We start from the raw sequence: 1,113,725 nt of genomic DNA on the forward strand, positions 1-1,113,725 counted from the left end.
CTACTCCAAATGCAATTTCATTGTTTTACCGTTGTATTTGCACTAAAATCGGAACCTGAATTTAATGGCGATTTCGTTTCAAAATATTTGCGTACACCCGGAATTATATGGCACCCACACCCCCATTTACACTTCGTATTTCGTTCAACTCCGGCGCAGCTTCGTTTTGCTCTCTATATACAGCTTCTTTGCGTTTTTTTTTTTTATTAAATTTCTTTGCGCAAAAGGAGTGGCGTTGTCCAGGATTTTTTCACACATACACATGGACCTTATACACATATAGTCGGCATCTTTTTATTTTCATTCGCACTGTTTTGTACTTTTTTCCGGCACATTTGCTTCTCGCCAAACTCCATTTAGCACTCTTTTTCTGGGATTTACCTTTAAAAAGCTTTTTGTTTAGCCCTTTCGGTATACACAAATCCTTTTTTTTGAATACTCGCTATTTCCTATTTCGAAAGACGCCAATCGTACGATGAAAAAAATCACTCGATCATCATATGAACTCAGTACCCGCGGCAATTTATACTTATTGTTGATATTTTTGCAGCGGTTTAACTCGCGACGAAAACGCGTCCGGTTCGCTTGAATTTCGGGCCGATTTTGGTTTTGCTTTGTTTTTTTAGAGCTGGTACGATAGGAGACGACTATTCGATAGTATCGCTAAAATGCTTTGGCGCTATGGGTGTTTACTTCTCGTTCGCAAGCGAGGTCACACTGATAACTTGCAAATGAATCGAATATTCCATTATATTCGAGCAATCAGCGCTACATTTCAAAAAGAGTTGTAAACTGGCATTGCTTTGGCCTTTTTACGAAATTAAAATTTATTTTGCTTTAAACGCACAAGGCTAACAATTTCAGACCAATTTTTAATATTTAAAGACCTTAATTATTCAAGTGAACTATAATATGTCAATACTATCCACTTTCTGGTCTTTTGTAAGGTAATGTAAGAACTAGCAATGACTCAAACCTGTATAAAGCTTTCTACATTGATGTAAAAAAATTTAAGTGTCGCTGGGTGACCCCAAAAATTTAACTAAGAATTTTAAAAAGGTATCTAAGCTACCTTTTGTATTAAAATAACTTCTTAATATTAAATACCACCAGGCAAATAAAAGGCAGATCTTTTGTTGTATTTTTTTTTTAATTTTGAGATTATATATATATAATAATTAGATTTACATTCATTTCTGTACCATTTTACTTGTTTTATTTTAGAAATAAAGTAAGCATTTATTACTAATTCTTTTATTCTTTTTTTGTTGTTTTAGACGTGCATTTTGGTGCACTTATCTTTCCATTTTGCTTGGATGAACATTACTAAATACGGGGGCGTACAATCATTTTATAACACAAAAACAAACAATATTTTAAATATACTTCTTCATGAGACTGTTTCGTGTGGAAGAGGAGTGGGGCGAAATCACGCAAACAACATAAAATAAGGCAGAATTAGTGTTTCATTGGGGACTTGAGTGTGCGCCAGTTGGGGATAAGGTTCTATATGCACTCGATATAGAGATATTGCAACGTGACCACTTTTGATATTGAAGCTAGTGAAAACACAAAGAAATGCACACAGTACAACAAGCGGAGATGGTTATCAATTTTAACATGCTACGATTTATAGAATTTTGGTTTAATTTCCCTCCTCGATTCGTTCATCCGTTATTTTGCTTTTGTTTTCATCATTCTCTTGGCTCTGTATAAAAGTTCAGTAAAAAATGCAGCTTAACTAGGTTCTCGTTTTGTAATTCCCTCCAATTTCGTTATTAAGGTAGCTCTCCTCGCAAACGTCGTGGTGCGTTTCTCTACTTCCATTGGATTTCCTCAATTGTTGCAAGCTTGCTTGGGTTTGTGTTGCTTTCGGCTTTATTTTACATTAATCAATTATTTACTTGTTTATCACTTAGTTTTTACAATGGCGTTTTATGTGGGTTTTGTTTGCTTTGCTTCGCTTCGCTTCGATTTCCATTTGCATTTGCATAAAATGTATAAATTTCCTCTGCTCTCTCCACTAACACGTATTTATCAGAAACGCACAAATAAATTCTATTTGATAATATCAAGAACAAAAACTAACTGCATATATTTTCTTCTATATTTTCTGCTGTGCGCAGAAAATTCGATATACTTGTATGTTTTGTGGGCTTATGCTGCGCTGTTGGCTTTCAACTTAAGTTTAACTTGTAAGCGAAATCATACACAATCGTGAAACGACATTTGAAATGAATCTGAATCTGAATCGTGTGTGCTGGTTGTTCGTTCAGTTATGTAACGTTAATATACATACATCGAAAGGATGGAGGATACGAATTGCTTTAATTGCGGTTTTTTTTCTGACCAGATCTGACAAAAAACCTCGACGAGTGAGCTTGAAATGTTCGTTTCTAAATATTAAGTAGATTATTTTATATATATATATATATATATATATATATCTATATATATATAGGCTCGTGTTGATCGAGTTTTCTTAGCACATTTACTAATTGAAACGTTGTCGTGGTGAATTTCATAAGCACAAGTTTATGACCTCGGGTTGTTGGTATGTTGTTGAGTGTTGTTGTTGTTGTTGGTGTGTTTGTTTAGGATATCTCACTTAATCGTTATGCACTCTTCACTTAAATCAGCTAATTATCTTTTATGTGTTCACGTTAGATACTTTCATTCATTTTCGTTTGCCTTTTGTGGTAAAATAAGAAGAAAATGTTTATGGGTTGATTTTGTTGCCGGTTGAGCAAATCGATCGATGGGCGTCGATCGAAGGCTGCCTGCCAAGATCATCGATCGTCGATTGGATTGGATTGAATTGGATTGGTTTCGATTGGATTCGATTACCAATTGGCCATGCCCGGCTTGTTGAGCGTCATAAAGTAGATTTGACACGATGAAGCACCTTTGGCACTGCTGAAGAATACTTTGTCGTTTCGCTCGCAAAGGAATTTCAAGCGCTGCGCCTTTTTGTGCATGAACACACCATCCAAATGGCCGCTCTCAACGGAACGTATCTGTAATGAGGGCGCAAAAAAGCCATTTAAATGATTACTCGAGCTCCCAAAAGCATGCTCACTCACCTCTATTGCTTTATTGCCCCAGCCCATGATTTGTCCAGTGCCAATGTAGGCCACCGAGGTGGGCATCTCGCCCCACTAAGAGGGATTAAAAAAAAAATGTATTACACACTGGCCAACAAATAGCTAGGAGCATTCCCAAATGACTTGCCTGCAGTACAATGTTCTTGGAAACGCGGCCCACAGTGTTCACATAGACGCCCTCATTGTCGTAGCACAGCAGCAGTTGCATGCCATTTGAGTTGGGAAGCGCCACAATACAATGCGGAATGATTGCACCCTGAGTCTGCAGAAATAGCAATTATTTAGCAATCAATTACGACACTTGTCATCAGACCAACTTACATGCTTGGGAAGATAGATATCGTATACTTCAGCTGAATCTAAATCAACCGCATGGAAACCCTCGGCGGAGCCATAGATCACCTTCAGTCTCGACTGATCCTCGATGGTGAGATCGACCAAAAGCGGGCGATGCTCCAGTTCACCAAAATTCTATGAAATTAAAACCATGAATAAAAACCAACCAACTCGAAAACATTCTTTGGAATAATAATAAGGTATGGAGACCCACCTTAAATGCCATAAATTTGTGATATGGTTTGGGAGCCCATGCATAAATTTCAATAGAGTCTTTTAATGCAATCACTAGGAACTTAATCCTCTCGTATTTGACAATCTTAAAATGTACAGCACCTTGCAGATCACCCACGTTAATCCAACCGTTCCGACGCTCCACTTGCTGCAATTGAAACCATATCGAATTATTAGTCGAATGGATCACTTGGCAATTCAATAACTCACATCGGAGAGTCCGTCGGTGCGCAAGATCTTCGACTTAAGCCAGGACAAGTAGTAGACGCGCACTCGGTTCTTCTTGCCGGATATGGTGACCAATATGTTCTGGCCCTCTAGCACCTCCATTTGCTGGAAACGGCGTCGCGAGATGAGCTGGTAGACCTGTGGAAGCAGACATAATGGTGCATTAGAGGGGTACATGATTTCATTTTATATGATTCACTTACCTTGCCCTGACCGGATCGATCTAGCAGCATTAAGCCATTCTCTGTTCCAATCAGCAGGTTGACGCCCCACAGCGCTGCACACAGGATCTCCGAGTTGAAGCGCTTTTTATACTTACGGATCTCGGGCGTGTCGTTGGCCGCCTCGTGGGAGGTGGGCGTTACGTTGACATTGACGTGCGATTCCCGGCGCGAAGGACCAGAGCCGCCGGCCCCGAAGCCAAAGGTCAGGAAACTCCGCTGCTTCTGTTGCAGGGCATAGGCGTGCGGTGGCAGCGGATTGGAGATCGAGGCCGAGGATGTCGAGGAGCAGGGCGTCAGGTGGTGCAGGTTCGCGGAGGAGGAAGAAGCAGATTTGTGCAAGAGATTAGTAATACTGCTGGAGGAGCGCGTCTTGCTGATTGAATTCTTGGGCGAATTCTGGCGCGAATTCGAGGACGAGGAGGCGAGCGATATCGTCGATTGGGGCGAGTGATTGCTGCTGATAATCACGCCGCCCACAACGGTACCGCCCCCCAAACCGAGACCACCGCTTCCGCTGCTGGCGATAAACGATTTCGATGGCGTGGAATGCACGGATGAGCTGATGGCCGCTTGATACTGCTTAATCGATAGCACAGTTCGATTATTGCGATTATTATATTGGCATAAGTTCGATTGTTTATGTTTTATATTAATTTTATATTTCATTGTCGAATATTTCGATTGTTTATATTTTTACATAGGATTTCATTGGTTTTTGATTTGTTTACAGTTTTTTATGTAGAAAGAAAAGAAAAATAGAAAAGTGCAGAAAAATTTTAATTAGTCTTAAGATGTCAACTAAAAATAAGAAAAATTAAATAATATTTACATGCGAGGATTGGGTGTGTGCTTCGGTTTTTGTGAGCATAGAGAGCATTACAATAGTGTCTTGTGTGTTTATAAGTGTTATGTGTGGATGCTTAGACTAACAACAAATGAAAATATAGCCGAAACTCAGACCATGTTAACAGTGGTAAAAAGGCGGAAGTGTGTTAAGATTAAACCAAAAGAAATTATAAATCAATATGTGATTAATCTTTCCCCAGAGGCCTTTGGTAAAAAGAAGAAACCATTTAAAAATATGTTGTGTTTTCATAATATTTGGGAAGCATTTCTCCAAGTGTGTGTTGTATGTGGTATGTGTGTAATGTATAGTAGACGAAACGTTAGCCACAAAAGATTGGCTGCTTACAACGCAAAAGACAAAGGGAATACCCAAGTTGAAATTGAAATGAATATATACACATTTGTATTATTGACAGAATAACACTGAAAAGTGTTCCTAGGGCTGAGAAAAAGTTGTAAAGATGTGCAAAAATTATATTTAAGATTTCCATGTCCTTTTAATAAAACAGATTGTATGGCACATTATGAAAATGTGATGAAAAATCATAAGATGGAGAGAACTATAACTATACACAAACGTATTTTCTTGTTTTGGTTGTTGTTTATTGGGTTTTGTTGGTTTTTTAAGAGAGCAAATTATACAAAATAAGGAGCACTTTGTCGGTGGGGGACTAATCGTTCATACTTACTATTGTAATGTTTTGATTGTTTGTTTTTGATTGGTAATTTGTAAATTGTTAGAATATATCGTAGTGGCCATCAGCTCAAACGTTGCGGAAAGACAAAGCACAATTAAGAAGAAGAAATTTGTTTAAACATTTTGGATCTTTACTTTTTGATGTGTTCGATAAATCATTTTTACTCAGTCATGCACTTGGTGAGAGCTTCATACGAGCATGCAAGTTATTTTCATGTTTTCAAAATTTCTCGACCAATTTTCATTGTTTACCCTCTTCATAATGAACTTTGCTCCACGTCAAAGATATATGTTTATGCTAGAGATGTTCTATATCTTAGGGATTAGTCACATACATACTTGGGGTTAGGAATGGGATAAAATATGACCAAATAAAAAGTTGGAAACAAAAAACTGTATCTGCATCTAGTTTACTTAGAAGTAAAAATTTAATTTCCCTGACTTGAAAATTATTTCTTATGTTAGTATAAATCCCTTGATCGAAAGTGTTCTGATTCACTGGTTATTAAATACGTCTCAAGGTGGAATTCTTAAATTAATGACTGATAATGAACTTGTTTATGACTCTGTTATCAAACCGGAAGAACTTCAAGTTATATTTTCTTAGCCATGATTCCTAGCAGAGAAGAGATAATGGGAATGAATCGGCACGAACAACAGAACGATACAACGAGATATATTATCACAATAAATAAACTCAACGTGGACACAAGGGTTACGAACGAAAAACACAATGAAAAATCGATTAAAACGAAAAACACAGAAGGACGAGTCGGAGTATTTATTGGGCACATTACTTACCTCCTCACTGGATGATTTATCATGGCGTGGTGGCGTTGCCGGCGACGCCTGGCTGAGTAGATCCGGCAGGACGCTGCTGGTCCTTGTCCCAGGAGTTCCCAGTCCAGTGCCATCGGCGCCCACGCCGCTGCTGCCACCGCCTCCTCCGCCGCCGCCGCCTCCTCGATTCTGTGTGGAAACACATGGCATAGAGTTAGCATATCACATAAATGCAGGTTCTCAAACAATTGCAATGGAATTAGAGGGGAAAATGGGGTTACAGAATGTCTTTAAGGGAAAGTAGGAGAAACAGAAACGAGTCAACGAAATGAGTCAAGTAACGTACAAAAGAGATTCAAGAGCAGCAGCACAAAATAAATGAATGCCAATGAGACACTTGAGGTTGCCTAATGATGACCCCGCCACTACTAAGCCTCGACTTTAGCCGCATATGGGTTTGTAGTAGGTACAGATATAGACAGAGTTCTGGGTGCGGGGTGTGTGTGTGTATGTATCCTTTTGTACAGAGCTTAAACACTATAACATTTAGGTATCGAGTCCGCTGAGCTCGTCAAAATTGTTTTAAAGCTAACACTTATTCTAAATTGGCAACATTTCAGTTTCAGCGCAGCAGGCAAAACGTGGGCTCAAGTTGCATAAACAATCTCTCTCAGGCGGGGCGTTGTATTATTTATGTTCCTTAATTAACGTTTACTCTTGCGTACCAAACCAGCAAACTTTTCTAATTGATTCCGAGTTTGTTCAGAGAAAAGCTTTAAAACAATTTTGAGCGAAAGCAGTAGAGTTTACAGATGATACAGAGCAGCATTCTAATTAACAGAGTTACATGAGGCAGCAAAGTAGAGAATTTATTTAATTGCAAGTCTAACAACAAATGTATACTAACTATCCTAACTATTTAGGTTTTTTATCCAATCTATAAGAACCAATTAAACCCAAATGTATTAAAATTGTATTATTTAACTAATTCAAGTTGGTTTACTGTTTTTAAATGATCCTAGCTGCCTCAAATACCAAAGCTCAGTCATAAAACTTTATCGACACCGTATTATTAACATTTAAACAGGAAGTTCAGGATAGCTTTAGCACCTGTACTACGGATATTAACTGATCTCATTAGCATTCGATACTTTTGCCTCTTTTTCGGGGTTTATAGGATTATATACAGATTAGTTTACCGATCTCGACTGTCTACCGGTTATTTGCATTTGTTAATCAGTGTTCTTAAGCGTATTAGATAGTCTTAATTAGGGTTGCGGTTAGCTTAAGTCCTAAAATGGCGTGGGATCTGATTGATTATTAAAGTAAACAAAACAAATGAGAATGCAATAAACAATGGAGCATAAAAACCAAATAAAACCAAACATGCTCAAGCAATGAAAAGTATAAAAACACATCGTTTAGCTATCCCCTATTTTGTACATTTCCAGCTGTTTTTCGATTAGCAACAATGGGCGTGTATTGTTTTAATATTTTATTTACGAGCTATTAGTTGAAAGTGCGTGTGTGTGGATGTGGTGAGTATGGAAATAGCGAGCCAAATGGTAAATTTCAGCCTTTTTTTGGTAGTTCGGGTGGTTTGGTTTACTTTTCTGGCGCCAAGACAAAACACAATTTAATGGAATAATTATTTTTGCAATATTCTTTTTTGGTGAGTTATGTTCGCAGCATTTTTTGAATAAATGTTTGCCTCTCTGTTGATTTGCTTGTTTGGTGCGAGCTGAGAGCGTTTACCTGCTGCTGCTGTTGCTGCTGCAGTTGCTGCTGCTGCTGCTGTTGTTGCAGTTGCTGCTGCCTTTGGGCGCGAACGGCAGCATTCTGCAGCACAATGACGGATTCAGTCTTTTCGCGACGCGGTCGCAGGAAGTGAAAGTTGGCCAGGGACTTGGAGGTCTTTGGAGCAGCTCCCTTGGTGGCGGTGGCAGTGGTTGTGGCTGCAGCTGGTCCTGGCTTGGCACTGGCAGTGGCAGTTCCTGCTGCAGCTGCTCCTGGCGCTCCAGGCACGGCATTCTCCTTGCTCTTACTGCTGATGCTGCTGCTGTAAATGCTGTTCCTTTGGTACACTGCGCTTGACCTCTGAAGAGCCTGTGCTGAGGGCGATCCCGCTGTGGATCCGGCTGCAGTGGCTCCACTGAACACCGCCGAGTATCTCTTGGCCAGCGGGAAGAAGTCCGAGTTCTCGCGTCGAAAACCGCGCTCAAAATTCGTTGGCAGTCGGGAGTCCGAATCCTGGCGCTTATGCGCTGGGGAACTGGTGCTACCACTGCTTCCGCTACCACTTGCACTTCCCGATCCCGATCCGGATCCTGATGCTGATCCTTGTTCTTTGGCAATACTTTGGCTAGCACTTGGTTCGGCCTTTAGCGGCTGATAGCCCCGTGGAACTGGTCTGGTGACGGCCTCCGCCACACTGGCCCTTTGGAGCTTCGTATCCGCCTTCAGCGTGCTCAGCTGGGAGCTTCGGCTCAGGCTGGCAGTGGTAGTGGGACTACCACGTCCACTGCCCCTCGGACCGTTTGCGTTCTTGGGGAAGAACCGATCAAAGTCCCAGTCCCTCAGCAAATTGGATTCGTCGCCGCGACGCGACGGTGTCACATTGGCTTGCGATGTGGATGCGGACTTTTGCAGGCGGTTTATGTTCTGCTCTAGTTTCTATTGGGGATTTCGGGTTCAGGGAGGAGTAGTAGTTGTTGTTGTTGTAGTAAGTACGCAGCAAGAGAAGAATGGTGTTAGGTTGGTCTGTTTTTAATACTTAGAGGCATCTAAATATCGATTAAAAGAGAGCTTGGTTCGTCCCCACCCACCACAGCATGGAAAGTTTTTCATGAATTCTGCTATTCATTCCGGTAGGTAACGAAATACACAGGGTTTTGATATATATATCTCTGATTTTGATAAGTGGTCTCGGAAATATATGTACCAACCCAGGTATGTAGGTATTCGAGAGATATATGGGGTGTGTGTGTGTGCGGATGTGCATATATAGTCATGTATGTACAATATCTCGATCGTGTCAACATTCTATGCACCAGTGCATTAATGTTTATATAGATGCAACATCACACATGGCTCAATCAAAATATACAAAAAGTTGGTAACGGAAATTTGGAAAATAAATTTGTACAAAGAAAGAAAAATTCACGAAAAAGATTTCACGCTGCTTGCGCCATTAAATAACTATAAAAAATGTATATATGATTATATCAAATCAAGATTAATGCAAATTCAAATAAATTTAGTAGGAAAATCAAATCATATTTTAGGCTAGTCTAAGTAACTCTTTAATTTAGAGAACCACAACCAGGTTGAACTTAGTGTATATTATCCGTTTTTGATATTTTAGTCGTAATCCTACTTTCCTTTGTTCGGGCTGGCAGACCTTTAACCCGGCAAAAGCTAGTTTACAATTTGTACAATTGTCACCGATTCACAAGGCATATTCCTAAAGCTCATTCTGGCCTAACCCTCGCGGTTCGCGTCTCATCGGTGGTAAACAAAATCAAAACTAATAACTAAACTAAACGAAGAGTCGTACTCATAAGTATATAGTAAGGGTATAGAAGCTGAGCTCTGAAGATGTGGGTGCAACTTACGCGCTTCATGATCAAAGTCCGATCGCCGGCCTGATCGTCGTCGTCGGGCGTGGGCGGCAGTGGGCGGTTGGGCGGTCCACCGCTGCCGTGACTCAAGGGCGTTGTCGTGTTGGCGTCCTCGGAGACGGGTCCCAAGCCGGGCCTATATGAGAATTCGGGTCTGAACGTAACGAAAACCAAAAAGCCAAAAAACAAATCGAAAACGAAAAAGGGGCGGCAAATCGTCGTTGACCATGGATATGGAAATGAAATGGGAGTGGCAGTGGATGTGGAAGGGTGTAGGTGGGCGGGTAATCAATGAGGTGTTTAAACAAGTGAGAGACAAGAATGTTGTGAAGTGGGGTTAGTATCAATAGAGAGATGATGTGTTGCTTTTAATCAGGGACCGCAAATAGATTGCATTATGCTGTTTTTGTTTAAAATAAATTGTTTACTTTATTGATTCAATTCCATTGCCTAATAGCCATCTTCATTTGCGATCCCTGTCAACTGATTCTTGATAGTGAACTACTTGGTTGCATCTTCGATTTGTGGAATTTTGCTGCAAACTGTCACGCCCCTTCTTTGTGCTCGTACTTACAGTGGCTTGGGCGGATCACTGGCCAGTAGAGTTCCATCGTTCCTGGCCCGGTCGTTGGGCTCATCCGGCTCGCTGTCCGAATCGCTGCTGTCCAAGGGATCCAGCGGGTTCACCGGCTGGCCCAGATGATTGTTCGACTGCGGCGGCAGAGCGGCGGCCGGCTTGGACGAACCGCCGCCTCCGGATGCCGATCCCCCGGAGGAGGACAGACCGCTCGACTGGCGATTGTTGCGAGGCGGCGCCTCCGGCTGCGCCTGCTGCTGGGATCCCTGGCCACCGGCGGCCGTCTGCGGCTGTGGCTGTTGGGAGAAGACCACGCCCAATTCACTTAATTGTGCTGCTAACACATCCAAATGATCCTACAGTTTTACAATACATTTTTTGGTTTGTTGTTTTCGTTTCAGGGGCAGGAGGATTTGTGTGTTTGTGTGTGTGTTTGTTTGTTGTGTGTTTGTTGTTGGGTGTGTGTGTTGAATTGCACATGATACCACAGTTTTTCACGGGTTTTCGATTCATTTTGAGTGGGGTGGGAACGAGAAGTAAGAGAGCATTAGATTGGATTTTCCTCCGATACGGTACTTATAGATAAAAACGATCAAACGCACGCCAGGCGAAAAGGTGTTTTTGGATCCAGCAGAGCATTACATAGAATCGGTTAGAAAGCTCGGTTGTTAGTCTTTATCTACGTTAGTTGGAAGAATAGATCCGTTTCGGCACTTCACTTTGCTCGAAACCGCATTAGAAACGCATCAATCAATCACACAGGAAACACTATGCTCCAGGTGTATCAATCTACTGGGAAGGGGGTTAGTCAAATCGGTTGAGTTATGGAATCTTTGCGCTGTGGAAGCTTAGTTCAAAAGTGGCACGTGCAATAGGTGTTGGTTTTGGGGTTCGAGAGTTACAAAGGGTTTTGTGTACCTCCGTTAGAGCAATTTTGACTAAGGTCCAAAAGGGGGAGTTTTTTTGGGGTTATACAAATGGAAAACAATCAATGCAGAGTGCGTTGCCGAAGTTAGGTGTTAGTTTTAAACCTCTTATCTTGACCTGATTATATCAAAATGCATTTCCTTAAGGCCAACTACTTCGGAAACGCACTCAAATTTCAAATGTATGCAAACTTTATAGGTAACTCAAGCAGTAAACAAAACGAAAAGATGCGACAGGCTTCAACTGAAAATCGTAGGACATACCTCAGGTCTCCTTGGTGGTAACTGTTGTTGTTGTAGTAGTAGTCGTGATTGTTGTTGTGTTTGATAATATCAAGTGTTTGTTTTGTTGTAATCGTAATCGTGTGCGGTTCGGAAATCATACGTTGGTTTAACGGCGCAACGGGATGATGTACACATGAGTCAAATCATAAATCGACATATGGCATACGTATATATGGCGCATACGGTATATGGTATATACGGGTTTATCAATGCATATTTGTATACGTTATATAGATATATATATATATATTTAGAGATTATGTAGGCGCACATAACATGAAAATAAAAGAGATATAAATTAGGATAAGATATGGCATGGTTTCGACTTTTACATGGTTTACATATGGGTTAAACTAAAAACTAACTACAACGCGGGGCGGGGTTTACAAATTACGGGGCAGAGATGGAGCATCCTTGGGCACATTTCACAACTATAAGCTGCTGTTATGCTTTCTCGACTGGAAGTCATTGCTCTGGAGGAGACCTCCCCTTGAGATCGGATTACCCGATTGCCGCCTTATCGGCCCTGCCCTTTCGCTGTTAATCTACGCCCGATACGCACCGATGGCTTGAAGTTATTCTGCGAGTTGCGCTGCTGTTGCTGCGGCGTCTGTCCCGCCGGCTCGCCGCACTTGGGCGTCGGTGGCAATGGCCGATTGGCGTGCGGCGGATCCGGCACCACGATCAGGCGCTGTGGCGGCCTTGCTGGCGGACCCGGCTCCTCAACCTGCTGGCGCTGTAATCAAATAAGAGCGTTGAGTAAATCAGAGCATATTGTAAGGCCACATTCATGGCCATCTCCTCACCGATGGCGGTTTTGGCTGCCGATTGGCCTGTGGCTGCTGGGCCTGCGCCTGCTGCTGGGCGGCCTGCTGAGCCTGTTGTGCTGCATGGGCCGCCGCTGCTGCCGCCGCCGCAGCCTGCTGTTGCTGCTGCTGGAGTTGCGCCTGGGCCTGGGCAGCGGCATGGGCGGCAGCCGCCTGGGCCTGCGCCTGGGCCATCAGGTGATGCTGCTGCTGCTGCTGCTCGGCGGCCAGGCGACCCTCCTGGATCTGCTGGAAGTTGCGGCGCAACGTGTCGCCGCCTGGTGCCTGGACAATGGAGCTGTGCTCACCGGCCAGCTGCGGTTCGTCGTCGTCGTTGTCGGAGCCCGAGTAGCGGTAGTCCTCGCGCTCCTTCTCCTGCTTGCGCTTCTTGCAGCGGTCGATGTGGTCCTTCAGCTGGATGCGCACCTGGCGATCTGTGGGCTGGTCCTTGATGAAGCCGTGCTTCAGCAGGTTCTCGGTGTAAGGCCGCTGGTGATAGTCCTTAACTGTTGGTGAAACATTACGCTTAGTTATTGATCTCATGGGATTTTAAAAAGTGCAATGGCATGACTCAAAAGACCAAACAGTTTTTTGCTACCATAAAAGCAGATGACTCACCTAGCACCGTGTCAATAAAGCCGTGGAACTTCTTGGACCACTTCTTCGATTTGAGCCTGGGTGGCGAGTTGCGCGGAATCAGGAAGAGGGCGCGCATCGGATGCAGATCGCAGAGCGGGGGCTGTGACTCAGCCATCTCCAGGGCGGTGATGCCCAGCGACCACAGATCGGAGCGATTGTCGTACGTGGCGTCGGGATTCTCGTCGCAGGCAATGACCTCGGGGGCCATCCAGTAGGGAGTACCTATGGTGCGGGGGAGAGAAGCGGACGAAAGCCAGTTTAGCAGGTAGGATCGACGGTGGCAGGTGACTCATTTAGCTTACCGATGAATGTGTTGCGCCGTCCTATCGTGCGATCCAGCTGGGCGGAGACGCCAAAGTCCACCAGCTTCACCTCGGCGTTGTCGGTGAGGAGCACATTCTGCCCCTTGATGTCGCGATGGATGACTTTGTTCGAGTGCAGGTAGCTCAGGCCCCGCAGGATCTCGCGGCAGATGTAGGCGATCCACTCCTCCTTCAGGCTCTGACCCTTGGTGGACTTGACCAGATCCGTCACCGATCCAGCACCACAGTACTCCATCACCAGCCATAGCTGATCGTCCTTCCCAGGCGGTGACTTCTTGATGAAGGCTCCGTAGTAGGTGGCGATGTTGCGGTGATTCGAGTATTTCTTTAGCACATTGATCTCCAGCTTGATCTCCTCCTCTTCGTCCTCGGTGACGTCCATCACCTTTATGGCAGCCAATTGACCAGTCTTCGTGTGACGGCCCTGTAAATAGAAAAGCGGGAATTCTCGATGTTAAAAACAAAGGCTTGACAGAAATTAATCTTGATGCAATTATGAAATGGAATCTTAAGTTATTGAGGAGAATGCTTTCGGCATTGTTCATGATCACATCTTATTTTTCGATATGCGAAATATGATTAATCTCTGAATGAAGAAGGCCAAGTGACGAATTGAATTTTTTAGTCATCAGCAAACAATCTTGTTAGAAATTCAATTGAAACACAAACGTGATTTTCTATTCGCATATTTCTATTGGCTTAGTTATATCGCAATTTATATTCTTTAAATGCGGAAATTATACCTATGAATATTGAAAACTATTTAAAACCACTCCAGTCCCAAGAACCCCAACCGATTTGGTCTTGAGCACTGGCCACGATCGAGGTCAGGCCTGGGGGTTTTACTGCGTTTCCAGAACTCGGCTCGGTTCTTTGCGGCATTGAGGCTGTTTAATGCACTTCAGCACCCTCCATTATGCCGTCGACGACAACAAGACGATGGCGATGACGCTGGCGACGACCATGGAGGCGTTGGCTAGTGCAGCGCTGTATATATTCTATATATTTTATATGGTCTGTGGGTCTGGCCCCTTCCCCGCATTCCCGCCCGGCGTCCACAAAGTGCGACGCATAAAAAGTGATTAAGTAAACAAAAGCAGCCGCAACGCCAGCATCGGCATCGACTCCAATGGAATCAAACAATAGAACGCAACAAGGAGGAGCGCAAGTGGAGGGCAGGGAACTCTGTCTGGAGAGGAGCATCAACCTCGAGTGGGGTAATGTGTCTGCTCAATCAGGGTGTCAAGTAGTTAAGGTAAACATGCCACAAATATCTATTCAAGAGCGCCACGAAGGTGACTAAATCAGGACATGAATGGAGGAAACTAAAAAAAAGATTGAGGCACTGAGGAAAATAATTTGCAGATTGAAAGGTCATTGGAGTATTTTACAGGCAAAGTTAACTAAAGATTTCTAATTATCTGTCGAAAAGAGTCAATCTTAATTATTAAGTCTACTCTCTAAGTTGTGGTAATTCTTAACCAGAGATTCAAGAGATTCAAAGTTTCCAAGTCACGTTGCATCTTCGGCGTTTAGTGCTGGTGCTCAGACCAACCCCAACTAGTTTCAATTAGCCTGCCACTTTAATCAAACTCGCAAATTGTTTTTATTCTCTACCCCCTTTTTTTCTGGCCAAGATTGAGTTGTCCTGACCAACCGGTTGCTGGGTGCAAAAAGAGCTCCCAGCTTCATCAGCTGCCATCGACTGCATCTCCGTTGCGGCTGCCTTGTCGCCTAACCTAAGCCGCTTTTAAAGTCATTTTACATTTAATACAGTTTTAATTGAGTGAGCAGGAGCATCGGGCTCCGGCCCCATCCATAAATCAAAATGCTTAACGAGAGATGATAACAATTTAAGTGACGATAGTCAGACGATGACGATGCGCCTTACGGTGCGGGATGGCATGGTATGAAATGTTGCCCGTCGGCTCTTCGATGTTCACTTTAAGAGGGTGATTACGATTTGGTTTCTGGTTTGCCCGACCCACGGGGAAAACACTTTGGAAACTCCATCTATGCGCTGATCCATATCTGTAATAGCTTCGGGTTGATCGGTGTATTTGGGCACCTTTAATAGACGTCGTTACAGCTCTATATAGCTGATGACGGAGAATCGGTTCCATCATGAAGCTTGACAACCATATCCAACAAATATCAGAAGATTTTACAAAAACATTTACAACTGCAATGGATGGAATATCCGAATATGCAACGCCATTACTTATAGTGTACTCCATAACTCAGTGCGCAAAAACCTGTCATTTTCTTTCCGCTTATTGAATAGTTAGACGAGGCGTTACACCATGACTAGATCCTATCAAAATGTTATTAAGAAAATGGCCAAACGAAGCGAAAGGAGTTGGAGGAGAATGTCTTGGCCATCAGCGCATCATCGCCAGGTTCTAACTGTGCTGCAGATTTTATGCAAATTAATGATATGCACTAATGGAGCCTGACTTGCGGAATAGAACGAATCTGTGCATAGAGGAATCGATTAGATGGTGTATTGCACTTGTACCAGGAAATTGTCGTCTTCGATTTTTGAGTGGGTTCAAAATCCGCCCCGGGCCACGTAGCTATGTAATCGAAGAAGACAGATGATTGCCGCAATTAATACAAAGAAAAATATTTGTGAATCACTCAGTGCGGTCGCACTCCCATTGGCATTTCTCCACCTCCCGTCGGTTTCTTCTTAAAAGCCCCAAAGCAAATAGAGCTAAACAATCCGCTGAAACAAATAAACAAAGCCACTGACTGCGACCGACGACAAGCCTTTTGCCATATAAAGCTCCGACGGGTTAAAAGAGAAAAATCGCTGAATTTGTAATATAATCAAAATGTGAAAATGTTTTAAAGGTAAAGTCAACAATGGAATGAAGCTCGGTGCTCGAGTGGTGCAGCTGTCCGATTCGAGTTTGGATTTGCCTACCTATGCACAAGAGATGGTTTATGATTACCACACCGAGCACGAGTATCTGTCAGATACCGGCCACAGTCACAATAACACTCACAGATACACATACAGACGGATACGGATACAGGCGCAAATAAAATCAAGCGTGAAAAGAAACCCAAACAATAAAAAAATCAACCCGATGATATGCCACAAATATACAGATACTTGGCGCTAGGGTGGACCTGTCCCGTGGAGAAAGATACTTGAAATAGATTTACTTCTTTAAATAGAACAAGGCTAGAAATTTAACAGAGCGAGGCTTATATAAACTTCAGCTTGATTACGGAGTATCTTAACCTTTTGATTTCATAATGTATATGTACTTCTTTATTGCAAAGATCGAAGGTCCACCGTAAACTGCATTAGTGGCTATAGAAAACTGCATAATAAGGTGGGAAATATATTCTCATAAGCATTGTATATATCAGATCGTGAAAAGTATACGTAAGAAGCATATGCAATATCTTGTTTTGGAAACTTCACTCTACCCCGTTCGGAAACTATGCAAGTCGTGTAAATTGTCGACAAAAATCCCAGGGAAAAAATGCGAGAAAAATTCGCAAGAGACGCTGACAGAAAAAATATGATTTTGGTCTGCAAGCTGGCTGATAACAGAAGAGGGAAAAAAATAAATATTTAAACGCAAGTCGGAAACTGACGTTGCATAAGAGGCAAAAATGCTGTCAAGTGCCTCCCCTAAAAAGTGGCCCAAAAATATCAACTTTTGGACATGTTTTTCAAGTTGCCCCAACTTGGCACGCAAATCGCTTGAAACAAAGAGGAGCAAGGGTAATACATTTCATATACTATATACAACTGCGATTGTTTTAGCTGGAAGAAATTGAGTTCCGTTTGCGATAAGGAGAGAGAACCCATGTGTTCTATGCGATCAGCAGATGAAAATAAACGAGGAAATGGAAATGTTTTGAATAGATTAGCCGAGAGCTGGAATCAAGGAACATAGAAAGTAAAGTTATGGGTCGTCAGAGAATTTATCTACAATTTATTTAACCAGGCAGCTTCCCGCTCCACTTGTCCCATTTCCATGCAATTTATATCGATGGACACACCACCCACTTGTCGCTGGTGTTGGGTAACCCAAAGAGCTCCAGCCACAACAAGCCGAAAGGAAACCAAACCACATGGTACCACCACTTTTCTCCTCTACTTCAGTCGATGCTTCTGCTGCTGCTGCTGACACCTTTCATTGAGCTTTGTGGGCATATTAATTGTGGCAACTGCATCCAACTGCATCTTGCAGCTCCCACACAGCCGCACACAGGCAATTCAATTACAACACTTGCGAGCCGCAGAGATCCGACTTGGAGTGCGAATGGAAACCACAGCACCACGCCCGTGCGATGCGTCGAGTTGGGTATCACAAGTAACCCACCGACCCAAAACCCACCGAGTGGCAACAGCCTCCGGTTTGCCCCACTGGCCCACAGAGTTGGGCACCTCCAGTTCGGAGCAGCAGTGCAACACAGCTGCGTTTGGCCAACTTACGCAACATTTGTGCATGCTTTTTATTGTATGAGATGCCTGCTTTTTGCGCTGCCAGTCGATCGGTGTGCAAATTTGTAGACTCCATTTGAAAGGTGATTAGGTGGACCACACTGGGGTTAGAGGGGGCAACGGGGGGGAGCGGGAAGGTTAACGCTCATCAATTAGCAATTGTTGTTAGTTTCGTTGATTAACTTGGGTAATCAACGTTTTTGTTGATTGAAAATTCGTAGGTGTGCTACAGTCAATACATTTTGTGAATACATTATGAAGATTGAATCTTATAGATTTGAAAATAAAGTTTAGCAGATATCGATTTTCTCTTTGTAAAGCCAGAGTGTGTCAAGCACCGCCTATCGAGGGCCTACTGTACTTTGGTACCCGTGTTGCTATACCTCGTTTGGTCTGCGAGTGTTTGCAGCTGGGTCATAAAACAGCAATGAAGGAGCAATAATGCTTGAAATTTTTGTTTAAATTTATGCCCAGATATGTGGCTCACATTTGGTCAGCGCTCGAAGTTCCAGGGGGGGAGGTTGGGTCAAAGGTTAGCCAGGCCAATAGTTGCACTTACCCCGCTCGATCCCTCCCACCCGTTCATTGAACCACTTAACAGGCTTTTTAGCACTTGGCTGCATTTCATTAAATTGAATTTTCCCAGCCGTCAGCAGAGGAGTGTGTCTGAGTGAGCGGGTGAGTTCGAGTGGAGTGGAGTGGAGTGTTGTGGCATGGAGCAGCGCCAGGAAAAACCGAGTTCAAAGTGTTTGGAAAAGCTTTCCATTTTGTATTATTGCCAGGTTGCTGCCGTAGCCTCCACCTGGTTAACCTAGTTAGTCAAAGTTTGTTGTTTGATGTGCCAGTTATTTTCGTAGCCAAAGTGCCAGCGTAAATGTAATTTTGGCATTTACAATTTAAAAACTGACAGTACGCCACTAAAAGCTGTCTAGACAAATTGCCCGAGAATAAATCGAGTTTTACCTAGGAAATTCTTATAATTGTTCAATAAAACACCATTAATTGACTATAAAAGAATTCTATTTTAATGTTCCCTTTAATAAATCATTTAAAACCAATCCCATTTACGAATTACCCTCTCATTCGTAATCGGAACAATTTCCCCCTACTTTCCAATCAATTACCAGCACAATTGTGGTTTATTCATTAGATTCACTGGCAATCCCCAATCACAAGAACAATTTGCATGGCCAGATTGTCTTATCAGCAGAGTATACCTTGAGAACTGACTCACGGACTCTATTTTCATTGTTGACGGCCAAAGTGTTTATTTGCCAGAGATAAGCGAGCGATGAAATTGTGCCAAAAGATAATTTTGGCATATGTGGGGCTCGGAATGGCGGTATATATATATAAGTATAATATAGGCTGTATTCAATAAAACCCAAATGTTGTGTGCGATAATGACGTCACTTTTGCGTGTCAACAATTTCCGGTTCCTTACCACTTAGGGGTGTGTGTGCGTGTGTGTGTATTATTACTTCCCGGGTTTATATTCTAATTAATTGAGAGCAAGAGTGCGTCCCTCCAGAGCTGTCAAATTGCGATCCCCATTTCGGTAATTGGAAATTAAATGAATTAAGCGGAAAGACAGATAGGGTGGTCCACAAAAAAAAGAAGGAAAAACTTGCAACCGCAACACGACTGCGGGTCAACGGGTTCGCTTTTCACTCGTATTCCCATCTCCCCGATTGTGTGCGCAATTACATGGACAATACTGTACTATCAAGCAATCCCATATATGTTTGTATATATACTATATTCCGATGTGACATTATAAGTCAATATGCAGATAAGGGTCTGCCCGCCAGCAGCTACAGATGAAGAAAAGGCTGTATCTTCAGTTAGATAGGTTCAATTCCCTATGGAGAAAAGACAGAGACTTTTCTCTGTTGCCTGCAGCAAATTATGCATGCAAACTAACAAAACTTTCACTCATAAATTAATTGTTCAAAAGCAACAACGAACAAAAAAAATTAGAGTGGCGAAACAAAACTAAATATGCCCCAAAAGTGCCTGTTCCAACGAAATCGTGGAATTCCACAAAACAATCTCTGAGTAATCAGCGAAATGTTTGCATATTTAATCAAACCATAAATATTAAAACATTTGCTTATTGCCAAAGTTAGCCTTGTAGGCAAAACAACAAGCCATACTTGTGGCAATTGCTGAATAATGGCCAAACATAAAGATAAAGAGAGCTATCTCATTTGCTGATTTGTGGGCGGTAATTTGAACATATGGGTTTCAAAGTTTATTTTCAAAAGTAGGTCAATTGTCCATCAACACAGAGGAAAGAAAAGCGATTTCAAGCGGGTTGAGAGTTGGAATCGATATTTTCAAAGATATACAAAGTCTTTGTTTTACATAGATAGATATTTTTAAATGTAGTTATGCGAAAAAACACATCACAAAAGCATTCACTTTAAGTGAATCATAGTGTTTGTGATAAAGAAATTAAGAATTATTAATTTCCCTGTTAAGCAGAACTGAATAAAAGCAGCTTTTCCTGGTATTCTAAATGAACCAATTAGCAAATCAAAGAGGTTATTTGTTTTTGCCTTTTCTAATGGCCAAAAGCCCGACCTTTGATCAACCTTTTTTTAAATAGTGTTTGTGGTTTCAGTTTGCCGGAGAAGGCAGACCACAAAAATTTCACACGCCGCCTTCGAAAGTGATAAATTTTCAACTTCCAACATGCATATATAATTTGAGCCAAAAACAAAAGCTGTTAAAAAATAAATAAAAAGCGGAGGGACCACAAAAAAAACAGCAACCCACGCAGACTGATTATAAAAAATGCATAACTTAGCAGCTTCGACACCAACTCACCGGCCATCAAGAAGAAGAGGCAACTTCCCAAGGTCGTTACTGGGTGCCCCCACACATATAGATATATATGTATCTACACGTATGTATCTATAGCTATGTATGAGCCACATTCCCCCACCTCGACTCAGATTCGATGACTTTCCCATCGCCTTTTGCTGCGGCCAGCAAAATGTGCCTTTCTTTTATTTTTCGCACTTGGCAAAAAAAAACACTCGAAAACGTAAACCCAAAATCCCATTTATTGTTTTGGCACAAAAGCTGCGGGGCAGGGAGCGCACAGGTTGCCTTGTCAATGAAAAAGTGTCAGGGCTAGAGATTTAATTAAGCGAACAAAGCGAAGCAGCCAGCCCGAAATCAGCAATCCAAAGCCAAAAAACAAAATACAAAATACAGAGCAAAAGCAGAGTTAGTGAACCTCCACTAAAAATACAATGAGCGGGAAATAGCGCAGAAAATGCAGGGAATGGCTGAAGATAGCGAGGGAATCATTTAAATTTTTCTGAAACAGGGAAAGAGAAAGGAGACTAAGTTACACTGCAATAAACTAAGAAGAGTTTAAAGCTTCTAAATATAATCTTTAGTATGGCAAATACATACTAAGTTATCCCACCTTCCTGCTAATGAAAATACTTCAAGAACTTTCTGAAGTATCTTTCAGATACTTCTAAGATTAAATAGCTATCTGAAGATTAATTGTTGATCCCAATCGTATAACTCTTTAGTGGAATGATCATAAAAGTCTAGTAATTCTAGAGATTTGTTAGATCTTATTCCCAAAGTTTTTCTTTGCGTGTAGCCGCTCAGTGAACGTGTCAATGACTTGTGTTTGCTTAAATGCTTTTGGAGCCTACCCAAAAGATACTATTTGCGTAATAATTAGTTGTTTTTTATATCTGTGACATTGAGAGAGCCTTTTATGCTTTTTCGGGTACTCGTGCACTAATTGCTGGCTATTTTATGTGTGTGAGTATAGTTTCTCCTCTGTATTTCGCTGTTTTTGCTGTTGTGGCTTCCTGCTTGATTTGTTTATTGGCTTTAATGTATTTTGCATGTTTCGCTTGTCGTGTTTTATTTTATTGACTGCCCTGCACTGCAGTTGCTGCCTCTTTAGCTTCAGTGTCTTTCTGCCTGGCTGCGCCTGCGCCGTTGGTTAATTTCTTTCCCCCCATTTATTTGCTTGCGTGCTTTATTATCATGTCTCGCTCATAAATATGTATTGTGGTCTTGCTGTCTGCACTTGTCTGTCTCCAACTGGAGCTCCACCTCCTCGCCAGCCTCCTCCTCCTCCACCAACTCCACCTCCTCGTGCTCCTCAATCCATCTGCTTCCTTCTCGAGTTCCACGTAATTGGGTCAAAGTTCGCCCAGCTATGAAAAATGTTAATTATACGACAACTGTGGGCCGCTGTCGTTGTTTTTATTGTGTGGGCGGAAACTAACGGGAGCCAAGCCCCAAAAATAACATTTATGAACATTGCGGAAATTGAGCTTTGTGTGTGTGTTTTTTTGAATAACAACACGTTCATATGCACTTAGATCATTTAAATCATGACGCTTATTTTGTGCAATTAAGTACATTTCAAGTAAAAACTATTCACTAATTTGATTTATAAGTTGTAATCTCCTCACTATTTTCATATTTCTTTAGCTATAACAAAATGCCACATTTAGTTAGGAAAAAGTCGTGCAACTTCTTGTGAAATGAACTAGAAATATATATTAGACAGCTACGCTGCAAGTAAACTTCTTTCGCATTCGTAAACTTTTGTAAAGTTTCTTTGTCTGAACTGTGCCTCCTGGCCGGCCACCGTTCTCAATTTCCAGTTGACCACGTTTTTGAAGTCAGACTTCTCATTATAACTTCCACACGCCCCCAACTGCCAACAGCAAGAAATCAGTGCACTTGCCATGAGACCGTTAACACGTTGCACTTGTACGTGTTCCCCGGAACCGCATGTGGCTAACGATCCGATCCTCCCCTCACCCACGACTCCTCCGCCACGATTCCATTCCAATTCAGCTCCTCTGACTCACTGGACGACAGTTTGGCCAGCTTATTAAGTGCGATACAAGCTGGCAAACAAACAGCGCAGTTGGTGGAAATATCGAGTTATCAATAAAACGGAAGTGCCCTAAACAAAACAAACACGAAAGCGAAAACAAAACGGGGGAGACAGATAGTCATAAATCAATGGAGCTTTGCGAAAAGATTCCCAGAAACGAAATTAAGTCATGCTAAAGATCGTCATTGACTGGAAATCCAAATACCCAAAAAAGAAAAAAACACCCAGGCCAAATTGAAATTATGATTAAGGCAAGCAGCAGGCCACCAAATGGCAAAAATTGGTCAACACATTGGTCTGTGACGTTTGATAAGCTGCTGGGGCCAAAAAGGTGGCTCTCCAAAGCGAATGTAAACCGGTTGGACAGTCAGTCAGTCAGCTAGTAAGTAATCGGCGAAAAGTCGGCTAAAACCACAGCCAAATAAATACCAACGAAATGAGACACACAGCGAGCAAGTGGATGGACTCCGCATCCGTTACTTTTTAAGTGCGTTCGAGTTCCTAGTCACATGCAGATACAGATACAGATACAAACACACAATCAGAATCAGATACACAAAGTATCTGGCGGCATTACTCATGCTAATTTCACACAGATGCTCGGCCACTGCGGAATCATGAACAACTTAAAGCGCCAAAGACGTCGCCGAGTTGAGTTAACAAGTTCTCAAAGAACTGCGGGTACACAGTAAACAAAACTTGTGCCTCATACAATTTTCGATTATTATTATTATTATTATATTTGATTGGTTCAAGGCAACTTTTTCCCAAGTGTCTTACATTTTAATCTGCGTAACCCTAACAACTTCAGTTGTGTGGGAGATTTCAATTGACTGGCATTTCTTTGGCAATATTTTGGGCCATAAAGATATGAAATTGCAGAGACTTTTGAAAGCTGCCAATGCCAACTGATTGACAGCAGAATTTCGTGAAATGGTGTAACCGATAGAGCTTAATCCACCTGAAGAACCTTATAAGGGCGCACGTGAAAGAGCTGGTCATTCCGAGAAATTAAATTAAATACGAATATGTGTGTATGGAAAGGAGATTATGAATACCCAAGCGCAACAACCTTGAAGGTAGATGTGGAAATTCACTGGCTGAATTACTCATTCTCCAGATATTTAAACTCTGCGATGATTAACTCACTTAGTGCAAAAGCTCATATTAGATGGGGTATCAAGAAAAATACACAAACTTGTGAGATTGTATTTCAAACAAACATCAGTAAGCTTTCTGCCCTGCAATATATAGACTCTACTTTTTGAAGCGATTAAAAAACTAGCTGATTGTAGTTCTCTAACATTTTTGTTCGACTTTAAAAAGCTAGCCCTTCTTCTCCTCAATTTAGTTTTAAATGGCAACCAACAGTTGTACAACTTTATGGCGCCCAAATTACTCCTTTTCATGCAGTTTCGAACCCATTCCCAAATCAAATTACCCACTTCGAGGGTATAAAAATACTTTAGCATCTGTAGAGGCGATAAACAACAACTTGAGGCAAATCCAGCAGCAACGGCAACTCAATTCGGTTGCATTCATCACAGAGATGCCGGCGGCGACCCCCACAAAGTGCAACAGCAACATGCAACTGCAACAACAACAACTGCAGCACTACGAACGCCCAAGCACCAGAACAACAACAACAACAGCAACATCCAAAACTTGCCGTTGGCCTCCCAAGCGGCGCATGCCACACTTTTTCCGCTTTTTCTGATTTTCCAACAGCTAACGGTAATTTACAAAAGCAATGTCTATTTTTGTACCGCCGCCGCTGCTGCTGCTGCACAATTGTATCTTGCAGATACATTTTAAACTTATAATTTAAATACAGGCACAAAGTCAAGGCATTGTTTAGCTGCGTGATTATGATGATGATTGTTCCTGTTGCTTCTAATACTCTTCAAAAGGGTATACCAAAATCTGAAGCTAACGCTGAGCTTAAAACAAATGTCTTTATGAAGTTATTAGCTTGGTTAGTAACGGTTTCTTATATTACGATTGTTACAGATACCAGAAAAAGGCATTAAACTAAATTTTAAAGGGCATTTCAACTTCGAATTCGAAGAGTTTTGACCTCCCTTTTTTTATTCTTGCTGTTATTATTCCTACTATCACTATTAACCCGCCAGGCGCAGAGCCAGAAAAATGTGTTAATGTGTGAGAAGAATCCGTTCTCGGCATTTCTGTTTTGGCTTGTAGTCATTTTTTGTTTTGTTCGCCGCTTTAAGTTATTAGACATCATAGCGGACACAAACTAATTAAAGCGACCAGAACAAGACGGAAGATGAGGCGTCGCCCTGTAGATACAGATACCCAGATACATATCGCTTATAAAGAAAAAAACATTGCAAAACTAAAGCAAAACGCAGTCAAGCATTAACTCTAACGATTGCTAATTATAAAGAGACTAAGTGACTCCCAGAAGCCAAAAGTCTGAGATCATTGCTCTCTCGGCGAAAATTTGCTTATGAAAAGAAAGCCGTAAAAAAAAAACTTAACAAGCTAATAAAATATAACGATTCGCTTACCTTGTAGACCTGACCGTAGGTGCCATTGCCCACAACTTCGATGAGTTCAAAGATGCCAGCTGGATCCTGAAAGAGAGAATGTGGAGAACATGAGTGATGGATGAACTAGCTGGGGAAAATCAATGTGGAAACGCCCAAATAAAATCCTTTTATTTTTCATTCCGCCCAGCTGCCACACACACGCTCACACACACACTGCAAACAAAGAACCCTCGAATGCCCCTCTTGAAACCCTCTTTTTCGGAACCCGCACCACTTAAACAACCTTTAAACACGAACCAGTCCGGGATTTCCCTTTGTTTCTGGGTTGTTTGTAAACAAATTATTAAGGCATAACAATACAAATAAGGAGAGACAAGTCCGCAGAGGCACTCGCACTGCGCTAAAAATAAAAAATCCTCGATTTCCAAATTCCGATTTGGATTCCCCCCATCCCATCCCATCTGATATCCCTTATATTCCACTTTCATGCCCATTCTCGATTCCCAAAAGCCATACAAATTGCATGCGAGTTCATTGACACGCAGCTCGTGACACGAGCGTGACACGACAGCGAGAAGTGGAGGCAGGCACAATGCTTTCTATTTTTATTGGAGCGCAGGTGATGGAGGAGCAGGGCGCGAATGGGGCCACTGGGATTACAAAGACGTCCAGAACGACAGGTAAGGCAATGCCAATTAAAATAACAACAAAAACAAGAACGCCGCCATTTCAACAGGTAACTGACTTTTTCGACAGCCCCAGTTGACGCTCAAAGGTTCGAGAGGTTGTGGGTTCAGAGCCACGAGGCGCACATAAAGAAATTGTGCCCAATAAATATTGATTTAATAGGCTTACGGAGCGGAGCTATTCTCGGAAAAATAATATGGCTTTTTGATAGACTTATTGTCCTGGGACAACGAAGATAATATTATTATATTATATTATACTAGCCATGAAGCACGAAAGTTAGCTGACATGCATATTAGCTAAATCTTTGTTCCATTGCAATAATTATATAATGCTAATCCTCTAATTTCAGTGTAGATGGATAAGAAAAGTTAGTAAGCTGCAGTCAGTGCTCCAAATTCACTTTGTGCAAAAGTTCTACAACAAGTTGAGCAGGCGAACTCGAAAGAAGGTTGATTGAAGTCTTACAAGTTTTGGGAAAAGCGCCCAAGAGAAATCCACACATTATTGACAGAAAATATATCGCGGAATATAACTCTTGGCATCCTCAAACGATTGATTTATGGCGCATCATAAGTTGTCAGCTTTATGCAGCTTTAATCCCCATCAAACGAACTGCAGTTTTCCAACCCCCCGGGTGAATTCACCCATAATTTTCCACGGGGTGGAAGCTCCCTCAAGCTGCAGGAATTAGAGACCAAAAGACAAAAAGTCAACAGCCAAAAAAAAAGTGTAGTAAAAGTAAAGTAAAAACCACGAAATAAACAAATAGGGGAAAATCTAAGAGAGGGAAAAGCTGAAGAACTATGGAAGCCGCTTTGAGTAGATTTATGGCTGCACCCCCCGCCCCTTTTTTTACCACTCGAGACCCAGAAAAGTGTGTCAAACACATGCGATAAAGGGAAAGGCAGGGAAAAGCCAAAAACAAGAGGGAAAACAGCCCAGAGACAAAGGAAACGTGCTGGGAGTGCGACGGCAATTACTGCTATTTATGGCTGATTACTTCACGTTGTAAAAATCAATTAAAAATTCACAAAAAATGAACTCACTGAACGGCGAGGAAAACGACGAAGAAAACCGAGAGAAAAGTATCTGCTGGAACCGCTCCATGACTCATTAGCGTTGACATGTTAAGCAACACAGAAACAAATCCCACCAAATGAGCAGTCCAATGGCCGAGTGGAGCGGGGAGCGGGGAGCGGGGATGACCGGGTTCAGGTAGCCGTTAGAAAAAAGTTCTAGTCGGTGGGCAGCGATCGCACACTGCGAGAAAGTTTCACTGTACTTCTTAGGAATTTCGATCTGTTCCCTTGGTCATTCTAAACTCAAGTATCAGATATTTTATCTATATCTCATGAATAAAGTCTCTACCAGGAGTAAAAGGTATAAAAAGGTACTAATCTGCACAATATATTCTAGATTTTCTCGCAGTGTAGATTTGGTTACAGTTATCAGTTACCAGCAGGCAAAACAGGCTGGTTCGGATGTTGTTGGTACTGTAGCTTACTCCTGCCGCTCTCTTTGGAAATTGTCCAGCTGCCGACACATGTGAAAACCACCGCACCCCTCCCACCACCTACTTCCCTTCCCCGCCCCGCCCCCCTTTCCTACTTCTTCGCCTTTTGTTTGCCTTTCCTCGCCAGCCCCCCATATTGTTGTTGCCGCTGTTTGTTTTTGTATTTGTCCAAACGGGTACAACTAAAACTAAAACTAAACAACCCGTTGGAGGCCGAAAGATCGAGTCGCCGACCAACGCAGTCGCTGGCGGTACAGTGAAGATTGCTTTAGGGAAACCTTTCATATTGTAAGACTAGAGATTTCAATCTAATTTCCAAAAACTACTTCAAATAAATATGTTTTTTATGAATTAAACTTGTTCATCCATGTTATATAGAATGTAAAATAAAGAAGTGTAATTATTGGGTTTATGATGATTTGTTAAGTTTTGTAGATTTAAATCCCTGTCTTTAGTTTGTCGCCATCAGTTTCTTTGGCTAGTTGCTTCATTACTACAGTTTGCTTGGCCTGGCAAACTGGAATTTTTTGAGTTGTTTTGTTTTGCTTTGTTTGTCTAAAAGCGCAGAACTCCCCACCCCCACCCCTCATAGTTGCCCCGTTTCCCCTGCAAAAGGCTTGGCCCAGTTAGCAGTAAAAAATGCAAAGAGCAGGAGAGTGGCTTAAAACAGGACTGACTGCATATTAGGACGCCCATGCAATTCAATCGAGCTGGCTTATGCAGATGCAGTGGCTGCACTAGGAAAAAATGTGGTAAACCTTGGAAAACATTCCAATTAGAACTAGGAAACTGTGTTGAAATATTCATAGTTTTTAAAAAAGTATTTCCTGGGATTTAATTTAGTTGACTTTTAATCCCAATTTAAGTTGTGTACTATTTTTTCGCAGAGAGCCAAACTATTTCTCTTTGTTGGCTAATTCGTGTGGGTCGCGTGGCCAATTCGATTAGGAATGCACTCAGCTGACGTCACGAAGCCCATTTACCTACTTTTCGGGTATCAGCAGCACATGAGCCAACTCTGATTAGAGCTGATTATTTAACGACCGATTTCCACAGATCCACATGGAAAACAAAATGATTTCCCAACACCCCGGGGAAATTTGCTTCTATAAACACGCGTTCGATTGCGAAGAGATGCCTCTTCCCGAACTTTATAAAAAGTATTTTCCCGGGGACCGGGGCCAATGTTGTTTTAACCCACAAAAACTGAAACATGTGTGGATTTCTCGATTCTTTCCACTCCTCAGAGCAAATTGCAGCGCAGACGGACACATGGAACAAACCGAACAAATGTGGGCGAACACGTTTTTATCGCAGCTAACGAAATGCAATAAATGTTGATTAAAATAAACACACTGCGGAGAAAGGAACTTGAAATAATGAAGTTAAATTTAAAACGCAGTATAGTGCCACTTAAAAGGAGAAGCCCACCTCGTGAATTCTTCAGAACCAAGTTGTTGGATCTGCCCTTTGTTTATACTAGATCCTAAATATTACTGATTGGAGATCGGTTTCTTCCAGTGCACATGCGAGTGAAATACACATAAAGAAGTGGCAGCCACACCAAAATGAAGACAACCCGCGTTATCAGTGGAGAATAAAAGAAACTGCACCAAATACAAATAAAGGGGGAGTCGTAAAAACCAGAAATAATTAATGAAATTTGTGCTGATGAATGCAGCTCGTGGTATCTTATCGGACACAAGGAGTGGAGTGGAGTGGAGTTCTTATCGAGTGAACAGAAACCAGAACGGAAGCCTCACAAAGCGAGCCAGTTTCGAGAGAAAGAACCTTAGCTTTAAGGACTCTGACCTTTTGTCGTTTTCTATTTCGGGACATTCCACAGCTAGCGCATCTCTCTCCTCTCGGCCATTGTGTTTAATGACCTTTAAAAGCCACGCACAGACAGGTCACCGGAATATGGCAGACATGCAGGCGGGGGGCCGCCCACGTCCACGCCCACTTTAGCGCCCCTCGCCGAGAGGAGAAGGCCAAACAGAAATAAAACAACAAATAAAAACAACACTTCAAACAAGACACACATCACAATTCATATTCTCATGCCTGCTGCCATTTTTGCTGATTTTGCTTTGGGTTCGTCGCCGCTTTTCTTGGCAGTCAGTGTTGTGTGTGTGCCCCATCTTAATCATCGTTTTCATCATCATTATCATTTGAATCCACATTATCGCCATCTTCAAGCTGTCTGCTGCAGCGCAGATACAAACACACACACACACACAGCGATCCAGATACATGCGACTCGCATAGATACAAAAGCACGCATGGTGTTGCTCTGCTCGCTTCTGCCTGCCGCCTTTTAATAAAGTAAACTAAACAATTTTCATTCTTGTCTCGTTTTTGTCTCGTCTTCGTCGCTCTGCATCGACTATGAACAATTTTTCATAAACACACACGGGCTAACAGTTGGGGCTACAATAATAGTGCCATGGGAGTACTGCGAATATAAGTCGAGGAGCCTTTAATCCAAAAACTATATACTCTTGTTTTAAAAATATGTTTTCTAAACATTATATATGAAAATATAATATCCGTACGAAAGCCAACCGAAACTCTCCCCAAACAATGGTATAATCTCTTAAATTTGACTCCAGATTTTCAGTGCTAACTTAATTTATATAACTTCGTGGAACATCCCTTTTTTAGGGCCGCCTTAAAGCCTATTATTTTGGCCTCATCTGTGGGTGAAGTACACACACAACCACAGCGGCGCACATGCCGTAGCAGCGAGGCGACGACCCAAGCACCACCACCAGCCCACTCCCCATTGAACCCCCAACCACCCCCGCCACATCCAGGCAGAGTCAACAAACGGACACTCACACACACACTCGTGCCAAACTGAACTTTCGGTGGGTGCGCAAAGCAAAAGAGATGGCGCCCAACGTGGGGCCGGCGGGCGTGGTGAGTTCCGTTCCGCCACCGAGAGTGGTGAGAGTGGTGAGTGTTTGGTGAAAGAGAAAGGCAACAAACGCATGCGGCAGTGCGTGCGTCCACAGGGGGGTTAAAGGGGGGCGCTAAGGCGGCCGAAAGGGGGTTAAGACTCGACAAATTCATTGAGAAACGAAGCGAAACAAAAAATAGCTTGGCAAAGCGGAGAAGGTGACACCGGCCGGTCAAAAGTTGCGCACATCACTCTCACATTCAAAACTTACAGGGTGGGTGGTGCCAAGTTGGGTGGTTTTTTGTCAGGCAATGAAATCGAAATGCCAATGTGCATTTATCAACTCGATTATTATTGTGATTGCTTCGAGGGGGAGAACGGAAATCCAGAAAAAAACCTTTTTTCGTTACCATGGCAAAGTGCAAAAAAGGCCGAACACAAAGAAAAAGAACTCGCTTTTGTTGTACTTTTAAACAATTTGCATAAATGTGCGGGGGAAACCTTCGAGGGTTTGACGACTGGAAAGGCCAATCGAGTTGGGTAAGATATTGTGGGGTATTTTTGGAACCAAGTTGTAAGTAGCGAGGCTTCTTTGCGAGTCGCAGGAATATAAAATGTAGTATCAGATAAAAAATCATCATGAAATGAAAATGAAAAGAATTCATATTGGTTGCATTTTGGTTTTTTTCACAAAGATCTATGTATGAAACTAATCGATTGTGGAACCTTTCAGATAGTGTAAATAGTTTGTGAAATCGAACTAACAAACTACGAACGGAAATTGGAGTGTAAACGACCACACCTGGGAAAATAATCACGGGGCGGTCACTTTCCCGTTAATCGGGCGAGGCGTGTTAATGAATAAAGCTGAGGGGGAGGGGGCAATGTGGGGGCTCTATTTTTGGGGGCTCTGCTGCTGGTTCTATTTCTAGTCGTATTCCATTTCCATTCGAGATGGATAACCGCAGCTTATTGACTCACTTTTAGGGCCGTCAGATCGATATCGTCCAGTGAACAGTTGACCGATGGAGCCAGTTGTTGTTGCTGCTGGTGCGCCATTTTGATTTGCTATTTTATGTTGTTCTTCTGGATCTGGAGAATTGCTGCTGCTGATTCTTCGCACGCAGAAAGAGGTGGAGAGAGGAGAAATGCAAATAAGACGGTGAACGAGGGGTGGGGGGCAAAACAACGGGGAGAGAAATAGAGTGGAGAAGGAGCGGCCGAAGGACTTTACTGCGATTTTAGATTTATACGCTTTTTACCGCGATTTAAGATTTATACGCTCTAAATGACAAATGCCACAATAAAAAACCCGTGCAATTAACAAACTATTTGTTGCTGTCATACAACTTTTCTCTTTTCGCTTCTCCGCTCTTCTTCTCGCTCTCTCTCTCTCTCCATCTCTCTTTCTCACTGCTCTGCCTCTGCGTGCGTGTGTGTGTTTTGTGACGGAGTGTTTGTGTGTGTTAGTTAACGTTTGGCAAACGGGGCGCGGCTCTTTTTATTCCCCAGCACTTTTTAAAATCTTTGCTCGCCCTTAAAGCATTTATTAATCACTGCCGATTCATCTGCTACTTCGCACACACTGCACAATTTCAATATTTTTTTTGCGGCGCTCCGATGGACCAGCCTCACACACACACCCACACCAGCGCAGCAGCCTGCGTATGGGTTCGTGTAGGTAGACAGAAAAAATCTGCCACTCGCTTTTTCCTCCCGATTGCGTTTTGCGTTCTCGCGCAGGACTCGCGATTTTCACTGGCGTACCGCGAATACGTACTCTTCACGCACAGCGATGGGCGCCTATCGCCTTTGCATCGCACAACCAGCTGAACAGTTCAATTTCCCAAGTTCAGTGAAAATCAGAACGGTTTTCCGTTTTACGCGACGCCAAAACCCCGACGGATTCCAACAGTGTGACCAATTAGTCGATGGCAGCTTATTCCATCGCCAACTGAAAAATACTCCGCGATTACCGTTCTCATTTCTGCGCACATACCGCAAATATATCGAGCCGTAGAAGGCCAATTGTGTGCCCGTATATTTTTCTCTTGCAGAATGGCAAATTAACACCCGAATCAATAAATTAGATTATACATTCACTAATTCCAATCCGAATAAATAAATAGGCTTGGGAAAATTAAAAAAAATTCACAGATGTGATATTTTATTTCATAGGGTAACTCAACGATTTAACCATTTCATATAAACGTTATATAATATTAACAATTGGAATATAAGAATGCAAATATAAGCAAGATGGTTAAAGATTATTTGTGATTAGACGTCTAATAATGTACGCTAGTGTAATCAACGCACTGCTGTTAACAGCCCAAAACAACTTTCATAACAGATTGGTATCGGTTTTGCAACATTTCCACTGATTTCTTTGCACTCGCCATTTTATTTCTGATTGGGTCGCTTATGTCACTTATAATCCAATTGAAACAACTTTCCAATTTAACTCAAATTATTCAAATTGTATTATCAAACATATATATAAACATCCTTTTTATAATTTTAATTTAATTTTTAATTTATTTGTGCTTTATCCCTTATATATATATGTACATTTCATTAAAGCTAATGGTATAATTAGGTATTTACAGTGTTTAGCTAAGGCTTTCATCTGAAATATTTATTAATTATGTCTAGTTGACCTGTTTTTAGTTTTTTGTATAACAATATTTATTATTTATTAAGGAAAACAAGGGAGAAGAAAAACCTTAATTGACTTACAACTAACTTAAAAAACTAAGACTTGAAACAAAAGATTGTTAATATTGTATTTTTTGTTGAACTTTTTGTACACCTACTTTTATATGTAGGTACTTAGTGTTTGTGTAATAAGGTAAGTTCATTATTAATTTTAACAGCTTGTTTTGGCATATTTGAAGTTTTTTGATATGAGTTTGAGCACATCTACCCCAAACAGGTGACCCATACATTAATATTGGATTAAAAATTGTTTTAAAAATTATGATCTTATTGGATATTGATAATTTAGATTTACGATTTATTAGAGGGTACAGTGTGCAAATAATTTTATTAACTTTCATAATTGTGTTGTTGATGTGGTATTTAAATGTTAGTTTTTTATCAAAAATTATACCCAAATATCGAATGTTGTCAACCCATTGTATTGGAGAGTCTAGTATTCGCAACTGTCTATCAGGAAGATAACGAGGTTTCCTTCTTTTTGTAAAAAATATAGCATTCGTTTTATTAGGGTTAATTTTAATTTTCCATTTTTTGTAATATATGTCTAATTCATTTAAGTAACTCTGCATGGATTGATTTATCTCGCTGTACGAGAAACCAGCACTGTAGACAGCGGCGTCGTCAGCAAACAGTGAAAGTACACAGTTTGTAGCTTGTGGAATATCGTGTGTAAAAATATTAAACAATGTAGGTCCTAAGACAGAACCCTGTGGCACACCTGCATTTAAAATTCGTCTAGCAGATTGACTACTGTCCAAATTAACGCTAAAGTATCGATGTGTCAAAAAATTTTGAACTATTTTAATGAGGTATATGGGAGTTCCAATCATCTTTAGTTTGTGCAACAGTCCGTCATGCCATACAGTATCAAATGCAGCCTCAATATCAAGTGTAACCAGCCCTACAGATTGTTTGGATTGGATACTTTCTTTAATATAATTTCTTAGTTTTAAGGTCGGCAGTATGGTATTTAGACCATTTCTAAAACCATACTGTACCGTTGGTAGTGTGTTGTGTATGTCCAAAAATTTCACCAATCTCAATTTAATTAATTTTTCCAGAATCTTGGACAAACCGCTTAATAGGCTTATTGGTCGGTAGCTTTCAGGGTTATCAGGAGGTTTTCCTGGTTTGAGAATTGGAACTATTTTTGCTATCTTCCAATCCCGTGGGAAATAGCCTGCCTGAAGACAGTGATTGGCAATGTTAACAATATGATTAATGGCGCTTGTAGGAAGGTTTTTCAAGGATATATTAGGTATTCCATCAATTCCAGGAGATTTTCTAGTATGGAGAGCTTTTACAATTGAAAAAACCTCTGGATAAGTGACTCTACAAATTTCTGCGATGTTGTTTGGGGTTTCAGCTATAGATTGTAAAGATATTTTGACTTGGTCAATTGTATTTTGGTTTGAATATGAATGTGTCAGATTATGCTTCAGTTGAAAGACATCAGCAAGAATATTCGCTTTTTCTTTTCCAGAAGCGTATATTTCATCAGCTTTACTTAGACACGGAACAATTTGTTTTCTTTTTTTAATTGCTTTGGTTATATTCCAAAAGGGTTTGCTGCATTTATCCAGCTTTTGAAGTTTATTGTTCCATTTTGCATTATTATAAATGAAAAGCTCTTTTCGTATGATGTAATTTAAATGATCACATCTTGATTTTAATAATGGATGACGTGACCTAAACCATTGTCTTTGGATAATATTTCTTGTTTTAAATAATTCAGTTATATGTACAGGGAGTGTAAGCTTGGAGTGATGTATAGGTTTATGAGGGACTGCTTTAAGAAAGGCATAATTGATTACTCTAGTGAAAGAGCCGATTAAATTATCAATATCCAAAGTCGATATCTGTGAGCAGTTGACAACCACCTCTTCAACCATCAGCCTTTCATTTATAATTCTCTTAAAAAGCGCCCAATTTGCCCTTCCCAAAATCGGATATGTTTTTACATTGCGCATAAAATTTGTAGAGTATTTAATAACCACTGGTAGGTGATCAGAGGAAAGCTCTTGCATTACTGCTGGATTAGCCAGCTGGTTAGGGATATTAGTGAGGCATAGGTCCAATGTTGATGCTTTTGCTTTATGGTTATGCGGAATATACAGAGGTGGTCAAAAGTATTTACACAACGAGCTTTTTTTTCAATTGTCAACTAATTGAAAAAAAAGCTCGTTGTGTAAATACTTTTGACCACCTCTGTATGTGGGTTGCGTAGGGTACAAAATACTGAATTTTCCCAGATCTGAAAGTTCATTGAGAATTTTGCCCCAACCATTGGCTCGGGTACACTTCCATGCTCTGTGGCGCGAGTTGAAGTCCCCGCAAATTAGAAAATTTCCATTTATTTGTGAGATCTTAAGGAGATCAGATCTATACAAACTTTTTAAATGATTATGGTCCCAAGATAAATCACATGAACTAGGAATACATTTTGAAGTATTTCCAGCAAAGTAAATAGAGTAAATTTTTAGACTGGAATTAGAGTCAGTGTTGATTTGTATACCTACATTTTCAATAACATGACTTTTAATGCAGGGTATTTGTTCATGTATCAATGTGTTACTAACTGCAATGGCAACGCCGCCTCCCCTACTTTCCTTCCTGTCATTTCTGTATATAGTGTATTCGGGTATATTAAAACGGTCACTATGAGTCAGCCACGTTTCATTTATAAGTGCTATGTGAATGTGATTATTTTCTAAGAACTTGATCAGTTCTATACGTTTGTTTCTAACGGCACGAGCATTCCATGCCATAATATTCAAATTATCAATAAAATTATTTGTTTGTGTAAACATACTTAATCGCTAACTGAGAAATTACTTGAAATTGCTCTCCCTTATTGGAGCATTCATTAAGTCTTGTTATTAATTCAGACAAAAGAGAATTTATCTCTTCACATGAAAAGAGATTAGTTTCATTTGTGATATTTGCTTTGGGATTAGGCAAAGTATGAATATTGGTGAGTGCATTACTATAGCTACCAAAGTTGAGTTGTTGCACTCTCTTAGTTTGAGTAGGCAATGAGATCTGGGGTTGATTTCCAAAGAGAGCAGATGGAGCGATGTGTTGCTTAGAATTCCTCATTCCATGAGCTTCCAAGTTATTTCTTCCAATGCGTTGTGATGAGCGTTTGGAAAGTAAATTGAGATAAGAAATTCGGCATGGGCATGTCAGTTCTGTCGATGGATGGTCGCCTTTACAGTTAGCGCATTTTTTGTTGTTTACGTCCATACATACGGCAGTCTGGTGTGATCCAGCACAATGGGCACATGATGTTTTAACTGAACAATTATTTGATCCATGTCCAAATAGTTGGCAATTGTAGCATTGAGTAATTTTATTCTGCAATTTCACTTTATACTCCCAGCGTACTTTAGTGTGGTTGACATACATAAAGTTTTTGCGCAGTTCCTTTACTGTGATACTTTTGTTTACGAAATAAACAATGTACAGTAATAATTCATGATCAGACTTAGTTTTCTTTTCCACAATTTTGACTTCGGTGCATTGTAATCCTAGGTTTTGTAGCATGGATTTGACAGTTTCAATTGGTAGTTTATCCAGCCCGGATAAAATGGCTTTGTATGGCTTGTTTGATCTAGTATCGTACGTGTAGAACTCACAGTTATGTTCCTTGAGTTGGTTACAAGCTGCATTGAAACAGTCCATATTTGGTAAAAATATTTTAATTCCAATTGAGATGGTTTTAATAAAGTAATCATCAGTTTTAATTTTAGCCATTAGCTCGTGTACAAATTTTGTATTTTGTTTAATTAATGTTATAGGAGGTGGTTTGATTATTATTTCATCAAGTGTGTCCGTTTCAATAGGTTTATCATCATTATCATCGTCTAAAGTTTGTAGTGGACGAAAATAATTTGTAAATTGCTTGGAGCCCCGTTCGTTCTGGCGCTCCACTAGTGGTTTATTCCTTTTAGTACGCATTTTTTCAACGGCAGATGCTTCAGCATCACCAATTGCATCACTTGAACGTTTGATTGTAGTCCTTTGCGAATATCACAATTAAAGAAGAAGACAGAAAATATCTAATGTACACCAAAATGTTCTCAGAGAGAACAGAAGATAACGATCGCAGCGTTCAATTTTTACAACCGCGTTCGACAAGGTCCTTTTTATAATCGGTTCGATTATGCCAAGGAAATTTTCAGCAGTTCAAATTGAACTGCTAAAGATTGAAAACAAACCTGCACAGTTAAGCTGCATTTTTTCTTGAATTTTCTGGTCAATTGCTATTGCTATATATTGATTACTAAAACTCCCGAAAACTGAATTGGAAGATTTAATATGATAAAGACTTAAGCGAACTTTATTTAATAAACAAATTAGCCAAATAACAATTTCACCAATACCCAAAATAACAGTGAGAAATAGCTCTTTCCCCAGCAGCACGATAGTCACGACGCCAGACGCCAAACACAGCCACACTATTCCCTGCCCACCTCTAGGATGTCTTCCTCTTTTCTTTTCTTTTCGCCCCGTTTCCGGAGTGGTCGTATTGGGCAAATTTTAATTTTACGGTAAGCCACGTGCTAAATTTTGTCAATTTGGTGGTGTTTTCAATTGCAAAAGTTGTTTACAGTGCGCAATTTAACATTGTAACCGTTAAACATGGAATATTTCAATTTTCTGTCAAAATATTCGGATAAGACAAATTCCGTAGCGTGTTGCGTTGAATGGCCATCTTATTTAGTGAAACCGCATTTGCAATATGGAGTTCTATTACTAATCCCGTGAATTTGTCTTGCAGCAATGGGTCGCGTTATTCGTGCACAGCGTAAGGGAGCTGGTTCCGTGTTCAAGGCGCACGTGAAGAAGCGCAAGGGAGCCGCCAAGCTGCGTTCCCTGGACTTCGCCGAGCGTTCCGGCTACATCCGCGGAGTTGTCAAGGTGAGTAGTGTGCTCCTGGGATCACCACCTACACTACACCTATCCAGTCAATGTGGATGAGATCACACGCATTTGACCATGCCACGCCACATTCAAGAAACCTGCTTGAGCACCTGTGCCAGCTTACTAGAAGTTACCTCCGTAGCTCACTGCTTTGGAACTGTAACTAAGCGAACCGTACACCTTTCATGTTCCAGGACATCATCCACGATCCCGGCCGTGGCGCCCCTCTGGCCGTCGTCCACTTCCGCGACCCCTACCGCTACAAGATCCGCAAGGAGCTGTTCATCGCCCCCGAGGGCATGCACACCGGCCAGTTCGTGTACTGCGGCCGCAAGGCCACCCTTCAGATCGGCAACGTGATGCCCCTCAGCCAGATGCCCGAGGGTACCATCATCTGCAACCTGGAGGAGAAGACCGGTGATCGCGGCCGTTTGGCCCGCACCTCTGGCAACTACGCCACCGTGATTGCCCACAACCAGGATACCAAGAAGACCCGTGTCAAGCTGCCCTCCGGCGCCAAGAAGGTCGTGCCCTCGGCCAACCGCGCCATGGTTGGCATCGTCGCCGGCGGTGGTCGTATCGACAAGCCCATCCTGAAGGCCGGTCGTGCTTACCACAAGTACAAGGTCAAGCGTAACAGCTGGCCTAAGGTGCGTGGTGTTGCCATGAACCCTGTGGAGCATCCCCACGGTGGTGGTAACCATCAGCACATTGGTAAGGCCTCCACCGTCAAGCGAGGCACATCCGCCGGTCGCAAGGTCGGTCTCATTGCTGCCCGTCGTACCGGTAGGATCCGTGGTGGCAAGGGCGACAGCAAGGACAAGTAAGCTCTGGCTGCAGCAGGATTCCGGCGTGGCGCAGGTTCCGCCTGAGATCTGATAGTGGTCGTGCTCTGCTGTGCGGCGTCGTGGGAGAAATCGCTATTCTACATGGATAATCTGTATGTTCTAGGCATACGCTTGACACGGCAGAATAAAACTTATTTGTAAAAACTATCCTTCGTTTGCTTTTTAAATTTGTAAGGGCTAAGGAACTAAACTGATGCTAGATTTTAGTTATTAGCTATTGTTTAAATTTATTAGGTAAATACGTACGTTATCTGCAAATTCTTGTTTTCAAACAAAGAAATGCTTGTGTATTTTGGAATATTTGTGGGCTTATATTTAAAATACTAAATTAAAAAAGCTTAAAATTGTAATCAAAAAATGGTTTGTTTTGTTATTTACAACATTGTAAATATTTCATTATTACAACTGAAAATTAAAAATAGTGCCAGTGTTGGGTAATAAATCAAGTAACTGCCAGCCACAGTCACACTAATTGAAATCAATTTAAAGCAAACAGTCTATTACCCTAAGTTCAAGTTCAACTCAGTGTTTTAATGGGTTTTACACAAAATAAATATAAATAATAATAACCTTCAGCCAAATATGAGCGTTCGCACCTTTTATTTCGATATACCTTAGACTTAGCTTAAGCCTATCGAATACTTATTCGATATTGCCTCGCAAGATCTATCGCAAGCGAGAGGCCCACCTCTAGTTGGTGTGCGCGGAGTGGAGTGAAATAAATCGAAGTAAATTGCGTCGAGCGCTGCAAAATAATGGATCGCACTTTCTACGAGGGCTGGCTAATTAAGTCGCCGCCCACCAAGCGCATTTGGCGAGCAGTAAGTTTCCGAAAATGGAAAATCTTAGGCTTTCGAAAAACTGTGTGTATATGTGTGTGTGTGTGAGTGCTAAGGAATTTTCCTGGAAATCCCAGCTCAAATCGAAATCAAAATGAAAATTCTGATCCAATCAAATCAGAAATGTCCAGTGATTAGTGAAATGTGCAATGAAAAGAGAGCCGCAATTGGCTAACGGTAAACTTGAGGCCGGAAGAGAAATACCGCAATCTTTGTCCATCGATTGACTCACGAATATGATAAAAAAAAAAACGATGGATAATGGAAGTGGCATTTTTTTTACAATTGCGCTAAGCCTGTATTGGTGCCTGCCTCAGCGTGTGTGTGTGCGTTTATTTGGCGTTGTTGTTTGTGGTATAATTTAATTCATTATTAAGCCGAGGGATTGCAGTTCCAGTATTCCAGTTTATTGGAATGCAAACAAGCTGAAAACCGCAACAGAAATTGCGAAAATGTGAATGAATTTACGATGGCTTCCTCTGCGTTTTTCCCTCTCTCTCTTTCTCTCTCCCCTCCGCCCTCTCCGTCACCCATCCGCTTTCTGTTTATGTTTGCTTTTGGCGTGGGAACGTGTTTTTTCCTTTTGCCCTGGTCTAAATTTACGCTTAATTAATTTTTCGTTTAATGTTTACTTTAGGGAGCCGTTCGTGTATTAAATTTCCGCCAACTGTTGCGTTTAATCAAATTTACTTGCCCCGTTTTTCGTGTATGCATGTTTTTTATGCGCATATGTGCTTGTTTTTGCTTTTTTATGTGCACGAACGATAAGATGGATCACGCACAAAAACAATGTACAAAAACAACAACATAAACTACCGACGTTGACCAAAAACAATGACGCACTTGTCTTTCCAGCTCCTTGGTGTTGTTGCTTTTCCTATGCTAGAGATGCGCTAGTGTAGTGTCACTTTTATAAGTTTTATTTACAGTCCATCATAATGTATGACTTATTAGATCTTATTGAATAATTATTTCTTAAAAATTTAGGTGATGAATAATTTTTGTTTATATTATTAAATATAAATAGAATGCTTAGCTCAGACCATCACATTTAACTGGCTTTAAAACTAGTTAAGCTAAAATTCAAAAGTTCTCTCTTATCCGTTCGTGACACGACACTGTGTAGTGCGCCCATCTCTAGAGCGTTCATTTGAAACCACTTATAATGGATACGACAGTTCCAAGAACACCCAAACCGTTGATCAAAAGGTCTGGAGCACAGAATTTTCAGTTACAGCAAACCCACTTTATGGTTTCACTGTACTCAATTTGTTTGCTTATGTTGAGGCGTGCAGTAGCGGCCAAAATAGTACACTATTTTGGATACTGCCTAAGATTATAAATAAATAACTAACCCCTTGATATTAACACTCGTCCAAAAATGGAATATTTTGTTGTAAAGGCTTACAGCAGCTTTCTATTTAAAAAAAAAACCACCTTTCAGTTAAAAGTAAAAGTAAACAAATTTAGAAATATAGTAAAAATAGAACCTTTGCCCGCACATTTGTATGCATTTCTAATATCTTGAGCGCCATTGTATAAACAAACTTTAATGATGCCTCGAGAAAATAAGCTGCGTATTTCCAGCGCCGCGGGGTGCCAATTTCTGGCCTGTGTGCGGCATTATGTTTATTGTTTATAATTCAATTAAGCGTGATATTATACAGTCCGAAAAAATCCATCCATTATCAGCTGGAGTTTTTAGTTTTCAGCGGGTTCCCGAACCTCTCAGCTGTTAATTTCTTAACCGTTTAACGGTAACGTGGGCGTGGGGTGTTATTTCTGTGTGTGTGTGTGTGTGTGTGTGCTGATTACCCAAGAAAATGCCAATGCAAAACATGATTCGCGGAAAAGCAGCGCTGCTGCCGTCGCTGTTGACTCGGGCTTCATCACCAGCTTACTCACCATTGGTGATAGTGTACTCAGCCGTTGAGCTGATCAGCCGGACCCTACCCTCATATCACCAGCCGCAGTCCATCGCTCAGTAAGGGTATCTTAATCCAGAACGGAGACATCGGCACACTCGCGTAGAACGTTTATATACAGCTAAACTACTGCAAGATATCGTATAATTAGCGATAGATGCAGACTAAAAGAAGGCCTTGGCATCCCGCGAATTCTAGGAAATGTGCTAATGATTCACAGTCCTTCATCACTATATTCTAATCATAAATACCTCATTATCAGATCTCTAGGATCAGAATTAAATTTTTGCCGCGTAAGTGATATTGTAAGCATCAAGATTGTTCGGATGTTCTTTGCCCTGATGAGTAACTACTTCATTAAATTAGTCATCACTATTCCGGATATCTTAGTACAATTTGGCAGCAATGTAATCTTGTTTAATACTCTACTCTCAGACTCTATGCAAAAGAAGCAATATCTTCAAATCCCATTTGGGGGAATTTTTTACTTTGTTATATTGTTTTGCTACAAAAAACAAAGACACAAGTTTATCGTGTGATATTTGCAATTCCACGACCCATTTAACATATATCGCTATGAAGGAATCTTGTGTGTGTAATGGCATAGGAGAAATCACTATTGGTTTTCCGACTGTACGCCTCGTTGCAACTCTTAACGCCTCGTTTCCAAATTATCTTTGTAGCGCTGGAGGCGTCGCTACTTCACGCTGAAGCAGGGCGAGATACCGGAGCAGTTCTGCCTCGAATACTACACCGACCACAACTGCCGCAAGCTGAAGGGCGTTATCGATTTGGATCAGTGCGAGCAGGTGGACTGTGGCCTGCGACTGGAGAATCGCAAGCAGAAGTTTCAGTACATGTTCGATATCAAGACGCCCAAGCGCACCTACTACCTGGCTGCCGAAACGGAGGCGGATATGCGCGACTGGGTGAACTGCATCTGCCAGGTGTGTCACCTACACGACACCAAGCAATCGAATGAGTTGCCATTGGGAGCTGTGGGTGCAGGTGAGTGTCCGCAAGCCCAAGTCCAAAGAGCTCCTTCTTAAGTTTTTCTTTCTTTGCAACGCCCAGACGAAAACCGCACCCAGCACACAAGCTCCAGTGGCGGTCTGAGCAACTCCACCCAGAATACGACCACCACTTCGTTGCACTCCTCGGCCGGAACCACAGCGCCCCAGGCCACGATCCCAAATGCTGGAGGATCTGCCCAGCTGCGACGACCGGCGGTCATTGAAGAGCAACCGATGCCCTCGAATGCCGGCAACAATAACTCAGACTCGGTGTATGTCAACACGGAGTACAGCAATCGCGAGACGATGCTCTGCGATGCCAATTTCGACCAGCAGGAACTGCTCTCGGCTGCCCAGCAGCAACCGCCTCCATCGCCAGCCACTGCTCTTTATCTAAACCACAGTGCTTTGATCCAAGCTCAGGCGGCAGCTGCAGCCGCCGAGCAACTGCAGCAGCAGCAACAAGCTGCTCGCTTGGCGGTCAGTGCCAACGGAGTAGTGCGCAAGTTGCCGGAGCATCTGGTGCTCACGCAGCAGACCCTGGCTGAGGCAGCTGCCCAGCAACACAGCAGCGTGCAGGCTTCACCCGCTTTGAGCACCGCCTCCGGACCGTACATACCCATCAGCGAGTGCTTCTCGGGCAGCCCGAGATTCCTGCCCGGCAGTGCAACTCCCGGCGCAGATTTGGCCATACCAAACAACCCCACCACGCCGTTGAACAACTTGGACCCCAAGTTCTACGATACGCCGCGTAGTCATAATAACATAGGTCTAAATCTGACCAACGATCAATCCTACTCACCGAAGATTACCAATTTGAGTCTGGTAAGTTGATAGATTACGATGCGTTTTATGCATGTGTAATTAATTATCTTGGCATTTCAGCAACAATTGGCCAATAACAATGCTTGTAAACAACGCTCCGACTCCGATTCGGAAAGCGTTTTCACCGACGACGATGAGTGGGCTCATCCTTTGCCCCTGCGCGAGAATGTGGGTAAGTACTTAAAAGTCAAATATTAAAACGAATTCTTTTAGTAAACAAAAATTTCTCACAGATCGCAGCACACGACCTTCGGATAGTTCCATTGAAAACGAATCATTTGTGCTGACCTACTCCCAGCGATTCTCCAAAATGCCCGAGGAGGGTGGAGCGGTCGTGCCACCAGCTGAAAAGAGTTCCAAGCTGGCGGGAGCAGCATCTCTGGCAGAGGCTGGTGACCAAGGAACGCTGGATAAGCTGGCCAAGGTGCTGAAGAACAAAAATAATCTCATATTGGACTTTAAGGAGAATGAAAAGTGAGTTAACACACTGTCAATTCAACTTTAAACAGATTTTAAATTCGTCCTGTGCATTGGCAGAATTCCTCGCGATCTGCCGCAGCTGTCGGATACGGAAAATACTTCACCGGCCATTGTGGCCCGCCGCAACGCCCACTCCGCTTTCATCGAGGAAAGCTACGACATTCCAAGGTCCCACCAGCAGCCTTACTACAACGTCAACCAGCTGCTGGGCGAGCGACCAGTCACCAGCCCGCACAATTCAAATCCCATTGCAGCATCTACACCGAATCTCATGGCGGCCGATCTAGGTGCAGTGGCCGCCATTACAGCGGCAGCGAATCCCGGCCTGATGGGTGGGGCACAGGCAGTTGCTTCATCGCCCACCAGTGCGCGCACATTGCCTCGACACTGCTACACCAATGCAGCTCCCACAAAGATGGAGGGCAATGTTTTTCGATACGACTTCATGGAGCAGGCAGACTGCCCGCCAGTTAACCGAAAACTTAAGCCAAAGGTGGCGGGAGGATTGCCAGTTGTGGAGGACAAACCGCCGGAGGAGTTTCCGGCAAAGCCCCCGGTGGGCGTAGATCAGTTAACCAATAAATTGGGTGCAGCCCAACTGCAGCAGCCTATTGGGCCGCCCAGTGTGGACAGAAAGTGCAAACCGAATGCCTATAAGGTGAGTGAGAAACGTTTTGCACACCCAAAATCATATTACTAATGTCTTTTTTTAGTTGGGAAATCCGGCCACCATGTCGCCGGCAACAAGACGTTCCTCTGGAGCCCCTCTCTCAATGGTGCTGCCGCATGAAACGGATGTCCACTCCCCGGCAGCCAACGCCTTCTTCCACGAGACCCGCACCCTGCCTCGCCAACAGCATCGGCAGCATCCGAACAGTCCCGGCAGCATGTCGGTACAACATCAGCGCACCGCCTCGGCAGCGGCTGCCATGATGAGCTTGACGGCAGCGGCTGCTCCCAAGCAGCAAGCGGCGGCGCAGACTGAGCACAAGCTGCAGTACTTTGATCTGGATGTGACGAACAAACCGCCATTGCTAAATCGATCCAGCATGAGTGTGGGCAATCTGTACTCACAAGGCGGAAATGGAGCTAGTGGGATGCGATTCGCTGGCGTCGAAGCTGGCGGAGCTCGGGCGCCAGTGCCTAGCAGCGTGGTCTATAGATCCGTGGACTTTGTCAAGACGGAGGCATTTAAGAGGATTCGAGAGGAGCGCGAGAGCAGCGGCAACAAGTGAAACTGCTGGTACAGCTGAGTGGTATCATATCTCCAGTACATTTACTTGTCAACGTGCAATAGCAAAGGACCATGTTGCTGATCCGAGATTTTCGTAGTGCCTATTGGTGGTCAGCTGAGGAGAGCTGACCCCATCCAAAAACAGTGCAAATTCCGAGTGGCTTTTACATTCGTTAACATCGTCAAATTCATTATCCATTAAAACACATATCTAGCTTGTAAGACGGCACCAGCATTTTTGTGTGCTGCTTTGAATCTGTAATCTGTAATCCGTAACCCGTATCTGAATCTATGTCGTATTCGTATTTAAATCGTGCTTCCAACACTTCCATGTTTATTGTTAAGCTTCGGAATCAAAATGTAACCATGACAAACGATCTTAGTGCTAATTTTACAATGCAAACAATTATTTTATATACGCAAGCGAAATATTTATACACACGAATTTTATATGGTAACAAATTATTTACAATTTATTAATGTAACTCGTGTGCGACACAAGCTGTAGCTTGATACTGTGCTTTAAAAAATATATATACAATAATACCAACTTTCTGTGTGCTCCTGAAAGACCCAGAACAAGTATCGAATTCCAATAGCTAGAAAATATCTCAATATTTCAATATCACCAGGAAACGAGCTGCCTTCTGTTTAGTCTGAAAATCCTATAGCAACAACCTTTGTTTTGAGTTAAATCAATCCAAGTCAACGCAGAGGTACTTGGCAACGCAGAAGTCTCCACCAAACAAACTGTTATTATTAAACGAATAGTCAGTAAACTAGCACGCTTTCGAGTTCCCTACCTTCATCCTTACATATTTGCATTACAATGTCTCTGGTTTATATCACCCACCATGATGAGAATATTCTCGAGTGCGAGCAGGACTTTGAGAAGACCCAAGGACCTAAGGAATCCATTTTTGTCTACAAAAATCGTAGGGATTCGTACTAAAAATCGTTGAGTCCCACCTAACTTTAAGCAATTTTGCAGCTGTTGTGGAGAGGGCAGCCAATTATGCCAGAAAACTTCGCGAACGCTTTAACGAGGAGGACAAGAAGCTATCGGTTATCCTGCAGAACGATGGAACCCGCGTCCTGACAGAGGCCAAGAAATCAGCCCACCGCACCATGGGCTGTGCTCACACTCCGATCGACCCACCGTGCGCCTACTTGCGGAAGAGCCAGGGCATCAAATGGCGGCGGGAGAACACCCACAAGTGTCCCAAGATGCCGCCAATGCCCCCACTACCACCACCGGGCAGTGGCGGCAAAAAGCCAGCCATGGTACCCAACTTCATCAAACGCAACAAGTTGTGTGCCGGACAGACGGTTCCCTGTCCCCCGCCACCGCGTTATGTAGACACTCCCGTGGGAGCTCGTCACGATCTACTCAATTCCGGATTGGTACCGCAGTTTATCTGCCGCAAGGATTTCGGCAAGGTTCCCGTTTACCTCAAGAAAACCAAGAGGATGTTGGCCGACATGAACGCGGTGTGTGCCAAGGAACAGGCACGTTTGCTGGAGCTGTGCCGCGGTATCAAGGGTTTCACCAGGGCCTCCGTGCAATCAAGTGGTCCGCCGCCAATGCCGGGGATGCGGGTGATGGAGCAGGCCGAGCGAAATGAGATCCTCGAGGGACTGCGACTGAGCCTGACCGAGATGACCAAGCAGTACCAGTCGATGTCGCTTCTCATCGACAGCATCGCCAAGCGGCAGCGCAAAAGCAAGCTGGAGTCCGATCTTCGCCAGGTGGAGCAGGACATTCTGCTAATCGAGACCACTCCCATTATCTACGTTTCCGAGTACTAACAATGACACACCTTTTCCGTCCATGTGTGTCGGCATCTGGAAGCCGAGTGAGGTGTCTCCTTGGATTCACTTGCTTCGCTCTTAGAGGCGGACACACAAAACACTTGATAATTAAGATTGAGAATAAATTTAACGTTTATGCATCAAACATTTCAGTGGCAAAGCTTCCATGGCAAACGGGACATGCCAGATTTCTCCCAGACTCGTAGAGCTCTCGCAGATTGTCCAGCTCGAAAAGGACCTGGCGGTCGCAGAGGCTGCAGTAGCGGCGGTCCAAGCTGAGGGAGATCTGTACGGATGCTATAGACTTGTCTTAACATTAATTCTAGTAAATTCTTACCTCCACAAAGGACACACTGCATCGATGATGTTGCTTCTGGGGATAAGCTATCACAGGTATACCCAGCATCTCGTGCAAGTTCTGAATATGGTTGTCCATTTGCTCAACGAATGCCTTTGCTGTGGATCCTTGGACATGATTTTCCGTAAAGTCGGCCTTAAGTTTATTTATCAGTCGGTGGGCCTCCTCGAACATACACTTTATCGCCTGCTCCTGGAATGGTGTTCTCTTACTCAATGACCCAATGAACTGGAACCTCAGTCTTATGTGTGTGATATTTAGCATCGCAAGGAGCAGTTGCAGTTCATCCCGCGACTTTTGGATGTGAACAGTCAGCTGGAGGTGGCTCGATTGCAGGCGAATCACGTTCTGAAGGACATGAAATTTGATTTGCAGCTGCTTCAGCTGATCCTCAGTGGCGGAATTCGCAAATTCAAAGGAATCTAATGGACCAAAATCCATATATTTTTGCCAATTCTCCTCGGCAAAAACGTGCAGACGTAGTGCAGCTAATAAATCGGTATAGTGATTCATGGGCTTATTGGATTTCAGATGCCTGATAAGCTGTTCAAGTGGATCCTGATTCCCCACCTTGAGCACTTGCATAACCAACTGGTTCTTTTGAGACACAGTTTCATTGAGATACTCCTTGTTGCGGTAGAGAAACAAGGTCATTAAGTTTTTGTGCCTACTGGTGCACAGTCCCATCACCTGGAAATCCTGGAGGACACTCATGGCTATCGATTGCGTCTGCAGGCTAAGCTGATTATTCTCGTGGATAATTTGTACGCAATGCAGACAGCTTCCAGCGGTTCCTGCAGCATAGCTAGTGTTGTCCAGACTGCAGAGAGCGGTGATCTTCATTCCGCCGACATAGATCCGTGCTTGCAGGCAGTCTGCGTTTCCCGTTCTTGGCATGCTCCAGGTCAGCAGGTGCGCCGCCTTGCAACAGGTTATATAATAGCAATCCGTTCTGGGACATTCAGTGATCACTGCCATTTGCAGACCCATGCGATCGGTTTTCTCCCACAAGGGCTTCACTAAGGCGAGAGCTGTATTTCCCTTTGCTGACAATTGGTACAGGTGGATGAGTCCTTTGCTATCGCCCACCAGTAGAAGGTCCTTGAATGCTTGTATATGGCAGATACGACCCATTGAGGTTTTCGTTTCTTGATGACTCAAAAGAGTTTTGGCATCGGCGCTTAGTGTGAGCAACCACAAACTTCCGGAGGCGGTTCCCAGCACCAAAACATGCTGGCCAGTGGTATCTGCATTATCAGGTAACCAAGCAAACATAGTGATCCAGGCGGGGTTAATATATTCTTGATAGCTTTTAAAGTCTTTAATCTTGCCGATGTCTACTTCAGGCAGCAGAGTGTCCCTCAGAGTTTCAGCGATATTTAGTCCTTCCAGGGGGTTCCAACGATTGTACTCTGCAGACTTGTTTATCAGGCTCAAGGATCCATAGGTGTTGAGGGAGCCCAGGAGGAGATTTCCATTAGCTACCTGCTTGGGTGCCCTCTTAACAGCTGTTAATCTGGGTGGTGGCACGGAAACGGAGCACACAGCCGTGTATGCCGGGTCCAGGGCCAAGTGCTGTGCCTCCAGGACATCGCAGCTGTCGTATATGGCCACCAGATCCACTTTGTTGGCCAAAACGTCCAGGGGTCGTGTTTCCGCAGCGTTGGAATCATAAATGGCCACAAAATAGGGAAAGGGATCCACGACCATGAACTTGCTGCTCAACTCCAGGGTGATCACTTCCGATTTGGAGCCGCTCAGTGCTATAAAGTCTCCATCGGAATCGCTATTGACAAAGTCGTGTACCGAGTCCTGGCGGACGAATCCTTTGGCTAGGATAGGAAAATTCAGATAATCTAGAATGAAATTAAACATTTATTAATTAGGGTTAGATTTTACTGCAATTATATTACACGACATTCCAGTTGTTAAACAATTTCATTGAAGAATGCGAATTATTTACAAGTACTTTGTTAGTGCGAACAGAGCGAGCACAACAAACCGCGCGAAATCGGCAATCACTATCTCAGGTGTGGGTATATCTATTTAGCACGCATACACTCACATTTCCCGACATCTTGAACGCCATGTGAAATTTCTCCCTCAGTAACTTTCGTCATTTCGTCGTGCTCAGTTCAGGAATCTAAATCCACCGGAATGGCCGCCAAGAAACTGGGAATGGTTAGAGCACCATGTAACTTGTCGATCAGATAACTCAAGTTCTTTCTTTTCGAAGGACTTTGTGAAGCAGATGTCCGAGTACGCCAGCGGGTCCAATGGATTCGACCGCGTCCTCAGAATGGTAAGATTATAAACAATTTGTGCAGCCGACTTTAAACCGACGCCGTCGAAGTCTCACTAGAACAGCTGACTGTCATCAGTGATGGTATTACATAACTCAGCTCGCTGCAATCGATAACCGTTGGAGTGCTCATCTCTCTTGTGGGATCTGCAGAGATTCAAAAATGTAAACAAATTTCAATTCGCAGATTAAAATCACAGGCGGTGGAGATGGTCGCGCAATAGGCGAGTTCACTGTGGCCAATGAGCACTTGAATCGCCAAGGAACTTTGCATGGTGGTCTCACGGCAACAATTGTTGATAATTGTACCACCTATGCCCTTATGTCGAAAGGTATTTTAAAACTTTGTTTATTACAATCTATAGAAATCTACAATTAAATTTACTTTAATTTCAAGGATCCCATCCCGGAGTTACGGCCAACTTGAATGTGAGCTACATTGCAGCAGCGAAACCTGGCGAAATTATAGAAATTGATTGTAATACCGTGCGGGCCGGCAAGAAAATGGCCTATTTGGACTGCATTCTGAGGCGTAAGTCCGACGGAAAGATCATCGCCAAGGGCGGACAGGTCAAGTACATTCAATTCGACAAGGAAAAGCTGGACTTTTAAAAAAATTTTTGTAGATCGTCAGAAAACGAAATAAAATCTTTCGAACCTCTGCTGAAGACTTACTAGTTTAATTGGGCTGGCTTTTTATTCTATATTATTTCTTGATTTACAAAACTAAAATAGATGAAAAACAATAGAATTCCCAGCGGATAATTTAAAAATAGATAAGACTTTGCATATCGATTTGCCCTCTGAATTATCGATTGTCGATACTGCTTATCGCGAAACAGCTGTTGTTTGTTTTGAAATTGTTTTGTTTTTCGGAGGTGTTACGTTAGATTTTCAGATATTTATGTAAATTTCGGGGCATTACGGACGTAGTTAGGTAGGATCCGCATTCCTAACTATTTCATAATATCGTGCCATATTTTGTTTACCTTATTTTGATACTTGCTAATTGTTTACTTTTCATCGAAAAGCGGAAAACTGCACTCGAAGATAAAGAAATCAAATATTGAAAAAATCAAAGCAATCCGTTTGTTAATACACTCACTACTGTGATTTATTTTTTAATGGCTTTAGTGCCATCCAAACTTACACACGTCACACAGAGTGGGTCATACAATAAAGTTGAATTGTTCTATTGTAAAACTATTACTATCTGAGACTTGAGATATAAGTGCCCGATACGACTACTTATCTATCTACAAAACTAAATCTAGTATATTTTTAATCGTTCCCATCGGACGAACTAATTTATTTTGTAGTTATATAGAAGCTAGCGGATCGCCTGTAAAGCAACATCAATAAATAATATGGGAACTCGCAAAAAGGGACTCGAATTCGCTAAACACATCACCGAGATTATCACCAAGTCAACGGGCTTTGAAAGTCACCTACAGAAGGTTAGATCACCATAGAGTCTCCTTACCAATATCATTATCTCATCCTTATATCATCTTTCATTAAAGGTCAAGATCGTGGACGGTGGCGATGGAGCCTGCACTGCTGAGCTGAAGGTGGACCAGGATCATGTGAACTTGTACAAGTTTATGCACGGCGGTTATATCATGACCCTGGTGGACATGATAACCACCTACGCCCTAATGTCCAAGCCATGTCATCCCGGAGTTTCGGTAGATCTTAGTGTAAACTTTCTGAACGGCGCCAAACTGGGCGACGATGTGGTGATTGAGGCCAATCTGTCCAAGGTGGGCAAGTACCTCGCCTTCATCGATTGCACCCTGAAGCACAAGAAGGACGACTCGGTGATAGCCAAGGGCACACATTTGAAGTATATCAAATTTGACTAGACTAGATAGTCCCAAAGGGGAGCTACTTTGTTTTGAAAAATATTTTCGGAGCGCCCCAAGTAAGTTTCATAATCTGTACAAATAAATGATTATGGGTTATTAATGTGCTTTATTTTATTACACGTGTAGCAGTACATTGTTAGTTAATTGTCAATTAAACATGCTCATTGCGCAATTGCCGGTGTGTTTCCATTTTGGTTTTGATTAGAGTGAGTGTGGCTACTACGGATAAACGTCGATATGCGTAATTCATTTGACCATCGTCTTCACTTGACCATCGGGCAGTGTGGGCAGCAAGCCTCCGGAGGCGTCAGTGGATCCACGCCCGGCGGACAGCTAACCTCGCCGCACCGCTCCCTCAGGCAGTTGACCTGGCCGTGGAAGCAGTTGCACTTGGTGCAGACGTCCGGAGACCAGACCTCGTTGTTCAGCCGGGTAGTGCCCTTGTCGTCGACGCAGTGGCTCCGCTTGGGCTTGGAAACCACCTGGGGCGGTGCCGCCGCCAACTGCACCACCTGAGCCACCGGCTCGGAGTCGGCGGAGTTGCAGGATTCCTCCACCTTGCGCAGCTTCTTGTGCAGCTTTTTCAGATCCTTCTGGAAGCTGCCAATCAGTTCCTCCAGACCACTGACCCTTTCTTCGTTCACATCGTAGAGGGATTCCAGTGGACTGTCAAAGCTCTCGGCGGTGGCCACCTCATCGTTTTCCTTGCCGAGATCTCGCTTCTGCCTGTTGCTCCGCTTGGTGTAGGTTTGCGGTATGTAGGAATCGAAGATGGCGGGTGGACTGTTGCACCTGCCGCACTCCTGCCACAGATACAGATTAATGCCTACTATATCCTCGCACTTCTTGTAGCCGCCCTGGTGCTTGGCCAAAATAAACACGTTCTCGGTGACCTGGTCGAAGTTATCACCCACATCGCAGAGCACTCGACCAAAGTTGGCCTGCTTGATTTGGGTCAGTTGCTCGGGTGAGAAGACACCGGGATTCTCGTAGTACAAGCGATCGCCATCACGAAGTCTACGGAACTGTTCAACCAGCAAGCACTGGAAGAGAGGACCCACCTTGCCGCCCTCCACCTGATCCTCTAGGATGCCACCCAACCAAACATCCACGTTATCCGGATGTCCATAGAGTTCCTTCATCTTCTGGCGTATCTCGGCACTACTGATCTCGCCGGCTAGATCATCAAAGTCCTGGGCCACCGTGAGATTGCATAGCTTCCTGTAGACATTATAGCCGGGCATTCCGTGATCCCTGCCCCTCTGGATGTTGATGGCAGCCAGATCCAATGCTACAGCATGGGCAGTCTGGAACAGTTTCTCTGTGAGCTCAGTGTTGAGGTTCTGATCGGGGGTCTTCAGCTTGGCGGGCACGGCCAGGAAGCCTCTCATAAGGGGATCCACTCCACCCTCGTAGGCCAGACGCCAGGGAGCAAAGAAGGCCTTGTGGAGCAGGAGGTGTCCCTGGGGTATCGGCTGGAAGGTCTCGTTCAAGCGGTGGAGAATGGGGTTTATGATGGTGTGTCCGAATCGCAGGGCTGCCGTGGCAAACTCGTTGGCTATGCTGGGATTCAGTTGAGGGTTGTAGCCCTGGTACTCGCCCATCATCTCCATGCCACTTTCGCCAATAATCAGTGGCAGCCACTGCTTGAAGGTGATGTGCTGCATCTGGGCACCCACTATCTTGCGAGCCTCCTGGTACAAGGTGTCCCCATCCCAATGAGAATTGATCTGCTTCAGCTTGCTGGCTATCCTGTTGTGCTCCCTCATCCAAATGGTGTGCATGGCCAGAAGACCGACCTGTTCGTTCACACGGATGTCGCCCGAAACAAAGCAGCTCATGGTGTTCTCATCGAGATTCCTGCGGCAATCCATCCCATCCTGGGGAGCAGCAAAGGGCAGCATGTCCTTCTGCCGCGGGAAGTGGACACCCACTCGGAGTAATCCATCCTGGGATGTCAGATTGCGCAGCTCCTGGGCAAATGCAGTACTGTACCCATACACCTGCGATGCATCTATGTAGGAGGTCAGTTGGTTGATTTGCTCGCGATGCTGCACGCTGTCGAAGAAGAGGGAGGTCATGCCCGATCCACAAATGGCGCTGGATCGCACCACATCGATGCATCGGCGGTTGCGGACACGAGGATCATTCGGAGGCACTTCAATGGGATAGCACGGTGGAGCCATCTCGCAGCTCTTTTTGCAATCGATGCCATCCCAGCTCTCCGAACTCACGGAAGGAATGGCATGATCCAGATCGTGGTCCAGGAACTGACCCCACTGCATCACCATGTGCGTTATCCTGGCATCCGGTGTGATCTCCTTGGTGGCCACAAGCGAGGTGGATACCAATCTTGCACTGGGCTTGGCATGACCCGAGTACAACATGCCCTTGGTCCAGCCCACGGGCATGCTGAATCCGTTCTCGTAAATCGGTGGCGCCAATCTCCGGAAGGCGGTGAGCGAAGCTCCCCAAGTGGGATGCTGCAGGTTGTTGCACGTGCCATCGATACTCCTGTACCTCGAGTGGAAGCACATGTCCGTGCAGTTGGGCATCTCACGGTGCTCCATGCAGCCCGATAGCTCCGCCACCAGATGCAAGTGCTCTCGCGACAGCAGATCCCGGAACTCGTACTCCTCGCTCTTCATGGTCAGGTTGTCGCCCTCCTGGACGTGTTTCCGGATATTGACCAGTGTCCTCTCGTAGATCTCCGCCGCACGGGCCAACTGCCTAGCTTCGCCAGTGGGAAAGCGGAAGACCCGCAGTAGTTCGCCATAGTTGGGCGGCGCCTTGTCGGATCGGTTGGAGAAGAGCGTGTCCAGGGTGTTGTTGATGGCCAGGTCAATCTCCCTGGCTGCCTCGGCAAACGCGATGCGCACATACCGATCGCCTGGAGCCAAATCCACGTTGTTTCTAAGTGGGGTATAAAACAAAAGATTAGTTAACATAAGCTGATAGTTTGATTGATAAATGAGAGTTGGTGACCCAAGGCGTAGCATTTGGTGACCCCAAGCCCAGGTTTGTGCACTATAAAGTGCATTACTCCCCAAGTTTTCGGCTTAAATTGTTATTAATCTTTATTAAATGCCTAGAGTCAAAAGTTGACACGCACATAAAGAACACAAAGCGCGGAAACAATCAAGATATCCCTGGGCATTTGCACATTTTTAATAACCATAATGCCAGTGGCAGGAGTCGTCCAAATGGCCGCGCTGTCTAATAAAAATGCCAGCCAGTCCATTTCCCCTTTCTGCGCCTGTCTTCCCAACCAAATTATGCTGCATTCTCTGTGCAGCGGAAAAAATCGTCGGAAAAATCCGCGCCTTGCCTATCGCCTTGCCTTGACTCTGAATGGAGGAGCAGCATGGAGGGCAGCATTAACAACAATTCATGCCCGGCATTCCGGCTGGCAAGGAATGCTCCTCTAGGAAACTTTCGACTGTGTAAACTTTGGCATTGTGCGGCGGAGGCGCTGCTGTAGGTAATAACTTAACGACCATAATACACCCTGTTGCACCAGAGTCTGCCACTATCGGTTGCCAGTTGCCAGTGCTGCGGGTCTTGCTGCTCCTGCTCCAGTGTCAGTGGATATTGCGGCGCCAAGGACTACATATTTCCACGCTGCCATTCTGCGGCTGCCCTCTTGCGATGTCCTTTTCCTCGGGCGACTCGACGGGTTGTCCGTTGTTCTATAGCCGACAATTGCCCACGGTATTTTTGGACATTTATAGTTTTTGGCGAAAGTTTGTCCATCACTCGGTCTACTATTTCAGCATATAAGGCCTATTTTCTGGTGACTCAAAGTGTAATTAAAAGTGGAAAAGCCATAGTGAAAGAGTTCGCAGTGTATAAGTACCTCATCGGAATTATAAACATTATCTTTTGCAAATGCTATTCAATTTACATGCTTCTTATTCATTGCGCTAAAAGTTTACCCAATTAAATTTAATAAAAATTAATTCATAAATATAAATCATATAATTATAAAGAATTTAAAATTTTCACAAAGTTCAGTGAAGAAGGAAAAACCAACAAGGAGACTACCAAAATAGCTTATTACGCAGGAATCATGTTGGTATATCCTTTAAGATTATTCAATTTTAGGTTTATAATTAAGTTGGTACCATTAAGGCATTAATACTTTAAAGTTATTTAAAGTAAATAAAAATAAATATTCTCTTTAAAATTAATTTATTTTTAGACCTTTCGTAAGGGTATCCTGTAGTCACCACTGCCTTGTGCCCGATTCGGTGTAAAGTTTCTCCGTTTGGTCCTGGCTGCCGTCTCGCTCACTCCCCACTTGCCACATGCTGTGGCGCACGGCAATGTATTTCCGTGGTTAGCCTTTTTGCCAGCAGCAGGATCACAGGAGCGGTGGCAACAACAAAAGTGGCAGTAACAGGATAAGCTTTTGTTTTACGCCCAGCATTACCCACAACTTAGGCGGATTTCTGGGTGTTTTGGTATTTTTGTTATTTTTCCCATTTTTGTTGCACTGGTTTCGTCGGGGTCTTTCAGCGGTTTTCACTCACACCCATTATGGGCCAGGATATCTGCTCCTGGATGCCAGCGACTCCTGCGTTCTTCCAACATAGTTTTTCACTTTTGGCGGCGCCCGGCTTTCTCGCACCCTTTTTCTGGATTTTTCTTTATAATTTTCCGCCCCCGCTGCTTTGCTGCGGTCTGGCGACTGGGTTTTCCCGGCGTAATGAGTAAAGTTTCTAATGCTGCCGGCACAGAACTGTAAGCCGATTCAGCTTCCGTCCCGTCGTTGCCTAGACCCCGTCGTCCCTGGGCACTAAATGCTCCGTGGGAGCCACACATGGAAATCCACCGACTGGCACCATTATCCACCCGCTTTTCTGCTGCATTATGCATCGGGAAAATGGCTGTGTAAGCAGAAAGTAAGCCGCTCCGGCGGTTCTTTTGTGGCCCATCATTGGTCTCCAGCTCGCCAGTCGGTGGTTAATGGCCAAGTCCGCATCCACGGCTCCCTTTTTTGCAGCCTCAAATTGATTTACGGCTTGTGGCGGATGGATGCAGAGACCATTTGCTCAATAAATTCACGTCGTGTCGCTTTTTTCGGGACAAACAATTCGAAAACTTCTAAGGCCGCAAAAGGAGTGTGAAAGTTGAGGTACAAGATGGGCACTAGTTCTAGTCTGTGTGCACCTCAAGAAAAATAAGTCAAATTCATGTGCAATTTCAACAATAAGTAGCTGAGCTTAAAATTCAGATAAATTGTTCGATTTATAAGTCTTTTAGTATTTAATAATCTATAGTAATCTTTTTTTTTCGCCTTAAATTCCTTTTCAAAGAAAAGATACATTTTATTTGGTGTGTAGCTCTTATTTTTCTTGTCGCAGCTAGCAACTTGTCAACTCAATTTCAATTTGGGCAATTTGGATAACTTGTGCGGTTGCCTCAGCGAGGAATTTCCACTGCCTGTGTCTTTTGCCATTTTACCCCTCCCCTCCCCCCTACCATTCAGGAGGCATGTAAGTGTGAGTGTGGCACGTAGCTTTTCCGGGCTTAGCACGTTTTTCAGTTTGGCAACTGGCAACAGAAAGCTGGTAACTGAAAACTGGTAACTGGCAACTGGCAACTGACGAGGGCGACGACAACTTTTGTGCTTTCCTTCGCCGCCTTTTGATGTTCATGTTGCAGTTGGAGCCTGGGTGCATATTTTATTTGCAGTTTAGCTGACAACACAGTGGATCCCAGTGCCTTGGCAACTGGAGAGGATTAGCAAGTTTGCCCAGCTGCTAACTGCTTTTGATAACAGCCAGTCGGAGTTTGATGTTTATCCCCTAGATTTTCGCGCAGTTTTTACCCGTTTTCTGGCCACTGTGCTGCAGCTTAGCCAGCAGCTTTATTTTACGGTCTTATGTTCATCGTCTGCGGCAGTGGTTTCCCAGCAATTTAGTTCAGTGAAAATCATTTTACGCGTACAGAGTTCAAGTCTGCATTTTGATTTGATTTGAAATTCATAATGAAGTAAGGCACCCTCCGGGTTTTTAATGTGACTTCACCAAGCTCCCTCCCTTCATAAAAATGTCAAAATATACGCCAACTTTTTTCCGACTTAATGTTCAGTTTTTCTGCGGCTCAACTGTTTTTCAATTAATTAAGCAACTTTACCGCGCACTTAAACGCATTTTAAGTGCGTCCTCTGTGGGCAGAGGCCTTTTCTTGCCAGTTTCCACCGTTCGTTCGCCTTTGAGCAAAAGTTTTCCCTTTGATTTTAATGGAGTTTTATGCAATCCGCCCTTCACGCCGCCGACAGCGCAATTAAAGTTGCGGTCGGCGCCCAAAGTTGAGCTATTTGATTTTGATTTTGATTCGGAATCCTCCGTTCGCTCACCTGATGGTTACCAGTGCGGAGGCGGAAGCCCGGCCAAACTGGTTCTTCACCTGACACTCGTACCGTCCGCCATCCGGGATGGTCACATTCTTGACGAACAGACTGCCGGCGCCGCTTATTTGATATTTCTCCGTCAGCTGCACATTCGGATCAATGAGTCGGCCATCGTGGCGCCACGAAATCTGAGGAGTTGCAGTGAAAAAAATCACTTATATATCTTTTATATTCCATTTAAAAATTGGTCACTTTGTAAGCGGGTTTTCAAATAGAGGAATCTTTGAGCCACCTATGTTATAACTTTAACTTTCATAAAAATATAACTTTCAAACCAAAATGAATGCAGTTTTTGGGTGCACTTTTTCCGGTGGCCAAGCGGAAAATGAGGCCAAAAGGGAACGTCAACAAGTGGCGGGTAAATAAAAAGTTTCCGATTCCGTGGCCAATCCCGGTAAGTGAGTTTACCTGCAGTCCGTCCTCCGGCTGGTCGGCCTGGCAGGGCAGCTCGATGGTGGTGCCCGTAATGGCCACCAAATTGCTCGGCTCGATGGCGAGTTGCGGCGGCGACTGCGACCGTTCCACCTTGATGGTGGCCTCCACGCTCGTCTGCCCGTTTTCGTTGTGCGCCGTGCAGCGATAGACACCTGCGAATGAGGGGATGGGGGAGCAGATTGGACAGGATTCACGGGATTATGTCCAAGGTATCGAATGGAATGCAATGTAAACCGTTTTGGCAATCACTTCTCCTACTTACCGGCATGCTCCTGCCGGGCAGCGCCCACCACCAGCTCGGTGTTCTCGTTCTCCAGCTGCAAGTCGGGCGTATTTCCGGGCAGGGGGACTCCATTTAACTGCCAGTCGATGGTGGGCAGCGGGTTGCCATCGGCATCACACTCCAGCACAAAGGCCTTGCCCAGTTTGATTGTTTGGCTTTGCGGTGCAGTTAAAATTTCGGGCAGTTCTGCAAGAGTGGCAAGCGGTGCAACGGGGCGAATGAGTGATTTTCGAGCAATTTTACTGCTCCAAATGGCAGCAACAAGCGACTAAAGCGAGGCCTGGCTTTTTGGTTCGCTTTCTATGAGTCTTTTGTTGCCGCAGCACCACCAACACAGAAACGCTCGCCTTTTGACCCGCTTTAAGCGCTGTGCCGTGGTAAGTCCTGTTTAAAATCTGGCATACAAAGCCAAATATTTATATTTTTAAGAAATAAAAAACACGCTATATTTTTAATCAATATTACTTAAAATCACATTTAAAACATATCGTAATATGCGCAATTTGCACAATTTGCACCACTGTGCGTTGCTCGATGTCCAGGGGGCGTATGCGTAATATTAAATATGAATTCTCGCTGCATACTTTTCAGCGTGGCCGCCATATTTACTTGTGTGCGAATATTTGTGTTTGTGGGAGTGTTTGCCCGTGTCTGTTTATGCGTTTGGCGGGTTAATTATGCTGACCAGGCGCCACGCCTGACTGCTTAAACAGTTCATCCGCCCCGTGGTCCCCGTGATCCCCCAAGCCCCAGTTCCCTTTTCGCCGCTCCCCACTTCCCGTTCCCCCGTTTTTTAAAGCCACAGCGCACAATTTGTGCGTGCCCTCGCCGCACATAATAGTTTATAATTTTTGCACTTAATTCAGCCAAATAATGCATAAATTTCGCACTTCATTTTGTGCCGACAACCACAAATTATAATGAGCCATTGTGCTGCATCAAGGCGGTGGTTGCACTTTTCGCCGTCTGTGATACCCATGCCCCAGAGGATATATTTATAAATTTCACTCCCCGTTGGCCGCTTCTATTGCGCAATAAAGTACAGTCACGTACAAACGCTCGAAATACGGCAATAACGAATGGAAAAACATAAAAAGCTCAAGTGCCAAGTTGTTTCGGGGTTAACCTCCTGCCGGGATGCACTTCATCGGTTATTTAATGGGCAAGAAGCTACGAGGCGGGAGTGCTTAATGTGCTCCAATCAAACCCAGAGCCATTTACTTACTACCGCATAAAGTCAGTGCACTGAAAAAAAAACCTAAGCGGATTAAATCCACTGCTACCTATAATAAATAAGGCGGAATGTGTTGTAGACCTAAGTTATAGCATCTCTTTTTAATTTATTTTCCGCACAATTTAAAAATTATATTTTTTGCTGCTGACTATAAAACGTTAATTATTGAAAATATTGCTGAGAACTTTTCTGCATAAAAAACGCACACCTAACTCTTTTTTGCTTGAACAAATTGCCAAATTTGCCGAGTGCAAAAACACAAACTTTTGTGATTTGATTTGTCTACATGAAGTTGCATCCAATCACCGGCACCACCTGCTGTCAAAGTTGTCGCAATATTTCTAACGGCCAGTCGGCTCCTTCTCCCGCCGGCCAAACTCATCCGCAAAGTCCCAATGCCCCGATATCAGTTGAGTTGCCCTGGCCAGCATCCTGGTCAGCGTCCATGTCACTCCCCATTCGCCCTTCTCCCAGACGAAAACAAATTAAATCGACTGCAAATTGAGTAAAGCGCGACAGTTGTGACTCGTATTCCGGGTGCAACTGTGTGGCTGTCACAGGGCGATGGAGTGTGGCCAGAAAGGGGACTCTATGTGGGTACTGCACCAGGAGTGCACCAGAGATGAGCAGTACTTGGGTGCACGTTTTGATAGATTGAAAAGGAACTTATTACCAGAGACATAATTCAAAAAGATATCTTAAAGTATAATGTTCTTTTGATGTGATTATAATAATAAATCCAGCCATACCTTTAGATACTTATATGGGCGGTTTTACATATGTACCTGGACTGGAATAAATTCCCACTCAACGTTGAGCATCTCTGGCATTTACTCACCCTTCAGCTCGATGCGGGCGGTGGCCTGGACGCTGCCCAAAGAATTGCGAGCCTCGCAGCGATACGTGCCGGCAGAGAGCTGGGTGGGCTGCAGCAGGATGAGGCTGCCATTGGCCTGCAGTTGGAGGCTGGGGGTCGACTGCAGGAGTTGGCGGCCATTGACGAACCATTGTATGTCCGGCTGTGGCCAGCCGGAGGCGGCGCAATCGAGCAGCACGTGTCCAGAGCCGTGAAGGGCCACAATTTGGTCGTGCGGCTGGTGGGTGAAGCGCGGTGGCGATGGCGATGGCACTGGCGTTGCTCCGTGTGTGGGTGTTCCAGCATCCGCCCACACCTGATTGCTGCGGGCGTCGATGGGCGAATCGAGTGGGTGGTTACCGCCATTAACTACCAGGCGAACGGGCTGGGAACGCAGCTCGCCCATCTCGTTGCGAGCGATGCACTGGTAGATGCCAATGTCGCTGGTGTCCGCACTGCGGATGAGCAGACTGCCGCTGGGCAGGATCTCAGCCTGCGCCTGCTCCTCCAGGCCCACCTCCTGCGTGTTGTGCATCCACGTGATCTGGGGGCGGGGCAGGCCGGTGACCTCGCAGCTCAGCTCCAGCTGCTCCCCGGCAGCGACTTGGGCGTCTTGGGGTGCCACCAGGAACTGCGGCTTGGCTGCAAGTAATTTGAACCAGAGTGGCCATCAATTCGGTATTAAAATGCATCTGCGCTGCACATCAGAAATCGTGCTTTCAATGTGATGGAAAGTGTACTTAAACATAAACTTGGTTCATGCTCTATGTGTTACTTAAATGGAAATTTCAATTTACCGCATTTGAAGTGATGCTCGCCCAGGCTGGAAAAGCCCTGGTTTTGAAGTAGCTGGGGAGCGGCACAGGTGAGCGAGATGGACACCAACTGGCGCTGGACATCCAGGTGCCAGCGACGCCAGAGCGAGTAGACGCCACAATTGCAGTCGATGGCGTTGCCGTCCAGTCGCAGGCGCCTCAGGTTGTTCAGCCGATTAAATCCGTCCACTGGCAGTTGGGTCAGCTTGTTGTTGTACATGATCCTGGACGCAGGGGAAGACAATGCAGAAATGTAGTGGAAGGCCACCCAAAAAGAAGGGGAATCGAACCATCATCGACTTACAGGCGGTTCAGACGCGGCAAGTTGTCAAAGAGCCCGGCGGGCAGCTGCCAAATGTCATTGTTTTCCAGGAAACTGCAGAAGGCGCAGGAGGAGGATGTTAAGTAAGGCGATTGCTCGAGGGGATCCTTAATTAAGGAGGGTTCACTTACATCGCCTCCAGGCGCGGCATCCGCTGGAAGATGGTCGCCGGTAAGCGGCTTAGCCGATTATTGTTCAGATAGACGAACCTCAGCGCCGTCAGTCCATTGAGAGCCCCATCCTGCAGGTAAGCCAGCTCGTTGTCGTTCAGGAAAAGCGTAGTCAGCTGGGCGAGACCACTGAACGCGTTGGCCGGCAGCTCCTCGATGTGATTGAAACGCAAATCTCTGCAAAAATGTTTCCGGAAAAACAAGAACAACGAACATAGCGTGAGTGGATGCGGATAGCGTGGACAAAGGGACAGAATGCGATTCCCAGATTGCAGATAGCAAAACGTTTATCTGATGGATGGATGCGAGTCGGGTGAATAACGAAACGGGAGTTGGGCTTACCACACTGGGAAAAAACTCCCTATGCAATTTAGTATTTCACTGCGTGATAACAAATTTAAACGACTGTCAAAGATGCCAATTATTCAGACTCTAAAATTCCATTCCACATTGTTGCCTGCCAACATTTGAACTAATCTAACGTATTATATTTAAATTTTCTTAAATATTGCCTAGTTACCTTACATAGTTTTATCTGAACGAAAGATAGAAGCTCTGAAATGAAAACACTGCAAGACTGTCAATGATGCCAACTCTGCAAAGTACGCATGCTTGCCAGTGCTGCAAATTCTGATAAATACTGAAGTTTGAGATGCAGATTGCCATCGTACATCGGCTTTTAGTAGCAACACGACATTTTTCCAAGTGCCTTGAAAGCTGTGTGAAAGCGGGAAGACTTGCATTTGAGGGTAAATCAATTTTTGGTTCTGGCAAATTGCAGCAAGTTGCCAATTCTCGTCATGCGGTCTGCGTTGCTCCTTCTTTCCTCTCTCTCTCGCACACTGGGAGGTTGTTCAATGGGTGTTAGGTGGTTTTTTGGAGCGTCAGGTGGGGATGTATGGATGTTTTGCAGCATTGTCATATGCAATTAGTGCAAAGAAATTCCGTTTGAATATCCAGAAGCCTGGCAGTCTTGGCTTCCAGCAGCCGCCCCTTTTAAGCGCAATCCAATTATTTACCCCGGCTAAGCACAAACTTAAATAGTATATAGTATATAGTGTGGAGTAGATCCCTCGCCGAAGCCGCAGCTTATTCGCCTCCTAGAGCGCTTGATAAACCGTTCTAACGACATCCGCTTGATATGGCGGTGCTCGGCAAACAACAACATGCTCGTTTACTCAAACATTTTGCACACATTAAAAATTAATTACAAAAAGTTGATGCTCGCATAGTTTATGCCCCTGCCCGGCGACAAAGCAGCCAAGCGATAAGCCAGCAACCCCGGCAACCAACTCGTACTACCCATGTGGCATACGGCATACGGCGTGTGGCATGCAGTGCGGAGTTGGGAACCTAAGCCGCGGATTGAGGTCTTTTCGCATATGCCAAGCTCACGAGCTGCCATTAGCAACAGTTCACTCAAAGAAATTCAGCAAGAAAGTGATTGGAATTAAGCAAATCATCATAGAGCAAAGAGCATTTGCTTCAGCTGCAACTCCACTATCATTTTGTAATGCCAGTTTGATAAGGCTCTTAAAAAATGTCTATAAAATAAAGTTGCTGATTTATTAATGCTATAATTAAACTTACATATATATGCTGAATATTTAATAACGTATTTATGTGTAAGCTTAAGCAGATAACATAATATTTATTCTAGTGCAGGATATGCTGGGGGCATGGCTATAGGATTGCAGCGGGTTAAGGATGTAGCTGCAACAGCGGTTAAAAAACTTTCTAATCAACTCATGAACTTTGTTGCTGTTGCTTTTGGTCGGGTTTTAGCCGCTCGCTGGTTGCAAATTCAATGCGGCAGCGAAAAAGTTTCTTGGCCAAAGTGAAAATTATACCGAAAATTCAGCTGGTGATGGTGCCTCTGCCTCTTCCTCTGCCTGCTGGCAACATCGTTTACCGCTAGCCGATGTTGCAGCTGCTTTGCTGTCTTTGTTGGCGCAATAATTATGACCCTGTTTTGTTTAACCCTTTTTTGTTTTTTATTTTTCCACTACTCTTCGCAAAGCTTTTGGCCAGAAGCCACTGCAATTGGAGCTGGGGCTAAAGTTGTCTAAACAGAAATTATGTTTTGTGGCCACTGTAAACATGCAACGCACAAAGTGCAACCGAACTAACTAACTACCAACAGCAACTAACGGCAGCAGCAGCAACACCAACAACAACCTGCAGCCCTAATTGGTGTCAGCATTTCACTGCGAGTGTGTGAGTGTGTGCGTGCGTGTGTGTTGGTCAAGTGCAATCCTGGCTGTTTCTGTGTCTGTGCTCAAATTGCAACTAAAGACGAGGATGCAACACACAGGAAAAAGGCAAAACCTCGCACACAGGACAACAAAAAAGGCAACACAAACAAGCTACGACAACGAAAACAACTTAAAAATCCAGAACAAGATAGAGCGCTTAAGTCAAGGGGTGCGACTAAGCGATACCCTGTAGTCCCGACTAGGTGACCTACCTCTTAGGTATGCAGGGAATGTTTGGGATTAATTTGATATATTTTTATTTTGTATGTTTAATTGCATATTTGGACAGCACATATTAAATTTGTATTTAATCTAAGTTTTAAGCCTTTTATTTTAGAAAGATTGTAAACTACAGATCACTAATTAGTCCTCAATTTCTTGACTTCCATAACCTTAATATACCCTTCCGTTCTGCAAGTAAAAGGTACGCGAATACAGAACAACACTACCATAAAACCACTCACACGTGGAGCTTGAGGCCCCCGCCCAACAATAGCAGCAACCACAGGATGGTGGCGGGTGCCTCTGATGGGTGGTTGAGTGGGTCATGCATATGCCCAAATGGAGCCACATAAACAAAGCAGCACCCCTCCTCCTGCACTTTCCACTCCGGGTTTCGGTTTCGGTCTTGGCTCCGGCTCTTATGCTCCGGCTATGACTATGGTTCTGGCTGATGAAAGAGCCACGGCCCGAGGCCGGTCGACCCACTGGTGTCCATGTGGTAACCCCGCTTCTAGAGCTGCACTCGAAAAAAAATCTACGACTTTACAGTAGGAACTTCTGCCCTACTTTATTAAATATTGTTTAAAAGTTGTTCGTGCAATAAAGACTATTAGAACAAACTTTATTATGAAGGAATATTGGAAAGTCTTCTTCAAAAAATATATTTATATTTGTTTTTCGTTGTTAATAAGCTTAAGTCTGGAACTAATTTTTCATAGCCAAGCTGCACTTCAGTTAATTGAAATGTAATCCTCTGAATTTTTGTAGTGCCTTCAAAGTTGTGGTAAATATTTTTCCTGGTGGGCCAACTTGGCAACCTCATGCAGCTGCCGTGGGTCCAAGGAAGTGGGCCAGCGATATGCAGCCTGGGATTCGGGTGGCGGCAACAATTTGCAAAGTTGCTCGCATTTCTCCCGCAAGGAAGGAGCGCCGGAGAATGCGGAACGGAGATTGGTGGGGGTCTTTGTGCATGTGCGGCTGCTTGATCCACATTTTTGCCCACTTCTTGCAAACTCCATTAGCCCCGCCACCAACAGTCAACAAGGAATACCACCACATCCAGAGGCTGCACCACAACCACATCCACATCCACACTCATATTCGGATTGAGATTCAGACTCACAGTGGGTCAAGCCGAGTGGTGCCGCCAGATGGATCGGTCTAATTTGAATCCACAAGGAACTGGCCTTCTTTGCCCTTTGACTCGCACACCGCTATCGTATTTGCTCAGCCGGAGAGTACTTTAAAATTCCCAGCCACTTGGCGAGTCTCTTTCTGCATAGCCAACACCTCTCCACTTTGCACCACTGTGCCCGTGTCCTCCTCCTCCTACTCTTCTTTTGATGCCCCTGCCGCACCCACTTCCACACCCACCTCGAGTGACAAACGATGGTCCACTTCAATGTGCACACACGCTGAGTGCGTGTCCGGGTCCGGACTTCGGACTGGGACTCCGGACAGCCGGAATTCCCAGACCAATGCCTCATCGAGCCTACCCAAATGTGCTGCACTGGGAAAAAATGGGAGTAGGTATGAAATCTTCCCTCGACTTTTAAACGAAGAATCATCCTAAACGTGAATTTTCCTTGAAATAAGTTGTACTCAAATGATTTTTCCCAGTGATTATGTGCCGGAACAGAACCCACTCCTGACCAAGTGCGTGCTGGAGTTGCTCTCTGGTTAAATGGGGATTCAGCGGGGCGCCGATGCAATGGCCTCATAGACGTGGATGGCGTCGTGTCAGTTGCGCAACTATTTACGGAGCTGCTAAAAAAGGACCCGAACGGAGACATAAATAACTGGGATGCTGTGGGGCGTTGTGCCCGTACCGCCACTTTGCCACGCCCCCTCCAGCCACGCCCTAATGCCCACCTGCTGCGATGCACGTCATGTGTGCGGAAACGGAAATTGAATCTTGAAACTTCTTTTCAGCGCTTGTGACACTTCCGCCGGCCTGAATTTTGATAATGACATTTGCATTTTCGCAATTTTCGATATTTTCAATTAAATTTGCAATGCGCAGTGTTGATGGTGAGTCCTGCGTGTCCGTGTGTCCGTATGTCTGTGTGTCCGCTTATACGTATGTCCGTATGTCGTGTGGCGCGGGATTGGGTATCCATTGATGCACCTCGGATGTCCTTGGTTTGATTCCTCTCGCATCCATGTCTGCACTTAATTAATGCATATTATTGACAAAGGCATGTTTGTCTATTCACGCATGCCTGCACACCCACACTACAGCACACACACATTCTTGCTAACAGGACATGCCACACGCACACACACGCGCATTGGCGCACCCATATTGCGTATACGCTTTGATGTCCATGACGAAAATTTATGGTTAGCCAAAACGGAAGCCAAGAGCGATATTTTAAAGCGGCGTGCAGACAGTAAATTGAATGAAAACAATTAGCATTGTGTAGGGTTTATGGTTAACCCACTGGACAACCACTCAACACCCTTCCCGCCCACCGAGTTTCATCGTCGAGGTGGAAAATCTGGTGCGTGCTCAGCGAGCATTAAGCTGCTTAGTGGCTTCACTAATTTGATTTCAATTAGTTGTCACAATTAGTGAAGGAAAAACCGCAGCAACTAAATTAGTGGGGATTTCCTGGGGGTACGAGCGAAATGCCAAGGGGACCACGCAATTTCGGCAAGTGTATGTTTGTGGTGTCCGCTTTGAGATTTCAGTTTGATTATTTTGCCTCGATTGCGGTTTTTGGGGTAATCCGAGCGCCCTATTACAGCGAAATTCTACTCAAATGGAATTTGGCAATTGCACTAAGTGAAAATCATGGCAGACATCGTGAAGAAATACAATTAAATGCAGTTTAGTAAATATCATATTTTCATTAGCCTCTCTAATTTCTGTTTCGATATCGTTTGATTGCTGATTCCAAAGCCTTTGGTCCTTTGTGGCTGTTCTAAATGAATTAAGGGTTTCATTTTCTCTCCCTGAAATTGGTTTCTGCCAGCTTTCAGCGTCAGTTAGTTTTTATCATGCAGTCAGTATATTTTCCAGTTCACTGCATTTTCATTAGAGTTAACGCTTACGCTTCGCTTTTTCCGCGTTTGCACACACGCTTTCCTTTGCCTCGGCTTTGCGCCATAAAGTATGCAACGTAAACAAGGCCATAACCGTAGGTGAAAGAAAGGAGAGGAAAGCAAGGGCCACCTATGCGCTGCCTTATCAGTGGCATCAGCACCTACCCCCGCACCCAAGCCAACACCCCGGATGAGAGCAGCCCACCTGGTTGTTAAGGTGATTCCGGCTTTGTTGAGCTTGTTGCCTTGTGCTCTGATTATGATTTGTCTGGCTTACCCACCTGCCCACCTGCCCACCTACCTGCCTCCCCATCCCACGTGCGCCTGCAGCTTAGGCGGCATCTTATGACGCCTCTTGCTCCTCCTCCTGCTCCTGTGCGGGTATAAGTCCTTTTACGGTCTGGCGGTCCCTCGGCTGCCTTTATGGCAAATGTGACAATAAAAACATGATTTAACTTTGGCCTGCCGCACACTCGCATGCACAGCAAGCCACCACAGAGACCGCACTCGCCAGCAGAGGGAAAAAAGTGCCATATGTTAAAGGATTTGCTCATATCCTGGTGCAAATAGTTTCGTTTCTTATAGTTGAGATAGCCGAAATGCAAATGTATAAATCATTGCTGGTGCCTCAAAGCTGTTAAAGAGGTGTCTATAAGTATACGATGGTAGGAATACACTTGCAGCCCATTCATTTTCCTCATAGATATTTCTCTCAGTGCTCCATCTCAGACTCGGATTGCACATTATTGTAATAACATGGATTACAAACACGCCGGCAGCAGCAGAAATAGCAGCAGCAACATGGCCAGCAATAACAACCAAAGGAATAAAAGTGCCTGCACCGGCGGGGCGGGGCGGTCGCATCCTTGCATGCCAGGACTAACATTCTCGCAGCCAAGTATCCTGTTTGCCATTGGGTTGCCCAGGTGATTTGCCAGTGACGATAGTCCAAAGGACTCATGACAATTGCTCTGACTGACTTCCTGACTGTGTGTGTCTGTGTTGGTGTGTGCTTGTGGGGAGCACTTGGCAATGTAATCCTTCAGCCAGTCGGCTCCTCAACCGTTTATTTTTGCCCAGTGACATTTTATTATTATTAAACAAAGGCCACCCGCTCAGCCCGTCCGCCCAACGCCGTTAACCCTTGACACTGTTTATCTGTGTGCGTAAAAGTTCAGCTGTCAGTCAGCCAGTCACTTTGTCCGCCTGCCAGTGTGTGTGTGGGTTAATGGAGATGGGCGTTACGGGTTACAAGATCCCGGGGTTAAAGTTAGTTACCGTAGTGGCAGCACTCGCAGTAGTTTCATTGCCTCTGCTCCTTTTCGCCAGGACTTATTTTCGAGCCTTTGCAGCTGGGGCTGTGATTTAATTTTCGTCCTGTTTGCTTACCCCCAATTTCGCTCACTTCTGACGATGGCTATATCTAACCCGTTATCCCCCGCAAATCCCCGATATCTCCGTGCTACGTGTGTGCTAAACTGTTAATGTAATTGTGTCCAGTTAGGACTGTTTGAGATACTTAGAGCACTTTGCGTAATTGGCTCGGAGTGTGCATGCATAAAACGCTTTGTTTAGCCCAGATGGAACAACAAAAGATTTTGGCCGAAGAGTTTGCAGCTGTAGATCAGGGCTTAATGAATTTCACCTGCTACGGCAAAGTGCAATGACATCGGCTAAGGAAGCTGCAGAGTAATTGGAATCCCTAGTGTGGCAATTAAAAATCTTCCAAAATCTCAAGTAAAGCTAACAGCGGACTTTCGACGAATTAAGCCAAGCACTTGAGAGCCGCAGTTTTCACCTGATTTCACCTGTACCGAAAAGTCCAACAGTTGAGTCAGTCAACCGGATTGCGCAAAGTAAACTGCAAAGCAATTAACATTGTTTCCCCGAACTGACAAAGAACAAAAGTTTGCTTCGACAAATCCTTGGGCCAAATCCTGCGCTACTTTAAGGATTTGGCAGGCGAACAAAAAACAAATGCGACTAGTGAACTGTGTGCGGGTGACAAGCCTTTGGCCAAGTGTAAGCGATAAGGGATCCAAAGCACCATTCCCATCCCCAACCACTGCGACTGACCACCGGCAAGCAGGACATTCCGGAACTGGGACTGCACCAGGACCACCAGTTAGTCCGCTCACATGGAATTGATATGTGGCCTGGCTTGGCTGCATCCGCCGCCGTGGCTTTTGTTGCACTTATCTGGCGCTGCCGTTACGCACAAGTGGCTATGGCGAAAGGATATGCACTAGGCGAAATCAAGGATGCATCTCAAGAGTATCAAGAAGGTGCTCTAAAGGCGTGCAAGCATATTTTTTGAATGCAAAAGTCAAATTTAATATTCACTGCATACTTTAGACTTGCATTTTTAACAATAATTTGGCAGCTATGAAAATTTTAGAATTTTCAATAAAGAAAGAATTCCCGAATAAAATGCTAGATGTTTTGTGATGCAATAGAAAACTTCTCAAAGTTCCTGCTGGGCATTTTTCCGAGTGCCACATGCGACTTCCTCCCCATTTTGGTGAGCCACCACAGAAATGTTATATTCAGTAATTATGTCCAATAAGCGACGAAGCGTGAAGCCAACGCCATCCCAACCATTTTCCACCCACGGAGCCCCGCCCACCGGAAGGAAAACGTTGTCGTTAATGTTGTCGTTATGTAAGCTAACCCAGTTTTAGCGTCGACATGGCATTTCCTTCCTTCCTGTTCCTGCGTTAAATGCAATCCTTGAGCGAAATCCGCAAGAAAAGAATGAAAGGCGCCCACTCCAGCTGCTTGGGTTTGGTTTGGGTTGGGTTGGATAAAGATTGCTGACTGCATGACACGCCAGAGCAGGCAGCAAAAGTTAAGCCACGTGCAGAAAATTCACTTCCGTCCCACACACACACACACACTCACACACACACACTGGCACTCACACTCTTGAGCGAAAAGGACGCTGCAAGAACAAGAGGCATCTAAACTTGCATTGCATACTTTTGGGCTGCCACCGAAAGAAAAACTCCTGACAGAGGAGGAAAATCAAAAGGAGGGGAAAGGGTGGAAAAGCCCTCGGAGCATAGGAAAACAAAATGGTAGAAGGCCAAAGAAATGCCCGGGCTACAAATTTTCTCTTACTTAAAACTGCTGTCTCACTTCGCCGTTTTTTGACTGACCCGTTCTCAAGTTTTTCCAGAAAAACCGAAAACCTGTCACCAAGATTGGTGTATTTTATCAGAGCCACTAATCAAAAGAATCTGTGGTGTGGTTGATGTGCAGTAGATTAAATAAGAAAAAAAGGTGGCATACTTTCAGACACCTTTACAACACAATTTATTTTTGTTAGCCTTTTACTCCGAGCTTCGTTTCATTGTCACTCATGAGAATAACCCTTTTAAAGTCCTGTTAGCATCTCTTGCAATAAGGATAAATATAAAACAAAGTTGCATTTTTAGTTCGTGAGGACTATACTTTTCGAGCCTTGCTCTCCAGTTTTGTCGGACTGCTAATGTGTTGTGCCTGAAAAGCTCCTTCAGCCGTGGCTCATATCCCAGCTCAGAATGCTCCTCGTAGGGCCGCCCCTTCCATCGACGCTTCTACAGGTGTAAATGTCTCACAAGTGCACTCCACACACATGCAATTGCCGGCTGTCTAAGGGAGTCCTCGTGCTTCCATCGCAGGAGCCCGCCCTCATCATTCTGGCTGCTCGTTGTGGCATGCTTAAGCTGCTTCCAGTTTGGCCAGGCAAACACCTTCATGGTTAAAAGTGGCCACCTGGAGGAGCTGCACCAGCTCCCAACCCAGCCGCCCTTCAATGTATAATTCTCACATTTCCAGGCAACTGCCATCTCTGCACACACATTTGCCCAACGAGTGTGTATTTTTGTTGAAATAAATTTTATTTAAACTTTCGCTGCCGCTGGTTATGCACTTTTTCTTATTTTCTGTGCACCATTTTCGTATTATTTTTTTTTCGCCTGCAACGTGTGAAATTCAATTATACAGCAGATTTATATGTCGAGCATGGAGCTGGGTGCATGAGCAGCTCTTCGTTTTTATTTGAGGAGGCACACTCAGCCCACACGCCGACCGTGCAACATATATGCGTTATAAAAATGCAATGAAATCAGTTCGCCATTCAAGTGGAAACGGTTTAATATGCGTATAAAAGGCGAATATTACCCAAAGCCCTCTTGATGCAGTATTCTATTTCGGCTTTCCTGGGGATAAATATATTTGGCTGGCTAGGATGAAAATTGATAAATATTCCGGGCAAATGAAAAAACAAAGCATTTCTAAATTTATGAAAATTGTTCAAGGGTTTTAACCCAAGAGAAATAAACGAGAATCGCATAGAGAATAGCTATTAATTTCTTAAAGAAATTTAAAGCTAATTTACCAATTTTGAGATGAGTAACTACATAATTTACAAATATTTCATGTTCACTTTACGGCTTGGCCTTCAACTCACACGCCCGAGAATGGCTTCAAATTTGCTTGCATATTACGCATACGCCGTGGTAGCCCATACTCTACCCACAGCCCAAAGTCGCTGGCGCTTACATTAACATTATTATGCATCTGTCTGGGGCAAGTTCCGTACCCGGACCAGCAATCTTGTATCTGCTATCTGCTGGTTACGTGGTGTGCCACTTGGCTCGGACTCGGACTCCTTGGACCCCGAACCCCGTTCCCACTTGGTTTGCCGCCTGGTTGAGCAGTGAGCGAGCTTCTTTTTCTCTCGGCGCCCGGAAATACCCTTAACGTAGGTCCTGCGTTTCCAGCCAACTGATATAGGGTCAAAAATAAACTGATAAGCTCTTTGCTTAATTGATTTCTTATAAACATAATATTTGATTTAGATGTGTTCGCTTTTTTAAATCGTTAGTTGATTCATTGAAAGAGCATCTCCCATTTTACTTAGCCACATTCGTCTTGCTGACTTGTTTTTTCTTGGCTTGGCCATCGCCTGCTGTTGACTGTAGTTCGTGCCACATGGCGGTGGCATCTCACCTGGCAAGGAGCGCAGTTGCGGAGGAGGGCTCCTCCGCATCCAGCAGTCGCCGTCCACCGCTTTTATTTGCGCTCTTATTCCTTCGCTTTTGGGCTTCGCTCCGTTGCCATAGCATACTTATGGGCTGCAGCTCCTCTTCGGCTGCAATTCTTCTGCTGCTGATGCTGCTTGTTTCTTATGCTTGACCGCCAGTTGCCAGGACTGCACTGTAATCTATCCCTGGCGCTATTATGCCTTTATCGAAAGAGAGGGATTATTATTATGTGAATTTCAGAGACGCCATTAAATAGCTCGGCTTCCTCAAAACGCAGACTTCTTCAAAGCTGTATACAATACAGTATATTTACTTTCATGATTCTGTAGTTTTGCAACATTTGCATGGAATAGATGGAAAACTTTCAGTGGGCGCCAGAACATCTTAATATTGCCTTGGAAAGCCGCAACTTGTTCCCCATTTTTGCCGCAGTGCACGCCTGTTTTCCGTGTTCAGTGTCCTGTTCTGTGTCCGTTGCACATGCCGATTGCTCCACTTTGACATGTTGCTAGATGCCACAGCCCTGCCCCCCTGGCCACCCGTTTCTCGGTGGCAGAATAACTTTGCTTATAAATTGTGGCATGTGTTTGTGCAGCGATGATGTTGCTGCTGCTGCTGCTACTGCTGTATTTTCCACACAGCTCTTGCTATCTTGCTACTTTGCATTCTTTGCTCCGCACTAACGAGCATGCGAAATGACAAAGCTGGTGGGCGTGGCAGTGGCAGGAGCAGGGGCAGTGGCATGGGGCAGTGGCATGGGGCAGTGGCATGATCCGAAGGAGCAGAAGAACTGCTGGCAAATGAACCAAGTGGCACTTTGTAGCATTAAAGCGGGGCGAGAGCGAGAGGTGGGCGAAATGGAAGCGTCCAACTTTAAATGCAAATTGAGGGGGAGTTTCGGGAAATCAATAGAAGATTTTTCTATGTCAAAGTGAAGCGGACCTGGCTGACTGGCGGCAGACAGATTCCTTGGCGGAATCCGTAATCTCGCCCCTCGGAGACTTGAGCCTGGAATCTCGAATCTCGAATCTCGATTCTCGAATCGGGAATCCCCCACCCTAGAGACGCCACTCGATTTTGCAGCTCCATTTCCACTTCTGCCTGTGACAGTGAATTAAAAATGCATACGCTTTGATTGGCAAAAACTTTGCATTCGGGGATTTCCCTTTGACGTTCGCCATGTAAAAAGTGAATATTTCGCCAGCGTTCAGCTTTAATCAATGGAAACTGCATCGCCCATTCAAGTGGTGGCCCATTCGCTGGTCTACCGCTTCATTTGCATAATTACAAATCATATTATTGATTGGGTGGCGGCGTGGTAAGCATTCCATCCGCATTGTTCACACACGCAATTTAATTTTATTTCCATATATTCCCTTTTTTTCGCTCTGCAAAAATATGGCAACAATTGAAAAGTCAAACCAGACTGAACGGCAAGGGCAAAAACCGTAACAACAATAATATTATATTTCACAAAAAGGGGCGACGCTTTTTTTGGGGGCGTGGCAGTCAGCATAAAAAGGAGACGGATGAGACAGCGACGATTGGATGCTCTTTGATTGATTGGTAATTGGATACGGAATGCACTTAGAGGATTTATCACTAGACAAACGCAGACAGCTTTGATTGATGGCACTGCGATGTTAGAAGAATGAGTTTTTCAATTGCAAGTGCCACTTACGGAAATTAAATCCAACGGAAATGCGTAATTAAATGAACTTAGGTGGGGTGATTACTGAACGAACTGGTTTTTAAATTTAAATTTCATTTAATACCAAACAAAAGAAAACCCCGGATTAGTTTTAATTAATCCTGTTTATTTCGTTCTTTAGAAATTATGTAAATGATTATTATTTATGTTTGTTATAATCACTTTAACATTGTACTACTTTTTTGTATTGTGCAAGCATCTAATGTGTTGTTTTTACTAAGAATATTGATTGTTTACGACACATTTTAATTAAAAGCTGCTGAGAGCCATAAAGCCATAAATATCATGAATAATAATTTTAAATAGTGCGCATTAAGGTTTTCACAAAAACATCTTTGCCTAATATTAATTATTATTTGGCCAGAGGAAATGAGCAGCATTTAGTAAATTTGATTTATCGAAATATGGTCCTAATGAAACATATACTTTCGAATTATACATTACTCAATAAGCTGGCCATAATTCATTAGAAACTGCATAAAATGTACAGAACTAATGTGCAAATACACAGATTTTCTGAGAAATGGCAAAAGCACTCAGGTTATTAATAATAAATTTCATTAGCAAGTTATTTACAAAACTATAAGCTTCATAACTCGACACAAACGAAGCGAAGAAGGACTCACAAATCGGTCAGAAACTTGAACCGACAACTTGCCGGCTGTTATAATTATCCGCATCCAGCCTGCATATCCTGCATATCCTGTATATATACCCAGATAGATAGATCTGGGTACAGAGTCCTCCAACTCCCACCTCCACCGCCCAACCGAATAGATATTCATCCACACCTGAGTCCGGAGATCCGACTCCGACTTCATGCGGCCCACCGGAAACAAGTTCTCTGTGCTGGCTGGAATCTGCTATCCATTGGTAACAATTTCAATATTCCCACCGACAAATAAACAGCAAATGTAAATGCAAAAGTCCTGTGCAAAAAGGAAATTTATGCATATTTAATAACAACATGGCAGCAGCAACTGGATATGGAACAGGAACAAGGATATGGAGACCAGCTACAAAATACAAGGCATTTCTCACGCATAAATGCGCCCGACGAGATGAGAAATTCAGGAAAGTATGACGGCACAATCGGGGCTTTTCCGGGGGCTTGTATATATATATATATATATGGGAAGCCTAAAGAGGGTGGATGATTTGAAATAGCAGCAGGAGCAACAGGGGAGTCGGAACATTTTTGCTAGCAAAATAGTTTTCGCAAATAGTTGATTCGCAAAAAAAGCCGAGCCAAATATTGTCCATATGTGTATGTATTTGTATTCATACTCTCATGTTCGTGCTCATATGTGTGTCTGTATTTGTGGCATGTTGTCGGGGAGTGGGCGTGGCAGAGCCAGCGAACTGGACGCTAATCAAACTTTTTAATATGCCATGCATGCAACGTGCGGCGACTTTTGTTTTGACACACCGCCGCAAAGTGGGCGGCAGCAGGAAGTGGGCAATGGGGGCGTGGCAAGTCGGTGCGGCATTATGAGATATATTTCATATGTGCATAATGGCCAAGTTATTAGATGATAGCATGTGTGGCAGAGATGCTGCCGGGCGAGCAGATTCAGTTCATATGTCTTGGCTACATGTGCGATTTATGTGCTCGTCTTTGCAACTGTGGATACACTGAGCGAAAAGGGAAATCAAAGATAAAATTCGTATATTATTATATTATATTTTTTAAGACTCTCTAGTTTTTTAATTAATAAAAACTATTCTGCGCTTTAACTTGCATAATTGTTTTAAATCTTATCTAGTTTGACCTTTTGCCACATAGATTGCTTGCTCACCACTTTTGCCCCATTGAAAAGCTATTTTTTCTCAGTCCTTAAAAGTAAGTACTGGCTTAGGAGTCCGGAATGGATGGGGGCCAACTGGCGGTCCACTGGGCGAGCTGCTCGATCCCGGGAATAATGACAAAGCAACTGCCTCCATGGCGGAGCAAGTCGAGATGTGTGCTTTATGGGAGGTCAGCTAAAAATGCATCATCATGAAATGAAATCAAGTGCATTTATTTAGCTCTGTGGGAGGAGCAGCTGCCATGTGAGTGGGCGGTGGGCGGTTGGAGGCGGGGGCGTGGCAAGATGAATGATGCCGTATGTTACACAGTTTCGACTTCCATTTAGTTGCCAGTTAAAATACACACGGGACGGGCCAAAAAATGTTTGGGCCTTTGTTCGAGGCAAGTCAAGGATATAAAAGGCATGTTTCGTGGATGTGGAGCTGCTGCAGCATTTTTTATGGCCCCATCTCGGCGAGAACTTTCAATGGCTGCGAAGGCAGCGACTTTATGCCTGATGGATGGACAGTTTGAAAGAAGTGAAATGTGGCTTAGGCCTTGAGAGGACTGGAGATGCAGCAGCATCAAATTGAAGAGGAATGGCAGCTGAAGTGTGCAAAATAGAAGAGAATTCACTGAAAAGACTTTTGTAAGTATGCTGGAAAATCTTTGAGTGGAAAGCTCTTAGAGCTGATCTTGAAGATCGTTAAATATACAAAACTAACTATAGATAGATATAGATGCTTGGATTCAAACAGCAAAACCTTTAATATATCATTTGAATATTTTTCAAAAATATATATCATATATTTTGATTATAATTTCTTGTCTAATTTAACTCGAAATTGATTTCTATTTTACCCAAGCTCGATTTTTTGAATTTCTTTCATGTTTGCCCGACATTTATCTTCAGTGACCTGCCGACAGAAATTGTAAACAAAATTCTCGCCATTAAGGAAATTAAATCAAGAATATTTTCATGATGACTGAACCGAAATGCCGGCATGTGTGGACTATAAAATGATAGTGTCTCTCTGGCTGGGAAAATGTGTGCTCATATTTTTCCTCGACTGCCGAGAAACATTTCGAGAATTATGGAAAGAAAGCTGCAATCCGAGTCGACAGCCTCAGACAAAAGCGAAATGCACAAACATGCACTTGTTTGGGTGGAGAACAAGAGCAACTTTTAGACACATGCAGTAATAAATGAAACAAATTAATTAAAAGTGTGCAACGGGTCGGCTGCGTAATAAATGAAAAGCGAATCGCAATGGCAACGGAAAAGTTGCGCTCGTTTTCAGACTTTCAGTGTTTTCAGTGTTTTTCGTATTTTTTTTGTATTCTTTTCTATTGTTGTGTGCGGATGCTGTTGCTCTCGAGGCATGATAAATTATGCAGCCATCACCTTATTTAAAATGAAGATTAATTTAAGTACTGCCAAATGCTGTTGGCTCCCACTACCATTTTTCCACAGCTTTCGCCCATTTGAGAAATTGTTGTGCGGCGAGCCAAACAAATGGCAAAGAATGCGATCCTCCTGGTGAGATTGCAAATGAATGTGGATTCGATGGAGGAGCGGATTGCACAATGGCATATTTAAATACAAAGGCATTGTTTTGTTGGTTAACTCAATTATAAATTCAACTGCGGTCAGAGAAGTTTCTAGCTGCATATTATATTTCAGTTTTGAAATTTTTCATTTTTATTTTAGCCAACCTTTCATGCTTTTGTCACCTGTCGAGCGGGCTTAAATGCATAATCTAATACCACCTATTTATTTCGTCGTGTCAATCGCTACTAAATGCAATAAAATATTTATTATTAAATTTGTAGGCAGTCTTTAAATTTCCAAATGACCAAAAATGGGCGAACCTCATTCCACCGTGATGTAGTTAAATAATAAATCCATTTATTTGGGGACTCCAAATTCGATGACAGCTGCAGTAATTGGTTTCACCCATTTATTTATCCACCTGTCAGCAGTTTTAAAATCCACCTCTTTGCTGGAACATTTTCCTTCGGCTTATATAATTTAATCAAGCAATTTAATTCCCTTTTTTCCACCCCAAAAACGCTGAATTATCCATCATTCAGAGTGGAAAATCCTTCGCTATGAATGCATTTTTTTTTAGATTTAAACTGTATCAGTTTAAACTCGAAAGTGCTTCAAAAACATCGAATCAGCGAATAATGTTCGCCGGTTGAGAGCACTTTATAGTTTCGAAAGCGCCATATAATCGATTTGTTCAAGGCTTCCCGATTCGTTGACACGTGAAGTGAGTGGCTTCACCTATTCCCAGGACCAGGACCACCATTTGCACCTGTCGGGCGTGTGTGAAAATCCTTCGCAGCATTTTCCCGCTGCGAATCCCCGAATCCCGTCCATCGAACGCGGCTCAACCCCGCTGCAAATCGAATTCTCTGAAAATACCACGAAAACCGTGCTCCGTCTGTCCGGATATATCTTGTTGTCCTCCAGTGGAGACTGTTTTTCTGTCTGATAACTTGCCACCGGCTGCAGCAGCTGGTGCGTTCTGCCCGGGATGCGAGGTTGCTCCTCCGGCTTGGGACATGCCACGGCCTACATAAATATGCATATGCTCCGCAAACATTTGCCAAGTTATTTGCGTGGGATGCGGAAAAGGGTTGTGGTGCCCGAAATTCATGCGAAAACTGCTGACATTTTCGAAAATAAATGCAACGTCAGAAATATTGCACATGCATGCAAATACGCGACAGGCAGCGTGATAAATATACAAATCGCAGTCAGCTTTCGCCGGTTAGACATCCGTTTAATTGAGTCAACATAGCGCAGCTCGGCGAAAGATTCATGGATTCCGCAGGAGCAGGAGGGCCCCATGGGAGTTCGAGGGGGATTCCACGGAAGGAGGAGCACAAACGGGGGGCGTCAAATTAACGCAGTCAACTTTTCGCAGCGTGCACAGAAAACATTAAAAACTAATTTATGGATTTGCAAGCCAACTCACGCGTTGATTTATGTACACTCGACGAAAAGAAGCCAAACTTGGACCAATTTTGAACTTAAGCTTGAAATTCAAGGAGCACTATAAATCTTTAGCCAATTTTTATTTTATTATTTATTTTTTTTGAAAAATATTATGTATGCTAAGGATCTTAAGTCCATGAAGTACTTACAGCGTTTGGGTATCCTGGGGCAGTTTGGGCACGGCGGACAGCTTGGCGCGAATGCAGCGCACAGTTCGCTCCAGGCAGGTGCATCCGGCCGGACAGTAGACGGACTGGACTCCGCCGGCGAGGAGGATCAGCAGGCCGAGCAGCTGCAGCGGGAGCAGCGGAACTCGCATTTCGAGGGCAGTCTAGTTTCGCGCACTTCTCACCAACTGGATGTTAGTCCAAGAACTGTTCAAGCAACTCGACTCGAGACGACAATCGCCTGCGAGGGGCGGAAGTTCCAACCACTAGCTTATCACTGGCCGCTGGACGGCGGTTATCACCAAGTGTGGTCCCTAAAACACTGTGGCACTGCTGCTTACATATCGCCCAGAAGCTCTGCCAGCTGCACAAAGAGAATTCCAAGAGATATCATTCGGTATCCTAAACGGTCTTATCTGCTCCTAAAAATAACCTATGGATTTGAAGGACTAGTAATGATAAACTGCCAAATTCCAGCAAATATTTGAAAAACTTTATTTTAAAACTTTATTTGAAATCCCTAAATCTTTTCTTAAAAAACGAGTATATTTTTTTAAGTAATCCAAGCTATTTTCTAATTTAGGGAATATTCAAAAAATTGATTTTTTTCAATACTATCTTGAATTTTTCAAATTGATTCACTTGGTTTCCAACACTATTGTTTTGGACATTCGAATATTTTAACCAATATTTTCTTCTATTTCAGGTCCTCGCTTTGCTATGTAAAATTACCGAATTACTAGCGATTCGAGCACTAGTTTTCTCTCAGTGCCTCCGCGAAATGTTTAATTTTAGAACGATATTCCGCTATTAAGCGAGTCCGGGCAACTTTCGACCGAGTGAACTGAACTGCACGCGCCAAATGCCGACTAGCATCTGAGCGCCGAGGAGCAGAGACTGAAAAGCGGAATTTGAACCGAGTCGCCGAGTTGCACTTCGGCAGAGGCGGAGGACTCCGTGCCGGATGCAGACTGTGATAACATTTTCCTGAGGCTCTGCGTTCTCAAGAGTGCTCGATATTAGTTGGCCGGCATGTGACTGAAGCCTATGGATTCTGAATGGGACGGTCGGATGGATGACTCTATGACCAGCATATAGCCTATACGAGTGTATATCGCAGCGCATCGTATCCGTATCCGTATCAAGGCCGAAACACTTGTGTTGCACCGGCATTTTCAATGTATTTTCAATGCGGACGCAAAGCGAGCAAAACAAAACACAACAAGCATACGCCACGTTGCACTTGCACAGCATCAAATGCCCTGCCATCCTCATTTTTAATGCATGAGGGGGTGCTCCCCCCCCCCCCCTCCCGGCCACACTCCATTTGTTTTTCCAACCATCTAGGGGAGGGGGGCGGTGTGGATTGCGTAGCGATTGGGAGCTGCAGCTCCGAAACTGCTCGCTTAAGCGGTCGGTGATAAGACGCGAAATCAAATTTAAAAGCTATCAATTTGATATTAGTTCGGGGACCAGCGAAAACCCTTCGGGGAAAAGCTGCTGCCGCGTGCCAGAATGCAGAAATCGGAGTTTTTCAGGGGGAATTCCTCCACGGAGAAACAAAAGGAAAATTTGAGATATATGAAATATAAATTTTTGTTTTATAGTCTTATTTTTCACTGGATATGACACTAATTTGATTCTTGTCTATCTGTCAGTCTACAGATATTGGTTTGGGCTTATGAAAAAAATCAAAAAACTTTTGTTTCGGTTTTCTCAAATATTTTATTGATCGTTTTTCTTATATTTATAACTAAAAAAGCTGTTTTCTCAGTGTATCATATTTGTGTTTTTCCCAACATATGCTGCAGCTCATAAAATTTCTCCGCTTTGCTGCAGTTTTCATTTGCCTTTATTTTTCGGCAGCTCTTTTTTGGTTAGCTTTCGAAGTTTTGAAATCAATTTGCAGATGATTTATTATGTTCCCAGGAACGAAGAGGAGGCTTCAAGCGAGGAGGAAGCTGTGCATACGACATCGCAAATGGAAGCCACTGACGTTGATGAATGCCGCTGTGTATTGTTTTGCTGTCAGAAGCGATCAAATTTCTGTTTTGGAGCACGGAATTCCAGGTGAAGCGGAAAATTTGCAAGTTATGCGACAGTTTTATGCGCCCATTTTTTGATTGGCAGCGAGGAGGTTGCATATCTATTCACAAATTGATTGTACGTCTCGGGGCAATCGGTTGTCTCAGCGGGAATGCCGGTTGGAAATGGGAACTTAAACTATTTAAAGAAATGTACCAAAACAAATAAGAAAGTATTCAATATTTACAGAAATATTTAAAAAATATTAACTCTTAACTAGCAGGAACCAGTTTCAAAAAGTAACCGCTTTTGCTTAACAGTGCTGCCCATCTACAAATTTTTAATGGGTAGCACTTTGCACGCGGCAGTACAGCTGTTACTTATCAGTGTTATCGATTAATAACAAGGACTCAAAAATTGGGACTAAAAGTATTAAAAGAGCAAGCTTTAACTTTAACATTATAAGTATTTATATAGGATTTACAATTATCTTACGTTATTTAAAAGTATAGCAGTTGTAATCGATTTAGTATTGTCAATGCGCGTTTCTCCACACTGCTCGATAAGCATATGTTTTTCTTATCGACATTTGTGGTAAATAAAAAGTGAAAAAACCGCTGCTAAATCGGCCGAGAAGTGCAATGATATAGCCGCCATATCTGATATGTCCAAGCGCAACATAACGTACGTGAAGCCGCAAGAACCTAGTTTTCTGGCCAAGTTGAAGGCTGAAATTGGCTACAAGGAGGGACCGACCGTAGAGACCAAGGTGAGTTTTTCGTGGAAGGTCTCTGCAGCATTCTAATGCGGATATATAACCATTGGTTAGCGTCAGCGATTGGATCCGCAGGACCAGGAGGACTACGATTCTGAGGAGGATTCGCGAGAGGACGAACAGCCGCAGGTGGTCGTCCTTAGGCCGGGTGATCTCTCCGCCGAAGAGGCCAAAACGGAGAAACTGTTGGCCTCCAAAGGTCGGTACATATGTACAAACATGCATACATACATATCGCTGTAGTACATACATATTTACACGCTCGCACACACACACACATGCACATAGCCCACGGTGGCGGCGGCGGCAGTTGCACGTGTGTGCGTAGGTAGGATGTAGTTTGTCTTTCAGTTTAACTTTTCAGTCAGAATCGAGCGGTTGTCTTCTTCTGCCCGGCGTTACATATATCTAAATCATATATATGTACATAACTGCGTATATACCGTTGCTTATATATGAGTGCGCGCGTGTGTTTGTGCATTTTTGCCAATGAAAATCTAACGGTAGTGCGAAAACAGCCGTTTGTTGCAAGACGTAGGTGTTTTTTTATTCGAAGAGCACCTTCTGTTTTTCAATCTTTTGAAAGCCCCATGTTGCCATGGCAATCTTGGTCATTTCCGTCCTAAAGATTCCCTATTTTGCCCAGCGGAGCACCCCTCACACAGACACACACACCCGCAGCAGCTAGCCGACGAGGCATACACACTGACATTTTCATTGGGGGCTCCGCCAAAGCAGAGCATGTGATGAAAATCGTTGGCAAAGCGGGCGGGGCGATAAAGCAGCCGGCAAAGAAGTTAACAACAGCAGCTGCCGCCGCTCGCTTTGTCCGCCTCTTCCGCTCGCCCCCCTGCCCCCTTCAGCCCCACTTGGAAGAGCGCAGAAAATCGGGTGAAAACAACGTGTGCAAGAACGAACGGATGAAGGAGGCGGGCAAAGCGGAGAGACAATGATGAACGAAGCAGGCGAGCAAAGAGAAAAAGAGCGGGCCAAAGTGGCTTGACGACGTGGTGGCGGTGGCTAAAGGCGCTGCGGGGAGGGGGTAGGCGAGGAAGAAGGGGCTGGGGGGAACAGCGGGGGCGGGTTGCGAATCAGTGGGTGGAGCAGGAGGGGGCGTGAAGCGGGAGCGGCGGGCGAAGGGGCTTCCCAGGGCCGAGAAAAACATCTTGTGGGTGCTGCTTGGAAAAGGGGGGTCGGGGGGTGGCTTGTTCTGATTTCCCCCCCTTTGTCATGCTGCAGTTTTTAAAACCCAGATACATTTTCCAATCCAATAATGAATTGCAGGCACCGGAATTCTAGTCACCTTTCGATTTCCATTAGAGCTCTGGCAATTTTATAATCAGATCAATTTTCAAAAACTTTCTTGTATTCCTATTAGTCAATGCAATTTTTAAAACCAAACCATATACAGATTTATTTTAATATCAATTTTAATAAAAATTGTTACAACGAATATAGATTCTATGCATACTACTTTCCACAAAATATGCTTTCGTAGAGAGTTACATAAGTCCATTGCTCCCTATAATTTGTTAATTATGTCTGACGTATAAGTTTAACTACGATCATAATAAGTACAGATGATTTCTGAGCATAACTAACTCTCATTTTCAATCTTCCAGAATTAGCCGAAAAGCGAGCGGATCTGGCGCAGCCAATAGTCTTCAAACAGCGTGTCAAGCAGCCCAACATCGAGAAAAAAGAGTCCCAATCTGAAACCAACAGGAAGTCCGAAAAATCCAGCACATCCAAGAGCAAGAAGTCCAAAGCCGCCAGTAGCAAGCTGTCCTTCAACGAGGACGAGGAGGACGAGACGCCCGAGGATTGAAGATCAGACCTTAGTTATCTGGCTATAAGTTGCACCAACCAAGTTAACCTGCAGCGAATGATTAAGGTGAGAAATTCAGGTCAAAAACTGTAAAAGATTGTAAACTACGCTTTGAATTTCTTTGTTGCCATGTGAGTTTTATGAGTTTAATAATGGGGTTTCCATATGTATGTATCAGAACCCAACTCGAAATGTCGCGGTCATTATAGATTGTAGATTTTTCACTAAAGAACCAAACTGTATACAACATTACTCAAGTTAAAGCTAAATTATATAGTATATATTTGAGTTTTTGCATTGAACATATGCATGTATTGCTTATTTATTGTTAAAAATGAATCATTGAGATTAGATCATGATTTTGACACGTCGATCGTAAAAATAATTATAGAATTCTTAAAAGATCCCTTAGATATCTACAACATATGATTTTTTCCTAAAGCACTTCCAAATTTATTGTCAATTTATGTTTTTAAATAAGTGTTACACGTTTTAAGTAAATAATTAACATACCAATTATATTTATTTTTAACACGTAATGTACTTTACGTGAATCATACAACTTGGAAAAGTATTTGTGACTCAGATCCTAATATTTGTGGTGAAAACAACATAATTATTTTCTTTAATTTTATTTAGCAAATGTTGCATTTTTTCATTTCAATTGATATTCAATCCCAATACAGATTGATCTTAAATGTTGATCGAAGTCCGAAATTTGCTAAAGAAAGTCCATGGACAACAGGATTATCTAAACTGATTTCTTATAATTTAATCATCTGATTAGAAGAAAAGTAGTGTAGTCCTTTTAAATACGTTTGGGGACTGCGATCAATCTCTTAAATTAGTATCTTGTATCTTTACTTTCGATCTAATTGCCTTAACTTCTAAGATATTAAGACTCCAACTGCCACAGTAATTTCCGCTTAACTTTGTGAATTTGCACTGGAAAATATGAATTGGCTAATTTACTCGATATCGAAAAGGGTCACGTGTATGTATAACATAAAGTGCGGCGATAGTTGGCGTTTGGATTTGAGTTCGGGGTCTTTAATGATGATGGCGATTGGTTAGGTGGCTTGCTCCTTGCTCCGGATGCCCTTCGACCTCTACCAAGTTGTCGATCACGGGGGAGGAGGTGGGCAGGGGTCAGGGGACGGGGATGGAAAATGCGCCAGAAGCGGGTTACTTTCAAATTTTGTACTTGCATATAGACCAAATCGCACAGGCACACATACACGCACACATGCATAGGGCGACTTACATACGGACATACATATTTAGTTGTATGTATACATATAGATAGGTATGTACGATTGTATATACCCCGGGGCCGTGGGTGCGAAAGAGAGGGACAGCGTAATCTGAAATAAGTTGGAGGAGAAAGAAGAAGCATCAGCAAAAGTATCGTGATGAGTATACAGTTTAAGACGCTAGTGTGTGTGCTAGTATGAGTGAGTGTGTTGGTGAGAGGGGTGCGGCGGCGGGGGAGTTGCAATTTGCCATATTTATCTGCGATATTTAAAGCCATCTAGATTTTTTCGCGCGCTCTGTTTGAATTTCCGCACATGCCGATTCGCATAAATCCATCAAAGTAAAACCGGCGACAAGCAATGCCGTTTCAGTTTTGTTTTGTTCATTTCGTTCGTGGCGCGCGTACAATTGTCAAATTTGTTTTCCCTCCCATTCCACGCCATTCCATTCATGCACACACACACACACATGCATGCACAAAGGCCCATGTGTGCGGGCCATGCGCTTCACACGCTTATTCGCTATTTTTGAGAGGCGTTCAAATGAGAGAGAGCCCTCTCCATAGCCGGCAATGTAAAAGCTATTACCGTTACTAGAGAAGGAAAATGAGCGAATATATGAATTAAATTCAAAATTAATTGCGAAATTAGCAATTGGCACCTTTGGGTGGCTAGCTATCGATGGCCGGCAATCGATAACCGATAAGCCGTGCAACCCTGCGCGCGCCCTGCTGTTCGTTGCAACTCTGTTTTTGCTTTTTCCGCCTCACACATTTCCAGTTTGCCTTGCCTGCTTGTTCGTTCGCTCGTCTCTTGTGTCTCCGCCTTCGGCGTTCTTTCTGCTCAGTTTTTTTTCTCCAATTAAAAAAAACCCCACGCAAAATTTTCGGATTTTCCCTGGTTATTTCGCAAGGAAGAAAATTTTTCATTTATTGGCAGCTCTGTTTTTTGTTTATTGTGATCAAGGGACCAAAAGGGAGGCGAAACAAAACAACAACCTGCCGATTGTGAGGGGAAAATGTGAATGTAAGTGCCGCCAAGTAACAAAAACAATGCTAAATGCCGCTGAAAATCGTCTTTAGTTTGAAAGAAACCTAGAATATTGAAAAGTATGGTGAGATCCAACATAGCAGCAGAAAAAACACACACACATACGCAAGCAAGCGCCGCACACACACGCACACAGGGACAAACACTAGCGCAAAAACACGCTCCTGTACCAAAAAGTACAACAACAACAACAGCAGCAACAACAGCGGTAGTATACTCCACCACGCCGCCAGCCGAGCAACAAAAACAACTACAAAAAATAAAGCTAAAGCCAAACGTCGTCATCCGTGCCGCCCCCCGCCCTGCGTCCCTCCCCCTGTGCTTACAAGCATACAAATATATATGTGCCGTATATATAGATTGTATATTTGTGTGTGCAGGCGGTGTGTGTGCGTTTGTGTCTGTATGTATGTCAATCGTTTTGTTGGCTCTGCTCGGTAACTGTTCGTTTGTACATACAAACAATTCACATAAACATATATAAATATATGTTTAATATATATTTATAGGCAAGTGTGTTAATGCCAAAGTATATAAATTACATATATCGGCAAACCATAACTCCCCCGGTCCTGCATTTCTCTTTTTTCTCGCAGTGTAAAGCCATTTACATACTTACATTACATATTAAATTGTATTTTAGTTTTAATCCAATATGGCAGCCATTTTGTATCAAACCATTCTTTCAACTTCCCCCGCTCCCCTTGCCCTGCCGCTGCTGCCCTGTTTTTGGTCCGCCTTTTCTTGAGTTCACCTTCTTAATTCACCTAGATTTTCAAATATTTTTCGGTGATTGTTAATTTTTCGGCCCGTCTCGCCCCTTCGCCGTCCTCTTTCTGCAGTTGTAGCTCTTTTTATTTTTACTCTTCGCCCGCTGCGCTTTGTGCTGCTCATTCGTTGCTTTTTGATACTTTAGTTTTCTTTTACGTGCCAATTTTTCCGGTTGGTCTAAAGAAGAAGCTGCCATTAAGTAAAATTAAGTAAAAATTTAAATTCCCAGTCAGTTTTGATAATTCTTCAATTTTATTATGTCTCTTGCAGAAACACAAACAGCTGGAAGAAAAACCGACTTGGGCACATTCCACGGAGCAGAGAACGGACCTCAAATGACTGAAGTCGATGTCGTTTTGCCGGAGGGCGTGGCCGAGCCCACGACAAAGCTTGCCAGCGCATCAAGTTCCCCAAAACAGAGTAAACCATCAGCAGATGATGTTGAGCAGCAGGTCACAACTGTGGAGGACGAGGAAGAGCAGGTGGTCGAGGAGCAGCAGGAGGATGATGAGCACATGGCGGAGGCTCCCTCCAATGAAAAGCTCGATCTGCTTGCCGCGAGCGGCAAGGACATCGTTATAGAGGATGTGGCCCAGGCATCTCCACAAGCTCCAGTGGCCGACGAGATAATGGAGGTGGACGGTACCGAAGACGTGGAGGAAAACGAAGTGGAGAACGACGACGAAGACTCACAGATTACCAGCAGCAGCTCAAAGGAGCCCAAACTGGATGAAGAAGACGAGGAAGAGGAGGCTACCACAAACGGAGATGGCGATCATGAGCCAGAGAACGAAGACGATGCCCAAAAGATCGGTAGCACAGCGGAAAACAGCTGTGAGGCCGAAGATCCCCTGGGAGCAGTCACAGTTCCTGAGGATGAACTGGTCAGCGGGAAGAAACCGCATCTAGATGGCGAGGAGAGCGTGGCCAGCGAAGGAGTCGTAGAGGAAGAGCCCCCAGCGAAGCAGGAGAATGGGTTTGGAGCCAGTCCCAAGCAGAAGGAGAATGGCCAAGCCAGCTTAGCAGAGGCTAGGGCGGCAATAGTTCCCTCCGATGGTGGTGTGGTTAACCTGGACGAGGATAGTGACGAGGACATGGAGGATATTACGGAGCACAAGGAACCGGCGAAGCCCACCGAAAAAGAAGCCAAACCGGCTTCCTCCAGTGGTGGTGAATCCTCCGACGATGCTGTTCTGATAGCCTCCGATTCGGATACGGAGTCCCCAGCTCCACCGCCGCCAGTAAAGAAACTCCCGCCAGTTGTCAAGGCCACCCCGCCACCGCCCGTGCTGGATAATGAGGATGATGATGATGACGACGACTGCGTCGTGATTGAAGATGACACACCGCTAAGTATTTCGCCCAGCGGCAAGCGCAAGAGCGACCTAGATGACCTGCAGCTTCAACAGCCCAGCCATAAGAGACAGCGAAGTTCAACGCCCTCGGGAATGGGCCAGCTGACCATCAAGGATGCCCGCTCGTTAATGCCTCTCGATGGCAGTCCGAGCTCTGTGTCGGGTCCCCGAGATTCTATCTACCCGGTGACCATAACGAATGCTGTGACAGGAGCGGCCACCAATCTGGGTGTTGTGCCGCCTAAGCTAGTTCCCATGGCGGGCGGCATGAGCGCCAGTCCAGTGCAGCTGAATCCGCCTACGTTATCCCTTACCGGGCTGCCCAGCATGACCAATAACGCCAACCTGCTGCCCGGTCTCACTGACGACATGTTTGTCCTGGAAGCGCCCTCCTTCATTGTACCCTACATCTATGAAAAGCCACCGCGCGAAAACATCTGCGAGGTCGTCAAGGCAATTGAGACCAAGTATGCACTGTCGGCTGAGGATTTGGCCGAGGCAGACAAGGGCGACGAGTTCGACATGATGACCGAGCAAAACAAAGAGGACAAGCCAGCGGATCAGGCCGATGAAAGCGGCAAAAAGAAAAAGAAAAAGCGAGGTGACGACGAGTCCTGGTCGGAGCAGTCAGACGATGATGACGACGAAGACGACGATGACGACTCGGAGTCGGGCGTGCGGACTAAGGTGCTGATCAAGGAGGCAAACGATGACCTGAGCGCCTTGAAAGTGGCCATCAAGCCTGCCGCTGCCTTGGCAACAGCGGGCGGAGTGTCGGTAAACAATCCGGGCGGCAACAAGCCAGGACAGGAGAACTATTTTGAGAGTCCGTTGGGCAAGTTCTTCATGGACATTGGCGTGGGTCTGGTGCAGGAGTACGTGCAATCGGATCTGCTGCGTCTGCAGAAGCGCAAGATGCGCAAGGCGCAGGTGCAAAATTCCAAGGAGTTTGAGATGGCCATCAATGCTCTCTCTGGCAACCTGCAGGCATCCAAGACGAAAAACGCGCCCTTCAAGTTCCGGATGAAACGATGCGAGTTCTGCAACTTTAAGTCGGAGTCTGCCATGGCGATGGCTAATCACTACGAGACACCGCACATGAACGGAGTGCTGTACAAGTGTAACTTCTGCACGTTTGAGATACGGAACGCCACGGAGATTGTCTACCACATGGAGGCGGTGCACAACATAAAGGCGCGCCTTATAAAGCCACTGCCCTACCACCAGTGTCCCAACTGCGGCTTCGAGGATAATGGCAAGGCAAAGCTGGCCCGACATCAGCCCGTTTGCGCTAAGAAGTTCCGGCCGGAGCTTAACCTGGCGCCGCCGAACGACTGGGAGGCACCGGCCAAGATACCTCGCATTAAGCCACGTCATGGTCTTGTGGGCACTGCCACCGCCTATCAGGTAAGGAATATCTACATCTAAGTCTTTTGCAATCTGTTTATAATCGGTTTAATCCCTTCCAGGCTATGGCTGCACAGGCGGCGGCACAAAAGGCCGCTCTGGCCAACATTCAGCAGCAGCAAGCGGCGGCGCAGGCGAGGAATAACCTTCAGGCAGCCGCGTTAGCCGCCCAGAATGCGGCTAAGATGCGTCAGCGAGCCCCGCAGCCACCCAAACAGAACATGGTGCGAAATCCTGCGCCGGTGCGTGGAGGCAACGCGATGAATGCGGGACTCTCGTTGCCCAATAGCTATCAGCTGGCAGCCGGACAGCTTGTTCAGGTAAACTACGTTTTTGCGCTCTATTATATATATATATTATTTTTTAATTATTTAAACATTACAATTGAGGTTTTAATGTTATAATGCTTGCTAAGTTAGCATGAATACAAGCCTGAATTTTTATGTTTAGCTGTACCAAAATAGACTCTTCCATTAAAAACCGGTTTTAATCGAATATCGATCTATTTATACAGGCGTCCAAAAAGCCGATGGCCGGACAGCCCAGCATCTCGATAACGCCATTACCTCGACAGAGCTCGGTGGGCGCCGGAGCGGGTGCCTCGTCCAGCAAGGCGCCCCAAGCGGCAGCAGGAATGAAGCCCGGCCAGAGTCCCAGCGGTAACAACAAGGCGCAATTTGTTATTTGCGAGATCTGCGATGGCTACATCAAGGATCTGGAGCAGCTGCGCAACCACATGCAGTGGATGCACAAAGTGAAGGTAGAGCTGAGTTACCATTTTCCCCGATTTTCCCCTTTGCTAACAAATGCTTTGTATGTAACAGATTCACCCCAAGATGATCTACAATAGGCCGCCTTTGAATTGCCAAAAGTGCCAGTTCCGGTTCTTCACGGATCAGGGATTGGAGCGACACTTGCTGGGCTCACATGGCTTGGTCACAAGTTCCATGCAGGAGGCTGCCAACAAGGGCAAGGATGCTGGTCGCTGTCCAGTCTGTGGAAGGGTGAGTTTTTCGTATAGATGAACACTGAAAACAATGTCTAAAATCTCGCTGCTCTTGCTCTACCTTTAGATGTACCAATGGAAGCTGCTGAATCACGTGTCGCGCGATCATCATATGACCTTGAAGCCCGCTCACCTGTCCTACAAGTGCACCGTTTGCACGGCGACATTCGGCATGTACAAACAGTTTGAGACGCACGTTTACACCGCCCACAGTACCGTGGCCAGGAAGGCGATGGACAGCAAGAAGAACAGTGGGCAGTCCAGCGGGTCGGGATCTGGGGCAGGGATGTCGCGCAGTTCGCTGGGAGCGGCCAATGACTCTCTGCTGAAGCCGCTTAAGATCAACGATGAGATCACCATCATACCACAGCCCGCATCGAAGCCACGCATCACAAATATGGAGAGTCATGTCATAGGTACGTGATTTTCCAGATCAATAGCTTGAAAATGTTTAGAGTAACATTATAGTAATATTTTAATAATTTGTTTTTGTCTTCGCAGATTAAAGAGCATGTTGGATCAACCAAAAACCTAATCTCGCAACGTTTGCAGCATTGACAGCGCTTTAACATTAGATTCGTTTTTAAGCCGAACGCGACCTTGGCGCCTCACGGTCCCGCCCTTTAATTCTGTAAGTCGGATGGTATAAAGAACAAGATAATAATCCGAAATTGGGGCGGATGGGGAGGGAAAAGCAGAGTGGAAAGCCGTCGCCGTTGAAGTCGTTGACCACCTGACCTGATAAAACGAGGGACAAGCCAGCGGCACTTGCTGCGGCTTAATCACCAACATACCAGCTACGAATACGCGATACACATAACGCTAACGGCATAGATTCACTAGAGATACTAGTTACGGATTTTAGTTACATACGTTTTGGAGTGTGCACATAAGTTGAAGTTGTAGCTACTACTAAAATATACCACATACATACATATATATTTAACTATATTTAAAGCATATTATGAAGAAGCCGCCAGAGCGCATCGTCAGCATGATGACTATGTAAATTAGTTAAAAACTAAACTATTTATACGAGAACTACGAGTATCCAAATGTGTGTTGCAGTATGTATATACATTTTGAAAAGGTCCCCGCCCCGCAGATAGATGACGTGCCTCGCTTGCTTCGTTCTTCTCTCGAATCTTATAGCTTATTTGTACGAACAGTCATGATGATGATGAGGCAGAGAGGAGGAAGTTGCATGAAGCGAAGCGTGGGGGGAAGGACTCTTCTAAACTGATCTGAGAGACGACGAGACGTTCGACATTTTAATTTTTGTGTACAAGTTTAAACTTATATTTATATTACACATTATCTATTAATATTAAAATATATATCATCTATTACCACCTAAGACCCCATGTACTACAGTTATAATGCAAAACCACACACAACCAACCAACCAACCAAGCAAACAACAACAAACAAACTGAAAATGAGAAAATTAAAAACTTAGTTAATATAAAATGCCACGACCAGAGCAGATTTTCATTGCACCCCATGGCGCTCCGGCCGGGCCTCCGACTTTTTGCTCAACTCCACCATCCGCCGACGTCAGAGGTGAGAAGTGATGGGAATGCTTTTAGCATTCGCCACTCACATGACTATGACCACCTCGCACAATCCGAAGACCAGATAACACCAGTTGGAAAGAAGAGAGACGCCTCATTTACCTAGCACTAATGCGAAATTTATTTTTACTTTGCCATAGAAAAGTGAAATTCCAACCTTGTGATGTGACCAAGGCAATGTTGCCGATCTCTTGTCCTCGTCCAGTCTTTTCTAGCACTGTAGGTACTTAAGTGTGAAGCCATAAAACTAAGTAGATCTAGAGTATACGTATTTATAGATTGCTTGGAGAGCAACGCACTGCATCACGATGAGATTCCGCGGAGTAAGCCTAATCCTCGGGTTCCGTCTGGGGCACCTCGTTATCGGCAGCTGGGTTCACTGGCACCGACTGGCCAATTTGCGACGATGGCGGGAACAACTGGGCCGCGTGTGTGAGCTTGGACAGCGCATCCTGATCCAGAACCTGTGGCTTGTCCGCGGCACTGGTGTTCGATCTGCTCAGTTGATAGAAGGCGGTGTCGCTGTGCGTGATGTTCACAATGCTTCCGGTGAGGGGCAGGGTTTCCAGGAGTTCCTGGGGACTGCTGAAGGCTCCCAGATTCACAGGTGCGATGCCGGTCAGCACTTGACCGGTGACATTGGTCTGGATGGGCAGCGGGATGTTGCCCAGGTCAATGTGGCTCTTGTTGCTGTGCGTATCGTAGAAGGTCAGATCCACGCGTTCCTGGCTCTCGAAACTGGTGTCATTCTCGCCCACCTCCGTCAGGATGCCGATCTCATAGACCACCGCCTTGACCACATAGCTGGAAGGAAAACAAGAACCGGTTAGAAGCCTTTCTACGTGAACAAAAATATATTAATTAGTTAATTCTGGTGATTTCTACGTCATTTTCAACATATATTTTTTCAATTAGCACAATTTATTTTAAGTTAAAAATACAAATTAATATGCGTGCTAATATTGTGACTATAGTGATTACTAATATTGATTTTTTCAAACAATCTAATATATCGCTTATTTGTTACTACTTTTATATTATAGATATAGGAGGAATCCCAAAATTTGGATATAATTATCCTTTCTGAACTTACAGATTCTTGGGCGTATCGTTGACGCTGTTCCTCAGCTCCTCGATGGTGGCGTTGTCGATGCCGGAGCTGGCATCCAAAACGGGCAGGGAGCAGCCGAAGGCCAACAGCATGCCGAGCACGGCGGCTCCAAACACAGCCTGGTGGACCTGCATCTTTAGGTTTAGGCTTTTGGGGCTAAGGGAAGACGGCCTGCTGCTGTAGCTCTGCTGGGAAAGTGGCTCCGGTGCCTCGCCTGACTTTCGCGCGTTTAAAGTTAATTAGTGCAGATCGGAGCGCTTTTATAGCGACTGTGCCGCTGGAGCTTCGGCCGGGTCCGCTGGCGAGGCGCGATTCCGCGTAATTATCGGCATCTGTTAATTGCCCGACAGGTTTGCCACTCTCCGGGGTCTTCGTCGCCGGTTTCTAGGCGCGGACTCGGAGCTGGCTTCCGTTTCGGCTGTACTGGCGATTGTTTTCGAGCGGCCCAGACTCTAATTAATTGTGCTCGTTTTGGGAGCGTGTCCCAGGGACTGTCCCCCAGTCGGATCCCCACCAATATTGACCATTGGCAAGGGCTGTCTACGCAATTCTCGCGCGGTTGTTTACTCCTCGGCTCTGGCCAAAAATAAGCCCATAAACATTGCACCTCCGGTGACGCATTTGTCGGGATCATTGCATGTGGTCTGGACACGCGCCCGTCTACCAAGATTATTTCACATTAAGCATACGCTCCGTATGACGTACACTTGTGCCTCGACCGCAGAATATCAAGATCGTTTGCATTTGATATGCAATGTGAGAGTTTTATTCGTCACATGCTAAGTTTCTTTCAATTTGAATCTCTCCGCATTACGCATACGCCTTGTGTGGCAGTAAAATATTATTCTTGTATTAAATGTAATGGACAGAATCCTTTGATTCGTTATTTCATAAAATAATATAATTATGGAGGTACTAGATATGAGAACTTTAGAATTTGAAAGTACCAAGATTTCGCTGACTCAGGCGAAGAATTAGAGAGCAGATGTGGAGATATTGCGCACATCCCCCGCCGAACGCCTCATAAATTCATAATTAAATTAAAAATTTGTGGTTTTTATAACTCGCCGAGTTATCGAGTTAACCCACACTAGAGTTAACCGCCTAAAGCCGCATATACTCCGGCATAACCAGCCAGATCTTGACTTTCATTCATGATCGCCCGGATTCTGCGTTTTTTTTGGTCGTCAGTCTTTCTCCCGCGAATCGGAGGCACAGTGAACGCTTTGCGGTTTTATGATATGGAGGCAAATCGGTTTCCAGGCGCGTTTCTTTAACAAGTTTTCACCTCAGCATGGACCTTTGTCTCAGCGGAAAATTTTTGAAATTAATTTGCACATCTCGCATATCAACTTTGTGCCCCGGTGATCTCATGGCGACCGCTCTAATTATGAAGTGTTAAAGAGGCGCAGTTGTAATTGGAACAAAGTGCACTCATCCCAGGGATGCAGAAGTATCTCGAAGATACACACATATTCCCAAAATAATTTGCGGTTTCTCTTTCTCTCCGATTGTTTTGGCCTTTCAACGTCTTCAGACTGATCTTGTTTTTATTTTGATCGACTTCTTGGAAATTTAATTTTAGTAAATATATGTTAATTCGCGCAATTAAGACAATCAACTTGGACTTAACAGCGCCGCTCTAAGATGTGTTTCTAAAACTCCTGGGTCACATCGTGTAAGTCCTTGGAATATATTTAAACTAATTGATACAAATTTGAGTCATGAAGGCTTAAAATATTATCATCAATTTTAAATTGAAGTTGTGATAGCCAGATAGAAGGTTTAGCTGCCCGTAATTCTAACAATGACTTATCTCACTCGAAAACTACATTCATATACGTGCATTCTTATGTTTAAAATCTTAGTGATCTTTAAACTAAATTATCCAGTGATTTTTTTTGGAGTGCCGAATCAGTGGAGCTGGCCAACAAACAGAACACGGACGGATGACAAGTAGAGGTTTGGGCCCAAACACCGAGGGAGTAGCACGCGCAGGCACCAAAACAAGTTCGGCAAACCAAGCGATTAATGTGCTAACTGAACGTTATAATAAAGCTTAGTCGCAACTTTCAGTCGGCCGTTCGGCGGGCGCCAGAAAACTTTAAAAACTCACCGGCCACTGGGCCGTAAACTTATTTCCGATCTGAGCTTGGAGCTGAACACAACCAACCGGACCAAATCAGCAGTAGCAGTGGCCATGAAGTGCACTTTGCTAACCACCGTGAGTGAAGATCTTCCAAGGAATTTTAGATATGAACTTAATAATTGTGGTTACACCAAAGAACTATATGTGATGTTAACAATCATAGAATTGAGGATCATGGTCTTGCTGAACTTTTCTAATTGTTAACTTTCTACTAATGTTTTAGTTGCTGGCGACCCTGGCGGCTTCTTCGTTGGCCGCACCCTTCGATTTGGGTGATATCTTCTCGGGCTTTCAGCCGCTGGAGAAACAGGATGTGGTCAAGCGGCAGGTGCAGGCCAATCCCGATGCCGAGCTGAAGCAGATCTCCTTCCACGGCCTGATCGGAGATCTGGAGGACAGTCTGTTCTCGTCCGCCTTGAGTCTGCACCAGGCCAGTGCGCCGGGCAGCGAGGTCGAGGAGGTGAAGCCTGAATCTCAGGCTGCGATCACTGAGGGCGAGGAGCACGCGCTGACCAAGCGATCTGATGAGTCCACGCCGGCCACATCAGTCGTCTCGACCTCGGATGACGGCCTGGCACGCAAGATTCTGCTGCAGACCACCAGGAAGGTGCCCGATGGAGAGGATGGTGTGCCCGCCCACTTGATTATCGATCGTGTGTCCGTGCAGCCACACAATGGTGGTGCCATCCCACTGATTCCCACCTTCCAGGTGCACCACACCAAGCTGATCTCGGCCACCATCAAGGACGACTCCAATAACGACAGCAGCGATGGCAAGCAGACCAAGATTAGCATCACCAAAACATCGATTACGTCCACGGCGCCAATTGAGAGTGTGGAGGAGGCGGTGGCCCTGGCTGGATCTGCGACCAACACCGATGAAGCCACCACCAAGGTAGAGACGACCACAAAGGCCATCGAGAAGGAGGAGGTTGACAAGAGCTCCACTACCATCTTGACCATTGTGAGCAGCTCCACCTCCACCACCACCACCACCACGGAGGAGCCCATTCAGAAGCTGAAGAAGGACGAGGAGAAGCTGAAGGAGAAGGTGGCCGAGGTGGAGGCCGATCCCGTCATCCTCTCGGCTCGCGTTTAAGCCGGTCGACCTCTGAACCCTGTAGCTGTAAACCTCATCTCTAACTCATCCCGCCACTCGAATATTTATGACACGCCAAGTTCAATTAAAGTCATGTGATCCGATCCGATCTGAAGTCGCTTTATTTGCATTTCCAATTCACACGCTGCGGGAAGTGATGAGCTGGGTGGCCAGGTCTACCCGGGGATCTCTGCCAAATTTGAGGCTCTAATTGTTCGGATAAACACAGGCCCTAATGAAGCTAGCGGTTCAACCAGGCATGAACGATTCATCCGAAACCTTCCCAGAATCTCCGGTGGGAAAAACCTCACAAAGTATCCAAATATTTCGCTTCCAAGCAAATAATACTATATGTACATATGTTCTCTGAAAGCGCGTTGCAAAAGTGAACTTCAATTGGGTTAATTAAACATTGCCAAATTGTTGGGGCCCGAACTATCCAATCGATGTGTTTATATTTGGCCCAAAGTGTTAATCAGCTTCAGCCCGATGACCAATATCATTAGTCAACGAATTGCGAATCAATTGTTTGCACTTTGATTAAAAAAATTGTGGAGAAAGCGGCATGAGTTTTTGTTTATTGCTGATAAGGTTAAAGTCTTAAAGACAGCACATGGCCAAATATTTTTCAAATCAACGACCCTATGTGATCAAATAAACATTGTTCATTATCTTACAATAAATAGATAATACATATTTCTCAAGCATTTATACGACGGAGGTTGTAAATAAATAAGTAAGTAATGCAAAATTGAAGGGTGTGAACTTTTATTATAGAAAAATATTATTTCCGTTCTTTATCTCATGTTTGCAAATTTATTGTTGACTTAAACAGCCAAATCATACAAACAAAACTATTTTTACCTATTTCTATTGAAATAATTATTGTATAGAAATGTTTTATTACAAATTTCCAGAAGCCCTTTATTTTGATTATATAATATTATACAAAGGTATAACTCAATTGAATTGCAAGGTGTGAATATGTTTTATTGAGTAAACTTTAATTTCCCAGTGGCAGCATGTACAAAGAGTAAACAAGGTTTATCAAAACAATTACCGCTGCATGTACTTTTTTAGGTGCTTCTTCGGGTGTATTATGAATCAGTCCCGATAAAGAAAACCCCCGATGCCCACTCAATCACTTACAACTTATAAAGATGATAGCCAAAGCACACGAGCCACATAACTGAGTGTCAAATATCAAGTATACGCAGCGTGCGCGTCCAACTTGATAAGTAAGTCACTTGTCGTTCCGATAAACTCGCCATCAGCTGTGAGTTTAAATTTAGTTCCTGCTAACTGGTGGGGCACCTTTATTTGTTTACCCGACTGGAGGCAGGTTCGCCTATATTTCCGAATGATAAACATAAAAGCTCGTTGATAACGCACTCGATTTGTATTACAAAATAAGAAAGATATTTGCACTCAGCGCAGCTATTGTGCAACTGCGGGTCACAATCTGGGGTAGTCACCGATCCGTTCTGGCGCTTTTGATAACAGGTGTAACCCTTAAATTCATTAGGTTTATCTTATCGCCATGGAAGAGCGGAGCATTTGGAGACCCAGAGTCGATGGCCATTCGATGGAAGAGCTCAGTCCAAAGGAGGCAGCCGGCGAACGCGTTTTGCCTTCCATTTTCCACCTCCGAGAAAGCCGCGAATTCAATTCCAACGGTGAGATAACGATTTGTGATTTGGCGTGAGTGTGTTTCCGTTTTTTGTGGCCAACATTGCGTATACATTATTATTGAAGTGACGACAGCGTAATTTCCCTTTGTGATTCATACAATCGAGTGATAAGTCTGTTGTCCTCAAGTGTGGCAAGGAAAGAGCTAGGAATGATTGAGCTATCCTGATTCCATATGCAAAATCCACCAAAAAACTAATCAAGCTGATTAGATAGACCTCGCATTGACGAATTGTAATTTCAAATTGAATTTATAGCCCCAAAGCGTGCGTTGTCTTATCGAGTAGGCAATTGGCTGGCCCAGCGATCACAGGTTGCACAACCCATTACCCGGAATAGCAAAAATCCCTCGCCAAAGGAATAGCACTCCATCAAGATGGCCGGCATGGGCACTGGATTTTCCAAGTGCTTCATACTCTTCATGGCGATTGTCATACTCGTGAGTGCCATAAAGATTGCTTAACATTCCAATTGCGCTAGTCAGTAACGTCATGGATATGTGTCTCAGGTCCAGGGAGTTGCCTACTTGGGCTTGTCCATCTGGGGCATCACCTTCCGGGAGTGCCCAGATGGTGTTACTGAGTTCAGCTCAAATCCCTTCAAGTACGCCATGGAGCTCATTTACTTTGCGCGTGAGTATGGATTGGTTTCAAAGGTTCCACAGAACGCTAATGCAACAAATTGTACAATTTCGCTACAGAGGAGGAATGTGGTGAGCCGATGCTGAAGGTGGCAGACGAAGAATTTCCTTTGAACATAGATTGGAAAACGTCCTATGCTATAACCAACCGGGAGTTCATCTTCATGATAACCTACGCAGTTATTAGCGGACTCTGGGTCGCCACTTCGGTGTTGGTAATAAGTGAGTTATGCTAAAAGCCATTTAGTTTTTATAATAACTCAAGATCCACTGCAGCCACTTTGTGCAATCGCACCACCAAGCTGATCTCCGGAGTGGTCTATTGGCCCTGGTTCCTATCCGTGCTAGGTGGCAGTATCCTCGATGTGGTGGCCACGGTGTATCATGGAATCGACATAAGTCACACAACGGTATGGTAAATTGTGTTCCACACTTCATAAATAACAATTCTTACATTTTAGTCCATGAAAGATGCACTTGATTACATTGGAGTCTCATATAGCGAAACTGTTAGTAATGTTTGGACCCTAATGGAGCCCTTCGGCGTATACTTCTCGACGCCATCGATTCTTCTACTGTGCCTCACAAGTCGCGTGGCCATCATCTGGCTGCTGAACATCATTGGAGTCACCTTCTGTCTCTCGTTGTCCGGAATCATGGCGGAGCAGAATGCGAAATCAGCCGCCGTGAGCAGGAGTCAGGCTCCCACCCGACAGCCGACACCACAGCCTGCGGTGGCATTAGTCCAGCCGGTGGTGGAGGCCACCCTAGTGGAATCTGTTCAGCCTTCTGCCCCGCAAGAGAGCCCTCAATATCCGGAGCAGATCCGACCCAAGCCGCTGCCCATTTTCATTCCCTCGGAGCAGGGTGCCCAGCGTCCAAACTCCCAGCAGTTTGCACCCGGAGATCGCACCACTTTACAGTCGCCCGTGATGGTGCTACCACCACAAGTTCCGCAGCAGAGAGATGTTGTGTCCCCGCAGCCTGACATCAACACCTATCGCACCACCGAAGCTCATCCCGACCACCTCAACTATCCACCTTCGGAGCCACAAACTCCACGTGCTCCTTCGCCGGCTGTCCAACAACTGGCGGTGACGTCGCCATTAAACAATCGCTACAGCGAGATATATCCTGCTCCCGTAAATCCCCGCGTTAGCGAAGAGCTGCGCAACCAGATGCCTTGGTCGTACACCAGCATGGTGACTAAGCCACCACCGCCGCCACGCAAGCCCCAACTCCAAGTGCAGATCTACCCGCAGATTCCGGAGCCCGACTATGCGGATCACTAGTCATTATAGTAGTGCAAGCTGCTCGGGCGTTGATTTGCGTTTAATCAGTCTGGATGCGCGGTTGTAAAATGTTGTGTGTTATTGTTACCTTTATTGCATAAAGCTAAAGCTGATGGCCAACCGATCGACTTTTACTTTCTTCAGTTTCACGTTGAAAACATCCCCGTTCTAGACTCTTCTTGTTCTGACTATGTTCTGCCACCAGTTTCAGGGTTTCACTGAAATCGAGTTCATATGTTTCTCCTTTGCTGGTGTGCACTTCCAGCTTGGGGGAATCCTGACGTGCTGACTTGGCTCCCACTACAATTGTAAGCGGATGTCCAAGACGCTTGGCTTCCAGCAAACGTTTGCCGATAGTCAGCTCCTTGCGATCATCATGCAGCAACTCCTGGTGGCCGCAAATCTCTCCTACATTCAGAAGAAGTTCATTCTCTATCACCTCTGCTTGCGGCTGCTCCTTGCTCCCTTGCTTGGGTCCTATTAAACACACATCGTAAGGTGCTAGTAGCTTTGGCCAATGGAGTTCGTGGTCGGAGGAGAGCACTTCCAGAGCGGCAGCAATAACCCTAGTGATGCCGATGCCATAACAACCCATGACCAGCGATTGCGGCTTGCCGCTGGTGTTGAGAAAGGTGGCGCCCAAGGGTTTGGAGTATTTGTCCCCCAACAGAAAGGTGTGGGCCACCTCAACTCCTCGTACTTCATTCAAATCCGAGCTGTTACAGCTCGGGCAGCTAGCTGAGGCCTTTACAACCTCAGAGTTGCCAGCAAAGCCGCAGGAGCTGCACTGCAGTAGGTTGTCCTCACCCACGGGCGATACATAGTGGTACTCGTGGGATACACTGCCACCCATCATGCCAGTGGCGGCATTCACTGTAAATGAATTCTATGTTAGTAATACTGTTTGTTTTCGGAACAGAAAGTGTACCCACCCTTAACAAAAGGAACCTCCAGCTGTTTGAACAACCTATCGTAGGCAGAATTAACTACAGAGTACGTTTCCTTGGCTGTTTCCTCGCTGACATCAAAGGAGTACATATCCTTCATAAGGAATTCTTTGGCTCTCATCAAGCCAAATCGAGTCTTTAGCTCATCCCTGAACTTGGGACCGATTTGGAAGAGTCTCAAGGGCAGCTGCCGATAGGAAATAGGAGAGGTGGTGGCCAGCATGGCAGTCACTGCCTCCTCGTGGGTCTAATCAATGAAACAAGTGTTTATTGGAATCGGAAATGAAGAAATCTGCTCACTCTCTCACTGGACTCATGAGGAACTGCTTGCCGCTGCGATCCCGCACCATGTAGAACTCGGATATATCGCCCTCCAGTCGCCCCGTCTTCTTCCAAAGTCCTGTGGGCGTCAGGATGGGCAGGGTGATCTTCTGCCCACCAGCCTGTTGCATGTTGCTCTGGACCAGGTCAATGCACTTGTCCACCGATCGCTGGGCCATGGGCATTATCTGGTAGGTGCCATTGCTGCCCGATTTCACCAATCCCAGTTCTGTCAGCAGCTGGAATTTTTGTATGATTTCAATGACTACTTCTTTCGTAACACCATGGAAGTGTTTTACCTTTTGGCTGCGGGAAAGTTGCTCCGTTTGCTTGACCACCGCATTTTTGGGTGTGATCAGGGATGGGCAGAAAATTCGGGACGCCTTATTCATGTTTTGTATTTAATTGATTTTATTGCTATTATTCCATTAAAAGGCCGGCAAAGTAAAAACAAAACAATAATGCGAATTCCCAGTGTGACCAGCAATAGGTAATCAAAATATACACACATATTTAACTGGGGCTTACAATGGGGCTTATATATATTAATATTATCTGATTATTTGTGTATCTATAGGTGCAACACATTAAAGCTATTTATTTTACATAAATGGTTTTTATATACATATTTTATTAAAACTATAATGGTGCTTGAACACTTTTTCTTATAGTGTATGTACTTTTATCGTTATTGGCCCGGTCACACTGATTTCTAGCCGGCACATTGATTTGATAAACTCTTCAATATGGAGTCGAGTTTCAAGGAGCTGTATAAAAAGGGCCTGGATATGGGTGAGCAGCAGAAGCAGCGCCAAAAGGAGCTGCTAAAGCAGCAGAAACTCCGCCGACAGCAGGAACAGGATGACTACCGTCCGCTGCAAAAGCAAGAGAAAACGGTGCCAAGGAAGAAAAGCGGGAAACGTTCTGGCCACCAAAAAGGCATCCCGTACAGACCACAACTCTCGGAGTGGCTGCGCCATAAGCCCGATGATCTCAGCGAGTGGCTGCTGGTACCTTGTCCAGTGGGCAAAAGGTGCCTCGTGGTGGCAAGCAAGGGACTCACCAAGGCGTACTCCAAACGGGGCTGGATGTTCGCGAATTTCCGATCCTCGCTGCCCGGCGACTGGCAGCTTCAAAAGGGTGAAACAATACTAGACTGCGTGTACATTGAGGACGCTGACACCTTCTATGTGCTGGATGGCATATCATTTGGCCTACAAGAAATGCAGGAATGCGAGGCGTCCTTTCGTTTTTATTGGCTGCGCGCCCGATTCGAGGAGCATGATTATGCCAAGATTAGCGAGCACAACGAAAAGAAATTTAAGCTTCTGGATCACTTCGACTTCGAGGACACCTCTGCTGTGGAGCAGGCTCTGCATAAATATCCCATTTTCCCGGAGAACAAGCCAGTCCTAGATGGCTTCCTATTTTACCATAAAGAGGCTAGTTATGTGTGTCGAGAAACTCCCTTAGTATGCTGGCTGTTTCCATTTATGATGGAGGATGTCCTGGGCTTGCCCGTTAGTAAGAGTTATACGGCCCCGGAGGACTACCAACCCAGCCATGTTTTGCAATACATGGATACGTTTGACCGAAAGCTGGCAGAGCACAGAAGGACTCTTAAGGAGCAGAAAATGATTGTGAACGCGCAGAAGGAGACTCCACACACCATGGAGGCGGAAGAGGATGTCGAGAGCGATGAGTACGACAGCTTAAAGCGAGTACTGGATCAACAGCGGCGTCTGGAGCTAGGTGAATTCGACATGGACTGTGCGGAGCCGCCATCAGCTGATGGCTGCTAGGCCGAATGGGCAGCGGTGTGGGGGTGGCTTTTCTGCGCAGGCGCTTTGAAAACACGGCCCTGGACAAATAGCCTCAGCTCGCGCCCAGGAAAATCAGAAAATCCAGATTGCGGCCAGCCCACCAGCAAACAGAACTTATTAAAATTGTTAAAAAATATCTAACCAAACATGGTCATTCAGCGAAGTTGGAAGATCCCCACTGACGTAGGGGGTTCCTTAAACAGCAGCACCACATCAGCTAACGAGGTGCAGCAGCGTTCATCTCCGGGCATGCAACTGCAGGCAGCCAACTCCTCCTCAGACGACTCCGACTGCTCTAATCAAACCACACATTCGATGGACACACGGGTGGCCAGTCCGGTTGAGGGTGTCCGAAAGCAGACGGAAAAGGATGTGGTACCCGAAAGCAACACAATCACCTTGTCCCTGCTGGGCGAATCCACATCCTCTGATGCAGAGTCTTCGCAGGTGGAGAATGAAGTCAATTTATCTGTGTAAGCGAGTTGCTAATATTTTTTAACCCGCAGAAGTATGTAACCACACCAGACATGGCCGAGAACATGTTGCAACGCATTCGCCAACGACTTGGTGGCTCTCACAATACGGAAAGTGGCGGAAGTGCGGAGTCCGCCATGAGAGCTCTAGAACTTTTGAGGATCAGTGTACAGCAAGCCTTTGATGCTGAGGTCAATGAGCTAATTAAAAAATATATGCAAGTAGGTAATTGTCTTTTTTGTAATGCCTATTCCTAATCCGTCTTTTTAACTTGACCCAGAACTACTTTAAACCCGCTTTTGGCAACATCAAGGAGAACCTGGGCCAGCATTCTGTTAATGAGGAAACACTTCAGAAGATGTCCTCGTGTGCATTGTTGGAGAATGCCAAGGCTCAGTACACGAACTTTGTGCGCCAGCATCGTTTGGTTGCTAATGCCACGGATCAGCAGCGCTTGGCGCTCAAACGCTCAGCTAAACAGGATCTCAACCCAATTGGTAAAGTTTTTGCTGGCAATGCGGGTTTTGTCCCAAACAAACCCATGCCCTGCACGGCGACTACGGCCAACCAGTTGCCAACACAGAACCAAAGTTCTGCGGCTCAGCCTCTCCTGCTTCCTCAACCGGAGTTGCAAGCAGTTCAGCCTTTGCAGCAGCAACAGGAACAAACACAAACGCAAAACCAACAGCAACCGCAGCATCGATCCACGGTTACTCCATTGGTGGGCGGCACTCTGCCCACTCCTGTTCGCCGGCAGATATTCTGGAACACCGCGCAGATTTCGACTACCACCAAGTTCGTGCTGGATGTGCAGGCCAACCTATCGTTTGGCTTTGGCACCGACGGCAAGGAACGATTGGCCAGCAAGCATCCAGAATTGATACGCTACCTGCCGGATGGTGAGGACAGGGAGTGGTTGGCAACCCGTGGGATTATTCCTGCCGAAAATCGAAGCTCTCGGTTCTTGTTTCTCATCTACGATGAAGTGTGCCGGCTGCAGCAAACACACGAGTTGTACAGGCACAAAACCAATATAGATCTTAGCATGATGCTAACCTTCAGCGTCACCGATGCAATGATACACAAGATGCGGCTGTTCTTCGTGGACCTCAACATCAAGAGCCGCGGACTTATAACGAATTCATATATTTTGCCCAGCCAGCAGCAGTCAGGGAATACCAACAACAGTCATTTAAGAAATGCCCTGCTCCAGGGCGCCTCATCGCAGCAGCAGCAACAACAGGCAGCCACACCACCGTCTGATGAAGCTGCGCTCAAGGAGCTGCCGGCTGCATCACCCACTCCTTGCTTGCAGGGTCAGGTGGTGGGTAGCACGACAACGCCGTTGAAGACCAAGCTGGCTGCCAGTTCTACGCTCAGCTCCTCGCATGCCACACTTACGGCCTTGCTAAACAACGGGGGAGCTGTTGTGGGAGCAACTCCTCCAGGCAACTCCACTTCCAGCAACATCGCAAAATTTAGAAATTAAATTATGTTGATTCTTATGCTTGCTTGTTACCAATTACCAATGACGTATTTTAGGTTGCTGATTAAATGAAATTCCATGTTTCGTTCTGTGTTTATGAGTTTGAAAACAGCAGCAATTATACTTTAAACCAACATATTTAGTCATATTTAACGTAGAATTGTATTGAAAGAAACTGCAAGAGTAATAGACAACTTCAAATAAATATTTGATGTTTATTGAAACTCAATTTGATATACATATAGTGTGGGTCTCTTTTGGTTTTTCTACAGTTTGTTTTAAATATAATAGTATATATATAATATGTACGTTCATATTCATATAGTTCACATGTTTGTATATTGTTTTACATAGTGTACGCAGGTAATGGCTAAGTTATTCTTTAACAAGTAGTGGATTTGTATTCTTATAAGCCTTGCTACAGCCCTCTCGGCACTTTTGAAGCGCAATCCTCCCCAGATTCCAGCCCAACGCTACACGCTGATATGGTGTTATTTTTACAGATATCAAGTACTCGATGCCCACCTCCGGCCAAGTACAATAAGTACAATAATAGTAGTCGTAGATTAGAGCAAGTAGAAAAGACCAAACATACCTAAGAGTAGTTGATACAGCGCACTGTGCCGAATTTAGAACATTAATAAGTAGTTTTAATTTTGAGATAGCACAACCATTTTAGTTTTCGTTACCCAACTAGGTATATCAAACAACAGCCAGATTGTGAATAGTAATTAGCCAACCGAAGAAACACAGGAATATATATACGAGTACGAGTATATATCTTTTACCCTGACTACCTTGACAGCTACCAAGTACTTACAAGATACAACAATGGATTATCTACTACTAAGTATTTCTCTTTGGGTCTTTAAAGCAACATCTAACAATAAGGAAGGCCCGCGGCTGCCCTTGAACAGATACAGATATAGATAAACATTCTATATAGTTGCCGGTTAAAGAGAGCTTAAGGACATTTTAGCCAATGTAAGTGGCGGTAAAAGTGGTAGGACCGTAAAAGTTCCACAAACTGTTTGCAGTTTAAGTACTCTAGGTAGTAAGACTGACGTGTAGGCGTTGTATAAATAAATCTAATGTGTTTGTAACCTTAGTTTGAAACTCCAAGTCGCTAGGCTGAACGCTGATTAGATATTAGATTTATACACAAGTTCCGAAAATGTAAATTTTTCCCTTTTCACTACACGAGATTGTCCTGTTTGAGTGGCTGAAGCGTGTGGAGAGTTTGCTGAAGAGAAGGAGGGGGTGTCTTTAATCTTCAACCATGCTGTGTTGCAACCAATGTCCTACCATAAAATGACTACAGTAAATTCGTCTTAATCACGCTTTAATCGCACTCAATTCTCGCACCCACACAAGCACACACACCCATTAAGATTGTCGATTTAAACTAGATTCCGTTGGTTGGTTTCCCGATTTTGGGATATTACTAGACATGCAGATGTGCAGAGATTCAGATTCACAGATACTCATAGCTAGAGAGACCTTCAGTTGTCCAGATACTCGGACTTGCAGTTCGTGGAGCAGTTGAAACCTTGGCGGGGTTATCAGCTGTACAGATAGTTGGGGCTAGCCTACTTGGTTTTTGGTTTGGGTTTTTATTTTCTGCGCAACACTTAACTAACACTTACTCGGATAAATATGCATTTGTCAGCTACCAAGCTTTAAATCCCTCTCTGTGGGCGGAAGATCCACCCACTTCGTTGCCTCGAAGTTTCGACATTATTGTTTTGGTGCCCGTTTCGTTTCCGTTTTTCATACCCACATACGTATCCACTAATCCACTTCCGTTCAAATGCGAACAACATTAAACTTTCGCAAACACAACAAGCAAAAATATATAAACGCGCGTAAATATGCCTCTGGTACTGCGATTCCTCAATTATTGTGCTGTCTGATATGGGTATTCGTATTCCCATTCCCATTCCCCATCCTGGTGCTGCCCTATCTGTGTACCCTACTTACAAAGCTCTCTCACCACGAATAATAATAATAATTTGGTGTAGTGTAACATAACCCGACCCGATTCCACCTGCCAGCCTAAAGTGCTAAGCTCATTTAACTATGACTAATACATACAGGGGGGTGTAGGGATGGATATCTTGGGTAACAGTGTGCGCGTACATGGTGTCCGTAACTTAGGCGCTAACAAATTGAGCTTGCAGTGGCGCTCCGATCACGTCCGACTCCAGGCGATTCCGGCACTGCATGTGGACTGCGACTACCGGGTTGTTCGGTCAGGGAGAGTTGTCCGAGTCGGAGCCTCCGTAGCTGTGCATCGGGAAGAGCGGGTACCATCCGTTGATGGGCTGGCCGATGCTTAGCTTGTCCAGATTCACCTCCGTGCCGCCCAGTCCCTGGTTGTGCTCGAAGCCCACGCACCGCTGCCACACCATGATGACGATGTTGCGGCCAAAGACGTCCGAGCTCTGCGTTTACATGGAGATTCATTATCGTTACGGGTTACTCGTTTGGGTAATTACATGGCTACCAATAAAAATATGGCCCACCCACAGCGACTTAACCCTCTACTTGCCCATGGAACTCTAGATTTCTCGTAGGATATACTCTTAATTCTACAAATTTGACCTTCAGATACATGTAGATTATTATTTGTAAATGCGGAACTAGCCGGAAAAAAGATACTTCTGTAACCTATGAACCATGTCGTTCCTCATAGTACAGGTTTAAAGCGAAACGATGACGTGGGCATGCAGAGGGTTAAGGCTGGGCCACCTGTCAGCCACCCGCTGGGCGCGGAAATTGGCCTCGTCGATGCGGCTCGGCCGCCCAGTGGCCATTAATCGCATTACAATGCAGGCGGCTGGTAATAACATCCGGACGTGGCCGCGGACAGTATCAGGATGGCGGAGTGCTGGCTCCTCGTCAGCATCATCATCGTCACCTGCCGGGCGTTACAACAATGGGCCATTTGCTCACCTGGTACTTAATGGTCTGGCGGTAGAGCGGCTCCGCTGCGTGACGCACCACGCGCGTCTTCTTCTTGTGGCGCAAACGGTCTCCGTCCTTGATGTAGCACTTCACGTACGTGTCCGGCGGAGTCTCGCAGTCCTCGTTGACAATGTTACGGGCGCAGATTAGCTGAAAGCGAGGTGCATTAAAGAGGAACAATAAAAATCGGTATGCGATGGCAGATCCCGGGTATTAAAGCTGGCTTTTTTCCAGCTCTTACGTCTGGAATTCTACCTACCTCTACCTCCACGTTGCCCTTGATCTTCAGGAAGCCCATCTTCAGCTCGCCGTACCTCGCGGTGGTCAGGCGATAGCCCTTGGGATGGATCTGCGAGGGCCCGAGCTTCAGGCCATAGCTGGACTCACCACCCGTGAGGGGGCATGTGTTGACATAGCTGCCGCTGAGGGTCTTGACCACGCTCTGCTTGCGCTGCGGGCTATCCGCTCCGGGACTATCCACACCCAGTCCCACTCCGCTCCTCTGGTAGACGCTGCCCTTGCGGGTTGGCGTGCCGAGGGGCGGTGTCTCGGTGACCTTGGCCACGTACATGCTGCCCTTCCGCTGCAAGGTGGTGGTGGTGGTCGTTGGAGGCGATGCCTGGGACTCGCTCAGCTGGAACATGCTGCTCTTGCGCTGCTGCAGTGGGTTGGTGGCCAGCAGTTGGCCCTGTCGCTGCGTGTCCTGGGCCACATTCGACGCGGATGCGGCCTGCTTGAGCCGGGAGAGCGCCTGCTTGGGACTCTGTGGCGGCAACTGGCTGCCCGATCCCTTCCAGCGCGGCCGGTAGCGCTTATCCTCGTCTTCGGACGGCGGACTGGTGTCGGCATTGCCCACTCCCATGGACAGCTGCTGCTGCAGGTACTGCTGCTGCTGCAACTGCAACTGCTGCAGCTGCTGCAACTGCTGCTGATGCTGCTGCGACAAATCCAAGACGGAACTCTTCCGGCTACTCGGTCCGCTCGGCAATCCAACGCGACTGGCACCTGTTCAGGTAGAAATCTTAAGTTAGAGCGTTCCCCTACGTTGTCTTCTTTAGCTTTTCAACTCAACTCAATTTATTAAGTTATACCGACAGTGATGGAAAAACTACCGACTAATATAAGTCTATCTACTAGAGGCTAAGGCAAACTACCAGTTGAGATCAAGAACATATGTTACTCAAACCCAGAGAATGGGCCTCATGCAGCTTAGGGTTTCTTCTCAAATTTAATTATAGATATGGATTAGTAATCTAATCAGAGTTTCCCATCACTGGCACTTGGCAGACTAGAATGGAAGGTGTTGCAGGACTAGGACTAAGTTAAGAAAAAGGAAATGCTACACTGAACAAAGCATGCAGCTAAACAACATTTAATTCATTTACGATTTGGAAATTCGTTCGTTCGTATTAGCATATTTTGTAATGTTCTTGTTGATTTCGCAAAGATAGTTAACTAAATTTTAAAGATGCCGGCGATGGATGTGGACACTGCCCTCTCAACCATAGGTAAAAGAATTTATAGAGCTTCTGACCCCCGAAACGGCTAACATTTGGTCTTCGCCAGGTTATGGGTTTGGTCAGGTGATCATTTTCATGGTGAGTTTCTTCATATACATGTACTCCGTAACTGAGTCCATGACTGCTGGCTATCTCGTGGTCCTGACCTCCTGCGAGTTCGATACCTCGCATAAAGAGAAGACCCTATTGGCCAACTCCCTGTTGGCCGGGATGGTAGCTTCCGGATTGTTCATTGGCTTCCTGGCGGACAGGTACGGCCGCAAGTTCGTTATCCGGTTGGCACTCGTAGGAGCGCTGTCCTTTTCGGTGATCTCTGCTTTCATGCCGGATCTGTATTCGCTTTCTGTGCTTCGGATGATTGTTGGAACATTGTATGTGGCACGGCCAGCAAAATGTGGCATAGAGTCTAAGCATCTCCCAATATCTCCTACAGTCTCTCGGCGGTTGCATCTCTGCAGGTAGGATTCCTCGGCGAGTTCCACGCAATCAAGTGGCGACCAATCACGGTAGCCATTTGTAGCCAATCTCAGGGTCTAGCTCTGATCTACTGTCCACTGGTGGGCATGGCTATTCTGCCCAACAACTTCAATGTGGACATCAGCAGCAGCTATAACCTACGTGTATGGCGATTCCTAATGATGTTCTTCATGATTCCCGGCTGGTTGGCCCTCGTCGGAATCTGTCTGGTGCCGGAGACGCCGCATTTTCTCATGTCTGTCAATAAGCCGGACCAGGCCCTCCTGGCCCTGAAGTGGATATGCCGGATGAACAGGAAGAAGTGGGAGGACGTCGACATAACTTTGAGTGCAGAGACATCAAGTTCGACCGATCAGGGAGGCTTCTGGAAGACTGTGTGGTACGAGTATAAACTGCTCTTTTCCAAACCTCACGTCTTCAAGTTTTTTATTTGCCTCTTCCTTATTTTTGGGATATTTTTTACGTAAGTAAAATTCATTTTCGATATTTTCTTTTAAATGGCTAGTTATTAACGATTTTGTCTAACTACGCAGATCCATTGGATTGGGCATCTGGTTTCCAGTTATCCGCAACATGGACAACTCTGGCTCGAACCGTTTATGCGACCTTGTCAATAATAACCCAACATTCACAAATCGTGAAGGTGATGATACCAATAGCACGGATTCGGAGTCATCAAAGTGCAACGATGAGATGACCAACCTGATCGATCCGGTCTACTACGGCTTAACCTACATTGCATGTTTTATCCTGGCCTCTGTATTGGTGCATTGCATGACCCGGAAGTATGTGATTGCCCTGCACATCTTGATCTCTATGGTCCTGGGCATATCGCTAAATATCATGAAGCAGTCGACAGTGGTGCTAATCTTCTTCGTGCTAATGATGGTGTTGCCTGGTGTCCTGATCCCACTTGCCACCTCGGTACTAGTCGACTGTCTTCCGGTCAATTTGCGAGGAAAGGCACTCTGTATGGTGAGATCCCTGGCGCGGTTTGGTGGCGTGTTGGGCAGCACCATGATTGGACTCTTTATAAGGGTCACCTGTGATGTAACCTTTAACATCTTCAATCTCTGCCTGGCGAGTAAGTATCGCTCTGGTCCTCCAAGCCGAATGTTCGCTTCTTTAAGGCCTTTACTCTCCGCAGTTTGCGTCGTTTTGGCTGTCTTCCAACCCAAGGACATAGTGACATAATGCTGTCTGATCGTCTAAATTATTATGTGTTGTAATGTCGATAGTGTTTGAATAAAGTTTTAAACATTAACGAAATTTTATTTGTGCCATTATTTTGCTCAGGACCAAACAAATTAGTCTAGCAATCTGTATTTATGTTTCATTCGTAGCAAATAGTTGTATACACATTAAAAATTAGCCAGTTGTAGGTCTTTTTTTAAAAATAAAATGATAATAGCTAGTACCAAAGATGAGTGACATAGATGAGGTGTTTACCAAATTGGGTAAGTGATGCGCAACGTACGATGATTCTGTGTCCTGATCATTGTGCATTGATAGGTTTCGGCAAGATGCAGTTCATCATTTTATTTAGCTGCTTTAATCTGCAAATTTGGATGACCAACGAGCAGCTGGGATTTGGAGTAGTAATAGCAGGGGCAAGTTGTGAAATGCGTATACACGACAGGCGGTTGGCCTGGTTAATGGCTGCAAGTTTCGCCGCCCAGATGGTATCTTGTTTTTTATGGGGCGAGCTGGCGGATGTGTACGGAAGGCGCAGGATCATTATGATTACGTCAATCGTCGCGAACATAGTGTCCATTCTCTCGGCTTGCGTGCCGGAGTTTTGGGGCTTCCTGTTCCTGCGTTCGGTGGGTGGCTTCTTGTGAGTATAGGCGAATAGTCCGAGTCTACATCAATTCAACTTGATCCTGCCCCTCTCCACGCCTAGCATTGCTGCGTCAGTTGTTTGTTTAATGACCTACTTGAGTGAATTCACAAAGATCTCCTTGCGACCCAGGGTGCTGACCATTATGAGCTTTTCGCTCGGCCTGAGCATGATCTACGTGCCGTGTAAGAATCGATTCGCTACTATCTTCAGATGACTATCTCCGTCCTCCAGGTCTGGCCGGTGTTCTGCTGCCATTGCGAATGGAGCCCAGTAGCTGGCGCATCCTGCTGTTGTGCAACCAGGTGCCCGGAATCATCGGAATAATCATTCTGATATTCCTGCCCGAGAGTCCAAAGTACTACCTGTCGATTAACAAACAGGAGAAGGCCATGCAAGTCATGGAAAGAATCTGTCGAATGAACAAGGGCAAGGAGGTTACTCTTAACAGTCTGGGAGTGGAGTCGCTAACCCAGCCGCGCCTGCGCCAACCGTAAGGATCCAGTTGTGATTCAGTTTGGGGACCGAACTCATTGCTAATCTCTGTTGCCAGATCCCAGAAGCACGGATCGTGTTACGAAACCAAGGTGCTTCTGCTGAACCATGCCAAAATCATGTGGTTTTTCTTCATCATATTCTTCAGCCTGTCGGGACTGTAAGCGCAAACTTGAGGTCTTTGGCCTATATCTATCTATCTCTCGCTTTCCCTTTTAAGAGGTTTTGCCCTACCAATCTGGATGCTGCGAGTCAGGGTTCTTACGGCCACGTTCCCTGACTGGGATACGATATGTTCTCACATGGATGAAGTTAGTCCAGACTCGCGTGGCCATATAGAGGTTCTATTGGGTATTCCAGCGCATTCCGAACCCTTTCTACTTCCTGTTTCTTGCAGTGCCACCTGACCTATGAGCAAATGAGGGATCCGATGATTCACGGATGCGTTGTTCTGGCTCTCTTTATGGTCACCACTGTTATCTTGACTTGGCTAAGTCGTCGTGTGGTAATTATAGGCTTTATTTGCATTTCAATTGTTGGATGCGTGGCCCTTAACTTTATGGAGCATCCTAATCTGATACTGATTAGTTTCTTCGCCATAATCGATCCGCTCATATGCAGCGTCAGGTTGGCAGGTTCCATGCTCATAGATCTCGTACCCACTCACCTCAGGTAAGAGCCCATCTACGCCTAGAATATCGCAATATAAATTTCTATCCTGCTTTCCCCAGGGGTAAGGTCTTTGCTCTAATCAGTATGACGGGTCGGGCCGGGGTTTTGATAACCAGTGTGTATGTGGGATACACCTTGTCGCACATCTGCTATGTAACCTTTAATATATTTATTATAGTGCTCATAGGTAAGCGAGAACTTTTAGCATAATGATATGACTAAGAAGTCTATTTCAATAGTCACAGGCTGTCATGTGTACTGGTTGCCATCTGAATTTCAGCGAACCAGTTTTGCAAATTAATATTCTCGTAAATAAATTTATATAGAGAGCTGCTTTTTAAAGTCAGCATTTTTTCGTTTTGCTACATGCATGATATGTGGGTTTTCAACAGGGGTTTTCCCTATCGGCCTTCCCAATCGGACAATCAATCATTCAATCAATTGGGCGCACAGCACGCAGTACAAATTTGATGTGTCCCTGCGCTCAGAACGGAAAAAGGATTATGGCGAAAGTTCAAATATTTTTGTACACCAGCCGAAAATAAAATAAACGTCAAATAAACTTGGCGACAGCTGCGTTTATATAGTCTTGAGTGGATTTTTCTCTGTTGGTGTGCCCGAGCCCAGCGGATATGAGTGTGCGTAAAAGGCAAAGCGGAAACGGAAGGCGAGGCAATCGCTAAGCGGCTTAATAATAACTGTCGAGCAAGAAAATCGAATCGAAAGGAATGGAAAGGAAAGGAGAACGGGAAGCGAGGAGCAAGAAGCAAGAAAACATATTGGCAAAGACAGGGAACTTTTTGCTGAACTGGCACTACAATAGGGACATCTTGGCAGCAAGGATCTCCAGCGAGAATGGAACCGTCAATTCGGAGTACAGCGTGTATATGGTACATATGTATGTAAAATACATACATGTGTGTGTGTATATAGAGCACTTTTTCCAGACAGCGACTCTGCTTATTTTCATATTTAACGGCTTGTTTGTGGCTCTGGGAAATGCGAGTTTCGGCCAAGTTCTGTTGTCTGCGTTCTGTCGCCGTGAGTTTTCATATTTCGCATTTGCCCCGCTTTTGCTTTTGAAAAGTTAATTTCAAGGCTCAGCTATTTCGCCGGGGCGTTGAAGGGTTTATGTAAGCGGCGAACTGTTGCAAAGCCAACAGGTAATAAGGGGGTTTCCCGCTCCGAGCTTTGCATTTTAAGCACAAATTTACTGCGAGTTACTGGCTTTTGTCCTCCTGTGTTTTGGTTGGCAACTTTTTTGGGACTGTGAAAATAGCATCAATAAGCTTAAATAAGCCCCAGCCGCAGACGAGAAGTTTTCATGTGTCCCGGGTGTCCTCCGGTGGATTATCAAGCAGTACGTGAGCCTGGATGAGTGTGTAATGAGATTTCGGCTTTTTCGCTGCTCGGCAAACATGCATGCGAGCACATATAGACGGATACTACTAAGTAATTGTGTGTGAAAGTGGGCGTTAATTATGCATGCAGCTAGCTGGAATCGAGAACTCCAGGTTTACGGCGCTAATTAAGGTTGAAAAAGAAGAAACCAAAATGCCAAACGCAACTCAATCTCAACTCAAGTTCATTTTGCATTCTTACCAGTGGTGGTGAGTGATGTTTTGGTGGTGTTTCTAGTGTGGTACATACTGTAGTTCTTGCTTTATTGCATTTTGTGTCTGTTAAATACTTGCTGCTAAGCTCAATTTGCAGGTATTTCTAGTTTCTGTTGGTTTCTTGTATATTTTACAAAAGGGTTTAAGGTTTTTGGCTTTCTGTGTTCTACCATTTGTGGTTGGTTGCTCTGGTGGTGCAGTGTGGTGGTTGTTGGCCCACTCGAGAGTGAGCCCTTTTCATTAGATTAGATTAAGCAAAAGAATTACGAGTAACTGACAGGTGCTGAGGGCTTTAAATAAGTGGCTTTAGTTAGTGCTTTATGCATAGTTTATTTGATTTTGGATTTAATTAAGATCTGTGTGGCTTTGCTGGGCTTTCGTTTAGTGTTTTGTCCAGTTTGTGTAGGGTGTGTCAAAGCTTTGATAATGCGACACCGATATTGTGGCTAATATAGGGAAAGACATGGAAGAAGTTATTAGATAGAGACAGTGGCAGATTCATATGTGTTAGATGCAATGTCAGATATAGTGGGTGTCCACATAGCAAGTAGCAGCAAGGCACAGTCGAGGTTTAGTGGGTGTTGAAGGAAATGCAAAGAGACACAGGAATATAGCAGATAGAAGAGGTGAAAGGCAGCAAGAGATCTCTTGCAGTGGCTCAGATCTCGGTTTTGTGGAGGGGAAAATCATAATATTTGAGAGGATTTCCTTTAGCAATTCAGACCCCCTTCCCAATTTCGGTGACATAGTATATTTCCCAAGAGTTTTCAACTCGTAACATAATTAATCGTGATTACAAGTTTCATTTTAACATGGCTCCCGAGCAGGGACCTTTTTTTTTTGAGAAACTGTGGGGACTTGTTCAAGATGAATTTCCATAAAAAAAGACTTGAATCAATCGCTTAATTTTGCTATTCGCTTGCCGCTCTCTTGGGCATTACCTTATGTCGCCCTATTTGTTTTGAGTGTAGTTCCCCCTACTCACGTCTCGATCCCATGCGCTTGTGCTGCTCGGTACCCAGACTCATGGTGCGCCCCAGTTCACCGCGGACAGCCTTCAAGGATTTCAAGATCTCATCCGGATCGCGCCGAGCCACGGACGAACGGCGCCGGCCCACCAGATAAGAGGTGGGCGGCGTGGCCATGGCGTCCTCCTCCAGCCGATTCTTTTCGGCATCCTGGAAGCTCGATCGACGCGAACCCGGCAATGAGCGCGAGAAGTCCTTGCCCAGCTGGTAGACCTCCACCTCCATGGTTTCCGACTGAGAGGAACCGCGACGCGAGCCAGCTATCCAGGCGTGATCCGGATGCAGCAGTGAAGTTCCATCTCCGATGGAGTCTACGTCATCGGAGTTGGAGCGCTGCATATTGTAGTCGCGACGCAGCAACCGGGTCACATCGCCACTGGGCGCCCCTGCGCCGGCTGCAATGGAGCCACGTGGCGATACACTCGGCGATTTGCTGATGCTTATGCCACGCAGCCCCTTGGTATCCTCCAAGCGGCACCAGATTGCCTGGTCGTCGAGGAAGGCCTGCTGCAGCTCGATGCTGCACTCGCCCAGGAAGATGGACTCGGTGTGGGGCACCAGGTCCCACAGCTGAATGTCTATGTAGCGATCCATCAAGGTGTCGGCCTTCACATGGCCGAAGGTCAGCGTAGCGTTCCAAATGGGATTCTGTGTGGGTCGGCTGACCTCCGTTTGTTGCACGCTGCCATCTCCACTGAAGGTGGGAATAAAATTTAATGTTTGAAACAGTTAATAGAAGTTTAGAGAGCGTGGCAGAGAAACCCCTAGGGTTGTGTGAAATTTCTACAAGTGCTGCTAAGTATGGAGTAAGATAAATAGCGATTTGTTGCTCCATACTTTTGAGGAGTTTTTTATTTAAATGATTTAAACCCCTAGAGTTATTAAGTTGTTCTCTTTAATTTATCAATCTTGTAATGGCGCCCGAGCAGGGACCTTTTTGCTTTAACTCACCATTTGGGCAGAATGCGGACCTTGGCGTACGCCTCGGGCAGATTGCCATGTCCGTAGGCCTCATCCCGCAGTGCCAGGTCGTCGCCGGCCATTAGGGAGACCACCAGCTCGCTGCGCTCCGCATGGTACCAAACCTGGATCTGGACCCTTCCGGTGACCAGCTTCTCGCGGGCAATTTGCTCCTGTGGCGACCAAAAAGCTCGTTAGTTCACGGATCACAAAGGCTCCTCCTCCAGCGAATGCCTGTCGCTATTCAACTCTTAACAATCTCTAGGAATATATTTATTTAGATATGGCATAGTCTAGATTTATTAGCCTAGAGCCTAAACAAAAGCATTTTGTTTGCCTCGCCTATTTACAGTTGTTCGGCTGGTTTCTTGTTCTCTGAAAATTTGCGTGTTTGTTTCGCTTTTTTGTTGTGTTCTCGATGTGTGTGTGTGTGTGTGTACATAACTGAACAACAAATTAAAGCAATCAAAACGTAAATAAAACTAATTAAACGAGTGAGAACGAAGGGGCGGTGGCGGGGCGTGGTTGGTGCAGCATGCCAGTTAAATTGCAACGCATCCCCCTGGGGGCAAACACAAATACGAAATACGAAACTGAAAGGCAGGCACATAAACATAATGCAAATTATGATGTTCGCACACTGGAACAACGATGTGCATGTGTTCTCTATTTACAAAAGGCAAAACACACATGCCCATGCACAGATAAACAAAGCGGACCGCAAATGCAATCTGCTCGGGGCCTTCTGTCTAGCGTTTTCTATGCCCCAAAACGGAAGTCATTGCGGTGCAGTTGCGCATGAAGGTTGCGATTGTTGCTGTAGTTGTTGCCCAAACTGGTGCTGCGTTCCTCCATGTGCACCAAGAAAAATCTCTCTTTTCCCCTCATCTGGGAATTCAGTTGATTCCATTGCTTAGTAACTAATCTTCCTGTCTTGAAATTTAAAATTTGCTTAGATATTCACTAAGTTGGCTTAAAAACTGAACTTGATTGTCCAGACTGCAACGAAATTGTCCTAAAGTTTAGCCTACTTTGTATTTGAGGTGTTCATTGTTCCCAGCCAGTGAAAACCATTTCAATCGGCTGCTGTAAATTTTTCCTCGGTTTTTATTATTTCTTGCCGTGTCCTAGTAGTTGGTAAGTTGGTGGCTTCATAACATATTCATGGCGTGTACATGCGCAACAGCAACAACCACACGTCCGAATTGACTTTCTCTATGGCGGATCTGCAGCGGAAGCCGCCATATTGCAATAACGTGTTGCGAACGGAAATGGAGCCCACACACAAGCAAACGCGCGTGTGTGTGTGTGTGTATGCCGAAACTGCGAACTGTTGCTCGGTAACTTTTTACGAGCGAAAAGAAAAAATATTACATTATGCCGCGCACTTTTCATCTGTGGAAATCGAATTCGTGTTGGGACTGACTTATAAGTGGGAGTGGGGCATGTTTATTTTTATCTACAGGTAAGCAGGCACATGTACTGCCTGGATTATTGGAGTTTATCAGGCATCAGGCAGGCGCCGGCGATAAAAGCCTAAGCACTTGAAAACTTTGAGGCCCCGTCGTCGATAATAATAATGACGAAGGCCCCCGCAAAGGCGAAAAAAGGGAATTCGGGGCTGAATTGTTGTTAAAAGTTTTCTAATTTTCGACATTTCCAGCATTTTATGCCTCCCAGCTGTCAATTAAAGGACGTCAGCACCTGTTGCTGACAAGTCCGCCAAGACAAAAGTCACCGGGTTCCTTCGGGAGATGATTTCCCACGCAATGGGAAACCCACACGCCCACTTGACACCTGCCCGGTGGTTTTTGGGGGCACTTCAGTGGGCTCCAAAGTTTTCGGCAACCGCAATTCCCCCTTTTTTCTCTGGAAGATAACTCAAAGTGACACAAAAGTTTGCGGCAAAAGTTGCGTATGAATAATAAACAGAGGCATGCCAGTAAATGGAAACACATAGACATAGACAGCTTGGTGGGCCACAAAAACATATATACATATATATATACAGAGGTGGTCAAAAGTATTTACACAACGAGCTTTTTTTTCAATTGTCAACTAATTGAAAAAAAAGCTCGTTGTGTAAATACTTTTGACCACCTCTGTATACAGAAGAATTAAACACTTATTACAGATGCCATATGCTACGTTCAACGGATATTTACAGGGGCGGGAAACAAAGACAAGGTTTGCTGCATTAAATTCAAATCGAATTGATTATGCTTTTAAAAGTCGTATGCATATTGTGGGTTAACTGATTACATTCAACAGATCAATCAATCAATCAGTCGCGTGGAAGCAGCACAGCTCTAGGGTCAATCAATCTGCCATCAATTTAAATGATGACAGTCGTATTACTCTTGGTTTTAATTTTGTACATATATTTAGATTGTTTCGGTTTTCGGTTGTTGTTCGCCTCGCTTTTCGAGGTCTTGATTCTTGGTTGGTTACTGTTTTCATTGGTATTTTTCTGTTTATAGCCATAACTCGTGCCAGCTGGGGTTACATTGGTTGTACAGGAAATGAAAATTGAGTTTGTATACAATCAGCACATGTTGTTATCTATATAGTATATTCGTAAGTGATTTTAGTTGTTTAGTCGTTTAGGAGAAATGCTAATCGGTTTAAGATTCAAGAGCCACTAAATGCTAGTCAAACTTAGGCGTAGGTTTATGCAAATTAGGCAAAATGCAAACAAATCAAAGTGATGTACTCAAGGAATCTAGGAGGAAACCAACTCAAATGGAATCGCAAATCAGGCCAACCAAAGTAATCGAACTGAAAATGTTGTATGGTGTTGTGTCTCTTCCTCGGTACTCTGTTCTCTGTACCCTGGTGACCCTGGACAAAGTGGTATTTCTGGTAGCAAAAACCTGGGTTGATCGTCTCTATCTAAACACGAACATCAGGTGGTACATTAGCGCACAATAAGCTTTTGTTTTCGACGGATAGCAAATGCAAACTGAAAGGAATCGTTACGGAAAGTGTGTGTACTAATGTATTAATATGTATGGTGCAGGGCTTCGCTTCGGAAGACGAACGATTACGGCACTATATGGTTCACAGATATGTATGGTATTTTGCGGGAGAGCGGCATAATTAAAGAGTAGTAGAGTCGGGTATTATGCAAAGCCAAACTGAACAGACAGATCCAAACCAAACGAAACGAAGCGGTAGAATCGAGACGAAAGTAAAGGTAAACATTTGCTAAGCGAAAGCCAAACAAAAGCTCATAAATTGACAGAGAGGTGGAAGTGGAAATTGTGTACAGGGGACACAGCGTGGCGGCAGCAGGAAACCAGGAGAGAGAAAACAGGGCGTATACGTAATAAATAAATTGGAACCGAGGCGAAAATAACGCAGCATTACATAAAAACAAGAGAAAGCGCACTTTACAATACATATCATTGGCTGAGGGAAGGGCTTTACAAAGTATCTTATAGAACCTAGCTATGTTACACTGGTTGTTATTGGTGAGGGATATATATTATTATAATAGTTTTGTTTGTTCGCTAAGGATATACGGACATACTGATATACTGATATACTGGGTGCTAAAACTGTACAGAGGTACGTATATTCATTGGACATTGGGTATACTGAATGTACAGGGTACTTGGGATAGAGTTGCTTTGTTCATTTACCATTTAACTGATGGCTTCGGGGGTTGGCTGATTTAGGTGGATCGGCGGTGTATGGTGGATGCTGGATGTCTGAGCGGATCTGCGGATTTGCGTGATGCAGAGATGCGGGTCTGCTGCGAAAGGATAGAAGGCTAGTCCAGGCAAGAGATTCTCAATTGTTTGCACGATGTACGTTTTGTTTTGCAGTTAAATAGAGAGACTTTATTTTCACATTTCTTTGTTAGCCGTTTTCAGTTAAATTTAGGTTGCTAGCACATTTCGGTACGCTGGTATACGCATTAGTGACTATTAACTGGTTGTATATAGATATATATTCAAGTATCGTATAGCGTTGAGTTGTAAATGTATACATATGGATTTCAAATGAATATCTCAACCTCGAGCGGCGGTTAGTGCGGATAATCTTAAAAATTTCATCAGTTTTTCACAATTCCATCTCCCAGGGAGCTCTTTTCAGGGACCTTCGCACCTGCCCAAGTGACTTTTGTAAAGGTTTCTCATAAATTTAGTACATAATTCAGTTACAGGTATTAGTTATAGTTACAATATAAGGTTAGCGTTACAGTTACAGTTACGAGTTACGATTACAAGTAGATAGTCTATACAAAGTGTCGTGATCGAAATCAATGTTAAGTTATCACCCATCTGACAGGAGTTACATAGCTACAAAGCTTCTGCTATAAGGTAAATGAGTAAATTCAGTTAGCTCTCGAAAATGATTCTGCACTCATCTCTCTCCTCCGTTTAGCACTTCGTTAATGTGTTTCTTAACTACGAATACGAGTTGTATGTAGGTGGGCTCCAAGCGTTCGCCTGCGCTTCCGTTTCCGGTTCCGCTCTCACTTTCCATTTCACTTTCTACTTCACTTTCAGTTACAGTTTCAATTTCAATTTCGATTTGACATATACAAACACAGCTCTAACACTGACTGACACATATAGAGAGTACGGGGTCTACAAATGCGCACAACTCTCGGACTTTAGTCGTGTACCATACAGATAGAGGTGTCTCGGGTACTTTGGCTTAAAAACACATTTAAACATTTCAACAACAAACTACTAATTTTTGTCTATATGTTTTCTGTTGTCCAATTTGGTTGGTTTTCGATTTGCTTACAATTACATATATGTTAGTATATATATAAATATCATAAAGTCAATAACATTTAAAACACACACAAATATTGTTAAACTCTGTTCGCTACAAATTTGCACTAGTAACATTTATAAAGATTTCGGTTTATCTATAAACTATATTATAACTGGCCCAAGCCGAGCCATTACATTAGTTACTTTCTTGTGATTCTCAGTAGGTCTTGTTCCTTTGTTATTATTGTATCGATTCGTAGAGCCTAAAGATAAGTTCTACACAAGCGGTGTTTGTTTTTTGTTTTTGATCTGGGGAGTAGCTCAAAACTTGTTTCGTTTCTCGAGTGAATCTACTGTAGTATATACGAACATAATAACAATAATAATAATAATATTAATAATAATTATAATATGAATCATAATAATAAGTCAACTAATAAGTAAACTTAGGACCACCCTAATTCCTTAGGACCACCCTAGTAGATCTTTACGTACACCCTAATCCTAAATATGCGAATTCAGCATGTACGCCTTTAGGGGTCGCACTCGACTCCCATTGGTTATCGAGTATGGACTTCATACATACATATTGCAGAATTTGCTAGTGTCAGCACTTGGCTGTCACAAGAGATCTGCCTGTAGACCACACTAAGATCAGTCATAAGTCAGGAATAGATCTGGATTGTACACTTGCTGAATAAAAACCAAATAAAGATAAAATGACCGATTGCGTTTTGAAACTTAATTAACTACATCAGAAGTATTGGAAATCTAATTAACTACATGGCGACCGTGACAAAGGATCGTTATAAGTTGTAGCAGAAGCTAAAGGAAACCGCTTGTGATAATTTTCAACTTCCATCAACAAGCACTGAACGTGAGAGGATCAGCATGCCCGGAATTCGATGCTTATCCACCAAGACGGCGGCAATTGTGAAGAAAAAAAGCGATCTGAGTGAGTAGAGCGTTAGTGTGATGGGAAAAAACAGGGGCGGAGTTCGAAATAATGTAAAAAAGAGAATAGCGCACATAAAGTGGCTATTATATACGAACACTCCACCACCCCAATGGTCGAAAGCTCAAAAACTACAAGCTGAGCTAGACCACTGTGTCGAATATCTTAAGAAAAAAATCCCCACCACACCCGCTCACTCAGAAAAACAAATAAAATCGTTAACAATTAACAAAACTCCAACTCCCAATCCGAAAAGCCTGCCTGTTTTTAAAAAAAGATGCCCGAACGACTGCGAGGGACCACTGTTCACACCACATTGTGAATATACGTGCAGACATTGCAGCCCCAGCACATAACCCCTAAATGAGGAAATCATCAACGTGGTGAGCAGCCCGCTCACTACGTCATCGAAGGAGTGTCAGCGTGCCAACCCCGGCGACGTCCAGCTGACGCAAGGAGGGTCAGAGTGAAGCAAATAGGAGCTGAAAAATAAAATATATTTTTTTTTTGTTGCCCTGCGTGGCACACCACCCTCGATGCACTGCGCTGCATATTAATATTACACAAAATATTGTAACATTGAGCGGAACTTTTTCTGCCCGATGAGAAGAATGGCCCGTAAAGCCATACACCAATTAGGTAGGAAAATGTAACTATATTGAAAAAAAAAATCAAAACAACATATTTTTAAAGTAAAATAAACCAAAACCCAAAAATAAAAAAAAAAAAATAAAAATATACAAAAATGGGTTGGTTTGGATCTGACGATAGTCAGACAAAAGATAATACGGCCAATGTGGTCAATAACTTAAAAATAGTCGACCATACAGAAGACATTCAGTCACTGTGGTTACTCCTTTTGATCATGACGATCGTAACAGTCGCTCAGTTTATATTAACGCTATATGTTAAGCATAACAAAATAATAAAGAAGCGTTATATGGGCAAAACAGAGAATAGTTTGGATAAAATTTAAAATAAAAAAAAAAACACACCCAAAATGTATTTTGAATTAAGATGATCTAAAATTTTTATTTTTAATATCAGAAAACTAGAATGAAAAAAAAAAAAAGATTATTAAAGAAACCTTTTTTTAGGAAAAGCCACAATTTATAAAGTTCGATTGCACAAATAAATCTATATTATTCCTTAAATGGACTGGCAAGAAATAAAAAACGAGCTTAAAGAAATTAAAACAACTTTTGACAAGTCTTATAAATGCATGACACCAAATAGAGAAGTGCAACAAGACACTCTCAACAAGCATGCGCAGATATTGGTAAGATGCTTTAATGAAGCACGCCAATTAATTTACAGAGAAAGGAAAAGATTAACAAAAAATCATTTATCCCAAGCAGTAAAATTTCTAAACAGGTTCCGTGAGAACTTGTTAAACGTCAAGTACAGACATAACTTAAATATTACAATCCCAACTATTTTAAGCACACCTATAGTGGCTGAGATCGGTGAGGATATCGAAAGTGTAGGAGAATCAGAAATAGAAATAAAAGAAGAGGATCTCCACGATCTTGCAATTCCAGCGGTAATAACATTACCCGAATTACTTGAAGAAGATCTTTCAGATTCAAATACTTCAAGAATACAGGAAACAGACAAAATGACAGACTCTGCCGCAACATCAAGGGAATATGTGCGACAAATTTCGTCCACAATACCTGAGTTCGACGGCAAAAAGTTAAACTTAAATAGATTCCTCACGGCCCTCCGGCTAACAGATCTGACAAAAGGAAATCAGGAGATGCTAGCGGTAGAGGTAATCAAGACAAAGATACTTGGTCCATTATCACACAAAGTTGAAAATGAAAAGACCATTATCGGTATAATAAATCTATTAAAAGCATCAGTTAAAGGCGAATCGCCCGATGTCATCAAAGCAAAAATGCTTAGTACACAACAGCGCGGCAAAACTGCAGCGCAATATACCACAGAGATGGAAAACCTACGTGGGTTGCTCGAAGCAGCCTATATAGATGATGGTTTAGATTCAAACAATGCAGACAAATTCGCTACAAAGGAAGCCATTTCTGCAATGACCAAGAATTGTGGGCACGATAAGCTCAAAACCATATTGGAAGCTGGAAATTTCAACACGATGAATAGCGTGATTGAAAAATACATACACTGCAGTACAGAAATGACCGGCAATTCAAATAGTGTATTATTCTATAATAATAGAGGACACTATCGAGGTAATAATTACCGAGGAAATTACCAAAACAGAGGTAATGGCCGAGGAAATTATAACTCCTACAATAACAATTATAGAGGCCGAGGTGGTTACCATAGTGGAAACAGAGGACGAGGTGGTAACCAAAATTATAATAGAGGTGGAGGTTACTCAAGAGGTAACCAAAACCATAACTATAAAACAAGTCATACCCACAATGTCCGAAACATACAATCGGAAAACGAACATGCCCCCTTGAGCGACAATCTACAGTAAAACTATACAAAATTAATCTCAATTTAAGCATTTTTATACGATTAAAGAATATGAGTACCAATTCATGCGTAACTCTTTTAATAGATACAGGTGCAGAAATTTCCCTGCTTAAATGCAGAAACAATAATCTTAACGATTTAAATCCAAAAAATACAACAAATATATCAGGAATAGGGCAAGGGACAATTCAGTCTCTAGGTACACTACATTTAGAAATGTGTATTGCTAATGCAGCAATACCATATGAATTCCATATCGTACCTGACAATTTTCCTATACCAGGGGATGGTATAATTGGCTTGGATTTCATTAAGAAATACAATTGTATTTTGGAATTCCACGACCAAGAAGATTGGTTCACTTTGAGGCCCAAAAATTTCAGGAACATAAACATTCCTATTATACATTCACTAGATAACGAAATAATTTTGCCAGCTAGATCAGAAGTGATTCGAAAGATTCAACTAACATCTACTGACACACATGTCCTCATCCCCAACCAGGAATTACAACCTGGCATAATAATCGCAAGTGCACTCGTAAACACTCAGAACGTCTTGATTCGAATTATTAATACAACTGAAAAAGACGCTATAGTTAGTAGCGCAAATATAAAAAGCGAATCATTGGATGATTATGATGTATACAACGCAAATATAGAAAATAGTGTGCAAAGAACTTCAGAAGTATTAAAACTTCTTAAATTTCCATCGTTATTTAAAAGCGATTTAACAAAATTATGCACCGAATATAGCGATATTTTTGGTCTTGAAACAGAAACCATATCAGCTAATAATTTTTACAAGCAAAAATTGAGATTAAATGACAAAACTCCAGTCTATATCAAAAACTATAGAATGCCAGAAAGTCAAAAACCAGAAATTCAAAGGCAAGTTGACAAATTAATAAAAGATGGCATTGTCGAACCATCTATTTCAGAATATAATAGCCCTCTTCTCTTGGTACCCAAGAAATCACTGCCTAACTCGGCGGAAAAGAGATGGCGATTAGTAGTCGATTATCGCCAAATCAACAAGAAACTGCTAGCAGATAAATTCCCACTTCCAAGAATAGAAGATATTCTTGATCAATTAGGTCGAGCAAAATATTTCTCGTGCCTAGACCTGATGTCAGGATTTCATCAAATAGAATTAGACGAAAGGTCACGAAATATAACATCATTCTCAACTTCAACGGGAGCATACCGCTACACGCGATTACCATTTGGTTTAAAAATAGCCCCAAATTCTTTCCAAAGAATGATGACCCTTGCATTTTCAGGCTTAACGCCTTCGCAAGCATTTCTGTATATGGATGATTTAGTAGTCATAGGCTGTTCTGAAAAGCACATGCTTAAAAATCTAACCGACGTTTTCAAATTATGTAGGCAACATAATTTAAAATTACATCCAGAAAAATGCACTTTCTTTATGAAAGAGGTTACTTATTTAGGTCACAAGTGTACGGACAAAGGTATATTGCCAGATGACTCTAAATATGAGGTAATAAAGAATTACCCCAAACCAGTAAACGCAGACGAAGCTAGACGCTTCGTGGCATTTTGCAATTATTACAGAAGATTTATTAAGAACTTTTCTGAGAAATCACGCCACTTAACGAGGCTTTGTAAAAAGAATGTTCCATTTGAATGGACAAGCGAATGCAATGATGCATTCGAATATCTCAAAAGGGAATTAATGAAACCAACACTCCTTCAGTATCCAGATTTCAGCAAACAATTTTGCATAACCACAGATGCTAGTAAACAAGCATGTGGAGCGGTACTATCTCAAGACCATAACGGTCAACAGCTACCAGTGGCATACGCTTCAAGAAGCTTTACAAAGGGCGAAAGTAATAAGTCCACTACAGAGCAGGAGCTAGCAGCTATTCACTGGGCAATAAATCACTTCAGACCATACGTATATGGTAGACATTTCTTAGTACAAAGTGACCATAGGCCACTATCATATCTTTTTTCAATGAGAAACCCCAGTTCAAAACTAACCAGAATGAGACTAGACTTGGAGGAGTTTGAATTCACAGTAGAATATCTCAAGGGGAAAGATAATCATGTTGCAGACGCATTGTCCCGAATAACCATCGAAGAACTTAAAGCAATAAATAGACAGATACTAAAGGTAACAACAAGATCAACAACAAGACAGAAAAATACCTGCGCAGGTGAAAAATTGCATGAACCAAATAAGAAAGAAAATATAAAAATGCCCAATATCTATCAGGTAATCAATAACATTGATGCCAAAAAATATGTTATACTCAAAATAGACAAGCATAAGTGTTTGTTGAAAAGAGGAAAACACATTATAACACGTTTTGATATGACTAATTTTTATTCTAATGAAATAATCGATTTAGATCAATTCTTTCAAAGGCTTAATGAAGAAGCAAGAATAAATAGTATCATTCAAACACAATTGTCACCAAGTGAACAAATCTTCGAATTTGTCACTATAAAGAATTTTAAAGAAAAGGGCAATAAAATACTAAAAAACTTAAAAATAGCGCTATTAAACAAGGTGACTAAGATAGATAAAAATGATAAGGTTCAAATAAAAGCAATACTGTCTAAATATCATGATGATCCATCAGAAGGAGGCCATTCAGGAATTTCTAGAACCCTGAGGAAAATAAAAAATTATTATTATTGGCCACAAATGACAAAGGCAATAAGTAAATATGTTAAAACATGTTTAAAATGCCAACAAGCAAAGACAACCAAACATACTAAAACACCGTTGACAATAACAGAAACGCCAGCAACAGCATTTGATATAGTTGTGATAGATACCATTGGTCCACTGCCAAGATCAGAAAACGGAAATGAGTATGCTGTTACTATCATTTGCGATTTAACAAAATATTTGGTAACGGTACCTATTCCAAATAAAAGTGCAAAATCAGTTGCTAAGGCTATATTCGAAAATTGTATTCTAAAGTACGGTCCAATGAAAACAATCATAACGGACATGGGAACGGAATATAAAAACCAAATTATAGACGACCTGTGCAAATATATGAAGATAAAAAAAATTACTTCAACAGCACACCATCACCAGACATTAGGAACAATAGAACGAAGTCACAGAACTTTCAACGAGTATGTTCGCTCATATATATCTGTTGACAAAACCGATTGGGATATATGGATACAATATTTTACTTATTGTTTCAATACAACACCATCGGTAGTTCATGAATATTGTCCATATGAATTAGTATTTGGAAGATTACCCAGACAGTTCATAGATTTTAACAGGATAGACAGAATAGATCCTATTTACAACATGGATGACTATTCAAAGGAAGTTAAGCTACGATTAGAAATAGCATATAGAAGAGCTAAAAATATGTTAGACAAGGCAAAAGCCGATAGAAAGATAAAATATGATAGAAATATTAGTAACTTTGAATTAAAGATAGGAGATAAGATATTACTTAAAAACGAAACGGGTCATAAACTTGACAATAATTATTTAGGACCATATTTAGTTTCAGAAATAGGAGATAATGACAACATTACAATTATAGGAAATAAAAATAAAAAACAGATAGTCCATAAAGATAGGTTAAAAATTTTTAATTCATAATACATTTTGCTTGGTTGGCCAACCACAAATAAAAAACTAATAAAAACATTATAATAAAAAACTTTTACTTTGCAAAATAAAATGAAAATATATATATTTTTTTTTTAATATCTCTTTAATCATTCATTTCAAATATTAATATACATATTACAAAAAAAAAAAAAATTATTATTATTATATACTTGAAAATAACTTCATGTTATTACGTTATTTTTCAAAAGGAGGGAGATGTAGTATATACGAACATAATAACAATAATAATAATAATATTAATAATAATTATAATATGAATCATAATAATAAGTCAACTAATAAGTAAACTTAGGACCACCCTAATTCCTTAGGACCACCCTAGTAGATCTTTACGTACACCCTAATCCTAAATATGCGAATTCAGCATGTACGCCTTTAGGGGTCGCACTCGACTCCCATTGGTTATCGAGTATGGACTTCATACATACATATTGCAGAATTTGCTAGTGTCAGCACTTGGCTGTCACAAGAGATCTGCCTGTAGACCACACTAAGATCAGTCATAAGTCAGGAATAGATCTGGATTGTACACTTGCTGAATAAAAACCAAATAAAGATAAAATGACCGATTGCGTTTTGAAACTTAATTAACTACATCAGAAGTATTGGAAATCTAATTAACTACACTACAGCGTAGGGCCGAGATATCATAGACACGAATGTTACGTTAAACTTTAATATCTTAAAACCCTATTGTTGGTGCTTTGTTCTTACTGTGATCTCGGGGCAATTGGATTGCCCGCGAAGAAGAAGGCTGAACCAAGGAAAAACAGACTTGGAAATGAAAACAACTCGATACGGACTGTATCGGCATCAAATTCTTTGAGCTAGCTCGACTATCCACTCCTATCAGTAAATCGCTTAGTGGCTATTTAACCGTCTACATACGTTAGTTGGGCATGTTAGTAATATATTTGTAGTTTCTCGAAATCACTAAGTTCTACCAACACCGAAAAATAAATATATGTAAGTACATCTGGTGGTTATATGACAAGAATAGCAATGAACACATTTAGCCATTTCGCATGGTTAGTAATCATAAACTGTAGTAGAATTCAAAAGTAAAACTCAAATCCAAATCGAAATCAAAACAGGGGAAACACAGAAATCAGGATGTATATTACTCGGTTAGCTACTGTAAATATCGGGTATGAATGTGTACCAAAACGAAAAGGTCAAAGGAAATCGTTGAATCAGTGACTAGAAAAGGTGAGTTTACGAGTATTTATATATATATATATATATTATATAGCATGGAAGCTGCAATCAAGTACGAAGAGTTCAATTCATTTCGTGAGCACTTTGTGAAAGCTGAAATCGTGTGAAAAAACTGCTGCCAATGCTTAAGCTGCGTTTAATAGCTACTTAATATCGTATGCATATGGCTTAAGTTTTAGTTTCAGTTTCAGTTTTAGTTGGGTTTGGCTTGCTGCTCATAGCTCGGTGTGTTCTCATTAGGCGGTAGTATCTCTAAATCAATAATATATAGTATGTTCACTTCCTCGACTGCTTCCGCAGCTTGGATTCTCTTACACAACTGAGTATAACGAAATAGTTTTATACCGGAGTTTTTGGTAATTTCCGTCTAGTTGGCGATGCTGGTGATTTGTCTGTGGTGGTTTCGGGTTCTGTTTTTTGGTAAACGTTTGTCGCGATAAGAAGTAACAAGAAACGAGAGCAACAAATGAAAATTATGTGAATGTTTACTTGCAGGGTACATATACATAAATATATTGAATTGCTGGGTACATTATATACAGGATAATCAACTGGGTTCCATTGACGACACTTACCCGCTATGAGGCCCAGTCCGACGGGACCGTCTCCGGATCTCCGAGGTCCGCTTTGACCACCGGCATTGCCGGGTGGCAGGTTCTCATCGAAGAGATCGCACATCCGGAAGTCCGTGGCATGCTCCACCAGCAGCTCCACGACGTCCCCGGTTCGGTCCATGATGGAGCACACCTCCTCGAAACTCCTGTCGATCAGCGACATTCCATTCCACTCGAGTATCTATTGATGGAGGTAATACAATGAGGCCTTAGTTACTTTATCCTTTCCTACTTAGAGAATTGATTGTGAAAATGTAATAAAAGATTGTCTTTTTATTTACTGTGTACTTCCAGTATCTCGTGTCGAAAATCATCAATCATGTGCTATTAATTTGGGACTGCCATCTGGCCGAGTGCTCAACGCGGTTGGCCGCACTTTGCCACCCTTTCAGTCATTACCAATCATGGCATGCTGGCCAAAACACCACCCGCAGCCCACACTCACCTTGTCGCCCTGCTGCAGGCCATTCTTCTCGGCCGCTCCTCCTGGAACGGTCCACACAACGTAGGCGAAGAGACGGCCATCGGCTCCTGTTTTTCCGCCGACGACGCGCATTCCAAAGCCACGTGCTGCGGGAGTAGACAATGTCAGATTTAATAAGAGCCTGGCTGACGCGCTGAGCGATTAGGCGAAGAGGCCAGGAGGACGGAATAATCAATAGTTAGGCTCTTGAACTGGCCCCAAAATCGGGGTCTGCGACTAGGCACGTTCTCGCAGATACAGATACAAATTTCGGGCATGTGGCAACAATTTGCGTTGATTTCATTTGCACTTTGCAGTGCCACAAAAGTCGCAAACCGAGCCGAAAAACCCAGCCATGCCCACGTTGCGTATACGCCATGTCGCCCGCCCTGTTTGTGTTTGTCTGCTAAGTTCTCTTTTTGCCAAGTCAGCGAGTTTTGCTGTGCAGATGAATCTGCGCTTCTGTGGATTTTCCAGTATTTTTCTTTCTCCCAAATTTGACACAAATTTATTCCCCAACTTAAACTTGACCCCGCGGACATTTATAACAATTTAAGTGAGCAAACTGCTTTAAAGTTGGCTGCAGATTTAGCTTAAAGCGACTTAAACATTTCCGCTGAAAAGTTAGTTATCCCTTTAGTTCTGTACTTCAACCTCAATATATGAGTTTCACAAAATGGCTTCGGCAACTGAAAAGATTTCGTTTGCCGAATCCAAACAATTTAATTAATTTAATTGCAATTTCGGGGCCTGCAGTTCAGTTTCAAGCACTTATCATTTGGCGCAGAAAACTAATTTCAACAATTTGTGCACCGAAAACTTGGAAAAGCGGATTTCCGTCGCCGTAGGACGGGCTGCAGACAATGGCCAGGAAAGTTAACCAGCCACCGGAGCAGCGATGACAATGAAATTGTGTCTCCAAGGTGAGATCTCCAGGGATCTGGAAGAAGGGCGAAGGATAAAGGACGAAGGGAGCCGGAAGGACAGCATGGCAGGTCCAAGTTTTGCGCAGGAAATGGCGGCAAACTTGGCCAGTATGCAATAAAATGTTGCGCATCCGCCATCGCTGTTGATTCAGGCGCATTGATACCCAATTAGGATAAAGCGACATTTTCTTACAGCCCGCTGTTTGTTGAGTGTCTTTTAATCAAAACTTTTTTTCCGACCCTCGCCTTAAGACTGCAATAAAAACGATATAAATAAAACGCAAATCCTTTTGCTGACAGTGGGGAAAAGGCCCAAATTATTAGATGACGCCACGGTTTTCGGATATATCGCGATTGATGCACTTAAAAAAAAGAAAAAAGTAACGCATTTTTGTTAATACTTCACTTTAATTTAGTAAAACAAGACTTACAATGCTGTGATCTAAAGAACCACTTCATCTCTATGATACAAAAGTCTAATATTTATCTTGAAAATAGAATCAAGTGCTGATTTAAGTATGTTTGAGTAAGTTTCTCTCTGAGTGCTGCCATTTGCCTTTAAGCCCGCACTTAACATGGAGCTGAGTGAAATTTTCGATTCGTTTTGGCCATAAAAATCATGAGTGGAGGTAAGGTCCTTGTTTTGGCCGTATTGCATGTCCTTTGTCTCATTGTCCCGCTGCCCACTGTCCGCTGGCCTTTTTCGTGCTTATTTGCCATTCCTGGCCGGGCCAGACTTTTATGATACAATTTGTTTGCCGGATGGCCAACGATTTTTTATGTGGCCATCATTGGGATTTAATAAGCCGCCCAGCACAGCCACACAAAGGTGTGTTGTTTATGGGCAGCGGGTCGGAGGGGTTGCAGGGTTTTATTCCTATTTTGGGTATCCGTTTCCTTTGTTAGCCAAGAGCCGTAAACATGCTGGCAAATTGAATCAACATTTGTATGTAGGTCATTATTTAGGCACACAGGATTCACTTTGAAGGCCGGTAGCCTTTAACTGGCCTAAGCCACTTTAATTGGAAAACTATCCCTAAGCTGTGCCTTTAAAGTTTCTCCCCTGCGTTTCTTTGGCAACTTTTTAATTTGTGCCATGTCCTTGCATCCTCTCTGCCTGGCAGACACATGTTCCACATCCCCGTAATGGCATTAAGTGAGCAAACTTTTAGCTGACACACATCGAACGACTTAATCGATGCACACCTGCCTGCATCCTTCGAGTCCCTCGAATCCCTCGCTGGAGCCCAGCATCCTTGTGCTGTCCGGGAAAGCGAGTCATGGAGTCATGAGCGTAAGCGATTTAGTGGCTTCTATCAGCTGCTATAAAAATTGTCTCTTAATTAAACTAGCAGAGCAAGCGACGAGCAAGGATACTACTCGCATGTCCTGGCTATCAGGACTTCAGTGGGTTAAGCTAATAAACCATTTTAAGGCGATGAGCATCCTTTGGCAGCAGCCAGGAAAAATGCCAACACCCTTCGATTGAATCATGTAGTTAGCTGATCTCATTCGCTTCTTAAGGTCGAGCTTCTAGCATTCTGCATTGAAAAGTATCTAAGGATCTGAGCAGGCAGAGGTCTTTCAAATGTCTATATGTTATTCACAAAGGATGCTTTTAGGTTTTTCTTCGTGTAGCATAGATGGAAATGACTCGTTTTGAGTGACTTGTGAGGCGGATAACTATGAAGGGCAGCCAAGCGAACAGTTGTACGATGTGGGCCAAAAGGAGGCGTGGCACTTGGCCACCCACCTGTAGCTGGGGAAAGCGAGCACGCAATGCCAAAGCCGGAGGTTCGTGATTCGCCCCAATAAATGGGTGTGTGTGTGGCTCTTGAGACTGCATTAAATTTCATTAGGCGTGTTAGGGCGCCATTTCCCGCTACACCTGTCCCCTGTTCTCACCTGGCCAGAACCCCCATCGCGATTAACAGTTGCTATCGGAACATTTGGAGCTCTGCATAATTGAAGAGCTCGCCGAAATGCTGCCTGGATACGATTGAATTACACATCGCCATCGGATGCCTAATTAGCCATGCGAGTGCAGCGGCTAATTACGCTCACCTGCGTGCGCACCTGCGAATGTTAACGCAAAAAGTGTAGCATGTTTCTGGGAGCAGAGCTGAAATTACAAGGCATTCAGCTCAGTCAATACATCAAGACGAAATTGCAGCACAGCTGCCACAACCACAAGCCATGTGTGGGTATATGTGTGCGCTGTGGCTAAGGAGACGCAGCCTCTGTCAGGCACAAGGACGTGGATAAGGACGAGGATACGGATAGCCGTGCAGGTGTGTTGTACAACAAAGACCAGCAGCAGCAACCAAGAAAATGGTTTAGCACATTAAAATTCCACTTGCTTCGCTGCATATCAAATATGCCGAGCTAAGCAGCCACTACTGGCATGGATATACTAGTATATATGTGTGCATGGATATATAGATATATAGACAAGCCCCTTGAGAGCGGGCTTAACTCACGATATCGCCTGTGGTATAGAATACATTCCATTCGCCTGCACTGCAGGTTCCTGTGCGTATTTGTTGGGTATTGACATTTTTTTTATGATATGCAAATTGAAATTTTATATTAGCAAGCGCACGTCGCACAGGTGGCTAACCGTTGGGAAAAATGGGGTAAAAACCTGCAGGGCGGCCAGTTATTTATTGGGATTATAGGCGCTCGTTAAGAGCTCTCCACAAGATCCTACCAAATGCCACGAACGCTAAGAGAATTATTAGTGGCTTTGAGAGCTATTTTAAGTAGTTTCTTCATAGTTGGGTTCATCAAAAAAAATCCAGCCAATATCATGAGAGTCGTTTATTGGAATTTCTGCGAATATTAATTATAAAGAGTAAGACCTTGTTTTCTAGTTACCAGCTTGAAATCTGAAAATTGGCTTTGCCCTTGGCGAGAGTGCATTTAAGTGTCGAGGAGAAAAGTGTGCCTTTCTCGTTCACCTCTGGCCTTCTGGCCAGGATGTTGGCCATTTTTTGCCGCATGTGTTCATGAACTGGCCAAAAGAGAGCCAGCCATGCATGCATGCATATGCCAAACATTCGGGGGCATTATTATTTATGGCCAGCAGGCGTGAAGTTTTCCATTCCTATTCCTATTTCCCATTCGATTGGGTGGGGGGGGAAATGCCCCATTTAAATTGGCGTTGAATCCTAATGCCCATGCTCACGTACCTCTTCGTATTGATTTTTATGCTCCGAGTCCGCTGTCGATAATTAAAAATTCATTTGGCCTGCTATCCTGGCTGACTGGCCCCTTGAGGAATGCAACAAAAATGCATATAATTAAAATACATCGACAGGAAGTGGGAAACAAAGCGAGGAAATAAAAACCCCGGCCCCACCTACACACACACACATACCCAAATGACATTGGCCAACAATGCCGAACAGCTAAATGTCCTTTGTATGTGTACATGTGTGTGTGTGTGTTGGGTGTCCTTGCTGCTGCAACTGGAAACTGAAAGCTCGTAACTCGGAATCCGGAGCTCTCGGTGCCTTTATGTCGATGAAATCCGCTCAGTTGCTTAATCTGCTACCAGTCTGCTTCCGCTTTGGGTTTCATTAAGGCCCACGGGGACCAAACCACATTATCCTGGCCGTCCCAAACCCGACGCTCCGTAGCTCCTGCACTTTGCTGGGGGAATTAAGGTACCCACACAGATACCCGGCGATACCCACAACCGACTTCACCGCTGCTCCGGCGAATTAGCATAACCAAACGTCGTAATGAGTCCTGTTTACTCGCCCATTTCCGGTGCGGTTCCAAGGGCAGGACATCAACCGTTGCCGGATGGCACGGACAAACAAGCCGTACTCCGTTCCCTTCACACATCGACAGAATTCTCAATCTTACCTTATAGTTTTAATGAAAAGAAATGGTACACAATTTTTATCTGTATCTGCGGAAATCACCGCTTCTATCCCCGATTTGTTTCCAGTGCACTGACACACACCCTCACGCCATTTCAGGAACACATTAAGCTAAGCCTGGAGCTTCGCTGCCTGGTGTCTTAGTCCCTAAGCTCGGTACTCACTGCGGTGCGCCTTGTCCGTGGGATCCCGGCGCAGAATGATGCGCCGCTTAGATGCACAAATCGGCCCCGAATCCACGTCGTGAATTACGATCCGTATGGCCTCGCCGTCCATTGATGTTTGCCGTCGCGGCGCCTCCAAATCCTCCAGATTGGGGCCCGTAAATGAAGCCATGGGCGGCGGAATCGAGGAGGGCGGAACCGCAGGCAGGGCACCACGATTCTGCAGCATCGCTATATCGGGTCTGAAATATGGAGTAATATTGGATATGCTCTTAAATTTCCACAAATTAAGTTATATATATAAAGAAAAAAAACAATTTCAACAAAGTTTCTGAAGTCCAACTGAATTTTAAGGTAGTGGTACACTTACAACTGCGATCCACGTCGCCGCATCCGCCGGTCATCGTCGACGGTCAGGACGGGGCTGCCCTTATCCGGCGAGCCTGGCGAGTCGTCGTTCTGGATGTCCTCCGAGGGATGTGGCACCCGGAACGAGGGTCGCCTGGATCCGGGCAGCTGGATGGGCGGCATGATGCCGCCCTCGCCGGGCGACCTCTGCAGCTGCGTGGCAGGAGTGGCACCACCTTGCGTCAGCCCGGGGGCAAACACATCATAGGCGGACTTCCTGTTGGGGGAAATTGCGGGTCAATCTGGCTCCGTTGACCCCTTAAAAGCAACCTCCTACCTGCGTGGCATGGCCGGAATGCCCAGACCCGCTCCATCCGCACCCAAACCCAGCGCCGGACCACCACCGCCCATGCTGCCGCCCACGGGTCCGGTCTTCATGTCGTCATCATAGCTGTGCTGCCGGGCCACCCGCGACCCCCTTCGCGACTGCATGCGCGACAGGGGCGCACCGAAGGGGGGTTGTCCATCTGGGCCCTCGCCCCTCGGCGGACTGTTGGAGCGACTGGGTGCCATGCTGCGGCCGCCTTTCAGTTGCTAAAATACATTTTAAATGGGGTTTAATTAAAAGGCGGGCTTAGTAAAAGACTCCATCTCTAGTGGAAAACTTGAGTATCCTTTTATGAGTACGAAACTTCCTTATGTTTTACGATCCCTAGGTACCAAATTTAAACTTACCCGCTCCAACTCCTTGAGCGAGGCTGGCGAAACATCCGAGTGGCGTCGCAGTTCGGGACTTCGCGGCGGGGCAAGGGCTGCTCCATTGCTGGGGGCCAGGGTCTGCGTGCTGCTGCCCAGCTTGGCGTCCGAGTGGCGCCGCTGCAGTGCCTCCAGCACCGGGACGTCCAGCATCGAGTCCGTCGAGTCCTGCGGAATGCACACACGCGAGGCCATTTTCCGGCGGCACACGCTGCAGCGCCACATGGTCTGCGGATTCGAGAGGGCGGAAAATCAATTTCCATTGCTGTGGCAACGCGGCAGGGAGTGCACGCTGTGCTAATTAAAAATTTCCAGCTTAGCGTTGGAATCTATTTGCGGACCCACACGGCGTCCTCTACTATTTATTAGTGGTCGGCGAGGGCTCAAGAAAACCCATTATGCTGGCCAGCGAGAATAAATATTAATTACTTTCAGAACAAAACTTTTCGCCCACCCGCCGGCGTGTAGCGCGTTGCACAAAAAACCTGCTTCCAGGCGCTCCCGCTTTTGCTCCTGCCCCAGTGCATCCGCACGGAAAATGGGGGACACAGGTGCGCCTGCATCGGCATCCCCTCAAGTCCGCCTCGCTGCATTTTCCACTTCCTTTTTCCGCGGCACGCCCGCACAATGCTCGTTACATTTCCACCTGGCTGCTGATTCATTTTGCCCGGCGGCTTCAATCGTCATGTGTGGCAGCCACGTCCTTTTCGTGCTTTCCTACCCATTTCCGACCTTTTTTTCCTCCCACTTTCAATGGCTGCCCTGGCGGAAGCTGCCGCCATTGTAATTAAGTCAGTGCACGGAGAAAAACCACCGAAAACTGTCAACAATTCGGTTTAAAGGCAATCAAAATTGTTTGTATTTGTGGTGCGTAAACAGGGACTCAGCTGAAAACATTCGCATGTGTCGGTATGAAACTGAAATCTCTATAAGTTTGAAATCACCAAAAGTGCGGTAGAGTGTAAGAATGATATGATACAGTTCAGACAGTTTTTTAAATAGTGTTTTATAATGAATATACGGGATTTAAAACAATGTTTTTCTTTTATATACCGATTCTGAAAGTGATTATTTCCCGTGCACATATGCTCATGGGCTGCACTGTACGCCACAGCTGCAACTAGAGCCCGGTTCTGGTTTATTGCCTCTGTGCTCCCCAGTTGCGTGCTCTGTAATTACACGGCGATGGTGCAGTGTGGCTGCCAGTTCATGATCCCGTCGAGAAATCGACTGAAAAGTTATTTCCTAGCTGCCACAGCAACGTCAGCAAAGAGCAGCCAAGCACGCTGCACGCTTATGAAAATTTAAGATTTCTTTTGCGTTCATCGCGTATGCAAAGGCATGCGGAAATCGATTTTGATGCGAGAGCTGAGCTCTGAGCAGGAAGTCGAGCATGAAGCGGCAAATAAGCCATACCACATTGCTTAATAATCAGCACTCTCGGAAATATATTCAAAATAATCAGCACTTAAGGATATATGTTCTGAATTTAGACTGCCATGGAAATCAATAGAGGCTATGACTACGGTTTCACCACAAATTTTAGAGATTTTCATTTCGGTTTAGTTTGAACAGCGCACTCATAGTTATCTACTTTGCGTTTTCCTCCTAGTGACTGAAATCAAATTCCCATTTGGCATCGACCATATCTGGAGTTCATGAGCAATCGAATGCCTGGCAAGTGGCCAGTGTGGTATGCTCTAAATGATTATTTCAGCTGGGAAGCCTCCATGCGTCCAGGGATGGGACCACAATACACAGCAACCGACTCCACCTCCGTCCGCTCCATCAGAATACCCATAATTACACTGGGTGGGTATGACAGGCGGTTGTGGGCTGGTTGTGTGCTGTAGTCAACGCCCATGAACATCAATTTCAATTAGCCAAAGTGGCCAGGTTGACAGACAAACGTTAAATTTTATGTTCAGGGCGTTGGCGTGGCTTCTTGACAAATTACCACAAGTTCGGGTGAAGACAATGTTGCATGGTGGTGGTTATCAATGATCATTATGCGGCAAGTGTTGATAGGATGTCGGAGCGACAGGACAAGGAGCAGCGCAAGGAGCAGGAGGAGTGCAGCAGAGGAGGGCAGCTACCCGCTGCCGGCGATGCCATTTAATCTCGTTAATTCGGCCTTTATCTTGTTAATGTCCCGCGATGAATAGGCCGCAGTTAAGCCCAGTTGGCCATTGTTACCGAACCCCTTTTGCAGCGCCAGTAATCTAATTTATGTGCACTGACTCCCACCTCCCATCGCTGGTAACCACCCCCCGCGGTCATTAACACAGCAAAAAAACAAGTTAAAGCTTTGAATTTTCAAAAACAAAAAAAAAACCTTTATAGTGACAGGTTAAAAGTTGTAATTAAATAATCCTAGAATTTAAGCATATGTTAAAAATGATAGACATTTTTAGCAGCTAGTCCTGAACTTCACTGATTTTTTCGGCTATGCCGAACGGAATTGCATCGTCTAACTTTTAAAAGTACTACTACTGCATATTTAATTTCTATGTTAAAAGGATATTTCCATGGCTGCAAATATTTCCCCTCTGCGACCCTCGACTAATTTCTTATTAATGAAGTGCCGCGGCAAGCAGTGTTTATTTCTGCCGCGAGAACCGCGCGACCATGGCGCATTGCCTAGTGGCCCGGAAGGTGCATCCTGGCCAGCCCATGGCCGCACCCTCATCCTGCTGCTGACTGGCAGCCTGGTAGACTGGCAACTTGGCAACTTACCGCATCCTCGTGCTCGTCCAGCTTGCTGTAGCTGGCGCAGTCCTCGCACACTCGCTGCTGGCACTCGAAGCACGTCTTGTGGTAGTCGTCCGGCTTGAAGGACTTCAGACACACCCGGCAGGCTCCGGCCCTTCTTCCTGGCTCCTGTTTGGCCGCCGCCCCTCCTCCTCCGCCGCCCGCTGTCGCCGTGCCGCCGCCGGTGCTGTTGTTATTGTTGTTATTCAGACTGCTGCCGTACTCCTGCTGCTGCTGCTGCTGCTGGCTTTGATAGCTGGGCGAGCCGTAACTGCCGCTGGTATCCGCATCCGTCGGCACCAGCGAGGGGCGTGGCGACATTTTATTAACTGGAAAAGAGACAGAGGAAAAGCGGACGGGCTATGTAATCAATTACTGAGGCAACCGAGCAACCAACCAGTGAATGCAGCCCCTTGTCCAATGGAAACTTGTTGATTTTCCGCTGATTGCATGCACTATAGTCTGTGGACTGACCCAAATGCAGTGTGTGTTTTACCCGAAGCCGCACACTCTGTTCTATGCTTAATTTGTTTTCAGCGCACATAATTTGTTTGGTCTGCTAATTGGGCAAGCGACAGGCAGGCAAATGCAATAAATATAACAATAATCGGATAAAACGGAAATTTTTGGACAGCCTTCGTTACTCATTAAACGCGATGCTCGGAAAGGATGTAGTGTTAATGGCAGCTAAATCGGATAATTTCCCACTGCTAAACATTGCTGTAGTTTATTTCTCGAACTGAACTAGAACTACTGACTAATATATGCACATCATTTAATGAAATACCTATTTAATCAATATAAAACAAAGATCCGAGCATGCACGTTTGGTGTAGAGTAAAAGACAGAAAGCTTACTAAAGCACTCTCCTAAATTACATAAAATCACTTATGCAACGTTTAATTTTTTATTCCGAGTGCGTTTTTTTTTGTGCAGCGGAACTACCTGAAGAAGTGAAGCCTTTCGCCAGAACTGGCACACATTTATATGATTATATGCTTATACACCGTGTGTGTTTTATATATATTGCACCCTTGAGAAAATGGCGAAAAGTTTATGCGGCCCGGAAAAAGTCGCGGTGCATTAGTCACAGTCAGGAGACAAGGACAAAGGCGGGCTTTTGTTGTGCGCCTGGCATTGCTCATACGCACAGTTGCACCTCGTGCTTTTTCACCTTTTGGCAAGTCACGCTTGACATTTTCAGCCGTAAAAGTGGCATGGTAAATATAAAACAATGCTAGAGAGAGAGAGAAACCGGCGAGGAAAAACCTTTTCCCTTTTTGTTTCAAAAAGCGATTTTACCTGCTCAAGGGAGCACTTAGGTGGCAGGAAAGATAAAAGAACTGCGCAACTATTAAAGTATTTGCAAGTTTTTCTGCTTTTAAATTATGTGTCAGCTCCTCACTGTGGTTGGCCACAAAAATCTGGAAGCTTGCCAACTGGCTGGAGAGCACTCTCGCTGAGCTGCATCCTTTGGGGAGTCGAAGGGAACTCGAGTGCCAAAATATTTGCCCAAATTATGTGCACAAATCTGTCTCGTTCTTTTACGATCCTGCTAAATAAACGTCGTGAAATAAGATTTCATTTCGTTCTAATAAATCGAATGGCTCGGCAATAAAATCAACAAGCCACAGCTTTCGCTTAGCTGGTGGCCAACTAAATTGTGATAAAAATAACACAAAAGTCAACACAACATTCTCATGTTTCCCGCTGCTAAATAAATACACCAGTGCTCAAGATAATAGTAGTTTCAACATTATTCCAACGCATTTCTTCACGCTTTTAGCACTGCGTATACAATGGTGTTTGCTCTGCGCTTATTAATCAATATATAGAAGCCAATAAGAATTTATAGTCTTGGCATCGTCCGTAGTGAACTACTGCTATTACTTTGAACTCAGCTGTGGCTTGGGTGGTGCTAAAAACAGAAGTCACCGATTTTATTGACTTTGTCGCAGCGTTTATGGACTCCATAACAATGACAGTGTGAATGGCGATGACTTGGCATGCAGCATCCGCTGACCCCTTACATTATTCAATATGCGATGCAAACGAGCGTGAGCTGCAAATATATTGCGTATACGCACCGTTAGCCGCCGAATGCTCATTGCTGCGACTTACGTGCTCTCGCAAAAACACACACAAAGTTTGCTCAAAGTTTAGCAAGCAGCTTTACGGGCACTTGTATGAAAATTCATGCCATAAATTCGCATGCACTTACGGCAAGGATAACCGCCCAGAAAACACCGCACACACACCTATATCCACACATCTACACATCTACATCCACAACTACAATCATGCTTACCTTTATCTGTGACGGTGAGCAGCGAGGAGGAAATCGTAGCCTTCATCTTGTTCAGGGCCCCCGTTTGGGAGGCCCCTCCTCCCGAGTCCGCTGCATGCTGCTGCCGTTCGCTGGTCTGCTCGTCGGTGGCCACCATCTGCGGAAAACAGGAGAGGAAAAGCGGAAAGGTGAGAGGTCAGCGCGCGGGGCTAAGAAAATGTGGATAAATATTGGCGTATCGCGCTGTGGGTTTGATTTCCTGCAGCCGTAAATCTTTATTTCGGTCTTGGTTTGCCAGGAACGTAAAACGCGAAGCAAAATGACGGGATTATTGGCGTGTATTACAAAACCAGGTTTCCTACCTATACCAGTTAAAACATTTGGTTTAAAAATCATATTATTTTTATTAGTAGTATATATATATAAAATACCACGTAAAATCGATATTTTTTTGGCCTTTTTGTGCTCGTAAATGAATTTTAAATGTATTTGCAGTCAAACTTAAAAAAAATATGTTGGTCAATTTTTTTGAAAAAAATATGCAAAAAAAATAAAAAAATTTTTAAAGAAATATTTTTTTATAAATAGCTGCTAAGTTATAGGGTTTGTTAGCTGTGATTATTATCTGAACAAACAAGTCATTGATTGTGCTCTGTGAAAATTTTTTTGCCAATTTATGAAAAAAAAATCCTACCTAAAAATTCAAATTATGCTAAAAACTTCTATGTCCATTTTCGGGCGAAAAATAATCAGTATTTTATCTATAGTAATAAAAGTATTAATCCAAAAATAGAATGTCCTACATCGTTGAACTCGTAATTATCATGGCAATCAAATGCAATTCACACTTTGAAATGTCAAATTTTTGCGAATTTTCGTAAAAAATGATGATGTAACCCCTTGCAAAAAATGGAAAAATTGCCCAAAAAATTATTTTTTAAAATCAAAAGCTAAGTGATAGGGCTCGTTAGTTCTGATTTTAAGCTGCATAAAACACTGATTGTTTTCGCTGTGCGGCGATTTTTTGCCATGTTATGAGAAATTAACTAATGAATATTTAAGGGTTTGCCTCATTTTTTATGGGACTTTCAAAAAATTCCTTTTTTGGTATCTGGCGGATGAAGTCAGAGCTGTACATCCCATGCCTGTCTCTTAAGCTTAGCGTGAGTGATCATTTTCATACCCTCAGCTTAACTAAACTAGAAGAATATAATCATCAAATTTCCAGCCAGGGAGCAGTTTTCCCTGTGAGCAGGGTTATTACCCTGATGTTCCTCAGATTTTCTCTGATTTTTTGCGCAGTCATCACGGGCACGCAGGTGAAAGTAACGCGCTGCGTTTTATTTGATTTTTTCTGTGTTCCGCTGGAGGCGTCTGAAGCGCAACAAATTGCCAAGAAATCGTAAAGTGTGGCAAGTAATTTTTGATTAAACAACGGGGCACCAAAGGCGGCATCCACCAGCCGGAGAGTCTTTCAAAAATTGCCGTCATTCTTTTTAATGCACACAGCCTGTAAGAAGGGGGCTTCACCGGGCTTAGCCGTCTTTGTGTGTGTGTTTCAGTGTTCCGGGCAGGAGGATAACAATTGGAGGCGACTGGCCGACCAGCCGAGCCCCGAAAACATAAGTGCTGCTCTGCTCTGTCAGCATTTTATGAAGTGGAAATTTTCTATTTGCCAAAGCGCCAACGAAACCGGAACAAACAGCCGCACAGTTGAGTACACAGAAAACAAATGGTGGCACTGCTCTTAGCCAGGAAAACTTCTATCCCAAAGTCTAAATCTTTGAATTAGAGTCGGTTACTCAGAACGTTATGCCTGGAACTAATTACTTTAACTGTGATACCATGTTACACTGTCTGTTTAATATATAATCCAACGTCGGGATTAAGTACTACAATAGATTATAATATTTTTTCCTATGCATTAAGGACGATCCATATAGTGCAGCCATCTCGTTCGCACAGCGCAAATTACGCTAAGTGCTTTGGCTGCAGCGCTTTCGGTTGCCTACCTTTGTGGGCGGGTGGGGGCTTTAGAGGGTTAAGAGCGGGCTTTGCGGGGAGTGGGTTGCCCGGGGGGTCAGGATCCTACTCTGGCGGGAACTAAGCGGCATCTAGTGTCAGATTATGGCCGCTTTGTGCTCAGCCCGGGCTACATTTTTGATGATGTCATTTGATGTCGGCCTGGTAATATTCATGCTGCGGATTTATGGGCTCCTTTCTCCCTACATTTTGCCTGCCAACTTTGCCGGGAAGCCCATGAAATCTTAGTGTAATGTATAGTTGTTTGCTCGGCGGTCTTCCTGCCCAGATCCCACCTGCAGCCCGGAAACCCCACTTAATTTATGTGCTCAGGTGTCTGACGCCATTTTTCTTGCGCACGGGTAAACTACTCGGCATTCCTCATGGTTTCAGCTCCTCCCACAGCTCCTCGCACAATTATTGCCGTGTTAATTTTGTCATTTATTATGATTTTTTGCTCCGTCTGGCCCGGTCTGGGTCTTATGGCCCGAAGCCGCAAATAGTTTCATGTTTAGTGCCGAAAATTATGTGTTGACGTTTAAGAGCTGCTGTTGCCTCCTTTCCACGCCCTCCCTCGCATTTTCCGACGCTTTTCCACTCGCTTTTCCCCGACACAACAATAATATGGCGCGCAATATGTGCGCCCTTTATGGCCGCAAAGTATGCTACATAAAACAGCAGTCAATGGGAAAAGAGATGAGGAGAAAGTTGGTCGACAGCAGGGAGAAAGTTGCGCCTTGTCAGCCGTGAATGAATGCGCTTGCATTCCGCCAGGACAGACATCCTTGCAGTCGGAATGGAAATCAATAGCAAATGAAACGAAAGCTGCGAGCAAATACTTTGCCACTTAAAAGTTGCGCACAAGTTTATAACGAATGTCTTGCACAAATGGTGAGGACACGTTGCGAATTTTCTGAATCTAGTTTCAAATTGGATATAATATTAATTGGGAATACTAATTTTGTACACGGAATGTATACAATATGAATTATCCAATTCAATGAATTCAAAAGAGCTTACAAAACTGCTTGTATCTGCTCACAACGACTGTTTTTAAAAGTTTGGAGCAGTTATATATAGTTTGAGAGCTCAAAAAAAACTTTATTCAGGTGCAACAAGTTTTCTAATTGCAACCAAGTTAATAAGCAAGAAAATTACCAGCGACTTTATATTTAATTATTAATTGTTGCAGCCAACTAATGAACACCTCTAACTAGTTTCTCCTCCAATATATTTCATTAAATAGCTGAAGTCTGATGCAAAATGTATGTGTTTTGAATACAAACGATAAAACTGATAATCATCAGTTTATTTGGTACACCATTCGAAGCAGAACTTATCTTTTCCCTATGTGTAGCAAATAGTTTGTGGGGCAGGCACGTGCTTGTCATTGGGCTCAAGGCTCCGTGTTGCCTGTTGCAAGTTGCAGCTGCCTGCCGCCTGTTGCTGTTTATGGCCTGCACCCAGGCACAATAAAGTGCAGCACACTGACAGCAAGGGGCAACCGTCTGGGACACGTGTGGTCAGGATGGAATGGAATGGCCGGAATGGGATGGCCTGGCCAGGATCTGTCCACAGGCGAGTCTAGGGGCCACCGCAAGCAAATGGGTAACGAGCCAAGTGCGGCAGTGGCCTGGGAACTTTACAGCGGGCTGACTATTAAGGAAATTGCTGCAAATAAACTGCCGTGCTCTGCACTCACGGTCTAGTGCCCCGCAGTGTCCTTTGATGTCCTGCGGTCCCTGCGCATTTGTCGCCAAATTCCAGAACGGAATGGCCCGACTGGTTGTTAGGCATTTGAATGGCAAATAGAAAAACTTTGCCAAAGCCCTTTTGCCAACAGACTTGCTAACGGACTGTCAACGGCTCATCATTGTCTTGAGATGGGTTCCTTTGGCTTGGAAGTTGGGCCGCTTTGATTTCGTGCTTCATTTGGTCTAATCAAACTTGGCGAAAACACAAAAATCTGCAGCATTTAGTTGGCTGGCATTTGCTTGTCGGCCGGCATTTCCCCAGCCTTTCATTTCCAACTTGGTTTTTATTAACTTTGCAAAGTATTTTCTGCCAAACCGGAATTTCTACGGAATTTACACTCTTCGAGGGCTTTTCTCTTCTTTTCTTTGCTTTTCCCCTCCCTTCCCTTTTATTTTTGTGTTATTTTTGGCTTCACACGCCCATGTATAATTTTATTCCTTATTTTCCCCTTGCCTGCCCGATCCCGAAAACAATTTCCGCATTAAAAAAAGGGACACCAACTCGGGGCAGGTGCTTCGCAGGATAATTGAACCACTTCGATTGTTGCCAGTCCGTTTGCGTTTATTTTTTGTGAATTTTTGATATTTTTTGGGATCATAGACAAAAGGGAAAATCAGTCGGGCGGGCAAAGCATTTAAAGGGCTTTTTAATTAAAAAGTTTTGTTTGCCCTTCCGACAGGCGTTTGTTTTTGAAGCCTGTTTGAGAAGGTCTTAGGCGATTTCTAATGCATGAACTTCAACCTGCAGCCGTGTTACGTTATGCAATTCCTCGGAATATTGAAAATTATAAAATGGACGAATTCCTTAAATATATTCCATTAATTGGCTATGGAGAATGCGCAAAGAAGTTCTTAACGATTTACATTTAAGTGCGCACTTCGTGGGCAGAAGGCAAATGAATTGAAATTCCGCTTTTATTGCATTTCATTTGCTACTCATTATCATCGGGGAATAATAATTAAAGAATCACAACTGGCGAATGAAAATGAAATTAAGCATAAATTACGAGCTTCTGCCAGTGACAACAATGCTGGCTGGCTATGTGATTTATATATTCATTAAATATCGAAGTGTCACTTACCTTTTTCATGAATGACATCACATTTGTTGGCAACATTTTGAAGGTTCTTTTTACTGGCCCTTTCCTTGGTTGAAAATGCGTTTCCCGTTCGTTTCGCTTCTGTACTTAAAGTGCAATTAATCATGCATCCGCCGTGTTGTACGGTGCGTATACGTTATATACGCTATGTTCGCTTTGTTCTGCTGGCCGCTGGTAAGCCGCTTTAAGTCATTTCGATTTGGATTGTTTTCGTTCCTCTTGGCCAGGTATTGTTTACTCTCTCCTCTGATGGCCATTTTTCACTGGCCATGTAAATAGGCATTGACAGGGGTATATTGGCATTCCAGTTCTGCATGTTGCGCCAGCTCTCGATAGAGATTGATTTATGTGTAGCTCTAGTTGCGCACTTGGCTTTTAATTAACTTTGGCCATAACTCACAAACGGCTGCAGCTGCTCCTTTTGGCGGAAAAGCATGGAAAATAAACCGAGAAAGAGGCGGAAAATTATAATTAGTCATTTGGCAGTGGGAGAAAGTTGCACGCGGCGCTTAAAGTGCTCAACTCACGGACGTGTAATGGTCCGCTCGGCTTACACCGTACTTAGCCGGGCTCCATAAATTTCCCTACGATAACCATCAACAGTGTTTTGGGTTTCCCCGCTCCCCTGCAGCCAGCCCACAAGCCAACTCGCACACACACGCACATGCGGAAAAGTGGTAAAAAGTCGAGCGGCAAAAGTTTATAAGGCGGAAATAATGTGTCGCCTGGCATGCAAACGTCCCTCTTCCATTGACCTGCATAATATGTTGGCCCTGCTAAGTGGGTTAGCCAACGAAGCCTTAAAGTTAACGCCCGAAAGTGACTTTCAATGAGACTGTTTGAGACAGTCTGCAGCTGGAGTAATAAAGGCTGAAATTCCTTTCTGGCATATCACCATTACTAGTCTTACACCTAGTATAAAACATTATGTCATGTTTAAACAACAAACTGACATGCAAATTACTTCGTACTCATATAATTCTATTTTATAGATAATCATATATTTATTTTTTCAATGCTATTAAAGTGGAACTATATACTTTTTTTTATCTTATCTCTTCTATTTGGCTGCTGTGCTAAGCTCTTTGGCTGCCTGATAAGCTGCTCTAGATCCTCGCCATCAAGCAGTGCAATAACAATGCTTTGGCCAGCTTATCGGGCGTTCACTGCAGCTGGGCTGCACTGCAAACAAAGGGTGAACCGAGAGAACTGTGAAAATGGAATTATTAAATGAAATGACCCACATAGCAATTCAATTGTCGAGCTATACGCTCGATTTCAGCTGCATCGGTCTGGGGATATATACTATTTATCTATATGTATGGATAAGCCAGTGCAATGGCATTTGCAATTCCCAATTCCCATTGATGTTCCCAGGACAACGGATTAAAAGCGAGGGATGCCGATCAAGTTTGAAGTTGCAAACTTTGGCCAAGTCATTCACACAGAATGCAGTTCGTTGACAACGGCTACTATACCTTTTTTTTTTTGGCCATTGTGCGAGCACTTGAAAAGTTCATAAAAAGTCATTCGAGATAGATGCCGACATGGGGAATGTGTTTACGCCCAATGAAATACTCGTCTTCGCAACTCGCCAAATGAGCTGGCGGATGGCGGACGAAGTTTTAAATTGTATTTTGGGGAAATGAAAATTAGTTGCCGCTTGAAGCTGTCAAAATGCCAGCGACAGGACATGCATTCCGCGAAGCGAAATCAGGACGAGTTTCGGACGATTTTCGGAGGAAGATGTAAGGCAAAGTGTTACAAGTGTTTGCTCAGCAATTGGAGGTAGAGAGGCGGAGGCAAAGCGGAAAGGTGGGCGCGGAAAATTCGGTGGAAAAGTGGGCGGGCAAGCGACGACAGGCTCTCGTGCTTACACAAGCTTAGCGCGCAAGGATGTGCTCATAAATTGTAACTTTTCGTGGCCGTTGTTGGTGTTGGTAACAAGCATGAAATCACATGAGCACACACATTCCGAAATCAACAGGACGAGCGAGTGAGAGAGAGAGAGGTGCTGCAGGACGACTGGACGCAAGGACGAGGCTGGATGCTGGCAAAGTTCCAGCCAACTTGGTCGGCTGTAGTTGGCACCCAGTTAATTAGCGCGAAATTGGGAGAATGAGTTTCCGAATCGGGGCGGGCTCCGGGCCAAAAGCGAGCTCCCCTCGGGCGCGTAGCCTTCGTCCTGTGCATGCTAATGAAACTGATCAGATTGCCATTAGCATTAAAGGTCGCTGAAAGTATGCGTGTGAGTGAGAGTGTGTGTGTCCTGGTGTGCGTTTGGTTGGAAATAATACATGCGTTAAATAAAGTCCAACAAGATTTATAACCCACACGCTTAGATCCTGTGCAGCACCCCGGACCCAAGGACATCGCAATTGTCACGCACAGGCAAACAAAGCTGGAGAAAAAAAAAAAAAAAACAGGCCGTAACCGAAGCAAAATGAAAATTGAAATGCTCAAATATAAGAAGAGACTAATACACAAAAAGAAAAAAGGTTTAAATTAATTAATTTTCACTTCATTTTAAGTTACTGTAGCTTATAGTATGAGGTCCTTTTTACATTAACTCAACAAGAATATCTTCTTGGGAACAGGTTTGGACTCAATCACTACGACATTTTTCTTAGTGGATGCCCATTTAGATTTTGTTATTTTTCCGTGTGTGGGCTGCAGCAAACTTTCAATGTCCGGCGATTTATTGGGACTAACGTCGGACGGGGTGTCAAAGTGAATTGTTATGCCGGAACGTGCATGGGACACAAATGAAGTGCAGGCCAGTCCGAAATAAATGGAGCAAAAATACGGCAGAAGCAATTCCTCTGCCAAATGAAGCGCAACAGCCTTTCAGCCGGAATACCACCAAACAAAAAATTCACCCTGAGCAGCATCAGGTCCAATTGCAGTTGAGAAATCGCAGCGCAGTTCATAAATAAACCGGACAGCAGGGGGCATCGTTGGAACCACCAGAATCACCAGCAGTGGAGACCAGCTGGGAAACCGACCTCATGACTGGCATGAATGAAGCGTTGTCAACAAAGCCAAGCGATGAGGGATTTCCCCGGCGAGTCTGCAGATTACAAGCCCGGAGTGCAAGCCCCTCCGATTCCTTTCTGGTGGCCTTGTTGCCCGGCTTGTTAACACACTCCGTGTTCCGGAGTGGAGGGGATTCAGGGGATAGCAAGGACCCGGGCCAGGATAAGATGAGTGCCGAGTTACCCACTCCATCTTCCGACTACTTGAGGTGCCTGCACAAAATGTATGTGTGTCACTTGAAACTATGAAGAATCATAGTTTATCGATCTGGGAGGAAATTAATTTGGCCTGGCGAACAAGCGAAAGTTTGGAGGGGAAAACTTTCGAGAGCAGTGGAACTTTCAATGAGCGACAGGACAATCCAAAGACACGTGCAAGCTGCTTTAAATATACATTTTATGAACTCCAACTTTTCAACTAAGTCACTCAATGGAAAGAGTTAAGCCAGTTTATTTTGAATGGGCATCGAATGAATGTTTGTTTGAGTGCTAGTTGTCCATTAGAAATAGTTGATGTTTCATCTTATATATTTTATAAGGTTGCCAGCCTTTAGTGTTGTATGTATCCCATCAATTAATTCACTGCTCTGTAGATATCAGATTTTGGTACAGTGCCGCCACAACGACAGGCGACATTGTTGGCCGAACTGGATTTTTAATGAACCAGCGACCGCTGCCTGTTTGCTTCTGGTCATCAGGACAAAAGGACATCGGGACTTGGAACTGCCAAGTGGCAAGTGGCAGACGGAGGACTGGATGTCAACGCCATCGCTGGCTAATTGACAGAGACGGGCTTACGTGGCGGCTACACGATCTTGGGCCGTGTTTCCTGCCGCCTCGAAAGTCCTTGGAAAGGTTTAATTGCTGGAAATAAACCAAAGTGGGGGATGGAATGCGTGGGGACTGGTCGAACAGATTGCCGCCACTGATTCTGATTGTGAATCGAATGAATCGGGCAGCACATGGCACTCCCATTGACATGGCCATTTCCATTTACAATCGTACTCAGGATTTTCGTAATGCGGAACACGTACGCGGCGAAATGAAATAAAACTACGCCCACTGCAAACGTTGAGCTTTTCGCAGAGCACAAACAAAGGCTGGCAATCGTTTAAACTGCTGGCAAACTCAATTATTCAAATGCCAGGGGGGAGGCGGGAGTCATTGGAGTGGGGCGTGGCAAGGAGTAGAGAAGGGGGCGTGGCAAGGCTCATGTGCCTCAAGTGGCACTCGCTTTGCGGTCGCACACGACGATACTTGCAACCTGACGTTTAATCAAAGCCTAAGCAAAAGCCTAAGCAAGAGTCCTTCAGAAGTTTCATGGCTCGATTTCATCTGAAGCACCTTCGTTCTGCGGCGTGGCCACAAAACTGTTGACACGTCGTTCTCCATATCCTGTCGCCTGTATCCTGACTTTCATCTTAATTGAAATCGAATCAAAGTGTTTTCACTCAACAAATGAAATTGTCTGCTGCACGCATTGTTCGAGTGATCTGTTTTGGCCAACTGTTGCCACCAACTAATGACCTGGCATTGTGTTTGGTCCCGGGTTTTACACCCAATTTGCTGGTATTGTGGCTTATTGTTTCATAAATTATTTATTAGAAAATTTTATTTGCTCCTGGTCTCGCTCTCTTTCACATTGTTTGTGCCCTGGCCCAAAGGGAATTGGCCCGGTATTGTGTGGGGATATTTGATCATGATTCCAGTTCGGAAACCGAAACTGGGACATGCACTTCACAATGCCCCAGAAGTTGCGTGCCACCATTTGGTCGATTGGATTATGGAACCAATATTGTCCAATCCAAAATGCGTTTGATTCCTCCTTCAGATCTGATTACACAAAGCTTGCCCGGGCACTTATTGGACAACGGACTCCATCGCCCGAATGTACCAAATGCTACAGTCAACATCAAACGACTGTGCGAGTGCTTAGCAAATATTACGCATACGCCCTGTTTGCTATTGGGGGGAATTACGCATACGCCGTGTGCACATCACACATTACGACAGTGAGAGAAAAATTGTAATTGTCCGCCAGTATTCTCGCACCTAGATAAGATTTTCTAAAATATAAAATCTATAAAAATAAATCTATACAAATTTCTTTATAGTCTATAGCTTTGAATTCTTAAAAGAAATTACTAGGTATAAATTATTTTTATATTTTTAACGTAAAGGAGATTGTTCTTCCACTGCACAGCAATAAAGCTCCAGCCAAATCAACTTGATATGGATATGGGCACAAAACCCCTGAGCGCACCAGACGCTCATTACCGCTTTGTAAAATGTGCAGCTCGACGACTATTTTCTTGCATGACAACACGCAACGCTGCCACGCCCCCTGCCCACGGGAGGATGGGGGCGGTTGGAAAGTGGAGACGTCGCATTTTCGCATTTATGGCGTCGCGCCAACGTGGCAACTCATTAGGAATGCGTGAAATTTGACACAGTCTCATCCGAATTTAAGGACGAAGACAGTACCTAATTGTCGCTGTTGTCGTAAAAGAGGGGAAATGCTGCTTAAATTCTTATTAGAACATCATCTCTCCGCATCCTTTGAGTTATGTGCTGCAAAAACTTAACATTAATTACGCACGGCTGGCATAGAAAATAAAATCAAACGGAGCGTAGGACAAAAAGTGTGCGGTGTAAAAAAGCAACCTCATAAGAACAAAACCCCGACCAGCCAGAAAAAAGGCTTAATGGCCGTTAAGCGATGGCACGACCGTAAAGATTTCAGCGGACTGGGAAAAAGAGAGCAAAGTGACCGCAATTAATTAACCACAAGGCAGCGAATGCCGCTGGCAATAAAAAATAATTATAATTATTTTCAGCAAGTGCTCGCCAAACGAGATACACTCATAAAACAAGGCCCAAAAGCTCGAATTTAGGTGGATACTTGGTAATAATTCTTCTAGATTAAAGAGTAACTCAGTAGGTTTCTGATTACAGTTCTTTGAATATTTTATACATTGCTTGAATATTTTACCATTTGATAAGTGTAGGATATTCTTTAGGCTGAAAACTTTCACTAAATAATACAAAGTGCTAGGCACTCGTGGCGTAATTAAATGGCAGGGCAAAGGTTAAGCTGTTAGGGCTGTCAAGGCCCGGCCTTTGTGCTCGAACATATTGCCAGTTAATTATTCAGCATATGCATGAAGGATGTACCAATGTCAATGTCAATGTCGAACTGTCGGCCAGCTAAACAAGCCATAAAAGCAGCTCAACGGCCTCATGAACTTTAGCAGCGCATCTAATGCGAATTCAATGTCGTTCTGGCCTTCTAACTTCTACCTTCAACTCCTCCCGCCCAGCTGCCTTCAACTCGTCCTTGGAAGGACGACCTCGTGGCCCGTCAGCAAAGTCAATTAAAAATATGAGCGCAAACTAAATAAATTGTCATAAATATGCTAAAGAGCACAAGACACACTTTCTGCCAAGGACATCCAGGCAACCTGCAACCTGGATTTAATCCATTTCCTTCTCAACAATACGCATAATCATGTCTACCATCGATACCCATGACTTGAGCGTATGCTGTCATTACAGTTATTGCTCGCACTGTCGTACTCCAGTTGTTGTGCTTACTTATCGTGCCACACATAACATGTGTCTGCGCTGTCGCAGCTGTCTGTCTGCGGTGCTGCAGAAACCCATTTCCCTGGCGCCTTCAGCTGTCTCCTCCGGACCCCAGTACCACCACCACAGCCATTCCGACATTCCCTGCATGGCACCACAGAGGAGGCGGAGTCCTGTGAATTGCAGTGCAAGTACTCGGGGATTCACGGAGGAAAATAGCACAAAAGCAGGTTATTTCCACATGCTCCTACTTAATGCGGAATACCATAAAAGTTATACGGAAATATCCGAACTTACTATTTACTCAACTAAAAAGTCTTCTGTTGGCAGGTATTTTTAATTGAAAAAGTTCAGTTACTCATATTAATATGATAATAATTATGTGAAAATATATGAAAAGGCAGAGGATAAAGGAAGTACTATTTGAAACGGGGAAAAATCGTATATAACCTTTCATTGCGAATGCAAATTTCAATCCTTAATTCGCTCGGAAAATTAAACAAATCTGCGCTGAAGGAAGGTCAAATGTCAGACCAGCAGACAGACACATATTTAATTCCCACAATTGCACACAATCCGCCCCACTCGTTTGCCCTTTGCTGCTTTATTATTTATGAAATATTCAGCACTTATATTCATTAATTTGATTGCGATCCGAATTGATGCATTTTTCATATGGTCTGTCAAATTGGTTTTAACTTTCTAGCGGGAGTGAGCGAATTGAAATGGCAAATTGGACTAATTCGGTCTGATGAAGCGCTAATTACACGCGATTCCAGCTCCGATTTCGTGGTCGTCTGTCCGGGGCGAATTCAATTAAATCCGCGAAAGGCGAGAGCCTTGGGCCATATTGATTACAAGGTCGCGCAAAAATCAACAAGAGCCCTGGTAATTTATGACAAATCGAGGAAAGTAAACACCACCCTGCGTTTGATGTTTTCGTTGTGTAACATATTGCGCATACGCCGCGTGGCCAGTCACAGCCTCAAGTCATTTTTCATGATAACGTATTTAACATACATATTAATCAAAGGCGGCGTGGGCGTGGCAAACCGCAGCGAAGGCATTCTGTTATTGAACCCCACAATTTAAATTGATCCGCCAGCAATGGCAAAGGAATAGAAGTAATTGCTGCGGTTTGCCATCCCAGGACGCGCAGATACTGAAAGACGCCAGTGGAGGCCATTATTCGACCGCACATCCTTGCCAGGACTCTCCACTCTTGGCCTGTGGAATGCCGCAGGCATCGCATATTGTTCGGGTCCTCGATTGTGCAACTCAAACCTAATCATCTGCGCAGTGTAATCCCATCATTTGTAATGCATACTCATTCGGGGCTTACGGAGAATCACTGGGGAAAAATATGACCTAATTGGTATATATTCTATAAAAGGAAACTTTTTTATACAAGACAGTAACACATTTAATATAGGTTCTTAAAAATTATTTTGTATAAAAGATTTCTATAATCAAATGATGAGAACCCAAAGCTTGTCCTAGTTTTTTCCCGTGTAAGCCCAGAAATACCGCAGTAAGTTGTAGGCAGGCCTCTCACCTGGCCATTGTGGCAACAAATTACCTGTGCGATTTGATTTCATTTCCGTTCAGCCGCCACCGCCTTCAGTTTCATAAACAGACTGGGATTCGTGATTTCGACTATGGCTACACCTACGGTTCCAGATGCTTTGCCATCTAAATCATCATCAGCATTGAGTCGGCATCGTGCTGCTCGATTTGTTGTGCGCCGTGGATGTGCATTCGGTTTTTGGCTTTCGATTTGAAATCGGGCTGCGTGGCTGGGACTGGAGGTCTGCAAGGATACGAGCGGAGGGGAGTTGTGGTGAGCATGTCCTGGCATTAGACAGCTGTCGAATGTGAAATGTGGGGCATAAATCAAATGTTATATTCGGCCGGGTGGAAGGCCCTTCGCCTGAAAGGCAGGCAGGCCTGCAATCCCTATGTTTCAAATTTATCAATTTTCATTCGAGCTGAATCAATCTTAGTTAACTTACGTAAATTTAATTTCCACGCTCCTCGATCTATAGTTTCTCTAAAGGGGATAATTGTATTATTTTAGAACATTTTTGCTTAGCCTAGGAAATATGTAAATTTAATTGAGCGCTCGTGACACTTTCCATTATCGATTCTGTTTGAATGGGGCCTTTGCGAAATACCCTCTCTATTAATACTTTATCACAACAGCTGACTTTTCTCCATTTACTCCGGGTACTAAGTACCTACTAAGCCCCCAAAGTGCAGGGAAAGTATATTTCTATCATAAATTCGGCTGACTTGAAAACTTTTCGACGGCTGTGGCATTTGCGGCCCTGTTGCTGTTGCTATAGCTGTAGCTATGTGTATACAGAATATATATACACAAAGATATATACTAGATGTGGCTGGATCTGAAGGCTTCTTGTGGCTGTTGTCGTTACTCTCGTAATTATGAAAGTTGGCCAACTGGGCTGCGGTCGCGCCTTCCCTGGGGCATTCAAGTTCCTCACAATGGTGCTCCTTATTTTGGCGCCCCTAAGTATGCAACAGCAAATTGTATGTGCGGAAATTGAAGGATACCATGGCCATGGTGTGGGCATATTTTTTGGCGCAGGACATCCTCATTACGTTCAAGTGGCACATTCAGAATGCAGAATTTCTGTGGCCAAAACTTTGGGCGACTCGGAGCTGTGTTGTTGAAAGTTTATTTAAATTAGTAAATGAGAAATGTAGTTGTTGGCCGGAAGCTGACGATGTCGTTCGTTGTCAGGCCAGGCCGTCGACAGCTCGAAAAACAAGGGCATAAATTACACAAAGGCATCTGAGGATGTCTAAGTCCAACTACGAGTCCATTTTCGACAGCATCAAAGTCACTCAAGCACACGGGCCACAGCCGAAAAACTTGGCCGAAAGTATGCAAAAGCCAGGCCGGAGTGAAATTATGAAGCACTGCCAAATTCGTTGAAATTGCCAGACTGCCGGTCTTCCAGTCAAGCAGTCAACCAGTCGGTTAGTCAGCCAGCCAGTCAGACATCCTGGACGAACGTGCCGGGAGCTCTGCGTCTGGATCTGGGCGAGAAGCTAACCCTGGCCACGTAGCCACTTCACTTCGATCCCCTGCTAACTTGTTTTGTTCAATCAACAACAGGGCTATATTGCTATTGCCAGGCATTGTTGGTGCCCCCCACCCAACAATCACTCCCACACCCTTCATTCGGCCTTCAGCGCCGCTGTCGCCCGCTTGTTTGTCTAAGTGAAGTGAAGTGTGCCAAAGATATTTGCGCCCGATATGCGTCCAGGCATTTCGGGTTAAGGCCTGCTCCCAGTGACTCCTTCAGCTACAGCTTTTAGTTGTGCACTGCGAGAAAAGGCCATAAATTTCGAATAATAACTTCGATTGGCCAAACTAATATTTAGAACATACTATTACGACAACGTCAGCAGTTTTTAGGTATGAATTGTTGTTTGTAAGTAAATTATACAGGATAAGTATCTACATATTGTTCTCTCTGCAATCGAATAGGTAAAGACATACTTATGGGCAAATGACTGTATCACTCAATAGACGGAATATGACAAAGAGCGTACTTTGGCTGATGGAGCAATAACCGGGCTGGCAAACAAGTATTTCACTTGAAGCGCCGCCCTGTCTAATGAGCCATCCTTTCAGCCGGATTTCGCTTCCTGGCGGCGGAAGAGCACCGGACACACGTGTGCCTTTGATTTGAATGCGACAAAAGAAATTAGTTCCATGTGCAGGGGGCTGGGGGAGCGTTCAGGCTCCAAGGATTATGTGTAACGAATACAATCAGGCGTGAAGTCTTCTTTCCTTTCTTACGATTGATGGCTTCTCCTTGTCTTAATAGCTTGTTTTCAAGTAGCAGGGCTTGAGATGAATGACTTGTACGTAAAATCTCTAGGGGCTTCACGAAAGTTGTTTAGGTGTCATAAAACATTTTACAACACAAATCACAATGAAAGGCAAAATTAAATTTTATATTGCTTTGTTTTCAAGTCTCTGGAGATTATATGCAGACTTGTACTTTTGTTTGGCTCTTGACCCAAAAATAGCCGAGTTGGTATTGAATTGTATGGTACAATTTATGAATTTAAAAACAGATCTGCTTTGTGACATTGCTTGGCAGCACTGGTCGAGCAAACAAGTCCTGCCAATTAGCAAGGACATTTTTCAAATGTTACTGTAAGAGAAAGAACTTTTCTGTACAACAGAAGACCAAGGAACTGGAAAATATTTTTAGTTTTCCTATGGCAGCAAATTAAGGAATTCCCAGAAATTGGTTTGGGTAGCGGTAGCTTAGCCCAGTTTTTATCCAATCATCAGTTATTAGCAGCCACTCTTTCCGAGCAGGAAAAGCTCAGAGTGGAAACGAAAAAAGAAAACCATTCACTTGTGGAGCGGCATTCACTTTTTTTTGACGACGTTTTAGCCATGCGAGGACGAGAAAGGCAGACAAAAAACACTTGATTCATGGGCCGCACTTTTTTCTACGGTCCACCACTGACTTGTAGGCAACATTCAACGAGGCGTGGATCCTTTCGCAATCGAGTCCCTTTTGATGGCCTTTGTGGGTGAAAGGCGAGCTGTATGTGCAAGTGGATGTGCGTGTGTGTGGATGTGGATGCTGTGCGTTGACGGCAAGTTTCACAAATGATTTCACATTTTTGCATAAATAAATGTCAAGTGTGCGCCGGAGCATGCGGAGAGTTGCTGACAGTTTTCTAATAAACCCGAAGGGAGAAAGAAAACAGGATAATCAGCGCGCACGACAGGGATAAAGAGGCCGGAGCAACAAGTTGTGCACAGTATATGCTATACGCTATATGGCATATCCCCATATCCCATATCCGCGTGTGTGTGTCCACTTTAGCCTAGCAATAATGATAACCTTGGCTGCCATGATGCCTGCCATTTTTCAAGGCCCTTTTCCCCACATGAAAACGACAATTTCCATTCCTCTCGACACTCGACGTTCTGGCTGGGGGCTATGGTTATTTTAGGATTTCCCAGCAACGCTGCCAATGTTAATAATGTTTTCTCAAGGCGTAGTCCCAGATCATATTGCCTCCGCCTCCTGCCTCACCTCGAAATAAATAATAATGGAGGGGCAAGAAAAGTAGCCAGAATGCAGCGAGGCATGCCAAATGACAGCTGCTCCAACCAGCACCACTCAAGTTGTAATGGAAAATGCCAGTACCTTAATAAGCAGCCCATAGGATGCAGCACGCTATTGCAGCGGAGAACTGACAATGCTGCTACGTGTTTTTCCGTGCCTGCCTCGGGGTGGAGACACCCATTGGCATTCCTGCCATCGCACCCATTAGACCCCTAATTTATATTCCGCCCATCCGAAAGGGGTGCGTCCAGAGTCGCATTATCCCTCTGCCAGCAGCCGGCAGAAGGCATTTATATAAATATCATTTTAAGCTGCCACTTGCTGCAGCTGCTGCCTAATGAGCGGATTTAAGTGCCCCAATAGAGGTTCTCGGCACTTCCGGTTCTGGGAAACGTTTTTCCGCACTCCAGTTGATTTCGGGAAAAACCAGGGCTGCAACTCATAGTGTCGCAGAAGCGTCAACTAGTGGAATTTATCTTAAAGGGGAGTCTTCTGGGAAAACGAGACGTTCTCGACAATCATGATATCGAAATTGAATAGTCCTTGAGTGAGGATTTTAGGGCACATCAATAGAGACGAGAGTTTTTGGCAATCAAATTTCAAAATCTAATATTCTTTGATGATTTTTGCCATTGCCATGCCGAAATGTAAATCAGGGCACATTGCAGGTCTTTACTCCAGATATTCCAGCTCAGATTTAAGGAAAATGAGTTCAGATTGAAATAAAAGCAGATATACAGAATATTTTCTATACCTTGCAAATATTTAAAATGCTTGCGCAGGTCAAATATATTTTTACAAAATAACTAACCAGAAATAGTGATTTCTATTCAGTAAGAAAATACCTTTATTTGTGTTTTTTAGGGTTTCTTATAAAAATTCCTCACAGCTTGCTTATGCGAACAATTCGATTTTGTGCCCTTTCCTTTCCAATTTCTCTCCTTATTTACAATAAAAAGGAAAAGGCTTTGATTTGCATGCGGGAGTCTTTGAGCTGCCTTTGTGTGCCATAAGATTTTCGCCCAGAGGCACAAAAAAACATATTGCCTTCATGCGTTTATATTGGAAAATATTGATTTACCTGCTATCAAAGACAGCTGCGACCTGCTACGACTCGAGCGAACTAGTATTTGTGTTTGCACTTGGTGCGAGCCACAATGCCAGGACCTTAGATCCCCGCTGCCAGGATACATGTGTACTGTGTTTGATTTCGCCTTTATGCTCCAGTTGCCAGCCATAAACGCAATAATCAATACGGATTGCCGGGGCGCAAAGTGCCCGGATGGCAGGATACCGCAAACGATTCGCATTCACATTCACATTCGCCCCGTCCATTTCCATTCGCATTAACATTCGCTGTGGGAGTGGGAGTGAGCCTGCCAGTGTGGCCAACGCCGCCCGAGGGGATCAACAAGTGCAGCTAAGGCCACATCATTAACAGTTGGCGCGCCACTCAATGTCAAGGCAACACTTGACTGCTGGGATGCTTATACAAAATACAAAGGCGTATGTTCGCACATAGCCACATTTGTATGCCTAAGGTCACGAGGGCTAGACGCACCTCAAGTATTTTATTTACAGCGCCCGGACTGAAATTTTGTGTTTTCAGGAAGCTTATTTCGAAAGACTTTTAGTAAAATGACACTGAATGCCATTTCTCGGTTTGGGTTGACCTTAGCAATGATTTATTTTTTAATAAGAGTGCAATCCTTGCCCTTGGACCAATGCCATTGTCTCTCAAAAGTTAGGAACAAGTTATGCTTAAGTTTCAGTTACTTTTACTGGTAGAATAATCAGTAATACTAAGTAAATAGGCCCAGTTTATAAATTGAAATGCTAACTGTGCATGGATTATTTCACGCTGTATTTAACATACACTTTTAATTTACACATCGCAGTCACAGATTCACACACTGAAGTGAAGAGCACTTAATTAAAATCTGAAATCTTTGGCGCTTTTTTAAGATGCTTTGTAATCAGATTTGTATTCAACATTTCACAATGTGGAGAGCAGAATCGGCATCTCGTTTCCAGAAACAGTTCAACCTTTGACCCAGAAAGCCGGAAAAATTTCGCTGAGTAAATCTGACAAGCTTCACTTTCCCACGCAGCGATATTTTTAGAAATGCTAATAATTCACTCGAAAAGTGTGAGCTGCGTGGGCTCCGATGCCATACATTTCTGACTTAATAAGTTGACAGGAGCAGTCAATCAGGGTGGTGGTGGCTGCCACCTACGCAGTCACATGTTGACGGCAACTCAAAGAATTTCCCCATTTTCCACGCCGCACATCCTGCAGCCGACAGCTCATTTTAAAATCATTGTTATATCTGGCGAACTGTATTTTTAATTAGCCCAAGGACCCCGCTCAACGGGCTGAAGAAGTGATTTCACTGCTTGGCACATGTTAAATGCAAAATGGCTCATAAAATCCACCAACTAATGCGCTCCACAAGTTACACGCATTTTGGAACTGCTGCCTGTTGCTGGGATTTTTTGGGGGGAAGTGTAGGCAGGATATGCTATTCGGGTGGTTAAATGCGAATGTGGTTCCCTCTGTTTGTGCAAAACGTTACTTTGCGCAAAATTATGCAAATTTGATGTGCGTTTTGTTTGGCAAGAGTACCGCCTGCTGTGCTTGTGACTGTGGATAGTGGATGGTGGGTGCTTTGTGGGTGGTTTGCCTTCACCACATACCGAAAAGACCTCGGCAAACATGCTGCTGTGAAAGTTCCTCGGACAGCAGACAAAGTGCATGGCAAACAGAGCCACTTGGAAAACACAGCACACACATGGCCTAAAACAAACGAAAGTTGTTAGAAAGAAACCAAACATTTGTTTTCAACCATTCTCGAGCTCAGCAGCCCCAGCACTTTAAGCAAAACTTCAGGTGCAGGTCCTTAAATCAATGGCCTCCAGCAAAATGATTCATTCCCTTACCCCCGGAGTAAAAAAAGGACTAATCTGATCAAAGCGGCGCAGCTAGCAAAACAACGAAACAATTTCTGCAGCAAATGGAAGAAAAACACGAGAATCCGGCCAAGTTTTTCGGGCCTTTGAATTCGGCTTCGTTTGTTGTGGGTGGCCGGGAAAATCGGGAAACGAACAAGCCAGGACCTTGTAACCGGAAACCACTCACACAATCGCACTCGCACACACACACATGCACACGGGATGGCAAATAAACTGCTCATTATTATGCAAAGTTTTCAGTTTTTCGCTATCTGCGGAAGTGTAAGTTGAGCAACTTCACTGAGGGCAAAAAGGCTGACTTAAAATCGTGGATAGCTTTCTTGAACGGAGCAATTTAAATATGGCTGCTTTAAAGTGAGAATTTTGAAACTTTTCATGCATCCTTTAAAGATCTTTTAAATGAAACGAAACATTTTACGTTCGGTTCACGTTTAAAGCATAGCCTTTAAATATAAGTATCTGAACGTTTTGAAGTACAGTGCTATACAAAACATATATACAAAACATCCTTTTTATTCGTAAATTTAAAGTAGTTTTAAAACACATTTCTCTCTCTGTTCAAGGGCCGCCAGGAGCAACAGTCGGTCGAATTACACACGCCAATCCTCGATTTAATTGGCCCACTATATGTTTGTAAGGGGAGTGGCCCAAACAGACGTTGGCATATGGCCAGTCAGCCGACCCCGCGCTTAATATGGTTCTCATCCTCGCTTTCGTCCTCGTCGCCATTTTCATTCATTTTCTGGCTAAGCACACGCCTGGGATTTGGCCTGGCTGGTGGGTCGACCAACAGAAATGACTGCACATAAAGTGAACTAAAGTCTGCGGCAAAAACGAAATACGAAATTCAATTTCCCGGGAATGGGGCGGCCGGAATTTTGGCAAAACGACGCTTAATGCGCCACAAAAATGCTGCTGCGCCATGAAAAATGAGCCAAATAAAAAGGCAAAAAGAAGTAACGAGCTAAATTTAAACACATATTTGATTTATGGCCAAGCTTCGCAGCCAAAGTGAAAAGTTTCGAGTTGTGCCGTTTGGCTTTGCCAATTTTAGGGCCCTGCGATAAGACGAAGGCTTGGCACCAATCAGCATATGCACGGCCACGCAAACAAACACAAGCAAAGGCGCACTCAGACAAACAAACAACGAGCACTTGGGAAATCCTTTCAAATTGGTAGGGTGTCACACGTACAGCACTTGAGCAACAATACATTTAAAGTCCGCATGGAGTTCACTACGTTGAGATAACCTCTTATATGTGGGGTTAATAAGTGCTCCCTAATATCTAGCATCGTTCTAGTGAAGATATAATATTACGCATACGACTGGGTGTCCCATCAATATCATCAACAATGTGTTTTAGCAACATTATAAGCAGGTGCATGTTAAATACATCTTAATTCATTGAAATTCGAAACACACCAAGTGAAATCTACAAAATCGATAGTCCTGAGAGTCCTTTGGCCCACCCTAATGTAGAGCCACCCATATAGACATCGCCGCACCGAGAAGTATGCAAATGTAAGCGCCCGTTAAACATGCCAGAAAAACACGCCTCAAAAACAACTGGCAGCCAAACCAGAACGTAATTGCCTCGTTTCATTTTTAATAACTGTCAATCCTTTTGGCTGTTTCTGGGAGCGGCAATTGCCCAACCGGCACAACCGCCTTGTAATTTGCGTCCTGCACATGAGCTGTGGCAACATCGCGGTACAAGGATACCCACAAAACCGCAGGAGCCGCAGCCACGAAACCAGGAACAACAAAGCGAAAAAATGTCGACTTTGTAGAGAACACCCAGCGATCACAAAAAGCCAAAAAAAAGTTGCGCCAACTTGGGGATGCGATACTAATACCCTGCGATGGCTGGAGCTGAAGCAATCAAACTAAATTGAATACATTTCGATAAGGAAGTTAATGTCTTGGGTTGACAAACAAGATGAGAGATGAGCCCGAATTGAGGGGAATATTTATGCAATAATAAAGCTTCCCAGCTCCCCAAAAGAACGCAGAAGGTCTGCTGAGTAAATGACTTAGCCATAAAGGGTATTTTATTGTCAACGAACCGCAAATAGTTTTTGCCCCTTTCCGTTTTTACAGCGCTTTTCGGGGGTCGAAAACTTTTGCTTAGCTCGTTTGATAAATGTTTGTGCCAACTTTTCGCCAAACTGTTGCTCGGCGCTCGGTTTCCACATTGCATTGTAGCGATATCAGTTTGTGTCAGCCAAAAAAAGGGGAAAAAACGGCCAAAAAATAAGGCAACTTTACCTAAAACTTCTGGTAAACAGCTCGCTGGCCCAAGGTTCCGCTCGGAAACTTTTGCGTTTCTGTAAAATTACTTTCGATTTTCAGTTAGGCCATCTCAGGGCCTCACCTTTTCTGTTGGACTTTAAGCTCAGCCTGTTGCCCGCTGGATGGGCACATGCATTAATCATCTCGAGTACACAACAGGGCCAGTTCAGCCAGATCGGCCGGTTCAAAGTGTCAAACTCCCCTGTAACCGTGACCCTTGGGCGCCAATTACATTAATCAAAGCACAGAGCGTAAGCTGCGCTCATAACACGACTCTTAGCTGGCTCAAATATTTCATTAGGCCAGCCCAGCCCCAGTCGATGCGGCAATCCACCCGTAGGAAATCCACTTCAGGCTCCACCCACACAAAGGGCATAAAATGTCAATTTTGCGCAGAACTCAGAGCTAGAACGGCCAAACAATGCGGCAAATTTTGTTTGCCTTTCTGCACAATGAGAAAGAGGTCCTTTCATTCATTACAAGGACCAAAATGCAATATATTCGCATTGAAAGCGGTCGAAGAGGAAATCAAACCATATCAAATCTATCTATAAAAGTACATGGTTATTCTTTAAATTAAAAATAATTGTTAAAATTTAGAAATGTTTTTTTTCCAAGTGTGGTTGGGCTGGGAGGATTGGAAGGGCGTCAGCAGCCAGTGGAGCCATTATCAGCTGCTTTGAGCGATTACTAAGAAGGGACTGGGTAAGGACTAGGAGGAGCAGGAGCAGGAGCAGAACACCTAGGGCTGAGTTGGAAGCGGGTCAGGGTCGCGTTTAACAAAATGTAAACACAGGGCGTCCTAGTAACGCAGTGCCTTGGCTACCTTCTGTCACTGTCTGCCTGGATGGCCTATATATCCTAGGTATCCTATTCCCTGCTCCTCCTTGCTTCTTGTGGCGCCCGGATATTACAGCTAGTCCGCGTTACGGTAATGGCAAGGCCAACAGCCGGCGGACAACGCAGCTCCAGAAAAAGACCTTAAATGGCACAGGGAAATTGTAAAATTTGTAGCATTTTGTCACTGTCCCTTTTGCGGCGATTTGGCCAAGTTAAGACAAGTGGGCAGAATCCCTATGGATTTCGCAGGCTTCCTAGCAGTAATATCTAAATTAGACTGTCAAATAAAAATATGTGTTGGCAGAAGGGACAGGTAAATAATTTTACGTAACACAATAATTAACTTTCACGGTTACTTATGTAAAAGTGTTTCTAATCTAGTAACTCAGTACGCAAAAATTAGTTCCAAATATTAATATAGTCTATAGATATCAACTGAAACTCCAATTTAATTTATTTCGGTTCCGTCAAATAAATTAAAAAGCTGCAAGACATAAAAGTAATTTACGTCAAAGCTCTCTTTAATTCACTCAAAGTTCGCAGTATTTCACGGGAAAAATTCAGCATTTCCAGGATTAAAATCGAGCGAAAAAGTGTAATTTATTTCTGCCAGCCAACACTTTTTTTCCACCCTGGAGTCGGATAGTTGCTTTTCATGGGGCCGTAACGAGAAATTGTGTTTCGGGACATAGTCACGCATCCACGTATGCAAATTACCAGTGAACAAGAGCTGCTCCAAACTACCTACTTCCCAGAACTGTGGGCAAACATTTTAATTGGGAATTCGTCGAGCCGCAGAAAGTAAATAGAGAAGCGTGCAAACGACAAGTGAACGGAGCGATTTCCACTGCACGACAGAATCCTGCTGGAAAATGTGAGTGGGGCGCAATTCACCCACCCCCACCCAGTGCTCATATCCTTCAACTCCTTCCACTTAGAAGCCTTCGATTTTTTGCGTAAGTCTGCACTTTGCACAGTTTTGCATGCGTAACTTGCAAAAGGACCAAAAAAAAGGGAATGGCCTCCGAGTTTCGTGTTAAGTGGACATGCCAACGAAATTCAATTAGTTAAATTCCCCACTGAAAGCCATAAATATCAAAAACAAAGTTGTACATCTTTGGATGCTTAAAAGACTGATAAGCGATATATAATATAATAATAAAGGTATTAATATAAGACCGATTTAAAAAACGAAAGGTAGAAAGTCAGCTAGATATTTCTTGTATGTTGTCTTTTATCTTAGTTCATAAATCAACAGTATGTTTTTATAAATTGAATGTTATGAGTAAACGCATTAAAGCAGATAAGAACCATGTAAATAAGCGGAGTTTTTTACTCTGCACCAGTTTTTTATGTGTATATATCAAATGGGATGTCGACATAAGGCCAAATACAACAAATGTGAGCGACTTATTTAAAAATGTAAAATAAATATTTGCGCCTGTGGCCAGCATCATTCACTTTATGCGCTTTATGTCGGTTATTTGTTTACGCGTTTTTTATCTTTGGCCCGCAGTTTTTTGGTTATTCTTTTTTTGGGTCCTCCGCTTGTTTACGTCCGGAAAATCCGGTCAAAAGTCGTCGACGGGAAAAAATTCGCTCACTTTGCTGCTGCTTTATTAAAAATTGTTGTGCAAATGAAGCGGCAATTTGGTATTTTGCATCTCGCAATCCGAGAGTCCGGGAATCGTTCATTATTCACAACACACGCCGTGGAGAGATAAGTCTGGAATCCTCGGCACAAAGTTAATTAATTTCTGCTTTTGATTAAAGCGCAACCAGAATGAGCCAAGTCTGCTAGGCAGGGCCAAAACAGAGGGCCTAATCCTTTTGCGGGCATCCTGGGGCTGCACACGTGCGTGCGTGTGTTGGTGTACTTGATGGGCCAAGGATATAAGGATATAAGGATACCAGGATGTGCCCCGGGCGTGTTGAACATTTTAAACACTTTGACTTTGCAGACGACATTAATGAATACATTTCGACGGGCACACACATGGGTGGGAAAAGCGGGCTAACTGGCCATCGTTCAGTTGTTTAAAATGCCATTAGGCTCGCTGGGCTGGCCAGCCCGTCAGCATTTGTCTGCTGTCCATTTTCCGGCTTTCCCCCGCTTTTCCGACCCAGTTTTCGGCACGCTTTTGCCCACATTTTCCCTACGCTGCGAGCTGTCAGCATGCATAACTGTTGCTGTCAGGATTATGGCTTGTCATATTATGTATTATAGAGTCTTTTATTTGCTTTCAATTAAAATGCGTGTGTCACTCGGCTGCGCATATAAATTGCCAACAAAATAAGACGCAAATTTATGCAAACGATCCGAATGAGTTTTCCTTTTTTTCATCAGTTTCGCCTAGCATTTGTTGTTTTGGTTAACTTTTCCCTTGTCTTCTTGTTGTTGGCGATTTTGTGGGGAAACTGAAATGAGTTTTGCCGCTTGATTTGCATATCCGCTCAAAACAGGAAAACTAAACAACTTTGTTTACTCCTTTCGAATGCTATAAAAACTTTCGGCGAAAACAGTGGGAAATATCAATACAAATTGTGAGTCTTGTAAAAACAATCAAATGAATTTGTAAATTATGACATTGACGTTTCAACCTTCAAATGGGAAAAATACATTCCATGTTCTGAATTATGAGTAATATTAAATGGATAATGAGAAAACCAAAATTCTCTGGCCTCCTAAGTCTGGAATTCACTTTAAACCCAATTTTCGCTTTGCCCGCTGAGTGTGGAAATCCAATAGAATTAAGTTTTTGTAATAAAAATCAAGCGGATATTAAGCTAATGCTCCTGACCCTAATAGCTAATATCTCTTCTTTTTTAACGCTTTTTTTTGCTGTCTGTGCGGGTGGACACAATGCTTATTACTGATTGATAGGAATCTAAATTAAAATGGCATAATAAAAGCACTTTGGAGCAGACCTCGACCAGACGCGATGGCAGGTGTAAGTGCAGGGGCTCAGCTGTGGGCTCGGGATCCGTTCGAGTGGAGCGGCGCAAACTCGGCCAGGGATTAGGGCCAAGAGTAATGACAGTTGGCTGGCCAGGAGCAGGCATTAGCCAAGCCTCACCCCAGCCATCCCAACCAGCCGAACAATCTGATTGCAATCGATACGGCAGGCGGGTCACGTCCATAAAGTCTCAATCGCAGAAATTGCTGAAGCAGGTGCCGAAGACAGCTTAAAGTTGCTCCTCATCCTGGACTTAAAGCTCGAGCAGGGAGATCCAAAGAGAGGGCTCCAAGAAGATGCTTAACTTAATTATAAATTAATTAGACGGGGGCCAGCAACATCAAAGTATCAATAATTAATCGCCTTGATAATGTTTTCAATTTCTTGCTTCATTAAGTTGTTTTATTTGCAGCCTGTGAGGTGTTTGTCCGCCGTCTTTTCTCAAAGCCCCCAAGGGCTAAGACATAAGCCTGGTTAATACGTTTGGAATTAGTTGGGGGGGCCAGGACCAGGAATCAATACCTTTTGTGTAATGGTGTTTTATCAAATTCAGACAGGGACTTCTGCAATCCATTTATTCTTTTTGCAAGCACTTTTCCAGCTATTACAAAGTTGGCAGTAACGACTCAAGGTCTTGCAAAATTCTCAAGTAATCCGAAGTTTTATAAGAAATAATAAAAATACTGCTTAAATGTTCAAGTTTAGGGTTGGGACTTCTGAAAAAAAAGCCTTGCCGTTTAAAATTTAAAAATCCTATTCCTATTTATGAAATTAATTTAAGAATTGGCAGATACATTCTGGAACATGTGAATGAGCAGTGAGCACAGACGGAAATAAAACTGAAACCGGATGTGCGCCTGATGGCCAGACCGGAAATTAAACTATTTGCTAGCCTGCCACGCGAGTCCTTTCATAACAACCATTTTTGGCACATACGGATTCAACTCACCTGCGCGTCTAAACAATTTTTTAGGTTTAAAGTGAGAGTAGTACTTTTTGCGAAATGTATATTTTCAGGTAGCGTGTGTTCAGCGCGCGGTTATGAATTTATTCGTCACTTCTTCTGGCTTTTGTTTGGCCAACAACACGGCTACGCACACACTCACACACGCACAAAGCACACACCGTTACAGCAGCAGCAACAGCCAGGATACCCACACTCGCGCACACGCACACCTTGGCCGGGAGAAGTTAGAAAAGCAATAGCTCCTATAGCCTGGGTTCCTGGTTCCCAAGTACCCAAGTTGCCAAGTTCCTGGCCACAGGATATGTCAGCCTCCGCGTTTGGTGTCCTGCTCGCGAGACGGCTCAACTCGAACTGTGACGAGGCTGGCACTTTTGGTCCTTCGAGCCGAAGCCGTGCGCTCTCGCTTCTCGCGCCCTCTCTGTCGCACGGCCGCTCCTCGGCATAACCGCCTCCCTGTCGCGCACTGGAAGTCCTGCCAGCCACCAGCTGGCCCAGCATTAAAAAGTAATATCAATTTCCACCTTGCGAGTCGCACACGAAGCAACAGCTAAGCGATTTCCCTGGATGCGGATGCAGGCAGCTGCGAACGTCGCCTTTCGCACATGCCCCGCCCCCCACGCCCACGCACTTGCCACAAGGTGCGCGCTCTCTATCCATCCACTCGGCCATCCTGCCGCCGATTTCGGTCTACACGAGCGGACAAGTGTACCCGAGTGGAGACTTTTCATAATTGTTGCATGCCCAGCCATGATGCTGATGGCCATCATGATGTGGATGTCCATGGAGATGGTGGTATCACGATATTTGGGGGCTTTTTTAGGTGCGGAACTTATTGTATAATATAATAATATAATATAATAATAATAATAATCGTAATGGTAATGAACTACTCTATATTAAAATAAATGAATAATAAAATGGAGTGAGAAATGCAATTAAAGGAATAGCCTGATTGATGAATCTGTGCATATTTAAAATGTGCAATGGAAGTATAAATTTAAAATCCAAGAGAAATTCTAAGAACAGCTTGTTTAGAATTCAAAGTATTACAAAATTTTCATTTAAAAATCCTAAATTAAATGAAAGCAGGTATGAATCTCATTGCTACTTTAGGTACTAATATAAACACTTCAAAAATCCATCTAAAATCAGAAACTAAGTGTATTTCTGAGTGCTCAATAACAGAATTAATTACGTTATTTTACCAACTTCAAGTTGACTTTGTCTGAATACAAACTAAGCCAGCCAGCCACCCATACTCGCACAAAAGCGATGGAAAAAGCGCAACAGGACCAAAATAATTGCGCGTTAAACATGTGCCAAGCAACAGCCGAATAACAGAGAGAGCAAAAGCAGAGGAATCCTTTCCCGAGAGCTCGAGAGAGAGCGACATTGAAAGCCGAGAGGAGCCGAGGCCCAGAGAGTCCTGCTGGAAATGTTCAACTGGTTGCGTTTCGCAAGCAACAGGATACGCTGGAAGGCAGAGAACATCGCCGAGGACGAAAACATCGCACACACACCAGCACACTCGCTGGCAGGACCTGCAGCAGCAACAAAAAAAAAAAAGGAAAACAGAAAACAGAAGGAACAGTGGCAGCACAAGGAGCCAAGGAGCAGGATGGCCGACCACAGGCATAGAAGCAGTCGCGTGCTTTAAGCTTGAATACCAAAACAATTTGAGCGCACAATGAAATTCAATGGGCCCCAAGAAATTGGGCGAGGGGCCGAGGGGAGCTGCGAAAAAAAGCTGAGGAGGCAGCGAAAGGAAAATGTGCCAATGCGAGGAGGAAAAGGGAAAATAAGGACGCGAGCTGGGGCGTTGCGTGTGAAAGGAGCAGCGCCTGTTGAAGGACGAACGGCATCAGAATGCTGCAGAAAAAATCGCGCAGGGGTAGACTTGGAAAAATCACTAAAAACCTTAGAAAATCTACTTAAAGTCTGAAAGTTTTTTAAGTATTAGTAATTACTATTAATTAAATCTTAAAGATAAACTTAAATTTCGAAATGTTACCTTCATAACATAAGATGATATAAGATGATTAAGGTTCGCCTTAGTTAAATACTTTGCCTTCGTCGCATTTTGTCATGCATGTATCGAACCATTTTTTTTCGAGTGTAGTCACTGTTTACCTGTTAGCCAGCCAGTCATCGGGGGATGTTTGGATTGGACCTGTTCGAGAGCCCCATCCCCTCGGCCGGGAAGTTGACTGGCGATTTCACAGGCCCCCAAAAAGGTATGCAGCGTCTGTCGATTAAGATGCCAGGGTCTGGGGGCTCGAATCCTGGGCTCGGCCTTCTGGGGGGGCTTAGGTCGGGACCTGGCTGCCAGCTTATCAATTTGTATGCCTGCAGATATTTATTTATGAATATCCTTTGGACCCTCGCCACTGCCGCTCGTATGCCGAAATGCTGAAATGGTGAAATGCCGCGTAATCCTGACGCACACCTTTTGCCTTTGGCCAAGGGTCCTGCGTGCGTCCATTTTTCTCGGCTCCTCTTTATGTGTCCTCCGTCGCCATCTACGCCTCCGGCGTGTCCTCTTCCTTTTTTATGGGGTCTTCCGTCGCGCCTTAATTTTATTTTTATTGCAGATTGATTTTTTCAGATTAAGTTTTCCATTTTACAGGCGGCATTAACTTCGTCGGGGTGTTGCAAGGACTCCGCTTCAATTAGCAGTGCACATCGAGGGGAAAAAAGGAAGGCAAGAAAAAACACAGGGCAAACACTGGGCTGCTTTCCCCTCCGTTTGCTCGTCACACACAAAACTCCAAGTAAAAGTAAAACATTTTCATGCAAATGCCTTTGTTTACCATGGAATATCCCCGACATTTGCACACATTCTCGCCGAGAATCCTGCGCGTGTGAGAGTCTTGCGGCAAAAGTTTTCGCTCCGCACGCTCGCAGCCAAGAGCAAACAAAATCAAACCGAGCGCAGTAAAGCAAACCAATATTGACCCACGGTCAGGCGGTCCGACAGGTCAGAGGTCGGGTGTCGAGGGCTAGGGGTCGGAACAGCGAGGTGGATCGATTAAAAAACCAGATGGACCGCCGCACTCGAGGCTCCTGACTTCGAAATACCAGTCTATGCACGATTTGTAGCCTACTTTTCAGGGCTAAGCTTTAAAGTCTCCAAAGCTGAAGGTATTCAATGGAATTAAAGCTAAAAACTTTTAGTTAGAAGCCAATTAAACAACGGATTTTAGTAAATAATAATAGAACTCATCAAACTTTAAGGATTGTCTTTTTACATCATGCTATACATAGGTAGAGTGGATCAAAGCCCACATGCAAAATCCAGGCATTAGTTTGAGCATTAACCCCCATTACATCTGTTCGAAATGAGAAAAACCCGGCTATTTGCCTGCCATTAGATTGGCTTAAAAATCTATTTTGCGATGCCCGATTGCAAGTGCAACTGTCATGGAGTTGGATGACCAGCTGGCAGTTTATCCCCGACAGTTATGCCAACTAAATGCGTAAGCTTATTTTGCATTCGCCATGACACTCAATTAATGCCGACAGCCAGGAGGGAAAAAAGTGCCAAAGGACCGAGGGCGGCGGTCGGAGAGCTAAAGTCCGAGGACCAGGCATAATCCTTTGCCCACTTTCAATGGCTACAACTTAATTATGTGGAAGCGCTAAGGAAGACAGCCGAGCACTTGACGCTAATGCCGGGGCCACTTGAATCTCAAATCCTCGCCCGCCAGCAACCAAGATGGCTGAATTAAGAGGCACCAAATACAAAATGTCGTCAACTTGTGAGTGTCTAATACCCTTTCAAAAGCAATCCATTACTTATGATATTCAACTGCCACTATTAAAAGGATATAGAAAATTGTCTATGAAAGCGAAGATACGAAATTGAGTACCAATGTATTCTATATTTACGTTACCAAAAGTCAGAAAACATTCCCGACCACCGATAAAATCCAAGCACTCTTTGTGAGGGTATCAGAAAAGGTCTAAGAAAACACAACTTAAGTGCTTCATTACGATTTTAATTTGGCATTTTACCTGCCCGAACGCCCAGCTCATCGTCCTTTTGGCCAACTTCGTCGCCAACTTGGTCTTCTTAATTAGAACAATTTGCGAGGACGACAAGTGGTCTCAGCATAAACTTGAGTAAATGACGCAAAAATCGCGAGTGCCATTGTTTTGCCTGTTTTCGTCCTCGTTGTCCTTCCCGTTTTGTTGAATGTTCAATGCAAATAGTTTGCCAGACAGATTTTCGGCTCGGTTGTATTTGGCTATTTTGCCTATTTTCAACGCGAAGTTAATTGAATTTTCACACCAAAGCCAGATGGAACAATGGCAATGGCTTTCTGTGGCTCAAAACGCTTTATTTGACAAAGTAATTAACTCTGATTAATGTGCCGGGAAATTGCTGTCGAGTGGGTCATAATTTGTGGGGCGCTGCAAATTCCTTTTGTTAATCAAAAGGCACAAAGAACGTGTGCCTCTGCTCCGTGGCTCAATCAATTGATATCGATCAGTGGGAGCGCAAAGCTGGCAGGAAAGTGAAAAGTTCACACCATAGAAATGAAAGCAACAGTTTGACTTATGGATGGGAGGGGCCACGTTGGGGGTGTCCAGTGGCAGGGGTCAGAGGAAGTGGCCCTGGAGGATGATGGCCAAGTCAACTTGTTGCTGTTGGCCGAGTCAAAAGGCAAAAGCCAAGGAGAAGTACGCACATTGCTCCTCCCTGGGGGCTTCGGCTAGAACAGTTTAGGAAACCTCTATAGGGCGGTGATCAGGGGAATCCACTATAAGTCCATAAGTTGGACCAAGGTTCTAAAGGCACCTAAACAAAGAGTATAGTTTGCAATACTTTCACTTTGAGCAATAATAAATAGAATATACTTTCTCTAATTTAAATATTAGCAGAGGAAAATATAGCTAGAGACACCTCAATCATCATCACAGGACTAGCTATCCTGCTGGTTTCCTGCTATAAAGCTATTTGTGTCTTAGCTAAACTCGAAATTCGCAGAAATAAATCTCAATTTACTCGACTGGCCATCGGTCGCTTATTTGTAGCGCAGCTCAAACACAATTAGACGAGCGTGGAAACGGCAGCACAGGGCTCCTGTGACAAGGACTCAGCGCCCAGGACGAGCCACCAAGGACCAAGGACCTGCTGACGATGGTGGGGGCGTGGCGAAACTTTTCGCTTTGGTAAGCAACTGACGCCATTTTAATAACGCAAATTACAGTCAGCGCCGTATAAATTTAGTTCGCAATGGGCGGTCGTGGATTCGCGTGGGTGATGCGGTGGTGCTGTGGTGCTGGATGGCTTTTTTGTGGTGCTGCTGCTGCTGGGCAACTGTTGCTGGCACATATTGCAGCTGTTGTGGAATGTTGACGCCGTTGTTTTCGCTGTGGCTGCCAGCAACAATGGCCGAAAACAACGCAGAATAGGTGCATAAATTGCCATGGATATTAAAGGTAATGGCACAGCTTAATTGGGCAAAATGCGGATCGGCCATCGATTCTAAATTTAATGCTTTAAGCCGTATTGAATTTTCGAACAATGCTTGATTACCTAAGCTTAATACTTCCACAGAACTCTGCGGGCAGGCACTTGAGCCCCTAATTAAACCAGTGAATGGGATGCTGCTCATAAGGGACTAGTTGAAGCCATGCTTAATTATACCTGGATTGCTGATTATTGATTTCAGTTTGAGTTTACAAATGTACAATAGAGGAAATCGACGAAGAGCCTTGCAGCTAATTGAAAGCCTTTTAAAATTAAATATAGATGCTTTGTTGAAATGCAGAAAACAGTCCAAAATTATGCAAACCTATTGTTGCTCCCATCAAAGCCAACTGGAATCGGACTTAAAGTCCGACGAATAGGCAGGATTCACCTCCTTCCGCCGACGAAGACAGGTTCAGTTTTAAAGGAGCTGGATTGTGTCTGTGTGGGACAGCAGTGCACAGCAGGAGGTCCTGTGCTCCACACTGCCCAGAGTGCTCCTTTCTTGTCCTCGAGCTGTAAGCCATAACGCTTGGCAGACGTCCAACTATGGAATATCCGACAATTGTTGCCATGGCTACTCATGGCTGCCACTGCTGCTGCAATTTTGCGTCATATTGTTTGCTGATTTCGTTTCGGGTCTAAAAATAAACAACTCAACTCGACTAGATTTTGGCCAAGGCCCCGCCCCCAACGCACACAGTGGGCGGTGGGCCGCCAATCAAGGAATGGCCGTTTTGGCTAATGATAAGCCTTGTTTTGTTGATGTTGTTGATGCCGCAGCGGCTGCCATAAAATCATTATGATTGCGTATTATTCTGTCATTGATTTTAATTTTAATGTGGAATTTAACTTGCGCTGGGGCGTAATGCGCTTAAATGCGTATTTATTATGCTCCGCAGAGTTCAAAACTTGATAAGGCACTGGGCCAAATAGTTTTTGTTTGCGTTCACTAATCAGTTTGGTAAGTAAATGAAGTCCGAGTGTTTTGGCCACTGAATTTTGGAAAAATGAATAATGTTTTATTTACGCATTAAGTTCTTGCACATATCTATAGATGTATACATAAGTATATCGGTATATCACTTGTTATGTAGTACTATTATATGGACTCTAATCCTTCTGTTGCAAAAAAGTACACATAGTTCATGACGTGATTGAGTTTATTCTGTATTGTATTTAAATGAAATCTCTTTTAAACGCAACGCACAAAAATTGTTCAAGCCAACATATTAAATTAGATAATTAGGTAATTAAATTTAGAATTATTCAAACAATAAGCTTAGTTATGGTAATTAAGTTTGATACTAACAATAAACGTAGTCCTTAAATTAATATATATGAATTGTTATAATGGAAACGTTCTCATTTGTGTTTAAAGCGCGTCGATGATAAATATACTTTAAGCTTACAATCCAACTCTAAATCAGATTATTGCAAATGTAAACAAGTGTTGAGTGATGATTAACTTTGCTCTGCGGGTGAAATGTGTGAAATTTTAGACTAGATCTAAACGTAGAGTATATATATTTGCTTATACAAAAATATATATATTTATTGGTGTATTGAGTTCCTCACATTTTGCAATTTTGAATTGGGGTTTTCTTCTGCTGTTTTCCTATTGAAATGTGTCCATTGCTTATCAATTAATTTTCTCAGTTTACATTTATAATTTATTTTATTGAGCCCTACACTCAAATATACGTCCGAATGCTTGGCATGCTCCCAATTTATAAAATACACTTAGCCGAATTTGTGTGCTTACGAAAGATGAACGATTACAATTCCGAATTGCGATAGACACGATTACAAAATGTGCGTTAAGTACACGCCGCAGGATTTAATTACTTTACGAAGTAGCTAAATTAATTGTTTTTAATATATTTTCATTAGAATTAGTTTAAGTAACGGAATTCGCTGTGCCTAAGAATGCAAAACAAAAGAAATATGAATATATATTTTGGCTAACATTTTAAATGAAATTGATCCGAGTTTAAAATTAATTTAACTGGTTTGTGGCTTCGACTACTTTAAAGGCTTTTTCTTTCCTTGCAGGAAATACTTCTCAAATCGTGTTTTAAATATTTCATTTAATTTTGCTTTAAAATTAGAAATAAGCACTGCCTAGGCTTTAAATAATTTAATTCATTTCATTTTAAATAGAACTTAAAACAAAATTACTGAATGTGTTTCACTTAAGTCGTTCTCACAACAAGAATATATTTTTTTTACGATTTTTATAGAATTTTTTGATTAGCTTTATTTCTCTTTCCCTTGCCGCTTTCTCTCCCTCCTTCTTCTTCTTCTTCTTTTGCAGATCCGCATCCGCATCCTGGGACTCAACTCATTCATTCTTCCATTCGGTTTAGTTAGTTAGATTTCACTCGCATTATTCTCAAATTGGAATGACCTTCATTAGAAACATGTACTTTTGTTTTTCTTTTCTCTCTTTATCGATCTTTACAACATTTTAGGCTTACGTTTTAATGATAGTTTATGATAAGTTTTACTTGTTATGCTTTTCTAAATGTTTTGGCTGTTTTTTGTTTTTTATGGTTTTTGTTTTTCTTGCTTATACAGGAAAGGGTGCAAAAGTATGGTTTTGGAGTGTAACTCCCGGCAATTTTGGCATTCTTTTTAGTTTTTCTTGGAAATAGTAAAGTTTCGAAATTTCAACTGACGTTCAAATGTTTTAAATGCATTTAGAAAATAAATAGGATTTGTTTTGTTTGTGTGTGTGTGTTTGCTTTCTTCGAAACGAATTCTTCAGGAATATTTTCAGAAAAGTGAGCACCACGCTGGATTGTGAGTTTTGTTTTTTCTTGATACGGAACAAAGTTGGGGAAATATATTGATGAATTCTAGAAAATTCTGCCCTGCCGCTTCGAGGGCCATATGAATACATAAAACCGCCTAGACTGTAAAATCTCCCGCCGCCCAGTTCATCTTGTAATCGTCCATGTTGAACAGATCGAATATATCGCCACTCGCATTGAAGGCGTCCACTGCCCCACCGGTGCCGTTGTCCACGCCCATTCCTCCTCCGGTTCCATTGGCCATGCTCGTCGACGTCGCGTATTCGCCGTGTTGGCCCGCCTGCGGTTGGGTCACCGCCTGCATAAAAGAGTTGAGTGTGCTCTCGAAATCATCGCAATCCATTGGTGTGCTGTGACTCCCAAAGTGACTATTCACCGCCGATGATGAGGATTCAATGGATCCATTGCAATTGACCCCAGGACTGTTGCCATTTCCGGTGACGTGCTGACTCAGTTGGGCCACAAAGCTATCCGCGTCGAAGTCCACATCGGCACCCGGGTTATTGTTCAGCAGCACGTTGTCGGGACTGCTCGCATCCAGCAGCTCATTGATGGACGGCTGCAGGCTGGGATTGAGATCGCGTCGCAGGTTGCCGTTGTTGTTGCTGCTCTTCGCCGCCGAGGCGTGACAATAGCCACTGGAGTCATCTCCCATGTCCATCTCAAGTTGCTGCGACATAAGCTCCAGCAGCTCGTACTCATCAAAGTGATTGAGCTTGGCATCCGGGCTGTTTGGCTTATCACTACCGCTGTGGCAACTTTTGGGCGGTGTGCTCGGAGGCGGCGTGGCATGGTGCTGTTCCAGGAAAATATCTAAGGTCTTGGCCACGCTCTCAGCATCAATGGCGCTTGAATCGGTCTGCAGGGGCGAGGCCATGTCTATGCTCTCGATGAACACATGATTCGGGGCCTGATTGCTGGCAAAGCCCACATGCTGGTCATTTGTGTCCATGGCCATGTCGAGGCTTTGGACTGGCGTAACTGGCGTCTCCAGCTTGGGCACCAGCGGTACTATGCTGGCTCCACCAGCCGCAGTGGTGGGCGTGGCTCCATTGAACATGGACAACTCGGGCAGCGGCGTCAACGGTGTAATGGGCTCCAGAGCAGCGCTTTCCGGCAGTTCACCCTGCTTGATTAGTATGTCCAGAACATCGCTGACTTGTTCGGACTTAATGCTCGCCGTCTTGCGTTTGCACAGAGGAGCTGTTTGCGGCAGGGGAGCTGCAGCAGGAGCGGGCGACTGAACGGGCTCCTCCTTAATCTTGACCAGCGGCAGAAGGCCATTTAAAGCTGCCGCCTTGCTGGCCGCCAACTGCTTGGTGGCCTCTTCATACTGCGGCGGTGGTGCTGGTGCAGGCTTGATGTCCACTTGGTTGAGTTGCTGCTGCTGTGGCTGCTGGACAGGCTGGAAGTGCTGTTGCTGCTGTTGTTGCTGCTGGAGTTGTTGCAACTGCTGCTGTGTAATGATGGACTTGCTTTCGATGGGAAAGACAATGCTGGGCAGGGAGTTTGTGCGTTGGTGGCCATTCAGTATCTTCTTTGGCGGAGCTGTCGTAGATGCTGCAACTGGAGTAGCCGCTGGCGGTGCTGCTGATGTCGTAGTGGTGGCCGTTAAGCTGATATTGCCCAGCGTGTGCGCCGTCATGTGCTGATCATTCAGACCCACCAGTAGTATGGTCTGATTTCCTTCGTTCCACAGCAGGCCCAAGTTATTGTGGTGTTGAGTGGCTGGCGAGGCTGCTGCCGTCGCTACTGCCGCCGGCTTGGCTGCTTGCATCATGGTTGTGGTGGTTGTATTTGTATTGTTGGCGGGCACATTGGATTTCTTGGTTGTTGTCTTGGCAGAAGCGTTGTTTATGTGATTGTTGTTGTTGAATGGAATGAATACAGTTTGTGTCTTTTGCGTGAGCAGGCGCACCTGTTGCTGCTGCTGTTGTTGCTGTTGCTGCAGTGCCTGCTGCTGCTGCTGTTGTTGTTGCTGCTGTTGCTGTGCGGCGGCCGCTGCCGCTGCCTTTTGCTTCTGGATTTTAGCCTCCAGCTGCTGCTTGACCACCATTTTCTGGTTGATTGGCGGCGGATTCGATGAGGAAATGTTACTATTGCTGTTCAAGTTGCTGCTGGCTGGCTTCTTGGCTGCGGATCCCTGTTGTTGCAGTCCATTTACCTTATGGTTGCTGTTGCCTCCAGTAGATTTCACCGTCACTTTGGCGGAAACATTCTTCTCCACCTGCTGCGGCATTACAGTCAGTGTTTGCTGCGGCCCATTCGAGGTCGTGGTGATCAGCGTGATTTGCTGAGAAGGCAATGCATTCACCACTTGAGCGGTAACCGTTTGCTGCTGATGTTGCTGCTGCTGTTGCCGCTGGCGTATCTTCTGCAGCTCCTGTTGCGATCGCTGCAATTGCCTCTGCAGCTCGTCGATCTTGCGCTGCTGCTCTCTCAGCAACTCCTCGTTGGTCAGGATTATGGTTGCAGTTTGCGGTTGTGGAGGCAGAATGGTCTGCAGCGTCATTGGATGCGTGTTATCCATCTGTTGCTGCACCACATCCATCTGCTCGTGCTCCATGCTTGCATCTGAAACCAACATGGTCACTGGTGGAGGCTGCTCCAACAAACCGCAGTTGCTCGTGTCCATGGCATCGCTAATTGTGATCACCTCGGGCGTGGTGTTGCTGTTGTTGGAGGTCGGAGCGGGTGTTACATTGCTATCCAGAGGCTCCAGGGGCAGATACGGTTTCAGCCTCTCAATCAGATGTGGTTTGGGACCGGAGACGGGCAAGTTCCTGCGCTTGAGATGCTGCTTCAGGTCAGAGACCTTCATCTTTTCCAGTCGGGTCAAGTCCGTGATGGAACTGGTGGTGGATTCGGCGTAGCTGGTGGCCGGACTGGGCGGAATCGAGGAGCTGACCGAAAGCGCTGGCGAGGGCAGTGGTGGTGGGTGTTGCACTGGAGTTGGTTGGTGTAGCTGCTGGTGTTGCTGATGCAGCTGCAACTGTTGCTGTGGTGTAGCGATCAACGACAGGGTGGGCGGTGTGGGTGTGGCCGCCGGCGTGGGCGTCAGCATAGCGGCATCTCCAAAATTAAGTGGAGCTCCTCCGGAACTGCTCGTTATGGATATGGTATTGGGCAGGCTGATAGGAGCTGGAGCTGGAGCGGATTGCGAAGCCAATGCGGGCACCGTCTTTGTAGTTACCGTGATGGTGTTATTGGTCGCACTAGGAGCTGCTGGAAGCATAACACCCGGCGCACTGGGCGCTGGGATGATGGACTGATTCTTGTTGAGGTTCTCCAGGAACTTTAGCAGACAGTTTTGCTGCTCCAACATCAGCTGGTAGGAGGTCTCTTCCGGCTGCGTTTGATCCTGCTTTTGCCCGGCGGCACTCGGTGGACCCTTGTACTCGTGGAATTTAATGGTGCGCGCCTTGGACACGGGCTTGGACTTGGATTTCTTTCGGTTCTTATCCTTCCCGGGAGCATCGGACTTCACGGATACGGGAGCAAGGTGCAGTCGTGTGGTGGTCATCGGTGGTGGTGGCGGAGAGGCGATGGAAGACAGCGGACTTAGTGTGGAAGTACTAGAGGCTAGTGAGCAGGGCGAGTACAGATGGTTGACCGGACTTGCCGTGGTGCCCGTGACACTCTGGCACAGTTCCTCGTACAGATTGGCGGTCTCCTGCTTTACCTTGATGATACTGGCCAAGGGCAGTGGTGGTGGCGGCGGCGGAGGTGGTGGCACTGGTGCTGGCACCACTATAGCCTTCGGTGGCTGCTGCTGGGGAAGAATCTGTGGCGCGGTGACCACCAGTTGACCAGCTGTGGGCATGGTCAAGGCCATGTTCACTATTCCTGCTGAGGCAGCCGCCGCCTGCAGAACATCGGTGGGTGAACTGGAGGTGCCGACCATAGCCTCATCCAAACGCGGCGGAGTCTGCCTCGTATCGCTCTCAGAGCTCAGGGAATCATCATCGAAGGTCACATAACTGTGCGGATGCTGGGGTCTCGTGAGCAGACCCTCGCTGGTTGCCTTGAAGGATACGAGTCCCTCCTTGACAATCTTCTCTATCGGCTTCTCCGTGTGCAGGATGTTCTTCTTGATTAGCTCCAGTGGACCAGGACGGTGTTGAATCTGAGAGTTGAGCTGGTCCGCCAGGCGAGCCTTCTTCAGCATCCGCTGTTTCTCCGCCAAACTGGGATCGATGTGGCACTCGTCCTCCTCGAGAATGTGCAGCCTCTCGAGATCTTCGCGATTTGGTCGCTGCTGGATCTTCGCCTTCAGCAGATCGCTGGTCTTGGCGCGCTCCAGTTGCTTGCATTGTTCGTGGATAGCGGGCGAGGTTTTCAGAGCTGTTGAATATATACAAACATTACAATTAAGCAACATTTTTTTACTAAAATAATTATTAGTTGCCCCAAGAAGGAAGATGCTATTTAAAATGCTTACAAATCTAGGTAAAGGGAATATGAAAACATCATCGGCTCATCAACATCTAATACACTAATGCATCTCCTAGCCACGTCGAGGAACCCCTACTCCTATTTGGATACACAAAATGTATTTCTGATCCAGTGCCCAAAAGTTGGCTCAGCTTTTTTTTCCCCGGCTTTTGGCGCCTCAGCATTGCTACAAATTTATCATCTAAATTCAAATTCACTTTCGGCTGCGTTGAGGGCTTTGAATTAGTTTGTAAATTTGCGTATTTTCCAGGATTCTTTTCCTCGGCTTCGCCTTTTCCTTGCGCATAAATTTGAAAGCCATTGAAATGAAATGTTCGACGGCAGTATTTGCATATCCTTTTTGGGTGCCGATGAATTGGGCGCCAGCAGATGCTCTGAACCGGCTAAGTGAGGTTAATGTGTATTTTATCGATCTGACTAAGCGGCTAAATGCTGTGACCCGGGGCAGGAATAGAATCTGCTTTTCGGACCCCTCTACTTACATGGTATGATGCCCTGCTCGACGAGCTGCGAGTGTGGACGTCGCACCATGAGCTTCACTTTGAGCGCTGCAAAAAATGGAGAACCAAAGAAGCGAGTTAGTTAAGCAGCAAATAGTGTTAGTAAGTAATCAATGATATTCTATGCCTAATAATAAATTATTGAACTTCAAGTTAAGAGCTGGGAGAAAAAGTTAGGTAAGCTGCATGGGACCATAGCTGGCCGACAACTTGTTAGCAACAAATCAAAAACCACAAAAATCGTAAATTATAGAACAATTCGCGGGGGAGTGGAGATCAAACATAGAAATCCCATAAAAAGTGCTCGAAACAGCTGGGGGAAATAATTTTGGGCGAAAACTTTGCCTTTTCCTAGCTTTTTGACAATGCCAGGGCAATGGCAATAAATGTCGAGAGGCAGCTGCGAATGGGAGAAACAAGGCAGCGCGAAAAAAGGAAAAGTTTTTAATATCTTTATGTGCGGGCTATTATGGTGTGAACAATATATATATATATACACACACCCAAGAGTAAAAAGTTCGGGCTGGAAAATTAAATATTTAAGCCCAACCGAAGCCAAAGTCAGAAGCTGCCGACTGGCGACGAAGGTGTGGCCCCATGGGGCGTATGCGTAATAATCTGATTAGATTGCCACTGCTCCGGGCGGCTAAATAACAGATTGATGTCAATTAACTTGGCATCCAGTCGATGGAAGCCGCTGTGAAGCGAGGACCGCGTGACAGACTGGTGGAAAATAAATAATGGGAAACAAGGAACAAGGAACCTCCATAAGCCCCCGAATTGACTTTGAAAGATGAGACAATGGTCTCTCGAAGTCGCTCTAATTATAATCGCAAAGCGTATAAAATAATCAATTAATGGGACATTATCCTTTCAACATCAAATCGGAATGGCCGATTAAATGCGTGCGAGCATTGTATAATGTAATTTCAGACTCGAGGGAATGTTTTGCCATATTAAGCATACGACCTGCTGTCCTAATATCATTACCTTCAATTAGCATTCCGGGCAGTGGCGAAATTGATTCACAAAATGGCCACCCAGCCATGTAATTAAAACGAAATAAAGCCCATTAAGGCGCAGGTCACTGGCAGAAGAGTGGAGTGGAGGAGTGGGCACCATCCATCTACAGTAGGCTGGCAGTAGCCGACGGTAAATAAAGCCAAAGCCGCAAATGAAACGAAAACACAAAATCTTATGCCCCCACGGCGATTCCGGCCAGCAAATGCCACCCGGAGGCGAAGGGCAGTGCACCGGATGGTGTGGTTGCGGCTACTAACCAAGTCCAGGAATAAGCATTTAAGCCTGGAAATCTGCAGAGATGCAGTACGAGCAGAAATTCTTAACAATTTCTCATGCATTTTTGGGAGAGGTTTTCGATTCTCACCGCAGAAATATCCTTGAATTTCCCAAATGACTTTTTGCATCTTTTTTGATACAAGCCAATTAAAAGTGAAGTTATTTGAGGAACATTTCACAGTGCAGAGAAGTGCATAGTTCTCTTTTGGCATCCTGCACTCTCGACTTCTGCGGTTGGTGTGCATTAAGTGTGCAATCTAAGTAAGTGGGTTAGTCGCAGACTTTTAGTCGTTGTATTTAGTTTTCGGTGCTGGTGCTGCCCAGGCAGACACCGAAAAAAAACACTTGACGCCACAACAAAGTCGACATCAAAGTGACGATGACGTTATTAAAGTAATTTGGGCTCTTTGTCGGAAATCATCATAAAAAGCCAAGAAAGCTGCCAAGGCGCGTAATTGTCTCAGACGACGATGGCAGCTGTTGGCGATTTTACGATTGAAGTGTGCCACACAAAAATGTGTGCAAAACACCAACAGCAACAGCAGCGAAAAACAAAAAATACCCGAAAACAAATTCTTGTTGTTGTTTATGGCAGACTGGGAAAACACTTGAGTTTTCAGCCTTGTAACACTGGAAAATCTCCTCGGTGACGAAACAATGTCGCCCCCGTAAATTAATTATGCGCGAAATGTGCTCTGGCTGCTCGTCGATACACGCCACATACACCTCCAGATCCAACACCCTCGATTGATAAAAACAATAACATAAATTCCAAATTAAACACATAAAAGTTTTTATGCGATAGGCAATAAATGTGTGTATTTCGCTGCGGTCAGCTGCCCTTCGCCTTCGAGAAAACCCAGTGCCTGCGGCGAAGGTCAGGTAAACAATTGCCGGGAAAAATTCTGAAAATCTCCACGGAGAGCGGGAAAAGCTGGCCGAAAGAGAGAGAAAGAGTGAGTTCACACAAATGAGTTCGGCTAACTGCGTGTCTATATGTTGTATTATAAAATCGATTACGTGATCAACGTAGCTCTGAGTAAACCAAGACGCCATCATCCCAGCTAGGCAAGTGCACGAAAAAAACAAGCAAGGGGCAGGCACAGTGGGGTAACGAGGGCAGTAGAGTGTTCAGAAAAGTATTAACATTTTTTCAAATTTTCATTGGATTAAGAAGTGTGATCTGAAAACTCTTTGTGAGAAGCGTAAAGCCATATAATATTTAAATCAAGTTAATGTAGATATGGTAATTCCGAACCACTGTGCAGTGGCATGTAAAAATGCCTTTACAACTGTCACCCTGCCGCCGTCTATTTCCGCTTTTCCCCGATTTTCCGAGTCGCGTGCAGCGTGTTTATTTGTCAAAACATTTCTGCAGCGCCGCCATCATTGACTGCCAGCCATGTGTTTATAATAAATGTTTTTCGCAAAATGTTTACACACACCCTGAATCGAACTGACCAACAGGCAGCGAGAACTGGTGGTTGTTGCTAAATATGCAGTTTATTGTTGGATAACTCGTTGAGCGCCTGCCGGAAATTTTCACCATACATTTTTGGCAGTTTTCGGCGAGAAATAAACCCTGCCGCCCGCCCCATAAACATTTGGATTCACAGAGCCTTTTCGGTCAGGGTCAGGGCGCGTGAACTTTATCGCCCATTTCCGGTTACACCTCGAAAATCGTGCAAGTGCAGGCGACAAGAGCTGTCAAAACTATTAGCGACTATGCAGCACATATAGTACACGAATGTATATGCTATATCCACACACTGGGCCTGTCATCTTGGGCCATTCAAAATTAATAAGAATATTTCTGCTCACTCAAAATGCCAAGCAAATATGTAGGCCAGCCAACAAGAACGGAACGGAAAACTGTTGACAAAATATAAAAACAATTTTTGAATGAGTTTTCGACCGCTGGCCGCTGGCGAAGGGGCGTGGCACCTCAAGTGTACGCCTTAAGTGCCTGTTGTGCCGTGACAGCTTCATTAAAACTGTGTGCGCCTTGTATGAGCCACCACCGCACCACTCACTGCCCCCCAGACGAACGTCAATAATAAGACGGGCATCCGAGGATTATGATGATGACTCTGGCGACCGATGATCGTTGTGATGGGCATCGCAGCTCGGCAGCTCGGCTGCTCTGGCTGGCATTTATGACTAAGCAGGAGGCACCAGATGACAAATGCCAAACAGCCGCCTAAAGATGACCAATGTGGGCGACAAACATTGGGTAAACAAGCGAAGAACTAACAACCGAAGGGTTTTGTGAGTACAGTGAAGCATTTTTAAGTAGATTGATTGCCAGCTGTCCGCTCACTGGATGGTTTGTTTTATATTTAAAACGCAGAATTACTATGATTTTAGGTCAACTTACATTCCTTATTCTTGTCCATCGCAGGCTGCAGCGGACTGGAGTCCACGATGGCCTTTGGTGGTGACTGTCTGGCATCGTAACAATCCGAGTTGTTGCCATCATCGCTGCTGCCCAGGAACGTCGCATGCAAACGCTGCTCACCTGAAAATGGTAGCAGATATTAGAAAAAGCATATTTAGGAGACGGATGCCAAGGATTTAGATCCTTCAAGTGCGGCACACAACTCACCCTCCGACATGTCGTCGTAGGCCTCGTGCAGCAGTATAATGTCCTGAAAGGAGTGCTCCAAGTCCTTGCCGCTGAGCCTGGTGGCCAGGAGGCCACTGCAGGCGGCGCTCGAGATGAGCTCGACGGTGGTCAGCGGCGACGTGGAGATGGTGGCCAGCAGCGAGGAGCTGCCGCTGGCGCTGTTTCCGCTGCTGCTCCCGCTGCTTCCGCTGCTCAGGCTGTGCAGGGAGGCGGACTTGACCAGCTGGCCAACCTTGTGGTTGCCGTTCGGCTTCTGGGTGGCCTTTAAAGTCCTCGAGAGGCTCTTGGTGGGCGACGTCGAGGTGGATTTGTTGAGGAACCTGCTCGCCGTCGCTGAACCGGCTCCCTTGGCTCCACTGGAAACGGACTTGGAGTTGCAATGGTTGCTACCGCAACTGCTGCTGTTGCTACTGCTGCTGCTGCAGCTGCTCAGGCTGCTGCTGATGGACTTCTTCGAGGAGTTGGAACTGACGGAGGATGCGGGCGAGGCCGACGACGAACTGTGGCCCAGGATGGCCGCCTGCTGCTGATGTTGCTGGAGTGTATTTGTATTGCTGGCGGCGAGCTTCGTGTCAATGGTTATGGGTATGACACTGGTGGCCACCAGCTGGTGATGCTTCTGCTGGGCCAGCTGGTGATTGTGCTGCTGCGGATTCTGCTTGCTGGCTGCTGCTCCTCCTCCTCCTCCGCCGGCTGAGCCCTGGAACCAGCTGGGAAAGTTGCCCTTGAGCGTGTCAATTAGATCCTGATCGAGCGTTAAACGCCACGATGCAGGTCCGCCGTCCACGCTTTGCGTCGACTCTGCAAATTAGAATTTTAAAGGATAGAAAATTTAAATTGGGTTGATGAATGTGTTTACTCTGCTAAATATTAATAATATTTAAATTGAAAATACTATATTTTGTGGTTTATAATTATACCATTTTCATTTTACCCAATTGTGATACCGCAGCAAATGTACTTATTAAATAATTCACCATAATCAAACTAGTTTGCTAATGAAACAGTAAGCTTTTTGGTATTTTAATGACACCATTAAATATTTGCCATTGTCATTCCCGTCCAAAGACCACCCACATTTAATAGTTAAAGCCAACCCAATTCATTAATTTGCAATGGCTTAACACCCGGTGTTAATTTGATTTTCCACTTTCCCCATCGGTCGCTCTCTGTTTTTCCTGCCCACGCTCACATTTATTTATTTGAATGTGGCTTTTCCGATGATGTTCTGCTGCTGCTGCTGCTGATGATGTGGCCGCTGGTGTGCTAGTTATTTATGCTAAACACTGCCAAGTAACCTAGTTTGTTGGCCCAATCCCCAGTCCCCACAGCCGCCCCCGCATAGAAAACATAGCAAAGCGCGTACTTGGTATTTATTTTTCAAATTCTTTGCCAGTCGATGTGTGCCTTGGGTTTTTGGTTCTGCCTGAGATTTTGCGGCACTTTTTGGCTTGGGAATTGCCCGAGAGATATACATAGATTATAAATGTATAATTGCAATTTGCCGAATCACTGGGCGCACTGCTGCACTTACTCGTAACTGGTGGCGACAGTAATGCGAACTGGCGAACTGCGAGTGGCGAAATTGCGCCGAAAATCTTGGCAAGCGGATGCATTGCATCATGCGAAAGCGACATTCCCAGACACGCCTCATATTATGCAATATTCGGCGATATCTGGCGACTATTTAGAGCCGATCGGCGGCGAAAATAGCTACCATCCCAGCATAATGGCCAAAATCTATCAGCTCTTAGCCGACTGACATGCACTTGTCAAATGTCCACCTATTTCTGGCACCTATTTTTGTTTCCCCTTCCTTTGATTGTTATTTCTGGTTGGCTTAAAAAGGTTCTCATACATTGTCGCCGCCCGAATTTGGGTATTTTTAGAGATCTAGTGAGGATCTCCACTGTCCCGATGACTGTCCATCCTACTGTCCCTCTGACTAGTTCCTCCGACGGTTCCGCCGAATTGCCACATTTGGGTCGCCTCCAAATATCTTTTCTTAACACTGCGTGGGCCGAGAATCTGTCACACATTCTGCTTTCTGCCGCCTTGTTTGTTTATCTAAACTAAATTTGAAATTGCTCCGCAAATAAATGGATAACTGTGCCGACCGCTGCATTTGCATGCGCTGCGACATTTATTGGTCATTAAGGCGAGCGCCAGAGCAAAAGAAAACCAGCAGGAAAAGCGGCAGCGGCTGCAACAGGCAAGCAAACAAGCAAACAAAACAAACATACCAGTCATCCAACAGAGCAGCAACAACACATGGCCCAGCAGTAGGATGCACAGAAAGCAATTAAGGGAACTCCTTATCTTATGCCTATGTAAAAGACAATCTTTCGAGGGCACTTCTCGAACGAAGTTCGTAGATTTATGAAACATCAACTAATATTTCTCCCCGTGTACCTTTGATGCATGCCCCAATGTGGCGTTCGGTTGTCTCTGTGTGCGGTGGCGCGACATGATGTCCACACGCAGCCACATGCTTTTGAGATAAACGGACGACGGACTAGGGAGCCACCAAAGCCATTGCCAAATTCTATTTTCGCTTCAGCAGCCAGCGAAATGCAAGTGGTTTCTCTCGGCCAAGACGTCGCCGCCCCGATCGCCAGGGAATCTCCTTCTACCTCTGTCCTTCACCCTTCACCCACCGGCCAACTGCCTTGCCCCGCCCACTCCACTCTGCAGATGGCGGCGGCGACAAGAGCAAGAACGCCTTGGCCATTACGATTTGTCAACTGGGCGTATGCGCAATGCTGCTGCTGGGGCAATGACAAAACAATCAAATTGACAAAGGAACCGAGAATGAAAAGGAAACCGCTGCTTCAAAGCGAAATTTAATGAATCGAAAAGAACAATTGAACAGGCGACAATTGCCCAGAATTAGTTGGCTTAAAATATTTCAACGAAAATAGAAAAACAATTGCGGAATTGGCGATTTGCTCAAAATAAACTAGATACTAGTTTTGTAATACCTTAGACGACAAGTCTAAAAACTAACATAAGTATTACGAATGCAGATTTGCGAGATTACAACATTTAATCCCATATGAAATTATATTAAATTATAATCTACATGTGCGATTGTAGAACCTGTAAGTTTGGGGAAATCCGATGAGAAAGCATTTCCGAATTTTCCATTCCACTTGTTGCCATTATGTAAATTATAATCAAAGGACGAGCAACCCCTTGACGAATCAATAAATAGAACAAATACACACTCCACAATATCCCAGAGATGTTGACAAAACTATAACCTTGGGCGAGAAAACTATATACACACAGGAAGAGGGACAGGGACAGGAAGGGAGTGGAGCCCAGCCAGGCGGAACAGTTGAAAAATAAAGGACTTTGGCCCAGCACTTAGTTTGATTTCATGGCCAGGAGGAGCACTGCCATGGCCAAAACTAATCATTCAAAGCGGAGCGGAAGTTGTGGCGGAAGTTGTAGCCCAGTCTTCCGCAGCCGCAGAAGTGTGTGGTAGTTTGGCATGGTTACTTCAGAGTACACATCAATTATGTATGCCGTATGCCGGCAGCCATACACGAATCAACGCGCCGCAAAGTATGCTACATTGAGGTTGCCCCCTGCGTGTAAGTGTGTGTGTGGGTGTGGGTGTCTGTGTGGGCCAATTTCCTTTTGGCAAGACAGGAAACAGGATGCTGTTAACGTTACAATTCGACATAATCGATGCTTGTCGTACGAGGTATCGCATTTAACCTGGCAATTTGTCTGCGGCTGCATAAACATTAACTTTCATTTGCAGTTTATCTTCCGAGCCGCGCAGTAAATCAAAATGTGACCGAAATAAATAAATTGATCCTTTGTATCTGTTGTGGTTCTTAAGAGCGAATACTTTCACACATAAATTAACTATAAAAAGCAGACTTTCGACTTAAAGAAAGGTTCAAGGTTTCCCACTCAAGAACTCATAATTTGTCTGGCTTATCAAGTGACTCATCGCGCGCAAGAAGCAGTTGCATTTAAATTATTAGAAACGTGCTACCTGCTGACTTTTGCACCTCGAATCGTGACCACTCGCATTGTTTATCGTTTCGATTTGGCGAAAACAATCTACGAGATGCGACGTTTACATATTCATTTGAATGCCAATAACAGCTGCAGTGGCAACATTGCTGACAGCTTCGACAAGCGAGGATTATGCAAGCGCCATGAATCCAAAAAAAAAGAAGAAAAAATAGAAAAAGAAAAAAAAAGAACCCCCAAAAAAAGGAAGGAAAAATCAAATGGATCCGTGGGGGAAACATCGCAGCAATAACAAACAGAAAATCGCTTGCCATGTGTCGCTGGGTGGGTGGATAATGTATAATGTATAGTATAATGTACATGTATATGGGGCTGCAAATTGAAACGTATATTTGTAAACAATACGCAGACGTCATAGACAAAACTCATTTAAATGGGAAAAACATCCAGCAACAACTATTCAGCGGAAAATGCTAGTACCAGCGATCACCAGCAGCACAAATTAAAAGTTTAGCAGAGCCAAGAAGCGGCGTCGATCGTTTCAATGCACTGCACAAAATTTTGCATACTGTTCATGGTTTAAAAGAAACGAGTATTTATAGTTATTTGTAGGTATTTCATGGATATGTCTGCACTAACAGCTAAATTTCTATAAAGTAAGCTTTTCCTTTGAAAATATATCTTTCGAAAAGAATGTAGTAGTTTCTCTGCGTGCATAAACGGCTGAATGAGCTCTTTACCAATTTGGTCATAATACTGAAAACGTGTTATTCCACTCGACGATCCAAAGATTAATACGATATACAATAAAACAATCTATGGCGAGCGTTATTTTATAGTTTTTAATATGCATGGAGTGGTATTGCCTTTTTGGTGCAGCTTAGCCAGAAATTTCGCATGTTATCGCAACTTGACAAGTGTCAGGTAGCAACTACCAACAACAACCAAATAACCAAACAACCTAACAATCAAGCAACAACGAACATGTGTGAACTACAATAACAAATTTCAGGAGCATGTTCTGAGGTGCGGGGAAATACATCATCGGACAAATCAGCAAAACATCTACTCTATGCTGGCATTGAAATCGGAAATATTATTTTGGCCGAATCAGTTACGTTTGCTTTTGGGCCTCTGGCCTTATCAATGGAATGAGTCACTCCATAGTTTATGTTTTTTTTTTTTGTGTGGGGGATTGTCCAGCAAGAAACCATTTTTATGTCTATGTTGGCAGTGGCTAGCAACTAAAAGCCAGTATTAGTTTTGTTCCTCTCCACTTGAGATTATTCCTTTATTTCAAACTTTTAATTGCTGCTGACACGTTTGACCTTCAGAATTTATAGTTGAAAAGATAAACTAATAACTTTGTCTTCGAAGATAATTATTATTCGAATTCTTTATGCACATTTAGTTTGAGTATAACTTTTTATCGCAACATTCTGTGTGTTTATGGGTTAAAGCTTTTTAGTTATCACTTTGTCAGGGCTTTAATTGATATATTTGGTTTGCTTTTTCCTAATGCAAGTAGAGTTTAGTTAAGAACTTTAAAATGCTTAACTTCTTTTTCAGCAGACAGCAGTTTAGTTTCATAATTTCAATTAAATTTCTCTTTAATTGGTTTTAGCTTGAATGCACTGTGTTAACTCAATTTCATGCTGCACAATTTTGCTTGAATTAATAATACATTTTCACACCTTTCAATGACTTGCAACGCTTTCGTGCGGCTTCTTATCACTTTATTCTGTTTACTTTTGAGCTTAGAATTAGTTTTCGGACCACTGGCATATCAGCGGGGTAAACAATAACAAAAGGCCACGATAACACAAATCGTTAACTGATTCTGATTCATAAGGCCATTATCAGTCGCAGGTATAGAAAGGCTTCTGATTCGCGTCCGGCGTGTTGAGAGCAACCCGGCAAACTGAATAGGAAAACAAAAAACAGAAACTGAAACTGAAACTGAAACTGGTCGAGCGGCTAATGTTTTGGGGGCGCTGCTCGATTGTGGAAATGGCCAAGTGACGTTCACCTGACCAACTGACTGAGTGACACAGGTGGGCGTCAGCGACTTAACTGGCATTATGCGACGTGCTCTCTCTCGCACTCTTTAAACTCAAGTTCTGCGCTGCACTGCGAGAAATGGGGTAATCTATGTTGAATTAAAACAAAGGGGTTTATAGAATATTAGCTACATAGGGTTGCCTTGGGGTAATTATAATAAAATATCTCCCACAAGCAACTGCTATTAGTTTTCAGTGATCGACTGGTCGAAGAAAAATGATTTTATCTGTTTGTGCTGACAAATTTGCGCTTCATGGCGTTGATTGTTGCCACAGTTGCAGTCGGAGTGGCTCCTTCCCATGAACAATGGCAGCTAATAAGCGCCAGGCGGGCCACTGAGTGCAACTGAAGCTGAAATTGAATTAAAGCTGCTTTTGTTCAACAACTGTTGCATGCAAATGAGTGACGGCTGCGTCACCTTCAATGCCTGCGGTTTCCATGCACTTGCTGCTGATGATTCTGATGTTGCTCCTAGCGTTGCTGTTGCTGCTGCTGCTGCTGCTGCTGATGATGATGTTGCTGCTGGGCGACGGGGTTCAGTGCTACCTGAACCAAACAATTGCTCGACAGCAAAAGTCAATTGGGCGACACACGCAACAGCACACACACACACAGCGCAGCAAGCCACACACAACCCAAAAACACTAACAAAGCGGACTCCTCTCGGCTGTCGGACATGCTTTGCATACAAAGATCCCACTGAAGTTGACTGGTCTTTTATGTAGCTGCATGCGTGAGGTGCGTGTGTGCACTCAGAGAAAATAGCAGTGGGATCTAACACCCTATTTCGATTATAGCTGACAAGAATCCAGTTGAATCTTAAAACACAATGGTTTATGCCAGAGCAACTTAAGATCAAAAGATATTCGATACTTATCTAAGTATCTGGCTTGCAATCAAATTAAACTTGTTTCTAAATAATCCTTTTAGTGGTATGGAACAGGATGCACATGCAGGATTGTTACACTGCAGCACACAAAGGGCGGTGGTCAGTTGTGCATTTTTGCACAGCACACAGGACTGATTGAATTGAAAGTTAATTAGAGAGAGAGACAGCACTGCTGGCCGAATGTTCCGGGAAAATGTGGGAAAAGTTTGGGGGATTCGTTCGGGCTTACCCATTTGCATAGGGTATCCGCCTTCCCAAAAACAACTCGTATAAATAGACCCAAAACGACCGTGTTTTTCGTAAGGGTGTGGCCGTCTGTGTGGGTAGTGTCCTCAATTAAAATTAATTATGCCCAAACGATACGCTCAATAAAATTTAATTTGCGAAAATATGAGCCAAGAAAATGAGCCACATAGGAAAATGTGACATTTAAGTGCCGGGGGCCAGCATCCTCAAACTATTCGCCAAACAACAAACACACACACACACAGTCGGTTCTAATAATTGAAATTGAATTTTCAATGATAGCAAGGCGAGGGCCCAGCGATATTTTAGATTTATTTAGATATGTGTATCCACCCGCATGAGCCAAAATGTTTGGCACACTAGACTTGGGTATTACTTTCCCCAGATTTTCCCCTTACACTGGATGACTCTGGAAACACCTCACCCACTTCCGAAATGGTCCAGATTTAATTGGACCTGACATCGACTCCAGATCCCCCCAAGTGGACTAAACACTTGACCGGATTCTCGTTCTGCATTCATTTTTGTGCGAGTAAGTTGACGACTCTCTATTCTGTTCTATCAAAACCAAACGAAATCGCATTAAAAATAAATAAAATTAAAAGTGTAAACTGCACAAACACACACGACTTTTGGCCATGCTGCGTGCCAAGTGGAAAATATTTCGCAAGTTTTTCTACACATTATTGTGTGAAAAATACTATATACATATAGTGTACTCTATATATACATCTGTGTAAAAAGTCGGACGCAGGCAGGCAGGCTGCCTGTGTGTTATGTTTAGTTTGCTACGTTCAATTTGCATTGTTGTTGCCTGCTATTCTATTGTTGCCGGCAAAACAAAATAAGGCAACGCAAAATGCTAGAATGGGCGAAAAAAAAACAAGGCATAATAAGCAGGCAAGAATAAAAACTACAAAAAGAAAGAAAAAAAGAAGCATAAAGGAGATGAAAATGAACATTTTTTGGCAAACAATTCAGGGCTAAATATTTTCATTGTTTTGTTGAGTTTTTATCACAACACCATAAGTTTGTATCCAAGTGGCAACAGGAAAAATCTAGATAAAATCATCAAGATTCTAGCAATTTAAAGTCCCGCATTATTTGTGCGCGAATCATACGATATTTTTGCTTTCTTCCTGTTTGTTGTTAATTTAAAGGAAAAAGGATTTGCGTCTCTAAGTTATTGGGTAAACATTAGGAAATGTACAAATAATGTGCTGATATTTTAAAAATATTTATTAAATACGCGCACAAGGTGACACTATTAGTGTTTATAGTATGTTTTTAAGTGAAGTAAAGGAAGTAAAACTAACAAACCAACGGCATTTAAAATGTCAAGATAAATCCCAAAACTTATCACCATTTGACGTTTATCCTTGAGACTTTTCAAAGTTAATAAGTTAATAGATAAATATCGAGTGCCAGGGTAAAGTTTGCTTAGTTCAAAGGGTTTTGGGGTTTGGGTTTTGAAGCCCACACAGTCGCACGCACACATTTAATTGCAGAAATGCTTAATAATGCATGAAACATTGAAATAAGCAAGACGCACACACACACACACTCACTCACATCCAGCGAGGGATGAATAATTCATGGCAAAATGGAGAATTCGTGGATCGGCTTTTCCCTTCCCCTCCCCTCTGATTAAACAGCGCGCGTTGGTAAAACAAACAAATAAACAGCATAGCCAGCAATATTTTGTACCTCCTAATGACGTACGTCGCTCTTTCCAGACGGCAAAAAAAAAAGAAAGGAACACGAAAATTGGGAAAACTTTTGCCGTGCAATTTGCACGTCAACATTTTTCCCCAAAACACCGAAAAGTAATACTAATGGCAGGCACAACAATATTTCTGGCAGCGTCGGCGGTCAAGTTTGTGTTGTGATGTTGCAAGGAAGCCTCCAGTGGCCATACCCTTGCCCCAAATCGGCGGAACAGGGGTCTTTCAATATGGGAACGAGGTGAGAAGCGATTGGACAAGGTCTCGTTAGCTGGAGATTACAGTGAACACGGTAGAAATTCCACAATTGGAAATTCCCTTCAAATCCTTTACTCAGATATGGGAGTTTCAAAAGATCACTCTAGTATGAATATAATATTCAAGACCTTTTTAAATAGCACTCAATTATAAAGTGCAAATCAAATGTTACTATGCTGGTTTTCATTTGCGAAAGTGCACTGTAATTCTTACTAAACATTAATGACATCTCACTCTCGAATGGATTCCCATCGATTGGCCACAAAGGAAACTCACCTGCAAAGATACAAAAAGAAAGAATAATTAGCAATAAAGCCAGAGAGCACAGACGAATGTAATTTGTCTAAGCAGAATCAGAATTCAGAAGCCGAATGGGAGGAAGAGCGATTTTCTTTTGGGTGCCACAAGAACAAGACTGTGGTGAGCTTGTGTGGGTTGTCAACTGATTGCGCATACGCCGCGTTGGTCAACGCACTTTCCAAGGCTGCGAAAACGCGAAAGCAGCTGCAGCGCGCTAGTCGCTAATCATAATTTTTGATCTACAAACTAATTAGTGTTCGCACGAGTGTGATTGCAATTTATTGGACACCAATTGAGACGAAAACGCGCATTTTCATTCATAAACATGGCAAACTACGGGGACCAGAGCGCAAAAAAGGGAACTCAATTTATTAATTGCTAGCAAATGTTGGGCGTGTGTTGCAAGAGTTTTGCCTTTGCGATCGCAATTGCGATTGCATTAGCCATATTGCAATTATGTCGTCATGTCCGCGTCGCCGCCAAAGTTCAAAGTTGCAGAATCTTTAGAACATAAAAGTTTTTCGCACGTTCCGCACATGATGATGGTGGGGAAGGAGGGAATGAGGGGGCTGAGAATTATTCATGGCGCATATTTCAGCGGTTTGGCAATAGCCCCCTCCATCCTCACCTCCCGAGAGCCGAAATAAATAATCGCAAATATTATTGGCCACTCAGCGCATGCCAACAATAAGAACTGCAAAAATAGCCAGCGAAATTTGCAGTTCGCATAGTTTCGCAATAAGTCGGCGGCGATGATGAGTCAAGAGTGCAAAACCAAATATTATAGCCATATAAAAAATATGTGTGGGAAATTATGCATCTTGGCATGGCACTTGCTTATCCCATGCGATGCGACTGAGATTGGACAGTTTGAGGAGGTACTCCTGGGTCTGGTTATTCTGGTCATGGTGGGCTAGTCAATTGGCAGGATTCGCGTCTCTATTCAATTGGCCGAACCGATTCAAAACTATTTCAAGGCTCTAGGCCAAAACGAATCAATTTGAAACACAATATTCGCTTTTGACAGTGATTAAGCCAAAATAATCGCGGGTGGGAAGTAAATCAAAGTGGCTACACTTATAGTACTTAATCGTTTAATTGGGCTGTAAAATGTTCTACAATCTACAATCTGCTGCCAAAAAGCATTTATTTTATACTAGGATTAACTAAAATTTAATATATTTCCCTCACTGACGCTTCTTTGATTTAAGTAACAGAATATACTATTTTTTTTAAGATTTATTAATCCTTAATAATATATTTAGAAATTGTCTTCACATTGATATATGTAAGTCACACAAATGCTATAATGCTCCGAAACTAAATCACGTAGCAAATCTAATTTCGATTTGTGTACTAAAATATCAGACGGATGGAAATAAATAGGGCGCACACATCAGGGAAAAATGGTAGACGTATTCATCATCTAGAATGACGGACATGTGGAGCTTGAAAATCTGTGCCTGGCTGGGCTTCCTATTACTTTTCAAACCCATCGACTCCACGGGCTTGGAAGGACCTAATGTTGACTGTACGGCCAACGGAACTCGGGCGGTTTGTCCTGTAGCATGTCCTGAAACCTGCGCGTACGCCGGCGATGGACCCTGCGTCAAGGTGTGTGGAGCCCCTTGTGTGTGTAAGCCGGGATATGTTATCAATGAGAGAATCCCTGCCTGTGTTCTGCGATCCGATTGCCCAAAAGATGTCGTTCGAAAGGAAGATATGGTACTCGGTGTAACGAACTTTAAGTGCTTTAGCAGAAATTACGTGTGTAGGAATTTATAAACTTTAAACTAAAAAACAATAAAATGTAAATAAATTGTAGTAAATTACAATCTAAACATATGAAATGATTCGCACTAATTATGTAACTGGAACGAAGTTGTGTAGCAAATATAATTTGTATCGCTGTATTAGCAACCTATAACAATTTTTTCCACATTTCCATTCCACCTGCTGACCAAGTTTTCCAGCCCAGTCCCGCCCACTTTTCATTTGCCCGAAATGACACTGCAAATGTGCCGCTGCAACTGTTGCCAGGCGGCTGGCTGTGTTTGTGACCACCATGTGCCCACTGGCAGCCACAGAAGCGCACGTCACCCGCACATACAGTCATGACCATTACAATAGCCATTAAGAGAAGGAAAACGCATTTCTTGGCAAGCGGTCTCGTGTGCTACGGGTCAATTGGGCGAAACTATGTGACTGCAATTGGGGGACACAGAAAAATGGGGATTTCAGCACCAATCCATGCGAAACGCGGAACACATTCGATATGGTAATCACATCGGAAATTCCACTGTGAATTATTTAGAACTGTGTTATTCCACATTCTATATCGCGCTGAACAATAAATGCACAGAGTGCATACTTTGTATTCGCTGGCCAGATTAGGCGCGGTGATGCATGGTGCTGCAATTGGGATTTAATTAAAAACTTAGTGGGCCAGCAACCAAACGGCGCACACTTTGATTTATGATTTAAGCCAAATAGTTTTAAAGCGCCGCCGCCGGGGTATAATTCTCTCCTGTATTTTGCATGCTAAATTTCGCGTAATAACGAAAATGATATATTGAAATAATCATAATTTTCACACTTGAAAGAGCGACACAAGACGTCCACGGCGACGACGCCCGTTCGCATCGCGGCTTGTGCATTATTTCTTAATTAAATTTATTAATTGCACACAACACGAGCCGACGGCCGTACAACGGGGCGTATGCGCAACGCTCGCCCCCGCCAAGAGATTTAAATGAAAATGAGCGAGTGAGAGGGAGCAAGAAAGGCAAGGAAAAGCCATTTGAATGATTCATTTACGTGCCGAAAACTTAATTGTGCTAGCAGGTAAGCCGCTTGTCGATGACGCCAAAGGCTAAGAGGACAAAAAACAACATCATCATCATCATCACCATCCGAATCGCAGCTGAACAGGGCTTAAGAAAAATGGTCAAACCAATTATGGGAATTCTTTGGGCTATTTTATTTTGTAATTAAGATACTCTACAAATTTGGTCACAACAAGAGTAACCAAAAATGGCCAAACATATCAGCCAAAACGCTTATACCAATTTTCACTTTCCACTTGCTCTTTTCGCACGTCACTGGGGGTTTTTCACGATTTTCTTGAATGACTGCCTGCAGCATCCAAACAGCAGCTGTCATCCCAGAGTATATCAGCGTCATTGGGATCTGTCACAATGGCGAACTCTGGGGCATTTGTCACCCAGTCACCTTTGCACCCGCGAATTCCCCGGCAGTCCACAAAATCAATTAGTCGCAACAATTCCTAAAAATGTGTCATATTCGGCCAAAATAAATACTGAATTATTTTTGTGCCACGAATATTTCAGCTATTTTGGTCTAAGCAAACAAAACTCAGCGGGACTTTGTGCTGAGTATCTCTTCGAAAATTAATTAGCAGCGTAGAAGCAAGGAATGCAACTGAAAAAGAAGCCACAGGGGCCAACAGGGGGTCAAAACGAGCGTCGTCCTTGGCCAAATGCTTTCCATGACAGTTGTCGACTCAATTCAATTAATTAGATAGCATTTTTCAATGCAACCGTTTCAAAGAGCTCAGGAGATTTGTGTAAAATAAGCAAATATATTATGTACACCTTTTCTTTCAGTGTGCAAACCAAAGCCAGGAGTGTAATTGCCTTCGAAATGCCTGCATCTAATTTGGCCACATTTAATTCGGCTCTGTAAACTTTTCAATTTAAACTTTTTTTTTTTTGAATTTTTGGGCAAATATGCCATTGCATAATTCGTGTTGTGTACACACTTTTTCCATTTGCATCGTCTCGTTTTAACTTTTCCCTTTGATTCGCCCCGCCTTTTTGCCGAAATCTCGCTTCTTCGCCCGCTTAGAGCAAACATTTGCATAATTTAAGTTTGATGTGGAAAGTTACGTGTTTGCCAGCGAAACGACAACAAGCTGACTGGCTGAGTGAACGGCTCAATGGCCAAACAGGTGCAGCGCAGGTGAATGAGCCACCCACACACCCACTGGCGGAAAACGCCACCCAACTGCAACATTGTCGGATGAAAAATTGAGAGCTTAGGGCATTTGCTTGCAATGTTGCCAGGGAAAACCAGCTAAATCAGGAGCAACCTTGTCGATTCGTGGCTACAGGTGTTTGTTGCTTTTGCACATGAAAATGCATTTGAATATATATATATATATATATAGCAGAAAAAGCGTGGGTGTTTAAATCGTGTAACCGCATGGAAAACATTTCGTATTTTTGACAATATATAGCAGACTTCTATGAAATAGTAACTCAGTTTTAAAATACTTAAATAATATGTGGGAAATTTAGTTTCTAAATTCGTGTCCACAATCGTAGATATATTTGGCACAGCGAAAGCTGGCGCTTTTGAATCTGCAGTTTGTGCTGTTGTTCAGTTTTTGGTAATCTGTCTGATTATTTAACTTGCGCTAAATACAAATATTTAGAAAATATTCTGCGGCAATTTTTATGTTATTTTTCTTGGCAGCTCGGCTACTCGGATATTTTCCCTCTCCACCGGCAAAAGAATGAGGGTCATTAAGATACATATACGCCGGACAAAGTCTTATTGTTCTATACTATATCTATATGGCGAGCATTATTCTTTCTAATTTATTCCACTTGGGCTTAGAGGCGCGTAAATAATATTAACTTGACAAAGGTCGAGACAAAGAAGTGTTCGAAAATTGGAAAATGTCGGGGCCTTGAAGGCGCACTTTTCCAGATAACTCCCACCTTGCGGACTGCCTCCATTAATCTGAAAATTTGCAAAATAACCGGCCGGCAAAGCTAAAAATACCAAACACACAAACAGGCGAGAAAAAGTGGAAAAAACACAAAACTAAACATTTAAGCATTCGAGCGACTTGAGTGTTGAACATTTGTGCAAACAGTGATTAATAAATTTTAGGCATTTTGCATGATAAAACTACAAAGAATGTCAGAGCAACAGCTGCTTAAACTTGAAAAAATTAATTTGTTTTTTCAATTTCAGTGCCATAAATCTAGAATGTTGTTACAATAATATTTATACGTTTTAGTAATATTAAATAAAATTCATATATATATATATACTTCTTGTTATTTCTGCGTACTTGATTCGCATCAAATGTAGCAGCTCCCCATTAAATCAGCTAATTTTCCATTAAGCGCAAAACAGCTTCCAATTTACCAGCCATCAAATTCATAAATTATAAACATCGCCTGCACGACGAATAAATATCTCAATTAAGAGGCGGGTGAATGTGAAACATGCCTAAAATCGCAATAAATAAACAAAACAGCCAGAAAAAAAGAAAAACCAAATTGTCGCTAAAGTGCAGCGCCATCTGTGACACATGAAGCAAATTAAGAGCGCCAAATGTCCAAAGACACAAAATGAAAACCCAATGCAAATGACGCCCACGAAACAAAAAGATGTAGATGTAGGCGACAGTCCGTCAGTTGATAAATTCGCATGGAATGATTTTAATTAAAAACCTGTAAATCTCATCTCGCCAGCGGAATGCAGAATACCGAACACAACATTCTGCGGACCGCGTAATAAAGTTGTCAAATATTCCCAGACAACTCGAATATGTGCATAATTATGATGGATGTGCGTGCGACATTCGCCAATTGATGACTGCCGTTCGCCTTTGTTCTAAAATGCTGTTCATGTGGACATTAATCATTTTTGTTTATGCCAAATTCAAATTGAAAGAGCCGACAAGAAGGGCAGCAATTCTGCCTGTTCCATTGGCAATTTATTAGCATTTAATTTATTTATTACGCCTGCTTTCCTGCACTTTCACTGCTGTGACAAATCAATTAATTTGCATTTCTTTCAGGTAGCAAAAAACTAGCAATAAATCGAAATTCACATAATATTCTCGACAGGCAAAATGGTTTTATAAATGCTAGTTGATAGCTTTTAATTTGAAATCAAACAGCTTAGTGCCTGCCACGACTTTTCAACGAAAGCTAAATAAATGTTTTATGTATTGAATAGCAACAAACTTTATCATGAATAAGAGCTTGTCTAAAATTGTTTTTTCCTTTCATTCGAAGTCCCATTCGATTATTTCTGAAGTTAATCATCAGATTCGGAATGGCCTCTTCAACACGCCCACCAAACTGCCAGAATTCTCTACCGATCTCTATAAAACACAGATATATATATATATATATCTAGCATATATATATAGTGTGGCGCATACTTGGTGCCACCTTTAGGCAGCGTCAAAGGTAAAAACTTGGAGCTTCTCAGGGAAAACGTGAAATGGGAACGCCACAAATCTCCGTCCGAAAATAGATGGGCACAAAAGAATGGGACAGACAGGCGGACGGATTTGAGTTGACTTCTCTGCCGGCGGCAGGCGAAAAGTTGGTAACAAAAACTAGAAGTAAAAGTGTAAAAGTTTATTGAGGCATTCCGTCTAAGCTGATTTGTTGTCCAGCTGCCCGGGCTTTTCCACTCGTCTCTATCTGAATTCGATGGAACTTTTCAGGCATTGCACAAGGGCAACAGTTGTCAGCTGCTTCGCTGCTCCAAATATTTACATGGAATGTGTGTAGCCGGATTTTCCCCCCCGGGAATTCGTGTGTGTGCGTAAAAATTTTCCACGCCGGACGGCGTAAATCAAAAGACGGCGCAGCCCTTCGGATGTCTCCGCTTTTCCGACTGCATTTCCCTTTGAAGGCAACTGTCAAAGGTATTCGACCAGATTTTCGGCAAGATTTTCAAGTATGCGGGAGAGTTTGCAGCGAGGATCCCATCTTGCATTCCCCAAAAAATTAGATTAAAATGTGCAAACCTATTAACTGGGCTCTTTAAAGAGTTTAAAGTGCGAACCAAATGGATACAGTATAAATATTTCATAGTATTTCATAATATTTCATCAGTTACATCAACATCAACTTTTAGGCTTCTTACTCAAAACCAAAAAGGCAATTTCGCATTAAATCCAAGCACTTTGGCCGCAAGGCCTCGTCGTTTGTTGACACTTTTCTTTATTTTCATTTTCATTTCGCATTTGTTTTGCGTTTGAAGTTATTTACATGTGTCGCCGCCTGACAATCGACGATGCTGTCCCTTTTTCGCCCAGTTTTCCACTTTTTCCCTTTATTTTTTAGCTCCCCCTCAGCTAGTCGGCAGTTTTTCGCCTTCGTTTTTTATCAAATGTTCAAAATTTGTTGTCAACATGTTGCGACTGATTGTAAAAGTCGCACTCGCTCCCCCTTAGCTGCTCCGTCTCTTTCTGATTGTGCTCGCCGTCTCGCTCTAACTGGCAAGTCAGTTTCAGCTGAACAAATCGATTGATTGATTTCTCAGGTGTGTTCGATTGCGCTGACAATGACAACGATAAAGATCCGGCGACATGAAAGAATGGCAATTCAGCTCAGACAGAGCTAAAGTTTTAGAAACAAGCTATCCTATCCTCAGTTGACATTTATAATCCTGGTTTCATATCTAAATCTTAAAACAGAATAAAGATTATATTTTTACTTTCTGTTCATAAATAAAGTACATCATATGGTTTCTTAATGATCCCAAAGTTTGTAACTGATATAACGATATCTCTGCATTTAATTAATTATTTGGCTTTTAAGCAATCTGAAATCAGTGTCACGTTCTGGCACTCATTTGATTCGCATCACTAACTGAGTGCTGTGTTGGTGGGCGAAACAAGGTTTAGTTTTGTGTAACGCCATTTTACTTTTATGAGCTTCGCAAGCGATGCTCCATACGACCACCCATGGTATCCATGTCCGCGTGCACGAGTATCTGTGTGCGAGCGTGTATCTCGTAGTTTGGCGCTTGGATTGGGATTGGGATTGGGTTGGTGGGTGTGTTTGCATTTGGCGGCTAACAGCGGTTAGATTGAAACGCTGATTGTTGGAGCGTAGCAAATATTTACAAATGTAAACCAGTGCGGAAAAACAACTAAGCCGCACAAAATAAAATTGAATTGTTGCATTCATAAAGAGCATACGTTTGGGTTTATAGCGTTTTGCAGAGTATCTCTCTCTACCTGCAGGTAAATCTGATAATAGAGAAATGTTTTCTTTACTTCATGCAGCAGAGCCGCAAGATCGATGAGCAATTCGCGACCTAAAACCTAAATACGGTGCTATTTTCGCCAATGCTCATTTAGGTACGCAGAAAATGCGCTTGATCTATGCTGATCCGATCCGATTCGATGCCATCCGCATCCACATCCACATCCCCTCTCCGATTCTCGACGTGGTCAGCCGCAGATGTATAGAAGGCAATGCCAAATAAAGATTCAACTAGAGAAGGACTTTTGCGGCTGGCCTGTAGCCTGTAAATTAATTACATTCGGGCAAGGGGAAGCCGAAAAAACAACAATTTTCCAAGCAAAACCAAACCAAAAGCCGAAAACAAAACGAAACAGAAGACAAAACACACAGATACACAGACTCTGAGGAGTGGAAAGGTAAGGGGAAGTCACAGGCAAAATAATAAAAACAGCAAATAAAACTCTCGTCTGACGTTTGGTTTTTGCATTTTTTATGCAGACCCAGCTAGAATAAAGTAGAAAATTATCCAACAGACAACCCGAGTCCTAAATAAACAAGACCAAAAACTGCACGGACATGGAGCCCGCAGTGCCTCTGCTATTTTCCGACATAAGCGGACAAGTTAAGTTTCGAAATTATTCGGCCAGACCAGGGAAAATGCATTAGAATCTGCTTTTCATGCATGCAGAAAAAGGCAAAAAAATGGGAAAAGCCATGGGGAAAAAATAAAGTCAAGCAGAGACGACGGCGTCGACAAGATGCGTGCCAAGTTATTTGCCTTGCAGCCGCATTATTTGGTCTTATTTGGTCTAAAAAACGTGCAGCAGGCCTATTGCCATTGCTCTGGGCTCAGAGAGTCTGACAATGCTTAGGATCCCCGATCCCCAATCCCCGATCTCCGATCCCCAATCCCCAATCTCCAATCCGACTGACAGTTGGCTCGTGTCGATAAAATGCTGCCGCGGCGGCTTAAGTGCCATCTATTTTCGTTTGGCCGCCGGACGTTGCAAACAACGCCTATGCCACATTGCTGCGTCAGTTCAACGTGTGCAGCATAAATTCAAATTGAGGAACGTAAAAAAGTAAGCAACCACAAGAAGCACATAACTTTTTGTAGTTTGGCACTTGGAGGGTCAACTTAACTTAAATAAATGCCATTGAAGCAGCCCTAATCTGTTGCATACAAACTATGTTGCAAATTAATTATGGGATTTGTGGAAAAACAGGCACATATACTTTCAAAGGGGATTATTTGACATTCTACAGTGAATCTTTGAATCTTTGAATATACAAATTCATTCAGAACTCATCAATAAAAACTTTTCATATTTTAAGTGGCCAAAACCAACTTTATTTCCCAGCAAAATGAATTTCTCCACTTCTATTACCAAGCCAAGTCCATTTGTGGCGTACATCATACGTTTTATATGCTGCGAAATGTTTACAATAAATGTATATCCTGGCAATTACTTGGCAAACTTTTCCACTTTTCAACAATCTTTTTCGAATAGGGCCAAACCGGCACAAATAACAGACAGTTTAAAATCGAATTACTCACATAATTTATATGCACAGCCTCGAATCCGAAGAACCTGGCAGTGGAAAGAGGGGGTAGGCACAGGCATCCAGAAGATATGGAAAATCCGAGCTAATGCAAAACTTTCACAGAACGCCCTCGCACTTTCAAACCCCCAACCCAGCCCGCTTTTCCGTTTCCCCCGTGTGTTTGTTTGTTTGTTTGTTGTTGCTGCCCGCCCGTTCGCCCATACAATATTTGTCCTTCATTTGAAAGTCAAATGCGTGTGAAGCGAAGAAATCTGTTGCTTTCTCGACCAACCGACTAACCGCCCTGGGGTCTCAAAAAAAAGTATATAAAATAAAAAAAAAACTCAGCCTCCCTCGCCGCGAAGACAACGAAATTATTTTATAGAACGGAATGAAACAGCCGAGACAAACCAGCGGAATGTATGAAAAACACAACATAAATTCTAAAACGCTGACAAGCATATAAAAAAGCATACACACATATATAGTATACTATAGCATAGCATATAGTATAGTATTAGTATAGCATAGTATGGTATAGCAGCGTCATTGATATAAAAACTATGAACCGACGGGAAATTCGGTTAAAAATAAATGCAGGCCCATCAAAATTTATGGTTATGATGTCGCTGGCTCTGTTCGAGCAATTAACAACCACGGCAGGGAGCCCGAAAAAATAATTTAAACCTTCGAGGTGGAAAGGTTGGACCCCCTCGAAGGATACACAAATAGTACTGAAAGTCAAGTTTTTATTTATAATCGCAAGCTGCTTGAAAATATTCACAGCTACACTGAAAATAGAGTGGAATATACATTACTTCAAGGTCTGTCTACACTTCTACACTGACTTTCATCAAATGTGGAGTTTCTAATCTAACTTTTAGCTTAGCACTATTTTTATAGAGCACTGAACAGACCAGCAATTGCGGCTAATAAAACTAGCAGAACAAGAAAAAATGATAAACGTTTAATCTGTGACTAATGAACCGCCTGCAATGGCAGGCAAATATTTAAGTTAACAATATACGCAGCATAAACATAAACAATTCCGATGGGAAATGCGCAACTGAAACCAATAAAAAAGTCAGATCCCAAAATCAGACAGATCACGAACTAAACAATAGCGGGATTGGAGGAGGAACAGCAATGGAGGGAGGAAAAACCAAATTTATGCAAATCAACAAATTTCCACTAATTGTGGGCAGAAACTAGATGGCGGAGGTTATTGGCCAGGCCCATCAATTAGGCCCAGAAGCACAAGATGGCCAGGCCATATCTATCGGAATGGGGGCATTAACATGTGATTTGGCTGAAAAGTGTTAATTGCCATTTGATTGTTTCCCAACATCGCAATTTATGCAAAATCTTTGTAAAATATTGGGCCACGTCTGGGTTTACATTTTCATTATGGCAACCATATTTCTTCCCTTTTTTTCTGCCACCATAAAATTGGGACACAGCTTCTTCGCGGGCTAATGGCAAAATATTAGCAAGATGTCAATGAACTGAAGTGTCTGCATGTGTTTCACAATAGAAGCAATATCTGCCCCTTATATCACACCAGATATACATGTTTATTGGGCGCAAAGTTCAACGTTCTGAAGATATTGTTGAAAAACCAATTTCCAATGTGCTCCAATGCAGATTTTCAGATATATTTACAAGAAATAAGTGATAAAACACAAGTAAAATTCATACATTTCCTATGGGTCTTTATTATCTTTAAGTAGTCTTCAAGGTTTTCATCCCCAGAGATGGGTAATTTTTTATGACTCGCTTTTGGCAGACACTTTTCCAATAAACGCTAGAAGTTAGCTTGCTAAATAATCTATGAAATGGACCCGAAAATGGAAACCTCAAAGTGTATTACCGCCTTCATGCACAACAATTGACTCCCCGGAGCAAAAGCCATCGCACGAAACTTTCCTCGGGGATGGCAACACATCTGATTACATATACGCCCGGTTGGCAGCTTTGGCAAAAGGCCAAAAACCGACTTTGATGCGTTTTTAAGTTGGCTCTTTGAGTGCCAATTTTTGTCTATTTTTTTGCTGGCCAAACTTTTCCATTACCACATCAACACTACTACACTTTAAGCCAGGGAAGAGGACAGGCCAGAAGAGAACAGGACAGGAGCTAGTTTTTGGGGTCAAGTCGACATTAAAATAGTTTAGGGATTTGTATTTATGTTGATTGCATTGTCGGGCCAACTAACTGGCATGTGCATGGGATTTGTGGGGGAAATTGAAAAGTTGTGTGCTGCCAGATTCCAGAGATTTGCGCCATGTCAGCGAGTGTAAAATGCAATTTCTTTCGCTGCCACAAAAGGACAATAATGGAACGAAAAGGGGCAAGCTGCACTTAAATTGACACTCCTTTCAATAACATTGTTTTATTTAATCACACACCTCTATCATACATTTATTTTGCACATGCAAACATGTGGCAAAAACTATCGTATGCATTTTCAAAGTGCCCCAAAAAGAAAACAAAGTCGAAGGTGCGAATAACTGTCTGCCACAGTTGAAAAGTGCGAAAGAGTTTTAAATTGACCCCCAACCAAGAGCAAACATTGCAGCAAACAAAAATGCAAAAAAAGAGAACTCGAATCGTGCAACATGCACCTGTTTCAACTTCAATTCGCGGCGTTTCTATTTTTATATATGGCCTGCAGCGTCTGGTCTTTATTTCTTCTCTGCGTTTTAGCTCTTTCGAATCCCTTTTTGCCATTCTGCCATTTTTCCATTTTTCTTTTTTTTTTGCCTGACCCACATTGACAATATTCATGTTTATTAATATGCATCTGACAACTCCGCCCAGCTGTTGTTGTTTGTTCAGCGGAAATGAAGTTATCCGACTTGCCGGCATTAATTGCCCGCTGCACGAGCGGCAACTACTCTAATTAAAGATACATAACTTCATAGCTGCATAAAGATACATAGCAGAAAGATACAGCATAAGCAGGCAGTAATTGTTCGCAAAGTGAACTAATTGGCATTCAAAGGATATCAGCCAGGCTACTTTGAGACTCTTTGGTCACACTGTGTACTTGAACAGGATTTAATGATTTAAAAAATATATATTTTTGTAATATATTTTCAAGAACATGTATCTTTTTAATAATTACTCAACTGATTGTTATGCGTTATGTGAAAAATCTCCGCCTAATTTCGAACACATTTCACGTAGATCTTCGAGATGCCTTTGTGGATCCCTGACTAATTAGCCACTCGGATCACGCTTCTGACCAATCCTTTTCGAATCAGTTTCTTTTTCTGGAAGACCCATCTACTAGTCATCTATCGCTCAGCAGTCCCAGCTCATCCGCCTGCTCCGCCTCCTCCTCTGGCCAATTTATCTATATCGGAGCGGCATTATAAATACAATGACCACACTTCTTGACATGCCATGGTCAAATTTTTGTGCATTTGTCAAAGCGAAAATAAATCACAAAACGCCAAACAAACAAAACGCAACGCAAATGACAATTTCGTTTGGTTCTCGGTTTTTTTTTTTTTAATTTTATTGTTTTTATTTTATTTTTTGCCTCGCCAATTGCGTTGCGTGTTTGGACGCTTTTGTTTAAGAGAAGTGTTCGTTTATGCACTCGAAAGCAATTGGGGAATCTGACATAGTTTTCGCTCAGGCAGAAAGTCAAGTCAGAAAGACAGCCTGGGATATAGATGCCATATAGATATAGACGCGATTCCGTTGACAGCATAAAAAGCGCTGCTAAAAAAGCGAATGATATGCAAAAAGCAAATTTCATGCCACATTTAAAATAGCCAACGCAATGTTCTGTAATTTATCAACGCCCGCCCGCACCAGATATCGCATATATACCACATATAATACAGTATATAGTATAGTAGTATATGCGGTGGCAGGCGTGTGACTGCTGCTGCTACGATGTTGCAATGCAATGCAGTGGCCACGGCGAATGCAAAATGCAGACATTTCTTGACACTTCTCTAAATAGTTTTGCGTGCGACGCAGCAGGGAAAACCAAGGAAAATGCGAGGAAACTCACAGGGAAATGCGGCACGGTTGGGGTGTAGGTAAAACGCACACGGTCACTCGAGTGCCAAAATGTCCCCGCACGCCATTAAAAACGTTGCGAAAATTACACAGCAAACTGAAAGGTGTTCTAATGAGGCGTGCGCCGGACTCTATTCCGAAATGTGTGTATTTTCGTGGGTGTTTTCGGGCTAAATGGGGCTGGTTGGGTCTGGTTGGGGATGCCATTTGCAAGAGTGTTGCACGAGAGAGCTCTCCATCCCCCCCTCCCACACAACCAAGATAATCATGAAAGTTTAGCCAAAGTTTATGGGCTGGAAATCAGACAAAATGGATATGTCCTGAAAATAACATTTACATTTCCTGGCACGGAAAACTGCAATGAACTGCATTCAGTTATCTGCAGAAGGAAAGTGCCTTAAGTTTTCCTCTACACTCCTTTCACCTGGAATCACTTGCAGCAACCTTCTCGAGTTTTTCCCAACCATCTTTCGTTCTTCGCCCAGCCATTGGCCTCGATTTTAATGCTGCAATTTTCATTGAAATGAGTTCAAAATCAAGGCCGCCGCCAACATTGCGTCCCGAATTCGGCCATAATGGTCATGCTACATCATCCCGGTCTCGATAAACTTGGGTCTTGAACTCGACCCTAGCGATATGCCATGAATACAAATTGTTGCATTTACAATAAAAAATTCATGGGATTCCATTTCAATAAGCGAAACGGGCGAATAAATGCAGTCGGAGGCAAGGCGAATCAGTTTATTAAATAAAAGCCAATGTGAAACAAGAAGAACGACCTTTGCAAAGACAGACGCACGCTTCTCGCATGAAAACTTCACGAAATTACCGAGCAAAATATTCGCCAATAAGCCAGAAGGGGAATTTAACGATACAAAGATAAAGGGGCGACGAGGAGTCAGGTAATTTGTTTATCCAGCGAAAGGAACACCTGCAGATTGCCAGCTCGAGATCCCAGAGACAAGTCCCCCTCCCTCCATCCCTCCACTCACTCGTTCTCTGTATTTTCCACATTTTTCCCGATTCTATTGTGAGATTGGAATGCAGTAGTTTCCAGTGGCAATAGCAAATTATTGCTGTCTTTCAGGGAAAATGAGTAAAAGCACCAGAGGGAAAGCGCTACTTATGCAAATGGAACGAACGTTTATTCAGCCTGACCTTGGATTGTTGCTGATAAGCTTAGCTACTTAGGTTAAATATATCTAGAAATTAAATATCAAATAATAGAGAACGTGTTTAACGTTCTGTTATATTGATCATCGTAGCTCGTGAATATTTCAAGCTGATTTCAATATCTAATACGCCCACTTGTAGGCCTAATACCCATTGTGAATTATTCAGACAGTGCTTAGATGTACAGATGTACATACATATGTAGCATTGCGCCCACCCCTTTAAAAACCACCCACCCCCACCTGTTTTCCACCCCCGCACACGCCCACACATTGTTTATTTGCACAAATGCGTGCGCTTTCGTTTTTCGAATTTTCCAACGAATTTCTTGGCCGGCCAAATTGCAAACCGAGGTAAAACTGGACAATGTGGGCTATATAGCGCTGCCATACGCTGCGGATTTACATATATATCCACGGAAAACTGCCTGTTGCTGTTGTTGTTTAGGTTTCCCATTCGAGAACATGTGTCTGCAACATGCAAAAGTAATGCACACTGAGTGAAGCGGGGGGGGAAATACTAATCCTTACTATGCAAGCGAAATTGTTAATACAGTACGATTATACTTATTAATTGTCTTAAGGGAATAAGAACAAAGTAAGTTCTAAGATTTTTTTAAATATTTTTTCACTAGTGTAGCCAAACTTCTTCGCTGTTTTTCCCCTAAAAAAAACCAACGATCGATTCCCTTCTCTTTCTTTGTATCGCGTACATGAAATCTGACTTTGACTGGACGCTGCCATTTAATGTGTGTAAACATTGCGCAAGCTGGAAAGAACAACAACAACACAACCAGCCAGAAAAGCAGCAGTAATAAATTTCTATATATTCATACGCCCCGTTGTACACGCTCGCCCAAAACATAGAAGACGCCAGAAAGAGAGGCAAAGAGTGGCCGAAAAGTGGGACGGAGGATCCCGAACTCAGGCTGATTCAGAAAACAAACGAAATTTGACTACAAAAATGGGCAAAATGCAAATACACACAGTCGGCCGCAATTTCCATGTGTGCGTTTGGCTTTTTCGGCAATTTTGCGGCATGTTTTTCACACATTGGCGCGCTGTGGGGAAAACTGAGGAAAAACAATCGAACACGACGCTGTGGCTGCCATGGAATATCAATATTCATTCGTGTATTCGTGTATTCATATTCCTATTCATTCCCTTCGATACGATATAACATAGCCAAGATGATGATGATGATGCAAGTGCAAATTTATTTGCCACTTTGTGTGCGGCTCGCCGAGTTGTAAGTGAAATTTTGAATTTTTGCCATTTGGGCGGCTGGCTGGAAAAGCCTCCAAGTTGATTGATTTTCCAATTGCAAACTGAGTGCTTTTGGGTTAGTAGTTTTGGGGCCACACGGCGAGAAATCAAATTTTGTTTAAAAATGAAAATTTCATTGATTAATAGAAATATTAAAAAATATAATACAAATTTCATTGAATATATTAAGTTTTTACAAACCAAAAAGGATATATGTAGTTATAATTATGGATATTATTAACATTTACTAACACTTTTTCGCCGTGCAACAAACAGTTCAATGAGCTTTGGCAGCTCGACCAACGATTGATCCCCAAATTCTTCGGCTGAACAACAGAAAATGAAAATTTCCCCCTTTTTGAATTCACAGTTCAGCACGATTTTCCGCCGCCCCCCCCAAAACTGAGGAGCAATCGAATGAGATGTCAGGAATGCCCGGACACAGGGAATTCAATGGGTGGCAAGGGGTAGCTGCAGCAGAAGGCGACTGTAAATAGCCCCAGCGACACTCATTTTAAAGTGTTTAGGAGCGCTCACACGCAGAAAACACAAAATGACAACACCTTGTGCCCCAGTCAGCACTAAAAATTACATTGAAAATGGTCGTAAAAACCGGGGAGAATAAAATGAAAAGCAGGCTGGAAAGGGACAGCACTCGTCTGTGGCTGTCTCGCTTTTCTTTTTCATTAAATTACATGTTATTCGTTGGCTTTGGTCGCACGGCTCAGCTAATTTTGTCGAGCAGGCTGCCTGCGTTTATCATGTAAATAAAAAAGCCATAAACGAAAAAACCAAAATTAAATTTTATCCAACATTCTGCTGCAGTCGTCTAATCACAGCCATCAGATTCGCTATATATCACAAGGAATAAAATTATATATATATATATGCGCGCGATATATTGAAAGAGTGTCAAGGCTTGGAAAATTTTACGTTCCGATTAGCCGCAAGAAATGGAATTTTTCTCCTCTTCTCGGCTATTTGTAAACAAGACTGCATTGTTGTAAACAAGTCGTTTATATGGCCAAGATGATTTGGCTTAGCCTGTTGTTCGCTTGTTTTTTAGTTTGATTAATTCTGGGTATTAGAGTAATTTATTTATTTTTAAACGCTTCACGCCAAAGTTTATTTATCGTGGGTTTCAACAAGTGGCAGCATGGATTATTTGCCTATTCGAAGATAAAAGGAGTTTTCTTCGAAGGGTTCATGGATTTGAGATCGGAACTATTAGGAATATTATCGGAAAGCATATTTATTTATTTATCTCATAAATATGGTTTATTTTAAAAGATTTTCCTTCTGTTTCAAAAGGCATTCCGTTACGAAAGACCGCTTCCTATATGAGTTGCATATTCCCATTTGTCTATATCAAATATTTTCCGTACGATTTTCGATTCTGCGACTGCGTTTTCTGGGGTTCGCCCACGCTTTGTTTAACTTTAGCACATATGCTGGGTTCCTCATTACATTATATATTCATACAATGTCTGCATTTGTTGACAACATTTTACAATGCTTTATTTTTAACAGCTCGTTAGCCACGGCGGAGAAGGGCTGGGGGTGGTGGGTGGTGTGTGGCGGTGGGGTGTTTTGGGGCGTAGCTGGGGGCGGGGACGGTGGGCTGGTCAGTTTGACATTGAGCGCGTGCCAAACAGAAAACGCACGGCCAAAAGGCAGCAAAAACGAATTAAAAAAAAAACAGCCTCCTCTCATTAGGGACAACACTTTTGCTTAATTTAACTAAAATACATCTCAGAGGTTTCTTAAAGTATTAAATATGCTCGTATTGCATTGTTCTAATACATTCAAATTTTACCCAATTATTTTTTTAATTTAGTCTTCACGCAATACAACGATTTTTTTAATATTTACAAGTGGCATAATCATATTTCAATTAGAACGAACAAATAATTTATTTCTGTTAGCGATTTACTAAATAGCGAATAAATAAATTATAATCTGACTTAATTTCCCACAGTAGCCACAAAATATAGATACAAGCAAGTGGTAAAGTTGAAAGAAAAACTAATTAAATTAGTTCACTGAGCAAAATATTTTGACATTTCCGGTCACATTTTAATGTTGTCAAAAGCGAAAGTCCATTTTTCCCCAGCTAATCTCGAGGCCTATTTTTTGCAGCCGGTGGCGTTGGCTGTCATGATTTTCCACTACTGCCGAAAAATTTTAAGTAGACCCGTCAGCGGCTTTGTTCCAATTTGGCTTTGGTAGCAGGAAAAACTAAGTGCCCGGCAATTGCTGCCGCAGGGCAAAAGAGCAACAAAAATTAAAACAAACAAATGGAGAGCAAAGTTAATGTCAGTCAAGTGGCGGGGGAAGCAGGGAGCGCGCGGGGGGATGCGAGGCAAATCAAGCATAAATCTTTCAATTGTGTTTGGATTTTGGGCCGGAGTTAATAGCCAAGAACAGCGGCGGCGGAATCGGTTAACGAACCCGCTGCACTGCACTTTTCCGGCCATTGTTTATGTTGAACGGTGGTGGATAGGTGGATATCTGGATATTCGGATAGGCTGGATAGGTTGGATGTAAGATCTAGGCATACCCTCACAATGTTTGCAACATTTTGCTGGTGGCTCATCGCTGGCGGCGTCGGCAATGACCGGCATGGTCCCCGCGAACCACTCGAACCACTGGAGCCCGGTGGTGCAGTCCTTTCGGAGATTCTTCTCGGATCCTGCTTGGCTCGATGGACGGCGCTGATCGGCGGGCTATTAGAGGAGACACATCCTGGGGTTTCGGCACTAGGAACACTCGCGCGACACAACCACCTGCTGTCAGGAATCTATGGTTTCTCTCTCGAACTCTCGATCTCGATCGATCGATATCTTTTAGCAGCGGTTTCAGCAATGGAATGTTGGCATTTTCGTAACACTTCGTAACTTAGTCTAAACACTTTAAGATCAGTTAGATCGGTTAGATCGGGCGTAAGATCCTCTCTCGGTTCGCTATAGTCCGCTACTGACGGTGCTAATCGTTCTGCTGTCTGTCGTCTGTGTGGGACGTCACGCCAGGCTATTTCTAGTCTTTTTTGGCTTTCACATTGCGCTTTTCCGTGAAAATCGTCTGTTTTCGTTCGAGAGACGTTCAAACGTGAAACCTCCGCAGAGACCACTGAGTGTAGATATTCCGGGCGCACGCCGATCTGCTCCCATTTCGAATACCGAATTCGAAATCTTCAAAATTTTCGAACGACTCTCCCACGGAGGCAGCAGCTCGCCAATGTTAGATAATTTGGCTTTTTCACCATTTTTCCTCAATGAAACAATGAACTTTCACATTTCCTACACGAACAACAAGCGATTCGTCGAGCTGCTCGCTCTTTCACTCTCCGAGTTTCGAAAACGCTTTTTCGAAAATAGAACTCACGATCCTCTCGCCGGAGAGTCCGGCGATCGGCGCACGGCTCTTAATTTCGAAAAGTTTTCTTCTAAGTTTTCGGTCTACCTTCCCGAGCACCCTACACTAAGGAGAGTTGCTCACTGGGTCGGGCATTTGGGGTCCTACGATCGTTTGGGATCGGTTCCCAAGTGGGTTTGTGGGTCAAGGCGCCTGCCTGCACTTAGTCCAATCATCTTCGGGTGGGTTCGGTTTCGGGCAAATGCGCCAAGGTCCCCCAAAGGTTGAAATTGATTGGTGGCGAATCCTTGGCTGTCACCATATAGCAATTAATGGTCTTTTAAGTGATACCTAGTATAATTTTTACCAAATAGGATTGATTATATGACTCCGTCTCAGATTTTTTGTACTCAAAGTCTCCTTATCCCCAAAACTAGTTAGCCCCTTAAAGTTCAACGCATCTTAACCCAATCACTTTTCCTATCTGAATATAGCCTGTACACTTTAAGTATATTCTATTTACGACTGACTTCATAAAATATATTTCCCCATTTCATATTCCAGCCCCCCACCAACACCTTCTATTTATCCCCCAAGCACCCTCCCCTTTCGCAAGGAGCAACAAAAAGATATGCCAAGTGAAAAATGCGAAAAAAATCATATTTATTATTTGGCCAGCATCCAAAGCAGAGATCTTAACTGCAAAAATCCTTTGCAAACATTTCGACGACCTTGAAAAGCAACGTCTCTGAAATAACTTTCGCCAGATCGCAGCATAATTTTCTGCCAATAAACAAATTCACAAATTGGGCAATTGGACGTTGGGGAATCGATTCCGGCCATAAAATATAATTTATGATTCGTGCAGAATCTAAACACATACCGAGCTGCGAATTGATTTCAATTCGATTGTGCGGGGGGTCGAAAGATTCAGTGAAAGAACCACCTGCATGACTAATCCCCGATCAGTATCCCCCATCGAATTTGCTCTTTCGATTGATTTGCGGCCGAGGAATGCAGGCGAGTGAAAATCAAAGTAAATCGCAGATTTAAATTTAGAACGCCCCAACTAATTGGGTTAAATATAGCGCCAATATATATATTTCTTATTATTCGCAAATAGAAATATACGCTTAAAAGTATAACATTAAAGCACATACCGAAAGCAGCAACTAAAAATAATAAAATTGACTCAGCTCTGATTTTCGCTGTCGTTCGTTTTGATTTAGCGACACAAAATTCTTGCTTCGCCCGACTGACGAGTGCAGAATTTTGTTGGGAATCATTTCTTAAATTTATGGCCAAATTGGGCGCAAGCGTCAAAAGGCTTTTCAGAGCCCCGGGGAAAATCGTCCAAATGGGCGGCGGATCACCAGGCATCATCTTCGATTGTGTCATGGTTGTGGGCGTGTTGTTTTATGACGCCTTTGGTCCCAGAACTATTCCCCCGTTTAATACAGTGGATACAAGCACATCATGGACCTAGTTGTTAAACCCTTACATGCAACACTATTTAGTCACTTGCACGCTTTATTAGTACTTGAATAGCAAAATAATGTAGTAAGGATTTTTAAATATATATTTTTTTTAATTTGAGCTATTTGGGTTTTTAGCCACTGTATCTTTGGCTAAATCTTTTTCGGTTAAAGCGTAAGATTCCTCGCTTTTGCATTGGTAAATTGTAGTAAACAAAGTGCAGCGTATTTCATGCGAAAATATCGCCCATGTGAGTTTTCCATTTGCGGCGATTGCACAATTTCCACACTTTCCATGCTGCAAGTGCAATGCCAGGGCCAACCGAAGTGCACCGAAAAAAAAAGGGAATTTACTGGCGAATTTCGGCGTTTGCACACTTTTATGGTGCACATGCTAGAAGCATAAAAAGATACATGCACATCCATCCATTCGAATCTAATTGTTGCCGCTGCCAAGCACCTCGCCCAGGGTCACAGACAAATAGTTGGCCCCCGAGTTATGAGTGGGACGACTTTTATGGCCCACTGTGCACCAAGAACTCCCCTCCACCTCCCCACACACTCACTTTTGGATCGCCTTAATGCAGCATTGCTTATTTATTTCTCGATTTTTGTGCATAAATTATTAGCGGGTAGCATAAAAAGTATGGGAACACGGCAGCAAGACAAACACAAATCGAGCGCGTCAGAATTTTCGGCGTGGGCGAGAAAAGTCTTTCTCCCTTTTTTTTACGGGGCAGGAGCGGCGGCGGGAAATTGGAAAACATTTTTCACCATGCGAAAGTTTTGCTGCTTTTACTTTGACGTCGTTTCATAATGACGAAACGGCACAGCGAGCATTTAGTTTTAAAGCAGCTATAAACAAAAATGATTCGAAACAGCGGGAAACTTCAAGAGATTTCCATTATTTCCTTTACCTTTTTTTTTTTCGTTTTTACCAAATATTTAAATTGTGATAATTAATGAAAACCATTCTTAGCTGCAATTCATTTTATTTAGTAATGAAATATACAAATAATAACTTCATATTTCTCAAGTGATAATCAAATGTTATTTTTCCTAAGGGATCTAATTAAAATGAAAAAAGACTTTTTAAAATGCCTATTTCGTCGCCTGATTTCAAAATCTGCGATAATTTATGTGCTTACTTAAATGAGAAATGTTAGATCGGTAAAAAGAAAAACAAAAACTATGCCAAGAACATATAATTGGTCTGAAAAAACACTGAAATCCCAAATGTGTTTTCCACACTGCCTGCGAAAACTGTGCGATCACTTTTGTGGGCGGCACATAGCAACAGGTAGCGGCTACAAATTTTCGACAGACACTGTGCGGCGACAACAAGATAAAATAAATAAAAAAGAAACAAACAAAAAATAAGAAATAGATGCCTGACAACACGAAGCACACCCGCTGCAATAAATAAATATTTAAATCGGCGAATAATGTTACAAAACACGCATAAATATGTGTAAAGATACCGATTTAAATATATATATGTTATTTTCTCTATAGTGAGAGATTTCCCTCGGGTCATTGCATTTTGGATGCTGAATTATACAAAAAATGAAATGAGTTACTTGCACTCTTATCTTGAGTTGTGTATTTTTATCAGTTTTATAGTTACATGCATGTATGTATTGATGTACGTATGTATGTACATATCTCAGAAAACACTTTTATCGTTGCCGGGTAATTTCTTTACAGAATTACTGGATCTAATGCACTGAACAACTGACTCAGTGGAAATAGCCATAATAGGCCCCTATAAAATGCACTGCATAAATGCAAGACCACTGTATACACAATTTCTACATTTCGTGTTATGTGTTATACTGTAAGCTACAGATTTATTTATTTAGTTCCATATTTATTTCCAATCAAAAAACTTAAGTTGAGGAGAACGAATATTCCAATTGGAAAAAGGGCGTCGCAGTCCCGAGCAAAAGAAGACAACAAAAGCCGTCAAAACGCCGGCAAAACAAAGACGCGAAGCAGCGGAACAAAGCGGAGTAGCGAAAAGCGACGAAGAGGAGCTATTGGGAGATGGGAAAACTTGCGAGTCTCTGGCTAAAAGCGAATTAAAAGCAGCCGGATATATATACATAAATGCAATTAAATAAAGGGGGCCTAAATGAGAATTGCAGCAAAAATCAAATTTGGACGGGAATCTCACGCACATCGCACGCACTAAACTCACACACACGCTCATTTATATAAATAAACAAAAAAGAAGCAGAAAAAATAGCAAAATTACCTCAGCGCACGTTCTTGTTGTTGTTGCCGTGGTTGTGTGTGTGTGTTGTAGTTGTTGCTGGTATCTTTTATATATATTGTTATTGTTGCTGCAGCTGCTGAAATCGCAGCGAATATCGCGACACGTAGACGACCAACGTTAAGGCCAAGAACTTATTGCACATCGGAGAAGCGTTTGGAGGCGCGGGGCGAACTTAAGTCGGTTGTTAAATATTATTTTAACAAAGTTTTTAACAAATACGCGACGTTTTTAGAGCTGGTACAAGAATCGATGTTTAGCTGAAACTATCGATATGGCAACAGCTTAGTACTGATTTGGGGTGACCAGATTCCATGCATTTTGAATCAAAGGCGATTGGCAATCGATAGCGATATAACTTTAATTAAATACAAGAATAGTAAAATAAACATTTATTTATGAACATTTATTAAACTCTATTTGAAAAAGTAAAACCATACACATTTATAAATTTTTGAGAAATAATTTCAAGACGTTGGCGGTGAGAAAGATATCTTGACATTGCCGATACCATTCGATCAGAACCACACCATTTATTGCCTTTATAAATCAGTATTCTTAAAAAAAAACTGCTTATTAAGAAGTGTAATGCACCTGACACACACATCGCACTTTTTAAAAACAAACAATGAATAAATATTCCTTAAAGTTATTGAAATCAGTTACAAAGTAAACTTCTCCATACCTGTCATCTAGCCAGATTCGACAGCACTGCCGCCTGACAGCATTAATCGAAACCGATAGGAGCTCTCATCAAGTTGCAACCCTATAGAGACGCCGGGACTTGGTGTAAAGAAAAAACGAAAAAGATTTGTCTTTTTAAGCGCCGCAAAGAATCCGGAAAAACGTGAATATACCACCGAAAACGGATCTCCGGTAAGTGGAAAATGCCTGGGGTTAGGTTGTGCGTACAATGGAATAATTGAAAATGCCCACAATGTGACCCGCAGGCTGAAAGACCTACGTGTAGCGCAGGAAAACGAGGAACACCACGAACCAAGATGTCGGACATCTCCAGCGAGGACCTGCGTCGTGAAATTCAGGCGGTGCTGAAGGACGCCGATTTGGCGACCATTTCGGCGAAGAGGGTGCGCGAGCAGGTGGAGGGGAAGCTGAATTGCTCCTTGCTGAGCCGCAAGAAGGAGTTCGACAAGATCGTTATGGAGGTGATAAACGAGCAGCAGGACGAGGAGGACGAAGACGATGACGAGGGCAAGGACCCCGATGCGGACCCCGACGATGAGAGCGAGCCCAGCGAGGAGGAGGACCCCAGCAGCAGCGAGGAGGAGGCCGCCAAGAAGAAGAAGCAGAGCCCCAAGAAGAGGCCACAGCCCACGAAGCACAAGGCGCCCAAGAAGAAACGCAAGACCCTAAATGCCGACGACTCTGGCACCGAGAGCGATGCCGGCTCGGACTCGGACTACGAGGTGGTCAAGAAGCCGGTGGCTAAGAAGAAGGGCAAGGCGGCCGGGGGAACAGGATCAGGACGTAAGAGCACCGGCTTCACACGCGCATACAATCTATCACCGGAACTGAGTGCCCTCATGGGAGAGTCCTCCCTGCCGCGCCACGAAGTCGTGAAGAAGGTGTGGGCCATAATCAAGGAGCGCGATCTGTACGACCCCAAGAACAAGCAGTTCGCCATTTGCGACGACGAGCTGATGAAGGTGATGAAGATCCGCCGCTTCCGCACCTTCGGCATGCTGAAGCATCTCAAGCCGCACTTTCTCGACTAGATCAGATCCGCCCTCCGATCCTCTCCAGATGCAAATATATGTGTATTAACTCTCCGCCAGCCTGGTTTACCAACCCCCTGTAACTTTCGGCCCCGCCTGGATTTGTTTGTTCCACAACCTTTGATTAAGATTTAGTTGACGCATGTGTTTAGCATTACCCTAATTAGGACGGGTGTGCACATTATGCACTTTACGGCATTTTAGGAATAGTTCAGATGAACGAAAAATTTACAAAAAAAAAACGATTATAATACATAATGTGTATGATTTTTTTATGACAAACTCGTGTAGTTTACATTTTATAAAATATCAAAGAAAAACATAACAAGTTTAAGGCAAGTACCGAGTAATAAAAAGAGAAATAGACGAGTGATGCATCTGAAAAATACGAAAGCAACTTTTCCTGGTTTTCAATTCGACGGGGCTGGTGGGGGAAAAATCAATCAGTGGAACAGATCTAATTGCTCAATAAAGAATCCCTTTTTTTTATTGTTTTGCGTTTCTCACAAATTTCTTACAAACATTTTTCACTTTTTCTAATATACATATTAGGTGTATATGCAGTGTATATATATATATAATTCTCGATCTGATATATATGCCAGCGTGTATATAATTGAATAAATGGAATACCTTGCACTGCATTTCCATCAACGCTCTCGGGACGAAACGAAAGTACAAAAGTATAATCATAATCATAAGCGGGGGGCATAAATATTAACAAATTAAGTACGTAAACATTACAAGAGGTTAAATCGATCACTTATTGCCCAGCTGTCGTAGCTCAAGAAAGGGATTAGTCGGGAAAGTCGCTAACATTAAAATGTACATTGATTTCATGCGAAAAAGTTATAGAAATGTCATGCAAATATGCTAGAAACCATTATACAAGTCAATTCCCATTAAAGATATTATCAATTCCGAATTAGAAGTATACATTTAGAGAACTAATCGCGTCTTTTGAGCTACTGCAGTCTGATTGACAGGCGTTCGAAGTATCTAAAATAAATTCAAGTAACCGGCTACAAAAAATGTTGATGGGGATAAATTCTTGGGGCAAGATTAGTTTGGGGATTAGAGAGTCATGGTGGATAGGTGAACGGAGAGAATACTCCTGCGGCTAAAGCGAGTGCTAAATACTATGTCGAAGACTTTAAATGCTAACGAAAAGCAACCAAGAATTCCGCTCGAGCTAAACTAAGCAATACAATGGTAATAGTAACTTTGTGTTCTCCTTTCCGTATCCTTTTGTGTTTTCCGCGCGTGTATGTGTGTGTGTGTCAACAATTGTTTTAAATAGTTTTACTTCTTCGCAAAGACAATACTTTCGTTGGCGTTGTTGTTTCTTCTAATTGCTGGTGTTATTGTCCGCATCCGCCCGCCGTGCATCCTAGTAGCGGTAGTAGTTGGGCTTGAAAGGACCGGCCTTGTTCAGTCCCATGTACTTGGCCTGCTCGTCGCTCAGCTCCGTCAAATGGGCATCGAAGGTGGGCAGGTGCAGGCTGGCAACATACTCGTCCATCTTCTTGGGCAGCAAGTAGACATCCGACTTGTAGCGTCCGGGCGGGGCATTGAAAAGCTCGATCAGGGCCAGGGCCTGGGTGGCCGAGGTGATGGACACGGCGAACGAGGGGATGCTGGAGCAGCTCAGATTGACCAGCCTGCCCTCGGCCAGCAGTATGATGTACTTGCCCTCCGGCCAGATAATGTGGTCCACCTGGGAGCGCACCTTCTCCCAGGTCAAGTCCGGTGTGCGCAGGCCATTCACGTCGATTTCCGTGTTCGAGTGGCCCATGTTGCACACGATGCAGCCACTCTTCATCTTGTCCATGTGCTCGCGCACCACCACGTTCTTGTTGCCGGTCGCCGTCACCACAATATCCACGTTGCGGATCACCTCGTTCAGCTTGACTACACGGAAGCCATCCATACTGGCCTGCAGGGCGCAAATGGGATCGATCTCCGTGATGTACACAATGCATCCCTACGATTGAAGATTAGGAAGTTAACAAAAGTATATCATACTAATGGTATGGGTGCCATTTACCTGCCCCTTTAGAGCCTGAGCACATCCCTTGCCCACATCGCCGTAGCCACAGACCACGACCTGCTTGCCACCGAACATCACGTCCGTGGAGCGCTTGAGGCTGTCCAGAATGGATTCCTTGCAGCTGTACAGGTTGTCGAACTTGGTCTTCGTCACCGAATCGTTGACATTCATCGCCGGCACCGTCAGCTTGCCAGCCTTAGAGAGCTGATAGAGTCGATGCACTCCGGTGACGCTCTCCTCCACGATTCCCTTGACCAACTTGAACATGGTCGGGTACTTCTTCAGCATCAAGTGCGTGGCATCGCCGCCATCGTCCAGGATCATGTTTGGCTGCCAGTTCTCCGCGTTCACGCATCGATCGATGCACCACCAGAAGTCCTCCTCCGTCTCGCCGCGCCAGGCAAAGATCGGGATGCCAGATTCAGCCAAAGCAGCGGCCACTTCGTTCTAAAAAATAACAAACTATCAGCATACCACGGAAAAAAGGCAACGATTTTGAGTTTGTTTAAAAATAGGAGTTCTTGAAGGCTAATAAAATGATTGTCAAACAAGTAAAGCCCTCGAGAGTTGGCCTGATAAATGGAGTCACCCTAATGCGGCGTAAACATTTGCTAATATCTGACTTATATCGAGCTGATAGGGCATCGGGCTCCACCCTCGCTAAGCACGGCACTCGTAGCTCGGCTGATAAGTCGCAGGTGATACAGGTGAATCAGCGTGACAGGCTGTCGGGGGCCGTGGGCGATAAAAGCTGGCACGGATGGGTGCATAAATGATCGGGGAAGGGCGCTCGCCCTCGCACTCGCATCGCTTCATTAGAGCAGCCATAAATTGTTTAGCGTCAGCAGACTCGTGATAATTGCATCAGCCACGCCGCAGGAATAGGCAAACAGATCGAGTGATCGCAGTCGATCCGATGCTGGAACTCAAACTGCGTCCGTAACTTCCACTCCCAATGGTATGGCGACCCAATTCAGGGCACATCAATTACTCAGCGATTGCCAAACACTTGAGCCGCGGGCGCTTAATTGATTAACATGGCTTGATTGATCATTTGTTTGCGTCGCCTGGCGTGACAACAATTGTCTCCAAGCGAGCGAGCAGATCAAGTGACCGAGCAGGCATATGCATATGAATTTAAATAAATATAGGAAAATAAGTTAAGATATCTCTCAAGAGTTTCCATTAAGTGCATTAAGCAGCCTATGAATACGTAAGAGCCCCATTACATTTTCACACGACATCCGGAGTTAATAGCTAAACCAACATGGCGGATGGGTCGTAAACCAGAACTCACCTGCGTGGAGTAGATGTTGCAGGCGGCCCAGCGCACGCTGGCGCCCAGTTCCACCAGCGTCTCGATGAGCACGGCAGTCTGGGCGTTGATGTGTGTGCAACCCACGATCTTGGCATCCTTCAGAGGCTTGTCCTCGGCCGCGCGCTTCTTTAGCGCTATGATGCCCGGCATCTCCTGCTCCGCAATCTCGATCTCCCTGCGCCCAAATGCATGCTGGGCGACTATGTTCCTTACACAGAAGTCGGAGCTGCCTTTGGAGTTCTTTTGGACCTTCTCCCTGGGCGGCACGTCGTCGCCATCCTCGCTGCTGCCCGTGTAGCTGGCGGAGCTGAAGGAATCCGTTGAGGAGGCACTAAGCGAGCGGCTCCTGTACCGACTTGTCTTCTTCAGAGCCGAGGACTGCTTGGTGGCCGGCGGAGGAACCACCACGCTGGCATCCTGCGGCGCCGGTCCAGCCTGCTGCTGCTTGTCGCCGCCTCCGAATCCAGGATCAACTACCACAGTGTCTGCCAAGTTGTTCATGTTGGAAGTAGAGGGTAATCTGGGGATTTCCTTACTATCCTTTACTTGGCTCCTTGCTCCACCTCCTAGTGCTCAACCTTCTGCGACTCCTGAGTTTGCAATCCTTTTCCGGTGCTCCTTCGAATGGCCGTCTTGGATGTTATGTAAAGCCTGAAATCCAAGCAGGATGCGCAGCAAATAGCTGAGTGGCCTGGCCTGGGTCTATGCGAACTGCACAATTACGTGATTTGTCAACGTTGTGGAGCCCACAAATTGCAAAATTAATTGTTTTTAGTGCGAGTCTCCTTTGTTTCACCTCTCCACAATTGTTGTTGTTCTTCTTCTTCTTTTGCGAATGGGGGCTACACTTTGGATCCGGGGCTTGCTGGGAGTTTCCGGAGAGGGGATGATGAGGCAGCCGTCGGCTTTTGGGCGACGTTGTTTGTGTGGCGACCAAGTGGGGGATCGTTTGGCGATCGCTTATTGAATTTGATTTTATCCGGAGAAAAGAGAACTAAACCGAACCGAGGACAGTAAGCGAGACACGCGAAAATACCAAAAGCAGAAGGCGTTAGTGCTATTCTTTAAGTGTGGTAAGTTCCCACTGAAGAAAGGCCAAAGTAACGACTTTTCAACGGAACTTATATTTTTAAGTTAAGAACTTATATTCTTAAGTTCTTGTTTATTTTTATTAGGCAAAGAAAAAAATTGTGATTCAAACCTTCTCAGCTGCAGTACAACCTGACTGCAAGTCTTTTAAATCTGTTGGGTAAATTAATGAGTCAAACAGAAATTGGCAAAGTATTCGAGGTTTATTAAAAACAAATAGTTAACACATTCACCCTACATCTCCTCCTCCAGGTAGCCGCACAGCCCGTAGTCGTCTGCCGTTGTGACCAAGTGCGCTTCCACGAGAAGGCCCTCCTTGTAGGTCTGTCTGTTGGCAATCAAACGCGACAATTCCTCCGGGGCAAGTGGTCCTTGCTTGGCGTGTTTCTGGATAAAATCCGCCGCCAGTTGTCGATCCACGACGGACATCTCCAGGCTGCGACTCCAGGCGAGCAGGGCCAGCGGTCGCTCCGGACTCAGAGCCAGCGAGGGTGACACCAGATGGCGATACAGACAGCCACCCACGATGTCCTGCAGCTGCTTCACTTGGCCGGGAAATGCGCAGGGATGGTAGAGCATCACGATGGCACCTTCCGCCAGATTACGCACGTATCGCTGTGGTGGCAAGTAGGAGTAGGTGCCATATTCAGCGGGCATCGGGCGATAGGGGCCACTGGTAATATAAAAGGTTTGAGTTTGAAATTAGCAGGAAACTATAATATAGTTCGCCTTACTTGGTGGCAGGCAGATGGGAGTAGCTGATGGACTCATTAAGGCACTTGGCAGGCGGCAGATAGGCGCTGGGCAGAAAGTGCTCCGTAAGAATGGCTTCTCTGGACAAATCTGGCTGATACAAGCTGCGATTACTGCTGATGCAAAGGAAATTCAGGCTGTCACGGATGTCATTTGGATCGAAGTCCACGGCAAGGTTGCTCTGAAAATTGGTAATAACAATGATAGAAAAAGATGACTAATACTAAGCATTCATAGGTATTTAAGGGGGTTCTCCATATTGCGTACCTTTTTTTGTTTGGTGGAACACCCTTCAAATGTTATCTATAAGTCTAAACTCACCTTGCCATCATCACAGCTGCCTTGTTTAGTCTTGTGCGGTTCGTTGGGACCCTGCGGAAACCATTTTCCCTTCCAAGTATCCTGTGTGGTGGACTCCGCCGACTTGGTTTCCTTCTCGACCAGCGGTTTTTTCTTCACCACGTGCGGCTCTCCGGGAGCTTGTGGAAACCACTTGCCCTGCCAGCCATCCTTGGTTGTGGAATCCAGCAGAGGAACTTGCTCAGTGCTCTTCATTTTGGATTCAATCGCTTTTTGCTGTTGTCCCGGGGCATGGGGAAACCACTTGCCCTGCCAGTCATCCTTGCCGGGCGACGCACCTAATGGAACCTGCACACGTTGCACTTCATTGGAAATGTCGGGTGGGGACTTCCCAATCTTCCCTAGCTTCTCATCAGGATCAAGAGTTGGCTCCAGCAGATTGGCCTGAGACTTCTTGATGGATTTCGCATCGATGAGGGCGAACCCAAGGCACAGGAGGGTCAAATAATTCCAAATAAACATAATAATTGCAAGCGAAAGAAAAACAAAAGCGCAAAATAAGCAAACAAAAATATAAGTAAGAACTTTGCAAAACAGCTGTGGAGCTGCGTTTTTCAACACTGACCAAAGCATGACTTTGTTGCGGGGTAGCAACAGGTGGTTTGGATTTTGAATCAATCTCCGATGATAATTATGTGTTGTTTAAATACTAAGTTATATTTATGTACGGGAATATAAATATTTACACGCTAAGCACACAACTTATAAAATGAACATAAAAGTACATTTAACATGACTACTTAAATCAAGCAGATTGCTTGCATTATAATTCAATAGTTAATCAATGTATATATTAAATATCCAGACTGGGTTTTAAAGTTCAATGACAAATTACTCACAAGAAATCGGCTTATATCAATAAATCATTTCATTTTAAAATACCCCGTTCGACCCATCCCCCGCATTGCCCTTAGTAGGGGGTATTTGGTGAACTTCTCACACCTGGCCACACTGGTCGCAGCAACAAAAAGAAGAAGAACAAGGGCCAACTTGATGGTCACTTGCTACTGCGCTTTATTAATTCATTATTTTCCAAAATAATGCACATATATACCCGCCCACAGCCGCGCTGCGCCCCCGCCAATCGAAAAATGTGAGTGGTAAGCGTTTTTACCAGAGTCTTATCAACAATTTAAGCCTCAATTCTCTTCCGTTTCCGTGATTCGCCACCCAGAAAACAATAACAAAGGGGTGTTGTTGTTGCTGTCGCTGCTGCTGCGCTGGAAAAACAACTCGCATAAAATTTTAAAACGCACAAAGAAAGCGAAAGTTAGGCCAACAACTCAGACGTGATGTCGTGGTTTAATCCCTGGGATGGCCTCAAAACAAAAATGTGTCGCTACCTGCTGCAGCGATACCTGGGCCAGTTTTTCGAGAATAACTTGAACCTGGAGCAGCTGAAGGTGGACCTTTACAATGGCAAGGCGGTGGTAGAGGACATATTCCTGAAGGTCAACGCGTTCAACGATCTCTTCGAGGACCAGGGCTGGGCCTTCGAGGTGGTCTCGGGCCACATTGGCCGCCTGACCGTCGTGGTGCCGTGGAATGCGCTGATGACCAACGACAGTAGCCTGGAGATCCACAATCTAACCATCACACTGAGGCCAGTCACACGCTACCAGAGCGGCACCACCATGCTGGAGTCCATGTGGTCGTCGGTGAGCAGCTCGATGCAAATGGCCGAGGAGTGCATGAAGCAGGTGGATGACGATGTGCCCTTCCTGAACCACAATAACGCCCTGATTGGGCTGGAGAAGTTCGCAGAGACCATCGACAACGTGCTCAATCGCATACGCGCCAAACTGACAAATACTACTTTGAACATTGAGTACCTGCTGCCCAGATCGGACCGGAAGCTGGTGCTGTCCTTCCAGGCCAGCCATGTGGAGTACAAGAACAAGACGGGCTACGAGATGCCCATGTCCACCTCCCAGGACACAGAAACCGAAGAAGATCCCAACAGCAGCTTCAATGCACTGCCCATGATAGCCAAGCACAATTTGGTGATCGAGGGACTTAGTTTGCACACCTCCGAAGTGCTTGATGTGATGGATCACCAGTTTGGACCCACTCCCTACGAGCAGCTCTGCAAGATTGTGGAACTCAAGGGCGCGCAAAACATCCAGATAAACATCAAGCAGACGGAAAACATAGTGGGGCCCAAGGTCAGCCTAGAACTAAGTCTGGACGACATATACTTCATGCTAACGCCGCGTCAAATTCACCTGCTAATCGAGTTCTCCAAGGGCTTCAACTGCGGCGGTCAGCAGGAGCGACCCAAAAAGGGCAGGAGCTTAAAATCGGCTCCGCCCAGTGAGTATCAGATGCAAAGTCTGCAGCAGCCCACTCGGATGACGGGGATTCTGGGCCAGAATGCAGACTGGTGTACAGGAATGTCAGAGGCGGATCCCTCCGAATATTCCGCTTACGGAAATCCCCCGAGAAGCGGTTACGCACGGAGTCGAAAGATGAGCGAATCCACAAACAGCATGGTCACCTCCTGTACCAATACTCTGCAGCAGGAGCTGGGCTACACAGAGAAGTCCGGCGAGATCCTCAAGTTCAAGGTGCAGATCTCGAAAATCTACGGAATTGCTTTGCACCAGGACATTCTTATCCAGAACACGGCCAACATCGACAGTTGCAGCACGGTTTTCGATCACGCAAGTTACCTTCGCTACTCGGACACTGCCAGTGGTTTCTTCTTGGGCACGGTCCTGGAGAATCACATGCCGCTGCCAAATCAGCAGTACCTTCTGCTACGAGCAGCCCCAATAATCGTTAGTGGAAGCCAGCAGCGCTATTTCCAGGAGCTCACATCGAGGACTACTCTGTCCGCCACTGCGGTGGATCTCATCGAAGTCCTGGACAACTCCATGGAGCACCTGCTCCAGTTCGACCGCCAGAGAAACTGCCCGGATGGCTACCACATCCGACCGGAGATCGTTCTCACCCAGAGCTCCTCGTTCATGTTCAAGCAGAACCACAATCGTTGCTCCAACAAAATTGAATGCAGTTTGGATGAATGTACGGCGGAGTTGGATATATCTATTTACGATCGACTAGGGGCGCTCTTCGGGAGCTCTCCGTTTTCCGGGGATTCCGATTCTTCAACGCCCTATCCAGATGATCCCAACCAAACGGAGTTTGTGGTGAAGTCCGAAAATCTGCGTCTTCACTTGCGTTTCCCTGTGGTGGATGGCAGAGCCGCCAACGATCCGCAAAAGATTCCCTGGTGGAAGAAGAATGTGCGACGTGATTTCTTGGCCGTGGAGTTCCGTTCCCTGGTTGTTAGTTCAAGGTCTCAGATAAGCATCGTTTCGGATGAACTAGATGTGTTCTATTGTGACGCGGATAAGCAGAGTGCCGTGCATCTCCTGAAGTGCCAGCAAAGACTGCAGCCGAACAAGAAGATCCAAATTGACGTACTGCAGTTAAAAGACGCCACTGATGGCCAAAAGAAGCCAAGGAAGTCTCCGTTTAGCTCAAAATGTACCTTTGGCTACACCTCCCATGTTGAGGGACTCGATGGTAGCGTGGACAAAACTGATTCCCTTTTACCCGGCGAAACGGAGGAGATCAATGAATTTTGCGACAGTTGCACCCAGTCCTCCAAGCTGAAGATATTTACGTTTATACCGCACGTAAAAGTTGTGCTGGAATCCAAGAGCATGTATGAGCTGATATACAATCGCTTGAACGGAGATCTCTTCATGTGGGAACCGCGTTCTCCGCACTACGACAACAACACGGATAACGAAGTCCCAGAGTCAAAAGACCTGTATGCAGAGCCCCAGCTGAAAGAGTTCAAAAGGAACCTGCTGCTCAGTACGAGCGCCATGGAGAGCAGCATTTACTTTTCCATGGCGGAGCCAACGGTTTCTGCTCCACCGGCGCCACCAGTGCGGAATGAAGCCTTCTCCTTTGAGTTGTTTGTGGAGCAGGGATCTTTGATTCTTTTTTCGCATCTTCTAGATCCCGAGACCAACCAGCGATCCAAGGAGTGCGGTAAGTTTCAGGTGAACTTAAAGGAGCTGCGTTTGTTTACAGTGAATGGCTTGGACAACGATTCGAATCGGAGTTTCTTTTGCATCCAGCTGGGCGAGATCGAGGCCTTGCATTGCGGGAATACGCTGCAGGACTTGGAGCTGGCTTGGAGTGATTTGGCGGATGAAAAGCTGCTGCCCACCATCTATAACTTTGCAAATGTTCATCAGCAGCAGGACAGGAAAAGAATGGAGGTGTTATCTCTCGTGGCTGAGATCAAGAAGCAACCGGAGCAGCGCATCAAGAGGATGAAAATGTCCTTTGGAATAAGTGGCGCCATTCTGCAGCATCACTCCTGTCACTCGGAGCACTCTTGGCTGAATCAACTGATTGACTTTATGGACGTGGCCGACTTTCCCATTGAGGAATACGAACCGTTTGCTCTGGTCTCCGAGCTGCAGTTGCATGTTTGGAATGCTGGGATCGACTATCGCCCGAAATTCTTTCCACAACGTGCGTTCCTGGATCTTGGCTACTGCACCTTGAGCAGCAATATCATATCATCGATGAGTGGCTGCACCTTGCGACTGCTGGCCGAGGATTGCGTCCTGCACCTGGGATTGGTTAAGGAATCCAACGACTCCCTGATACCTGTACTGAACCTGGGACTCCTGAATATATCCTTCCGTTTGAATGCAGAAGGTAGTGGACAACCGCGAGTGGATCTGCGCTCTTCCATCCACGATATGCATCTGAAGACTTGCTACGATTCGGCAGCAGCTTTAGCCCAACTTATAGCCTATGTGGCCAACGACAGGGACCTGTGTCCGCCAGAGGAGCCCATCTTGAATGAGGACACCAAGCCCGTAGAGCCGAAACCCAACGAGGAGCATGAGGTGAGCGATCACACCCAGAACCATGTGAGCAAACTGATGGCCGATGCTGTGATAGACGTAGAGTGCTCGCCCAATCGCAGGGCAACGAAATCTCCAGGTGGTCGGGAGGAGGGCATTGAGATATTCTACTTTCCGGATGAACCCAAGGAGAAGAGGAAATCTACGCCCGCCAAGCTACAGACCAAATCCCTGATGATCGAAAGTCCCTCGATCATCGGAGACATCCTGGACTTTGAGTCGAATGTGATCCTGCAGTCCTACTACCACCAGAGCCAAGTGCATCCGCAGACTTCACTGGGCTCCCAGGTGCAGCAGGAGCTGGGTTCCTTGGGCAACGCTTCCCTGGAGGAGCGGGATTTCGACATTATCCACGACGAGGAGATTTCACGCATGGACAAGTTCGGTGTCAAGCAGATTTACATCTCCGATGACCCTCTGCAGATTGTGGACAACCACTTTGAGCTGCCGCACGAGAAAGTGGATCTGCTGAGGCCTCCAGCTAATTTCCCAGTGGCCGAGAGCACTTACACCCTCTGCGAGATGACCTTTACATGGCACATTTATGGCGGCCGGGATTTCCCCGATGAACCGCTTAAGAAATCCTCTTCATCGGCAAGCAGTGGATTTGGCATGTCCGATACCTACAAGTATGGCGTGTCTCAAGCTCAAGAGCAGGATAAACAGGACAAAAAGGGTTCCAAGAAGAGTCTGCCCAAACAACCCAAAGGATCGCAGCGCAATCTGGAGGTTCTAGTGGAGATGCAGCTCTCCAAGATTCGATTCTCCTACGAAACGTATCCGTTGACCTCCATGTACTCGTCCCGTCAGGTGCTCCTTGTGTCGGAAATCGAAATAAGAGATAGATTACGCTCGTCGGACATCAACAAGTTCCTGTACCACCCGACGGGCAACAATTTATCCCACAAGCCGGACGAGAACATGGTCATTGTGAAGGCTCTGAATGTGCGTCCGAATCCGCAAAAGAGCTCCGCGGAAGAGTGCTCCCTGAGGGTCTCCATTCTGCCCATAAAACTCAACATTGACCAGGACACTCTGCTCTTTCTCGAGGACTTCTTTTCGGGCATGTTCCGAAACTCCGCTAGTGCTGCTGGTGGCACCAAAACGGAGGGCAGCAGCTCGTCGGCAACGGACATGCCGGTGATGTCGGTGAGCAAAATGCCGGACGAGTTATCCGATGAATTGCCAGATTCAGAAGTTAAGGAGATGGTGGAGAGGAACCTGAATGTGCTAATTGAAGAGAACAGCTTGGATGTGGAGTTGGAGGAGGATCCCGCCACGGCTCCACCTGTGTTCTTCCGCGAGGTGATCTTCAGTCCAGCACTACCTATTTGCTTCGACTATCATGGAAGGCGGATTGAACTTTCCCGAGGACCGGTCACCGGCCTAATCATGGGTCTCGCCCAGCTTCAGGGATCCGGAATTAATTTGAGGGAAATTGTGAACCGCAGGGGCATTCTGGGATGGAACAAACTCTGCGAGTTCCTGGCCAAGGAGTGGCTGAAGGACATCAAGCGGAATCAACTGCCTAATATCCTAAGCGGGATTGGACCCACGAATGCGGTGCTGCAGCTTTTCCAGGGTATCTACGATCTTTTCCGGCTGCCCATCGAGCAGTACAACAAGGATGGACGAATTATCAGGGGATTCCAGCTGGGTGCCCAGAGTTTCACCGCTCGCACAGCACTGGCTGCCTTGGAGATCACCTCCAGGATCATACACCTGCTACAATTCACGGCGGAGACTACCTTCGATATGCTATCTGCAGGTCCTTCCATGAAGAAGCGGAAGGGCGGCAGGCAGGGCAAGAGGAGGCGACAGGGACGGCCCAAGGACCTGCGCGAGGGCGTGGCCAACGCCTACACCATAGTGAGAGAGGGCATCAACGAATCGGCCAACACACTCATCGAAGCCGCCATCACGGAGCACGACCAGAAGGGCTACAGCGGAGCGGTGGGCGCGGTGGTGCGCCAGATTCCGCAGCTGGTAGTCTGTCCGGCGGTGCTGGCCACCCAGGCCACCACCAACATCCTGGGCGGCGCCAAGAGCTCGCTGGTTCCGGAGGCCAAACTGGAGGCGCGCGACAAGTGGAAGCAGGAGATCCACTAGGCAACTGCTCCACAGATCGACTAGGTTTACGGTAGCTATAGTTCACGGGGCTTACAGCATAACGCAATGTTTTTTATTGTTTTACTAATAATAAATAATGTACATAAAAGGAGCACTTGCACGAGGCGGCGAGGTGACGAGGGACTTGGGATCCCGAACGGTGATTCCGACATGGGTGTGATTGAACTTATCCTTTTTAGCCATACTACAGTACATGAGAGTTATATTTTTTATTATTTTACCTGAATAAATATGTATATAAAAGAAAAAGAATAAGTATTTCTTTATGGATCTGCTTAAAGGTCAAGAACTGCCAACCCTTTACTATCCCAACTGAAATGCACAACGAGAAATCACTAAACTGCTAGCTAAAAATGCTGAAATATTAATAAAAACAACTCGCAGCTTACAAAATGATTCAAAAAGACGTTACTTTTATTTGTATGCTTCTCTGTAATTGGCAAGTTTCTATAAACAGCTGTTTGCTTGCTGTTCGTGGCGAATTGCAGTTCGTTGGCGCATGGTTTACGTAAAAGCCGCATCTATCGCTGGAAATATTACTTAAAATTAGGTATCTAAGCTAAAAATTTAACATAAAACCATGTCCAGCGCGCTGACTCGCTTGTTGGAGCGCCTGCCACTGAAGAAACAGACGGCGCAAAGCGGTATCCGTGTTTTTTCCAACCAGGAGCAGCAGCAGCAAGAAATTGAGGATGATGAAGGTAAACAATTAAGTTTCCCTGGCTTACACGTTTTATAATGCATATATCTTCCTGTTCGGCCAGAATTCCGAGTGCTCAGCCTGCGGACGGTGAAGCAGCAGTTCCAGAAGCGCCAGCAGGTCCGCCGGGATCCCATCACACCGCCGCGCACTGGCCGCATGGCGGTGGATCAGGACTGGACGGCCGTTTGGCCAGGACCACGTTCGTTTCACCCGGCCAGTGTGCCTCTGCCACTGCGGCAGGGCTTCACTGAACGCGGAGCAGCAGCCCCGTCGAAATTCGCCAATGCGGAGCTGATGAAGATACCCAACTTTCTGCACTTGACACCGCCGGCCATCCGTCAGCAATGCGAGGCAATCAAGAAGTTCTGCACGCCATGGCCAAAGGGTTTGGAGACGGAGGCCAAGTGGCAGCGACACTTCCCCCTGGAGGTCACCACCACGGACTACTGCCAGAGTTTGCCCACGATCAGGAATCCGGAAGCCAGGCGCGTCACCATTAGCCTGAAGCTCTCTGACCTAGAGTTCGATGCGCACGCCAGGGATAAGTTCCTGCGCCTGGTGGGCGATCGCTACGACAAGGACACGGACCTCGTTACCTTCGTCACGGATCGCTGTCCGCAGAAGAAGCAGAACTACGACTACGCCCTGTATCTACTCACCGCTTGCTATCACGAATCCTTTGTCACCGAGCCCTGGGAGGCCACCAAATCGGAGGCCGATATGGAGGTCTATCTGTTCGAGCGCAACCAGTCGAAGCTCTCCGCCGAGGAAATCCTCAACTGGAACGCCAAGGAGGGTGCTCCAAAAGTGGTTCCCAGCAAGTCCTTCGCTGATTGTGTGGAGCAACTGATAAACGAGGGCGAAAACGAGTACAACTTGGGCAAATACAAGGAGGAGGTGAAGAAGATGTTGAACATTGCCTAGGAAACTGGATAGTTGAGTGAACCAATAAAGCGAGAAGTTGTTAACAAATAATTAAAAAGTATTTGAATGTTACAATATTTCCCTTGTTAACAATTTGAATTGAATATGAATTGAAACCCCCTTTACAACGCCCCTTCTTCGAGGCGAATGTCCGAACAGCTGTTTCGAATAATGACGTGCCCGTGTGAATGGCATTAGAACAGCGCCAAGAACAGAGCCAAAAAAAAACCGAATTTCCGCGGACGTGGAAGCAAACTTTTGTTTTGCTATGCTAATTAGTATTTTAGTAGTTAATGGGTTTATTCAACCGCGATCGGATAGAGCTTTGAGTGGAATGCAGTCGTAGAGAGGTGAGAACAAACTCCTGATAAGAACTCACCTGCCGATGACGTTTCACCTGATTAAAGGTATAAAATCCGGAATAATAAACAAAGTCAGTCGCTTAAGTATTTCTAAATTATAGTACATTCATTGACATATGTCTGCGATAAGGTAACTATCCAGCGGATGTTCCTTCAGCGCAGTAAAATATCATTTCTATTATCTTAACTTTCGTATTGGTGAAAATGACTCGCTTATCTTGTATTTTTTGTATGTGCGACCCAAAAAGATACATATGTGCTTACGTTTCTGTATTTTTCTACTTTTCTACTTTTCTCTTTCACGCACAGACCACGTTGCAGTGCCAGATAAAGAGACAAACCAGCAAACATCGGCAGCACCTGAGCTAACAAGCCAATATCACCAGTACCTCGAGATACACTCCACCGACTTTAATGGTTCACGTAGAGACCCGTAGAGCGCACACGTAGCCACGGATATCCGGCAAAGATGCGGCGACCCAATCTCAAGTGGATAGTGAAGGCCTCGCTGCTCTTGTTGATCTCCCTGACTCTCTTCATACTGATAACCAGCTGGATCTCATCTACTCCGTACACCAACAAGCCAGTCCATCATGGTGTGGAGCCCGTGCCCGAAAAGGCTGGCCTTTCCGGCGATGTCCAGGTGAAGGTGCCAGCTATAAGGCAACCAGAACCTCAGAAACCACAGGAACCCGACTTCGAAGAGAATCCTGAGCTGCAGAAGATCGATGAGCCCGAACCGGTGGATGAAGAAGTCGATAATCCGCATCCGGCGGACGACGAACCGCGACACCAGCCCCAGGAGGAGCTTCAAATGGCTGCCCCGGCGGACGCTTCGGTGAAGAAGGACTGGCATGACTATACGTTCATGGAAAAGGATGCCAAGCGCGTGGGCCTCGGGGAGGGCGGAAAGGCCTCCTCGCTCGACGATGAGTCCCAGCGAGACTTGGAGAAGCGAATGTCCCTGGAAAATGGATTTAATGCCCTGCTCTCGGATTCCATATCGGTTAACCGCTCGCTGCCCGACATCCGCCACCCTCTGTGAGTTCTTCATCAAAAATCACTTAGTTTCGCTAAATTTCGGAAGCGAGATAAGGCAGTGGCTCCTAAAATATGTACTTCTATAATGTGACGCTCCAAATCAGTTTTATTTTCAAAGTTAGATAAGACCATTTAGCTTGCTTCGAATGCTTATTATTTTATAGCAGGAAGATATCGAATTAATTATATCAGTGCAGGGATATCTGTAAATGAATAATTTATTGTCAATTCAACTTATTACAATCTCTTTATCCATCTGCAGATGTCTCAAGAAGGAGTACGTAACGAAGTTGCCCACAGTCAGTGTGATCATCATCTTTTACAACGAATACCTGAGCGTGCTGATGCGCTCAGTTCACAGTCTGATTAATCGCTCGCCGCCGGAGCTGATGAAGGAGATAATCCTGGTGGACGATCACAGTGACCGCGAATATCTGGGAAAGGAACTGGAGACCTATATAGCGGAACACTTCAAGTGGGTGCGCGTGGTGAGGCTGCCAAGGCGCACGGGACTTATTGGAGCCCGAGCGGCGGGCGCAAGGAATGCCACTGCCGATGTGCTCATCTTCCTCGATTCCCACGTGGAGGCCAACTACAACTGGCTGCCACCTTTGCTGGAGCCGATTGCCCTGAACAAACGAACGGCGGTGTGCCCCTTTATTGATGTGATTGACCACTCCAACTTCCACTACCGGGCGCAAGATGAGGGAGCCCGAGGAGCCTTCGACTGGGAGTTCTTCTACAAGCGGCTGCCATTGCTACCAGAGGATCTAAAGCATCCGGCCGATCCGTTCAAGAGTCCCATAATGGCTGGCGGCCTGTTTGCCATTTCCAGGGAGTTCTTCTGGGAACTAGGCGGCTACGACGAGGGCCTGGACATCTGGGGCGGAGAACAGTATGAGCTCAGCTTCAAGATCTGGATGTGTGGTGGCGAAATGTACGATGCTCCCTGCTCCCGCATTGGCCATATCTATCGCGGACCTCGCAACCATCAGCCGAGTCCCAGGAAGGGCGATTACCTGCACAAGGTGAGTTCAGCAGGAGAGGAATAAGAGTGCTAAGAGTTCTATGGGTAATCTAAATAGGGAATGGGAAATGGAGCCATAAACGGGTTCCATCCAACATCAACAGACACTCCCATTTAGTTTCTTCATTTTTTAAGACCCCATAAAAGTTCTTTTGTCTCTGAACATCGCTAGTTCATTTAACAAGTTTTTATTTTTTTTTTTTTGCGGACAAACTCGGCGTGTTGGTTCTAATTAGAAATTTATATGTTGACTCTTCGTGGTATATCTTTATATCTTAGTTTTGTTTACTCTGTCATGTAGCTAGCCGAACTTGGCACATTGTTGTGAAAAATATTTGCGATTTGCGCATATTTTAAATGGGTTTTATGGCTTTCGAAGTTAACTTGATTGCAGCCATGGCAACACATTTTATTTAAGATTTCTTCGCCGACGATTTCGCAGTAATAATTATTTTTATCAAAGCAATCAATCACTTAATTAGACCCAGCGACTAACTCTTGATTACTTTGCAGAACTACAAGCGAGTGGCGGAGGTGTGGATGGACGAGTACAAGAACTACTTGTACAGCCACGGAGACGGTCTGTACGAGAGCGTTGATCCTGGCGATTTGACGGAGCAAAAGGCCATCCGCTCCAAGCTGAAGTGCAAGTCCTTCAAGTGGTTCATGGAGGAGGTGGCCTTCGATCTGATGAAGACCTATCCGCCGGTGGATCCGCCGGCCTACGCCATGGGCGCCCTGCAGAATGTAGGCAATCAGAACCTGTGCCTGGACACGTTAGGCAGAAAGAAGCACAACAAGATGGGCATGTACGCGTGTGCCGACAATATAAAGATTCCGCAGCGATCGCAGTTCTGGGAGCTCAGCTGGAAGCGAGACGTGCGCCTACGGCGAAAGAAGGAGTGCCTGGACGTCCAGATCTGGGATGCCAATGCGCCCGTTTGGCTGTGGGACTGTCACAGCCAAGGTGGCAACCAGTACTGGTACTACGACTACCGCCACAAGCTGCTCAAGCACGGCACCGAGGGCAGAAGGTGTCTGGAGCTGCTGCCCTTCTCCCAGGAGGTGGTGGTCAACAAGTGCGACTCCGACAATCGGTTCCAGCAGTGGAACTTCGGCTCGTTCAACAAAACGGCGCTGGACAACTACTCGCAGGACCTCGTCCTCAACCTGTAACCGCTGCACTGCAATAGTATCACTTGCCATGTACTTAGAACACTTCGATGTAAATAACTATTCTAGATAGGTTGTACGGCCGCTTGGCCACTTAACAATTTACCCCGACTCAAGCGCACATATTCATGGTTGCAATAGAGAGTATCTTTACCTTAAGTAGAGTGCATCTCCAACCAATTCCAAATGCCACAAACATGATTTGTAGCTTTACGTATGCTTCGGAGTTTTGTTTGGTTTTAAACAGGATTCCGAATGTGCTAGCATTAGCCGCTAAATTGTCATAAGTTTGACTTTGTACACCACAAAAAGTGTTTTCCATTAAAGAATATTTTTTAAATAATAATCACAAGTGCTGGGATGGTTATACCCCCCCGTTGTTGCAAATGAAAAATGCAGTCTGGCGATCTTAACTTTGTTTTCGTTTTATTTAATATTAATATCTGTTTGCTTTCCATGCGCGTACTTTAAATAAATATAATTTACGTTTTTCATCCATCCGCTTCGTGCTTCACAATCTGTATATACGTTCTCGGGTTGTGTATCGTTTTACAATATGTATGTATCTCGCTATATCGTATCTCTATCTGATTCTGCACCCGACTGTCGCTAAGTCAGGTGCGATATCTTCGAGCTCTTTTCTGATTTCTGAGTTCTAATTTCTGATTTCTTATTTCCGCTTATTACTTATGCTGCTCAGTGTTGAGTGTTAATTGGTTTTTTTCTGCTTTATCATATGCCAATATACGTATAGTTTATGTAAAAGGTGTACGCCGAGCGCCCCGCGAAACTCAAAAGTCGTTTTGGGGTGTGTAACTTAATGATGGCAAAGGATTTGCTTTTATTTGAAAATGATAAAAAAGCATTTACAAACTATAATAGTTGTTGTTGGCTTGCGTAATCAGTTAATCAATTATCAATTATCATAAGTTATATTAATATATTATATAAACATTTAAATATTTATCAAAACATGTTTTTTCTTGTTGCTCAAAAGTCTTCTTCGCTGCCTTACATTTAAATTACATTACGTACAGTTTACATACGATCTATATGTCCGTTCGTCCAGGATCATCAAGGATCGTATTATCAATAACCGTTTTGCTTATCCTTTCCTTTCCGCTCCTCTGTTTTATTTTGTGCAAAATATATTTATATGTATATGTAGACTAATTTGATTTGAAATTCAGTTGCGCTGCCACATTTGCATTCTAATCTTTAATTGTATGTTACCTTTTGGATGGATGCAAATTATTCATTGAGTTTTATACAACAATTACAAATGGTTAGGCAAATAAGTTTAGTATTAGTTGTTGGTTGTTTAGTGCTTAATACTTGATTGGTTTCGAGTCTTTTTGGGTTTTTCAAACTAAATCTTGCAGAAATAATAATAACTAGAATTAAACCCCTTATTTGCCGTCGATTTGCGCATAAATAAATATATTTAACTTTCGTGTTTTGCATGTGTGTGTGTTGTGTGTTGCTTAAACTTAGTTTAAATTATGATTAAAGTTTAAAAATGTCTTGCTGCCTTACGCGTTTATCGGTCTAACTCTTTCTCAGCAGGCGTGTGCCGCTCTGTTTCTCTCTTTCTCCCGATCTCAAAAATATTCAATTCTTCTCTAGCTGTAGTTCTAGTTGTCCTGCTCGCACCATTTTAAACTTCCTGCTTGTGGTCTGGTATCGAATGATAATTCAGCTGAGCATGTGGGGAATTTCTTTCAGTGTAAACATAATTTTTCATGACAGAAATTCGCCATCTGTTTCGTTCATACAATTTAAATTCGATTGGCACTGCCACTCAAGTTCGAGCCAATCCCAAAGGATAGTCAAATTGTTGGAAAATGGGTATTTAACTAAATTTAAAACTCTTGTAGTGTAGTGTAGTTCTTTTGTAAAAACTGTTTTTCTCTGTTACCAACTATTTTCTTTTGTTGTCTTGCGAAATTCTTTACGTTTTTCTAGTTGCTTGTTAAAAAATGGTTTATTTGTACTTTTGGCAATGATCTTTTTTCAACTCCCACTAACTCTTAGTCTGACTTTTTGTTTCTAAGCAAAAATTTCTTTATTTAGTTTTTGTTTTAGTAGTATTCGTTTTGTTCTTGTTTTGTAGTTCTGTAGTTTGCTTCCTGCTTGTCTTTAAAAATAACTCATTTAACAGAAATCGTTTTGTTGCTGGCTCTTAAGAAACTAAAGTTAATAGTTGATTTTAAACTAACTGCTCTTTCAGTTTAGAAACTTGTTATTTTTGTGTGATTTTTGCTGAGTGAAGTGTGATGTATCTGGGTATTTTCTTGTGGAATGGTGACAACTCTGGCCCGGCAGCGTCAACTGTACTCTTTCAACTGCAACTCTTTTTCCGGGGACTCTTCTAACTCTCCTCCTATGGCACACTAAATCAAACGCATTTACAAAAATAATAAAATCTTCTGTCTCCGTTTTCTTTGCTTTGAGTGAATTTTCAGTCATACAATCCTGTTCTTCAGTTTCATTTCGATTTAGTTTGGCGGTTTTCGAAAAAAATTTCAATTACTTTCCTCATTATTTCTGAAGTAAATCGAATAAAAATTTAGTGCTCTTATGTATTTGTCAAAGTTTTTGGTTTCAATCTAGCTTTTTGGAATAACTTTGCGTTGAAAACTTGTTAATTGAAAGTGCTTTAAATCGAAGTTCAAGATACTCTTCTTTTCGAATTCAATTCAAATATATCTGAAATGTGTTCAATTTATTACTCTCAGAGCCGCCAGGTTCAATCGTAATTTAAACCCGGAACAGGATCGATTTGTGTGGATTCTTAAGATTAGGCCTATGCAGCGGACTCCGGCGCTGGTTACCAGTAGTAGCCTCTCAGCCTGAAGAGATTCAGGTCTGCTGCTGCTGCGGCAGCTGCTGATGCGGAGTGGGCAGCGGCGGCGGTGCTGCGGTGCCAGTGGGCGTGCCCGGCGGTGGGTGGATGAGCCCACTGCCAGGCGGAGGAGGCAGATGCTGCTGCTGCTGGGCGGGGCAGCCACCACCGTTGGGCGCGTTGTTCGTGGACGAGGTCGGACTGCTATTGCCCTCCGGGTATTTCCCCGAAACCACGCACGGATGCGTGGGGAACAGGGTCGTCCACGACGTGGTCGTCAGTGTTGGTGCGTGGAGGGCAACCTTCTCGTTTTTTGACTGCTCGTTGGCCTGGGACTTTTTGGAATCGCTGCTCTTCTTCTTTTTACTGCCGCTGGCTCCGTTCTTTAGCTGTTGGCCATTGGCGGAGGATTCCTTTTTAATGGGCACCGGCTCGTCCTGCATCAGTGCATCCTCGTCGAGGTCGTCCATGTCCTCGCCAGCCGCCTTCTTTATCAGTCGCTCGCGCTCTTCTTTGGCTTTGTTGTCTAGGTCCGTGTTGATCTTCTTCACCCGCATCTTCTCCTCCCACTCGTCGATGCCATGGCGACATCGATTGAGGTTCCTGTGCTGGTAGAAGATCAGGGTCATCCGCGTGGGGTGATGGCGATCTGGCCGGCGCACCGCCGTCGTGGCGTGCATCTCGTGCTTGGCACACTCTATCAGGACACTGCCGTGATTCAGGGCTATGGCCACGCCGCCCATTTGCGGATCCTGGAAGGCCTCGATGTTCTCATTGATCTCAGCCACCTCGCCAATGGGCTCGATTTTGCTGGAATTGGTGCTTCCTGGCGAGGCGACGGGAGGTGCCGTTGTTGCTGCACCTGCTCCACTTGCGGGCGCTTGGTTTCCAGCTCCCGGGTTGCCAGGACCCGCATCATTGCTTGAAGAATCTCCAGTCGGCGTGGGAGTTGCTACTGTATCGGAGTTGTTTTGGCCATTGCTCAGGTCGGGTAATATCGTTTGCGGAGCTTCCTGTTGCTGCTGTTGTTGCTGCTGCTGCTGTTGCTGTTGTTGCTGCTGCTGCTGCTGCTGTTGCTGCTGTAGCACCTGTTGCTGTTGATGATGCAGTGGTCCTGGCACTGGAACCATCGCTTTCTGGAGGCCCACGCCCGCGGGAGCTACTGACCCATGGCTGGCTATCAAGGAACCCGCTCCTGCAGCAGGATTTGCACTGCCATAACCTGAGTTCACGGACCCCGTCTGATGGTGACCATACATGTTCCAGTTGGGCGATGGCGGAGGAGGCGTGGGTGGAGGCGTCTGCTGTGGATACATTCCGTAGGGCGAGTACGCCTGATGATACCCGTAGTTGTAGTTCATGTTCTGATAGGCATCATAGGCGGAGTACGCCGAATGCGGCGGTGGTGGTGGAGGCGGGTACATCTGGTAGTTGTTCGGATACTGAGCCGTGTACTGGGCCGTATAGTCGCTGGGCGGTGGCTTTGGCTTCACGAATCCCTCCTGCGGATGGTGCGAGGTGGTCAGCGGTGCGAGGTTCGTCATCGGTTGCATGGCCGTCAAGGCGGTTAGTTTACTCTCCGTGAGATTGTGATGATGGTGATGGTGGTTGACCAGGGTAGTGGAGTCGGGATTCTCCTCGCTGACCAGTCGGCTCTTGAGGTCACCAGGTGCCCCACCCACTACGGGCAGGCCACCGGGCCCCACTCCTCCTGTCAGCGCGGACTGTTGCTGTTGGGCCTGCTGATGTTGTTGCTGCACCTCCGTGGTAACTCCTCCGGGATTGGTTAGATTCGAGGCGGGATTACTGACGAGGGTTTGGTAGTTGCCAGGTCCATAGCCATTGCTCGTTTCCAGCTGTGTTGGGGTAGCCGTAGGCGGAGCTGTGGCCGGAAGAGCTCCTGTTGGTGCTCCGGTGGTCGTTCCTCCGGGAATGGAAGTCGCCGGCGGAACTCCCAATTGTGGTTGAGCCGTAGGAGTAGTGGGTGTTAGAGGTGGCACGCCTGCCACCGTTCCTCCTGGACCTCCTCCTCCTAGTCCACCCACCTGCGCCTGCATGCCCATAGGAGCATGGGGCGTTGGCCACTGGCCGTAATAATTCCGGGAGTCTATGTAGGAAGCCGTCTGGTAGTCATAGGAGTACGGCGAGTCTAGGACAGTACTTGAGATCTGGTTGGACTGCAGCTGGGCATCCGTGAAGGTATCGATCATGGTGGCCATGTTCATCAGGCTGGAGTTGGAGCTCATGAGCTGTCCGGGCTGATTGCCCGTGGCTTGGCCCCCATTGTTTTGGGGATTGGCATTGGATCCGTGGACGGGTGGGGTACTGAAAGCACTGCCCGCCGGACTGGGATTGTTAGTTACTGGAGTCTGGCACCGCGGCGAGGGAGTCGACGGAGGCGCAGATCCCGGCGTGGAAGCACTCGAGTTATTTGACTGGTTGGACTTTCCCTTGCCCTTCGACTTGCCACTCGCTCCATTGGCGTTCACACCAGTGCCGTTCTCCTTTTTGATGTGCGCGGTTCCCAGGGCTGGCGGACTGCTCTGCTGGTTGTTGGCTTGTGCTTGGGACTGGGCACCGTTGCTGGAGCTGCTCTGGCTGTTGGCATCGCCCACCGCGTCCTGGTCTCCGTCAGGTGGCGCCGCTTCGTCGCCATCCTTTCGCTTCTTGCCATGCCTTCTGCACGGTATCAAAGGCGTTGATCGCACGCGTACCTCGCAGGGAAATCTATATGATATGAGGCAAAAATTGGAGGTATTAGCAAGGCACTAGAATAAGTACACTCAGAACAAAAATCGAGCGAGAACGGGGTATGTTTTCAATCGACTTCCTTTCCGAGTGCCCGGGAGCGGCTGCTCAAAACTCAACGGTACACTCACTTGTCCAGCATTTGCACCGCCCCGGTGCGGTGCTTGTCCCTCTGACCCTCGACGCTCTCGAACTCATCCGTGCCGTCCATCGTGTAGAGCGGCAGGACGTGGAACTGCTCGTCGTCTGGGAGGCGGGTGTCCCGGTTGCCGGGCTTCAGCAGCGCCACGTGCACCGTGCAGCCATCCTGCATGTTGTGCAGATCCCTGTGGGAGTGGGCGCAGAAGTCCAGGCAGGCGGTGACCCCTGAGAAGGGCTTTCCGGGTTCCAGACCCAGACGGCAGTCGCTGGCCTCGTGCTCGTACTTCGTCTGGTTGTCGTAGGATCGCGGACAGACCTGCTTGAACACCGGCGCCAACAGGGTGGCAATCAGGTTCATGTGGTCCTCGATGGCCGCCTCCTCGCTCTTCACGGACAGCCGGAACTTCCGCACCGTCTTGGAGCGGGCGTACTTGCAGCCATTGTAGTACATCGACCAGGAGCAGCCGAAGGAGTACGAGGCGCCCGACGATTCCGGATCGAGTCCTGGAGAAACAAAAGTTTATATTTATACGAATTTCCATGGACTGGATGTTGGGTACAAACCTTGGCAGGCACATGTGCGATTCTCATTGGTGGCACATCTTCGCGTGGTGGGCAGGCCGTACTTGTTCAGCTTCGGGATCAGATTCTTGTAGGCGTTGTCCGCCTCCAGACGAGGCATTCCGTCCCAGGCCACCATACACACTACAATATATGCAGCTATGCATCTGGATAATAAATATAGAAAATTATCAATCTTAAAGAAGTATTCAATGATGTAGGAAACCCACCTGTGACCCGGTCGTTTCTTGACCACCACCAGAATCTTCTCTTCGAGATCAGCCCGCCGGATGACCCACTTGGCCACCGGGCATCCCTGTGAAGTCTTGCCCTCCTTGCCCGTGTAGACGATCTTCTCGATTCTCAACTGACGACCCGTCAGGTTGCAACGCTCCTCGAATTCTCTTCGCAAGTCCATTAGGGACGAAGCCGTGCCTAAACCAAGATGCATTGCAATTAGTTTAAGGTTCTGATGTAAATAGATTAAGGCCAAACTCACCTAGATGTGTGTAGTAAGTACCCGGCTCCGGAGGATTCTTGTCGGACTGGAAGCACTCGCACTCAGGAATCTCTGTCTTGTTGCCCTTCTCCAGACGATCCGTGGTGTCAAACATGGGGTTGATCTTCTCGTGCTTCACCACAATCTCAGGGATCTCATCGGGCTTCTGTTTTCCCTTGGCTTTGCCCACACCACCAATGGGTTTGAGCCCATTGCCATGGGTGTCGATCAGTTCGTCCTCGTCGATGAGTTCCTCCTTGGGTTGTATACCCAATCCCAGGCAGGTTCCGTCCTTTAAGTGCTCCGCGGTGGGTGGACGAGTTCCACCCTGTCGGCAGCAGGAGAACCCATTGTTCAATGGTTTTCCCTCACTCCCCAGATAGGCATACCCTCCACCGTGCCCCAGCATTCCCATGTCCTCGATCTTGGGTTCCAGCATGCCGTGGTGACTCAAGTGCGGAGGAGCTCCGTGTCCCAGGGCATAGCGATGCGGTGGAATGGGATAAGCGGGTATATCCTTCTCGTAGTTCGTGGGCAGTGGTATGATGCTGTTGGTATCCGGTTTGCGATCCAGTTCCATCAAACTCTGACCATGTCCGTGGATCTGGTGCGGTTGGTTGGCAGGCGGCTTCCCTCTGCCGCCGTAGGTGGAGTGCTGGTATCCCGGGACAAAGTTCTGCTGGAAGTTCTGCTGAAAACTACTGGCTCCGGCGCCATAATAGGCGGAGTTGTGATGATAGCCGGCGTAGTCCTGCTGCCCATGACCATGGTGCTGCTGCACGGACTGTCCTTGGCCATCGTTTTGGCAGAAGTCCGCATACTGAATGAAGTTCTGGTAGTTCCGCTCGTAGCCCTCCATTTTATTTGGCTGCGGAGGACCAAGTAAGCCGGGCTCGGTCTTGATGTACTGCGAATGATAGTCCTGGCCCGGTGGCGGTCCTCCGGCAGCATGTGGATGCGGGGGATAGTGAGCACTGAGCGGTTTCAGGCCACCACCTCCTGGATCCGTTGAGTTTCGATCCCGCTCGATCTCCGCCGCTGCCTCCGCTGCTGCTGCTGCCGCCGCCGCTGCTCGACTTGCTTTGCTGCGACTTCGCGACTTCTTGGGCTGGGCAGCGGCTACTGGAGGATGTTGTTGTGGTGGCACCACTGGCGGATCGACCGAGTGGTTGATGGTCGTGTGCTGTCCTGGCTGGTGTTGCTGCAACTGCAGCTGCAACTGTGCATCCTGTCCTGCTGCCGGATAGCCGCTAACCACGCTGGGCTTCTTAAACGAGTTGGCGTGGTGCGGCTTCCAGATATGATCGCCACCACCTCCGATCGGCTCGGCAGCCACTGGCCCACCAACCGCCTGCTGTTGCTGCTGCTGTTGTTGCACCTGCTGCACTTGCTGCACTTGCTGCTGCTGCTGCTGCAGGTTGGGCAGTGGGTGGGTGGGCGTGGCACTGCTCGGTCCGTTGGCGCTCAGCGCCGCTTCGGGCCGGAGATGGTGGCTATACGATAAAAAATGACCGGTCTGCTGTTGCTGCTGCACCGCCGACTGCTGCTGCACCTGCTGCGGCTGCTGCTGCAGGTCCGGCGGCGGATCCTTGGGATCGCTCTTGCGCATGATCATCGACTTGATGCGTGTGTTCAGATGAAGTCTCTCACCCTGGGCATAGCCCTCGCCACCCAAAGACTGCTGCTGCTGTTGCTGCTGCCAGTTCCAGTCCTGCATCGGTGGCGAGGAGAGGTGTTGCTGCTGCTGCTGCGGTGCCACGTAGGGCTGCAGCCCGTTGCCCGTGGGCGACTGGTGTTGCTGTTGCTGCTGCAGCATGTTGCTGCGCGTGGGCGACTGGGGCACCGCCTGGTTGGGTGGCTGCATGGGCGAGGAGGCGGGCTGTGCCACCACTGTAGGAGGTGGGGCTGGCGTGGTGGTGCCTCCGCTGACCACTGTGGTGGCGTTGTTGTTGCTGGGGTTGCTGTTGTTCGTGTTGCTGGTGTTGCTGCTGCTGTTGTTGTTGCTGTTGCTGTTGGTGGCTGGGGAACCGCTGTAATCGCCTGAATACCCGTTACAGTTGAGTGAGCGCGGCGGCACGCTGCTCACCCGCGGATATCCAGGCGTGTCGTTTCCCGACATCGTCTTGTTCAGGTCCGCTCCCAGATGCTGCTGCTGCTGTTGCTGCTGCTGCTGTTGTTGCTGCTGCGACGGCGGCACTGGTGCGGCGGACACCTGCCCTGCGTAGCTGGGCGCGAATCCCGCCACACTCTGCAGACCCACCTGGTTGATGGCCGACGGAGCCGTGGACAGCTGCTGGCTCTGGAAGTCGTAGCGCTGCACTGGCGCCGCATATGGCGACCTACCGTAGTTGGGATCGAATCCCAATCCCGACTGCACGTAGCCGTTCGAGGGATACGCATACGACTGCGTCTGGAAGTCCAGGGAGTTCAAGGACGTTATGGCCGGTGTGTTCTGTGGTATCTGCTGTATGAACTGGTTCTGCCAGCCCTGCGATGGATCCGCCTGCCATGTGGGATAGAAGGCCATGGGTGCCTGGAAACAAAGATGAAACGAACATTAATAATCTTTCAATCATGTGCACTCCAAGTTAAAGCAAATTGAATGGGAATTTTCTCGGTTTTCTTTCCATTTTGAGTAAAGTTCTTAAAAAAGCGAAGTATTATCCGCTTCCTGGTCATTTTTTCTACCCATAACCCCATTAATTCCAGGTCTAGACTAAACCCAACGCAACTCAATGCCATTACCTCCACGACTCCTTCCAACACCATTCATAAATAAGCATTTTGGCCATAAAAACAGTTGAAAACTGACATGAATTATGTAGCCAAAGCTAGCCTGGATTGGCCAGTCATAAATCATATTTTGTGTGCCCTAATTAGGCTCAGTCTAATTGGTGGCAAGCTCCAGGCCCCAAAACAGAAATTTCCTTTTTGCCTGAGTTACAACTTCCGCGGCGTACACAAAACACCACTGTTAATTAACACGCCTCAAATTATGCTACATTTTTGCTCCCTGAATAAACAGGAAGCGCCATGAAAGGAAATAAAACGAGAAATAAGCCAGAAAAACAAAGCCAGACTGCCGGCCAGACCCAAAAACTCAACCCGTTTTCATTTGCATTTTTACGAGCGCGCAGAAAAGTTATGAAAGTGAAAGTGGGGAGCAGTGGCAGGCGGCCACAATAAAATTCAAATAAAATGTAAAAATTAAAGCACACACAATTCGGATTACACATAAAAAAAAAGTAATTGGTATGCTTTAAAGATACTCAACACTTTACATAAGTCATGTTCCCACATAAATTGCTACTTATTGTGCGCATTCTATTTTATAAATATTTATATTTTTCTATACTTTTTTTGCCCCAGTGTATTCAAGTTGAATATGCCAGGCAGCTGGCTTCCTGCGTCTGAAATTTATCTGCACCTGGCTCACGTGTGTGTGGTTTTGTTTTCAAAAGCATTTAGCAATCATTGATAAAAATCGACAAAATCTTTATGAATGAATGGGGAACTATATCTACTATATATACGTATATATACACGATGTCTGGTTGTGGCGTGTATGAGTTTGCACAGCTGCAATTGATTGGGCCCGGGGCCACGTGACGTATACGCAATGTGGCCATGCGGATTTATGGGCTTGTTGTGTTTTCTATTTTGTATTTTGCATTTCGTATTTGGCTGCCTTGAAATGGAAAACGAAATGGAAATCAAAGCTGCCTGACCAACGGTGAAGGGAAGGGGGGTTTCGAAACACGAAAAGGTCAATGGCATTGCATAGGAAATCGAAACCGATTGACTCACCATGGGCTGTTGCGGTTGATCCTTCATGGTTTGGATTTGTGCGGTTATCTGATGTTGCTGCTGGGGCAAATGTTGCTGCTGTGCGTGCTGCTGCTGCTGCAAGTGCTGCTGCTGCTGCTGGAAGTGCTGCTGTTGCTGCTGCGGCTGCTGGTACTGCTGTTGCTGCTGCGACAGTAGTTGCTGCTGCGACAAAAGTTGCTGGTGCTGCTGGTACTGCTGCTGCTGCTGTTGCTGCTGCTGCAGGTTGCCTGTTGCTGATGTGGTATTTGGCGATTGCTGCGGCAACAGTGTTGCTGCAGGCACTGGACTTAGACGAGGCGATGTTGCTGATGCAGCGGCTGCATTCAGTTTGTTTGCTTTGGTGGAGTTTTTGCGGGCGCGTGACTGCTGAAAAAAGCGAAGGAGAAACGAAAGTTTGTTAGTTCTAAACTTTTGATAAGCTGGCTTAGCATTATAAACAACTGGCTTAGTCAGCTCTTAATCATACGTAGCAACTTAAGTTCATTTCGACAGAGGTGAAGACTGAATATACACTTTGTTGCCTACATTTTCCCACTCGATATTGCATATCAAGATATTTTTTAATTAAGGAAATTTGTTAGTTGGCACAAATATTTTAATTGCCTCCCCATCCGATCGCATAAATTATGCCCGCCTCGCTCACATAATTTCAAGTTGTTTTCAGTCCGCAAACGCCGGGCAGCATGTAAAATTTATGTTGCCCACGATTTATGCGCAATTTATTTGTGCAGCCGATTCCGAAAACAGAGGAAAATGTTGCAAAAATTCGTAGCAACAGCTGCGGTTGCCATTTGTTGTTGTCGTTGTGCCCGCTCGCCATTAAAGGCTTTCAAAATTTATGTTCATAAAAGCGTCGCTGTCGTTGCTTCTCGTCGTTTATTAGTTTTATTTTTCTACATTTTCCTCTCCTGGCGAAGGGATGCAAAAATAGTTTTCCGCTGCTCTGGGCAGGTCAATCGATAATGTCAGGTCAGATACTTTTGCATTAAGCCGGCGAGTTTATTTTGTGGCCTAACTCGGAACCCACTATTCATGGGTGGCATACACTTAAAGGACTTTCGACAGTGGGGGAACCCACTTAAATATTGGTATATGGTTGTTCGGCAAACACAGAATATATGAAATGATCGATTCAGCAAGCGCTTACGCCCTTTTAATGAAGCATTGCTCTGCAAACATTTAAAAAGCTGGCTGTGCAAATATGCATTTACACAATCAGACAAACTTTTCGGAATCCTGATGAAAGGGAAGGGGGCTCGTATAAATAAACATTGTGGCTGTCGTAAATTTCTTGCAATAAATCAACAAAAACAAAACTCCTTGGCTCCGTCCAGGGCAAACGAATATCTCTCGAAATATTCCAGCTAATTGCGAAAGGCACAAATCAAAAATGGCCCAAAAAGGCAGCTTCCAATTAAAGTGGCTGATGTGGCTGGGAGTTTTGTGCAGACAACAAACACAATTTGCATACATGGCCAACAGAGAATCGCAGTCAAAGCAAATCGTTTGTGCAAATTGGCTGCAATAAAGTGATTTATATTTTACACATGTGTGAAATAATATTTGCCACCTTGGCAGGGCACCTTCCTCCAGTGGTGTCCATATGGATTTATCTGGTATGCATAGTATGTGTCGCATAATGCCATGCAAATAAATCCAACAATGCGAGCTGGCAAATTCGAATTCCTCTCCTTATCTCTGGGCCCAGGTGGCAGCCGAGCAGCCAAATAACTTGAACAAACACCGGGCTGGAAAAAGGAAAATGCCGAGGGGGTGGCGTGCTGATGGGTTTTCCCTCCTTTGGCTTTCTAAAAATATTTGCATTGCCAACATCGATGGGGCTGGCAAACGCAGGTGCAAAATTAAAATAAATTTGCACGCAATTTCCAATTGAAAATTGCCAATTAGTTTTGCTTACATTTCAATTTTTGCATTTGACGAGCAAACAGTCCCAAAATAAACACACACCTATAGATGTGTGCATAGAATTAGGACCAGTTTAAAATTTTATGAGTAATAAATTTAAAAATATTGAACTTAAAAAATGACACGTATGGCTGAATTTTTGTTTTTCATGGTCATATCATTGCCAATTTAACTATTTTCTTAACCTCCCCTGTTCATTGGGCCCCCTTAAATATTAGCATTGAAATATTAATTAAACTTTTGCAAACATTGGCGAAAACATTTGCTTAGACATCGGCAAACAAATAAGCAAACACGGCGCAAATGAAAAATCGTAAAATAGGTAAATAGATCTTTTAGAGCCGGGGGGAATCTTGGGTAAATGTTTTTCTAGTTTTTCTGCGCTGCGTTTAATGCATTTCCTACACTATTTGCCCAGTTCATAAAAGTTAATTAAATTTTTATGATCGTCCGTTTGCATTGCGGCAACTATTTGTTTCTTGGTAAAATAAATAAAACGCCAAAGAAAGATGGCACCGCGCAGATACACGGCGTGCGCGTGTGTGAGTGAGTATCTGTGTGTGTGAGATAGTGCGAGATTAGTGAGTTGCAGTTGACACAGCCACAACAACAACAAGCACTGCGGGCATTGGCCCTCGGCGTTCCGAGTTATGCCTCCACTTTTTCTCTGAGTGTCGGAAAGAAAATTGCGCGCTGAGTAAACAGCAATTAGTGCGGCTATGTGTGCGTTTATCTCTCCGTGCGTGAGTGTGTGTCTGTTTTTTAATGTGTGTTTTTATGCTTGTGTGCGTTACATCGCCTTGATAAGCAGCAAACGAAACGCAGCGAAATAAGGTTAAGTAAAGGTAAAATCACTGGCAAGTCAGTCGCTAAATACCCTGCATGCGACTTTTAAGTTCACTCATTAAATCAAAAAAATGTAATATATAATATTAATTAGTATTGGAATTAGGCTTTTTCTTCTGCTGTTTAATTCGGTAATACTATTAGAACCCAAATTATTTGATTTTAAAATACCAATATGCTCTCGCATTAAACATATACATCCATGCTAATTTAGTTATAAACCCATGCTGATATTGTTGCTAAGCCACTAGCCAAGTAACTAGCACACCCGTCCCACTTTCACGCTGATAAGGGCCATATAACACCTCTCCGCTCTTCGTTTTTTATAGTGTGCCAGCGCGGCTGTCATAAATTACACACATAACAGAGTATACAATATAAATTATTTACATGTCCCCAAAGTCAAAGTCTGCTGATAAGGCGCAGGGGGGAGGAGGCGGCGGAATGGGAAAGCAAATCAACAAGCAGCGAAGGAAAAAAGGTAAAGGACAGCGAAAATAAAGAAAATGCACCGGGTAAATTGTAAATAAATCAACTATTAGTTATCGCTAGTGCTGGTGTGCGTTCCTATTTATTTCAAATTTTATCAGCAGTCTATTTATCTAGTGTCGTGTAGAGAAGTATCGGAAAATGGAAAAAATGTAACAACAAACATTGTTTAGCTACAAGAAAAAATAAATGGATATTTAGAATGTAAAGAAATTGTGTTTTCTTTGATGGGGCCACAGAAGAATGAAGGTAATGAAAAGGATTTAGCTACAGAAAACCTAATTTAAACTGCTTAGAAGAGAATTTCCCAACATTTTTCCGTTACTTTCTAAAAGCTCGAAAACTGATTAAATGTTTACAGTTTGGAGTTCAGGACCCCGGACGCACATATCCCATTTTGGAATAATGGCTAGCAATTAAAGCAAATCTTTATCAGGCCCATTCTGCTTATGCTGCAGAATACTTCATTTCGGACTCGCAAGCACCATTTGCTCTAACGGCAAATGCAATTTCTATGATTGCATCCAGGCATCTCGTGCTCGCCTGCATTTTCCATTTTCTATTTTCCTGGCCCTGGTTTTTCGGTTCTCCCCGCTCCTAATGCTTCATTCTTATGCTCGTTTCGTCTCTCTGGCGCTTGAAACACCTTTGGGCTGCTCAAATATTTAACTTGTATTTCGTATTCATGCTAATTTTGCATTTTCCACAATTTTCCCGCCCACTCCCATCCGCTCCTTGGCCCCCTTTTGTGTGCACAGAATGTTTCTTCTCCTGTCCGCCGTTCTCTTTTCCATTCCATTATCCTGCAGCTTTTGGCATAGCTATGCAGGTACAGGCAGAGAAAAACCCTATTTGTTAGCATTGAAAGAAAGATTGCTTTCAAATGCTCACTAGTTGTTAGAAATTGCCATTTTCCTCAGGTGCACTGAAATCACTAGGGGCCCTATCTCATTTATGAAGGTGTGCAAAAGTATGCAGCGAAAGTTATTTCTCGCAGTGCTCCACAGTTGCAGGCTCTTGAGATTCTTGCGAACTGCCTGGCTATCTCCTCTCACACTGACACACACCGTCGCACAAGTAATTGCGATTGCATATGTGTGTGTGTGCCGTACTGTAATTGTACGTGTCGAGTGTGCGCCGTTGAGCAGGCTACACTTTTTCCCTCTTTTCTCTCCTGCCTTGTTAGCATGTGTCTGTGTGTCGAGGGCTTGTTCTCGGCGATTGAGTGTGTGTGTGTGTTTTATTCAATTTAGCTTTCAATTAGGCTGCAATTGTTCGTCCATAGCACGGACAGTTGCATTCTTAAGCAGCTCGCTTCTGCGGCAGCTTAACTAACTAAAATCGAAATAATCCAGTGACATGACATTTGCCCCAAGAAATGGCCGACTAATTCAATTTACGCCTGCTGAATTATTAAAGTTCCTGTTGGTCAACCCGAAGGGCTTTTCATCAAGCCATCATTGATTGCATGCCCTTCCACTCACATCATCATTTCGATTGCATATTTGCGATAAATAAAATTGAAAAACGGCGGTGGAAGTACACATTTACTGCAGCTTTCAGTGGTCGGGCTGTTTATAATCAGTGATTGAAAGGTACTGTTTACTTTCGACTATGCAAGGTACAAGGTAAATGTGTACCACCGAATTCGAATAGGTAAGCTACATGTTGCACGTAATATTCATTTTAGGTACGCGCTTGTTAAATAAAATCGATAGAAATTCAGGGTACCTAATAAAACTAGGTACATTTACATAAGCATTTTCCATCACTGTTAATAAAACATTACTGGCTGGTAATCAATAGATCAAATATTTGCAAATCGCACCCGAAAAAAGGTGAGCAGACTTTACATTTTGAAAAGTCATTTGGAAATGGAAGGAAATGCCTGTTATATAATGCATTTCGCTTTACTCCGCCCCCGTTTTTTTGTTTTGTCAGAAAACTTGTTTGGATGCTCTGTTCCCGTCTCTTTCTCCGCGCCGCCATCCATCTCTGTCTGCTCTTTTTTTTCTGCAGCGTCAGCTTCGTGCTGCCTTGTTTTTGTTTTAATTATTGCCAGGCATGCCATTAATTTTGGCATGTCGAGTCGTTAACAAATTCCTTGGCAATTCTTTTTTGCGCTCTCCTCTCTTTTCTTTCATTTCCCTTATATTATATTATTCCACTTTAATTTTGTTCCCCTTTTTCTGGCACGCCATGGAACTTCTATTGTTCTCCTTTTGGCCTTAATTTCTGTTTGCTGTCTTCAATCGGTTTTTAAGCTGGCGTTGCTAATTGTTGCATACTTAAGAAATATTTGCTGTCATCTCGCAAATAAATAATTACTTATGCATGTTCACCTTAAAGAATGCAGCTTTTTGTTTGTTTTTATTTCACATTCGGTCGAGAGTCCTCGAAAGACTTTGGCATCGTCGTGACAAAAGTTAATTACAAAGTTTGCAGCGCGGAAACTGCCAAATGAACACGAACAAAGCGCAGCCCCCAAAACGGGGATAGCATGCCACAGCAACACTGCAACAGAATTTGCAACTGCAACAGCAACACATTGGAAGCGATACTTATCCATTGGAACACGTAAAAAAATGTCTTATTATATTAACATTCTATATCTACACATAAGTAGGACATATGTATGTAAGTACTAAGAATGCTAAAGAGCTTGCGCGTTTAATACAACTGGCGCCCAACGTGGGATATTAGTATTACCATATTATGCGGATACTTCTTTTTGGCGCTGCTTGTTGCTTAGCGTTTTTTCGAAGTGCATAACCAGAGAATATTCAACACCAACAACGTCACAGGCAGTTAGGCATTGTTGATACACCACACACACATTGGCGGCAATTGGCACACATGGACACACACTATCGCAATGGGGCCAAAAACAAGTGACTGGATCGCATTGTACAATAGAAAGTTAGCACAGCTCGTTGAAACTCGACTTCGAGGCAGGAATGGGAAATGGAAAATGGGTTTTGGGAATGGGAATGGGAACTGTCGACCCCACTCTACTTGTTGGATTCGCCGAGAAGATTGTGTACATCCGACAGCCGAAAGCAGAAAGCCGAGTGCCGAAAGCGATCGTAGATGTGGGCATTTGACACTAGTGTGAGAAATTTGTCATGATGCAGTGGAAAATGCACTTAAAATAGCGACAAAGCGGGTTGGTCAAATAATGGAAAATGGTGAGAAAATAAGCCTATGTTTTATTCCATTCAAAGAACTAGATGCTCTCGACACTAATCAACTTACAGCGTATTTGAAAAGGCAATAAGGCTTAGGGACCTTCTTCCTGCTTTACATATTCCAAGGAGCAGATCTTGTTCAATTATTTAAATGCATCTTTGGTTTATTTTGCCTGCCAAATTCATGCAAATGCTGCGCTTAATCAAAGTCCTGATCCCAAATGGGAGTGGTGTGCTTGGCTGGAAAACTCATTAAGTGTGCTTGAGTCGAGTGGAATATTACAATTTATATGCCGAAATGCTGTTGGCTTAATTACTTGGCTTACTAAATACAAAGTAGCCCAACTGCGAAGAGGCGTTGCTTTCGTTTGGCAGCTGCTGCAAAGTATAAACAATTATGCTAAAATGCAATATTTACGGCCTCGTCGACTGTTATGCTAATCACGTTGTTTATGCTGCGATAGTGTGTGTGGTGCGTATGTGTGTATGGTGTGTATGTGTGGCTGCATTGCCGATTGCATTTGCATACAAATTGCAATGTAGACGAAGAAGCAGCAACAAAAGCTGCAAAAACAGCAGCCACAATGCAGAACAAGTCTCGCATAATTACAAGCAGAAGGAGAAGATTTTTCGCAGGCCACAACATAAAGCGAAATTATTTCCCGTCTGCCGTTGAACTGCATATTTGCATTATTATTGGTATTTTCAAACCATATTTTTATGAATTTAATTGGCCACTGAAAAGCCATCGTTATGCTCGTGAAGTGTGGATAAAAAATAATAACTGCTCGTTACAGCTCGACAAAATTGAAGTTTCTCTATATCCGTACTAAATTGTGGCTAAAATGTTGGTTATATTCTTTAAGTGTATTCGCCTGCATTTCCAGATAAACCATTTTAAATGGCTATTGTGTGCGATAAGTATCGCAACAGAAATTGATTCGATTCCTGCGATTGGAAAAAGTAAATTGAAGGCAGCAGTTGCTGTGCTTCCTCCTCGCTTATTTATCCTTTTTAGCTGCACGCGATGATTTAATGCCGTGTGCCACTTCATTTTCAGGCTGTCCTGGCCATATTTAAATTATTATTATGCTGGGCCATAACAGGCACAACAACAACCACTACTACAAAGACAGCAACAGCAATAACGACGGCAGAAACATAATTAAAAACTTGTCTTCAATTGCCATAAATTCACGTCAAAGAATCTCGTTGCTAGAGTTGCCAAATACATTTTTTTTGTGCGCTGCTCTACTCTGCTTTCGTTATTATTATTATTTTTACAACCATCTCTTTGCCTGGCCGGCCTGAAAATTGAAGTCATTATTATAATACTAGTTTGTGTTGGTTTTTCTGTGTGTTTTTTTTACGTAAACTAGTTTTGTGGCTTGGCCGCGATTTGGCCAAGTGGAAATGTAAGTATTTGCAATAGTTTTCCCCGCGCAGATTTCCCATTCGGCTTATTAGATCAACTTGGCTAATTGCTGGCATATAAATCTATCTGTATATTTTGTGATATCTGTGAGTCACATGAATGGGGAAGCTTTTAACTTATTGGTTTCTGTTCGGCCAACGGAAATGCCAAACTGGCCGCATTTGGAGGAAGCTAAAATTATACTCTATACCTCGACTGAGGAGCTGAGTAATTTGACACCATGAATCACTTTTATCTGATTTGCCTGGGTATTTTGCGTATATGTATCTATTTTTTAGCGCCTTCGGCGAAAGGCGTTTATATTTTGATGAGCTGCGAGCGTTTAGTCATTTAATGAGTTAATTGTTTTGCACATCGATTGAAAGTCAAATTGAGTTCTTTTCTAATGAATCGAGTAATTTGCATATTTTAGTCAATTAGCAACATAATATATTTTATTTATGCTAGATAATTGCGTGTACAAGTCATAAAGTTGTTCTCTGTACACATTTTCACATGCTTGTAAATGCCATCGTAAAAAATGTTTATGTTTTAGCCAAAAAGAATAGTAAAATGTATTTTTAAGTTTAATGGCTTAGTTAACACGTTATTTCCGAGTTTATCGTGTGTTTGTGTGAGAAGACTGTGTTCGAAAACCTCTCAATTCCTGTTGAATATTTATTGCACTTCATTTAAAGACTTGTTCCAGTTTTATTCATACTTTCCCAGCATTTCCTCATTCCTTTTTATAGCACTCTGCCAACAAATTTGCCCGTAATAAACTGTTCAAACAAATTTCACCCAATTTGTCTTCATTTACTTAGCATTTTTGCACTTCCCCCGCCTCGATTATTGATTCACATTCGCTTTTACCCCACTCAACATTCATTTTGCACACCTGTGTGCCGCCCTCGATTTTCAACGTCATCGGTTACCAAGCTGGGCGCAAAATAAACAACCAAATCAGAAATACCCTTTTGCCTCGCTTTTTTTATTATTTTGCGTGGCAACGCGGCACTCTAAGCAAAAAACCACAAAAAAAGACTACAATTAATTTGTATGGGCAAAAAAATGACAGAACCCCGAAAAAAAGCAAGGCAAATAAATATAAATAAATAAAAAAAGGGGGGAACTGCTAGGAAAAAGAACAAAACGGCACGCGAGTCGGCGTATCAATGACCAGGGGGCTTTTGAGCCCCCAAAACCCCCCTCAAAAAGCAGTGGCCTTAGGCCAAAAAACAACAAAATCTCAAATGGGTGCAAAAAGCGCTTTGAAAGTGTTGATGAATGAGTTTTTGGCTGATGTTGTTGGTGTTGTTGCTGCTGCTGTTGTTGCAGTTGTTCAAATGTTGTCGTTGTCAAGTGCATAACAAAAATGAGAATAATAAAAAAGGGGTGAAAAACAACGACAACTGGCAACTACAACCAAATGACTCAATTTACAATTGTAAAAAAAAAAAATTGCAAAAAAGTTGTAAAAAATCCGCGTTGCCTCGTTGTTCTTGTTGTTGCTGCTGTTGTAAAATGTGCAAAATGTCAACGACAACGACGACGTCACAACACAGTTTTTTTCATTTTTTTTTGCCATTTTGTTGTTTTTTTTGCGTTTTTTTTTTGCCTTTTTTATGCGAATGTTAAATTCTGCTGTACGCGAGTGTGTAGTTTAAAGTTTTGCTTGTATTTGGCGCGCTGTGTGTGCTTTGCGTTTATTGAACTCGCGACGCGGCATGAGGTTAATTGACCTCGTGCTTAATGCAAAAATAAATATAATTTTGTACAGCAACGGCAGCAGCAACAACAACAACGCCGACAACGAAACGAAGTCAAATGAAAAAGTGAAAAAGGGTCGCAGTTGCCGTGTAGTTTGTGTAGTAAGAAGTTTAAAAAAGAAGGTAAAGAGCAAAGCAAACAAGTCAAAATGAAAACACGTTTAAAGTGTTTAACATACAAACTGATATGCGCCGGTATGTGAGCAGTGATATGTGCCAGGTGAGCCCAAGAACAAGGGGTATGCAGAGGGTTAATGGGGCAGTTGGTCAGCTTAAGTGTTGTAAAGTGATCTCTCATGACTCTTATGAGTATTAAATATCGAAGCAAAAACCATACAACATAATTTATATACATTTTTAAGGGGTAACAATGGGTCTAATCCCCTTCCCGAAACTACTAGCATGTAAAATCTTTGAGCCAAACTTCGTCCTCCATTCCAATTGGACTTACACAGATATAATAATTCCGACTCTGCGGACTTTTTAATATGCATATCACACTGCCACCCACGCACAAATAAGCTGAATGAATATTTGAAAAATTTCATTAACTTCAAGTCTATGCAAATGACAGCAGATATCCACTTGCCACACCCAAAATAATTGAACAATTTATTCTCAAAAAAAAAGGAGGAGAAATAGCCAAATTGCTATGCAATATTGGCTCGTTTTCGTATCTTTTGCTCGAGTATATAGTAGTTTGTTTTTGGCCAAAATAAAACTATTGCCTACTTTTGGTTCATTGAACTGTCGCTAAATTAGAAACTTTCCCTAAATAGTGATGAATAATTTATAATTGAAATTTATGACCTAATAAAGTGAGGTATATTTTGCAGGGAATTCGCGGTGATATCATCTCTTTGATTCAATTCGTTTCGAATCGATTCAATTAAGTTTTGCTTTATGAGACAATCGAGATGAGGAGATATAATAAATCCAAATGATATTGTTCAAAATTAAATGCCACGTGACATGGATAATTTATTCGCCGAGGTTAATGCCTTAAATTCGTCTTAAAAATGCAAAATGCCTTCTAATTATGCATAATTATTTCGGTTAACCGAGAGTCTAATTAAACACAATTAAAATGGTTCTGCGCTGCCACAAAATGCAAATGAGGAAGAAGTCGTAGAAGACGAAGTAGGAGGTTCACTGACCGCCGAATAAGTGAACTTTTGGCCAAGACTTATTTATGTACGAGACTCTTGAGTTTGAAGCTAAGAGGCTAAGAGGCGGATCAACTTCAGATCCGAACGATTGAAGTGGGGCTCCAAATCCTAGACTTATCTAGTAACTTTTTGGAATTACACCCGGAATGCCGGTTCTGGCCGGCTCCAACCCCTAAGCCTGCTCATTCCGTGGCTTATCCCACGTCATTAAGTTACTTAATCACTGTATTTAATTTCCTTACGGCCCCACTCATTATCTCGTCGTATTACTACAGACTAAAGTGGATCTGGAGACTGGAGATTGGGGATGGGGATGGGGAATGGGGAACCCGATGTGAGTTGGAGCGTACTAAGAGATACTCGCACTCGCATGAATCACTCATACCTCCGATTCGGATTCGGCCAGCTGGTTTTGGCCTTTTCTCTCATGCTCCACCTCACCTCACCTCTCTCTGCACTTTGCTTTACTTTATTTATTTTGCGGAAATGTTTTCCTTTCCTCAACGTTTACACCAGAAACTCGTTTCGCTAATTGGCCCCAAAAACAAAGAGCGGTGCAAAAAATGCGAATAAATTGGCGACAGACATTAAGTGACTTGTCTTGTTAGCCCGATTCCGATTCCAATCCCAATTCCGATTCAGATTCGAATTCGGACTCGGATTCTCGGCTCCTTACCAACCGTCGATTTGGGTTAATGTCCAGAACTTACCTGCAAGGGAAAGCGAGAAAAGTGTTAATTAGTAAAAGTCGTTTGCTGGCCAAGTGAAATCAAGAAAAAGTGCTTATGATATATGTGGATGCCTAAGTGCAATTCAATACAATATGGGTCGAACTTAAATTATATAATATGGCATATGTACATATGGTATATTAGTTTTTTTACTCTAGGATTCAGCTGTGTGCCACTAGGGATTTTACTTTGATATGGTTTCCTTTCACTTTCTTTTTGTTGTATTTGAACTTTCATTACTTTAACTATATATTTTTTCGATAATTGTTTCTTCCCCTGTGAGGATTTCGCTTTGGGGTTGTGTATTCCCCGTAATTATATCAATCGATTGCAATTTATAGGAAAATACTCCGCAGATCCGAAGGGCACAATCGGATGGGACAAAGGAGAACCTCGGGCTAGTGGTTATCCTTGAAATAGTACAATGCCTGCTGCCCGCGGAGGCTGCGAAGTCGGAGGTTGCGGCTGCGCGCTGCCAAGGTAAACACTGTTATAGGATTGGATTGGTGTGAGAGAGAGGGGTCGATGCGAAGGGAAAGAGACAGCATGGGAGGGAGTGAAGAAGAGAGAGAGAGAGAGCGAGGCAGCATAAACAGGCTCCAGAAAGAGAGGGCGAGTGCACATTAAAAAATGGGAAGAAGACAAACTGCTTTCAGATTGAGAATCAGATTCTTTTCTTCTCCTCCTTTTGCGCTTTGTTCGCTGGCCAGAAGAGCACAAAAAAAAAAAAACAAAATAAGAAAAGACTGGAAAACAAAGAGAAAGAAACTGAGCAGCAACAACAAAACTCGATTAACTCGACATTAATTTTAATTCGACATTTGCCTGTTCCTTAGTTTACTTTTTTATTGTCCCCTTTGAAACCCTATTTTGTGGAATTTCTTTTGATTTTCTGTTGGCTTCTTTCCTTTGTTTCCCCGCAATTAAACGTTTGGGTTTTTGTTTTAATTTTAAGTTTTTCCTTCGTCTGGCCCTCTTCATCTGCCCTCGAGTGTCTGCCAAAATGCAAAGTGTTTTTTATTAAACGAGTTCTATTTCCGTTTTCGGCTGACTTTAACGAGGGATCATAAATCATCGTCGTTCTGTATTCTGTATTTCCACCTTTCAAGCGAATAGATGGATATCTTTCCAGTCTGTAGCAGATGCAATCAATGGAGTCGTAAAACATATTTAAAACCAATTCATATTTATTTTAACGACTTCCCTTTTAAGAAGAAGGAAATATTGTAATAGAATCGAATGATTCTCCTTTGCCAGTGGACTTTCCCACTAACTAGGCAATTTAACCGAAGCCCGCAGATTGTGCAAGCTATTAATAATTCCGGAGTTTTGTCAGCTTCACAAACGGAACTTCGATATAAATAATATTACGTTTTTTATGACAGCTTATTCTTTAACTTTCCCACAAATAGCATGTTATGTCACTTATTAATTACACCATTGCAGAAAAAATCAATAAAACTAGCAAATGAATAGTGGAACCCTAATCCCAAGAATCCTTGGCTAAAAGTGCAGTTAAACGATGCGGGAATAATTGATTCGCTCATCGGCGCGGCGAATGTGGCCATAAAAGTGGCCAAGTGTTTGGGCCACGGTCGCGGACACCTCCTTCTTTCTGGCCATGTGCATTCCCAGGTTCCGAAGAGGTTAAGACGGTGTTTTACGATCGAACCGAGGGAGGACGGGGCACTTGAGGCTGTGTCGGGGTCACGTAGACCCCATTTATATCAAATTATCTTACCATAATAATGAATTGTTGGCAATTATAGGCATTATCGTTATTTATGGCCCTCGAAGTCGTATTCCAATCTCTTTGCATTTTCCACGTCCCGAGGGAGCGCTTTAGCCCTGCCAGACACACAGACATACATAAAAGTAAATCTAATTAAACCAGAATGCCTCACGATCCGAGGTCTTCGAATAGAACCTGTGTAAATGTTCTATATTTACGAGGGGAACTGGTACGATTCCCTCTGTGACTCATTGTAATTGGCAACTTCCGCTGCGCCGGGCGGAATTAATGAAATGTCTTCTCAAATCGACATTGAACAGCTAATTGAGTAAAACATGAATTGCCCTAGATTTTCCCCGAAACCGAGCAAAACAAAAACAAACCGAATGATGATAAGGAAAGGGGGCCCCATAAAACATTCTGTTGAAGGCAATTTCGGCACTGATAAGCGTTCTCTATTTAGTAATATGATGTACAACGGTATGATATGGTACCAAGTTCCGAGCAAAAATCTAGAAATATGGCGGAAGATTCCGGCAGACTGTAAGGGAAATTTTCGCTGAGATATCTGAGGTGTTTTTATGGACTTTTTAGGGGGTTACCCCGTGATCACTATCACATTTTTATGGCAACCATTGAAACTAGTTACCCGATGCAATGTTGACATACGAAATTATATTTACTCAAAACGATGGAAATATTTCCTAATTGTTTTTAAAATATTTGCCTTAATAATAACACCCCGCACAATAATGAATGCTCTTTGACTAATGGCATTTCCTGCCTCGATTTAGTTGCCAATCAAGCGATGACTTGTGCTTTTCCCTTGCACTTTTATTCAATTTAATCTAGGAGGAGGGTCTGTACTTTTCCATTTTCGCCCAGCACACACCCTTCTTTAAGGCTTAATTAGAGCTGCGCTTTTATATCCCATTTCCTGTGTGTTGACTTACTTGGCAACAAAGAAAAACCAATCAGTCAACGAGAAAAGATACAAAACGAGAGGAAAATGTTAATCAAAACAGTCTATTTCGATGGCAAAGAGAAATGGAGGACGGGGGAAAATAAACACAAATAAATGTAAATAGTATAGTGACCAGCATCAAAGTATTTATTATGGCACACACAAAATTGTTATGTCCGGCAGTCAGATTCAAATGAAAACGACACAAATCAAGTATGCAAAATAGGCAAAAAGTAGCTAATAATTATAACTTTTGGGGGGTTTTTGGGCACCTCTTAGTTAGTTATTCTATGGCTGGTTATAATCATATTTTGTTATGACTGGCATTTATTTCTAAAATAGTTAGCTATGAATTCTTCCCTAAGAGGTATTTTTGCAGCCTCGACTTCATTTGGAAACCATTTTCGTTGCCACTTGAATTTAATTAAAATGAATGCAAATGCAGAAACCATAAAGTTGAAAGTTTATTTGCATTGTTATTGCAATTTTGTGATTGTCACTTGAATTGTTTAGTGTTGTTACTGCATTTTGTTGGCCATTTTTATTGCAACACTTTTTGTTGGATTTGTATGGCGAGCATTTGTTATTTTTTCAACTCGGCTGCAGACTTGCGGCCCCTTGGCATTAAATGAAAATTTATTTCGCAAGTTGTGTATGTGAAAATTGCTGCTCATGTGGAAAACTATTTCTGCAGACCGAATACAAGAAAGTAGGAAATGGCCGAAGAAATGTGTCAATTAAATTTGAAGTGCAACAGCAGTTGGCAATTGACTGCAAAGTATCTACTAGATGTATCTTCGTATCTCAACATCTCAGCCCGTCTCTCTTGCTCAAGCAATTTGCATTTCTTTTGGCCATATTTGTGGAAAATAAAATTAAACTGCAGTTTAAACAAAGCAAAAATTAAAAGCAAATATTGCCCGCCCAAGAAAATGGGAAGAGAGCGAGACACATTTACATATGCAAACATGACATAAAATGTTGCCTGCCCGCTGCCACGCCCCCTTCTATACCTCTTCTGCTTTGGAGACGCCTTCTTCTGAGTTTTCACCCCATGCCGACTGAGTCTTCGGCTCTCTGCAGGAATTTTAATAAACGAATGTCAATATTTGCCCAACATAAAGCAGAAAATACAACGATGGCCCCACAATTGTAGTTGTCGGGTGAAAGCGGAGGAAAATCGGGGGAAAATGGGGCTTGCGTGCACGAAAAGTCAGAATTTCTCTTCGTCTGATGTTTGCCCAAATGTTGTATATTTTTCTATTTCATCCAACTGGGCTGGCAGCTCCTCGATTTGGCCAATTCAATTAATCTGCAATTGAAATGCAATTGCTGTCACAGGTGTTTGCAATCGATAAGCCAGGCTAAAAACGTATGCACCCAAATGGGAGCCAGAGGATTTTTGATGGCCTGCAGTGCACTTTTGGCTCGAAAGGATATTGCAGGTTTTAAATTTCCATTTCTTGGGCAGGTGTTAAATTGAGGCAATAAGTGTTATAAGCTGGTAGAGTTCTAAAGAGATGAAGCTCCTTGTGCTTAAAACAATATTCATTTAAATCGAATGTAATTTTAAACACAAAATACTATAGTTTATCCAACAAATTTGTTTAGACCTGATGCCTGGAAATATGTTGAATATTATGTTGAAACTCAAGCTTGATTTAACTTGAAATATCTGGGAGTTAATTCAGCGCGTCAGAAGCAATTGCCTGTAACCTATTTGCAAATGAGGGAGATATGTGAATCCAATTTCAGGTAAATTGCTTGGCAATCCGGCAGAACCTATTCCTGATAATCTACCTTGAGCAAACAAATGCAAGGCAGTTGTGTTTTCGTATCTACATATCTATTGGAAAGGAGGAGAAGAGGAGCAAACACGGTGCCGTATAGATTACTGGACAATCAGCTAACACCTGAGCTAAGACACTGATAAGGCCGAAGCCCATCTCCAACCACGTTCACGTTCCTGCCGCACTTATTGATATGTGTATCTATGGGAAAACGCTGCACGTTCGCTAGTTTTGTATCTTTTTCCCACTCCACCCAACTCGGCACTCGATAATCGTTAGCAGTTATCATGGGTTTTGGCACTACAAGACAGCTAAAAAGTGGAAAAAATAGAAAAACCAGAGAATTGCTTTGGCAACACTCTGCGGGCCAAGGCAAGGGCTCTTGAATCTGCATCTCCGCCTCCTTGCCATGCAAAACACTTAACTATTATTTTTTCTCCATTTTTTCCGATTTTTTCGAGCCATCTTCTTGCTTTATCAATTTGACATATTGACGTTGAGCGCTGAAAGTGCATTAAAGTAGCTGGCAGATGCATAGATACAAATGTATCTGGAAAGCCAGTTTCCTCTGGATTTTCCTTGGCTTTTTCGGTGTTGACACCTGACCCGATTCATGGTCACAAGCGATGACAAATTGTACTCCATGCCAAAAGACAGAAAGCAAGAGAGGGAGAGCGATAGATGGCTGTGCGATAGAGATAGCCTGCAAGTGCTTGTTAGCGCTTTTGGCATTGTTTGTGCACTATTCTGGCCCAAACCATTTCGTTTCTTTCCCTCCTCCTGCATACACATAGTTTACTTGGCCTTTTTGCTTTGCACGCTTTTTCGGTTTTTAGCAAAGTCATGGAGCCGCATTTCTCACATCAAAAGTGAGGATCCCGAGGGGGAGGGGCGTCGAACTCAGACTATAGTCTACTCGTATATGGAGGGCTCCAGACAGGATATGAAAAAGTGTCGGTGTATAATGGCAAAAGTCTAAGATATACTGGCAACAACAAAACAAATACCAGAGTGCAAATAAAGATGCAAAAATGCACTTAAACTCAAGTGAACTGAACTCTGGCCACAAAAAGAAAGAGTTCATAGGGAAAAAGGGTTTCCAGCGAAGAAGTGGTTGATTTCATTGAAATTTTCGTACGATAATATGTCCAATTTCGAGTAGCTTTCCTTGAACTCATGATTAGTTGGAATATTTCAATAGCTTGCCATAAATTTCATCGATTTCGGACTTTCGACGTGTTGTTTTGGTGACTCAAGGCAATTGTGGGTAATTTTACTTCTCCACAATGACATCGGCTGAAGTTTATCGGCTTTGGTATCTGGTTAAAGATAAGAACTATTCGTTATCTGATTTATGGGTTCTTCGCCTTAGTTATTAGCAGCTCTATGATGAAATTAAATATCGTTGAAAATATCACTTCTCTTATCTGCTTAATTCCGATTAAAGATTGCGAAATTCTGATTACTTTTTAAGGTAGTCAAGGTTGCCAATAATTTTGCAAAACCCTTGGACGTATGTATGTATTGTATCTTTATTAATACTATTAGTGACTTGAAAACTAATTGTCACTTTTTCCTTGACAGCATTTTTAATGAAAATACCCAGTTAGCTTTGTGGCCTTTAGTGGAGCACTAAAGCTGTCTCTATAAGGTCTACTGGGCCAAATTGTTGCTCATAATAACCAAAAGCCAGCGTAATAAATTTTAAATAATTACCTATTAAGGCTTTACTTGGTCGCTGGCTGTTACTTATACATGAATCATCCGTTTGTGTTCGTATATTACTCGGTTTGTCTGTGTGAACGTATGAACGTGGCCATAATGGTCTAAAGCGAAGAGGAAGAAACACGAAAATGGCTCTCGAAATTGCTGTAATTTATGATGATGTCCTAGATTACATGAAAATTGTTTTCTTTCGATTACAGTTCGCCACAAATAGTGGTACATATTTATAGTTATACATTTAACTTTGCTTTTACCCGTACTGCGCACATTTGTCACAGTAATTTAAAGGCATGTGAAAGAGTTAAATTAAATGTAAATATAATAAACGTGCAGCATAAATCCAAGTCTGTCAGTCTGCCCCGAAAACCCTCTTCTCACCAACGAGCCGGCAAACTGGTTGCGACAACTTTCTATAGATACTTAGATACATCTGACGGCTTCCTTGAGCGTGTTTGCTTTTCGTAAAAAACTAAAAACGGAAAAAATTAAATGCAAAACTAAACCTAAATATTTGATCTGAACTATGCCAACCTGGTTTCGTTTCTGAGACCAAATAAAAAGTTTCTATTATGTCTTGGGAAGTTAAGCAGTTGATTTACTGCCTCTGGTAAGTACTTTTTATGTGCGAGTGTGAGTGTGAGTGGGTTTATCTACCAGAACCTTGCTTTACATATATACATACGAATATATACGCATAGTACATGTTTTTTTTTGAGGGGAAGCAGTTGGGGGTTCAACTATCGCATTATTTATGAGTTTGTTTGTTGCTCTTGCTCGTCTCTCGTATCAGCTCATTACAATGATTTATATTGGGCATTAGATAAATGCTATTGTGAAAGTTGTAAATGCTGTGTATATATTTCAGGCGCTGGCATATAGATATTTTTATCAAATTTCCCCTTTCTAAAATTAGCGTAGGAAAACTGCCAAGAAATAGATTTTACAGGCCAATTTATAATGCTGAATGCAACAATTTCTTTTGCTGCTACTGACAGAAATTTCAATTTTCATTTAGAGCAAGAGTAGTTTCGCCCACAACATTGTTGGAATAGCTTTCGAATGCTAATTGAATTCGCCATGGTCGAGCATAATGGCCTAATGGGTATTATTAGCCTCTAAATGCTCGTTGTCAGCTGTCCGCGCATTTCCTTTGAAATTTGTCGAACTCAAAATAGTTCGATTCAATTATAATTAACTTTAAAGTTACCCTTTTATCATATATGCACTTGCCGTAATGCAATATTTCGAAATTAGCTATTTACTAAATTTCATCAATTTTCTCCCAGTCATGCAACAACATTTTTGGTTGTTAGCTAACTGCAACATGCAGCTGCCTCAACTGACTTTCTCACATGGATATTTTGTTTTTATTTTTCTTGTAGTGCCTCTAATGATTTGCACGAAGTAAAACTTTAATTTATGTATAAATTTAATTTAATGCCGGAAAACTCATGAAAAATTTGTTTCTTTTTCTTCTTTTCTTTTCTGGCTATTTTGTAATGAAAATTTGGCAACAAAATAATGAAGGCGAAAGGCGGAGGCGCAAAAACTTTTGCTCAAATGTCAGGCATTTATTTCAATGGACGAAGTTTTCCTTGCATTTTTATTGATTGCTGGCCAAAGTCAGCTATTTAGTTTGTACAATTTTCTTTGGTTTAATTTTGTATTTGTTTGATCAATTTGGAGCGCATTGTTACTTCCAACTCAGATTGTCTTAGCATTTATTACATTTTAATGTTTCAGTAACTATCTTTTAATGTGAATTTTAAGGTCTGTCTAATTAATCATCATTAATTTTTTCGAGCATACAATGAAGTAATTAGGAAACGAGAACACCTAACCAATCAATTTAGATAACACATCCCAACTAGCACTCAGCTGGATTTATGGACTTTAGCCCAAGGTGAAACCAGATGGATGTAGGGGAGATTTCCCCTAGAAGGCAGCAGCTGCAATACCTGAGATTAATGAGGGTAGGGGTACAAAGGAGACAGAAGACCGTAAAAAAGGGTTGATAAGGAATTTTCGATTAGAACCTGAAACAACTCTGCCCAAGGGTTAGATAACTTTTTTTAAAATTCCTTAAACAGAAGAAAAAAAAACGGAATTTAATGAGTTTTTTGCGGGGAGAAAAGGGGGATTCTTATGAAGACATGTGAACTTGATTGCCAAATTTGTTTTTGCTCTCATAATTGTTTGTTGCTATGTACTTTTCGTGTATGGGAAGAGCAAAAGTTGAGAAATTGCGCGTGTATGCAAAACTTTTACATGGATTTATAAGCTGGGAAAACTTTTTCCCAGGCGACTCAAAGTTTTGTGCAGCATTCGAAAAAAATTTATGACAGTTTGGGAAAAGTTTTTTGTTCATTTTTTTGTTGTTCGTACCCGGCCAGCAGAGAAGAACAGAAATTACTTAAAAAATGACAGAAGAAGGCGGAGCCGTGCACAAATTGTGGGCGTGGCTGCAAGTACAAATGCGTAGTGAAAAACTGAGAAAGAGAAAGAAAGCAACCTTTATGAATTGAATTGCATAAATCATGTGGGGAAAAGTTTTGTTCTTCGGGAGGATGGAAAGCGAAGAGGAGAGATCTCAAGGTAGCGCCTATTGCCAGGCAGATAAATTCACAGAGACATGCGGAAATGCAGGGGTTTCGGCACAGCCAGCACAGGGTGGAGCAGGGGGGTTACCCGGCGTATACTTGATATGGTAATTTATTATGTTTTTATTGCCTTTTGTTGTGTGCGATGAGCCAAAGCGGAGCGGCCTGCAGCCCTTGCCTGGTCATTAATCTTGGCTATGCCGCTCGCTCGCACACATGCACCGCATATATCCCCGGCTCACACACGCACACACGCACACTCGCACACCCTTCGCCACACGGACACACTATGAGTTATCCTTTTGCTTTTGTTCGCAACTTGAGTCGCGGCCAAAATGCCGCCACGCATAAATACGAGTCTATTTAATTGCGCCATCGGAGGGGTATATTCCCGGGCTCGATCGGGGTAAGAATATTATTTGCTATTCAAATAAGTATTTAAAATTAGTAAAAAGTTAGAAAATAAATAAAGCATTAAAATATATTACAGACTGCAATGTTGTTGATATTATGAGACCAAGCCTATCACTATTCATTTTAATTTTTGGCAATACATCAATTTGTGCATGTAAACATGTGACATAATATAAATTGTGTATTGTGAGGTAGAACGACATTGTTATTTTTGGCAGCAAAATGTGGGAAATATTCCAATGATAGATTAGAAGACAGCTTTAGGCAAGGGCAAAGAAATTTGTCATTTCATTTTTGGCAGCAAATTTTACTGGCTTAAAAATAGTTTTCATATTACGGATATTTAGTGTGTCTAAATATCTGCGTGGTTAACTTTTAGGAAGCAAATGCGAGCAACATTTTAAGGAAGCGGAATTAGAATAACAAGTAGGGTATTGTTAGTTCGACTTCGCACTACCGACACATTACTTTCTTCCTGTTTTATGGTTGTGTGCGATACCGGCACGTGTGTGCCTGTGTGAGTGTAGCGCAAAAAATTAAATTGCGCAGATAAATTTGCGCAACGCTAATAAATTAATATTTATGGTTGCCTGCCCTGCATAATTGTAATTCTGGCTTCCCGCCTCCCCTGTGCGTGTAATTCCCCTAACTCGAGTATTTATTTCAGTAGTTTGTACTTCGCATTTCGTATTTCTTTCTAATTTATTTTGTGTTACTTTTGCACATTTGGCTGCTGGCCATCGGAAAATTAGTGCATCGGTTGTTTTAGTAAATGTATCTTGAAGATGCACATCATATAAAATCTATATATACACACACGATCTCGTTATTGTGCGCCGTATTTTATACATCTTGTTTTCCTTATTTATTTTTTGGCGAGTGAGTGTATGGTCTTTTTTACTGTTTTTTATGTCGTGCCATTTCAGCGAAGCTCGGCAACAAAGCATAATAAAACTAATTGTCTGCGCTTCGCTCTCACACACAGATACACCCATACATAGTCGCACATTCGCAGATAGTTTCGCGAAAAGAGAGGCAGCAAAAAATGAGGAGAAACGGACCACATGTTTGCCATTCTGAGTGTTCCTTCGCCTGGATAAACAACAAAAATTCTCCCGTATCTGGCAAAATATTCCTTTTCTTTTCCATTTATTTAACCCTTTCTTCTGCCTCCTTTTGGTATTTTCTTTGACTCAACCCAAAATGTATGCGAACCTCCATTTTGTATTACTCTTTTGGGGGCCTAAATAATTCAGATATTGAGGCAGTTGCAATTGCAGTTACAGTTCGGAAAATACGATCTTTCTAAAGATTCATTAAATATTAAGAACCAAAAATTCATAAGAGATCAGAATAATTTCAAAAAATGTCTATGTTAAAGTTATGTTATCTTTTTTGTAATGTGTGGCAAATAAACTTATATTGAAGCTGCACCTAGTTTCAAGCACATAAAACAATATTTAAATATGAAGCTATAAACTTTTATTTTCCCTATAATTATTAAGGTTTCGAGAAAGCCTAGCAAAACTCAGCTACCACCTATCTACTCAATAATTCGTTGAGTAATTAAAAATAATCACATAAATTCCCTTATGATGTCTATATTTTGCAAGTTTTCACAACCATGCATTCCCAATTGCCCAACTCGAAGAAAATCCAATTTTTCGCTCCGCTGCGGCGAAGTGTTGCAGGCACACAACTTTTCGCGCGGTGCACGCCTCATCGACGTCATGCAATGTGCAGATACAAATTAACACAAAGTGTATCTGGCGGATCGCTGGTCTATTTTTTGGCTTTTTGGCCACTCGCCTCTTCTCCACGTTTTCCAACCGTTTCCAAGCGGGAAACTTAATTAATTCATTAAAAATGTAGGAATTGCATGCTTTGCTCGCTTTAAGCAAATGAATTATTAATAGAAAAAGAGCTACAGGGCAGCATATCTATATCTATTTATTCATAAAAAGGTTCTCCCGGATGTCGGACAGCCCCTTTCGCGATTTTTGCAAGTGTAATCAATGCTGGAGAGCTTTTTTCTTGATTTCGTTTATTTGCTTCTTTCATCTATCTTGTCTTCAATTCAATTTCGATTCGTTACGCTTTGATTTTAATGCAAAAATGCTGTTGTTGTTTCTCGATTCCTCGGCTTGTTTGTTCCTCCAACTCTCCACTCGAGTACTTTTATTGATGATATCGTCGCTGAGTGATTGAAGTTCCATCGACCGAGTCTGCGATGACAGACAGAATGTGATTTCTCAGCTGGCTTAGTCAGCCCCTTGGAGAATCCGAATCCGGAGTCATAACCTTCGACATCCCGAAGTTTGGGGATTCGATCGGATAAAGTACCATTGTCACGACCTGCCGTGACTTTTGGTATTTCCCGTTTCTCAGAAGGGTAATGAAATCTCATTTATTTTCTGATTTATGATAAACTTGCTTTTAATTCAATGGCTTCTTGTAAAAACTATATTTCGTTTAAGGAAATAATATTCAAAGTACCTTTTAAATATTAAAAGACCTATGCATTTCCCAGACAACGTTTTTAATTAAAATGTAAAACAAATTCCCTCTTTCAAAACGATTCGAATGACTAGAATTTCTTTGCTGTTTTCAAGGGTTGGTTTGCCCCCTTCCATTGCGTACTCAATGTGCCGCCCTTTGGGGTGGGAAATTCGATCAATAATAATCTACATAAGTTCACTTAAGTCGCAGAGGTGAGCGCGGATAAAAGACCAAAGAAAATCCAGCCATGATTGATGTATGTTTTTTTCGATGGGAGTGTCCGGCTTAAATGGGTTTTTAATATCGTTCGATAGTCGCCGGGAGATCACTTACTTTTTATCACGATTTAAAGCTGCTGGGGATATGGGTTTCAGTCGCAATATGGCAAGTCTAGGTCGGATTTCGCGATTTCGTGTATTTCTGTTGGATGCACCTTATGAGTTTTGCGTTTTAACGCTGCTTATTATTCAATTTGATTCTGGCTCTTATCGGGTTTGGTTCTTGAGTTATTAATATACTTTATGGCTGTGATGGTTGTTGATGTGTTGTTATTTTAGAAATAGATTGCACGGAATTATCAGATTATACTTCTTTATTATTATCCTACTACGTATTCATTGAATATTTATTACATATAATTAAATTTACTTTGCTGCACAACACAATTAAACAATTAAATTGTTTATGCTGGATACTATTTACACAATTACTGGTTAGTTGTTGAACAATATTTGCTGGGCTTTGTTGTTTTTATTTATTTACTTAATGACGCTTTCGCTGTTGATGTTTTTTTTTCGCTGTGCACTTGGAATGACATTTTGAATTTGATTTCGAAGCGCGCGTAAATTAATTTTATTTACTCGCTGGCTTAATATACGTATTCTTTCGTTTGTGTGCTCCGTTGTTGATAAGGAAATCACATTTTCAATTGGCAACTGGCCCAAATTTCATTAGTTGCTTGTGTTTGTTATCTTTTTGCTCGTGCTGCTGCTACTGCTGCTGCAGCGGAAATAAACAATCAATTTTAGTTAAAGAATTTACGCAGGCACACCAGTAAATCCAATCAGCTTGCCACTCGCACACACGATTCGTATTTGTGGAATTTACTTTTAATTTTTCGGATAATTCCCCGCTTATTTATCTTTTGAATTACTTTTGTATCTTTGAGATGCACAAGCGCGGGCGAAGTGGGGGGCGTTGCTGATTCTTCGGTGTTAGTGGTGAGTGGGTGGTGGGCGCGTAACCGTTGAATAGCTGCTCAAAAACCGGGCTGATCGGCCGACGTTTCACGTTACGTCCTCGAGGAATCGCGTTTACAGAATGAATCTGAATCTGAACGTGGAGTGTAAGCAGCGTAAAAGATACAGATACAACGGCGACGACTTCGGCAGCGCCGTTTGTCTTTGGGTGTGTGAGTGCGGCCACGGGTGTGAGCGTGTGGTGGTGGAGCCGAGAGCGCATGCGAGAGAGCCGAGCGCAGCCGAAGAAACGTGTTTGCCGCCATTGGGGAGGCCGAGAGCGGCGCTCTCTCGCCGGCATTCGACGACTGCGCTGCCGTCGTCGGCGTCTTGCAACTTGGTGTGCGTGTATCTGTGTGCGGTTGCTACGGCAAAAAGGTAGTAAAAAATAACTGCGGTAAACCGAAAAAGGCACAAAAAAAAATTAAAGGAAAGGCGGGGAACGACCGAATAGAAAACAAAAACTGAAAACGAAAACGGGGGAACATTGCCACCCACTTACCCCCCTGCTACACCCTTAGCCCCCTTAATGCCCCCTAAATTCTTGCTTCTTAAGTTCTTTTCAATTTCTTCAGCCATTTCTGACAGCGAAATGTGCAAAGTCTTGGGAATTGGCTTTCCGATAACCGATCTCCACCTTTGTTGCATATTTTTAGGCTACTTACAGCGCACCAGGACTATATATTTTAGGCCAAATAGCTGGCATCTTGATAAGCAGTTACTTACCTGAAACGAGAAAGAAGCAAAGATCGATTAGATAAGCAGAATAAACTGGGGGAAACGGGGGAGCAGTGGAAAATAGATGGGCTGAATTTAAATGCAGATAGGATCGCAAATTCCGTCGATGGTAATTGCATTGGGTATACAAATTGCGAAGAAACAAAGTTCATTGTGCTGTAAGTAGCTTAGATATCGTTTCCCTAAAGTATATGAATGTATATATATTACTTTTAGTACTTAGGATTGAACAAAACGGATGTATAATTATTTAATGATCTTCAAATTACTTGAGGTATTTCCACGAATCAACTCACTAAAATCACAAATGCGACGAAACAAATTGATAGTTGGGAATACCAGGAAATTTTTTAATTATTTCTATTAGAACAAATGCCGAGTATTATTTGCTCTAATTGGCACTTTAGTTCCCAGGAATCAATATCGAGTGAGTTTGAATTAGCGCCCCAACTTCGAGGGGCAACTTTATATTGTGCCATTTCTATTGATTTTGGGTGGGATGTTCGCATATCGTTATGGCAGCTGGGACGATGATCAAACTCAATTTAAATTGGTTTCCTTGAATTGCCATTCCCCCAACAGTTTGCAACTTCAACTTCCTCTGTTTTTGCCCATATCTATCTGGCTTTTTGTTTTGCTTTTGCTCTTTTGCCACGCAACTCATTTTGGAAAAAACTTTAGCCGGCAATATTTCATGCCACCCATTAAGCTATAGCTATGTACACATATAGCCACCCACAACTCCACTTCCCTCCCTTTCCAACTTCTGCTGGCAATTTCCGCCCCCTCGCACACATACAAATGCGTGTGCGCCTGTGTGTGTGAGAGTGCTTTTGTGGGGGGAGCAAAAAAGTGGCTTCATTACAAATTTCAATTTTGTTTTATTATTATTTTCCTTGGCCTTTTGGCATTTCCTTTTTTTATTATTATTATTATTATATTTTGCAAAGTTTGAGGCCCAGGAAAATGCCTTTATAATTTCACAAACACACACACAAAAACCCGCTCGCAAAAGGCAGCTGTTGTCTTGCATTTCTTTATTTTGATTTGGCTTTTCTTTTTCCTTTGCTGTCTTTGCATTTTCCTTGTCTTTTTCGCTCGTTGTCGCATTTCTCTCTGTTTATTTTTTGTTCGATTTTCGCCTTTGTTGTCTTCGCTGGCTGCCTCATAAGTTGTTTCTTTTTCCTATTTTTTTGCATCTTTTCATTTCAGCTGAGCAGCGTTCTAGCCCCTCCACCCCCTAGTAACCAACCAAATGACGCCCTCTCCCTTCGCTTTGGACCATCTCCTCTTTTTTCCTGTGTCTACGCCTTTCAAGAGCCGAAACTTCTACTCGTAGCCTCATCACTGAGATAAAAAGTTGCAGTAATCGAGGTGCAAAAATAAGTAGTTCAAGCATTTTTGATTGAAAACATGTTAAACGTTTGAAAACAAGTTATATTAATAGATAAATGTGTAGCATACTTTAAGGTCGAATTGCGTATACGCTACGAAATATCCATTTATCCCAGAATCCCTAATTAATGTTTTTATATTGGTCTAATTTTTCCCGCAGTGCAGTCACCATCATCGACCTCTTTTCCGCAGCTGCAAGGGTGATGTCAGGGGTGTGGAAATCGCAGAGGGGAGCGGTAGGCTTTGCCAAATGGTGGGGTGTGGGTGTGTTTTAGGGGGCGGTGGGGAGTAGTGTTTTTGGGCTTGGGGCAGCCGCAGCATATGCCGGCTTCTTCTGCTTCTTCTTCTTCTGGCGGTGCTGCTGCTGCTTGCTCTTCTGCCAGCGAAAGCAACAACAAGAACTGCAACACTCTCGCACACACACACACACGCGTGCAGTGTCGCTGAGCGGGAGAGCGAAAATAGCAGTCAATAAAAGCAGGAAAAGCAACAACAATCGACAAGCCTTTGGGGTCATTATTCTCTTCGAGTCGCGTCGCTGCAGCATGTGTGTGTGTGTGTAGCCTTGGTGGTTGCACACGCACACTTGTGCATTTGGGGAGACTCTCTCCGTCTCTCTTTCACGCCCTTACTCGCCCCTCCCTGCCTTGCGCCCTTTCTCTTTCGCTCCTGCAGCTCGTGTTGTTGTGCCTCTCCAAACAATGTAATAAAATTCAATTATTCCCGTGTGCGTCTTGCACTTTGTTTCGTCTTTTGTCTGCTTCGCGTGTGTGTTTGTGTGTGAGTGTTGCGCGCATTTCGCGAATATCGCCGCAAAATGCCAAAAGCAAAAAGTACAGGCAGCAAGGCTCCGCGTTTTTTTTTTTTTTGGGGGGGCAACACAGCAACAGCGCCAAAACCAACAACAAACTGCCTCCTGCGCCACCAACGCGCTATCACACACACATACAAACACATAGCAGCGAACACCTATACCAATGCAAGTCGTGCTCTTGCACTTTCTTGACCTGCACAGTGGGTCAACTGATCATGAGTGGGAGTGGGAGATCAACAAGGTCAAAAGTAATGCCATTCCTTGAGAGCTCTTCGAAATTACTTGAACGACTTATAAGATTTTAGGGCCGGGCTAATAAGCTTATTACTATACTTCAATTCTTAAGTCGTACTTGTTTAAAATCTGGAGGTATTCAGACCAATTCCTTAATATGTATGCAAAAGTTGTCAATTGTTTTGAATGGTTACAAGTAAATTCTCAGATTTTTTACATTATTATTTATTTTACTTTTCCAATATTGTTGGCCGTTTGACCCCACTGTGCACTGTCGCCGAGCAGCTGCTTTAGCTTCTCCATCTCCTGCTTCTCCTTCTGTTTTTGCTTTTGCTGCTGCTGCGCTGTCGCATTCGCAGTCGCTGCATTTTGGCGTTCTTTTTGCGCTTTGCCTTTTGGCTTTTCCTTCATATGCGCTGTGCTGTTGCCTCTTGCCTCTTGCCAATCTCTCCACCTCCCACCTCCTCCTTGGCTAGCCCTTTTGTTGCTGTCTCTGTTGGTCTTCTTTGTTGTCTCGTCTGGTTTAGTTGTTGTTGTTTGGGTTTTAGCCCTTTGCTGTGCATTCTGCATAAGCAGCATCTCGTGCTTCTCTTAATTTCCCTTTTGTTTTCCTTATCCATTTTGTTTTGTTTTCCTTTACTTTCGTAGGTGTATTGCTTTTCTGGTGCTGCCTTGCTAATTTTCTTATTTTATTAATTTTGCTTTGAGCTTATTTTAGATTTTTTGTTGCATTCCACTCCCCCCTTTCTTCGCCTCCTCTCCCACTTTCTTCGTGGCGAAGAAGAGTTAATATGCAGCTGCCCTCTCTCTTCCACTCACACTCCTCCCACGACTCTCTCTGTCTTTCGGCCCTCTCTTTCGCGCTCTCTTCGGCGCATGCGTTGCATTTGATTGTTTGTGTAATGTAAACGCGTTGTAAGCCGCCTTGTGTCTGCCCCGCCCCCTCCTTTTCCCAGCGATCCTTGCTTTTCCGCTTTTCAAGGCTCTCCTTCTCTCCTCCTTACTCCTTTTCTCCCCTTCTTTTTTCGGCCAACCTCAACTTTTATTTCCCCCAAAAGTGACCAAATAAAATAACAACAAAAGCATCAAAAGCAGAAGCAGCAGACAATGAAAAAATGCAAAAACAGCTTGCAGTCGCTCTGCCGCCTTCGCTGCCTGCGTCGCCGTCGACGTCGCTGTTTTCCATTTGCCTGCAGCGTATTTTGTAAATTACATTTCCGGCAATAAATTTGCATACCTCTGGCATCTTCTAAATTGCTATCGTTTGTTAAAGCGCCACCCGAAATTTTCACCCCCTTTGGGTGGGGGTGGCTTAAAAGCGGGCGATGTGGTGGGTTGGGGGTGGTTGGGTGTATTTGCGGGTGGGTGTGTGTGCACCTTGCCACCCCCAGGCATTCTTTGAAAAATTCCCAACCTGGGCCGCACCTTCTTTTCGCTGAAAATGGGGATGAGTACACAGGGAAAATAAGCGATTTCGTGTGTGGATCAAAGGAAGTTGATTTTCTAATGTTGCGTATGGAAATCACCCATAAATACGATGCATACTTTGAAGTTGATTCGGGATATTTGAATCACTTTTAAATTTATTAGCCATGATAATTTCCTTTTTTCTTGTAGTGCACATCTATTTCTTATGGTGTACACGTGATTCTACAAAAGAATAGAGAAACTGGGGTGGAGGGTGAAAAGTGGAGAAAGGGAGTGTGTGTGGTTTCATGGCTGGGGAGAAAATAGGGTGGGGCTTGGAAACTCTCGGGAGGGTGAATTCTCACCACTTCTTGCCAAATTCGATATTGATTGTCCTGCAATTAGAAAAGTTCTCGGGCCGTGTCTCAACGAAACGACTTTCACTGCTCGACAAATGCTTAAGGATATGCAGGAAGTCCAGGATGGCGAGAATTCGCAGCAGAACTTTTCCCCCGCCACGCTGTTCTGGCCAAAGTCTGGCATTGGATTTTTCCCACAACAGGTTGTTGCATTTCGAATACGTGACGCCCCAAATAGTTGGAGTTCCTGCTGCTGCTGTTGCTTTGAACTTGCATTACACGTATCTGCCGCAGATCCGTGATGCCGGAGGGGGGATTTGGGGGATTCGGGGTCCAGGAGGGACCACGGCATTCCAGCGAGGGTGTCGGCAGCCATCGGTTATATAGGTCGACAAACTTTTGCGGCACGCTCCTTGTTGCTGCTCTTGTTGCTGCCGCTGCATAAAAATTCAAATTTCGCGTCTGGCCAGCGCCAAAGCAACAATGAACCAAAGTGTCTTGGTAGTCGACTGGCTCATACCCAGGAAAAATCGAAATACTCTTGTAGGAATGATTTTTCGAAATAGTATTCATTTGGGTAGAAAAATGATGGTTGTCCCCTTACTTATTATCCTTGTAAAGAATATTTCAATTTCAATAATATGCTAATCTTTAAAGAGCATTACTGCTTCTCCCGAATCTGAACCTTATAATCCTCTAAAGATTTATGTATTTTAAACTGGGTAAAATGTCATAGAACCCACCCTGCAATTGACTCGAAACTGGTTGCGTTTTGTGTGGCAGTGCCAGTCGACCTTTGGCAACCCTTGAAACGCATTGCTGACTGGCCCTGACTGAAAATAAAAGTGCAAATGTCCTCGCCAGTCGGGGAATTGGACAAGGTTTTAGCGCAGTGGCATGGCCAGGACTACCAGGAGCAGCAGGTCATGGAGTCACAGTCACAGAGCCAGTTGCATTCCCAGAGCATCGTGGCAAAAAAAAAAAAAAACAAAAAAGGGGACCAGGAAGTCCTCGCGTTTGGCCCAAAAAACGTTTCTCTTTCGATGGCCGAAACTTCTTTTTTATGGCTCGCCCGCCGCTGCACCACGCGGCGTATGAGTGATGCTATGTGCTACATGCTGTATGGTGTTGTGTGTGTGTGAATGAATCTGTGGAACTGCAGGCCATTGCACATGTGTGCGTGTCGCGTGCGTGTCAATGTGCTTGTGAGTGTGTGGTTCATTCATCGCTCAATCGGCAGGTGCTTTGTTTTGTGAATTTTCCACCGAGTTTCGCCCATTCCCCATTGGTTTTCCCTCGCGAATTTTTGTGTTTGCCGATAGTTTTGACCTCGTTTCAACCCGCGATTGCGATTGCATGCGTAATTGATGGCCGGCCAACAGCTGACATTTGTTTATATGCCCGGCGTCGCGGCCAAAAACAAACAATAAATACTTGGCGGTTGGCATGGCAATGCAGGTGCTTTTTTCCGTATTTCGTCCCCCGCCCACATGCATTCATTCATAACAATTTCCACGCTGCTGCTGTCGCTTTTTTATGTACAACTTTCAAGTTCATAATGTCAACCTTCACACACACACTCACAGACGCACACACACTCGCACTGGGGAAAAGCGGCTAACGCAGACAGCGTGAAAGCGTTTAGCTGGCAGGTTTGAGGTCCCCGAAGTCCCAGACACGAGATTCCCGGATTCCTTTGTGCCGCCGGGGGTTCCCGGTTTTTACTTTCGCACGCGCTGCCATGACGTTGCATCTACATCCTGGCCGGGGAAATCCACTCCTGCTGCTTTCCTCGGTCCTCTGCTTGATGAGTAATTTTTTTTGCCACCCCTTTTTTCATCTTGCCATTGCAACAATTGCTCTGCCTCTGTTTCTGGCCTGAATTTCCCCAGTTTTCCGCGCTGTTCGCCCTTTGTTATGCAATTTCTTTGGGGCGACAAAATGGAAACTTCTTGTCTACAACGGAAGCTACCACTTAAAGGCAAAAGTGGCTGAGTACTGCTACATTCCTAAGATTTTCCCCTTTTACTTTTAAACTTTTTTCACTCACTTTATTACATCTTTTGTACATTTACGTTAAGGCTTTTTTAAAGTTCTTTGTTGTTTATAAGTTTTATTCCAGTTCAATGATGTTCTAAGTTTTGGCTAGCTTTCTTATTACGAGTTTTATCTTTTTTTTCGCTAATTAACAAATTGCATTTACTATCCACTCATCTGTGAGCTTGATCCACGTATATTTTACATTTTCCTAATTACAAACATTCCCTTTTGCATTTTTCATTAAAGCTGGCCATTAATTAAGCTCAGCTGATTAACTAAATGCAATCCTTCAGGTTCATTGACATCATGTTCCCCTCGCTATAAATAGAAATCAAAACAAGTCAACTTTTCGCCACGAATAAAAAGCGTGTTTCCTGGGAGACGCGCCCAAGGAAAAATAAAAAAGCAGGAGGAAAATAGCGTCGGAAAAGCCCGTGGAAGGCGGAAAAAATCGATATGCCTCAGACATAGACAGCAGCCGCGTGGAAATTGTGGAAAGTTGGGGGTTGTCAGCCAGCAAGGGTAGCAAAATGTTGTGCAAACTCATAGACACACACGCACACATATACACTCTCGGCTGGCTCGTCATGTCATCGTCCCTTTTTGGCACTTGGCACTCGCCTTTCTCCTCGCCTTTCTTCTCGCCATTCTCCTCCGCATTTTGGCGTTACTTCCGCTTTGGCGTTCTCTTCCGCTTCTCCTTTGAGTTTGCGCTCAATTTTCGCTACTTTTCCGTCTTACGCTGTCTCTTTTGGCTCTGTTCTTTGCCAATTTTTTGCCCATTGATTTTCGTGGTAATTATTTTCGATGGTGAGTGGGTTTCTGGGGGGAGGCTTTTCTCGTTTTCTGGTTTTGTTTTTATCTGGGGGTCCCTTTTTGTGGCGTTTCCTCTTCCGGTTGCCTCCCCCTTTTCTTCCACTTCCGGCCTTTTCCAACACACACACACACACACATTCCTGCGGCTTAAATTGCTCTTATTGTTCGCTCCACGTCCTGCGTCCTTTCGCCGCTGCCACCCCGGCGTATACGTTATTTTATTACATCAAATGCTTTACTGCCACTTCTCCTCTCTTCTCGCTCTCTCTTCGCTTTTCTCAGCTCGCTTTTCTCTCTCGCCGTCGCAGGCGCTGCTTGGCTGCCCGCGTCGCTGCCTCTGCCGACGCCGATGTCCTGTCTGCTTCTTCTTCCTGTTCTTAATTGAAATTTGCGGCTTGCATCAATATTTGCTTTTTCCTTGTGTTTTCCACGTTATTAAAAACCTTGTGCAAGTTTTCCGTTCTTTTTCCCCTGTTTTGTGTTGCGTTGTCTTTGTTTTTGGTACAATATTATATTGCAGAATGGGTAGAATATGGCCAGGACCTTTCCGACCCCCACCGACTTCCCCGATTTCGCAGTCTTGTGGCTTTGGCGTGGTGCTCACTAATTTGTTTCGCTTGCGGGGAGCATTTTTATGTGCACTCTCATTAAAGTTTCACCGATTAAGAAATTGAGCAGTGCTGAAGAATTCGATAGTTCAAGGTGATTGTTGGTGTATTACTGTAAGAACTTTTGTTACTGAAACCTATAAGAACGTGCTGCACTTTATGATTAAATCACGAAGTAAATGGTGCATTCAAGTATTTTTAAAGAATTCAAATGCAATCAAATCAGAACCAATACAAAGCGAACCTCAATATTTCACAATTGATTATCAAATACCCAAGTCAATTACGGAAAATATTCCAATCATTCTTTGAACACAATATGGATTGGATTGGCCTTAACTAATTCCAAAATGAGCCGAATCAAATCCCTTGGCCTCAACGTACATCACGTCCAAATGGATATGTTTTCACACATCATTGGTTGGGGACTCAAAAGGGGCAAGTCGCAGGGGCAAATGTATGCGGAGCTGTCTGAAATTATGCCTAATTGAAAATGCATTTTAAAGCAGTTGCCGGGCGACTGCAGCTCCATTCGCTCCTTCCGCTCTCCTGAATCCCAGGCACTCCGACAATGCCACGGCCAAACGGAGCTCAGCTTCCTTCTGCAATAATTGCCATCGCCCGCTCCACGGGAAAAAACATTTTTAAAATTCAAGATTTAGAAAAAATTAAATTTAAAATCTTTTCTCGGGAAAGCTACGAAATACAACGAGGTAATGTAATTGTAAAAGTAGATAAAAGCTGGTACATATCTATTAAGGTTTAAAAGAATCGTACGAATATTTTTTAAAGTGCATTGCGCTTTTTAAGAGCATCGGATTCATGTGGCTGATGATGCTGCTGCATTCTGCATGGGGGAATTTGCAACTGAAATGCATTAATCAATCATTCATTAAATCAATCAATCAATTTATGAATTCCTCGCGGTTTTTTATTTCACTCCCCCTCACTCCGCCTCACTCTTTTGTTGTCCTGTGTGCTTTGTTGTTTAGCTTGAGCGTTTTGCCAGTTTTTGATTGATTGCCATTAATAACTCATTTTTTTGCTCATGGCTTAGCTTAGCTTTGTTTTCCAGCGTTCTTACTGCCTTCGAAAATTTATTTGTTTTGCTGACTTTCAGTTGAGTCGGTTTTGATGAGTGCGCCGATGTCGGTGGTGGAAAGCCATTGAGTTTTGGCCACGTAATTGGATGGGGACTCGGGGAACACAATGTGCTCCAGTTGGAAAGAAGAAAAACCTAGCCCAGCTAGAGGCTTTAAAATAGGTTACTTTATTTCAGATTACAATAATCGATTTATGTTCATATTGCATCATTTGGGAATTTCGCTTTCTTTGCAACACTGTAATTTCATTAATCCCCTTACCAACCCTGTTCATCGGATCGCTTGATTGCCTTTTATCCGCCAATAATAATATTTACTCACAATGTAAATAACTCACTTTACCATTATTATTGCCAATTACGGTACATGCACAACGCTCTTATTGGCATTAAGTTATTTCTTTCCTTCCACAACTTTTCTTCGGAATTCCATACACATATAGCCATTTGCAACACTGTTCGATGTTCAGAAATCGGTAAATGCATTCTGCTGCTTATTTGCATATTTGAGTGAGGAATCTCTCTCGTTATGCTGCTATCTCTCTCGCCTGATTGTGCTCTCCAATGTGAAGGATGCGCAGAATATCCTGCGGCAACTTTTCACAAAGGAGGAAGAAGCAACGTGAATTGCATGAGGTAAAATGCATTGCAAATTGCATGCAACATCCTTTCCTAAATGCTACAGTCTCGAAATGTTACGAATTGGGATACTTTTATGGCCACCAGAACAGCAATATGAAGGCAAATCAAATATATATTTGATGGCTTAAAATATTTTGTAGCATACTTTTAATCACCTTCAGAAAATAATGATAAATTATGATTGAAGGCTTAATTTTGTAAATTAATTCCTATGCATTATTAATTACCCAAAGTCAGATTGCGTTCGCTACTTACTGTTCTACAGTTTCAGCTGGCATCGAAAAGGAAAGACGACTTACCTGGAATGAGAAGAAGCAATTAAGATAATGATTAGTCAAATGTAAGATATTGGAGCAGATGAAACTAATTTCGAGGGGGAATCGGATCAGAGGGAGAGGGGAAACGGCTCTAGAGCGACAGGTAGTTTAATTTATGTGAATGCTCGATGCGATCCCACTCCTTTTCTTATTTTTTCCTGCTGCATTTTCGCTTTTTGTCTCGTCCGCTGTTCCCTGCCATTATGCTGCGTCGTTTTAATGGCCAGAAAGAGCAGGAAAAAAGGAAGGAATAAAAGAAAAATACGCCAGAGAAAAAAACAGGCAAGTCACGAGCTTCAACAATGGCGATGCCGTTGGCAGAAGAGGCAGCTTCAGAAAAAAGGATAAAAGGCAAATAAATAAATAAATAAACATTTTGCCAGGGCGAGCGAAAAAACAATTTCGTCTGCGAAGTTGGCCCAAAGGAGAACAACAAAAATTATGCGCTCTAAAAATAAAACGAAACGAAATCAAACCAAACGCCAACTAAAAAATAAAAAAAATGCGAAAAAAACGTGACCGCGCATTTTTCAATGTCAGACGGAAAGGTTTTTCATTGCTCTGCTGATTACTCGAGCGTTTTTTTATTTGTATTTTCCTTGGGGTCAGTCAGTTATATAAGAGCGCAGAAAATCTATAGTGATATTTACATGCCGCATATGTAGCCCAAAAACAAAATGGGGTAAGTGTAAAGAATCCTTTTCAAATAGCTCATGTGTAAGGAAATTGTTGGTTATTATTTTTTGTGTGCTGCCATAAAGAATTTACGCTACATAAAATTTAATAATTTCATTTTTTATAGTCACACACATGGCTCCCAATCGACTTGTCTTGGTGTGTTGGTGCTGCTGAGTGTGTGTATGTGAGCGTGTGTATGTGAGGTCTGAATTATAGCATACTTTTAGGCGTGTGCCAGGGCAGGCATTATTTCAGCTTTTATGGCTTACATAACGAGCCAAGCGGAAATAGAGAAAGAAAGGCCAAAAAAAAAAATATGTGAGCGGAGAAGCGGCGAACAAGAAATACGCCAATGGGGGTTGGGCAGTGAAAACTGTGCGGGAAATAGGGAAAATTGGTTGCCAGAAGCTGGGAAAAGCGTCTAAGGAAAGTTGGTAGATCCCATTAATGTAATGGCGCTATCCAAAATTACTTTAAAAGCTTCATATTTAAATTGGAATCTGCTTGGAATTTTAAATGGAAAGGTTTCCCAGATACTTCCAAGCCATATTTGGTATGATAATATTTTTAAGTACTTTTCCTTTGTTGTGCCCTGAAAGGAATTCTTTTATGATTGTGATTTCGAGAAGTTGACCTTTCTTTGTTAACCAAAAGCTTTAATTCGACATTAAAGTTATTTGACCATTAATTCCCTGTATTTTTTAAAAAATAGTGCAATGACATTTCCGGCTTCCGTTGTAAGCTAACCATTTTTTTCACTCATTTATACTACCAAAAAACGCTTAAAAGCCAAGCCATTTTTTGCAGATCCCCTTGCTTAAATCATAATTTATCCAGCTGGCTTTTGCTATCGTCTGGATATATTTGCTGGATATTTCTGATTCTCTGCGTTCTTTATTTTTCGTGTTGCTCTTTTTACTGCGTTAATATTTCACTAATGGCATTGGCTGGCGAAATTGCATTACGCTCAAGTTGACTCATTTTAATTGAATTTTAACTTCAGTTCGAAATTGAATTACGTGCCATGGGCCAAGATGGGCGGTGCAAAGAGGGCGTGGCTGTGCGGTGCGGTGCGGGGATTTTCCGAGTGGTGGTGTTCATGTGAGCTTTTGTGTGTATGTGTGTGTGTTGGACGATGGCGAAAATGCACGCTGCTAGTAATGAAAATTCATGACGCGATCTGAGAGCGAAAAGCGAGAAATTGCATTAAGTCAGTCGCCATCATTTTGGGCAAAACGAAAGAGGTTAAATGCAGCCCAGCGCCATTTTCCATTTCCATTTTCGCCGCACATCTCGTTTTCCACACTTCCACATTTCCCTAGTTGAAACTTAGTGCCAGCTCGTGCCGGCAAGTGACCAAATTCACTTTCCCCTCGTTCGGGCAAAAAATTTCATTATTTTGCACTTAATTAAAAACACTCGCATATCCATGAAAAAAACCACCGCACAAATATCAGACTTTCAGCCAGCCTCCGGACCACACCAGACTCTTCATTCTCTACCCTTTTCGCGCTTTTGGCCTTTTTTATTGTTTCTGTGTTCTGTTATGTTTTTTTATGTTCGCTTCTGCCGCGAGCCTGGTCAACTGGAAAAAAGGCAACAGCCATAACAGAGAGCCTGTCTGGTTGTTGCCCATATAGCCAGCTCAACGATCTCCAACCCCGACCGCTTTTGGCCCTCTTGTTTTCGCATTGCCGCGTCGCTAAAATGTTTTGCTGTTTGATTTTGGACTTTGGCAAAATCCTTTCGCTTTCATCCATTTAAATGCCGGGTGAGGGACGCGAAAAATGTGGAGTGAAATGTGTGCGTGGAGTGTGGTAACTACGGCCAGACAGTTGGCCAAAAAAAAAAATGCGAGCTGGGAAAATAACGAAATTGGTAACGCAATCCGCACGTGGCCAACAGGCGGTTATACTAGAAAGTTATTTTGACGGGAAAACTTTTGCCATATTATCATTATTATCTACTCACAGATCGTAAGGAGTAATAGAGATAAAAATGCAATTTTAAAGACTATTATTTGTTTAATAATTAACAATATATATATATTGCAATCAACCTGCAAGTGATTTACGATTTCTTTTGCTGCACAAATAACATTAAGCCACAAGCTTTCGTTCAACTGCCTTGTCAACTCATTTTTTAATTGCCTGTCCGGGCTGAGTTTCTGCATTCGTTTTCATATCAAAGGCATAAAAAAGGAACTAATTTTCCATTTCGTTTCTGACACCGACTCAGATTCAGATGAGATGGGAATCTTCGGTTGCCAGACGAAGAGTAAGGACCCACAACTTTTGCCACTATTTTATTTATATGGCTCGCAATGCAAAAGGAAACGAAGAATGGCAACAAAAACGAGGCAAAATGCGGCCATAAACTACAAATCATGCCAAGAAAAGGCCGAAAGGGGGCTAGGGATTGGGGGGAATCGGTGGGGGAGCGGGTCAGCCAGCAGACGGTCGGCAACAACAAAAATTGTCTAAAAATTCAACATAACCTCGAATGATTTATGGATGCCTGCGAATATTTAAAAGGTACAAGGAGGCAACATCACAGCCGCAACAAAAAGGCAGCACAACTGAGCTGGCCGGGCAAAAAACAAAGGGAATTCGAGAGCAGGGGCTGCAGCAGTGCGGGGATGGATGCAGCTCCTTCTTGCCCCCGGAGCTTAAGTGCATTTTGCAGCGAACAGCAGAACAGAAAGGACATAAAAGCTCAAAAAGGGCATGCAACAGCAGCAACAGCAACAACAACAGCAACAAGCGGGCAGGAGCTAAGAAATGTGCGAAAAATAGAAAAAAAAACAAGAGAATGCACAGTGGTAATGGGTATTTATTATTTATATAAAATAATATAATAATATAGAGAAAGATTTATTTGGGAGAGCAGTCTGTTCAAGATGTTTATAATAACAATTAAAATAAAATATATAATTATTTAGTTTTTATTAAATTCCCGACTAATTACGTTTTATATTAGGCTGTAACAATAGTTTGCAGTTGCGGATAAATGTTATTAAAATCTATTTTCTTTTTTGTATTTTTCCCCACTGTGCTCAGACGGAAAACACAGAAAGAACTTGTGGAAAAATTTACGACAAAAAGGCGTTAAGCCTGCTGTTGTTACTGTTCCTTTGGCTGCACGGTGACAATGGACACATAAATTGCATTTTCACTTTTAATATTTTCCGATGGTCGCTTTAATGAACAGGGCTTGGTGAAAAGATCCGATTATTCTCAGCTTGATATTAAGTCGATACAAGAAGATTTGATAGCATCTCCCTATAAACTATTTAGAAATAACTTGTTTTATGCTCTATGCTTTCGAATTTTTTATTAATTACAAAATGTCTTTTTAGTTCTTTTATGGCAAATTAGTTTAAGCTCCTAACTGATCTCTACCTTTAGTGTCACTCAAAGATATGGCTCCCCAAAAATCGCAGCTAGCTCTTTGGCCATCGATCCTGAACCCCCCATTTTGGGGGGAGGGGCCTTTACCCCCTGCGACCCAGAAGACCAGTCAAACGAGTGCTGGGGGTCAGCATATCTCATGAGTCTGCGGCTGCAACCCCAAGGCGCATTCTTTTTCCTTTATTTAATATGCATGCAATTGTTGTCTGTCCGTGTGTAAGGCTAAAAATATGCTTAAATCGCGCCCAGAGCCAAAAAGGCAAAAGGCAAAATAAAATGGCAAGAGCAAAAAGGCGCAAAAGCAGAAAAGGCCAGGAACATTTGGGGGGAGGGGGTTCAAATCGAAAACTCGTTTTTAGTTTGTTGCTGTTGCTGCTGCTGCTGTGGCATTGTTGCCAGTTTCAAGGCGAGTTGCGAGTTGTGAGTTGCAGCTGGCCAACTTGCTGCTGCTGCTTTTAGCTGGTTTTCAGAACTTGGCTCGCTTACATTTTGGCCGTGACCTTTCGCTGCGCGGGCTGCCGCCAGCTTCATTAAAACGCGCATAAATATTAATTAAACGATAATCCGGCGCAGAGCTGCATACTTTGTGGCGCCTAATGATCAAAAAACACTCGCACACACTCGCTAGTAATGGCATTAAAATCGTGTTTATCTTTCACACACACAGCGGCGGGGGATCGAAAAAAGAAAATCGTTTGGAAAATCCACACAAAAGCGACCAGTTCCGCTCTTCCCGCCCCCGAAAAGCTCTCGAAAAACACGAAAAGAACTTGAAAAAAATAAAAGAAACGCCGGCGAAGGCAGGCAAATTGAATTTTCCCTGAGCAAAATTAAATTTTCCAAGGAAATTGAATTTTTTGATTAGTTTGCTTTTTGCATCTCTCTTCAACACACACATACATATACATATATATACGAGGGAGTAGGGCGGGGAAAACAAAAGTAAAAACTGAAAAGCGTAAGGAAAAGCCAGCAGCAGCAGAAGAAGAAGACGAAGGCGGAGGAGCTGCCAGCAAGCTTTTGATTTAAAAGTAAAATGAAATTAAAAACATGCTTTGCTCAAACAGAAAACCGAGCTGAGCAAAATTTACAACATTCTGCGAAAGAAAATAAATTGCGTTGAGTTTGTTAGAATTACAATGTTTGAATCGCCTTTCCATTTAAATGATTGTAATTAAGGCTTTTCATGGAGGAAATCAAGTGACCTTTGGGTCAAGTAAATTTATCGAAAATTCAGTTTAAGGGAAATAGAATTTGCTTTTTAATTAGGTCGATTATGCTATAAATCTCTGATGTCGATGTGTGATTAAATTTCCCAAGGAAAACTCAGATCTTTTGGGTAAACATATATCCTTCGATCGAAACCTTATCGTTCGAATTAAGAGCAACAATTGTTGCCCTTTTTGGGTGACAACAAAAGCAATTCGAATTGTTTGCTCTTCGATCGAGACCCAAAGTTGTTCTTTTGGCCTTTTTTTTTTGGCCTGCCTTTGTTTTCGATTTCGCCTCGTGTTTGCTTATTGAATAATTTGATTGCAGCAGTTGATTGCATTTGGAAATTGTGTTTTGGCAAATAAAACTTGGCGGCGGGCAAATAAATCAAGCCGGGCTATAAAAAGGGCCCAGCACAGCGGGAAGCTAAAAAAAAGGTGGACTTTGGTTTTATATGCATATATTTCTTATTTTTCGCTCTCATTCTGATTTTTAATGATGTTACGCCCGCTTCCTTTTGGGGCCACGTAGAGATGGGGAATATTTGTATTTTTGTTTTCATTTTTATTTTTATTTTTATTATTTTTGTTTTATTTTTATTTTAATTTAAGCTGCTCGATCCATTTCAATTGAATTCGCTGTGCGAGGCGAGCGGGCTCTTCTTCACGTTTTTTCCATTTCGTGTGTGCCTCTTTTTATTTTTATTATTTTCGCTTCTTGCGCATCGAAGAAGTATTTTTAATTTTCTGCCTTTTGCACTTTTCTCAGCGTTTTTACCGGGCCATAAAAATCATAAAAATAAAACTTAAACTCGAACGCAAAGGAACGGAACGGAAAGGAAAGGAAAACGAAAATGGAAACGTGTACGAAATTTTGCGATTTTAATTAAATGATATGAAAATTGCAAGCAGTCGAGGAAGAACAAAAAACAAAGCAAAAGGTTGCCGAGGGTGTATCTATATATGTGGGCGTAGGTGTGGCCGCGCCCAGTTCCTCCTCCTTTCCTTTGGGAGAGTGGCCCTTTTTGAGCGTGTTTCGTGTTTGGCAATTATCTGGAACTTTGTTTCTTCTTCTTCTGCTCATCTCCACTCCTTTTGGCCCTTTTGCGATACTTGAACCGCAAATGCAATGGCTTTAAGCGGAATTCCGAAGATGGTGCAAAAGAAGCTGCATATATACATATAATGGAACCCCGACATTGAATTATACGATGTACATATTGAAACCCATAAAAACAACCGACAATTCTCCGGCAAAAAACTCACAGAAGAAAAACATTCAGAGCGAAAAACAAACAGCACACAACCACACAAACTCTTGGCAATATTAAAAATGTTGCTGTCTCTGTGGGTGCAGTGAGAAAAAGGTATTATCGGATTCTGCACTTCATGCCCATATAGTGTGAAATAAACTGATTTTTAAAATAATATATCTCGATCAGAAAAGTAGAAACTCAAAAGGGTTCAGTCAATTTCTTTTAAAGGTTAAAACTATGTAATGACAGTTTTTCAATGGATTTCAGACTCGGCTATGACTTTTTTCGCTGCCTTTCAGCGAAAATACACAAAAATAATAATAATAATATAAAATGGCGGGCAATGTGCAGTTTGTTTGGAATTCCCCCTTTTTTTATACCATTTTGTTTGTGATTTTTCTCTTTGCTCTTCAGCTTCAGAACGCAATATATTCTGGCTTGGTGTTGTTGCTGTCGCTTTTATGGCTTTAGTTTCGCTTCCAGACATTGATGTTGTTATGGTTGTTGTTATTGTTGCTGTTGCTATCGTTGTTGCCGCTGGGTCAGAGGCAGCAACAACAACTGGCAACATGCAGCAGCAACAACACGAAGCAGCAACGCTGCCACGTTTTAATGGAACATTAAAAGCAGCTTGCGCTGGCTGCTTAACTGCCCACCCCCTCATATAACCACCATATAACCCCTTCCTCAGAACCCCCTCTATAACCCACCCCCCCTCGGAACCCACAAAATGTTGCACAGCTCGGCGAAACTTTGAAATTAAAAGCGAAAACTGTTTATATCTGCTTGCGCTTGTTTGCATCCCACGTTCTGTGATACAAGATGTTGCATTTAGAGAGATACAAAAATGTTAATATTCCACTTGATGGTTAATTGTCTGTGCTTCGGGCAACAAAGCAACCTGAAATACTGCGGATGGTTATGGCCGTCTAAAGAAAAGTCTTAGCGAATCTTTTGTGTGTTTTGAGCTAACGCAATAATGGCTTTTTTTGGCTAACTCACTAGAAATGCTAGACAATGTCTTTTATTCCTTTAAGTTGAGCAGAATGTGTAAGACTGATTTATAATTTCATAACCAAATCATAGGAGTACTATGCAGTTCGGAATCATAGATGTTTGCTTAATATGGATTTAGTGGCTTAGATTAAAGAATCCAAGTAAACATCTCTTTCAAGTAGCTGTTCTCTGATGTATTTGCCCCATTATAAATGTCATCATTTCAATTGACAGAAATGCGAGTATTCATTTGGCATGATTATTTGACAACTTCCGGCATCCGGTTTTAATCGGCCCTCTCGCTCGCTCCCACTGCCCCACTGATAATTGCACGGGAAAATTGCTGGGAAAAGTGTAAGCAGAGTAGGAAAAACCTAAATAAACATAAAGTATGCCAGTTTTTATCAACGCTGCTCCGGCAAACATTATTTACTCGTAATATCTTTCTCCTGGCCATCGTGCCCCTCACTTTCTGGCTCCATTTGGCCCCACTTTTGTTAGTTTTGTGGCTGTCGTTGTGGACATTGTTGTTGTAGCTGCTGTCTATGCTGTAGCTGCTGTTATTGTTGTAAACTTTATGCATTAATTTTACATTTTCCTGGACCAACATTGCCAAGCCCCGCGCGCCCCGAAAAACGGAAAACCCATCCAAAAGGTTGCATCTCTGTATCTGTGTGTATCTTGTGTGTGAGTCTGTGTTTGCATTAACTCGCCACATGCAAAATTTACGTTTATTTATTACGGAACCCCCACAGCCCCTTTTGCCACGCCCCTGCCGCCGTATGACATCACGCCCCCTTGGACTGCAGCCTGCGGCAAAAATGTGCAGCCAAACATTTTGCGAGATTTCATATACATAAAAGTTATGTAATTATCAAAGTTTTAATGCACCTACAGCCGGAGATGCAAGGGGTTGTGGGTTTTTTTTGGCGGGTAGGGTGAATAGGGGTGCACTCTGGAGCACATATATCACTTAACTTATATCACATGTTTCATATTCCCCTCTTTTATTACCCTGCAGTTCTGACCTTTTCTTTATTTTCTTTGCCGCTTTTATGGATATTTTTCTTTGGTCGAGCAAAGTTTTCGGGAATTAGCTTTTGGGAATAGTTTCGGAACAGGAAATTGAAGTTGCCGGGTATGGCGAATAAATGGGATATCTCGAAAATGTTGATTGGAGGAGAAACTTTATGTGCTTTGCGGGTTTTTCGAAGCCCAAAAATATAGGATACTATCGAATATAATATGATACTAAGGTTAGGATCCTCACTTGGCTAGTTTTTACAAATAGTTGGATACGTAATTAGCTGCTCAATTTCCTCTGCTTCGATTGCATTTCGCATTCTGCGCTGCTTCATTCTTGATGTTTTTCCGTCTTATCTCGTCTATAAATATATCTAATTTGCATAAAATTCTAATTTAACTGCTGCTGCTGCCGCTTCTTCTGCTTATTTTTCTTCTAACTTGGCTATTTATTTCTGCTGCCATCTTTGTCCGTCTTATGGCTCCTACTTTCGGCCCGTTTTTATGATGCAATTTATTTTATTTTCTCTTCGGTTCGTTTTCCAGCAGAAATTTCCTTTTTTCCTGCTCTTCGTTTTTCTTCTTGTTATTTTTCTTGATTTCAAGATGGCAAAGGGTGGTTGTGATGGGGTTTTCGGGGGGGCCGAGGGAAGTAGAAACAATTTTCGTTTATTTACTTTTGTTTTTCCCCACTTCTTATTGTTTTTCTTGTCTCTGCGAAGCTCTGCTTCGATTATTTTCCTTTTTGTTTATTTTGTTGCCAAGTTTCCTGAATTGTTTTTGTTGCTGTGGCTTATTATTGTTATTCGTTATGCTCGTTTTTGTTGTAACTGTGGCAACACACATTATTTATATTTATATGCTTATTTTATAGTTTATTCATGCAAATTGCAATAAAAATTGCCTTTATTTTACATTTTTATTGGGGCGAGGCCTTTAAAGGGGGTTGGCAATATACGTGTATAGCGTATATATATGTATACGTGTATATATATATAGATATATACGGACACGTAGGAAAATCAATAAACTTCCTCAAAGTTTTCAGTTGTCTTTTCTGCGCTTTTTCTCTTTTAATTTCTTGTACGCGCGATTCGTATGAATTATTTATAAGCCTGAAGAAATCCCCCTCCATCGACATAAGCAACAATTTTTATGGCGGCCATACAACATTATTTTCTTTTTATATTTTTTATTATTAGCTGCTGGAATTTCTGGCACAAAAGTGGCCGGTTTTATCCGACAATTTTCCTTAATGCAAAACACAACGACACAAAAAAAAAACGAAATAAGCATCGAAAAAAAAATGCTGCACACAGACATAAAATATGCAAAATATTCAAATTTTCGTTTTTCAAGTGAATTGGAATTTTAAGCAAATGAAATGAGTGCGCCATTTTGGGGTGGCGGTTAGCTAAAAGGGTTGTTCCCAGAGCCCTTTTCCAAACGTTAATGGCAAAATGGGAGTTGTTGGCTTCTTCATGGCAGGGCAACCAAAAACAAAAAACATTTGTTTATTCGTGGAGGCAGGAAGGAATAACTGCGGTTGGGGGGTTTTCACCCTCCATTAGGAAAGTGATTAGAATCTTTACCGGGAATTCGAATTCAGTCATGTATTAAAGCATTTTAAATGGGCCGAATTCGCTGGCAAATTTTCAAAATTTATGAAAAATAAAAGGAGCAGGAAAACATTTATAGAAAGGTGGTTCAGGTGAAATTTTTTGAAGTATTTGGGCAAGTATGTCAGGAATTTGTTCACAAATTTATTCCTTATTTTAAATACGATGAAATTCTTTAAAACAGTTTTGCAATATTAAAAACTGGAGAAACTCGATTGAAGTTACAATGAAAGATATTAACATTGCAAACTGGAAAAATATCAACAAAACGGCGGAAATGATTAAGATTATTATTATGTTTGAAACCAGTTATAGCTAGAAACGATTTATAAAAAGTTCAGGTTCGGTTAATTTCTTTATCAGGCGAATATTAAAAGCGTTCTCGAACCCTTCGATTTAGTAATGGCTGTCCTATGGTAACACCCCAAGTCCGTTGTCTTAAGGAACTTGTCAATCTGTCGACCAGTTCTGTGCCCCACCCCTGCCACGCCCCCTTCTGGCCATCGCCCCGTAATTTACTGCAATTTGCTGAACGTTTCCTTGGGCCCGCTGCCTCTTATTCAGCCGCTCCCGCCCCTGCCACATGCCACGCCCCCTGTTTGGACAGAACGGGGCAGCTGGCTTTGCTTTTGCCGCTGCTCAATTATGAAAAATAATTTTTTAATTTGTTTGTTTTCTGTTTTCGTGCCGCCGCCGTGGCCCTTGTATTTTATTTTATTTCTGTTTATTTTTAGTGAAGCTTCAGACAGCGTGCAGTAAAATGGGATTTTCATTTAATGAATTTACTCTTGCCATTTTATTTGTTGTGGCATTATTTTTGTTTTTATTTGTACTTTTATTTGCCTTCCTGCATCGACGTCTTGTCGGCATTCTCCCATGGTGTTGCACTGTGCTGTGCTGGTGTGCTTTAAATATATAAATTATTAATTTTAATTTTCTGCATGCATACTTCAGTGCACAGCCAGGACATTCACACACACACACACACATAGCAACGCCCTCGGAAAACTTGCTCGCACTTTGCCACCCCTTGCCGCCCCTTTTGCCCACTTTTCCCGCCTTGTCATCGTCATTTTGCCAGTGTTCTTTTGTGTCTGGCAATTAATTTTAAATTGGGCGTGCATACGAAAAATATTCGTAGTTTTCTTTCCATTTCCACCCGCGCACACAAGCACACTGGTAATGTGCGCTTTTCCCCATTTTCCCGCGTGTGTGCGTGCTGGGCAAGCAAATGGCGGTTAAAAGTAAAAATACGCATCTGAATTAAATGAATTTCTGTGGGGTTTTTTACCGATTGATGCGATTTCGCTGCAGGACCTTACTGCTGGCCCGCATTGCAAGTAAAGTTGACTATTTTCGCTGTAATTAAATTCTTAAGAATAACAGGAGCTGAATAAACAACACCTGGGAAGGCAATGCCTTGGAAGTTCCTCGACAGTTATGCAGGCTTTAAAAACCTTTAAGTGCCATGAATGTGGGATGCAAAGGTTTCCCCCACTTTTTACTGCTATTTACATTTGGCGCAACCGCAAAAACAAAACCATCAGTGGCAACAATCAGGGCCAAACGATCGGCAAAGTCCAGTAAGTTTTGCTGTTGCATTTACTTGCAGCTCCTTTATTTATGCGAATTATTTCGTGTTCCTTTTTTGCCGACTGTTTGCCATCGCTGTTGATTTTGGCTTACAAGTTGGCCCAGCCCAGGCAATAATAATAATAATAATAATAAGTACAGCAAAGCGGCCAATGTACAATGTACAACGCGGTGGTACAACGTCGAACTTTAATTGCATAATTATGTGCAGTTTGCAATTTATCATTTTCAGTTTTCCATGTTGTTGGTTTTTTTCATCTTCTTCAACTTCAGCTTTTTGCTTTTCTCGTCGCTGCTCGCCTGTAATTTATGTGTTCACTTCTCAGCTTTTCCCCCAACCCCTCTATCCTACCCCTTTTTGTTGGCCTGCATGTTTGGTTTTCTTTTTGCAGCTTTTGTGCGGGAAAAACGGCTACATAAAGTGCGAGAAACGATGCAGCTGAACTAAAATGAAACTTAATGCAGCGCAAATATTGAGAGTACTTTTTGCACAAATTCAAGTTTCTGCGTTTTCTGCTATTTTTATAATTGTTTGTTAATTCTTGTCTAACTTGTTTCGAGTAGTTTTGCTTTAACTGCTCTACTTGGTATGCACTTCTTGGCTTATAGATTTTGGCTTATGCTACATCTTTTTATTGTATCTTTTATGGCCTCCTGTAAATGTGTTTAAATTGAAAGGCTGCATGGTTTTAATTGATTTTGCTGTTGGCCGGGCCTATCTCCATATTTGCAGATCGCACAGATATTGCCCTTGATGTTTAATTTATTTCTTGGCTTGGCTCGGGCTAACCCTTTCGCATATTGCTTTTGCCGTTTTACATTTCATTTTTTCGCTGCCACGCCCTTTGGTCGTGATCCCGGGGTGTGTATCTTGCATCCTCATCTCCGTTTCTTGCGTGTCGGCCGTATTAATTATAATTTATGTTGAGCTCTGGGCGGGATAATCGGCGAATCGTTTGAAGTCTGCGGGGGAGTTGGCGGGCGTGGGAACCGTATTGCTAATCAAGCAATTAGCGAATGCCATCAAATGTGCATTAGACAGACCAGACAGCTCCAGGACCAGACAGGACCAGCACCCCTCTACCCCGCCCCTGTGCATTTTCGATTATGTCTATGACCGTTTTGGCAGTTTCGTCCAGTTTAGGTGGATAAGATAAATACTTATACATACAGAGAGAGAGAGAGAGCGAGTGGACGCCAGACAACCAAGAGAATCGCAGGAATATTGAAAAACAAAGAAAATTAGTTGCAGCATGTACGTGGCAAAAAGTTGACTCCGCCAGAAGACGCAGACGGGCAAAACAAAGCAGAATGGCCGGCAAAAAGCGTTCAACGGGTCGTATGAGCAATGCAGGCATTTTAAGGGTTGCAACTAATCGCAGACAAAGCCAGTCCTTGTGTGGGTGGGCTGGTGTGTTGGTGAGTCTGTCTGGCAGATTTCACATGTGAGTAGAAGGATACATTCCCGTTTTGATATAGACAGCAAGACTGCGGCAAAGAAGAGGGGATGAAGAGCTAAGAAGGTTGCAATTGGCCAACATCAAATGTGTGGCCGGGCAATTAGCCAAAATGCCCGCGTAAGTAGGCAATGAAAAATTTAAAGCTCTGCCCTGCAACTTCAAGGCGACTGCGAATAAATAAATTACACACACAAAAAATATCTATGGAATAATAACGGGAAACAACCCCCAGGAGCGCACTTAATGCATGCCAAAATTAAAGCGAGCGGCCCCACCCCCTCGCAAAACCACCCAACCTCAACACCACCGAGCTGAGCACTCAGACTGACACACAGATACACACACACACATGGGGGCTGGAGGTGGGTGTAGGTGGGCGGAGAGAGTTGGTTTATATAAGGCATTATAGACGCGCATTTGTGTGGGGGTGGCAATTGAAAAGCTTTACTACTGCCATCGTCATCGCCATCGCCACCTCCATTTCCATCTACAACTTGCGGAATACCCCTTGAGTTTGATGGGGGTATGCCGAAATATTCTGCACGCTAGTTATTTCATATAGATGTCTAGGGATTAAAAGTTGTAAAATGAAGTCATTGTTAAATTACTTAACAAAGTATTTGAACTTCCATGGTTAGTAAGTTTAAGAAACTTCTTCAACCATTTAGATACAACTTCCTTAAAGAAGTTATATTATTTTGATTATACATATTATTGTGTTATATGGAGATTCTTTAATGATATATGCTGACTTAAAAACCCTACCACATTCTGCACTTAAAAAGCTGCTGGGTATCAATTGAGTTCAATTTTCTTGCCAGTGTTTTGCCTTCATTTTCTTCGCTTACTTTTTGTCCAATATAGCAATAGGTATACACAAGTACATATAGAAATCTATATATATTTGAGTGTATATATCCTTGAATGTGTGCGCTGCTATGTGTATGTGTCGCTGCCATGCACATTTATCAAGTGTATATAGAGGAAGCTGAAGCTGGAGCTGTAGCTGGCTGCCATTATGTACGGCGGAAGGACGGGGCAGTGGCGGGGAATGTGGCAAAATGGGGAAGTGGGGGCGGCAGTGGGCGGCTGGGGAGCGTAAGACAAGGCAGTAAACAACAAAAAATAAAGCACGCACACAAATACACAAGAAATTAACGAGCAAACGATTTTTATGGCAGTATTTTGTGCCTTAAAGCGCTTAATGCGATTTATGTTTGTGTGCGTTGGCTGGGTGTTGCTGCTTGCTGCCTGTGTGTTAGTTGAAAAATGTTTTTTAAAAATGACAAGCTTCGAAAGTTGAAGCAATTTATGTTCATTTTAAATTGAATTTACAATTTATTGCAGCAATTTAGCCTCTGTGTAAGTCTGTGCTGCAGTGTGTGTGTGCCTTTGTGAGTGTGTGTGTGGCTGTAAGCAGGAAACGGAAGTGCTCGTCCTTTTTGTGTTAGAGTGTGCGTTAAAAGTTGTAAATTTCATTGTAGCAGCCAAGAAAATTAATTAAGCAAAAAGACAATTCAAACGAAAAAATTTAAGGCAAAAGTGAGCCTGGAAATCGAGTTGAAGTGTTCATTTGCCAAATGTCTCAAGCACACAGGAATGTCCTTAAATAATTAAAAGGAATTCGAAAAGCGGATGAAGAGAAGGAAATGGGATGGCGTTGGCAAAGGCACAAGCGAAAATCCTTTGAAGAAGGTCAATCAACTTGTTGGCCAAAAAGGAAACCTTTAGGGGCAGACGCCCGGCAGACTTGTCTGGCGGAGAAAAAAGGATAGCCCGGCAGAAAAAGGACATGCAAATGATGCCCCAAGCAACAGTTGATAAAGCAGCTAAAAGAACGCAGAAAAAAGGACTCCACAGAAAACAGAAAGTTACGAGTCAGCCGCTCACAAAAGGTTGACGACACCAGCAAGGATGCGGTGGCAAGGACCTTTTTATATTTTTTTTATTTTGGGTTGACTGACTCTCAAGGATGTTCGAGCAACAGTGTTGTGTCGCCGGCCAAAAAGGGTCAAGTGCCCCGGCGCGTGGCGGAAGGACGAGCCACAGGACGAGGACTTCGTGCGGACGGCAAGGACATCAACCCGGAAAAGGGTTAAATTAAGCCCAAAGCCCTTTTTATTATTAGATGAAGGCGTGCTGCCCGCTTTTTGAGCATACTTTCACGGTCTTTCGCCGACCTTGACCCACAACGAACGCCGCAACCTTGACATTGGATCGCTCTGCTTTCCCTGTGCTCCTTTGCCTCTTTTTTATTTATTTCATTTTGGCCTTTTCCCCAGCCCTCTTGGCTTGGATTTCAATGAAGGTGCCGCAGGCGTGTCCCGTACGGAACAGCAACAGCCACAGTGGCAGTGGTAGCAACAGTTGCGTGGCCGCTTTCAGCGCTTTCATTGTTCGACTTAAGACCCACACGGGATCTACCGCACGCCCGCCCGCCCGTCCGTCCGTCCGTCTCTTTGGTCTTTCATAAACGGAAAAACGAGACGGGACAGGGGTGATGAGAGCGGGCAGGAGCAGGGGAAGTGCCATGCCAGAAGGACAGGAGCGACAGCAGGACAGAGCCACCGCAGACAGGTTGCCCCGGCTCACGTGCTGCGTGTGCCAAAAGTCGCTCTGTCGCCGTCTCCTCTTACAGTTTGGGACACCAGCCAATACACTCGGAGAAATGCTCGAAAATATTTCGTACAACAAAGAATAATATGAGTTTTAGAAAGGGAAACTAATTAATCAATAAAAGTGCATTTTGACTTCTCTAATGCACTAGTCTGTTTTACATACATGCTTCATATTTGCACATTCTTTCATCCATTATTTCTTATCCACATTTTCTTCCTGTGCAGCAAGTGTTGCTGCTGGGTAGCTGTTGCTGTTCCTGGTGTTGCTGCTGTTGCCGGTGCCTCCAATGCGGACAGTTGGACGACAAATTGTCTGCCTGCCGCCTGCTGCTGGCTCTTGCAACTCTTGGTGGTGGTGCTGCTGCTGCCGCTGCTGATGCCACGGGCCGTGGGTCTGCTTCTCTGTTTTTTACGAGCTGTTTGTAAGCTCTTGTATCGCCATCGCACGTAGGAGTCCCCCTGGTGTTTCATGTTGCTGCTGCTGCTCTTGCTGCTGTTGCTGCTGCCGTAGATGTTGCTGCTGTCACGGCTGGTGGTACTGTGCCACTGAGGTAGCCAGAGCCATGCCAGCCGTCTTGGCGCCGACATGTTGGCATTTACGATTATGTCTGGCCCACAGACTGCAACTTCTGTTTGTTTTGGTTTTTGCCCGCCTTGCTTTTTGGTTGAGTGATGGCCAAGGTGTGGCCAAAGTCTTAAAAAGCCTTCGCTTTGACATTGGCCAGCAGAGGAGCGAGGAACCCGTTGAGCGGCTTTTCAGCGGGCGCCGCCTAATTAGACGTTAAGTGCACGAGTCGGCTGCCAATTGGAGAGGCACCTCCTCAGCCCAAAGCTACATGCCCCTGTCCCTGTCCCCCCTTTGCGTGCCATGTCCATGTCCAAACATTGTGACAGCCCGATTGCATCGCCGGGCATGTGTTGACTAATTGCCAGGGCGCTGGACTGTGGTCGCTGGTCGGCGGCTGGGTGGGATGGCCCCATTCCCAGCTTGAACAGCGCCAACGCCATAAAAAAACAAGAATGGTGGGTGGAGGTTGGTCGTGCAGGGGTGTAGGTTTGGAAAAAATGCATCGCGGATGTGCAGAACACCAAGCTACAAAGTTGGATTGTATGATATGACTACTAAAATGATTTCCATAGCTAATAATTTTCTAAGATACTCTTTTCGCATAACATAAAATAACCCTAAAATAGATTTAAAGAACTTTCATAAATTATGATAAATGTCTACAGATAGCATTCTTTTCATGCGAAACCCACTTCCTGCAACACAGTGTTGTCCCCATTGGCCGGGATGACAAACACCAGCCGCATTCCGCATATAAGCCCATGTATATGCAGATTGGCAGCCAGATGGGAGAGGATAAAGACCTGGTTAAAAATCGGGCGAGTGTGGGAAGTGCAACAAGTCGCTGTCGTTGATGTTGCCGTTGGCCAAAAGGACAAAGCCGACATGGCGACCCTGAATCGCCTGTGGAGCTGTGGAGCCGGACTATTCGAGGCCATCAAAGCCAAAACCCGACTCGACGCGGCACGGCTCCATTTCAACCCAATGCGACCCAATCCGCGACCCGGCTGGACTGAACAATGGCCAACTGGCTGACTGCCGGGCCAAAAATGTTGGTAACTGCGCGCAAACATGAACATGAAGGCCAAAAGGTGCACGGAAAAAAGGGAATTGATCGAAATTCCAACTATTTTATTATAAAGTTTCAAGTCCAAACAAAGTAGATGCGTAACAATTGTAATAATATTGAGAGATATATATTATAATGAAATGTTTGTGGCTTGAATTGGTTCATTACCCTAATAGAGATTTATTTAAAATGTTTAATACGTTTTGTATGTGCTCTAGTTGGTTAAAAGATATTAAGATATCTTTGATTATTAGTTTTTAATTTTGAATTATTATTCAAAAGGCCCCATCCCATTTTTTTCGAGTGTAATCAGCGATGCCCAGGTCCGCGTTGCAGGCGTCAAAGCGTGCCGCCAGCGCACTATGGGGCATTTGGCCTGTTTTTTTTGCAAAAATGTGTTTTTCACAAGTATGCAAAATTGAAGTATTTTAGTATTAATACATTGGAAATACGTTAGACTATTATGTTTTAGCCGGCAAAAGTAATTTTAACAGTGTACCGTTATAATAACATCTGTTAAAGTCGACTGTTGCGAGCATATACCAGGTGGCTGCAAAACGCGCAAAATTTAGCTTAACTTTCAAAGTGTTAAAATTTTAAAAGAAGATCGTAAAAGAGTAAAATTTGAAATAGATAATCAATATTCAGGTTTGTATTATGTATATATATTAATATATTGTTTATTGTGTGCGTCTATTTCTAACAATTTGTACATTTAGCAAGTGGTGTCAACATGTAGCTGTTAGAAAAAAATTTCAACTTTGAATAGAGCTATAAAAATTTGTTCAAATTTGTTCAGTATGTGTTTATATCCATGTTGTAGTGTGTTCAATTCCTAACTCATATCAGGTAGTCTCTATGTGCGTTTTTTGCGGTTTTTTGAGAAATTTCATTTTTTAGGGAACAACATCTCGATTGCCAATGCTGCCCTGCTGGAAGTGTGGCGCAAGCAAAAGGGTGTTCGTCAAAAGGAAAATTCTTTTTGCACTTTTATTAGTGGGCATTTTTCTGATAGCAAGCTAGACTTCAATGAATGATTAACGAATAGTAATAATAACGAATGTTTTCAGTCAATCTTTTGCGAAATTGGAGAAAATGCAATCGAAAAATATATGAATTTTCGAAAGTTTTTTCAAAGTGGTTAGAAGAACACCTAGTCCTGAAGGTAAAAGAGAAAAATAAAAAGGAAAGGAAATTAGTTGGATGCCCGAAAACGTCATATTATTTTAAAAGTTTGAGTGGCCGAAGACAGCAAGTAGATGAACTCGTATGGGCGCAGAACCACAACGAACGTCTTTGTGGTCAAGCTGCAATGCTAGCTGCACGGAAGCGCGGCCTGCTGGATCTTGCAGACATACTTAAAATTCTTTTTTTGAACCCAGCCAAGGCAAATATAAATAATATCACATAATATCATCAATAAATATAAAGAGGCGCGTTCGAAAACATAAGCGACTATCTCTTCCACCAGAAGTCATTCAAAATTTGAATTTCAAATGTTAGCTTGCGAATTTGAACCTGACACCGATTCTTCAGACTCTATTGATTGTAAAGACGAAGACGATTATGAATTTGTATACAATATTGAAATAAAAAATTAACTTTAAAAATATAATATTAAAAAAAAAAAAAATAAAAAATTGGGGCGGAGTTGGGGGCACGCCCACTTTTCCAAAATATTCCTGGGGGCATATGTAACACATAAAAAAAAATTCATCCAAATATCTCCCATAGTTTAGGAGTTATTAATTTTTGTAAAAAAAACAGGCCAAATGCCCCATAGTGCAGCGGAGTTTTGTGGAGTGGAGTTTTCAGCCAGGAGTGCACTGGCCCTGACCATGGAAATGTTGCAGCTTTCCGGGCTCGTCCTTGGCCAAATCCCAAAGCGCCGTGTGCCGTCAATGGATTTGCCTTTGCCGGCTCCTCTATTACTCTTTTTTCCATTTGTCCTATCGCACGGTGAAAGGTCGCGAGTGGAATGGAAATAAAGGTGGGCGTGGCAGGAGGATTTCCTGGCAAATGCAACGCGACCTGAATTCGGTGGCAACAGCAACAGCAAGGGAAAAATGAAGTAGTAGCCGTGTTTCTGTTTCTGTGTCCGTGTCACTGGGCCACCAAAAACTTCACTTCACTTTCCCCCTGTGGAAAATTTGCCAAAGGAAAACTTCGCAAGTGTTGCAATCGGCGGGGGAAAATCCAGAGGCAAAGACGCAAAACTTGAGGAAATTTCTAGTGGTTTCCCCCCCGACACTGCAACTTGGGAAATCAGCAGGCAAAGGACCAGGACAACCTGTTGCCATCTAGCTGATTTTATGGCCAGCGGAGCCACACGTGATACACATCCAGCTGGATGGGGATGTCTGCTTGCCTTTTTATGTGTGCCACCGCGGGGAGTCTCCAAGTAGCAATCGCAGTCGCTGTGACGACATAATCAACGCTCCATTGGAGAAGACTCGCCTCCAGACGCAGATGTTGCCACAAGCCACTTGCCAAACAAATCGTTGGCTTAGACGGATGGCATGGGGATGCCACTCCCCTCCACTCCACGTCGCATAAAGTGACGTGAGTGATGAGCCACAAAGAGGAGGCTGCTTCCACAGGGGTAACTCGGTGGTTGGCAGTGGATTTAGTTATGAATGAAACTCAAGCAAGCCTAAAAATCTGAAACAATCACCTCATTTTCTTGAAAATATGATTAGCATGACTGTCTGCAGTGGTATCCCTCATTTAAATGGCCCCGCAACCAATTGTTGTGACTGGCACTCACTGTATTATGTAACATTCATTCACTGTATTAGCTTGTGTCATGTTTTTACGACGCTCCCGACCTTGAAATCGCAACGACATAGAGGACTGACACCGAGGACTGTTGCGTGAGCTGCTGAAAGGGAAATCCCCTGTCCCGTCAAAGGTCAAAGTCACTGGCAGAGGCAGTGGCAGTGGCAGCCAGTGGTGCTTTCCCCGGTCTTACCCCAAGAAAGGCAAAGGCAAAGTCAGTGAGTCGTCCCATGGAGAGTTTCCCGGCGCAACGGATGCGGAGTCGGAGACGGGAAAAAAGCAACAGAGACCGAGACCCAGACCCAGACTCAGACTCAGACCCTCGTCGTGGCAACAATAAGTAGCTGGGTAGCTATCCTCTGGGCTGCGGGCCCTCAGCTCTTGGCTGTTGGCTCCTGGGTCTTTTGCCTCTGGTTTCTGGCTGCTACGTGCGGCTTGTGGCTGCCACATCCACATCCACAATAGCACAAGTGGCACAAGCCCGCCTTTGAGCAAGTCAACACGGCGGCACAACTTTGTCTGCCCCGTTCGCTCGCCTGTTATTTTTTCCTTTCGTTCTACTGCCAGGTTTTTATGGTGGTGACCCCCAGCTACGTGCGGTTGGTGGCCTGCGGCGGAGATTATGTCTGGGATGTCTGCGATGTCGGGATGTCTGGGATGTCGGGGAATCTCTGCTGCCGGTGCCGTGGCTGGGAACGCCACTTTGACTGGATCTGGAGCTGGGAGTGGGACTGGGATTGGCTTTCGGGGAAGCCGACCGACCTGGGTTGCTATGACTACCCTGCACTCAAAACAACTCGGTCATTTTGAATATTTTACTCCACAAAATCATTTGTATAAAACAAAGACTTATTCTTACTTAAGTCCACAAGCCAACATTTATTGAATTGACGAAATTAAGTCCTGCATATGAAGTGGACCACTCATTTCTCTCAGTGAATTGGCCTGAACAAACAAAGCAAGTGGCGACGGGCGTGATGACGTGGAAAACGTTGTTGCGGCATGCCGTTAAAAAAAAAAACTGGTGGTCCGAGAAGGGGTCTGGGTATCTGGGTATGTGGAATCTGGGGCTTGGGGCTCGGGGTCTCGATGTGGATGAGGGTCTGGCTTGGAGTATGAGGAATGGGTCTGGGCAATCCCTCGACCGCAGACAGTCTGTCTGCCAGTGTCGTCGCGTGACTTAATTAGTTCCCATGAATAAAATGCGAAGAGGTGGGCTTTCGGATTGGCAATAAAGTCAAAGTGACGTCACTTACCCCAGTTGTTGGTGTTCCATTGCCGGCGGCGATACCTGTGGCGTTAACCGATCCATTTCCGGAACCAGATGACTTTCCTTTGCCTCGGCCGCGTTTCGAATCGGGTCGAACGGGCTGACCATCAGCACCGAACACGATCTGCAACAAATAAGGATATTAGAATTTATTTATTATTTATTTTCGAAATGTGTAAAATATATTCCAAGCTATCAAGGTGATTGAATATGTGGAACTTTATTTTTCCGGAGATGCCGCATACATTAATATTCGTAAAGTCAACACATATGTAGTTAGTTAATACATGTAAAAATGGTTTTTTACATGCGGAGTAAGCTATTTAGACACAAACCAAATTTTGGTACAACATTCACCCTATAGAGGGCGCTCCAACGGTCGAGGCATTTTACACTCATTGAAACGGCCATCTGGCGGCAAAGTTAGGGACTGCTTATGTAGCTTAGGCTGGCCGCTAGATGGCGCTCCACGTAAAATGAATGTAGAATTTCAATAGGCTTCCCATAAAATTGCAATTTCAATAAATACAATAATTTTGTTGTAATAAGAATAATAAAAATGATTATCAAAACAGATATCATATGTTTAGGCATTTTTAACGTTAATTTAATGTAAACTTTATTTACAGTTTTAAGATTTGTTGAGCATACCGAGACTAGAAGCAATTTGAAAAACTTTCCGTATAGGTAACAATCGAATCAGCAGCACATTTTTCTTATTGAGTTAACCGAATGATATAGCTTATGAAAAAATTCCCTTAAATTGATCTGCGCATCCTTATTTCCACCAATATAATTTCTTCTCTCACATTCTCAAAACTACGCATTTGACTAATGACATTAAGCCACAGAGGAAACTAGCTGCCAAATTAAATTACTTTAGAGTAAAATAAAGCATATGGATATCAGAACCATAGATAATTCCAATAAGCATGAAGCAGCCTGCAAGTAAACCGCCTGTTGGACCAAATTCCGAATCTATTTCCGGCGCGGGGTCATAAATATCAGAGCCGTGGAAAAAAGAGCCTGAGACGCGATCGGGTCTCAGAAGAACCATTAGGCGAAGTGCTGGGAAAGCGGAGAAGCGAACGGTAAAGTCGGAAAACTAAAATGGAAAATGTAAATTATGGATGCACATTTGAGTGTGTGCGCAGGCGTGCCCAGCTCCACATTCGTACCAAAATAGATCGACGAGGGCCAAGGGGAAACGGCGGGGCCGACATATGGATCCAAATCGGATCCAGACAGCTTCGCAGGAGTGCCTGCGGAATGCTCTTGTCTGAGTCTTTTCGGTGGCTGATTGACAGCCGCGGCATCTTAACGGTAAATACGCGACGCCATCATAGACACTGTGAGAAAATGCGGGAATATACTCTACATTCCAGATTCTAACTTGATGTTCTTCCTACGTTAAAACTAATAAAAGAAAAAACAAGATATTGCAAATGCAGTTTCCAACGTTGGTTCATCTCATCACGTGTGCTATTTGTTTTATAACAACTTTTTTCTCAGTGACCTCTTCTCTCCCCAAGCCAACCCCAAGCGGTATATGTACACCACTGCCATCTCAATCGCCAAGCTGCATTTACATTGTTGGCACGCGCAGGCGCGCACACATGTTGCAAGAACGTCAACCTTTTGGGGGGCGATCAGGGAGCTGGGAATCGGGGATCGGAGGATCGGATCCGGGAACTGGGAACGAAATGCGTCTGCGTACAGGGCTCTTTTCAATTTTAGCAGCAGTTGTCATTTCGGAAGCAATTATTTTAATGCACAGCCAAAGTAAGAGTCACACAGTCGCAGTTGAGAGCGTGCCAGAGTTGCAGCCCCCCAATGACGAAAAGACTGCCACAAGATTGGAAATGGAAGATGGAGACGATGTCACTGGGACTGAGGATTGCTGCTGGAGTCTGGTATCTGGTATCTGGGATTACTGCGAGTTGGGGTTGCATTCGGTGGCGTCTAAATTTAGTTGCTGCCTTCGGGAGCTCTTGAGGTGTTTTCGGGTGAAACCGATACGACAAAGTTACGTACAGTGTGGAATCGGTACAGTTGTGCACGGCACGCATAAGTCTTGCGAGTTTGAAGTGGAAGGAAATATTTCAGAGGTGAATTTGAACGATTCCTAAAGTGGAAATACATTTTGTTCGTTCTAAGAATTAAGACTTAAGACTTTTGTTTTGTCATTTTAACCATGATATTGCTTAGAAAAAAACTCAATCAAAAACTATAAATCTTACAAATGAATTGTAGGGGTATTTATTTTATGCTGGCAGCCTTGAATTGGTTAATTAATCATTTAGAATACTTCAGCTTTATTTAATTGAGTAGAAAATTGGAGAATGCGCTGAAAGCCAAGTGATTACAAAAAACTTGTTTATAAAGAGCACAAATCAGATTGGCTACACACAATATCATCAGCTTCATTACTAATAAAATTATCATTCCCAGCCACGTCAATAAAATCGCCGCCATTCAAGAAATGCAAACTTCCCACCAAAGCTGAATAAAGCTGAATACAGACAATCTCGACTTTAAGAAGCCCCAAAAAGGCCGTAAAACAAGGCCAACGACCTGCAAAAATAGGGCCAAAAGTAGGCAACCCAAAAAGCACACAAAGAAACGTAAAAAAGGAAAACAGCCCTGCAGACCGAGAAAGAAAAACACATGCATAAAATCCTGCGATGAAAGCTTCGTCATTTCCTCGCCAAAAAAATCGATGACAGTTTATGAGCCTCGAAAACGAAACCTTCTTTAAATCAATTTTTTCGTTGCTTCCTGTTGAAAGGTTCCTGGAGCCAGGCTTTTTTCAATTAAGTGCAGCGTGTTCTTTTTTTGTGCCGACTTTATTAGCGCCAACAATGGGAAAACACAAAACGCATGTCGACTTAATTGGGGCTATTAGTTTTTATTAAACGGAAGGCAGGTGGCAGCTGCTGCGATGCCATAATGAGCAGCTCAAAAAGCCCGTCGGTGGTTTACCTATACAGTGGACAGAAGGGAGGTGGAGTGCTGCTCCTGGGGCTCTCGTAACAACGGGAGCCGAGCAACAGGTAGCCCCCATTTCGAATTTGAGTTAACCGCACAATGGGCCACACGCACACCGCACAAATGGGCCAAAAAGCGAGCACTGACCTAGGCCAATTGGGTTTGTGGTAGGATCCGGATCCCAACCACATCGGGAAAAGTCTGCGGGGAGGGTTCGCTTTTTATGACACAATTTTTGGGGGGCGAAGCCACTGGAGAATAACCACAACAACAGCAGCAACCCCTCGGCATTTCCTACCCCTCCTAATGAGCCATAAAAAGTTTGCTTTATGTGTGCTCCAGAGTTTCGGCAACCCTTCGTTCGGGCTGATGTATTATAAAGCTCCTACATCGAGCCACTCAACAGCGCCAATTTGGGCAGGCACTGCGGAAAAATAAGGGGTAGTGAAATATAGATTGACTTACAATACTTAAATTTCATTTCATAGTAGTTAGCTTGGAATAGAATACATAAATTCCTTATCTTCAGTGGAATGTTTGTGTTTGAATATTGAGAGCAAACCAAAAGTTAGAATGACACACCCTAACCCCAATTCCCAATTCCCAACCTTGACCTGTGTCAAAATAAGCCTTAATTACTTCCGCGCCAAGGACAACCCTTTTTTGGGAGCAGTCAGCCTCCGGGAAGCGACATCGATTTTCGTAGGCAAAACATTTCAAGGTTGTCGCACCCGGAAACCCCACAACATTCGCCACCTTGAGCCCTGTTTATTTTGATTATCACTTTCGTGGGGGAGGCGAGAGCTTCCTGATTAGCCCGGCGTCCTTGAAGTCCTGCCGCAAATTCCGTCTGGAGAAATTCTGGACGAGGATGAGGATGAGGGCGACGACAAGGACGAGGCCGACGATGATGATGATTCACCAGGGCCAAGGCCTGTTGGATTTGCTTTTTATGGTTTATATCCCATTTTGATTGCGGCTGTCAGACTTTTCTCTTTCTCTTCTGGTTTTTCGGGGGTTGACTTCCTCCATATACACGTCCATGTTCATTTGTACTTTTGGACGAGGGTGAGTTTCGTTTCATTTGGCATTGTAATTGCAGCCACCCCTATATGTATTATGTATCTGGATAGCCAGCCGGATACATACCTACGTATCTGCTTTCTCTGGGGGCGAGATGCGTCATCCGACGATTTGTTACACGTAATTTAGATGCGAAATTTTCAATGTCAACCTCCCCCTCTTCTCGATTTCGGTGTGCGCCCCCTTGAGATGTAACCGTTTTGATATGTGCTAAAAAGCTCACTTCACAAATTTATCAAGGTCAAGTTCAGAACGGGGGAGCGCTCATTGTTTGTTGGGGTAGCGGAAAAAGCGGAAAAGCATCAGCCAAAGTCACAGGCCACAAAATGAGTGATAAAAGGGGTAAAGCACAACAAAGGGCATTCGGTTGCCTTGTGACACAATTCGAGGGTCTGCTTCTGGATGGTTTGGGTTCATTATGACCGCCAAGATGGGGGAGAACCAGCATCGGAATCTGCGTGTTAATTGAGCAGCTTATGCTGCCAATGCAAAACAATTGAGGCGGGAAACAATTGTGCCAAGGTGAAGCCAGGACTCGAAGGTTTCCCAGGATTATTGTTGTGCGGGTATAAAGGAATAGCATTTCATATCTATTGAATTTCTTGACCTTTTCTGTCGATTCTTGGTTAAAGAACTGTTATAAGATAAACCTATTGCAGCGAAAATCATGTACGTAAGTCATGTTTAAATTAATTGTAAAACTTAATAAACACAGAGCAACTAATTGCCATGGCTTGTTATTAAAATTAAAAACTTTCTCAATTAAGCTGAGCACCTCTCGATGCCCAATAATCAAGGACAGCTGTGCCATTTGGCCGAAAATCCCCAGGAGAGCCGAAGGACAAAAGAACGGAACTTAATTAGTTATATTCGACTTGGTTGGGACTGCAGATGCGTGCTAATGAAAGTGCATTAGCCCTGGGACCTGGACTTGGTGGCAGGACTAACCAAGGATAATGGACTGTGGATGCTGCCGAAGGGCTAGTACTCCCACTGAAAGTGAGCAAAGTGAGGCGAGCGAGCAGAAAAGAATTAATTTGAAATTCCATTTCGTAGATTTAATTGAGTTGAAATCAAATTAAAAGCAATTTATTTTCAACCCTCATTGCGAATTTTTTCCTTCTCTCCCTTTTCGATGTTCCACGCACACGCACGCACTATCATGCCGCACTCCACCCACTCTGTTCTTCACCATGCTATTCTCTATTCTCTAGTCACTCTGCTCCTTTTTTCTCAGTTTTCCAGCGTTTCTGGTATTTTCCAAAAGTGCGTGGTCCATCGACAAGGAGTGGGGTGAAAAAAGGAAAAAATTCAGACTCGTTTTTGGGGTTGCAAAAATTTCAGCGCTTGCATTGCCACAGGAAAATCGATAAAAATGTGCCGGTGCTGTGTGCAAAAAGCGAATTCATCCTCTATCCTGGAAAAAGGATATAGGAGAAGGCCTCATCTCTCTATCCTCCTGCTGATTGCACTTCTCGGCAGTCCCTGTGATATGGCATTAATTTTTAATTCGTCGCATGAAATCCAAAAATGATTTATGCTCAGCTCGAATCGCAAATTAAAAAGTCATTCCCATTGCATATTCAAATAGAAGCGGGTAAAAAACCGGCCAAAGTGCGGGCTAGAAACTTTTCGCGACCACTGTGGACCGAACAAGAAATGCAAATAATGCATTTCGAGTTGACAGCGTCGAAGTGAGAAGGTGGGGGCGGCGGCTGATGAGGGGGCGTGGCACAGCGCTTCAAATTGCATTTGATGGAGCCGCAGAACGCGGTTCGCGTTTCTCTTAGCCACCACCCTTAAAAGACTGACCATTAAAATGCATTAAACGGAAGTAACGCATTTTGCACACTCGAAAATTAAAATACTCTGAATTCCACAGTTTTTTAAACCTAATTAATAATATATATATAATAAAGAAAATCATTTTTCATTATTTACAAATCGGTATTATCTATTAACATCCCTGCTGCATAATGCATAAATTGCACCCTAATGACTGCCAATCGAGTGATAGAATTTATGGACTCCGTGGACTTCTTTCAGGGCATATGAATTGAAAATAAAATTCAACAGCGCGCTTTGGCAGCAGAAATGTTGTTTAATTTGGCAGCAGCAGCAAAGTTTCGCAGCAGCATCAGTGGCAGCAGTGGCAGCTGCAGTAAAAGTGGCTTTTGTACGTGCAATGACCTACCAACACATAAAAAATGCAACGCGAAGGCACGAATCGCGCGCTAAAATATGCAAAGGACGATGAGGATGAGGACGAGGATGAGGATGTCAGAATGCCAGGATGCTAGGATGCCAGTGCCAAAGATGTTGCCTTTGCTTTCGCAGGCCCCAAGGCAAAAGTTTCCCAGCAGCTCTATTTGCAAGGACAAACTTGGGGTCCGGGGTCCTGCTTCTGGTGCTTGGTCCTTCGGCTCCAACTTCAATAATAGTCAAGTGCAGTGAAGCGTTTTGCCAACTGCAAACGTCCTGGTTGCTCCGGGTCCTGCTACCCGTCCCAGCGAGATGAAATCAAAGCCCAGCTTCCACCATTTTATTTGGCATTTTCTTCACTTTTTCTTTTTCTCAGCGCTTTCTCTCCACCTTCTTTTTTATTTTTTTTTATCCTGCAACATCCTTTTGGCCAACACGCATTTCCCCCCCATTCGCTCGTTCGCCACTGCCACTGCCACTTTCTCAATGTGTGAGAGTGTGTGCGAACTTTGCATTTACCCTTGGCAAGGACTTTTGCAGCGAGTGGAAAGCCAGCGAAAGCAAAAAGTTTTATTTGCACAGTTTTCTTTTTCTTAAACTTTTGTTGTGAAAATCACCTCCCCCCGCCCGGCGTCAGAAACTGCCAGCTTGCAATTTGCTCAAACAAGTCTAAAAATATATATGTATGTACGTGCTTATGTACACGCTGGCTATGTACTACATGTATATGCTGCTCGACAAAAGCTGCCGCAAGCGGGGGAAAATTGTAGCATGCTTTTGAGCGCTCGCTTAGAAAATTTCCTCCACTTGCCAGCTAAAACGAGGGAAAATGGAAAATTTTTATAATTAACAGCGACAAAGTAGCACAGCAGATGCAGATGCAGATGCATCGCAGCATCTCAAACATGGCGAACATGGCAAACATCGGCTGTTTATCAGATGGGGCAAGATGCCAACGAAGGCTATGGTAATTTTTCTATATTTTCCTTTTTCTTCCACCCCACCCCCACCCATCTCCATTTCCCCGGCAGATTTTCCTTTTGGGGTGCCAGTCGAAGCAAGACTTCTGGTTTTTCCCCTATTTCCCTCTGCGGCGGCCTGTGAAATGCAAATATTTATACCAACTACTTGAAAACGCTGGGGAAGAATGGCAAGTGCCTCACGCGCAATAGTGCGTCATCCCGGACCACAGTGAATATCAATTAAGTGCAATTCGGCATCTCGACACTTCGCCGACTCAAAAGAGCAAAGATGTGGGCCCAAATTAGCCGGCCTTATGGAAGGGTTCACACCGCTTTGATGTGCGTTTGATGTAAGGATTTTGGAGTGGCTCACTTGGGAAAGGTCCTCGAATTGAAAGCGCGTCTGGTCAAGTGTTAATCGAAGGATTGGATTGGAAACTAGAAATAATCATTAAACCGCATATGGAAAGTTACTTAATTATACTGTTGTCTGACTACATAAATATCCCGCATCGTGGCTGCCGTTCACCTTACTACCTCTTCACTGTAATGCCGACAGGGTTATGCTCTGAAGATTTGAAAAGAGGTGCGGAAAGGTGAGGAGTCCGGGGTTTCAGTCAAGAAGCCATTGCAGTGCGTTTCTTTCTTCCATTTTTTGCAGCCCTCTTCTAGCTGTTGTTGCTGTTGCTGCTGTTGTTGTTGTGCACGCAATGTGCGTAGGGAGAAAGCTTGAAAGCAGCTCGAAAAGCTGGAGAAAGTGGCAAATGGTGATGTATGTGGGCCTGTATTTGTGTATTTGCACATGTACCGCTCGCTGTAGCTGCTGTGTGCGTGTCGAGTTTGTTATTCTCCCTCAGCGCGAGCTTCCTCTTATTTATCCTCATCCTCCATTTTTTTCCATTTTTTTTTCTTTCAAAAAGCCGTAGGTGGGTGGGTGTGTGCGTGCATATTTATGCGTATTTGTTTGCATAGCTGATGATGTGCCAGCAGCAACAGCAACAAGAACGCTTTGTGAGTGCGTGCCAGCCGCATTTCCCCGCAGAGGTCCGCCCCGGCACCCCCTAACCCACACTTAGCCCCCGGTTAAGCCCTGCTGTTAACCCCCTCCTAATCTGCACTCCTAATATCCTTTGGGGGCGCCACTGCAATTAGAAAACTTGCATCGCAACTTTTTTTGCGCCAACAGCTTGTAATGCAATGCGCTAAATTGTTTGATATCACACCAACATGCGCACACTGCGAAATGCTAAGTGCAAAGTCCTGCTCATAAGTTTAAGTCCTGCACAGGCAAAAAGGACACTAAATCACTTATCACTTCTGGTATAAAAACATATCCGAGGTTGTTCGAAATGAACTTGAAAGCGCACGCCGTTCTTCAAGATAGATTATCTAGCTAGTGATAGTTTGCCCTTAAATATAATCATGGCTAAGTTAAAACCTTAAGATCAAGCAAACCTCATGTAAATATTATTAATCATAACATTCAATCTTCAATGAGTTTCCTTCAGAGTATGCCCCTATATTTTTCAGTGCCCTTTACAACTGCCAGCTACGTGCTGTGAAATTTTTCCAGCGCATTCATGTTGCACGTACGGCTCATTGTTGTTGCCGCTGATTCTGTGGAGTTTTTACTTTATTTTATTTGTTGTTGTTTTGTTTGAAAAAAACATTTCTTTAATTCTTTCTTTTTGCGTTTCCTTCGCTCGCTGGTGTCTTGACTGCAAACCACCCCCACGTTAGGGGATGTTTATGCGCGGCAGGACTTTCGTACTTTGGCAAATGACTTGACTTTGGTCAGAGAAGTGAGACCAACTTTTAGTTGTTGCCAGAGTCGGGCGAAAAAACCTGAAATTAAATTGATTTTTTCGTTCCTCTTTGCAGGAGGAATGGCAGTCGAGCGAAAACGGACAAATACATATAATCCTGCAACTCTTTCAGCGCTCGACAACATAACAATTTATTGTTTCAATTATATTTTCAATTTGCGCCGACAAACAAAAGTCCGCCAAATGCAAAAAAGGCTCTCAGCTATAAATAAAATAAATAGCAAACGAACTGAAATTTGTTTTCCACAACGCGGTGATGTTTTCCCCATTTTTTTGTGTTTGCCAGGTTTATGCGCGAAATGGGGGATATATCTGAAAGTTATTGAAAGTAAACATGATAAAATAAACTCCGCACAGAGCGACGAAAAAATGGTGTGCCACTTTTTCTCGTTCTCGTTGTAATGCCGGCGAAATTGTCTCAAATAATATTTAAAGAAAATTAAATTGAATTTACGGCGGTTCCTTGTTGTTTTTCTCCCGCGGGGAGGGGGTGGAGAAAACCCGAAAGGAGGAAGGAGCAAACAGAATGATAAGCAAAAATAATCAAAAATCGATTTGGAAAGTGCGTCCCTGTTCTGCTCACTTTTACTCTGCTCCTCGTTTTTGTTGTAACAATATGCCAGAGTTTTCCATTTCCCATTTGTTGTCAAAATGCAATCATTCCCTTTTTTTTTTTTTGGTTGTTGTTGTTACAGCTTGATAGGCACTTTGTAAGCAAAGCACAACAAAAAAGCAGCAAAAACAAGCAACAACTTTCTCCGGGAAACATTTGGAAATTGAAATTGTAAGGCAACGGGCTTTGGCCCTACGCTTTATACTCTCTGTGATTTTGTTTGATTCACTTGACTTAAACGGATTTGGCCAAAAAAAGGGAATTCGGCGGAAGGCAGGAAACGAAAAATTGGCAGGCAATGCAGGAAATGTTACATATTGAAATTCAAAAGTGGCAGAAAGCGTGTCTCATATGCTTACGTTCAGGGATAATTTGACCCTCTAAAATTTATTATATTGTAAGCAAAAGATAAAATCCAGCTACGTTTGAACCTATTAATAAACGATTCATTTTATTGTTAATTGCACACAGGAACCCGTAATTATGTAATTATATTTAAATCCTTCGCACATCCCCTGCTGGAAACTTCTGGCCGCATTTAGTGCCCCATTTAGTTGACTTTTCCACCATTATTCCACCATTCTGTGCCAAAGGCCGCCAGCAATTAGTAAGTTTTGTAACCTGCTGACCCTCTGAGCCATTACAGTTAAGTATTCTCGTTCAAATAGGCGTGTGTGTATCTGTCCGCCTATGGCTGCATTTAACCCCTCGGAAACTGGACTAAATGACAACCGTTTCCTCCGACTCCGACTACTACTCCTCCCCCGCCGCCGCCGCCCCGCACTTTTCCACATTTTCCTGCCGCATTTCACATTTCAGCTGGGGTGCGAATTTGCTTAGTTTGTCGCGCAGTTAGGAATAAGCTGTGAAAAGGGTCCGCCGTCGACGACGACGACGAGTCGGTCAAGCTGAAAAATGCACTGCAATTGCACCTTGCACACAGATACACATGAACGGCAATGATGCACTGAGAGAGAATAGGGCTAACTTAGAAATAAATTTTTATGTAAGTCATCCTGAGGCAAAGCCTCGCTTATATGCAGGTATTTGTACCAATGATCAGATTGATTTGCCTTACATTTTTATGCTTATATATAGTGATATATTTATAAACCCATGTCCATTTCTCTTAGTGCAAGTTTAACCCCTTTTTGGCCATGCATCGCTGATATTTAAATTGAGCCAGCGGGCAGTGAAAAAGTTCTGAGGGGGCCGACACCGGGTGGAATGCACTTCAAAAATAGAAAAAAAGGGTTCCGTGGGTTCCGTGGGTACCACGCTTCTAGGACTCGGCATGTGCATGGATATCCTTGATCCATTTGAGCCATTTGAACCGACTGCTTCTCTGCAGCGGTCCTGGCATTTTCCCAACCGGTTGCTGTGGCAATTAGCGCCACAGTTCGGTGTCTAGCTTTGTTGTTTGTTTATTAATAAACAATAACAGCCAACAAATTGCTTAATTGCTGGATTGCACCTGCCCACCCCAAGGATCTCAGCTGAATGCTTCACCAGCCAAGGACCTCATTACGGAATGGATATTTTGTAACTCTCATTAAAAGAATGGACAGCAAGAGAGGGACCAACTGATTTGCACTCATTATTGAGGGAATAGAGGTGCAAAGGGCAGGCAATGCGGCACTTTTGTCCTTTAACTATTACAAGGATAAGTGCTCACAAAGTCCCTCTTTTTCTCAGCCTTGTCCTTATGCAAATCGCCATCAAGTATACGCAGCGTGTTCCCTTCCATGCGTAATTATATAACATTAATTTGCATTTTTCGCCTCTTTCCGCTGGTCTGTGCTAGTGCAATCAATGCAAATGTTCTCGCCGCTGGGAACTTAACAAGGATGTGAACATTTATTTATTAAAATTTAACAACGCTTTACGATCAGCGCGCAGATTTATATAAATGTGTGCAGCCCGACCCGACTGATTGCCATCGGGCAGCAGCAAAACCACCACCAGAATCAGATTCAGAATCAGAATCAGAGCCACCAGATCAACCCATCCATCCCATCATCCTCAGGCACATGAGCGGCAAATCTGTTCCATAAATACAGCAACAAAAGCATTCAATTGCGCAGACTGCCGAACACTCACACACGGACAGAGTCAAGCATTTTATTATTTAATTTATGCGGAGACAACAGAACAAACAATTCTGCTGGTAAAAAAGAGCACCGAAACAACCACACAATAGCTATCGGTACATAGATGAAAAGATACATTTGTATCTGCAGGGTAAACAATAGGCATTCTGCAAAACAAAACAACCTAAAAAACTACTGGGAACCAAATCTGCAGAACATTGATCAAATAATTGCGATAAAAACTATGGCCGAAGAATTCCAGGAACTTGAATCTTAATTACAGATCTAAATGAGATTGTTCATTCGCTTCAATAGTTCAAATTATAATAATTATAATTATTATTATTATACGGACTATAGTCCGTATATAATAACAGCTTTTGTAGGAACTCCTTTCTGTAACATATATTTTTTTTGTTGAAATTTTTTAAATTTTCGGCAAGGGGTAGAGATATTAAGAAAATATTAACATTTTCAGGCTTGAATACCACTCGATAGGGAATTTTATTGCGAATTCATTCCACTATTGGATCGCTACTTCGATTCTTACAGAAAAAATAATGATTGCTTGTTGTGTTTTAAAAATATTAAACAATAATAACTTAATGCCCCTTTAAGTGCAAAATAAATAACATTAATATGTATACGTACGGTTTTGGCTTTGGGTTCCTGAAAGAAAAAAAGATAGAAATGAAAATAAATCAACTGTAAATACGAATAAGCTGTGATGCATAAAATAATTAGCCATAATTGCAAATTAAATAAATCCGTGCACTGGGGAGTTTGGCCAACCAAAAATTACTCAACGCTGGATAATAAAACCGTGTATGTACTGTGTACATGGAATATAGCACATAGCACAAGTGTATATAGCCTGCCTATCAGAAAAAAAGAGCACTAATTGGCTGTCATGGCAGCAATTTGGTGCCCGAGTAGCCTCACCAATGAGAGTCCATTAAAATGAGAACAATGCACGTTCTAAATGATGGTGCTCGAAGTTATGATTTAAATTTTGGCAATTAAAGAACGCACGCATAAATCCCCACAAAGCCTAAGCTGCTTAAAATAAAATAATATACACAAAAATCATCATTCATCAATGCCATTTAAATGGACGTGCGTGCATGTGTGTTTCCACAGCATGAGGCTTAAGTTCTGCTCTCAGGACTCTGTTCTGGCTTAGGATTCATATTCCTGTTCCTATCCTGATTCCTATTCCGATTCGGATTCCTATTCCTATGCCATGGAGCACAATGCGAACAGATGTGCAGGCGAGCGAGTTCTGCAGATGGCCTACGAGTGATAGTGTGTGTGTGCTCCTGCAACAGATGAATATGCAATCCTTCGAGGAGGAAATAAAACAACGGAAGCTGCCTGGAATTTTCAATAGGATTTGTGGCCCGGCGGCCGCAGGACACACGAGCTACAGATACAGTTGGAAGTTATGATTTTTCAGGATTTATTTTCAAAACACAAAGAATCGTATTTAAAATTGAATCAAAGTAAATTGAAAATATATGTATAGCTTAGCACTGTGATCCAGAAAATAATAGTTTTTGCTGGCATATAATATTTTTTTTCGTACACCTTAAATGAAATTGGTTCTTAATTTTCTGCTGTGTACCTGAGCCGAAACCTAAAACAAAACTTTATCTGCCAGCTGAGTGCAGAGCATTGAACTCGAACTGAAACTGAAAAACCCAAACTCAAACCGAAAATTCGGGGGGTAAGTAGATGGAGATGGGAGGCATGCCTGGCAGCATCTTTTGGGACTTATCGAATGACAAACGCACATATTGCTGCCTATAGATTGAATGATTGAATCACTGGCGGACGACAGGGACTGGGCTTTCTGGAGCGGAAGAGAGGGCGGCCGTCGTGTGCCTGGCCACAAGCGACAATTAACCGAAAGACAACACATTTTTGGCCAACATATTTTTCCGTCTTTTTTTTGCCAAAAGCTGAGCCAGAAAGGGACAACTGATGGCCGGGAAAAGAGATAGCTGGCAGGATGAAAGAGGATGCCCAAGTGCAACTGGATATCCAAGGAGCACGACCACGACCGAGTATCAGATTGCACAACATGCTCATAATGAAGCACATCCAGCGCATTATTGCCAGCGTCATCATCATCATCATCGTCATCCTCGCCACCACCATGCGTTGCAGTCGTGGCTCAAGTATCCAGTGGAGAGTGTGTGTATTGGTATTATCCTGTTTTCCAGGAGTTGGCAAGCCAACGTGCCAAAAACGAAGCACTGCCACAAATAGTATGCCAAGTTCTGAATGTTGAGTTTTAAGTTTTAAGCCAAGCTTAATAAACATAAGGCATTTACTAAATATCTACCTAATATAATATAATTAGAATTTTTCTATATGAAACTGATGAGTTTTTCTCTTAGGGACCAAGTTTTTAGCACAGTGCATGGCCACCTTGGCAAGTGCCCACGCTCTCCATTTGTTAGTGTGTGTTTGCCGAGAGTATGTCACGAACGGGGAGTGCTGTTGTGTGGGTGTGTGTGTGGCCTCAAGTAGGAGCAATGCACTCGTCCTGGCCCAAAGAAGGACTAAGGATAAGGATACGGCGAGGTTTCATGTGAGCATATGCACGTTACAGAGCATTTTGTATGCATGAAGCGAAAACCTTTAAGTTGTTATGGCTGTATGCTGGTTTTTAGTGACTCCAGTGCATTTGCCTCAATGAAGTTGGAGCGCAGCGTGAATTGAATATGAGAACGAAAAGGGAGCAGATCTTGGAGTGCCACGGAAGATGCCAGGAAAGCATCCTTGGACAGCCCAATGAAGTCAATCACTCAAACCCTGACTAGACTCCAAACGGACTTTCGGGGTTGATTTCTTTGGCTTTCGGTAACTTTCCCCCTGCTCAAACACTTTCAATATTTGTCCGTCTTGCTGTTGGTTTTCCTCTTATTTGTGAAAGCGAAAAAAACGTACAAAAAATGTTCAAATTTTAATGAGAAAATTCCTAAGAAAAACTGCATATTTAAAGAAGAAAAAATGCCCCAGACGAATGGAGCGACACAGGAAATATCCTCTTAGATAGGCCTGTCCAGGGATTTCACTTTTTTTTTGGTGGGAAAGCGGAGGTGGGAGTGAGTTCGCTGAGCAATTCAAATAGCCAAGTTAATGACTAAGCCCGAAGGTCTTTTTAGCTGATTTGGGAGAGTAAAGAAGGAATTACAAAAAATATTAAACGAGAAAAAAATACAAGAGGGAAATCTGAACACCGGAAAGGGACAGACTTGGAGTTCATCTTAAAGCATGAGTTATTTATGGAAAAGAAATGAGTCGAAAAGTGCATTGATCCGCCATCGATGGGAAACTGAAGAATGAAATAATTTACGTTCAAAATTTATCACCATTAAGAACAAAACCGGACCAAAGAAGTTGGACAGATGGGACCAGCTGTGAGTTTTAGCTGAGAACTTTCAGGCTGAAAAAAAAACCGCGAAAACCTTGTCATTATAAAGTCCATGGACAAAGGCATAAATATATGAGCACATGAGTAATTTCAGAATACACTGGCCTACAAAAGAGAATGCAGGTTTGTTTTTGGTTCTAAAATGTATAGCTTATGTCATTGGAACACGAACCAGTAGAATTATCTTCTTGCTGATATTTATGTTGAATTACTATATCATACCACCTATAGAGTGGTTACAAAGCTTAAACACTTAATTCCCTTAAGATAAACCCCAGCCTAGTGACATAGTGTTCCAGTAGCTCAGCCGACATGTGAGGCAGTTGGACAATGAAAGCCCTGATAATGATGTTGCGGATGGCGATGATAAAGCAAAGGAAGATGCGTCGTAAAACTGAAGCGTCAATTGTCCAGGAGGAGCAGGAGGAGGAGCAAGGGCGGGGGAATATAGCTCCAAATTGGCGTTGCACTATCGCAACGCGTATCTTGTATCTTGTAGATACCCTGTCCAAATTGACATGTCAACTGTTGCTTCTCTCGGTGAAACCGCGAAATTTACAACTTTATCTATGTGTGTCGTCTGCAGTGAAGGGGTGGGTAGCGGCAGCGGGGGGAGCGGCTTATAACCAGGGGCTCTGCAGAGGGGGAGGGCTATATGGTGGGGTAGGGGTCTATAGTTGAGATCTCTGCGTGCCATTTTCTCGTTTGACGGCCTTTTGTATAGCGTCCGATCTCCTCGCTCCTGTCAACCTTAATTGTCCGTTCGTGCCGTCTCTTTCTCTGCAGCATATACCCCTCTCTCTCGCACTCTCCCATACAGTTTTTTTTTTGTTTCCTGTTTGCAGTCCGCTGATCGCGACTGAGAGACAAAACGCTGCGCACTACTCGCTTATTTATTTATCTGTCTGTCTGCGTGTATCTGTGTGTGCCGCTTTGTTCGCGTGTATTGGTATGTGTATTGCATCTGTGTGTGAGTGTGCGATCAAAAGCCGCGTTTGTAACATGTGAACATCTGCTCCTTTCCTTTCCTTTTATTATTGTTTTCGTTGCCTCGTTTCGTTATTATCGTTATTTTATTGTTGTTCTTATTATATATGTATATGTGTATATGGCATATTGGGCATTTGTTGCTGCTGCTTTTGCCATCGGACGCCTGTATTTGTGTTCTGAGGCCCCGAGAAAATAGCGTCGCAATGTGGAAGCGTCTGTCAATATTGGACATACTCCAAATACCCTGATTATCTGCCGGGGCTTCGAGATTTGCCAACAGGGCGAGGGAAATTGGAACAAGACCTTGGGCAACCGGCATACGAATGAAATTCTAATTTTATGTGGCCCAGCCAATTATAAAGTATGTGGGAAAGGTTTAAGAGCCATCCTAAAACTGGGCACCAGCTTACCAAGGAAAGAAATTCTAGTTAAATCGAGTGCTTTATGACCGTAGGTAGGATTATAAAAAGTCATGTTAGTACCTTCATATTTAGTATCATAATATGACTTTTTACGAGCGTCGTTTACAATAAAGTAAAGTCGTTCTTAAAGAAGTCGTAATTCTTTTAATAAGATACGTACTACGCTCAGTCAAACTTCTTCAACTTTAAAATTGATATGTGGAGAAAATTAAGATGCACACATATCCTTGGCAATAGATCACTTGAAACTCCTTAGTGGTCCTTGGGCCATTGAACTTGTTCCCAAGCCCGCACTTCACCTCGAATCCACCCAATCCAAACTTCGAGTGACGACATGCAGCGCAATTTGAGATCCCAGATTCGGGAACCTTTCACGCACACATGTGCAACCTGATTTCCAAACGCTTAAAGGACACGCTGTGCCAGCGGTATCTTAAGTGATTTCGAAAAGGAGCTGGGAAGCGGCAAAAGTATCTGGAGGATGCGCGGATGTCGGATCACTCGGCGCAGATACTCAGATACCCAGATACAAGAATTCTTGAGTGCACGTCGTACGCAGGCACTTGGGCACACACACACTCCACTCATTGTAGGTTACTAGTTAAATCTCAAATCGAGGCAGCTGGAGAAAGAGACGGCTGCCGGAGGGGCCGACAAAAAGAGACGGGACGAGGCACTTGGCCAAGGAACATCTGTTGCGCTGACATAAATCCTGAGTGACTGACCGCTGGTGCGAAAGACCGCGAATCTCGAATGCGAATGTTCATGTGGATGCGACTTGGCCGCCGGCGCTCGTTTGAGGACCAAAACCAGTTTGCACCGATTCCCAGCTGCCCGTTTGGGTACAGTGGTTCAAAAGATGGACATTTTCATCCAAATCATGTACACCTTACACCAATTTGAAGTCCGAAGATAAAGCTCTTATTTCAATTAAAAGGATAGCAGCAGGAGAAACATTTCACTCTATTATTTGATTATCCACATTACATTTTTTACAGAAAAGAAGTTTCAAGTGATTTAATGCCCGTAAAACCACTGTGCCCGCCAATTTCATTGAGTAACTTTTGCGCTGCCCGTGAATGAATCTGTGGGATACTCCCCACCGCTTTCGTACTTCGATTCGGTGGGACAGGATCTGAGAATGGAAAACCAGTGAGCGCACTTACCTTCTTCTCGGTGAGCTTCTCGCAGCGGCGCTGCTTGCAGATCTGGTGGCTCTTGTCGTTTCGGCAGGGGGCGCACTCCCCACAGTTGTCCTTGCGCTGGCATCCCACGCACTCGCCGCACCGCTTGCGCTTCTTCTTGGACTGGAAAAGAGAGCAGGAAGAGGAGTTGTCGTTGGAGTGGTTGTGGTTGTGGTTCTGGTGGTTATGGTTGTGAGTGGTGGGTGTTATTGTGATTGTGGGTGGTGGCAGTGTCATTGGCGGGTGGTTCAGTGTGGGTGGCGGAAGATGGTGGCGACGACCGTAGTCCTGTTAATCGCAGCGGTTGCCAGTTCGCCCCGTTTCGCAAGTTTATCGGTGGGGTTGTCGAAGATTTCCGGAATATATCGATCAAAAACTTCTTTTGATTCTCGTTTGTAATGCAAATGGATCGCACAAGATCACATGTGAATCGATGTATACCTTCAGCTTCAACAACCCCACCCTCCGATCACCTACCTGCTTGTCGCATCCACTGGCATTGGCATCGTTGCTATCCCCCATGCCCAGGGCACTCAACGGACTCTTAAAGTTGGCCGTGCTGGAGACGGCGTCCACTTGGCCAGGATTGCTGGGGTCTACGTCCATGCCGCTGGCCTCGCTCTCGGCACTGGACTCCAGCGAATTGGGCCGCTGTTTCCGGCGCTCTTTCTTCCGCGCTTCTAGCCGAGCTATCGGCGACTGCAGCAACTTCTCGACCTTGACCGGAGTGGTGGTGGTGGGCGTGGGCTGGGTGGTGGTGGTGTGCGGCGTATGACTGCTACTTCCACCGCCAGCCGCCTGCGGATAGCTGTTGTTGCTGTTGTTGCCATCGTACGAGGTGGGCGTGTGCATGCCCATGGGTATGGGATGCGGCTGGCCGTGCTGCAGCGGATGGTGGATCAGTCCGCCGCCACCGCTGTTGCTGAGATCAAAGTCCTCCTTCTTGAGCAGCATCTCGAAGTCGCTGCTGACCGAGCTCGGCTCCTTCTTGACACTCAACGGGGTGAATCCCGGATAGAGTGGCAGCTCCGCGTAGGGCGTGGGATACCCGCTGGCTCCTCGATGATGGTGGTGTGGATTGAGGGCGTGGTGGTGCGCGAAGGCATTCGGCGGCGGTGGTGCCGGAAAGCTGCCCGCTGATGGCGGCGTGATGCTGGTCTGCAGACTCGAGAGTTGGGTCAACGGTGAGCCCACACTCATCATGCCCGGCGAGCTGACCGAAATGCTGGCAGGCGACATGGCCACCGTTTGCAGGGAGCTCATGGCGGTGGGTCCCACGGGTCCCACTACTGAATTGGGACCTACGGAGCCAGGAGGTATGGAACCTGCTGCAGCTGCTACTGCTGCTGCCGATCCTGGTGGCACTCCTGCTCCTATGGGCACAGGCATGGGTGTTCCATCCGGTAGTAATTGCTCATTGAAGCCATGGAACTGGCTTTGAAACGACGGCAGCTTGGAGAACGGCTCGAAGCCGCTCTTCAGCTGCAGATGGGGTTGCGCCTGGGGTTGTGGTCCATTGTCCTTGGACTCCATTTCCCAGGGACGCGTGTAGCTGCCGTTCGAGTTGGAATTGGAGTTCGAATTCGAGTTGGCGTTGCCGGCTGAGTTGTTGGGTTGCTGGTTACCCGGATTTCCTACTGCGGAGGAGGCGGCGGAAATGGCATTGGCATTGGCATCGCCGTGCCGCTGGCCACTGTTGCCTCCACTTGCAGCATTAGCATGGTTGCTGCTGCTGTTGCTGCTGCTGCCCAAAGGCGCTGGAACCGTGGTATTGCTGCCGTCGGCGTTGCTGTTGTTGCCGTTGTTGCTGCTGTTGCCGTTTGTGTTGCCGTTGGTGTTGCCGGTGGCGGCCGCTGGCTGTTGCTGTTGCTGCTGCTGCTGTTGATGTTGCTGCTGCTGCCTGGCATAGTAGTCCCAGTGCTGCTGCTGCTGCTGCTGTTGCTGCTGCTGCTGCTGATGTTGCTGCTGGGCGTGATGCTGCTGCTGTTGCTGCTGCTGCAGATGTTGTTGCTGCGGATAGTGCTGCTGGTAGTGATGATGCGGATGCGAATGCGAATGCGGATGGTGGTACGGCGTGGTGTAGTGCTGGCTGAGGCTGCTCAGCTGGTTGAGATGGGTGTTGTGCAGGCTGGACACGGTGGCCTCCACAGATGTGGCTGCTGCTGCAGTTGCTCCCAAGTTGCTGCTGTCGACGGTAGCACCTGTGCTGCTCTGGGCTAAAATTGAAGACGCCATTTAAGCTCAAACACTGGCATGGCTATGCAGTTGTATTGAAAAACTGCGGGGCTTTGTACTGATTTTTCGAAGATTCGTTTTTAGTTTTTGTACACTTTTCGGTTCACTTTTCGTTTGTTCGTCTGCTTTTTGAGGTAGTTCTTCGTAAAAATGTTTCTGATTCGACTGGTTTGTTTGTTGGCTTGTGTAAAACACTCTGATTATATCCGTATAATAGATTTGTATACTATAATATAAGTTGAAGCTACTCCAAGATTTGTATTTCGTTTATTTTGAACTCACTGGTTTTGCGTGTTTTAATGCAAAGTTGAATATTTACTTATTATGGTGTTCTTCTTTGTAAAGTGCTTTATTAAATTGTTGTTTAAAAATTGTTTAAGATTTGTGGTTGGTTGTTTTGTACTTTATTCTTTTGTTTGTTTGTAAAACGGCAGCTAGGCAAAAATTTGTATTTTGATATTTGATTTAATTTGTAGCAGACTTGGTTTGGTTTTGGTTTTTCTTTAAAAAATCTTTGTAAATTTGTAATTTGTAAAATTTGTATTTCGTATGCGTTGTTGTTGTTGTTTTATTTACGTTATTAATTACTTGCTGTTTGTGGTTGATAATATTTGACGCTTGCTTGTTGTAAATTGATTAAGTTTTTGTACTCTGGTTTATGCTTCGTTTCTCAATTGAATTTGCTTGTAATATGTCGTCGAATATAAAAATAATTTAAGTATTTATGTCTAGTAAATTGTACTTATGCGTAGGCTTAAAAATCTTTGTCTTCCGTTTGTTTGTTTGTTTGGGTTCTGGACTTAACGATTAATTAAACATTAGCGCGTTACTTGTTATTGGCTTTAATAGTAATAATATTTATATTTCATATAAGTTGTGTGTTTAGCCTAATTCATTTTACGCCTTTTGTTCGTTTGGTTTTCAATTTTGATTTTGGGCCGAAAGGTTTCTTTTTTTTTGTAAGTTGCTTAAAGAGCTTCCAAAGTATTTTGTCTTGTTGTGGCCGCCGTTGTTCTCAAATCCTTTGATTGAAAGCTGTAAAAATGAGAAGAAAAACAAATTTGGTTAGTAAAGTTTCAGTTGGAGGTGTTTCTGAGTTTCTTATAAAAATATCCTTGCTGAATACTTTTCTTGCCCATTATGCTTTTTTTTAATTTCTCTGTTTCTCTTTCCCTCACTGGCCTCAAACATCTACAAACTTCAACACATAATTATGGTCTTTGACTATATAATGAGCGGCCAAGTCAGCGAGGCAGGAAGCGGCAAAAAAAAAAAAAATAATAAAAAACGAACAGCGAAAAAAATGAGCCAAAGGACACTCACTTCTGGCTTTTTATTGCCGCTGCTGTTGTTGTTTTTTCTCGATTTTTTTCTTTTTTGGCTTGTAAGTTATGCTGCCAAGTTGGTTTTGGCTTTGTAAAGCCTCACACACACACACAATCGCACACACACCTGCGAAACACACTCACTCACACAATCACATAAGCGTATTTCAGTTGCCTTCAACGCCGTTGTCATTTTCTTGCCTTTTTTCGCCATTTTTGCCCGCTCTTGTATCTTTTCCTTTATTTTTATTTTTATTATATTCTTTATTTTTTGTGGCACAGGTGTACTTTTGGTTTCTTTTTTTGTTGCCGAGCGCGTCCTTTGGCTTTTTGCATTTGGCCAGCGAGCATTTCGTTGCGCTTCACAAAGTTCATTGGGCTCGGAACCTGGGCTTTTTCATCACCACGTCGGCCAAGATGATGATGATGATGTTGATGAGGATGATTTTAATGTGCGAGGATGATGATTATGTGTGCTCTGGATGCGCCTCGAGCTGCATCAGCAAGCTGAGCTGCATTAATGCATGACTTTTGAGGTGTTAAAGTGAGTGAAAATGGAATATTAATAAGTTCGGCTAACCAAACCCTCGGTTCTTGGAAATTTATTTTATTGAAAGCATATATCAGTTAGTTAATTAAGCAGAAGCTATACAAATTAAATTATAAAGACAAAGATTGCTTGGAAAGTATTAAATACCATCATATTGTAGCAATCCTATTTGGCATTGCGCGCTGGTACCTAAGATGTTTCCCCTAAGATTTCCCACACTCAAAATTAACCTTCTTGCATCCCTGTGCACATTTCACCCCCGAAGTTTCGCAATGGGGAAACTTTTCGCCTGATTTCGGTTGACAACTGAGTCATCTGCCCCATTGTTCTCGTTCGCCTTAATTTCTTTCGGGTTCCTTGAGGTTCGCGTTGCCTTGAGTCTGCTGCACATTGTTGCAGAACGACAATTAAAGTCTGATTATTTTGTCGACTGCAATTTGCGTGCTGCAATTGCCCCGTCCCTGCCCTTTCGCCCCGTCCCGCTTGCTCCCCTCGTGCCGTCTCGCTCACATTATCTTTGTGGCAGTGCCTTCAATAAAAACGGTAAAAGGCCAACGGCCAAGCGCAGCAAACCAACAAAAAAAGGAGGAAAAAGCGAAGAAGAGAACCTGCAGCGAGGAAAAAAAACACAAAATGTTGCAGCTGCCACAATTTGCTGCACTTTCCGTTTTATGCGATTCCGTTTCGCGTTTCCACTTCTGGCCTTTCATCCTGTCCTGTTCTGCAGCTGTAACTTTGGACTCGTCCTCCGCCTCCGGCCCCTCTGTTCCTCCCTTTCCTGGGAGAATTACGAGCTACGAGTTACGAGTCTTACGCTCGACATGGCGCGATAAAGATCCCGATCCCAATCCACCGATCGCACCATTGACCACTCGCGATTTGGTCCGAAATTGGGCCAAGGAGTTGGGAAAATGGCAACATGTGCAGCGTGCAATTAGCTCTTCCTTCTTCCTTGGCCCAAGCCAAATCGCAACATCGAAGGGAAAAGTTATGATCTATTCCATGCCATGATACCGAAAACTTAGTATCCTCAGCTATGGAGCCCTGTTTAGATAGCTGTTGGTAGTAAAACGTATCCATTTCTTGAAGAGAAGTACACTTTCTTTGGTGTTTCCATTGCCACCAAGTAGTGATATAACCGAAAATTATATAAATTGTTTGTCAATCCTTATCCGATCGAGTTTCAAAGTTGCTATCTTATCTTATCGTGCTAAGCTCCATGGCGAAGTTTCAATGTTATGCATATACGGGATGGTCTATATTGACAGGGATTTCTATTTAGAACTGTGCCAGTATTGGTGTATGGAAAAATATACTGAGAAAACCAACCGAAAGCAGAAACAATGACCGCAATTCACTTAAATTTCTTGTTTGCTGCTCACGCTTAATGCAGCACATTTTTGCAACATGTATGTACAATGTACGTACAACATTCTTTATTTTCTCGCATTTTGAATTTGCGAATTAAACACGCAGACCAGACGCACACAGAAGCACTATATAAGTACATATATGAGACCATATATGTGTATGTGACTGAACAATGCGTCATTTGGAAAACAAAGTCGCTGCGGAGTCGTGGAATGAAATGGCAGAAGGCGGTTTAGAATCTAGGTGACTGCGAGGGCTGTTTTTTGGCAGTATATACATATGTGTATTATGTGGAGGGGCGGGAGCCTCACAGGACGAGGAACTAGGCTACACACACACATGCACAGGAGCGTTGCATGTGCAGAGGAGGAGAGCACGTGAAGCCACAGGACGAAAACAGGAACGGAAACAGAAACAGGAGCAGAATCTGGGGTTTCTGCTGTATCCAGAGGGAAACCATCTACCGGTGCTACCTGTCGTTGTTTGACTTCGCATTTGTTTGAACTCAGCCGAGCCACCAGAAATGGCAGAGAAAAGTGGAAAATATGATGGAAATTCGAGATGGGCTTGTGGACTTTGCGATACCCTTAAATCATTGATGCAGATATTAGCCTGTTTCGGGCTAGGATAGTTAATCAATGGAATGGTATACATGTATGTTCAAACATAATAGCTCAAAATTTGTATTACCATGCAATGCAGCCGTATTAATTATGAATTCGAATATTTGGATTGATTTCGAACCCTACAGATACTATCCTACCACACAAGTGCGAATACTCTTAGCCACATCAACCTCTTTTGATAACAAGTGCAACCAACGACAGTTGGGCAGCAGCATGTTCCGCACATCCCATTTCCCAGGATCCTGCAGGACGCCCCGTCGCCTCCGCCGCCTCCTCGGCAGTCTGCCTGTCAAGCTGACGCTCCATTTGTGCAAATGAAGTGCTCCCCTTTCCCAAATGAACCCCACGTCCTCGTCCCCATAACCAGTTTCCCAGCTCATCCTCTTCAATGTAATATTTTAATATGTTATCCGAACATTGTGCGCTTGTTTACAACTTTTGCTCATATGAGGATTGTTCAAAAGCAGTTGGGCTAAATATTTATTAACATTTTTCCCCAGCACTGCGCTATTGCGAAACTATTTTTCGGGCCATAATAAGTTTGCATATTTATGCATGTTATACAATTGCCAAATGTGCAGCGCAGCAAGTTAATGAATAAAATTCCATTCCACTTTCGGTGGGGTGCATCCTTTCGGCCGGGTAGCATTTCAAGAAGCCCCACAAACTGGCAAGTGGGTGGGGAAATTATTTCATTTTATGTTAATGATACGAACTAGACGGCTGAAATTGCATTTCTTTCTAAGGTGGTGGATGTACTTAATCGAGTTTATATTGTGCGGAAGGTAGCTTGAAAGTCAAGTCAAATACTATGGAACGTAGGTAGTTTTGTAAAAGCTGTTTCTAAAGCCATCAAATGCAATAAATTGTTTTTAGTGAAGCGACTATTACAATACTATAAATGATGAAGAATATTTATACGAAAACTCAATTTCAACTTTAATTTTTTTTGTTCAAGCTTAGAACTTGAATGCTTCAAAATATATATAGTATCTGAAAGATATTTTCTTTAAATTCCTGCCGCGAGTTAATTCGCCTGGCAGTGCCTGCTCCACATCTCGTTCCTCGCTGTGTCACGTGCAAATTGAGTTGTGCCGAAGGTTGGCGGTGCGCTGTATGGGTATATGGGTGTATGGGTATGGGTGTTTGGGTGTGGGGATGGGTGGTGCGCGGAGTGGTGCGGTGGTGCAGGTGTGGATGAAATGAAACGTGCTGTGGGGCCCAATGAAGCCATGCAAGGAGTCCATGGACAGGCATACGAGGCTGAGTATTAAGCGTATATGAATGGGAGTAGGGGCACTTATGCCTCGCATTTTCACCCACATCCCAAAAAAAGCACCACCCACTTCCCGTGAGTGTGTTGAGATTTACGAGTTTGTCATTTGCCTTGCCTGCTTTCAAAGTCACGCACGTTACCGTTAACGAGTGGAGGGGTGAGGGCAGGGGCAGGGGCAGGGGCAGGGGTTATATCCTGGGTGTTGTTTATTTTTCTCTAGGTCAAAGCCTTAATTTGCCTGCGTGTCCTTTTGCCAACTTTTATTTTGGGCTGGTGTGTTTTATGAATGAATCGTGGGCGGCGGAAAATTGTAAACAAAATATGGCAGCTATATATAGATTCATTGGGGGTAAGGCAGTAATAAACTTGCAGGCCGCCGACAAATTGCATCCAACAGATACAGATACAGATACTGGTACAGATATACATTCGTTGAACTTGAACTTCTTTCGCGGCCTGCGCCTCAATTTGTTTGGTTTTATTATTTATCTTTCTTTAAATTCTCTTTATTGCCATGTATCTGTAGCTGTATCTTGTAGGAGCACAAGTATCTCCTTCTGTGTTTTTAGCTTTTCGCTTTCTGTTGTGCTTCTCGTTCCCTTGTACTCTTCTTGTTTTATTTTCTGTTTTCGGCGCTTCTGTTCTGAGCGCGCCAAAAAGTATCTTGAAGATGTACGCACGTTACTGTTAGTTACGAGTATCTGTATCTTTGTATCTCTGTGTGTCGCTTTCTGGCACGTTTTCAGGGCCTCGGCTCAACTCTTCACAACCAGAAGAACTTTAGGGCCCGCTGCTTTTTAATTTAAGTTGGCGCTAAGACAAACGCCAAATGTATCTATCAGAAACAGTTCTTCTTCTAAAAGTCATTACTCATTTCCAAAACTGTTCGTCGTCCGAAAAGAGAAGACTCTGCCTTTACTGTAATATTATTTTATTTTGTTTATTTGTCTTGCACAAATAAAGCTCGTTGAAATTTCCTGCTTAGGTGATTGTGATTTTATTCTTTGGGGCTCCTTTGAGCTTGCACTTATTGTAATTTGATCCTCGGATGACCAATAACAATTGTTATCTCTTTGTTTACATGTTTACGCTTGGAAAGTATTTCCTGTGCCCCAAATGCAAATTTCAATTGGAAATTTGTTTTTCTTCAGCTTTCAGTCGAGAGGTGAGTTTAATTGGGGGATTAGGAACAAAAGCGTAGAGTTTTATATTTGATTGGAGCTCAACATTTTTATACATTCGCTCAATTGGCTTTATTAATTGGAGTCGGTTTTTTGAAAGGGATATGGCCAGTGTGTTTTGTTTCTTGGAAACGCTCCTTAAGGTTCTTTTTCAAAGAGTTAATTATGTTCTGTATGCGGCTATTTGTCTTTTTGTTTGATGCCTGTGCTTAATTAATAGAAAAAAACTCAATTATTTATTTTTCTTTATAGATGGTACCACAAATATGAATCATTGATTTTAAAATGTTTATATACTTAGCATAGTTATGGATAAATAGAAGATAGACATAATCCCGATTTAGATATATATGTATATTGTTAAATCCCTACTACAAACCTTAGTTGTTAATCCATGTCCTTTCTCGAGAGTTTCCCTCGGAAAATGCTGAGTACTTAGAAGCTATTGGAAATCCAAGCCAGTTTCACTATCCATTTGCCGTCCGTCGTTGGACCGTTAGAAAAGCCGCGAAAAACCGCACGAAAACGAAAGTTGACAATAACAAACCGCGACGCGAAAACGGAACGAAGGGAACAAAAGAAGGAAACCGCGGAAATTGCAGGAAAACCCAGAGAACCGAGCGCGAAACTGGAGCTGCAAATTAAACCGGGACTTGGATGAAACGCTGAAGAACTTGGAGCTGCAAATGCGGCATCTGCGGGAGTTCTTGATTTTGTTTTGCTCTTGGATATTCTTATTCACTGGTCACATTGGTCACATTATTTGGGGCTGACTGTTTTAGAAACTGGAACAAGTTATTCGCGAGTCCTTGAACTCGATCACACCCACACCGAAGGGATAGTATATCCCCGAAAATCAGAATCAGTTAGTTAGCTAGTAAGTCTCACACGCACTCGCACTCGTTTCTAGCGCTCGAACGGCGGCGGCGGTGCAAAAGTCCGTGTTTTGTAGGAAACTTTTCACCCGAAGGATACACAACAACTGAACTAACTGAACTGAAAATGAAAATGAAAATGAAGGAGCAAACATAAAATGTATCGAACAAGTTCGTGTTCGAAGCGAGCTGGTTCATGTTCGCATCGAACCAGTGCGGCCTACAATCGAACTTGAGAATACAACAAGCATGACGAGCCAATTCTCTTAACTAGCGGTTTAATATTGAAATTATACAATACAATACAATTCAATACTTAACCATTTTTAAAAAATGATTTTTAATTTATTTTTGTGTCGATTACTCATACGTAAAATACATTCATTTTTAAATTTAAACAACATTGAAAGAAGAGCAAGTTTCTTTCGTGTTCGAATATGTATTTATTTCTATGTTCCCTAAAAAGTTTGTAAATTCTTAAATATTTAACTTCGAACTGCTGCTTGTTGCTGTTGCGCTTGCAACTTTTGGCTCGAGAGTCCTGGCACACACACAAGCACACAGTCGCACGCACACAGTTACATTTACAGCTGCATGTCCTCTCTCTTTCATTAACACACAAGCGCACACACACACAGCTGCAACAAGACACGGATACGAACATGCGGCGTTTGAAGTGCGCTTTTGTTGCTGCTGCTGCTGTTGTTGTTGCTGCTGCGCCGCTGTACAGTTGTTGTTCCAATTAAAAATTTTTTTCCCTAGTTTCGCGCTCACAATGCGAACTTGCAATCTATGTGCACTACGAGATATTTTCTGCTGCCTTTGTTTTGATACCCTAACCAATGATAACTTAGCTTAAGTAGCAATAAAACACAATGAATTCAAGGATTTTTCTTCATTTCAATGCTTGGTAATTGTGGTATAGTTTAATGATTTATTTACAATTTTATCAGAATAGAAGTGCTCGCAAAATGAGTTTCGATTGATAAAGGCATTTTGAGTATGCAACTAAATTGCAAGTCTGCATTTTTGCCAACTTCAGGGCATTCGCAGTTCGACCAGCCGAATAAGTCTTTCTTTCCCGCTGCTGTTGCTGCGGTGCCGTGGACGTTGCTGCGGTGCTGTTGCTGCCACTGCTGCGCTGGACGCAGGACACGGAGGCAGGACCTTGTGGGCATGTGCCATATATCCTGGCATTGCACTGGCTGCCGTTGCGGGATTTTGGTACAATTTGCCTGCCATGTTTTGCCCCTTTTTTACTTTTGAGCAAAGAGCGGGGGAGGTTCTATATGTCAGTTGATTTCATTTCACTTTTTTCTCGTGGCGGTCCTGTTGCAACCTCGTTTCATGCCAACTATTAGTGGAGCTGCCATTTTTTCGCCATTTCATAGAGAGCAATCCACGGCGGAAAATGGAAACCTTGACAGTTGCATTGTTGCCTGGCGCTGACAGAGAAAATAACAAAACAAAGCGAGTACGCGCAACGCTGCTGTCTATTTGCATTGCGTAATGGAAAATCATTCAACCTAGGGGCACAACCCTTAACCGACTTCGAATCCTCCGCAACCGAATCTCAATCTGAATCCGAATCCTCCGAACACTGACCTGTCCCATACGCAGCGCATACCCATAAAATCCCTCGAGGAACCTCGAAGAAACATCTGCACAAACAACAAGATGCAGCCGGCCTTTTCTCCTCTTAGATAGTTCTTAAGTTCACGATCCGCAGACAAGTTCTTCATAGTTCGGTTTTCTGCACTCGAAGCTGCTGCAAGTCTCTCTTCGTAGTTCTGCATTCCGCTCTTTGCCTTTATTTATACTTTTTTCGCTCTTATTTGGCTTTTGCGTGTCCTTTGTGAGGACAGCAAAGGACATTCACACTGCAAGCAGCCACAATAAAAAGACGTGCGGCAAAGGAAACCAGAAATGTATCTGACAGTTGGTGCTGCAGAAGTATTTGAAAAATGAATGAAATGTGCGCACAAAACATGAACAGAAAAATAAAATATTTAAAACAAAAAAAATGATAAATGTAATACACTGAAAATAGGGGTAAGATTTATTAGCCAATTTCAAGTATGTATATCCTTTAATAGGATAAAATGCTGGCAAATGTGTAGGAACGCCAATAAACTTACGAATACACGTTGAGATATGTTAGGCCAATAAGGTTGGTTATAGGAATATTCAAATAAAAATTAGCATATTTTTCGAACTAAAAATTCAAGTGCAGCCAACTCCTAGATCGATTCAATGTACCCAGCGTGTATTCAGACTAACTTCTCCAAGGACAAACGCTGAAGAAGAGTGAAAATCACTGGCTGAAGTTGAATGCACCATAAGATGCATGGCACATCCAGCAGGACCAAAGCATCCTGTGGCTGCATATCCTCGCCACGTTTTAATTTATTTCATTCCGTTTAAAATCCGCCAGTTGGTCGCGGGTTTTTTATCAACTCACAGCTCCAAAGGAGCATTTCCAGAGTAGTATCTCGGTATCTCAGCATCCGAGTATCTGGGTATCTCAATGTTTTCTTCATTTTTTTTTTTTAGCTTGGAGTGGCAAATGCACACGTAATACGAGTAAAGCAAGCCAAATGCATTAACAGCAACAACAAGCCGCTAGAAAGAGAAGGGCATACCCGGAGCGAAAGAGAGGGATACACACTCGCACAGATGCATACATATATATTTTTATTTGTGCCATTACAGCCCTCGTTGTTGTACGAGTTTTGAGTTTTCCGAAACTGAAATCATGAAAGGAGCAGATGTTAAATTTTTATACACAACGCACAACAACAGCAACAACGCCGAAGCTGGCAGCGCTGCCGCTGCATTGTTGCTGTTGCTGCTCCTGACTTGTTGTTGCTTTTGATGCCTCATTCTGCACTGCTCGTCATCAGTAGGACATCTCTTTCGCTCCCGATTCGGTTGCCAGGCAGCCGTAGTGCTGCCCTCTCCTTCTAACCGCCTCTACTGGTGTTGTTCGACTGCCAGAAACTTCAGCTGCTCACTGCTGTTGCTGTTGTTCTAGTTGTTGTTGGGTTTTCAAGGGATTTCAAAAGGAGAGGGGTGGGTAGGGGGCGATATGGATATTGACCGTCCTTAGAGGAGCCTGCAACCCAAAAAGTTTCACTGGCAAAATCACATTTGGAGCTGGTTCATCTTATAGGAAATAATAGACAGATGTGCTTAAAATTAAAGTAGTAAAATGAATATTAAAATGAAATTAATATTATAAATTGATCATTTACAATACATACTTTTAAATTTATTATAATTATAGGAAGGCATATAGATTTATTCCAATAATGATGAAAAGGATCAATTAAACAAAACATTCGATATTGCTGTAGTGCAAACTTATTTTTATAATTTTCCCCTTAAACCCTAATTGCAACAGTTTCACCTTTAGATCGCATGTGAGTTGGATATGTTTTGTTTTGCGGACTTATCCTTACCTGATTTGTCAATACCTTTTTACCTGGTTTTCGACTGCGTATTGGAACAATAGTTTTCCATTTCGTGATGCTAATCATTGCTAAAACTCCGCACAATACAAGCAGGCAGGACTCTTTTTCTCTCGCTCACATACATATCCTTATAGAGGACAAATTAACCCTCGGCAGAGTCACGGGGTGTGGAATGGGCCTCAATACTCAATGCAGCTCTGTGGGTGGGTTCCATCCCACTGTGCCAGTTTGAATCGCTGCCAGTTGAAAATACCCACTGTGTGTAGGTTGGAGAGCAGAGTTTTCCACAACAGGTACGAAAGATAAGTACAACGGGACGAGGCTGTTGCACCTTAGTTTAATTGAGATTTTCGACCATGCACACACTCGAAGCCTGACTTATCAGTATATTTTGCACTGGTTATGCAACTGGAAATATTGCACAACTGGCTGCAAGTGCTCATAATTGTTCACGGGTATTTATTAAGACACCTGGGATGTTCTACGATACAACTGGGGTTCGATGAAGGACACTCTAGTACTTAAGGCTTAGATATTAATAGAATTTATAGTTCAATATTGTAAACATACTTCCGCTTTATCCCAATAAAAAACGATTGAGGATCCAGGATCCTCAAACTTCAGCTGCTCCTCGTAGTCTCCATTATGTCACCAACTGGGGCCATCTGGAGCACTTTCCGTGCCACAGATGTACGGATACGTGGGCATACATCATCGGGTAATAATGCCGGCCATCAATATATCCATTCCATGTCCTCTGACAAGCCACGCCGCCGTATCCTCGAAGGCCTCCAGTCCTCATCCGTAGCCTCATCCCTCGATCCCCAACAATCCATGCATGACTGACCCCCTTTTTTGAACAGCGTTTCGTGCGCGTGACACCTGATGTTATTTTACGATTATTGTTTCTGGATTTATGGAACGCAATTGCATTTGCAGCACGGCAGGTGTTGTTGCTGGATTGCTGCTGGTTTTGCTGCTTTTGCCGCTGCGGAAATTCCCATTTCGCCATTGCACAATTAAAAGTTGCGAATCCTTCGGGGCTGCGTTGGCAAAGCGGCCAAAGGAATAACTATATTAATTAAAAACCACAAAATCCGATTTGCACTATGCCCAGGGCTTAATAAAATTGTTTGTTGAAAATCTACCTGCGTCATTATGTGTTTTGCCCGGAAATGAAATGTGTGCAGTGCAGGACTCGCATTCGAAAGAGTGGAGCTTACTCGGATTTATGGTGTTTTGCTGCACTGGCAAGAGTTTAATGACCCCTTTAAATTTAAACTTTAATGAATTCTTTTTAATTATTGCAGATTTATGGCAGCCAGTTACCCATTCAACTTATTTAGCCCAAGATAAATAGTCTCTCAATTAACTTGAAAAAGCATCGCCTGGAATATTTGTTTATTTGATATCCATTAGATCGCTCACAGGGTAAGACTAATGCTACTATGCAAACTCAAAGGTATTGTGTGGGCATAAATCCAATTTGCACGCCTCACTCGATGTTTTTGATTTTAAATTACATTTTTAAGAACTACATTGTGTGTTTGTGTAACAACATGAGAGATATTGAGTGTTTCGTGTGTGGGTGTCGTGTTTGTTGTGTGTGTTTTCGTATCATTTAGTTATCAGATATGAATTTGCCAAAATCGCCGCTGAGAGTATGGTGTCCTGGTCTCGTCCTTCGTCCTTCGCCCGCTGGACACATTTAATTGGCGGCTATCGTGCAGACACAGCAACTGGGAAACCAGAACGTGTCCGTGTACAGATTCTGCCCGTTGCCCTGGAGCGCAATTAAGCGTTTTTGCACAAACTTCTGCTCGCATCTCGAGTTGTAGCCGTTGGGCAATTCGCACAGGTTCGAGCAGGTGTTCGAGCTGGAAAATAAACGGAATCGGAATAAGTGCCGATGCGAATGCGAAATACCAAATGCTAAAAATCAACAATTGCCCAGAATTTAGTTGTGGGCCGCTGGCCGTAAATAAGGAGCGCCGGCTGCGACTCCTTCGAAGGAGGAAGTGCGCAGATCTGCAGTCGCAGGCGGACCAGAGTTGAAAGTTTAACGAACTCGTTAAAACGGGAATCGTACGTAATTGATAAGGAGTCGCAGACGCAGCCTGAGCGGAAGCAGAAACGGTACAATCCCTGCACTGGAAGTAAATATTATCGATCACTGGAACTTATATTAAAGATTTTATTTCTATCAGTTCAGATATCCATCTTCTATAGTTTACAAAATAAAAGTATCTGGCGTTTCGAATTAATTTTAAAATATATATGTATTATATTGAATTTCTCTGTGTGTAGCCCTGCTCCTAGCTGTTCTTCGGCAAAGATTTATGCGCGCCTGCGTAGGTACTCCATTTGGTTAAACAAATTGCGCCAAGTACCGGGCTCAGTGCTAACAACAAGTGGCATTGGAAACGGGGAAGGGATTCGGCATCAGTAAGGGACTCGATTCGAGACTGAGGAGCGGGATGAACGGGCAACAATTAGGGCAGCGTTGACCCAACCCAAAGAACCAGAAGCAACCTCACCCCAATTTCTGGCCCTGGCATTTGTTTGCGCTTTTTCCGGATGAGTGTGGAAAGGTTTTCGAGTAGCGTACGCATCCAAAAAAAATATAAAAAGGGGAACGACCAAGCAGAGGGGAATAAAACAGGGGACAAGGACACGGCCTAATGGCAGACTGTGCCCTGCTTCGGTATTTCTCACTCATTTTTCGGGGTGTGATAATTCGTTCAACCGCAATTATGACTGCGTATAAACGGCCTTAGTTCGACCTGCACTAACCACGTGCCCGGTGGGAAAGGTGCGACAGGGACAGATGCAAGGAAAGAGATGGCCGGCAAGGGACTTCCCCTAGTCACAAAAAAATCAAATAAAAGAGGGGGAAACCTCTGCGTCCCGCTGCGAATTATTAACTTTGGAATGGGGTTGGCATGACACCTAGCCACTGATTACAAGTGCTGAAAACCGTAAGGGGTGAACCTCCGGATCAGGAGGAATAAATTCGAGTAATCAGTGAGGAAGGCTACTTCAAGAACGACTGGCTCGCCAAGTCACTCACATTATTCCCTAATGCTAACAAATGGCTTGTTATTTAAAAGGATAACGAAATACTACTAAATTTGTTTCAATACAGAAATAAAACAGGTAAGTTCGCTGATTGAAGTAAAAGGTGGCGGGACAAATTAGAGACGATATTTTTAATGTTAAAAATTTCAGTGCATTAATTGAATTACACAAATTTGAATTGAATTGTATTATATTATACAAATAAATATTCTAAGTCAGCTGTATCATGTTTTCAAACCGTTAACGTGCAAGCAGTGCACTGCACAGGGCGCTTAGCCGAGACACAACCCCTGTGTAAAATTAATGTAAAACAGATTTGAAATACAATATTTTAAGGTTTAAATCGTATAAATAAGGGCAATGCTAACATCAATATTCGTCAAAGAACATCCTATTAACAACGATTTCTTCGATTTCCCATAAATCGTTCTGGTACTTACGCGCAAAGCTCCGCCTTGACCATCTGACGAGCGGTGTTCTGCTCATTGACCACGAACATCCAGTTTCCGCGACTATTCAGTGCCGCCTGCGGGGTGATGAACTGCGATGTCGTCTGGCAGAGGGTGGAGCGCCCCGGACTTTGGCGCTTTGTCCTCGAACGCTTCTTCAGCGGATTTGGGGCTTCCACGCCCACGATATCCAAGAGATCCATGTTGAGCGAGACATCGCGCTTGCTTTTTGGGTGTTCCTTTGCCGGGTCGTCCTGTTCCTCGGCCTCCTCTGTTTGATCGTTCTCCGGCTCCACCACCTCCTCTTGAACATCGTCGGGTTGCCTCTGCTTCCGACTGAGATCCCTGACTAAGCGCTTCAGCCAGAGCGTGGCATTGTAGGGAGTCGACTTGCCACCCTGATTGAAGTACAAGTGACCGCCAGAAGATGAGGGGCCTCCGCCCTGGGAGTTATACCGATGACCCGACCGATGACCTCCACCGGATGAGGTGTACAGAAGATAACTTGAAATGACGATTGATTCGGAATTATACAAACATGCAAAAACTCTTTAAAACCACACATCACCATTTTTAATTTGAAATTCATAGGATTTGTGTTGAGAGTAATACAATTTTAATTAGGTTCTTAAAATCCATTCATGGATTCATTTTAAAATTACTATTTTCAAGGTCAAGATCTTTCTTTTTTCTGTTGTGGTATAAACAAATTGAATCTGAATCAAAACCTTGAACAACATTAAAAGTAAGTGTCCGGAACAGGCGAGTTTATGTTGCTGGTCATACATATAGGTTTATTCTTTATCGAGTACTCACGTGGGTGCTTCTGTAGAGGGATTGCTGACAAAGAGCGGGTTTCCACCGCCAGACGGCCTCTGTGGATTACCCCCGAATGGTGTCTGATAACTATATCCATTGAAGTCCTGGGCATTGGGATCGCGGGGCGGGAAGATGGACTTGGGATCGTAGAAAACGGGAGTATCGTGCCACGCAACAGCCGCAAAATCCTCCCAGGTTTCGTCCACCAACAGAGTGGCGGCCTCATAGCCCCACTTTCGAACGAGGCTCTTTATGAGATACCTATAAAATATACATAAAAATTGTATTATGGTAAAATGATTATAATTTATCTTAAATATATATAAACAAATTTATCTTTGGCTTTTATTTTTTTATTGGGTCTGAATAAAATTGTTTTCTGTGTGTTCATAACAAGAGGAAAATGACCTTATTTTTGAGATTTTTTTTCCTGCGTGCAGTGGGAAACAATGAGTGATGCAAGCTGCGATGGTTAACAGGCTGGGAAAGCATCGCCACTTGTCGGAGCCACAAATTATGCAAGTCACAGAGCGGCTGACTGACAAGTGCCAGAAATTGCTATGGAAATGGTAATTGCGGTGTTGCCCAAGCCAAATCAAATATGAGTATCATAATTAATATGCGGCCGCCGGGCAGGCGAAAACGACAACAAAAAAATATTGGTAGGCGCAGACATCGTAAATAATAAATTGGCAATGGCTCGGTTTATTTTTATTTATCATTTCTTATCACCAGGCATCGCATGCGCGTCACGTGCCACAAAAACAGGCAGAGAAAGGTAAGGGTTAAGGGGCGAAAAAGACCCCACCTCTATATTTATATAGTAAAAACCCGCTTGGGGCTTTCCCATATCTTTAATTTTTTGGAAATTATGCAACACACAGAAATTCCAATGCAAGCATTGTAATAAAAATGCCTATTTAATTGCCGCGTCGGCGCCGAGGGCTTATCAAGCCATTCGCATTACCATTACCAACTAACGCACATTTTATTTAAATCCGAACCGAAGAAATGCTCTAAAAATAGACAAACAAACATGGCCAACCAGTCGCGTGAAGGCGGATGATAAACAAACACCTAACACTACAGCATTTGAGAGCCATCTTCGAGCACGTAAGACAAAAGATGCACTTATAGGGTCATGTGGTGAATAATAGATGCTCTTTCATTGGAGTTCCTTTTGCAATATTCAAAACCATGGTAGGAAGTTAAGATTTTGTAAATTACATTCTTACGATCTTACAGCCATGATCAAACTGGAATTTATATCAAAAAATAAATTTAATAATGCTTTTGCTTTTATTTTCTTTGAGTGTATGAAATGTATATATGTTGGATTCCGAACAAGACAATATCTTCAAGACCCAAGTCTTATCAGATATATAATACAAATATTTTAAAAACATCAATATAAGCTAGATGTTTTATTCATTGGAAAAAACACGTTGTTCTGCGAAGAAATCTGAAGCACACCCAAAATACCCTGGCTCACGCGCCAAAACGCCGGTCGAAGCAACTTAAGATGCCCCGAAGACACGATTATTCATTGGAGGCATTCATAAATATTCGAGAAGCACGCGGCCAGTCGTCGGATAGTCGCCAAAGCTATACCAGATACTACATACATGTGTGCTAGTAGGAGCCAAACAAAAAGTGTCTTGAACTGTCAATTCAAGTTTATTGGGTCAAGGCATTCGCCCAGCTGGCTGAGAGCAGAAGCACCCAAACAGCATCAGTACGAGTATCTCAGCATCTGAGTATCTGAGAGCTTGTCGCGGAAGCAGCCACAAAAGATACTCACTCGATGCTCCTATGCTAATGCGATGCCAGCGAACAAGTTTCGATTTCTATAGCGAATTAAATTGGAGCCCAAATTGTCTCGTGGCCAAACATTTGTTTGAAATGCATTTAAATGAATAGAATATTGATTAGAGCCAGACCTTTTGTTTTATCCATATGCTTACGGTACTTTATACATACAATATAGTAGTCCCTTATGGTTCTCTACTCACGTGGGGTAGTTGTCGGCGTGCTCGCAGTACGTCTTTCCTGGACGGGCACAGGTGGGCGTTTGTCCAGGTGGCGCCGGGAGGAACTGGCAAGGCGGTGCTCCATAGAGGCCACATGGCGGGGGCGAGCTGTGGGCGGCTACTGTATAAGCTAATATCTGGAGAAGGGAGATTTTAAAGTATCTTAAGGAGTAGTGGGATAGGAAATACTCACCACATAGGTAAGCAGAACTTGGTTACAACTAAAGGGGGGCGGACGTTTAATACTTTTTGTCATTGTCAATTCATTCGCCGTCGACTTGCATTTGCATTTGACTCGATTGCGATTCAGCCACTGTCTTCAACGCGAATTCGGAAATCTGAAGCGAAAGAGAAACTGCCATGAGTTATTTGGTCAGATATTAGTCGCAAAAAATGGCAAATACACGACCATTTCTCGCACCATTTCCATTGGGACACGAAACAGACAATAAGTGATGGTTTTTCCGCAGCGGAAATGCTTCAAAGTGCTTATTTGTTGCCCAGAGTTCACTTGGGCTTATTGTTAAGTCAAACAATCAACAACTAAAACAATAACACAAACACGAACTACACCACCGACAGCCTCTTGAGCAAACAACAGGCAAACAACTCGAACAACTCCCGTAAATAGCGAAAATAAATTGCCAAAAGTGAAAGTGACGAACAAGCTCCAGACAACAAGATTAAGTATACGCAGATTAAGTATACGCCGCGGAGATAATGGACTGGTCACGCCCCCATGCATTGTGGGGGCGTTCTCAATTGGCGACCCGAGCTGTCAGCTAATGACAATACTTATAAACTCTAATGATTTATTAGCGCTTCTAATCGGAATTTTAAAGTGGCGGTATTTAAATCGCATGTTTTATAGACAATTTAAGATAAGATCAATGCAAGAAATATTTTAGGGGATACATTACCAACTTTTGGAGAGTATGTATATTTAATAATAAAATCAGTTTTTATTGCGGAAACTATGAGATAACTTTGACCAGATTTCGGTGGTTAACAATGCTTTTATATGAACAAGAAGCTTAGAGAAAAATCCCAAAATGTTTCCCGTATAAAATCTACTTCTAAAATCTGGAAAAATCAGAAATCCCGTAATTAAACGTTAATTAACAGCTGACATAACTAACGAAAGTGAGGAAAAAATAAACAAAAAATGTTATACAAATATTTTAATTATTATAATGTAACAATGCTAACAAGTGATCAAATATAATGCTGTCACAGTCAATGGTAAAAACCGGATTTCGTGTCAAGTTTTGCCTTAGTTTCAATATAATGTGTGCCACAATTATTTATAGAAAAATAAGCAATAACAATTGCCTTTAACACTCAGACATGGGGTGCCTGTAAAAACAGCGAGCATTCAAGAATCAATTGGAATTTATACCGATACAAAAACACCTGCCACAAGCTGCGATAGGATTTCCGGGATCACAGGCTCTTTTGCACGAGCCAAGCAAAACAAATCAGTCAACAAACAAGCGCCAATGACAAAGTGTCCGTCAAGGTACACGGGAAATAATTATTTTATTAATATTAAAAAAGAAAAAAAATAAAGGAAACAATTATAATAAAAAAAAAGATTCGCTGCGAAGACTTTAATATCAGACAGAAATTTGAAACACGAAATGTTGTTTACTCTTAAACAAGCTAGGCTTAAAATGCTTATACAATTTTTATAAAAACCCATATTTCTCCGAGATTAAAATAGCTTAGATATTTTGAAACTACGTTTCAAGCCATGTTTTCTGCTGTGCATCGAAGCCAGATTTAGTGTCTGCGATCTGCTAATGGAGTCTTGCACATGGCTACACCCACGTATCGCTGGTATTTCCCCGATGCCAAAGTTGCGCCAGGCGATCACCTCATAAATCACAGAGCAGCCAAAAGAAGTTGGACATGGGTTTTGGCATTGTTTCCCTTGGCAACTTTAGTGGCCGCGTGTTTTATGGTGTGTTTTGGGCCATTTGCACATCATTAGGCCGACGGGCCAAAAGTTAATGAAATTGTTAAAGATCTTTGACCAAGATTTAGCGGCTAATCCATTGGCTGCGGCTCCATTTTCTAAATTGAGTGCTCAAAATCGCTGGCCCTATTCAATTTATTTGAATGATTTGGCCGCAAAATCATCTATCTATATTTAATTGATTATACTCCGCCTGAGTAATGATCGATTGTCAGATCTTTATCTTTGTCTCGCCCAGACATTCTCACTTATTCACCCGATTGGCACTTTTTCAGGGGATAAGATATTTTGTTGGCATCTAATTGAAGCATTAGCAGGCTACAAAAAGAGCTGAATGAAATGAAATGCTGCTAATTAATTATAAAGCTATTTAATAATAATGATTGCTTATTGAGTTTTTATTAGGCGTGTTTTTGACATAGGAAAGTTTTAAGCTCTCTAGTTTAATTAATTGGTAAGCTTGTATACTTTCCACAATATGTGTCTTTACTTCTATTAATTTAAAAAACTACCAAAGAGACAGACACTGGACATTTATTCCAAAACCTCTGAATTATTTTTCTCCACAAAGAGGTTGGGTTATTTGAAGCTAATTTAGGGACTAAAACAATGGATTCGATTGGAGGCAGACAAATAGCCGGGCTTCATTATAATTTTTTAAACATATATTTTATGCCTGCATTTAGCTAAGAAATTAAGCACGACTTTTCAAGGTTTTTTCTCCCCACTTGATTATATTTTGTTTGTATTTACCCAAAGTGTTGTCTGCATTTTTTGTGGATTTTGTTTTGTGATCGCTTTGATTTAATTTGTGTTTGCTGGTTTCCTAACATTTTGGTTACAAGTGTATACAAAAAAAAAGTAAAACAATCAAGCGTTATAATAAATCAGAGCTGCGATGACGAACCAATGAAATTTATTAACTGATGGCGGGAATTAAATTATTCAATTTATTAATTACTCACCTAGTGTGCGGCTCGTAGATTTTATTGGGCTTTTGCTTCACAGTATTTGGCAAATGTTTATGATCACTATGTGCACTTCTGTCGAGCTTAGCTATGCTCTTTGTATTTAAGTGAACTATTTTCTCTTTTTGCCACCGAACTCACTTGAAAATTCTACTAATTAAAAAACTTAACACGTACCGAAGAGCGCGGATATTTCGGTTTTCGGTTTTTGGATTTTGGGTTTTCGATTTCGTTTTCGTTTTTTCCGTTTCACGCGTTTGCCAATGCTCACGGCGGCAGCTCGTAGCCAACTGAGCGGTCTTAGCCAAGCTAACAGCGACCCAGAGCCGCAAACTCGGGAAAAAAGGCAGAGAAAAGCAGAGCTTGGGTCAGAGCAAAAGATATAGCCGGCTCTGATCTCCCAGACTAATCTCTCAATTTAGCCCGCTCAACTTTGAACTTTTTGGCCCGTGATTCATGTCGTTGGCCACATAGTATAATATGATATGTGCGGTTTTCTTTTTCTTTTTTGGCCCGATTCAAGACCGGAAGTCCAGTGGTTCGCGCCATTCGATATGACGTGCGCCTTATTTATTGACCACTTTTATTGTTTATTTTACATTGTCGCCAATATGCGAGCTGCAATAAAGTGAATTTATTTAAATTGTTAATTTTTCTGCTCGCCAATTGTTGTTCGTCGTTGCCGCCGGTTTTGGCCCATAGATACGGCTCATTGTTCGGGCGATGAATTTGGATTTTTATGGCCAATGAAGGTCATTTAACAGCTTTTATCTGTCGCAGATTTGTGACTGCTGCCGTTGATTTGATTTGGCGCTGCCTCCGGCCCAGACATTCAATGTTGGCAAGAAAAGGCTTTTAATGGCCAAGACCACGCACAATTGTAGGAGTTACCTCCGATTTTGTCTCTCGGCGAAGGCATTTAAATCAATTTTGTGCGTTGCCAAAGCTGAAATTATGGCTAATTTTTCAGCAGAGGTATATTGGGATCCGATTTTTTCCATTCCTAATAATTATTTACTTTACCTAGCGAAAGTAAGAAAGCGGTGAGCAGTAATTTCTCTGTCAATTTATTTGAAAGTATTAAATATATATTTGCACTGCGTGTGTATATAACTATAAAAAATAAAAATAAACTTATTTTTTGCAAAAGGTTGAAAGAGATGTATACCGTATGACAGCTTTTAACTAACAAAGCCTTAAATTATTATTAATTATTATGTCGTTCAAAGTTTAAGCCAAATAGGCCGAAAATTATCTAGTAAGATATTCAAGATTTTCGAAAAATAAAATTTAACTTAGATTAGGCAGGAATTAATGATTTTAATGCTATATTTAGTGATAAAAATGAGTGTGCTTACATGATTTTCTCACTGGGTATCTCTTAGTCCACTCTCCGCTATCTCGAACATTATTTATGTTAACAGCTGATTGCCAATAGGCAATGTCCCATAAAACAAGAGCTTTGCACTCTCAAATCTTCCGAGGCGTTTTTGGAATTTTATCCGTCGCCTTGTGGGCTTCATCGTTCAATTTTTGGTTTTTGGCTCCAATTTTGCACAACTTTCACAAAGACGAGACCTAGACCGAGGGGCAGAAAAGTACGGGAAAACCCTCGCCGAAATCACGATATGGGGAGCTCCAAGCTCTTATCGAAAATGGTTTTTAATGCGTTTTTAAGTCAAATTAGTGACTTCATCAGTCTGCCGGCCGAGCAGGCTCAGATTCGATTTGAGATTCACTTAAGCCGCTCATTAATCAAACTCCGAGCCCAAGGTATCGGGACCAAAGGTATCATTTTATACCTATAACTATCGCGGCTGCATATGTATATAACACGTGGAGGGGCCACTCCCCCAACTTCCCACCGCCTTCGCCGTTTTAGGGCTTAGCTGCAATTGCGAAAGGGTTAATTAGGGGCTGGGTCCACCAACTTAATGCCGCCGGTTGGCCAACGAAACCATTAAAGCCGTTGATTGCCCTGGGCAATTCGTACCTCTGTCGCATTATTTTTGGTCAACTAGCTCGCCGTACATCACCCGCTGCCCGTGACGTAATGGCTATAGGTGCTTAGGGTCGATCCGCTTAAAGATCTGCTTACTTTATGAGGTTTCCCCTTTAAAACAAGAAACGCATCGAAGCCGCCCCGAAAACGCTAGAAAAAGTCGTGCGCGTCGCCTTTTGGTTGTGATCTTCGATTGTTAGCTGTCAGAAGCTAAGTAATACATCACACGTTTCTTTAATGTTTATATTTTGATGAAAAAACCGGTCTACTTTTTTCATTTTTAATTATACAAAAAAGTCAAAATAATTTTAATAATTATGTTTATTTTACTATCTCTTAATAATAAGGGAAAACAAAATCGTATTACTTATAAATAATATGAGCAAAGCCATATTTAAAGTCTCTTTTATTTTATGACTACCTAAATAAATATGTTTTCGCATACATTATCAAACGCTATTATCTGCGTTGCGCATAGCAACACTATTAAAACCCAAAAGCGATTCGCCGGGTGTCTTTTATGATTGTTTTGCCATAACAGCCTCCTCCTGTCACTTAGGGCATAATTTATATTCATGACTGGTCAAGGCGGCCAAAGAAAACCGAAGGAGGGGGAAACCAAAGGGAAGCAGGAACTTTTCACCACATGTCCTTCAGATAAACAGGATAACACAAAAGAAAACCATATGCCTGTGATTTCAGCACGATAAACTGTCTTGTGTTTCTCCTTCGTCGACGCCTGTCATTTAAACTAAACGCCCATAAATAATGTGAACTTAATAAGTTTGAATGGGCTTTATAGGGGATTTTATTTTTCAAAAACTCAACAAGAATTTTACGCAGGCATTTGGGAAAATAAGGTTGCTGTATAAAGTAGCTTGGGCATCGGAAAAAAGGTTTCTTTAATTAGTTTTTAGGTTTTTATACATCCTTTATGGTATGTACTGTGGTTAGATACCGCTGTGAACACACAAAACACCAGCTAACCCCCGTTTGTTCTGGTGCTTTTCCAAGGCCCTCCGCCCCTGGCGACTTTTCGAAACGCCGTGTGCTCGTCGGCCATCAGCTGGCCGCAATCTCACCACGACGTCGGGTAGGCGTCGGCAGCGCCGGATCCGGCAGCAGTTGCTCCGGCGGAACGCTCTCAAAAGCGCTGGGCCACAGCTGAGAACGGACGTGTGGTGGGTGCCTTTCTAGTGCCTGAGGACTCGCTTCGGTCGTGTGTCGCACGGCGTATACTTAACATTGGACGCCTAGTTCGGTGGCGGTCGTGTTCTGCTGGATGTTTGTCGGTTGGTCACTTGGTCAGTTGGGCAGTCAGTCGGCGGCTGGCCAGCAACTGTTACCAATCCAATGCAACTACTGGCCTGGCGAGAAGGCAAAAAAAGAAGGAAAAAGTGTGTGTGTGCGCGGAAAGTCGTGAAAAAATGCCAAGAAGTCAATGAGGAAAAATTAAAAATTTCGAAAATAAATCAAGTGTGACACGAGAGAGATTTCCGAAGAGAAAGCAAAAGAAAGCACAAATGCCGAAACGTCTAATCCGAAATCTAAATTTTTAGTGACGCGTTCAAAAGTGCAGAAAATGTGGCCATCGGAGTCAATCAATTGATTTTTCTTTCGAGCAGAAGCTGTGTGCGGGAAACTCCAAGAATTTGTAGCTCTTTTTGGGGTCACAGGACATTAAAAATGCCAGGCCAGCATTTTCGGGCATTTGTGTCGCAAAAACTACAAGATTCGCCTGTCGGGGTAACAAAACAAATTGCCAAACGGAAGCCCAAATACCAGATCATCGAAGCAACGAAAAACAGGGTCATATGATTGACAACGGTTAAACGGGGGTTGCTAGTTGGCGTCAGGCGGCAAAGTCTGAAAAGTCTGAATAGTCGGAAAAGCCAGACAACAGACGCGGCGTCGCAATAATCATAAAGGCAATAACAACACGGCCAGCGAAATCATAAATTCATGTTACAGCGATTCGGGCTTCCTGGGGTGTTCGGTTTCGGTTTTCCAGGGGGTTCTGCTCCGCTCTGCTCTGCTCAGCTCTTCTTGAATTGGGGGCCAAAGTCTCCCCTTGATTATTCATTCATGGGTCGTAATTAGCCGAGTAGTTGCAGTTGCCTGAATTATTTGGCAGCCACAACGCAACTTGGCCAATTAGTCGCTTAAAACGCACACCAACAAGCCAAGACAGGTGGGCACAGCACACTTTTCGCTTGACTAAGGTCAAAAGTTGTCTTTCTCTCTCCATAAAGACAGTCCTCCCATCACCCCCCAAAAAATGAAAAAGAAAATAGAACCCATCTGAACTTGATGCTGTCGCTGAGGCTGCCGACGCATCGCGAGGCTATGGTGGCTATTTTTAACAAAAAAGCACGCCCGCACGGCCAATAAATTTAGCCAGAAAATGAGAAGCCAGCGAAAAGGAGGAAAAATATAAAGGAAAACAGAGAGATCGGAAAACATATAAGTAGGTGGGCCTGCGAGACATTCATATTCATTAAACTTTGCAAGTGAAAATCTACTTTGAAAACTTCAAAACTCATTTCTTTCGGGGCGGAATGTAGTTGTCAAATCGCACGCACAACAGGGAAAACAAACCAGCGGGAGAGAGGAAAGTCCCAAATAAGAGAGAGCAAATTTTCCGAGCCAGCGGCAGCAGAGCGAGAGAGAGCCGGAGAGCGAGAGCGAGGATTTTCCAGGAGGTTTGGGCCTTCCAAAATAACACATTCCTCGTACAAAGGATTCGCATTGACATTGGAAGCTTCTCGGTTTTCCGCTTTTCCTGCTGCTCGAGTTTGGAGTTTCCCCGACGCTTTCAGTTCGTGGCTAGACTTTGGAGCGTGCTGTGCTTGGAAAAACTGTGTGCGTGAGCAGCGGAAAATCGGAAAACGCCCCCACCCTGCCCCCTCTACCACGCCGAACACACCGAACACACACACCGTACACACACTTTTACACCGCACTTTCCACAGGCCAAATGTGTAATAAAATCGAAACAATGGAACAGCAAACAAAACAACAGAAAATATAGTACCGAATTGAAGTTCATTTGAATTGTGAGTGTCGGGGCCGCAAGAAAAGTGTTTTCCCTCGGTGGAGTAAGGCGTGTACCACCCAAATACGTACGCATACAAATACAGACGGGAAAAGGAAAAAAGGCCCGAAAGGCAGACAGATAGGCTGGCGGAAAAGAAAAGTCCGCACTAGGACTGGCATTACCATAATGCTAATGCGCCGAATAAAATAAGTGTACCATTCAAAATTCTGAAAAAGTGTAAAGTAATATGAGTTTTCTTTGTTTTCCAGCGTGTGTGTCTGTGACAAATATTTTCCCTAAAACACAAATTCTCCTAATACAATTGGAAAATGTAAAGTAAATATATTCCTATGCTATAACAGATAAACACAAATCAAAAACTTAATCAACGCTTAAACTAAACCCCCAAAAAAAACCCAAACAAGACGCGAGTGAAGTTAATACTCTTTAGTTGGTGAGTAAAAGTTATTGTACTATTGGTATTTTTAGTAAAGAGCACCAATAGGAAGTGCTAGAATATTGTGCAGCATTTATTTATACACTTCTCCGGTGAATTTAGTACATTTAGAAATATGTTCGTGAAATGAGTTGGTATATATATATTTTTCTTTATGAATTTATGCTAATATAATCAATACTTCGGCTCGTGGCGCACTTTTCGCAACTTTACGAGTCAATTAGCGTTTGTAATTCGACATGCTACTTGCTCAGGTTTTCCACAGTTTCATTGGATCCCTTTTGCTTTGGCGTTTTAATCGGCCACAATTACCCGAGCTGCGCAAACACATTTCCCAAGTTGTCAAACGGCCTTAATGGCACCTATGCGGGATCCCCCAACCTAGATAAGGAATAAAAATAACATAATACTCATGCTAGTTGACAGACAAGCCAATAATCAAGCGATGTGGATGTGCCGCAAATATTGTGATAAGGCGGAGCGTTTTCGCCCCTTTTAGGGCCTTTGCACCTGCAGCAGGGAAAAGCGGGAAAAGCGAGAAACGTAGGAATGCTTCGGGAATTTATGGGGGAAATTGGGCGAGGCTGGGCCATAAAATATACTTAGTCCAAACATTGTTCGCAGGTGATAAAATTGCTTTAGATGTGTAAACAACAACAGTGCACGCTTCTTAATGGTTTGCCAATTTTGTTTCCTTGCTTGGAAGGCGTGGCCCACATCCAGACCAATTTTGGCCGAGTGAAAGGTTTCCAAAGGGATTGACAGGATTGTTGGGATTGTCGGGAGCTAGTGAAGCGGAAAAGCCTGTTAGAAGTATGGAAAAATCAGTAAGTGCACTCAAGCACGCTCTCATAATCTACAAATCATTGTTTTATAAATTGGAAGTAGGTAAACATGTTTTCCAACGTATTATATTATGTTTTCAATCAGTGGTTTGCTTATACTATCAAATTGATTTATAAATAAACTGATCACAGGTGCACATAAAAATATGGGATACTACCAATAGTAAATTTGACAAATCGAATGGCTAGGGAACTAGAATAGATACTGGGCTCGAAGATACTGTTTTCGCATATTTGTATTTATTTGGCTTTGTTATGATCCAGCCAATATCTGTGACTGCCACTCAGCAGAAAGTTGGTCCTGAAGGTTGTCCATAAATTTGGACTTCGGTCTGCGCGCTTGTACTTATTTATCTTTGCACACAGTTGCCAGTTAAAAGCTATGAATTGTGCTGGCTGTCGAAATAAATACCAGACCGTTGCAGTCTGACATTTTTATGGCAGTTCCAAATTATTCAGCACAGCAATAGGAGAAGGACGAGCTGAATGAAAATTCCACGGTGCACTGGGGGCATTTACCATAATTTTTTTCAAAGTAAATTGCGGCTTCAAATGTATAAATTGTTGTGGGTTTAAATGATTTGTCAACCCATTGAGCTCTTGCTATTTCAGCAAACAATGAATTGAACTGTATTTGTTAATGTTCATGGCCCATTAGGCCGACAAGTTGGGCCTTTATTGGAGTTTGCCAAGTGTGGCATCGCTTTTTTGGCCCATTAAAGTTGTTAACTGGATTGGAGGCCACCCCTAGGATAGGAGTCCCCTATCCGACTGTTCGTTTATAGTTTTTTGCTTGCACATTAGTTATCCCGGATGTGCTTTTTTCGTCCTGATGACGTGCATACGCCAAAGTTCTTGCTTATCTCGCCCCTCTACCATACTCCAGACCTCCGGATTGCGCCCCATCACCCGGATTCTACCTCCACTTGAGCGGAGTCAGCGAAGCGCGCTTCCATTCATGTTTGGGGGCACATAATCAATATTTGGCAAGCAGCCGAATCGCATATGACAAACAGCGACAGGCCCTAGAACTACGCGATATATGTACGCTATATGCTAGATGGTATTGGGGTGTAAGTGTTACGGGGACTGGCGGCCCATGGAGGCCCATTGCCATCCCATCAGCAAAGTGCATCAGCCCATTGAATCCTGCCTGAGTGGGCTTCTGATGATTTACAAAAACGGATTTTGTTTTTGCCAGCGATACCCTTTTGCATAAATAAAGTAGGCAGTGGAGTTGATTTGCTGGTAAGTGCTGCATTGAGTAGGAAATTGTTCCGGAACTAGGTTAGGTTCTCAAAAGCAGCTTGACTCCAGGAATATATATTTCTGTGGCATGGTTTGCTATATATCGTAAAGTTCTGTATGTTTTTTATAAGGGTATCTCCGATGCAACATAATTTCTAATTCCATTCTCTAAATCCGCTTTCGGCATTGCAAATCAACTTCTTGTCGGAGTCGCTAGTTGAGCTTTGTGCAGCTCCCCGAGGCGATAAAAATCAATGGCAGTGGCAGTCAGCGAGTCGCAGGCTACGGATATTATTGCCCCGTAGTTTTTGGCACACATGCAATGCCACGCTGCCTACTCGCCCGCTTTCTCCACCCACTTTCTTCGAGGAACTGCTTTCTCCGAGGAACGGAGCGTGGGAGTTCAAAAGTCGCCGCTCTGCTGACATGGGCCGCAAAGTGCATTCAGCATTCTGCAGGTGCAAGATTCTGGCGTGGGCGTTACCCGGCGCTCAGACGACAACACAATTGGATTTAAGGCAAGATGTCAGAGAAAAGCGGCGAAAATCGTGGAAAAGCAGCCCGAGCAGTCAAAACTTTGGGGCTTGTTGTCCTCCTTTTTTTTTCCACCGAGCCCTGTTTGTCAAGGCAGAGCTGCCAAGAAAACGGCAGCGCGCCACAAATTTTCCCTTTCAATTGGAGAACTAGAGCGGCAAAGCGGGTCAAGACGGGTAAACACTTGTACAGTGCAAAAAAAAAATGTGTACTATAAGAATTTACAAACTGTGCTTTCGATTGGTGTTCATATGATGTGAAGGTTGGCATGAGAATTATCACTATTTTAGGGTCCCAATTTTCCTCGGTGTATTCAGTTTCCTGCCAGGCTGTCACAGACTTCTGGAGCCTGTTCCGATTTCCAAGCCTGCTGGCTTATTTATTCATGTACCTCGAATGGATTGCATTTGCCTCCGAGATGGAGTGCCAATTGCTCACGCCTAAGGAATTCCGCTTCGATTTCCTGGGCAACGCGGCGTATACGCAACGCGATTAATCTTGGCCTCCCAAAACGTAGCTCATTAGCATGGAATCGTCGAGGGGGGCGGAAGAAGAACTGTGCAAGATTAATTGTGGGTCGTGTTCATCTTGGCTCCACTTTTTTGGCCACTTTGGAGGCGGCCACTCGTTTTGGCCTAAGTGCCAGCGCATTTATGCTAAATGGCCAGCCAAGAAATGTTTGCGGCAACAACTTGAAACTAATTGCCTCTTGACTCTTCCTTCATGTGGGAGGCTCGATTTTCCGCCCACTCAGCCATTTCATTTTGTCCTGTCTGGGTAATTGTTCACGGAGAACTGCACTTAAACACACAACATTACCGGGAATGTGTGGCAAAATGCTCAAATGCAATTGCTTTTGCGGCTGTGCCTCGATGTGCGATGTGGTACACCTCTAATGACACAGCAATGGACAGAGAAGACTGGAAATGCCACGGCGAAAATAAATATAATGCAGAAAATAGAATGGAAGCAGAGAGTAAACTTGGTCAAGGGACGAACGGGGAAAAGGTAAAACAAAACTTTAATTAGACTGAGAGGTATATTTAAATTGATTGTTCACGAGCTTTCAACTTGCAAAAGAAGCAGATAAAAAAGTACGCAGCTAAATGAGTTTCGGGAAGGTAGCTAATTTACTAATTACTTAAAAACTTTACAACAACATATTTATATTTATTTATAAATTTGCTAAGTGCTAATTATTGTTTGGCCTAGCCAATCAAATATCCTGATAATTAAATGTAATTGCTTTGATGACCCGAATCCAATCTGAAAACAATCCTTAAGTAACTTTCCCTAAAATAAGTAATTAAAGGCAAGTAATTATACCGATAATCAATCACTGCGCAGTTCAAGCAAGTTTCATTACGAAATTAAACTCAGTTTCATGGAGTATAATTCCTGGAAATCTTTTGGCTGCATCCGAGCTGCCAGCACGAATTTTCCAGTAAGACCACGCTTTTCCGCTTTTCTTGGCGGTTTCTCCTGGCGAAAGGGGTTGGTAAAAAGGGGGGGCAAATGCCAAGGCTGCTGCAGCCACCATTAGCGTCATCATTATCAATGAAATGATAATGAAACTTCATGACTGCCTCGGTTTTTTCCCCACCCAAGTGATAAGTACCTAAACATGAGTTTTCTGCACCCCACTCACATTCTGGCATAATTCTTTTTTAATGGCGTCGAGATTCAATTAAGTGAAACCCTTTCTCTTGTCATTTCTAGAAATTAAAAGAAAATTCTGCTGCGAAAGTGGGCGTGGCATGGCTGCCTTGCGTATGTTTGTGATATCTTAATAAAGTTAAAAGCGCTGGCGCTTTTTGTTCCAACTTGTTACTGTCATCTGCACACGATTGTGAGAAGACATGGGAAAAATGCGGGAAAAGTTCGGGAAACGTGGAGGAAACCGGGGCCGAGGCTTCGAGGACTTGGCGCAAAGTTTTCACTTTTTGCTGGCGACATCCTGGCCTGTGCGCCAGATCAAAGCTGCTCAAGGAAATTGAAAAATAAAATTTCGCACTCCTTGGGAGCGAAGGCAAGCGAGAACCCCCAGAAACAAGTTGGGTGCACAAAAAAGCACAAATCTGTGAGGCTGAAACAAGGCTTAAATTTCGTGTTAAAAACCCGCCTTTCTCCGTCTCTCTCCATCCCTTTGGGATAATGGTCACGCTTTGTGTCGCTGCCACTTTTATCTGCACCGCCGTTGTTCATTGTTGTTTTACGTCTCACGTCTCCTGCGGCGCAAAAACGGAGGAGTTTCGCTGGAAGAGTTGGGAATGGAAATGTCTACGGCAATGGCTTTTACTCCACGGGTTTTGGTCCCACTGTCTTCGTTTATTTATGGCACATCTGCTGCTGCTTTTCCCTCGACTTCTCCATCCGCAAAAGGACCTGCAACCAGCGGATGTGCAGCGTCATGTGCTTGAAGGGGGCACAGGTTGGCCCGACTAAGTTGAAAGCTGAAACTTGAAGTTACAATTTTACAGGTTATTGCTACTTAGGGTTTTTTAAAGTACCTTCACAAATGCTTTGGCTAACTTATTAAACATTAAAGAGAGGTAGTACTCCCACCATTGCAAAAACAATTATGTGAAACTATTAGCTATGCATAATAAATGCATTTCATGTTAAACTTTTCACCAACTTTATTAAATTACCAGCTTTGTGGTAAAACCTCTGGAGTGTCTTTTATTTCATGATTATTTAATGGGTTTGGCGGCAACGAACTATTATTGTCATTAATATTTTAAAGATAACTTAAAGCAACAAAAGGTCTTTAAATTTTAGGGGAAATACTAAAAGATTCAAAGGAAACAGCTAATGTAATTTCGATAACTGTTTAATTTGTGGAAAAGGAAATACAATATAAAGTTCTAAGCTTTACTGTACCGGTAGTTACTTTGCATACATACGAGCATGTTGCAAGTCAGTTCTGCAACAATATATGGTTGCACTTTAACTGAAAGGACGCCGGCGAAAACTAAAAGGGAAATGCGCCACGGGCAGCTCTAAAAACACACACACACTAGCACACGGCCGCAGGTGACTGCGAGTGTCTGTGTGAGTTGCATGGAGAAGTGACATGAGTATCTTGTATCTGGCCATATTTGCACTCAAGGTGCGGCACCACGGATGCAGATACAGGAGGATACTGGATGCTTCCTGTTGCTGTATTGCCAGGCAAAAAAAAAAAAAAATGGAGTGGTGGGGTCAGGGTGGCCCACGAATAATTAATAGTGTCTGAGCCCGGTCAATGTGTGCTAACGATTCCAGTTGGCTGCCTGCAACGGTAACTCGAGCTTTTCCCGCACGCTTTCCACCGGTATGTGTATCTGTGTGTCTCTGTATTTGTGTGGGCATGTCCTTTACTATTTAATGAGCACTCAGCCGCAGGTTTCTGTGGGCGTGTAGATACGAATATATTCCCATCCTGCAGAGGATTCGGCCAGTCACCGTTGAAATGGAAAATGCGGGGATTGTGGGAGAGCGGGGCAATCCTCGCCTATTTTCAGGCGCCTTGAGTGGAAAACTTGGCTGCTCTGCGATGCCCCTACTCTTGTAATTTTCTAAATTTACCTTTTGGGTGCATTTACGGCCGTGCGCTATAAATAACTCCCACAGACGTATCCTTTTTGTTTTCCAAGTTTACGAATTAATTTCGCTAAGAGCTTGTCATTTTTTGTTTTGTCTAAAAGCACCCGCTGATAATCCGTACGTATCATATGGATTTCCTGCCAATAAAATTCCAACAAAAATCAACATAAGCACTCGCGGCGATTGCAAACAAATCAATAAAACTTAAATGTTTATTTGAATTATAAATATACAAATCAGTTTTTACGAGCGCTGCCATTGCAGTCAGTACTTATCGTAAAAATTATGAAATTATGTTCATAGGAATGCCAGAATAGATCGCATTCCCCAGGCGAGTGATTCTTCATGATGAAAAACTTCCGCCCAGAAATTCCCGATTTGTTTGTTTGATCAGTGCGATGAGATACAAGAGCCGAAAGCTACAAATATAAATATTAATATTAAGATACATAAAACACTCATAAATTGCCCTGGTCTTTTTATATTTTTTACGGCTTCATCATCATTAATCGATGTGCACATTTCCGATTCCAGAATATGCAAATATATGTGCTCCCGGGCAAATGGCAAATTACCGCCTCTAGACATAAGTTGGCTTAGCCGCAAAACGAGTGGCTTTAAGCCAAATCCTAAATGGCATTAGGTCTAATAGGCCCACTACTGAAAAATCCAATTGAAATGGCTCTGCGGAGCTTTTAAGGCGGTTGTCGCAAAAAATACTACAATGTGGGATGTTTATGCGTGGTGCTATATTAGGATCTGTTATTCTAGAGAATTTAACAAGGTGAAAATAAATTATCAAATTTAGTCAATTAAAAGTTTGTGTTATCAGCTTTATTTGTATTATAATTTTCAGATCATTTTACCCTGCTTCGCATAAACGTGCTTTCATTAGAGCATTAGACCTGTATTTGCACATCTACAGAGATGTTTGAGTGTGCAAGTGCCTAAGTTGGAGAGTGTGTGTGTTTGCTGGCTGTATCTGTGTGCACCGCTCGAGAACTCTTGAGGCTTTAAGCTGGTGCCGCATAATCACACTCGACACAGTCATCAACAACATTGACGTACTTATCATTGCCGTCATTCGTGACGCTTGAAAATGTTCTTCAAATTTTAGCTTGATTTTCCCCATATTTTCGGTTTTCTTTTTATTTTTCTCCGAGTGTTTGGCACTCGAGTGAGAGATTATCAAAAACTGTTTACTCGAGTCTCGAGTGCGGAGCTGCCAGTTGGCAGTGGCGAGGTTTTCCTCCGCTTTTCCCATCTTTTTCTATTTGCCTGTGGATTTCAGCCACATGTCCTGACACTTTTTTCTGCTCACTTGCCACTGACAGGCGCCCTTCAACGCCCTGCCTCCCCTTGCACATAATTTCCATGAAATTGATTGACAATTGCCGCATTTTGTGGCACATTTGCAAAACAGGCGACCGCCCGTGGCGCGCTGTATCGATTAGGCCACGGCAGGATGCACGATGTACCACCGGACACGGCGCTGAGTTGAGTCCTGTCAACTGCCCACCCCACCAAAGGAGCCTCCGATTTCAAGCCCCCAGGGTCTGGAGTGCCGGCCCTTTCTCTAAAGTTTAATTAAATTGCCTCGAACGTTGGCGAGGACAGCAAATGCGGTGGGGTGTTTATGTTTACATAGAAAAGTTCTTTTGAACTGTTTCGTTCTACAGAATGAAGAAATGTGGCAATACATAGCAATACAATCGAAACACACAAAGATATAAAGCTGAATATGTACTTCGTAAACTTCTTACTAAAGAACTAAATTATAGTAAACGTTATTAAAAACCTTATGTGAACACTATTCTATGATTTGCGTCCGTCTAGCAACCTACAGTACTTGAAAAGTGCAAGTGTTGTATTCCCAAAAGATTCTTATTTCATGTTGTGTGTTTTTCTCCCAACGGAATGTCACAAATTTGTGCAATTTGCGCCTGCAAGTAGGTAGCACTTTTTGCTGGCACCGAAACGCAAGGCAAGGAATGTGCGCCTAGGACCCTCCAGAACCACCAGTCTCACGTCTCCCGTCTACAGATTGCTGCAGATTATCTCATTGTAACCGGGCTGTCAAAGGACTCAGCCAGGCAGAGGCAGAGAAAATGGAAAAACAATTACGTGCAGCGCGTGTGTGTTTCTGAGCCTCTTGCCTGGCTGCACTCGCAGCTTGACTTTGGCCATTGTTGTCCTCTGGGGCGCTGGGAATCCAGCGACAAGTTGCATCCTGGGGATCCGGGAGACATCTTGATGCTCGCATGCAAAGGCAACTCCATTGTATTCCGTTTCAACGCTCTCGACGGCATTTAATTGTGCAGTCGCCAGATGACAGATGCACTCCAAAGAAAAACTCACATTCAGGCACTCGCACACACGCCCAATGGAAATAATCGGAAAATGACGAGGAGCTGTGGGCAAGTGGGTTGCATAAAATTGAAAATTCCTTGGGCATTGTAAACAAACTGCAATTGTTTGCTCTTCTCCCTCTTTACGGGAAAACTTGTTTCTGGTCCATTAAAGTTGGTTCATGTGCTGGATTCGATGTTCCAAACGGAGAGTTTAGTTTTAGAAAGAACTAGATGCAGGGTATGTCCAACACATAATACTCGAAGTGCCAAATCGAAGAGCTGGTACATTGACAACCAAAACTACACTCCATCTAAGATATTTTTAATGAACAGTGCAAATAAGTAGGAAACTTGAACTAAATTCCAAATAAATCCCTAGAATATCATACGCTTTTCTTTTAATTTATACAAAGCTACAACCAGGGAAATGTAAATAATGGCAAAGGGAGCTAAGCACTGGGAATCTAAAACAAACATTTCGGTATCAAGTCGTACTACACAATGCGTTTGTCTTTCGGGGCGTCTGGCGGAGAATTTCCATTTATCAGGTGGTTTCCCAAAGGCCTATAAATAGCGATTGTTTTCAATGAGATTCCGCTGGCGCTCTCCGGCTCTCGGTCGGGGCTATGTGGGCCACATCGCATATATATATAGATATAGCCGGCTATTCTGCGTTTTCCGAGATGCAGTCACCACGCTCTTTCCCCTTCGCCTTCTCCGCGTGGGTTTTTATTTTTGATTTAGCGAAATTGAACAAAACGCTGGCCACCAAAATAAACTGTTACTCATGTCGCCTTCGGTGCTCGGTGTGTTTTTAATTATTTACAAGACAGACGTATAAATAATTTCGCATATTTAATTCCATGGCTGTCAACGCTGCGTATGCGCAATGGCCGAAGTGCACTTGCTTTTCCATTTCGATTTTCTCGCTTCCTCGCTCTCTTTGTTGTTGTTATTGTTATTGTTCTGGCCATTCACGCTCTACGACTTGAGTATAAACAATTCGACGAGTTTGTTTATGTACAAACACATTGAAGAAGCCGGGACGTGAGTGTAGATAATTTTCCATAACGCAATGAAAGCTGTTTATAGTTAACATATGCTCCTTCGTTCAATCAGCTCTTCCGATATTTATCCGCACTTGTGTACCTATATTTTTTGTACAATTGTTTATGGCGAAATTTCGCGTCGTTCTTCTTGGCAAACGTTTCAGAAAAAAAAAGTTTATTTTCACAACGAGGAAAAGCTCATTTTCAAATTTATCACGTCGGCACACAGCAACTAGATGGCGAATGCAACGGTTTGTCCTGCTCCTATTTGGTTTTCCTCGCTTTTCCATCGGTGGCGTCATCAGTTTGAATATGTGCAGCTGATAAGAATTCGGTGGTGCGGAAAATGTGTGCCTTGCCAGTGGGTGGGTTTTCCTCCGGCGCTTTTTCCATTAATTCCCTGGCAGGCGGGGAAGGTCATTGTGTCCGCTGGCTGCAACTTATTTTGGTCAACACACCTACTCGCCAGATTCCTCAAAGCGCACAAAATTTGCACTTGCCGCATGCGTCTGCGAATTTATTTCCGTATAGATTGTGTCATTTTGGCCCGCGCTGCGTATACGCAATGTGTGCAATTGCGGAGGCGGAAACTCGCACCTCGCTAAAATGTGCACAGTGTGCAAGTGTGCACAGAAAGAAAAGGTTGGAATATAACTAATAATAGTCCATATCCTTGTGTAAAATATATTTTGTATTTTTCTGTTCACTTATAAACAGTTCATATATGTATGATATGTGGCTTACACTCGATGAGTTATATTTTTATTATTGGGAAAACTCAACTAGACATCGTATACTTTTCATATTGTGCAACCTCCATTTTGCACCACTTATGGGTGGCAATTTCTCTTATTGCGAATGTCGAGAATGATGGAAATGTAGCTGGCTCAGGTGAGAAGCTCATGGAATTCCCCCGTTAATGGCACCTGCCAACAGTCATCTGGCCAAATGACACCTGTTCAATGTTGAATGCTCGATGCATTGTTGGGGCTTTATTGATTTATGTGGTTCAACCACAAATGACGTCATCGCAGGTGGCAATAAATGACAAATAAATTGAGCGGCAGAAAGGTATTCTTTCATTCCTACAGGAATTTCTGATTGTAAGTGTATTAAATGCGACAACTGTTTAATGTGTATTAGATATGCATAAAAAAGTATATAAGTGTTGTACAATTTAAAGGGAAAACTAGGTGAAGTAAATATTTGGTTTGTTAAGAAAATAAAGATAATATTTTAAATGAAAGCAAAGGATGCTGACTGCCAATTAAACGAAAAAGTCCGATTGCCGTTCTTTTGTTTTGCCAAACAGCTTTCCATTTCGGTACCAAGTACCCCGAAAAAATCTTTTGTTTTTCGAGAGACAAAACCCTTTCCCCGCGAAAATCCCTGAACCTTACTGACACCATTTACGCTGAATGGAAGCGGACACTGGCCAAAAACGCGTTTAAACATAAAAACTTAATTATGTGTCAAAAATTGTTGCCGGCTCGTTAACGCAGTGTTCAACATCGCGGCCACGGGCGTTTCATGTTTGTGCATACATTGACGCCCCCTTTTGCCATTTCCCGCCCAGAATTTCCCGCATGTGAGTGCTGTGGAAAGCCCTGGCTTGGGCAGGAAAATCGCCAAACGACCGCAAACACAAACAAAATAAAGCGAAGAGTACAAAGCTGGGCGAGGACAAAAATGAATGGGAAATCACATGGGTGGCGGGGAAAAAAGGGAAAAGGGGGTGGGGCTTAAGGGATGTGCTGGCCAATAAAAAGTAGCTGTAAAATGGCCTTTACGGCATCCAACTACACGAATTTATGGCCCTGCTTTCGTCGGGTAATGCGCAATTAAAACTGCCAAGTGCATTACATTAAATTAAAATTAAAAATGAAAATGCAATGACAACGGAATCCCGTGTCCATGATAAATTACCCGGCCATGGCAGTTTCAAGTGCCCAGAAATAAGGAATATAAAATCGTGTATGTGGAAAATCTGAAAGTATATTTCAAAGAAATTTCCCAGTCGCCCATCACATGCCAATGAAAGGGGCATTAATCTTACGAATTTGCGCCATAATTTACAGTAGATTTCGAATTAGCAAGAGTCAGTCGCCACAACCGCGACTCATAATTAAAATAATGAATTTATAATATAAATTTGCCCGCACTTGTGCAATGCTCAGTAATATTTGAACAACTCATGAATAGAAAAGTTTATTAAAAGTGCTCTCATAATGACTTTTGCAATTTAAATGCATTTTTAGTTGTAATTAACAGTCATAATGTGACTAGTTTTTAATTGTTGATTACATGCACATAGAGGAAGAATCCAAAATAAAACACTTTAATACTTTTTACTTTAATTTTAAGCAGAATCGTATTCTGTAATGCATTTGAAGTCATTTTCATGGCCACTCTCAATTTCATCCCGAAAACATTCCTATGGGGCCAACGCTGCGTATGCGTTATTCATGCAATTCATTCATTGCTAGCATCAGCTGTTCCCCCATCGATTCGCCATAAACAATCGAATCGAGAGGAAAACCAATTAAAATCATGCGTCGAAATGTGCGACCACTTCGGCGATGGGAGTGTCAAGATGAGGGCGGTGGACGGTGGGTGGATGGGGTTTGGGTGGGCGGTGCAAAAGGGGGCGCAGTGCGACAACACCACAAATAGCTGGCATCGAGCATCGTCAGCTGGTCCATAAAGTATTTTGGCCTGCCTACGCGACCATTAATGTTGTAAAGGCATTGCGACGACGTCTAGATATGCAAAAAAAAACGAAAACCGAAACGAAAATAAAACTGAAATTGGTTCATTACTAAGCGGCTGGGGTGGTGGGTGGAGTGGGGGTGGTGAGGGGCTGGCCACCTTGACGTTGCTGCTTGAACTCGAGCCAGAGAACTATTGAAGGGTGTTGCGAAGGCCTGCGGAACCGGCGGTGATTTGCACTTATTACTAATGGCAAATTTTCCATTTCCATGGAAAACATTTCCTCATGCTGCGGATTTCACTAATCCATTTACACGATAACAACCTAAGATTCCCTCGAACATGTTTTCCGAATCTGGTGGCAGCTACCTGTCTGTCTATCAGATTCTTTGAAATTATAGTTGCAATTTAATTTCCTCATGCTGCGGATTTCACTAATCCATTAACACGATAACAACTTAAGATGCCCTCGAACATGTTTTCCGAATCTGGTAGCAGCTAACTGTCTGTCTATCTGATTTTTAGAAATTATAGTTGCAATTTGATTACATGGACTAACTACTAGTTTCGAAAGAAACCCTTCTTCTTTTCGAGTATTATTACATATTCTTAATGTTATGATTTAAACTAATTATTAGTAGAATGAAATCATATTTTAATTTCTCTTATGAATTTTATTTGCTCATACTTTTAGATGAAACATTTCTCATTTCCCCTGAACGATTAAGAATTTTCCGTTTGAATTGTTCCATGAACAGTCACTACAAAGTACAGCAAATTATAGATTTTCTCTGGAATTATTTTCACGCGGCTGTTCGCATGTTTGCGATATGTTATTCCTGTTGTGTTTGCCACAAAATGTGATTGATTAGGAACGAATTTGGCCCGAACGGCGCACACATGAATCATTTGCGAAAGTATTGCTGAGGATTTGCATCTGGCCGCCTGGCGAAAAGTTGCGGAAAAGTTTTTCCCGCCCGGACATGTGACTGATACGTCATGGGTGCGGAAAACACATATATGCAGACCCCGGAAAGATGTCCCCACTTCTGACGGGACTTCAAAAGCCAAAAAGCCAGTTGGCAATGTCGAGGCGACTGGGGGACTTAAACGTTTGGCGCATTCATGTTGTCGGTGCGGACATGTCACATTCAAACAACAATGTGTACATTAAGAACAATTTTCAAATTCGGAATATCTGCGGGGCGGCTCTCCTTGGCAATTGGCCCAGTTTCTGTGGGAAAGGCGACAAGCCAAGGGCCTGGATATGCGGCACGTGGAGGACGCAGTGGAACATCTTGTCCACAATTAGGTGTGTCAGCTTCAATTAGAAGTGATCGTCAAGTACAACATGATTTAACGAAGTTCGTGGAATTTGGAAGTGAATCATTGCACTTTCTTATAATATATAGTTCTGAAGAAGCCACCGTAAATTTGCTCCAAAAAGTCTAATAGTTCCTTGCTTACTTATTGTTACTTATTTTTCCTAAATCTCAAACTCAATCTGTTCGCGAATTGCCAGCAAATTGGCGTTCAATGCTCTGATTCATTTGGCTGAAAGCCCAAGTCAAAAACTGAAACCCGTCATCTGTCCATATATGTAAATGCTAAAAGGAAAGTGGAAAAACGTGCAACTATCGATAGGGTGAGGTTTTCGATTAAAGTTGATTTAAACATCCCAAATTACCACTGAACATTTAGATATTTAATTTAATGGATTACCAATTTCTACACAAATGTTTGGTAGACTAAAATAGTGTAATATTCAACCACAAGCTTTTAGGTAATGGCTTCACCTATAAATTCGCACGTTGTATCAGTGATTATTTAGTGCCAAAAATGTGTTTACGGAAATGTTAAATAGGCGTACATTAAGCAAATTACTATTAGTTTTCCTACACTGCTTAGTTGTATATTGACACTAATGGCCAATGGCTGAATAAATGTTCGTACTCAAGGAAATAAAATTGCACAATAAATTATTTCATTACTCAAATAAGAGGAGCGTTGGTATTGCTTACTTTCATTATTTATTTCGCAGAACCACATTTAAATATTTCGCCGGCAGGCATTTAAGTAGATACTTTGGCCATCAAATTGATTGGTTTTCTTCATTATTAAAAAGCCGAAAGTGGTCTCTATTCCTGTCAACAGCCAGTGACGAAGTTATGGCCCCTCACGAGCGACCTCTGACCCCTGATAATAAATAAGTGTGCCGTAGTTTTTGCTGATCCATCGCCGGCTCCAGTCAGTCCAGTCCTCTGTGCCAAAAATAGCAAAACGATATTAATTTTTGTTTGCTTTGTTTTGGTTTCTGTTTCTGTGGTTCTGTGTTACTTTGGCCACCGAAGCCGCAAGCAGGCAGGAAATGAGAATTGAATACAATAAAAATCATTCAATAGTATCACTCGGCCCCATTGTTGTGCCGAATTAATAATGGATAACAAAGGCAGTGGAAAGCGGAAGCCCAAAGAGGAAAAGCCGAAGCACACACACACACAATAGTCGCAATAAAAAGGCAGGAGTGCGGAGGAGACAAGTGGATTATGAGGACAGGATGGGGGCGATCCTGCCACCCGAATCCGATCCATCCCTGGTTTAATTAACTCTCGACGTGATTTCCCCTGTTCTCGCAGCGCTGAGAAATGGCCAGAAGTAGTAGTGGTAGAATGGGCCATTCAATTCCGGTGGTCAGGGGCTCGTAATTTGAAGTTATGTGCGGTCTGATGTAACCAACAAGCAAACAAGCTTCCTCGAGGTCCTGCGAGAAATTTCCATTTAAGTCAGCGCAGGCAGAACGAACTGAGTTTTCCCTTCTCAGCGGTAAATCATAAACAAAAGGCAGCATTTCGGATAACAAAAGGCTGGAGAAAAAGTTTAGAAGTTTAGCTTTAAAAATGTTTGCAGTTCGAAAAGAAAGAAATTCATAAAAGGGTGAGAGAGCTCCGAAAATGTTCCTCCTCTGTTCAGATGCAAAACAAACTTCCTCGAGAAAATTCATAAACAAGGGGCATTAATTCCCGAGCAAAGAAAAGAAAAAGTTCGAAGTCAGCTTTAAAAAAGTTATAGTTTAACAAGTCATTTTTATGCAAGTACTGCGCTTTTAATGCTTCTTCTTTGCAAAGCTGAACTCTAAGTTAAGCAAATTAACTTTTAAAAACATGTTTGGATTAATAGTAAAAGTAGTATAGTAAAAACTATATTATTGGTTTCAGAATAAGATAAGTAAAAGATATCCTTGAATAATAGAAGATAGAGAATAAGGCTTTCCGACAAATGAAGTCCAATCCCATCAACAGCGCAGAGTATAAATGACAGGTCATAGGTGGCAGGATGCGGAACGAGATTTAAGCTGGCAGTGTGGTGGAATGGGCTTCCTTGTCAGTGTCCTTGAATCAGACACTCGAACTCGACGGGAACGGCCATAACTTCCAGCAGGGAGGTGACCCCAAACGGGTGAAAGGTGGCGGAGATGGTGACCTCGTGGAGTGACTGCACCTTCACCTGTCACACGGGCGAGGAAGCGAAAACGAGCCAGGGTACACGCGTACCCAGCTGGGAAAATGGAAAAGGGGCTCCGAGATTGCCAACTAACCAACTTTCGTGGCATTGGTCACAGCAGCAGCAGCAAAGGCAGCCACAGAAGTACAAGTAACATGGCACTAGCGCTACAAAAGGTCACTGAGAGAAAACAAAATGTGAAAAACAATTGAGATGAAAATAAGTCTTCACTTAAAATCTTGTTTCCTATTGATATATTTGCAATAATAATAGCATAAACAAGGAATGGCGTTAATTTAAATATTTATTGCCCCAAAACTCGATTGCAATTTCCCTCAAGTGTAGCGACTGTGAAAATAGCGAAAACAGCGCTCGTTTAGCAGAGTTGTATCCTGTTTCCAATTTTCATTCAGTATCCCACTTCCACGCGCACTTCGTGTGCCCCCTCCTCCCTCCTCTCACCACCCATCGCCTATAGCCCACCACCCACCAACTTACATCCCAAAGTAGGTCGTGGCGTCTGTCCTTGCCGTGGAGCGAAGGCAGGCACAAAGGCGAGCACGACGAACAAAGAGCTGCAAAAGGACGAAAAACTTCACCTAACCTCATTACGAGTTTCCCTACGCACACACACACACACACACACACAGACACATACAAATACAAGCACGCACACATAGCAGTGATGACGTCATTGGTTGAGCTGTATGCCTTCGCCTGCTCATTCGTTTGTAAAGGCTGCGCACGAGGTGGGTGGCCTTTGGTGGGTGGTGGAAAAGTCAGAGGTTAGCCCGGCAATGGAACTACCTGTAAGCTAATTATGCATTTCAGAACAATAAATAAATAAGTAAATAGTTATTTTAAAATACCCGTACACTGCCAATATAATGCTCATGAAGTATTTCACGGGCGGATCAAAGGATCTAAGCAAATGAATGGAGCAATTTCCCTTTTGGGCTGGAAAGGACCTGCGCATTGAGCAGAGAGAGAGTTATTGGAGTCGTCGGCTTTAGATGTCCTGGAATAACAAAAAGGACAACAACAAATTGCAGTAAACAGTAGAAAAAGTAGCCAAATGCTAGGAGGTGGGCGGGATTACTGGGCGGTATAACATTCTGGCAAAAGGGGGCGGTATAAAAGGGTATCATGCGTAGCGGCAACTGAGACATTGGAATTATTATTACATTTTACGTGCTTTTATTGCGCTTCAGCTACGCTTTCCATTTTTGTCGATATATACATATGTGTATGCATATATTTCAAAATTTTTTAAACTTTTTGTACGATTCTGCCAGGTGAGATGGAAATTGCGCTAGGCTACTGGCCAAAGTGGATGACAAAATCTTCACTAATCCCATTTGAATTTCATTCGTCTGCCAAATGGATTTCATTTTAATTTCGCATTAAGCAAAGACAAATCCCTGCAGCGGCTTTCCGCTTCCCAATTTAAATGCGTTCGCAGCTGATTTGCATGCAAATAAGCCAGATTTTCCAATCCCGCCTCATCCGAAGGACTCACGTCCTTCACATGCTAGGTGGAACTGCCAGATTTGGCAAGCAAATATGCGGGAATGTCACGGTTCATCGCTTCGTCGCTCAAATAAAATAGATAATTAACATATCCATGGGTTATGCGGGCATATTTGAGTTTGCCAATGGGGTTTCTGTCTGACTGATCCTGGCCAATTGAGTCTTCATTCGACTAGAACAAATTGTAGATGGTGTTTGCTATTGGCAAAGTTCTAAACCTCACGGATTCTAAGCTGATTGGTTAAGCAACTTTATTTTGAACGGGTGTTCGAAAAAGAGGTCGAACACTTTGAAAACAATGGTAAGAAACAGTAGGAAAATATAAAATATACATTAGGTCACTCTTTGGCCTTTTCATCCTCGTGCCCGCCTAGCAGAGGATCCAGCTCCACGTCGATGACCAGGTCCTTTCCGTGGTCCGGCGGCCCCTTACCAGACCATTCCTTCTGGATGCTTTTAATGTAGGCGCTAAAATCCGTGGCTGTGAAGCGGTGCTGATATGGGAAGTCAATGGTGCGTAGATGGTACGGGCAGTTGACGTGATAGACCCACAATCGCGGTAAGACCACCTCCATGTGGTGGCTCTCGCAGGTGGCCAGAAAGTCGTTGATGCCACCGCATTGGTTGCGCACACCGATAAAGTATATGGCGTGCTCCAGCGTATCCATCATTTCCGAATCCTTACTGAATGCCAACATAACGGGATCGTCGCTAAAAAGGTTAGACTTGTCCGGATGGTTGAAAGACTCACGCAGGCTAAACAAAAAAGTTATGGGCATGTGGTGGAAGCGGACGCACTTCATCAGACGCTGCAAGTGCTCTTGGCGCTTCGGGTTGCGAGAGAGGCCCAGCCAACGAGTCACGGCAAAGAACACCTCCATCTCCGAATTAACACCGATCGAGTCCTGGCGCAGTAAGTCTTCCAGAACGCCCACTGTTAGATGCACGAAGTCTGGGCTACCCACCAGCGCCAGGAAGTATTTCCTGAACCGGGTCAGCATAGCCTCGCAGAGCGCACCGAGCCCCGGCACCCGTCTAGCGTCCAGGTAGACCAGGAAGGCCATTTTCTCGCGCACAGAGTCGTCGGACAGGATCTTCCAGATTTCCTTTTCCAGCAGGGTTACTTTTAGATGGCACGCGACTTGGAGTGCGGGCACCAGATCCTCGAATTTAGGCAGCTGGTTGGTGCGCATCCATTCGTAGACGACCTCGAAGCCGCGGGGAGGCACCTCACTCTCTTTGAACTTGAAGCGGGTTATCCGCCAGTCGCGTGTACTAAACCACACGGAGAAGCACTTGAGCACGCAGGGAATGCACCTGAATTTTGTCTCTCCGATCAGAACGAGGGCGATGGCACCATAGTTGCTCTTCAGAATATTGGTCATCAAGCGCGGCCCCGATGTCTTGGGCGGCACATTGGGCATTTCAATGATTATGGGTTTACACTTGACGTATGAGAACACAGAAAGCAGCGGGACCTTGTAGTTGCTGTCCTTGAACGTTTTCCAGTCGCTGTACTCCTCATCCGTGAACGTCTTCCACAAGAGTTCGGCCCGCTGCTGCTGTAGTATTTTGGCCATCTTAGCCGTCTGTAGCTCGCTGTCGGTAGTGGTACCGTTGTCGGTAGATGTGACCTCGGTCTTATCCAGATCCTCTTCGATCGATGAGCTTATTGGCTCATTGACTTGCGGCAATGAAAAACAGCTGGTGGTTGAAACTCTAGATTTGGGCTCCATAGTAATACTGATCTGGAACTGGTAATAAGGCACCTAAAATAGAAGCTAGATGTTATGAGAAGCAAAGTCTACTGATGCTGAAGCCAGTCTGTTTGGAAAGAAAATTTACTATTTCCAGACCTTTAATCAAATTGTGGATATTTTCATTTTCAGTGAGCAAATAAATTTGTATTTTTAAATTCTCCTATTGGCTGCGGTTGGGTAAAGATCTGTGAACTGACTTCCGTTTGTGCGATTCAATTTGGCAGTTCCTAGTATTAAGTAGCCGCCACTTTGGCCGCTTGGTTAGGAAGCCGTTTCGGCTCCTGCCTTTCAGTCGTTTGGTATTATTTTTATTGTTATGAATTTCAATTTCGTTGTCTCAAGGACGTTGCTCGAAATTAAGCCCCCAAATATGCGCAACACTTTCGCGCCACTTGCGCACGTATACCCGCCATGTTAAAGTGTGTGTGCACCGTCCTTGTTGTGTGTGCGTACTCGTGTGTGTGAGTAAGTGGTACGCGGCGTATACGTGATATGTGTTCCAAGCATTCCCTGCTCACTTCCCGGAGTCTTCCGATTTCAGGGTTTTTCAATTTCCTGTTGCTTTCGTGCATTAAGCCCCTTGGAAAGGCATGAGCCCGAAAACTAATCTGCAAAAGGTACATTTCATATTTGTGAATTAATACTCTTGATTTTCTCTGAATGGAAACTGCTTTAAAGATGAATCTGTGAAGTGAGCTTGCGCTGCTTTGAGGTCGTCAGTGTCCTTGGCATTATATACAATTTGTACTTGGCTTTATGTATTCGCTGTTGGTTTCCCCTCTTTTTTATTTTCTTTGGCTTGCAGTTTCCCCGGCGGCGGCGAGATTTTCCCTCTTTTCCTCGTTGCGTGTTCTGGTTTTTCCAGATCAGTGCCTCGCAGCTTGAGCCATATTTTCCCCTGGCATAATTGCAAGAAGAGAAATCCTCTAAGTGGCAGGATATGGCAGGAGGAGCGAAGGATGTCGCCGTCTGAAAGCAATTTCTTTGGCTTTCAGCTGGCCAAATGCCAGGGGCCATATTTCAGACTGAAATTGTTTGGTTTTTGAATTTTCCTATGACCTGGTCACACTTTGTCAATGAAAAGTGTGACCTATTAATTTAAGTTATTATCATAAATTGTACACTTAAATTTAGTGTTTATTTTTTTGTTGTTCTTGCCACACAAATATTAATATTCAAGGATATGACAGAAAGCTGGAAAAATGTCCCTGTACCTAAGAAGTTAGCTCAACTTTCAGCTGGCCAACTGCCAGGGCTTAAATTTTCGACTGAGTGGCCAGTCAAAACTGCCAATAACTCGAAGAAAACTAGCCTGCCTTTCTATCAATTCTCGAAATATCTTGTAAACATTAATTGATCTGTGTTCCATGACGTCACTTGAATGAGAATCGAAGAAAAGCGAACGAAGACGTACAGACTGTTTCGTATCTGTGCATCTGATGGATAAACAAATTGGCTGCGTGCGCTCATCGATTTTTATGAGTTCAAAGATTTACTTTCTGCCGCATTCCAGCACAGAAATCCCTGCACCGAAAATCCAATGTGCATTCGGATGCCAGAAGCCGGGGAAACAAAGGCATATATCCATGCGAAAAACAAAGAGCAAAACAAAAATATTAATGGCGTCATTTGTCGAACACAGAAAAAGGCCCCGAACGAAGTGCAGAAGAAAATTTGTTGCTCGCCGGGGAAATTTACGGAAAAATAACAAAAATATTTTCTACAACGAATTGGAGGCGCTTTATCGAGTAGGAAATAAAAACAAACTAACATAACTATGGGCGAGGTAACATTTTATAGTTGAAAAACATTTTTTGCAAAAATCAAAATGCTAACATTTAATGTCTGCATACATATACATATATAAATCAATAGTTGGATTAAAAACTATTAATTTAGTATTTCAAAAATTGAGGCATTAAGTGGCAATTATTCCGCTATTAAAAAGCTTTCAGCGAGGAAATCTGGTTTGGTTTCGGCGAATTTTAATTTTCCACTGAAATGGGTCTTTAAAAAAAGTGCTTTTGGGGTCAAAAGCCAAACACGTGCTTCGCCGAAACATTTGACTTTGGTTTTAATTGCAAAAAGGCACGCGAATTCGCCTACGATTCCGAAACGCCCCCAGGAACTCAATCTCAGTCTCAGCGGGTTCCGGCCAACTATTTTCGGATGGCCAATTAATCTTTGAGCAGAAAATTCACTGCGTGCGGTGGTGTGGAATTTTAAGCGATTTGCTAGTCATTATTTATTTTTCTTCGAGATCGCCGGGTGAAATAAATCGAGCCAAAAATAGCACCATAACAAGAACTTGGCCAGCAATGAACTTACATCGCCGGTGGAGGTGAGACGCATTGAAATCATTTATCATTATCAGGGGACAGCGGACATTTGAAACATTCATGAGTCGGTTAATGCCACAGACTTGATAAATGCTCCGAACCTTGAAATAAATAACCAGACTGGGATAGAGTCATCCGAAGTATCAGATACTCTTACTTACTTACCATTAAGAATATACCATTAGGATATACATATATGTTTGTATCTTCTCTATTTACGCTATACATGACATTGGGACTGAATTTATTTATTTCTATCGATTTTGATGGCTGAAAGTTTAGCGGAATTTCCAAAATCACTAATGTGCCTATCTGTGGGTGGTAATCTCTTGAAAAATCGAAGACACTATCAATACTCGATTCGAATTGGTATAGCATGCATTATTTAGCTACCCCTCTGCTAACATCTATGACTTATTAGGCCAAACACGCACGGCTAACAGGTTGGCAAATGCACAGAGCAAAATAACTGACGATAGACAAGAAAATTAAAGTAAATATAAAATTAAAATCATTTGCTAACGGAAAATTGCAGGCAATTTAAGGCAGTCTCATGATAAATAAATAGATTGTTTATGAGTTTAAATAAACGAAATTTCTGTTTTGTGCACCTATTGAAAGGGTGTGCTACGGCCATAATCGAAAATCAATAAGGCGGCTGGCACATATGAGGAATACGGTCGCCACTGGTAGACCGTTAACGTTAACGGGCAATGGCCCAAAGTTGATTATGAATATTTGATGTAGTCCGTCCAACTGCGCAGTTGACATGGCCAACAGATGAGGGCCATAAAGGTAACGAACGCAGTGCAGCCATTAACCATGGTGTGCAGCAGACAGCAATTTGTGTCGGGTTAATGACACCTACTACTCGAACAATACGGTGCCTGGCACACCCTGTTGCCATCGATTTTGGTCGAGGGATTCGGGATCCAGATGACGCCATGACGGAATGCAGGACCTCGGGGCCATAAAGCCGCGTAATACCCAATAAAAACAATTAAGTTAATACACGAATGCCCCGGAAAGTGTGCTCTCCCAGTTTTGGGAACCCTTTAGCAAAGAGCCAAGTGCAGCAACGTAGTGAAAGTGAGAACAAGCACCCACCAACACATGGAGAGACCGTAAATGTTAGCCAAGGCCAAGTCAAGTTGGTCAAGAGGCAGAGCAGCAGCAGCAGTAGAATCAGCTTGCATGCCAATGGCCAATAAGTCGCCGTGGCACGCAAAAGAAAGCCCCGAAAAGTGCGGGGAAAAGTCAGAGGAAAGCGGCGAACACAATTAGAGTAACTTGCTTAAATTTACAGAAAATGGAAAGTACGCTACGGAGACGTGAGTGCTGGCTTTCACACTAACTTTGTTCGAGCGCCCGTCGCACATTTTTGTTAGCCAAATAAAATTAGAACACGACACTGGGAGAAACAGTTCAAGAAACTAAAAAGCACTATTCTAATTGCTAAGAGTTACAGATAAATAAACCCTAGTGTGAACAACGATCACAGTTTACATTCATAAAGCACAATCTGACCTTGGCTTACTCAGAGCAGTATTTATTAGGTTATTTTCTTTAACCTAGCTACAGCAGATCTGTGCTCATTTGTGCCGTTAAGCTGATTGGATTTTTCGCGCTATGCAGGCTGCGGTCAGCTACTGGCGGATGTGGATGTGGCCGGAAGTCGATGGCGTCGAATTGGGGAAGACCCGCCAGCAAAAGGAAGTCGGGCACACCGACACAGATAGAAAACGGCCAAAGTGTTGAGGTTGCCGCTGACGCACTCTGAAGAGACGCCCTTCGCGGCCCTTGTAGAGCATTTAAAAATAAATGCACTTGACTTGCAAAATGCTTGCACCAAAAAAAACAAAATGGCACCCATAAATTTAGACAATGGCAATGGCGACGCTGGAGAGTCGGCAATAAATGTTTGCCACTCGCAAGCGGAACAACAATTGGCATAAGAAGAGCTACGGTCTGGGCAACATTGACACGCTTTCTCTACATATTTGCACTGCCTTGTAGTTGCCGCGGGCCTTAAATTTAGCTTTGTTTCGGTCTTAGTTTTAGTTTCGTCCTGACGATTTTTCACCCCTTTCTCTTGCCGGCGAAAACAGGAAGCATTCCGCCATGCAATATGCAAATGGAAAAGCTTGCTTTTAGCACTTAAGTGGATTTTTGGCATTTGATGCAATGTATCTTGTCAAAGCGGCGAGTTCGCTGGAAAGGGAAATCCTTAGTGCCTACAGTTTTACATATTCCTTCTTGATTAGATGCATTGATGTCTGCCAAATCTAACTTTTCTCACGTGTTAGAATCTTACTTTTTCATAATTCAGACATTTCACTCAGCTTCTTCGTAATTGATTGCCTCTCCTCCTTTGAATTTTAAATTTTCAATCAGTCAACGCGCACCCCCCTAATTTTCCTTAGTAACCGAAGTTCCTAATTATTTTCGCTGATGTTTGCCCAACATTTTTCAATTAGCGTCAACAAAGCAAAGAAATCATTAATCACACATGAGGCTGCTCAGACTTTCAGCCCTGTCATGAAATTCAGCCAGCAACTTTATAATGTCCCCACGGCTATATGGCTGTTGTTTTAGCCCAGTTTAGTAACCCGAGTAGCCCTCTTCCGATCCCCAAATGTCTGGGAAGAGTCAAGGCTGCTTGGCGATGGACAATGTCAAACCATTTGAGGGCAATTAAGGCCATTTTGTAATGTTCTGCATACGTGTTTAGCAAATTATGCTTGCAGATTTATGGGCTTCACTGAATGTGGGTGGGCGTTTGTGTGTGTGTGTGGGCGGGTGGGTGCTGCCATAAATTTCAGCAGCCATTATCTGGCCGAGTTTTTATGACAAGGCCAGAAACAGCCAAAAGAAATGGCTTTCGCCCTCTCACACGCTTTTGACCAAGTTTCGCTGGGAACAACGAAAAGGTCTCACCTCATTAAAATGGGAAATTAATTGCATTCTGCCATGGCCTCAAGGCAAATCAACAGGTTCCAAGGTGAAGTTGCCCACTTCTCACTCACACACACTTGAACCCACATTCACAGATACCCACTCACACAATCACGGAATTAATTGTCGAGCTGCGGGGCTAACATGTTGCATGCATCCAGAGAGAAAAAACAGCAGAAATATAAAAGCCAGCTTAAACAAGAGCTGAGAGTTTGCATGCAGTTTAGTTTCATTTTGCGCCAGAAATAATTGCTATAAAAATGGAGAAAAACTTTTGCTTTTCGTCTGCACGCGATTAAAATGAATGGAAAATGCAAGCAGTGCCAGCAAAAGCTTTCAATTTAATCAAAAAATGTGGCTGTGAACGCAATTAGTACCCGGTGGATAAGGTGGATTGCAGGAAAACTATGATAATATATTGTTGAAATGAGCAAATTACAGCTCATAAAAACACATTTTTATTGAAATCGTGTTTGTATATAAAAATTATAGAATTTTGTATCCATTTCTACCGCCAATTCCATCATATCCGGCTGGAAAGCATTACCCTTCAACTCAAACTTGCCAGAAATGTTGTCAAAAATGTGACTGCTCAAGCTTTGGCGTTGCCGTTCGCAATTACGTAACTCCAGGCACAAGTGGGCACTCGGAGAAGTAGCTAATAAACAACAATTTAGTCGGACTAAAATGCAACAAAACTATATAATTTGCGTCGCAGCCATAACTCGCGAACTCTGACCCCTGGCACGCGAGGTGAAAGGGCAGTGAGAGTGACAGGTGGCGCACAAATCAGCAATCTGCATGCGAACGGGTATTCACGTGGGCCAGAATGTGAATATGTATATACGAATGCGGGAATGAATACGAAATGAAGACGTTCGAAACGACCGTCCGAGGTCAGTTAACATTTTTCAGGGCACTACGCATGGCAATCCATTTGAAAAATTCGCGGACCGTTAGGCATATTACTTGCCATTTCCGGCGGGGCGTAAAAATTCAAATTTGATTGCAATGCGGCAGAAACTGAATCATAGGGTTAAAATCTGGGCAAAGGCCAAATATGCAAAGGAAACCAAAAATAGGCATTTAAATGCAAAAGGACGCGCCTTTGGCGATTGCAAATTAACGCTAATAAATAAGAGAAAGCGGCCTCGATTTTTGTGGCCCACGATTTACCAACAATTGCATTCATTTGCATACGCAATTATGCGATAATTGCCACAAGGTTCCCAGCCCCCAAATGTATGCTACAAATAAGGCGGAGTCGGTGTGAAAATGCAAGGACACAGGAGCAAGGGGGAATGCCTATACTACAATTGGTTTGCTATCTTATCAGTTGTCCGCAACTATTGATTCATTACTCGAAGGCACAGTGGGCGTGGCAGCATCGACTATAGTGACTCATGGGTAAAGCGAATGGGGTGAACTCAAAATAGAAATGGTATGGCAGTACGTTTTGATTTTTAGTAAGGAATATTACGCATATATATTATATTTTATTTTAGACAATATTTGCCCACTGTGCCGCTGTGTATTTGATTAGACGGCACGCATAATTGAGGTGCTCGGAATTTATGCGGCTTATCATCCATCGATATGCGGTTAGATATAATTGCTTTGCAATAAGCGACCTTTACTGATTGCTTTCCCCTTATCTCTGGCCATAAATTGCAGCTATTGCCCCACAAAATGCTGCCAAACCACGCCTGAGCCTCAATCTCAATCTCAACCTGAACTAGGGCCAGAACCAGAACACAACTGTGATCATAGACATAACAACGATAGTGGTGCCGGAGGAAAGCCATTGGAAACCAGGAGAACCAGCGTCACAGCCAAAGATGAGGGAATCCGGGGACACAGCCAGAAGCCTGCCAGACCGCAACTGAGCGATTTATAGATCGCAGATAATACCGCGACCGGAAACCAAAATCAATTTCCCCGGCAATAGCAATCGGCAGAGGAAAAGGGCAGGACATCGGACAACAGAGCAGCACATTCGCCAAAAGGAGGCTGTAATGACGACAATTGACGCGATGTAGCGGTGAGTCCCAAAACCCTTCTCTTTACTTTAAGAACGGAAATAACAACTCAGCAAATACATGGAGTACCAAAATTTCAATCGAAATTCAATGGCTTTCCAGATAAATCACTGTTGTTTTCAAAGATAATAAATCTCCGTTATCCCATTACAGCAGACTTATGGTCGGCGAACGCGACAGGGACCGTGAGGCGGTACGCTGGGCAACGGGTGAATCAACACCGCTTCAAACCAATAATGGAGTATTACAAATGGTCGGGCAATTGCAAGGTGGACAGGCTGCTGGCCAGCAACAGCAACAGCAACAAGCGACTCAGCAACAGCAACACTCGAAGCAGCAGCAGCAGCAACAGCAGCAACTGCAACTCAAGCAGCATCAGCAGCAGCAACAGGACATCCTGTATCAGCAACATAACGAGGCAATTGCAATTGCACGCGGACTGCAGGCTGCAACACCTGCCGACATCGGTGATAATCAGCCGTACTACGATACAAGCGGTAATGTCGATTGGGAGCGGGCGATGGGAGCCGGTGGAGCTGGTGCATATGGTGGCATCGGCATCGGATCTCTACCAGCAGCTGGCGGTGCTGCTTATCACCTTGGGCCAGCTAATCCCGCAGGCCTCGTTTCTCGTCACCTGGATTACGCTGATGGCGGCCACCTTGCTGGCCCATCCGCCGGTCTTCCTGCTGGAGCTGTGGGATCAGGAGCCGGAGCGGGAGTCGGTGCGGGAGCATCAGTCGCGGGATCAGGATCAGGAGTGGGGACAGGAACAGGAACTGGAGCCGGATCTGGATCGGGCAGTGGAGCAGCAGGCAAGGAAGTTCGCTACGCCCCTTTCCCAGTCGCATCACCAACGCACTCGATTCCCACAACCTCCCAGCAGATCGTTGGCAGCGTTGGTGGCGGGGGCGTCGGTGGTGCCAGCAGCCAGTCGATTTCGGGCGGTGTACCCACCCACAGCCAGAGCAACACCACCGGCGCCCTGCAGCGGACACATTCCAGATCCATGTCCTCCATACCGCCGCCCGAGCCGTTCATGATAGCCCAGTCGAAGGCGGTCAACAGCCGCGTGTCCATCAACGTGGGCGGGGTGAGGCACGAGGTCCTGTGGAGGACGCTGGAGCGGCTGCCCCACACGCGGCTCGGGCGGCTGAGGGAGTGCACCACCCACGAGGCCATCGTGGAGCTGTGCGACGACTACTCGCTGGCGGACAACGAGTACTTCTTCGACCGACATCCGAAGAGCTTCAGCTCCATCCTGAACTTCTATCGCACCGGCAAGCTGCACATCGTCGACGAGATGTGCGTGCTCGCGTTTAGTGATGACCTGGAGTACTGGGGCGTCGACGAACTGTACCTGGAGTCCTGCTGCCAGCACAAGTACCACCAGCGCAAGGAGAACGTCCACGAGGAGATGCGCAAGGAGGCAGAGTCCCTGCGGCAGCGCGACGAGGAGGAGTTCGGCGAAGGTAAATGCGCCGAGTACCAAAAGTATCTGTGGGAGCTCCTCGAGAAGCCCAACACTAGTTTCGCCGCCCGGGTAAGTCCAGTCGGTTGCCCCGTCCTTAAGGTAGTCTATAGTGTCCTAACTTCAGCACTGAGAAAAAAGATATATATTTCGTTAATTTCAGACGCTTTTAGTCAAGATTTAAAACATATTTTCATGTTTACAAAATGTAGTATTTAAATGATATTGTTAACAACCACTCACAACTGGAGTATATATCGATAATCTTTTTTCTCCGTGCCCTCCCAAATTCCTCCTAACGATACCCAAAGATTCTCATAGATGTGTTCGTATTGTGTTTCTAACCGTTGAACTGTGAACCGTGTCAATGTCAAGCGTAAGAAACCCTATTAAGTTCGATAACCAAATCCCGGAAATTCCCTCCTCCAACTACCTATTTCTCTTCAAACTTATAAGTTCTTGATTAACTCTTGAGTTACTCTTATGTAGTTGAACTTTGGTTCTGTGCAAAGTCACTATTATTTTTACACTATCGCCAGCTCTTGCACTTTGTAATATAACTCAGCCGTCGAGCAGATCTGAGTACTAAATAGTGTAAGGATAACAGCAACATATCTATCTCTCTCTCTCTATCAAATACCCACTCTCAATGCTGTACAAATCTGCCAATTCATCACTTGCTTTGCGATTCGAACCGATATGCTTGCACTCCGAAAGGATATATACTCGATACTTTAATCGTTACTCGTTACTGGTTACTCGCTACTCGATCGAATGTCCGCCAGTTATCTGTACCATAAGATATGATATCGCCTAACTACTATATATCCCGCTGCTTGGCGCGCAGATCCTCTGGGATCCACATCGGTGTTGTATATACGGCTGATCTCATGTGTAAATCCCATATCGAAGTGCTTCAAGCTTTTGTGTCATGTATCGTACAGATCGGACAGGACAGAAGTCTTCCTCCAACGAACGGATCTTGGAAGTCCTTAGAGATCTGAGAGGAGTAACCTCCAAAAAAGGAAATAATATATCGGAAGATGAAGAGTTTACGGCACCATTTAAATTAAGTTTCATTCAGTTAAACCCTTGATTTCTGCTTTCGCCTAACCAATCCCACAACCTCTCTTAGACTAAGATGCATACTATGTTTTAGTTTGAGTTTCATTTCTAGTTCGAGTCTTAGTAATCGAAACACGCGACGACACCCAGAGAGTTCAAATTAGCCAAAAGATCAAGCCAGTACTGATCGAGCAATCGAAACTGCCCAAAATTGTTTACTAATCGTTTCTCTAATCCAGTCTTTTTTACATCACACACAGTATAATTGCGAAATTGACAAGCCCTGTATACATACAACTATATATAAACTATTTATATCTACTCTGAATATTATTAATACGTATATCTCTTAATTGTTGATGATGATGGTGAAGTAATATTTCTCTGTTTATCTCTAATGTTTTCCCAAAATCCCCCAAACACCCCACTGTAACCATGTTTGGGAATGGGCAATAAGCGATATGACCAGGCGGCAGGTGTGCTGTAGAAATCCTCGAAAATATTGTAACGAGAAAGGACTCTGGGGAGAAGTGGCCAAAACGGTGTTGTAATACATTTCCATTTTCCATGTGCTAGGGGGAGAATTCGCTTAGGATTCCGATCAGACCAGAATTTTCGGGAGGACCCAGGGTCCCTCATTCTGGCTGGCCATGTATCATATATATAAATATATATACCCCTTGATCAGCTTTAAAGACCCGGGCACACAACCACACACATCTATAAATATCACCATTGAAACACTCACTCAAACGATCTCAGTTTGGCTTCAGCTTGTATTATACAGCCGATTATTTGCCTCGATCTGTTACGTTAGCTTTGGCTTTAACCAATAATATTGGTGGGAGAATGGAAATAATTACAACATATTTGGGTGCATCTCCTATAATTTTTCATTCTATTATGATTTCATTTTTATTTGAATTATGTACTTTTTATTTTAAAACTCATTTAGGTTTACCATTTTTAATTTGTTTTTATTTGATTAAATATATGGAATGTATTCTCAATGTCTGAAACCTTATTTGGATTTTTGCTAGAATGCAACCATTCCATATAAATTATTTTTTAACTTTTAAACTTTTTAGTTCCATTTAAAAGGTAATGAAAAATTTCCAGAGCCCTTTGCAGTTGTACTTTTATCGTATTTTTATTTATGTTTTTTCTTCAATAACTAACTCGATTTTCTGTCAGAGATAAAGAAGAAACTAACAAAGTTTTTAGTTCTGTACTTTTTTGGTTTATTTTTAATACCACGCCTAAACACATCCTTTTTTCAACGAAATGATAAATATGAGAACCAACAAATCTAGCTTTTATCTAATAACAAAAGCAGTTAGAAATCTCAGTTGATATCTTCGCCTCGTTGAAAGCGACAAACAACTCAGCAAGAAACCAAAGCGCGCTCACAAGACAAACAAGATACAGAAAATACCCAAAAATACTCCAAAAATATTCAAAAACGTTTATTTTATTTCTTATATACCACCCAAACAACAATAACGAAACTGGAAATATGATATCCAAATTGTTGTTAAGTTGTTTGCCTTTTGCGTTGATCTTTTCCTTTCCATTGGCGATGATATATATACATATCTGTATGTCGTATATAAACCCTCGTATTCTTTTCCTATATATTTGATGTCATGTTGTAATCTCGTGTGTATTGCATAAGGAAGAAATTTATTTAACTCTCGTTGTTATTGTGTTTTAACCTAATTCCTTCGTAAACATTGGACCTTGATTACCTACAATTTCCGACACTCGACATATACACAAAACACTTACACACACACACAAATCTATACACTTTGAGAAACGTCTAAGGTGCCTTCGAAGTCTTAGTCCCCTCTTTGAATTTAAAATCGAATTTATCTATTCCAATATCCCTAAAGGGTATCACATGTAAAATTCATCGTCTCTGTTCGGTTTTGAGTTTTAGTTTAGCCTCTTGATTTCGGTATACGAGACCCGTAACCAAACTATATATCGATCGAACGAAATCTCCTACTTGAAATATTAACCCACCAAATTTGCTGCATTTGAATGCCACTAGTATAGAATTTCGTAGTCGATTCGTACTGAATTCTATAGCCGTTTGTATCGAATTTTGTTTGTTTTTTAGTGAGTCGAACAAAGTATGCGAACCAACTCATGCACCCACCGAAAACCACCCACGCCCACTTCCCCCACCCCTGATAAACTCCAACAAACCACCAAAAAAAAACCGAAAACCAAAACCACAAAACGTACAAAAACGTAAAAAAAACACTCCACGTGAACCAAATGCAAACCTGATCAAATATTTTAGCCGGAACTTAGTTCCCATCGACACACAGATACACACACTCACACTACTACACTCGAACACTGAGCAAAAACACTCCAAGTTTTGCACTCCCCTATTTTGAATTAAAATTGAATGTGATTTTTAGTTCTGGTATTCAACTGACGTGAAGTTCACCCTTTTTGATCTAGATTTAGTTTGGATTGTACAGCGATTGCGATGAGTGCCCTATGTAAACCTTTGTATATTTGTAAATTATTCTTATATTTATATATTTAAGTCGAAACTCTTTTGTCCCGATTTTCTTGTCGCATGAATTGTTTTTTGTCTGTATATTGTCCTTATTTTCCACGACACCTCAGCTCATCACCTATTTTTCACTATTCACCTTTACCTATCTCCTCATTCTGCTTCGCCCCTGAGATCTTGCTCTGTAATCCATTGACCTTCCATTACTTGTAATTCAAGTGGATTTCAGCCTGGTTCAGGGAAGTTAATTCAAATTTGTTATCCTTTTTCATGCACTTGCAAAGGTTTAGTTTTCCTGTAGAGAAGGGTGGCTCCCCTTGTAAAAAATAATACCATAAGAATGAAAAACCTTAAATAACTTTTTATAAATAGAATTAGACGTCTGGATACTTAATAATGTCCGCCAAAATTTCGTATTTTCTATAATTACTTGCTACTTGTCATATACTTTGAGGCAATAAATTTGTACAGCAAATTATTATTTAAAGAATCAACTTTGCAAGGTATCCAAAATGCTCGGATCACCGACTTTTAGCTTAATGTATTGCTATATATACATATATATTTTTTTTTTTTACATATTATGGCTCTGTTGTCGGCGGCTTTATAGACAGAGTTTTGATTTTTGTAGGCCTCAAGCAGCAGAAACCGCTTTAGACGACTTGCTACGCTTTGAACTTTGTAGTTGTTGTGAGTTTAGTGCATATTCAGTTACGTTTTCATCTCTTTTTTTCCGGAGATTGTGATCAAGTAAGCAAGCTAGGAGTATTGCGACATCATGTTTAGTTTTCAACCCAGCGAAACCTATCCATACCCCAAAAACCCCCAACCACCTTCATGACTGAGCAGCAATGGTAGCAGTTCCAAAATCCAAAACTACAGTATGCCAAAGTGATAATTCGCACACAAACTTTTTTGTTTACGAAACTCAACTCCAATGCATTCTGTTCAATCGAAAGCGAAATAAGAATCGAAAGTAAATTTGTTTGTATAGCCTCACCACCATCTCAAGTAGATTGTTGAAACCCTCGACCGCCCTACCTCGCCCCGCCCCACCCGCTCAATCCACAATCCCCAAAACTATGGAAATTTAATTAACTTTCCCGAAGTTTGACGGTCCAAGACCAAGACCACTTCAATGCAAGAACATCCCCCCTTAAACTCTATGAACCCATCTGTATGTCTAAGCCCTCTATTTCTCTATTTCTTAGCCCCCTCGCGTGCCCTCTCGCACTTGTATCTATCTATAACTATAGTATCTAGTATCTGTACTTTGACTTTATTCCACTCCTCCTTCTATTTCTCATCGTTGCTAACTAGCACCATCCAAGTATTTTCTCTTCTTTGGTTTGTTTTCGGTTTTGTTGGTTTGTGTAACCTTTAGTGCGTTTTGGTTATCCTTACGTAATGACTCCTTCTTAACTATGTATCTTTTGTCTAATAACTGCATAATCTGTATCTTTAACTTTTGTATCTATACGTAGCAAGCCATAAGCCATAAATAGAGAAGTCAGCTCATCCAACGAAGCAGAACTATGAAATTCAGCTTTCCCCCACCAAGAACCCCCAGTCCAAAGTCCAAAGTCCATGATCCATCCGTGACCCATGATCCACGATCCATGCTCCTATTCCGAACCCAATCTTCCGAAACCAGAACTGCGTGGTTGCGTACAGTGGCCTACTATGGTAGATCTGGACACTCACAGAAGAGTTATCTATGCATACCACTTTGGGGGCGTGGCATGTCCAAGATGTTCAACATATCTCTCTCTATCTCTCTCTCTTTCTTTCTCTATCTCTATCTCTGACCCCCTCTCGACTGTCAGTCACACGCACACCCAACATTCCACCCAACATTCAGCCCTCCCCCATTCCACATGAGCCCCGGATTCAGTTTCGGAATAAGATACGAAGCCATGCGGCCTAATGCGGCAATGGCAATCCATCTGGCATTGAAATCGCAATTGAAATTCTGCATTTCTGACAGGCCTCCTGTGCCCCAAAAATCCATTTTCTCCCCCCTTTCCCGACACTTCAATCTCTGCAATTGGCAGTTTTTGGTAAATTAAATGTATTATTTAGAGACAAGCAATTAAAATTGTTTAAGTGTGTTTGTTTACAAAGAGAAATCCATCGGACTGACCGGAAAATAAATGCATAATTTCACGGCGTATTTGTGTTTCCGTGACAGATGCAATTATTTGATGGCCAACTGGCGGTTTCTAGTTTCTAATTTAATTTCGTTTCGATTTGATTTGGAATCCCTATCTCGTAATTGTAATTCCTAGCTCGTTTGGTACGAAAGTTATGCATTTGAATTTGAATTAGATTTGGATTTCTTCCTTTGTCATTTGCTAGAACAATCATGAATTTGAACCACTTAAGTTTTCCAAACATTATTTTCCAAGAGAAAACAAGTCAAACCCAAAACAAACACACAAACAGCGAAAGAGCGTAACAATCGGTGATTTCTGAGGAGTATACCAAGTAGAATATAGTTTTTGAAGATAACGTTATAATATAACAATAATGTCGACTGCAGTCCCCAAGGGTAGCGTCTCTTATTTAACGACGGAGTGCCCCCCCTGGTTCACCCTCATACCATAATAGAACCGATCAGACACACACACGTATAGCTGATAAGTATGTAGGTGTGTTATGTCCTTGTGTTGCGTCATGTGATCTGTCCCCACAACAAGAACACACACTTACAGTTAACCACACCACAACTATTACCCGAACCACAACCACACGCACACCACACCAACCACTAGCCACCGAACCACTAACCACAGAACCACCTCAACCACTTACACCCACACCTTCCAGAGAAAGAGTTGATCTAGACTAGAGACCCCGAAACTTCGAGACCTAGGATCAAAATAAAACCCAACCCATGTTTTACGTTTTTGTGTTTTCGTTTGTTGCCAACCTTTGATTTTGACTTATGGTTTGTGTTACGAAGAAGGATTCACGACGAATGAATATATACTTCACATATAGTACAGCAGCCTTTGAAAAGTACAAAGAACTGTTTAGGAAAGCCAACTAAGACCCCAAATGAAGCGTAACCCCTGCCCAATGAAACGATATAGTTACAACCGAAGTTAACAGACCCAGTTTCGACTAACAATCCCCTGAAGAAGCTTGATTCGAGACCAGAACTCTAACAGAATGTCAACTTAACCCAATTAAAAAGCAGATAGATAGTCATACAGAATCAAAGTGAACTCTCGTGGAGAGAATTCGCTGAAATTTGCTGATTGTTGTGACCGTGTTTTACCATTAATTAAAACCCAAAAACCAAAACTAGATGTGTATTAAAGACAGACTTGATATGGAATGAACGTATCGTGTTATGTGCCTACCAAATATAGCAAATATAAAAACCAAAACCAAATATCAAATACCTTACAAATACTCGTACCTACTATTATCGTTGTGATTTGATTGCATTGAAATTGAATCGTTGCTGAATCATGGTCTCGACAAAGTCTCGATTGTTCTTTACCGTTCGCAGGTTATCGCAGTGATATCCATACTATTCATAGTCCTGTCTACCATAGCCCTGACGTTGAACACCCTACCACAACTACAACACATTGACAACGGTACACCACAGGATAATCCGCAATTGGCAATGGTTGAGGCCGTGTGTATCACGTGGTTCACTCTAGAGTACATACTTAGGTTTAGCGCCTCGCCGGACAAGTGGAAGTTCTTTAAGGGCGGCCTTAACATAATCGATCTATTGGCAATACTCCCATACTTTGTTTCGTTATTTCTATTGGAAACGAATAAGAATGCAACGGACCAGTTCCAGGATGTGCGTCGGGTGGTGCAGGTCTTTCGCATCATGCGCATCCTGCGAATCCTTAAGCTGGCCCGTCACTCAACGGGCCTGCAGTCGTTAGGCTTTACGCTGCGTAACTCATATAAGGAACTCGGTCTACTAATGCTGTTCCTGGCCATGGGCGTTCTCATATTTTCTTCGCTGGCATATTTTGCCGAAAAGGATGAAAAGGATACAAAATTCGTTTCAATACCGGAAACATTTTGGTGGGCGGGTATTACAATGACAACTGTTGGCTACGGGGACATCTATCCCACAACTGCACTGGGAAAGGTTATTGGTACTGTGTGTTGCATATGCGGTGTTCTGGTAATCGCTTTGCCTATTCCCATCATCGTTAACAATTTTGCTGAATTTTATAAGAATCAGATGCGCCGCGAAAAGGCCCTCAAGCGTCGCGAGGCACTCGATCGTGCCAAGCGCGAGGGCAGCATTGTCTCCTTCCATCATATCAATCTGAAAGATGCCTTCGCCAAGTCCATGGATCTCATCGATGTGATTGTCGACACAGGTAAGATCTACCCCCTACCACTAGCTATAAGGAATGTGCCTTGCTTACGTATCTACTAACACCAAACTAGCCGACTAAAGGGATCTACTAACTCGATCCTTAAGCCTCATGCTATGCTTATTATCCTACAACTAACTATTGTAACTACTCACAAATTATATGATATGCCATAGTTGACGGCGCTTCATGTTGAAAAGCCATGTTACGAATTTTCATTATTGCCAAATTTAATTTGGCATATAATGAACTTGTAACAAAGCTCAAGAGAAGTTGAAATCGTATCATATTTTTTAAGTGTACATCACCCAAGTCCCCAAAAATCCCTATCCTTTTTAACTTAGCTTACTCTTGTGTAGTTTTGTGCGTTAGCTGTCTAAGTAATCATTTTAATATTTTTATACTTTTGGCATGGTCTTTTGTTTCTCGCTTTTTCTCACTATCAGTTCAGATTGGTTTAACTTTCGTTCCGTTACCAAGCTGTATCTAAAATCCAGCCTAGAGGCGTGTACATAGCAATCACAGAAGTCGGACGCGAGTCCTGCGACTGCTGAGCCGTAAGATGATAGAAATTGTTGAACCGTTGATTATTCCGAGCTCAGACCTACGTTCGAGTGATCAATTGTAAACTAGTTAAGCGATTTGAGTTACATTTAAGTTCCCTTAAGTAGACCTTAGACCCTCAAAACCCCTACAGTACAGAAACACCCCCAGCGTCACACAATAATGGTCAATTAGGCAAATGCTTTTGTACTTATCGCATTAAGCGCGAAATTAGTGGGGTTTTCACTTGTACAAAGCACACACACCCCGAACCCCCAAAACCCCCTTAAATCGACACCTCTGCTGTATAAAAGCCGCGCGCCTAGAAGTAGGCAATGGAATCTCACGGCCCTTTAAAGCCGGCAAAAGCCCCGCTGAACAAAAACCCCGCAACCCTAACCCTCTCAACCCTCCGAACTGTGTTTTATTTTAGGAAAGCAAACAAATGTCGTGCATCCGAAGGGTAAAAGACAAAGCACCCCCAATATAGGCAGGCAGACCCTCGATGTGCAAAGCGCCCCAGGTGACTACATTGCGTATTCGTAGCCTAGCCCACCTTTGCCACCCTACAACTCGTATTATTCAACTCTATTAAATGCCGTAGCCTTTGACAATCGCTTCCAATAATAATAGCCCCTAGACACACGGATACGATACACAGACATACACACACACACACGCGCCGACTACAGCTACACACTATTGTACCATAAATATTCGCACACTCTCTCTCCCTCCTTCTGGAGTTCTCTCTTTTTCTCTTAGTGTATTTTTGATATTTTCAATAAGTTAGAATAAAGTCCTACATATTTAGCTTAGTGCAGGGAGAGATTCCACCCGGCTTCAGCTTACTTTCTAGCCATTTGCAGCTGCGCAGGGATTTGATAAATTGTTACGTAAACTTCAAATCAGAAAGTATTTTGTATGACTTCCTTTAAAATATACATTATTCCACTAGTATAAACTTATTACATGAAGTTTAAAAGTCGAAAAAAAGCTGAAACATTATACTCTTATTTATATAGAAACATTTATTTCATCTAAGTAGAATTGCAATTATCTAGTAGTTTCAAACACATATTTATACATATTTCCAAGTAATGTAAAGTAGAAATAAATATAAGATTTGATAACAATGGGCAATCTATCATTCTTAGTATATAAGTTCCCGAAATCTTTCCCTGCACAGCTGCAATCCGAAGTATATATAAAACCCCGAGTCGTCCTGTATATATAGCCAAGGATCTAGTGATTAGCTAGGCAATTGCTGTTGCAATTTGTTGCGTTGTTCGGTTTAAGTTTGCCTTCAGTTAAATTGAGTTTGCCTAATTGCTGACTTCAGTTGGACGTTTGCCCCGAATTGCGAATTATGATGATGACATTTTGCTACTCATTGCTTGATTCTTGTTTTGATTCCGCCACAACCATAGCAAATTTGAATGCTCAACATAGAGTTACCATTTCGAACTTAATTGATAATGTCAAATAGAAAAAAAAGAAACAAAAATTATTATAAATACAACAAACATTTTTAGAAAATTTTCAAGTGCTGATTACATACAATTATATATAAAGCGAACACAAACACACATGAAACCATATGATGTATATGCTCATTCTCTTAGCCAAATGTAGTTGTAATTTAGCGAATCGAAGTCGTTTTGGGACCTATGCCTAGAAATACTAGTCTCCAAATATCTACCTACAACGTGTTCTTTTCTCTGCTCTTCTTTTTCTACTTTCTGCTCACGACATTCTTTGAATTTTCCAACCATTTCGAACCCCAAACATTATACACACAAACACATACGAATATTGAAAAATTGCAAAAAATCACACCAAATGAATTAAAAACCTTAATTAAATTAAATGCGGCTGATTTTGACCTAGGCGAGAAAAACACGCTGATCGAGGCGCCCCCTCCGCCCTCCTTTGGCACGCCCCGTCGCCGCGCCCTCTCCGCCAGAATCCAGGAGCTAAATCGCAGTTTGCTGGAGGAGCGGGATGCCCAACAGCAGAACAGCTCCAGTGACAACGAAGACAGCCGCTGAATCCTCCCTGAAAACACCACAAAATCGCTGGCAAACCGCGGCAACCACAGCAACAACAACCCGACCCCAAAAACAAAAAAAAACCTACAACCATCTACACTAAGCGAAATTAGCTAAGAGAATGACAGGCGATTGTTATTGTATATGTAAATTAGTCGAGAGCAAATGCAATTTGTTACAAACACACCCACAAGCCACACACGTACACGAATCAATCACACATACACACACAAGAGTCCTAGACTTAAGCGAAAGTACTTCCAAAACAAACAAAAAGCGAAATGAATAACATTTGGTTAGCAGTTAGCCCAAATGCGTAGGCTTGCTTTAAAGCTTCGAATCAATCAGAAATCAAATGAATTGTGTACTTCCATTTTTGATTTATTTTCCAATTGAATGTTGTGATTAAATGTAACTGCTTTTAGGCGCCCCATACCCATACACACACACACACGCACACAAGACACTCACACTCATACAGACATGCTGTCACACAGTCGCTGCTGCTAAATAACCGTAATTATGCATCGCGCATACGCCACGTTGCCATAGTTCGTTTTCCTCTTATTTTGAAACTCTGCATAAGAGTTAGATGCAATAAGGGCCAATTGAATTATTTATATTTTTTATGCATTATTTCCCGATTTCTTTTAACTAACTCTTACCGCATTCATATGTTTGCATTGTGTGTAAGAGCTAGATGCAAAAACAAAAGGCGTATGCTATCGTACTATCGTATATTGAAAGTTTTGCTAATGTCCATCAGCACTTGAAAATAAATCTAAAAGAAATTGAAGCGAAATGAAGACCCTCTCAAATTTGCTGATGTTCTTGGTTTTGAGTTACTTATTTTGATAACCGATTGCCTGGCCAGTTTATGCTATATCCATTTGGTTCCAACGCGAATTCGTCTGCGAGCAAAACTTTCAAGTACCCAAATGTGATTTGCAGCAGTAGTGGGTGTGGCAGCATGTGTGTGCCAAATATCTTCCAGGAATTACAATATTCCCCATGCAACCCAATCCAAAATGAGAAATGCTAACACAACACGCCATTCGAGAGCCGAACTCTGAAAATACAATCCGCGTAAGCACAATTTTGATTTAGTCTAAATCTTAGCGAATAACTAGGCCTAACCTCTTTGTAAACTCCAAGAAGGCATTTATCGAGCGCACTAGTCAAAAATAATTCCCTCCATGGACATAAAACACTTCAAGTGGTCACCATGGGGTAACCAAATCGATATCGATGTCGAAATCGAAATAACCCAAGAGATGTGAATATCCAAAACGAACAACAACAGAGCAAGCCTTATTTATGAACTTAGTTGTTGTAGCTGTGAGAGGGTAAGCTTAGTTTTTAATTTAGTGAGCGCATCAGCGATATATAGCGTGCATTAGGTATACCAAATGAAATATACTCGTTCCAAATGTAGAGACAGAAAACTTAGCAAACGATGGCGATACGTTCCTAAAAACGCATAAGCACAACGGAAAACAAAAGAACTTGCCTTATTTAAAGCAAATTGCTCCTAGTTTGCAGCCATATATAAATACTTTAAGATACAATAGGCCACACAACCGAAGCTGAAGTTTTGTTAAATTGTGAGCCCAACCATATATATCGATATTAATAAGCGAGCTGAGCAGTTCGAACCAAGTTATATACATATTATATACAGATTTGGAAGCCCTTTTTTGTGTGTGATATTTGAACGATTACCTATGATTTGCCTTGTGTTCCACATAGTTCAAACATTTCTATCATTGCGCTCGAAGAAGCTAGAGTCCTGAAAAAATTATTAAAACGCAACCGGACTGACTTTCCAAAAAGCCTTTACGTGCCTTTTACTTAATATTTTTCCATTTCCTCTTGTTTTCCTACTAATAACCTTATTATATATGTGTGTGTGTCCTCGACCTTTCGTTTTCACATTTTTAAAGCCTTTGTTCCAAAATTAAATCCAATCTAACGCGCTGCATGCTCTTATCCTATGAACTAATCTATAGAAACTGTGTACGCTCTATTTATGCTCAAGCCATGTATGATCGAACAAGAACATATAGTGAATATGAATACTCACTTGTACCCGTACTCGTACTCGTACTAACCCAAATGAATAACTGTGTACTGTACTCGTACTTTTGTGTACTACTGTTAAAGCCGTAAAAAACTTTGTGTGTCTGTGAAATTAGCAATAAAACCAAAACCCAACTGCGCTGTATTATTTCATTGTACCAGCTAATCCAAACATATCGCCAACCCATGAGTGTCTATATATTTGGTGTTTGAAGCTTGGCCAGATTTTGAGTTCAAGCCTTGAATGCAGGAAAGGCAACAGTAAGGAGCCAATTTCATTCGCTGACTCATCAGGAGAAGTTTTTCTTTCCATTTTACTCATTAACATTCCCTTCGTATTTCGGTCTAATTATACAAGATCACACACCTGAGCGTGAATGGCGTAAATGACCATGAATCGGGATTTTGTCTATTTGAGAATTAAAACCTAGAGAACAGTGTTTCGTACATTTGTTTTGCCGCGTACATTCAAAGCACTTGACATTTCAGACACTCACAAAATGCACAAATAGCTACAAGTTTGATTGTAAAAGAAAAAATATTTTTCAGATTTTTAAGAATTTTCTTACGTCCTGTCATACTTTCTGTACAAAGCTCCATTTTTTTAAATAAATGAATTCTAAATGCTTCCACTGGACATTCTCTCCCATTTTAACTCAAAACTGTACATAGCCAATCAAGCAATTTGATCACCTAAATTTCAATCAAAATATATTGGTTGTTTGGACAAAAAGAAAGTCAAGTTAAATTCAATTAAATAAATTTTCCGCAGGATATTCCGTTTTGTTTCATTTTTGTATCTACTATGTTCAATAGAAATGTTACCATTAGCCTAGTCTGACTACTAACTTTATGACAATCTAAACTATAATCTAGTGTTATAGTAGTGTTAATCAGCCAATAGCATCACCAGTTAACTAAATGTTGTTCTAACCCATTTGACCACACCCAAGAGTAAGCTCCAAACTAAACCTGAACTATAGACGTCGTTCTTCATTGTTGTCCTCACTGTATCCCACTAAACTAAACTAATTCTAACTTAGCCCCCAACGTTTTTTGGTCGCCGTCGTCATCGTCGTCGTAACAAATATTTACCAAAATATAGCGAAAAATAAGTACATTCATGGAACTCATTTTTCTTTCTTTTTCCCCTCTTTTGATTTGAAACGAAAAAACAAACAAACCAAATAAAACACCTTCATTTGCGCTCCGAACAAATCCAAAACCCGCTCTAACTCATTTTAAACTATATACGATATATATAACCTTGTGTATATACCACCACTGGCGTCTGTCGGCTAAACAAATGCGAAACGAAATGGCGACAAAATGCATTCATGGCTTCTTTGCGTGAACTCCGAAAAAACGAACCAAACGACCAAACAAACCGATCGTGAATCTGAAAATATAACCTGATATAACCCGTCTACACGTAAACACGTTAACACCCACATACACCGATACACCCACCCACCACCACACACACACGAATGCCAAGCAGAAAAACGCGAGAGTCACACACGATCACTCAAAAATTGGCACCGTTTAACCCACGCGCTCCGCCGATCGCCCACAGGCCACAATCTCTCGCAAACGGACGGCAACAGCACGGAAGGCGAGTCCACCAGCGGACGCAATCCGGCCACCACCGGAACCGGATGCTATAAGAATTACGACCACGTAGCCAACCTGCGCAACTCCAACCTGCACAACGTAAGTCATTCTCAAGGGACTTCGGGGTTAGTGTCTTTTAAAAGGTATCTTTAATATCAGGGATAATAAAGGGATACTCTCTTTTAATACATATATATAAAATTCTATATATTTTTAAGATGCTTTACGTAGATGGAAAATAAAATAGGCACAAACAATTTAGTTTGTTTTTGCCCAGATAAGCCCAACATTAGTAGCAGTAGATTTAGAAAACCCTAAACTTAAGCTTAGGGACTTAAGATAAGATTTTTATTATTAGTCCCAATTTATATTTAATTCGAATGATCATTTTAAGTAAAAGTTTCTCATGGTTCCCCATTTCAAAGAATTGGAATCATGCCTTGTAAGTACGAAGTGCCCTAAATTGTGTTTCAAAGAGTTTAATCCTTAGCACCTATCACAACTTTTCGAGAACGAACCATACTAACCATCCGCCCTTTCGTTTAGCGACGCGGATCCAGCTCTGAGCAGGATGCAGTGCCGCCCTACAGCTTCGACAATCCCAATGCACGCCAGACCTCGATGATGGCCATGGAGAGCTATCGGCGCGAGCAGCAGGCTCTGCTGCTGCAGCAGCAACAGCAACAGCAACAGCAGCAGCAACAGATGTTGCAGATGCAACAGATTCAGCAAAAGGCACCGAACGGAAATGGAGGTGCAACCGGAGGAGGAGGAGTGGCCAACAACCTGGCCATGGTGGCCGCATCCAGTGCGGCAACAGCCGTGGCCACCGCCACCAATGCCAGTAATGCCAGCAATACCGCCCCCGGGTCAGAGGGCGCCGAGGGAGGCGGTGATGGAGAAGGGGGCGGAGTCGATGACGACAACCTGTCCCAGGCCAAGGGACTGCCCATCCAGATGATGATCACGCCCGGGGTAAGTCTGCGAATTAAGGGGAGATACCTGGTCATTGCCATACTCGCAATCGTATTTCTTGAATATCTTAATGTTTTCAAAGTTCCTAAATCGTAATCCTATGTATTAGTAAATGTGAAGCCGTTGAACTGGATCGAAATATATTCAAATAATAATTCTAATTATATCCCAATTATTACTCACGTTTGGTTCCTCCTCATTTGCCAACTGTTAGACGGGTAAATTCGTTTTGAGTTTCAGTTCTTGAATACCACAAAGTTTGGTGTCCTTTGGTTAAGTATTCCTGAGTTTCCCCCATTGGCGGCCTCTTTTTGTAGTTTTAGTATCCCTAGTCTATTTAGCTTCACGTTCTCTCTTGAGTTTATTCAAACAAATTCCAACCACCACAAAATGTAACCAGAAAAATAACAAAATAATTAAAAAAACTTTAAGACTCTTGAGGAGAAAATCAAGTTCTTTAACAACATTCACACATTTCAACTTTTAGATTTTACGGGGACGCAGTAAGGAGGTACATTCAAAGTATACACAAAGAACTCAACCTACTCTAATACTCTACTCTACTCAACTCGAATGCATTTGTGCCACAGCTATATATTCTAATATGTATTCGATTTTTTGCCAACCGATTATTTTGAATGGATTTGCGGATTGATTGTCTTCTTTTCAGTGGCTGAACCAATGCTACAAAAACTTATTCTTTTGGGCGAACGTGCAATTGCATTTATGGATTTTCCAAATCAACCTGAATGCCTATCTGATCGAAAAAATAATAATAGCTGCATAGAACCGATTTTGACCATATTATTTTGTGATAATTTCAAAATTTTTCAATATTTGACTCAAACCTGAATTACAATGAATTTTGGTTCTATAATCCAAATTGGAAATATTTATCAGATATAAATATCTTTCAAACCATTTTAATATTGCTGCCACCTTGGAAGAAAAGTGTTTTATGTGTATATTGTAGATACTATTTTTTTAATAAGAGATTTTGCTTTTAAGAATATATAGTTTTAGAACTAATAATTGTGAATCTGCCTTTAACATTTTTCCAGTCTGTAAGCCAATATTTTTGCTCTGCTAACTTCATTACCTCTGAAATTAAAGTTCATCTAAAGAAATGCAAACTGATTTTGTACAATTTATACATTTTTTCTAAGGAAGATTTGATCCTTATGATGCCATACACTTACATTCCGTCACATACACAATGCAATATCAATCGATATTACTGAAACATATATATATTAATCAGACAAGAACCACACAACAATGGGAATAATTAAGATCAAAAATCACTTATAAATTTAAATTAAATATACTATTTTAGACAAAGGAAACATACAAAATATAGAAAGAGGAATTCTTATGAATATTTAACTGCAGCTAAGTGTAATCCATGTTGGCATAGTGATGAGCCCTAGGCAAGCTGATGAAATCGTTGGGGGTAGGTCCATTTGAGGGATTCACAGGTCCCTGTCCCTGATCCTGGTTTTGGCCTTGTCCTTGGATCGGTCCTTGATCTTGAACCTGCCCCATCTGTTGCTGCTGCAAGAGCATCTGTTGCTGATGGCTTAATGTTCCCGGCAGACTAGGTGCAATAAGGGGAACGGCTGTGGGGCGATCATACTGCTGGAGTGGCTGCTTCAGCTTGTCCAGGAGAGCATGGAGATCCACTGTAAGTTTCGGCTGGACGATGCCCTCCGCCGCCTGGAGACCCACCATTTGCGAGGAGAGCGCGTCCACATCCTGGCGAGCGGCGAACAGCAGCTGATCATGGGCCGCCAGCTGAAGCTGCGCGATCTGAGCCCGAATCGCCGAGGCAGCCACTTCCTGCTGGGCAGTGTGCAAGGAGGCGGTGATGCTGCGCACATGGTTGGCCGACTCCTCCAGTTGCGTCTGCGCAGCTGAGGCCACAGATTGTGCCTTCCTGATCTCGATGGCCTCCAGTTGGACTCTCGCCTGGGCCACGTACAGATGCTGGACGAGATTGCGCAGCTCCTGGCGCCTCTGTTCAGTCTCATCGTGCTCGTAGTAGGCATTGGGTGTTCCCTGGCTCATCCTGCCTAAGCCGTGCGGCTGTTGCTGCTGCTGATTCTGCAACTCCGTCTGTTGCGGCTGCTGCCAGTTTGATTGGTAGAAGTCCGAAAGTGAGGATACGGGGACAGCTGGAGATAGGCTCTGGGCAGCGAGATTGGGGCTCATCTGGCAGGTGTTTTGATCCGATGGCTGTAAGCGCATGCCAGAAGCTAAAGAGATCAGCGGTGCCAAGACTAAAAAAATTATCTCCTTTAATTAAAACTTGTCTACCCACCATTGGGATCTTCATCCAGCAGGCCTTCAGGATTTGATCGCTTCATTCTGTGCTTCGCATAAGTATTTCCACAGGCGTTTGCCTCGGAATTTTCATTCTGAAAGGAATGGATCTTTTCGCGACTCTTCATACCGCTTGGTTGAGCTTCTATGCCGATTGCGCAGATAATTATGAACAGTTGAACTGCTGGTACATCGTATCAAATACCTAATAATGTCCTAGAAGGGTTTGAACTCACCGATCCAATGGAGATTGCTTAGGCGCATTTAGAGCACATTTAGACCAGTTTGAGTCTGCTTCAGCAACCATTGAGTTCTATATAATTATATCAGCAGTAATTTTTACATAGGTTAGCATTAAGTGCTCGCCAGGAATAAATCTAGGGGAATATGGCAATCAAAAGTTCACCTACTGTGTTTGAATACGGTTCGGGTGATGAAGCTGAAGAGACAGGCTTAAAACATATACAAACCTATTATATTTGTACTTTTTCTAGTGTGCAATGATAGGATCAGCTCCGTAGCATACTTATAGCCAAAAACACCGCCACTAGTAGGGAACACCAACACCCTCACACAGCTTGAGCCGCATGCAAACAGGACTGTTATGCCCATTTCTTGCTAACCTCTTTTTCAAATACCTAACTATTTCTAACCCGAGAGTTACTACGCATGCGGCATGCCCCTGCATCCGATGATCCTTCTGTATATAAGCCTAGATTTATACATATATTCCGATTGTTTACGAGCGAAGCGTAACGAAACACTCACGTGATGCCACCATCCCCACACCCAACTATTTATAGGAAGTGGCCGAGCTGCGGCGCCAGGTGGCCCTGGAGAACCTGCAGAACCAGCGGATGGACAACCTGGAGCAGGACGTGCCCGTGGAATTCGAGTGCTGTTTCTGCACGACCAAGGTAACGGGGGGTTTGGCTCTTACAGAATCCAACCCCACCCCAAAAACGTAGCTGTGACCACCCAATGTTCCCATTTGCAATGTTCGAGCCGCTTTTCCGTGTACTGTGCTCTGTGTTTAGTCGCATGTCTGCACCCGATTATCCTTATCATTGCTCCTTGTTTGCGTTTGCGTTTACGTTTCCGACTAATCTCAACTTAACCGAACTAACATCATGCTCAGCCTGTATATAGCGCCGCATAACCGCCATTGGCAGACTGTGAAATTGTTAACCCCAGCGCATTGAACTCCGATCCAGACAAGACCCTAAGTTCAGGAGTGTCACAGAAATCCTATTTAAGTTGCATATGTATCTATTTTTGTTTCCATTTAAAAAATTTTAAACAGTTGATACATTTCTGTGGCACCTCCCTTTTATAAATCAGTAGAGCCTTGAGCTTCTCGCATAGGTCCTGCTAAACAATAGGCAACCCCGTACTCGACCCGAAGTAGTTGGATTGGTAGAGCAGCGATTACGATACCAACCGAACGTTGTTGCAGGATCGCATTTGTGTGTTCCACGATAAGGAGTATAGCATCAAGCGGCTGGCCCGACCGCCGCCCTCGCCCAAGAACTATATGGCCCTCAAGCGGATGCTCGAGGAGGGCACCATCGACATATACTATCTATGAGGCATTACGGTAGCACCCGAGATGGTAACAGCCAGGACACGCCGTTAAAATACAAAGTGTTGTCCCATCCTTACGATCGTTATGTTTCACTTTTGATTTCTTTTCGTTTCGTTTCTTTTCTTTTGGTTTTGTTTGGCTTCCTGTGAGATTGGAATTGGATTGGAAATGGAAATTTTATGTTGACCTTGTTTCTTTTTCGTTTCTTTTCTTAAAGGGTTTGCCGGGATGCCATGGCGAGTGTATTCCATTGCGCGCGAATAGCGTTTAGCCAGATTCTCAAGATTCTCCCCGACGAGTTCGATATAGAAATCGAGAGTACTTAGTCAGCCGGGCGCATCGAATGCGTGTCCGGCACTGCGAATTGCGATTAGACGTTAACTAGCTTTAAACCAACAAACCAACAAACCAACAAATTACAACTAAATGTTATTATTACTGCTACGATTATACTGTTAAACTGTTGTTATTATTAGTATCAACGGGCCTGGCGTGACGTGACGTGAAAGCTAAGAAAGACATAGCGAATTCTAAGAATTTAATTAAATTAACTAAAGCCTAATCTACCATCTAGAACGCAACCAGGAGTGGAGAGCAAAGCAAAACAAAGCAGCATGTGTTATTATTTAATTTAATTTATATACTTAATTTAACTCTGTACCAAGTGACCGAAGCTTGAGGGCTTGACGAAAGTTTAAATCGATTATTTTCATTTACACTAAGCACGTAATTACAACTAGCCTAATACCTAAATATTTATATCCTAGCAAAATGGCCTAAGCCTTAATTATAGTAGCTGCAACTTGCAAACGCCAAATACCAGAAAACCAGCAAAACAACGAATATACATACATGACTATGAAAACCAAATATACAATTGTTTAGTTACTCGAACTACCAATGTTATAGCTCTCTTCATTATTAGTCGTTTATTTCCTGTTATCACTCATCCAAAACAAAACAAAGAAAACCACAACCGAATGAACAAATTATGCAAATAAAAATACAAAACAAACGAATCCACTTCTGTTGATCAAATTTATCTATTCGCACTCGACTTTCTGGCACTTCACTATCTCTTCTGATTGTTTCCGTATTGCTCGCCTAGAACTTTTACTTTTTGGTTTCGGTATCTAACTCTATTAGAGTACTTAACTTTATTTAACGTTCGAGTATGGAACCCCACTTCGAGGGCAACACCAGCGGTTTGGTAAGTAAGACGTTCGCACCTGGGTACTGAAAGATTGAACTTCGTGCGTTTGCTCAACTTGGGGATCCAATCAGATCCGATCCGAAAGCATTAAAAGAAATATCAGTCATGAATTGAAAAACTTCTAAAAACTATTTATGTTAAATCAAATATATACATTTAGATTTTAATTTATTATACTTAATTCTTCTTTATTATGCACCTCTAATGAATCTTATGATCAATACTACATATATGAGTAATCACTTTCTTTGCCTCCAATAACAAGTTGAGAACTCGCACTGCCTTCGTTTTTATTTATTAAATATGACTGAATGTTAACAATAAATAGCGCAGCACGTTTGAGTTTTACTTGGCGCCTCCTAGTTGCATGTTAATTTTTGTTATTCAAGCGAAATAATAAGGAAACAAATCGCACACAATAAAAAGCTAACTCCAGACAACAGGTACACCGAACTAAATCAGACACTAATAAGCAGCCAGAAAAAATCCCAAAACACGTATATAATGTGTGAAATTATGGTCCCAGTGATCTTACTTCACCGAAAGATAAAACAGATATGGTTCCGTTTCAGTTAGGATTCACTTAAAAATTGTAAGCTCAACTAATTTGACCGATTCTACCATATCTGTTATATCTTGGCCCTCTAGTTTGCTTTGGCGACTGGATCTGAAACTGTATCCCCATCCCGAACCCCCACTCGTTGCAGGACTTCAAGGAATTCACCGACGCGGAGGGCGTGATCTCGCTGCCCACCTCCGACTTCCACAAGCCGATCTGTCTGGAGATGCGACTGGCGGCAGCGGGTCGTCAAGCAGGAGCCTATGGGCTCCTCTCACCACTACCAGCCCCTCTACCGCCGCTCCATGGTCCGCTCCTGGCCCTACCCCCGCCACCCCCATTGCCCCCAACGTCCTGCGCCGCCGTCCTTTTGCCCGCCATCTCGCAGTCCTCGTCCACATCGTCGTCCTATGGCACCACCACGTCCACCACCATCGCCCTGCCCCTGGATGTGTCCCTCAGATACGGGTCCACCATCTGCAGTTCGTCCAACTTTAACCATAACTACAACAACAACTTCAACACCACCACAGTGGGCGGTGGTGGCAATGGGACGCTCCTTTACGGTGGCAACTACAACGGGAGCAATAACAACAATGCCGACCTGGCCAGCGTGGATAGCTCGGACACCTATGCCAGCTGCCAGACGCATCCCTTCCTGTCCCAAGGAGACCTCACGGCCGATTTCAATGACGAGGCCTGCGCCCTGGACATTGACATGGATAACCTGTACATAAATCCCCTGGAAAGGGAGCAGCACCAGGGCATTAGCAGCTCCACAGGCTTCATTGTGGGCCTGCCAAGCACCAATTCATCGGGTGGACTGCGTGCCCAAGTGAAGAAGAGCGCCTCGGGCGATACGGCCCTCAGGAACATGGCCGCCGGAGGCGTAGGAGCTGGCGGTCTGAGTCCCCTGGACGACGTCTACCAGAGCTTTGATGTCCAGGAGCGGGGAAGTCGGGTCAGCTTGAACGAGAACTCAGTGCCAAAGCATCGGAAGACGCGGTTCCAGCAGAGCTTCACCGCCATGCGACCAAGTGGAGCGACCGGAGGACTTGCAGGCAGTGTCCTAGGGGGCATGCGACCTCGCGCCCGCTTCGAGGACACCAAGCTGGACGACGAGACGGGCGGTCGGAGGGAGGGAGAACTGGCCGGAAGTTCCGGTAGCCCGGCGGCCAGCGGATCCGGCGGATTCAGCGGTCAAGGACCCAAGAAGAAGCGCTCGGTATTCATGCCGGGCAAGAGCTTAGCCACTGCCACCAAACTGATCAACCAACATTTGTTTGGCATACAGAATGTGGGCGCCAAAGGTGGGTGCTTTCGATTATTCCCAAATTTAATGATCTATTAAACTAATCAAAACTCGACCACCAGCCAAGTTCGAGAGCAAGCATTCCTCATCGATAGACTCGATTGACGCGTCGCCCAATCTGGAGCACCACCGGCGCTCCAAGTCGATCCTGAAAAACAAGTCTGATATCTCGCGCGTCCTGTCCGATCCGGAGAGCGAGCGTCTCCTGGCGGACAACATGTCCGGCTCCGGCGTCTCCGACAACGGCACCGTTATGGTTCGTTATCCTGTATAGTAATATGTATTCAGTTCGAGTATTAACTTTCTTGTTTTGCAGGGCGAATCCGGCAGCGATTACTCACCGAATAAATTACCTCATTCAGTTTTAGCTAAGTCTATATCCCCACCACCCCTCAGGCACCGCACCCTAATGCACCAGCGCTCAGGACCAGCGACCTTGCAATCGAAGCCCACGAAGTTCCAGACCCCACGCTATCCCGAGGAGCAGGCGCTGCGCCAGGTGAAGCCGCTGCTTTCGCGAGGAACTCCTTTCACATCCGCATCCGCAGGATCGGCGGATGGCCAGCAGACCAGGGACAGCAGTCTAGGTAGGTGGTGGTGGAACTAGGTGGCCAGCTGGCAGTGATGAAGGATAGGCCATGACATTTTAACAAATACAATATAATTAAGATCACGGCGTACCAATATACCTTAGGACGTCTCTATATATCCTATATTTTCATCACTGTCGGCTGGCTTCCTTCTTCTTTGTCTCTTTCCCCCTCTTTTTCTCTCTGTCTCATCCTGTAAGTGCGTCCTGGGGTTTCTTTCGGCCATGACGAAACCAGAAATCATCTACAACCGTCTTTTTATCTCTCCCCTTTCCCCCCGCTTGCTGGCTGGCTGTCAGTCACCGTCTTCGATGCCGCCTTCTGAACTCCCGAACTCCACCCATCGCCACCCACATCCGCATGACCACCGCATGATCCCATGAACCCACAGATACAGACACTGACACACTAAATCTCGCCGGAGAGCGGAGGCCTTCGGCCGGGCGACCTGTTAGTATTACCGATCCGATCTATAGTGCTTACCATTGGTGATCGATCCGCATCGATCGCTTCCGTGCCGCACCAAACTCACCCGATTCGATTGTCCAGACTCGTTAAGCACCCAGCTGGGATTATCCACATCCGAGCGCCAGATCGATGTGAACAGCTTTATAACTTGAGCTCACGCACTTTACACTCACACACCTCACACAAAATCACCCATATGCCGCTTCCTGTTTAGCACTGCGATAAGAACGAACCCATTTTATGGTCGGAAAATCTTTAATGAACATAAGTTTTAAATTAGATCGCCAATCACAGATACAAACTGCTTCCTCATAAAATGGGTTAGGACTCTTACTCACTCATCCTGTGTAATCCGTTGTGCTGATATATCTGTATAATCAAGTGACTAATATAGCCCATCTTGCCACACAGACTCGGAGACGACCTTCACATCGCCCGTGAGCAATCGAGCTGGCGAGGATCCCCCGACAGCTCCTCCGAGCCAAGCTGCAGTAGCTCCTGGCCAGGAGGATCGTGAGGAGGAGGGAGAAGCAGAAGCCAACGATGAGCAGAGGGCCCTTCTCCAAGGAGCCGACGCCGAGGGGGCGAAGAGGGCGGGGAACGAGGGCACGTAGCAATTAGGGACCCACACACAAACCGACACCCAGAAAATGTAAAAAAGATAACCTTTTCCAAGGGAAACCCTCACACTACACAACACACACACAAACACACACAAAGCATACAAAGGGAAAACTCAAAGTGATAGCAAAGTTAGCAAACATGGAATGTGAATTATATAAAAGCAATGAACAGTATCCTAGTCTAGAGATGGTGGGACGATCCCTAGCAGATCCCCAGAATTCGATCTGCGTATTTTTACAACTAGAGAAGAGAAGGAGCAACCCGGACTGCAATGTAGGAGATTCGGAGCCGCGCAAGTCGTACAAACAGCAAAACAGCAAAATATTATTAATACCATACGATAGGTCGAGTAACTCTAAACGTAAAGCTACGGTGTATATAATGCAGAGCCCAATCCACTCGTGTACAGAGCAACCTTTATTTACCGCCTTCAGGACACAGCTAACCGAAAGTATATAGACGAAGTCACCAAAAAAGCCTAAATAGCAACAAATGAAACGGAAATATTCATATTTTGAATGCAACTTATAAGTATATACAATATAGAATATACACGCATCGCAATCGCAGCTCGCATATTTACACATTATATATACAAACTAAGCGATATATAAATATAGCCCCAACTATTTTTCAAACCGCGCTCTAATCCCCGCAGATCGGAGGCTTGAGGAGTTACAGACGAGGAGGGGATGCGACACCCCACCCCAGCCCATCCCATTAGATCCCAATTAGAATCGCATGGCCATGCATATATCTGTATGTAAATCGTTCGTTCGCGTATCGTTCAAATTCATAATGTCAAAAGTAGTTGAAAATCGTTGGTTCGTTTCTATATCTATAAGTACTTGTGCGTGTGTGTAGGGCTTAGGGCTTATCGATAGAGCTTGGCTTGGCTTAGTCCCCTGATATAATCTGAGTTGCCACCTATGAAGTAGAGATTGAGGTTGGTTGGGAAAATGCAATATTGCTTGGATGTAGATGTTGTTATTTGTTATGTGGGTATGATAATGCCATTCGAGGGCAGCCTGATTGCGGTGCCATTTAGGTGGCCCATCTATCGGAACCCACGGGATCGCATTGTACCAACCCACATACTGTTAGTTAGTTATGAAGCGTGTGAGTGTTATGTATGTTAGTTAGTTGAGTTAGTTAGATAGTTGAGTCGAAGTTTAGTTCACTAGTCCGTTCTCCGAATACGTAAGCAATAAAATTGGAAATCCTCGCCAAGGGACTTTCCCCGTTCGAGGAGCGTGTTAGTCAATTATTGCAACCCAAGTTGTTTTTCCACATTCCATTCAGTGTATGCGTGCGATAGTGTTTCGGCTTAGGTGTTCTAGTATACCGATCTGGCAGGTTTCCATATCCTCCATAGGTCATCCCAACCGATCTGTCCAACTGGCTTGCGTTTGTCCTGTTTAGTTGCCTCTGCTCGGCCAGCGATGAGCCAGGATGCGAGTTAGCCTCTTAGAAACATATCAGTAAAGGGAATACGAACTCACTCACTCACACACCCACTCACCCACACCTAACACCTCTCACAGATACACACGCCCACACCCAAAGCCACGAACAAACACCACACTGTAAGAAAACGACACAAATTTTATTACGAGACGATAATAAAATGTCTCAACGTCCGCTTTTCGAATTGATAAGAACACAAGCAAAGAACAAAAGAACTAAGCAAAAAGAGAAAAACAATGCAAACACCTTATTCGATAACTAATGTTAAAGCCAAGAACTCGAGGTAATATAGTTAAACATTTTTAGAAATATGTGTACGTATTAACAAATGCTTGAGGCATCCAAAAATTTTGTAAGCAATTCATTTAGGATTATCTACACGGTTTTTTGGTGAGCACCGGCCACATTCCGCCACTGCATAATATTAATTGTAACTTTTGTAAATATTTATTTCATATACAAGACCCTAAATCGAAGTTTCTGTTATATTATTTTGTAAAACATTTACGCCAGCAGCAAACGAATTGAACTTGAATTCAAACTAACGAGATATACTAAGTAAATGACGAGCAGAGCAAATACACGTGCAAAAGCAACATGTTATTAATATTTAAATTATTTACCTAACGATACATACATTTTAATGTAGTCTGATGGCGACGACGATTGTAAATCAGCTAAATTGAATAACGGAAATCGTTGACAAGCATACAAATTTATTAAAGCGTATTTAAATCTATATGAGCGAAAAGTCATGAAAATATATAAATCATTGAGTAACATATCAAAGTGGTCCTTATTTTCGAGACGAAAAAAGAATGGTGAGTATTTGTTTTCAAAGTCCATTCTAAATAAGGCAAGTCCTTTCAAGGCAGTCGGCGATATTCGAAGTAGGCTTCATCAATTAGTTGTCTCTGAATAAAAATCATAAAATAAATTTTGTTTTAAGGCAATTAAAAGACTTTAAGGGCACTTACATTTTCTTCACACAAAGGTGGATCCAAATATGTGTGCAATTGAAGGGGGGTTTGATGGCTAGGATCTCGAGTCGATCTAATGCTCTTGAAGATATTTGCAATGGAATCTTGTGGATGTTCTCCATGATTTATGTAGTAGCAAAATAGGAATTGCAACTTCTTACACTTTTTTATTATTTCTATGATTTCAATTGGAGATATGTAGCTGAAGATACTCTCCACATAAAGAGATCGGAGTTCAGTTAAATTGGTCAAAGGCTCCAGACAATTAGGTCCACCCACATTTATCGACAGTTTCGTCAAAGATTTGATCTGCGATATCAGCTCATAATCAGATCGAAGCTTGAGGCAGGTTCCCCGAATCCAGAGTTCCTCCAACTTGGGAAAGCATTTCAAGATTGTTTTAACACAATCCGAACACTTGGCAAATCCGGAAAGTCGAAGCTCCCGCAAGTCGGGAATAAGTTGAAAAAAGTCCGCAAGGTAACAAATACAAGATGGGACGTTTACACTCAAATAGTCACGAGCTAAAATATAAAAAATTATATAATTATAATTTTCGCGGACTTCTAAATCATTTGGAGTTACAGCAAGACGAAAATCGAAACATATCCTCAAGTCTGGACATTTCTCCAAGGCAATGTCTGAGATCAATTTTGTTCCTTCTTTGTGTTAGAATTCGAAAGTCCTTGACAAGGTTTCCTAGATCTTCCTTATCGTAACTATGTCCTTGGATAACTCCCAAAGTTTTTACGTTATTTTTTACGATCCTGAACAGCTTGATGGCAACTGTTGAGTAATACAATACTGGTTTCACACCATCGGGATCACTTCCATGATGTACTGGGTAGGAGGTTGGCGGTCTATCCAACAGAATCTGTCGAAACCTGGGCAGGGTATCCGCAAAATTGACGATATCTTTGATGCTTAGATACGTAATAATGTGGTGAAGGCAGTCTTCATTCAAATTTAAAATATTTAAGTCAATCATTTCTGTTCGAAGATGTTTTCAACTACACGGTTTAAATTCAACTGATGTATTTTAACAATCGAAGAAGGAATATAAATAAGGGAATATCTAAGAGAAGACCTGCGGATGGCTATCAGCCTCTATAACCTTTGGGATAAAACTATTCTAAAGAAAGTGTTCTTATCTTTAAGAATTCAAAACAATATATTGAGTTATTTGCTAATCTGGGGCGTTATTCTTATCACATTCGGAGACTAGGGATGCGATAGCACAAAGTACCTGCCAGGTACCACCACTCAAGGGATTATAGAAAATCAAAACTTTTTTGTAAATATTTTACATAAGCATATTTAGTCTGTTCCACAACCCGGAAGTTTTCAAAGAACAAATGGTTTTCCAGTTTTTCAGCCTAAAGCTTGCTACCTTGCAGCTTTTAGTGGAAAACCAAACGGAATGAAGAGCTTAGTGTCTAAAAGTCCTTTAAGCTTTCGCAGGATTCAATAGCGAACGAACTTGGTGTGGATCTAATTACTGGTCGGACTAATTAACCACAGGACAAGTCGAGAATCACATCACTCACCCTTCTCCGCCTGCCAGCGCAAAGTATTTCAATTATTTAATGAAACTTTGCCCACGTAATGGGGCGTGGTTTCCTGCCTCTGGCGCTGAACTATCTAATTAAAGCCAACCGATGAGCCACGCCCATCCGATTGGCCCTATAAATGGGCGATTAACACAATTAGGCCGCGATTAGGCGACATGTACTCACCGGAAGAGGCGGCCGAGCTGAAGAGGCGCAACTATCGCAGCATCAGGGAGATGATCCGACTCTCCTACACGGTGGGCTTCAACCTGTTGGATCCTTCCCGATGCGGACAGGTGCTAAGAATGTGGGTAATTCAAAGGTTGGGTATAGCATTGTAATAGATACACTTTGTAACCCTTTTAGCTGGACAATTGTCCTTAGCCTAAGTAGCTTAGCCTCGCTTTATGGGCACTGGCAAATGTTAGCCAGGTACATTCATGATATTCCGCGCATTGGAGAGGTGGGTCAAAACTATACCTTAAATCTTATTATTATATAAGATTTTTTAATCTTTCAGACCGCTGGCACTGCCCTGCAGTTTCTAACATCGATAGCAAAGATGTGGTACTTTCTGTTCGCCCATAGACAGATATACGAACTGCTACGAAAGGCGCGCAGCCACGAATTACTCCAAAAGTGTGAGCTCTTTGAAAGGATGTCAGGTGAGCCCCTGTTGGACTCACTAACAAACTAAAGATACATTTTATTTCAGATCTACCTGTTATCAAAGGGATTCGCCAGCAGGTTGAGTCCACGATGAATCGGTACTGGGCCAGCACTCGTCGGCAAATTCTTATCTATTTGTATAGCTGTATTTGTGTTACTACAAACTACTTTATCAACTCCTTCGTAATCAACCTCTATCGCTATTTCACCAAACCGAAAGGATCCTACGACATCATGTTACGTAAATATATCAATAATTCCACTAACAACCACTTTTTATAAACGTAAAATAAAAATTTATTTGCCATACTAAGCTCTGCCATCTCTGTATCCCGCCTGGGAGCACAAGGGATTAGAGTTTCCCTACTATCATATACAGATGTACCTGGAAACCTGTTCGCTGTATATCTGCGGCATGTGTGAGTCAATATGGATGAGGTTTTCCTTTCCAGATATAAGCCATAAATACTTTTTGCTCAGGTGCCGTTAGCTTTGATGGAGTCTTTATTGTGCTATGCCTTCATAGCGTGGGACTTATGAGGTCCCTCAACCAAATGGTAGAACAAGCCACATCTGAGTTGGTTCCTCCAGATCGCAGGGTTGAATACTTGCGATGCTGTATTTATCAGTACCAACGAGTGGCGAAGTAAGTGACGAAATTAAAAAGAGCATTCCATTTAACTCTTTTTACAGCTTTGCAACCGAGGTTAACGACTGCTTTCGGCACATCACTTTCACACAATTCCTGCTTAGCCTTTTCAACTGGGGCCTGGGCTTGTTCCAAATGAGCGTGGGATTGGTGAGACCTTGATCCGAGGGAATCCCCAAAGGAACTTAACTGAATGAGAAATTCACCGTTTACCGTCTTCGTTCGCAGGGCACCAACAGCAGCATCACCATGATCCGGATGACCATGTACCTGGTGGCAGCCGGCTATCAGATAGTTGTGTACTGCTACAATGGCCAGCGATTTGCGACTGCTGTGGGTGACGTAACGGGGGAATCCGCGCTCTGATTGATGTCTAATTGCGTGACCAATCCTCCTTTGCAGAGCGAGGAGATTGCCAACGCCTTCTACCAGGTGCGATGGTACGGAGAGTCCAGGGAGTTTCGCCACCTCATCCGCATGATGCTGATGCGCACGAACCGGGGATTCCGGCTGGACGTGTCCTGGTTCATGCAAATGTCCTTGCCCACGCTGATGGCGGTGAGTAGCGGAGCAGAGCAGAGCAGGGGTCCTACAGGTCCTGCAGGTCCACCCCCAAGGGTCCCTTCCTACAGCCTGCTCCACTTGATTGATTCGCAGATGGTCCGGACAAGTGGACAGTACTTCCTGCTGCTGCAGAACGTCAACCAGAAATAGGGCACAAAGTTGAATAAAATCGCCGTGTGTGCAGTGACGAAAATGCGTATTGTTTTGAGATGGATTAATTTTCAGGGCAGCAGCGGAATAAAATGTATGCGCACACTAAAAGAAAAGGAACTGGGTGAAAATGTTTACATAACCAATTTTTTAAATATAAAGTATTTAGAACCGTCCGGTTTTAAGGCAAGATCAAAATTGAATTGCTTTATTTTTCGCACTGTTTTGTTTGACTGACTGAAACTGTTGACAGGATGCGGAGTCCGGTCAATCAATACTGGAATGTCCGATGTCCGTTGTCCTGCGTCCTGTGCTGTCAGTCAGATTGCTCCGCCCATAAGTTTTGATGGTCGTGTGGCGCATTAAAATAATGAAATTGCCGGCAGATAAGGAGCATCGATGCCGCCTGCTGCCATTGCCGCTTCTAATCAATTTTATTTATTTGGCCGGGCATCCAGCGGATCGGAAAAGAGAACTGCGGCGATTGTCTTTATGTTGGCATTGTGTATCACAATAAATATAAAGCCGCTTTAAATGCCTTCCTACCAGCGAATCGCTTCTTTAATTGTTAGTTTCGGCGTGGACTCCCAGACTCTCAATACTTTCAATGCACGTTTGCTGTTTGCGCTTCCTTTGTTTGGTTTTCTTTATTTTCTTCTGGCTGTTTTATCATTTTTCCTCGCTTTAGTGCCTGGCGCAAAAAGGACATCTTTTCTTTGCGGTTTATTGAGGCACATGAATATTCTTTAGCTGCTTATATCCCGTTTCCTCGCTTTTTCAGGCATTTATTTTTCGCATTATGTTTTATATTTGTCCAAGGACAACGATGCTTTATGCATTGCGGGAAGGCTGTTATCCAGTTTGTGTTTCCTTTTCTTTTCGCCAGGCATTATGGCGGAGTGAAATATTGAAACTCGGCACTTGCCAAATAAAATTGCTAAATTTATTATATTAAAGGCTAGGGCAAAATTGCTTTAAATAGCCACAAATATTTCATTCGTGGAATATTTAACTCTATTTCGCAACAGTTTGGACTTTTCTTTTATTTTGCAGTGTATGTCCCTTGAAGTGACACTTGCAGCCTTAAATTAAATTGCGGCACAGCTGTTTGCGTTATTATTTTTTTTCACACTTCTCACTCCGCTGCTAATTGTCCAATTAGACCGACAATGAAATAAAAAGTTGTTGACTCACCGACCACTGCTCATTAGGGACAACTGTACCTTTAATGTTTGCTCTTTTCCTTTTGCGCTTTCCCAGGAAAATGTATTAGTTCGCGTGGGAAATGGCTAAAAGTCAACACTGAAAGGAGGCGAGTCAAAGACTGGCATGATAAATGAGCTGCACTCGAATGCACACGTGGGAACGCCAGGGTTCCCAGGACATTAAAGACCCACTTCAACTTCCTCAGCCTTAAATACCCTTCCTGTAATGCTGTACATTTGTTTGTCTAGCACACAATCGAGCGAGTTTTGTATGCGTATGCCCCGCTTGTCAGTCTGCCGCAAGGAGCCACGGGGCGTATGCGCAATGCAACGTATATTAAGGATTCCGCAGGAACTGCAGCACTTGCTGTAAACGAGACTCTTGTTGAATGATAGCGAAATATTTTCATTAACACTTCGCTGCGTTTGCTTGTTGGCGAAATTAAGTGCGAAAATATGCAATGTGCAGCGTAATTACTTGATTCAAAGGAAATTAAGTTAATAAATAGACCAGAAAATATATAGAAATAGTGATAAGTAAAAGGGAAGGTATGTTTGCACCACTTCCATTACATTTCCCAACTTGAATGTCGAAGAAAAATTCCATTGTTCAGGCGGCAGAAGTATCCAAAAATAAATCAGTTATATTTACTTCCGCCAACTGCTGTCGACCCATACTGCATATGGATGTATTTTAGCTAAAAGTTCCTTCGTGTTTGCCCACGTAGCTCGAAGTATCCTGTCTACATATTGACCAACGCCACGAATGGCAAACAATATTCATGTTTACTGTTTGTCCCATAGGAATTCAGAGTGCCCAGCACGACTTTTTTCACCATTTGTCCACAATTTGCTTATGCCCAGTGTGCTCCTTTTCCCCATGGCACTTGATGCGTAATCAGTGGGACAAACAGAATTCATCTACGACCATCTGCCCGGACATTGCTGACAAATCCGATTGGGTGTCGCATTAGAAAACGGGGGAAATGTGCGAGGAGGCATCCCAAGCCAAGGACCAAGAGGAAGGACCCTTATTCCCTGGCTCTGTTTCGGCTCTATTAGCTGGATTGTCTTGGCCATAATGGAGTTAATACATATGTATATGTATGCAGGAGCTGCCTTTGATCCCACCACTCGAAGAGGACCCAAACGGCCGAATGTGGGGGCGGTTGAGCACGTGTTGGGGAAATACATGTCGACTTTAGGTCTTCATTGGCCAGTTCCAGGAATATTAGTCAATTGTGAGCTACGCCAAAAGTGCACCATAAAAGTTAACAGAATTCTACGAAAAACAAACTGAATGAGATAAGCCTTTAAATGACTTACATGATGCAATCTGCAATAGCCTTAGAGGCAATCAATATAGTTTCTCTGGAATGTAATTTGGCCAACGAAGTTGTCATTTTTCTCATCTAAATCGGTTGAAATTCTGCGCAGAAAAAAATATTCCGTTTATTAAAAGAGAAAGATTGGCTGTGGAATTTTCGAATATAGCACTTCTAGTTGCTGTTTTGCATTTTTCCCGTTTTGAAGGTTTTTACGGAATTTATTGAGTTATTGTAGCATTTACGTATCTTTTTTAAACCAATTTCAGTTTCCAACAAAACGAAAAGTGCATATTGGAATTTCCCCAGGCACAGCAAAACCATTTTGGCTAAATGAAATTGAGTTAACGCCGGTGCACGGACAAAAGAAATGCCAAACTGTTCAAGATCTGAGCACACAAAAGCCAAGATAGGATGGTTGTACCAACTTTTGGTCCGCAGACGTGGCAGGATTTCCATGAAAATTGCATCGCCTTTTATTTGCAATGTGGAAGGTGTGAAACCGGACACTTTCCAAGGCTTACAACCGGAAGTGTCCCTCAGTTGCGAAACAATGTCCTTTGCACCAAGGCTTTGTACACCCTGTTGACCTATGGAGGCGAAAAACACTTGTGAAAACTTTAGTAGAAACTTAAAAAAGGTAATGAAATATAAAATAAAAAATGATATATTAGTTTACTTTTTGCTAAAATATATACTTGGTTATATTATTTGCTTACAACTAGAAACTGCTGTTTTAATGTCAGGTGTATTTTCATAAGCTAAATAGATTTTTTGATTATTAAGATTTATACATAATAAGGTTAATTTCTCCATTAAGCATCCTTTCATTCTACGTGTTCACTTCAATTGGGCAGCCAGTTTTGCGGCTTTCCGTGTGCGGCTGAAACTTTTCCGGGGAGAAATTTAATTTGCTGCACTTTAAGCTGCAGGCGCCACTTTGGCGCATTTCTTTTTCCTTTGCAGTTTTCACGATTTTCCATTCTTTTTTTTTTTTGACTCCTCCGCGGGCAGCATTTCATTTTATTCAGTCTCTGGTGTGGTGCGCGAGTTTTCTTGCAATTTCTTTTTTAATTTCGCTCAAGTTAGTCATGCGAAATGGCACTTGATGCTCCTTGGTTATGCGTGTATATGGGCATCCTTAAGCAAGTGTGTGTGTATATGTGTGTGCGTAACTCTGTCTGTGTGTGCGTGCCACTCCGCACATTCGGTTGAGTTCCATGGGAATTAACGCTAAGCTGCAGGATCCTCGTTTCCATCTCCTTCGCCATTCCTTCTTCGGCTGCCGCCCTCTGCAGCTCCCGCTTTCCCGCCTCCGCCGACTTTTCCGCTTTTCCTCCTCGCGTATTTCCAGTGCAAATGAGGAGCAAAATGGCAACTACAATAAGGACAAGGACAGCGGCGGCAACAGTCAATTGTTGTTCTTAACTCGGTGGCAACAAGAAGGTAATGCAAATACTTTGGCCATCTCCATGGCAGACGCACACAAAAACACTTGCCACTTTATGCGATATGCCACACCCCAGGAAGTACGTTCTGAATTTTGAGAATATAATTTAAAGAAGTTTGAATACGAAAGCTTTTAGGGGATAATTACAAATTGAGTCGTCCCTTTTTTATAAGCAGTTTATAATTTACAATCTAACGCTGAAATGTCCAGTAACGTATTAAAGAATTTTACAACCTAAAATATTTTTAATATACAATGTTTTAGTTGAATAGCACTTGAATGCTAGCAAAAAGTGACCTTCGCTGTCACTTTGATGCCAAAAAGCATTTTCATGTTGCCTCAAAATGAAGTCTGCGATGGCCAAAAAGTTGCTTTTAAGTTGCGGTTGCTATTTTTTGCAACGCATCAGTCACAATTTTTGCAGACCGTCAAATGAAATCCCCAAATTCACTTTTAAGCTCTCATTCTGAAATTGTTTTTGAAACGGAACAATAAGCTTAAAGCAAAGCAAATTTATTAAATAAAGCAAACAATAAAGCCTTGTTGGATGCTAATTTTTCACACCTATAGAACACAATACCGTCTGGAATTCAAAGCACTGTTCTGCACTCGCTTGACTGCACTAAACACTGTTGAACTTATTGCCCAGCATTCCGTTTAACCAGATTGATTGCTGTCTTACGGGTAAACCTGTGTCTATATACATACATAGTCCGGAGCCAGTTGAGTTGACAACTGCCGGGGCGAAGCAATTTGCATTCTGTGCCCGGCCAAAAGATCCGGCATTCCGACGTGTGTAAGTGGATGCTGCTGGTCTGCAATCTCGGAGTCAATGCAAATGCAGTAAGTAAATGTAGAGTAAATGCAGCAGCGTCTGTGCCGGCGGTAAATATGCAAATAAATGCATGGGACCGGCCAAGTGCAATCACGTGCCCTCGCAAAAATGCAACTGCGACAGGGTCCAGGGTCCTGCCATCCTTGGCATACATAATTCAGAGCCACAGCCACTCGGTTGTCTTCCCTTTTTGTACTGTTTTGTTTGATTGCATTTCAATTTGCAGGGTCTTTCTTTTCGATTTTCCACCCACGCGGAAATTAAGCTGCAATCGAATGGACACAGAATACACAAGTGTTTTTTTTTTATATAAATACCAATTTGCCACAGTTCGTGCCTAGATCTGATTTGCATATATTTCCATTTTGGCACAGGAAGTAAGGTAATTTAAAGCGCAACACTACTGAAATATTGAAATATTTGTAATCAAAATATGGCAGCTTTTCATTGTGAAACTACTGAATAATTAAAGGTTGTCAAGGGAATATACACATTATTAAAAATGACCAATGAAGAATGTGTAGGATAAATATTTTAGCAATTTCGTTCTATTGCGCATTCAACCTAATTCCATTTGATTGCTTAATGCTCTTTTTGCAGCCATATAAATTCCATTAGAACTCGCATTTGAACAAATCGTTGGGCCATTCAAAAACCAGCCGCAATAACAATTTTCGAAAATGGTCCTCCAAAAAGAAGCAAACTTTGTTTGAACTCCCGTAAATCCGTCCTTCTGCCTTTGGCTTCCACTCAATTGAACATTTTCGGCTCTGGCAAATGAAAATCGCTTCAAAAATGTTCGCAATTGCAGTGCCGGGCCATTGGGATTCGTTTACAAACGGATTCCCCATTCACATGTCCTCTGATATCACGAAATCCTCGCAGAGGGACAAGGCTGACGTCATGTCCGCATTTTTCACGAAATTAAGAGCGGATATGGGGGAAAATATTGCAAAAATAATTCAAATATTGTGAGTGATCAACGAAGAACCGCGAATAAATAACAACAGCATGACGCAGGCCTGTGGAAATATTATTCTTTTTCTGGGTGACGCAAATAGTGGTCCGTTTTCTGATATTTTTAGCGGAGGGTCCGGCGCCTGTTTTCATAATTTATGTGAACTTGATTTATTTGTGCGCATTTCCGCTCATTTCGATTCCATTACGATTGCTGCTCCCTGGCTATTCCCAATCCCCATAAACTTCCGCCTGATTAATGGCCGTCAGCACGACATGTGAAAAGTGTTGCCTACTTCTAGGGACCTGTTAATTGCCGACCATAAAATTGGCCAAAACGCGCGCCGGCACGCGAACTAACTGCTTTTCGTCCTGCGAGGGGAAATCAAACAATTCAATCTGCTCGCAATTGCTGGGAACAGGATGAAGGCCAAGTCCTCTGGACTCTGGACGTGGCCTAACGAGGAGCACAAGGAGCACATACAGCCGATTTCCCAGTCTTTCCACTTTTCGGCTCACTCAGCCAGGAAAAATTAAATTTACAACAAACAACATCAGTTACATGTCGTCATGGCGGGTCTGGAGCCCAAGGGACAGGAGCAGGGATCAGCAGGAATTAGGGGTCAGGGAATCGGTGACTGAAACTTGCACTTTAAAAAACAAATCAAATCACAAAAATTCAATTACAATGTATTCCTGATGCATGTTATTCTTTATAGCTGTATGAAAATGCTTTGAGTTTTATGTGTTATGGCTATCCTTGGCGCCGAAGGTCCTTAGAATTTCTGAATATTTTTAAAGCGTATATTTTCCAAGTGTACAAAATGAGGACGATAGGCAGGAGTTCACATGTCGGCGCCGCTTCCTTTGGGCGAGTCCTGAGACCTGGCGTTGCCTTTATAGCAATTTAATGTGTTCTTGTAGCCGTTGTTTCACTCTTGTGAAAAATGATTTCGCTTTGCTCCACGCCAAAGCCAAAAAAAAGCATATAAAATAGAGGAAAAAAACGAAGCTAGCAATTTGTCTGGCCTTCTAGGAAAATCATCACAATGGCGGTTGTTTAGTGGGCAGAATCCCAGACTTGGCTTTTTGCAAAAGTTAAGGAATTTCGCGTGCATTTACATACATGCGTGCTATTACACACATTTAGTAATTGGTATACCCATTATTTTTTTTCTGTTTTGGGCCCTGATTTTTAAAGGAGGCGTTTCGCCACATGGTAGTAATCATTACTTTATTTTTGTAGCTCCTTAAACGGTTTGTGATTATCTTGGCATTGCTGTGCTGAGGGTCTTTAAGGTCTGTTTAAATGGCAGTAAAACTACTCGACAATTTCATACAAGCTGACTAATAATATTCACTATCACACTTTAATAAAGAATCGAAGATTTATAGATGCCCACGTTTACCAACATTTTGCCAGCATTCCAGAATGCCCCCGTATATATGCATGCCACACCCAAGGATATCAATAAACTTTGTGGCCAGCAGCTATTGATTGCTGGTGACATTGAACCTTGACATTGCTGCCTGGGAAAAGGATTCCCCAGCGATTGTTCCTGTGGCATATTAATTATGCTGCTGGCCATCGTGGCTCGTGGCTGGTCATAAATTAATGGCTCGGGTTCAGTGTCCCTAAAATTGCAGCAATTATCTGCATTATTTTCTTGGGGCATGCCAGGCAATTATGAAAATTAACATGTTTGTGCACAATGGCACACAAGAGCCACCAAATGTGGCAGCAAAAAGCTTTTACATATTCATCAGCCTACGAAATCTTCAAGGTCTCAAAAAGTGGGTGGAATCCAGTGTATTTCCTCGGTTTTCGGCGTGTGGGTTTTGACTTAATCTGCTTGCTTTATTTGTCATGCACGTCCAGGTTGGTGAAGTAAATTTGAATTTCCGCCCACCGCGCCAGCCTGCGGGGAACAAGTCGGGAAAAACAAGAGCGAATTTCCACAGACTTTCCACAGCGTGTCGCTCTTGTTTCCCAGCTTCGTCGTTTTTGCTTACATTTTGGCTACATTTGATTTAGCTTTTTAATCTGCATGCAATGTGCACTACTGTGAAAAATATGTAACAAATTTAAATTAAAAAAGGCAGAGTAATAAAAATAAATTCTAACTAGTAAGCTCAATTAACTTGTAGTATGTGCTTCTTGGAATGTATTGCAAAAAAAATAAAATAACACATGTTAAATAAATTGCACTGAATAATAGTTAGGCTATCCGCATGCCTATTTAAATATTTTAAAGGTAGCATAAACTCCAACAACTCGTACATCGCATTCCCATCCTACAGTGCAACCTCCTACAGTGAGGCCTGAGTTATTGCCTCCATTTCTTTGGGGCTGTCAACGCGGCCATTTGAGAGCCATCTCCGTTCTTCATGGCCATGTCAATGATTTGCTCGACTGGAATGCGGCATTTATGCTGAGCCATCTATGCAAATCTCCGTCTGCCCGAAGGTCGATCAAACCCAAACCCAAGCCCATTTGCCATTGTCATCATGGGGCAAATGGAATTTGCCAGTTAACTCTTCCATCTGGTCACCTCGTGCTATTGCCTGATTTTTACGCAGTTGTCAACCCGTCGAAAGCGACTTATTCGCCACACCTTTCAGGTGCAGAAAGACAGGAAGAAAGGAAGGATTCGAATCTGGATCCCCAGTCACGCTGTGCGTGCTGGAATGGTCAACAGTTTTATTGTCCGGCAAAGGACTCTGGAAACAAATGTTGATTTCTGCGCACAGAAAAAAAGGATGTTTTTAGAGGTTTTTTATGTGCTTTTACATCTGGCGGCGACAGTTGAAATTTTATAGTACCGTTGCTTGTTAATGAGTGTCGAGATTGTATGCTTTTTAAACACATTCAAGGGTCCTTAAATAGATTTTGTTATTGGCGGAGAAAAAAGTGGTAAAAATGTGTCACAAAGGAGCTCTTGTATATGCAGTTGGCGTTAAATCATTTAAATCTAACTTAGTTTTTACATTTTATATACCTCTTGTACTCAAAAACATTAATTCAATCGGTAGTAGTATGCAACATATTTCATTTAATCAAATTAATTTAAGTCCATGGTTTTATTTATTCCACCAGTTATTTAAAGTCGCATTCGGTCTTTAAAATGCGAGGGGCAATGGCAAAGCAATTACCCATCGATTTGTTCGATTCGGAGGCGCTCAAGTGCTTATGCGTCCTTTCACCTTTTGGGCCATGGCATCCTGGCGATTTTGGTCCGTGGATAAACAGCATTTTGTTTGCATTTGCGTGGCGTTTATTTGTTTGCCCGCTGTTGATGTCTGTCGAGGAGTTTGGACGACGAGGGTTTCCCGGGGCAGAAACAGATCCTCGGAGGGGTCAGGACATCTTGCAGACGTGGTGGGTCAAAGGCTCCTGGGGGTATTCTAACCGGTCACTGTTCCCAGGTGAGCCGGGAATAACACAAACGGCTTACTTAAATTACGGGGCTAAGAAAGAAATGAAAATGCGCATAAAATTTTTATACTTTGTCGAATTTCACGAGCGTTTCCCCCATCGATTCATCTTTGAACTTTGCAGTCGACGTTTGCGGAATATAATCCACTGCCCCTCAATTCCTCAAATTAAGTAAAGTGAGTAGGGGAATCCCCTTTTCCATTTAAATTTGCATAAGAGGCATCGGCGAATGAGGATGCGGATGAGGATGCGGATGGGTTGCAGTATAATTGGGCGAAGTGAAATTGCGTTAATATTTAACAAGCCAGAGAAAGTGCAAAAGCGAAGCGCATTAAATGCGGAAAAGGGATACGGAAACGTCGTCCTTCGGGGCAAAGTGCGAAATTATGCGGAATTCAGGGAGATCCGCAAACCCTTTGCTTTGCAAGCACGGCCCTCAAATGTTAAATGTTAGCCATAAGGTCAGCCAAATGTGAAACTCGAGCCGTGAAAGTAAAATGTTTGACCCCGAAGAGCAGCGCAGATTTTGAGTGGTAATTTAATATCTCATTATCGTCATTATTGTAATTCAATAAAATCATGACAATTCGAAATTTCGTGCCCGGCATGTTATTGCAAACTGATTATTGCAAATTCAATTTATAGTGCTATAAATGTTGAGAAACCAAATTTATTATAGGCAATTGGAATAAAAAAATATTAAACAAGTATTTTAAGCCAAAAAATATATTAAAGTTAAACATAATAATAATAAAAATCCGAAAAGATCTGCTTATCGTTAATTTCAAGCAAATACGATATTCGAATATCTTGGCGCCATTACAGTTACTGAAAAATACCAAAAATACCGTAAAAAAATACGTACGGTAACTATCGATGACGACGATCAGCTGTGATCATCGATGGCGAACAGCTGATCTAGCTCGCGAATTTTCAATTTGTTGTTGCACTTTCTGTTTTGGACTTTGAAACGTCGCCTCTCGAGTTTAAACAACAATAGTTACCCAATTTGGAAAGCCATCGAGTGGATAGCCATGTTCCGGACCCGGGTGCACCGTAATCTGTCGTGGATATCGACGAATTCGTCGAGGACAACGACCACTCATGGCCAGCACTACCAGTACCTGCAATGTTCCAAGCTGCCAACGCTTTACTTTCAGCGCTCCTTGCCGCGATTGCCCATTCCGCTGCTGGAGAACAGCTGTCGACGTTTCCTGGAGGCCACCAAGCCACTGCTCTCGCCGGCGGAGCAGGCGGAGACCCAGCAAACGGTGGAGCAGTTCCGCCAGGGGATCGGCATGGAACTCCATGCCAAACTCAAGAGCCATGATGCAGAGAACAAGCATACCAGCTACATCTCGCAGCCCTGGTTCGACATGTATCTGGCCGATCGAGCTCCCCTGCCCCTCAACTATAATCCGCTGCTGGTGATGAAGAGCGACACGCGACCGGAGTACCAGCAACAGGTGGTTAGGGCTACCAACCTGATCATCAGCTCGCTGCGTTTCTGGCGATCTCTGCAGTCGGATCTCCTAGAGCCGGAGGTGTACCACATGAACCCCAAGAAGAGCGACACTGCCAGCTACCGCCGGTGGATGAAGGTGGCTCCCAAAGCCTTTGCCACCTACGCGTCTTATGCCTTTAAGGCCTTCCCGCTGGACATGAGCCAGTACAACCGGCTTTTTGGCACCTCCAGGATTCCTAGGATCGGCAAAGACGAGCTGGTCCAGTCACCGGACGCCAAGCACATTCTGGTAATGCGACGCGGTCACATGTACGCCGTGAATGTGCTAGACTCGAGTGGATACATCGAGAGTCCCAGTGTGATTCTGGGTAGACTGAGGGCTGTGCTTAAACTGGATACAGATCGCGAGGCAGCCAGCGTGCCACTTGGTGTTCTGACCTCCGGACAGCGTGACGAGTGGGCCAAAACAAGACAGCAGTTTGTTAGCAACACCAAAAATGCCGATCTTCTGGAGAGAGAGGTGGATGCGGCTCTGTTCTGCGTTTGTCTGGATGGCGAAGAAGATGGAGTCTTTGACGAAAACCAGCAGGAGCCGCTCCTCAAGCATTTGCTGGCGGGAAAAGCGCAGAATCGGTAAGCAGTCGAAATTATGTAAAGCCTGCCTGATTCACAAAGCCATCCTGTTCTTATACAGTTGGTTCGACAAATCCATTTCCCTGCTTATAAGTGCGGATGGAACAACGGCTATAAACTTCGAGCACTCGTGGGGCGATGGAGTGGCTGTGCTTCGCTACTTTAACGAGCTCTACAAGGACACTTTGAAGCAGCCGTTTGTATCCACGGAGACAGTTCACACTCCCGCCGAAGGCGATTTTGCCAACGTGCGGCCCATCAACTTCGAGATCGACGATGCCACAAAGGCGGCCGTTTCGGAGGCTTATAATAAAAACGCCAGCATTGTGGATAATCTGGACATGAATCTGCTGAAGTACCCACACATCAACAAGCCCACATGCAAGCAGTATGGCCTGAGTCCGGACTCCATCATTCAGCTGTCCTTCCAGCTGGCTTATCGCCAAGCCTACAGTGGCTATGTGGGCAGCTACGAGTCCTGCAGCACATCCGCCTTCCGACACGGTCGCACCGAAACGATGCGACCGTGCACCAACGCCACACGGGACTTCTGTGAAGCTATTCTCCAGCCGGAGAGGAGCAAGCCCAGCGCCGGAGAGCTCCGAGCGATGATCGACAATTGCAGCAAGGTGCATGGCCAGTTAACCAAGGAGGCGGCTATGGGCCAAGGCTTTGATCGGCATCTCTTTGCCCTCCGGCACACGGCCCAAAAGGAGGGAATACCAATTCCCGATCTCTATGAGACTGAGGCTTACAAGCGCATTAATAACAACATCATTAGTACCTCAACACTGGGATCAGATGCCCTGCTAGCGGGTTCCTTTGGTCCGGTGGTCAAGAACGGGTTTGGAATCGGGTAAGCCGACTGCCTGTCGAGATTGGGTATTTGAATATACAAATGCAGCATCCATTTTTCAAGTTGCCTCGACCAATTGTTCAATAGCTGACAGTTGATAACACATTACTCTTTCAGCTATTCGATTCAGAACGATTTTGCCGGCGCCATTGTCACCACGTACAAAAACCAGGCCGATGGGAAGGTGTTCATAGACAGTCTGGAATCGGCATTTGATAAAATTTGCGCTGTCATCCAGCAGAGCAGCAGTAGCAAGAAGTAGGAGGAAATCCTGAGGAGTCCGACCCCGAATCCAATGAATATGGCTTTAACGTAACAGGGAGATTTATTTCGATGCTTTTATATTGTATCCCATGTGTCTGAATTGCAATATCTTATTCCTAGCTCTACAATTTATAGATTATACACTGAAAACATTCTACCCCATCTAAAGCATCTGTGTCTTTGCTTTTATCCCCGCTGCTTTAATGGCTTTTGCGGCTGATGGGATAATAAATTGGCTAACATATTGTTGGGATGCTGCTGGCATGACATTTGCAATTGAATACGAGATATAATTTACGATTTAAAACAATGCTAAAAAAACTTTAAAGTAAAGAGATGTGTCTGTGCAATTCCTGCACAACCTAAAATCGAATAGGTCTGGTTAAAAGCATTTAAGATTATTTTGCGTAAGAAAATGTTTTTTTAAAGAAAACATCTTTCGATCCTTTGTTTTCCTAAGTAAAATCAACACACAGAACGGTGCATGGCACGAACCCTTTTGAGTTGGTTTAACTATTGAGTCTCCTCTTAAGCATGCGTAAACTTTGACCTTTCATTGTCACTTAAGTTAAACAATATGTGTGCCCACGCACACCCTGTTCCCAACTAGTTTATCCCGGAGTAAATGGGGGAAAAACCCTTGCATTAAGCAGTTTCTGATTAAAGGTTTCCCACACGCTGACCCAGAAAACTTGGCCACCAACCCTTCGGGCCAAGTTGTTGCCTTTCGATTTGTGTCAGCCGCACACGTCAATCGCGAACTCCGCCTAAACATGGCCAAAAGTTTATCAAAACGTTGCCTTTTGGGCTGGGAACGGAGATGTCGCTAAATGTGCTGACATTATCAGTTGATTTATCGTCAAATTTTGTGCCAACTGGCGTGGCGTTGTAAAAATTAATTAACTTGCTCGCCGAGTCTTCCTGATACGTACACGATTCCGCCTTAATGGGCGGCATTAAAAATTAAAAAGGAGACATTCCCGCGGCGGAGAGGTCATTAAAGCCAAGTAGACTCTTCTGCCAGTGGCGGACAATTAAAAACATATTAAACTGACGCGCTGGAAAGGATGTGCATGTGGATGTGGCTGTGGATGCGCAGTCTGTGTGTGGGAGGATGTGGGTCGATGATAAATGGGCGGTCGCCAGGATTTAATATTGCGCATACGCCGCCGACGCCCGGCAGCTCATTAAATTATTCAAAAATGGGACTCCACTGCCCGTCCGTCCAGCTGGCTACATAGTTGTGGCATTATATGTATCCTAGTACATCATCCTGTTGGTCCATTGTGCTGCGGCATGCGACATGTGGCTGCGATAAAATGCCCTGACGTGAATCGCCTGCTGATGAGTTTCTGGCTCAGAGCGCCGTTTAACTTTCCACTTCTTAATCAAAATTGCGTTGAAAGTCAGAGGTCCGAGAACGCGAGGATGGAAATCAATAATTGTTCTCCTAATTCAATATTAATATTTAATTTTCGCTTTCTCGCTGTGTTAAAGAACTCATCATTAGGCCGGGCATCTGTTGCCAAACTTTTCCTGGGCAAGGGCTGCCCGCAAATTGATTTATGGGTTCCACCCGGGTGGTGGAAGCCCCCCTGGATTTTAGCACTTGTCTTTTGTTCGTGGCAGGCAGCTTCAATTTGCGGCAGCAATAATATTTGTTCGACCACAGCAACCGCACGACCGCAAGGCTGTTAGCAACTTCTCAGTGTCCCAGACCACCGGCCACAGTGCGTATGCGTAATCTTGGTCAACCTATTGCCGCATGTTAATGCACTTGGGCCAAAGACAAGCCGCACTTCCGCACCACGGGCTAATGAGCAATTAATATGGAAATCAGTTTTGGCCATTACAAGGTGCCTGGCCAATTATGTTGCGAACTGGTCCGAATTAATGGCCAGGACATGTGGGAACGTGTCGGGAAATTACAACTGCCCGTTGGTCATAGGGTCTTCCGGAGTTAGATTTTATGCTCCAATTTGTAATGAGTTACAATGAGTCCTTTGATACAGGTACTCGAATGTGCTCTGTATTCAGTTGGCAATTGTCATGACTAAAATTAGGCTGACCGTAATTTGGTTATGGTAACTCGGCTAAAAGTACTTAAGTAGCCAACAACACCGTTGAAATAATTACCAGTTTTTCTCCCCCTTATTTTCAATAATGGATTATAGTCTTAAAGGCTCTCGAATATCAAAGTGTCAGCTACTGGAAACGACGTCTTAAGCTCAGCCGCAATTTTTCAAGGCATCCTTGTGCGTCCTTGTGTAATTAACATCGGATTTATGAGCAATTCATGGAAAATGTCTGCACAGGTGTCTGAAAAAGTACTTGAAACTCAATTCAAGCAGCTCGTGCTTGTGTTTAGCATTCAAGTTAATTGGTATTGCCGCAGGACATTTGGTGAGACATGAGCGCAAACAATGAGCTGACCCTATAAATGCCAAAAGCAAAGCAGAATAATCATTTCTAATTGCCGGTAATTATTTACAAAATTAACAAATAGTCAATGAGCCAGCAGCGGAAACGAAAGCCAAAGGAAAATTAGCACAACAAAATTGGTGAAAATATATTTCTTTTGGGAAAAACAAGAACCAAGAAATGTGCCAAAATGAGGTAAAAACTATTTGAGTTCGTTTTCTGGCTATTGATTCACTTTCCGATGGTTGGATGTCAGCCAGTTTTTCCGAGAGAGGAGAACAAAAAATTCAACTTGAGGTAGTCGGATATTGGGTACATTTGTTTATAAACATTTTGGTAAACAAAGGTAATTTAAAAAAAAGCCGAACGAAAGATAAAAGTAAATAAATATGGGGAGAACAACAATTTTATAGTTACACATTATTTCGACTTAGGCAAAGAAAATAGAAATAAAAGCACAACTTATAAACATTCAAACTTTTGGCAGCTACTTTGAATGTATAAGTAGCGAAAATCAAAAGTGATTGTTAATGTTTATGACATTAGCAGGTAATTAATTGCATGGAAACGCAAAAACGATTTAAAATCGGAAATTTTCATAATAATTGAACGGAAACTGTTCTTGACTGTGTGGACATTGGGTGAACATTGTTATAATTTTGTAGGGACTTACATATATAAACAATTTTAATTGGATGTGTAGTATTTATTTTAGAAAAATAAAAATCAAAAGAAGGTCCATAAGTCGGCAACATTTGAGTATAAACATATCCCTTAGCGTCATGTGGCCAAGACACTTGTTGTGTGCGCCGTTGCGGGATAAATGCAAATGTTTAGGGACACGGCCAACGGCGCGTATGAGTCATTTTTAATTAAGATGTCAGTCACACAATGGTCCTTAGGCTCGTGCCCTATCTGCCCGGCAACTGGAGCATGTATCTGCCGCATCCTGGACGATTAACCCCATGCAACCACGTGGCAGCCAAGGGGCCAAGTCAATTAACTTGAGCCACAAAGCTGGCCATTGTTGCGCAACTCGAGTCAGGACGAGTCTATTGTGCCTCGTCACACATGTGGCATACTTGTTTACATTTCCACATGCCCTGTGCCACAGTTTTATTATCATCGTGAGCTCATCACTCAGTGAAACTTGAGTCCTATTCGCTGGAGCCAAGGAAGCGGAAGCCACGCACTCAAGGATGTGCCCCACCTCCTCCCTGGCGGAGGTTAATTCAATTTACTGCCTCGTATGCCTCAAATTTTTGTGATTGTCTCGGCACACACACGTCCAATTGGAGCAGCCATTCGGAAATGCAATTTACCACCAAACGCGAAAAAGTTTTGAATACTTCTGCCCGCCCCGAAACACTCGCGCATTGGCGCCAAAAAGTTTCACAATTCACTGGGGCGAAAGTGCTCAGAGCTCAACGCTCCAGCCGGAAGGATCTGGCTCATAGAGTATTCATGAAATTTTAGTTGCCATTTGCTTGTGCCCACACCCTGTGATTTAAAGCTTTGCGTGGCATTTGAGATACTTTGCTTTCTCGATTTCATTGGATTTATAAGGCAATAAATACAAATTTTTGAAACAAGCTAAACTCACTTCAGTTATTATTTATCAGTTATTATTCAACACGAAAACATAATGGATGAAATCCATTTCATAATTTTTAAATATAAAGAGCTTAAAGATTGAACATCTTGTGTTCATCCCATTGACTACAAAATAGTTTACGCAATACTACTAACATGACAATTCATCTCTGTTCATCCCTGAGTTTCCGCCCAAGCTATATATAGTTTCATGTATCTGAGACCACAGCAAACGAGCGCCAACTTCAAAGCAACATTTGATTTATGGACAATGGAAATGTCTGAGCCCAAGAACAGGCGACAGCCAAATGGGAGCTGGCTTCGAGCAGAAGTTATGATGGCCCGAAGCGACTCCGCCATTTCCCCCCTCAAGTGCGTAACTTTCCATTTGGAGTACGGCTATATAAAGAAAAATTTTGCAATTACGTCTAGTAAATTATTTACATTGCAATCATAGCCGAATACTTTACTTTACCACTACAAAAATAGTACTATGCAGCTAAGTAGTTAAATATAACGTTAGGAATTAAATTATGAAATTTCTTGGCTCATCATGGCAATATTTTTCCCCAGTGTATCCGGCTGAGTTGCACGTAGAACACTCACATTCTCGTTGGCTTGCCAACTTTACGGCCGGTAAATGGAAGGGGGCGTGGTCCGGGGGCAGTGGGCCGGCGAATAAACAAAAAAACACATTGACCTCGCCCAAGAATATTGCAAGCCATGCAATAATTCTGCTACTGGCCTTTATGAGGCAGTTGTGTTTCGTCTGGCCGGGATTTCATTACTCCAGCGTATCCTTTATAAAAGGGAAAGCCTGGCACCCTGGAAAACTAACCAAACGTGCGGAAGTCACATTTTCTCGAAGGTGAGGGGTGGTGGGTATCTGGGTCAAGTGTCTCGTATTTCATTGTAGTAATTACATTTCGCTTTGCCTCTGGCTGCGTTTTACCCAGAGATCTGGAATTTCAACCGTTTTGGCCTTGTCAAGCTGGGAAAATGTGATTTTGCCATCGCTCAGTGCAATGGAAATGCAGCTGACAGGGAAAATATGGATAGTGGTGGTGGTGCTGGTGGTGTGGGTGGTGCCGATGGGAATTGATTTTACAACCGCGGCGACCGAAATCCGCAAACATTTTCGCATCGAAGTCACAATTGCCACACACTCGTGCCGCGAGTATATTGACCTTCGGTCCGAAGGACCCTCCTCTGGCCACGTCATTATCGACTGCCTCCGCTGGCCAAGAAAATAGGGACTAGCATGTTTTCGCCATAAAGCAGCAAAGCGGGTTTTCCTGTTAGCCATCGACAACACCACCACCTTTTCCCCACCACGAGCTCTGCCATTGTTGTCGTCTCAACTCGCTGGCAAGTGATGTGTGCAAAGTGGAGATGACGCACACGCCCCGTCCGCCGCTCGCGAAACAAGGCCAGCTGCAGCTAAACGTTGCAGGCAATTAACCGTTTAATTTGAAGGCAGTGTCTCTAACCCGTTTTGGAAAACGGAAAATTCTATTTCAAGAAAGCTAATCAAGGCTTCAACTCAAATTTGTGCACAGCAGGAAAACAGGACCGTAGGCTAACTTAAAAATTATTTCGGCTTATGATTTACAGCTTCAGGCTGATTATACTTAATTTTAATGCTTGTTTTAAATAATTATTAATGCTTTAATGGCTTTGCTGACTGATATTTATTAACCCCGCAAAATTCAGTGGCTTCTTCGTTCTGACATTGTTATACTTTGCTAATTTTTTCCTTTGTGTAGACTATTTTTAGAAGGGAATCGGTGTGGAAGAGCCTTATCCTGGCAGCCGGAATACTAGGCAATTTGCATAAATTTAACATGAATCAATGCTGCACGGGGTGGGGGGAAAAGCGGAACGGAGCGGAAGGAAAAGCGGGCGGGAAAGCCAGACGGGGGAACCATAAAACGGCGAAAGTAGGGAAATGCGTGAGAGAACAATGAATGAATGATTCAAACACACAGGGTGCACACACATACATACATACACTTCTACATAGGCAGTTATGAGAGGGCGTGAATGGCCTACGCCTAAATAAATCAATAGGGAAACCAGCCACAGCGCGTAAATTAAGCCGAGGAAAATTGAAGGAAAATTGCAGTGCGCCACATAAAAGCAGCCAGCCATTTTCATAGCCGGCGAAAATTTATGCAGATGCGATGAGGTATCCCTAATACCCGTGTAATGCCAGCTAATTTCGAATATGTCTGACTGAATGTGAACTTCTATAGCAAGAAAGCATATTAAATCTAGCAATTGCAGAATTTAGGCTTAATAAATGACGCTTAAATGTTCAATATTCCAGGAAGTGCAAAACATTAAAACATATTTAAATTAAATGAACGTAAATTCCAGTTTATTAAGCTAAACGGAAACTGTTAGTCATTTTTAATTAGAAGAACAAATAAAATTTTTAATGGAAAGTACTTAATATGAATCATCTAATAAATATTAATTACATATCAACATATCAATAATCAACATATATGATTACGTAGGAAAAAATGCATAAATTAATTTGCAAAACCAAATCAAAACAGCTTGTAGCATTAAATATTTAACAAGGGCTTTTTTCAATTTTTTTAATTGCCTAACAGTAATTAAATTCTATTTATGATTTGATTGCATTCAATTCAATTACAGCTTTTGCATTTGAGAGTATAAAAACATGAACATTGTGAGTACAATTTCGAATAACAAATTAGTGCCTCTCTAAAACGTTTTTATGGATGAATTGTTCACAGCGATATGTTCCTTATTTATGTGGATATGTTAGCTTTATTCGTTTCTCAAAAAGCAGTTCCAAGTTTATTTCCCACTAAAAATCTTATGTCATCTTGTTTTAGAATGTTACAATGCTGCTTGAAATTCATTTGAGGTTCAGTTACATAACAATAAATTATGATTTTTTTATTATTTTGAATGAGACCAGTTGATAGCCACTTAAGAGTTACATTTGGCATGACCTTGAGCATGATTTTACCCTACCTAAAAGGGTAACCTCGAATTTTGTACATTTCGCTTACTAATTATAAGACTTAATTCTTCAGATAAAAGATTTTTAAGTCTCTGCTATATATGACTAGACCATAATTCAGGTTAAAGAACTTATTAATATTAGGACAATATTTTCGAAGTTTTGTAAGACTTCAACTTTAAAGGACTCGTTCGTTCTACTTCGCTTTTGACGTCATGTTGTTTATGGTATCTCATAACTACGGCCTGCAAGTCGGGACCCCGAATATCCATAATATTTTCTGGGCTGTTATTTTTGCTGCTATTTCTTGGCCTTTGGGAGGCGGCGCAGTTGGAATTTAAATATGTAATTAAGTCCGCGGGACAAGGGGCTAGGAAAATGGCCAAGGAAAATCGCTCGTTGCTGGGCAACGCATATTAAAATGAGTTTTTATTCCCATTTCCCTTCGCCAAGCTAAGGGGGGCCAAAAATAATTTGTGGCTCGTCGATGACCGCATGGCACTAGGCTAATGAAAATTAAATTGAATTTGCGGCTGCCCGTTATAATGGAACCCAATGGCCACATGATTGGGTCGCAGTTGCGTGCAAATCATGGCCGCGATTAAGTGCAAATGAAGCCTGATTAATTGCCAGCCGATTGCAGCGCCCTCCTTCCAGCCCTGGAATTATAGCCACAAAGATCCGCTGGCCCAGTGCAAACAAAAGGCCAGCAAATGTCATATTTTACGTCCACTTTTGCTGGCCTTGGTCCGCCATTGTTCCGGTGGCACGCATAAAAAGCCAAAGTTGCGACCATGAAAATTCATAGCTAGACCGACATTTTACTTGCTGCTGGTTGGAATATTAGTGCTGGATAGCAGGAATTCAATATAGCCCGGCGTAGGAGGTTTTTAATAAGCTGAAACAAAAATTTTAGTCTAGCACAAGCCATTTAAACATTAGCTTAAGGAGCACATCACAAAATCAAGAAATAAAAGTTATCTATACCCCATTTATAAATGTTTTGGATATTAAAAGAAGCATTGAAACATTGAACATAAAACATTTATATTTACTCCACATGACCGGATTTTATTTAAATACAAAGTAGTTAAAAAACTTCAAACATTAATCCTTTAAGCTAGATGACCTACTTTACATACTATCATAAATTGCAGCTACTAAAAATAATATAAAATATTAAACGCGTGAGCGCATTTGGTTTGGCCATAATATTTTTGTGCAGGTTTTTATTGGCTTTTCCTAATTCGAATTGATGTAAAGTATTAAAAAATCAAGTTGTAATGGCCCATAAAAATATGAAAACGCATATACAAATTTCTGTATGGACGGGTTTACAGCTGAAGTGTTTCAAAAGCTGCAAACTACCCGTATATAAGCTCATTGGATTCTGCCGATTGGCTTAAAGGCTTTCGCGTTCATTGGCAGGTCATAAAACCCTTGGCAACAACAAGGCCAACAGTGTGTCAATAAAAGTGTCAATCAAATCAATGAAACAGGCTAGCAATTTTTCATGCTCCCAAGCACATACACTATGCACAGAGAGAAAATTCGCGAAGCAGCAATGTTGCTTTCCAACTATTTTATGGGAAACAAAGCCAAGTACATATAATGTAAGATACACAAAGAGCACACCAACTCCAATCAAGAAAGTTATCCCTCTTTAAGTTGTTTTTTTTTTTTTGCAGTGCATCACCCATACACTTACACATTTCAGGCACCGGCTGTTGCATATTTTTTGGGGGGAAAAACTAGAGCTATCACAACAAAAGGACATAAAAACATTGTGGCAATGCTCGCCCCTTTTTTTCCACTTCATGTTGACTTGACTAATTTTTTGTGATCGAAGTTTGGTTTATTTCGATTGGGTTTTTGTTTTTTTTCCGAGGTCATCAGCTGTCTGTTGTGCTGGCGAAAGTTGATTTGATTTTCGGCGACCGTTCAGTGCACATCGGTGATATTAAACGCTCTGATTATGACAGACTAGGCCAAAAAGGCCATAAACCAGACCCTGGCAGCTGCCAAATGAAGCTGAAAAAATGCAACGACCAGATGTCCCCTTTGGGTTTTTCGTATGCAAAAGGAAAATCCGAAGCGGAATGCGTTCATTTATCAAACTTTGACTGGAGCCAGACCGAAGGAAAACACAAAATAAATCGCTTTGTCGTTTCGGCCAAAAGTTATAAATGACACAAATTTTGAGGGCCAAGTCGAATAGCTTTGTCTTCGTTTAGTCGAACAGTGAAATGGGTTAGAGAAAGGATATACTATGTACGTACACCGAACAACGGAGTTGAAACCTCGAGCGATGATCGCAGGATATTAAACAAGTTGAGGGTCCTTTGAAAAAAACCAAAAAACAGGTGTTAACCGCAGACCATATAAATTTGTCTCTCGCTCAATGAAAACGGCGAATTAGGCAGCAATTTGTAAATCCAATGCTCACCCCGAAAATTTATTGCCAAACGTGCCGCACATAAAATTCACCCAGCCAAGACAGTTTTCCCTCACTTCTTCTCTTGGTTTCTTTATATTTTTTGTTGCATTTGCGGAAAATTGTTTTACATTACAGCCAGCTTCAAATTGAATAATGCGTCGGGGATTTTCTTGGGGGCCAATACAAACAACACATAAATTCTTAGGGGCCATATGCAGACATGGTAGGTTCTTAAGTGCCTCTTGACAAAGGGGCGGGGCTTGCCAAACTGCCACTGACACATCTTCGGTCGGAAAATGCAACTGGAAATCGGTCGGGAATAGCAAAAACATATGGCGAAATGGCGGAAGTACGAGCATCTTGTCGCTCTGACAGATGGCGGGGCTTAGTTACAGCTAGTGGTGGCAAAGGATTCACATTTATGAGACAAGTATGCGGCATTTTCAGCTTAAAGAAACCAAGTATCTGAGGAAAATCCCTAGTGTAGATCTTTCTATTCTAACTACATTAGTAACGTATGTAAAGCAGCAAGAAAAGTTCTTTTGGATAGTTTATCTTTATAAGCATGCTTTAAAATACGAAAGTACTAAAGAATATACTTTAAATTTTTGTTTAGTAGTGGAAATGGGCTTCATGGGTACCCATCCCATCACTAATGAAAAGCTGTTGCCCCTTGAACCTTTCAGAAATACCCTATCATTGGGTGGTAAGCTGCTCTACAAATATTTCCTTTCGTTGCTGCAGCATTTGAAAGGTGGTTGGGTGGGCAAACACAGACTTCAAAGCTGTGGAAAGTCGGTGTGCTGGACTGCCAGAAATAAGCTGCTTTGCATGAAGTTTGCCCTGTGCCCACTTGATTTCATTTGTCATGCCGAGCCATAAATAACTAAAGGCTAAGAAGAGGCGCCAAACGTTAATCACAGCAAGTGGAGGAAATCAAGAACAGACAACGGACCTGTGTCGAATTCGGAGGGAAAATCAAGGCAAAGCGGGGGAAAGTCCGGGAAACACCCGGTCAACACCACTAACCAAAGTCAACGTCTGACGCCAGCATTAATTGCGCATTAATGTTTATTGCTTAACGGATGTGGAAGTGGCGCCATTTTGCCATTTGTCTGTTTTGTTTCACGTCCTCCGCGCTTCCACCACGCTTTTCCTCCAGTGGAGAGGAAACTGAAACAGAAAAACCGCCGGAATACAGTTTTGATACCCTTCGAGGAAAGTCCTCGCTTAAAGCGTGATTTAACTTAATGCTTATTCGACGGAACTATTGCTTCATGCCCTCGGAAAGAAAATAATTGGATTGGCAGATTGTGTGACAGAATTTAATTGGAGCCTCCCGAGGCGGAGGGTATTATAGATTTTATTGGTTTTGCTTGGGGCCACAATCTTGCTGGCTTTAACTAATGGTAATCCGAAGCTCTACGCTTGAACAGCACTTCAAGTTAGCTTTTTCTATTATTTCCTTCATTGAAAATTATGTTGTTCGATATAGTGAATAAACAATCGTTTTAAGTGTACATGACATTTTCCAATTTGAATTCTGATGGAATTAAAAGTATATTAAGCCCTCGACTTGTGCTATTCGAGATTAGCTTTTATTATCTCGTAGCTTTCAATTCCTCGTTTTGTTTCATTAATTTCTCGCCATTCCTTTTTTTTGCTACCACTCGGTCTCCCTGTCTCTGGGAAATTTGTTTTGTATTTCCGGCTGCACTGAGCTACAAATACTTCCGGCGACTTGCGCGCCATTCGAGGCTTAAATTTATGGAGCTAGTTTGCGAGCTGTTTCCGCCGCATTTGCCACATGGCTGCCACAGCCTGTGGAGTTGGCTTAAGGCTGCACTAAAATCCAGCGAGTGGGTGGACTCGGATGTGGGTGTGGATCTCCCGGGGGGTTGGGAATTTAAAGCGACACATTGATTGATTATCCCTGGGCAAACTCGCGTCTGAATCTGAATCCTTTGATGCGGCTTGGAATTCATGCGATCCCTAATGAGATGCGTGTGTTTGCATCCATGTGGCTCGAACAATCAGCAGTGGAATGATTGAACGCAAAAAGAATCCACGTACTGTACCCAAGCATTTAAAACTGCCAATTATCCCTTTAAGTTACTAAGCTATCTGTTGCAACTAAGCTACATTTAAAGTTAGTTAATAAGTTTCCCATTAATATAATTAGAAATATGCTCCAGGGTAATAATATTTTCATAGCTTAAATAAGCATGTTGACCACACTTTTGACACCTGGCTGAAATGTTTGGTTCCCAGCTGGACACACAGTAGGCTTGCCTGCGGCTCGACACTGACAAACATTTTCGGCAAACAACCGTTCAAATTTCCAGCATAATTATAAAATGGCTGAAAGTCAGGTGAGTGGTCAGCGGCTTGATTCGCCAATTACCTTTGACCCTTGAAATGCAAAATGCAGGATTCGTCGGTCTCGTCACGCATCACGCTCTTTAACCAACAAGCTGAGCAGCATAAAAACTGGATGATGATAAACCCCTTCGCCCATTACAACGTGAACGAGATGCCCAAGAGGACCTTTCCAGAGGAGGAATACGGCAGAGCTCCGGCGGGCAGTCTTTCCGAGCAGAGATCCTTGCAGGCGAATGTCCGTGCTCTGGAGGAGATCCTCCAACTATGCGATATGATACAGAAATCCGGTCGTGATGATCCTATTGATGGGAGAAAAGTACTAGCTTTCGGGCAGCTATTTGAAACTTACAACGATATATCCGACAAATTGCTTGCCACTCTGTTGGGTGCCCGAAAGTATGGATTCGTGGACTTCAGCGGGGAAACCCTTTTTCAAGGTCGTGATGACACAGAACCCGTCCGCCTGCTTCGTCCCTTTGAGGAGCTCCAAGCCGAAATCATTGCCAAGGTCGCCGATCTGCGCTGCGATTTCACTGAAAAACCGGAGGAACCGACTCTGCTTCGCAAGGATTAGGTGATGTTTTCTGCTTAAAAATGGGCCAGAAACTGTCATCTACCTTTGACCCGTTTCAAAACCACGCGCACGTGTTCGCCTCTGAGCCCTTTTGCTAATTGAATTAAAGTCTGGGTACCTGGCCAAAAGGCTTTTAACCAACAGCGAAAACCCGCCAATCCCATCACGTATACGACAAGAGGGCCCTCTCGCAAACACCTGTCGCTGTGGTTTTTTAATAACACACCACCCCTGCGATTGTTTTACCTCCAGGAAATAAACAAATTATAGCCGACTTAGTTGAATTCCTTCACTCAGCTGACAAATTATGTTGAATTATTCGAGTAAATGGGAAAGCGGTAAGTCTTTTGCTTTCTTGGCAATTCACTTGATGGGCGATAAGCGCGTTAGCACATTGTGAAAAAGTATAAAGGTGTTTTTTGTAATATAAGAGTTTTTCCCCTCAATCATTAAGATATATATACCTTAAAATAAAATTTGGGTCTTAAAGTTCCTCTTTAATGGTATACCCTGCTGGAATTTATTTCAAATTAAACGCGTCATGATGTTTCCGCCCACTGTTTAAAGGGCGAAAATTCCGCTGGAGCGTGGGCGGTCGTGTAATATGCCGCTGATTTGATTTAACGATGAATTGAACACGCCCCCAGACTGCGCCATTGATTCCTCACCTCAATCCCGGCCAGAAACATCAATTTTCGAGCTCTAAAGCCTCACACTGGCATCAAATGATTGAATAATGAAGAGGGAATGGATGAGTTCCCGCTATTTGTGACACATAATTATGATGGAGCGAATGAATGCGGGCGGAATGGAAGGAAATGATCTAAAATAAACATGTTTCCATGTTTTGGAGCCTGGCGAAAAGAAGGAAAATCATGGCGGGGGTTAAATGGAATTTGTTATGCAAATGTCATGACTCGGCTCGTTGCGCACAACATCCGTTTGCCATTTTTCCTACTGCCAACTCGTGGCGGAAGGCCCAAATGTGGAGCCACAAAAGGGCAAAAACCAGAAGCCACCCAGTGGGTGACTCAGAGAATTGTTCGATGTAGGTGCTGATTGTTCGGCTCGAAAAATGGCTTCGGTCCTGCGGGTGAACTATGTGTATATGGTTCCGGTTGAATCCCTCCCACACACACGCCAAGTTGTCCCAGCCAAAGGTAAATAAAAGTAGACCAAAGCAAAGCGAACGAAAAAATATTGTGGTCACAGGAGTTAACTTTTTTCCTGAACTCGATTTGCAGCGGCACTTGTGCTTTATTTATTTATTTATGTGAAAATGTGTGTAGATTTCTAAGCGCTTATGAATTATTGACTTTATACTCACCCGCGTTGGGTACACTTCATATATGATTTTAGAAGCCTTAAATGCTCTCTTAACAATTATTAATATTGCATATGTACTTATTAAATTTAAATACGCTTGTGGTAGACTCTTAACAACAAAATTAGGGTATTTTATCCGCTAGCTACTCAAATCTTTGAGCCACCTCAGAACCTTCGCTTAAAACTTTAACCACAATCTTTCTTGGCGGAGCTCCCTAAGCTAAACATCCTTGTAATTGTTATGGGCCACTTCTGGTAATTGCAGTTTCATAAAAATAAATTCCGTATAATTTTTCCCGCCCATCTCAGGGATGCAGCTTAAGTTTCCCAGCTCATTTGAGGCTTTTCACCCAGCGGAAACCCTTTTGAGCAAGTGGCTTTCCCGCTGCGCGCGCCTCCTGACGTCTTGGATTTCCGTCAAAACTTGTAGCTGATTTATGGCCAACTTGGTGGCCGTCAAAGGACACGCCGCTAGCTCGGGTAAGCTGAGCCACATCCGCTTCCGTCGGCGCCACAGGCGCAGTCCCAGAGGACTCGCCCACAACAAGGTAGTAAGCCATCCTTGATTAGCCGCCAAAGGTCGCAGCGCAGTAATGCAGTGGTTGATAAGAGGCCGCATCATAAAACTGTCATTTGCCGGTTGATAAGAGCGGCGCGTGCGGCACCAGCTGCCCATCAGCTGGGAGGTCAATCCGGGTTATTTCTGGGTCAAGTGCCGTTTCGACATGCGAATGGCCACGAGCCACTCTCGCCTGGTTTACCTGTATAAAAATGGTGAATTCGGCTGGAATACCAGATAAAGACATTTCAAATGGAAAAAATCTGAAAATTGTTCAAGCCCTGTAACAATTGATTTAAGTGTAATCCAAAGGTTAATTAAAGCTAAGCACGTTTTCGACATCACCTACTAACTTAATTGGCTTACAGAAATTTTAAAGTACCGAAAGCCAACAGGGTAACTCAAAACCCAGAGCCCGAATCCCCGTCGTCGCTTGTATTATATTCAAAATGTCCTGGGGGATGTTATAAACATAAAAATTACACCTACATACCTTACACAGACACAGACATATATATGCATATTAGTGCTAATGTCTGGAGTTTGGGCGATGGCGTCGTCAAGATAAAACTAACATGGGAGGTGGCGAAAACTTTTCAGACGCACTGCAAACAATGACGTAGCTGCTCCATCGTCCCTCATTTATGCAAATGGCCGCCATTTGCAGCAGCACAAAGGACATGGAATCGCATGGAGGATTTATAACAGCAAATGCGTTATTTATTTGCTGTGTTATTGTTTATGATAGTCGGCACTTTATGGCAGACCCTGTATTAGAATTATATAGTCAGACATTTAATTTTGGACAAGTCAGCCAGATGGTTTTTCATATTTAACTCATTATTTTTTTGCGGAGACAAGTTCTGTTGATGTGCCAAGTTTTTATTGTATTTGATTTCGATTTGAATTTATTACGCCGAGCTTTCAAGTGGGTCTGCCAGACCAGAGGCAGCCATGCAGAAAGGTCACTGCGGATTGGATGAGTCATTCCTGGTGGCACTTGGAGTCCTGCCTCCTGAGCACCGACTATGATGGAGCACTTGGCAAGGCTCAGGTCCTGCGGAAGGATATTTTGGAAAAAACCCCACTGATAGCCACGTTGAACAGGGTGCTCAATCAAAAGGAGGGGGAGCGACTGCCTTTTCCCAGGAGGTCAAAGGTAAACCGCTTAGCAGAGACTACTCTACAGTTTATGTAAATATCAAGCAGCAGAAACTTAAGTGCATTGCAGTAGACTAAGTTACACTTTGTTCAAAATCTACTTGCTCACTTTAAATTAGAAATAAAAGAGCAAGTCAACGGGATTTTTCATTTAATATTAGCTATTCAATGTCCCGCTTTATCGAAGAATATTTTAGAAGTTTCAACATCTGACAAACATTTACCAACCTTCAACGAAAGTAAACTTTATTATACGTGTACAGTTTTACATTCAAATTAAATTAGCAGATGGCTAGCTTGTACAGAATAAATTATGCACAAGTTTCAATTACTTGGGTATGCAAAGCAATGAAAAATGCATATTCATTCCGAACGTCCTCTTCTATAAATAAATTCGTTCTTTGTTTTTCAATTTCCATTGCAATATATATTAGTTTGCGACTGATAGTCAATTTCAAATCAATTTCCACCTGTCACGGGCCGCAGATGCGGAAGCCGTTGTAAATCCTCCAGTAATCCATCTAGCATGCCACATGGCTGTGGCAGTTATGGAACTTCGTGCTTCGTGCTTCATGCTGCATGCTTCGGTTCTATGGTCCTGAAAGGCGCATTGCAAGTGGAAAGTGCGTTAAGCCAATTTGAATCTGGCACGAGCTGTCGCAAGTGCAGACATCTCCAAGAACTTCAGTTTTCTTGGCCTACAAAAAATAAAGCAAATAAGCAGAATTCAGATACTCAACAGCTGGCTCTTGCAATGCAATTGCGCCAAGCAAAGACGAATGCGAAAATTTGTGAATTTTGCGGTAAAGTCAATTTTCCACTTTTCCTTGTCTGGTGTTAAAAACAACTTCGAGCGGAAGTGCAAGCTAAGCAGGAAATTCCATTTATACACAGAAAAATTCAAAGAACAATATGTATATACTATTCTATACTGTTTCACAGACCCAATTGCAAAGTGCTTATCTGATAAATAACCTTGTAACCTTAACTTATTTTTTAGAAAAATAAATAAAAATAATAATAGTGCGTTCAGCAATTATAACAACTACAATAATTGTCCCCTTTTTTATTGCATGTTGTGTGTTTGTGTAATTTGAACAGGGTTATATTACAGAGTCCCTTTTATGAGTGCGTGTTACGTCCTTAAATCTGCCACTGAATCCATATAAAGTTTCCTTTTTTCTGACCACTGGTCAGCTGCCAATAAATTGGTTGGCAGTCACAGTGGTTCCCCCCATAGGCCAAAAATAAAAAAATCAAAGTCCCAATTTTGACTTTAAATGTATCATTACTTTCTCATAATTGGTCTAGACCAACTCCACCGAAAATTAATATCTTAGATGTATGCTTGCAAAGAAAAGTTTGAACCTTTTGAACAGACTTATATTGAGCTCTGGTCAATTTTTACAATTCCAATTTTTTTACAATTTTTGCTCTGGATATATATACTCGGTCCTTTGGTGGTGGGATTTGTTGTGTAATTGTGCGAATCAAGTGAGACCGCAGTGGTTTGGGTCATGAAGGTTAAGCCGAGTGGAAATGTCGGTGTGATTAATCTAAAAGAGCCCCAAAAGGTTACGTTCCGCTGGTCAGCGGCAGTTCCATTAGAAAACTTTTATATCGCCGGGCGGTTAAAGTGTCAAATGCGAGCCAAATAAATGAAAACTCTTTGGCGCGTCATGCGCGTCATGATTGGCATGGCCACCCACTAGAGCGCCACCTTCCCTTTGAAAATGTTGTCTTCGGGGACGGAAAGGAAGGAAACATCATCTGTCAGGCAGCGAGGAAGCCGGCTTATTGGGAAATGAAAATATTAAAAATATATTTCGACTGTCGGGCCGGAAAAAAGCCTACGTACTGACAGGTGCGGGCAGGGAAAGTGAAGAAAAACCCAAAGGGAAAATAAATCAGCGAGCCGTAATCCGCCGCGTTGTCTCTGAACTGAGCTTTGCAAGTTTCGCCGCCTTTTTCCCAGGCTTTTCAGCCGGCGAAGATGCCCCTAAACCCTGGCACATGCCACCAACGGATCAAGTTTGAGGGCTTCCTCGGAAGCCAATGAATTATTGTATAGCAAATATTCAAAAGAATAGCTGGAATTTAATTTAGTGCGATTCCGAAGTGCGTAGACTTTGACTGAAACCTTAGAAAATAAACACATTGAGTGTCGTATGATTATTTATTGCCAAGTCTGATAAACGCATTTGTGACAGCAGATGTTGTCCATCATTCAAGGCAAAGTTCAAAATGTCATCGAAGAAAATGGTATAGTTCAATAGGTCTTTAAAGGGCACATAGTCGCGAGTACACAACGAAATAAATTAGGTACTGGAAAAGAAATTGAATCGTAAAATACGAAGAGTGTATTGAAAAAGTATACATAAAACAAGCTAGATAAGTGCGATTTAAACTAATATATCTATTACCTACTAGTGTACTTAATAAATGACATGTCTTTCCACAATAAAAAGTTTAATTGTTATTATATTTCGATTAAAGTGGAAAATATCCCACTAGAATGCTTTAATGGCTTGCGACCGCTGGCAGGAAAAACTTTGCCCACCACATTGGTATTTGGAGATGGCGCTTTCGAAAACCACTTGGCTTATCCTTCGCCCACTTCCGCTGAAAACAATGCTGCGCTCTGCTCGTCGGCTGCCCAAACAATAAACATTAAATTAATTTCCTCGAGCGATTTCCACCCACGCAGCGAGTAAATTTTACTTACCCCCATCCATTCGAGTTTAGTGCTGCATTTCCGGTGGGCATGGGTAGTGTATATACGGGCGTCTCGGCGTTCCTCAATTCCACAAACACAAACTGGGTCGTTGTGGTCATTATAGAGGGTATAAAACTTGATTGTTCGCCTTACGACATTTGGCTGCCTTATAAATAGACAGGCGGACACTTTCACTGGGTGCAGTGGTCATGGCGGTGTTGCAGCAACATGCAACTCGCAGTAATGACTGCGCCAGTTTTCGTTATGAATGAAAATGCCCGGAAAGCAGCAACATTTCCGCGGCGCATGCCCAGTAGCAACATATCGACTAGCCGGCAACATGCAACATTGTTGCCAGGCGGCAAGCCGGAAAACTTAAGCGGAAAATTCGGCGGCACAGTTGGCAGTCAGCATTCATCGCGTTCGCGCCAGGAAAAGCGTTCGGAAAACGAATTTCGAGATATTTTAAAAATATCACTCATACGCACGGGAGAGCGAGTGCCTGAAACGAGAGTGAGAGTGCACTGATATTCAGCAAATAAATAAAAACCAAGTTTTGTTTATTCAAAATCAAACGGAGAAAGTGTTTTAATAATGTCTTCCGAAGTATATAATCAAGTGAAATCGGCTGCCAGCAGCTCATTAATTTATAAATAAATATATTTAATATATTCTGGCGTGTGTGTGAGTGAGCAGCATCGATAAAAAGCTCCCCGAAGAAATTTCTTTTCGGAGGCGGAACGTGAAAACAAATTACTAAATTATCTTCGCCGAGAAAAGCGCATAGAAAGCCAAGAACTCTCAGCCCAAAATACCAAAAAAAAAAAATCGAATCGCAGATCATTCCATTCCAATTTGATTAACCCCATCGCTCCGACCGTCCCTTGGCATTGATTGTTGACATTCTCGCCGCCAAGATATGCAAATGGGAATATGCGAATATCTTGCACACACACTCGTGTTGTAAATTAAATTCCCAAGGTAAGCAAATAAGTCTTAATAAGCCCATTAAGAAAACAGCCAAAGGAAACAAAAACAAAACGGCAAACGTGTGTCATAAAACATGCGTTTTCCTTAAGAAAGCAAAATGTCAAGTGGCTTTTTTATTAGCATCCTTGGGTGTGGAAAATCCTCATGATTTCCATGTCGATAAGCCACAGCATGTTGAATATTAAAAAGATTAATTTATTGCGCTGGGAACCTCCCATGTGGCTTGTCAAGTGAAAATATTCCATAAAGGCATTTTTATTGTCTGGCGAAAATAATGGAGAAGGACTCTCCTCCACCGGGCGACGAGTCATCCGTGAGATGCAATCGCTCCAACATACTCAATATCCCAGAAAGTTTCATTGAAAGTGGCTTCTTCAGTTTCTCGGTTTTATTATCACACACGAATTCTAAAGAAAACATCTTGAAAAGAGTTCTTTATTGTATACAAAATATTACACAGCCACTCATCGAATTCTATATAATTTTGCAACAATGCAGAACAAGTGCGTTACACATCTTATGCACAGCACTAAATCGATTTTACTTGGCTGGAAATACGATTTAATTTAAGTGGAAATAAAGAAAAGAACTCTAACAAACAAGCTGACTCTGTGAAACTACATTTATTTTAACAATTCAAGAAGAATTTTAATATTACTTCATTTTTGTCGAGTTATTGCCTCGGAAAGCAATTCCTAACGAGGCCTTATTGTTTGGAGAATACACATTTGTTTTTGTTTTCTTCAAAAGATAGACAACATGCATAAAACTGAATAACTTTTGAACCAGCCGTCGATTTAATATAGCTGCCTTGGGCTTTAATTGCCTTATTAAACTACTTTATTACCATTTTGTCTAGCTGTTTTGTTGCCAAACTTTGTTTGCATAAACTGTTGGGCAGGTATGCAGGGCACTAAGTTCTCAAGATTTAAATTTTAATTAAAAGCAGAAACCTAATAAGTGATGATGGAAAGATTACAGTGAGAAGTACTAATAAAGTTTCTCCAGAATTTCTTGGTCTTAAATAAATGCAGGATGCTCGTAAAGTAAATTTGCATGCATCTTTTTGTTAGCCTTATATATATTTGTACAGGTGCCGCCATTCAAATTTATTCACATGCACTTTCTTTGCCCACACATTGCATATTTATTAGCTAAATGTTGCAAATTTGTTTCCACGCCAGCTGGAAAGTAAAATCAAGTAGGAAGGTGGAATAACTCTGACTTGGAGGGAAAACAAATAGCAGCCGCACTGGATTTCGTTGGCCTTGGGTTAAATGCTGTAGGCAAATAGATCTTGAGCCCTTTCCCCCCTCGCTGCTACTTAGTGTCGCAATGATTAAGTATACGCCGCGTGGTACTCTGCAGGCAACAATGCAGCGATTATTTACCTTAAACGCAGCCATTCAGGAAAACAACGGCGTCAGCTATTAAGGAGAAAAATTGTAGATTACACGGAAAGATATTCACATAGCAGTTGCCTATCCTATTCCATAGTTTATTTAAATATTTTCAAAGTTTTTTGACATCGATGTTTTATCAAAAAACTATGCATTTTCCTATGAATGTTTTCCACAGATATATTTCTGTTAATGAAACGTGAAAATTGCATTATTTCTTGTGGTGAAGAGTAACGAAGAAGAAGGCGTTGGTGCATAAATCAGTTGTTCCATGGAGAGCATTCGGCACCTGGCCATTGAGCAATCAAATTGTGCGAATTCCGGCAATTAGTAGAGCTGGCTGAATGCCTTTCGGAATAGCCAAGAGCTCGGCAGGATGCTCATTAAAACCGAAATTGCAACAGAAATATGCAAGTGACAGCGGGGTGAACCAAACAAAACCAGGCTGGACATTCACGGCATCCCTGGTTTTGAGAAAAGTCGCATTTTTGTATTTCTTAGCGCTTTCCTTTGGTTCCGTCTGCCAGATTGTCGAGAGCAAAAGCCTTGAAACTGTCAACTAAAAATAAATCGCAAAGAGCTCGCTTTTCTCTCTCTTGCTGCGAAATATAATAATTATAATTTTGTGTTTTCATTTCATGCCGCCAACCAGATTCTTTGACTTTTATATGTTTTATTTTTTATTTGACTTTATATGCTCAACATGCGGCTAAGCGGTTCGCGGTTCTATAAGTTTTGCGTTCAGAAAACACTAAATCCAATGCTGTATGTCTATAAGTATAACGAATTCCGCTGGCACACGGAATCACAATGGAAAAGTGGAAGGCAACCATAAGTTAATATACTTAAGCTGCTTAATTAAATAAATTCGGAAAAAATACCAGCCGTCGAATGAAATATGGCAAGAAGTATGGTGTCGATTTATAGGGGTTCTTCGTGTGTTTTTCTCTCTAATTTTTTGTTTTATTGTTAGAATGGTTAGTGTTCGTTGAACAAATAAATCTTGTATCTTTAACATTTCTATTGCTATCCACGTGTTTCTGGATTTAATAAAAATTATAAAGGACCTTGGTATATTATTTATTATTATTCTTTTAAGCAGTAATGTATTGTATGCCTATACATTCATATTAAATTAAGCATCAAATCAGCCAAATTAACAAATGTTTACAATTTGCTTCGATCCAATTTGCCTAATTAATTGCATAGCCAAGGTATTTATGCCTGCAATTCGTTACGCCCTTAATTAATAGTTACCACCTGTTAAGCCATCAATATCATGTTAACATTCGTTTCAATCAACCCACTTAAATGGGAAATACAAATCTGCTGAGCACATGCTCACAACACAAAAATCCCAGCCAAATGGAAATGACACAATCCAGACAATCTGGCGCCCAAACTAAACATGGATTTTCCACACCAAGCCAACTGCACTCATGGAAATCAAACAAAAGAAAACTAGAGAAATGGGAAAACACAGAGGAAAACTGTTGGCGAAGAAGCATTCCACATGCAAATTGCTTTTTGAATAATTAAGCTTAATGCCGCTCACAGAATGAAACATTAATTGAAACTATTTGTCACTCAGCGTGAAAAGTGAAAGGATGCGACGTGTCTGTTCTATTTATCCTGGCATTGATTTGGCCATAAAACACACGGCTGTAAATAAAATCCAACTCAATTATCCACATTTGATTTAATTGCTTCGACACTTAAAAGTGCAATTAGCATTACGAGTTGCATGGCCAGCACTTGAAACTAAAAATGGAAAAATTGGAAAAACCGATTATACCTTAACTGGAAAAATCGTGCGGCTCAGTCAAAGTTCACACAACTGCCCTCAGTTCTTTTTTTTTTTTTGCAGGAGCTCAAGGGTTTAAAGTTTTTTCGGATGGCTGGCATGTAGATTTCAGTCAGCTTTCAGTGGTTAAGCCGCGTAATCCGAGCTGTATTTATGGTTCTTTCAGCCATTCAGAAAGCTGTAAAAAGCGGTTTGCCCAAACTGCGGATTGTTCTAGTCACTGGAATTGAAATTTATGTTCGCTTCGATTTAGTTGCAGATTAAATGTCTGCTTTACTGGAATACATCCTCACCAAATAAAAAGCACTGCAACATAGTACAAATTAAGTTACAATCTTACAAACAAATACAATCTTAAATTATATTCTACCTAATTAAGGTATTCCAAAAATATGGACAGGACATTCGAGAGTACTCATCCTGCTCGAAACGCTCTTTGATGTTGTTTGTTTTTCCTGGCGAGCATGTGAAACAACAAAAGCCGATAAAAAACGCCTACCACAGTAACAAAGAGCAAAAGGCAGTGAAACTGAAAAGCCTCTGTTTTCCTTTTTCCGCGTGACAAAAAGCAAGTGGCTGGGCATTCCGAATACCAAAACTGCTGTGAGCCAGCTGTGAGGAAAAATTGCTGGCTAGGATCGACAATATTTTTTTTGGCCAAACTGGGAAAAAATGCCATTTCGGGACTGGTCGTGTGGGCGATTTACCAATGTCAGGGACGTAAAAAGTAAATGTGTGAGTCACACGGAGGCAGGGTAACTAAAGCAGAACACGTGCAGGCCGTCAGCAATGGCAAAAAGGGTCAGAGGCATTAAAGATAATTGCCCTTATAATTGCCCGGACAGTTGCTGCTGCTGCCGGAGGCGAAAGTTCCCCGAAAGCACTTCAATTCTCGCCTCTAATTGAGATAATCGCATTAGGAGCCCAGGGTCGAAACAATGAAACCCAATGGACGTGGATGGGTCAGTGCTCAACGACACCTGCATTCCAATGACCGCAAATCGCTGACCACTTAACATGCAAACAACTGCAGCGGACACTTCAGTTAATCAAAATGCTGCTGCTGCACAGAGATAAACGCAAATTCTCCAAATATCACGCATACGCAACGTGTGCGCCCTTTGCCCTCTATACACCCACCACCACCACCAGCCCATTCATTCTGGTTTTCTGCACTCTGCGGTTAACTGAGCACGACCACAAACGTCACAAAAACACCCAGGGCCACAATTACATGTATCATATAATCAGCAACAGCAATTGCCGTACTCTTTGTTTCACTAACCTGGCCGTAAATGACGTCAGAATTGATTCACAATTATTTTCGGCATGGGAATCCATATTGATTTCATTATGCAGTAAAGGGAATAAGTCGCACAGAAGTCCTGCTTATGGCTACTGGGGGAAAAGAGTTATAATATAATTAAAGCACATTAAACAAATGTTTTTTATGGAAGCGTTCTGACATTTATGTTCTATTTGCATTGGACCCATAACGAAAAAACAATCTTGTTAAGAACACTCAAAATAATATATTTTCTAATGAACTGAATATTTCAATGTTGTTTAATAGGATCTACTGAATTTTTTAGTCAGTACCCTGTTAAAGATACAATATTATATGGGCGTATTGTTTGACTGATTTGCTTGGCCACTGGATGAGCTATCAGTCTCTGCTCGCATTTTGGCCCAATTCTTGGTGTATCTGTGCCTTTGTTTGTTGGCCAAATGGTTTGTGGGTGCGTGTGGGCGAGTTCCGATTTCGATTTTGGCCACTTAAGCTTGATTGATGTGTCAAAACTGTGACATTCAATGGGCGCGGCGGTGTGGGAATTCGTGATATTTACACGTGGCAACGACGTATTTAGTGCGGAGCAAAAACCCTTAAATGATTTAGTGGCCACACTTGTTGCCAGACAATTCGATAAGAGCCGAGAACAAATAAAGTGAATTAAATCATTAGAGTGTGACAAACATAGGACCTTCATTAAAGGATAACGGCCAATAGAAGTCGACACGCTTTATGCAGCAAAAACCAATTTCAATGGCAATTAGGGCCATCCTTTTCCGGACACGAAAATGATTCCGACTAATGGGCTACTAGTTTTTGTTAGCCCTAATAATAGAGATTACGTTCTGTGTTGTTAAACATAGTGCATGTGGTATCAAAACTGACAAACTGATAGTAACAACATGATTATATTTATAGCCAGATAATTTTTATATGATCAAAAAGTGATATGAATGCGTTAAAAAAGATATGTTTTTGCAGTATCCAAGAGCTGATATTATTTAACTAAATCTAAAATAGAATTCAACGTTTCTGTGTATTTGGATTTCCCTTTAAATGTTCGCATTCCTCTCGCACTTATTGGAATCCCCCTTTGGAAAATTGTTATAGAAAATTCCTAGGGGAGATCTTAACGCGCCCATCCTCCGGCATCTTGGAATAGTTAATTTTAAGAAAATTAAACTCTAGACGAAGCCAAGACCTCTACAAATGGCCAAATCATTTTGAAACGTAATAACCTTGTTCTAATTATAGAACTAATTGTTACAAATTTACCTGTGAAAGCAGGCATCAATTAGGCTTCCTTTTAAACAACAGGAGCAGGAGGCCAGCAATTGACACCAAAGGCATTTATAATGAGCACAGAAAATGTTTTAGGTCTCCGGAAAGAATACATATATCTTACTTAGTTCCCCACCAACAGCCACGCAAATAAGTTTGTTGGGTGGAGCAGGGGAGAAGCTTCTTGTTGTTAATCGATATAACCTAAGTTACCTTTCTCAAGCACACTGGAAACAAAAGTTACTGCAAATTATAATAATTTTGTTACTTTAAAAGTATAATTTCATCCATAAAAATAAGCTTGGATGATGCAACTTCAGTGATACAAATTATATACATTTATAATCACATTAATTAAAGTCCAAAGTCCCTTTATAAATGACCTCCTTAAAAAATTTGTATTTCAGTGCTAGCTAGCAACCTTGTTTAAAATGACCTTCCATTTTTCATTTCCTATTTTGCAGCTTAAAGTGTCGACGGCGCCGGGTGGAAGCCAGGACAAAGGACATCGTCATCAGGTGCTCGTGACCCCTGAACCGTGCAACAATAAGTATCCGACCTGTGGCCGCAGAATTGATGTTCGTGCGAAAGTTACCCGTCGGCTGCCTAAATGCTACGCCCACGATTCGAGTAGGGTTAGGCTTACGCATCGGGGAAGTGGGTCAGTAGACTCCGGGAGCCATGAGTGGTGCAGCGGTTGCGCGGCTCCTGCTCCGCCTGGAGCTACCCTCGCCGGGAGTAATGCCACCACCGCCCACGGACTACGATTACGGAGGACCCATCAGCGACGATGAGTTCCTGGCCAGTGCGATGGCCACCGAGGGCCCAACGGTTCGCTACGATCTGTTCCCGCAGAACCATAGTCAACCCACGCTGCACATCGTCCTCAACCACACGGAGGTGCAAACTGATCTGCAATATCCCCACTACGAGGACTTGGGCCTGGATCCCGATCCGAATTGGACGCGAATCTGCGAGGATGTGTACAACCCACTGCTGGAGAACAATCGCATTGAGTTCTGGGTGTGCGGAGTACTGATAAATATCGTTGGGGTCCTCGGCATCCTGGGCAACATAATATCCATGATAATCCTCTCCCGGCCGCAGATGAGATCCAGTATCAACTACTTGCTCACCGGCTTGGCCCGCTGCGATACGGTGCTGATTATCACCTCCATCCTGCTGTTCGGAATACCCAGCATATATCCGTATACGGGTCACTTCTTCGGCTACTACAACTACGTATATCCGTTTATATCGCCGGCGGTATTCCCTATAGGCATGATAGCCCAGACAGCTAGTATATATATGACATTTACGGTGACCTTAGAGAGATATGTTGCCGTTTGCCATCCTCTGAAGGCGAGGGCACTCTGCACCTACGGAAGAGCTAAGATATACTTCATAGTTTGTGTGTGCTTCTCGTTGGCCTACAATATGCCCAGATTCTGGGAGGTCCTTACTGTCACCTATCCCGAACCGGGCAAGGATGTTATACTTCACTGCGTGAGACCTTCGAGACTGAGGAGATCGGAGACCTACATCAACATATACATACACTGGTGCTACCTGATAGTGAACTATATCATACCCTTTCTCACCCTAGCCATACTAAATTGCCTGATATACAGGCAGGTGAAGAGGGCTAATAGGGAGCGCCAAAGGCTATCGAGATCAGAGAAAAGGGAGATCGGATTGGCCACAATGCTGCTGTGCGTGGTGATAGTGTTCTTTATGCTCAACTTTCTACCGCTGGTGCTCAATATATCCGAGGCCTTCTACAGCACCATCGATCATAAAATAACGAAGATCTCCAATCTACTGATCACCATCAATAGCAGCGTCAACTTCCTCATCTACATCATCTTCGGCGAAAAGTTCAAGCGCATTTTTTTACTCATTTTTTTCAAGCGCCGCCTGAGTCGTGACCAACCGGATCTTATCCACTACGAGAGCTCCATATCGAACAACGGCGATGGAACTCTGAACCACCGGTCCTCCGGCCGCTTCTCGAGGCACGGCACCCAGCGGAGCACCACCACCACCTACTTGGTGGCCACCGGAGGACCAGGCGGTGGGGGATGCGGTGGTGGCGGTGGCAATAATTCCCTCAACAATGTCCGACTGACCCAGGTCTCTGGATCACCCGGCCTGGTCAAGATCAAGCGGAATCGAGCTCCCTCGCCTGGTCCAGTGGTCTACTTTCCCGCCCGCGAAATGCAGAGATCCGCATCCACAACCAATTCAACAACCAATAACAACACTTCTATTGGTTACGACTGGACCCTGCCGGACAGCAAAAAACTGGGACACGTCTCCTCCGGATTCTGAGATTGTGTCCGGGTGAAAACGCTTAGAAGGGTTCATAGGGAAGAGGTTGACTTAGAGTACCAGACTTGTAAATAGGAATAGACACGGAAATAGGGTTTAACAAACAGCTGTGGTCAAAATAGTAGTAGCATTTCTTTAAATTTGGCAAATGTAACATTGGGATTTTAAGGGAGATATGATTTCCAATCTTAATAATATATTATAAAAAAAATTAATTACTTTAAATAATTTGGTGAATTTCACGAATTTTAAATAATCAAATCTAAAAAAACGATGAATGCGATTTTGGGTAAATAATTATTCTGTTATTAAAGGTGAACGTAGCTTTCTAAATTTAATATAAACATTTTCAAGCTGGCATGAGTGCCCGAGAATGCTAATATTTTGACCGGAGGTGTAGCTACTAAGTACTACTATAGTTTGTACAGAAGGCATAAACTATGCGCTCCAAGCGTTGCGTTACTTGTGATAAGCGTTAAATGTTTCCTTCCCCAATTTCTCTACTACTCCTCCAGAACTTAACTCGTTGATATAGATTTTAAGAAAGTTAGTTTCAGTGGCGGCCAGGCTGAAGAAAATAGTTTCTTAGACTGAGAGTTTTAATATTGTTTTCCCAACGTTTTCTTATCATTTCACCAGTTCAATGAATTGAATTTGTATCAATTTCGCACTAAATTAGTCATCGAAACTCTCTCGAACCCAATATCGTTTCACTTTCTACTGGCCTTTGTCCGAACTTTTATTTATTAGCGTAAACTTTAGCTGCCTCTAATTAAATATCCTTTACGACGCATTTCTCGGCCGAACTTGATGAATGATTTTCCTTTTCTTTGGCTGATTTGGGTTTCCCGAACTTTTCGATTTTCCTCACACTTTCCCGGAAACTGGGGTTCTTCGGGTCCAAATATACAAAGACCGGGCAATCTGTCAACTTGTCAGAAAGTTTTTAAAATGCCGCTCAAAGTTCAGTCAGCTCAAAAGTTTGCCAGCATTATTTAGTCGCCCGAAAAACTCAAGTAGCTCAATTTAACAGCAAATGCAACAATAATAAACAACAAAGGAAAAAGACATTTTCAGGTGTTCACAAACGAATTATTTTTACTGCTCCTTGTCCCATAAAATATATAATACCCAATACACTGTGTAAATACTTTTAAGAGTTATGTATATACTTATGATCTAGTATGCCAAGCATAAACGAAAACCAAAGAGATTAAGATTTCAATTGAAGTCCAGGAAAGGGGATACTAAGTTATTGTTTTGAGAAATTTGATGATGAGTAATTACTTAGAAAACAATAATAATGTATTACAATAAATTGCAGAGCTTCTCCTTTATTCTTCTAATTCAGCAGCGATTCATCAACACTTTAATCAATTCTATAAATATTGCCCAGTTAAAATCAACACCCAATTATCTGAAAACCAATGATTTAGTTTCCCCTTTTCCTAATAAAAATATACCTTAATTCAACTAGATCTAGATTAGCTTTAATATTGTAAAGTCTTAGCGAATACGTAATGGAAACTAATTTAAACAAATTCAACGATTGTGCAAATAAATGATGATGAGAAATCCGAAATGCTTTTAGTGTGCGAATATATTAGCCCATTCGGTGGGCATGATTTGCATTGATTTTCAGATTTTGCACCGCAATTACCACAGCCGCCATAATAGGCAAAGTTTACTAGCCAGACGCAGTTTGGAAAATGATAACGAGCACTTAAGACGGCCACTTGCAATTCAATTTGGCCGGGTCCTGTCGGATAATTGCCAGCGCAGTGTCAGGCCGATGGGAAAATCTCGGTTCTCGGGAAATCTAAACCCGGGGAGATTAGAAACGATTGGTCGGCGGAGGAGGAGGGCAGAGGAGGTGAAGGTCCTGGCGCATTTGCGTATCTTATGCTAAGCACGTTGGCAGGATGTCGACTTTAGTCAAGACAGTCGGGAAGCCGGTAATAATGCTCGACAGGCTCACAAAGGAATTTAAATAATAATAACCATAACAATAAGATACAAACACACACACACAGAGGAGGTGGGTGGCATGTCAGCAAGGTCGACTTGCCCAGGTGCCAACCCGCCGTGGTGAATTACGGTCCGCACGTGAGCCCCAACCTAATAATGGGGATATAAACCGATCCGAGATAACGGCAAATAATTGGAACAAGGGGCGCCAACAAATGCACAACCCATTTAAAGTGGAGATTATTGCATGTTTCCTGAGACTGGCATACACACATTCGTTCTCTGTTGCTAATATATGGTTTTAATATACCCAAATTATATGTAAAGCTCTGCTTTCGGAAACAACTAATTGAGAAAAATTGCCAGTTGAGTCGTCCAATAACTTTAATTGGTAATATCAGTCAGGCACTGTGATTTTATCTATCCAAGGTACTCTTTTTTCGAAAAGTTGACAGAACGCTGAGTATCTGAAGCAGGAAGTTTGAATCATACTAGTTAATATATCAAATCGTTTTTATCTGCCACCTCAGTGAGAACTCCAAAGGTAAGCACATAATTAGAGGTATGAGTTGCACAGGATCTGGCAAACCTCATGAAATACTTTAATGCCTCGGGCTTAGCGATTCGGATCCTTTTGTGGGTGTCAAAACAAAGGCGCCGAGGAAAACTCTATTGTTTCTGCCAGCAGTGAAGTGTCACCACGCTGGGCGATAATAAATCAGCTCCGGATAATGTCAACACCATGGCCCCGGCGACCCCGAGTAAATATTTCTGCTGATGACTTTGTCGCTGGTGTCGCCCTAACAGTTTGATGCGTTTTTGATGCTGCTGGGATTATCGTTATTCGGGCTCCAAGTGGCGATGGGCCTTGGATTGAGTCTTTGACAAACGACAAACAGTTTTCTGGCTTTTTCTCAGCTGGACGCGAGGCATCGATGACAAAGTGTTGACCCTGTCGCGCTGTTTGCTAATTAATTAGCCGTCTTTTGTCCTAAACATCGAAGCTGTGCAGCGTCAAAATTTTAATTAATGTTGGTGATTCGCCGGAATTCCAAGTTCACAAACTTCGCACTGCTTGCTCTCCTGGCGCAAGGACGACAGGACGAAAGTCGAAGACAATGGCAAACAATGCCAAACATCGGGCATCGTGATGCCGCGTAACAAGGGGCACTTGTTCGCCATCTAATACACAACTAAATTCCCCAGGCCCCACTTTATCCGCCGGAATGACAATGACGTGGGGAGCCGGAGGCGTCCTGACAGCTATCCACACCCGGGATCTGAACGTTAGTGCCAAGTGTACCCGACCACGGAAATTTCGCTTCATTTCTAACTTTTTTCCCCCACCCCACGCACACTACATACTGCGGAAAAACTCTGAATTATTGTGGACTTAACTTTGGAGGTAAATTAGCTCCGTACAATTAAATTACATTAAATACGGATTGGAAACCACTAGACTAAGCTTCTAAAATGTTTGTAAATTTCGTTGAAATTTTATAAATAAGACAGTTTTTTGGCAGTGCATCTGTATGCCTCCATTTCCTGAAACACTCGCATAATTAGCTTTGAACGGCCCTCAATTACAGGGCAACGCAGTCCCACTTCTTCATTGGATAGTTGACAATTGGATGGGCAGATGTCACAGGTAGAAAACAAACAGTTCTCTGTAAACAAGGCTCAACATTTGGAATTGACTATGGCAGCAAGGACAAGAAAAAATCTAATATAAATTACTCCCTTTAATAAGAACGCAACGTGTAGAAGGTTTAATTTTTTCAAGAGGAAAGAACTACTTCCTTTATATGACAAATATATACTTTAATGTACATACATATTATCATACATATTCATCAATGACAAGTTCAAATCAATTGTATTGATAAGCGCAATAAGTACACATAGTTTGAAACCTAAACAAAAAGCTGATTCAACTTTAAGTACCAAGAAAGCCAGCATAGTAATATTAAAAAAAAATCCATAGAAAATACAAAGCCCACTCGACATGAGCTTCACATTATTTCACATTGACTCACAAAGAACAGCTGAAAACACACAAATAGGCGAATATAAATAGACAATATTTACAAATTGTGACATTCAATAACTTGGAAACATGCTGAACTGACACCTATCGCTGCCCCGCCAAAAGGACCAAGAAAAAAAGGACAATAGGATGTGAAAACACACTTTGCGACGCCGCTAAGTATGCCACACGTTTTGTGGCCCATATATTTTATATGTGGCTCCAGAAAATGTCTGGCGACGAAAAGCGTTTTAAACACGCCAGAGGGGGCGTGTCCATGGCAGCCATTTCGACTGCCAGCTTAAAGGAGACGCACTCGAAAAAAATATCAATCAAATGATATTTCAAATATTTTGTTATTTTATATTATACATATAGCTTAATAAGCTTAAATCATTTGAATGGTGACGTTTTTAATAGTTGTTTTAATGTATAAAACTTGTGAGGCAATCGCTCTTTTCCCATATACTTCAGTGCAGATACTGACAAGTGGATTTTTCGAGTGATGAGGAGCAGCAGCCCAGACCGCATCTGTCGACCACGACGACGACGACGACGACGATGGCGATGGCGATGAAGTGTCGAACCCGCCGTGGATATATTCAGTTCAGCATTCGTATTGTTGCTTTTGGGACTGCAAGTGTGCGACTTTTGACGAGGGACCGAAATACCCGGCAAAGGAGAGGAAAAGGAAAAAGATTTGTGGGTGACATTGAAGACAGGCCGTGTCAGGCGGCCTTTGTGGTATTGATTTTATGCAGAATTTGTTGGCAATGATAATTTACAATTTGTATGCGGTCTAGCAGAGGAACTCCAGCATGTGGCCCAGGCTGGGAAGGTAGGTATCCGGCACCAGGACCTTCTTCTTGGGGTCACCCTCCTCGATGATCTGCTGCACTTCCTTCGGGGTGTTCACACCACTGCCGACCATCAGGGATTGGAAGCCACAGTTGGAAGAGAAGTGCATATCCGTCTGCAGTCTAAGAGGGAATATTTTTAATAAGATATGACGAATTACAAACAATATATTTTATAACCACTTACGTATCGCCCACCATTAGTGTGGTTTCCGGCTTTATGGCCCCGGACTTCATGAGTGTAGACGCCATCCAGGGATTGGGTTTTCCCAGCACCAGCGGCGACCTTCCGGTATAGGCTTTCATGGCAGCCAAGGTGGCACCGGCGCCCACCATCACCCGGTTGTTTCCGATGGGATAGGCGGCATCTAAACAGGTGCCGAGGAAAATGACATCGGGATTCAGCAGATAGCTGCCGGTTCGAACCAGCTTAGCCATGTTGAAGCCCTCATCCCGGCCCACAATCACTGCTCCCACATCGGGATCCAGTTCCAACTCAGTGACGAACTCGTGCATGGGCTTCTCCAGCTTTTCGGACATTTTCAGGGAGCAAATGCCCAATTTTTCCAGCTCAAAATGAACTCCTTTCTCGCCCATGACGAAAACCTTCTTCTGAAAGTTTTTGACAGCCAGGAAATTGGCACACGAAAAGGACGAAGTCAGGACATTATCTTCCTTGATCTCTATACCAAAACCTTGAGCCTTATCGGCCATCTCCTGCCTTGAAATCTCCGAATTGTTAGAGATTATAAAAGTCTTTCGGCCGGTGGTGTTCAAGTAATTGAATGTATCCACAGCTCCGTCAATTGCCTTCGAGAAGTGCCAAAGTACTCCATCAGCATCAAGGATCACGGATTTGAACGAGGATAGCCATTGGCGAACCTGTTGCTTCGGCAACTTGGTCAAATCTGTGAAAGTATGCTTGAACATAGCTTCCCGATCGGATACAGTGTTTCTCTAGTCTGTGTGTTGAGTAAAAACTAGCAGAAGCTTTGATTGAGTTCCAGAAATATTTTTTAGAACAAAATGATGACCCAACTATTGATTTTATTTGAAATCCATACAAATTATCTATGTCGAGAAGATAAAAAGGGCAACAAATTGGATAGTTTGGGCACATATAGATCAGGAACTTGCTGATATAGTAATGGAGCCTTAGATCCCTGAGCCTCAATGGCATCCTGATAGCTGTTAACTCCGGTGCCCACCAAAAGAGTCTGGAAACCACACTTGTAGCCCAAAAGGATATCTGTGCACATGCTGTGAAGTGGCAGGCAAAACCAAATATTAATCTTAAAATAAACCTTTTTTAAATATCACTCACGTGTCTCCTATAATCAAAGTCCTGCCAGGCTGAATAACTCCCTTTTGCATCAAGTCGATGCACATGTACGGATTGGGTTTTCCACAGGTGAAAGGCATCCGTTGACTGGCCGCCTGAATGGCAGCCACCATCACTCCGGCAAAAGGAACCATTCGTCCTGGAGCCGCCGGAAGTGCCGCATCGCGACTTGTGGCCACAAACATTACCTCGCTGTCTTTGAGATAGCAACACGCCTTTGTCAGCTTGATCGTATTAAAATCCTTGTCAGATCCCACGACCACAGCACCCACATTGGGATCCAAGAAGATACTGTGGATGTGATCTGGCATAGAGAAGCCCTGCAGAGAGGAATGATCCAAGGGCAGGGACTCGATTCCCACCAACTTCAGTTCATCGACGATTCCCTGGCCGCCCACTACGTAGCACTTTTTGTTAAACTTTTTCTCCTTCATAAATTTGGCTAATGTTTGGACCGAGGAAAGGATCTCATCCTTGGCCACTAAGAAACCCATTTCCTGAGCATACTTGCAGATGCCATCGACCGAAGTCACTGAATTATTGGTGCAAATAAAGGCCTTCTTTCCCATGGCACGAAGTGCGTTGAATGTCTCGGCTGCATTTTCAAGGACCTTGTCGTGGCTCCACAGGACACCGTTTCCATCGAATATGATCGTGTCGATTGTCTTCAGCCACTGCTGTATACCATACTTGTTGAGGCCAAGAAGTTGACATCCACTCTTCTGGAAAGTCTTATTTAGGGCCAAATTCATGTTTAATTCAGGTGGGAAATAGGTTTTTGAGTGGAAAACTTTGAAGGAAATTGATTATGTAAACAAAGCATCCACTTTCATTGAGCTAGTTAGTTCACTAATATATTCCATAACAGAGAGTCTAAAATTAGACATGCTATTTAGGATTAAATCTTTCTCTTTGGGCAGTCAACCTTGACCTTTTGCCCCCAAACTTATGGCCTGTAAGTTGCAGCGAAGAACCGCAAGGGAAACGCTTTCGGGCCCAGAACTAGATTAGTTTTAAGCAGTTTTGGCTACGAGGCTGTCGGAATCAATTGAAAGTTTCCTTCGGGTGTCTGGGTGTCTTGGTGCCGGCTTTTTAACTTTTCAGCTGTCGGCAACGAGTCCCCGGGAAAATGTCATCGGCGACGCATTTAATTCACTAAACTTTTGCACATTTGTTATTTGGAATGTAGGAGACTGGATTGGTCGAGGACCAAGTTGTGGTTGCGTGGCGTGGCAAACGCCGCGGATAACTTTTAATTGTGCGCAATGAGCGAAGGCCAAGTCAGGCGGTGAATGCGACGGCAGTTCCTTGGGGCAACCACCCAGTGGCGCCACCCACATTCTCTCCCAGGGGAGTCACTTCCGTTGGTGTCGACGTATTTTCGGCTTTTCACACGGTCACGAAACAAAATAATTTATTACTTAGAGATCAGAACTTTTCTTAAACACCTATTTCTGAGCCAATATTCAGTTTGAGTTAAATCATCCTTGAAAATTTAACATTTTTGTCTAGCACAGATACAAACTGTATTTTAAGATGGATATTTTTCTCAGTGCTTGCCAACGGCTGTCATTTGGCTTGTCCCGCTGCGCCAATTAATATGGCATTCAGCTCCATTGTTGATAACACTGTCGCCTTGAAGGAGCGCCTTTTAAGCTGCCCCACAAATCCGACACTTGTCCGGCTCCAAAGCCAAAGCTGAAGCCGGAGCCGGAGCCAGAATCCCGGATTGCGCCGCACCTTGACATAAATTCATTAAATCTCTTGTCCCTGCGGCACTTGCGCCCCGGGACAGCGAGCATTTAACGGATTTCCCTGGCTCTTTGGACGGGTCCGTGTTGAATGGCCGCCGGTCAGAAGTGTGCAGTACCCGCTTTCCTCCTCCTCGGCGACTTTAAAAAAGCAACGCAAATTGGCAAACGAGCTGAATTTGTGGCTGAATTTATGGCTGAGCTGCCTGAGGGGCAAATCAAAAGCTAACGAGCGAGTTTTGTGCTCTCCACCCGACCACCAAACGCGATTTTTCAAATTTCCGCCTGTAAATAAGGAAGAGTTTACACGATACTTATGCTGGCATATTTGGTGGAATTAATTAACATGTATACGGAAATAAGTGGCTTTGTGTGTATTTTTGATAATGCCACTTTGAGTGCTTGAGCATACATTTAGTTGAGAACCAAATACAAAATTAAAATGGGCTTAAAATGTATAAAAGAGTTCTGAAGAACATTTTAACAAGCTCACGAAATCTTAAATTCGAATCCAAAACTGTATGGTTAGTTGGAAAGTTTAATCCTATTTACAATTCACCTGAAAACACTTGTCGCCTGTCTGCCTAAACTGGGTTTACAAAATGTTTATGTTTTTCTGTTTTACCTGGCAAGAGTTTTTGGTAAGTGGGCAAGTGCACACGAAGCCTTCCCAATTTGCTCGAGTGGAAAGTGCTTCGGATTTTTCCATTTGCCTAGATCTCAATTTGTTCAAGTATTGGGCTTAAATGTACATTGATAGATGTGGGTGGATTCGAAAAGAATGCATTTTCCGAGTCGAAGGAAAAACAAAAACAGGCGAATTTCAAACGCCAGACATCGAGAGCTACAGTAACAAATGAAATTTTAAGCACAAAGTTTGCTGAACTCAATGCTGCTTTCTTTTCCACCCCTGACTCCAAACCCAAGAAAAAGAAAAAAAGGAAACAAGTCCGAAACTTTTTTATTAAGTTTACAAGGCCAAGTAAATTTCCCGATCCCTGGGGCCTGCGCCAGTTTTCCCTAATTAATACCGCGAGACGTGGGGCTGCCCAGAAGTAATGAATGAAACAAATCCACTTGATTTATATGCTAATCAAGCCTGGCCTGTAGCCACAACTAACACTTCGGGCCATCGACAGTTGCTTAAACAATATTAAAGCGAAAACGAAGCCCCAACTGGCCGCAGACAATGGGGAAACTTTAAATTATCCCCTATCACCGAATAAATCATCCACAGATAGCATCATCAGCTGGGTCGCAAGGCGCAATTATTTGCCCAGAATGGATTGCTCTCTTCAGAAACTGCTGCCACTTTCCGAATGCCCCTGGTGCTGGAAAATATCCGTGGAAAACTCGAGCTGTTTTCACCCTGCTGGACATCACGAAAATATACCTCTTTTATTATGTACATGTACAAATTGAATCTAAGAAATAATCATTTCATTTTTAGTTTTAGGTAAATAACCATAAAAGTCGATTCTTAAATCGTTTTATACCAGTATTGTGATTCTTCCGACCCATATACCCTCGATGACCCTTGAACTCGATCCCAGCATAATCTCCTTTGAGTGGTGAGTGATGGACAGGCTGGGGAAACAACAAGCTGAACTCGAAAGCTCTCTGTTGCATTTCAGCAGCTTATGAATGCTAAGCAGAATGGAAACGTTTTGCTGTTTTACAAATAAGGATGCAGAGATTCATAAATACTAGGCAAATTTCTATTGCCATAGAGACTTTCACAAATGTTTCGGACAATTATTCGCTCGTGCCACGAGTTAAACGGCTCAGACGAGATTGAGAAACGAGAATGGATGCCAGGATTGTGCATTGAAATCCAAGAAGAGGAAACACGTGTCCGATGCAGGACAAAAATACTGCAGACATAAGGATGCTTCAGCATGTTCTTCATAGTCCTACATTCGTTCAATGCGACAAGAATTTTGAACGAGCTAGTTTAAAATATCCAAGTGCTTAGATACTCAGATACTTTATTGAACGGATTCAATTGTATCAAGATTTTATTAACTTAGCCTTACTGAGAAAGCTGTTATTACATACGTGCCACTACTTTTGCTTTAGTTCTTACCTTATTTCATTTTAATTCATATTAACCCAATAATTTGAAATATGCCAATATTTAAAATTAAGTTATCCACTCGAATCAAGTTAATTGCATTATTTATTTTTTACATATAAATTGGGTTAACGTCAAAATTACACTTGTATGAAGGGAATTGCTTTATTAATTAGATATTTTAAATTCCATTAGCTTACTTTTGATTTTGGTTCTCAATTGGGCCAATCTGTATGCAATTTTAATTGTATCAACTGTGGAATTAACTAAATGCCAATCAGAGCACCTTGTTCAGCTGCATAAAATGCAAATACCATGCTAGTGGCTTAAAGTGAAAGCTGGCTGTCTGTCGTCTCTGGCCTGTCGAAAATGGCCCTGGCCCACGCTGCGTATGAGCAATGCCGCAGTTTAAGCCTTGAGGGTGGCCATAAAGGACCCTCGTGCTGGGCGGCACCAGTTTGGCTCTCACTGCGAGTGCATTAAACCAAATTACAACACATTATAATTTGTGACAAAAGTGGCCCCGAAAATTCATTTGTGAGATTCAAGATTTGAGAGCTGGCAAACATGAAAATGTACGAATATATATTTTTATGCACTGCTGATAGCAATGAGCCCAAGGCCGAAAGACATTTGCCAGATGAATAAATAAGCTGAGCGAGATTGTGAATCTGTGTGGAAAGCTGTTGAAATTTCAGGACTTGATAGGTGTCCACTTCTTAAATTAATCGAGGTCAGCAAAAGTGTATGGCATTAAATAAGATATCACAGTAGAGTAAATATGACATCTACTAATGGGATTTAAGTGTTTTCATAAAATACGAATAATCAAATAGTTCTCTTAAATTCTGCTGCTTATACCGTGTTTTCCTCAGTATTTTCGAAGCACTTTTGGAAACTTTAAGTTCAGGAACTTGAAGCTTCATTCTGGCCTGCTGGTTTCCAATTACGCCCAGCAATATGTGTCACAACCCATTGGCTTTCCACAAAAAAGAAAGGAACCACTCGAGGCTGTGGGCTTGCCATGATGCCTTCTAATTGCTCTCGGTTTTTGTACATCTGTGAATGCCTGGTTCTGTCAATATGCGATTGCTGTACATCGCATGTGGGTGGCAAGGCTCAGGTCAAGTTTTGGCCATAGAAATGCAAAAAATTATCCAAATATTGAATGCCGTGCCTAGATTTGCTCTTAATCGGATGTTCAATCAAATGGCATCCCAAGCTGAAGATTATATATTTTGAAAATTTTTTGAAAAAATTAATGATGGTGCCCCTTATTTAATATGTGAAAAAAATACAAATTTCTCGAATGTTGAAGTAACAGTGATGTGGATTTTTAGTTATGCAAGAAAAAGTTATTTCTTTAAATGAGTGATTTTTTTGGGCAAATTATGGCGAAGAACCGATCGGTGGAAGCTTATAGCATACCGATGATAGTGATAAATTTATTTTGCCATATCGATTCAACGCTCAACGCTCAAAATAAATAGTATCGTTATATTTCAGGCATAATTAAAGCCGTGGAGCCCGCCACACGCGACGTCAATCATTGTAATTTATAACGTAAGCAGAAGCGTAAGCAAACTTAAGCCATTATTTCCGCTTTACGGAATACAAGCCGCAGGCTGTGCTTTTGTTTTTGCCATCGCTTTTCCCTTAGTTTTTCCACTGTTTACTGTTACTTTGGCTGTTGTGTTTATTTTCGCTTTCATTTCGTTTTTGCTGCACATTTGCATTTTGTATCCCGCTGACCTCAGTCCTCCGACTGCCGCCACAAACTGCTGTCCATTTCATAAATCATTTGGAACACACACACACACATCTGAGGAAAACACTCACACGTACACTGAAAAAAAATATACAGCCTTTCTGGAAGGAATACTATAGTATCTATATCTATATATTGTTTTTTTCCTTAAAATTTAATTATATTTTTTTATATTAGTTAATAAAATGTTATTAATTTTTTCCTAAATTGTGTCTTAAACTTCCATTTCGAGTGGAGTTTTACATTGCCGCGCACTGATTTACGGCCCTTAACCGTAACTTACACATGGGCCTACATCTCCCAAGAGAAAGGAATATTAATTTTATATTTATTATGTAACCGACAGCAATTGCCAACCATCAATATCAAATTAACCAATTACGCAACCATGCCATTAAGCTGATTAAAATCAGTGCCACCAAAAAAGTATGCTACAGAAATGGTTTCCTTTAAGTTAAACATTAAATATGCACTTGATTCATATTCGCACAAAACAGATATGTATGTTCAGCATGTGGGATGAAATTCAAAAGCTCTTTGCATAATACTATATAGCTATAAAAAGTTACAGTTTTATGTTTGTTTGTTTGACATGATAAATATTAAATTATATAGATCATTCCATATATGTACATATGTAATAATAATAAAACATTTCACTTGGTGATACCAGCTTACTCTTAAAATAAAGCTGAATCTATTAGTTAACGTGTACCCCTGTCGAGTTTCCGAGAAAATATCTTCGGAAATATAGCGAAAACTCATTGCGATAAATGATAAGCGCTTGGCAACAAAAAAGAGTCATGCCAAGAGCACCACGCCCACTTCCACTTTCGCCCAAGGGCTTTCTAATCATCTCGCAATTGCTGACCCAAATTTTCGGCCTGGTTTGACTTAAGCCAAGCCAAAGGCCAGCCATAGATGACAATTTAATAAAGCAAATTGAGCGGCTTGTGGCGAAAGTTTCCTTGGTATTTGGATTAATCCAACCCACATCCGCGTCCACATCCGCGCCCACATCCGCACCAGGCCTGCAGAGTCGTTAATCAATTAGGTTGCCAGTCTTAGGCGATTGCTTTGCTGGCATGTGGATGTGCGATTATATATGTGTTGCCACTTAAGCTGTTATGTATTGATTCAATTCCATATAAACGATGCCCCGCCACGCGCAAATATAATTAATGATCAAGTGTCAACGGAACAAAAAAACTTTAGTCATCTCGAATGCATTATGTAAGGCGGTGTATTGAATTACATTTAGCACGCGTAGCCAACATTCACAATTTTCACAACTCGAGTTGGTCCAAGCGGATACTTGACCGTATAAACTGGGTCTGCCCACATTTATTTGCTGCCATTTGTTACGTTTGTTTATCCTGGCTGGGAGATCCTTGATGTCAAACTACCACGTCTGCAGATTTTTTCAGTGGTCATCTTTAAGTTTGCGAGGATATTGAAACGTTAAAAATAGATACATCGAGTTCATTAATCAAGTTAGTGTCTAAATACATATTTCATTACATATTCTTCTGGGCACAAACACTGCAAGGCACTGGGAAAAATGTTGCTATCAGATTGACTTGGATGTTCATTCTAATCAGGAATACGAATAAAACATTTAATTTTGAATGCAACCACAACTAGAGTCTTGACCACAGTTTTAACATATAGAGCAAAAAATGTTGCACTCTATAAATTTATAGCCGAAGTCGCCGCCCCTGCAGCTTCAATGCATTATAAATATTTACGAGCCGTCCGCTGGGGAGGATTCCATGGAGGATACGCACATCTTGGTCGATGACGACGACACATCCGGGAGCGAAATGGCCAGGGTCCATTCCCGCAGGACACACGCCATCAGCTCCTTTGCCAATCGTTTCTCAACCCGGGGGACAGAGCGACGCAGTGCAGCCGGAGGCATATTAATGATGTCTTTATGGCGGCCACATGGGCGTTGGGAAATTCCCCGGCGGAACTGGCTCACCCACACAATTTACGAGCGTAGTGCATCCATCTAGTAATTAAAAAATAGAAAACACTTTACTCGTAAATGCTGATTTATGCGGGGATGCAACATGGCTGCACGAAATTTGGCCTCAAAAAAGAGAAAATTTCAATACCTACTTTTTGCAGGGTTTCTTAGTACTTCTAGTACGTTCTAGTACTAGTATTTCTTATTCAGTTTAAAATATTTAATAAACTACACCTTCTATCATCAAAGAAGTCAACTGTCTGTCTGCTTTTTAAACTGCAACACATTTACAGGCCCTTTAGAAAACGCAAACATTCCCCAGCGATTATCCTTTTTTTCGTTCACATACGCATTACTTATTTGGTTGCCAATCTGTCAACTGTTTTACGGCTGACTTCATGTGGAACGTGCCACTGGAAACTGGAAATAACCCTCCCCCCAACTACCCCTTCGCGTAAGTACCAAAAGAGCTCCACAAGGTTGCAGCCACAAGAAACTTCGTTAAGCTCCTCTGCCGGCAAACTCCCAATGCACATGACACTCCTATTAATTGAGCCATAAATAAGAGCGAGGCTTTATTTCAGTATTCCAAAGGGCCAGTAGTAGTAGTGTGTTTAGCTGGGAGAATCCGGCTGTGCCTCGACCACAAAGTTGTAGATGCCATCCTCGGTTTGCATCGGAGCCTGCTGGGTGATTTGGAAGCGCTCCGGTTTTTTGACGTCTTTGAATATTTTAACCACCTGCTGACGCAGGGGCTCCAGGGCATCAACGCCATCTTTTAATTTCCGGCCCAGCGACGGCTGGATGTTGTCCACCATGTGGGTAACCAAATCAGCGATAATCGGCTCCAAGTTGGAGCTGTTCTCGCGCCCCAGCTTCCCATTGAGATACAGTATGGTGTGAAGGTTGCGGACGAACTCCTGCGTGCGATCCGATTCTATCTTCAGGAATTTCTCATCCGCGGCAGTCTTGAGGTCCTGTTCCGCCTGCATGCGACACTTCTGATAGACTTCGCTGGCTGGGCGACCTCTTTTGGCCTCCTCCTCCTCGTCCTGCTTCTGATACTCGACCAGGAAGTCGTGCAGGATGCGCAGCGGTTCAAGGATATCAGCGTTCACTCGGTGCAGCGTTATCATGCTGGTCGAATAGCGACGCTGGAGATTCTCACGCTGAGGTGTGACCTTGGCATCGCGACGACCATTTGAAGAACCAATCTCCTTGAATGTCTCGAAGTCCTCATTCATTCGGGCCAAGTCCATGAGGATCTTGTGCTTGACATCCTGTAGTTTACCGACCTTCAGCACTGATTCCAGAAGTTCCTTGGTGTACCTCATGTTTCCGAACTTCTCGGTCTTGGCGCTCTCTGAAGTAATCGCGTTCGATTGGTTGCCGCGCATAATAATGGACAAGGGAACCGCCGCGGTTTCCTCGTCGGAATAGAGCTGTGAGTCCGTAAGACAGAGAACGACTGCATTGTCATTTCTACTGAATCGAACCAGATAGGTGTAGTCCTGCGGATCGTAGCCCATGACAATGCCATTGACAATGCCCTCGAAGGAGTGTCCGTGCAGAAAACTGCTGACCTTGGCATCCTTGGCCAGTGGCAGGGGCACACGCTTGGGTATCTGGTCCAAGTAGCCCACGTTCTCCTTGGGATTGAACTGATGCTGCTGCAACTGGCGCACAATGCGGCGCTGGCACTCCAATTCTTCGCGTTCCAGCTCGATGAAGGCGGGCGAAAATCGACGCGCCTTCCCCATATTCCGGCGTACCAATTGCCATCCTCTACGGGGCATGAAGCAAGAGTGCAGAAGCGGACAGTACTCCGCTATGAAGCGCTTCATATCGTAGCCCATGGTCAGGGTCGGCTTGTCCAGGAAGGAGTCCACGAACTCACACCAAATCCAACGGTGAGAGCTGAGGTACTTCAGGAAGTTGTACAATCTAAAGGAGAATGAACAATAAAACACTTAAAGGGGTCAATGGAATCTTCCCCACTACGAACCTCTTGCCAAGTATAAAATCATTGGAGTAGGGATCCTGCTCCTTTTCCATCTCTTTCTCGTCCTCCAAAACGGCTACTGATATTTTGGACGGCTTTTTTGTAAAGTTCGCTTTCCTTTTGGACGACCCCTCTGGCTTAATCCTCACCTGCATCGCTGGCTTTTCAGAAATCCTGCTACGATTGTCGAAATCGGGGCGTTTAATAAATAACTCATCGTTTTGCCATGCCGCCACCATCTTTCTGGGTTTCTTCAATTGATGACGCGACATTCTACGGATGGTAGCACAGCTATAGTTCTATTTTAATATTTGATAGGAATGGAGAAAATATTACGTTGTCGTTGATAGTAATCCTATATTTGCCAGAAACTCGCTTTCTTCGCAGATCTCAGATTGACTTGTGAAATTATCGATTGATAGTGGATCAACTGACATGCTGAAATGGTCTACTAAGTTTTTCTTTCGTAATTTAAGCGAAGTTTTGCTGAACCAAATGTTTTTTTGCCTCACACGTCTCACAATTGATTATGTAGTTGACATTTGACCTATGGCCTGCAAAATTGGGTTGCCAACATATTTCAGTTCTGTCAAGGGTTGTCATATTTTCTAGGGTAGTCATTATTAAAGAACTAGTTCTGATACATTACATTTAAACCAACTAAAGTCGGATTTTAATAAATAGTATTAATATTATTTTATGACTGCAATCGAATTACGTAAATTGTTTTTTTTTCTGCTGTGAAAATCATTAATAAACACAACATTTTTGACATTTTTTTCTTGTGCAATTCATTGATTCGTTTTTTGTTATTGCCGCCTTTCAAGGTTGTTGATTTTCCGAGTGAAATCTGTTGAATTTTTAATTTGAAAAACTTTTGTGTGATTTTTATAGCTGGTGCCAATTGCACAACACAACAATGGGTGGCCGAAACTCTGTTTAGCAAAATAGTAAACAGCCAAAGTTTCGCCGGACTGCAAGAATGGCCTTATGGTCAATAGAAGATGGTCGATGGTGGTAATGGTCATCGGGGCGCGTAATTAATAAAGTTTGCATACGACTGTTGCCGTGGCTAAAACGCCGCCAGCGGATTTCGAATTACGTAAATGGATTCCAGCATTATTAGCTGCGCACTTTTGGCCTAATTTCCATGTCTGTGATGTGGTAAGTACGACTGTGCACTGAAAAAAAAGGAACAAAGCCAAGGTAATTGCTAATGTAATTCAAAGAGTATTTAGTTAGAAACGCTAAAACAATGCTTAATATCCAAATTTCATATTTAATTATATAAAACGGAATTCTAAATTAAATTAAATTATAAATACACCTCAGTGTATGCCAATGGTTTTGCCCGCAAACTTTCGACACGTGTTGCGGTCGTTTTCTGGGAAAAAGGAAATTGGATATCCAGATATTCAGACTTAAAGGAACTTAAAGATTACTTCCTCCATCGAGATATCGATAGCCGTCTGTGCAGCTCATTCAATTTGCTGTGCACACAGAGCTTCCGGAGAATCGGAGACTGAAGGAAGAGATACCAGTTTTAATTTGCATTCCTTTCGCCTCGAAGGAGCAGCGGGATGTCCTAATGCAGGACACCTGCAGCTTGTACTCACTTAATCAGCAGACAGGCAAAGGTGATGCAATTGGTTGGCTGGAGGCCAGCAACATGCGCTTAAAATTAAAAACCCAAGGCAGACAGCTGGATGGTTCTCCTGTTCTTCAGTTTTTGTGTTCCAGGATCACACAACAAAACATTGACATTGAACTAATGAAAGCTGCAGGCGACACGTGCCACGCCCACCTACCACCTACCGCCCATCGCCCAGCCAGGAGACTTTAGCCAGCGGAATGGGCGATGATAGGTCGTGCCAACGGGTTACTCATGTGCACGACTTCATACATATATACATATATACGTATTCTCATGCGGCTATATTGTACCCTGTATTGCAAATGTTGGCTTTCAGCCTGCGGGGCTTTTTTGCACTGGCCCAAAAAACTGGCTTTTGTTCTGGCTAAATGTTCAACGGCACACGCAAGCGTGTTAAAAAAAAGCTTTGCTCAGTGAACCTAAAAAATCGAGTTCAAAGAGCCAGGGGCGTTTAAAATGGGCGTGTGTGAATCAGAAGTCAACCATGAAGGTGTCAAAAGGTATGCAGCGATAGTCTGATGGTGAAAAGGATTAACACATAGTAGGGCGATTAATTTCACACTTTTACTTTAGTTTTAAATAAGCAAAGTAAATATTAAACTCAAGTGATAACCGACTTCAGTGTAAGATAGTTTCACCAGCTTGTCGAACTTAAACTCTTGAGCTGACAGCTTTAGCTTCTTGGCCATCTACACGACAGAATCTGTCGCCGCTTGCCCGCCTTATACTCATGGCTTTTACTGTGCATTTACAGTTTATGACAGTTTGAGGACATTAAAATTGAAGCAGTTTGTATCGCCAGCTCCCAGTTGGGGGGCCACATGGGTTGGAGCTGGCTTATCGCCACTCGCCACTTTCATGGCCATGGAGCGCATTAATTGATTCGAGAGTTCGGTTTTTAAAGCGGGATTTTAGAGCGGACATAACAAAGCCACTCGGGGGAGTCTGTGAAAGTCAATGACTTTCTGGGCCAAGTCACGTATTGGCCAAAAAAAAAAAAAGCAGACTTGCAAAAAGGAACAAGGCTTCTTTATATTTATGCCATATAGTCACACATTTGTCGCCTTAATTGAAAGCGCGAAAGCGACAGTTGAACCAATTTTCGGTTTTTATTCGGTTATTTTCCTTTATGAAAAATCATTTGACAAGGAGCGTGCTTTCGACCGTTATCATGAGGCCACAAAAAAGGGTCCAATTCGGCCCTTGGAAATGCCAATAATAATTATAAATATATGCGACTGCTACCCACATCAAAGTGAAACAGCATTTGAACCTGGGGGAAATGTTGAACAGCCCGCAATGAAAAGCAGAAAAATTGTGTAAATAAAAAATTAATACTATTGAAATATAACCTTCTTTTTGATTATGGCAATAGGATAGGGAAATTCCCAATGTTTATAGCTTTAACGTGTTCAAGCAGAAGGATTTCTTTAAACAAATACTTAAATTATACTTAAAGCTCAGTTTCTCAGATGACACATTGAGATATCTCGTACGATTTTCCCCACAAATGACAATGATTTCGTGCACCGAATTTCCTCGGGTTTTCAATTTCAATTACTATCGCTTTTATTTCAATTCATGTTCAATTTTTCCAGTTATTTTACAGCCATTGTCTGCGGCTAGGCGCCTTTGACTTGCTCCTGTTCCTCCTGCTGCTGCTGACATTGGCTTTTTATCGCAGATTTCTTTTGGTTCGCCGGCCCGTAAAATGCTCATGTGATTGCATTGTCTCCGCGATGCACAGAAAACCATTTCTATACGTTTCAATAAGCCATACGATTTTTTAAGTTCGAAAAAAACATTAAAACATATCACTGATGTGCACTTTTAGAGTATACTTACGCTTTGAACAGAGCGGTGATAAATATTGGCACTGCTATGGTTTTTTTTCGCAGTGTACCATCGAAATGGCTGATTCAATTGGTCGATCCATTCGGTAGATGCCACAGAGACAACGCGGCGGATGGACAATGCAGCAAATCCTCTTATCAAATTGTCATCGTCATTAAATCGCAATTAGCCAACACCACAGCGATGGCAGTAACAACAATCTGTCGAGGATTTGGGGCGCCTCGATTGCTGACGACAGCAACTGGAAAAACAGAAAACTTTTAAGCGGAAACACGCGCCTGGCCAGCTGAACTTTGCCGCTCTGCGATGTCCTCGGTGATTCTGAGACATCCTGCGATGTCCTGGCTGCTTTCGCTCGCCGAGTCAAACTCAAATTGACTTAAGCGCTTCTTCTGCCGCCCCTGTCCACTTTCATTAGTCACAAAGGGGAGAGAGGAGGAGCTGATGGTTCAGGACTCAGTGCCCAGAACTCAGGACTCAAGACTCTGGATCTCAGGACCCAGTCATTGACACCGCCGTTGTTTCTCTTTCCATTTCAGTTCCCGTCTTCCGCTGCGAACTTTCAGTGTTCTCCGCTCGACTTGGAGTAAATCAGCTTAGTGATTCCACCCGATTTTCGCCTGTCACCGGGATATCCAGATGACGGATGATGGCATCATGTTCCCCAGCCGACATTATTTTTGGACTAGCAAATGCGGTAAGAAAATTGGGCTGATATTTACATTACAGAATACTACTAAAAATAGATAATAATTATTATTATTATTTTATAATATAATTTGTAAGTAATAAGTAAGACCTAAAACTTGAAACTGGTTTTTTAATACTTCTAAAAAGATCTTATTTCTAGAACTCTTCCTTTAAGCTATTTTTGTGACCGCATCTGTAGTTGGGCAGGGGCTACCGGATTTATGTCACGGAAGTTAAGAAAGACTAAGGCGTCCACCAAAATGGATCCCACTTCCCATTTGCATACCCAAGGGGCTCTCATATCGCCGGGCTCCTGGTTCTCAAGTGATAAGTGGGTTCTATCCTGGCATTCAGCTACAGCCAGCAGCTTGAAAACTTAAAGTCAATTCCACTCAAGTCCGGTGGGGACTTGTGCACAACGGCAATAAGGCATTTGCCATGTTTTTCCATCCGACAAGAAAGCGCAACAATCGTCATATATAGCATATATATATGGTATATAATATATGAACGAAGGGTAGTGGGTGTAAGAGGCAGCCATTGTGTATGGCTTTTTGTGAGGCTTTCTCGCCGAGCATTTCCGTTGAATTATAAACATTTCTTTCGCATCGCACTGCACGACTGCTGTGCCAGTTGGCAAAAAGGCTGCTGCTCCTGCGATTTCGATTGCGGAATGTGGTCACATAGACGCGGAAACGTGACGGACGGAATATTGGCCAATCCTACGGATACCCGTTTTATTTCTGGACGTACTGACTGGGCTGCAGAGCCAATTAAACAGAGTGCTTATGTGGCTAAAACAGAGAAAATCGCCCGAGAAGAAACAGTTCGCATGACTGGTTATGTTTTTAATTGAAGGTTTCAATTTTTAACAAGTAAACATGAACATAAGTAACAAAGTAACCAAGAAACTGTAATGCCTTTATGAATTTAAATCAACTTAAAAGACTGAACTAAAATTAAATATAATACATTTCAGTTAGCTTATTATAGAAGCACCTTATTAAATCAAACAAATAGCAGATATTGACTATAATTTTATTCTATATATATATTATTTCGAAATTAAACTAATCAGGATAATTATCCACGTTCTTAGCCTGATCTGCATTATTTTCCCAAACTTTTGTGCGCTTTTCCCACTCATTTTCCGCGACTTTTCAACTACCTGCGGTTATAAAGTGTTTAGTGCACACAACATCACACGCAAAAGGATAAGTGGAAATTTTCACGCAAAGAACGTGACCATTTTCGTGTCTACAGTTTCTTCAGTTTCGTTTTTCCTGACGCTGGCTTAACGTTCAAGTTGGTATTATTCCAAGTTCACAACAACAACAAATTGTTTCAGAACTTTGCTAAAAAAAACAGACTATTGTCGTGGTACAATACTAGAAAACACTGGAAAAAAGGATATGCAAATTAGAATTTGTAAAAGGATCAGATCTGGAGAATTACAACATGTAATTATTAACTTGTGTTGATATTAACTTGCCAAATAGGAAACCTTAGCTCATCTGATTAATGAATTTTAAAGTCACTCCGCTTTTTTATCAGTGCACTCCGCCCAGATGCGGCCAGCATCATCGTGTGCATTTGCCTTTGGTTTTTTGTTGCGTTGTTTTGGAGTTCTCCCAGCTGCACTTTGCAAATGTCAGGCGAAAGGACTTCGGCGTGGGCGGAAGGACGAAGGTTATGCGGCGCCACATGACATTTGGCAATGCATGCGGACGCGTCCTGCGGCGCCCCAAAGATTTGCCCCACTGGAGCAGCCATAATTTATGAGCGGCAGACGAGCTGATAAAAACGAGAGTTATTTGCAGAGGCGTCTTTGCGTTCAGCTTATTGATTACTTTGCATAAAGTTCAAATTAATGAATCATAGGCCATGTTTACAAATGCGAGGAATCGTAGGCAAATCGCATTCATCACTGTTAACGAGTGGCCATCGGAAACGTTACGCATTTTAATTGCCTATAATGCGTTGGACCCTTTAAACTTGTAGTATCTAGGCCTAATGCGATTGTAGTTTATTATATCATTACTGTTGGGCTGTTTAAATATATATAGGACTCCAATACATGGTCGTATTTACATTTAATTTCTAGTAATCTTTAAACTGGCCTAAATTGCCATTGTACATGGCTCTTTAAGATTTAACACCTCGCAACCGAGCGAAACAAATTCGCCTCATGCACATAACTCCACGTTTATTGCCGCACCCACATTTCCGTTTCATGCCCCTTAAAATGTCAACCCTAGGCTTTGGAGTCGATTCCATGTTGCTCTTTATGTGGCACAATTTATCAGGCAGGACCCAAAAGGGAGAAAAACACCCAGGCATCGCAACTGTAAAAACACAAATCGTTTGTGTGGAATGCAAAAATAATTTGCAAATCAAAGATTGATGCAGAAAATCGGGCACAAAAGGAAAAACGAGTGCCGATGGTCGACCGACCAAAAAAAACCCACCGAACATTGCGTATACGCAACGTTGTCGTCGGCGTAGTCGAGAGTTGATGACATGACCAACAAATCGTAAATTCGATAAAAGGAAATTAGAAGGAAAGCCATCCGAGGCCAGAAAGAGAAAATGAGGAAGTGGATAGGGAAGTAAAGGAAAGGGAAAGGAGTTGCGCAGAATTTTCCATTCGATTGTCTTCAAGGGGAATTTAATTCTATGAAAAAGCTATGAATAGGAAATTTTCCACAGCCGTATGGAAATTGAAAACCGAATCTGCCGCATCGATATTGGCAAATTACGAGGCGTGTAAAGCCATAAATTGATTATCTCAAGTGTGCTTATCCTGGCCTTCGATTAAGCCGAATCACGTAGCCCGAATTACTCAAGTTTATCAGTGAATTATGAAAGGAGTGTCTAGACTCTGCCCACTGACTTGCATTTTAATTATGGCAATTTACTCTTGATTTGTCCGAATATGAATAGCCCAACCCCTTGACCATTAATTGAAATTGTTGAAATGTGCGGGTTATCTGAAATTATAATCTCCTCAGCCCAGATTCCTGTCGATGGGCAATTAAAACTTTATTTATTGCAAAGCCATAAGAAAAATGCAGCCAACAATTTCGCAGTGGTCTCAAAAGACTTGGGCGGCAGCTTTTCAACTTGGCGGAAAATTCTCTGAGCCACAAGGGAGCCTCACGATAAAAGAAGCGGGAAAACAAACAGAGCGAAGGTAAAAGACTGATTTATTTCTGCCCCACCTTCATTGATGTTTTTAATTCTTACGTAAAACATTGTGCGTCGTAATCTCTAGAAACTGAGACCCAATTAATGAAGAATGAGGGAAAAAGCATAGATGAATAAACAAAGTTTATTTTTTGTACAAAGTACAAAAGTTTAAATAAAAGAAAAACGTTTAATATGGGTTAATTAGGCGTTACTTTAACTATGAAATTGATAATTTTTTAAAGAATAATTTCATTGCTAACCCTAATACTCGAGGGCACACAGCGGGTCTCAAAAGTAATTAAAAGCAGATGATGTTGTAATCATAAACGAGTGGAAAACTATTTTATTAAACCAGCCAAACAGATTGCGGGCACAAGAGATAAAAATCGAATGCAAAACGACCTTCCATTGGGGCCCTCACAAGCGAATGGCTTTAAGATCGTAAAAATTTACAGCTTTCGTAATTGCAAAATAGTTCGGCATAACATGGAACTTATTGTTTAGGTAAAGGAAAGGAATATGTGCCAATATTGCCGATGGCAAGCACCTACACCAGATAGATAGACCCAGTCATTCATGTATCCAAACACCTATCCATAAAAGATGCCGGCCAGATTTTATTGAGGCATTATCAGGCGAAATAAACGGGGACAATTTGCCGAAAATTGGGGACTGGGAGGCCGAGGAGTCGGTTTTATGAATGCCATTCTGACAGGAGACGACAGCAAAGGGCGTTGCAAATTGCCGGGCGGGGCGTGGCAATGGGCATAGTTTTTGGCCAACCCTCAGACCTGTAATGAATGGCCATGTATGAGCGATAACCAAGCACTCGGAAAAATGTATCTTAAAGATCGCTATATATCTAGAGGGAAAATCATATTTCCTACAAATTCAGCTTACAAAAATGTAAATCACTCTAATGATTAATGGATAACCCTTTTTAAGTAAAGCCTAAGCCAAGTACTACCATTTAAGAGCAACTGATAATTAATGCGAAATTTCGTCTTTCTAGTTATTTTTGAAGTGTTTTCCGCGCGGGTTTCCAGAATCGACTTTTATGGCTCATAACCCACTGCACTGAAATGACGGAGTATTTGTGCTTCCCGATTTATCATCTGCAAGGACGCCACTTTATTTGCCTCCGTTGACGTTGGCCGCCCAATTAATTGGGCAATAAAATGCAAAAACCAAAACAAATTAAATGCGAGTAAAAAGTTGGCACTGCCAAAATATTTGCCTTGGTTAAACCCGCTGTCTGGTGACACTTGGATCCGGAGAGAGCAGCGACGAAAGTGAAAGAAATTCATAAATAAACATTTGTCCGGTGCAAATAGCGAGTTTTTCGAACGTAGCCATTAGAAAGTGGAGCTGGTAGGCGAGGAGGAGGGTTGTGGGGAGTGTTGCAAGTGGGTGGCTTTTGGGCGACTGGGTGGCGTGGGAGGTGTCAAGGGCGCGATAGCTCTTTGACAGCCGGGAAAGCGGATATGGAGTGAACGACAGGTTTTTCCCTCAGCTCTTCCGGCTGGTAGTTCGTGTTTATGCAATATTTAATTTGAAGCTTTACTCGAATATTATCGTCGAAAAATGCTGCGGAGTTTGGTAGGAAAAACTGAGCCACAAAGCCGTGAAATTAAATACTTAACCTACTTTGAGAAGTCACTTGATGGACAAAGTAATAACTTATTCTCACGCTTTAGCACTTTTTTAAGAAGAAACTAATTTTACACATTAAAACATTAATTTGCATTTATAGCAACTTATTGTTGCTGAACAACTTTAAGAATTATACGTAAAACTAAAACCACATTGTAATAATGATGATATTTACTAAAAATGCATAGGGACGTGTAAGTGACTGTGAAAAAATTTGTTTTGTGTTGTATTATTTATTATTGTATTATTTGCTTTTAAAAATAACTAGCGCTTAGGTATTTTCCATTGTAAAATAAATGTAAGTAATGACTGATGTTATCGATTATTTATACAATTCAAATGTTTAAGCTTTCGCGCGTAATATGGTGTTTTTTAGGCAGTTATGCACGTCCTCAGATCACAATCTGGTAACACCGAAAGTTCTAACTTTGTTTGTGTGCGTGCGACGTCGGTTTTTTCGTCGTCGCGACTTTTTTAAAATAAACTGGAGGCATTTGCTAATAATTTAAGCCTAATCGATCAGGAATTTGTTCATAATGTCGGTTGTGATATCGAGCTCTTTGTCAAAAAGCGCTTGAATCATGGGTAAGAATAAAGTCGCACCTAAAAAAATGAACGAATTAGAACTTTTTGCCACGAGAATAGCAAGTGCGTAGGTGTGTGTGTATGTTAGTGTTTGTGCATTTGTGTGTGTGTCTGTTGTGGTCCCTGAATGTGTGAGTGAGTGAGAAGGAAGTAGTCCCCCCTTCATTGCTCCAAAAACAAAAACAACAAATACAGAGTGTAAGAAGGAAAGAGTAGGAGAGAGAATAACTTGTAACAAAGTACCGTTACAACAATGGTAATACGGAAATGTGCAACAGAGAAACAAAAACAACAGCAACAAAAACGAGAAGTAGTACGAGTTTTGTGGGCCTTTCGTGCAGATACTACCAGTTTTCCCCCACCTCCTCCGCGCCGTTTTCTGCACAATTTCGAGTTTTCCCAGCTGCGCCACAGCAACAACAACCACAACAACGAGAGCAATTGTGACTTTTCCGCATTGCAGTTGCGCCAACTAACACCAATTTTTTGTTTTTGGGGCTTAGTGCCTTTGCGCTCTTCTTGCATTCAGCCCGCGTTTAATAAACAATTAATCGCCGAGCAATAAACAACAGCAAGCCGCGCATAGAAATTTGAGCTTTTTCAAAATACAGAGGTGGTCAAAAGTATTTACACAACGAGCTTTTTTTTCAATTGTCAACTAATTGAAAAAAAAGCTCGTTGTGTAAATACTTTTGACCACCTCTGTAATATGGTTTACAAGTCGTGCTTCGCCATTCCGTTTTGTTTCGCTTGTTCGCCTTCTTCTTGAGGTCGTTTCTTCTGCTTCCTCTTCCAAGTGAGAATTCCCAACAACCTGTTAGAAGATTCGGTCCCATTGGGCTTTCTAGCTGCGTTTATGCGGGGCTGTAATCAAGATCTACCAATGGTACTAACAATTTAATTATAAAGTGTGTTAACTATCAGGTAGTAAACAAGTTAGCATTTAAAGCACATTCTAAGTAAGGCCTTTTTTTATAACAATTTAGTATACCAAATGTGTTTCCGTCTGTTTTGCCTGTGCTTATCAGGAGTGTTTTGAATTCGCCCAATTATCGTTAATGGAATTCCCGCATAAACGACTCATTATACACGCACACAGTCAGCGAGCTGAATTGATCGATGGTTTGTTCACCTTCTCCACCGCTTTCTTCCCCAGCGTTCTGCTCTTTCCACCTGTGGGCAACTACCGCCGTTATCTCATCCACCAAACATGTGAGAAATACCGCCAGCAGTACGATCTGTTCACCTTCTCAGTGGGCCAAGGGCCGCAGCGGCGCACCGTCCTCTGCTTTCGCAACCAGCTTCTGGATCCCAGTGGCTTCGAGAAGTGAGTATTTCACATCTGACATAGTAGATTATTGTTAATTTCAATTTGTCGTTAATGCACAATTAACAGCCGCAAGCAGCAGCAGCAGAGGGAGAAGGATAGAGAGCGAGAGGCAGCGAAAAGCTGGCGGAGCAACAACAATTCGCACTATCACACGAACGGCAGAAGCAGCAGCGCCAGCAGAAGAAGCGCCACGGAGCTCTGTAAGATGGGCGTTAAGAAGCATATCAGCGAGACTCCATGTGAGTAAATGGCCCGCAGCAAGCTGGCCGTACACATATAAACAAAGGCAATCCCCTGTTTTTTAATCACATTTCGGAGCGATGCGTTTCGGCTCCTCATTTAGCAAGCAGCCATAAATTTAAGTGTTTGCAAATACGCAAAAAGAAGCCAAACAAAGAAATTGAAAATGTTAATGAGCAACAGGTAAAGCGACGAATATGAGAATACCCAGTAATACTCAAAATTAATTCACATATGTATGTACTTCGCCAAAGTTTTTAATTGTTTACAAAGTATGTATTTATTTATATTTGCCATGAATTTGCACAGTTGTGTGATACCCTGCAAATTGAAGCATTAATGAGCTTTCCAATCAGATGTAATGGCTAATTTCCAGCCAAGTGTATAGCAAATAGGTAGATTAACTAAAAATAACCAGATGCGCCAGCTGAGCGACGCTGGCAGCGACGTCGGCAGCGCCGTTGCCGTTCATTCAAGGTCGCCCTCTTTCTCGAGCGGATTTTTTGGTGATGTTGCATCACAGCTCACCTCACCTCACTTCACTTGGCTTCACGCAGGTAGACGCTCAGCTGGTCGACCGCTGCGCACGCTCACCAGCTCTGGACCGCCTCCGCAGACCCCCCTTGCCACCTGGGATCCACCTGTCAAGTTCGTGTTGACATTCACGAAAATCGGGCATAGAGCGGATCGAGAAAAATTGGGTCGACATAAGTGAATTTTGGTTTTAATTTATTTTATGCCGAATCCGTTGCTTCACCTTAGTCCCTATTTTGTTCGGTTTGTTTTGAGCATTTGCCAACTATTGTTGCTAATCGTCTGCTTAGCTCTCTCATTTGGCGATCTATCTGTCTTAATGACTTTGCATCGTGTGAAGTATCTCACATTCGGTATCTTGCGTCTCTTTCTCAGTGTATCTCATGGATAGCATTTTCTGTATCTGTATCTTGCAGTAAGCAAATCGAACTCGGTGGATTTATACAGGCCGCCAGCGCTGAGGAACAATAGCAATAACAACAACAGCAGCAGCGAGGAAGCAGCTGCAGCAAACGAAGCTATAACAACACCATTAGCTGCAGGAACAGCAACCACTGCATCTACGAGTCCTACCTCCAAAGAATCCCCGAACAGGTAGGTAAATAGATCTACAGCCCATCAAAGTTAGGAATAGATCATAAACTGCGTATATACCGCTGACGAAACTTTTGATATTCTGTCGTGAGCTAATCGATTACCTCGTTTCCTTCACCATCATTTATTGTTACCTCTGTTTTGCTCCGCTCTTTCGCAGAGAGTACCAGGCGGACGCTTCAGCAGCGGCGGCGACCCGTCGTGAACGCCGTCCCGATCGAGCGGTTTATGTGCCAAGGGCACGACGCAGTCAAACTACACCACCGACTACTACAACAACAACAACGGCGGCGGCAGCGACAGCGGTTGCAACAACAGCACCAGCAGCAGCGGCGGTAGTCGCAGCAACAATTACAACAGCGCCGGATTCCCCGCCAGTTGCAGATACACACCCGAGCAAAGCGGACGACGCCAACGGTCAGCCGCCGTCCAAGTCGAAGAAAAGCAAATCGCATCGGGAGCGCAGAGAACGCGGAAAAAAAACGACAGCAACTACAACGGCCGATAACGCCACTGTACTGGTTATATCAGCATCTGAGAACGATACTCAATCCAACGAAGAACACCGACCGGCAAAGCCAGCGGACTGTGATAAGGAGGTGTGTGTACTAAAACGAGTCAATAGAAGTTCACATTTAACAATAATTGCTCAGCGTAGCGCCATTCTCCATCAGCAGTTAGCGTTCTGTGAACGGTTTTTAATCCACATTGTAATAGCTGACCTTGCCTTTCTAACACACAGATCATGAGCGGCGCCCAGCGTACAAAGCCAGGCAATGGCAACAAATCAGCCAGCAATGGCAAAAGCCAGCAATCGCCTCCGCTGCGCATCGAGGATGTGGTGGCGGCCAGGAGCACCAATGGCGAGGAGCCGGCCAAATGTGATAATGATGTGCGCGAGCTACAGCGAGCCTCAAAGGTAAGTTATGCCGCATGGAATCCGCGAAAGGTTTTAACTAACTTCCAAACGATTGCAGGAAATCAATCGCAGCAATCGCCGCATCATGAAACAAACCTTCAACTCAGATGTGCTGGAGATTCCCGAGAAAATAGAGACATCGGCAACAAAGGCAATCCCCACATCACCGCAAGCATCAGCCACAGCGAAACCACCTGCAGAAAGCACCACCGAAGATGATGATGAGGAGGACGAGGACGACTGGGAGAAGATGTTCGACGAGAGTGGCGACTGTCTGGATCCCAAGATTCTCCAAGAACTGTCTGAATCCGTGGGCAAGTGCAAAATAGAGCTGCCCAAAATGGACTATACGGTGAGTAGTATAACTGGTTAACCAGCATCATCAAATCTAACACTGTTCCACAATTCCCACAGGTCTTTCACATTAAACAACAACTGCTCAACGAAGAGGAGTTTCCGCACGTTCTGGAGGTGTCCAATTTCCCAGTGGAGTTCAAAACTCCCGACCTCCTCATGCTTTTCGCCCAGTACAGGGGCAGTGGCTTCGACATCAAGTGGGTGGACGATACCCATGCCCTGGCTGTGTTCAGCAGTTCCCGCATTGGTGAGTGCCTACAAATGCAACCGGAGCTTGGTTCCGTAATGAAATAGAACGTTTCCTTCGCAGCTGCTGAGGTGCTGACGATGGGGCATCCGTTTGTCAAGTTGAAGCCACTGGCGGAGGCCACTCTGGAGTCACGACTGAAGGCGAAGAAGGCCGGCGCGGTGTCAATGCAGCCGTATCGCCAGCGTCCGGAAACCTGCACGGCCTTGGCCCGACGACTGGTATCGGGTGCACTGGGAGTCAAGCTGCCCACGGCGCCGCAGGAACGGGAGAACGAGAGGCGGGTGCTACGTGAAGCCAAAGGTGGGTGGAATCAGTGGGGCTGCCTTCCCTCGGTCATACATTTATCTTTGCAATCGTATCTTTCAGAACGCAAACTGCTAGCTGCCAAACAGCGGGACGAGGTCTGGGAGAGCTAGACCGAGTCCCGGAAGAAGGCCAGGTGCATTTTTCTCACCCTTTTCTCATCTGCAATAAATGCGGCAGCAAACACAACACGATGTGGATCGACAACAAAATGCCCACAAAAACAATTCTCAATCAAAGCTAACACAGTAAATGAGTAATTCGCATGCTAAGCAATGTACTTTTAATGTTCGCTTTTTGTGAAATTAACACAGACTTTTGCTCAATTTGTTGTAGTTTTTAGAGGATGCAATGCATATTATATCATCTAGGCCGTAACAGAGAAATATCTATATTTATTGGTCGTAGCAATTAGACGTGCAGAGAGACGTGTGTGCGTGTTGTTTTAACTCCAGCCGTAAACCTAATTTTTAAGCGCGAGCAATTTATATATTGATATATATATTTTAATAAAGTTTATAGCGTAAGTTAAAGTTAACTGATAAAGTGGTGTTTTTAATTGACAAATGGGATATAACATGGCCATACAGCGCTTTTGAATTGCCAATGCAGCACAGATATTTCTTAAAAAATAATCTAAAATTACAATTATGCGTTAATATGGTTTCAAAATGAAATATATGTTGGCAATGCTATGCAGTGGTGCCGGAACGGCAGTGTGGTATTTTTGCGTATTACGGCCACACTAAGGCCGGCAGAACAATTTGTTATTAAAACAAAAAGAGTTAATTATAGCGCGTAAAAGGTAACAGCTGTGCGTTTGTGTTGTTGCTTAATGCAAGCAAGTAAACTACCCTGCAACTAAAAATAAATATTAAAATCGAAGCTTGACAATCAGATTGGCACTGGAATTTTAGAAATTCTGAAAACTTAATTTAAATCGGTTACACGCTGACAACTATAAATTATAATAGAAGTGAATGAAATTGATAAGCTTATCTTTTCGGAAGCGCAGCAACAATAAGCGCGTTCCACCGAAATCAATTGAAGTTCTGCCCGTTGAAATAGTTACTTTTTTGACTGCGTGGCTACGAGTTGTGGGCGTGTTCGAATTTCGGGTATGTGCGTACAGTAGAGACTGGCTAGCATGTACTGTACAACGATTTATTGCATACAAGGAGTATCTTATCTTTGAAGTTTAGTTTTGTTCCTAATTAACTTTCAAAATTATATATCTTTACATAATTTATAAAATAAAAGCTAGAAGGGAGACCACTGTACACAGGTTTATTATAAATATAAAGAGCGGCAATAATTGTAAAGGCTGCGTGTCATAAATAGCGTATAAACCGAATCCAATAGCCATATACGTACGTGGATCTCGTTTCAGCCCAGTCATGTCCAAGTACTTATCTGTCCTACTGCTGTCCGCGGCACTTGTTGGAGCTGCCAAGCCGGAAGATAATGAGTCGTGCTATTCCTTCGCCGGCGGCTCCGTTTATCCCGACCAGCCAAAGGGCGACCATCAGCTGCAGTACACCAAGGCAGTCAGTGAGTTCCATTGGACGCAAACAACCAGGGATCACTATTAAGACGCTGTTACCTTTGTTTCCCCAGTTTCCAAGCCAGCTCCGCAGTTCGAGGGCACCGCCGTGGTGAATAAGGAGATTGTGAAGCTATCACTGTCCCAGTATCTGGGAAAGTATGTGGTGCTACTCTTCTACCCGCTGGACTTGTAAGTACATCTACATTTAGTATATAGTTCAATACCTACATCGCATTTATCATTGCCATTGAAGCACCTTTGTATGCCCAACGGAGATCATCGCCTTTTCCGACCGCATCGCCGAGTTCAAGAAGATCAAGACCGAGGTGATTGGCGTCAGCGTGGACTCGCACTTCACCCACTTGGCCTGGATCAACACGCCGCGCAAGGAGGGCGGCCTGGGCGACGTGAAGATCCCACTGCTCTCCGATCTGACGCACAAGATCAGCAAGGACTACGGCGTCTACCTGGAGTCCAGCGGCCATGCGCTGCGCGGTCTCTTCATCATCGATCAGACCGGAGTGCTGCGACAGATCACCATGAATGATCTGCCCGTGGGACGCTCTGTGGACGAGACCATTCGTCTGGTTCAGGCCTTCCAGTATACGGATACCCACGGAGAGGTTTGCCCAGCAGGTTGGCGGCCAGGTGCCGATACGGTAGGTTTTTGAAGCATTGCCTAAAGTAAATCCTTTCTCATATTATTTTATTACCCGTACAGATCGTTCCCAATCCTGAGGAGAAGACGAAGTACTTTGCCAAGAACAACTAGGGACAGATAGATGCACATCACCTTAGCAGCCCAGCCCAGTTACATTCCTAATGTTCACGACTGAATCACGACCCAAACGAACAATCGCTAGAGTCCTCTGTACAGAAAGTCCAAGTCCGCAATGCCACCGATTGCGAATGTTTCGCATTTGCTTTGTACAAAATATAGTTTGTTTATTTTACAGCATAACTGAGAGATAAATAAATTCATGAAGTACATGTGAAGGTGATGCAAATTGCGCGGCGCCACAGGAGCGGGACCAAAAAGGAGGAGATCGTATCGATCTCAAAATGCCTTGAAAGCTGGCTCACGAGGCCAATATAATGGGTAACAATTCGATTGCAATTAGTTTCATACAAAAATATGTTATATGTAATATGTAGTAGGTAATAGATAATAGTAAATTAGTTAGGTACGCCATGGTTGCAGTTAAGTAATCCTGTGCTCCGACCTTTGCGTACAACAAAGCTAGGTCTGTCGAGGTATATAAATCTGGGGGAACGGGACGGGGGCGACGACAATAACAACTAGGACGTCATAAGGCACTCGTTCTCGTCTGATTCTTCGTGTGTAGTCTGTATTGTGCGTTTGTCAGTATGTGCTTCATTGTGGTGAGCTTTAAATGCCAAAACCGAGGTTCATAAAATAACGAAGGTGCAACTGCGGTTCAGATCCAAGTTGTGCGGGAGATTCCTTTGCTGGGGAGATTCCGTATCGATCAAAGCGTTGCACTGTTCAGATTCCCGGAAATGTTAATCAAATAAGGGGTTAAAAAGTTCTTAGAGCTATGACGATGCAACACGTCGAACCAAAAAGCAGTCGGCGATTATAATGTTTGGGCGTTTGTTCCTTTTATAATTCGATTCATCCACAGCCTACTGCTCGTAGTAAACCGCGTCCTGGAATAAACACAAACACAAATCAGCACAAGTCAATAGAGGGAAACGAGTGTATATGGCATATGTTATATTTCACTTTGCGATATATATGTCGATATACTCAAAACTGATATACTCACAATCAAAAAGAGCGCTGCGAATATGAGCGCCTTCATGCGAACATCCAGATTCAGGGGGAAGGTGACGCTGAAGTAGTCCGCATCGGTGAACAGCTCCCTTCCCAGTCCGGACCATTGTTTGCTGATTTTGCCGATCTCCTCGTTGTTGGCGCTCAATACCTGTGCGCGGTTAAAGGGGCGAGAGATGTTTGCGTTTCGCATTAATCGGTTCGCAGTTCGCGGCATCGCAATTAATTGACTCGCTCTGGACAGTCAGGCATGGCTAACCATGACGTCACTGCCTCGGATTGCAGTCCATGTACTTCTATACGAGCACAGCAGCGGTCAGCAAAAAGGGCTCATAGATTTTTGCTATAAATTGATTGAGGTCTTATCTACATCTAATGTTTAATAACATATTTAAATGAAAATGTAAACTTATTTGTGTGCTATTAATTCGAGCGCTGTTGTGTGATCATAATTTTCTAGAATAAGGCATTTACCAAAACCACAAATATATGTATATAGCCACTTATAAATGTTTAACAATTAAGAAAGCAATTAAGCGGAAGCCTGATACTGTTCATTTGGGAATTTTATAAACTTCGACCTCGACTGATGGAGACCATCTGTGCTCCGACAATTTTATAGCTAATCCGCTGACCGCTGCTGTGTGTGTATACACTTGTTTGGGCATTGGGAATCGAGATCGAGAGCCACGAATAACCACTTGTTGGCTGCGTACTGACCTTGAAGTTGGTATCGCTGAAGCACTTGCATGGACAGACGGGTCCCTCGATCTGCAGGACGATGTCGCCGAATGTGTTCTTGATGTTGAACTTGGGCCGCAGGAAGGTGCAGATCTGCTCCACGCTTCCGATCACCTGGCCGGGCGGCGCCGACACCTCTACGGCGTTCATGCAGCTGGGGAAGCAGCAGAGGATGTCACACTTGAAGGGCCGGTACAGGTGGAGCACCTCGTTTTGGAAATTGTCCAGGATCTTCATCTCGAAGGGACGCGACCGGCCGAGCATGTTGCGGGTGCAGCAGTCGCTCTCCTCGTACGCGAAGTACACATTCTGGCCCAGTGAGTTCTTCACCTTGAAGCGGTTCTTCGTCTCGAAGCCGGTGAGCAGCTCCAGTTTCTCGATCTTCTGCGACACGAGCAGCTGGTCCAGGGCGGTCAGGTATTCCAGTCCCTGCGGGCAGTTGGGCATGCCCACGGGTATCGACATCCAGTTCTCTGCAATGGGGCGTTGTTCCGGATTAGCTCTCTATGTATTTATATTTATCTATATGCACAAAGTGCTTTTCCTATATCTATGCATGGGTAAGGGAAATTAGCATAGCTACAATGGCGGTCAGGCGATTAAGGCCAGTGATAGGAGTTTTTACCATAGACTTGTATTTAAGCTTTGAATCACTTCACATTTATTATTATTGTTTTAGGACACTTTTAAATATATTTTTGAAGATTGGGGTGCTATTGTCTTGTCCGCTGCGGTACTAAACGCCAAGAAGTTGACGACGGCGTTTCCGCCTTTCGCACACGCCCACACAGACGCGCGCAACCGACTAGGTCCATCCGAGTGATGGAATTCAACAGTGGGACTAATCCATATATGTCCATCACTACGCACCAGGTCCGTTGGCATTGTTGCCGGCATTTGCCGCCTGCGGCTGCAGGACCACAGCGCCATTCTCGTCCTGCGGTGCATTCTGCGGGAGCACCTTGTACTCGCTCATCTGCATCATCGTTATTTCGAGCAATTAAATTCGGATCGGATTCTTGAACAGTTCACAAAACACTGAATGCAGCGTGACCGCGTTGCGAAAGCCGAAAAATCAGCACAAATCCACCGTACGAAATATACTATCATATATTTTGGTATTTATTCAAATATGGAAGAAAACAAAGGCTTTCAAAACTCAATGCAGTTCCAGGTTAAATTCGTTATAGGCTGACGTTTTTCTGAATTAATTGCACTGTATTGTAATAGTTTCGAAATAAGTAATTTAATGAATAACGGTTTTCTTTAAGCTAGCCTCCTTAAGTTCCAAAGATTTTAAGTTTTCTTTGTGCCAGTTGGTATATTCGCCACTGCGACCGACGGTAACACTGCGGCCATGATTGGATGATAAGCGAGCCATAAAAGCCTGGACACAAAAGACCTGAAACATGCTGCTTGGCAGCCGAATCTCCAGTCGAAATGAGCGAATCTCTTGATAAGACCACCAGTCCGAGCTCGGCCAGTTCCAGGGCCACGCCCCGGGGGGCGGAGGATGCGGATGAGGGCCACGACGTGAGCGACACCTTCTACACGAGCCAGCGCAAGAAGGGCAGCCACGTATTTCGGGTGCGCCTGGACGCCACAGGATTCACCCTGCAGCGGGAGTCGCCGGGCGGTAGCATTGTTAAGGAGCAGCATGTCCGCATCTCGGACATTGTGGGTGCCCGCTGCATGCGGCCCAAGAAGAGCCGGCGCTTGGCGATGTCGGGCGCCTGTGCGTGCAGCTCCGGTAATCCCAATTCGCCAGCCATCTCGGCGTCCGGCGATCACCATCGCCCTGCCACCACACCAAGCAAATGCAGCACCAATAGCCGGGATAGTATCCCGTCGGATGGCGGCGATGTCAGCGCGTTTCTCTACGTGTTTGCCTATGTTCTGAAGAAGAGGAGCCTGCGGTCGGAGTTGCACCGCGAGCGAACGGTGCTCACTCTGCGCTTCAGATCGTTCGACACCTTCGAGGACAACATGAGGGAGGCGGATCGTTGGTACAGATCCCTTCGCTGGCAGCTGCATCGCACGTTGGAGGAGATCTTTGTGGCGCCGACAGTGGATGAGCGACGCCGTCGAGTGCTGGTGCTATTAAATCCCAAGTCCGGTTCCGGTGACGCTCGTGAGGTCTTCAACATGCATGTGACGCCGGTGCTCAACGAGGCCGAGGTGCCCTACGACCTGTATGTAACCAAGCATTCCAACTTCGCCATCGAGTTTTTGAGCACCAGGTGCTTGGACGCCTGGTGCTGCGTGGTGGCTGTCGGCGGAGACGGTCTCTTCCACGAGATAGTCAATGGACTGCTGCAGCGCCAGGACTGGGCCCACGTCCTGCCTCATCTGGCACTGGGAATCATTCCTTGCGGCTCCGGGAACGGATTGGCCCGCTCCATTGCCCATTGTTACAAGTATGTTACCTTTTTTTTCAAGTTTCATTTGGAAGAACCCTATTGACTTATGTGGATCTTCATATTTCGTGTAAAACAATCCCTCCAGCGTCTAGACATGCAGTTTTCCAGAAAATAGTTTTCCTTAATGGCTTTTCCATTATTAGATTACATTCTGAGCAATAGCAAAAGTAGTTGTCTTATCGTGTCAAATAGTTTTTCTGTTTTGCAAGTGGGGATATCCCCTTGAAGTTAAATTGACGTCAGACTAGAACAAACTTTCCATATCGTTAAGTAATTGCCCTAATTTCGTTTAACATTTAGTGGCATATCATTGAGCTTAGAAATCATATTTGTATTGCCATAATTTCCTATTGCTTTATGTTCATTTATAGCTCAACTTCCCGATAAAAGAGTATAAAAAGGGTAATAGAAAACAATGTTTATAGACTTTCAAACCATATTCGCAAACCATATTATCAGGCTTGTGTTGAAACCTATTCACTTGATACCTTTCTCCCCAGCGAACCATACTTCAGCAAGCCAGTGCTAGGAGCTGCTCTGACCGTAATCAGTGGACGCAGTTCACCCATGGACGTGGTCCGCGTGCAGCTGCAGAGTCGCTCCCTCTACTCCTTCCTGTCCATCGGCTGGGGTCTGATCTCGGACGTGGACATCGAGAGCGAGCGCATTCGGGTGTTGGGCTACCAGCGCTTCACCGTGTGGACCCTCTACCGTCTGGTGAATTTGCGCACCTACAACGGCCGGATCAGTTATCTGCTAACGGACCATGAGGTGTCCTCAACCCATAGCGCTACCGGCTATGCTGCCCAGCGGAGAATGCAGAGCAGCCGTAGCTGCAACACGCACATCGACATGCTAAATGGGCCGGCGCCCATCTATCATTCCAGTGCCGAGTACCTGCCACAGGAGTTTGCGGACGTGATCTCCCTGGAGACGTCCATCAATCAGTCGTTCCGCTCGAGGTGCGACAGCTGGTTGTCGGGGGGATCGCGGCGCAGCTTCTACTATTCCATATCGGAGAGCATCTACCACAGTCTGGCGGATGAGAGCGAGTTCGCCGGCCTGGCGGCCGCCTCGCTGGAAAACAGGCAGCAGAACTACGGTCCGGCGAGCGAGCTGCCGGACCTGAGCGAACCGCTGTCAGAGGATCAGGGTTGGCTGGTAGAGGAGGGCGAGTTCGTCATGATGCACGCCGTGTACCAGACCCATCTCGGCATCGACTGCCACTTTGCGCCCAAGGCCCAGCTGAACGATGGCACCATTTACCTGATCCTCATACGCGCCGGCATCAGCCGCCCGCACCTGCTGAGCTTCCTCTACAACATGAGCTCCGGCACCCACCTGCCGGAGGCGCACGACGACCATGTGAAGGTGCTGCCAGTGCGAGCATTCCGCCTGGAGCCCTACGACAATCACGGCATCATCACGGTCGACGGCGAGCGCGTCGAATTCGGGCCCCTCCAAGCTGAGGTTCTGCCGGGCATAGCCCGCGTCATGGTGCCCAAGTAGGAGGAGCTTACTAAAGACCATCAAGCAATAGAAATCTCAATTTAGGAATCTCTGCATTTGTAGCTAATACTTAGGGTCCCAGGTGGCCGACATGAGAGAGTTGTGCATTCTACATATTTCGTGTTTTTTGTGGCCTGCTTCTGCCAACCAATCATGTATTGTTAACATTTTGAACACAATAACAGCTATTTACGAAATATCTAACATGTTTGTTTATAAAACGTGTGCCATATAAACTGCACGTGAATTTATTTTTATCTCGGCTGTTCAAAATAGTGATGAAAGTCTTATTTATTTTGTTCTTTTTTTGAAAACTGTGTAACGAAATGAGATATTTATTCAAAACGTTTAAAGATGATTACAAATAAATCTTCATGAATTCGAAAATCTTAGAAAGTAACAGTGCAAAGAGCTAAATCATTTACAATTCCCTATTTTAAAGTAGGAAGTTAAGAATATAACATCTTTATAGAAAGTCTAAATAAAATCTTTGAGCTTGAAATAAAATGAAAACATTAACTTTTATTTCAGCTTTGTTTAAATTGTTTTCTTCAATTTAATATTTACTTTTATATATTATTTTCTAAAGTATATTATCAATTAAAGCTTTTATTGAAATGTAACGGTTCCAACCAATAACGGTAATTTTTCGGTATTTCGTGCTTGCATCTAATATTTTTGTGGAACGCAAATGACAGCTTTTAGAGAGTTTCATCCGGTCACACTGGTCGGAAAAAAAGAATAAAACAAATTCGTTCCGTTTGTGAAAAAACATAACCGAGGAAAAATAAACAGAGCTGCTTGCATTTCACATAGTGTCAGCACATTCCGATTCCAGTCCGCGACTCTCCAGCACGGAATCCCAGTCTGCATTCCGCTCAGGAAGCGATTCGTGCTCTGCAATATGTCGTCCGAGGAGCTGGCGCCAATTAACGAGCAGGACTTCAAGGATCTCAAGGAGCGCATGAAATTGATTGTGGAGGCGGATCCGAAGCAGTATCACAATGACTTTTCGCTGCGCCGCTATCTGCGCGCCTTTAAGACCACAGATGACGCATTTCAGGTGAGTCGTTCGAAAATAGGGCCCAATAATAACCACTATCTGAAAATCTCAGAAACCTCAGTTTTGAATAACCTTTCACCAGGTCTCAAACTAATTTCCCCCTTAATTAGCCCCTTTGAGCTCTGATTAAGTAATGCAATGCCAGATTTAATTCCTTTTATGGATATAAACCAATGGACAGCTTATGATATCATCATCCATATAATGGGCCATATGAAAATGATATGAAATATTCAATACCCCAAAGGGATTTCAGATACTTTCATAGCATTGGCTATGACTACATATGGCTATAAATAGTAGTACGAACACTGTTTTCCTTTTACAGGCCATTCTGAAGACCAACAAGTGGCGCGAGACGTACGGCGTGGACAAGCTGTCCGAGATGGACCGCAGCCAGCTGGACAAGAAGGCCCGCCTGCTGCGCCACCGCGACTGCATCGGCCGTCCGGTGATTTACATTCCGGCCAAGAACCACAGCTCGGAGCGGGACATCGACGAGCTGACGCGCTTCATCGTCTACAATTTGGAGGAGGCGTGCAAGAAGTGCTTCGAGGAGGTCACCGACCGCCTGTGCATTGTCTTCGATCTGGCCGAGTTCAGCACCAGTTGCATGGACTACCAGCTAGTGCAGAATCTCATCTGGCTGCTGGGCAAGCACTTTCCGGAGCGCCTGGGTGTCTGTCTGATCATCAACTCGCCCGGTCTGTTCTCCACCATTTGGCCGGCCATTCGCGTGCTGTTGGACGACAATACGGCCAAGAAGGTGAAGTTTGTGGCGGACGAGGTGGAGCTGTGCCAGTACCTCATCCCCGACATCCTGCCAACGGACATGTAAGGCTTCCGCCTCGAAACCAGCATCCGACGAAGCTTCTGCTAGGCGTAGACATATCTCCAAAGAGAACCGAAACCAGTACCTAAGTTTGCAAGGAGGCTTCTGAGAGCTTTTATCCAGTACAGTACTCTATCTGTAAATCGATGTGTTTAACAAGTTGATTGTAAAGCGTATTCTATTGGACACCACAACTATTAGTACAATGCTAACTATTTTAGATAAAGGTTTATCTTGTATGTGTAGTATCTATATACCTGAATTCGTACCTATATATATATACATAATATATATGCAAGTGTCTATGTGTACAGCAAATAAAGTTGTTAAAAAAAAAAAGCGACGCCAAGATTAGATCGGTGTTGGGCCGCACACGTGAGTAATCGTTTTGCGTTGATAGTGCTCTAATTTTAGAGGACTTATCGCTACCTTTTGATAAAAATCATAATCCTGAGATTCGTGGTGGTAGCTCTTATCAAAAGATTGTTTTGGTTTTGATGATTTGAAATTGGCGCCAATCAGAGTTGCCACTACGCTGGGCATCAGTGAAGGAATATTTATGTGTTAACGGGATGCTGCAATTATATCAGGAATTAAACTAAACCCATATAACAACCCTTGAAAGTAGATGCTTATTTAATGTTTTGAAATGGGTAGCCTACAATCTGATTGTTTAGATTGGCATCATATTTAGTTTCTAGCTACTTTCGAGCTAATTGACTTGCAGCTGGCGCGAGCAGGTGGCAGCCCTGGATAACCAGTTGTGTTATCATCTGGAGACGAAACAAAAACAAAAGTCGAGCACTTGATAAGGAAATCTGAATCGCGCACTATGAGAGCTCCCCGGAATAAAAATAACAATAGCACTAACCGCGGCAGTAGCGAAATGTATAAGTCGCCCCGCCAGTTCGGCGCAACAGCGTCCCAAAGCCAGTGATCGACGAAGCGTGCGCTGGGAAACATGTCGGCGCCTCCAAAAGTATCAGCTAAGCCAGCAGGAGCAGCCAAGGATTCCCAGTGTGCGGAGGACTCATGCCCAGGCTCACCCGCTTTCATACTCGCCCTGGATGTGGGCACCACCTGCGTGCGGAGCTTCGTTCTGGACGAACAATGCGAGGTTCGGGGATCGGCGGTGGATGCTGTAAGTGATTCGATCTTCAAGTGACCCGCGGTGCAAAGTTAATTAAGCAAAACCTTTACGACCTTTGGCGCAATTAGGTGGAGCTACTGAACCCGCAGCCGGGCCATTTCGAAATCGAACCCGAGAGCTTGTGGCGCAAAATCGTTGGCGTTATAACGCAGGCAGTGAAAAGTGAGTATCGCGGATCTCTAAAACCCCCAACAGGTTTAATACATCGTTAAATATATTAATTAAAGGCTTATGTGTGAGCCACTCCAAAAATAAGTGAGCTACAGCTGAATTTGGGCACAGATATAATTACATTTGAGATTAATTATTCATAGTTATTGAATTTTCTAGTGCAACACGATTGTGAATCTGAGATAAGCTTGAACTTACCTTTGATGTTATTTCCAGATGCTAAACTGACACCACCGGACATCACTTGCCTGACCATCTGCACGCAGCGCTGCACCTTTCTCACGTGGGATCATCGCAGTGGCGAGTACTATCACAATTTCATCACCTGGAAGGATCTGCGCGCCGACGAGCTGGTCGACCAGTGGAATGCCAGCTGGACGAAGAGCTCTATGAACTGGTTCTCGTATGCCCTGTTCCTGCTCACCCGTCAGTCACGATTCCTCGCCGGCAGCGTCCTCAAGCTGATGAATGGCCAGGTTACACCAAGGCTACTCTTCGAGATAATGAACAACAAGAAGTTGAAGCAGGCTCTGATGCAGAAGAAAGCACGTGTGGAGCTTCTCGACTCGTGGATCCTACACAAGCTAAGAACTGGCAGCAGTAGCGATAAGGATGTGGAGCACATAACCGATGTGACCTCGAGTACGGCGACGGGTTTGTACGATCCCTTCACGCTCAGCTGGTCGCCGCTTATAAGCTGGCTATTCGGCATCAATGTGAGTTGGCTATATCCTCCTGAAGGCTCGATTTTCATTCATTTGCTTCCATTGCAGTCAAAAATCCTGCCGCGTGTGGTGGACAATGGCTACAAGGGATTTGGGCATGTGCATCCCACTGCCTTCGGTCCGGATTGGGCCAACACAGAGATACCCATTGCTGCCTCTTTGAGTGACCAAACGGCAGCCATTTGGGGCTCCCAATGTTTCCAGAAGAACGACGTCAAGGTCACAATGGGTACGGGTGCGTTCCTAAATCTGGTCACAGGCGATCGTTGTCAGGCTGCCATCTCTGGCATGTATCCCCTGGTGGCCTGGCAGTTCAAGAAACCAACCAGGCAGCAGGGAGCCGTCTACTGCATTGAGGGAGCATCCCATGACTTTGGCACCGTGGTCACTTGGGCGCAATCGTGCGAGCTCTTCGATAGTCCAGCGAATACCTCAGATATTGCACAGTCAGTTCCAGATACGAACGATGTGTTCTTCATGCCCGCCTTCAGTGGCCTGGGGGTATGTTTTTTTCAAGCACTTGCAACTGGCTCAAGATTACCTAATCCCCATCTTATCTTTGACAGCCCCCGGTCAACGATTATCGGTCAGCAAGTGGCTTTATTGGCCTCACTCCGTCCACCACCAAGGCCCACATGGTGCGGGCTCTGCTAGAGAGCATAGTGTTTCGTCTGGTGCAGCTGATCGAGGCCGCTGAGAAGGAGACCTCTCAGAAGCTTCATAAGATTAGGTATTTCTATATATCTATCTTAGCCGTCTTAACCAATATTATAATGCACATACATGCATCTATTTCAGGGTTGATGGCGGCGTCTCCCGCAACGACTTCGTGTGCCAATTCCTGGCGGATCTCAGCCGACTGAGGGTGGAGCGGGCGGAGAATGCGGAGAGCAGCATCATGGGCGCCACGTTCATGGCGGGCATCAATCACGGAATCTGGCGCGATGTGGAGGATCTCAAACGTTTCCGGCAAGTGGAGCGCGTCTTCGAACCGCGTGCCAAGGAGTACGAAACCATTGCCAACCGGATGGACAAATGGAGCCGGACGATTGCCCGTTTTAGTGACTGGTATTAGGTTAAACTTTTATTGTTTGTCTTTGATGTTTGTTATTCATTAGTCACTTAGAAGGCTAGGTAGTTGGTAAATAAAATGCTGAATTGTTTATTACATACATTTTTATGTACTGGCTAATGAATATTGATAATATAAGTTTAATAATAACTTCAAAATAAAATAAATTTCAAATATATTAACCAACAATCGGCTTGCCGCCGATAACCGATAACGAAGAACTGCTATTGCTGTCGCTAACCATATCGAGTGTGGTGACACTGATGTTGGGGCTTAGCACGCTGCACGTTTGTTTTTATTTTGATTTTGTTGGGCCAGAAATCGCAGTAGAATGGCAAAGACGAAGAAAAATGTGAGGGCCAAGGCGAAAAGCGTGGTGGGGGCGGCCAAGCAGAAGGCGCAGGACATGAAGGCCAAGCAGCGCGAGGATCGGCTGCTTCACAAGACCCTTACGCCCAAGAAGACGACCACCAAGAAGGAGAAATCCGAGGCGAAACACAAGAAGCTGCTCAAGCGATTCGCCGAAACGCGTAAGGAACGCAAGGAGGAGCGCAAGAATAACGAGAAGACCAAGGTCTTCGGAGATCTAAAATCACTGCGGGATGCCCTACCCTCGCTGCAGGACATCTACAAGCTGGTTAAGACCAAGCAAAAGGATGTCTCGGAGCAGGCAGCCCTCGCAGAACCAGAGGTCCGGCTGAGTGCCAACGAGAAGATTCGGAAGAAACGCACTGAAATGGTCAACACCGTCAAGTCCTTCGAGAAGCTCATCAAGGACAAGAACTTCAAGAAGAATCCCCGCGAATTCATTGCCGCCCTTGTGCGCAACAAGTATCAGGGGATGGAAGAGGACGACCACGAATAGAAGCCACAAATTACCATATTTCAAATCATTATTTTTAGGTATAAACATAAATTTTACAAGGATTGTAAAGAACTATATGACGCAAGTATGTTAGTCAAAAACACTATGAAAAACGTTACTAATTGAGCACTGTTAAATAAACTGTGTGTATTTCTACAACAATTTATGATCAATGCTTCCAGCTAAAATACGCTGTTGCCCCCAAGTAAAAAAAGTTTGATTTTGTTTATTAAGAAGTATCTTTATTATATATGCATTAGGTATAGTTATCATTTAACGATGCATATAAATATTACACGTACGAATGTAAGTTGTAAGCATTAAATCGTAAGAGGGTCAACAGAACGAGGATTAGACAAGAATCGAATGTGAGGACTTGACTTTTAATTATTTTTGTTTTTGATGGGCCGGGCTATGTGATCGTAGTTAGTCTATCGCTAAGTTATATCATAGAGCGTTCTATATGCGCCTGCTTAGAGTTCGAATTTCAACTTGGTGTTGTTCTTCTTACAGTGAAAACGGAGCCGTGGACTCGAGGTCCCTGCGTCCGGACAGTTAATCTACGGCTATTTTATGGTTATTATCGGTATTATCGCGTTAGAGTGGGCTGGCTCCTTCCTGTGAGATCATTAAGCGCTAGTCAAACACACATCAGCCGTCTTGTCCATCGTATCGTATCCATTTCGCCACCAGCACTAACAGTAGAGTTAACATAGCTATTGAAAGGTGTCTCCATAAAATGGCGCTATCTCATGTACAAAATGTAGGCGAATCTACACTAAACTTAGGTTACAACCTACCGCCTTACGTTTGCGTGATCTTAAACTTCATTGAAACATGAATGGGATCGGGAACGGGTTGCGGGCTATCGGGAAGCGGTTCTCTGTTAGGCCAGGCTTGTGGTTTCCGCCTCGGAGTGTTACATATACATTGATAGAAAATATAAGTCAACTATGTCTAGGTTTTGCACATTCAAGAGTTTGAAACAACAAACTTAAGCTAATTTGAAAATCTTAATTCGCTGAGCAGCGAAAGCGTCTACTTATTCAGCAGAAACATGAGCAGGCTGCAAGAGGAGATCGTTAATATATAAAAGCGCTTTCAGCAAGTTGTTTTGATCATTACTAACCGGAAGTTAATGCCTTTGTTGGCCAGCATACGGTTGCATTCGCTGGAGCCGCTACCGCCGATTCCATCTGGTAATGGCAAGACATAGTACTCGCTTTCGGTACTCTGAAATGGCAGGACAAGAGTAAACTCATGACTAGTCGACAGCTCTTATTATTAATATTGTTATTCTCACCGTCTCGGTGAATTCATGTTTGTATATCTGCGTGGAAACTTTCATATCCGAGAACGGACCCTTCAGCGCAAAGAAATGTATGCTCATGGGCGTGCTGGTCTTGGTCTTGAGGATCAGCTGATAGGTGATGGTCCGCTCGTTGGACTGATGCGGATCGCGCTGGCTGTTGTTGATGCGCGCCTTCACCACCCACTGCTGATTGAAGGCCGAGAAGCGGGCCGTCTCATAAAAGAGCTTGTGCACATACTCGTCTGTGCGGTAGGGCTTCATTTGGAGATCTAAAAAGATAGAATGTGAGTACATATAACCAGAAAGCGATCGAGCGTAAGCATAACTCTGCCCGCATTTGAGTACGAGCTCAGCTACAATAACCATTAATAATTAGGTTTAATTCGACACTGCAATTAAGACATATCTCTGTTCTGTGCCACACCCACCATTGAATATGATCTTCTCATAGCTAAGCAAGTCAATCAGGGTGTTAAACATCTTCTTCTCCTCCTTGATCCTATCGTCGTGGGCCTCCAGGGCCGCCATTACCTCGTAGCCAGACTTCTGGGGATGCAAGCAGTTGCGCTCATGCTCGTTGGCTGGGAATTAGATGGATGATTAGTTAGTTTATCAGATCCATGGGATGGGCGGAGGCACTCACTCTCGTGGTAGGGTCCCCGCCACTGGCAGCCAATGCGATGGTATTTGCACTTGGTCGGGCGCTCCTGGCACTCGTGTTGTTCATGGCGTTCGAGCGATTTGTATGGGAACTCCTTGTTGCAGAACTACAGACGAAAGCAAGCAAATGAATATCAAATGGAATTGGCAAAATATAAAACAGTTTACTTGGCACTCGCTGGGCAATTCTGAGGCGGCCTTCTCCACGGCCAAGTTGCGCGACGCAGTGCTCTTGGAAATTTCCACGCGGCAATTGGGGCACGTGGCAATCTGATCACGCAAGCTAGGGAGAGAATATATTTGAAAAATAGTCGTAAGGAAGAGCAAACAGAACTAGTTAGTTGGGAGTTGGTGGCATTTGCAGGGATCTTAGTTTGGTTTCTAGAGTGTGGGTTCATACCGTCCATCCGCCAGCAGATGCGTGAAACAGGCGGCGCACATCAGATGGCCCATCTGGCACTGCAAATGGAAAGAGCAGAGAGAAAGGGAAAGGCGGGTTTAGTAAATTCACGACTTAGCAATCGAGCAGTAGATGGATAGAGATTGAGAACTAAAACAAAAGTGGAATGAAAATTAACCTGCAATTAAAGAAAAAAGAAGAAAAGTTTTCTATTAGTCAAAATACGGCCTTGTTGCAGAGAGCTTGTATTGTGTTTTTTTATGGCTGTGGGTGGGGTGTGGTGTTTCTGGGTGGGTTCTTCGAATGAATGAATCTATTTTGGAGATGTCTTTGGGGTGAGGAAGATGGCTAGGCGTGGAGTGGAGTTCTTGGCGGGAGGTGATGATCTGAGGTGAGGTCTGAATGTGTTTAGCTTAGGGGCTCCGGGTTGTGTGTGGTTTCATTTTTTTGGTTGAAATAAAAACGCTATTTTGTAGTTTGGTTTTATTTTGCATTCTCAAGTTTGCACTCTCCTTTGCAAATTTATTGAATTCAGTTTCACGTTTCATTTTTTGGGGTTTCTTTTTTCGTTTGTTTAGTTTAAGATACATTTCAGGGTTTAACTTTAATGCTACTATTATGAAGTCTGTTCTATGTACTTAGCATTTACGGTTACAATCTTGTTTCTTGTTTCTTTTTCTTTTTTTTTTTGTTGCGTGTGCTTACAAAGGTTACGAAATTGAGATTATTCACTTAACTAGTATTAATCATTAAGAGAGGTACTTTATCTAAAAAGGCGGCAGCAAAATCGAAATCATAAACAGTTGATAGTTCTGGGTTAAATTTAGCGCAGTTATCATATTATATAAGTGTGGTTATTTCTCTTTTTTCCGTTCAAAGCCAATGACAACGTAGTTGTGTGTGTTTTCGATTGGTTTTCGGACATGAATTGGTTGGTCAAGCAATTTGATGAAAGGTCGAGAATAGTGGACCGATAAAAGAACCAGATAAAGTCGAAAACCCCGCAGTGAAATACTCAACCCCGGCGCTGCTGTAAGAAGCCTTCATAAAAATCGCCGCATGCGTTTATTTACAATTCAGTTGTGTGGAATGCGGGCCCGTTTTTCTCATTTTGGAATTTCTATATCTATTTTGGGAAATATTCAGCTCCGGAGGAGGCAAGCGATAGTCCCTCGGCACTATTTGTGGACGGAGTCGCGAGTTCCGAGCGATAAGCAATGCTTTTCTTGTGTATCTTGTGCACATAACAAAATTTTCAGTCTCGAGGATCGTCCCGAAAATTTCAAACAAACACAAATAAATATATACGGGTTTCACCGATATCGTTGTTCTTTTGTCTAGACTGCAGATATGCAACCCGAAACGGATAGTATAAAATGATTCCCCCTTAAAAATATGTGCATTATGTACAAATTTGAGCCTCAAAACATCAAATGTCATGAGAAAGGCATGTTATCAAATGTTGGGGCATGAAATATTTCAAATCTAGTTTTTTGTTAGGTCATTTGAAAGAGATATTTTGACTTTCAAATCGAATTTTTCTCTGTGCTCTTTTTGTATCTTGTGAGACATTCGAGTGTTTCACTGTATCTCTGCAGTTGAATGAACCCATGAATTCGTGTTCTTTGATTGGCAATTTATGACCTAGACTAACTGCAGGCAGCAGCTGCTGGCAATTGGATTGTTTAATGGAAAATCCTCGGGATCTACAAAGGAGTTTAACTCGTTTCATAGTTTTCCCCATCGATGATGACAATAACACAGAAAGCAGAAAGACGCAGACACAACAAAACCCAGCTGATGGTGTTTTTCTAGATAGAGAGTGGAAACAGAAGGAGAACGTCAACAGTGTGTACAAAAGGAAATCGCCCAAAAGATCAACGGCAGCGGAAAAAAGAACTCAGGTGTGTTTTCAGTTATACCTTTCCCCCACAGACACACATGCACTTGGAACCCGAACTGGAAAAACAAGTTATTTCCAGATTACAGGTCTTAGAACCTGCAGCTAGCCACAAATTCAGCAATTTCCGAGGCATCACTGCACTTCCAATAACAAATATGTGTAGCACACACTCTTTTCTTGCCTTTTTTTACTACGTATTTGAAATCGGCAAAACTGGCGTTTCAATTTTCCCCAGGCCTCGAACAGCTGATTTGGCCACGACATTGGCGAGAGCGAGACAACAACAGCAACGCAGTGGCAAAAGCAAAACAATAACAGAGAGCAAAAATCAGAAGGTGCGTGTGTGTGTGAGCGTGTGTGCAGGGTGCACATACATAAATACGGAGAGGCAGACAGACAGACAAACAGGCCAATGAAGAGGAGTGGAAATGAAAAAAAAAAGGAAAACAATCGGGAATTTTTTTAGCTAATTAATAGTTTCTGCGGGTTTCAGCGAATTCCTTCTGGCCATTTTGTATGAATCATTCTACGGTGCTTCGCTCACGTTATTTGGGTATAGAAAGAAACGTTCATTTGATTTTTCTGTGTGGGTCAGCAGTTCCTTTTCATTGTACCGTAATACAAAACCGATTTCAATGACGCAGTTACGGCTGCCTTGGCACATGTGTGTTAGAGAAAGAGAGCAATGTCAACCCACACATACGCCTTACGTAAAAGATCTGCGGACACATAAGCGCTGCAGGAGGGGGTCGGGGGCTAGGAGGCCCCTGCTAAGTTGGGTTACTATTATTAGAGGCTAATAAGCAACCTTGCTTACTATTTAATCGATATTACGTTGGTTATTTATGCAGACTTGAGCCCTCTCGCAGCACGTTGGCCTACGCCCCTGCCTTTGTTCTTGGAGACAGTTGTGTATTTGTGCATTAAATTCAATCAACGTCAGTTACAGCAACAATGACGACGCCTGCAAAAGCGTGAATGAAAAGGAATGCGGGACCTGGCCCAAGAAGCGAATAAATGAATAAACGAACGAGGAAGCACAATTAAGGGAATGAAACGCTGGAATTGCTCCGCTGATTTCTTCCCACTTAAAATAGGCCAATGGGGGGAGACATAATACGGACTCCTATGACGCAATACAGAAAAACTGCAGTAAGTGTTACTGCGCAAAAGAGAGTGAGTGGGGGAGGGGGATAGAGAGATGGGGGTCATAATTTATAGTGTGAAATGCAACGGTTCAATTTGGGGGGTTGTTTTCTAAAACGCAATAAAACTGCATTAGTTGGCCGAGAGTGCGAGAGGGTCGGCCTGCTTATGCTGCGGTTGCGCCCGCCCTCTCTCCCCCTCGCACTCTTTCAATGTTTTCAAGGCAAATAATGCAAGAGCGCCCCAGCTAGACGTCTCGCTCTCTCACAGCTGTGTCTTGCTTGGGTGGAGAGAGGGAGAGAGGTGTTTTACTCTTACAGCTGAGCTGCCACGATTTGTTTGTATACAGAATGAGGCGCACACACACACGCGCACTTGCTGTTTTTCTTCTTTTGCTTTTAAAGCTCTCACTTCCTTTTTTGATTCTAGTTTACAAGGGCTTATAGTTCAAGCCGCTGTAAATAATCCAAAAACTCACCTGGTACATGGCCGTCTTGGGCAAATCCAGGCAGACGGCGCAGCACAGGGCATTGGAGATGCGGTGGGCCAGCTTTTCGTGCATTCCCGAGGCGGCTGCGGCACTGGAAAGCAAGCTGCTGCCGCTGCTGCTGGTGGCACCACCGCCCCCTCCCTCCAACAACTGTTTCTTGGCCGGCGGTTCTCCGCTGCCCTGCGTGTCCAGCGGCACGCCCACCACATTGCCGCCGCCCACCGACGAGGAGGACGACGATGTGGATGAAGAAGAGGCCGAGGAGGCAGAGCTGGTCGTGGCCACCACCTGGTTGTCGCCCAGGAGCGGTAGGTTCGAGGACGACGGCGGCTGTTGAACCGCCGAGCTGGAGGATTCCACCGACATGATTGGAAATTTCCTTGGAATAATGTTTGTTGTTTTTCCTAGCCACTCGCTTCGTACACAAACTCCCAAACACACGCACACTAAACTACTACAAACACACAGGCAATACCCAGTTTGCTCTCTCTCTCGCTCGCACACTCAGTATGGCACTTTCTTTCAATTGCCACCTTTCCCCGCTGTCCGCGTCGTGTCGTTCACTTCTGTGTTCTTCTGTTCTGTTTGCAAACTTTTTGTCCGCCGACACGTCCACTCGCCAAAAAATGTGTTGTCTTTTTAAAGAGTGTTGTGCGGTGTGACCAAATGTTATGTTTGGCAAAATACCAGCATGACGGATCGATGTTAGTGGAAAAGCCTATCGATGTTTTTTCTTTAGCCCTGGCTTATCGTTAGCGGGGACACCATCCCTTTTGCAGAGTAATAATATAACAAACATTAAATGAACTATTTTAAAATAAAATAGCATTATAATAATATAACATAATAGGACTTCATATATATAATTTTACAAGTATATTATCGAAAACGAATCCATTCGAGTTTAGTGTGCTGCCCTCATAACCCGCAGTATGGAACTCGTCACTCGCGAGATGCGGTCACACTGCTTGCGGCAAACGGAGAATATGTAAGAAATTAAATATTGTCATTTTGTCTTTAAAATGTACAAAAATTTGACAAAAGACAAACGGCAGGTTCTTTATAAAGTCCCTCCTCGCAAAGTGAACTATGACTGATCAGTGGATGTACGGAAAACGTGGATTTACGAGCGAAAACTCGTAGTTTTCTCAGCAGACATTTTTGTATCACGTCGCTGTGCGCTGTGTGTTTGGCATTTTTTGTGTTTGTGTGTGTGTGCAACAGCGGCATCAATTAGAAAAATAACAAAAACAAATCGTTGGCTTGTTGAACAAAAAACTATACTTATTTGCCATCTGGCTTGCGATATAACAACCATTTGGAGAAATTGCGTCTTAAAACTTTGGTGATCAAGATGGCTTCAATTTCAGTTTCGGTGGTGGATTAACATCGTTTTAACATCGTAAATACTTAATGAATTGACTTTTAATTTCACGTGCAAATATTATCATAATTTAAAAAAAAATTATAATAGAAATATATTCAACCACGTTTTAAAAAAGTTACACTTATAAATAAGTTGGCTTTCTGAGTGAACTTAGTTAATTATTTCCAGCTGTTCCCACTCAACAAACAAATCGTATACATATGTGTTCTTATTTCCTTTGCTCCTGCTTTTCCTCTTCCCCTTTTTTTTTCGTTCCCTTCCCCTCTGCGTCCTCTTCCCCTTTTCCTAGCCAGCTGTTTGTCGCGTTCCACAAATATGGCTGGAGTGTGGATCGCGCTTGGAGCCCAGGCTCCCACATTTCTCTATGTGGAACGCAACCTGTGGCCAGCTGTTGGGTCCTGTTGAACTCCCCGCAGCCCAAAACATACATACATGTGTGAATGTATATGTATTTATTTTGTGTATATATGCATGTGTGTATAACAACGCCAATTGCTAGGGTTTCTGCAAAACATCCTGGCCACTTGAAGTTGAAGTGTTACAATGTTCAAAACATTCTATTCGATAATGGAACTTCAGTAGTCTGTCATATCCAGCATTAATCAACTGAAAACATGAGGACTTTAATACATTCCCTTAAATTTCTTTGCTTAAATTTATATGTTTTAATTAAAATTATTAACAATAGTTTTACGTTAAAGTCCATGTAACCCCTTGAGCGCGAATGTTTTCCCAACACTTCTCGAATGGGATCCACATCCACTGTGTTGCACACACAGCTGGCAGTTGTTGTTTTTATCCGAGCTCCTGTGCACACACACACACGGACGTACATGTATACAACACTCGGGGGTCGTTTGTGGACTCCATTTGGCTTGGCTGTTGGATCTTCTTTGCGTTTTCTTCATTCGTGCAGCGCCAATCGCGCGGTGTGTCTGTGTTGCGTTTTTCTTATTTGCAAAATCGTTGGGAAATGGTAATGAAAATATATACAATATAGCAACAGCAGCTCCTTTCAAGGAAATATCCTCATTAAAGTAATTACGCGACAGAAAACAATTCAAAAGCTAACAATGAAACAGGCAATTAGCTACACAATATGTTGGCTTAGGTTCAGTGTGTATGTGTTTTGGATGGTGTTAAATATAAAACTCTAAAAATATGAGTAACCAAGTGCGAAGTGGAAAAAAGTGTGGAAAATGTAAGCAAATATGCGCGCAATTGTGTCTGTATATGTGCAGGAAAAAGCGTCCCCGTACACCCACACAGACTCACTTTGGAAAATTTAATGAAATCCAAGCCCTCTCACTCCCACTCACTGTTGCGTTTCGGAATTTCATTTTGTCGCCCCGTTTTGCAAAAACAAACAACAACTGTTTTTACCGTTACTTATTTTAATCGAATGTTCTTCTCTTTCTCGCATTTTACAGTCGACGCGCCTCAATTGTTAATCATTTGCCCGAAAATGCATTTCAACTGCAAGAAACTTACGTGAAAAACTGAAAGAAAAAATATTTTCGAAACGTACGATGTGAAAATGTGTTATGTGAAACTTAGCAGTTAAGCACGGATTGTATGTATAATTTAAATTTTTGTTTCAATATTTTCTACAAAATAATTAAAAAGAACTAAAAAAAATCGAAAATAAAACGAAAAAACCAAGAAAAAGTTTTTAACTCAGTGCACATTAAAACGAAAACAAACACAAAAACAAAGCGTAACGAAACGAGAAGGACCACGAAAAGAAAGAGAGCGCAAGAGGAATTGGCGAAGGCGGGAGCGAAAGAGAAAAATGTCAACGTTCTTGAACAATTTCTTCCCGGCAGGTAAGCAAAAACAAAGCCAGAAAAGCAAAGGCAATCAAAAACAAGCAAAGACAGGGAAGGTAAGAACAGAACCACAGCTGGTGGCAGGAGCGTATAGGAGAGGGGTTGGCGGGGTGAAATGACCCCCCATCAAACAAGTTGCTTATATACTTTGTTATTCTATGATTGTAATCTTAAAAATGGTATGTTTATGATCTTAACTCATGGATCAGCTTACTTATTTTGATCGGTTAGTACGTTATTTATCAGCCCCTTTTTAAATCCTTCGCACGCCTCTGGCTGGGGGGCATTTAATTGAAAGTCACCTTTGGCATATTTCATAAGCGTTCTCACCGGGGTCATCCTGTAATTCAATTCTGCGCCTCTCTCGGTTTTTCGCTCCACTGGCGGCATGTAAATTGAATTTTTCTACCTAAGCGCATATTGTGATTATTGGCAATTACATGGACGTGACCGAGGAACAAAGGAGGCGAAGGAGGGAGAGAGAGAGAGAGGGATAGGGACGGGATGGAGTAGCGGCCGAGAACGGAGAATCTTGGCATAATCAATCTGCCCCAGAACAATCTATACACTTCCCTTTAATTACGTGCATTCCTCGCTGCAATACCATCGATTATCGTTTTGTTATTCCTGGAAACGCTCAGATTCCCATTTACTGCTCCTTGCAACCCCTCTGGGATCAGGAACAAGTTCCACACACTCTGCATTCTCCTCATGCATTTTCTTTGTCCTGCGAAAGAGATGGGCATAGAGAGGCCGAGACAGGGAAACTCGTACAGGTACGGCAGGAAAAACCACTTCCTCGGCTCCCTGCCCTTTGCCAAAACCAGAGCCAAAACAATGAGACCAGCACAAAGGCTGCTTTCCAACGGCCACTGAAGCTTGGGATACTCTCTTTAGGGTGACTTTGTACAGTGTAACATTAACATATTATCCCCTTATACCATAAATATTTGATCGTCGAAAGGATATTGTGCAGGATGGCCTAGTTCATTCAGGGTGTTTTTCACAATCGTTCTTTACCATGTAGATTCTGTTTCACATTTCTCAATAAAAAGGATTTGCAAGAATAATAAAAGGTGGTAGCAATACCAATTTCGGGATTGAAGGATTATCCTTGATGACTTTTAAGCCATCTTAGCCAAGTTAAAATCTCCGAATTACCTGAAAGGGTATAACAACAAGCAAGAGGCCTGAGTAAATTGGTAATAGGTGGCAGAGGGGGTTGGCTGGGCTGAATGAATGCACTCGCAAACCCGTTTGCAGAGCCCAAAATTCAGCCCGATCAAAACAACAGCGAACCAGAACTACAGCGCTATCAACAATGGCAGCTCCTTTCTGTCTTTCTGGCTTTCTGCCTTTCTGAGCTGAGGCCAACGGCAGCTGACGGAAACACATTGACTTTGGTGATACGTTGATGCTGATAGGATGGACAATGGTACAATATGATGGCGCTGGTCACTTCTGGATGGTGCTGCGTGGCCTGTAGGTGCACTGGGTTACCTGTTGATGGCCCTGCCACTCAGTCCTCCTTCTCCGTTTCCTCTTCCGACGGCGTCCGTTCTGGTCGAGTGCGGTGGAAAACTGGTTTACCAACTCGCCTCCTGCACTTGCCCCTCCTTTGTTTTTGGGCCGATTTTAGCGTAAACAAGAGAGGCTCAGACGAAATTGGAGATCTTCAGCTCGGCAGTCTCAGCAGTCTCTCTGTTTATGTGTTTTAATTTTTTGGCCAAAAGCGGATGGAAACACCTTGCCAGAAACCGGAAAAGACCACAAGAATATAGGAAAAGCATTAAATTACATTTAAACATTTTATCATGCCCTTTTTCTTCTGATTTCAAATGTGTAAATGTGACGTTAAAATTAAAGTGATGTCCTCATTTTGCATTTAAGCCCCCAAAAATCATATTTTGTACGTAATACCGTACAGTTATGGGTATTATGAATCGTCTTACTTCATGATTTGTGACCATAATTTTAGCCTTTTCGTGCCGTTAGAACGTTTCGTCTCTGTCGTGAAAAAGTGGCGAGCAACTGGTTCTGCGTATATGGCCATCTTTAATGGGGTCTCCAGACCAGCTGTTGGCCAGTTTCTTCCAGCTCTCTGGGCTTCAATCGCCAAACATTCAATTTGGGCCTTTGTTTATGGGCCATAAAACAGCGAAGAACAAAAGGAATGCGCCTGTTTGTTCGTCGGTTGAACGCTGTGCAAATATTTTCGCTCAACTTTATTGACGCACCAACTAAAAGCCCCCTTTCTGCCCCCCGTCTCTTCATCTGCGCAAAAAAATAAACATCGAGCCAGGCTTAATTTTATTTCTATCAACTTTTTCACTGCCTAACGATTCGAAAAAGGTTTTTGCTTTTGTTCTTCCGCTTTTTATTGTGCGACAAATGCACGAGACATGAAAACTCTATCGAAAACATTGGGAAAAGTGTGCAGAAGCGAACTATGGATGCTGAAAACAAAACATAACTATCGATTGATTGCTCTCGGATTTTCTGTCTGCCGCGACAGGAAGCCCGCTCTTTGCTTATTTGTTTACAACATTTCACGGAAATTGCCTGCGAATAACTTTTCCATCAGCGCTCCCCGTTCGGTTCCTTCGATGTTTTTTCTCACAGCCTTTGTTTACGCCGCTAAATTTAGTTGTATCAATTATGGAGGGGCTCTTTGGAATGATAGAATGGGGCTTGCCATCTTTTATTATTAACCCACCAGGTTTATTTTTAGTTAGTCAGCTTTTTTCGCATGACTCACTTCTCGTGTCATTGTTTTTAAGAATGCGGTATCAAGTCACGAAATTCATTAATTCCCGGTTAAAGTTGAAGGTATTGAATAAGAAGAATAATGTTCTGTTGATGCTTTTTGTCCAATTTGATACTAAAAATTTAAACCAAAATCTGGAAATTTGGGCATAAAGTTATGTCCTAATTTTCGGGCAAAAAATTCAGTAGAAATATTGGTAAAATATTTATTTTTGAAAATTTAGAGTATTATTTAAATAAGAATAGTTTAGAACATTAGCTGCACAAAACAGCCATTAATTTACGATAATCTTGATTTCGCTTGCAATTAAGTATCTAATTTTGGAATAATAGCGGCATAAGCGTGAAAATCGCCATCTGCATTTTTTTGTTTTGTGGCACATAATTTAATTATCGTGCTGCGAGCGACATTGCAGACAAGTTGACGTCGCTAATGTGGCAGACTTATCACTTTTGTTTGTGCAGCAGCGTTTATTTTTCGCGAAATTCCAAGGCGTCGCGCTGGAAAGTATGCAACACATTCTTTTGTTGGCACGCACCCGTCTTTTGCGAATATGTATCTTCGCCTTCCTCCTTTCATTTTGGCAAAAGCGGCTAATAATGACACCAGCATGGTCTTTCCCACGTCTTTCGACGCCTTTTCCCCCCTTTTGTCTTTTCGTGCCTTCTTGGCTATTTAATTTCGCATTCGCTTCTTGGCTTGCCAAAAATCACACTGCGCCCTTGGGCCAAAATGCTGTGCACACACGCATTACTCATACGCCCGGGTTGTTCCGCCCATTTCTCATTTCCCACTTCGCATTTCCCGCCCATTATAATGGGATATGTCCCCCGAATATCTCGTAAATACGCCGCCGGGCCTGTGCCCGCTGTCTAGTAGCAATAAAGCAATTTGGCCAAGTGCGTGGCCCAAACACGTGCCGTGCCGCACAATATGGCAATCTCGGAGTGGAGAGTCCGCCGGTTTTATTGCCTCTGGTCGGTGCCATTATCTCCAGTTCCTTGCTGGCCAACAAAGCGGATATCCGGTACGTTTTCATGCAAATGCGAAGTTATTATAGCAGCCGGATTCTGCGTAAATTGTTGAAGAACAGAGTAGAAGTAATCTTTCCTAGGGAGGTGTTTCACAGTGAATGGTTTAAAAGAACGGTATTTATAACAACAAAAGGATAATGATAATAAAGGAATGTCGAATAAGAATTACTGAGCGCGATCAATTATATTCGTTAGTGCACTTAGGCTTTAATTACACAATTTTAAAAGATAAACTCTTACTGATAATTATTCCATAATATATATAATTTGTTATCTGTCAAGAGTGCTTCACCAATTTCCATTATCAATTCCATTCTTAGAATATTTAAAGTTATCTGTTCGGGTCAGTGGCTCTCAAACTGTGTTATCACGCGCTCGCAGCTTTTGCATTTTGTTTTGTTTTCTTCGCTGTTCGCTTTGTTGGGGGATTTCATTTTGTCAATTTTTCTGGTTTTATTTTCATTAAAGTGTTTGTTTTTGTTGTTCTCGCATTGTTGCGCTTGGCTGTTTGCTTTTGCACTTCGCTTCGTGTTTTTGTGCTGAGAGGTGTTTGCTTTTTATTTCGTTTTCTCGCATCTCTCTCTTGCTCTCTCTCTCGCTGTCTTTTCCTTTGCGCCGCCTGTTTTTTCTGTGTTTTTTGTTAGTCACTCTTTGGCAGCGGTCGCGAACGGCGGGTTTTTTTCAAAGCGCCTGTTTAACCCACGCTGTTAACCGCCCCCTTCGACACCTACGCCTCTGTCTGCGGAATTATCAAATGCGAGTGTGTGAGTGCTACTTCTGCCTGTGTGTGCTTGTGTTTTTGCGTCTGTGTGTGGGTCTTAACGGTTAACGTGCTGGAAAAGTGGAGCGATAAAAAAAACAGTTGAGCTTCGGAATATAATGCGTGACATGTGTTAACCCCCGGAGGCAAAGTGTTGTTGCTTCTGCCGTCAATCACACAAGGGCATCAATCAAATGCTGACTCTGAAACTGAGACACACAAAGAAGAAGCATCCAGCCGAAGGGCAAGGGAGAGGGACGGAAGGGTGGAAAGAGGGAGTCAAAAAGAACTTTCACAATGTGCTCCAATTCTACAGTCCTACTTCCCAATGTCTGACTTTCGCATATTTCTGTGAATCAAATTCTTTGGAATTATATACAATTTAATTATTTGAATGGACTCAGACCCTATTTGAATTTTACTTGCTAAGTGAATAAAAGATTTTAAAGTCTCACTTCTTGACGTCAAACTTATTTAGTGATAACAGCATTGAGATTAAAATTTATTTCAAAGTTTTAAACATTCTACATTCCTATTTTCGCCTATTGTATAAGAATTTCCTAATCCTGAAACATTTATATATAAATAAAAGTTCGTTGTCGCTTAGTTTTCAATGTTGACACAACGTGCAATTTATTCATATTACATTATCACTTCAAATATCACGCTTTTCCTCACAATTCTCATGATACCGGTTCGATTTACCGAAGTTTGACTGTATTGCTCTGCCAGTCTGCATATCATTTTGCGGCCCGCTTCACATTTACAACTTCCGCTACTGTTGTCACCCCTACCTACTCCAGCTCCCCTGCCTGCCCCCTTTCTGCTCCCCTGACTGTTTCTTTGTCAACTCGATGGCCGCATTTCGAAAATTTAAAACTTCGCGCTGTCGAAATCGCATGCATACGAAAATGAATACGAATGGCGAATAAATAAAAAACGCGAGTAGGCTTAATTTCGTGTGTACATATTTACACACAATTTACATTTCGTACGATTTCGTTTTCGTACGATTTCATTGCTCGTCAAGTTGAGTTTGCAGATACGTGGATGTATTTCCAGCTTTGTAGATATTATCTAGCGCCTGAAAAAACCCCCCGACTTGACCTTATCGCCCGCCCGAGGCGATTGCAAACAGCTGTTCGGCTCAAGCGTCTATGATTGAAAGCAGCTGTTGTTGCTCAGCGAAAAATTGGGTCAAACTGTTGCCGTTGCCGTGTTTCTGCCGCTCTGCGTTGCCTTTTGCCGCTTTAGTGGCAGTAAACCAACCAAACTTGTCTGTTGGCCAACGAAAAAAAAAACCGCTCAGCTCGCTGAGGTTAGCTTTGTGCGATATCAGGCTCAGATCAAGATCGGCTATAAAAACGTTTGTCAAGCGGTTTACGGTGCTGTTGGCCAAGTTTAGAGATGCGGCCAATAGAACAGAAGCCATCTCGATCATGGGTTCCCACCAACAGAACTAATTTATTCCTTAACCGCACAGAAGGAGATTGGTGGGAAAATAGTGTGCTGCTTTATAGGAAGTGTAGAGTATAGTAATTTATGTATAAATTCAATCATAACTAAATGTTTATATTTATAGTAAAACACCATTGACATTTTTACAATCTTCAAGTGCTACATAGGCACTTAAAATATTCAGCTGGATCAACATGGAAATATTGTCTTAAAAACAAAGCAAAGCTCAAAGTTCAAGCGCATTTAGCACTTTTTGTCACATGACTGTAATGTTTGAAGTTGCTTTATTACTATGAGAAAATCTTCAATACGCCTTAATTCTTCAATAGAGGTTTCTAATAATGTTATCATTGCTTACTTGTGCACTGTTTGCCTTAATTAGTTAATAAATCTAATATATAGATATAGATTACAAATTAAGCACTGTAAAGAATTCAGAGTAATATGCCTTTAGTCCATACCTTTTTTTTATCTTTCAAAACCAACTAGACTATTATTTTCTCAATTACAGAAAGTGTGCTCGACTTATGGCTCTTATCTTTGAGTTTTCAGGTGAAGTGTCTCCTTATCATTTAACCTCAAATGACACTTTAAAAGGTTTTGTAGGTCTGGCCAGAGGTCTCTCCATTCTGTGTTTCTATCGAATTCCTGTGATTTCGAAAACATTAGTATAGGCTACCATTATGCACACCTTGTAGGTACTTCTATCTATATACATACATATGTATGTATATGTAATACTGATCCGATCGTGCCCACCGTTTGACTGCGGTTGTGCTGATAATGAAGGCAAAGCCTTGGCTATAAATATTTCATTTATAATGTACTTACAAATGTGTGCAAGTGAATTATTATTACACCGACTGCTTGGCTTGCCATAAAGCGATGGCCACGTGTGTGCGTGAACCCCTTCCCCCACCATCCACCCCCCAACGCACCCCATTGGATGTGTACTTATCAGATGATCGCTTACAGCCCCTCTCTCATAATTAGAATCCGCAAAATACTAGTTTTGGCGATGGTGATTGCACCGAAAGAAATCATCATGGTTTGGTATTTCATTTGGAAAATAGACCGACTTTAAGAGATATATTAGGATTATTCAAGTAACTTTTTAGATATTTACTCGCCTATTAAATATTCACCCGTTTTATATCATGTACGAAATGATCATATTATCTCGCAGTGCGTAATCAGAATACGATGCCCTGCGATCGAGGTGTATAAGGGTCATTGCAACCGAGACTGGCGGCCTCTCAAACTGTAAGCACTTTTGTGCTGTAAGAGCAATAAATAAGCAAACAAACAAACAAACAAACAACGCCAATGGATTTTCATTGTTCTTACTGCTGCGCGTGTGCCTGCAGAGCTTGAACTTTCCCAGTACAGTGGTGATTAGCTGGCCCAAACTACAATCGTGGGAGTATTAAACTATACGCTTGATAGGCAAATTAATAGAAAAATTGAGCCGTTGGGTAACATTATGACTAGTCTTCGTATTTAATTACTTATAATCCATCCAAGCACATGCTGAACATGAATACTTGAATGTGTTCGGAAATCATTATAGAGTAATGAGTTTCCAGAGATTTCTCAAGCTCCCACTAATCTATAAATTCTGCCAACTTTATTCAGTGCAAATTGAAGATAGCACTGCTTGACTGTATCTGCAGCAATATGCAAGCAACAGCACCATCTGCGGCTATGACCACATATTTACAGTTAATCGGACGGACGGGCGAGCGAGCGGACCCCACACCACACGCCCACTTTGTCTTCGCCGCTCGTCTGTCATCGTCACACAGTTTGACACGCACTGTGGGGCTCGCGCTCTCTGTTGTTTTGGCTCTCACACTCTCCGGACAGGCGAGGCACAGTGGGACAAACTAGTAAATTCAGTTTCAGATTATGAAATTTTAGAAGTACAGATTGTAGGAATAAATAATATAATTTGATTGAACTAGATTGAATTGGAACACTAAGATTCGAACACAAATCTCAGCAGTGTGGTGAAGTAGACCCCCTTATCGAATCGCATACAAATTCATTCAGATTTCGTAGCTTTTGCGACCACTGTGCGCAGTCGCTGCCAGCCGCGTTTCCCCAAAGCAAAACAGCGGTTGGGGGTTTCAGTTTAGAGAACGCTGCACAGCCGCTCGGTTCGTGGCGCGATCGATGGTCTTGGTTGGTCCCCCCATTTTAACCGATCCGATGTGTTATTTTCACCGCTTGCATATTCATTACACTTACACGAAAACAATTACGCGCCTCTGCTCTTTGAATAACAGCAACAAAGTGAGCCGAGCTGGGCGGTAAATGGTAGGCCGTAACGTACCGCTCTGCCACATCTACATATTCACTAAACGTGACGTAACAGCGCGGTTTTTGTTATTGTTTGGCCTGCTCCCCAAACGTGTGACTATCTATCTATATACGAATTCGAAAAATATATATGTATACCCAGCGTGTATATGTATGTATCTGAGTGTGGCGTTTTCATGAACGCGTTCGTGATCTTTGAAGCAAAGCTGTCCATTTCACCGCGAAACGCAGCATAAGGCAACGGCCCAATAATCATCGGTTTTCTATGTGTGAATATAAACTGAATACTTACATATATGTATATATAACTGAAGACCAAAATTGCTCACGTAAACCCTAAAGTATAGACGTGCCTACATATACAATATTTTTCTGCCGACGTCATGCCAACAAACAAGCAGTGGCTGCGATTTATGTAAACTGAGAAACAACTTTGATTCTGGCCATGTTCAAGTAAGTTTCGGCCAGCCCAACTGTGGACAACAACACCTGATTGAGGCTCTCAAACTGTGGCCCAGTCCTAACAGGTTATCGCCCACCTTCTCCGCCCCCTAATTACCCTGCCCAGTGCACAGAATATAAATAAATTAAGGCACACATAATAATTATCATTAACATATGTGGGCATTCAATTAAATCGTTTTGCGTTCTGTTCGCTCGCCCGTTCGTGTGTTTGTTTTTCAATTCGAAGTCAAATAAATAAAATCAGGCTACGAATTATTGCTTATATGGCCACAGAATCATCAACAGCAACAATAATCTCTCAATTCATAAACAATATTTTTCCTACGAATTCTAACTACCCTTCAAAACGAAATTTGTATGATTCAGCGTTCTGATAGCAGCGGAATTAATCGAATAACGTTTCAAAACATATTTGAGTTGTTTTTGAATTCAAGTACTCTAGGCTTACTTAATATGGGAAACATACATTGCGGTTTGATAACAGACTAAATCCCGAAAAAGCCCATATCAAAAGAATTGAAATCCTGTGCTATATTTATTATATTATAGTATATATCTGCAGTATCTGATAAAATGAAGTCGATAAATGTATCTTTCGCCGTCGTCTCCCCGCCGAAATTGCACGAATAGTGAATACAACCTGCTCCATATAAATATAAAATATTTGTACGTACGTATTCGTCTATATGCTATATAGCGAATTCAAGGCCAATATCACTTGTTTTCTCTTCGTACATTGGCAAGAGGCATTGGCCCCGTACCCCGAATCAAATGCTTTGCTTTTGAAATTGAATTTTTCACTTTCGGTTTGTCGAAGGCAAATTCACTTGCATTCGAATTTGAAACAAGTCGAGGCGAGTCTGCTTAGCATTGATTCAGCACTCGAATATCCGGTGGAGAGGCGTTCGAATTCTAGAGAACTTTGAAAGCTGACCAAGAACCCAGCATAGCACTCGTACGTGGATTAGTCATGACGGCACTGCTTCCGAGTTGTCTACATAGGAGGAAGGTATAGTGATTAACACCTGAGCAGCCTGACCGCAGCACGCACGCACATACCGAATACTACATACAAATATGTATGCTGTTGTATTATTTTATTTTCTTTAAAATGTGCAAATTGCCAAGTTCTAAGTTTGGCGGCTCAGTTGTTTACCGCAGAAATTGCGTCTTGGCTTTATTTGCGTCGACCTGGAGTCGCAAGAGGAAGCGGGAGCAGCCGAACAACCATATATATTGCGCATACTCCAAAAATGTTGGGGCCTACGCGCGTTATCGTCGTATCGATAACTGTGGAAAATAACAAGAATTTCGGCGTGGGGTTGGAAGGGGTAGGGAACTAAAAACGGGAATGGATGTGAAGGGAGGGCATGGGAGGGCATCGGAAGGGAGTATTCATGTTGATGTTTGTTTAATTGATTTCTAATCAATTATCGGCTGTAACGCAACTCTCTCACTATAGTAATTCCCGTTTTTGTGCTTTATTTGTAGATACGGCTGCTATGGATCCAATTTTCTTCTCGCCAACGAATGGAATACCGTCAGAGAGTAAACTCGCCACTTATATGGTAAGCTAACTTCCCATTACCCAATTAGCTCTTATCAGAGTCCCTCCAAAACAAGAAACTCACGAAAACAGGGCGATAAGAGTTGAGGGGAGATTATGATAACACCACCGCCCACCGAAAACCACCCACTGAAAGCAGCTGTTGGCCCCCAAATTAACAGCTGGCCACGTTTGCTCAAGTATTTTTAATTATGCTTTATTTGTTTTCACTCAATTTACTCGAACCATTTCAGTTTCAACGCTCAGTCGCACATAATATACACTTGACCGACTTTTTCGGTTTTTTTCAATTTTATTTTTGGGTCCACTGACACACAAAGTGCCATATAAGTCGTATATGCAAGTTAAATATCAATTTGTGTTTATGCATGGATTTTGAATTCTCTCTGGGGTGGCAAAAACGGTGCGTACATACATATATGTTTGGCGAATCTTGAACAGCTTGGCAATTATTAACTATAAAATATTAATGTGCCAGCCGCATAATTGCCATGGAATCGTGCTAATGGAAAAGTATACGGAATATAATGGCATTAAGTGGCATATTTGCCGCTCAATTCATTTTTACAATGCGAAGATCAGCAAATCGAATGGAGCAATTCAATGGCAATGTCATGCAACCATGACAGGCTTTAAACATTTCAGTTTAATATCCGAAGAATTAGTTAATACGAACTGTAATGTCTGATATATGAAGTTCTGCTATTCAGATAAGATAATAATGGCATAGACTAGACATTAACACTCTGGTCGAATCAGTAGTATTTCTAGCAAACTGCACTCAAGAAACCAAAGATATTTCAAACAATCCTCCTTAAAAAAAACCCACCCATACCTGTAATTTGTAAGATCCAATTATTATTTGCTCTACTATCTTTAATTTGAACTCCCACTACAACTGAATTTCTCACTTTTTTCTTTGTATCTCTCCGAATTTCGATCTATCCGTCTACTCCGATTTTTGGTCTTTCATCCCAGAATCGACAGAATGTCGCCACACCGAGCGGTTATGGGCTGAATAACGGGTTCTCACTACTTAATTTGGATTCGCCCCTAAATAAAAAGTCCCAGGTAAAGCCGTAAATATCTGGTTCCCCATCCCATTGTTCTCCGTGACATCCACGAACTGTGTTAGACTAGTGAATGTGTCCGTAGAGGTTCATACCCCTTAGCCCCCTAGCATTGTAGTTAGTTTAGTACGATCCTATCCTAAAAAGTGTACAAAAGTGTCTTAGTGTGTGTTATTCACAGGAGTGTTTCAATTTTCGATTCGGCAAATTGACTCCTGCCGAATAAGAAAATCGAAACAATCGTATGAAAATCATGGCTAATAACTCTCATTTAATGGATTTCCCTTCGCAGGTCACGCCGCAGTCGCCCGAGTTCATTCCAACGCGCCTTGGCTCGACGCCCAACTTCTACGCACCATATCACAACGCGCCCATGCAATTGAGTAATGGGCTCAATGGCGTCAATGGGTTAACAGCCGCCGCAGCAGCAGCAGCAGCAGCCGCCGCCGCCGCAGCAGTTCCCTCCTCCACGTCATCGGCATCCTCCGCCTCGGTGACCATTAGCAAAACGGCCAACGGCGGCGCCTCCATGCTCGCCCTGCAAAAGACCGCATCCATCGCCTCTGTAACCATCGCACAACAGCAGCCACAGCATCCACAGAAACAGCAACAGCATCCGCCGTCGGTGGGCGGAGGAGCTGTGTCCGCCGCCTCCGCCCCCATTGCCATTAGTGGCGCTCCACCGAATCCCGCCGCAGCTCCGTTCGTCAGCAGCATGTCCGCTCAGACGCCGCTCAAAGGGAGGGGCGCCATGATGCGCCAGGAATCACCGACAGCAGCCATGATTTCGGGCGCAGGACCAGGTGAGAAGTCGCCACCGCACGGGATGACGCCGCACGGAGCATCGCCCATACCATCAGCGCTGCCCACCAGCGTGCACCAGGTGAGTTAAATCACACTGCCAGCTGTACCTAGTCCCTAAATATGCTATTAATATTCTTTTGTAGGAGAACGTAGGCGGCACCATATACTTCTATCCGACTGCCAACGCACAGAACAGCCAGCCCGTCGTCAATTCCATGGTGGTGGACGGAACGCATCCGGCTCTCCATGGCGTGAGTGCTGTGGCGCCGATGAGTGCGGGCGTTCCGGCGGCCATGATGTACACGGGGCATGTGTATCCGGGACCGTCCTCCAACGTGGTCACCATGCAGCCAAAGACGCTGCTGGAGTCGGCCTTCTTTATGCCCGACGAGATGCGCACCGAAGTCCTTGCCCGCAACGAGATCTCTAACCTGATCATGGACGCAGCGGAGGCTGCGCAGCACGCTCTACCGCTGGAGGTGGAGAACTACCATGCCCTGTATCCACTGGAACCGCCGGCGCAGCCGTTGCACGCCAAGCTCACGTTCCCCGCCACCACTTACAGGGCCACGCACAACACGACGGGCTACAAGTACTGCCTGCGAAGGATACATGGTGGGTAGATGGTACTCCTTTATGGATTGTACATTAGTAAACATTTCAATTGTACTTTTAGGTTTCCGCCTGCAGTCGACCAAGTGCATGACGCTGGTGGAGATGTGGAAGAAGCTGCAGCACACGAATGTGGTACAACTGCGTGAGGTGTTCACGACGAAAGCATTTGGTGATAACTGTAAGTGGGGAAAGGTCTTTGGAACCATTAGCTATTAGCTATAAGTGTGTGTTTAATGCTGCTCCTGGAAATTAAGGACGTTGTCACCTGTATTATACTGGGGTATTGTTAGAAGGTTAATACACCATAATTAAAGTACATTAAGCTGATAGGATTGGATTGCCAAGTTTGCCAGAAAATAATTCTATACATGTCATGCATGGCGGAATCTTGATTACTGATCCTATTTATAGCTCTGCACTTCAAATTGCGTAATCTAAACTAGTCAGTGAATAGTTATCACAAATCGTTAATCACTGATAAAAAGAGCGTTAACCTTGATTCTTTTGCAATATTGTAGCTTCAATTAGGGTAGGGTATTTTAGGTTAATTCAAACCTACTAGTTACCATGTCAATAATGTTTATCGGGCACCTACAGCTTTAGTATTAGTGTACGACTATCATCCCGGCTCACAAACATTACTGGCCAAATACTTCACTCCGGCGCCAGAGACCAACGGGTACACTGATCCATTCCAAGGCGAGGCCCGCCCCTTCAGGTTCGTTTTTCTTAGACCATGATCATATTGTTGCTCCAACTATTAATTATTTGCTTATTGCAGTCATAAGAGTAACATGCAGCGAACGAGCAATGGACCCCTGCTACCGGAGGCCACCATCTGGTCGATCATCATGCAGCTGACCGCCGGCTTAAAGGCCATCCACCATGCCGGTCTTGCCTGCAAGTATGTATCACCCCGCTTGTTATACACCCAGAGTTTAACTGATCATTCTTCTCAGAGTTCTGGATCCCACAAAGATCATAGTGACGGGCAAGCGTGTACGGTTTAGCTCATGCTGCATTTCGGATATAACGCAATTCGATCCGAATGCATCCAATCCCTTGGCCCTGGTTAATATGCATCAGCAGGTAAGATGGCCTTTTCAACTTTGCTGTATAATTAAAACTAATTACATTGGTTTGCATGCCTTTAGGACGATCTGACCGCTTTGGGTCGCTTAGTATTAGCTTTGGCCTGCCGCTGCCTTCAATCCGTGCAACGCGACAATGTCCAGTCGAGCATCGATATGGTCACGCGAAACTACTCCACCGATCTGCGGAACTTCATTGTGTATGTAACATCTGGCATAGCTTCTCAACTGATGCATTAACCCGAGAGATTTTCAGTTACCTCTTCACCACCAATAACCGTCGCTCCGTGACCGACCTGATGCCAATGATTGGTGCCCGCTTCTATACGCAACTGGATGCACTGCAGAGCAAAATTGATATGCAGGAGGACGAGTTGGCCAAGGAGATGGAGAACGGGCGGTTATATCGCATTTTGGTCAAACTTAACAGCATCAACGAGCGACCCGAGTAAGTTCGCAATTAAATGCACATATGCTTAAAATACAATCCTCATATAAATTCACTTATTTACAGTTTTAATCTGGACTGCACTTGGTCCGAGACTGGTGATAGATACATGTTGAAATTATTCCGTGATTATTTGTTCCATTCCGTCACTGAGGATGGCCGGCCCTGGCTAGATCACGCACACATTGTACAATGCCTCAACAAGCTGGATGCTGGCTCCATAGAGCGCGTAAGTAAAGTCGGAAAAGGTCGGCCAGCGGGTTCAGAGGTCTCACAAAGCTAACTTGGTCCACATTTGCAGGTGCAACTGATGTCCCGCGACGAGCAATCGGTACTCATCGTCTCCTATGCTGAACTCAAGAATTGTCTGGAGAACGCCTTCTCCGAACTGATGTCAAGTGCGGCCAACTGAGCAACTCGAGGGTAAAAACAGCAAACAAACAGAAAACACGCGCAGCTCACTTAGCCACCCTCCGCACGACCACAAAACGACTACGATAAAGGATTAGATACTAAGCAAAACATTCATTACGACTAAGACATTTTGAGAACCATAAACAAGTAAAATACGAAGATGTTTATTGTTAAGCCAAACCGAAAAAGGAACGTAAAACAAAAAAAAAAGTGAAAACCGATATCCAATGTTATGTTAGCTCTAACTAAATTTTAGGCATTTAAAACAATACAAAAAGAAACAACTGCAACCACAAAAAATAAACCAACAACTTTTTGAAACCGAAATCTCTCCAAAAGAAAAAGCAAAACCACAAAAAAATGCAAACATTACAAAAAAAGAAGAAAAACGAACTTAAAGCAAAAAAATTTGAAAAATTTGTTAAAAAATGCAAAAAATACATAAAAAAAAGGAAAAAAGAAATCACGAAAAAGAGCCGAGAAAACATGGATCTATTTTTACAGAGCTAAGAGAGGATGAAAGTATTTATAAATATGTATTAAAAATCGAAAGAAAAAAATTGTAAAATTTTGCAACAATAAATAACTGTAATGACAAACAATGGCAACAGTGCAGCAAATCGTTGAGCAACAACAAAAAAAGATAAATTCAATGCAGAGTAGATGGATAAAGATAAAGATTATGAGAAACATAGAGAAACTAAGAAAGTGAACAACAAGGAACCACATCAAATGTTTATAAAGCATGTCTGACAATGATCGCCTGCCTCTTCTCCCCTACAGTAAACAAAAAATACATGGAAAAGAAGTTACGAAACCGAAAACAATTGGATAGGAACGAAAAGCGAAAGGCGCAGAAGAGCTAGAATGACAGCCGAGAACGTTTTTTATTTTTCAAACTGTATTTTTTATAGCAAAATATTTTAAAATGGAAAAAACACAAATTTTCTAAATACAATTTAAAATGTTTACAAAAACCAAAAACAAAACGAGATGAGAAACTATGTATTTGTAAAGAAAATGTAAATGTTGGTTCATGGAACATGCAAAGCGACGCACAGCGCGACTCTAGAAAGTAGCTCAACGAGATACTCAAATCTTAATGAAAAACTGAAACTGAAAACTCGAAAAAAAAACTGTAACGAAACCGAGACCGCAACTAAAATCGAAAAGAAATTGTCTAGGCCAATAGCGTGATATGTACATACATCCATTTTGAAAGAGTCTGCGACACGCAATATCTACATTCGAACCATTTGTGTTGGTCCATATTAAGATACGCTCTCACATGCCGATCAACGATCCAAGTGCATATACATGCATACATATGTGTATTGCCACGCACGCGCTGAACATCCGAGTACAATATTTTGCTAATGAAAGTCTGTCTCTAGTTGTAAAACTCATACCCGCTATATTCCAATCCTCCAATCCAAAAGTCGCGTTGCGCCTGCGCGTCTGCATATCTCCCAACCGAAGATTAAAAGCCACACAGCCGATTGATCCGATCGAAACGAGAGATCGGGGCTACTGAAAGGCTTCAACTACTCCGCACCACCACCAGATACCAAATCACACGAAAAGGGAAAAGCAAGGAACTTTTAAATACATATTAAGTACGATTTGATTTCAAGACTCGTAGCAACTGCATATTGATATCATTTTTTGTTGCAACGAAATGACGATGATGGAGAGTAAGAAATCTAAAGGATCCAATTTTACAGAGTCCGCTCAGAATTCATCTAAGCAAAACTATTCAATTTTGGCAATTCTATCCTAAGTGTTATATAAAAAAAAAGGAAAAAATATGCAAATCAGTAGATGGTTCGTTTACCAGCTTAGTGTGATTTATACTAATTTTGTACTTGTTTACAATTCGATTTATCTAGATCTGTTTAGATGGCTTATGCACTTCAGTTTAACTCAAATTTTGCAATATTTTTCTTGATTGTGTACACTTTTGTACTTTTTTATCTCTCTTTCCGTTTGTCAAGATTACGGCGTACTTTATTTTTTAAATTATTGTGTACATCAACGTAAGACTAATTATTTAATTGAAACGAAAAACAAAATGTATAAAACTTTTTGAGAAAACCAATAAAAAAATAATAAAATTTTTAAATACACTGTGTTTTATTATTGTTCGAAAGCACAGCTGTCCCTATCATCAAACTCTTATTTGTGATCATCGACTGGATGAGAAATGGAATATAAGAGTAACATCTATAAACAATAAAATTAACAAAATTATGCGCAGGCGCATGGAGAGAAGAGCGAACCATCGGAAAATTCATATCACCACAGGGCGGATTTTAAACAGCGCGCTCACAAAATTCCTTATCAAGGGTGAGTTCTGTTTCAGCCGAAAAGAGAGCAACAGTTTTTAGCGCGAAGTGACCGAGCGGGTGTGCGTATAATTCCCAACGTGTTAAAGCAGTCACTGCATAGAGTAGCTGATAAAAATTGTGGTGAGGCACTCTGGTTTCTCTTCAATTGTCGAATAAATCTTTCGCCTTTTACTAAAGATTTCCGTGGAGAGGAACACTCTAATGAGTCTAAAATAATTTTTAGTAGTGCCCTGTCGCAAGACTGGGGCCATCAAAAATAAATGTAAAGTAAATTTAGGAATTCTTGTATTCTTTATATGTAAAGGAACGTATTAAAACTACTGCTTGTATGTTTTTAACGTTTGTTTTTATTTTAACTACGTAATTACAACTCTATAATACAAATTTATTGTTAAAGTTGAAAATGTACAATTTTCTTTGTGCCTGTTTGTATTATTTAGATTGGGAATGACATGGAAGGAGCTGAGGCAAAAGCATCGGGAAGCTCTGTTTTGAAGGGTATAACTGTTTCGCTTGATTTTCAAATTCGTTCAAATTTCGATTGATAGTGACTTCTTAGGCCGATTTCTTGTTGGTTGGTCTCTTATGATTATCACAGTTTGCTATACGGAAGTTTCGGGCATCTTCCATATAAACCTTTTTGTTACGAGTCATACGGAAATGCGAAAGTTAGTGTGCGCCTCTCAGAAAGTTGTAGTTCAGGATTTTTGGGTTCATCATTCTCATCTTTGTTGTGGGTGCGAATTGGTAACTAAGACATAAAAACTACTTACAGCACTAGCTAGACCTATATTTAGTGTAAAAAAATTCAGCCGAAATTTAGCAAGTTGTCGAGTATTTTTCGTAGTTAGTTAGGGAATGGGGCGGCGGCAGCAAAAGAGTTTCGTGGCAGTTTCGCATTACAACTAAATCTAGGGCATCGATTCCATAATATTAACAAGTCCATCCGAAAATGGAGGTCTTAGGCTGGCGCCTCCGTGGGCGTGTGGCATCCCTCGACGTTCTCGGGCCAGTCGCAGACGTTCTCCTGCGGATTGAAGACCAGGTTGGCGGGACAGGGCATGTGGTGTTTCCGCTCGCCCTCGCACATGTAGTAGTGGGTGCAGTCGGCCCAATCCTTGTGGTAACTGATGTGTCCGTCCTCTTCGGCGCAGGTCACGTCATGAGCTGATCGGAATGGAGGGTATATATTCAAAGTTCCATGGCTAAGCCGCTCTAGCAACTTACGATCTTTGGTGGTATAGGCTCCTCGTGGGCCATGGGATTCATAGGGACCATCGTATTCCAACTCCACCTTGTAGTCCTTCAGCTCGTCGTTCAAGGCAGTCAGAAGCGGGTACTTACCACTGCCGCAGCGACCGGAGAAGTCGTCCATATCGATGGACCACACCATGATGCCTCCGAAGCCTTGCTCCTTCAGCCATTCCGTCTGTTGATGAAGAACGAGTTGTATAAGTAACGCGTTATTCACAACTTATTGAGTAGTTGTCCCAACTCACCTTGGTCTTGAGAGAACGCTCATCATCAAAGCCCACCCACTGGTTGCCGCGGTAAGCGAAGGGCACTTGCTGCTCCGAGTCCCAAACAAGGGTGGTGTTGTCTGCCGCCAGGAAGGAGCAGACCTCGTAGTAACTGAGGAAGCCGGCCTCGTTGGTGAACTTGCCCGCCTTGCCACCGCCGGACGAGGGGGATCCAATATCGAATTGGGTGTCATTGACCAGCTCGAAACTGCGCCCATAGGTGGGCATGCCGATAAGTAGCTTTTCCTTGGGAGCACCCTGTTTCACCCACTCCCTCGCGCTGTAATCAACGGTCAGTTTCTTCTGGTACCCGGTGGCCGATTCCAAAGCAAATAGAGGCGAATTGTGTCCCACTGTGCGTTCCCACTGACCATGGAAGTCATAGGTCATTACGTTGATGAAGTCCAGGTACTTCGAGATCTCAGGAACATCGTAGCCAGCGGCGATGGCCTCGAAGGAGGCGGGCACAGCGGCAGTGAGCAGTAGGCGTGGCAGTCCAGAGGACTTGGCCTCACCTTCAAAAGCCACTCGCAATTCCTTTAGCAGACTGACGTAGGCCACACGATCTTCGGCACCACGGGGATACTCCCAATCCACATCCAAGCCATTGAACTTATAGTCGCGCAAGAAGTCGATGGCCTCGTAAACGAACTGATTCATACGGAACACATTCGAGGTGAGCTCTTTGAAGGGAGTGGAACCAAAGGCCCATCCACCGATGGCCAGAAGGATCTGCAGATCGGGATTGTTGTCACGCAGGGCAATTACACTCTCATAATTCTCGGGATCATCATCGGTTGCCTCTGTTAGCTTGTAGTCCTGAAGAGTGGCGAAGGCATACACGATGTGGGTGCACAGCTTGGGATCGATGTTCTCCGGCTGGAATTTACCGGCTCCAGGTCGTTTGGCTGACCAGCTGGTCAGGTAACAGAACACCTGGGCAGGACGAGCTGAAGCAATTCGGGGATAAATTTATAGATTGAACCTTGCACGTCGGCATTTATATACTACTCACTGTTGGAGGCTACAGCATTTGCTCCAGACTTGATGCGCTGCTTCTTTTGGACATGTGGCTTTCGCACCTTGTTGAGAACCTCATCCACAGATATCTTAATGGGTTCTGGTTTCTGTAAGAAGCAACGTGAGTGATAAGAAACAGTTTGAACTGTCATAGCTGGTAAACCAACCTCTTCGATATCCTCAAATGTGGCCGCAACGGCGGTCCAGTTAACATCCTTGGCCTCCTTTCCTCGGGAAATGCCCAGGAGTTCCTCCCGCATAGCTCCGATCAGGGGATACTTGACATTGCCACCGCACACCTCTCCCTTGAAGTCGTCCATGTCGATGGTCCAGACCATGGCACCACCAAAGCCATTCGATTTGATCCAGTGCATCTTGTTCCTAATGGCGCGCTCATCATCGAAGCCAACCCACTGGTCTCCATCAACAAGATAGGGAACCTTCATCTCGTCATCCCAGACATAAACAGCGCCATTCAACAGCATTTCACAGATCTCGTAGTAGGCCAAGAATCCACCCTCCTTGGTGTAGACACCTTCGCGTCCACCCCCCGATGCGGGGGCATTGGGACCATGCTTATCCGGATTAGCCAAGGTGAAGGAGCGTCCATAGGTCGGCATTCCAATGACCAGCTTCTCCTTGGGAGCGCCCATCTTAACCCACAAGCTGGCGGCATTGTCAACGGACAGTTGTTTGCGCCACTCGGAATCGGTGGAGGGAGCATAAAGTGGGGCATTGTGTCCAGTCTCGCGTTCCCACTTTCCGTGGAAATCGTAGGCCATCAGATTGATGAAATCCAGATAACTGGCGATGGCAGGCACATCATATCCACCACGGATATTGTCGGGACCCACTGGCACAGCGGCGGAAAGCAGGAGACGGGGCTTCTTCAGTTCCTGGGCCTCAGCTTCAAAGGCTTCGCGCAGTTCCTTCAGCAGCAGAACAAAGTTCTTCTTGTCATCGGAACCCTTGGGGTATTCCCAATCCATATCCAAACCATCGAAGCCGCGCTTGCGCAGGAAAGGAATGGCCGAGTAGACAAAGGTCTGGCGGGTGTATCGGGTGGAGGACATGTCCTTGAATTTCTGGGTGCCAAAGGACCAACCTCCAAGAGCCAGAAGAATCTAGAGAGGAAGTGGATGGGTTAGGTAACCTTTCGATTTTTTTTGATTTTAATAACACCGACCTTTAGTTTAGGATTGGCCTTTTTGAGGGTCATCATACGTTCGTACAGTCCGGGGACATTATCCTTGGTCTCATCGTTGGACTCATAAGAACTCAACTTGTTCTTCTTCAGCCATCCAAAAGCGAAGATAATGTGGGTGCAGAGATCGGCTGGAATGTCCTCCGGAACGAACTTGCCAATCTTGACACGGTACTGCGACCAGTTGGTGTAGTAGCACACAATCTTCGGCGTTCCATCGTCCACCTTAGTCTTCTTGCCCTTTAGTGATGATCCACTGGCCACCAGAGCAGTTCCTCCAGCTGCTACGGCTGCTCCTCCAGCTGCAGCTGCTCCCAATTTCGCCTTGGAACGAAGGCGTGTACGACGAGCACTTGTGGTGGTGGCGGAGGTGATCTGGTCAATACGCTTCTCAGCCTCTGGAGCCTCAGTGGACTTCTTAGACTCGATGAGGTTGCTCCTCGAGGAGCTGACCGATGTTGTGGGACGCCGCAGTCGTCGACGTGTCTTGGCTGGAGATTAATTAAATATGCAATATTAATCATATTCATATGATATTGTTAGGTGCTTAGTTTACTTCTTCTTACTTTGCAAGTTATTAAATTCCTCATACATAATATGTAATAGGTTAAAAAAAAATCATATTCATTCCTATGTCAGTTGTAAGCCATTTATTGTTCAACAGCCTCCCATCTGAATGAGAGGTCCGCCCACATTTAACCCACCACGTGATCAAGTTGACCTTGCCCCAATTGCACAATTCGAGATGGAAGCGGCTTCACTGTACAGGTACGGTAGCTGACACCTGTCATCCGAGTGAGCTCCCCATCAGCCGACAATGTGGCAATGGTAATGACGGGTTGCCGCAATCTCGATCTCAATCGCAATCGCAATGGCAATTGCGATGGATTGTCAACCACTTGCGATCGACGAGTGCCGATAATTTCAAATTAATGTCTCTTCAGCGTGAATCCATCGAAAGTCGTGACGTTGGGATTTACTTAATTCTGTCTTAATAATTAAGATATCGAACGTAGATTACTCTTGAGCCTTTACAGATAACCATACATTTATAATTATAAATGGAATGGCTAAATTGAGACACTGGCTTGTCGGACCCGGTTTCTGTTGTATTTGTCAGTTTAATTTCGCTAAATGAAGTGGTGTTGCTGCAGCAGAAATAACAATGCGAAATTATTGCTAAACCTGTTTAAATATTTCATTTAATTGCCGTATCTTTTGCATTTTTCCACTGCGCAAGCCCACACACAATACAACCATATTAAATATGGTTGGAAAAGGAGAGGTTGCTGCAGTACGAGGTACGCCTTCGCCTTCGGATATTATTAGCTAGCGAGGAATTAGTTGCCGCTTGGTCGCGCGAACTCCAACTGGGGATATAGCTCAGTGGTAGAGCATTCGACTGCAGATCGAGAGGTCCCCGGTTCAAACCCGGGTGTCCCCTTGGTAAACCTTTTTGCTGCTCCCCAGTTCAAATATAAAGTATATTTTTTTCTGATCAGTCCTTATCATTGGTTTTTCTATTAGCGGTCTTGTTCATATCTGGATCTTCCTAATGTTTTTATTTTAAGCAGTAACAAAAATAATTAGCTCATGGGGCCTTTGTTGGAGCTCGCAGCCACTCTTGGGGATATAGCTCAGTGGTAGAGCATTCGACTGCAGATCGAGAGGTCCCCGGTTCAAACCCGGGTGTCCCCTAGGTAAACTTTTTTCCCATCTGCCTAATATTATGGTCTAACTTTTGCTACATTTCAAATACAGTACTTATGATTTCTTTTATGTTCATGTTATTTTATGTAACTGAATTAATTGTGCCCTTTTTAATGTAACATCTTTTGACTCAAATTCTTCTTGCCTAAATACCTGTACTAAAATATATTTCTATTTGGCTATTATAACTTGTTTTTCTTAGCTCCGCTACAAGACCGAATGTTATTTTTCATGATATTTTAATGTCAGCAAACCAAATTACCTATTTTATTTTCAAGATAAGGGTTGTATAATTGGAGCACATTTTTATGCCCAGCGGAGGGTTAAATTCTTGGATGCTGCTATCGAACATGTTTGGTTGGAACCGCACAACCACTCTTGTGGTAAGTTGTTACTTTAGTCACAAGATGGCAACGTGGGGATATAGCTCAGTGGTAGAGCATTCGACTGCAGATCGAGAGGTCCCCGGTTCAAACCCGGGTGTCCCCTTGTTTTTTGCTAATTTTCTTATTTCTTATAACCTTATGTGAATTTTCCTATATAGTTTATATAGTTTTTAAAATTCCTTTTTGGCTAAAAATATAACTAGTTGACTTGAAATAATTGTAGTGCAATTTATAAAAATATAACTATTTGACTTGAAATAATTTTAGTGCGAGTTCTCGATTATTTTTGTTGAGTTTAGACGCTCGCCTGACATAGCCCGGCTAGCTCAGTCGGTAGAGCATGAGACTCTTAATCTCAGGGTCGTGGGTTCGAGCCCCACGTTGGGCGCATTGCTTTTTTGGTAATTATTTTATCCTTTACAATATATATATATTTCGCCCATGTTAATAATAAATGTAAATAAATAAATCCTTCATATTTCATATGTTGCTGTTTGACCTTTTATATATAACAACATGAAAATATTTAACATACTTTTTTAACAAGTGTTAAACAATCATAAATCCAATAAGGGAACTAAAAAATAAATCGCCCAACGTGGGGCTCGAACCCACGACCCTGAGATTAAGAGTCTCATGCTCTACCGACTGAGCTAGCCGGGCTGTGTGATTGAGGGCGACCAAATTGGTGGCACAATTTGAGGATCGAAATATTTTAATTAATTTTTAAAGTAATGTGGGCATAATAATGACCTGTTTTATTAATGATACATTTATTTGCTAACATTGCACCATTTTACAAATTAGCTTTTTGAACATAAAACTAGATAATTAACTGCAAGATGTTGGCTACCGCTTTTTCAAGCCATTTGATTTCTTTTCCAATACGTTTTAATTATCTGCCATAATTAAGATTTAATGTTGAGTTAATGGGTTTGGCTACCACGCCCTTCTGCCTTTCTCCTAATGAAATTTTTGGGTTAAACAACAATTATTTATGTGTTATGTGATAGTGATGCAGATAAACGCAATCGCAGCAAAGCAGTAACAACAATAGAAATGAAAGAATAATTGCTTATCAATTTCCGGCTAGACCCGTAATAAGAAACTAAAAATAGTATAAAGTTACGCCCACACATCGAGATATGGGGGCTGTTGTTTTGACTTGTTCGGTAAATTCCCGTTCTTTATATAAGAGGGGATATAGCTCAGTGGTAGAGCATTCGACTGCAGATCGAGAGGTCCCCGGTTCAAACCCGGGTGTCCCCTTGTTTTTGCTTTTTTTCTTTATACCCAATTACTTGTTCATGTTTAATTTCTTTTTACATTTTTTACTTACTCTGTGCACTGTCTGCGGAGGGCGAGAGCAAGACAATCAGTAGGCATATCACAAATGCGATTCGCAGCAACCGCGGTGGAAACTGTGGAGGAGAAACAAAAACAAGGGCAATTAATCACGGGTTTATGCTTTGATGTACGATTAATAATCTGTGATTTATGTGGGGGGCACGTCGACTTTCAACAAATTACGTGGCACTTGTTGCCTCCCCAATTGGGCCAGAGAGAAGGTCGTCAGGTGACAGACAGAGGTCAGTCGGATGGCCCTTTGGCGCCCACCAGTCATAAGCGGACGAACACGTCTTGACATTGACCTACTTTTATCAGCAGACCGACCTGCTATGAGAAATAAACAATGCTCCCAAAGTTTCAGCCCGATTGCCCGGCCGACTAATTAACAATTAACCCGAAGCTCATAATTATTTAAAGCGACTGCCCATTGTTCAGATGAGACAGTTTGTCTCATAAAGCTGTTAAAACTTGTCTGACATCTTCAGCTGCACTTGGCAGACTTATTAGCCGTTTTGAAGAGTCTCTCGACTTTGAAAGTAAGTCCGACCTCCAACCGAAGCCATTACCCATTCACAAAGGTTCACTGTAGTGATGGGAAAAAGGTGAATTCAGGCAAGGCACTTCATTTTCTGGGACACCTGATTACTTTATTTATTGGAATTTAGCTGAGAGGTGTTTTTTTGACAGCTCAGATAATGCTGAAACAAAATATTTTGATTTGTGAATGGAAGAAGAGTTTACAGAATTATAAATTTAATGACTGTAAACATAACTGTGACCCTTCTGTAGGCTATGTTTATCTTTTTGCAAATATATTCGACTCTAACCGTAGGTAAACACATTTAACGCTTTTCCATTTACGGGGTTCTTTAGGCCATTACCCATTGCCTGTTTAGGTATTCAGGGAACATCTCCATTAAGAACACCTTACACAACGCCGGGTTATGCAAATCGCCAGTGGGCCACAAACAGTTAGCCGTAATGGAGGTGGAGAAGTTGAGAAATGGAGAAATGGCCCGAATTGGCACAACCGTGAGTCGATTGCTAACGGTTGGGGCTTACAGTTAGAAAGCGGTGGATGTTCTGGCGAGCAATGCCCAAGGTCGTGTTACTAACTCGCCGAGAAGGTTGCCTTATTAATGAACATCCCCCGCCATTAGTCCGCCCATTAATCTCCTCGGATCTCCCAATCGAGATGGGACGCAGTTGAGCCGTAAAAGTGAAACTGGTTTCGGCTTATTTTCGGCTATTTATTTAAATTTTTTAGCAGTCCGTAAACGGTGCATAAATTATTTAGTCTTGAAGCAAAATAACCCAAAAGGTTCCTTATTGCGTGTGGCCAGTTAGTCAGTTAGTCAGTTGTGGGACCGAACTGGTCTGGACCAACTGGTTTGCTCTCGCTTTGGATCTTTGCATCTTTGGCGCTGGAACTCTGAAACTGGGCGCGGAAATAAACGGAATGACCGTAAAGAGAAACCTGGCCTCTCAAATGCCTTTCATTTTCCTTGTGCGAAAGCGAAAATCACCAGAACCGAAAGTCTCCCCGACCCGTCGAACTCAGCAAATCATCTTTCAATTGCATTCTTGCGTAAAATGTGTTGTATGTTTGACTGGCATAATACCATTTCAGGCGATTGTCCAAGTCGAATTGCAAACTTTTCTACAAATGTCCATTGTGTTTGGCTTGGTTGTGTGTCTGTGTGTCGGTATCATTAGCTGGTGTCCATGTTGACTAACGGCTCGCTGGAGCACAGCCAAGTCGCTGGAACTCGGCACTGGTCAAAACTGGGTGTTTTAGCCTCATAATGAGCAGCCTTAATTTCCAGATCAAATTTGCTTTGAATAGCGCAGAAACTTCAAGATATTTCCTCGGTCTGCTTGAAAAAGGCTTGGAAAATTACCTAGACTCGAGAATTTTCTCGGAGTTTCAACCTTAATGCTATATTTTGTGTTCTTCGAAAGATACTTGTTTTATCATAAATACCACTTTGGATTAGATATATGCAATTCATAAAGTTAAATCTAATAATATAATTTCTGTGTAACCGGGACTTGCTTTTCTTTCTCGGCTTTAAAGAGCCGCCAAGTCTTCGTTTTCAGTTTTGGCCCCAAGTTTGTGCGTTTGAGTTTACCCGCAAGTCGCGCCAAGCTCTATGTCTGCGGTTACGACAGCACCAAATAAAAGTCAATAAATAATAGAAAGAGAGAGGGGTGGACTGGTGGATGAGGGGGTGGTTATAGGTAAAGACAAGCCAACTGCATTCCAGCAGCATGATTGGGTTTGTTCAATTGTCTTGCGCAAAAAAAGAAACACCATTTCCAAATGGAAAATCAGAGAAAATTGCATTTAACTATTAAGCTATGGATACGAGACTTTGAACACCCCGAGGTGTTAGGCTTTATTCGAATTTTATGTGCCTAAAACAATAAATTTCAATGGAAAATGAAAATACACATAAATTGTTCTAATACTTATTCGTCTTGTAAAAGCAATATTATTGGTATGAGCAGACCTAACATTCAATTACTTCCAGGGTATCTAAAATATGATCTGTTCGGTGATTGTGGATTTCACTTGCACGAAAGCAAGAAAGCGCTGAAATAGCAATTCATTTGCGTAAATTTTGTGGCTTTTGTTGCCGTTTGCCGAATGCCCGTGTCCGCTCAATAACTTCAACGGGCGAGACAAATTGCGCAAATACTGCATTAATCATGCGCCACGGAGGCTGCAACATCTGCCGTTCGCGCTGCGGCGCGTCGCGTCGCGTTCGTCGCTTAAGTCTTTCGTTTGGGGCGATCGAAATGGAAATGAAAATGGAAATGGCAATGCAGTTGGCGCTCGTTTGAAGTGCGATTTATTTAAATGCGGTCTCGGCTTTCGACCATTTACCACTTTAGCGGCTGTCGAATCGATGTTGTCTGGCCGTTTGTTTGCGGCTCTGTCGCGCCTGCTGTATTTAATTAAATGTTGAACGCCTTTTTGCTTGACCGAAATTAAGCTCAAGGTGAGGCGCAACGCAGCGCAGCCAAAGCAGCGAAAATAACATCGAAAAATAAAGAAGAGAAATATAAAAGTACAGTGAAAATTTAAGAAAACCAGCGACACGCGTCTTTCGACTGTGTGGGTATGCGCATTCATTGGGGACTCTAAGCCACAAGTCATAACTGCTTGGGCAATATTTTGGCTTTGATTTTGCGGCAAACTATTTCGTTTTCTGGCCCGGTCTCAGACCAGTTGCATACGTCACACAATTAAGCCATGTCGTGAGCACCTGTCCTGACCAGACGACCTTGCGCAATCTGACCAAAAAGCTGCGCAAACGAGTCCAGAGAGAAAAACGGCTGCTTCGACGGCGATTGCAGATTAAGAGAGCCTGAGTCAGCGTACTTTAGTAATTAAGCCGAAACTGGTTCACGGGTCGATTAGAATAATGGCTGAGCTTAAGCAATTTGCTGGGCCGGGCCGCTGGGCGAGAATATGCGACTCCAATTACCAATTGCGGGTAAAGGGTGGGCGGGCAACCATTTCTGGGTGTGGTGCTCAGCCAATCTTCTGGTCTGCCGGTTCTCCTGGTCGGGCAATTACTTCCTGTTGCAGCATAACCCTGAACCGGCCATTGACGTCTCGGAAAACGAGTTGAGGCAGCAGACTCCAACGGCTTTATGATAAGTGTGCTAAAATTTACAGACTTCTAGGGCTTCTTACACTGCGAAAATGTGCGAGGATATACGAGGAAAAGGAATGAATTCCTTGGAATTTCAATTAATGGCCAAAATACTATAAAGTCCGTTATTTTAAAATGAAGCTGCCTTTATGTCCAGTTGATGTTTATTAAGATGTTTAAATTACGCATTCTTGTTGATTAGGATTTTATTAGGTATTCTTAAATTCATGTTGTATCCTTATTGTAGATCGAGTCTATTATGGTTTGAAAATTTCTTATAAAAGTTTTACCCACGCCATCTTCAGATCAATCTATTCCCTTAAGAGTTTCATCTTTTAGGTGATTAAGCAACATGGCTGGGATTTTTTGACGCACCCACTGAGTTATGGAACTGCATTTTCGTTTGACTTTTTAATGTCCCGAACGTGAGGCAAATGAAATGCCAGCCAGCTGTTGGAGCCGTTGCTGCTGAGTCACTATCAGTAACAGAAAAAAGATAAAAAAGAAAAAACCTAAGCAAAAACAGAAGTGGCAACAGAGCGAACGAGAACATATAACCATTATTCTTGCGGCTGCAATGCCAGATTTCAACAGTTGAGTGCGCACCACTTCCGTTCCAGTGCCGCCAGATCAAGCATTTCCTACACGCTGCGATCTTGTTCATAATGTCAATAAAATTTATGTCCGTTTGTTTGTTTGTCTTGCTTTTTGGCTTCTGGCCTCGTAAAGAATTTGCCATTTGTCAGTGTCGCATTAGAGCCAACTTCACTGGCTTTTTGTCAGCCTTCTGGCTTGGGTTTTTCACTGCTTACTCTGGCGAAACCGCAGCTAACGGCGTGGAAAATGCTCGACTTGGTGTCTCTCGAATGTTGGGTAAAAATCATATTTTCACTTGCACTTTCTGGGGGAGTGTTTGCAGCTTTTTCAGCCAACCCAGCGGCAATAAGGAACTGACTGTGCGGACATTATGTCATCGCCATTAGCAAGTGCAACATGAGGAGAAGCGCCAGCAGCCGCCTCCTTACGTAAGTCTACATGCGCTTTTATTTATAAACAAAGCGTCCCAAAGAGAGACAACCAGAAATCATAGGGAAACGAGCAGCGGTGAAATTTGTATTATTAGCAACTTAATACGAGGCTTGCATCTCCAGCGGCCAAAAGCAGGTGGCATTGTGCTCAACTTTAACCTTTTCGGTTAAGCAGCGAAGATGCGACTGCAAACTCGTTTGGCTTATACAGTTTATAAACAAATATATTCAAATTAAAAGATGCCCGATTGCCTCGAGGCTGGGCCAGTTTGATGCCTCGATCAGTGTTTATGGCCTAGACCATAAAACGGTTTTGCTTTTAATTTAAGCCACTTTATTGCCTCGTCTGGCCAGATGACGGATGAATTTATTGCCAAATGACACAGCGACGTCTTCGCTGGACGACAATAATAATTGCCTCGGCCAGCGGAAGGGCCACAAATTACAATTTTCGCCTAATTAGTTTCAATTATGAGTGACCAGGGTTGTGCAACCGATCGGCGCAGATCAGTCTATCGCCACCGATAGTGATTTGACATTTCGGTTATGTCGCTGTCCGATTTCGCCGTGGATATACGGCTGATAAATTTAGATACTCCGCCTTTATATAATGACGGTGGCGAACCAGTTTGCTTTGGCTTTTATTTCGGTTTGTCACCTCGCCGTCCGACAAATGATTGATATACACGCGTGTACCTCAGATCCCTAAGCATATGGATGTGGATTTGGCCCAAGCATAATTAACATTTGTTTGTCTGCGACTTTGGCTGCCGGTTTGGCATTGGGCGCGGGGTAATTAAGATGGATCTCGTAGCGCGCGGTTGGACAAACAAAGCTCGCTGCCTTTATGTCGCACTTCCTGCTAGACCCTAAAACTGAAACTTGCACTGGGTGCCGAGTTCGTTGCCACAGTCTTTTGATTTGCCACCGTGCACGGAGAAAAAGTGAATCATTAACGATATATTATTAATAGGTACAAAGCGTTTATGTCATTTTGCAAGACCATACAAATTGAACTTGCTTGAGTACCAAGTTTGTTGCCTCAGTCTTTTGATTTGCCACCGCTCGCCGGATAAAACCGATAGTAATTTTCTTTTGTTCTGGAATGCGGAAGCCATAGCACGTTTTGTATGTCAAATTCGATTTATTACTGAGTAATGTTTGTTTTTTTCTTTGCTAAGTATATAAATCCTGTCGGTATAGTGTGCCAAATAGTTTCCATTCAACTAAGTTTATATTTTTTTCTGTGCAATGACTTGTTGAATTACTCTCACTCCTATCGCCGTCAGCTGGTTGACTGTTTGTCTATCTGTCTCACTGACTGACTGTCTCAACGAGGAGTTCAATAACCATTTGATGCGTTTCGATTTCAGCCAAACTGTGTACACAAATCAGCATAAAAGTGAGCGAGGCTGCAAACTCGATTTGCATCGCTTTAGCTGTTTTTCTCTATTTATATGTATAGTGAACAGAGTTTTTCATTCAGCCCACACTCCCCCGATGCAAAACCCAAACAAAACCCAGTTGCAGCTGGCTGTCAGGGCTGGGCAAAAAGTGATTGCCAAGAAGCCGACAGCGGAGAATCGAGAACGTCGTGTTGCCAGGCACTTTTGGCCACGCTTTAAGCCAAGATGTTATTGGCCGTAGTCGGAATGCTTGGCCTGGCCTGCAATTATGCCCCAGCTACTTGACGCTGTTTGGGCCACGAGTCGTGGCTGAGTTGTGAGTGCCTGGCATTTTCTGGCACATTATATTCACATTTCATAGAAATATCGCAGATTGCTTCATAGAAACTTAAGTTGCATTGTCTAGTCGAACAATAAAACATTTAAATGTCTTTCATTTATGTAAAGTCAAGCTTAAACTACTATTAAAATGATGTTATCGCTTCAAAAGTCACAGCTTCAGGGACAGCTAAAAAAATGTCAGAACTTTGAAGGAGAATATGTCTTGGAAACATGAATTTGCTATTTTTTTGGTAATAAAAATCAAAAGATAAACCATTCCTGAGTGTCTTAATTTAATAGTTGTTACCCAATTTCCCTACTTGCATCTTCTTCTATTTTCTACACCCCAATTTCGCGATCGGTTACAAAATCTGGCAAGGCAGGACCCTCGTAATCGTTGGCTGACACTCGCATTACGTATACGCCCAGTCGTACCGCATTAGCAACTTCCGTCACAATAATAAAAAAATAATACGACAAGAGCGTAGAGAAAAATGCGTTGCTTGTTTTCTGTAAGGGAGAAAGTCTGTCGCTGTGCAATTATATTGTCTGCCCCCACCCTCCTTTTCCACTAAGCTCTGATTTTTTCTTTCGTTTCGTATTTACTTTTCTTTGGGGTTTTTCGAATGTAAACATGGGTAAGCTCGCCGTCTTGCCATTTCAATGGTTTGTTTTGCAAACAAAATTCTCTGCAAGTGTTTTCATTCAATTGTCAGCGCCGGCAGTGGCATTTCAAACGAAAGTGAGAGTTTCAGATACACTCGTAGATACACGAACAGATACAGATACGACGGGAGTTTGCAGATACATTTCCAACTTACTGCACATGTCAGTCACTGCTGTCAATAGCGCGTGTCAAGTCGGTGGGCGTGGCAACAAGAAAAGGGGCGGCACTAAAGAGAGTTATTAACTAACGCCAAAATGCCGCGAAAGTGCACAGAGGCAATGAAAACTTTGGCCCGGCTGGCAATTAACATTTTTGAGTTTCTTTCTTCAAAGCGATTTAGTTTTGACCTGCTCCACATTACATAAATGTTTTGGTAATTATAAAAAGGGAAACCCTTGATGAATATTGCCATAAATGATAATTATAATTAGGAAAAAAGCTCGAACTAAGCGGCTAAAATTGTCTTAAGAAGCTAGTTACTTTGGGAGACCGTTGGAAATTGGGAAACTTTTATTAGCACATAAAATGTATATTTTCAGTGCCATAACTAATGCAAAATCCTATCACAGAGACAATGAAAACTTGGGCAATTAGCATTTCTTATTGTTTTTCGTTTTCATTTTCGAAATGCTTATATTTCGAACTGCTCCACATTATACGCTCGTTCACAGAAATATAATGGAGCTCGTACGTCCGATCGGTTGCATTGTGCGGCTAGCGAAAGACCATAAAATAAAATGTTTAATTTATAAAGCCAGCAGAGTTCGCATTTGATTTGGACTCTCCGATTGCCTTTTGCTTTTCCACTGTTTTCGAGACTCCGTTTCGAACCAAATTTTTGCAGTTTTCCTTTTTCGAGACCAGTTTTTTTTATGTTTCTTTGCTTTGCCAACTATTTGCCAATCGACAGCGGCGAGTTATAGGTATTTTTTCTTTTTCTTTTTTCCTTTGCAAATATTAATTGTTGTAAAACAAAACTAGTTATTGTTTTTGCTATTGTTGTGCGCCTGTGCAACTTTTACTTGCTGCCTATACCGCCGATTTTGCTGGCAAATTGAGGCGTGCCGCCTGCTGCGGCTATAATGGAAATCTTTCGGCTAGCTGGCTGGCTTTTCGTTTTTCGCTTTTCGCCTCAAACGGCCGAGGAAGTAAAAGCCGTTGCCAATTGGCCAATTGAAGACTGCGACTACGGACATTTTCCCCTTTTCCCCGGACGGGCTTTCAGCTACGAAAGCGAAACTGAAAACCCCACCAACTTCTAGCCCCCCACTTTACACTCTTTTTTTTGTTGTTTAGCCCCTCAGCGCTCATTTTATTCATTGTCTTTGACAAGTTCGCCTTCAACTTCGGTCGGTCAGTAGCGGTACAGAACCCGTTGCCGTTGTTGCTGTTGCTTTTTCTCACACTCAGCCATTCTGCGTTGAGGTCTTACACAGGAAAAGAATTTTGAACGATTTCCTAGCTGTGCGGAGAACGTGTTAGCTAGTTAAGTAAAGCAAACTTAACAATTAGCATAACAAGAATAACAATCAACTCAAAGACAAGTGTTTTCTAAAACAACTTTGAATTGTCTATAATATTTCTTTGATTGTTTTACGTTTTTTATGCTGCATTGTCTTGCCTAAGATATGATTTTTCGCTGTGCATTCTTAGTTTACGTTCTCCAACTGCCATGGAGTTTCTGCTGTTTAACATTCGTTTTTCCGTTGCGTCAACGGACTTTCAATATTCTTTGGCATGCTTTTTGTTCTGGCAACCCAAGGGGGTTGTATTGGGGTCTGTCGTGGATATGATAATTTCCATAGCTCCATGCCTCTGACACACATTTGCACTCACCATTTTTAAAGCTCGACTCCGCGCCGCGTATCCACAAGCTACAAAATCGATTCTCCTTGAGCGGGCAGTCGTTATTAGATTGGATTGATCTGGACTCGATTCGGATTCGATTGGATTGCGTTTTTAGGTGTGTTGGGGCTTTCGAGACACTGCAAACTGTCGTGGCTAACCGCACATATTCTGCCACTAGTCACTAGTCACTTTCAAAAATCCTGGCCCCCAGAAAGGCGAAGTGGACCGCTTGTCGCTTCGAACTCGCACGTTGGACTGAAAAACTGAAACTGATTCGAGCGCTGCCGCCGCCAGCTGCCAAGACAAGGCGACGACAACAACGGCCAAGGCAGCGACGTCGGCGTACACACTGCGAGAAAACATTGGTGTTTTCAAACTCTTTGTAATACCCTTCAAAGGGTTGTGGTAAGAAGGAGCGCCTTCCAGCTGAAAGGCCAAACTAAATTATTTTTCTTAGATGCACCTTAGATAACACTTTTATTTGCAGTAGTACAATTAATCCAAAACATAAATATAATCCAATATCTACAAATATTTCCTAATACATTAAACGAGATTTTTGTAAAAGTTAGTGGTTTTTGCCTCAGTGCATTGAATGTAGCAGCGGAGAGTATAGCTGAGCTTAGTTTGGCCCCCGGATTGAGCAGGGTTTCGGTTTTTGTTGCTTTGGTGTTTGGTGTTTTGTGTTTGACAACGGCCGAGCTTCAGTTCAGGTCCGCCACGTACGACGCCATATACGCGCAGTCCAACAACAAAGCAATGGAGCAGCAGCAGCGGCAGCACCGACAGCATAAAAACAGTTTTCGGTTTGCAGCCCGCGCTGTGAGCTGCATGGAAAATTAAATTTGCTGCGTTGCCTTTGCTCGGCTCTTTCGTTCACCACTGTTAGTTGGCAACAGAGGGTTAACAGTGGATTTGGTGGACTAGACCATATCCGACGGCCATCGATTGCCTTTCAATTCGCGTTCAACCGAACCACATTCAACCGGTTTGATTTGGGTACTTGTAACGTCACTGAATCAATCCCAGATTTAGGCAACTTCAGTTTCTTTGCTAATTTATTTTAAAGCTGCTTCATTTATTGTGCCATTTTATTACAGAAAATTGCGTATTATAAAGACTTTACTGGAATTTGTAACTATTTAGAAAGTAAAATAAAGTATAAGTATGCCTATGCTCATATACATAGTTCTGCTCACATAGAAGTATAATTAGCATTATAATCGGTCTACTATTTTCCCTACACATTGAGTAATATCTCTAAAAAATAAAATAAACTAATTTAAAGAGGATTAGGGCGCTTTAAAATCTTTATTTATTTGAAAAATTAATATCAAAAGCATTGAAATACTAAAATAGGCTAGCACCGTTTGTTCGATAACTAAGCCGTGTAAAACTAGTTGACTCCCCCAACCACCCACTGAGGGCGGTCTGTAGCCACCATTTGTTATCCGATTGGGATTTTGTAAACAAACATGTTTGATTAGCATAAAGACAAACGGCCAGAGCCGTCAGCCAAATGTCTCCGACCTGATCCTCATCCCCATCTCCATTTCCATCTCCATCTGAGACTGCGTTAAATGCAAATTCGAAATATGATTTACAAAATACGCTGCGCATAACACTTGGCTGACGTTTCACACGATAGAAAGCAGGAGGCAGCCGGGGTTAATTAGCATATAGGTTTCTGTGAAGGGGTTTCATAAGCGGACCCCGTCCAATTTCAACTCCAATCCCTGACCTGGCCACACCCCCTTCCTCCAATCAACGAGCCAGCGTCGACAAATTGCGCTCCAATGAAAGCGAAAGTCCCCACATTGGAGTCGGTTTTTTTCCAATGTTCTGGTCTTACAGTTCCTGGAGATCTTTTGATCGTCTGAATTGTCTTCTCACGCTTTGCATGCCATAAATTTCACCGCCTTTCACTGTAAATCATTTGGCCGACTTAATTGCGTGCATTTTTATGCCCATTCCATTGCGTGCCATTTGCCATTTGATGTTTGCAGCGGCTTTTGCTTTTTGCAATTCTGTGTGCCAGTTTTCCCCAAGAAAACTCTTCCATACGATGCTCTGTTTCGCAAGGGGGCCAGGTTTCACATCGGATGCACAAAAGTACATAAAACCGAAAGCCAAAAAGCGAGAGCCAGGAAGAAGGAATCTATTCGAATGCCAAATACCTATTATCTATGCGGTTCAGGTGGGACCTTTTCGACGAGTGCATTGGCATGGCTTTCGAATTCGTTATACCGATTGAATATCAAATCGAACGACTTAACCTTCACTCCAGCAAGTTCGTGCCTTAAGTCTTTTGTTTTCGTAAACACAAGCACAAACACAGTTGTACAAACTGAAAGTGAAATTTCGTTGTAGGTAATTTCGTTGGCTGCCTTTATGATTTTGGTAATTGTTGAAAAAGAAAGGCACTCACAATCGCATCACATCGCTGATAAGAAACGTGATTTAATTTTTAGCTACAAATTATGAAAAACATATGCCGTCCACCAGCGGCTTTTCACTTTTCAATGGCCTTGCCTGGGGGGCCTTGTCTCGTTTATTTTTATTTTGTTCACTCTTAGTTACCATCAGATCGACTGGAATCGCACCATCGGGGTGCCCTGGTCATCATCTCACTCGGCTGCGGAAGAACAAAAACTCGTCTGGGAGTCGGCCGCTCATTTTGCGTTGTAATTTTCGAGGGTGATCTGCCCTTTCCGAAGCAGGTTATTTCCGTCCTTCGAAGATGGTTGCATATATATTCTGTTGATTATTATTTTAAATGATTTTTTCAAGTGTTGGCAAAAGGAAAGTTTAAAGTGTTTAATTCGTTTTAAACAAAATGAATTCAAGGTGATTTCAAAATGATTTGCTGTCAATTTATTTATAGAACTAATCTCTTTATGGATTACTTCCATTTAGAAGAAATAAGCAAGAATTGTCTCAAAGAATAAATTTCATTTTTTGCTGTACCCCAATAAAGTGTGTAATCCCCAGACTTCTGCTTAATACCCCAATAACTTAGTTTGAAATAGAGATTCCACGAATACCTTAATTTTAATCCATTTGGGTTTGTGATCACCCAAAAGGCCCAACCCAATCCCACTCCTCTGAGTCTTTATGATGTGCAGAGCATCCGAGTTTCAGTGCTCCAAATAGCACCTTGTTTTTTCCCGTGCTCTTTGACTTTTCCTTCCTGCTATTGTGGCCCAGACAATGATGGAGCTGCACTTGGATGCTTGCCTGGTGGAGGAGGAGCTCGAAGTGAGGCTGAAACGGTAGTGACGATAGCGATCTGCTTTCGCTGCCCCTTAATCAGCCAGTCATCGGCGAACGAGCAAGCTCACCGTAGTTGGGCTTATTTGCCTTTTGTTTGTTTTACTTTTGTTTTGGTGTTTATATTATTTTTGTCGGTTGCCGCCAAAAGATTGATGAGAGAACAAGGTTTGTCGTTTAAGTCTTTTGTCGGCCACCGCTTTGGAACTATGATGCCGGATGTGTTCTAATAAAGCTACCGCAGATTCAAGGCCTTAATGGGCCGGGCCAACAAGGTTGACCTCAGCACGCTTTTAATCGTAACAAAATATAATCGCACAGTTTCCCACTGAATAGGGCGCTGATTTGTTGATAGGTGAGCTCTCGAAGTTGAGCAGATTTTGGTTTAATAGACATAGAAGGAGCTGTTACCAATGCACGAGGAATTAGATAAGGAAGCGCTGCTTGCTGAAGTCGTGATTTTCTTCCGACTGGCGTGTGTTTTCCATCTCTTCCGAATAGAGTTTATGCCCAGATGCTTAAGGATACCTGATAAAACTTTGGAGCGTTGCTTTTGGTTCTCTCTTCTGGGGGATTCACTTGGAGTCAGTGATTCCGACGGCGTTAAGGGCTCAACAAGAGGGGGGACAAAGATGGGCGTTTGTGGCGGAAGAGGCAGAGGAGCATTCTGCAAGCCACCTAGCACCATTTTCAAATTCTCCCTGAGGTCTTTGTAGTTGTCGTCCTCATCAAAGGGATTCTCTTGACTGAGATGGGGATTTTGATACCATAATACCAGACTCGAAGAAGATGGAGTTTCGGTGGCTTTATGTCGACGAAGACGCGGCGGTGGCTTGGGAGCTAGTGGTGGTGAAGGAGCTTGGCGCTTGACAGGTCTGTACCCTTGGCTGTCCACCACCAAACGCTCGGCACTGCTAGAAACACTGCAGTGTAGACGCCATCTGGGAAGGATTCACTAAGATCGTTATTTCTTTTAAAATTAGAAACTCACCCCACCGCAATCAATATAGCATTATAAACTGGCAACGCTAACAATCCGAGTATCAATAGCCTCACCAGCGGACACGAGGGTTGTTGGAGCTGCATAAGCCAGTCAATGGAGCAGCATCCAATCGACCCATCCACCGATTCCCGACTTTCGTTAAGCATACTTATGGTGGTCATATCATCTGTCCAGGACAATGAATTAGGCAGGATGTTGGGCATGGGGCAACCAAACGACTTCCAGCATAGCCACTTCATTATTTATTTCGATTTCTATTGCTACATTTAAAACTAGTAACACTATGTGTCTAGAAAACGTATAAAATGAATGACTTTGGATTCTAAGATGTGGTGTTCCTAACTTGATACATAAATTTTCCAATTGAAAACTAAACTTGATACATATATTTTTCGAGTGAAAATTCTACAGAAATAATGAACTATTGTCAAATTTAGCAATAGGAAAATCACTCCCTCTTGCGCTTTACTTGATCCACATAGTAGTCTTCCATGCCCTCCAGATAGTCCACATTGGTCTCCGCTGAAACGGGGAGGTACCTGTAGCATTGGCATTGTGGCATACCCAAGGGCAATATACCAGGAGCCACAAAGTTGCCTTCTCCATAGGAAACTACTGTAACCTCCGAATAATGTTTTAAAGAATTCAAACTACTTCTTAAAAAGTGGGTGCAGCAGATGGTGGGCAGGAGAAGCGAGGAAAACAGTAAGAGCCAAAACCAAATAGCATTCTATGGGATGAAAATAAAATAAATAAGCTATACATTTTCATGGGTTTCTTTGATTACTTATACTATACTAAAATAAATATTGATTCACCATTAGGTTTATGCAAACTTGTTTGATTATTTGCTCAATTAAAAGTGTACGGCAATCGGGGAATCACCTCTTTACTTACCATTGGCTTAGCAATCCGATTGCAGAGGTCGGCGTACTCAACCATGGCTTCACCATCCTCTCGGGTGAGGGGTTCACAGCTCTCCATGTCCTCTTTGGTCGGCTCCTCGACCACTCGAACGTAATCATCCAGCCCGGCTTTCACTAATTTACTGATATTACGGACCACCTCGTCGTCTTCCTTTTTGGAATCTCGCCGCAATAAGTCATCACCTTGCTTAATCTTGTCCAGCAGATGATGTAGGTACTTGACAAAGCTACCGTAGCCGCCTGATAAGAGCCAATCCATTTGCTTTAGTCGCTTTATCAGTCGCTTGACAATCGCTGCCAAAGGTACACCCAAGTGTTTTTGATATGCTCGCAGATGAATCGCCTGGTTTTTCATAGTGACTCCCGGTTCCACCTTGTTTGCCAGGCTTTCCAGTTTTTTGCTCAACTCGTCCAAAGCACCTGGATTGGGTTCTGGAACTAATTGGGGGCAAATATATTTTCTATAGTCCTTTATGTCGTATGTAGACAAGTTTCCGGTCAATAACTTTTTGGCAGCTTCCTCTGCATCGGGATGAATTTCTTTTAGTCCGCCGGGCAACGAAGTGTTCTCCCTTTTCTCAAGGGACTTAAGAACGTCGATCATCACATCATCGCGAAAGCCATATGGATCATAGATCTCCTTGATACCCAGCACATTGTACAAACTTTCGTTGCGCACACAGCTCTGCAGAATTTCTGAGGTTCTTACCATGGGCATGGATCGAAAGGTGGTTACGTTTTCAGGGAGAAACCTATTGAGATTAATAGATTTGTTGTCTACCGGCTGTGGGGATTTCCTATTAATAATAATGAACTTTAGTTTGGAATCGCACAAATGTTTTGCGAAATGGTAAAGCACACCTAGAGCAAAAGGATTGATACATCAAAGCGCCGTGAACCAGGTAGAAGAGCACCAGGATAACTCCCACGGAAAACAGGATGAAAAGAGCAACCAAAACGGCACAGAGAAGCCAACTGGCTACTTTTGGACTGAACAAAGCAATCAGAAGACCAAAAAGCAGAAGAAGGGGCACCATCATTAATAACACAATTAATCCCAACGTAGTTCCGAACCACGAGGATCCGAGCTTTCTACGCAAGTCAGCGGCTGGAGTAGATCTAGATCTAGGATTGGGCTTGACCACCAACGGCGTATCCTTCTTCATCTCCTCAACCACTTGTCGCAAGACTTTCAAGGATGCTTCGTACCTCTCTTTCAGCTTCTTAGCTAAGGAGATTATCATGCTTTAAGTAATCTTTAAAAATGTTTCACCTTACCTCCTTTGTTCAGGTCGTTATTGATGGAGTCTAATATGTCACTCATGAGATCTTTTATTGCCCTAGAGATCCGTCGCAATTGATCAACTGCTTGTAGTGGGTAGTCTATAAACTTGCTGTCTTGTACTTCCTGAACAGATTCAAGAAGCCGTTGAAATTCGGGTAACTTAAGGGTGGTATAAACCGGTATTAGTTTTTTTTTTTAAATGAATAAACTGATCCCCTTACACTATCGTAATGCAAACACCCCATGTCCAGCATCATGATCTCATTCGCTCGGTAGAAATCTTGGCACTCCCTTTGCGTGCATTCCGAGGTTAGAATCACCATGAGATCGCGTTTCACCCCACGTAACGCTAATGAGGATTGTCTGTTAAATTACCAGTTATGAATGGAATAAAATCCTCACCATCCCGGAACTGAGCGGCCAAACGGCGGGCATCGAGCAACTTATTCTTGATCCTTAGCATAACTGGCTTGATCCTTCGCATATTACGCAGTACCTCGATCAGCCTTTCAATGGATTTAGCATGAACTTCCAGCTCCCTATTGGGATATTTAATACTGGGTTCTTGGTTGAGAGCACTCTTGATCCTTTTTACTTTCTGATCGTAGTTGATGACATAAAGATGACGCAAACGTTCGGATGCTTTTTGAAATATGTAGTCCGCATTTGATTGGCTGGAGTTACTGGGATAACAACCGGACGCTTTAAGGTTCTTCAAGTTAATATTCAGCTGAGTGGCCGCCAATATGGCAAGAATGAGAAACAAACTAAGAATAAATCAATAATCGCACTATGGTAAAACATATCCTATATACTCACAGCATCAACAATGCCAAAATGGCCAATAGAATGCCACAGCAGTAGCGGCATCCTCTACTCGACCTTTGGTTCATTTGGCAGCTCGCACTGCAGCAGGCATAGAGTAGCCTAATGGGAATCAGTTCGCTGAATATAATCTCTCCAAATATCAAGCAGCTCTCACCCAAGGATGGGTATCAGCAGAAACAGAAGAACCAGTAGAAGGACTAATATCTTCAGGCCTTTCTGGGATGCCAAATACGCCTCCCAGTCGTCTTCCTGTACCTTGGATCCAATGTCATTCCGATCTTTGGATATATATCCTTTAGGAACTTCCTTGTCGTCTGAGATCACGAATCCAGTAAAACCGTGGGATAAATATGTGATTGGACACACAGAATCCGCATCCCCATCGTTCTGATTGTCTTTCGATCTGCTTTCTGGTTCTGCATACCTATTTTGAGGGCTAAACCTCCGAAACCTGACCAATGATCCGTGGTCGATCAACTTAGAAGTGGAATGGAGGGTTTGATTGGTCTGGGATTTAACGACATGGAGCCGAAAGGCTATGATCCAGATCCACATAGTAACTTTTAGTTCCATTCTTTTTGGATATATTATTTATAGATAGGATTGATTATGAAATTCAAGATTGCTTTGGTAAGAACAAGGTGAACTGTTGATCCGACCAAGAACAATCCTTCCAAGAACAATTATTTTTGCTACTCGCTTATTCGTACATAAAACCACTTGAAGTTTATTGACAAAATTTTGCAAACGACAGAGACAACCATCAACGGAGCTCGATGATTGACTGGCAACTGGGTTGGTTTCTTGTGTTTTGTATTTTCCGGGGTCTTATTCGATAATCTTTACTTGCGCTGGGCAATATTGATACATGGTTACTTGACTTAAGCGGAAATCATTTAATGTACGTCAAATGTAAAATACAACATACATCTTACTTGTATAATAATACTAAAAATTATGTAATTGTGTTATCCGTACAATATGCTCGCAAGTCAGTATATTTGTGTATGGTGTTGTTTATAGGTTTCTGGAAACTTACAGCTTGCCCTTAGTTCCTAGACAATACAATTGGAAACGTTTAAATGCTTAGGGGTTTGTTTTGCTGTTGTTTTGGTTTTCTCTTACTAAACTATGACAACGTGTTAAAATACGTGTTACTTTAAAGTATTTGTATCTGATTAGGGGTTTTATTTGATTGGTTTATCAGTGTCCGAATGCACAATTTGTCGGTTTTAAGGAAGAGTGTAGTATTGTGTATTGTTTCTAAAATAAATACATTAAATGCTTTGAATAACTCCAAACTCTGTGCTCTGCTCTTTTCTAAATTAAAATGGCAGTTTTGGTATTTTGGATCATATTTTCTTTACCGCGATTTTGATTTCCGGGAAGTTTACAGATTCCATAAAGTTTTTGATCGGTTAATATTTATGTAGTTGCTTGCTAGATATTGATTTCTTTTCGTTTCATTTTGTTTTGTTTTCATTTTTGGGTATGTCTCGCCTGCTCTGAGTGTGTGCATAATAAAATTATGAGATTCCTTAAAGCTTCTGCGGCCGTGCGACCCGGCGAATGGCCAACTTCTTCAAGGGACTCATCAGATCCGACGCCTGCCGCTCGGCCCTCTGGCCCAGAGTCTCCGGACTCCAGGGTTCATTAAATGCTTCGGCTGGGACAATCCCCGCCGCATTCGTCCGTCACATCGTGCTCGTCTTTTGGCAACATTTTTTAAAGTAACTATAAATGGGTGTTTGAGAATTTTCGTATTTGCTTTCTTGCTTCGGCCCGCACTTAATTTTAACTATGCGTTCGTTATTCTCCGGCTTCCAGGTCAATGGCAGATCTCCTGGCCGGGCCAAAGTGATAACACACGTGATGCTACGATACTACTTAATTAAATTATATAATTTCAGTTATTTTTTGTATAGGCCTTTAACTAAAAGTACAGTCTCAGTAGGGGGTATATATGGGAAAAGGGGGCCGTGGGCGTGTGGGTTCAAAATAAAATCATCCATGTTGCCACCTCTCGAACAAACCGCCTCCGTCCGTCTAATCCTGCTCGGAGGCACCCGGATAGTAGTAGGGCGGCGGACGCTCGTACTCCGAGGATGGCGGCGCAGCTGGGGGATTGTGGTATCGTGGTGGCTCGTGGTCCCAGTGCCTGTGGATTGCAATTAAATCGAATTAGTCCATGCGAAATATGCAGGGCGTATTAAATATTTATAGTGCGACCACTCACGCACAACACAGAAAAGAAACAGAAACACAGGAGGGCGCAGTAGCTGCGATTAATCAGATTAGTTGGTCAACATAGATCGAAGCCCGATACGGAGTTAGTGGCTCTTGGTCATGAAAAAGCGGGCATTTACCAGCGGGAGGCCACCGGTGGACTTACTGGGAGGATAAGCTTTGAGTAATGAGCTGTGGGCTTGTCTGCTAAGGGATTGTGTCCAGAAGTGTCTTTAACTTCGGAGCAGCAATGTCGCAAGCTTATCCAATAAGCAATATGAATTCAATACACAAACATTTAAATGTTCACCGACTTGAGACTGAGTGTTTGCAGAATAGAATTAAAAGTTTCTAAGAAAATAAACTGTTTACTGAAGCGGTTTAAGAAATGAACACTAGTAAATGCGTAGAGGTTTGTTTACTACATTTAGCAAGTCGGAAAAAACGAACAAATTAATAAACAGAGGGAACTAAGCAAATTTTCGATTGGGGTCTTCAGTCTCTTCACAAACAGTCGGAAGTGTACTCTAATCGAGGCTGTCGGGAAAGCACAACGATCGAGTCTTTCAAAAGGCACATTACCGAGCAGAAACCAAAACCGCTTAGCATTCGGGCCATGCCTAAAAGAAACCATCTGCCGCCAATGCCTTTGGCCGAGTGCCATTGGTCACACCTTTGGCGCTAAATTAAACAAAATTAAAAATTAGCGTTATATAGCGATTTAGCAGCGGTCTAAACAATCAAGGGAAACTGGATCGATATCCAGTGCGGTTTAGCTAATTAATTGTCAATAATAGGCAGCTGCAAGGCATTAACTATTGTAAGATTAAACTGGGGGATTTGCTAAAGACTTTCGTAATAATCAAATATTTGTTACATTATATTTTACTTATACCAATTATCATGATAGGAAAGTCTATTAGCAAGAGCTTAAAAGCAGGAGAGGGATTCGCTGGGTGGTGGAGGAGTATCACTTACGTTGGCGCCATGTCGTTGTAACGCATGCTGCTGCTGCCAGGAGCTCCATCGCCTCCGCCGCCACCACGGTCTCCGCCAGACCGGTTGCCCCGCGAAACGCTGGGCGAGGCGTCCTCGAAGTAATCCTGCTGCTCACGTCGCCGCTCGTAGGCCTTGCGACGCTTCTTGGGAACGCTGAAAGAGGAGATGCAATGGGACAGTAGGACTTAGGATTAGCAAATGTGCTAGCCAGAAAAGAAAGAGGTGACTGGATGATAGCTTACTTAGCCAATGGTACATGTTCACGATCACGTTCACTATAAGCATCGTACAGATAGTCGCTTCTGTGGGCGGCATGATTCGGGGTTAGCGGTGAAATGAGAACAATGTGGACGACTTAGTTATGGTGCAAACTCTGAATTTTTTTTTTCGGTACATGCATACATTTATAAAACAAATACTGAAAGTTAATTTGGTAAAATGGAATCCAACCCAAGGTGTTAGTCTGTCTTGCTTTTGCTGGCGGAGAGATCACGATCTGACTTCTTTAAGGTCACCTCAATCTCGTCCCAGGAAACTGCACGTGCTTCGTCAGCTTGGATTGCATCTTCACCACCGTCACCGCGGGTGGGTGCCCCCGAGGGGCAGCCGCAATAAGCCTGCTGCCCGCCGGAGCAGGTGACTATAGGCGGTGGCACATACGGAGCACCCGTGCAAATGGGACAGCTTTGGGTTAGGCGGTTTAGCGGGGATGCCTGAAAGCTATTAGTAGTTCAAAGAAGTTAACTCACCCGCCCTCGACCACTCCAGCGGCTCCTACGGTAGCCAGGTAAGGATAGATTTTCTTGTAGAGGCACATCAGGCGGTGGGCCACGAAGAGGATGGGCAGGAAGAGCAGGGCGCACAGCAGTATGCCTACCCAGAATCCATTCTGCAAAAATGATTTGCATTAAATTTGGAACCTTTTCATTGTTAAGAACTTATAACTCACAATGGGATCCACGATACGGTGGCAAATCAAATCGACTCCACGATAATATATGTACGACAGGGGTGCACAATGACCCACACTTTCGTTGGCTTCCTTTATAATCATATCTATGTAGTCGTCTATCATCTGGTCAATGGACTTCGTCAGATTGCCTCCTAGGGTGTTGATGTAGTCCTTGCCGCGCGTTTGGATGAACTGTTCAGAGTTGACGGCCGTGGCAGTGAGAATTTTGATTGTATTGGTAAAGTCGTGGTTCTCGTACGAAATTAACTCGTCGATCTTCTTTAGATTGGCCTTCATCTTCTCTACGATGCTCGTAAGCTTCGGTACGAAATTGCGATAGAAGGCCTTGGTGTTGAGGCCCTCATTCCAGAATGACACCTTGGCCCACCCGTATGCCGGATACTCCAGATCGTTGGATAGCTTGTACAGCTGCTCGGACAGGGCGTTCAGGTTCATGGGCGTGAACTGGGTGCACAGACTTGGCATGTACAGGGAGCTATGGTACTTCGCAAGCTTGCTCTCGCCCGCTGTGTTTAACTCGTCACGTTCTTCCTTCGTCAGGAGTACCACGGTGGACAAATCCTCGTCGAAGACCTTGATCGAATCTGTATTGTCCTGTGAGTGTGACATCACCTTTATGCGCGACAGATCATTAATGTCATATATGTTATGCTGACGCATCATCTCGAAAATGGTCTGATTGGCGTGGCAAGCCCTGATTGCACTCGACATTTTTAGTGGTTGCACCGCTTCCTTGTTAGTTTCAGATGGCGGCAAATAGTGATTCAGATCTATAGACGCGTCCAGTTGCCGGAACAATGTGTTGTTCTCCTGATCTCTCAGTGGTGCACAGGCACCCTGGTAGGTTACCATGCCCAGCATAAAGTAGAAAAGTCCAACCAGTGCGATGAAGGAGAAAACGCAGAATATCAGCAGTATGGCTCTAAAAGAAGTAAGCATAATAATGAATCAATAAGCTGAACTGAATACGGTTAAAACTACTCACAGAAGCAGGCAGGTGGCTCCGGTGGACTTGCTGCAGCATTCATCACCATATCCAGTTCGTCGGCGCCCAAAGCAACCGCACAGTAGGGCAAAGATCAAAATAAAAAGTACCTAATTTAAGGGAATACGCTAGTTAAGACTTTTGATTGGAATCATTAAGATCCGCCTTACCAGAAGGATAAGCAAGCACACAATCAGGCTGACAACGTTTCTATCATGGCCAAACCGCTCGTAGACGTCCTCAAATGACTTGGTCGAGTGCAGAGTTTTTAAATGGATATCACTTAGTACTCCCTCCACAATGTTGCGAACACTAGTCGCCTGTTCTCGGAAGATCGTCCTGCCCTTCGTTAAGTCCCGCATCATGGGAGGTACCACGAAAGACAGTTGCGTCTTCACCTTGTCGCTAACCTTTTTCAGACGCGAGAGTCCCCGTTGAGGTATAGCGTAATACTCATTTGCAACTATATTCTCCATTCCCTCTACAAATTCTTTGGTGTTCGGGAGCTAGAATAAGATGGGGTTAATAATTTTGTTGTTACAAATTGAGTTCCAGTCATACGTTGTCGAAGTGCAGGCACTGCGAGGAATCAATATGTTCGATATTGCTGCTAATCAGGAACTTCTGGCACATCTGCAATTGACAGAGATTGGCTACTGCGAAGTTGACATCTCGTTTAATGCCACGGACGCCTGAAGTTAAATGAAAAGTTTTGTTATTTACTGCGGTCTGTTTGACTTTTTTAAAAGTCCTTACCATCTCTTAATTGGGAGCCATAGAAGCGCAGATCCTTCTCCATCTTCTCCACTTGCCTCATCAGCTCCAGAGCCTCGGGCATGTTCTCCAAAACCCGCTCCATTTCTGCCAAGGAATTACTCTCCGATGTGTCGGAGAGATCCAAAAATATGTGCCGGTGAGCGTCTAAAAAAGATCATGAATGTTAAATAGCTAATCAAAGGATTGATATCCATTATTGTATTTACGGGTTAATTGATCAAGCACATGAGTCTCCATCTCTTCGTAGTTGTACATCATCAGATGGTAAACGTGATCGGCTACATCCTTCAGATAAGTGCAAGTGTCCTCGCTGCCGCGCTTCATTGTCTCGGATGTCTCGGCAAAGCCGCTGTCAATCATTTTGTTGGTCACAAAGGCGATAATGATGCCAAAGCTGCAGAAGACGGATCATTTCAAATATGGCTTTTCTTTGTTAAGTGCCTTCACTTACATCAGTCCGATGATGAGGATCAACAGACAGATGCCACAACAGAAGCGCCGCTGAGCATCCTGTTTGCTCGTGCACGGAGGACATCCCTGTCGACATCGTCGGCAGCAACAGAAACAGCAATAGCAAACGCTGTGGTGAACAAATATTGGTTATCTACGTTAATTGAATCAACGGTCCTTAGACTCACGCAATGAACGGTATGACTATAATGAGCACCACGAGAATAAAAACCCAGATGAGAACCATCCAATAATGGGCCAATAGATCCCGCCAGTCGTTCTCCTCCACCTTGGGACCCAAGCTCAAAGTGTCCGAATTCTTTACCACAATGTAACCTGCAATATTAAGAGAAGTAAGTGTTTTTTCCTTTATTTATCCAATGTGCCAATGTGCGTCACTCACCCTCCGGAATAGGTTCATCCCTATAAAGAACCTTGTCATATAGAAAGTGTGTAAAATTGAAAATGGGGTTCATAGCCGACGTGGGAGGTGGTGGTGCCTTTGTGTAGTTGGTCGTCGGCCGGTATACGGTGTACTCGACTGGTGGCCAATGGGGCTGGCCAAGCTGTTCGTGCGTGGTGCCATGGCCCACATATCCCTTGCGCCAGCTCCCGGGATCTGCATCAGCCTGGGCGGTTGTGGGCCTGATCAGCGTGGCCAATGCGAAGCCGAATATGGCTACACTTAATCCACATATGGCCAGATAGGCTATCTGTCGCCTACGACGCTGCCGTCTCTTCCGGGATCGCATGGACTTCGACTTGACCGCGGCCAGAGGCTCGACCGTGGCAGCTACTTCGCCCATGGTTGACTGCATTTCGAAGGACTTCTTGTCTCGGAGAAGCTTCCTCAAACTGACTAACGTGCTGAGCTGCTGCTCTTAATCGTGTTCCCTTCGGTGTAGTAGCCCACACCCATTTCACACGTCAGTGGCCTGCAATTAGAAAAATAGAATAAAAGATTAATTAAGGAGTTTAGTTTTAAGATAGAGCCAGTCGTTATTGTCAGCCACTCATATGATGATCTCAGCCTTAAGCGCTATCCTGTAAGTTTATCTTCTTAAGTGACACCTATCCACTTAATCTTTAATCTAAATTTCTCTCCTTTTTTAAATGGAAATGGGTGAGACAAAGAAAGAGCTGAATGAATTAGACTATTCGAGGACAGAGCAGAGCTCACACCCTAATGTGGCAGTAGCATGTCCTCGTCCAATAAGAAATGCTTGGCCGGGGCAATAAAATATATTTGTTTCTTGGTGTGTCCAGGCAAATGGGGCATAATCCCATCACAGGCATTGGATAGGATTGGTTCCACATTGCAACGCGCACACAAACACACACCCTGAGCCAATCTCACATCCACTTGACATCAATTAAGGTCAATAAAAGCCGAGAAGATGACAATGGGCTGAGGCATTTGCTGCCCGAGAATGCAAGCCACTGGCGATACAAAGGACTGAGCTTCGGCTTTGGCACATTGCCCACCGTTGGCAGGTGTTATCTCTCTGTCGGGGAGGTGAAAGTCCCTTTGGCGTCGGTTGAATGCACTTGCCGTAGATCATGAGTCACCAGCTATGCTCGGAAGCATTGCGTGCGTCGCCTTGTAAAATTACCCAACTATCAAATTACTAGCTTGAAGAAATATTCTAAATAGGCAAAACATTTGCAATATTTGCAATGGCAAAATAAAAAACAAAACAAAAAATGTACATGCCCCGAGTGAGGCTCGAACTCACGACCTTAAGATTATGAGACTTACGCGCTGCCAACTGCGCCATCGAGGCATGAACACGTTGCCGGCCAAAAGCAAACTTGTGCCAAAGGTTCCTATGTGTGAGAGTCCTAACCGCATAAATAAATATATTTACGTATGTTTTTGTAAGTACATTTGTTGGAAGAAATGAAGTGTCTGTGCGACCTGTTTATTTAAAATTATTAGATAAGGAACTTTGTAGTCTAGTCTTATCGATGTCGTATCTAAAGCGTTATCTTGTTGACGCCACTCGAAAAGTGTTTAAATGTGTAAATCACATTAAAAATGAACACATTTGATTTTGTAAAGCACAGGTAATTAATCAATATTTGATGTCAATAATGTGCCAAATAAATGTACACTTTTAAATGTACTTGCATTAACATTTTATCATCGCGGGAAATGTTGCAATACTTTATTACTCAAATGCTAGTCACATCCTCACCATTTATATGATCGTTTTAAGAACTTTATAAAACCCATAAAAAGTACTGCGAATTTTGGAATTAAAACATTTGAGTACACGAACACACGACTGCACAACAATATTGGTCGGCAAGGGCACTTTATGATTTGCGTTTATAATTTAAAATTTTTTTATACAAGGAATTTGCTGACGGAGCTTGCATTTTCCGATCGCACTGCCTACTCACTATCAACTCTGCTCATATTTCCAGCATAGATCCAAGAATACGAATGAGTGTGCTCATTTGATACCCGCCACTGGCAACTGTAAATTTATGGCCATCGAGGCGAGCAACAGAGCAACAAGCAGCAGTTACACTCATCGACTGTCTTTGCACCACAACAGCCATAGACGGACAAAGAAATCGACAAGTTTATTGAACTCTGTGGGCGAGTGGACAAGGGAAGCGGCCAAGGGTCTGCCCCTCGGCTCGGTGGCTTTCCATGGCATTATGCTTTATAGCCTAGCCCTTGCGCCCTGGCCCCGTTGTGCCGCCAAACAGCGACAGAATTTAGTGTCGCAACACTATACGTATTTATATACACATTCGGAGCACTGCAATGCCGCCTGCTTATCTCGAGGTTGCCCCTCTTTTTCTTTACGAGCATACCCTGCTTACTTTCCGGAAAGAGCTGGATTACCAGACGTGTTGATGGCTGTGTAAAAATAGACGTTTCTGCGGACTGCACCTGCTGACAGGGTCTTAATGGCTGTCCAAAACAAGCGAACGACGAGTGTTTGGTGTCGATTGCGTATACGCCGCGTTGTCTGGCTGGGAACAAACTAAAGGCGCTGGAAAACTGATGCTCCATTTGCTGCGTTGCCACCGCTACTGTGCAGAAAATTCTCTATACCCCCATGGTGGGGCAGCCTTTGAACGGCCTTGACACGCGCTACGCTGCGGGCTGCGAACCAGAAGCTGCTCCTGCCCGAAGTTTGCTGCCATTCCCCTACTCGAAAATCTCACTTAGAAGGGAGCTCGCAGGACAATCGCAGATGCTGAGTCCCAAGCATAGCCAGAGGTCGCGTCTCCCCAGCAATTTAGAGAAAACAAAACAATTTGCAGCCTCGGCTTTGCGGGAGGACATCATGGCCATCAGGAACATGCGCAGTGCGAGGCTGCAAGGATGCTGCACTCCCTCGAACAGTGGGCGGAACAGGCAAACGCTCGGCAAGGCCACACGCAAAATGCCCTTAATTCCGGTTAGAGTTCAGTTTTACACAGCGGAAAATGCGCATAATAAACCACACTGTATATTTAGAATGTTTAAATATATGTACAAACAAATATCGGACACAATAAGCTTCCAAAAAAAGTCTGCAATTTTATGGAAAGCTGCTTTAAGTAAATACGATAGCTTTTACATTTGCATTTGTTTAAACATTTGTTTTTATAACTGTTTTTCTATAGAATCGAAATTATAAAAACACATTCTAAATAATTTCTATGCATATATTTCCCACAAAATCATTTAATATGAAAAATTCCAAACTTTCCTGAATATAAAAATCCTGCTATGGCATGCAGGAGGTAAACAACTAAATTAAATGAAAAATTCCTAGTGGGCATGACCAATAGAATTTTTATTATTATTTGGAAAATGGCTATAAAGCCAATGCGAAGTAATGCTAATAATCAGGTAATAAAATGTACACAATTCTCGGAATTTGGGATCCAAATCTTATAAATTGCCAACAACATGAGTCGTAAAGTTTTTTTTAAATGATCTAGACTTTTAAAAGTAACAAGATCCAGACACAACTCTAATAAACTTGCTAGATTAATCAACTTTACTGTCTATTTACAAATAACAATACAGCTAGAGCGATAAAAGGTATACAATTCGCAATCTGTTAATTTGCAGAACAAACTCTGCCGTAGAATGAATCAAAATAAACCAGATTGTTCAAGCTTTAACGAGCTGTTACGAATTCAATATACCCATTGTCGTCAGTAGGTATTTGATATCGCAATACAATTTCCCTTTTAGGTAACATGAGTCAACAACAGATCGCAACAAAGGCAACAATCCATTTCATGCAATTGAATGGCTTGTCTGTTCCAAGCCAGCTGATTGAATCCAACTGGTTTTTGCGCCAGCGAGAGAAAGTTGACAAAGTTAAGCAAACAAACTTATTTGGCGATACCCGTATTGGGTCACAGACACGGACCAATAGAACGAGTGGCCACTGTATCTGCGGAAACGCCAAGTGCAAGGTACTTCAAAATCCGCTGGCGGCTAAATCAGCAAAAAGTGGAATCCGAACACGATGAACTTAATGACGGTACCTGAGCGTCGGTTGCTTATGGCTTGTATAAACAAAAGAATTAAATACAAAGTGAAGGTTGCATTAATAACAACAATTCCCCCCAACCCATCCATAAAGAGCCACAATCAATGCCAGTCCCGAAGAAAAATGGCTGAGTGGTAAATAAATATTTGAAAGAAATCCCATGAACGTAAATCGTCTGCAGTTATTATTGGAATGTATACTAGAATAAATAGGTTTTATGACGACCAAGACAGCAATGACCACTGCTGATAACTTGGAATAATAAGTGGTCTAGCAGTTGTCAAATTGAAAACGTTTTCTTATAATGTCACAGTTGAACATATTCCTGCAATTATCAAGTAAAGCTGTTCTCAAGAATTCCGAGAGTTCTACGAAATGGATGCCAATAAGATTGTTTAAAAAGTATATAGCAGCACTGAACTTTCCTGATTTACGAGGAAAGAGTATACATCAGAGATAACCAACGATGGCACAATGACCCAGAGTCATCTTCAAATTCTAAGTGGGATGTGTGTGATTAATCAGTTTATAAATATAAACTTTTCCCCAGAAAAGTGCAGCTAACTTTGCGACCGAATTGAGAACACACACTTTGCAGCATCTACATCTTTTCATTTCGGACCGCCTCCGCCAAGTGACATCCACATCGAATTTGGAACAGCCGGCGGGGAGGTGGAGTCCATGGACGGCGGTTCGAGGCGAAAGACATCGCAAGAGAACAGGTTGCCCTGCCGATGGAGTGTAGTCGTGCCAAAGCAAAAACTCGTTTCTCGTGACTGACTCACTCCCCGATAAAAAGCGCAGAAAAATGGGCTAATCACACAAGCAGATACAAAGTAAACTTCTTTAGATGAAAACTGAACTGAACTGAACGAATCCAAACAAAGGAAGTCGGAGAAAAGGGGCGGAAATTAACTGAAAAGTTATAAAAAAAAGGTGCAGACGATCGAGAAGTAGGAAGAAACGGAAGCCATGTACACTGACAGAAACCAAAGATGCTCACGTGCTCGCAGATGCATTATATCATCTTGAATCTGGAAGTTGAGTCAGCTTCTTTGCTCAGCGAATCTGATATGAAGGTTGGCAAATTTGTTGCCAGCTTATCCAATCGCTTATCATATTGTAAACGTTGGATGAACTTGTGTTCATTTTCCGTTTGTCTTCGGATTTCGAAGGCAGACCAGCGTCATAAGTTCTCCATTTGCGTTTGGAGTATTTGATTAATGATTCTGAACTCTGCGCTTATCTCGGTGTTTTTATATAGATAAATACTGGTACAGTGTTTGTTCTTATGTTTATAACTTTCAGCTGGGATTTAGCATTCTACATATCTTGTTTATTAGTGCTATTTGAACAAGTGGCTTTATATTTAATTATTTATAATCAGACTTGTCATTCTGAAAACGTTATCGTATTTGCATTTGTTTATTTTTGGAATTGAGAATATTTTAGAATTTTGCATTATAAACCGCTTAGTCGGTTAGAATCATCATGTTTGGTTTGCTTTAATTGTTTTTCTAACTTTATTCGCTTAGTGTTGAAAGTCATCTGAGCTTTTTATTTATATTGTTTATTTTTTCTCGGCTCTAATTCGGGTTCATATTTCGAATGAAATCTACAAATGCTTCCCCTTTTTGTAAGGATTAGATTTATAATTCTGCCTATTCAAGCTAAAACTATAACGTGGGGCTTTTTTCAGAGTCTGCTTCCGAGTTCTGCAAAGTGTGTGGCTGGGAAATGATAGAATAGACCCCGAAACTCTATAAATACACGGATTCCACTCGGCTGGGTGTCGTTTCCACCACACGCACTTGTGTATCTCAGGTCAGGGATGTGTGGCACATATCTACACCGATATATATATAGTGTATATACATCTGCGGGTGCGTGTCTATGTCTGCGGGAGTTCCTTTTTTGAGTGTTTTGTTGGGATGGAGCAATTAGTGCAGTGCCGCGTATTAATTATGCACACTGCCAGGTGGGATTTCTGGGCGCGAAGGGTGGGTGGAGCATAAATTTCGAGACAGGAAGGGCGCTATACCCACTAATTCGACACCGCAAATTGAATAACTCGCTTCTCGGGCTGGGTAAATTGAAATAAACAGCATAAATGAGCCGACGGACACTCACCAACATCGACGACCGCCGCCTAAGCCAATTAAGCTGGCTGTTGGACTCGGGCTCGTGAAAGATGATGATGATGCGACGGGGCGTCCAAATCCAATTAGCCGTAGGATCCAGCGATCGGTGGCAGTTTCAGGCTCGTATCCCCCAACGGATGCTGGAAGGGAAGCGGAGGATTACGTCGCTGGACTTTCAATAAAACACCCAATTTGGACAGCTAAGAGTGCAGCTTGTTCAACTTATAAAAATGACTTGGGCTTCGTTTTACAAAACTAATGGTTGTCCGTGTTTTCGAGATAAATCGTGTAAAATTCCAGTCGAATTTCGGGTAATATTAACAGATAAATCAAAACCGATGGGAAAGTTCGTTGAACAAAGAAAAAACAACAAAATTAAGGTCGCTGGTGCAACGAGGATTCCCCACTTTTCCAGCTTCCAGTGGCCCTTTTGGCCTAATTGGAGTTCTTGGCTCCATGGAAAACATGGATATTTATTAAACCCTAGTAATTCTCTTTAAGCGATTTCAAAACGAGCACGCACACACATGTTGTACATATACATATATATATATATATTTAGTTGGCGTTGTTTTTGTATGTATCACTGCACTGCACCGCCCTTTCGAAACATTCTGCTCTTTGTTTGCCAGTTACACCTGGCGTTTGTTGTGATTTTCACTCGCTTTTCATATTTTCCCGTGGCAGTAGGCGTGGCCAATAGGGTTTCAGTCACGCGAAGGCACGCTCCATTCAGACTAGATCTGCACCGGATGTTCACCTTTTCTATTCCAAATTTATCCGATCGAAAAACTTCGCATTTCAAAGAGTTCTGGACCAGTGTGACCGTGCGCGGAGCTAGGGAATACCCGTTCGTGGCTTAGATAAATGCTCAAAAATACGCCGAAATTAAATACTGAATGCATGCCGGAAAACAGGCGCAGCCCTGGAAGAATACTACAAAAAACCGTTAAGCGGAGACACAAATCATAACCGGAAGTTTAAATTCAAATTAATTTGTAATGCAACACAATACACAAGAACTATGGGAATTAAGATTCGGCTCTCCTTTTAGCCACAGTTTTTCACTTAGACCTTTAATTACCCACCAGACAAACAGCCAACGTTCCAGTCCAGGACAATGAATTTTTATTTTCCCACGAATTAGATTTAATACTTAGCCTCTTCCTTTTCCATATAAAGGAGTCTCTAATTCATTGTACTAGCGTTTCATTAAACAATTTTGTTTATTTTGGTTTCGTTTAAAACACTATGTTAGACGTTAAATAATTTACAATCAAAATTTGGGTTCAGTTTTCTCGTATATGTTCTGTCTCTCGTACCCCCCGATTTTTCTTACGGGGGGCACTACTCCATTGACCACCTGCTCACACGGGTGGATGTGTATGTACGTAAGTCCTATGTCTGCATGTTTCCATTTATGGGAGGGGGAGGAGCAAGTGGGGAAGTTTTACACGATTGTAGCAACATCGAAAAATATAACTTTGATATCTATGGTACTATACTATACATACACATGCACGTGTGTTCCCAACACGTTCAAGCATTGACTTTGTTGAAGGCTCTGCATTAAGTTGCGTTATTATCAAAATAAAAACTACAGCGTTGCACATGATCGGAGGCGCTAACTTCGCAATCGGCTAAATTAAAAACATTTCGATTTGTGTCATCAGTACCCATACATATATCTCTCTATTTATATATATAAATATATACACATATTTATCTTGTATATACCTTGTGGTTTTCGGTTAAAGTCGCCTAGTTTGTGACCCGATTCATTATAATTTGCAATTCATTTCTTTAGAGTTTAGACTTTAAATCACTACGATTTTCAAAGTAAAGCTTGGTATTCAGTTTATTTGGATTTTCCTCTTCCTAATTGTTGTAACTAAACGGCTTTGGGATGAACTAAATTAGAAATGCGATTCGATATTCGGGATACAGTATTGTGCTGTGCTGAATTTACGCGATTTCATTCGAAGATATCGGATTACACTTACTTGGTTTTTTGTTATTATTTGGCAGTTATTTTGTTGTTGTTGCAAAACATTATTAGCTCTAACACCTGTCTGCTGTGATGTAATCCCAACCCAAAGAGAACCAACAGTCGCAAAAGCAATGCAAACGGAAACAGAAGCCAGAAGCTGGAAAAGCGGGCAAGCACACGGGCCAATCGAATCGAATATGTGTGACTACGTTACTTAGGCGATAATAAATTAGTTACGAAATATAATTGGGCTGAGGTGGTTTGTGGTGTGACAAGGTGCGTTGTGGAAACTAAGGTAAAACGAAGATCTAACCATCAAAACAATAACATTATCTCGGCCTGATCTGCGATATATATGCACCTAATAGAATAGACTCGGAAACTAAAGCCAAACTAGTTACAGCATTTGTTACAGTTACAAAATCCTTAACTCCTTAACACTGCTTATACGTATCTATAGCCACCAGCTGGGTTCAAGTTGTGTGGATAGGACGCCGGCGATGGAGCGCACTACAGCTGCGCCAGCGAGTCGGAGCGGATGAGCGGCGCCAGGGAGCTGGGCGCCTTGTGACCCGTCTCAATCTCGTACTGCACGTCTAGCGAGGCACCTGCGAAAGATCGGAATGGAAAGTCATCACTGTGTTTCACAGCACTGGGAATTTTATTCATAACTAGGTTGCAATTGGCGCATCTTGCTCCGGGACAATGGGTGGGAAAATGGTTAGATGGGTTGGTGAACTTATCAACAATGGCGTCTCTGGACCCTTACGTTTCTTTTCCAGTGTGGAGGTCTGCCCCTCCGGAATGAACGCGGACACTATTATGGCACAGAAGACGCACAAGGCGCCAAACACGAAGGGCGGACCTGGCACATGCTGTGAGATCTTCTCCACGTTCGTCGCCCTGCTGCCGCTGCTCTTCGCATGCGAGTCGTGGTCGTCGTTCAGGTCCACGTTAAACAGGTAGAAGACGACGCCGAAGACCGCAGGACCCAGGCCATTGCACAGACCCCTCATGCCCGTGATCATGCCCTGAACAGCGCCTGAAATTGAGACATTTGATTCAGCTCAGATCTTTTAAACTGGAGCAGTTCAAGCCCTTTAACTTACCCTGACTCTCGGGAGCCGCATACAGGGATACAAAAGCACTGATGGCGGGATACGTGATGGAGCCCAGGGCAGCCACAACGCCAGCCGACCACATCATCCTGATTAAAGAAGCGGGATATCATTCAGGTGACTTGTCTCTAAGATATTTGAGATATTTATTACTCACCACTTTTGACTGCCAAAGCCGTACCACAGCAGCTGCACGATTTCCAGGGCTAGGCCCATTATGATCGTGCGCTTGGCTCCAAACACTCTGCGAAAAAAGCATATAATTAGCCACTAAATAAATGCAGCTGAAGAAATTCAAACTCACTGCATGAAGGAGCCGAGTGTGACTTGCACCGTGATGCTGAGGATGCCTACTATGGCTATAAAGACCGAGACCTCCACATAGTTGAAGCCCATCTTCAGTTTCAGATAGACAAACATGCAGGAATACTCCCCTGCCTCGGGCAGATAGGATAACAGCACAGTGAGGCACAGCATCAGTACGGTCTTATCGGTGCCCACTTTGCGCAGGGCCTAAAAAGAGCACAGTGTCATAAAACTAGTTTAAGAACTCAGCGGTTAAAGCTTCAGCTCACCAGAAAAGGATCCGCCTGCTCCCAGCTGATAGGCGCACCCCAGGAGGCTGGCCGCATCTTCTCTGATAGACTCTCCGGCACGGCCACCAGTATGAAGAATACATCGAGCAGCGCAATGGCCGTGGAGAGGGCCACGACCAGCGTGTCGCCGTACATCTCCATCAGGGCATTGCCCAGAGCCGGCGAGATGACCAGGCTGGCGGCGAATGTGGCCGAGGCCAGGCCATAGGCCTTTGATCGCTCCTCCGGCGTGGTGACGTCCGCCACGTAGGCAAACACCACCGAGAAGGTGACGGCGAAGGCGCCGCTTATTGAGATCATGGCAAAGAACCACCACGTATTGATGGACATCAGCGGTATGGGCAGGCAGGTGAAGAATACTGTGACTAATAGGAAAAACTTTCGGCCCCAGATGTCCGAAAGGGCGCCGATCAGCGGCGCCGACAGGAACGACAGGATCCCCTTGATGCCCATGACCAGGCCGTTCATTAGGAATGTGTGATCCGGGAACGTCTGGTTGAGAGTCTGTTCGAAAACAGGAAAGAGTTAAAATCTGATGTCTGATCTAGGACATATAGAGTAAGCTCACCGATATTATGGGCATCGTCAGCAGGCCCCAGGCGAAGAACTCTAGAAATATCACAACCAGCGCATGATGAACACTCGGCTCTCCGATTCCGGAACTCTGTGAAATAAATTAGATAGCTCATTAGTAATAATCCAGATCGGCTAATTAAAGGGACGCGCCCGCTGCCAATTGGCATAATGGCAGGATGCACTGGCGGACGCACCCATGCGAGTGCGTCATCCTTTCGAGACCAACCAGTTGATAAGGCGACGACAATGGCGCGTTAACCCTTTGAGGCCCCGGCCAATTGCTGGCCGCCTTTATTTGTAAACATTTGAGTCCCGCGTCAGCTAAAAATAAATTGTACTAAATGCGAAACTGTTTGAGCTCGTTAACTGCACCAATGTCACCCGAGTCTGGCTGGCCATGGATTCGGAATGCCGGCAACTGATTTGTTTTGTCGCGCATCAATAAATGGAAAACGAAACCCAAATGATTTCGGGAAATATTTAAACTAGACAAGAAGCTTTCATCAATATCAGAAAAGATCGAATGATGAATAATATATTGTAATTAAATATAATAGCTAAGACCTTCTCGGGTTAAAGGTGACTCCTAATAAGTTCCTATTGAATTATTAATTACTAGCGCTAATTAACTGGAAATTGTATTGTTGAACGACAGCTAATGAGGCTCAGTATTTACTGCATTCAATTAACTAGAAACATAAGTTGATAACCGGAGCAATCCGATTGTTTCTCATTTTTTAATTTCGTTAATATCACACTTATTTAAACGTAGATTTATTGATATGATTTATCTACGTTTTTAAATAGTACCTATAAATAACACTTTTTTTTAACAATATTATCCATCAAAACAATAATTTTCCATGTTCCAATTAAATGTGACAAGGTCTTGAGATAGGCGTTATCTTTTAGATAAATTAAACCTTTATCGTGTAAACTGACAGTTTATCTTACATATGGTACATCTTATCTGGCTATTGTGAAAGAAACCCAATTACAGGCAAGTTATTTGATTCTGAGTAATTATGTAAAGCCCTTTTAAATTAGATTATTCATAATAATAATGTACTACTATTACCTATATCATGTAACATCAGTGAATTGAATTGTATATCAGTAAATGGGTTAACTTAACTGAAAAGTATCTGTATTTTATGAAATACCTTGCAGCAGCAGATGTTGCACACAACGCGAATCCACTCGAAGAAGCGGTTCCGTTTTGGTCGCTCCGGAGTCGCCTCCGAGTTGCCGCCCTGCGATCTCATCGAGATGTAGGAGGCGGCCGAGTGGGTGCGCCTGTGGGCGGCTCCTCCGCTTCCGCCGCACACTCGGCCCGATCCCGAGGACGCGGTGATCGCCGTCTCCGCGAATGCTGCGCTGGGATGTGCTGCTGCAGCTGCATACCGCGAAGTCTGCGGGGATGTGGAAGTTGAGGTGGAGGAGGACGAGGATGAGGGCGGGCTCTGCCGCAGATCGCACCCACTTACCGTGGGCACATCGTCCGCATCGGGCTGCTGACTGCAGCTGGAGCTGGAGCTGCTGTCCGCCTGCTCTGCCTGCTTGTCCTTCAGCGGAGAGTGACGCTTGGCCAGTTGAGTGCCACGACCGCCAAAGGCGGGTGGAGAGAGCGGCAGGGAGCTAATGGTCTCCACATCGGCCACGTCCGCCGTTGTCGGCGTGGAGCTGCTGCTGCGCGTGCTCAGACTGTCCGTCTGTTCACCCGACTCCTGCCGCTCTCGATCAGCATCCCCATCCCGATCTGGATCTCCGGGTGCCGATGGTTCTCCCTTGATTGCCACCGGTGAATTGACCTGTTCCGCCTCAGAATCCTCCAGCTCGAAGCTGCTCTCCAGCGTGTCGCTCTGCCGCTGGCCATAGCTCCGCCCGCTGCGCATGGTACCGTGATCCGTTTTAGCTGCGTGTCTCCCTCTTGGTTTCTAGTGCTTCTGTGGGTTCGCTTATCGCACTAATTTCCATTGCCACGGGTCCACGAACATGTGCGATGTGCGGTGAGTGGTGATGATGATTTCGGCTGTGATTTTGGGATGCGATCCGGTCCACCGCTCTGCACTCCACCACTCCGCTTATCTCCTCGTTTCTGCGGCAATCGAAGCGAAGTTCTATCTTATCATTTGTTTGGCTTAAACACGCCGCTTCCGCTGCCAACGTTTCAGTTTTGAGGCACTTCTCTAGCTGCAATTAAAGTTGGCCAACCGAATGGCTCTTACTCATTTGAATTCATGCGAAACGCGCGATTTGCTTTCAGCTGTTCCCTAGGAATATTAAGTTGGCAAAACAACACACTAAAGACATCGCCGTACTGAATACTCTTGTTTTGTTTGTTGTTTAATGAAAAACCGATAAAAAGTTGTATGCAACTACTAGAGTAAATAAATTACTCGAAAGATTTACGTTTGTAAAATGATTTTAATCCTTAAAGGAGCCGCAAAGTATGCTGCTTTTTGTCGGAATCTAGGTGTGTTATCCACACTTACTTGGCCCAGAAAAAGATAAAGATCGCGCTAAAAGCCACTTAATGTCAGTGCTTTGTGGCGATTTTAACACCCTGGTGTAAATCGCAGTCGCAAGCTTGGATAGGCTCGAAAGTAGATCGATCAACATTAGGAAATGAGCAAACGAAGCAGTTTAAATCGAAGCACATCAAAGTGAAATAAATGGAAAATCAAGTCGGCGCTGCCTGCCAGAGTTCACAGCAACTTTCCGGTCATGTCAGATGGGTCGACGAGATGAGTGTGTGTATTTTTCTGGGAATTGTCCGGTCCGCAGATCGTGGATTAAACAATCACATACCCGCCGACTTCTGGATGCATGGACTCACGTCAGATCACAGCGATTCACACCACGCGCGCGAATATCGATCTCAGAAATTTTAATTGAATCGACTAACGAAAAAAAGTCACCTAGAATTTTGACAAACATGAGAATCAAAAACATCTCCAACTGTGACGCTGTCGATATCGAGATCGTTCCCCCCAAAAAACCAGCGACGTCTGCTGCGTTCCGATGTGCGCGACTCACTAAATTGGATCGCTTGGGCACTCGGTTCTCCAGCCCACCGATTCGCCAGTTCTCCGGTCTCCCAGTGAGCGGAAGCTCGCCAGAGCACCAGAGAATCCCAGAGAGAAACACATGTCCACCTGCTGTGGAGCTTATTTACAAAAGAGACACAGGCAGAGGCACTCGATAGAGAAAAGATACTTGAACTTGAAGTATCGAATGAAGGATATCCATTGCAATTTGAATACATTATTTGTTTCAAAGACAAGTCCAAAATATAAATAAATTAATATAAATATATGAATTTGCACTATATGTTTGCATTTCGATTGTCAGCTCGATTTGCTTTAAATGGTGATTATAAACGAGGGTATACTAAATTCAAAACATTAGTTCCAAGCACACGTACTTTACAGCTTTTGTGACTTACAAAGTTTCAAATTCTATTAAATTAACAATTCTATTATCCCAAACTGGCGAAAATACCCCTCACAACCACAATAAAATGCCCAAAAGCAATTGTCGCACATATCACATAGATGAACTTGACAACGATGATGAAAGTTTCGCGTTAAAAGCAAATGAGCAGCGCTCCCCAGTACAATGGAAATGTTTTTGCTACCCGACCACATGAGTTTGATTGTTATCTAGCTCCCTGGAATTATGCTGGCTACTTGTGTTGGCTCAACAAAGTTTCAGGATGACGGAGCCGAAAAGATCCGATGAGGTTGATTTTGGGGGATTCTATGCTATAAACCATGTAAACATAGATAAACTATAGAGCGTGATATTGAAAGAATGTCAAAGAACATTGATTCCGTTCGTGGGTTTAAGAATTTATTTCAATAAATAAGTAAATATATATATTACATATACTACACTTTATTTACAATATATGAATATGATTGTTTTTGCCTAGTTTTCTATAAATATGTAAAATTCTCAACAGAACGAAATGGACTAAGCTCGCAAACTTGACGCGCATAAATCTCAACCGCGTGCGTGGAATTAGCTAGATGAAACCCATTTAAACCGAGTTCCAAGCGACATGCTAGTGGTGATGGTGACCTGACCCCGCCGGACTGGGCAGTCCGTGAGAAAACGGCAATCGGGTCAAGTGCAGGCCGGAGAACCGAAGGCGCTACTGAAATTCAATTTCCGCGACTGGACAAGGGACAAGGGATTGGACTTGGACAGCCTGTTGTCCGAGAGGGAAACGCCAGCTGCCAAGTCAATCATGGGGAGAATGAACCGGAGGATCTTTATCCCCCATCCATCGGCGGGCTGAATCGCATTCATATGGGCCTGCATGTGTCGCATCAGAAGGCATTAGGAACGACCTTGACAGGAGCGGCAAAAAGTAAAACAACAGGACGAACGGGAAACAGGCATCCGTTTTCGTTTTGCAGGCACGACAAAAAAAAGGAAAACAAAGGAAAAAAGCGGACAACAAGTCAGCACGATGGCGTAACGATTTGGCAAGAGACATGCTGGAAAATACATTTCCTTGTTTTCCTTTCATTAATGTCACAAAAAAGAGACTAGCTAGTAGTTTGTCGCTGGGCTGGGCACTGCCAAATTGAAAAGCCGGCTAAAACGGGCTGTGAGCTAACGACTGGTGGCTATACGTGCCCTCGACAGAAATGCGTTGCGAATTTTTGGTTTGGTTTGCTAATTAATCTTGCCGGTCATGGGCAATCCATCTGATGGGTTGCCCTCCCGCAGGACACGCAAAAATTTAAATGGGAAAAAGGCTGGCAGGGTCAAGTTGGGGGCCACTCAGGTATTCGCAGGCCAGCGAAATTCGTGATACGATCTGAACTTCATTAAAATGCATTTAACGACACTGAAAAAATATATATTTTTTATAACATATTGTTATAATAATAATGGCTGCAAACTTTTGCATTTTATAGGTAGGCAAATTATGTTAATTTAGAAATCTAGGCTTGCATAGAATTTAAACTTTATAAAATTTGTTTCAACTTCATTTACGAGTGTAATAATCCAATAATAAGCAGGGAAATGCTTTCATAAATCCGCATTTTATTCAAATTTTGTAGATTGTATTTTGGCGAAGTTACAGCCCCATGCTCCACAAGCAAATTTTGCGCTTGTGGCGCTCTTGATTTCGATTTGGATTTCGCAATAATGCCAAGACCACCAGACAATGGCCAATAACTGGCAACTCCATTGTTGTGGCTTATTGAAAAGTAGGCCAAAGCCCGAGGCTCCAAGGACACAGAGCACTGGCAGCACAGGCAGCGGAGAAGTTGCCCCAAAGTGGAATATCCTGCTCCCCGATTCCTTCTGCTTGCCACATGCCACATGCCAAGTCAGAGATTATCGCGCGTGGGTCGCTGGGCTGGCAGGTGCTTGAATCCTTAGGATCCAGAGGAATCTGGCGGGAGGCAAGGACTATCGCAATTTTAATTAAAAATACTCCAGCTGGCCTGAAGGCACACACAAATCAATCAGCGACACTTTTGGCAGGGGTAAGCAGCCCAAAAGCTGGGCATTAAAAGCAAACAATAAGCGGAATTCCATCCCATTAAATTTCCTTCTTCTATCCGGGCTTATTGTTTCAAAAGTGTAACTTTTCCGGTAACAAAAATAACTCATTTTCCCTTAAAGAAGCAACAATGAAAAAGCCCTTTCTGTAGAGCCTTCAATGGAAATTTACAATAAAAGGTATAAACATTAAAATGAAACATGAAGCTACATAAAACACCTTGCGCAAACAATTAAGCAACTTTTGGACTCTAAAAGATACCTACGAATACTTATGATTTTCCCTTTTTCCAACTCATTCGCAAGAGCTTAAATTCCTACCAAGTGAAAATGAAAACGAGCACGTGGGGACTTCCATCGACCAACCGAGGCGCTTTCATCTTCCACCATGGCTGATGCCAAATGTCAGCCCACATGAAAAGCGAACTGGCTGACGACTGGTGGCTAATGGAGAGCATTCCAAGGTCATGTGAGTGCACCACCAGTGAGAAGGACGAGGAGTGCTGAAAGAGACGAGCCTGTGCCAAAGCAGCAGATGCGGCAGGCAGATGTTGAAATTCAATTCAGAGCCTGCAGCGCGCGTGCAACGCTGCGGATACGTAATGTGCCCGCTCACATTAGCCAACCAACCAACACAGGCTCAACACACACTTCTCGTGTGAGGCAATCGCTGCCCGCCGCCTTTCAATATTAAAAATAGTTTGTCAACAACGTGGCCAGAAAGTGGCAAGCTGCGACGGGTGCAGCCTCTAAATGGATTCGAGCCAGCGGGATGAGCAGAAGGAGCAGGATGGGAAGATGATTTGGAGGAGCTCACTGGCTTTCTGGGTTGACACTTTGAGCACCCCACTGCCGCCAGCAAATAATCAATTCTATCGATTGGTTAATAGACATATACAGTCACTAACTAAACTAATTCAACATTAACACTATATAAACTCTTCAGATTTCCGCGGAGTTTTAAATTCAACTGTTGACCGAGTTCCGGGCATAGGAATAATCAAAAAGGACGCCACAGCACAGGATTTATTGATTTCGGCAGCTAGATAATGAAAATTGCAGTGCTGGCAGCAAAAACACCGAAATCATAGCAATCCCAGCCGCAATCATCCAAATGCACTGACCTGGGATTTCATCAGCCACACAAAATGGATATAAAAAGACCAAAGCGAGCCGAATGAATGGCGTCTCTTATTGATTAGCGGCAATGATGCACCCAGACCAATCCAAGCGAACCGAACCGCTGGCACCACCCCACCAGCAATCCACCCATCACACCAGCCGAAAGCTAACCCGATCCGAATCTAAATTCGATGCCGAGCACCCGGCTGACCTTGCATGCCGCACCTAGCACCGTGGACTATTGGCTGCCTGGCTGCCTGGCTGGCAGACACGGAACACCAGTAGTTTTAATAAATTTATGATTCCCGAACTGTTGCCCAAAAAGTGTTGACACAACAAAAAGAACGAGACCGATGTAAATGCAACAACCGCAAAAGGACAGACTAAAAGCTGCAACACGACAGTGCAACTGCATCAGCGGAAGTCGTGCAGTTAATTTGCATAAGGAGACAACGGAAGCGGGTGCTTCCGAGGATTGGCACGTGGCCAAAATGCCATAGCACCACGCTACATTGCTTAGATAATTTCGCTCGTACTGCATTTGGAACTAGATTAGATTATATAGAAACTTAAGAAGCACCAGAAAATATGCACATAATAAGGTGTTGCTAATTAAATACGATTTTTGGTCTTTAGGAAAAGTTGCATTAAGCATTTGAATGGCAACAATTGTTATCAAATGTTTGCATAGAATTAACTTCGATATATATTAGTCACATTTTAACATATTTCCCATAAAACTAATATCATTTCTGTCTATCACACTCAGCTTTTTGATATTGTTCGAAGGTTTTAGGCAAGCAAATATCAACAGATATTCTAAAAGTTCTTATATATGTTTAACATTTAAATAAGACCTCCTTTCACTTGCGGATAAGTCAGTATCTTTGAGGTGTATCTTTTAGTCACTGGGGTATGAAATAAATCCAGTGCTGCACTTGACAAGCGTGGAGACCCACTGCGGCATGTCTATGAGACAATAGGAGCCCCCAACTCCGACAAAAGCGGAAGGGGAGCCGAACAAAGCCTCCAAATTGGGTATATAATTTATGGATGCCAACGCGTTATCCAACGGCGTTTTGTAAGGCTCGAGCAGCCACTCATGTGGCGAAGTTTCGCCATAATTGATTGGTATTCGGGCGCCTGACTGTGCAAATGTTTGTCCTGGCTTCAGGACTCAATCCCAACTCGTGCCGAGGATGAAAATGGAAATTTATGCGTGGCAGACTCTTTCCATTTCGCTTTCCTAGAAAAAAAAAAGGAAAAGAAAAGAAGAGCACATAAAAAGTGTCATGGAAATTTTGCGGCGAAGGTTTATTGAACTCCCGACGTTTGTCGAGCAAATTTGGTTAGGCAAATAAACGTGGGTTATGTGATTAAGAGAGATGTTCTCTCGCCAGAATGACTGCATATCCAGCAAGCTGTACTATATAACATACTTAAGTCCATATAGAATGCAAATCCGATTGTTGCATGCACCGCGGGTAAGATTATCTTAGATTTAATGGGCTCTAGAACCAGAAGCTCATCGGCCATAAAAATCATTTTACGAGCGCTAAATGCAAACGAAATTATGCGAAGTTCTCGGAACATTAAACAACAGCATGCTGGTCAAGGAAATTATAAGGATCGGAAAAATGGGCGAAGAGGACGCCCATCAGCTTGGGTGACCTTCTTCAAGGAAAGCGGACGCTTTTCCGTTTCCCTTTGCCTTTCGTTTCGTTTCTTTTCATTGTCGTTTTCATTTTCGTTTTCGTTTCCATTTTTGTTTTTGTGTGCGTCAGGCGGGCGAAGAACAAAGGAAATCAGTAACACGAGAGGCTGAAGGAAATTCGGTTTCCAAGGGGAAAAATGTCCGCCACATTTGGTTTTTCCTGCGCCAAAACGAAGAAGCGAAGAAAAACCACAGACATGTACATATATAGTCTGATCTCATGAACAAAAACATAATTGAGCCGAGAATAACAACAAGAGTGGGGGGTACAGTTACAGTTTTGCGTAACGGGACGATTTTCCCAGTTTTCCGTGGGTGGAAAGCTGAAAGCAAAAGCGAATTGAGTGGGTCAGCGAATCGAGAGAAGCATTTCAAGTTCACTCCTCGTTCATTTGCCACTTTTCAATCATTAAATTTGCACAAAAACACACTTTTCACGCAATTTTCCTCGCGAAACGAGCTGTTTCAATTTTCTCTGCTGTTCATACAAGGCTCTATTTAATTGCACATGGTATCGAGATCCGATATAATTAGCAACAAAAGCAGTCACGAAAAGAAAACGCGTGGAAATCGTTTGGCGAATTTTCCGTTTGCTACACGGCGCGACAAAATGTGCGCTTCGATGTGCGCTTTTCCACACGCTGCGCCGTACTCAGCTGGAAAAGCGTCTGGCAGAGCATTTTCTTTCGCTTGCACTTTTCCTCGCGTTTTTCATTGAAGCTTTGGCCGCGAAAAGCTTTTTGGTATTTTCAGAAAATGCCTCTCACTGCGGATTCATGATTTATTCGAAGGCATGTAGACAGAGTTTTTGCAGACTTGCATAAATTATTTAGTTTATATCTTCCACAAAAATACGTTTTTTTTGTGCATCTTTAACTTAGTATATTTTATTAAGAATAAATATTTTCCCCTGGCGATTTTCACCCACATTTTGATAGGGATTCACTTCCCCCTTCCCAATTACTTTCGATTATTTCACTTTCGTCGTCGATTTGCTCCATAAACCTGCTTTCTCGCGTGCTTGAGAATTTCCCACAACAATTACCATCGGACTTTTGGGCCATTGTTTGTTTGTTTGTTTGCCTTGTTGCTGTTGTTGCATGCCACATTTTCCCGGCTTCGCATTTTCCGAGCGAGAGCTTTCGCTCGGGGGGCATTTTCCACGCTCTCCTGGCATTTCATTCTGTGGTTTTGCTTTTATCTCTGGCACCTGTTCACTTCTGCGCCCTATCGCCGTGTTTTATGAATGAAACAGCTTTTCCGCTTTTCTATCGGCGAAAAGCTTCTCTCGGTGAATAATATTTACAAGGGAATTTTGCAAAAAAGTTCAGAGAACCACTAAAAACTATGGCTTGTTCTGGGGAAATTATCTAATTGCTTGGGAACGGTAGTACGTACACTGAGAGCAATTACCTACATACGATGGAAAGTAAATTGAACACAAAGTTGTAAATTAAATTACCTAGGTGACCTAAAGTGAAAGTTAATAATCTGTTATTTATATGCATGACTATCTCAACAATTTAGCGCAGTTAAAGGGCGCTTCTTAATTGAAATTAACTTTTCCGAAACTAGGTTTCGTCGGAAATCTCCTGGGTGGCATGAAGTCTAATGGCTGCCCCGTGCAGGATAATTTGTGGCCAGCCAAGGTCGCCCAGCAACTCCAAAAATTAAATTCTCGTGGCGCGGCCCTTAATTAGACAGTGAAAATAGGTGGAAACCCAATGGGGGAAATGGCCAGGGAAACTAGAGCGCGGCGCAGGCGTCATGAGCTTTTCCGCTTGCCAGCAAATCGAAAACTGTTGCATAGAATGTGCGCTTGGCGGCAGGCTGGCTACCAAACTCCAGCTAAATCCATTCCCCCAGCGACTGAGTCCAATTGGGCTGGACATGGACATGGGAAGGGGAATGGGAGTTCTCACTTCTCACCTGGGCTACTTCTAATGTCCTAGCCAAAATTACCGGCATTACAAAGGCCTGTTCTTCGAGGGTGGAAAGTAATGGTGACTAATGTAATATTTACACGCGCACTGATTTCCCAAACAAATGAGCGATCATTAGTGCGGGAAAGTCTAGAACTACACACAAACACAGCATAGGTAAACAGAAGGCAGTTCAATGGCCGCAAGTAAAAATAAAACCAGAAACCCGAAAAGCACTCAAAAGAGCAGAAAGCGAAAGGCCAGAACCCACGGAGCAGCTTCTCCACGAAATCGAAAGCCGACCACCACAAGTGGTTCATCTGGCTGCGGGATGGGGTCACCGATGTTGAATTGATTACGCCATCGCCAGTGACACACTTATAAAAGTAGAAGTGGACGTGGAACATGAGCTGGAGCTCGGAGTGGGTGAGGGAGTGGAGTGGAGCACTGGCAAGTGAGGAGTCACCGTGGGAGTACCCACTTATCAATCGCGTTTTATGTCTTTACTGCACTTCGTATCCGAATCCAGTGCAGAGCTTTAAAACAATCGCCCGATTTTTGGGGAAAACCTTATGATATTATCGCTACTATCGCAAATGGGTGAAATCGCCTGATGTCTGCCACATTTACCACCCCCTACAGTGGATATCAGCTCTACGGGCTGGCTTCATCATTAGCGATAGCAAAGTGCCACATTGAGGCACACATATTACGCTTACAGAGGGAAAAATTTAAGTAACAAACTCAATTTTTTGAATACTGACTAGCTTCTAAAGCGAATGATGTACATTGAGTGTAGTTTGAACAAAAGGTTTGCAAATTAATGCATTTGCAATACTTATTGTAGTTATAAGCTTCTTTCTAGTTATTCCAAAGTTATTCGTTGTGGGTTTTCTTATCAAATAATTAGCTTAAAACGATCATACACAAAGCAAGCGTGAAACGTGCTCAATATGGCAACTTTGTTGATAAGAAAATACAGGCTTAAAACTATGGATACAATATGTGATTTCAAACAAACATTTCATGTTCTATTTAAAACTTTAAAAGATCTTAAATCTAACCTATTACATTTTACACTATCCTTAAGTTGATAAACAAAATTTAAAAAACGGTCTGGTTTTGGAGTTGATTTTATCATCTAAAATATACAAATATGTTACTAAGTGTAAGATCTTAATATAAGCATTATAATTCTGTGTGCTTTTCCTATGTTTTCTGGATGTTATTCATTTCTGATTATAGAAAGTACATTGCCCAGTGCATGTTTCATATCAGAACATATTTACAAACATATAGTACTGGATGTTAAGTCGAAATACTAAATAAGTACTGTGAAAATCCCCTGCCAACTGAGTAAACATTTGAATGCTCGAATCGTTTAATAGACCTCGATTACGTCTAAAAGTAATGCCCAAATCGCGACTGGAGCGTCAAGCACACGCCGTGTGCTGAATCACCTTGGCTCCGCAGATAAGGCCACTCATAGTGATATCGGAACAGTGCTAGTCCGATCCCGAAATCCGTGACAATATGTATGTACATGTATGTACTCACCGTGAAGACACTCTTGCTCTTGTGGGCTCGATTCCGTATGACCAGTCCCGCCAGCGGCTTCTTCACATGGATTTTGGGCATCTTGGCGGTGCTGGCAACGTTGCGGCTACGTGGCTTTAGCTTTACCGTTAACTGGGCGGGCAGGCGGTAGGGTGCGTGGTGTGTGTTTGTTTGTTTTGCCAATGGAAACGCCGGAGAGCTGCTGCCTCTTTTCGTTCAGTGTTTTTCGCTGTACTGCCTAGCAATTTGGCTGCATCGCCCGTGTTTTGCTGCTGTTTTTCCACTTTACTACACGGCGGCACTTAATTGAGGCGCACAAGCACGGCACACACTCGATTTGCTCGGACTATGCGCGCTATAATCACAATTATTAGTTTACCATTAAAGGGACGCTTGGGCAACAAGAACAACAACAACTGCGGCGGCGGTTTAGGCGGCTCGCATGCCTATGGGCTAACTGCCATCGACGACCTCATGTGGCTGGAGCTGGATCACCGGGATCTCTGGGCGGTATCTGGCAGGGATTTGACTCAGCGGAGCTATTTTCACGAAAATTTAATGCGTTCGTTGCAAACACGGTCCGAGAACAAGGTCGATTTGGGGCTAAAAAACGCCAAAAGCGGGCGCTGTCAACATGTGTTCTAGGGTTACCGCAGCGCGCGCATTTCGTGTGCTAAAAAGTGGACTTTCTTGAATTTTAAATTGAGATAGAGTTTTTAAAATAAGAGCTTAGATTACCCTAGTCTATATTGATAATTCCTGGCAACATTGGAGAAATAGAAACAGTAACAGATAAATTTGGAACATAATAAAAAAGGTTACAAAACATATAATAAATAAATATGTAAATATAATATGCAGAAAATGTTGATAACTTCAGACTAAAATGGCAATACAAAAGCGAAAGCATCCTTTTATGTTTAATAAATAATAATAAACTATATATTTGGTATATTCTTTAGAACCGCCTTAGAACATCTATCCTACCACGGTCACACTTTTGCGAATCAGCTGAGAAAATATTTAAAAGTTTTAAATAATAAAAACAAAGCCCCGTAAAGAATGAAAATATTCTTACCCCGCGGCATAAGAAGGATATAGTCCTAGTTCGAGCATATTGTTTGTAAATTCCTTTACTGCAGATTTCCGGTTGAAACCATGGTTCGGGTTCTGTTCCTCCACCCGGACTTGGGCATCGGAGGAGCTGAGCGACTGGTGGTGGATGCCGCTCTCGCACTCAACGAGCGGGGTCACCAGGTCAGCTTCCTAACGAATCACCACGACAGCACGCACTGCTTCAAGGAGACGGCGGATGGCACTTTTCCGGTCCACGTAGTGGGCGACTGGTTGCCACGCGGGCTCTTTGGAAGATTCTATGCCATCTGTGCCTATCTGCGCATGCTCTACGCGGCGATCTACGCCAGCTTCTACATGCCCCAGCGGGAGCAAGTGGACGTGGTGGTGTGCGACCTAATCTCTGTGTGCATTCCAGTTCTCCGCTTCGCCCCTCATCGTCCGAAAGTTCTATTCTACTGCCACTTCCCGGATCAGCTTCTCAGCAGCCGTGAAGGACTGCTGAAGCGGCTGTACCGCCTGCCCATCAACTGGCTGGAGGAGCACACGATCGGTCTAGCAGACAAGGTGCTGGTCAACTCCAAATTTACGCTACGTGTCTTCCAGGACACATTCCGCCGACTGAGCACGGTGCCGGATGTGCTGTATCCTTCACTGCACACCCAGTACTTTGACCAGATGCAGAAAAAGCTGGAACAGCGGTCTGCTTTACTGGACGAGCCTGTGCACCCGCGAGTACCACTCAACGCCTTTATCTATCTAGACATCAATCGGTACGAGCGCAAGAAGAACCACGCCCTCGCCTTACATTCCCTGCGCCTTCTGGGCGACATGCTGCCCGCCACGGACTTCAAGCGGTGTCGCCTGATCATCGCCGGGGGCTACGACACCCGATGCATGGAAAATGTAGAGCACTTCGCGGAGCTGGAGCAGCTTACGGAGGAGCTGAAGCTTCAGGATCACGTTGTTCTGCTGAGATCGCCTACCGACGAGGAGAAATGTCGCCTGCTCTTCGCCGCTCACTGTCTGCTGTATACGCCAGAGAACGAGCACTTCGGCATTGTGCCGCTGGAGGGCATGTACTGCTCCAAGCCAGTCGTGGCATTGAACAGCGGCGGACCCACTGAAACGGTGGTGAACACTTCCACTGGCTTTCTGTGCGAAAAAACCGAGAAGAGCTTTGGTGGAGCAATGCTCCAGCTTTTCCGGGACGAGCAGCTGCGTGTGAAGATGGGAGACCAGGGTCACAAGCGGGTGCAGCAAAAGTTCTCTTTCCAAGCATTCGCAGATCGGCTGAACGGCATTATAAGAGATCTTGTTCCTGTCTCCAGGGAGTCGAGTGCTAAGAAAACTAAATAAAATTCCAGTTAAGAAAGCAGATCTATTGCAAACTTTCTTGGACTTATTTTTAGCTGCTTATGCGAAGTATTAGTCATCAAGATTCAAGCAAATGATTCATCAATTGTGAAGACTGTATATATCAGAAGCCCCCAAAAACCGATTGCAGCACTGTATATGTACTTTATTATTAAATTCCATTCTTCAGGGCGTATAATATTAGCTTGTGGGACTGGGGTGATTCGGATTGGACTGAGATCGAGCTGGCTACTGTTCGCGCATATAGAGATACAGATAGCCGAGGTCCTTGGGCGGGTTCTGCGACTTGGCCACCTTGCTGTCGTTGAAGATCACCCATTCGCCCTTCTTGCGTATGTGACAAACGTAGTGTCCCACCTGGGCGGAGGTGCCCATGTGTGAAATGAATCCCACCAGGCGGTACTTGCCGCGGCCATCGCGGTAGTCGGTCTTATTGGGCGCCGAGGACGCCGCTGCAGCTGATGAATTTGCAGCGGGGGCAGCTTCGTCGACACTAATTGAATCGGCGTGCGAGAAGATCCAGTCGGTGGCGCGCTCCACGTTGCCATCGGTCGCCTTCAGAGCAGCCACCGCCTGTCGTTCGTCGAAGCCCATGCTCATGAGCATGGCCAGGCTCTCGGGATTGGCCACAAACTGGTTGGCGGCGCAGTCTCCAATGCTGTTGTTCGGCACCACAAAGGGCTCCGAGATATCCTCGTCGGCGATGTGCTCCATCAACCAGTTGGAGGCTGCCTCCAGCCCGCTGTTTTTCGTGTGATAGCAAGCACGCTTGCAGGCTTCCGGCGGAAATCCCATGGTCAGCAACTCGGACATGACCGCCTCGTCAAATGCAAACTTCACCTCCTCAGCGGCGGGCTCGGGAAGAGCCTCCTCACCGGGCTGCAAGCCACCAGCAGAACGCCAATTGCTTAGATCCAGTTCATCGGGCATGTCTACGGAAACGTCCAGTTTTTTGGGCACCCAGTCGTCGCCCAGCGTAAACTTTCCCACGTGAATCATCAGGCAGTCGGGCATGGTGGCCAATCGCGTGATTTTCTTGGCATTCGTCTTGCCATCGATGGCAGTGGAGTAGAATTGCTCGATCAGCTCCGGGCCGAAGAAGCTTTCCAGGCAGGCCTGTAGAGGCACCTTGTGCCTCACGATGTCGCGATCCGGTAGCCGTTGTCCACTCTCGCGGGCCGCCTTCTTACGCTCCTGGAACTCCCGCACCTCATCCAGATTGGTGGCCTTGTCCAACGGAACAGGCAGACGGAAACTGTATTCCTCGCGGGTCCTGTACTTCACCTTGCGGCTGGCCAGACACTCAACGCGATCCTCCAGCAGGAACTTTAGAGCATCTGCGGGATTTGTTTGGTTCCGCGAATTCCTGTCCAGCAGGGTGAGCAAATGCAGATAGAAATCGTTGGCATCCTGCTGCTGTTTGGTGCTGAAATCTGGGTGATTCTTGCCCACAATGTTCTTAAACATGGCCGGCGATATTCCGGTGATGTGATCGGTGTCCAGAGTGTTCTCGGCAATACTGCTGTACTTTCCGGACTGCAGACCAGTTCCCAGCTTGGCCATTTGAATGTTGAAGTCGTTGGCCGGGTCGCTGGGGAACTCGCTGAAATAGCGTTCCGCTCCTGTGCCCACGAACCGCTGCTGGAAGTCTGGGATGACGAAGAGCACTTGCATCACGCTGTTGATGTAGCAGGAGTTGCCCAGATTGCGCATGCCAGTGTATCCAGGACCAGCAACAGGCTGCAGCTCACTTTCGCTCTCCGTAAGCGCCGACCACTCGCCGATGCGCTGGTTAATGTCCAGCTCTAGCTCCACCATCGACTTCTCGCTCTTCTTCATCGCCGCCATGTTGATGCCAAAGTGGGAGAGATGGCGCTCTAGGTGTGGATCGAGTACCATTTCATCCTCCGGGTAGGAGAACACATCCGACTTGCCATCAGCGGTGATGGTGCCCAGTTTCACCGCCAGCGGGAAACCTGTCACCCTGTAGTGCTCCACGGCGTGATCGTTGCCGCCACTGCCGTCGAAGAACTTGCGTCCGCACATGATCGAACCATCGGTCAGATTAAGCCAGAGGTTGTTGGTCAAATCGCACTTCTCGCACTGCCAGCCGGATGGAGGAATCCTCTTGCCATTATCCAGCTGCTGCAGGTTCTCTGCGTACTTCGACGCCTGACGCACTTCACCATCCCAGGTGCCTGAAACATTATTGATTTTAGGCTACCTTCGTCAGCGTGTGACAACAATCCTGCAACTCACCCATTAGCGTGGCCTTCTCCAACTTGGCAATTGCCGAGTCGGCAGCAAGGATCGCCTCCACCGATTGGGTGACACGCATGGGCAGCTCCGGATCCGGATAGGGCAGCTTCTTGTCCAGATCGGGGGCCACCACGATGCTGTACGTGTCCTTGATCTCGTACTTCTTGGCCATGTCCGACTCGTTGTAGCCGCCCTCGACGCCTATGGCCAGGCGGGTGATCTTCCGTTCCGGTCCAGCCTCCGACTCCGCATCGGCATCCATATCGGCGCCCTCCTTGATCGTCTTCACCCGCTGGATGTGGAGGAATATCCGGTTGCCGGTCTTGTTGGCATACTCCCGCACGTACGCCTCGCCGAAGCCCAAAAAGCTGTGCAGGCACACGTACAAACCGGTGGGCGTCTCGGGATTGTCGTAGGAGTAGACGCACTCGTCTTTGTAGATGGGAGGACCGCCCGCCCCGGATACGCAGGGCACGTTCACCTTGGATAAATGCTTGCGTAGTTCCTCCATGACGCTATTTGGAATCCTGTGAGCAGCTCTTTTCTCATAAACTATACGGACCGAATGTAAAATAGTATAGTTGATTTTTTTTGCAGCTGCTGCTTAGAGATGAACAGGGGAAAATGCATCGATACCGGCGAGCATGAAAGTGCGAATATCGATGGGTTGAAATGGTGTTTTGTTGGTTGAAATTAGCTTTTAACAATTCCTACCCTTATTTAGGTTCCTTATGACGGCTATTGAGTGGTATTTCCGTATTTGGCCGCCTAATAAGCACAATTAGTTCAATTTGAATGCTGCAGGCTATCGTTGTTTATTCAATACTGTCATCTCTAGCCAAAGCCAACAACAAATTCGCGAGTCACCAAGGGAACCGAACTGGTTCCGTTAAGAACGAACAATGCGGGAAAAGTGTGGCAACGCCGATTGTGATTCATCAGATGTAGTACTGAAGTCAACATTTTCAAACAACAATTAGAATGGTAACCATTTAAATGTATTTAACAATTTTTTTTTAAATTTAGGACAATACTTAACAATTGGTAACTAGTCTTGACCGAGGAGTGGTCACACTATTAAGCGACCTGCCAACTCGTTGTGCGCAGAGTTGCCATATAGTCACAAAAATCTTTCGCATAAAGAAGTAAAACGTAAGAATTTTCATATGCGTTTTTCGTCAAGAAATCCGCATTAAAATAGTGTAAAAAGTGGTAAATAAGTTGGCGCAAACAAAGCGCCAGTCAAAGGCATTGAAATTCAGCTCGTTCTAACGGTTTTCGGCGTTGTTTTGCCTCTCGCATAAATTTGTTGCGCGCCATTTTGTTTTTGGAAAGCAAAAGAAAAAGAAGAAATACAACAGCAAAAACCTACCACAAAAAGTCAAAGTTTGTAAAGCGATAAAAAGAAAGAGGAAAAGTAATTCTGTGGGGGGAAAAGCAAGTGAAAAACATGTGGCGCTCGGCTAGTTCGAGCATCATATTTGTGCCCCTAAAAGCTATACGAAAATAACGCGCGACATGCACATAAATAAATGCGACTGAAACACTGAAAACTGAAAATATCGATACGATGAATAAACGAAGAAGCAGCGATTAGTACGTCGTCGGCGGTCGTCTGTGTGGGTGAGAGAGTGATGGAGACGGGAATGGGGAAGGCGATTAAGTGCGAAAGAGATGGTGGAGCGCGGGGCGCGTATATAATTACGTCATAAGAATTAAAGAAAATTCAAGGTCTACAGCGCGGCGGCTATACAAAAAGCTATACGATTTCGTTACGTTCTCGGTTTTATCAAAAATAAAACTTTGGCCAGCGAGCAGCAACAACAACAAGTATAGCTGTTGTGTGCCAGTGTGTGTGATTCATTTTCGCGACTGTATAATTACATACACACGCAGTCCCGCCGTTGTTGTTGTTTCTGTTTGCTTTTTTATTGTAAGCGAGAAGAGCGCGCAGCTGTGAAAAGCAGAGAGGAAGAGAGCGAGAGAGTGGAATTTGTTGTTGAGCAATTTGTGTAACCATCGATAATGTTTGATTTATTTAAACCCCATTTTTATTACCCCTTTTGCAGTGACTCGCGATGCGTGCGGCATAGAAGTCGTCGCCCCCCAAAAACCAAGATCCCGACCCCCCACACGCACACACACATGTACAGACTGCGATTGTTCATAAATTTAAATTGATTAAAAGTCAGAGCGAAAAAGAAAAGCGAACAAAACACCGGAAAGCAAGTAAAATTAATAAAAATCAATAGAGTGGCGAGCGGGAGGCGATAAAACGTGTTATCAGTGTGAATTAATTGGCTACGAAGAAGGGAACGAGCAGGAGGCGGAGGAGCGGGAGCAGGAGGAGGAGGTTGCTCCGGAGATTGAGGTTTAGGGAGCTCCAAATCCGCATCCCGGACGCGGATCCGGAACCCTTGACATCATGTCCGTGCAGCAGTTCTGCCTGCGGTGGAACAACCACCAGCCGAACTTCATTTCCGTGTGCTCCTCGCTGCTGCACAATGGCACCCTGGTGGATGTCACCCTGGCAGCCGAGGGTCGCCAATTGCAGGCCCACAAAATAGTGCTGTCCGCCTGCAGTTCGTACTTTCAGGTAAGTTGGAGATCTCCGCAGCGAATATCCCTTACGAATTAAACTATATATCAAATGTGTTCGACAGGCTTTGTTTACCACAAATCCGTGCCAACATCCCATTGTCATCCTGAAGGACGTGCAGTACGATGACCTAAAGACTATGGTGGACTTTATGTACTACGGCGAGGTGAATGTGTCGCAGGAGCAGCTGCCGCACATCCTCAAGACCGCCGAGATGCTCAAGATCAAAGGCCTAGCGGAGATGCCAACGGATCCGGCCAACCTTACCAAGTCGGACAGCAAATCCTCCACCGACGGCACCGAGATGGTGGGGGGCGCGGGAGTGGGCACTGGAGCGGGCAACTCGGGTGGCAGCCTGGGAGCCGCCAGTGGAAGCAGCGTGGGCGACTCCCTGTGGAGTAGCAGCGAGGCCCAGCAGTTCCAGCAGCAGCAGCAACAGCAGGCCCAGCAACAAGCACAGCAGCAGCACCATCACCACCAGCAGCAGCAGCAGTTACAGCAGCAACAACAACAGGCGCAGCAGCAACAACAACAGCAGCAGCACCATCACCACCACCATCAGCAGCAGCAGAGCGGACAGGCGCAGGCGGCGCAGACGCATCACCACCAGATGCGACGTACGCCGTCACCTTTGAGCGCTGGAACTTCGCCGGCCACCAGGCGCAAGCGCTTGCGCAAATCCTCGAATAACGGTGAGTTGGAGTTGGGTAAAGCATCGTCGTGATAGATCCAAAATTGTAAGGGCTCAAAAAATAACTGGTTTTCTTAATAACGCAGGTTCAGGCGATCGCAACAACGCGGAGGAGCAGCACAACAGCTCACTGGACGCGGGCAGTGGTGCCGGCAATGCCGGTCTCAGTCTCGCCCAGATGAACCAGATGACATTTGGTGCGGGCGGCGGTTTGGCCGGCCACTCATTGCACGCGGCCAAGCTGCTCAAAGAGTCGGCCAGCGCTGAGCTGGAGCAGCAGCCGCAGGACTCGGATCTGGACGATGGACACGGACACTTACATATGCAAATTGTAATGAAATTGGTCACGTTAACCTTGTACCCTCGTCCGCATGAGCAAAGGCACTAATTGTTATCTTTTTCTTGCAGAAGCCCGAAGTGGACATTGGCGGCGTGAACCAAACGATGCCCTTGGACATCTCCGGCGGCACCACACCATCCGAGCACGATGCGCCGAACTCCCAGTCCTCGCACTCGGGTAAGTCGCAATTGGAAATCAAAAGCCAGCACACTGTTCCATCAAAGCTCATTGTTCATCGGGTAGGGATCTCATTCGCCAGGTTGGATTCTTTTTTTTTTTATCGTTTCTTAGTTTTATTTGCCTTGATTACTTTAAAAAACACAAAACACTGACAAGTTAACTGCAATTCGTAGTCAAAAGAATGCTGACAAACTATTGACAAATTAGGAGTCAAGAGGGAAAATGTGTATAAATAATAATAATCACTTGACTTTTTAAAAACGAGCATGTACTCTACAGGACTGAAAGAACATAGCTTTACAATGTTGGTATCATTTGCGAACTGACTAGGGGTTCACTGAACTGATAAGCACTGTCACCTATGTTCTCTTAAGCAAATCAATGTGAAATCTAAACCACTGTGTACTCTCGATTCACCCATCGAAATAATGCCCACAATCATACTTCATCTGCATATATCTCACACACGAACGGTGCCATTTCGAAAAAATTTCAGTACACAGCGCTTGGAGAAATGAATGCTAAAGCTAAATATGAGATCTAGCATACCGATTATTCATTACCGATTTACCGACTAAGTGCAACGAAATAATTGTGAAATGCCGAAATTTTCTATGTTTAACTATTATTGTGTATTGTATTCCAAAAAACCGAATCCTGCCTGAACTTGGGAATGGGAGAGAGCTAGCACAGAGTCCAAAACAAAAACCAAAACTTCCAAAAACTAAACCTATGATTTGTTTTTCAATTGTTCATTCTCTATTTGCGTTTACTTGCGTTTTTTTTTTTTTTGATTTTTGTTTTGTGGGAATTTCTAAAACAGCGGTTTCCGATGATAATGATTTAGCCTTAGCAATCTTTCCTCTACTACCTACCTCTATTGTACCTATCTAAGAACTGCCTCAGAACCTATGAACTACTGTCTCAGTAAGAACACAACTGAACTAAGATTAAACCCGGACCTGACCTGACCAGACCCAAACAGACCAAATCCCGATCCATTAGAGCTAGGAGAGAGCGATCTCAACTTCAATTTCGATCGAAATGCCCCAGTAACCAGTACCAGTAACAGAACCAATCTTTCATTCGCTGTCTCTCTCTCTCTCCCCTTCCCAGGTCTGCAATGGACAGTTGTCGATTCCAACTATCCGCGCTTCTCCCTGCCTGCCTGCCAGTCCAACTTGCTGGGCAACGGCGGTGGCAGCGGTGGTGGAGCCGGTAGCCAGAGCAGTGGTGCGAATAGCGCCGGCGGCGTCAATAACGATCAGCGGCAGCAGCACGAAGCCCAGCAGCAGGCCACCCAACAGCAACAGCACTTGCAGCAGCTGCACTACCAGCAGCAGCAACAGCAGGAGCAGGCATCCGCTTCCGGACAGGCCTACTCGTCGCAGATCATTACCGTGAACAACCTAGTCGGAAGCTATGCGACGGCGGCCCAGAACCTTTCGCCCACCTCGCCCAATGAGTCAAACATGGTGCAATCGGTCTACAGTCAGGGTCCCACGCCCACCCAATCCCCGGTACACGCGGGAGTGGGTGGAGCAAGTGCGGCTGGCGGTGCAGCTGGCAATGCCAGTGCTGGAAACGGTGGAGCCCCTGGAGCGGGCAACCAGGTGGTGAAGCGCAAGAGATCGGTGAATCCGCAGGGAGACGAGAACTTTATCCGAGCCCTGGAGGCGGTACGCACGGGAGGTATCGGATTCTGCAAGGCAGCACGACTTTACGGAGTAAACAACAGGACCCTGTGGCTGGAATACAAAAAGCGTGGCTATCCGGTGTCACGGCCCAGCATAAAAGCGCGTGTGGTCAAACAGGAGCCGAATCTGTCGCCCTCGCCGACGCCCTCGACTAATCAGGGCGACGACAACACCAACGAAACGCTCGGCATGCAGATACCACCCCAGGCGGAGACTCCGACGCCTTCGCTCATGTGCACATCGCACCACGCTGGCCTGGGAAGCGGAGCTGGCAGTCTGCCGGCCGGAGGAAACTCGCACCCAGCGATCGGGGTGATGAGCCTGTTCGATCCGCGATACATGGATTCGCCGGGCAATGTCCACTCGATGACGCGGCAGCGGTACATCGAAGCCACCGGCGGCGGAGCAGGTGCGGGAACGGGCGCAGGAACCGGCACCATTAACGTTAATCCGACCACCGCCATGAATCTACAGAGTATTAACTTCAACTCAATATAGAATACGATTTCGAGCCAGGCGGGGACGGCCACTCTGCTGCAGGCAGCCGCCGTGATGGCCGCCAGCGAGCCAGCGGAATCCCTGAGCATATCAGCCATGCCCGTCTCCGTTCCAATGGGCATGGCGCACAGTTTCCTCATCAACAACTTTGTGACGGTGGCTGCACCGCCGGTGGCTACGGTGACCAGCACGGGCCTGCAGTACTTGGACAAGTCGTAGGTCCGGACACAGAGCCCCCAAATTGATCGATACAGGTATTAGAGCAACGGCAGCAATCTAGTGTATATAGCGGACCGCTTGTACGGCACAGTGGAGCGATATATGCCGACCCAGGATGGCACGGAAGTGGAATCGGATTCCTGCGCTGAGCTGAGCTGAGCTAAGGAAAGCAGGTGGATCGCAAGGAAGTGAGGCGGAAGTGAGGGGCGAGGAGCGAAGCGAGTTAAGAGAGCAGGCAAGCCGGCCGCACTTGTAATAATACTTTCATAGAACCTAATTCCTTAAGCTAAACGTTTTGAACCCTACATTTTTACGATTGTTAACTAAGAAATCGGTAGTGCAGATCTTCGATATACATATATATATATATATATATATATATATATATAGCTATATTACGTGTAAAAGAATAATGTAATTGTACATAAATTATAAAATTTTATTAGTGTTAATCGCGAACATCAAATGATTTGTAAGCAACTGCAGCTAAAAAGTGGTGCTGTGTGCCAGCAGCCGACCAAACCTTGCGGAATCCGTTCCATAATTCCACTTTCTGTAATGCAAGCAAGCAATGGACTAAACCAAAAATTCTATCTGTAATCGTAATGATAAACATTAAGGACAAAATGAGATTTATTGGCAATTTCTGACGAAAATTTCCCACATCCTGCGGTTTGCTAGGCTCTGGCGCATCAGAAATAAGTTTTCTTCCTCGTTTCGAAAGGGATTTAATTTCTGCACTTGTGTTACAATAGCAAATACCAGTATGTAGGAACTCCCCGTGAGCATTATATTTAGCTTCCTATCAATGTGAGACCATTTTCTGTGTACAGTGACGCAAGTCCACTCTATTCGAAGCATAAGCGTAATCGTTAGCGACTCCCGACTCCATGCCGCACAATGTCAAGAGCAGGGAGATACGAGGATCGCTGGACCGCGTACAATAGACTAAGCTACTAGATCGGCGGAGGAGGAGGAGCATGTAAGCAAACCGGATATGTATGATAAATATGTACCAACCAATATATATGTATATATATTTATATTTGTGAATGTATACACACATTTTTTCATTTCTTTCTGAGTTACTCAAGGTGTCAATTCCTGTTTTTATGGGTGCGCTGGCACCAGGTCTTACGGTGATCGACTCTAGGTTATATATTTCCAAATCCGACAACATATCTGAGAATGGGGAGGGGTACTTTCCAGGGGGACTCGTTTACTTCGGCACTTATTTGTACATAGGCAGTGTACATATAGCGACTCGACGAGATCGGTGACGGACTACAAGATACAGATACGCAAACAAACGAAACTTAAAGATAACTCGTAACCACCCAAAATCCTAAACGGAGACTGCAGCTAAAGGCAAATAGGAAACCAAAACAGAAACGAACACGGAAGGCGGAGATACGAACGATTCCGGTTTTGAATAACGATTACGTATAGTGTGTTTTTTAAACGATTCATATGAATATTGTACTAATAGAGAACTTTTTATATTGTGTCAAGGCATACTAAGAACTTAAGCGTGATTTGTTAGAAGTCATAGAGTAACGTAAACTTTGATAATGGACTTTTATTACTGTACACTCGCCCACACGCATCATATACCACGAAGGATCCCTACGATCCCAAGCCAACCCGGTCCGATCCGATCCCAGACCACAGAACCACGGAAACATACGAAACAACCAAACAGAACAGATCAGAAGAGAACACGGATGAAACAATGCGAAAATAGCCGAAACAATAAGCAAATATTACTAACTCTGTTTCCTACAATTGCAAAGTACCAATAACTACGCTAGTTATGTGTGTGTTAAATTTATATATAAATTATTTAAATCAGCGTAAGTGCATAAAGAACCGATTGTATTATAAGTTGCATGTACCATACCAAGTAATGCGCGCCCCAAACGAATCGAATATCGCGGTGGAACGAACATTCTAGACTGTAGTCGATGTGCAAGAAACGAATAAACTTTCAAAACTACAACATACTCCACCTGCTCCCCTGGCTTCATTTCACTTTTCCCATTCAGAAGGACACGGTTGCGGATAGTTTCAATCGAAATGATATGGAAATGATAGACCTAACATATTTGGAACACTCATATTTCATAATGAATCTTGGGCAACCGTATCCATGCTTTTTAGGACGGCTCAAAACCTAATCCTTTGACACTATTTTCTTACAGAACCCAGTCCGGCGCATGCTCCTCATCCGCCACATCCTCCGCTGGGGGCCGCCAGCAGCAGCAGCGGTGGCAGCGGAAGCTTCGAGCGCTCCTTCAGCATCGGAGGCGTCGGATCCGTCGAGTGTGATCCAGATGGCACGCCCAGTTCGCCAGCGGTGATGGGCACCAAGCGCAACCGGGTGCTCACCCGTCAGCCGAGGGTGAAGCGGGACAGTGACAGCATCTCGTCCACGAATCAGATATCCCCGGATACGGCTGCCACGACGCTCGACTTTGATCCATTCAATGCTGCGGGCGCCACGAGTGCCACGGCTAGAGATTACTCTACGACGGGCTCGCATCATCAGCACCATCAGCCAGCTGTGCATCACCATCATCACCTGCTAACCGTTCCACCGCGGATCGAGCGCCATGCCTCTGAACCGGCTCCCAGTTTGGCTCCCTCCACGCCGCACCTGCTCAGCGTGCCGTCCAGCACTCCCTATCTCATCAAGCAGCACTCGGATCCGCTGCTGCCTCGCCAGTCCGCGCTGCATATGGCCGGATCCGGTTCTGGATCCAGTTCCGCGATGGCAACTGGCAGCAATCCGTTTGCCCCGCTGCACCGCCAATACTCGCATCCGTTGTCGGGTTCAAATGCCAGCTATGTCACTCCGGCGCCGCTTCACCACCCGCACCACATCTCTCTGCCCGAGTCCATCTACGCCTCGGGGTCCCCGCCGCCGGCCGGCTCCTCGCAATACCTGGTGCCCACGCGCGTGCTGACCTGTCCAGTGGTTTCTAGTGAAACGGCAGCAACGCCCACTAATGCCAGTCCCGGCTCCTCGTCGACAGTGTCGGCGGCCGTGTCTGTGGTTACCTCGCCCAATGCGGGGCTCCAGAACAGCGCCAGTAGGCATCAGTTGTCGCCCACGTTCTCCATTGGATCGGATGTGGCACACGAGCGAAGGTCTCCGCACTCTCCCTCCATCAGCAGATCGCAAGTCGTGGAGCGGGCAGGGAAGAATCCAGCAGAGGCCGCCAACGGAGGCAGTTCGAGGCTGCGGACTTCCAAGTCAGCCTCGGGCTCCATCACTGGCACCCATCTGCATCCTGGCCAGGCCACCATGAGCAGTTCGTTTGAGCATTTGCCCACGCTGCGTGTCAAGAACGAGGAACTGCAGCGATCGGTGTCTTCACCTCAGGTGAGTTGGATGTGTACGCGACCGAAGGATCACTCACACTTACATAACTTTGTTGCAGACCCAACGGGAGATCATCACTCTCGAGAATCCCCGTTCTAGTCATTGTCCGGTCATTCGACCAGGTCCGGCCCTGGGCTGCAACTTCTGTTGGAACACCATCGACGGGCATGGACGCATTTTGCGCCGCAAAACGAAATACCATTGCCCGGAGTGCCAGACGAATTTGTGCATTGTGCCCTGTTTCCAGGAGTATCACGAGCGGCTAAACAACGAGGCGGCCGCTGCATCCAGTGGAGCTGCAGCGGGCGATAATCAGCTGAGCAACAGCACGCCGGGATCAGGGAGCAGCAGCAGTGGCAAGGCGTCGCCGTACGTCTCCTCTGCCGGCAGTAGCAGCAGTGGAGCGGGTGCAGCTCGTCATTATACCAAGACGGAATCGATATAATCTGGAGCTGCCGTGGCCAAGCCCGCCTATTTGTATTTGTGACAGGACGGCCGCCGAGAGGATGACCTCCACCAGACTAGAAGCCACGCATTGCTTGTCTTCTTTATTCTGCAATATGGTCCACGATGGCCGTCTGTCGAATTTGTTTTTTTGTCAGCAGGAAGCGCGAAGAAAGCGCACTCACGAACTGCACCCAAATTTTCATTTGTTGTCCCAGTCCCACTGTGCATCCGGACCGGAGCCCGGGCACATAGACTGCCGGAGAGGGCGCCATGTGGCGCCGGAGAATTGTTTTTTGAGTCGTGCCCAGATGCACGCAGCCATTGTAAAGTAACGAAAATCTTTTGGACCACTCCGCCGGAATGCGGGGTGAAAACTTTTTTTAAATCGCTAAATGTAATACTATGTTTATGTGTGTGTACCTATGTACTATATATATATATATATGTGTATGTTCTTGTACAAAAAAAAACCGAACGAAAATCTAACAAAAATAAAACGTTGACGACGGTGCAGCCAGGCGGTGTATCAAACTTCTGAAGCTCGAATTACGATTAGGATTTCACCAAGTACAACTATCACTACCACTAGCCCAATCCGCTCCGGCCTAAACTTAAGTACGTCCTTGCACCTGTACTTTCGCCGGGCACCGCTGCGCAGGCGCACGAATTGTCTAGAGGCCCGCACTTGTTTTACTTAACGTTTTTATATCTATGTATGTATATGGACATGGCCTTCGAGGAGGTTTTCGGATGTGCTAGATCCGACGAATTCGTTTAACTCTCAGTGTAAACTACCATGTATGTAAACAATACGGAAATCAATAAATACTTGTGACCCTCTGGTTTGATACGAATTGCGTTTTCATTTGGAAATAGTGCAGGAATCAGCCAAGAAACCTAAGTAACTAAGTGGAGCTTCGTTTCCTTTACGTTTACACATCTCATAGTGATCACATTTTATTGATCTAATTACCATTTAACAAACCGACTACGGATTACTTCTTGGCTGGAGCCTGTGGCGGAACGACCTCGGCGGGGGGATTAGCGTTGCGGAAGTTGGGGAACTGTTCCCAAGGCGCCGACAAGTCGAACTTCCTGAACTCCTGGGCCAACTCCAAGGGCTCGCAGACGACGCGCTTCTTCTCATCATCGTATCGCAGCTCTACGTAGCCGGACAGCGGGAAGTCGCGGCGCTGGGGGTGTCCCTCAAAACCGTAATCGGTCAGGATGCGGCGCAAGTCGGGATGGTTGGCAAAGAACACGCCGTACATGTCCCAGATCTCACGTTCGTACCAGTTGGCCGCCTTATGCACCTCGCACGCGGAGTCCAGGGGAGTCAGCTCATCGGTGTAGGTCTTAACGCGGATGCGCGAGTTGTAGCGCAGCGAGAGCAGATTGTAGACCACCTCGAATCGGTTCTTGCGGCAGGGCACATCCACGCCGGCAATGTCGACCAGGTTGGTAAACTGCGCCTGATGGTGATCCTTAAGGAACTGCAGCACGGGCACCACGCCCTCTGGGGCAATAAGCACCTCCAGCTCATCGCCGGCGGTCAGCTGCACCTTCTGCACGTACTTGGGCAAGCACTCGGCCACATAGCGCCCGAAATCGGAGAGGTGCGAGCGAGCGACTGCGTCCGGCTGGCGGACAGTGGCTGTGGGTGGAATGTCTTACATGTAATTGGCACCGTGATAAAGTCGACGGTTACCTACGCTTATCCGCCTTCTTGGGCTCCACTGGAGTTGTGCTGGCCATCCGAAGAGCAGCGGATCCAGCAGCGGGCACCACTGAATATTGAAGGGTTAGAATAGATCAGTTAAAGCTCTAGAGGCAAGACAATTACCAACCATGTTTGGCCGACAGAGCGGCGACTGCGGCACGGGCACCCAGATTCCTGATTAAGGCCGCCATTCTACAAACTGTTCAATATAAATTCAACAATTTGCTCCGTTTCTGACAATTTATGTAATGCTAAAATGTCAATATAGTTGTTGGAGCCCCAGGGTTGTCAGTGCGCCAAATTAATATACTCGACAGCCCTACTTCGGTATTTTAACAATTTCGGTACCACACAAATACCGCACATACATTATTTTATATCGTGTACGTTAACACCGAATTATTCTTTATTTCCAACCACAAGACTTTTCTGGAATATTTGTTTAAATGATTTATAAAAAAAAAACCATACTACTTGATTTATTATTTAATTAAAAATACCAACACGTTCCTTGAAGTACAGCACATGGAAAACATACCGAAATACCGAGATCTTTGGTGAATTTGACTACCCTGGCTGAAAACTGTGACATCGCGTTGCGTTTGGAATTGCGAGAATTGAAAACTTTTTGGAAATCAATTGGGAATCAAAACACAACAATATGGTAAGTGAAACGCGTCCTCCCAAATCTCCGGGATAAGTGAAATTCAAATCTACAATCTTCACCGTTCGCAGAATAATCTAAAGTGGATGGGCCACTCGTCCACGATAATGGACATCCAGCGTTCGCTGCGTAATGATAATCAGCACTGCGAGGTGGTGCTGGCCTCCAGGGACGGCGTTCGAGTGCGCGCCCATCTATTCGTGCTGAGCACTTGCAGCGAACTGATGCGCAACCTCCTGGTGGACGTTCCGCGCGGCCAGGAGGCAACCATAATGCTGCCCGACATCCGCGGAGATTTGCTGGAGTGCATGCTGTCCTTCATTTACATGGGCGAGACTAGCCTGCCCTCCACGTCGCTCCCCGAGTTCCTGGAGGCCATTAACCTCCTGGGCATCAAATCTGCCATCAGCTTTGAGTGCAATCCATCGGCTAGTCCACCCAGTGTCGATGTTGACCATTCGATAGCCGTGGAGTCGGCCAAGTCCATTACAGGGCTCCAAATCGCTGAGGCGGAGCTGCTAGACGACGAGGAAGAGCCACATCCGATGGTCTCCGTCCCAGCCACAACACTCGCGGGATCTCAGCACCAGCCCAGCCATTCCAGTCGGTCCTTGGAGTACATTGATGTCTACGAGCCGCCGAAGATCACCTACTCAATCGAGCACATGGACGGAAGTTCCAGCGGCAATCAATTTATACTCACCGAGAACACGGGCACTTTCACCATAACGCAATCAGCATCGAGTTTGTCCAAAATTGAGGCAGATGAAACGGCTACCAGTGGCGCTGAAGTGGACCTGGGAGATGATGACGTGGATGCGGACATTGCTGAGGATTCTGAGGAGCACGAATCACATATGATAGAGGAGGAGTTCGCGTCACCCGATCCTCTTATGGAGCTAGAAGCTGGTACTGAATTGGACGACGATGACGACGTGCACGACCAGCTTGTGGACGAGGAAATAGACGTTAAGCCCCGCAAGCTGGGCGGAGGAAAGACGCGTATCCGTCGCTCCATAAGTGCGAAGCCTGTCAAACGATTGCCCGATTGCAAGCCGACCCGAATCCAGCAGTTCGTAGCTCTGAAACGTGAGGTAAAAGACGACATCAATGATGCTTTGGATCTGGCGGCCGACGCGGTTATCATCGAGGGCTTAAGCCTACAAAAGGCCGCCGACCGGTTTGATATCTCCAAGACAGTCCTGTGGCGACGCGTGCGCACTAATCCCGCCTACATGCGAAACAACCGGGAACGACCATCCCTGCAAGAGGCCTACGAGCGACTGAAGAATGGAGATTCTTTGAAGAGCATCAGCACTGAGTTGCAAATCCCCATGTCCACGTTGCACCGACACAAGGTTCGTCTGTCCGCCCAGGGGCGCCTGCCCAATTTCGTGTCCTGCCGAAAGCGCGACAATACGCCCAAGGATGAGCTGCGTGACAAATTAGCCAAGGCGGTGCATGCCTGCCTGAATGAGGGAATGTCTCAAAACCACGCGGCCAACCTCTTCGAGATCCCCAAGAGCACGCTCTGGAGACACCTGCAGCGACGCACGACGAGCCAGAATAAAAAGATCAAGAAGGATTTGAAGGCCGAATACGGAGACGATATGCTAAACTAGAAATAAGCCTTCGGAGTTCTGGTTTTACAGACGTTCAGCTGGAATCAATAAGTTACCATTAAGAAGCCATAAGCATAGCGTTTAACATCATGTCTCATCAGTATATGTACATCAAGCATGTCCCATCTCCTGATGAAACCAAAACTGAGTCCGAAAGAGCAGCATGAGATGCTATTCTAGAGGTAGTTCTGTAGACTTAGCTCTATATGTAGATACCATTAGCTATTTTAAGAACAGCTGCTCTTTTATTGTTCACTCCATCGTAATTGGTTAATTAAATACAACCAAAAATTAACAAAAACTTATTTTTGAATGGGTCAAATTTATAACATGAGAGAAATATATGTAATTGAAATGCCGGTAATCTTCTCCATCAAGGGTATACAAATATCGATATTTTCGCTGGTTCTTCACATCCCTAGCGAAATCTTTTCCCGGAATGAATAGTCCAAGTCGGTGGTGTAGTGATGTCCAGGTTACCAGACCGATCCCTACTCACCCGCTGCGAGATTTTCGTCTACTTTGGCGTCTATATAGCGTATATAGTTGTGGGCCTGTACAAGATATATGGACTGCGGGATCACATATCCAATGAGGCAAAGTTCCAGTTTCCGGAGGGCTGGCGCTTGTATCCTTTTTCCCAGCGGCGTCGGGATGACAGCAACGATGAGCTGGAGAACTTTGGAGACTTTATCGCCAGCTTTTGGCCCTTTTACTTGCTGCACGCGGTTGTCCAAGGATTCATACGCTGGAAATGTCCCCGCCTTCAGTGTCTGGGATTCATCGGCGTCTGTGCCTTGGCTCTTAGTGTAAGCCTGGACTGGTCATCGATGGTACTACTAGTCACATTAATAGCAACGTACTACCTCGTTTCCCTGTTCTCACTAAAATTCCTCGTGTGGCTTTTGTCCGCCGGCTGGATACTGTGCATCAATGTGATGCAAAAGAATGCCTGGTGGACAGATCGCGTTGGTTACACGGAATACGTCCTGGTTATTGTCACAATGTCCTGGAGTGTGCTTCGCGGATGCAGTTACTCGCTTTCCAAGATGGGAGCTAAGCAGGAGGATTTGACGAGATACAGCCTCGTCCAGTATCTTGGCTACGCCATGTACTTTCCCTGTCTGACCTATGGGCCGATCATTAGCTACCAGAGGTTCGCAGCCCGGAGAGAGGATGAAGAGCAAAACTGGCTGAGATTCGTCGGAGGACTCCTGCGCAGCGCCATATGGTGGTTGGTGATGCAGTGCGCCCTCCACTATTTCTATATACACTACATGTCGCGCGATGTGCGAATGGTGGAGATGATGGACTCGGTGTTTTGGCAGCACTCCGCCGGCTACTTCATGGGCCAGTTCTTTTTCCTGTACTACGTGGTGACATACGGCTTGGGGATAGCTTTTGCTGTGCAGGATGGCATCCCAGCTCCCAATAGACCTCGCTGCATCGGACGCATCCACTTCTACTCGGACATGTGGAAGTACTTCGATGAGGGTCTGTACGAATTCCTATTCCAGCACATTTACGCCGAGCTGTGCGGCAAGCGATCATCGGCAGCGGCAAAGTTCGGCGCCACCGCCTTGACCTTCGCCTTTGTGTTCGTCTGGCATGGATGCTACACCTACGTGCTTATCTGGAGCATTCTGAACTTCCTCTGCCTGGCTGCAGAGAAGGTGTTTAAGACGTTTACCGCGATGCCGGAGTACCAGCGGTGGACACAGCGTCACCTGGGAGCCGTGGGAGCTCAGCGATTGTACGCAATCCTGGCCACCCAGCTCTTCATTCCGGCCGCCTTCTCCAATGTCTACTTTATCGGCGGACAAGAGATTGGAGACTTCCTAATGCGCGGCGCCTACCTTAGTGGAGTGGGAAACTATGTGGCACTCTGCTTCTGCAGCTATTGTTTTTTCCAATGCTCTGAGTTGCTTCTGACCAAGTCGGATGGTCGCTCCAAGACCAAAACTTTTTGACCTCGCCAAAAGTCTGTCTAGATTTACGTGAAACCAACTACTTCTGAACGAACTTGTATTATAAGATGGCTTTAGAATTGTTTTGTGTTTTCACAAAAAAATAATTTACTTAATTTTCACATTAACAAATAATAATTATATAATTATATATAATACAATGAGTTTTTGATCTGCTCATTCTAGCTTTCGCCTTCTCCAGTATCCTTTCAGTCCAGCCACCTGGTTTGCGTGCAAGTGGACTGAAAGTTGTCGGGGAAGAGTTCGTCCATTATTTCATCGCAGGTCTGCGTGTGCTGCGTGTTGTACAGACCATCTGGCCAGTGGGTTTGGGTTTGAATGTGGGACAGACCGAGTTCCTCGAACAAATCGTCGCAGGTTTGGGTGTACATGTGGGCAGAGGTTTGCAAGTCAAACATAGGTTCAGTTTCTGGATACGCGTGGAAATGGCTTCCGACCGCAACAGGCTCCTGTTCCTCTGCGAAATCATCGGTCATCGTTCCTATGTCGCCTCTGGTGTCGGGTGTTTGGGTTTCTATATCGCGCAACAAGGGCGCCAGCACTTCGTTCCTGATTTCATTCAGATCGTCTTCCTCCGTTTGTGTTTCCATATCTAGTTTCTGGGATGACATCTCTAGCGCATAGGGCACATCCATAATGGGCAGGAAACAAAGAATATGTTCCTCTTCAGCCGGTAAATCGGTGGCAAGTTCAAGAGTGGAGGGCATATTGGCCTCCGGATTGGGTATTTCAGCATATAGTTCTGTAACCCCCGCCAAGTTGGAAGGCAGGTTGTTAATATATTCCTCTGACGGATGTAAATCAGTGTCTGTTTGTAAACTGTGGGTAGTTAAGGAATCTGTAGAAACCGGAATTGGCTGTGGATTCAGCCTTTTCCATGTGGCCAGCGAGGGTATGGGAACCTTGTCGGATTCATGCAGCACCAAGTGGTTCTTCCGCCGCATGTGGGTCCTGAGGCCAGCCTTGCTGTTGTAGGTCAGTTCACACAATGGACACTTGTGTTTTGCGCACTGATGCTTCTCCAGATGGTGATGCAGCAGGAATTTACCGCCGCACGCCAGGCACTTGTAGTTCTTCTCCAGGTGGCTCTTCTGGTAGTGCTGTCGCAGCAAGCGCAAGCTAGTGAAGCTGCGGGCTCCCTTGGTGGCCACATGGTAGATGCACTTTTCCACGGGGCAATGGAATGCGACAATTGGCCCAATCACTGAGGGTGGGAGAACCTCCTGGTGCCGCCGGCGCAGGTGCAGTTGATAGTGACTGAGGTTGCCAAAGATAAGGCTCGGACATTTCTCGCACCTGTGCTCCCTCACGGGCATTAATTCTTGAATATCCGGCGTGTGTTTTTCGCAGTGCATTTCGATGGCACTCCTGTTGTTTGGAAAGGGCATGCAATCGATACAAGATGAATCGAAAGTTATCGATTGCCTCGGTATGGTATTTCTGAACAATACTTGTAACGGTCACTCCGCAACGAGGCATTTATTATTAAAACGTATCGCTCTGCAAAATACGAGGTAGCGATCGCTTTCGAAAGAATATTTGTGCAGGTGCGACAAGCTAATAATAACAACCAAATATGGGCAGCGAAGAAAACGGGCCCAAACATATTTAGATAAAACTCAAAATCAGTTTAAAGTGTTCCCTCGTATGTGCACTTATACTAATGCCGAAATGTATCTGCGTGTGCGTGCGAATAAAAGTACATTAAAATTAAGCGCAAATTAAATCGGGCTATTTTTCTGTGGTTATATGTGCTATATGGTGTAATCCATCGCATGGTGCAGTGTGATAATATCAAGATATTTAATTACCAACGAATGCAACAAGCAGTTTCAATCCAATCCACCCACACCAACACACACACCTGTGAACCCATTGCCTTTTGCTCTTGTTTTGCCACGCCCCCCGCGTCCTTGCCGCCCCCTGAAGTGGCTATTTTTGGTGCGACTACGTCATCTGTGGCATCTGAATCGGCCGAAAACATCTGGCGGTGCGAAAGATAGTGTGCGGAATACACATCATTCAAAGCAACTTCATCATCGTCACGATCGTTATTGAATGGAGGGCTGGGTTTACAAAAAGCGATTTTAAAAGGGCGTACCCAAGGTCGTTCAAACTCGAATCCAGTTCTATCCACAAACAGTGCTTAGATTCCATGGTAATTGTGCGCAATTTCGCCACAATTTACCTACGAAATGTGTGTACAATTATTTCATTTTCTGGTTTACCTACAAACGTAATTAGGTTTACGTTAATTTCGTTGGATGAATATGCCCCGTGAGCCTAAAGTTCGATTCATAAAATTTGCATGCGGCAGAGAAATACACGAAAACGCTGCCTGAAATTAACACAAAGGCTAAAATTAAATACATATTAAGGCGTTTTTAAATCTCTTCTGATCGCGTCGAGTGGCAGACCTTGTACGCACAGACGTACACAGCTGAATATTCTAATTTATCGCATACTCTTCCAAAAAGAAGCATCAATTCGGTTAGAAGGTTGCTCTGTACACGGGAAAATATTATATTCTGCTTTTATTCGAAATCGTTGTAAACTAGATAAGCGGCCTATTGCGATAGGATAAAGGGGATAAGATAGGTGTATTTTGGGTACTATTCAGCCGTATATTTTACAGTCTTTGTTTATTTATAAAACTCTTTCATTTACATATATGTTCTACGTGTGCAAGATTGTTTAGCTGAAATGCGTTCCATCTCAAATTAATCTTATTAACTAGCATCCCAGCTGCATTCCTTATACAATTGTGATATGATAGTCTGGAAAAACCTTTGACTGCCGACATATATCAACCATTTTAACTACCGAAGGGAATTAGTTGGTGTCAGCGCTAAACTCTGTGAGTTAAAGATTGCTTGGTCCAAAATCGCAAGGTTATCGCATTTGCAAAGCGAAGATTCATCCGAGATGAGAAGATAATGAATGTCTGATGGCATGACGCAATCGATGCGGTTGCACATAGGATGAATTTCTGGGGTAGTGTCTCAAAGTCTCAATTTATTTTCCAATTAATGCCAGCCGCCGCCTTCAACTGGTTTCGTTGCCCATGGCAATCTCTGGGAATTGGACTGGTAAATGGGAGAGTTTAAGTAGAACCTGGACGCCAGCGGATGCTAATTGCATTAACGAATTTGCTTCGATCGAGTGTAAACCAAATCGAAGCTGATTCAGCTGAGATCGATGCATATCGCCCACATACGTCATCGTACTCGTATACCTGATGTATCTGATGTACATAGCTGTGCTTATTTCCGCCAAGTGCAGCTGGTTTTAGCCGATCGTTGGCGTTCTGGCCAAGACCAAGACATCTGGTTATCTGACTTGGCCATATCTACTTCCGCCTGGCCTGCAGCTATGTGCTTCAGATATCTATATCTGTGTGCAATGGCTCCCTGAACGAATGGTGAAAGTTGGCGCAGTTTGGATTTGGATGAGGGGCAGGTCATTGTACACCAGTTCCAAAAGTTGAGCGCCTGTCGTCGTCTGATATTCAGACATGTAAAGACAATTGCTCAATTGCTTTGGCAGTTGTCGTCATACGAATACAATTGCCATATCTTATCTGAGTTTCTACCGAAAACTCCGATTGTTGCTCCCAGTTTTGCATGTCTGCTTACAATCCCTTCATGGAATTTCAATTGGTAATTGCCTTGTGACCGCCAGCAGATTATTTCCCTCGTTTGCTACACGGAAACGAATGTTTCGACGAGATTTTATTGAATATTATTAAGCTTCTTGATTTGTATACTCTGATTTAAGTTGATGCTTAGTCTCTTATTTTAAAGTTGATTCTGCATAGGGTATATCCATGTGGAGTACTTTTTGAGATCTCTCTATGCGGACTTGCTCTCCAATAGATTCGAATGCGTGCCAAATGAGCGAAAGTGACTCATGGCGCCGTGGTTGGGAATGAGATGCTGACCATTGGGCTCTGCGCTATTTTCAGCATCCGTTTTCTTAATCAAATCAGTTCTGGTTGTTTATCTTTCTGAATTAGTAACTTTTAGTTTGATTTTTGCACATTTTATCGCCATTCGGTTAAAAACTGGATTTGAAACATATTTTGATTTAAAACTTATACAATTACATATCTACATAAATTTTGCCTAGAAGGTACGCATGGTTTTGCAACATAAAAAAAAAAGCAAAGCCAATTTTCTGTTGATTGCGCAAAGCTGTGGGAATTGTTTTCGTCGGGGAACTCCCATGAGATTTGCTGCTGATAATAGAAAACAAAACGACAGAATGCCAGTAATAAGGATATGAAAAGTGCCAATTGAGTGGTTATAGTTGCTTTTAAAATTTATAGAAATTTAAGTTTTTTTCTTTTTTTTTTTAAATGTAACTTAATTGCATTTTTTTATAGATTCTTAACCGCCAAGTGCATTTACTAGCCTAGCAACATGAGTAAACCTGGCAGTGCTCCTCCGCAGTTCACCTATGTGCCGCCCCCTTCGGCCCCGCCCTCTTACCAGGAGGCGGTGGGCGGAGTGAAGCCGGTGGGTCCATATACGCCCGTGGTGGCGCCCGCAACCACGGCAAATACAACGATTGTGACCACGGTTGTGCCCATTAGCCGCACTTCGACACACATGATCTGTCCATCGTGCCATGCCGAGATCGAGACGACTACGCGCACCGAGCCGGGAATGATTGCCTACTTGTCCGGATTTTTGATTGCCCTGTTCGGGTGAGTTTTGCCTGGCTTTCTGCATCCCCAAAGACGTCGAGTTAATGCGGTTCTTTCTTCCTTTCCTAGTTGCTGGCTGGGATGCTGCCTAATACCTTGCTGCATCGACGACTGCATGGATGTGCATCACTCGTGCCCCAACTGCCGCGCATATTTGGGGCGATACCGTCGATAGGATTGAACGAGCAGGTCCAGCAAGGGGTTCCGTGGTGTAGATTGATTACTTTAAGCAAGCGTTTTTTGCCTTTATTTATTTAATTGTAGTAATATCATTTGGATTCCACAGCGAAGGCAGATGGAAAGAGCCAAGGCTTCCCTTAATCTAACGCTAACTCGCTAAATTGCTCCGCCGTTTTACATTTTGGTTCGCCCAATCCCTAATTGTTATGTGTATGTTTCTGCCACGCTAAAGATAGTAGTACGTATACATTAAAATATCCAGCGCTTCGCGGACAGGACAGCCACTGCAAAAACTCAAATAATGAATCCGCCTTTCTACGTACCCACTTATGTATGTACTAGCCTGATTACGAGCACAAAATTCGCTTGTGTGTCCATTTTGAAGAATAGGCCTTTTGATATTGCACAAATTGTAAATCTTCTGAAGCCCGTCTTATGTTTTTCGCACATTGTTTGATGAATAAATGGCTTAGAGTGTAGTCAAAAGATAAAATACAACATATTTTTGTAACAAAGTGTAAATGTCTTCAGCGAAAGTGCATATTGTATACTGTGAAAGTTAATCTCCCTAATAATTAATCACGAAATCTATATAATTGACTTTTAATTTTTAAATAAACTTAAAAATGTCACCAAAGGTAGCAAGTTGATTGTTTTGAATTGGATAATTAAGTTCAGCTATGTTTATAATGATTAATAGCTGAGATATTTGAAAAGGAGTAGATGAATTCTAATATTTGTCTGAAAAAGGAATTAATTATTAACATTAATTCATTATTTTTTGAAAGCATAGCAGTTTCAGTATATTTTTGTCTAATATATAGTATATTGTAACGGTCATCCGTATGGTCACACTGTTTTTACGTTTTTGCGTTTGTTTGGCTTTTTCATCCGATCTTGATTTTGGAATTAATAAAGGTATATATTCAAAGAATAATTGATATTTGTGGGATCTGTAAGTCCTCCACGAGCTGCTCCAGCCTTCCATATCAAAGTAGCCCGACTTTCATGTTCCAAATTCACGAAAACACCAGAATCTAGGTCGCACGTGTTTTGATGTTTATGGTGTCCAGATTGAAGGATTTCACGATTATAACGAATCGTTTACGTCACTACTTTCGAAACATGGACGTCAAGGAGCTGAAGCCTCCCAGCTCGGTGCGCGGAATGCAGGAGCTCCAAAGGGAACAGTTCCGAAAGATCGTTCAAGTTCCGCGATTACGGGTGCCCGAGTCTCAGGTGCAACGTGTGATGCCGCTGGTCAAGAAGTTCCTGCTGAAAATGGAGCACCTGCATCCTGTCCGAGCTGTGGACCAATCTCGAGAGATCCTACTACATCCAACGCCTGTCAAAAACTGGGAATCCCTGCCAACAGAGGATCTGCAGAGGCAGAAAGTCAATGCCGAGAACTTCTCCTTTGCCGACCTCGAGTTGAGGTATGAAAATTGGAGCGCCAATGAAATCCTTAAAAGCGTTCTACCCACGGAGGAGGAGGGTCTCACCTCCTACTCCCGCATAGGCCACATTGCCCACCTTAATCTTCGTGATCATCTGCTGCCCTATAAGCAGCTCATCGGTCAGGTGCTCCGTGACAAGCTTCCCAATTGCCGCACTGTGGTTAACAAAGCATCCTCCATTGACAACACCTACCGCAACTTCCAGCTGGAGCTGATCTGTGGGGACCCCAATTACCAGGTGGAAACTAAGGAGAACGGAGTCCCATTTGAGTTTGACTTCTCCAAGGTGTACTGGAATCCCCGCCTCTCCACGGAGCACGAAAGAATTGTCAAAATGCTGAAATCGGACGATGTTCTCTATGATGTATTTGCTGGCGTGGGTCCATTCAGTGTGCCTGCTGCCAAGAAGCGATGCCATGTCCTGGCCAATGACCTGAACCCTGAGAGTTTCCGTTGGCTCCAGCATAATGCCAAGAGAAATAAGTGCATGCCCAATATAAAGATGAGCAATAAAGATGGTAGGCAGTTTATCGTCGAGGAGCTAAGGCAGGACCTGCTAAAGCGTCTATGTACCACGGATACTACTACGTATGCCATACATATTACAATGAATCTACCTGCAATGGCTGTAGAGTTCCTGGACGCATTTCGTGGTCTCTACAGTGCAGATGAGCTGGCACAGTTGCCCACAAACGTGTGCTATCCCACTGTTCATGTTTACTCCTTTGCCAAGGGTGAGAACACCAAGGAATTGGTGCGTCAACTGGTGGAGAGCAATCTGGGAGCCATCCTGGACGATGACCTGCTCCAGGGTATCAATTTTGTACGGAATGTTGCCCCCAACAAGGACATGTATAGAGTGTCCTTTAAGCTATCACTAAACTTGCTAACCACTTTAAAGGAAGTCGAAGTCACGAGAAAACGTTGTGCAGAGGAGGAGCTGGAGGTCCCCACCAAAGTGAAATATGTTTGATCCAATAGATACAATAAAGTTGTGATTTCCAAACAATTACAAAGAGTCTCCTCGTATGCATACTTACAGATGGGTCGCAACAAGGCAAACAACAAGAAGGTAACTCCTGGGGCCGCCAAGCCAAAGTCGGCTCTGAACAAGTCCAAGAAGGCCAAGAACGTATTCAAAGTAGGCAACGGTAACAAGGGCAAGGGCAAGAAGCCCAAGGAAGTGCAGGGCAAGCTCAAGCAGGTGAGTGGATTGGCTACTGCTGGATAGAATCCCGTCACGTACGCGCTTAACTTGCAGATCAAGGAATCTGTTAAAGCCAAGCAGGAGAATTTGGACGCCAAACTGAAGACTCTACACAAGGATCTGGTGGTGAAGAAGCCAAAGGCCCCTGTGGCACCCATCAAGAACAACAAGAAGAAGGGGGCCAATGCCCAGGAAGTCTCCAACACACTAAGCAAACTGAAGTTCTAAGCAACTCCGCCGGAGACCACGTTTCACGTATAGATGCATATACGTATTACGCATAGATGTAGTTAGTCCCCATTGATTGTTAATAACTTTGGTGCAATGTTGCCAGCAGTGGCAGTGATTATCCAAAATATATGTTAGCTATACCGACAGCGATGGGAAGTCCTCAGCCAGGTGGAGACTACGTAGCCAAATATCTGTTGATATCTTTTAAGAAGTATAATATCCAATGAATAGACTTGCAAAATAACAGTTGATCCCCAATTTATTTTTACAAATATTGTGCAACTCTTACCATACGAGTGCGATTTATTCTACTCAATTGGTATGTTATATATTGAATCCTTCCTAGGAACGGCTGACTCCCCATCACTGTGTTATGGCAGTCTAGACAACCACAGAAACAGTGTTAACTGGGGGCAAAACTGCACCCGGAATTGCGGTGGGTGCAGCGGGAGTTCCAGGGGCAGCAGTAGAGGCTTCTACCGTACCATTCACAGCATTCCAGCCGAGGAGCTCTCGGATGATGCTATCCAATTGGACGGTATCAATGCCCGCCTTCTGAAGTTCAGCCAGAACCTGTGTAGTTTCCACTGTAGTCAGCCAGCGTTCATACATGACTCGCAATCCCTGTAATCTCGACCAGAACTGGGCGAAAATTCCCTGCTGCAGCACCTTGGCATCGATGTGCGCTCGGATAGCATACAGTGGAAAGTAGAGCTGAACTTCGTTTAGGAATCCTTGCCAGCCGAAAACGGTGCCGGACCAGTAGGGAAACTGGTTCAATAGACTCACTTTGAGCCTCTGCTCCTCCAACTCAAAGGAACCGCCCGAGGCCAGGAGCTGCTGGTCTGTCCATTGCAGAAAGAGAATGAGCTCCGGCTGGGAAAGCAGACGCCAGCGGGCAGTGACTGCGGCATTGCTGTTGATGATCCGCACGAAGGCCTGGAACTGGGCATCGTTGATTAGGTAGCGCACCAATAGCTGGTTCAATGGCTTCGACTGGATCAGACGCTGGATTTCTTCCAGATCCTGGGATAGAGTGGGCGGTGGAGCTAAGGTAGCTGGCGGGGACGGCGGCAACAGACCACCAGTTGGAGGCACCAACTGAGGAGACCACAGGGCCAGGGATCCACTGGCCAAGGTAACCAGGAGCAGCCAGTCCAGAGCAATGGCCATGTCTGAGTGGTGAGTGAAAGACGACTACTAAAATTAAAGTCGCAGAAGCTTTTATATCCATCCATCAAGATTTGTTATTACTGTCTACTGATAGCGTCTTCCTGAATTTGGCGCAGCATTTCTGTTGACCATTGTCGTCATCTGATAAGCGCTTTTCGATCTGCTTATGGGTCTATCCAATTTTAAATCCCCCACGGAAGTCAGTGTTTTGGGATAAACTGGCGGGTTGGTAAACATTTGGAGAGAAAGTATACGAATTTATAACATGCTAAGCTTTATTTTCCAAGTGAATCACCAACAATCCGGATGGACCACATAGAACCGCAAACGAACACTTATCATAATAACATTAGGATTTACATAGCTTCTCATACATACACAAAGCAAACCAAAACTGGGGATTTATAGGATTAATCTTTTTTCGATTTTTAGAGATGATGACAAGTTAGTTATCCTTGGGAAATGGGCTTCGGAAAACGGATGATCGCAGATAGAGGTTAATGTTAATGAAAGTTAGGTAGTAATGAGTAATATTCATGGGTGGGTCAAAAAACTTTGGTTTTTTCTTAGCTCCCTACTCTGGTTCATAGATGTTGATCAAGGAAGTGATTCTCTATAACTATTTGCTACAACCAGAGCAGGATTGCAGGGATTTTACGTATACAGATTCTAGTACGATGTACTCGGGGGATACCTTCTTCTTTACCTTAAGACGTATAAATAAGTCGTATGTAATAAAAACTAACTTAACCGATAAACGCATGTCAGTGTGGGCCGGAGATGGTATGGCTAATTGGGTGGTCTAGCTACCATCCCCGGTGAACCTGCGGCGCAGCCAGCCGGGCACATAACCCCGCACAGCCTCGCCCAGCTGCCTGTAGATGATGAGGCCCAGAATGGGCAGGACCAGGCGTGCGTCCTTGAACAAGTACACATAGCAGGCGACCAGGAAGAGGACCAGGTCCGTGCAGTAGCTAAGAGCCGAGCGAACCTTCTCGTGCGCCTGCTCCTCAGAATGGAGGATGGCCAGAGTGGCTGCTTTCTGCAGCAAGTCCCTGTCGGCGGCGGAGAGGACCAAGGATGTCTGCTGACTGCCCTCTACGTCCGCAATCGCAGGTCTGGTGAGTGAGGCGTCCCGTGATCGAGTGCTCGAAGGAACCCTTCGCCTGATCACCCTTTTCACCTTCACCAAGCGAGTCCGGCCCCTGGCATCCGGACGAGCCTCCACCATCTCGCTCATGACGCTCTCAGTCTCAGATTCGTTCTTGTTCTTCGATTTGGGTGGCGGCACCACCAGCACAGTGGGGTACTCCGGTTCCTCATCCTGTTGTGATTTCGGCGACTCGTGCTCCTGGTCAGATTCTGGCTTTTCGGGCGATCGGTGGAATGCCAGACTGCTGGCTGCATCCCGGACATGGACAAGTTGCTCCCGCTCCGAGATGGAGAGCCGTCTCTCCCTGACCACTGGAGGAGCCAGAAACAGGTCTTCACTGCCACCGGTGGCACGTCTCTTCTTCAGTTCCTCCGCATGGGTGAGCATGTCCTCCTCGTCGGTTTCCGCTGCTGCCTTAGCAGCCGCTCGCTTCAGTTCATCCCGGTCCAGGTATAGAGGCGTATGGTATTTGTGGGAACTACCCACCTCCTTCACCAAATCGCTGTAGTGATCCACTGCTGCATGGGCCTCCTCCTGCATGAGGCGCTCCTCCTCCTTGCGACGCAGTTCTTCCTCTTCCTTAGCTTTTCTCTTGACTTCCAAGTCCGCGGCAATGGCAGCAGCATTGGTCCTTTCCAATGGATTGGATATCTCCTCGTTGGCCTCTGTGTTCTTTTCGGTGGCTGATCTCTTGTCGCGGCTGAAAAAGGACTTGATACCCTTAGCCAGGTCCATTTTAAGGGTGCTTGGATTGGTAGTTGCTACAGTTGCAGTTGGAGGCACTATGATAGTCGGTGCTTGGCTGGCAAAACTACTCGGCAAGGGACTAACAGCTTGCTCCACATGCTCATTAGAGGATCTCTTAAGGATCGGCTTGGGCACAAAATCTGGACTCGGCAGAGGCACTGGTCGGTTGAGCACAACGGCAGCCTGCTCCGGGGTGGGGGCCCTGTATGGTGTAAAGGTTCCAGCACCCATGGTACGTGGATGATAGGTCTCCAGATCCCGAGGACTGGGCGATCGGGTGCGGGCCAGCAGTTCCATCTTGAACTTCTCGATGGAGTCCTGCTCCGAGGATGCAGTGCTCTCTGTGTAATCCGAACCAAGGTCGTTGCTGGACTGCTGCTGCAGTTTCTTTTGCGGCGGATACTCAACGTCCACATCCTCATCATAATCCAGATCCATATCCTCGCTATCATCAGCCGTGCTCTCAGTTAAGTGTTCCTCCTCTCCATCTTCATGTTCCTCTTCAGCTTCCGGCTCCAGAAGATCCTTTCGCGTCTCAAAGGGCAATTGTCCAGTGGTGTGGATACGTGTCAGGTTACCCATCTCGTTGACGTTCTCCCTGGAGTCCCATTTGCGGGAAATGGATACCACATCGGCCGATTGACGACGCATCTCGCTTCTTCTTTCGAAAGACAAGCGTTCAGCCTCCGATATGGAACCCAGACGCTTGCGGAGATTAGCAGGCGTTTGGTGGGGAACCGGAGTGAGTTTGTCCCGCGACGTCTTGCGGGACTTGGAAGCCTGCTCGAGTTCCACTGCCTCGTAGAACCTGGCCATGGCCCTTTCATACAAGAGTTCCGTGGAGCTAACAGAGCGACGCAGTGGGAAGGTGGTGTGCAAGTTTGTAAACTCTAGGAAGGCCAGATCCGGCGCAGAAATCGAAATGGGTGGTGGCTGGATGGCGTCCTCCAGGTCCAGCTCAAAGGAATCTTGTCCTGGGGAAGAGAATTATGGGATGGGTTTAGTTAGAATATGAGGTGATTTAGTGGGTAATCCTTAGCTTGTAAATCCTTATCACAGAAAACTTACTGGCCTTATCCTTGACCTTGCTATTCTTGTCGAAGACGACCAGCATGAACTCATTGCTGGTGTGAACGTCGTCGTGTTTGTCGGCTGACCTGGAGAAGCGCCTTGCGTTGGACTGGGACTTTGGAGTTGGTTCTGGAGACGGACTGCGCTCTGGTACTGGAGGTTCCTCCTCCTGGGGCGTTGGTGGAGCACTTATTTCGATAGTGGGCAGCTTCTCGCCAATTACAGCTGACACACCGGAAGCCACTGCCAACGCCAGAGTAGGCACATTTCTGGCCGGGCTTAGGGCTTGTCCAGAGAATCGTCTTACATTCTGGTTGACTCCCAGTTGAACGGGCTCCGCACTCCTCAACAGAGCTGGGGTAACCTTTATAGGTTCCGGTGGCGTGGGACTCTTGCGAAGAGGCGGTGGTTGCCTCTTGTTGGGTGGACTTAAGCTCCTCTTCTGGTTGGGTGATGCCTTATCCGGCTTTTCCTTGGGCGGAGTGGGCAATGGCTGTGGTTTTGACTGCACTGGTGACCTATCTTTAGGGGCTCCAGAGGGCTTAGGATTGAAGAGTTTTAAGGGAGAGGTAGCTGGTGTCCTGGGTGCCTTGGGAGATGGTACAGACTTGTCCAGCGGTGCCAGTGTAGTGGTAACCAGGGTCAGGTTAAGCTTTGGATTGGAACTATCTATCGTGGGCTTATTAACCAAATCGGCGCTACTTAGCGAAGGACTTTTGCGCACGTCCATCTTTAGAGCATGATCCGAAGTTCCGTAGGACATTTCGTGGGTCAGTTGCTCGTTGTCTATGAGCTGAGGCTTCGGTTTCCGCTTCGCACTGGGCGACTGCTTGGGCGACATGCCCGTGGAGGCATCTGCTTGAGGCCGTGGAGGAGATAAAGTCTTCCTGCGCGGTGGCACCTGCATCCCCCCAGCTCCTGCCTTGGGCTTGTCCTTCTCATCTCCGGCTATCCTTGTGGCTGATTTCGGTTTGGTGATTCCCCGCTTTGGATCCGGGATGAAGAGCAGCTCCGATTCGCCCGACGGTTCGCTCAGGCCATATGGATTCTCTGCCTTCACCCGAAATTTGTACTCGGAACCCTCTATCAGATCGTGAAGTGTGGTGTTCAGTGCCCGAGTGGTGGCCGCCTTCAGCCAGACGTTCCAGCCCACTCGGAAATATTCAACTATGTAGTTGCCAATCTTACAGCCTCCGTCGTCGAGTGGAGCCGTCCAGGAAAGAGTGGCCGACTTGCCAAAGGACATATTCAGTTTGGGAGTACCCGGTGGATTGGGCCTGGCTGTCACTGTAACCAAAAAGGAGGTACTGTCCTCACCCAATCGATTCCAAGCCTTCACCATATACTCGCCGCGATCTTCTCGAAGTACATTGTCGATCTTGAGTAGCGAGTTCTTCTCCGTGTTGGAGACCTGCAATGGGAGGCGAGTTATTTATGTAGTGGCTAAAAAGATGACCCACCTCAAAGCGTCCACCCGGAGCGATGACCTCGCCCTCATGGAGCCACGTAATAGCGGGCGGTGGCTGTCCAGCCACGCCCACTTTGAGGCGCAACACTTCATCCGCCTCAACAATCAGTCCATCCTCGTAGGTGCGGGGTAATCGGATCTTGGGAGGAGCCTGCACCATCAACCTTGCCTTGGTAATCACATGTCCCGCTCGGTTGGTGGCCGTGCATTTTATCTCGCCCTCGTCGGTCAGCGCCACTTGGTGGATCACCAGGACACTGGCCTCGTTGTCGTTGACGATCTTGGTGCGGCGACTGCTGAAGATCTCGTAGCCGTCCTTAAACCAGTTGATCTCCGGCGGCGGTTCGCCAAGAATGCGGACGCGGAACTCGATTCTCTCGTCTTCCACGGCATTCGTGTCCACCAGTTCGTCGATGAACCGGGGCACGGTTATGGCATTTCGCTGCAGCGTCACCGTCAGCGGATCGGATAGCTCGCTGGCATCGGATCGCCCCACAATGTTCTCGGCAAAGCAACGAAACTGGTAACGCCATCCCGGCTCCAGTCCACTGATGCACACATCGCAGCGGTCCACGGGAGTTGGCGTGGCTCTTACCCAGTGGGGTGACCCCATGCGCCGGTGCTCCACCGTATAGCCAGTGATGGGTGAACCTCCATCGTGGAGTGGCCGATCCCAGCGCAGGTTCACCACGTCCGGTTGCTGCTCCGACAGTGCCACAGGCGTCAGGATGGGTCGGCCAGGCGGAGAGGGTCGCTCTGATTGCGGAACAAATAAATTGAAATGTACTATTTAATGTAAAAATCTCATATGATGCGGGAAAAGATAAACTTTGATGGAAATAGAGGAATATTTTATTTTTAATTAAGAAAACCTAAGATATAGGGGCCTAAATATAAGTAGTATAGTTTTAGAGAATCAATTTCGATACACAAAGATTGCATTGCTAAGATATTCCTGTCCCAGTTCCATACTGTAGCCCTTAAAGGGCCTTAGAAATTATGCACCTACGAAAGATACTATCTCAGCATAATGATTCTTCCGCTTTTCAAACGACAACATTACTTTGACGTTGCGAGATTTTGGGGCCAAACAGACGAACACGGCAACCACTGAGTGTGCGAGTGGCTAAAAATAGACCCATTTCTAGCGCTCCCACCAGCCAGACAGCTATGTGGGGCCTCCTCTGATATCTTGAAATTCGGATAGGAATACGTACTGGGACCGGGACACTGATGGGATATGGAGTTACTACTTTTCTACTTGCCTGCGGACTTCCAGTGGACATTCTTCTTGGGGCGACCGCCTTGTGGATTCGTGTGCAGCTTTCCCGGCTGATTTCCCATTTCGAGATATTTAGATATTTAACCTATTTGCAATATTTTGCTTGCCTATACAGAGGATCTATATATAGACAGTCGGAATTAACTTAACCCGTCGTTTTCGAATCGCCAATAACAACACTTTGCACTCCAACTATTTCCACTTCAGGTCGGTTAGTTTCTAGTAATGTAACTTTCGTAGCGTTTGTAGGCTTTTGTTTGCAAGCGTTGCCATTTTTGCGGCGCGTTAAATAATCCGTTCCGATCGGTTCGTCAGCCCAGCATCCTCCTCCTCATCCGCCGATCCACAAAAGCTTTCTGCTCTCTTTCAAATTTGAATTCTGATGGGCTCGACAGCAGCTATCGACATCGATAGGAGCTGCAATCGGTTAGCAAGTGACCTAGCTTCCTTCTGGCTACTTTTCAAGAATTTAGTTTGACCGATAACCCTTAATTAACCCACACAAAACTAGCCGCTTACATTGTAAAATAAGTCTCAGTAGCAATGCATGCCATCAACGATAGTACCAATTCATTTGATAAACGTCAAAAGAGCATTATTCTATGTCAATTAACCATCTCTGTGCATTTGTGGGATTTAGCTACTTTCTAGCTAGGTACAAGTTAAGCTACTTGTCGCAAAGTTCCATCACTAGACCCCTCCACCGCATTCGATAGTTGGCAGCAGTAGCGAAGTGCCATCACCGGCACAAATTATGCTTTTTTCCAACAGTCCAGTCTTCCCAAAAATATTTCTCTAATTTTTTAGAGTGCTGCCTTGTAGTGTTCCTTGTTGCCTAGATTGTTAAGGCCAATTTAACCCGCGAAGTGCTCTCCAACGTATTTTAGTGTTGTTACAACTGTGATCTTACGACTTGCTATGTGCAATGTGAAAATGCCCCGTCCTTGGCATAAATTTCGGGAGGCTGTTGTTGGACTTTACTTGTTGGAAAAATAGAAACTATCTCGCCTAGCATAGCAATTTGGTGGAGCCGCAGCTGTTCCTTTGCGGCAGGTGCAGCGGCACGAACTCACACACTCATACATACCTGCACTTACCTATTCCGCCCGTCCGTCCAATAACAATAACAACACAAACAATGGCTGGCACTGCGACCGCGACGCCAATGGAAATTGATGAGTTTGTTAATTCGTCCATAATTTCTTGGGTGAGTAGAGTACTGCGGGCGTTATGGATAAACATGCTCGATATTTGCATCGCCAGTGGGCCTATGTGCTTGGCATAAATAATTCAAGTGTTCGATTGCCAATCGCTCGCATATGGTAAAGGCGAAAACAACAACAAAGTCGTGAGAACAACCTGCTTACAAACACACACGCACACAGCTGGGGTCAACGAAATAGAATCGTACGTTACAGGGGAACTCCAAAAAGCGAATAATTATAGATATCCAAAGCATTAGCTTCGTTAAATTAATTCCGTTACGTCGAAAGCAGGTGTATCGTATAGGAAATCTCTTTAATTTATAATCATATCAAACATATGTATCAACTCCACTTCGAGCTCTTATTTTTTTGACCCAAACTGTTTGTCGCCAAAGAACCAAGGTCATTGTAACTTGCTCAAGACAGCTAGCGGTACAATGAGAACGGAGGAGGAGCGTAATGAGCTCTTGTCCAGCTAATAAACATATTCACGCTCGCTTTGTCGGATTTCGTATCTAAAACTGGTATTTTCTTCCTTTACAGCTGGAATCATGTCTGCCACGTGCCGAGCTTCTCGCCGGATACACCTCCCTGCTGGATGGCCACATAATCCACAGCGTCTGGCTGCAAATCGACCCCGAGCCGCAGAATAATCCCAGCGAGTTGACCGATCTTAACGGGAAATCTCTCAGCATCGCGAGGGCCAAGAACTTCGAGTGCGTCGTGAGGAATCTAAAGTCATTCTTTGAGGAGGAGCTTGGTCAAACCATACTGGTCCTACCCGATGCCTTCACCTTGGGTCATCATCCGGAGAGTAAGAACGGGCTCGAACAGATGAAGACCTTGCTGACCCTGTTGCTCGGCGCAGCTGTGCAATGTCCCAACAAGGAGCTGTTTATTGCTCGCATCAAGGAGCTGGACCTAGAAACGCAGCACGCTATTGTGGGATTGATCAAACAGGTGACCGACAGCCATAGTTTGGTGCTTACCGAGGACTCCTTGGAGAGACTTACGCCGCAGAGCATGTACACGCACATTCTGCGCCTGACCAAGGAGCGGGACGTCATGTATCTCAAGTGGATCGATTTGGCGTGCGTGGAGACCGAAATGGCAGCCAGCGAAAATTTGGTGGAATGTGGCCAAGGTGTCAGCGTTACACGTTCCCCTTCAAACGGAACTGCCACCTCGACACCTTCATCTTCTTCCAATTCGGAAAGCAATCACCTTGCCGTAGAATGTGCCGATCTGCGTTCGAAGAACCGCAAGCTGCGCCAGGAACTGTAAGATAAGCTTACTTACCCAATAATATACCCAATAATTATTCAAACTCCTTTTCCTTTCTTTAAGCGAGGAAAAGTCCGAGAACCTTTTGGAGCTACGTGAGGAGTTGGATGACAAGAAGGCTCGCTTTGACAAGCTGCGCCAGGAAAGCCAAGAATGGTTTACGGAGGCCAAGCGGGCATCTGCATATCGTGACGAGGTGGACATCCTCCGGGAAAGGGCTGAAAGAGCTGATCGCCTGGAGGTGGAAGTTCAGAAGTACCGCGAGAAACTTGGAGACTCCGACTTTTATAAATCCCGCGTTGAGGAACTGCGGGAGGACAACCGTGTGCTGCTTGAATCCAAGTATATTAGCCAAACAAAATACCAATAAATGTTTTCTAACCTATACCCTTTCACCTCCTCAGGGAAATGCTGGAGGAGCAGTTGCAGCGTTACCGAAAAAGGTCTGAGCATGCCATCTCTCTGGAATCCGAGATTATTAAATACAAACAGAAGCTCAACGACATGGCTCTCGAACGGGACGTAGATCGCTCCAAGCTGGAGGAGTTGCTGGAGGAGAACGCGCAACTGCAACTGGTAGCCAGGAATCTCAACTCGACGATGGATTTGGATAAATCCTTTTCCGAAAACGAAGACGATTGCAACTCAGGCGACAATAGTCTTTCGGAACAGCTAACGAACAATGCTCAGACCCGTGCACTCAAGCTCGAGCTAGAGAACCGTCGTTTGACCGCCGCTCTGGAACAGTTAAAAGAAAGTAGCTTCCACGAATCCACCAGCAAGATGCTTGAACTGGAGAAGGAGAAGAAAAAGCTGTCTCTAAAAATTGAACAGATGCAAGAAAACATCCATCGTCTGACTCAGCAGAATGTCGAACTGGAAGGGGTCTTTAAAAATGCCCTGGAAGAGAACAAAAAGTTACAGGATGCGGTGGATAATCGCCAAAAGAGCTACGATCGACAGAGCATGGAACGCGAGGCTGACCGTCAAAAGCTTTCTGATGCCGAGCAGCATGTCGAAACCCTAAACAAAGAAAAGCAACGTATTCAAACCCTTAACGAAAGCATTCAGCGAAGAGCCGACGATCTTGAACGGTTGGCGGAGAGCAAGACAAAGGAACTAGAGCAATACTTGGAAAAATCAAGGCAATACGAGCTTACTAAGCAGAAGCTCTATGAGATCGAAGCAAAGGTCTCCACGTACGAGCGCGAAAACGCTAGCCTGCTTAAGGAAGTGTCCAAACTCAAAGAGGGGAGCGAAGAAAAGTCTGTGCAGCTGGACGACAGTATTAATCGGCTCGATGTACAGAGCAAAGAACTACAAAAGCTGGGCAAAGCACTTGAAGATTCGGAGCAAGTTTATCAAAAGCTTGTGGAACTTGAGAAGCAAAACCAAGAGCTAGCTTCACAGCGAATCATTGATCAAGAGATGATAAGCACTCTTCGAAACGACTTGGTCACTGGTACTTTAGTAACGAAGAAAGTGCGAAACAACTTGGAGAAACTAGGACTGGCGGACGAAGAGCCCGGTGAGCTCAATGTGGAGCATGTGGTGGAGAAGTTGGTGCGCAACCCGGAGACTTTTAAAACAGTTCGCGAGATAATGCTAAACGTGACCCGAGAGCAGCTGGAGGAGGAGGACCGAGAAGGTGGCGTCAAATCCGACATGTGTGTGCTATGCCACCGTCAGGAGATCTTTACGGTGGAAAAGAACATTGAACTCGCGGCTACTCCAGCTCCTGCACCAGCTCAACCATCTTCGCAGGAACTTCGCTTCGAACACAAGTTACGTCTAAGTCCAGCACGAGAATCAGCAGAGCTGACCCGTATTAAGGATTCCAACACTCAGCTTCAGACGGAGAATGCTCGTCTTAGCGTGGACGTGGCTGCTCTGGGCTCGCAAATAACTTCGCTGAACACGCAGCATGTAGCCCTACAGCTGGCCAACTCCCAGTTGGCTGCCGAAAAAGATACGCTGCTCAAAGAAATCGATTCACTGCAGCAGGAGCACAAACATGCTTTGCAGGATCAGGTAACGTTGCAATGCCTGCATGATCAACTCTCCGCGGAGTACGAGTCCCTGAACAAGGACAAGGAGCAGCTAAAGGCTGCAGTGCGGGATTTGCGTCAGGAGCTGCGAGATACCCGTGAACAGCAGTCTGCATTGGAGCAACGCATTGAGGAGTTGACCATTCAGAACAACAACATGAAAACATGCAGCGAGGATCTGTCAATCCTGCGTACGGAGCACTCCAAACTGACAGACGACTTCCGCAATCTTTTCGCCACCAGTGATCGCTTCAAGAACGAATACAAAAACATCCAGGAGCAGTACAAGATGGTACGCATGGAGCACTCCAGCCTGAAGTTACAAAACACAGAACTCTCCGGCGAGCTAAATGCCAAGAGCGATCAGGTCCGTTGCCTGCAGATGGAGTATAGCAAGGTTCAACAGCGTTGTGAGGTGGGTTAAAAAGTGCCAAGATAATATCCTCTTCTATTAATATTCTTTTTGCATGCAGATGTTAATACAAAACAATGCTGAACTGGACTCGGAGCGCAAGGCTCTGATGGACAACGTGTCCCAATTGCTCTCCCAATATCAGGAACTTTTGGCCATATCTCTGGAGGACAAAAAGCACTTCCATGAAGAGGAGAAGAACTACACCGAACGGGTGCACAGCCTCAAGCGGCAGAAGGAAAAGCTGGAGGAGAAAATTATGGAGCATTACAAGAAGTCAGAGACCACAGTGCACAAGAAGTAAATAATATAACCATACAAATTTACATTTGTTATTAAACCAATCACTTTAATTTCAGAAAACCATTTGCCAGCATGCTGGTTAGAAGAGTGAAGAAAGCTAGCTCGGATCTAATGAACAAGGTGCCCAGTCGAGTACGTTTACTCACAACTAAATGTAAAGAAACTTAATAACATAAAAACGTTTTGTTTCAGAACCGTCGCTCTTGGGTAGATGACGCGCGTACCAATTCCCAGTTCGTGATCGGTTCCGAGTCAGGCGGCAATGAGTCGGATAATAGCAATGAGGAGCCACTGTCCATTGCCTCCGACACGCACCTGCTCCAGAGGAATGTCCCGCTCCGCCAGAGTCTGCAGCGGTAAGCCATTTAGTTGGGATGGAAATGGATGTTTTGTTAGATTTTTGGGTTCACGGTATTTGTTCTTTTTACATGTATTATACACAACTCGACACTCGCACCAAACAAACACTGTACATTATGTCGGAGTAGGGATTTGCTGGATAACTCGATCCAACGCGGCGGCCCCGTGCGCAGTAGCCTGCAGGCTCAGAAACGTACGGATTTGAATAACTCACGTAGAAATAGCGTGCACGGGTATGCGCTTTTGATGTTTAACATTCATTCTACCCCATTAAAACTTGCCAATTGAAAAGGATCGGAGTCTGTTCCGAGTATTCAAGTGGCAACTGTCAATCCTCATTCCTTTTTTCCCTCTGCACAATGCGTATCTCCCTTCGTTGTCGCTCCCCACCTGTGTTTTATAAACTTGCATTCACCCAGTTGCTGATAAATCATTTGCTTCGCAGCAGTCTTGAAGCGCCAGACGTGACGGGCAGCAGTCTGACTCTCGGGACGGCCGGCTCCAGACGCACCGTTTATCTTATCGATGAGCACCAGAAGCTTCCCGATGGCTCCACTCCCGGCGCCGCACAGTCACAGTCTGTTGGCGGCAGTGGCTCCGTCAGCGCCGCAACTCCTACTCCCGCAGAACCTCAGACGCCTCAGAAGAGTACGGAAAACAATGCCCCGGTGGGCCCAGCCACGTTTCTCATGTACAACCGGATAAACACCACGATCGGGGGAGCCTCGAACAGCGGGGACCAGAGCCCTCTGCTGCAGGCCAGCGGCAGCGTCTCGGGAACGACCGTGCAAGATGACAAGTCGGCAAGGAAGCGGACCGAAGACAAGAGCAATAGCATCTGGTATGAGTACGGCTGCGTCTAGAACATTCGAACAGTATACGTCCACAACATGAACTCGAACATAATGCATTTGCTGACGAAGTATTATTTCGTTTTAGAAATTAACGAATTTATTTTTAAACGCATTAGAACATCGATGTTGCCTTAAGCAAGTTACATATGTAAGTGTAAAGTGCTGCTTAAACCGCTATGATTTGCCTTAAGAAATGTTTTACAATTAGACTATGTACTATACAATAGTTTGTACCTATTTATGCAATCTAAAAACTCCACAAGACTACGCGACTACTATGCGAAAATATAACTATCCAGTATACACCCCTATATACACAAAACTATAATGTAATATGTTAAATATTAGCTGTATCGGCCTCAATGTACGTCCTAAGCGAAAGGCTTTCCATTTCGCTGATTAGACAAGATATATATTTATATCCGTTCATTTGGTGTTTTGTTAACTCGACTCGAATCTATGTATTCCTAGATATGTTGTAAACCACACTCGAACTCTGCTATCAGCTAACAAACGCGCCTTCAATTTGTGAATATATTTTTATAAATTACTGTACTATTTATTGACGCAAAGCCTAACACCGCAATAAAACTAAGCAAACATACAGAAAATATCTCACTTTTTCGGCAAGTCTCTAAAGATAACCAAACATACATATAAGGTGCTTCGTTTGTCCCCAGTATTTTAGAATGAAAGGCGACTGGAGACAAAAAAGATGTGGCTAAAGGCGCTTGTTCTACTGGTAACTACTACAAACTGTGCGGACTACCGTCTAATAATCACTTTTTAATAAACTCAAGCTCTCGATCCGATATTTGGCGGCCACGTGCAATGTGTGTCAAAGTGCCAGCAATGTCGCTTGTCACAGTGAAACCACTTTTTCCATCTGCTATGACGGTCTGTAAATGGTCTTTAAAAACATGGCGTTGTGTGACAACGTTATAATTTACAGGAGTGCCATCGTATGATCTCTTGCCATGTCCTAAGGATTTTTATTGCACGGATGGCTTTTACACTTGCTATCAAAATGCAGATCCAGTTTGCAAAACAGAAGAGGACACTTCCACCACCGAGATCCAGACAAGTACAACCACTTCCAGCCCCACTACCACGACAACCACTGAAGTCCCAACTACCACTGCTATCCCCACTACCACAACAACCACTGAGATCCCGACTACTGAAGCTCCGTGGGATGCCGACGATATCTGTCAGCAATACACTAAAAACACCTTTTTCGAAAACGTAGATGATCCCACCTGCACCACGTGAATACCCTACAGCTGAAAATGGATTTCAATGCTAGACTAAAGAGTACACTTTTCAGTTTTATAACCTGTATAGTTGATGACGACGGAACCCATTCGACAAAGGTCACTTCATGCAGGGCTAATCAGTATTTTAGTACCAGCTTGAAGGCTTGTACCGCCACAAAGCCCGATGGATGCGTGGAGGCGACAACCACTGTGGCCACCACAACCCCAACCACCACCACCGTGGCCACAACAGCGGCGAGTACCACCACAGCAGAACCCTGGAGTGCGGAGAAAACCTGCCTGACTGTCACAAAGACCACTTTGTTTCAAAACCAAGACGATCCCACCTGCACCACGTAAGTAGACAACGAATTTCCAGGGAACAACTCACATAAACGATTCTTCTAGGTATCTATATTGTTATTTTATCAATGGATCGGCAACAGCTTTGATAACGAACTGTAAGACCAACCAATATTTTGATGCTTCCTTGAAAGCCTGCGGCGAAGATAAACCGGATTATTGCACCTAATTCAGACCGTTTAACAGCAGTAATCGATCTTTATCAGATTTATTGAAACCAATAAAATATCAGTATAAAACAATCATATGATACCATTTTTTTAAATTGGCAAGATAGGCGGGGGAACAGGCCACTCCAGTAACTATTTAAGACCCAGGCGGAGCTCTGATGCTTCAGAAAGCGAAAGGCAGTGCGGTTAAGCTAATCATGTGGCTGCGTATAATGTTTATACTGGTGAGGTCTTTAAAAATATATTTTATCTGTGCTAATCAAATATATGTATGTATATATTTCAGTTGCTGGCTCATTGCCTCTCGGCTTTGCCAGCTCCAGAGTTTGACGACCAGAACTCCAAGACTTGGAGTGCGAAAGAAGCCTGCAGTGAAGTTACAATCACCACCATAATGGAAAACCAGGCTGATCCAACTTGTAGAACGTAGGTGAAGTCTATGGCGTAAAATAACCAAAATTATACTAACAGCTACCATCCCATTACCAGCTACGTTTATTGTTACGTGGTAAATGGATCAGTTGGATCGTTGATTATGAGCTGCAAAAGCAACCAGTACTTTGATCCCAATTTGAAAATGTGCAGGTCTGAAGTTCCAGCTGAATGTTCTGCAGAGGCACCAACCAACTAAATCCCACCACATCTTCCATGCCACTTTGAACTTCTGCAGCGCCAATAAGCCAGATTATTGTATCTGAATTTCTTGGAACCCAAAGCTTATAAATGTTTCATATCTTGATGCCAATAAAAACTAATTAAAAATGATAGCATTTTTCAAGATAAGCACTTGATGCGTTTTCAATGCTTTTGGTAGGAAGTGGCATATATGGTTTTCAGCGAATGGATTCATTTCTGCATATTCAAAACACCCGGATTATAGTTCTTGACAACACCCAGAGTTTACCCAAAAATTTGCACATATCTGAGAAGTCCATAAACAAAGTACATACGAGTACGAGAACGGGTGACAAAACAAATTAATAAACCTACGCAATAAACATTAAATACATTCTACATTGCCAAAGCGTACCGAGATAAACGATGCTACAGATTAAATCCTACTGGTATTTAAAGGCCGCTTTGGCGCTTCAAGGTTTCAGTGTGCGAAGTGTAGCAAGGTTAAATCGACAATGTGGACGAGTCTAATTGTATCACTGGTAAATATGCAAGGACTGCCCTCGGATCCATATCCCCAATCAAACGAATCCACTCCATAATAGCTCCTGGTCCAATGCCTGCTTGCCGGGGCAGCGCCTGCGCTAAAGGATCTGGACGCGGGCACCTGGAGTGCGGATGAGGCGTGTCAGAATGTTGATAAGTCGGTCATAATAGCGAACCAGAATGACTCCACATGCGCTACGTAAGCAACTCGACGGATTATACGGATTAGCACCTACTAAATGGAAATTCACTTTCAGTTTCGTCTATTGTTATAAAGTCGATGACTCAACGAGGGCTCTAATCAAAAGCTGCAAGAGCGGGCAATTCTTTGATGCCGATCTCAAATTCTGCAGTGTCAGCAAACCAGCTGGATGTGTCTAATGTGTGGAAGTCTTAAAATACATAGTCATAAAATTCATAGTTGAATAGTAGTGCAGTAGATTTTACATATGTAATATTAATTTATTATATTAAAAACCAATAAAATAAAAACTAAATTGGAAGTAAAATATTTTCCAGGTTTCTAAGCAACCAGAGGCAAATACACAATCAAAATCCCAGACAGAATCGTTTGTATCTTTATTTATGGCTAACTGGAAGTAATATGAATGAACCTCATTAATCGTTGGGACTTAGCAGTTGCTCGGTCGTGTGGATTGGCAGGACTCTGTTTCCGAATTGTAGTATTCATTGGTGTTGCAATAGTAAAGCCAACCCAGGTAATCCAGACTCAATTTATAGCAGTAGACATACCTAGAAAGTCCAACACTTAAGGCCAACGCATCTTGAAGTTGATAAATATACTTGCATTTGACACGTTGTATCGGTCTCAACTCGGAAGTATCCTTTGGTCTTCAACTTTGCACAATAGGCATTGGGATCTATTTCCGAAGGTACTGTAGTTGGAGCACTGGTAGATGATTCAGTTGTTGTGGGCGGAGAACTCGAATCAGTGGTAGTGGCAGATGTGGTGGAATCTGTACTTGAATCTGTGGTAAGTTCAGATGTAGTAGAATCTGTACTCGAATCAGTAGTAAGTTCAGAAGTAGTTGACTCCGTACTCGATTCGGTACTAATTTCAGAAGTAGTAGAATCCGTACTCGATTCGGTACTAATTTCAGAAGTAGTAGAATCCGTACTCGATTCGGTACTAATTTCAGAAGTAGTAGAATCCGTACTCGATTCGGTACTAATATCAGAAGTAGTAGAATCTGTACTCGATTCGGTACTAATTTCAGAAGTAGTAGAATCTGTACTCGATTCGGTAGTTAGCTCAGATGTAGTAGAATCGGTACTCGATTCGGTACTAATTTCAGATGTAGTAGAATCGGTACTCGATTCGGTAGTTAGCTCAGATGTAGTAGAATCGGTACTCGATTCGGTACTAATTTCAGAAGTAGTAGAATCTGTACTCGATTCGGTACTAATTTCAGATGTAGTAGAATCGGTACTCGATTCGGTACTAATTTCAGATGTAGTAGAATCGGTACTCGATTCCGTAGTGAGCTCAGATGTAGTAGAATCGGTACTGGAATCTGTAGAAAATTCAGAAGTGGTTGAATCTGTTGTGAACTGGGTTGTTGGAGTTTCAGTCACTGTGGAATCGGTAGTTTCAGCTGTGGTGGTTGCTGTTGACTCCGTAGTTTCTAGGGTACTCGAATCTTGGAGTTCAAAGTACAAGATAATGAAAACCGCAGGCAATAAACCCATTAAAAAGGAGATATGTGTTACATATACCAACCTGTTACTATATCCGTTGTGGCCGTAGAAGTTGCTGTGACACAGGCCGGCTGTGGGAAAAGAAGTGTGAGAATTTGCAAGTCGCCACGGAGCTAACTAAATCTCACTTCCGCTGAGGCCATGGGTGCACAGAATCCCTCGAGAACGCAATAGTACCCATCGCGACAGCTTTGGACCGCACTTTCGTCCACGGTGCCTTGACCGAAGCAAAACCCATAGGCGGTTTCACTAACACACGCATATTGTTCATTTGTCAAGGAGCAGTCGGAACAACCGGACTGCCCAAGAGCACCATTCGAAATCCAGAGGAGCAGGAGAACCTGGAACAGGCGAAGTGGGTCACTTTCTTTTTGCTGAGTGCTATCTTGAGTCACCTGTAGGCTAATTTGTGCCGGCATAGTTTGTCTGTTTGCCGGGAAGAGCAACTTACTTGTGATGGCTGGCCAAGTGCCAATTCTCTTTATAGAGCCTAAGCCCGACCACACCCTCAGTTAGCGTTTGCTTGACGCCCATAAAAAGATAACCAGCTATTCTTATTTCCCAAGGCTCCCAAATTTTACGATGCCATAGAACATAATTCGGCACGGCTGCCAAAATGTACAAATAAGACTGGTACTTAGGCACTTGATCATTCGCAGTAGATCCACGCAGTGGTTAAGATGTACAAATTGCTCGGTTTGGTAAGTTAAAGAAACCCTTAAAATAGTTCTAAAATCAAGTTGCCACAAAGTCGTATCTCAACATTCCTTATATCATTTCAGATTGCCTTGGTAGCCTTGCCAATCGCTTGGATCCAGGCAGACTGTAATGTATGCCAGTCAAATGGAGCCTCCTGCATCAACCAGACCGCTTACAATTTGTGCTTCGGCGCCACTCAGCCGAATACTAACCAGACCTTCGTCTGCACGGATGGCCTGGTGTGCACGGACCAGCCAGTGATCTGTTTTCAGAGGAGCGAGAATCCCGCCAGCTGCGGCGACACGGATAGCTGTGGCCAGTGTGCTCCCAACTACACATTCGCCTGCACCTCGCGCTCCACTTTCGCCTTCTGCTTTGGCGCCATAACGCCCACAAATGTGACGGGCAGCTGCCCGGATGGTTACTTCTGTGACGCCTCCACCCAGGAGATTTGCGTCACCAAGGCCACTGATGACTCCATCATCTGCCACTTAAATTAGCTTCGCTAACTATTGTGTGTAAAAAGGATATAAACAAATGCTTTTGCCTAATAATATTGCTTTTGTAATTAATAAAAATTAGATTTGCGTAAATGGATTTTAAAGCGTTTTTAATATACACCTATTTTATTAGATGAATCGGAACTGATGTTATGATTAAAAGTAATATATAAAATAATTTATCACTAAAATACCCCTCAAATTGCCAAGTCAATAATGGCAAAATAATCTATAAGTCTAGAAACTCTTCCGAATTTTCCGTATTCTTTTTCTCCAGCCAGGAGCGTGCAATCCGCATCGATGGCAGGCGGAAGCGCCACTCGTCGCAACAGTACTTGTACACCTCCTCGCCCAGTTGGAGTAGTTCTGTGGCAAACTCTCGCTCGTCATCCTTCCAAGTGCGATCCTCAGAGCCGCCAAACATTTCCATGCGCAGCAAGGCGGCCATCGTGGGCCCCACGTATTTCTTTATTGCCATGTACAGCTGGGGTTTGCTGAGGGAAGCAGCAGCGGGTTTGATTGGAGCTGATGTCTTCGGGGACTCCGCTTGCAGTCGTTTTAGTTTGCCATTTTCCTCCGACAGCTTTTCAAACTCGGCCTGCAGTTTGTCGTACTGCTGAAGAAGCTTATCGAGCTGGGCATCTTCCGAGGAAGATGGTTTTTCATCTGGTTCAGACTCGTCCTCACTGTCAGTAGTAAGTGGTATGCTCTCTTCAAGGTTTAGAAAAGATTCAGATAAGGTTTCGGAAATGGAATCACTTTGACTATTTTTATTGCTAGAACTAAGATTAATTTGGATGGATTGGGTAGGTTTCTCCAATTTCCGAGACTTCTGCTCATCCCAGAATTTCTCTTGCAATTGTCTACATCGGTTCAATATCGTACCGTTCTCAGGTGGAGATTGGGAGTCAGTCTTTTGTGCTTCTTGGGTTAGCTTCCTTTTCTTAGTCTTCTCTTTGGTGGATTGCTCTTCGTTCAGTCTATCAGCATCTGCCTCCTGCATCCCACGTTTTCTAACCACAGTCCCTTTTAATTCCTTTGTTGTTTGTTCATCAGTTTGTTCTTTTGGGAGCTGCTCTTCAAGCTGAGGCAACTCATTCTCGCTTCCTGGTTGACTCTTTACAGGTCTTTTAATCAATTTGATGCCCAATGAAGGCTGTAGTTGACTTATTATATCTAGAATGTTTTGAGGCATAGCCGAAGCGCTGGTTGATGTAGAACTCTTGTTCGCCGCCGTTGCTTTCTCCTTCGGTACAACCGCCTGTTCCTGCTCCGTACCCAGCACATGGAGATTTCCGGAAACTTCGTCGGCTTCGTCTTTTCCTTTTCGCTGCTCCTCCTCTTTTGTCAACTCAATTGTATTTCGTTTCTTAACAACCTCCACATTCTGTGTCTCACCATCCACGAATCCCAGAGGACACTCGAAATCCTTAGGTGGTATTAGGTGTTGCTGCTTTGGAGGCGTCAACTTCACGAGAAGAGCTTCACCGTTCTGGTCGAGATCTGCATAGTCTAGTGCCAGATCCCTGTTGATCCTGAACAAAGTAGGCGTCTGCATGGGGATGAGTCTGTCCATTTTGTAGTTCATGAAGCATTCCGCACGAAAGTGACGGGCACAAACTGTTTTGGCTGCCAGTTTGGACGGCGGTGCATTTGAAACGTCAGGGTTTGAACAATTCCTCACCCAATCTTTCAACCTTTTCGGATCCTTAACGGGGAACTTGAAGAAGTGCATACTGGGGTTGCGGCTAGAACCCACTGGACAATCACGAAAACAACACTTAGTGCCGCCCATTTGTTTAAATATAAGCAAACAACTTTTATGTTATTAGTGGTGGAAGTTTTAGCGTCAGCTGGAGATATCGATAGAAAGATGAATCGATAACAGAATTGACTTTTCTTAATTAATAAGAGATTTTATACTTAAGTGGTAACAAGTTGGCTCGTTGCAGGTTTTGCTCAGAAGCAATTATTTTCTCCGAATGTGATAGGTCTGCTTTTAAGCTAATTTACCAACAAAAACTTTCCAATTTGTTTCTTCCTAAACCCACTCAAGTGATTTCAAATTTTACCGTCCCCTTAAAATGGAACTAGTTTATTCCAGAGGAACCAGCACCGCCAAGTCTCTGAGACTCTGGAAGTATCGATTGTCCGGTGGAGAAAAGTATTTATAAATATAAATAAAAAATTAACAGATCATAAATTAACAGATAAGATGTTTATTATTTACTTCTTAAAACCAGAAATATAATGGGAAAAATTTAATTTTCCATTTACCCAATTACAGTTTAAGCCTTAGTTAGGGCCTTTTGATAGCCAATTGTAATGTGTTAAGAAATCCCAGTGGGCTTTGCTCAATCGTTCGGACCACTTAGACGAATTTCCACCCAACTAGTTCAGTACAATTTTTGAATTCGCCCGCACAGGTTGCGCACTTTTCGACCGTATCACAACACTGATCTACCCTAGTATTCACAGGAAGTTGCATCCCTGGCAACCAGAAGCCTCTAGAAGTTTCTAGAGCCTTCGAGTTCGGGTCGGTTTTTTCTATAAAAGCAGACGCGCGGCGTTTGCCGGTTTGAGTCTTGAAAAAATTTCGTGCGGTGTGCGTCGTAACAGCAAACAGCGTCTGAAAAGTTTTGTGAATTTCCAATTCTACACAAAGCAAAGAGAAAATATCTGTATTTTTACCTTTATTCTGTGAATAGAACGAAAAACATACATACAAGGTGAGTAATGCAAAAAAAAAAAGAGTGAATAATTAATTTATCAGTGGCAATGGCCAAAATTTGCATTTTGCCTGGTCCTGTGCATCTCGAATGTTCTTGACCCAAATGCGAGATATCGATTTTAAATTTCTTGAATCCAAGTTTTTTTGTTTAATAAATGCCAGGGTCTTTTAGCGCTAAATCGACTTATGCCGCTCTTTTTAGGGGTGACAACGTGCAATTTAACAGAAAATGCCGGTTTTTTTTTCACTCGAGAACGTTCTAGAGGTTTCTATGCTTTAGCATGAATTAAACAGCGTGCCAAATAGGCCTTTTAATTATAAATTTCTCTCCTTCATTTACAATTACACGTGCTTTCTTTGCATTCCCATTTTAAATTTCACATGCCGCACACACACATGCAAACCCATGACTAATACTTGCAAGTAAAACTGTGGCGTCAGTCAGCAAATTTTGGTAACTCGGTTTTTTAATTTTCTTTTGCTCCATTTTAATGTGTTGGTTGCTAGGCAGATTAGTTTTCCCTTGGCTTGATGCTTCCACAAACTTCCTTGGCGATGCACGAATTTTCGATGCAATGCTCACTCACACAGACACGAGTTTGCACAGCAGGGGTACAAAAAGTAGCAACTGACCCAATTTGCATAATTATATTTAAATATTTAAATTTAAAATATTATTTTGCAACGTAAGATGATTTACTGTCGCCTAATTGAAATTAAAATTATATTTTACGGGTTGCTATAATTTTGACCACCACTGTGTTTGTATATGCGCATGTTAAATGAGGCATGTGCAAAAGAGAAAGAAAGAAAAGAAGAAAACCGGGAGCAGCTGGTGAAAATGCAGCTGCTTTTCCTTAGTGTTGAACTCACAGACTATAACTAATCCTAATACTCTTGTAAATCCATTGCAGATGCCAGAAGAAGCAGAGACCTTTGCATTCCAGGCTGAGATTGCTCAGCTGATGTCCCTGATCATCAACACATTCTACTCGAACAAGGAGATTTTCCTGCGAGAGTTGATCTCGAACGCTTCCGATGCCCTGGACAAGATCCGCTATGAGTCCCTTACTGACCCCAGCAAGCTGGACTCTGGCAAGGAGCTGTACATCAAGCTGATCCCTAACAAGACGGCTGGTACTCTGACCATCATTGATACCGGTATCGGTATGACCAAGTCCGACCTGGTCAACAACTTGGGAACCATCGCCAAGTCCGGAACCAAGGCCTTCATGGAGGCTCTGCAGGCTGGCGCCGACATTTCCATGATCGGTCAGTTCGGTGTGGGTTTCTACTCCGCCTACCTGGTCGCCGACAAGGTGACTGTCACCTCCAAGAACAACGATGACGAGCAGTACGTGTGGGAGTCCTCTGCCGGAGGTTCCTTCACCGTCCGTGCCGACAACTCTGAGCCCCTGGGCCGTGGCACCAAGATCGTGCTGTATATCAAGGAGGACCAGACCGACTATCTGGAGGAGAGCAAGATCAAGGAGATTGTTAACAAGCACTCCCAGTTCATTGGCTACCCCATCAAGCTGCTCGTAGAGAAGGAGCGCGAGAAGGAGGTCAGCGACGACGAGGCTGATGATGAGAAGAAGGAAGGTGATGAGAAGAAGGAGATGGAGACCGATGAGCCCAAGATCGAGGATGTTGGCGAGGATGAGGATGCCGACAAGAAGGACAAGGATGCCAAAAAGAAGAAGACCATCAAGGAGAAGTACACCGAGGATGAGGAGCTGAACAAGACCAAGCCCATCTGGACCCGCAATCCCGATGATATCTCCCAGGAGGAGTACGGCGAGTTCTACAAGTCCCTGACCAACGACTGGGAGGATCATCTGGCCGTCAAGCACTTCTCCGTGGAGGGTCAGCTGGAGTTCCGTGCTCTGCTCTTCATTCCCCGTCGCACGCCCTTCGATCTCTTCGAGAACCAGAAAAAGCGCAACAACATCAAGCTGTACGTGCGTCGTGTCTTCATCATGGACAACTGCGAGGACCTCATCCCAGAGTACTTAAACTTCATGAAGGGTGTGGTCGACTCCGAGGATCTGCCCCTCAACATCTCGCGTGAGATGCTGCAACAGAACAAGGTCCTAAAGGTGATCCGCAAGAACCTGGTCAAGAAGACCATGGAGCTGATTGAGGAGCTCACCGAGGACAAGGAGAACTACAAGAAGTTCTATGACCAGTTCAGCAAGAACCTGAAGCTGGGTGTGCACGAGGACAGCAACAACCGTGCCAAGTTGGCCGACTTCCTTCGGTACCACACTTCTGCCTCCGGAGACGATTTCTGCTCCCTGGCCGACTACGTGTCGCGCATGAAGGATAACCAGAAGCACGTGTACTTCATCACTGGCGAGTCCAAGGACCAGGTCAGCAACTCTGCCTTCGTGGAGCGCGTCAAGGCCCGTGGCTTCGAGGTGGTCTACATGACCGAGCCCATCGATGAGTACGTCATCCAGCACTTGAAGGAGTACAAGGGCAAGCAGCTGGTCTCTGTCACCAAGGAGGGTCTGGAGCTGCCTGAGGATGAGAACGAGAAGAAGAAGCGCGAGGAGGACAAGGCCAAGTTCGAGAGCCTGTGCAAGCTGATGAAGTCCATCCTGGACAACAAGGTCGAGAAGGTGGTTGTGTCCAACCGCCTGGTGGATTCCCCCTGCTGCATTGTCACATCGCAGTTCGGCTGGTCCGCTAACATGGAGCGCATCATGAAGGCCCAGGCTCTGCGTGATACCGCTACAATGGGCTACATGGCCGGCAAGAAGCAGCTGGAGATCAACCCCGATCACCCAATTGTGGAGACTCTGCGCCAGAAGGCCGATGCCGACAAGAACGATAAGGCCGTCAAGGATCTGGTCATCCTGCTGTTCGAGACCTCTCTGCTGTCCTCTGGATTCTCGCTGGACAGCCCCCAGGTGCACGCCAGCCGCATCTACCGCATGATCAAGCTGGGCTTGGGAATCGACGAGGACGAGCCTATGACCACCGAAGATGCCCAAAGCGCCGGAGATGCCCCCTCGCTGGTTGAGGACACCGAGGACGCTTCCCACATGGAGGAGGTCGATTAAGCGACCAGTCGAAACAAACAACCAAAATTCATTCTATCACTCGCATTCACATACACAATTTACTTGCGTTTCGAACTTTTATACTGAGTTTACTACGGCCGAGTTAAATTTTGTATTCATTAACATTTTGCCGCGTTATAAGCGACAGACATACGCTTAACTCATAAAAAAGCAGGAATAACTCGTTAAATGGTTAGGTTCCCACAGAACATTCAAGAGCAGTTGTCGTTTTAAGAACTTATAATTTAGAATCCAAGTAATTTATGTAAAAAACTAAAGACTACATACGCGCCCTAGTTGGTAGAGCTATATAAAGAATCGAGTAAATATATAATTAAGGTTTGATGACCCGATCGATGATAAACATAAAACCAAATAAACAACAAGCAAATGTGTTTTAAAAATCCAACTTTTGAATGAGTATTTATTGGGGAAAAGGAACAATCTATGAATCGGATTCTATGCGCAGCATCTGCTCAATGGCCTCCACCGTGGACACTCCCTTGGTTATCATTATTATCTTGTTGCGCGATCGAGATCCCTTGTCCAGCGAAACGTCGCTCTTTCGGAGACCTAGAACTTTCGACAGAAACTTAACCAGTTCGGCGTTAGCTTCTCCCTCGCTGGGCGGAGCGGCGATTTGGACGCCTACTCCTTCAAGGCCAATTCCTGTGATTCCGTTCTGCTTAGCCCCCGGCTTGGCAAGGATTTGTATGCATATATTGCCGCTCTTATCGACTGAAATCGGACTGGCTTCCTTAGCCGGCGTCGATTTTGCGTCGTTCTTAGCACTTTCAACGGCGGCCTTTGATTTCCCCTTGCTCTTCGACATTATTTGGGCGTTGACCGATGTAAACAAGCGGCGCATTAGCTTCTTGGGAATTATTTTAAATAATTTGTGTGTTTAAATGCATTTTAATAGTAACCAGTTTAATTTGGCTAAGTCTACTGGCGTCTATCAGCTGATTCTCGAAGAAAACCAGGGATGCGTAAATATAGGGATGAGCATGTCTCGTGAGTTCTCACTCACGAAACGAAGATAAAACTAATATTTTAAAGGTTAAAATATTTACATTCTATGTAACTTACAGACTGAACATGAAGAGTACGATTTAAAAATGTACGTACATGTATTCCTATTTCCCATTGATTATTATTTAACGGTTATCTAAATGGAGTCCAAAGTCTCCCCAACATGTCAAGGAAGGTATTAAAACAAAATTTGATTAGGTAAAAAATTATCATATATTCATCATTGTTATGTACTCATAGTTTCTTCTCTACTCGTCTTTGCATTAGAAAACAACGCTTTAACACTTTGCACTATTTCAAACTGCGCCGAGAAGCATCTTAAAAATGCATTTATCGCCTATAAATGATCGGGGATCATTATTCAGTTGCTTAGGAGAGAATTGCAGGAATGCACATTGCAGAGCTTACAGTTAAATTAATTAATGCAAAATGCTATGGACTTAAATTTTGTATGTGTTTTATAGGAGTTGATATTGCAGACACGAAAATAAAGCCAAGTTGTTTGGGGTCATCCTCTGGTTGCACATGTTGCCGGGGTCTATTTAGCTAGGGAAGGTGTTAGTAGTAGCAAGTGAAGGTTCCGGAAAGGTCTATTATCTTCCTCCAGATGCGCCTGCTCTCTGTGTATCTTATGCGAGGGGAAGCCTTTCCTTACGCGGCGCGTATCGACTGAACGATCTGGAAAATGGCAGAGCCGCAGACCACAAAGATGAACAGAGCAAGGAGCCAGGGACCCACCGGATATTGACCCTCTTTCGTTTTCTGCGAAGAAGAGAAGTTCAGATTAGTCTTGTCAGTTCTTGTATGGTGAGTTATATTGTATATTGTATTCTATATTGCATTTAGAGATTAGTAGAAATCTTCGATGGGATGGCAACATCTAATCAGAATTTCCAGAAGCGACGATAACACGCTCATACACACGCCAGCCTCCGCACACACACAAACATGCATACATATTACCAATAATAAAATCAATGACGGCGTGGCACTTTTCGCCATCGATTATCGAGCAATTCTAATCGCAATTTTGCTGCTATCTCCAATTTCCCCCAATCAGAGTGGTTTCAACTACTAGTTTTAAGCTAAACTTACCGAGGATTTGGGTACATTGCCACGCATTGTCACATATTTGCTGGCCTTCTCGTTGGCGACGCGCATTCTCTGTGGTGGAGCCATTTTCTTGTGTTGTTGATGTAAAGCACAATCGCACTGAAATTCGCAAATGAATTGTTTGTTAATTGCCAATTGATGGGGCTGCAGCTTGCGTGCAAGTGATAACTCCGAAATGAAACGAAACAAGCTGTAGCTTTGGACTTGTCCGAGAAAACAACGTACCTTTCAGCTCAAAAATAACAAAACGAATGAGAAAGCGACGACACGACACGTATACTGCCAGGGCTGCACTACGATGGGCTACAAGCGATGCCTGCCAGGGGTGCATTAACATCAATGGAGTTCGTTAAACATTTTACTACGTATATAAGCACCTATTTTATATAAGTTAGTAATTGCGCGTTAATTTTATGAACAAAACCTTTGAATATAAGTATCTCATACATTACATTTAGGTGTTTTCACTTTTAGCTAGTTATCTAGCTATTTGTAACCGTTATTGTGGGAGCATCGCACGGTCGCACTGAGTCACATAGTCCTCAAGCGAGCACGGTCACACCTAAACGACGTAGCTGGAGAAGATCATCAATTGCAGCACAGGAGAGGAGTGGCAGTTGGTGACGAAGAGATCGATCTCATCCAATTCTGAGCAGGAGCGGTCGGAACCATGACGATGGACGCCACCGCCCTGCCGTCGGAGCTGCTCGTGACCCCGCAGCCGCTGGTTGGCTTCTGTGGGCTGGACACCGCCCGGGTGTCGGTGCACAAGGCCGTTTGGGAGGCGTTCAGCGGGAGCTTGCAGCGCAAGGCCGCCGACCGGGCCGCCGTGCAGTATAAGCTGCTGCCCCCAAACTATGAGTTCCCGGTGGCCAAACCCAAGCGAGCATCCTACGAGTGGTACCACCCGAAGGGCATACTCAAGCGGAACTGGATGCTAAAGCACCTGCACGTCCTGCCGTCGGTGGTGGTGCTGTTCCAAGATATGGAGTGGAATGACCTTCAGTGGACGGAGAAGCAGGTGCAGTGTGCGGCAATCGTGCAGGCCCTCAAGAACGCCCTGCAAGAAAGAAATACCCGGCTGTGTCTAGTGCTGCTGCAAAGGGCAGCGCCGCTCCCACCTGGCGAAGATCTCCTGGCCGCAGAGCGAGCGGCCAGTCTGACAAACGCTTGTGGAATAACCAGCAAGATGCTGTTCATTCTCCCGCATACAGAGCATCTCACAGGCTACGCCCTGCGATTGGAGTCGGCTTTCCTCGATATGGCACAGTCCTATTACGCCCTCATGTCCAAGCGGATTCGGAACCATCGAGATCAGCTGACGGCGGCTCACACATCGTTGAAGATCCGACACCAGTTCAAATTGGGGTTCGTGGCGGAGATGCGGCAGGACTTCAGCACTGGACAAAAGTATGTATTTTACGCATTTTCTTTTCTATTTAACTATTCTGCATTTGTTCGCAGGCACTATTTCCAAGCCTATGCAAATCTGGACGAGATACGCATCAATGACGGTAATTGCCTGGAGATTAAGACTCTGGCAGGATTTTTGAACTATAAGATCTGTCGGCTTATGTTTAAGCTAAAGACTCCCAGGGATGCCATTAACCAGTTCATCATCCATGTGGATAAATACAAGTCTCGAGTGGGTTTCAAAGATCTGGCTTTTGAGCATCATGCCTGGTTAAGCACGCAGTAAGACCGAACTGTAGCTCTAATCTGGATATCCTAATTAATTAACCTTTTATCGCAGACATTCCGTATTCGCTGAGCTCTTTTGCGAGGCCATCAAGAACGGACTGCCCGCCCTACAGACTCAACATCCTGGAATCTATTACCATAAAGCAGCTGAATTCGTGATGAAGCGACGGGATGCAGCTCTGGAGGCGTATGCTGCGATGCAAGCCTCTTCAGAAGCTACACCTACACCGATTCAGAATCCGTTGTCCCTGTACACAGAGTTTTTCGGAATCCGTGCGGTAAAGACGGGCGATCTGGTGGCCGAGCAACAAGCCAATATGCAGTTATGTGATCAGGAGCGCAGCTATAACCATTCAGCGGGAATCATAGCCCTGCTCAGCCAGGCCATGGCCCAGTTCAAAATTTACAAGTGCCTCAGGTTTCGAAAGAAACTAGCTATCGATATGGCAGAGGAGTACTTCAAGAGCGGGGATCATGCCAAGGCTTTGACGTAAGATTGTTTTTTATGATGATGTGTGCAAGAAAATTAATTGAACCTATTTTTTTCCGAAGTTTGTATTCCCTAATGCTGCCCGATTATCGTCAAGAGAAATGGGCTACGATATTCACTGATGTTTTGCTTAAAACACTCCGTTGTGCGCTGCTCTCGGGATCTGTAGCCGACTACATTGCCTGCAGCGTTGAAGCATTGTCTCTGCGCCATCAGTCCGAGCAGTCGGAGCGAATTCTGATACTGGAGAACCTTTGGCAGGTGTTTCAAGGCGTGCCACCCATGCCGAAAACTCAGTTGACACCCGAGGCGCAGACGTTGTGGACTAGTGCGCTGCCCAACGTGAAATCGCCCATACAAATTGATTTAGATAAGGTCAACGATGTGGTGGAAATGTGTGCCACATTCGAGCGGGTTCAGTTGAACAACGACGACTTGCTGCAGTTGCAACTGATAGTGCGGTAAGTTCAGTTGTCTTTACATCTTATATGCAGCTACTTAGTTGTCCTTGTTCTTAGTGTGCTCACGGATGTTCCTTTGAGGATACGCAGCTTCCATGTCATTCTGGCCGATGCGGGAAATCCCCAGAACAGCTACAAACTGGAGGCACTCAAGTATTTCTGCTTTCCCACCCTCACACAGCTACGTGGCCAAAAGCAGCCGGATGATGAGCAACTGGAGAATCAGCCACAAGAGCCCAAAAACTTTGAAAAGAATATGAGATTGGAGCCCGGCTCCTACTACCAGCTTTTCTGCAGCACCGAAGCGCAGCAGTTCCACGAGAACACTCAACTGCGCATTGTCCGACTGGAGGCCCACATGGGCACTGACCAGGTAGCCGCCCTACTCACGTGCAGCTCCAACTACTCACGGCATCTGTTCCGACATCACACGCGCAGCCGCGATCTCGATGACAACGTGACGATCAATCCCATTTGCTACATTGCGCCCACGTAGGTCAAAGCGATTGGTACCGGAAGCTGAGATTTATTTCCGGACAATTGCATGCAACCAGCGCATTTAACGCTCTACTAAACACGGTTTTCTATACCAGCTTTCATCTGGACACGCAAACAAACCTTGGCCATGGACATGATAACGGCTTGACTGATGGCAAGGAAGTGGTGGCTACAAAAATGCTGGTCAACGAATACTTTCCTGTTGTGACCACTGTCAGCAATCCATACAATGTCTATCTGCAGAATGTGGGCGTGCACATTAGTATTCCCGTGGGTCTGCGAAATAGTGGTAAGTAGGAGATAAAATGTAATCCAACTTATATTAGTGGAACAGGTTACATTTTCATTTAATTAAGATATTTATGCCTAATTAAGCATCTAAAAATTGTACTATTTGGGTCTACATGCCCAAAGCCTTGTCGATAAAGCTCCTGACAGTCTTGACATTGGTATAGACTCCCGGCGAACTCTTTCGTGCGCATCCAACACCCCACGACACAATTCCGCATAGTTGACCCTGATATACGGCAGGTCCTCCGGAGTCGCCTTCGCAGGAATCCTTGACGCCCGGCACTGAGGCGCAAAACATGGTGCTGGTGATGGTTCCGCGCAGCTTATACTGACTCATGCAGGTCTTTCGGGGAATGAGCGCCACATCTACGCTGCGCACCTGCATTGAAACCGCCTTGTTGCGCTCCGTGATTTGTCCCCAGCCAGAGACCTTGATCAGATCGCCTGCCTTGAAGCTGGCATTGCACAGCTCAATGGTGGACACCTTGGGACCGCTGATGGGAGCTTTTAGTTTCAAAACAGCAACGTCAGAGGTGAGGGTGCGGGTGTTGTAAGCCTTTGGGGTATAAACCTTGTCCACGCCACTTCTGACACCCGTCTCCGTAAGTTTCGTTACCCCGGCAACGACTAGGATACGAGAAGCGCCAATTCCCTTGACGCAGTGGGCAGCGGTGACAACATGCTGGGGTGTAACCAATGAACCGCCGCACATAAAGTTGCCACCGATGCGTAGGTTCACTAAGTAGGGCACACTAGCGATGTCCACCGGTACACCGCCCACAATCCGACTGTTGGCCTCGTTGCTGGCCGCCCAGCAAAGTGGGATCAGGTGGAGCACGAGCCATAGCGTCGCCATCGGCTTACTCCATCCCTCGATATTTGCCGTATCCGGTAGCTGTAACTACCAACCGAGTTTCCGAATCACTGGCCAGCTGGGTAAACACCTTTTCGATCGCTGTTCCGACTCGAATCGCGCGGCTCTGTGCTCCGATTTATATGCCTCTTAGGAAACAATCATTACACAGCACACATATTATTTTATTGCGCAAATAATAATTATTTTAATAAACCATTTTGTGTGGCTTATCGGCGGATTCCATCAGCGTTTTTGGTATGAGAAACTGAGACCCAACAAAAAGTGCTGTGCAATGGGGCTTTATGTGTGGGTGTTCTAAGCGCTTTTACCGACCTTCTGCCGTTGATTCAATTTCACAAATTGGTTGATTGAATAATTGTCGATTAATCTCTTCTTTTAAAAGATCCGCATGCCATTCTAATGTTTTTTATTAGTGCTCCTTTTAGCCGGTTTACCGATACAAGGGTTTCATACTCAAATTAATAAGGAAATGATTTGTCAAGGTCTAATAGTTTTTAAAATAATAAGATTCAATATAGTCTGATCGAAAGTTAATAGCTATATTCATTAGATGACTAATAGAAATACTAATACAAATTTCAAATTCACAAGCTCATTCCAAAAGAATTCTATTATCCAATCCTGCGTAGAGTTAGTTCTATGAAGTCATGAACCCTTTCGCTAGCCACATCGGTGTAAACACCCGGAAAGGAAGGTCGGGCGCAGCCGAATCCCCAGGAGACAATGCCACAAACCTGACCGCGGTAGACCAAAGGACCTCCGGAATCTCCAGAGCAGGAATCGCGAAGACCGCGCACGGCGGCGCATAGCATGGAATCGCTCAATTGACCATATCCGGAATATGAGAGCTTACATTCTGCTCCTGGAAGCACTCGCACCATGGTGGTGCGGACCTGTTCGGCAGGTTCATGGTTATTCTCGCGGGTCACTCCCCAACCACTGATCCTGGCATACGCATTACCCTCCGGCGGATTCCGACAAGGACTAATGGTGGCGACTTTACCGGGGATTAAGAAAACGACTTCCTGCAACTGCAACAATGCTACGTCCATGTCGAAGTTGGTGGCAGAGTAGCTAGGCGAAGTATGGAACATAACTACATTGCGAACCACTGGAGCTTCTTGGTCCAAACGACTCGCGCCGGCGTGAACTGTGAATCCCTCCGGCTGCGATCCATAAACACAATGTGCTGCACTTAGGACTGCTCTGCTGGAGATTAGGGATCCTCCGCAGATAAAGTAACCATTTTGCCGCAGGTAAACAAGGTACGGAACCTCCGAAATAGTTGTCTCCTTGCCGCCTACTATGCGCGTTTTGCTAGAGGAGCTGGGAAGTACAAGTGCCAAATGGCAGAGCCACCAGAGCAACCTCAGGCCAATCATGGCGTGTCCAGACTGACAGCTACTATGTATGTATATTGCTACCTAGTTTTCAAAGTGATAATGATGCTGTTATTGGCTCGCACCTGTCCCGGAAATGGGACTAATCGCACTATTATTTGCTATTCGGAAAGAGATCTCAATTGCAATACCACTTTATGAAGCTACTGCCTTATTAACTATTTATTGGGTTGAAGGTTAAACCAAATTGATTGATAGATCTTTAGCAATGTCGCTCGATGAAGTCCTTCAACCAGTACGTAATCGATGGACTACTGAGGCGGGTGTAGACGCCTGGATAACCACTGCCACATCCGTAGCCCCAGGATACTATGCCCACGGAGCGACCAGCATGGACTGCGGGGCCTCCGGAGTCGCCTTGACAGGCATCCCTATCGTTTTCGCCCAGAGCACAAAACATGTTGTTCGTAACTTTTTGCCGTCCGGATCCCACTGATTTGATGCACTCCCTGTGCGAGATGAGCTTAACATTGGCCTCCTGTAAACACTGGTTCCAGTTGTGACCCTGCTCATTGATCGCTCCCCAACCCAGAACCGTTAGATTTGAATGTGGTGTCAGGTCATTGTAGTCGATCTTCACCATACTCGCATTGCCGGCGATGTCAAAGGGGCGACTCAAACGGATCACCGCCACGTCGGAGTCCAATCCGCGTTGAGTGCAATAGTTTGGTGATAGGCCGACATACCAGGCCGAACGCACATGCTCCGGCGGCGTCTCATCGCCTAGGCACTGTTGTTGGGCATGTACGGTCAAATCCCGGACCTGTTGATATCGTCCCTCCAAGCAATGAGCAGCTGTGAGTACACAGTTGGGCGAGATTATGACGCCACCGCACCGAAAGTTGCCACCGCGTCGAAGATTGACCAGGAATGAATGGTCTTTTACCAACGTGGTTTTTCCTCCGAAGATTTTACCCTGACGAAGAGTGAATAAGGAGCTGCCCTCCAGTTGATGGATCAGTGCTAGTAAAATAAGGAGTCTTAACATGGTCTACGGAAGTCTAAGCCGGGAAGCTAGGGAAGCTTTATATATATCATTAGTATATAATATCTCTTCCCGCATTCCCCAGTTAATTGCGTTCAGATAAACTTGAACTATTTATTGACCCTTAAAGCTAATACTTAAGATTACGCTCAGGAATGCTGCTCTACGACGCGCAGAAACCAATCCCGGATCTCAGGCACACTGGTGTAGATGCCAGGCAAAGCGGAGGCACATCCGTATCCAAAGGATACGATCCCCGCCAGCTGGCCGCGGTACACCAAAGGACCCCCCGAGTCGCCGTCACACGAATCCTTCTTGTAAAGCCTGGCGGCGCACACCATGGAGCGGGTAATGCGATGGATTCCTCTGAAAGCAGATACGCAGGACGCACGCGACCACATAGGGACCAGCACACTGTGCACGCGCTCGGCAGTCTTTGTCGCATCGGCAGTTAGGAAACCCCAACCCGATACCTTGACCAAAGCGCGAGCTGGAACGGATTGTGCTGCCAGAGGTATAGTCTCTATATTAGCTCCAATCATATCCGAATTCAAGCGCAAGGCAGCCACATCCATATTGAGGGTCTTGCGATTGAAATCCGGACGAATCGCCATGTAGTCCACAGTGCGAATGACGGCGTATGGACCAGCCTGATTGGAGGCACCACCATAGATCTTGAAGTCATTTTTGTTCTTATTGTAAACGCAATGAGCCGCGGTGATAACCCAACGCGGCTTAACCAGTGATCCGCCACATAGCTCCTCGGATGTGGTGACCTGTACGAGATATTTCTCCTCCTTGATGCTGGACACATGGCCACCAATGATGCGGGGTTGTATCTCCACGCTGTCGGGATGTGCGTACAAAGCTGCAAGGGATCCCAAAATCTGAACAAGAAACAGCGAAGTCAGACACCGGGCAATCATTGTGGTTATACAACTATACCGAAATGAAGCTAAAACTTGATTATATATTATATAAATCTGGGCGGAACAAGACTTTAACATTTGCACAATTGTTCAATTAAACTTCTGTTCTGGGAAGTTTAATTTACTCGCTACCTAAGATATTAGAACGGAAATGCTCACATTTGAAATTTGGATCCAATCCCGCATGTAATAAAAACCTATTTTCCTTCCGATAGTTTTGAATTTTATCAAAAAATATGTTATGGTTTTCAAACACACCATTTTTCCAATCCATTTTACTTTACAAATGTACAAATATTTTAGAGATCTTTAGAGATCTAGAGACCACTAAGGTCATTAAGATCTAAAGAACTTTAACCATTGTTAGATTGGGAGTTCTTCAACAGTTTGCATTGCATTTACCTAAGGAAGTTGTTTGTCTTTTTCGAAGTTGTATACCTTGTCTTAAAGTTTTTATTTCCAATGCATTCATATCATTCTATTGTTTAACTATATTTATTTATACTGCCTATGGGCGAGGCTAACGTTTCCTGCGTCAAGATATATCTGTTGATCATGTGGTTTTAAGATATTCTATGCTTTATGATCAGTGTTTACCCTTCTTCAGTTATAGAATCTATTTTTAAATGCCATATTGCAAAAAGGCATGAAAGATCGTGTTTAGTTAACAAACATTTATTTTATCGCACATAGCTTTCAACGACCTTAAGATCTAGGTTGATTCGAATTTTCAATCCTCAATTGTTGGCCATGATATTGGTGGCCCACTGGCGGATCGAAACCACGGCTGTGTATACGCCTGGGTAGCCGGCTCTGGCGCACCCGTAGCCAAAGGATACGATGCCTAAGAGTGTGTTGTTCCTGGTCACTGGGCCACCGGAGTCTCCGCTGCAGGAATCCTTGCCAGCAGCGCGGGCACAAAGCATGTACTTGGTGATGGTAGCCTGACCGCGGTAGTCCTTTCGACACTTTTGCTGCCTGACCACCCTTATCTGTGCGGTCTGCAGCGTCTTGGATGCCGTTGTGCCACCTTCCTTGGTTACACCCCATCCTGCAATGCGAACCCTTGAACCGGCCTTGGGTCGATAGTTAGCCATTGATATGGTTCCGATATTGGTGCCCGTCAGGGATTGGTTCAGCTTGAGCAAAGCGGCATCCATGTTCATTTTCTTCGATGTGAACTTCGGTGCCACATGAATTGAACTGACGGAGCGAGTGACGCCATCACTGCCATCCAAAGTAGTGGTTCCTCCGCGAACCGTGAAATCGGAAGCACTGTATCCCTTGACGCAATGGGCGGCAGTTAGAACCCATTGCTCGGAGATGAGGGAACCCCCACACAAATTCGATCCTCGACGCAACTGGACAATGTAGGGTGTGGTAGAAACAGTGGTGCTGGTGCCACCCACAATCCTGGACTGAATCTTGGACGATGTGGCGGCCTTCTTGTTCTGGTTGACCCTCTTGGCGGAGAGTTTTCTCGCTGTGGTTTGGCGTCGATTGCTTCTGTTTCCGGTTTGGTTTTTTCTGCCCGCCAACCTCTTGGTTCCGTTGGCGCTTCTCAGTCTCCTGTTTCTCCTTTGCTGATTGGCTGTCACCGCTTCACCCAACTGGGTGAGCTCGGCCAAGACCAGCATGCCCAAAATAAGATACTCCCAGCGCCAAAGCATATCGCTGTGAACTGTTGTGGTTATGACCTTGCCCCGGCTTTTATGGCCGGATATTCGGCAAAACATCGAGATATCACCTGAGCAAACAGTACGGGTCACAATGGCAAGCATTGCTACTTCAATGGCATTCCAGCTCCATGTGACGTCAACGATCAGGGTTAACTAATCTAATACTGATTAATACAGCGAAGAATCTAAGCGGAGCTAGCAGTACCTGTGAATATTATCCGCTATCCAGTCGGACAGGAAGCTCACATCGGAGTATACTCCGGGACTATCCCTGGCGGCACACCGATGTGCCCTGCCCCACGACACGACGCCTACAAGGATACCATTCGAATTAACTACTGGCCCACCCGAATCCGCCGCACAAGCATCCTTTAAGCCCGGCACGGAGGCACAGAACATGCTGGACGTTATGTTCCGGTAGCCACGATACAGATCCCTACACTCCCGTTGCGGCATCACTTGCACATGTACACTATGGAGCTGATTGGGCAGCGACGTGGAGCTTGAGTCGGTTAATCCCCAGCCGGAAACCCGGACAAAAGATCCAGGTCGCGGAGACCGCACGGCCAAGGAGATGGGTTTCGCAATGGAGGCTTGAAGCGGTTGCTGGAGCTGAAGGAGCGCCACGTCGTGGTCCAATGTGGTGCGACTGTAGGCCGATGGCAGCAGTATTTTCCTCACATAGCGTGAATTACGCATATCACTCAGATAGGTCACGCCGCCACGAACCACAAAATCCGATGGATTGCCATCCATGAGGCAGTGGGCGGCGGTCAAGACGCAGCGTGGAGTGACCAGGGAACCGCCGCACTCGAAGTTCCCACGTCGCCGGATGTTAACCACGTGCGGCTGGTTCCACACATCACTTGGGTGGCCACCCACAATACGTGGGCTTCGGCGCAGTTCCAGATCCTCTGCAACAGACTCCCGAATCCAAAGCATCCACAACATAAGCGGGAGCAGCATACCTTGCATCTCGATATCGACTCGTCTGTAATGTGAACTTCAGTTGACTAGACGGCGAACTGCATAGCACAATCATTTATAGAGCGGAGCGATACTGACCTTTCCCAACGAGAAACCACTTACAAAAACACCTGTTCTTCGGTGTTTACACACGGCAATGAACTTGGAATGGTGGGGGCTACTACGAGGAAGTAGAGTGTGGGTAGCACTGTTCCCACTCGATGGTGTTTGTTTAGGGTTCGGAAAATAGATAACGAATGGTGGGAACGCATTTACTTCTATTTAGTTGGGAGTACCGACCATAAGATAAGGTATCACATAAGTAATTAAATGTGATATTAGCACGAATTAGAAAATTAATGCAATTAATATATAGACGTGGTTTTAACTTACTATACAAAATCAAGATATTACTAATACTGACTCTTCCTTCATTTATTTTAGTATTCCTCACCACGGACATCTCACCGGGACGCCAAAAACTGCACTCTCAGATCCAAATAGACGTGGGTGAGCTGTCGGCCCACGGGAGCAACACGGCCACCTTCTACATCTTCAGCCTGACGGAGGCGGAAATAAAGCTGGCACAGAGGTTAAGCTACACTTTGGATGTGGATCGCGGTCCAGGTGGAGGTAGCAGCAATGCCCGGGTGAGCACAGCTCCGAACAGCTCAGAGTCTACGCCCGATCACGAGGTGAAGAGTGTAATCCCGAGCGTAGCTGCCATTTCCCCGGTGCAGATCGAGTATCTGGACGAGACGCGGTTGAGAAAGTCACGAGAGGATACGCTCACTGTGCGATGCTATGGCGACTTTAAGTTCACCGCACGCTTCTACACGATGGACAGGAAGCCTTTGAACCAGGTGTATCGTGGCGAGAACTTTTTGCTCAGGGCCAACACGGAAGTGGTGGCCGTGGACGATGTGGAGATACTAGACAGCTTCTTTATATGTGTAAGCAAGTCTACTTTAGAATGTTTAAAAGACTATAAGCCAATGGCCAAATATCGTTTTCTTGCAGGATCACAACCTAGTGCAATCAAACTACAGCTTTAAGCAAAAGAAATACACCAACAAGTACAGCGCCGGAGAGCAACTGGAAAGCGTGATAGTCCTCCGAACGAATGCCACTCTGCGGGACTGGACGACTGCCCGAGATCTGGATCACCGCGGCAAGTTGGAGGGCAAGACGGTGGCTAGTAAGTTTATCAGGCCCGTACCTAAACCCTCCTCAGAGGAGCCTCTCGCTCCCACACCGCCAGCCGGAATTAGTGCCTACATGAGCAAGAGTCTGGTGACCAAGATACCCACTACCATGACTATTATAAACAGCAACTCGGCTGTGTCCAATGCCCTGCAGGTGGCCAATGCGGGAGTGATGAGCAACTCGATGCAGTCGGATGATGTGAATGTGGCTGAGGAAGCGATAAATACCCAAGAGGGAATCAAAACCACACGACTCATATACAACAAGGCTTTGGAAGCCGTCCAGGGCACGGGACACTGCCGCGGCTTCATCAAGGGAATCTACACGTTGGAGGGCAATCCTTCTGCTGTGCCCATTTTCGGAGTCTTCTGCATTCGCTGGCGACGAGCCAATTGCAAGGAGGAGAACGAGTCCAAGTTTGTGATCCGTGGCTTAGACATTGCAGAGCCGCCGCTGAACATCTACTGCACCATCGAGGAGAAGATGTTTGTGAAAATGCCCATGGCCTTTAAGGTGGTGCTGAAGAACCCCACGACGCATGTGCTCCACCTGATAGCCAACCTAAGTATCAGCAAAACGGATAACTTTATATGCTCGGGTCACAAGCAGGTTCGTCCTTTCTATAGCTCCTTTTGTCTTTCCCAAGTTAACCAACTTATCGTTACAGCTGGACATATCCATAATGGCCTACGAGGAAAAGGAACTGGTCTACAACCTGTATCCGTTGCAAGTGGGCTGGCAAGAGTTGCCAGTGCTGAGTCTGGAGTACAATACCAAGGCCGATCCGCAGAAGAAAGACAGCCAGAATGCCTTGCTCGACGAATTGGTGCAGCGTGCACTGCCCAAACGAGTCTTTGTGCTGGTAAGTGGTCATTAATGTTTAGATAACCTCCGATTCTAATTCTATTCAATCCCACAGCCACCTCTGAAGCAACAGAACAAGTAGGGATGATACTGATATAATGCCGCTTTAGTTTAAGTGTTTTAAAGTTTACAAATATCACTGGTGTGTAAAAATTAACTACGCCTACTCCCTCTTTATTGCTAACAACAAACATACATACATAAATAGCTATATATTTAGAGAGTTACATAGCGTAATACTTGAGAGTGTGTGTGATTGTATTGTATAATGTATTGTTAAACGGGCCAAGACGCACTAGACATTATTGTTAGTTGATTACGGCGTTTTAGATAAGCAGTGCTAAGTCCCGGTCAGTACCGCAAGTTGCACATATTTTCGTACATCCTTTGAACGTACAGTAATAAATATAAAGCATACAAATATCGTTGAAAGAGCACAAACGTCTCAATCATTTCCCGATCTTTTTCCGCTCGAGGCAAACTTGAACACACCCTTCTTTTGGTTACGGTTTTCATTCTGCGAATACACAAATCATTGGAATATAGTGCCTCATTATCTACCAGATGTAGTTAACTTACCAATAGGCGATTTCCGAACAACATCACAGCCTTATCCTCCGCTTCTTGCGGGGTCGCTCGTTCGCCTGCGGACAGAATCGGTTGCCGCTGGTGGATATGTAGCTTCTGTTTGATGGCCTGTGAGAATATCACCCGCCGGCTCACCGACTTCATGGCCAGAAGCAAATCCAGCCACGTCCACGTCACATTGTGATACTCCAGCGTAGGTATGACTAGTGAGTAGTCTGTGATGTCCTCTAGATTCTTCTCCTTGTTACCTTTGTAGCTGACGCGCACAGGCACTTCCGGAATCTTGATGTAGATAAACAGCTTGTTTTTCTCGGCGCGCTCCTTCATCTTCTCCACATCATCTTTTTCGATCTTTACATAGAACTCGGAGTCCTTGGCCCCTTTCTTTCCCTTACCCGATCGCTTGGTCGACGAAGATGTCGATGACTTGGCCTGTAAATTCGTTGTGGACGCCGAACTGGTTGAGGCGTTGTCATCCAGCTCGTCACTGACCTCCGTTTCGGAGGCATCGCGGTCCGGGAAACAGAACTTCAGCATGGTGCTATAAAATTTTTTCGTAATGGCTATTGTAATAGGAGCCACATTAATCTCGAAATGCTCCTTCACGGATATGCCACCCACTGGAGCTTTTTCCCGGCAGAAGATACGCAGCACTCGCTTGTGGGTGTCCACGGGCATGTCTTTCTGGATTTCAGTGGCCAGCAAAACATCGCGATAGATTTCTCGCGGCAAAAGGTTCTCCATGCGTATGTTGCCCAGCTCCAGCAGATGCTCCACCGAATCGTCGCTCTTGGACTTCTTGGTGTACAGAAAAGCACTAAGGACAAGATCAGCTATGCCAATCTGTCCATCCGTTTCCGTAAGCCTCCACTGGGCACGCTTGAAGCAGATCTCATTAGTCCGTACCATCGTTACCGACTCGTCGGAGCGCACGTTTGATATCTTGCTGAGCTGCGACAACTGAGTCTCCTTATAGCAGAGCAACATCATGTCCAGGTCCTCGCTAAACGTGTTCAGCTCCTCCTTGCTCTCCCGGATCATCTGCTGGACATGGTCGTACTCTTGACGCAGCTCCAGTGAGTCGCCATCCTCAATACGCTCTTTGCTGATCATGTGTGTATCCTTTTCCAGCGAACGAATCTTCATGAGTAGACTTCGGATTACCGTCTGCTTCTGCTGGATGGGTCGCTTTTGATCCTCCGTCGAGTGCAGCTGAAGCTGGAACCGCATCCTGGTGAGCTTTTCTGCCGCCTGCTTTCGCTGGGGCTCGACGTAAAGCAATAGATTGTTTACAATATCCAGAATCATGGCGTACTGCAGGGAGTTGGTGCACACATCCAGATCGTGATGCATAAGTGTGAAGGCATCTACAGGATCGTCTTGTTTTTCCCATGGCGATTGCAATTCCTCTGAAGGTGGCGGCGGCACCTCCGTAATGCTATTCGGATCGATGGCATCGCCGTAGCTCACATAGAAAAACTCACACTTACACTTGGACACGATGCGCTGCAGCTGCACGGGTTGAGCCCCTCCTGAATTGTCACTCAAGAAAGCTCCAACAGTCTCTGAAACTACACCGCCCACACTGCGTCCACTACCCACCAAATGTGATATGTCCGGCAGGTTGTTTATCACAGTCTCGTCCTTGTCCTGAATGTTGTCCACCGTCAGCCACATGATCTCCTTCTCCAACAGGGAATTATTATCCCCCGCGCTAACTGTTGCATAGTACTGCATGCACTCCAACAATCCCTTCCATGTGGTTTTCGAGATCAGCGAGCGCTCGCGCCAAACTGGCCGATGTTCCCGCTGCAAAATTTCAGCCTTGGCGGCACTGATAATTACGTAGCCAGAGGTCTCACAGCCCTTAAGCAGTACTTGGGAGTTAACCAGACTAATGGACCAGTTCTCGTGGATTATATCCTGGGCGGAACATGCCTGCAGGCCTTGAAGCTGCAGTTCCCTCGATTGGGTGCTATGATCATCACTATACACATTGAATTTGTGGTCCGCCTCTGCGATGAGCTGCTGCAACATGGCTGTGGCATGAATCTGGGCGGGGGCTTTTTTCATCGATGCATTTGGATTGGAAACTAGAAAGAAGGTTTTTAGAAAAGAAAACTTAAAAGTTATTCTTACACAACTCACTTGGCAAAACCTCGTTGTTGGTGCTGGACAAGGTAATTGTGCTATCACTTCGCTTGTGTTTCAAAACGGCAGAGTTTGGACCCTCCTTACGATAGCTCTTTACCGCCTCCGTGGACAAATTGTTTTTCAGTTTCTGTGACTTCATGAAGGAATCAAAGAGAGCAAAAGCAACATCTCGATTGCTCTTTGTCCAGGCACCCTTTAGGTCATAGACCACCAACTTATGCGTAGGCGTCGTGGACTGCGCCTTAACATCCTCCTCCGTGCTTGTAGCCGTCGTGGGTATCAGTGCCTCGCGTCCATAGGAAACCTTGGCCACGCTTAGGAAGTAGAATCTCACGATTTTGAAGGCATCCGCTGCACTGGCCAAATTCTCAGAGCTACTGTCCATCTTCTCGGTGAGAATACTCTTAAGCCAGATTTCGGCGTCGTTGAGCTCGCAGTTCATGTAGATCGTTGACCAATCCGCTCGTGGCCGATGGATGAGCCCATCGTCAATGGGATTCAGTGTTAGCGAGTGCTCAGAACTAAAAGATACTCGTCGTCCGTTCAACTGGAATCCCTTTTGAAGGGCGTGGGACATCCAGTAAAGCACTTGAAACTTATGCAAGCACATCTGCAAGTTCGCCTTTTTGTAGTGTCTACTAAGTGGTTTCTTCCGCGGTCTCACATTGTTAAAGACCGGACCTCGTCGCGTAGGCCTCGTCACACCTGATAAAATCAGTTGCAGACTCTCAAACCATCGCAACGTGCTGCCATACAGCACTAGGCTGGGTATGTCCACTTCCAAATCTTCGCCCGCCTTAGGCTTGGTCTCGAATGATATCCAAATGTTGAGATTTAGCGAGCGGAAGGCGCGGAAGGAGTCGTGCACTTGATTACTCGAGTACTCCGGCAGCTTGTCGGGGGCACATGGCATCACAGCATGATGGTCGTTGGGATTAGCCAGGCAAACCCATTTCAGTTTAATCGTCAACTTAAGATTGGGAAAATGAAGCAGTCGGCAGTCGTCATAGCGGGACGCGGTTCGTACAGTAACCTAAAAGAAAATCATATTTAAATTGGTACCAAAAACTATAAAATTATAAGCAACACACTCACATTAAGTTCGCCTTTAAACATAATCTTGGCATTCGTCAGCACAATCCCGCAATTGTTCCAGGTCAACTCCATTTCCTCTGTCGTGTTATACGGATCGAGCGATGCGTGCAGGAGTATAGTAAACTGCTTGGCTATCAGAGTTAACCGACCATGTAAAAGCAATCGCAGCTTATCCCAAAATGGCAAAGGTGGCGAGGGATCCTTTGAGGGCGCCGATATCTTCTCGAAACTTAGATTGCACTGGGCCATTACGGGTTCCCAGCAAGCTCCGAATGCGTAGCTACAGCTCTCCAGTTCGCAATCAAAGTCATGGTAGAATTTTAGCGAGGGCATGCTGCGTTGAATCACATCTGTACCAAAGGGTTCACCCACGTCAATAAACACATCTCGCTTGGCTCGCTTGGAGCCCATTTGCTCGGCTCCACAAAGGTTTCCGTACAGTCGCATGCTTTTTACGCAGAACATTGGTTGCGGGAAGTCCCTGAAAATTTAATCAATAGATTATAAATATTGAATCAACTCGTCCCAAAGATTTCCACTCACCTCAGCATGAATTTCCATTCAGTGCAGCTGATGTTGACACCGCGGCACCAAAGTGTAGAGAACTCGAGACCCTCCTCCGGCCACGGACTCTCGTGATCTATCTCGCGCATAATGCGCGTCACATTATCGTAGCCATGGATGGAGGTGTCCGCCATTGCCATTATATTCACGTCCGTCATTATCCAGGCCAGCAATCGGGTGCGTACTGGGCCACTTTCTCGTATTTTCTTCGAGCGCTGAATGTAGATCTCCGAGTTCTTTTTCACCAGGTTGGCATAAAGACCCTCAATGGTTCCAGAGGGCAACAAGAGACGTTCCGAGCAGAGCTCGCCGATCTTCTTGTCAAAAAGCGCTTTGCGCTTCAAGCTCTCCAAGTATTCATCCACCAATAGAACGTAGTTATCACGAAGTTTCACCTCAAAGGGATCGTCGCTAATTTCCAGCAAGAACTCCTTGATCTTAATAACCAAATCACAGGGTAGCGGTGAGTCCACCGTAAAGGGTTTCTTTTTGTAGTTGTGAACCATTTTTAGCCATTTAAAGTGGGATGTGCACTCTCCATTGACTGCGTTATAAAAGTCGTGGTCATACGGGAAAATGGCTTTAAAGGATCCAATTGTGGTGACCCACACCTTGTTGGAGGGTAGTTGAAAACCAGGAAAGTTTTGTCTTTCTTGGGTGAGTACCTCGAGACGTGGAACTGATTGTAGATCCAGCTCCTTCACTGTGAATATGTGCTGATTATCGATCTTGACAAACACATTCTCCGTATAAATGATGCATCGTTCCTTTTGGCTAAAGAAGAGGCTTTCCACAAAGATCTGAATTGAGTGACGATCAGAAAACTTAATTTCAAATATGGTGCTACGTTCTGCAGACAACTCCACTATGAGTCCTCCTTTAGGAGTTGTTTTCTTAACAGACGAAGCCGGAATAGCCAGCTCTGTCTTCAAGTCCTGCATATCGCGCACCAATGTCAACAGGTGCATGTGCAAATTAGCGTTCCACGTGGCCTCCGTGTTGCCGGGTATGTAAATGGACAACTTGCCCAGCGTACCCTCCACTTGTTCATGCTCCAGTCGTATCATTTTGCATGTAGCAAAAACGTCAGAGAAGTCGGTGAGGCAAAGCGAAGAAGCCGTCATTGAGCGCATTATGGCCATCTGAAACTCTTCGAGCTTAAGGGTGGTCAGGCTTTGAGACCGTGATAAATTCAGCTCTGAGAAACTGAGCAGTGTATAAACATTGTGATGATTGACAAAGTAAGCCGTAATATCCTTGACCTTAACAGACACCCGCAGTGAGGTAGATGATGGTGATGGCTGCACGGACAATGTGAGGCCTGCATTTGGCCTGGCCTGAGATTGTCCCGTCATATTCTTTGGTTTTATGCCCCGGTACTGCCGAAGGCACTCCATTGACTTGACTACAAATTCCGCCAGCTGCATGCTATATTCCGTGCGGAAAGTGTGCACTGATATGTCCAGTTTAGTTGTGTTTGCATAAGAGCAGAGCTTAACCAAGCTAACTCCGAGGAAAAACGGCGAGCCAGGCGAATGAGTCTTTTTCAAGTTGTTAGTGTCGTTAATGGAGTTCCCTAGATTTGACCAAAGAGTTTCCACCATGAGTTCCATGCTCCATTGTCGTTGATTCAACAACAAATTGAGGAACTTGTTTTCATAGAGATTACTTCGTTTTTCCTCGATCTGCTCCAAGAGGAATCTCGTGTGACTCACACTCATGGCAATATGCTCATCCTCCAGTTTCATAAGAAGAGATACATTAAACAGTTCCGCACAGCCTTTAACAACAATTCGCTGCATAATCCACTCGAGAACGCCGCCCTCCCGTGTCTGATTCGCTCGCAGATTACTCTGCAAAGCCGTGTCCAGATCCAAGTGATCCGGCAGGGACTTCTGCTTATGTATCAACTGCATTGGCTGCGCTCCGCTCGATCGCTGGCGGGCCAGAAAATTGTTGTTGACAAAGTCATAGATCTCGCTGTGATTATATATGATTTGGAATGTCTTCAGTTTTACATACAAGTTGAATATGTCTTTTTCCAGCTGAAAGGTATAGTATTATGGCATTGCACTAATTGGACTATAATGTGTTTACTTACCACAGAGTCTATGGTAAATTGTTCTACAAAGAGGAGCTTTTCATATTTGGTGTCAATGTCTAGGTGATGAAAACCCAATTTGGCAAGCATTGACGGTAACAACGTCTTTTCATCGGTGACTTTCGAGTTAAACTTCCCCGAGATCTGTGCAGATTAAGTATTATTATCGATTAGCTTATAGTAGTGGTATTAACCTACTTGAAACGACTGCAGTTTGGCACTAAAATCGTTCTGTGAGTTTTCTTTGACGGCCGAAAACGTTGCCGCCTTAATGCTAAAGTTAAAGTTCTTTGGTATAATGGGCGCCAGCTTCTCGTAGTTGTCATTGTCGTAGGACCTTTTCGAGGGAGCTGGGCCTTGAGTGGGGCGCCGAGATGGTTGACCGGTTGATGTCCTCCGCTTGGCCTCACTAAGGAACTCGTACAGTCCGCCGTGGATGACGGATTTGGCATTGTTGATGACCAGACTTAGGGTCTGCAAACGGAAATTAATAAAAAGAATGCCAAGGAGACAAAAAAAGTCACATACATCCATGGACAGAGGGCCTTGGGCAAAAAGCGATGCATCCAGGGTCATGTCGAAGCTGACCTCGCCTAGGCATGGACGAATCTTGTTCAGATTTTCCAGCGATTGACGGCGAGAGCTGCAGTGCCTCAGCATCTTGGCTTGGGCTTCGCTGAGGGCTGCATTGACCAACAGCACACGAGCATTTTGCACGATACTCCCGTCCAAATGAAGCTCCTTTGCCGTGGCATGGATAAACCACCCCGGATCAAAGTCATTGTTCATCAGAACCACTGATATGTTGTTCACGTGCACTGCCATAAACTGGGCAAAGGTGATAATGCTTGCCGGCACCTTAGTTTGCCGGAAGTCTGGCACACCCTTCGCGTCCGAGGCTTTCCCCGCCAACGTCTGAGTCCGCCGGAGTTCGTAGGAGTCCTGGTCGTAGGAGTCATCTTGTCGTCTGTGAATGTCTTTGTTGATGCGAATGTCACGGATGTAAATGGAGAGCAGCTTGGTCACCTCGGTGGTGAAGAAACTGCTGCGCAGACACACCTCCTCGATTGCCTGTTAAATTAGGAGTGTTTATCGCTTGGTAACCAGAGTTCGAAGGTTATCCATACCACCGAGAATCCACTCTTGCTGATGTGCACATTCTTCAGGGACAAGTAGGGCAGCGAAATGCGACCGATCCGTACTTTGACCCGAAACCTCTTGACCAAATACCAACTAATGCCCGTGGGCAAGACCCTAAAATGAAAGTGATCAATTTTTTATGTTTATAACGATGATGGATCAATTATGGAGCCAAGGAACAGGCGAAACTTACCAATAAACGAAGATGAAGAGCGCCAGACAGAATAGGAGCAACTGTAGCATCATGTTGGTGCCTAAATACCATAGTGTCCCAACATTTATGTTGTGCTATTTATGTTTTTAAATTTTTTGACTAAATACTGAACAATTTACTAGTTGCGGCAATAGAGTGACCAGAGCATATTATTCAAAAATACCACAATAAGCTATCAATTTTTTAAATGATTAACCCTAGCAAGACAAGCTTGTTCGCAATATGCATAACTTAAAAAGTCAACGCAATTTACAAAATTTTAGTACAGTGTTTAATAAGTAAATGCACTCTCAGTTAGAAATTTATAATGCAAAGAAATGCATCCCTGTTCATGTGCGACTTTGACTTGTCGCATCAACAAAGCTCGTCAGGGGTTGAGGTTTGATTAAATTTCGGCTTTCCCCAGACGGCCACACTGTGGCTTTATATCTTTTAAAAATAACAAAATCAAAAAGTTATCTTATCGCTGCTCCCGCGCCCATTATTCCATTGTAAGCATGCGAACGTGAAAACCGGCCAAAGAAGTCGCTATGTTGCTGCTAGAGCTGAACATTCTGACCCTGAATATATGGTGAGAGCAGGCATCTCCTTCTAAGGCTGCTGGAGCCCCACTTCCCTTGACACCGATCTGCCCAGGCTAATCATGTGCACTTTCAGGGGCATTCCGTATGTGTCGAGTGATCGTAGACCCCGCATCGATGCCATCTGCAAGGAGCTGGCTAGCGGGAAGTATGACATCGTGTCCCTGCAGGAGGTGTGGGCGCAACAGGACAGCGAGCTACTCCAGAAGGGCACGGAGGCGGTCCTGCCCCATAGCCACTACTTTCATAGCGGCGTGATGGGCGCCGGACTGCTGGTGCTGTCCAAGTACCCCATCCTGGGCACTCTGTTTCACGCGTGGTCCGTGAATGGCTACTTCCATCGTATTCAGCATGCCGATTGGTTCGGCGGCAAAGGTGTGGGCCTGTGCCGCATACTCGTCGGCGGGCAGATGGTGCACCTGTATAATGCCCACCTGCACGCGGAGTACGACAATGCCAACGACGAGTACAAGACACATCGTGTCATTCAGGCCTTCGATACTGCTCAATTCATTGAGGCCACCAGGGGGAACTCTGCGCTGCAGATACTGGCTGGCGACCTGAATGCCCAGCCACAGGACATCTCTTACAAGGTGCTGCTCTATACCTCCAAGATGCTCGACAGCTGCGACTCGGACTCTTTTCGGACCAACGAATGTGAACACAACTCATACACATCTAAGCAAGCACGGGAGAGAAATCCTCTGGGCATCCGCATCGATCACATCTTTGTGCGTGGTGGCGACCATGTGAATGCTGAGATAGCCGAATACAAACTGCCTTTTCCGGAGCGAGTACCCGGCGAGAAATTTAGCTTCTCCGACCACGAGGCGGTGATGGCCAAGCTAAAGTTATTCAAGTTGGAACCTAGAAGTGAGGAGCCAGTGGCAACGATCGAGGTGAACTGCCTGGTAGAGGATGGTGAAAGCTGTTCCGTGAGGGAACTAGGAGCAGGCGATGCTTTGACAGGAGAGGACGATCAGTCATCCCAACACCAGCCGGAGATCCAATGCAATGGAAGCTCCACATCCATTCAATCCATGCCCGCCGCTAGAACTGCTGCCCTTCTTGAAGCTCTGGCGTTGTGCGATGCTTCCCTGCTGCAGTTAAACACTGATCGAATACTGTACTACAGCGCCGCCACCTTCCTGTTCGTCCTCCTGGTCCTGCTGGTGGAGTTCACCGCCCCCGTGGGCATGCGCACTATCTTTCTGCTGCTCAAGTTCATCGTGTTTGGCGTGATCCTGTTCTGCGTCTTCATGGCCTCCATCTGGAACTACATGGAACGAAATGGGGTCCTGCAGGGCAAGAAGTCGATGGAGGTGATGCTGCACCACGCCCAGAAGTACGAGTACTTCTACTGAGGCAGCCAAGCTCAATGCGCATTTAAAATCCACGTGTAGCGTAGTATAAGCAGCGATATATGTTTGACTAGAGTTTATATAGCTCTTACTTAATATTTTTCTTCGTGTAGCCGTCGATGCAATTCCATGGTCTCTTTTTGTGTAACGTCATCCATATCCCAGGAATAATAGTTCAATAAAAGTGAGAATCATTTAGGCAAACAAAGATTGATTTATCTAAAGATACCTTTTGTATCAACCATATTTACAGTAATATATAGTAAGCTCATTCACGGCTATAGAAAATTTGTCTAAACTTGAGATTGTGTCATCTAATCATAACTATGCCGCCCAAAAGTATGCAGTGCTTGGTCGCTACCCATGATCGACAAGTGAACACAGAAGTATTAGTTAATATTAGGGTGTTTTTAATATTTTTTCTTTATTCTCGAGTAGAAAACAGCTCCGCATAGTCCCATCTGGTACAGTTTATTCGGGCTTCTTTCCCTTAGCGAACTCGGCCTTCTTTCCCTTGACGGGGGCGGGCTTCTGGGAGCGCAGGACAGCGGAAGCGCGGCGGAGGGCAGCCTGTAAGCACAAGTGAAGTCATTAGAATAGGCCTAACACTGAAGTACGATAATATATTTTGTTTGAGAGCCTCAGATAAGTTTATCAACACGATCATTCTGCGATCTTGGTTGTGTAGCATTAAAAAAAGATCATCATGACAAGAACCCAAACAGTTGTCCCTAGGCTTGGAGCCATAATCACCTGTGTCAGGTCCTTGCGGTACTTGGAGCCGATAAGCAGGTTCTTCAGCTTCTTCAGGGAACGGCGGGGACCGGCCTTGAAGTCAACACGCACGGTGTTTTTGGCGGGGCGCTGGGCATACTTGCCCTTCTTCAGCACGGCGGTGAAGCCCTTCTTGTCGGCGGCTGGCACGACTCCCAGGGTCTTCTTGTGCACGATGCCGCTGTAGCGGTACGAGCTCACGCTGGCCAAGTTGTTTGGCTCCTGGAAGGGATTTAAAAGTCAGTAATGTGCTTCTCATATCATGGTGGTTGTGAAGCCAACTTTTATCAGATTAAGGTTACTATCATGTTGTATTCAAATATCATTGTGAAAGTTATAAGTTGGAAACATCATTTAAACGTGGTGCACGTTGTTTAATGCCTCATTTACTTACTGTGCTGAAGGGCTTCTTCACATCGCGCTTCTTCAACAAGAAGGCGTTGTTGTTGCGAATGATCAACCAATTGAGGTGCGAAGAGGTTGCCATCTCACGTCTGGAATAGAAGTTAAGAACATATTAGTAATTGCTCAGGAAAAAGCCATATTAAATGTTTTTCAAAGGTATTTCAGTTTTGGGTGATGAATATAGTCTTCAAGAACTCTTCTGCTAAATCAATCCTCATTAAGCCACAACTGAAGTACTCAATATAGATTTTAATGCTTACCTTTTTGATCAAATCGCCAGAAACGCAAGCAAGAAAGGTGAACATGAAATAAAAAGAAATTCGGTGATTAGATTTATAATTTCTATATTAATTTCCCAAAGAACTGCTATGTTTTCAGTTTTGGGTGATGAATATAGTCTTCAAGAACTCTTCTGCTAAATCAATCCTCATTCAGACAAAAGGTAGGATTTGGAATACATTTTGTATGCTTACCTTTAAAGAAAAATCAATGAATTAGCCAGCCAAAAGGTGAACATGGAACAAAAAGAAAGTATGCAGTTAGATATGTATTTCTGAATAAAAGACAACGATATCTCTGGATATATTCAGTCTTGGGTGATGAATATAGTCTTCAAGAACTCTTCTGCTCAATCATTCATCACAGAATTAATCACGCATTTTAAGACCACACGTGTTCTTACCTTTATTGAAAAGATCCATGTAATATAAGCAGGAGAAAAAACAGCATGCAAAGAAAGAGAAAAACGATATTAAATTAGGTATTGATCAACGCCTCGTTCGCTTAGTAATATAGACTATTTGATTAAGTCCATTATGGGTTCGCTACAAATTAATTCACATTTTTATTCACTATTTGCCCGCTGCGTTGCACGTGTGGGTAAAATTCAATTTACCTCCGAGGTTCAGCGGGCCGGCAGCCAAATAGACGGAAACACGTGGTGCAGGCATTGTACCTCTACACTTGCGGAGCGCTTGGGACGCTGAGAGAACGCTAGAACTTAACCAAATCGAGAACAAACGCAAAATGCCCACCTTTTCTCGTTGAAATACAAGAAGGAAAGAAATATGGCAGCCCGACATAGCGCGAAGTTGGCTGCGCTTGCCGAAAACACTGGGTTGCATTCAGTGTTGGGCGAGTTGGCAGGGCAACTATCGATACACATTTCATAAGCTACCACATAGCAGATATTATTTAAAATTTGTCTGATTTGCCTTTTTAAAACTACATAACATGAATTTAATTTTTGCAATTTTAATTGTCTTTAAAGTCATACCACTTTCTATAGTCTTATAATATTATTATGGCATATTGTTAGAATATAAACGCAAGCCACGGTATTAATCAATTTTTGCGAAAAACTCAAAAACTCCTAAATTTACGAAGGCATTTGCAATTAATAATTTTAAATCAGGTGAATATATTATTGATGCTGGCGGGCGTTGCCCATCTTCGGAAGATTCGATAGTATCGATTAGAAATCGATTTTTTTCCAGCTCTAGTCTACTTGTCAGACACATTTCCGAAAAAAACTCAATCAGTAAAACGTTAAATTAAAGTTTGACTATCAACAAATCATTTCAAAAAGTTTTTGTTTTAGGCTGTGGTTTGTTTTTATTGTCGTATGTCCATCCAGAATTTAAACACTCGTGGTAAGTTTAGGCCAAACGAGACACTTTTCCCCGACTCCTACACATGTACATAAAAATGGCCGCCCTCGCCGTCATCATCACGAACACACGCACACCCAACAAACATACACACGCACATAAGCGCATCTTAGTGCAAAAGTGAAACACGCTGCTGGGGTGTGATTACATGCCTTACAACGTGCATTTTACATCTTGCATGCTCTGAATTCCCCGATAATCTCAATAACCAAGCCTTTTTCCGCCTTTGCAGACCCCTTTGCTGATGCAATCAAGGGCAATGATGATGATATTCAAGACGGGCTAGTGCATATAAGAATCCAGCAGAGGAACGGTCGCAAGACGCTAACCACTGTCCAGGGCCTGTCCGCGGAGTATGACTTGAAGAAGATAGTCCGCTCCTGCAAGAAGGTGGGTCCATCTACGAAATCCTTGTCTGGAAAACCCCTCAACTGTCGAAGCGAGATCATGAGCACGCGCTTTAACTGCTAATCCAGTAAAATCAGCACTTTAAGAACCAGTGTTAGCATTTACCCCTAATCTATTGATTTCCATGAGGTCGCTATAGATGTTTAAACATCCCTTACTATGTGGTACATCCAAAAAGAGATGTTTAAAAGATTATTCGATTATAGTTAGATTTTGCTATAGAAACCATTTCAAAGCTCCAAAGCTCAGATTTTTGCAGAATTGCTCCTTTCGAAACTGCGTTAGGGACCAGCAGAAAATGATTGATTTCTATTTGGTCAGCAGTTCATTTGCACAAATTCAAGACATTGTTTAAAACATTGATTGCTTCTTCGGTTGTGGATTTGGTTGAAAGGCACTAACATATTCATTCGATCCATTCACAGGAATTCGCATGCAATGGCACTGTAATCGAGCACCCAGAGTATGGTGAGGTTCTGCAGCTCCAGGGCGATCAGCGTGAGAACATCTGCCAATGGTTGACGAAGGTGGGACTAGCTAAGCCGGATCAGCTGAAGGTGCACGGCTTCTAAGCGGTCGAACGAACAAACCGTGTGAATCTTCATACCACTCTTTCATTCTTAAGCTCTGCAACAACACCCAAAAACTTGGAAAAGTTCTTTGTTCCGATTTATTCACACTCACTTGATAGAACATAAACATACAGAAGCAATAGACCACTTACTGAGAACAATGTTATAAATAAAATTAAATGTTCAATTTAAATAAATGAATGTGTGCGGGCGCTGTCGTAGCATAATGGGTCGAAAAAAGTACCTCTTTTAGTTTCGAATTGGTTTTTCTGGTCTGTAACGCAGAAAACGCTTATTGGTGTTTCATAGCTATTCAGATAAGATCCCGAATTAAAATATAGTAAAAAAAAAAGGTGGGCCATTTATTTATTGTCTAAGCGAGAATATAAAAAAAAATATTCAAATTTAGAAACGTCTGATTTGGTTGTTGTCTCAGCTTCAGCAACGTTTCACACCTCGAGGGAAATACCACCATAGGCCTTCTTGGGTATATTTGTCAGACTGTTGCGCAGTCACACTAATTTAGGCACAAAAAATCGGAGCGCGAAGTTTTTGCGTGTGTTGCATTTTGCTGAAAAAAGGGTTATCTGAGTGTCAAACGTAGGCAAGTGCGTCCCCCGAAATCGACGCGTTGCAACTGACGAATTTCCCAACGATAATTCGCCAAAAGAACGTGCAGTGAAGAATACGTGGACGCGCGGAACGCTTGGTGTTTCATTTTGTTCGTTCGGCCAAATTTAACAAGTGGTTTTTTGCCCCAGCGTTGTCGCAGCTGCACGAAATCGCCGTCTGCAGGCGGATGAGCCCGGGATTCTCATTAATCCCAGTGGTAAGTGAACATGGGCGCATAATGGTGCAGGTAACATGTTGGGCGAGGGGGAGGTTGGGCTGAATTTCGCTTAGCAATATTATGTTCTTGCACGTTTCAGGGTTGTCGCTTCGCAGGCAGTTGGTATTTTTTGTTCGATATTCTTGGGTAGCATGCTTGTATTTGTGCGGTCTTCCGCAGGCTATTCTCTACATTTTCATTGCAACGCAATAGTCATTTATGCAATACTCGTTAACGAAAAGCGTGAAAGCATGCCTTGACTTGCGGGTCTCTTGCTACGCACTTTTAAAAACGTATCAGGAAAATATAGTGACAATCGAGTTACTTTTCAAACTTCTAGTATTTGCAATCGCTTGCAACCCTGACTTGCGATCTATCGAAACGGCGAAAGTTTTCTATGACGATGAGAAGTCGAATTTTTGGATTTTTCGCGTGACAAGTTGGTGGTGAAAAAAAACCAGGCACAACCTTAACAATTTATTTGGCAACTTGGCTAACGATTGGCTACTGAATAGCGCAACGCTGGCTGGTGCGGGCGGTTCAAGTGAGGTGTGAAAAGTCGCCAAAAGAAAAAAAATCAATTGCCTCTCGGTCGTTTCCAATTTTCAATTCACATTCTCTGCGTGTGCAAAAAGCAAAGGAAAGGCGAGAAAAAAATTAGACTGCAAACGACAAGAAAAGAAGAAAAAATAGAAAAGAAACGGCGAGCGGAAAGAAGAGCGCAGAAGAAGGCCGAGGAAAAGGCAACGTAGAGTTGAAGAAAATGTTGTGGAAAAGGGGCGGAGGAGCAGGAGCCGTGTTTTCGAGTCGCAAGCAGCAGAAGCAGTATAAATAAATAACCATCGTCGCCAAAGAGTGCTCGTTATTCAGCGCGATTGGAATCGCGGAAAAGCAAGTTGGCGAAGTACGAAATATCGCAGTGAAAATCAAATTTTCCAAATAGAAAGAAGAGCTCCTCCTCACGCTCGTTCGCCTGCTCGCTCTCTTTCTCTCTCATCCTCTCCTTCGCTCTCTCGCTTCCACTCTCGCGACTGGGTGGCAACGTGTGTGCGTGTGTTGCTGTGTGTGCCTGCTGTGTGTGAGTGTGCCGCGTGCGTAAGTGTGTGTGTAGCTCGAAAGAGCGAAAAAATAGATCTAAAAGAAAAAATAAGAGGAAAAGCAAATAAGGAGAAGCGAAATAACCGACTGTGTCTTTGTGTGGAATTTCTTGATAATTGCAACATACGTTACCATGGAATACTTCCTAGGTTGGTAAAATGCGTTAACTAGCACCCGTGCATGCGTGTGTGCCACCCCCAATGCATCACCCACATGCTTGAAAATTTGCATACGTATGTGTGCGCTTATGCTGGCACTGCTTTTCGCTTGTTTGTTTTTTGTTGTTATTAGCTCGAAATCGGGTTTTCCCAGCATCTGGCTTCCTTCGATTACGACAGTTTCCCGTTACGTCTACAATTACAAAATATTGACCTTGTTTATACACACACTTACCACATCACACACACAAAAAAAACTCAACCACACCACCCATCACCCCCCCACCCATAATGTAAAAACCGTCTTATGTGCAAACCACTTGCAGGAGGATATGTGTACATGAACGGAGATGCACTCAAGATCCAGCCGCCCGTCTACACCAACGTTCCTGTCGAGACGGCGATGCTAGCAACTAATCTGTTTGGCGCCACAACCCAAATTGCAGCCTCACCCGCAGCAGCAGCCGCTGCTCACATACCGTTGATCACAGCCGCCGCTGCAGCCGCCGCCGCCGCAGGCGCTCCAGCAGTAGCTCCTCAAGTTGCCGTTGCTCCAGTGGCCACCGCATCAGCAGCACAAGCAGCAGTTGTGCCCGCCCAACAGCAGCAGCAGGCGCATCCACACCAGGCCCAGATTCTGGCCCATACGCACGTAGCCCACCAACAACAACAGCAGCATCAGCAGCAGCAGACGATCCAACAGCATCTCCACCAGCAGCAGCAACAACAGTCGCCGCATCCCGCCCAGCATCTGACCTACGGCCATCAGCCGGCGCTTCCGCAGGCCACGGCTGGAGGATCAGGAACAATTTCCGGAGGAGCAGTAGGAGCATCCGGAGTAGTCGTGGAGGGCCAGGACACCAACGAGTACGCCATCATGAATGGCGCACTCGGCCAGAATCAGGATGGCCCTGTGGTCTGCTACACCACAGACACCCTGAACAACACGAATTTAGTTGCACTCGATCCGCAGTCCCATCAAATTGTAGTGCCGGTCCAGGTTCCTGTCCAAGTCCCAGTGCCCGTTCAGCTCCCAGCAAATGGGTCCGCTGATCCCCAGCAAGGCAGCCACAATGCAGCCGGTGGAGAGGAGCCCAACATATCGCTGGACAAGCTCAAACAAATGCTGGCCACCCAACTTGAGTACTACTTCTCCAGGTGAGATTTGGCAAACAAAATTCAACAGCAAACACTTTCTGACATTGCTTCTTATTCCGCTCCAAACAGGGAAAACCTGGCAAACGACACCTACCTGCTGTCCCAGATGGACAGCGACCAGTATGTGCCCATTTACACTGTGGCCAGATTTAATTTGGTGCGGAAACTAACCAATGACATCAATCTCATCACTGAGGTGCTGCGTGAATCGCCCAATGTCCAGGTGGACGACAAAGGCCTGCGCGTGCGTCCCAATCGCAAGCGTTGCATCATCATTCTGCGCGAAATATCGAACAACACGCCTCTCGATGACGTCAAGGTGAGTGACTCTTTACGCTCTCCCGAGCCAGCCAAAATACTAATTGGATTTTGCTTATATCACAGGCTCTGTTCAGCAATGAGAGCTGCCCCCGCCCGATATCCTGCGAATTCGCCGCCAATAACTCGTGGTACATAACCTTCGAGTCGGACGAAGATGCGCAAAAGGCGTATAAGTACCTGCGCGAAGAGGTCAAGGAGTTCCAGGGCAAGCCGATCATGGCTCGCATCAAGCCCAAGTCGTTTATTAATCGCATCCAAGCTGTACCAAAGAACGGCTATCGCCTCACGTCGCCGCCGACTGCCAATGTCTTTGATCCATCCGGAGCCGGTGGCGCCACAGTTAGCTATGCGGCTGCCCAGCAGCCCCGCTATCTGTACACCAACGGAGCGGCCATCGCGGCTCCCGCCTCAGTTCAGTACAGCAACCCAGTTCTGATTGTGAGTATAAAGTTTTGTTTTGTTATTTGAGTTAATTGGCGTTCCAATAACTTCAATTTCGATTAAGAGTTGCAGTGTTTTCATATACTAGTGTTTTCACGACTAAAACGATTTTATTTATTTGTTAATAATGCCAAACATTTTTTGTTTACAGCCGATTCCGCAGAATCAATTCTACCCTGGATTGGTGGCTGGTCCCTGGCCGCCTGGCACTGTAGCAGCCACTACCGCCCATGGGCAAAATTTTTACGAGCTCGGAGGAAACATATTTACCACCAATCCTTTAGCACCACAGCCTGTGACAGCGGGATTCGCTCAACCTCCACCACCCACCTCACAAGCAATGGTCACGCCCAAACCGCAGGGCGGTGGGCGCTACAATAACAATCACCGCGGCAATCCAAACAACGTGGCCGGTACAAGCTCGGGACCACGCGCCGAGTCGAGGAGCAAACCACCGCGCAGCACACCATCAGCCTCCCACATCCAAGGCGGTAACATCGTGCCCATCCAGATAACTGGACCCATTCCAGGAGGAATGGTCAGTGTGGTCCCGACCAACATTGTACAGGATCCACTACAGCCGGCACCTTTGCAACAGCAACCACAGCAGGTGATCCAACAGATACAGCAGCAGCCATCGAGCTCAACTCCGCAGCAACAGGCCGCCACGGTGCAGATGAACAACACTACGCGTCACTACCCCATCAAGAGCAACTGGAAGGGTGTGTTTTCAAATACCGCTTATTTGCGAAACAGTCTAATACAATTTTCACCCGTTACAGGTGGCATGCAAAAGAACCTGGACAAGAGCTATAGCGGTGGTGTGACCACCCACCATCACTACTCAACCCAGGTGCAGGCTCTGCCCGCCCACAGCCACCATCTACAAGCTCAGCAGCAGCAGCAGCTGCAGGGACAGACCCAGCAGCAGCACTATCAATTGGCTTCCTCCAGCGCTGCAAGCGCTCCTCAAGTTACCTATGTATCTACTGCACCGGCCCCACAGCAGCCGGGCCAGCATCAACACCACTTGGTGGTCCAGCAGACGCAGCAACAACAGCAACAGGTAGTCCTTCAGCAGCAGCAAGTGCAAGTGCAGGAGCTGCAGGAAGCGGGGGACGGTGTCGAGCATAGCTCTCACGCCATGCAGCAGGTGAATCGCAGCAGCAACATGTCTGCCAGCTCCTCCTCATCGCTGGCCACTTCGATCAGCAAGGAGCCACTGCAATGGCAGAATCGTCCGCGTCGTCGTCGTCGTGATGAGGAGGGCGGTATCAACTATTCCCCAGGCGGGCGAGTTGGGGTGAGTAATCTACATGCATACAAAATTTAGCATAAAAGACTTGCGAATTCGAGAACCCTTAAATGGAATTTAAATTTAACGTAATTTTATAAAGCAAGTAGCTGAAAGTATAATATGTGGCTTACGCATTGCATTATGATTTTTTCTTAACCTCTATACCTTTGCATTCTAAACAGCTTTATGGCAGCTCGCCCTCAAACCCGCATCCGCAGCAGCATCTGATGTCATCTTCCACCGGGAGCAATGTACAATCAGCTGGCGGAACCGATGCCGGCGGAGCCTCCCATCGCGGTGGAGAGCGCCAGAGCCACTACAACACCATCCACGACGTCCCACCGCCCCAGCACCGTGGCAACTACAAGGGCAATAACTACAATCCGCATTATCATGCCCAGCATTCTTCGATGGCGAGTGGCTCGCATCATCACCATCACCACAACGCCCTGTCGTCGCAGCAGCAGCAACATCACTTGACCACCGGCACTGGGCAGCAGGGCTCGGGTCATCACTATCATCACCATCACCACCACAATTCGATTGGTAGCAATGTGGGCAACAGCGGCGGCTTAGGCGTTAGCAGTGGCGGATCCGGGGGTGGCGGAAGTGGCGGAGGATCGGGCAGCAACAGTCTGTCCGGCGGAAGCAACGAGCGCGGTATTCACCACAGCTCCTTGGGCTATCAAGGCCACCAGCATCAGCACCAACAGCAGCAGCAGCAACAACAGCAGCAGCAACAGCAACAACCAGCCGCACCGGTGCAACCGCCGCAGTTCGATTTAGAGGATGCCGCCTTTCCACCATTGCCAGCCACGTCAGCCACAGCACCACATACACCTCAGGCCACTGGCGGAGCCTCCCTGCATAACTCCACGACTTCGTCCTCCTCGTCAACAAGCCTGGGCCAAAAGCAGACCCTACACCAGCAGCAACAGCAGGCGCCGCATCAGCACCAGGTGCTGAGCAGCAGCGTGGAAAGCGGTGATGAACAACGCTCAAGCAATCAGCAGGGAGTCGAGACCAGCAATATTCACTTGGCCAACAGTTCCACCGCCAACAATTGGGCCGAGAACCGCCTATCGGATGTGGTGCGCACTGGCGGTGGCGGTGGAGGCGGAGGCAAGGGCAAGGCTCGTAAGGATAACAGGCACCCACAGGGCCAGAACCAGCCCCATTTGGCCCAGAACTATCAGCAGCATCAGCCGCGCAATCCACCTGTTAGCCCCACGCCAGTCCTGGGCGCTGAGTATGCGATCCAGATTCAGGAGGGCAACAATACTAAGAACGTTACTAAGCAGAGCTCCAGTAACAACAATTCGATCCATGTGATAAAGTGTCAAACACCAAATATCAATGCCAGCAGCAAGGAGGAGGCAGCCGGAGCCCAGCAACAGCAGCAGCAGCAGCTGGACAAATCAAACAAGACTGAGGATGAAATGCATCCAAAGCAGCCATCGCAGCAGCGACTGGTCGAAGGCTATGTCCAGCAGCAGCAGTTGCCGCTGCTGGCTGGCCATAACGAGTATTCCGCTGCCCTGGCCGCGGGCGCTGGCGCCTGTAGCGTGGTGGAGGGTGGTTTGACCACCAGTTTGGCCGAGTGCAGCCTGGGCCAGCACAAGAAGCCGCCCTCGGTGGCCGCCCTGCACGCCAAGAAAGACGCCAATTTGCTGGAGAAGGGCGCCAGCAAGCACAAGAGCGTGGCCACGTCCACGTCTACAGAAAACCTTTCGGCTGCCGCCACGGCCAGCAAACTCAGCTATGCCCAGGTGGCACAGCACCACAAGGCCGCTGCCTCCTCTGATGGCAAGGAGACGGGCTCCGGTGGCTCCACTGGCACGCTGTCGCCTACCGGCAGCCACAAGATGGACCTAGTCTTTGGTGACCCCGCCGTCGTGGTGGCGGCCGTGGAGAAAAGCGGCCTAGCCACAGTTTCTACCGAGAAACGCGTCGCAGGTGGAGCCTCGCCCGCCGCGTTGGTCGGCAAATCAGCTGGTGGACTTCCGGCCACCAACACAACCCAAGGCAGCAGTGCTGTCGTGGTCTCTGCCAAAGAGAAAGGTATGTTTAAAAGCCAGTAAAAGGGGATCTTTAGAATGAATTGAATGAGATCTAACATAACTTATATCGAACAAATCTTTGCACACCACAGATAATCGTCCCAATGCCTCCGTTCGCCCACTGAGCAAGGAGAAACAGCAGCAACATTACGGCTCTGCTACAGAGCACAATACTAATGCCAATATCGGCTTGGGGACTAGCGGAAACCGCAAGTCCAGGGCCAACAACTCTTAAAGGACGGAGAGAGGAGAACCAAACCGCGTTGCCAAAGCGAGGCATCTGTGAAACATCTTTGCAGGATGCCTCTAAAGTTGCATCCGACTGTACATATATGAAATTCCATGTGTAAATATGAGCAAACCCTTTTGTTAAACCTATAAGAGCTAGAGATATCTATAAACGAACTAAGGAGGCATATGACAGGTGAGTTGTGGTGCATATGTACCCTCAAAAATTACTATATACAGTCCGTTTTGCAGCAGTTGCCGCTGCTCGTAAGGACGCGGAAACGAGAGCAGAGGAAGGAGAGAGCAGCAGGCCATGCTTGGACCAGTTATCATATTAGTAGGCAAGGACGAAGAATGAATGGTGCATACCCTTTCTCCAGCTATATTTAATCAGTTATCAGTTAATGTTAATCAACCTAAGCTAATGTTACCTAGACTCGGTGGGTACACACACACAGACACACACAGCTTAGCGCGGCGCGGAGGAGCAGGATTGCGGCGACCGGAGGCAGAGGAAAGAACAGACAAGAAATGTATGAGATGTATATGCCTAAGCTAAGCTATTATTACGATTACCAATAACGATGCCGAGTGAATAAGTCTTAAGAGGTTTGAGCGTAGTTAACTAACTAGCATCGAACGACAAAACAAAACAATACTAAAGCAAGCTAAGCCAAGCAATGGAAGAGAGGAGAAGGAAATGTTAGGTTTTATTGCTAAATTACCGATAACACGTCGATTTTACGATATATTATTTGCCTTTAATATTTCATCATTCTCATTTTTGCTTACACATCAGAAAGTAATGTTTATAGCCAAAACAGAAGTACACAGATACGAGTGCGTAGCCCACATAGCTATGTCTCTGCTAGTCTCACAGGTTAGGGTTACTTCTATTATTTAGAAATATTATATATAATCTATATATATATTTATATACGATTGTTTTGAATCTTTGTAACATTTTAACGGATGATCTTGTTTGCGCAAGAGGTTTTTTTTATATAACTTGATTATGGGGATTCTCGTACTTAGTTCACGACTTAAGGGATCCTTTACACAGACACACCTGAATACGCCTAGGCAAACTTATCTTCTCCCAGACACCGACCCGTGAATGCCCCTCATTTTTATACTTAAATCGTATATCGTGGGAAGGACTTACATTTTAAAATTGCATTTGTTTCCACATGAAAGCAATTTTCTCAGTTTGATGGTTTCACACGTCTATTTCAACAAGCAAGGAACGAAAATGGAATGCATTAAGAAGTTCGGTCATTGCTAAATACTAAAAACTTTATCCTTACAAAGCGTAGGTGGACACAGCTCAGCTCATAAGACAAACACTATCTAATGTTATATTTACGACTTAGGACTCTATACAAAAGGTGCCATAACTAAAACACACACAGACACACGAAATTCTATGAGGTTTAGGAAGACACAAAAAAAGGGCATTTAAAACGAATTCTTTACCAATGTTTTACTGTCTCTCGATTTGAAAAGAAGCTTCATCTCGCCGCAAATTATTGATGCTCACCTTAGGTATAAATTTGCATAAAAGTGCATTCATTTTAATTATTTTTTTCCCTTTTAATTTTTCACGATTTACGCACAAATTGATTTATGGAGTCTTAATTTATTCAAATTTAAGAAGCATGTAAATTGATTCCCGAAGCATTAAAACAATTGGCAAGGGACTAATGAAAAATAATCAGTAGACTTAAGAGCGTACAACACGATATCTACAAACTATTCTAGGCATAAGAATAAGTTTAGATATGCATATATGGATATTCACACTAAACTTAAAAACATTACTTCTTTTGTTAGTCAATTCCTTTGATTTGAGAACAAAACTGCTCCGCCCTTTCACTTCGACACCAAAACGAAAGCCATCATTTTCATTTTACCATTCACAACCTCACTACCAAAACGAAGAAAACCCGCGTATTATGTTTATCATTCTCTTTAATTAGATGCTTATGATTATGAACCCACTGTGAACACACTGAACCATGTTTTCCCAAAAGAAAAAGTACTAAAACTTTCATCCAAAATCAAAAACGAATGAGAAATGAAAAATGAACTCTAAACGCAAGACTTCCAACCAAAATGAAATTGAAAATATAAGAGAAGGATAAGAAAACTGAAAAATCAATATATATACACATATACTTTGTTTCTATGAAAACAATCGAATATGCTAAGTGCCTATACTAACTAATATGTAACATACGAGCAGGGTACAGACCGACCACTGAGCCAAGAACCCATGTGGCACCATCCGCCCATCAAGTCCCATCAAATCGCATCTGATCACAAACAACACACAACTGCCTCTAGGACATAAACAGCAATCTATCAATCAATCATTTATAATCAAACCACTTACACCTACTCATTAGTTCGCCCAGTCTATGCGCATCCTGGGCAGGTCCAGCGCACGGATAGTTCACTGGGATGGTGGCCACCACACAGATAGTATACCTTGCTCAGTGTTTCGTCTCGTACCCGCCACACAAAAGTATCTTTAAATAATTCATAGTTTATAGTTTGTATCTTCCCCTCCAAATCGATGAGAAAGACCCAAGCAAACTGTAAGCCAACTAACCCCCAACACTCACACACATTTCTTTGGAAAGTTCTCAAATGATTTTGTTGTGCTCATCACTCACTGTCGGCTGCCAACACAAAATTATACGAAACACACACCACACACACACTTCGAGCATACACCCCTTATACACTGTACAGTTGAACCTCAATAGGGCGGACTGCGACTGGGACTGCGGACTGCGCCTTAGGTGAATCAATGGATGAGGAACAGCATGTGGCCAGAGTGGAGCCAGCGGATCGATGGGCGACGGCTCCAAGCTTCCGACAATGAGATGTGATATTATGCAATTGACAAATCATCAATTGTGTGCGACAAAAAACAAAAACAAATAAACGGAATGCGGGTTGGCCCGAGCCAGTCGAGCTTGCAACTCCCACTCGGCCACGAGACAGCCGACACTTGGGCACTTGACCACGCTGCCCAACCGCTCGCTGAGATCGAGGGACGATAGAGGACCGTGGCGAGAGATAGGGAGTATAGGGAATAGGGAAAGTAAAGAAACATTGTTGATGTTGAATAATTTTAAGGAATACAATAAATTAAATTAAATTGTTAAATTGTAAACCTCAGTTCTTAAGTTATTTATTTTTGTATACTTAAGCAGCGCATATGACACCTTGTTATATTTACAAAATAATACTATTGCAAATTCAGCAGACATGCCACGCCCATAGAGCTATGTATTTCCCGCATTGCCACCACACCATCCCAGAACAAACCAAACCACACCCAAATCCCAGCACATCTATCATACATATATCTCCTGCTCCTCAACCGAGACACTCAGAACCACACTGACACCTAGCTTAGAATAGCGATATGGTTTAGTTTTCGTTCTTAGACCACCCAAAAACGTTGTATTATTTAATCCCATGGAATGTGCCCCCCAACAGACCACTGTACATACCCTTAGCTATACATTTACATTTCCGGGGGCAATCTCCTCCTGATTTCATGCGATCACCTTCTTTGGCACTGCCATCTAAATCGCTCTAACACTTTTGCGTTCGATGTAATTCCGAAAGAACTTTTTTTTGAGTTGTTTCCCTTTTGTTGCTTTGGCATTAGTTAGTTCACAAACTGATTTTGTACTACAGCAAACAACAAACAAACAACGCTAAACTAAAATGCTTACGCACATTGTTATCACTAGAAAAACAACAACAACAACACAAGAACAAGAAGAACATAAAAACGAGAAGAAAAACCTGTCTGTTAAAAAAACAAAAATGAGAATATGTAATATGAATAACGAGAGAAGTACATGCATACATATATAAATATATATATATAATCAATTTGTAATTGTACCGAAATTGATAACTGTAAAGTAACAAGAAGTTTATAAAATTGCATATGATTTAAACTATAAACTAACTATAAAGAAATACAATATCCCTCTATGCAGCAAGCGAAAGCGAAACCAACAGCAGTTATACATAATTGAATGTGTAATATGATGGCAAACATATAAATAAAAATATTATAATAAAACAAAACGAAAAAAAAAATACAAACACTGAGAAACAACCAAAAAACCAAAAAGCGTAATTCATTTCCTCTCTATGCTAGGATAGTTAAGCCTGAACCATTGAACAATTAAACAATTTGTACGTAAAACTAGACGATGAATGACTAGGCGATGATGTTGCTGAGGACGTAACGACTTAATAGCGAAAAGTTTAAATAAAATTTATACTTGCGAGTTGAAAACAAATATGCGGCCGGAACTTTTCATGACCAATGCTCCCACTCGGGCCACTTTTAGTCTTGATTCCACTGTATGCCTCATATAATTATAAACCCCAGTAAATATAAAGCGAACGGCCGTTTTGTAGATAACCGAGGAAAACAATAAAGCGATAACCACACCCACAGGGGCCATGTACTCCAGTCCAACTTAGTGCCCAACCGGAGCCAAAGCTGTACCTGATAGCCGTCTTGGATCCACCAAAAAGTATTTCAACTCATGGCAACAGGATTGGAGAATCCGTGCATCTTACTTGCATTGATTCTACATCCAAAATTATGACTAATAATATTTATCGCTTACTCTTTAGTTCCCCCTTAAAGGAATACAAAATTCCACTTTCTTGGGCACTACAAAACATTTTGTTCGTTTTAATTTTGAAACTTTGCACTTTTTTCTTAAAGATCAGTCCCAAACAACTTTCACAAGTATGCTTAGGTACATAAATACTAAACGAGTAATACAATTCTTTTTTATCCATTTTGCTCGGGCATCACAAAGCATAGTAAATCATACATTAAATAGTTAGACAAGGCATATATGTATATACACGCATCGTGGGGTTACAGTTAAAACAATTATTAATTAACGGAGCAAACATTTTGGTAAGGACTGTGTGGCGTACGATGGTGTGTTGTGTGCATATAAAACTTAACCAAGAACACTTTCGCTGTTAAGTATAAAGAGTTGACCTAAGCGGTATTTGTGTAACCCTAATTAATCGTATATATAGTGGCTTTCGATCGCTGCCGTCTTGTTTAGATGCGACGCCATCTTCACCTCATCGTCCATGGGACCGGAATTGGATTGCTTCTGGCAGGGTTTGGTTTGCGTTTCCGTTTCGGTATCTGTTTCCGCCTCCGCTTCGTCCTTGGCGACTTCATCCTTTGCCGCGTCGCCGGCTCCCTCTTGGTCATTGGTCGCCTGGCTGCCATTCCGGCAGCGGGCTATCAGATCGCTGTAGGGACGGTCGTGCAGCAGGCACACCAGCACCACGGTCATATTGTCGCCGCCGAGGCCGCCCATTTGACAATCGGGTGCCAGGCAGTGGTTCATCAGCTCCTCGCAGATCTCCTCCGGATACATGCCCATGCCGATGCGCGTGCGACAGAACTCGAGCACTTCCGCATTGCTCATCACATCCCAAATGCCATCGCAGGCCAGCACGATGAATTCCCAATCGTCCATGATTTTGCGCGTCTCCACGTCCGGGTAGGCTATATAGGCGCACGGAGAACACGAAACAAGGTGATAATGCTTAACAAGAACAATGGATGGAGATGGTGATTCTCACCTGTGACGATTTGATCTTCCGGTCTTTTGTTCTCCTGCTTGAACACATAGTCTCCGAGGGCGCGGGAAAGCGCAAGATTGCCGTTGACGCGATTGAACTCAACCCATCCTCCGCCTTGGATGATCCGTTTCGACTCCTCCTCGTTGTTGGGCTTGTGGTCCAGCGACAGGACCTCCAGTTGTCCGTTCACGCAGGCAATGGCGCGCGAGTCTCCTGCGTTTGCGCAATACAGCTTGTTGTCCTTCACCAGAACCACAACGGCAGTCGAGCCGGCCATCTGGTCACCACATGTCTTGTTGCGTAGCATCACGTAGTCGATGTCCAGAAAGCCCTGCAATTGCATCATATATGAGTAAAGCATTAAATAGAATGGCTTGAAGTGCTTTACATGTTCTCAAAACTAGTAACTTTAAATGGCATTACATTTTAGATATCTTCACAAGTTTATCTGTTGTTTATATGTGTTTTCAAAAAGTATATGACTTTAATAAACGTGAGACTTATAAAGATAAAAGTATAGAGGTTTTAACAAGTTGTTTTCATCCCATTACTTATCATTCGTTTTTTTGTCTATGAAACTTAACAAAACTTTGTGATGCAGATGAGTAACTATTTGTTGAAATGAGTCGCTTCATGTCAGAATATGTAAATCTTTGGTTTCCAATTCTCATATATTTAAGGACATAATCGATACCGTGCATAGCCGAAAAAAGACTGCATGTGGGGAGTACATATACATAGGTACTCCAACTGCCTTCAGCGATCTAAAAATGTCGCCAATCCCGCCATCTAAAAGTGACTCTGCCGTGACTCACCTGCTGCAGCGCCTGTTCGATGTTGTCGTTGTACTCCGGCCGCTTGAGAACGTACTTGTGCAGGTGCTTGCCGGCGTACTGGGCCACCGTGGCGCCTCCGTGCCCGTCGTAGACGGCGAAGAAGGCCGCTCCCGGATCGTCCGGCAGCGAGAGGATGTGGGTGTGCGAGTCCTCCATGTTGATGCGCCACCCCTGCATGCAGGAGCTGCCCACGCGGTAGGCGGCGTTTTGGCAGTACGCTGACTCCTTGGCGGTCACCGGTTCCGATAGAGTCTGACCCATTGCGGCTTGTATGGTGCGTGCTTTATGGTGTGCGGTGTGGAGTGTGTTGTGTGGGCTTACTGCTCGCGGCCGAGGGTAGTGTTATCGATTTACGTCGCTTTTCTGCGGGAAAGAAGACGTACAAGCACACGGGTTAAGTTAATTACGAAACTGACTGCTGCGGAGCGCGGAACGACCGACGGCCGACTGTCAACTTCAGATACGCGTGGGCTCCGGAGATTAGTATATCAGAGGCATAAGCAAACAGACGTGGAGATTTCAGGGCCGGATCGCGATCCGGAATTGAATTCCGCTTGGGTTCAAAGGGCAGGTGATAAATGGGCGTCGATAAGCCGGATATTACAGCCGACGTTTAACGTACTGCCTTAATGTGCTCCGTAATATGTTCACAGTTTGCAGCTTATTTAAACTTACGCAAAACCAGAAAATAAGAACGGAAAACCAGAACAACAGCAACGGAGAACAGGCAAAAAAAAAACGGAGAAGTGGAGAGAAGATAGAAGAGGAGGAGCGGAACACGCTGCGCTCATTACACACCTGGCGTTCACCGCTTTTGCTCGACCCTGCAAAGCGAGTACGCATCAAAGAAAAACTGTTCGGTAAAAAATTATTAAAAACTGCGCGTGTTTATTTTTTTATTTAATTTGTGTTTCGCAGTGTGAACGTGACTAAAAAACGGCAAATTATCAACTGCTTTTTAAAAACGCATGGTTGCTGACCACACTAATGCCGGTACTGTTCAAAACTGGCAGAGTGGCGACCCTGCTTGGGAGTGCGTCTCGACTATTGCTTGGCAGCACTGGCGAAGAGCTTTTTGGTTTTGGCGCCTTGATTTGAATTTAGAAGGTTTAAAATCAAAAACAAAAAGGTTACTTATGTACCTTAATTGTACAAATAATGAGTGATGTTCTTGGCTTTCCATTGAAATTCACATTTCGAATGAATTTTGCAATTCCAATGAAAATTTCACATCGTGCGGCTACTCTTTTCCGCTTCTCATTTCGCCTTTTCGTCGTCTTATCTGCTCTTTTATTTTTTTTGTTTAGCTGGCGAGTGCATTGAATTTTGCGAATTTCGCTTTGGGCTTGCGGCAAATATACGAATTCAAGGACAAATGACGTCAGCTAAGCACTTTTTGCGGTTGCCGCTGCTGCTGTTTTGTTGTTGCTCCCATATTGTTGTTGCTTGGGGAATTAAAGCTTGACTGGCATTCGCTGCCAACGCCTCTGCTTTCTATTTATTGTCTTCTTCGTCTTCTCTTTTTTTGGATTCTTTTGTTTTGCGCTTTTGGCGAGCGCAAAAAATGTATTAAATATTTGCACAGCAGCAGCAAACGCAAAAGCCACAGAGCAATTTTTGATAAAGAACTTGTGGATGTACATATTTCAGAGGGCCCTCTCCATTTCCATTTTATTCGCATTATCTTTGACGCTCTCAAATTGTTTCGGCAAACAAAGTCAATCAGAACTCTGTTGTCGAACCTACATATGTACCATATACTGTTTGGTATCACCCGCCTTTCTTTATTTAAAAGTAGTACAAATTTGGAATTCAAACAATGATTAGATAGGAACGAACACACTTTCATACAAATACAACTATTACTGAATTATTTCAATTTTAAGGAATTATAATTCGACAGTTCATTCAGCTTTACTTGCTGCTAATCGATTTTACATGTATTCAAACAACATGTATTAATTTGGCTCAGTGTATTATATCTCTGCCTTTCTTATCGTTCTGTTTGGTCATTGAAAGTGCAAGGCGTCAACGTCGCTGCACGCATTTTATTTCCCAACCTCTAGAACGCACATTTATTATGCATTTAACGTTCCCCGCTGACGACTGCAACTATCGACCCCGCGACCACCGCCCCCTCGCCAACGAACGCCTCTTGCCATTTAAGATTCGCTTTCGCTTCCCCTTTTATTTCAGCGCACTCAGTAAAATTTCCATATTGTTTGTCAACCGCGGATTGCATCCAGGCTCGGTTTCGGTCCCTGAATCGCTCTCCAAATCGGAATCGGAGTTGGAGGCGATCAACAGCTCCGTATGCAGTCTGCATGCAAATGCTGCACTTCGGATCGCAGCAGCACTGAGCAAAATAATATTTATATAATTTATTTTATTTATATTATTATTGTTATATAAATAAATCAAAAAAAAAAGATATACAAGTTCTTCTTACTTCAAGTTGTAAATATGTTAATCTGGCTTAGTATATGCCAGTACATTACGAATATTAAGTATACGCTTAGGTGGCAACCAAACAAAATGTATCTCTTCTACAAATGTTTTCTTTTTTGAAAGTATCTTATAGTATGCTACATTATTTCTCCAAGTGCATGTCCCGCTGACGGAAAGGGACTGCGACGGGGGCCGGACAGAGCAGGGCCCACAGATATCGTCAGGCAGTTCAATCACATTGCACAAAAGTTCGAGGTCAGTTATAAAAATAAAATTAAATGCCCTCGCTGGTCGCGTTCCCCCCAACCGCCCTCCCCTCTCAACAGTGAGCTCTTGGATGGGATTGGAATTGGAATTGGATTGGGTTTTGTTTTACATTAATTTCTGTTTGAATGCGACAAAATGGGTTTCTTTGTCTTTGGCTAGCTGGCTGGCTGGCTGGGCAGGATCGGTATAATGGGGTTGCTGCACGCAGCTCCTGCTCCTGCTCCTGTTCTCTGGACCGCCATGTGACTGGGCACAAAGGGTATTGTTCGGGGACATTGCGGGTCACTCGAGTGGAAGTAGGCCACTGGAGTTCTGTGTAACTTGAGCACCGTCCGATCGGGATCGCCGATGCAATTGTGTAATGTGAGCCGCGACAGGGCAATGACTCCTTTCCCAAGGATAATGGAGGAACTTGGTCGCAGGACAGGAAATTAATCCGTTGCCATCTGCCAACTTACTTAGATCCAAGTATTTAGCATTTTTAGTTTGTGGTGACCCCAATCTAGTATGTTTATGGAGCTAGGGAAAATGGTGACCCAGACGCACCATTTGCGAGCTGCGATTTCTGCGAAACCTAACGATGAGATACATTTCCACAGATGCATAATAAATACTGCACCCGAAAAGGCAAGCTGGCCAAAGAATCGATGTCCATTGATGTACAGGAGGACGTGCGCTACTCTTCTTCTAAGCTCGGCTAACCAAGATATTGTTTTTGGCCAAGAGACGGGCCCAGACAGTCGCTGACCGGTGGAATGCTGTTGAACTTAATTTCGGCTGGCCGTACCGCAATGAAATGAAATTTCGATCATTTCCAGGGAATTCATGCCACAGATTTCGGCGCAGCGCGGCGCGGCGCGACGGTCGCGGCCATGGCCGATCCTCAAAACAGACCAAAGCCGAAAAACCAGGGCCAAACTAGTTGGACGGGCTGCCCTCCACTCCGCACTCGAGTGTCCCAAGGATCCCAGACGCAGGTTCATTAACTTGTTTGCCCCGCCGCGCGGAGGCTGCCTCACTTTTTTTTTTGGGGCCGCCGACGTCTTGCTCTTCAGCATCCACCATCCACCGTCCAGATTCGAGATTCGAGCATCCAGTATCCAGCATCCGCGACGAGGCAATAATGATCTTCGCTGGAAACGCGAGCCCCTTCACCGCCAATGTCCCCCATTCCCCCTGCAAAAAGATCCTCCTCGCCGGTGGTGATGATGGTGACTTAATTGCCGCACCCAAATGGCTGAGCTGGACTAGGGATTAGCACGAAAAGTATTCGATTCTCCAGAGCCGCATTGGCGGCTCTCCAGGGTATGAAGTCAAGTGAAAATAGTGTTGCTTGAGTGTAAGGTGCGGGAACTATAAGATTTCTGTGGAAAAACATCGAACTTGATCATTAACCCATATAATGCGTTTTTGTGTTGGTTTGCACTAGATTTGTTTAAAAACTAAAAATAGTAATGGATAAGCCGCATTCGAAGCACTTAATTATTTTTGCTTTCTTTGAGCCAAACCAGTTTCGAGCCAAGTTTCAACTCAGATCGAAATGCAGATGGTGGAACGGGCCAAGCCCTATGATCCTTGTGACATTTGCTCATTTTTCACTGTCGCAACTCGCTGGCCGATAAAGTGGAGCACATTGTACTAGCCTCTGATTAATATGAGTTGTGGCCTGATATCGCTGCAGCCTTGGCCGAAGTCGTTTACTCAGTGAATCACTTGGCCTTCCACTCTTTCCAATGCTGGCTGGCACATGACTAAGCAGACCCTTGGGGCATGACTAAACCGAAGACAGTGGAAGATGTTGCTACACCTTGCTGTGGAGAGCGATGTTCAATCACTTTTGCTGCAAAATATAAATCTAAATTACACCCAAAGGATTCCAAATGCTGTTGTTTCATAACAACCCATGAGCCATACAAAAATTGCGCTTTGTGGAGATCTCTAAATGCCTGAATGACTCTCAAAGAATAAATTTCAAAAATCACGAGCACTCAATGACCTTTGATCAATGTGCAAAATGATAAGCCAGTGTGATTCAGTGCTTTAAAGTTTAACAAACGATTGAATAGAACCTAAAAAAAAACAAACAACCAACTTCATCTTACTGAGCAAAACTTTTGAAACGAGTGCAACGTTCGAGCATCGGTCGCACATCCTTCAGGAATCGCAGGGCGTCCAGAAAAGGTAACAAGTTGATGAGGGCCTGGTCGCGACTGCCGACTTCATAGGACTTGATGAGAATGGAGTTTCCCGCATTTAAACTGCACTCCTTGCTGGAGTTGTCCAGCAGCACAACATTGGACAAATCCGGGCAGGCTTGCAGTACGGACTTGGACCACACTCCAAACTTTTCCACGCAATGCTGCCGGTAGAGGCGACTCTTCAGGATGCCCCGTCCCCCGTCCAGGAAGTCGAGAATCGGAGAGGCATATATCTCGGCTCCGGATGTGAAGACAGTCAGGTCGTACCACTTGGATACGCGATCGAGGAAGTGATCCAAATAGGGGCGCTTGTAGACATAGATGGTGGCTTCATAGGCCCCCAAGTAGAACTTAAAGTCGTGCGCAATTCTCGGTTTATTCTCCGGTTTCTTGCCCCTCTTTATAAACCACGACGTGATCATGGTGTTATCCATGTCCAGGACAAGTGTTTTCCTGGCCACTAGACTCAGTCGGCTTTTGGAAACGGACGACAGGCGATCCTCACTTTGGTAAATGATGGGAGTGTACTCCATGAAAACCCTATAAGTCCTCTCCAGAAAGAACCACAATCGGGGAATCACCACACAGGTGATGCCCATCACCAGACCCATTGTGGCCAATCCAAAAACGCTGCATGGATGCGTTAGGTGGATTGGTAATGAGGATTAGAAATGGTGCGTTGGTTCTACTTACTAAATAATAAGGAAATCACTTTTGAGCTGCATCGCATGATTTTAAGAACAATATGCTTGCAAAATTAATTGTAATAAAAAAGAGTAGGAAAAACAAAGATACTAAAATTTCAATAAGTAGTAACAGAAATAGTAACAATTATTGTAGGCAGTTTGATTATTGAATGAGCCCCACCCCTTGACAATAGAGTCGAAGTCGATTGCTACCTGATTGATTGCACACTGGAAAAAAAGTTTGGGGAAAGTCGAGTCGAGGAAAGTTGTTGCCTACCATAATAATGCTATAAAGCAACGATCATCATCATAAAGCTCTCTCTGTTCCTGAATAAATCCCATAGATAAAAATGGAATTCTCAATGAAATCTTCTTTCACGATTAGTCAGCAATTTTCCTCATTATTTAGGTACTTAAAAGTTATAGATATATAAAATAGTTATGTTCTACAATCTAGTTGGTTTAATGATCGTATATGCCCCAAATATTGCGTATACGTCATGGGGAGCGGCTCACGCGAAATGGGGTTAAGAATGCCATTAATCAATTTCGCTGCGACGTATATAATTTTCTTCCTGTTTGGATGTTATTAATCAAGCCATTGCCGATACCATATAATTTTCTGGCCGTGTGGATATTCGAGGAACTTGCAGTTCCACTTGCAGTGGGTGTTAAACGATCGGGATGTGCGTGTGTGTGTGTGTGTGTGGGGGAGTAGCGATATAAACAGCCGTGAAATGCAGTGCCAGCGCTGACGCACAAAGACGAGGATCGGGATCGGGCTCGGGGTATATATGCTATGTATGCAATATATGCTATATGAGGAGCAGCCACAGCACTGGCGGAAGTTCGCCCGGCGATGTCACTCGTGTAAAATATGGCACTGGCCTTGGGAGCAGCACGCACAATGTGACTGCGCCGTCAAGACGATTAACAGCAGAGGAGGCAGCCAGATCAGCCGGAGCTGGGAGAAATAATAAAGAGTGCTGCAACTGCAACTGTGGCCATGAAGCCAGCGGCGTCATCCAGAAGGAGAAGGAGCAGCAACATATTGTGCCCATCTGGACCTGGCCTGCACGCGATTGGGATGGAGCGCTAACGAAGTTAATTTTAATTAAATATAACGATGAACTTTCATTTGGAACTTATTTATTTATTATCACTATATTTCGGTTAAAACTAAGCTTAAAATATGTCAGGGGGCTATGTTTCTTACTGATGAATTGGGTATATTTTATTGCTTACTTTTGGAAACTTTCATTCAATGTAGAAGCACCCATATTAATTGTAAAGTAAATGGAATCTTACATGACAAGGTCCACCCCAATGGATGGATCATCCCACTCATTAGGTTTCTTCCTCCTCTGAGAGGACCAGAGGTCCCGAGGCTTGCGTTTTTGCGTTTTTGCGGTGACTGTGGCGTCTGCTGGGTGTCAACATTTAGCCGCATGTTGTGCGGCTGCCACAACTGCAGTTCCCCAATTCTGGATAAAAAAACACGCCGTCAAACAGAAGGGTGAAATTAACTTCTGAGTCGGACGAGGAGCAGTGCTTAGCACCCGCATCCAGGCACATGTGCTGTTCTCCTCGACGTGCGACATTCGTACAGTCGCCGAGTCAATCAGACCGGAAAATATGCACAAATTCCAATGGCTTTTGTCATGTTGCAAGGCGATTGTGACTACATTTATGCCATTTCTATTTCCCGATCAGCGACTAAAACAGTTGTGGCCATTAACTTAATGCTATGAATGTAGTACCTGTTCTTAATTTCCCTTTCAATCATACAAAATAAATAAAAACGAATGAATGAGCCAAAGTCAATACCCTGTTTAAAACACATTTTCTTCCCTTAGAACTTTGTACCCCTTTTATATTTTTAATTGCAAATTAAAGGTGCCAAGTTTATGGGTGAAATTTGCGGCAAGTGGCGCCATTTTCGGCGCGGTGTATGGTTATCACAACGCTTATCTCACTTCGCGATTGTCGGAACCTGTAAACGCGATTTTGTCAGCCAGGTTTTTTGGCTGCCAGCACTTGACGTGTGTTAAATTAGCATTAAACAATAATTTTGTGCCTGCTTTTTTTTGGCTTAGCCGCTGTTGTTGTTGCTGTTACTGTTGTGGTGAATGCAAAATAAATTGCGCATAAAGTTTAATCACTTTGACTTTGCACAACACACACACACGCACGCACACACACTTGCAATGCCAAAAAATAAAAACGCACAACAAAAGATTCTCCACACACAGATACGAATACTGAATACAATATCGGCAGCAGCAGCGCAAACCAAAACAACAACGACGAGCCCAGTGGACAGTGCAAAATAAGTATAAAAATAAATAAAAAAAAAGTTAAAAAAAAAGAAATAAATAAAAAATACACAAGGCGAAGGCGACGAAGGCGACGATGGCAACAGGCAGAGCGAGCGGGATGCAAATAGAGTCAACAACCTCCAGTGCATTACTCACTTTTAAAGACCGTGTGTGTCCTTCAACAAAAACTTTATCTCTGTCCCTCACTCGCTCGCTCTGCATCTGCATCTCGGCAGCTCTCGCTCTCGCTCTCTCGCTCGCTCTCACTCGAGCAGCGCGATTCGTTTTTTACTTCTTATAATTAAACAATTTTGCAGTGGCACTCCCCCAGCGCCCCCATTTCGTACTCCCCCCGCCGTCGTCTTTTTCCGGACAAACAGAACCCGAAAAAGTGAAGATCACGGAAAGAAATCGGATCGTAGTCTAACAAGACTTTCGTTCTTCGTAACCTAATTAAAGGATGAACCTATTTTTCTGCTACTTCTATCCTTAAACTTTAAAATTAGAATAGTAACAGAATTTACCTCTATAGTAGTAGTAACTTAACCACAGAAATTCTTAATCATATTATCAGCACGATTTTTCTCAAAGTGCCATTGTTTTTGATCGCCATGGTCTTGTTCTTGTTCCCGGAGATTTGCACAAGTGTGCAGAAGACAGTCTTCTATCTCCACTTTATCGATGGGGCTTCGGAAAGTTTGTCGATTCCGCTGCTGCGCATTTTGGCGAGATGCGAGATGAATAAACTGTTGTACGCTTGCGTGACCTGTTCGCCATCTCGGTTGCTCCTCCTGCGCCCTCCTTTCCTCTCTCTCTACCCCCCTCCCCCCACGCAAAGGAAAGAGACGGAGCGATTGCCACATCCGCCCTGCATGTTTGTGCGCTTTTTTGTGCGGCTAATGTCATTGACTGCAATTTGTTAGCAAAGTATTTCGACTGATAAACAAAATCTACACGATGCCAATGAACCCGGCTCTCTAAAATCGCCATCCGAAAGCCAAAACAACCCGAAATTGCAATTTGCGCCCCAATTGGAGAGCAACTAGGTAGGCGTGTGTAACAGAGATAGCAATCGGGCCTTGCACTCACACTCCCTAAGGAGCAGGGGTGGATTCTAACGGGGGTTTCGCGAATCGCGAATTCTTCAGCAACATATACATATGTATCAGCACCTTATGAGAGTTTCCATTGAGTTCTAAGTTGTGATATTCTAAAAGTTAGTATTTAAACCATGTATTTTTGTATAATGTTTGTTATTAGTCTGCTATGAATCCCATAACCCCTTTTTAGAAGTGCCTTTCCTTATCCGCCTCTGCACATGAGCACAGGTTGGCAATGCCATAAACAAAGAATTCCTTTTGTTTGTTGATTCGATTTTTGTTCTGCGATCTTTTTATTTCTTTGCAAATTGTATTTTTATTTTTAAATAAACAAGCCGAGTTCATTGCATTCGCCAGAATAAGAATATAACAAATACGGCACGAAAGGCACTCGACAACCGACAAAAGTCGCAAAAAACAGGAACGTCGACTGATATACATGGCGTATAATTAACGGCTGCGCGTGTGGAGAGAGTTCAAGTTAATTTATCAATTCTTTCTTTTTCGGGACCTAACAATACTCGTACTTGCACTTAAGTAGGCGGAGTGAAAGCCATGTCATAAATACATACATACATATATAGAATCAATGAACTGATTAATTGCAGCTGTGCAATGCTGGTGACATAGTTTACTCGATTAATTATGGTAAGTAATAAGGGTTTTAAATAATTGAAAACCCCTGCACTTGTGTGTATTATATAACGATGATTTAGCAGCACCTCCTTTATTTTTAAAACCAATCCCTTCAAGTGCGAACAGCTATGTTTTCCGCTCATCTGGCGCATTTATCAGATGGTGCCATATTTCCTCGGAGAAGAAGAAGGCATTGAATGTCAGTGGTGCTCGGATTACACTAAAGTCGGTCAATAACTTCGGAACCCTGCACAAAGCGTTTAAGTGACCACAAGTGATCAAGATGTTCCTCTTGTTGTTTACCCCCTTGCCAACTGATCTTAAGCTTGGGATGCCACGCTAGTTTAGTTGACCGGTTTAATGACTCGAACTTAATTTGCGCCCTCGGAGAGAGGAAAGTAGCCAGCAAAAAATGCAAGCCGAAAAATATGCGAAACAACCAGGCAGACAACACCCAACGGCAAAAACTCGGCCTGGAGAGAAAGAGGCAGTGGCAGCGACGCGTCTGGGGGCTTACAATGGCGGTCGCAATACTAGTGGCGCTTGTAAAAAGAGTCATAACATCAAAACACCAAAAATGGCATTCAAAATTATGCGGCAAAAGAAGTAACTGCAAAATATACTGGAATAATATTTTGAAAAATAAATTGTTGCACCCTTTTTGGAGATCTTAGAAGCCCTTTTACGGTAACTTTGATCACTAATTGTGTCACTTAGCATATTTATGATTTTAAAAAATAACAATTTAAGATTCATAACTTATTTCGTCATTCCCAATGGTATATAATAAATAAGCAACCTAATGCGTAAGATCCCACAATCTTGACCGCCATTGTGGAAAGAGGGGATCTGCGTGAGTGTGCGTGCGTGTGTGTGGAGAAGGGGGCTGGAGTGGGCGGGACAGGCTGCAGGAAGAGCCCCCCAGGCGAGCGTGTGTGTGTGAGTGGGTCGCCAAAACAGACAAAAAACGAGGAGTGCATACGAGCAGAAGCAGCAGTGCTGCCGCTGCCCCAAAAGAATGATGCTCGAACCGAAAGTAACTCATATTCGCGGCTGCGAGAGTGTGTGCGTGTGCGGCGACGGATCAGGCAAATATATAAAGCGGCGATCGGGCGATGCAAACTGCTCATTCCGTCGCCGTTCGTTCCGTTCGCTTTACTTTTCGTACTTTTCTCGCATATTAAAAAGTCAAACAAAATAATAAAATGAAGCGATCGCACACACACTCACGCACATATGTGTATGTACTTGTACATATATATATGTATATATGCATACATATATATGCACGCAATGGCCGCCATTGACGCCGACTGCGCTGCCGACTGCGCTGGCGAGAGTATAAAAGCATAAAATCACTTCGTACTCGGGTTTATTAAAACCAAAACTGTGCAAGTGTCAAGATCGGTTGGCAGCAGAAAAAAAATAAATAAATAAGAAATAGCCAAGGACCCATAAAAAAAATAATAATCAATACCAAAAAGTTCTAGTGAAATTCACAATTCTGACTTGCAAAGTGAAAGTTTGGCCATTAAACGTACGATTAAAATCTACAACAGCACGATCAAAAATAGTATCAAGCAATTAGCGCAGAAAAAGTAAGAAAAAAAATGAAAAAAAAGAAACGCGACGCGCCCGCAAAAGCGAACAAAAAAATTAAAATCGAAAGTGTTCTACTGACATGGATTACTTTTTGCCGCCCAAACTACAAACACAACAAAAAGAGCAGCGAAACTAGCACTAGTTTTTTCTATTCACACATTCGGAGAGTGAGAAGAATCGGAGAGAAGGAAAGAGAGCAAAGGCCGGTCCGAAATAGAAAGCACTACACTGGAAAATCTGTTAAACTTAATAAGAATGCAATGAAAGTAATACGAAACACAGATAGCTTATATTACTCTTCAAACTCTCGGTTGTTATAACAATTTTAAGATAGCTTAGTTGACATCGAGGTTAATTTTTCCAGTTGTACTTGAAAGCCAGAAATGTTTAGATAAAAACCATTGAAATTATAATTAGATAGAAAAGATCTAATATATATAGAAATACTCCAGGGTATTGCCCAATCCATAAAAATCGAGATTGATTCTAACCAACCAAACGTTCTCGCCGTGTAGATAGCGATCTCTTCTATTCGGCGGTGTACGTGCACTTGGCCATTTGTCTCTCCATTCTCAATTTTTCGCACCCCGCTCTCGATTCTCTGCGCTATTCTAGCAATTCTAATTCGCATTCTCGCCGTCTCGCTTTGAACTTGAACTTTAAATGCACAAACCATAATCGTGTATGTTATGTTGTTGCTGGCCGAGGGCGTGCTCTCGCACTCTGGCAAACATTGGCTCTACGAGTTTCTATATATACGCAGCGCAATCAGTTGCGAGGCGGCACTCGTTCCATTTGGGCGCTCGACAATCGCCCGCTGATCAGTTTTCGACTGGCTTGCAATTAATTCGGCTCTTGACGAGCCCCAAAAGTGAAAGTCGCGAGTGAAAGACGTGGCAGTTTTATATTAAAGAAAAATCCGAAAACGGGCAGCAGATCAAACATGAACAGTACGCAAAACACGAAATGCGAAACGGCGGCAACAAGTTAATAAATTAAGACGGCAACGAAAAAATCCAGATTCCGAGCACTGCAAAGAAAGTGGCACAAATGCTTTGCTTTTATCGTAAAAAATTCGCAAAAAAAATGTACAAATAAAACGAAAGAAAAGCTGCCACTATCCAAATCTCATCGTTCTTAAACTAAAGTTTCCTTTTAAATCTAGCCTCTACTAGGCTTTGTCTGTGCATTCGAAAGCCGATCAGACATAGCCTATAAGAGGTTAGGTGTACCAAGGCGAACAATCAGCGAAAACGGAATCGATTACAGTTTTGGAGATCGGGAAAGGTGGAGAAGAGGCGACTGCCGATAAGCACTGACCCTCCAGCGATCGCCAATCAATATTACTTTCCACCTACATATCTCCCCCTTTCAGCTGGTTTAATTTTGGATTCCCCCATCTGGTTTGCCTATTTTCGCCTGGCCTGCGTTATTTATTAGTTAATAAACCATTAATGTATACTTGAATAAAAAGGCGTTTCTCTGATTTTTGATGAGTGTGCGTTTTCATGGGACTCATCGAGCGATTATTGCGAGTCGGTTTGGCGACTTGGATTTGTTGATTTTACTTTGTTCTCGGGTTTTGCTGGCCACACAAAGCGGATTGGATTTCAGTTTATTATCGCATTCGGAGGCGCCAGTCTCCAAAACAGCTGGTAATTTTCCAATACATGAATAGCAGGAAAATCCATCTGCGTCGTTATGAGAATTCTATGTGGTGGAGTCCACCCAAGATGATATTTATTAAGATTTGGGAAGATTGTTTTAAATAACACTAGTTTTTCAATCTACTCGTATGAATGCAATATTAATAAAGAAAAATGATGTAAAAAAATATTTTATCGGAATTTGTCTGTGAATAAGACAGGCATATTTACAATTTGAGTAAATTTCTTAAAATATATACAGAGGTGGTCAAAAGTATTTACACAACGAGCTTTTTTTTCAATTGTCAACTAATTGAAAAAAAAGCTCGTTGTGTAAATACTTTTGACCACCTCTGTATGTAAATACATGCATATGTAAGGAAATATTGGTCGCGGAAGAAAAGCATGGTCCAAGCAAGAGCGCGACAAGAGAAGCAGCAGAAGAAGCGACAGCAGAATAAAAGGACAGAGACAAGAGAGAACAGAAAAGGCGGGATTCGGTGTATGGAATTCACCAGAGATAGCAACACAGCAAGTGTGGAGTAAAGCCGAAAGTTGTTAAAGGAAAGCCTAAACGTTGTTATAACCGTATGATTTTCAATTGTTAACTATAATAAAACTATTACTATTATTATAGCTACGACATCGAAACAAAAACGATGCGAATAGAATTTCCAAAGCCGCATAGAGTATTTCTATGATGCACCCGAAATTGAAAATATTTTTAAATTTTATACAAATAGTATACAACGGTTGCACTGCTTGTAAAAGCTTAAAAAGCTTTTCCAAGAAACTTTCATACACGATCAGTTATCGAACTGCTTTAAGTAAGGTAAAGTCTATGTAAAATACTTTACATATACAAATAAACTATAGCGTGAGAAAGATACACTTTCTTAAATATAAATTGTAATAATTTTCAAAATTGTATATTTAATTAAATTAACATTAAAATAAAATATTTTTTGATCCACAAAAGAGTTTTTTGAATATTGAACAAATTTATGTTTAAAACATGTATAGTCTAATTGAAATAGGTTTTAAATCTTAAATTCGATAAGTCTGTTGGTCCAAGAAAAAGCTTTAAGCTTCTCAGGGCCTACTGTGCTTCTACTAATTCTTTCATGAAGTTTCTGCAGATGGCTCCTCATTTGTGGAACTTCAATGGGTCGTTTGCGAACTGGAAGTTGAGTTAACTCCCACATTGGCAATTCATTGGCTTCTGTTGCCTTGGTTTATCTGCACAGGCTGCACATAAAACACGTTCGGAATGACCGAAAATGCGTATCAGACAGACAGTCTACCATTTCGGTGGATTTCTCACACATAAAATCCGAGTTGAAATCGAAGACATTAACCGAAGGAAAACGGATTGCAGCGCAGCATCGTTCATGTCTTCCCTAATGGCTTGTACATGGCACTTGAGCACTCTGCCGTGCCGTATTTATGGCCTGCACTCTACCATTTGCTTTTGTCTGTGCACAGGGAAAAAATTCAGAGAGTAAAAAAGATAAACGTTACTATACAAGTTCCATTAAAATTTAATACTTTTCGGTGAATGCAATTTAGCAGGTGATAGATTTGAAAAGCCATTTAGAGAAACACAATTTTCCAGACATTTTTAAGCCTTTAAAGCAATATGGATGATTATACCTTTTAGATTCTAAAAACATATGCGACTTTTTATTTTTCTCAATGGTCACAACAAATTAATGTTGTGAAGTTCTTTAATGAACAAGAAGAAATATTGTTGAGTGTGATTTTACTATTTTCCAGCTGCAGGCTGCGCACGCGGCTTATGCAATGTGCAATGTGAGGCTCATCATCATGGGTCTAGCCCGAGTACATGGGCTAACATTTAACCCACATCCAGCTGATGGGTCCGTTCCTGGTCCATTGGCCGCGGGGAATGACCTTCCCCCATCTCCTAAGCCAGCTTCTTCCGCGGAATGTGTTCGAATTTGTCGGAGTTAATTGAGTGACACGCCCACCGCGACCAGTGAACAGGCAAAACAAATGATTGCAGTTAATTAAATTTAAGCAAAAGCCCTGCCAGCAGCTACAAACAGCATCAACAGCGTTACCAATTCATTGCAGTAATAAATTGACCCACTTTCGAATCTGCAACCTGACCCAACTACATGGCAAATGTAGAAAAACAACGAGCGCCAAATGTATATATAAAAAAACATACACAAAGCCCAAAACAAACTTGGCTGTAAAATCGACAAGCGCCAAACAACAACAAACAAGCCAGAGCAGCCAGCAAACCAGCAAAACAAACTCAACACTTTAGTGCAACAGTTTAGTGTCAGGCAAAACGAATGACTTAAGAAACGAACGCGACCGCCCGACGACAGTCGCCCCAGTCGCTCACCCTTCATCCATCCCCTCTCCCGCCCGCTGAGGCCGTCTGCACGTGATCCGCCGATCAGTGATGGCCACTATTGTTAACCAAAATGCGGTTGGTAAAATTTGCATATAAGTTACCGTAATTGTATCGAAAACTAGCAGATTTTTTGCACACAATATGATATTATTATGATATTATATTTCGCCTTTAAGAAAATATTACAAATTAAGTATTTCTTTTTGTGTTGAATGGCTGGTTAAAACTATTGTACATAGGATTATTTTGATTCCTTTTGGTTGAAGAGCATGGAAATCTATTATATACTTTAATTGAAACTATTGGTAGTTGCTAACTAAGTAGAATTTCGTAATCTAAATGCTAATGCTAAAAGCATTTTTCTGTAGACGTAAATTTCCTTGTGAATAGCTGGCATCTGCTGAAGTGGAACAATTTTCACGATATTCGCTTTAAAACGGCCAAATTCGCCACTCTGTTTGCCCGACCAACTGCACCACACACATTGCACACACGAGTGTGTGTGTGTGTGTGCTCTTCTCGAAGCCAAGAAAATTAGTCTGAATCGGAATCCGAGTGGCGCGCAGTAGCCAAGAGGGCGGACTCGGTTGCAGTCAGCGCCAATTCAACTTCAACTTTGAGCGGCAATTGTTCGCCACCAGCCAAGGTATCCAAGAAAATGGGGGGGCATTGAGTAATTGACTTCATTGGCTGCTGCGCCGCTTTTTTCCTGTGGCTTCGAGCTGCTTAGGTAAATTGCAATACTCTGCAGACAGATTAGTTGCGGAAACGGGGATGATTGGGCAAGTGCAGACAGAATCATTTGGGCGGTTTTCGAGCCTGGGAGAAGGGGAAGTAGCACAACGGATTGTTGTGGGTGGAGTGGCGGTGAATGGGATATGTAATTAAATTGGGCCATTTTTTGTCACTGACAAAATCATGTCACGAATAAACTAGTTACTACTCATTTATTTAGGTAGTTGTTTCACAAATTGCATACTCCTAAGTCAAATAATTAATCTGGTTGCTTATGAAAGTAATCATGGATAACATTCAATGGAACAATAATGTCAGCCAATGACTAATAGCTAATTATAAATACCCTGTGATGATAATCCCCCCTTAAACGAGCGCAGTGCACTCGAAAGCCGTCTTGAGGGGATTACTATGTGATAGATTCTGGGGTGCTAGCAATCTCTTGGCCACCAGCCACTTGTCCGGCTCAGTTCAGTCCACTTGGTTTCCAGTGAGGCGGTCAGTCGGATTTCATGCTCTAGATAATAACATGCAGTTGCTGCGAGTGCTTTGAATGCAAACTTTTGGGCTGCTTGGCAGCGAATAAAAACACACACACATGCGCACGAAATATAAATTAAAACTTGATATTTTATTGACTTTCAACATTGGACGGGTTATTACCCGTCGAATGGAATCTACACGATTTAATTTACCGAGTGGATTTGAAAAGCAATTCAAATGCGAGTCGGCCAGTAATCCAACGGCGATAAAAACCCAACTTCCATTGTCTGCAAGGTGTTAAATATTTGTTGTATAATCCGCTCCACAAAAAACACAAAAACGAGCAAACTGTGTTGGGGTATACAACTTAAAAATCGATTAACATCGGCGTAATTATGGACATAATTTTTGGTGATCAAGTGTGGCAACAACAAAATACCCCTGAATGAAAGCGGTAAATGTCAAGAAATTAGCGCAAATATATATGTATGTGTCGCAGCGTTGGCATTTTCTTGCTCCTGATCTTCCATATTAGCAAATAAACCTTTCGAGTGAAGCGAATTCCAACCGGCGTGCGCGACTGTCTGTATGCAACTGATCGTATTTTCTACGCATCGATCTATCCTTTACACACGCTAGCTGGACTACACTTGGCGACAGCGCGACAACGCTGTCGCCTCACTCGTAACGGTACTTTGGCGCCAGTCATATTCTACGTTGTAGTCAAATTCTAAGAATGTCCTCACAATATACCAAGCTCATTGCGCAGCTGCGTCTTGCAAGCACAGTGGTCAAACCATGCTAATAATATGACAGACACGTACAGTGGTCAAAATACATTCGTAATGCGACATATGGATATGTATGTTTATACGGGCCACAAAAGGTATATGTATGCATCTGTGGGTATATCAATTTTGAATGTGAAAATGCTTAAATACCAGTGACCAAGTGCAACCTTGAACTTGAAATGATTTAGGGACGACTTAAGCATGGCTTAACTTTCACTTTTTCAGCCAGCCTAAGACCGGCTTCTGATCTTCAGAAGGGTTTTCACACATATTTGCATTATCTTTTGTTTTCTTTGGGGGAAGGCAAACCGGGTAAGACCAGCCATGTGTCTTTTGGTCCGAACGCGGTGCGTGTTGGCCCCAGCTGACAAGGTCAACACCTTTCGTTTCCTTTTCGGGTTCCACTGGCGATCGCATATTGGAAATGAGCAAACTTGTGGAGCACTCGATTTAATTGGCCAAGTGCAGCCGGTAAGAGATACGACATTGCGCATACGCCCTGCTAGCTGCCACTTGTTAATTAAAATATTTGAAGTAATTACATAAGCAAAGTCAGCTAATTACCAGCCACTCGAGACTCAACCGACGCCAATAGAATGACAAATGTCCGGGCGCCAATAAGATAATCAATCAGCTAGTCTATATAGTCTATTATTAGATCTCTTCGGTATTTGGTCATTCAAATACACACTCATAAAGATACCTTGCCCCCCAGTTAATGTGTGTTATTAAGATACTATTTTCTGAGGCATATCTTTAAAAGACCATAAAGTAAGCCCATTTGATGAGTTCTTAATTCGTGATTCACACTTAAACAATTTAGGGCGATCGCTCACTAATGGATACTTAAATTGTAGTATTAAAAATACATTGTACGGTATCAACTTAACTTCTTCATTCAACTTAATCGCGTCTCTTGCCCTTGAACTACAATAAAAATCCCAGACCTGCCAATCCCGTCACATTAATCTCGCTCCATCAGCCAATCTGTATATGTATCTGTGTATATGGTATATCTGGCTGATAGTCCATCAAGTGGGTGCTCAATAAGTCATTTAATTAGCTAATCAATCAGTCATCCAGTCAGTGAGTTGGGCACTTCGAAGCCTTTGCATTGTGTGGATCGGGAAGATATGTTTATATCTTCCGAGCTGATCGCAATCAATAGCTTCAATTTGACCGCAGCTGCCGTTGCGCCTTTAATTAATCCAGTTTTAATGGAGTGTCTTGGCTAAATTAGTTTGACATTTAAGCCCAGGCAGTTTCGCATCAAACGGCCGGTGGGTCGGTGTCTGATTCCGTGTCGGCTGTGGATCCACCGCCGGTCATAAATTCGTTGTTCGCGCTCATCATAAATTGCCTTTTAGAGCCGAAAGACCAACGGCAAATGTGAAAAGAGCAGTGTGCGATGCCTTTGGCATTCAAATGACCAGAGTCTCTGACTTGGCCAAAAACCCCCAGATACTCGGGGGCTGGTAACTCAACCAGTTACCACTTGAGGCGGGCGGGCTCCTAATCAGACGTGTTTGATGAACTTGACGCAAAGTTAGCAGTTGGCCGCATAGCCAAGTAACAAAACCACAAATATCCAAATTAAACAGAGACGCTCACACAGAAGATACCCAAATGAAACCAACAACAAAATCACACCGAATTACCTGAAAAGAGAAATGAATAAAACTAAAAGTTGTTCTCATGCTAATTTAATTTTATACGTTTTGTGGTGTTGGCCATTGCTCGCCTTTATTTTATTTTAATTATGCTAATTAAAAACGAGAAAGGAAGGACAGCTGGGCGGACAACGCAAGACCTAGAATACACTTAAGTTTATCACCTAAAAATCTGCAATGGGAATTATATGACTTTTTGATATTTGATAAACATTAAAATCAAATCGATTTGAGAACAGGCTTGATACACAACTATTTTGAATGGGTATAGAAGAAAGTTAATAGCTTACTTTTTAGGAAAACAGAAATACCCATAGATAGTGTACATATAAGGGGTGATAGAAAGAGAGCTCCATCCAGAACTGGTAATTGAAAGCGTCACACATTCGGCAGTTGGAACTGGCTAATCAGTATTCGTCCATTCGCCTAGCCATGAAATTCGAGATGAAGAGCCTACATTTTGAATACTCTAATAATCAACTGGCAGCTGGAGCTTTATTCTCCGAAATGGAACCAGTTGGCACCACCAAGCTGTCAAAAGCAGCGAGTCCACCACACTTGGCGGAGTCTGCAGCTAAGTAAACCTACCTCAATGGCCATCTCTTTTGGCCATTGCGAATGCAGCGGATGTATCTCTGAGATACAAGTGCGCTCCGCACGAGAGCGATTCAATCCATTCCGCTGCGATGCGATCCGCGTATAAAACCAATTTGAGCGGCGGCCTGCGAACCAGTTGAGCGCCGACTTTGCAAACGTTTTCACGTCTCCAGGCCAAAAAACACACACCGTAAGCTAACGAGGCCAACACAAATGCATTGGCCAAAAAGACACGGCAAACAAGTAAAGACAATTCCAAACGAAACACTTTTCATTTCGCGCCTGTCTTTGCACAGTTTCTTCTGACTTTGCTGGCTTTGTTTGGCTTTGTTTTGGCGCTGCCTTTTTGCGGACCAAGTCAAGTGTTTGGGCCAAGTCTTTGGGCCGTTTTATTCGTTCAACGGGCGCTTGAGCGAACGGTTGTTGCTTTGTCTTTTAGCTTTGGCTTTGTATCTTTGCATCCGACGGATACGCGATTCGATTTGAGCTGTGCCGCGACTTTGAGTGTGTGTGCGTGTGAAGAAAGAGCTATATTTATATATACATGTATATAGATATATATATAAAATATATTTTGTTGCCGTTTTCTGGCTGGTGAAATAGCCATAGCAATCCGCCATCGTAATAGCAATAGTTTTTCCAGTGTTCATTACATAAAGTATCAACGCCAAATTTAAATATCTCTGTATATACGCATGCCCAGCGAGAAAATCTTATGCAAATGCGTTTTCAAAAATAATTAAGCGTCAGCCTCGAGATTTGGCAAGAAAGTCGTTTGCAGTGCCTCAGTGACTTGGGATTTCTCGGATTTAATGCGGATTTAGTTCGAATTTCGGATATTTGGATACGCAGCCGCAGTGCAACCTCTAAATCAAGGTAGGCCCTCGGCAAAGTGCAGCCTGCAAAACCCCCATTATATAATGCGTGTGTGTGCTCCAAATTCGAACTGGCAAACAAACAAAACTTACATAACGATCTGCGGGCCACGCACATAATGATATATCGCTATCGGCGCCATTAGCATAATTCAATGCCTACCAAAACACCAAAATCTGTCACAAATCGGAGCACTTTGCGTAAGCGGCGATCATTACGAGGCGTTCGAGTGGATTTCTTAGTTCGGGCTAATACCTTAAACTTTGCCATTCAAATAACAATGGTGCGGTGAATAGCCATCGCATGTGCGGCATGAATATGCAAAAGAACAAGTAAACGAGTTGCTCAGAGGGATATCTTAGAGATATCGCCTGATCTGAGTTTAGACAGCGGGGAGAGTTAGCTTTTTTTTAAATATATTTTTCAAATTTAAAGCTAACCATTTAATGCTGTATTGAAAAATGGTGATAAATAATCGCATTCGTTTAATTTAATTATTTGCTAGCATTTATGTTTGCATGTCAAAACAATCTTGATCAATAAATAAAACACTAAGGAGGCTAAGGCGGAACAATATATATATATTTTGCTTTTTTTATCGTCTAACAAAATGGCCAAAAAGGGGCTCTAAAAGTTCTCATAAACTAATTGGCATACCCATCCATATTTCAACTACTTTTTGGCTAATTGGAACGCTAACCAATATTTTAGATGATTTTATTAAACCATTTTGGGAAATTTGATAGTTTGACCTTATGGCTAAAATAAACTTGATATGCGATAGCACTAATTAGTGTTAATATTATGCAAAATTCAATTTTGATAATTTCCAAGCATTTTTTTCAATTAGCAAGTTCTGTTTGGTGTAGCTGGTTTCGGTTTGCATTTATTTTTTCGCGTTAGGTATAGGAATGTATAAATTCTTTGGTAAATTGTATAAAAACAATCCGATGGAGTCACTTGCATTTTCCGTTCATAGCCAAGACGAAGCCAAAAGCTGCCATGCAATCGATGACTTGGACAAAAATAACTTGTTGTCTGCGATTGTTGTTGCTGCTGCAGGTTAAATGCAACTGCCGCAGCAGCTGAGAGTGCATTGAGATTGAGAGTCACAGCAGCCACCCGCTTATTTTGCACTCAGAGAAATATATAGTAAATACCTCAAGCAATCGAAAGCATACCAAGACAGTCAATGTTATACATAAGCTTTAAGTTCCTAATAGGAAGTGTAAGCTTCTTAAATAAATTATAAGGTGTTTTAAACATTTGGAATAATTTCTGTGAAAAGCTTTTATTTAATTTATTAATTAACAATTCAAGAAGAACACAGTGTTAATGTTTTCAAGTGCAGCTAGGCATCGAATTCTTGGAAAATCTGCGCATTTTTTGCCGAGTATCTGTGTCTGCGATGGCGGGTGTTTTTATTTATTTATCTCTTATTTTTTGCCAACATATATGTATGTACATCTCTGCGTTCAATTGCACATCAGCTTACAAAGTATCCGTACCCGCAGTTGTAATTTATTTGCATTGTTTAGCTCCGTACCGTTTTCTTGTGTGGCTGCAATGCGACTTAAACTACACAAAAAAAGCGGCGATTTACATAAAATTTATTGCTGCCACATTACAAGTTAGTTAGTTAATGTTGCCCGCTGGCTGAATGGCTGAATGGCTAAATGCCTGAGTGCCGCTGCTGTTTAATTGTGTGAAAAGTGCTTGATGCAACGTGTGGATTGGATTGGATTTGCCCAAGTGCCGGCACATCACGTATACGACACGTGGCGAGCCTTGAACTCGACCAAAAGGGTTTCGCTTCAACCGGTTCGGCTTACATTCGCAATTGAGAAATCAAACCAGAATCGATTGGCCACCTCACCCATTGGCCAATCGCGATCAAATGCCAAGTGAAGTTGTTTCCAGAACACATTCATTTTTCGGCAGACGACAGTGTTATATATAATCGCACAGATAAATTATTCAATTTATGTTAACTAATTCTTTTAAATTATGGATTTACCGTTTGCGTCACAGTGCCTTTATGGTTGTCGCGGAAAGATTTTAAAGTGTGCGATCATAAATTTGGTGCTAAAATATGCAGAGCATTGGAACTTGTTATACGAGAAAATGAAAATAAATTGGGGTATCAAAAAAAGATCAATCTTAAAAACAGGCAGGCTTTTTTCTACTCTGCAAATACTTCCGATATTCCATATCCGAATTAGTATATTAGAAACTAGATTAGCTTAATTATTTTCACAAGTTTTCTTGAAAGATGTTAAGCCTCTTAGCCACTTATGTCCTTGTTTTGTTTTATAAATAGTATGTGACTAATGTTAACAAGAATCTTTAAAGTTCCCCGCGCTCACGAACAAATTTTGATCTCAATATCACACCTCTTCTTGCAAAAGAGCCAACAAGTCCGACAAGTTTAAGGCTTAAGATTTAATACAAGATTGCGAAATAAAAAAAGGTATAAATAAAAATATAAAATGCTGTAGCCTTTGCAAATAGTTGGTTTCCGTGGCAACATCAATGTCTAATGATTTTGATGGTTTTCGTGGTCTTGTATCTTTGTATCTCTGGGATACAGGCCTAATCCGCACTTCAAAGGCAGCCAGAGGGCGAATTCGCACTACAAATTGGATGAGTTGCGATCTTTGGCTGGTCGAGGGTTGTCAGATCTATGAAGTGAGGAAGGGCAACTTCAATGAGATGTTACCGTGGCGAATCTAAAAATATCAGCTTAAACTCGGCGCTGGGTATCTGCCCAGATAACCGAGATATTTCATCGGCATCATCAGCCAGCCGGTGGTGATGGCGGTTATGCCCTTGTAACGATTGTTATTTCTGGCGAAGCACAAAAGCTGATATGTTAATGACGGATGGACATCGTCTTGGGATCGAAAGAGCCATACTGGCTGGTCAAGCACAGGTACATCTGTATGTGCAATCGGTAGCCGATCGATCTTTTCTTTTCTGGCAGCTGCTGATGGCATTTAAATCACTGAATTGGCATTGTGTGATCGATCAGTGCTTCTTGGCGGCATCTCGCCGCGTTTAATGGAATTTTAATTAATTATTAGTTTCGTGCGACCTTTTGAGGCCGCTTTCCAGCTGCCCACCGCTACTTCCTGAGCGCATATTTTGTAGGGTTAACAATGGGATTGACTTAAAGACTCTATTCATTGATTGCGACTGCCGTGGAAGGTTTCTCTGCTAATTCAATGTTCTTTGCAAGCTACTGTTGGTGCGATAAAAACCTGATCCATTCATTATAAATGTTTCTCATTTAATTGGTATTTTTTACAAGTATCCAATGTCCATTGAAATATGGTTGCTTACCCAAACAAGAAATTAAGATGCAGTAATTAATTGGCTTATATTTTCCCACTGCCAAACGAGTTGTCACCTGACTTTCTTTAAACTTGAGCATTGAAATTAAATTTCCTCTCCGTGCCAAGCGGTATTTCCAATTTAATAGATCTATAAATTCATTATTTATCGTTTGAGTCGAACAGTTTCCTTAAACTAATAAGTTGGTGTAAAGAAAAAATAAGCCATAAAAATGTGGTCATAAGCTGTCAGGCTTTTTATTGCTTAACTTAATTATTTTGTCGGACATATATCAATTGGATTCAAATGTTATGTGTTTTCGGTAGGAAAGTAATCCCATCATTAATGGTGCCACTCTGTATCAGCTTGGAAGATGGGCTTAAGTTCAATTTAAACATTTAGATTTGTAATTGAAATGGTTATAATAATATTTATAATAGTGCTATTACACGATGTACATCATGGAATTTCCTTAAGCTTTTTTGATAGTTTTATTGCTTTTATATAATCTTGAATATTAATATTTTAGTGCTTACATATGGTAAACAATTTGATGATGTCTATGATCTGACACAATCGTATTTTAATTAAATATTGAAAGCCCCTAGGGCTTTCTTCAATTTATTTTTTATGTTTTCAATTATCATAAAAGCGGTCAAAATGCTGTTTTCGTTTTGTGCAAATGTAAATATGCATTCGAACATATAATTAAAGATATCAGCCTTAATTTTCCTAGGTAATTTCTCTGTCGTCGTTTTCAAACACGTTAGGGACGTCTAACTTTGTTTTTAGCAAATTATGTTAAATTTGTGGGCTTTGGTGTAGCTGTATAGTTTGAAGCTCGCTTTGATTGCTTCGTTTTAGTACAAGTCCGCGTTTAAGCCGGTTTTACTGAGCCGAGCGATCAACTTGTCAGCTCTTTTTTGGTTTTATTTTTCCTTGTTGACTTGCTGCTGGATATGTGTGTATGTTTGTGTTTTTAGCAATATTGATTTTTCGCATTAAGCGCATTTCTGCGTACCGAATTTTCAAGGCCAATAATCGTCGTTGTCTGGATGAGGATGAGGAGGGGGTGGGGGGCGGAAGTGGGCGGGCAGGCCAGGGGGTTGCTGGTCAAGCGGGTTTTTCATTTGGATCGCGGCTCCATTAAACGGCAACCATTTATCGTTGTCATTTGTTCGCGGTATTTCGCCGTGCTTTTCCGAAATCGAAATGTGTGCAAAAGTCCAAGTTTGAAGTGTCAACGCTGTCGGCCTAATCAATTTGGCTAACCGCTACTTGGGCGTCGGATGGGATGATTAGGCCATGTTTGCCGCCCGGTTATGCAAGTGCTGGCCATCTATCCGAGATCAGAGATCCGAGATCCGAGACTGGAGATTCGAGATCCGATCCCATCCGATCAGTTCCGGCGGAGCGGTGCGAAGAGGGGCGTGGTGGTGGCAATAAGCCATCTCAGGTGTCGTCATCGCCGGGTTTCAACATATTTCTGCAGCTTTTTATTTTTTCCAGCCATTGTTGCCGCTGCTGAGCGGCAGTTCCGCCAATTAGCGACGCTTCCGCTGCTGCACACACACACACACACATGCGCATATGTACGTGAAATAATTTTCCCCGCTTTTCCATTTTACTTTCTTGCCTATTCACCTAACTTTGTTGCACATGCTGGAGCAGAAAAAAGCGCAGATAAGTCTCAAATTGCCTCCAGTCGGTCTTGTTAACTTTTTTTTTATTGTTTAATCATCGATAAATATATTTCACTCACCAGTATAATTCCAAAAAAATAATTTCCTGGTAAAATTAAAAAAAAAACGATAATTTAATATAATTTTGATCAAAAGGTAAACATTTATTCAACCATTTTGCCATAAGGTAGCAGGAGTAAAGTTTACATTAAACTCAAGGGCACCACTTTCTTTACCCGCATGCCGTTGCTTCATAAAGAAACAATTTAATTTGATAAATTTGCATAATTTACAGAGCCAAAATGCCATAAAACATTGCGCCCTCGGTTACGCGTCAGAAATTAACAAATTAGTGCGATGTTTCGCAAGGCAACGCCAACAAACTTCCGAATTAGCCACAAACCCAATCAACGAGAGTCCACTGAAACCCCAATCGCAAAAAAAAAAAAAAACGAAACGGCCCGAACATAAAATGTAAAATGAGACTTTCAAAATGTGTTTCCAAATTGAATGCCACACATGCCCGTGGCATGCAGATGGCCCACAGCGTTGTACTTGCCAGTTGCATCCGAGGAATTCGCTGGCCAACAGAATCCGGCCACGAAGTCAACCAGCCACCGCCAATTGGTATTGATGGACCAAGCCAGATGGGCTCTCTAGAGTTTCGAGTCTAGCAACTATGGTCTATGGTAAAGTCTATAGTATAGAGGCAGCAGTCGCTTCTCACGCTCGTCAGAAAATGTCAAAAGTGAGGATGCCATGAATATTTGGGGGGATGCCCAGGGTGAGGAATCTTCTTCTTCTCTTAAGCCAGACATCAACGAAGACTGAATGCCCTTGGTAATATTTATGAATTAGCAACGTTTTCATCACAGCACTCAATCATGCTTAAATAGCATCCCTTAAATTGGCAATACTACATTACCTACCCTTATTCATTCAACCTAAAATGGGTACACCTTTTAATTCAAATTAAGTTAGTCTATTATTAACAGTAAAACAAATGTTAGTGCATTGGTATCCAACTACTTAATGCTCCGAAACAAAGATGTGTGAAATCCGTTCAAATCAATTACTTCGCGGCCCAAAGCCTCTTAAGGATTTGTAGGCGTCATTTGAAGCTGCTTGAGTGTTTCCCCATTAGCCCGAAACTTCGAAAACTGTCCAACCATTTTGCGGAAACAGTCAAGAGAGAGATTCAAGAGTGGGCTTAATGGGCCATTTCGAGGGGAGCCCGATTTGAGCGGGGTTTTGACCAATTGTCCCAGGCGCCATCGCCAGCCCATGGCCATTGAAATGACGGCGAAAGACGAGCTGCCCAAATGGACAGGGTTCGGGACAGCTGGATGACTGCTGTGTCATCTTGGAGGCGCCTCTTTGTTCAGAGGCGTTCATCCAGGGTCCCCTCTTTCCACCAACGTGCTCATGCCATCCATGAAATATTTACCAGTTTTGCGTGAAGATGGCTTTTTGCTCCGCCTGGCACTGATGACCTTTTACGTCGCCTTAAGACTGCCTTCACTTCATCACGGAGCTGAGAGACTTTGGAGGGATGGCAAAAATGTTGCATATCATTCATTTTTGAGGCAGTCGCGATCCCAACTCCTGGCGCTGAAAATTAGTTGCGAGGGAGGCCGAGATAAAGACAATTTACGATTATTTCGTCTGGCTTGGGTTTCGTCTTTCGTGGCCTTTTTGCCCATCGACAGCATCTACGCATCTGGCGGCCATAAATTGCGATAAAATGTCAAGGATTTACTCGGGGCCCAGGTGAAAGACTTGGATTAACCAAGGGAATCGCCAATGCGAAAGGGTTGACAATTTAATTGAGCCCACAAGGTCGAACATGGCCTTCTTTCACTCGCTGCTAAAAAACACAATCGGCCATACAAATTCGAAAATAAATCACTCACTTCGCTGGAAAAAGCAGTAAACAAGTTTTTGCATAAGTGAATTCTTTTTTGTCGATTGAATCTGCCATTGACTTTTAATGGCGTTTAAATCATTTCAAACGCGCTCTGTTAATTTGGCAACTTATGATTGATGTGGTATTTGGCTATTATGAGATAAATATGTTTTCGATTTCGTTGAAGGCATAGAAAAGAACTTTGAATGGCAGCAAAGTGGGTCAGCGATTGCCGACACACATATCCTGTTGGCCCAAACAAGGTGCGGATTACTCACTTTTGGAGTGGTTTTCAACTGGTGTCAGCTGCATATCGGGGAAAATCAATTAGCAGAGATGATTACTGCGAAACAGAAACATCCGGCTGACGATGATGATGAGTCAGTCCAAAGTCTTGGCCGCGTGGGTTTGGCATGTAAATTGCGTCTAAGCCTCGTCTGGTTGGTTTGGTAATGAGCCGAAAGCCCACTTCAACCAGTTGATGAAGGAAGGAAAAGATATGGCCAAGTTTGGCATTTTGTTTACAGAATTTCATAGCTAGCGAGTGCTATCTTTTTATATTCTTCAAGATTCAGAAGACAAGTTATTTATTTAAAGTGTTAAATTAAGTAGAAATGTTGTAAGGCCTGCATTTCTTTACTATAGGTTATTTCCTTCCACAAATGTATTTATTATTTAATCCCCGTTGAACAATGTAAAATACCCTAATTCAACATATTGTAGCTCACTGCCATTTCGACTGATTTTGTTTTCTTTCTTTAAGCCCGCTCCCCGTTTTAGCCATGTGCCGGCCATAAACTGAAGACACGCTTCCTAATTGAAAACAGAGCCAGCTAAATGGACGCGTAGCAAGAGGCCAGAAGAGCGAGCGAGAGGGCGAGTGTGTGCGACAGAGAGAGAGAGAGAGCGAGTGCGAGACGATCGTGATTTGGATTTTCAGCGTGATATCAAAACGGAGCGGACAGCAGTCGGTCGGGAAAAAAAAACAAAAATCACGCCAAAATGTCCAACACCACAAAAATGGTTTACAGTTATAGAATTTTATGGCTTTCCGGCGTTTTACTAGGTGAGTAGTGGCCTCAATAAAGACTTCAATTTCCAGTCAAGTCGAGACGGAGACACAAATTAAATGCTAAGTGCGTCGATTAAGCCACTCGGTTAACGCAAACCGTCTGTCATCGGTCATTGTTTTTTGTTTCCCCCCATTTTGGCCCACTCGAAGTGTTTGGGCCATGCGTGAGCCAAATAACTTAAGAAATTGGCCATGGTCAATGTGGGCGAAAGAGGAGGAAGACACCTGGCAGGCCAACTGGGGGAATTGCAGGTGCAAAACGGTAGCTTTGGCTTGAATTTACAAGTAACTTTTAAGGAGCTTCCTTTGCAGTGAACTATGTTAACTTATTAAGTATTCAAGTTAAATTAAATCTATCTTTTTGCATGGTCATTTCCAGGTCCTATTTTGCTGGCCGCCATTGCGGTTCAAGGCCAAGAGCCAGCCAGTCCAGTATTTCAAAATCACAAGACGAAGGAATGGACGAATTTAGATAATATAACATTCTCGTTCGATTGCAAGAGGCGTTCTGTGGGCTTCTATGCCGACATGGAGTACAATTGCCAGGTGAGTATCTCTCTCTCAGGAAAAAGAAGGGCAATAAGCTTAATCCAAGCTTTAAAAGAGAGTTTTCCAAGAGCCTAAAAGTATACTATACATATGCAACTCGATTCAACAGATCTTTCACATGTGCGACGAGGAGGGCAATCGGATTCCCCATCTGTGCGCCAATGAGACGAGCTTTAACCAGGAGTACAGAATCTGTGATTGGGACTACAACTTTAACTGCACAGAGTCACCCGTGAGTTCCATAATGCCTCCATTTCTTGGAACACATACTTATGAGCTATCTCATACCCTAGAAATGGTTCTACCTGAACGAACTGACCTATGCCACAGATCCGCCAGATGAAGATGACGAGGATTACTGAACGATTTGCACTTAATTAAATATTTATTGTGTCTCCAAAAGCAAACAAACTAATTAAATTAAACGCCGTATGCAAAACGCTGAGTAATTGTAACTGAAAGCAAGAAAGAAAAAAAGTGTGAAAACCAGTAAAATTCCATCCAAATGAGATAAACTAATTTAAGCGCCTTGTTGACGATTTTGTTGAGTTTCGTTTTGTACTTTTGTATTGTAGTCTAATTAATTGAGTCGTGCGAGAGGAGTCGTGTTGTGTATATAATGTATATAGAGATGGTCCCCAGTTCCATTTCCATTCCACCTACAAATCCATTCTATAACTATAACTTTCCATTCGATATGCCCGGAAGAACCTCGGATGGGTCCGCCACATTATTGTATAATTTACAAATAATCTTCGTATTTGTAAGCAATCTTAAACCGAAATAATAAAAACAAATCAAATTGCTACGCTAATGCTTGCCCAATTAATTGACTTAACAAAATGTTTTCACAATTTTCGGTAATTTCAATTCGTTTAATGTTGTTGTTGCACACGTCACGGGAATCCACCGCCCCATCGTCCACATCTGTATCCATATCTATGGTTAAACAACCCCCCAGAATGATGATGGTTGCTGGTACCGAACGTAACCCGGATGAGTCAAGTTCAATGACGAAAGTTCTGGCCCAGAAAAAAAGGTTTATTTAATTGCGAAAATTGGCATCTGTCAGCGGGGCGTAAAATTGTCGCCTCTCCCGCGTCAAATTTTTATAAATTGGATTGCCCGATTTGAGAAGAGTCAGTTTGCAAACGATTCTCTATCAAAATGTCACACTACTTGAGCTATTTTTCACTGCTGCTCATAGCGGTCCTGCTGGCGGTGAGTCCTACATATAATATTTAATAATTTATATTTTATTTAATTATTTTATTTCAATATTTTGTAGCTGACATCTGCCCAATACTATACACAATATAATCCCTACTACACACCAAGCCCCACATTCTCCAGTTTGAACAACTATTACTACCAGACGACGCCGTATCCTTACTATTACAGCACGTATACGACACCGAGTCCCTATTCCAATAGGCAGATAAGGATCTGGCCCTATGTCATTGGCCAATATCTCTATCCCACGTACTACAACACTAACAACTATAATCCATATGCCACATTGAGCAATTCCAATTGGCAAAGCTACTATGCGAATGTTTATGGCAAGAAGTAGTCCTCAACTCCGACTAAGTGTTTTTCGTTTGTTAAGATGTTCAGCCATTGCAAATAAAATATTTATTTTTATTTAAAATAAGAACTGTAAAAAATGTATTTAAACGGGAAACACAAGCAATTGTTTAGAAGTAATTATTGCATTAAAAACAAATTGGCCTGATTTTAAATAGCATTCATTATCACTAGTTGTGGAAAAGTTGAACTTTTTTCAACGAACAATTGCAAGGCTAACTTTACGTATTTTCTAATTCTAGCCATTTATTAGTATATTATTCAATCCATAAAAATGTCTCGTAACTTACTAAGGCAATTGGTCTCTTAAGATAGCCTAATGGTGAGAGTCTCCCTATCAGAATGACAAATCAAAGAAAAAAAGGCCTATAAAAGGGAAATCTGAAACGTAATTGGGTCGTTTAAGATAGCTAATTGCTTGGGGAGAATGAAAGGTGTGTGGGAAATATGAGTCCCTTGTTAAAATGGAAATGTAGTGCGACCAGAAGAATATTGATAATCCAGAATGTGGAGCTGTCTGAAAGCCGAAAGGTGTGACAACCGTTAGGATAACCATGCTCTTGAATGGAACTTTTTGATATAGTATTTCGGGGAGGTCTTTATATGAACGTGAGTTTCGTTGACACTGTCATAGAGCAACCCAACGAGCCGGAAAACCTGAACCCAGAGCTCAACCTCCGACTGAACCTGAACCTGAACTCATGTTGGTGTACTTAACGGTTTTCACACACAATCGCTAGTTCCAGTTGCCTACCATTATGTAATGATTTGGACAAACCTTTGGATTATGCTGCACCACCACCCAGAGCAATGAACCTGCATTGTTTATGTAAGCGATATGTGGCAACTCCATTTGATGTAATGCTAATAAAGTGTAAGATCGTAAAATGACCACCTGTTCATAAGATCTGGACTTTATGCATTTCTGGAGCAACATGCGAGGAGAATGTTCTGGCTAACTGTAACTTCCTCACAGAACTGTGACAATTATTAACCACAAATCAAAACATTTCGATGCGATATGAAAGGGTTCTCCAAATAGAACTTAAGCCCAATGTATCCGACATTATCATGTAAATCGCTTGATACAGATGATCTTCGGGGAATGTGAATGGGTGGTGGTTGGGTGCGTAAAAGAAAGAGAGGCACCGGGTCGAACAGAAAGAGAGAGAGAGAGACTGCGTAGTGGGGAAATGGGTCAAGACAATCGAATCACGAAACGCGGCCCAAAGCGACGGATGGCTTGTAAAAGGTAGCCGGCAAAAATGTTTGGCATCGGCTTACCATGCAGGCGAAACACGAAACGAGAAAGCCGCAAAACCCATTTATCTCTTTTGGGGAAATTGTGGAGCTATATTGTATTACCAATTAGTTAATTTGAAATAATGCAATTCACTTTTTGATGGGGCTAAATGCAGCAGAACGCAATTGCTGTTGATCAGCCCATTTTCTCTCATTGCCTGAATGCGTTTTTGGCTAACAATTTTTAGGAAGGGTAATTGAATTCCGAAACCATCTCATTTGTTATTATATATGCTTTTTGCTGAGTTGTGTATAAAAACAATCTAAATAGCTTTTTATAATTAACTACTAAGCGAGATGGAATGCTTACAGTACTTCCTCTTCAACTAATAAGGTAAGATTAAATACTATAATGCACTAATATTACAATACTTATTTGTTTATATGAGGACACTGGGTGCCAGTACTAGTGACGTCAGTTGTGCGTATTGTCACGTTCACACACCATTTTCATGCTCTGAGCCATTGCACGACAATTCGTAATAAAGGCAGTCCATGCAGGAAGAAAAGAGTAGAGATACAGATACAGAGAGATATAGATAAAGATGGAGACATTGACTTTGCAGTTTTTGGTGGCTGCTGCTGCCGTTTAGGGGAAATTGTGAAGAAAGTGTTGAAAACGAAATTGTAACTGGGAGAGCGTGTGTCTCTGGCTTTGTGAGAGTGCCAACTAGTGGTCGGTAGCCAAGCAAACAGCGCGAAGAAGCGCCGACTTGGCCAAGACTGGTCCGCATCCACCAAAAGTCCGAGCAGCGACGTTGGCCGCGGCAGAGACGGTGGATCTTACCTGGTCGCCGAGGCCAACTCAGATTGCCAGTCAACGGGCACATCTCAAGCGTTGCAGTCGCTTTCCATGCGAACTTGATTCCAAACTATCTCCACTCCTTGGCCAATTCAGCTGAAGTCTCGTGTATATTTATTTTTTGGCCAACATCTGCGTGTCTGCCATAGATTCGCGTGAAAGTGGTCCAAATCAATCACTAAAAACTCAGGATACAGCTGCAGCTAGTGTTGCAATTATCATACACTAATCAAAAAGTCACAGTCCTCATTATGGTGAGTACAAAATAAAGGCCAGCGGCCATGTTCAATTAGCACACGGAAAAAAAATTGCATACATATACATAGAATTCATGAAAAGGAATGCAAAAGATTTTAATCAAAGTGCCAGAAAGGATATAAAGGCCACACGCTGGGCGCAACAATCATTGTGTTGATAGAGACAAAGTAATTATTCATATATATAATTTCATGTTTGCCAGAACTTTCTGTAAATAAAATAATATACACAATCGGTGCCACAAGTTTTGATGTTGAGCTCAAATTTCATATAATACTTCTGTTTTTGCGGTGCATTGTTCATTGGAATTCTGAACACGATCTATGTGAAAAGAAAAGGAACCATAGCACACAAATCACAAAAGGCTTAAAATGCTGGCCAAAAAGCCAGTGTGACAAATGCTAACAATTCTTGGCACAAAAATCACTTGTTTGTTTGGTTAGTTTCAAGCCAAACTTTCTTTTGAGGCGTGTTTTCATTCGGGCCAGTTTTCAATTGTTGGTAAGATTCCCCCGAGCTGTTATTAACTTGGCTGGTAAACCTAATACTACACATTCACATTTCTGCCACATGGTCGTGTCATGAACTGCGACATTATATTGACATTAGATAATGGTCGAATGGTTAAATTGGTTGCTTCAACCACGTGCCGCCTAATTGCATCATCGGTGTTTTACTTACAACTTTACTGGCTCATAGTTTTTATTATGACCAGCCCAGCAATAAACATAGAAAGCCGTGCCTCTAATGCATAATTACGCTAGAGATAAATTTAGGATTTTATGGTTTTATGTTTACGATATGTAATAAAATCATAAAGTGCCTGCTACACCCACATGAAACGAAAGTTCAGGGAATTTATTGCTACTCTAATTACAATTATGATCAATAAATGTTTAGTTAGGAAGCTTAGCTTTAATAAAAAAAGGCCCGTGTATAACAATGCTTAGAACATTTAGATTTAATACTCCTCATTTCGGTGTTTTCATTAGCAATGTTAAATAAACCGTGAGCCAGACAGAAATGATTTCCAAATGTTGACAAATTATTCAACTAATGTGATAAATGAATAATAAGGTGGAATTTCGGTGGAGATCTTTTTGTGAAAACATTTCCCTATAGATCTGTCTGAACATTAATGCCAATTCCCATCAACCGTATTAAATCTACCGAATCATCAGTTGGTAACAATTTTATGGTTGTTCGGCATCATTTCGTCGAAACTCCAGGCGAAATCTTGCCCGGCAGCAAGTGCAAATATTTTCGGTTAATATTTACATATAAGCCAGATGAGGTCGAATGAAATTTCACCCATAATGTTCGAGAAGATGGCCTGAAAGTGAGTGTGTCAGATGTGATAACGCTTGGGTCTGATGATGAAACAACTCAGAAGATGTTAATTAGCAGGTTGGGATCGTGTTTAAAACAAATAGGCAGTGAAACTAAGCCGAAAAACCGAGTTCAGTCTGTCAATCTGAACTGGAAAATTATGTAAATCAATAAACACATATAAATTGAGTATCTCAACAATGCATTTGCTCGGCTGTTGCATCACTGGGGAAAGACTTTCTTCTTTGTTTTCCCGCATCTTAAGGCCCACACAAAATTCAAATCAATTTTCTCGCTCAGTTAAATTTGAATCAAGGCCATGCTAAAATAGATTTCCTTTTACAGTTGGAGCCGAATCCAATTGGGCACAAAGGCACATGGCCTACTAATAAAAAATCGAATCATTCACAACAAAGAGGCCTCACAAAGGGCCACCAATCGCATTTTATTAAGAAAAGCAAAGCAAACGCAAATCATGTCGAAAATTCTTGGCATCTGTATTTTGGCATGCAAATTCTTTTGGGCCAGTTAATTAAAACATCGCCAACGTTTTGACGAATATTCTTTTGGGGAATGAAGCCAACCGTTAGCTCCACATAATTTGTTTACCTTTTGTTGGGGTTATTGTTTTGAAAATAACATAGTTCCATTCCCATGGAATCTTAGTGATTAGGTATAACAATTATATTTTTGGTTTCTAAAAGTTCTGCAGGTGAATTGTAAAATGGAAAGCTTGTGAGCAATGACTTTCCGTTTTTTTTGGTATTCGTAGCTAAGATATTTTATAGGTTTATATTTAAATTTCACTAAGTAGAAGTGAAGGTTGCTTAACTTGTTTTTAAAGAAATTCGGTGGGAATATTAAATACTCAATGAGTTGTAGGTTTGGTGTGTTGCCATTATGCTCTTAAATTACACACAAAGTTATAATGTGAACTATACTAAAACAGGAATAGCAAAAATAAATTTAACAATTAGGTAAATCACATTAAACTCATATTAACATAAAGAATTATCCAAAAAGATTATTGGCTAAACGTTTAACAGCATAACCTGCTTAAATTTCACTTTGTCTCTATCCGGCTGACTCGTTAGTATATAAATCACCGTTTTATACAATGCGACATATTTTTTGCAACCTTTTAAATTTACATATAAATTGATATCAGCCGCAGTCTAAAAAATATGTTTAGCGCTAAAAAATGTTGGATTACACAAGAGTCGGGTTTAGTTTAAAATGGGAAATGCTTTCGCACCAAGGCGAGGCCATAAAACATTTTATGGCCCAAGCCGTTGAAATGGTTCAAAGTGGATTCTAAAGTGCGTTTCACGACTCGACAAGGTGGCAACAGGTTCGTTTCCTAAGTCTTTTGTTTACGCAACATCCGCACCTTGCTATGATGAAATGGCCTTTTTACTTGGACAATGAGAGACAAACACTGGCACATACTGATATAATTTCTCTGTTGGTTCCACTTTCAGTTTCTCACAAAGAGTTCAAGTGCGCGGCACTCGTTGCTGCTGCTTCTGTTGGCCTTTTGCTGCCTGAGCAGTGCCTTTGGTGCCAAGATAACGAAGAAGGTCGAAAAAGCGTCGGAAAAGCCAGAGGTGGAGGCTGCTGCATCGCCAATCGAGGAGGAAAATGACGATGAAGATGCTGGCGAGGATGACGACGACGACGACGACGAGGAGGAGGCGGAGGAACCTGCGGTGGATGCGGCTGACAAAGAAGCTGCAGTAGGGGCATCGAGTAACAAGAACCCCAATGCAGTGCAGGCAGCCACGGATCCCACAGATCTCAGTGTCTGGGGCATGGTTCGCACTCTGTGGGGCTGGCTTCGCAGCGATCTGAGTGAAAGCCTATTCGGCGATGACGACGACGGGAAGCCCGCGTCCGGCAGCTCAGCTGTGGGTGAGTCCCCCTCAAGAAAACAAAAGGTTAAAAAAACAAATACCGAACAAAACGCATTTTAAAGGCATACACCGAAAGAAATAAGACCGAGACAATTGCATTTACATATAAAGTCGATTGAGTCATTTTGACAAAGTAACAGACATATTAAAAACTAATTATGAAACTGGTTGAGTTCAAAGACACATTGTATAATATTTTAACTCGATCAGTTAAATACTTTTAAAATTACGAAGCTGTCATACAGTTTACGATTGTAATGATATAATTGAAATATCATTTCCACATGGAATTTTACTTGATGTATACCAGTCTAAGACCTATTTTCTCTTTGTGGACACAGCAATTAGTGTGGTCATTTTATATCAGTTCAGTGCGTATCTCATTTAGGCTGATTGCATCTGCCTCTCAAATGATTAGCGGCTTTTCAAATCGAAGCCGATTTCCCAGAGCCCTGCCTTTTGACTCACTTTCGTTTTCAATGAAACCTGTAGCCGCTAAGCAAACAGCAAAAAGCCGCTAAAAGGTGTTAGCACCAAAGAGCTGAGAAAAAATCATCTCGGAGTGCGAGCTGTGATATATGTATATGCCGGACGACGATTGTAATTTCACTTTCCGCATCTTTTCTAGAGCCGCTCAAATTATTTATTAAATAAGACAGCTCATCTTTAAGCGATGAGAAAATATTTTTGCTGGGTTTTTTTTTTCGTTGTTTGCGAATTGTTTTTTATTGGACTTTCGCATAGCTGTGCGTTCAGCTCTGTTTATTGAGGAAATTATAGCAGTTGAGGGAGATAAACCCAGCGGAATTTCTTTGGGGCAATGGCGCCACTGACACTTTACGAATTAATGCGTATTTTTATGAACTTCAGCTGAATGATTTCCCAGAATTTTGTATTAATTAACCTATTTCATTTATATAACATAAGGGTATACATTCAGGAATTAATATTATTAATTATTTTATATATTTCATTTATATTGGAATTTACTATGTATCTTTCAGAGGGTCGTACCTTTGGCAAAATCCGTCGTCTTCAAATGGCCTTGATACCCATTATCTTCAAGTTTGGCGTTCTTTCGGCGATGGTTGCCTTTCTGGTCGCCATTGGTATGAAGTCTCTGTTCCTGCTCAAGGTCTTAGTGGTTATGAATGCCATTGCCATTCTGGGAAAGTTCATTACCCTGAAGTCCAGTCTCTTTGGACAGTATGAGAACACGGCGCCGTCCTTCAATTACCCGGGCTGGAATCCTCATGCCAAGGAGTCGTGGGGCACCACTGGACTGAGTGGTCATGGCGCTGGCCATCCCCCCAGCAAGGAGATTCACCTGCACATCCACGGAAACGCCCAGACCCAGGCTCAGCTCGCCGGTCAGGGCTACCAGTATGAGTCGCAGTCGGGTGGATGGGCCAGTCGATCGGATCCCTATGGAGCCTATGCACCCACGGGTCAGTTCACCGATAGCCAGCCCGTGGGAGCAGTGGCCGGAGAGGTGCCCAACAATACGGATCCCATGTCCCTGCTGCCCACGAAATACCGGGCGAGACACCTCATCCGCTGAGCTAGAGCTGTTCCACATGATGGGAGTTCCACATGGAAGTCAACGACCACCGCGTTTAATTAGCTAGCACACAATTAGTCAGCGACTTTACGAGGACGCAGCTTTACGTACACCTAAAACTATAGTTACGAGCCTAGTGTTTAATTAAATTATTTGCCCAAGTAGCCCTAAAATCAATGATAATTTGTAATAAATAGTCGTAATGCATAAGATGTGTGCCACCGTTTGTTTGAGCTAGCCGAAACAATTACCACTAAAGACCCAGAAGGTCGTGATTGATGGGTCTGCGAAGAAAGTCGATTGGTTCGTTTTGGGTCTTTTCTGGCTGAGCTTTCGGGGGTCTGTGATTAATTGGCCATTTGACGGGTAAGTCTGCCACCGCCGAGATTTCTTTGGCAACATCTTGGGGCGTGTGCCGCGCCTAATCATCGGCTTTATCGCGAACATTGAAATGGAAGTCCAAGTCATGTCTTGACATTGCGGATTTCGTCGGCGGTGTTTTGTTGTTTTTTCATTCGGTAGCCTAGAGGCTGAAAAACGATTCGCCAAGCTTAAACCAGACAAATCCAATTATGCTCAATTATTATAGAGTGGATAAGCCGATTTGCTTATTAGCAAGTACCCATTTTTGAACTTCGCTTCATTTGGTACAAATATTTTAACAAAGTGAAAGATTGAATGACTTAATATGGCAAGGAACGGTTAGGTTTGAGTAATTGCAGGCTTTTCTATAACGCTATTTAGTTGATTGAGTTATTATATCGGTTAACATGGGTGATGATTGATGGAATACAGCTTGGAGTGTGACTGGCGTTGATAGAAACATGTGTTTAGATATTGACACGATAAAAGTTGACTGAAGGATACAGTTGACAAACGTTATTTAGTTAACAACTTAAAAAATAATGCACAAAATTAACTAAAATCAACAGAAAATGTTATTATACACATTAAAATTAAATTGAGAATTAAAACAAGCCCTGAAGTAAAAAACGTTGGCCGTTGCCAGATGAATAGAAAATTTTAAATTTCTGTAGCCTTGCTTAATCAACGCTTGGTTCGTGTCTTTGCTACTTCAAATTCAAGGCACCCGTAAAGTAGGCACCAAAGTTTTGCACCTTACTGCACGAAGTTCGTGCCCTAAGTCTTTCGATTTGGCGACATCAAAAAGCACTCAAAAGCACAACACGCTCAACAGGTGGTATAATGAATATTAATATTAGCAAGGACGTGTTAATTAGCCGCCATAGAAAGTGAAGCCAGAAGCAATTGACGGGCAATTAAGCAGTTTTAAGCGACAAGTGATGCATATTAAAGCCAAACAAGATTGGGCCAACGGCAAGGTGCTCGATAAATATTTATCTGAGGCAATTAGAGCCGCTCAGACAGTCGGGCGAGCATGTAATGGCCATATCGCCCAGTCCGATCCTCCTGCTCCATGGATCCCCAAGGCCGGTCGGCTGGCGTTATGGAATCTTGCTCGCTGACTGATTTATGGGAGGACATAGCAGAGTGGACCTGGCCAAGATGCGCAGTGCCAGCCAGCCGTCATAAGTGTGGGCCGATGACGTTCGACTTGAGTAACGAGACGATTCGAGTAGTGTCCACTCGATCTGAGCTGATTGGTGATGTCTTCTTTGTCGGCAGACGACGGCCTTAGTCGAGCGTTTCAATTAATTAGCTAGCCGTGCCAAAAACAAAATGGCGCCGCTTATACCAACAGTTGATAAGGCTAAACCAGCAGCAGAGCAAAGTATAATAGGTAGACGACTACAAACTAGCAACAAATGAAAATGCACATTGAATTTCTCTGATCGGCGGCTTTCTAACGCACAGCAGCAGTCCAGCGGCTCAGCATTTCAGCGGCAAACTGCGATTATTGAAATACTCCAAAGGTTTTTTCTGTCCATTGCATTTCGTGGCCAGCTTGGAAGCGACAAATCATGAGCATCGACAGATCCACCATGGCCAGCATCTATGCCTCTACTATATATAAAATGTGGATAATTGCGTCTAACTGACAGCCAAGACACTGGGCATCTAAAGGTGCACAAAAAGAAAATCTCAATAATACATATATTAAAAATACCTTTTTTTTGGCAGTGCAAATTTCAAAATAAAGTGCTTAGATTGTATAGTTTTGTTTTTCAATACAGGATCTTAATATTTAAGATTCACCACAAGTTTTTAACACATTTCAAATTTGACTTAAGTGCTACATTGTAATTTTAAAATTGCAACATTTGGAAATGCAAAGAAATGTGATTTCCATTCAATCAATTTCAAAAATACGATATCTTGCATGTAAAGTGTTGATGTAAAGCTTTATGAAAATATGAAATGGATGTTTTGAAAGAAAGAATTATAGTGATTTCTTCCCATGTATGAACCTGAATCGGGAGTTGGGGGCTGGGGACGTGCTGTCAGCGGATCTGGCTGCTCTCACTCTCTTTCTAACATGATAATTGGACATGGCCTGGGAACGGGTATGACAGCTACCTTATGGCTACCAGACGAGGCAGCCAACTACCTTGGCGACATCTTTGGCAGCCCTATGTCTCCTTAATTGCCTGTCGCCTGTCCGCTGAAAGTGAAATTGATATATGATATGGGGGAGATATACCAGCTTATTTTTATACGTATACCATAAACGAGCGTTCATCACGAATTCTTCGCTAATTCGCCGCTCACAATGGATAATTTCGTAATTCGGGGGCTAATCAAAAATTCGAGCAGTGTGCGAGTGCGTTGACCAAATGGGATTGGGGACCCGATTCGGTCACACCTCGTTTTTTTAAACTTCAATCAGAAAATATCAATAAGTTGTGCAAACTTTCTTTTTGTGCGTGTCAATGTTGTGTGAGGGCGCCCCCTGATATTTACTCTTTATAAGATCAGTTTGTGACGCAGGCCGAGCCCTTACACACAAATAGCATTAGTTTGCGAATTATCCAAATCAGTTATGGACACAACCTAAGTAAAGAGATAAAAAACTTTCATTTTTCATTTGCTCGACAGGTGAAGAAACGTGTCTCTCCTCGACCAGAATTTATCAATGATGCAACTGTCTTTCAGTTTGCCTAAACTTGCTTAATTTGGTTAACAAATTGTAGATGCAATACACGCGAGGTGCTAATGAATTTCGTTAGGAAAAAGGTAAAAGTGATGAAGGGGTATGTTAAAGATCTATGTGTGCTCACTCTTGTGGGATGAAATTTGTTTGCTGCTGCGAGCAAAATCTCCATAGAGCAATCACCTTCTTGACCCAATACAGGATTTGCATCTGCCATATAAGCATTTCGCCACAGGATTAGCATCTCACGATCGACTTTCCAATGATATCCAGGAGTTCATATGTCACTCTTGGCAGTGAAAAGAGGAGTTCGACTTGTGGGTTATTCATGGCATTCATTGAGTATTGATGCAGATTATTTAGTTCTCTGCAATGAAAAAACCTGGTTACTGATTTAATAGAAATCGATTGAGCCAGACATGGGCTTATATGTTAGTTAGTTTATTTTAAGTAAACAAAACTAATATTTTTGTTGGCCAGGATTGTTTATTTTAAATATAATTAATTATAAATTTACTCATTTATTTTATTGAACTGTAAACAATATTATCGAATCAAGCTTAGCTCGTAGGTTAATAGGATTTAAATAGGCTAGCTAGTGGATTTAGTATAAGATATAAATAAAAACAAAGAAATCCGAAGCTTCTTTGTTGGGAATAAGCTTAAAACCCAAGGCACCTTTTGTTTACAAAGCTGTTGCTTTTTTTTTACTTGCCGGATCGCTCCCTGCGTTTAGGTCAAGTCAAAGTTCGATGGTTTACATATGACCACCGGAGAATTCCCGAGAGAATTTGCGGAGTATCGCATTCAGTGTGACACTGAAAATTCACATAGCGGACAGCTTAATTGATCCGTTTGTTCAGTGCATGCCGCACATTGGCTAAAATCCACACCGGCCAACAACAAGTCAATAGCCAGGTGGGTAGCCAAGTTACCAACTTACCAATTTGCCTGGCCGTTGGAAGAGAGCCGCTTTTGGCCACCTCGGCTGCCAACTTTCCAAAGAGCCGCTGCATGAGCGCTTTCACATCGCACTCTCTTAAGTCGCGGTTTGGTATAAAACTTCTTACGTATGCGCGTCATGGCTTAATCTTACCTTGAACTTGGTCGTGAGCAGATCGCCGAGGAGCCAGTGCATCCACATAACCACCTACCCATAACAACAAACCATATTCGCGCGGGTTTTCGATTCGGGTTTTTTGGAAAATAGAATTTGAAAATGGAACAAAGCGCCGTTGTTCTTGTGCGTGCCGATAAGCGTATATAAATCACGTGTGTGTGCTGCTGACTTTGGTTTCTCCAGATTTCCGATTTCATCTAACGGTGCTAGTGAACATATATTATAAATCCACATCGAAGATTAGAAGAGAGGGGCGGCCAATACCAACTATACAAAATGGACTGGCAGCCGACGGTTATAGCAGGCCTGATCTGTCTGCTCCTGCCAACGCAGATTTCTTTGGCCAAAGCCTGGAGTTTGCCAGCCCGCCATGCAGATCGTTCAGATCTGGCTTTAACGCCAGCACACCAGCAAGTTGGACGACGATTAAATGGTAAGACAGGTCTCCAATCAAAGCTACTGAGACTCTCTCGCAGCTCCCAAATTTCTCTGTATTTTAATTTCGTATTTTTTTGGTGTAATATAACGAGTAGTGAGCCAGCAGACAAAGAAACAAAACATAAACAAAAGCCCTAAGTAAAATACGTTTATTGCAGTGAAATTTCAGTTCATTAAGCTGGCTGTGAGAGTGGCGATTTCAGCGTTCGGCAATTATATAATCGGCCAGCCGCCAAACGAAAGTCGCCACTGTCACTGCCACCGAAGCCAAAGAATCGCCAAGATTTATGAGCCACCAGAGTGGCCGCCGATCCATCAGGGCTGTCACTGTAAAACAGGCGTCAATCTTGGCCAGCACACGATTCTCCACCTGGGGAAAAAATCATAAGTAGTTGCAGTGAAAATATATTTGAAGAATATATGTATTGCACACCCCCTTTTAGTACCAAATACTAATGAGAAAACATTATATTATTCGGAACTATCTAACATATTGTTTAGAAATTTTGGTGGCCTAACCGAAAAATGGTTGATGGCAAACCAGACCTTAAAGTTTTTATGAGCTGTCAATCAGGTGACTTCCATGGGCAATGCAGCATAACAAAGTAGCTTGCATGCGACTTGGTTCTTACCAATTTGGTTCTGTTACGTTGTGGAGCGTACGACACTTTTTTCGTGCCCGCTGCTGTTCAGCTTTGTTTCAAGCCACAAAAGAGCTTTGAGTGCATGGCGAACAATTAGCAAAGCCGCGGCAACAAGTGCAAGAAGGCACTACCATTGCTGAGCAGACAGAAAAAGCATACACCTCGTTATCGTTTAGGGCACTTGGCGTCTCGATCTGCTTCTGAGCATGTAATATGGGTCATAACCAACTAAACCAGAACCGAAAGAAGGGCGGCTGGTTGGGTGTTACGATAGACATAGGCCCCGCTGAATGTCGAGTCATTAAAGAAGTGGCAAGCAAACATGAATTAACGTTTTGCTCGCCGATTAAACGAATATCAGATACACTTGAACCGCACTTGAGATATGTAAATTTAATTACGAAAGTCACGGAGTGGAAATAAAGGAATGGGCGCGGACTGTGAATATGTTGTGGGCGATGTGTTAGTAAAAATATTTTGCACATTCATTTAGAAAGTGGTATGTGTATCATTTTATCATAGTTATCTTACAATGTAATACTTGTGAATACACCAAGAAATAATTATAGATCAATACAAAAGCTTCGTTATGTTGCATGCTAATATAATGCATTGCATATAAAGACTTATCTTGAACAACGCCTGAAATAATAGATAACAAATAATGAAGGCTAGTTATATTTTGGATTCATTAGTGAGAGGGCTAATTTATTTCATCCAAAAGACATGTGTATCCCAATCAATCCGCCAACTTAATCCAAAACCCCGAAGCTTCCGAAGAGCAAACACCTGTAAAAGGCGCAATAACAACGGCAACGCAAACAATAAGAATGGATAAACAGCCGTGCAGTACAAACAAGTTGATTTCTTAGTCGCGATACTGTCAGATTTAGATGGTGATGGTGACTACACCAACTTGGTGTTGAGCCAACCCAAACTTGAAGGGAGTTATCCCGCGGAGGAGGGGCATATACGAGCGTCTCCATTCCGGGGGCTTGTACAAATTGCGCCGACACCAAAAGCCAAGCGAGGCGCAAGAGACAACAGAAAAACTTGAAAAACACTCGTAATTGGGTTATAACCGTCATATTTGTATGTGAGAGTGTCCGAGGCAAGTCACCTACTATTTAAATAAGCCCGGTCCGAACGGGTCTGGCCAAAAGGCAAACAATGCCGCACTGGAAACCATGGCTAAGCAAACTCCTAAACGGAGCAGCATTGGCGACATTTTTGGTCGCGAAGCGCACAAAAATGAAAAGTGCTGCGCTTCACTGGAATGAAATCTAATTTCATTTTTTAATTGTCGCTTTTCTGGCATCGGCATTGGCATCTCGCCCAGTTTGGAGAGATGGCCAAACTGGAGCCACATGAAGCTGTAACTGCGGTCCATCTGTCAAGTTTGACTCGCCACTTGGGCCACTTGGTTTCTGCGTAGCATCGAGTGGGATTTGGATCACCATTTCAGTTGCAGCCATTTGCCACACAGGAAAACGCGTGGAAATATTTCCATAATTGCTCAGCGCACACTTCTCACTTAATAAACAAAACCAGATCCAGCTGAGTATCAACACTCTTACTTGAGAGGCTTGGAATAACTATACATTTAAACAATAAACTTGTCAATCATAACTACATATGTATATTTCTTAGATAGCAAGTTATAAATTTCAAATGAATATGGACTGTGCAACACAACTTAAAGTATTGCTACTACAAATATGAAAAATTAGAATATATTTCGGGTTTCATGGCAGAGTTTCCCTCAGTGCACCCATTGATTTGCCTAGTCAAAGTGGAGCTCTAATCAATATACAACATGTGCGGCGATGTTGCTCAAGTTGTAGCTGCCGGCCATGTCTTGTTTGTGTTTTGAGTTTGCATTTAACTTGCGGTTGACTTCGTCGTCGGCGGTGTCTTCAATTCAAATTCTGCGCCAGATCGAAACCAGTGAAAGTTTATTAAAGTTTCAAGCTCGGCAGAGCTCTTCATGCCCACAAGTGTATATGTCTGATGGGTCGCACGCTAACGGTTAAGAGTGCCATATTGTTCCGTCCGATTTCTATAATGGCCATAAAATTCTTTTGAAACGAAGTCTGAGATGCTTTAAATGCCGAAACCACTAGATCATTGTATTTAATTCAGCTGCCCAAAAAGGTTTGGCGGGGAATTAAATGGCGAGTGCTTGAAGCTCAGACAGAAAGAATCAATTTATAGACTTTAAAAAATATAATTTAATGGTCTTGTAGAGCAATCTTATTAATTATTTTAATTGCAACGGGTGTCTGGCCTCAGTAGAAAAGAAATATATTATCTGTATCTTAGGCTTAGATTTCAAAAGCAAGCCCACCCAACATTCACTTTCAAATGATTCACATCGCAAAATTTATTCACGATATTTCTCAATTGCTTAACAAATCCTTAAAAAATCTTTGCTAAAGGCTGTGCTTTTATTAAATTTTATATCTATTTTTAAGACAGTCTCCGGTAAGACAAGCCCCCAATCATTCGATTCACTTTCAAACGCCGCACACGATGCTCCGTGGCCACATTTCATGTTTACAACTTAATCTGGCCAAGAAAAATAACTCAGAATTTCCAGTGATTATGCTAATATTTTACGAGCTACTGTTATGGCCGCTCCTCAGGCAAGGTGAATTAGCCAAATGGCCGGCAAGTTGGCCCACATGCCCAGCAGTCCAGCAGCAGTTTACAGTTGGCCAGCTGGAGAAGTTAAGGCTTACCATAGCCAAATGCGTCACCCATCATCAAGCCGAGGCCTAGCATTTTCAGTGACTACCTATAAATATATAACTACAAGTAAGCCACGCATAAACCTCCACGGCAGTGAAAGTTCATTTGATACTGGAAATTAGCTGGGACAGGGATTATTGGCATTGCCATCGAATTACCATACGCCCTGCCAGCGAAATGGTAAAGAAAAGTGAAAAGCCCAGAGGCCCAGGCGAAATCATCGGTCCAAATGGCAAATGGCAACTTGGTTAGGTTTTGGCCAGAATGGCTGCTAAGCAGCTTCCAAGCAGCTGGAGGTAACGTGCCACATTTGTCGGCCAAAGAGGACAGCTGCCAAATATCAAAGATGCTCGCCAGGGAGTACACTGAAAGAAATACTGCAGACTTAAGATTAGACAAGCACATATATTCTATATTTGCATTCAATGTTGCCTATTGAATATAAAATATTTCGAAAATTATTTAATAGTTTTCCAATATATTTGCCTAACTGAAAATCTTCAATATTCTTCGAAAGAAGAAGATTCCTTTGAGTGCATCACGATGTGGCTTTCTTTCAACTTCCCCAGAGTCTTCGATTTCCCTTCTTGGCACTCCTTTGCTCCCTAACTCTGCGCATTCTGGCACAGGTTTTCCTTGTTGTTATTCGGTTTTCCAGCGGCGTGGGTCGAATTTAGCAGGATGTTATCTATGGGATGTCACCACGAGTTGCAGGTAAACAATTTCTCACAGGCGGGCACTTGTGGCATCTCCTCGCGGCTTTCACTCGCCATTGAATTTGGAAATATTAGCGGAGCCTTGGGTCAAAGTACGCGCTGTGTCGGTGCCATTGAAAGTGAAATGAGCCAAATAAATTGTGACAAACAGACAACTAACGACATGAGAAAATACACACGAAGTAGCATTACATTTTCACTTATCACGACTCCTTTCATGCAATTAAATTAACAAAAGGCCTAAGCAAACACTAATGAATTTAAGTAGCGGACAAATTGGTCAATTTGTGCGAAAATCTGGGAATTGTGTATCATCAGAGAGAGGAAAATTATTAATGTTTTTGGCGCCAGATAAATTAGTATTTATTTTGCTACTAACTATGTCGTATTTGGTTGCATGTTTTGTGTAAATTGATTTACAATGGCATCTTTGCCGCCGCGACAAATTAATTTATTCCCATTTAAATGGGCTCAAATTAAGATGCGATCAAACTGGACATGTAGCAATAATTTTAATTGACGGCAATCGCTGAGCTTTTCACTCCATCACTGATTGATGGCAATCTCCGATGTTAACTAAAACATGGCTCGCGCCGCGAACATCGGGTATTGTGTACTGGGATAATGGATATCCAAAGGGGGGTGTACGATGCATCTGCACGCACCGCACATCGGTGGTCAGCAAACCACACAAGGTGTTGAAATGATTGCCCAGTGGTACTGGTCACACATACTTTCACTCAAATATTTGCACTGGCTGAAAAGCGCCAAGTTAGAGCCATGACCATGTTGGCCAAATCAGACCACAAATCCCCACTGAGTTTGCCCGGACAGAAAGTCAGTCGAGCTGTCAATCGCGCGTTTGCCCAATTCGTTGGCAGTTTTCCATTTAATATTTGACTAGTTTTGCTGTATTTACTTACGCTGATCTCAACGGGCCGTCTTCTTGCAGAGGTATCACCGTATCTGGACCTGGCCTTGTGCCCCATCAGAGCGGAACCCTGGACCTGTGCCCGCCAACAATCCGGTCGGATACTGGATGTTTGGGATGGAGAGCTCAATGTCCAATGGCAGAAATTAAAAGGTGAGTTTATGCAAAGAACACAGAAGTATTTTTAAATTTTAATTGATGAAAATAATAATTTGATATTTTTATGTTTTATTCAACATTCTGAAAATTATGTCACTGAAACAATAATAATAACTATAAAACATTTAAATATAGAAAGCTTTGAGCCAAAAACAATCTTCAATTGTTAGTGGAAAATGTGTGTATAGGCATAGTTTTTTCCACATATGTGGGCAAATAAAATTCCCAGCAATGAAAAGCTAGCATTTTCACTAACCTCCAAGCTAAACTCGAAGTTCAAACTACAATTGTGGGGAGACTCTAGGAAAAAGTCAAGGAAACCCCCAGGGTTTAGTGATCACTAAGTACGATAATCAATGAATTTTGGAGGAGTTGGTTGTAAATTATACACGCAACTCTAAAAAAAAAACAGCAAACGTGCCAGGAATTTACATGGAAAAACAATTAAAATCGAAAGCATTTTCTTTTTTCGCCAAATTATTTCCACATACTTTTTTTTTATTTTTTGGAACAGTCGAGGCCGATCGGCAGATGAACGCCACGATCGAGAGAAGAGGGTACAGCACATCGGAGTTGCCCGTGAAAGAGAAGCCGTCGACGATACTGAAGAAAATTGAGATCGGCACGAATTACATGAAGAAATACCTGGCCGAATCCATGGACGGGTGAGTGTGGACAAACGGGTTGAATGTAGATTTTCGCCAGAGTGTTAATCTTCCTGTTTTGTTGTTGTTTTCCATTTCGCCATCACCTGCAGCTTCCTAGGTCGCGAATACGAGTATCTGCAGACACCGAAAGCGGCTGAGGATGATAGTGAAACTGATCAGAGTGGAAATAGTGCCGAAGATGACGAAGAGGCGGATGCGGACGATGCCAGCAATGCGGCGGAGGAGGAGGAAAATGCAGAGGATGAGGATGCGGATGCCAATAATGAGGAGGATGATGAGGAGGAGGATGATGACCGGGATGAGGAGGACGTCGACTCGGACAGCACGGCGGAACAGGATCAGGACCAGGACCACGAGCCAGAGACTGAAGCTGAAAACGAAGACGAGGATGTGGATGAGGCGGTCTCAGCACCCGAGAATGATACTGAAAAGGAAAACACCCCAAGTGTGTTCAGTGGAGCGCCAGCAGTGCAATCCCAAGGCGATGGGAAAAATCCTGTCTTAGCCGAGGACAACACTTCAACAGGTAAAGATTAGGGATAATTTGGGGTTACCCATTCTCACAAAACTTACTAACTTGATATTCTTAAATCCAGGTGTGGAATTCATCGAGCTGCAGGATGGCGACGAAACTGCGGCGGGTGCACTGAAAAAGCCGGGCGGCGGTAAACGCAAGAAGAACAAGAAGGGCGGCAAGCGCAAGAAGAACAAGAAGAAGGGTCACGGGTCGGAGACACAGCCCTCCACTTTGGTGGTGGTCCAGGCGGCACCGGAGCACCACGAAGTGGACTCGGGACACGAGGGCGGATCCTCGGTGATCAGTCACGGGAGCGCCGATGACACAGCATCCGTGGGAAAACCGATGAGGAAACGGAAGCAGAAGCGCCGCATGAAGGGCAAGCGGAAGCGCAAGGGTCAACACGGGTCAGCCGTCGTGGAGCACGAGCAGAGCGACCTCAGTCTGGGATTGGGCCTGCTCGACGAACTGGCGGACGCGGATGATGTGCTCTCGGGAGTCGGCGGGGGAAAACGCAAGCACAGGAACCCACTTAATTATGGTAGAAGTAACGGAGGTGTGTGTTGTTTGCTGCGTGTGGTTTTACATGACTTTTGCGCACCGTTTTCTCAAGCACAACTTAGTGCCTTCTATGTCTAAGCTTCCAGTTTTGTCTGTGATATAGAGTTTTTTCGGTGGAAAAATGTTCAGAATTAATTTGGGCATCTTAAAAATAGTATGTCTTTTTGAAGTAGATAATCTTTGAAACAATTCACCGAAAATATTCTGTATTGGTCTTGATGACTGGTTTATAAAGTTTGTGTTTATATCTGGTGATGGTGTAAAGATCGCAAAAGATAGATTATATATAATTTGTATTATTATATATTATTTATTATATAAATTATGTAGGTTCAATAGGTAGGTTCTTCAAAGGCATAGCATTTATCAAATTCATAATGGTAAAAGTGTTTCTGAAGCCTGAAAAGTTTCTTTTGTGGCGCCATCTACATAACAGATGCGCAAGCCTGAGCTTATTCTGTTAGCTGTGTAGATGGCGCTGCTGAGTTCTTCAGTAATGCGCCAAATGTTTTCAATGTAAATTTAAATCTTTGGCATACAGGAGATTAAGTTATTTTAAATAATTTTAGTGTTTGGTTTAAATTAAGTTAAGTTGCCTGCTTTTTGCTTGCTTTTTGAATGCCGTTTCGTTATCGTTAACGCACTTAACGCGCACTGCAGTTCATACTAACAAACACCACCCTCCCAAGCGAAGAATTTAAATGTTATTTGCGTTTCTTGTTCGATGTAGCCAAGTAAGTGTGATCAACCCAGAGCAAAATGATATTAATGCATCCGAATTTCCTATGATCATCCTTTATCGTATGTATATAGTGACCCGCGGCAAGAAGAAGAAGAAGAAGAAGGCCATCGCCAAGTTCATCATGATTGGCAGCTTCCTGAAAGCCAAAATCGAACTGCTGCTCAAGATCCTGGGCGCCCATCTGCAGGTCAAGTTCTTTGCCATAGCCCTGATCGGTCTGCTGATCAATATAGCCCGATTCTGGATCGATGTGAAGCGCGGCAGTCCGCCATCTAAGGTGAGTTGAGCTTGGGTCCCAGATCCTGTGAGTTTGTTCCGGGGCATTTAGCCCGGTTTCACTGTACTGACACACACGAACATCATGTTCAGGTTGCTAGACCAAGGGATACCCGACTCTAATGGATTTTCTGCACTCTTTCAGTTCTGATAAGAATGTCCTTACACTAGTCATAAGTGAACAACCATTTTTATGGGCCAAGGTTTGTTTTCGATGCTGTTTGTTGTCAAGCAAAAATGAAGGGTTCTCACCAAGAAATGTATAAAGAAAATTTAATTTGATTTAAAGGTTGATCGTGAAAACATAAAAGTATGAGCGTGAATTCATTTAAAATATAACGTGTTCTTATACTAGATTATTTATTCATTTAAATGCTTTTAAATTCCAAATTTAAACAAATCTTTCTTTCGGTAAAATTTTATGTTATCATGATCACCAATTCTTCTGTGTACCTCTGCTAATCTCTTTCCAACTGCCCCTGCCTCTCGACTCTCTATCTCTTGAACAAATGATGTATATAAAATATGTAAAATGCGTTGATACCTTCCAAAACACCCGAGCGCTCTAACTTCTCTAACTGTTTTCGGGGACCAGCTCCAGAACCTCTTCAAGCTTCAATCACCAGAGTTCCAACCACCTAACGACTCCAAAATGTGCCGTATGCTAACAAATTCAGACCTCTTTGGTTTCAGATATGGTAAAATTTTGGACAGCTCACAAACGTTCTCGGAACGTACAACTCTAAAAAAAAAGATATTATACAAGAAACAGAAAATCCCAACCAATGTGTTCTCTAATAACAGCATACACTTTAAGACCCAAAACCTCAAACAGATCTTAGAGTTCGTTTCCAAAGTCTTTCCCTTCACACTGTGTAAGTACGAGTTTTGGGCGGATGAAGCTAATTGATGGCTCTGAAAGAGTCCTGCAGGACAGACAGAAAGACACATGAAACTCAGATACACCCAGATACAGTCACAAAACATACAGTCAATATAAAACCGAACCACTCACACTCTTGGGCCTCTTTGGTACTTCCTCTGGTGTTTCTCACTTCACGGCACACGTTTTGCATATTTTCTAACTAGGTTGTATACGTTGAACATGCCCACCATCAGCACCACTACGAGGACCACGGGGACGACTGGAGCGAGCCGGGTAGCTACTGGAAGCGCTCCCTGCAGACGGATCCCTCGGTCGAGGACACGGACTCCTCCACGGACAGCTACCAGGTGCGCCAGCCGCAGCAGCAGTCGCAGATCCAGGATCCCCACTACCTGGCCTATCGCAACCAGTATGGTCAGTGGCAGTAGATTAACCCACAAGTCCAAGCCACTCCACCTGAACTCTGACCTCCAATGGAGACATTATTTATTGTATTTATTTGATTAACATTCGTGGTACGACGCTGATTATTAAATAATCCCTAAGGCCCTAGAGCAAAATTAATTTTAGCACAATGAATGAAATGCCAGTAAACCAATTTTAGCTGTAACCCTTAGCCCCCTTAGTGCAATGCCTTAAATATATGACTAAATTTTAAAGTGTACCTTTAATGAGAAATCGAAGAACTGTTTCGGATACATTCGCAGCGAGCAAACAAACTAGACATAAGTTATTTATGCCAATTATTTATTGTATTCGTATGTTATATGATGCTTATTAAAGAAAACTAAATTGGACGTATCTGAATATTTACTTATTTGATGTAGCAACTTCCAAAATTTTCCTATCATAACTGCCCCATCATTTCCTGCTTCCATTTTGGGGTGTGATCAGCAGACTTGGGTTCCCCCAATCAGAATGCGGTCAATAATCGCTGGAATTCCTAAAGAAGTTTCACCTGCTGATTCTAAATTCTGTGCCCCAATTCTGGGCTCTACTGCTCCGTAATACCAAATGGCGAAGAAGTACGCCCAAAATAGTCGCGTCTGTGGGGCTCATTAATTTTTTTGGGTGTCGCTGTGGGCCAAAACAATTTGCGCATGCGCAGATTGTGCTCGGAATGCCAAATGAAATGCACAAAATGTTTGTAATAAGCCATTAAATTTGTGTTTGACAAACGTCTGACAACTCGAGCGCCAAATTTATGGCTAATAAATCTGAACGGATTGTCTGGCACAACTGGAAATGTTTCTGAATAAAAGTCTGCACGGATATATCGAAAACTTAGTGGGATTTCGAGTTAATGTATAAAGTCCAGGGGTCGAAAAGAAAGTCAAATTACAACTAATCAGCTTTACACGCATTCTGACACGTTTGGCTTTTACATTTTGATATTGACCTTGTTTAAATTAATTGAAAGAAAACCTGGGGCCATTAAAATGCAGCGTGAGGAAAAGCAAATTGACATGCCGCAGCGCGCTCGTTATCATCAAGTGGGAGTTTCGTGCAAAGAAATGCTTATCATTAGCAAAATTAAAATCAATGAAATTGGCCATAAAAATTCAATTGACTTGGCCCAATGCGTGGGAGCAAGTCCAAGTTCCAGCCCGACTTGGAGGGGATCGGAATGAATTGGAACTGGAACCGAAGGTGTCTGCAAACGTGTGCGACATAATTGATCGTAAGAGAAACAGAAATAGTTTAGTTTTCAGCACTTTCTAAACTACACCTTTGCACAGAAAGAAAAGGAGATAGTATGGATGTTTTAATTGGGATTCTAGATAATGCATTCCTTAAAGTATCCATCAAATCTAACATTGGAAACATCTAACTTTTGTATTCCGAAATACTTTTCATATTTCCCCAGCTTGGCAGGACTCTAAAAGCGAGTGTCAATTGCTTTCAGTGCATTTTGGACTTTGTTTTAAGTTTTATAGTGGGCGGTGGTGTCGATCTGGATGTCTGGTGGGTGTGGCTCCTGGCCATCAATCATGCAGATACGATCTGTTCTCGATAAGTTGCCAAAAAACAAAGCAAAAATCACTACAACAATCAATTGAAATTCTCGCGGCGCGAATATTTGCTCAATGGGGATTGGGGATTGGGTTCGGGTGGAATAACGGTGACCAACGTGCAGTGTTTGCGAATAATCATAAATAGTATCAATGGATTTTGGCCAAAAGGAAGTGTCAGTGGAAGTGGGCGTGGGCGTGGGCGTGGGTCAGGAGATTTGGCAAATAAGTTTTGGATAATTTCTAAGCGCGTTCCGAGGAATGCTCCACTAAGTGACAGGTGGCGACGTGCCGCTGTCAGTTGAACTGTCAACTTGGGCATTTGATGGAAGCTTAATTAATTTAAGTGCCGCTAGAAAGTGGGCCTGCATCGCCGCCCAACGCCATATCACGTATACGCAGCGTGCACGCGACTCAGTGATCAGTGGCAGAAAATGAAGGGGCGATACCACATTTCAATTCCAACGCCCACGTGTTTAATTTCGGATGCTTCTGAAATTGAAAAGCACTCATGATTTTCCATTGCAGTGCCATTTGCATTTTAGAAAGTTACATGTGTTTTTTCGCTGCATTATAATCGAGACAGAAAACCCCGAAAGTCCGAAAAGAAAAAGTCCAAGTACAAGAAGCATTTTCGCCGCTGCATTTTTTCCAGTCGATTTTAAAATAATACTCGTTTAAGCATACCCCCACCTCCTTCTCCTTCTATTAATAATTGTATCTTTCATAATTCCAGTCATGATTCTGCTTTTTGCTTGGACGTAGAATTTCAGACTCAACCTCAACACGTCGACTTGTTGTCAACTGGCTTATCTTTGCACGATTCGCTCCTGGCTTGGGACCTTTATGCCTTTTTTACTGGCAAACATTTCATGCAAATTGCAATCGAGTTACTTTGTTGCCAAGTGCAATAAAGTGCATGAAGGCATGTTGATGATAATCGTGCTAAAAGAGTTTGACTTAAAGAAGTCAGCTGTGGTTTGTTCGCAGAATTGCTCACTTTAATCGTTTTTAAAGGAATCAATTGGCATAAAAGATAGATAAATAAATATATTTATTTTTATTCCATGGAATTCTAGCAGAGAATAGTACCTTCTAACAAAAATAAACCTTATTGAGGGAAGATGAGGTAAATGAAGTGAAACACATATGATTTCCATGGCATCTTAATCATCCAGAACCCCTATACCTACTATGTCTCATTATTATGCCAGGAGCTCTCAGTTCGCTTACAAGATGAACAACTCGAGATAGTCATAATCAGATAGTCCAAAAAAGCGCCTTTGATCAGCCGCCTTTGTGTTGAACGAGGCAGGTACAGCCATGACAACTAACTAGCGCCAGTCGATAAATAATTAATAAGAAGTGCCATAAATATTAGCCATTTAAATGGCCATTTCCGATGCCATTGACTTCTGCAGCTTTCGCTTTTTTCAGCTGTGGGTGTACGTGATTTTGATAGAACTCGGGGGGAGGAAAGGGGAAATGGCTGGGCACTAAACATGAAATTAGAAATTCATAATTGTCGCGTAATACGGCACCACAAAATACGTGGACTTCAATGACGGCTCGTTCGCATGCGAAATGGTAGCACACCATTCTAAATTGCTAATGCGCCTTAATAGGCTTCGCTTGTTTTGGGAGTTTCGCAGCGAATGGGGTTTATTTTGGTTTTTCGGTCTCTTTTTTTTAGTTTCTTAGTTTTGGGTGTGTGTGAAAGTCACTGCATGATGATATTTCGTTTGTTGCATAATCCTTCCACGCAAATCGCCCAGGGCCAAGCCAATGAACCCTGTCGAATTTTAGTTTGCCCATCTCTAGAAGAATCATATGGCATGATACCACCACTCCATACTATAAAATTGCAATCTCACGTCGTCGCCGGGGCAATCTTTCGAGTGTAATCTGCTCTGCGGACTCGTGTCTTCGTCACCCAACTGCCATTCTGGATGCCTCCTAATGGATAAACAATTTCTTGGTAATAAAAGTTTGTCACCCAACTAAGATCACTGGCTTCTTTGGAAATACTTCGCTGCCGGAACTGGGGGATTCTCAAATGTCAATGAGTATCTGGGATTTAATGAAGGATTTAGTTTTAATTAGAGGGGAATCACTTCAAAAAGATGAGTTTTTGTCATTATTACTAATAAAGGAAATATTCATTATTTCTTGGAAAAACTAAGTAAATGGGTTGAAATTAATAATAATAATTAAAGTGTGGTAATTTATTTCGCATTTTGTACTAATTTATTGAGATATTACAAGATCATGGTCATGACCATCATTTCTCCTGCCGCTCTTCAGCTGTCTCTTCGCTCAGGTTCCACACAACTTGAGTTCCACATACGTCGGCACACTTTAGCGCATGCGCGCCAAACTTACCGCCACGCACACCAGCACACAGTGCGTATGCGCAATGTCACGTCTGCGGTGAAGAAGAGGGTTCCAGTTGCAAAGGTAATGGTGTGTGGTTGTAATTGAGTTGTTACTGTACCCACATACGTAGTGCCCACCTTTCTTCGGGCTGCTCTGTGTGTGCGTGACTCTTTGGTTTCTCTGCCTTTTTGCATTCTTAATAAATCAACGCGAAGAATATATAAATTGGGCGGCCTGGTGGACGGTGGCAGTTAGTATTTTCCAGCCAACGGTGCCTCACAGGTGTGCAAAGAGCCCGCAGTGCGAGTGCAAGCATTGGTCTTACCCCAAATATATAGCCGGGATATCGAATTGGATTAATCGCAGCCCACACACCCACATCTAATAGCACTAGAAAAAGAGCCAAAAACCCAGAAAACGGATTATCGCATGTGTTTTTTAAGCAAAGTGTTACGAGCCAAGTGATATATAGTGACCAAAACTGAACAATCTGTGTGTGAAAATGTGGAAAACGTTGTGTTTGCTGCTTCTCTTGACGGCCACCTGCAGCGCAGGACCTCTGTCCGCCCACCAGGTGAGTGTTAGAGTCCAGTGGTCGGATATCCATGCAGCAGACAGCTTGACCACCGAAGACCACTTCCGTTCGCCTTAACGGAAATGGGAAACTGTTAGTGGATGGTTTGCCGGCCCGCCGAGCCATACGATGAAATCTTAATGGGACATGGCCTGGACTCACTCGCATTTGCATACCTGAATGACGAATGCCTCTTCTACTTCTTTGGCCTGGCTTATTTGGTATGCCGAGCGTTTAGCCTTTTTTAACGGCCAAGACTCCAAGACAATTCGGTCTATGGTATTTATAGGCACTGCAGGTGGCTTAATGACAGGTAGAAGCCGGCGAGAATTCGCCAGAGAAATCACTGGAAAAGCTTCCAAGAATTGCCAGCACCAAAGTCTTTAAGTTTGCATTACTCATGAAGGGTACCCTTTTTCGGGAAGGGTCTACGTACAACTGAAAGTTTTTGGCACCAACTCATTGAAATGCAGGGCCCAAAATAATAAGTTAATAACAAATCCATATGGCTAAAATATTATGTGATAATATGTGAGCGTTCCATTCGAAAGTGACTTCAATTGCAGCGAGACCCATAAAAGGGCTGCAACAGGTGCGAAGTGCACAGTGGGCTGGGCTTTAACTCACCTTTTTCATTCGAGTCCATTCGCTTCGATTCAATTTAATTTTCACTTGCCGCCGCCTCGTAGACGAAAACTAGAACACAAGTGAAATTTTTCGGGTGCCTAGTTGATCGCAAAGTCACGTGCTGGATCCACGGGATTATCCATGCTCATCACGTACCTCGTTAGCCGAATGGATCGTACAGCTGGCTTAAAGATAGGATACGAAATGGGAATGGGATACAAGCCATCGTAGATTCCAGAAACTGGATCACATTTTCGTCCTTAAATAGCTGTATGAATATTTCTCCTTTTTCTTAAATCCAACAGAAGAGAAAAGCGCCCGTGACGCGTGAGGAACCCGTGCCAGCTGAGGTGGAAATGCCGGAACAGACCGAAACGGAGGATGAGTCGGCTCCAGCGGAAGCAGCTTCCATGGGAACGCTCACCCTGCCCAGCAACGCCACCTCCATCCGCTCGGACATCACGGATAACTTCTCGTGTGTCAACAAGACCTATGGCTACTATGCCGATGTGGAGAACGACTGTCAGATCTTCCACGTGTGCCTGCCGGTTACCTACGCCGATGGCAGGGAAAATACTTTCCGCTGGAGCTTCATCTGCCCAGAGGAGACCATCTTCAGTCAGGTGGGTGTTCTGGAACGAATCCTTGGCTTAGTCTAAATATATTCAACTTTTTTCACAGGAATCGTTCACCTGCATGCGCCGCGAGGACATGACCATCGAGTGCGAGGATAGCTCCAGATACTACGAACTGAATGGCAACTTTGGTGGTCCTGCGGAGGAGGAAAGTAAGCCCACTCCTGTGGAGAGCGAGGAGCCGGAGAAGGAGGAGTCAGAGCCCGAACCGGAAACCGTTGAGTCAGAGCCAGAGGTCCCGGCGGAACCAGAAGTCCAAACAGCCAAGCCCATGAAGCCAGTCAAGGTCCAAAAGCCCAAGCCCAACCGAAGGAAGCCCCAGCCCCAGAGAAAGGTTCCAGCTGCAGTAACTGCTGCACCTGAGGTAGAAGCTGTTCCCGAGCCAATTTCCCACGTCGAGGTGGAGTCGAAGCCCATGAAGCCACAGAGGTTCACCAGCAGACCCCATCAGGAAAGACCCCAGGTGAAGAGGCCTGCAATTGCTGCCCCACCTATGCGAAATGAGCTATTCAATGGAATCCGCAAGCGTCCAGCTATCTTCAATAAGCCACCAACTACAGTGAAAACAGTTGAAGAGGTCGTGGAAAATGAACCCGCGGTCACTGAGGCAGTTCTTCAACTTAGTGAGCCCCAACCCACACTGAAACTGCAGACCTTGTTCGCGGAACCGGAAGTTATTCCTGTGGAAGTCCAGGAGCCAGAAGTTCAGGCTTCCGAGCCAGCTGTCACTTTCGTTCAGCCAGAGCCCGTTGTTGAGGAAGTGGTACCCTCGAAGGTGGAGATTGATACCAGGATCGAGGATGTCAAGCCCATTGAAGCCATCGAAGAGATTCCTGCAGTCATAGTGGAAAGTTTGGATCAATCAAGGCCCCAGGAAATCGAGAAAGCACCCGAAATGCAGGAGGAAGCTAAGATAACCGAAGAGGCCAAACCAGAGGAGGAGCTAAAGCCGGAACAAGAAATGAAACTCGAAGAAGAACTCAAGTCAGAAGAAGCAGCTAAGCCGGAGGTGGAGCTGAAACCCCAGGAAATTCAAGCCGAAGAGGAGCCCGAAGTGCCAGCCAAGGTGGAGCAGATCATAGAAGCTAAGCCCGAGGAAATTAAATCGGATCCAGCTATTATCGAGGCCAGCAACTCCCATGAGGAACCCTTGGTTAACCTAGAGGCTCTGGAGGCGGCCAAGCCGGCAGATGCCCCCGAGAGCATGCCAGCCACTCCCGAAATGGAACAGCACAGTCCTCTTGTAGAAGAAATCCTGGATAACACTAACGATGGAGAGGCGCAGGAGTCCCTGGGAGGCTTCAAGCCAGTGGATCCCGTGATGGCCGCCGAAGCGGAACAGTTGATCACCGACTTTCTGAACACCCTGAAAAAGAATGAAGAGAAACCAGAGACTGACTTGGCTGAGAGTATACTGCCAGTAAATAATCCCGATGTGTCCATTGAGGAGGCTAAACTTCCGGAGCCCGAGATCGTGGACAAGAATGCATCAGTTGAGGAGCAGTTGTTGGAGGAAGCCGAAGACAAGAAGTCCCACAAGACCGAGATGATGCAGGACTCTCCGATCATCAATATAATGCAGGTCCAACATATGCCCATGGACTACAGAATCCCAGTCCGGGTTATTCCCGTGGAAGTCCAGCCTGTTCCCGCAATCTCTGAGGCATCAGAGGTCGCTAAGGAAAGCGCTCCCGAGGTGGTATCCGAATCTTCTCTAGAGGAGACCAAGCAAAGTGCTCCAGAAGAAGCTAAGGAATCCGTTCCCGAAGAAGTTGTCGATACAGCTCCTGAGGAAGTCAAAGAGATTCCTAGTGTAGAAATCCAGGAATCCCCTATGGAGGAGCCTAAAGAATCTTCTCCTGAAGAAGTCAAGGAAAGCACTCCCGAGGAAATCAAAGAGACTGCTCCAGAGACAGAGGTTGAGCTGGTGGTCGCGCCCGAGCAGACAGCTTCCCACGACGATGACGCCCAGGAGAGTCTAGTCACAGCCGCTTACATGCCCTCCATCGAGGACATCGTGGAGCTGGTCAAAGAGCGTCTGGATCAGACGCCCAAAAAGGATCAGATGGCTCCCATGGAGCTGATACTCACGCCTGGTGCTGCGGAGCCCATGTCCTTGGTTCAGAGCACTTCAGAACAGTTGGAGCCTGAATCTCAGGCCACGGAGGAGGCGGCATCCACTGCCGGGCAGGAAGAGGAAGTCATCCTGCCCATTTACAAACGCGTCTCCGCTGCAGAACCCGCCATGTCCAAGGTGCAAACGCTGCCCGTAACGGTGAGCAAAGTGGATACGGAAGCGCTGCCGGAAACTGAATCCCAACCGGAAGTCCGGGAGCCCAAGATGGATGCCCGCAAGCGACGTTTCCTGTTCCGCGCCGATGCCAGCTAAAAAGGAACAAAGGGAGATACAGCGAAGGACAGATAACAATCCTGGCAAGGATTATTCTCCCACTTAGCCCGAACCGGAACCCCGTTCACCTCCTAGTTCCCAATACGCTATCCCACTCATTTGCACCTAGGCAAGTTGTATTTAATAATTTTTTGATTTCCTAGTTTTATGGCCATTTCTTAAAGGATAATTGCGGACGAGCGTTGAAATTTAAGTTTAGAATTGTTGTTCCGACCAGTTAAAGAAACAAACTAAAAAAAATTGCAAAAAAATCTTAAAATAAAAATATTAAAAATTAAATAATGAAATTGTTTGATGTAGGTGGGGTAAAATAGGTAAAGAACTCTTTTTGGCCAGCTAATCAACTCCATCGTGCAGAGGTTTGAGTGTCCTGTGTTTTGCCTAATCGCATTCAATTTCTGCACGGTAGAGATGGTACGCTTAGAAACAACCTAAAAAAATTATAACACCTAAAATATAGAAATATTTTAAGTTAATTCTATAACCCTGAAACTTTTTACCATTTTAAAAATGTATGTTCTAAATACGAAAGACTTAGGAAACGAACTGCGAAGGGTATTCCAACATCAATATTCAAATAGTCAAACATACCATATTCGTAATTTATTTTAGAAAATCGTTTACAAATCGTATTAACACTTAGGCTTTGGGTAATTAGCTGTATGAGGCAACTACCAGGTGAGAGAACCACAATTTACAGATACAGTGAACACTGGACGTTAAGTAACTAACACATCACATCACATTGACGGAGCCAACGCAGGATCACCGGGATAACTACGCCTCCGTTTCCTGCTCCAGTTCGCCAGCTTGGATTTCCTCCGGCGTTCGCAGATCAATGGCGAACTTTTGTCGTGTGGGCGTAATAGTGTCGCTGGCCGTGCCCTCGCCTTCCTCCTCGCCGGCTGCCTCCTTGACTCGTCGCGAGTAATCCTGGAAGGCGGCGGCCAGGGCAAAGGTCAACTTCCGCGCCATTGCACGACTGTCGCAAACGAAGGCGTGAACCTCAAAGGGATGCGGACTCGAGTCGTCCTTCACCACGATCATGGCAAAGACCCTTGTGTAGACCAGGTCCTGAACGCCATACGAAATCGTGTCGATGGGATAGCTCCAGTGATTGATGCTGGCCTTGGGCGAAATGATCTCCAGCTGGACTCCCTCGGTGGACACCTTCAGTTCGCAGTTGGGCAGCACCTTATTGGGCGGCAGATTCTTGGCCACGCCCACCATTATGTCCACCGGACGACGCGTATACTTGATGCCCCATAAGCCACGTGCCACTTCGGAGCCAATGTACTTCACCTGCAGCGAGAAAATGTGTATTAATAAAAAGATTGCCGATTATACACAGCATTTAGTGAAAAAAAAATACCAATGAGTACATAACCAAATATTTGTATTTTACGTGAGTAAAAGAATATGTTTTCATGGACGTTGTGGGATTTATTCATCGGTGGCATTGGTTTCCGCTGCGCATGCGTTGCCGTTAGAGTCGCTTCATTTGCATCCGACCTGCGACCGGATGTCCACAGCCAAGCCAGAAAGCTGTTGCTGTTGCTCATGTTGTGCCACTGCCACGCCCCTTTCCCCTCACCGCCCCCGAGTGAAGTTCAGCAGGGCGTGACGCATGCGTGTCTGGCTCTTTTTTTTGGTCATGTCTCATGTGCGGGTGGTATTATGTTCAGATGTCTGCTTTTGTTCGTTTATGCACTCATAAAAAATCGGTCATCGAAAAATTAGGATATACATTTTAACAGTGGATTATGTCATATTAATAGACAATATGGAACCAATAGTTTAATTTGATTATACGAGATACACTGTACATAAATCGTTTTACTATTTCATTTAATTTTTTAAATGGGGTAGCTCATTGATTTTTGTGTACCTATCATAGCATAATTTTTCTCCGTGTATTTTCGGTCATATATTTAAGAGGTCTTAATGGGGGATTGGTACCTGAACTTGCGCCACATATTTCACAGTATTTAAATTTAAAAACGCATTTCGCCATGTGAACACTCACCTTGAAAGTTATGGGCAAATCCTCCACATTGACCTGGCTGTCCAGATCGGTGGTACTACTGTTGTTGGAGGCCATTCTGTATCTGTATCTGTATCCGTATCTCGTCTATCGCGAAAGGTGCAAGCGAAGATCCACCGTTGAACGCATTCACCGCAAACCTACTGAAAGGGCGCAAAAAACACGAGCTTGAGTAATGCTCCCATTAAATGTATCTCGCGGATATTTTATGTGCTATCTTACGGAGTTCACATCCACCGCTGCATTACCATATCTCTACCGTAATCGCTGAATTTTACATGGTTCACTTTGTGTGCGCTTTTTAAACCTATATATGTTATGAATATATGTTTATATTCCGCTGAATATCGGTCGGGTCGACTAATGGTTCTGTTTGGCTTGTTGTTGCTGTCGCCGGCTACCGATTGCTACTGAACTCGCGATCGGCGGCAAAAGGTGTCGCAAGTTGTGCCCCCAGCTAGCTCCACTCCCTCTCACTCGCTCCCAATGCCACCAGGCCGCTCCCCACCCCTCCCACTCGAGCACAGGTAAACAGAAAAGAGCGCAGGCAAAACAAATGGGCTAAACAAAAGCAGTGCTCAGATAACTTTTTTCTCTCACGCGGTGTCGCTGCCTAAGCACAAACAACTGATATTAGAAGCGACAGCCGGCACTGAGAGAAATAAGCAGTAAAAAGAAATATCAAATGCTTAAAGAGCCTTTTAAATAGATATCTTATCTTATCGTATATTTTAAGGATGAATGAGTTATATTATTATCTTTATCTTATCTTTCAAAAGGACGAATGAGTTACATTGTGATCTTTAGCACTCCTAGCGGTAAAACATTTTTTTCAGTGGATCAGCGGAAATGCCCGCAAGTGGTCAAGCATTTTAAATCTAATCATATAATAATTATGAGGTAAGACGAGTATGTTGCAACTGATAACCCAGTCAACGCCACTCAAGCAGGGTATTCGATCACCAACTTGTTGAATCACTTTTTCCACACGCACTCTATGCTGCACACTATTTATTAGAAATGTATTATTAATATTTCCTCACGCAGCCCGCTGACCACTCCAAATGCCCAATGAATATAGGAGCATTATACCGGATATACATATGTGTGTACATATGTATGTATTACAATGGCCATGCTGCAATAGTTGCATGTCTGCCAATTAATGACCGACGAGAGAAAACCGAATTAAAACCAAAACTGAAACGAATGGAAATAAATTCAGTGCAATGCATTTCACCTATGTGACGTCATTTGCGAGCGAGAGGGGGAACTTTAATATACTATACCAATACTTTTTTTAGTTTTATGTTCTACTCTGACTACCATTTTAATGCCAATGACCCAAGCGGATAACTAGTGACAATGGCCTGTGTTGTAGACACAAAACCCACGACTAATTGTGTGCTCATCAGATCTTTTGTTCTAACGCCATTTACAAGTTGCCTGATCCAGATTTTCAGGAAGATCACGTTCACAGCTATCGAATTTAGATATATTACCAGATTACAACGTTTGCCACGCTATTCCAATCTATAGCCATATAAATCTCAGCCTTACGCTCACCTTTGTACTCTCCTTATCGGTGTTTACTTTTGGGTTACTAACGAATGTTACATTTTAGAAGTTGTTCGAAAATCAAAATTTATACTGTATGGCATACTATATACTATATGTGTTTTACATATTTTCTCCCCATCCAATATGCCTATATCACTGCTGCTATCATTATGCCAACAACCATAACAATAACAATATCGGAGACAGGTTCGGTAGCACTCGCAGTCCAATTTAGATCATTTTCCACTGGACATTTCAGTTTAAGCGGTACGAAAGCCGGAAGCTGCTCATATGAGCATATCTCCTCTGTTCGTATAATAGATTTATCTTTTTTATCATAATTTGTTTACGGGCACTGCTGATGACTGTCATTTGTCGCACATATAGATTTGTGTATGTGGAGCTCGCACTAACTCCCTTCCATTCACAGTGACTAATTCACTTATTTTGGTTTCTTTTATTTACACTTTTTTCACTTTGTTTTCTCTTCAAGTTCCAATTGCCTGTTATCACGTAGGGAGACATTTACCCATTCGCCTAATCTTATCACTCACTACTTCACGCACACGCGGAATCCAGCACAGGTAAAATAGGTAAAAGTTATATTGTCATTTTGAACAAAAATGGGTATAAGTCTTGAGTAAACTAAATGCGTAAACGTGCTCAATATAATTCCGCTGATTTCTGAATTGATTATGGGGGTAGTCACTTTGGAATTACCGATTTTATGATGGCTTCGTTTTTTTTGTACACCTGTTTCCTCGGCCGGTAAGCGCGCTACTAACGAAATCCCCAATGATCGTGGTCAGTGATGCCGCTTTAGCCATGAATAGTATCTTCGAAAAAGATTTTAAAGTTGAATGTTTGTACTAACAACTCACATTTGCCATGCAAATATATGTTCTTTTTTTCCAAGATATTTTAATTTTTACAATCTTATTTGTTTTAGATTTTTGTCTTGTAAAGGCACGACATCACTAGTAAGCCATTTACCATTCCCATCCAATACATAAACCACTTTTGAGCTTGAGTGCCATTGAGCTTTTGTTTTCTACTGCATTTACCAGTTTTCAATCTTATTTATGAAATACCTGAGTAACGGTCGATAATCATTACTATCAACCCGATAGAGCTGCGCACCATTATCGATATATTATTGGTATTTTCCAACTGGCCGGATGGCATTTTCGATGACTGTGGCTGCAGTCACACTGAGTCGGGAAAATAATTATTTATTAAAAATTCGTGGACCCGCGTACATCTGCGTCTGTGCTGTGCGATCCGCTTCAAGTGCGGCAAAAAGCAACCAAGAAGGCAGGCAGTTAATCGGTAATTTACGGCGGGGTAGTGAGGAGATATCCGGAAATCGCGACCAGTGCACGTGCAATTGTGAATCGTTCTCGGTTTTCCCGACCCTCCCCCTTTCTTCTTTCACGACCATTGTGACTGTGCACAATTAACTTGCATACATACGTGTATGTATGTACACACTCTGTTTGTATGTATGCGTGCCACCCCCAATTGAGGCGGAAAAAGGAGAAGCGAAGGAATTTCTGCAAAATCCAAGATACCCATGCTATTTGCACTATTTTATTTTGCCAACTTTTCACTCGTCACTTTGCTCTTGCAGCAACAAAGCCAACAACGGCGAAAATTGGAAGTTATTTTCTTTTCTTTCTCCACTCTTTATCGCAAAACAACAGCAACACTGCCCGTGCACCGCCCTTCCCGCTCCCACTTGCGTCCTTGTAAATACAGTGAATGTCGGGTAGCCACGAACAGGGGAAATACAAAGAATCCTAACTTGCATTTGTATGGTTGATTAAAGTATAAACTTATCTAAATCGTCTTATCAAATCAAAGTGTTTTATACATATATGAAAATTTTTAAGTGTTTTCTGTCATTTTTAATTGCGAAAATAGTTAAGATATCGTGTTTTATTTTTATCAACAATGCAGCGAAAGTCTGATAAAAATATACAGTCCAATTATTATTTAAGTTATACTCTCCGTAAACAATGGATTTAGTTTTTTATTAATTTGCAATTATGTGTATTTTGAATTTAGCCTCTTCAATAGGAGCTTAGGAACCTCAACAACCAAAGAACCGATTTCCAGACTTAAAGCTACGGTAAGTTAAATGTACCTTTTATCCTTAGCCTAATTATCATTTTTCAATAAACTTCCAAAAATAGATTGTAATCTATTTACAATAGAATGTAAATAGAATGTAATCTCGGATATGATATCCATTATCTCACGTAGGGGATTTGCCTGCAGGCGACCTGCACCAGCATGTCTGTTATTGTTGCACGTGGGTCACCGAACTGGGCGGGTGTGGGCGTGGTCAGGTAGTAGCAATGCATATCTGCATTTCAACAATCGATCTTAATCTGCGCTTGCTTTTGAGTTCCTTTCGTCTAGGACTTGTTATACTTGATTTATGGCCCCTTCCCGTGATTTCCCATCCTCGAAAACCGGTTGTTTTGACTTAATCATCGGTTCTCGCTGGTTATTTGATTTGAAATCTTTCTGACTCACAGCAGTTGTTTAAATTCTGTCGTGGGAATTCCGATCTCTTTCTTTATCAAGGCAAATAAATATGAAGGCTGATTTGCTATATTTGCTGAATTATTTTACTTGAATTACTTTTGAAAAACAAATAGGCAGTGCAGCTATTAAATAGACAGGTGTTTATTTGTTGAAGCGTAATATCTTAAATTTTATGTTCCAGATTTTTTAGATAATAAATTTCTGTATTTCTGAGATATGCAGATGTGATGCAGCGATTTTCACTGTTGCATAAAGCCCGTGTATTCCGGGCTTAATTAAATCACATTAAATGCCTGCTCGGTGTGGCTGAAATAATTCGATTTAAAGGTCAGACCCCAGCCCTCGCACTCACCCAAGTGACTTTCCAACTCTTTTTGTTCTCGGCTCCCAGTTCATCAGCGAAAATTGAGTGAGATCGAGGAGGAGGGGAAAATCAATATGTGCTAATATAATTTTGTGGCAAACAAATTAAAGCACACAAAACAGCTCGTCGTCGCTGCTCTGATTTGTTTAGGTATACGAGTATATGTACATACGTACCATATTTATTCAGTTGATTTGGTTCAGTTTCAGTGGTGAATATTTGAGCAGCAGCATTTAATATTTGATACTGGCCAATTTGATTTGTGGGTAAGCACATTGACTACCGCCCAAACTGAACTGCAGCCGAAAATGGGGCCAAAAGTGGGTTATGTTTGCCACGACCACCATAAAGCTGGCGTTGATTTACGACTGCAACTAAAGTAGGTTAACCTAGGTCCAGATAACTACTACGTTCTGCTTCTCCAACGATAGCATATTCTAATCTCACAGTTGCCTGGGCTGCTGGCTTTCCAAGAGAAGAATCATGCACATGTGACCTTGACACGGTTTTCACTTGCTCTGCAGGAAAAAGGGTTTCCCGCATCCACCGTACCGTATCCATTGAAATTTGATTTTGTTATTTGTTTATCGACGCCACTTCATGCAAATTGGAGAAATTCAGTTGGATATATTTTTAGCTGACACATCCATGCAATGTTTGCAAATGCATATATAGTACTCTTTTGTATATTTTTCACTCTGTTCTCCGTTCTCGGGGAACCCAACCAGGTTGGACCACCCACCGCCCAGCTCCGGCTCATACTTCGCCTTTCTCTGCGCCGCCCTTTTTCCCGACCACCTCCGTCCGCCTTCCGTTCCCGGAGGTCTGGAAAAAGAACCGGGTTAATCGTCGCCACGTTGTCGTCGTGGAGAACAAATGACTCTTTTCGTTTGTGGGTCAACTGCAATTTTTGCCATTAAAATAATTATTTGATTGCCATTTTGCTTTTAAATGTCGTTACTTTGTGCGAGTGAAACGCACCAAGTAAATAGGAGTATACCCACATAATATAATTTATATTCTCACCTCAAAAGCGTTATCATCGCAAATCTATAAGAATTTACGTAGCAAAAAGATTTACCCAATCTAAAAATTACTTTAATTCCTGCTTAATAAATCTTTCCACAAATTGCCGATTAATAAATCAACAGTGCGTCCAATTTGGCTTATCGAAATGCGTACTTTCGAGTACTTTGTACAACATTCTATGCATAGGCGATCGATTTCCGCTTATCACCCGAATTATTTCTTATCGCTGGGCCAAATAAAATTCTATGCTTGCCCAGCCGTCTTTGTTTCAAAGCAACCATAGCCAAACTGGCTTAGTAACCCACATAAACACCACCGAATCTCCGAATCCGAGTCCCAGTTGTCCGGGGGCAATTGGGCGGAGAATACCCGTTCAGTGCAACTGGAGCTGGAGAGGCCAATTAAAGCACCTGACCTAGAATATTTGTAGCCCAGTTTCGCCCGCCGAGAGTGCACATGTTTTACATGCCACCGCACTCACATTCGGATGCTCAGATCCAACAAACTCGTACTTTGAATCAGTCAACTGCGAGCTGCATGTTAAATGGTTTGAATTAATTGCGTAGGCCACGCATGTCACGTGCGGCTCACATAGGAATATATCTATCTATATGTGCATATAGTACGATATATATACCACCCCCCTTTCCACCCACAAATCCTTGAGCAAAGCCAAGCCGGAAATTTAAAGTAAACATTCCAGATATCCCTGTTTATATTTGGAAGTTTGATTTTATTGTAGAGCGAGCACATCACGTACTCACTGAGCCAAGGCCAAAATGCAAGGCCCTAAAGTCGGGTTACGTTTAATTTCAACTGTGTTTAAAGGGAATTACTCTAGGCAGCTAAAAATTAATGATTTAAAGTCGTTAAATGAAATTGACGAAACAGCAAGCCCTAAGTATGTGTTATAAATCACTTGATATTATGACCGCTTTCCATGACACTCAGTAATAAAAAACATCTCAATAATTTAAATGAGGATTATAAATAAAATATTAAAAGAACCTGATGTAGTCGGAGCTAAAGTTAACTTTATAAACTTTACCATATCATTAGGTTTTCTACCAAGGGCTTTAAAATCAGTTACGTACAAGCCACGTTTTAAGTTTTATACGTTTTCTTGATGGCCTGTGGCAACACACGCCGCCGTAGATGGCCAAATATTTGGTCAGCCAACAGCCGCGAAAGAGACTCCGATATTTCATCAATGGCTTGTCCACAGTCTGGTGGTATTCGGCTTTGGGAACCTGTCCGTCTGTCCCATTTATGCGGAGCACGTTCGCCTATCGCGGGCTGCCTGGCGGGGATTAAGAGCTCTCCGGGGCGAAGGTGGCTATCGCATCGTTGGTTATTGGCTGGTATCCACTATCAGCTGCAAGTGGCACATTTTAAGCCGCGCCAGTTGACCACTTTGTTGGCCGGGCCAACAGTGCCTATCTGCGATTTGGTACCTGTATTCAACAAATGCCGCTGGAAACGGGTAAAGGCCAGGTAGGGCCATTTGGCCCAGACATTTGGACAGTGACTATTCGTGTGTGAACGGACGAGGTTTTCCGCTCGCTCCTCCACCATATATACTTTTGCCATTATTAAGATTTTCTTTGGAACGCAGTTGCCACATGTAAGTCGAGATTCAGCGCATTTCCTTTCATTGCTCATTGTTGATTTGAGATTAATTCGCCTGGTGCGCACTGCACTTGTTCAATTGTATCGTTTGCTTGCAGTTGGCAAGCGTTATTGTATATCCATAATGCACTCGAAAAATGATCACATTCAATTGAAAATATTTGCATTTTCGTTGGGCCATTATGTTCACTCAATCCGTTGGAACTTAAGCTATTATTATGCTGCATCCTATTCTAACGATCTAAATAACTACGTTGATGTAGTATTGAGTTTGTATATATATAGTGCAAAAATCTAGTGTTCTTGAAAAGTTTGTGTTCCGATTGAGCTATTAATGTATATTTATCCAAGCAGAACCGTCTAGACCGTGAAGGATACCTGATAATATTGTGTTTCTAATGCAATTCAATCGTGCATTTAAGCCACGAACTAAGTCCAAGTATCAAGTTGAGTGCACCCGAGGGAAACCCGTAGTTATCTCGGAGTATTTGCCTTTATTCCTCATCCAAATATTTGGCTGGCTCATAAAGTAGGCACATTGTATGCAGCGATGACTCCTGGTCTCGGGTGCTGCTCATCCCTTCGATCCGGACCCACTCCCACTGCCCATCCGGATCCCAGTTCATCCGATAAGCGGCGGATTGTTTGCTTTTTGCGCACAGGCTGCCAAATAAAACCGCCCGCCGCCGGCTTATCGGCCCTGTTTATCTAGTTCGCTCATATATGTACATATAGCTATGGCTATATCTATAGCATTTCGCATATGGAGAAGATGTAAAAGCGTGGGCCCAGAAGATCGGGCTGTGAGTACGTGAATGGGCTACCCATTTATTGGCATTACTGCGCACGGTACCATGCGATAGAATCGTTTGTGGCGTAGATAAAAATCAAAATGCAAAAGCGCTTTTGTTTTTGGCGTCTCGTGTGCCGAGTATTCTAAAAGTCGGCGGATGGTTGGGGGGAGGGGACATTTCGAGATAACAGCAACACGAGGAGATTGTGTAATCGCTTTGGCGATTGCTGGGCGGGAATATGCTGGTCGCGATGCGGTTTCCCATACAATGGGTTCTTTCCAATCGTAGAGTGTAGTGCATCATAGGTTCAGGGAAAAGGTCAACAAGCTACTCGAAACATATGTGGATTCCTTTGAAGATCCCCATCGTATAAGCATACTTATCTTTATTATTTTATACAATTTATTTAGGCATAATAAGCAAAAGTAAGCTACAGGTAAAGTGAATGACTAAATGGTGATGCATTATTTTTAAGCAGTGAATCACACTCCTAAGAATCATCTGGAATGGGCAAAATACTATCCACGATATAGTATGGCATTGTTTCGAGTGGATGTCAGTTTCCCAATTTGGTTGCTTGGCAATATTTGTTGGGCTTTTGGCCGAAAATGCAAATTGTTTTCTTCGGCGTCCCGTCGCCACAGTAGCTGAATTGGAGAACCGCGCAACGTCACCCTTTTGTATTTACCACCCCGTAGACCCAGGCATTACCATATATTTCACCGATTTCACCTGGCAACCGCGGACTCCTCGACCGATGCCGATACACTTTCATTCGCTGTCGATTCAGTTGAAACAATTTCTGTTTTTGTTTACACAACGCACGATGGCTGGCAAGCCGTTCTCGATCTGAAATAGAGCCAGCCATATAAGTTACTCCAGCGCCGGAGGAGCCAGTCAGTCAGTCCTCCAGAGTCTTCCAAGCCGAAATGCAGTTATTTGCGTGAGTCCGATATGAAAATCCCAGATCTAGTCAACCGAGACAGCATTTAAACGTCGCCAAGCCCCTTTTTCAGATCCGGGCACATTCAAACCGGGCACATATTCTTCTTATAGCCGGTTTCAATTAAATGCCTACCCGATGGGGTACTAAAACTTTTGCCTAAACAAAGGGCTAAATGAAACTAAATGGAAAACTGTTCGAGCAGCAACAATGGAAAACAATTGAAAAACTCAATTTGTTGGTAATTTGTTTGGGCGTGCGTGTCTCAGTATCTTTTTTGTTTTGTGCAATAACAATTTCAGAGCTTGGCACATTGCAGTCTATTTGTTGACTGCATAAAAAGCAGTTGAATGAACTGAGAACGAGCTTTGATTGATATTTCGAAAGCCATATTAATGGAAAATGTATGAGATGGGGGAATAACATCACTGCCAAACTTCTCCAAGTCCAAAAATGGGTTTCTTTGGTAAATAAATTGGGGGAACTACTACTGTTTCCATGACTCCAATTTTTGTATTGTAAGAAAATCAAAAGGTTCTAGAGATCGAGAGGTTCTATTGATTTTTAATTCTTTCACCTTTATCTCTCATGCAGTTTCTCCAAAATGGCCAAGTACTCGGGCAAGAAATGCCGGCTGCTCTCGATGATGTGGCTCACGGCGTTCTTCTTCTTCGTGGAGATCATTGTGGGCTATGTGACCAATTCGATGGCTCTGGTGGCGGATAGTTTCCACATGCTGGGCGACATCGCGGCCCTGGTCATATCATTCCTGTCTGTGAAGGTAAGTCCCTGTCTTTTACCGAAAAATACAACGTGTATCACTCAACTAACTCCTTATCTCGACAGATGTCACCGAAAAAGTGGTCAAAGAACACCTTCGGCTGGGCCAGGGCAGAAGTCTTGGGAGCTTTGGTCAACGCCGTTTTCCTGGTGGCCCTCTGCTTCAGCATCACCATCGAGGCTTGCAAAAGGTGAGTTCGTTGTGTTAAATCATCTTAAATTGTTTGCAAAATGTACAAAACTAAGATAAGCTGCAATAGAATCAATTTTGAAACATCTGCTATCCAAGCGAAAATCTCTACTCAGCTATGAGTCATTAAATGCTTTATAGATGAGAGATTTAAAAATTGTTTGCCTTCTAGCATAAATAACTAGCAAAGTACTAATCGAATGATTAAGCGGCTGCAGATTGGGTTTGTTTATATTCCTGAGAGAAAAAACCAAAAAATATGTTCAAATGGTGTCAGCATACTATTAAATTTTGTCGATCGGAGGTTTATATCGAGGTTTTTAAGACTCATTGCTTATTAAACGTGGCTCTGGAACTAATTAACTCGGATTACTACTCGCTCACTCTTTACTCCTTGGCCCCAACGCAAACGGCTTTAATATTTCGACTCATTACGGATCGTTGATCCGCACCCAAAACCCACTTATTTGATGATCTGACAACTGTAAGCCAAGCCGTATTATGAGCAAAAGGCTTGCCTTGGCATCGACATGTGTTAACGTGATTTGTTTAAATTTTCTTGAATTACTCGACTCCGCCTGTGAGTTAATTTGTTGTGATACATTCACGTTATATCGTCACTTTTCGGTCTGTATTTGTGCATTGGGTTGTGTGGAATTATAAGCTTTGTTCATTTACATTCCAGTCACATTTTGTGCATATTTATCGAACGCTTTGCGAGGTGATTATTCTGCCAATAGCTACAGATTCCCTGCAGAAGCCAGCTATACTGCCAAAAATAATAAACTAACATGGGATTTGATGAATGCAGCTTAAATAAAGCAATACATTTCCATTTATCACAGATTCATTGAGGAGGAGCCGATTCACGAGCCTGAACTGCTTGTTATCGTGGGAGCCTTGGGTCTTCTGGTGAATGTGATTGGACTTTGTCTGCTTTACGGTAAGACCAACAAATACAGAGAAGATTTAGCAGTTCTTTAACTTCATCTGCATTGCAGAGCACGGCGGTCACCATGGTCACTCACATGGCGGCGGACTCACCCGTAACCACAGCCGCCTCACTGAGTTGGCCAACATGGACGAGGGCGAGGATGAGCAGAACGACTTTGCCTACGAGAAGCCGAAGGAAAAGGCACCGGTCAAGAAATCCAGCCATGGACACAGCCATGATCCCGGCCAGATGAATATGCGCGGCGCCTTTTTGCACGTTTTGAGCGATGCCCTTGGCAGCATCATTGTCGTAATCAGTGCTGTGGTGGTGTGGAAGACGGAGTGGAAGTACCGATACTACATGGATCCCGCTCTGTCCATCGTTCTGGTTGTCCTGATCCTGCACTCCGTGTGGCCGCTGCTACGCGAGTCCGCCTTGATTCTGCTTCAAACAGTGCCCACCCACATCCAGGTGGACGCCATTCAGAAGAGGCTTCTGGAGAAAGTTGATGGCGTGCTGGCTGTGCACGAGTTCCATGTGTGGCAACTGGCCGGCGACCGCATCATCGCCTCTGCCCATATTAGGTGAGATTTACTTGTTAAAAGAGTAACTGCCTTTCTTAAAAGGAAAATGAATGCTATAACCATTTATAAATCAAATGAAAGCAATCTAATCCATCTCTCGTAACCCTTTTAGGTGCCGCAACCTTTCGGAGTACATGAAGATTGCCGAAAAGGTGAAGGAGTTCTTCCACAACGAGGGTATCCACTCCACCACCATCCAGCCGGAGTTCAGCGAAATCGAAGGCTGCAACATGTCTGATGGCACCTCCAGCATCAACATGAGCGGCTCCGACTGCTGCGCGTTGGATTGTCCCACCACGGAAGAAGGATGTGTCAAGGCCACGTGCTGCCAAAACAACAACAAATTGGTGAGTTTATCTAGTCTAAATAGAACATGTAGAATTGTATAATGAAATATAAACCTAAATTACAGAACCAACTGCCCTCACCCACCAACTCGCCGTATCTGTGCCGCCAGCGGAATGCCGCCCGACAGGCCGGCGATGTGGAGGCGGGTTCCCTGCTGGAGGCCACGTCCAGTGGCAACCAGGGAACCTCTGGCGGTGCCAGCGCAGGAGCTCCCGTGGTTGCGATAGGGGCCACGTCAACCCCGAAAAGCGATTTGGTTTGACGACAGCCACATCAGGCGCAACAACATGTACACTTTGCCACGACCAAAACGGAAACCGCAACCGCAACAACAAAGGCCGCCACAACAGCAGCAGCAACATCAATACGTGATATAATGTACGAGCCGAGCGCCAACAACCAAGTGGTCTCCAGCGCACAGGTGGACGTCAATCTCGGCCTGACGGTGACCGCCCAGCGGCGGCGGGAGCTTCAGTTGCAGGCCGAACAGCAGTATCAGGAGCAGGTGTCACCACTGAGTACCAGGAATGGCGACGAGGTGGCACTCTAATTAGGAGCCTAGTTTAACGTTAATTGTGCAAACCGCTGCAATGGAGACTGGTCTGCCATGGTGCAGCTTTAGTGTTTTTTTGTATCATTATTTGTTCTTAGTGGAATTTAGGCGTAAATGAGAGTGGGGCAAGTTCGGTCGATTGACCATTGAGCTAGTTTAATTAAAGTGAAATCAAAAAATGAATATGAAAATGAAGAACACGATTATCTATTAGTGCGGAAAACACAAAGTTTAAAGGAACATGCTGTTCAGGATGTCATTCATATACTATATAGTATGTTAAACCTATTCGATTGTAGTTAATTGCATTAGTTTAGATCGATAAGTGAGCCCAACCAGCAGAGAATACATATGTACTACGTTTTTTACATTTTGAGAAAGTTTATACATACGTGAAATAAATTATTGTATTCAATAGTTACCTACGGATTAGCAAATGACTAAAGACAGTTTACAAAATACATAGGTATAAACGCATGTGTGTTTGTGTATTGTTAGGCATAGTCCCTAAATCTTAGTAGTTGTAAAGCTATCTGTAAATGTTTTTACCACAACCGAGAACCTAGTTTCTATTTAATTTTAATCGTATCGAACTTTATAATGACTATACATTTAATGCAAACATCATGTATTATTTTATGATCTGCATTAATTTTCACATGTATATGTTTGTAAATAAAAGCCAAACATAATCAAACCAAGCGAATTCATTGTATAAATGTGATTAAATGCTTTTTTGGAGTCGTAATTTTTGATACAATCAGAGTTCATGGTACTTCCTGATTACCTGATTCATTTTATGGATTGCAGCAATGGGCAAGATTGCGAGCTCTGTCTCGAGTTTCCAGGAAGCTTATCGAATTTAGATAGGAGTACATGCGTGACATCAAAGTTAAGGCTACTAGCCAAGTAGCAAATGCATGCACAAAGGATTTTGAAACATGCTGAAACAGATTATTGGAAATGCAAGGAGGTGTAGTCCTATATAAGCGTCCCCACGAGCTGTCGATATCAAAAGTTTTTGAAACATGCTGAAACAGATTATTGGAAATGCAAGGAGGTGTAGTCCTATATAAGCGTCCCCACAAGCTGTCGATATCAAACGTCTTCGAGAACTCAAGTAAAGTACCAGACTCGTTCGGAACATCCGTTGCAATGGTGCAGATCAAATTCCTTTTCGTCTTCCTGGCCGTGATGACAATTGTTGTCCTGGCCGCCAATATGGCTGATGCCGATTGCCTTTCCGGCAAATACAAGGGTCCCTGCGCCGTCTGGGATAACGAGATGTGTCGTCGTATTTGCAAGGAAGAGGGACACATTAGTGGCCACTGCAGTCCCAGCCTGAAGTGCTGGTGCGAAGGATGCTGAATCCATACTAAATGTATTTTAAATGTGTATATTGAATACTTCATTCTAAACAAATAATATATAAATATATAGGCCACACATTTGGCTCTTACGCTTATCACTCATACGCACTGTTGTCTTTATGTTAGTTAGGGGAAGTAAATGATTACATACATCTTTTAATGGAAAAGATAGCAACTCTAGGTAAATAACTCTTTATGATAACGCATATGAAAAAGCATTTTTCAATCAATTGATGGCAATGAAGTTGACACAAGGCACACCTGATTCAAGTGTTTCTGGAAAACTAGGTCCCCACGGGTGGTCGATGCCAAACGTCTTTAAGAACTCAAGTAAAATTCGCGACTCGTTGAGAACATCAGTTGCCATGGTGCAGATCAAATTCCTGTTTGCCCTCCTTGCTGTAATGACCATCGTCCTAATGGAGGCCAACACTGTTTCGGCCCGTGATTGCCTATCTGGAACTTTCGGCGGTGCTTGCTGGGCCTGGAGTGGAGAAAAGTGCCGACGTCTCTGCATTGAGGAGGGACATGTCAGTGGACACTGCAGTGGCGGGATGAAGTGCTGGTGCGAAGGATGCTAGATCCACTGCATTTCAAAAGTGCATGCTGTATTTTTTATTCCGAGCAAAAATAAATCTTCTGTTCACAGCACATAAGCATTGCCTTTCAGGCTTATCTTTTGATTTTATTTAAAAAGTATGTGGTAAGTCTATTAAACAAAAAGGTGCATCAACAATAAGAAGTTATAGCAATTCTATCTTCCCATGATAGCGATGTACACTTTTTCGCGTAAAAGGCCCAAAAGTATGCCTTTCGAAAGTTATATTGCAGTTATTTGCATTTTCACCTTTATGCTAATCGGTTAATATACAGATTCTGTACCTATATAAGAGTGCACTCGGGCTCAAGAAACTCAAAAGTAAAGATTGTAACCAGAAGAATATTCTAAAAATGGCTCAAATTAAAGGATTGTTTGCTCTCCTCGCTGTGGTGACCATTGTCCTAATGGTGGCCAACTCGGCTTCGGCCGTGGATTGCCCATCTGGAAGATTCAGTGGTCCTTGCTGGGCCTGGGATGGAGAGCAGTGCCGTCGCCTCTGCAGGGAGGAGGGACGTGTCAGTGGACACTGCAGTGCCAGTCTGAAGTGCTGGTGCGAACAATGCTGAGGATCCTCACATCGGCCAACGTGCTCAAATTTACATATGGTTGTCCGCATATGTTTAATGTATTTTTTATTGTTTTGAAAAGGAAAATAAAGAATATACTTCTCGGCAAATAATACAGTTTTATTTATACTCAAAGAACGCATTCATTGTATAAAATGTGATAAAATGCTTTTTTGGAGTCGTAATTTGCGATGCAATCAGAGTTCATGGTATTTCCTGATTCATTTTATGGATTGCATCAATCGGCAAGATTGCGAGCTCCGTCTCGAGTTTCCAGGAAGCTTATCGAATTCAGATAGGAGTACATCAAAGTTAGGCAACTAGCCAAGTAGCAAATGCATGCACAAAGGATTTTGAAACATGCTGAAAAATATTATTTACTTCGAAAATGAGATTTAGAATGGAATAGAAGAAATAAAAGCTTACTTTATGGGAAATAAAGACAAACTTGACATGTTAATATTTCAAACAAATTATCAACCGTGTTACATTGAAAACTGCAAGTTTGGTGTTTGAATCCGGTTCTGGGTTTTCCTAGCATACTCGACAGTTCTACAATTTATGAATAAATTATATTTATTATTGAAACTGGTTTAATTAGTTTCCTAGAAGTCTCGTGATAAATGGCACATTGCATAAAATCAGTGTCGGCATATTATTAATAGGCCATTTTCCAGAACTGAATAAATTAGAAAAACTAGACATTCTTACTCAACTGCCAACTAAGAAGATTGCAGTGACACTTTTTATAGAGACATTTACCACAATGATCATTATCTCAAAAGCGAATACTTTTTCGAGTCTGTTTTCGTTGTCTTATCAGCCCTAAAGTATGCCCTTCCATGAGATACAATTCAATAATTATCTCCATTTATCTGCCAATCAATTCCATAAATACGCCGAAGCTGGCAGAGTCGAAATTACCGGGCAGAGCGATCCCGATCCCTATATAAAGCGGTTGCTGGGGGCTTGGACTCATAAATCAAGTCCGAATTGTTCCGACAGCAGCACTCTGATTCAAAACCGACAACATGCAGATCAAGTTCCTATACCTCTTCCTGGCTGTGATGACCATCTTCATCCTGGGCGCCAAGGAAGCAGATGCCGACTGTCTCTCCGGAAGGTACGGAGGACCCTGCGCCGTCTGGGACAACGAGACCTGTCGTCGGGTGTGCAAGGAGGAAGGACGATCCAGTGGCCACTGCAGTCCCAGTCTGAAGTGCTGGTGCGAGGGATGCTAGGCCATCCTCCAAGGCGCGTTGCTCTAAAGTGCCGGAAAACTACTAAATATTATAGTTTGTAAAATCGGTTGATAACTATAAATAAACATATTATTGCAACGCAAATGAACGCAATTATTCTCTATTTCAATTAAAACACATTTGGTCGGCAGCAGTTCACAATATCAATAGTTCAAGACACTTGATTGATGGGAACTGCTCTGGTTTAACCTAGTTCGTTCAACTGTGATACTAACTTCGTCAGACAATTTCCAGATTTTTATTATAAGTTATTTGAACTTTTGAACTCATGACTCGAAAAGGTCTAGCATGTTTTCTTCAAGTTCCAATTCATTTGTTTTTATTTAGACTGTAACATGCTTTGAAAACGTCATTGGCTATTCTATTTATAGGAAAAATAAGTGCAGAAAATAGTGCGCTGCATAAAGCGAGGAATTATCAGGCAAACGATATGGTGTAATCAGGATTCTTTATCTCTCAGGAATGCGAGCTGAAACTGTGGACGTAGCTTGAAACACAGCATGCTTACATAGAAAGGCTAAACCCAGAATACTAAAATAATGAAATCCCTGCTTAAACTAGGAGCTTCTGGGAAACCCTAGAGCGTGCACTTGATACAGATGTCACTCATCCATATTCCATAGTCTATTATTAAAGCATTTACGTCCATTTATATGCATTAGATAGGGTCAAATATGTTCAATGTAGGCTCATGCGAATGTTTAATTATTATTTACGAAACGGGTTTTAGCCGCAGACGATTAAAGCTTCAACTGAATTTATTTTTAGTCTGAGTAAACCACAACAAAGCTCAAAAACGCACCCTGTTCATTTAACTCCATTATATTTCAATTAAAAAACCTTTTTGTTGGGTTGGGGTATGCCTTAAACTGATAACAATTTATTTAAAAAGCCATTCATAAGACGAAAATACAGTCCCCTATAGCTGATAAAATTACATAAATTTGAAAGTGTTATGGTTTTAAACACAAAAAGTATAATTTATTAAAAGGCTACTTACAAACTAACAGATATAACATGATACAAAAGATTAACATCAATGGCTTGGAATGAGTTTAAAAAGTTATAAAAATAAGCGTGCAAAGGGTTAGTGATCACTGAAGTGCTCCTCGACGTCGCCGCTACCAAGTCGTGGCGGCAACTGTTCTGAGAAGCGCAGCTGGCGCTATAAGTTGCCATCCAAGTTCTCCTCGGTGTTCTCCTCCACGATGGCCTCGTCCCAGGGCCCGTGGATGTTGAACTTGTACTGCTGCTGCCACACGAATATGAACGGGCAGACAAAGTTGATGAAGATGGTTGTGGAGGCGTAGAGATAGAGCACCGGGCGCGATATACAGTACAGCGCCATACAGCACATTGAAAATATAGGCACCATGAATCCAGCATGCCAATTCGCTTCCGTCATTATGGGATAAAGGACGAAAAAGACGGCAGCCTCCACAAGGAGCACGAAAGCGTGATACGAAGTCGGCAGGCGGGAGGCAAGGCAAATGGCTCCAAATATGGCGGCATTCAACGAGACGGCCTGCGCATAACATGGAACAGGAAGTACTTGTATTATAAAGGATTCTGAGGTGGTGTCGAGATCAATAAACAATCAACACCAATAGTCGCACATTTTGCCTACCTTAGAGACCATGGCTACATCCAATCCATAGTGCCCAAATATCAGGTTGCCCAGAAGGACAAAGAAGGTCATCGTGTATATGGTGTCCGTGCTGATGGCCTGCGTTAGGGTGTGCAGCATCGGTGAGAACAGGTAGCCAAAGAGAACCACTGTGACCAGGGTTTTGGAGTCCTCGCCCAGCAGGGCCCAGCTGAGACTCCTTCCTCGGTAGCACAGGTATCCAATTCCCGTGATCCCGCAACTGGGCACCAGGATCGTGGTGGGCGACACGCTGTCGCTGAGCATAAGTTGGTAGAGTATTAGGAAGCCGGTGATGCAGGAGATTTGATTATTAAGTACTGTAATACCGGCAATTGCTTCGCCGAACGTATATATTCTACAATGAAGATTCGTGCGCAGATCCTTCAGAAAGCTGGCATCCGTGTAGTTGTCCGGATATTCCCGGTTGGAGTACAGGTTCTTCACCCATGGCTGCCGTTTCGATTGCCCCTTTTTTACCATTCTTAAAACATTTAAAAATTGTTTGTTTACAATTCTATTAGTGCTGGGTTATCAGCGTTCGATAGTATCAGTTACTATCGACATATCGATATTGTTTCATTCACTAAAAAGTAAAGAAAGTAAGTGCTGGTCACACTGCCTTGGTGATGCATGTTTCAGTATAAATATCGATGATAATAGTTTAATTTGAAATATTAATAAAATAATGTTCATTGTTCACTCATCAAGGGACACTACAGGCAAGCTATATATATAAATAAATAAATAAAATATATGAAAATTATCCCCAAGCAGTATACATCGATAAGAACATCCGCTGGCGTTGCCCAAAACAGTTACTCGAGCTATCGATATTTCTTCGAGTGGTTGAACCACCACTAAATTGAATTCGGAAATTTTTTGACGCACTTGTTTGTTTTGTTTACTATTACACCACGAAAGAAAATCGGCAGCTACGAAACATTAGGGATTCGTGCGGCGGGACAACGATCAGTGGACAGTGAAGCAGTCCGTCCGGAGAGAACGCCCCATGAGCAGTTTTACAAACAAATCGCCGGTCGCGTGTTCTCTCGCCAGAGAAACCCCAGAATTTCCGAGAATAGCTATTTATGGCTTCGAATGCGCAACTCGGGAAAATCATTTTGATATCTGCAATCGCCGTGTTCTTCTACTACTTCTTTTGGGTGGCCGTCCTCCCGTTTATGCTCATCGATGAAGGTGAGTTTTCCACGGCTTCCGTTATTCCCCCGCTAATACATAAGTTTTATTGAATAATCTCGCGCTTTTGTGTAGTAATTAAAGTGACGCCGCGGCGTAAATTGGTCACGATGTTCAAGTATATATATATAGTTGGCAATGTACGAGGATGAACGCGTGTGTTTTACAGAGGTGACCATCCTAACAAGGGTTACCTGGAATGCGGCTGTACGATGCTCTAAGCTCGGGTCAAGGTCACCGACGACTAGAGATGATAGGCGTACAGTAATCGCCCGATATGTGTGCAGTAAAGCTAGTTAGCTAGTTTAGAGTCTAGGCAGGTACAATTAGCGATAAAACGAAAAAGTGCTTAACAAGTGGTACCACTGTATCATGTGGTTCCAAATCTGGGTGTGTACTTAGCTAATTATTTTCGGTAGTTTTTCCTCCTATATATTGGATATCCACTTTATACATATTTCATGATCGTAGGTTTGCCGTTCCGTGACAATTTTAATTTGTTGCTATTAAAAGTAATCATATAAACAATACACTTGCGTATTTTCTTTCCTGGCCTGTTATCAAATGAAACACTTGTGAACATGAGTATACTTTACAAACTTTTACAGGCAATCCCATTCGGCTGTTTTTTCCACCGCTGAAGTACGCTTTTATTGTGCCCACCGTGTTCGGGGTGATCTTCCTCGGCGGCATCGCCGCGTTCTCCTTTTACCACATCTGGAGCCTGAGAGTGAAACGCGATTAAGGGGGTTATCCGGGGGGTTATCTTGCGCGGTGCGAACGTACGATCCCACTGAAAAACAAGGAAGAGCGATAGTCAGTTGAGGACAAGATGCCGCAGTGGCTGGTCATTGGTATCTCGGGCGTCACCTGTGGCGGCAAGACGACGCTAGCCCACAGCCTGCACGACTACTTCAAGGGTCTGAGCGGAGCGCCGCTGTGGAACTCACCGTACACCATTGGCGAGGTGCGTCTGATCTCGCAGGATGACTACTTTCTGCCCGTGGAGGACAAGCGACATCAGCGGAATGAGGCACTCAACGCCATCAACTTCGAGCTCATCACCTCGCTGGACATGGCCAAGATGCTGAACGACATAGCGCACATAATCAAGGGGCGCCATGTGGCTCCCGAGCCACAGGAGCAGCTTGTGACCTATGCCAACTTCGAGCACTACGCCCTGCAGTTCCAGCAACAGTACCAGTACAATGCGAACTACTACAAACAGGCCAATGGCGGGGTCTATCAATATCCGCCACAGCAGCACCCGAGACATCACCCCCATCACCAGCAGCACCACCACCAGCAGCAGCAAATCCAGCAGCAGCAGCAGCACATTATGCGCATCAATGCCCAGATTGCCGCCCAGCTGAGGGACAAGAAGGTCAACTTCCTCCTGGTCGAGGGTTTCATGATCTTCAACCAGCCGGAGCTGCTGGCCCTGTGCAACCTTAAGTATCACTTCCATCTGCCCTATGAGAAGTGCTTCGAGCGGCGCAGTAAGCGCACCTACGATCCACCCGATGTCACGGGCTATTTCGAGCTCTGTGTGTGGCCGCACTACGAAAAGAACTTTAGCGAGTACCGCGACTGCAAGGACATCACATTCCTCAATGGTGAGATCGGCAAAGAGAAGATCTTCAAGTTCGTCCTCCAGCGCATCGTCCACTACTTTGAGGAGCGCTGCGAGGTCCCGGCTCCTGCTCCCGTCGTCTGTCCGCCGCAGCAGAAACGCTTCGGGATGCTCTACATGGGTCCGAGCAATAACAACGTCATGCCGACGGCGTGTCCCATGGAGCAATAGATTGTCCTTCGATCCAGAGTACAATAATTGAATATTGTATAGTAGTAGGATGTTAAACGGTTCAAAATTGTTTGGATTACTTCTCCGAATCGTGGCTAAAATTCCCAGATTACGTTATAGTTGTAAGCTACTCTAAGGGTGGTTCGATTTTAAATTGTTAAAAGTAAGATCTAAAATCAATTATTTCATCCAAATTAAAAATGTGAGTTTTTGGAACTTAAGCCAATTTTAAGCATCGCAAAGTCCAAAGAAAAGTGCAGTATTGTTTAGAGAATATTTTGATTGTTTTGCCGAACCTACAACTTCCAAGGCCAATTTGCGTACAGTTTCTAGCTTCTTTTCACGGAACAATCGAAAAAAATCGACCCGCCCTAGAATCAACTATTATTAGTTAGTCTTTATTTCGTATTAAGATAGTTATTATGGGTGACATGGTCTCTCTTGTGGAGAATGCTCTTGTAACCAGATTGTGAAATGAAGAAACTCGGTTCAGGAATTCATATTTAGCTGTGCTAACTATTATATTGTATTGTTTACTATTACGTCATGGAATTTAGCAAAACCCCAACGAGGCATTTGGTGTGGGGCGTTTTTATGGAGTCGAAAAGTTATTGTACTATATAATGGATATTTATATATGCACCTTGTAAATACCGTAGTGTATATTTACCAAATTAAACCTAGCTTTAAGACTATGACCTAAAAGAATTATATATTTTTTTTCTTGTGCGAAACAAAACACACATACGAATAAACAGACATTTAACCTCAAGCCAAGTGTCGTTTTCGAACTAGCAAATTTGTTTATTCCGCTACAGAAGCCGATTGCCGCGATCCGTTTGAAGGGCTCGCGGAAAAGGTAAAATAATAAATATATAAATTAAAAAATACAATCATTACATATACAGGCTTGTCATCGCTATGGGTATGGTATTCGCGTATGCTAGTTAGTGAAGAGGAGCGCAGCGGAGGCCCGTGGCTTGCCAAATTATTGCCAATTCAGTGAGTAGTTGGTGTTTCAATCGTGGTCGGGCTACATGGATTATATCAATGTACTTCTTAATGCTTACAATTACGTTAATAACTTCTTGCTTTTATGACGCGCACGTGCATCCTACAGAGCAGCTGTAATTCAAAAAGGAATCACGTAAATAAAAGTGTGACGGTGCAGATGCGGGATGCAGTTGCTCACCGATGGCAGCCCTGCCCTAGAGGGCGTCCCAGTCGGTCTGACTGTTGTAGACCTCCTCCTCCAGCCAGACCGCGTAGTTGGCCTTGAAGTAATCCGTCAGCTCGACCTTGCGATCCCACCAGCCCGAGTGTCCGAAGAAGGCAAAGTCCGAGTGGGTGAGGATCTCGTCGCTTGGGAAGCCACCCTCAACACCGTAGTCATTGAGCTGCTGCTGCTGGCTGTGGCCGCCGTTGCCACCGCCACCGTTGTTTCCATAGCCATTTGCGTCGCCATTATTGCCACATCCATTGTTGCCCGCCATCATGTTGGATTGCTGGGCGTTCTCCGCATTCTGAGCTGCCGTACCGTTGTTCCCACACTTCTGGGTGGCTTCCGGATAGCGTCGCAGGTTGAATCGATCCACGCAGGCCCGCAGCGTGCACTCCTCCGCCTGGAAATCCCACGGACGCGACTCCAGGTCGTTGCCAAAGGCCCAGTCGTCGTTTAGACGATGCCGCACCTTGGCGTAAATTGCACTCATGGTCTTCATATTGGACTTGCGCCACTGGCGACCCAAGTACTTGGTCTGCATCTTGAGCAGCTTCAGCACGTACAGCTGCATCATGGCGTGGCGCACCTTAAGTGTCTTCTTCAGGATCGGTGCCGACTTGAATACCACCAGCATCATCACTCGCGAGTGCTTCCACTTGATCAGCTTGTTAAGGATGCGCAGCAGGTTAATGCAGGAGAACACGTTCCGCCAAGAGTAGGACTTATCGGACATTTCTCCGCCGTACACAAAGCTATCGCCACTCAAATCCGGTTGCTCACCAATTACGCACGACGGGAAATCGAGCAGGGGAATGGAGTTCTTGGTGTTCACGTACTCCGTGATTGTCTGATTGAAGAATTTCAAAACCAGCGGGATGCAGTTGGCAAACACCAGATGCTGCGACATGAACTCAAACTGGTACACATGGTTTATCTTGAAATGCTTTAAATATAGCAGGATGATGGCCGAGACGGCCTTCACAATGATCTCCTTGTGCCGACCAATATCGACGGTTAGCTTTGTTGATTGGGTGGCCGTTAGCGGCATCTTCCTAGGCAGCACATCGGCCATTATGTTGATGCTCTCCGTCTTGGACTTGGACGTTGGCGAAGCTGCCAGCAGGACCTTGAGCAGGGCGATCATATACTGCGGCAGGTTTGGCAGGATGGCTTGGTACAGCACCTCAGCCGGGGTCAGTTTGATTTCGTCCTCGTGCGTGGAAATGGGGTTCCTAGCTATGTCCTCCTCCTTCTTGATTTGCACATCGGCCAGACTCATATACATGTGCCGTTGCAGCGTCTTAAAGCCCTCGTGAATGGGTTGCGGCAGTCCAGCCAGACTCTCATGGTCACCAATCAGCGAATACCCTATGAACTTATTCCGCGAAATGTCCAGAAACTGGTCAATGTCCTTTTGTCGCACCTTGGGCGTCCAGGGCAGGCGAGCCGTGATCTGTACCGGAGGCACTGCAGCGGGTGGCTGTGTTAGGCTAGGCTGGTTGTTTGGATTTGCCGTCGAGGTGGTGGATGTGGACGAAGAGGGGTCATCGTAGGGTCTGTAGTACTGAGAGAGTTCTTCCTCCCCGTTTCCGCCATTGCCGCTGCCATTGTTGGCATTATTTTGACCCTCGTTGCCGCCCATCTCCATGTCTATCTGCTCGGGCTCGTCCAGGAAACGCTGCTTCATCAGGGAGCGTCTGTAAGGCAAGGGAAATGAATTAGAAAGTGTACATAACTGATCTCAGACTCCGCTTACTTGAAGTTCCTCTTGGGATACTGGTTCTCCAGTATATCAGTAGCTGTGGCCGGCGGAGAGCTGGCGCGCATGCACTTGGTTACCTCCAGCGTGTCCTCGGTGATGGGTTCTAAGCCCACCTTCAATCGATACTCGTTCTTGAGATTCTTGAGCACATCCATGCCTCCCAGTCCCAGCAGCGAAACTTTCCACAGCAGCAGGACAACCTTCTTCATGGGGAACTGTGGTGCTGCGCCACTGCAAAACCTTGTGATCATGCCCAGAAGCTTGACGGCCAGGAGTTCGCCATCTGGTAGTGGTGAGTTGATCTCCTGCACAAAGGAGTCGGCCAGCTCCCTGTAGTCCTCGCTGCCCTTTTCCCGTTCATCGCGAATCGTTTCTGTGATGATGTAGAGCACAGACAGGATCACCCGGATGTCCGTGGAGTCCACAAGTGTAACGTTGGTGATCTTGACGGCCACAATGTCCGGAGAGCAGGCGCTTTCGATCTCCATGTTGAGCAGGTCGATGAAGGAGGCGAAGACGCCGAGTTGGTAGAGCACCAGCACATTGTCCCTGGTGATCTGGTGCTGCTCCTCGTCCGATTGCACCTCCGCCCAGCAGCCTTGGGCCAGGTACAGGATGCACCGGGCGGCCTGCATCCGAAAGGATCGATCGGAGACCTCCAGCTGGTCCACCAGCTTCATCACGATGCCGCGCTGGGAGGCGGAGTCCTGCTTCTGCCAGTTGGGCGGCAGGTCGTACAGCTCCATCTGGTCCTCGAAGGCCTTCACGTTCATCTGAAACTCGCTGAACTCCGTGTAGCTATACAGCTCGGCGATCTCGTTCTGGTAGCCATCCACGTCCGCGTACACGAAGTCCAGGTCGGGCCCGTCGCAGTTGGCGTCCGCATCGTGGGTGTCCTGTTCAAAGGAGTTGTTTATGGATGTGAGCATCATTCCGCAAATCCTTTTTCGCCACACAGGGATCTCTATTGTGTGCGAGCTTATGTGTGTGAGTGTGGGCTACGCGTGTATGTGTATCCTGCGGCGGTGGGCGGTGCGCCTGGCGTGGGCGTGGTTGCTCCTGCTCGCTGACTTTCTCTCCCCCTTTGTCTTAGTAGCACATGGACGTACTAAGCAATTCGCACTGCATTTCACTGGGAAATTTCGACTGCAATTTGTTTCTCGCCAAAAACAAAAACGCACAATGGAAAAAGAAGAAAATTCGTACGACCGTTTGCTGTGTGGGCGGAAAATACCAACCAGCAAATGGTGTTGGCTGTCTGGCAAGGCCGTTCGAGCGGATCTGGCAACGACTGATGCAATTGCCGCTATTTTAAATTTAAAATAATGGTTTTTTTGAATTGGGAACCAACTTTGATATTTTGTGCTTACGAAATGATAATGAATAGTAATGATAATTTAATAAAGCCCTTGTTATGCTGAATGCTCACAATAAAAAATTATATAAAATAAGAAGCTTAAACCTTTTAAGGTTAGGTACTTTAATTAAAGGCTTTTACTCTCATGTTTAAAGTGAGAATGTAGGGCTTAACCGCCACACTTGGCAACTCTGGAAAAGTTGTACTCCTAGTGTGACCAGACCAGAACCAGAACAGTGATTACATTATCATCAAGTGCTTTCACCTACACATATAAATAAGGGTTTTTGTAAGTCGCCGGTTTCAGTTTTATTTACGCTGCGAAAGTGAGAAAGTGCCCAGTGCCATTAGTCATTGCTATTACGCCATAAGTAAGCCTAAACAATAATAACCCAGCTGTCGAGATTAAGCACTGCATAATCAGGCCAAAAACACAGCTGGTCGAGGTGACAAGAATATATGTACATAAAGCAGGGAAAACAATCGAATCGAATCTGAACTTTGCTCCCGATTTTCGCCCATATCAGCGTGAGCTTGCAGAATCTCGGCATTCGCATTCTATATTTGTATCCCTGCATCCAAAACTCACAGCAGATCGTTGTGAAATCGTACACATAGTCGATATATAGCGCAGTAATGGCCGGCCGCTCCATCGTCCACTTTTTTCTGGGGTCCGTGGCAATCGCCCTGGGATCGTACATCTACTTCACCATGCAAGTAATTACCCAGAACACTAACTATCCCTCCAAATTGCTGTCCAATCAACTCGAACAATGGCTTGCATGTGCAATGAGCGGCGGTAACGAGGCAGCCTCGTGGGTAACGTGGGCCAATCCTGGCCAGCTTAAAGGTCACTGTGCGTGGCCACTAGGTTGCGTGACTCACAGGGACCTGGGATATACGGAGCTCTATATATAGCTCTTGACTTTGACCCCGATGAATTATGCAGCGTCACTGTGACCAGAAGCCAAGAGTTCTTGAGCGTGATGTATGTAGGATTGGGCGCCGATAGCACCCTCGTAAATGCCTATGAAACAACATACAACTATTCGGAAACCCATTATCACAAAGTGAAATAATCTTGAATGTTTATCGTCGGGTTGTCGAATACAATCTATACACCACATACATTTGCACACTTTTTTATTTGGAAATAAGATAGCTTCGAGCTATAGAACACTTACTACTTTACTACTACTTACTATTATCTATTTAACTATTTCGTTAATCAGTAGAAATGTGTTTTTGATTTTTATGTTTTTCCATTGAATTGTTTGAAACGATTGTTGTTCGATTTGATACACAACGTACACTTCCACACTAGTAATTCATTCACTAAATTTGAACACTCTGCCCGGTTATTATTTGCAGCGTTTAAAGAATGAGTCTCAGGCAGTTTCAGAACATTTCACGCCAGGCCCTCAGGTGCTACTCGATGAGGCGGACCCTGGGCCCCGTCCTCGAGCTGAGTCGCGGTCAGAGGCAGTGCCTTCGCCTCTGCACCGTCCTGCTTCCCGTGAGCTGTGCGGCCACGCCCACATACGCCACCTCCTCAGCCGCCCAGCACTCCACAGCAGCTGCCGTGAGTAGTGCTGATTGCTAGTTGACTAGATCCTAACCCGTTGACTAACTCAGTTGCTTGTCTCTGCGCCAAACTAAACGATGTAGCCTTTGCCACTGCCTGTGTTCTCTGTTTTCTGTTGCCTGTTCACTGCAATAAACCGCGTGGACTGGGTTGATTTTGATCAAAACATCGACCCAAGCCCTCACACCCACTAGTAATTATCCAATGCTAACTCCCATTTTCCATTGCTTCCAGATCGACATGTCTGCTAACGGAGATTACAAGAACGCCGCCTCGATCTACGAGTTCACCGTGAAGGACACCCATGGCAACGATATTTCGCTGGAAAAGTACAAGGGCAAGGTGGTCCTGGTGGTGAACATCGCCTCCAAGTGCGGCCTGACCAAGAACAACTACGAGAAGCTGACGGATCTGAAAGAGAAGTACGGCGAGCGTGGCCTGGTGATCCTCAACTTCCCGTGCAATCAGTTTGGATCCCAGATGCCGGAGGCCGATGGAGAGGCCATGGTGTGCCACCTGCGCGACTCCAAGGCTGACATCGGCGAGGTGTTCGCCAAGGTAAGTCTATTAAAGCTGCTAGCTGATTGCTGTAGACCGAGTTACTAAGCTTGCCCCACCGCCGCAGGTCGATGTTAATGGAGACAATGCGGCGCCGCTGTACAAATACCTGAAGGCCAAGCAGACCGGCACCCTGGGCAGCGGAATCAAGTGGAACTTCACCAAGTTCCTGGTGAACAAGGAGGGCGTGCCCATTAACCGATATGCCCCGACCACCGATCCCATGGACATCGCCAAGGACATTGAGAAGCTGCTGTAGATGTGGCCTAGACGTTAGCTGCCCTTTGGACTGTGTTTTCGCGTAGCTTTAGCTTGTAACTGCCTGGCCACAGATAGTCTTGTGGCCGGCCACATGCACCGCATGGTATATATATTGTCTACTCCTTACTGGTTTTGATTCCCACCCGCAAACATAATAAACGCCATTCGTGGTTACCACACTATCATCTGGGTGTTTGGCGACGCAGGGCACGTACTTGGATCGGGACTTGGAACTGTATCAATTCGCACTTACCGTGTCAACACTGGCGCGTTCACTTCGCTTGTTCGAAGCAGCAATGCTGCTAAGCACATTGATGCCAGACTGGATGCACTGCATCGTCGAAGATCTGGCGATGTTCTCGGCGTCGCAGTATTCTTCCACGGCGCCACAGCTTAACTGGTCTTTACAAGTGTCAAAAAGGAGTTTGTTTTTCTGCTTCCAAGCCATATATATTTGTTAGGTGACTGTGAAATTTGGAGATGTCATATTGAGCGGCAAACGAATTCACAAAAGAAAGATATGATAAATTTCATATTCTTTATATTCTTTAAAGACTTACTTTTTCTGTGAGTAGACGATATCTGCTTTAAAATATTCCCCCTTACCAATTTGACCTTATTGGTGGTTACTTTGAGTGCAGAAAAAAGCAAAAGTACTTCACATTAACCTTTACCTTCTTTCCGAATTCGAGTGCTCCGACTATTCGCCAAATGCTCGCCAAACTTCGATTGCGCAAGTTTGCCTGACCAGCACCCCCAAAACCAAAAAATTCGAATCCGTCAGCCCATTGGGGCGCCGATCTCTAGCTGCTCCTCCTCCAGTGGAGCAGTTCAACGTCTCGGCCGGATTTCAAGTTCAAACCAGCTGCCTATGGAGCGGCGACTCCGACCTTCCGACAATTACACGAAAATGCTGCACTCACCATTTACGGATGCCATCGAATTTCGCAGTGGAGATCAGGCGGAGAAAAACCAAACTGATGAACTGGAGCGAAATTAAAGATCTGTATTGGACTAGCTTCTTGTACCCTAAGGAACTCTTCCCAAATCAAGAAAATATTTTAATAAAAACGGATTTTAAATGATATATGATATATATGAGATATATGAACGCACTTAGTCCCATTTTCTCTCAGTGCTGGTGCGTGCCACACAAGTGTGAAGCGATGACAGCAATTTGTTGAATGCATCATCGCTCAAATGCGATCACTCGAATGCCTTTAATTGTAGAACTGGGTTAAGCATCTGAGACTCATCCCTAAACAGTTTGGTCCAGGTCAGTAGCGGAGCTATCGAAGCTATCGTCGCCATAGTATGTATGCATTGCTATTCCCAGTGCTGCAGTTGACTTTGACACTGATCGCGATCGCGATTGCGAATGCGATCGCTCCCCCAATTTTGATTCCGAATCCACCCGAAATCCGTATAAATATGCGGAGCACACTCCACGATCGATCAGACAGCGGTCAGCTTTGGTGGTGGTCAGCAGTGATTGGACACACAGCTAGGATTTTTGACTTCGGAGTGGAAACAGGATCAGAACAGGATGTTCCGAGGAGTGCTGGTGCTCCTGCTGGTGGCCTGCAGCCAGGTGGATGCGGCCACCCATGTCAACATCTCGATTGCCCAGCAACCGGCAACGAATCCGGCGGACGTGAAGTACGTCGATGGTATGGCTCCGGCCGAGCTGAGGGCGGGTCCTCAGAGGGATGAGGATCAGCAGTTCCAGCGCATCCAGGAGCGACAGCAGCAGGTGCTATCCCAGTCCCAGTCCCAGCAACAACAGCAGCAGCAGCAACAGGTGTCTTTAACCCAGCAGCAACAGCAGCCCCAGCAGCTATCTCCTCGCCAGGGATTGGGACTGCAGCCGCCGGCTCAGGGTCAGCCACCCATGTCCAAGAACGGACGATTGCCCCGTCGCCGAAATCACAGCCGACGACCCTCCATCCACCAGCAGCCGCCTCATAGTGGCCAATTCCGACAGCGCAACCAGCAGATCCGCCAGAACCAGGAGTTCGAGCGGTACATCCAATCCTACCACAGTCATGGTCCCACCGTGGAGACGGTAAGTGGAAAGAAGGTAACATTTTCAGCCCTCAAGTAAACTACCTTACCCTCCAGGTCTACGAGTCATCGAATCCGTCCCCGCAGCGCTATACTCAAACAAGCTCCGGAATAAGTTCGTCCTCGTCAGTGGACGATGCTGCTCCCCAGAAACTGGTGACGATTGGAGGACATCGGTCGCAGCAGCTGCGCATGTTCGAGCGCCAGGTGGCTGCTCCTGTTGCCACCCAGGGACAGAGTGCGAATGTGGAGGCGGCCCAGGACAGCAAGCCCATCTACGAGCCCCAGCAGGCTCCCATTCAAACGGCCAACATAGCGCCGGCGGTGAGCTCCAGTTCATCCTCCTCCTCTAGCTCCGTCTCCACCGCATCGAGTCAACCTGCTGCCCCGGCGCCCGCCCTGCCATCTGATTCTTCATCTGGCTACGACTCCGCTACCAGCTACAATCGCCCCAGCTACGATCCCAATGGCTTCAGCTACGAAGATGGACAGGAAGTGGAATACCAGGATCAATATCCGCCAGAGGTGGATGATGGCCAGGGGTACGAGGACTATGCCGATCCGTCGGGCTACCAGGGAGGTTCGGGCTATCTGCCACCTGCTCCTGCCAGAGGCTATGCTCCTCCCCAGCGTCCCCTTGTCACCAAGACCATCCAAATAGTGCAGCCAGCTCTGAAGGCCAAGAAGTACGAGGTCCGTCATCCAGCCATCCAAAAGGAGTTCTATGACATCGAGGAGCGTGTGGTGATCAAGCCGGCGGGAACTCTGGTCGTTGAGCTGGAGCATCCGGTTGCCAAGATTCCCAAGGGAGAAACCCTGCTGCCTTTGGGACATCCCCATCCTGCAGTGGCTTCCGCCTACAGCAACAGCAACAATGGTCAAATCCAGTCGCAGACATATAACAACAATGTGCCCGAGTACAGGCCGTCCTATGATGCAGCTCCAGCTCCTGCCAAGGATCAGCAGCCCACCACCATCGGCTCCAGTGTGACCACAATGCCTTCCTACGATCAGCAGCCCAAAGATGACTTCGTGGAGTCCCGGTTGCAACAGCAGCAGCCCTTGGGAGATGTCACCGATGGTGGAAAGAGCTCACCCTCGTTCATATCCGGAGTGGATGCCAGTGGAAACGCCGTCAAGATCAACGCCAAGCACCTGTCACCCAAGATGATCCAGCGCGCGGAACCGGAGCAGGATTACTCCCGATCAGGCCAAAGGGTCTATCAGCAGAGAAACAACTTCAACCGCCAGCCATACAACCAGGACGACGACTACTTCTCCGGCGAATATCTGCCCAATGTGAGTTCCGGCAGTGTGGAGGCCAAGCCAGCGCGACTGGAACTGGCGGAGGAGAAGGAAGACGAGCGACCCACCCAGATAATCAAGCACGAGCACAAGATTCACTTGCCGCCCTCGCAGCACAACATTTACCTGGGACGCACAAGCCAAACGCCATTGAAGGAGCGAAGAATCCAGGAGGTACCCGCCCAGGTGACCGAGATAAAGCCCTACCTCAGGAACCACGTTGGACCCACTGTGTTGTATTCAAAGTCCCAAACTCCCAGGACGTACTACAGCCAGCCATCCCGGCAGCGCGTTGCCGAGGAGCTGGACTACAGTGCGCCCTATTCCCAGATGAGATTCAGCCCGGACAACCACTCCTCCAGACTCGTCCATTCGCCCCAGGTGCGATACAGTACGGAGAGCCAGTCCTCGCGGCTGGTTGAGGCACCCAAACCAGAGGAGCAGAAGCAGGAGCCCAAGAAGGAGCAGCAAAACACCCACATCCAAATCCAGATAGCCAGTGACCAGGAGAAGTCTGCAGTGGTGGCCACCACTATTGCTCCGGACTGCGACAGGGGACAGCAAAGAGCAGATCTGCGGCAGCAGAAGTCCCAGCGCCTGGTGGAAGCACCCATCTCCGAGGTATCCGCCACCCAGGCTACTCCGTCCCAATCGAAGTCTCAGCCCGATGTGGACGTCTCGCTTAATGGAGCCGCTGGCCATCTGAAACCTAACGAGAGGGTCATCGCAGCAACAGCCGCGCCAACTGATGCCTCCGCCACCAGCGAGACCTTCCACAAGCGCCGCATCGTTGTCAACCATCCATTCCAGACGGTTCGCGAAGTGGTCGAGCACGAGCCCTTTACCAACTACCATCAGATTCAGGTGAACGAGCCGGCTCCGCCCTCGCACTACCACCAGGCCTACTACCAACCGGCGCTGCAGACCCACGGGAGTTTGGTCCACTTCCAGACCTCGTCCGCACATGGCAACCTATACGGATAAGGGCTTAGGATTAGGGATGGATCCAAAGTCGACCAACGAACGAACCCGGCCAATGCACTTTCTTTGCTAATCGTTATCTTAGTGTTAGGCTAGGTGCTAAACTTATCATGTACGCAAATCCGGTGGAAGGGCCCTTTCCAAGATGACATGACCCTGATCTTCTTTCGCATTAATTCGATTTAAACTCGTAGACTTAAGTGCAGTTTTACTTGCCAACAATAAAGTGCATACAAAATGCTAAAAAGGAATTGATTTGCCATGTTTTGTATTTAATATATATATATATATATCACATATGTATATGGCTATACAATTGTTATATAAAAGTGTTTTGTTTTTGGTTAGACACAAGGCAATATATAGTTTTAGAGGGCATATTAGCTAATGAAATTCCAAATTCTTGAGCTTTGCTTCCTTAGATTGTTCAAATTTAAAAACATTATTCTTACGCTTATACCGATGGTTCTCCTAATGGACACTCCACCTGGTCTTGTTACGATCGTTTGGGCTTTTCAAGAGGCTCATCGTCACTGGAGTAGTCGGACTCGGGACTGTGAGCAACCTTTTTCCCTCTAGGAGCTTCTTCATCACTGGACACGTCCAACAGGTGAGTGTGAGCAACCTTTTTAATACGAGGAGTTTCTTCATCATTGGACTCGTCCAACAGGTGAGTTCCAGCTTCGCTGAATACACTGGCGATCTTTTCTGTTCGGGCGGAGATTGCAACAGGATCTTCTACTGAAGTGGACAGCACAGCAGCCGTGATAAGCGTCGACGTGGAGGGCGCGTCCAGTTCAGGCTCTAAAATGCCAACAATCAGAATATGGGTTTAATCAATGACGATCTTTCCTACCCTGCTCATTGAGTAAGCCATGATTGGCCTCCCGCCGCCTGGTCACTACAATTGCCGTGATATAGAATGTGAAAATGGGCAGCAGGACAACTACCCCAACGGCGATGAGGAAGTTGGTCAGCTTCATCTCCCGTTGACAGCATTTCAGCGTTTTCGACCAATTCAGACGAGTGCGGTTCATCTAAGCAAAAGTAAAGCTGTAAAAAAGGCAAATGTAATAATAATTTTGGACTTACATTGTCCTGCAGATCGAAGCACACACTTCCACCGACTTTCTTTTCCATGCTAAGGTAGAAATCATTTAGCTTCACGTAATCGTTTTTGCACTTGAAGCAAACTAAATCCGTACTAGCAGATTGCAAGCAATCTTGCAACTGTGTTGAGGTAACGTTGTATACAATCAAATAATTATCCCTGAAGCAATCTGGAAAGTAGGAGAAGATTAGTGAATCCCAAATGAACAAAGTACTGATGCACACTTTCGCAGTTGGCCTTTTGCCACAGGCTAGTGAGGATTCCTTGGGTGTTAGCCACTATATTTATCCTGTCCGAGTTCAAATAACGCTTGGCACAGGTGTCATTCGCAATTAGGTTTTCGTAATCCTTGGTGAGATTGTGGTAGAGATCGACGCAGCCCTCACACAAATTCACGGGCACTGATTTCGTTGTGGCGCAGTAGATGAACTTGCTCTGTGCATCGCCAAGTTCATCGAGCAATTTCTCGCAGCCATGTTTCTTCAGGGCCAGCAGAAGGTTAAACTGTCCACTTAGGGTTAGGATAAGCCCCAAGAATGCAATGTACCTCCGCATCTTTTCGTGTGCTTTGCTCTTCGCTTGCTCGAAGGAGATGGCGGAGGGCGAGGAGGGCCAGGAGGGCGAAAAGCCGGCGAATCCGCTGGTGATTCTGTTTGTTGATACGGGTGCTTTTTTTTCGCACACCCAAGTTCTTCTATGAAATATATTCTTTCTGAAGGGGAGTGTCGGGTGAGTTGCTGTTGGCATTACTAATGAAACTCACATTCTTACCTTCTGCACACTAAACAATATCACAATTTAACAAATACTTTTATAAATTCGTATATATTTGTATTGCACTTGACTATCTGCTGGAGACATCATCCATCAATAGTTTTGCATGCATTCAGTTACTGGCACACCAAATAATTGTCCACTTGCAACAGAAGCAATTATTCTGTGTAATTTATAAACAAAACAACAGCGATTAATTAGATGTCCGAAAATATCGAGCCTTTTACACTTCGACTTTTAGTGAGGAACCGCTATGAAAGCGTGGAACATCTGGCAGCGCTAGAAAGTTGGCGCGAATTTTCAAATTTTCTTTTATAGTATTGGCCAGTTTTCTCTCCTGACTTGTAATTGTAAATTCAGTTGTCTTTGATTTCTTTTAATACCCTAACCAAACTCCCGTTTTCCCCATTATGAAGATTAATTGCTGTGAGTATCATATCAAAAATAGATCACGATGTTTACTTTAAAATTGCACGTTTCATTTAGGCAACTGCTGATCAAACTCTGAGCATTGTTTATCATTTATTTGTGAAAAATCTGTAAACAACCCTTCACAATGAGATTATTTCGATGAAAGGAAGCTAAGAGTGTTACATAAATAGATGCATAAATGCGGGGCAGTTGTAATGCTGAAATACATATTTTTACAGATGAATGACCCAAAACAACTAACTTGTACGATTACGTGGAGCAAATAAAGCTTGGGGTTTTTCCGCTATCAATCGAGTTCCGTATGATCAGTAAAATATATAAAATTTTTATCCATAGGTCAGGAAGGGTTGTCTATTTATTACTCAATGCACATGGATAGACTCTTCTAACCTAAATGGGTATACATGTACATCTTATTCAGCATCCTTCGCACCAGCATTTTAGACTGGGGCTGCAGTGTCCACTGGTTCGTCCTTCTCTCTGGCAGATATCTCTGCACTTCTTCCTGTGCCACACAGCACAGGAACCCCTATATCTTCCGGAAAGGCAGTCGGCGTGTGATTCTTCCGCTCCCAGGAAAATCAGCATCAAGACAGCGGACAAGACAATTAGGAACTTGATTTGCATAATTTCGGTAGCAGTTGACTTAGTTGATTTAGTAATTGACGAAATGCAACCCTCAAGAAATTGATCGCTCTCAGCTCAGAATAAGCGCTTAAATACCTCCCGATCTGTAAGTTTTGCACTCAGTAACGACGCTGTGGTGAAATTTATCTCGTGGAGATAAAAATATTTACCCAGACTTTTCGGCTGCCTTTACAATTTCAACACGTGCCGAATATAACAATGCATTGATCTGAACAATATATATTGGTTCTTGACTTGATTTTATTTTTAATAATTGTGAATATTTAGGAAATTGGATTTTGGGATTGATACATATTCATGCTGTGTTCATAGAAGTGGTCCAGTTTCGGGGAAATTTAGCATCCTTCGCACCAGCATTGCAGCCTGGCACTGCAGTGACCACTCACTCGTCCTCCTCCCTCCTCCCTGCAGACTCGCCTGCAGGTCTCGTTGTCCCAGACGGCACAGGGACCTCTGTACCTTCCGGACAGGCAGTCGGCATCGGCTTCCTTGGCGCCCAGGACGACCAGCAACAAAAGGGCAAGGAAGGTGAACAGGAACTTGATCTGCATCATTTTCAGTAGTTTTCGGGGTGCTTGTTTTCTTTGATGTACTAATCAATTAAGATTCGGATCGAATTTGTTTTCAAGTGCTTTTCGACGAGCTTATATAGGGCTGGACTAGTCGATGTCTGTGCCAGCGTCGTTCGAATTTATTTATTGATACTACATTTTGTCTGGATTAATATACAATACACACAATATAATTGTAAGAACGTCTCTCAATCTAGATCGCATGAATGGTTCAAGGAAAAGCAAAAAGTAAATGCACTGAATATCACAACCCAAACAACAGGATAGAGATATTCGCTGCCTCGCGCTTATTGCTTAAAGCACTTATATTTTCGAATGAAATTTTATAAAGTTTAAATTCCAACGGAGGGCGCCAAATTCGATATAAACATCGATAACTTCACGTAGAAGTGTGACCATGTTATCGCGAACCTGGAATACCATGACTTAATTTTCAAATTTTACTGAGAACCGGATCGGCTATTTTGAATAGCCAGTTTTTCTCTGATCGGCGATTTGACAAGACGTGCGCGCGGACTGAATATTGGATCCCAAAACCGCTAACTGAAAAATAAATAAAGCCGTGCAAAAAAAATAAAAAGTAAAGAAACAACAAGCGGGCCAATAAGTAAAACGTAATCAGCGTTTCAATTCTCTCTTTTATTTGCGCTCTCGCTCTCTTAAGCTGCTCACATTGCACATTGTTGTTGTTCTGCTCGTTGTAGTTTTTGTGCTAATTAGAAAATTCCATTGTTGTTGCTGTTGCGCCGGTGTTTAAAACGCGTCTATTTCTAATTACTGCCCCAAAACAGAAATGAAAACACCGAAACAATAGAAAAAACCCACTAATCTGGTTTTTGCGTGTGAAAGCAACTGGTGTGCATTGGAATTTGTTATTAAGGTCGAAAAGCAGCAACAAGTGACAAAAATTCTTTGGCATAAATTAAAACAGAATCCCCAAAAAGCGCTGAAAAACGTTAAGATTTCTTCGGTTTTAACACTTTTTCGGCTTGTTTTTGTAACCAAAACCAAAGAACGCCGCTTATGGTCGAACAACAAAAACAACTTTCCGGTTTTTCTCCCACTTCTGCTCCCCATCCTCCTCCATTCCTTCTCCTCCTCCTGTTCGCGTTCTCTTGTTTTTTATAACCATCTTCGTCTGCATCTTTCGATTTTCACTCTGTGCGTGTGTGTCTGTTTGTGTGCGTGAATAAGAAAAGTGGGAAGAGTGGCGAAAGGAGGAGAAAGATCGTAGTGAAAACAGTCGGCGAAAAAACAAATAAATACGGGAATTTATGTTAATTGCAGCAGCTAAGAACGAGAACGGAAAGAAGTAACTGCAAAGCAGGAGGCATCCAGATATCCAGAAATCTGGAGAATAAATATAATTTCTTGTGCGCCAGGATACTAACGTAAATCATTCACGCTGGATTTGGGATACTACGAGGCTGTCAAAGGTAAGCGAAGTACAAAAACCGGAATGGAAGAGAGAAGATCGTTAAAAAAATATGGGATGTTTTACGGTCCGATGCTCCACTTTATAAGCCAATAAACCCGGCGCAAGGTGTTGCATAACATCGCTGCGGCTCCCAAACTGTAAACGGTAAAGGGCACTCCCGATCCCGGCTCGATCTTCCATTTAATACCACCTATCCACTTCCACTTTGGTCAAGTTGCGTGCGAACGTGTCGTAAAGACTGCCAGGCTGTCATATACAGGCATACATACAGTCTAGTCTGGCTTGGAGGACCTCACTTAGCTGAAATATAGCTTAACAAGATATTAAGTGTTAAATGAATGTAACTAGGAACGTGTGAGTTCCAATCTATAACTATTCCTTGTTGTAAGATTAAGGGCATCTCAAGGCTTCTTCAAGATGCTAAAGCTTATAAAGTCTTATTTTCAAATCTGAATTAATGACAAATCCCCACTGCAAAGGAGACTTCCTAGAGCGTCTCAGTTGTGGAGGCTTGCCTGTAGTTCTGCTGTGAATTAGCATAACGAGGGTATGGGGCATGGGGATTCCCTCCCCCTTTTCCCTTCGCCCGCTCTCGCTGGGCACAGGTGTCTCTAAACCAGGCTCTCTTTCTTTCTGGGTTGTGCTGGCCAGTCGTAAACTGGGCTAAATAGGGTCTAAGCCCAAGCACGTTTTGGTCCCCGCCCTCTTGTCGCTCCTCACCCGTTTTGGCCGTCTCGCTCTGGGCTTGGTTTATTTTTAAACCGCATTCCGCTCGTTCAGAGGCTTTCTCGCTCTGACTGGTTGCCTGCTCGCTCGCTCATTAGGCATGCTGCAGCACCGTTAAGCGTGAAAGTTTGGGAGCCACTGGCTGCGCACCGTGATTTGCAAAGTGCAATGGCAATAAATGCATTCGCAAGACAATTGCCGCTTAAATTCAATTACACTCAACGGGTCAGCCAAGAGGCCAACGACTATCAACAAGGCCAAGGCATGGCGTCGTGTGGGGCGTGGGGGGGGGGGCTGCATCGCAGAGGCGGGGGGAAAAGCCAACGCCCCCAATGCAGCAGCCCATTTGCATACAGTTGCGGCCAGCTCGATATTAACACATTAAATGTTGTCTTGTAATGATTAAATTAGCTCAATGAGATCTTAGCAAAGTAGTGTTATAATAATATAACAGCGTTTAACCTCTTTACGAAAGCATTTTGCATTGCAACCACGAGTTTAATTATTAAAGTGTAGTTGGTTTTATACGTTATATGCTACAACGATTTGTTGAGCGTGAACTCTATTTGGAACCAAGATAATTTAGAAAGTAATTAAAATGGGCAACTAAAAGTTCTAAACATACCACCCCGAGTGTTTCTGTTTGTAAACAGACGCCGATCTCTGCAGGAAAAGTGCAACAACAGCAATAGACAGCAGTAGTCCAGTGGCTGTCAAACTGGCAGCGATATAAGTAGAATTCCTATTGGAGTGGAGACCCAGTTGGTCCATTTTTCAATTCTTTTCACATTCCCCTCGAAAAAAGACCCAAGCACAAGCAAATGACTGCACATGGACTTGTTTATATCTTTGCTCTTTGTTGTTGTTTTTTCCAATTAGATGTCTGCACTGCAGCTGGGCGGTGTTGTTCTTGTTGCTGTGGCCGTGCTCTTATTGGAGTTTTTAAGGCGGCATTCTTTGGGATTTTGCGCAATTTGCGAGCTGTACTTTTCGTTTCAATCGATTCCATTTCAAGTGACTCCTTTCCTCTTTTTGAACAGTGTAAACTGTGCATAATCCCCATTCAAAATCAGCCAAAGAGTCAATCAATCAATCACCGCTTTATTTCCGAACCACACCGCCTACCCATCAATCAAAGGCCATAAAGCAAATTTAGAACGACTTTTTGTGATTTTACGAAATGGGTCTTATCGCTGTGTCAGCATTATGAGGAGGGTACAGTCAAGATTGGTAAAAGGAAACTCTGTTTTAGCTGTAAATTGTATTGTTGCATTTCGAAATATTATGATATGTATCCATTTTTTATTTAAACGATCAAATACTTAAATTATTCTGATTCACTTGCAATGCAAAAAAAAAAGGTTTTAGTATCATGCATTAGGCAATCCCATCTGTAGTTTTTTGAACTGTGGTCACTTTCGAGTGGTTATGAAATCAAAGGGACTGAATCATAAAGATAAAACAATTGCTCGAGTGCAAGTGATTGGGGGGGAGTTGTAATTGTAATTACCCCTAAATGAAATGAAAGGCCGCCGGAGTTAATGGCAATTGACTTGCTGAACTCGATTCCGCAGAGGAGCATTGCCTTCTGCGATCCGTTTCGGTTGACAATGTCAAAAGCATGCATTCAATATTATTTAACCCATTTGCGCTTATCTCTGGGTGCAAGTCCAACATCATTGATTGTAAGTAATCTATTCGGAAAACATTAAAAATAACTAATGTCACTTGCCAAATTGATAAGCAATGGAGCACCCCTTTGGCAAAAGATCCCATCTGACACGATCGGTGTGAATGATGTTATTATGATGTGCATACGATTCCAAATTCTTTTCTAAAATACTTCCCTATGAATCTATTCGTTATTTAAGAAATGACTAATTGCTATAAAGTACATCCCTATATGTATACTTTTTCTAAATAAATAGATTTGTTGGTCGAGGTCTAAGAACTGAATCCACGAGTTACGTTTATAGGAATTTGTTAGACCTGTACTTCTGTTGGTAACTATCTTAAGTTGGATATTATTTGTGGTTTATTTCTGAGAAATAACTAATAGTCACGTTTTTTTCTGTGCATGCAAATTACTTGGGAAGTAATTAGAAAATAACCGTAAGTCGTGTGCGAAAATAAACCGCTATATACAAGAGAATTTCTCGCTCTCTTTGGCTACCCATTTCACTTGTCTATCAATTGTGCGGTTTTCTTAGTTTTGGAAGTTTGGGAAAACTTGGCCAGCTTCAGACTTCCAACCAGTTTTTATGTTTTCCTGAGCGCGCGCCAAAAACCAAAAACTGAAAACCAGCAACAACGTGAAATGCACATTCAAGGCTATAAGCCAGTATTAACAACTAAAAGTAAACTTGCTCAGGAACTGGTTTTCTTCTGGTCTTGTTTTTTTTTTATTATTTATTTTATTTTGTATTTTGTACTCGCACTCGCGGTTTGCTTTCTTTTTCTCATTTCGGTCTTGTAAGTCGCAGTCTGTCGACCGAGTTGGCCAAAAATCTGCCCAGACCAAAGTGCTTATCACCGGGGTCCCTCGCACAACAATAAATAACGCAGGAAATGTGCCCACACAAAACGCTTCAGAGGGAAATTATTTATTTTCTTGGAAACGTCGAGGCTTGGCGGAATTTCGTTAGTCGTTACTATGTGGCTAGGCGATTACCGAGATCGGTTCCCAGCCAAAGTTCAAAGTGCAAGATCGTTAATTCTTGCCTCATATGAGTAAATATGCATTGCAGATTGTCTGGAAATTTTATTTAAATATGGCAATGCCTGATGGATGACAGTAAAAGACAGGCTTTACTACTCTTGCCAAACTATGAAGTTGTGTTGTGAACTTACTGGCATTTTGAAACGAGCATTGGTATTTTAAGAATTCAATTTCAAGGTGGCAGCTTTTTAGTATCTTTAAGATATCAATATAATTGGCAGATCAGCTCGGTTTTTTTCTTTGGCTCCACTCACCTAAAAACTTCAAATCATTTATGCGCAGGGTTATGATTGTTGGGTTCCATTGTGTTTCACTCCGATGCCAGAGCGAATTGGTGCCACCTGGGAGCCATTATTTCGCATCGTGGAGGCGACAGGAGGGGATCGCGATGGCAACCTTGAAACCTGCTCTTGCCTTCCTTTCTGCCAGGTGAAATTTCGCGGCCAAGAGGTGGCTCTCTTTCACTCGGCTGGCAGCAGAAAAGGCCCCGAAGACTTGGTCTTTGTTTTGGCCAGCAGGTTGTTCGCATTTAAGCTTATTTATTATGAAGCCGTCTAGCTTTTTTTTGGAGTTTTTGGCGAGTCTGTGGAATTTGGCTAATCGAGTCAAGTGTTTGGCGCAGCGAGTGGCTTCGGTTTCGGTGCTCGAGCTCAATGGAACCCGACTTATCCAGCGGAAGTGGCCGAAATTCCGGTTAGTCAATAGTTTTTTTTAGTTTTTTGCTTGGCTCGACCAGTAGCACAGAAATAGAAATCTTATCAGCAGAAAACAAAAAAGAAAGAAACATTAAATATAGCCTTGACTGGGCTCTTAAATCTGAGCAATTTGCCAATCAAGCGAGAGAGTCCGAAATCAGAGGAACTTCCACACGAAAACGGAAAGACAATGCCAAGTTAAATCGAGTGAGATTCGCGACTCTCTTCGCATTGAATTCTTCTTGTTTTTACGGCCACGGGCCCAATCAAAATATTTAGCTTATTAGTTGCGAGAAAGATCAACAAACAGCCGAGCAAAGTCAAAGAAACAAACAAAAAGTTTCATTCATCAAAGGAGCAGCGTGAGAGCTGCAAAGACCCTTGGAGTCTTTAGATCTTTTAATGTTCGTGGAGACAGTGCTTCAAGTGAATATATATCGTTTGTATAGTTCGCTAAGAATCTATTACATGTTGCATAACATCAAAGACTTACTAAAGGTGCCAAAGAACATTCATTTGTCTAAATCTGAAAAGTTTAAGCTACTTCTGCCTACAAATGACTTCATCCTGTCTTCTCTATTGTGTGATATCATCGCCAACAGCAGATCCCCAGTTAGCTTTACAGTTGCGAACCGCACTGTGGCTGCATATGAATTTGCCTTTTTGGCCGAGGGCCTGTGGCAATTAATTACATTTTGCGCACTTTGTTTCCGCTGACTGGAAGCGGTAGAATTTTGTACTCTGTGCTGTAATTATTTCTTCTCCTTTGTCTGGGTTTTCATTACGCTTTTTTTTCTTTTCTTTTTGTATAAGGGGTATGCGGGGTATATAAGGTGAGAGGAGCCATGGAGCTTGTGAAAACTATCAAGGGATGTCATCGCGTCGTTACCAACGATAAAGAGATGAAGCCATAAAAGCGCCGCTGGTTCTTGGCCTGTTGGCTTTTTGTGTTTGTGGTGCAACGGTTGTCGATGTTTTTGACCAGCTCTTCAAGCCAACAAGAAGGTGTTGATGACTGATGGTTGATGGTTGATGGTCATTCCCCGAGTATTCCCCACATTACCATGCCTCGGTGGTGGGGCATTGATTTCGCATTTTAGTGCCCATGCAGCTGGGTTCCCGAAGAACAATGCGCATGTGTGCTCGTACTCGTACTCGTAAATTGTTTCTGGGCTCCCCTGTCTTTCCACCGAAAACCAACCTCGCTACTCTGGTTTGCATACCTCGCTGCGTACAATCGATCGGAATCAAAAAGCGTAACAGAGCCAAAGCAGAAATGCCAAATATTTAAGCGGCCCAAAAGCACAGCTGTGAAGGCTTGAAGGCTGTCCAAAGACACTGGCCAAAATATTGTGGTAATCGTGGTATATAACATATACATAAATCAAAAAGGAATAATATTTAAAACAAGGAATCATGTAATTAAAGATGTTTCAGGTAGGTTAAAGAGATTTATTAAAGGTGTAAAATTAAGTTAAGAAATAGGTAATACAGATACAGATGCAGATCTTTATTAATGTTCTGCTGGAAGAAATCCCAGTACTTGATCATATTAATGGTTTTTTGGCATAAAAAAGGCATTGATTGTGGAATATTTTTTTGCACTGCACGTCCTGAGCCCTCCTCTTCTTGGGCTTTTGAGCCCGGTTCGAGGCGGTACTCGCGTCTTACCTTGCTAGGGGCTTTGGGTTTTGGCTTTGACTTGGCTTGGCCCGGCTGTTCTTCTTTCACTTCGGCATTCCTTGGCGTACTTTTTGTAAATGGTTCTTTCTCCTCGGATTTTCGTGAGTGCGTGAGTTGTGCTGTTATTTATGTTATGAGCGTTATGCGTTCCAGTTCTTTCACATGGATTTGCCCGGCTAAGCGATCAGTTAAAGCCAGCCAGTTAAGGCATTTTGAGCTAAAGACTTCGGATGATGATGATGACACGAATGAAATGCCTTGAGTAAATTACTGAAGTGGCTAACTGAAATGCTAACTGCTAATGGGGCCTCGAAGGCGAACGGAAAGAGGTGACTTGTCTAAATATAATTTGTCCCTGCAATTTATGACTTTCTTCGGCGATTCAATAAGTTTATGGCCCACGCGGTGGACTTTGCAGATAGAAGCTATCTGTAAGGTGATAGATAGTGTCCCACGGTAGTTATCAACTGTCGAACTTGCGATAAAAACTGATTAAATGCACTTTGCTTATGTGCAGGAATCGATGAATACAGCTCCATGATGTCAGAGCTTGGAATGAGTCAGAATCTCAAGTCTGTGAGAAAATAGATAATTGTTTTACAGGCTGAGCTGAGCCATAAACAACTAAATCGTAAAGCTACTGATTTTATAAATATATATAAGAAACAAGCTTGGAGTAAAAGTCTTATGTTGGCCCAATCAAAGGCCTTTTTTTTTCAGACTTTTCCAACCATCAAAGCTCTACTATAACTAAAAAATTCCGAGAACAGTGACTGTGTCTTGTCATATTAATTAGCTGGGAACGCAGATCAGCTCGGAGTCCGATGATCGAGCGGTTTTATGGTCGTGACTGGTGGGTTACAGAATGTTTTACATTTGCATGCAGCAAAAAGCAGGCCGCGTAACCTTGAGATCGCTTATATAACACTATATTTTAAACCAAGTCGGCGAAAAATGGCTAAAAGGTTATGTTCCCGCGGCGACTGAAAATAAAATTACACGCTTAAATAAGAAAATATTTACTTTAACGCTGACATCAGACAATCAACAAGTTATGAACGGAAAGCGGCGCAAAAAAAAATGGGGGGAAGTTGAACGGCTACGTGGAGCTTTCCAAACAAGATATTCTCCAGAAGTCTGCTCTTCTTTGGGGTTCTGTTTGTTGTAATTTTTACCGGTTTCCGACCGAAAAAAATATGTGTCTGCTGCGACTGTTTAGCATTGTAGCGTGAAGTCTTATGATCTTCATTTCCCATTTTTCCATATTCCATATTTGCGATTTTGATTATGACGCGCCGGGCAGCAACCAACAGCAAAGTCTTCATCAGCGAGTTGCCAATGGGAATTTGCATATGCCGCAAGGCAGAAACGAGTTTCGCATTCCTTCACTTGGCCACCCGGCAGATTCGGATCCGCAGAGAGTTCCCCAGGGCACTTGGATTTAATTAGAGGAATGTGCAAAGTAGATTTGCGTCTGGGGATTACCATGAAATATGGTAGCCAAATTGTTATGATAAGCTATCTACAAGTTTTGGGAATGTTGCTTGGGAGAGAGCTTTTTCAATGGCCAAAAGTGGCATTCAGATACATTCAGAAGATTACTATAAAATCCTATTAACCGATCAGGAAAATTGTACTTTCATTTCTGCAGTACACAAGGCTTTGAGATTATATTTTACCTATCTCTATGTTTTAGGGATTAAAGCAAAATCTCATTTGCAAGAAAATTGTAAGCGGACTTAAGTTTTTCTGCTCAATAAGCTTGGCGATTTTATTAAAGAAAGCCAAACTTATTCCATAGAGTTAGTGGGAGAAGTGGGGACTTTGGGAACCTTTGGGAAGAAACCTCGATCTCTCTTAATAAGCCATCCCAAGCTATTGCTATTTTTATGCGAAGACCTCTCTTCTCGAGGGCTCTTCAGAAAGCACTCGAGAGTAAAATTATGCATGAAATGTTTGCACACAAAACCGCAAAAACGTATAAAAAAGTATTCTCCAATGTGCTTATAACGTCATCGAATCTGAATTTTTGTCGTGTAATTGTAAACTTGACTTTTTGCTGCCCGATTTCGGTCTGTGGTTTGCGCAACGTGCTTTTTGAAGTCGGAATGCAGTTTTGTTTTTGGGCTGTCTGAAATAACAAACCCATATCTGATTGAGTTCGTGGCTCGTAAAAAACACATCAAAATCGTTTGATACTCATTTAAAAGTCGTATATTATGAACGATCATACACTATCAGCGATGTTAAACAACTCTGATGGCCCAGAACTTTCAAATTTATATTCCCATTCCCCCCTTAATGTAACAAATTTATATTTCTTTTTCGATGACGATTTTATTTTTATGGCCCGACACTTGAGTAAACATTTGTTGTCTCTCGATTCTCGATTCTCAGGCTTAGCCAATTAAAAATTCAATGGGTAAACTCCCCGCCAAGGGCTTCTCACATGATTTCAATTTCAATTAGGTTCTTTGAAATAGATGTTTAAGATATGAGTTATGACTAGATTGTTTTCGTGACATTTTCGGGTCTCCGGCTGTCAAAAATGAAATTGAAATGTTCTCCCTCTTGTCAGACGATCATTTGATTGCCGTTTGCCGTTTGGTCGTACACTTTAATTAAAAGTAAAACGTTGCGAGGGTTGCTGCCGATAGGAGCGACCTTACCCCACTGAACTCTGAGGGAAAAGTAACCCAACCGAAACTGAATCGATAAGGCGAAATACTTTTGGAAACTTCCTGCGAAACGCGCCGGAAATATCTCAAATCCCCAGCTAAGTGTTAGATTGTTGTGCAAATATTGGACTTAGTCGTGAGTGGTACGTGTTTGTCATGAGTGCTGGCTCATATACTATATATACCATGTATACAATATATACTATCCAGATATCACTTCGATGACTCAAGCTTCGTTGAGCTTAAAATTTTGGGTTCACACGTGTGGCGGCTTTTATTGAGTCTCCCCCATATGCAAATCATCTGCGATTAAGTCATATTTTTGGCGCTATTCGAATAGGAAGTGGGTAGATGAAACTAATTAATCAGAAACCAGCTTTTTTTGGGAAAGAAAACAAACAGAAATACAATTGGTAGAACAGCTTGGCCTCGACTTTTGAATAGCTTGAAAGTTTCTGCTGGCTTTCGACAATTTTCTTTGTGTCATTCAAGTGAAAGTTTCCAGTTTTCCCATAAGAGATTAACGAACTTCAGTTTGATTGTTCAGTGTAATTATCGAGTTACATGGTCTGTTTCCGCTTATACGTTTCTAGTTTGTTTCTCAAAATCTTAGAATACTGTTGTAGATAATCAATCAGAGCGATTTAGTCACACTTAACGCCCGTGGATCTGCGAAATCCATAATTGCCTGGCACTTCCCACCAATCAAAGGAAATCAATCAAGGTTCATGGCTTCTTGGAAACCTGTTCGTTCCTTAGCTCCTCTCAACTGTTACAGAAACCATCTGGTTTAATGGGCCTATATCCGCCATATCGAATCTTAATTACACCACAATTAAATGAAGACGCGTGCCTAGTTCCTCCTTGGTCGCAAAATTAATGGATCTTCCGTTGATTCGCATCTCCAATCGATTAAAATTTATTATGAATTTGGAACCGCCCTGCGAATTTGACTTTTAATTGATTTTCATTGTGCTCAAAAGATGAATTTAGAGAAATTTGTTTTGAGGAATTTGTGCTATATCTATGGAATCTCAATAAATCCCACCCGTTGTCATCTTCATTTGCTTCTTTTGTCCCCGGAGATTTCTATTCGTTAAAAAGTGATGTCATCGCTTGACTATTTAATTTTTGGATTCTAATCATGGCTCGATGGATTTTCCCAGCCCGGAGAAAAGCACTGAAAAAACGGTTGAAAAGCGTCAATTGAAAACGGTTTTCAATGCCAAAGTCTCACTGACAAAATCAGTTAAAACCGCTGAAGCGGCGCCCCAAATAATCGAATCCAGCATTTGCATAATCAAAAGCCAAATAAAAAGAACTCACGAAGGCAGGGAGAAAACCAATTCGAATTCGGTAGCCGGTGGCGCATGCGCAGAACCCTGAAGAACATAACGAATTTTTGGGCTTTGAATCAAACTCAGATTCGAGGTACGATGATGTCATCAAAACAACATGGGTTGCGGGTGTATTTTGTGTGTCTATCGCATCGTATGTGGTACAGCCCCTCCGGGGGGCGTGACCAAATGCCAAAAAGCAATAATAAAGGCAATGACCACGAGGAGCTGGGGGCTTTTGAGTGTGGCTCAACATTGACTAATTTTCGCAAATAACTTTTGGGGCACATCACATAGACACACGTCCGATCGCACCAGGCAAGTCAAAAAGTGAAAAAAAAAAACATGAGCGAAGTGAAGCTCTCTATAAACAATTTCGATTTCAACAAAAGCAAGAGGCAACCAGGCAACCAAGAGCCATGAAAGCAATCGACGAGCTATGTAATATTTCTTTGGCATTTGTATCGCTATGAGATAATAATCAGACAAAATGTTTGGTAATCATTCGAAGCTCCACCCAATAATTTGGGTTTTAATGGAGTTGGGGGAATATTTGAATTAATTGATGAGAAAAGAGTGGAGATAGATACATTTCTGTTCATCTATCTATCTCATAAATCCCCGATTAAGTTAAGAGTATTATAACTTGAAGTATATTATTCCAAATGATCATAAATCTCTGTTTAACTTTAGCAGAATGAAAACCTAACTCTATAGATCATTTCCAGTTTAGTTCTATTGTTTAAATGAAATCCAAGTCTGTGGCTCTTCCCTCTCCAGCTTAGCTGTTTTCTCTTTGAAATTGTTTGTTATTTTCTCTGGTTGGTTTTGGAAATTGTTTAGCATGCCAGGCACAAACAAAAGAATTTATATCACTGTGGGTTTCTACTTGTTGTGTTGTGTCAATCTGTATTCTTCTTTTCGACTGAGGCAAAAACTGAATTTTAATTTCCAGCCACTGATGAGGTAATTTTATGCGTAGAAGTTTTTGACAACAAAGACCACCAATTCCCTAATTTGCCGAGCTATAGGTCTCATTATTTTCCGTTCAAAGCGGAGATGACAGAAAAATTACGCTTTTATCAGAAACATGCCATCCCTCACGCAAAAGTAATTAAAATCGGTAACTACCTCGGATGTTATCTGAGTAGAAAAAGGTTGCCAAAAAAGATGCCTAACTTCTTTTTGATATATTTTAAAGTATCATTTAATTCGGGATTTGCTAAATGATATGTGTGACTTAGCGTATGGGCCATAAAAATTAAGCATACAAAATGCTAAATGTTTATTGATTTATGCAAATTCTTACACGACTCCGAGGTTGTTGCACGCCTTGTTCATTAGCTATCCGTGTATGTGGAACACTGCGAGATTAAGATCTGCTAAACAGAGCTAGAGAACGCCGAAGAAGTCGAGAAACTATAAAAAATAGTTTTCAAAGTGTTTGCGATGAGTGAAGTGTGGTGGTTTATAAATAGAAATAGAAGGCGCGCAATCCGAGTGTTCCTGCTCCCAGCTGCCGCGCATGTGCTCTGCTACCATGTTGTATCCCCCGATTGAAGTAAACAGGATGCCCGGAATTTCGAGCCTCGGTTCGCATTCGCCCCTGACTTTGCCTCTGCCTCCCTTTTCCGGCGACTTCAGTTGTATAAATAGTTTATGGCCAGAGACAGCTGTGTGTGTGTGTTGGGGGTACGTTCTATTTTGGGGATAAAGGAGGCACAGTTTTAATTGCTTTTCCTGCTAAGCCTAAAGTTATGCCGCACTCCGCATTTTCCAGGCTTTGTTTGCCACTCGATAGTGATAAGCGTTGAACCTTATCGCGGTATGGTAAAGTTTATTGTCACACTGGCCGTGTTGGTGTTGCTGTTGTTGGTTCTTTATTGTTTAGTTTTCACCTCTTTTTAATTGATTTTTCTATTTGCGAAAGCGAAGTGTTCTGTTTGCCAATTAGCCGCGAATGCCTTCCAGGTGACCTCAACGCCATTGGCGGCACATATATGTATAGTAATGATCTATCAGCGGAGTTATGACACCCGACCCGAGTAGGCAGCAGATTATAACTCTTTGGCATGATGTCATTGGGAATGATCGAATTTGGCAGCTATTCTAAATGGCCCATTCATTAGTCTGCGGGCTGTGATAGGGCGCCATAAATAACTTGATATTGGAAGTGCATTCCCCTGTGTATATATATATATATATATAAACATATGTCCGAGGTATGCGGGATTTATGGGCAGATAAGATAAGCCAACAGGGTCTATTGGCTATTTGTCAAGGCAAGGATTTCCAGATACCTTAACCGTTTTCTCATACTGCTATCAGTACGTGCGATAAAGGGAATTCACCATAGGCCAGTAGAAGCATTTTTGTTGCCACTCTTGGCTTTTGGCTTTTAATTCATCTGATAAACAGAGCCAAAGGGGGAGGAAGCTTTCCCCCACTCTGCATTTTTGGGGCGAGCAAAAAGTTGGGCACAAATTGTTTTTTAGTGACCAAACGGCCCGGGCTCTGCGAACATCTGACCGTAGGAACGAAACTTAGTGTCGAAATACAAAACGAAAGATTAGCTTTAAGGAACGGCACTTGGTGCTGAAAGCCCGGATATCTTGAGAAATCCCCTCGAAATCACTGATCAAAGGCCATGGAGTACAACAGTGTGCTGCGCTCGAATTTCTCGCGCAACGAGTATCGAAGATATATTTCCTACGAACGGCAGTCGTTGGGTAGGTTTCTGAACTTGAACTTTTCCCCTGGCAGCTCGCGATCATTATACAATCCCGAAACGAAAGTAACCTGCTCTTATCTATCTCAGTTGGGTGGAACTTCATTTTTGGTTGATAAGAGCGCAAATATTTGGCAAATGAGTCAACGGCCCAGAAATATGGTTTCGCTTTCTGCAGTTTCCGCTCCATTTCCGTCCACTTTTTAACATATTCTCTTGGCCAGTATTACGTAAAACGAACCGTTGATAAAAAAGTAACAAAGTCGTGAAGCATGGGTATGAAGTAATTTTGGCAGTCGACAGATAAGCTCGCAGAACCACTATCGCTGGGCAGCGACTGTTTTGATTTCCATACGCTTGCTGGGGGTATATCTACTGGGTCGGAAAGTTGGTCACAGCTTGGTTTGTTTATAGTTGATAGAGCTGAATTTATCGTACACTTGTTTACAAAAGAAATTTGAAGACTACCCTTCTCTTTCACAAGGTAAAGCTACTTGAAATAAAGCAACATATTGCTAAAATTCTTTCACTAAATTTCTAAATTCACTATCAAGCTTACTCAAAATGTGTTCACAATTTTGTTCAATTAAGATCCAAATGTGAAACGCCAATCGACACAAGGCTTATCTTTACGGGTCTAGAAAACACAACTACGTGATGAGTTGTTCGAATAAAAAGTGCTTGCTGGTTCTTCGTTTGAAATACCCGTTGGTAATCTTTGACATTATGGGAACCCGCTGATGGAATGATTTAAAATTAGGAATTACGTTTGACATAATCGAGAGACTACAAATAAACTGCCTTGGAATGTGGTTCTAACTTTAGCCAGGGATTTTTTATAGAGGCAATTATGTTGGCGATAACTCGTTATCTCTAAATCAATAGGTTCGTACGTCACGGTTGTGCTTTCCCTATCTCTGCCACATACCTTTCGTATTTTTCCTCTATTTTCCCTATGCCCATTATTGATTTTGGTCTGTTGTCAGGTGGTTTGCCCATTTCTCTTTCCTGGAAAAAAAAAAATCAAAACAAACACTAAAGCTAAACGTTTCGCGTTGCATTTGTATGACTTCGAACTAATCCGAGATTTTTGTTCCCCCCACTTAGCATCACAATATGAGCCGGGAGGCTACTCCGCGCTGCAGACACCGACGCCTTCCAATCGCAACTCCGCCAGCATGACCCAGCGGGACGGCATCATCAAGTTCGAGAACGAGCGGATAAAAACGCTGCAGGAGGAGCGCTTGCACATTCAGAAGAAGACATTCACAAAATGGATGAACTCCTTTCTGATCAAGGTGGGTAAACTACTTGAGTCACCCATCACTCTGAGTACTTTTAATTTAATTACTATTAAGTACAAATGAAAGAAATGCTTTGTTTTGCTAAGCCCATAAAGTTTTCATTGTTTAAAAACTATAATTTCTCGATCAAAGTGATGTATTCAGATGAAAGCGCCATATGTATATGACATTCGAAATTATACATTCACTTGAAATTTTGATTGGAAGAAACTTTTATGGCCCCACCAATTTATGAATGCAACTCACATTTGGGCTTATCGTCTTCTTTGTAGGCCAAAATGGAGGTCGAAGACCTATTCACAGACCTGGCCGATGGCATCAAGCTGCTGAAGCTGCTGGAGATCATATCGTCGGAGAAACTGGGCAAGCCGAACAGCGGACGCATGCGCGTCCATAAAATCGAAAATGTCAACAAGAGTCTGGCATTCTTGCACACCAAGGTGAGATATGCCACATGAATGGTGGCGAGTGAAGGGAGTGAAGGCGTTGCAGTTGCTGGAAGACCAAAGACCGAAGACTGAAGACTGGAGAGTGTAGAGCTCTCTACGCATTTGTAGAAAGTGCAAGTCGCGCCTGCGCAGCTGCGCGTGGCCATTGCGTGCTTTGTTTGCCGTATGAGGTGCACGGATCTGGCTCTTGGAGTCGGGATCTCGGATCTCGGGGAAGCGGGAAGTGTGAGGCGACGCCAAGACATGGCGAAAAAGTATATATTTAATTACCTGGCCTGGGCACCGCGTTTTCTTGGCAATATCTAAAATATTTGCATACTTTCTAATGCATTTTTTCCTTGACTTCACTTCACTTTGTTGCGCTTGGCACATTTTCCACTGCCGCGCTCATACTATACATGTGTACTTTCTTTGCACCTCTCGTGTGCATTCGATTTTAATTGAGCAAAGTGGGAGCTTAGCGTGCGACATAGTTTCGAATCTTCTGGCTAGTCAGGTGCCTCTGCTCTAATCTAATTAGAAGCAATTAAAACGCAGCAAATTGTCCCACTGTCCAACTAATTCACTTTGTTTCTTAAGCGCCGAAGCAGTGAAAGTTTTCGGTTTTACTTTTCACCATTTCATTTCGTATTTCATTTGTTTTTCGGGCTTGTCTTTTGTGTGTGACACGGGTATTGAGTGCATTTTAATTGGTTTTTAGGCTTGAAAGAAGCCCGAGCGAAAGATTTACGCACAAGCGAGCATTCGATGGAGGATCCCTTGGGGACCCATTGAAGCGTTCAGCGGAGCACGTCTCTCGGAATTTCCAGTCGCCATTAGGAGAACCAAAAGGCGTAGCTCCCCACTAAACATTAATGTACCAGAATAACTCGGAACGGGTCTATTAAAGCAAACTGTTTGTCGGGGTATAGGAATAAAGTTAGCTTACTGCCTTCTTATGAACTATTAAAAACGATAAACTGACATGCATAAATTATAAATCTATAATTATGCCCAAAATCGATCATAAATCTGCCATTAACCCTCCTCCAGATTCCTCTCTATTTTCTATGAATTTAAAAAGAATCCGTAATTGGTTCTTAAAATTTAAATATGTAAACTAGTTTCCAGTAAATGCTACTCCAACTCAATTTTCCACATGGACATAAATCAGCAGCCAACCGCTGGCCACTTTGTAGCTATGATAATGCGATTTAGATCGGTATCAGCTAGTAACTTATGCTTTTCTCGCTGGGATTATCGTGCGCGTTACCTGTCCGCGCCCTGACCCACTATAAATGCAAATGGCAGGCGGGCGACCCACATGAACCCGCCGGGGGTCAAGCACCTCCACCTGATAAAGCGTGACTTGCTGGACAGGCGCAGACCCAGTTCGGATGTATCGGTATCTGTGGGATGTGGAACTCTTGGTAACCCAATACGCAGCTTACCCACTCCATTCACCAAACGGGAACTGAAAGAAATGCAGAAGAGATAGTGTGGAGTGGAGAATGGAAATAATGCTTGATGGTTTCTTTCGTTTTAGGTCCGTCTGGAGTCCATTGGTGCTGAGGACATCGTCGATGGCAACCCCCGTCTCATCCTCGGTCTGATCTGGACCATCATTCTGCGGTTTCAGATTCAGGAAATTGAAATCGATGTGGTAAGTTGTCCTCTCGCAAGTCGCATAATCAAAGTGCTTCATTAATAATTCAAATACGTTTCACTTAGGATGAGGAGAACGAGTCCAGCGAGAAGCGTTCCGCCAAAGATGCACTGCTTCTGTGGTGCCAGCGCAAGACGCATGGCTATCCGGGCGTCAACATCACTGACTTCACCAACTCCTGGCGTTCCGGCTTGGGCTTCAATGCGCTCATCCACTCGCACCGTCCCGATCTGTTTGAGTACAGTACGATTGTCAATTCGAAGAACTCCAACCTGGACAACCTTAACCATGCCTTTGACACGGCCGCCAACGAATTGGGCATTCCCAGGTAATAATTTTGTAAATTATCAATAATATGTCAACAAAATTAATTGTAATTTGTTCGCCCTTTTAGCCTGCTCGATGCGGAAGACATTGACTCGGCCCGTCCCGATGAAAAGTCGATCTTGACCTATGTGGCCTCCTACTATCACACCTTTGCACGCATGAAGAACGAGCAGAAGAGCGGCAAGCGCATAGCAAATGTAAGTAGACCTGGGTCGGACCCGGCATCAGCTATGAACCTGCCTATAAAGGTAGATGCGGATGCCATTGGCAGAGTCCCATCGTCTCTAGAAGTCGCTGCAGCGTAACGGTGTCCCACAGTTAACGCTCTACTTCACAATGGATTGGCCCCCGATCGGATTCGGATTCCGATTCGGATTCAGATTCAGATTCGGGTGGGGTCCAGACCTACACCTAGAAAGTCGCTCAACCAGCTCTCTTTCTCGATCCCCCCGCAGATTGTTGGGCAGCTAATGGACGCAGATCGCAAGAAGATGCAGTACGAGGGTCTGACCACAAACCTGCTGAGCTGGATCCGCCAGAAGACGCTGGAGCTGGAGCAACGCGACCTGCCCAACTCGCTGGAGGGCATCCAGCGAGAACTGCTGGCCTTCAAGGAGTACCGCACCATTGAGAAGCCACCCAAGTGAGTAGAGGTTCATGACCAGCCGGAAATGATATATCGTATGATCACTGCTCGGATACCCAGAGACCCATATGACCCCTAGTACATCTATTAATGATGCTCCTCTCCTCCAACAGATACAAGGAGCGCAGTGAGATCGAGGCCTTGTACTTCACTATCAACACTCTGCTGAAGGCTTTGAATCAGCCGCCGTATAATCCCCAGGACGGCCAGCTGGTGAATGACATCGAGAAAGCCTGGCAGATCCTTGAGTATGCCGAACATCATCGCGAAGTCGCTTTGCGTGACGAACTCCTTCGCCAGGAGAAACTGGAGCAGCTGAACTACAAGTTCGAGAAGAAGTCGGTTCTGCGTGAGGGTTATCTCAAAGAGATGATCCAAGTGCTGTCCGATCCACGATACCTGCGCCAAGTGGATGCCACGCTGAAGAAGCACGAGGCAATCTCTGCAGATATCCTGGCGCGTGTGGAACGATTCAATGACTTGACCGCCATGGCCGAGGAGTTGGACAGGGAAAACTACCATGGCAAGGAGCGAGTGCGTCGCCGAGAGCAGGAGGTAATGGCTAAGTGGCGCCAATTGCTGGAGCTGCTGGAAAACCAACGCCTCAACCTCTCCCAGATGAGCAACCTGATGAACCTGCTCCGCGAAATTGCCAGCACCACAGAAGCAGTGCGGGAACTGCAGCAACAGTTCGCCTCCGAGGATGTGGGTCCACATCTCTTGGGAGTGGAAGAACTACTGCAGGCGCACTCGCTGCAGGAACTCCAGGTTAACACCTACGGAGAGACTCTCAAGCGCTTCAATCGCCAAGCACTGCCCTACAAGAGCTCCGAGCACAAGGACGCCGCTCTGCTGGCTCAACGCCTTGCGGATTTGGAAGAGGCGTACTCGGAACTGTTGCGACGTTCGGCGGCGAGAAGAGCCCGTCTGGAGGAGGCTCGAAACTTCCACCACTTCATGGAGGATTACGACAATGAGGAGTCCTGGCTGGTCGACAAGCAACGTATCTGCAAAACTGGCATCACCGCCAAGGATCTGCGAGCAGTTCTTTCACTACAGCAAAAACACAAGGCTTTGGAGGATGAAATCAAATCACGAAAACCGAAGTCAGGTCAGATGTCGACCGCAGGCAAGAGGCTGATTGGCGAGCAGCACCCTAGGTCCTCGGAAATCCAGAGCAGGATTGATTCCCTGGCGGAACACTGGCAGGCCTTAGAGGCACTAGTGGAGCTGCGCCGTCGCCAGTTGGAAGATGCTGCCGAGGCCTACCAATTTTACACCGATGCCAATGAAGCCGAATCATGGCTGAACGAGAAGATGGCTTTGGTCAACTCCCGGGACTACGGCAACGATGAGCCATCTGCTCAGGCTTTGCTTCAGCGTCACCGCGATCTCCAGGGTGAACTCAATGCCTATTCCGGAGATATCCTTAATCTGAACCAGCAGGCGGATAAGCTGATCAAGGCTGGCATTTGCACCCTAGAACTTTCCGCCGCAGAGCCAGAATTGCCCGAAGTGGAACAGGAGGAGTGGGTGAACGAGACCCGCCTGGTGCCCAAGGAAGTTTGGGAGGACGAGTGGGTGGAGAAGCTGGAGCACAAGAAGGTGACGGAGACAAAGATGTTGCCACATGTCAAATCTCTGTTTCCCTTCGAAGGACAGGGAATGAAGATGGACAAGGGCGAGGTGATGCTGCTGAAGTCCAAGACCAACGACGACTGGTGGTGTGTGCGGAAGGATAATGGAGTGGAGGGATTCGTGCCCGCCAACTATGTTCGTGAGGTAGAGCCGCGCCCAGTGGCCTGCATTGTACCGAAAGCTGAAAAGGTGAAGTCCCTGCAGAAGGTGAAGAAAACCATACTGGTCAGACAGGTGGTACCCGTGAAGAGAATTAAACCTGTGAGCGTAGCTCCCAAGCCCTTGGTCCAGAGGAGAACCTCTACCCAAAGCATCAATGAGAACGCAGATAGCGTGGAGAAACGGCAGCAGAGAATAAACCAGACATACGACGAGCTGCAGGAAATGGCCCAGAAACGCCATGCCCTCCTGGAGGATTCCATTCACCTGTTTGGCTTCTATCGCGAATGCGACGACTTTGAGAAGTGGATGAAGGAGAAGGAACGCATGATCAAGTCGGACGATGGCGAGGGTGTGGACAATGCCAAGCGTAAGTTCGAGAAGTTTATCACAGATCTCTCGGCAGCATCGAAAAGGGTTGAGGAGATCGATGGCGCTGTGGACACCTTCCGTAGACAGGGTCACTCGCAGCTGGACAAGATCATCGCCCGCCAGCGCCAGATCCACCAGATTTGGCAGCGTCTCAATAATGCCAAGGCCCAGCGTGAAAAGAGTTTAGAAGGAGCCTCCAGTGTGGAACTATTTAACCGCACCTGCGACGAAGCCAAGGTTTGGATGAGCGAGAAGATGTTGCAGCTGGACACCGCTGTTATCACTCCCGATCTCCGCACGGTTCAAGCCTTGCAGAGGCGCCATCAGAACCTGGAAAGGGAGTTGGCTCCCGTGGAGGACAAGGTTAATCGGGTGACCTACTTGGGCAACTCGGTAAAGAACGCCTATCCTGCTGAAAAAGACAATGTGAATGCCCGCCAACAGGAGGTGCAGGATATGTGGCAGCAGGTGCAACAGCGTGGTAGTGATCTTCGCAACCGCATCGAAAGCGAGGTGGGTCAGCAGGTCTTTAACAACAGTGCCAAGGTCCTTCTAGCCTGGATCGACTCCGTCAAGGATCAACTGAATGCCGATGAGTCCGCTCGTGATGTCGAAACTGCAAACAACCTGCTGAAGAAGCACAACGATCTGGGCGATGATATCCGTGCCCATGACACCGAATTCGTGGAGGTAATTCAATTGGGCAAACAGTTGTCCGATGGCAAACCCAACATGGCAGAGACTGTGGCTGTGATTGAACGCCTGAAGGCCGAACAAGATGCCATTCATCGCGGCTGGGCCGAGAAGCAGAAGTGGCTGCTGCAGTGCGTCGATCTGCAAATGTTCAACCGTGAGGCAGATAAGATCGATGCCACCACCAAGAGCCACGAGGCTTTCCTCGAGTATAATAACCTGGGGGTAAGTAGTTCTAGGTTTTGGCTAACTTTTTCTAGAAACTCATACGTTTTTCTTTTCAGGCCTCTTTGGATGAAGTGGAGGCCATTCTTAAGCGTCATCTTGACTTTGAGAAGAGCCTAATGGCTCAGGATAAGATCCTTAAAGGCTTCTCAGATAATGCAGACAAGCTGATTTCTAACGATCACTACGATTCTAAATAGTAAGTTATAGAAACCTAGAGACATGGTCAAACCCTAACCAATCCATTAACTTTCAGTATCGGAGATCGCCGAAATCAGGTGCTGGGTAAGCGCAAGGCAGTTAAGGATCGTGCTTTTGAGCGCAAACGCCTTCTACAAGCTTCCAAGGATTTCCACAAGTTTGCCGCCGAGGCTGATGACCTCAAAGTGTGGCTCCAGGATAAGACGAGGATTGCAGGCGATGAAAACTACCGCGATCTAAGCAATCTCCCTCGCAAGTTGCAGAAGCATCAGGCTTTTGAGAGGGAACTTCGCGCCAACGAGGGTCAGCTAAGGAATGTTACTAAGGACGGACAGGCCCTGGTCCAAGCTGGAAATCGAGTGCCTGAGGTGGAATCCCGGGTTGCCGATCTCAACAAGCGGTGGAAGGATCTACTCACCCTGTCCGAGGATAAGGGTCGCAAGCTGGAACAGGCTGCATCTCAGCGAGAACATAACCGTTCCCTCGAGGATGCCAAGAAGAAGGTTGATGAACTGGACGCTGCTCTGCGAAGTGGAGATGTAGGCAACGATTTGCGCAGCTGCAAGGACCTGATCAACAAGCAGCAAATCCTCGAGTCGGAAATCACCATCTGGGATCAGAAGGTAGCGGAACTGGTTTCAACTGGCGACGACATGGCACACGGGGGTCATTTCAATGCCCAGAATATCGAGGCCGGAACCAAGGAGCTGCAGCAGCGTTTCAAGGATCTGCGTGATCCTACCCAGCGTAGGAGAGCAAAGTTGGAAGAGAGCCTGAATTACCACAAGTTTGTTTTCGAACTGGATTCGGAGTTCCAGTGGATCAACGAACACCTGCCGGCAGCAAAGTCCAATGAATTGGGTCAGAATCTGCACCAAGCCCAATCCCTGCACAAGAAGCACAAGAAGTTGGAGGCGGAGATCAAGGGCCATCAGCCAATGATCAATAAGGCCCTGGTGGCGGGTCAATCTCTGATCTCGCAACAGCATCCGGAGCGAGAGCAAGTGGAGAGCCTGTGCCAGCAATTGGAGCAGGCATGGCAGGATCTGGAGCGCCATTGTGGCGAACGGTCCCGCAAACTCGACATGTCCCTCAAGGCTCAGCAGTATCTGTTCGACGCTGGCGAGATCGAGTCCTGGCTAGGTGAGCGTAACAACGTCTTGCGGTCTACGGAATATGGCCGTGATCGCGATTCCGCGGCTAAGTTACTCACCAAGCACAAGACCATCGAGCTGGAGCTGGACACCTACTCAGGAATTGTAACCGAAATGGGACACAGCTGCGCTGCAATGGTGGCCGCCAATCATCCGGACAGCAAGGTCCTGGCCGCCAAACAGCAGCTCATTGAGAAGATGTTGAAATCCCTGCACAAACTGGCCTCCCAGCGACAGGGTCGTCTGATGGAGAGCCTCTACAAGCACGAATACTTCCTGGAATCAGACGAAGTAGAGCAATGGATCCGGGAGCAGGAGCAGGCCGCCTCCTCGGAGGACTACGGTCAGGACTTCGAGCACTTGCAGCTGCTACAGAACAAATTCGATGACCTTAAACACCGCGTGGAAGTCGGAGCAGATCGAGTGGATCAGTGTGAGCTGTTGGCCAAGAAGTTAATCGATTCAGAGAGCCCCTATGCCAATGAGGTTGAGAAGCGACAGGAACAACTTAGGTGGGTAGTGTTTATAATAGGGATTGTATGTATTATAATAATATTTCTCTATCTCTTGAACATAGAACTTCCTGGGAGAACCTTCTCCAGTTGCTTAACCAGCGTGAGCAGAAGCTTCATGCCGCTGGCGAAATCCACCGCTTCCATCGGGACGTCGCAGAAGCCCTGTTCCGCATCCAAGACAAGAATGCTGCACTTTCCCAAGAACTAGGCAGAGATTTGAACTCCGCTCTAGCACTGCTACGCAAGCATGAGGGCTTTGAGAACGACCTTGTGGCTCTCGAGGCACAGCTACAAGTCCTAGTGGAGGATTCTGTCCGCTTGCAAGCCAAGTATCCATCTAATGCCGCTGCAATTGCCCAACAGCAAGATAAGGTGGTGGCCGCCTGGAATGACCTTAAGGAGCGATCCACCGCTCGCGGAGATCGACTGGCTGCCAGCTCAGACCTACAGACCTTCCTTACAGATGTCAGGGATATAGTTTCTTGGTCTTCAAATCTGCGAGCTGCCCTTCAAGCAGAAGAACATGTGAGCGATGCTGCCGGAGCAACTGCCCTGAAGATTCAACACGATGCCATATACGGAGAGATTGAGGCCAGAGAGGATAAGTTCCGGTACCTGAACGAATTGAGCGACTCCATGGTTCAAACAGGACACTATGCCGCCGCTGATGTGGAGGAGAAGTGTGCCGCCATGTTGGATGAGCGCCAGAAACTCCATGCTGCTTGGAACAAAAAGAAGATCATGCTGGAGCAAAAGATCGATCTGTTCTGCTTCCTGCGCGATGCCAAGCAGATTGACAACCTTTCTAGCTCCCAACAGGCGGCTCTGAGTAGCTCAGACTTTGGCCAGACAGTAGAGGATGTACAGAACCAGATCCGGAAGCACGATGAGTTTGAGAGATTGATTCAAACACAGGAGGAGAAGGTGTCTCTACTTCAGGAGCACGGTCGCAAGCTGATCGAACAGCGTCACTACGATAGCGCCAATATACAAACGATCCTGCAGGGAGTCCTTGCCCGCCGACAGAAGGTTAAGGATCTGTGTGCCGTGCGTCGCTACAAACTGGAAGATGCTCTGCTCTATGCCAAATTCGTACGAGATTGCGCCGAAGCTAAGTACTGGATCAATGAGAAGCAAAAGAAACTGGAAGCCGATGCCGCCAGCTATGCGGAGGTGACCAATCTGGACGAGAAAATCAAGAAGCTACAGAAGCACCAGGCCTTCCAGGCCGAGGTGGCTGCCAACCAGGGTCGCATCCAAGAAATTCAAGATACAGGAGTGATTCTTTTGAGCAAACAGCATGAGTCCTCACCGGAAATCAAGCGAGCCATCGAAATAGTCCTTGAAGCCTGGCAGGGATTGCTGGCGGAGCTGGAGCAGCGTGGTCGAGGACTGGAAGAGGCCCAGGACAGCCTTGAGTTTAACAGTCAGCTGGACAAGATCGAGGCTTGGATCCGCGACAAGGAGATGATGGTGCAGGCAAGTGACACTGGACGGGACTTGGAACATTGCAATGCACTGATGAGGAAACTAGACGACGTTGACTCAGATATGAGGGTGGACGATCAGCGCGTCAAGCACATCAATCAGCTGGCCGACAAACTGATCAACCAGGCCCAAGTGCCAGCGGATACACAAAGTGTGGATAAGCGGCGAAAGGACTTTAACTACAACTGGCGACAGCTGCAAGGAGCACTCAATGCTTATCGCGCTTTGCTGGGCGGAGCCAACGAGATTCATGTGTTCAATCGCGATGTGGATGACACGGCAGACAGAATAGCTGAGAAGTCCCTGGCTATGAGTTCCACCGATACAGGCCGAGATCTGGCTGCCGTAGAAGCCCTGATCCGCAGGGAAGAGGCTCTTGAAAGAGACATGTCTGCCGTTAAACAAAAGATTGATCAGCACGAAACCGCTGCCGAGTTCCTGATTAAGAAGTATCCTGAACGTGGAGCACAACATATCGAGAGGAAATTGGAGGAGCTGCACAAGTCGTGGGGAAATCTGCAGGCCTTGTCCGTTAAGAGGCAGAGTATCCTAAATGAAGCCTACCTGGCTCACAAGTTCGTGTCGGACGTTAAAGAACTAGAACTCTGGGTTAACGACATGATCAAAAAGATGAACAACACGCAGTCACCATCCACTATCAACGATTGCGAGACCCAGTTGGAGCTGCACCAGGAACGCAAGGTAGAAATCGAGGGCAGGCAGGAGGCCTTCGCTGGCCTGAAACAACAGGGCGAGCAGTTATCTACAAGACCCCAGCAGCAGCAGCCGGAGAATGTGCGCAAGTATCTCCTTGTGCTGGAAGAACTCCATCAAACTTTGAACGAAGCTTGGAGCGAAAGGGCTAGGGATCTAACTGAGGCCCATCAGCTGCAGTTGTTCAAGGCTCAAGTGGAGCAGGTTGAGATATGGCTCGCCAACAAGGAGGCCTTCCTTAACAACGACGATTTGGGTGATTCCTACACGGCTGTGGAAAGGTTGCTTAAGAAGCACGATGAATTTGAGAAGCTGCTCCATGCTGATCACGTGGACACCTTGCAAAAGTTTGCCAATAGCATTCTAGAGGGTGAGCCCAAGGATGCAGATCTGATCCGGGAGAAACTGGCCTACATCCTACGAAGGAAGCAGAAACTGCTGGAGCTGTCTGAGGAGAGAAAGCAAAGGCTGACACAGTCTCTCCAGTTGCAGGAGTTCCTGCGCAGTCTCTACGAGATTGATCGTTGGCTGGTGCAAAAACTGCAGGTGGCCTTGGATGAAAACTACCGGGAACCGAGTAATCTGCAAAGTAAGATTCAGAAACACGCTGCCTTCGATGCCGAATTGTTAAGCAACTCCCCTCGCGTCCAGTCGGTAATCCACGAAGGCGAACGCCTCATCCGAGGCGAGCACTTTGCTAAGGATGAGATTGCACAACAGGTGCAACTGCTCGAGGGAGATTGGCTCAAACTGAAGGGCGCTTCCCAGACCAAAAAGGATAAGCTCCAGCAGGCCTACGATGCGTTGGCCTTCAATCGAAGTGTGGATGAGTTCAACAACTGGATGGACGAGGTAGAGCTGCAGTTGAGTAGCGAAGATTACGGCAAGGATTTGGCTGCTGTCAGCAATTTACTAAAGAAACACGAACGCTTGGAAGCGGATGTGGCCCATCATGGTGAACTGGCTGAGCAGCTAAAGCAGAAGGATGAACAGTTCTTCCAAGCGGAGCACTTCCTGCGTCACGAAATCCACGAAAGAGCCACCGTTAGTATCCGTAGGTACAACACTTTGCACGAGCCCTTGGGCATTCGAAGGGAAAACCTGGAGGACTCACTAAGTCTGCAGCAGTTCTTGAGGGATGCCGAGGATGAACTTCAATGGTTAGCGGAGAAGCAATTGGTGGCTGGTTCTCAGGATCTAGGCACCAGTCTGTTGTCCGTTCAAGGCCTACAAAAGAAGCACAACTCTCTGGAGGCAGAACTAACATCGCAGGAACCTTTGATTCAGGCGCTCCTCCAAAGAGGCCAGCAGATGATCCGAGACAATCACTTCGCCAGCGAGCAGTTGCAATATAAATCGGAGTTGCTCCAGAAACAGCTTGTCCAGTTGAGGGACTTGGCTGCCATTAGACGTCTGCGTCTTTTGGACGCAGTAGAGAGCCAACTGTTCTACGTTGAGGCCAATGAGGCGGATGCTTGGATGCGGGAGAAGCGTCCGGTTTTGTCGAGCAGTGATTACGGCCGGGATGAGGTCTCAGTTCAGGGACACCAAAAGAAGTTGGAAGTCCTTCAAAGGGAACTTGCCGCCTTCAAGCCGTCGATAGAAAAGGTTGCCAAACTGGCCACTGGCTTGATTGAGAGAAACCACTTTGACAGCTCCAACATTGCGGAAAAGAATGCCCAGGTGGGTCAGCAGTACGAGGATCTACTCCGTTTGGCTAAGGAGCGGGAGTCGAGACTTGGTGAGTGCAAAAAGCTCTTTGAGTACCTGCGGGAAACGGAGGAATTACACGAGTGGGTGGGCGACCAGATGGCAGTCACCGCTAGCGAAGATTACGGTGAGGACGTGGAGCATGTCGAACAGCTCATTCTGGCTTTCGAATCCTTCGTTTCCAACTTAAATGCCAACGAGGCAAGGGTTGAGGCGTGCTTGGAGCGGGGTGATCGTCTCATCCAGGAGAACAATCCCTACAGGAGTTCCATTAAATCGAAGCGCGATGAGACAAAGCAGTTATGGGAGGAGCTCAAGGATCTGGTTCACGCTCGCCAAGACGCCTTAGCTGGAGCCAAACAAGTCCACGTCTACGATCGCGTAGCGGACGAAACCATTCAGCTAATCAACGAAAAGGACGCCTCGCTCATCTCTGAGGACTACGGTCAGGACTTGGAAAGCATTCAGGCCTTGGGCAGAAAGCACCAAGTGTTTGAGTCCGAGCTGGTGGGCATCCAAGGACAGGTTGATTCGGTTTTGGCCGAAGCCGCCAAACTGGGCGAGATCTACCCAGATGCCAAGGAACACATTGAAGTCAAACGTGATGAGACAGTAGAGGCATGGTCGGATCTGAAGGAGAAAACCGCCGCCAGGAAGAACAAGCTCAGTCAAGCAGAACAACTGCAGTCCTACTTTGACGAGTACCGCGATCTGATTGCCTGGATCAACGAGATGCTGGCCAAGATCACCGCCCCTGAACTTGCCAACAGTGTGGCGGGAGCAGAGCTTCTTCTGGCCAGCACCAAGGACCATGACACGGAGATTCGTACCAGAGACGAAACCTTTGCAAAGTTCGCCGCCAATGGTCAGCAGTTGATCAAGGAAAAGCACTTCCTTGCCCACGAAGTGGAGGACAAGATCAAGGTTCTGCAAGCGCGTCACGAACTTCTAAAGCAAACTCTCAGCAAGCGGCGTGAGATTTACGAACTCAACCTGGACACCCAATTGTTCTTAAAGGACGCCGAAATCCTGGAGCAATGGATCAGCAGTCGCGAGCCCCAACTCAAGGATACCAAACTGGGAGAATCCATTCCACAGGTGGAGGATCTGCTTCGCCGGCACGAGGACTTCGAGAAGACTGTGGCCGCCCAGGAGGAGAAATTCCAGGCCATTAAGAGAATAACCCTACTTGAGCAGCTATTCCGTCACCAGCTGGAGCAGGAGAAAATCAGCAAATTGCAGGAGAAGGAGCGTTTGGAGAAGGAACGCCTGGAGCAGCTTAAGCAACGCGAGCTCCAGCGCCTGGCAGATGAGAGGAGACGAGCGGAGAAGCAGCACGAGCACCGCCAGAATGCGGCGTCCCAGGAGAAGACCCCAATCTTCTCCTCGCCGATGGTCACTCCAGCTCAGACTAGTGGTCCACAGTCCCCGGCCTTGAGTCAAGCCCAGTTAAGGCCTCCATTTGGAGATGATAACGAGCACCTGGCTCTACAGAAGAGCAGCTCCAGCGGCATGTTCGGTGACCGACTGCGTCGCGGATCCGCGGATGCCAATGTGAAGCGGGCGGAGAGCATGAAGGTACAGCCCAAGCAGGCCAAGCGTACACCATCGTTCACCACCAGGAGACGTGCTCAGTCCTTCAGGAAGAACCAGAAGGGTGAAGGATTCGACCTGCCACCCGTTGAAATTCAGGGAAGTCTGGAGCGTAAGCATGGCTTGCAATCTGGCGGCAAGAAGGCTCCTGTACGATCCTGGAAGCAGTTCCACACTGTCCTCTGCGGCCAGTTGGTGTGCTTCTTTAAGGATGAAAACGATTTCCTGCAACAGAAGACGGCCACTGCACCTGTTAATATCCTTGGTGCCAAGTGCGAACGGGCTGATGATTACACGAAGAAGAAGTACGTGTTCAGGCTAAAACTACCCGACGGATCGGAGTTCCTGTTCGAGGCTCCCTCGCTGGACATCCTAAATGACTGGGTGCGCAAGATATCCTTCCACGCTAGTCTGCCGCCGAACATGCAACTGCTCAGCTACGACGAGTCCATGAAGGTAAGATTGTATATCCATACGAGAAATAGGAACTAATCATATTCGTAATGTCCTAACAGCAACAGTCGAGCAGTTCGCCGGACATCAAGATTACCAGCAGTGTGGAATCGCCAGTTAGTTCCCGTAACTCATCTCCCGACTCCCAGCGTCGTACTAGCGGAGCCCAGGTCCTTGACGGAACAGCCACTCCCCAAATGGCATTCCTTCAACGACAAATGCAACAACAACAACAGCAGCAGCAATCCCAGCCCAGTTCACCCACCGGCGGATTCGATCAGAAGCCACCGATCCCGCCCAGAGGTGCCCCCCCAGTGGCCAGCCATCGCCAAAGCCAGGAGAATCTAGTTGTGATGCGCAATCGCCAAAGTTCCAATGGTAGGAGATCTTTAAACTAATAGCTAATTGGATTAATTATTAATTTTTACACATGTTATACTTTAAAGACCTGCAACAATCCGCCACTTTACCCGCCGGTTTGACTGGAGTCCAGCAAAATGGAAACGGCAAGGACGATAACGCGTTGTTGACGCGCAACAGCGAGGCCAGGCAATCGGGTAAGTTCTCCAAACTAGGTGGTATTCCCATTTCCTAGCCATTTGTGTCTTTGTCCATACACCTACTCCTCCACATTGTTTCACACTCACATTGTAAAATTGTCCTCCAACAACGCAATGCCGTATGTATTAGATAATCCGCCGCCATTGCCAACAACGATGCCACCGGTGGGTGGCCAGCATCAGCATCCCCAGCACTCCCATTCCCATCAGAATCAGCATCAGGCGCAGGTTCAGCAAAGGATTAACGCCTTCAATGCGGCGGCAAGTCAACAGCATCAACCGGATTACTATAACAACAATACAGCGAGGCAGCAGCCGCAGAGGATTCCCTCCGGCAGGATCGATTCTACGCGGAAGTTCATCGAAATGGAGGCGCACAACAATAACGGCGGCACGAGCAGCAGTCCCAAGAGAAGTACCATCAACTATTCCAGCAGCGGGGCCAGCAGCAATGGCAACGGTAATGTGAAGATAGGCAGTGGAAATTCGTCTACGACCACGATCACCACCTCCACTACCACACACCAAGTGACCTCGAGCAGTCGCACGGTGTGGCATCTAACCTCATCGCCCACCTCATCGACCAAATCATCATCAACCGGCGGCTCTGGGGAGCCTAGCCATGCCATCAGTAATCCAAGCTACATGGGTCTGCATCTGAATAACAATAACGATTCAATTGGAATTGGACTCGGTGGTTAGACGATCCTCATTAATCCTAACAATCTGTATATAAGTAGTCTTAAGTGCATGCTATGCCATGGTCCTTGGTTACGGCTGATATGAACTCTTTGGCCATAAAGGTTAATTTTTCTCTCTATCTTTAATGCATGCATATGTGTGGAAAAGGTTCTTCAGCTTTCAAACCAGTGAAGATAACCCGCCGATCCTATCTGCGAACGAGTTTGCAAAGTATTTCTATGGGTCTTATATTCTTTACATATTTAACCTATCCCTACGCGACTATATAAACGATCGTTTTCCAATTAAGAAAGGCAAAACCATCTGTAGAGCCATTGATATATGAATAACTATGTACACTTTAGAGCTCTTCCTCACTCTTATTTTAAATTTAAGCTAATAATGATATTGTTTTGAATCTACACCTTTATTATGTTATGCTACACATTGAACACTCTCATTTGCATGATGTCTTTGTACTATCAAGATTTCCAACCACTCATAATTGATATTTTGTACAGGTTGGGGAAATACACGCTTTGAGAGCAACCGGCCCGTATCCCTGCAGCCCGACTCCATCAGCTTCTCCCGTGTTTCGGCGGAGAGTTCCAGCGAAAGCGAGGCCCAGTCGATATCATCCGTCTCCGGAGTGAAGGGCAGCAAGGGAACCAAGGAGGAACGCCGCAGCGGCATGTTCCGCATCTTCGGCCGCAAGGGCGACAAGGAGAAGGAGAAGGACAAGGACAAGCGCCGGTCGAGTCAAGTCCCGCCACAGTGAGAGCATATTCAACTTCCGGACAATGAGAAGGAGCGCCACCGTTGCGACAGCTGAACCAGGCCGAATTGTTTTTTGTATTTTTTATAAACACCATGATTATTTCATTTGTATTCGCCAAGGGCAAGCAAATTTAAAAACAAAACCAACTACTAAACGAGACAAGATATGAAAAAGTTGAAACATTAACGTGTCGATTTAAAGCTAAAACGGCAAATGAAAGTATAAAAGAAATATTATATATATATAAAGTCAATGTGTTAATTGCATTATAAAATGTATCTGTAAGTTTGTTCGTTGTATGATTAAATTTAATATTCGTAAAAGAAAACACTTAAAAAATAAATACTATACATTGTGAAATCAAACTCAGCCTAATGTTACTTCTAACATTCTGGGAGATTTAGAACAAGTCTGTAAGTAAGGGATGATGGGATGGTAATACAATTTGGATATATGTATATTATAAATACACGTTCTATCTATGGCATTCTTAGCAACAAGCAACAATAGATAATGTTATGGGCACATACGATGATTAAGAGAAAGAAATTAAGAACAATTAGTTTGCTATTGTTATTTAACAAAAACACTAAAATAAAACTTCAAAAATTTGTTGCTTGTTTTGTTATAATCTTTTGAAGCCCAAAAGAATGCTACTAAAAAGGAACAAAGTAAAATTCTGCTGATTATACATTAAAAGCGCAGCATGTAGACAGCTTGTATTTATACAGTTGCTTTAAATAATCATCAATGCCTATCTAATATATGCGAAAGTAAATTTTATTTTTTTCATAGAAATTCAACTATATAAAAGTAAACAAAAAAAAGTATCTATTAAGCCGGATGTTTATATTTTCACGACGAACTTCAATAATATAATATTTGATCTTCTTTGAGTAAATATTATTCATATTTTTTACCTTTTCGGTCGTTTCGAATTTTGTTTACCTTTTTATCAGTCTATTATTATGATGGGTTAGATGCTGTTTATAAGAATTGTTTTGAAGAACATTATCAATACACAATAGGTGAACGTCTCCCCTACATTAATCAAAGTGATATTTTTATATTTTATTTTGCGTTTACTTGGGTTTTTCATGAAATTAAAGATTAACCTGGGGTTTTTACAATCTACTACGAATAGGCTTTCTGTTCATTGCATCCATACCCCATGTACCATAGTACTTTTCCGTATATTCTTAAAGCAAAAGAATATATATCTTAAATTTTTTGATTATTTATACCTTTAAACTACCAAAAGTATGTTTTACCAGCAATTTAGTTTGCTCATCTGGAGTCGCTGTATCCCGACCTATCCAACATCGCGTCCCAGGCAAAGTAAACAATTTTTGTTTATTATGACTTATCGACTTTTTGCGATTTATTCAATTAATTTCAGTCTTTGTGCTCTTGATAATACGATTACCTCGTTATTTATTTAGTTTGGGTTTAACCAAAACCCTTTAGCGAATCAATTTAGCTGGACAGTCCAGTTTAATTCGGTATTCTATACACAGAGCTCATCTTACAGTGAAAAGTGTTACTTTCTAAAATACAAATGAGGTCTAAGCAATGCTTTTCGCTTACGTAATGCCTGACAGTGATATCTTCATGATACGCGTGCAAGTAGTTCCCCTAAAGAACGCTTTTAAATGTGACTGCACATGTATCATCATAATTTGTTGATATACTTCGTTTATTCCCTACTACGCATCGGCTAAAGCTGAGGGATCGGTGCACTATATAAGCCCCTCCGCGAAGTTCCCAAGCCACAAGTCGCTGATAATTCAAACAGAAATCATTTACCAAGCTCCGTGAGAACCTTTCCCAATATGATGCAGATCAAGTACTTGTTCGCCCTCTTCGCTGTCCTGATGCTGGTGGTTCTGGGAGCCAACGAGGCCGATGCCGACTGCCTGTCCGGAAGATACAAGGGTCCCTGTGCCGTCTGGGACAACGAGACCTGTCGTCGTGTGTGCAAGGAGGAGGGACGCTCCAGTGGCCACTGCAGCCCCAGTCTGAAGTGCTGGTGCGAAGGATGCTAAGTCCATGATCAATCCGAGTAAACGATCTGAAAAGCCCGTTTAGCTCTCCACTACTTACACATATTCTATGCAGCAATATTGAATATCTAATAAACAAAAACTAATGTACATTAATTCTTCAGTTTTGAATATCCTCTCCAGACTTCCTTATTCAGAATTAATATCATACAAATATACTGTACTGTATGTATTAATACTGTAAGTATGATAAGTACCTGCAAAACGCTGCAGTTCAAGTCTTAATGAGGTTCTGCGATAGCCAAGCATAATTAGTAACTTATCGCGCAGGGATTCCCTAATGTTCCCGACCTACATGTACCTCTGATAGTTTTCGAGGCCAAAAGTTGTATGTCATTATAGGTATATCTAATATCTTTATAGTACCCAATTTAATTACAAAGATAGTCATTAAAAGAACCTTACAACCATGACACACAAAGTTAATTAGTTTCTCTTTAAGTAATGTGAGAGTTTAGTAAATAAATAAATAAAACATTTTTCGCAGTAATTTAAGTGGGCCTAATCCCTTTTAAGCATCTAGGTTTTACGATGACACCGCAATAAGGTACAACTTTATATTGTTTTTGCAATCAGCTAGAGTCTTTATTAGGCATCAGTCTTTCTCTCTAAGTTTTTTCGTGCAATAAATGAGGTTCCAAACTCCGTCCATTTTCTTTCTTTGTTGAATCCAGTTCCTGCAAAGAAAAAAGAGCAAACCCCTAGGTTGTCTGTCCGGGAATGTATTTGCGTGTTTGTCGACGGTCTGAGCTTTGGTGAAGCGTGAAAATGTGGCAGTCATTGAGTGGAATCGATGGGGGGATTGACAGGAGCCCAACTGGTGGGGCAAACAGTTCGGATTGCTACGGTTCGTATTGCTATTGAGCCAAAGGGACCCGGAGCGCATCACTCCGGGCCAAAATGTAGGCGGATGTGTGTCTGTTTCGGGGAAAGATGGTCTTCTGTCGGCAAGACATGTACATAGGTGTTAAATATGATTGCATTAGTTTTATACTACGTATAAGGAAGCTTTGATCGGATCGAAGCGACTGAAGGCGACCCTCGTCCTTGAAATTCGGTAGCAGTGATTATAACTCATAGCCCCCATTTGGAGCTAGGCTCCGCTCAGGTCTTTGAAAGTCTTGGGGGGCACAGTGCCCCTTTGATTTTCGGTTTGCTTTTGCTAAGTCCAACTCTCGTTTTTGGAACTTTTGGGGTGGTGGGTGGAGAAGGGGGCTTTGTGGGGTTTGGCACACACGATACACACATCACTGATTGATCACTGCTCATGTTAACTTAAGTTCGTTCATGGTGTTGTTGTTGGTTGTGGTTGTTGTTGTTGGGCGTCTCTTTAAAGTCTCTTTCTCTCGCTTTCTCTCGCTACTTTTCGCTTTGGGAGGTAAATAAAGTTCACATTTTCTCTCTTTCATTTTGTATTTTTGTGGTTTAAAATATTTAATTAGCATTAAGATCTCTGCTGTATTGAAATTTGCTTAAGTCGTAAGTTTGTTTTTAATCTTAGTGTGGGTGGTGGGGGTGTTTGGTGAGCGGGACAGAGAGAAAGGGGAAAGAGAGTTGTATCGACTTTAGACGATAGCCGGTTTCATTATATTAACTTTTTGCTTATACCGTAACGCATTCAATATTTCTCTTTAGATTTTCACACGCGAGAGGATTAGGATTACACTTTCCGATTCTAGCGAGGCCAGGAGCACGATCTCGTTTTAAACCTCGATGCGGCCTAGCGCCTGTTGTCCCGATAGCTTCGCTGGCCGCCGCCGCCGCCACGCTCGCGAAACGGTCGCGAATCCCGCGAAGATCCGCCGCCACCGCTGCGATTTCCGTACTCCCGTCGACGACCGCCCGCGGAGCCGTTGTTGCCGTCCCGATTCCGATAGCCGCCGGGTCCACCCATACCGCCACCGGATCCTCCACCGGATCCCATGCCTCCGCCCGCAGCCGCCGCCTGGGCAGCAGCTAACCCACCAGCTCCATTGCTACCGCCATTGGCTGCTCCGCCGTAGACGGGGAAGCCAGGCGGTGGCACTGTGGGTAGGCCAGCATTCTTCCAGGCAGCAAACTCCTCGTAGCTCGGCGCCTTGTCGAATCCCGGCGGTGGTGGTCGCTGGGGAGGCGGATAATCCGGCAGAGGCGGTGCACCCGGTCCATCGTAGTACCGCACCGGTGGCGGCAGCTGCTCGTACATGGCAGCCGCTGCTCCCGGTGGAAGGGCACCTGCTGCTCCCGCTCCAGCTCCTGGAATCGGCAGCTGGGCGAACGGAGGAACGAAGGGCAACGGCGGAAGTTGGCCGTGCATGTTGCGCATGTAGTCCGCCACGTATGCTTCAGCAGCTGCAGCCGAGGACATGTAGCGTTCCCATGACGGCATGGCCATGTCGCCCGGTCCGCCGGCTGGCGCTCCCGCTGCACCTCCCATCTGGCGGTACGGAGAACCGCTTCTCTTAAAGCCACCGCCCGGCGGAAGGCCCATGCCATGATGGTGACGGTACGGCCGATGGTGTGGTGTTCCGTGGTAGCTTCTCTTGTGCCGCATAGGGCCCAGGTGGTCGTGATTTGATCCTCTGCCTCCGCCACGACTTCCCCCTCCATGGCCCCGCGAGGATAGACTCCTGGGCGGCTTGTAGATCACGTGTATGCCTTTTTCTCGCATAACTCGAGCCGTCTCCTTGGATTTCTTGAGTATGGGAGTGAGTTCGATTTGTTCATCCTCGGGAAAGAGACGACACAGCTCGCCGCCAATCTTGGGCTCAATCTCCTGGCCATCGCGACCGATCTTCACCGGTTTGCCCTCGTTCCATGTGTTGTGCAGGTGCAGAGTGGCGTTGAAAGACAATTCCTTGCGGCAGATCCAGTCAAGCTCTATGACGCCGCCCAGTGCCTTGGGCGAAATACTAGGCGGCAATACCCAGGCCACCTGAGGAATGTCCCGCCGTGAGGGGGCTGCCATCCGGGCGAAGCCTGCAAATTTACCTAAAAGCAAAATCGGATTACAATAGAGGTTTTGGAGACACAGATTGTATGTATCTTATTCTAAAGAAACTAAGAAGATATAAGAGAAAGCAATTGAGAAACATTGTTTACTCCTTGAACCTACCACTCTCGTTGACCGAGAAAATGAGCAGGACGTTTCTGGCCTCCTTGAATGCCTGGTTAAGATTGGCGTCGTTCTGCGGCAGCGTGGCCCACACACTCTTGTTCTTGGACAGCTGGACGTTGTCGCTATTGTTCGACTTGATGAGGAAGAACCGTGTGTCTCGGAACAGGTAGTTCAGCTTGGTCATGTAGTCGTAGCCCTTCTGCGAATGTGAGTGCGTTCCGCCGCCGACAGAATCCTTTTCCGGCGTGGAGCTCTTGGAACTGGGTTTGCCCCGGCCGTTGCCGCCACCATTTCCTCCGTTTCTCTTGTGCTGAGTGCCCGAATCCGAGTCAGAGGACTCGCTGTCGGACTCCAAAGTTGGAAGGGTTGGTTTCTCGTCCTCAGCCTCGCTGAGATCGCTCTTGTGGCTAGCAGAATCGTTGGCATTGGAGGATTTTTTGGTGCGCGACTTCTTGGCGGGCGGCTGTCGATCCTCGGTATCCGGGGATTTGGCCTTGACCTTATCCGACGCCTCAGATGAGGTTGTTTTCTTCGTCCCGCTATCCGTGCGCTTCTTTTTCTTTCCACCATTTAGCTCCTCGGGAGTGGGTTCCCGTTTGGTTTTGTTCTTGGCGGAAGACTTTGAGGATTTGGTCTCGACAGCGGGTTGAGGGCTTTCCTTGGCCGGCTTCTTGGTCTTCCGCTTGCTACTGCCCACCAGGGAGGATGTGGCAGTGCTCACGGAGCTGATGCTCGGCTCCGAGTCGGAGGAGTCTCCACCATTCGATTCAGAAGCCTCACTCCTTGTGTTGAACTCAAAGTCTTGTAGCTCCTCGGCAATGTCCGCCTCGTTCTCGTCCAAGCCCAGGTGCACTGCATCCAAGTCCGCCATCTCGCGCATCGGCAGCGTTTGTTTACCTACTCCAAAATCGGAAATCGGAGTACCAGATGAATGGAGCACCCACGCACACGCACACACGCAAACCAAGAAAAATATAGAGAAAAAAGCCGATCGATCGGCAAGGTAAGAAAAGGTCAGTGAAATACAGGTATTTCCACACTCACGGGCTGCTCTTGGCATTAATTGTGTGGACACCGGTGTAGCGCCACTTTTTGTTCACTTTTAACGCAATGTATCCTTTTAATATCGCGAAATTACGCCAATTTTACAATGCTTACACACAAATTCTGCGTCACAGCGGCGACGAATTGGCGATGGCGTCAGAAGAGTGCGGCTATATGTCTGCAGGCCGCGACTATCGGACACCTATCGATAGGCTGATGCAGCTGACGAAGGTAGCTAGAAATAGCTGGAAATGCACTACAATCGGTTATGTTATCGTTCTTATCGAAGCGAGGTAAACAAAATGCACCACAGCAAGTTGGATTTCCCGACTTTTCCGCTTTCCTTGCTGGACGACAGCGATCTAGAGCCGCAGAGATGTTATGTACCCGCGGGGGAAGACTCTACTGGAACAGAATGGTGCCGTTGCCACCTTTGCGATGGCAGCTACGCAGTTTGTTGGGTAACTCCGCGTGGAGGCAGTGAAACTTGTTGCTTCCTGGATGGAATTGTGACATCCTTGACGCGGTTCTCCCCCACCAATCAGCGGTTGGTGCTTCTGGAGCCACTTAAATTAGTTTCCTGCCTGAAGACGATTTCATGCGTGGTTATAGTCACCCAGGAGCTCCTCCAGCGACCTCTGGTTTCCCTGGAGGATCTTAAGGACGATGTGCGAGTGTTCCTGCGCCACCTGAAGCTTACCAAAGGATGCTCCGTGCAGCACAGACGCCTTGTGCAGCTGGGCATTGCCAGTGTGGAGATATTGGATGCTCCAGAAGTGGCTGATGACGAGTGTTTTGAAATAGGCCGCGATGCTGAACTACTCCTGGTGGACATACGCCTGGAAACGCCCTTTCCTTTGGACTTTACCTCAAAGTATCTGCCCCACAGCTTCGAGCAACCCATGGAGCAATTGGAGCATCTTCTGGAAACCTCTAAATGCAGCTTTTCGCATAGATTGCCTACTACAGCAGTGGTGGTGGGTCCGGTGGGCTGCGGAAAAAGTCGTCTACTCAGTGAGTTCCTGCGTCGTCACAACTGCAATTGCTTTTACATTACAGCCAGCCAGGTGCTGCGCTCATATCCCGGCGAAACCGAAGAGGAGTTAAGGAGGATCTTTCAGGCTGCTCAGACTTTCAAGGAGCAACTACGTCCATTATGTAATTTTCACAGCATTTGTTTTACGTTAAAAATAATACATATTTTTATATTTATAGTGCCAATTGTAATCCTCATTGAGGATCTGGAGCTGCTCTGCCCCTCTACGGCTGTCGCAGATGCAAAAAACTCTAGCAATAGCCTACGAGTTTCAGCTCAGCTCTACAAACTGCTAGACGCACTTCCTCGAGGCATCATATGTCTGGCAACTTCTGGTGTCCCGGACTCTTTGCATGAACACGCGCGCAGGCGGTTCGTCCGAAATGTGTCCATTGATATGCCCAGCGAAGGGCAGCGCAGACAACTCGTAGATCATATTTGCCAAATACACGAGCTGAATATCTCACAGACTTTACTCGATCATATGGCGAGAAACACTCAGGGATATGTGATAGCGGATTTAACACTTCTCCTGCGCCGCGTTCAACAGCAACTCCTAACAAAAGACGACTTCGACATTGAGAACATTTTCCGCCAATCCCTGCTACAAACTCAACCGAGTGCCTCTCGATCCACAGATGTGAGGGTCTCGAAGATGACGGCTGGGTTTGAGGTTATCGGAGGAATGGAAGCACTGAAACGCACCTTGCAAGTCTCCGTTCTAGCGGGTCTAAGACAAAGTGCCGCTTTTGCCCGATTCGGACTAAGTTTGCCAAAAGGAGTGCTGCTCTATGGACCTCCAGGATGTGCCAAGACCACCGTAGCCAAGTGCCTGGCCAAGGAAGCTGACATGACCTTCATTGCCACGTCGGCGGCGGAAGTGTATTCTCCCTACGTCGGTTGCGCGGAAAGATTTATATCGCGGATCTTTGACACAGCACGAAAAAATGCACCCTGTCTAATATTTCTGGATGAGATAGGTGAGTCGGATGAGGTTTATTTGTAATAAAAATAATTAATCCATTTAATTTTATAGATTCGCTTGTTGGCAGAAGGACGGTCTCAAGTGGCGGAGGTGGTGGACAAGTTCAGCTGAGGATTCTTTCCACGCTTTTGACCGAAATGGATGGTATTGTAGGGGGTGGAAGTCAGCAACATATACTGGTCGTTGCAGCCACCAATCGTCCGGATATGATCGATGATGCACTGCTGCGACCAGGGCGCTTTGACAAGCTTATCCATGTACCAGCCCCAGATGAGAAATCCCGCCTGGCTCTGCTAAAACTCCACTCCCAGCGAATGCCTTTCCATGAGAATGTGGTCCTCGAGGAGATTGCTACCCGTACCGACCGGTATTCTGGAGCGGATCTGTGTAATCTGTGCAATGAAGCGGCTATCGAGGCTTTTCAGCGTGACTTTGAAGCCACGGAAATTGAGCTGCAAGACTTTGAAAAAGTTCTGGTTAAGCAGAAATCCTCGCTCACTCAAAGCCAAATAGATGGCTACTATAAGTTTGCCTATAGGTTTTTATAGAACAAGATGTATCTGCAGTTGCATTTGTTAGTTTTGCATAAATAAATGTATTTTAAGCTGTTAAATCGTAGGATTCTTTGCTCAAATTCAAATTACTGATTTACGATATGTACTCGCGCTATCACGATTACTAATCGATAGAATAGTCGCAGTCAGCTGTTGCAACGATAACTGACTGCGGCAAAACAAAGAAAACGCGGAGAAAAAGTTAACGCAATTAAGCGTAGTAAAAAAGCCTAGATTATTTTCATAACAAGGAGGAGTGAGTCACAAAAAAAGCTTTCCGGCCACAATGGCAGATACCCGTAAAGACGCCGCACCGCCGAGCTACGAAGAAGTCATGAACAGTCCCTCGCAGGGTCAGTAATAAGCCCACTAAAGGCATTCAATTAAATGCACATCTATTTCAGATTCCCGGCTGATAGTGGGCGTGCATCAGGGGGCACCTAGTGCTCCGCCACCAAACATGCACATGCCAACCTACGGAGCTTTCGAGACAACGCCGGTCAGCGTGGTGATTCAGCCCGCTCCGGTCGCTATGCCCACCGAGATCATCGTGATTGGAGGATGCCCTGCATGTCGGATTGGATATCTGGAGGACACCTTCTCCGCCTGCGGACTGTGCTGCGCAATCTTCTTCTTCCCGCTGGGTATCCTCTGTTGCTTGGCCATGCGTGAGAAGCGCTGTTCCAACTGCGGAACGGTTTTCTAGAGGGGATTACCCAGAAATTATCCATAAAGAAACTCCAAATGTTGATCCCTATTAGGCTTTCGCGTCGGGCACCCAGTGACTATATCACAAAGCTCCAATATTTTTGTTATTGTTAATCGTTAGCTCGCAAATCATTATATATTATGTGTAAATAATAATCATGCCAGCCTGCGGAATGCCCCCGATTCCATTCCAGTCCCTGTCCGGAGAATGGTCATGTACAGTGAAATATGCTTAACTGGAATTCAAATCAGTGAAACTAGTTATGAAAAATATTAAAAAAAAAATCAGTTGAACATGTTTCCCAATTGAATAGTGATTTGGCTTTTTACAAGGATTTTAAGTAACATAAGTTTTAAACTGCAAACAAAAGAAAATATATTTATATTTAAATAAAAGCTTTACAAAATGCTTATTATATCTTAGAACACAAAATTAATGGTACGCACGAGTACGACGTTTTTAGATATGAAATATTATAAAACATGATTAGTTCTTGATCTGTTTGAAATTTGAGCCACTGATGCGTTTTGTGGTTTTAGAACTTTTACTGTACTTGTAAAATGTGCACTGTAAGCGTCGACGAGGCGCGCTTCCGTTAAATTCAATTGAAATATAATGGAGGGCGGTTTTGAATTGCGCCGCCCGTCCGATTTCTCTTCTCCATGCTCTTTGGACTTTACCGCGCAAAACAGTAAACAAGTGAAGTGTTTTAAGTGAATTTGGGAATGGCATAAATATACCCTTCAAATGCATCAGGAGATTAAACGGAAAACTCTTCAAAACAAAACATTTTTTAGATATTTGAATATTTGAATTACATAGATTACTCGAATTTTAAAATTCTTCCAAACAAAATGTATGAGCCGCTGATATACCCCTTTATCAGATTTCATGGGCACAGGGTAGCACAACAAATTCGCCGGCATCCACATCCGCCGTCTCGGCATCTTCGAGTCAACAGTTGTGAGCTTCCTTCGCCGTAGACATGATCACTGCTCGTCTCCTGCTCTCGCTGATGATGCCAGTGCTGCTGGAAGCAGCTGCTCCGCCACGACGGCCGAATGTGGTGATGGTGATCTTCGATGATCTGCGTCCAGTTATTGGCGCTTATGGCGATCCGCTGGCCAGCACGCCGTATCTGGACAACTTTGCCAGGGGAAGTCACATCTTCACAAGAGTTTACAGCCAGGTGGGCAGCATGTGATCATTGATGTGTGGAACTAATAAAATGTATATTGAATCTTTAGCAATCCCTGTGTGCACCCAGCCGGAATTCGCTGCTCACGGGTCGAAGACCGGATACTCTGCATCTGTACGATTTCTACAGTTACTGGCGCACTTTCACCGGGAATTTCACCACCCTGCCGCAGTACTTCAAGGAGCACGGATATTACACCTATAGCTGTGGAAAGGTCTTCCATCCTGGCCTCTCGTCCAACAACACGGATGACTATCCCCTAAGTTGGTCGGCTCCAGCATTTCGACCCCGAACCGAGCAGTTTATGAACTCGCCAGTATGTCCCGATAAGGAAGGCATATTGCGGAAGAATCTCATCTGTCCCGTGGAGCTACAAACTCAGCCGTACAAAACGCTGCCGGACATAGAGTCCGTGGCGGAGGCACTGCGCTTTGTGGGCTCACGGAGCAGGCACAGCCAGGAACCATTTTTGCTGGCCATGGGTTTCCACAAACCGCACATTAATTTCCGGTTCCCACGGCAATTCCTATCGAGATTTCACCTTTCCCAGTTTTACAACTACACGGAGGACAGCCTGAAGCCGCCGGACATGCCGGCAGTGGCCTGGAATCCCTACACGGATGTGCGGGCCAGGGATGACTTCAAGCACTCCAACATATCCTTTCCCTACGGACCGATATCCCCACTCCAGGCTGCTCAGATACGACAGGGCTACTACGCTTCGGTGTCCTATGTGGATGATCTGTTTGGCAAGTTGATTGGGGGATTGGATCTGGATGAGACGGTGGTGGTGGTGCTGGGGGATCATGGCTGGTCCCTGGGTGAGCACGCCGAGTGGGCCAAGTACAGCAACTTCGAGGTGGCTCTCAGGGTTCCACTGATCATAAGAACGCCGCAGTTCCCGCTCGCCCAAGCAAAGTACTATCACGGGATCACAGAACTGCTGGATGTTTTCCCCACATTGGTGGATATGGCAGGATTACCCAAATTGCCCAAGTGCCAGAGCTCCCAGGAGTTGACCTGTGGCGAGGGAAAAAGTCTTTACTATCAGCTGATGGGGTTGGGAAGGTGTAAGTTGCTATTTATTTAATATGTTATGTATTTATTATAATCTCTCGTAGCGGATGAGCATGTGGCCCTCAGTCAGTACCCAAGACCCGGAATGCTGCCCACAAAGCACCCAAACAGCGACAAGCCGAAGCTGAGGAACATCAAAATCATGGGCTATAGTCTCAGAACCGATATATATAGGTATACCATGTGGGTGAGGTTCCACGCGCAAAACTTTAGCAGAGGTAAAAGAATATCAATCGATTCAATTCTTAAATAAATAACCATATTACATATATATTAAATATTACTTCTTTCAGATTGGCACGATGTGTATGGCGAGGAGTTATACGACCACCGCCTGGATTCTGGCGAGGAATTGAACCTGGTGCCCCTGCCGCAGTTCGATGATGTGCGTCAGCGCCTACGCCGGCGATTGATGGAGATGGTGGGCAGCTAGTGGAGATCGACCATCCTGTGTGTCCCTTCCCCTTCGAATCCCTCTTGAATAAATTCATAAGCAATAAAGGCAGCGCGACAAACGATCTCGAGACGGCGAAATATCTTGTCGCCATAATTGGAATTTAATACTTCCGGTTGGGCAACAACGTTTGCGAGCCGCGAGACGCCCAGACATGCTGCATATTTTTCGCTGTAATTTCTGCGATTCCCCCGCCTTGGGGACCGCCTCGCCCCCCAAATCCCGCCGAGCTACCCATCCAGTCTATATGTGCACAATATACAATCCGATCCACTGCGAGCCGCGCATGCGTGACTGGTGTCCATTGCCTTTTTGGCTTCGTTTTTGTGGATTTTTGTGAATGAAATGAATGAAATTTCATTCAACGTTGGCGGCGCGCGTCTCGCTGCGTTGGCGTCGGCAGAGGCAGCGCCGTCGACGCCCAAATCGGGAGAGGATGGGGAGAGGAGCGTGGGGCCAGGGCGAGGGGGCTACGTTGGCGACTCTTTTTCGAGCTTTCATTTTCGCTTCGGTTTGTTGCCATGCCAGTGAAAAGCAGAGCACAGAAAGAAATTTTCTAGCAAACTATTTACTATCTTTACAGATACAAATTTAAAGATCCATCTACAGATACAGATGAAGGATGTAAATGGTCTTGTTAAGATAGATAGCATGCTCAGATACTTCTTGCACTTTTTAGAATGCTCCTAGAAGCAGGCAAGAAAAAATTGCATTTTTGTTACTTGCATAGCTTATGTTTAAATTCTTATATGATAACTTTTAAAAGACTTCAACAACTAAGGAAAATAATTTCATTATTTAATAAACTCTGCTTTACTTAGCAAAGCAAGAAATAGCCCATCGTAACCACAGATTTTTCCCTGTGCATTTCCCAGTCTGGTAATTAAATCTGCAGCCCGCTGCTTGATCAATGTGATCCCCATCCCCCCGGGGACCAGCTCCCCAGCCCCCGCCCTCGGCCCACTCTTTCTCTACGTGCTCTCTAATGTGCATATTTGGTGTGGGCTGCGTTTTGGGTTCGCCATGTGGGCTGTCTCCTCCGGAGGTGATTAAACTGCATTTTGGCAGCACTTTCAACCGCACACCAACACACACACTTTTCGAAAAATATGTGCCCCAAGAGGGCGTGGCCATTTCAACTTTATGATTTTTGTCATATCTCTCGAGACTTTGTGGCTTTTACAATTCCATTCACTAATTTCGCTTGATAGTCGTGCATTTTTTGCGAGAAAAGCTTTGGTTTATTGGGTATGAATTTTGTTATAACAGACTTTTGATTAAAAGCAATAAACCATAAACGGCTAAATGGCTAATATCGCATTTTATTGGGGTAATTTGATTATTTAAATAGGTAGATGTGGATGTACACATACTATAATATACTTGCATGCAGATGACTGGGTGCAAAGTTGGTAATGGAACTATTTAAGGTGTGTGTTTACCCCACCGACTGGCTGTCCCCTCCGCGTCCAACCCCTTTAAATTATTTACCACATCCACCAAGCATAACTTATTTTTACATTGCCATTTCCGTTGTGGGCTTTCCTCTCATTCATTTTCTTTACCGTTGCTTTGTTGACAGCCTTTTTCTTTAATTCGCTCTAGTGTTCCTCCTCCTCCTCCCCCTGCCCCTTCTAATGGGTGGGTCCAGCCCCCTTTCGACCCCACCCACTTCCCTTTTCCCCAATTTGGCCATGCATAATGCAGTCGAAGGGGCGGCAAGTCGGGGGGAGGGGCCCACCAGTTGCATAGAGCCATATAGCTCGTGTGGGGCCTTTGGCTTGGAGTGTCTGTTTCGGTTTTGGGTTTTGCGGCTAACCGCAGCACAGTCGCATAGCGCGTGTGTTATAATAATCTATGGCACTTTAGAGGTTTAACCGATGGCCGGATAGATACAGATACATCTACAGATACAGATGGAGCTGGAGGTAGAGATACAGATGGAGCTGGAAACAGAGATACAGTTCCAGATAGGCTGGCTTAGATGGATAGCATGGCCAGATACCCAGATACTCGGATACCGCGATACCGGCTGGGAGCTGTGGTAAATGTGGCAGACACTCGGGCGGGCTGGCTCTAAACTGTATTATATATCTATGGCCATAAAGCCCACGAGAGCGGATTTCGACTGGCCTATACACAGGGAGAAATCAAATTAAAGTAGCTAGACATTAAGGGACTATCTAAGCTATAGATCCCTATGACTCTGTTTCTAGTTTCATATGGAGCGATAAACTATTTCTGAATATTTTAGCACTTACCCCAAAACGTTGTCACATTATTTTTTCCAGTGCAGTGACAAAATATAGTGAATAATGCGAATACAACTTTAATTTGAATTTGTAGGCTGCTTTGCCGTTTATTTCTAAGCAAACTCAAATGCGTGGGCGGCTCAAACGAAATTGCAAAAGATGCGTAGGCAGCGGCAGAGGCGTCGGCAGAGACGCCAGCAGCAACCACAACAACAACAACTATAAGAATGTGTATAAAGTGGATATAGTTCATCAAGCGGACCGAAGTCGGCCTTTTACCTACGCATCGGACGATGCTCGAACAGCTCAGTATTCAGATCCAAGTGTAAATCGGGTTCTCCAGACCCCCTGCACATGCCTCGTACACTGAGAGAAAAACCATTATGCTGCAGTTTGATCTTCTTAAGAAATATCCTATTATAGCTTATCAAAGAGAGGAGCTGGTGAACATTACGTCCGAGTAATTAGAAAATCATTTGGATCATAATAATATCAAATTACTTCGTTGTATTAAGGCCTGTTCTAGATTTAGTGGACTTAACTTTTCCAAGTGTAGCTGTACTCGTAGACATAGTTGTGGCTGCCGGCCTCCCGCTGTAAAAAATGCTAATTTTCGTTGACATGCCATAGTTTGGCTAATGACGAAGGTTGTTTGTTAGCTTTGTCAGTTGACTTGACGCCGTTGCCAAAAAGCAAGAAAAAAAAAATAGTCAAATACACAAAATAGAAGAAGAAACTTAAAACTGGTTACCATGTGTGCGAGAGAGTAACGTGGATGGCGATGGAACGGACTGAATGGAGGGGCTAAAATTTCTTTTGACGGAATTTCCATGTATTAATGCCGCTGCCGGATTATGCCGCTCCTCAGGTGTCCGGCACTTGTGTGCCTTATATATGGTCATATGCCGATATAAAGTCGGAGGCCTAAGCAGATCTCAAGCTGTGGCAATCAGGAAAACGTTGAGATACTGCCCTGTTCGGTGGATTTCTCATCGCTAAGTGATCTTTAGCTGATTGAGGATAATCAGCGGTCTGAAGTCGGTAGCTCAGTAGCTTTGGCTGATCAATCGATCGGCTCGGCCAGATTCATTTCATTCATTAACCCCTTATTAATTTGATTATTCGGTTTTGTAATTATTCATGAAGCTAACAAACCTATATGAAATGCTTAAAATGAATAACTTAAGAGCTCAAAATTAAGTAGATGGCTACTGCCAGATTTTAGATAGAGGTCATTAAGTATTGCGACTTGGCAACACACCTACGATAAGAAAATAATATAATTGACAATAATCAGTTAATAATATATGTTATATACCCATATTCTGAATACCTATCCAAACTTCTCAGGCACACTTCCTCCATTAAATCTCAATTTGGTGATCCCTGTTTCACCCATTTCCTAAATACATACCTCTTCATGTTTAGAGTTTGACAAGTCGAAATGTGTTTCCTACTCCCACACAGCGACAGTGTGCTCTTGGCATTTGATCAATGTCAAGGCCTGATCACTTCATCGGACCATAACTACGACGAATCTTGGATGTTGGATCTCGGATTTTGGTATGTACATATGTACATGTGTACCTGTGCGACCCCTCTGCCCTGCGCCATCAATCTCCAACAGCCTTGGCCAAAATGTGATCAATAAAAAGTTAAATAAATAAAAATGAATCGAAGGCGACAAAGCCAGAAAGAAATTGCCAAACAGAAAAGTTTTGTTGAATGAAATTCACGCAAGATCGGACTTTTGACCATTCAACATTCAGAAGGGAACGACGCACAATGAAGTGGAAAAGAGGGTCTTCTGCTGGCTGTCTTGTAGCAACAAAATAATTTATTGAAATTCAAATTTATTATCTTCCATTCTCCCCCTCCTCCTCCGCCACCGCCACCACTTTGAACCGTCCAAAATCGGGCTTGTCCGGGTCGAAAGAGATTTTTCGGTGCCGGGCAAAACCAATTCAGCTGGAATGCAGGCCCAAAGACAACACATTTGGCCCAGAGCGTAAAACGAAACGAAACAATCAAGAATGAGTGTAGAAATTCCACAATGAGCCCACGCAGGGACGCCTTTCGGGGCACCAAGATGGCTTGGCATGGCGGGGATTGGGGATCGGGATTGGGATTCCGGATCGGAGTAATCAACGTTTAGCCAAACGGATTAAGCCGAGAGCCCTCTGTGCTGCTATAAGCAAATATATGTAAAACCGTATGCCTAAAACCCCTGCACCGCACTCTATATGGGAGCCAAGTGGGCGGGGTTGGACTCTTGGTGGCATATTGGGGGTATGGAGCTGGCTTCGGGGGGTACGAGTGGGTTTCTGAAGAGTGACCGACCGCAAACAGTTTGAAAGCCCCCGCTCTGAAAAACAGGCAGCCGCTGTAACGCGTGCTAAACAAGTTTCTCGATCGGTTCCAAGAGCGCGTCTTTGTCTTTTGTCTTGCCCAAGTACCCTGTAAATGGAGTCAGAATAAAGGTATATGGGTACTTAGAGCAGCAAGCTTCTAATAGTTTTCTTATTATACTAGCTAGAGTTCGTTGCATACTTTTGGGACATCATCTTAAGGTATTCTATTGGTTTTTAGATAGTCTGTTTATGTTTATTTCTTTAAATAGCCAATTAAAATTATTAAATTATTATCAAAAAATAATACTTTTTTATATATGCTTAGATCATTTTCAACACTTTTAGCAAAGGGTTCGATGAACTAGAAGTATCTTTCTTAGTTCAAGTTTAAGATACAAGGTACTTTTGAGTCTTGTCCAAATCCAAGTGCTTGGCAAGCTGATCTTTTCTTTATTTTGGTTGTGGCACAAAAGGTTGAGAACCGGCAATGGAAACTGAGACTGAAACACAGCTCTCTGGCCTGGCTGCGATATAAAAGACATTGAGAAATCGTTTTCCTTTTCAGTGATGCTGCTGATGCTGCTGCCGTTGCTGGGATGTGGAATATGGGGGATATGGGATCTGCGATCTGGGATGAGGGGCTGCTGCTTCTTATGATAATAAATATTTATGCTTTTTCTGGGCTCTGTCAGTTGGGGAGACCAATTCAAAGACGGACAGCGAAATAAAAATCCCATTTCCCGCTCCCATTGTGCTTTATTTACGGCCAAATAATTCAAATTAAGCCTGCGATCCGTGTGCATGTATGGGTAGTAGCTGGCATACATATATCCATACATATGCCCGATGTATCTGTATCCGCGAGTATCGGTATCTGCGACTGGATATCTCAGCACCAGAACAATGCCACCGCAAGGGGCCGCGTGCCAAAAAATTTTGATGAACTACACACATTATAAATGAGAACGAGGGACCCCCCTTTGGAGCCCTCTTCGCCTGCGGACTTTCGTATTTTCCTGGAATCCCCAGTCGCCTCTTTTACTCATTCGCTCCTCAGCAATTTGTTGGCACTTTTGTTTACACTTTTGGACAACAGAAAACAACAAAAAATTAAGACGGGGAGCACGGAGCTAACAATGAAATGATTTAAACAATGTTTTGCCATTTTACGGTTTACACCTGTTTGAGTTCAAACTATAAATATCGAATGCCGTAAATATATCCTCATGGCCATGGTTTCCAATTTGAATTTATTTTCGCCCCACTCGCCATTTTCCCCCCAAATTTTCCGCACACCGCGCGATCGACTAAGATTGTTGTTTGAATTTTCCCCCGAAAATTTTTACGCCACGATTTAATGAGCACTTCGTGTTAGTTGAAGGCAATTTGCAAAAGGCGCCAGTTTTGCGCTAAATGTTATTTCAAATATTTTCCCAGCCACATTTGGAAAATTTCTAATTATATCGAGAGAAGGTGAAAATGTGTTTAAGTTAATTCGAAGATCGAGAATGTCATCGAAAAATGAATAATTGTTCAATAAATATAATTATGAAGAACGCGTACAGGTAAAATTGTATCTGTTTGGCTTATTTTTAGAAAGAATATTTACAAGAAATTGTTTTCCGCATGCGATTATAGATGGTTTTCCGAAAAAGATCTAACCAGCTTTGTGGGCTGGCGAAACATGAATATATTCATTTCGCATAAATCTTGTTTTATATCTGGATGTGCTTCAATAAAAATCACACACATGGCATTGCATTTCCAATGAGCGGACAACGGAACCGCCGGACAAACGGACAAGCGGACAGGCGGACATACGGACAAGTGGACAAGCGGACATATGGAGAGTCGAGCGGTTTGCTAGTCCAACAAACCTAAACACATTGGATCTGATGGCTGCGGGGATTGGATGACTGTGGATGTGGTTGTGGAGGTGGATGTGGATACGGCGGTGGCCCCCAGTCAAAGTTGCATATTCAAACAGCGGACACGGGCCAGGCCATACATTCAGTACTTAGTATTTAGCATACGACAGCAACAGCAACAGTGCGTTGTCGTCGCTTTCGTTTCCACTATACGAGTATCTTGGTGCGGGTGCCGCGATTGATGATGGTACAGCTAGCACATCAGGGAGGAAGTGCTCTTCCGGTCTTGTAAATGAAAATATGTATTTTTCAGCCGCCGCCGTTGCCGCCTCAGTCGCTGTTGTTTTTCCCTCTTTTTTTATTTTATTTAATTTTATTTTATGAATAGATTGCGTTACGCATACAGAAATAGGCGACCGACGACGCCGAGTGCCTGTGAATGAGCCCAGCAGCGGATGGGACGGCATGGTATGGCATGGTATGGTATGGTATAGTATGGTTTGGTATGGTTTGAGATTGGATGGGATATGGCATGGATCGCTGGATGAATGACTGACTGACTAACTGGATGGATATGGAAGTTGGCTGGTGTGTGGCCCTCGCATGGATCGCTCATGCTTAATGCTCTTTGGGGGTTTTATGTTTATCCAAATAGGCAGGCGGCATTGTATAAAGTAATAGCCGGCGACTATGGCCCGATGTTGTGGGGTGCTAATAAATAAATCGCATTTGATGTGCATGTGCTTATGCGATAACTACTGTGCAAGGCGACCGCACTGCGGTTTTCACCCGACTTTGGCTGGTAGGTGTTGTTCGAGGAGCTCTATTCGAATATCAAAAGCTTGACTTGAGCGCACTAATGATTAATGGTTGTTTAAATTAATCCATGCAGCTACGGACACACGGCACCTAAAGATTTTAATTGAGCTAATAACTTAGTGTGGTGCACAGGCTAATGAAGTCTGCACCTGAATCGGTGTATCTATTAACATTCCGCAATGATATTATCCATAAGTATATGACCCATAAACTATTATAGGTCTGTAAAACTACCACATTTATTTGTGCTCTCTAAATAAATGTTTGGTTAATTACTATACTATAAAATAATATAAAATATTATTAAGCTGAACATCTTTTTCACACTCAAGTGTTCAAGTGCATACTGCGGTGCGCTCTAAGAGTTCCTCTTCACAAAATCCGAGCCCAGTAATTTGATATTCAGTGAGCAACTGCGCCACAACAACAACAACAATGATAATAACAACAATTACAGCAACAACTCCTATTGTGAATGGGCTGCGTACAATTTGTATTCAACATTTACATTCCCATTTGCATTGATTGTGCATGACTCTATGTAATTTTAATCACAACACTCGTACTCGCACTGCAAGAGGGATTTCCTGTTATGAATATTCCATCAACATAATTATTACATACGACTTGGAATTAACTTTGGGCATGGGCTTTCCGAGCCGTATACGCAATCATTTCCGCCCGTCCGCCTTCTTTTTATTTTTTTTTATTTTTTATACGGCCTTACTGTTAACAGTTAATTAAGTTGATATTCATGGGGAGGAATGGATGTGGAAAAAATTCGGAGAAGTGAGTGTACCCAAAGTTGACTTACAAATTGACCCCTTGACCATAAAACATCGTACGGAAAAAGTGGACGGGGTGGTGTAATCTTCTTGTTCCCATTCAAAAGATCGTGAGTCAGTGAGATCAGTAAGGAATTTTTACTGGCGATTTGATTAATTAATTAAAGCGCAACCCTTTTCGAGTGTGTCGGCGGCATTGGCACATTTCAAAAACGATGTCATTCGGTTTTTACAAACTTCCGCGACCTTTGACGCCGAACTTGAGCGATGATTAAGCCAATCAGCTTGGCGAAAAATAAGGAAATACGAATATGTCTCAGTCTCCCCCCCAACTGCTCATGTTAATCAAGATCCCCAACAAGCCCGGCTCGTTTAATGACCTTAAAGGACGTATCGTATGTACGAGGAAAACTTCTGGCCAGATTTCTCTGGAAAACGCAAAGCAGACGCAGACGGCAAAAAAAAAAGAAACGGGCGAAAAACGCAAGAAACCCAAACATAAACAGAACCCAGTGCATAATAATAAGTGCAGCCCCGCCCACTTTTGTGGGCTGCAAGGGGGAGGGGAGGCCGCGTGTAGGGGATCGGAGCAACTATTAGCCATAATGTTTGGGGGCCGTGAAGGCCTCTCGCAGGAGGCTGCCATCGCTGACGAGCCGCAGACTCGGAGTCACAATCTGCAGAGGCAAATTGGAGACGGAGCTACAAAAAGCACTTGGAAAAAGAGGCGTCTTCTGGATGGTAAATATAAGCCTTGAAATAGATGCAAACAAGAAGGTGGCTGAGAAAGACTTCAATAAGATACAAAAGATTATCCAGCATAAGCTACAAATTATAGTTGAAAAATTACTCGAATTTTCTTCGAGTGCATGATCGTGCTGTGTGTGGAGGCTGCGGAGGAGGAGGAGCGGCGGGAGAACTTTGGCCAGCATGCGGCTACTGTGCAGCACCACTCTGCTGGCTGGGATTGGGATCTGGGATTTGGTGGCACGTTGGCGGGGATGTGGGGCAGCTGGGCAAGGTGGGAGCGGGAGCAGAGATGGGGAAGGGGGCACAACCACTCGGCGGACCAGTTTGCCACGCTGCAGTTAAGCCGCACGCACTAAAACCGAGCCAAAGACCAAGACGACGGACTTCGAGGAGAAGGCCTTTGTATTTGGTTTATTTGTCTGGTTTTTTGTGTACAGGTTTTCTTTTATTCATTATTTTTTTACCAGCGTCATCGTCCACACACACACACACACAGCGGCACTCGAACCTGTAGCTCGGCTACCGTGCTACGCTTTATGTGGCATACACTGGGCGAAAATGCGCGCAGGGTTTTCCTTTGTGCGCTCGGCTGCTGCGCACGCGCTCTCAAAAGCCAGGCAGCCCCGAAATTCGTTTGAATTATTTTCGAATCAAATCGCATAATAAAGAAATCCGACGGCGTATCTGTGTGCGCGAAAATAAATAAATAAGAAAAGCTTTGAGTGCTTTGGGGCATTTATTATGGAGCTGTCCCAGTCGTCGAATCGCTGCCTCTGTCGATTTATTATTTTTGTTTTTCTTTTTTTTTATCTCCGAAAATAAACAAAACTTCAGGGCACATTCAACGCCGGCTGTGTCGCACTTTTCGGCTGCTGCCGTTTCGAAAATACCCTAAACGAGGGTATTGAAGTTTGTCCTTAATTTGGGTTCATAAGATCCTGGATTATATACATATATATGGGCTTAATACCATATTATTTCGGGGAACCTTTAAGATTTTTTATTCAGAGCATTTGTACAGTTCTTTCAGTGATTATAGTATTTATAACGCTTTTTTCCGTGGTTGTAGAAAGTGAGCTAACCGATTCGGTGCTAAACCTTTTCCGATTTTCGTTGGGTTATTTATTTTTATATGCTGCATTTTCAAACGCGCCTCGTTAGCGAGATCTCGCGCCGGCCACGGGCCAAAGTCTCAACTGGGTCTGGTCTTTGGTCTTGGGATTGGGATTGGGATTGGGTCTGGGTTTGGGCTTGGGTTTTCTGATGGGTGCGCGGCCACATGCATATTTGATATCTTATTAACACCCCACAGCTGAAAAGGCAAAGCGCACCACTGCGAACAGAACCCAAACACAAAATAAAGAAAACGATTTCGTTGTCATCTCGAGGTGTCATACTGGGAATAGATGGAAGGTGATGGGTTTAGCTGGGTTTTCGAGTAGGTAGGAACTTTACCTGGAGCACAGATGCTAGGGAGCGGCTTCGCTGTATGTTTTGGCAATACCTTAACCTAGGTCATTCTAGTAATATAGGAATAAGTTACGATCTTCTTCGACCAATTGAACAAACCTTAGCCCGCTGAAATGGAGCACAATCCGCTTGGTCAACCACGATTTCCATCGGCTCATCTCGCCAGCACCTCCAGCATTTCCTTCACTAAGACCCAGCATTAAACACAATGTTTTTACATTTTTTTTTCATTTGTTGGCTGTGGACGTTTTTCCTTAAATTTTTTTGTACACAGCCGTGGGGCAGAGCGTACAAAAGCGAGCCAAACAACAAGAACAACCAAAACAAACCGTATCTCTGCGGCAGTCGCTAACAATTTGTGCAAACATCGGGGAACATTTCAGTATTCAGTATTTCTGGATTTCTGTACTTCAGTGTTTCAGGGGCGGAGCAGGCGGCTTGTGGACTGATGACAACGGATCTCTGGCCAGGGGAAATGGAGATGGAAATGCCAACAGAAACCGCATACCGTCAACAATTATTTGTCCAGAGATTACTTAGCTTAAATACGATTTATACTCGTACACATACATACATATGTGTGTGCCCAATGCTCTTATGCTCATATGCTGGGCCGTATCTACGCTAGATGTTAAGTACCTCGTGGATGTGGAGACTGTTCCCCATCATGTTTGGCATGACCTTGTGAAGGATGTGACCAAGAATGCGAGCCACGACCAAAAACGAGAAGACTAACGCGAAGAAACCGGGCAGAAGAAACCTCACGTCAGCCAAATAAAGCAAACACAACTGGAGAGTCAGCCAAGAAAGTGGAGGATGGAGCATGGAGCATGGAGTGGGTTTTCTAGAGGGGATCTGGCGGGGCGAGCACTGCAGAGAAGCTCTTAAGAATGGGCGAAACAGCATTAAAAAAGAAAGCCAGCGAAACGGCTTAAAAGCCAACTCAAGAGTCATTCGCAGCTCGAGAGCGCCGTTTCCGCTCAAAAAAACGCCAGGTCTTCGTCTTCTACATCGACTTGGGGCTTATAATAATGATGATCGCGATCGTGATCATGATCGTGATCATAATCATGATCTTCTACACAAGACGGGCAGCCGCATAAACTGCCAACGCCATTTAAGTCATAATTTAAGCCACATTCCAGACGCGATCCTTCAGAGATTGCATTGCGTGCCCGTTCTCGTGAAAGAAACCCAAAGATACATTCATAAATTCGCATCGAGGATCGTCTTTGGTTCGTTGGCGTGATCACGGGGTATTTCTTATGGACAAGCTGCCTCCTTCGACTTTTCAATTTGCCCCTACACTAGGCAACAAATTAATGAATTTTGTTAATTGTTTTCGAGCCGTTTCCCTTGGCTTCTCGATGGTCTCCTGGCTGTCGCCGCATATTATTTGGCGCATTAGCAAGTCTCGAATTTCGCCTGGCGTTGAGTTATGAGCAACTGCCCTAGTCCGCTTCCCTGCACACTTCACCCCCTCCGGCTTTTCTCCCATTTTTTTTTCTCTGGCGGAGTTCTCCAGACATCTCGTCATTCCCACGCATCTGGGCACGTACGAGAATCTCAAGTGGAGTAGGAGTAGCCGGAGTTGAAGATGGAGATGCAGCTGGAGGAGGAAGACGTCGAACAGCAACTGGGCACTTAAAAAAATATCCAACAAATTAAAAGAAGTGTATTTGGGTATAGAAACTAGATTATTATTAGAAGATTTTTAAAACTTACTTCTTAAAAGAAAAAGTATTCAGAGTGACTTAATTTTACAGCCTTTGAAGTGATTTTTTATATTGATGAACTATCCCAAATGAAGTACTATTTTTCCAGAGTGTAGGAAACAAATGTCAGGCCAAAACTCAGGCCGAGATCGGGACTCATGCCCATGGGTTGCTTGTGTTACAAGTGTCGGCCCACAATGAGGGATTTTTTATAAACTGGAGGGAGGGCAGCCGAAACATCCGTTAAGCGTTCGTTAAGTGTGCGCATGCGTGGAGCTCTTTTGTCGATTCCACCGAACCAGGCATCGGATGGGATCGGTTAGGATCGGCCCAGATGGAGGGAGGCATATAGCAGTATAGCACTATAGCATATGCCGGGGCATATCCTGGAGGGCTTATGAGGCGGGCACTTGAACCGAGCCGAGGAGAACAGGAAACATGCCTAGTTACCAGTGGGCGTCGAGTGCTGGAAGGGGAAGACAAGTGCCTCCATCTCTGCTTCCCCGTAATTAATTAAAGAACCGTCATTCGATGTAGGCGTCGTTTTTGGCTACCTCCTCCTCCATCCACTGCGGCGAACTGCGCCCCCTCGATAGGCATATAAAGCTTAATTAAAGCAAATTAAAGTGATTGCCATTTAGTTTGAGGTTAATTGCATTAAATGCGAAACGTAAAGTCGAGCACGCATCTCTCTGTGTCCGTTCTCTCATTTCTCCATCTCCATTCTCCATTCTCGATTCACGATTCTCCTTGCGCTTCGTCAAGGGGAAGAATCTCTGGTTCTTGAGGGGCCCCTTAGTCTCCTCGGTCTGCTCCATATGCGAATTGTGTCGTGAGACTCGCTGCAACTTTGACCCCCTTCAATGGCCAAGTGATTCAATGTTGCACGCATCGTTTGGCCACGGGTGAATAGCTCTAGAACTCTTGGGAAAATCGGAGGAACTAGGACCGACACTTGGGGGATACTCCCCTTTATTTTGAAAAATACGTCAAGGTAGTGCGCATTTTAGTGGTAATGCTAGAAAAGCCATTATTAGAATGCATTATTTTAAATAAGGGTTGAGTTTTTAAAAATCGAGACATTTGCAGCTGCATTAGTTTCCATAACTTCCAATGTGCCTGCCTCAATTGCCCTGCTCCAAATGGCCATCGCCGGAGAAGTCGCCACACTTGCCCCCAAATCTAGTTGCAGTTTGCATGTTTGCCGGCACTTTCGATCCAATAGAGCTCTCCTCTTCCCCAATTTGCCCGCCTTGGAAACTTATGCACATCTTGTCGGCACATAAATTCTCATTACAAGTGGAAACGATGACGATGACAACGACTTGGCCTATGGCACTGAACTTTTGTGCTTAATTTTTTCGATATGCAATAAATTGAGAATGCCCAATGGGGATGGTTGGGGATTGTCAGGGGATGTCGATCGCGGATGGGGGCTTCCTTGGGTTGACCCTTGTACCTCTAGGTATAAGTTAGGTGAGTTCTGTCGAAGTCACTGTATATTACCATCCTTGCTATTCGATCAAAGGCATTGTGTAACACGAATCTTTAATTAAGAATACATGGCATTAAGTTGTATAGACTTTCGGATTGCAGATCCATGTGGGAGGTCAAGAGACATGTTGGCGATGCTAGTGCAACAACCTCAACTAATATTCTGATTCTAAATCGTCGTGCCCCCTCTGCAAATATATATTCAATCAACTGGTGCTGCATTTATTACAGACGAGTTTTAAACCTGTGCACACACACAATTTCCAAGGGCCGTGGATATATGTTAGTTAAACAGGATGGAGAAGGAAGTCCAAGCAGCATCACTACTCTGCTGGCCGGATGAGCATTAATTGCGTTGATTGTCATCGCTGCTTGCTGCTTGTTGATGTTGCTGCTGTTGCTGATGTTGCTGCTGATGCTGTTGCTGATGTTGCTGTTGCTGTTGTCGCTCTGCGTGCAATTGTTGCAAAAAGCTGCGGGCTGCGAATTGCAGTCGGTTCATTGGACTGGCGCAGTCAGCTTGCAACTTGCAACGTCAGTCGCATGCGCCGATGTCTAGGTAAAAGTTCTATGTTGCTGTTGCTTTTGCTGTTGGTGTTGTTGTTGATGTTGTTGTTTTGCTTTTTAGACACAATTTCCGGGTCATTGACTTGAAGCATTTCTTCATTGAATTGCGTATGTGACTCAACTGTGTGGGTTAGTCCCTCTTTCTCAGTGTGCGTGTATGTGCAGCAACACGATCAATAAACGAGACAAGCAGCAACAACAACACCAGCAGGCACTACTCCAATAACAACAACAACAACAACAGCAGCAAAAGTAAAGAACACCAACAACATTGACAACCACACCAACAACAATCACAACAAACTCTACACCAACAATAGCAACAACACGAATATCAACAACAACAACATTCACGCACAACGACGACTGCGAGTTAGAAGAAATACGATAAAAAAAACAGAGACGAAGCAAGCTAAGAACTTTTATATTACCAAAGAGTGCTTCCAGAAAGTGCACTGAAAAAAATATACTATAGATCAAAAAGATAAGTGCAGTATTTAAAAAAACGGTATACGATCGATTATACAAAACTTATATTGAATACAAAATGTGACTACTTTATGATTATGCAAACTTATATCCAAACAAATCTCAGTTTCTCTCTCTGTAGAAAGGGGGGAAAAGTGTTGAAGAAAGGGGCGGGATGGTGGGTGCTGAAGGGGTGTTGTTGTTCTGTTTACGACTTTGCCTCGCTTTTTGTTGGAGGACGAATGCCGTGTGCAGTGCAAGAGCAGAAAAACACAACAACCAACAACCCAGAGGAGGCACAACAACAGCAACAACAACTGCACAACGTGCACAGTGAAAGAAAAAAGCAAAAGAATATGTTGACACGAAAGGACTATCAGAATACTCATGTTTAATATTTAAAAAATTACTTTTTGTGTTAAATGCATTTTAAATTGAATAACTTCTGTCAATTTGTAGTAATCTTTATTTGTGAGCTTTTTGCTCTGGCACAAACACCATGTCAAGCGAATATACCCAATGACCCTTTCTGCCGGTTTTTCTAGGGTATGCAAACAACAACAACAACAAACACAGAGGCAACGAACGCAGATAAAACCATGCAACCGGCAAGGTAACAGCCCCAGAAGCGAACGAAAACCTCCGCTGGCCACCTGCCCCTGCCCCGCCCCTCACCTTTTCCCCGCCCCCTGATCACCGCCACTCTGCTCCCCCCTCCCGACGACAAGCAGGTAACCTGATCGCCACAAAACAGAAGAAACAGAACGGAGAATGAGGAGGAGAAGCCGGAGCCAGCATATCAGGAGACGCAGTCTCTTCTCAGAGTGCACTGCTCAAAATTGGATACCCTTTTCAAAGTAACACGATAATCGAATTATAAAAACATATTATTGTTGTTAGGATGCTATCTTAGTTTCTCCCAGTGCATCTGCCTTTGTGTTGGTGCGTGTTTGTGGAAATCAAGTGTAGCAAAGGAAAGGAAAGGCGGAGGCCAAAGAATAAGAGCACCGGGCTCAAAGAAAACGAGCAGAAGAAGAGGAAGAAGCTGAGGAAAGCGAGGAACGACGCGTCACGGAAAACTCGTTAATGCAGGCGAAGATTTCACTTGGACTCCAGACCCACCTCACCCATACACACGCACATGTGTGCCCCTCCGTATGCGTGTGAGTTGGTGTGTGTGTTGGTGTGCGTTTAACGCATTTTAATCAGCGTGTCGCATAATTACCGGATGCTGTTCCAAGGGGCAGGGGTGGGGGTTTTTGAAAAGGGGGGCAGGGGTTGACGACAAGTGTCCCCTCACCTCGCTCCAGCAATGCAGATGCCAAAATACGAAGGGGGTCGCATGTGGCTAGGGGGGCAAGCATGGGTTAAGCCAAACCGAGGGGGCATATTCAAAATCATAACAGAAAATGATGGATGAATTGTCGCGCTGCTTGGCTCCAATAAAAATAACTGTAAATACGGTGCACTTTTCCGAAAGGGGGAGATCGGCCAAATTAAAACGATGCCAGCACGTCGTCGCCCCCCACAAATCAACAAAAACATGCACAGCGAGAAAATGATGCTCCCTTTTAATATAAATCAAATCTTTTTCTATTTAGCTTCCAAAATGATTTGTTTCGATTTGAAGTCACAACTTAAAAAGAATTTAAAAATATCCCAACCTTTTAGTATTTTAAATTTCCCAATCTCTTTCAGTGCTCCACAAAATGATTCTAGTGATCTTCGGTCGTGTCTGCAGTGAAAGTTGCTCGCAACTGCAGCAACAACACCGCAGCAGTAGCAGCAGCAACAGCAGCAACAGCAGCAACAACAACCGCCGACAACATCTCTGTCTGAATTCGAAGTATTGAAAATATTAATAGAACAAACTTGTTTTGACGGAAATGCACTTTACTTTATTTATCATAGTCCGTCAGTTTGGGATTGGGATTCGTATTCGGATTCGGATTCGGATCGGGAATGAATGAAGCAACATGTGGAGCGGCGGCAGCAGCTTCTTCCTCTCTATTTATGCAGATAGATGGGCGGAAAAGATAAAGTATCTCGGGTGGCACACAACACACAGTCGCAGTTGCAGTTGCAAATTGCACTGCGATCGGTTGGGAATCTTTGGCCATGTTGCGATGTTGGGATGGCATGGTATTGGGTCTAAAATTTGGGATGGGGGTTGACAGGTGCGCAGTCTGGCAGTTCAAAGAGTGGAAAGATCCAAATGGTTTTCGGAAACGCTTTGGACTTAAGGTAAACAAGAGTTTCAGTACCAAAGGAGAATCAGCTTATAGAATATGAAACAGCTAAATGGCTGCTCATTCCCTAAGCGAATACAGCGATAATGTTGTTCTTCACATTTTAATAGCTTGAAATTGCATAGAACCAGAAGTCTGGGACTTAAGCACCGCTAGCACTTGACATCATCCAACTTGTGAGCCGAGATTTTCGGTTAAGCTCCCCTTCCGCCAACGGCGACCAACAAAAAACCCATCCGAAGCTTGTCAAGGTTTATTACATTGTAACCACAGAAATCGCTTTGGCTTCAGCTTCAGCTTCAAGCGGCTGTCATGGAATATTAGAAATGCCAGGCAGCAACATCGCAGCAGCAGCAACACCACCACAAGCGGCAAGCAGCAACTACAAGGGGCTGAGTGCGGCCCATAGACAAAGTTCAACTAAGGTTGAAACCATTTGTCGGATTAAATACGCGCTGCGGTAATTATGTGCTTCAAGCAGCAACAACTACACGCCAGCAACATAGACAACATGGCAAACACGCTGAGAATGCGACTTCGAAAGCCCCGAAAGCCGAAACAAGTTTCCAACTTCAGATTCAGCTGGGCCTTTATAGCCAAAGCTATATAGCACTATAGCATTATAGCTATGGAGCTATAGAGCTCCATGGCTCCATTGAGCCATAGCTCCACAGATCGGTGGCGCACTCGACAACAACAATTACGGCGGCAACATCGAGGGACGATAAGGCTGGCAAAGTGTCAAATGAATTTGTCAGATCGGAGGGGGTGACTCGGTCTCGAACCCGAACTCTCCGGACATGTACAGCACTTGGGCCATAAAAACAAATTTAATTGTTTGCCAAGGAGGAAGTGGTGGAGAGGGAGAGGGCTACGAAGGCGGAGGCGGATCAGGGGCGTAGTTCCATCGGAAGGCCAAGGAAATCACGTGCGATCCGCGTCCATATCACAGGTGCTTCCGTTCCCTTTTGGGGGGCGGAGACGGGACACAGAGTAAACCAGAAAGCAGCTCGCAGCGGATGTGAGTATTTGTTGTGATTTTTGCACCTGTTGCACCTCGCCAGCAGTCAAGGAGCAAACAACAGAGTGCACTGCAAGAAACGGGGTCTTACAAAGATATTTAAGATATATGAAGAGAACACAACGTTCTGTAGTGATTACTCATAATAATGAATATGTATGAGTGTACTCCAAAATCTATCTACGTACCACTTATTTGTCTCAGTGCAACACGAATAACGACCGACGGGCGATGCATACAAATACAAAACCACAAGCAACTTCCGCCGCCGCAGGATCAGAGAACCCGAGAATCGGAGAACTGGCGAACTCGAACCTGTTCCCATTCCTTGGGATGCAAGATGCCACGCCAGCCATTCGGTGCTCTGCGATTTGCGATTGGCGATCCCGATTCCGATTCCGATTCCCCGAATGCTGCCGTGAGTTCGCATTTTTTGCGCAATTTTCGAGGCTGTGTGTGCGCAGTTTGTCGGTTTCAGCGAATCCATAATGATTTCATTGATCTGTCATTCAAGAGCTTCCAGCATGTCTGCAGTGCGAGTGCGAATCTTGCACCGTCTATGGAACTATGCTCATCTGCCATCGCGTGTGTCTTCGGGCATGGGTCCATATAGTATGTACTGGCATGCTGATACTGATACGGATACTGATAGCTTATCACCGCCGCTTCCTTGACGTTAGAGCAGCTCCACTGGCAATCGTATCAGTGTTTCCCCTCCGGCAATCCGAGAGATGCGAGATTCACCTTCAGCCAGTGACAATGCGACTGGAACTCAATCACTAGTCAGCCAGATGGGGCAGATGGCGGCAGAAATGGAAATATAAACTATTCTGTTTTTTTCTTTTTCTTTCAAATGAAGAAATATAACATCAAAATATTATTCCACCAATTAGCGGGAGATCACTGTATTCACTTGTCCACTAGAGATATCGCAGAACTGATCGAAAGTTGATTCATTGCGTGCAATGAATGAGAGAATCTTCAAAGCAATTCGCCCGAAAAGCGATATCGATACGAATGGAAAAGCTAAGGGTTGCGGGGAAAGGCGAAATGAAAATGGAAATGCCGGCGTGCATAATAATAGTTTATTCGGAAATCTAATGATCAATGGGAGATAGCGTTGGCTCACTGTAGCCAGTGCATTCCGTTTCCCAGTGGGTCGTCGGAGCTCCCTTATCAACTTCATTCATTAGAGGAACTGTCGCCTGCCCAGCCCCAAAATGTCCATGGGGATGGGCGGTGGATTTTCGAGGAGGGAGTTACTCGAATTGGCGGAATTGCATTGCACGCAATCAGCTCGCTCGTTAAATATAGCACACTTCAATCAGAGGCACTGCATCTTGGCGACTGCCGGCGAGTATTCGAGTTCGAGTTCAGTGCTGCTGCTTCATTCATTCGCTGCACTGAGAAAAATATGTATGGAGTACTTCTAATTGAAAGAATATTGTTTGGTGGTGGTGGTTTTTTCTTAAGAAAGTAATCCTTATATGTTTTACGATACATCTAAGTTCACTTTTGAGAGCAAGATATACTACTACTATTACTACTACAATTCATTTTCCACTACTATTACTGCTACTAAGCTATTAAATTTTACATAACCTTAAATTGAAACCGCTTTCCAACGAATTGACAATATTAGTAGCATTTCTCTCGGTGATCTGAACCAAAGTGTGTCAATCGGAGCGAGTTTCGAGCGAATTGGCAGGTCTCGTGCAGCAAGGCTTATCGGGGGATAGTCTGGACCCGAATCGGGAGCCCCTCCCTTGGCGTTGGGGCTGCGGTTGCCCGCCACTGATTACAGGCACAAAAAATGTCATGTTTTATTTGCGTTTATTTCTTTCGGTTTCATTCTCTTTTTCTTGTGCCTCCCATTTGTTTGTGCTCCTCTTTTCTTCTTTTTGCGAAAACCCGGATGACCCCGACAGCCCCGGTCGATCCGGCGGGTTATCACCACCAGCCCCTCGCACACACCACATACATATGTACAGATGTATGTATGTATGTAGTACTATATAGCACTAGTGGCACATCCATGCCCGTAGTACGTACATATGTATATATATGGACCGACTGTTTGTAATTCGCGTTGAGCGCGCGAATTATGATTGAATAATGAAATGCCCCAATGGGCAATGGGCAATGGGCAGTCAGTCGCTGCCTTCAATTATGCAAAACGGTTACTGCACTTTGCATTAATTAACAAACGGGCAAACAAAGCGAAATTCGCGGAGCTGACACAATTTTGCACGTGCTATCCTAACCCATTTTGAACGGGGCTAGAAAATGATTTCTTCATCAGATTCAAGTCGTTGCTAACATAATTTTAAACCTTTTGTTTATAATATGTAAATAAGTGTTTTTAAGACACTCTCTTTTGTAGCAATCCCAAAAGAAGGAAAGTATCTTTTGCTTTTTGTTATTTTGAAATGTATCTTGACCAATCGTTCTTCACAAAATGGGTTAATTTGAGACAGATTATTGAGCTCAGCTCGATCAGCTGTGGCAAACTGGGAGGTGCCGAAGTGGGAGGCGTTTTCGAAATACTTTTCCGACTTCCCTCCAGTGCGAGTGAAAATATTTTGCAGTTAAATTTAAATTAAGTACACGGGCCAGTGTGCGTGTGTGTGAGTGTGTTTATGTGGCTGCAACATTTGATGCGCGCCTTCCGTTGTAAATTTTCATCGTAGGTTGTCGGTGAGATGCCGCCGCCCGCAATGTTTGTGCAACAGCAACAGCGGCAACACATCGGCGACGGCAGCAACATTCTGTTCTTTTTTCAGCACTTTTTTCAGCGTTTTTCAGTTTTTAGTAATTTAAAAATAAGTGCGCCGACGGCGGCCCCAAATAGCATCCGCAAAATGCAGCAGCAGCAGCATCGTCGTTCGTTTGCCGCTGGATGGCCACGTGTGTGTGTGCGGAATGGCGCACTGGTGGTGGTGAGTATCTGTGTGAGCAGCCCCAATCCGAAGCCAAACGAGAATCGCGTTCTGTTCTCGGGGCCTCCGGTCGGTCCGTGTGCGCTCGAGATAAACAAACTGCCAGTTCACTATCAATCAAATACCGGAAACAGCTGCTTTAGTTTTGCCATAGCCATTTGGCACACAAATACAGAGGCAACCGAACACTCACACAGATACGCGAGATCGGGGGAGAAAAGGGATCCTAAGTTATAGGGAAAAATAATACTACTCCTCGTAGCAGCACATACTGTGGGTTCAGTCGCTGTGTTCCTGGGAACCAGCAATGAAACACATGAAAGTTGTTATATTTTTTAGTATTATATGATTTTTTTTATTTTGTAGTTTTCAACGGAACATACATTCTAAAAACATTACATAAAGTTCTTCTGGTTCTCCAGGGCATCGTAGTGAAAACCCCACATACTCGTCCTACTCAACGCGTCCACTTTCTACTCAGTTTATTTTATTATAATGAAATGTACAAATAAAATAAATATTCATTATGCATAGCTTTTGTATGTATAGAGTGCCTTAAATATTAATATTTATCTTTATCGTTATCTTTATCATTATGCGTGTATAATTTTTCTGTTTTTGTTGTAGGTCTGCGCTTCTTGAATTTTCATTAACGGCTAGGCTTTAAGGAGTTTTTCCAGCTTTTAGTTTGTTTTTTGGGGTTTTTATTTTTTCCTTTTTTGTTGCGTTTTTTTAGAAGTTAGGAGTTTTAAGCATAGTTTTCAGTGTGTATATCTAGGCGTATATATATAGTTATATATAGTACATATACAGATTACATATATAGCATATAGTAATGTGTTTTAGTGTTTAACATTAATCTTTAATTTACTTTTTTCGCTTGCTTCTTGCTTTTACGTGTATAAATTTGTTTTAAGTTGCTAATTTGCCACTGTTTTTGTTGTCATATATCATATGGATATTCTATACAAAAAATGTTTGTTTGTATTTTGCTGCATTTAGATGTGGGTTTATCGTTACACTTAAGTTTTGCTTTGTTGTTTTTTGTTTTTCTATTATTTGGAATTTGCTTGCATTTTGTATCTCGCATTTCGCTTAAAAATTTCATCATATATACAATCTTGCTCACATTTTTGGGGCTGCTGGCTGGAAACACTACGAACCCACCGACCTATCTTCAACTATAAAATAAGTTCATAAGCAACCGATTTCGTTATCCCATATTTTCGCTCCTCAGATTTTTTCCGGCTTCGTAGTTGGTAAAGTAAACTAACTGACTTTTGGTTTGCAGTACATCTATATCGGTTTCTAAGCACATTTAGACTGGTCTATAGGTTGCTCTAAATTTATCGAAAAGTTCGTCGCCCGCAACATACACACACATACACACATATCAATTTTAAGATTTAAATTCGTAAAGTTCTAAAATATTTTTTGTGTAATTTTCAGTTTTCGGTTTTTGTTTTGTTTCGTTTCTGTTCTTTCTACAACATCAAAAATGGACTGGACTTGGTATATATAATATTTGACTAATTTACGCCATTGAATATTTCTCTAAAAGTTCTCCCGTGTGTGTATATAGGTATATATAATATGGTGTTTTGTTACGCTTGCCCCAAATTGTTCAGTTTTTCAGTTTTGTATATGAAAATAATAAAAACTTTCGCCCGTTTACTTTACATTCGTGGAAAATTCATTGGAATTATTTGCATACAACTAGTTATGTTTATAAAGTAAGAATTTGACTTAGAAATTGAACGTTGAACTGAAGAGTTAGTTAAGCAAGTAAAACAAAATCAAATAATACAAAAAAATCGTTCGAAAAATAATTCCTAATCGCTTTCGTTTCGTCAGTTTTGTTTTCCACTCGTCGCCACTCGATTTGTTTTAAGCAAAAAATTATTTTTTAAATAACATTTCTAATAATTAATAATTATCTGTTTGCAGTCTTTGGTTATTTAATTTTTTCTTTCTTTCTTTCTTTCCTCTTTTTTTATATATCCTTTTAAATCATATATTAAATATTTTCCATATATATATGGGGGTATGTGTCCATGATCCAGCTTCCCATTTGTGCCACAGGCTTTTTGCTCGTGTAAAAAACCGGGCACATGGAAAGGACCCTTAGTAGTCGGGACTGGAGTCCAGGAGCCGCTTCTCCGGGGTGAGGTCACCCTTTCGCAGTATGCTCCTGGCGGCACTGCATCCATGATCCATGGCCTTGCCATTGGCTTGGTTGAGTCCACCATCCGTCACGCCGCCGGAGAGGCTCACGCCGCCGCCCAGCCCGCTGCCATTCACCCCAAGCGGCACTATGGGCAGCATGCTGCTGGTGGATCCAATGCTACCCACTCCGCCTCCGGATCCTGCTCCTCCTCCGCCGATGCCCTGACAGCGGCATCCCCGACCGGCGAACCTGCCGTAGCACTTCTCGCACAGCTTCATGCAGCCCCGCATGGGCCAGTAGAACCACAGGCAGGGCAGGAAGATCGACAGTGCTCCCAGCCAGCCCCATCTCTGGGTGCGCTTGTAGGGACCGCAGGAGCAGGGATTATCCACGCAGGGTGTGCCGTTGCCATCATCGCAGTCCAGGTCGTTGTCCCGGGCACAGTGATAGAACAGCGCCTTGGCGCAGCACAGGCAGGAGGCATAGTCGATGACCGACTCGGCGCTGCACAGACATGTCTTGTTGCACACCCACGTCTGGGGCAGCGGCCTGGGGCTCTGGCACTGCTCGCAGCGACAGCGGCCGCATCGCGGACAGACGATGGGATTCAGCAGGCTGGGATCGCCGGCCATCACCAGGGGTCCTCCGTTGCCGCCGGCTCCGCCCGGTTGTAGCAGCTCCTCCAGCGCGTGCATGTGCTCCTTTTGCGTGGCGGGTGTCGGCTGCTTGGTGATGATGGGCTGGTTCAGACCGAGACCCAATCCCAATCCCAGGCCCATTCCCAGTCTGGGCGGTGCCGGCTGCTTCGAGGCGGGTGGTTTAGTGGTGCTATTTTGTAGGTGCGAATGTAGTAAGCCATCGGTGTGGTCGCTGCCAACGGACGTCGCCTGCGTCGTCGTCGCCAGTCGCGCATGTTGCTGGTGTTGCTGCTGCTGCTGTTGCTGCTGCTGCAGGTGCTGCTGTTGCTGCTGGTGTTGTTGCAGGTGCAGGTGCTGATTCCGCTGGGGCAGCAGCAACAGGTGGTGGGTGGTCGTCTGGCCATTATCCTGCTGGCCAGCCGGATGCTGCGAGCGCGTCGCATGTTGCAGCGGCGTGTCCACATACTCGTTGGTTAGCCTTTCGGATTCGGGTCGCGGTTGCGCCAGCGTGACGGGGGAGGCGGGCGGCTGGCCCAGAGCGTTGCTCGCCGGCTCAGCGCTTTGGAAATGACTAAGGAAGTTGTTGTTGATGCTGTTGTTGTTGTTGTTGCTGATGCTTATGCTGTTGACCAGCGGTACAGGTGCCGGCGGTCGACGTCTCGTGAAGCTGGACGACGAACCCGACACAGATCCCGAACCGGAGACACTAATGCCCGTCGCCGTAGTCGATGACGCCGTACTGCTGTTCCGGCTCAGACTGCTGGGACGCTGGGGCAGGAAGGTCAGATGGTGGATCTGGTAGTCGTCGAAGTCCGGCGATGCGGGTATTATCGATATCGTATTGTTGTTGCTCGCGGCGGCGCTAATACTAAGTTGCTGCTGTGAATTGTTGTTATGGATTGCTACGGGTGCTGCAGATGATGCTCCTGGTGCTCCTGGTGCTCCTGATGCTAGTGCGGATGCAGTTCCTCCTGCGGTATGATCGACACCACTCAACGTCGGCTCCGGCGCCCTTGGTCGATGCACGCGCGGTAATAACTTCGGGGGCCGGGGTGGCGCCAAGGGATCGCCGCCATTTCTGCGATCCATGTAGTGTTGTAACCAGGACTCCTCCCCCAGCTGCACTCCTCCACTCCTCCTCCGCTCCTCGCTCCACCTCGAGATCGAGATCGCTCCTCCACCTCGAGATCCGAGATCCTCAATGCCGTCGATCGTAGTTGCTGCGCCCGGACTCAGCTCGATTTGCCTTCATCCTTTTGCAGATTCAGACAGCTGCGATTGCTTTCTGCAAGTAAATGGAAATGAAATCGAAAATTAGTTATTTATTTCATTTGGCATGCCATTTGCTGTATTTATATTTCTAGGCTAAATCCAACTGCGATAAAAAAGCCTAAAAGTAATCCACGTTTATTTATCGACCCCCAAATGGAAGTGCAAGAACGCCACGGATTGCTTTCTGCAGTTCTCGCAGCCACCGAAATGGCACGTAGATGGGTTCGCCATGCTTATGGATAAACTCAAAATAAATAGTGACCAGAAATAGTAGAAGTGGTCCGAGCGGCGCACGAGGGCGTGCCTCTGGGTCGGGTCCAAAGTGCCAGATGCTTTTGTTTGGATTAAGAGTGGATGGCTAGAAGTGAACTTTTCTTCGTCGACGTTTTTAATGTTTGTAATTAATTCCGCAGCTAGCAAACCAAAGTGAGAGAAGGTCGCGCGTCATATTTATTATACGTATACGTTATATACCAAATATAGACCGTATTTTTTATCGGCATGACTTTTATGTAAACATCATAGGGCAACAGCACACACTGGCTTTATGATTTTTTTTATTATTATTATTATTTCGGTTCATAATGCTTGCGGGTTCAACGGAATCGGCGGGACATGATGTTTCGGAGATTGTGTTTCGTAGTTTCTAGGGAAACTGGGCCTGGGCCAACCGCCAAATGTTTAAGATCAAATTGCTTACTTATGCTGGAGTCGAAAGAGCGTGTTTCGTAGTACTATGGGTTTTTTGTTTTTTATAATTTTTTTTTGGGATCTACATGCGTTTGCGCCCTCGACTTTGCTAACCCCTATTATCTGCCTTAATTGCTTTCACCCCGCCAATCTGATTCGGCGGTTATATTGAAACGAAAATGTATTTTCGAAATTCCATTCAGCGTTCTCCTCTCGCTTTTCACATACGAGTATGTATTTCCGCTCCGTATGACGTAGGGCCATAAAAATAAATGGAATAACTTTCATAATTGTTCGATTTGGCATATCAGAAAGAAATTAGCGAGAATCTCGAATCATTTGAATCTCTACAATATGTATATTTGTATGTACAACCGATCGAGAGCGAAGAACGAAGCGAATGAATAAAGCAAATGATGCTAATTGAACTTTGACTGAGTACATTTTTGGCGTTGATGATGATCATGTTAATTATGGCACGATCGCTATCGGCTCAAGCGAAATAAAGCATTTTTATGGCGAAACAACTGCAGTTTTATGGCATGTTCTTTTCGATTTATAGCGATGCAGCAGTTAATCTGGTCAACGCGGCGTATGAGTAATGCGATAGGCCGCGGACTTCGAAAGTCCCGCCAGACGTCGCGTTTAGATAAATATTTGTTTACACATAATTAAAGGCAACGTGGTGCCCCCTGGCAAATAAGGAAATACAGGAAATTAATAAATGGCGTCTCTCGTCCATAAAAATTAATAAAAGAGCCAGCCAGCCAGACAGCTGAGGGCAAAATACTAGGAGTAAATCGAATTAAATAACATTTAGAGTAAATGCAAGTTAAATATTGTATTTCCTTTATTTTCTAAACAATATTTCAATATTTTTCATTGCCACTATTCACCTGACCACTGCTGTGCATGCAGCGATATCTAGCGATAAAAAGCCCAAAGAATTATTATTATTATTGTGCCGCATAAAAATTGTTTTTAGCGCCAACGAAAATTTCTACGCCCCAAAAGAAATAAATACAGAGAATCTACATACAGTACATACATATATGCAGAGCTATATGTAGGTATGCGAGTGGGTTAAGTGTGTGTTTTTCGGTGGGTACGAAAATTAACACAAACGCCCACTTATTGACGTCATGTCCGGTACTCAAAAACAATTTTCGAGAATGATCACAATTGGGAAAAACAAAATAGAAAATCAACGAAAACACACGTCGTGTGAGGAGTGGAGGGGGAGGGGGGATGGGATGTGGGGCAGTGGCAGTAGCAGTGGATCGCCACTGATTGCCAATAAGAAAATCGCGGCACAGGTCCCTCCTCTTTATATATATTTGGCAATCGACTTTTCCGAGGCGGTGGGGGGTTGTGGTGGAAAATCTGTAAGCATCATCTCGATATTTTCCGCTCTTTGATATACGAAATTCTAGGTAGTAAACTATTTATCTGATTTTTTAAGAATGAACTCTGAGGCGAAGAGCTTTGATGTTATGGAGATGATGGTCATCGTTCAATGGATGGCGTTCCAAATCGAAGTTCAGTTTATAATTATCCATAAATTCTTAAAAATCTCTAAAAAGGTGTAAATGCGGACCGTAAAGAACATATTCAAATTGCCCAATAAAAAATAAATAAACATAATTCAAAGTTTATTTTTGCTTTTTTTTGCCGCTTGACGCACAGCCCAAAGTAATGCCAAGATTTCGATTTCATTCTTAAATTAATTGGGCACAGCAGATAGAATACAAAAACATTGTACGTAATTTCAAAACAATTTTGTTGCTCTTTTTTCGTTCACTCGCTTATTTTTAATTGCGCTAAAATTCTTTTTGCTCGCTGTTTCTTTTTTTTTATTTCTTGTTTCGTATTTTTACGTTGGGCAAACTTTGACCTTGGATGGCTTGAATAAAAAATAAATTATTTCGCTGGCAGAGAGTGTGATTCAATGGCGCACGAAATGTGAAATGAAATGTGGCATTTGAAGCGTTTTCATTAATAAGTGAAAATACGAAGGGGGAGGGGGGGGAGGGGAGAGGGACTGAAGGTCTTTGTCGCCCGGCTAATTCATTCAAACGATTCGAAGAGATTCGCCTTTGTTGGTTTGCGTTTGTTTGTTTGTTTGGCTGTTTGCGCAAACAAGTGTCACTGCCAGTTGCGATTTAAATAAAATTATTTAAGGCAGACAGACAGACCGACAACAACAATAACAATGCAAGCGTTTTTATATAAAAATAAATCAAATGCGAAACTGGTTTGATTTCTTACTCTGCCCTGCCATTCTGGTTAATAAGCCGGCGAATAATGTAGTAATGTATGTATAATGTATCTGGCGACCGAGAAGTGCGCTCTTTGGCTTATCAACGGCTACGTTTACCGTTCCAATTGTCAAATGAATTAATAAAAGTTATTGCCCAGCGAACAATGCCAGCATGACCCAATTAAATTACTCACAAAAAGTCCAGACAAAATCGTTTTTCAGGCGCTTAATTGCTGTTTCTTATTTTTAAGAGGCCTGCTCAAGACAAAAGTAAACAAGGAAAACGGTTTTTTAAGCAGAAGGTACATTAAGTACGATATGACATTATTTTTTAATCGCTCGCACGCGGCTATGAACTCTTTTCACTAAGCCTACTTTGTCATAATTTACTTTAGTGCTGATCTAGTGTTTATTCGAAACTAGCGTTTTTGAAACTGTCAGCAATGACGACACGAAAAGTACGAGTTGCAATTCATTCGATCATGTCTGGAAATCGTGCTTATACTTTAATTAGGTTTAAGACAATGTTTCAGCGTTCTTTCTGATTTATTTCATTTTTTGCTCCCATTACGATTTTGTGTCAAGTTCTGCCAGCGTAAAAATGATTATTATTTAGGGGTTTATTTTATATATGCATATCAGGGGCTTCAGCTTGGCATCGCCCTTTCAAACTGCTTTTTTACAAATGTATGTATGTTTTTTTGAGTTCTGCTAAAAATATGTGCGGATACACACGCTCCGAGGGCAGACACACATGAGTAGATAACTGAAATGCGAAGAGCGACAGATGAAAAACCTACACAGGAAACGCTAATGACTGCAGGCAACTCGGAGGGCACAAAACGCGAATGAGAAAACTGAAACTGAAACGGGAATCGCTTGATGTTGCTGCTGCTGCTGATGCTGTTGCTGCTGCTGCTGCTGCTGCTGCTGCTGCCACGACAACAACACCAAGCAGCAGCCAGTCACAGAGCACAGATCATTAAACTATTTAAATGCCCAACCGACCATATGTTGCAGCCGCAGCAGCAGCATCAGCAGCAGCAGCAGCAACATCAGCTAATAGTTTTCAAAGCAAATGAGCAGCACATGTGGCAAAGGGCTCACGCACACCAGCTCAGCGGGCAGAGTGTGTGTGATCGTGTGTGTGCTAATGATATATACACCAAAGTCGCCCTGAATGATAATTATCATAATGATGATGATGTTCATTCTTGTGTCTGGAATGGTTCGCTTCGGGTTTTCCTTACTTTTATAGAAATCATTGAAGCCAACTCTGGCTGAGATCGGTGTGGAGAGTGTGTGTGAGCTGGCTTGGAGTGGGGGATTTCGAGGGGAGGAGGAGCCGAGAAGAAGCAAAAGATCAAATCACCAACAAATGAGCTGAGCCAAGAAGATGCCATCAAACTGGAGGCCCAGACAACGCTCGACGGCTCAGAGATGTCGCCAATGGGAACTGGTTCAGGGAATGGTAGTACCACTATAATTTGGGGGTTTACTTAGTTCATGTTTATAAACAATTAAGAAAGTGTATAGAGAAGGAATTCCGTGGAATGCGAGAACTAAACACTTTTTTGTTTAAGTGCCTGTACCATCATGTAATAACTTAATAACTAAAGTTAAATAATATCAAACCAAAATAGTATTATAAGATCCCATTGAGAACGAACTAGTTTCCGTAAAGTAATCTCCCCTGTTTTCCCTGCTCCACGATGCTGGTCTGTTGTCTGGTCTGGTTTGATCTGGTCTAGAGGTCTAGAGATCGCGCGAAGGGGAAGAGGCAGGAGGCGGAGAAGAAGCCCATAAACTACAAGTGATCGACCTTAAGATTTTCTCGGCCTGATTGTCTTCGTCCCGTCGGATCTGCGTTTTCTCTAGGCTATCGTATCGTATGGCATGGTGTGATGGTGTGGTGTGTGATGGTGTGTGCGTAAAGTAGGTAGATTTCAGGTAGAATTCGAATTCTCCGCCGTGCGTTGTAATGACTGAAGTGAGTTGCAGTTAAGTGGCAGCCAAAAAGGAAGCTGCAACATGTGTTGCCTCGCCATCTCACCATCCCACCATCTCGCCTCTCTTTCTGCCCCATCCAAGTGCGTAAGTGGTGTTCCATTGTGTGTTGCACCTTTTGTCCGGCCATGCACAACAGCAACAGCAACAGCAACAGCAAACACACGGCAGCAACACTATTGCAACAGCAGCAACATCGGTCGAGATTCCGATACCCGCTCTTGTCTGGGGCCTTATAGAAACATCCAACAGATGTTTTCTATGTTTCATTGTGAAAAATTTTCTCTTTTTCCCAACTGCTTGCTTGTTTTTCCTTATCTAGCCGTCCCGCTCTTTGGCTGATTGCTCTCCTTTCATTTTGGATTTCTATTTCTCGGTTTTTTGCCTATCCTCCATTGTTGTGCATGGTTCTCAATCGCCTGCATTCGCTTCATTCTTGAAAAGGTGCACTCGTAAATGGGGTATTATAACAGAACTGAATGATCGGGAAGTCGGGGGATCGGTTGCCTCATCATTGCCAAGGAATGATATGTGGGATGATTTATTTGCTTTCGGGGCTCTGCGATTCAATGGATTCAGATTATGAAAACAAAAACACGAAACTTCACCTAAATCATATATTTTTGTTTCGAATAAGAGTGTTTACTTTTCGTTAGCTGGATCTCACGGATTGCGTTCTTTAAAATCAGAATTCCGCCTCTAGTTTGGCAGATCTAACCCATGAGTGCATGGAAATGTAAAGAAGAAGAAGAAGTCACCAAGAGATCTTTTCCATTTTCCCACGCAGCAGAGACGACTTCCCTCCTCCCCACACACCCCATCATTTCCGTCGTCTGGCTTTATAATTTCGACATGATAATACAGTTACCTTCCTGCCGGAGATATCATGGCTATACCTATGTATGTATGCCCAACCTTCCTTCTCCGGATCCCCGAGCAACGCCCACACCTCGGTAGACGGCCCAACCCTCTCGAGAAACGCAAAAGTAGGGAATGCTGAATATAATGCTGGGCACAATGAAGGCAGGGCGCACTAATAGAGCCATGAGATAGAGCATAGAGAGCATACACATAATTTTCTATATCTAATTTGCGTGTTCTATTCAAAAATTCCGTTCACATCCTTACACGCGCAAACGCCCACACAGAAGCTGGCAGAGACGTTGACTGCGCCGTCGACTGCACAGGCGACAGCTGGCTGAGTTTGCATGTGTTGGTGAGTATCTGTGTGCGGCACACACGCACACACACACAGACAATGCTCATTGGCTTGGCCCGAAATGTGAAAAGACAACGAAACTAAATAAATAAGAATTGCACGGCAAACTCATGACATGCTGGTGATGACGTCAATGGCACTCACACACATGCACACGCACACGCACACAACGCCAGGTTGTCTGTCTCTGTGTCTGCTATATAAATTTCCCTGCTATTTATAGAGTCCTTGCCCCGAAATAGCAACAACAATTGGGTCCGCAATAGGCCCGCAAAAACCATCCCAATTCCACACAGCCCCCTCACATCCACCTCCCCAACCAAGAAAAGAGACCCGAAATTGGCGAAAGGCAATGTAAACAACCTGACCCGCCCTAATGTACAACAACACAGATTCAGATTCACACACAAGCACGGGCACACGCACACGCACCCCCCCCAAAAAGGAACATCCGCCCACTCACCCACACACAGACAGACCCACAGGCGCGAAGGCAAAGCCAAAGTTGATCAAATAATGAGGGCCAAAAGTGCGTGACTTTGGCAGCAAACTTTTCTCAATGGCTAGAGATGTCAATACGAAAACCAAATTAAGGTAAAGATACAAATTGAAATGTATCTTTATGTTGAAATCAGAATACCTGTGAGATAGAAAAGTCTTTACCTGAATAACCAATCTATTAATGGACATATTTGTTGCATAGTAAGCTTTTAAGATAGTTTCCCCCAATTAAAACCCATCATTACACTTTGATTCGGCAACTTTGTCGTGTCACGAACACACCCCCAAAACGCCAGACACACCAGCTAAAAGACAACCCAACCAACCACCAACCGCCCACAGAAGCCGCACAGATACACGCACTTGACTCGTCTGCCTCGCTCCTAATTTTCCTCATTTCCCTTGAAGCGTGGCAACCGAAATCTATTTTTAGCTCACCGATTTTCCAACGAAGCAAGCACAAGGCAGTGAACGAAAAATAGAAGCGGAAAGCCACAGCCTTATGCAGGCAGCTCCACTGCCCCACCTGTAACGCTCAGATAAGACTGACGGGGAAAACTGACGCTTAAAGTGTTTTTTTTCCCTCTTTTGGGCTTTGGGTGGACGAGCACGCCCACTGAAGGTCTCCAAGGAAGGCTGCGTGGGCGCGTCTTGAGGTCACCTACGCTCACACACACACACGCACATGAAGTCCTGGTCCACGCTCAGTTAGCTATTTTTGCCCTCACACGGCAGAAAATGGGCAACCATTTTAGTTAGATGGTTAGAAGTTCACTAATAGGGCTAACTATTAGAGTATATACATTCATATTAAAAACTTTTTAAAAAGTTGCCGCGTTATCAAGCCATTAGGTCAGCGTAAAGGTCAAAGTAATTTACATATAATGACAAAGTAATACACTTAAATATTGAACTGATTTACTGGAAAATAAGATTATCGCTAACTCATGGTTTTTACTCCTTAGTAAGGCATTATTTCTCTCAGTGCATCCGCTCAGACTTTGCATATGAAGTGGTGATAAGGAGCGAGAGAAATGTCAGCATTTCGCATTTGTTTGGACGTGTCCAAGTTGTCACCTGCTGGTGGCAAAGGTCACGCCCAGGCAATTGCATTACGCTTCCAATTCAAAGGGCTGTCATAAGCAGTTGCCTCCTCCCAGCGCCCAGCTCCATCCCCCATCCCGGCAAGAATCTCATCTTTGGCTTGCTTTATCCATGCTGCCTGCTCTGTCTGCATCTGCATCATCATCAGCATCAGCATCAACATCTTTGGGTTTATCATAGGTTGTCGTCGTCAGCCATTCATTGACGACAATTCTAGCTGCGCACATATAGTGGATCTATATGTATGTACATATATATATATACTCTGGCTGTGTGCTTAGACCATTTCTATGGACGCTCGATTAATGAGCGTTTTGTATGCGTTGCTCGACCACCGCCTCGCCTTCTGGGTGGTCACCCAGCCCAGCCCCCCGTCTCCGCACGCTTCTCGAGTTCCCAAAACTGAAGCCCATCTAAATCTGAAACCGAATCCAACAGCAATAGCAACAACAAACGGAAGTGAGCTAGGGGCGTGGGCTGATCTGGAGAATAGAAGGGGGTGCAGTTATTGTCTTAGTCTGCTAATGGAAAAGATTTGCTGGGAAAGTCTCGAAACGAAGTTAGAGCCATGAAAAAGAGCTTTGGGGGAATGTGTAGCAATATTTGTGGGTAAAAATAGTAATCGAATCGATGAAGGTGATTAAAGACTAAGGAACTAACTAACTAAAGTGTAAATTCCAGTCTAGAAACTGGGAAATATTTATATGCAAAGCATTCAACTGATTCGGTCAGCTCCATAAGTTGTATATTAATTGCTTTGCAGACCCATTAATTAATGATTAACCCACAAAAGAGTGGAAAGCGCATAGACCCTTTGAATTTACTTCGTAGTCTTCATAAATTCGCTAGTCGTCAGCTCTTTCAATTGCAGTTGTATGTTGGCCCCCACAACAAACACGCTTGCTATTGTTGTTGTTGTTGGATTTATTTTTAAAAATTATAATTTTCAAAAATAAAAAGGCCAGTTTTCGCTGGCTTTTTTTTCAGCGTCGGTGCGACGACAAAAATAATGAAAATCACATGTTTGCTTGCGGCATAAAAATGGTTGTTGGTTTTAGTTTTGTTTTTGGTTTTGTTTCTGCTGCTCCCAGTTGAGTTGAGTTCAGTTCGGTTCTTGTTGGGCTGTCATTTGGCGTTTTGCTTTGCTGGCAGCACAAACACATATCTTATAGATACTTTACTATATGTGTGCTATGCCTATCTATCTATATGGCATATCTGAAATCTCAACCCATTGAAGCGTGCCCCATTTCCTGCACCTGATTTTCCCCACCTTTCGTCGGGTTAAGTAAATGTTACATGGTCTGAAAATTTCGCCACTTGATCGGTTTGATATATGTAAATATATCTCTTAGGTACATATCTTGCAGATTGGTTATTGCCAGCACTCTGCAGTTGATTTTCTATGAGCCGTTGCTTCAATTATGTCGTCGGTTGTTGTCGTCAGAATCGTGTGGTCTATAGCATATAGTCTATAGCATATATAGGATATACCCCGTGGCCCAGCGGATCTTGGCTGCCTTACATTTTGGTAACAGTTTCGCGATTATCTATTTTTAGGCTTGCGAATGCAATTAATTTGCTGTCATTTCGGCCTCTCGCTGTTGTTTGTGTAATTTTATTTTTGCCGACTATTCTTGATATATCCCAAATAAGACAGGGGAAGATATATGCATGGCATGGGTGTATATATATAGACAGGTTGCTATAAATCAGGTGCGCGGGGACGGGGGAGAAACTGATTAAAAGGCAAGTCCCCCATACAAAGTTACAGGTGATCTACAAAGTTCCCTGGTCGAGCACAGAGACCTAGGTGTGTATATGGTATAGATATACCCCTCGGAAACCTTCACGACTTCCCCATCTATCCGTCCATCCGTCCATCCATCCATCCATCTATCTGGCTGTCTATTTGGCGTCTGCGTCATCAACGTCATTGTGGATCTTGTGGATGTGGTGCTTCGCTCTGTGTGTCTAGCTGTTTATTTAGCTAATAAAAATTAAGCATTTAATTTATTTATTCAGATATGTTTGTGTGCACATGTTTTTGGCAGAGGCGAAACGAAACCAAAAGAAATGAAGCCAACGCGAGAATTTCCTTCCATTATGAATGAAATTTGTATTTGTGTATTTTTGGCTATGACATAAATTCAGAGCACAATACCGAAACAGAACCCAGCAGCAGAGAAGGCCACTTAATTCGATTGGAAGTTGGTAAAATCGGTTAGATTGGTGGGAGATTGGTAAAAGCCCTACCGAAAAATCCAAAAAAGAAGGCGAGACGAGACCATCGATCAAAAAATGTTAACTTATCGGTTGAAAAGTTTTTACGCCTCTTTTATTTATTTTCTGCCTCTCGTTTCCGTTAGCCCCAAAAATTAACAGCCAGCAAAAAGTAAATAAACTTAAATATTTTTCGTCGGTTTATCAGTCCTCTCCGCCTCGTCTGATTTTTTAAGCGTGTGTCAGCGTGAAAAAGAAAGCAAAAGCCAAAGCATGAGCACAGACCCCAAAAAGAAAAACAGAATATAAACGAAAAAACGAGCCTAATACCTGGGGGTCTTCGTCTTATCGAGTCACCTAAAAAGTATCGATGACGAAACTGTCTCACCTCACGCTCTTTTCTAGATTAAACCCCTTGAAAGAGTGTTTAAAAATAGAGTAGAAAAACACGCTCAAGTGTCCAAAGGTTTGCCCCACACATCACATAAATACAGAAAGTGTACGCCGGAAAAAGTGGGCAACTGATTAGAAGGTTTAGCTAAAGTCAGTCAGTCGTCAGTCGACTGATTTGTGAATGGAATTCTCTGTGGAACTCAACCGGCTGTGATCGATGGATCGATCGATCGAATCACATAGCATCGCATCCCATCGAATCGAATCGAATCAAATCGAATTGGATGGGATCGAGTGGGCATTATCACTCGATCGATCGGTGGGCAACAATGAAACAACTTTATAAATTCACATTCTAGAATTTCTCCGCGGATGCAAACCGAATCGGAGAGCAATTTATTTTCAATAAAAACTGATATACTCGTACTCCTGCGTGTGTGTGAGCACATTCGCCGGATTGGGATTATCTGTCTGGTCCGATCAGTAAATACCGATGGGAGACGAGGCCAGACAAACAAACAACTTGAAATGTCAGTTAAACATTTTGTTCGGCAGCCGCGAAATTATACAATACAAATAAAAAACTAATAAAATAAAAAACAAGGAAAATTTATTTGATTTTACTTTGACAGTTAGTGCATTTATATATATTTATTTTTAGCACACTCGGATGAGAGATCAAAGCGATTCTATCTATAGAACGTTTTGTATTCTTCAATGAAATTCAAGAGGGCAGTGAAAAAACAGGATGAATTATAGCGTAAGAAATGAAAATAAATAAAAAGGAAGTCTAACCAAGATAACACTTTCGTTTACTTTCATTGATTATCTCTACTGTGATTAAATATTAAATATTAATAGACCTAACAACACCTTAAATAGATTTTAATGCTACAAAAACACGATTATTTCCAATACTAATTCTTCCTGATTTCCGATCACTACCTATGTATGTACGTATGTTCATTTTCGAGAAAAACTTGTCACGATGCGGTCATAAATTAATCAGATATTCGCATGGAATAAACATATACACCAATTATTTCTATCAAGAACTGTGCATTTCCTGGCAATCCATTTGGCCGAAGGTTGGACGCCAAAACGTGATTAACTGAAATTGCAGCAATTGCTCGGCTATACGGCTATAAGCTTCTATGTATTCGAGATCTGGGAGATATATGCCCAGATATCTTGGCAGCTGTGGGGGCGAACTTACATTGATTTTCAAAAGCAATCCGTGGTACAAATTCCGTAATTAATCACCGTAGATGTGAGTTGAAAGTGTTGTGTAATCCTTAATTTTCGAGAAGTATCCAAAATGATGAATTCGTTTCTTTTGGGTGTAATCCAAGGGCGATTTGGAGAGGGGGGCTCTTCAGATGCTTACTCGCGATCGCGACTGCTGGTTTTAATTTAGCATTTATTAAAGGTGATTTTTCGCTTTGCTTTCTTTCGCATTTCATTCACAAAAGTAAATTTAATTAACACAAAAACGACGCCGGCGTCGATGTTTGATTTTGTTATTATTTTTGCCAGACGCGTATTTTTATATATTCGCTGGGTTTTGGTTTGGTTTTTGGTTTTTGGCGTGCCAAAAAAATAATAATAATCAACTTGGCGACCGGCGGTAGTGTTGTTGTGGTTGTTGCTTTTGTTGGTGGAGCAGCGAAGCTGGCGTCGCACAATCACACACAGATACACCAACACACCGAGAGCGGGGCCACGTCGTCGCCTATGTGTGCGTGTGTGTGCGAGCGGCGAATGTATCTGTGTATCTCGTTGCTGCGTGTGTGTGCGTCGTTGTCTTGAGTAAAAAATATTTTTATGCAATTTTATATATGTACGTATATATAGATTTATAAAAATATTTGTGTGCGCGAGAGACTGTTGTTGTTTGATTTTGTATTTGCTGTATTTTTATATTTTTTTTTACTTTTTCCCAACACGTTTTGTATTTGATTGGCTTGAGTTGACTTTTTTTTGTTTTTTAAATAGACGTTGTTGATTTTCTTCGAGAAATTTGCATTTTTAGGCACATGATTTCCATTGGAAGCGATTGGTTGGTTGGCTTGGTTAACTATTTCTATTTCTATTTCCCAAAAATAAACACTCACTTTTCACCACACACAATATTTTCAAGTGATTGCTTGTTTTATATATATTCAATATATATCTGCGGGTTGTTTAGCGCGTTCTGGTAGTGAATTGTTTTGTTTAGCAGGTTATTGTTGCTCGATTTGCTTAATGATTTGGTTGCTTCGAAAAAAAATGTTGTAGTTATACAAAAAAGTGGCTTGCTTTTTGAGGAAATCGGAAAGACAGCGAACGCGGCAATCGCGGCAACCGCTCGTCACGAGGTTTTGAAGCGAAATGAGCCGCAGTCGTTTTAGTGCGACGTTCCCTCTGTTAGCCGCCTGTTAGCGCGCTGTTGGCTCAAAAAGAGCCCGCTGTTAACTCACGGCGAAAAACTGTGAGAGAGGCGGCAAATTCGAACAGCGATCACTTTTTCCTCTTTTTTGCTTTAATTGAACGAAATTTTTCATTCTCAAAATGTTTGGATGTGTGTGAGAGAGCATTTGCTGAATGGGCGTTTTACTGGCGTTTTTGAAGGGGCTTTCAAGGTTTTACCCAACCCGATTCCAGTTGAAATTCTATAGATTCATTTAAAAATATTTTATTTGCTAAAAATTTGCAAAGGAAACCCTTTTAAAAGGCTAAAAAACAAGCACAGGAAATGCTAGCGGCGAATTTGACTCACTCACACACGCTCGCACTCAAAGCAAACTCAGGCGAATGTATCTGTGTCATTCTCTCTCACTCGCTGGGCGAATTCAGCTCTTGCGACTATTCGTACTAAAAACCAACCGGACGTTGCCGCCCCTGGCCCCCCATAGCCCCCCCTCTCGACCACCACTGGTCCCCAAAGCCTCGCCCCCCTCTTCCACCGCCCATTTGTATCTGTGTGCCTTGGTGTGTTTGTGTTAAAAACGGAAATTGAAAATATGCCAACTTGTAGGCGCGCTCGCTCGTTTTCAAGGGGTTTTATTTCGGGAGGGGGGTGCATGGGGGTCGTGGCGAATTCATGCCAGTTTCTTTTTCATTCATTTAAATTTAAATGCAAACAGCGAACGGCTCGCAGCGCAAACAAACAACAGAGCAAAGGCAAAGCCAACAACAGCGAATGCGGCAAATACAGCAAATACAGGCAAAGCCAAGCGACAGCTGGGCCCCCCGCAATGTGCGAGCCCCTCGGCGACCCCCACGCCGCAGCCTCTGGCTGCTACCCACCATTAACCCTTTTGAGGCACACAATGTATTTTCTAAAAATAAAATTTTAATTTGTTATTATTTGTTATAAGCTACTAGTAGCTTATTCCATCGTTTTAAGCCCGAGTATTTTCTATTCGTCTTACTAGCATTTATATTGAAATCATTGCGAAAGCATGCTATTTTCTATGAATGTTATCAGTTAAAAGTAGTAGGCTTCAATGGGTTAAGCAGCTGGATTGCCTACGCTGCGAATCCCCGATCCAAACAAGTTTTCCACGAATGGGTGTGCTGTCGTCGTCGCTTTTCCGGCCGTTGCGTGCATAAACTGGGTAATTTTCCCCGTCGCCAATTTGCCAATCACCTCTCGGCTCCGCTCATTTTCCATACTATCTGCGTTTTTCCCTCAATGAAATTTTCCTCTGGCATGTTTTCACTAGATCTGCAGCAGCATGAACAACAATTAATGCACAACCGCCATAAAAACACCGTCTGCCTTCAGAGAGTCGTTCTATTATTTGGTTTAAAAACGTGGTTATTTTTTAAATTAATATAACATTATATTATTTTACAAAAAGGAGGGAATTATTTATATTGGTTAATAGAGAAACAATTTTAAGTTGGATAAAAATGTATACAAAATACAAGTGACGCCGACTGCGCTGCCGACTTCGTCGCGTTGGCTGACAATATGAATGAAAATTACGCACACACAGTGAGAGCGAAAGAGAGAGAGGCGAGAAAGTTGGGGAAAAACTCAAGATGTTTTTCCATGTGTGTGTTTCGTTTTCCAGCCATTCAGATGGTGCGATTGTGTGTGTACGTTGCATGAGGTAAGCATAAGATGTTGTGCCCACGTGTGTCCATGTGTGCGTGGAAATGCTTCGCTCAGGTGGGACGAAGGTGCCAAATCATTCACACCAAAAGGTCTGAAACTATTTTTAAAAATTTCCCTTCTAAGTTAAACATTACGAGAAAGTTTCTCTGAATTTTTAAAGCACAAATTTTAATAGTATTTTTACAATTCCAGATGATTCTTCCACATATTTCCACTAATTCTAAACTGCTGACATATCATAAAACAGAGCCCATGATATCAACAACTCATAGCTCTTGAGTATGAATGATGTTGAAAAAGCAAATGCAACAACACAACTGGCTGTTGTTGTTTTCCCCAGTAGTTGTTGCTCTCGGGCAGAGTTGCCATAAGTAAGATACACGATTGAGCGGCGCGTGCGGCTTCAAGCTCGACAACTCTGGTTGGAAGCCTCCAACTCAAAACCAGTAGCACTTTTCTGAGAGAAATATGTGAAAAATAAAATAAAATCGCATGGGTGTTGTCTAATAAGCCAAGTTTCGCGCTTGGGGATCGGAATTCGAAGATAAGCTTGAACTTTCCCAAAAATGGGGAAGTGGATGGGTGCATTTTTTCTTCTTTTACTTTTTGTTACTATGGGGCGTAGTATCTGTAGAATACAAAATAAATAAATGGCATATTCCAAATGGGCACAGATACATGCAAATTTCTCGCTCACATAAAAATATCCCAATTTCAACTCTTTTGAGAGAACACTTCGCCGCACGGCGAATTCGCAAGTGGCCTCTCACCGATACAGATACGAATGCAGCGACAGATACAGATACATTCGCCTGCCGTTCGGCTTCGCTTCGTTTCGTTTCGCTTCGTCTTTTTTATGAATGAAATGAACGGGCCCCGATTATAATGAATGGAATTGGAGGTCTGCCCGACGCTCTGCCGGCCTCGTGGGCAAACACAAAATTGCCTTTTGCCTCTCTGACTTTGCAAATTAAATATATTGTTCATCTTTCATTTTTTCGATTTACCCATATATTTTCATCGAATATTGGTTAGCGTGCAATTTTTTAGTCCATTGCTTAAGGCGGTTACATATTTACTGGATGTCTTCGCCGCAGACGAGTCGTCGCCATAAATCAGCGTTACAATACGGAAAAAATACACCGTATATGGCAATTTTTTCGACCAGACTTTTGAGACTGACTGGCATCAGTGGCGTAGGTGTGGTTTTTGTGCCCAAAACCCTCAAAAGCAAACCAAATAAACTTTAAACATTTTGGTAGAATTATTTATACATGTTAAAAACCTGCTAAAGGCAAATCAAATTATATATTTATAAGTATATGTTTGCTAAATTTATACGATATATTGATATAAAAGAAAAATTGATCTATATAATATATATTACTTTTTCAATAAATAATAAGTTTTATTTTCCGAATTGAAATTTGTTATACGCCACTGTTTGACATAATTAAGTCTTGACAAAATTCCAGACATCCTATGTGGGCGTCTCACATTTGGACAGATCTAGTCACAAAAACTAAGCAAAAATCAAACGGAGATGGGAAAAAAAAGAAACATTTACATAACACGCCTCATTTGAAGCAAGTTGCTCAGGTTTTCCCCCAGTTGTGCCCCCCCCAAACATGGCCGGTTGAATTGGGCCGGTCCGTATGTAAATCGAATTTTACCCCATCTAGAGAAACCCACTTTCTACGCACTGAGCAAATTTCCTTCAGAACAACAGCATTTCGAGTATCTGTATCTGAAAGATAAGAATTAGGGTTTATCATCGCCTGAGTCACGGGGCTAACTCGTGACTTGACCAAATGCAAAACAATAAACAGTTTTGGCATTGTCTTTGTTGTTTACCAATATTGATAATACCGGCGGTAAATATTTGTTATAGTGGTAAATGTATTTCCTTGAAAAGATTTCCGTAGATTTCCGAAGATTTCCGCCTTAAAAGTAAGTGAACAATTATAGATAATTTTGGGGTTAGATTAAGTGAATGGTACTTGTAAACAGTTTTCCCCACAATCGATCATGAAGAATTTATTAATAAATTGGTAGATAACTGACTGGCGTTAGAAGTAAGAAAAAATGTATGTTACAAAGAACCCTCCATTAAAATATTACCCAAATACAATAATTAAATCTAACGCGTTTCCATGTGCCTGTGATTAAACAAAGTTACCCAAGCTGAAGCCGCTTGTTTTAAATATGATAAAATATTGAAGAAATGTCAGCATAAATTGTCACATGGCATATAATTCCATACTTTTGCTGAGCAGAATGCATATTTAAGTTACTTCCAAATTCGTCAAAGTAGGCTCGAAATCTAATTCCGAAGTGGAAGTGGCGGCTTTCCCTCCCGTCGGAGATTTGCATATCATTGGCCGTCGGAACCCCCACATGAAAAACTATCTGAGAGTTGTGTTTATTTTTTATGTCTTCTCTCTATCAATATTTTAGCTAAACAAATTTGTGACAAACGCAAAATGACGATGGCAACGCCAACTCGCTTCCGTTGCGATCGATAAAGTGAAAAATTGGTATAAAGCCACTAAAGAAAATACTTTTACCAAACTAACATGAAAATACTTTGTATTTTATTTAGAAAATATATTATATTCTAATATTTAAAAAATTCTTAAACACATAAATCTAATGTGAAGTAAATTACGAATTTTCAAAAAACAATTGGATAGGTGCAGTTTGTAAATAGAAACTAGATTATAAATAGATACAAGTGAATTGTATTTTGTAGAACATTAATTTATTTTCTAATCAAACAATATTTCTACTAGACTATTTTTTTTACCGGTACAAAATGCGAAAGAAAAGAGGGGCCGAGTTGAGATCCGAGAAAAGCCCACAACTGAAATTGGAACGCATAGCTCATATTTTGGATTTGAGTAGTTGGGGCCACGAAGGCGGGGGAGTTGCCCATGCCCACATGGCCTGGCCTATTCATAATTATATTGGAAGAGCCCCAGCCCCCGGAACCACCTTAAATGGAGCTCCACATATATATGCGTATGCAGCGTGAGCCAAAAACTGGACACTCCGGCGGAAGCCATTTATGGCAAAAAAAAAACTTAATACAAATAAGATACAAAAAAACCATTGGCACACCCGAGTCCAAAAATGCGAGAGGCGCAGGGCCCAGAGGATCGGTTCGAATCGGATCGATATCGATGGCATAGTCCGTGGAATGCCAATGCAAAGCAGAAGGCGAAGGACTGAGGATTTGGGAGGCTGGAGGAGTCAACGGCGCAGACCAGTAGCTACATCCGCTGTCAAGTCTTTTGGGAAATTAACGCAGTTATTCACGCAATTATGTTACGCGACCGACCCGAAGAAAAGGTCTCCGACAGGCCCAGCCCAACCCAGAGCCAAAAAAATAAAATTAAAATAAGAAACCCAGGAGAACTCACTCGCGGGGAATTGGAATTCCTGCGACGATCAGCATGAAATGTGCGCATTAGTCTTGGTCAACGCCAGTCCCAAAGACAGAGCTAATTGAACGGTACAGATTCAGCGAAACCTTAACCCTCTGGGCATCCTAGGGGTTTTAAGGAAACTCCAAGATGCTTTGGTTTTACCCAAAGTCATATAGGAACAGACCAAGACCTTGCATTCAAATATATACTTCTTATGACTTCTTCAACCATTAAAGGACTTACAAATAAGTGGGACTGCAATTCTTTGATAATTCCCTTCCTATAGCAAAATAAACATATACCTAGATTTGGATCCAAATTTAACATTAAAATTCTAATAAATATACACAAATCTGTATATAACTTATAGAACTACATAATGTTTCAAAATGGGTTAAGTTTTTAAAATTCTTGCTGAGCCGCAGCCTCCATGTGAGCTGGCATAAAAGGCCAAAGTGTGTCTCAGCTTTCAGCCTTCAGTCCGATCTTGATTTCGCGTCATTATGATTCGCATACAGATTATACAAATTTCGAAAAAAGATATATATTCGGAGGGTAGGGTCTGGTTGGTCTTCATGTTTATGAGACATCTGCAGACAAACGCAGCGGGTAGCCGGCGAACGAAAACACGATCTCCATCCTCATCAGCCAAACCAATTTCATTTCGAGATTCGTTCAGCTGTCGGTATTTGTGGGCTACTGTTTCGAATTTTTCAAAGTCGCCAAATAATTTTAATGATCTGGCACAGCGAACAAAGTACTAAATTAACTTAAGAGCCTTCTTCCATCCACTTCGCCCCACTCTTCCCCCCATTTGGGACAGTGAAAATGATTTATGGCATTCCAGAAAGCCTAAGCTCTCAGGCTCAAGATTGAGATTTGCTTTTTAGGTAGGAAAAAAAGGGTACAGATAACAAATTTTTAAAATTAAGATCTATCAGACTATCGATTAAATTTTATTCCTTTACCTGTAAAATAAAGCTCAAGCTATTGTAGGATGTTGTTCATAATTGTATTAGCTCATCTGTTTGATTAAAGAAACAATATATTGAATTTATTTTTATCGAGCTGATCTAGTTTTTTTCATAATATTGACAAGTATAAACTTCAAAATTTTTACAGAAATTTTATTCCCAATTCCTATAAATTATAAAATTCAGATAAATGAACATTGTATAATACATTTATAATGTCCTTGACAAATCCTCGATAAGATCTCTTGGATAAAAATCACTGCATATATGGTAAATGACTTTTAATGTCTTTCCAACTGATGAGCACTGGCCACTTAACCTTTGGGTGACTTTTAGCACTCAAGAGAAGAACAAAATTTCAAGATCCAAAGTTCCAATTGACAATGTGAATGACTTAAGACATTTAAGTGTTCTTCGACTGCGAAGGTATATTGATAGAGATGGACAAGGGACAAGGAAGCTACTCACCGGTGAAGGGAAGTTGCTTGATGGATGGGTTCTGGTTAAAAGTTTTCCTCGGCTTGGTAGACTCGATTGCAGATAATGCGGATGATTTGATTAGAGATTTTTTTGGCTCGGTGCAGTTCGCCTTTGTTCGTTCTGGTTTTTGGGGTTGATTGAGTTGTTTTGTTTTTCTGGTGGCAACTGTACTCAACGAGCTGCCTTGGTTAATTGATTAATAGCACGATTAATTTGTAATAAAGTTAAACAGGCTTACGCTATGTGTGCTTATGTTATTTTAATGGGATAGTTTACTATTGTTAATTATTGTTAATTATTTAAAAAACGCGCACTTTTACTTGGATTCACCAAAATTACGCATACGCCGTGTGCGCATCTATTAATCGCTAATTGCGTTGTGTCTTTGAACATACAACTGTATATATATCGGGTATATATATTTGGTAAATAGTTTTGCAAGCACAAGTTCTCGGAGATTGCACGTTGAATGCAGCCTGACTATCGTCCAGTGACTGAGCCAATGTTGCACGACTTTTGCATCGGAGCTGCAGCCTCACCCGAAGATTGCCGATAGGATCTCGTCCTGGAGGGGAAGACCATTCGTTCGGCCGAAGGCCCCAAAATCCGAAACACGAAACGAAACTGCGTGGGCTTCGTGCGGCATTCGTATTGTTTTCCGATTTCGGCTTTTGCTGCAGGACTAATCCTGGCTCCTGGCTGCTGGTTGCTCCTGTTCCCAGCTCCTGGCTCCCAGTTCCCTCCATTTGCATGGCCATCTAGCCCCCACCAATTGCCTACCAACCCACCAGCCACCCTCCACCCAACATCCTGGCCTCGGTGGCGCGGCCAATGAGCACTCGGCTTTCAAGGTCGTCCGTTTGACGGCCATTTTGAATGCACCGCCACGTTCAATGGCCGCCCACTCACACACGCCTGCATTTCCTGGCCCAATGAGCTGGGCTCTGGCCCACTCAGTTGCCTTGGCAACGACCTTCGGTAGGCGTCGCCTCGACATTGGCCATGGCAGTGAATTTCCACTTGGGGGTTGTTGCAATTACCCCCAAGGTTATCCGTCGTCCGTCAGCTGTTCGCCCAGGGTTGCCCTGCCTCCTGAAGGCGGGCTTATTTGAAAATTAGCCAACACCCTCTGCTCCGCTCCCAAATTAAAATCGAACAGCACACTCAAAGCTCATTTCGTTTACTGCCCCATAAATTAATCAGTGAAAACAATAAAGATTTCAATATTATTTCCAACGACATCCGGTCGAATGCGGCACCAAATTTGGCGGAAAGCAGCCACTTCGCCGAGCTCCACATATGGGCGGTACGCATCACAATATCTCTACATATATATTTGTATACATATATATAAGGAACATCAAAATAAAGAACAATAAAAAGCTAAAGTCTAACAAGAAAGCTGAGTGAGCTAAATTGGATTCCAAAACGAATTTGGATTACTTTTTTCGGCGCTAAGAAAAGTTATTTTAGGATGGATAAGTAAGTTGAGTAAGATACTTTTTGAATAGTATTAAATAATAAAATGTTTATTATATTTTAGATACTTCCCATGAAACTAAATAACCTTGTAAGATAAGGGTATCCCCAAAAGAATTTCATTTGATTTGCTGGGGAGTTGGACAACTGGACATCTGCCATTGTTTGGACCCTAAATTGAAATGCCAACAGAAATGTGAATCATTCAATAAGATCAAACTCGCCAACAAAAAGTGGTCTGCCATTCAATTATATATACGTATGTATATTGACCGAAACATTTTTGGGCAAACAAATTCGAATAAATGAGTGTGAATGCGAACGGACAGAATAAAAATAAATGAAATTTCATTGAACGAAAATGCTCAATGAGAAATCCGTATGAAAGTTGGCCAAGTTGATGTCTGGGTGTTGTTTGGCTCTGATGGCTTTTCGTGCATTCAATCCGCAATGAATACGCTACCCCAGTCCATCAGTTTTCCCGCCTGACGTCACAAGTGTCCTAGATAATCGCCGCAGTGGCAGAGGTAACACATTGGCCTCGAGGTGAATGTCTAAACATGAACTCGAGGGCAATTTCAGACAGCCAAAAGAATAAAAATAAAAATCACACTCACAGCACAAGTGGCAGCGAGACGCACGTGCAAAATACTTATTTGGAAATCAGCAATAGACGTGGCCGCTGTTTTTCCCTAAACAGATCCGTTCGATGGGTTCTGCCAATTATTTGGAGTTTTAAATCGGAATTTCCGGAAAAAAACACGATTCTTCTAGCAGCAGCCAGTAGCAGTCAAACAATCTATACGAATAAAGAGGGAAGAACCAAAATATTCCATGAATTAAGGCCTTTTTGTTACAACATTTAAACAAACAAACATTTTTATACAATCAATGCTTCGTTAAATGTTCTTTGAGCCTGTCAGTAGTTATCAAAACCATTTTAAAATCCTGTTAATTTCCATTTGACTTTTATTTCACCTTTTCATTCAGCCCACCAAATGCGCGGCAAGGACACTCAAGTGGCCATCGAGTCCTTCGCCATGCGGTTCGTTTTCCTCAATGAGTCAAATGCCGCCCACAAAAAACACAGCAGCGACACGAATGGCAACATCGGCATTCCCGCCGCGACAGCAGCAGCACGAAAGGACGAAGGATACAGGATGCAGGATGGGTGGTGGCTGGTGGGTGGTGGGTGGCGACACTTACCTACCACAGCCGCTGAAATCGTGTCCTAGTTCCACAGCCCTTTTGGTGTGGATGCTATATCCATGTTGGCCATTAGTGCGCCTTGTGAATGAAAATCCTTGCTCTCGCTCTCGCACTCTCTTGGCGGTGGGGGTGGTGGGTGGTGACTGTTTTGCCACCCAGTGAGCCACGCTGGACGGGGAATGCCATTCTTGGATTTTCCCCAGCTTCGCGCATGTGCGTGTGTGTGTGTGTTTTTGGCCAAGGCAAAAGTTGGCCAAGAAAATCAATGAATGAACCGAGGAGACACGTAGCCAGCCAAGGATGTTTATGTGATTTTCTATATGCAATCTTTATTTTTTCCTCAATGAATCGCACACGCTCGATGGGCATTCAGTTTGGCAGGGAAAACACAATTTCCTTTTGAAATTTTACTGCACCTCACGCCATTTAAGACGGAATTACGTGCCAGAAATAACGTAATGCGATACTAAAGCACTTGCAAATGGAACTTTTGCGAACCACTTAATACCGCTGCACTTCTACGTACATTGGGTGCTTTAAACTTTATTGCACTTTTTACGAGCCAGCTTGTATTTTTATTTTTTATTTTTTGGACAACGCGTCCGGTCGTTTTGACAGTTTAGAGACACACCATTTAGGTAAAGGGATGTGTGAATAAAAATGTGAATTAATATCTGACAGACTAAAATGGCACTTTAAATGGGAATTATGCGAATGCAATCTTTGGCTAGCTTTCAATTGTAGAAAAGTCATTGGATGCACTCAACTTAATGCAGTTATAAATAGCTCCAACTGAACTTTTCATTACTTTAGCTTACCTTGGTCCCCAATTGACCTGCTTAAGTCGCTTATCCAATTTTAATCGACAGTTTCTCCTTGGCAAATCCTGCCCGGCAGCAATATCTGGCTCAAGCATCCCGTGGCACTTGACAGAACATTAGCTCGAGGACGAATGACGATGACGATGGCATGGGCGCACATCCTGCCGCACACACTTGGAACTTGGGCCACTTAAGCCCATTGAGGGCAGTGCAACATACCGTTTGAAGGATACTTTGGTGCAGGCAGCAGCAGCAGCATTTGCGTCATTCACAAAACTGCGGCTCGTAACTTGCCACACACTTTGGTGCAGCAGCCGAGAGCAGTTGCTGCGACACAATTGTCCTTCCAGCGGCTGCTGGGTGAATGAACCTTCTCGGCGGATGACCCAGTTTTTTGGCTGCAGCAGCAGCAGCAGCCGCAACAGCATCTCCCCCATTCATCGGCATCCTTGTCGCGTTCAATGACACAGCGGCAGCAGCAGCAGCATCGGCGAACTGGCTATGAATGGGAAAAAAGGACCTCTGCGCATGCCAAGTGGGTCAATATCCTTTGGCGTGACGTCACCAGTGACACAGTTAACACAGCCTGCATAGTTGAATCATGCACCTTCCCACCGTTCCTTGTTTTTCTCAAATTTTCCGATGTACAACATTATTGCATTTATTTCTAATTTGGCTCTAACAAAAATCGCAGGCAAAATGGATGTTCGCAAAAGGCGTTATACAAAAAATTTGATTTAAAACCATTATAACAGAGTTCTTCAAGCGACAACTGCAACGACGGCTACGGCTGTAAACCATAAAAATGAAACTAAGCTTAAGAGAAAGGATCCTCTGTCGGGACTATAGAGGATTCACCACAAGCGCACACAGTCTGTAGTTTGATAGGGTTCTGCTTCCTTCCAGCGAAAATCTCTCGTCTGCTGCACGTTTGCAATTTTGGCAGGCGAAATCGCTTAGAGAATCTCGAAGAGCTTCTTCAGCTCCACCATCAACGCCCAATCCGCCTTGATCAGGTCGTCACGGAAGTAATCCTTGCAGGCATCGATGCTCTGGCGAGAGATCTGCAAGGAGAGTTCGATTAAATGCCATGAAAAACTTGAGAAATTTCAATAATTAAAAGTCCATTAAGCTTCGATAAGGCAAACCCCGAGTGAAATTGTAATTTTTTGGCCCGTGTGTCTACAAGTGCATATTAATAACACGCTGCGCTACACATAAATCATTTGCATTGTGAGTTCAGCGAATATGTATAATTGGAACGTGCCAATTGTCATAACTCCAAAGGGAGATTCGAGATGCGGACAGGGCGACTGCTCCATCAATCAAACAACGGGATGGCACGTGTCTCCAGCTCGGGGTCTCCAGTTCTCCTCCGGCTCCACCAGACCCATCAGCCCCACCAGCTCCGCACAGACCCCGACATATGGCGCATAACAATTAAAATCATTTTGTACAATACTTTTTTCCATCTTTTTCGTATCCGATTCAGCTTGAGTTTATGCCCCGGCAACGCTTTATCGAAGCTATTTTAGTGTCGCCAATTTTTATGGCGCCTTTTTAATGGGTTTTTGAATGCCTCGCGTTTATGGCGAGCAGTCTGAAGACCTCATGAATAGTTCCACTTTCAGGCCCCCCAAAAGTCTGATTACCGCACGCCCTTGATAAAGACAACACACTCTCTGTCCTTTGTCTGCCATGTTCCCCCGCTTAATTATTATTTCCATTCCCATTCCCATCTCTCTCTTTTTGTTCATTTTTGGCGCATCGCATATTAATTAGGCTCGATCAATGGTTTTGATTATTGGAGCCGTATATATTTATGTACAAAAGATTTCTCTAAACGATAAAGGGGCATAAAGCCCCTCAAGGAGTCCCCATTTATGGCCATGCATATTAAGTGCCAGAATGGGCGACTCTTTTGTCCGCGATTCGAGAGTAGAAGGATATGGGAGGATTCAGTCGTTAAAAACCGAGCCTGAGTTTAAGTATACATCGATTGCTTATCTATGACCCGCCTAAATTAAAGTTTATTTTCCTTGCTGATTTCGTTTAATAGCCCTTTTGTGTTCTGAAATCGGATAAAGCTTTAGAACTAAAACCTACTGACTGCTTGCAAGGGATTTTCCATTTCCACGAACTGCATCCAACTTAGATTCCACTGAAAACCCCATTTAGCTGTCCTCTTAGCCAAATCTCGACTAATTGCAGCTATTTTTAGCTCCCACAAAGGCCTTGCACAGTTTTCTGACTGAGCCCGCAAGGCCGCAACCAAAGTCGTGTATGGCTGACCTCAGCTCCAATTTTAAGGGGGGTTCGACGAGCTTCTGGGCTGGGGCTGTTGCTGGAGCTGGGTTCTCCGCTCTCTGCTCCATTTTGGGTCGCCGAATGCGTCATAGCTGATAAACGGCGAGTGCACAAATTAAAGCCGAAAAAAAAAACACACAAAACACCGCAAACGGCGAAAACCGAAGCCGCTGCAGAAACACACACCCAAACTGGGTCGACATCCGAGGAAACTGGGTTAGCTCGATGGTGACGATGCTCCGGGGGTCAGTGAACTATGCAAGTGCACTACCGTGGAAGGTAAAACGTGACGTCAGCCGGAAACTCGGGTCAAACAGAGCGCTGTATGGATACACATACATCTGGGAGCGGGAAGGGGTCACTCCTCCCGTGAAACGACCCTGCATGCATAAGTACGTATCATCAGGTCAGCCATGACATAATACCCTTTCATGGCTCCTCCCAGGTTCTTGCACAGCCATTGAGGTCTATAAATAGTCGGGGAGTCTGTCAATTCGGGGTGGTGGCATACAAGCTAATAGCTTTTGATGGAGCCTGCACTGCGAAAAGCCCATAAGATGAGCGATAAAATAATAATGTGATGGCCTAATTAGATTTAATTTGGAATGGCCCATTTGGCCTTTGCTTGCATTACTCCCATCAATGCTGTCAATAAAATCGAACTGAGATTCTATTCGTGCGTAAATATCCATGGTCAAGCATGATTTTTGGCAGTGCAAACTATATCATTCAATTTGTAGGCCTAAAAATACATCTATTCATCTTTGTTTTTACGCCGCATTAATTGAATAAAGCGCGCTGCCAACTAAATGGGCAATTAGCGCCGCCTGCCGTTTTGACTTCACCGATGTCACCCGCTGATAAGGGACAAAAATGAATCGAAAATTAAGTTAGCTATCGATTTTGGTTTTCAGCCACCCCAATCTCACTCCCCCCCACTCCCACTCCGGCACCACCCACTCATCAAGGGCGCTTGACGTCAGAGCTGGTAAGTAATTGTTAATCAAATGATTGAACGAAAGGAAGTTGCAAAGACCTCTCAACGCCACTTAAGCCAGTTAAGTCATCGATCCGAGGCGTTCGTTGCTGTTGTAGCCACTTAACACACAACTTGGCCATGTAATTTGATAAGCCAGCTGGCCAAAGTGGAAGTGACCAAGGTGAAGAGCTCCGAAGGTCTGAAGGTCCGAAGGTTTGAAGGTGTGAGGTGGAGCAGAGGTGAAGGCGAAGTGGGCCTGCACCTGGCCATCGGACAAACGGACCATCCACCCAATCCAGGTGCAATTGACAACTTTGGCACTTCCCCGTTGCGATTGCTCGATTGCCGCTGCTGTTGAACTCAAGTGATTTGCACTCGAAATCGCACTGAATAATGGCATCCGGCATTCGCTCAATTACGGCGCATTGATAATGAAAGTCCTAAAGCTTTCGCGGAATTAATTGACTGAAATGCAATATTATTCTAGCAATCCATGCGTACTTCAATCATTTCATTCAAATCATTTAATTAAGCTGAAAGGTTTGCTTCTGCGAGCAACTTCATTGCATATTTGTGGTTTAAATGTACTTCATCAGAACTGGGTACTCAAGAACCGAGTAAAAACACCTAAAATAAGTATTAAATATAGCTGAGGTTATAATTGCACCACTTCAGATATCTAATCCATTCATAAACACATGCCCACCAAGGCGATGATAGTGCGGTTCCTCACTTCCCGACCATAATGCACTCGACTCGAGTCTATCTCGAGTTCTAAGTTGATTCTTCCGCTCCCGAATTCTGTGAATGTATCTACCGCCCATTGTTTTGAGTAACCTAAAGTGGAGGGTTCTTAAATATCGGTAGATGGACTTACCTTGCTGATCAGCATATCATCGGCTTCGAAGTGGCGACCAAACATTTTGGGCGATTCCCCGGGAATCGGATCGATTTTCACGCAAATCTCTTGACCCTTGCGCGCGAATTCGATTTGCTTGTGATTCGATTCGATGGAAGTCACGATTCCAATGTCCACGAACTGCAATCAAAGAAAAAAAAAAGAGAAGAATTGCTGGTCAGTGAAATTGTGAAAGTGATTTTAGCATACGTGGCCGACGGGGCGTATGTGTAATGTTGCGGCAAATTAGAAATAATCAGATGGCCGCAGTGAACTTTTATGGGCTGGGACTTCCGCATGTCGCCGTCTGAATCGCTGATAAGTTTCACCAGCTCGTTTAATATGCCAAAGCCGTAAAATAACTCCACGTTAAGCGCTAAATAAAAGGTTTGCCAAAAAAGTAGAATAGGCCGTGTGGGTGGGTAACCAAATGGGTGGTGGATGGGTGGGTCTTATCAGCGCATCTGGCGCAAGTTTCATATGCGGTGACCACTTCCTCAATTCCACTGATAAGCTCGTGGGTGGTGTACACTGTACACTGCAACGCGTAACTATGCATTGCCTACATTTTATTATAATTTAAAACTAACACAAATTTAAAACCCATTATTGTTAATTTTTGACTATTGAAAAGTGTACATTTCTAATAAAAATCGAATAAAAATTCCTTTCGGGCCAGTGATTTTCTCGCTGTGCATGGGCTCCTATCTCGATGGCCTAACAAAGTCATTGAACCAAATTGTAACATGTTTGTTGTCGTAACCCGTTTGCACTCGACAAAAACAAAACAGGAAACTGTTGCCAACGTCGCGTTTCCTGTGGGCGCCCCAATGGCGTCGACGTCGCTGCCCTCGTTCGTATTTCATTCAAACCAAATAAATTATTGAAATTCTTTTTTTTTTTTGCTATTGCTGTTCATGTTGTTGTTGTTGTGCTGGCCTGTTGCTATCGGTGCAAATAGCTACATAGCACATTTACACACCCCCTAGAAGGAGAAAGACGGGCGGGCGAGGGGATGTGGGCGGGGGTGGGAGCATTTGTCACCATTTCCTGTCGTTGATTACTCATACGCCCCGTTCCACGTCTTCCGTTGCGGCGTCTTCGCGTTTTCGCGCTCTCTTCGAAATTTTCATTAAATGTGTTAATTTATTTCCATTTCCACACAATTTTTTCTTTCAACATTGCGCTTCTGCGGTGCGAGCCGGCAATTTTCGTCTTTTATGAGAGCAACGAAATCATCCCAGTGGGGGATATTTATGATAGATATGGTATGTATATATTTATATGTATATATGCTGCCGAGGAATATGGCAAAAAAACAACCCGGCCCATACCAAACTCGCACCAAATGATGAGAGGAGCAATTGATGGGCCTGTTGATGCAAGTGGCAAAAAAGGAAACCGACTTCGAGGCAGATAAATCGGTTTAGATTAAAAGTTCTTTTGGGAGAATAATTTAAGTGCACCAATACTTGTTTTAATCTTTGCATAATGTTTATATTTAAATTTAAAATAATCCTTATTTGCAGAAAGTTATCAACAGAAGAAAACTAATAAACTAAACCATTGAAAAATAATTTAATAGATTTCTAGGCCTATCAAGTCAATTAATTTCCAACTGTAAGCACAATTTAGAACGACCAAAATAGTTTGTTATATTTTCTGCTTTCGATGCCAAAGAAAGCGAATTCTTTATTGGGCATTAAGAAAAAATTCGATGACGACGCGGCCGTCTCGTGTCGCCGAAAAACCCCAAACAAGTTGACTACGAAAACAACATTTTACATTCCTCTTTTTTTCCCCCAGTTCGATTTTGTATATTTTTTTGTACAACTTTTTCTGGCTGGCAGATCGCTTGGCTGTGTGTGTGTATCGGCGTTTATCTAAAAATATGATTTATATATTTCGTGCAGACCGGATGTCGTCTATTTTCGAAAAAAGCGCTGCTTGTATGAATGAACGAAAACAACAAATCGAAAGCGAACAAAACGAGATTCAAAAAGCATTTGGCTTTTTGTAAAATGTTTGATGGAGAGCGGCGACCAGAAGAGGGACAAACACATAGATTGTGTGCTATCTTTATTCTTTTTTGGGCAGCGCAAACATTTTAGTGACACAATTCTCTGATTTCTTTGCAGCTTGTTTATGCTGTTGTCAGCAGGAAACACTAAATTAGTTGACCGTAGAGAGAATTACCCCATATATATACCGCATAATATATACATATGCACACATTTTATATGTGTCAAAGACGAAAATTCGCAACATCCGTCGCGCGGGGGACTCAAAATCAAATCTTTCAGGGCCTCTGAGTCTGCGCAGCTGCAACTTCGAGTGGCCTCGAAAAATACAAAATATAAAACGGTAGCCACATCAACTCTCCCAATCTCGGCTGCCGGTCTTGGATTCTCCTCAACCAAATCTTCAGCCCCTCGGGGCTGCCGATCTACGCTTTTCAAATGGATCGAGAAGTCTGGGGCCCCACGAACTTGCCTACGTCATGTTTTTCGAGGGAGAAAGAAGAACTTGTCGCTGATTCGAGTTTGGGCCGCAGCAAGTCCCCCGATTTGAGGAAGCATTTATATAGTCATCATCGCCGTGATCGCTATGAACATGATCACGATCCATCCGTCCACGGACCACCAGATAACCCCACTCATCTGGCTGCCCACAACTTTCGGAAGGTAGATATGGAGGAGGAGGAGCAGATGGCAGCTGGAAAACAACCTGAGGAGATCTTGGTAGCTGAATAACTAGGGAGGGGGAATGGGAAGAGTAGGTGTGCGGCAGCAGGGCTGCAGTGTAGGAAAGAAGTTTGAAATATATTTTTTATGGTTTCTATGTGGCTGAACAAATGCAAACTGTGATGTTCAGAGATAGATTACTGAGGAAACTGTATTGAAAAATAAAAGATTTATATATTTACATATACATTACATTCTCTTGTTGCCCAACCCTAACGCTCTCCAACCTTTCCACCCAGCTAGCCAAAACTGCCAGTTGTTTGGACCTGAGCTCAGCTCGAGTCATGCAACGCCAAGCGACATGGCTTTCAACGGCAATAACAATGCCAACAACACCTACCAAATGAGCCAAGACAGACCCCTTTGAGCAGAAGTCTAGTCATGCTCATTAGCATCTGGAATCTCCATCTGCGTCTCCATCTCCATTGCTGCAGTGCAGCAACGCCCACAATCCAGACTCGCGGCTCGTAGGAGGCCGAAAAGAAAATCTTTCACTGACAGGAAGTTGGTGGGCAAGCTCATCATCGCCGTCATCGTCATGGCCATCGAAATTCAAGTGAGTCCCAGGTGGGTGTCTGTTGCCAAGGTGTTAAAGAGCGGCAGCAAGCTCCACTGATTAGAAATGATTAGCGGACAGAGTTGTTATTAATTTCGTAGTTTGCGCCACTCGAAAAGCGAAAATTAAAGCCCATTGATTATTATTATTGTTTAATTTGTTTGGGTTAACGTCGTGTTATCGGACATCGGAAATACTTGATAGATACCCGCCAGCTGCTCGGCATATGGCCATTAATCAGGCGTGTCAATAAAGTCGGGCCAAGTATCCTAGCCAGGCCCATATGCATATTAGCCCGAGTGCAAAACAATCAATTATGCGTCCAGGTGAATGAAACTGAAGCGAATGAGTTTATGGAACCTCTCGATTGAACATCGATAAGAATCGAACAAAGAATATATAAAAATAACAAAAAGTGATAAGAAAGCCTAAGATGCAAGCCTAATTGAACTCTGTTCGGGAGGAAGTGAATGCGAGTTGTTGACTAGCCAGGTGAGCTATCAGCCAAAATCGTATCAAGTTCAATGCCTGAGTTAATAACTATTATTAGGTTCTTTCCCCGATTGTTGGCCTAGGAGTCTTCAAGGTTCTGGCGTCTAACAATGCGGCCATAAAATATTATTTCTTTGACGGTTTTTCCCTGGCCAAATAAAATAAGCTTCAAGTAGATTGCCCTGTTTGCCAACGTAAATAGAGTGCGCGGAAGTCAGCTATTTCACCATCTGCTTGAAGTTGTGTAAACAAATATTACACTTATTCCGATTTCTAAAGAGTATTTTTATGCAAAATAATCGTTAGGGCACTTTGTCAAGAGCGTTGTTATGAGAAGAAAATGAGTATAATATAACATTTCTAATGAGAAAACGTCAACGAGATATCTCTAACCTGACCTATACTACCGCCAAACTTATTAAAACCTTTTATCTTTCAGACAAATTCTTGTAAAATGTATCTTGGAGTCTGATGATGCCCGGCACAAGATAATGAGCTATCTCAAACGGTTGCGATAACAGAAAACACAACTTTGGGAAATAGTCACATGGAAATCTTACTAGCCAAAATGTCATCACTTTTGGGCTGTTGGTTTATTGTTCCACTTAGTCCAAATATTTTTGCGTAGGTGATACGTCCGCTGTTTATAATATTCTGCTCTTTTTTATAATTTTTATGGCCTGCAGCCCGAAAACATTAAGCGATTAAACAAACGTCAATTAAGTATATTTATTTTGGGTGCGCGTGTAAATGGGTGAAAAAAGGGGGAAGAAGCAGCTGAGAATAAGAACGTTTTTATGCCAGTTTTCCGTCGGTTTTTGTGCAAATTCAGCATTTCCGGCCAAGAAAAACTGAAATGTGACGAAGGCGACCAACTGACCGAGCAAAAGCGAAATAAAACCAACAGAAAACAGCAACGACGACGTCAATTTCCAAGCCGCAAAAACAAAGGCAAAAAAATACAACAAAATATAAAAAAAAAAACCAAAGAAATACAGAGAGCGGCGAGTAATTTGCTAATTACGCTAATTTCTTTTGTTGTTGCTGGTCGGTCTGCTTTTATTGCAATTGCCATTTGTAATAGCAGCCATTGTTGCTGTTGCGCCGCCTGTTTATTTTCATAGTAAAACAAATATATAAGGCAATCGTACACAGGAAGAAAAAATACCATATTTCACCAAACATTATCTATTTAAATTTTAAAACTATTTATTCCTGTGAATTTAGAAATGTATCATACATTTATTGAAACGAGCAATGCTATTTTGGCAATACAAAAGTATTTTAGATAAGATTAAAATATTTTGTAGATTAAGATCTTGAGAATATATATCTCTTTTTAACCAGTTATTTATATTCAATGTACACCTATTAGATGTGCCGTGTAGTTGCAGATACATGAAGACGGGGCAAAAAAAAGCGCGTATCTAAGCGGATTTTACTATCTTATCGTTTGTACAAATGAGTGTGGTGCGTGTATGTGCAAACGTATGTGAGTGTGTGTGTGTTTTATGGTCGTCGGAACCTAAAGCTACCCGCGGCACCACCCACCGCCCACCAACACCCCTCATCGGCAAATGGCCTAGGCAATAGTCAAGGCAACAACAGGAAATAAGCATTTTTATGAATGAAACGAAAGCGAGATACAGACAAACAAACAAATAAAGACGCGCACATAGATACACACTCATACATGGATGAAGGCACTCAGTGTTTAGTGCAAAATGCTTAGCTTAAATACAGTAGGCGATGTAAAACCATAACCACTAGTTAGTTAAAGCATTGGGTTCAGATAGTAATCTCCTTGGATATGACATCATAAAGAGGTCTTAAAAACTTCACCTCGCTTTATAAGTTATATTCTAAATTTATAAGACCCAATAGTCAGTATCTAACGAACTATAAATCACGTACTTTCGCCACTCCACCCAAACGATATTTACACCTTTTGTGGGGGAAGCACTGCTTTTGCTGTAGAAATTGTGTTTGTAGGTTTCATTCACAAGTTGCGACCGCTCATTGTGTCGTTGCTGCCACTATTTGTTATGGTCTGTTTGCTCTATTTTATATTAAAAGCTTTTATTGCGGCCGTATCCGATAGATACAGGCACACTCGGCATGGCAGAGTGCGCCCACATGTCTTCCAACTGTTCTATTACGAAATCTCCGACGCTGGCCGCTTATCATAATAAGATACGAATGTATCTAGTAGGTGCTGGCTTGGCCCATTCACAGCATTCGCACTTCATTCATAAAGAGAATTTCCGTTTTCCCGCGTTTCGGCACGTTCAGTTCAGTTCAGGAGCACACCTGCCTTATCTCCGGGGGTTGCTGTGCCCATCCACTTCCTACTGTTCGGTATTTGCTGGCACTTCCCATTTGGATCCTGCACTTCCGATGCCCCCCGCTCGAGGATTCCCCTGACCCCTGACTCCGAGCAGCTGGCAGTCTCAGCACACTTATGCCATGAGTACTACTACTCTACGGTTGCTATCTCCTTTCGCCGCTTGGAATGGCAATTCATTCATAAAGTTGTGGGTTTACACTTGCAGAAAAATCTTCACTTTGCTATACACATATTTAAATCTTTATAAACTCTATTTGTAATATATATTGTATCTTTGTATGAATTAAAACTGTATTCAAACATACTTTAGTTTGACTAAGATCTATCTCTTTTTCAAATTCACTTTAATTTAATACCAGTTATTTTTCTCAGTACAGCCAATTATTTGGTTCCTACGTGCGGAAGCATTCACTTCCGTTATACTTCCGTTCTGCCTCGGCCAGCTGAAAAAACTGCAGCTGGCTGTCTTTGGACCGCCGACAATCCGCTTCCGCAGCTCTTTCGCCATCTACATACGTACTTACGGGCAACCACCCCAACTTCTTTTGTATTTAATTACTGGTTCCGGTTCTTAGCGCTGTTTCTATCGCTTCATCGCCGTCCTCCTTACCATCATTGTGTTTGTTCTTCGTGTGCCCCTTGTTGTTGCATTGTCCAAAGTGTTCTTTTGTCGCACACGTAGTAACCGTAGGAACCGATTTGAATTCTTAACAACCCCGAAATGGCGAAAGATGACGCAGTTCCGAAACCCAAGAGGAAGTGCCCGGAAATAATCACTGATTGTAATCTGAACAGTGAGATACACTTCACGGGTCCTCGAATGCGATGGGTAAGCAGATCTTAAGAGATTTTCGGGTATTAGTCAAGCTATAGTCAGGGTGTTAACTTATGTGTCACGCATAGATTACATTACATTACATTTCAAACTCTAGGAAGAGATAAGCAAATTTTCAGAACTGGCAATTTGAATTGAATAGGAATTGTTGTTACCAAATGGAAATCTTTTATCTGTAACTTTCATAACAGCTCAACAAAAATGTTATACTATCATAAGGTTATTTTCCAATGAAATATCTATATATTTCCCCCATTACAAAATTATCTTTCACAATGCCAAAGCTCATAAGACTCTTTCACTCAGCAAAGAATCATTCATTCACCGAAAAAGAACCGCGTAGATCAACTCGGTTCTTATTGCGGCGACAACGGAAGTCGTAAGCCATGAAGGCTCAACAACTGAGGCAGTCGGCGAAATAAAAAATAATACTTAAATCTCGCACTTAAATGCCCCATCAGGTCCGAGAATAATCGAAAATGGGGAAAGGGGGGCTGTAGGGGCCGCAGGGGAGTGGAGACACCCTTACCTACTTAAACTTAACTCACAGCCCATAAATTAGGCAAGATCAACAGAAATCGGATGCAAGGAGGAGGAGGAGACGAGATCGGTGCGACGAGCAAGGCAAACTGCTACTATATAAATATACGTGTATATATAAATCGAAAAACTGCAAGAGCCCAGGGGCCATTTAATTAACAAAAACCAGCAGTAGCAGCGCACCGAATGAGCTTTCATTTCCGCTACAACCGCCAGGCACTTGGGGCATGAATGAAAATATTAAAAGATATCGATCGCCGGATCGTCGGTCTTCGATTCGATCTCACTTGCCACCATCACCATCACCATCACCACCACCACCGGGTGCAACCGAAAACTCTTTATGCCACCAGATTTCTGGTTTCTCTGCGGTTTGGGTAAAAGCGAAGGCAACAGCAGGCCGCAATATAATATCTATATACACATATGCAAGACGATCTGCAAGTGATCTGCCACAGTCTGTCTTTCCGGCTTTAAAGGCCGTCTTTAGGAGGCGAACAGATTGAAGGCAGCCACAGTGGAGATTCATACAACTTATTCGAGTTTAGAAGTTTTTAAAAGCCCAGTAATATTATGCAGAATGAAGTGTCCGTAGAACTAGATTCTTCAAATTAGGAAGCTTAAGGATGTCAGCTCTTTTCAAATTAGAAAGGTTTCTCTTATGGAATTAGGACTGTAGTAGCCTTAGCTAGATACCCCCCTGTATAAATTGCTCGTAGACACGTACACACTCACATCGCAACGTCCATATGTTAAGTGACTGACGGATTTGGATTTGGCGGTGGGTAACGCCTCCAACTTCCGTTTGCTGTTTCGCTGTTTTGGCTTTGGTTTTAAAGTGCAGGCAGGCATTCAGTCGCAAGAGGGAAAATAAATGTATTCCCCGGTAGATGTTGATGCAGATGATCGGCAATGGTGATGTTGATGGTGATCCACTCGCTCCTCCATTCGGCGGTCGGATGATGGTGATGTCAGTGGGAGACGACGCGGATGAGAACGAGGATGGGGATGTGCGAGAGTGGGGCGTGTTTGGCTTAGATTGTGCCTTCGATAAAGTGAAACTCTTTGATGTACGAGCACGGGGGCTGATCGAGGCGGATCTGATGAGACCGGAGGATAAACAACAGCCGCGGACTTAAAAAGTATAAAAGAGCAGCGAAGATTGCCGGATCGCTGCTTAATTAGCCGCGGTGACCCTCAAGGCTAAGTTACCAAAAGGTGGATGATCATCAACAAAAATTGGCCTGATGATCGGTGAAAAGGGGAACTTTTAATTGAATTCGATGGGGAAGTGGTTTTTTCAGAGAGGAAACAATACTGAGATCATCAGCATTTCCCTAAACACGACTGATCAGACGATGGGTTTGTTTTCTGTGTTTACCTTAAAGCTGTGGAAATTTTCGATTAGCAATTAAGGTGTTTATTGTTCATTTTAAATATCAAGAGGACGCCCTGGGAAATTGAAATGATCTTTGCACTTTTGTATACCATAGGTAAAAACGTATACATTACTCACTTCTTTATAAATCAATCTAAAGAACGTACTTAATGTACTTCGTATATTTAATAACTTCCCTAGAACATGGTTGCTTCCAATCAACTTCCTTGCTTAACCCCAAATCCATTGAACCCTCTGACTGTCCATTGATCCCTTACCCTTATTAACCCCATTGAATTGTCGGCAGCCGTATCCCGTTACCGCATTTTGACACTTGCAGTCCCCAATTCTCAGGGGTTAAGGGTTGAAACACCGGCGGCGGTCAGCCGACAATGGTCACCTGTTTAACCCCCTGGGCCAAAATGTAATGACAAGCCCCAGAACGGGAAGTGGAAGTGGTTTGGGCTCAGTCGTTACTTTCGTCGTGTGAGAACGGATGTTTTGGCCAGCTTGAAACAATTACGCGATCCGAGAAACAAAGGCCAGAAACCAAGTGATCGGACTGGCCTGCTATTACAGATTTAATTATATAATTAATAAATGTAATCAACGGCCAGGCAAAGACAAGGGCCAAAGAAGCGACCATCTGGCAGAGAAACAGAGAAACAGTCGCCGGCACGCATGCGCAGCAGCATCGAAAGGAAGTTGTCGCTGGGAGAGAAGGGCAGAGGGTCTGCCGGAGGCCGGAGAACTGAAGAGATCCCCAACCCTTTCGCAGAAGAGCTCCCCCAGCTGCAAGTCAACGGAAATCGCAAAGGCAAAAAGCAGGCAGGCAAAAGCGACAAAACAGCCACGACGGCGATGGCCCAGCATTCTTGGGCAGAAATGAAGTGCACATCTAAAGTAGAATTGGATCAGGTCGGGGGAATGGACATGGACATGTGGGTCTGGAGCAGGGGTTGTAGCATACGATCACATGTGTGTGCCCACGGCACATGAGCTCAGATTGTGGGGACTTGGTGGATGAGCTACAGAAGGTTAAGTAAGTATATGCAGCTTGATGTCTCGAGCTGAATACCCAATTAAAAGAAAAAACTAAAAAACCAACCAACATATACTAGATAAGTCACTTAGAAGCTCGATTTTATTATATCTTTTCTGTCTATTTACGGTTTCCAAAGCCGACTCTAATCTATTGGAACAAATCGTAGGGTATATTCCGCACAAAAATCAGTATTAAAGCTGGCAAAAAGCGAGAAGTGGCCAATAGGAGCGAAGAAGACAGAGAAGGAACACGTTAAAAAGAATGACGATGAATGACGGGAAGCGCACAGCTTAGCAGCGCTCTCTTGGATAATTGAGGAAGTTATAATTGCCAATGAATGCCTCCTGCTCCTGCTCCTCCATCTACTCCAGCTCCAGCTCCAGCTCCTTCTCCTGGTATGAAGTCAAGAGCGGTGCGGGGAGCAGAGGACATAAACCCTTTTGGCACAAGATCGCAGAAGCAACAAAAATCGACAGAGGTGGAAAGGAAACAGTTGTTGTCTTTGGTCTTTGGCAACGGGAAACAGGACATGTCTGCGCATAAATTGAAATGAGTGTCGTCGTCGTCGTCGTTGCTGCTTCTTTTTTAGCCAGTTTGTATCATTATCAACGGAAGGACAATAATTGAGGGCCCGACCGTCCGGCGGTTATTATGTTGGAATTCAGCAAAGCGTTTTGCGACGCAATTCGTTCGGGCGATGAGCTAATAACTATTCGCCCAGCTCCCCAACTCAATTGCATCACGCACATCCAGAGAGAATATAATGAAAATATAACCGCACCACCTGTGTCAACAATGAAAAGCTGCCCCGCCAGAGGTAGCAAATCAAACAAACAACTCATCGGGTCTCCTTATTATTATTATATACTTGATACTTGACACGATTCCCAAGACAACACACCACATTGCCAGAGACAAGGACTTTCATTGTGCCTCCATTGTGCGCATAGAAGAAGAACCCAAGATATCCAGATATCCAGATACCCAGGTCCCCAACAATCGCGATCTACACCGCCGATCTGCAGCACTCCTAAATAAATGCGTGCCTATTGAATGGAACCTTTTGTGGAGCGAAGCTCGCAGAATAGTTAAATATTTGCCAGTGAATAGATTGTGAACACAGCACATGAAAAAATACATTGAAAGTTGGATTGACTATCAGTAATATAGATATAGAAAGTTAAACTGTTTATATCTGCTGATAAAAATAAAATCTTCAAGTTGTACAGATGTTTGAAAATTGGAAATATATATATACGATCTTATAGAGAATAAGCTTAAGATTTTTCTCAGTGCACTTACCTCCTTGCTGGGCACGCAAATTGGAGTGCCCACTTTGACAATGCCGTTCTCGACCATCACGCCCATCACGATCGGATCTCGGCTGTTGAATACGAACTGTGGCAGTATCTGTGGGATGGAATCGAAGAGATAGGAGTCAGAGAACGGGAAATTAGATCAATGACTGTTAGATAGACGCTGTTTTGTGTGGGGCATAACTATAACTAATAGGCGGCTCAATCGGGCTAGATCGATAACGATGGGTCCCGCTTCTAACTACTTTTTAAATAATGCCCGATAATTATGGTGGCTTAGGCGATGTAAGCAACGGATTTTGCAAGATAACAAAACTATGTGTCTGCTATGATATAGGATACTCTATAAGTGGGGTACTGCTCTTTATGGATATCTACATGATTTTTAATTTCACATGGCTAAAGAGCACATAAAACTTAACTCTTAATATATATTTAGGTTGGAAAATACAGCTTTTTAATATGAAATAATGTTTTGTAGTGCATTTGCCTATCGTTGTGACCCATTAACAAAGACCCTCGACCAAAAACAACACTGACTGCACCAAGAACGACTTAATTTCCGCTGCGTCAACTGTTGAAGAAGGCCTCAAATGGGATGCCGCCTGCAGCAGAAGTTGCGGATGGAGCCCAATCTGAATCAGCCGGCATAGAAAATGGATTGTACGTTGCCGGGGATACAAAAAAAAGAAAAGTGGCCCAGAGAACACGTTTCTCCAGCTCCGCATGCACATGCCTATGCCCCCACCTACCAGCCAACTCCTTAAGACAGAAGGCGAGTTAATAACTCAAACTAAACAACGTCATTGTTATTACAAGAAGACCTGTGACTGGGACTTCCACTCCAGAGAATCGTTATGTTCCAGCTGGCAGTGTGCACTCGAAAAAAATAATTCAAATACTATTAATATTATAAATTATATTAGATTCCATAACATTAAGGGATTCAGCAAACAGAAATACACAAATATATATGAGGAAAACAGGCTCAAAATTATACGAAATAGTTGTAGTGCTTAAAGTGCAACCTTTCGAGTGTAAGAGATCGAACCAATGCTAGCCAACAGCTGTGCGATGTGTGTCCAATTACCAGCACAGTGGGAGCCCAGTGGCCAGAAGTGGTCTAGAGTGGACCAGAGTGGACCAAAGTGGCCCCGAGTGGAGTGTGGCGTGTTGAGTCGCCACATTGCATACGACCAAAATCTAATGATTGCCTATAAATCAAATACGCTGTTTAAACATTATTTGAGCAGGAAGTGTGGACGTGATGCAGGCGTCTGTTGGGATCTAAGGCTTTGCTTTAATCGCTCGTTGAGTGCTTGTCTTGGTCCGGCTCATGGAGTATTATATCGCACAGAACCCGGCCCCCAGGAGTTCAAGCCCGTTCAATTCTTGTTGGCCAGCATCATTAGGCCAGCGTCAAGACGAGACAAGCCACAGCTGGAGATCCATTCTGGGTCTCACTTGAAATCGGAGTTGCAGTTGGAGTTGCAGTCTCGGTCTCATTCTCATTTTCAGTTCGCGGCAGATTGCATTTTACACCTGTAGCTTTCGGGGGTAATTGCAGTTAGGCTGTAGGTGCAGCGGGAGGAGGGCGGTAAATGGAACACGAACATGGGCGCATTAAAATAATGCCCATAATGACACCGAGTCTTTTGGGTTTCCGTCTTTAATTTGTTCACCCGATACGTACACTTGGAAATGAGAACGACTTGTGCAACTTATATTCACTTTGTATGTTCCAACTTAAAGATATAGTAAGATCTTTACTACACGGGGCTAAAATTGTTTTCAAACCCAAATTAAAGAGACCTACATTCAGCCCTATATTTTCATTCTCTTAGGGAGATATTAGCTTTTTTTATGTATTAAAACTAATTGATTCATAACTATTATCCCGAATAAAGTTAGTGAAATTGAAAGAGCCTACTTACCCTTAACTTGCAGGGAAAGACGGCTACGGATCGGAACTCCTCGCGCTTCTTCTGCTTGAGCTCCTCGCGATAGGCGGTGAACTTGTCGAAGAGATGGTAGATAATGTCCGCTTGGAATATTTTCACGCCCAAGGAATCGGCCATTTCCTGTGCCTCCCGCTCGATCTTAACGTCGAATGCCAGAATCGTTGCATACCTAAGGGGGACGGGCGTTGGAGATAAGTAGAGAAGATGAGTGAGATTCGTCGGCAGTAATTTAAAACAATTAAAAGTATATGCAATCGCAGAGACGCAGGGCAGGCAACCAACGAGCATAATAATAATAATAATAACAATAACCATAATGACACTGTCGAGTCGTCGCTGGTCTTCCTGTCTGGAGAAGAGTTGGCCTAATGATCGGACCGGATCGGGCCACATGGCGATCCGAGCACCAGGAAGCGTTAATAATTGAAATCACAAACAACCTCGGCGGATGGAATCCAACTGACGGTCGGTCGGACAGCTCAAGATGTTGTTTGTTTAGCTTGGTTAACTTTTGCCGTGTGGGGCTTTCAATGACAGGAAATGGTTGGCATTTCGAGAATCGAAACTCTCCGTCGACAGGAAAAGGTCCCAAAGCCAAAGTGCTGGAGTCGGCTAATGAGGGGCACTTTTTGGGATCTCTCGATCTTCTCGAGCATATAAAAATGGAAATGGGTTGGGGATTAAATTTGTTTGGGTAGAGGCGAAAACAGTTTAGGATAGAGTCCACGACTAATCGATCTATGAATTATGATCAATTTGGGCAGCGAGGGAAGCTAATATCAAGAAGATTAATAAAAGGAAAGGAGAGAAACCCTTTTAGATTGTGATATATGGGTTATATTTTGGGATTTTTGGAGTTTAAGGGAAGAGAATGATCAAATTTAAATATACCTATCAGAGGATTGAAATTTATAACTATATATTTGTGAAGAATAAAAAAATAAAAACAATTAAGATCCGCACAGAAGAATCACTTTCGAGGCAAGCTTTTAGGAGGATCGAATGGGAGCGGGATTCCCTGAAGGGGTAATAAATAGACAACCATTGTTGGAGCAGATCACTTTCGACTGAACGAGCCAATTTTATGCATTAAAGATCACATAAAAACAGTTAAGCATTTTATGGAACTCGTAAAGGCGACAGCACCAGAGTGGAGTTATATGTAGGAGCATATAAATATAGTAGAACCCATCGAAGGCACTTCTTCGGCGGACAGACAGACGACTTTTATGGCCGCTGCTCGCAGCGTAAAATGCAAAATTTTATGGTTCGAAAATTCCACACGCGTAAAAATCATAAATAAATGAAGAGCAGCCACACATAGTAAAAGATAGTGGGGCACATAGGGCCACAAACGGGCATAACTCAAAGTGAACGCACGCATGCGCAGAAGGGCCGGAAACGGAAATGCGCTGTCTTGGGCGTAGATACAAGATACCAGATACAATCGTAGCTACATTTCTATTTGCTCCATTCGAGTTTACATTTTGTTTTTTTTTCGTTTTTCTGCACATGTGACAGCGTAATTTGAGTGGGCCTTAAATGTATCTGCGTCTCGCATTCGCAGCTTTTATTGTTGCCAAGCAGAGCACGAAAATTGTTTGCAATTGGAAACCGGCATAGTGGAGCAAAGGAGACAGGAATGAACAAGAGAAAGATATAGATACGGATACAGATATAGACTGGGCTATTTGGCAGCACTTAACGCCGCTAATGAGACAAAGCTGCCGGCCCAAAGGCTTCGCTCTCTATAATAAATCATGGTCATCCCGCTTAGCTTTATCCCCCCGGTAAAGTGCATTTTGTGATTGCCGCTAAATGAATCACTTAACCCGACCATCGGCTCCTTCGTCGGCTAATATCAGACACAATCTTCAAAGATCCGACCATATTGCGTTGTTGTTTATCAAGTGGCGGGTGGAAGTGGAAGGGGCGGGGCGGGGCTGTGCGGAGAATTGTGTTAATGAAGTTAAGCGGCAATAAAATTGCATTGTTCGTTGTCATATATCAAAAAGTCGTTTATTCTCGCTGTCTCGCGGACCTCGTGCTGTCTTAAGTGTTCGGATATAAACCGACAATGGCCTACAATGTAGTCGAAAAGTGGTCAGATACTACATATAACGAAATGAAATGGTCAGGGGAAGGTGTTATACGTGAGTTGGAGACGTTCTCGAGAGGTAGTACTTGAGCTAGGAACCGAAGAGATGGTGGTAAAAGCAAAAACAAGTTCAAAAGCACATAAATCAAGGAAAAATGTTTCAAATATATTACATTTTATATCACATATCTAAGAAAATTCCCAACTATGATTGTTCTGTTCTGCGAATTCGCTAAAACAGGAAGTGTATTTCATAGAAATAAGATACTGCCGTATAATGTTCATAGAACTACCCAAGTCATTGCCATTGTTTCAGGGAATTATACCCATTCATAGAAAACTTTGAAGGGATCAATTACCCAACTGGCGACGTTATTTCTGTTTGCGAAATCCTCAATGGGGGAGTTCAATAAACCCCCGCGAAAGTGAATTTGATAGTGGAAGTTTCACTACACTCGGCTCGACACAAAATGTCGCATTCAGCAAATTCTTAAGAACTCTGATATTGTGCAATTTCATATGACACATCCATGGGCAGCAAACAAAACGCGGGGAAAGTGAACATAGTAACGATAAGTTTGGGTTTACTTACTGCGCCTCGTGTTCCAACATTGTGGAGGCCTTCATCACATCGCGTTTCACCACGGGTCCAATTCGGATAGCAGAGTACTAGAAAAATAAATAAAAGGGTTGCAAATTGCCATAAATGGGGTAAATACAGAAATTTTTATGATAGAGCTTATGAACATAAGGAAATGTTTATTCGTTGTTGCGATATATATTTATTATACTTTTTTCAAAGTAAAACATTAATACGAATATAATATAAATTTAAAAATATTTTTTTTAATTGTTCTATTAAAGAGCATTATTTATCATCATAGTTTGCCAACCATGTGTGTCGAAAAAGTTCAATTTTTATGCGCTCCCCTCTCTTTTCTTGGCCCAAAAGCATTTGACCCAAAGAAAACTTTGGCTATTTTTAGTCGCATTGGCATAGGAAAAATAAACGAAATAGAAAAATCGAAAAGAGGCACAAAATCTAAACTAAACAAGCAGTCCACCCGTCCGTCCATCCGCCAAAGTGAAACATTTCTCAGAAGTCCAAGTGGCCAGGAGACATTGGCAAGAGATGGGGAAAACTCTGGCGATGGGTTCATTCACATCGAAGATGTTCAATTTTTATTTTATTTATTTTTTTTGTTCGTCGCCAGCAGATGATTACAAATGATCATTGATAAAAATAACAGCAGCAGCAGCAGCGCGAGCGTCTGACATGAATGAATGGATGGCTGGTTGGTTGGCTGGTTTGAATGGTTTGAATGGCCTGGGTGGAGTGAGTGGAATGAGTGAAATGGGTGGGTTGCTCTGCAAGTGAGTGGGGCAATGGAATTTGCTGTCGATAGCGCCTTAATTGCTCCACCGGATATGCACGCGCCGCTGATAAGACCGAAATAATGAGAGGCTCGCGATTGAACCCATTAACAACTGGCAGTACAACCCGTTTTACTCTCTCTTTTACAGCTGTCTGATAAATTGAAATGTCGGCTTATCGGCCAGATTAATCGGATTAATTTAAATGCCAGCTTATCGCAGGCATAAATTAGACGTTAATACATGACTTAAACTAAAAGTCCTAAAAAGCTTTCTGATAATGTGATACTGTTTGCTAGATATGCTGAGTACATTTATCACAAATAAAAAGTAATTCAGTTGCAGAAATATCTTGGCGTATTTTGAAAATTTTCAAAACTGCCAACGTATTTAAAGATATATGTAACCAACTCGATCCACTGACGTCATGTAGAAGTGCTGGCTTTCTGCTCGAGTGTTTCGATTGTAAATTGAATTCAATTACAGCTTAACCCATTCACGAGCATTTCATTCATTACTGCGAAACGCCTCAGCTGCTGACGCTGTTATAAAAGAAATTGTGTGTAACTAACGGAAAGCAAATGGGGAAAATGCGGAAAAAAGTGAGGAAAAAGCGAGAGAGCAAAAGAGTTTTGCAATCAGCAAAACAATGAATGAAATCGGAAGTTTATTGTTGTATGCAATTGTGGCACAGTGGCAGCAAAAGCGACCGAGAAAACTCATAGTAATTGAGCTGGCGAGAAAAGAGAGCAGTCGTCGATTCGATTGCATGTAAAGCGGAAAACGGGTGCAAACGGAAGTGATAGCCGAATGCCCCCATTTGTGCACTCAAAAAATCGTTTTCTAAATCTTAGAAACCTTAGAAACTTATACTGAGTGTATAAAAAAATCAGTTAAATATATTTTGATAAGATACACGTATCAATGTAACCATGATATGATATTTAACAGAATATAACAAGTGTAAATTTAGTTGCAATTCACTTTTCAGTGCGTTACTATGGCATGGGTGTGTGGGCTAAGGGTTTCTACCACGTGGCAGCCGGCAGTCGACTTCCAGCTGAATATAATTTCGCACAAACAATCAGAACGTGCGACTGACTGACGCAGCCAAATCCACAATTTCCCAATCCCATTTCCACAATTGGCATCGGCAAAAAGGCCAGAAATCGGAGACGAGAAAAGGCTCTTGCTCGGAATTTGTGGGCGGGAAGTGCGTAAGTGGCGAATGAAAACGCACACCGACTGCCGGCTAATTAGCAGAGGAGCCCGGCTAACGTGGAAGCCGAAGGTAGAACGCCACGCCCACGCCCACCGCCCACTTGGCTGCTGACGTCAAGTGGCAACGCCACTCAATGTTATCGATGACACGGGCGAGAAGCCAAGGCAGGTGAGCACACTGAGCGAAAAGTACCAGCATCGATAATTTAAAGAAGAAAAGCCTTTATAAAAGTGATTAGTAATATATTTTTATATTTTTAGAAGACATGGCCCAAATTAGTCGCATATCACAGTACTTGATGGATAAGTGCACCCTTTTTTTCGACAGTGCATAAATCGATTGTTCAGTGCCTTTTTTAAACGCTGCCAATAATGCCAATTTTGATGAAAAAACAACTAAATTAATGGCGTATGTCGGCTAAACTGACTGACGGACAGCCTAAACAGCTGATTAATGTCGAGGGAAACCTTCGTTAGGGAATTGGAAAATTGCGTCGAATTCAAGAAAATGCCGCACGTTGGTCGAGAACTTCCGTTTTGCTTTGGGGCTCTTCAGTGCAAACACATATCTATTATTTTCAACTTCCTTTCCTTCGAAAAATACGGCCGCTACGTGTTTATGAATGAAAATTAAGCAATAAGCTCTGGAAAGTATCTGTGAGATATTCGGTGTAACTGTGAGCGAGTGATAGTGTATCTGTGTGAGGGTATGCATGTGTGTGTGTGTGGGGCAGGAAGAATTGCTTCCGTTGTTGTTTCTGTTTTCGTCTTTTCATTTATACATTCATTCATTTACTCATTCACTTGGGTTTACTCATTCACTGTTTTTTTTTATTCGCTTCTTCCTTCCTTCTTTTTGATACCCTTGCTGAGGGTTTTATCACATAAGTCAGAAGAATTCTACAATCTTAGCAATGTTGTATTATTTTTAATTTATATCCCAAACTCATATTTCTTACTCGGACCATATACTTCTATATAACATCAATCAATGTAGCAGTTCAATCAAAATTAGAAGTTAATTCTTCTTCCCTCTAGTTTAGGGTATGAAAACTTCGACTATCTTCTTGCGTTTTAGCTCTCGTTGTTTTCTTGATGGGGCACATGGCTTTTGTTGTTTTTGGCAACTGCGTCGCATTAATGAAAACATTGGCATTGTCTGCTTCTTACCTCACTTCCTTCCTGCCAAGAGGCGTAATGCCCAAGCTAGTACTACGAAACACACTAAGCATGGGAAAGAGAACCACGACCGCAGCGAAATCAAATTCATTCATGAAATTCAGCGAAGAGCGTCCAAAAAACACGAGAATACAGGGGCGGAGCAGAGGGTTAAGCACCCAACAATGGACTTTTCTGGGTCCGGTCTTTTCTTTGGGGTCGCATTCAAACAACCCCTTCCAACCCTACTCCTCCTCCTTCGAATCATTCATGAATGGACCCCCGAGAAGACGTCACGCCACCCGATCTAGCCAGTTTCTGTGCCGTCAATATTTCCCAAGATATTTGCGTGGTATTTCTGTTTTTCCCTCATTAATTGCGTCGTTTTTCCGCCGTTCTGAAGCGCAAACTAATTGGCAACACAGAAAAGTAGTTTTTATCAAATAATTAACTTACAAATGCTGAGTATGAGTATGCTGATCCCTTGAAAATGACACGATTATGATAGCGATAGCTAAATTTAGTTTCCAGTCAGAAAAAGTATTAAGAATTTATGAGATTAAATAATAATTAAAAGGTAGTAAACTAACTTATACCTTAACTACATTTGAAACCATGCCTTATAGCAGAGATACATAATCATATGTTGATCTTTCGATAAAAAGAAAAACCGGTGAGTATGGCTAATTATTTCCACACCTCCTGCCACATGCAACTTGCCTGTCCACCCAGACGAGTATGAATGAGTATGCTGGCCAAAGTGGCTAATTATCTTAACTGCCGCTACTGCAGCTTCTGCCGCGAGTGGGCGAAACCGCAATCATTGGCAGTGGATGTGGATTTTGGAATAGTTTTGCATTTTGCATCTAGCATTTCGCATGCAAACGTGCAAATGCGCTGCCAAATGGCGGCCCCAAACGGACGACAAGTCGCCGAGCATGACGAGCTTGTATTTGCGAAACTTTCTGTTGTTTACTTTTAATTAAAATGCATGTGGGAATCAAATTACGTCGGTCATACACATTTGCGGCCGACTGCGCGGCATATCTGCCCACCTGGCCCACCTACCAAATCCGAATCCGTATCCAAAACCAAATCCACAGCCAGCAACAACAAGTGACACACAATTATGGCAAAGGCGACCGCAGCACAATGAATGCATACGAATCGTTGATGGCTACATAATTACATTTTTGCCCAAATGCAGCAACAGCATCTGGCGTGGTTTTTGGATCCCACTGGATACATACCCACACATATATATATGGAGTGAAAGGGATTGGGGTAGGTCGACAGGTGGAAGAAATATATGATGCTCAAGAATTCGAGTTACATAAATAGATACAGATATATAGATAGATAAATAGATAGATATACATTAAAGATAGATAGATATACAGCGAGGGGACACGCTTAAGCTCCAAATGTTCGATCCTTAAGAATCCGCGTTTCCTCAGATACATATGCACATCAGCTTAAGCTTATTTGGCAACACCAGTAGCTAGCTGTTCAGCAATAAAAAAAAGAAGACAGCCAGCGTCTAGCAATTTCTCGAGTGCGCAATATTTTTCATTCATGAAAAAGACAACAAGACAAAAGCCAAAAACAGTTGGGGGAAACATTGTTGTGCAAAGAAAAGACAGGTAAGTGCGAGCGAGTGTGAGTGTGTGGATTGCCAAACTGAATGAATGAATGAACATGAACCCAGCCACGTTGCGGGTGTACAAGAGTTGTATAAGCCAAGCTAACCAAGGCAAGCCAACTAACCAGCCAACTGGGCTGCACACCGAGGTGCACACAGCCTTTTATGAATGGCAGCCGGCAGCACCGCTATATTTGGCCGTTGATAGCGACGAGGTGCAAATGTTAATGAAGCCAACGCTGCAAACTCACAGTGATGGGTACCAAATGGAAGGTGTACCCTACCAGAAAGATGGGTACATTTTAAACGAAATAAAAATGTACAAGCTTGAGAAAGTCCTTAAGAATTCGCGTTGGAGTGTGCAGGATTTCAATACCATTATAAAGGTTTGAATACAGGCATTGCAGTGTACCTTTGATTGGCTAGGTACCTTTCGGCTTGAGTCTTGTACCGCACCCAGGTACCATCACCACTGCAAACGTCAAAAGAAATTGCAGGCCAAATGCATAACGGTGTTTGCAATGGCCCAAAGAGAGAGAGAGATGGTGAGTAGCAGCCGCTCATTCATGCTGTCTTTGGCTTGGATTTTCCGGCAGGCGATCATAAAAATGTGCAGCCAACGGACCATAAATCTGGCGAAAACATTTTCCATGACGTAACCGAGGAATGTCGACTGTTGTCTGGAGGCGGAAAAGCGCATTTTAACATGTATTTTTATCGGTTCTGCTATTTGGCCCAGAGAATAGATACGATTTTAGCGACTAGGCTTAGAAGCCGCCAACACATTTTGGTTTTTAGTACCCTCCGAGTTAAATGGCTGACAATTTATAGTTTGTGCTAAGTAATTAAATGTAATTATTCATTTTCAAAAGGGGAATAAAATAAATGCTTAATCGCGATGGTGACGCACACTCGGCTGCAAACCACATGGCCATTGAGCTGGGCAACAAGTGCAGTCAATTTTCATGAATGAATCGAATACTCGACATTGATCAGTTGCTCTTGGTAGCAGTCATTTGTTGTTATTGCCCTGTCGCGCAGAGGGGCAAAAAGGGGGCGGGGTGTTTAATTTATCGAAATGTGTAGCAAATGTTTATTTGATCAATGAAATGAGTTATTGTACACGAGCATCTGCGTGCACGCACACATATACATTTGTATCTCTGTGCAAACAAGCAGATGTATCTGCTAAATGAATGAAACAACACAATAAAAGCAACTATTCCATAAATGCCGCTCGATATGTGGGACGCAATTAAAAAGCAAAAGTTAAATAAAAGCATTTGTAATTGATTTGTTTGCCATACAATTGATTGTTTTCTGTTTGCTACTCTCTATTAATTCTCAATTAATATTTTGAATAGCAGTGCAAACTACTCAGCTTCAAATGTTCCAGAGGTTTAATTGAATAAACCTATCATTCATTGTTCTGTTCTCATCCAGCGGGTGAATTTATTCAACGTCTTTCAGGTGACGGAAGAGGTCCGAAACCGTGCAATTTGGATCGCATGAATACCAATTAGTGGACTAGTGCAGGCGCAAGATTGATTGGCAATCGCCAATCAACGCAACCTGCGACGTGTCAGAAATTAATGGGCTAAGCGAAACAAAACTTTTAAGCGGGTTTTCTTTATTATTTTTCGTTTTTTTCGAACGGCAGCGGCCAGCACTCAAATGACAATTTCCGGCCGTCAGTTTGGCAGTGCCAATAAATTGGCAACCCTGCTCGTATTTCAACGGCCACGCAGGAAAAAAGCAAAAGCACCAAATAGCGAATACCGATTTCGATTCGAAGAGGCCGACATCATATGTGGGTGCCTAGAAAAATGACTCTGGCGGCGATAACCATAAAGTTTTATGGCATTTTACATAGCATTAGTCGGTCCAAAAAAAGGTAGAGCCCGCGAGAGTGTCTGTGAATGTTGTTAGCCAGTTAGCCAGTTACTAAATTTGGCTTAAATGAAGGCGAAACTTGTTACGTAGCCGGCCGGTGGTCGGCCCACATGGTCAGCATCTCTGGCTCAAATCATGAATGAATCTACAGCCTCCAGCAGAAGTCTGTCACTCTGTCAGTTCGTCATTCATTCACTCAGTCAGTCAGTCAGTCGGCTGGCCATAATTGATTTTCGAAACGAGCGCAGTAAACATGACGGCGACAAATTTTTCGTCTAAAATGTGACAAAATCGGAAAACCGAAAAACAAAAAATAAAGAGCAAAAAACCGACGACACCATGCCATATCGAAAAAGCCGTGGCCATATGGACAGCATGTGCATGCGACTGCAGAAATTGTTAATTCATTCATTAAGAACCGAAGTGACCGGCCGAAAAGCCAAAGAAATCAAATCCAATGGGCGCGACTCAGAAAAACTACTTGGAAATCATTTCAGTGGGCCGCAAGACAAAAGGAAACTCAGATGGTTGAGTTTGAAGAGGAGCGGAGTTCTCTCGAAAAAGGGTTAAGCATCTAAATGGCTAGTAACTCTATGAAAGGAGATTCATTAGAGATGATGCTTAGCAAGCATTCTTAGCTAAGCTGCATCTAATAATTCTAACAAATATTTAAGACCACTTTAGTAAACATGCGTGGGAGGCTAAGTAAAACTCGAAATTACCAACTTAAGAGCTCTCGAGCTCTAAAAGTCACCTTAAATCAGATAGTCAGACTTATCGATGACCCCTTTGCGGCCTGAAACGTCCCTGGCCTGGTATCATCATTCAGTCAGTCAGTCAGCCAGTCAGTGGCTCATTCATTCAGTTCAGCAGTTCACAACCACGCGCCCTGTGGCTGCATTTGGTGGCTAATTTGCATAGTTTTTCAGCTCGCTGTGCTTTAGATTGCGTTGGCGTTTCGGCCCGGATCGCATTGGATCGCTCGAATGTGTGTGTGCGTTTGGTAGGAACCTTAAGGCCTGGGAAAGTGTTGTGGCCTGCCGATGATAATGATTATGATAATGATGGCTGCATGGCCACATGGCCGCATCGAGATGATGATGAGACTGTGGGAAACCTTAGCAAATGTGGGCTGCTGTCGCTAATGAGCTTGTAGTGTCAGCAGAAACGGAAGAGTATAAAACAAAAAGAAAATAGAGTGTGTGTGTGGCGGGGCGGGCGAAAAATAGAAAATTGCTGAAACAACAGAACGCTCGAATATCGGGGTCTTGGATCAAATGGCCCATATGTCTGTTTACTGTTTTGTTCACTTTATCCGCGCTTCCGCTGCAACATTTCCGCAGCTGAGGCAAGCGAAAAAAAAATGGTCAATCGCATAAGGCAAGTAATTTTGATTATCTAATTTCCATTAAAAAGCGAGGCAATCTCGATCGATTCATTCATTTACGGCGTGTGAAATTGATTGGGCCGCCTTTGCTAGGGAATAATAAATATTTGCTAAATTGGAATTTGAGTTGTCATATCCGCTGCGGCCATACGCGTATATATGCACATACATATGTACACCAGACCAGATACCAGATATACATGCGTTTGCCTGCCTATCTATCTATCTATCTATATGGTATATAGAGCGGCCAGTATTTTTAGTTGGGTGTTCAATCTTCTCGAGACTGGGGGGCAGACAGCGAAATGAAATGGTTACAGTGCGTGTTCACTTGGCTGGGCGCCCGCCATTCGCCTTCTTTCGGCATGAATCATCCTCAACATCGCCATAGCCATGATCATCATCATCATCATCGTCGTTTTGGTGGCTAGAACGGCCGGGTTTGCAGTTTACAAAAATACGCATTTTTATGTTTACGGCGTAGTCTGGCAGACAGGAGGAGAGAATCTCGTGGGCCCCCGCCTCCTCACGCACTCATAATTCCCGAATCCGAAATAGTTTTTTGGCCAGCGCAAATTTACAACTTTGTCGCCGCACCGAATTCAATTTGCCAGCGATATCGAAAAGTAGCCAGGAAAATGGCAAATTTTCCAAACTGCGTATTATGCGTTTTCTTCTTTTGCTTTTTTTTTTGGGGCGGCCCAAAAGAGATTTTGTTTATCTCGTCGGACTATACGAGCTGTTAGAAATAACCCGCCATGGGCAGAAATAAATAATGTGTACATAAATTGCAGAGCCCACCTATTAAAAGGTTATCCCTCCCTCCGTTTTTGGGAACTATGTGGCTGGCTCGAAAATATTCTCTTGGCTAATTGTCTAAACAAACGGTGCGAAATTATGTTAGCGCATCCATCCCTCTGATTCGCTTGTTATTCATTTCGCACGTGTACTTCATTATTAGTCAGGGGGGTTAGGAATTCCACTGATTTGAAAGGGTGCTAATCAATTGAGCAGAAAATGTGAGCCAACCTGGTTTGCATCCAGCGCTTGTTTTTCTAACTGCAAATAAATTGTGCAGAAACTATGGGAAATCTTCGATTGCATCTGCTAATATAATTTCATTTACCAAACCCATTACTTAACACATTTAAATGTAAATGCGATTCTTCGTTAGCATTTGGCATTCTGTCGCCGGAAAGTATGCTATGAATCCTAACAGACAAAGAAATGGTGCTCGTATGAATGGCGCTATCTTTTGAAAATGGTTTACCTAAAACAACAGAATACCTTTAAGAACCTATTTACATTACTTACAGGAATCTTAGATGTGCGCAAGAACTCCAGAAGAGCCTCCAACGAACCCAGCGTGGAGGCCTGGACATGAACGCCTGTCTGAGCCAGTTTAATATGACTAAGGGCACTCTTCAGCTCCCGGGCAACTTCCTCTCTAAAATAATGAGAATGCAAAGCTTAAAACACAAATATCTCATCGATTATATTAGAAACTTAAAACTTACGTGCAAATCTCGACTTCATCGGGCTTGTGGGCAATCAGCAGATTGATGCCCGCAATAGCCTTTTCCAGATCCTTGGCGGCGATTTTAACGCCCTGCGCAGCCTTAACCTCCTTGTACTCCACATAGGCGTTCTTCACACGCAGCTCCTTCATGGGCTGCGGCATCAGCAGGGATCGGATCTGGGTGACTATGGGACCATCAGTGCCGGCCACAACCATGGTCTGACCCTCGCGGAGCTTTCCATTGATCAGAATGGCATCGATGGTGGTTCCAAGACCTGGCAGCGCCTTCACTTCCAACACGGTGGCCTGCAGTTCCTCGGAGTACATCAGGCGCTTGGCCAGCATATTCTGACAGAAGTCGGCGATCATAAAGAGCAGGTTGCCCATGCCCTCGCCCGAAATGGCACTGGTGGGCACCAGGGAAATGTATGTCTTCGGATCGGTGTTTTCGTAGAACAGAGCAGCATTCAAGCCCTGCTCGGCGAACTGCAGGATCACGTCCTTTGTGCGCTGCTGGAACTCCAGCTGTGTATTGCTCTGCTGTTCCTTGAGCACATCCCTCACATCCCGCCTTGCCAACTGCTTCCAATCGTACAAACGATCGATCTTGTTCAGGGCCACAATGAACGGACATTTCTTCTTCTTGAGCAGCTGAATGGACTCGATGGTTTGCGGCTCCAAGCCGTGCATAATGTCCACCACCAGGATGGCTATGTCGCAGAGGGAGGATCCTCGGTTCCTTAGGTTGCTGAAGGACTCGTGGCCGGGTGTGTCGATGATCAATAGACCAGGCAAGCGATGTTCAAATCCAGCGGCCGCCTTTACGTACTTAGTCTGCTCCTTAATTGCTTCGATGGGCACGTTTGTGGCTCCAATCTGCTGAGTGATGCCACCTGCTTCGGAATCCTGAACGTGTGTGCGTCGCAGTTTGTCCAGGATCTTGGTTTTTCCTGTATCTACGTGGCCTAGCACGCAAACAACTCCAGCTCTGAGTTCGTCGGTGGAGCGCTTCTTTTCCGCCTCTGCTTGCCGTTTTAGGATTCTGGCTTCCGCACGCAGTCGTCGTGACTCTGGATCATTGGCCAACACCGATACTTCACGGGAATCGTCGCTATCCTCATCGGAGTCATCACTGTCGTCTTCATCATCGTCGTCATCTTCATTGTCATCTGTTTCCTCGTCCTCTTCCTCGGCAGCCTCGGTCTTGCCATTGTTAGTGGCCTGCGACGTTTCTTCCTCGGGCTCTGGCTCAGCCTCACTATCGGTGGCATCCCAACTCTCCTTGACCCTCTCCTCCTCGGCCTTTTCGGCAGCAGCTGCAGCGGCAGCAGCGGCGGCCGCTTGGGCTTCCGCTGCCTTGGCCTCCTCCTCGGTGGCCTCTTCCTTAGGGCCCTTCTTTTTGTTCGGACGGATGCGAGTTCCTGAAAGACATTAATCAGTTAGTTGGGAGGTTGATACTTAGATTGTAACTAATAACACAAAAAATAATGTCCCGGCATACATACCTGGCCGCGTGGGTCGCTTGTCGTTGGGATCAGGAATCTCAAGACCCTGAGCCTTTAGAGACTCCAGAAGAGCTTGTGCCCTAGCCCTATCCTCCTTCTGCTTCTTGGTGAGCAGTTTGCCTTCCGCCTTCAAGCGAGCCTTCCGCTCTGCCTCGCGCTGCTTCTTTTTCTCTTTCCTCTCGGCCTCCAGACGCACTGCCTCCAGGCGGGCTTCCTCGCGCTCATCCTCCAGGCGAATTCGCTCTGCCTCCTCCCGCTCCAGCCGCTCCTCCTCCTCCTTTCGCTTTCTCAGCTGCTCCTGCATGGCCGCCACCATGGCGGCAGAAATACCCTTCTTCTTGGTGTCCTTCTTCTCCTCCTCAGGCTCGGCCTTTTTGTCCTTCTTGCCCTTCTTCTTGTTTTTGCTGGACTTTTCCTCCTCTTCCTCGGCCGCGGGCTGGACTTCTTCCGTAGCTACAGGCTCTGGTTCTGACGCAGGTTTCTCCACGGGCTTCGGTTTGGGTTCAGTAGCTGCCTTTTGCTTGGCTAGGGCAGCCTCCTTCTTTTGGCGCTCCTTCTTCTCCTTCTTTTTCTGGGCAGCCGACTTCACAGTGCTGCCACCCTCCTCGTCATCGCTGGCCTCATCCTCTCCGGCGTTTTCTGCCACAGCCGCCTGCTTGGCCTGCTTCTTGTTCTTCTTTTTCTTGGAGAACTCATCGGCCAGTTCTTCGGGGGAAACAACAGTAGTGGCAGGAGGAGCAGCCTCGCCGGCGTATTCCGCTTGAAGCTCAGCTAAAACCTTGTCCAGATCTTCATCGTCGTCGTCCTTCCCCTTGCGTTTGGCCTTTTTGCCCTTCTTTTCGTTCTTCTGTGGCTTGGAGATCACTACCTTTTCCTCCTCCTCAGACTGACTTTCCTGTGCAGCGGGCTCGTCCTGGTCGTCGTCGTCCATTAGCAGCTCAAAAGCTGACTTCTTGGAAGCTTTGCCCTTGGCGGGCACCACCTCCTCTTCATCGGAGTCGTCATTTTTGCCTGTTTTGCCTTTTCCCTTGACATTAAGCTTCTTGACCCCCTTGGTCACGGCTTTAACATCGTCATCGCCAACTTTACTGCCCTTCAGGGGTTGGTTCTTCTTGTTGTTGAGGCTCAACTGGTCGCTGTCCACATCGGAGCTGTAAGATTGAATAATTTGCGTTAGAAAGTTTGCCAAGTTGGCAGGTGGGCATGCACTTGCACAAGACTCACATTTCGTCCGCCGAGGAACCGCCTTCGACCTTGGTCAGTATCTCTTTCTTGCCCTTTTTAGCTTTAACCATCTTCCCGCTTGCGACTGCAACACGCTCCTCCTCTGGCCGAAAACAAAAAGCCGTGGGTTATTCACCGCTGAAAGATCCGCACTCGCGACGCCTCAGCAGCCAAGAAAATGAGAAGAAAGACTGTCCACTGGGTGCTCCTGGTACTGGTGATCTTCTGATCGTGACTCCGCTTCGGTGGCTCCGGCGACGAGGTCCTGCTCCTGCGGAATTGGGCAATCGACAGCTAAATCTGACACGGCGCTTTGCCAATTTTGGTTTTATTTAGCCGTGGAAATTCTGCACACAAGCACGTTGGTCGAGTAGTAAGGTGCGGGAGGGTTGGACGGGCAGTGTGACCATGCGAGTGGATTGCTGAAAATCACAATGGCTGAGCTAAGGTTATCGATTATACCCTGTAATCACCTGTTGATCGGGGTATTTTGTTTTTACCTTAACAGTTTTAAATAAAGATATATTGTATATATATACACTTATTTCAATATAATCGCGGCCTCGGCGCTGGCGTGCGCTGTTTACGGGAACCATTTATCGCCGCTGGTGCTCAGTTTTAACTCATCAAACATAGGGCAGTTGGTTTTCCTATTTGGTAAACTATTTCAACTGCGAAAAGTATTGAACATATTCTTGAAACTTATCGATCACACAGGTATTTATGGAGAAGGAAACCATCTATGGACTTTTTTTACACATATACTCGAAAGACTTTTCGGATTGCTGAAAGATATTTAGCATATTTCGGAATTTGACTGCTTATTTCTTAAATGTAAGTGACAGATAACTAGCAGGTACTCTTGAAAAAAGAAACTTAAACCTGCGTGTGTATTATCAGCATTGTTTAGTTTTTTTATGAGGTGAATTCCAAAAACAAAAATCTAAAAAGGGGTCCTTTTCCTAACATTTTTGTTTTATTTTATTTTTTGGGACTTATTTATAAATTTGGAGAATATAAATAAATAAGAAATAATTTGACACACTTTAAGAAAATACCACTGTCAGGGATATTTTCTACGCCGCTATATCCGGTCACACTTAAAAGTTCGACAAGACGCTTTGTGCTCGAAATTTGGATCCAGAGTTTTTTCGAATACTATGACTATTACCCATTGAATTCTTAAGACTCAAAGTGCAGTGCGTCTACTAATTCAACATCGTTACGAATATTTGTAAGTACGGGTAAACATAGCAAATGTAGCTGCGAATTTGCAAAAAGCCGGTATGGAACTCACATATTTGGTCCACAGCTTGATAACCAAGGTAATTTCGTGATTGGACAATGTCCAGTGAAGCATCCGGAAGTATAACCATCAAAGAAGAAGCGTCTACAAGCGGTACGGCCACCAATATTCCCGTAGAATCCAGCGAAGCAGAGGTATGAGTTTGTTGTTGTTGCCATCCTTGTTTTGTCGTGATAGAAGGAGACGAAAACAGTGCGGGGATAACTGTAAAAACTATTGCTGTCTCTTTTCCTAAGACTTCCGTTACTTCTTCTCCATTCAAACTTGCGTTTTTTCAGTTATTTTATTAGCCTACACTGAAAAACAAATCCGTATTGAATTCAAGAAACCTAACACAAAGCGTTTAATTTTCCGTTACACAACATGCTGAAAATGTATACAGATGTTGAGCTTTAATATCGTAATAGAATTTAATTTATATATGCTCTTGTAAATAAATATAAATATATAAATAAATATTCTCAAAATATTTTAAAATTTGTCCGTGGAGGTATAACAACAAAATGTTCTTAAATGAAAATTGTAGGATACTTAAGCCTTCGGTGTCATAGAAGGCAACTCTGTACGTTCTCAAATGTTTACAATATAGATGGTCCACATTTTCAGGCTAAGAAACCCGAGATCGGAGCTGACAAGGCGGAATCGCAGAGCGAAACCACCGAGTGCGGGAAGGCGGCGGAGACGTCGGAGAACCACTTGAAGCGTCTGCAGAATCTGCGCAAGGAATTAAGCTATCTCAGCGAAACCGACTGGATGTACGAGAGTCTCGACAAAAAAGCAGCGCAGTAGGAACGGCAGAGCATCTATCGAGCAAAAATGTTCACATACGTTAGCAAGTTTTTCACGAACCCGGATCGTAACCGGGAGGATATCGTGGAAAGTTTGAATCGGGAGAATAGCTTTTTAGACCGAAAACTAATGGAGGAGAAGATGGATCAACAGCTCAAGGCGAATCCAAACGAAATGGATGGGGTTTTAAGTGACAAGATCGCTGAGCTTACGCATGGACTTTCGGAAATGGACGTCAATAAAGAAAGTTTCTGCACCGCCAGAAAGGGTGTGATCACCAGTCTGGAGAGCGATCGGGGAGTCATCGACAAAGACGTTTTCTTCGATTGCAAGGTGGCAGAGGATATCATCTTGGATCTACAAGTCGGATGTGTAGTGGAATATTTGACTTTTACAACGGGGGAATCCATGCGGGTGGTCAAGGTGAAGCGTATCATTGAGCATTGCTGGGAGGACACAAGCCAACAGGAGGTAAGCGCATGGTATTAGATTTATTAGACATTTTTTAAAGCCAATGCTTAACATCTATAATCCCAACTTCTATCAGATTGAAAAAGCTGTAGAAAACCTGAAGAACGAAAAACCGAAATTCTTTAACACCGAAACAAGGCGCGTTTTGGGTCTGATTAGCCAGCGTCTGGCATCTTCCATAGACGTGGAAACGGAATACGGACAGCTGACCGTCGAGCTAGACAACATCGAGATGAACTTCATCCCAACGAATGGAGATCGAGTGCGCCTAGAGTGCAACATTCAGCTGGATGACGGTTTCGTGGACAAACAGGGAGAAATCCTGGAGGTGACAAAGTTGTTTCCCACCCGCATTCAGGAAGGTGAAAAGTGCATTGTGCAGCGCGTGTACATGGACATAGTTGTGCTCGGTCCGGAAACCTACGTTTTAAAGACGGACTTGCCCACAGGCACGGAACTTCATCTGGACGACATTGTGCTCGCCGATCTCATCGAGTGCCAGTATGTAAGTTAAAGAAGAAACATAAAACTTTGCGATTTTCTCTTTATACGTGTGTTTTAATTCCCCAGTCCAAATTTACGAGACGCGCCATTAGGATTACTCCGCTGGAGAAAAATTTTGGGGCTACCAAGCTGACTCAGCAGGGCAGTATGGGATTATCGGTCAGTGGATTAGCAGTTACGGTGACTGGTGTAAATCGCTTCATCACCACAGAGCTCTGGCAAAAGCAGAGCGTATCTATAAAGCTGACCAACAATCTAAACCGCACTTTGCGCCTGGAGAGCATCACCGTCTGCAATGACAGTGAGTCTCAGTTGAGCGTGACCAGCCCTCTCGAATCCAAGGAAATATCCAGCGGCTCCGAAATAACAGTGACCTTTGAGATCCACACGCAGTTTCTGGGGGAAGCAATCGAAAAGTACGAGCTTAATTTCGATCTACTTAAGGTGAGGCGAGTCTTCACGGTGATAGTGTGCAAAACCAAGGAGGAAGCCGCTGAAGCGGAGAAACGTATGATAGCAGCTGAAGCTTTGATAGCACCCGGTCGTAACAGCCATGAGAGGTCCCGATTCTACGCCAACCAAGTTTGGTGCAACAAGTTGGATGTGATCCCGGGACAACATATATTTACCAAGCGCAGATTTGTTGCCTTGCGTTTGGGTTCCTTTGAAGTAAGGAGTTCTCCTCACATTAAAAAATATTCTTATTTTTAATACTACCGTTTTTTAAGGTGCCCAAGCAATTGCGCCAAATTTGTTTGACTACTGAACGACGACAAGAAATGATCGAAACCATCGAGCAGAACTATTCATTTCTCAGGGAACCCCTAAGCGTTAAAACCTATATGCACCGTTTCAGATTGCTGCTACACCTCGAGGAGATTGAGTGCTTCGTGAATTTCCGCAACTACGACAGGGACCGAGCCCACTTTCTGCGTGACGGAGAGTTCCTCACGCTGCAGATCGAGAATCTAGCCGAGCGTCGACCGTCGCTGGTCATTGGCGATACAGTGCGAGTCATTAATCCCTGGTCGGATCCCAATTCCCAGACCACCAAGTCCTACGAGGGCATTATCCATAAGGTGCTCTTCGATCGCATTCTACTCAAATTCCAATCCAGTTTCCAGGAGAAATATAATGGCGAGGACTATCGACTAGAGTTCTATTTCTCACGCTACAGCTTTCGCAAGCAGCACCATGCCATCTCCAAAATTGTTGGAGTAATAGGCGAGGATTTCTTGTTTCCCAGCAAAGTAACCAAGCGCGAGAATCCCCAGCTGGATGTTTATATGAAGGATGACGACATGTACTTGTACGATTCGAAATTAGAGTGGTATAATCAGTCGCTCAATTCCATCCAAAAACGTGCTGTTTTCAATATACTGCGCGGTGAAGCGGAGAACATTCCTTATGTGCTGTTTGGGCCTCCGGGCAGTGGAAAAACAGTGACACTGGTTGAGACCCTACTCCAGTTGGTTAGGAATCTGCCTGGTGCCCGAATCTTGGTGGGAACACCATCGAACAGCTCAGCTGATTTGGTGACAAAGAGGCTCATCGATAGCAAAGCTTTACTCCAGGGGGATTTCATTCGACTCGTCTCGTTTAATCAAGTGGAGAGAGACTTGATTCCTCCTGAACTAATGAGCTACTGCGCCACAAGTGATGTCGGTGCTGTGGGCAGTTGCGAGGACAAAGTGAGTAGAAAAATGTAATCATTTCGATTGGACACCAATTAATCTTGGCTTTGTTGCTATTTGCTATAGATGGTGGTCACCGAATCGGGATTGAAGCTTTGCTGTCAAGCTAAGTTTATGGGTACTCATCGCATTACCATCTCCACCTGCACTACTTTGGGAAACTTTTTACAATTGGGGTTTCCAGCGGGCCATTTCACTCACGTGCTGTTCGATGAGGCTGGTCAATGCACCGAACCAGAAACAATGGTACCCATTGTAATGCTAACGAAGAAACGCTGTCAAGTGGTTCTGTCAGGTGATCCTCGCCAGCTGCAGTCTGTTGTGCACACTCAAATTGGCAAGAAAATGGGATTTTCCATATCCTTCCTGGAGAGATTGCTGGAACGCTCGCCGTATCGAAAAGATCTTCAGCGATTTCCCGACAGCTCAGGCTACAATCCACTAGTGCTGACCAAATTGTTGTACAATTACCGAGCATTACCGTCGGTTATGAGCATTTATAACAGGCTATTCTACGATGACGAACTGATCCCAGTGGTTTCCGAAACGGATTCAAGGGAATCTCGCCTTCTAAGTAAACTGCGGTGTGTATTTGAGCCAGAAAAAGATATCCCGCAAGCACACGGCACGTTCTTTTACGGAATCATTGGCGAAAACAGGCAAAATAACGATTCCCCTTCCTGGTTCAATCCCCAAGAGGTCAGGGAAGTGTTCCTAATGACCATCGCCCTGTACCGCGCTAATGTGACTGCCGACCAGATCGGTATAATCACGCCCTATCAGAAGCAGGTGAAGATGCTGCGGAGTATGTTCATTGGCACCGACGTGGTCATGCCCAAGATTGGATCCGTCGAGGAGTTTCAGGGACAGGTGGGGCGGAACTTAAGTCGATATTACGTGCACACTTAACGTTCGTTATTTCCAGGAACGTGACATTATTCTAATCTCCACGGTGCGTTCATCAGAAGAGATCCTGCGCCTGGATGCCCACTTTTCCTTGGGATTCGTGCGTTGCAGCAAGCGATTTAACGTGGCCGTTTCCCGAGCACGTGCCATGATGATCATCTTCGGGAATCCCCATCTTCTGGCCGTCGACGAATGCTGGCGCCAGCTAATCCTGTTCTGTGCCAAAAATAACGCCTATTTTGGCTGTGATCTGCCTCAAATGCTGGAAAATCAGGAAGATGAGGTCCCTGTTTGCTTGGAAACATTCGTGCCTTAACTCAACTATAAAATATCCAGTGCAAAGTGTAACATTATCTACTACAGATGATTTGAACTAAGCACAAATGACAGTTTATTATTAGATTTTAATTGTTGAGAAAGCACTTGTTATTGACAAAATAAAATAAAACTAATTTTCAATAAACTTATTTTGAATTTACATATGTGGCAATTTTACCAAATGGTAACACTCCCGAGGTCAGTCTGGCAACCCTGCTCGTTTGGCTTCGCAGTGTGGTAGCACTGGCCGGAACCGTTGTAGCGCCATCTTTGCGCTCCTTTTGTTTTCTCCTTCATTTGTTTTGCTCTTTCCGCCGTTAAGTTGTTGCCTTAATATCTGTGATTTAAGGCATTTCATTCGAATTCGATATAATGGAGCAGAATGTGGCTGCCGAGCAGAACATCTTCGTCGTCGATCGCAAATTGAAGAAAACTTGTCCGCAAGCAGATGTCGAGGTGAACGGACATGTGCTTAACTTTTGCGAGTCCAACTTTATTTCGTTAAATACCAATTTGTAGCGCCTGGCCAAGACGCACTGGCTCAGCGACTATGCCCGGGATATATTTTTGACCATGAGGGAGCAAGAACTCCGCCGGCGGCCTTTGTTATACCTTTCGCCGCAGCTGAACGAGCGCCGAAGAATGCTGCAGTTGCTTAAACTGGCGACCAGCACCCACAAGCTTAGTCGCTGTGCTCTGCACCTGGGTGAGCCCTGTACAGTGGAGCCTCGCTGCACGCACACAACTCATTGTTACTCGTTTCACTCCAGCCGTCTACTATATGGATCGCTTTCTTGATTACTACAAAATCCGCCCGGACAAGCTGCTCCTGGTGGCCATCATTTGTCTTCATATAGCTGCGCAGATCGAAAACACGGAAGCGTTTATTCCGCGCTACTGCGAAATGAACCAATTGGTCAAGAACGCCTATACGGCATTCGAGTACAAGGCTGTGGAAAGGAAGATCCTGTGCTTCCTGAACTTCGAGCTAATACGTCCCACCACCGCCAGTTTTGTGGAGCTCTTCGCCTGCAGTTTTCTCACTCGCTCCGATTTCAAGAACTACACCGAAATGTTGGATGAGTGCGAGCGGAACAATCACACCCAGCCATACCAGCGATATATAAGCTTCGAAGAGATGCTGTCCATGTTGGCGCAGTTGCTCCTTCGCATGGCGGATTACACATTGTACAGTGAGTATCGAATTGCCAAGGAAGGTACTGGATACCACTTATACACTCATTCAGTTTCCAGATTTGCCAACGATCTGCCATCCCTTTTGGCTGCCGCCTGCATTGCTGCAGTTCGCCAGGTCAGCGGGGTCAGGCGCTGGTCGCAGTACCTCGTTGGACTAACCTCCTACACTGAGGCTCATGTCGAGCCCTACATGAACGTCCTGACCGACTATCATTATTACCATACTATTCAGCCCGACTACGGCAGTCCCTCTGTTCAGACCAACCAGAGCTTAGCCAGTCCCGATTCCGGATTCGAGGAGTCCTTCACTGAGAACACAAACCTGGTGGTCTCCGATAAAGTGGTCACACTAGAGACCTGCAACATAATTACCGTGCAGCTGCAGGGTCCACCTCCACCACAATCATCGACTTTGCTTCCCAAAGAGCACATCAATTTGAAGCGCCCGCGCTTTGAAGACGATTCCGAAAACCTCCACCCATTGAAACACGCCAAAGTCGTGAGTGTACCCAAAGATTAGTACAGAGGAAAAAATAAGAAACTATTACCATTTGGAGGAAATCCAAATACTTAGAAGTGAAATGACATCGATAACGTAGATATGGTCTTGTTCAATTGAGTTGAACCTCACCCATATTAAATACGTGATGTTATGCTTTAATATATATGTATTTCATATTTATTTGAAATTATCTTATAAACTTATAAATACAATATGTCAAAAACTCAACAAAAATGATGCATTAACTAAAAACAACAAAGACATTATTTATAATTCGCTAAAGAACAATGCCCCTTGTTTAATTTAATCAGACGTTTGCGGGAGCTTTCAAATTTAAAATTCTTATAACTTTAAAGGTTTACAATTCTATTTGGAGTGCCAAATTAAAGTGCCAGTTAAGGAACAATGAAAGGGTCATTAAGGCTTTCTTATTTTTACATAGGTCGTATGACTTAATTTGAGTTTTTACAAAAAAGAAACGAGATAGATTTCGGAACTCAAGCAAACTTTGGACAGTTCTCAATACATTTTCAGCTTCACAAGTGCAAAAAGATTAAAACTAACTGCTATTTAAAGGTTAATTGGTTGTCCAAAGATTACTCTTTGTCCCTTAGATTTCGTGTCGTTACACTTCAATTTGACGTACGTCTCATATATCTAGCCTAGCCCCTAAATGCACAAGGCGGGAATGCATCGAGGAAGTTGAGGGAATCGGTGTCGGAAGGAATGAAGAGTGTCAAACTAACTAGCTTACTTAAACCTGCATTGCTAATCCCAGTGTGGTAAGTAGTTGCGTGGGCCAAGGTGCTGGTAAACATAAAAGTAGTTTGAATTTACAACATTTACAGGACATCTGTACAAGGATTGGCTTTCATCGCTGCATGTCGCGTCGCTTCAGCACGTCGAAGATCACATCGGAGGCGTTCTGTTTGTTGCTCGCACCAGACTCGTCCTCCGAGTCGGTTTGCTCCAGCAATGGCACCGTCAGCGTGGAGTGCGACTTCACATGGACACCCACAATGGCACTGCCCTCGTTGAATTTGTACTCCCCTGGCAACGACTCCTCCTGGTCGTTATCGAGCGGCAACTCCTGCTGCCGCTGCATCTCCTTCATATTGGAGTACTTGTGCAGGAGGTGGCAAACGATACCCGCCAGGCAAATGATCAAGCCAATGTAGTTGATGACACTCAGATGGTCTTTCCTGATGGTCACGGCTAGTGCCAATTGGCAGATATCCTTGAAAATGCCGGCTATCGAGAGCGTCAGACTGGAGGTCTTGCAGAGCACCAGGAACTCGCTGAACTCCATAAGGAAAGCCAGCAAAGCGCCCGCTGATATCCTCGCAATGGCCCAAGTTATCTCATTCGAGGTGTGGTTGTGCAGATCTTCTATTACCGCGATGAGGCCGGCACCTGGAGAGGATTGGGGGTAATTAGACACTCATTTTCAAGTAATAAGCCACAAACTAACCTTCGATTCCAATTACGAGGGGCACCAGCGAGGCAATCATCCACGGCTGCATGTAATATATCATGTCGATGGGATTGTGCAAGCCTAGCTTCGATTTCTGCATTATGAACTGCGCGAAACTCCATCGCAGTCCGCTGCTCAGCGAGGCGAACAGGATGAAGAAGAAACCCAGGGCATTAAAGTCCGTTGACTTGTAGGTGAACATCAGAAGGCCAGTGCCTATCAGGCCCACAATCGAGACCAGATACCAGCTCTGAAAGTAAATATTGTCATTAATGCCATTTCGACACAAAGAAAGTGCAATCTTTGATAATTCTTGGGTTTTACCAATTCAGGTCTAGTCATAAGAAACTAGACTAGCAAGTTTCAAATACTTAGCACATATCAAACCTGTTTGGTGCTATTTTTATTTCCTTTTTTTTTTATTATCTAACTGATAAGTATATGCTCTAATGTTAATATCAACATCATCGCATGTTTATAAATATGCCAAATTCGTTATCTACAAGTTAAGTGACTAGGTAAATGGATTGCTTACAATTGACTGATAATAATGCAACATTTATAGTCTACAAAAATAATATCCGAGATAATGCTTTTTATCTTTTCTTTATCGTGTTGGAAAATAATCAAGTCTCATTAAGTGAATTTGTTTTGATTTCAATAGGTGATACTATTATTACTATAAACTATTAACGAACTAAAATATATTCGATAAAATACTAAAATTACTTGGTTTCCAAAAATGGTTCGCAATCATTGAGGGTTCTCATATCATATCTAATTCCCTTCAACTGAATTTCTTGAACATATAGATTACAATTTGATAAGAAGCTTTAAAAGTTGTAAAAATTTTTGCACCTGTAAGGTCTTTTTATACAGTTAAATAGATAACGCTCATAAAAACTCGTTTACGTGATTTTAAATATAATTATTTCAGTATATATTCGCGGATAGCACATTGACTCACCTTCTTCTCCAGTCCAAAAGCGATGGCGAACAGCAGGATGAAGACAATGGTCGAGGATTTGGTCATGGTGTAGAGGGAAATGGGCACCAGAGCCAGGCCCCAGTTCGAGAATCCAATGTCGATGGCACTGGCAACTCCCGTGGGTGCCATTTTCCGCAGGGCGAGCCTCCAATCCAACTGAACCCGCGATCGGCCCACTCGCATCCTGTAGATTCTGCGCGCCGCGGCGGCCAGAAGGAACTTCACAACCAGATGATAGGTTACGATGGCCAGGGGAAAGGGCATCTGCCGGTTGATGTCCGTTTGGTAGAATGTCAGCGATATGGATAGCGCCAGATACAGGAAGATAATGGCCAGCGTACCCACGGCCATCTGCATCATCATGTTCTCCTGGGCCAACGTGGCCGTTTCGTTGCTGCACGGCGTCTCTCCGGATCCACACTTTCCACTGGCGTACTTGAAGTTGCTCTGGCGCAACCGATGGCCATTGCTCAGCTGCGTCTTCTGGGCCAAATGGAGTTCGATCTCCTCGTCTTCTGCATCGCTGGCATTCCCATTTCCGTTCCCGCCCGCCTCACCACTGGTATTCAGCCGCTCGTACTTGGCCGCCACCATTATATATTATCGGAAATGCCTGAAAGCTAAAGAAACAGCTAGTGAAAGGTAAATGTATGGAAAACGCGACGCGGCAACTTACTTCTTTCGTTATCTTGAAGTCTACGTCCATATGTATCAATATGTTCCGGGTGTTTCGCTGCTTTTCCGCCTCTCCGCCTGTTATCTGCCACTATTTTATATATGTATATATTCCGACTCGGTCGTGCAGTAATGAAAGTGGCTTTAATGGGTTTTTACGCTGCCATTTCGAGCAAAACTTCTGTTTTTCGACTTCGTTTCTTGCCAACTGTTTATACACAGGCAGTGATGGGCGATCGGCTCGTTTCGCGACAGATTCGACTGGCGTGGGAGGAGCAGTACAGCGATTTGGGCTAGATGTGCCAGCGCTGGCGGCCAGTGGGTGTGCGTTATCGATATATCGATTGCGCAAGTTTTAAACTTATTTAAACAGCAATTGTTGACAATAAGATTTGTTTTATTGTTTAATTTGCACTTTTAGATTAGAACCATATTCTTATATGTTTATAAACTCCTAGTATTTTTTAACATTAAAAGCCTTGGATTATAAGTTACATGTTTCTTGTTTTTTATTCGCTTCCGTTCGCTCGACAGTTACCAAACATTTATAATGCATCGATTTAAACATCAAATGGGTCAGAGTTCTTTTAAATAAATGCATTTCGCGTGCCAGTTGCTTAGGATTTTGCTATAATTTCTCGAACAACTAGGTAATTGATAACGTTTTTAAATAAGTAGACAGCTTTTAGTCATCTTCGATCTTTCTTTACTTCTACGCCGTATTTAAATGCTTCAGGACCACGGGAGCTATTTACACAAGATAAACAAATGGAAAATATTAGGACTGAGTGACTTTACATAAGAATTTCATGTACCCAAGCGAACAGCGGCTATTACGACTCCAAATAGGATGAAATTGAAGCGGACTTCGGCTGCCACGCGCTTCTGCTCCTCGGCGGGATCGGGTTGCGACTGCTGCAGGCGGAACATCTTTGATTAATATATTTTTTTATTTATTTACAAGGAAAAACGTGCGATTCGCACTAAAAAAGAATTTAGAGTGACCGTTCCTGGCTTGTTGAAATATACAGCGCGGCAAATATTTCCATATGTTAACATTCAGTAGAAAACAAACATTGCAATAATAAGAATTATAAAAATTATGCTGTTTAGTTATGTATGTTATGTATTTTAATTTAATTCAATTCAATTTAAATACAATCAGCACTGTTAGTTAACGCCTCTGCTAACCTCTGTTAACAGCTGTGAGCATAAATATCGGAGTGTTGCACCTTTTATCTAATCCTGTCGCCGGTATATTTCGGTATATTTACAACATCCGTGTGGTCACACTACACCTAAGCAAGGATAAAAATCCGTGAGTATCCTGCTCGCCAAAAAAGGATTTTTAGTTGATTTCAGCAGCAGCAACTCGTCGGATTCGTTGCGCGTTTGAAGCTAAAGAATTTTTTCCCAAAGCTCGTACAATTGTAAATCTCTCAAGAAAAAGCAAACACAACCAAAATGCGGTGCGGTTTTAAAAAATAAATTTTTCGAATCCTTTTTTGAAACAAAGAGTGCGAAAAGCACAGCGACAAAGTGAAGCAAAATAGCGAGCAGTGCAGTTAGTTAAATAAAACACAGACCAAAATGTCGACAGTTGTGGAACAGGTGAGAGGAGTCAAAGCAATGCCAATCAAATATCGCAAAGGACCTTTGATGGGTGTCCTTTTAATTTTCCCAGCTTATATAAAGGCAGATTATCAGCAATCGGGCGAAATGTTACGGTATTTTGCCTACAAGACCGCCGACTGCGTAACATTCAGTGTCAGTGTCTGTCAGTCTGCGGAAGTGTGGGTGTGTGTGTGCGTCCATTAGGGTGGCTCAATTTCAAAAGACGAACAAAGATTTGTTGTGAAAAATCAAATGTAATGTTGTATGAACACTTTTTTTACGCAGAAGAGTACAAAAATAACTGATAGCAAATGCGGATTATTTTGGTGTTTTAATGTGAGAATGTTAAGTTTTTTTTTGTTAAGTTTCTGGGGCTGTGCCTGGAAATAACTCTCAGTACTTACCGAAAATATTTTTCGAATCACCCTAATGTACAGGATACTCCCGCCTCTGTGCCTTGGTATGCGTGCGTGTCTGTGCTTGCTTGTTTTTGCATTTCCATGGCAACGTAACGGCAACTTCCTGAACGCCCGCCGCTTTCGATTTGACAGTAAAATTCGATTAATTTCTAATCGGCAGAAATCAGTGTGACAAGTGCAGACGACTCCTGGCCAAATATAAATAGCTGCCATTTTGCAAACCAATTTCAATTCCCAGTCCGCCCAAACACACACACACACACACTCATAGTACAAACACAGATACAGCCAATACAAACACATTGGCGCGATGTAGCTTGCAAATTTGCTGTTTGCTCTTGTCGGTGTGGGTGAAAGTGTCCTAGTATCGGTGGCCTGGTGTCGGTGATTTGACATTTTGTTGCACAAAATCCTTCATCCTTCAACCATCCTTCAGCCAGCAACGATTGCCGAGCGCCTTGGGCGATTTTCAAGTGCAGTCACACTCCCCAATCGACTCGACTTGACGTCACGAATGCAGAGTGAGGAGGTCGCTACAGTGGAGCTTCGAAAAGAGAGAAAATCCAAGTAATCAGCACTAGAAAGCAGGCATATTGAATTCCCATAAAAAGAATTCAAAGTTTATCGTTATCAATTAGCAAGACAAATAAGTCTCCATTAATTTGGACAATATTTGCATTACAATAATTAGATGTGGTATTTTCAGTTACAAAGCAATTAAATAGTTCAGCAAAATTCTATATTAATAACATTCGCAAATATACTTTTAAAATTGTTTGATTTATTGGGCTTTGCTTTCTATTTGTCAATAAATCCAGAAATAGCAAATAGTAAAATAAACAAGAATTTAATTTATTCAATGCAATATGATTTTGGCCCTGCTGACCGAATTGCTGTTGACATTCATATGGTGAATTGGCAATGGCTTTTTGTTTATTTGTTATATGTATTAAATTCGTTGGAATTTTTAACCAGGCAAACATGTTTGTGTAATTAGGAAAGCTTCCCTCTAAGTTCTTTAAAAACTCCTTGGTACTTTGGTAAATTAGCCTGAACTTAATAAGATTTAAAGATTTCCTCATTGCGCCTCCAACTTTTCCAATTTCGTTTAATTTCTGCACCAAATCCGTCTCATTCCCTGCCACTGCGGCTTTAATCAATTCCCCCATCTGGGACCGTGGAAAACTTAATATTCTCCTGCTGGAACTTCCCACAGTCCTGTGCTCTCGTCTCGATTTTCATCCTGTCAAGTCAAAGTCAGCGGAACTTTTGTTGCATACTTTTCTGGGCGCGCATGTAGCGCGAGTCATTACGTTTTATAGACTTTATAAGAAGTTTCGTTTATGCAGTTGGCTCAAAACTTTTCACCTAGGCGAATGCATGTGCTTGCTTATGTATCTTCGGATTTTCTTCCACTCGCAATCGTGGCGGCAGTACAAACAATTCGGTGTGGTTCCTCCTTTATGGCCGGCCATTAAAGTTTTGGCTGCCAACAGCGATGGATGTAAAGTTGAAAATCGCAGATATTCTTCATGCGGATGGCAAGTGCTGCAGTCGTAAAATTAATTTTCAGGAAAGCTGGGATTAAAACTCCACTTTATTAAACAAAAGAAATCTCTTTAAAGAAGTTGGAACATGAATGGGAAAAGTGCTAACAAAGATACTCATGCTCAGTTTCATAGTTATGAAACTTTAAGATTCCTTCTATTATTTCACAGATTATAAGTACTTAGGACACAGTGTAGCTACTTTAAAAATCCTTATATCTCCTTCTGTTACTCATGATAAAATATTTCAATGCTTGATGCTTTAATTTATGCGGTCATAAAGGCCAAGCGCCTGAGATACATATATACATATATACATAAATAAATACATAAAAGTAGCTACCCCGTCAAGTGCAACACATAGGCCAACTATGCGGCCCCCTTTGGACCACCTTTTTAGCCCCATTTGTTGTTACGTGAGAGGTTCCACCCCCCCTTCAGTTTCCAACCCCCCAATTCTCTGTGTTTTTTCCGTGTGCGCCATTTTGTCAGAGCATAAATTACAACTTCAGGTGTAGTTTTGCAGGAGGAGAAAGGTGAAAGCACTGCCGTCTGTTGCTGTCGCCGGTTGTTGTTGTTGTTGCTTACATAATGTTAATGATGCCGCCCCAGCCGGCAAAATGGAAAATGGGGAAAACCCAGGAGGGTGGATGGATGGTAGGTCTGCCAAAGGGGGGAAACTCGTTTCAAGCTCGCTACCAAAAACAAAAGTCAAAAGAAGAGCAGGAACTGTCGCTTGTGACCTACGTGTGTACAATGGCCTCTGGTCTACAGGATATGAATCCTCCGACTGGATGATGTGCTGCGTCCTTGTCACAGTCATTATGTTACAATTTACTGTTTTTTAAATGCACAGGAAGAATATTAAATAACTTATGTTGGTACCCTTGAATTCTATGGAAAACAAATGCAAATTTATAGGGAACCATATGGTCATAAATGATAAATGACTACTTTATTTTAATACGAACTTTACTATTTGAAGCACTTATTAAAAGCAACATTTCTGCGATTAAACAAATCCCCCCGTTTTCGAGCGACCACAGCGCCCTTAATCCTTTGGTCTCGCATATCCTGCGATAAGTGTGTATATAACATCTGCTGACTCATGCTTTTTTCATCTCCTGGTGCTTGGAACTCGCTTTTCCATTTCCTTTTCATATATATGTATATGCTGTCCCCTGCATATTATTTCAATTTGGCGGTGCAGCAACAAAAGAGTTTTCCCCAGTCGCCCCCCGCGCTTTCCGTTGTGAGTCACATGGCGTATGCGTAATGCAAGAGCAAGGCTGCATCCCAAACCAGTTTTCCCCAAGGATAATGGAGCTCGTTATGCTTATTTGCCCGCCCACAAACATGTGTGAGTGTGTGAGTGAGTGAGTGCGCACTGTATGTTGCGAAAGGCAAATTGCACCCGAGGTCCTGACATCCACACACACACACACACACGCCACACGAAACGAAAGGATATATGCGGGGTTCATGGCCCCCAAACTGACCGCCAATGGACTGCACGCCGTAAAATTGCTTGCCCTTTGTGCATCCTTGATGTGTTCATCTGTCCCGGGCACTCAAGGTCAAATCCTGAATGTTTTGATTTAATTTATTGCCGCATACATGAGGGGGCTCGTAAAAATGGAAATGCGTTGGCATGGAAAGTCGCCTAGTCGAAATAATATTTTATTGTAGCATACTTTTGGACACCTTGCAAAAGAATTTAAATATTAAGCCAGACAACGACTTTTGCTGATTTAGTTGAGACATTTCGTTGTGTTACTTAATTGGAATTCAAATCTCAAACCTATATATTTGAAAAAGTGGTTTTCCAAGGAAGACTTCTTGGTTTTTCTACCCCATTTCCACGGCGGTTTCTCTCTCCTCCTGTTGACTCGCCACTGAAAAAGGCAATATTTTCCTTGTCTGCCTGCCTCTATTTATCTTCGCCTTTGTCTCTGCCGTATTTTGATTGCTTTTCCACACTCCCACAATGTGAGGTGACTCAATGTCTTGCTCATTTCCTTCGGGCGGCCGGAAAACTCGGAAAACTTCGAGTGTGTGTAGTGTGTGCGGAATTTTCTTTATCTGCTCTTTGTGCTCTTCTGCGAGCAAAGCTGGAAAAGTTCCAAGTGTGTATGACTTCATATGTCTCCTACACAATTTTCTCTCGCCTTTCGGTTTGTTTTGGCCGGCTTGATTAGCATTTCTCTTGTTTTCGATAGAAATGGGGGAAATTCATTTGGGAATGGCTTTGTCTGAGCGAGAAATCAATTATATTGAAATTTGCCAAGCCAGAGCAGCTTAAGTTGATGGGAAATGTTTGAATGAATGCGGGCAAGTGTTCAAACCAATTCAATTTGCCTGGTTTCTACGTATGTATATAAATTGCTGCAAGGCTTAGGGATTTTGTAAAATATTTGCAATCATTCTACAAGGTAACATTGGCTGTATTATTGCAAGATTTTTAATGAAATTGTTGGGCAAAAAATTCTTAAATCGAACATACTTTTCCCTGTAATATTGCTGAGCCAAAATCAATATTTTCATAACCTGCTTCGATTTCGGCATTCGTGTGCCAACATTTACTCATTAATTTGTGATGTTTTTCCCCCATTTTCTTGGCTTTTCTTAATCAAGGACCTTTGCACCAATTTTGGCACCGCCATTTCCACCACATTAGGCGTTATCTCACGCTCCTAACTTGGCTTTTCCCCACCGACTTTCCCGCCCTCTTCCCGCGTAGTCACCCAATTTTCCCGGCTCTTCTCAGTTACTTCGATTGCGATTGCGTCTGTTTTTGATAGCAACGAGTATTTTCATTTCGCCATCATTTTCTCCATGCACACACATGTGTGTGTGTGGTTTCTTTTCTCATTTTCGTGATTTTATTACTTTTACTTTTTACGATTTATTTGCTGAAATTGCTTATTTCCCTTTTAGCCAACAAAAAAAGGAGAAGAGAAGCAGGAGTGGAAATTGGCATTTGGGGGGCAGGGCCGATTGTTATTATTGTTGATGCCACTGCATTGCTGCTTTATCTTCAACTTTCCTTATTTTCTGCTCCCCCCTTAGCTTCTTTGTCCGATTTTCCTTTATTCGTCATAACTGCTTTGGCCAGGGAAAATTCAATCAACGTTTTGTTTTTAATCGATTCCTATTGCAATTCACAGTTTTCCCCTCCCTTTCTTGGCTTTTCCCTTAGCTTACTTCTTTATCTGCCAGTGGCAATGCTCTCTCAACTTTGTCCATATGCACTATGTATATATGATGCGCTTTTCCTACCCCCCTTTTTCATTAATCATACGCCACGTTGCACCCACATAAATACTCGTAGTTCCTCTTCTTCCCCTTTGCAACTGACATTGCACACGGATTTTCCAAGTCTCTGAACACACACAGATAACGAGGGGGAGGAGGGAAAAGGAAAGGATGTGGAAAACCGGAGGAAAAGCGGCAGGAAGGAAGCTGAAGGACAAATAATTCTACAACCCGTGGCGACACAATTTGCATAGTAAATATTTTAAATGCCAATTAAAATTATTAGAAAAGTTGGCTGTCTTGTTTGCAGCATTATTATGCGTAAACAAAAGTGCAACAAATTGTTGTTTACTCTCCAAGCCAGGTATTTGTTTGAGTTAGCAATTTATTTGCCATTTGCCAAAAATAACAGATATATATTTAGTTTCAATTATAAACAAATGTGGTTATTATGTTTATCATCGGTTCATTTAATTTAATAACCGACCATTATATGGTTCGTTATTTCAACTAAACAATTAAAATTTACTGTTCGTTTATGTGTTTTAATTAAAATTAGAAACTCTCGCTTAACAATTAAAATCAGTGACTTTGAAAGGAGTTTAGTTTCACTAAGAATTTTAACCACATGCACCATATTTAGCACAACTGAATTTTCACCAAAAAGTTATCTGCTAACGAGATTTGGCAAATTTAAATTTGGCCGAGAAATTTTGCGCTTGCATGCAAAAAAGTTGGCTCTTTAAACATTCAAATTTTGCGTAATTGACTAGAAATTGGTATTAGCCACGCACATACGTGGCTTTTGCCCCCTGCACACAATTTGCCAAATTGCACGGATACTACCAACAAAAATGAAATAAATAGGGGGCGCGGAAAAACAAAACACGAAAAAAAAAACAGAATGTTCTCTAAAAATTGCTATCTAAATTGCAAATTTTGCGGCCAGAGTAATTGAAAAACATAAACCGCCGCTTGGTTTTCCCGCTTTTCCTGGTTTTCCTGACCCTCCTCTGGATTTCAAGCTTGACTACCATTCGCCATTTTTAGTTATGCAGCATGGGCAGCAAATTAAATGAAAATCGAGCTAAAAATAGCCGGCTCAATGTGTCGCAGCCGCAGAGCAGAGCAGATATCCTTGCCCCCGCCCATTTTCTACATTTTCCCAGCCATTTCCCGCCAGCCCAACCATTCCCCCCCTCCCCCTCGTCACTTTCCATCTTTCAGCGGTACAATTACAAGAGCGTTGGGGCAAAATGCCTCAATTTACGGCAAATGGCCGTCATCGATTTCCGCTTCGCGTTATTCGATATGTATTTCAATGCACTGCGAAAATAGTCTGTAAATTCATATAAATTTTATTAATCCGCTTAGCAAGCAGCTTGGAATATACAAATATTTAAAATGCAATAATTTTTGGTAGGCCTAGAAATAGTTAGCCCACTTCAAAGAATTTTTCTCTCTGTAGCAAAGGGACTCTGGTTGGAATTCGGTATGTGCGTGTGTTGTTGGAAATGATTTCGACATTTGGTTTACTCTTTCACTTCGTAACTCGTTTCACCGGCTTTTCATTTTTATGTATTTGACATTTTGCGTTATGCGTTCAAAATGTCATCAAAATGTGCATAAATTTCGCGTGTCTTGCTCGGTACGTGTGTGTGTGTGTGCGTGCCTCGATTTGAATACAAAACGATAACTGCCTCATGCCACGTATGTACATATGTACATATATGTACATATGTAGTTCAATATTTGCCAGCGTTAAGCTACAAGCGTATTAACATAATGTGTCAGGCGAAAATTCAACCCGACACAGATAGGCACAATAAGAAATGCGCCAGGATACACACAACTCACATTTAGGGTCCTTCTGTGCGCTTAACGATAATGCACAGTGGTTTCATTTAAACTATTTGACTTAAGTAAATTGCTCAAATGAAAAATCAAGGATTTATTAGAAAAAAACCAAAAGAAACCAGTTTGCTTTAACTCAGCACCAAATTGGAAGTATATATACAATACATACACAGAATTTCCCCAAAGAAACTAGATCCTGTTGAAATAGCGTACGGAATCATAAATTTAAAATGAAGCCGTCGTGGTAAATCGCTCTGCAAATTGTAATAGAACCCTAAGCGACTGCGGGGCATTCTATAAATATGATATTGAATGGTTTGCCACTGCAACCATTATCCTAATTACACAGCCACACACCCAACTAGGACCACTGTCGCCTCGTTAGACACACAGCACATACGGACAGACATACATACATCCTCGTATCGAGGAAGTCATAGAGAACCTTCAGTTGACTGAAAAATATGACGACAAGTTGACGCAACTCGGCGAACTGTCAGGCCAAGATGAGGCATTTTTCCAGCTGAGGGACTTCGCTGCTCCCCATGCCAGACTACTCGTTTATTCCTGTTCCTTCAGCTGTCAGTCGGTGCACATCGCTGCCGCCGCTTAAGGACACTCGGAAAAAAATAATTTGCAAATAGATGTTTAAAAATGCAATACAAGCTAAATTGCCTTTTGAGCAATCAAGTATTGAGTACCGGAAATCACTTATACAGATGTCTAAAAGTAGGCAGTTGTAGAACATATTGTAGCATACATTTAGACACGATTACAAGCTTGGAACAACCGTGATATTACCATGCTTAAAAGTTAATACATAATTTTTTTAATTTTCATTATTTGAAGTCGAATTTTTTTTCGACTGCAGGACATTCATGAATAGAACGGCCTGCTGGAGAGTCGAAGTGGGTGGGAAAACTGAGGCCCGGCACGTATGTTTTTGTGCCCAAGCATTCGCATAAACATTCCTCGTCGGGATCTCGAGTTGCGCCGGCTCCTTTCCATTCGATTCCATCCCTTTCCTTTCGCTCCCTGCATCCTCGCATCCTGGCTTCTTCTCATCCAGGACATTGGCATTGACAGGCCTGCGTCGCTTTGCGTTAAATGTCAGCGTTGCTACTGGCCCCAGTTTTATTTCCTTCGCGCTGGGGTCACGGCAATTGACCTTCCATTCATCATCCAACGAGGTTGTTTGCCCAAGCGCACTCTTGTGTGCGTTTCCCGCTGGGTCCTGTTCCGCTGTCCATTGATGTTTACCGCATTTGTTTATCGATTGGACCGGAGAAAAGTCGCGAGTTTTGGGTTACTGAAACAACAAGGACGAAATCGACTTTGCCGACTTTGGCTAATCTGTAATTATCCCCTCAAATGAGGCTGAACAACAAAGTTAGTACCGAAAGCGGAAAATATACAAAAGAATCGGCTTATACTTTCTAGCATTCGGAATTATATATAAGGGTATCTAAAAGTATGCATTGAAAAATCAAAGCATTCAGTTGCATACTTGTAGCCACCTTTTTATGAAGTAATTTATATAATCATATACATTTCCAATTAGAAATCAGTGTCTACAGATCTCCTTTCACTTTATTTGAAATTGAACTTCGTAATGATGGGAATTATGCTTGTGTTGCAAGTCTACACTTCCGGTTCCTACATCTGTGTAAGCCTGCCTTTGTGTGGGTGAGAAGAAAAATGACGGGGAAAATGAGCAACCGAATAACTGTAAACAAGCAGTGAAGGAATGTGGCAACATCCTCGGTAAGACCGATAAGAAATTCTCCCGCGTTTCCCTGTTGCTTTTTTTCGGCACAAAGGCAACAAATGAAAGACAAAAATGCTTGTGTAATGAAAGACTTGAGCAACATAATAAATAATGACAGGGACACCGAACTCCCCATTTTTTCTCCTTATTACTTTCTGGGTTTTCCAATGCACTCCAAGCAGAAGGATGACAATTAGAAAAGCCTTTTCGAGGAGTCATCAGCGTGCATGGGAAAACTCGACGAGCAGCTTTTCCTTTCTCCAAGTTTCACTTTAACTGTGAAGAATGAGCAGCGAATGGATTGAAGTGGGAGTTTCAAGAAACAAAAGGGATATGATTTTTTTGAGGAGCTTTTACCGCTTGAATCTGACGTAAAGTTGAATTAAGTTGGTTACAAGAGGGTCGTGCACTTTAGAACTATACAACTGATAACAAATTATAACCGGATTTCCGCTGCCGAGGATAATTTATAGTTAATTAATTCACTGAAGCGATCATCTGTACTGCGACATTAAATTGTCACCTTAGTTTACCGATAGTAAAAAATGCCAATATAAAACGAAACCATGACAGTAAAATGAAATACGATTTCAACCGAACATGCAGCATTCAATTGCATTAAATCGGAAATAAAAAACTATAATCTAGCCTATTTTTCAGTTTACAACCTAATCCTTAATAATCAATTAAAAATGATTAACAAATTGTGAAAAAAACAGCTAATAACTATTGAGGTCCGGAAAAACTGCCTCGTTTAGCTTGTTAACTTATTTGCGTACATCAAAACGAAAAAAATTTAATAAATTATTGAAAAACAGGCCGCTGGCAAAAACCAAACACAAAAGCAGGGAAATGTGGAAACACGATAATGGTTTTAATGACCAAAAGGCAAACAAATCATAGAGGGAAAACAAGTATCATATGCCGGGAAAATGTATGCCCACATAAATTTGTACGAGTATGTACCTAAACTGAACCGGAAACTCACTCACACATGTGCCGGCGAAAATCAAACTTTTTGGCCAAACTCTTCATCATTTTGGCCTCTAAGAACACCCCGACGGCACTTTAACCGGTTCCATTTTAATTGTTACCGCCCCCATTCCGCCCGGCAAATGCTTTCCAAATTAATTAATAGCATTGTCTGTCTTTGGCAATTTGCCACGCCCACACACACAAACTATAAATTGAATTTTCTTATGCGTTGCTGGCAGAAATGGAGTGCGAAGAAAAATTATTTGGCTGCTCGAGCAGCGGGAAATGTGGGAAAAATCGAAAGGGGCCAACTCGGCGAAGACGAAGGAAGCCAAGCAACTGGCACACAGGCCGAAAATCCTTTTTTAATTAAATTTTCTGTACATTTTGCAGTTTTTAGGTTTGAGCGCCAGGCGACAGCCGAGTTTCCCTCGCCAATTCCTGTCGCTCATATGTGACGAAAGGAAAACTCATGTGGTTTCCCAACGCTTTCAAGGAGTCCAAAGGAGTAACCAAAGACAAAGTTTCCACTGGCGACATTCTGGCTGCAACTCCTTCCTCCTCGTTTTTGTGTCAAGTTAATCCAATTAGTTGTTTGCCAACGTAGTTTGCACTCTGATTCCCGGCCATCTGTGTCGGGACTTCCAACTAAACTCGAGATTCCCCAACTTAATTGGACAAACCGGAGATGGATGAGTATTGATATTGATAACCGCGTTATGGATTAGCAAAAGGTCGTGACTTGAGTGACAAGGAAAAGCACTCAGTAGCTCTCTTCTAACTTGGCCAATAAATGCTCACTTTTTAATTCTTGCAAGCCGGTATTAATCATTTCTCCAATTTGAATGTTCACAAGTATCATATATATATTTCAATCTTTAAAATTTAGTTATAAATATATGTAAATAGATTTCACTTAGACTGCATTGTCTTGTGGCTTCTGATTATGCTAGTAAAGATAATCGTTATCATCGTAATTATCCCTGATAGTGCAAATTGCTTTGTTAATTAATAAAGTGTTTAATTTTTCTAGATTCGAAAGTGATTTAGCCTTCCTAAGATCTTCTCTTTGCTTCAAGTAAAATTCAGAGCAATAACTATTCGGTTCCTGGGTAGGCAGGATATTATTGAGGGCCTCTATGCGCTCATCAATTTGTCGTTCGATTAAAATGCGTTGCTCATTGTACTTATTAAATTCTGTTCTTGCTTCGATCTTGTCTAACAAACGACTTTTGTCCATTTTTACCGCTTTGCGTATGAGGTCAAGATTACGTGTGAACTCAGAATTACCCATGCATTCACGCTCATATCTGGTTAGAATATTCTCAAGTTCATCGGTTATTGTCTTATCGAGTGCAGTGTAGGGATCCACAGTAGTTGTTTCGGGAGTTCGTTCGGATGCCGCCTAAAGGATATGTACATATATATTATTCACCACAAACTACTATTTTGAGAAAAGAATTCAGTATTCTTTAATGGGTTTCAGGGATTTTAGGATTTTACCGTCGTTGGCGCTCCGCTGGTATCGGTTTTTGGGCTCTGCCCCTGTAAAATATGTTTGATGCGTACAAAGAATTTAAATATATTGAACATTTTATTTGATTTCAAGATTTTACCGTCGTTGTCGATCCGGTGGTATCGGTTCCTTGGCCCTGCCCCTGTAAAATATGTTTGATGCGTGCAAAGAATTCATATATATTGAAAATTTTTATTGATCACGCTTACCGTTGCGCCGACCACTATTCCGAGTACAATTAGGCTCCAAATCCAAACCATGTTGTAGTGTAACCACTGTAACTTTACAATGGTTTCAGAGCTTACCACCGCGTTTTTATAGTGGTTCGTAATTCTAATTTAGATAAAGGAAATAGGAAATTCTTCAAGACCTGTCAGTTAAATATTTCTGTGTCTTATCTCCCAGCTAAACATTGGTTTACTGACAAAATGTTTCTTTTGTTAAATGCCTTTTTCCTATACTAACATGTCTATATACCAATATATTTATTCCCGACTAAATTGCTTTAGTTTTAAAGTTGATTTATTATATACGAGAAATGCAAACTATTTGTCATGTTTTAATGATGTTTTGATTCTCTAACCATGTTCTTTGCATACATTCGTATATATATATATATATATACGTTGGACTGATTAAAAACTTATCGAAGCCAAAGCTCTCAGGTATTATCTCTTTTCGGTTCTCTTCAAATGATCTCTCTTGTTTCATTTCACTCTCAATATTTGCGTGCTGTATAATCCACAATTACACTGCGCTTATCAGTTGTCAAGAGCTCCAGATCCATGTACCCTACCCTGTAGTGTGTGGGGTATATGAGTTATAGTGTGTTTTCTAAATTATTTATATAAGATATACTAAAAACAATGTAATTGTCATCACATGAATAGTAATTACAGAATTAAAGGTTACAAAATTATGATATTTTTAACTATTTTTGATACTTACAATTAAATTAAAATGAAATATAACAGCTTTGTCTTGAAATCAAGGTAATTCAAATATTTTCGAATGAATTTGGCTAGGGTATATAACCTTGCACGCCACCTTAACCCACTGATTAATACCTTATCTGCAGCAGATGCTGTACGTTATGGGTTAAGTCGAATCCCCTTCCCCCTGGTCCACAAGTTCCCTGGCATGACGAGCATTTTTATGACACAGCCCGCTCAAAGCTTTTTAAAATGAGGTTTTAAAATTAAGCAAAAAAAAAAAGGAAATAATAACAACACACAAGGAGAGGAGATCCGCTGGCAAAATAATGAAGCTGTCCGCCGCATTCTACGGAGTTCGCTTTGTCCGGGCCCATTCAGTGTTTTCAGTGCGGGTTCTGCAGTCGAAACCGTGTGACACTTTGCGTCCGGTATGCGTTGCTGTTGTTGTTTCGTGCTCTCCGGAAGCAAAATTAATTACAAAATATTTGCAGCTCATAATTTCATTTTGCGTGTTTACTCATTTTGCAGGCGGCCACAGCGGGCAACCCGAAAGCGGCAGAGATATCAACTGCAAAATCGGCAATATCTACGGCGACGGCAGCAGCTGCCACGCCCCTTGCCACATCCGCCCCCGCAGCGGCGGAAATCGAGCAGCTGCAACAGGCGTTAATCGAGAAACAAACGCAGCTGTATGCCCTGGAATCGGCCTGTTTGAGGGAAACGGAGCGCCAAGTGGAGCTCGAGGATAGTGTGATAGCGTGGCAGGACAAGTACGATCGGCTCTACGAATCGCACAAGCGGGTTCAGAAGGTCAACCAGAGCCTGGAGGACAAGATGCTCAAGCTGGTGGATCGAAATGCCGGCGAGAGGGCCCAGTTGACCAGCGATGTGGCCACTTTGAGTGTGCGACTCGCCCAGGCAAACTTCAACATCGCCAAGCTGCAGAGGGAAATCGTAAGTAAAGAAGTTACTTCTATTAAATTTTAACTTTAATTAGTAGGCTATTGAGGGTTTGTGCAACGAACAAGATTGTGTTACATTCTTTCTAGAATTTTTTGTAGTGTTCTTACATTGGTCTTATCTCTCCGAGAAGACAGCAAATCTGTTGGCATTGAAATCGTTTTTGATGATTGCTCTCAGTTATCGTGAAATTCTGAATTAAGAACGCTTTTAGTTCATATTTTCTTTCTTGGTACATCCCTTTGGGTTCGAAAGTCCCAACTCATTAAGAAATTTGTTCCTTAGTCTCAAATGAAAAGTCGAAAAGGTAAAACGAACTCAAAGGAATACCCATCATAAAAGTAACTTTGTAGCATCACAGCTGTTTGGCAAAAAGCGCCACTTCCATCGCTTCATTCCATGACAATTTTCGGATTCCGAAAAACGCGGCAGTCCAAATAGCTTAGAGTGGATTTCCGATGTGGCCAAGACCAAGTCTCGAATTTAACAGCTGCCACAACCAGTTGAAGCCCCCAAAATCCCGGCCCTCCGTCGGATTTCAGTGCAACCAACTAATTGGCCGCCAAGTTCTAAGAGGAAACACAAACACTTTTAAGTCTGTCTCTGAATTTGGGTTTTTTCTTCCATTTTTTTTTGACAGTGGGGAAGGTAGACCACTGGAACTTAAAGCTTTCAGGGGGGGGGGGAGGGGGCGCTTAAGGTCTAAACAAATGAAAGGCGGCAAAGCGTTGAAAACTCAGAGTTGCACTTCTACTTACGACAACTTTCCACAGCCCGTTTTGTAGTTTGTTGCGTGGGAAAAACTAGAAAAGTTTTCCAATTCAGTTTTGTTTTTGCCATGCTGTTGCGAAAAATGCGAATATCTGCTGGCGAAAAAAGTTTTCAATTAACGCAAAACAGTAAAAATGGCAAGAAGGGAAAGCAGGACGGCGCGCACCATATCGAAGGGGTTGGCCGGGAAACCTTTTAAAGGAGGTGTCCTGTGGGTGTCCTACGTGTTTCGGGCGAGGTGTTTGCGCAAAGCGATAGACCATGTTGCACACAATTAGTGGGACATTGCCCAAAGAGATACACTTGCAAAAAAAACTGCTAATCAAATATGTCTTAAGGACTAAAAGCATTTAGAGCTTGATTCCTTCGAGTACTTAGATTTTAGTTTAAAATTTTCACTTTTGAAGTTTGTTTTTATGAAAAAGTACCTCAGTTTGCTAAATGACAACGTTGCACTTTTGCCAAGTGCAAGCAAACAAGGAGCTGGAAATGAGCAGAGTAGAAAGTGAGCTGAAATTGAGGAGGTGCTACAGCTGCAACTGCTTTATTAACTTGTTTTTTGCCTGCTTTGTTGCTTGTCCCATCGCTTTTCCCTTGCTGCGTCGAGTGTTTGCGCAAATTAATACTTAAAAAGCATTTCCACCTCTTCAAAAGTTGCACAGTTTCTGTTACGTTCCGCTTGACTTTGCTTTGTTTTTCCATTCGTTGCTGTTTTGTGCAGCGTTTTATTTCTGTCCTGGCTGCCACTTTAGAAATCCTTTTTTTTTGTTTTTCTCAAGGAGGCGCCTGCAAGTATGCAATGCTTTTTAAGCGGTTTTTGGACCCCTTTGAAGGATCCAATGATGTTTTCAAGGGCTTTTGTCACACACACAAGTGCTGGGATTCGCATTTTGATTGCTGACAGGAATCGAAAGTGGCGATCAAAAATAATTGAGCTATTGTTTTTAGGATGCTGAATTTAAGTGCGATATTTTGTATTCTAACGTTTAAGCCAGTCCACGAATATTTTAAAATGCAAGACCTCACTACGTATACGTAATATTTTCTTCTCCCTTTCATACAATATCCCATTTTAAATACTTACGTTTTTCAGACGAAAGTTATAAAGTTTCTGTTTAAGTTAGTGTACTTTAGTCTCCATAATTCCCCGTTTCCAGATCATTTTTCATTTGCTATTTTTTCGCCGTCTGTTTGCTTGCAAGTCTACGAATTTTTGAAGTGAACGAATCTGACGAGACAGAAATGTAGATAGGGATAGGGAGTTTTGGGCGGTGGAGTTCGGAGCTTGGAGCGTGGAGCTTGGAAACAACAATGTCAATAACCTTTTTGCCAGTTTTCGTTCAGTTCAGTTCTTGGCCCATCTTTCTCCTCCTGTCACTTCCTCGCATTCCGGCTGATAAAAAATCAGCACTTGGTCATGGACTGTCGCTGCGTCACGTGCCTGACTGCGGATCTCCCGATGCCATTTACCTTCTGGCTACCTACGTTTCTGGCCCCCCATTCACCAGCCAGCCCCCCATCTGTTTTGGCCATGGTTCGTTAATCTGACAGTGGCTTTTTGCATGATAGCTCGGCATTTCCGTTGCAAAACACTTAGTCGCATACTCGCCCGATGCTTCAGTTTCAGCTCATGGTCCTGGTGCACCCCCATTCAGACCCCTTCGCATGCTCCCTGGATGTGTCCTGTAATCCTCCCAGGGCCATCATGCTTCATTGTTGTTGCCTGTTATTATTGTTTACCGCTCTTACGGGAAAATGCTGGCTGAAGAGCTCGAAACACACGGCATTACAGAGGAAGAAATAGACAAATTGTGTTTTGATATAATCTCACTCGGTCATTAATTGTCATGGCCAGTTATCGATGCTACCTGCTATCTTTGGGGAATAGTTTCATGTTCAACTTATTCAACTAATCGAAATTTGGTTAAAAAAAAGTTTCTATTGTCAACTAATTAGATGTAGAATGTTTTAAAGTGTTGACTTTAGTGTGCATTGTCTAGAAATTTTGTCGTATGGTGATTTAAATGCTACAGCGAATAAAACTGTCGTACTCAGAAATTAATGTTGCATACTTTACGACATCATTGAAGTGCTTCATACTAGCTTGAGCGACTTAGTGACTTTATTTCTTACTGTGTACTCCATAATATGCTGCTTCCGTTTATGCCTTTAAAACTGGCCAGCCCCTCTTGCTTTTAAATGACTACCTCCATGGCTCATTCTGCGGCTGCGTTCGAATATTTTAAATCGCCTGCCAGGAGGCAGACACCCAGGACAACAACAACACCATCGTTAGCCACGCCCTCCTTTTGTAATTCCCACTTGCATTAAATGCCGAGCAAATGTAAATATGCTCAGGGGCTGTCACCGTCCCTTTTACACAGATGTGCTTGTCCCTTTCGCTTCCGCAGGTTCCCAATGCGCCGCCTCCGTTGCAACTGGAGCAGATAAAATGCAGCAGGACTTCACGTGGCGGACTATGAACCGATTCCCAATTCCCGCTGGCACCACACACCATCTCTGCGTCGGGGTCTCAATACCCTGTCCGTCTCCACAATAACATACCTCCCATTCCATTTTCCATCTCTGGTTTTTCCGGCTTGGTAATGACGCGCTTGTGGTTTGCCTTCTGGTCTGGCTGGTCCGGATGGCTCCTGTTCCTCCTCCTGGACCTCTTGCATACGTGTGTGTAATTGATGTTTTTCACCTAAAACACAGAGAGAAATTGGAATAGAAAAAATGACGTTGGGCGCCAATTGTCAGAATATCTACTTTAGGCCCCGTGTTGGGCGCCAATACATGTTACATAAGGCTTTTACGATAATATTGCTGTTATTTTACTTTTAAACAGTGTAATCACCTATTTTCCTGCAGTGCCCCAAGTACTTCAATTCTTTCCGCTTTGCAGGGGATTTTCCCCTGTTGCATGTCCCACTTTGGTGTCCAACAGACCGGTACCGGTGCAACATGGCGTATAAGCGATTGTATTGTAGGCCTTGTTTATCGGCTGATAAGCAAGGCCCAAGAAAGTATGCATTGTCTAGCAAACACGTTTTTCTCCAGGGTCCTAGGCATCTGCTTCCCTCCTAAGCTTTTGTGTGCGAGTGCGCTTAATTCCTTAAAAGTTATTTACATATTTGCCTAATGTGGCATCCCCACTAAGCACTCAGAGCCAGCTAGCCGGCTTAGGTGGGTGAGTGGGTGAATGGTGTAGTGGTTGGGCGGTGCTTTTTGTGGTTAAGTGTGTTGAGTTGGCTGCCGTTTGGCTTGCCAGTTGGCAGTTGGTTAGTGGGCTTGTTGGGTTGGTGGGCGGGTGAGCACTGTTGAAATTGCTTTTTGGCCCCGAAAACCCAATCTGTCTGTGATTTAACCGACAATAAGCCGAATCAAATAATAGAAATTCCGGAGTGATTAAATTATCAAATGCTTTAAGTGGGTTGGAGTTGGTAATGAGACAGGGCAGGCATCGAGTTATATAATGCAATTTTGCAGAAGATTAGGCCAGATGGTTGTGCAAATAAAGAGCGAAACAACGAAGCTTATTAAATATTTATGACGGATTTTGGAAAGCTTATATTCCGTTATGAATTTATACACACTTTGAATGATTTAATTTGGAAAAGCTATTCATTTGAACTCAGAATGTACCACCTTTAATATTGCTCTCTAAAAATAGTTGATTTCATTTCTTATTTTTCAGTCTAGCCTAGCTGCACTGAATTTTAATTAAATACACATACAAATTGTTAGCAACATCATTTATTGTTTGCCTGTGAAAACATTGGAACTTTCATCAAACTGGAACACAATCCATTGTTATTTTCCATAAACGGTCAGTTTTAATTTCAAAAATCCGTAGAAATATTCCACCCTTTTCTGTGGAACACTTGATCCCCTACCCCCCGCCACGCCCCCATAAAGAATATGCGAAAATCCGGCATTCAATCAACGGGCATCGTCGCCTCTATAAATCCCCGGTGCATATCCCCCATAATACCCATAACTATACGTTATCTGCGAGTGAAGGCAAAAGTAAACAATTCGGAATTCCTTTCCACTTCATCCTGTACTGCCCATGCCCACAAACATTTTTCCAGTTCGTTTTGCGTGTTCGGTCTTTTTTAATTTCCCCGCACAAACAATGGAAATGGCTCCGGGTGCATGTGAAATGAACCAAAACAACGACAGTGGCAGTAGCAACACGACCGGAAAATATGCGGCCAAAATGCACGTAGACGACCGTAGAGCAGAACCGTAAACCGTAAAACACACGGAAACGGACGAAAACTGAAAGTTGAACCGCTCCAAAGCGGAAAACACGGCCAAAAAGAAGTTGGGCAAAAAATTGTTTCATATTACAGCAATAACAGTGCGGAAAAATCAGAGCCGAGTTTTCAGTCATGATAGGAATCCGTTTTGCCTTTGGTCGGGGCCACATAAAACCTAAATGCTAAAAAAAAACCCATAAGCGGTGGGCAGAAATTACCCAAAAAAACACAGGTGCAAAAAGCAGAAGTTTGGCCAAAAAAAAGGTAAAATTGGCGGAGGGAAAAAGGGGAGAAAGGAAGCCATAGACACACACTAAATAGCCAAGGCAACTGGCCAGGATGTGCAGGTTTACATTCGACCAAACTTTTCGGGCTATAAATGTCTATTCGGGCGAAGAAAGCAGAGAAACGGATCCGGCCATATATACCAATCCACAAAAAAGGACAAAGTAAGTGGGTGTTGGAGGATAGGTAAATTGACTGATACTCCCAGGCAGATGGATGGTTTCGATAAATTGCACACATAGTTGGGCAAACTGATAGGTGAAAGGATATATAGATCAGCAGGCAGATTAATAGATTCCCAGGTGGATTGATGGATAAAGAAATTGGCAAGTAGAAGAATAGCTAGTTCTACAATTTTTTATCTCTAATTTTAAAAATCTATCTTTACCAAGCAAACGAATAATTTAAAGACATTTATAACTTCTACCATCCTACCCAAATATAAACGTCTGCCCATCTTAAACTTTTGAGTTTAGCTTCCTTTCCCTAAGTATACATGTTTATAATTGCTGAAATATAAGATAAAATATATGTACATAAACAAAGCCCAAGAATAGCGGAAAATCTCTTTCTCATACCTTTTTTCTCTACTTCTGCCCTTGCCACCCATTTTCCTTGGCCATTTAAGTGGCAGACTGTTGCTCGTGCGCCGCGTTTTTGGCCCAAATGACGGCCTTATATTTCGAGACTTTGCAACAAATCGATATTTTAAGCATTTTAATGTCTGCGCCAAACGCAAAACGTTGGCGCCAAGTTCCGAGTTGCTTTTTTCGTGCTCAGGGTTGAGTGTCCGTGTCCGTAGCCATGTCCGTGTCCACGTCCATGGTTGTGTCGCCATTTATATATACTTTGGTACACTGAAACAAATGCCACCGAAATCAATAGTGTTTGGAGGGCAATAAATGAGTGAGAAGGTGATAAGTAGTACACCTCTAAAGAAATGCCACAGAAATTAGTAATGTACAACACTACTTTCTATAGATTACAATACTTTTTTTCCGGTACAACTTCATAGCTGTTTCAGCCTTAATTGAGGTTCAACCCTAGTGCCGACTACATGTGCACCTCATATTTTTTATGCAATTAGCCTTAATTCGGTGAATCAATCATGATAGCAGCTTTACTTACGTTGCTCAACTTTGGTCCCTCATTTATTTTTAGTGGCCGGAATTCACGTTTTAACCCTCTAGCGCCAACGGGGGTGCTATATTTAGTCCTACACATCGGATTGTGTCCGCCCCACATGTGTGTCTACATGTGCAAAAGCTTTAGTTTTGAGAGCAATTTAAGCTGAAGTGGGTTGATTTTGAACGGTTAGTGGTAGTGGGTGAGTGGTGTGGGGGATTTGCATGCCAAAAGCAGAAAATGCTCAAGTGGCTGGAAAGATAAATTAATGTGGCAGGTAGAGAGGAAATGCTCAAGTATACTTTACATAAATGTGGCCAATTTCAGGGCTCAAGATGTTGAAAGAACGCTTATCGAGAGCTGGGGAAATTAGAAGAAGCATCTGATACGGGCCAATTATAAAGGCTATCAACGGGTTTCTAAACCGTAATTGAACAAGTGCGGTTCTATGAGGCAGTTCAGGGAAATCGGACCTGATACTTTATCCAAAGTGTTCAGAAACCGCCAGTGTTAGAAGAGTTCCAGAAAAGTAATTTGCTAAAGGAGCTGTGCGGTTGTCAGTTACATTTTGTACCAGTTTTAACCCCACCTGCGCACAGATTTTCTATTCTATCTTCAACTTTTAAACTTGTTGAAACAATTTAGAAGGCGCTTGCCCTCCCCCCCTTGCCACAAAGGTCCAAAAAGCCTGCCATATATTTTTATTATTTCTATAACAACAGCACACACATCGCACAGTGGCGTCGTTTTACAATGAAATCTGCACAATGCAAGGCGCCCAAATTGTTGGATGTAAAATCTGTTAGGCAAACAAAATGCCAAAATGAAAAATGGCAAAATCAAAAGCTGCAAATACAAATGCATATACATATATATCAGTGCATGTGCAGCGTTATTCCTGGAATTACATGCAACTTTCATGTCCGCCCACTCTCCACCCATTTCCACATGTGTCTGAGTTCCTGAGTGGGGTGATGTGGGGGTTATGACCGGCTTGGAGTTATGCAATTTTCATTCCAAACTTTTCTCCCAGCGCTCCAGTGCTCAGCCATTAATGTCAGCGCCAGTGTGGCCATGTGCACAAATGAGTTTTCGGTGCGGACCATTAGTTGGCAGCTTTTTAATTTGCTCGCTTCCTGCAGTGCGGCGATTAAAGCCAAGTGTCAACTGTTGTTAGCCTGTTGTTAGCGTTTGTTTAGTTTTGCGGCTGATTGTCCTTCAAATTGGATGACAAAATGAGTCCACGGAGGATGCTAGAAATTGACAATAAACTCCCGGGGAAATGTGTTACTTTCAGAAATTGTTTACGAATAATTGAACACTGCTTTGTAGAAAGTGATTCAATTAAAGCCAAATTCTATGGTTATTATGCCTAATGTGTGATTCTTTCTATATATATCTATATTTTTTTCTGTCAAGAACTTTATATTTATGTTATGGCAGAAAGTCGCTTTTGTTACATGCTTGCAGTCGTCGCAAACTTTAGTGTGAACATCCATTGAAAACTTGAAGACCAACTTAGCAGATCTCATCTGAGAGCACAATAGATCTTTAGGCGGATTGGAGTTTTCCCATTAGTATGGCCCCAGCCCCGACCATTTGTCAAATCCGATGCGTACTATTTGCCATGTAACAACTGCGGAATGGGGGATGGTCTCGGGATTTGGACCCAAGAACTGGTAGTCTTGTGTCTCTGCACTTGATGTATGCATATCGAATTGCCCTCAGCGAACTGTAAAGGGAAACTTGCCTGGCTGCGGCACGCAAATCAGCAATATATCATTGTGTCTGCCGGTGCTCCACTGTAGCCGTCCCTTTCACATCGGCAGAGGCTGTCCCTTTCGCTTTGTTCTACGCCAAGAGAAGGCTTAAGTGGCATGCAAAAAATTCGCAACGTCTGTCCGTCAGTCAGTCAGTCAGAAGGCAAAAGCCAAGTGCTGCATTACGGTGAAGTTTCCTTTGGGTTTTTATTCCTTCACCAGCTTTTCCCTCTCCGCTTTTATCACTTTTATTGTCTTTTAGTTTCTGATTAGTTTCCTTTGGCTTCGTGGGGTTATTTATTATCTGGCGCAAAGTGTGGCAATCATTTACATAAATCAATCTTGATGGCCTCTCTTGGCAGCGCTCCGTAGAATGCCCAAGCGGGTTAAAGTGCCAGATCCTGTGCACTTCAAGAATTGGTTGTGAAGTTGTTGGGCCTACAATTAATGGAGTAAGCCCCGTTAAGGATAATTATCCGAGAGATTTCATTTGTTTTAAGGTAGTGTTACTTACAAATTGAGAATAATGCGTACTTCAGGACATTTCCTATTCAAGTATGCAAAGCTATAACATTTTTTTTGTTCTGTACCCACAATCCCTGCTAAGCCTTGCACATTATTTCGAGCAGTCTTCCTATCCCCTAAGTAATTGGAATTTATTAAATATCTCTACATTTCCTTTTTTTGTTTTCGGTTGGTTTCTTTCATTTCGATCTTAATCCGCAATCTTCTTTGCATTTCGTTTGTTCGATTCAATGTAAGCGGATTTGTTTTTAAAATAATGTTATTCGGTTTTATTTCGCAATCCTACTTATCCTTTATGCATTTACAACCATTGGGAGACGGACATTGCGCATACGCCGCGTTGCACGTGCGTCCTGTAAAACAGTTGTTCCCATTTTTACGAATTTGTCCGTACTTCTGCGCTTCCGTCGAAGTCATAAAACTTGTGCAACTGCACAAGGTAGGGAAAAAATATCCAGCTTAACTTTGTTGTTTAGTGTAAAAGCTTTACAACTCGCTGTTGTTGTTCGTTTGGTTGTTGGTTGTTCGGTTGCTTCTACTTTTACTTTGTGCACATTATCACTTTGCTCGGCTGCTTACCAGGGTGAAAACTTTGTTCGATCTCCTGCAAAATGGAAAACGTGGAGAACCCCGGGAAAAACAAGAAAATTGTGAGCAAATAGTTTGCCTGGCACTTTAAGCACTTTGGCAACACATTTGAAACACCTTTGGTTGGTCTTTTAGCAACAAAATGGCCCCCTATATATACAACACATATATTTCATCCCCCCTTTTTGAGGCTTCAAAGTTTTAACCCCCGAATATTGCCTTTTTTTCTGTGCGGTCCTCGTTTTGGCATAGAATTTTCTCAGCACGAGTGTGTGTGCTATTTCATTTTTGGCCTTTTTTCAAGTGTGCCGGCCTGCTAAATAAATAAATTTGAAATAAATATTAAATAAATAGAGCAGACGACCGGCAGCAATTGAGGCAGTCAGCCAAAAAGAGTTATGAATTTTTGCATTGCTAAGCTGCCTTGGTTTGCTGAATTTCCCATAAATCAATAAGGCTTTTAAAAATAACTATTATTCTGAAGGAATATTTGAGTAAACTTCTTTAAGAACATACAGATATTAAATTCTTCGCGATAACTTCACCATTTAGCACATCTATCAAACTGTTGCTTCTGCGCTAACTTTTCGCTCAGGAGCTTAACTATTCATTAGTACGATCAGGGTTGCGTACCTTCCCATTTGATTTATGGTCACTAACTCACATTCATCAATTTGGCTAAGTTATTCACACACGCCTCGAATCCTTTTCAGCCATCTCACCGTAACCAAACACTCCACACTAATTGCGACTGCTTAGCGTTGCTCTCGCCGAAACACTCTGCTTCCATTTCCATCTGCGGATACGCCTGCTTACCGCAGAGTTTTCTTTATTGTTTTCCATGCCCCGCATTTGCACGGCGGCTTTCCAACAACTTTTTCCCTTTTTTTGTTCGACACGCAAATAAATTTTCTTTTCCTGTGCAACGTACGTTCCCAAAGTGACGAACCGGGAAAACAACCAAAGCAAATCACATACATTGTGGGTGCACAGAGAAAATAAAGTAAATAAAATACAGTTTGAAAAAACACTTAATTAATTGAAAATAATATTAATTTTACTTAAGAGAATTAGGCATGACACTTTAAAGTATTTAATAAATAATAAAATCACTTATTGATTTGAAAGTTTAATACTTTTTTTCGAGTGTAAGGTGTACAATCTCTTTTCCTAACCCTGCAACACGTGCACGTATGAATGTAACAATGCGTATACTTAATCCCGAGTTTTCCTTGGGCATTTGTAATTACAGTGATTCCTTCCATTCTACTTATGCTATCCTTTTTTTCGGTTCGTCCTTCTCTTTTGTTGTAAATCATAATTTGTTGTGTTGCTTTCACTGCGCGGCTGCATTGTTTTTGGCATTTGGCGCCAACTGGCTGCATGATGATTCATCGTGATATGTTTTTCCCGGATTTTCCACCCATTTTCCTCGCCCGGCTTGTTCTTTTCAGCATTTCGCACGTTTCGCTTACGCAATGTCGACGGCCTTTTATATTTTTTTTCGTGTCTGCCGTTCCCTTTGATTTTATTTTATATTTTGTGTTTCGGTTGAAACGCATTTTATGGAAAATCTGTTTTTTATCGATCCGTCAATTTAATTTTGGCGTGATTCCCCCCACATGGCCAATGGGTATGTGAATTATTGAGGAGCATATTGATTGGCGCAAAAATCCGTATTTTATAAAGTTAAAAAAGCAAATGAAATTATTAGATTTTAGAATAATTTTTATCAAAGATCCATTAATTTTGCTGCCAGAGAGTTATAGCCATTTCTAAACGACTGCTAATCAAGAGATCCGTATAAATTAGGCAATTCATTTTGTGTGTCAAACTTGGTCATAATACAGTCGTTGCCATTATCCTCACACGCCGTCCACCTTAACTGATTTTCTTGTGTGTGAATCCTGGAATCATAGCGACTGTCCTGCTATCATGATATTCCGATGTCCTTGGCTGCTGCTGCTTTATGGGCCAGCTGTCAGCTGCGTTCGTCTCCGGGCATTTCAACGCCGTGCCTGTCATGCAAATATATTGTCCTTTTTAATTAAAACACAAGCCTCAAATTAGTGCTGCACACAGAATCTCACACACACATTTTTCTTGACCCGAAAACCGAAATAAGTTTTCCCCTGCTCTACGAATTTTTTTAATGAAGTCACTGGGTTGATGATGTTACAATATTTGGATTTTAGATTGAAAGATTTGATGGCCTTTGGGGCCTCTGCTGATGGGGCTCGTTCACGATGATTTTCCACCTTTTTTCGCACTGATTTTTGCCTTTTCTTGCCGGAATTAAGGGGACATTTTTCTTTTTATTTCGCCAGACACACATCGACCCATATAAGCATTTCTTTCGACCTCCTTGATGTGTTTCATGTGTAATTTTGCAGTCGCTCATTAAAAATAATTACATCTGCTTTTGGTAAGAAATGGAAAGGAAAAAAGTACGCAAACCCACAGAAAAGAAAATAAAAGGAGGGTAAAAGAAAAGGCAGAAATTCTGGTTTCTCACTCTGGCATTAACCAGACCTCTTAAAAGGAAATTTAAATAAGTTCTAACCCAACTCGATTTCATATTTAAGTAATTCACATTTTATGTGCTGAAGAAGGTTAGCTTTAAAATGATTTTCTTTTCTGGTTTTGTGGTCAAACTTGTGATAAAGATGTCCTTGCACACAGATATATTAGCATAAATCAACAAAAACACACGCCGGGACTAAAAGATTAGCCTCATCTTTTGGGGGTTGGACTTACTGGAAGTCAAGAAGCCTGCAAACTATGGACACTCGAGCTAGACCAAGTGGATCTTGGGTTTTTGGATTTTCAAATCGAAGCAACATAAAACACAAAACACAAATGCAAACAGCACACATCTACATTTATGGCCATTTCCATGATTGACCGACTCGAATGTGTGCGAGAGTGTTTGGATAAGGATACGTATACGCAATGTGGATATAGTGAGGGTGGCGAACAATAATGTACGACCATGTCCTTCTGTCATTCAGACTGTGCGTGATGAATAAATGATGCGCCCCATACAAGTTTCAATGGTTTTGCTTTAGTTTTGCCTTTTCCAACAGTCGGAAGGAAGTCGGATTTTGATATGCGCGGTGGAAAAGGTACATTAACTTTGTGAATGGGAATGTGAAAAGTTTGCCACGAACGAATCGAAATGATTCGGGTTTAACTGTTGATATACGAGTATGTCTTATGTTGGCATTGATTGCATTCCCAGGAAGTTTCGCCCATAAAAGGAATTTACTTGACGGGCTTATTGTATTCCAATATATATAGGTAAAGTCATTATGTTCTTCATGCTTATAAATTCCGCATAAATATCTTCTCAATATCGCAATCATACTACAAAAAGTAAAACTACGATGATATTGAGCTGTGTTAAACTTAAGAGCTTGTCTATAACGACACTTTCAGCACTTTTATACCCCCTATGAATGGGATTACTGCCATGCCAATCATCTTAAGGGTTTCCAGCGCCCTTTAGCCTTCATTAGCTGCAACCCTTTTAATGCTCGCCATGTGTTGCATAATATTTCTTTGGGCGAGAAATAAAAATGTAAATTCTACAAATTTGCCACGCACAAGCGAGCATTAAACCCTTGCCACAAAAAATATATACACATATGTATGTATGCCATTGGGCATAGTAAACCGCCCAATCATCAGTGGCTCCTGATGGTTTTTTGGCCAATTTATTTGCTTTTGGCAATGCTCAAAGTCGCATCCCCTTTCGTTTTTTCACCTCCGCCCATGTCTGGCTCCATTTGGGCATTGTGCAAATTCTGTGTATTTAATGCAGTGCCAAAATGTTTAACTTGGCCCAAAAGCGGAGTGTACACAATCCCCCGATCCCCTCCTGGAACCTCCTGGAACTCCCTAAATGCCACTTGGCAATGTTTACGCTTATGCTAATTTTTGGGTCCATGTACGATGCGAGCGTATTTATGGGGAAATGTTGACATTTCAGCATTTTCTCGGTCTCGGTGTTTCTGCCCAGCCAAATATCCGGCCAACACATGTAGCTCAGTTTTTCCTGATTATACGGATTTGGATTGCAGCTGTAGTCCTAATTCAGCTCGGTGGAGGAGGCAGCTCCAGATTAATCGCATAAATCCGAATGCCAGAATGCAGCCAAGCTCAAACTAATTTGGCAGATTCATAAGCTAGCAAAAAAATGTGGATTGCGCTTAGTTCATAGTTTTCTAAAGGTAGACAGAACACTGTTTAGAAGTGATATTATCTTTTAAAAGCAGAAAATTTATTTAACTTATTTGTTGAATCATTGTATATTTCAGTGATTTTCTCGCAGTGCACTGCCATCATCTCGACGCATCTTGCTGCACTAAATGTCCTGACATGAATGACATGCAGATTCACTTAGCTCAAATGCCTGTCTCCGTCTATCTGCCAGCTGGTCCATCCGCCCACTTGGTGGTGCAATCAACCCGCAGTGGGTGGTGCTGCACTCCACCCACTGTGCCCCTGCACCACTGTACCCCACCACCCCGCCATACTAAACCCTTCTTCTGCGCTGCGTTGGCAAGGCTTTTGAGCAACTAATTAGATTCAGCCGCCCCTGAGCCAAAACCCCCTTTAGCAGTAACTTAATTTACTATGCAATTCTGATGCTCTTGTTCTTGCTGTTGTTGTTGCTGTCATCTGTGGAAATTAATTTTCTCATAATTTAGTTGGCATTTGCATTTGTGGTTTTGATTTTGCGGTTGGTCGAACTTAAAGACGAGCGAAACCGCATTCGCAAAAACGTGAAATAGAAGCGTGGAAATGCGGAGAAAAATGTTAATTAGAGTTGGAAAATTACCGTGTTTAGTGGGCGTGAGGCAGTTGTACAAGCTGTGTAGTAGTAGTAGGAAAACTGTGCCACATAATTAACCATAATATTTGTGCACATGCATCGTCAGTTGTAGGCTAACATGTGTGTGTGTGTGCGTGTGTGTCTGTGGGGCGGAAATCTCTCGTGGACCAAATGACACAAACAGAGCTCCAACTTGCTTGTCCGGGGGCCATTTTCCAACCCAAAAACAGGGGTTGGGGCCTAAACGTTTATGCGGGCCTAATCGGAACTGAATACTTGTTAATGGCGATGCTGGAGAAATGTATGTTTGTAATTTAAATTGCCAAAACATGTATGGCCAGTTGGGCTAATTTTGTTTCCATGTACTGGAGCACATGTTGTATTAATTAAATCTTTATGGTCAGTTTTGTACGAAATTTATTAGAAGACCAGCAAGCAAGAGCTAAAAAACCTACAATACATATAATTAATATTTAAGTTTATAAAGGAAGTGAATATATTGCCTTCCATTCATCTAAATGGTCAGGTGTTTAAGTGTAATTTTATGTCAACTTTAAGCGGGCTATAAAATAAACACCTAAATAGTTTATGACCGCCCAATTGCAATGACTTTACTCCCATGCTGCGCTTTATTTGATTTAACTCGAAAGTGTAGTTTCGTCTGGCCCAATTTGATTGTTTTTCCCGGTCATAATGAATTTATTATTCATTATGAAGCTGGCACATCGCGGCTATTTGACATTTTCGCATGCTATTCATAAACTTGCGACCATGCCGCCTGTCAGCACGTTTTATTGGCGAACCAAAAGCCACCGCAAATGGCAAACATACATGCATGTCACCTCGCCGGAATTTCCACGTTTTCCCCCAAACCCGTTTTCCCTATTTCCAGGAGCTCTGGCTTTGGCTTGCGGTCAGCTGTTGGTCAGCAAACAAGCGTGAAATTGCACAAAAGCCGTGACGAACTCTAAGCCTCCGGAAAAGGGAGCCAACACAAAAAAAAGGAAAGAAAAACCGCACAAACAGAGGCACAAAAGGCAATCACGGCCTACGAATCTGCTTCGCTTTTCCCTTACTGCCGACCAACCCACTCGCAATTTCCGCGATTTTCCTCTTCTATTGCAGGCTTGCAGCCGCAAAGTATGCAACGAATTTCATGTCGCATAGAATATAGTAGTTTAATCTAATGGGCGATTTAATTTTATCTCAGGTATTACTACATTTACAAAACATAGAAAAAATGAACTAATATCCTATGATGTTAAGATATATTCAAAAATTTATTCTGAATCTACAAAACCCTTTTAAAGAGTACATCCTTTAGCGCTATTTAACTTTACACGTCACTCGTCACTCGCCGTAAAAAGCGATATCCTTTCGCCACATTGCTCGCAATTAATCCCGTTCTAATGATGTTTGATTTGCAGCCAATGCCAGCATCTAACTACAAGAAGGTTCATTTGGGGAAGGGGTAGTTTTTATGGGCTGCTAATTAAATGCATACAATTAGCTTACACACGCTAATGATTCAATTATCTTTATTACTTCCCTGGCATGCACTCGGTGCTGCAATCACGCAATGCACGCTAAATATGTGGAGCAGGGAGCCTTTTGCTTTTAATTAAAACCAATTCGGATTCGAATCGATGGCCAGCCGTGGCACGTTTTAAATTTAAGGTCCGCTCCTGGCAGTCCTTGGAATACGAGGCTCTGAGCTCGGTGCCGCAAGCACTTCATTAAAGGGTGTAAAGTTGGAAATTTATTTTGCATTCGCCGTGCAGCGAACGTGCTGAGGCCAGTTGGCCAAATGGATTTTGAAGGGCTGCCAATGGCAGTTGATGGAATGAAAAGGGGGTTTTCCGGGCTGGGTTTATTTACGGCTCCAGCTGCGCCACTAAAATGGATTGAAGAGACGCGCATCGCCAGGAAAAAATAGGTCAATCAAGTTGGCGGAACTGTTGAGGGATCAAAGTAATACGATCTGGGGGAGTTAAGGCCCAATGTGCCATAAAGTAAGACAATTTCAACAGTACAAATATATTAAGTCCTTGCATTGAAGTGACTTACTTCCTTTGAACATTTAAGTTTTCCAAAATCCAAAAGATATCCTAATAAAGTATGTGGTGTTACTGAAAGTTTTCTATTGCTTTTCAATCATTGCAAAGAGGATCAAAACCACTTTGACTCCCCAACATTTCCACAGCAAAAGATATTACAGAAAGTAATCTGAAAATCATAATAGCAACGAGCGATCAAGTACAAGAAAGTACGAGTAAGCTGCTCCTGTAATCCATCAATTCGAATTGCAAGTGGAATTCCATTTCCCAGCACAATAATGCCCCGCTTAGAGAAATTACTTTCACGCTTTGCTCCAACTGACAATCAACATTTTCGAGTTCAATCAATGCATCCGCTTATTTAGCTGCCACTTCCAAGCCGAGCCACTTGCCACTTGCCACGCCCCCAATCCCACCGAGCGCCTTCGCCTCCGGCTCCCAGTTGGAATTTATTTCATTCCTATTTCATGCAATTTTTATGCATTTTTCTATTTATAAAATTGCTAGCAGCGCAGTGCCCGGAGTGCACACAAAATAATAAAAATGCCAAGGAAGACGTGCAAAAGAAAAATAAGGGAAAATGAACGGAAAATGCAAGCGGCGTCATTTCGCAGTTCCTTGCGAGGCTCACTCGTATTTTCCCATTTTCCCCGCCGCTTTTCCTTGTTTTCTCTGCACGGAAAGAAAGGATATCATAGTTTTCAACTCAACATCTGCTAAAATAAAATACGAATTAAAATCATAATAATAGGTATCGGCTTTAAAGTAAGATTGCCCTGACATAATTTATTATATTCGCGGGTAAATATTTCGTAGCATACTTTTGAGCAGTTTCCACTGTGATTTCAAGTGATTGTGCCATGATATGCCTTTTTTCAACGTGTGGTTTTTCCAGGGGCTTCCTTTTTCCCCCCAAGTAGTGTGAAAATGCAGCGTGAGAAAACGAACCGAAACAGAGCTGGAAAAATGGTTGGGCGGTGGGGCGTGTAAGTGTTGGTAAACGTGGTGCAAAATGCCGTTACTGCCATCCGCATTTTCCATTTTCCCCGAAGCCGTTGTTGCCACCATTGTTGTTACTGTTGTTGTGGTGTTGTTGTATTTGGGTCACCAATGCAGTTGTAGCTTTCCCCCCGCAGTTTCCACAGTTTTTCTTTGCTGTTGTTGCTTGTTTAACAAGTTCGAGTGCATCGCATTTGTGAAAATTTAAAAAGGCATCTGAAAGTTCCTCCTGTATGCGATGTGTGTGCGTTGTGCCACAAAAATAAAAGGAAAAAGGCACAAAAAAGGGCAAAATAGGAGCGAACTTTTTGAGGCTCTGCCGCTGACACCAAAATGTACAAAAGCAACAGCGAAGCGAACTAAGATGGCTGTCCTTAGAGGGTTAAGGATATCGGTTACTAAAGTATCCTGGAAATTGAAATTGAAAATTAAAGTGAAAAGGTTTTCAAGGGCACAAAAAAACTAGGCTTTCTTTAATGTACTTATATCTCAATCGAATTATTATTAATAAATGAGCTTGAAAGGTATTCTCTTAAATTCTGAGGTACCTTTCTCATAGACTACTTTAAATCACACTACTTATTATAGGTGCAAAATCTATGATAACTTTGCCCGGCCCCAAGAAATCCTTTCTAACCCATTACACCCTCAAATCGGGAAAGTACCCATTGAAAAAAGTTTGCTTAACAATGTGTAAAAAGGTTTTTGGGGCAGGAGACGCGGCAAGTGAACTTTTGCAGTGGCAGGAGTCGAGTGAAACAAAACGAAAGGCAAACATATTTGACATTTGCATACGAAAAGTGTCAAAAGAACCAAGAAGCTACACACCCAAACTAACCCATGCAAACACACAGGCAAGAGACCGCACAAACACAAACACAAGTACACTGAGAACAATTTTGGGTTTTTGGAATTTGTGGAATTTGTTAGATAGGTTGGGATATAGGGATAGCAATTCCTAAGACTATTTAGATTTATACTTTAAACGACTGCTATGTGTGTGGTAGTTATTGCATACCTTTTATTTCCTACTGTATAGTCACTTTCTCGAAGTGTAGTGCTGCTCGTTTACGCCACTTCCGCAACGCCTTCTTATCTGTGTCCTTTCTGCTCTCCTCTCTTCCTTCCCAGGAACGCTACAAGGCCGACATTAGCCTGGCCATCCAATTGCTGCAGTGCAAGCCGGATAGTTTTGTGTCCCAGAAAGTGTCATCGGTGGGTATCCTCCGACGTGGAGTATAGAATATCGCATACCGACCATAATAAAATGCTAAATTTTGTTTTCTCCATGCACAGCTACCCATTGATATTCAGTCGAAGGTGTCCGCGTACATGAGACTGGAGACGAACTCCCACTCCGATTCCGAGTGCAGCAATAGCGGAGTAGGCGTGGCCACCACAGCTTCCTACAAAGTGCTTCCGGCCTCCGATTCGCCGCCCCCCTCCGCCTGCCCCTTCCCGCCCACGGCCATGGTGTACTCGATGAGGGGAATCGGTAGGTGTTAGTAGACCATGTTGAGCCCTATGATTTTTTCCCATTTCCGCCTGATTTCAAATTTTTGATTTATTGATTTACGTTTTCTAGGCACCGGATTCAATCACGAAGACTGCGTTAAGTTAACAATATGATTTCGTTCCATTGACTTCATTTAACCATCTTTATTTGCACTTTCAGCCATCACATATATTATTTATTGCTCATTGTACTCATTTTATTTGCTACAAAAAAATATTTTAAAATTGTTTTGGCTCCGTTCTTTTCCTCAAAATAGTTTTACAATAAATTCCATAAATTGTTTTACAAGCATAACTGAACGCACCGATTTTATTGGTTTGATTGGCATTTTATGAGAGACTGTGAAAGTTTACAATTTGATTTCGCCCCGTAATTGCATACATTCCACATCATTGTGCTCTGTATTGCCATTCATTTCTGTTCGGTTATTGTTCATTTGCATTAATTGCCAGTATTTCATTTTAATTTGTATATATTATTTCAATTTTTTCGCTTGATTGTTTGCAGTTTTTGTTTCCATAATTGCAATTTTAAACTGCTGCAACATAACTCTGGGTTGCATTTTTTTTTCGTTTCGGTCTTGGAAATATTTACATGCTTGTGCTGCAAACATATTTTTGGCCAGAATGATGCAAACTTTTTGTTGATCAATTTGGGAAATTTTTGTTAGTTTTAATACGTGCATATTTGATGAGAAACATTTTTGCCACAAAATGCTTTTGTTGCCAGAACTTTCAGTCTCACAAAAGCATTACACTGTTAATATTAATTTTATAAAAAATATTTGTTTTAAGTGTGAGCATTTTATTTATTTTATTTAAAAAAGAAACATGTTGTAATTTAAGAAATTTAAAATATTTTGTTTATCCCCGAATACTTATAATTAAATAGCTAAAAATATTACAAGAAACTTTCAAGTGCCAACGAACACTTACTAATTTAAAAATTCTTGTGTTTAGATGCCGCCAATGGGAACACGACCACAAATCCTCAGCAGCAGTCGAATCAACCCACGAATAACAATAGTAGCAATAACAAGGACACTCTTAACAACAACAATGTTAATAACAACAGCAATAACAATTGCAACAATCAAACCAATACGAGCATTAGCAATAATAATCCAGCAACCAATCCGGATATGATATCGCCCACCATAATGGCGAAGTTTTTAGAGGACGAACTGAAGGCAAATGAGGTGAAACACTGCGATACGTGTCAGTGCAGCAAACAGGACCTGCAGGTCCTGGCGGATGTGTCTCGTTCCTATTCGGTGTCCACCCAAACGCCCCATCAGTTGCAGCTCCAAGGTTCGGGATTGAACGAACCTCTGACCCAACTGTGTCTGAGATGTCATAGCAATCTTAACTCCCCGTCGCGAACCAATAGCCCATATCTGATGAAGATGGTCAAGTCCAGTGATTCCGTAATATCAGAGACCAAGAGTTCCGTTTCGGATCTGAACGACATGGACAAGCTGTTTATCCCAGCCAAAAAGGATGACCTGATGGTCAATCCCATACTGGGACATCATCGACTCTGCGAAAGAACTGCGATTTCGGGACAGAATACGGAGTATGGCAATGGAAAACTGACCACCTCTACGATGATGTATCCCACCACACATTTGGGTGCCTATGCAGCGGAAAAGTATCTCCTGGAGACGAGTAATCTGGGCCAGCTGAGGAATGGGTATCAAAGGAGATTTCTGGACGGCGGAGGAACTGCCCTGCAACTTCTAAACAAATACGAAGCAGGTGCCGTGGGAGTAGTCCATGGAGGTCTGGAGGATGAGTCGAGTAAGCCTCTGCTGGCGGGTGTCTCGCAACCTAGTCTGCTGGAAGCGGAGCAAGCTCCTCCTCAGCAATCGGTGGTTCCTGCTAAGCTGGAAGATGTCTGCGAGCCACAGCCTAGTAAACCAGTTGCTCCACCAGGAAGTACTGCTCCTGCAGTCCCATCGGGAACTCAGCTGAAGTCCACGAACTCCGGAAGCGTTCAGAGCCTGTGGAGCAACAAAACCAGCAGTTGCGAGGGGGCCAAAATGTTTGAGACTTTCAACAGGAATCTCATTAAAACGATCAAGGTATATAGATGCAATAGAAATTGCAATTGCAGTGGAATTTAAATAACATTCTTTTAATAGTTACTAATTAAATGTTTACTAATGCTTTGTTTTCCTTTCCTCAGGCGGAGAATCCCAAGTACCGAGGACCTCGTTTGTGTGCCATGCGAATTCAGCAAAATGGTCAGAGCAACATCCTGCTGGACAATCTGGAGTCCATAGAGACCTACACACCAGTGATCTACAAGCGGCGAGAGAAGCTCCTGGACGAGGAGCTCAACGATGGCAAGGACATCATCACCAGCAAGGAGAGCAATGCCCAGTCGGTGGTGGAAGCCTGGCAAGGACCCGCAGCTCCTCACGAGAATGTTGCCCTGCAGCCAGTGCTCGAACCCCAAGTGGAAAACGCAGAACTGGAGCAAGTGGAGATCAAATCCGGTGACCAGGCGGCAAATCCTGGTGTGAACTCCCCCAAACACTCGGCTAACTCTAGTTCCATAAGCGATGCCATCGACTACCAGGAAAGTGTCCTTCTCAGACGCCAGCAACTCAGCAGGGTGGCTGAATGGGTTCAGCATAATACCCAGCAGCTGGAGCAAAGGAACCTGCAGCAGGCTCCGCCGACCAGTGATTCCAACTCCGGAACCGAACGACAATCCTCGTACTCCACGCTAGACCGCATGGACTCCATATCCATAGAGAAACTCTCGATGGATTCTGGTTACAAGACCACACCGCAACAACTAACCAATGGTTATCCGGAGAAATCTACGGAGGATTCCCTCTCACCCAAGACAGATATCACTAGCAATTCCTTGCCAGAAAACCCATCTGCTACCGTTGTGCCGCCCAAGAAAACGGAAATGTGCACCACTTACTACCGGAGAACAAGCAGATCCGGACTGCCAGTGGCATATACCACGATTGCCGGTGCCCCGGCTGACTCGAGCCCGCCCGGCGAGTCCACATCCTCCGTTTCTGAGGCTCTCATCTGCCCCGAACAGCCCACGTGTGATATACTCAACTACAAATACTATCCCAATGACACGGACAAAACGCGATCCGTGCAAGCGGAGCTGCACACGACCACCCAGAATGTGGACATAGCCCAGATGGAGTACAATGTGAAGCAGTTCCTGCTGAAGCAGAACGAGTGGTCCATGAATGGAGGAGCATCTGGCGCAGGTCCCGGTGCGGTGCTACAAGGATCTGGAGCAGCGCGCATGCTGCAGCGCAGGATCTTGGGTCCTGGCGTGGGCGAGCGGGTCAGGATGGCCACGCCCGGAGGAGCGGTGGCCACCAAGTCCACCAGCCAGTCATCCAACATCCTGACGCCCCACAGAACTGAAACGAATTTATAAGCAAACGGGGTCGAGGAATGCGCCACACATCCGAGGAGTAAACCAAACTGTATTCTAGCCTAGTTTTGCTAACTTTAGTTCGTACTCCACGGTCTATATAAATACGATATAGCAATGCTTAAGTTGGGTGAGGGGTTCTCAAATGCAACACACACACAAACGTGCTAATAGCAATGATACTATACATATGTACGATAAATGTAATACTTAAACCACAATCTACAAACTAAGCTAGCTAAAGTTGCTTTGGAGCCATCACTAAGCTGATAATCAGGCTAAAAAGGGTGATCAAGTATCCGAGGCGTTGGTTTAAGATAGTTCTCATATGTATTTCTGTTCTATAATCAACTGATGTAGTTCTACTGATATATATTGTTTATTAAGTATGTATGTTTATTATGTTTTAATGTCTTCCTTTTCATTACAATTTAATTTTTCTGCTTTCTTAAGATGTCTTCCTTTAAGAGGAGATCGAAGGATCCATTTTCTTATGAAACCAACGCTGGAAATCTGAAGCCCAGCAGCAATTGCAGCTGAAATCAAAAGCAAATCTAAGACATATGATATGGTCACCCCTAACGATATAACCGAAAATTATAAACAAAATAAAATCGCGTAACTTTTTGATGTCTGCATGTTAATGTCAACCACGAGAATTCGAAAACTTTGCCCAAGCAAACTTAGGTTATGATACACTGGAAATATATGAATTATATTTATAGGAGTATACAGATAATTATGCTATATACGATTTATATTTGATAAGCGCGTTATATTTTCTAGATTCCGATTGTGCAATATTTTTTGGTAGTGTGAGAAATGAAAAACGATTTTTATTTTTATAAAATGCGACCAAAAACGAGGGGAGAGTTTTCTGATCTTTGATTTATATTTTCTATTCAAGCATTTTGTCCAGCCGCCGAAGCTTAGCGCTATTTATCAAACCAGATCTGTCTAACGAAGATATATACAAGTATTGTACCTTTTTGCCCGAAAAACTGTACTCATTCCTGCCCATTAGATGACCTTCATATAGAGAACTGTAATCCTCTGCTAAGCTGCTAAATCAAAGATATATTATCCCCGCTATATACACGTACACCCGAACCAAAATCAGAATCAGAATCAGAAACGTACACGGACACATTGCATTATAAACGTATCTGAACAGACATATGATTGTAGTACCCACATATATTTACATCTACATATATATACATAAAACATAAAACTATATATATATACTCATCTTATACGTGTATACCCGACCCACAAGAACACAAGAACAACCATTACAACATCCAAAGGCTTCAGAAGAACCCACACAAAGATACTTTTCTATGTACTCCCCACATCAATCAAAATTATATTGAATGCGACGATATTTACTCGATATTTACACTCATGTACGGCTGCTATCTATATCTCTATATCTCGATTACTTTACCATGTATACACTGAGCGAAATGCTGAAATGGAAATGCTTTAAGACACTGTTATGTTTGGCCTACTTATGTAAACGTATAATTAGCATAAATTCAACTCGTATGGGGGCGCAAAGTCCCCACTAATATTGCTTACTAAGAATCGAGGGATCCAGCTCTATAGATCCTCAGCCTGTTATGCACTTTAACCTACGATACTATCGAAAAATCAAAACAAATCTCTTATTAAGTTCATGTACCAATCTCGAAAAAGACTTAACTTGGATAAGAAACTAAGCCATTTCCGATAATCACCAACTTTCTCTTGCTCCCTCACCTGTAACTCACTGCTCAACGATCCAGTTTTCCAGCATTATAAAGTATATATATCAAAATCTCATTAAAACAATAGAACACTGCCCCAAGTCCCACTCACTGCCCCACCCCCAACTACCCTTCGTCCCTTGAAAACCCAAAAGTAACTTTAAGTAGAATCATTCTTCAGCTCAAGAAATCCCAAAGAAAAAACCCCAAACTTTACGTAAGGCAGCCCAATTAAATGAATCCCGAAACCTTAGCTAAAGATTAACTAATACAAAAAGCAAATCGAAAAAATTGAAATGGAATTTCAGCAAAAAAAATCGAAATATACTAAAAAAGAAACTAGCTTAAATATTTGGGCATAAGTTCAACTCCAGCTGCGACATCTAGTTTAAATTGGAAGCCTTTGTTCTATCGCCTAGGTTCGAAACATTTCAGATACTTAGCCTTAAATGAATATGTACATTTACTGCGCGTCTTGGTTGATGTAAGCATTCTCGAGCTATTGAACCACCTTAATGTGAAACAAAAAACAAAAGCAAAAAAAGACAACATTGAAATAATAAATCAAGAAAACAAATGGAAATAATTCAAATAAATATGAGATAATTTTTGAATAAACATCGAATTGGTTTTTCATTTTCCGGAGCCGCCTGTTTACCCATTCGAAAAACTCTTTAACTATTATAAGTTATTTGTTTTATTTAATGATTTGTGTTCTCTCATTTGTATATTCAAATTCCTGGGCTGAGTATGAAATAAATAATTTGTTGCGGTGCATGCACTTAGAAAACTAAAGAAGCATTTTCCCTTTTCGTTCTTAATGTGAATCGAAAAATGTCGACGAAAATGGCGTCAGTCGGTTTGTGGGGCTAACTAATGGCATTAGTGGCATCTTTACCCATTAGAGAGCCACTGCATCGGTGGCCACTGGATGATTCTGGACAGCATTTCCCTCCTCCCCTCCGGCATCGTCGTTGACCACAATAACCTCGTTGGAAGGAACGCCAGCATCCTCGAAGGAATCATCAATGCTTTCGCCACTCGCTCGCAGCTCATTATCGGAGTCCGGAACGAATTCAGCCACCTCATCCTTGGCAGGATCGATTTTGTCATCTACGGCGGGCTTCTCTGGGGCCTGAGTGGCTGGAGCGGCAGCTGGTGCGTTCTGTGGACGATTGCCGCCCAAGAAGTTGATGATTCCCTGCAGAGGATTGCCACTTTGCTGGGCAGGCGGAGCTGCAGCCGTGGCATTGTTATTGCCACCGAAAACGTTGTTCACAAATTGCTGGATGGGACCTGGTGGACGCGGAGTGGTGGACACCGCCTGCTGCTGCTGGCCCGTCAAGCTGGACAGGGTGTTCTGGAACTGGTTGCCCAGGTTGCTGGCGAACTGCTGGATGCCCTGGAAGGCCTGGGTGGTGGCATTGACGGCACTCTGGGCCGCATTTTGCACGGCCTGTTGGGCGGAGGTGATGGCAGCCTGGGGATTCAGGAAACCGGGCACCGTGGGAGCCGGAGTTGCAGGTGCCTCAGCGGGGGCATCATCCGCCTGGACTTGAGCTGGAGCCGGAGCAGCAGCAGCAGCTGGCTGGGGCTGGAACTGATTGAGGAACTGACCGATTGGAGAGTTCTGGATCAACTGCTGGACAAAGTTGCCCTGGGTGGTGCTCTGCTGCGTGGGCGTGGCCTGGGTGGCTTGACGGACCTGAGGATGGGCGGCGTCCTGGTTTTCCGACTGCTCCTGCTCGACCGGATTCGGGGAAAGCTCCTCGGCAGGCACAACGACGGTCTCTTCAGCTGGCAGAGATTTCAGAGTGTTCTGAGCAGGTTCCTCTTTGATTTCGGTGGCCTCCTTTTCGATTTCTGGCTGCTGAACTTCTTCCTTGATTTCCTGAGGCTTCTCCTCAACTTCCAGGGATTTTTCCCTTAGCTGCAGGGGCTTAACACTGAGCAACTCGGTGATCTGTTCTTCAATCTTCTTATTTTGATCCTCTTTAATATCAGGCTTTAGATCTTCTTTAGTCTCCTCTTTGATTTCGGGCTTAATTATCTCCTTGAGATCCTTGTCTTTTTCTTCTTGAGCAATTGGTTTCACTTCCTCTGGCTTAGCTTCCTCCTTAACTTCCTCCTTGACCAAAGACAATGCTACTGGTGGCTCCTTATCCTCGACAATGGCCACAGGAATATCGATCGCCTCCTTGGGCAAGTTCAGCACTCTGGCTTGGCTAATGGCCAGGAAGACCAGGATCAAGGCAACGGGCTTCATTATCGCGACTTAACTCCTATATCTCCTTCGATTCAAGATGCGTTCACTAGCGCCTCACGGCCGCAACTGTTTGAAATTTCTTTAGGCCCATCGCATTTTATACAAACCGCCGGCTGCGCAGTCGCCGTCGACTTTGTTGGCAGACAAACAAGCACACAGGGCTAAGATATGAGCAGGAGTTGGGGAAAAGTGGTAGTATCAGTGCCATCGTATTGGCCAATTCTTGCACTGAGTGTCATTGAACTGGACCAAGTTGGTCTTGCATTGCGCACAGGAATCGGGAATCAGAAGCCTTTTTGGCCACGAAGCTGCACTTGTAATTGGCCAAGACGTTGGGACAGCGAAAAGGGCTGGGACCATCATCAATCATGTTTGTTTTATCGGCCATCAGTGTTTGTTTTACTCAAGGCATATAGCAGAAATAAGTTTATAGAAGTATTAATAAGAAAATATAAAAAAAATCATTTGTATCTAAAAAAGGATTTTTGGCAAAAAAGAAAATAGGGTTTCTTAATTTCTCCTGTAAAAATTTTGAATACTTTTATGTTTGTATAGGACTGTAGTTAGCTGGGATTTACCTAGGTTGTTCAATATCTTGTTGTTTTAGGATTACAAGCTGTGTTTACTTTGAAATTTTGCTGAACTAAGATAATCTTGGAATAAACTAAACATCCATGAAAAAATCTATTGCTAAACGTTTTTAAAGGTTACAAACAATCTTACATTGACCAACTGTGCAGCGATTAGTCTCTGTTCATCGATTGGTACATGCCACTCCCCCTTTTCCGCAGGGTTTCCACTTTTTCACTCTCATTCCTTGTTGACTCGCTTCCAACGCCATTTGATCTGCAGATTTTACTGGTTTTCTTGTTTGGCTAAACGCTCCTACAAGAAACGCATTTGGCCCTATCGGCCGTTCTGCTGACTGGATGCTGAATCTTGAGCTTTTTGGATCTTTGGTCTTCGATGGAAACCCGTTCCCCAGACCGACTTAAATGCAGAGTCGAGATGCAGACGCAGACTGGACGGAGAAACCTGCTCCGGCTATTTTTAGAGTCAATTAGCTTTGGACCGACTGTCTCTGCAGGGAAGATGCATCGCTGGGATGCGTTTTCCCCCGGTTCTGGGTTAATAATTCATTAGAAATGCACAGAAACCGAACCAAAACGCCCACAAGACCGGCGAACAAAGCTCCAAATGTGTTCTATGCAAATGAGCCCATTTAAATGTAGTTAAATGGGTCAAACGTTTGATGGAGAAAACGCCGCTGTGCATAGAAGGAAAACTTATCTCCTGTCCACTTGGGACTTTCATATAGTGATCGATCGATCGATCGATCCATTTGCAGCTCGATCGGTGGTCAGAACTCGTTCTGTGGCCCTTTTGGCCAACAAGAGGTCTGCAAACAGGCCAAACCTGCAAGGGCCAAGACGATTTACAGCCAAAGATGATAAAAAAAAGAACGAAATTCAACTTACTGATTTTAAAAAACAGGGTTTCAATACCCTTTAATTTGAGGAATTAAAAAGAGTAATAACTGGATTAGCGTGAAATGGGTTGTAAGTTTAACTTTTGCATATAATTTATATTCCATAAGAAGTGCTATCAAGTATTGCCACTAAATTTTAGATATATAACTAATCGCCTGACTATTTTATTATGCCTTTTTTGAGGGCATCAAGAGCCATCAAAGATCGAAGTGGATTGCAAAGGACATTGACTTGGAACTCTGGGATCTCACAACTGATCTCTTTCAGATATTTTATGACCCCAGCTTGTGGCTTTTAATTCTGCAACAAAATTGATTTCGGCAATGGGAAGAACACGTTTTCCCCCGAGTTAAAAAAAAACCCATTTCAGTTCTGTCGATTTTTATGGCTTTTCTTGGAGTTGGTTAATCGCCTTCTGTTTCTCTGATCTCTGGCGCCCAAAATATTTTTGCTCGAGTTTCGGTTTCAGCTTTGATATTATGCAATTGCTAGCCGTACTCTTTTTTACACAATTGACTGTCGAATTAGCACCTCACTCACATCCAGCGACAGGTGACGATAAGGCGGGCGGGCAGTGGGCGTGGCAGCAGCAACAACAACACACATTACTCTAAACGGTGGCAACTTTCTCTCAACAACCGCGCGGAATACTAAAAAAAATCAAAAACAAATAAATACCCATGCAAAGTGGGTGACAAAAACAGCAACAAATGTTAAAAAAAAAAAACTGGGAGCGAGTGGGAGAGTCAGGCGATCTTCGTCATCCGAAATTACCTCACTTATCAAAATAAGCCGATTGTTGTTGCCAAAATATTGGTGTCATATTTTCTTGTCAAGGTCACAAATATTTGCCAAATTGTAAAAATATGTTGATTGGGCCTAAGACAATGGTGAATAATTGTAAACGAATTTCTGCCAAGGTCAATTATCCCCTTTGAACTTCGAGAAAAATGATGTAAAAGTTAGTTTAGCTCTAGAAAAATTTTCAGTGGCTTAAATATTTATGTTGGATGTTCAATAGTTTTGGAGTTCAAATATTTTGTTTTTAAGTTAAATAACTCAAAAACATTTTGTATTAAAGTTATAGAACTCAAAAACGTTCTATCAAATAATATGAACTTTTTAGTAAGCCATATCACTTAAGGTATATAATAAAATAAAAAAGATGGAACTATTTTATATTATTATAATTGTTATTTACCCTCAGTTGCTATCCACATATCTTTAAAAAGCAAAATGAGAATTCAGTTACCTCTTTGTTTTAAAAACTTTGAAAGAATGCTGCCAGAAGGTGGAAAAAATTACGTTGACTTTGCCAGATAGTTGTATTATACTGTACTGTTAATCTTTGATTTCAACTTGTTAGTTTTTATAAGATATCTAGCTGGTGGCTTTTCCGTTCCGATTAAAAGTTTATAAGAACCTAATTAATTCTTTAAATTTAGAGAAATTGGTATTGTTCTTGTAGAATTTAAGTCAATAACATTTTTTTTTTTTTCTAACATAATTCTGTTACTTGCGTGCTGTTAAGAGCTAGCAGTATTTTCTGCAAAGCCATATGTTTTGGTATTTCTCAGCTGCACCGCCTGGTATTTTAGCGCTGACCCCTGCCTGGCCACACTGGCGATGTGGTGTGACCAAATTCGTGCTCGCTCCGCGAGTCGCCGTCAAAAAACAATTGTTAAATTGCACAAGAAACTAAACAAATAATCGCGTAAAATTACCGAAAACATGTGCAGCGGCCGTTAGAAGCGTGCGGCAACTAATCGAGCCAGTGAAAACGTGCAGGTGCGAGCGAGAAAACACGCGTACGCGTCACTGGCAACAACAACAAACACACAGTGCACCAACACTCGCATAAACACGCACGCACACACACACGCGCGCACACATGCATAAACACCGACGCACATGCAACAAAAATAAAATAAAAACAAAAGAGCAAGCGAAATAATAACAGAAATAAATTTGATAAATTCAATTAGAAATTAAGGCAGCTGCAAGTGTGCTAAGCAAAAATATGAAATAGAGTCTTGCCCACTTAAGTGAACCAAAAGTAGAGAAACAGCAGAGTGCCCAAAATATCAATATATAGATTTGATATCCAAAAGTAACGAAAGTTAACTTAAAACCTAAATGGTGGACAATGGATCAAAAATAGCACGGGAAATTAATAAATACGAAATTCAAACAAAATTAAATCAAAATAAATAAAGTCGCTTCTGACCAATAAGATAACCAAAACTAGCCCATAACTTTTAAATTATGTGGTTTTAATTTTGTGCACTTCCTGCAAACCCCCACCTCCTCGCCTATTTTCCCGCTGATTAACAAATCTCGCGTTTTTCCCCCTATCAGCTGACATACGCATACAAAGCCCGCCCAGTTGCCACCCCCTTTACTTCTTGCACCTGTAAAGAACAGGTGACTAATGCACTGCTCGCGAAGTTTGTCAGCTGCTGGCGCCGTGGATGCAACAACAACAAAACTAACCACATCCACATCGGCAACAACAACATCTGCTTTCTACAGAGCAGCGACGTCGGCAGAGGCCTCTGCCTGCACAACACCAGCAACAACAAAATCAAAAACTAAAACTATGGCCACCACCACAACAACAACAACAACGGGGGCAACAAATGCTAAAGATGGTGAGTTATATACTCAAAAGGATATACGGGAAATAGGTAGTTAACAATCAGAAAAGGATACATGAAATTCCTTGGTGACCCCGATCCCCTCTCTAAACTATCAAACTATATCTATCTATTAAGTTGCAGAATCCCATCTTAAAGATAAAGGGTAAAAGATACGTTGCGAATTACCCAAAATATCCCAAGTTAGCCCTTAAAATATTTAAAAAGAAACAGTAAATGCTGACCTACAAAAAACCGCAGCGGAGATGCAAGTTGGTTAAAGTTCAAGGCGAACGAACAATTTAAATTGCAGGTTTCCGGTCAATGCCACTCTGTGCAATTAAACTAAAGTTAGTTGGTCGACCTAGAGATTAGTATAACCTTTTAAAGGCAATTAAAGGAAGGTTAGGTTTTAAGAAGAGCCATAAAACTATGGAATGAAACATACAATATCTTGAAAAGTTTGAAACGTTTTCATTAGGGTTCTTTCATCTTCAGCTAAAATTCCATAATTCGCCCGCTTATCTGCGCTCCGCCAAAGACTTGCACATTTGTTTGCCTGGTACACAAGGCCGTAATCCTAATCCCTCAAAGCTTAATCTTTTGCTTTGTATTCCGGGATCCGGGCGAAAGACCCTGAAACAGCAATCCCCTCCAACGCATCTGACGTAACTTGTTGAGCAACCACGATTGCTGGCCGATTTGTTTTGGACTTCTTTTTGGGCGGCGGAGGAAAGCAGAAAAGTTTTATTAATATCAATAACCAAAAGAGCGAAGCGAGGGCAGCGAATATGGCAAGAAATTAATGAATGCCACTGGCCGAGGGGAATAAATTTGAACAAAAAGCGAGGCACAAAGCAGCAAAAGCAAAACAAACCATAACCAGCTTAACAACGATAATTAAGAAGTGCCGGCCAGCAAAAAAAAGTGTAAAAAATTACATACGAAATTTAATTGCCAAGGCGGAAAATGGTAGCATGGCGGGGGGCAACAAGGGGGTATGGGGCCATGGCGAAGGTCAGCTAGAGGCCTGAAGGTCACAGGCATTTTCGACGTTGTCGTCACCTCTTGAACCCGCTCGAATTCATTGATTTTACACGCAGCAGCCGCAAAAAAGAGAGGAATAATCACAAAAAACAACGGCAGCTTCAACCACATCATGCATATTTCTCGTTGCCCGATGTTTTACTACACCTTGAACAGTGGTCATCGGGTATGGTGAACTACTTAATTTGAAAAACTTTCCAAAACACAGAAATTTATTAAGTTATTGTAACCGCCGCTAGGTGGAGCTCGTGTAACACTCTTTTAGCTAAAAATGGTATGTCATAGTGTTGGCCAATGTTCTTTGTTCCGCTTCCCGAGCATCCACTGTAGCTTTTATTCATATTTGTGTGCCCCAAACACTGGCACACAAAGCCAAACACACATAGAGAGCGACTTGTGCGGCTTTTGCTGGGCACTCGAGTAGTTCAGTGCGGGGCTTATGCCAAAGGCCAAATGGAAAACCTGCTTTAAGAGCCAGTGAGAGAAGCATACGAATCAGTCCAGCCACTGCAGAGCCCAAATCCCCTCCATGGCCACAGTTTGATGCTGAAGTCGTGTGTTGTCTTTGGGGCTTGATAAACTGTAGCAGGCCCACAAAAAGCTTCTAATTAAATCAAAGCTAACGGTTGCCGCTTAACGGTTTTCGTTCATAAAACTTGGCCAAAAAAGCTAGTCGCTGTTCTTTCTGAGTTTCTTGTTTTTGCTTAGATACCAGTGCCAATTTTAGCTTGCCATTTTTATCCCAATATTCTCATTTTGGGAGTCATTTTCTGTGTTATTTCTTATCAACTAAAACAAAAGGCAAAACTTTGATAAGCCAATTGACACAGCGGGAAACATGATTCATTTGAGTGGCTCACATATTACGTGGACTTTGGAATTTTCACTTAATTTAATCAATATGTAGGTATGCACAAGTGATAGTAAATATTTAGAGTGTACCTGACAACATAAAATGCATTTTAAAATACACTGCACTGTGGCAACGAATCTTGTTCAAATATTTATTATTCAATACTATGTATTCGTGAGTATCAAATGCAGTTTCTTCTCATATATCCCCTTTATTAAGTTGACAACTGGAGTAAGGAAAAACTCCTTTATCAGCTCACTCTTTCCCTTATCTGATTACTACTATTTACATAACATTTTTCTGTTTGGCTGTGCTGTTTATTCATTTGACTCTTATTTCTTTTATCAGTTGTGATTTTGCTGCTTATCGCGGCAAATGCAACTTTACCCATGGCAAATAAAATAAACAAACAGCATGTTTTTTTACACTTCCCTCCAACCCATTTTCAATTAGTGTCTACAGCTGTGGGTCAACACGAAATGCTCTATAATTTTATTTTAGCGTCAGGTAACCGAGCGCCCAAATCGCTGATAACAGCGTTTTTTATTAATTTTCAAATATTTAATGATCACAAAGCAGCAAAACCACATACGCGTGCTCTCTGCTGGCCTTTTTATTTGTCGTTGGCTCGCCGGATAAATGCGAAGCAAATTTTTGCAATTAGTGGATCGCTAATAAACCATAGTGGGCAACAAATAGAGAAGAGCGGAAAAAAATAAACTCAAACAGCAGTTGGCATATTGACATATCGGTCGCATTCAAACTGAATTCCCACAGCTGCCGCTGCTCCCTTTTTGTGTCTTGTTTGCTCCCTTCACGTGCTTCTGGGCCGGCTTCATTTGCCGAATGCACTTCCACCGGCTGGCCAGGCGTCATTTTTCAATTGCCCACCGCCCCCTGTCGCTTTTCCCGCTTTCCCAGCCACGCCTGGAGTGGCAGTTTGTCATAAGCGAAGCGTCCAGGTGTCGCTCTGCTCAGCGCGCTTCCTGTTGCCCCCCACAACACTACTAAAATAAAGGAACATTAACTTTAAATGTATTAACTTGATAGATATAGTATAGTATTAAGATATAGTTGATAGATATTGCTGGGAAACTGATTACTACATACCAATTGTTAGTTGCTTTTGATTAAAGTTTTACGAGTTCGTTGTGCAACACTAAAAATCTTCATATACATATTTAACCTATAATTTTCTAGATACTTATAATTTTTTCTTTGAGTGCATCACTGTAACCCAGCCACACTCAACCCAGCTCTGTTTTCGCGCCTGCTCTTGGGGATTGCAATTTGATTTGTGGGCGAGTCAGTCGCGGTGTGAAGACTTTGGCTAAATTGCTGTGAGACTTTACGCCAGACTTATGAATGAGTTTATTGTGCATTCTAACAACTTAACTGGGCCTTCAGAGGCTGCGAGTGCACAGCCTGCGCCCCGGTTATATTTCACATTTAATTGTAACGACTTGAAGGTGTCAAGAAGTTAACCCAGCTCAAGACCACCGGAATGCCTTAAAAGTGCATTGTTGCACTTCTGCTGGGATAACTACGAGACTTTTGAACCACTAATTCACGAAAATAATAACTTTTAGCCCATTTAAGGCATTCCATGACCTCTTCCACTTTCTTTCCTGGTTAAGTGAGTCACCAGAATAAATTTCCATAATTATTCCCACTCAGGGTATTTAGTTTCCTTACTTGCGCCAAAGTTCGCAGCTCATTTGGCATTGTGCACCCGCATGGTGCATTATTGTACACACGTATGTATCTCCTCCATTTCCCAGCTAATTTGTCTTGAATTTCCCTGGCGCACACCTCACTTAAGTTTCCCTGCTCTTTTGCCATTTTTTTATTTTTTATATTTTGTGTTTTTTCTTTTCTTGCACTTTGGTGCTTCCGCGCTAATTTGCTTAGCGTAATTTGCATTTCGCAAATGCCATTCGAGGCGTGTGAATAAAAAAAAAGACACAACAAGAAGGCGAACGCAGGGAAAAAAGTGTAATTTGCTGTCAGACTTTAATGAATGGCCTGAAGTCCATGTTAAGCTCTGTTTACCGAATATTGAATATCCGCCCCCGCCGCCCTAATTGCTGCTAATTGCGCGCATAAAATTCACCTCAACCCATTCCAAAATCGTCTGCGTCCATTCTGGCGTTCTGTTTAATGTTCCCCGCTTCATTACGACTTTCATTGCTCGAAAGAGTCAAAAAAAAAGAAAGATATAAAAGAAATAGAACTGAAGAAAGCGCTGAAAGGCCCGGAGTTCATTAGAAAGAAATGCATAACTCGAGGGGGCGAAATCTTTCGGGAGCATCTTTTTGATAAACTGGTCGATGCAACTGCTTCAAGTATTTCCATTTGAATTTCCACTTAACTTTACTTCGTTGGTTTTCGCCCTTTTTTGAGGGAAATCAAATGGCGCGTGGTCGCATAAAATTTGTTTGCTTTCAGTCGGTTTGTTGCTCGAGTCCTTCCGATTAGTGATGGAAACGTGACCAGAAGTAATTGGATTTTTTACTTAAAAAACCTTAGTTCTTTCTAATATTTTTCGACTAGCTATACTACAAAATATACATATGAATATTGATCAAACTTTATAACTCAGGTACAATTTCTGGTGCCACATTCCTTTCCAGTGACCGAAACCTGGTTCCATAGCACGAATTTCGTGAGCATGACTCACACTTATAGACCCAAGATCTCCAACCCAAGGAATCCGCAGACCGTGCCCCCTTTTTTGGGGGGCATACCCCCTCTCATTAGGTGAAGCACAGTTTCCACTCGAATAACGCTGAATGTTCTGTGACGTATCGTGCGGAATCATCTCGGACATCATCGCCTAACAATTTCTCTCAATTTTTGTTTTTATTTCGCTTTTAATTGTCGCTCGCCTCGTTTTGCCTGTCATCGAGCACAATTTACAAAAAAAAATAAAAAAAAAATGAAGGAAATAAAGAGGAAAAATCGTTGAGCCAAAATGGGAAACTCGCAATTCGGTTTTGTTTGTGCTTCCTTTTGCATTTTTTCATTTCCATTGCAATCCGTTTGAGTGGCGAATCGATTGCAATGCGCGGCGTACCAAAATTCCGTATTTATTATTAAGTTTTGCATATTTTGCAAATTAAGTTAGCCATTCGCCATTGACGCACAGCCAGCAAATGGGCCGGAAAATCTGCTCGCTCATGGCAATTACTATGGCTCTGACTCGAAAGTGGTTTATGGCCTTTGTCTCCTTTACGGCTTCCCCGCAATGATTGAGAAATGTAATTTATTTGATCACCTGCCAGGGACACTGATTGATTTATTCCACCTTCGGCAGAAGCTGCAGTTGCCAATTGCATCTGCTTATCTGCTGGAACTAATTAAACTTCTAACAAATGGACAAAATCGATTAAAAACTTCTCAAATTACTTATAAATTTGTAGTCCACTTCGTAATCTTGCTGCAGTTTTCAAAACCCTTCCAATCGCTCCTTGAACTTTATTTTACACTATTTACTATTGACTTCTCGCCCGTTGGATATTCTTTCACCGCAAATACCATAATGTAAACCGAAATTTCAAACAACTCTGACCACTGTGACGGCGCACAGTCGGCCCCCAACCTATTGACCCCCAACGACCCTTCGCAGGACCCATGTCCAACATCTATGACGGTTTCAAGTGCCAACCGCAGCGGAACACGCATCAAATCGAACCAAATAGTACCGAAAATTCGCACGCCCCGAACCGAATGGCACCGCAGAATGTGAAGTGCACCGGACACACTCACTTAGGTATTCAAACACAATCAGTAGGGTGTGCTGCAACCAGAAATTTGGAATTACTGAGAAAAAGATTTTAGGGAAGTAATAATAAATTTGTTAATGTTTATGAAAAAATAAAATAAGAAAGAGTCCTTATTAAAAGTATATTTAAAGTGTTAAAAAAAGACAAAAATAAAGTGCTTTAACTTAAATGATTATTATTCCATTTCCGAATATATTGACCACCCTACCATGGTTTGACACAGTGAGAACGAGTCAGATGCACTTACTGTGCTTCCCACATTTGTGCATCGCCAGTGTATTCACACCATTTTCAAATGCATCCCCGAAACATTTTGCGGTAATTTACCGCAATTTGTAAATATTTAATGAACGTTAATTAAATGCAAATGTACAATTTTCGTCTCTGTAGCCAGCTCATCTAGCTCGCCTTTATATCGGATTTATAATTTATATTTATTTCGGTTTGTATACAATTTTCTCGCAAGGCTACAATTCTCATTTAACTTTACTGCCAATTGCAAGCTCTGCCCAAAAAAAATTCTATATCGAGAGAAAGAGAAAAGCAATGGAAAACTGTAATGGGAAATTTGTATTTTTTCAATTTTTGCATACGGCAACAGAAGGTGCCTTTCCGGCCGGGTGGGGGTGTATGATTCAGGTGTGGGTCCTTTTTTCCGGAGATCCTTGGGGCTCGCACACATGCCGCCTTTGCCCAATGTGCGTAACCATTTTTATGAGCATTGCGTTTTATCCACTCGTATTCGTTGGAATTTTTATGATTTTTTAGGTTTTTTTTCTCGGGTGGCGGGTGTAAAGTCTCTTTGTTGTTAGTATTTTGTAAGCATTGTAGTAGAAAATTTGTTGTAGTAGAATATTTGTTGTACTTTTTTTTTGTTTCCCAGCAAAACTATCTAGAAACGCTTGATTGCGCATTTCCCCACCGCCCACTTCGTAGCCACGCCCACAAAGCCTATTATGCCTTTTTTTGTTTGTTATTGTGTTGCTGGTTTTTCTCTTCGGTTACTTTTGGTTTTTGTTTTGTCCTTTTTTTTTGCTGGCCAAACAGGAAAGATGTCCTTGTGGAGAAACAAAGTCGACTTTGGTTTTTGGTTGACGAATTTGTCTTTTAAAGCGCTTGCTTATTTTAAGATTGTTCAACAAAAATATAAGAATTTATTTATTTTTCCATAATAACAAAAGAGGAAACCGTTTTCAACTCAGGATCTTAGTCTTGTCTTACTTTCTGTCAATTAACTTAATATGTTGATTTAGATCTCTTAAAAACAATCAGAGGAAGCAACTGCATACTTTTTCATATATTTATTTAGTAATTTTCCTGATTTTCTTAGGGTATTTGCATAGCTGAGTATTTATTGACTTTCCGTTGGCAATTCAGATTTCTCAGTTCTATAGACACGCAGCCGAGTGTTTTGTGGGATGCAATTGTTCCTCTACAGCTGTCATTTGGGAGGCAGCAATTTGTTTGTGGCTTCCTTTTCCGCCAGAAACCCCCACCAAAATTTTCCTCCCTCGATTTCCTATGAAAATGAGTGGGCAATGGCAGCGGCGACGGGAACTTTTGCTTTCAGCTGCTGCCCGAGAATTTCCATTCGAAATATAACAAAAGCACTTGTCTGACTGGCTGTCTGTCTATCCGCATGCCGCAGCACATATCTTCAAGATACTTTGGGATATTTTTGGCCATCTCAACGAGCTATTTTTAAACGCGGCCGAAACAATCTTTTGTTTTCCAAACAAACACAAAGCGATACAGCACAACATGATTTTGTTTAATTGCCATGACAGACTTATCTGGTTTTATATTTTCCTCGTTTTTTATTTCAACTTCGCAGATAAAAAAAAAGAAAAAATTGACACCGTAACTTTGTGGCAGTTGAGATTTTTAATTAGCCATCATTAAGATGCCTTCAAAAACTTGCCGAGTAGGAGGAGGGCTAAATTGCAAATTGTTGTCAAAATTAGCGACAAGTTTTTAATACATTTTTTTGCGCGGTCCACTTCTCTGGTTTTTTTTGTTGGCCGAGCAAAGCGGAATGTATAAAGAGTTGGACGGAAGGGCAGAAAAAATAATAATAAACTTCACGAAAAGTTTTCTTTTCTCTATAGAATGTCTCTTTTTCTATCTCTCGAGGCTCATTTATTTTCGTTGCTAATTTTTGACATTCTCTTGCTCTTCACAAAAGTATCTTGTATTTTTTTCTTTCCTTTCTTTTTTCTTATTCTATCATATTTCTTCGTTGAGCATTTTTGTTAGCATCTTTTTTATGGGCTAGACACGCGTTTTCTGCTCGACCTCACAAATTGACAGAGCGATTTGATGTTCCGTTTGCGTATAGCATTTATTTGCCTATTGATATGTCTTCATTCGAATTTATTCGAATCTTTTTTTTTTTTTTCTGTTACATTTTGCTTGCTGTGCGCCATAAATTTGATTCACTCTGCTAATTGACAGTCTCATGAGTGCGCTCAATTAATTCGGTGGCAATTGACGCACGTGTGTCATGCAGAAGGGGGCTTGGGACTTTGGTGTTGCAGGTTGGTTGGCTGCAGTCGTGATCAGGTGGCGTATACTTGATAATTGTTGACACTTGTCACACTCCGTGGCTTGGCAATCGAAATTGAAATTGTCGTCGTAACGGGAACTCCTGATTTGATGGAATATCACGCAACGTGGAGCCCACCTCCACCTCGAAGCCACAGGCGGTGGAGGAGGAGGTAACGTGGTCAGACCGAAAGCCTATGACAATCAAGTGTCAGTCACTGGTTACCTTTGCATGAAACGCGTTGAATTGTGCACTCAAAGAAGATGAAAACGAAGTAGAGCTATGTTATAACTTACATTGGTCATGTATTGCAGTACATATCTTCATAATTAAAATATTAAATAATTCAACAATCCACACTTCGCTGGCGCCACTCTGTAATTACCTTATAGTAATTCTCCAAGGAAGCCTTTTCAGTGTACACTGACAATTGAGTGCTCCACATTCATCCATTGACAACCGCAGCCAGCTTTCTCTTGACCTCCCTCGCTTCGCTTGCCGTGGCTCCATCTCTATGTGGCTCTTGGCCCGTCATTCACTTGGTTCTTGTCTCGATTACATAACCCAGTTATTAATGGCTTCTAAGTGTTCCATCACGCGCTGCGCATCACATCCCCCCGCCCATCAGAATGGCCCATCCCATGCCCAGTCCCCGTCCTCATCAATGTTGTCATAGTCGTGACGTGGCGACTTCGTGACATGTTAACCCGAGACAAATGTGGAGCATGTCTGAGTATTCTGCGATTGTCTCTGGTGCACAACTCTCCTATTCGCGTCATGGTCAGGTGGGGTAGATTGGCTTGACAGCAAACACTTTCTGCAATTTGTTAATGAGTTTTCCCGCCTTTCGGCGTTCGATTGGGGGCTTGTCTTGTTCGGTTTGTTTGCCATCAAAAAAGTTCATGAACTTTGGCATAAAGCACACAAATTCAGTGACCTCCACACAATAGACGCCGGCCTAAATAGACTTCCTGCTCGCAATCGCTCTCAAACTGTTGCCACAATGAAACTCCATCACATCGTTGGCTGCTGGGCAATTGTAGGTTAGTTTTAAAGTCATCATTTCTTTCATATGGTTAGGCAAAGTCGCTCGCTTTTCTCATTCAATGCAGTTCCTTCTGCGCTTCACGTTGCCACAACAATTGCGGCGTAAAAGCGTGAAAATAGCGCACAAAAGGTGATGGAGAAATGGGGTTGGCGGAGGGAACGAGGCGCTCGGAAAAGCCAGGAAGGGGTCATGGAAAATTGTCACACAGGCACACAGGAACTTGAGCCAGCAGAGAGTTCACAGACTCCTGGGCAAGGTTTTGTGTGGCAGGTCGTTTGGTCCTCTGGCCTGATGTGAAAAGAAGTTGCACTGTGGTTCAAGGTTGACAGGGAAAAACTGAAAATGCACTTTGTGGCTAGAATATGTTTATTTAATGTTTAAATTTATTTCTAAGTAGTAAATTCTAGTGATTGCATAGCATGTATTAATATTGTCCGTTGGATAATGTGTATTTAAAAGCGTAGCGACTAAAATTGGCGCCCAACGTGAGATTACTTTATAGTCGTACTGTTGAAATAACACTTGTAACTTATATATATGGGTATAGTTTGTTTTACTGCCCTAAAATACTTTCCGAAACCAAAAAAATTGATACCAATGTTATTTCTGAGGTGCACAACCTAATTTACCCCCTTGAAGTGCTTATATACCACATTTTCCACCACTGCCAGTTGGCTTAGGGCTCGGGTTTCTAACTATTGCGTTTATAAAACGGATGTTGCCGCTTGCAGCTTAGTGCTCTTGAGTCACCATCAGCGTCCTGGCAAGCGGCACCAACATCCTGCCACCAAACCACATTCTTGGGAGCTGGCAGTTGCACATGTGGCGCGTGTTTTGTATACGGAAATTTTACCTTGGTCCGGCTCCTTTTGGCCTCGGCCCCTTTGTCCTGCGGCCCATTGATCGAGTCGAGGGCAAGGACCCGACCGTCTTTTCGTCGTGATTCCCGGCCAGCCCGACAAAAGGAATATCCTTTCAGACCACCATATATATTTCGCCCTTTTTGCATTGTGCTGTTAATTGAATTAGTTGGGTAAAATATTTCCATATGCAGCAAAATTTAATTTGATTTTGCACTCTATTCTGACTTGATTTGATTTGATTATTAAGCTGTTATTTCTGTCTATGCAAATAGAGCTTTGTCAGTCGCCTCACGTTGTCTCCGAAATTATGCAGATATGTATATATCTGATTTTTATTAAATTTATTCCTTTTTTCTTTTCTTCATGTGAAAGGTGTTGCTAGATAAAGAACACAGGCGAGAACTCGTGCCTAATTATCATATGCCAGCTGAGGTTTGATGGCATTTTGAATGGGATTCGTTGCAATCATTCGCTGGAAGCGATTGAATGTTTTAAAATGTATATGTATAATTCGCTTTTTTCTTAGTATTCTCCCAAAGCTTTTCAAGTACCTCTCCAAATATAATACTGTTTGCTTTCTGCTTACTTTTACCTCTGCTGCACTTTCAATTTATGTCAACTACGTGAGCAGAAATCCCAAAGTAACAACATTGTCAAGTTGCAGTTAACAAAAAATAGCTTAAAATAATCCCTGACGCTGTGGACAAGTGAACAAAGTCCCTGGATTTGTTACAAACTGCTGCGTAAGCCATAAAAATAGTGCAACCACTCTGCACTAATTGATGGACAAGACTAGAAGGGTTGTCCTGGAGATCAGCGTGTACAATAATCTCCAACAAGGCACAAGCAAGTGCCAAAGGATTTGCGTTGAAACTATTTAATAAACAAGGACATATGTTGGCGTAGAAGGTTTTTCAAGTGGAGAGGAGGTGTTTCGGCAAAATCCAGGGGTAGCCTTTTGACTTTTGCTCCCTCAAAGGAAGTGCTACAATCTGCTAGATCACTGAGGAAAATTATTTTGCTTAAATCAGAAAAAACAGCTTGTTTTTACTAAAGATTTAATAATAAAGTGTTGCCGTAAGATAAGGATATATTTTTTTAAAAATATAAAAATATTCGATTTTTTCGAACTTTCTTCCAATATTCTTATAGTTTTTTTTCCAGTGTCCCTGGGGACACCGCATGGGGCGTCATGTTGACACGAAGCAAAAGTTTTTGGCAAATCACCCTGAATGGGGTTAAAGTGTGCGGGGTAAAGGGTTACCATCCGGTATGTCCGCCTGGCTTTGTTTGCATAAAATATGTAATTCAATTTATATTTCACTTTCGTTGCTTTTGTTTTTCTTTTGTTTATTTCAATTAGAATTTCTGATAAGCCCGTTTAAGTCTGCAGACTGTCACTTCACTTCACGGACGTCACACGGACTTCTTGCTCTGCTCACTGACCTTTGTCCATGTCGTCTGGCTGTGGATACCACCGTCCGCTCTCAGGTGTCCTCACTGTACGAGTGGAATTAGTGCAAACAGACGCATAAATAACAAACATCTAAGACTTTTCGGTGGCACCCCCAACCAAAATGGTGCTAATATCTGTGTTGGTGGCAGCTCTAAATGCAAATCGCGCCACATTGATATGCTAAGCAGATGCGTCTGTGTGACTTTGTCTGCCACTTTTCGAGTTGCCTGATCATGGGGCTCCATTCGACTGATTTAGATGGGGCCATAGCTTTGTGGTTTCGTGCATGCATATTGCATTTTGAGCGCAAATCCTAATGACCGGGAAATAGTAATCCCTATTGGGATGAGAGCCAAAAATCGAAATTTAAACACGGCAGGATCAACTAAGATTGAGAAGAGTGATTTGAAAATCCAGGTTATTTATGTAGAAATAAGGAATAAATATGGACAGAGAGGATGTGTTAATATTTTGGTGGAATTACCACGGAAATTATTGGAAAGTTTAAGTCCTTTAAAAACATTAAAGTTGTTGCATAAAGAATAGTTTATCCCTAAGATGTACTATATCCACAATTTCAGAATTTACTTCATGCTTTATGTACCTTTTATTTAAGTCACTGCATAATGTGAGATGCATTTTTATATATTGTTGGTCTACTTTCGGTTATTTCTCACATATTATTTGCCAAAAACTCCAACCACTCCTTTCCCATTTATTTCTTGGCGAGCTCCTGCCACAATTTCCCAGCACTTTGCGCGCTTTTCGATGCCACATTGGATATAGATATAAAAGAAAATCACATATAAGTTGCATATTTCGGTTATAGTTCTTGGATTTTGGCCAACGAATGTGTGAAAATAGAAAACTTTTTGCCCAGCAATGGAATGCAACATTTTTGGTTTGTTTTCGTGGTTCTTGTTGTTTGCCTGCTTGTTTGTTTGTTTGTTTTCCTAATTTCCTTGGTGCTCTCCGCACTTGCATTTTGGTATTTTTAAAACATTTTGCCAAACGCCGAAACTTCGTCGTACGTGAATGCAATTGGCGGAGTAGTGGGCGTAGTAGGGGAATATCGACTTTTACTAAGTTTTTGCTCATTTTGCTGGCCAATTTGCCAGCCAGTCGAGAGTCAAGTGCTTGTGCCAGGAAGTTTCTCGTCATTAGGCCAATTGAAAAGTTTTTTTTCTTGTGCGAAATTTTCCCTCCAATATGACCCAAATAATGAAGAGCCCCAGAGCCTGTGTCGCTCGATTGACTAGAACTTACTGAAGGACACCACAAAGGACGGATGGGCAAGTCCTCCATTCACACAATTTAATTAAATTATGATGAAAGTCAGCTGAAGCTGACAAGAACTTGGCTTGATCAAGTTTGAAGTGAAACCACAATGAAGTTGATACGAATACAAATTGGGTGGACAAAAAATCGAGTTTGGTGTGAGACACTATGAACACTAAAGATATTTGTAAAGAAAAAAGTGGCAAGAAACATGGTTTATGCCTTAACATCCTTTAACCTGTGCAAAGTAATAATAGTAATAGGCAGAAAATAAAAGTTGTCTTAATTCTTGATTATTTTAATACCCAATATGCTAATTTTTATATTGAAGTCCTTTGTAGCTTCCAATAAAACAAAAGTTTTAATTATTGCCCTGCCCCCTAAATCACTTCCTTTCATCATTGACTACTAGTCTATTAAATTTCTATTATTATCACAAAGAATTTCCATTCCCAGGACATCTTTGCCCCTCCTTATCACCATTTCCATCTAATGTCAGGCCAGGACAATTATTAATTTTAATAAACCTTCTGAGCGCTTCCTGTCGTTGTCCTTCCCCTCGAACTTCCAGCTAATGATGTAATTTTTCTTCAGTTAACTAATTGAATACATTTGCGTAAGAGGGGCGATGGGGGGCGTGGCAAGGTGGCTGAAACACATGGCAGTCTCCGCACAAAATGGCAACAAAGATTGTTAATAATGGCAAACAAGCGGAGCTACTGAAGTTTCTACTCTGGCCCTGCCACTTGAGCATTGACAGGCGAATTTTGCTGTATCTCCAGATACCAACCCACTTTTCCAGCCACCTCCCACTCCATTTTCCACCTCTCCGCCGAGCAGAAGAAGTTAATTTGCAACGACGGGCACGCAAAATCGAGCATGGGAAAGAGTGGGGGAAGTGGGAAAGAGCTTCTGCTTTTTCGGGTGGTCGGAAGGGGTATGGAAAAGTTGGGGAAAAGCGGTAGGGAGCGAGGGAAAACCAAGACGAAGACGAGCACACAAAACGACATTCCGCGGCAATCAAAGGGGGGTTGGCTGGGCGGAAAAACAGGGTCGGAAAAGCGGGAGAACGCATTACAAATTCCATTACTTTGAGCAGCGAACATGACCTGATTTTTATGTATATGTGTGCGTGTCGGTGTCTGCCGGCAAGTGCATGTGTGTGCGTGAGTATCTATGTGAGTGCGGGTGGAGATGCTGCGGGAAGAAATTAGGCGGGCCCAGAAAAGAAGAAATCACGAAGATGGCAACAGACGGCTGGAGTTGGCCACTAAAAATAAAATTGTGTATGAAGTGGATGTACATAATACAAAACCCTTTAAATATACATTTTACTAATAACAATTTTTGGACCTTTAAGATATTTACCTAGGTTAACGAAAAGAATTCAGTCAGGTCTTAAGTTTCCCACAAAAATTAGTTATAAATCTTAGTAACATCTTGTATTATAACTGTTGCAGTTGTAGAGTTTGTAATTAAATTTAGAATATATTGCCTGCTATTTTTTCAGTGTATTGTGTGCCTTGGTGTGCGTGCGTGCATATTTGAGCCACGTATTGGCCAGAACCTCCAGGTTCCCCTCTTTTCGCCCCGCACGCCTTCATCCCCTTTCTTGGCCACTTGTCGAGTCACGTAGCAAAAAGTTTTAAGCATTGGCACTTGCGACGTGCAATGGTTTTCCCCTGCTCCTCCGCTTCCTTTCGCCACCACCACCCACTTTCCACCTCGCCAGTTAGACAGCTTCCGCCCCCTCATCCCTTCCCTCTTTTGGCCATATTTGGCTATCACAGGGCAATAAATTAACAGAAATGAATGGATACGGGCTGGGGGCATCAGCAGAGTGGCCTACACACAACTCAATCTAAACGCCTCCTTTTTCCTTGACTTTTTATGTGTGGCAAGTGTATGGTAGGCCTTAAAGGGAGTTGGGGCTTTATGGGGGAAAAGGGGTGGTGCGGTTTTTGGGGTGGAGTGCTGCAAAGTGCAGTGGGTTATTGGCGCACTTTTATTACCAGAAAAATTGCTTGTCGCACGATTCTCTCACTTCTCATGCTTCATTTGGTCATGCCTTCCGTTTCTCTACTTTTTAATGCACTAGGAAAAAAATTGTGTATATATAATTAAGGCAATATACATTAAATGCCACACTAATAAATATATCTAAAAAAAATATAAAATACCACAAAATGTTTTGAGGGCGTTTACAATAATAAAAGCTTGTAGATGCTTGTTTAAAATCCTTTTTCTCTCAGTGCATTCGCTTTCGCTTTACTCCTTTGCAGGACATTTTACACAATGAAAGTGTCACAAGTTGGTTGGGCGTGTAGCCTAGGGGCATTTTTGGGTTGGCTGGTTCAAAGTGCACTTTATTCAATTAAAAAGTATCGAGAGGGGCGAGGGGAGGTGGAGCGGAGGACTAAAAGAGGAGGTCATGGAAGCCGTCCGACATGTAAAATGTTGTAAATGTTTGCCCAAGGCAAATTGTCCAACCAATTATGATTGCCAAGCCAGGAGCAAGCCGAATGGACGGATGGATGGATGAATGGGTGGTGGCTTGAGGTTGAGCTGGATGTTGAAGGTTTTGCGGATTGTGGGTCGAATGTGCCAATGTTGAACCAGTGAACTGACACAGTTTTTGCGGCTTAAAGACACTACGAACAGAAAAAATGGTTAAATAAATAGGTAATGGGACAAAGAAATGTCTTAATATTGTTTTACGAACGTGAGACAACAATGGGCAGATACAAATTAAGAAACAAAGAGCTTTCAATGCTATCAAATGTCAAGAAGTATGAAGGAACTTATTACTTATTACTTTAGAAAATACTTTGTCATTTTTCTTTATAGCACTTTGCATGATAATTGCATTGTAAAGCAGTTTTATCTTTCATTTACGACTTCCGATACCACCTAAAAATCTTTCACTTGGCGAGCTTTTGATTTATTTTCCCGCTTGCATCACAAGCATCTCCTAATTTTCACACCATACAGACGTCATATTTCGCCTTTTCCCATGGCTCACACAACCAACAGACGTACATAAATAGAAGACTGCGCAAATCATGTGAACTATTATGGCAATTTGCAGTTATTAATCAAAAGGGCGTCACACCCCCATGCTCGCATTCATCAAATATGCAAAGGCAATGGGAATCAGCGTTGCAGGCAGCCGAAAGTGGCAGAGATTTACGACCTACTTCCATATGCATGACAGCTGCAAAACGCTGCCAAAGTGACTGACTAACTAACCAAAAACTCCAGACCTACCAAATTGGCAAGAGGAGGATGCACTGGTCTACATATGCAAATGTCTGCTCCATAACACTTCGTTGAGGCACATCCTTTGGCAGCTCCTTTGGCTGCTCCTTTGCCTGCAATTTGCATTACTCATTTCACACTTTGTCTATCAGGTGGAATCGCAGACGGTGTGCAACACCTGTGAGTCCCGAAAAATTGAACACAAAGATAAGAAAGTACTGGAGGTTCAGGGATTCCAGTGATGAAAATGAAGACGAAGACGAACGCTCCTGGAGGAAAGACGTTGATGAACGACAGCCTCGTCTGAGGCGCAAAATGCAGTCCTTGAGTGCCAAGGCAACATGCAACCCTTACACTCGAAAAATATTTGTTAATAACATAGTTTCCTTATATTTATAAAAGCAAATAAAATCACTTAACAGGGTGTATACTTTTCAAAAGACGAACTTTACTAGCCTTCCTATTTGCCCCTATGGTAATAAAATACTACTAAAATACTTTTCGTGCGGTGTAGTTTGAAAATGATAGCTGCGAATCGTAGAGGAAGTTATACATATGCTTGATATAAATCTTGAGAGCAACTTTGCCTGTCATGCACAACATGAAACCACTAATTGATGTGAAGGCAGTCGCAGACTTGGGACTCCGAGATGGAAAAACCAAACCGACGACGAACTAAGCCAAAACTGGAGGTTAGCTGCGGAAAGAAGACTTCTGCAAGTCGTGTTGCATGACTAAACTCGGGCTGCCTTTTCATTATTAATCAACTGCGAAATTTTCACAGTTAACAGTAGCAGTTGCAGCTTCGGTTACTCACTGTCATGCCAATACTAATTAGGGTTAAGTAATTTAATTCTTATTCAGTAATAATATGCTTTTAACGCCCAATGCGAGGCTACTGGAATTCACAAAGGAAATGCATTGAAATGTGTGAATATAAATTGAACAGAATTTATGGCATTAATTAATAGAATCAAGTTAAACAATCAGAGAAGAAATTCAAAGCATTTTCAATTAATTAAAGGGTTAAGTGGCAATTTCAGTTTAAGTGAGTTGTAACACATTTCCTGCAAGTTGTTACCTTTATTATGACTAGTTATAATTATATGTACTGTACTTAAATGATAAAATTATTTAATAATGCTATTCTATTTTTTATTCCAGGTAAGTTCTTATTTCCTTGGCGAAAATGAATCACTCATCTATCTTAAATACACCATACTCTGGTAAGCCTTTCGAGTCCATTGTCAAGGACAAACATGCTGGGAAACACGAGACTAAACTCGCCATAAACTAGTCGGCCATAACCGCCATATAGAGCAGGCAACAAACCCATTAGTCTGTCCCATTTATTACCCTCCAAAATGCCGTTCGTCGCTCGTCTGCGCTCTTTCTATACCGTTAAAAAAGGAAAACTTTCATTATGACATTTTATTGTCCTGGTTGCCATTTGCGCCGCTCATTGTGGCTGATTCTCTGGTTGTTGTTGCCAGGAGACAATGGCAATGATGATGGGCAGGCGAAGCCATCCAGAATCGGGATTCCCAGCATCCTCAGCCGAGATGAGAAATGGCGAAAAAGGAGGGGGAGTTCTGCCAGGACCTCGACAACAAGCAAATGGTGTAACTGCTGCCGGTTCGCTTGTTCTAGTTGTTGTTCTTTTAGACCATGTCACCAAACACCAACAAGAGAAAAGTTGGTTTTAGTGGCTGCACAGAGAAAAAAATATACCTAAAAATGTATGCCGCACAAGTCAATCATTTTAAATAAGTTTATAATCAGATAGTGTCTTCTTCTTTGACCTTGATCTTATTAGCCCAACAATTGAAGTTGTAAAATGAATTTCTTACCGTGTATTTGTCAGCCGAGTCCCTCTACTTACACTTTACTTTTCTATTCTCTACTCTCTGGTTTTTATTCGCCTCTTCTGTATTTGTTTTGCTTTGCTATTCTGTTGATGTCCCGACAATGGCGTTGATAATTATTATTAGTTTTATTATGTAACTTTAATGCTAGTTCGGGGACTCGTCTCGTCTAACGCGACCTTAGAGAGGGAAAAGAGGAAAACTGGGGGAAATGAGAGAGGACCGAGCTATCTTTTCTATTTGCTTAAAGTGTAATACAACACAATGATTTTTGAGAAAAGTGATTCCTTACCAACTGAGCTGGCCAAAAGATTTTGTTTGCTAATTAGTAAGATTTAGCTTTGAGTTTTGCAACACTGAACGACCATTACAGATCCTAGGGTACAATTAGTTAGGATTACTTTCTTGATGATTTATAAAAAGTCGAGCGCTCTAAAGTTTTTTAATGAAAGAGTTTGCAATAATTCTTTTCAGACATTGCTAATTCATTGTTGACTCTACCTTGTTCAGATCAAAGTTTTTATATTTGCCTTTCCCTATTAACTTTTTGCTCAGTCGCAAGCAAATTCAGCGATCCCGCAAAACAAATCTTCAGCGCAGACCCAGAAGTTGTGGAACTTCACTTGCTTAAAGAAAATAAGGAAAACTTCTTAAGAATATTTCCCAACTCCGCCTGTCTCAATTTCTTCTTTTATGCCTTCAGCTTAATTAAATAAAATGCAATTTAAAACCGTTCATTGTGCAATCGCTGCCTTTTCTTGCAGGAACAAAGACCCCATTTCCCATTTTCTTCTTTCTTCGCCCCCCTAACAACCTGAAAAACAACACCCATGACGTGGGGAACACGTAGAAGAACAAGTAGTGTGGGCACCTATAAGGATGCAATGTAAGCTGGCAGTTAAGGGGTCGACTATACGGCGAGGGCTGATAATAGAGAAGGAAGTGGTTTTACTCAAGACTAACTTAAAGAAACATATAGGATTTTTAAAGGAAAATGTACTACAAAATATAATGGCATTTCATTTTAGTATTTTATTACATTTTATCGACGGGCTTTAAAACTTTAAATTGAATTCATTGCAGGGGTTAACAAGGCTTTAATAACTTCTAGTACCTTGCCAAAAGCAAAACGCTCACATATGAGCATATTATACCGACGCCAGCCAAATGCCACGCCTACCCTCCGCCTGGCCTTCATCTCCCGCCGCCCACCGCCCACTTGGCCATGTCTGCGCCTTGCGTCTTAAGCAACTTGCGCGGTCGTTTAACTTTGTGCGGCGGCGATTAAATTTCCAAGTTCTTGGACTCCAACTCATCCCGCCTTTGTGCCCCATTCCGGTCGGCCCCCTTTGCCACCACCCCATTTTCCCGCTTGAGCAATTTTACTGCTTCTTATCATGTGTTTACTATACGGCGAAGAAAAGTATAAGTGGGCATAAGTAGGCGAAGAATGCAGCAATGAAGGCGAAGAAGAATTGCACTAAGCGCATTAATTGAATTGTAATTGCCGACGCTGTAACTCGCTGTACCTCGCTTTTCCGCCACCCACCCACCTACCTTGCCACCCATTTTCCGCTCGTCCAGCAGGCAGCTAGAGAGCTGTATTGTTGTTGTGTCACCGATTTGGGAGTTTGGAATTGGAAACGGAATGGGAATCGCGGGCAGCCTGCCACTCAACTGGTTTACCCACATACATAGTGATTTCCAGCTGCGCCTGCTTCCTCAGTTTTCCCTCCCATTTTCCGCCGCATTTTCCCCCCAAGCTGTGAGTTTTCCAAGCTGTGTGCCAGCAGTTACCAACAGCAGCAGCATGCCAAGCATTTGGCCAATGCAGTCGCTGATTTGTGACTTCCAGGGTAGCTGCATTTTTTGGGGAGTAACATGAGTGGAGGGGTGGTCATTTACAAAAAAAAAGAAATAGAAATAAAGAATTTATGTGCAGCCAGAGGTGCCACAGGTATTTTATTTTGCACGTTTAAATCTTATCTTAAATAAATTGTCACTGAAATGCTTGCAATGGATTTAGTTACACAAACAGGTCAACTATTCATCAATATTAAATTACCTCCTGGCTTATAAAAATCTGCCTTTTACAAATAAACTTTAAATTAAGAAAAATTTTCATGTAGTGTTTTTTAAAACACTTGAAACATTTATAAAGAATTCTTTGAACTTTTCCAAGGCAAGGATTCCCAATGCATTTGTGGCCCTTTGGCTTCTCGCACTTACCTATGCTTACAGGGTATCTGATGGCCACATAAATCTTAATTTCAATTGTGCATTCCAAACACTTCTTGTTGTTCTTCTCGTTGTTGGGTTTATTGTTGTTGTTCTCGCCGTTGTTGTTTCGGTTCTCGGTTCTCAGTTCTCCGTTGTCGGTTGTTTGGTTCGTTTTGTGTGTTGGTTTACTTTGGTTGGCTTGGGCTTGTGTGGCATGCAACATTGGCTGGGCTGATGGCCCTCCCCCTGCGTCCGCACAACACCCAATCCCCCGATCTCCCTGCTGTCACTCTCGTTTTACTGGCTTAAAGGACGCTGAAGGTGAACAACTGCAACTGAAACCGGTTTTCCATTCACCACTCCTCCTCCTCCTGCCGGGCGAAGTAACTTTGGGCAGCAGGCAAACAAAATGTTTGCAGTTGCATTCACTGATTAGAACGTGTGGCAAGTTAAGCAGTTCCCCCCCTCCGCCTGCTCCCCCCGCTTTCCTGCCTCAGACAGCTTACATAAATTCACGTCACTCATACGCCACGTGGGCTCAGTTCGGTATCGCACACATAAAGTGTTGGGCAGTTGGCGTTGTCTTGTTCTCGCTCTTTCAACTGCTTGGGGGCTTTTCGTCAGCAGGGAAAGAAAATCTAATATTTATAATACGAAACTTTATCTGCTGGAATAAGTCATAATTCACTGCGTTGTGGCTTGCAACTGATATTAGTAAGCTTAAACTTTTGTTGGCACCCAGAATCCTTTATTACTGTCAAATTTTGGTCACCCGTGTCTAATTTCTTTCTGTGTAATTTCTTTCTTGCACAGTTTTTTTTTGTTTCAGAAACATTTCCCTGCACTTCCTTTTGCTATATCAATTTTCCCCTTTGCTTCAATCAATTTATGACCTGCAACTCGCTCGACTGCCGCCATTTGCCACATTACTCACGCAGTTTTATTGGCCTTTTCAATGGCCACGCCCCCTCGATGCCCACCGCCCAGCGCTTAAGCCATTTAACCCTTTTGTGCATTGCGAAGCGTTTTAATTTGCTCGCCGCCTGCCAGCAGGATTGCCATGGTGGCATGTCCTGTTTTTATTTCCCTTTTCCACACGTTTTTTTCACTCCTGAATGGCCAGATAAAATTTCCTGCTCTGCATAAGGGAAAATGAAGAATTACTTGTGTTCATCATCTTCGGTTAGCTTAATTAACTTCTGACTCTCTTCGGACAAACGAACTGCCTGCTAAATGAATTAAAGTGCCGTACTCAAAGGAAATCAATACCTCGGCACGAATGACCTCACCTCAATGTTTGCATTGTAATTAACCTGAAATAACTTAATTAAATCGCAGCTAAAACATATCCTCAGGAGGCCTAATCAAGCCGAAAAGTGAACACAATAACATTGAAACTATGCGAACTCCCGCTGTTTGAAATCTTTCAAACTTCCCTTCGCACCGAAAACTCATGATTTGTTTGGGTTTTGTTCTCGCATCTCCATTAATCAAAATAAAACGACAAAGCAAAGCAAACACAAGATATTCCGAGAAATTGGTGTTTTAAGAACATTGGTTTCGATGTGCAGCATGTTCCAATTAAAACTAGAAATATGGCAGTGTAGCGTTTGAGGCTAATAAATTTCATAACTTGAGAAATACACATTTTCTGCACTCAGCCAAGTTTTGTGTTAGCCGAGCTGAAAGAACGAACAAAAGGCCAAATAAATAAATAGCCAACTGCAGTGCTGCCCTTCCAAAAAACAAGAAAGATTTGTGAGCCACAAAAGTTGCATCTTCAATCGCAAAATAAACAGAATGCTAAATGGAAAATGTTTGAAGAGCGGGGGCATAAAGGGTGGATAGTTGAAAAGGAAGTTCATTTCCTTGCAAGGACTTTGACTCGAAACTCCCCGGCCAAACTCTTTTGTCTAATTATGCAAATTTTAAAGTGAACTACTCTCTACACTAGTCTGCAAGACAAGCCAGCTCCATAAAGTTGGACGTCAAATTGGTTTGCCAAAATTATGTTTGCAGATCTTTGCAGGCAATTAAATTATATAGAAAATTTGCAACTAAAAAATCTCTTTTAAACTTTGCGTGGCTAATAAAATTATACAATATTTGGCCAAAGTTTGGCTTTTATATTTTGACACCCAAAAAAGTGTGGACTAATTAGTTTTTAGTCAATTTGTATGGAAATGAATTTTATGTAAATTTCGCTGTGTGATTTCACGACGAATAAAAAGGACACTGTTGTTTTGGATAAGCAATCTAAGAGTTTATAGTGTAGCATACTGTTTAGTTTTTTTTAGTGTTATATAGGAAATTAGCACGCAATTCAAACACTTGAGACATTCATCAGGTTTTTCATATATTTAATTCCACTCGAGAGTGGTGCCCTCAAATTAGTTTTGTGCAAATGAAACTATCTGTCGGATTGCGGGCAATTAAAGCACTTGAGACATTTGCCACTTTCCACGCCGAATGATTTCCGCTTTTCCCCACTCCATTCCAATTCGATTCGCTGCAGAATTCGCTCGCACATGTGAGGTTCTTCCTCCTATTTTTTCATCGCCATCAGATGCGATTTTCCCTCGTTTCTGGCCTCCATTAAATGCTTGTGCGTGCTGTTTGTTTGCTTTAATTTTATTTTCTTTTTGGGCATAGCTGTAAATTGGTTCTCACTCTGCTCGCGGCAAAAAAGAAAAAAAACCAAAAAAATATCAGCCAAGTTGATGACTCAAAATGTTTATAGACCTTTTTAGTGGAACCGAGACCGTTTTGCATTTTATGCGATTTTTCGTTTGTTTTTTCATTTGAGTTGCTTCTTTTTTTGATTGCAATAAAGTGCAGAGCAGAATTGAATGAAAGTGAGACCGGAAGTTTGTGCTTCGCTCATTGTTGATTGCCGGAATACGTATGTATGTGGAGGGGCATCCGCGTATATGAGTAGGCTGGGAAATAGGGAATAGGGAACTTGGTGCGGATTGGCAGGAGGGGCAGTTCATGGTCGATTGGTTTACTCAAGAGGGAAATGTTGGAGGCGACGGAATCGCGCAGGGCAGGAAATCAATGTGCTGGCTATATGGCGTATGTTCGGAATGTTATGACATTATAAACCGACTTTGGCGGGGGGAATTTTAATTATCCTTGCGATTGAGTTGCTCGGGCTTTAATGATCTGAAGGGTGTTTTGATTTTATGCGTTCTGCGAAGTGTGTGGAGTTTTGAACTAGTAAAGAGTGCATTTTATGTGAGTATTAACTAACACTTAATTTAAGAAAAAATGCTACTTTCATATTAAGCCATTAAGTTCCCATATTAATTTGTTGTATAGCATTTAAATTGTAATTACTTTTGAACCTTTTAGTTTATATATACTTTGTAGTCCAATGCGATGCCTTTAATTGGTTTATACATTTCCCACACACATTTAAATCCGATTTAAACTCACTCCGCTGAAACTCTCTGCGCAGGAAATTGTCAATTTCCCTTCTCGTTTCTCGCAAAGCCATAACTAAACCACAACAAACACAAGCAAACATTATTTAGCATATTTATTTGGCTGACATAAACATGAATTATTATTGCGGTTTTTTCGGGGAGCGTCGCTGACTGGTCAACTTTGTCCACAACTTTTTGGTCCTTAATCCATCTCATTAGCAAATATGTTTGCATATATGTTTGTATGTATTGAGGCTGGCGGGAAAAGAGAAAGCCGAACGTGTGGAAAATTGCAGCTCATCTCGTCCTTCACAAATCCTGCGGAAAGAGGATTACGAGGGATGTAATTGCATTTGAGTATGCCGCCCACTTTTCTGGGCTGTGGCCCAATTTCTCAGTTATTTGTAGTTATTTAAGCTTATTGATTTTATGGGCCCATACACATTAAGCAGGAAAGCTGAACGAGCGGCAAGGAAAAGTGGGGCAAACAGTTTGCAAATGTTTTCATTAGCCCAACTTTGATTACATGCTAAGCTCGCCCGAATAAACTTTCGCCAGCATTTATTATTTAAATGATTTTATGGGCGGGGCCCCATATGTGTTGCCAAGAGAGTGGGTTCTTGGGGTCCAGGATTGATGGTTACTCACTTCAAAAGTCAATTAAGTTGGATGGTCCATTTGCCCCGCCCCCACACACACACTCACACCCCCGAACCAGAACCCAAATTGATTGCCCAGTTTGGATCATCGAAGGAGTTTATTTTTCTAGTGGCCCTAATCCGTTTCGTTTTCAAATAAAATTCATTTCGAATGCTGAAAGTTTTTGCAGCATGACGGGCACGTCGGTATCCATTAAATTTACCTACGCAAAGTAAGAAATAAAATGTCAACTAAAACAACAAGGGAAAAGAGGATTTACTTCTTGTAGAGTTACGTCAGTTGAAAAGTAGAAAAAGTGAGAAAAGCCGTCTGAGAACACGCAGCTGCACTGGGAAAAACGATCGAAACCAAGAGGTTTTTAAATTGATATAAAATATATTCATATATATTTTCAATTATGATCCAACTGCTTTTCAGTTTCAACCTTTCTTCATTTGCTTCAAATTAACTTAAAGAACTGATCCCAATTTAGTGTTTAATATCTCAGTGCGTCGAAACTTTTCCGCCTTTCCAGTTCACAGAGTACACAATAAAAAGCAGAATAAACTGGTAGCTGGCAGCATGAATCGGTTAACACGGCGTATGCGTAACTTCTAAGGACCCACACCGGAGGACCCTCACGTGCCATTGCAGCACTGGAGATAAAAAGCAAAAGTTAAAACCATTTCACACGCAATTTTTAGCCTACTGTTGTTTGCTCAGCCGGTGACTGTTGCTCCTGCTCCGCCTTTTGGTCACCTGGGGGAAAAGTCGGTAGGAAAACCGAGTGGAAGGGGTGCTATTTTCCTGGGAAAAATCGAGGACTCCTCGCCGGGGGAGTGCGTGTCTCGTCGGCCTAAACTAATGCAACACTTTCGGGCCCAAACAACAAGGAGAGCACCATGACTACAAAATTTATTTCCACTCGCATGGCAGCCGCAAAAGTTTTTCCAGGTGCGGTTTTTGCGGCACGGTTTTTCAGGCCTCGGGGCGATCCAAATGCAAATTAGCCCGGTTTCGGGTAATTGAAATGGACGGCGGGCGGGGGGAGGTCCTGCGTGAAAAGTCAGCTCGCTGGAAATGATTGATATTTTTTGCGGCAAACTCATGATAAGGGTTTGTGCGTCTGCGAGGGTGTGGAAAATGGCTAGCCGCTAGGGCTTGACATGTTTACATGACTTTCGATGTGTTTTTGGGGAAAAAGTTTTGCGAAATGAAAAATGTTAGCGAATGTGTACCATATAGGTGTACGTAAAGAGGAAACTGATCGGAATAAATTTTATCTCTGCAATAAAAGTAGTAGTAGTAGTAGCAATCTAAATATAAAAACTAAACCTATCCCTAAGTCGATGATTTGGTTGCATCCTCTCTCATTTTCGCAATAGTCATTAAAGAGTTGTTACCTTTTTTTTTTATTGCCAACAAAGCCCAATAAACCGATGGATGTCTAAACCTAATCAAATTTCTTGTTGGTGGGGAATTCGAGTTCTGGCTTAGCTCCTGTTACGCCGGAAACCCGCTGGCTGGGGAATTGTCCAGAGAAATGGAGCAAGGGAGCGAAAACGAGAGGGTGAGAGCGTGCGAATGCCTCTCTTTCGGGGAGACTTCGGCGATATTCCCAGGCTTTTAATAACTGAACAAGCCGCTCATTAATAATTTAAAATAGAGCACCAATATATGCGATGCCCCAATGGTTGGTGACCTCTCTTTCCCACCTCCTCGCCCTCTCTCTCGCTCTCTATCGCTTTCGGTCTTGCAATGAAAATGGAGTGGTGAAAATGTTGTGGATGTCAAGAGAGTTATTTTCTCTCATTTGTTTGTTGCGTGGCCACATTCCTTCATTGGATACTCGTTTTCTCCGCTTCTCTGTTGTGGATGCCTTTGCACGCGTCTCTGCCTCTCTTTCTCTCGGCACATCCCCCTCTCTTTCGCCCGGGTAGCCCCATCTCCCTCTGTTCGTCCGATGATTCATGCTTTTTGCCCACTGCTGCATTAAACAATGGTTTCTTAAATTATTTATTTTCGCCAACACTTCCTCATGGCACCTAAATCAGCACTTTTCGCTCTTTCTGCTCTCTTTATCTCTTTTTGTTCTGTTTTGTTTTTATTATTTTATTTTGTTTACTTATTGGTTTTGTTGTGCTTTGTTTCGGCTGCTGAATGGGCAGAATAAAAAAAAACAAGCAAGTTTTTTTTTTTCGATTTTGCATCTTTTTTTTAAAGCAATTATCGCACACTTTACTGTTTTAGGTATTTAACTATTAGAAAGTGCATAGTGCAAAAAAAAAACGAATGTAAACTAATTTTTTCCTGTGCATTTATGGCTCTGATTCTTGCTTCTCTGTATTTATTTGTGACGTAAGCCGGAACGCAAAGCTCGTCTTCAGCTGTTCAAACTTTGCCGGCTGCGCATTTCTTTGTATTTTCCTCTTTTTGGCCTGAATGAATTTTCATAGTAGCGCAAATAGCCGTGGAAAACTCACCACGACGTCGCTGCCGGCGTCGCAGCAGCTGCAGTGGCTGCAGCGATGTTGCTGCATTTGGCTGCCGTGCAGTTGCTGCAATGTTGCCGCTGTGTTGCTATGATGTTGCTAGCGCCGTGCGATGTTGCTGCTGTGCTGCTTTGTGTTGCCGCTGTGTCGGCGATGTTGCTGTTGTGTTTTTAGTTCACAATCGAACGTTCGCCGCGGCTGACGTTTCGCTCTCGCTCGCTCCCTCTGTTCCCGTCTCGTTCGCGCGCCGACCACCGCTCTCTTTCGCTCCGCCAGTGGCTTTCAAACTGCAGATATTGTACGTCACATTGCTGCTGCTGGCTTTTTTTGAATTTTTGTCGCAGCCTCATAAATCACAGCTTAAATAACCAGCGAGCAACAACAACAATAGGGTGGCAATAAATATAATAATCATATTTAATAATTTGTGTACCCTTATTGTGGCCGTTGTTTTGTGTAGCTTATTTATTTATTTGCCTCGTGTGTGTGTTTTGTGTTTGTTTATTTGAATTGTTTGCTATTTGAGCAGCCGGAGCCGCGAAGTGCGCACCCCAACGAAAAGCGGTCTCTAGTTTCAATTAGAAGTCCGAGTTCGGGTCCCATTCAGCCCCTTAACCCCCTTCAGCACCCTGCCCGCGCTTAACCCCTTGGGACCACAGCACCCCCACGCTTATTTGAATTCAGCTTATTTGCGAAGCTTTGCACGGGTTGAAGTGCGTTCAGCTGCGAAAAGGAAACCAAAACTGAAGGTTACTTTTGAGGCAGAACAGTTTATTATTATTGCTATCTTCGGGTGTTTTTTCCTCTTTTTGGCAATTACGATTTGCACAGTTAAACGAGGCCCAATTCATAATAAACTCAAATACAGTGGTCCCTAGAAGAAAAATAAAAAAAAAAGCCAAAGCACGACTGAATATCAATTAGCAGCGCCATTAAATGTGCTAATAGTTTACTACCACTAAATGTTTGATTAAAAAATCTGGCATTTTGTATGGAAGACTTTATATCTTGAAATATTCTTCGTTATTTAAATAACTAATTATATTTTTAGTAAATTTTTTTTTAATGAAACACCTGTCTTTTAAAAACATTATGAGATATACTGCATTAGCGACCACTGTAGCAAGAATAAATATGTATCATAATTCGTTTGAGTTCAAGGCGGTGCGTGACTTTGAAGTGTAAACATTTGGCGGCAATGCGAGATAATCGTGATAATGAACTTGTGTCTGGGCCCGCAGAAGTTGAATGAAAAATGCCAAGAGGGTGCAAAGAGATATCAGAAATAGTCCTATTGAAGATAATCACACAGAGCAGTTGAAGTTATCTGAGAAGATTCCTGTAAATCACTAGCTGCGTCGCTGCCTCGATTTCCATACGCTGACTCAAGATATTTTACCCACTTTCGAGCAATTTGCATGCATCACCGGAAAGTGTGACGCAAATGCTTGTGTTTGCAGTGCCTGCAAAACTGCACAGCTCGAGCTGCAGTCTGATTTGATCTCCTAACGAGATTTGCCTTTGACCCAGCTAAGCCAAGAACCCCTATCCTTTGATTATGCCACCCCCTTTTGAGTCGCGACCTGCCCTCACCCTTAAATCGTAAATCATGCAGTATTGCGTATACGCCGTGTAACACAGGACCCTTTCAACCCCTTTTAAGAGCGCCCTTTTCCTCGCTGCTGCTCGCTGTGTCTCTCTCTTAGGTTCCACAAGCCGGCATGTTTTCTCTCCGAAAGAGAGCGCTACTCTATGACACGAGCCGAAACACCACCCACCACCCACCGCCCACTGGTGGTCGCCCTTGCGCTACTTTTACCGCCTCTTCTTCTTCCTCGCCAGGCGTAACGTAAAAACGTTGACGTCGCCGTCGCAGTCGCTGCCGCTCCGCAGTCGACGTCCTTTGTCCCGTTTCTCGTTGACCTCATTTCGTGTGCGAAACTCAAAGCGGCAGGTTGTGCGTCCCTGCGAAAATATCCCGAAAATAACTTCCCAGAATTTGCGAGACTTTCCAAAAAAAGAGTGTAAAAGAGTTTCCACACCAGATTTTATTTCTGATTTTGAAGCATAATTGTGAAGCTGGCTTTCGTTACTATTTTTATGATTTGTGTGCTGCGCTTATATTATTTGCACTATTTTTAGTAAACGTGAAACTTTGCTAATAAAATGTGAATGCTGCAACTACTTAGGCGCTTTTTATAATATTCAGCTGAAACGTGAAACCACTTAAAAGGGATAAAAATCAACAACCACCCCTAACAAACAACCACCGTGGAAAAAGTCGTAGCCCGCAACAAAAAGTGTCTTTCGAGCGGCAAACTTTTTCTGCGGTTCTTGTTGTTGTCTGTGGTCGCTAGATTTATTGTTGTTTTGTCTGCAGATAATATTTGACCTCGTTTACTTGCAACTTCGGCGTCGCCGTCTGATAAACACAAAAAAAAAAAAGAATTGATAAACGCATATATTTATTGGAGAGTGTGTGCTGTGTTTGGAGCTCATCTATCTGCATCGGATTTGTGACCCTGTGAAATTCTCGAGTAAACAGGAAAACCAAAGATATGTGTGCCATAAGCGAGAGTGTTAACCCAACTAAATAATCAATTGCATAACATTGAAATAAACTTACCTGTGCGCCCGAAATTCGTCTTAAAGCAGCAACATGGCCGAATTAATCAGTCAGCCCACTAAAATTAACAACAATAATTTTGGTGCCGGTGCGTATATACACATCATAAATAATCCACATAACATGACTGTATCTTTTTGTTTGATCAGTGATCCGTAGAGCGCACATGAAATTCCTCTGTTGTAGGTACTTGAGTTTCCTGCCCCAGAGGAATTCATCGAGCATAAACAAAAAACTGATGCTTCGATTTTTTTTATATAAATTATTTATATTGATTCGGCTTTAATTGGCATTTGTTATGGTTGCTCGATTTATTTTTACTTAGGCGGTATTCGCAGTGTAATAAAAGCGTTTGTTTATTTTGTGATGAACTTTTAAAATATAAACAAATCTTCCGAGTTCCGAAACGCTGAAGTAGTTAAGGGAAATCTTCTGCATGAGTTGAAAACAATGATTTTGAATGGGAAACATATTTTTTTAAATTTATTTATTGGACCAGTTATTCTTAATTGCAGCTGTATCTTAAAGCTGGTTTTTAATATCCAATATCCTTATATGCTCTTCAATAATTTATTTGTATTGGGTTCTTTGTGCATTCGCATATATTGGCAGAGTAAAAAAGAATTCCCCCATAAATTTAACTCTCAATTTAAAATCCAGCTCACACACAGAAGTTCGCAACTTCATCCTTTTCAGTCATACACACTTGAAAATCACAAAAAACACCCATATATGCATATATATTCGTACGTATGTATATATATTTTTTCGGTTTGCTGCAGTTGCCTTAAAAAAGCAAATAAATAATTGCATATTAAAATATGCAGCAAAAGCCCCGTTTAAAATGCAAAACAAATACGCAGAGAAGAATGACAGGCATCAAAGTAAATTTTATTAAAATTAAGCGTAAACATTTTGACAAGCCGGGCAGAAATAAAAGAGAAGAGTTATATAAATGCAACTGCCAGAAGCAGAAACTGCATTTAATTGAAAAATTGTGCAATCCAGATCTTTCTCTCTCTCACCCAGCTAGCTCCGTCTCTTTCTTGGGAACCCGTTCGAAAGGCGACTTCTCCTTCCTCAATTGATATTAATTCGACTCGAATTGAACTTTATTTTTGTGTGATAGAGAACATTGAACCCAAGACGATGGCCGCCGACAATCCACTGACGTCACGACCCGCGGCACATCTCGAAATCATTTATTTAATCAGACATTATGGTTTACGGACTGCGATAAGCCGCAACCTCCAAAATCCCCTTTATCTGGAAAGCAAACATGAAACAAACGCATCCGAAACTCATTATGCCATATCGATTTCTATCTCCGCCTGATTTATTAGTGCAACTAGTTTAGATTGTGGCCAACTAGTTTTGGTGTTGCTTTTGGGCTAAATACAATTTAATTATTTCCCAAGTCGCTTTCAGTTGTCTAATTATGAATGCCGCCTTTACATCGCCAAATACAATGTCAAATTGATTAAATTTTGAGGCTAGCTATCCGATGGCTAAATCAATTAGAGAGTTACGACAGCTTAGATTTACGGTCAATATTGAAATAGGACGCATATGATGCACACTTTCTCTTCAATAATTAAAATAACTGCTTTCAATTTGAAAATTAAAGACTTTCCGCTAGAAATATGTCAAAATTTATAAATACAGTACATATGTAAACTGAAAAAAACTAGATGTTTGGGGATTACGTAATTTTTTTTTTATGGAAATGTGAGAGTTTGCCTGATATCTATAACATTTTAAACCTGTTTTCTATAGACCTAATTTGTTTTCTTATCATTATAAAACCCAACCCGACTTTTTCTTATCAGCACATGTTTTTCTTTCAACCTAATATTAATGATTTTTTAATGTAGGCCGTACATGCAATGTTCTTTTCTACTACTAAGTGAAGCTAAATTAATGTCAGATTTAAATGATTATGTTTATGTTTTTATAAAATTACTTGGACACTTTAAATAGTTTTCAACTGTCTCTGTTTTTGCCCCATAGGGTCTTAACTTTCCTTTGTAAAAAAATATTTTTTTTAAATTAAACTCGGATTTGGCAGGTCTCCATTTTGTGCCAATTTTCTTGGTTTTTGGCGAGTTTCAGATGAACGATTCGTGAACACGCAACTCCAGTCAAAAAGCTGGTGCTGCCGTGTGCGAAAACTATTAAAACAGGTGGCCAATACACTCACCCAAATATATGTGTAGCCTTTCATTACGAAAACATGCAACTGGTTGACTAATTTCCTACCCAGTTTTCTTATCCAACACGCCCCATCTTTGGAGGAAACTCTCCCTTTCTCCAACTTTAATTTGATTAGATTTGATGGGCTGGCGATAAAAAATAGTTCTATATGGTAATAAAATTTGTGTTCGCCCTCGGGCGTGCATGAATATTTCAAAAAAACTAAATAATCCCGCTTTTCGAGGATGTAGTTTTGATGGTTTTTTAATTTTATTATTTGCCTGGTGAATAAATGATGCGTGTTTTATGGCGACGCTGATGGATGTGGCTGCCAAAGGCGTAGAAAGCTTGGCCAGCAAGGGTTAATGGCAGCCAGAACTAAAAATTTATGTTTGCGTGAAGTTGAACATTTAAATACTATTAATGAGCAAAGCAATTTGAGTATTTTTCAATCTATCATCTATCATTTTCACCTATGTTAGGCTCAATTTTATTTATATAAATTTGTTTTTATTTGTTTTTCATTTCATATTTTAATTAGTTGAAACTTTATCGGCTTGCAAAATTCCATTATTCCACATTTAATTAGTTACACATGCATTTTAATTAAACAGAGATGCAACTCCTTCTCCTGCATATAAATGAACCGCATACAAATAAAATTTGTACTAAACTTTGTTTGCCCAGCAAATTTAATATTGATAAAAGTTAGAATTCAATTTGCCGAGTTCAGTGGGGTCATGAACTGAGGGAAAGGGTGAAAATCGATTGAATCTGTGGATTTGCCACATTTTTTTGCTTGCCCACTCGTCACGTGTCTGTGTGTTTTTTTTTTTTTGGCCATCTCTCACCTATTTTTGGCAATGAGTTTTTTGCGCTGCCTGGAAGTTTGTGCCGGCAAAAAATCTCCGCGTCATTTATAAGCCATTTAATCATCGAGCATTCCTGGACTTTCAGTTCCGTCAGCTGTCGCTACTGCATTTTACTCGAGTTTTCCTCTATTTTTAGAGGCTTTTTCCCGGCGTTCTCCAAAAGAGCAAAACTCTCGCAATTAGTCAGCTGCTTGTCGCCCAAAAGTGTCAAAATATTTTTGCTAGCAACAGCTTTGCTTTATTTTGTTTTGCTTTTCGTTTTTGTAATTTTTTTACTCAGCATTCTATTTTCCCTTGCATTGAATCAGAGAATGTGTGCAAGTTGGCCAAAAGCCAGGGGATGGTTAACAAAGGAGGGGATATATAACAACAGATGTGCATATTATACTATTACTTGAATAAAAATTCTAAAACAGTTTATAAAGTTATAAACTTTCATTGAACTTCCTAATATATAAATTAATAAATATTTACCTTATATTAACCACTTAACTGCTATTAATTTGCACACGACTGTGCGATGAGCTGCCGTGTGTCGTGGCCAAAATGTCACGTATACGTCGTGTGGCCTGCCACAGAATCTGCTTCGCCTCCTTCACGATTTTCACGCCTGTCTCGCGCTTTTCCACTTTTCCTCGTCGGCTAGCCCTGCTTTTGCTTTTGTTTTGCTCGACTGTAGGTAATTACGTCATTAACAAGAAATTTGGAAAGTGCTCGTCATATCATTTTCTTTTTGGCTTGTGTCAACTGTTTGGCTGCTGTTTCTTTTTTTGTCGAGGGGGTAATTGCCGGTCTGCTTTTGGGGCAATGAATGCGTTTCGAAAGGAGGCACTTTGCTAGGGGCTAAAACAGATTGTAAACTATTAGGCAACATTAATTGGTTTAATTTAACTTAGCATATATTTTCTGGAAATAAGATTGAAAGGAAGTGTTATGCGTGTTTCCTTCATTGTTTGCATATCCCCCTTTTTTCACTTTAATAATAAATGCTATAATAATGTTATTATTAGAACCCAATCATGGTAATAGAAATACACCTTTTAGTTATAGGACTACTTTTGGTATCGCTTGATATAGAACACCCTAGTAAATATAATTATCCTAATTGGGGATCGTTATCCAATCCCCAAGTTGCGCCCATCAATTTCCATATTTCATTGGCAAGTCAATAGAACTTCCAACCTGAATGAGCATTTCTTTCCAACTACCTTTTGCATTTTTGATTATTTATTTTGCCTGTTTTTCTTGTTTTGTGTGGCTCCTCGTTATTTGTTCCCTAATTAGATGTCACAGACATTAGCCAACCTTTCCAGGAGTGACTGACTGCTCAGTTCTCGGTGCCCTTCCTATTTTTGCTTGTGGCACGCCTGACTGGCCACGCCCCCAGCCAGCAGATAACATGGGCGGATGGGCGTTGTTGGATCCTCTAGGCTATTGAACCCACTCAATGCCACTCAACTCTCTACCTGTCTGCGTATATCAGCGCTATATCGCTCGCCTTTGATCTGGAACTTGGTTGCACACAATTTGTTGTCGCCGTCTGGAGCTGACATTGATTTTGATTGCAAACTTTGATGTTTGCATATGCAACTCATTAATGCAGTGCCACTTTGCCATTGCAACTTTATCGCTGGGCGAAAACTTTTTCGCCACGCCTTTAATTAAATAAGTTTTTTGATAGCAAGTGCGTTTATTTTTCGGAGCCGGGGCTCTTGCAATATTGACAACAATTTATCAAAAACTATTAAGGCTGGCGCCATTTTATGCAAATCACTGTGCACAGTGAGTGTCATTTATATGCAATCGCCTGGCTCGGTGTGTCTGGCTCTGTCAACGGGCATTAGCATCAGCATCGCCATCATAATCATATTTCCAGCTCACTTATGTCGACAACACCAGAAACAACACAGCTATATAGTGCTCTTTGTTGGATATGCACAGAGAGAAAATTTCATAAACACTAGGCGACATTTATAATCTTTTGAAATCAAATTACAAGTCATTATAACATTGAGTATGGGCCAAAGCAAATTAGTTTAATCTTAATATAGTTAGTTTTAACACCTTTACTTAGGTATTCCCCCTAGTTTCTCCCTGTTTCCGAGTTCTTTGTTGTCAAATCACCTCCCCCTTTTTGAAGCCGTCGGGTTATGTTTTTGAATAGCCATTTTAGAAGTCAACAACAGCTTATAGTTATGACTCCAATGGCCCCCGTAATTGAGTTGCAGTTTTGGTGAAAATGGGAGGGGGTTACTGGAGGGCCTTATGCAAAGCACTCCATGGCCATAAATTGCTCGGGCTTGAGTTGCTTCTTGCATTGTTTAAGCCAAATTGCTTTCGACAACAAGCCAAACTATACGCAAGGGGTTCGAACGAGAAGTTATCTCAACACTCCAGCAACATACACTTTATCGCCTGATTTAGCTCGGCTCACATATGGCTGAATAAATAACGAGAAACACATTGTACATATGGAAAGTGAGAGATACACTTTTAAGTTTTTTTCTGTATGCAATTGTCAAAGTCGCCTTTATTCTCGGACCAAACTGGTTTGGTACTTTGCTGGATATTTATTGGATGTAGGGGCTTTGTGGAGGTCGTTTTGGAGTGGTCATCTCAATCAGTGTCAGTGCAGCGGCTTAAAAGTTGTGAAGAGTTTGACAAATGATTGTTCAAGTGGCAATTTCCTTATTGGGATGGTTGAATCTGACGGATAATCCGGAGATCTAAGTGTAAATGAAGAACGAGGAAATTTGAATAGGAAATGTAGGCGTTAGATAACACAGCAATCTTTATTTATTTAATTTTACTCAACCACACGACTTTATCACTAAAACAGATCAATATTTGTTAATCTGTTTATCCATTCCACTTTTACAATACAGAATTGCTGACCCAATTGCTTTATTTTAGCCACAACTAGCCGCAAAAAGCACTCATTATTGTGCGTTCTAATAATAGCGAAAAAACACACTCCAAAATCATTAATGCAATCAGCAAACCGGGAAAACCAGACACGCCTCCCATTGAAAACCCCTTGAAAAAAGACAACAAATACCAATTTTCATGCCTCACTGAGCATTCAAATAAGCGCTTTTGGCTAAATGTTATTATTTGATCATTTCGACAAACAACAGAATTAAAAAGAAAACTTAATTATACCGCTGAGTTGTGGAGGGGAACGCGAGATTCCCCCTCGAATACCAAAATAAACGGAGAAATGCATTTTCTATTTTCGGCCGAATATTTTTGGTTGGTGTAAAATTTGTTGATTATTCATTTGGGGAAATGCAGTCGCCACGATTTTCCATCTCTGGGGTCACCCTGTTTATTATGTGCGACCACGCTCGACTGATTTATGTTCGTTTATAACAACGAAATCTGCGTTTTGTTTCCTCTGTTTGTTTGTTTTGAAGTTTTCCCAATGTATATATAGAAAACAGACAACTTGATTGGAGCCATCATTATGCAATCACCGAATGTCACTTAATAAATCTCTCACATTTCAGCGCAATTAAGTGATTTGTTTGCGTAAATTTATTTATGTATATATTTTTTTTCTCCTATTTATTCGCAGGCGTCACAATGCGCGAGAAAAAGGGAGGAGCCCTTCAGAAGCTCAAGAAGAGACTTTCGCACAGCTTCGGCAGATTAAGTGAGTAGAAATTATACAACACTATCCATAATTCTAAGAGAAAACTGTAATTAAATATTGTTTTCGCCTTGAATTGTCAATAATCCCGAGGAAAACTCTCAGTGAATTGAGTCACTCTGCGATTTGTGTCTCCATGTGGGTGCAGTGTCTTTCAAACAATAGTTAGTTATGGTAATGCAATAGTCCATAGATAAATTTATGTATATGTGCAATAATGCAATCCAAGTTGCGGCATCACATAAAAAACTTGTTTAAATCAAGCGGGCGTTGCAGAAAATGTCAAATGAATTGTATATGTGAAGTTGAAGCTAGGAGAATTTATTATATATACGAGTCATCAGAGTTTTAATAATTTTCAATGTCCATTTTAAGCCAAAAATTTAAATATTTTCAATGGGTTTTAATTCAGTTAAGCCATTATTCAGAGTCTGTTCCCTGTTAATACCTGTAACTATAGCGTTATAAAAACGATTTCGCTTCAATTTTTCGCATACAGAACATCAAGTTTTTTCCCAGCTGTTATGAATTCAAAACATTTCCTGCCCCAAAGAACCCAACTTCCATCAACTTTCCCACTAAAAAAAAAGAACCCATCAACTCATTCCGTCTCGAATTTTTGCATTTATACGAACAAAAACCGAACTTCTTTTATTGTGTCCTTCAGCTTTTTCTGACCGAAAACACAATTCCCGAATAAAAACAAAAAACATCAATGCAATTTTTAGTTAAAAAACTTTGATGCTGCGAGACCGCAACAGATACAAATACAAAATGCAAAAATAAGTGCAAAACGAACTCGAATTTTCAGACAGAAACTTATCGATTTCTGCGTTGGCAGTGTGGGAAAAGCTTTTAATGGTCTAAAAACGCATTTTGATGGGTTGTCAGTTTGGCTTTTTTCGTTGCGGTAATTGAATGCACTCGTTTCCCGTCAAATGCAATTTGACAGACAAAAGAGCCCGAAATATGCCAAAAACTTCGGAAAGTGTAAACATATTTTGACGAATTACTTGATCGAATGCCTGTGGAGTGATGTGCCCCTCTAATCTTTGGATTTCATAGAATTCGCCATGCATTTTCGATGGTTTATTTAGTTTATTTGAGCATGACATGGAAACCCGTATAGTTTGCACCACGTTGACTCAGTGAAAAACCCGTTTCGGTCGCTTGATTTTGCGGCATGCGGCTAATTGTCTTTCAACCCCCACGCAAACGGTTTTATTTTCGGTTTTTGTTTAGCTTTTTTTCAGCCTTCATTTCTTGTTCCAGAAACTAGTTCGGCGAACAGCTGTTTTTCTTCCCATAATCGGAGCGATTTTGTCTGTTTTGCGAGCTAGTCAGGGGCGTAGTCAAAGATACGGCGGTGGCAAATGTAAAATATAGTTTGAGTGCTACAGGTAAGCCCCTGAATATCTGACTAATGGTCTTGATTGGCTGGAAATCCAACCATATTTGGCTTGAGTATTTAATTGTCATTTTGTGTCGTGGCTTTTGTTTTGAAATAACGAGTATATGGCCTTAATTGGGCTCATATGCTCATATAGTTAAATTCAAACTACCACATATTCTTAATTCATATGTAATTTTTGTAATTATTTCACCAACTGATTTCATTTCATCAATCAATCCTGCAAAATGAATTTCTTTTTGAATTTTGTGCTCATTTTACAACATTTCAACTCATGTTCAGTGAGCAATTTTACCATTTCATTTCGATGAAGAATGAAGTTTGCAGCGAATATTCCCCCACCACAACCAATACGTCAGTGTTTTCCCCTCGGAATGCAGCACCCGCGTCAACAATTGGGCAATCCTTCAAGCGGAAACAATTTCAAATGCATCTTGAGCTTGCATTGAAACAATTTCTCACGATTTTGCCATTTGGGAGCTTCTGTTTCGCCTCGGCTCATAAATGTTGCATTAACCGAAGAATATAAAACATCTGGCAGAGTTGGCTTTATTTAAGCTGAAGTTTAAATGTTTTGCTTGCATTATTGAGCAGTTTTGTGCAGCAGCTGGTTGATGCAACTGAAAAGGGGGAACAAATAAAACCAAGGAATGCCACTCGAGTTGCAAGTTGTCTGCCAAGGCCATTACAACAACCCACTAACTGTAGTCGCTAGTTGCTGGACTTGTCTGGTCTTAGCTGCTTGTCAGCGAACTGATACTTGCAGCTTAACTATCGTTAATTGCCGCACGAGCTGCCGCTTGTGTTGCCTCGTTTTAATTATACCCAGTTTTGTGTCTGTAACTCACAGTCGCTCCTTCTAAACTGCTTCATTCGCCGGCCATAAAAGTTATGAAGTTATAAGACGTTGCACAACAGAAATTAAGTACCTACACGCTAAACAATAAAACTAGACTTCAGTTGAAGAGCAGTCAAATTATATAGTCCCCCTAATAAAACGTAGGAAAATAAAGCCAGTAGTATCTTTCTGTTTAGTTTAGTACGAACTAAACTATTTACGAACAGAGATCGTGTACAAAATCCTTTTTAATATAATGTAGGACTTGCTTGTACTTATTTTTTTCGAGTGCAGCTTATAGTTACAGCGCTTCCTCTTCAGCTTTTGTTGAGTGCATTCCATAGATCAGAATTGCAGAGACCGGAATCACACACACATATATCACTTATGTTTACTTGCAACGATCGAGATTTCTTTGTGATCTTTTCTGCCTTTTGAGCTGTGGATAACATGGAGTGATTCATTGGCTTCATCTTTCTTGAGTTCGAGTTCTTTGAGGATGTCTGTAAAGTGGTTTTACGATAAGAAAACATGTTCGTAGTTGTAGCCACTTGAAATACAGGGATTAGTTGTAATAAATTCATTCATCAGAAATGTAAGTCGTATTCGCACGAAATAAAAACATCAAATTTCACAACGACAACCACTTAAATCTGGCCACCTCGACTTAGATAAAACTACAAACACCTCTTGCCTCAAGTGAAAAATCCTCAACTTATTTAACCAACAATTGTGACACTTATTCCTCCGCCCACTTCCGCTCCTATGAAATAGAGGATAACTTTGCTCGACTGAAGTGAGATTCTTGAGATAACTCGAGGCTCCTTTGCTCCTTTTTGGTGTAAATATTTTATGGCGTCGAATGTCCGACTTTGACACTTGGTTGTCGGCTATATCGTCGCCATCGCATCATCATCGTCGTCGTCGTAGTCGTCGTCTCTATTTCTTTGTGCCAGTGATACAGTTCTCTACAGTGTTTTACCTCGCTCTTTGCCATGTTTTTCTCGTTTTTGCAGGCTTGTCATAATCCTTTCTGATAGCATTTTATGTCGCAAGCCATGGCCAAACACACTCGACGTTGTCTATGGCTTTAACCCTTGACTGGTGTCCGTCTATCTGGCCGCCAGTCGCAGCCACTTGATAACTTTACACTTGAGCTCACTGTCGCTGCTATTTTCAGACCTACTCAATGGAAAAAAAAAATGGGAAAAATAACCGAGAAAAATGTATATAAAAGATTCAGCAGCCGAAGACGAAGCGCGATAAGCAGCTAATGGTCGCCGACTGTTGATGCTTCCTCCACCGTCTCGCTTTTATCTCCCGGAACTCCACACCCACCCTCTACATGGTATCTCCGCCACTCACTTCCCAGGTCTTTTCAATGCCCTCAGAACAACTAAACTGGACTCTGCCCGCATATGTGCTGCTGACACAGTGATAACTGCTTTGAGTGGATCTATAGTCCCATGAATCATGGAAATGCGGGTCGTAAGCTTTAAATTGATTTGAGAGCGGCTTAGATGTGATTAAAAATCAATTAAAAACAGATTTACTGTTAAAATAGTTACTATCTCTTCACATTTAAGTTAAACACTCTATTAACAAGTTTTTAGCCTCTTTGAACCTTGACTAATTGGTATTGAAACTACGCTTACTGGTCAGTTTATTTATATCCAGTAATCACTGTACCAGCGCAGTCCATTCAAGTGCCACTGAGCAGATTCCGCTATCAGAACACGCATCGTTTCTCGCTTTTCGTCTCGCTTTCCCATCGCCTTTCAGCATTGTATTTACGCTCTGATTTGTGAAGAGCAAGAAACGCTACAGATGCCATCTGCCCCGCCCACCGACCACCGCCCTCACTCCGGCAACTTCCCGCCCCAAACTTATCTAAAGATTTGAAGTACGTATATGTAGACAAATCCGCTTTGGTGGCCCGTTTAATATGTCATGTCATTGATATGAAAACCCTCTTTCACTTGGTTTCAGTTTTATTTTCCGGCATGTGAGCTGATCTCCGCGACGGCCACACGTCGTATGAGTAATCACGCACATGACCTTTCGCTCGCTTAAGCACATTTAATGCAACGCCCCCCACCCCCACTAAATGTTGCACTATTAAATAAGTTATATGAGAAAATACTCATACATGTTGCCAGCGCAAAATCCATAAACCGGAAGATTTTTTTACGCCCTCAGCGCGTTGAAAAGAAATTTATGCGGGTATTTTCTGTGTTTTATTACACGAATTCCTGAATTTCTGAGTAATTTAGTGAGGCCTCTGCCGTGGAGGGTTTTCCTCGATTTTTCCGTGCTTATGTTTGTGACATTGATGAGTGGCACTGAGCACTGAACTGTGTTTGGGGTTAATGGTTCAACATTGCAAAGGGGTTAAAGGTTTTGAAAAAAATGTATTTAAATTTATATTACGTTTTGTTCTCGTACATATTTATTATGAAATACTGAAATGTAGTATGTTACCTAATAGCAGTAAAATTAAATACAGACTCTGCCGACTGATAAGCAGACAACTAGAAGCACTTAAAATGCACCTGGCACTCCCTGAGTTGCATTACATTGCATTACAAACATTCGGTTTGTTCCACTTCTGTCAATTATGTGTGTTTATCTTTTTCACCGATTCCCAACACACATTTTCCAATTTCAAACAGCTTAACCCCTTGGGACACCGTGCCCGGGATTATTCTGCATGTTCGCCGACTATCATTGACTGTCCATAAACATTTCTGCCCGTTCCATTTTATTATTTTACTCTCTGCCGGTGACAGGCGTTTCGTACATGTTCGATAATTTGTTTTTAAACGGCTCATTGTTGCTGGTGTTGCTGCTGTTTCGACTCTTGTCGAATGGGCCCATTACAGGTACATGTGTTGTCTGGAGCTGAAGAAAAAACCGAATCTTTTTTTATATGCCAGGCCAAGCGTCAACGTTGCCTGGAAAACGTGCCTTGAATGCGAGCAGGTTTTTTTCCCTTTATTTTCTTTGGAGGCTCACCGCCCATAATAAAAGTATTTTAAGTGAAATTCACAGCCTTCCGACGTAAATCGTAAAAATTCTGTTTTCAACGCGGCTTTTACTATTTCGTTGTTTGGTTTCTTTGGCGGTTGTGTACTGGTCTGCTGTTTGGCAACGCGGGTAGAATTCAATTAGGCTGAAATAGTTTGGAAGGCAATTTGCAATTAGCTACAGAGAAAAAAATGTTAAGCTATTAAACAAAATAACACATTTTGCATGGTATAAATCAGTTTATGTAGAGCCTCTCTCCGCGCTTCTCATAATACCGAGCTTACCTTTAATTTTATTATACAAATTTATTTAAATAAATATTTATCAGTGTAACTACCAAGCTTGCCGCCAGCTCGTCTGGTTCTCATTTTTTTGCTGCACAACTTTATTTTTGGCATCTTTAGCTCGTTCTTCACTCGTTCAATGACTCTAATTCTGTAGTGAATGTCAAGGGATCCTCCCTTCGCCGCTCCGTTCTTTTGCCATTTCCTAATGCAGTTTTCAATTTGCCATTTCTGCTGATGCTGTTCGTGCCTTTGTTTATTGTTTATCTATGCCGCTGCATTTTTTCTCCCTGTTGTATTGTTTATTTTCGGTGGCTTACGCTGACGTCAAACAACGTTCACGACATTTGCGATCGGAAGACTCTAACACGTCCGTGCTCTTTGCTTCCACCATGGGTTTCCCTTTCCGATTATTATGTTTTTTGCATGCAAAGTGCAATGCCAACAGCAGCAGAAAAAGCAGAAGCCGTAGCCTCAGCGATAAACACAGCCAGACTAGACACCGCATAAACAAGGAAAATACCAAAAATTGGTAGGGGGTGGCCACAAAAGGCTTTTTGCATTTTAATAGAAATGTTCTGGCGTCTTGCGCGCCGACGAAGACTCAAGCTCAACCCATGGCCCTTTTTTCGGCGGTGGATATGAGTATTTGAGGGGGGCACACTACATGGCTTATGGGTGCATTGAATTTGAAATAAAACAATTGAAAACTGTATTCACAAGCTTTCCTGCAATGTATTTTCAATTTAATATATACATTAAGAGAAAAGAGTAAGGGACGGCTTCCAATCTATAAGTTCATCCACACCTGTGCGTTTCTAAAGAACTGCCTCTCTCCGCGCCTTTCACACCGCCTAGCTTACCTTTCAGCCACAATATGTGTGCTCTATATGTGCTCTTCGCAAAATTATTCCCACTTTAATCAGAACTCATAGAATTCAATGCTCGGTTGGCAGAGAGTATTCTGCAAATTTCTATGTTATGCTACACGGTCCCACCGCTAACCCCTTTTATGTGCTCATCATCGATTGTTGTCTGACTTTTAGCCATTTGTGGTGGCGCGAGCCTTAACCCGTGCTCTCCGCTGTTTGGTGGCGCGTGACTTTGAAAATCTGCTTTCACATATAGATTTCCATGCCGTGGCATATCTCACAGACTTATGCCTGTCAATGCAATGCAGACACTGTGCAGACCGACAAAATAACAAAATATTATGCTACGTGATTTGGTCGGCGTTTGGCTCGAATCCCGATTCCCGATTCCTGATTTCTGATTGCATTTCTGCAATTGTGAAATATTTCTGCCGCATTGATTGCGTGGGCGAATAAAGCTGGATATGGAAATGTGGAGTTGAGGGGACCGGGAGACCGGGGCCAGTTCTCCAAATTGGTTGCCATTTGGTTGTTGCTCCGTGAAATCCACTTGAGCGCTGCCTGCTTGAGTTGGGGACGTCGACGCCCACTTGCTGCCACAAAAAGCGTAAACATTTAATTTCCATGTGCCACGGGGAGCGAAACAAATGCAAAATAAACCAAGTGTTAAATATTTGACATGGGGCACATGACAACAGGAGGCGAGATTGCAGAGGAGTGGCCGCCACTCACGTCTAGAATTTCTTCTTCAGCCTAAGGCTAGCAACTTTGCTGCATTTCCTGACAGCTCCGACTGTCGGCATTTACCCCACAAATCTGGCCAAAAAGCCCACCCAGCTGCACAGTGGTCTGGAAAAAGGGAAAACGAATTTGATTCGAACTCAATTCGGAATACAAATAACAAATTTTAGGAACCTATATTTGCATGAACTTTTGTAGGGAGCCTCTCTCTGCGCCTATCAAAAAGTTGTGCTAGTAGAAAGCACTCATATATTTTTCTTTTCGATAAAGTAATCTGTAAAATATTATTATTTTATGTATACATTATGTATCTTAACATTTCATTTAACAAGACTAACCATTTCAGTTCAATTTTGCATATTCCTGAAAGCACTGTGCTCTTTTGGCCGTGTCATGTGCTTCGCTAATGACTTTTGCTTGCTGGGCAGGTCGCCTCCTCGTCATCAAGGGGCTTTCCCGGTCTTCAGGAAAATGTCAGTGTCGGCGCCCTCGCACTTCATTATTTTGAGTTTCCCAGCGCTCTCACTCTGCCATAATTTCTCCTTTCTTTTCACTTAAACTGGTTCAAGGTGTTGACTCTGTGCATGTGTGCTCACAACAAATGTGGCACCTGCATCGAGGTAATGGCTTCCTTGTACTCTTCCTTCCATCAACCTTCAGCCCAACGCGCCCGTGTTTTCCCCTTCTCGTTTATTGTCTGTCATGTGGCCGTAAAATGATTTCCTTCTTAGCCAGAGTTTTCTGCGCGCTTTCGCCCTGGAAATTCTTTTCCATATCTTTGCACTTGACACTCTTGAGTCGGCTGCACAGTTTCGCAGGCACAGTTTTAATTACAGTTTTGCTGAAACTGATCCAAACGGCAGCAGACATTCCTCTAGACATTCGTGTTCTGTTCATTGTTCCAGTTTGTTGTTTGGTCTGTCGCTCAGCCCCGCCCACAATTTACAGCTTTTGGCTATTGTCTCGCTTGTTAGGGTCTGGCCGGCATTTTTCTTTTATTTCCCTTTTTATATATATATACATGTATATATTTGTTCCTTTTTCACATATTATTGTGTGTTTCCTCTGGTGGAAATGTTTGCTTGGCTGGCTGCCTGGCTCAAGAAGAGCAAAACATACACTTGGAGTGGGAAAAGCTGTTCAAAAAGTCAAAAGTGGACGGGGGGTAATAATAAACCACGAAAGGCGCATACCAAGCGTCTACAATTACCGTTGTACATATAAATCTTGAGTGGGTGAAAACAGAAACAGAGCAGGAAAGGCCGAGAAACATATTCCAATAAATTGTTAGAAGGACGTGGAGCCCAGGCAAATTGAAAATTATTTTCCATTATTTTTTACATTTACTCTGACCAAGGGTCAGTTCTTTTCTAACCAGAAAATGTTTGATGCTTTCGCAGGAAAGTTGCGAACAATGCTAATTCAAATTTACTACCCGTTTGTGCGGAAAGAGCAAACAGAAGCCGTTCTCTGCGCTTCTCATTAAGTTAAGGTAATTTACTACGCATTTTTGTAGCAGCTCATTTCCCTAAGGTTCTTAAAAACTAATCTGAACTTAATACATTTGCGTGAAGGAAGGCAACGTGTTTTTCAATTAGTAAACCTGAGCCCAACCATGACTCAACTTTCATTTAAGGAAACTACTTCAATTAGCAACTTGTCCGATTGTTCTGGGAAAAAGTTATCGTTTCCATTAGCAGGAATGCCATGGGTTTATTTACAAGTAAATAAACAAATGATTGCATGCAAATGAAGTGCACTGCGTTGGTGATCAAAAGAATGAGGCCTTGCAGTCAAATCCCCCAGCAATCGCTGAGAAAATACAAAAATTTGTCTTCGCCCTGAGATTTCTGTGTCGTCTGCATATCGATGAAGTTGGGCGGAGAAGTCATCACGTCGATGCTGATGACAAACCAGATGGCGGTGGCAAATATTGACAATGGCCCAACAACCAGGGGCAAAAACTCTTTTCTGCGGTTAACCAACCCGACCGCCAAGCACTTGACTGACTTTGGTTGCAAATTATTATTTTTATTTTTATTGTTATTATTGTTGTTGACTCTCCTCCATCTCCGTCTCACGGCTGTCGCTCAATTTGCATTTGGCCAGGTGGAGGAGCGGTGGCACAGGACTTGCATTTCAATGACAATATTTCCTTTCGCCATCTTCCGATTGCCTCGAGTCCAATGCTCTCCGGTCGCCAGAGATGTCCGGCGATATGGGAATCAAATTTGCAATTTAATTCGTTATAGGTAAGGAAGTATGAAATAGGTTTATGGACACAATATGATGTGATTATATTTACTAATGTGACTCCAATGGGAGTCAGGCTCTTCAGAAATTATGGTATTTAAAACGGATACATTCACCACGACTAAATGGGCGGAGCTTCAGTTTTATTATAACATATCTACTTGAAAACCAACTCTAAAACTATTTAATATGCCGTTGATACTTTTGCAAACTCTTTGCCAACTCGCTCATCTCTGGCTGGCAATTTGCCTTTGGTTAGTTGCTTGGCTGGCGTTTCATTTTGATTTGATTACATTAGTTGCAAGTCCCAAGCTCCGCTTTCCACCTCAGGGATATCCATTTTAAAGTTCATTTACCCACCTCATCTCGTCCTGCCTTTTGGCCTCCGGTCGAATGGCTACACTTCCGTCTTAGTTATTTACCCAAGTGCGGGGATTTCTAGTTCGTTTGTCATTCAGACTCCTCCGACTTTTCGTTTTTCCCATCCATCCGCAGTTTTCAAAAAGTTGATTTGCTCCTTGGACAAGTTTCCTCATTTCTAGTACAATTTTTTGTGTGCTGCACTTGTTTTGGCTTTTACAGGAAATTTGCAAGTCATAAACAAGTTTTTGCTTTTTATTTTACTTGTGTGTGCCGGCTCCTTTTGGATTACTTCCCTTTTTGGGCATATTTTTTAAGGTTTTTGTTTTAGTGCGCCGCAATGGAGTCGTAAATTTGGAAATTACTTGAAAAAAGTTCTGCAAACTTTTTGGCTTATTAAAAACTGAAGTTCGTTGCGGAACTAGTTGCTGGCCAAATGATAAATAATTCTATAACTTCGAATACTCTCTAGATTCTCTTCTAGAATTTAGAAGTTTAATAAAAATCCAAAGGTAGGGATTATACATTAAATATTTTATTGACTTTCTTTTTCAAAATCCAAACTCTGATTTACACTGATTGCCAAACTTTCCAACCTCAAATAGATTTTTTACCATTTTTTCCGTGTTTTGGTATTTCTGTGTGTGCCGTAACTCATTTGACTGAAAGCTTTTCGGTGTTTCGCCAGTTATTCTCGAATGTCCTTGAGTGTTGCCACAAAAAAGCGTAAAACAAAGAACCAGACAAGCCAAAGCGAAAAGTTGTTATAGCCATCAATCAAAGTTGGTCAAAAAAAAAAAAAGAAGGGAGGTGAGAGGCTCTAGTGGGCCAACATCTTGTTTCCTTCGCCTGCAGAAGAGGCGGCATATCGTTCAATGTCATCAGGACAGGTGTTGTCAGTGGGTTAAATTGGAGGTGTGCAAAGTTGGAAAGCAAACATTTGTTGTGGCTGAAATTAGCATATGAGTCATACTCTGGCTGGCTTCGTTTGCCAGGCCATTAATAAAAAACAGTAAAAAACATTTGGGCGCCCTAGCAAATATCACTTAAAAATTATGAAGAGAGTGCGCTGAATTATTATTATTTGCCAGTGAAATATTTGCAGTTCACACGGCAAAAAAATGTCAAAGCATTATTTAAATAACTATTATTTAACTTTTATTTAAATAGAATCGTAGTACAACTGCTGAGTGAGAAGTTTCTAGCATAATATTTTCTTTACATTAACAAGATTTTTCTTTTTAATATCAATGATTTTTCCAGGTGTGTAAAGACGATTTGAGGGCTTGTTTTGCTGGCAATTAGCGTAGAAGTGCCGGAGCAAGCAAGTCCTGGCAATCGTCCTTTCTGGCCACTCGTAAATTGTCATTCGCAAACATTGCACATACGCTCAGTTGAACTTTACAGTTGGATCTGTTCAGCTTCTGTTCTTTTCTGGCGTGCTGATTTTCAGTTTTCCCTGGGATACTTTTTTTGCAGCCCATTTTCGAGTTGACAATTTGAATAAAAGCCCGGCTGGGTGTGCAGTGAGCATGTGCTCTTTGCTAGCAACTCTGGCGATTTGTATTTGTGTCTGCCTCCTCTGATGCATTGTCAGGACATTATTTATAGCACTTTGACTAGCTCTAATGGATTGCAGATGAGGCTTTAACTTCATAAGTCTGGACTTACCAGGCTTTAATAGCTTAACTATTTACAGAAGAGTCAATATTTTTGGATGTTGGCTTTAATTTCTGTGATCTTAACTAGTTCCTATCACATAATTCACAAACTAAATAGAGTGTAGCCCCCTTTCCACTTGACATGTTGGCTTGCCTTAAGCCTTTCCATTAGAGCACTGCATCTTGTGCATTTTCATAATTTTCTTTTTGTTGGCTTTTCATCTTTTCATTTCGTTCGCTGCAATGCAAGCACACTCATTTCTGAGCTCGTTATGCACAAGAAAAATACGCAAGAGGAAAACTTGATTTGTCAACTTCTTCGCCCAACAATGCCTGGTCTTTTTTGCAGTCCGTGTGTTTTGTATCTTAAGCCAAACAATGTCAACATTTTTGCCTGACATTTTGCCAACGAATTTTCCTTACTATTTTGCCCCATGAATTTTCTTTATCATTTTGTTCATTCGTATGACATAACTGGAATGTTTTCGCTGTCATTTGATAATATTTTCTTCGCCTTGAAGTTATTTCCATGAGCGTGGGAATTTCGATTTGTTGTGGCATGTGTTTTGTGTGTCCTGGAAACCTGTAATTGAATTGCTGGAAATTATCGATTGTCTGTGCAATGTCGTAAAACCCTTACATCTGCCCTTTGCCCTTTGCACTTGGCGCCTTTCTCGCACTCTCTGCATTTTAAAGCAAATCTCTGGGAGAATCTTGTCTAACCCGCATGTAACTGTCAACTTTGCTCGGGGGCAACTTTGCCTTTGGCCTTCAAGGTGCCTCTTCACCGAAAGCCACCCCCTAGTCTTCTCACCCACCCTTTTGTCTCTCGTAGAGGAAAACTTTGTCAAACGACTTTCGCATGCATTTTTAATGCAAAGGCCAGCTAGAAACGCAAAAAAGTTGAGGCAAACAAGTTTAAACTAACTGCCTGGGTGGCAGGCTCTTTTTTTTTTTGTTGTGGGGTGGCAGGTGAGTGGGCGAAAAGGGGGTGTTAAGTGGGTGATGGGGTGGCTTCATATTCGCTGACGCAATGCGACAGCAGCAAAGTGTACAAAAAATGGGTTACACATGCCCGGCCAGGGTGAACCCTTCTCCCTTCCGTTGACCAGCGGCCAAAAAAGAGCTGTATGCCGGGAAATTGAATTACTTTGCTTGTGCACACGCCCACTTTCCACACCTCCCACCGTTTTGCGTCCTCCCCATTGAAACTCACATGCACAAAATAATCGTTTCCGCTTGACTTTACCCCAATTATGTCAAATCAAATTGTTCACTCTCAGGCCGGCCACCGGAAAATTCAATGCAAAGAATAAACGCTTAACCCTTCAATGACCCCACAAAATGTGACCGAAAATCAAGAAGAATTCCAATCAAAATAATTCCCAGCGGGCAGAAATCAATAAGGGTGCTTTTAGAGATGATGTACCTTTGGTTTATAACTAATTGCACACAACGAAATTGTATATTTCATAGCCACTCATATTCAGCTTATATTTCTCAGTGCACTTCGTTGCCTTTAAATTCATAGGGTAATTGAAACATTAACTTTGGCAAAACGGCAGCCCATTTTTTGTTGCAGATTTAAATTCATTTGGGCAGGGAGGCGGGCGAGGAGTTGGAGTGGAGTTCTTAAAGCGGAGTTCCGAGGAAGTGGCCTCGGGGATTGGGACATGAGCAACTGCAAAGAGCTGGGGCGACAACATCCGCATCGTCATCATCAGCGGCCTCAAAGGAAGCACTCAATTTATGCAAATCGCATGTAAATCTGTTTGAAAGCCCGCGTTTGCTGAAAGGGCAGGAGAAATGCAAGCCAAATTGTTTGCCATGAGAGGATGCCACTGAAGGATGTTTAATACACAAACTTGAAAAGTGTGAATATCGTGCGTTAAACGCGAACTTACAGTTTGAAGACGACTGAAGAGAATTGCCAATAAAATGGAAATGCGAAATCTAATAAAAGAAAAGCTGCGAAAGAGACATATGTAAATAGATAATGGCCCGGCTATAAAAAATAATGAACCAAGACGTGAGCACAAGTTGCGTTGTTTTCGGGGGAGTGAAAAGACAAGAAATCAGGGCATCAAAGCTGAAAATGAGAAAATGCCAAAGGAAATATCTTCTAAATTGAGAATCGATGGAAAGGCATTTAAGCTGCTAAAACAAGCAGAAAAAAGAATGAAAGCATAGTTCAAGTTCGTTAAATCTTTTCGGGTTTAAGGGTAGGCCTTAAGAGACTGGAATAAAGTTGTCTGAATTACGGATCTTGTAGATGAATTTAATTATTTTCAATGTCTGAAATGTAATATAGGAAGTTTAACATTGTTTAGAATATTAAAGTTCTTCCACCTTTAAGGAATAACCCTAGGCCATTCCCACACCCACATCATTCTTCAAAATCCTTTTTAGGGCTGACTGCATTTGAAGTGCAGTAGGTAACAAACAGGTTGCAAAGAATAAAAAAGCTGGGCGAAAATAAAATGGCAAAAGGGGCAGCAATGGTGCAATCGTGCAACAAGGACTCCCTCGATAACCGGGCCTCTCGTCGTTTTTCGGTGGCCTCAGGTGATGGCATTTTCCACCCCCTTAACCCACGTTGCCCCCATGCCGCTAATGGAGTTGGCTGCTGCTTCGTTTGAGCTCAAAGTGCAGACACGTGCCACGCCGGGCTTTTTATCCCAGTCCACGGATCATGGGCCCACATTCGCACAGTCGCTGCGAAAATATTGCCCCCACCATGACAGTTGTCGTCGCCTTCTCCATTTCGCATTCGCTTGGTTGTAGCATTTTCGGTGGTTCAGTGGACCAGTGGCGAACGCACCGTGACGGATTTGCATGGCCACCAAAACCTGAAACCACTCACCACCCCAAAGCACCCACCCCACACATACATCACTCAAAATGGGCATAACAAAATGCACTCAAATCAAATATATGTATATATATATATATATTCAGCATTATTTTAAAGAAAAATTTGTTAATAGTTACCATACCATATAGGTAAAAGAAATTGTAAAAAAAAATTCTTACATTTTATTTTTTATTTTGATAACTTTATGGCACTTCCCACTTATTTTTCCCAGTGTTGTAAATAGCAACCCCCTTTTTGGGAGTTTTCTTCGCTGCTATCACAAGCTGCCACACGTTGGCATTTGCAACATTCAACATTTTGTTGCCATGTTGCTTATCAGCCAGGCAGCACTGTTCCCGGGGGTGGTTTTGCATAATATCAGAATGGACAAGTTGGAGAGCTTTAGGAGGACCTGGAATCGATATGAGGGAACCCGTCTGCAGTTTGCGGTAGGCACATGACCAGCTCCAGAGGTGGACTTCCAGCCGGAGACCCACTCCGAGGCTCTTGAAAACAACCCAAACTCCAAACCAAAGTTAAATACTCGATAAGCGAGCTCGCCTGCCTTGTTTTCCTTTATTTGCCCTGTTTTTTCGCTTATGATTTATATAGAAAATTGCCGGGTTGCCAATGACAGCCATTGATGTGAATTCAGGGTGTGTTTTTGTACAACACTCCACTTCCACCAGAAATTGTCACCAAATATTGCTTCAGCGTATTTTGTTTCCCAGTTTTCCCATTTCCATTTATCCATTTGCATTTCTTTTTTCACTCTTGAGTTGTTTCTAATTTTAAACCAATTAAAGTTTTTCCAACTTGCAGCTTCCTAAAACCTGACAAGCTAATCCTCGGGTTAAAAGGCTTCGCGAGGGCCTGTGAAACAAATTAATATTTATTTTCATTAAAGCTGTCGAAAGTTTTAAATTTCATTTACCGAAACCGGGTACTCTTCTCGGTTTGCAGCTGGAAAGATTGGAAATTCAATTTCATTTTCTTTCGCTTCCTGGGCGGTCCCTATAGATTGACATGTTCAGGTGATGGAGGAAAGTTTCAGGAACAGATACAAACAGATTTTTGCCTCTTTTTTATGGGCTTTTGTCGGCTAATGAATACGGAAGTTTGGTTGGAGCGAAAAAGTAAAATACTTCCCTCAAAAGAGGTATAAAAAAGTTTTAAATATAGAAAAGTCTTTAAAAGATACAGTAAAATGCATAACTATAACTTCGGTCAATACTTTCCACTTACAAAACTTGATAGCCTCAGAAAGACAATATCTCTGCACCGATGAAAGGCACCATTCACATTGCGTGGCATAGAAAATGGTATACGATTTCCATTTAACACCTTCGTGAGCGAACCAGATAAACCTACCGGGGGCAGCTAGGTGTTAAGTGTCGAATTCATGGCTAACATTCACTTTTTCATGCGACTACTTTTTGTTCACGTGCCCTCAGCAAATGTGTTAAACTTAGCCAAATCGCATTAAATTTAATATAATTTTGTGATTATCAAATTTGCAACTCTCGCTCATCCAGCAGCATCATCATTATCATTATCGCCATCATTCGCTTTTGAATGCTACATCACGTTCGCCGCGCATTGTTGAATAATGAATAATCTGTCATGACAATTGTCAAGTCTTTCCCGACTCTGTGGGTGACATGGAAATTTAGCTGCAACAATTTTTTCCCGTCTTTCGCCGGCGTGTTGTAAATCAAATTTGCGACAGTTTTCCCCATTTCCTGCACACGCAAAAACAACAGAAAGTAATGCGGCAGCAAAAAAACAGAAACACATAAAAATCGTAACCAAATCATTAGCAGTTCATAAACAAAACGAATTTATTATAATTTGCATACTTAAGTTGATTGCGTGATTGTTTTGTGTGGCTTTTATGAGGGGCCTGATTGGTCAGTGTGTGTAAAACTGTGCACTATATTTACCTCGGTATTTAGCCTAATTATTCCAGCTATTTCGAAACTGTTATTGTCTTGTGTTACGGCTTAAGCATTTCCCAGAATTCGTTAAAGCAAGTTAAAGCTCTTCGGTGTCTTTTCCGAAGTAATTTTAAGAACGAACAGACATTTTTCACACTTTTGTATTAATGCATGCATGCCAGACAACTAGTTTAGTGTCAACATTGTATGAGTAATGAGGCTTAAGAGCAACTGAGCTGCAGGGAAAGAGACGGAAAGACTTCGCCGGAAAGAGGGATATATAGAGATGGATAGTCACTGGCAGAAGAAGCCTTTTGTTGCGCCACAAGCCAAGTCACCATCAGAAGCAGCCGGTATTTACACAGAAACAAAAACTTGTAAGAAAAATATAAAAATCAATGTTTATTCCTTAAAATTCCTACAATTAATAATACTTTTAAAAAATAAATTCAAAATATCTTAAACAATTTATTTAACTAATTTTGGAAGAAGAGAAAGGTGTCCGTTCTTATTTATTCGTGTGTAATCCAATTGCTTTCCTTGGGCTGCAGGATGTGCTCCTTGCATGTGTAATCAACATTAAACTGTATTTTGTAATCAACCCACACACACACACACACGTGCATATACGCGTACTTACGCACACACGTACACTCGGGAAAAAGTTTGACGGCTCAGCAAAAGCGGAAGTGAAAATGGCAAAGGACGAGTGAGAAAATGCCGCTTGCAGGTGTCGTTCCCTTTTTCCTTCCTTTGGATGGTACAAAAAAAAATCTGCAACTCATGCAAGATGCAAAGGTGAGGGGGTGAAATGCGGGTGTGAGGCTCAGAGCAAACACATTATAAAATCTATACACGCTCTGAGCGCACTTTTAACCCATTAACGCCCCCACAAAGCCAGCCTCAGTTTCAGGCGGCTGCTGGCTTAATGTTTGCCAGATGACGTGGCTGAAAGTTGTCCGAACCTGGGAGCACTGGGAGAAAAATACTACCATCTTCGGTTGCGATTTAGATCTTGAGAAATTCGATTAATCATGTTCATAACAATGAAATAATATTTACAATAATGTTAAAGCTCTAAAATTCCGTATTATTAAAGGAAACCTACCATTATATTTTACTACTTCGTTGTTTTCCATATACCACTGTAGTGTCCCCACTAGTCCCCAACTCCCGGAATTTGCCGTTCCTTCCTGAAGAAATAGTGTCAACTTGCGTTGGCGGCATTTTAATGCGAGCAGCCCTATCCCCGTTCTACCCCCATTTTTTAGGGATAGCCACCCCAAAGTATTAACACCTTAGTGCCCCGCCGCTTCAGGCTTTGCATTGTCTACTGTTTCCTGCATTTTTTGTTGTCCTATTTTTGTGCCCCACGAACACAAAACGTTTTATCGTCTGTGCATAATACATTTTGTCTAAGCTCAGTGGATGTTCTTATTTCCTAGCTGTTGCTGCGTATTCAACTTTGTTTTTCTTTTATATATATATATTCTTATGCAATATTTACATTTTCTTTTTCGGCTATGAAGTTATTGACATGTGGTAGGAAGTGCTGGCAGTATATTTTCCAAGACGCTGCATCCAAAAGCCTCTATCTCCGCCCTTTTCGCATTAGCCACACTTGGCTTAACTCGGTTTTTTCTACATTGAGTCAACCGGTGACTGATGTCGTTATGCAATCTATAGAAAAATAGCTATAGATGCCACATTGCAGTCTTTTCAGACATTTTCTTGTGTAACAGCTGCTCGTTCAGTGGCTCTCAAACTTTTGCCCCTTCCCCGCAAATCGCACAAAAGCTGGCTACACTTTTTTTCCATCATTTTTGCTGTTTTGAAACTTTGACCATATTTTCATTTTTTTTTTCTTTGCTGAGGGAGAAAAGACTGCACTCTCAGCTTGTCTCCCTTTGTAATTATTTTAAAAGCGCAACTTGTGCACGTAACGACATTTGTGGCAACCTAAAAAAAAGACAAAGAAAAGCCAAAGGAGTCAGCGATTGCCATTTTAAGAGAACATAAACAAAAGCATTCTGCTAAAGTTGTTTGGCGAAAAAAACTTGGTGTGGGCGAGTGCGTGACTGGGTGGCGCTGAAACTTGAGAACAGTGGGCTGAAATCTACACAAAAAAGCAAAAAAGCGAAGGGGAAGCATTTCAAGGACGATACAAGAAGCCCAAAACTTAATTAGATAAATTCCTTTTAATGATTCATGAATTTCGTGGAATGTTCAGCCATTGCTATTCATTAAAATTATTATTTGGAGTTGAAATATGTGTCCGCCCCCCTGATAAATGCACTTTTTTAATGGAGCGAGAAAGTCCTCATTCTTATATCTTCCGAAAGCAAAGTAATCTCATAAAGAATCTGCGCCTAGCGAAACTTTTCGGCGACGTTTGCCGTCTGCGCCAAGTCAAGTGGAGATGCCCTTTCCCCGATTTTCCGCCCCTTCCCTTTCCGGCTGCCAAGTTGCCCCCTAAACCAGGCCAAACACTTAGACACACCCCGCCTGAGCCGCCCACTTATCAAACTTCATATTTACAAACTCCAACCGAAATGATAGAGCAGGGTAAGAGAAAATATGCACATAAAAAAATGCTATTGATCAAATTTGTATGTAGTGCAATCAAATACTTCAAATTTTTAGATATATTGCTAAATAGCTTTTAATACATAATTATTACATTATATATTTATACAGCTAATTTATATTATACCTTTAGCCCGCTTTAGTCTAAGCAGATTATGAAAAACTTTTCCGTGTGCCCTGAAAGGGGTTGCCTTATATTTGGTAAAGTCAAGTGCACTATGGACTTGGAAATAGTGGAGTCGGGGAAATGGCAAGTTTGGAGTCTACACAAAAAAACTTCCGGCGCCGCGGGCCATTAGCTGAAGACCCTAGAGGCCACTTCAAGGCGCGGAGATACAGATAGGAGTGTATATATATATATATAAAGGGGAAGATAGGGCACTCGATTCGCAGCGAGATGGAGAAAAGTCAGCGACTTGATAATGATAATGAGTGAAAACGTTGATTATCCCTTGCTGGAAATGCTCCCCGCTGATTGTTATGCAAAGGAGCAAATTAAATTGCTGCAAAAATGTTATCCAAGGAAAAGCCATCCCCGTTCGCCTCACAATCCTTTCGAGCATATTTTGTGCATTTAAAATATGCGTAAGTGGGGGAAGTTTAAGTCAAGTTGAAGTTGAAGCTGAAGCCTTCAACAAATGAAATCCTGGAGCATGCTCATCTGCCAAGTTAACAGACAGTAAGGGAGCTATTATATTACTCATCCGACATTGGGAATAGTGTCTCAAGTAGAGCGGCAATTGTGTCTGCTGACTGCAAGAGTTTTCTTTGGTGCTACCCCCTTTTCGGGTATTGTGAACAATTTCAATTTGCCTCGAATGAAACTGGCTAAATATTTTCTTAATTATTTCCTGCTGACATTTGGATGACTTGAACACGAACGATGAGAGTCGCATTTAACACTCAATTACACTTGGGATATTTTCAATAATTTTCCATAACATTTCATCCTTGATTTTTTGGCAGAAGGAGAGACGTTCAGACAAATTGTTGTTCGCCATACAGCAATCTCTTTTGCAATTTGTTCACAGTTTTATTATGATTATCAAGCCGGCGAGAGCGCATTTCGTATTTATGAGTTTTAAATTAAATGCAATCTCGAGGATTGTTCTCTGCCTTCCGGCTCCTCAAATATTTATTGATTTTTGTCAAAAAGGCTCGGTTCCTCTTTTCTTATTTGTTATGGCAAAGGATAAGTTTGCCACAGGCCTCTGACAATTTTTGCAAAACGGTTTAGTGGCAAGGATGGGGAAATTTCAGACGAAACGAGGAGTTGGCAAGTGTGGAAAAGTTGGCCATATTGAGCCTTCAATTTGGCCATGTCCTGGCGCAATGTTTGGCTTAAATATTTTATTTGCCAATGGATATCCTTTTCAGACCCCAAATGTTGCGTGTTCAATTGACAGGAATTGGATGAAGTTCTTGTGGGTTAGGGGTTTCGTTCAAGGCGAACAGAAAATACTCTTCCAAAGATATTTAAGACTGCAAACTATAGAAAACCGAAGTAAAATCAATCATAAACATGGTGTATATCAATCTGTTGGATATTTTCATCCCATATGGGATTGCCGTCTTTGGCCTTTTTGTCCCAGTAATCCTTCCCATTTTACAGGGTATCTGCAGACGTTCAACAACAATGGAAGGAAAATATGTGTATTTTGCGCCTTTTCGATGTCGGGTATTTGAACCTTCTGCCAGTTGTTGTGTCGCCAAGTCCTCGCTCCTGGTAAATCCTTCTTATATAGCCGACGGGCCTGTCTGATTGTCTGGCTGTCTAACTCCGCATTACCCTCACTTCTTTCCGAAAAAGTCCTGGAGAAGTGTTAACTTGTTTGGCCAAGATTTACAAGTCGTCGTTGATTTCTTTTGCTCACCTTTTTCGGTGCCTCGGGCGCTGCCAACTAAACTCCAATTCAAATGCAGCTGACAAAAGCATAAATCGGTTTCTGGCAACTGACTTAAACTCACTTTGATGTGCGAATAGACGACGAGGTATGAAAGCCTGTTGTAAATTTCAATTTCTGTCAAAAAGAATCAACTTGAACGGAGACGACAGGACACCTTGGGAAAACCACTTAACCGCACTTAATGCCACAAACAATTTTACAATTTCAACTGTCTGCTGTCTGCGCTCCCCTACCAAAAATTCCCCACTTAAGTGCCTCGGTACATGGCTCTTTTTACAGTCATTAAAGTTAATTGTGTAGTGAAGAAAATCGTGTGGAAAGAGAGCAAATGGGAGCCACAACTATGACAACACAGGAAAAAATAAATACTAGAAGTAAATAATAATTAAATCTAATAGAAGTCTACACATCTCGTATAAATTATGTTGTATAGTTATTTTCTCCGTGTAACCAACCACATCTGGAATGGTTCAGCGGTTGACATTTCTGCGGTGTGCCACCAAAAACTGGTCTCCTTAAATCCTTAAAATCCATAAATTGCCACACGCCCCGTCTGCAGGAATTTTTCTTAATTAATAATAAGTTTTGAGAGCGTTGGCATGGCAACCTGCGCCCACCTTAGTTGATTACCCCCTCCAACTTATTTCCCCGACTTCCCCTTAACTTTGTGTAACTCAATGCCTTGGCTTTTCACTCGTTAATATTGTTGTTTTTCCAGGGCGTCTGTCTCGTTTTCGTTCCTTGTTGTTTTTGTTGGTGCGGCAGCGCTTCTATTAATTAAATTAAAAAGTTCACAGCCATCGTTGTCGTGAATGCCCCATCCATTCGCACTTCTCATCAGCTCATCAGCATGCAAACTATGCAAAAAAAAATAAAAAAATATTTAAATGGCTAGCAAAGCTAATCGAAATAGGTGGGGGTGATTCGCTTTGAAAGCGATAACTTTGTTATATTAAAATATAATATACTTTTGAAAGAATAAACGACTTTTAATGTTTCTCCTACCTTGGCGCATTCCATCGCCCTGCTGGCATCTTTCTTTTGTTCTCGAAATGCAAATCATTTAAACAATTAACCAACCCGTCTGGCCAACTGATTCAATTGAACTCGGCAGACTGATCAACCGAGAAGCCCCCGATGCCCCCCCCCAAATCCAGTAGTTTAAAGTTTAAACAGTTCATTGGACGCTGCTGTACTTGATTATGTATATTTATTTTTTATATTTATCCACCCGTTGTTTCCCTGTTTTTATTTTTACTTTTTGCACATTCTGCTCGACAATTATGCATTATTTACAAAAGTTAATTGCCGGCGCGCAACAGCATTGTTCAACAAGACCACGCCCACTTGGAGGAGGGCAATTAACAACATTATTGACTCTGTTCGCCGGCACATTGGGAAAATGGCTGGAAATGGGAAAGGGGAGGAGGAGGGGGGAAGGACCCACAAGCGGCACTTTGAAATGCTAATGAAATTGCCTTTTAAAGTTGAATCTGCAAGCTTAAAACTGAAAAAACCAAGAACAGAAAGAGAAACGAGCAGCTGAAAATGTCGTCCTCGGGCCCCCCATTTTTTTTGTGCTTAATTGATAAATTGATTAAATTGCAAAAAGCCTTAATTGCACAACCACATCAGTCACACAGAGTGCAATCCCTCGAAATTTAACATTTAATTTGACTCGGCAAATTGCATTGCCCGCTTCCATTGTCCCGATTCTGCGAAGGAAGCTTCGTTAATGCGATGTATTTTGTCAGCATTTGAAGTGTCACATCAGCTCGGGATGCCGGATTCCGGATTCCCCGTATTCAATTGGATTTGGATTTGGCTTTGTCTGCTCCTTTCGACTGCGGTGGCCAATTTGAAGGATAAATTACTGATTTCGTCTATTGTCTGCGTTGCTGCCTGCGTTAGTTACTACTGGTCAGCGTGGGTTTGAGTGGGGTCTAATCCGGAAAAGGCGATTTTGTAGTTGCAGAGAAAAAAAAATAGTTGGTATTTAACCAACAAAAGTCCTTATATTCATAGCAACAAATGTTGAAGTAGTTCTCTATTTTTCTATATTTTTCCAAGTGCATGCTCTATCGTCTAGTGGCAAACTTATCGCATAAACTCGTTTCAGTTTGAGTCCTAACCATTTGATTACCCGTCGGCTCGTCATAATCATCGAACGTTTTGCCACTATCCCTTTTTATGGCTTTCTAAGGTTCCCAATCCTTTGCCAGCTCAACACTCTCTGAGTTTTGGAAGTTTTCGGGCGCTTTTTAGGTTTTAGTACCCGTTAAGTCCTTTGGGGCGAAAGTAGAAACGAGTTTCATGCGCCTCAGGCATGATAGGTTTTGTTTCGCCTTCTCTTTCTAACCATATATCTCTGTTCCTTCTGACATGTTCCTCTCTCTCTCTCTTTGCTCAGATCCTTGCAAATTTATTGCATTTTCTCGATGAAGTTTTCCGCACTTTTTCTTCGTTTCTGCTGGCCTTTTTCTTTTTGTGGCTTTGCTTTGATTTAATTTGGCCGCTGCTGTTGTCTCTATCCTTTCGGTTAGCCCCATGTCTTTCTGTTTTTCCTGCGATGCTTGCAATTTGCGAGCTTTGTGCAATTGGCTTTTCTGGGGTCCTGCCAATGTCCAAGTTTTGTGTTCTCGCCATGTCCTGTCACTCATGCGTCAGCGGTATTTGTCGGGTGTCGGACTTTAAATCACCCGAGGTCTCTCTGCTTAGAGAACTTTTAAAGTTGAGATATCCTTTTGGCACTGGAGCCAACCTGACTGCCACATAATGCTCATTTCATCTTTTTGGCCTGGCAATCCGACCGAAAAGAGTGTGGTCCATAAATTCGGGGGAAGAACATAACCAGAGTTGATGTAATGCTGTGTGGCAACTTGGGTTTTGCGGTGGCGTTGCATAATGTGCATACAGTCATGGATGAAATGATAGAACAAAACGCATTGTAAAGAAAAATATGTTTCATTAGTGGCGTCAAAAGTGCTGCGATTTATTCCCCTTTCACATTATATCTCACTAGTTCTATATTTCTGAACGCAACTGTAGCATCCCCCGCCTTTCAAAAAATCAACCAACTCCCTTTTGGTTTCTACTTTATGGTGAACATATTTTATTGATTACATTCCCAGCTCCAACATTTCCAACTCCAACATTTCCAGCTCCGGCCACTTTTCCGGCGTGTGTTGGCACAACTTTATGAGATTTCTTTGCCCCAGACCATAGAATGATGATTTTGGGGCACTTCGCATTGCATTCTGGACACTCCGCCGTTGACTTGGCAAATAAATTGCTTATTTGTAGAGACGATTTGCGGTAATTTTGTGATTTGTGGTGGGTGACATCATTCATTTGGACAGGGGTGGAACTTCTGTGTTTCAGTCTCCCTTGGGTTGCATATTTATCCTGGCTATTAATTAAACATATTGGCCGCCTTGGCTCGCAGCTTATGCCTTGCCATAATTTATTTTTTCGGCTGCCAGATGATGGTCATTGATGGCCATTAGTGGGAAGTGCAAGAAATGAGGAATCGAAGCTTTTTTCGAGCTACTCTCTTTGTGTCGCCTCACTCGACTTGATTACAATTTATTGACTTTTGCCGGGCAAATCCTCTTGCTTTTTTCTTCGACTCCCTTTTTGGCGACTCTGGCACGCCCACTTGTATGCATATCGTTAGCAAATTGCAGGCTCACCAGGACGCCCGAAAAAAGGATTTGCATGTGTGTGCTGTGCTATGCTGGCGGTAAGCTAATATCCAACCAATTTCCGTTTGACTCGCTTCGCGTTTTCCTCTTTTTTCCGTCGAGGGGATGTTCAGACCAGGTAAACTTGGCCAACAGGGCCCTGCTGGTTCAGCCTTTTGTGTTTCCGTTTTAGAAATTGGAAGGCAGAAAGCGGCGCGTACCGCCTCTCCAGTGTCCTTCCTGATTTCAACCGTTTCGCGTCCTTTTTTTCGCCGCTGCCATATAAATTTGTACAAAAGCTTAGCCAATTTTTTCGCCTTTTGTTTGTCAGTAGCTTCGTCGTCGTCCTGAACTCATTTGCATATTCGGCACATTGAAAATACCCTCGATGTTTGCCCTGAACACCCATCCACAAACGCCTGACCATTTATCCCCATTCCATTCTTTATGAGCTGTGACTATTAATGGTGTTTGGTTTAAACCGCTCTTAAAGCTTAAATAACTAAACAAATATTATTTTCTTAGGCAAAGATTTCGAATATTTTCCGTAATTTTTTCACACTATACTCAAGTTGATTGGAAGAAAATGTAAACATCGGCCAGCAAATGTCAGATTCAGTCAGATTCAGTCAGGGCTAGGAGTCAGGAAGAGAGGACCACAATCCGGTGGTTTCACAGCCACAGACCACAAAGAGCTTGGCATATTGACCCGAAAAAAGGGAGGCTGTCCAGTAGGCGTTGATTGGCATCCTGAGACCCGAACTCCTCCGCTCCTCTTTCACCTACAGCTCACTGTCAAAGCTAATGGCCCGAAGGGTGAAAACTGTAAAGTGAAGTTTGGTGGGTGGGCCGAAAAACTGAAGTGGCTTTCCTGCCACTTGAGCGTTTATGGATATTGACATCTCAATGGCCGGACTCGGTAATTTAATTAGGGCAGAGTTTCCCCGGGAGAACGAAGCCGAACCTGAACCTGAAGAGAACTCGAACTAAACTGTGGCTTTTCCTTTGTTCCCTGCTTGCAGCAATTTCCCGCGAAGATGGCGACGAGTCGACACACCACCATCACCACCACCATCATCATCGCGGTGGACATGGCGGGCACCACAACCACGGTAACAAAGTTCCATACAACGGCTACAATTCGGAGGAATACTTGGACCGACTCGAACCGAATGGCAATATACCCGCTGACAAGACAAATTGCAGATATGGAGGTGAGTTCTTTAATTATTTCTATATAATATCGATGCCTAACTTGGCTCTAAAATAATGCTACAAAGGCTATTTGAGTATGGAACGAAGAGCATATTTTCTTTCACTTTTACTTGATTGTTATATCTATCCTATGGGCAATCTGGCCAAAACTCAAGCGAATTTAGGCCTCATTCATAAGGCTTTGCGTAATTTATCGCCCGCTTGTGCAATAATCTCTCATTTAAGCTGCCCTCCTCCACCGAAACTAATTTAATGATAAGATGCCAAGTCCCTCACACTCCACATTTCCCCCAGACTGACTGGCAATAATTTATGCCTCCATCTTGTGTGAGCAGCGTGTCTAATTATGGAAGCAAGTTACATTTTCCCGACTTTTCCTCATTCCCCATGTTGCAACTGGGAATTCCCTTACTTCGATTTAACCTTATTTTTTGTACACACAGAATAAATGTGTCGCATTTATGCTCAATCTATATCAGAGCAATTGTTTTATTTCATTAATAAGTGTGTAAGTGTAATATTTTCTCCCTGTGTAGCCCCCGCTCTTTAGTAATTTATCAAATTTTTGTCTCATTTAGCTAATGCAAACAAGTTCTTTCTGTTCCATTTCGCCGTTTGAGCTTATCTAAGCGAGAATTTCCGCAGATAAGCGAGGCCCTCTGTCATCATTTTCCTCGCTGCTGTTTTTCTCATAATTGTAAATTGCAATTTTATGCTAACAATGGTTGTTGTGGAGTTGGCAAAAAGCGAGGTAGACTCGTTGACATTGCCGATAAGCCTGTGAATGTAATGGCTTCATTTGTTGCTCGTGCTCTTGAAGCTGTTGCTCCTTGTTATTGTCCTTGTAAAGCGGGGCACTCAACTCGAATATACTTCCATTTTGTACCTCCTTGTATTATATATGCACGTGTACCCTTTGTCTTCCCGATGTCTAGGCCTTTCGGAATCGGGCCATAAAACAGCGGAAATGGAAATATTAACAAACAAGTGCACAGCAACAAGGGAATTATTCATAACCAAATGGAAATTGTGCATGCTCCATATATCTTTTCCGGGCTTTAAACTCAATGCCATTATTGTTTCACTGCCATGGAAGAGCATTTGGCCCCCGGCTTACCGCCTTTCCACCAAGTTATGTCTTCTGACATTGAATTCCATCGGTACATTGCTCGGATTATCGTGAAACAAAGTCGTTAAACTATTTCAGTGAAAGGGAAGTGCATTTCTAAGGTTGGAAGAGGGCGGGGAAAGTGTTTACTGTGGCGGTCTTGACTAGAGTGCTTTTAGTTTCAGTTATTTACTAAGTTGGTAAACTACTCTAAACGATTTTATCAGCAGTTGTATAATTTCATTTCCCAGTTAATTTTCACACTTAACTACTAAGTAAATGGAATAATACAATAGCTAACTTTGCAATTATTTTGTCATAATAATAATTTGCAAAACTATCGATGCAACTTTATAATTCCCTTATCTATCAAAATCAATTCCGGAAAGTTTTTTTAAGCCACCCACTGCCCACGCAATCATAAAGTTATGTAACGCACAATAAATTACAGAGTTCTGAAAGGCAGCAGAGAAAACTCTCCACAGTTAGCACAGGACATCCTACCTCCCTTCGCCCGGAATTTTCCAGCCCCTTTCCTATCAGCAAAAAGCAATTTCAGTTTTTCATGCTGTTCCCATTTTTTTGTTGCTGTTCTGATTACATGATTTATAAGTTATCTTTAGCAAAACAACAACGCTGGCTGCCATTTTAGGGGGTGAAGCGCAGGATATGAACAATTTATGTTCAACGCTTTCGCAAAAGATTATTGTTCATATGCGCAAATTATGCGAACATTGCTGTGTAAAATTTCGAAAACATATTGGCCAAAAAGAATTCGCATACAGCTGTTAAAAGCACCCCGACAATGATGGTAAATCATGTTTTACAATTATGCGTGAAGCATAAATATAAAGAATAAATTTAATTTGCCCGGGAAAAGAAGTCGCAGAGGCTTTGAAGTCGGTGATAAATTGTGTGAATCATTTTTTTTTCGGGCCGCTGGATTTTTTTAAAGGCTTGTAATTCCACCTGTAAGCTACTTTTATAGGGTGAAAGAGAAGGTCCTTGTATAAACTCTACTCAACTTGCGCATAAATCCTTTTAACGCTTTATTTGGCTTCTGACGCGCTTTCTTTTGCCATCCTTCGTCGTTTGAGCTTTGTTTATTTTTATTTTGTGCCCTGACTCGCAGGATCCTGTGCGTTTGTTTGTTTGTTCGTTTTTAATGCCGCTTCCTTGAGAAAGGATACCTCTTCCCATTTTTTCAGCCACCCTTTTTTAGCTCCTCGGAGAACTGTCTGTGATTTAAATTTATTGGCAAAATACTTAAAGTAAATCTTTTTGTTTCACTTTGTTGCGTGTACGTGTCTTGTGAGGGCGGTGTTACCCTGTTTTTTTTTAACAACCCTTTGACAATTTTCGGCGTGCTTTTTATACCTTCCACGTCTATTAGGGGTCTTTCTTGCGGTTCATTTTAAAATTCTAACTGGCAGCCGCAACCGGAATCCCTGCACAGAATTTACCCGACGCCTTGCGGTTTAGGCAGCGTCTTTCTTGTGGCTTCCAACCCAACCACCCACCACCCACTCACCCCTTTGAGGTCATAACCTCCACCCCCTGTCAGAATCGTTGCAGTTTATTAACGAAGCAAAAAGATGTCGCCTTGGCTGACTTGTTTTTTCCGCCGCATTTGAAAACCATTCTCTCTGTTTTAATGATTTACTTAATTTTTTTGGTTGTAAAATTGTCTGTCTTTTCCTTTGGTTTCTCCTTTTTGTTTGATGTCATTTTGCCTGAGACGATTTTTTTGTGGTTTTCGGTCGTTTTTTGGTTGGGCTAATGAAGCGACTTATGCAATGACATGGAAAATTTGCGGTCCACATTTTTCTCTCCGTTTGATTTTTCTCCATCCCTTTTTCCGAGTGTTTTTCCGACCACTACACAGCATTTGCATGACGTCTGTAGGAAAAGTGTGGGAGAATTGGGGCTGAAAGAAAGGAGTGTGAGCTTATCAAAAGGCCAAAGGCTTTTTTTCAGCTTTGATAAATGAAAAGTTTGCTAATTGGCTTGTTTAAAAGAGAGCTGCCACACTGGATAACTGTGGCAAATGCACAAGTATAACAACTCTTTGAGTCGCAAACTGAATTCATTATCTGAGCATGGGGGTGCCAACATGATTTACGTTGAAATTTTAGATGAGCATAAAGTTCAGACCTAAAAAATGTTTTACACTCCCAGTCATAGAAAAGTACTATACCAAGGTGCTGCCCACTCGATGTGTAAAGCAGACTTTGAAGCTGCCAACTTAGTATTTTCCAATCCTGCAATCCTCTTATGCAGGGAAATCAGCCTGTTTTAACTCTTTAAAATATATATGTAGCATAAACTCAAATATCGTGTCTATGAATTTTACCCTATTTTTGTCGCACGCCCCCTTAGCTAATGCAATCAATTTTCTTTGAAAACTTGAAAGCTTTATAATAATCCACAGTCAAGCCACGCCCCACCAACTTTTGGCTTACCACTGGCAATTTTCGCCATTGTCCCACTCCCTATATAACCCCGCTTCCCGTTCGTATGACGAAAAAAGAAAATTGTCCAGAAAATATCTTTTGACAATTCGCCGCTTTATGCATACTAAGCTCATTATGGCCAACTTGAAGCACAGCGAACATCCTTTTTTATGCATTTTTTTTTTTCGTTTTATTATTCGTTAACCGAAGGGCGGTTCCTGAAAATGTGCTGGAAAACTTTTTAATAGTGGCCAGACATCACCCCCGTGGGTTTGATGAGTATTTCTATTTTATTGCATCTTGCTGTGGCTAACAATGCCCCATGGGCGGTGCCACGCCCCCTGGTCCAAGAAAGTGGCACAATATTAAAATTCTCGCTTGTCATTATAAATTCCTTGGCCAACACCAAAGGATACCATAAAAATAATAATGGGCGAACAAACAACAAAAAATGGACAAGAAAGCCTAAAAAGGTTTTACTTAAAGCGATGAGGGTGCACTGGAAAAAAAGGAACAATAAAAATCGCTGGGAATGTGTTTTATTAATCAGTTATTTATGGGTTCTGCAATTATTCAAACCTTGATATTTTATACAAGAATTTTCTAATTATTTAACGCGGTAATGTTCGTTATTTTTTTCTTCGTGTATTCTTCAAATGGGATCATGAGAATTAGGATAACTGGAGGGCATTTCAGTTGCAATCAGCGCGCATTTTGACTGACAGCTGAAGTATCCATAACGTCATCGAAGGACCTCGGGTCATGAGCCCTCAAAGCCCGAACCTCAAAAACGGAATTAGGATTCATAATATGATAAAGTGTTTGGGTGGGGGATGGATGCTTCGGGGAGGAATTTTGCTTTTGGGCTGTGGCCAAATTGTAACTAAAGGTTGGCCTTTCTTTGTGTGTGTGCCAACTGATATCCTTGAAGCAGATTCACCAGCTCTACAAACACACAGTTATCTCATAGGTGTGCGTAAATTATAAGCAACTTGCAAATGTGGCTGTCCACATCGATACACAAACACACTCGCAGGCTCACATTCCCATGCATTTGGGCATTGGTCCACAGGGAAAAGCCGGCCGAGACTCCACCTCCTGGCCTATGCAGTGAGCGAAAAACATGACTGCAAATAATATAGAAATTAATAATTAATTTGTTTAATATAAAATATGGATTGACCCCAATCGATAACGTTTTCAGTTTGATTCGTTAGGGTTTCCTAGTGCATCTTGGCAACTACTAAGTAATGAATTATTAAAAATTTTATTTATAGAGAATGTTGTTCTACTTAAATGACTGACTAGATTTTTCAGTACATCCTCCTGGTCTCTGTACAGATTCCCCCTGCTCCCCCTGCTAACCGCTCGTCATATGCCTGTCCTGGCCTTCGGAACAGATAACGTTCGTTGTGTGTGTTGAATGTGACAGCCTTGGGGCATCGCCATGCCCGCATAGTCATATAGCCACGGCTATAGCCTTCGTCGGCTTATCCCCACTGGCTTACCTATGGCCTACGCATTTCATTTGGTCAGCCAGCGTTTCCGTTTCCTTCCTGCCACACAGACTACTTCAAATTTTGATTGTCATTTACGTGACTGGGAGCGTGTGTGTGTGTTCGGTGTGCGTGTGTGTGCGTTTTGTATCCTGTGTGAGGAGAGGCTTTTCGAATGAAATTGCTGCAAATTATTCCCATTACGTTTTTGGAGGGCTGCATTTCAAGTTGATTGTCGTTTACATTTCGCAGAGCAAAGGCCACAGGAATGGGGCTCTCTGGTTTGCCGAGGAGGATGGAACCATTCGCTGGATGATTGAGTTCTGGAATGGGATAGGCAATAGGCTGTTGGTCCATTTGCGATGGGGTAATCAAGCTGAGTTTCTTGATTTCAGCAATAACGTATCAATCAACCGTCAATTATTTTATCATTAAATGTGTGGTTACATTTACATAAGCGAGGGAATTGCCTTAGTTGCCGTATGTATTGTTCAATTTCTGACCTGTTATCTGTTGATATCGATTTCTGTGGTTTAATGGCCTGTGAGTTTTAGTCTAGGAAATGTGGTACTTTACATTCGTATGTGGTGCTAGTTAATTGGCAAATTCCCATTGTATTGAACGACTTTGGAAGGAATGAAAGGGTATTTCGTAGTTCCCGTAATCCTGCGGGTCCTGTAGATCAATCATCTGTACTTCAATCCCCAGAGTGCTTCCCAATAGAAGCCGAGGCCTATTTACTGACCCAACATCTCTTTTGAATTTTCCCGCTTTGTAGGCTAGAATTGTCTACGTGTGTCCTTTGTGGGAAACTCAATCCCAGTACGCTCAATAGCTCGGTGTGTTATTGGCCAGCAACTCTACTCTATTTTCGCTATTTTCTGAGCGATTCGCAGTGGGCAAACAATGCGGCGTTTTCATATGTGACGAGAATCCGTCGGGAGCTTTGTGCACTTGCGTATATATCATTTTTTCCCTCTTTTTGCCGTCTGCACGGAATGACAAACAACGGATGATATATTGCAGTGGCCACGCCTACCGCCTTTTGTTTGCAGTTGCCGCAAATCAGTGGCCAATAACTGGGATGAAATCTGATGGTAAAGAAGGGTTTCCACTACATGCTATGGAGTATGTGCCTCTGGGGCTTGTTTATTGAGCAAACCTTTTGAAGTTAATTAAAACGAAAGCCAGCCAGCGTTTTCAATTACTCAAGCAGCTCTGTTTTTTTCATGGCCCTTAATTTTTTTACGAGCAGTTGTAAAAATATTATTGATAAATCTTTATCTTCCCGGCGAAATGAAAGGAAAAATCCGTTTTATTGCTTATTAATATGTGCTTGAACGAAGGACTGGAGGAGTCGAGCCAGTTGGCAACTGCAAATAAATTGGCTTCCTGTTGCTACCGCACTTTATATCTTCCAAGTTTTCACCTCTTCGTTTAACCTGAAAAACTGGGTCTGTGGCTAGGGAATCGCATTAGGAATCAATTCATTTCACTTCTATTGTGCAATTTCCGATACGTCCAAGGAGTCTGGGCAAGACTGGCCAGTAAATAGACGACAAATTGAGGTTGTAAATCTACTCTGATGGAGCATTTGTGACAAATCAATTTGATATGGGGGTCTGGTCAAGACGAAGTTGGCTGGAATTAATCTGGCTTGCGGAAAAAAAATAGATTGGCTCGGGATGTTTAATTTAAAAATTCCCAGTTGGAAGTTTTTCTTGGTTCTTCCTTTGGCGCGCCGGAAATACCTCAAAATATTTTTAGGGCATTCTCACTTCCTCTTCCCGTTTCTTTTGGGCCGCCTCACACCCAGCAACAATGTAGCATAATATGCGGCGTTTAGTGTGAAAATTTCCCACTTCCACTGCCATTTTTCCTCGTTGTGGCACTTCTTTTGAAATTGCGCACATAAACTAATTCCGCATGCATGAAATGACTTTCATAGAAAAATGGCTAAATTGCAGTGTGTGCGCAGTGGCCTAGCCTAGAATATCCTGGCCTCTCCTGTCTCCTGTTAATGCACTGCGAAACATAACAATATGTACCCAAATAAACTTATTTTTTTTAAGATAATGCACAATTCAGAATTCTTCACTGCAACTGCATGAAAATATACTTATTAAAATATTTATTCGCTTATATTTGTTTCGGTTTTCTGCACAAGAGCTCCTTTTTACCAGCCTTTTGCATAACAGTTCTCGCAGTGCAGCTGTCCAGAGTTGCCACCAAACCGCAGGACGACGCGTCGACATCCGTTAGGGTTAAGTTGCAAGGCGGTGCTGCTGTCGCTGCCGCTTGTGCAGCTTTTACCGCTTTTGCCGCCCCGCTAATTGTGTCACAATGATGAGCATAATTTGCAGCGCTTTGCCATTGCAAAGAAGGACAAAGGAGAAGGCAGGAAATTAAGCATACGCCATGTGTGCCATGCCGCTAATTTTCCGTTAGTAATTTCATTTCAGGCCAACGCCACTCAACCCTTTTAAAAGGAAAACCACTCGCTTTTAATTACCATCAACGTCAGTTTTGTGTGGCATTTTGGGTGCCTTCAGATTTTTCCGAGCGCATTTCCCGTAGCCAATTTAAATGTCTGCGTAGAAGAAAGGGCTGACTTTTCTCAGACAAATATGCTGTCATATGTTTTGCCTCCACATCCCCCACCGAAAAACTCATGACATAATGAATGATGAGCCGCCAATTGTTTTTTGTTTTTGTTTGCGAATTACAAACAAATGTCTAAGAAGTGAAGGAAAATAAGTTGAAACCTCCTCACAGGAAAACAAAAGTAAACATTTTGACATGACAGGCGGCATATAAGGCGATATATTAGAGATGGTATCGTGATTTTAAAGAAGGCAAAACATATAAGATATACTTATGTTTAAAAGACTAAGAAAGTTATTGGTTATTTATGATTAAATTTCATCTAAATCTGGAATGCGAGTAAAATAAGGTCTCGTCTCTAGTCAATATTCCTTATAATCGCTTAGCGATTTCCGCTTTCATTGTTCGTGAAGCGGAAATTTTCACTCATCCCCTTAGAGAAAAACGGAGTAAAGTAATTTGTATGTAATTTGTTAAGTAATACACACAGTTTCGTGTGTGTTTGTCTGACTGTCTCGCCAGGATGTGGCGTGCGGAAAAGTGCGGAAAAGAGGAAAAGTTCGAACGAGGAAGGATTTGTTCGCCTTAATTACAAAACATCAAAGTGGTCGATGTCTGTTGGTGAAGTCTTGAGCCTTTTGTGAGGGATTTACCCATTGATGTGGCAAGCTCTTCGTCGAAGAATGGTTTCAAGTGTTGAATCTGCCACATTCCCAAGTGTGTACACCACTCGAGCACTAATAGAGTTACTACATTTGGGAGTGGGTAATTAATTCAAGAATCGCAAAAAAAGGACCTTCAATGTCAGCAATTAATAATTTGCCACGTTTTGAAAATTGTTTGTACGTGTTCGTTGGCCACTCTTTTGGGTTTCCTTTGCTCTGCTTAATTGGAAAACGCTGCCCCAGCCGAAATCGTTTGTATTTCGATCGGTTTGAGTAATTAAACACTCCATCGAGTGACAAGTCTGCACCTAAATCAGTTCTCGGTAAATCCTTGAACAACCAGAAATGGAATACCCTTGTTAATCCACACGCACAAATCAATTTGGCAAGGCTTCTTTGCCATTTTTCTGCACTTTTCGTTGGCCATAAATAAGAGTGTAATTGGAAGTGATGAACACCAGGGACAGCAGCTTAAATCCCAGACACGCGCTCACGCCCAAAAACTAGAACAGGTCCCAGAAGAAAACCGAAATCTCTAATCAAATGTCAATTCCTTATTCAATAAAAATCGAAAACATACGAGAAAAGTTCGCTGCTAAAGGAAGAGTGCGAAAATAGGAATAAATACGTATAAGCGGGACTTGTGTACTGAGAGAAATACTTGTTACTTGCTAAATAATAGAAGCACACATTATATTTAATAAACAAAACACTTTATGCACAACAGTTTCCTTAAACAGTTTCAATTCTTTCAGTGTATTCAGCAGGAATAGAGTAAATCTTTTAACGACTTTTATGTGCTCCTTGCTTACTTTCCTTGTTTTGTTGGCTTTTATTGTCCTCTTTTCCTGACCATGTCCAATACGCTTGTGTATAAGCCATTAAATGTGCTTTCCTTCGCTGGCTTGGCTTTTCCTGTTTTCGGCCAATTATTACGCGCGATTTATGCTTTTATTTGTCAACAAAGTTCGGAGGGCAAAAACCCTCGTAAACATCGCAACCCCACACACTTAATTGATTGTAAATCATAAAATGCGAACCATATTTTGATAAACTCCGTGACCAAGTGGATTTTTTCTTGGGTAATATGCAGAGCTTAACTGGGTTAAGCCATAAATTATTTTGAATGCACTTTTAACCGCTTTTGGCCCTTGTACTTTAATGCTTGTTTACCTAGTTATAGTTGCCAACTTTTTTACTGCTTGCTCGAATGAAACACTTTTAATTTACAATTCTTCCCCCCATTTCTTTCTATTTTGTTTATTTTTAGCACAAGAGTCTGCGAAAAATGATAATAACAAACCACAAGGTAAACTGCTTTTTATTACTCTCCCCTAAATCTGTTACTTTGAATATTCTCATTTGCGCACAGCATGTCCTGAATCCTTTTAACCCGTTTTTCCCTCTCCTCGCACCGGAAATATTCCAGACTTTTAATAGTTTTCTTCGGACAGCAATTTAAATTGCCATATTTTATGCGCCAAAGCTCTCAGAATGTCATTAAAATAGATGTCAAGCAGTCAGCTTGTTGTGCTCGCAGGACCCGTATCCCTTTGTCAATAAAAGTGAGTCGGGGAAGGACGATTGCAGGCGACAGCCATAAGTAATGACAAAACGCAGCGGGCCGCCATTGTCATATTGAGACATTTGCACAAGCCCATTGGCTTAGCGAAGGATTCAAGGATCCGAGGATTCAAGGATGCAGTCTGCTTCTGAGTCCGAAAAAGGTTGTCATCGCCGTAATTGAATTGTGGCCGCCTATAAATCTTGAATACTAAACAGGGGGGAGGAGATTCAAATATGAAGTTTCCGAAAGACCAAGAAGATATTTTTGGTATCAGAAAGAAGCGTTTCAACAACTGCTATCCAATGTTTTGACCGTCTTAAAATTATTTAATTATAATGTTCTTGAACATAATCGAAGTTTTCTTGTTGAGTTTAGTATTCAAAACCAGTGAAATTTAAGATTTTTTAAAGGTTTTAAGCTATATGAATAAGCCTATGAATATTCATCGAAATGGGAAAGTTTATTTAGATCCTAAACATTGGCATTTTCCATCCGAGATTCAATTTAATTTCACTTTAATAAGGCATTTCTAACTGAGTTTGTGATCGGGGCTTCGGAAATGGAAAGCAAACATTTGAGGATGCAGCGTTGCATATCCTGTCAACCCCGCAGACTCCAGAAACTCCCCCATTTCAAGTCGGTTTTTGTCTCTCTGCCGCCGTTTGGTCTCCGTTGCCTGTATTGTAATTGAATTCTACAACAACACAATAAATTTAGGCACTAAACGGAAAAGCATCGGCAACAGGGGGTTAAGGGGCTGTCAAGCGATGCCAAAACGGGCAGACAGTGGATGGGAAGGGGCGAAAAAGGATGAGTTCGATGCTGGACTGCAGTAAAAAGAGAAAATTTAATTTCTTGCTTGAATAATAAATCACAAACATAAACAGCGAGTGTGGGTTGGGTAAAAAAGTAGGGGGACTGAGATGTCGCCAGATAAGACCCCATGGATACATCCTTTTTTGGGTAAAAAAATATAGGGAGCCTCCAATTTCGACTCCCGTATTTTGCGGCAATTCGAAATTCGTTGTCGATGGCCAACCAGAGTTGCCATCGCTGCTATCAAAATGCCATTTCCTGGCCAGGGCAACTCTGAAGGAAAAGGGAACGGAAGTGTCGAGTTTCGGGTGTAGCTTTATTAAATTTTTACGCAAATGCTCGACACGCGCATATGAATAACAATATATATATACAGTTACACATGCATAAAAAGCAATATTATTTGGTGGAATGGGGTGCCTCCCCTGCCGATTCCCCCTGCCCCGTGTCCTTATGCAAATGAAAAGTAAAAACTTTTATGTGCACATTTTTTACGATTTTTTATGGCACACTACTGCGGGGCGTGGCTGCCGGCTGACCCACTCAGCATTATGCAACAAGCCGCTGTGATTTCGCTCTTTTTATGACATTTATGCTGCCTCCAGACAGGCCCGAGAGGCATAAATATTGTTGCAAAGCCAAAAACAAATAGTAAACAGAAATTACAATAATATGCAATAATGCAAAAGGACAACAGCGGATGGGGCCGCAGACAGAGAGCACACACATTCGGAACAAATAATGGACACTTGAAACATTTCTATGGCTTAATTTTGGGTCCAAACGAAAGGAGAACTTAAGTTGGTTCTTTCAGTTTGAAATCTCATTTAAAAAGTCTAGACAAATTGCTTGTGGTAAACCTTTTAAAAAAGATATACATAAGGAAATAAACCTTCTTGTTAGGTTCTTAAGAAACCAATCTCTAAGAACATTTCTCACAGTGTACCAAAGTAAAGTGGGAGCAGGGAAAAGCTCTCTGCTCCCCTGGCACACTCACTTGGTATTTGTCCCATGTGTGCGCGGCTTTAAGTCAGCGGGAGGACGTGACATCCTTGCATAGCATTTGCATAACTACATCAACAAGGGACCCTGGCCGAAGGACGAGATGAACTGGGCGGCAGGAGGACGCCAGACATCAGCGAGAGCCTCCGCGGACATCTGCCTCCCCGAAGTTCCGTGGAATCCACGGTGCTATTTTTATCTTTTTTGTGCAAGTGCTCTGCTTGATGCGCTTGCATAATTTTCATTGTTTTCATTTTACAAGCGAATTTCCCTCAACTTATCTTCTCTTATTTTAGTTCCTCCACTTTTTTTTTTTTGGCGACAGCTTCCAGTACTGATTTCTGTTTGCATTTCACGATTTTCGCGTCACAGATTTTTTACATTTATATCCTTTTTTTGTGACAAGATATGCATGAGCAAGGGAAGTGCAATAAAACTTTATACGAAGGCGTTGAAACATAATATAGGGGAGGAGCAGCCAGCGAGGGCGATAAAAAGAGTTGAGTAGAGAGAATGGAATACTAAATAACTTTATGGGGTGTGGCAAAAGGTAACTAAGGGAGCAGCAAGAAGATAAAACCAAAGTGGGTCAGGTACAGATAAGGAAGCCAGCAGGGCTCCACACGTCCTTTAAGGAGAAGAACTCCCTCCATGACATTAGTATGCCTTGAGTTACCCAGGGAAAATAATCATATTCATAATGATAGTTTTTATGCCCCGAAAATAACCATGCCAAGACACAATAATAAAACCTTTAAAGCACTTTAGCTCATTTTCTGCCCTAATTCGGCTAACAATCCATATCTAAATCGATATCTATAGCCAAGCATAATGGAAATAATAATAATAGTCGTGATGACCCGAAAATATCCATGCCAAGAACTGGCAACTTTCACATTGCCACTCTAGCATCCAATTATCGTTGCCAAAAAGCTATATTTGCTGGCTGACATTTGCTGGCTGCTCTTGGCACTCGCACACATCAGCAATTCAATTTAAAGACTTTATACGGGGGCCAGCGAATATTCCGCCCTTTCCCCTTTGAGTTCGTCCTCATTTTCCAATTTTACAGGCACTTTTCCAATGCTCAGTCAATTTTGCAAATCAAATGCTTGCCGTCGTTTGTTGTTCCTCCTTCGCTGATTTGCCAGGACGACTGAAAAGGAGACGACGCCAAATGCCATTCCACTCGAGCGACTAGACAAGATGTGAAGAATAAGGAGCTATTTGAGGACTAAAGAGGAGAACATTTTGAAATATATATTCTGTTTTATAGAAGTTTTTCTTTTATTTGCCTCATTTATGGCGCATATTGCGCATTTAATCGCTGTCAGCATACATAGGATACGGAGCTAAGGATGTGTATCCTTTCGCGAGACACTGAGAGGAAATTTGATTATTTTAAAAATAACTAGATTTTCAGAACAATAATCTGGGCTGTTTGTAAACTTGTAAAGCAATATTTGTAATGGTAAACATTAGAATTCTTTTTGGGGAATTATTGAACACATATTTTCTTTCTGTGCTTGGTCTATGGATCATCTTTCAACGGCAGCTCGTCAGCTTTTCCTTCCTCCTCGCGTGGAAAATCCTCCCCATTCAACATATTGCTCTCAGTGGGCCGCTGAAAGTTTTCTTTTCTACAATCAGCTGCTGTTGAATTTTTAATTTTTATGTTAGTAATTTTTCAAGCATTCTACAGGAATAAGGAAACTCTGGCCGGAAGAACATCTTGCGAGCGAATATTAAATTTTTTATGATTTGGCGGGAGGCGCGCGAAAGGCGGCAAAGAAATAAGCGAAAAAGTAATGCCGAATGGGAAACATGTTGCGAATTCACAAGTGGAAAATATTTCAAGATATTTGGTTTTTATTTTAGTGCTATTGCCAGTGCTAGTGCTATGTGTGTCTGTGGGTCTCCTCTGGCAAAAGTTTCAATCTTTAAGAGCAATCTCTTTAAGCAAAGCAATTTGCCGCGCTGCTGCAACTTTGTTATATAAATATTTCAAACGAAAGCAGATGATGCCGTTGCACCTGAGCTGGAAAACTTCCGCCCATTTTCCGCGCCAGCCCCGCTGCCCAGCGGGAAAAGTCAGTCATGGTTACGTTGCGAACTGCAACTGCGGGAAAAGCAAACATAATTTAAAATGTAATTAGTGCTCAAATAGAAAACCAAACAAACAGCGAGCGCAGCTGGGCGGGCGTGAACTCGAAGGTGGAATCCCAAAACCCAGGGCGCCCGCAAAGTCAATGAATGAAGAAATATCATCAGCAGGTTACTAGGTGACCCAGTCCCAGATTTTGCACCTGGACAGGCAACGCAGCACACCTGTGCGTTCTCGCAAAACTTTGTCCTAGACCAACTTTCGCCAGCTGCTGCGGTGGCTTTTGAAACATTTTATTATAACGAGGCTGAGGTAAACATGGCACAATTTCCACAGACCGATTTCCCATTCATTCAATCCGGCCATTTCAAGGTTGGCCAAACTCGATTTATTTCGGCCAAAGATGCCGGCAACTCTCCTGCCCTTATTCTTCATTATATTGATGATGTGCATAATGAGTTGGCTGACGGAATTTTTCCCTTTTCCTCCGCTCACCTTTTGTGCTCATTAAGGAAATGAGAAATGCGATGTTCAACTCGCAAATATTTTCCTACGCTGACAAAAAATGCATTCGAATGGAAGCTTCGATTAATTTTTAAAATAATTCGAAGCTACAAACAAAGATGAACTAACAATACATTTACACTACATTATTATGCTAACATACATTTTTCATTGTAAAAGTTTTTAAATTAAAGTTAAAACATACTTAACTGTCTCATTTAAGTTAATAGCTGGTATTTTAGTGCTGCACTTCAAGACAGCCAGCATCTTGAGCAACACTCTGCGAACTCTGTTTTAGATAGCCTTTTTTACGGAGTGTACATAAATAGTCCTTTGAGCTGGCTGCCATCCACTTCCGACTCACTTGTAGGTTGTTGTCGGGGCCACTAATTTGGTTTTTGAGTGGGTCTGCTGCTCATTAAGCGGCTTGTCGTGGCCTTTTACTCAAGCATTCCGTTTCCGCTTTGTTTCGCCCACTATTTACAGACTGGCGCAGCACGGACAGCACCGACCACCACGATCGCGTCCAGAGACAGCTTTCCGTGTCCTCCGACAGCAAGTTGCTCGACGAGGACATCCGCGAGGAGATGAAGTACCACTCGCACGTGGTCATGCGTCCCAAGAAGCCGCCCAGACCCAAGTCCGAGGTCTTTCTGAACAAACAGGAAACGCATCCGCGCCGGAAACGATTCAGTGCATTTGGTGTAAGTATTGCTCACGGTTGCTATGCTTTGATTCCACAGTTTTTTAGTTGCGTGCAAAGCTTAGCTTAAAGTTAACAAAAAGCCATTTAAAATATGTTCCTTTAATGAGATTTTATATATTTATTCACGCCCTACATACTGCGGCATTCCAATCAGTCAACTTTACTTTCGAAATGCATTCTTTTATCGTTTCAAATAGCATACTTATATGTGCGCTGGTTTCTCGCACTTACTGTCTGTATAATTCCCAACTGCTTCTGGCTGCGCTGGCATGAAGTTCACTATGCAGAGCGCGGCTTGCCATTGAAAATTTTTATTCTCTTTGAAATTTGTCTTGGTGGGACCCTTTGTCTAGGCATTGAGTGCTCCCGTTGATTAATAAATTTTAACTTATTTAAGGACTTTTAGTGTTTAGCACTGAAAAGTTAACTTAATAAAAGTCGTAATAAAAATGAATGTACATACATACGTATTCTGAAGGTTTAATTTGAAGTAATAAATTTTAATGTCTGGAATATTTTGCTATTATTTTTTTAAAGATTTCATATTTTGTATATAAAGAGGACTTGTAACTTATGTTATCAATCCAGCTATGGTGGCGCCATCCGAAAGTTTTACAGTTAAACAGTGAACTATTCTATATTTTTAAATATAACTGCATACTTTTAGGCATACTGAAAATTAATTAAATTGATAATTTATAAGAGCAATCAAACACATTTAAGCAAACGTTTACTCTGAGAGACGAAAAGCCATCTTCATATTAATATATTAATTAAAAAGTCAAAAATATTGTCAAACATTTGCAGAGAGAATTAAATTTAACATATTAAAACAAAGGCAAGTTTACACAACTTTTAACTCCAAGAGCCAACTTCATATTAAGTAATTAATTAAACAGTAATTTCCCCCGTATGCCTACTGAAAACAACGGCAGCTTTAGCGTAATTGAAAAACAAACTGAAAACAAACATGTGGCTTTCCGAAGTGGCTTTCCATTCATTCCCGCCGATTACATCACGCGCTAATGTAATGCGAACTGAACCGCACACCAAACTAACTTTGCTTAATTAATTAACAAACATGATACATTTTTCAACTCCATTTGTTTGCCTCTCTTTTTTCGTCCTTTTTCCCACAGGGCGACTCCCCATTTGGCAAGCAGGAGGCCTATGTTAAACTCGAGCCGCTGGGCGAAGGGTCCTATGCGACGGTCTACAAAGGATTTAGCAAGTGAGTACCGCACCCAAAATAAAGCACAGGGGTCCTGGGTCGCCAAAAAATGGGTTGCCGTGTCAGTGGGTTAAATAAAAAATTATGGCCAGCATAGCTCAGCTTGAAGTTTGTGATGGACACCCCGATCAAAATGGATTTCGCTTTTTTGAGCTGCAAAAAAATGTGTGTCGTCATTTCGCCTTGATTTATTCGCTAGTTTCCCTTGTGCATCCGACGTTTTCCCTTAGCTATTTTTGGAGCTCTGCTCTTTCTGGCTTCGTCTCCCGATCCATCCCAAACCGTATTCCTTTGTCCCCGTTGGCAGACTCATTACAGCCAGAGCCATGCAAATGTGGCTATCAATCACGGCCAAAAGGAAAGGTTGGTCGGGGTGGTTTACCAAGGGGCAATGTGGGTCACTCGGCGGGAGAAGGAGATTGAGTTGCAGCAGGAGCAGCGGAAATGTCCTGTTTCCGCAGCTCCTTTTCCTCCCGTGTCCCCAATTGTTTAGTTGGCCTAACTCTGCACTAAAAAAAATCAGAAGGGGGAGCGAAGTTTAGATTAGTTTAAGTAATAAACTAAGAACTAAAGAGTCTTAATTGTGTGGCTTACTTATTTGTAATCATTTGAATCTTTCAAAATATCGCTAAGCATTAGATAAAATTTGTTCCAGTGCACAACACGCACTTTTGTGAAGACTTGCCCCACAATTGAGTTGGCTTCCTTGGGTTTTCCACAGCCCATTTTCATTCACCCTGCCCGGAAAAGCATGGCAGCACAAAATGCTGCCTCATTTGCGCCTCGTCTGGCACTGATTTCAGCTGTTTAAGGATCTGGAGTTTGGAATTGGAGTTGGGGCCTTGAGATTCTTCGCTCATAATTTGACAAATGGTACTGGCAACGCGGGAGAAAGAGAGCCAGCTTCGTCACCTTTCTGACAGGATTCCCCTGTCCCAGTTCTTCGATGATAGATGCCACCGAGTCCCCTTTTTTTTTTGCCTGTCACAGCCACTTGCCCCCTGGTTTTCCCACCCCATTTTCCACTTCCTCCTGCCCTCACACACACTTTATCTTTGGCTCCCTTTTGTTTTTGATTTATTTGACAATCATTTGCTCTGGTGTTGCCTCGAACTTGTTCCTTGTACAATGGGCATTACGTGAAGAACGAGCAGAAAGTTGTTTGACAGCCTCTTTGACTGAGTTTTCCCTCTTTTCCGCCCTATTGTTACCCTACAGCTCCTAGTTTTCCCGACTTTCCTTTTCTCATTTGCTATGCACGACGGCACTTACATGCGAAATGAGTTCCAATTAGCCTTTGTTTATACGAAATGCAATTAATTCGCTCTAATTTATCTGCCAAATGGAAATGTGACCCCTCAGTTTTTGGCTTTTACTTTTCTTGGGCCTGGCTTTGTTTAGAGTCCTTTTTGCGACTCCTTGCGCTCTGTTTTTTTCCCCTGCCTTTCAAATGGAAATTTAGGTCACTTTCCTTCTCTAAGATTTATGCTTCCTCTCGGACTGTTTTTTTCCCCCTTCTGCCAAATTAATCCTCCAGCGGTAGATCCTTCTGTTTGTCAATTGTAAAAGATTTCATGAATGATTTCACTTCCATTTGACTTTCGTTTTTCCTTGCCTTGTCCTGGATTCCTTTGTATTTCCCGATGTACGTTGGCATTTGTCGACTACTATTTTCTACCTATGCAAACACTGAAAAGGGCATGAAATCAGGCTAAGAGTCCTCAAGCAGAAAGTCAAGTTGCTGATTAGCATTTAGTAGGTCAGCTGTCACGAAAAGACGCCATCTGGCGGGGGGAAACTTCGATTGCGAAAAGTTTGCCTCAACTTTGATGGCACACGCAATTTTCGGTTTATGCTTAACTAAATCGTATTATTTTAACATTAACAAGACGAAGTTTGATCTCAGCCAACAAATCCTCTTCACAATCCCCAACCATTGCGCACTTGAAAAATTATCAAGCAATTTTGAAGCTTTTCTTATGCACAGAAATAAAATCTATTTATTGAAAAAATGTATTTATGTTTACATTATAATAAAGCTTAAAGATTGTTAGACAATATATTGAAAAAATAATGTTCTAATGCGCTGAATTAACTTTTTGAGCTAATCTGATTACACAGCTTCTTGAATCAACTCCCTTTCTTTCTGTGTACACTTTTCGTGAGAAAAATCTCTTTGCCTGGCAGCTGTTTTTCGTTTACATGGAAATTGCTCAGGATGCGGTAAGGACATAAGCTTTTTATAGCATTCAGGCTCCTAGATGCTAAAGGTTTATTAACCAAGTGTGTTTTAGAATACATTTTGATATGACATAAAAGATTTAATTCGCCGCAACCCGGCGATTTTGTTTGAGAATAGGGAAAATTCTGCGAATTTTTATGTGTGCGATAAAAAGTTTAGGGTATTTCGCGCATATTTACTTCCCTCTCAGAATTTACGATGCTGCTCGACAAATTGATGCGCTTGAGTTCAGTCATCAGGAGCCCTCATCATCATCATTAACCCTCGCTTGCCCAATTAGCTACTGGCGTGATAAATTCTAGCCCCTAAAAACTTGCACTTTGACATATACGAGTGACATCTTCATGCAGGGTGAACTCGAGCCCTGAAGAAAACTTTCGTAAATTCACTCTAGCTTCTGCTCTTAAAGTCAACTACTTTATGGTAAAATTCTCCAGCTTTGCTGGCTTCTTCGTTTTATTTCGGGTGGTTTTTGCCATGCCAATTAGAATTTTGCCTTGGCAATGCGAGAAAGCCGCATAAATTGCCAGCGTCTGTGCGGCAGTGTCAAATAATTTAACCTAATTTGACACTTCAAATGTCCTCGGCTGTGTCCTGTCCCCTATATCCTTCCTTCAGTGCTGTCACTCTTCCAAAAAAGTACAACCTGGTCTAATTGGAAGGGATATACATTACTGCTAAGCATTTAACAATTTTAAAGTTCTCTTTTTTCCTACTTCTATAAATATTTAGACTTCGCAAGAAAGCTAACACTTATTTCCATTAAAGTCTCCACCATATTTGACTAGAAAAGAAGCTGAAGTGCCATCACTGGTCCAAGCTGTATGCTCTCCCTTCCATGTCCTGTGGCCTGTCCCTTATCCTAATTTAAGTGTTTGCCGTACATTTCCCTGCGTGTTGGGTCGTTATGTCTGTTTAATATACAAAGGCCCCCGTCGGACCCACCCAACATGTCCTGACTTCTGGCAAGGACGCTATTGTGGGTGGGCTCCTACCACAAATTGCGAGCCTAATTCTTTGTTGCCTCGCCGGCAGCTGTGCAATTGTTGTTCTTGTCGGACATTCCCGCTCGAGTATTTATTTTATTAATTCCCCGTCCCCATTTCTGTGGCCTGCAGATTAACCTACCAGCGGGTGGCGCTGAAGGAGATTCGCCTGCAGGAGGAGGAGGGAGCACCCTTCACCGCGATTCGCGAGGCCTCGCTGCTGAAAGAACTGAAACACAGCAACATCGTCACGCTGCACGACATTGTCCACACGCGCGAGACGCTGACCTTTGTCTTTGAATATGTGGTGAGTACTTGAAATGTTCATTGAGATCTGAAAGCGATAGTTGGTTGATTGTTGTCTACTCAGTATTACTACTTGAACTAATGTCGAACCCATTTCCAGAATACGGATCTGTCGCAATACATGGAGAAGCATCCGGGCGGCCTGGACCATCGCAACGTGCGCCTGTTCCTCTTCCAGCTGCTCCGTGGACTCTCCTACTGCCACAAGCGGCGTGTCCTCCATCGGGATGTCAAGCCGCAGAACCTGCTCATTAGCGACTGCGGCGAACTGAAGTTGGCCGACTTCGGACTGGCCAGGGCCAAGAGCGTGCCCAGCCACACCTACTCCCACGAGGTGGTCACGTTATGGTACCGCCCTCCAGGTGAGCTATCCCATTTGGTGCTGTGGGTTGGAGGAAGAGAGAGTGGCAGGGAGACCATGAGCAATTCTGTGTATTTTAATTTAAATATCTGGCCGTATTCCTCAGTCCAGAGAATCTTGTTTACTTTTAATTTGGTTACCTAAAATGTTGAATATTTGCCGGAATGCAGCCCTGGCTGGAATGAATAGCAAATTCTTTCTTTTTACACACCAATTTCACATTGCATACGTAGGCGAAGAAATGCTAAAGGATTCAATTTTGCCATGTGATTTGATATTTCACTATCTCTTAATCCCTTTAAACTTAAACAGCTAAGAGCCTTTTCATGTAAGCTGCTCATGGCCAAAATAAAAAAAAAAACTAGTAATCACTTTTCCCAGGCGCAAACAATTTGCAGTTTGGAGCTTAGCCCAAGCCCCAAAGTCGAACCAATTTGAAAATCGCATTAAAATATTTCGTTTGTTTTGTGCACTCGAAGCCAATTAATTGACGTCCATGCAGGCTGAAAATTGTTGGCATAGCAGAGTAGCTCGGCTGGGATTAAATTAATGCCTCACTAAGATCCCTCCCTTGACAATGGGTAAACAATTCACTTTGCATGGCAAAGATTTTTCCATCAATTTGCGAGCCAGCTAAATGGAAAACTAAAGCGCAGGACTAGAGACAGAGGAATAAAGTTAATTTTTTCTAATATGCAATTCCCTTGGCATAAACACTTTGGGTCTGCTGGAATACCTGCGCTGCAGTCCGTACTCCGGACTACTGACCACCCTGACCCCTGGGCAGCATCAACGTCAGCTGGGGAATAGTTCGGAAGCATGTTAAACAAATTTAATCTGCACTTCTTGGCAGACAGCGCCGGCAGGCAAAAAGCGCAGGCATGCAAAAAACAAAGGGGATACGAACGGATGGGGATGCGGATGTGGTTGCCATGGGCACCTGTCGCCACCTGCGCGGAAAATTGGTGTGGGAGGCGAACAGATGCTTACGTAGGTACTACTTTTAAAAAACGTTCTTTAAGGTGCGTTAGATGCTTTTCGAAAAAGATTGAGATACATATATTGTGACTTTAGTTTGGCTTATTGTTGTGCACATACTGCTTTATCGGGTATATTTATAGTTTAAGCTTCAAGCTCCTTTTATTTAAACACAAACAGCATCCAACCCAGAAATTCGCGTGTGCCCATGGGAGGACTAAACTTTGTTAGCTGCTGGCCAAAAAGCAGCAGCAAAGATAAACACAAAGGTGCACAGGAAGTGGAGAACTATCTCGTCCTGGAGTTCCTGCTCTCTCTCGCCCTCTTATTTATTTAAAATGGCAATTTATTTTGCAACAAAAGTGGGGAAAACAGAAGTGCTTTTACTTACCCTGGAGTTCGTGACCATTTCAGATGTCCTGCTGGGCAGCACGGAGTACTCGACCTCGCTGGACATGTGGGGCGTGGGCTGCATCTTCGTGGAGATGGTGACCGGGATGCCGACGTTTCCGGGCATACGTGATACCTACGATCAGCTGGACAAGATATTCAAATTGCTGGGCACGCCCACCGAGGACACGTGGCCGGGGGTCACCCACTTTCCCGGCTACAAGCCACACAAGCTGGGTAAGTAATTGGCCTCAGGGCCAGAGAGCGACCTGGTTGAACTCTGGAAGCTAATTTGGTGTACACCCCTTAACCTTTCGGTGCAGGTTTCTATCGACCGCGGAAACTGGGTCACAACTTCCCACGGCTATACGACATCATCGAAGGCGAGACGATAGCTAACGGCTTCCTGCAACTGAATCCGGAGCAGCGTTTGGGCGCCGATGATGCACTGCAGCATCCGTACTTTGCGCAGTTGCCAAAGAAACTCTACGAATTGCCAGACGGTGAGTCGCGCAAATTGAATTAATGCATTAAACATTTACAGCCCGAACTTTTGGCCATTGTCTGTGTGGCTGGAGAGAAAACCAATTAACAAAGCTTCGCAAGGCAACGAAAAAAAAGGGGAAAAAAGGATGAAATGTTTGTTCAAAGTTGGCTGAAAGTCAGGGAAAAATCCCGTGACGGTAGCCCATTCTTTGTAAGGGACAACTCATTTAAGTTTCGCGACAATTTGTTTGCCTTTCGAGCAGTTTTCCGTGGATTGAGGGCCTGCTTAGCGAGTGTTTCCGAGGTATAGTTAACAGTAATTGCATTTGCCGGTTTTAATTTGTATTTCAAGTGGTGGCAAAAGTTTGCAACAAGTTGGGAAAATAAATACCGAATGCAAAGGACAAACTTGTTGGACAAATACAGACCCACAGACAGAAAATCAAGCTGGTCTACTAATTAGATTGCGATAAGTGAACATTCAAAAGTAAATAATGGTTCGCTTTGCAATTCAAAACATGATATGGCACCAAATGGAATTATCTATTTTATGAAAACTGTATAAAATAATCCTGTGGATATTTAATATCTGATGTTTTGATTATTTTGATTGCGTACGTATAAGCAATTATCTCTTCCAATTCCACTACAACTGCCCTGCGTTTTCTGTTACATAAAATAGATACTAAATTCCGTTTTTCCCGACGACCTGCATTCATTAGCAGACCTCCTATCGGATGCCACTCGGTAAATGGAAACATTTCCGAAAAAATTTAAGGGTAGCCCCAAAAACCCGCATCAAGTTGCGGACTATGCAATTTGGCAAATGCAATCCACTGAGTTTCGGGAAAACTAGGGAAGTGCAATAGAGAGGGCTTTAAAAATGCATATATTTGTATGGGGGCACAAAAGCCACTCGAGAATGCAGTCGGGAAAACCAAAAATAAATGAATAAAGCGCAAATTCCCCTCTTTGGACTTGCACTTAATCGAGGGCAGCTTAAAGTGTGCTTAAAATGCGATTACCGCTTGATTTGTTTACACAAAACTGGATATATTTTTTCTACAATCAAACCCAGAAGAGGAAGCTATGCTAATTTCTGGCTAAATCACAGCCGCTGTACAAAAACCCTAACCCAACTCATTACGAAAGGGTGGAACATTTCCTGGAATTTACCCCAGTATTTCCCGCTGCAACATTGCGTATACGCAGCGTGGACAGATAGAATCAATTAAAACGCAACTAATGCGCTTCATTTATCATGGCCAGGAAAGGTCATCACACCCCGTGTGCGGTTTTGTGGCTTAGGTTCGCATACACTCTGTGTATTACGAACTCTAATACAGTAAGCACTGCTTTAGGAAGCTTCGAAGCAACTTAAACATGCAATATGTGTGTTACAATTCAGTAATATATGTGGGCTCAATATTACTACCCAACCACTCCCATTATACAGTGTTCACTCATTAGAGCGACTACTGTACTCATCCGTGTGACTTTTGTACGTGGTTAGGTTGCCTGGCAATTGTGTGAGTGTATCATGTGCGGCTGGAAAATGTAATTTCGCCAATGGCAATTTTAATTGTCGCTCATCGATGGTCGTAAATTAAATTATGTCATGGTCAGAGTTCAGCATGTTTCATAACTCAAACTTTTTAATTACAAATATTATTTTATTATTTTTCACTAATTACCAATGTCCGTTTCTCTCTCGCCCCAAAAACAGAAACCTCAATTTTCACCGTGGAAGGCGTGCAGCTTTACACGGAGCCAAATCGACAGAATAAATGAAAATTAAAGCAAGTCCTCTCTGTGGATGGCGTACGTTTCTACTGTTAGGATCCCAATCACCCAATCAACATCCTCCTGGACTATCAATCTGTCAATCAACCTATCGCATCATCCAGCAATCGACAGCCATATATAATGCAAGAGGAACTTCTCGCCCGCGCAGAAGTTTTGTACTATAATTCTATGATACTTTTTAGTTATTAGTTCGATTTCGCAGTGAGTTAGCTGAGGGAGTTTAGCAGAAGACACGGCACCAACGGCAGCATTTTAATTTCAGTCAAATTGCTTAATGTTAGCTTAGATTTCATTAGATTTCTCGCCATCCTGCAGCCGCGTCGAAAAGGATACTCAGTTTAGTCAAAGCGCAGACACGTTTTTCTGTATTCTTTTGTAAGCTAACAAAAATGTACATTTAATGGTAGCTTTTAGTGAGTGAATTGCCTCTGTGGATTACGCAATATTTTCATCATCATGTTTGATATGCTCGTGTGTATTTCGTTTACATTTTTTCCTTTAGTTTTTATTCGATATTTTCAACGCGAATGTTCGACTGCAGAGTGTTTATTAAAATTGCAAATATAAATTCAATTGGTTACTGCTTTAATAGAGTGCAATTAATAAAAATTAATGAATAAACGGCAACGCGCCTAAAAAAACGAAACAATTAATCAAATAATGATGTGCTCAAAAAATGTATGATTATTTCCAAGCAATTACTCAACTTAAAATTATCGACTTTTTCATATTAAGACTTATTTAGTTCTGCTCACAGCTCCTTTAATTTGTTGGATTGCATGATTTTGTAACGTTTCCTTTGTCATTATAAAATATATCAGTTCGCCGCGCTGTTTAAGTGATAATTTTATAACTGTTAAATGAATTTATGTAAAAAGCAAGTAAATCAATTTTTAACGATATGTAAAACAATAAATTTAAACCATTTATACCATTTATGTTTGCTGATTTCGTTTTGTATCTTTTTATTACCTAAGTTGTTGGTTATTTTCGCAGATTTGCTGACGTGCGGATGATGATTGAATTCCTAGAAACATTTAGTCAAAAATCAAAGGTCGGGAGGAAGGCTGACGGATCATAAATCATAACATTTTCGATGCAAACTTAAGCGAATAGATAAACAATTTAACTAGCAAAGAACGCAAAATAGTAGAATCAAATTTTTAGCAATCAACCAAAAGTAAATTCGAGATAAAATAGCCATCAACTAAACACTAAAGTAACCTAACCAAGTATTTTACATAGAGTTCGTAGCGCGAAGTATCGAAACCAAGCCCAATCCATTTCCATAATCTAAGAAACGTACCGTATTTGGCCAAAACGAGAGGACGCCCGTCGTGTTCGGGTTCCACAAATCTTAAAGAGAAGTTCAAATGAGAGCTAACAAATGTGCAAATTGAAATCAAAGACACTTCACATGGTTTTGAAACAAGTAAATGAATCAAAAACGATTTGAGTAGAGGAAACTAAAGCGTAGAACAAAATATATTATGAATATCGTAAAAATCTATGAGAAAGACGAGCCAATTTGAGTTGTAGGCAATCAAATTGCTAAGATTCTCTGATTAAGACATGATTATAAGGAGATATCAAGCCCGTTAAGTTAGTTGATACTTAAATAACTCGAACGAAACTCGATTTGGGCCACGTTTTAATAGCGCTCCGAAAGCAGATTATATTTTGTAGCAAAAGTAAAAGTCAAATTTAAACAATGGCGAATGGAAAACCAAATATTTCAAATGAATAAACTTTTTCTGTGATTTATGAAAAAAGTATGCAAAAACACACACTGAAATACACTACAGCAAGGTAAACACAACACAAAGTAAACAAAAACTTAATAAAGATAAAGAATTAGGCACTTTAGAAAACAAATGTAGCAGCTGGCCAGCGAAATTGTTTAGAATTGTTTGCTAGCCAAGAAGAGCAGTACATTAAAGTGAAACGAAATTTTGCACGCACTCGAAATTTGGCGAAGAGGATGTTTATGCATTCTGCTATTTTTGGTTCTCTGCGAATTTTACCCAATTAATTATTGGATCGCAACACAAAAGGTAACGAAGCATGGCAACGCACTTTTGCACTTTTCCCATCCCGAAGGTTACGTCCATAGTTTATAAGCCAATGAGCCAATGGAACAAATCGAATCAAACGAAATTAGCGAAGATTGAACTGGTTTTCGTTATCGTTTCCGTTTCCGTTAAATGCAATTTTATCAGCAAAAGCTAATGATTTTCGGTGCATTTTCCGAGAGCACTCTAATTGATTATTTTGCACAACATTCGAGAAGAGCAAGCAGGCAAATGATAATGGAGAAAACTAAGCTAATCCCTAACGTAATCGAAACGAGTAAATAACTAAGAATGTTTTTAGCGGATCGTACTCTATATAGTAGCTAAGCGCGGGGCAATCCATCCCTCGGAACCCCGGGAACGAAAGGTAAAAACAATTAACTGGAGGGCTGGAATGATGAGAAACTTAAATATTTTTAATGCATTGAATTTGTCGTAAATATATTTAATGTACCTTTGTTAAAAACAAAATAAATCTATTAACACAAATTACGAACTCTCGATGCAGATAGGCGATAGTTTAGATGGAGCATGCAATTTTTATGTTTACCTCGTAAGCATTTTTGTATAGTTAAACGAAAAACTGGGTGCGGCCCACAAACCCCCAAATAAGAATGAAAATTTTGTAAATATTTGTAGTTGATTTCTAAGTAGCGAAAGACGAACAAAACAATATTCGGCAAGAGTAACAGACACGATGGGTATATTTAAAGTGGAAAAATATTGAATGTTTATTATTTAACAAATGGATGGCAACTAAATACAATTTGAATAAGTTCAACCTGTACAATAATTTAATATTAAATAAAAAGCGGCCAAGGCCAATGAAAAGTAATGAGTGCTGTTTATTTTCCAAGAATATCCGACTGATTTATGGGCTAGTTCTCTGGCCATAAATAACAATATAGACAATAATTTTTGATTGCTTGAAATGTTGGCAAGCTTTGAAATTTACTCAGCCCCATTTCGAGCAATTGAAATAATTCAGAGGATGACAAGTCGCCGAAATGATGATGTAGGACGGGCAAAATGGGTGGCAGCCATGGGATCCAAAGGCATTAATTATGTAAATGACACAACTCTTTTTTCGGGCAAACCGCGAACAATATACATGATGTTAAGAAACTTATTTCTCCTCCGACTTTTTTGCCACCCAACGGCCGGTTGCGTCACCATTCCGGCAATTCATCTTGGCCACAAATAGAGTTGGATGAGCTTTGGGCCTGACGATTGGCATCTCGGCACGATTCATCTGCAGCTGGTCGGAGGAAAAGGTTTCCTACGTTCAACATCCTATGACTAAGCTGGATGCAGCTGTAAACCTTCAGAAGTCCATAAAACCCATCACCATTGTAATTGAGCAAAACAATTACAGATGACATAAGCGGAACAACAACGGAAAATCAAAGGTAATCTCGTGAACAAGTTGTTATGCCGAATGAAAAATGCCATTGCATCCATATTTATTCTGTTCGTGAGTCTTGCATTATATCCAACCGATGACGGCTAAGGCCAAAATATATATAAATAAAAACGCATATAAGTTCTATAAATATAATGTCAACGTATCGGGGAAACCACGGCATTTGGCATGCATTCCGCACCTCATGATTACTCATCGCTTGCTAAGGTTAACCCTTTCATATCGGCCAATATATGTAGTTTAATATATGGAAATGACGCCTAGTTGAGGCAGGCTTAACCAAACGACCAGTGAATGGGTTTTGCATATCATTGGCATGCAAACTACGTAGGGAATTTTAGCTATAGCTTCAGTTGCATAAAATTATCTAGCAATTAGCATAGATGACTTAAGGCGAGAAGCTCCTCAAATGTGGGTTTACAGCCAGTTACGCCATATTACGCACTTGGCCACTTTTAAGACAAAGTAACAGATCGTCGAAAATAGCTTCTTTAATAAAATATGTAAATAATTACATAAAGTGTTAGCTTTGGTATATGTAGTTGCTGACATTTGGTTTTTAAACAGTATTCATTTTTCCAATATCGGTGGCTTGAAGAATAAAGAAAAGAAGAAGTCTAATGATTTTTGAATTAATCACTACTAAACAAAGACTGTTTTCAGTAATAACATATGGCCATAACGATGCCACATTTAATCTTGGGCTTAAGTACTTTACGAACTAATTAGCATTATAATGATACCAGAACTAAAAGCTATAGTTAAGCACAAGACTAGTAGCTCTTAGTGGTGATTCCATCCCCCTTTTTTGAATAGTCAATTAATAATTCTCTCAGCTCGTGTTCATAGTTCTCGACAAGCCGTTGCAAATTGATTTGGACTGATCAGCGTGCCGAGTAGACAAACAACCAATTGATTGACAGGCCAAAAAAGTCCAAAACGCCGGGGGGTTTTTTCGCAGTCTTCTAGACAGATGTGCATAAACAAAGACGATCCCTCGAAAAACATAAACTTCGAGCATCTCACGAAAGCTTTTCAACGAGAAAAGCTCCTCTCCAAGAGCTGGGTCTTCATATACGCTCAGTTTCTTCGCAAACTTCAACCGAAACGGACGTATTGATCTCGGATTTTCCTTCTGGCGCGGAACCAAGGATAGGTGTCAAATTCTCGATTGATTGCCAGTGATTCGTTTGCTTTGAGCGACGCGTAAACAAAGTGACATGATGAGGCCCCAATTAGCGGCCATGGCCATTGTCATGGTGCTGGCTGTGATCTGCGGTTTCGGCACTGGTTCCGTGCTGGAAGTACCCGGAGTCACACAGGCACCACCACTCCCACCTCGTAACCTGCGAAGCAACCAAACGCGGTCGCGCATGCCCAACAACTTCCGAGTGCGTTACAGTGAAAACACAGCAGACGATCGAAAGAACAAAAACCTAACTTGCAAAATTGTAATTAAAAATGATACTAATTTTGAACATAAAAAATAACTTAATGGTGTTAAATATAAAAACATTCGTTTAGTAAAGTTTAGTATCACTTAGTGATTCATCTGAGTCTCGCGATTGGTAAATTTGGAATGCTGTCTATAATAAAAATCAAAACAAACGCTATAAATATCATATGGTAAAACGACAAAATAGCTGAAAAAGAGAAGAGATAAATATAAAATATTTGAGACAAAAGCTTTGAACAAGTGTTTTTAAGTGACATAAGCAACCTCAATTTGTGGCAGAAATAAATACAAGAAACATAAAATAAATTATCCCTTTGTTTGAAATGCAAAAACCCATTTGGCATAATGTGTGTTTGTTCTCTCGATCGCCCACTGTAATGTGAATTTTAAACTTGCCGACTGGCTGCTAACTTTTGGCCAGCAGGTTTCGTTTTGGCCAGAACAAGTTCAATGCGCTGGCCTCGTGTTTGCTAAATGTAGCGTCTCCCTTCTTTTTGTTTGTACTGCCATTCTCCAGAGCATTGCGACCCCCACAAGTGCTCCCAGATGTGACTACAAGGAGCTGATGACCAATCTGCACGATCGCGTTGGCATCTTGGTGACCTTGGACGAGGACCAGCGCCACCGCCTGGAAGTCATCGATAAGAAGTGAGAACTGGTTTGACATAGACGGATCAAATGAAATATTTTTGTAAAACCGGTAGAGCAAAAACCGCGCATCAATAGCTCTTCGGAAACTTTTGTGTGACACTGCGACTTATTTGGCAGAGGAATTAACTCTTTAATGATGTTCAATCCTTTGCGAATATAATTATATTTCTTTGATCAGTAATCGTTGGGTAGCACCTGCTCTCGCTTTTTGGGTCAAATTTATTGTTATGGGTTCGCAGAAATTCGGTGGTGATTTTCACACGCATCCGGAGAGTGTTTATAGATTGTATCTCATCGTTTTGCTTGTTTGGTTAATATATTTTTTTCTTTGTTGACTTTAATCGGTTATTTCTTACGGTCGTTTGAAAACGGAAATCTGCAAGTGGCAAGCTCAAGATGATTAGCAAGCGAAACAATACAAACAGAAATATATCTTAGAGCTTTATCATTTACTGAACCCAAGGAAAATCGTATAAGTGCGCCATTTCGAAGGCAATGAGGGCTTCTTTATCGTTTTCTATTTATTAACTATTTATATAAAAACTTTTTTAGATTGGATCAGCTGGTGGAAAGCAGTTCGGCCCGCATGGAATCGATGAAGGCCCAGCAACTGGACTTCCTGCAGCGACTGGACAGTTTTGAGCACATCCAGCGGCTTTCGAGGAACACTCTAGACGAGCTTAAAGGTGAAACCGATCAGGTTTTCGGTCCCCGGAATGTCAGGGAGCTAAAACACAAGCTAAGAAATCGCAAAAAGATGAAGGGTAACATACTAGAAATGTTGATGTTGTGCTGTTGTATTGTGTTTGTCTCTCTGGTTGCCCAGTCCACTTTGAAGATCACATTTTTATAAACTTATTTCCTTATCGGCAGATATCTCGCGCACTGTTCGTGACGTTTCGCAGGAACAGTATCCCAGCTCGGGAGTAGGTACATTTAATGAATCCAACTTGAATTTATCAAGTCGCCTGGATGCCTTGGCCACTCTTTTGGCTTCTACTGCTCTCAGTGTCAGATCTGTGCAGGTTGAAGTGGCCAATCTTTCGCGGGCCATTAGGTAATAATATTTGAGTAATTCAAATTGTAATTTAACTGAAAATTTTATCTTTCAGGCGCCAAAGCCGTTTGATCCAGGGTAAAGGATTTAGGTCGACACCAAGTCAGCAGCCAATCTTCTATGGCCCAACTGGATTGAATGGACCAACAGCTACACGGCAGTTGCCTAGTAGTTGCTCCTATTCCTTCCTTGCTAACCACGGAATTCTGAAAGTCCAGCTCACACCCGAATCGGAATCATTCTACGTATCCTGCGATGAGGATTGGACTGTTATTTTGAGCCGCACCTCCGATGATGTGAACTTCGAACGCGGCTGGCTGGATTATCGCGATGGCTTTGGCAATTTGGCTGGGGACTTCTTTATTGGTCTCAACAAACTGCATGCCCTCACTTCATCGGCCTTGCACGAACTGCGGATTGTGATGGAGGACTTCTCGGGCAACGTGGCGTATGCGGGATATTCGTTGTTTGCCATTGGCAGCGAAAAGGAACTATATCCACTCGTCTTGCTGGGCAAATTCCAGGATAGTTTGACTCCTTCAGCTGGAGATTCATTGTCGTATCATGCCGGAGCTAAGTTTAGCACTGTGGATCAGGATAATGACAACTGCCTGGAGTGCAATTGCGCTCTGAGGCACAAGGGAGCTGGCTGGTTTAACAACTGCGCAAAGAGCAACTTATTCGGCGAATATACCACCCAGAACCAAGCTGGAGAAACTGGGATCTGGTGGGACACCTTTTCAGGGCAGAATTCGCTGAAACGGGTTCGTTGGATGATTCGTCCCATTTCCGAGGGAACAGATGATGCCAGGCGATAGGATATCTAGAAGAACATCTATCCATATCCAACTGCCATCTCCGAAATCAGGGATAACCCACAATCGATTGCTTGCATTTTAACCCTAGCTTTAGCTTTGAATCTCTCTGTGCGTGTGTGTGTAATATTTATGGAAAATTACTTAATACCTAGATAATACAGTAAATTTACGAGTACTCGCCTGAAAGTACGTCATCTCTGGGAGATTTTCCCTAATCGGTCGATTAGCGGAACGCATGCTATATTTTGGGTATAAATACGTGGGTTTTCGATGGAAACTCTAGTTATTCGAGTGGGTTTACTGTGGATTACTTTAGACATGGCCAAGACCAGTTTATGTCTGGTACCAATTCTCTGTCAATTTCTGGGACTACATGCCGCTTTGCTAGACTCTCTACTTAATCAGAGTACCATTTACTACCTTAAACCATCAGCGGATGTTTCCCTAGAGACTGTGGATCAGTTGTCGTCTGCGGAATCTGTCAAGTTGATTGTGCACGGTTACCTGGGATCGCGCACCCATGGCTCTATAATGCCTCTGAGAAATGGTGAGAATTCGGAGAGCAAAATTCCTATAAGATATAGATATCTAACTCCTTTTTTAATACAACAATCCCGAAGCCTATACTGCTCAGGGATATGAGAATGTTTTGGTGGCTGACTGGGGTCCTGTGGCCAATTTAGATTATCCCAGCTCGCGGTTGGCTGTGAAGAAGGTGGCTCGGATTCTAGCCAAATTATTGGAGGAATTCCTTCAACGCCATGGGATCTCTTTAGAAGGAGTCCATGTCATAGGACACAGCTTGGGAGCTCATATTGCAGGACGAATTGGACGTTATTTCAATGGATCTTTGGGCAGAGTTACGGGTCTGGATCCGGCTCTTCCCCTCTTTTCAAGCCGATCGGATGACAGTTTGCACTCGAATGCCGCTCAATTCGTGGATGTGATTCACACGGACTATCCTTTGTTTGGGGATATTCGGCCTCGAGGAACTGTGGACTTCTATCCAAATTTTGGACTGGCTCCACAGCCAGGCTGTGAAAATGTGGATGTTGTTGCTGCCAGTAAGCTACTCCACGAGGCTTGTAAGCTCGATAGTGTTTTCCTATTTATTGTTTTTCATATTTTGTATACTTTTAATTAGATAGTTGCAGTCACAATCGAGCAGTCATGTTCTACGCTGAATCAATTGGAATGCCTGAGAATTTTCCAGCGATTTCTTGCAGTTTGACGGCCATTAAAAGTCGGCGTGTTGAGGACTGTCTAAGGGAAAAATCAAAAACTAATACAAACCCAAGTGAATATCAAACTGTTTTTATGGGCGAACATGTTAATCACAGGTTAGTATTAATTTTTGTTACAATAAACACAAATTTCACAACAATATTTCACTAGCGCCACCTTGTACTATTATTTGAAAACTAATGGAGCGCCACCCTACGGCCAGGGCAGGAACTCACATTTCTGATTTTACTTGTCGCACTTATGTACAGATGGCGCTTAAAGCCGGAAGACATGTATAGCTTCAGAAATAGATGTCGCCACCTAACCACCTATATTGACCCACATTCTACAAAGAATATAGTTTATCATAATTCTTTAAACCTATAATCATTTAAAAGTAATTCATAAGCTTTAATAGAAAAGCTATAGTTTTTGAGTTGTGTTAATGCAAATTTATTACGTTAAGGAGACATGAGATAGCTTAAGCCTTTCCAGCACATAAATTTAGTCTTGTAAAATCTCCCTCACCCACCAAAAGAGCTAATCATCTTTTATTTCACTAAATTCCTGCTCAATCAGCAAATGAATTTCAATTAGCTGCGACCATCATCCTTATTAGAACCTGCAATGAAAAGTTCCGCAAGCGCAACGGCTCATAAATCACATTCAATTTATGAATGAAGAGAACAAACAGTCCCCCTCTTCGGATTCTTCGGATACCTGGATGCTGCGGATGACTGCGGACCCGGGGGTTATTTATGGGCCAATAACTTTACAACTAAACGCTCATCTACATTTAATGGCGATAATTTTTGACGCAATTCGAGAGGCAGACACGTCGGCGGTCTCGGGCTTCCTCCTCTTGGATCGGGGATCCTAACTTGCAGAGGAGTTGTTGGCCTACAAACAAGAGGAAGCAACCGCAGAAGATAAGGCAAAACACTTGACACCTCGGCGTCGGTGGTGCGGTGGCTTGGCGATTCGGTGGTTCGGTGGTGCTTCTTTCCTCTGCGCCGCCAGCGGCCAAATACACTGAGAAAACACACGCATAATTCATAGGCGGAATTAAACTTATAATAAATGCTTCAAGTGGCGAGTTCTGTTTACAAACAATGGTTAAATATGTTAAATATTTTTACAAACCCTTGCAAAATCATAACTTAATAATTTTCTCTCAGTGCTGAGAATGCGTGAGGTGAGTGTATAGAAGGTGAGGCCAATAAGAAGAGCACCAATGAGACTGAGTAAACAAAGGCAGCGATCGTAAATTCCCAGTTAAGAGGCAAATGCCACTAAAAGGAGTTGGAATGCTGTAAATTTGGGGATTTCGAGATGGCAACAGCTGGCTGTCGATCGGAAATCCACCGAGAACGCAAGCTGAAGGTGGGTGGCACAGGTGCTGCAGTTGGATCAAGTGTTCCGGTGGCTCGGTGGTCAGTGGTCGGGGATCACCCTTCATTTAAGTCGATCATAGATCATTGTATCGTGCCGCAAATCGATTTCAGGCTCCATTAGCCGCCCTGCACAGGAAACTCGCGCATTTGCTGCCAAGCTTATGTTTTGTTTTTCCCCAGCTTTTCCATGGTGAAAATCCAGCAAGTTAGCCGCTCTATTGATGCTCGGTCAACCAGCGAGTTTCTGTTTTCCGTTTCTGTTTGCTGAACGTTATTTCTTTGTTTACCGAGTGCCGCGCGCCAAAGTCTGGACTATTTTTTTTTTTTTTTTTTTCTATTTTTTTGGGTTTTTGCTCTTCTCATATGCGTTCTCAATATTTCCATCATTTCCCTTGACGCATTTTCCCCATTTCCTCGGCAGTCCGCTTTTTGTTCTGCCACCACCACCTTCCTTCCCTGAAATTTGTGTCATGCGTTGGCTTTTCCTGTCCGCCACTCGTTTTGCTTTTTTCTCTGGCTTTAATTTCTGTTTGCTGGGAAAGTAAAACAAAGCGAGAGTTGTTGACTTTTGATTCTGGCGATGGCTGAATGGCTGAATGGTTGGGTGCCTTGTGGGTGGGGGTCGTCTCCGGTTAAGCGGGGTTAAGCGGGCCAAGAGGGCCCTTGAGAGGGTACGTGCCAATGACCAATGTTCCGCTCTAATTCATATGCAATATGAGCTCGGGAGAATTCAGGGGGAAAAGGAGAAATAGTGTTTAACTTCATAAGTGTAAGAAAGTACAAATCAACATAATCCCTAAAAATGAATTTAATAAGTTTTATAATTAGACCAACGACTTGATTAATTTATAAATTCATTAGCGAGCTTAGAAACTGCATGCTTATATAAAAATACACTTTTTCTTGCGCCAGCTTATTATCCTTTTAGCCTGTCTGTTCTGTATGTTTAACCCCTGCGCTGTCGTGTTTTAACTTATATAATCCCTCACATGTTTTGACACATTTCTTAATGGCACCCCACACACGGACACTCGCCCAAAGATACAGGTAAAAAAGGTGGAAAAAAAGGAACCCAGAGGCAAGACAAAATGAACAAATGCAAATACAAAGCCGAGGAGACAAGAAGAGAAATGATATTGTAATTGGCAATCGTTGTTGTGCATAAATCACATGCATAAATTTCCGACCTGAAGGCATATTCTACAAAGGCGAAAGACCCCCACCTTATCCACATCCTTATCCCTCTGCAGCGCCTCCCCTGCATACAACGTCGTTAGTTGAACTCGAATGTTTTCCAATTGGAAAATTTTTCATTAACTAATTGAACATTTTATGGCTGCCGAGGAGGGGAAATGGAGCGCGGCCAGGATATGCAAGGAGTCGCGGAGAGGGGCTACAATGGCGCCAATATTGAATGGCAAACAGAAAGGAAAACCCCAGTCCCCATTTTCCCCATTTGCCAGCTTGCCACCTCTCAAAAAAACAGGCCATGGCAAGACAATGAACGGACAATGTTAGACAGCCAGGACACGAAAGGACGATGGCCCAAATGGGCAAACAAACACAGAGGAACATCGAGCTGACATCCTGGTGGTTGTAGTGTAAGTGTGTGGTGTATCTGTGTGTGGCCACAATAATTTACGAGCACACGCTTCGCTTCCGTTTTACAGATACTTTTTGACTTTCGGGGAGTATCTGGATTGTTATATGTTTTAGTAACGCCTAAGGGTATTTCCCCGTTCGTATAAAGGAAATTTGTAAAAACCAATCAGCTAATAAATGTATATCACTAATTCAAAATAATTTTTCAAGGTTTTTAGAGTACATTTTTCTACTTTATTATTTAAATATCTAATAGTATTTACGCATTTGCTTTTATGAATATTCAAATACCGATTTATTGTTATTTTTTTCGCCATATATCAAAATCAATGTGCCCTTACGGCGCCAATTTATTGAACTATCGTAAAAATTTGAATATTTTTTAGATATTTATGGTTTATATTTATTGTCTTAACACATTGGCGTATCGTTACATTTGCGTAAGTAAGTTTTTGAAAATTTTCCACGAACTTTCAGACGTCATAAGGTCTGGTTCATCATTATGGCGACGGAGGTTTTGTTCTCCCTTTAATATACAAATAATGTTGGAAATTTGCATAACTGTCTGGTCTGGTTTTGGACTGGGTGTCTTCTTCGGTGTTCCCAACCGACTCTTCTCCATTTCCCTCCCTTTGGCGGTCACCCATTCCATTATCCTGACGGATATTAAACATTAGCGCGTGCTGGACACATCCTCGGCCACCCGACGACTCCTGCCACCAAAAATAATTAAGGTGAAAATTGCTGTCGACACGCAAACCCCAAACGAATCGAAAAAGGGACAAAGGTATGAAGCCAAACTGAGGCAAAAACCAAAACTGAAAATACATTTTTTGTGGATCAGAGACTCTGAGAAATGACCAGAAAAATGAGAGAAAAAAGCAGCTGATAAACCGGACGATTGGAGATGACTAATGAAACCTATTAGCCCTGTGACAGATGAGTTAAAGACGCTGGGAGCTGTGACCGCGATGATGGATAAGCTCATTAAAGACAAAGACCCCGGGATCATTACCGAACATTCGGTAGCGGCTCCTTCTATGCTGACCCCCGGATTAATTGAAATCCGCCGGTGGTCAAGCATTTTCCCCTCCAAAATCAAAGTGATAAGCTCATTTCTGACATTTTCTTTATCAGTCTAGTGGAGTCGAATCAATCAAGTCAGCAGACTGAGTCCATTCACGGCGTCTGTGGGCACTCGGAAATTCCACTGGCGCTTCAAAGGCTTCGGCATCCGCTGGTTGAGGAAGAAACTCCGGCCATAGTCGACGGGTTTCAGTCTCCTCTCATAGCCCTCTGGCAGATCATCCACATGACAACTGATCTGCAGATACTCCAGGGAGTCGTTCGCCATCAGTTTTTCTATGGAGCACTTTCGGGGGATTAAAAAGCAATAAAATGACCTTAGAGTCTAGCTTACATTATCTGCCAGATGTACAAAATCGTCTTGGATCTTTTGAATTTCTTGACAGCGAGTGGCTAGAACGGCTGCTTAAAACACATTAACTTACAATATAGTAATCCATTTTTGTTTCTAACTAAAACCTTACACTCCTTTCTGTAACTGTCGATAAGGCCCTGAGCTAGAAAGGATAACGCAACGAATAGCAGCGCTAGGCACCGTGAATTTGGACTCATTTTGGAATTTCGTTCAATTGAGACTCAAGACTGTTTGTCGAATTGATGAAATTGTAAGCACTAGAAACAAGGCCACTCAGATGAAATAAAGTCAAAATATTATTTTTGCGACTAAGTGCTTGGTTCTTCTCAAATTGTTATCGCTGTTTAAAATTATAAAATGAATATGTAGAGATATTATTTTAAGAATCTTCTTAGATTTTGCCTGGTTTTCTCCAGAAATCAGTTCTTATCAAAACCAAACAAAATGAGTTTAGGGCGAATTGGCGCTAATCAAAACCTCTCGGCTTTTGCTCTGGAGCTGGTAAACTTTTCCAATTGGCCATAAAAATCGACAGAAAATGGTTTGACGAAGAGCATCGTAAACGAAAACAAATAGATAAGACATTTTATAAGCACTTCTCAACAAACGAATAGTAAACAAATAGAAAACGCAGGCCCTTATATGGAAATTTGGCCAGAATTTGGGTTCACCAAACAAGTTTCATAATTTGCATGTCGCATTCGAAGAAAAGTTCTCGGCATTGATAAACTTTTCCGATTCGCCATAAAAATCGATAGAAAATCCTATGGAAATTTTCGGCTTTCTGTGTCAGTGCCGAATATCGAATATCGCATAATGTCTGAAGTCTGGCCGATGTCTGCGATGTCTGACGTGTGCTGGTGGGTTTCTGGGCTTGGCCAGATTATTGTTACTTTTATGATTCAATTTCACACGAATTTGTATTATTTCGGTGCAATTGTTTTGTGCGTCGTCGCATTTATGGTGTATCAGTGGTTTATGGTCTATGGCTTTTGGCTTTTGGCCAAGGCAAAGCGTTCGGAGAGATTTCACAATCCGAAAGCCGAAAACCGAAAACCGAGGGACTTGTTAGCCCAATTAATAATTATTATTGGCCGTAGTTAGAGGAGATGATGAAGTCTTTGGTGTGGGAGGCCTTGGCTTTCTCTGCGCCTGCCCACAGCCGAGATTTAATTAATTGCCGCGTAAAATTAATTTCATTTCAATTGTGCAGTCGCATCATTAGCAGTTCGTACCCCCCGAAAATAGTCGCGACCCGAAACCTGCTGAGTAAGCAATGATATCGTTTGTAAGTTTTGTAAGTTGCCCCCATGCCATCGACATCCCCGATCCCCAGACACTCTCAAGTGCCATATCGTTTCTACTTCGCTTCGAGTGGGCTTGAAAGGTGATTAACGCGATCATAGAAATGATGTCGGAGGAGTACCGCACTGGGGGCTCATCTTTCCAACACCTGAAGTGGTACAGGGAAACGGGAATTTAATGAAGCACTCCACTGGGAGAAAATATCACAGATACGCACTTTATTCAATTTAACATTAAAAATTAAAATGAAAGTCCTAAAGAACTTTTGTGACTAACGGCTGTATAAGCATCTATGAATTAGTATATTAACAGATAAAACACTATGACTTTTGTCATGAACAACTCACGCGTTCAATCTTATTTGCCCAGAAATTGAAAGCGATCGAACCAATAGGTAATAGACTCTCCATTGTGGCAAATAATGGACGTTATTACTATCAATAACAATAAAAATACTTCGAGACCTCTAATGTCAATTTTATTAGGCAGCAAAGGATGAATCTTTAAGATAGTACGGGGAGGTTAGTAGGATATAAACAATAAAAGAGTGATTGTATTGTGATTGTTCATTTGCTTGTTTGTTTTGAATATAATTAATCTTTTCCTGTACAAGTTAAAACTGATTTGCGAATGATATAGTTTTTTCTCGCTGTGTCGTAGATCGTTAGATGCTTAGATCATGACTCTTTCTTTCTGCGCTTGCGCACGCGCTAAATGTCAAAAAAAGTGCCCATGAAGCTCGGGAAGAATCAGCCGCCTGCTGTTCGCCGCCGCAGCCCTGCTCTCCGCCATGCCACGCCCCCCGCCCTCACCTGAAAGTGACACGCCCTCAGGCGGTCCGCCCACTTGGAACATGTCGAATCATTCATTCAACGCAACGAAATGTGGGCTGCGAGGTGTTGAAAGGCGAGAGGCGAAAACCGAAATACAAAATCCGAAATCCAAAAGGCATTTTGTGTGCATTTGTAATTTGTGGAGCTGCACACAGCACTGCGCACTGTCATTATTTTCTGTAACATTTAGCAAAATCATTAATAATTGTTGCCGCCGCTGCAGCGACACAGATACGCACTTAAAAATTGTCAGACGACAGTGACTATGCCTTGGTGTTAACTTGATTAGCATTCGCATAAATTCGCATTCGCAGTTGCATCTTGGCCGCATTTGCATAGAATGCACATTTCGGGGACCCAATTATTCGGGTTAACTAAAAGTCTTCTGATCTCGATCGCCTGAGTTGTTAGATGGAATTCGAGGTGGCCCTGCCCCAATTCCAAATCCCCTGGCTGAGATTTCAATTACCCTCGCATTATGCAAACAAATAAATTCGAGCGATAAGGTTAAGCCGAAGAAATTATGAAAATATTTCCCAGAAAATGCGCAGACAAAACAAATTGCCGCGTAATCTCTGGGACCCTCGCTCTTGGAAGAAATAACAACTCCAGGTTGACAATGCACGGCCCGAATAAATCGGAATCATTTGGGAACTTGTCCTTCTTTATCGGCAAGTGCCGCCAAGTGGAATCAATCAAGCGGAGAACCATTTCCTTGGAGGCTCTCAGATCGTGTTTTTCATTTTATTTCGATTCCGATTTCGAAGCGTGACAATATTTTGGCCACAATTCAAACGAACTGATCTCGAGGGTCTTCGGTGGGCAATTAATCATGTCGAGCTGGCCGATAAGTTCTGCTCGGTCGAGTGCAGTGAATTTCGGGGGGAGAGTCCTCGAATCTCCGGTCTCATAACAGGTAGTACCCTCGACATCGATCTTTGTGTGAGGTAAGAGCTGAGGGGCTTCCATAAATCCCGCAGATATCGCTGGCGGGAAAATCAATTACTCTGCAAGGATGTGCGCCTCCAATTTGAATATTTATGGTGAACTGATCGGATCTTGACATAAAAGCGCCAAAATTAATACATTACAGGTTTTTTTTTAGGTGAATTTTGGAAAAAACGTGAGTAAGGAGGATATAAAGGATATATATTTCACTTATAAAGGGAAGTAAGTAGAGTTTAAATGTAGAGTTTAAATAAGTTGATTACAGAAAGATCTAAGGATGGTATGTCGTATATAAAACACGTCAATATTAAACAAATTTTAGTTTTATGTGCATAAAAATCGAAAAAATTGTCCAAATATGAAAAGTTATACCTTGTTGTGCTCAGATCGTTATCCTTTACAAACATAAATCAATTGGTAACAAAATCAGAAAAAAAATTTTTTGACCATTTTCGCAAATTTTGATGATGGTACCCCTTACAAAAAAGTCAAAATTTGGGTGAAAATTTTTTTTTTCAAAATCTTTTGAAAAGTGATTTGTGTTTTTTTCTTAGGTTGTCAGGAGCAAAAAACAGTGCTTCTTATAGCGATGTGTCTTAATTTGACTTAGTTATAGCATAATAAAAACACACTGAAAAACACGTCCTTTTGTCTTTGTTGTGAAGACAAGAAAATTGCCCCATTTACTTTAATTTAACTTAAACCGCCATAGATATTCTAAAGCACCTTAATCATAATATGCATATTTAAATCCCCAGAGCGTTCATAGCTTCGCACTCGACCGCTTCATTCTAGGCCAAAAGCGTTATAAATTGGCTGGCATTTGTCAACCGGCGAACGGAGTCAAGTACGGGCTTGGAAATGTGTCTTTGGCATATCTCACGGATGCCAAACGTAACACAAGCAGCTCGAGAGCAAACAAAAGCGCGAAGACAAACAAATTCGAATGTATCTGAGTATCTCGGCTTGTATCTGTAGACGTCTGCGGTGGCATTAATAGCAAATTTGCACGAAGTCAATAGCGAAAGCCGGGGAATACTACAGTCAATTATCGGTGGCGTCGAATATGGACGAATGTATCTGCGAGATACGAGATACTTTCGTATCTGAGTAGGTATGTTGATGTTTTTGTTTTTCCACCTGCGTGTGGCGTTGCTGTTGTTTTTTCCACTTACTGCCACCGTGTACGCAAAAGTGTCTCGCCCTCTCTTTCTAACCGCATGCCCCGTCCCGCTCACTCATTGTATCTTGTATCTCGCGTCTCTCGCTCTTTTTGTCGACCGCCGATTGGCTGGCTTTTGAGTCTGCGCCGCTTTCCGGAGAGGCCACACCTCTAAAAACCCCCACAGAAAACCACGTTTGCGTGTTATTCCAGATACTTTGGGCCCCCCTGCACCAACCATTTTACCCCCCCGCGCGGAAAACATAAACTTGTGGCTCCCTAATGGCCAAAAAATAAGGAAACCAGGGGGATGAGTCGAAATGAAAATGGCTTTTATGTGTGGCGTGCGCTGGGGTAATTTTATGATTCAGGGAATTACACAGGGAAATGACAGTCCTCGTTCTTCTTTTGCTTTCCACCTGGAATATGTAGATACAGATACCTTTTAATTGTCGCTCTATTGATTTCCCCCAAAGAAAGCACATAAGCTGACTTAATTTATGCTTTAATTCTATTTAATTATGTTTTTTTACCATCTAAAACTGCATGAGGTCTATGAAAGATTCGCGTGTTAGCTGGACAGTTTTTATTTTTTTTTAGGCTCTATCTAAAATGTGTCAAACCTAATGAACGGTGTAGTAAAGCGGTTTTAATGGGGGAGGTTCTGTTCGGGGATTATGCTTTGTATGTTTCTGATTTATTACTCCTTAAAAGCTACCAATTTTATACCTTCAGTTAAAAAACTTATAAAAAGTATAAAGATTTAAGAATGAGGTCCTTAAAAGGTCCTTTTATCCTTTGTCGGATAAAAGTTCTTTACAGAAATCAATTAAATGAAATCGAAGCCATATATGTACATAGATTTTATTACAACTATCCTTTTATACAAATAAACATTTAATTGGAAAGTTCTGTAAATTTTAAAGATTTTCTAATTAATCAAATAATAATAAAATTGTTATTCTAGAATTAATATTATTTATTTATTTGTTACTGAATATTCCATAAAGGACTTAAAAACTTTAATTTCTAACCTCCTTGGCCTATTTCGAGATCCTTTCAGAACAGTGGTTACTGTTTTTTCACCCATTACCACCTCTACCGCAGGTCAAATCTAAAATGGCGAATTCCAGGCGGTTCATTCAATTAAAATCGATCGCAGCTCTTATACTCCAGTGCCTCCAATAAGATCAGCTGGCTGGAACACACCTGAGAGTTGAATATAAGAGCGACAGATCACCTGGGCCGAAAGTGGCGGAGAGCGATCCAGGTGAGCGGAACACCTGGTGAGCAGAGTATCCGACAGATACAGATACGAAAGGTGAGCGAGAGCGGCGCAGAGCGGGCAGTGGAGGGTTAAGCGGCGGGGGTTAAGCGGCAGCTAGCTGACTGGCTTTCTGACTTTCGAGGCTCGTCTGCGCGAAACCCGCGCTCGTCCAATCAGTACGAACTCGGTTCCCGCCAGCGCAGTAACAACTTCGCCGACGAGCGCGTGAATCGCCTAAATTTCCACTCAAGCTACACAGAAAATAAGTTATAAATTAAAACCCGCAAGTGCCTTACCATTATCTGTAGAATATTGCAACGAATTTACTGCCCATATATACAGCATATCGAGAGGAACAAGAGATACAGATACAAATAAGATACAAGCCGAAGCTCATCATCGAATGCGGAAGTGAGCGAAAGCCGGCGGCTTTTATTAATTTTTGCAATTAACGCAAAGGATACAAAAAATCTGTGTGCAAACAAAGGGAAACAAAAGAGTGAGAGAAAGTGATCGAGTGCCTTCATTTGCATATCCTTGCAAATTAAATTAATTTAACAACAAATAACAAAAAGCAATTGAATAATAAGAAAACGTGCCGCAATGTCTGTCGCTCGCAGTGCCATGTCAAGCTGAAGTATTCAATAATAATCCCGAAATTCGATTCCAAATCCGATTTTGAATTCGCATCCGAAATTGATTAATCACTGTGCCTTGAACTGATCGTGACTCGTGAGTCAGAGCAGCGCCATTTAATTGTCCGCAAACACAAAAGTACGGAGCCCAGTTGCAAATTGTCGGGTTAAATATTGGTAGAATATCGGTAGAATCGGTGGCATCCCCTCCCCCGCCAGGCATTCCCCCTGGCCAACAGTCGAGTGAAGAAGCTTCATGCGAAAAACGCCGCTTAAATGCATACGGATATCATAATTGGTGATCAGTTTGCCGCCAACAATAACTACTGGGTGATGCAGGTGAGTTCGGTTACCAGAATATTTAATGAAAAGCTGCAAGACATTCTGGAAGTTCCAGTGAAATGATCTAGAAACCTTGATATTTTAAAATAAATAAAATCAAAATAGCAGATAGATATTTCGTATCAAATAAAAGGCAGTGTCAAAATTTCAAATTATCAATCACTTAAACAAATGGAAATATATCCAACTGTTATAGAAAGAATGTGTGTTTTTAAACAAGGATGAACACATCACAAAGCGTTTAAATATCGTAAGCATTGGCCAATTAATTTCCAATTACTGGTTCCTTGTCAAACCCAATTCAAAGGAAACAACAAAAACCTTACGTACCAGAATTATGATAAAATGCGCTAATTAAGCCGCTTTTATTGCAAATTAATTTTGGCCAAATTTGACAACAATAAGCGAGCACACAACAAATACGAGAGCTTACAAATCACATGAAAAACACCTTAAGCCCAACAACTTCCGCTTATCAAAATGCAAATCTTGAACAGACCAGATTTTTGCCGATTTTTGTACGAATTCGAGTACGAGTATAAATAAAACGCACGCGGCAATCACAAATTACAATAAAACCGAAAACAAATTAGCTCGATTATCGATTGAGATGAGGAGTTGAACTGCGGAATTGTTGAGTGTTCTCGAGTGTGTTTCCACAGAGATTAACACCTTGGATTTCCTCAGGTGTTCCTTCGCTTCCTTCGCCGTTTTTTCCCCATTTTTTTTGTTTGTCAAATGCGACAATCGATTTGTAAATCTTGTTATCACCTGCAGGAACTCTCGGCTCTTAAAGCCGTTCTCAAATACACGGTCGGTTAATTCTTTTGAACTCATCCACACTTTTCACGCGTTCCGCAGGGAAACTGTGGCGATCACAGCCCATCCGATGCGATCCGATCCGCACTCCTCCTTTCGATATCCATGTTTGCAGCCTGTTTTTCTGTTTTCCCGACTTGTTTGCCTCAATTGTTTGACTCGCGCTTACTTGCGAAGCTCTGGGTAAATATTTGCCCCCAACACTTTGCCAATGTGCCAAGTGTCCCCAACTGACTGACGAGATGGTTTCAACACGGTTCCTACCCGGGAATATCTATAGCTATAGCCCGATCATCGACTGGTTGGCATTGATCGATGGTATTGGATAGTATGAGAACATAATTACAATCGGCAAGGGTACATACGTATGAGTAATAGGTCTTTCCGAGGAACTGTTTATCCTGTTTATTGCTGAATGTCAATAAATACTTCAGAGTTATGAAACTGATCGCACAGAATTATTAAAGTAATCGACTATAGAAGAATTTTTCAGGCCATACTCATTGACAATGAATTAATTTTTCAAAGTAGAAGTACTTTTTTATTAACAATAATCTTGAGCCTCGATTATCTTTCCTCTAAATTTTATGATGTGTAGGCTATCTTCCTAAATTTTCCTATCATTCCCTGTCTTATTGCCTTATCTGAGCATTTTACAACCGTTGGTCTACCGGCCTTACGCCCATTGATAAGTTTAGTTTCCCGCAGAAAGTCTAGCCTTGCTCAACAAAAGCTCTGGGTTGAGTGTCTCCAGCTGCCCTCCTCAGAACACTTCCTTCCCCCAGAGATAAGGATCGAACTCAGGGAACCTCAGGGAAACAGATATCCATACATAGGTACAGACGAAGAAACCCGAGACATTGGCGATTCCGGGTAAAAAGGCATCGTAAAAGAGCTGGGTGTTCGACAAGTGTTGTGCTTGTTCCGCCTGTCACCATCAATGGCTGCACTAATTAGGCATGTGTTGTCAAATATTTACACACAGTCGCAAAAGTACAAAGCGCTGTAGGCCCCCTTTGGCCCCCTGGAAGCCCCTTCCACTTCCTCCAGATAGTGTGAACTTTTGGATGAGGGGGCGGACTTCTTCCGTTTTCCACTGATTTAGCAGATATAACGAGATATGGTAAGGTAATTCCCACGACTCACGGCGATTATGACGAAAAACTTTCGTATTTTATGGCTCAGAACGAAATTAGTTTACGATCGCTTACAGGGAATTAGCTGCAGCGAGTATCCAAGTATCCGAGTATCCGAGTATCTGCGTATCGGATACATTCAGTGAATAATGGAAGTAATCAAGCACGTAGCCAGGCGGTTATAGCGCCGACTTTTGCGGCTCTGATTAATGACCCTGAACCATTGTGCTTCAATCGTAAATAATTAAATATAGATAAAAATCAGATAACTTAAAGTTGGAGCTTTTGGAAAGAGGGGGAAACTACCGCCAGCACGGGCCGAAGAATTATGCAAATTATTTAAAACTAAACGAAACTTGCAGTCGCTCCAGTGATTTGTCAATAAAAGACATTTTCAAATATACCAAATAAAACGAATATGAGTTTATAGCCTATCTGAATCAATAGGAAATATTTGCATTTGCGAATCGGAATCAGACAAAGGCGGCCGCCTTAAAAGAATCAAAATCGGTGCTGAAACTTAACAAGAATTACAGCCCCGTGCAATTGCTTTGCCGTCTGCTCATCTGAGCCATAAAAAATCGTGGGAAATTAGATAGAAAACGGCCGAATAATGGCCCGATAAGATAATGATGTGCCTAGTAGACTTTCCATTTCAAAATGAGTTCAAGATTGGATCGAGCCCCCGAACAAAACACCGATTGCCAATTACACACCGTCCAGACAATGGCAGTTAAATAATAACTGGAGTAAGCCATGAAAACAGTTGGCCAAAATCTCATTAAGGCCCAGTGGGAGATCGCCCATCGATCGATCGATTCCTATGCAAATCCCGCCAGTAATTTCTGTTTCCTCCATCACAATGCCAAGTTTTTAGTGTCTAGTCTTTGCCATATTTTGATTTCGCCAATTCATGCAAATGAAAACGAAAACTGGCACACAAATGCGCCAAAAATGGCACAAAAAAGTTGGGGAAAAAATATCATTTATTTGCAGCCAGTTTTGATTGATTCGCCGCCAGGCCAAGTTGGAGGTCAATCGTGCCGCGAGAATCAATCACTCACAAGCCACTGGGTGCACATAGAATTTGCGGTTTTCTAGATAGCCTATTATTGGGAACCAAGGGTTATAGTTGCAAGCAGAACTGTATTATCCTTTAACAGTATTAAAACACCTTCTTCAATTTCTTCGCATACCCTTTGTGTTGAGCTTTAAAAACCAATGTCTGAAATCATAAAATCGACTATCCATCAATTTGGATTTTTTAAAAGCTTTTCAATAGAATCCTCACCATTGATTTAACCCAATTCGAGCTCTTGTTCCCTCCTTTCTTACCCAAAGTTTATGGCACGTGAGTGAGCATTTATTGACCAAAGGCAACCCTTTTGACCGGCTAATTTCAACATTTTTTTCGACTCAGCAAAAGTATCACCTTAAATTTTTGATAGATTGCCGGGCCTAAGGCACAAAAGAAAAGGAGAAACATGTTTGACTTCGGCGAATTATTGCGGAAACTAGTTTGCCCAAAAATAAGAAAAAAGGCTTTTATGCTCACAGAGGTGCTAAAACCCCCGCAACATTGAAGCGCAATTCGTTTCGGGTTTGATGGGATCAAAAGCTCAGCGGATGACAGCGAATGGAATGAAATAAATTTAATTTAAAGCTCTGATGCCGCATTAAGATCAATTATTTGATTATGAAACAAAATCTGCGTGAAATCTTCGAATAGTTGACCCAAGCCGATGTCAAATGCCGGCGCTGTAAATTTCAATTTCGCCTCGAATTCATTTCAACAACAAGGTGAGAAAAAAAAAACACATTTGATCGGGGGGCGATGATAAAGCCATCATCGGATGGTCTCCATCGCTCGATCAGCGCGATCGGTCGTAAGGCCCCAACAAAGGTTCAAACAAACCAGTCCGACACGAAATCAAATTGCAAATTTAAATTGAAATCGAAATCACAGCACATTTCGTAAGGCACTATTGTGTATAATCCGTGGACCGATGGGCGATATCCCAGCCCAGGCGCATATGCGTCTAAAAACACTTCAATTCACGTTATGTGCTTACTTAACTTTTATCACCCGGCCGAGATTTCTATGATCGATCGCTAATTGCCAGTGTACAGAAAGGTACTCGAAATGGCTATAAGTCGAGAAGATGCGCCAGGTACGAGTGGCCAGCATTGAGATCTCTTCTGGGCAATTGACCCACTAATAGGGCCTGTCAATAATCGCCTTTTGGCCATTGAACTCTCGTCTCTGGCCCCTACAAATTTCCTGAATAACACAAATTAATTGCCCGCAAATCCTGTGTCCGACCGATCAGCGTTTATTCAACAGTTTCGTTTCAAATATTTATTGATTCCGCACAATCTACATGTTGCGCATGCCAGTTCAGTTCGGTCACCAATGGGTTAAGAGCCCCTCGACATGGCTGAACGCTTTTCCAGCTCTGATCGGAAATTGGTTTTGTAGGCCCTGGGTTTCAGGGCACTTCCTGTGCTATGTTATTTGTAGTGTTCTGTTCATAGCTTCACTGGCCACCCCAATATATCCGAATATTATGATTGCCTAGCGTGAAATTGTGAGAATATTTCCCAAACGACGCGTCAGCGACATCAATTAATGTTTTATTATGCATTCCTGTTTGTCCCTCAAGGATATGCAGGGATATTCAATATCCCGGTGATATGCAATAGCTGTGCGAATGGTTTTATGCAAATGTGAGTGAGCGGGGGTGGAAAACTAGTTTGTAAACTCCAGGGAAGTGTCAAAATGTGGTGGAAAACTGCTGTTTCCCTTCACTTGAAAGCAGAATAAACGTCGGTCATTATTCAGTGTTTAACTACCGTAAATAAAGAGATGACAAAACCTCTAAATTCTCTGTGGCTGAATTTCCACGTAAACAAATTCCATATCACATACAGACTCCATTAAATCCGCTTTCAAATAACGATCGCTAGAACCCACTAAACCAAATCGCTCTCAATAGCAAAATGGCGCGCTAGACTGGAACACTGAATAGTAAATAGTAAATAGCGACTACAATAACCATATAACCATATCAATATCAGTCAGTTTCGAGTGACTTGTCATTAGAATAAATAAACTTATATATAGGCAAAGGCAAATAGGAATCACATTTAAAGGCAGCCAATAATGAAAATAGATACACACACCAGCGGCCAGCACAATCGACAGCTAATAGTCAACAACATCAGTCAGCCGGGCAGATATGTAAAGTAAAATAACTAAAAAAAAATAAATAAAATACTTAAGAGCCGGGGAAAAAAACTGTCGCAAATTGCGGTCATTCGTCATGCGCACATGAGCAGAACGACGGCAGCAACATCGACGGCACGGCAGCGACTGTGTGGCAAAACGCTCGGCAAATGGCGGCGAGCCAGTGGAGGGGTGGGCGGATTTTAACAGGGGAGCCGCAGACGTCCGAGAGGGGTGGGGAATACCGAAGCGGTACAGCAGCAACGTGCCACTTATTAACTTTAATTTGTTTACTCTTCAATCATAAGCATATTTAAAAGTTTGTCTATAGTTGTATATAAACTTACTACATAAAAATACAATATTATTGAGATGAATATTAATAATCCCCCTTTTCGCCGCCTCTGGCCTTTCTCTCCCAGCTCTAGCTGCTGTTTTTTCTCTCCTCCTAAGTTTTTGCTTTGTTTCAAGCTATGAAATGTGTTTTGATTTGCTGCGCTTGCGGGGCTTAGGCTATAGCTCTGCCGACTTTTGGTTGGACGCTTCCAGCGGGTTTTATCGAGCGGGGGGAGTGGGGCGGTGGGTGGCACTGGCAGTGGAGCAGGGGCTCAGCGGCGAGGGGGCTGTCTCAACATGGCGACGCTGACTTTTGCTGCTTAATGGTGCTTAACAGCCGTCGAGCGGAGCGGACTGAAAAGCTGAACAACTGAGCGAATGCGTGACACTGCGCATGTACCGCTCAACGGGAAGTATCTGTATCTGTACATAGTAGCTATATAAAATGGCTATCTGAGTGTGTATCGGTGAGTACCTAGGAAGACAATTGCGCTGAAACCGTTAGAACGAGGAAAACGCCATTTTGGCTAAGCCACAACGCTTAAAAGGAATTTAAACGCAATAAAATAAAAGACGCTTTTGAAAACAGTTTATAGCTACAATAACATTTATTTAAATGCCCAATAGCTTTAGGGCCAAATAAATTAAAATACAAAGGAACATCTAGTCATTTATTAGTAGGTGAGTCATTAGTCAGTCATTAAATTCGAATTTAATTGTACAATTTTAAATATATCTGTAATTTCTATGAAACTTCGACTATTGAACTATTTATATTTTAGGTATTTCGCCAATTTTAAGGCACATATATTTGCTCAGTGGATTTTTTGAAGAATTGAACACCGTATCCATTCCCATATCAATTTCATTGAGCAATTTGTCGACCATTTCGAGTCCAAAAACAATTCAATACCAAACTCCAGCTGAGTATCTTTTCCCACCTTTCCCTGCCAGCCGAAGATATTGGCCTATTGTTTGGTCTTCGACCGTTGTTATGATGGCTATTAACGCTATTATTATGAAAATTTTCAGCATCATTGATTTTTGTTACCGATTTTCTAATTTAACCAAATTATTGTTTATTCCCTCGTCGTCTGGCCGTTGATTTATTTCATTTTGCCTCTTGGACTTGTATCTATTTTGGGAGTTTTGTTTCAACTCTTTGTCCAAGTCTCACCCACCTGGCCCCCCCTGGAGCCCCTTTGCCCAGGAACTTCTGCCGGCCATGTCCATTTGGGATTCGAGTTTTCTGTTAACTGGTTGCGTAAATATCGCTTGGCCTCAATGAAATGCCTTCACACACTCGCAGCCCGATAAACAGACTCATAGATACGAAGACTTTTTCCTCAATGAAATGCCGAAAATTAGCATAATCCGCGCCAGCCTTTCTCGCTGGGCTTACACTGGGCTACAAAAAATTTTCTGATAATAGAAAAATATCTAAAAATACTACAGGATCTTGAATACTTTACAAACTTATGAAAATCTAATGTATATACGAAGTAAAGCTTATATCAACGGCAGAACATTATATATAGTTCGAACTATGATAACACTTAAAATTACCTCGAAAGACTTTCTTGTAGTACAGTGTTCTCTGATAGGCGGCACACGCAGAGGGAAAATAAAAGCGAAACCTGTTCGCGTTTTAAACGAAAATCTTGTCGGACATGATGTTCCCCTCGGGTGGAGTGAATACGAAAGATTGGAGTTGGGATGAGGGGTTCTCCATGGGCTGCTGCGGTTATTTGTTTGTTGGTGTCAAAGCTGTCACATATTTTATGCGACGGAGTCGGGGGTTCAAGGGGTCAGAGAGCCCCACACGCATCCAGGTTCCCCTCGTATAAGCCCCCCCTCAAAATCACTGCACATGCATTTTAATTTCCCAGTTGTGGGTAATTGCCTGGCCCGTCCCCTTGGGCCATCATGCCGCATTTGTCTCAGGCTAGAGAGCTATGATTTCTTACCAACCGATTCTGCGAGTCGTGATTGCAATTGGCTGTTGGCGGGGAACGGGGCTATAATGTCCAGGCCAGACATATGTTAGCCTTATAATTTATGCCCCTGTATTCTGCGCGAATTTTGTTTATTAATTGTGCAAGCCGATCGTCAAAATATTTGCGCCCCCGGGCGATCCTTACTTTAGTTTATTTGTTTTTAAAAAGCACCACAAACTCTCCAGCCCGCTGATCTCGCCCCGCAATTTATTTAATTGCATAGAACGCGGATTGCCCAAGGTTGCCGATAATTTATATGTCACAGTTAAATTAAATGCATTTAACACGAGAATTAAGCAAATAAACAGCAGACTCGAATAATTGGGAAGCGAATTTCTTGCTTTGTTTATATTCCCCCGTTGCTAATTAAACTCATTTGGGTGGATCGTTAAAATAAATCAAACTGAAGGCGGGATGCTGTAAGGGGTAATAAGTGAAATTAGCTAAATGAGCCATAAACCAAGCTCAGTTAGTGCTGACTGTAAATTATAAGTCGCTGCCGAAAATGAAAGTGAGTGAGTTGAGATGGGGAGATTGAAAGTTAATTAGCATACAAGTATAGAGTTGTTTAATAAAATTTCAATAAGTTTCAATTTCAATTCAATTTTCAATTTGTAGTATTCAGTTTCCCACCCCTCAAACGTTGTCATATTTCCACTCAACCAAACTCAGCTACTAAGCGCTCTATCTCGCCTAATTAAATGTCGCAAAATAAATGCTTAATTGGACAGATAGACTGCTGAATGAGCAGGTGATATAGCCGAGTTTTCTGGATGGGGTAACCGATCCAAACAGAAGTCGAGAAATGTTAAACAGTTGATGTCTGCTGGCATTTTAACTTGCCACACAATCTGCATATGCGACTGCCAACTCGGCACACATGCGGCTGATATTTGAACGGCAGTCAGACGAAATAGATATGTGCCAAAAGATTTTGACAGGCCAACTATCAATTCATATCGTTAATGTGGCAAACTTCTCCCTGCTGCAAACCTAATTGAAATGTCGATAAGGCAAACGTTTTGACAACTTGACAGCTGCCTAAAATCCAAATCGAGGTAAGACCAAAGAGTCGAAACGCCGAAATGCGAATAAGCCCAGAGACCCAACTGGAAATGTCACTTCGAAGAAGTTACTGCCTGGCCCACATTGCGTATACGCGGCGTTGACTCATTGTCTTCTAAGCACTCGCATATGCCGCAATTTGACCCAGTTTCTGCTACAATAAGAACCCATGAGTCATGGCAACTCCAGTTTTGGATGTCCCAGCTGCCTGGGCTCCTTTGAAGCATTTGCGAAATTTATGCGCACAATATGCGAAATTTATTGTAATGACAATCGCTTAGTGCATAATTCGCTTCCCGCCCCCTTTTGCAGTACATTTTTTGCTGAGCAGGAAGCGGGCAATCAACGTGGCTTGTTTTGTTGTTTGTCGTTCGGCTTTTGGGTTTTATTTTTTGGATGCAGCTGCTCCAATTGACGCCCACCTGCAGGAAAAAACGATCTGACGTCAAAGTGGGCTGAGATGTGCATAAATCAAAGTGAGAATTAAGTGTCCGGGCAGTAACATAACAAATAACACATATTTTCAGGTATCTTTTTACGCACAGATTTTGAAACTTATTATCTTTTCAAGATCTGAAGTACTGAAAATTAAAAAAATGCCTAAGGGGTAAAATCTGATGACATTTGAATTGATATGCGCATAAATCCAGATGCACGCATATATATATAATTATATTATTTATTTTATTTTTTATCCAAATTCTTGTTTACAAAAGCCCAAATCAGCCCTCACATCTGAAATCCCTCATTTCGCAGGTGTCAGCCTCGGATTTTCAGTGTGAGCCTCTCATTTTCACTGAACAATGTGCATCATTAACGCAAAATGCCTGTTGCTGCCGCATTGTGAGTGCCTTTTTGCGACTCGTTAACAAAAGCGCAAATATTTTAAGCTTACATTTTGTTTTGTTTCCTTTTTTTGGTTTTGTTATTTTTACAAATATTCGGAGACTTAATGAAGTGCGATTCAGATTCGCAGGCGGGTGTAGGAGATCGGCAAATGTGTATTAAGTTTATTTTTGTGGTCTCGCCAAATGAGGAAGTTGAAAAGTTTCAGCAAGTGAAATACCCCCTCAAAAACCCCACAAATTCCCCTTGGAAATCATCTGGGACTCACGTGCGACTGACTTTTGTGGGCTGGTCTTTTGACCATTTTTGGGCAACCTCCTTCTTTTTTTTTGGGTCTTGCATTGATTAACGCATTTCTTTGGCCGACCGACATTGTGTTTTTGTTGTGGTCACCATTGTTGTTGCTTCTGTTTCTGTTTTTCTGGTGGAGCTGCCGATTTGGCAAGTGATTTATGCCGCCGTTGGGGAACTGCAACTGACACATTGCGGAGACACATTTGTAGCTAATAAGTTTAGTGGCATAATGAATGGCATTTGAAAAGGTCCATTGAATCGCCAATTGAGAATATACAGTCTATATGGCATTGCAACATGTGGCAGCATTTCAAATGAATCACGCCAATAAAATCTGGGTCACCAGGAGCAAAGTTTGGCATATTTGGTGGTAGATTGAAAAATGGGAAATTTAAGTGATTCGGAGTGAATCCAACATTTAATTCCTCCTTGAAAGACAATCTGTTGAGAATGATATAAATAAATAATTATAATAACAATAAAAACGCGAGCTTAAATTTGCTTATTTTGCTTTTTAATAATAATCGCTATTATAAAACTCAGATTAAGCCCACACAAAAAATTATCCAATCAAAAGTTAATTGACCTGTGCCTTTAATTACTATGTGATTCCATTTATTACTCCTAATATAAAAAGCAATAAGCTTCATTGCCACTTTATTGTGCATTTAAGTATGGGGATTTTATATAATTGACTTTATTTTTGGTTTTATGCGCTTTATGCTTTTTGAGCACTAATCGATGGACAAACATTTTTGGAAGCTTTCTTTTATATTTTATATTTGGAGTCACTGTTAAAAGTCAGTAAGAAGGGCTTAGTAAAGTTTTACCCCCTCCTAATTACTTGTAATGTTTCTGCTTCGCACTTAAACAGCGGAAAACACACAACGTCGGACATTGCAGGCTAAGTTTTTTAAAGACGCGCACGCGTCGTCTGCAGCACACGCCAATGCCAACGGAACACCTTCGCGAAAGGTGTTAAAATGCCGGCTCAAAAGGGCAGAATGCCTGTTAAAGGACAAGGGGTGCCAGGGGCTAAGGTGGTTAATAACCCGAACGCTAATGAAAGAGACACTGACAGCGAATGACGTCAAAGCTGAAGAGCAGTGCGGGGCAGAGGGTGTTAATACCGAAAACGAACTCACCGAAGGGTTAAGGTCTCGGGGATCCTTAAAATGATATGTGGGCGAGCTGAGCTAAATTTATGATGATGATCTCAAATTTGATCGCAGCTGATGGATGAGCTGGAGTTATTCGTTATTTGCAGCTGCCCCTATTGAAGATGACCAGCAACATTTGATTTTTTTAATGGACTTGTGAGAAATCGAAAATAGAGAGGGGGCAGCCACGCAAGGTAAACGCTTCATGCTTTTCTTTTAACACCTTTTCGAGAGATTTGTGCTGTACTGTGCTGTTTGCCCTGCCACTTAGCGCCTCTTTTACGATTAGAAAAAAAATCGGAGAAAATAAGGTAAGGGGTAGACCTCATTTAATTATGTAAACGACACGAGCGTGGCTGGTGTAGAAGATACGAGACCTATTTATGTCAAATTGACACCTTGTGTGTCCCCCAAACAGTTTCTCCATACCTTATTTACACACGGAAAAATTCTAGCAAGTACCCATTCTCAAAAAACATGTCTTCTGTCCTGCAAATGTATGCATATAAATTGAAAAAAATATTTAATATCGGCCATAAAATACGAAAAGTGGAAATCAAAGTTAAAAGACTTAAACCTTTTTATTTACGCTTATTTTTTTTCTGTGTGCCAATACTCTCTTGAGTTTTTGAAATTTCCCTTCTCGCGCCCCTTCGTTTGCTCCAGCCTAATATACTTTAAATATTTATGAGCCCGTCTTGCGCTCTTTTACCTAATTGATGAGTTCGAGTTCGCCTCAGATAAAGGTGTTAAAGTCGGTTCGGCCTTCGGTGGACCGAACACAGTTTTCCCTATATCTCAAGTCTGAAGACTGGGTTGCCGTTGGCTGTTGGCTGTTTTCTGTTTGCTTTTGCAGGTGCCAAAGCAAAGCGAAGGAGACGCGTCCAGCTGTGCCGACAAATTGTGGCTGGCGACAAGCAAATAAACAGATTCAAAACCCGCAGAGTTTCCCCTCCCGCGATTTGCTCGCGTGTAAATGATTCTCGCCGGGGAATGTCCATGTAAAGAGTTCCTAGTTTTCCAAGAGGCGGTGTGGCAGAGGTAACTCTTGGCAACATAGAGTAGCAGGTAGCGCATGGCTTGTCAATACCTACACGCCTGTCTGCGGACCGAGAGCCCATGTGGCATGCCACGAGCAAGGAGCCCAGGCTATACAAAAATGGGAATACACTGAACAAATTTTACTATCTCCCTAAGACTAAAAATATTTCGAAAGAATGCTATATGTTTCTGAAAGCTTTTAAATTACTATTAAGTACAAAAAGGCATTAACATTTTTGAGAAGTCCCCATGTTTAAATCATCCCTTCTTCTCATGTAACTGTTAAATTAAGTTAAATTTGTGGGTCCACATCCCACAGGGCACTGGTCATTCGATAGTCGATGCAAATCAGTAAAGCAGCCAGGGGACAAGCCTCCTCTAAGCAAATGTAAAGTGGACGGAAAATTCAATTCCCAGAAAATGACTGCAAGTCGCGCAGAGGAGACACACAGGCCTCAAGTCCCCTGGTGACATTTAAGTTGGCCAAAAAAAGAGGGAAAGCGGTAGGAGCAGGGAGTTGGCCATTTCGCAACCAAACGGAACGATGCAAAACGCATGTCGAGCATGGGCAGCACTTGTCGTTGGCCTCCGAGGAACAGAGCGATTCAACTACTGTTCCAAATTTGATTTGGCATGCTGATTTGGCCGGCGGAAAATGCGGAAAAACATAGTTGGCATAGTTTTCCCCTCTCACTGACGGCCTCTCTCTCTCGTTGGCCAAGATTTATGTGTGGTTGGTCCAATAAAATAATTGCCAGCGATTTTTTATGCAAATCGCTTTTCGCTCCTTGGCTGAGTCATGTCCAAAACAAATCGTCTATATGCATATATGCTTGGACTAAACTATTTTTACGATCTTCTGGACCCGACTCGTTTTTTTATGGTCCAGCGTTTAGATTTTATGGCGCCCGATGTTTGAGGTTAATTCGCTGGCGGGACTTATCGGTGATCCGTGAGCTTTGAAGAGGGTCAGCCCTGGAGTTTGACATTGGTTTCAACGCTAAACAACTAAAGACTTAGGCAACGAACTCGCCACTTTGGCAAACGAAAGACTCAGGCAGCGAACTTGTTCTGGCCCAGAGCGATCGGCCGTTTGAATGTGTCAAGTCTATTACTTCCTGCCTTAATGGAAACTTTCACTGGCGCGCGATAATAAACATTAGCCGTCGTTTCATTAAACAAATTTCAGGAAATATGTTTTTTTTATACACGAGTATCTCTCTTTTTTGCACTCAATTCAAGTTTGGCCCTGGGGCGCGATTGGCAATTGGATTCGCGAACAATACGCCATCGATTATTTAATAGCATTTCTACCATTGCTTTCTTGCCTTTCTTTCTGCCTTTTTGTCTTGGCCTAGCAATTACTGTTGGCCAACTATGAAGGCCGCTTCTGCTTATCCGCCAGATAAATCAGACTTTGCTCTGAGCAGCCTTTTGTTGGCCTTATCACAAAAGCGAGACTTTCATTGTTTCTGCTTTTTTTTGCGCACTGGGTGTGTGGGGGGAAGCACTCGCACAGATGATGAACTGATATTCGGCACGTGCCGTTAATGAAGTCGGGCAATCGCTTTAGAAAGCCCGATCTTGTAAAGACTATGATATTTTGGATGTTTTCGGGAATTACAGCACCAATTAGATCGCTATCTGCGGGGCCTTTTGTGTGGGCACCATCTCTTGACATTTTATAACCCCATTCTGTTCGAACCATTTAGGCATTTAATTTATCGCTTCCCGCAGTTCAAATGCTTTTGTTATTGATATGATTTGGACCCATTTCTTACGAGTTTTATGGAGCGACATTTATGAGCGACTTTATGCGCAGCTGTCGCAGCCGCCGAGATCGAACGCAAAATGGCCAATTTTATGGCTCAATATCGAGTCAGGCTAAGAAAATGCTTCGCATTAATAGAGGTAAAAATATCAAATAAACAGTTGGCAATTTGACATCTTTTTTATATAGTAATTTTTGGCATATTGATGGTCGTTAATAGATAGAGTTAAATTGAAAAGAAATGTCAGCCGACTGAATGGTGAACGGGGCCCTCGCTGGACGGCTCTTTAAAATGCAAAACGGCTGCCGAGGTCGGTAGACAGCACAGGAGAGAAACAATAAAAGTAACAACGAATATAATGGAACATCAAATTTATTAATTTTTATGGGCTTTATCTTTTCGTTTGGAGGGGTATTTGGCTGCTTCCTCGTTTGTTTCCATTTCTCACAACAAGTGCCAAATTTGGTCTGAGGTTCTTGACCACGAACACGCACGTGCGAGAGGTTTGCATGTGTAGGAAGGCGTTCGTGTGTGTGTGTGTGTGCGTGCGTATCCGACTGGCATTGCTTTATTTTGCATATTTTGTTCGATTTTAAATGAAGTCACGTTGCACTCGTAAAGTTGATATTTATGTTTGTCATTATTTTTTATGCTTTTTGCTTGTTTTTCATATAAATATTACCTCTTTGTGCCTTGTTTTGGGAGCCACACTACATGTGTAGGTACAGCAATGTCTTGTTTTCCATGGCGGTGGCGTTAAACAATAGTTAACAACTTTATTTGTGCACTTAACGATCTTGGCCATTAAGAGCCAAGCAACTCCTCACGTTTCGGCTGCCATTCACCTGAGAAATGCCAAAGCAGCAACCTCAGTTTCAGTTGCAGTTGCACTTGCAATGTTGCTGCTTGCCTGTTGCAGGTTACAGTTGCAGCATCTGCGGCAGAAGCCGCCACCAGTCATCGCCATTGCCTGTCAGTCCACATAAAAGTCAGAGATGGCTATGAAAAATTACCAAAACGAATCGCTAAACAGCCGCAAAATGCACTTGAGACGGGGCATGTTGAATTAACCAAGTTTTACCGGCAAAAAAGAAACCTTTGTATGCCCCATAAGATAACCGATAGGTGGAACTGCATGGAAAGAGGAACGGTGGTGGTTCCAGAGAAAATTAATAGTTCCAATTGTTTATTTTGGGATTAACATACGCTATATCTCTACAAGCAAATGTACAATCAATTGACCCTCTTAATAATTTTAAGTTCTCGTATTGAATAATTTATGCTTGCAATGAATGATCCTATAAACTGCAGCTGCAACCAACTAAAAACTAGACACTAAACCCAATTCATCAACACTCCAAATGGGTCAAATCAATAAACAATAAAATAAAATGTCCAATACTTCAACACAATCGGGCAAATAACTCACAGACAAAAGCGGGACACACAAACCATTTGAACTCCCTTCTCCAGTACAATTTATGCAAATTTTTATACGTACATAATACCCATTTATTGACGCTGCCGCCAGAAGTGATTATTGACAACGGCATTTTAATGTAAAAAAACATAAATAAATAAAAATACTTTGGCGTGCCAGTCGGTGTAAAAAACTGAAATTATAAGTACCTGAGCATAATTTTACCTCGGCCAAAGAAATGTCCAAAAGAACAAAAAGTTCATAATTGAAATTCATGTTTGTTGTTCTGCTGGCTGTCACACAATTACCGTTTTGCTGGTGGTGGTGCCCCAAAGTCCAATCGAACCCACTTAAAGATTCCGCGGGCCTCCAAACACGACGCTTCACGCATTCTTATGAGGTCATTTGCGTGGAGAGCCCACTAAATGCGCCCTAGCTCCAAACTAACTAGCCAACCAACTCCATGAAAAGCCCCAATCAGAACCCTGAACATTTGCCAAGTGGTAAACTCGATTCGTGGAAAACCGCAACTCGCCACTTCGCGGTGGAAAATGGCAGCTCCAGACATTACTCATACGACCCGCAATGAAACACAAAAATCTATTAAAATTATCACACGCCATGTTGACCTCAGCGGCGAGCAAACATTACTCAAAAACCCAAAAAACGAAAATAGTACCGTGTGGGTCTGGCAAAAATCCATAGCCCGAAAATAAGAGAGAAAATAAAGCGACCGCAGCCAATAAAATGAAAAATGCTGGCGCAAAAATATTGCAGCTAAAATAATTTGCCACGCTCGTAAATTTTCAGCTCATAAAACAGAAACGAGGCAACATTTGTTGTCGGAGTTTCGAAGTTTCAAAGTTTCACGGGGGAATGAGTCAGTGTCGGGCATTTCTCGAATTTGAGTCAGATTTTCGTTGGTTTCTGCTATTTTTTATGGCCAGCCTTCGCCGATCGACAGTTTGTTTGATATATGGGCCCTTGGCCGCATCATTTGCATGTGAAAAGCCTGGCTCGTTCGTGTATAAAAAATTTCACTAATTTGCCAAATGATTATTATGTTTGCCTAAACCACCTAAAGTGTTGCCATAAATAAGCTGTCTTCCGTTCTCTAAAAATTGAATAAAACAATAAAGTATGAGAAACAAAAGAAAAATGTGTAGGTAACAACACAATTAAAAGAACTTTATTCAACTTATTTCAGCGCAAAGAAAATTTCTTAAAACACCGTTGTAAGGGCAGATAAAATTTATATGCAAATCATCTCTAGAATTAGCAATTTTTAGGCCTCAAGTCCGCAAACAAAAACAAAAGCAGTCTTAGCATGACAAAAGCCACAAATTTAGCGCGTTTCTATTTGTTCTCGCTTGCTCAGCTTGCTGAGAGATATTCAAATTCGACAAATACCCCACTCAAAACGAATGACTTAGACAACGAACTTGCATTCCCCTAAAAGCGCATGAGCATTAAGATCCCGAGACGGGCAATAAAAATAAAAATCCAAATCAAAATAAAAATAAAAATCAGACGACAAATCTACAAACAACAAATTTCGGAGCCGAGCAAAACGAAATTGAAGCGAAGAATGCTATAAAAATAAAGCCAGGGAAAAGAAATGAACGTAAAGATAAGGCTCGGATGATTCGGACAGGGGGCAGTGGGCACGAGATTGCTCAAGTGGCAGCAGAAAGTGTTGCAGGGCGATAAAAGTTTAATCAAAATTTATGGTAGAGAAGGGGCGCAGATAGAGGCAGATGCCGGAGAGACGAAGGCTTGGAGCTCTGATTGCCCAATGGGCCATATAACACACGACTATCTGCTGTAACTGCACAAAGGAAAAAGTCTTAAAACGAATTAACTAAAATATAAGTCATTCTTGGCCATAACACAGTACCTTAAAAGCTGCAGAAATACACATTCTTATCTTTTATATATCATAACATTTAAATAAATTGTTATTTTATTTTCGTATTTTATTTTTCATTGCTAAAATATTTTCTCTCCGTGCTTTTCCTCTTTGGCAGTCCCCGGAACTGGACTATCGGCACGAGCTGATGGGTCGTCTGCATAAAATCGAGCCCGCCGATGTTGAGCTTGAGGTTCTGGCAGCGGCCGCGGCAGCCGCCAACAACAACAACAACACCAGCAGCAATAACAACCACAGCAGCAACAGCAGCAGCAACAACAGCAACGGCAGCCAAACACCCACCGGCAACAACAACAGCAGTTTGGCAACCGGAGGCCATCAGCATCATCAGTTCCACCACCACCTGCACCACCACCACTCCCATCAGCACCACCACCAGCACCATCATTTGCACCAGCACCACTCGCACAGCCTTCAAAGTGGCGAAAGTGGTGCATCGGAGGCGTGGCCCCACCTCCCCGCCCCATCGTACGCCAGCGATGTTGCACATGCGCAGCAACAGCAACCGCAGCAGCAACTTCAGCCCGCCGGATCGCCGAATTCCAACTCAAATGGAGCCTACGGCTGTGCACCACTGTACGATGGAGCGCCCTACGAAGTGGCACTCGGCTACGGTGGTGCGGTGGTTGCGTCAACGGGTGGTGCGACCTCCAGCGACAAGGAGTATCTATATGGTGGGTATATAGGGGGAATCGGATTGGGAATGGGAACTTTGATGGCACACAAAATTACACGCACAGTGAAATCTCGCAAGTCAATAGCAAAGTAGAGAAAAACAAGCGATGCCAACGTGTTTGCGGCTTGTTGCCGAAATGTGAAATCTGAAACCGCCTTAAAGAAAAAAAACGCAGACAAGCGGGAGACCCTGCTCAGAAAAGAGATTGAGGTCGCCACGAAGTGGCAATGAGCTGTAGTCTTTACAAAAACGTATAAAAGAACAATTTGAATATGATTTTTAAATTTAATTAAAAGGGTTTAAGGCAATATAAATTAGGCCAATAAAGGTTTAAACGTTTTAGTTCAATGATTAACTGAATGGTTTCTGGCGCCATAGCTTACCAACTCTTGAACTTTTTTAGACTTCTCTCTGGCAGATTTTCTTCCCAACAATCACTGAACCAAAGCCTATCAATAAACACCTCAACCCTAGACGAAAAGATTCAATTCTGATTGTGGGCCCCCCGCTAAATAGTAGCTCTAAAAATAGTCAAACAAATGAGCAGCTGTTTAGAAATTTCATGCATATGCGAGATTTCATTGTGTACATTAATAATTCCCCATGCCGCGATTTGCATAAAGTGTTAGCAGGCGATTATAAGGCGATTTTCTGTCCGTTTCGATTGCACAGAAACCAAAAACAAAGAGGCTCTCTACGCCGATCCGCTGGACGATCCCTACCAGCGACCCGTGCTCTGGGACGATATTACTACCTCAATCCAAAATATCGATCCGGAGAACGCTCTCATGCTGAGCAGCAGCGGAAGCAGCAACAACAATGGCAGCAGCAACAGCGGCAACAGCAGCAGCAACACGGGGGAGTCTGCAACATCGCAGCTGCCGCAGGTCAAGATGGAGGCGATCGATGAGAGTCTGCTCGAGACATTTTCGACCCCATTGCTCAGTCCCCTGGAGATAAAGACCGAGAAGCAGCAGCGACAACAGCAGCAGCAGCACCAACAGCAGCAACAGCAGCAACAGCAGCAGCAGCAACACCAGCAGCAACATCAGCAGCAATACCAGCAGCAACACTATCAGCAACATTATCAGCAGCAGCACTTGTACCAGCATCATCCCAGTCTGGCGCTGCCTGGCTTGCCACCCGCTGTCGACGTGGTAGAGTTGCAACTGCAGCAGCAGCAGCATCAGCAGCAGCAACATCTGCAGCACAACAACAGTAGCAGCAGCAGCCCCAAGCTGGCGACCCCCGGCGACAGCAGCGGCAACACCTCCTCCTATCAGCAACAGTACGCATCTCAATTGGTCTCCGGATCGGGAGGCGGCTATCTCAACGGTAGCAGCAGCAACTCCTACGGCTACAGCTGGCACAGCAGTCAGGTGAGTGACGGGGTGTTGCATTTGCAACCTCTGTGATTGGTAGCTTACACGCCTCTTACTGAACTTACGAAAAATGCAATTATACATATCTTGACAACAAACTTTTTGAACTGATTTAAATGACATAAAATAGTGCAAATACAATACTTCAAATTTTAAATTTTTACTCTTCTACCCCACAGTCCTTCCACACCAAATACCAAATACACCCGCCATCAGCCGCTGCTTCAGCCACCGCCTCCGCCACTGCCACGCCCACAGCTCAACTCGGTGCTCAACAGCAGCAGCAACAGCAGCAGCAGCAACAGCTGCAGCAACTGTGTCCCCCTGCGGCGCCCAGCACTCCCTCGACCTCCTCCTCGTCCATCTCCTCTTCCTCCGCCTCCTCCGCCAGTCGCCATATGTTTGTGCCACCTTTGACCCCGCCAAGTTCGGATCCCGGAAGCCCTGGCAGCTCGATGGTTGCAGCAGCAGCTGCTGCAGCCGCCCAACGGCGCACCACCCCACCACCGCCCTACCAGCAAGGTCATGTGATGGGCCTCATTAACCCACCGCCCACGCTGCAACTTCTGGGTGGTGCAGCCACAGGCAGCAACAACAGTTGCAATACCACCTTAACCACCTTAACACCCGCCAGTGCCATTCAGCAGCAACAACCACAGCAGCAACAGGTGCCACAGCAACAGCCACCGCCCACCCCCCGCTCTTCGGGGGGCGGGAGGCGTGGTCGTCACTCGCACCACCAACCGGGAACGGCGGCCCACATCGCCAGTTTGATGAGCGTGCGAACGGTGCGTTACAACCGCCGAAATAATCCCGAGCTGGAAAAGCGACGCATCCACCACTGTGATTTCGTTGGTGAGTAGAGAAACTAAATTATGAACCATAATCAACTTGGCAATAGGACTTCATATGATGAGTCTCATATAGGAATACTAAAATACCTCCACATTAGAAGACCCATCTTGAGAGATCTCTAGAGATGCGCTTCCTCATATCTCGTTATTAGTCGCAGCATGCCTCCGTATCATTTATCATTTGGCGCGCTTTGCGACACTTTTCGTAACAAACTCACCTGCCGCCCCCCGTTTTCCACCCACTGTGGCTACCTAACTCCACTCCACGTGCGATCCTCATTGCGCATGCGTGCCGCGTTTTTCCAATCGGCATTTATTTATTCTCTATTTATCTATACATTTATTTATTATCTTTCGCGTTTCTGTTTTCTTGCTGTGTGACTGCCAGGTTTCTGGTGTCGCAGTCGCTGTTATGGCGCTTTTCAATTGCCTTCTTTGTAATTCTAATTAGCCAATTGCCATATTTATGTAAGAGCTTCGAGCCACCTTTCCTGGGCTTTTGTTACAGTTGCATGCTGTTTCACTTCAGCCTGGTCAAATGCGTTTTCAATGTCAGAGGTGGGCGAGATATCGTTGAGTCAGCAATGATCAATGGCAAAGATACGGCACAGTGAGGCGTAGAACCTAAGTTATCGAAAAATTTATCACTAAATACAGAATCGAAATTTAGCTTAATTTTGGAATCACATCAAAATCTCTAATAGCTTCCTTAGTGCTTCTATTACCCGCAGGTAGCTAATCTCGTCGAGATCGGCGATAAGCTAAGATGAGATCACGACATCACCCGCAGTCTCCACAGAACGACCGCTTCAAATACTATCCATTAGCTATCGATCACTATTACGAGCCAAAAAGCTTTTAAGGCGACGCTGTCTGACTCAATCTAAAAATCCAAACTCCAAGCCAGACGCATTCCGTCCGTGTCCCAATGTCGCTTGTTCGAAACCGACTACGTGCGTTGCCACTAATAAATAATTGACAATTGTCTGACACGTTGGCCATGGCCATTTTGAGGCAACTCCGGCCGAAACGCTGTCCAAATGAAGTTATTATGCCATAAGCGCACGCATCAGACAGTGAGATATGTCTGGACTGGAGGAGTTCCTCCGATTCGGCAGTGCTTTTCAGTATCTCTAACTGTCTAACTGTCGACGATCGCTGCAAGTTGCAGGTTGCATGTTGCTGCTTGCTGCAGGCTAGTTGCTGCTGCGACTTGCTGGTTGTCAGCAACATTCTTCGCTGGCAGCAAGGCATTGTGTTTCGTGGCACGTTGCTTGGGCAGCTTTCAATTAGAGCCGTACGTGCGGGGATCCCCGGGAAATCCTTTTTTGGGAAAGGGGCACTAATAACGCTGCCGGTAAATGCCTCATAAATGTCACTCGCTACCAGCTTGTAGCAGGTTCCAAGTGAATCTCGTGCAACTTTCACCCGCTAATTAAAAGCCCACGCCCACTGACCCACTTTATGGGAATGGCTTCTCTATCGGAATTTGATACTCGACGCTCCTCGAGCCTCGTTCTGCTCATCTGATACGGTTTTGGTGAACGCCATAGACAGCCAAGTGCACTCAAAAAACGTTATAGTCTTCGGATGCTCGAAGCCATAAATAATTACTGGCAATAAATTCTATTTAAGAAGGTATAATTTTAACGAAGGTGTCAATTATAATATTTCAAAACCCCTACACATTACTTTGCAAAGATTAGGTTTCAAAGCGCCAAATTTGTAATCATATTGTTTACGAAATCTAGCAACTTTAAATGCTAAAAATTTGTGGCAATTTGGAGTTTGGTAAATAGTTTCTAAAACTAATTCGCTTCTCTCCTCTTTACCTAATTTCAGGTTGTTCCAAGGTGTACACAAAAAGCTCTCATCTGAAGGCCCATCAAAGGATACACACGGGTGAGTTTCTCTTAACTAGATATCCTCCTAAAAACCAAACCCAACCGCCCACTTGATGACCCCGCAGTTGACCTCCTGCCTCAGATTGGTCCACTGCCATCCTTCAGCTCGCATGTGGGCTGTGCACCACTGAGTAAAAAGCTGACCCCACTGCACCACTGAACCACCGATGAGCCACCGGCGAACAGCTGCACCGCTTGGTTTTTTGGACGTTGGGCAACAGTCGCCTTTTGATTAATTCGCGCGCTCATATTTGTAGTTGCCAGCACATAATTTGCCAAGGCCCAGAAAGCTTCAAGCGCCTTTTTTTGAGTGCTATACACTGAGAGTATAGTAATAAAAGTAATTTGTATGTGTGTTTAAAAAAATAGTACAAAACATTGAAATATTTGTAGTTTTTTAACGCCTTTCATTTTAAAGAACCAACATTTTTCCCTGTGTGCTGTTCATTTTCAATTTTTGCGCCACGGAGGCAACCGCAGCGAAAATCGTGATTTGTACGGTTTGTTTTTGCGGCTTTGGCTTCGCTTTTTTCCGTTTTTTCTGCTTTTGTGGTCAGTTGCAGTTGCAAGTTGGCAGTTGCAACATCAGCAATCGCCAATCGCCAACGCCATCAGCTGGGCGCACGTTTGGCCTGCATTTCCTCCTTGCTCGGATTACACTTGACGATCCGTTGCCGTTGCCCACCGATCACCGAGATCACCTGTCTTCGTTTTATGGGCCGCACGTTTAATGCCTCCACAAAAGCAGAGGGAAAAATAATACTTAAATAAGGAGGAACAAAATGGCAGAATCCCATCTCTCCGCCGTTTTATTAATCGCACATGACCAGCTGATTTATGCGCAACTTTAAGCGCTGGCTTAAAAACATTTTTATTATTATGATTTTGTGCGCAGCGCTGATTTTCACTTGGCTGATAAAGTTAACGCCCCATCAACGAGAGGTCGGCAGCTTTGGGTTAACCCCGGACTCAAGTGGGTTCCCTTGACAATGCTAATAGTTCTCGTTCCGATTTGGTTCAGATCGTAACACCCAGCTTCGGGCCAACACGAATTCCGGGCCAGGCTTATTGGATTTGAGCTGACTTTCGCAACTCCTCGAGTGGCAGTTCGAGATGCAGAAACGCTTTGCTACCGTCTGATGGCTGTCGGTTTGTTTGGCTTTTGAGTTAGTTAGCTGTGTTCCGGCGAAGCCCAGCCCATTCCATTCATAGATTTCGTTTATTTTCCCCTCGGCCACAGCACACACACATTTTTCATGCCATTTTTGAGGCGCCACCAGGCTGTTGTCTCTGCTGATTAGCAACGCCGGGCTGAGAATTCGAGAGTTTTCGGTGTTAAAGGGGGAAGAAAGGTGACGAGATCGACAGATTTCCACCGCAAATATTTACCAGTCATCGAGCTCTCCGCGGCAGTTCGTTTCCTAAGTCTTTCGTTTGCGCAAAGTGAAGAGGTCCATTAGCTAGAGGAAAACTATTGGTCAACTCTGTCAAGGCACTCAAATCTCTTGGCGATCGGAATGAGCCAGCTTCTATCTTTCTATTTTATAAGTGGAAAAATATACTTAATTAATATCCTATATACCTTAAAATCTGATATTCTTTGTTCCTGTCCCAAACTCTTTAATTTTGCCATCCCCACTTCTCTCTCATCTTCTCATAAAATCTCATGGCTCGTAAATTTGTCATTTTTATTTGGGCTTTTTGTTTTTATCTGGCTGCGTCGATTAGAAAATCACTTGGTAACTAATCTTTATGCAGGAGGCGAACGCATAAATTTCCCATATCTCACAACCAGTCTCTAGTCTGCGGTCCAGTATCCGCAGCCTGGGCCCTAGGATTCGGGCTCGGAAACAGATTCGTGGTGGGATTCGGGCTGGAACTGGCTTGTTTTGTACTGATTTGTTTGCTAATACGTTCGCGCTGCCATAAATTAGTTTGATTTTATGCCCAGAGACTGGAGGAGGTCTTTTATGGTCCAGAGCCCGGGGCTTTGGTCCGTAGTTCGAAGTTTCAATCCCCGATGTAGCCTGAATTTATTTATATTGCCGCGTTGGCCTTATCGCGGCTGTAAGTAAAATTATGAAGTAATTCCGCTGCGCTTATCGCATTGCGTTCATCGCACATTACAAAACAACATTTACATAACTTTTGTTAGTTCGCCAGTCGGTTTTGTTTGGTTTGCGGCTGAATGGCTGCCGTGATCATTGCCAAATTAAATTCCCACGGCCGGGGAGGTCTTTAATGTCCCATTCTGGGCCAGATGACTCACTCGTACCCGTTTGGCCATTTTCGAATAACAAATTCCCCACGTGTCCATCTAAGCCCGCGATCGCCGCGATTATGTTCGCATCTCGGGACACTTAAGTTCATTATAAGAGATCTAAATAAACCAATAAGTCACGCCACGAGTCGAGGGGCATTGGGTTTCTATTCGAAAATCCCCAGCAAAGTGTCAGCTGAGTGCCACTCGAGATCTCTTGGTCTCGAGGGCCCCCAAAACTTAACAAAATTTGTGCGTTTCTTCGATGAACAAAATAATAATAAACAACATTCACAAGTCTACTCTCTTTGATGTTGGTTGAGATCTCGATACTGAGATGATTAAGAAAGCTGCATGAATGGGGGAAAGTTCGAAAAGAACAATCTACTCCCGATTAAGTTTCATAAAATTTTCAAAGGCAGGAATGGTAAAGAAATCACATAAATAGTTTAACTTTACTACCCAACTTAAATCTTCGAGCAAATTTTCAAATCCCTCTTCTTTAAGACCCCTACAAATCGCTGTCTTTCGGCGCCGAAATCCCAATTCTGCACACCCCAACCAATCCAATTGGATTATGTCCATGGATAAGCCATTCGGTTCGCTCCACAAATTACAAGTCCACAGCTTGGCAACCTAAAAAGTCAAGTTCGCGAAAAAATTTCCGGCCGCAATAATTATTTCATTCGATTTCAGTCTATGTTTGAACACGAATGTTTGAGTTTATTTCGCATTTCAATGTTTGAGGGGTTTTCGGAGGGTATGAATTAGTCATACAGAGTAATAAAGAGTTTCGCTCACCGGCCGGTGGAATTTTTTTTTCGAATTTCTGTGCCCCGTAACACAAATGGTAATATATTTCACAGGGTACAAAACAGACAACATGCAAACTTGTGTATCAAACTACTGCAGCTGCTGTTCTGTCCATTCTGCAATGGCCAAAAAAATCAAGTATCAATTATATTTCAATTACTTTGTAGATCGTTTTCAATAGGGCAATATATCGGTGTAGGGAATTAGTAATTCTTTTAAATCCTAGAAAATTGAATAATTTATAAAAAAAAAGTTGACCTTACTAATTCTAGAGCCTTTATTTCCGTTTTCCAGGTGAGAAGCCGTACACCTGCCAGTGGCCGGAATGCGAGTGGAGATTCGCCAGGTCGGACGAGCTAACCAGGCACTACCGGAAGCACACGGGGGCCAAACCCTTCAAATGCATCGTGTGCGAGAGGAGCTTTGCGAGGAGTGATCACCTGGCGCTCCACATGAAGCGCCACTTGCCCAAGAACAAATGAGGAAGGCGCAGGGTCGGGGGCCCAGCTGCAAATTTGCAAATTGAACTATACCACAATCCAAAGGACTTTAGCATAGATAAACTGTATTCGTTTAGTTAAAAGGTTAACTACTAGATGGTACACACTCTACTGTAGGAACAGCTAACCAATTGCGGGTGGGGAGTACACTGTTTATTGCCCGCTCGATTAACTCAAACGCGAATTAGACTAAGTAAATGAAATTACCACCTGCTTGACGAACATCCTACTGTACCAACTAACCCGCTCCATAAGGCAAATATACCCTCGGCACCACAATCACAAATTAAACTAGAATAAAGTAGGATTACGTTACTGTGTATAAACATACTTCTTTGCATATAGAACAGTAGATCTACATAGATGTTTAATCAGAGTTCGCATCCTAGGTGGGTTAAGTAGCAGTAGTCCCATGTATTCTATTTGTATATCACTATCGTATGTATCTTAGTGTCGTAAACCGTTTAAAAACCACCAAAAAGTGCTGGCACAAAAACATCCAATAAATTTATTTGAAGAACATATTCAAGTTGATTTCTTTCTTCACTTGGCATATTTTTTGGTCCAATCCCGTGCATTCTTGTCGTGGAGCGCGCGGTTTCCCCTGAAAACATCTGCGACGGACGCATCCATAGGATCGTGTGGATTCGGGTCCGCCAGCAATGACATTATCGATATGAGTACCTTGGACATCGACAAAACTGGCGACCACTTGGAGCTGAGAATATCCAGGCAAATGCGCCCAGATACAGCTATGTTGCAGTGGTAAGTCTTGGTTAGAAACGCAAGATAGGGGGGACGAAATGGATAGTTCCCGGGAAAGACTATCTCCACTCTAAAACGCCCACCTTCGTAAACTGTTTCCGAGGGACCTGGGATCGTGGCTACCCAGTGGAACAGATTGTCGCCCACCAACTCCACCGTACACCCTTCCGTTTCATCGGATGAGAAGTCTAAGATCTCTCGACGCAGCCTAGTCATGGTGAGGGGATCACCTTGGGTGGGTATTCCGGAATCGATGCGAAAAAGTCTTAGCACCCGAGAATTTCTTTGCAACCACCGAAATTCAGTAGTTGAGGCAATTGGCACATTATCAGCCGCAGTTGGTAGGTGCATCTGTGGAACTTGGCTTGCAGTGTCTCGAACAGGTCGATTCGAAGGTGTAGCTACTGCAGTTGAAGCAGAACTGCGGTCACGATGTGGCGACACAGCGACTGATGGGCCAGTTTCTTGACGATCAGGAGTTCCCATAGCATGGGTAGTTAAAAAAACAGAAACAAAGTAAGGTCGAGAGCGGACTTCTTCCTCGGCAGATCCTTCATTTTCCTCAGAATTTGGACTAGCAGCCGAAGCAGCCATAGCCTCAACTCTCTCTCGTTGTATTTCTCGCATTATCTTTAAAATAAAACAGGGTATGAAATGAATGCATTGCAAATATGCATGCCCTACAACAAAGACAAGACTAATCAAGTGTCTTTGCCTACAACTCACCGGTGTTGAAAAACGAGCTGCGGGACGCCTGCCCCTAGGGGCTGCGCGGCCACCACGTGGTCTGCCGGACTGGGCCCTTGAGTTACTACCACGGCGCAGAGTGTTGGACTCGTTTCTGGGGCTTCCATTAGCTCCCCCACGTGCTGCAATCCTTTCACTTCGTCGTGCTGGCATTATCTGTTGTTGAGCACGGCGAGTATGGTTAAAATAATACAGAAATATGCTTCACCACCAACCAATTTAGAATGAACCCGCTTTCACGCAATAGAATATCACAGGAATAAAAAATATATATGCTTTTCGCTTTTCGCCAGAATGTCAAAAAAGTAATGAGTCACTCGATACTCTAAGCAGTGATGTGCTGTTTTATATCGATATATAGTGCTTGTGAACACTTATTTTATCAGGTTCAAAATAAAAAGAAGCAACACTTCCATATAATAATATAACTTCATATATGGTAAACATTTGAGCATCTGGTGTTTCCATGACTGTGCTTTGATTAGAAGCTTAATCTATTTGCAATTCACGGCCTGATTTGCTTGTCACTAATTTATGGCCATCGCCTGGACTTTAAGCAATTATTAACATTTCCCCAATACGTGCCTGGCAAAACAAACACAAATCACTGAAAGTTTTCCCCATTCGAGATCTATTCAAAACGCTCCACACGTCACAAAGAGCTTCATAAGTTTTTCTATCGACTAAAAAGACAATAAATTCATTTAGATGAGAATGTAAGCCCGATAAGTGTGACCCCATGCCAAACGAAATGTCTTGGAACTCAATTGGGTTTTGTTGTACTGGGCTAGCGATCATTATCAAAATATTTTGTACACGAAACAAACATGTCAAGCAAATGTCTTGGCCCCCTTCCCCAAGCCTCGAAAGCGACCCGAAAAAATTGTTAAAAATAACAATAATAATTTCAATTGTCTGCCTGCATTTCGATTCGAACGCGTCATGTTGTTTTGATTGGGACGATGATAAAAGTAATTTCGCTTTTGCCCCTCCGATAGTGTATTCGTTTATAGAGTAGAGTTCAGAAACCGAGCTAAATATATTTTATACAAATAAGAGAACCCGTTTGACTTATCAGAAATTTATAAAACTCTTAGAGCAATTAATTAGGGGATTATATGATTCGTAAGCTGGCTGAGACGGAGGTTAGAATTTCTTAACTACAAGCGTTAGATGAAAATAAATGAATTATTCAAGTTATTATCCAAAAGTTTTATATTGCCTTGATGCCACAATTCAACAATAATATGCTAAATATGTGATTTATAATGCTATTTTTCCGTTGTGTAATGTTACTTATGTTGTGAGTACTCGATTATGCCGTTTCCGTGGGCGTTGAGACATTGGCATGCCCCTTTCATTCATCCCAGCATCTCGGTATCCACGGGCACATCCCCAACCACATCCATCCGCATCCACATCCACATCCATATCCATCCAGTGCCATTCCATTCCAGCACCACTCTTCAATTGTGGTGCGTTGCCTGCTGATTAATCATTGGCCGACTGACAGCTCAACTTTGCGGCCACAACGCTTATTAAATTGGCTTAAGATCGACGGATAAACTTAAAGTACGTGTAGGAATGGGACCCCACAACTGGATATTATGCATATAGTACGTCGCACAAAGGTATTGTCTACAGCACCCACTTGGCCACATGGGATACGATATTGTTCGATGGCAACAAAGCCTCGTGAAATTGATTCGGTTTCAGTCAGATCGCACAGATGTGATAAATCGCATGATTTCAATTAATTTGTGTGCGAAAAGCGAGAGGAAGTGCACTCATTATGCCAGCTTTGTTAATTTATCAGTGGAGTTTATAATGATATACGCAAAATATGTTTTAATTTGCAGCTAATTAAGCCCGTCGCGGAACACTGATTGATTTGGGATTTGAGGTATTTGTGAATAGGGAATAACAAATGAATGGAATCGATCGAATGAGATGTTCAGCAATTCGAAAGGTGATTCAATCATTAAGAAGTTCTCTTCCTTGTGGGCGGATTTCTCTATCTTTAATATTCAATGGCAATGCCGTGCCCCAAGTTGCAAGCTGTGAACGGATTTGTATTCTCATTCAATGACTATGGCAGTATAACAGCATCCAAATGATATTAACACGTTACTACTACCGCACACAATGTTTTAAAAACCTACAAGATGTCCTCTTATTCATGGTTGTTAGCGTTTCCTACTTCCTCTACCACTAACATCAATTTGGCAACACCTTTTACTTTCGTTCGGGCCACGAGTCCAGCTGCCGCAACACCCACAGCGACTCAAAACCCACATTCGGATACGTGCAGATATATACATATGCTGCAACTCCTGAGCAGGCTCATCCATTTTAAGCCAGGCCATAACATAAAAGCGCCCATTAGCCAAATGGGGGAGGACCCCCCCGGGGTGTTGCTTCTTTCATGGGCGTAGGGGCGCAAAAGGAGGCAGCAGACGCCATCACTCGTGCCCGTCTGGTAATCGTGACAGACATTTGGCAAAAAGGCGGACAGGGGGATATGGCCATCCACCGCCATGCACCGCAAGAAATTTGTAATTTAAGCACCTATCGTGTTCTATTTTGGTTATAGTAAATGCAATGCTTTAGTTGGGCAATGCGATTTGTATCTATTTTGTAACATTTAGACAACTAGAACGAATTCGTGTGCTTGGATCCTTCTCACCGGATGCAAAGTGAACCAATTTTTCTCTGCGTGCACCTCCTTCAACCACCGAAATCGAAAACCGAAAAAACGGAAAACCGCGAAACAGGAACCGTGGCTAGGCTAACTAGTCTGAGATGTTGGCCTGGTCTACGAGTACGATCCACTCCGCGGCAAAATGGTGTAATGGTAAAATGGCAATACTTTTGGCCAGACGTGCGCCTGCTTTGCATACAACAATATGCGACAAGACAAGACAGCCGAACACAAGACAAGCTGGCTAAAAACGGCGACAACTATAATTAAGCTTAATTGCTGTTTAGTGCGAGTATGGGCAACTTTTCGCAGTTGTTCCCCCGCAGGAGAAAAATAAATAAACAGCGACTGAGACGGAGACAGACGCCCACGCACCACTCCACGTATAATTAAATTAAATTTATAATGCGAATTTCAACGCGATAAATAAGCCTAACCAGGTGTTTTTCGGGGCGCACGGGGGGTGTGGCCCCAGATATCTGGGTAATTGAAAACTTAAAGCGCACTTATCGCTCACTCTCATTGTTTTTCGTGTGTCGGGGAAATTAATTAGCAATTAAAAATGCAGCGCACAGCGATCGGTGGTTAAATGCTACAGACCCACAAACAGCAAGCCCGGGTCTCTCTAATCTGCTGCAAAATAATTCATATTTATAAATAGACAAACATTATTCAATGTGTCCGAGCGAGAGCCCGCGGACCGAGAACCGTAAATTAAATCAAAATCAGAATGAAAACGATATGGTCTTATGCCCAGAATTTATAACGAAAATAAGAGCCAGAAACACAGTGAAATCGAAATACAAAAGGGGGATACCAAGGTGGTGAGAAACCGACAGAGGAAATGCCCTAGGTAGAAAAAAGCATATTATTCCCGACTAGCCCATGCAAAAGTGTTTAAAATATTTGAAAAAACGGTATAGCTTACGAATGATGCAACCTATGATTATGTTCAATAACAAGTACTAATCGATGAGCTCATAAATCTTGGACCTTTTACAATCCACCCCTAACAGCCCATGCAAGACACCCTTTCGAAAAGGGTATCCAAAGCCATTTGGCCAGTGTCCGCCCACAAAAAAGCGTTGTTAGCGGTTGGCAGTTGGGAAGTTGGAGGTTGGGAACTTGGCCGCCGTCCGCCGGTCCCTGCTGTCCGTTTCTGGGCTTTTCAGCCCGGCTTGTGACTCAATGCAGCTGCAGTTGATCGACCGATCGATTCGAACTGCAAACAGAAAACAGAAACTGAAACTGAAAACGGTTGCATTTGGCAATGAACTTTTCGCGGCGAAAAAAGACAAAAGTCTAGACTCCGCTGGAAATGCGCTGGCAAGCTGACTTTGAACTCGGTCAAGTCGAGACACATTTGCGAAACTGTTTGCATATTTAATTGAACACCTACAACAACAATAAATGAGCTGCAGCTGCGCGGAATCGCTTTTTCGCAATAATAAGCATAAGCATAATAATAATCAGGCGCAAACAGGCTCAATGGCCAAAATGTGGCCAACGGGCGAATAAGCCAAGTCGTGCTCGGCCAAAACTAATGACCATATTTACCATATTTAGCGCCGAAAGCTGGCAATCCTATCCTTCGGTGGCAGCCTTGGCAACTCAAGTGTGGCATAGTGAGTGGATCTGACACTTGGGCTGGCAACCCTAGCCATTATCGCCCGTTTACATCGATCGATGGGCTTTCGATTTGGCCAGAAGTGATAAGGTTGTCCTCTGACACTTAAGACACGAGTTTGTATCCATTCATGCTTATAAATAAAATGGGTCCATTAGTACTAAATTTTAAATAAACTACAAATTTAAAGAAACTTATAAAAGGGGTCGGTCGCTAACGCTGTGTGAAAATTTGACAACTCTGATTCGTTGTCATCTCCAGTTGTTTAGTGAGAAATTGTGAGAGAAAGTCACAATTAAGTCTAGAAAATACCAGACGGCAGGAAAAGTTTTCGAATTTGATCGATAAGAAATTTATTTGAATTTCTCCAATATGGACGCCAGAACTAGGCCCAACGAACGTATTTGCCGTGACGAAGTGGTGCAGCTTCTTAGAAACCCATCAAATAAGCCCCGGCGAATTATATTGATTCTGGATTCAAGATTTATCCCTGAAGAACTGAGGACCGCCAATCGTGTGATGCCTGACATCTACATATTTTCCGGACCTTCATTACCAAATTTGTCAAGCGGGCCTTTCATGCCGCTGAATCTGTCCAATGAGAACTCGTGGGTTTACTCTGTTCTATTGCAAAGACCAATAGTTCGCCCTGCTTATCCTCGTCGAGTTCGCTACACTGCTGTACCTAAGTGGAGTCCTCTAATACGTACGCGAATGGGACGGAACGAGGTTTTGCCGGAGGACATTGGACGATTGATTCTGATGGCAATGATAGTGAACCCAGAATTAGACACACTAATGCGCCTCGATCCCATCAAAGCCATGTCCCTGATCCTACGCATCGCAAACTACTTTCTCCACTGAGTCGGAATAGTAACAGAATAATACGCATCGGAATTGTAAATTTACTTGTTATTATTGTTTTTATTTTTGGAGGGTGGACATCTGGAAGGAAGACATCTCTTCCAATGTGTTTCCCTAATATAAATGCAACTGAAAGTTTAACCAATTGTAATATTTTTCGATATCTTCGAGTGCGGTGGAACCATGAACAATCGCTTCCTGCAGCCGGCGACTTGTACATCACTCTTCATATGTCAGGCGGATTGTCGTTTATGAGCTCGATTCAGATACTCGATACTTGTCCCGGAGGCGGAGGAGCCGTTCGATGCCCGCGGATACTCGTGATTAATTGTGGGGCACGCGACGAGGCGATGCCAATCGGCTGCCCCAAGTGACAAAAATCAATGCAACTGCAAATGTGTGAGACGAGCAAGTGTGGCACAGGAGCGAAAAGGGACGCGGCTGACAGGAGCCATAAATCTTGGTCGACCCCAGAAGTCGCAGATGTCACGGGGCGACTGGTGCCCACACAGAGTCCCTTATCGGGGGCCAGTATCGGGTCTTCTGGGGAATGTACTCGCAATGGGCACTGGAACGGAAGTTGGCCACGATCAATCTCAATTAAACTGATAGCTACTGCGCGGAGGAGTCGCCTTATTCACTCGCCGCACTTATTCCTCGAAGGCATGTAATGCTGGCATGGTATTTATAAAGGTAAATCAGTTTCGTTTCGATCTTTTTGAGCCAAGTAGGTAAAGCTTTCTTTTCTCGCAAGTCTCATAATTGTTCGGTTACATCGTAAAGTGGTTAAAAACTATACTGTCTCTGCAGATAGGTACATATATTTACCAAATAAATGAAAATGCAACTGTAATGCTATAGGGAATAGCTCGAATGACCTCAAAATTTGTTCAGTTTATTATGTGAGTCGTACCATAAGTAAGGCCCAAAGTAAGGCCAACACCTCAGTCAGATTCAAGTGACAATCTAACACTCGCAAGCAGCTCTCTAAATTGCGCACATCCGCTTGAGCGCGGCAAAGGAGCCGCAATAATTTACAACAATATAGCGCGAATAAACGCGACCAGGGGCGGGGAAGAAGGGGGATATTGGCCATAAACTGAGCCAAGAGCACGCGTAATTTGGCCAAACATTTCCATTTCCATGCAAATGGCAGCCAGCGAGCGGCAAATCAGCGCCCATGAAAGCAATCGCAATTGCGTGTTGCACAATCGTTGTGAGTTAAAAAAGAAAAAAAAACAAAAAATTAAAATAAAAAGACGACAGACAACCTGCAGCCTACACAGCCCCGCAGAATCGAGAACCCAAAGCCCAGAGAACATGACATCAAATGGCAAACAAAGACCAATTACATGGAAGAAACAAACTTAAAGACAACCAGGCAAGATTTGCCCAGAGAAGTCGAGCTGGTTAACACTCTCTAAAAAACTCCAAAATAAACCTTGTCGAATAAATAGTTCAAGGTATATTTATTTTCATATATTTTTATTCTAATTGATTTATAACAATTGCAAGTCTAATTACTATTTGCAGCTATGATGAACACACGCGATGTAAAGAAGTGACAGTACCTCAACCAATATAGTGTCGCAGAAACCTCCAAACACATGGCACATGGGCGGCCAGGCAAAAACATTAGCCAAAACAAAAAGAAAACCGGGGCCACATTAAAGCCCACGAACTGACTCACCGTGGAAGATGCGTTGGACGTCGGATTGCCAGGCGCAGTTATGGTAGTGCAACATAGAACCCCATTTGGAAGTCGGCTGCGACTGTTGCATGCTAAACGTTGCTAAATTCAAGAGCGACCAACATTTATCACACTACGCCTATCGCCCTTTCGTGGCCCCTTTCCGTCGCTAATTAATGATAATGTCAGGAACTAATATGCAGAGGGACTATAGGAAAACTCCTCCGTCCGCCAGTTCGCCAGTTTATCATCAGTTAACGTTTTCATTAACCATATGTCACACGCACGTCCCTCGCCTTTTCCAACCCTCAGTTCGTCCCGGGGATCCGTGAAAATTAAATTATGCGCTCGGGGTCGCGTGTCCTGCCACGATTTCTGACCAACTTCGGATGACTCAAAAAATACATTAAAATGCATACACACATACACTGGCGAAAATAATGCTATCATTTGAATTTCTTTTTGCTATAGTAAAATGCAAAAACTATGGAAAAGGTTTGCTTGCTTGTTTTGTATACATACAGAGGTAATGTAAAGAGGCTTAAAACATCCTTGTTTTCATTTTATATCAGCCAACTTGTATACAAAAACTTTTTTCTCAGTCTCCTTCCTGTTATTCTAGTAGATACCATACCCATTTCCCATAAATATCTCGAGGATCCTTCGCTACAGTTTCGGACAGTTGGCTCGTGTCCCGGTCTAAAAGGTGTTAAAATTGTGCCACAAAATTGTTTGACCTCTGGGGTAGTTTTTATGACCGCCTGACTTTCCGATGGACACAAAAACAGGGAACTTGGGATCCTCATCCACCTCCGATTTCACTGCCAAATGATTACGCCGCATTTTGTCGACACTGAAGTTTATGTTTTTTTATGAGGCACGTGCCGGTGGACTTGAAAGGTGGTCAAAATTGTAACTCCATCGAGACACGCAATATTCCAACTAAGGGATAAAAAAATACACATATTTCTGCTAGTTTACAAACTGTGAAGATCTGAATAATTAAAAGGAAATCAAAAGGTGAAAAAACACATGTGTGATTTTAAGAGGTTTGGCACATTCTGTAGAGGATTATGTGTTTTAATGAATAAATGATAGTTTAAAAAAAACAATGAAGCTGCAATTTAGATATATGTGTGTTTTGATTACCTTGCAATTGGGTGGCTCCCAAATGGCAAATAATGGGACTTGCGCAATTTAATTTCGGGGGCCTCCCCGTTGCGGGACCTCTTAACCCGTGCGACCTATTTAACCCACTAAGCCGGTAACCCAGTTTCTACACAAAAACACCAAAATCGAATACCGAAATTTGCACATCACGCCGCCGCGTACTTCGCCTTCAATTAGCCCAAGAAACTCACGCGCCAAAATTGGCAGTCTGGAGTTGCGTAATCGCTGGATTACCTGATTGATGGATTGGTCGGAGATCAGAGAGCCATTTGGATACTCGTAGGCTAATTCAATTGCTTTATAATTGAACTAAGGAGGCGCGACGGGCCGGCTCCGATTCAGTTTGGAGCGCTTTAATGAGCCAACTCCGATTCCAAAAGGCCGAGCACACATGCCGCTCAGCAGGTTTTCTGACTTTCGAGCCAAGTTAATAATCTAATGGACACGTTGTAATTTTTCCCGTACTCGAAATTGCCCAATAATCGATTCATCCGATTCGATTTGGACTTGGTTTCCAGTTGCGGCCACAATTGAAAATGAAATTTAATGCCGAATTAATGGGGGAGTTTGTTGTGAAGTCTATTATGGGGAAGTGATGATGCGGTGTTTTGCCTGATGATGGATTGCCCCCCACGCTAATTAGCCATAGCCCAATCAGTCCCCGACTACGAGTCCCCACACCAATCCAAATCCAATCAGACAAACTCCAATTTATTCGATGCCCGCGCATAAAAAACACATTCATATGGTGGGCTTAAAATGTGTGTCCTTTGTTTAATTAGTGCACTGAAAAATTAGTCGAAAATAAAGCCCCGGCGAAATACTTAAGCGGATTAAGCGGCGATTTATCAAAAGCAATTAAAGATCCCCGAAAATGCCCCTTCTCGAAATTTTGATTCGCGGAATGCGTTAGCGATGACAAATAGTAGCAAAAATGTTGGGCAACAAAATGTTTATAATGCTGCTAAAAGCATGTTTGTATCTCGCAGATACAAATCGCAGATCGCCAATCCGAAAGCCAAATGCCGCACTTTGCAAAGTGGGCCAAACAGGCAAGCAAGTACAGTGACTATTCGGAAGTTTGAACCAGTTACAACTGTACTAACTCGCAGTTTGTAAAGACATTACCGAATGGTGTTGGGTTGTAAAGCAACAAGTTCGCAATCCGTGTATCTATAATAATAAAAATCTGGGTGCTGCTGTTCTTAGAGCACATATCTGTAAAGAACAAAACTGCTTTCGAAATGCATTTCGTCTTTAGCAAATAAAATATTTTAAGTACGTCCACTGTATCGCTGTGAGTGTTTCGTCGGCCGAACTGGCAGCACATTTGCATTACCTAATAAAACACACATAGTCCGCAATCCTTGGCCTTTCCCCCAATAAAACAGACTTTAAGCAGACCAACTGGTCGGCTATCCGGCGGAGATCAAAGCCCCTGTATCGGTGGCAAGTGGCGGTGAAGTGGGTCCAAAATGTCCACCAGGGGCTACTAATTACCCTGTGGGGAACGGGAACAGTGGCCAGGTCCAGATCCAGAGCCGGAGCCACCATCACCATCTCGAGCACCTTCAAAGTGGAGCAGCCAGTCGTCGTGAGGTTCGCCTTGCGCGAAGCGTCGTCAATATTTGTCAAGCTGTCAGTTGGGTTGACATTTTCGTTTGATCAACGGGGGCAGTGCATGCGGCGAGTGGACACTGTACAGTGGCCACTACTGGGAGCCGCCAGGAGTCGGCGTTTTGTGTTGTCGCTGACACACGGAGAGATAAAAATAAACCGAGGCGAAAACTAGTGCACGTCCGATTTTCCACCGCGGAGACACAATTCAAAGGTGACACATTAACGAGGCAGAAATACAAAAATACTGGAGACAGGCCAAGGTGGACCTCGATTTCGATTTCGACTTGGTCTGGACTTGCGACTGGGACTGGGACAAAAAAGGTGGAAGCCTTGAAGCGATTTTATTGGCCAACTGACGGAGGAAAGGCTACTTTTGCGGGAGATTGCTATCTCTGAGATAAGTGGCGAGAAAAAGATGTTCGCTGCAGAGTTTTGCATTTTATCTCAGTAAATTCCCTAACGTATTTCAAGATCCCATACTTGAAGATAAAGAGATCTGAACAAATTTGGTCCACTTGAAGCAAATGATATAGGTCGTTATTAACACCACACTTATGTTTTCATGGAAAACTTTACTTACAATTTTCTTTAAATTTTTCGCAAAAAATTGTGCGTTAGTCTGGTCGAAAGACCAGCGATTGCGACTCACCCAATTGGCTACCAGTTTTCTGCGACGGATGATTTATTGCAGCGAGCGGCAGAGATCAGAGAACATAAATCATAGAAATATTTCAATATCATTATGAGACAGGGAACTGCAACTGATAGAAGCCGAGAGCATTGATGGGTCTCTCCGCCGGTTCCTCAGACGAACCCTGACTAACCCCTGGCACCTGAGTTGGGAAACACTGCCCCCATCCGCAGAAATATCTCTCTTCATTACCAGCTGATTGATTGAGTTGGCCAAGAGTGCAAAAGCTTGGCCTTCGACGGCCGGCAAAAATGCGGGCAAGTAAACTTCCGTTGCCGGCTGACTTGCTGACCACTTGGCACACTTTTGCTTTTCCCCCAGACCATTCCATCTGGATGGATGAACTCAGGCTCAAAGCTGGAGACCTCTTGACTCTGCCTCCGCGATGAGTCACTCCGCAAAGTTGGCCAAGTTCAATAACAGCTGGAGATCGAACGCGAGCGTTCCAAAAGCAAAACGAGGCAACCCAGCACGTTTAAAAAGTGTTTTGTGGCTGCGTAAGAATTTGTTAACGGTCGTGTTTAGAAGCTGGGATTCCAAATAGAAACCAATTATATTGGAACACTCAAAAAAAAATGTTACATGCTTACATAAGAATCGAAGAATCAAAGTATTTACATTGTTGTGCATGTCTTTTCGACCTTTATATTTTGTAGCCTACTCCCTCTAAAAGTATGGCAACTTTTTCTGTCAGTGCATTCCCTCTAGTATATTTTTGTGAATGAACTCAAACCGAAACTCGAGTTTCACTAAGTCGATGGCGTGGCGTGTGGATTTTTATGTTCCCTCAATGAAATGGCATTTAATTAGCATAATTTTTATTGATTGAATCCCCGAGAGAACAAAAAGAGCTGAGCAGCGAAGAAGAGCCGATGGGCGCAGAGGTCGCCGAGGCGAGTTCTTTCAACCTCGATTTGCATAATGCTGGCACAGATCCGAACCAGAATCGAAGCTTAAGTCGGTATCCGAACAAAAGGTGTTGCGTGGGCCCTAATCGCCCCTAAGGAGAAATAGAAATAGAAACAGAAATAGTCAAGTGTTGTCAGCGAAATTATGATCGAAATTAAGATAGTGCTGTGCGCCTGGGCTAAAGCCTCGCATATCTGGCACGATCTGGCCGGATCACTGCATTATTCATGCCACAGACATCTGAAATTTGTTGTCGAGTTGTCGGCGCATGTTAATCGAAGATCGATATGCCAAGTTTGATCAGGGGGCCACAGAGAGAGTGTCGGCTTATGTTTGGCCCATAGTGAGAATTATGGGCGATCGATGAACCTGATCGCCATCGCCGCTTAATCAGTTAACACACTCGGCCATGAGATCACTGGGGAAATTTTAGTGAAGACTGCGTGTTAAACGGCAGAGGTATATGGTGAAAGATGCCTCATAACATAAATCAAATATTGATCGAAGCAGTTGTAAATTTGTTGCATTACTAAATCAATATCTAGAAAGTCAGATACCCTTTAATAAAACTGGGAAGTTATTCATCACTCTTTTAGCATGTAAGTTAATCGAAACGGAATGAACAACTTACTACCAATATTGAGGTACACCGATTTATTCATGACTTTTTTCCCACACAGCTAACCCATTATCTCTATCTCATCGAAGTGGTTCTCTATTTGTTGGCAATATAGAGAACAACAAACACCGCCCCCTGAGTGCACCGCCCCCTCGCCTTAACCCCCTGACACCGGCAGTGCAACACTCTTGCCCCACTTGCAGTATTTCTATTTCTATTTCATTTTTGCAGTTGCATTTTCGTTTAATATTTTAATTAAAAGGCGAACGTGAGTCGCGACTGGGAGCCACCGAGTGCTCCACATGCCGCCGCTTTTGGTGGCATGGCTGCAGGTGTCGAAGGTTGTCGCTGCACCACCACCTGCACCACCTCCCCCTCGGAGAGCCCCTGGAAAGCACCTGTAGCCTTTGTACATGCCGTGTTAATCACCAATAATAATTGTTAAACGAGTTGGAAGCGAGTGGAGCACAAGGCTTTTGGCGTTTGCATGAGTTATGGGTCTGCGAGGCAAGGAAGCTTAGATCAGGATATATATCTTCGATCCCCCAACCCCCTGCTCCCTCACACCGCACCATTTGGCCATGCCTATTGGCCATTTTGGTTATGCGATGAAATAATTTAAATATTTGCGGGCAGCAGCGGGAGGCTACAGTGAGCACCCCCAAGAGTGGGTTATGCAATGGCTTTTCCAGGGGGGTTCATGGGGGCTTGGTGGCTTTGGACGGGCTGAGGGGATCCTACTCTGACAGCCCACGCGTGGCTCTCTCTCGGATCTGGCTTATCCCATTTACCATTTTTGGCTATCGACATCGACGAGCGCTGGCGGGCAGCCTCCAGCTTCGATTTTCGCTCTCGAGCTGCAAGTCTTAACCACTCCTGCCAGCTTCTTCTGCTTCTTTCCCAGCTGCTGATGAGGCAGCCAAGTTTTTATGATTTTTTTATTTTTGATATAGTCTTTTTAGCGGCGGAGACAAAGTTGCGCAAGACGCGCCTCGCCTCGCCTCGTCTCCCATGGCAGATTCTCAGATATATTTCATTTTTATGATTGTGTCTATTACCAACAACCACGCACGTTTCGCCGTCTTTCGAATTAACTCCAATGACACGGGGCATGGATGTTTTTTAAACGAGTTTGATCGGCTGGAGCTTGGGTACGGTAGGGATTGCGGGATCAAACTGCCAAAGGAAGAGGTCTCCTTGCTCAAGGAACTAGATTTATAAGGGTATTTAAGGTTCCCTTTGCAGCTCTTGGGATTGTCTGATTATACACTAGAATATATAACTTGCAGTTGTAATGTAGTAAATAATGTTTATTTTTTATTACTATTACAACTGCAGGTAGACTTATGCAGGTCAAATTGGTAACATACATAGTAAAATGACGAGAACGTAACCTAGAAGTTTGTTTCCCTAACTATCGCTAATATCACTAGTACTTATTAGGTCACAACTATTTCTCCCTGTGTACCTCCGCTCTGGTGTTGTCGACGTTGTTAATGTTGCTGCTGTGTCTGTGCTGGCAGCAACAGAAAGAGCTACAATGGCAACAGCTTTTTGAGGTGTTGGTAATTGATTTTTGTAATATCTTGGCTGGCACTCATTTTTGTTTGGCTTTTTACTGCAACAACAAACTTCCGAGATGCATCTGCGACATCCGTTGAAGCTGCAAGAGCAACAAAAACTGCAAGAGCTGGCAAAAAAAAGGCGCGCAAGCGTGCGAATTCAATTGCCCAATTGTGGAGCTAGTCACACTTCCCTCCCCTTAACCCGCTGATGGTCCCCTTAACCCCAGAATGGCTACGCCTGCGCAATATGCGCTGCAGTTGCTCCCTTTCGGCCGCTTCTCTTATTGATTTCTGTGGTTTAGTTTCGGTTATTGTTGTTATTTTCGGGCTCTCCAGTGTTTACAAATCGCAAATCTTTGGCATCTAGATTTTTGGCTGCTTTTTTTCGGTGGGTCTTACAAGTTATTGTTTTGAAAAATGACTCATTTTTTGGAGGAGCATTCGCAAATCGAGGGAAATCATCTACAAATCATGCGGCTGGCAATCTCTGACACACACCCGCACATTGGCGAAGAAATACGCCAACACCGAAGATGGAAACTCTGGCGATTTTAATCGTTGTCTGGGCCAACCTTTTGCCATGGCCATAATTGCCACAGCTTTGGATTCCTATTAGCCAGCGTTTAATATGCATTGCAATATGACATTTCCAGTTGTCAGTCTGACTCGCTGTTTCTGACTCCCATTTCTCGTTCTCTGACATGTCATAGCGACACTCAGAGAAAATACTCTGTTTTATTCAAAAAAAGACTATAAAACTAAGCTGGAATACTTTCAGTTTCGCTATACTCTAGTTTGAATGACCGAAAAAAATGACTGAAAGCTTCTTTTAACTATTTCTAATTTCTAAGGTAGCTTTCATGACTAAATCACTCAGGAATTCAGGGTTAATACCATTGTTTTTTTCTTACCTTACAGGAACATGAAATACTGATCTATTAAAAAGATTTTGTAGCAGTATTTATTGGCAGTCACTGTCACAATCGCAGTCACATTCACAGCGGTGGCTGTTGTCGCCGGCGTGACACTTTACACACACAATAAATCAGTGCGCGCAATATGGGCATTTGACACTCTGGTTGAGAAGCTTAGATGGATGTGAGTATTGGATGGCTTGGGGTAATCCTAGCCCCTGGGAAGTGGCGATCGGCAGTTGGCCAGCCGGCGGCTAATGGGCCACCAGCTGCGTGCATCCATTCCGGCTAATTGGAAACGCGAATTGGCTAAATGGCCACCGATTGCAATTGAACAATTAAAGACGAATTTAACATCGACAGCAGCGCAGTTCAATTAAGTATATCATAAAAACAGAACGATGGCCCAGGAATGGGATGTGGATCAGAGATCGAAAATCGGAGATCTCAGATCGGACGGTCAGAGGATCGGAGGATCGGAGAGGAGCAGCGGCCACTGAACACGGACAATGCAAATTGTGTGGCCACGTAAAAGCAAATAAAATTAGAGAGTGACCGGCCAGATTCAAGCATAAAAAGCCAATAAATTCCAAACGTCGACATTTAAAACGCACACTTTAATTAAAGCTACTTTAAGACGGGCTGCAGCAACCCAACCAACAGGCAATTTGTGCAGCACTCAAGCTGCAGCGGCAACAGCAGCAGCAACAGCAACTGACGTGTTTAAAATCGCAGATCGTGCCCGGGTAGGAGATATATAAACACGGGGATATATAACTCACTCGCTCCGATCTGTGCGGACAAAGCAAATTTATGTATGCCAAATTGATCGATTGTGACGGCGAGTTATATCATTCAGCAATTATAAAGAGACGGCGAATTATCATTGACAAATTAATGGGCACAATGGATGGATGGATTTCACCCGGTCCCCAAAACGATGTCAAGCACTTCGAACGGTAGCCCCATGCCAACCGACCATACCATACCATTCCATATACGCCATATAGGGTTACCCGAGATAAAGATTTCGTCAACGAGATTCATTTTAATATTTTCTGAGCCGGGCACAATGAAAAATCAACTGAAAGCCGATTTCCAGAGAAAAGAGCAATAAGAAAAAAGTTCATAAAAATATAAAAAGTAAAATCCATATAAAAAGTGTCGCGGGGAACCGTGAATAATCTGGACAGAAATCGGGCGTCGTCATAAAGCGTGCTGGAATTTCGGATATGAATATCACTCACTGCACAGCCACGAATCTTTTCATTTCTCGTTTTAATTGAGCCAATAAAAAACATTAAAAAAAAACCCTCATAAGGCCATTAAAATCAGTGGAAAATCATAGTTAAGCAGTGTCCACAAACAAGCATTTTGTTTGTCTTTTCCACGGTGGCATATTGATATTTCGTTCAAGTAAAAGGGAAATTTTCCCCAAAGGGCTCCTCCAATCGAGACTTCGTTAGCCACTTGGACAGCTTGGTCAACTTGGTCAACTTGGTTAGCTTGGCCAGTTAAAGGAAAACAAATGTCGCAGCAGCAACATCTGCAGAAGCCAAACGGTAAGTGACTGGGCAACTAAAGTGTGTAAATATTTGTTTAATTATGCTCATGTTAGTGCAAGGCATTCGAAGTGCTTCAGAGATGTCGGTCGGTGGAATGTGGAATGTGCAGTGTGCATTCAACCGAATTGGAGACACTTAAAACGCAACGCAACTCCATGGGAAAACGCCGTGCTTTCACTCTGCAATCAAAAGTGTATTCAGAAAATGTATATATTATTGAATGCTACTTATTCAGAACTCTAAGGTGTTAAGAAATGCCTTGCGTTCCAATAAAAAATATATAATTTTTATAATTTTGAGATTTGTGTAATCTGTAATGTGGATCTATCCATGTAAGATGTAATGTTGTTCATAGTTTCTACACTCCCTGAAATCGATTTGATTGCCGATATCTTTACCGCTTGCCAGCAACCGCAGCTGTGATCCAGAAATGGCAATCATTTAATTTACACATTTCTCAGGAAAATATCTCCATTACAGCGGCGATACCCAACTATCAATTACTGCAGAGATCCAAGCTGGAGAACAGATGAGTTATGGGCTGGCATTCGGCGAAACTGCACAGTTCACCGACTAAATCCCCGACTTCGGGCTAACAAATGTGTCGGCCATTAGAAATCGCTTTGCACTAATGTGTTACAAATATTTCATTCGGCCAGGTTTCTGCTTTTTTGGCAGCCGATCGCGCTTCTCAGGCGGCTTTTACAGCGGCCTTACACGTATGGAAAGCACCGTTAATGCCGTCAACATTGTTGTGATAATATGTTTGGTAAATTACCGGGACATATTTCTGCTACCAGTTGCTACTTTGCCAGTTTGCTACCTTACTTCTTGGCGAGGAGACAACTTCATCGTTGGAACCATAAATATGTGCCATTATCCGGCAATGCTCGCCCGTAATTATTCATTTTTGTGGTCGCCTTTGTTGGGCAAATGCGTTTTGACCCACTAAGTTGAGTTCCTGGCTAGGTCTTTGGCTAGAGATGGTATTTAGGTTGAGGCAACATCGATTGCACACTAAGTTGCAACGAAGCCTTTAAAAGCGCTTTCCCTGGAGAAACAAGATCTTGGGTTACACTAATATTTCCACGGAGCCTTTAAAATATATCTTAAATATAGTTTTAGCAGTATTGTACCTTTGTGCGGCCCTTAAAACCACATAACCGATATAATCGAAAGCATTATCTATTGCTTGCCAGCTCTATTCGCAAGTTAACTTCAGTGGCTCTTTGCACATCACATTGTCAAACAATGGGAACAACAATATATCTTGCAACACGAGTCAACTGTCGCTTTTTATTGTCGTCCGTTTGGGCAGACCGAAAAACATTTCTTTGTTTTCGGCAGTTTTGCATTGCAAATTGCCACAGAAATCGCGGCAGTTGGAAATGTTGCGGAAAAACTCATAAAAAGACAGATACTGAAAAACTGCCGCAGGCAGCGCATTCAGCTCATTTGAAAGTCAAATAACTTTGGTTGCTGAAAAAAAAGGAAAATCGAAACTATTAACAAAATCAGTGGATCAAGTCCGCCAGCTGGAGATACTCTATCTCTGGGATTCCTACGATAGGAACTTCTCTAGGCCGCCAAATCCGTCGGTTACTTGATTAACTCTTCGTCAGGGTACTGCGAAATCCTCCCAACAATTTTATAGAAAAATTGCCTGTTTTGCATTTGAGTTGCGGCCTTTTGCCAGTTGATTTCGGCTCAGGAAAATTACTCGACCGAAATTGTTTGGCTAAAGTGTTGCGCCAAGAGGCCTAAAAGCCTAAAATGCCATAAAAAAACGAGGGGAGAAACTCGTACTTAAATCAAAAATGTTTTAATTAACTTAGGTCCCGTGGTTTCGGAGAAAACAACTTAATAATTCACAAGCAGCATTTTTTCTCTTGCGAATTGGACTTGATTTGAATCTTACAGCCAGAAATTATTATCTTAAATAGTCGCAAAATCGTTGAGTTATTAAGTCTACCAAAATTAATTTAATAAGATATCAGCTTGAAAGTCAACAAGCAACATATGTACTTTTAACTTTAGGATCTTATCATTTGGCCAAAAATTGTCACGTAAAATAAAGAGACTAATGATTTCTGGGATTTCATAAGTGAGATCTCAAGGCGGATGATAAAATAAAAAACACAACATTCAACGCGCCATATGTGGCTGTCCACAATGTTGTACGCATTTTTGGTCATTCGGTTAATTGGCAGCCGACAACATCCCAAAGATTTTCTGTCACAAGTGTGAGTTTCGACTCGTATATTCGTTTGGATTCTCGGGCCTCGAAAATGGAATAAAAACGAGTTCCTAATGAATGGCCGGCCCAGCAAGCTCACGTTTTGAGGTTCCCCGAGAAGTGGACATAGAAATAAAAAACCCAAACAACGAATGTATTTTGATTGTTGTTTGACGCATGTCAGCTGGATCTTAGCCGTTGTTGTTCAGCTGGCGCCACAGAAATGTCAAAAATAGTGCTCTACAAGCTCCACTCCGAAGGTATTGGCTCGGGTGCTGGAGTGGGGGTGTGGAATTGGGTTTTCCGTTGCAGCTCCACAAATGATCAGAAAATGAAGTTGTTTCGCTTGTGCGGCACGTGCGTTTGCTTTTCGGATTTGAGCCCGGAGTTTCGGTTTGAGTTTGACTTGAATTCGCTTTTCATGTCTCGAGGCACGACAAACGGACCCATTGACATGGGCCAACGCAGTTGGGTGCCCCTCGGAAAACCCCCTCCAGAGATGCCCCTCCTCATGGAGCACCTCATGTGGAAAGGTTCCATGTTGAGTTAACTAAGGCATGACGTTGAAGCTAGTCTTGCAATTAGTTTGATTTTGATGCTGGGGCATTTCAAATATGCTGATAGATGATGTCGGGCCATGATGGATCGCCAAGGAATGGCCCACTATATATATAACATGCGGAAAATTAAATGGCAGTGCTGAAAATGGAGGAAGTGTTTGCAGGTTTTATAGCTCATAAATCAAAAAATCAAAGCAAATCGTTAACCGTCTAATTATTAAGTCTTTTTCGAATTAAAAAATCGCATCAAATGATTAGCTCCTGATAATCTCTTTACTCCCCCAATTCGCCAGATAAAACGGTCATTTTGACTTTCAATTGGCCTGGCTGTCGTTTATCTCCGTATTTCAGCCATCTCGACAGCTTGTGGCCATATCAGATATCGGAGATCTCATTGTGCGATCAATGCTGTGCTTCATTAGTCGGGCAATTAATTTTTCCGTGTGCCATAAAAGGGTACTGTGACGGCAAGCAATGCTCCTCCTCGGAGGTTCCAATCCCCCCTCGGAAATCCATGGAACCGCAGAGATTGAGTAATAACCTAACCGACTAACCGGCAAACCGCAATTCACAATTGATTTATTTTCTCTTCTATCGGGGGAACTAGACAAATACGCGACGCTTGGAAAGTGAGCCACACTTCGTCATCGCTGGCAGTTGGATTAATTTTGAAATATTGCCGGGCAGTCAAACGACGTTTATGCGCATGTAAAGTAAACGAAACCTCTCGGCGCGAAGGGGGTAGAAAGGTATCTCCAGGGGACACAAATACTCACTGCAAGCTGGCCAAGTATGAGCTCGAGCACCAGGGCCACATGTGAGGTGGAGGTGAGTCGTATTCGCTGAGAGCTGGCGCTTTGATTTATTGCCAAAACGCTAATAAAGACAACAAGCTGCAGGCCGTCGGCCGTTCGACTTCGTGCTGAGGCCTGGGATCTTGGATCTGGGATCTGGCACATGGAATCTCATGGATCTGGACAGGATGTGCCGCTGGCCAATTGACAATCATGCTCGTGGACCGCCATAAAACACGTCTAAGTGCAGGGTGGGTATCCGCCGAATACCCTCACCAGTCATGTACAGGAAATTCTTGACGTTAACTCAAATTGGTCATGAGTTACCGAAAAACACATAATTGATTTTTCAATATATAAATAATATATATCAACAATATAACATTTGATTAGGCTCAATAAATAACTTAATATGTGTTGAACCCCTTCCAAAAGTGTATTCAACATTCTTCCCTTCGACTTTTTCGCCCAACCAAGTTCGTTGCCCAAGTCTTTTGTGCTAATTAGGCAGCTCCTTCTTCGGCAACTCCCTCCACTCCTCCCATTCCAGCCACCTCCTGCACCCCGCTACCACCGATCATGGCTGACTCAGTGACCCAGTTAAAGGTCCGAGCCAACTTGTTTTGGCAAACATGTTCTAGCTGGCAGATAAAGGCTGAGATCCAAAGGGGGAACGGGAACTGGTCTTCGCAGCACTTGTTGGTCCAAAAAAGTTGCATCATCATTGCGGAGGAGGCGCGATAAAAGAGCTTGGACGGCGGGGTGTATATACAAAATTGAGGGATGAAGAAGGGGTTGGTTGGGGCCGGAGGTTAGCCAACTATTGTACAACAAGCAAACGCGCGCCTGGCAGCAAATGATGCCATGTTATATATTTTCCGTCCGTCCTCCTTTATTTTTCCCCAACGTCGGCACATTCGTGCAGCTCAGATTACTGCGGGGCGATAAAAATGACTTGCCAACTTGCACATTTGGCCAAGAGCTATCCGCGGATTTGGATTCGGATTCGGATTCGGGGGAGCCTCTAAACTCTCGAGAAAAAATGTCGGACAGTCCGGGCCAACTCGTTGCCCATGGCAAATATTTAGATAGATTTGACTTTTCATGTTAATGGCGCGCTTTCAGCTGTTCATAATTAATCGGGCGTCCGCATTGAAAAAGTGAGGCATTTTTATTTGCCAGTTTACCAGCGGAGCAGACTCCGACTCGAAGTCGAAGTCGAAGTGGAGTTGAGTGGAGTGAAGTCGAGCGGAAAGATTACCAAATACCAGAAGACATTTTTTATGGCTAATTAAATGCATTGGAATCGCATGACTGCCAGGTATCGATGAAGCCACTTGCAAAAACTTGGCAAAACTTGAAAAATAGTTCTTGGAAGTTGAGCACATGAAGAAAAAACTTTAAGTGGATTAGTCTTATTATAATTAATGTATGTTTTGGCTTTATGAGAGAACATTTAAAGTTAGATCTTTATTTATATAAAATGTAATTGTTTTTACCTCGAATACATTGCAGTTACATCCCAAGACGGTGTGAATTTTTTACTCTGCATCAGATCAGATCTAATTGACTTAAATCACAGATTCCAGCTCGAATAGATCAAGCCGAAAAGCCCGAATCAAGTTTATCGGCGACCGTGTTAACAACCTTAATCTCTCGGTTTCTCATTAATATTATTTTTTGGCCAGCATCCGAACATGATTTAGACTCAGTCCGCCGCCGCCGACTCATAAATAATATAAACAACGAAATCAGCCAGAGAATCGGGCGATAATAATTATTTATGAAATATGCACGCAAGCTCAGATTTTAATTAAATTCGTACATGCAAACGGCCAACTGTAGGTTGGACTTGGATTTGAATTTGGATTTGAGCTCATTTCTAGAGCGGGTCAAATCGATAGAGCCCAGATAAATACACTTGAGACCAGAGACAGCAATGTTTATTAATATTTTGTCATAATTTTCGGCGCTGCAACGTGAGAAATTATTTCTGTATTTTGACAAGCCGCACTAGACGTTCAGTAAATCGAAAGATAAATCTCGCCGATAAGTTCGCAAGCGGGTCAAGTGCAGGGGTTTTAATTAAAGCCTGAGGATCGGGTCGGATCGGGGCTTTATCTCAAGACCTGGCCGCAAATTTATTGGCCCACTCACGCATTAAAATCATTTATGGAACTCATATCGCACGCCACGAACAACGAACAAGCGGCACCGATAAAGAGCCCCGATCTGAATTTATTAAAATGCCATTTTCGCATAGCGAGTGGCGGTTTTTCTCTTATTTTTCCCATATTTTAGACACATATATTTTTTTGTCTCTTTTACCGCGCCATGTTCGCCCGCTCAACAAGTGCAGTTGGCCTGGCCCAAAGTGTTTGCCCGATGCAATTGCCATTTTTGTGGCGTGGCAATACAATCAATTTTTAATAAATTGTGGAAATATTGCTTTGAAAGCATTTTGCATTTTCATATGTACAATGGTGTTCAAATTAATAGTTGTGGAACTTGTATTATGTCTATGAAAACATACTTTACAGGCTATTAATCAAAGTTTTAATACCCAGGGAAGGACATTTTCTCATGTATGAAAACCGATTTTAATGCCGTTCAGGCATACAACTGGTATACAACTGGCGATATCCCCCCACACATATAGCCGGATATGATATGTTTTCTATATTCCTTTACAGTAAACTATTTTTAACTACACTATTAGAAACTTGAACACAGCTGTGAGTATGTTTCTTGGGGCTTTTATTGCGTGGCATTATTTAATGACAGCCTGTCGATGGCGAAGCGATTATGCCCGATTTGACCTAAGGATTTGGCAGAGATCAGCTTCATTATGCGACAAATTCGCCATCAATTTGGGTAGACTTTCATTCATTAGGCGGGACTTTGCTGTATTTACGATGCTGTTTACACCCGGCACACAGCCAATATCCATCAAATATGCATTAAAGTTATTATCCCTCCTCCTGCAACTCTAACTATCCATAAAAGTGGCAATTAAGCGGCTCAAACGCATATCTAGCATGTCGCATTCGAGGATTGGGAAAAACAGCCCAGACGGAAGACCAAAAGCTGAAGACCAACAGCGAAGACTGAAAACTGAAGACTGTAGACTCGACGTCTGCGACAGTTTAGTGGCAGGAAAATAAAAAGAGGGGACAAGAGCGGGTTTCAATTTCGGTTTTAGTTTGCTGACTTCTGACGACGGCAGACTGAGAGCTGCAGCTCGTTAAAATCGGGCTTATTAAAGGCGCGCGTCGTTTATGGCACATGAAAATCATTTAATCGATGGCCATATTTGGCCCCGGACTTACTGCAGATTTTGGCAGACAGTCGGGATTTTTGCGGCACCCACACGCCTCTAATCACAGACACTCGTTGACTGGCGTTGAAAAGCGCGGAGAACCATCAAATTATGGCCCACAAATCGACGGCAAAAGTCGCTAATTATGGGCGCTAATAGCGGCAAATAAATCTGCTAAGCAATTTCAATTTGTTATTCCGCTGAGTTCATAAATATGCACGAGACACCGGGAAATCTCCAGCTGCACTTCAAAGACTTCGGGCCAAAGACTGGGTCTAATTAGACAACTTGGTGGGAAAATAATTGAATTACTTGCTCGGGAATTATAATTTATTAGCGTGTGCAGAATTTCAAAGTTGATCGATACATGCGAAGAAATAATAGTTGGTTACTGGTTACATATAAACATTTTAATGATATAAATAAAGCTTTCAATTTTATTTTTATTAATATGACTTAATCCGAATGACGCCATTAAGGTAATCCAGTTTATAGTTAAGGGAAGTATTGCAACCTCACAATAGCGTTGAAAACCAACGTTATGTAGAGGATCGCTTGTCTGGGCAGGGCCTTCAATGTGGCGTTGCAGATGACGCCATGTCCAGGTGCTTTGTTGCTACTCTGGCGCACAATGACTTCGGCTACCTCGCAGGGTTCAAACGGCGTGATTGGCATATCCATTTGAAGCGCTTGGTTCTGGTCCTGAGTTTCTTCAACCTGTTGCAGGCTGGCAAGCTTGAATGGTTGAAATCGCTCGGCGAGGCGCGCAGCGAATACCTCCGCTAGGGCGTCAATGAGCGGTGTCCTAAGGCTTTACGCGGCTGACGCTAATACATTTCGCACCATAGTGAACTGGCTCGAGATGGAAGAGTATGAGTTCCACTGCTACCAGCTTAAAGAGGACAGGCCTTACAGGGTATACAGCTCCGATGCGCGTTGGTGCTGCACAAAGCCGCATAACAGATCTAAACAAAACGAACTAAAATCGTAAATCATCTTTTGGTATCTGGTAGAAGTGCCTGATACGTGTTACGTTTATATGTTTATATCTCTTTGTTTAAGTGTATTTATTGATCGTATTTTATTGCTAAGCCGACAGACATTGATTAAATGTGTTTACTCAGTTCAGAAGAGAAAATAAACAACATAAACTGTAATTTAGCCATACAAGTTGTGCTCAATTGAAAATCAAGTTTTATTATTTTATCAGAATTTTGAAGAGATCGGCCCATCCTCAAGCATCATTTTTGCGAATTAATTGCATGACCGACAATGATAAAAAATGTATACATGAAATTCTCGAATGGAAAAGGACACAATGAGCCGAAAAGGATGGGGAGCTCGTGTATCTTCGAATCTGAAAACCCCATGAGGAATTCGTTCTCCACTCCTCTGGCTGCAAATGCCAAGCTCGCAAATACAAATGCTGATTGCCAATATTCACATTAATCTCCCGAATCCCCCGGTCGACTCCCTCCCCAGATTCTCTATCAACAAATATCTCACGCCACAATGTTTAAGATGCCAAAGCGTTTTGCGTATTAATCGCCAGCAGCGAGCTCTTGTTGCTGTTGCTGCTGCAATCGAGTGGAACGTGACGGCGATCGAGTGGCGCCACCTGCCGACCCGAACCCCGAAGAAAATATCTTTGAGTGGATAGAGTTTCCCGAAAGCATTTCATACCCCAATTGATTTAAAGATGCTGCTCGAAAGCAAAAATCCCCCAAATGGTTTGCCGATTTCTCAATCTCAGTTTTTGAATCGCAGCTTTTTCGATTTTCAAAACAGAGTGTGTGTGACTTATGCGGGTGCCAAAAGGAGCACACAAAAAGCAGCCGAAATGATACCAACAATATCTGCAACATGAATGACTCGTTACGCCTGACCTATGTTGTTCCTATTGCTGGTGTTGCTAGTTGCTGATGTTGTTGCTGCTGCTGCTGCTGTTGCGGCTGCTGTTGCAGTTGCTGCGGCAGTTTGTTGGGTTGCTGTTGGGCTTTGGCCGCAGTTTCCATCGACGCCGTCCTCAATTGCCCCTCTGAATGGCGTCCAATTCGATTATTCTAACATGAATTATAGTTCTTGTTCGTTGAATGGACAATTATGAATTTATCATGTTCAATTTCTGAACAGATATTTTCTGCTCTTTTTCCATTTTTTTTGCTGAACCTTCGGCTGTGTCTCAGTGCAATTGGCAATATTTGTTAGCCGCGCCAAAAGTGGATTTCGCATTCAGTTTTTCCGCTCGTACATAATTAGTTTTGGCCAAAATATGTATTTGGCAATTGCTTTGGGAATAACACGAGAATAAATGGAAGAATTTTATGCAAGTATTAAGCAGTTTCATCGCATTATACCCTAATTTACAGACAATCTGTTTTTCCACGTAATTCAGTTCATAGATCGCATGCTTCGATTACATCACTCACCGTTAAAGTGAACTTGTGCCATAATTTAGCAAAAATTGTGGGTCTCATAAAGAAATGAAACATATTTATTGAATTTAAATGCGGTAAAAATAAGGGGGGCAAACATTGCGACAAATGCAAATGAAAATGGAAGTGCAAATGACTTTGTTTTGTTTTTGGCTTTTACGATCGCAGGACATGAGTGTGCCGGAGTGTATAACCGATAATATAGTGTCGTAAATCGCAGGGGGAAATTAGTCATGGTGCGTGATAAATTCGCTTTTATTTGCCTTTCGTGTGAGAATTTTCGCCCTGGGTCGAAAGTATTCAATAAGTTCTTTGTTGCCCATTTGGTTTTACTTTCCGCTGGCCGTTGACCCGTCCATTCACCGGTGACTCGTTTTTACTTTTTTTCGACCGCCGATCCAATGTCAAAGTTTCACTTTTCAACCTGCAACCTGTTGGGCCGATTCTCTAAGTCCCGAATGCTGCGGCTGATTATGCAATTATTGGCAATCACTTTCGGGCCCGTTTAGAGCAGCGGGCGGCCCCTGGCTTTTCGATTTTTTCCACTATTTCTACGGTATTTCTACAGGCAACACAAAGAAAAGGGAAATTACATAAAAGTGAGCAACTAAATTTTCGCCGGCCTGGGATTTCTGCACGTTCGCAGCACGAAAGCGCGCGCAAAAATTCAGACGCCGGCTAAATCGCCACGAATTGATCGCAAATGAGGGTTAGAGTTCAATTTTTTCGGCCTGGACCGGCTCGTTTTTCGCTTTTCTGAGTCTCTGGGTTTCTGAATTTCTGTGCCCAGGAGACCTCGGCTCTTTATGCTTTTCAGCTGGTGGAGAGCGAAAAGCGGAGCTAATGGTGTTCCGCAGGCCTTATTGTTAGCAAATATTTGTGTTATAATGGCGCAAGGTTTAGCAGCTCCCAAGGGGCTAATGATATGGGTGAACCCGTTTGCACCGAGGGTTCAGAGGGAGGTTGTGGGACTACATATTTGATTTATGCAGTAGAAGTAACTCACTGAAGGAAAAGGGTATGTGGCTATCCACCAGGCTGAGCTTATACCATGTGAAAGCAGTGTCAACTAGGCGTATGAGTAATGAAAGTTATTCATACGTAACGTGGTCATTGTTGGTAGGGTGCCCCTCTCAGGTTAAATATATAAAATTTAGCCAATTAACAGCATGAAACTACACACTTTTAAATGCAAATTCCACTGTTCTTTCCATTACTGAATACGTCTTAGTATTGGGTCTCCTATTCACTCATTCTCTTAACCCCATTTGACTCGAATGCGGTCGATGCTTATCGGCTGCTTGTGGCACGCATGCGTTAATTGTTGGCATGGGGCAGCAGCAACAACAACGCAACAACCAAACAGCAACTAGCAACATCAACAACCATTGGGGACAGCAACAACATCCTGCGCGTGCCCCCAAAACATACAATATATCAAAATCTAACACTAGCGCTGGATATCGCGTTCGCCTGATTGCGCCTGGCCATAAATCATTTCCGAGCCAGGTCGCGTTTGCTCTTTTCTATATGGTATACTCGCAGTACTTGCAGTGTGCTATATATACCCGATTGCCGATTGCAATCATCCGAAAAGACAGCACGCACGCGCGTCTAAGGATAATAACCAGTGGGTTCACAAAGTGGGTGCAAAGTGGGACGAACGGCATACAACTTCATTAGAGCTTCGGAAAAAAGCTGGCGCAAAATTCGCGAGCTAATATGATTTACGCTGTGCGACAGCCGAACAAGTCTTTGCACTCATTTCAGCAATTTGACAATTAATCAATTGCCACAACAGCAGGCATTAGTCAGCCATTGAGTTCAGGGAAAAAGGAGGAAAATCTAAGCACTTGGATTAAAAATACCCTACAAAGAACATAGCCTTCGCCTAACCGCCACGTTAACTACTTTAATATCAGACAAGTTTTTCCAAGGAAATATGAATAACATTATTTCGGGGGACAACATTTTTTTTAAATTTAAGGAATATGTATTATATTTTATTTTTTAATCCAATACCAATTCAAACATTTTTAATTCAATTTATGTGATATCTTTAGAAAAGAACTCCAAGGTTCCCTGAATCTGAACTACTCCACTGCCCAAAGGGTAACCATTCGATCCAAAGTTGTCGTTTTTGAGGTCAAATGCTTGCCAAGATTTTTGCCTTTGCTATTTTTACGTTGGCTCCAGTGTTCCGCGGCTCAGTTGTTCAATTGTTCATTTGTGCAATTGTTCAATTGGCTGGCTTTTGTTCGAGTTCGGGTTCAGAACGTGCGGGTGCTTTGGCCACATAAAAAATCGAGCGATCTATCTGGCCATCGATCGACTCGAATTGCCGTGGCTTTATGTGTGTGTCTGCTAAGTGACATGTGACATATTGTCAACGCATATTGCCTGACGATCATTTGCATAAATTCCGATTCCGAACTCGAATTGCAGTCTTGCCAACTGCAGGCTGCAACAATTGTGTTGACAAACATTGTTGCTACACATGCAACGCGTCTCGCGAGTGACAAAAATGTTGCCGGCTACAAAATGGCTAATTGTGTAAGCATGGTAAATGTTATTTTCGGTTTGCATATGTCGGCGACTAATCAGCAATTGTTGTTGCTGTCAGTCGTGCGGGGTGACAACTAAAAACTCAAGCAAAAAATATATAAACAAAATGCTGCCAGTTTAAATGGTAAAAGAATGGCGAGTCGACAACATTGTTAATAAATTCTGGGTTAACCGACTTTCATTAAAAGTCGATCCTAGATCATTGAGATATATAAATAGTATTCCAACTCTCTTTCAGGCGTGTTTTTTCACACCAATAAAATTCTGCTTGCACCTCCGATAATTCCATATGAATGTGGCAAGGTGCAGGCGGTCAAAATGTTTTATATTAAATTTCGGTAAGTTATTAAAGCAACTAACCCCCAAAGACCCCAAAAGCAACATCCACAACACATGTTGCAGTCGCCAGAAAAAAGAGAGGAAAATGAAGAAGTAGTTGAAAATGTTTTTTATGTTTGCTGCCAAATAAATTGTTGCTATTTATGTTTTTCGCTGTGTGTGAATAATTTAATTCCAATGGCCAAAACGTGACCAATTTGGTTTATTTACACGTATTGTGCATAAATTGCATTCGTCTTGAGTTACGGGGGAGCTGCACAAAAAGAGTAAAAAGTGGTTTTAAGGCTTTCGCTGCTATTTTTCAGTATCAGCCCACGAAAATAGTAAATGAAGCCATTAACATGCCGCAAAAGGAGAACACGCACTGCCAGCAATTACCTGGATTTTATGTCTTCATCCAGGTGGAGGAGCCTCCAGCCCGCCAACCACCCACTGAACCACCGCACCACATCCTCCCCCATTGCGTAAACATGTTGGCAACAAATTACGAGAAACAACACCTTCTATGGCCGGTTGTTCGTCGCATGTTGCACGTGCAGCAGCAACATCAGCCACATCAGCAAACTTTGGCGGAGGAGCGATACTGAATTTGCATTTTAAGTGAATTCTCTTCATTTGTAGTTGTATTTGGGCCGTTTTTTACTCGCTGCCGTCGCTCTTTGAACACGTGCCAATTAGCCGCAGCAATTTGGCCAAATTGCAATATGTTGTTAGCTGTTAGCTGTTGGCGTTGCCAGTTGCCAGTTGCACTCTTTATGAAGTTGTCGCCGGGCGGCCAATCGAGTTCTCAGCGCAATTTATGTGGTAAGTGGGTGAAAGGGAAGGCAAATGAAGGGGATGCACTTCCGTATGTATTTTGACATCTATTTTTATTTAGTTTAACTTTATTCTTTAGCTTTTCCTATGATAAGTGAGCTCCCATTAAAACTTTATTCAATTAAGTACACTTGTTACTGGTATTGACAAATCTCGTGATCAGCTGAATTACTGCTCTCTGATCCCCATTCTTCACTGGTTGTATATAAATGGATATTAGGCTAAAAACAATTATGCAACTCTGGGGTTAATATCGCGCAAAATCAATAAACTTTTATGCACGAGCGTTGTGAGCGTTTTCCATTTCGATATTTCAATATTTCGATACCGCTGAGTGCAATTTGCACCGCTCTTTGCTGATTTCCTTTCGGTGTGAGTGTGCCACCCATCACCCACCGGCTGTTTCGGTGGGTTCAGTGGGTCAGCAGCGTCACGTTCGCGACTCCAGAAATCCACAGGAACCAGTTGCAAGTTGCAGTTGCAGGGGGTTCGTCGCGGACCAATTTCGGTTTCGTTTGCAATTTCGCTATCGTTTGGGGGATAAGCAAAGGAAAAGGGGGAAAATCTGCGCATATCTGAGGCAATCAATCATTAGACGCAATCATAGACCACATTAACTCGCCACTTTTGTCTGCTTTGGTCTTTTTTTTTTTTGTTATTGTGAGATATTGAAAACTAATGCGACGCCCACTCTGGACACTCAGTGGTTCGGTGGTTCGCTGCTTTGGTGGCTCAATGCCTCGTTAGCGGGATTAGCAATTACCCAAAATGGCAGGCGCAGGAGGCAATGCAGACAGTTGAATTGTCAGTCATTTTGTCAGCCGCTTAATTGCAGTTGGCAATTCGAATAAAACTGGCAATCGGCAATGGGCCACTGCAACTGCCAGCCAAAGCCAAACAATGACACTGAAACGCTGGCATGAGTCACTGTTTTGAGCCACCACGGCTGTCGGTAGTTGGTGCTTGCTGGTTGGTGGCCATGTGGCTATCAGGAAGCCGGCGACCTATCAGCGGCAACAGCCACTCGACTGCTGTCCAAGATCCGGCTAAAAAGCCAGCACTGAGCCAAAAAGTAGCAAGGCAGTTGGAAATTTATTATTTTTAAAATGATTAAGTGCATATTATAAGAAGCTATTTAAGAAATTTATTAAAAGCATATATATACATTACATTGCAGTCGTTTCTTTCAGTGTGTCTGATGTAAGGAGGCCGGATCAAAACGAAATCCTTGACATAATGACCCCTTTTAGCGCTGGCCACGATAACAATGGAGCCGGGACTGTTGGACAGCACGGAAAATGGGAAACGAGCTCGATCCGCTGGCCAGACAATGACGTCTAATTAGTTGCACCAAGCTGAGCACCCAAGCCAGCAACCAACAACAAGCAACCAGCAACATGCAACACGTGCAAGGGGCAGGAGTGCTGCTACCGTTTGGCAGACACACTGTTGCTGTTGCTGCATGTTGCTGTTGCGCTCCTCCGATGTTGCTGCTGTGCAAAATGTAATTCAATCATGCAGCTATGAGCCTGCAACATGCGGCATTTGCGGCATGTAAGTTGCTTGCACAATCTAAGCAGACGCACGTTACTCACCCCTCGGGAGGTCAACATGCAACCAGCAACTGGTAACTTGCAACAAGCTGCTCTTTACCAGCAAGAAGCAGCAGACACTTTCGATCGGAAAAGCAGAGAGAAATGGAGGATAAACCAGCTTGTCCCAGCTCCTCTGGGAATTTTAAATGGTTAAATGTCTGCCGGATTAACTGCTCATCCAACTTTAAATTACTAGATTTTTTAAGTGCAGGAAATTCTAATTATTTGCTGATTGCTTGACCTCCTTTTTGGAGTAGCAAACTCGTTGGCATCTTTCTCATGTAAATGTCCTCGCTTTTCCCAGCTGCATTTTTAACCTCATTGGCCAAGAATGCATCCACCAGCTTATTAAAATCGTTGATTTTTGGCAGGCTGCAGCCACACTCTCCTATTTTTTTCTATTTTTCCTCATTTTCACATTCAAGCCAATCCAAAAGTTAAAACTGCAGTCCACCCACACAATGCAGGCTCGAAAATGAAAATGTTCATTAGATTTGCAACGGTTTTCAGCGCAACATGTAATAAGTTTTGTCTCAATTTAATACCCTCAAAATGATAAGGGGCATTTGGTATACATGTATATCCTAGAGAAAAGCGTTTATATTAGCCATATAAAAAATAAATGCTGCTACCAACATTTTATGCAAAATTTGGTAGTGGAACAAAAAGACTAAGGAATACAACTATAATCTTTGCACTTGAGGAAGTTAATGTATTCGACTTGATAGAGTATCTTTCAATCGCCTTAAACTACTTGTACCATTGTTTCTTCTCACCGTTTTTGGCCAACAGGCTGGCAAAGACAATGATTATGTGTCAATATGCAAAAGGCGATTTACACGCAAGTTAAAGTAACTAAATTGTATAATAAAAAACATTTTATTATTGAGCCAGCTGAGGCGGCAACTCCGCCAGCCGCCGGCCAAACAAATTGAGTGCCATGAAGGCAATAAATGGCTTGGCTTGGCTTGGCTTGAAAACCGGGTTCTAAACAAAACGCACCTTAGTTGCAAGTAGGCAACGCACAATGGCTGAGAGGGGCGGAGTGGGGAATGCGGGTCAGTGAGTCAGACACAGGAAAAATACCAGATGAAAAACAGAATCTGGTGGGCTCCGCCGAACAATTGTCGCTGCCTTTTTGTGCCGCACTTTATGGGTCAACGTGGCGTATAATTAATACACCACTTGGGCAACTTCCATTCGCCATTAGAGCCACTGAATGCAATTGCAAGTGCCTTTGCTGCGACGATGGCCATAATTAGCATCGCTTTTTGCCAATCCGTTGATAATTGTCATAACCTTGCCATCGTTTCCTGACATTGATCGATTTGGCCAAAGTGACGAGCGTCAGTCTGGCGCTTTAATTTCTGTTTCTTCTGCATATAATTGATTTTTGTTTTCGAGTGAGTCTGGGCTTTTTTAGGAAGTCATGCCGCGAGGAAGTACAATTGCTGGCCTGATTGATTGGTAATTGCAAACGATTCGTTCGATCGATTCGAGAGCAGAAACAATCGCGGAACTGGTTCAAGGCAAGGATCCTAAAGTCTCTGCAAAGGTGATTCATTTGCAGATCGAATCGCGACTCTGACGTCAGCCGATTGTTTGATTTAGTGCCACACAGCAGTTGGTTCTCAGCGGCAGCTGCACTGAGCGAAAATCGAATGGGGAAATAGTTTTAATATTTTGTGGGCACTCTTTTCAGTGACTTACGGTGAACAACACGCATCATTATTTATCCTTTCCTCCTATATTAGCATATAAATTTTAAGTTTTTTAACCAGCTACTTACCTTTCGTTGAGTGCAAGTCTGCAGTTGGTGCATTTGTGCATGGGATAGCATTTGTCACACACCTTAGCCAGCCTTTTGGCACCCACTCGCTGGCCAGAGATTCCCATGGCTTTTTGTTTGCTGCAAATGACTGAATGACACTTCTGCAGCTCGGCTTCCGCTTGCAGCTCGCTGTTGGCCAAACCTGACCAAATTTGGCAACAGATAAAACCGCTTGATGGCAGCTGATGATGGCGCCCGCGCATGCGTGCAGATCTTGGTAACAACTGCTGCTGCCTCATCATCATTTATTTTATTTCAATGGTATATGTTTTGCCTTCGGCCAGTGGAGCGGTTTGTGCATGTCGCTGTGCAGATTACAAACAATCAAATAAATAAAACGGCTGCTGCTCGTTCTGCCATTTTTTCGTTATTATTTATTTGCCATTTTTTGCTGGCAAATCTTTAATGAATCTCTGCGCAGGTCGCAGTAGTTTCGAAGTTTCGTAGTTTTGTAGTTTTTGCAGTTGCGTGTGGGCCTCAAATCGTTTTTATTATTATTGTGCTTGTCGTGTAATTTAATTTATGAATTTGAGCCTGGGCCGCTGTGATTTTTCGGTGTGTGCTTGTGATTTTCTGATTTTGTGGCTTGTACTTTGTTGGCTGCATAATTTTCTAATGCTGACAAATGGGATTTGGATTTATGGCTTTTGTCGCCGGTTGCACGTAGGTGTTGTATGTGGCTGCTTGTTTGATTGAAGATGTTGCAATTGGCGACCTCGAAACGAACATGGACAATTGCAGCTTGCGGTGGCAGTTGAAGTTGCAGTTGCACAACTGTTTGGCCACCGACCAAAAGTGGAGCATTTACGTGTGTAACCAGAGTTTTTCAATCTGTTCCCAAGTCGATCACTCTAAATGGGAAAATAATCGCAAATTTATAATTGTCATCTAAGTGGTAAATTCTTTCAATATTTTATGAAAATACATGCGGCAAGCATAGTTTCACAAAAAGTTTTTGTCTCCGATAGTTGCCGTTTCTCACCGAATTTTCAAACAAATTACCATATTGTCGATGGCTATCAGAGCAGGTCACATACTCTGTGGCTATAACCCTCGGCAAAAAGCGAAAACCCCCCAACTCCGAATTACTTTGTGCCATTTTGCCGACTCCCGATTGAAACCGTTCTAATCTAAACTCATTATAATTAAATAAGTCACGAGTTTTGAATTTTAATTTGGCTGTGGCTCCGCGGCTGGCTGGCATTGCCCTGACAGACAAAATCAGCTACCAGTCAATGGCATGTTTTGCAGTTCCCTCTTTCGGCTTTGTTTTACCACTTTTTTTGGGCCAATTTTATCAGAATCGCACAAGCCAAGGTCTAAGCCAGAAACTTAATTATATTGCACAGACACGGCCAGTCGGCGGAATCTTAAAATTTGCACTTTAGGCCAGCGCACAAATTACTTAAAGACAAAATGAGCCAAATTAGCAGACTCACTGTTTTCCCTGCATTGCTACTGATTTTCGATTCGAACTCGGATCTGGATTTGGATTTCGTTTTCAGTCTCGGTTTCGGTTTCGGTTTCTGTTTCTATAGTGCTGAAGTCAAGGTCCCAGCGAAGGTGTTGAAATGCTGTTTGATTTACGACTGATGCCTCTTTGGAGCCATGGGCTTGGAAATTGCTTTGAAATTGGCCAGAAAGGAATGAGGCAAGCTCAAGAATTGGGCCCAGGCCACTAGATTTTTGTTCTCCTCTTTTTTTTTCGATTTTCCTTTACTATTAAGTGGCTGCAAGTAGAGGTTGCTGGCTGCCAGTTGATGTTGCTGGTTGCTAGTTGCTAGCTGGCTGCATTGTTGTGTCGATTTTGTGCGGCATTATGCAACTCACGACAATGACAATTCACGGCAGGACCTTTGACGACCTACAAGCGTGTTCCAACTGCTCCTCACACTTATTTTCATTTTCATTTTAGTACGGGCCTCGTTGCTATTTTTACCTTATTTTATTTCATTTGAAGAAGCGAGTCGTCGGCTGAAGCTGACTGAGCTCGTATGACAAATCGATTTACATAGTGTTGCGGGCTTTTCATTAGGTTTGGCACTTTGGATACCGATGCCAATTCTGAATCCGAATCCGAAGTTCGGAACCAATTAGGTTCACAAATGTCAGTTGTAGCAGGCCCTGACCCAGAGTTCTCTGCCCGACTTGTCATTTAATTCATTCTGGGCGCAGGGAAATAGAAAAAAGAAGAACTTTCGTACCTAACGAAACCAAATCCACGAATTCCAGATCCCGATCAAGATGGCTTACACCGGCCTCTGTTCCAACGAGAAAATCCTGAAATCCGCCCTTAAGAAGTACCAGAACTTCCCGCAATTCGGATTCTCGCCGCAGTGGAGCACATAATGGAAATATCAATTCGCTAGGATGAGGTCTTGGCCCTGACCCTGGACGAATTCATACTGTTCGATGGCAGCGTGAGGAAGCAGTACGAGGACCAGGCCAATGGAGGCTAACTCCTGCCTTTTCAGCTGATCCTTTGGCTGAAGCAGGACCACTTCTCGTCGAGGTGCTGAAGGCCGAATTGGAAAGTCCCTTTTTTGCCACTTATTTCAAGCAATATAAAATGTGTGGCATACTGGCGCTTTTATTCATATTTTCTAGGCACTCATTCGATATATACTCGTAGAGGTGCAGTGAAAGTGGTCTGAGAATGGTCGAGGAATTCCGACAGTTCTGATCACGAGCTAAACGCTTGTGCTGACTGTGATTGACGTCGGAGCGATAAGTACCGGATCAGCTTTATATATGTTACTTATATTTCCCCGGGAGAGAGGGAGAGCGTAATCGCGGCAGCTGGATGACTGGCTGGCCAATCGTTTGGACCAACTTGAGGCTGAGTTTGAGTGCGAGACGTGTTGGCCATGTCCGAAGTGTCGAGGTGTCCGCGGCCCTATTAAGAGCTGGCATTTGAAATGATTTATATAATGCGGCATTGTCTGGTGATGCCAGACACCCGATAGACCCCCTATGCCAGAACATATATGTGTACAGTACAGATATAGGTGGAAACAATATAGCAACAATATACTCGTACAAACCATTGTCCAGAGTTGGCCTGTCAGCAGCAATTTGACATTTTCGTTGTCACTTTTTGGTGTGCCTGACATTTTACACACAACATAAATTAAAAATGCGCCTGAGAGCCTGGGCCGAGAGTAAGAAATGGAGTGACGCGCGACATGATTGCAAATAAAATAAAGAAATATATAAATAATGTACTTATATATTTGTACGGTGGCTGCAATTAGCCGGCGAACAAATTGAGTTAAATTAAATGGATTCCTGGCATTTGAGCGGGCAACTATGTCGCCGCAATCATTTCAACAATTTCAATACGACGACGACTTTTCCACGGGGCCACAATTAAAAATCGGTTTTGGCTGCTCCACAGCCATCGGCGCACTGAAATGCCTTAATAAAATGTTAATAACTTAATCAATATGCCATAAATATAGCCACCAACAACTCTGCAAAAACAAAGGCTTTCAATGAGCGCGTCTGAGGCTCCTGCAACACTTTTGCACGCGGCAGGGTAAAAAATTATAAAAATAAATTCTTGAAACTCGTTTGCTGCATGCGATTACGTCGCCAATCGTCGACAATCGGCGATCGACGTCGTCGTCGTCTGCGATCGCATGAATTTCAAAATCAAAATCGTCGACACAGCTGTGACGAATCTTGGATCTTGCATCTTGGAGGTACTGAAGTCTCGATTCAGCCCCCCTGGAAAAGGGGGCGGCATGTGGGAGGGCGGGGCCGAGCAGAGCTGCAATTACCACCGCTGCTCGCTTTTCACTTTTCAATAGCCATGCCACTAATTTGACAGCCGGCGAGCAATCGCCATCACTCCTCCTTCAGCAAGAGCACAGTCTCACATCCACATTGGGATCCATGTCACAAAGTGTCGTGGATAGCCAAACACACATGTGTTGAGATGCTGGCAAGGAGAGCAGGAAACAGTGGAAAACAGTCGAAGTGGAAGCATTTTGAATTGGTATATTTAGGTAATTCGAAGCTAAGTCATAGGAAACACTTTAATTAAACTCTGTAACCACTGTGCGCATGATGAATTCCTGGGGCTGTGTGACAAAGACAACTTGAGCTGCCATTGCGACTGGGACTCCTGCCATAAGCTCCAGTTGCCCCGACATTTTCCGCTCCACAATGGAAACTTCAAGTCGCAGTCGTAGTGGTACTCCGCTGGAGTCTCGAGATAGACAGCTATCGATCAGCTGCACAGTTGGCAGTTGAGGCAGCTCAGCGGGCTTAATAATAAAAGCCCGCCACTTAGTTGGCTTTAATTTATGCAGTGAGCTTGGGGGCTCGAGAGTTTTCAGGGGAAGTCCCCTCGACCTCCTCCTGCTCAGATTTTTGCGGCTTAAGCTTTTGCGTTTTGAGATGCGTGCCAGAGATAAAAGTAATTTGCTTGATTTAATTTTAGTCGGCAGCACACGAGACAACCTACACATTGCATCCTGTTTGTCAGCTTCAGCTTCTTTGGCTGCGATCTTTTTGTTCGGTTTGCGGTTTTTCAATTTTTAATTAGGCAACTGCAGCAAATTTTTAGCCAAGTTTCATGTTGCAAAATGTCTTGCGGCTCATGTAAGTGGCAAATGGCCCACCACCACCCCCCAAAAAAAGTCCCAAAAAAATGAGAAAAAGAGCGACTGGCCGCAAGAAGGAGGCCAGCTATGTTCAGGCCACTTCTAAAGTGGCTAATTGTGTTAGAGCATAATTTACACGTTGTGTTTTCGGTTGCCCCCAACAAGGCACATGGACATGTGCCTGCCACAAGCAGCAGCAACTGCAACTGCAGCAGGAGCAACAGCAGCCACTTGAAATGCTTTGCTGCTGTTGCGGCATCAACGCTCTCAGGCTAAAACAACTATTTTTTGTTTAGCTGGACAACATTAAGAGCTTCTTACTAAACGAATTCTGGTGGAGCACTTGAAAGCGGTAACATGAAACTTATGGAAAACAACAGGAAATTCTAATGAATATTTTTAATTGAGGGAAACTCCAAGATACATAAAAGTAGTTCTAAAAGAAATGAATATGCATTCGGAGACAATTTTTAATTTATTTCTGTAAAAGTACAAAAGAAAAGTACACACTTTGTACCTAAGAATATTGTTTCAACCTTGCTACTACCTAACTACTACTTACCACAATCTCCGGCAATGC

At 43.3% G+C, this 1,113,725-nt stretch overlaps 134 protein-coding genes, 4 long non-coding RNA genes, 12 other non-coding genes and 1 pseudogene across 245 annotated transcripts; 86 read left to right on the forward strand and 65 right to left on the reverse strand.

The window, feature by feature from the left end:
- Positions 1–1,238: 1,238 nt before the first annotated feature.
- LOC117140973 (mitogen-activated protein kinase kinase kinase kinase 4) lies at positions 1,239–32,541 on the reverse strand. Of its 14 annotated transcripts, none has more exons than XM_033304212.1 (19): positions 32,389–32,541; positions 31,590–31,723; positions 25,522–25,587; positions 13,605–14,049; positions 13,282–13,524; positions 12,664–13,169; positions 12,420–12,593; positions 11,837–11,857; positions 10,644–10,942; positions 10,064–10,223; positions 8,205–9,122; positions 6,471–6,638; positions 4,106–4,705; positions 3,885–4,040; positions 3,655–3,822; positions 3,426–3,575; positions 3,232–3,366; positions 3,084–3,158; positions 1,239–3,017 (listed from the first exon to the last, which is right to left on the reverse strand). In XM_033304212.1, exons 2-19 carry the CDS (start codon positions 31,665–31,667, stop codon positions 2,844–2,846), a joined length of 4,536 nt encoding a protein of 1,511 aa, XP_033160103.1. In that variant the 5' UTR covers positions 31,668–31,723; positions 32,389–32,541; the 3' UTR covers positions 1,239–2,843. The 14 variants fall into 14 exon arrangements, with proteins under 14 accessions (XP_033160103.1, XP_033160101.1, XP_033160098.1 ...); XM_033304210.1 differs by having other exon boundaries at positions 4,106–4,702; positions 10,644–11,002; XM_033304207.1 differs by having other exon boundaries at positions 10,644–11,002.
- A 5,235-nt stretch (positions 32,542–37,776) lies between these two features.
- Positions 37,777–39,250, forward strand: LOC117140975 (60S ribosomal protein L8). The gene is made up of 3 exons (XM_033304223.1): positions 37,777–37,882; positions 38,113–38,252; positions 38,450–39,250. The coding sequence occupies exons 2-3, from the start codon at positions 38,115–38,117 to the stop codon at positions 39,080–39,082; spliced, it is 771 nt and encodes a 256-aa protein (XP_033160114.1). The 5' UTR covers positions 37,777–37,882; positions 38,113–38,114; the 3' UTR covers positions 39,083–39,250.
- Positions 39,251–39,775: 525 nt separating this feature from the next.
- On the forward strand, positions 39,776–45,969 carry LOC117139180 (protein daughter of sevenless). The gene is made up of 7 exons (XM_033301349.1): positions 39,776–39,924; positions 42,551–42,875; positions 42,942–43,705; positions 43,766–43,877; positions 43,939–44,179; positions 44,243–44,843; positions 44,899–45,969. Exons 1-7 carry the CDS (start codon positions 39,859–39,861, stop codon positions 45,418–45,420), a joined length of 2,631 nt encoding a protein of 876 aa, XP_033157240.1. The 5' UTR covers positions 39,776–39,858; the 3' UTR covers positions 45,421–45,969.
- A 93-nt stretch (positions 45,970–46,062) lies between these two features.
- Positions 46,063–47,241, forward strand: LOC117139182 (enkurin). The gene is made up of 2 exons (XM_033301351.1): positions 46,063–46,354; positions 46,411–47,241. Exons 1-2 carry the CDS (start codon positions 46,249–46,251, stop codon positions 47,226–47,228), a joined length of 924 nt encoding a protein of 307 aa, XP_033157242.1. The 5' UTR covers positions 46,063–46,248; the 3' UTR covers positions 47,229–47,241.
- Positions 47,242–47,339: 98 nt separating this feature from the next.
- Positions 47,340–49,746, reverse strand: LOC117139181. The gene is made up of 3 exons (XM_033301350.1): positions 49,655–49,746; positions 47,569–49,445; positions 47,340–47,517 (listed from the first exon to the last, which is right to left on the reverse strand). Exons 1-3 carry the CDS (start codon positions 49,707–49,709, stop codon positions 47,365–47,367), a joined length of 2,085 nt encoding a protein of 694 aa, XP_033157241.1. The 5' UTR covers positions 49,710–49,746; the 3' UTR covers positions 47,340–47,364.
- On the forward strand, positions 49,699–50,561 carry LOC117139183 (acyl-coenzyme A thioesterase 13). The gene is made up of 4 exons (XM_033301352.1): positions 49,699–49,770; positions 49,826–49,891; positions 50,079–50,223; positions 50,289–50,561. Exons 1-4 carry the CDS (start codon positions 49,747–49,749, stop codon positions 50,501–50,503), a joined length of 450 nt encoding a protein of 149 aa, XP_033157243.1. The 5' UTR covers positions 49,699–49,746; the 3' UTR covers positions 50,504–50,561.
- Positions 50,562–50,735: 174 nt separating this feature from the next.
- Positions 50,736–51,931, forward strand: LOC117139789 (acyl-coenzyme A thioesterase 13). The gene is made up of 3 exons (XM_033302403.1): positions 50,736–50,828; positions 51,211–51,348; positions 51,415–51,931. Exons 2-3 carry the CDS (start codon positions 51,259–51,261, stop codon positions 51,754–51,756), a joined length of 432 nt encoding a protein of 143 aa, XP_033158294.1. The 5' UTR covers positions 50,736–50,828; positions 51,211–51,258; the 3' UTR covers positions 51,757–51,931.
- On the reverse strand, positions 51,846–80,397 carry LOC117139788 (peroxidasin). The gene is made up of 10 exons (XM_033302402.1): positions 80,254–80,397; positions 79,504–79,885; positions 62,254–62,469; positions 62,105–62,176; positions 61,783–62,024; positions 60,968–61,627; positions 58,875–59,081; positions 58,586–58,764; positions 58,124–58,305; positions 51,846–54,672 (listed from the first exon to the last, which is right to left on the reverse strand). Exons 2-10 carry the CDS (start codon positions 79,671–79,673, stop codon positions 52,023–52,025), a joined length of 4,578 nt encoding a protein of 1,525 aa, XP_033158293.1. The 5' UTR covers positions 79,674–79,885; positions 80,254–80,397; the 3' UTR covers positions 51,846–52,022.
- Positions 80,398–82,119: 1,722 nt separating this feature from the next.
- On the forward strand, positions 82,120–84,214 carry LOC117142005 (uncharacterized protein KIAA1143). Of its 2 annotated transcripts, XM_033305854.1 has the most exons (3): positions 82,120–82,315; positions 82,376–82,520; positions 83,944–84,214. In XM_033305854.1, the coding sequence occupies exons 1-3, from the start codon at positions 82,211–82,213 to the stop codon at positions 84,147–84,149; spliced, it is 456 nt and encodes a 151-aa protein (XP_033161745.1). In that variant the 5' UTR covers positions 82,120–82,210; the 3' UTR covers positions 84,150–84,214. The 2 variants fall into 2 exon arrangements, with proteins under 2 accessions (XP_033161745.1, XP_033161746.1); XM_033305855.1 differs by lacking the exons at positions 82,120–82,315; positions 82,376–82,520 and adding an exon at positions 82,684–82,855.
- Positions 84,215–84,676: 462 nt separating this feature from the next.
- On the reverse strand, positions 84,677–86,073 carry LOC117142006. The gene is made up of 3 exons (XR_004459519.1): positions 85,991–86,073; positions 85,414–85,513; positions 84,677–85,094 (listed from the first exon to the last, which is right to left on the reverse strand). It is a non-coding gene; the product is annotated as an uncharacterized LOC117142006 (long non-coding RNA).
- Positions 86,074–86,188: 115 nt separating this feature from the next.
- On the forward strand, positions 86,189–92,032 carry LOC117142002. The gene is made up of 7 exons (XM_033305851.1): positions 86,189–86,428; positions 87,494–89,985; positions 90,048–90,305; positions 90,500–90,745; positions 90,810–90,989; positions 91,059–91,407; positions 91,493–92,032. Exons 2-7 carry the CDS (start codon positions 87,559–87,561, stop codon positions 91,495–91,497), a joined length of 3,465 nt encoding a protein of 1,154 aa, XP_033161742.1. The 5' UTR covers positions 86,189–86,428; positions 87,494–87,558; the 3' UTR covers positions 91,498–92,032.
- Positions 92,033–92,662: 630 nt separating this feature from the next.
- On the reverse strand, positions 92,663–93,896 carry LOC117142004. The gene is made up of 2 exons (XM_033305853.1): positions 93,659–93,896; positions 92,663–93,369 (listed from the first exon to the last, which is right to left on the reverse strand). The coding sequence occupies exons 1-2, from the start codon at positions 93,808–93,810 to the stop codon at positions 92,895–92,897; spliced, it is 627 nt and encodes a 208-aa protein (XP_033161744.1). The 5' UTR covers positions 93,811–93,896; the 3' UTR covers positions 92,663–92,894.
- LOC117142003 lies at positions 93,889–97,039 on the forward strand. The gene is made up of 2 exons (XM_033305852.1): positions 93,889–95,900; positions 96,049–97,039. Exons 1-2 carry the CDS (start codon positions 95,877–95,879, stop codon positions 96,922–96,924), a joined length of 900 nt encoding a protein of 299 aa, XP_033161743.1. The 5' UTR covers positions 93,889–95,876; the 3' UTR covers positions 96,925–97,039.
- Positions 97,040–98,517: 1,478 nt separating this feature from the next.
- On the forward strand, positions 98,518–100,568 carry LOC117140848. Of its 2 annotated transcripts, none has more exons than XM_033303973.1 (6): positions 98,518–98,600; positions 98,871–99,052; positions 99,122–99,245; positions 99,314–99,475; positions 99,530–99,663; positions 99,715–100,568. In XM_033303973.1, the coding sequence occupies exons 2-6, from the start codon at positions 98,990–98,992 to the stop codon at positions 100,543–100,545; spliced, it is 1,314 nt and encodes a 437-aa protein (XP_033159864.1). In that variant the 5' UTR covers positions 98,518–98,600; positions 98,871–98,989; the 3' UTR covers positions 100,546–100,568. The 2 variants fall into 2 exon arrangements, with proteins under 2 accessions (XP_033159864.1, XP_033159865.1); XM_033303974.1 differs by having other exon boundaries at positions 98,548–98,625.
- LOC117140846 (probable proline--tRNA ligase, mitochondrial) lies at positions 100,549–102,286 on the reverse strand. 3 transcript variants are annotated; one of them, XM_033303970.1, is made up of 4 exons: positions 102,113–102,286; positions 101,801–102,052; positions 101,478–101,739; positions 100,617–101,418 (listed from the first exon to the last, which is right to left on the reverse strand). In XM_033303970.1, the coding sequence occupies exons 1-4, from the start codon at positions 102,203–102,205 to the stop codon at positions 100,649–100,651; spliced, it is 1,377 nt and encodes a 458-aa protein (XP_033159861.1). In that variant the 5' UTR covers positions 102,206–102,286; the 3' UTR covers positions 100,617–100,648. The 3 variants fall into 3 exon arrangements, with proteins under 3 accessions (XP_033159862.1, XP_033159861.1, XP_033159863.1); XM_033303971.1 differs by lacking the exon at positions 102,113–102,286 and having other exon boundaries at positions 100,549–101,418; positions 101,793–101,879; XM_033303972.1 differs by lacking the exon at positions 100,617–101,418 and having other exon boundaries at positions 101,623–101,739; positions 101,793–102,052.
- Positions 102,287–102,517: 231 nt separating this feature from the next.
- LOC117139713 (snurportin-1) lies at positions 102,518–103,638 on the forward strand. Its single transcript, XM_033302230.1, has one exon. The coding sequence runs from the start codon at positions 102,560–102,562 to the stop codon at positions 103,613–103,615; it is 1,056 nt and encodes a 351-aa protein (XP_033158121.1). The 5' UTR covers positions 102,518–102,559; the 3' UTR covers positions 103,616–103,638.
- Positions 103,639–103,760: 122 nt separating this feature from the next.
- LOC117139710 lies at positions 103,761–105,680 on the forward strand. The gene is made up of 3 exons (XM_033302227.1): positions 103,761–104,083; positions 104,143–104,331; positions 104,391–105,680. Exons 1-3 carry the CDS (start codon positions 103,784–103,786, stop codon positions 105,597–105,599), a joined length of 1,698 nt encoding a protein of 565 aa, XP_033158118.1. The 5' UTR covers positions 103,761–103,783; the 3' UTR covers positions 105,600–105,680.
- Positions 105,681–105,689: 9 nt separating this feature from the next.
- Positions 105,690–169,372, reverse strand: LOC117139709 (regulating synaptic membrane exocytosis protein 1). Of its 2 annotated transcripts, XM_033302225.1 has the most exons (17): positions 169,022–169,372; positions 155,460–155,690; positions 147,243–147,678; positions 142,406–142,541; positions 140,083–140,426; positions 137,326–137,574; positions 136,928–137,184; positions 136,613–136,867; positions 136,243–136,484; positions 131,245–131,369; positions 130,761–130,980; positions 130,531–130,595; positions 117,163–117,344; positions 116,169–116,905; positions 108,823–109,568; positions 108,552–108,713; positions 105,690–108,040 (listed from the first exon to the last, which is right to left on the reverse strand). In XM_033302225.1, exons 3-17 carry the CDS (start codon positions 147,276–147,278, stop codon positions 107,849–107,851), a joined length of 3,948 nt encoding a protein of 1,315 aa, XP_033158116.1. In that variant the 5' UTR covers positions 147,279–147,678; positions 155,460–155,690; positions 169,022–169,372; the 3' UTR covers positions 105,690–107,848. The 2 variants fall into 2 exon arrangements, with proteins under 2 accessions (XP_033158116.1, XP_033158117.1); XM_033302226.1 differs by lacking the exons at positions 105,690–108,040; positions 108,552–108,713; positions 108,823–109,568 and adding an exon at positions 115,212–115,629.
- On the forward strand, positions 109,926–111,819 carry LOC117139711 (synaptic vesicle 2-related protein). Its single transcript, XM_033302228.1, has 5 exons — positions 109,926–110,071; positions 110,130–110,454; positions 110,517–111,023; positions 111,094–111,644; positions 111,708–111,819. The coding sequence occupies exons 1-5, from the start codon at positions 110,032–110,034 to the stop codon at positions 111,752–111,754; spliced, it is 1,470 nt and encodes a 489-aa protein (XP_033158119.1). The 5' UTR covers positions 109,926–110,031; the 3' UTR covers positions 111,755–111,819.
- On the forward strand, positions 111,893–113,911 carry LOC117139712 (synaptic vesicle 2-related protein). The gene is made up of 9 exons (XM_033302229.1): positions 111,893–112,017; positions 112,073–112,397; positions 112,464–112,585; positions 112,635–112,893; positions 112,954–113,055; positions 113,116–113,236; positions 113,293–113,567; positions 113,627–113,754; positions 113,807–113,911. Exons 1-9 carry the CDS (start codon positions 111,984–111,986, stop codon positions 113,866–113,868), a joined length of 1,428 nt encoding a protein of 475 aa, XP_033158120.1. The 5' UTR covers positions 111,893–111,983; the 3' UTR covers positions 113,869–113,911.
- On the forward strand, positions 129,287–130,761 carry LOC117139715. The gene is made up of 3 exons (XR_004459376.1): positions 129,287–129,933; positions 130,062–130,176; positions 130,681–130,761. It is a non-coding gene; the product is annotated as an uncharacterized LOC117139715 (long non-coding RNA).
- Positions 169,373–175,663: 6,291 nt separating the features above from the next.
- On the reverse strand, positions 175,664–214,375 carry LOC117141237 (myocardin-related transcription factor B). Its single transcript, XM_033304600.1, has 5 exons — positions 214,297–214,375; positions 186,191–187,012; positions 185,963–186,103; positions 182,269–182,334; positions 175,664–181,675 (listed from the first exon to the last, which is right to left on the reverse strand). The coding sequence occupies exons 1-5, from the start codon at positions 214,358–214,360 to the stop codon at positions 177,429–177,431; spliced, it is 5,340 nt and encodes a 1,779-aa protein (XP_033160491.1). The 5' UTR covers positions 214,361–214,375; the 3' UTR covers positions 175,664–177,428.
- On the forward strand, positions 197,089–197,525 carry LOC117141242 (accessory gland protein Acp62F). Its single transcript, XM_033304604.1, has one exon. The coding sequence runs from the start codon at positions 197,114–197,116 to the stop codon at positions 197,465–197,467; it is 354 nt and encodes a 117-aa protein (XP_033160495.1). The 5' UTR covers positions 197,089–197,113; the 3' UTR covers positions 197,468–197,525.
- Positions 214,376–219,583: 5,208 nt separating the features above from the next.
- Positions 219,584–220,818, forward strand: LOC117141241 (upstream activation factor subunit spp27). The gene is made up of 2 exons (XM_033304603.1): positions 219,584–219,716; positions 219,791–220,818. Exon 2 carries the CDS (start codon positions 219,842–219,844, stop codon positions 220,574–220,576), a length of 735 nt encoding a protein of 244 aa, XP_033160494.1. The 5' UTR covers positions 219,584–219,716; positions 219,791–219,841; the 3' UTR covers positions 220,577–220,818.
- Positions 220,819–220,831: 13 nt separating this feature from the next.
- On the reverse strand, positions 220,832–224,978 carry LOC117141238 (adenosylhomocysteinase-like 1). The gene is made up of 3 exons (XM_033304601.1): positions 223,924–224,978; positions 222,624–223,073; positions 220,832–222,560 (listed from the first exon to the last, which is right to left on the reverse strand). The coding sequence occupies exons 1-3, from the start codon at positions 224,443–224,445 to the stop codon at positions 221,967–221,969; spliced, it is 1,566 nt and encodes a 521-aa protein (XP_033160492.1). The 5' UTR covers positions 224,446–224,978; the 3' UTR covers positions 220,832–221,966.
- A 238-nt stretch (positions 224,979–225,216) lies between these two features.
- Positions 225,217–226,698, reverse strand: LOC117141239. The gene is made up of 3 exons (XM_033304602.1): positions 226,108–226,698; positions 225,768–225,967; positions 225,217–225,706 (listed from the first exon to the last, which is right to left on the reverse strand). The coding sequence occupies exons 1-3, from the start codon at positions 226,606–226,608 to the stop codon at positions 225,268–225,270; spliced, it is 1,140 nt and encodes a 379-aa protein (XP_033160493.1). The 5' UTR covers positions 226,609–226,698; the 3' UTR covers positions 225,217–225,267.
- A 396-nt stretch (positions 226,699–227,094) lies between these two features.
- On the forward strand, positions 227,095–233,417 carry LOC117139161 (autophagy-related protein 2 homolog A). Its single transcript, XM_033301319.1, has 2 exons — positions 227,095–227,239; positions 227,321–233,417. Exon 2 carries the CDS (start codon positions 227,439–227,441, stop codon positions 233,154–233,156), a length of 5,718 nt encoding a protein of 1,905 aa, XP_033157210.1. The 5' UTR covers positions 227,095–227,239; positions 227,321–227,438; the 3' UTR covers positions 233,157–233,417.
- Positions 233,418–233,655: 238 nt separating this feature from the next.
- On the forward strand, positions 233,656–234,855 carry LOC117139162 (28S ribosomal protein S35, mitochondrial). The gene is made up of 2 exons (XM_033301321.1): positions 233,656–233,878; positions 233,942–234,855. The coding sequence occupies exons 1-2, from the start codon at positions 233,758–233,760 to the stop codon at positions 234,802–234,804; spliced, it is 984 nt and encodes a 327-aa protein (XP_033157212.1). The 5' UTR covers positions 233,656–233,757; the 3' UTR covers positions 234,805–234,855.
- A 132-nt stretch (positions 234,856–234,987) lies between these two features.
- Positions 234,988–239,259, forward strand: LOC117140153 (N-acetylgalactosaminyltransferase 6). 2 transcript variants are annotated; one of them, XM_033302926.1, is made up of 4 exons: positions 234,988–235,211; positions 235,476–236,207; positions 236,470–237,235; positions 237,748–239,259. In XM_033302926.1, the coding sequence occupies exons 2-4, from the start codon at positions 235,636–235,638 to the stop codon at positions 238,408–238,410; spliced, it is 2,001 nt and encodes a 666-aa protein (XP_033158817.1). In that variant the 5' UTR covers positions 234,988–235,211; positions 235,476–235,635; the 3' UTR covers positions 238,411–239,259. The 2 variants fall into 2 exon arrangements, with proteins under 2 accessions (XP_033158817.1, XP_033158818.1); XM_033302927.1 differs by having other exon boundaries at positions 234,988–235,154.
- A 1,114-nt stretch (positions 239,260–240,373) lies between these two features.
- LOC117140152 (DNA N6-methyl adenine demethylase) lies at positions 240,374–326,022 on the reverse strand. Of its 3 annotated transcripts, none has more exons than XM_033302924.1 (10): positions 323,824–326,022; positions 323,329–323,469; positions 317,960–317,977; positions 305,531–305,668; positions 249,009–249,392; positions 245,202–247,734; positions 244,933–245,137; positions 244,706–244,869; positions 244,132–244,645; positions 240,374–243,979 (listed from the first exon to the last, which is right to left on the reverse strand). In XM_033302924.1, exons 1-10 carry the CDS (start codon positions 325,579–325,581, stop codon positions 241,270–241,272), a joined length of 8,565 nt encoding a protein of 2,854 aa, XP_033158815.1. In that variant the 5' UTR covers positions 325,582–326,022; the 3' UTR covers positions 240,374–241,269. The 3 variants fall into 3 exon arrangements, with proteins under 3 accessions (XP_033158815.1, XP_033158814.1, XP_033158816.1); XM_033302923.1 differs by having other exon boundaries at positions 249,009–249,395; XM_033302925.1 differs by lacking the exons at positions 305,531–305,668; positions 317,960–317,977; positions 323,329–323,469; positions 323,824–326,022 and having other exon boundaries at positions 245,202–246,577; positions 246,944–247,734; positions 249,009–249,133.
- A 519-nt stretch (positions 326,023–326,541) lies between these two features.
- Positions 326,542–332,770, reverse strand: LOC117140154. The gene is made up of 2 exons (XR_004459405.1): positions 332,290–332,770; positions 326,542–326,616 (listed from the first exon to the last, which is right to left on the reverse strand). It is a non-coding gene; the product is annotated as an uncharacterized LOC117140154 (long non-coding RNA).
- Positions 332,771–337,636: 4,866 nt separating this feature from the next.
- Positions 337,637–345,857, reverse strand: LOC117141454 (protein spaetzle 5). The gene is made up of 6 exons (XM_033304908.1): positions 345,578–345,857; positions 342,828–342,972; positions 342,617–342,771; positions 340,602–340,865; positions 339,777–340,289; positions 337,637–338,135 (listed from the first exon to the last, which is right to left on the reverse strand). The coding sequence occupies exons 2-6, from the start codon at positions 342,888–342,890 to the stop codon at positions 337,967–337,969; spliced, it is 1,164 nt and encodes a 387-aa protein (XP_033160799.1). The 5' UTR covers positions 342,891–342,972; positions 345,578–345,857; the 3' UTR covers positions 337,637–337,966.
- A 2,884-nt stretch (positions 345,858–348,741) lies between these two features.
- LOC117139719 (potassium voltage-gated channel protein Shab) lies at positions 348,742–405,141 on the forward strand. 18 transcript variants are annotated; one of them, XM_033302237.1, is made up of 14 exons: positions 348,742–348,763; positions 350,889–351,073; positions 377,160–377,526; positions 377,678–379,067; positions 386,117–386,960; positions 387,934–388,023; positions 393,207–393,343; positions 393,791–394,219; positions 394,707–394,730; positions 397,345–397,458; positions 400,047–401,208; positions 401,273–401,466; positions 401,527–401,797; positions 402,680–405,141. In XM_033302237.1, the coding sequence occupies exons 4-14, from the start codon at positions 377,685–377,687 to the stop codon at positions 402,880–402,882; spliced, it is 4,851 nt and encodes a 1,616-aa protein (XP_033158128.1). In that variant the 5' UTR covers positions 348,742–348,763; positions 350,889–351,073; positions 377,160–377,526; positions 377,678–377,684; the 3' UTR covers positions 402,883–405,141. The 18 variants fall into 18 exon arrangements, with proteins under 18 accessions (XP_033158128.1, XP_033158129.1, XP_033158131.1 ...); XM_033302238.1 differs by having other exon boundaries at positions 377,681–379,067; XM_033302240.1 differs by lacking the exon at positions 394,707–394,730.
- Positions 368,669–370,228, reverse strand: LOC117139722. The gene has a single exon (XM_033302256.1). It carries the CDS (start codon positions 370,165–370,167, stop codon positions 368,770–368,772), a length of 1,398 nt encoding a protein of 465 aa, XP_033158147.1. The 5' UTR covers positions 370,168–370,228; the 3' UTR covers positions 368,669–368,769.
- Positions 395,532–397,086, reverse strand: LOC117139723 (chromatin modification-related protein eaf-1). Of its 2 annotated transcripts, none has more exons than XM_033302257.1 (3): positions 396,778–397,086; positions 396,540–396,725; positions 395,532–396,474 (listed from the first exon to the last, which is right to left on the reverse strand). In XM_033302257.1, the coding sequence occupies exons 1-3, from the start codon at positions 396,803–396,805 to the stop codon at positions 395,612–395,614; spliced, it is 1,077 nt and encodes a 358-aa protein (XP_033158148.1). In that variant the 5' UTR covers positions 396,806–397,086; the 3' UTR covers positions 395,532–395,611. The 2 variants fall into 2 exon arrangements, with proteins under 2 accessions (XP_033158148.1, XP_033158149.1); XM_033302258.1 differs by having other exon boundaries at positions 396,540–396,722; positions 396,778–397,081.
- An 18-nt stretch (positions 405,142–405,159) lies between the features above and the next one.
- On the reverse strand, positions 405,160–406,355 carry LOC117139724. The gene is made up of 3 exons (XM_033302260.1): positions 405,925–406,355; positions 405,337–405,863; positions 405,160–405,273 (listed from the first exon to the last, which is right to left on the reverse strand). The coding sequence occupies exons 1-3, from the start codon at positions 406,325–406,327 to the stop codon at positions 405,226–405,228; spliced, it is 978 nt and encodes a 325-aa protein (XP_033158151.1). The 5' UTR covers positions 406,328–406,355; the 3' UTR covers positions 405,160–405,225.
- A 710-nt stretch (positions 406,356–407,065) lies between these two features.
- LOC117140824 (odorant receptor 63a) lies at positions 407,066–408,921 on the forward strand. Its single transcript, XM_033303931.1, has 10 exons — positions 407,066–407,196; positions 407,256–407,352; positions 407,410–407,554; positions 407,605–407,799; positions 407,873–407,977; positions 408,039–408,204; positions 408,252–408,357; positions 408,436–408,540; positions 408,610–408,765; positions 408,865–408,921. The coding sequence occupies exons 1-10, from the start codon at positions 407,066–407,068 to the stop codon at positions 408,919–408,921; spliced, it is 1,263 nt and encodes a 420-aa protein (XP_033159822.1).
- Positions 408,922–419,051: 10,130 nt separating this feature from the next.
- LOC117140844 (carnitine O-palmitoyltransferase 2, mitochondrial) lies at positions 419,052–421,515 on the forward strand. The gene is made up of 3 exons (XM_033303968.1): positions 419,052–420,227; positions 420,289–421,083; positions 421,201–421,515. The coding sequence occupies exons 1-3, from the start codon at positions 419,164–419,166 to the stop codon at positions 421,343–421,345; spliced, it is 2,004 nt and encodes a 667-aa protein (XP_033159859.1). The 5' UTR covers positions 419,052–419,163; the 3' UTR covers positions 421,346–421,515.
- An 11,555-nt stretch (positions 421,516–433,070) lies between these two features.
- On the forward strand, positions 433,071–434,051 carry LOC117140329 (actin-binding Rho-activating protein). Its single transcript, XM_033303179.1, has 2 exons — positions 433,071–433,171; positions 433,231–434,051. The coding sequence occupies exons 1-2, from the start codon at positions 433,157–433,159 to the stop codon at positions 433,753–433,755; spliced, it is 540 nt and encodes a 179-aa protein (XP_033159070.1). The 5' UTR covers positions 433,071–433,156; the 3' UTR covers positions 433,756–434,051.
- A 5,879-nt stretch (positions 434,052–439,930) lies between these two features.
- On the forward strand, positions 439,931–450,182 carry LOC117141392 (FMRFamide receptor). Its single transcript, XM_033304806.1, has 2 exons — positions 439,931–440,498; positions 446,748–450,182. The coding sequence occupies exon 2, from the start codon at positions 446,965–446,967 to the stop codon at positions 448,612–448,614; it is 1,650 nt and encodes a 549-aa protein (XP_033160697.1). The 5' UTR covers positions 439,931–440,498; positions 446,748–446,964; the 3' UTR covers positions 448,615–450,182.
- A 3,136-nt stretch (positions 450,183–453,318) lies between these two features.
- LOC117140492 (pyridoxal phosphate phosphatase) lies at positions 453,319–454,395 on the reverse strand. Its single transcript, XM_033303454.1, has 2 exons — positions 453,653–454,395; positions 453,319–453,588 (listed from the first exon to the last, which is right to left on the reverse strand). The coding sequence occupies exons 1-2, from the start codon at positions 454,393–454,395 to the stop codon at positions 453,408–453,410; spliced, it is 924 nt and encodes a 307-aa protein (XP_033159345.1). The 3' UTR covers positions 453,319–453,407.
- A 109-nt stretch (positions 454,396–454,504) lies between these two features.
- Positions 454,505–455,602, reverse strand: LOC117140530 (glycerol-3-phosphate phosphatase). The gene is made up of 2 exons (XM_033303514.1): positions 454,790–455,602; positions 454,505–454,725 (listed from the first exon to the last, which is right to left on the reverse strand). The coding sequence occupies exons 1-2, from the start codon at positions 455,557–455,559 to the stop codon at positions 454,533–454,535; spliced, it is 963 nt and encodes a 320-aa protein (XP_033159405.1). The 5' UTR covers positions 455,560–455,602; the 3' UTR covers positions 454,505–454,532.
- Positions 455,603–462,930: 7,328 nt separating this feature from the next.
- Positions 462,931–464,889, reverse strand: LOC117140081 (protein lin-9). The gene is made up of 3 exons (XM_033302834.1): positions 464,711–464,889; positions 464,378–464,647; positions 462,931–464,316 (listed from the first exon to the last, which is right to left on the reverse strand). The coding sequence occupies exons 1-3, from the start codon at positions 464,809–464,811 to the stop codon at positions 462,987–462,989; spliced, it is 1,701 nt and encodes a 566-aa protein (XP_033158725.1). The 5' UTR covers positions 464,812–464,889; the 3' UTR covers positions 462,931–462,986.
- A 9,007-nt stretch (positions 464,890–473,896) lies between these two features.
- On the forward strand, positions 473,897–478,726 carry LOC117140534 (uncharacterized protein DDB_G0290587). 2 transcript variants are annotated; one of them, XM_033303522.1, is made up of 10 exons: positions 473,897–473,999; positions 475,156–475,326; positions 475,396–475,568; positions 476,520–476,697; positions 476,858–477,296; positions 477,440–477,616; positions 477,675–477,968; positions 478,031–478,220; positions 478,284–478,523; positions 478,590–478,726. In XM_033303522.1, the coding sequence occupies exons 3-10, from the start codon at positions 475,535–475,537 to the stop codon at positions 478,637–478,639; spliced, it is 1,602 nt and encodes a 533-aa protein (XP_033159413.1). In that variant the 5' UTR covers positions 473,897–473,999; positions 475,156–475,326; positions 475,396–475,534; the 3' UTR covers positions 478,640–478,726. The 2 variants fall into 2 exon arrangements, with proteins under 2 accessions (XP_033159413.1, XP_033159412.1); XM_033303521.1 differs by lacking the exon at positions 473,897–473,999 and having other exon boundaries at positions 475,043–475,326.
- A 504-nt stretch (positions 478,727–479,230) lies between these two features.
- Positions 479,231–481,062, forward strand: LOC117139521 (peroxiredoxin-2). Of its 2 annotated transcripts, none has more exons than XM_033301881.1 (5): positions 479,231–479,331; positions 479,917–480,077; positions 480,144–480,261; positions 480,326–480,731; positions 480,794–481,062. In XM_033301881.1, the coding sequence occupies exons 2-5, from the start codon at positions 479,924–479,926 to the stop codon at positions 480,842–480,844; spliced, it is 729 nt and encodes a 242-aa protein (XP_033157772.1). In that variant the 5' UTR covers positions 479,231–479,331; positions 479,917–479,923; the 3' UTR covers positions 480,845–481,062. The 2 variants fall into 2 exon arrangements, with proteins under 2 accessions (XP_033157772.1, XP_033157773.1); XM_033301882.1 differs by lacking the exon at positions 479,231–479,331 and adding an exon at positions 479,521–479,644.
- Positions 481,063–481,189: 127 nt separating this feature from the next.
- Positions 481,190–483,663, reverse strand: LOC117139519 (phospholipid scramblase 1). Its single transcript, XM_033301880.1, has 4 exons — positions 483,482–483,663; positions 482,591–483,084; positions 481,863–482,021; positions 481,190–481,743 (listed from the first exon to the last, which is right to left on the reverse strand). The coding sequence occupies exons 1-4, from the start codon at positions 483,594–483,596 to the stop codon at positions 481,720–481,722; spliced, it is 792 nt and encodes a 263-aa protein (XP_033157771.1). The 5' UTR covers positions 483,597–483,663; the 3' UTR covers positions 481,190–481,719.
- A 272-nt stretch (positions 483,664–483,935) lies between these two features.
- Positions 483,936–487,065, forward strand: LOC117139518 (sphingosine kinase 2). The gene is made up of 2 exons (XM_033301879.1): positions 483,936–485,028; positions 485,532–487,065. The coding sequence occupies exons 1-2, from the start codon at positions 484,052–484,054 to the stop codon at positions 486,538–486,540; spliced, it is 1,986 nt and encodes a 661-aa protein (XP_033157770.1). The 5' UTR covers positions 483,936–484,051; the 3' UTR covers positions 486,541–487,065.
- A 172-nt stretch (positions 487,066–487,237) lies between these two features.
- On the forward strand, positions 487,238–488,754 carry LOC117141461 (CRAL-TRIO domain-containing protein C3H8.02). The gene is made up of 2 exons (XM_033304917.1): positions 487,238–487,603; positions 487,932–488,754. Exons 1-2 carry the CDS (start codon positions 487,445–487,447, stop codon positions 488,439–488,441), a joined length of 669 nt encoding a protein of 222 aa, XP_033160808.1. The 5' UTR covers positions 487,238–487,444; the 3' UTR covers positions 488,442–488,754.
- A 443-nt stretch (positions 488,755–489,197) lies between these two features.
- On the forward strand, positions 489,198–491,653 carry LOC117141302 (putative glycerol kinase 5). The gene is made up of 6 exons (XM_033304682.1): positions 489,198–489,576; positions 489,654–489,747; positions 489,973–490,472; positions 490,530–490,982; positions 491,048–491,211; positions 491,280–491,653. The coding sequence occupies exons 1-6, from the start codon at positions 489,397–489,399 to the stop codon at positions 491,554–491,556; spliced, it is 1,668 nt and encodes a 555-aa protein (XP_033160573.1). The 5' UTR covers positions 489,198–489,396; the 3' UTR covers positions 491,557–491,653.
- Positions 491,654–491,807: 154 nt separating this feature from the next.
- On the forward strand, positions 491,808–492,774 carry LOC117139634. The gene has a single exon (XM_033302093.1). The coding sequence runs from the start codon at positions 491,885–491,887 to the stop codon at positions 492,416–492,418; it is 534 nt and encodes a 177-aa protein (XP_033157984.1). The 5' UTR covers positions 491,808–491,884; the 3' UTR covers positions 492,419–492,774.
- A 40-nt stretch (positions 492,775–492,814) lies between these two features.
- Positions 492,815–498,980, reverse strand: LOC117139633 (cysteine and histidine-rich protein 1 homolog). The gene is made up of 8 exons (XM_033302092.1): positions 498,318–498,980; positions 494,791–494,849; positions 494,559–494,673; positions 494,374–494,497; positions 494,159–494,311; positions 493,722–493,999; positions 493,548–493,651; positions 492,815–493,484 (listed from the first exon to the last, which is right to left on the reverse strand). Exons 1-8 carry the CDS (start codon positions 498,693–498,695, stop codon positions 493,457–493,459), a joined length of 1,239 nt encoding a protein of 412 aa, XP_033157983.1. The 5' UTR covers positions 498,696–498,980; the 3' UTR covers positions 492,815–493,456.
- A 267-nt stretch (positions 498,981–499,247) lies between these two features.
- On the forward strand, positions 499,248–517,140 carry LOC117139213 (PAN2-PAN3 deadenylation complex subunit PAN3). Of its 7 annotated transcripts, none has more exons than XM_033301390.1 (14): positions 499,248–499,317; positions 501,147–501,542; positions 511,843–511,919; positions 512,897–512,989; positions 513,281–513,871; positions 513,936–514,407; positions 514,469–514,585; positions 515,005–515,125; positions 515,189–515,311; positions 515,367–515,496; positions 515,562–515,698; positions 515,755–515,946; positions 516,013–516,175; positions 516,248–517,140. In XM_033301390.1, exons 2-14 carry the CDS (start codon positions 501,509–501,511, stop codon positions 516,356–516,358), a joined length of 2,361 nt encoding a protein of 786 aa, XP_033157281.1. In that variant the 5' UTR covers positions 499,248–499,317; positions 501,147–501,508; the 3' UTR covers positions 516,359–517,140. The 7 variants fall into 7 exon arrangements, with proteins under 7 accessions (XP_033157281.1, XP_033157284.1, XP_033157282.1 ...); XM_033301391.1 differs by lacking the exon at positions 499,248–499,317 and adding an exon at positions 500,619–500,692; XM_033301393.1 differs by lacking the exon at positions 512,897–512,989.
- Positions 517,141–518,833: 1,693 nt separating this feature from the next.
- On the forward strand, positions 518,834–518,955 carry LOC117142142. The gene has a single exon (XR_004459535.1). It is a non-coding gene; the product is annotated as a U5 spliceosomal RNA (small nuclear RNA).
- An 84-nt stretch (positions 518,956–519,039) lies between these two features.
- On the reverse strand, positions 519,040–535,103 carry LOC117140370 (probable chitinase 10). Of its 2 annotated transcripts, XM_033303233.1 has the most exons (8): positions 534,822–535,103; positions 525,888–525,969; positions 522,435–522,943; positions 521,416–522,372; positions 521,244–521,355; positions 520,208–521,178; positions 519,936–520,137; positions 519,125–519,875 (listed from the first exon to the last, which is right to left on the reverse strand). In XM_033303233.1, exons 1-8 carry the CDS (start codon positions 534,822–534,824, stop codon positions 519,670–519,672), a joined length of 3,042 nt encoding a protein of 1,013 aa, XP_033159124.1. In that variant the 5' UTR covers positions 534,825–535,103; the 3' UTR covers positions 519,125–519,669. The 2 variants fall into 2 exon arrangements, with proteins under 2 accessions (XP_033159126.1, XP_033159124.1); XM_033303235.1 differs by having other exon boundaries at positions 519,040–519,875; positions 521,244–522,372; positions 534,822–534,942.
- On the forward strand, positions 523,825–523,896 carry Trnac-gca. Its single transcript has one exon. It is a non-coding gene; the product is annotated as a tRNA-Cys (tRNA).
- Positions 524,079–524,150, forward strand: Trnac-gca. The gene has a single exon. It is a non-coding gene; the product is annotated as a tRNA-Cys (tRNA).
- Positions 524,580–524,651, forward strand: Trnac-gca. Its single transcript has one exon. It is a non-coding gene; the product is annotated as a tRNA-Cys (tRNA).
- On the forward strand, positions 524,864–524,936 carry Trnak-cuu. Its single transcript has one exon. It is a non-coding gene; the product is annotated as a tRNA-Lys (tRNA).
- Positions 525,139–525,211, reverse strand: Trnak-cuu. Its single transcript has one exon. It is a non-coding gene; the product is annotated as a tRNA-Lys (tRNA).
- On the forward strand, positions 525,746–525,817 carry Trnac-gca. The gene has a single exon. It is a non-coding gene; the product is annotated as a tRNA-Cys (tRNA).
- Positions 535,104–538,348: 3,245 nt separating the features above from the next.
- Positions 538,349–539,462, reverse strand: LOC117139232. Its single transcript, XM_033301437.1, has 2 exons — positions 539,095–539,462; positions 538,349–539,044 (listed from the first exon to the last, which is right to left on the reverse strand). Exons 1-2 carry the CDS (start codon positions 539,343–539,345, stop codon positions 538,489–538,491), a joined length of 807 nt encoding a protein of 268 aa, XP_033157328.1. The 5' UTR covers positions 539,346–539,462; the 3' UTR covers positions 538,349–538,488.
- A 71-nt stretch (positions 539,463–539,533) lies between these two features.
- LOC117139231 (prominin-like protein) lies at positions 539,534–542,741 on the reverse strand. 2 transcript variants are annotated; one of them, XM_033301436.1, is made up of 8 exons: positions 542,300–542,741; positions 542,137–542,244; positions 541,720–542,084; positions 541,539–541,666; positions 541,311–541,476; positions 540,894–541,260; positions 540,004–540,829; positions 539,534–539,836 (listed from the first exon to the last, which is right to left on the reverse strand). In XM_033301436.1, the coding sequence occupies exons 1-8, from the start codon at positions 542,716–542,718 to the stop codon at positions 539,555–539,557; spliced, it is 2,661 nt and encodes an 886-aa protein (XP_033157327.1). In that variant the 5' UTR covers positions 542,719–542,741; the 3' UTR covers positions 539,534–539,554. The 2 variants fall into 2 exon arrangements, with proteins under 2 accessions (XP_033157327.1, XP_033157326.1); XM_033301435.1 differs by lacking the exon at positions 542,300–542,741 and having other exon boundaries at positions 541,720–542,047; positions 542,137–542,239.
- Positions 542,742–542,852: 111 nt separating this feature from the next.
- On the reverse strand, positions 542,853–556,066 carry LOC117139230 (prominin-like protein). Of its 4 annotated transcripts, XM_033301431.1 has the most exons (15): positions 555,971–556,065; positions 555,200–555,350; positions 548,959–549,490; positions 548,744–548,891; positions 548,557–548,685; positions 548,312–548,499; positions 548,085–548,249; positions 547,890–548,020; positions 547,499–547,834; positions 547,329–547,438; positions 546,320–547,265; positions 546,120–546,259; positions 545,613–545,672; positions 545,350–545,523; positions 542,853–544,303 (listed from the first exon to the last, which is right to left on the reverse strand). In XM_033301431.1, the coding sequence occupies exons 3-15, from the start codon at positions 549,371–549,373 to the stop codon at positions 544,192–544,194; spliced, it is 3,054 nt and encodes a 1,017-aa protein (XP_033157322.1). In that variant the 5' UTR covers positions 549,374–549,490; positions 555,200–555,350; positions 555,971–556,065; the 3' UTR covers positions 542,853–544,191. The 4 variants fall into 4 exon arrangements, with proteins under 4 accessions (XP_033157322.1, XP_033157324.1, XP_033157323.1 ...); XM_033301433.1 differs by lacking the exon at positions 545,613–545,672; XM_033301432.1 differs by lacking the exon at positions 555,200–555,350 and having other exon boundaries at positions 555,971–556,036.
- Positions 550,267–550,339, reverse strand: Trnam-cau. The gene has a single exon. It is a non-coding gene; the product is annotated as a tRNA-Met (tRNA).
- Positions 556,067–556,402: 336 nt separating the features above from the next.
- LOC117139780 (hippocampus abundant transcript 1 protein) lies at positions 556,403–571,439 on the reverse strand. 4 transcript variants are annotated; one of them, XM_033302393.1, is made up of 10 exons: positions 568,287–568,505; positions 560,978–561,683; positions 560,654–560,902; positions 559,483–559,578; positions 558,894–559,418; positions 558,623–558,831; positions 558,476–558,562; positions 558,310–558,407; positions 557,970–558,242; positions 556,403–557,808 (listed from the first exon to the last, which is right to left on the reverse strand). In XM_033302393.1, exons 2-10 carry the CDS (start codon positions 561,383–561,385, stop codon positions 557,711–557,713), a joined length of 2,043 nt encoding a protein of 680 aa, XP_033158284.1. In that variant the 5' UTR covers positions 561,386–561,683; positions 568,287–568,505; the 3' UTR covers positions 556,403–557,710. The 4 variants fall into 4 exon arrangements, with proteins under 4 accessions (XP_033158284.1, XP_033158282.1, XP_033158283.1 ...); XM_033302391.1 differs by having other exon boundaries at positions 560,654–561,683; positions 568,287–568,506; XM_033302392.1 differs by lacking the exon at positions 568,287–568,505 and adding an exon at positions 562,302–562,582 and having other exon boundaries at positions 560,654–561,683.
- Positions 571,440–572,327: 888 nt separating this feature from the next.
- LOC117139898 (alpha-1,3/1,6-mannosyltransferase ALG2) lies at positions 572,328–573,799 on the forward strand. Its single transcript, XM_033302578.1, has one exon. The coding sequence runs from the start codon at positions 572,493–572,495 to the stop codon at positions 573,765–573,767; it is 1,275 nt and encodes a 424-aa protein (XP_033158469.1). The 5' UTR covers positions 572,328–572,492; the 3' UTR covers positions 573,768–573,799.
- A 106-nt stretch (positions 573,800–573,905) lies between these two features.
- On the reverse strand, positions 573,906–576,868 carry LOC117139897 (ubiquitin carboxyl-terminal hydrolase 5). The gene is made up of 3 exons (XM_033302577.1): positions 576,759–576,868; positions 576,045–576,644; positions 573,906–575,983 (listed from the first exon to the last, which is right to left on the reverse strand). The coding sequence occupies exons 2-3, from the start codon at positions 576,553–576,555 to the stop codon at positions 574,014–574,016; spliced, it is 2,481 nt and encodes an 826-aa protein (XP_033158468.1). The 5' UTR covers positions 576,556–576,644; positions 576,759–576,868; the 3' UTR covers positions 573,906–574,013.
- A 241-nt stretch (positions 576,869–577,109) lies between these two features.
- Positions 577,110–586,243, forward strand: LOC117139835 (G-box-binding factor). Of its 6 annotated transcripts, none has more exons than XM_033302477.1 (7): positions 577,110–577,196; positions 578,114–578,640; positions 578,708–579,335; positions 579,421–579,677; positions 579,743–579,851; positions 584,470–585,653; positions 585,712–586,243. In XM_033302477.1, the coding sequence occupies exons 2-7, from the start codon at positions 578,470–578,472 to the stop codon at positions 586,096–586,098; spliced, it is 2,736 nt and encodes a 911-aa protein (XP_033158368.1). In that variant the 5' UTR covers positions 577,110–577,196; positions 578,114–578,469; the 3' UTR covers positions 586,099–586,243. The 6 variants fall into 6 exon arrangements, with proteins under 6 accessions (XP_033158368.1, XP_033158371.1, XP_033158372.1 ...); XM_033302480.1 differs by having other exon boundaries at positions 579,421–579,665; XM_033302478.1 differs by having other exon boundaries at positions 577,186–577,256.
- Positions 586,244–587,020: 777 nt separating this feature from the next.
- On the reverse strand, positions 587,021–588,109 carry LOC117139841 (NADH dehydrogenase [ubiquinone] iron-sulfur protein 3, mitochondrial). The gene is made up of 3 exons (XM_033302488.1): positions 587,948–588,109; positions 587,813–587,887; positions 587,021–587,754 (listed from the first exon to the last, which is right to left on the reverse strand). Exons 1-3 carry the CDS (start codon positions 588,009–588,011, stop codon positions 587,096–587,098), a joined length of 798 nt encoding a protein of 265 aa, XP_033158379.1. The 5' UTR covers positions 588,012–588,109; the 3' UTR covers positions 587,021–587,095.
- A 266-nt stretch (positions 588,110–588,375) lies between these two features.
- Positions 588,376–590,403, forward strand: LOC117139837 (modifier of mdg4). Its single transcript, XM_033302484.1, has 2 exons — positions 588,376–588,484; positions 588,556–590,403. Exons 1-2 carry the CDS (start codon positions 588,482–588,484, stop codon positions 590,104–590,106), a joined length of 1,554 nt encoding a protein of 517 aa, XP_033158375.1. The 5' UTR covers positions 588,376–588,481; the 3' UTR covers positions 590,107–590,403.
- Positions 590,404–590,516: 113 nt separating this feature from the next.
- Positions 590,517–592,229, forward strand: LOC117139838 (protein-cysteine N-palmitoyltransferase Rasp). Its single transcript, XM_033302485.1, has one exon. It carries the CDS (start codon positions 590,574–590,576, stop codon positions 592,074–592,076), a length of 1,503 nt encoding a protein of 500 aa, XP_033158376.1. The 5' UTR covers positions 590,517–590,573; the 3' UTR covers positions 592,077–592,229.
- On the reverse strand, positions 592,186–593,472 carry LOC117139840. The gene has a single exon (XM_033302487.1). It carries the CDS (start codon positions 593,447–593,449, stop codon positions 592,283–592,285), a length of 1,167 nt encoding a protein of 388 aa, XP_033158378.1. The 5' UTR covers positions 593,450–593,472; the 3' UTR covers positions 592,186–592,282.
- A 71-nt stretch (positions 593,473–593,543) lies between these two features.
- On the forward strand, positions 593,544–597,573 carry LOC117139844 (LITAF domain-containing protein). 2 transcript variants are annotated; one of them, XR_004459381.1, is made up of 4 exons: positions 593,544–593,641; positions 596,479–596,802; positions 596,872–597,031; positions 597,089–597,573. XR_004459381.1 is itself a non-coding variant. In XM_033302490.1 (3 exons), exons 2-3 carry the CDS (start codon positions 596,516–596,518, stop codon positions 596,975–596,977), a joined length of 393 nt encoding a protein of 130 aa, XP_033158381.1. In that variant the 5' UTR covers positions 593,544–593,641; positions 596,479–596,515; the 3' UTR covers positions 596,978–597,573. The 2 variants fall into 2 exon arrangements, 1 of the variants encoding a protein (XP_033158381.1); XM_033302490.1 differs by having other exon boundaries at positions 596,872–597,573.
- Positions 597,574–597,802: 229 nt separating this feature from the next.
- Positions 597,803–600,275, forward strand: LOC117139845. The gene is made up of 3 exons (XM_033302491.1): positions 597,803–597,900; positions 599,482–599,643; positions 599,701–600,275. The coding sequence occupies exons 2-3, from the start codon at positions 599,482–599,484 to the stop codon at positions 599,872–599,874; spliced, it is 336 nt and encodes a 111-aa protein (XP_033158382.1). The 5' UTR covers positions 597,803–597,900; the 3' UTR covers positions 599,875–600,275.
- Positions 597,907–599,445, forward strand: LOC117139839 (tRNA (guanine(37)-N1)-methyltransferase). Its single transcript, XM_033302486.1, has one exon. The coding sequence runs from the start codon at positions 598,039–598,041 to the stop codon at positions 599,410–599,412; it is 1,374 nt and encodes a 457-aa protein (XP_033158377.1). The 5' UTR covers positions 597,907–598,038; the 3' UTR covers positions 599,413–599,445.
- On the reverse strand, positions 600,119–601,064 carry LOC117139842. The gene has a single exon (XM_033302489.1). The coding sequence runs from the start codon at positions 601,048–601,050 to the stop codon at positions 600,259–600,261; it is 792 nt and encodes a 263-aa protein (XP_033158380.1). The 5' UTR covers positions 601,051–601,064; the 3' UTR covers positions 600,119–600,258.
- A 258-nt stretch (positions 601,065–601,322) lies between these two features.
- Positions 601,323–607,132, reverse strand: LOC117141142 (titin homolog). Its single transcript, XM_033304474.1, has 4 exons — positions 606,755–607,132; positions 605,482–606,245; positions 604,019–605,432; positions 601,323–603,924 (listed from the first exon to the last, which is right to left on the reverse strand). Exons 1-4 carry the CDS (start codon positions 606,831–606,833, stop codon positions 601,853–601,855), a joined length of 4,329 nt encoding a protein of 1,442 aa, XP_033160365.1. The 5' UTR covers positions 606,834–607,132; the 3' UTR covers positions 601,323–601,852.
- Positions 607,133–607,498: 366 nt separating this feature from the next.
- Positions 607,499–613,850, forward strand: LOC117139605 (girdin). 5 transcript variants are annotated; one of them, XM_033302040.1, is made up of 9 exons: positions 607,499–607,978; positions 608,520–609,256; positions 609,324–609,602; positions 609,665–611,723; positions 611,782–612,020; positions 612,080–612,155; positions 612,216–612,379; positions 612,512–612,616; positions 612,829–613,850. In XM_033302040.1, exons 1-9 carry the CDS (start codon positions 607,910–607,912, stop codon positions 613,244–613,246), a joined length of 4,146 nt encoding a protein of 1,381 aa, XP_033157931.1. In that variant the 5' UTR covers positions 607,499–607,909; the 3' UTR covers positions 613,247–613,850. The 5 variants fall into 5 exon arrangements, with proteins under 5 accessions (XP_033157931.1, XP_033157932.1, XP_033157934.1 ...); XM_033302041.1 differs by having other exon boundaries at positions 612,832–613,850; XM_033302043.1 differs by having other exon boundaries at positions 612,512–612,576; positions 612,829–612,939.
- A 43-nt stretch (positions 613,851–613,893) lies between these two features.
- On the forward strand, positions 613,894–615,107 carry LOC117139607 (integumentary mucin C.1). Its single transcript, XM_033302045.1, has 5 exons — positions 613,894–613,979; positions 614,038–614,134; positions 614,190–614,505; positions 614,565–614,849; positions 614,902–615,107. The coding sequence occupies exons 1-5, from the start codon at positions 613,953–613,955 to the stop codon at positions 615,023–615,025; spliced, it is 849 nt and encodes a 282-aa protein (XP_033157936.1). The 5' UTR covers positions 613,894–613,952; the 3' UTR covers positions 615,026–615,107.
- A 54-nt stretch (positions 615,108–615,161) lies between these two features.
- On the forward strand, positions 615,162–615,791 carry LOC117139608. The gene is made up of 3 exons (XM_033302046.1): positions 615,162–615,250; positions 615,313–615,452; positions 615,516–615,791. Exons 1-3 carry the CDS (start codon positions 615,185–615,187, stop codon positions 615,655–615,657), a joined length of 348 nt encoding a protein of 115 aa, XP_033157937.1. The 5' UTR covers positions 615,162–615,184; the 3' UTR covers positions 615,658–615,791.
- Positions 615,792–616,156: 365 nt separating this feature from the next.
- On the forward strand, positions 616,157–616,572 carry LOC117141694. Its single transcript, XM_033305302.1, has 3 exons — positions 616,157–616,183; positions 616,247–616,386; positions 616,445–616,572. The coding sequence occupies exons 1-3, from the start codon at positions 616,157–616,159 to the stop codon at positions 616,566–616,568; spliced, it is 291 nt and encodes a 96-aa protein (XP_033161193.1). The 3' UTR covers positions 616,569–616,572.
- A 209-nt stretch (positions 616,573–616,781) lies between these two features.
- Positions 616,782–618,334, reverse strand: LOC117141120 (chitinase-like protein PB1E7.04c). Of its 2 annotated transcripts, none has more exons than XM_033304443.1 (5): positions 618,302–618,334; positions 618,035–618,247; positions 617,929–617,977; positions 616,996–617,848; positions 616,782–616,940 (listed from the first exon to the last, which is right to left on the reverse strand). In XM_033304443.1, the coding sequence occupies exons 1-5, from the start codon at positions 618,323–618,325 to the stop codon at positions 616,820–616,822; spliced, it is 1,260 nt and encodes a 419-aa protein (XP_033160334.1). In that variant the 5' UTR covers positions 618,326–618,334; the 3' UTR covers positions 616,782–616,819. The 2 variants fall into 2 exon arrangements, with proteins under 2 accessions (XP_033160334.1, XP_033160333.1); XM_033304442.1 differs by having other exon boundaries at positions 616,996–617,722; positions 618,302–618,325.
- A 95-nt stretch (positions 618,335–618,429) lies between these two features.
- On the forward strand, positions 618,430–619,193 carry LOC117141121. Its single transcript, XM_033304444.1, has 2 exons — positions 618,430–618,607; positions 618,689–619,193. The coding sequence occupies exons 1-2, from the start codon at positions 618,587–618,589 to the stop codon at positions 619,103–619,105; spliced, it is 438 nt and encodes a 145-aa protein (XP_033160335.1). The 5' UTR covers positions 618,430–618,586; the 3' UTR covers positions 619,106–619,193.
- A 5-nt stretch (positions 619,194–619,198) lies between these two features.
- On the reverse strand, positions 619,199–620,946 carry LOC117141119. The gene has a single exon (XM_033304440.1). It carries the CDS (start codon positions 620,898–620,900, stop codon positions 619,335–619,337), a length of 1,566 nt encoding a protein of 521 aa, XP_033160331.1. The 5' UTR covers positions 620,901–620,946; the 3' UTR covers positions 619,199–619,334.
- A 730-nt stretch (positions 620,947–621,676) lies between these two features.
- LOC117139476 (heat shock protein 83) lies at positions 621,677–625,310 on the forward strand. Its single transcript, XM_033301796.1, has 2 exons — positions 621,677–621,834; positions 622,751–625,310. Exon 2 carries the CDS (start codon positions 622,751–622,753, stop codon positions 624,902–624,904), a length of 2,154 nt encoding a protein of 717 aa, XP_033157687.1. The 5' UTR covers positions 621,677–621,834; the 3' UTR covers positions 624,905–625,310.
- On the reverse strand, positions 625,296–625,873 carry LOC117139478 (UPF0235 protein C15orf40 homolog). The gene has a single exon (XM_033301797.1). The coding sequence runs from the start codon at positions 625,770–625,772 to the stop codon at positions 625,350–625,352; it is 423 nt and encodes a 140-aa protein (XP_033157688.1). The 5' UTR covers positions 625,773–625,873; the 3' UTR covers positions 625,296–625,349.
- Positions 625,874–626,376: 503 nt separating this feature from the next.
- LOC117141278 (stress-associated endoplasmic reticulum protein 2) lies at positions 626,377–627,361 on the reverse strand. The gene is made up of 3 exons (XM_033304647.1): positions 627,275–627,361; positions 627,032–627,148; positions 626,377–626,698 (listed from the first exon to the last, which is right to left on the reverse strand). The coding sequence occupies exons 2-3, from the start codon at positions 627,113–627,115 to the stop codon at positions 626,588–626,590; spliced, it is 195 nt and encodes a 64-aa protein (XP_033160538.1). The 5' UTR covers positions 627,116–627,148; positions 627,275–627,361; the 3' UTR covers positions 626,377–626,587.
- A 236-nt stretch (positions 627,362–627,597) lies between these two features.
- LOC117141270 (trafficking protein particle complex subunit 11) lies at positions 627,598–639,828 on the forward strand. The gene is made up of 10 exons (XM_033304640.1): positions 627,598–628,459; positions 628,514–628,744; positions 628,803–629,240; positions 629,303–629,701; positions 629,759–630,193; positions 630,295–630,488; positions 637,771–638,279; positions 638,347–639,141; positions 639,200–639,394; positions 639,452–639,828. The coding sequence occupies exons 1-10, from the start codon at positions 627,720–627,722 to the stop codon at positions 639,476–639,478; spliced, it is 3,963 nt and encodes a 1,320-aa protein (XP_033160531.1). The 5' UTR covers positions 627,598–627,719; the 3' UTR covers positions 639,479–639,828.
- Positions 630,499–631,346, reverse strand: LOC117141277 (seminase). Its single transcript, XM_033304646.1, has one exon. It carries the CDS (start codon positions 631,344–631,346, stop codon positions 630,600–630,602), a length of 747 nt encoding a protein of 248 aa, XP_033160537.1. The 3' UTR covers positions 630,499–630,599.
- LOC117141276 (trypsin alpha-3) lies at positions 631,979–632,749 on the reverse strand. The gene has a single exon (XM_033304645.1). The coding sequence runs from the start codon at positions 632,747–632,749 to the stop codon at positions 631,979–631,981; it is 771 nt and encodes a 256-aa protein (XP_033160536.1).
- On the reverse strand, positions 632,969–633,755 carry LOC117141272 (trypsin alpha). The gene has a single exon (XM_033304642.1). It carries the CDS (start codon positions 633,753–633,755, stop codon positions 632,970–632,972), a length of 786 nt encoding a protein of 261 aa, XP_033160533.1. The 3' UTR covers position 632,969.
- On the reverse strand, positions 633,902–634,678 carry LOC117141274 (trypsin alpha-3). Its single transcript, XM_033304644.1, has one exon. It carries the CDS (start codon positions 634,676–634,678, stop codon positions 633,902–633,904), a length of 777 nt encoding a protein of 258 aa, XP_033160535.1.
- On the reverse strand, positions 635,419–636,540 carry LOC117141271 (trypsin). The gene has a single exon (XM_033304641.1). The coding sequence runs from the start codon at positions 636,460–636,462 to the stop codon at positions 635,419–635,421; it is 1,044 nt and encodes a 347-aa protein (XP_033160532.1). The 5' UTR covers positions 636,463–636,540.
- On the reverse strand, positions 636,556–637,335 carry LOC117141273 (trypsin beta). Its single transcript, XM_033304643.1, has one exon. The coding sequence runs from the start codon at positions 637,333–637,335 to the stop codon at positions 636,556–636,558; it is 780 nt and encodes a 259-aa protein (XP_033160534.1).
- Positions 639,482–647,387, reverse strand: LOC117141269 (protein KIAA0100). The gene is made up of 10 exons (XM_033304639.1): positions 647,232–647,387; positions 647,026–647,152; positions 646,427–646,969; positions 646,097–646,372; positions 645,899–646,042; positions 643,777–645,842; positions 643,234–643,714; positions 642,133–643,171; positions 639,976–642,077; positions 639,482–639,913 (listed from the first exon to the last, which is right to left on the reverse strand). The coding sequence occupies exons 1-10, from the start codon at positions 647,282–647,284 to the stop codon at positions 639,842–639,844; spliced, it is 6,903 nt and encodes a 2,300-aa protein (XP_033160530.1). The 5' UTR covers positions 647,285–647,387; the 3' UTR covers positions 639,482–639,841.
- Positions 647,388–647,630: 243 nt separating this feature from the next.
- On the forward strand, positions 647,631–649,398 carry LOC117140240 (putative neutral sphingomyelinase). Its single transcript, XM_033303042.1, has 2 exons — positions 647,631–647,823; positions 647,910–649,398. The coding sequence occupies exons 1-2, from the start codon at positions 647,783–647,785 to the stop codon at positions 649,195–649,197; spliced, it is 1,329 nt and encodes a 442-aa protein (XP_033158933.1). The 5' UTR covers positions 647,631–647,782; the 3' UTR covers positions 649,198–649,398.
- Positions 649,399–649,587: 189 nt separating this feature from the next.
- On the reverse strand, positions 649,588–651,472 carry LOC117140241 (60S ribosomal protein L28). The gene is made up of 4 exons (XM_033303043.1): positions 651,408–651,472; positions 650,363–650,462; positions 649,948–650,190; positions 649,588–649,764 (listed from the first exon to the last, which is right to left on the reverse strand). Exons 2-4 carry the CDS (start codon positions 650,453–650,455, stop codon positions 649,666–649,668), a joined length of 435 nt encoding a protein of 144 aa, XP_033158934.1. The 5' UTR covers positions 650,456–650,462; positions 651,408–651,472; the 3' UTR covers positions 649,588–649,665.
- On the reverse strand, positions 650,527–650,601 carry LOC117142144. Its single transcript, XR_004459537.1, has one exon. It is a non-coding gene; the product is annotated as a small nucleolar RNA CD11 (small nucleolar RNA).
- On the reverse strand, positions 650,741–650,814 carry LOC117142141. The gene has a single exon (XR_004459534.1). It is a non-coding gene; the product is annotated as a small nucleolar RNA CD11 (small nucleolar RNA).
- Positions 650,952–651,024, reverse strand: LOC117142143. The gene has a single exon (XR_004459536.1). It is a non-coding gene; the product is annotated as a small nucleolar RNA CD11 (small nucleolar RNA).
- Positions 651,473–651,889: 417 nt separating the features above from the next.
- Positions 651,890–653,250, forward strand: LOC117141295 (eukaryotic translation initiation factor eIF1). The gene is made up of 4 exons (XM_033304674.1): positions 651,890–651,913; positions 651,974–652,025; positions 652,276–652,433; positions 652,877–653,250. The coding sequence occupies exons 2-4, from the start codon at positions 651,998–652,000 to the stop codon at positions 653,021–653,023; spliced, it is 333 nt and encodes a 110-aa protein (XP_033160565.1). The 5' UTR covers positions 651,890–651,913; positions 651,974–651,997; the 3' UTR covers positions 653,024–653,250.
- A 278-nt stretch (positions 653,251–653,528) lies between these two features.
- On the forward strand, positions 653,529–664,752 carry LOC117140855 (la-related protein Larp4B). Of its 4 annotated transcripts, none has more exons than XM_033303984.1 (9): positions 653,529–653,852; positions 655,435–656,266; positions 656,336–656,585; positions 656,651–657,025; positions 657,180–657,750; positions 657,811–658,331; positions 658,508–660,386; positions 660,478–660,809; positions 660,866–664,752. In XM_033303984.1, exons 2-8 carry the CDS (start codon positions 655,449–655,451, stop codon positions 660,618–660,620), a joined length of 4,557 nt encoding a protein of 1,518 aa, XP_033159875.1. In that variant the 5' UTR covers positions 653,529–653,852; positions 655,435–655,448; the 3' UTR covers positions 660,621–660,809; positions 660,866–664,752. The 4 variants fall into 4 exon arrangements, with proteins under 4 accessions (XP_033159875.1, XP_033159873.1, XP_033159874.1 ...); XM_033303982.1 differs by lacking the exon at positions 653,529–653,852 and adding an exon at positions 654,221–655,099; XM_033303983.1 differs by lacking the exon at positions 653,529–653,852 and adding an exon at positions 654,221–655,099 and having other exon boundaries at positions 660,869–664,752.
- A 570-nt stretch (positions 664,753–665,322) lies between these two features.
- LOC117140857 (probable protein phosphatase 2C T23F11.1) lies at positions 665,323–668,048 on the reverse strand. 2 transcript variants are annotated; one of them, XM_033303986.1, is made up of 4 exons: positions 667,912–668,048; positions 667,093–667,476; positions 666,278–666,608; positions 665,323–666,200 (listed from the first exon to the last, which is right to left on the reverse strand). In XM_033303986.1, the coding sequence occupies exons 2-4, from the start codon at positions 667,372–667,374 to the stop codon at positions 665,701–665,703; spliced, it is 1,113 nt and encodes a 370-aa protein (XP_033159877.1). In that variant the 5' UTR covers positions 667,375–667,476; positions 667,912–668,048; the 3' UTR covers positions 665,323–665,700. The 2 variants fall into 2 exon arrangements, with proteins under 2 accessions (XP_033159877.1, XP_033159878.1); XM_033303987.1 differs by lacking the exon at positions 667,912–668,048 and adding an exon at positions 667,789–667,811.
- LOC117140860 lies at positions 667,533–667,981 on the forward strand. The gene is made up of 2 exons (XR_004459440.1): positions 667,533–667,684; positions 667,767–667,981. It is a non-coding gene; the product is annotated as an uncharacterized LOC117140860 (long non-coding RNA).
- Positions 668,049–669,693: 1,645 nt separating the features above from the next.
- Positions 669,694–673,091, reverse strand: LOC117140858 (CTD nuclear envelope phosphatase 1 homolog). Of its 2 annotated transcripts, XR_004459439.1 has the most exons (3): positions 672,720–673,091; positions 670,448–672,656; positions 669,694–670,393 (listed from the first exon to the last, which is right to left on the reverse strand). XR_004459439.1 is itself a non-coding variant. In XM_033303989.1 (2 exons), exons 1-2 carry the CDS (start codon positions 672,749–672,751, stop codon positions 671,927–671,929), a joined length of 762 nt encoding a protein of 253 aa, XP_033159880.1. In that variant the 5' UTR covers positions 672,752–673,091; the 3' UTR covers positions 669,694–671,926. The 2 variants fall into 2 exon arrangements, 1 of the variants encoding a protein (XP_033159880.1); XM_033303989.1 differs by having other exon boundaries at positions 669,694–672,656.
- A 3,109-nt stretch (positions 673,092–676,200) lies between these two features.
- LOC117140859 lies at positions 676,201–677,454 on the forward strand. Its single transcript, XM_033303990.1, has 2 exons — positions 676,201–676,778; positions 676,884–677,454. Exon 2 carries the CDS (start codon positions 677,195–677,197, stop codon positions 677,438–677,440), a length of 246 nt encoding a protein of 81 aa, XP_033159881.1. The 5' UTR covers positions 676,201–676,778; positions 676,884–677,194; the 3' UTR covers positions 677,441–677,454.
- A 9,327-nt stretch (positions 677,455–686,781) lies between these two features.
- Positions 686,782–696,911, forward strand: LOC117140985. Of its 2 annotated transcripts, none has more exons than XM_033304236.1 (5): positions 686,782–686,869; positions 695,240–695,542; positions 695,928–696,094; positions 696,207–696,329; positions 696,391–696,911. In XM_033304236.1, the coding sequence occupies exons 2-5, from the start codon at positions 695,479–695,481 to the stop codon at positions 696,457–696,459; spliced, it is 423 nt and encodes a 140-aa protein (XP_033160127.1). In that variant the 5' UTR covers positions 686,782–686,869; positions 695,240–695,478; the 3' UTR covers positions 696,460–696,911. The 2 variants fall into 2 exon arrangements, with proteins under 2 accessions (XP_033160127.1, XP_033160126.1); XM_033304235.1 differs by having other exon boundaries at positions 686,818–687,555.
- An 89-nt stretch (positions 696,912–697,000) lies between these two features.
- LOC117140986 lies at positions 697,001–697,711 on the forward strand. The gene is made up of 2 exons (XM_033304237.1): positions 697,001–697,318; positions 697,386–697,711. Exons 1-2 carry the CDS (start codon positions 697,265–697,267, stop codon positions 697,668–697,670), a joined length of 339 nt encoding a protein of 112 aa, XP_033160128.1. The 5' UTR covers positions 697,001–697,264; the 3' UTR covers positions 697,671–697,711.
- Positions 697,712–699,787: 2,076 nt separating this feature from the next.
- Positions 699,788–705,059, forward strand: LOC117141433. The gene is made up of 3 exons (XM_033304874.1): positions 699,788–700,042; positions 702,857–703,286; positions 704,293–705,059. Exons 1-3 carry the CDS (start codon positions 700,040–700,042, stop codon positions 704,847–704,849), a joined length of 990 nt encoding a protein of 329 aa, XP_033160765.1. The 5' UTR covers positions 699,788–700,039; the 3' UTR covers positions 704,850–705,059.
- A 3,960-nt stretch (positions 705,060–709,019) lies between these two features.
- On the forward strand, positions 709,020–718,848 carry LOC117141353 (aspartic and glutamic acid-rich protein). Of its 3 annotated transcripts, none has more exons than XM_033304758.1 (7): positions 709,020–709,475; positions 714,544–714,675; positions 715,196–715,346; positions 715,439–715,875; positions 715,946–716,422; positions 717,241–717,446; positions 718,535–718,848. In XM_033304758.1, exons 1-7 carry the CDS (start codon positions 709,319–709,321, stop codon positions 718,757–718,759), a joined length of 1,785 nt encoding a protein of 594 aa, XP_033160649.1. In that variant the 5' UTR covers positions 709,020–709,318; the 3' UTR covers positions 718,760–718,848. The 3 variants fall into 3 exon arrangements, with proteins under 3 accessions (XP_033160649.1, XP_033160650.1, XP_033160651.1); XM_033304759.1 differs by having other exon boundaries at positions 718,565–718,848; XM_033304760.1 differs by lacking the exon at positions 718,535–718,848 and adding an exon at positions 718,139–718,198.
- A 4,141-nt stretch (positions 718,849–722,989) lies between these two features.
- On the forward strand, positions 722,990–727,230 carry LOC117141404 (titin). Its single transcript, XM_033304826.1, has 3 exons — positions 722,990–723,293; positions 724,226–724,543; positions 724,602–727,230. Exons 1-3 carry the CDS (start codon positions 723,222–723,224, stop codon positions 726,942–726,944), a joined length of 2,733 nt encoding a protein of 910 aa, XP_033160717.1. The 5' UTR covers positions 722,990–723,221; the 3' UTR covers positions 726,945–727,230.
- Positions 727,231–727,537: 307 nt separating this feature from the next.
- LOC117141465 lies at positions 727,538–731,344 on the reverse strand. Of its 4 annotated transcripts, none has more exons than XM_033304926.1 (3): positions 731,290–731,344; positions 728,992–729,152; positions 727,538–728,267 (listed from the first exon to the last, which is right to left on the reverse strand). In XM_033304926.1, exons 2-3 carry the CDS (start codon positions 729,064–729,066, stop codon positions 727,743–727,745), a joined length of 600 nt encoding a protein of 199 aa, XP_033160817.1. In that variant the 5' UTR covers positions 729,067–729,152; positions 731,290–731,344; the 3' UTR covers positions 727,538–727,742. The 4 variants fall into 4 exon arrangements, with proteins under 4 accessions (XP_033160817.1, XP_033160819.1, XP_033160820.1 ...); XM_033304928.1 differs by lacking the exon at positions 731,290–731,344 and adding an exon at positions 730,576–730,681; XM_033304929.1 differs by lacking the exon at positions 731,290–731,344 and adding an exon at positions 729,258–729,422.
- A 431-nt stretch (positions 731,345–731,775) lies between these two features.
- LOC117140176 (zinc transporter 1) lies at positions 731,776–741,703 on the forward strand. Its single transcript, XM_033302951.1, has 8 exons — positions 731,776–731,898; positions 732,637–732,700; positions 738,476–738,662; positions 738,728–738,852; positions 739,697–739,794; positions 739,853–740,369; positions 740,482–740,716; positions 740,782–741,703. The coding sequence occupies exons 3-8, from the start codon at positions 738,486–738,488 to the stop codon at positions 740,977–740,979; spliced, it is 1,350 nt and encodes a 449-aa protein (XP_033158842.1). The 5' UTR covers positions 731,776–731,898; positions 732,637–732,700; positions 738,476–738,485; the 3' UTR covers positions 740,980–741,703.
- A 692-nt stretch (positions 741,704–742,395) lies between these two features.
- Positions 742,396–742,638, forward strand: LOC117140281 (drosomycin). Its single transcript, XM_033303109.1, has one exon. The coding sequence runs from the start codon at positions 742,426–742,428 to the stop codon at positions 742,636–742,638; it is 213 nt and encodes a 70-aa protein (XP_033159000.1). The 5' UTR covers positions 742,396–742,425.
- A 284-nt stretch (positions 742,639–742,922) lies between these two features.
- On the forward strand, positions 742,923–743,262 carry LOC117140316 (drosomycin). The gene has a single exon (XM_033303164.1). It carries the CDS (start codon positions 742,946–742,948, stop codon positions 743,219–743,221), a length of 276 nt encoding a protein of 91 aa, XP_033159055.1. The 5' UTR covers positions 742,923–742,945; the 3' UTR covers positions 743,222–743,262.
- Positions 743,263–743,566: 304 nt separating this feature from the next.
- On the forward strand, positions 743,567–743,911 carry LOC117140117 (drosomycin). The gene has a single exon (XM_033302881.1). The coding sequence runs from the start codon at positions 743,592–743,594 to the stop codon at positions 743,805–743,807; it is 216 nt and encodes a 71-aa protein (XP_033158772.1). The 5' UTR covers positions 743,567–743,591; the 3' UTR covers positions 743,808–743,911.
- Positions 743,912–744,781: 870 nt separating this feature from the next.
- Positions 744,782–745,162, forward strand: LOC117139951 (drosomycin). The gene has a single exon (XM_033302638.1). The coding sequence runs from the start codon at positions 744,839–744,841 to the stop codon at positions 745,046–745,048; it is 210 nt and encodes a 69-aa protein (XP_033158529.1). The 5' UTR covers positions 744,782–744,838; the 3' UTR covers positions 745,049–745,162.
- Positions 745,163–745,965: 803 nt separating this feature from the next.
- On the reverse strand, positions 745,966–747,264 carry LOC117141406 (phosphatidylinositol N-acetylglucosaminyltransferase subunit C). The gene is made up of 2 exons (XM_033304829.1): positions 746,697–747,264; positions 745,966–746,594 (listed from the first exon to the last, which is right to left on the reverse strand). Exons 1-2 carry the CDS (start codon positions 747,195–747,197, stop codon positions 746,235–746,237), a joined length of 861 nt encoding a protein of 286 aa, XP_033160720.1. The 5' UTR covers positions 747,198–747,264; the 3' UTR covers positions 745,966–746,234.
- A 293-nt stretch (positions 747,265–747,557) lies between these two features.
- On the forward strand, positions 747,558–748,684 carry LOC117141969 (dolichol-phosphate mannose synthase subunit 2). Its single transcript, XM_033305767.1, has 2 exons — positions 747,558–747,914; positions 748,523–748,684. Exons 1-2 carry the CDS (start codon positions 747,806–747,808, stop codon positions 748,657–748,659), a joined length of 246 nt encoding a protein of 81 aa, XP_033161658.1. The 5' UTR covers positions 747,558–747,805; the 3' UTR covers positions 748,660–748,684.
- Positions 748,685–748,720: 36 nt separating this feature from the next.
- On the forward strand, positions 748,721–750,490 carry LOC117141966. The gene has a single exon (XM_033305763.1). It carries the CDS (start codon positions 748,747–748,749, stop codon positions 749,716–749,718), a length of 972 nt encoding a protein of 323 aa, XP_033161654.1. The 5' UTR covers positions 748,721–748,746; the 3' UTR covers positions 749,719–750,490.
- On the reverse strand, positions 750,481–756,926 carry LOC117141964 (striatin-interacting protein 1 homolog). Its single transcript, XM_033305761.1, has 4 exons — positions 756,717–756,926; positions 752,697–753,598; positions 750,911–752,637; positions 750,481–750,843 (listed from the first exon to the last, which is right to left on the reverse strand). The coding sequence occupies exons 1-3, from the start codon at positions 756,909–756,911 to the stop codon at positions 750,927–750,929; spliced, it is 2,808 nt and encodes a 935-aa protein (XP_033161652.1). The 5' UTR covers positions 756,912–756,926; the 3' UTR covers positions 750,481–750,843; positions 750,911–750,926.
- LOC117141967 (probable phospholipid hydroperoxide glutathione peroxidase) lies at positions 754,341–756,648 on the forward strand. Of its 3 annotated transcripts, XM_033305764.1 has the most exons (4): positions 754,341–754,430; positions 755,431–755,641; positions 755,879–756,202; positions 756,270–756,648. In XM_033305764.1, exons 2-4 carry the CDS (start codon positions 755,441–755,443, stop codon positions 756,459–756,461), a joined length of 717 nt encoding a protein of 238 aa, XP_033161655.1. In that variant the 5' UTR covers positions 754,341–754,430; positions 755,431–755,440; the 3' UTR covers positions 756,462–756,648. The 3 variants fall into 3 exon arrangements, with proteins under 3 accessions (XP_033161655.1, XP_033161657.1, XP_033161656.1); XM_033305766.1 differs by lacking the exon at positions 755,431–755,641; XM_033305765.1 differs by lacking the exons at positions 754,341–754,430; positions 755,431–755,641 and adding an exon at positions 754,467–754,776.
- An 826-nt stretch (positions 756,927–757,752) lies between the features above and the next one.
- On the forward strand, positions 757,753–761,011 carry LOC117141965 (mediator of RNA polymerase II transcription subunit 15). The gene is made up of 2 exons (XM_033305762.1): positions 757,753–758,528; positions 758,585–761,011. The coding sequence occupies exons 1-2, from the start codon at positions 758,010–758,012 to the stop codon at positions 760,814–760,816; spliced, it is 2,751 nt and encodes a 916-aa protein (XP_033161653.1). The 5' UTR covers positions 757,753–758,009; the 3' UTR covers positions 760,817–761,011.
- Positions 761,012–761,103: 92 nt separating this feature from the next.
- Positions 761,104–762,899, reverse strand: LOC117141143 (osteopetrosis-associated transmembrane protein 1). Its single transcript, XM_033304475.1, has 5 exons — positions 762,696–762,899; positions 762,149–762,636; positions 761,906–762,093; positions 761,670–761,850; positions 761,104–761,617 (listed from the first exon to the last, which is right to left on the reverse strand). Exons 2-5 carry the CDS (start codon positions 762,477–762,479, stop codon positions 761,310–761,312), a joined length of 1,008 nt encoding a protein of 335 aa, XP_033160366.1. The 5' UTR covers positions 762,480–762,636; positions 762,696–762,899; the 3' UTR covers positions 761,104–761,309.
- A 648-nt stretch (positions 762,900–763,547) lies between these two features.
- LOC117141144 (drosomycin) lies at positions 763,548–763,757 on the reverse strand. The gene has a single exon (XM_033304476.1). It carries the CDS (start codon positions 763,755–763,757, stop codon positions 763,548–763,550), a length of 210 nt encoding a protein of 69 aa, XP_033160367.1.
- A 356-nt stretch (positions 763,758–764,113) lies between these two features.
- LOC117140338 (drosomycin) lies at positions 764,114–764,356 on the reverse strand. Its single transcript, XM_033303187.1, has one exon. It carries the CDS (start codon positions 764,330–764,332, stop codon positions 764,114–764,116), a length of 219 nt encoding a protein of 72 aa, XP_033159078.1. The 5' UTR covers positions 764,333–764,356.
- Positions 764,357–764,832: 476 nt separating this feature from the next.
- Positions 764,833–796,024, forward strand: LOC117139797 (spectrin beta chain, non-erythrocytic 5). 5 transcript variants are annotated; one of them, XM_033302412.1, is made up of 16 exons: positions 764,833–764,964; positions 765,638–765,786; positions 779,462–779,652; positions 779,931–780,098; positions 781,633–781,749; positions 781,818–782,080; positions 782,147–782,276; positions 782,535–782,722; positions 782,839–785,812; positions 785,872–786,011; positions 786,069–787,679; positions 787,745–793,643; positions 793,703–794,018; positions 794,087–794,197; positions 794,331–794,897; positions 795,403–796,024. In XM_033302412.1, the coding sequence occupies exons 3-16, from the start codon at positions 779,533–779,535 to the stop codon at positions 795,657–795,659; spliced, it is 12,861 nt and encodes a 4,286-aa protein (XP_033158303.1). In that variant the 5' UTR covers positions 764,833–764,964; positions 765,638–765,786; positions 779,462–779,532; the 3' UTR covers positions 795,660–796,024. The 5 variants fall into 5 exon arrangements, with proteins under 5 accessions (XP_033158303.1, XP_033158305.1, XP_033158306.1 ...); XM_033302414.1 differs by having other exon boundaries at positions 794,331–794,849; XM_033302415.1 differs by having other exon boundaries at positions 794,331–794,660.
- Positions 796,025–797,423: 1,399 nt separating this feature from the next.
- LOC117139799 (drosomycin) lies at positions 797,424–797,818 on the forward strand. Its single transcript, XM_033302420.1, has one exon. It carries the CDS (start codon positions 797,492–797,494, stop codon positions 797,702–797,704), a length of 213 nt encoding a protein of 70 aa, XP_033158311.1. The 5' UTR covers positions 797,424–797,491; the 3' UTR covers positions 797,705–797,818.
- A 464-nt stretch (positions 797,819–798,282) lies between these two features.
- LOC117139798 (YTH domain-containing protein 1) lies at positions 798,283–802,016 on the reverse strand. 2 transcript variants are annotated; one of them, XM_033302419.1, is made up of 3 exons: positions 801,864–802,016; positions 800,817–801,716; positions 798,283–800,692 (listed from the first exon to the last, which is right to left on the reverse strand). In XM_033302419.1, the coding sequence occupies exons 1-3, from the start codon at positions 801,877–801,879 to the stop codon at positions 799,443–799,445; spliced, it is 2,166 nt and encodes a 721-aa protein (XP_033158310.1). In that variant the 5' UTR covers positions 801,880–802,016; the 3' UTR covers positions 798,283–799,442. The 2 variants fall into 2 exon arrangements, with proteins under 2 accessions (XP_033158310.1, XP_033158309.1); XM_033302418.1 differs by having other exon boundaries at positions 800,817–801,719.
- A 126-nt stretch (positions 802,017–802,142) lies between these two features.
- LOC117140257 (spermatogenesis-associated protein 5-like protein 1) lies at positions 802,143–804,497 on the forward strand. Its single transcript, XM_033303063.1, has 3 exons — positions 802,143–803,021; positions 803,079–803,879; positions 803,936–804,497. Exons 1-3 carry the CDS (start codon positions 802,166–802,168, stop codon positions 804,430–804,432), a joined length of 2,154 nt encoding a protein of 717 aa, XP_033158954.1. The 5' UTR covers positions 802,143–802,165; the 3' UTR covers positions 804,433–804,497.
- Positions 804,498–804,582: 85 nt separating this feature from the next.
- On the forward strand, positions 804,583–805,457 carry LOC117140260 (brain protein I3). Its single transcript, XM_033303065.1, has 2 exons — positions 804,583–804,791; positions 804,843–805,457. The coding sequence occupies exons 1-2, from the start codon at positions 804,725–804,727 to the stop codon at positions 805,142–805,144; spliced, it is 369 nt and encodes a 122-aa protein (XP_033158956.1). The 5' UTR covers positions 804,583–804,724; the 3' UTR covers positions 805,145–805,457.
- A 675-nt stretch (positions 805,458–806,132) lies between these two features.
- LOC117140258 (iduronate 2-sulfatase) lies at positions 806,133–807,940 on the forward strand. The gene is made up of 4 exons (XM_033303064.1): positions 806,133–806,336; positions 806,395–807,415; positions 807,467–807,640; positions 807,716–807,940. Exons 1-4 carry the CDS (start codon positions 806,133–806,135, stop codon positions 807,853–807,855), a joined length of 1,539 nt encoding a protein of 512 aa, XP_033158955.1. The 3' UTR covers positions 807,856–807,940.
- A 17,345-nt stretch (positions 807,941–825,285) lies between these two features.
- LOC117140601 lies at positions 825,286–826,565 on the forward strand. The gene is made up of 2 exons (XM_033303612.1): positions 825,286–826,103; positions 826,200–826,565. Exons 1-2 carry the CDS (start codon positions 825,917–825,919, stop codon positions 826,466–826,468), a joined length of 456 nt encoding a protein of 151 aa, XP_033159503.1. The 5' UTR covers positions 825,286–825,916; the 3' UTR covers positions 826,469–826,565.
- A 4,047-nt stretch (positions 826,566–830,612) lies between these two features.
- LOC117139725 (protein sprouty) lies at positions 830,613–845,463 on the reverse strand. Its single transcript, XM_033302261.1, has 2 exons — positions 844,315–845,463; positions 830,613–832,714 (listed from the first exon to the last, which is right to left on the reverse strand). Exon 2 carries the CDS (start codon positions 832,516–832,518, stop codon positions 830,749–830,751), a length of 1,770 nt encoding a protein of 589 aa, XP_033158152.1. The 5' UTR covers positions 832,519–832,714; positions 844,315–845,463; the 3' UTR covers positions 830,613–830,748.
- A 10,766-nt stretch (positions 845,464–856,229) lies between these two features.
- LOC117139394 (eukaryotic translation initiation factor 5B) lies at positions 856,230–888,446 on the reverse strand. The gene is made up of 9 exons (XM_033301662.1): positions 888,014–888,446; positions 886,790–887,940; positions 885,283–886,705; positions 885,080–885,212; positions 875,683–875,759; positions 872,966–873,161; positions 871,018–871,125; positions 859,758–859,919; positions 856,230–856,658 (listed from the first exon to the last, which is right to left on the reverse strand). Exons 1-9 carry the CDS (start codon positions 888,082–888,084, stop codon positions 856,551–856,553), a joined length of 3,429 nt encoding a protein of 1,142 aa, XP_033157553.1. The 5' UTR covers positions 888,085–888,446; the 3' UTR covers positions 856,230–856,550.
- LOC117139395 lies at positions 862,282–862,926 on the forward strand (annotated as a pseudogene).
- A 657-nt stretch (positions 888,447–889,103) lies between the features above and the next one.
- On the forward strand, positions 889,104–894,134 carry LOC117139994 (probable RNA helicase armi). Its single transcript, XM_033302704.1, has 9 exons — positions 889,104–889,247; positions 889,326–889,453; positions 889,926–890,104; positions 890,153–890,579; positions 890,656–891,084; positions 891,150–891,752; positions 891,812–892,774; positions 892,844–893,647; positions 893,703–894,134. The coding sequence occupies exons 2-9, from the start codon at positions 889,358–889,360 to the stop codon at positions 893,997–893,999; spliced, it is 3,798 nt and encodes a 1,265-aa protein (XP_033158595.1). The 5' UTR covers positions 889,104–889,247; positions 889,326–889,357; the 3' UTR covers positions 894,000–894,134.
- A 125-nt stretch (positions 894,135–894,259) lies between these two features.
- Positions 894,260–895,886, forward strand: LOC117140564 (cyclin-J). 2 transcript variants are annotated; one of them, XM_033303562.1, is made up of 4 exons: positions 894,260–894,457; positions 894,521–894,707; positions 894,772–895,194; positions 895,256–895,444. In XM_033303562.1, the coding sequence occupies exons 1-4, from the start codon at positions 894,374–894,376 to the stop codon at positions 895,354–895,356; spliced, it is 795 nt and encodes a 264-aa protein (XP_033159453.1). In that variant the 5' UTR covers positions 894,260–894,373; the 3' UTR covers positions 895,357–895,444. The 2 variants fall into 2 exon arrangements, with proteins under 2 accessions (XP_033159453.1, XP_033159452.1); XM_033303561.1 differs by having other exon boundaries at positions 894,262–894,457; positions 895,249–895,886.
- Positions 895,887–895,929: 43 nt separating this feature from the next.
- LOC117140563 (solute carrier family 35 member C2) lies at positions 895,930–899,090 on the reverse strand. The gene is made up of 4 exons (XM_033303560.1): positions 898,839–899,090; positions 898,142–898,782; positions 897,172–897,424; positions 895,930–897,113 (listed from the first exon to the last, which is right to left on the reverse strand). The coding sequence occupies exons 2-4, from the start codon at positions 898,754–898,756 to the stop codon at positions 896,572–896,574; spliced, it is 1,410 nt and encodes a 469-aa protein (XP_033159451.1). The 5' UTR covers positions 898,757–898,782; positions 898,839–899,090; the 3' UTR covers positions 895,930–896,571.
- A 231-nt stretch (positions 899,091–899,321) lies between these two features.
- On the reverse strand, positions 899,322–899,840 carry LOC117140565. Its single transcript, XM_033303563.1, has 2 exons — positions 899,653–899,840; positions 899,322–899,584 (listed from the first exon to the last, which is right to left on the reverse strand). Exons 1-2 carry the CDS (start codon positions 899,765–899,767, stop codon positions 899,550–899,552), a joined length of 150 nt encoding a protein of 49 aa, XP_033159454.1. The 5' UTR covers positions 899,768–899,840; the 3' UTR covers positions 899,322–899,549.
- A 364-nt stretch (positions 899,841–900,204) lies between these two features.
- On the forward strand, positions 900,205–936,462 carry LOC117139565. 5 transcript variants are annotated; one of them, XR_004459369.1, is made up of 7 exons: positions 900,205–900,448; positions 913,252–913,677; positions 932,030–932,113; positions 932,195–932,399; positions 933,374–934,497; positions 934,602–936,224; positions 936,288–936,462. XR_004459369.1 is itself a non-coding variant. In XM_033301962.1 (6 exons), the coding sequence occupies exons 1-6, from the start codon at positions 900,428–900,430 to the stop codon at positions 935,835–935,837; spliced, it is 3,096 nt and encodes a 1,031-aa protein (XP_033157853.1). In that variant the 5' UTR covers positions 900,205–900,427; the 3' UTR covers positions 935,838–936,462. The 5 variants fall into 5 exon arrangements, 3 of the variants coding, with proteins under 3 accessions (XP_033157853.1, XP_033157855.1, XP_033157856.1); XR_004459368.1 differs by having other exon boundaries at positions 934,602–936,220; XM_033301962.1 differs by having other exon boundaries at positions 934,602–936,462.
- Positions 911,121–912,092, reverse strand: LOC117139567. Its single transcript, XM_033301967.1, has 4 exons — positions 911,998–912,092; positions 911,889–911,930; positions 911,776–911,817; positions 911,121–911,677 (listed from the first exon to the last, which is right to left on the reverse strand). The coding sequence occupies exons 1-4, from the start codon at positions 912,046–912,048 to the stop codon at positions 911,222–911,224; spliced, it is 591 nt and encodes a 196-aa protein (XP_033157858.1). The 5' UTR covers positions 912,049–912,092; the 3' UTR covers positions 911,121–911,221.
- Positions 936,463–938,276: 1,814 nt separating the features above from the next.
- On the reverse strand, positions 938,277–939,930 carry LOC117139566 (20-hydroxyecdysone protein). The gene has a single exon (XM_033301966.1). The coding sequence runs from the start codon at positions 939,849–939,851 to the stop codon at positions 938,487–938,489; it is 1,365 nt and encodes a 454-aa protein (XP_033157857.1). The 5' UTR covers positions 939,852–939,930; the 3' UTR covers positions 938,277–938,486.
- A 3,029-nt stretch (positions 939,931–942,959) lies between these two features.
- LOC117141985 (cyclin-dependent kinase 14) lies at positions 942,960–1,030,486 on the forward strand. Of its 5 annotated transcripts, none has more exons than XM_033305794.1 (12): positions 942,961–943,129; positions 943,700–943,992; positions 980,023–980,100; positions 1,005,534–1,005,725; positions 1,015,323–1,015,361; positions 1,020,532–1,020,749; positions 1,021,891–1,021,982; positions 1,025,343–1,025,517; positions 1,025,617–1,025,878; positions 1,027,270–1,027,482; positions 1,027,569–1,027,748; positions 1,029,458–1,030,486. In XM_033305794.1, the coding sequence occupies exons 2-12, from the start codon at positions 943,773–943,775 to the stop codon at positions 1,029,520–1,029,522; spliced, it is 1,734 nt and encodes a 577-aa protein (XP_033161685.1). In that variant the 5' UTR covers positions 942,961–943,129; positions 943,700–943,772; the 3' UTR covers positions 1,029,523–1,030,486. The 5 variants fall into 5 exon arrangements, with proteins under 5 accessions (XP_033161687.1, XP_033161685.1, XP_033161690.1 ...); XM_033305797.1 differs by lacking the exons at positions 942,961–943,129; positions 943,700–943,992 and adding exons at positions 970,966–971,052; positions 973,135–973,468; XM_033305799.1 differs by lacking the exons at positions 942,961–943,129; positions 943,700–943,992 and adding an exon at positions 970,947–971,052.
- LOC117142154 lies at positions 1,021,057–1,021,121 on the forward strand. The gene has a single exon (XR_004459546.1). It is a non-coding gene; the product is annotated as a U7 small nuclear RNA (small nuclear RNA).
- A 3,641-nt stretch (positions 1,030,487–1,034,127) lies between the features above and the next one.
- LOC117141057 (ficolin-2) lies at positions 1,034,128–1,037,189 on the forward strand. Of its 2 annotated transcripts, none has more exons than XM_033304344.1 (5): positions 1,034,128–1,034,423; positions 1,035,006–1,035,136; positions 1,035,692–1,035,903; positions 1,036,013–1,036,196; positions 1,036,252–1,037,189. In XM_033304344.1, the coding sequence occupies exons 1-5, from the start codon at positions 1,034,253–1,034,255 to the stop codon at positions 1,037,012–1,037,014; spliced, it is 1,461 nt and encodes a 486-aa protein (XP_033160235.1). In that variant the 5' UTR covers positions 1,034,128–1,034,252; the 3' UTR covers positions 1,037,015–1,037,189. The 2 variants fall into 2 exon arrangements, with proteins under 2 accessions (XP_033160235.1, XP_033160236.1); XM_033304345.1 differs by having other exon boundaries at positions 1,035,692–1,035,825.
- A 90-nt stretch (positions 1,037,190–1,037,279) lies between these two features.
- LOC117141058 (lipase member H) lies at positions 1,037,280–1,039,329 on the forward strand. Of its 2 annotated transcripts, none has more exons than XM_033304346.1 (4): positions 1,037,280–1,037,561; positions 1,037,635–1,038,099; positions 1,038,159–1,038,354; positions 1,038,410–1,039,329. In XM_033304346.1, exons 1-4 carry the CDS (start codon positions 1,037,285–1,037,287, stop codon positions 1,038,480–1,038,482), a joined length of 1,011 nt encoding a protein of 336 aa, XP_033160237.1. In that variant the 5' UTR covers positions 1,037,280–1,037,284; the 3' UTR covers positions 1,038,483–1,039,329. The 2 variants fall into 2 exon arrangements, with proteins under 2 accessions (XP_033160237.1, XP_033160238.1); XM_033304347.1 differs by having other exon boundaries at positions 1,037,635–1,038,078.
- A 3,017-nt stretch (positions 1,039,330–1,042,346) lies between these two features.
- LOC117140881 lies at positions 1,042,347–1,042,941 on the reverse strand. The gene is made up of 3 exons (XM_033304023.1): positions 1,042,785–1,042,941; positions 1,042,655–1,042,722; positions 1,042,347–1,042,606 (listed from the first exon to the last, which is right to left on the reverse strand). Exons 1-3 carry the CDS (start codon positions 1,042,870–1,042,872, stop codon positions 1,042,391–1,042,393), a joined length of 372 nt encoding a protein of 123 aa, XP_033159914.1. The 5' UTR covers positions 1,042,873–1,042,941; the 3' UTR covers positions 1,042,347–1,042,390.
- A 5,438-nt stretch (positions 1,042,942–1,048,379) lies between these two features.
- Positions 1,048,380–1,075,122, forward strand: LOC117140592 (dendritic arbor reduction protein 1). The gene is made up of 6 exons (XM_033303600.1): positions 1,048,380–1,049,164; positions 1,066,307–1,066,883; positions 1,067,558–1,068,264; positions 1,068,447–1,069,122; positions 1,070,964–1,071,023; positions 1,074,393–1,075,122. The coding sequence occupies exons 1-6, from the start codon at positions 1,049,102–1,049,104 to the stop codon at positions 1,074,578–1,074,580; spliced, it is 2,271 nt and encodes a 756-aa protein (XP_033159491.1). The 5' UTR covers positions 1,048,380–1,049,101; the 3' UTR covers positions 1,074,581–1,075,122.
- LOC117140593 lies at positions 1,075,077–1,076,422 on the reverse strand. The gene is made up of 3 exons (XM_033303601.1): positions 1,076,326–1,076,422; positions 1,076,090–1,076,266; positions 1,075,077–1,075,993 (listed from the first exon to the last, which is right to left on the reverse strand). Exons 2-3 carry the CDS (start codon positions 1,076,261–1,076,263, stop codon positions 1,075,142–1,075,144), a joined length of 1,026 nt encoding a protein of 341 aa, XP_033159492.1. The 5' UTR covers positions 1,076,264–1,076,266; positions 1,076,326–1,076,422; the 3' UTR covers positions 1,075,077–1,075,141.
- A 4,306-nt stretch (positions 1,076,423–1,080,728) lies between these two features.
- LOC117140805 lies at positions 1,080,729–1,081,443 on the forward strand. Its single transcript, XM_033303904.1, has one exon. It carries the CDS (start codon positions 1,080,811–1,080,813, stop codon positions 1,081,300–1,081,302), a length of 492 nt encoding a protein of 163 aa, XP_033159795.1. The 5' UTR covers positions 1,080,729–1,080,810; the 3' UTR covers positions 1,081,303–1,081,443.
- The last annotated feature ends 32,282 nt before the right edge of the window (positions 1,081,444–1,113,725 follow it).

This window comes from Drosophila mauritiana, chromosome 3L, assembly GCF_004382145.1.
Source record: "Drosophila mauritiana strain mau12 chromosome 3L, ASM438214v1, whole genome shotgun sequence".
In the NCBI taxonomy this organism is placed as follows: Eukaryota; Metazoa; Arthropoda; class Insecta; order Diptera; family Drosophilidae; genus Drosophila; species Drosophila mauritiana.

Coding starts and splice junctions, on each gene's coding strand:
- LOC117140824 (XM_033303931.1), top strand. CDS start 407,066: ATGTACTCACCGGAAGAGGCGGCCGAGCTGAAGAGGCGCAACTATCGC. Junction 407,197..407,255: donor TGCGGACAGGTGCTAAGAAT/GTGGGTAATTCA, acceptor TAACCCTTTTAG/CTGGACAATTGTCCTTAGCC. Junction 407,353..407,409: donor ATATTCCGCGCATTGGAGAG/GTGGGTCAAAAC, acceptor TTAATCTTTCAG/ACCGCTGGCACTGCCCTGCA.
- LOC117139182 (XM_033301351.1), top strand. CDS start 46,249: ATGTCTCTGGTTTATATCACCCACCATGATGAGAATATTCTCGAGTGC. Junction 46,355..46,410: donor CATTTTTGTCTACAAAAATC/GTAGGGATTCGT, acceptor GCAATTTTGCAG/CTGTTGTGGAGAGGGCAGCC.
- LOC117139231 (XM_033301436.1), bottom strand. CDS start 542,718: ATGGAACTAAAAGTTACTATGTGGATCTGGATCATAGCCTTTCGGCTC. Junction 541,667..541,719: donor GGCCGCTCAGTTCCGGGATG/GTGAGGATTTTA, acceptor AATCCTCATTAG/CGTTACGTGGGGTGAAACGC. Junction 539,837..540,003: donor ATCGGATTGCTAAGCCAATG/GTAAGTAAAGAG, acceptor TTCATCCCATAG/AATGCTATTTGGTTTTGGCT.
- LOC117139521 (XM_033301881.1), top strand. CDS start 479,924: ATGTCCAAGTACTTATCTGTCCTACTGCTGTCCGCGGCACTTGTTGGA. Junction 480,078..480,143: donor GCAGTACACCAAGGCAGTCA/GTGAGTTCCATT, acceptor TTGTTTCCCCAG/TTTCCAAGCCAGCTCCGCAG. Junction 480,732..480,793: donor GGCGGCCAGGTGCCGATACG/GTAGGTTTTTGA, acceptor TTACCCGTACAG/ATCGTTCCCAATCCTGAGGA.
- LOC117140844 (XM_033303968.1), top strand. CDS start 419,164: ATGTTCCGGACCCGGGTGCACCGTAATCTGTCGTGGATATCGACGAAT. Junction 420,228..420,288: donor GCGGGAAAAGCGCAGAATCG/GTAAGCAGTCGA, acceptor GTTCTTATACAG/TTGGTTCGACAAATCCATTT. Junction 421,084..421,200: donor AAGAACGGGTTTGGAATCGG/GTAAGCCGACTG, acceptor TTACTCTTTCAG/CTATTCGATTCAGAACGATT.
- LOC117141272 (XM_033304642.1), bottom strand. CDS start 633,755: ATGTTAAGACTCCTTATTTTACTAGCACTGATCCATCAACTGGAGGGC.
- LOC117139709 (XM_033302225.1), bottom strand. CDS start 147,278: ATGTTGCCAACAAATGTGATGTCATTCATGAAAAAG. Junction 140,427..142,405: donor GCTCACCGTCACAGATAAAG/GTAAGCATGATT, acceptor TCTCTTTTCCAG/TTAATAAAATGTCGCCACGC. Junction 109,569..116,168: donor CAAGCGCATGGGATCGAGAC/GTGAGTAGGGGG, acceptor CTACCTGAACAG/GTGCCAGTCGCGTTGGATTG.
- LOC117141273 (XM_033304643.1), bottom strand. CDS start 637,335: ATGCAAGGTATGCTGCTCCCGCTTATGTTGTGGATGCTTTGGATTCGG.
- LOC117139713 (XM_033302230.1), top strand. CDS start 102,560: ATGGAGTCGAGTTTCAAGGAGCTGTATAAAAAGGGCCTGGATATGGGT.
- LOC117140240 (XM_033303042.1), top strand. CDS start 647,783: ATGTTGCTGCTAGAGCTGAACATTCTGACCCTGAATATATG. Junction 647,824..647,909: donor ATTCTGACCCTGAATATATG/GTGAGAGCAGGC, acceptor GTGCACTTTCAG/GGGCATTCCGTATGTGTCGA.
- LOC117140973 (XM_033304207.1), bottom strand. CDS start 31,667: ATGGCGCACCAGCAGCAACAACAACTGGCTCCATCGGTCAACTGTTCA. Junction 13,525..13,604: donor ACGGCGCAACACATTCATCG/GTAAGCTAAATG, acceptor CCCGCACCATAG/GTACTCCCTACTGGATGGCC. Junction 13,170..13,281: donor CTTTATTGACACGGTGCTAG/GTGAGTCATCTG, acceptor TTTCACCAACAG/TTAAGGACTATCACCAGCGG.
- LOC117139183 (XM_033301352.1), top strand. CDS start 49,747: ATGGCCGCCAAGAAACTGGGAATG. Junction 49,771..49,825: donor CCGCCAAGAAACTGGGAATG/GTTAGAGCACCA, acceptor TTCTTTTCGAAG/GACTTTGTGAAGCAGATGTC. Junction 49,892..50,078: donor TCGACCGCGTCCTCAGAATG/GTAAGATTATAA, acceptor TTCAATTCGCAG/ATTAAAATCACAGGCGGTGG.
- LOC117139838 (XM_033302485.1), top strand. CDS start 590,574: ATGTCCAGGTTACCAGACCGATCCCTACTCACCCGCTGCGAGATTTTC.
- LOC117139788 (XM_033302402.1), bottom strand. CDS start 79,673: ATGCGAGTTCCGCTGCTCCCGCTGCAGCTGCTCGGCCTGCTGATCCTC. Junction 62,470..79,503: donor CCCCAGGATACCCAAACGCT/GTAAGTACTTCA, acceptor ACATTTTTGCAG/AGATTTGCGTTTCAATCACA. Junction 61,628..61,782: donor CGAGCATCACTTCAAATGCG/GTAAATTGAAAT, acceptor AATTACTTGCAG/CCAAGCCGCAGTTCCTGGTG.
- LOC117139230 (XM_033301431.1), bottom strand. CDS start 549,373: ATGCAGTCAACCATGGGCGAAGTAGCTGCCACGGTCGAGCCTCTGGCC. Junction 547,835..547,889: donor AGTGCCTGCACTTCGACAAC/GTATGACTGGAA, acceptor ATCTTATTCTAG/CTCCCGAACACCAAAGAATT. Junction 544,304..545,349: donor TACAACGACATGGCGCCAAC/GTAAGTGATACT, acceptor TGCAATCCACAG/GCACTGGGACCACGAGCCAC.
- LOC117140592 (XM_033303600.1), top strand. CDS start 1,049,102: ATGCATACGGATATCATAATTGGTGATCAGTTTGCCGCCAACAATAAC. Junction 1,049,165..1,066,306: donor ATAACTACTGGGTGATGCAG/GTGAGTTCGGTT, acceptor CCTCTTTGGCAG/TCCCCGGAACTGGACTATCG. Junction 1,069,123..1,070,963: donor CCACCACTGTGATTTCGTTG/GTGAGTAGAGAA, acceptor ACCTAATTTCAG/GTTGTTCCAAGGTGTACACA.
- LOC117139845 (XM_033302491.1), top strand. CDS start 599,482: ATGGGTCGCAACAAGGCAAACAACAAGAAGGTAACTCCTGGGGCCGCC. Junction 599,644..599,700: donor TGCAGGGCAAGCTCAAGCAG/GTGAGTGGATTG, acceptor CTTAACTTGCAG/ATCAAGGAATCTGTTAAAGC.
- LOC117141120 (XM_033304443.1), bottom strand. CDS start 618,325: ATGCCGGCACAAATTAGCCTACAG. Junction 618,248..618,301: donor CGGCACAAATTAGCCTACAG/GTGACTCAAGAT, acceptor CGCCTGTTCCAG/GTTCTCCTGCTCCTCTGGAT. Junction 617,978..618,034: donor CACCCATGGCCTCAGCGGAA/GTGAGATTTAGT, acceptor CTTTTCCCACAG/CCGGCCTGTGTCACAGCAAC.
- LOC117141433 (XM_033304874.1), top strand. Junction 703,287..704,292: donor GTCCGGCAGCTCAGCTGTGG/GTGAGTCCCCCT, acceptor TGTATCTTTCAG/AGGGTCGTACCTTTGGCAAA.
- LOC117139181 (XM_033301350.1), bottom strand. CDS start 49,709: ATGACGAAAGTTACTGAGGGAGAAATTTCACATGGCGTTCAAGATGTC. Junction 49,446..49,654: donor CGTTCAAGATGTCGGGAAAT/GTGAGTGTATGC, acceptor ATTTCATTCTAG/ATTATCTGAATTTTCCTATC. Junction 47,518..47,568: donor GCAGTGTGTCCTTTGTGGAG/GTAAGAATTTAC, acceptor GCATCCGTACAG/ATCTCCCTCAGCTTGGACCG.
- LOC117141985 (XM_033305794.1), top strand. CDS start 943,773: ATGCACTGCTCGCGAAGTTTGTCAGCTGCTGGCGCCGTGGATGCAACA. Junction 1,020,750..1,021,890: donor AACGATTCAGTGCATTTGGT/GTAAGTATTGCT, acceptor TTTTTCCCACAG/GGCGACTCCCCATTTGGCAA. Junction 1,027,749..1,029,457: donor ACTCTACGAATTGCCAGACG/GTGAGTCGCGCA, acceptor CCCCAAAAACAG/AAACCTCAATTTTCACCGTG.
- LOC117139835 (XM_033302477.1), top strand. CDS start 578,470: ATGTCCGTGCAGCAGTTCTGCCTGCGGTGGAACAACCACCAGCCGAAC. Junction 579,678..579,742: donor TGCAAATTGTAATGAAATTG/GTCACGTTAACC, acceptor TTTTTCTTGCAG/AAGCCCGAAGTGGACATTGG. Junction 579,852..584,469: donor CTCCCAGTCCTCGCACTCGG/GTAAGTCGCAAT, acceptor ATTTTCTTACAG/AACCCAGTCCGGCGCATGCT.
- LOC117140848 (XM_033303973.1), top strand. CDS start 98,990: ATGGCCGGCATGGGCACTGGATTTTCCAAGTGCTTCATACTCTTCATG. Junction 99,053..99,121: donor TCATGGCGATTGTCATACTC/GTGAGTGCCATA, acceptor TATGTGTCTCAG/GTCCAGGGAGTTGCCTACTT. Junction 99,476..99,529: donor CACTTCGGTGTTGGTAATAA/GTGAGTTATGCT, acceptor GATCCACTGCAG/CCACTTTGTGCAATCGCACC.
- LOC117139994 (XM_033302704.1), top strand. CDS start 889,358: ATGTCCAGTGAAGCATCCGGAAGTATAACCATCAAAGAAGAAGCGTCT. Junction 890,105..890,152: donor CTCGACAAAAAAGCAGCGCA/GTAGGAACGGCA, acceptor CACATACGTTAG/CAAGTTTTTCACGAACCCGG. Junction 891,753..891,811: donor TGCGTTTGGGTTCCTTTGAA/GTAAGGAGTTCT, acceptor CCGTTTTTTAAG/GTGCCCAAGCAATTGCGCCA.
- LOC117140857 (XM_033303986.1), bottom strand. CDS start 667,374: ATGGGTCAGACTCTATCGGAACCGGTGACCGCCAAGGAGTCAGCGTAC. Junction 666,609..667,092: donor TCGAACAGGCGCTGCAGCAG/GTGAGTCACGGC, acceptor ATGCAATTGCAG/GGCTTTCTGGACATCGACTA. Junction 666,201..666,277: donor GGAAGATCAAATCGTCACAG/GTGAGAATCACC, acceptor GCGCCTATATAG/CCTACCCGGACGTGGAGACG.
- LOC117139213 (XM_033301390.1), top strand. CDS start 501,509: ATGTCAACGTTCTTGAACAATTTCTTCCCGGCAG. Junction 511,920..512,896: donor GTAAACTCGCCACTTATATG/GTAAGCTAACTT, acceptor CTTTCATCCCAG/AATCGACAGAATGTCGCCAC. Junction 516,176..516,247: donor ATGCTGGCTCCATAGAGCGC/GTAAGTAAAGTC, acceptor CCACATTTGCAG/GTGCAACTGATGTCCCGCGA.
- LOC117139566 (XM_033301966.1), bottom strand. CDS start 939,851: ATGAAGCCCGTTGCCTTGATCCTGGTCTTCCTGGCCATTAGCCAAGCC.
- LOC117142002 (XM_033305851.1), top strand. CDS start 87,559: ATGACTGAAGTCGATGTCGTTTTGCCGGAGGGCGTGGCCGAGCCCACG. Junction 89,986..90,047: donor GCACTGCCACCGCCTATCAG/GTAAGGAATATC, acceptor AATCCCTTCCAG/GCTATGGCTGCACAGGCGGC. Junction 90,306..90,499: donor CAGCCGGACAGCTTGTTCAG/GTAAACTACGTT, acceptor CTATTTATACAG/GCGTCCAAAAAGCCGATGGC.
- LOC117139719 (XM_033302237.1), top strand. CDS start 377,685: ATGGTCGGCGAACGCGACAGGGACCGTGAGGCGGTACGCTGGGCAACG. Junction 394,220..394,706: donor AGATGATGATCACGCCCGGG/GTAAGTCTGCGA, acceptor TTCAACTTTTAG/ATTTTACGGGGACGCAGTAA. Junction 401,798..402,679: donor GACCAGGGACAGCAGTCTAG/GTAGGTGGTGGT, acceptor CTTGCCACACAG/ACTCGGAGACGACCTTCACA.
- LOC117140316 (XM_033303164.1), top strand. CDS start 742,946: ATGCCAAACGTCTTTAAGAACTCAAGTAAAATTCGCGACTCGTTGAGA.
- LOC117141964 (XM_033305761.1), bottom strand. CDS start 756,911: ATGGCTTGGAAGCAGAAAAACAAACTCCTTTTTGACACTTGTAAAGAC. Junction 753,599..756,716: donor AACGCGCCAGTGTTGACACG/GTAAGTGCGAAT, acceptor TCCTTTGAACAG/GACACCCACGATGCGGACGC. Junction 752,638..752,696: donor TATCCCAAGAGGAACTTCAA/GTAAGCGGAGTC, acceptor CTTGCCTTACAG/ACGCTCCCTGATGAAGCAGC.
- LOC117140241 (XM_033303043.1), bottom strand. CDS start 650,455: ATGGCAACCTCTTCGCACCTCAATTGGTTGATCATTCGCAACAACAAC. Junction 650,191..650,362: donor TGAAGAAGCCCTTCAGCACA/GTAAGTAAATGA, acceptor AATCCCTTCCAG/GAGCCAAACAACTTGGCCAG. Junction 649,765..649,947: donor ACCGCAAGGACCTGACACAG/GTGATTATGGCT, acceptor TTGTGCTTACAG/GCTGCCCTCCGCCGCGCTTC.
- LOC117139712 (XM_033302229.1), top strand. CDS start 111,984: ATGAGTGACATAGATGAGGTGTTTACCAAATTGG. Junction 112,586..112,634: donor GAGCATGATCTACGTGCCGT/GTAAGAATCGAT, acceptor TCCGTCCTCCAG/GTCTGGCCGGTGTTCTGCTG. Junction 113,568..113,626: donor CTCGTACCCACTCACCTCAG/GTAAGAGCCCAT, acceptor TGCTTTCCCCAG/GGGTAAGGTCTTTGCTCTAA.
- LOC117141242 (XM_033304604.1), top strand. CDS start 197,114: ATGACGGACATGTGGAGCTTGAAAATCTGTGCCTGGCTGGGCTTCCTA.
- LOC117139789 (XM_033302403.1), top strand. CDS start 51,259: ATGGGAACTCGCAAAAAGGGACTCGAATTCGCTAAACACATCACCGAG. Junction 51,349..51,414: donor TTGAAAGTCACCTACAGAAG/GTTAGATCACCA, acceptor CTTTCATTAAAG/GTCAAGATCGTGGACGGTGG.
- LOC117141238 (XM_033304601.1), bottom strand. CDS start 224,445: ATGAACAACTTGGCAGACACTGTGGTAGTTGATCCTGGATTCGGAGGC. Junction 223,074..223,923: donor GCAACATCTACTCCACGCAG/GTGAGTTCTGGT, acceptor GTTATTTTTTAG/AACGAAGTGGCCGCTGCTTT. Junction 222,561..222,623: donor CTCAGGCTCTAAAGGGGCAG/GTAAATGGCACC, acceptor CTTCAATCGTAG/GGATGCATTGTGTACATCAC.
- LOC117141302 (XM_033304682.1), top strand. CDS start 489,397: ATGTCGGCGCCTCCAAAAGTATCAGCTAAGCCAGCAGGAGCAGCCAAG. Junction 489,748..489,972: donor TATAACGCAGGCAGTGAAAA/GTGAGTATCGCG, acceptor TGTTATTTCCAG/ATGCTAAACTGACACCACCG. Junction 490,983..491,047: donor CCGCCTTCAGTGGCCTGGGG/GTATGTTTTTTT, acceptor TATCTTTGACAG/CCCCCGGTCAACGATTATCG.
- LOC117140805 (XM_033303904.1), top strand. CDS start 1,080,811: ATGGACGCCAGAACTAGGCCCAACGAACGTATTTGCCGTGACGAAGTG.
- LOC117140534 (XM_033303521.1), top strand. CDS start 475,058: ATGGAATTCCCGCATAAACGACTCATTATACACGCACACAGTCAGCGA. Junction 475,327..475,395: donor GATCCCAGTGGCTTCGAGAA/GTGAGTATTTCA, acceptor CACAATTAACAG/CCGCAAGCAGCAGCAGCAGA. Junction 477,969..478,030: donor TGCCCAAAATGGACTATACG/GTGAGTAGTATA, acceptor CAATTCCCACAG/GTCTTTCACATTAAACAACA.
- LOC117140281 (XM_033303109.1), top strand. CDS start 742,426: ATGGTGCAGATCAAATTCCTTTTCGTCTTCCTGGCCGTGATGACAATT.
- LOC117140593 (XM_033303601.1), bottom strand. CDS start 1,076,263: ATGCCAGCACGACGAAGTGAAAGGATTGCAGCACGTGGGGGAGCTAAT. Junction 1,075,994..1,076,089: donor CAGCTCGTTTTTCAACACCG/GTGAGTTGTAGG, acceptor TTTATTTTAAAG/ATAATGCGAGAAATACAACG.
- LOC117141239 (XM_033304602.1), bottom strand. CDS start 226,608: ATGTTTATTTGGAATTATTTGACCCTCCTGTGCCTTGGGTTCGCCCTC. Junction 225,968..226,107: donor GCAGCTGTGATGATGGCAAG/GTGAGTTTAGAC, acceptor ACCAATTTTCAG/AGCAACCTTGCCGTGGACTT. Junction 225,707..225,767: donor TCCCATCTGCCTGCCACCAA/GTAAGGCGAACT, acceptor TTATATTACCAG/TGGCCCCTATCGCCCGATGC.
- LOC117139394 (XM_033301662.1), bottom strand. CDS start 888,084: ATGGTTAAAGCTAAAAAGGGCAAGAAAGAGATACTGACCAAGGTCGAA. Junction 871,126..872,965: donor TCTTTCCCTGCAAGTTAAGG/GTAAGTAGGCTC, acceptor TCCATCCCACAG/ATACTGCCACAGTTCGTATT. Junction 859,920..871,017: donor TTTGCGTGCCCAGCAAGGAG/GTAAGTGCACTG, acceptor CTTTGATTGCAG/TTCGTGGACATTGGAATCGT.
- LOC117140858 (XM_033303989.1), bottom strand. CDS start 672,751: ATGCAGCTCAAAAGTGATTTCCTTATTATTTA. Junction 672,657..672,719: donor AGTGATTTCCTTATTATTTA/GTAAGTAGAACC, acceptor GCATCCATGCAG/CGTTTTTGGATTGGCCACAA.
- LOC117140260 (XM_033303065.1), top strand. CDS start 804,725: ATGGCAGATACCCGTAAAGACGCCGCACCGCCGAGCTACGAAGAAGTC. Junction 804,792..804,842: donor CATGAACAGTCCCTCGCAGG/GTCAGTAATAAG, acceptor CATCTATTTCAG/ATTCCCGGCTGATAGTGGGC.
- LOC117141353 (XM_033304758.1), top strand. CDS start 709,319: ATGGACTGGCAGCCGACGGTTATAGCAGGCCTGATCTGTCTGCTCCTG. Junction 709,476..714,543: donor AGTTGGACGACGATTAAATG/GTAAGACAGGTC, acceptor GTCTTCTTGCAG/AGGTATCACCGTATCTGGAC. Junction 715,876..715,945: donor CGAGGACAACACTTCAACAG/GTAAAGATTAGG, acceptor TCTTAAATCCAG/GTGTGGAATTCATCGAGCTG.
- LOC117141274 (XM_033304644.1), bottom strand. CDS start 634,678: ATGATTGCCCGGTGTCTGACTTCGCTGTTTCTTGTTCAGATTTTGGGA.
- LOC117141277 (XM_033304646.1), bottom strand. CDS start 631,346: ATGGCGACGCTATGGCTCGTGCTCCACCTGATCCCACTTTGCTGGGCG.
- LOC117140492 (XM_033303454.1), bottom strand. CDS start 454,395: ATGTTCAAGCATACTTTCACAGATTTGACCAAGTTGCCGAAGCAACAG. Junction 453,589..453,652: donor ACACTAATGGTGGGCGATAC/GTAAGTGGTTAT, acceptor ATTCCCTCTTAG/ACTGCAGACGGATATGCACT.
- LOC117141967 (XM_033305764.1), top strand. CDS start 755,441: ATGAGTCTCAGGCAGTTTCAGAACATTTCACGCCAGGCCCTCAGGTGC. Junction 755,642..755,878: donor AGCACTCCACAGCAGCTGCC/GTGAGTAGTGCT, acceptor CATTGCTTCCAG/ATCGACATGTCTGCTAACGG. Junction 756,203..756,269: donor TCGGCGAGGTGTTCGCCAAG/GTAAGTCTATTA, acceptor CCACCGCCGCAG/GTCGATGTTAATGGAGACAA.
- LOC117140257 (XM_033303063.1), top strand. CDS start 802,166: ATGCACCACAGCAAGTTGGATTTCCCGACTTTTCCGCTTTCCTTGCTG. Junction 803,022..803,078: donor GGAGCAACTACGTCCATTAT/GTAATTTTCACA, acceptor TTATATTTATAG/TGCCAATTGTAATCCTCATT. Junction 803,880..803,935: donor AATATTTCTGGATGAGATAG/GTGAGTCGGATG, acceptor TTAATTTTATAG/ATTCGCTTGTTGGCAGAAGG.
- LOC117141969 (XM_033305767.1), top strand. CDS start 747,806: ATGGCTTCGAATGCGCAACTCGGGAAAATCATTTTGATATCTGCAATC. Junction 747,915..748,522: donor GTTTATGCTCATCGATGAAG/GTGAGTTTTCCA, acceptor AAACTTTTACAG/GCAATCCCATTCGGCTGTTT.
- LOC117139844 (XM_033302490.1), top strand. CDS start 596,516: ATGAGTAAACCTGGCAGTGCTCCTCCGCAGTTCACCTATGTGCCGCCC. Junction 596,803..596,871: donor TTTTTGATTGCCCTGTTCGG/GTGAGTTTTGCC, acceptor TTCCTTTCCTAG/TTGCTGGCTGGGATGCTGCC.
- LOC117139711 (XM_033302228.1), top strand. CDS start 110,032: ATGCCGGCGATGGATGTGGACACTGCCCTCTCAACCATAG. Junction 110,455..110,516: donor CGGATGATTGTTGGAACATT/GTATGTGGCACG, acceptor TATCTCCTACAG/TCTCTCGGCGGTTGCATCTC. Junction 111,645..111,707: donor CTTCAATCTCTGCCTGGCGA/GTAAGTATCGCT, acceptor TACTCTCCGCAG/TTTGCGTCGTTTTGGCTGTC.
- LOC117139710 (XM_033302227.1), top strand. CDS start 103,784: ATGGTCATTCAGCGAAGTTGGAAGATCCCCACTGACGTAGGGGGTTCC. Junction 104,084..104,142: donor CTGATGCAGAGTCTTCGCAG/GTGGAGAATGAA, acceptor TTTAACCCGCAG/AAGTATGTAACCACACCAGA. Junction 104,332..104,390: donor TAATTAAAAAATATATGCAA/GTAGGTAATTGT, acceptor AACTTGACCCAG/AACTACTTTAAACCCGCTTT.
- LOC117139780 (XM_033302391.1), bottom strand. CDS start 561,385: ATGCGCAGCGGGCGGAGCTATGGCCAGCGGCAGAGCGACACGCTGGAG. Junction 559,419..559,482: donor TGACGATGCCCATAATATCG/GTGAGCTTACTC, acceptor GTTTTCGAACAG/ACTCTCAACCAGACGTTCCC. Junction 557,809..557,969: donor CTCCACACTGGAAAAGAAAC/GTAAGGGTCCAG, acceptor GATCTTTCGCAG/GTGCCTCGCTAGACGTGCAG.
- LOC117139797 (XM_033302412.1), top strand. CDS start 779,533: ATGACCCAGCGGGACGGCATCATCAAGTTCGAGAACGAGCGGATAAAA. Junction 786,012..786,068: donor GATCACTACGATTCTAAATA/GTAAGTTATAGA, acceptor ATTAACTTTCAG/TATCGGAGATCGCCGAAATC. Junction 793,644..793,702: donor GCTACGACGAGTCCATGAAG/GTAAGATTGTAT, acceptor ATGTCCTAACAG/CAACAGTCGAGCAGTTCGCC.
- LOC117141392 (XM_033304806.1), top strand. CDS start 446,965: ATGAGTGGTGCAGCGGTTGCGCGGCTCCTGCTCCGCCTGGAGCTACCC.
- LOC117140338 (XM_033303187.1), bottom strand. CDS start 764,332: ATGATGCAGATCAAGTTCCTGTTCACCTTCCTTGCCCTTTTGTTGCTG.
- LOC117140370 (XM_033303235.1), bottom strand. Junction 521,179..521,243: donor AAATGCTGTAGCCTCCAACA/GTGAGTAGTATA, acceptor GAATTGCTTCAG/CTCGTCCTGCCCAGGTGTTC. Junction 520,138..520,207: donor AGCGTTCTCTCAAGACCAAG/GTGAGTTGGGAC, acceptor CTTCATCAACAG/ACGGAATGGCTGAAGGAGCA.
- LOC117139518 (XM_033301879.1), top strand. CDS start 484,052: ATGAGCGAATCTCTTGATAAGACCACCAGTCCGAGCTCGGCCAGTTCC. Junction 485,029..485,531: donor TCCATTGCCCATTGTTACAA/GTATGTTACCTT, acceptor CTTTCTCCCCAG/CGAACCATACTTCAGCAAGC.
- LOC117141270 (XM_033304640.1), top strand. CDS start 627,720: ATGACGATGGACGCCACCGCCCTGCCGTCGGAGCTGCTCGTGACCCCG. Junction 628,460..628,513: donor GACTTCAGCACTGGACAAAA/GTATGTATTTTA, acceptor ATTTGTTCGCAG/GCACTATTTCCAAGCCTATG. Junction 628,745..628,802: donor CATGCCTGGTTAAGCACGCA/GTAAGACCGAAC, acceptor CTTTTATCGCAG/ACATTCCGTATTCGCTGAGC.
- LOC117140153 (XM_033302926.1), top strand. CDS start 235,636: ATGCGGCGACCCAATCTCAAGTGGATAGTGAAGGCCTCGCTGCTCTTG. Junction 236,208..236,469: donor CCCGACATCCGCCACCCTCT/GTGAGTTCTTCA, acceptor ATCCATCTGCAG/ATGTCTCAAGAAGGAGTACG. Junction 237,236..237,747: donor AGGGCGATTACCTGCACAAG/GTGAGTTCAGCA, acceptor ATTACTTTGCAG/AACTACAAGCGAGTGGCGGA.
- LOC117142005 (XM_033305854.1), top strand. CDS start 82,211: ATGTCCAAGCGCAACATAACGTACGTGAAGCCGCAAGAACCTAGTTTT. Junction 82,316..82,375: donor GACCGACCGTAGAGACCAAG/GTGAGTTTTTCG, acceptor ACCATTGGTTAG/CGTCAGCGATTGGATCCGCA. Junction 82,521..83,943: donor GAAACTGTTGGCCTCCAAAG/GTCGGTACATAT, acceptor TCAATCTTCCAG/AATTAGCCGAAAAGCGAGCG.
- LOC117140601 (XM_033303612.1), top strand. CDS start 825,917: ATGCATACAAATACAAAACCACAAGCAACTTCCGCCGCCGCAGGATCA. Junction 826,104..826,199: donor CCGATTCCCCGAATGCTGCC/GTGAGTTCGCAT, acceptor CTGTCATTCAAG/AGCTTCCAGCATGTCTGCAG.
- LOC117139478 (XM_033301797.1), bottom strand. CDS start 625,772: ATGCGCCGCTTGTTTACATCGGTCAACGCCCAAATAATGTCGAAGAGC.
- LOC117139161 (XM_033301319.1), top strand. CDS start 227,439: ATGTCGTGGTTTAATCCCTGGGATGGCCTCAAAACAAAAATGTGTCGC.
- LOC117140855 (XM_033303982.1), top strand. Junction 656,267..656,335: donor CTTGAGTACTACTTCTCCAG/GTGAGATTTGGC, acceptor CGCTCCAAACAG/GGAAAACCTGGCAAACGACA. Junction 656,586..656,650: donor CGCCTCTCGATGACGTCAAG/GTGAGTGACTCT, acceptor CTTATATCACAG/GCTCTGTTCAGCAATGAGAG.
- LOC117139840 (XM_033302487.1), bottom strand. CDS start 593,449: ATGCACTGCGAAAAACACACGCCGGATATTCAAGAATTAATGCCCGTG.
- LOC117141237 (XM_033304600.1), bottom strand. CDS start 214,360: ATGCCGGTCATTGCCGACGCCGCCAGCGATGAGCCACCAGCAAAATGT. Junction 186,104..186,190: donor CTACGACGACATGTCGGAGG/GTGAGTTGTGTG, acceptor TACCATTTTCAG/GTGAGCAGCGTTTGCATGCG. Junction 181,676..182,268: donor CGAGCAGGGCATCATACCAT/GTAAGTAGAGGG, acceptor TATATTCAACAG/CTCTGAAAACCTCGCCCGCT.
- LOC117140081 (XM_033302834.1), bottom strand. CDS start 464,811: ATGTCAGTTGATCCACTATCAATCGATAATTTCACAAGTCAATCTGAG. Junction 464,648..464,710: donor GGATTACTATCAACGACAAC/GTAATATTTTCT, acceptor TACCATCCGTAG/AATGTCGCGTCATCAATTGA. Junction 464,317..464,377: donor GATTTTATACTTGGCAAGAG/GTTCGTAGTGGG, acceptor ATTCTCCTTTAG/ATTGTACAACTTCCTGAAGT.
- LOC117140258 (XM_033303064.1), top strand. CDS start 806,133: ATGATCACTGCTCGTCTCCTGCTCTCGCTGATGATGCCAGTGCTGCTG. Junction 806,337..806,394: donor TCACAAGAGTTTACAGCCAG/GTGGGCAGCATG, acceptor TTGAATCTTTAG/CAATCCCTGTGTGCACCCAG. Junction 807,416..807,466: donor GCTGATGGGGTTGGGAAGGT/GTAAGTTGCTAT, acceptor AATCTCTCGTAG/CGGATGAGCATGTGGCCCTC.
- LOC117139633 (XM_033302092.1), bottom strand. CDS start 498,695: ATGTCGGTGGAATCCTCCAGCTCGGCGGTTCAACAGCCGCCGTCGTCC. Junction 494,850..498,317: donor CCAAGACGGCCATGTACCAG/GTGAGTTTTTGG, acceptor TTCCATTTGCAG/TGCCAGATGGGCCATCTGAT. Junction 494,312..494,373: donor GCGGGGACCCTACCACGAGA/GTGAGTGCCTCC, acceptor TCTAATTCCCAG/CCAACGAGCATGAGCGCAAC.
- LOC117139519 (XM_033301880.1), bottom strand. CDS start 483,596: ATGATGCAGATGAGCGAGTACAAGGTGCTCCCGCAGAATGCACCGCAG. Junction 483,085..483,481: donor CAACAATGCCAACGGACCTG/GTGCGTAGTGAT, acceptor GCCCCATTGCAG/AGAACTGGATGTCGATACCC. Junction 482,022..482,590: donor TCAGCGATACCAACTTCAAG/GTCAGTACGCAG, acceptor AACCGCGCACAG/GTATTGAGCGCCAACAACGA.
- LOC117139897 (XM_033302577.1), bottom strand. CDS start 576,555: ATGGAGGAACTACGCAAGCATTTATCCAAGGTGAACGTGCCCTGCGTA. Junction 575,984..576,044: donor GGAGAAGGCCACGCTAATGG/GTGAGTTGCAGG, acceptor ATAATGTTTCAG/GCACCTGGGATGGTGAAGTG.
- LOC117141465 (XM_033304926.1), bottom strand. CDS start 729,066: ATGGCCTCCAACAACAGTAGTACCACCGATCTGGACAGCCAGGTCAAT. Junction 728,268..728,991: donor ATTTGCCCATAACTTTCAAG/GTGAGTGTTCAC, acceptor TTCTCGCTGCAG/GTGAAGTACATTGGCTCCGA.
- LOC117141121 (XM_033304444.1), top strand. CDS start 618,587: ATGTACAAATTGCTCGGTTTG. Junction 618,608..618,688: donor TGTACAAATTGCTCGGTTTG/GTAAGTTAAAGA, acceptor ATATCATTTCAG/ATTGCCTTGGTAGCCTTGCC.
- LOC117141295 (XM_033304674.1), top strand. CDS start 651,998: ATGTCCATCCAGAATTTAAACACTCGTG. Junction 652,026..652,275: donor CCAGAATTTAAACACTCGTG/GTAAGTTTAGGC, acceptor CCGCCTTTGCAG/ACCCCTTTGCTGATGCAATC. Junction 652,434..652,876: donor TAGTCCGCTCCTGCAAGAAG/GTGGGTCCATCT, acceptor ATCCATTCACAG/GAATTCGCATGCAATGGCAC.
- LOC117142004 (XM_033305853.1), bottom strand. CDS start 93,810: ATGCAGGTCCACCAGGCTGTGTTTGGAGCCGCCGTGCTCGGCATGCTG. Junction 93,370..93,658: donor AACGATACGCCCAAGAATCT/GTAAGTTCAGAA, acceptor TTTTCCTTCCAG/CTATGTGGTCAAGGCGGTGG.
- LOC117140985 (XM_033304236.1), top strand. CDS start 695,479: ATGTCCAACACCACAAAAATGGTTTACAGTTATAGAATTTTATGGCTT. Junction 695,543..695,927: donor GCTTTCCGGCGTTTTACTAG/GTGAGTAGTGGC, acceptor GGTCATTTCCAG/GTCCTATTTTGCTGGCCGCC. Junction 696,330..696,390: donor TTAACTGCACAGAGTCACCC/GTGAGTTCCATA, acceptor CTCATACCCTAG/AAATGGTTCTACCTGAACGA.
- LOC117141142 (XM_033304474.1), bottom strand. CDS start 606,833: ATGGGAAATCAGCCGGGAAAGCTGCACACGAATCCACAAGGCGGTCGC. Junction 606,246..606,754: donor TGTCCACTGGAAGTCCGCAG/GCAAGTAGAAAA, acceptor TTCCGCAATCAG/AGCGACCCTCTCCGCCTGGC. Junction 605,433..605,481: donor CTCCGGGTGGACGCTTTGAG/GTGGGTCATCTT, acceptor CTCCCATTGCAG/GTCTCCAACACGGAGAAGAA.
- LOC117139232 (XM_033301437.1), bottom strand. CDS start 539,345: ATGAAGTGGCTATGCTGGAAGTCGTTTGGTTGCCCCATGCCCAACATC. Junction 539,045..539,094: donor GCTATATTGATTGCGGTGGG/GTGAGTTTCTAA, acceptor AATCCTTCCCAG/ATGGCGTCTACACTGCAGTG.
- LOC117139608 (XM_033302046.1), top strand. CDS start 615,185: ATGCTTCAGAAAGCGAAAGGCAGTGCGGTTAAGCTAATCATGTGGCTG. Junction 615,251..615,312: donor TGCGTATAATGTTTATACTG/GTGAGGTCTTTA, acceptor TATATATTTCAG/TTGCTGGCTCATTGCCTCTC. Junction 615,453..615,515: donor GCTGATCCAACTTGTAGAAC/GTAGGTGAAGTC, acceptor TCCCATTACCAG/CTACGTTTATTGTTACGTGG.
- LOC117141694 (XM_033305302.1), top strand. CDS start 616,157: ATGTGGACGAGTCTAATTGTATCACTG. Junction 616,184..616,246: donor CGAGTCTAATTGTATCACTG/GTAAATATGCAA, acceptor ACTCCATAATAG/CTCCTGGTCCAATGCCTGCT. Junction 616,387..616,444: donor AATGACTCCACATGCGCTAC/GTAAGCAACTCG, acceptor ATTCACTTTCAG/TTTCGTCTATTGTTATAAAG.
- LOC117141144 (XM_033304476.1), bottom strand. CDS start 763,757: ATGCAAATCAAGTTCCTAATTGTCTTGTCCGCTGTCTTGATGCTGATT.
- LOC117141461 (XM_033304917.1), top strand. CDS start 487,445: ATGTCGTCCGAGGAGCTGGCGCCAATTAACGAGCAGGACTTCAAGGAT. Junction 487,604..487,931: donor CCACAGATGACGCATTTCAG/GTGAGTCGTTCG, acceptor TTCCTTTTACAG/GCCATTCTGAAGACCAACAA.
- LOC117141278 (XM_033304647.1), bottom strand. CDS start 627,115: ATGGCTCCACCACAGAGAATGCGCGTCGCCAACGAGAAGGCCAGCAAA. Junction 626,699..627,031: donor GCAATGTACCCAAATCCTCG/GTAAGTTTAGCT, acceptor TCTTCTTCGCAG/AAAACGAAAGAGGGTCAATA.
- LOC117141406 (XM_033304829.1), bottom strand. CDS start 747,197: ATGGTAAAAAAGGGGCAATCGAAACGGCAGCCATGGGTGAAGAACCTG. Junction 746,595..746,696: donor ATGTAGCCATGGTCTCTAAG/GTAGGCAAAATG, acceptor TGTTATGCGCAG/GCCGTCTCGTTGAATGCCGC.
- LOC117139565 (XM_033301962.1), top strand. CDS start 900,428: ATGTCGACAGTTGTGGAACAG. Junction 900,449..913,251: donor TGTCGACAGTTGTGGAACAG/GTGAGAGGAGTC, acceptor CTCATTTTGCAG/GCGGCCACAGCGGGCAACCC. Junction 932,114..932,194: donor TGTCCCAGAAAGTGTCATCG/GTGGGTATCCTC, acceptor CTCCATGCACAG/CTACCCATTGATATTCAGTC.
- LOC117141404 (XM_033304826.1), top strand. CDS start 723,222: ATGTGGAAAACGTTGTGTTTGCTGCTTCTCTTGACGGCCACCTGCAGC. Junction 723,294..724,225: donor GACCTCTGTCCGCCCACCAG/GTGAGTGTTAGA, acceptor TAAATCCAACAG/AAGAGAAAAGCGCCCGTGAC. Junction 724,544..724,601: donor AGGAGACCATCTTCAGTCAG/GTGGGTGTTCTG, acceptor CTTTTTTCACAG/GAATCGTTCACCTGCATGCG.
- LOC117139605 (XM_033302040.1), top strand. CDS start 607,910: ATGGCTGGCACTGCGACCGCGACGCCAATGGAAATTGATGAGTTTGTT. Junction 609,603..609,664: donor CGTGTGCTGCTTGAATCCAA/GTATATTAGCCA, acceptor TCACCTCCTCAG/GGAAATGCTGGAGGAGCAGT. Junction 612,617..612,828: donor CGTAGAAATAGCGTGCACGG/GTATGCGCTTTT, acceptor TTTGCTTCGCAG/CAGTCTTGAAGCGCCAGACG.
- LOC117141454 (XM_033304908.1), bottom strand. CDS start 342,890: ATGACAAAAAGTATTAAACGTCCGCCCCCCTTTAGTTGTAACCAAGTT. Junction 340,290..340,601: donor CCCTCTACAGAAGCACCCAC/GTGAGTACTCGA, acceptor CGTCATTTCAAG/TTATCTTCTGTACACCTCAT. Junction 338,136..339,776: donor GTCAAGGCGGAGCTTTGCGC/GTAAGTACCAGA, acceptor TTTATTTTCCAG/CTCGAACACCTGCTCGAACC.
- LOC117141276 (XM_033304645.1), bottom strand. CDS start 632,749: ATGATTGGCCTGAGGTTGCTCTGGTGGCTCTGCCATTTGGCACTTGTA.
- LOC117141143 (XM_033304475.1), bottom strand. CDS start 762,479: ATGCGGAGGTACATTGCATTCTTGGGGCTTATCCTAACCCTAAGTGGA. Junction 762,094..762,148: donor GCAAAAGGCCAACTGCGAAA/GTGTGCATCAGT, acceptor CCTACTTTCCAG/ATTGCTTCAGGGATAATTAT. Junction 761,851..761,905: donor GCTTCGATCTGCAGGACAAT/GTAAGTCCAAAA, acceptor ACTTTTGCTTAG/ATGAACCGCACTCGTCTGAA.
- LOC117140846 (XM_033303970.1), bottom strand. CDS start 102,205: ATGAATAAGGCGTCCCGAATTTTCTGCCCATCCCTGATCACACCCAAA. Junction 102,053..102,112: donor AACTTTCCCGCAGCCAAAAG/GTAAAACACTTC, acceptor CAAAAATTCCAG/CTGCTGACAGAACTGGGATT. Junction 101,740..101,800: donor AGCAGTTCCTCATGAGTCCA/GTGAGAGAGTGA, acceptor TTCATTGATTAG/ACCCACGAGGAGGCAGTGAC.
- LOC117140176 (XM_033302951.1), top strand. CDS start 738,486: ATGGCCAAGTACTCGGGCAAGAAATGCCGGCTGCTCTCGATGATGTGG. Junction 738,853..739,696: donor ACCATCGAGGCTTGCAAAAG/GTGAGTTCGTTG, acceptor CATTTATCACAG/ATTCATTGAGGAGGAGCCGA. Junction 740,717..740,781: donor GCCAAAACAACAACAAATTG/GTGAGTTTATCT, acceptor CCTAAATTACAG/AACCAACTGCCCTCACCCAC.
- LOC117141965 (XM_033305762.1), top strand. CDS start 758,010: ATGTTCCGAGGAGTGCTGGTGCTCCTGCTGGTGGCCTGCAGCCAGGTG. Junction 758,529..758,584: donor ATGGTCCCACCGTGGAGACG/GTAAGTGGAAAG, acceptor CTTACCCTCCAG/GTCTACGAGTCATCGAATCC.
- LOC117140565 (XM_033303563.1), bottom strand. CDS start 899,767: ATGTTCCGCCTGCAGCAGTCGCAACCCGATCCCGCCGAGGAGCAGAAG. Junction 899,585..899,652: donor AATAGCCGCTGTTCGCTTGG/GTACATGAAATT, acceptor TTGTGTAAATAG/CTCCCGTGGTCCTGAAGCAT.
- LOC117139723 (XM_033302257.1), bottom strand. CDS start 396,805: ATGCGCCTAAGCAATCTCCATTGGATCG. Junction 396,726..396,777: donor AAGCAATCTCCATTGGATCG/GTGAGTTCAAAC, acceptor ACGATGTACCAG/CAGTTCAACTGTTCATAATT. Junction 396,475..396,539: donor GCTGGATGAAGATCCCAATG/GTGGGTAGACAA, acceptor TGATCTCTTTAG/CTTCTGGCATGCGCTTACAG.
- LOC117139842 (XM_033302489.1), bottom strand. CDS start 601,050: ATGGCCATTGCTCTGGACTGGCTGCTCCTGGTTACCTTGGCCAGTGGA.
- LOC117141058 (XM_033304346.1), top strand. CDS start 1,037,285: ATGGAAACTCTAGTTATTCGAGTGGGTTTACTGTGGATTACTTTAGAC. Junction 1,037,562..1,037,634: donor TATAATGCCTCTGAGAAATG/GTGAGAATTCGG, acceptor ACAATCCCGAAG/CCTATACTGCTCAGGGATAT. Junction 1,038,355..1,038,409: donor GGCGAACATGTTAATCACAG/GTTAGTATTAAT, acceptor ATATTTCACTAG/CGCCACCTTGTACTATTATT.
- LOC117139162 (XM_033301321.1), top strand. CDS start 233,758: ATGTCCAGCGCGCTGACTCGCTTGTTGGAGCGCCTGCCACTGAAGAAA. Junction 233,879..233,941: donor AGAAATTGAGGATGATGAAG/GTAAACAATTAA, acceptor CTGTTCGGCCAG/AATTCCGAGTGCTCAGCCTG.
- LOC117139841 (XM_033302488.1), bottom strand. CDS start 588,011: ATGGCGGCCTTAATCAGGAATCTGGGTGCCCGTGCCGCAGTCGCCGCT. Junction 587,888..587,947: donor CGCTCTGTCGGCCAAACATG/GTTGGTAATTGT, acceptor TTCAATATTCAG/TGGTGCCCGCTGCTGGATCC. Junction 587,755..587,812: donor GCCCAAGAAGGCGGATAAGC/GTAGGTAACCGT, acceptor TTCCACCCACAG/CCACTGTCCGCCAGCCGGAC.
- LOC117139951 (XM_033302638.1), top strand. CDS start 744,839: ATGCAGATCAAGTTCCTATACCTCTTCCTGGCTGTGATGACCATCTTC.
- LOC117140859 (XM_033303990.1), top strand. CDS start 677,195: ATGCGAAACAACCAGGCAGACAACACCCAACGGCAAAAACTCGGCCTG.
- LOC117139724 (XM_033302260.1), bottom strand. CDS start 406,327: ATGATTGACTTAAATATTTTAAATTTGAATGAAGACTGCCTTCACCAC. Junction 405,864..405,924: donor GTTTCGATTTTCGTCTTGCT/GTAACTCCAAAT, acceptor TTTATATTTTAG/CTCGTGACTATTTGAGTGTA. Junction 405,274..405,336: donor CACCTTTGTGTGAAGAAAAT/GTAAGTGCCCTT, acceptor ATTTTTATTCAG/AGACAACTAATTGATGAAGC.
- LOC117141057 (XM_033304344.1), top strand. CDS start 1,034,253: ATGATGAGGCCCCAATTAGCGGCCATGGCCATTGTCATGGTGCTGGCT. Junction 1,034,424..1,035,005: donor GCATGCCCAACAACTTCCGA/GTGCGTTACAGT, acceptor GCCATTCTCCAG/AGCATTGCGACCCCCACAAG. Junction 1,035,137..1,035,691: donor CTGGAAGTCATCGATAAGAA/GTGAGAACTGGT, acceptor AAACTTTTTTAG/ATTGGATCAGCTGGTGGAAA.
- LOC117140530 (XM_033303514.1), bottom strand. CDS start 455,559: ATGAATTTGGCCCTAAATAAGACTTTCCAGAAGAGTGGATGTCAACTT. Junction 454,726..454,789: donor ACTTTGATTATAGGAGACAC/GTGAGTGATATT, acceptor GCCACTTCACAG/CATGTGCACAGATATCCTTT.
- LOC117139607 (XM_033302045.1), top strand. CDS start 613,953: ATGTGGCTAAAGGCGCTTGTTCTACTG. Junction 613,980..614,037: donor TAAAGGCGCTTGTTCTACTG/GTAACTACTACA, acceptor AATAAACTCAAG/CTCTCGATCCGATATTTGGC. Junction 614,506..614,564: donor GATGATCCCACCTGCACCAC/GTGAATACCCTA, acceptor TACACTTTTCAG/TTTTATAACCTGTATAGTTG.
- LOC117139839 (XM_033302486.1), top strand. CDS start 598,039: ATGTTTATGGTGTCCAGATTGAAGGATTTCACGATTATAACGAATCGT.
- LOC117139725 (XM_033302261.1), bottom strand. CDS start 832,518: ATGGATCGCAGAAATGGCGGCGATCCCTTGGCGCCACCCCGGCCCCCG.
- LOC117141119 (XM_033304440.1), bottom strand. CDS start 620,900: ATGGGCGGCACTAAGTGTTGTTTTCGTGATTGTCCAGTGGGTTCTAGC.
- LOC117140563 (XM_033303560.1), bottom strand. CDS start 898,756: ATGGTGGCGGCCAAGTACGAGCGGCTGAATACCAGTGGTGAGGCGGGC. Junction 897,425..898,141: donor CTTTTGGACTGGAGAAGAAG/GTGAGTCAATGT, acceptor ATTTACTTTCAG/AGCTGGTATCTGGTCTCGAT. Junction 897,114..897,171: donor CCTCGTAATTGGAATCGAAG/GTTAGTTTGTGG, acceptor AATCCTCTCCAG/GTGCCGGCCTCATCGCGGTA.
- LOC117139898 (XM_033302578.1), top strand. CDS start 572,493: ATGGTTCGGGTTCTGTTCCTCCACCCGGACTTGGGCATCGGAGGAGCT.
- LOC117140117 (XM_033302881.1), top strand. CDS start 743,592: ATGGCTCAAATTAAAGGATTGTTTGCTCTCCTCGCTGTGGTGACCATT.
- LOC117141269 (XM_033304639.1), bottom strand. CDS start 647,284: ATGATGCTACAGTTGCTCCTATTCTGTCTGGCGCTCTTCATCTTCGTT. Junction 646,373..646,426: donor AAGGCCCTCTGTCCATGGAT/GTATGTGACTTT, acceptor TTCCGTTTGCAG/ACCCTAAGTCTGGTCATCAA. Junction 645,843..645,898: donor AATTTACCATAGACTCTGTG/GTAAGTAAACAC, acceptor TATACCTTTCAG/CTGGAAAAAGACATATTCAA.
- LOC117141966 (XM_033305763.1), top strand. CDS start 748,747: ATGCCGCAGTGGCTGGTCATTGGTATCTCGGGCGTCACCTGTGGCGGC.
- LOC117139180 (XM_033301349.1), top strand. CDS start 39,859: ATGGATCGCACTTTCTACGAGGGCTGGCTAATTAAGTCGCCGCCCACC. Junction 43,878..43,938: donor GCCCCTGCGCGAGAATGTGG/GTAAGTACTTAA, acceptor AATTTCTCACAG/ATCGCAGCACACGACCTTCG. Junction 44,180..44,242: donor GACTTTAAGGAGAATGAAAA/GTGAGTTAACAC, acceptor GTGCATTGGCAG/AATTCCTCGCGATCTGCCGC.
- LOC117140881 (XM_033304023.1), bottom strand. CDS start 1,042,872: ATGAGTCCAAATTCACGGTGCCTAGCGCTGCTATTCGTTGCGTTATCC. Junction 1,042,723..1,042,784: donor CGACAGTTACAGAAAGGAGT/GTAAGGTTTTAG, acceptor TGTTTTAAGCAG/CCGTTCTAGCCACTCGCTGT. Junction 1,042,607..1,042,654: donor TTGTACATCTGGCAGATAAT/GTAAGCTAGACT, acceptor ATCCCCCGAAAG/TGCTCCATAGAAAAACTGAT.
- LOC117140152 (XM_033302923.1), bottom strand. CDS start 325,581: ATGGCGTCTTCAATTTTAGCCCAGAGCAGCACAGGTGCTACCGTCGAC. Junction 323,470..323,823: donor CCAGTGGATGCGACAAGCAG/GTAGGTGATCGG, acceptor TCTCTTTTCCAG/TCCAAGAAGAAGCGCAAGCG. Junction 249,396..305,530: donor ATGGAACACCAACAACTGGG/GTAAGTGACGTC, acceptor CGCTTTTTTCAG/CAGTCACGCGCCCGCAAAAA.
- LOC117140986 (XM_033304237.1), top strand. CDS start 697,265: ATGTCACACTACTTGAGCTATTTTTCACTGCTGCTCATAGCGGTCCTG. Junction 697,319..697,385: donor TCATAGCGGTCCTGCTGGCG/GTGAGTCCTACA, acceptor AATATTTTGTAG/CTGACATCTGCCCAATACTA.
- LOC117141271 (XM_033304641.1), bottom strand. CDS start 636,462: ATGCTTGCCATTGTGACCCGTACTGTTTGCTCAGGTGATATCTCGATG.
- LOC117141241 (XM_033304603.1), top strand. CDS start 219,842: ATGTCGGACATCTCCAGCGAGGACCTGCGTCGTGAAATTCAGGCGGTG.
- LOC117140975 (XM_033304223.1), top strand. CDS start 38,115: ATGGGTCGCGTTATTCGTGCACAGCGTAAGGGAGCTGGTTCCGTGTTC. Junction 38,253..38,449: donor ACATCCGCGGAGTTGTCAAG/GTGAGTAGTGTG, acceptor TTCATGTTCCAG/GACATCATCCACGATCCCGG.
- LOC117140564 (XM_033303561.1), top strand. CDS start 894,374: ATGGAGCAGAATGTGGCTGCCGAGCAGAACATCTTCGTCGTCGATCGC. Junction 894,708..894,771: donor TCGCTGTGCTCTGCACCTGG/GTGAGCCCTGTA, acceptor GTTTCACTCCAG/CCGTCTACTATATGGATCGC. Junction 895,195..895,248: donor GGCGGATTACACATTGTACA/GTGAGTATCGAA, acceptor ACACTCATTCAG/TTTCCAGATTTGCCAACGAT.
- LOC117139476 (XM_033301796.1), top strand. CDS start 622,751: ATGCCAGAAGAAGCAGAGACCTTTGCATTCCAGGCTGAGATTGCTCAG.
- LOC117139567 (XM_033301967.1), bottom strand. CDS start 912,048: ATGGTTTGGATTTGGAGCCTAATTGTACTCGGAATAGTGGTCGGCGCA. Junction 911,818..911,888: donor CCACCGGATCGACAACGACG/GTAAAATCTTGA, acceptor CATATTTTACAG/GGGCAGAGCCCAAAAACCGA. Junction 911,678..911,775: donor CCAGCGGAGCGCCAACGACG/GTAAAATCCTAA, acceptor CATATCCTTTAG/GCGGCATCCGAACGAACTCC.
- LOC117139799 (XM_033302420.1), top strand. CDS start 797,492: ATGATGCAGATCAAGTACTTGTTCGCCCTCTTCGCTGTCCTGATGCTG.
- LOC117139634 (XM_033302093.1), top strand. CDS start 491,885: ATGGCAAAGACGAAGAAAAATGTGAGGGCCAAGGCGAAAAGCGTGGTG.
- LOC117142003 (XM_033305852.1), top strand. CDS start 95,877: ATGAAGTGCACTTTGCTAACCACC. Junction 95,901..96,048: donor AGTGCACTTTGCTAACCACC/GTGAGTGAAGAT, acceptor CTAATGTTTTAG/TTGCTGGCGACCCTGGCGGC.
- LOC117139798 (XM_033302418.1), bottom strand. Junction 800,693..800,816: donor TTTCTCGGTCAACGAGAGTG/GTAGGTTCAAGG, acceptor TTTTGCTTTTAG/GTAAATTTGCAGGCTTCGCC.
- LOC117139722 (XM_033302256.1), bottom strand. CDS start 370,167: ATGGAGCCCAAATCTAGAGTTTCAACCACCAGCTGTTTTTCATTGCCG.